At 43.2% G+C, this 1,153,433-nt stretch overlaps 11 protein-coding genes and 2 long non-coding RNA genes across 23 annotated transcripts; 5 read left to right on the plus strand and 8 right to left on the minus strand.

Moving 5' to 3' along the window:
• Positions 1–19,391: 19,391 nt before the first annotated feature.
• Positions 19,392–82,100, minus strand: SNAP25 (synaptosome associated protein 25). 2 transcript variants are annotated; one of them, XM_066177835.1, is made up of 8 exons: positions 81,925–82,100; positions 49,458–49,592; positions 48,774–48,815; positions 40,564–40,612; positions 32,390–32,507; positions 28,222–28,347; positions 25,964–26,108; positions 19,392–21,752 (listed from the first exon to the last, which is right to left on the minus strand). In XM_066177835.1, the coding sequence occupies exons 2-8, from the start codon at positions 49,527–49,529 to the stop codon at positions 21,684–21,686; spliced, it is 621 nt and encodes a 206-aa protein (XP_066033932.1). In that variant the 5' UTR covers positions 49,530–49,592; positions 81,925–82,100; the 3' UTR covers positions 19,392–21,683. The 2 variants fall into 2 exon arrangements, with proteins under 2 accessions (XP_066033932.1, XP_066033931.1); XM_066177834.1 differs by lacking the exon at positions 32,390–32,507 and adding an exon at positions 32,135–32,252 and having other exon boundaries at positions 20,415–21,752; positions 81,925–82,086.
• A 5,303-nt stretch (positions 82,101–87,403) lies between these two features.
• LOC136287578 (uncharacterized) lies at positions 87,404–117,547 on the plus strand. 2 transcript variants are annotated; one of them, XR_010720175.1, is made up of 4 exons: positions 87,404–87,490; positions 87,776–87,807; positions 114,404–114,501; positions 115,726–117,547. It is a non-coding gene; the product is annotated as an uncharacterized lncRNA (long non-coding RNA). The 2 variants fall into 2 exon arrangements; XR_010720176.1 differs by having other exon boundaries at positions 117,214–117,547.
• A 9,170-nt stretch (positions 117,548–126,717) lies between these two features.
• On the minus strand, positions 126,718–130,222 carry LOC136287931 (tubulin monoglycylase TTLL3-like). Its single transcript, XM_066180617.1, has 11 exons — positions 130,152–130,222; positions 129,685–130,054; positions 129,411–129,539; positions 129,218–129,332; positions 129,024–129,131; positions 128,623–128,791; positions 128,399–128,547; positions 128,082–128,328; positions 127,567–127,999; positions 127,385–127,495; positions 126,718–126,840 (listed from the first exon to the last, which is right to left on the minus strand). The coding sequence occupies exons 1-11, from the start codon at positions 130,220–130,222 to the stop codon at positions 126,718–126,720; spliced, it is 2,025 nt and encodes a 674-aa protein (XP_066036714.1).
• Positions 130,223–132,042: 1,820 nt separating this feature from the next.
• Positions 132,043–143,113, minus strand: ANKEF1 (ankyrin repeat and EF-hand domain containing 1). Its single transcript, XM_066180361.1, has 9 exons — positions 142,753–143,113; positions 142,116–142,315; positions 140,944–141,093; positions 140,343–140,466; positions 138,681–139,476; positions 135,903–136,129; positions 134,521–134,687; positions 133,191–133,328; positions 132,043–132,168 (listed from the first exon to the last, which is right to left on the minus strand). The coding sequence occupies exons 1-9, from the start codon at positions 143,096–143,098 to the stop codon at positions 132,043–132,045; spliced, it is 2,274 nt and encodes a 757-aa protein (XP_066036458.1). The 5' UTR covers positions 143,099–143,113.
• A 10,886-nt stretch (positions 143,114–153,999) lies between these two features.
• LOC136287581 (D-beta-hydroxybutyrate dehydrogenase, mitochondrial-like) lies at positions 154,000–168,355 on the minus strand. The gene is made up of 4 exons (XM_066180362.1): positions 168,019–168,355; positions 160,554–160,706; positions 157,677–157,807; positions 154,000–155,119 (listed from the first exon to the last, which is right to left on the minus strand). Exons 1-4 carry the CDS (start codon positions 168,353–168,355, stop codon positions 154,772–154,774), a joined length of 969 nt encoding a protein of 322 aa, XP_066036459.1. The 3' UTR covers positions 154,000–154,771.
• Positions 168,356–183,083: 14,728 nt separating this feature from the next.
• Positions 183,084–197,648, minus strand: LOC136286355 (dehydrogenase/reductase SDR family member 9-like). 2 transcript variants are annotated; one of them, XM_066177837.1, is made up of 4 exons: positions 197,214–197,648; positions 187,492–187,635; positions 186,171–186,274; positions 183,084–185,218 (listed from the first exon to the last, which is right to left on the minus strand). In XM_066177837.1, the coding sequence occupies exons 1-3, from the start codon at positions 197,605–197,607 to the stop codon at positions 186,174–186,176; spliced, it is 639 nt and encodes a 212-aa protein (XP_066033934.1). In that variant the 5' UTR covers positions 197,608–197,648; the 3' UTR covers positions 183,084–185,218; positions 186,171–186,173. The 2 variants fall into 2 exon arrangements, with proteins under 2 accessions (XP_066033934.1, XP_066033933.1); XM_066177836.1 differs by having other exon boundaries at positions 183,084–185,222.
• A 25,957-nt stretch (positions 197,649–223,605) lies between these two features.
• On the plus strand, positions 223,606–309,701 carry PAK5 (p21 (RAC1) activated kinase 5). The gene is made up of 10 exons (XM_066177838.1): positions 223,606–223,718; positions 225,188–225,250; positions 271,430–271,644; positions 291,197–291,994; positions 297,425–297,916; positions 300,302–300,435; positions 302,102–302,228; positions 304,733–304,858; positions 306,882–307,016; positions 307,529–309,701. Exons 3-10 carry the CDS (start codon positions 271,441–271,443, stop codon positions 307,682–307,684), a joined length of 2,172 nt encoding a protein of 723 aa, XP_066033935.1. The 5' UTR covers positions 223,606–223,718; positions 225,188–225,250; positions 271,430–271,440; the 3' UTR covers positions 307,685–309,701.
• On the minus strand, positions 309,692–323,255 carry LAMP5 (lysosomal associated membrane protein family member 5). Of its 2 annotated transcripts, none has more exons than XM_066177840.1 (7): positions 323,147–323,255; positions 322,572–322,670; positions 322,119–322,291; positions 321,789–321,920; positions 321,605–321,710; positions 319,981–320,169; positions 309,692–313,844 (listed from the first exon to the last, which is right to left on the minus strand). In XM_066177840.1, the coding sequence occupies exons 2-7, from the start codon at positions 322,609–322,611 to the stop codon at positions 313,666–313,668; spliced, it is 819 nt and encodes a 272-aa protein (XP_066033937.1). In that variant the 5' UTR covers positions 322,612–322,670; positions 323,147–323,255; the 3' UTR covers positions 309,692–313,665. The 2 variants fall into 2 exon arrangements, with proteins under 2 accessions (XP_066033937.1, XP_066033936.1); XM_066177839.1 differs by lacking the exon at positions 323,147–323,255 and adding an exon at positions 323,032–323,109.
• A 3,356-nt stretch (positions 323,256–326,611) lies between these two features.
• On the minus strand, positions 326,612–512,340 carry PLCB4 (phospholipase C beta 4). Of its 4 annotated transcripts, XM_066177843.1 has the most exons (40): positions 512,209–512,340; positions 492,500–492,559; positions 488,133–488,222; positions 411,548–411,648; positions 409,349–409,429; positions 408,987–409,046; positions 407,611–407,754; positions 398,643–398,722; positions 398,044–398,097; positions 392,761–392,842; positions 391,962–392,062; positions 391,279–391,336; positions 386,374–386,482; positions 383,272–383,482; positions 382,565–382,658; positions 381,893–381,972; positions 381,354–381,438; positions 378,477–378,567; positions 377,266–377,361; positions 376,129–376,229; positions 374,420–374,455; positions 371,690–371,831; positions 370,914–370,998; positions 370,561–370,685; positions 368,571–368,622; positions 366,194–366,296; positions 364,398–364,562; positions 361,413–361,617; positions 357,563–357,651; positions 357,032–357,182; positions 354,269–354,318; positions 354,082–354,147; positions 349,341–349,456; positions 345,471–345,546; positions 339,836–340,011; positions 335,127–335,228; positions 333,869–333,926; positions 333,357–333,443; positions 331,242–331,278; positions 326,612–328,487 (listed from the first exon to the last, which is right to left on the minus strand). In XM_066177843.1, exons 4-40 carry the CDS (start codon positions 411,629–411,631, stop codon positions 328,399–328,401), a joined length of 3,621 nt encoding a protein of 1,206 aa, XP_066033940.1. In that variant the 5' UTR covers positions 411,632–411,648; positions 488,133–488,222; positions 492,500–492,559; positions 512,209–512,340; the 3' UTR covers positions 326,612–328,398. The 4 variants fall into 4 exon arrangements, with proteins under 4 accessions (XP_066033940.1, XP_066033938.1, XP_066033941.1 ...); XM_066177841.1 differs by lacking the exon at positions 488,133–488,222; XM_066177844.1 differs by lacking the exons at positions 488,133–488,222; positions 512,209–512,340 and adding an exon at positions 504,993–505,028.
• Positions 512,341–548,852: 36,512 nt separating this feature from the next.
• On the minus strand, positions 548,853–886,306 carry PLCB1 (phospholipase C beta 1). Of its 2 annotated transcripts, XM_066177847.1 has the most exons (33): positions 886,193–886,306; positions 875,314–875,391; positions 790,314–790,382; positions 685,948–686,088; positions 679,884–679,963; positions 677,344–677,397; positions 676,736–676,811; positions 671,557–671,657; positions 670,003–670,169; positions 654,228–654,374; positions 647,588–647,745; positions 644,186–644,268; positions 638,470–638,554; positions 637,806–637,983; positions 632,029–632,099; positions 631,326–631,422; positions 627,593–627,677; positions 626,393–626,517; positions 625,960–626,114; positions 624,038–624,202; positions 623,133–623,232; positions 621,032–621,136; positions 620,424–620,533; positions 615,923–616,055; positions 615,007–615,060; positions 614,265–614,484; positions 610,966–611,146; positions 608,790–608,866; positions 608,609–608,698; positions 606,671–606,728; positions 605,591–605,677; positions 569,900–569,964; positions 552,108–552,196 (listed from the first exon to the last, which is right to left on the minus strand). In XM_066177847.1, the coding sequence occupies exons 1-32, from the start codon at positions 886,289–886,291 to the stop codon at positions 569,926–569,928; spliced, it is 3,468 nt and encodes a 1,155-aa protein (XP_066033944.1). In that variant the 5' UTR covers positions 886,292–886,306; the 3' UTR covers positions 552,108–552,196; positions 569,900–569,925. The 2 variants fall into 2 exon arrangements, with proteins under 2 accessions (XP_066033943.1, XP_066033944.1); XM_066177846.1 differs by lacking the exon at positions 569,900–569,964 and having other exon boundaries at positions 548,853–552,196.
• A 44,529-nt stretch (positions 886,307–930,835) lies between these two features.
• On the plus strand, positions 930,836–951,791 carry TMX4 (thioredoxin related transmembrane protein 4). The gene is made up of 8 exons (XM_066177848.1): positions 930,836–931,020; positions 939,706–939,821; positions 942,947–942,992; positions 943,609–943,737; positions 944,444–944,489; positions 945,964–946,065; positions 947,743–947,806; positions 948,241–951,791. The coding sequence occupies exons 1-8, from the start codon at positions 930,836–930,838 to the stop codon at positions 948,525–948,527; spliced, it is 975 nt and encodes a 324-aa protein (XP_066033945.1). The 3' UTR covers positions 948,528–951,791.
• A 4,264-nt stretch (positions 951,792–956,055) lies between these two features.
• Positions 956,056–979,534, plus strand: HAO1 (hydroxyacid oxidase 1). Its single transcript, XM_066177849.1, has 8 exons — positions 956,056–956,194; positions 962,518–962,669; positions 969,152–969,407; positions 972,260–972,435; positions 972,912–973,003; positions 975,543–975,701; positions 975,980–976,049; positions 976,476–979,534. The coding sequence occupies exons 1-8, from the start codon at positions 956,058–956,060 to the stop codon at positions 976,544–976,546; spliced, it is 1,113 nt and encodes a 370-aa protein (XP_066033946.1). The 5' UTR covers positions 956,056–956,057; the 3' UTR covers positions 976,547–979,534.
• Positions 979,535–1,048,692: 69,158 nt separating this feature from the next.
• Positions 1,048,693–1,090,456, plus strand: LOC136286363 (uncharacterized). Of its 3 annotated transcripts, XR_010719868.1 has the most exons (4): positions 1,048,693–1,049,514; positions 1,082,354–1,082,488; positions 1,088,504–1,089,919; positions 1,090,059–1,090,456. It is a non-coding gene; the product is annotated as an uncharacterized lncRNA (long non-coding RNA). The 3 variants fall into 3 exon arrangements; XR_010719866.1 differs by having other exon boundaries at positions 1,088,504–1,090,456; XR_010719867.1 differs by having other exon boundaries at positions 1,048,693–1,049,501; positions 1,088,504–1,090,456.
• Positions 1,090,457–1,153,433: the final 62,977 nt, after the last annotated feature.

A 1,153,433-nucleotide genomic window follows, 5' to 3' on the forward strand; every position in this document is an offset into this window, starting at 1 on the left:
GAAGAAAAGAAAGGGACAAAGCAAATGTGCTGCATTGAGATTTCAGATCATGAAGGAGTGTGTCTAGGGCTGAGCCTTTTTGTGTGAGTTTTAAGAACAGTGACTAAAAGCCGTGTTGAAATACTGACATGGCAGGATGAGATACAAGAATGTTTATATGGACTGTCTCTGAGCCCCTGAGTCACATTTTCATGATAGTCTCTGTTTTGGTCAGAAGTATATGAGATCATGGAGGTCACTTTTGTCTGTGTTGGGGGGATAGAGCAGAGGGCTGAGCTGGAGAGCCAGAGAGATTTATTGCATGAAAGCAGGGAAAGAAAGATGAAAGATGTGCTTGTCCTGTTCTCGAGTTCTCTAGGTGTCCCTGTTCTGCCCACCCAGGCTGAATGCCATCTCTTCTAGAGCTCCCAGCATCAGATGGTAAGTCATAATACAAACTAAGAATAAAAAAGAGATTTAGAAGTGAAATTACCTAGGGCATCATAGTAAATAAACTTCAGACTGGAGTTATTCTGTAATAGCAAATATTTAAAGTGGTTTATCTTCCTGATGTCCAAAGAGTCCTATTGCTCTGAGTGAATCAATACAGTGAATTGTTACAAGCATGCAAAACACAGATTAAAAAAAATACAAATGCAAAGCACAGCATAGGCTGAACAAACCAGCTGTGATGGAGCAGTGACCTCTGTGGCAGGAGCAGCCTTGAATCATTCATAATGGGAGTGCCAGCAGTAAGAGACCACAAGCTGAACCTGTTTACTTCCAGGTTTTAGTTAAAAAAAGGAAACAAAAAATATTCTTCAGCCGGAAGTGTCTGCATATAAAAGAAAAGGGGCCCAGTGAGGCTCACTTAGATAATCCCTACAACGGAGCAGGTGTAGGGAGATGTGGCTTCCAATGGGTTAGAAAAGGAAGCCTAGTTTGGGATGCTGTAGGTCATACCCTAGGTGGGAACAGGTGGTATTTGATCTTTTGTCTCTGGAGTCCTAAACTCACTTCTTGCCTGTAGAGGGCCTGAAATTTTCTTCTTTACATCTGTGTCCTTATTAATTAAAGAGCAAGTGCTCGTTTGATCTGGGCATTTGGGATTTGGCAGCTTTCTATCACAGTTCTCCTCTATCTGTGTGTGAAGGCAATGCTGAAGTCCACGCTGCATTAAAGGTTAAAAGCTTTCAGATGCCCTTGATATCAAGGATGAGAGATTCCATTCTTCTGGACTTCGCTTCTTTTGCAAATTGTTAGACTAGGGAAACCATTAGAGAGAAAATCTGTGCCTTTTGCTGAATTTATGCCTGGAGAAACTATGCAAATCAAAGAAAAGATTTGCTGCTCTGCATTTCTTCCCTTTGCTATTTGTATCCTTTAACACTTTTGTCAGCTGCAGATGGGCAATAAGTGACGGACAGAGAAAGTGACAGGTGTTCAATCCTTCCAAATCCTATCTGGTTTTAGTAAAATAAATTTCAAAAACTAGAATTTGAAGAATTTGGTTGCTATGATAGAACTAAGTCATCAATTACTCTGACTTGCTGCAATGCTGTCATGGGACTGCAGGCAGACTGCTGTGGTAAGGCAAGCACCTCAGTCCCAGTCCTTCAGTTTAATTTGCACAAAGTGCTTGTAAAATCTGGACTGTTGGTAAAGTTGGGTTGCAAATGTACATTTCTCTTGGTACTGCTCATACCTATTTCCAGAGCAGCTTAGGCCTTAGCAGTGTTTCTCCCTTAATCCCAATACACCAGTGAAACACTTCAGTATTGCTTGTATTGGTAATATTAAATGTACAGAACACAGCTGTTGAACTTGGGTTCTCTAAATAATTTAGTTCTGGCTGGTGGGTGGGAATAGTGAGACCACAGAGGTCAGAACCCCCAGTGCTCTGGCCTGTCCCTGTGCTTTCATTGCTGAGCTCCAACAGTTTAACCCCCAGCCCTTTAATGCACCAAACCAATACTGAGCTATAAACTGGAGATTTCAGTAGCTAATCGGTAGATGTTTCAGTCCACTGTGCAGTGGGTGTGGGTCAGCTGTTAAACAGATGTCTTTGAGCCATTTTCCATGCCAGCAGTCAGTCTGTCCTTCATCTTTCTGGTTATCTCCTTTGGAATAAACAATTCTGTTCTCAGTGAGCTTTTTTGCTTTGCTGGTTTGTTTTGGCCAAGGACTGTTTTTGGAAAAGAGGAGCCAGAGCAGTATAAAGTCAGTTTTAAGCAAACCATAATGACACTGTAATATTTTGCACTAATATTCAGCTGTTGGCTGTCTGTGTGGTACACAGTGCTCCAAGGAAGGTCTAGCCTGAATAAACAAGGGAGGTAAAGCTGGAGAGCTTTTCTTACTGAAAGCTGTTTATTTGGAGCTATATTTATCACTGTTTTCTTTAATAAATACCTCTGTTTAGGAGGTACTGTTATGCCATATGTTTCAACAAATCTCATCTCAAGCAAGTCCTGATGGATGAAAAACATTTTATGAAATGTCTAGTCTGTTGGGTTTTTTTGCCTGAAGAGGGTAAAAGTAATATATGAAGTCATGCACAGTGTATCCAGATGTTCTTCCAAGATCTACTCAAAAATCATGGATTTCTGGGGGCTTTAAAAGCAGAAAAGATAGAAATTCCCTTCATTGATCTGTCCAGTATGGATGCAAATAGCTCTTTCCATAATGACAGCGTGGGACAAGTTTCATCTTTTTTTCTTCAGATCAGGTGAGTCCACTGCTTTTGGACGACAGGCACTATTTCTTTCACTCCAAGTTCTGTATCAAGGATAGGTTGGATGGGGCTCTGAACAGGCTGGTTTAGTCAAAGATGGCTCTTCCCATGGCAGAGGAGATGGAATCAAATGGTCTTTGAGGTCCCTTCCAACCCAAACCATTCTGTGATTCTTTGGGTGTTCAATGCTTCTGTCATACACAGGATAATAATTCAGCCTTGGAGCTGTGCCATATAACATGCAGCATCTGACTGCTCCTGGCTCAAGCAAATCAGAAAATAGAATCATGGAATGGTTTGGGTTGAAGGAGCCTTAAAGCTCATCTGGTTCCAAGCCCCCTCCTGTGGGCAGACAGGGATGCCGCCCACTAGATCAGGTTGCTCGAGAACCCCTTCCAATTTGGTCTTGAATGTTTTCAGGGACAGGGCATCCACAACTTATTCTAGGCAATCTGTTCCAGTGTCTCACCACCCTCACAGTGAAGATTTTTTTCCTAACATCTAATCTAAACCTATTCTATGTCAGTGGGAAGCTATTCCTCCTCCTTCTATCGCTCCATATTCTTGTCAAAAGCCCCTTTCCAGCTCTCTTGTAGTTCTCCTGTAGGTACTGAAACACCACTATAAGGTCTGCTTGGTACCTTCTCCAGTCTGGACAGCAACCCACCTCATGTACCCCATCGTTTGTTCTGTTTTAAAATGTGTGTTTCCATAATAAAAAAGTCTGGGCTCACTTCAATAGGTGCTTGTTACTGTGGTCCGACACTTTCATATTTGCATGTTGATCACAAAGGCAGTAGCTGCTCACAGACTGTAAGTCCCATCAGAACTCATCTCATGTAGAGTCATTTTGACCACCTGGTAAAGTGACTGTGACTTTATAGCCAAAGCAACACAATCCACAAAAGGCTGCTGCCATTATCTGTGTAAAAGAAACAGCAGCATTCAAATATCTGCACTCGTCACAAACTGGTTCAAAGCAAAACCCACCAGTCATCTCTGACAGTCATCCCGTGGTAGGCTTGTGGTTTTCTAACTGCTTCCCACCCACTCACAGCTCCCTGGTGCTGTGACTCAGCTGCTGGAATGCTTCTGTGCCCGGCCTAGAGCTATGCGTGTCACTGTGCTGTTGTCAATCCACATCCAGGCAGTGCTCTTGGTTCTGAGAGATTTTGGTTCCTTGGTGTGAGCTCTGAGCAGGGAAGCTCTGCACAAGCTCCTGCTCACCCTGAGCCTTTTGGAAAGGGAAGGTGTTGGCTGTTGTGTCCTTGCTGAGCTTCCTGTGTGCTCCAGCCTCTCTGCTGGCTGACAGGCTGTCCCTACTGGCTTTTCTCAGTTGCTTGTAGCTAGCAGAGCCAGAAACACCTTGTGTCCTCTGGAAGAAATCAGCACTCTGACTCTCCAATTTCTTGCATGTTTTCCCTGTGTTCACTTCTCCTCTGCCAGTGGTGCTGGGGTGTCTTATCACTACAGCCAATCTTGTGCTTGGGTATCTTTGTTGTTTTCTGTATCAGTGGATTGTGTCAGCAGAATCTCATTGGGGAAAAAAAAAAAATGTGTCTTTATATTTTCCCTGCATAGTTTGTTCCACAAGGGTTATTAATTCAATATGGGAATCTTGAGGGCAGAATTGACAGAAGTCAACTGTTCAATCAGCTCTCAGAATTCAACTCTAGAGTCAATAACCTGCTTGCTAAAAGAAAAAATTCTGGGGAAAGATATATTTTTGTTACTGAAATGTTCTTGTAACGAAAACATGGGAGTTTTTGCACAAAGAAGAAGATGAAGTAAAACAAAATAGCGAAGTCCTTTTTGTTGGTGCTGTTTTAGTAGCACAGAGCAAATGAGTGTTTAACATGAAAGGAAATATAGATAAGATTAAAGTAATCATTAACTACACCAGCTTCACTGCAGGAACTTGATTGGATCCATTTGAGACTGTTGCATTGTGGTATCTGCCTCTTCAGACTGTGTGCCTGGCTAAAATACAGTGAAGCACTACTCCATCACCCGAGGATATGAAGAAAATAGGATTACTGCAGGGGTTTTGAGGAAAAGACCTGGTGCTCTGTAGTTGGAGTGTTTAGACACTTCGAGTGGGCTCATTAAAGTAAAGGTTGCTTAATAAGAAAGAACATTAAGTGGCTGCCTAAAATGACTATATAGCAGTTACAATGATTACTAAGAAATATATTCTATAAGTGTATTTGAAGGTAATGGAAAATTTTGGTATAATTCTGTTTAAATTTCAAGTAAGAAACTTGCGGAGGGCAGAACTGTATGGAACTAGAAGGAATATCAGATATTGCAGGACACAGAATTGCTTTTACCTTTCACAGGACTCTTCAATGTGCTTGGTCAAGTAGTTGATCAAAAGAGTTCCAGGCTTAGCCAGCCAAAACAAGAATGGGTTTGTTTGCTGGAGATCAAAAATACCAAAGTAACCTCTGCTACAGTCTATGCTATTGACTTTTGTTGCATTATTCTATCTTAAAATATTAAATATTTAATACAGAATTTTTATAAACACAGAGGGAATTCTCTGTTCAGACTGCTGTGCACAAAGACACAAAATTCCTTGGCTTGCATCCTCAGGAATACAAAAAAACTTATGAGCAATCACAGAATAAATTACCAGGATTTCTGGCCCAGTGATTATTTGTTGGAGAAATATCTGTTGAACTTTCTTCAGTCTTTATTTTTTACAAAAGGTTACCAATGTTGTTTCTGCTTTCTATCCAGATTAATCCAACCTTTAAAAGTAAAATTTTCAAAATTACTCCTTGTCAGTTATCTTGTGCATTTAGACATATTTTTAAATTGTGCCATTTCTTCTCTAAAATAACTCAGGTGTTTTGTCTGCATTTTGGGACTTTGGTAGTTCCCATCTTGAACCCAAATCACGCCCTCCTTTTTTTTCCCTACTTCCACTGTTCTGACTTTGTGAAAGACATTCAGAAGTATAGAAACATTCTCAGAGCTTTCTGAAGATCTGATTCACTTCATCCCAGTAGCAGCTTGACTATTATTAGTCCAAGCCCAGTTGTACTGATCTTTGTCCCTTGATGTTTTTAGGGAACTACTTCAGGTGATGTTCAGGTGCCTGTTGTGCACGTACGTTGTTGTTCCTAGGAAGGCCTCTGCACCATTGTGCTGGCAAACACAGCAGAAAGGCCCTGGAAAAATCTGATTAAAAGGGCAATAGCGTGCAGGCAGCTTTTGTTTTATACACCGCAACATCTGAGGCAGTAAAGGACCCTCTTTGGCTGTGATTGTTGAGTATGAACCACCAGAAGGCTGCTGAACATTAGACTGCTCCGAGAGTTAGGATAAAGGATGAACACTGCGTCTCTGAGATCTGTATCAGGAAATTGGGAAATCTGTGAGTTTGGGTGAGATACTTCTCTATTCTTTAAGAAAATTCTATTTTGGAATCAAACCACAATAAAAAATCAAAGGTGATATACTCTAGTAAAATTTTAAGAAAAAAGCTCCTGATTGCTTAAATGATAGAAACTAATAGCAAAGGTAGAACTCAACCTCAAAGAAATAGCAAGTGAATTAATTTTGATTTTTTCTTCTCGGTTAGGAGGAGTCCCTCCTTTTCAGTTGGACTGCTTTACATTACCTGTGTTTTGTCTTGTCCTGTCAGTCTTCACAACATCAGCCAAATGTGTTCTGGGAAATCATCCACTGCAGTGACCTTCCTAATTTTTGTTTTATTTTGCTTTCATTTTATGTGCATGGATAAAAATGTACATAAATGTTTTGTTTTTTGTTTTGCTTAGAGCTCTAGTTAAGAGCAGCAGTGATCAGGAAATGTTAATCTTTAGTTGAGTAAAAATCATGTCTTCAGAGGAGAATTGAATTTGTTAATCTGAATAAAAATGTGGTATTTTTTGACAGATTTGGATCATAAATAAGGTCTTCCTTTACTTGTATGCTTGTGCAACTAAGAGAATTATAGTAAGGGTATTGTATGTGCAACAGAGGGTAAATGCAGGCATTGCACTGCAGGAGACCTGTTCCAAATTCCCAGTTTTCAGATAATCTGTAACCTTAGTTGCTAAAATACACATATATTCATTACTATTTCCTGATCTTAAGCATCTTCTGGGTTATTAGAGTGTGCCTAAAGAGCCACAAGCAGTTGCCCCTTTTGATGGCAGTTTTATTGTATATCCTTTATTGTGTATTCCTTATAAGCTATGGTGCAAGTTTCCATTCTTTTTCGCCTAGGAAGTCTGGAGTACTCATCTACAGCAGTGTTAAATAATCAGGTATAATGATTTTACTTGGCAGATACACAGAATTTAAGATTTCTGTTCTGAAGCAGTGGAAATAGGCACACCTATACTTTCTGCAAAAATTTCTGAGTTTGGCTTCCTCCTGTAGTTACAAACACTTGGAGTCCCAGTTTTCAGTTTAAAAAAAACACAAAAAAACAAGTGCACTGATTGCAGTGCAGAGAAGCTTGAAAATATGAATCTGACAGTTTCCAAGCAGGCAAAAAACTGTAACTATAAAAACAGTGGTTTGGTCTACCTTATTATGAAGTGGTAGGGGAGTTAAAGGTTTGGCATGACTCATACTGGTTTTAAAGCTATGGGTTAGATTTGTGTGTGCTGCGGGACTCAAGTGGGGAAGTCACGATGAGTTTTGTCCTAATGAGGCATAAGAAGCACATCATCTTTCCCCAGTGATGTGTAGTGAGACACAGCACAGCCGTGTCCATTTGCTCTGTAGCTGCTCTGGGGTTTTCAATTATTTTATTTTTTTGCACTTCACGCTTTCCATGTGAAGCTCGCCATGTCTGTCCCAGCTAGAGGAATTGGACAAACCCCTTTCTTCCTCCCTGTGGGCAGTGAGTCCAGTTCTTCCTGGAAGTGTGAGCCATAGGAAGCCCGAGGAACAGGCTGTTCTCCTCTGCTGTAGTGTTACATAAATCCCGGGCTCCTGAGACCTCTGCCATCTCTGCAGTGAGAGGACCAGCTGACTGACACGCAGCCAAAGCAGGAACTGGATTGTGTATGGGGCTGGCCGAGGACCCTGCTGTTCTGGAGGGGTGCCAAATGCCATTGCTACCCTGATGCTGTCAGACAAGATCTCTGTTTGTGTTGGGGCCTCAGCAAACAACAGGCACATAGTCTTTCACGTTTTCTTCTGGACACCAGGAGATTAAAACGGAACGAGGAAGAAAAACAGGCAGATCTCAGTAGCTATCCGCTGTTAATCCTTGCTGCTTTTCCACATCATCTCTGTGGGAGAAAGCAAAGCACAGGTACTCAAATCTGCACTGGGTTTTATGCCTCCTTATTCTTTTGAGGGAGAAGTTGCTAGCTGTTGAAGGCAAAAATAGGTCATGTAGCTGCTGCATCTTAAAAATAAAATCTTTGGCAGACTTCCCTGCCTGCAACATAGTGTGCTGAATTTCAATGAAAATCACCCAAATGTACGGAGCTCATAGGCAGCTCCAAATTCTGCACTGGAAAATGCTGCAACGCACATTTCCCGGCAACTTCCGTGCCATTTGATTTGCTTGTTTGTAAATCTTTTCTCAATCAAAGTACTATTATTTTTTGCAGACAAATATCTAGATTCTGAACTAGGCAGCATTCATAATATTCTCTATTTCCTCTTCCATGCTCATGCTGGGGATTTTGGTTTCTTTGAAAATATGAAGTACATTTTTCTGAAAGCAGTCTATTTGAAAGGCAAAAAACAAAATCCAAAACCTATGGTTTAGAAGGAGTAGAAAATCTTTATTGTCACAATTTATTGATACCGACAGCTATGAAGTCTTTCTCTTGCTCAGGCTGTTGAACATTTGCCTTTGGATTTTTTTTCTTTTTTTTCAGTGTTAGTGTCAAAATTGTCCAAGATGTGTGGTAGCAATATAGGATTATTGGATTATTGCTGTTAACCAGGAGGCTGTTAAGCAGCTGCTGTATTGATGCTGGCATTCTTTTCCATGCTAGTTGGAAGCATGAGTTTATTACTGCCATGTTACACTTCTAACATAGCATGGTGCAAAGTAATGGGTATAAATTCACTGCAAAGCTTGTGTGATCATGTCTAAACCATCAGCTGGGCTGGGATGAAATCTCCAGAGCTTCTCTTGGATATCTCTATTAACATGAAGTGCAGTGGAACAAAGAAAGCATTTGTTTAAATTCTGTATTCTTCTGAACAGCCTTAGGGTGTTTTGGCTGTTTTCCCTTCACAAACTGATCTTATCCAGAAGATTTGCAGAAGCAGTAAATTGTATAATCCCAAAGTGTGCAGATAGAAGTTTGATTCTGGTGTGATCAGTAAGTGAATTTCCTAGTGGAGGGTGCATATCCTTTCACAGGGAGGATTCTCTGCAGAAAGGCTAAAACCATTTCAGTACCTTCCTCTAAAGCCCTGCCACTTGTGTCTGGCAAACACACAGCAAGTTCTCACTTTCCCTGCCCCTGGATAACGCAGGAGCGTCACAGAAGGTGGAGATGGAGGTGGGTGTGTGTCTTCTTTCCTCTGACAGTCCATTAACATATGTTCAGTTCTGTGTCTTAGCCTAAACTTAGGCAGGGGCAGATCTAAAGTTTAAAGCTTTCCCAGAACTGGGGGCTGTGCTTTGGCGGGATCGTTTATGAAGTTGCTCAGGAATGAAAAGTCTTGGTAGTGGTCAGCAACTGGGGAGGTCCCTGTGACCAGTCCATCTACCAAAACTGGCAGTAGAAGGAAAGGGGTCTTCTCTGAATGCTCAAATCAAATGATTTTACCTGTCTGTACAGAGTATCCATCTGTGTTTGCTGTTTTCCCAACTCACTGCAGACAAATTATTCATTGTGTATTTTCACATCAGTTCGCACTTGCTGGTGTGAAGTTTGCCTGTGGAAATAGAAGTCTGATATCACTGGGCTGTGGGTCATATTCTCCAAAATTAGCATTTCCATGTGTATTATCTAAAGGGGATGTTGACCACATTTCAACCTAAATTAATCTCATTTATAGTTGTTTTGAAAACATTAGGTGTCCTGTCTTTCCTTCTTCCCAGTGGTTAATTTCCCCGTATTTATCCTTGCTGGCTTGTGACTGTCTCTGTACTAGTTATTTAATTGACAGCTGGGTTCATTTAAGTTGATAGAAAACTGAACTCTGAAGGGAAGCATGTTATCAAAATGCAGAGGCTAATCCTATTAGGTGAAAGCATTTTTGTTTAAATGGAAAATGATTAGACTGTATCTTCAGTATCTCTTAAGGAGTAGCTGGTTGCCGTTCCTACAGGCTCCTGTGGTGTTTCCTGAGTTGTGTAACTGTGAATGGAGAGGCAGAGGAAAATTGGTTTCCTCTAATTGTAAGTGGGGAGCTCAGTCTTGCTTCCCATGCTGGAGTCACTGTATCGTGTTGTTTATACAAATCACTGCAAAAGCAGTAGAACACAGTGCGTGTTGGGAAATACATGAAATCCCCCCCTTTTTTATTCTTCCTTAACTGAATCCACTGTTTTATTCCTGGCTGTGCCTGCAGCTGAAGTCATGTGGCTGTACATCTGCTTTACACTAACAGGCCCATTTTACATAATTCATTATGTGCAGCCACGATGCCCACTGCTAATCCAAGCTAATCCAGCACTTTCCTGAAGAGCTGCATTAAAAAGGGTTTCTTCAGCTTCCCAGCTCAGCCCTGGACAGCTCTGGCTCCTCTGGACACAGCCCAGAGCTTGCAGGAGGTCAGGCTGGGGAGTGCAGAGCCACCAGTCCCCATCTCTCCCTGGTGTCTGCAGCCCCCCAGGGCTGCGAGCCCTGGACATGCTCCTCATCCCTCTGTCAGGGCAGGCTCCAGCAGCTCAAGGAGATGAGGTGCCTGGGAGAGCTGGCACTCACAGCCAAGAGCTGATGTGCCAAGACAGGCAGAGCCCCTGGTCTGCATCAGTGACTTCTAAAACAAATCCTGACGAGCATGTCTCTGAGGGAGTGCAGGCTGTGGTGCCTGCTGTGTCCTTGTGTCCCTGCACAGCCAAATCCAAGGCCTACCCAGAGCTCCTGCTTGTTTCCCTGATTGCAGTAATTTCTGCAAAGTGGAAATGTATAGTTTAGGGGCAGGAGGGAGAAAGGTGAGGAGATTTTTGTTTGCTTTTTGAGGTTTCTTCATACCTGTGCTGTCAGGAGATGCCTCCTGGCATCTGGATAAAGGGTGGTCTCCTGAGTGGCAGTGGACACCTGAACACCTGCTCCAAGCTGAGGGCTTGTAACTTGTAAATTCAGTAACTCTTGAATTTCCAGCTGCGGCTTCAAAGACTCTTCTTTCACTGTTACAGACAGGAGTTAGCACCTCTTCCTTGAAAATTCCAGATTTGAGTGTGTTTTCTTTCTTAATTTACCCCTGAGTCCTTATTCCTGACTGAATTTTTCTTTCCTTCCTGTCCATACTTTCCTGGTATAGACTACATCCTGGCCCTGCCTGACAGAAAAAAAAAAAAAAAAAAACCAAACAAAACCAACCAAACAAAAAATTACTTCTAACCTAACCTTTCTCTTTTGGCAAGTACGGATGTTTTGGGTCTGATTTTTGTCTTGAGACTGCTCTGATTGAGATGATGGTGCTGTGAGGACAATGAGGCACTGGAACATTTTGCCCAGTGAGGCTGTGGATGCCCTGTCCCTGGAAGTATTGAAGGCTGAATGGGGCTCTCAGCACCCTGGAAGGTGTTCCTGCCCATGGTAGAGAAGCTGGAATGAGATGATTTTAAGGCCTCTTCCAACCAAAACCAATCTGTGATCTTATGTCTCTGGAGCTGAGAGAGCACAGGCTGGCATAAAGCCATGCCATGGATAAGGATGTGCAGAAGCAATCCCTGCCCTTCATTAACTGCTTGTCAGGAGCAGCTCCAGGTCAGTTTAGGGCATTTTTGAATAGGATTTGTCCCAGAGCCATACAGATCTCCAGAAGGTGTTCCCTGTCCAGTCACCAAAGTTCCTTGGAGCAAAACTAGATGGAATATCCCTGAGTATTTTTCCAGTGCTGCTGTTAGTTATCCTTACATCCATCTGGTTGTGATATGCTGCAGCATGTGGGGGTCAACATCAGAAACACATTGACAGCCAGAGAGTCTGGGCTCTATTCAAACACTTAATGCCATTTAAAATACACCGATTTTATTGAGGACGCTCGAGACAGGGAGGAATGTTTTCTCCTCTTCTGAAGTATTTGTTCAAAGAGCAGCGACAACAAACAAGCCAAGCCACAAGCTGTGGAAGCATGACTTCATCTTCTCGGCTTTCTCCACGCTGTGCTGGGCAGAGGAGCAGCGAAGGCATTTGCAGATGCACAAATACACTTTCGGGACTTCACCCTGCGGGAAACCAGCGCTTCACAGAGGAATGATTTAAACAGCTGTAGTTTGTCTTGACAGCATATTTTCTTTACTCTGAGCTGCAAAACAACCTCTTTTCTAGAGTTACTCTCGGCTGTGCAAATCAGATTCTGCGGTATATGCCTTTGCAGGTGTTGGCTGTTTCTTGAAAGAGATGGAGATAGTTAAAAAATGGAGGGACGCTGTAAAAAAGAAACTATTTTTTCCTGCCCAAAATTTGAATTAAAAAAAAAAATAGTTCACCTAGAAACTGAGATAAAATTTAGAGAGGGAAAAACCCCACAACAGTATTTGATCCAGAAACACCGCTTTTTTGTTGCATAGTAGTTGTGTCCAGGTCTTTTTGGTACATACTGGATTTGGGACTTTGTTGGGCTCCTGGTTTTGGAAGGGGTTTGTTTGGCTGATGTTGGTGGGTTTTTGCTTGGTTGCTTGTTTGCTTTTATTCCTCATTCCCCATTCCTTCACCACCACTGCATTCCCACACTCTGTTTTCCCGCTTTTCTCCCTGAGGATAGGCTTTTGTTTTATCCCACAGTACTTCCTATTACTTATGACTGCGCCAACACAGCATTAAATCCCCTGTCAGCACCGAAATTCAACTCAGACAAAAGAACAAGAACCAGGGGTGGTACTTTTAAGTTTTGAAATTACTAGACTTTGTTTCAGGCTTGTCTAAATAAACTGTTGGGTTTGGGTTTTGTTTGTTTTAATAGAGCAATGAAAATTCTTCATGGGGAAATACTTCTTTCAAGAAGAAAAAATAACTCAAAGAAATTATTTTCTTTAATGTAAAAATAGATTTAATGTGGCTGGTCATTCAAGTAAGTAGAAAGAGACTTTTTATAGAAAGTACCACCCATGGCAGGGGGATATAAATATCTACAAGGATATCAAGGATATTCTGTAAGAGCTGGACCAAACTCAAACTATACCAAACCCAAGAGATTTGGAGTTTTTTGTGTTGTCACTTCAGTATTTAATTCAGGCTGAAGTTCTGCCAGCAACATCTCAGAGAAGAGATGGACAGGGCTTGGGTTAGAGAGCTGTCCCTTTCTCGCCTGCCCTTCTGCCTTTTATTTTTTGTCTTGCCTCAACCATTGCCATTCCCCAAGTCTGTGGAACTCACTGGCAGCAAGTCACTGTCCTAGCATATCCCTCAACCACGCGCACATTTCCATCATATTTAATTCTTTTAACCTGCATGATGCGCTGACTTTGTGTGCTTTGGGAACCACAGCTTCACAGAGAGCTGTTTGTGTCAGTGTTATGCAACACATTAAGTAGATTCCTAATCTTAAAGTTTTCCCAGGATAGTGACAATTCTTCAGAGTTTTTGTTTGAAAAGATGTTGGTGTGGACCTGCACCTTTTTTGCTTTTCAGATTAATTTTGCTGTTACCTGTACATTGCATTGACTGAAGTCATGTGTCCTAGTTAGTGGGTTGAGTAACCCAATGTCTGCTTCAAAACTGGAATTTCAGATTTAATATTGAAACTACCTAGCTTGCTGTGCTGGCTCAGTTTTGAATACTTGCCCAGCAGTCCCTGAGAGAAGACTCAGGAGCCAAAGGAGAGCAAATATTCTGTTTCACCCTCTGTCACAATTTCACAAACCCCATAAAATCTCTAGTATTGTCACTCTCATCTTACCCTTTGTTTACATTAAAAAGATTTTCTGTGTTTCAAAGGACTTGTGGAAATAATTTTACAATTGTGTTCAGGTGATTCACAGCTTCAGGTGTTCATCTGAGGCAAGACCTACAGAACTGAGCATTTCCAGGCGGTTCTGTACAGGGACCAGCAAGAGACAGAGTACACTTCAAATATTTTACAATGGCTGAAATCCCACCCATCATTTCTCAGGTTTTCCTTAGTGTTTTATCAGACTGGAACTCCAGATGACTAACAACATCCTTACTTGTTTTGGACAGTTAAATAAGGGATGAAAATCAAAGCCAGTACACAGCAATGAAATAGTTTTATGTATGTCACTCCTTCTATAATGAGCTCAATTCTCAGCAGCCATTCTCACTTTTAAAACTCTGCAGAAACACTCTGTGTGTGTGTGTTTGACCATAAATAGCAGGTGGATTTTGTGAGGCGTAGGATGACTTGTATCACTGCAAAGTCTCGAGGCAGCCATGGAAAAAGAACTGCGTTCACTCAGGCTCCTGCCCTGTCAACACATTTGCCAGCCAGACTCAACTAAGATGAACCTTCGTCGTTAAAAGATGGCTGAAAGAAGATATTCCTGTGCCACTTCGGTTTCCCCCTCTGACGTAGGGATATTGACTTGTGAGCAGTCTTGCCCACACACAGGTCCTTTTTCCCAGCTGCACCACCCTGGTGAGCTGAGGCTCACGGGGCAGCGGTGAGCTGTACGTGTCCGTACCAGGGAGTGCTGACCCAGGAGCAGCCTGGAGGGGCTGCTGTGACACCGGCGCTGCTATGCGGAGCATTTGATGGGCAGGGAGAACATCTGCCTGGCACCTCATGCCTAACAAGTCAGGCCCTTCCCTGCAATAAACTGCTACTGACTGAAGTTGAATTAAGGCTTTTTAGTTCTCCTGTTTCTCTTTGAATGGGAATATTCTAAAGGGAGTTAGAAGCAAATATTTTGGATAGGTTACTGAGATACTTTGGTAGTTTTCTACCTCCTCCAGACGACTTTTCTTAGCTTATTTTTTACAGTTGAGCATAATCAGAAGTAATTAGAGAGCTATGTCATAATTCAGTCATCTGTAATCTATGGATTTTCAACTCATTATCAACGGAGACCCTGATCTTACTCAAGTCTTTGCTCACTAAAGTAACTGTACATGACCTACTGAGTGGTGTCCCTGTCCATGGCAGGGGATTGGAATTAGATGATGTTAAGGGCCCCTTCCAACCCAAGCCATTCTGTGATTCTGTGTTTACAGTGGTCGCTGCTGTCCAGTCTTTGCTGTTTGCTCCCTGTGCCTTTAAACGAGGTCACTGCAGAGCAGAGCGATGTCACAGGGCTGTGCCTTGGGTTCCCTCTGCATCCTTGCAGCCACAGCAACAACTCTGCTTTGCACCCTGGGTTTTACTGTGTCCATTTTCAGCTTGGATTTCTCCTCCTCTGCACCCTCCTCTGGCCCCAGCCCTTTCCTCTTCTCCAGCTGTCTGACTTACCAGTGCTCCTGGTGGGTGTTTAGAGCTTTAAAACTTAATTATACGTGAGTTGGAGGGCAAATAGACTTTCTTTTTAACCTCAAGGCCAAGAAAATCAACGAATGTGGGTTGACTTCTGAGGGTAAGGCTGTAGAGATTGCCTGAAAAAAGTAGCAGTTCATTAAATTTCATGTTTCTGATTAATTTCTGCTCATATTCTAATTCAATCCAGGAAAAAGAAATGTGCAGTAGGCACTGAAAATACTTTTTAAGATAAAGGCTTAAGGCTAAATGTCAGAATTATAGCTTCTGTTTCTTCAAAATTAACTTATCAGCATGTGTTTTCATGGAGTTTTTATAAACTGACTCTAAAGCAACCCAGGCTTTTCGGTTCCTGTCATCAGCTGGATTTATTATTGTTGATGTGTAAAGTCCGGGAATCCTATAGAGGGAAATTAAAATAGGTAAGGTTTCTTAAAAACATTTTGCTCAAGTTTGTGTCCTGTTGGTTTTGATGCCCAAAGATCCCCTTGGCACAGTGGGATTTGTGGTCATGCTTTGGAACCCTCATCAACCCCTCATGAAAGTGGAAATGAATGGGTGTGTTCCTTTTTAATGAAATTTTGACCAGAATTTGGATAGAAGACCTACTTGTGTTGTAAGTAGAAGGTATTTAAGGTATTTAGGAAGGTATTTAAGGTAACATTTATCACATTAATTTAGGACTGCCTATAGCAAAGCTTACTAAGTAATTTCTGAAATAATGGGGGGGTTTATGCCAACTTGAGGTGTTCTGAATTTAGCTTAAATAAACCCAGCACTGGCTAGTTATGCTAGGTGGGAGTGAGGGAAATCTACTTCCTTTACCTTTAAAAACACAGGTTTTAAAAGCTTCAGTAAAATAAAGTTAAAAAAGAATAAAAAGCAAAAAACCAAAGCCCAACAAACAAACAAAACAAAACAAAACAAACAAAAAAAAAACACTCCTAAGGAAAACAAACAAAAATATCAACCAAAACTGAAGTCTTGGTAGTCTTAATAAATGAAATTTGTGGAGGAAGGGAAAGTGAATTGTTTGGCTTCTGTTAGGAAAGATTCTTCAGTTGTCTCATGGAGATGTACTACTTGTGCTGTGGACCAGAGATATGAAGTTTAGCACCTGAAGGGGCTCTCATTTCTTGCCCTTCTGTGAAATATCTTCCCATTGCTTGCTTGTCTGTTTTCAGCTATCCAAACACCTTTGTTTGCATCAGCCTATGGAAACCTTTTAGAATTTTTTGGATAGACTATCTAAAAAATTCCCCTGGCAGCAAGCATTTTATGGCTTCTGGGACTGTCAGGGCTGAGCCAAGACTGCCTTGCAGGTGTCCTCCAGCGTGACACTGGCGTGGGGTTCAGCTGTGGAGTGAAAAGCCACAGGCTGTTTGTTTCTCTGGAGCTTCTCCTGCTGAAATCATGGAGGAGAGAGCCTGACTGAAAGCCCAGGGGTAAAAAACATGAAGGAGGGATGAGAAGCGAGCAGAATGAGGGACAACAGTGGAGGCAGGTGAATTCAGCAGCAGAAGAACAGGAAGGGAACAAACAGCTGGGGGGGGAGCAGGAGGGAGTGGGGAGAGCCAAGAGAAGCCAGGGGTGAAGAACAGAGGTGTAGGGTGCACTGAAGCAGGAGCAGTGTGGAGGGAGCTGAGGTCTGGAAAGTGTGGAGCAAAGGCAGTGCCAGGCTGGGAGTGAGCCATGAACCACTGCCTGCAGCACTGTGTTGGCAAGGCAAGGAGGCAGCCCTGATCCCACTGCCACCACTTTTCCCATTCAGCACACCAGGAGAATGAGCCCCCCTCCATCTGCTACCCACTGCTTGACCAGATTGGTTACCCATTATGAGCAGAATTTGCATGGGCAGCAGTGAACTTGGAATAGATCCCAAATGTGTGGGAATCAGCATGATCCCACATAATAATATATATATCATATATATGGTTTATTTTGATTCTCACCACCATCTTGTGGGGTTTGATTTTTTTAATTTTTTTTGATGTTTCCTTTTTTTGAAGGAGGAGAGGGTATTTTGTATTTACAAACTAACATTCAAAACTGTTTGGTATTTTACAACACAAACATAATCTCTCTTAATACGGTTACAGAGGGATCCAAACTGGCAAAGTAAATCCTATGGAGCCTGTCCCCCCAACCCCATCCAACCAGCCCAACGCCCAAACTTCTCAACAGGGTTTCTCTCCTCTGTCTGCATTTCTTGTTGCTGTTTGCAGGTTTAAAAATACTCTGAGTTCCACTAAATTCCAAACAAACTGTCCTCTCTCTAGAAAGGCAACTAAATGGCTCAACAGACAGCAGTCACATCCCACACACCTACACCCACAGGGGCACACAGCAGCCGTGCAGACACTTAAGCTGTCTCTAACACACATAATTTTCCTTATTACCAAGTACTCAACTCTTCCATTTCCAATGCCTTTAAAATAAAAGAGTTGTATGTGCACATGTAAACACAGGAGAAGGAAGAAGGAGGGGGGAAAAATTTGTGTGGATCGGTTTATCTGCATCCAAATCCCTTAAATAAAAGACTTTGGTGATCTCTGCACATTCAGGTCCAGACCCAAAGCCTGTGGAGGACAGCAGATAGTGTGGCACACAGAGTATTTTGGAGAGTAATTATCATCTCTATTTCTAGATTAAAATTATATTTATAATAAGTGTGTCACATGGCACAGGCATCTCTCTCAGGAGGCACTTTACAGTTTGCTGTGCAAACTCTGGCATATTATTTTTCTTTAGAAATGAAGAATGTATTTTGTCCATGTAAGCTAATATAATTTACATTTTCTGAAAACAAATTAAAATCGATCAACATTGATTTTTTCAGTTATAGTTTTCTTTTATATGCAGTAATATCACCAAATCTTCAAGAGTAATAGTTATTTTTCACTTTACCTTTGCATCAAATCCATTCATTTTTCATAACATGTGCTCTGTCAAACCACAGGATGCTGAGTATTATCCATAGTTTCATTTCTTGCATTGGTGTCACCCCAAAAAGCTGTAACACTCTTGGGTTCAAAAGCTCTGGGTTTAGGCTAAGGTTGGGATTCATTAACATCCTAGAAGTTTTAAGGTTTCTTAGAGGCAACCCACTTTGATTTTTACTTACCTTTTCCAATTTTCTTTCTTAGTTTCTCCCAGCTGAAATCAGGTCAGATATTTGATGAAGGTATTTTTTTTCTTTTTTCATGAGTTATTAAAGTACTTATGAAATTTTTTTCTGCTGATCAATAACATCCAAATATTCTTCCTTGGGATTATTTTTATATTGCCATTTCTCACCTGGGCTAGGAAAGGAGGAGAGTGCAGGAACTGAAAGAAGTTTTTAATTGTGGATTTTTAGAGCTCAACAGACATTGCCTTTTTGTTTGACTTATCCAGCTGAGTGGTTTATTCAGTATGCCACTTGAGAATATTAAAAAACCTTTTCCCTATGACCACCTCAAACCAACACCAACATGAGGATCTTGCCATCCTAGAAACAGTTAGTGAAATGGCATTAAAAGTTTAGAAATAAGTGATAATTTATCAAACTTTGTGCCTTTCAGTGTGGCCATTTTATCTCGGGGAGTTGTAATTCCAGCTCCCTGCTGTGTCCTTTTCCTTCTAGTGAGCCTTGCCCTCAAGCAGGTAACTCTGCACCGTGCCTGTTCAGCCTCAGTGAGAGGCTACAGTGCATCAGGGACCCAGGGGCCAACCAGAGATGGAAAGGGGACAAAAAGGGAAATGTCACATTCCAGGATGGGGTTTCCCCCCTGTTGAGTCAGCTGCATCAGGGATTTGGGGTGCACAAAGCTCAACAAACAAAAGCAGATTGTTGTAGTGATAAACGACATGAGTTCGAGCCTTTCCTTGCATTCTTTCAAGAATAATTAATCCTAGAAAAGTCAATTTCCAAAAATATCAGAGAAATTCAATGTATTAAACATATTTACTGAAGTAATTTTCAGCCAGCTCATAGAAGACCCTGCATGCAGTGGAGGAGGGTACAAAGACAGCTGCAATGAAACATTTCAAAGTTTCTGTTCCTGAAATTTCCCACTTGGAAAAAAGTCCCATTAGTTTGGGGCCTGATCCTTGGTTAACATGAAAACAGATGTCAAAACATGTTCCTTCACAGCAATAGTTATATTTTCAATCAGCTTTAATGGCTTTTGGAAGTATGAGTTTCTTCAGATAGAGTGCATTCTTGTCAAATACAAAAAAATAATTACCTCCATTAACATCTTTGTTACATTTTTATCTATTTCTCACCCTTTGCAAATGTCCTTGTATTTGCATGTTCCCATTGTGACGCATTTTCCAATATGACTATTGCCCTCCCCCAGCAGGCTTTGACATTGCAGAATGACTGTGCTCTCACAAATACTGGAATGCCTGAACAGACAGATTAGAAATGGTCAGCAGATTAAAAGTGTTTGCCTGAGGTTTATTCTTTGGTTTGAAGTAGTGGGGGGAAATATTTGCATAAATGAATTTTCAATAGATACCAAAAATAAAAAAGTTGCTAAAGAAAATGTAGCTTGTCTGCATCATCATGCAGTTTTAATTATTCAAGCATTTATGTTGTGTATTTTGACTTACGGCCATGTGAGACACATGAGTGAACTGTCACTCATGCAGAATTAATTCTCATTTGTCCATATAGGGGAAAAATCCCTGGGAAAATATGATAACGCTTTTCATTGGCAGCAAAACCCGAGTTGTTGTTAGTCATTTGAGAAAATGACTGTTAGCAGACTATCCAAATTCTGTAGGTCAAAGCCTTCCTTAAAGAGAGGTGTATTAGCACATGACTAAATCCACTACAGGAATGGATTTTATCTAACAAGGAACTGTATCCTTCTGTACCATAATATTTATTTCATTTTTTTCTTTTCCTTGAACAAGAGAAAAATATTTTGATTCACTGTTTGGCGATCTGAGCCAGCTTATTTAAAATAACACTCACTTGGAATGTACCAAGTGCAGTTTTTAGTGTAGTTCCTTTTCTACAGTATTGCAAGCCAAAATCTTTAGTTTCCCACGAAATACAATACAAAAGCTCTTGTAAAGAGTCTTTAGACTTTGCACTTCTTCTCCCAGGTAAGTGGCAAATAAGAAGTTGTCACTGACACGTAGGGCAACAAATGGATAAAGCAAGCATGGATTCTGAGATCTATAATTTTTAATAATCTTTAAACTAGCTACAAAATGTCAATCACTTCACAAACTGACAGGAGACATAAGGAATTTTCATATTACATGCTGTAAATGATATTTATCTCACAGTTTATCTAGAGTTCATTCATTTAGGTTTTTTAATTATTTTTTAATTGTCAGCTACTAAACATCTCAGCGATTTGGTGTGCATAGCTCTAGGTAAGCAACAGAGAACTGTACCGATAACAAACCACATGGGGATAGCGACTAGTAAGAGAGAGCCTTATAAAAATTACATTTCTTTGCACCATTTCATATGGTAGTTGTTTCCTCCAAAAGATAGTCTTCAAAAGCAGCAGACGAACCCAATATATTACACTTGTTTCTTTTTGTCTTTGACATATTTTCAGCCAAGCTTTTTATTTTGCTGGCAATGGCTAAATGGTGAGTGCCAAATCCCTCTTTTTTTCATAATTAAAAAAAATGATCATGATTAATAACTATATATATATATCAACAAGAAAAAAGTGGCACAACTGCAAACTTGCTGGTATAACATAGTCCCAAAAGAGTCCGAATACTGAGCATGCTTTTGTTGTCATTGTTGGTGTGCTACTGCCATGGGAAAGTTCTCGTTTAAGTAGGAGTCTAAAAGTCTATTTATTCCTCATGCATAAATGCATAAATCACATCACTTTTTAGTGCAATGCTTGTTATAGTAATATAATTCCACATTGTCTAATCATGAAATCATAACAACAGATAATGGCAATGAAGAACTGAAGACAGCAGGTTTAAGTGCTTAAACATCATGATACCCAAAGACAGGAGCATGGCAGTAGCTCTGTGGAATGTCACAGTTTTACAAGAACAATACTGTATATTTAAAGGGTTAACAGCACGTTTAGCATTCCAACAGTGTTGTCATTCAGCAAACATCATTTAAAAAAAAAAAAAAAAAAAGAAAAATGAGGAGAGGGCAAAAAAAGGAAAGGAATCCAAAACGGAAACAAGGAAAGGAAAGGAAGAACCCCAAAAAACATCATAGTGAGCTATAGCCATCAAATCAGCACTATGTACAACCTTTGGAAAGAAAGATATCTAGAAAAAAATAATTACAAGTATCATTTTTGGAAAGCTGACAAACTACACAGGACAACATTTACAATGGGGCTGATATGTGCATGTGTGCAAACCTAGTAGATAAATACCATGATAAAAGCATGAAGGTGCTGCCCTGCTGGACAGCATTAAAAGGAAATGCACTTCTCTGCATTTAACCGCTGCCCAGCATCTTTGTTGCACGCTGGTTGGCTTCATCAATCCTGGTTTTGTTGGAATCAGCCTGGGAAAACACAAAGGAAAGAAAGGGATGAGTACAGGGAAGAAAGAGAGTATGAGAGAGAAAAGGAGTACAGGGAAGAAGACAATCCTCTGTGGGTACTTCCATAATTGTGGCTAGGTCAAAGAAAAATGAAACTTGAAAATATTAGAGAGCTGCTTTTTATAGTGGTGTTAGGTACCCAAAAGGAGATTACAGATTTTCTGGTTTTACTTCATGTGGCCTTTGGGCAGAGCTTTTCTGTTTGTGGTCAGCTCCACTGAACTCCTGTAAACGCTGTGCCAGAACTGTAGCTGGTGCTGTCAACAGCACTTGGTGGTACTGATGGTAATGGATGACAGCATAAGAACTGGCAGTGTGCATCTGCATTTCGCTGGGGAAAAGCTTCCCCTCTAAGATTCAGTGGACCTGGACTGTGGTCTAATTTAGATCATCAGGTACTAGTCAAAACTAAAATTTTGGTCAGTGTAGGGACTCCAGAAGCAGAGAAGCTGGATCATCTGATGTAGGGATTTCTGGCAAAGATAAATTTCTTTAAAAAGATAAGCCTGGATATCTTTGCTCTGCATGTGAAAGAAAGGGAACAGGTGGGAGAGATGCCAGTACTTCAGAGATCACCAGTGTAGGTGCAAGACAGAGTAGCCTCTTTCATTAGGCAGCAGCATAAACAGGAGTTAAGAAAAGGCAGGGATTCTACTGTGATTTGAAGCAATCAAACTGCAATTTAGTCCAGCATAGGCTGAGCCATTAACTGCACTGTTTTCCCTTGGGCAACACTTGCCATGATTAAAAAACGCCATTAATAAAATGGCACCACTTGGGAGGTTCAGGAGTTCTGTCTGAGTAGGAAGATGCTTTGACCATGACTTTCTGTAGCTCTGCAGAAGTTAGTTTTGAAGACTAAAGACACTGTTTTAGCTGACAAAAACTGGCAAAACTCCACTCAACCCCACGTTGCCATGCCGACTTATTCTAGCAGAGGGACTAGATAGAAAATGCTTTCAATGTTTAAAATCAAACCTGTGGGAAAGGTGAGAATTGTGTTGCTGCTTTAAAAGCAGGGGCTCCAATAGCAAACTCTTTCTGTGGTTTTGATGGCTGCATTTTGTTAGCTTTGATGATTGTTCCTACATCTCTGGGGTGTATCCAAATGGTACAGATTTATTTTAAATCTCCAATTTGCGAAGACAGAATGGTGAAGCAACTTTCCCACATGCATTTAAAAATCCTTTAAGAATGTTTATACTGATGTGCAATAAATCTTTCTGAAGTATCTTGGGCTTTTCTCCGTAATTGTTTTGGAAAATGCTATGTAGATGTGTATTTTTAGTGCAGTAGCATGTGCCAGCTCCTCAACGGGCATAAATCAGCAAAACTCATTACAAGCCTCACTCCTTTATTTTAGCCGTGAGTTTGACCTTATCTACCACAGTACAATTTTGTGTGCTGATGCCAAAAGGCTACCTAAAAAGTTAATAGGTTTGGAAGCAGTTATGTTTGTCAAGAAATGCACGAATATTCATTGAACAGTGATGAGGCATCATGTTCCTAATGATGTTTAGACATTAGTATCTGGTGGGTGATGTTGCATTGAAGGCAGTAGGATTCTTAGTGCTGACCTTCCCACTTAAGTCAAGACAGAGTGCTCACTTTCAGGCACCCTCTACTTTTGAGCCCCCTCTACCTTCCTCCCTAAAAATCCTTCTATTTATGATAGATTTTAGGACCAGGCTCTTCTGGTGATGGTGCCATTTGACCTACTCATCACATTGTCATTTTAGTTTTTGTCCCTTTCTCTCTGCTCTGAGGAAAGGATAAATAAAGCCTTTTATTTGTTGCTGTTCTGATTGCTGTGGATAGATCAGGTTACATCGCTGCATCATGAGATTGCTCTGGTTTGGGTGCATGCATGCAGTATACCATAAATCCTTTAGGAGCATTTATGATGCATCCCGGGGTACTTTGGGTTAGCTTTGCAATGCACCCCAAGTTTTGCAAACTGTGCCAGCCAAGGGTCTTTCTAATGATCATAACTGACCCAAAGCACAGTGCTCCAGCTGGTCAGGAAAACAGCCCTGCTAATGCTGTGAGGGAGATGAGGGTCTGTTGGCACATTTCATTGCAGACTTGATGTGTGTGCAATTGTGGTTTCACTGTTATCCAGCTAGCCATAATTTCTGTCTTTATAGAGGGTTTTACTAATACATTGTGTTCCTTTTTCTAGTACCTCATTACTGTGTGTCCTTACTCTGAGAAATCTGGCTTATTTTTCACTAAGACTGAAGACTCTCTTATTTTTGTGCTGCTCTCATGACGACTCCTCTGTGTACGATGCAAATCCATCTTTCACAAATGTGTCACTGTTCCTTAGCCAAGGCCCTGGGTGATTTTATGAACCCATTAGCTGCCAATGTTATTTTGCCATTGCTATACAAAATGCCAAAGTCTGTAAGAAGACCACATAGCTGTGGAAGGCCAGTCCCTCAGCTCACTGCTCTCAGCATGCATGGTTAGAGGTTTGGCCCATGGGCTTTATGTGCACACAGGGCCCGGTCGATGCTTTCAAAATCCAGATGTTTGCAAGCCTGAGCTGGTAGGAGAACAGTGACTTGTTGGGCTTGCTGTATTTTGGGATAGGATTCTGCAGGCACCAGTAGGATGCCACTGAGTTCCACCCACAGGACACGTCTCCTGCCTCTGTGACATGAGCAGGGAACATGATAGGGCACATCCTCATTCCTTTGAGAAAATAATATATGTCATAGGCTTCTTATTTAAAGATACTCATGGTGTAGGCTGTATAAACTCCCTGTCCCTTCTCAAACCATAGAGATCTGCTGCTTTGCATATGAATAGCAGCAATAAATCATTCTCCCAATGCTCCTCATTTTCCCAGAAATATGAAATGGTGCATAATGGCATCCCAGTAATACTGTGCATTGTCTAATACAGTCAAACAAACACATGCAGCTTTCTAAAGGAAAACTTTTGACCAACACAAAGCCATGTGCTCTACAGTGCCAGGTGGCTGCATCTCTGTCAGGGATGATCTTCCCACCCTTCATACAACATATACTTCACCCAGTTCTCTCTGGAATCCACCTCCAGTAAGGAAAGCTCTTGGAGTGAATCCCTAAGTGCAGCATTTTCCTTAATTTTTTATTACTAGGCTCTGATATAATTAACTGACATGAAAACCAGGCATGGGCATCCTGCTTGTGTGAGGAGGCGTGTGTGTGTGTGTGTGTAAGAAGGCTCAAGAGCACCAGCTCTACCTCTTGAGGTCAGAATTAACTCTAAGCACCACACGTAAGTCCTTGGGTTAGATCCTCAGGTTGTGTAAATCTCAGCGGAAGTGGAGCGTTGTGTTGATTTTACACCAGATGAAGATCTAGCCTCTTATGTCACTTCAGCCTGCCTGTGCCTGTGCCTGGAGCTCTGCCAGTGCCAATGCAGATGGCTTGCAGATCTTGGGATCTGACGATGGCACTGAGCTCCCAGCCAGGCTTGGAGGGGGCTGCTCTCTGCTTCAGAAACCTGCAGTGCAGGTCTGGCACTGGAACGGTGCTCTCTGCCTTTTTAGATGGTAATTTTGCAGAACTAATGCTGACCTTTGGTATTCCACTGGGGCCGTGTGGAGCCCAATTATGTATATATATATATATATATATATATATATATATTTACAGCCTCCTCCAAGAGAGCAGGTAGATCTCTGCCCTAATGTTATTATAAGCAACCCAACAAAACTGGCTGCACTGTTACCATATGGAAAAGCTTTGCTTAATAAATCCCCATCCTTCTTTGGGGACTGGTCCTCCAAGCAGGTGATCTAATCCTGAGCTGCTCATGGAGTTTCCAAGGAAGGAAAAGCCCAGGAGGATTTAAAACTTTGCAGGAAGTGCCAGGGCAGTCAGATCCAAGCCCCACAGTTCAACATAGCTAAGGGGACTTGTCCTTTCTCAGAGCTATTGCAGAAGGAGCCTTAGTGTCTGCTAAGGGGTCCCCCAGCAGTTGTGTGGCAAACTCAACAGCAAGGGTTCAGCCCAGCCTGCACTGAAGGTGCAGATTCACAGCAACGAGCTCTGCTTTGGCCCAGGGATTTGGAGAGAGAAGAGAGGAGCTATTTCTGTCCCTTGTTCTTTGCAGGCCTGTGCTTGGAGAAGGGAAAACAGAGCCCCTTTAGAGGTGCTCCTGGAAATGGCAGCTCTTACCTTCTCCATGATCCTGTCAATCTGGCGGTTCTGTGTGTCGATCTCGTTGCCCATGTCCAAGGCCATGTGACGTAAGTTGCCAATGATGCCGCTGACCTGCTCGAGGTTCTCATCCATTTCATTTTCCCGGGCATCATTTGTTACCCTGGCAGCAAAAAAACAATTCTTTAAAGCAGAGACAGGAGATTGCCCCAGAAACTGTGATTCACCCAAAACCTCCACGGCATCCTCTGTCGCTTGTCACCTGAGGAGCAGGCTGCTGTGCTCAGCTTTGAACAAAAGGGATTAATGAGTAGATAACCTGAAAAATATTACATGCTTATTTTTGGATGTTGGGCTCAATTGTCTGGGTTATCAGTGCTCTGTTTATATTGCTCATATCTGCTGTTAGTAAAAGTGTTGTTGTCTGAGCTTGCCCATACCACATTTTGCACCTCTCTTCAGTGATCATCTTTCCCAAAGAACAAAAGGGTGCTCCATTCAGATCTCTGTGTGGCTACTGTTCATGGGAAGTGCTGGAAGGTGGTGGAATTACAGTGATAGCAGCTCCCCTCCTTGAACTGCAGATAGCTAGTGAATACTGTCCAGTCCTTGTATGCTTGGGGCTCACAGAGATACTGGGCAAGAGGTGATTCAGCTGTGAAAATCCTGACCTATCATCCTATTTAATTAACTGTATTCTGGTGAAAGACAGAAGCAGCTTCTCTCAGATTTACTGGCTTTAGTAAAGATCATTTATCTCTCATTCTTAGCACCATCTTTTGCAGCTGCTTGCTTTTTGGAAGTAAAAACTTGTGCTTGAGCCAAGGCCCAGTTCAACTCTCTAGTGACTGAAGAGGCAGGTGGTGAATGATGCTGGGAAAAGCAAAGTCCATGGATCCCACTCAGAAAATTCCTACTTTGAGCCTGTTTTGCAATTTGTGTTCCTGTAGGTGCCCAAAGGGTGCTCCAGGCTATTTGCAGAACAATTATGGTGCTGCATTACTTCCTTCACTGCTATTCTATTATCGTGCCCCAGCCTTCATTTTGGTGGGGCTGCCATCCAGAAAAAAAAAAAAAAAAGCGAATGGCAGACCCATCAAACTTAAATGGCAACTCCATCCCACACTCCAGATTGCATGACAGCATTGTTTTTATCACACTGATTTCCCTTTATCACAGCAGCCAAAAAAATAAGTGGATAATAGTTTTTGGAAAGATAATTACTTATTAATCTAGTGTCCTTAATCTTCAGAGATCAAAGCTTTGCCTACTGGTGTGCCGTTATCCATGCTGATAGCACTGTCATCTAAATACGTGCCCCATAAGCTCTGTAATCAGTAGGTGCTTTGTGCTGGATCCTTGTGTGTCGTGAGAAGTTTGCAGTGGGGTTGCCTTTAATACAGCTGTGTGCACCAAACTGGCTTTGATTTGAGAGCCCAGTGATTCCCACTTTGTTCCTCCATGGCTGTGGCTTCCCAGCAGCTGAGGAATGGGGCATCATTCCCCATGAAGTGAGGGTTTGAGAATACTCACCAGCAGGGCAAGGGTGCACCTCTAGTTGAAAGTGTTCTTCAAGTTCTGTGCTTGGCTCAGTGCTTTGGCAGGAAGCCTGAGGATTTTTTTGTTGTTGAAAAGAAAGGGAGGGCTTCTGGATACTTTGGTGCCTCTTCTGGCAAGGATGGATAAATGGGCACTACATGCCTTGAGACATAATCGCAATAAACTGGTGTTTATCTGACACTTCATTTCTAAGGCGTTTGACAAGTGTCATTAGTGAGACCCATAATAAGGCCCCCTAGGAAAAGTGTTCACACAGGGAGCTGGAGTGCTGAGGACAGTGCTGGCTGCCTGTGGCTGTCTGCACCCTCACAGTGCTGCTGTGAAATAAATAAATAGACTTCATTTCTAGTTTATTATTGCCCGAATTTGAGCAGTCTCAAAAAGAAAGGTTTGAGCTTGTGTTTTCAAACACCTTCTGGTTCTCAGGGCCAAGACCCTTACTTCCAGGATTTCCAGCAAGGTCACCATCCTTTGCAGCAGAGCTCAGGTGACCCTCAGGGCCAGGAGAAGTCCCTGGATGCAGTAAACCTTTAGGACGTGTCTTGATCACCGTCAGCCTGATTCCAAGCACCACTTGGAACACCCTGGCTCCATCACATTACCCAGCACCTCTGAAGGAGTTAACGAGCACCACAGAACTCATGACCATATGGAAGAAATCTAAATATATCAGTGACAAGGAGAACAGAGAGAAAACTGTGGATAAAAAGGCTCACCTGCGGATAAAGCCACCACTGATGGCCATCTGCTCCCGTTCATCTACGACACGTGCAGGCTGGCTGGCTACAACACCATCCTGATTATTGCCCCAGGCCTTTTTGTAAGCATCGCTTGATTTAAGCCTATGCGAAAAAGATGATGAGTAACAAAGCTCCGAGTGCACAAGGACAAAGGCAAAACTCTTTACCTCTCCAAGCTAAAAGCTGAATCAAGCAAATGAGTTTTCAGATAGAGGGTCATTGGTTGTATACCGATATATCATAACCCTGAATAAAAGGAGGGGGTGGGTTTTTTGCTTATTTTTTTTTCTTTACTGCCACAACAGTGATGGTCAGAGGTTTAGTTTCCAATAGGGTGAATTGCAATTGTCAGGTCTACAACATTGCACACAGGTTTTTGGATGTTGACTTAGTTTCCAGAAAGAAGGAAAATTAAAAGAAAAATAATTAAAAAAAAAAAAAAAGGAAGAAGAAGAGAAGAAATACAGATAAGTAGAAAACATTGTTTCATTTCAGTGACACATATGTTTTGACATCAAACACAGAGGACGTACTGGCAGACAGACATAAAAACAGAACTGCCAAGTATAGTGTGTACATCACATCACAGCAACACACCCTCTTAGAGAAAAACAGATTTGGCTACAATTTAACATTTTACCATGCAGGATATTGGGCTTCTGATGATTTTTTTTCAGTAAGTATGTGGCATAATAGGCATTTAAAGCCACTGACCTTTCCCAAGATGATTTGGGGATGATTTTATCATAGGGTTCATTAGTTTTTTCAAATAATATATCGGTACTTGAAAATAGTAATCATACATCGACAGTTGATGTACAAACCTTTGTCCACAGAGACAAAAAGTAAAATAGGCAGAAGTGAAATGAGTGCAGGAGAAAATAAAAAATACAAGCAATCTAGCATCAGAAAGGGAAATTTTTCTACATTTTTCTTCATGCACCAGCTACAGGCATGAATAAGAAGTAAAGCATTCTCACTAAGCACAGTTGCCCCAATCGTTCATCATACCCTCAATGCATCAGCAGTAACAGCCTTCACAATAAGCAAGACACAGGCAAAAATGGATCATCACTTCCTTCAGGAGTTTTAAACCACAGGACTTCAAAAATAGCCTAGGAACTTTTTATATCTGTATTTTGTGACAGTTACATTAACCTTCAGAGAGCCATTTTTGACTGAGCTGCCGTGGATAGAAAATTAAAATCCAGGCACCCCTAGAGTGGCAGATTGACATGTGCCGCCTACTTAGGGCTGTTGTCATCGGGGTCACCAGACAAGACTGAACATTTTAACAGGGGAATTGTAAGGGTTTGGGCTCCACAGGTATAAGTTCTTGATTTTATTCCAGAAATGGGGCCATTTCTGACAAAACCACTGGGGACTGCAAATCTCTGTGGTTTCCCTGTTCTTTGATCAGCTCCAATCAGTCCTATAAACAGCCCTGTGGCTTGGATTTTGGGGGAGGAACTGAGCGTGCTTCTGGGAGATTTGGGAAAGGACATGACAAACCCATCTCTGGTGTTATGTTCTCTCCATGCCCCCTGAAGCAGCTCAGTTTTAAATGAGCCTGAAGATGTGTTGTATGATCCAATATAGAATTAAAATATAGACTAAAAGAGGATCTTTCCTACTCATCTGTTCTGTTGCTTATTTCCTATTAAAGTTTGTGAAGACTTAAAAATACGATGGTTGGCTTGTTTAATTTTAGTTCTCTGAAACTATACATCAGCTTTGGCATTTCTAGAAATACTTGAAAGTAATTCTCTTGCTGCAGATACGTTACAGGGTTTTGCCTGTTCTTTAGACCTGTGCAACTTTGTGAGACAGTTTCTGTGTTTGAGGTAAATGATTTTGTACACCCAGAATCTTATCACTTGTTTTCTTGTGGACTTCTAATTAAAGTCAACAGGTGATGCTTGGGTCCTCCCATGGTAGATAGCAGTTGTCCTTTTGAATGCAACCTGGTCAAAGTTCCATGCCGTGGGCATTTTGAGTCGCCTAAGAATGTAGGATCAAACTTTACATATTTCTAAGGCTCAGAGAACTGTACTTTCACTGTATATCAGGGTAGTTACATGTGAAGTGGTTAATCTTTTTATAAATATGCGCCATTCATCTCCCACCAGCTGGAAGAGCATTAGGGGATCATGGTGATTCTGATGCCCAGAACTGTATGGATTTCTCTCCCACATTCCACTCCTCAGAACATCATCTTATCTGTACCAGTGGAGTCCTGGCTTAGTGACTCAGGGAACAGTCTCTAAAACCATTCTTCATCCATGCTCTGAGCATTGGTTAGCAATGCTGCTCTCTGAAATACGGCTGCAGACTGATAGAGTCAGAATGCCTTAGAGAAGGGAAGAGGCACCTTTACAAATTCATGCCCCCTGCATCACCTGCAGAATCATTCTGTTCTTGCAGCATGACGCTGCAGCCGTAGTGAAGTGGCAAATGTTTTAGTGCCACGTGCCAGGTGCTAATCCCATTGCTGTCACATGTCTGGCTGTCAGTTCTGAGCTTTTACAGAAGTGTAAAAGCTCAGAACTGACAGCCAGACTTCTTGTACGGTGTGGGAGATGTAAAGTTTCTGCTGCATCTGTACCTGCAGCTCTTGTGCACCAGCTCCTCTGGCTCAGGGCAGCAAGGGCTACAGCCTGTCAGAGCTCATACCCCTCGCAAAAGGGATGTATGCAACTCTTCCCATTCCTCCTGCTCCCTCTCCTATCGCATATCAAGGCAATAATAATTCTGGGCAAAACGTTTACCCCAAAAAAGCATTCAAAGAAGCATAATTGATTATTTTAAAAAAACTGAGGCGGTATCTGCATTGTGTCCCAAGGGAATTAACTTCAAAATAAATGTGACTGATAAGGCAAAACCCTAGTCCTGCTCTTCTGATTTTTGGCCAAATACCCCATGAACTCTATGACAGCTCTCTTTCCTTTTGGTCTAGATAATCAGGGTAGGATCAGGCTTTGGCTGTGAAAAAAGTTCACATAGAAAGGGAATTTAATACTACAGCAACACTACTCTCTTCTTTGTTTCCTGCACAATCTCTGGCCAACCATTTAGGAATGTTATCACTGCAACCTGGTTTTATGCCTACTCACTGCATGCTGGATTTGCCATTCCTCAAGTACTTTGGGTTGGTCCCCGATTTCCTACGCCCACATAACCGCACATCACATTTTCATTTGGCATTTAAAACAAGCTTGGCATTACTTGGAGGACGGTTTCGTTCAAGTGTGATGGCATGCAAGCAAATTCCATACATTTCAACATTTCTGCTTAGTGTACGTGCTACCCAAACAAGAGAAATTTGGCATGTTGAGTGAAGTTTTCTCAAATTTTTTGCCTGTGGCAGGATGAAAACCATTTCAAGTTGGATTCCAATTACGAAACGTCACATCTCTTTCAAGATCTCATCAAGGACTATTTCTGTTGAACAACGAGAAAATGTGTGATTTTCATCCATAATTTTGAGCAATGTTTCGTATGACCTCTTCTGCTTTTTTTCAGCTCTTTTGTTTCTGAAACTTGTCCATGAAAATATGTTTCAAAATTTAGAGTGTCCAGGAATAAGGTAGCCCCTGTGTTTTTGTTCGCTGGAAAATGGAACCACTCAGTACACTTTGTGTAAAATGTTGAAACTTTTACCATTAAAAGGTGTCAACAGTGAAGCTTTCACTGCAGTATGCCTGATTTTAATGCATCTACAGTAATTCTCAGTCAGTTGTCTATGCTATGAAATGAATGCATTTGAACCAGAATCGTTCTTTCTGCATGCCACATGCTCATCCTGTCCATGTGCCTAGCAAGGATGAGCTTCACAAGGCCTTTGGGATCAGCCTTAAGTGCTCAAAGAGATGAGGCAGGCAGCACCTACTTGTTACATGGACAGACACAAAGACCACAGAATTTTCCTAGGTCCGTCAAATTCTTTTCTGCTTCTTTCATGTCCTTATTGATTTGGTCCATTCCCTCTTCGATGCGTTCCAGTTGTTCTGATTAAACACAAGTATTTTATCCCCACAGAATGAAGCAGATGGAAAAGGACAAAGAAAAAAAAGACAAAAACTTCAGACATTCACTGTGACAAAAAACTGGACACCACATAGCAGAGCCGGTACCCAGTACCTACTTGTTACAAGGACATATGAAAAGGCCACAGCATTTCCCTAAATCTTTTAAATTTTTCTCGGCCTCCTTCATGTCTTGGTTGATATGGTTCATGCCTTCTTCAACACGATCGAGTTGTTCTGGTCAGGACAAAGGGATGACAGTGTGGAATGAATTGTATTTTTGTTTGTTTGATTTTGTCTTCAACAGAACATGAAAAATGACCATGTAGAACTGAGTTAATAATGACATTACAATGCATTAATCTGAGCTGATGCATTGCTGAGAGGATGTATGCTGCATTGGATGCTGAAGAATTTTTTTTATTAGTATGGGAAGAGTAAAACAAAGGAGAAATTTATTTGAAATATATTAATATAAACAAGATGTAATGATGTAGAAAGGAAGGGTTATAAAGTTCAAGGTCCAGAAAACATAATACAATACATCAACTTACTAAGACACAGTGACATCCAGGAGAAAGAAACATAGTGTTATTATTTTCCATTTATGTATGTTAATATTAGAGAAAAGATGTCCTTCCATGGAAAACACTTCAGTTACTTACGCTTACAAATGCCTTGGAATTAGGTGAGTTTGGGCAGCACAATTGCTTTGGTTAGTGAGTGAGAGAGCAGGTAGTTAATGGTGGTGGTGATGGAGTGAGCTGTTAAGGGCTTGTGTCGAGATACCCTTTCTTCCAGAGGCTGAGGAAACTGAGACCTGCCACTTTGGCATTGGATACTGATCTCTGCTCTGAGTGTGGCCTCAGGGCTGGTTTTCTTCCCTGAGTGGGTGCTGCAAATCAGGAGTAACCTCAGTGGACATAGAAAAATGGAAACCACTCCAGGAGCCTGATGTTCTCTGGGAGAGAGAATGTCACCAGCTCTGGCCTTCCATGTCTCTGGCCCCAAGCAACCTTATGGAAACAGGCATTGAGTGAAGACTCATGTTTTCAGTGGGGTCACTTCTGCTTTGCTCCAGGGCAAGTTAACAAGCACCAGGTCCAGAAACCAGCCACATATAGACCCTGTCTCTCTGCTGGCATTAAACAGAACTTGGCATATTTCCACCTAAGGCTAATGGGCTTTCTTAGTGACTTGGTTTTGTAAGTGACTTGGTGGCTCAGAATAACTTATTGTGTTAATTTTTTTCACTTTTGATGCTGGGGAAAATTTCCTAGAGGAAGAGAATCCCACAACATAAAAGTGTTGGAACGGATTCTCCGCTGAGGTAAACAGATACGGATCCAATGGGATCAAGGGTCTTGTGTGGAGTCTGCAGTAGGGGCAGCATTTTACGTGGAATTTACATTTTACACCATTTTTCCCCAAAGGATGGACGCAGATACTACCCAGAATCAGAAACTTACTTGGAGTGGAATTTCAATCCATTAAAAATTGTGACTGTACCTAACGATGAGAAGTAAAGCAATCCCAGTAAAATACAAATATATCCCCATCCCCCATATGGAATAGAAAAACACTGAATTAAAAACACTGAATTAGAATGTAGAGGAAGGAACTAAGAGCACTGGTTATAGAAGGAATTTAATGTCATCCCTGACATTAACTGAGTCCTATCCAGAAAAAAAAAAAAAAAGAGAAAAAATTTAGAAGAAAAATCATATGCATATTGACGTCAGTAAAAAGCTCCTCTTAACTTCTTTGAGAACATGAAGAAGCCTAATTTCTTACTTGGGTTTCTAGTAACAATTGAGGTTTAGCTTTTCAAAGCTTTCTGGGGGGTTTAGATACCCAGTTCCCATTAAAATTAATTTTATTTAATTAATTTTAATGGGAAACAGGAACCTCACCCCTCAAGGGCCTAGAAAATCATGGGCTAAATTATTCAAGCTGGAATAATTCAAGTATTGAACTTGTGCTCTTTGTTTAATTCTTGCACGACACTGGGCTTTGAGAAGGAGAGGTGCCATGTTGGTATGGTGAGACCCATCTGCTCTTCTGCAGTCAGTCCTCATTTTCCTCAGCTGGATGGACCTCTCTCCTGATATCATGGGAATCATTGATCCCAAATCCAAGGATATATTTAGAGGATCAGAGTTACCTGGCATTGCCCTCTAAAAGGGGCACGCACTGTGTAAACAAAGGATTGGGAAACCAAGAAGGAAACCTGAGAGAGGGACTGCACAGGTTCTGCCAGATAAACTGCTGAGCCAAGAACCAGAAATGCAAGGTTGGATTGTCTTAATGCACGTCGTGATTTAGGCTTCAGCAGAAGCTTTGGTTCGTGTCTGTAGGAACAGATTGTCGTTCTCATCAGAAATGTGAGTCTGTGGTAGAAGGGGACACCCCTCCCTGTGCTCCTGCTCCTTGCTGGCCCCAGGTCCTGCCTGCTCCTGCATGGTTGGGCAAGGCTTGCTCTCGCTCTGGGGAGCAGCTGTGGGAGTGTGAGCTGGCTTTGATGCTGGCTCATGCAGCATGATGGGATTTGCTGCACTTCTGTCACAGGGTCCCAGCTCCTGCTTCCAAGTGTTTGCAGAGCCCCTTTTCAGTTAGAAGATGGCTGTGCCCACACGTGCATTTTGATACTTGGGGGGGATGAGATCTGATCTTTCTGATCTTTCTTCCACTGATTTTCCTGCTTGTGCTTCTCTAACCGTGTCTGGCCAGTAGCAAAAGCCAGGTTAACGCTGCATGAGTGAGTCCTAGATCTGGTGCAGCTGGTGGCTTTCAGTGGAAGCAATTCTCCTTGCCCAGATGCACATTCTCTAAAGCCATGTATGTAATAAGTCCTTTTGAACTTTCTTTACCTGTTTTCTGTCCTCCCAAAATAAAGGAGTGCTTATTGAAGAGTATATTTGACACAACTCAAAGACTTCCATTTAAATTACAACCCTCTCTAGAATCCTGACTTTTTTTTTCCTTCTTCAGGATTAGTGTTTGATGCCGGGCTATTGCTGAATAGGAAAGGGAGCCACAACTAATTTATCTTCCATTAAAGGAACCCTCATCAGTGTAAAAAACCCCATGTCATATTTGTAGCCCAGAAGTCTAGACAGCTGTCTGCTGGTCCTAAAACTACTTGCTAGTTGTTAATGTCATGGGCTGGATTGTTAACTGGTTTGAATCAGCATAGTTATGCTGGCTTTGTGGAGCAGAGCCAATTTATACCTGTCAAAGATCTGGTCCCACAGGCAGGGAAATAGATTCATGAGTCTAACCACAATTACTGAGGCATAAATATTATGGTGGAATTCATTTAATGGGGTTACGTTGGATTTGTTTTGGTATAACTGCTATTAAAATGTGGCCCAGAATGAATCTCTGCCAGTAGGAAATCAGATGGCTACCAAGAGGTTAATTTAATATCTGCTTCCATAGATCTTCCCCATTCCAATGTTCTGTGCTGTATTAAAGGTTCTAGGGAAGACAGTTTGTTGGCATATACTGCCATGAACCCACACAAATTCACGCCTACAAGAGATAATGTGTTTTGTCTTCCATTTAGAGCCCTTCAAGGTCAGAGTTTGAACATTTGACAGTTTGTTGCAATATTATTTGAATAAACTGCATCCAAATGTTTATGTAGGATATATGATATATACCTAAGAGAATTGAATGCTGTCTGAAAGCAGAATACACATCAGAGATACATTTCATTGTGATTTCCTTCATTTTTTCCCCTCTGGAAAACTCTGCAACCCTTTTTGTAAGTTGATTTCTGAGAACATCACTTTCATTTCAAGGTAGTGAACATAAATCTTCTTCCAGATCTTACAGCAAAGTAATGGTTTATCTTAAGGCCCAAACAAGAATAGTTTTTTACCTGTGTCTTTATACTTGTGAATTACTTCTGTAAGGTATCTGAGGGAACATAAGCTAGTCCTGGTAGTTTTATCACGGCATTGTGGCCATTTGACAGTGCGTCTTTGCCAGGAACTTCCATAACATCCTGGCAATTCCCCATCCTGGGACTGATGTGGGTAAGTGGCTGGGGCAGGGAAGCTGCAGCAAGGACACCCCTCAGCTGCTCCTGTGGTGTCTTGAGCAAAAACAGCTTCAAAAGCATCTTACAAGGCATCGGTAGCAAGACCAGCACAACAGAGCAAGTGTGGTGTTGCTTCACCTTTGCATCTCCATCTATAATTTATAACAAATATTCCCTCACTGATGTCCAGGATCTGGGGCCTGTGCTTGAATGTCAGTTAAATGTCTGTGGAGACTGGAACTTGCTCCATTGCCTGGAGTATTGTGTAGTGTAGCAATTTCCCCCAAGGACAATTTTAATTAGAGAAAAAAGGAAGAAAAGAAAAAGAACTTCTTAAGAACACATTGTAATCATAATTGCTTACAAGAGGGTTTAAATTGAGACTCAGCAGATTAACTATTTCCAATGCTACGCCATCATCCCATTTTCCATAAAGGAGAATCATATTGGAGCATAATATGTTTCTGGGACAGTCTTTTCAGAAATCCTGAGCTCTGACCTAGCTGTGCTCTGAAAGGCCCTGCTGGGCACAGGTACCAATGGAAGAAAGCTGGAGGGGAGAGCTGTGAGCCCACATGTAGCTGTGCTAAAAATAACAGTAGACAAAGGCACAACGTGCTTTGTGTGGGCTCATTTGTCTTTTGTTCTGTGCTACAATTTCAGCATAATTAATACCATCTTTCCTGTGAAAACTGGAGTAGCTGTTAGCCCCCTTTTATTTTGCTAATTAGCCATAACATACAAAACTGCCAAACTCACAACTCCTGCAAAAGCAGTGGAGGTCAGCTAGCACTGGTGCCAGTGCTTTTGTTTGTGGGATCGCCCAGTTATTTCCAAGTTTCATCTCCTTTATAAGCTTGATCTGGAGTAAGATCTGCTGGGTATATTAATCTGCTCCCCATGTTCACTGGTATTGCTGGTCGTGCATTTGTGGTGCAAGGAGAAAATTCCAATTGCACTGACAATTTCTTGGTATTTTATCATAGTTGGGGCTATTCCTCTGTCTTGTCTTGGATGAAAAATGACTGTTCTGCTACTGTTGTTATTGGAAAAGTTTCTTCCCTCCACCTCATTTGGAATACTGGAACAAAATTCTTCTGTAGTAAACTGCATGAGGACATGATCACACAAAAAATGTCCTTGAAGGTCCAAATCTTTAACCTTGCTAATATGTTCAGGTGATGGGAGTTTCCTTTGGAAGAATTGAGTTACCAATCAGGGGCCTTTTCTATGTTAACACTTTAGGTTTACCTTCATATCTTCACTTTGGACTATTAGTTTCATTTCTACTGTCTGCTTTTAACCAAAATGCATCCAAATATCAACTTCTTTCTATGTTAGCATGTTTTAAAGAAGCAGAGGAATTGCCCTTGCTCAGTAATCCTTTGCAACATATTTTTTTCATGTAAAATATAGGTATTTTAGTTTAAAGAGTTATATACACATTTATGTTTAAATCACCAATTAAGGGAGCTTGACTCAAGGCCAGATTAAACAAATGTAAGCATTATGGATGCACATGTGGTCCGGGAAAGACTTTCTTAGTGATGGAAAAAAACCCAACAAGGAAAATCTAAACTCCTAGCTCCTTCCTCTGGGCTTCCTGGGGGAAGAGCTGTGTTGAACTGGTTTGGGTGACAACACCACCCAAAAATGATAACTCCTGATACTGCAGAGGGGCTACTCAGGTTCCTATTCTTCAGAGGACACTGGAGGAGTGTCTAGTTTTTATGGGAGCGCCATTCTCTGTGAAACAGAGAGCTCTTGTGAAGCTCCAGGTCATGACAGACTCTGTAACCTGCTGTGCAGCCAGCTGTGCTAAACCTTTGGGCAACAGCAGCTATCCAGGCTGGTTTTGTTGCACAAATACCTGGCATTGTGAAATTACCTTGACTTACTGCCTTTTACAATCCCAGAGACTTTTGCTTACTGATACCAGAAAATCAGTTCTGCTTTGCAGTATTTGGGTTGAATTGGCTCAGAAAGGTATTTCCATGTAAGGTCTGTTTAACTTCAAAACAAGCAATTTTGTAAGGAAGCCTAGAAATAGAGCTTCAAGCAAGTGCAGAGATTAGATCTTCTGCCTGCCGCCCACTGGAAAGATCAATGTCATGTTTTCTGTATATTTAACACCTAATAATCTTAAGTGACTTGTGCAGTCAGCTGCAAAGAGATCACATGGCAGTGTTAGCAAATTATTTCCTTAATCTGATAATCTGCTGAGACATCCGTGAGCTGCACACATTGCACTAATTACTGAGGGTTCAAAGTCATCATTAGTGTATTTTGCCCAGTAGTGCAAGTCCTTTACAGCTAAAATGAAATAAAAAAAATTAGCAATGATTACACCTACATATGGTTAAAATGGAGAAAACTTAATTAAACATTTAACATAGTCCAAGGTTACAATATTTTCAGGGTTGGTAACATTATTTGGCTGTTTTCCTTGAAAAACCCACACTGTGTAGTCATATGCTAAATTTACTGAACCACTTAAGGCATGACCATAACCAATTTAAAGAGGCTTCGAAACCTTCTGATTATTTCCTGCAGGTTTTGACTAACTGCATCTCTGTCTGTACAACAAGCATTTCAGGTTTCACTGTCAATAAGGGTTTGATACTGAGCTCCCTGAACTCCAGAGAGGTGAGTGTGGCCACTCTCAGCTCCTTGGCTCACCCAGACTGTCCTTCCTGTCATGGCTACAGAGCGAATCAGTCAGAAAACTTTTGAATACAGGAGTTTAACAATAGTAGAATTCCAAAATAATAATTTTTAAAAACAACGAAATTCAGGATTAAAATCAAAATAAACCTCCCTAGAAATCTGTGGAAATATAGCAGTTAAAGAACAGAAATATACATTCCCAGGAGCCACAAAATTTCTGGTGCTCTGCCTGTGGATTACATTGCAAGACATACCTGGGTATTAGCATACTTTCTTTGAAAATATTTGTGATTTATTACAACTGTATAATCCACTGCTGAAACAAAACACATTATTTAGACAGGTGCCATATCTGTTTCAACATAAGTAATTTCTGTTTTTCTGTATTCAGTGGTAGTTCTTCTACTGCCATTATTTTTTGAAGACAACAAAATGTTCTCTGTAACATTTTTCTTGTCAAGACAAATCGATGTGACAAAATTTGGTTGAGTTAAATTCTTTTCCCTAAAGGGGGGATGTGGGGGGGAAAGCAATGAGACATATATAAAAAAAAAAACAAATAGAAGAAAATACTTTCCATTTAGGTCCTGTTATTACTTTTCGTTCATAATAGTGTCAGAGAGGCAGGGACATCAAAACTGGAAAGGGCCTGTTGGATTCTGCAGTCCATTTCCCAGGAATTCTGTACCCTTATTTATTATCAATGTCCAGGTTTGATGAGTAATATAACTTCACCTCTGCAGAAAGCATTTCCTAATAATAATTTTGTGTCATGCCATATAGTAAATAATAACAAGGGCCTTTGGGGGGCTGGTCTGATAGATAGTAGAAGAAAATTTCTACTCTGTTGATTTATTGGAAACACCATTTTGTTGGGGCTGTGGATCTATGGCTGACGAAGACTTATTGGTTTTATTGAGAGGGAGAGAAAGCTACCTTTTCTTTGTAATATTATGAAGGGCAAAAATGCAATTTCCTGAAATGTATTGAATATATCAGGCTCTGTCTTTGTCATTGTCATCCACAGACAGGTAGTCTAAGTCTGAAACCTCCTATATGGACAGTTGTAATGAGCTGATTGTGTAATACTTTTAATGTTAAAATTCTCTCATTCTCACTGCGTCGCTACTGTACAAAAAGTAACTGAATCTTACACAAACTAAACCCATTTTACCTTCTCTTGGGATGCATTTCTTGTATGTCTTTCGCTTGTGATTTAAGTGGGAAAATTACGTAGCACCTGCATAAATAATGCTGGATTTTATACTTATAGAGGCAAATCTTCTCATCATGTAGCTGGATCTTGACCCAAAGCTTGCTGAAATCAAATGGTGATTTGGATGAGTTCAGCCTGCAGCTCTCTTTGACATAAATGGGAAGCAGATCAAAAGAAGTCCAGACTCTTAGGCAGCTGTTGTACATTTTTCTCTGTTGGACAACAAAGCTAAAGGCAAAGAGGTTTTGGGGTTCTCATGCACGACCACAAGTATTTTCTTTCCCTCGTTTCCAGGGTTGCACACAGTCAGTACAGCACTTTGAGAAGGGTGATACTTCCTTACTGAAGCAATCTGAACTTACCTCCTTGCTCATCCAACATAACCAAAGTCCTGATACCAGCATCTTTACTCTACATCCCAATAGTGGTAGCAAGGTAAGGAGAGAGAGGGGGAGAAGAGAGAGAGAGAAAGAAAGATCAGTGAGGGAACACTCAGCCCTTGGTAGGGGACATAGGAAGACACAAGAAAAACAGTGAAAGGAATGGCAAGGGGCTGATGGCACAGTCCAAAGGCCTTATGTGCCTGGACACTGTGTAAGTAACTAGGTACTCTCCATTGCACCATCAATCCTGGGTTCTTTTGGGATACTGAACTTCTGCAGAAAGCACAAAGCCATGAACCTTGAGATTAAAATAATCATTTTACACAAGAGTAATTTCTAAAAAGAGAAGGTTCATCTCCAAGTTAAATGAAGCAGGAGAAGGGAGGATGGGGGTGTTGATGTTGTAGGTGGATGTTAATTTCACAGGAGAAATTCCCAGGGAGAACACGTATGTCACAAACATGTTTGGGAAGGTGGCACAGTAGTTTGTGTACAGCCCTTGCTGCTGACAGAAGTCAGAAAGCTTACCTACTTAGGAAATCCAGTTTAAAGCAGGCTAATATTTAATAGGATTAAGCCATATTTTTTGGCTCAGTGATCTAATAGATATGGGTTTGAGCCAAGTTTTAATACAGTCAACAGACACCTTTAGCATTAATGGACTTTGAATTAAGCTTGAAGGTAGGATTTTCAAAACACCTACACACTGAATCTGCCTCTGCTCCCACAGCTTAGTGGGAATCTTACCACTGCCTTTGCTGGATACAGGCTTGGAGCAAAGCTGAGCCACTCACACCTCCCACCTGCCTAAGCCAGTGGTAGGGCACCTTTGACAAGTACAATTTTTATTATGTGTTATTCTGGGGTGTGATCAGGTGTCTCTGGTTCCTGGGTGCTGTGGAACTGAGCTATATCACACATCAAATTATCTCCTTTTTAATTACAAGGGGAAACCAGCTCCATTCTGCTTGGAGCAATGATAACATCTGTGAATAATTAATGGCCTGAATGATCTCCCGACTGTTGCATGTCAATAATAGATGAAGGAAGTCCTCTGTGGCCTGACAGCTTGACAGCAGAGCTACCTGGACGTGTGCAGCAGTCATTTACTTGTTGCCATGAGCATAAAGCTATCCATGCTCCTGTGAAACACATGGAGGTGGTGGTGGTGGTGTCGATTTTGCAGAGGGCAGGGGAATGCCCACGGTTGCACAGCTACATCAGGAACAGAAAACTAAAGTCCTGACCATCCCTCTTGCTTCTCAAGCCACCCTCCCACTCCTGGAGGCAAATCAAGGACTTCATGTTATCTTTCCTGCCAGCTGCCCTGCTCACTGCTCTTCAGTTTCTGTGGGAGCAGAGAAGTGTATCTGGCCAGCAGCTGCCCTGTCCACACTCCAGGGCACTTCCAGGCTCCCACAGCTCACGCTGGCTCAGCCACAAGCCCAACCCTGCCATGCTCAGGGTTCTTTGCCTTGTGCAGCTGGTGCTTCTCTGCTGCACTTCCAGAGGATCCTGCTTGGCTCAAGAGGGACCTGAGGTACCTCCTGTTGTGCTCTTCTCTGCCTCTCCCTGCACTCCCATTCTTGTCTGTAATGTATATATCACTGCAGAAATTGGGAAAAACATCAGAAGTGTGCAGGCTGGTTTGCTCTCTCTTTTTAAAAAGTCCCTGTGTGAGTTGCCAGATGGACAGAAGAGACCTCCTGCCTCTCCCCATGGTCTGCTGCACCCTCTGCCCTCAGGTCAGCCATCTACCAGGCACCCACTGCTGCTCTCTCTCCCTTCAAGTTCACACTGCATTTACTTGGATCCCAGCCAGATTTTATTTTTGCAACATTTAGGGTCCAAGGGTTATCTTAGGTTTGCCAGTTTAGAAAAAAGAAACCACCTTTAATTATCTTATATTTTATGTGGGGCAGGTCTGCTAAGCACTGCTTGTGCAACAGTTTTTTATTGGCTCTTTCTATACTCTTGGTACCCAGGGAGGTTTTACCCCCCACTAGATTTTAACAGACATAGTCATGCAAACACAAGAAGGCTGCATGAGTCTTGAGTCACCTTGTGTTTCAGTGAATATGTTGTAGTCTGACATGGGACCCTTCCAAATATTGAACTCAGAAACCTTTAGTTGGTGCTGTGATAGTTGTTGGCTTTTGGTAAATCAAACATAGTCGGGCTGAGAAATATTTACTGCTCTTTAACACTCTGACCTTATTTTCCTGCTGTGTGTAACATCTAAGCAAACCACCTCTATACAAGATGTGCTGAGAGATGAACTCAGCAATTAGACCCCATGGTTTGTATTTCATATCAAATCCTTACACAGAGCGAAAGAGGTGAAATTTTCTGTTATTTACCTGATCATCAGTGCCATTTAATTCATCAGACAATACTGTATCTTTTACAAAGAGCCTGCCACAGCATTAACAAAAATCTGAAAATATTAAAGGATGTGCAATGAATAGAATTGTCTGCATCTGTGGTCTAATCCAAAGCATATTGAAGCTAATAAAGAGGTGGTGACTGAAAAGGATGAGATGTGATTCAGACATCAAGTGACAATCTCCTTCTGTTCCAAATTTCTATTAAGCATTAATTTTCAGCTTTTCCACAAAAAGAATTAAATGTGTAAAGTCAATCAAAAAATAAATCACATTCATGCATCAAAATAGGTCCAGACTTTTAGAAAAGCTCAGTATTTCCATTATGACTGATATTTTAGATAACTCAAGCCCAAACCTGTCTGTAAGACAGAGCTATTCTAAAAATGTGTTCATCATCCAGATGTCTGAGCAGGAGAGAAACACTTGGTGACTGACCCCCAGTGACAACAGACTGAGGCAGCTCTGGAAAGATGATTAACAGAATATAGAGGAAGAAATGTGCCCAACAAATGTGTTCAGGGGGCAAAGACAGACACCTTGGCTTGTCCTGCACTAGAAGTATCACAGAAACACCCCTGGCCTCAGTGGAGCAGGTGCCACTCGAGCTGGTTGCTGGGACAATGTGTAAAAGGAGGTGATGAAAGCTCTCCTGTGGAGTGCCAGTCCAGGACAGGTTTTACAACCCCGGCCCCTGAATCCTTGGTGACAGACTCTCCTCACCATGGGCCCAGTGACTATGCTTGGGTTTTTCTGAGGGCTCAGGAAGGATTCCCGCACACATCCACCAATATCAGTGATATCCTGTGTGGGAAGCCATGAATGGGTAGAACTCACGGGGTCTGTCATAGTATGAAATTGTGTGCTAAAGTTCCACCTTGACGAGGATTAGAGCGTTTCTTCCTTCCTGTGCAACGGAGGAATCTCTTCAGACCCTGCAGTCCCTGTACAGGCAATCCTGCTCAGTTTGCAGCAACATAAGGATTCTCAAGAAAGTGAAATGCTTAGGGTAGGTCAGGCCAGAGAGATGAAAAACGCATCTTTCACTTTTCAGGACCCTATAGAGTTCATAGAGCATACGCCATTTTCCTCCAGCTCTTTAATCTGTAACAGCCATCTCTTCTGAGAACAACTTCTGACTCTCCTTGTCTTCTCATTGTACTTGAGAGGAGAATTTGGACTGCTGGATTTTGCTATGGCATAGCCAACCTCTCACATTCTTGTCTTTTAGAATAAAATGGCACAGCATTAATTGCTTGTGTTGAGGCATTAAACTGGCAGCCCTGGAGTTCCTCTGTTTATCCATCGTGCAGGTATTCTGGAGATGGTAAAATATATAATATATATAATAATTTTGCACATGAGATGACCCGTTCAGGGCAGGAGGCCAACACTTCCAACTTGACACAAATGTATCACCTTAGGTGAAACAGACCCTGAACATTTTAGGAAAGTTTATGTCCTTCAATCTTTCATCCTGGCTCTAATGCTTGAATAAAAGCAAACGAACAAGCAGTACTAGTTTGGGTTCCGCATCATTTAAATGAAGCACATGCCCAGGTTCTCCATTTGGCCCCTGGCAAAGTTATTAATCAAAGAACCAGAATATATGATTTTAAATCCAGGCTGAATTCAACTCAGAGATACTTTAGTTCGTCAGTGCTTCAGTGAAGCCAGGTTAACAGCATAACTGGGAATCCTTTTGGAGGCTTTAACAGACATTATCCTTAGTCTTCTCTAAGAGCTTTTTAAAACTTTTTGGTTGCTTTTGGTTTGAGTTTTTTGGTTGGTTGGTTGGTTGGTTGGGTTATTTCATGAGGGTTTCACTCAAAGCAAGTCAGCAGTAAAACATTCACTAAAATTTGCCCAGCACTTTGGAGGGGAATGGTATTGCTGTATCATTTCTTGTTATTGCCGTTACAGAACTTAATTTCCCAAGATGGAAATAAAAGTGGGAAGACAATTGGAATGACTTCTCAAAGGGCTCATCAGTCCCTCCAGGAACACGGTGTGTTGGGTCCTATCCTACCAAAGGCAGCTACTCAAATTTTGGTTTAGCCTGAGGGAAGATTCTCCTAGCACTATAAGGGTATGATGTATCAGATAGAGAATCCAAATTCTGGAAATCACTTTCCCTGCATTTCAGGAGATATCCTGAAAAATATATATACACTCTCAGTTACGTGAAGACCACATAAACTTCCACTTTAATGAAGAATTTTGCTTTAATCAAAAATTAGAGAGTTTGTTTTGAATAAATTAATACAGACAATTATGTACCAGGACAGGCTGACATTGCTAGCAGTTCCCACAGACACTGAAGAGAACTGTCAACACCCTAAAGACAAAAATGTGGCCAAAGAAACATTTTTTAGTCATCCGTAGTAGTGAATTTGCTCAGCTCCTGCTCCAGGTTCCCTGTCAGCCTTTTAACGCTCCGACATGTCCCTGATTAAAGAGTCACACGCTGCTGCTCTGCCTGGTAAACCAGATCCTCAGCCCACATGAATCTGCCACCTCCCTGGTTAACACACACAAAGGGGTCTACTCCTGCATTTGAGGAAGTGAGACCAGAATTATGGATCGCATTCCCTCGTGCCAGATTTGTCGAATTACACTGGTTAAAAACACTATTCTGAGGAGAACTCTTCCAATAGTTCAATAGTTCCAATGGTCTAATGATATCAAAAGGGTTTTTCAAGTCAGCTTTGACAAGGTTTGGGCCAAGCCCTAAATAATAGAGCACTTTTTCTTCTGTTTTTCAGACTAAGGAGCATTTGGTAGTGATAATAAATGTCAGGGTAAACTCACAGCTGGTAAAATGGCATTCTGTGTGTTCAGTATCCTGCGTAGGGCAGCATCAGTTATTAAACGTTTATAGCTCAACATTTCACCTTTGGTACTTCACTGTCACCTCACATGAGAGAAAATAGTCCTGTCTGGATTTAAATGTAAAAAACAGCCCTTTTGTCTGTACATTCCTAAGTGCTTTCTTCTGAGCTTTTACCACTACTGATTTTGTTATTTTTTCCTTGCTGCTTCATAGCTACAAAATATCCTTCTTTTCCCCATACTACCACAACTGATTTTCCTTAAAGGCCATGGTGGTGGCACTGGGAGATGGGAGCAAACTCCCAGCTTTTCTCCCTGCATGTGATATTCTGCATTGCATAATGTTGCCTCAGAGGTAAAAAGCGTGAACATGAAAAGAAGGTCAGCTACAAACTGTATTTAGTCTCGCTTGTTCTGCCTCACTTCATTTTTACTTTATGTTTTGACCTGAACATTGCACAGCATCATCATAAAATCCAGGTATTTATAGCACTGAGTGGCTCGAAACAGCACTGGTCAATGCAGATTAACTGCACTGCCTGGGCACAATGGGCACCACAGAGCAAACTGGGTTTTGGAATCTGCCATTCCAGGAGGAGATGCCTTGGGGCAAAGCCGTGGCTGCTTCTTGCTTCCCTTGTTGTGCCAGGACTGAAAATCAGATTCTTGCAAAGCTGGGTTATAAAACCAAGAAACAATAACATCCTTGGTTTTCCTTGGGAACAGCATCAGGGCTTAGTCTCCAAACTCTGAACAGCCTTCTGGGGCAAGCAGGGAGCATCCTTTGGGGACATGTCCCCAAGCTATGACCTGCAATTAGGCCTTACATGGCTACAGGGCTTCCTTGGATGGACAGCACTATTCTGTCTTTAGAATGGAGTCCAGTCAGTCTGTTTATGCTGTATTTCCCCAGTATCATGACAGCAATCCATACAAATGTACACAGTAATAATGCTTAAACATACAGACATCCTTTTCCTAAGAAAGGAATAACAGATTTGCTGTATCAAGAGAACAGAGTAAAAAGCATTCTCTGCCTGAGTATTTCCTATCTCTATCCACTAGACAGGTTCTGCTAAGTGAGGAAGTCTAATTGAATTTTTGGGGTTTATTAAATCAGAGCGGTGCAAGCTCAATTTCAAATACTCCCACCATTTGTCTTTTCGGTATAAAATCTCTCACTCCCTGAATGCTGCATTTTTTTTAAAGTACCTAGGAAAGGAGATTGGAATAATCAACCAGCTGTTTAGGCCACAAAAGAATTTTAAAGGTCTCCTGTAGTCACTATTAGTGAAAATAATGTCCAGCTCATTTTAGAAGAACTCCCTTGACTACTCAGTGCTAGTTTTAACAACTTCTCTATTTGGACAGGAAGATATTGTGGCATCTGAATAAATGCCAGGTCCAGAGATGCTGAGCTCTTCCAAGAAGCGCTACAGACCTACATAAATTCATTGGTAAATTCAGCAGTCCCAGTTCTCCTCCCACTTTGCCATTTGCTGTGATTTAATACTGAAATTCCAGTGGCATTCACAATATGCTGGCTCAATATGTTAGGAAGACTCAAGCAGTGCATCGGCCGCACAAATACAGCTCAGGAGAGGCAGGGCTGATATTTACTGATGGCTTGGCCACGAGCAAATCACTTCCCTTTCCTGCGCCTCTCCTTCTTCCCACTCATCATCTGCCTTGTCTATTTAGATCCCAGGCATTCTGGGGCAGCAGGCTCTCCTGCCTTGTGTTGTGAGGGTACTCATATGAGACTCTTCCATGTTGTTGAATTGATTTCAGCAGGAGCTGCATCCAGCACAGAGTTGACGTAAAGTGGTGGTTAGGGAATGGCGTGTCCAGGGAACTGAGCAGCAAAAAGGGACAGATTGCTCGTGAGACAAGAGCATGTTTCGGCTGTAAGGGGCCCTGATCTAAAGTGTTTGTGGAGGAGAAGTGATGCTGACTATGCTCAGTGACCCATCTGTCTGTCTGTACATGGAAATTTAATTTTGTCTCCACTGGACTCCATTGATCTTCACAGTGGTGATTGATTTCAAGGCCATAAGCCTACGGCTGGGGTTGTGCTTGTTCCTGAACATGAGACCTGATGTAATTTTCTTCCCATTTTCTCTGCTGGAGACTCTTCTGGTTGTCAGGAGTACTGGGACTGTCAGTGCTGATGACCCTGATTAAAAATGTCACCAGCTCCAGCACCAGGGCTTTCATGGTGTCTGAAAATAATACATCCTGTCAGGCAGCAGCAAAGTTTTCCACCACCTGATGGCTAAACACTCAAAAATAACTGAGTTGAAATTTTACAACTTTTAAACCCCTTTATTGTGGAGAGGGTGATGTATGGCCTGCCTGAATTGTTTTTCTTCCCCCTCCAGGCACATATTAGGGGTCCCCTTCCTTAGCACCATGGAAAATCAGAGAACTCCCAGTTCCAAAGTGGTCAATCTAGGACATCTTGTGAGCCTTGAAATCCTGATAAATATTTCAGAGATACATAAAGAAATAGCATTTAAATGCTGTGCTGACCAATGTTCTATAAATAGCTGCAAGTGTTTCTCGAGATGGAAGTATTTAAAGCAGACTGGGAAAATGGATCAAGGGCTCTTCTCACCTTCCCCTCTTGCAGTGTTATGCCACGGACATGAGAGTGGTGCTGGCATGAGGCTCCCAGAGCTCTGCAGCAAACTCAACCACTTGTCCCTGACTCCAGGTCACCTTCAGAGGCTTTTTCCCTCATTTGTCTCTAGAATCCTGTCTCAGTGGATCCTCAGGTATGACCAAACCAGTGCCTTGGCAACCAGGGAACAGTGTCTTGCATGGGCCTAGTGAGGGGTAGGGATGAGCTGGGACAGTGGCACGTAAAGCCATGGTCAGGCCCTAGCGATGTGAGTTTTAAAAAACTTCCAGTATCAGGCTGTCCATCACTTTTGCTCACAATGGAAGTGCAAACAAAATGCAAGTCCTTACCTCTTCAACAAGCTGCAGCATTCGACGGGTGCTCTCAAGGGACTGGAAAAAAACAGGAAAGAACACAGATTTGGCAAGTTACGCTTTCCAACTCTAACGTGCAGGCTCATGCTGACAGGATGTTTTTTCTGCACTCTTTCCCTCCCTTCCAAATCAGGCCATCAGCAGGGCAGTGGTGATCTCTCCATCTCCAGCTCTGTGGATGGCTAATGCAGCAGTTCTCAGCACACCCCGAGGCAGCTGCACTCTCCAAGGCTTGTGCTCCCCTTGCTCACACACTGCAGCAGTGCTGCTCAGCACCGCAGGTGTTCCACTTTAAAAATAAAGCCTGTGGTTTTCAGCTAAGATTCTTCAGAATCCCAGTTGGTGACTTCTAATATTTATTAGGTTTGACAAATCAAAGGAATCCTCAGAAAATATTAAATTGCTGCCTTTTGCTCTGAGGCCAGTCAAATTGATGCACAATCTAATACTTAAACCAAACTCACAATCAATAAATGCCCTAATCTAGACTAAACACAACATTAACTTTTACCCCAGCTCATTTCATTTCCAATTCCGCTCTCAGTGTAAAGCTGATGGAAAAGAGCTCTAGAAATCCTTTGGCAGATCAGCTCCTATTTCTGGCTGTGTGTTTCACACCAAGCCCAGCCCCAAGTTCCCAGTTTTAGCTACTGGTCTCACTTCATCAGCGAGCTGGTCGGCACGCCGCTGCATTTCTTCCAACTCATTGCGCATATCCGCGTCTTCCGCCATTTTAGCTGTGGGGGTGTTTGGGGACGCTGCAGATCAGGATTTGCACTCAGCTGCTTTCTGAGCCTGGAAGACAGCGAAAAGGAAGAGGAACAGGGTGGTTAGGAGCCGTGCTTAAACGTCAGTCCCACAAAAGTGCTTTTATCACATCAATGTCCTCACCCAAACTCTCATTCTGGATAGTAATTCCTACAGAGTAGAGAGCAAATCCTTCCTTTTTTCTTAACCTTTCAAATGCAATTCATACTGAAGCTGGACACTCAGGAGATGTCATTTGCTGCCAGAAACAATCTTGAAACCCATTCATTCTTCTCTAGGATTAAAAGGCTTAATGTGAAGGAGGTCAAGCCTATGCCCCTCATGTCCTGTGTTTCAGCTGCGTTGCTTGGAGGGCTGAATGCTCAGCTAACACATTTGAAATTAAATTAAAGTCTATGTAACTTTGCAGATTTCATTGGCTAGTGACTTGTCCACCATGCTATAGTTCAGACTATGAAATAGTATTTACATCTAGACTAGGAGAAGTCTACCTGGAAGAATCCTTCATTTTGGGGGAAGTGATAGTAGGACCTAAGTGGTATTTTCAACTTCTCCACAAAGTGGGTCAGATTCTGGTCTTCGTTATCTCTCTTGATATAGAAGGACACCCCTGAGCTAGTCCTAACCAGAGGTCAGGATGCAGCTCCTTAATCCTTGTTTTGGTAGGGTTTCTTTTTTGTTACAAATTCAAGCTAGCTCTGATTACTGAGCATGACTTGATTAAGAAAGGCGGGCCCTCCTACCATCTGTCAGGACTTTATAACAACAACACTGGTTTATTTCTTTGCTTGATTCAAGCATGGCACATTGCAAATTACGGCTCCCTGAATGTTAGATTTGTTCATTGCAGGAAAAACCTAATTGCAGGTGCAGAGGAGGTGGGGAAGTTGTGGGGGACTGCAAGTAAACAGCCATAAAGCAGATGCCATCGTGCTCAATTACAGAAAGAGGACAAAAGCAGCCCCTTTCAGCAAAGCTGCTCTAAAGAAGGCAGGATCCCGGGGGCTGTTTTCTGTCCTGTCTTTGCGATATGTGCAGCCTTTACGAAACAAGATAAGTCAGGGCAGAGCTTGGCTCTAAAATTTTAGCAATAACAACTCTGTTTTAATGGAAGTTACTATATATTGGAGATTAAACCATTCCTCTCTTCGATGGTGCTCTCCATCAGGACGTCAGGAGTATGGGCTGAGCAGGTACAGCTGGGTGGCAGCGATGTTTCCTGGATCACACCCTGTTTGTTTAGAAAGGTGTAAGGAAAGCAGACAGCTCCTTGCATTTCCTCTGCAGCTTCAGCAACAGATTTGCTGTTTTTCTTATCTAAGAGGGAATGTGTGACCTTCATGCCTCCACATTAGCTGTGCCCTCACTCATGGTTGCTTTTCCTCTCTGAAGCTACAGCAGGAAGAAATCCATCTTGAGGAGTCAGCCCTGCAGCTACTGGCACAACATTCTACTTTCATCACTGAGCACATCGCCACATCCTTGTCAACGGGAGGCTGACATTTTGTGATGGGTCACACCATGTGTAGGAGCCCAAAAGTCTGCTGGAGAAGGAGGCCACCTGGTCCTGCCAGCTGTGTGGTCACAGCAGTGGGAAGGACCAAGCTTAGGCAACTCATCTACAGCCCTGGCTGATGCAAAGGCAGAGTTTAATTTCGTGGCTAATACTCAGGCTGATATTGGACACTTCAAGGTTGCTCACGAACAGCAGGAAATGAGCTTTACAAAAACTGGTGCACTTCGATATTTAGGAGGGGAAGATAAACCGGGAACTGGTCTCTTCTGGAAGGGCACATGAAAGTGTGGGGATACTCTCAAGGCCACCCCAACCTCCCCACCCTGCTGCTGTGCTGGTGGTGCCCTGCACGGCACACAGCTCCAGGAAGACACTGCTCCTGGCCAGCAAATGGAGCATGCTCAGGTGGGATAAAAAAAAGTTTTTTCAGTAAAGAACCATGCTCCAAACTCCCGTCCCACTTGGCAGAGGCTGGCTCTAGCACTGGTCACTGCTTCAAAAACTGTGGTTTTTTTCTCAGATTGAGGCATAACCCGGAGCTGAAATATTTCTGGTATAGCCTCTGTACCAGAACACCAAGATTTAGTCTGTGGACCTAGTTTTCGAGCATCTAGTTAAAATATTCTCCTCTGCCTGGACCTGTCACTACACTTGTGCTGGCAGATAAGCAGCACCAAGCTTTAGCAAAAATCAGGACAATTTGCTCAGGGCTTCGGGACTGATCTAATTGGTAAATACATATAAATGTTGAGGGGCGGGAAAGTGGTTCTGTGCTGTGTCTGTTGGTATCATCTCACTAGCTGTAAAGTGGGAGGTGATGCATCAGTGAGAGGGTGGGATGCTAACAGGGAATTTGGTTCATTTTCTAAGCATATTCAGTGTCAGCTGAATAATTACAGACCTGTAAGTGAGGGGAGGTGACATGAGGGCTTCTACTGACAACAGCAATATATTTATTGACTGTTGGTCAGTCTCTTCAGATACAAAAAAAAAAAAAAAACAAACAAAAAAAAACAACAACAACAAAAAAAAACCCCAAAACCAAAAAACACAGAAAATTCCATTATCAGGTAGATTCCAGCCTGACTTTTGATGTTTTCCTTACTATTTTTTTGATCATGAACCAGTGGTGGTGATGGGTGGTAAAAAAAAAAAAAAAAAAAAAAAAAAAGTGGAGAGACTTTCAGAAAAGCATGGAATGGTTTGGGTTTGAAGGTTCCTTAAAGAACATCCAATCATTCCAATCCCCTGCCATAGACAGGGTCACCTTTCACTAGACCAGGTTGCTCAGAGTTCCATCCAACCTGACCTTGAACACTTCCAGGGATAGGGCATCCACAGCTTCTTTGGACAACCTGTTCCAGTGACTCACCATCCTCATAGTCAGTAATTTCTTCCTCACATTTAATCTAAACCTATTGCCTGTCGGTTTGAAGCCATTGTCCCTTGTCCTGTCACTCCATGCTCTTCTGGGGTTTTTTTTAGTTACCCTTCTTGGTTTGTTAGAGTCATCAGATGGCATCTTAGTGACAGACATGTCTTATTTTGCATCAAGCTAAAAAAAGTGTCAGAGCTTGTAACCGGAGAGATGTTGTGCAGCAAGTGATCGAACTTGACAGGTTTATTGAGATTGTTTGGTATTTGTAAAGCACTTAGAATGGATTGAGAAATAGCAAAAAGCATTCTTCCAGACAAATCATTTTTCATTAAGTTTTAGTCATAAACAGAAGTGCCCTGCAGCTGTGCTGATTTAACTTTATTTAATAGAAAACCGTGCCCAAGGATCAATAAAGGTTACTGGTTTGCCGTCAGTATGATAAACTACATAAATTTTGTAGATGGCAGGGAATGAGTTTAAATTTTTTTCAGAATTTGCTATTTATGATGTGGAATAGGACAGATTAGAGATAGGATTTTCCTTGAAAAGTCCTGTTTAGGCTGAAATACCATTCCAGTGTCATGAATTTCCAACATCAAACCTGTTATCAATAAAAATTTTGCAGAGAGAATTATTATGTTAGAGTACAAATTAACGGTTCTCCCTCTATGGTGTTCCTTAGGAACACCTATAAAAAGCTTTTATTTAAAGCTCCTGATATTTTGAAGCATTGAAAATGAATGATTTCAGGAATGGTCAAGAACAGTTAAACCATGATGAATTTGCTCTCACTGATACTAGACAGACTTTCAAAAGCGTAAGGTCTGGCTCAGGCCCACTGAAACCTGCTCTTGTTTAAGTAGAAGAGAAACAGGCCTAAGATAGTATTGAGGACTTGGGGTAATAAATTCCTTGCAGAATTTATATTTTTGGTAGTGGTTGATATTTCGCATTCTGTTCCCATTCAAGTTAATTTGAACCAACTATCAAAATCCTACAATTGCCTTAGGAACCTCTAATATAACTGCGATAAACTCTCCAAAGTGTACTCTGTACTTTTAACTTAAACTACATTTTATTTTATCTACAGTCCCTGCAGAGATGACAGACCAGAAAACCAAAGTTTGGGATGTAATCTATTAAGCTCTTTCGATCTAAAAAATTGATTATATTTTTTTAAAAAAAGGTTGCTACAGAAGTTACAGACCCTACTTCACTCACTTTGTGTTTAGACTTGCAGTAATTGCTATACAAATTCAGCCTCAAAACTTCACATGGACCTCGGTTTTTCCATTTCAGAAAAGGAAATCCTCTGGCTTCACACACAAACATCCACGGTGCTCTTTGAAAAGGAGAAAAAAACCCCAAACATTGCTACAAAATACTGTGTACACCATGTTCCAGGCTGTGCTCTGTGTCTCCTACACAATGCGAGTAACTCCAAGCACTTGGATCATTTACATCAAATTCCCTGCAGACGGTCTCGTACCTTATGCCAGTGCTCGTACAGAAGCACAACAGACAATGTTAGAGAGAAATACAAAGAGAGACTGGCTAATGGAAAGGCATTGCCTATTATACTTTGAATTCTGCATCTGCTATTTCAGGAGTGCCAAGAAGAACATTATACAATCCGTATGGAGTAGTACTGAAGGCTCAGAGAGACCTACGTCTATCCCCAGAGGAAGTGAGATACAGTGAGTGACCTTTGAAAGCAAATATTTGCTTCACAGTGATATAAACACTTCAATGCAATAAATACAGGAAAATGAAAATGCTGCAATTTACTGGGGTGAAGGCAACACAGCAATAAAATGTTCTTTTTTAAGCACTCTCCCTGTTATTAAAGGACACATCTACTCTTCCCATGGATATTTGTGGCCAGAAGATGACTGCATTGGTGTATTTTACTAAACAAGTCAGAGTTGGTCAATCCCACACTTTGTGCCTCTTTCTTGTAGGATTGAAAGCATTACCATGGTGGTGTGGTGCTCACAGAGCCACAGAAAACCTGAGGAGAGACTTTGAATCAAGGGTCTCAGGATGGATGTTGGGCCATTTAAAGGTGGAATTTGGGTTGCTGCTATTGTCTGGCTGTTGGTAGACAAAGAAACACTGTCAAAGGGGGCGATGAAGTGCAGCTACAGAAGGAGGTCATCCTTGATACCTAGTGTTGCCCCTTATTTGGCTTCCCATGCGCCATTCAAAGGGTGTTTAGCCTGTATGGGGTCAGGCACAAGGCAGCTCTGGGGCTGTGTAGGATCCTCCTTTATCCTGCTGGACTTCCTCAAAGCTACCACTGCCCAATGGGGAGCTCTCTACAGCTCACCTGTCCAGCATATTGGCCGTGTCTTTCACCACCTTCACAAGCCTTCCCTACAGGGGCTTCTGGCAGCTGGATTATAGGAATTGCACTGGCATTAACCTCAAAGCCCAGGCTAGACCAGGAACTGCCTGATAACACCAGCAGGGAATGAAATGATATGAAAAGTGTGAACCTGCTGCAAAAGGATGCTTAGAAACCATTAGCTGTGTGTGTTACTGACACCAGCAGGTTCCCCCTGAAGCTGTGTTCACGATGGAGTGTTGGGAGGCAGATCCCAACAGAAAGCCTGGAGAGTCATGTGTGTGCTGCCCACAGTCAGTGTGACCAGCAACAGCTGGTGAGAAATTGAAGAGAGATGGAAACATGGTTTTTATAGATTGTGGACTCTCAGCAATGGCTCTCACAAGCTCCAGCTTTTCTGACTTCTGTCATCTCCATCTTCTTCGACACAGAGCTTACCACAATTAATATTGTCTAAAACTAAACATGCCCTGCTTCTGCTCTTGCTGTATTTGAATGGTCTGAAAGCACTTGGAGAAGAAATCAGATAATTTTGTAACCAAAACTCCTATTTAAACAGTTTACACTGTGGCATAAAATGTAACAATGAAAAATTAGTCGGAACTGTTATTTAGATTTAATTTCTAAACAGATTTGAATTAAAGTCTCGAGGAAAGTCTGTTGTTCACCTCAATTCTCCAGCACATCCTATTGCATGGATCTAATTTATCCACAAGACTTTCAGCAAAATTCTCATTTCCAACGAAACAGCTTTTTAACATTTGTGTTACAGATTAAGCCAAAAAGTTGGAGCTGTGTTTCTGTGGAGTCTGCCAGCCTTAACCCAGGGTACAGACACCTCATCTCTTTCCTGCTGCTGTACCACAGCGTTTTCCTTCAAGCCTTTGGGCCCACTTCCACAGCCCAGGCTGACAGAGTATAGTGATAATAACCAATTTCACTCTGAATTCTTGCTTGATATTCAGTAAAGAGTAATGCCTACAGGTGAGGGCTTGTCAGGGAGTGACTTTGGACAAGACAGGCACTGAGATCTTGCAAATCTGAATTCAGGAGAGGCAGGTAATTCCCAATTTGTTCCTGTCATCCTGCATCCCCTTAAGCAACTTATTTTTACTCTCAGGGCTTGCTTGCCTTGCCTGAAGAGAGATCTCTAGAGCTGTGTGAGATGCTGCAGGTGTTTGGTTTCCTGCTGCTGGCTCTATCCATCAGCACCGTGCAGGTGTCTTGGATACCCCTGATGGGACTGCTTGTCCGTGTTTAACAACTGAATCTGTCTCCTATCTCCACAACACAGATAAAATCCTTCTCTTCCTTCCTATCTTGCCCTTGTTTTGTCCCACTTGAATTGCAGGTGTTTCAGGGCATGGACCAGCACCTTGCCTGGGGTCCAGGACACCGGGGACTTTGGGATAAATGGTGGTGAGCATGCTGTCATATTGTCACACTGCGCCTCTGCCACCCCACCCCAACAGGTCACTGTTGTCCTGTCAGCTGTCTGACAACATGGCTGCTGCTCCATGAGGCTCCTCCAACGCACGCCAGGGCCGCTTCACCAGGCTCCCCCACCAAACAAATAAAAGCACAGACCAGCCATTTTGTAACAATGTCACCTCAGAGTAATAAAAACTTGACTTTCTATCCCTTTTGCTGCTAAAAGAAAACAAACCTCCCAATGTGTTATCTCTTTGCAGTCATTTTTACACCTATGTACCCACACATTTTTCCTTTTCTTTTTTTTTTTTTTTTTTTTTTTTGCTTTCCCATAGAAACAGAAAAACATTCAAGAAAAAGATGTTTATTCTATTCATCTGGGAGAGAAACCAACCAGAGAGGTGGAGGGTGAAGAAAGAAACTTTCTTAGGGGGAGTGGGTACCACATCTACCGGCAGCACAGAGCAGAGACCTGGACAGAACAGGCTTCTGTGAATCAAATTCCCTGTTATTGCGGCTCCCTGTCTCATGTAGCTTCATTTATAATTTAACAAGCTGTGTCCTATGAATCACTAAGCTTATTGTGTTCCCACTATTTCTGAGTCCAGACCGTCGCTTCTCCAATACCTGGAAAGCGTTTTACTTCTAGCACAAATTGATTCCCAGCTAGGAAACAGCAGCTTGTTCCTGTGCTGGTGTTGTCCTGTGGCTTAAATAGTTTCTCTTCTTCCCTGCTCTTTCTCTCTCTCTGAGGTACAGAAACAGGACTTGTAACCTTTTCCAGCATTTCCTATGATGTGAAAGATGAGATCTGTGAGTCCTTTCCTGGTAGGCAGACTGTCATCCTACCAGGACTTGGTTATGCCAGTTCCATTTGAATTAGTCTTCTCTGGAAAAGGGTGGCAGGCATTTTACAGGATATCTTAAATGAGGGTATGAGCTTTGCTCAAAGGGCTTAGTGCTTCCCTGTCTTCCAGGAGATACCTGCTCCAAAATATCCTACAACCTCACTTGCCATTCACATAGCTGGATCCTGATGGCTCAGAACAAGAAATCCAGGTATTAGTAGGGAGGATTAAAGAAAATGTCTTGACTTGTGACAAAGCTGTTTGCATTCTGAGGCCACAGTCCTGGAGAAAAACTGATGTCATCTGCCTAGCTGGAGGATTAGATTTCTGACTGTGTCATGATTTCCAGTAGAACTCAAACCCTAAATACATTCAGGTCTTCAAAATATTCACTGGCTATCACTGCAGCAATGACGAGCAGTCAACTTCTCTTCAATTTGTTTCCAACCTGGGTTTCTTTACACTGCTCCTAAGCCACTAAATCTGATTAATGGCCAATTTTAGAAGCTACTGGTGAAAGTCACGCCCCATTTCAAGTTGGAGGAAGTGTCACCACTGCCATTAGTGGGGTCAGATTTGCAGGTGGAGCTACGAGCCAGTGACGATGGTGCTGGGAGAGGCCAGCAGTGTGTGGAGGGGCAGATGTGAGTGTGGAAACACCAAACAGAAGTCCTTGGCATCCTAAATATTTTTCTGCCAGATATTCCTGGTTGTCTACCTTGCTCCCTTCTGTTTCTCTGAGACAGAATAGAAACATGAACTGGAAGTATTACAAAACATTTATTGAAGAATTCAAGACACAGCAAGGAATAAGAAAACTGCATGGCTAATTTTCCTGGGGCATTCCCACCAGGCTCCACGAGGTCTGTTGCATTTGCTGTTCCTAGGTTAGTAGAGAGAAACTGTTCCCTGTGCACAGTCATCTCAAAAGTGCCAGAGCTCCTCGTCCAGCCCCCACTCCATATACACATCCAAACCTCTTCCACATCTCCTGGTTTAAGTTAATCATCACCCCCTCAGCATTCCAAACCATAATGATCCATGGGTGAAGAGTCTCCTTTTGTGCTTCCACAAACCAAGAGGAGCAGCCCCAGTGGCAACAGAGAAAGGGAGCAGAGCTTCTGCAAGAGAGCATTAAATGAGTAGTCATTCAAAAGACCTCGCTCCACATTGCCTCAACCTTTCCTACGTCTTCTGTGCCTCTGCAAAGTCAGTGCAAAACGTCAGAAGAGTTCCACACTCTTGTATTACACACAGATCAAATCGATGACAGCAAATACAAACCAGTAGAGATCGTCCTCAAATTTTTTATAATGATCCAAGAAGGCAGCCTGACAACTGAAGAAAGACATTTTTAGGCTACATGCAAGATGAAAAGGAAACCCACAAATTGAAGGAGGATTATTTTAGGCTAAATGGATGATAGAAAGAAAACTCGCAAACTGGAGAAAGAATTTTTTTTTTTTTAGGCTAAAAGGATGATGAAAAGGAAACCCACAAACTGCAAAAAAAAGGTATTTTTAGGCTAAATGGATGATAGAAAGGAAACCCACGAGTATTACAGTAAGAAAAGGGAGCACATTTGCATTGGCCTGTCACAAAGCAGAGCTAATTTCTTTTGCAGTTTTTGGAAGTCTGCAAGTCAGGAGGAAATTTTGTGGTAACTTTATTTAATTTGAAAGTGATTTTTAAAAGAAGTTAATTGAATGTAACAATGAATAACTTCAAAGTTAAAACAGATGTGAAGTTTTTCATTTGTCTGTTAAAAATGTGTGTTATCCCATCTTCACTAGTCCTGATACTTCTAGGATGAGCCAAGCTGTGAGTTTAAGTAGCACATTTACAAGCTTAGTGTGGAATGGCTGCTGATTTTGATAGAAGGCAAAAATATGGAAAGGCATTTTGTGGTGAAAGAACAATAACTCTGTATTTTAATGGAAAAGATTGGCAGTGACATAGTTAACCCCGTAGTCATCAATGTTGTCAAAACTTTGATTCCGAAGTGATAGACAGGAATAAGGTGTTCCCCTGATGGTTTGTTTGTTATGGGCTGTCAGCACACTCAGCTGACATTTCACTTCTTTCTGCGTGGTTTGCATTTGCAAGATTTCTCCGCAGCCCAGGACTCACACCTACCCCTGCCCCTGAGCTGTGTAACACCAGTAAGAACCTTCAACAGAAATGAAGACAATTCAATTAATGCAGCTCTTGCTAAATATAAATATTTTAATAGGCGAGTAAAATCCACTGCGATCGTGAGGGCATCTGGAATGTAAATAGACAACATTTCCCCTCTTGACATGTATTTGTGGTAAACAAAGCTATTCATTATATTTATAATACATATCCTTTCCTTTCATTTCTGCCTGGTGGTAAAAGCATTTCAAGCAGTAGGCTGATATATTTTTAGCAGAAATCTTCTTTAACTAAGTCGTCAGAGTCAAACCAGCAGCTGACAAAATATAAGCATTATGAAACTGGGCTGATGGTGTTATTTGTAGAATTGGATTTTTAACTGAAGGACGATTCTTTTCAGCTATGTGGGACAACAAAAAGAGATATTTAAGAAATTATCTCATTGTCTTTGAGGTTCTTGGTTATCACTGATTATTCATGTTCTGTCTACCCAGCCTGCCGTTCATTATATCATACAGCATCAGAAGCAGGTAGCAGGAAGGAAGGGAACTTCCCAGCTTGGGTTTTTTTTCCTTGTGCATGCAGCCATCTGTGGTGAGGGCACTGTCACATCAAGATGCAACGCCATCAGTAAAATAGCAAAGTTGCAGGCCTGAGTCAAAGCCCATCCCCTCGAGGAACTGCTATGCAAAATGAAATGGATCTTCCTGCACCTCCCCACTACGGCCAGTGGGTTTTCTCTGGGGCAAAGGAGCTTTAAAAATGAACAAGCAAAACAAAAAGAAAAAGGTTGACCTTTCTGAGGGTGCTCTGAGTATCCCCCAAGGATGTCTCGTGCTTTGCCATGGTCTTGGCTCAGGGCTCACTTTCTGCCACTTCCTACCCCTGGCTCCTCTCTCCTCTGTGTCATAGTCTCTGCTAGGAACTTAAACTGTGGAAGCAGGATTTAAAGCTGAAGAAGAGTTCATGAACTTTGAAAAGCTTACTTCCTTTCAAGAAAAAAAAGAAATAGCTACAGTCATGTTATAAAAAGAAAGGACCCTGCTTAGTTTTTAACTCCCCTCCTTCTCTGTTTATACACAGGTGACACACAGATAGACGTGTGAGTACATAAAATGCAGCAGGCACAATTTAAGGACACAGCCAAGTATCTTTTTTTAAGGCAGTTTATGTAACAAAAAGGCCTGGGAACCCAATTTTAAAACACTAAACTTTTACAAGTTAAAATTTTATTATTTCAAGGCTCGTTTACAGATTCATAATAACAAAAATCCTGCTGCTGTTACACAGCTCATCTCCCTGAAGGGAAGCTGGACCCTTGACCAGTCCAGACCCATTCCCAAAACCCTGCAGTGATGCAAATGCTGTTCAGAGAAGGGAGAAGATCTGGCTGCTTCCTTCACTGGGCACAACTGGAAGATTAAATGGGAAGATCCTTGGGTCATATCCAGAATTCTCTACTGCTGAGTACTTGTATCAAAACCAATAAATTGGGAACAACTGTGTCAGGTGGATACAGTGAATGCTTACAATGCCCTTAGAATGGTACGAGTCAAATATTGAAAGCATCTGCCATTTCTAGGCAAAGTAACCAACCATATTAGCCACAGGAATGCATAATAGCAGCCCACAGACATGCAAAACTTACTCACTTGTTTTCAAAGGCCACTGCTGCTTTCTGATTCACACCTACAACTAATTCCTGGCTGCTAGTCATTTTCCAGGAATCAGTAATACAAATTCGAAGAAGGGTGATTTAGAAACCTCTCTTTCTTCAGAAGTCCATTTCAGCCTTCACAGGCTGATGAGAAAAACCCCAGTGCACTCCTCCTGTGAAGATTACCCAGACTTGCAGGCGAGGATTTAGCTGTACTAATACAAGAGCACAACTTCTATTCCTTTTTTTTTTTCCTCCTTTCTTTTTTTATTGACCAATCAATTCAACAACAGGCTTGATAGTGGCTCAAGGGCATCGCTTTCAACCACGTGATCAGCAGATTAACAGAGAGGCTGCAAAATCCTTTCCGCTCAAACTGTTTCAACAGAGGATCAAAATCTTTCTCTCTGCGTGGGGATTTTTATTTAGCTAGTTCTTTTTATTGAGTTTGCACATATTTGTGAAGGAATTAAGGCCTGCAAGGGCATGCAAGACGGTCTGGTTTGGCTTCTAACCTTTTCCTTTCAATTTGTGTATGGGAGTAGAAAGTTTTCCGGTTCATTATGGGAATGTTGTCCCTTCCCTGTGTGCTACACTTGCATCATTATTGGTTGAATCTCATCAACCCACAGATGCTGGCCCTGAAAGGATGGAATTTAAAACATTTTGAAAGAGCTCCCACTTTTCCCTGCTGCAGTTCTTGTTCTCACTAAGGGGGATGGATATGTTGAAATCTGCGGGAGAAATGTTTGGGAAATTGGGGAGCTAGGTAAGTCCTGTGAGGTCACATGAGATTTATAGAACTCTGCTGAAGAGTACAACAAGAGATTAAATTTGATCATGTAATTAAAATAACCAACAATTAACTGTTTCTTAGCCGCAGCAGTCTGGCTCCTGGGAAGCAACAGAGGTACATGGGGGCTCCTCCTGAAATCCTTAATATTCAATGTTCAAATCTCTAAGCTATGAAGGTATAATTACTGCTGGGGGCAAGAGGGCGCATTCAGTGCTCTCCAAATGAAGAAAACAGCACACAAAATGCCCTGAAACAGCAGAAAACCAGGCTGCCTTATAGCCATCTAAAACATAAAAGCACACCTGGAGCTGCAGAGACTGAGGATCAAATGTGAAGGTCCACACATAACATGGCTGAGAGTTTTCTTTGGCCCTAGCAGGTGTTGAAACAAAACCAACCTCCTCACTCAGCTGCTGGATGATGAACCACAGCAGTGAGCTGGGACAAGAGCAATTCACATACTAACAACAGAAACATCAAGAGTAAACTCAGCAAAAAAAAAAAAAAAAATTAATAGCTGACATTTGACAGCAATCACAGTCTGGTCACAAAAAAGTCACAGAATTCAGCAAATAGAGGATTTTCCCAGAACTGTGCCTGGCTGTTCCGACAGTTCTGCTGTCAATATCCTACAGCTCCAGATTTCAAGCAAAGTGTGTGCACACAGCTGAGGGCAGAGGGATTTTGCCTCACTGCCTGGCAATGAAAGCTCCAATTCTATTTTCATTTAAATCCCTAAACCTTTTTCTGGGACCCATATGAGGTGACTTTGGGTCTTTAAGACCGGAGGCTTTATAAAAAGCCATGCCAAAAGGAAGGAATAAATTATTCCTTGCAGTGGATGAATAGTGACAGCCAATCTGATTCTTCTAAACATTAAAACAGCGCTTGGTTTGCATCAGAAAAACAGGATTTGCCTTCCAGCCTCTCCACCTTCCTAAGACTCTCATTTATTTAGGCACATATGCATTCATTCACCTGAGCAAAAATCCAGAGAGTTTCTGGGTATCAGCTGCTTTTCCAGTCCTCTGTAGGAGAGCACAGCTTGTCCCAAGGACGAGCGACCTTCAGCAGTGCTGCCTCCAAAGCGTCGCAGGGATGCCTCACCCAGGCTGGGAACAAGAGGCACCACAGCTCACGGAGCTGTAGTGTGACAAGGACCACAGGGCGCAGCCCGTGGTGGCACCGAGCTGACCCTGCACACTGAGCACACCTGGCCCTGCACAGCCTGTGGCATGGGGGAAATGTCTGAAGAAGAGGAACATCTTCCCAGAAGGTGTGCTCAGCAGTGGTAGGTGGCTTCTGGAGATGTCCCCAGTGGGGAGTTAGGGGAATGCTCGTGAGATCAGGCATTAGAAAATACTCTACCCCACAAAATGTTTGTACACTTCTAAGTGGCCAAGCAGGCACTGTTCAATGTGAGGTGTCTCAAGCTGATGGTGCACGCAAGGGTTTTGCTGCGGCTGTTCAGGGAGCAGTAAATGTGTCTCTTCTCTGAGATCCAGCAGTAGAGAGCCATCTTTTCAAGTTTGGGTAGAAGAGTCTTTCAGTATCAGCCAAAATCCCTTCATTTTTTCAGCTGGTTTTAGTTTTGGAAAGCTTTCCCATCACTTCTACCCCTCCTGCAAATGTATGAGGATTTTTAGAAATGGAAACATTTTGAAGTCAAGAACAATACTTGCTAACGAAGTCATTTGTTAGTAAGATAAGTTCCAATCAAGAATATTGACGTGCTTTACTATACATTTATAAATACTACTCCTGTAAGTAAAGACAGCAGGATGGGGCATGAACTTCATTTGAATGTAATCCAATTTAAATCTAAAGTAATCATTGTTTGCTTGTGTATTTTATGTAATTTAAATTCCTGAAGAACCCATGGTTCTTCATTCTTGACCAAAGAATAATGTGGGAACAATTCTGCGTCTAAAACAGAATTTGTTTTCTGTAAGCAATATTGCCCATTTCAGATATTTCAAACTGAATTGCTTTCACCATGCTGACAATATTTTTCAATAAGTGACTAAAGAGAGGGAGATGATGCCTTCCTTCCTGAAGCCCCAGTGGCAGAGACAGCAGAAAATCCAAGCGGTGTAAGAGATCTTGGAGCGCAGCTGCTGTCTTCACACTTTACCCAAGGGTAGATTGAAGGCCGCAGATTTAAATGAAGTTACCCTTGTAAGCTTTGAAAATTCATCCAAGGAGCAGATCTCGAGGACATACAGCCTGGACCCATCTGGTAGACTAAAAGCCCCTTGTTCAAGCAAATAAAAAATACACCCATTGTTGAGGGAAAAGGGGAATATTTATGTCATTTACATCAGTTAATGGCTTAAGAAAGCTTTGTAACTGTACTTCAGCTCTTGTAATCTCGGAGCCCCGTGACTGACAGCCAAACTGTTGTCCAAAAGCTCCCCAGGCTTAGCCCAGATGCAGCCGGCAATGGGCAAAGTCAGGGAGCACATCTGTGGCCACAGCCCTGGGGCTCGCTGCTCTCCGCACTCGTGCTGAAATACCAGTGCTGTAGTGAAAGGGCTGTGCTTCCAGGTGACCTTGAGCTGAAGAGAACAGGGGCAAGAGATTTATTTAAGGAGCCTGTGGCGGGGCATGGTCTATTTTTAAAGAAAAATAATCCATTTTGTGGGTTTATTACACTTTGGACGTGGGTGGCTGCCAGAGAGAATGGAGTGCTCCCCTCATCAGAGGGATGCCGTGAGCCATTATGTTTTCTGCAGCACCTGCCTGTCCTCACTGGGCTCCTCTGCTCCAGCAGCAGTGGGATGCCTTTCCCCCTCTCCCACAACCTGTAACCAGACTCACAAATCCTCCTTTTCCAGGGTGTCACCTCCTTGCAACATCCCCAGCTCCTGCAAACCAGAGGGCACTGCAGTCTCCGCAGTGAGCCGCTGCTGTCAGTGCTCCTTCCAAGGTTGCAGTGAAGATGCTGAGGAGGAGGTTTGCTGGGTGTTAAATTCCGGCAGGAGGGGAGCAGGGAGGGGGTGCTGCAGTGTCCATCCTGCTGTTCTGTTTGATGCACTGAAAGCCTCTGCCCCGCAGATTTGCTGTCAGCTGCCGCAGCGTGTGCAGCCTGCCGCAGGATCCAGCACTGAGCCCCGCTGAACCAGACCCTGGCACAGCTCCCTGGGCTGCTGGGTGAGGAGAGGGGTCGGCTTTGGCAGCCTCGGGAGGAGGGAGGAGTGCAGTTTTGGAAAGGCTTTGTGCTCTGCCCTGCGTTTGTTTAAACCCAGGTGAAGGGAGGCACCACAACAAGCTGACAGATTATCTATTTCTGTCCTTTTTCCCTGCATTCCCCGTTCCTCCCCATGAGGCTGCCTGGAATCCAGGTTAAGTAATTCAGGATAGCAGAGTCACAAAAAAGACTAATTAATTCCTCAGGTTTCATTAGACATTTAGGGTAATCACTGTCTGAAACTTCAGACAGGCCCTGGATGAACACAAACCATCATCAGTGCCCAGTAGACAACTGCCAGCAGTCTGGGAAGCAAAATTAGTTCCCATCTAAATTTCAGTAACCCCAAAATATGGATCCTTAAAACTTTGTCTTGGCATATGGAAATAACTGTAGCTGTAGCTGAAACCAACAAATGTAGGAAATTTATTTTAGATTAATTCTGTATTTAAAGAAAAAAAAACACCAGCTTGTGAGGGAGGGCTCTGAATGCCTCTTTTTCTTCACTGCTGAGAAGCAGTGAAGTGCCTTGGGCTGGGTGAGCTAAACTAGTGCTGAGTTCATTGAGGGAAGGATTTAAAATCTGTCTTTTCTGAGGGCTTGGCCTGAGAGCCTGGAACAGGTCACTCTCTTTAATGAACTATAAAAATCCTTCTTCCTGTCAGGCAAAGGCGAGAAAGAAAACTCCGGCACAGTCTTTCTCAGGGGCATTAATCTCTCTCGTTCTGAAGCAATGGAGTCTTCCTTATGAACCCAGGGGTAGCAAAGTTTAGCTCACAAGGCTAATTTCAAAGTAGCTCATATTGACTAACTTGTCTGATTGCAGATTTTTATTGGTAATGAAAAATCAATATTTATTCGTATTTAAGAATCGTTCTTTGAAAGCAGAGCTTTCCCCTGCTGGTCAATATCAAGTAGAAGAAACTTCTCTGCTACTGAAACGTGGCACTTCTGTTCTACATCCCAAAATGACTCCACTCAGTCCAGGCACCTGTTTCCATAATAACCTGTGCCATCTTCTGAGGAATGTGTCACATTCCCTGAGATGGAAAACAATAGACTAACCCATGAATCCTGTTAGAAGTTAATGAATATCAGGAGTGATCGTCCACTGGGAAATTTCTCCCAGCAATTTTATGTGTCTGAGCCAGATTACTGAAACTTTTCATGACATAGGGATCCTCGTTCTTTGGCAAGCCTTGCTGCTTCAACCTTCTTGACTTGAAAAATGAACAAGGATTTAAAAATCTACCCCAAAGCTTAATGAGGCTATTTTATTTCCAGGACATTTCAATAGGCCTTAAGCTAAGCACTAATACAAGCTCACAAATAATACAGGCAGCACAAATGCAACATTTTATGGCATAGATATGGAAAATGGAATAGAACCCACAAATCTTCACCTCCTTGTGTCTCAGTGCAACGATAAAATTCATCTGAAAGCTCGTTCCTAGAATTAATAAACACGTTGAACTGTAGCGCTGGGAGCGTTAGGTCAGGAGCAAATTAATGTCATCGTGGCAGTGAAGCCTGACTAGGTAAGGCACATGCCACGTTTGGGCTGCTGAGAAGGCTCTTTCCTTCCACTGCTGATTAACTCTTGCTCGTGGTTAGCAGAGGCAGCAATGGTGAGGTGTGAAGATGGCCTGTCAGCACAGTCTGGCTCCTGAAATTATTAACAGAGCCTTTACAGGTCCCTGCCCAAAAAGTCACCAAATGCAAAAATCCAAAACCAGCGTTGTGTTGCTTATTTCCACCTAAGAAGAGAAATGATGAGTTGTCAGGTGCACTCTCCCCTTCCCTTGCCTTCCCACCACTGGGATCCGCCTGCTCCTCTGGACATGAAGGCCATAACCACTGAGAGGCAGAGGGAGTCCCACACTGATGGTCTGTGGGCAAAGCACCAGAGGTTCATGGCATCAACAACTGCTCACAGAGAGCCAGGAATGAGAGTGGACACCTGCCCTCTGCCCCTCAGTGGTCATCCACCCCCAGGGTAAGGGCGGCCTCTAAACATGAGCAAATCAAAAGTTAGACAGAAGGCGATCACAGAATATGCGCCTTCCGTGTGTCCCCAGAGTCACCTCCCAGCAGGTGCCTTGGCAATCTTCCCAGGATAACAGGTAACCTCAGGCCCTTGGTGGCCTCATCCAAGGCCACGCAGGAACAGCAGCTCCTATCAGCGTGTTTTCTTTTAAGACACTCCAAGGCCCACAAGCAGAAGAGGCACGGAGTGTGGGCAAAGCCATGTAAAGGAAACTTGTGTTCAGCTTTTCCAGCTGTTCTGGTGGGCAATTTTGTAGAGCCTGAGAACTGAGAAGGTGCCCAGAGGGTACCACAAGGAATCCACCACATGTATGCTGTGGTAAAAATATGGAATTCAGTAGGACACCAATGTTAAAATGTTATTTCTCCAGACATCTGCTGATTTAAAAGAGATCCTTCTTTCTGACCCATGGCACTGCACTTGCTATTCCAAACAATATAAATTTCCAGGCCATATATTTTGTTTAATACTATTTCCAGAAGAGACAGGAACCTGCATCACAGGCTGCCAAACACAGCTTCCATATTATCCCAGACAACTGATGCAACATCTCCAGAAATGGCTGGACTGTGAGAAGCCCAAACTGCTCCTCATCTGCTTCATCTCATCCCAAACTGAGATGTAGACATTTCCCACTTCCATTACATTTCTGTCACCAAAGCTATGAGGCTGTGAAGGCTTTTTTAGCATCTTCAAACCACAAACAAAAAAACTTTGTCCCCTTCCCTCCCCAGTTCTGATTGTATGTCAGTGTTTCTTGGCTCTGGAGTCTATAATCAGTGTAAGTGTGTTAGGGGGTTTGGGACTAAACAATAGAACAAATGTCATTCATCAGCAGAGACTCTTTGGCAGGAGCTGAACGAGGCTCATGCCAGACAGAGAGACTGACACAAGTAAGCAAAGAAACAGTAAAAAGTTTCCCATTTCATTGGAAATGTGCAATATACTCGTTTTATAAACTAATCAAATAACGATCAAAGCGCTTACTAAGAAGATTAAAATCCTTCATTTCTTACGTAAATGGAAGCTTTGCAGAAAATGAAAAAAAAAAGTGTAAGTATTTATTTCTAAAAATTACTGTCATCTTTTTCAAAGCTTTGACAGAAATGATTCCTTTTCTTTCCTCCAGCAAATCAAAGTTCTGTTTTCACTGCCTGGGGATCTGACTGCCTTGTCACACATTCTGCACACACACTTAGTCAGCCAGCTACTGAAACAGAGGTAATAGGTTATGTTACTTCTGGAGGGAAGGACTGTTCTCTCAGGAATTGGAATAGGTACAAAATGCATAACATCTCTAATCTAAAATACTAAATTTCCGCCCAATATTTTGCATTTTCAGCTTTCAGATTTTACCATACAATTGAGATGTCCTCATGTGAGAAATACTGATTAGTTTAAGCAGTAATGGAGACATTTAGCCAGAGTGAGATGATTGAATTCTGAAATAAATTCATTTCAACACCATTGATTAAACAGTATTTCCATACTCTTTGCTGGTCTGATTTATTAAACAAACAATTAATCTCTCAGTAACCCATATTTCACAATTATACCAGGACATAATCAACAGGACATTACAACAGAGTATGTGAATAAACTTTACTGGTAGTTTAGTCAAAAACCTAATTGATCACAAACAATAATGTTTGTGTTTACTAGAACAAATATTTCCATCTTTGCATATACAAAACTGGCAATATTGGCTTTCACAGTGACAACAAATACTTGCAGCTCTTTTTGTCAATGTATCTTTTTTTATTGAGTACTGAGGAACCTCATCCTTTAACAACTGACTTCCTTAGTTCATTGCTAACCTTTATGAAGTTAATTCTTCACATGGCTTTACAATGTGCTTCCCATAAAAATGGCACTTGTCCTTTGCTTTTTTTATGGGTTCTAGGCAGAAAACTTCAAGAAAAGTCAGAGATGTTTGCAGTAATGGCCAACTAAGCTGTCATCTGACCTAGAAATGGAACTTCTTGAATCACAAGCACAAGTGAGCGGCTTAATTTCCTATGACATCTGCAGTTACATCTGGACATTTCCCTTTAGCCCATCTGTATTTGGCAGTCCTGCAGTGTGTATCATTTGCCCAAAGAATGCCAGATTGCTGCTGACCCTCACAAGTCCACATGCATTCATCTTCCTTTGAAGAGAGACAGGTCCTGGCAGTTCTGTTAAAATTTTTTAAAATAATCACATCTCTATCTCAACTCAAAATAATCCACTCCTGTTCTGAGATGGACACTTTTTTTGATTCCCTGCATCTTGTTTGCTATGTTTCCCATCTCCGAGTGACTATGAGTTTGTGAAAATGAGGCTGTCACCCAGAACAAAATCTTTTTATACCTCACAGGTTCAAAGCTAGTTTCATGACTTTTCCCCATACTCCAATTTATGATAGCACAGAAAGGGATTTTCTGAAATTCAGGTCGAATGTTCTTGTTCCAGCATTCCGAGGAACTTGCTTAGAATTTTCTATGTATAATACTGTATTAGCCTTCCTGCAATAACTGTTTGTTCCTCTGTGTTACTCATGGCAGGCCTGAACAGCCTGTCATCTTCCTTTAGGATGACTTTTAACAACGTTGAGCATCTATGAGGAACATTTTAATCCAGACAAGCTAAATCACTGTCCTAGATATTTTTCTTTGCTCAGTGTGATTCTCTGAGGGCTGCATCTCTTGTGACTGTTGCTGTGACAGTTGCTATTTCTGCAGAGGTGAACGTGATAGCTCAGCTGGGGAAATGGGACCAGCATACATCCAGCTGCAGTTCTGCATTTTAATAGCCTCAAAACAAAGTTATTTCACATGCCTCTGTCAAGATTTCTGTCAAAAATCTTGTGGATAAAGTTACAGGAAAAAAATGCTTGCCAAAATAGCATTTTTGAAATACTTAATTAGGAATATTCATAGAGAGCAAATTCTGGATTTGAAACAAGCTTTTCACTGTTCCCACACCTTCCCACATCTGCAGCCCTTGCACACTCAGTAAGGGAGCAGGAAGCCCTTGGGACAATATGGAAGGAATGCAGTACAGGTCAAGCCTTGAATGTGTGCAGTGAGCAGTCTGAAGATCCAGAGGTTTTTTCCTGAAAAACGACTCATCAAATCGTTTCAGATGAAGAGGAAGCCAAGGAAAATCAGAATTCGTGGTGAGCATCCCCAGAACACCGAAAATGATGGGGATTTCACTATATAATTAGTTTGCTGCAAATTGCTCTCTGATTTCTTCAAGTGCGTCACACCTTGAGCCTATCTCAGCCACGTGATTACTGAGGTGCTGATGAGCCACTTTTCTCAGCCTTGCCTCTGTTTGGGACTTAAAGAACAGATCCAGTAGAGGTGAGTCAGTTCTACTCTGCAGTGCTGGAGAGAGGACCTGACCACGTTCTCCTGTAGACAGATGGTGACTCATAGCAAAATACCTATTATGCTCAACTGATTCAGGGTTTTACAGAATACAATACATTCCTGCCTTGTACAAACCACAGGATGTTTATATATATGTAACTTTCTGCCGAGTTTCTCAGTCAGAATGAAGTCATGTTAGCTCTGAGAGTCAGGGAGGGGTGGTGCTGTTGGGTTTTGTGTAGAGTAAAAGAGCACAGCTGCAGCCCTGCTTTCTTGGGGCATGTAAAGAATGGTGTTCAAGGCTTCCTGAGCCTCTGTTGTGCACTGTGTGCTCCAGCTGCACACTGCACTTCCAGTGGAAAGGAGGAGCAGCTCCTCAGCTTGTCCTCTGTGTAATGCAGCTATGCATTATTGAAGGATTTCAACTCCAGACGTTTGCTTTGTGAACAGGCTCCTTTGTTACTGAGTCCAGAGAATTAAAAAGGGCTTAATTATGGCCAAACAGATCTTTCTCTCCCACTGAAATGTTTTGAGAAATACCTATGTTAAAGAGCTGCTCTCTTACTGTAAGAACTGCCATTCTTTCAGTAACAACACCCTCAAATCTGGAGTACTCCTGACAAAGCTCCCCATTGCTCTGGAAGCCAACCCAGTCAGTGCTGTCCCAGCTCAACAGCCTGTGATGGGTTGGCCATGGCTGGATGCCAGGTGCCCACCAAAGCCACAACCTCAACAGGCCAGGGAAGAGAAAATGTAACAGAACGCTTGTGGGTCAAGATAAGGACAGGGAGATGATGCAGCAATTTCTCTCACAGGCAAAACAGACCCAACCTGGGGAAAGTTATTGAATTTGTTACCAATTAAATCAGCATATGACAGTGAGAAATAAACCCAAATCTTACAACACCTTCCTCCCAGCCCGCCCTCCTTTCTCAGCTCAAAACTTTGCTCCCGATTCTCTACCTTCTCCTGCCAGCAGGGAATGGGGACTGCAGTCAGTTCATCACACATTGACTCTGCTGCTCCTTCCTCCCCAGGGGGAGAACCCTCACACACTTCCTGTGCTCTAGCATGGGGCTCCTCCCATGAGAGCCAGTCCTCCATTAAATTCTGCAACTGGGTCCTTCCCATGGGCTGCAGTTCTTCCTGAACTACGCCAGCACGGGCCCCTTCCACAGGGTGCAGTCCTTCAGGAACAGGCTGCTCCAATGTGAGTTCCTCACAGGATCACAAGTCCTGCCAGGAAACCTGCTCCAGCATGGGATCCTCTCTCCCTGGCTCCTGCCAGGAGCCTGCTCCAGTGCAAGCTTCCCATGAGGTCACAGCCTATAAGTGCCTGCCCCTGCTTCGGCATGGTCTCCTCCATGGGCTGAAGGTGGATCTCTCCTCCATGGGCTGCAGGGGCACAGCTGGCTCACCACAGTCTGCACCACAGGCTGTGGGGGAATCTCTGTTCCAGAACCTGAAGCACCTCCTCCCACTCCTTCACTGGCCTCGGTGTCTGCAGAGCTGTTCCTCTTACATTTTCTCACTCCTCTCTCTGGCTGCAGTTGCTCTTGTGCAGGTTTTTCCCCCCCCTTCTTAAATCTGTTATCCCAGAGGTGCTGCAACTATCGCTCACAGGCTCAGCCTTGGCCAGCTGGCACTGGCTCCATTGAACCCAGGGGACGTTTCTGGCAGCTTCTCACAGAATTTACCCCTTGTATCCCCCCCCAAAACCTTGCCACACAGACCCAGTACACAGCCACGTTTCTCTGATGGCTCCGGTGAGCTCCCTGTCTCCCCTGTGCCAGCTCAGGAGACAAGCTCCAGGATACTCAATTGTAGCTTGTCCTGCTGGACAGCTTGTCCCCAAAAAAGCAGTAAAACCGTCACTATGAGACACGATCTCCAAAATGACCGTGACTTTGTTCCCTTCTCCCCCTGGCTCCAGCCCATAAAACCATTCATCTGAGCAACTGCTTACAAGCACAGGCACGACATTCACAAATCCCACCTCGCAGTAGGATCTCATCACTTCTGATGATCCCCTTTTTATAGTCTACCACTTTCATTCACTCGCATGTCTTCAGCTGTGAGGCAGCAATTTAACCCCCCATCTGGCGCTATTAATTTGCACTGATAACTTCATGTCTCTTCTGAAACAGGCTTCTATTTCTAACACACTTGAAAAGAGGGCCTTTTTTAGGCTTTCTAGCAAAAGGAAAAATGTCTGGGCTCTGCCTTGTGATATCACAAACACTGGTTTGCTTTTATTTTCAATCTATGTGCTGCAGAGCAAGTGCACATCTCCAACACCGCAGTGAGTGGGTAGCAGTCATTATCCTTTTGCTCTGGTATCTGTCTCTGAGACACCAACTACAGGGGACAGTGCTCACAGATCCTGCCATCCTGCTGTTCACATGTGCCCATAAGACTGAGATTAGGAGTAAGGATGCACCTCTGGACCCCCTCTGCATTGTGAAATGCATAGATGGAACAGAAGGCTGTGGCTGCTAAGGGGATGCAGACTGGGCACCAGGAGTCAGAGTGTTTTATAACCTAACACTTCAGGACAACTTTTAAATGATTCTATCAAAAACTTGGGGATTGACGTTTATTTTTTAAGTCCAGGTAATTGTTAATGGTGTGCTTGTAGGGAAAGAACAGCAAGAAACAGAATTAAACAAAAAGCCCATCTTGTCCTTTCTCTTGAGTTTGCTGGCCTTTGTCGTTTTTGTGTGTTTGGGTTTGTGCTTTGTTGGGGGTTTTTTCATTCCCCTAGTTATTCATTCTCTTTTTTATCCTCTTGTCCTCTTCTTCATCCTTATTGGTACAGTGGATCATTTTTTTTGGTTAAGATAAAGTAACTCTTCTAAGCGCAGGAACTGGCCTACTGTGTTTGACAATACTGGGGAGCCTGGTTAAATTTTGAAAGGTCTCTGACTTCCCTGCTGCAGGAAGTTGATTGTTTTGAGAAATAGATTCTGACTGCAGGCGTGAATGGAAGAACTCTGCCTGGAGAACAGCTGAGTGTATAACACATTTCTTGGAAATGTCACCACAAAAACAGAATACAAAAAGGAGGTAAAGAAATTTAAATCTTTAAACAGCTTTGTAGTCTCTCAGCCCATGCCTGAACATCTCATTTCCAGCATCATGGAGTCTGTCCTGGCCTTTGGATCACTGTCTTATCTCTTCACCTCCCAGACTGGGGAGCCTTTTAAAAGTTTTGTGAGTTAACTTCTAGGTGCAAGTAAAGGCTTTCTGCAGGCAAGGAAAGGACAGGAATATGGGATCCTTACTGGGAAAGAACGGAGCTCTTGAGAATATGAACTCTAAAGAGGAAAGCAAGTGTTACTCCATAAAGGAATAGGGGTAACCATAGGGAAATCACAGTATGGCAGCAGCAGAGCTGCTCATCAATCTAATTGGCAGTTTAATAACTTTGCAGATAAATGCTTGCATCCACAATAAAGAATTTATTGGATTTCACTGTTCAATTTAAAAACCATATATTGTCATAATCTTCAGTGCAGGTAGTTTTTGAAAGCAAAACGGGGATGTTGTACTGCTGTAGAAACAGTTAAGGTAGAGTAGTCCTGCAACCTGTGGGATGTCCTGCTTTGTAGGAGGTTCAGTTCACTGATGGGTAACATCTTCTGGCCTCTGACTCAATGACCCAGTCAAAGGAGAGGGCAGCAGCGGGGTGCTTGTAGCTGAGAGTTAGCTCTCCATCTCCACCTGCACTGTGTTCCTCTCTTCCTACTCTTTCCCTGTTGTCCCTCTGTGATCTGGGTGGCACATGGCCTGTAAAGCCTTGTCTGTCCATACCAATCCTCCTGTCCTAAATGGAGCTGAAAGGAATGTTTCTCTGCATCTCCTTCTCTTGAGAGGGTCGTTTCCCTCAGGGCATTTGGGGAACATGATGACTGAGGCTGCAGAAGTTGAGGTAGGACTGGGAGAAGACCCCAAACTCCAAGTGAAATAAAAAAGGCAGCACAGCTATTGAGGCCTCCAGAGGATGAGAGATGTCACTCAGCTCTTCTGTCACATGCTACCCTCTATCAGCCTGCTTAATACTGTAACCTTAAGTGCCCTGGGCATTAATCTGGAAATTGGGGACCTTTTGTGTGACGTTGGCAGCTCTCTTGCGTTCTTATTTGTCAGCCTGTTACAAGTGCACACCTGTTCTTGTTTACCAGGCTTAGAAAATGATCCTCAGAGCCTGCAAGTTGCTTCAGGAGCAGCCTATTTTGTACTATTTAAAACAGTTAATTAAGAAAAAAGGGAATGAGGCAACACAATGATTTAAAAATACCTTGCTAATGTTGAAAATCTAAAGCCTGCAGATGGCCCTACTGTTGCATTACAAAGGCGGTCTAGAGTATTTTCAATTACACTTAGTGCATTCCTGGTGCCTCGAGGGGTTTTTCCACTGTCTCTTGACGTGCTCATCTCTAAAGTGAATGAAACTGACAGCAAAGAACCATCCAGGCCTTTTTTTTTTCCCCTCCTCTCTTCTGTTAAATAAGAAAACCTCTTAGGAACATCAGACTTGAAGAGACTGGCTGCCTTAGCAAGTCCGGTTTCTTGTGACCACCACCAGCCACACCACATAATCTCCCTCCTGCACTCATCCAGTGCCATCTTAAACCCCGTTGCTGCTCTTGGCCTTTCTGCCTCTTGCCTCTGCCTTTGGTATAATAAAAGACCTACATTTTTCAGGAATTGCAAATTCTGTATCCCAAGGACACCTTTTTAGTGGCAGAAAAGCTGCAGGAAATCCTTCAGTAAGCTCTGCAACCAGCACGTGTCTCCATCCAGCCAAGCAAATAAAACAAACACTCCTCTGGGGAGAACTGGCTGTTGGAAGTCCAGTGAACTCCAGTTTAATTGGGTTTGCATACTTTGGTTTGTTTCTTGAGGGCTTTTCACATCCTCGGGTGTCACTTAGGTGAATGCTCTCTGGTAAAGCAAATGTTTGGCTGAAATACTCAAATATTCACAGAACATACCTGGGCTGTATGTTCAGCTGTCGTGCTACGGGTTTGCAATTGGTGCTGCTGAAGGGAGAGGGCTCAGTCCCACTCTCCCCTGCAGCTTAGTGCAGCTCTGGAGGAGCACAGAGCTCTGGCAAATTCCTGGTCTTGTGTAATAGATAAGTAAATGAATGAATGTTTCCTCCACCTTCTGGTCTGGGATCGCGTTCTTTTCTTACTATCATGAATGCAATAGTAATAATCTGGATTTATATGGCATTTATATATTTAGTCACCACCCCCAGGCAGTGGAAAGTGCTATGCCCTAATATTCATAAAAATATATTTTCAAAGGTAGGGGGTGCTTGTCCTGCATCTGGAGCTGAGGGATGCAAACTGCAAGTTGTTTCAATCTCAGCTTTTTCTTTTACGGATGGAGGCAATTGAGGCACTTGGCAAAGGTCACATTTATTTAATGTGTGATACTTGCACCTGAATCCAGATATTCCATGTGCAGTCCTGGTGTTTGAATCCCTAACCCCCAATATCTGAAGTTCAGATGTTACTGAACATCTCTAGTCCAATTAATTGCCAGCGCCTTCCGACCGCTTTCTGCAGGAGCAAATTATCCCTGTGAGATGTCTGTGCCCAATAAACAGGGAACAGAAATTTCTCTCCTAACGATGTCAGTGTCTGGCAGGGTCAGTGCTGCAGGGCACAGCTCTTAGCCCACAGAGGTTTGTGTGTGCACAGGGTGCAGAGGCTCCAGGCAGCAGCAAGCACTGGGCTGGACCAAACAGCAATTCCCCGATGCCTGCGGAAATGTGAGCTTGGCTAAATCCCTCCCAGGTGAATGGTGAGGTGCCTAAGGATGTGAATGGGAGCAGACCGAACAAAAAAAATACTAGTGCAGGGAGGAGAAAGAAAACTTTAATTTGCATCTAAAGCATAGTGAAGCTAATTTTAGTACCTTTTATTTAAAAAAAAAAATGCTTAAATATGCATGGGAGACTTCTGTTCCTGTTTAAAAAAAGAATCAGTGAATGGTAACACTATTTTGACAGATGAGCTCTTCTGAAGAAGTATACTTTTGTTTAATGAAATTTTTTAGAGTAGCTGGAGGAAATATATTTACCTCTGTAAGGCAGATCAAGGAACTGGCATCTGCACAGTTCCACTGGGAGCTAAAATTTCCAGGAGTGGAAAAAAGAACCAAAGGAGAGGCTGGCACATCTTCCAAATAACTGTTTTATACAAAAAGGAAAAATACAGTTACTACTTCTCCTACGACTATGTTGCAATTCAGGAACAGAACTCCTCTCCTTTGGGTGGAGAGTAAGTGTAACAAATAAATACAGCATGACAAGCACCAAGCTGTGAAGTGATCAGAGCTTTAGTTTTCAATCTAAACTTCTAGTCTCTTTGACAGACAAGTGACAGTGAAAGTCTTTGGAGATTTGCTGGGATTTTTAGCAAGGGAATCTGCTGGGATTTTTAGCAAAGAAATGCTACTGAGAAAATGTGAGAGATGGAAGAGATCAGTGCAAAATTACAAACGTTCCCTACCAAGGACTGCAGTGCCATGTATTTGTAACTCCCTGATACTTTGTAGGTTTTGAGGAAGAAATAGCAAATCTCATATTCATTTCACAAATCACCTATATGAGACATCCTTTCCTAATGTCTAGGATACAAATTTTAGTTGTTAGCACTGCCCTAGGCTATGATAACTCGTTTTGCTCACAGATTCTACCAGTAAATGCTGGCACAAGAACTTGGTCATACCAAAAGCACAAGGAAAACTATAATTATAATGAAAACACATAAAAACAGGTCCTCTCATTCAGTTTTAGGCACTTGTAACGGTGAGACTTGGCTTTGCCTCTATTCTTTCATATTTCAACTCTACAAAGGCAATATCTCAGCCATTAAGAATATTGCCTAAAAAACTTAAAGGAAGAAGCATAATTTTGCTGTGCACTTACTGGAATGCAGGAAAACTTCACACTACTTCCCAGCTTGAAAGAAAAATGAGTGGCTCCCGCTAGGAATTTCTGACTTTTTCTGCACACAACTGTACCTTTAGGAAAAATTCAGCTGCACCCTGGGTTTTACACCCCATTCAAGTTCTGCTGGTGTTATGCACCAGCAGAGTGCAGCAGAACCCAACCTGAAACAGAGGCGTAACATGCAGGATTCCTCCTCTGCTGCTTCATCACTGCTCCCTGTCACCATTTCTGAGGCAGCCTGGCCGTGAGGGTCTGAGACAATGAGACCAGACCAGTAAAAAATAGGGATGGGGCTTGGAAGGGCAGGATTTTAAATGAGCTCTGTTTTTAGAAGAGCTGCTCCTCCAGCAAATAGACCCATTTCTGGTTTAACACACCAACGAGGAGTCCCAGCTTGAAAGATTATCAGCCTGTAGAGTAGCACAGCACTCAGTTATGCCAGTTCACACTAACTATGAATGGGGCCTAATAATAAATTAAATCCCATTCAAAAACTGAAATAGAGCACTGCTAGCTCTAAAGAAAAAAAAAAAAATGTCTTAAATAGCCAGACAGAGCACATATTGGTCAGCACTAACATTCAGGTCTAAAAGGCCAGGGACAGCCATGATTGATTACTTAGTGTTTCCCTCTTCTCCACCCTGTGCCTGTAGTAGAATTCAGCTTTCTCCAGTGGGTAAGATAAAATACCATGTCTCTTATTATTAAAACAAAAATAAGAAAAGAATAGAAGGATAAAAAAAGGAAAAAGGTTATAATGCAATGTTACATTCTCGTTAGAATCGCAGGGTGCCAGTATATTTCAGAGGGAATACACACATAGCACTTGTTTCCCTTTGAAAAACCTAAACTGCTAAATATTGTTTTACAAGTCCCACAAAATGATGTACAGGGAAGTATTTTCCTTGATTCCAGCTGACTTTGGATTAGACCTGCTGGAGTAATCAAAATCAGAAGGCAACGCTCATCACCCTTCACATCAGGGTCCTAATGCCCCTGATGTGTTTCTTTCATCCTGGTGATCTTTAGTAGGAATTAAAAAAGGACTGTAGGTGAGCATGAGGCGATGATGAAATAGCAAGTGAACAAGATGAAAGATGCAAGAACAAAGCTGAATTTCCTTCTAAAATAGCAGGGCAAGCGGTTCAAATATTTCCTCTAGGCCATTCAGATCCACCTTCGAGTCTTGAAATGTCAGCCTTGGGGCCATCACAAAGCAGGAAAGAACAATTTTGAACCCATGTAGTTGACTTGTCTTTGTGCTTGGTGGAAAGTCCTAGAAAAATTTAGTGGGATGTGGAAGAGCATATTGAAAATCATGATCAGATAAGAGGCAGATTTTGCTGGTGGGAGTTTGTGTGTGTCTGAGCATTTGTGGAGGGAGTAACAAAGGGGTGACAGACAAGAACTAGGAATATAACTTGAGTGTTTTGGAGAAAGTGCTCGTTGCAATACAACGCAGCAAGCTGAATCTGCAAGGTCAGTAGGCAAGAAAGCTTGACTTTATTGAAACTGAGGAAAAAGACACAGTTGGAGGCTCAAAAATAATAAGCTAAAAAACAATAAACTCTTCCTTGACAACTTTCAGCCTTGACAAACTATATCCAGCATTCCCAGGAGTAGATAGACAAGCCCTATGCCCTCTCCAAAGTCCAGCTTCCTAGAGGTAATCATGATCTGCCTGAGAAGCCCATCCTGCAGCAGCTCTCCAGCAACGCATTATTCTTGTCTGCCTTAGACTCTAAAGCTCTGAAATGCTTGAACAAGTCTGTTGTTACAGATTGCCTGGCACTGGCCCAGCCCAAAGGTGACTGCATTGGTAGCAGGGCATGAAACACCACAGACAGGAAAACGCACTCTGCCCAATGAATGCTGCAAAGTCAGCCTGCTTCTGTTGTGGTCTCACCCAGCTTAGAACCCTAGAAATGTCTGAAATGAGTGCGTGTGTGGGTATAAATTTGTACAGATGAAAGTACCCTCCTTATGTTACAAAACGTTATGACAGAGATTTGGAGGAAAAAAAATTGCAAGAAAAAGAGTAATTGTGTGACAACAAGCCAAGGTAAAGAGAAAACAGTCTCTGCTCTTCGTTCCTGAGAGAAGAAATCATTACCAAACTGAGCCCTACACCGTGCCATATACTTTCTATTTTTCCCTGAGGGTTGCTACAAATGCAGCAGCTGTAGCCTTGTGACACATAGACATAAAAATCGCTGAAGTTGTTCACACTGACAGGAAAAGTGTTTTGTTTCGTTACCTCGCTCACTTAAAGCAGTGCAAGCACTAGGTAGAGACCGCGCTTTCTTTGCCTTAGCACTTTAATCTTGCTATTTGTTGCCATACCTAAAGCATAGGGAGAAAAATGAAAAGCTTTCCCTTGACCTGAAAAGCAGCTCCCACCTCCGGTGCAATAAATCTGGGAAGTGGAGCTGCATCTCATTAGATGTATTTCGAGGGTTCATACTGGTTGGATTCTGCTGTTTCTTTCACTGCCCCCATGAGCTCAATGGACACACAGCCTGGTCCCGAGAGCTCTTGCGAATGCCACTCTCATTTTCTAGTTAGCTGTGGAAAGAAAGTTAAGCTGCATTTATTTGGGGATTGCTATCTAGCTGCATTCGGTTTTGTAACATGCTGAGTTTCTGCAACTCCTCTTGACTTTAGAGGCAGCCTCAAGCTTTTGCTTTTGTCAATCAGGCCTCCTTGCATCTTTGGTTTGGTCACTTCTGTTATCTTTTTGGCGCTCATCCTAGGAATCAAACTCTTTAGTGGTCACCTCCTGGCTGACCCTTTCTGCGCGATGCAGCAGCAATGGAAAACCACTGCTGCTTTTTCCTAGACTGGCTTCTCTGCAGGGATGTGCAGGTGGCTGGAGCACTCATCTCCCAGATGGCTCCATCCCTTCCCTTGTCACGCACAGGGGTGGCTGCCCCACACCATCCTCGTGCTGATCAATGGGGGAGTTGCTCCATGCCCACAGCTAGGACGAGGTGGGGGTGTGGGACAGGCATGTCCTTGCAGATGCTGCGGCCAGCGCTGGAAGCAGACGAGTCTGGGTTAAGGGGCTGCTCTGCCACCCCCGGGCAGCGCTGCTGACCAGCCCCCCATTTACCCCCCCCCCCCCACCCCCACCCAACCCCCGGTCTTCAGCTGGGAATGAAACCAGCAGCAATTATTCAAGCCAAGCACGTAAATCTGGCAGATCCCGCGGCTCCGGTTTGACGCAGCTACGCAGCGCAGTGTCTGGACACGCAGACCAATCCCCCTTTCTCCCCTTGTTTATTCGCCCCGCAGGAAAAAAAAAAAAAAAAAAAAAAAAGGCAGCGAAGTTACCAACTTGGAACCGCACCGAAGGGTTTGGGGGGTTGGGGTGCCGGGAAGCGGAAAGGACGGGCGGAGGGAACACCGCCGGCGTCGGGGGAGCCGGGGCCAGGAGCCGTGACGGGGCAGCCCGCGTTACATAAGGCGTCGGCTCCGCACCGCTCCGCAGCGCGGAGAGCGGGGCGGGGGGGCCGGCACGGGCTGAGCCCCCCGTGTCACGGCACCGCGCCGCCGGAGCCCGCGGCACGCAGCGCCCGAAGCTCCCGGGGACAGCGGCACTGCCGGGGGACGGAGCGCGGCTGCGGGGAAGCCCCGGGGGCTGCCGGTGGTCCTTGCCGGCAGTGCCCGGCCCCGGGGGAACCCAGCGGGCTGGGCGTTATGTAACCCCCCGTCTTCCTTGCACAAACACCTCTCCAGGGAGAGGGGCCGAAGTGCCAAGCGCCGATTAATTGCAGGAACTGATGTTATTTGCCTTTTTTTGTTGTTGCTTGTTTGTTTATGTTTTTTTATATATTTTATTTCTCCCTCTTCTCACTCTGAGCTGCACAACCTCAACTGCTCTTGCCCGCGGTCCTGTCCTGGAATGAGGGAGCACCGCCGCTTGCCAGTCGGGAATCGCTTCCCAGTCCCGTGTCCGGGGGGGCAGCCCCGGGGCGGGAGGCGCGGAGCCGCAGGGCGCTGCAGCACGGCCGCCTCCGCTGCTGCCGCGGGGGCACCGCGACGGCTCCCGCGGCCGCGGGGCTGAACATACACAGACACGCAGACACACGGACACACGGACACAGACACACACAGAGACACAGGCACACACGGACGCATCTCACTCCCCGGTCCCGGCGCGGGCCCCGGCGCTGTCCGCGGTGCTGAACACACACACGGACACACGGACGGACACACAGACACACACGCGTCCCCTCCCCGTCCCGCTCGGGCCTGGCGCTCTCCGCGGTGCTGATGCTCCGCCGCAGCCCGGCGCGGTGCGGGCGCTGCAGTGCCCCGGGCGGCACAGCCCGGTCCGGCCCAGCGGCGCAGAACGCCCGCAGACCCTTCTCCCCGCTCGGAGCTGGGAATGGCGCTGGCTCCCCTTCTCCTCCGACCTTCCTTTCTCCGTCGGCCTCCTGCCGCCCGCACTGCCGAGAGGCACGGCCCGGCTGCCTTCCCTGGCTCCAGCCGGGGATGAGTCTGGCGGAGAAATCCCCCCCCCCTTCTCCCTGCGTTTCTCTGTCCCCGCAGCAGCCCAGAGGCTGGAGACAAAAAGCCGAACGGGTCCCACTTAGAATATATCCTTTTTCCCATTTCATTATCGTCCATACCGCCCTCTCCCCCCGCTGAGCCGGTGCCCGCGGTGGTCTCCCACCTTTACCTGGGCTGGCGAAGCGCGGCGCGGCGGGGTCGATGGGTCGGTGCCGCAGCTGGATGGGAGGCAAGGACAGGAGGCTGCTGACCTCCGCGGGTCTCCTTCTTCAATGGATCGGGAGCCGTGCCCTCATCAAAGATGGCCGTCCGCTCCTACGTCAGCAGCTTTTAATAGCCCTCCCCGGCGGGGGGAGCGGGAGGGGGCAGAGCGGGCCGGGCGGGTTTGAGTCATCGCCGCCGCACCGCTCCCTCCGCCGGCTCCGCCGCCTCCCGCCGCCGCCCCGCCGCCGCCTCCCCGGGGCCGGGGTCGGGGCAGGGGGCTGAGGGCGGCTGCGGGCGAACCGCCCGGGCAGGGGGGCAGGGGCCCTCCCGCAGCAGCGATTTCCTCCGCCAAAGGGGTGGTCCGAAGAGGGTATCCCTCTGAAGTCCCCGGTACTCCATATATGGCCAATCTACGTGGGCTTCTATTTTTATGTGTGAATTCTTCCTTCTCTCCCCTCTTTTTATTACTCAGAACATCCTGCCAGGGGTCTGGGTGTGTTGATCTGTTTATTCTCCCTCTTCTCCCTCCCGTCTCATAAGTCGGAGCTGCCAAACATGAGGAAATCCATGGTTAAGGACATGTGTTGTAACTGATCATTTGAGGGACAGGTTCAAAAATGGGAGAGAGAAATCAAAAACAAAGCCTGGACAAGTACATGAACACACACAGAACACAGTGAGCACATCCCACTGCTGCCGAGGAAGGAAACGGTAACTCTATTCGAGGAAAGTGCCTGGCTTATTTATCATGAATTAATTAAAATAGTCATTCCGAGCGTACCTAATTTGGAGCAAATGGAGCTGTCTCCAGTGTGATTTCTAATGGGGAGGAAATCCTTTCATTTCATACAAAACTGTGTATGTTTGTAAAATTTATTTCTTAATGGGGATCTTAATGAAGGTTGGGGATTGCAGTAGAAGTGCGATGCTCTCTTTTGTGACTTCAGTCATCCTTTCCCTTTCACTCCACAAGCCTTAGCACTTTCATTTATGGAACCATCCAGACCAGGAGATGAGGAGCGATGCCTCCCTCTTCCCTGTCTGAGCCTCTCCTGCGAGCCCCCTGGCTGGGTTTAACTCTGAGACCGTGCGTGCAGGCTTTTCTGAACAGTCTGCGGATGGCCGAGTCAAAAACATCAGTTCCCACATTAGCCATAATTCCATCCTCATCCTCTCTTCTTGCCCCTCCTTTTGCCAAGGAGAAGAAAACCGGAAGAGGGAAGGCGATGCAGCTGTATTTTGGAGCGCGTTCATCTCGTGTTATGGTTCTATGGGCGTGGGGGAGGGACGGGGAGGGGAGGGGAGGGAGGCGCGGGGGAGAAGGAGAGAGAATTGCGGGTGATTCCTCCTCCCCTGCTCTGTAGTTCCCCACAGAAAAACGTGACTGTAGATCGTGCTTTGTGAGTGTCACCCTCTTCCTACGAAAATATGTCCTTCAGTCTCTTTTGAAAGGAAGCCGTCAAAAGTTTGCTAAATATACGAGAAGGAATTCTCAGTCGAGAGGGGCTTCCTACTGCATTAGAGTATCTAATGAGCTGTGCACACGGAAACGGCAGGGAAGGAGAGAACCTGTCATGTTCCCCGGCTGTAAACACAGCCTGAGATTAACACTGTGCAGACACCCCCCCCCCCCCCCCTCCAGGTGAGGGATCTGGAACAGCAGCCTGATTGGGAAACGCATTTAGCGTCATAAACGGCAGTTTGGGAAAACAAACCTTTCCAGGCCGGTTCCCGCAGGGGTTAATCGTGCCCAGCACTCGGGTTAGGTGTGCACTGCGGATGGCAAGAGGAATCCCAGAGTGAGCCCTGCTCTGGAATCCAGGCTGTCCGTGTGCATGCATCGTGCAACTTCTTAGCACACACGGAAAGTTAAAAAGGAATTCTCAGTCAGACAGCTTGGCTGATAGGTGCTTCAGAAATAAGTATGATTTTCGAGAGAGCAGTACTAGTGCTTATTAATAATTCATATTAACGGTAGATAAGGGAAGGAAAAGAGAGATTAGAAACTGTTGTTTTGGCTAAGCCATCAGCACTGCAAAATGCTGGCTGGGTTTGGATTCAGCCCAATAACGCCTCGGAGAAGAATTTCAGTCCATTGGATACCAGCAGGGCTGAGTTTGGATCTTAGCATCAAAAGTCGGGGAGGAAAATGCAGTGAAGGCAAAATAAAATGCAGCATAACTTGGGGAAAGAGATGTAAGGAATGGTAAAAGGAAGAGAAAGCAGAGAGGGAGTGGGAGGACGATAAGAGGTAGTTTTCCAGTGAGAAAACTAGGTTCAATTTAAGATTCAATTTCCAGCTCTGCTGCAGCAGAAATCATGTAGTTTAATAAAACAACAGAGGGCAGAATCATGAAATAGATCACAAACATTGCCCAATAAGCTTAGTAGGAACAACTACCTTTCATCCAGCTATTCTGCAAATGAGCAAGGGAAGGGATGGATCCTGTGTTGTTCAGGAATGTGGATGCCTCTATCCTGGGAGATGCAGAGGGGGGCAGGCTTTGGCACCGCAGCACCGGGATTTCTGTCGCAATAAGTGCGACTTAGCAATTTTAACTGATTCTTCAGCATCTTTTAAGGATAATTGAAAAAAAAGAAAAAAAAAAAGAAGAAGAAGAAGAAAAAGAAAAAGCACATGAGGAGTTTATTGACTGTATCTGGAAGCATTTGAACATTTGTTTCACACTGTGTACAGGGGATATGTGAGATGAGAAAACTATAAATGAAGTAGGAGAGAGAAAACCGGAATTTGGTCTAAGAATGATTCAGCTCCTTCTTAATTATTCAGGGAAATATTCAGCAGGCTTAACAAGCAGTACCTGTGGGCACAGCCCATGAATAATGAGGCAGGGAACATGCTCTCCTGCATGAGAGCAGCATGATGTGTGTTCCCACATTACCAACCAAGAGTCAAAGAGGGGCAGAACAGGCAGAGCCTGCAGCAGGTTAAGAGGGGAAAAGAATAACCCCCGTTTTGTCCATGCTTTGAGATCTGTGGGCAGTGGAAGCTTCCTGACTGCTCACAGCATCACCTTCAGCCTCCAACTCGCACCCCTGTGTGCCGCAAAGCTGGGCTGTGAGGCAGCCAAGTGAGGGAAACACCAAAATGCTGACAGCGCCACCAGATCCTGGATGTTATTTCCTGGGCTCTCTTAGAGTCAGTTGAAACACAAAGACTGTCTTTCTCAGATATTTCCTTTTATTTTTTTCTTTTTCAGCAGAGAGGGAAATATCTTGTTTATCCAAATGCTGCTCATCCTTGCCTCAAGTATGTGGCTGGGAAAGAAATTGAACTAAGTATAAAGCAAATAAGAGAGCAAAAACGTACCTGCTTTGGCACTGAGCTATTCCCAGCCTCTCTGATTTCTGCCTTTTCCCAGGCTGAGATGCCAAGGCATGACCCAGTCTGATACAGGCTGTGCAATAAGAACAGTTTGAGGATGGAGCCCTTTATGCAGAACTCCTAATTACCTTCTGTCATTCACTGCCCTTTATGTAACTCTGAATTTTGACCATCAACAGTACTTGCATCTATGTGCCCCAGGCTGCTTCTGATTAAATTTGAGGGAATGACTGGGCCTAATTTTTCTCTGCATTTTCAGGATCTCTAGATCCTGAAAAAAAAAGCTGTGGGCTTTTTTTAAGGACCTGTCTATGATCGGGTGCTCCAGTTTAGGCCAAGCCAAGAGTCCTCTGAGGCTTCTGTTCAAAAATAGAGGGATTTAAAATATGATTGCAGCGTAAACCCTTGGAAATGAGTCCTCACCGATTTCCTGATCACTCTTTTAGATGTGCAGAGCCAGATTCCCAAAGGTGTTTTGGTATTTGATTCCTGACTAGTTGCTTAAAGAGCAACCAGGGCTTAAATATTCAGTGAGTCTGGGTTCCACTGCTGCCCCCATCCCCTCCTGCCTTGGCTGAGTCCTTCTCACAGCTACACCATAAATGTGTCATTTCCTGCAATGCCAGACTCTAACATTTATTATCCCTTATGCAAATAAGAAGTAGTCAACATAACCACATCTCTGAGAATTATCATCTGGTATGAAGGCAGGACCGGTCTGAGGTCTCCAGAAACCTTGCCAATGGAAATTTTAGGCCCAGATCAGCTTTCGTGAGAAGAAAGCTCTGCCCAAGAAGTCACAAACGTATTGGACACAGAGAAAGAAGGACTACAGCCACTTGATCTATATTATATAGAGGAAAGAAGATAGAGAAACAGCTTTCTCTATGTTCCTGTGACAGAGACAGCAGGAACGGATTAAACTTCAATTTTTAATTTAAAACAATGCTGATTTAGTAAAATAAACCATCACCGGATTTTAATTCTCCTCCTGTGTGTGTGACCTTAATTTGGGAACCATTTCAAAAACCTGCCTGAAAGCTGAATTAGGAAAGGACAGAGGTCCCACAAAGCAGGACACAGGCTTAACTGAGAGATGCGAACTGCTGTTTGGTGCTGCAGTCTCCTGTTTCTTTTGCCTAACTTTTCCATGAGCACAAAAACACGGTGGCACACACCAATATACTAGCACTCAATGTCATTTACTTGCACTTCCCTATATGATTTTAGCCATTTACTCTGACAACTAATCTTTAAGTGAGTGCAAATTGAAGTCTTGGTTTAATCCACACTTTTAACAAGGCTGTGCTTTTAGGGGCTATTGCTTGTTTACAGGAAACACAGACTATTTAAAACTGGGACTTTTGGAACTGAGAAGTGCAATTCTCTGTGCAGGCTTTGAAATCAGTGGAGCTGTGATGAGTTCAACAAGCTGAATAGTGATTTTTAATAATCCACCTGGAGATCAGGGCATGGCTGCTCCTTCCTTTATGGTTATAATTGCCAACTGCACAATACATGCTTTTGTTACAGTATTTATTGAATCATTTTTGAATGCTGTGAAGTGGTGCGTGAGTACTAACTTCATTCCACTTGTGTCTGATTATACTGAGTGAGGTAAACGGGATTTAAGAAGGGAAATAGAAACCTCACTAATCTTGAAGCAAAAGACAAAAACATAAAGCAAACCAGAACATTCCTTCTCTCCCAGAGAGTGGTTTCTGTCCATAGGATAGACAGCCCTTAGGGTCCCCTACTGAGGTATCACAGCAAATGGTGAAAGCCACAGCACGTGAGGATCTCCTGGAGCTGCTGGCCCACACCAGAGTGAAGACTAGAGCTGCCATGTCAGACCATGCCATCATGGTGACTTCCTCTGACTTCAGCATGTCATGCCACTTCTTGGCTCTTTTGCAAGGAGAAATATTGACCATTTCCCTGGCAACCTGTCTCCCACCTCCACCTATGAGGCAGCTTCAGCTAACGCCAACTGGCTGAGCTCTTTTGACCTTAATTTTTTGCACCTGGCCCTGATTTGCTCTGTCCTAACCAGGAAGTGGCTGTGGTTCCACCCATGTCTTACACAGGTAAAAGGGCTGGTGAGAGGCAGATGCTCTTTTGGCATGAAACTTCCCTTCCCCAAACTTTAACCCAGAGGAATGAATTTGTAGCTCAAAGAAGAGCTGTAAGCACCAAGTTTTTCCTTCTCCCTTGCTGTTTCCTCTCCTTAGCGTGCGTGGGAAGGTGTTGACTGTTAGTAGGTCTAGTTCCTGCTCTTCCTTTAAACTGGGTCATCACAATTTACCCTCCTACCTGCTGTAAGGGTTTGGGGTTTTTTTCCTTCTCTACCCTTTGATGTTATCCTTCTGCAACTCTCCCTCTCCTCCCCTTCTTTCCCTTCCCTCTGTTTCTTCCTTACTCTAAACAGGAGGAAAATGGGTCACTTCATAATTGCTCCTCTCTATTTCAGAGAAACCCAGAGGCACAAAATGGAACAAACAGGTAAGTGTCACTAATTCAGTGGAGCTTTAAAGATATTTTCTTTTTGGATGTCTCCTGGGCTTGCTTCACCTGCTCCTTCCCCTTTGCTTCCAAACTCCTGATGTAACAACTAGTGCTGCTGTCTGGTTGTGTAGCTAAAATTCAAGTTGAGTCTAAGTGACTTGGGATGCTGAAAGTCAGTGTATTGGGCTTTTTCCTCTCCCTTTCGTACTTTTTTTTTTTTTTTTTTAGTTCAATGGAATGAAAAAAAATTTACGAAGGGGATGAATTGTACTTAAATATACCAAAGAGGGAGTGATTCAGTGTTGATGCAATAACTTGCAATAACCTTGGGCATCCATAGGAGTGATTCAGAAAAAAGGAAAGACTTCCTCACTCATTAAGTCTCTGTCTGTGAGCTGCCTGCAACACAACAGGACTTCAGCTCACCCTCAGTTCAACAAAAAAAAAAAGAGATGTGCAGTCCAGTCAAGCATACAATTCTACTTTTTTTTTTAATGTAGGTGCAGTCCCAAGGATGGTTTTGCCCCCAAGGCCTCGTTTTGTCAGGGCCATTATCTGCTGCTTTTAGTGAAAAACTGTGTTTAAGTCAAGCAGTTCTCTAAGGAGAGAGTTGGAGTCTGGTTCCAGGTGTGGTGTTAGAGGCGTTCCAGAGGTAGGAGACTCAGTAGCTGAGGCCTTTTATGGACAGGCATAACATTTTGTCTGTGTTTTGGCTTGAGATCCGGGATTTACAGATCCTAGGACTGTACTGTTCACCATTAGCTTTTCCACAATATAGATAATTAATATGGAGTACGTCAGGCAGGTGGGTTTGCTGTTCCTTATAGAGCCTATCAGTGTTACTGCCCATCACAAGATTATTGTTGCAGGGTTTCAGTTTTGGCTTTTGGGTAACACCTTTTGCTCCAGTTTTCACTGCGCTGAGCAAGAAAATGTTCTCTCACCTTGGCAAATTCTCTTGTTATTTGCTGTGCAGAGTGGAGGAAGAGACCAAGCTCTGGAAGAAGGGCAGGGACCTGGGGTTTGCCCCTAGCCTGGATATTGAACAGCTGTACCATTCTGGAAAAAGTCACTTCCACCTTGAAAATTAGTGGTTTGGGCTGAGCTACAAAAGCATCAGCCCCTCTGTGAGCACTACCTGGCAGAGTCCTTGGTCTTCCTAACATTGCTGCTCTTTCCCTGTTGAACATGGAGTTGAGTCTGTCTCTGCCTCTCTTCCTGTTGCTTCTTCCTCCCTGTTAAGGATGTAAATATTTCCATCTTCACATATTGTTTACTGTGCATCTTCCCAGTGGGATTTGGTGCTGCCTCTGCAATTTTACTCTCCAAGGAGAGTCTGGAAAGGTAACGGGGCAACTGCCTGGAGAGGAGGTTTGTGTCTGTAGGTAAAGGGAAGGCAGAATCTCTTTTAGGAGACTCATTCCTGTCACTAAGGGCTCTTGGGAAAGCCTGAGGTGTCTGTTTAATCTCTGCCCAAAAAGGGACTACATCAGACAGGGAACCCACTCCAGGGGAAGTGGCGAGTGTTCATCTGGGCTGTGATGTTAACTTTGTCACACGGATGTGCATCTGGAATAATTCAGGTGTCAAAGGAGGCCAGGTCTATTCTCTACAACAGAAATGAGTTTTAAGGTAGACCAGACAAATATGTAGCTTAAGGTGTTAACCCTTTTTGTTCCTCAGATTCCATATACATTGCAGGAGGTATAAAATTGCTCCTGGCAGTATTCCTCAACCTTGTTTGAGGCAAAAAGAAGTTTAATGCATCTTTGGTCTAACAGCAATACTCTCTCTGAGGATTTATGTGTCAATGTCTTCATATATCTTTAAAATGGGAGTAAAAACTCTCCTGGTACCTTCCTGAGAGTTATTTCAATTTCCCCTCCTAGTGTTCTGCAGATAATTTATATTTTTTTAATTGATAAGCTTGCTGAAAATTACAAGTGAGGGAAACAAATCTGTCAAGAACTCCCCAGCTTCTGAATGTGGAGTGTTTTTTTTTCTTCTTCCTTAACTCACAAATGTTCAAAATATTCTGAGAAACCAGTGCTCCTCTGAAGAAAAATCTACTTCTCTCAGCCTAATTCTCGGTGGTTTTAAGGTGGTTTAGGGAGAGTTCTTTGACCTGCCTGTTTCTAAAATATGCAAGATTAGGGGCTTCTCTTGAGTAATTAGTGAGCCTTGTTCTCAGATGAGGTATATGCGTAATAGGAAGGTGAATCTGAGATGTCACTTTACTGCTGAATCTCCATTTTTCATGCAAGTACCAAACACTGGAGTGTGATAACACTTGACCACATGCACTGCTGTGAAGCCTGGTCCTGGTGTGGCAGGGGCTGTTGTGGGTCAGGCCTGGGTGTGTTGCCGTGCTGAGGAGCTGCTTTCATGTTGCGTGGTCAAGGTGTGCTCTTGCAGTGTAAGAAAATGAGAGGGAAGGAGTGGAGAATCTGAAGACCTAATAAAAAATTGCCTGTGGGCTTTAACATAGGTCTGCAGACAGCTTTGGACTGAGGGATAATATGGATTCCTGTTGGATCACTTATAAATAGTTCCCTAGAGATTCTCTCTTATGCAGCAAAACATCCTCATTACTTGAAGACTGTCTGAGCAACCCACCCACCAGTCAGACTGCAGCTCTTACACTTGCCAGAAAAAGAGACCCTTTATTAAGAGGAGTCCCTCAGAGCCAGCCCAGACTGCAACTGAGCACCCCCAGGTGAGGGTGAAACCTACCCTGGGACCTCTGTTAAGCCCATTACAGCCCTTATCAGGCTCAGCTGCCTTTCCAGATCCTGTCAGTGCCTACAGCAGTGCTTCCTTTCTTGCTCTGGGCCTCAGAGCAGGCCTGTGGCATTTTTTGTCTCTGACTTGTCAAAAATGCTTTTGAAAGATGTCCAGAGACTTGGTCTTACTCACGATGTCCCATCACCTTTCCAGGGTGAAGGGATGGATTTAAAAGATGACTAGTGAAATAATCATCTATTTTAATTGTTTATTATCTTGCAATTTAGTGTGACTGCTACAGCTGAAACAATGTAATGTTCCTCATGATCAGGATGATCCAGATAACCGGGAGATTAAAATAGGCCTTTGCCTCTGGCATTCTTTTTGCTGTTATGGTCTCAAGGGACACTGGGGATTGCTCTGCTGGGAGCTGGGCTGTTGGTTTGGCTGAGGCTGTGCAAAGGAGGTGGGGGCTCCTTGTGTTCTCTGCAGGCAACGTGAGCCTTGGTGGAAGAAAGGCACAAGGTAAATGGAGCTGATGTCCCCTCTGTGGTAGCTTCTGTCCCAGCCCAGTCTGCATTCATGGTTTGCTATTTGACTTTTCCTGCACCTGGAGGATGGAGGTTAACCCTTTGCAGTGTGGCTGTTGACCAGTTTTTTTCCACAGCTCAAGGAAGGCCAAAATGAAGGTTTAATGTCTAGGCTAACTCTTGGCTTCTGAGTGACCGGCTGCTGGCACTTTGCTGCCGGTATCAGGCTGAGGTTTGCGCAGGGGAGCATTTGAGGAGAGGCAGGAAGAGGTGAAGGATTGGGGATGGAGCAGAGCCCTGGATGAGTGACTGAGTTGAAGCTGTGAGGTCTGATTGTAAAAGAATACCTAGTCAGGCAAATTCTTACGGTCTTTGCCATGACATAGTGGTTGGGCTGGGAGTTGTGTGTTACCTGCTCAGGGGCTTCACCTGCGGTGCTAATGCTGCCTCACTTGATGTGCTCCAGTGTTGGCTTTTGCCTTGTCCTTGCCCCAAACTTTGTGAGCACTTCCCAAGCAGCCACCCAAGTATTTTATGGGGGAAAATTATTCCTGGGGTGTTTGCAATCACACAGCACACATGCAAACAGGATGAAGATGTACTGAAGTTTACATCTGACTCCTGTTTTCAATAGTTCAAGGAACAGGAGAAGCTTCTGCCTGCCCCAGAAGCAGGTGAGCGATGTCCTGAGCCATATGCAAGACGAGTCTGGACGTGAAAACATCTTTGTTGCAACTTGCCTTTTGTGCCTGTTATGCCAGTGTTGAGGGGGCATAGGCAGGTTGGTTCAAGGCAGGTAGCTCATGGTGAAGCTGCAGATTGAGCTCTGGATGGATCAGCACCAGTTTAGGGCCTCTTGCCTCGGGCCCCTGCCCTCCTCAGCCCAGTCTGCAGCTCCTCCCCGAGCTACCTGCCCTAACTGTATTCCTCAATAGTCAGGATGCTCCTCCTGCCTCCCCAACTTTGCCCCAGTGTGGTGCAGGGCCTCTGGCTGGCAGAAGAGCAGGGAGCAGGGCTGCTCCTGTTCCCAGCAGGCAGGACCCTTGGAAGGCAGTGAGCTTTCGTGGAGTAGGAAAGGTCTGCAGGGAAGGCCCACAGAGGCTGGTTAAGCTCTTCACTCTCAAGCCTCTTCACCCAGAAGGTGACTGGGGACTGAACAGACTCCCCAGAGAAGTGGTCAGAGCACCAAGGCTGCCAGAGTTCAAGGAGCATTTGGACAACACCCTCAGGCACACGGTGGCATTCTTGGGCATGTCCTGTGAGGAGCCAGGAGTTGGGCTTTGATCTTTGTGGGTCCCTTCCAACCCAGAAAACCCTGTGGTTCTGTGATTTGATTTGGTTTCTGAATGTCCCCTTGCTCCTGTGAGTCACCTGGCACTTGGCCCTGATGCCTCACAGGGTGATGCTCTCTGTGTCAGCACTGGAGCTTCTCTGCAGAAGGAACCCTCTGGCTGATCCGAGCTCTCCTGCACAAAAAGCCCAGAATTGATCATGCTAAGACAGAAATAGCTTTGTGCTGGAGCCAAGGTCCTTTCAAGGTAGGAGTTCTTCATTTGGGTGATTTTAGGAGCACTGGGCCTGTTGGTAACCTCAGCTACTTGAATTCATTGGGAGTCCAGCCCCAAATACATGGTACTCAAGGAAATTAAAAATAATCCCTTTGGAGTACATATTTGCTTTCTAGCTTTCAGCTACTTGAAAGCTGTGCTTCCAGCACTTACACCTCCAGCCACAGCTGGTAGAAAATGGACCAAAGATAGTCACAGTACAGAGCTTGGCAGAGTAGGAGCTTGCCCGGCTGGTGTCGGGGGAGTTGGATCATATGTTGCCTCCTAAGCTTTGGAGGCTCCTCCCAGGAATTTTCCATTTTTTCCCTGCTCCCCACACATGTGCTTCTGATAGAAGCCGGAATGTGGCCCTGCTTGGATAGGGCAGCATTTCTGTGCCCTCTTGTGTTGCTGCAGGGGCTATCCAAAACATCCAGCTGTTACTACTCTATTACATAGATGGCCATTCATAACACAGCCTTATTCACATTGAAAGCTGGAGAAACTTCTGGGTGTGATAAAGGTACTGGAGCTTTTCTCTTTCAATTGATCTGCTCGATGACATTGATTGGTTTTGCTGGGGGGAGGGTCAAGGCTCTGTACAATCTGTTGTTTTTACCTTCCCCCATAAACAGATATTAATACAGCACAGGCTGAAGGGGGGAGCAACCTGCATGAATTAATAGCTGGCATGACATTTCCTTGTGGAAATGTAGCTTACCTGTAGGAAGAGTCAGCCCTGGCACTGTTTTCTTCCCGCAGACAGAGCTTGGGATGCTGCCATCCTATGCACCAGTCCCATCGCTTATTTGGCAATAAGCAAGTGAGGCCTTGCCTGATACTGGGTATGAATCCACAGCAGGGAGGAATTCTCCCACACACTGCCAGGGAACAGATTTATTGCCACATATCCACACACCCTGCCGAATTCACCTAAGTCTCTCTTAATGTTCTATTTTAATTGCTCGTCTCAGCCAGCTGATGATAAATCAGTCTTAAATTTGCAGTGAGGATTTGGGGGGCAGGGATTGAGTGAGATTTTATTGATATTATTGCAAAGGGTCTTTTCTATCTTTTCTGGGTAAATGAATTCTATCCTTTTGGTTGTATTAAAGATCTTTCAGAACCAATCTGCCAGCATCCCTCTCTGCACACAGAGCAATCACTGTGCAGACTGCTGCATCCCCAGCCAGCAGAATACTGCGTGCTGGCTGGAGCCCTCAGCTCCACCTGCCTGCACTGGAAATCAGACTGCAGGGAAGAACTTGTGCTAGAAGCCTCTTGTTTTCTCCTTGGTGTATTTTTTTTTTCTTTAAACCCATTCTGTAGAGCTAAACTGTAGTTTTGCAGTGCTTGTGGAACAACATCGAAGAGTAACAAAAACCAGCGTGTGAAACAGTTCTCCCTCTCGTTCAACGCAGGAGCAGTTGGCAGGGCATTATCTGAATGTTAGCATTACAGTACAGCTACTGAGTTTTATAAGTTCCTTTTTTAAAACATTCTGTAGAAATCTTATTTTTTCTTCTTTTCCTGGTATATAGCCTTTTCCAAGAAGGGCTTTTGGGAGCGGTGGGTGCATCATAATTTGAATATCAAATTTAAATTACCATGACAGTAGTGCCTAAAGCAAGGCTAATCCCATCTTCTCTTGTGCTATATAAGATATAATGATGAAGATACTCATGCCCCAATGAGTTCGTGGTCTAAAATAGGCAAGACTGGCAAAAGGCAGTAGAAAATAGCCATTTCTACTCTCTGCTTTTCTGCTTTCAGTAAATTTTCCCTGTATGCTGACAACTCCAAGATTGTGCAAGGTAATGGTTATGATTAATCCAAGAGACCTGGGAGGTATTTAAATTTAAACTGATATGCTTCAGATCATAATTCAGACTCTCTCTGAGGAAGAAATTATTAATTTTGATCTTGATTTTTTTCCTTTATTTTGCTTGAGACAGTCTTGTAGCTGCCTGATTGGGGGGATGATGGGAAGATAAGGCACTGCACATCTCCTCATTCCAGATCCTGCTTGGCATCTGGGGCAGGGCTGCCACCAGTGTGGTATGGATAGGTGTCCTGTAATGGGCACACATAACAGGACAGTGCAGACACCAGCCAGGACCCAGGCAGCCCCTTGCGTAAAGATGCAGCAGCACATCAGAATAGGGCTGAAAGCAGCAATTAAAACAGCAGTTCTGTGGTGGGCAATAGCTCAGGTCACACAATAAAACACCATGAACAGAAACACTGAGGAAGCTCCTAATGGCCCTTGCACTTAAAAATGTCAGATTTAACAAAGGCTGACCTGTGGGCTTCAGAATCCAAACGTGTCGAGTGACAGAACTTTGCTGTGGCAGCCCTGAGCCGATGTGCAGACTGGGAGCCCTGTTCCAAGAGCCATTAGCAATTTTGCCGTGAACTTAGGTGCTCCAAAAGGCTGTTTATGTGGATCACTGGGGTTTGGCTCTGCACAGATATGTGCAAGTATCAATGGCTTAATGTAGGTGAGGGAAGGGAAGACAATATCCAAACTAGGCAAGATGTTTTTGTAGGAAAAGCCCACGTTAACAAAGGCATGAGCTTCATTCACAGTTCTCAAAGCAATTTGCAAGAACCTGGTTTGGCAGGACAAACCGTAATTCCCTTACATAACATTTCCCCCCTAATCTTACAATATTTCTCAGTGCTAGATCTGACAGTTTTCACTTGAGCCTCTTTAGGTGCTGAGTAGTCAAACAATGTAAATGAACCCCTGAATTGTCAATGATTACTGAGACAAACAAAGTACAAACTCCTTCTGATGACTCCCTTCCTGGGGCAGTGAAACACAGGTCAGGATTGGGCTCCCAACTGCCTTCATTCTCTGTGGAAACTGCAAGGCAATGGGAGAAATGAGGTAATGAGATTCCAGTGCTGCTGCAACAAGCTTTGCAGGTAAATCTCTCTACATGTGGATTACCTTTTGTCATCTGAGAAATAGTGATTAGATTTCCCTCTTGAGACCTAAAGCCTTTGTCTTCATCATTTTGCACATCTTGACTGAAGATTAAATACCTGATCATTGTGTGCAATTGAAATTCAGAGCTCTGGTTTGGGGAATCCACCTGTGTACTGCAAAGTTTCCAGTTTTGTTCTCCCAGGGCTCCTGGATATGATTCAGTGACCACAGCAATTATTTTGTCTTTAATTTTTAAAAAGTTTGAGCTGGGATCTCAGTTCAATTTCTGTTTTGTGCAGCAAAAGATGAGAGCTCTTGACATACCCCAAGATATCAGGAAATGAAAAATAGGTGGAGAACAGAAGTGTATCATAAAAAGTGAAATGTGAAGATTTTGGGTGGGGATGTGGCCGTATCCTCTGGTCTTTCTGAGTAGGAAACTGGATGTTCACGTCTGGTTGTTTTTCTACAGAAAAGTACTGGGGTCTGGGAGAGAGCAGGCAAAGCAGGAACATGCTCAGTTTTGTCTGCATAGACTTCATTAGAGGTCAGGCAAAAAGAATGTATCTTGATATTGTGGAATCCTCAGATCTAAAGAAAAAACAGCTTTGATGCACTGATGGAAGGGGAGGAGTTTGGGGAAAGGGGATGTACTTGGGTGTTACACCTCGAAGGTGGAGGCAGATTGGTCAGGACAACTAGCTTAGCTTGGCATGATTATACATTAAAAATAGGTAAAAATCACTGCTTTGTTCTCTAGAGGAAGGCAGTAACTCATGAGATGACATTTTCCATCTGAACTCACTACTTTTTTTATGGCAACCTGAGATTAAGTCCTCACCTTCCACCAGTTTAATGAACTTCTGAGACAGAAAAATCAGTGAGAAGAGGAATTCTCTGAGCTGCCTTATCAGGCAGCACTGTGACAGGGACTGTCTTGCTTGGGCAGAGCTTGCTATTTCCTCCTCGAAAAGGAGAATTTGTACAGTAATGGTCTCATCTTGCCTCAGCAGGAGGCTGGAGAGATTCAAAGGATGTATTTGTGGTGAGTTATTACAGCTGTTCTCTCCTGTGAGACACAGTATGGTTAAAAGGCAAAACATTGCATAGCCTGGTACTTGTGGGTACTGCTGTTGTCTTTCCTTGTCATTTTCCTCCAGGCTTTGAAGCCTGGTGTTTGATAGGGACTGTGGCACATTTCCTACAGTGCTCCAGGGAAAAGTGTGAGACACAGCAGTGATGGTTATGAGAGCAGAGGTTGCTTGGTGGCAGGTTTATTGTTTTCAGGTGGTGTATTTTGCTCTTCCATGAGTCAAAACCAACCAGGAATAATATCTTGAATATACCTTGAAGCCTGCCTCAGGGGACATGCTGACTTCTTCATAAGACACAAGGGTGCTCTAATGAGAACTGATATAAACAGTAGATAATGGGATAAAAAATCCCAGGTGAAAGTGAGCTAAAAATTGTAACTTGCCCCATTATCTTCACTTCCAAGGTATTATTTATTTGATGGAAGAGGTCCAAACATGATGTTATCTTTGCCATTCTTGGAGCATGTGGCCAAGACTGATTGGTTGACTTGTGTTAAGGGAAGGGATTGACTTTAGTGTAACTTGTGCTGTAGCAGCATGGCCTAACAAGCACCAAAACTCAGGTCAGAAGGAACAGGACTGTGTGTACAATAAGGCCCTGCTGTCCCCATTTTTTTTTCAGAAAAACAAGTACTTTTCAGAAGCCTAGTGAAAATAAATAATGATAGGGGTAGTGAGATCAAGAAAAAAGTAATCTGTCCTGACATTTCATCTGCGGATACTTGAAATATCGCAAGAGTCTGAAATCCGCCGGGGGAAACGAGTCTGAAATGACAGGGCTGTGCAGGAGCTGTTCTGAGAACTGGAGGAAGACATAGAGTTAAAAATAAAACAAAGCAAGGGAAGATGCTGCAGTAACTTAGCCCACTCTGTATTGCTTTTGTGTAGGTGTGGGGGAGAAGGCAGGCAGCAGCTGGCTGCTTCAGAGAGTCTAGTTTTATTAAGTCAAATTTCAAAAAGCCACTCCAGTCAATATGGAGTGTAAAACCTTTAAGATCTCTTCTTCTAACGGTGGAGCAAGTATTTTTCCTCCTTCTCTTCCCTTGCACCTCCTGCCACAACAGGAAACAACCCAAGTGACTCTTCCTCCAGCATCATTTTTCTGGAGTCCTCTGTGGTTCCCAGGGTATATAGCATGAGAGAAACTAATTAGAGATCTGACCCTGAATGAATTCTTAATTGCAGGTTTCAACCCAGTATGAAGGGGACTGGTAGTATTATTGGCAGTCACTAACTGGTATTGGGACAGAATGACCCTTAAGTTTACTTTCTGGGGGAAATCCGTCACAACAGCACCTATTTCTGTGACCTCTATTCTTGGCAGTTTCCTATTCGTTCATGTTTGTCTCTGAAGTGCTCTTGATGTACCTAACAGAGGTGTCTGTGTTCCATGGGATCCGGTGGAGCAGCCCACATGGATTACTCCAGTTGCAGAGTCCTTGGAAGCAGCACGGTCTGAACAAGCCCATTGCTTTGTTCCCTTTTTGAGCAAGAGAAGCTCTTTAATCCTTCAGATGACGTTTGAAAGCACAGAGTACTGATGTGGGGTGGGATATAGACAGACTGACAAAAAGATGCCTAGGAAAGGAATGACCACCTTCCTGAGGGAGGGATGTGGTGTTGAATTCTTTGTCATTGTTCTCTGCCAACGTGTTTTATCCCAGTCCTTCTCAAGCCATAAAATGAGGAGAGTTCCCTTTAGCACAGCCTCTTCCAGAGCCAGTCAAGGCTGGTGATGAATATTTCTGTGGTGTGAATGTCTTTCAATTACCTTCAGATAATTTCATCAGTGACCTTGGACAGCTGGAATGTTGTCACAGGTGAATGATCCCACTCCTGTTACCAACTCCTTTCAACATCTCTTTCCTTTACAGAACACCCCCACATTATGATGGCACAGAATGCATGCAATATTGGTGTCCTACTGAAAAGAGGAATGAACATGCTGGGATGGTTTCTCTGTTGGCTTAAGAGGAGCTGCACAGGTGACAGTGAAAGTGGCTTATATTGTGTCTCTGGGCAAAGGGAACTTGGTAGGTTGGCTCCTCATCTGTGTCAGAAGAGATGTTGAAAGCCCCTGTGCTGTGTAGGGTACTCAGGCCTCGTGTTTGCTTACACACAGGTTAGCTGAACTCCAGGCTCCTCTTGCTGAACCAGATCTTAGCCTCTAGGCCAGACCAAATCAGTCTTGAGAACCAATGGAGTGACAGTATCAATGTTTGACATCTGTCTCTGTCAGAGGACAAGACTGATAAACCTGCAGCTTCGTCTGGACCTGAGGCAACCAAATCCCCAGGCATGGTGGGCCAGTGGGGCTGAGCTTTCCAACCAGCCTGGAGCCTTAAATCTTCAAGACAGCTGTGTCTATTCCTGGGCCCAGTTTGGCAGAGGATCTCAAAATGCTGGTGTATGTCTGTGGATGTAACTGCTGTCTCCTGAAGTTACCCACATTGTGAGGATCTGATTCTCCTACAGGGAGCACAGTGCCAAAGGCTGCTCTCATAGTAAATTCCTTAAGTGTCTACAAGATGCTTTACCAAAAGCAACTTCATGCTGCTCCAAGTGGTGGTTTGAGGGTGAAGCTCAGCACTGCTCCTACTGCTCACCTGGGCACAGGTACATGGTGAGTGTGGCAGGTGAAAACACCTGTCTACAACTGCACTTAGTAAAGAGTCTCCCTTTTGCCTTTTCAATAGTTGTATTTGCCCTGTTAAGGGGATGGGAGTGGATTTAGCAATATTTTCCCTTCTTTTACACTCATTTCTGCCCATGTGTTGAAGCAGCTGTCCTCTAGGGTGGTGAGAAAGTTTGCAGGTAAATATTATCTCTTTGAGGTAATTCAGCAGAAAGACAGCACTTTACTTTTCGCCCGCATTGCATCCCTTCTCTTAAGTGGATTAGTTCCTGAGGAGTATCTTTAGGAGAGAAATCCTTACATATGTGAATAAAACAGGCCTTTAAAATAGGTGCAGAATTCCTGATAAAGGATCCCCAGAATCCTATAACCATTTTGCTGCCTTCATTAGTGCCTAAAGAACAGGGGATGTTGTGTGGGGGAAGGAAATGAGGTGGGAGGCAGCTGATGAGAGGAGCAATGTACCCTGCTAACAAAACCGCTCTGAACAGATACATCCAGGACCTCTGTCTTTCACCTGCCTCGTTCTGAGCAACCACATTGAGAAGGAAAAAAATATTTAAAGCTCTACTAACCAGAGCCCCATGGGAAAACAAGATAAATATCAGCAGAGCTGGTGCTGCTATGGGTGGGAAACCCACACAGCACCAGGATCAACACATCCCTGCCATGTGGCAGCATCTGCTGCTGCCCTGGCTTGGCACAGGTTCCAGTGCTCCTTTGTACTCTTCTTTGATCCAGTGCTGTGTTCAGCAGTGGCCATTTGATTAATTCTATTTCCCCAGTGCTGAGGGGGAGGTATGAGCAGCTGGAGGGGGAGGAAGAACTCTCTTTAGATGCCACATACTGGGAGGTGCTACCTGCCCTTAGGGATTTTCTGATTCTCTCCAATTTCAGAGCTTTCTCAGGAAAGAGCTCATCCTGTGAGGCACTGAGGGCCACCAGGGCACTGACCTGTGAGAGGGTGCTTAGGCCAGTTCACTGCAGCCTCAGCCCTTTCCTTCCTCTTCCACCCTGGCAAAGTCAAGGCTGCTTTTCCTGCAGCACTGCCCTTCTGGCAACTGTGAGTCTCTAGTGCTTGCCATAACCTCAGTCTATCATCTGAGGATGCAGTAGTTAAATAACAGTCTGAGCTTCTGCAAAACAACTGTAGGAGTCCCTCAGGCCACCGACGCTGCTCATGCCTCCCCCAGAGCCCCAGGGAGCAGATGCAGTGACTGTGTAAAGGCTTCTGAGGACAGCAGGATAAAAGCAGCTCACACAGTGGCCAGCAGGCTCCAGTTTGGTTGGAAACTGCTTGGTCCTGCACCAAATGCCAGTAAGGGGGGATGTATTTCTCCTGGCCTTTCCTGGTTTGCAAAATTCACCCATCTTGTGACAGAAGTGGACATGAGGAGAAGAGCAGGGATCTCTTTCTGACTGAAAATCAGTCAAGATAGGCATAACCTTTTAACCTAAAACTCTGCCTGTTTCCAATAGCAGTGGTTCTTCTTCACCAGGATTTCTGCATCGGTCAGTTCTGTACTGCTCTCAGGAAGCCATCTGCCTGGTGCTTGGGGTGGAAGTTGTACTCTTTGCTCTCTGGGGATGGTTTCCCCTGGGTGGATTTTTGGTTCCCTGCCTTCCCTAAGGATTGCTTTTGCCTGCTGCTTGTTTTCCCCCAATGCTTGATTCCAAGGCAAATTGCTGGTTTCTGGTTTATGCTTCGCTCTTGTCAGAGCCCTTCCCAAACCGGTGATGTGCCCAGGTGATGATGTGGACTGCAGGCAGTGACTGCTGCTTACCCGGGATGTGCTTTGGGGCTTCCAGGAGCAGCAAAGCTCTTCTGTAAACTCCAGCAGAACACAGGCTGTGTGTTGAGGTAATCAGCATCCTTGATCGTCTCCTCTGAGACCCAGCAGTTAGCTTATTTGCACTCTGTTGTGGGAAAAAAAATACAAAGAAAACAAATATGAAAGATTATTTAATGAACTCTGGAAATGAATAATGAATACATCATTTTTAAGTGGTTCTTCAGGCTGCTGCAGAGTGCTATCCTGAGATGTGAGAGCAGGAATCTTGGCTAATACAAAGGAGGGCAGTCATTTGGTTCCTGAATGAACAGCTTACAGGATGAATGGGACACTTAATTGTTTGTTGAAGCAAACTTCTCAGACATCAGTGTGTCTAAGAAGGAGACTTGGCAGTGTGCTGAGCCTTAATTTTTAAACAGTGTGAAAGATGGGCTTGACTTAGCTTTGCTTTGAGTTGGTGTCATGCCACTGACTTCAGTGGAGGATTTGTAGCCCTCACATATCACCTGCCTGGCTGTTTGTTGCCACTGCAATAAGAAATGAAACACCAAGCAAGGTTTTCCAGCAAGACTACAATTTTCTGGAAGATCCCGTGCTGACAGAAGAGTAGAATATATGACTGACTTAAACTGATTTGTTACATGTCTTGTGTTAAACACATTATCTTTGCCATGATATCCTGGCTTAGTCTTTATCTAAAAGCCAAGAAAGCTGTTTGAAGCCTTCATCTATTGGGAGACTGGCTCACATTTCAAATAAGTTATACAGCATTTTTTCCTAGACTGAAAAAAATCAGATTGGTCTGCAATTATTGCTTATAATTCAAAAGGGTTTTAGGATAGCTGTACATTTTGGGTTTGGTGTCCCTTGGAGTCCTTGGTGGATAGACTCATGATAGTGAAAACATTTTAGGGATGGATGACTCAAATTTCTTTTTTTGAGTCTCTTTAAAATAACTTCCTTTGAATGAGAAAATCAGAAGGATTGTTAAAAAAAGCAAATGTGTATTTCAGTATGGTATGAGTGTATGGATTAAAAAAAAAAAAAAGCCTATTTAAGAACTCACAGTCTGGGAAAATTATTAGCAAACATGCAAAGTTTTCAAGTTACCAACAAGGAGAAAATGTGCAAGCAGCCAGCAGCTCAAGCATATCATGGGAACTCTTACTATGAAGGAACCTTCCTTGTCTGTGGCTTGCAGGTATGTCAGGGGACTGAAGTGGAGGTGCAGGAGCCATGTTGAGGATCAGAGTGCTGCTTGGCCCTTTCTGCCCTGTCTCGTGCTGTGCCCGACCCCCACGCCGTGATGGCTGGCTCCCTGGAGCTGGGACAGGCAGCTCCCTACAGGAACAACATTCCTTACCAAGGCTCTTTTCCATTTCCACTCCATGGAGCAGGCATTGGTGAGATGGTGTGGCTGCGGGCACCTCATGCAGGGCTCCCTGCCAAGCGCCCTGCGAGCCACATGTTAGTGGCAAGTGAGTGTCAAGTGAGCCCTTTACTGAAGTGTGTGTGATGTGAAGAAAGTTTAACTTTTATTTTCACACTCGAGAGACTATTACAAACCAGTCAACTCTTTGGTGTAGCACATGGTTTGTTTTGTTGTGTGTGAGACGCAGATGTGGTCCACAACTTGCTTTTCGCATCAAAGTTTGCATCTTGCTTCAAGGTCAAGTGTGGTTTTCTTAATTCACTCTTCTCTTACAATTTGTTTCCCCCAGCTTAAAAATGAAGGGTTACACTTGTGTATTGTTGCATGTAAAGATAGAAATTTGATTTTTAAAACATGTCAGACATCTCTTTGAAATTGGGAGCTAGATCCCTAAATATCTTTCGAAATCTGGAGCTGTGCACCAGATGGAGAATCAGCACTTATAGAGTAATTTCACGAAGGAAGTGGAGTGAAATTATTTCCTTTAACAAATAGTTTCACAGCATGAAGAAAGAAAGCAGAGCCAGCATCTTGCACAGGGAGATCATGCTTATTCTCCCCTTCTTCATGCCTCTTTCCTAGGGCTTTGGAGGGCTTTTTGGGTTGGGGTTTTTTTTCCACCTATGGATGCATCCAGGCCACATCATGGCACAATGGAATGTGCCCAACTAGGTATTGGTTGCTCTCTAATTGGCATCAGTTTCAGGTCAGAGTGAACACTTTGTGTCCCATGAAAGGCTGAACCCTTTTTATGTCCTGAAGTGATTTGAGAGTAGATATAAATGTCACAGCTACACTGCACAAGAATTACTGGCCTGCGGAATTAATCCAAGATAATGTCAGAGGCTCTTCAAGGCAGGCTGATAACGTGGTGTGTCAGCCTTATGTAACTGGATATATGTACCTGAGGTTATGTGCAAATTTAGGGGCTGCAGCTGGGCTCAGCACCCCAGGAAATCAACAGGAAAATCCCATCAGCTGCCAGCGTCAGAGTATCAAAGACTGGCAATGTCCCTGGTGGGGAAAATCCAGTCCCTGATCATCTCTGAAGACAATAGTGACACTGCAGATTGTCAGGTATTGCTCCTAATCTAGACAGTCCAGAAGAGATCTCCAAAGTTTCTTTATCCTGATGGGGACATGTGCATTGTGCAAGGAAGTTTTTTTGCAGTGTCTGGGAGGTAAATGAAACTTTCTAGACAGGTGGAGCTCATCAGTTTTCAGAAAAACAGCTTCTGCTTAGAGATCAAACAACTGCCATATGGTGTTGTTTTTTCCTATAGCACAAACGTATTTAGCACTGCCAGGAGAAGTCTGGGGAACTGATTGTCAGTGGCCACAGAGGATATGGCTAAACTTGGATTAAAATACTACCAAAGCTTTGGAGAAAGGACCTGAATGGCAAGTGGGGGAGTAAGTGATGCAGTGGGTCACTTTGGGGAAGAGGTACTGCTCAATTTAACCTCAGTTTTATTTTATGAAAGCCTGGCTGCTGCAAAGATATAGGTGTAAAAAAATAAATTAAAAATTCTAGAACCTTTTACATAACTAGACTCCTTCACCAAGCTCTGAAGCAACATTGTTTCAGTTAAAAAAAAAAATAAAACAAACAAATAATTGCATGTTACTGTTCTAAGTCTTGGCTATAAGATGAAATCTCATTAGGAGCTGCAATAACAGCACATCTAAGAGCAAAATTTGGCTTAAAATGCTTTCACTTTCACAACACCCACTTTTCATTTGAATGCTCAAAGTTGCTGCAAAACATTTTTGAAAATTAGCTATTAGCTACATACTGTAGTAATTTTTCCAGTGACAGCCATTGCATAGAACATCTACATTGTAATAAACTTTTTGCAGTACCTTAAATTTGTCTTGTTATTGTCTATCAAGTGTTGTTATTGCTAAACTTGTTCCAGTGCTGACTCAGTTGATGAGCATAATTTTACCTTGTAGGCAGCCCTAATTCGTGATGATCTGGGGCTTCACATAGCATCTAGAACCTTCCTCAAAAGCCATTTTGCAAGTGACTAAGACATCCATGAAAGATCTTAGAGCTTGAGGTTTGTGCTATAAATGCAAAGCAACATTTATTATTTGGGATTTACAAATGCAGTTTTAATTTTGCCTTAATCGATACTTCATTGAAGTGGGCCATATAGGAACCGTTTGTTTCTCTGGTCTGCCAAGCAGCTTTCTGTGTCACATTAGGAAAGAAAAAAAAAAAAAAAAAAAAACAACAAAAAAAAACCCCCACAAAAACAAAAAGGCAAAGCTTATAGCATTCAAGACAGCCTGAAAAAATATTTTTCTTTTCCTTGGCCTCCCTTCCCCCTTCCAGGCTTTCTGCTCCAGTAGCTTGTATTGTAGTCATACTATGCTTGGAGTGACTTGAGAGCATCCCTAATGCTGCATCCCTGGCACTGTAAGCAAATAAACTATTTTTGTGCAGCAATCTGTAAGCTGCACTTCAAGAAAAATTTCCTTGTCTGCTGACAGACACCCGGGAAGGCTCAGTGAGGTTTGAGCAGAGAAGAGGGCATTGGCAGAAGGAGGAAAGTTGCCTTGTCTTCCTTGGTGCAATAAATTCAAAGCAGCTGGAGGAGGGGTTTTCCCCCTCTGTCCATTAGCACACTGAGAGCGAGGGGTTCTGCTGCAGCCCCTGTGTTTGGGTGTGTGCCACAGAGAGTGCGAGAGGAGCAGGGAAAGGCCTTGCAGGATGGCTGGGGGCTGTGGCAGACAGGTGCCAACACAACCTTCTGAAGTGCAGGAAAGGTCAGGGCGTGGTACCTTGGGGTACAACTTGGGGATACGCAAATGGAACTCGGTTTTATGTGAGTCGTGTTCCAAATTTGATCATTTCACCAGAGGAAATTCTGCCTTTACACACTCAAGTTTTGATCTGAAGAGGAAGTTGCCTCTTGCCTCTGCCCCTGTTGTCATCTCTGGTGATGAACAGGGGATGTGGAGACTTCCCCACCTGTGGTCTGGTAGGAATAGGCTCATCCCCCTGGAGTGACTGTGGCACCAAGGTTAACTGCAGAGAGGGTGTTGGACACCTGCAGGCTGGAACCAATGGCAGGGTGAGATCTCACAAAAAGCTGGACTGCTTTGTCCCGAGATCTGTCCTGCCAAAATCCTTTCTGTCTTGGAAAATCACAAGTCTCCCTGCCATGAAGTCACCACTGGCATCCAGGAAAGCTGCTTTTTCCTTTGCTTTCATTTCTAGAGAGTTTCCTGTAATTCTCTTTGGATTTTAAGCTGAGTTTGTTGAAGTTTTATGTTCTTTCCCTCCCCCTCTTTGTTTTTGTTTTCCCCCCTGCCTTTTGTTAGAGAACAAACTGCTCCTGCACCACTGGAGTTGTGGTTTGCTGTGCTCTTTGTACAAGATGGTTTCAGAAGATTGGCTCAGGCCTCTTAACTACTTTCCCCATACACCACTTTTGGGGCTTCAAGGCTCACCATCTTTTTAGCAAATCAGAATTGACACTGGCTGACTTTAGTGCTGGTGGAAGCTTTTCCCCTGCTTCATGGGGTTTGTGGATGGGCTGCTGGCAAGTGTTCCTGACTGCAGCTGCTAAAGCCTTATCTCTCTCTGTATGGACGTGCAGGAGTTGCCTTCAGTGAGTCCCTGGGGTCCCTTGCTGCAGTGTCAAAAGCTTGTTTCATTGCAGGGATGGGGCAAAGTCTGCAGAAGGCCAGTTCGGTGCACTGAGGTTAGAGCTGGCTTTGCAGGGGGAATTGATACCTGCAGTACAATGTGTGAGGTGTAACCAGAGTTCTGGTGTCCCAGTTAGCTCTAGTTAATACATGAGAATGGCACTAGTGTTATTGAGAATAAACCTACCTTACATCCTATAAAAAATCCAGCAAGACTCCCTCAATCTTACAAACATTTCTGTTACACTGCTGGTTCTTGGGGCTGGCTTGAACTGCAGCCTGGGGAGGAGCCGAGAGGTGGAGGAGAGCCACTCTCCCTCCCACAGCGGTCTGGCCTGGAGTGGAATTAACCTCTTTGTTCAATGCGGAGGAAAAAAAAAATTCAAAGCAGGCCAGGGTTGACCTATATTTGATCCTTGCAATGTGCAAGTTCTGCTTCCTGCACTTTTTCTTGTGGTGACCTTTTGTTCCTAGGAGGTGAGAACTGCTTTGAGGCATTGCTGTATGTTTTGTGTGGCAAAACTTTCCTTCCAATAGGAAAGGATAATTTGAAGATCGTTATTTCTGTTACAGGAAATCCCAGAGTCGAATTAAAAAAAGGAAACTTGTTCTTGTGAAGTCTTCAAATATCATAGGAATAAATCTCTTTAGATTCTGACGTTATGGATGGGATGATTGCCACTGATCTCTCATATGTGCCGTGTGCTTTGGAATAGGACGTTTTGCCAAAGTCTCTCGTCACCACCAACCAAACCTCAGTGAGTGGGGAAGAGAAACGTGGTCTGTGCCAGGAGGATGAGGGAAGGGCCAGGGGCTGGCTTTTCAAACGTCAGGTGATGTGGCTGAGGAAAGTATGGATATCTTCATCTGCTTGTGAGAGAGTGGAGAGAGCAGAAACTGGTTATTCAGAGGACAAGAGGCAATTCAGAGGAGCATATGGTAGTCCAAGGCAGAGCTGTGCCAATGCTTTTTTTTTCCCTGCTCCTTTCCGTCTGTTTTCTGGAGGAATGAAGGCACGGGTGAGGAAGGATGTGAGGAAAGCTGTTTGGGGTTGAACAAGGCTTTTGACCTTGAACAAAATACTTGCATTTATAGAATTGGGATCTGAGGCTTAAAGAAACTGGGAGAGCCAATCCCAAGCCCTAAGTGATGGATGGCTCTCTGGTCCCCTCCTCACCCTTTCCTTAGTGACCACTACCTACAAGCTGCTTTTTGCCTTTAGGTGGTGGAAATAAGAGTCTGACAAGACTCTTCTTTAAGGGGAGCACAGGCAGCTGCCTGAGGCCACGGGCTTCTCCCAGCATCACTGGAGCACTGGTGGTGCTGTGTTAGGTTTTCTCCAAGAGATGTTCAGTGCCTCTTTCATGGCCCACACAAGAGGAGGTGCTGGCAGACTTTAAGGAATACTGGGATATTTCAATGTTTTCCACCAGACAGTGACAAGGCCTCTTGGTGCTCATCTTCTGGGAGTCATCAGTGAAGGAGGCTATTGGTGTTGCTGCCTAATTACACATCAAAGCATGTGTTTTGTTTTACTTTCTCAGTGAGGAAGGGGCTGGAGAGTGTACAGGTGAGGATGGACAGAAGTGGCCATTCCCAGCAGCCTCCCTGCGGCAAGATCAGCTACCCCAGTGGTGGCACTGCGTGTGCGCACTGACTGGTGCATCCTGGTGTTTGCAGATGGACTTGTCCCAGCTGAGGCACTGCAGAGGGAAACAAAAGCACCACGTGCAGAGCCCAGAATGTCTGCAGGCAGCAACATCTTCACAAGGCCCCATCTGTAGCACGACTCGGCCACAAAACCCATCTGACCCATTTTGCCTTGCTGGCTCCTGACACAGGCAAAATGCTATCCAGTCACAAATCATTTCCATGAGGGCTCTTGGTGCCTTTTGACTGGGTTTTGTCAGCCAGCACCTTTCCCTTCTGTGCAGCTACCCAGGTGAACTCAGCTGAGCAGCAGTAAATACCTCGGGGGCAGAGAGCGGCCTGACCTTATCCGTGGATGTGTCCCCTGTACTTGAAGGATGCTGAGGTTATAGAGCCAAAGGAAGGAGAAGGGAAACGGTGTTTGCTGGAGCAGAACAGCTCCTGCCATGTTACCCCTCCTGCACGGTGAACTGAAGCTGTGACCGAGATCAGAGTGCAACTGGTCAGCTCCAGGTTTTGTTACAATGTTGAGTTCAGGTTATTTGTGCAGTCTTGCTTCTGCTGCATCCCGGCTTCTGAGAGCTTAACTGTTTCCATGTCTTCTGTGGGGAAAAAAAAAATGGGGAAAGAACTAGAAATCCATCTGTCCTGTTTTGTGGCATTGCATTTAACACCCACACGGGGCTGAGACCTTCTGATTAGCTTTACTTTGCTTTATGGACTAGTAAAGCAGTGAACTTTCAGGCACGTGGTGGCCTGGTTAGTTTTCTCTTCTTTCTGTCATACCTCGTGCTGTGCAAGATCCAGTTTTGCTTGGATCCTGCGCAGTGCCCTTCCTGTGTCCAACTCCTGCTCAGTTGTGAGCAGTCAGCACAATTTATTTGCTGTGGAATATAACCTGTCAGCAGATTTTTCTCCTTCCTCGTGGAAAGGCTGAATCCAACACAGACAGTGCTGCCACTTTACTCTGCATTATAAACTCTTCCAAGCAGGGATTTGCACTTGCAAAGCATCTTCCTCTGTCCCTCTCTAGTGGCCAGCACACAGGCAGAGATTTATGAATTTCCATCACCAAAACAGTTTACAGAGCAGTTGGGCTTGCTGTCAGATGCTGTGATTGTCCCTTGATGATAATCATCCAGTGTGGAATATCAAGTTATGGTTCCAAAGGAACAGCAAGTCAGAGCCTTCATTGGTATCAGCCTCTGCAATCCCTCTGAAGGCAACACAGCTCCACCACTTCACACCACACATGGTGTGTGCCAGCTCTTATCTGGCATCTCCAGCTCTAATAGGAACATACGCTCGGCTAAATTAAGAAGGAATATTTTTGTGCTTTAGTACAAGCATACTAACAATCCCAGTTTATTTTAAGGAGGTGTCTTAAAAGCATAAAAAGTGGCATAAAATAATAATATATGTAGTTTACCACTGTGGAGACTGTCAAGTGTTGTCACGCTACTGGCATTGTATTTAATACCCGGGCTGCCAAGAGGCATCGCTAATAGAATTTGCATTAATATACACAGCTTCTTTAAAAATTAATTACCCAAAGTAGAGCATCATGTATTGAGACTCTCAAACAGGAGAGAAACATTGAAGCAGCACTGAAATAAGCAGTCTCAGAGCTCCTTGGGAAGCCAAGGGCGGCTGGAAATATTGCCCCAGCCGTTCTCTCCTTCCCAGTGCATCATGATGGGGATGGAGACACAAACTGACAGCGGGAAGCATTGCCGTGGAAAATTCTGAAGGAAATCATAGATTTGAACTGGGCCCGGAGGCTGCTGTGCTGCTGCTGAAGGCTGTTGTTGCAGCTGCAAACTGAAGAAGCTGCAAAGAAATACAAGGAACCTGTTAAGTCACAAAAAGGAAACGTGATCTTTTCCAATGCTTCCCCAGAGGCAGGGAGGTGCCGGCGCTTCACAACACGAGTGGGTCGCACGTTTGTGTACTGAGGAAGGTTTGCATGGGTCAGAATGTTTGACAGCTGCAGTGAGGTGGTGCAGAGCTCACCAAGGAAATGCCTGATAACTCTCATCAGCCCCTTTATTTTCCTGTTCTTCCAGCAGCGTGCAAATGCAACGGCAGATTGGGATGCTGTTCACTTGACTGTAATAAATTAGCAGCAGCCATTCAGTCTTCAGCCCCTTCAGTTTCTTCATCTGCTGGAAATGGCTAGAGATGCATTTCTGCTGCTCTACATGGAGAAGAAAAAACAAACTTTTACTGGTCACGTCTTGATACCTTTAGCCGGAAGCTGAACAAAGTTAATGGTATTTGTGAAGACAGTTTGGGCAGCTCGTGGCCTTCTTTTCTACTTTAGCTTGGCTGGGTTATAAGTCTGAGCTCTGGTGTGGCCACGAGGGATCTGACCTCATTACTCATGGCCATCCTTTATATCAGCTGAGTGAGGGGAAACAGCCCCAGGAAAATGATTGTGCTTAAGCCAGGCAGTTTCTTTCTCTCCAATGAGTTGAGCTCTTCACAGCTTTCCTCCCAAGAACTTCCCACAAGTGTAGGTATTTTCCTTCATCACTACCTGTAAGTGAATGTTCCGTCTCCAGCTCTGTTAAAATTATGAATAATTTCCAGCCTTCTCATGTACTGTCACCTTGAAGGTATTGATGAGCTCTGGTCCTGTTCCCTCTGAGTCGAGGCAGTGCCATTGTTTCTATCACAGTCACAAGTCCTGCTGTCCAATTTCAGGGTTCGTTACTCAGCAGTGGAAGTTCTCTCTGGGCTGGAATTTGGAAAGTGGGCTTTCAGGCTGGGAGCAACTACAAAACATCAAATGCAGCTATTCACTGATATACTTAGGGAAGAGCAAGGGAGATGAATGGTTTTAGTGGTGATCTGGCTGCTTTTGGTGAGTTATTGGAAGTTAAACGATTTTCAAGCACTGCAACATTTCTGGTTTTGCTGCAGCTTCTGTTTCCTCAGCACCTCTATCTGCCTGAGGCACGCATTCAGTCTGGGGAAGGGAGCTCAGGTTCAGAGACTGTTGCAAGTCTTGGTGGTCAGACAGCTCTGGGCCAAAATACAACTGGAGACCATAAAAGGGGCAGCTTTTAAGACCAATTCTTCAGTTTTTCTAAATCCAGCCCTGGTCAGTACTTGTAGGCTCCTTGTTTCTCTATGGATGGAGAGGAAGGCCAGGTATAGTCTCTAAGAGTTGGTTTTTTTTGTTGATTTAAAGGAGGCTGTTACAGCAAGAATTGAGATGTTTAATGAGTGCCTGTTTTTCTGATTCATCATTTCAGTGCTGTGTTTATTCATCTGGTGGTCTGGGTTACCTTCCCTCTCCAATCCCCAGGAAATCATGTTATTAATGACAAATGCTCAGGCTGCTGCTGGTGTCTGAGGGCTCAGTGCACAGAGCAGGCTCAGGGGACAGGAATATCCCCTAGGGAAGGCTGAGGGGGTGGTTGGCAATGAGAAAGCACCTACACTCAGTTCTGCAGCAGAATGAGACACAAATCAAATGCTTCCACACCAAGCAGGGAAAGTCAAAGGGCTCCTTTGCTGACCAGATGTGCTGAGTAGCAGAAGTGGAAGGCAGAGCTGGGGGTGGAGTGTGTGTGTGTACGTCAAGGGATCCATTGCTTTCCACCCAATGTAGGATGAACTGGGAGCTGGGACGTGATTAGAAGCCATCAAAAATGAGGGATATTGGAGACAGGTTGAGCTGGATTCCAGCTCTCAAAGACAGGCTGAAAGCTCTGGAGCGGGTCCAAGGAGTGAAATGTGTCAAGAAGCTCTAAATCTAAATCTAGGAAGGCTTTGTTTGTACATCAGAATGAAAATAGGTATTTTCCCTTTCTTTCTTTGCCCACACTGGTGGAAAAGCCATTCTGGTGACTGCCCTGAGGACCTCCCCCAGCCATGCTACTTCACCACCACCCTTGCAGCCCTACTCCTGCAGCCAGCATTCCAGGGCAAAAGAGGATGGAGAAGGGATTGCTCAGTTCCCAGTTCCAACACTGGGAACTGGGGATACAAACAGAGTCTGAGGCTGTTGCTCCCAGTGTTTGGTGGGAGAATTCCCCTGGGTTCAGACTGTCCTGTGCTTCTTCCAAAGCTGAAATCCAGGAACAGCGCAGATACAGCGCTGGCAACAGCAGGCAGGGCCTACCCTGGAGGAGGATGGAGCTGCCGAGGTCTGCAGACAGAGGATTTTGGAGGACTGCAGTGAAACAGGCAGCGGAAAACATTCAGCCACATTCTAAGGGGTGAAAGAGGCTGCCGAGGCACTGGGGAGGGCAGGATGCTTTCTGTGTGGAAGGGAGCTGTCTGTGTCTCAGGACAGGCTGCACAACCTCAGCTGCTCCCGAGTCACCGGGGATGAGCTCTGCTGTGGGGAGGGCTCTGCGTGCGGAGTGGAATTCCGTGCTAACGCGTCTTGTTGTGCATTGCTGCCTTTGATTTCCCCAGAAACAAAATGAATCCCACAAGGCGTTTCTTTCTCGCCTTCCTCCTGAAGTTTGATAATTTGAAGAGATTCAGGAATTGCGTAGTTTAGGAGAAGGTTCCTAGGGAAGGCAGCTCGCAGTGCTGGGCAAGGCAGCTTCTGTCTGCCTGGTGCTGCATCCTGAGACTGAGTCAGGAGCACTCTGGGAAAAACGGATCTGATGCTCAGTGCCTGCAGCTCCATTGTAGCCCACAGGGGTTTCAACCATCACAGGGCCTGGAGCAACAGCAAATCAGGGTAGCAGAGGACTGGGGATGTAGCTAGTGAGGGCAAAATCGTTGCTTTCCTCTCTGTTACCAGCAGCACCGTTTCAGCCTCAGATTATTCCTGCTTCCAGGTCCAATGTTCAGCCAAGCCGTGGGACAGACCTGGCTTCCTGACAGCAAGGAATTGTGGATCCAAACCAGTCATCACCCTGTTTCTGAAGAAAAGCTGATGTTCCCAAGGAAATCCCTGTACTGGGGTGGCAAGGCCCCATGCCTTGGGGCTGTTCCAGTATGTCAGGGATTTGGCAGCAGGAGAGTAGTGGAGTTGATGGAGCAGGGGTGCACCCCCAAATTATAACCTGGTCCTATTTTGCTAAGGTCAAAATGGTGGCTGAGTGTTTGGTTTGGGGGTTTTTTTATATTAATGAAAAGATGGAGTTTGAGTATTTTTATCCTTCTCTTTTATTTTTTCCCCTCCAGCTCTTACTAATGCTCTGATGCTCCTCAGCCAGGCAGCTGGGGTGGGGGGGCTGTGTGACCCTGGCTGTCCCAGGCCCTCCTGTTCTCAGGACATGGCTTTGCAGCTGGGACTAAATCCATGTGCCAGCCAAAACCCTGCAACACTTTCCTTCGAATCAGTGTCTCTGTGGGAGCGTTCTCCAATATAACTTTGGTACTGTAAATACTAGAGATATTTACCTTCTGTTTCAGGGGAGTGAGAGCTTTGGTCTTCCAGCATGATATTTAATTCCTTGGCTGGGCTTAGCCTTTATTGGCTCTGAGTTGTCAGCCAGGGGGGCAGGGGAGCTGTGGTGGATTTCTGTTTGTTCCCTCCGAGGTGTGTGAGGTGTATCACCCTCACACGCAGATGGCTTTGGAGGAGTCTGTCTCCAAGGAGCTCTGCTGGCTCTGGCAGAAGTCACAGTGCAGAAATCCTAGCAGCAACATCACCTTGCAGATGTTATCCTTCACTCACCACCAGTTTCCTCCCTCCAGAAAGGCCTTTCTGATTATTGCTCCTAGCGTAGGAAAGGGCCACCACGACACGTGGGTCTCATTAGCAGAGATTTTGTCAGATACAAACAGTGCCACTGGGACATACATTGACCACTGGGAGATGCTCCACAACTTTCCCAGGTGGTCAGGGATGGTCCCAGCTGAGGGCAGGGCCAGAGGAAAGGCATCTCTAGATTTTTCATGGTCTTTTAAAAATGGACATGGAAATGTTTCCATTTTCGATAGCAATGCATTTTTCAGAGGTTACTAAACAACATCTGCATCTCTGAAAATTAAATACAACTTTTTATCAAAACCCAGGTATCTCTGTATTCTCTCCCCTTTCCTAGTTAACCATTAGAAATGCAGAATACTTGGAGCAGAAACTAAGAATCTCCCCGGGTTTTTAACTGTGCTTGAAAAGGCTATTTGCCTGTTTTGAAGGGTTAGTTTTCAGGATTATTTAGAACAAAGCAAAGCACAGAGTTTAGGTTTGGCCTGCCCACACAACATTGTCACACTGATCTTTTGTCAGCCTGACCGAAAAAATCACACATCCTTGTGTGGCGATGCAAGGTGGGTGAGGACACACTGCAGCAGGTGATGGAGAGATTCAGGAATGCTACCAGCTTTCTCATCCTCACCTGCTCCCTGGAAATGTCTCCTGAAGCTGATGGCTGAGGGGACAAGAGCTCCCGGGCAAGGCTGAGGTGCTGCACAGGCACCCCGGGTGATTTACCCACTCCTGCAGGGAGCCGGTGGCAGTGCCAGCAGTGAGTCAGGTTTCCTGCTCCTTAAATTTAGACTCGTCAGCCCTCACCTCTCTCTGCAGCTCTGTGAAGCATATTGGGATCCGAGGTAGTTACAAAACAATGTCAAAGGTGTTAAAACGATTACCATAAAAATACATCTGTTTTCTGCAGTAATGCCTTGGAATGCCACAGAGCTCTTGGAAACCAGAAGGGTGGCACACAGCTGCCAGAGTGTGCCTTGTGTGGACTTGGAGAAGTCTGCTAAAATGGTAGGATTTTCTTTCCTTTTCAAATCATTACTGTAGGCAGTTAGAAAGAAGCCAGTTCTATATTCCGTGTGATGAGATATTGATCTAACTTCTAAATCCCTCTAACCTGATTAAGGCCTTAAGAATTTCGACTATTGAAAAACATGATTATTTTTTCATATAAATATCTTAACATCCCTAGTGCAGCCTAAGTCTTCCCCTGAGAAATTCAAATAGCTCAGCCTGTAGGGATCATTCAACCCTACCAAAGGCTTTAACATATGTTTGTATGTAAATATAGTTTACATATATATTAAGCTTTTATACGTATATGTAAATGTAGATTATGTATATGGCAGTTTGCAGCCAATCTCGAGAAGGGATTTTCTTGGTACATTTTCCTGCTATCCAATTCAGCAAACAGAGCCTGATCTAACCCAGGCAGTTAGTCTGTTATCCTTGTCATCCTTGGGATCACACCTTCCCTAAAGGGAGGTGAAGCTCAGGCACATGGGGGTGATTGCAAAGATGCACCTTCCGCTGTGGTAACATTCCCTTTACTGCACGTGCTGGAGCAGGTGTTAGTGCAGAAGAGCAGAGATCCAGGGCTCTGGTAAATGCTCATGGCAGATATCCCTCCGCTGGAAGGGAGTGTTGCAATTTCCAGCTGAAGTTACTGTGCTCTCACAGCTTGCCAAGTCCTTGTGTGTGGTTTGCCACACTCTGCCACCCACTGCAGCCTCTCACCTGCGCCATGCTGGCCACGGGGGTGACTTGGGTTCCCAAAGCTGCGTGTCCTCGTCCTCTAGTGCTGGGCACAAAGTGGAGACAGATTTGGCAATTGCAACAAGTGAGAGCAGGAGGGGCCAAATCTAACCAGCTTTGAGCCCTGTATGGAGCTGGTCTGGTCCTGCAGGTCACAGACCCTTGGGAGCCACCACCCCTACAAAGGTGGGAGTCTTGAGCTTCCTTGGAAGCAGGAAGCCATGATCATCTCACTCTGTGCTGATTTTTTGGCCATGGAACGTTGTGCTTCCTCATGTCTGCAGAGCATGGGCAAACCCAGAGCTAGGAAAGAAGAGCTGCAGGTCAAACTGCGTGTAGCACCTTCCACAAGCAGCCATGGGTGGTTTTGATGCTCTCTGTGCTTTCCCTTCGCCAGCTCCCAGGGTTTTGTGGAGCTGTATGGATCAGAGCTCTTAAAGTCCCCAAAGGAAATGCAGTATGTGGTGTTTGACTTTTCAGGAATACCACGTGGTGGCAATTGTCAAACCTGCTTCCTTCTGTGTGCCAGCAGCCCCTGCTAAACATGTGAAGTTGGTGTTGACACAAGCTCCAGGTACATCCTGCTGGTCTGAACTGCAGGTGTGAACCCAACATACCCAAAGTGAGCAATCCCAATCAATCACACATCTGGATTATTTAAAGGGTTGGAACTAGCGGTGTGCTCTCAGCTGGCCCACAGTGGCATTTGCATTTTGGCAGCACAAGTGCAGAGTTTAATCCTGCCAACAAGAAATCTTTCCGTGTGCCCCGGCTGCATTCAGAAGTACAAGTTTCCTCGAGGCGTTCCTGGTTGCAACTGTGAGATAATCAGTGATTGCTTTTTGAAAGTCACAAGGTTCTGGCTGACTTGTCTTTTCCCATGGAAAAATATTAGGATATATGATCTGGGTATGTGGTGGTAGCAATGGAGAAGCTCTCGACAGAAATAGAGAATCCTCCTGAGGAATTTTGCTCTCTGGCAGCTGAAAATTTATCTGCTGAGCTCCCTTTTGGGTAACTGAAGGAGACTCTGTGAGCAATGGGAATTCAAAACCGTGCCCAAGGACTGCGCTGAGCACTTCCTCCAGTGTGGGAATACTGCCCGTTTTAGTAAAAGAAGGGCCAAAAAAATGAAGATAAACATGAGGAGGAAGAGGCAGATGCAAGAGGGAGAAGCATACAGAGCTGGAAGTGATGTAGTGGAAACACCACTTAGAGCAGAGGAGAAAACCAAGCACAGTGCCTGTCCAGGAAGGGGAGGCCAGGATGAGGTGCAGGCTTGGAGAGGTAGAGATGCAGAAAAGAGGTGAAACAAGGCAGGCCAAACAGATTTCAATTGTTGTGGTGAGGCAGAGCGCATGAGGGATAAAGCAAAGCCAAAAGAAGGATGACAGCAGGTAGCAGAAACTGAGAGACTGTTTTCCAACAAAAATGACAGCAGGAGAGAGGCCACTGTGCTTTTGCTATCCAGCTACACTAGAAATTCAGAAAGAGATCCTCGTGGATATAATTTAACAGCTTTTTGGTTGACCTGAAATCTCCAGATTATTCACCAGCATCTTGAAGTGCTGGGGCTGAGTGTGGCAGGTTGGTTTTGTTAAGACACTCTCACTTCTTGTACTGTCTTCACATCTGTGATGTCGATGGGTAAAAATAATTCAGTACAAATATAATTTGTGTCTGTCTTTACGAAATCAAAGTTGTTGTGATGCCTGGGGCTGTGACAGAGAGCGTTAGAGAAGCGCAGGCAGAAAGCTGCTGCTGAAGGGAGGCAAAAAGATCTGGAGTTAAATAAAGAAACCAGCTCCGGCATCACACTTCCCCCCAGCCCCTCTCCACCGGGCTCACAGTTAATCAGCGTGCGCTCCCGACAGCCCCCTCTGATATATTAATTAGTGCAGCACCCTAACGAGGAGTGCAGAGGGCTGTTTCAGTGGCGATAAGCCGAGCCTTTCTGTGTGTTTCCAGGCTGGCTGGCTCACACTGAGCTCTTAGCCCCTGTCACAGCAAGGGATGGAAGCGGAAGGTGGAAAGCTGGAGAAGCTCTGATCTCTCACTGGAGAGATGGGAGGCTGTGAAGGCGCTCTCCGAATGCCGGCAGAGCGGAGCGAGCCAAAACGTGGAGCCAGCCCCCAGCAGCACAGCAGCAGTGAGCTCTCAGGAGGATTCCTGCAGCAGCCTACTGCTTTTAAAATCTGGTCAATAAACATTAGGTAAAATGGATGTTTCTTTGTCAGTGTGTTTATCTGAACTTCAGTTGCATTGGGCACTAGCCGGGAGACATAAAATGTCTTGTGCTGGTTTATTAAAGAGCACCTTTAATTAGCTTATTAAGAACTGGCCATTCTCTCCGAGTAAATGAAAATCTAAATCTGTCAGTGCAGTTCAGTGATGATTATTTGCACCCTGAACAGCAAAGGGCCCAGTGATGCTGTAGAGAGGCTCCAGTGTCCACAAACTCCCCTCATGGCAAAGGTATTTTCATGTCTCCTGTCTGCAGACACTGTCTGTCCAGCATGGCTTTTGAATGGGATCTGAAGTAAAACAAAAGTGTTTAAATGGAAACCTGGCTTTTGGGTCTAGTAGTGAAGCACTGAGCTCCTGTTTGGGTTTTGATTTGAGTTTAAAAGCAACTGTAGGGTTGGATGATGTGTTTGGGGGTGGTTTGCTGTCTCTGCTAGGATTAGGAAATGAAAAATCCTGCAACACTGCCTCCCAGCTTACCCAGTTTAATTCCGATATGGGAGAGCAGGGAGGCAAAGCACAGGGAGCACCGACCCTGAGTTTGTGCTGTTTCACAGTGGACCACAAACTGGCAGCTCAGCTCCTTGAAGGGAGACTTGGTTTTGTGACTGTGGCCAAATGACAACTGCATAATCAAGGCAGAAGTGCTGCTGAATGATTTGATGTTGATGTGGGCTTCCTGAGACCTTCCCTTTCAGTGACTCAGGCCCTTGGTCCCTCCTGTGCTCAGACACATCCACACAAAAAGAATGCTCAGGCAGTCTGCTTCTGTCACATTGGCTTGCTTCTTTTATTTTTTTTTTTTAATTATTAGTTGTTAATCCCACTGAGCCAAATGGTATAGATTTTACTGAAGGGGGAAATTGCTTGTTGCTACCAGAATAATGCAACCTGGGACAGTCTTGGAAGCAAAAGGTGCATTTAACTGGTATTAACCTAACTCCTCACCTAAATCCAAACACCATAACCTGGACAAGGCGCTTCCCTTTGCCCTACAACACAGTTGTTTAAAATGACTCATTATGGATCAAAATGTGCACCAGCTCAGAGAAACCCTCCACTGCATAACCCGTCACTTCCCTGGGACTGCAGAGCAGGACAGCCCAGGGCAGCAGAGCTCACAAGAAGTGTTGAACTGACCACAAGTCATAGAAGCAACAGGACTGATGAGGAATAACCTGCTTTACGATCTATATTCACAGCTTACTTTTCACAGGGCTTATCAAAGGAAGCTGTTTCACCCTCTTAAGTATCACATGAGTTAAATATGACACAGGTGGTTGTGGTTTGTGCTCGCTGCAAGCATCTGGTCCAAGGGACTAATACAAAAAGAAAGAAACAAGCTTATATTCAAGCTCTAATGTAGACTGTAAATCCCCTGGTGATCATGGCTCTCTGTGCAGCTCTGAGTGCCAGGATCCTCCTCCAGAAACACCACGGCCAGAAGGTAGCAGAGGGCCGGTGTGAGTTAACCGGTAATAGCGGCAGGAGCCACAGAGTCTGTGAAGGAAAATCAATGGAGCAGCATCTGAAAGCTGCACTAAATAACTCCTCAATAATCATAAATCTTGTTACCAGCAGCTCACACGCTGCTTTACAGTGGGAATGATGCCCTCACTTTGCAGAGGCGGAAATTCAAGCACCGAGGAATGGAGTGATTGTTCCTAGAGATGCAGCAGAGAAACAAGGGTCTGGATTTCTGGGTCGGTGTGCAATCCATAGGGCTGCATTGCCTCCCTACCGTGACCAAGTGAAGTGGCATAGGAAGAGCCTGCTGGCAGTTTTCAGTTCTCTGGCGAGTGCTTTAGGGAAGCGTTTCCCTCTGGGTCCTGCGGAGCAGCGCTGAGCCATGGAGATTGTCCAGGAGGCAGCCGAGGAGCAGGATTGAAGCAGGTCTGCCTCTTCAGCCAGGAGCCTGGCTAGTGGTTTGGGGGGTTTTTTTTCTCCTCTCAACTGGTCTCAGCACATTCAGCAGAGGCAGAGCAGTCTGTGCGTGGTTTAAAAATCTGTTTTGCAGCAGGTGATGGGAACAGCAGCGTTGGGGAGAAAATGAAGCCTGTTGGAATATGCAGCAGTCCGAGTCCATCGCTGCTTGCTTGCTTGCTTGCCACAGCTTTTATTTCTGTAAGAAAGGCGGCTTTTATCTTAACTTATTTGGAAAACACATCAGGCAGGGATTAGAGAATTTCCTACCCTGGGTTTTCCCCAGAGCTCTGCACAGGGTCTGGGCAAGACCCTGTGAGAGGTAGCCCCTTCCCTGAGGTGCTGATGGAAAAATAGATGCCTGATCTAAACGTGGGGTTGTAAGTAGCAGTGGATGGGGCAGGGCTAAGTTTCTCAGAACGACTCCTGATGTAGAGAGAAATTCAAGTATCTTTAACCCTCATCCTATCTTTTTTTTTCTTTCCTTCTTTTTTTTTTTAATTAATACTGAAGTCTGTAAATTGGTTAAACCAGTATTTACCTGACGTGAGGAAATAAGGATGAATTAACTTCTCAGTGAATTCCCCGTGATGCTATTACAAAGAAATCCTTTACCGAACGACCTAAGGATTTGTGTTGGGGACAAATAAGAATCAAGCCAGCTGTGCCTATGCTGGGGTTTTAATGAGGGTGAGAGTGAGATTTTGCTGCAGAAGACGGAGGCTTTGGTTCCCCAAAAGGGCTCTCCTCTCTGCCTCGGCTGCGCATCACCAGAGGGCAGCAGAGATCAGAAGAAAACATCGCGGCGAAAACCCTGCAGCAGCGGCCGAAACGGGGCGAAAAATCCTCCTCCTCCGCGTTATCGTGAGCAGCCTGTGGGTGCGGGCAGAGGTGGGTGCGTGTTCCCCCGGGGCCTCGCCCGCCGGGCAGTGCCGAGGGCTCGGCCCTGCACCGCTGCTGCGCTTGAGGAATGCAAAGACAGCTCTGTCCTTCTGGCCTGTGCTCTGCACCAGGACCTCTCTCCTGTCAGCTGCCTGGCAGAAGGAAAATGTAGCAGATAAATATTCGCAAGGAAGGCGAAAAGCAGCTCAGATTGACATCTGTGCCCCAAGTCCTGCTCTGGGCTGGAAAGAAAATAGAGCGTGCAAAACGCTGTGTCCCTCCTGCTCAGCCAAGGCAAAAGCCTTGTGGAGGGATCCTTCCCCTGACAGTGAAATTTATTCCTGGCATGTGGGCAAACCACCCCTTTCCCCCCTGTGCCCTCACCATCATCGTGCCCCAGCCCCCGGGAGCAGACCTCAAACACAGGAGATTTCCTCACAAAGTAATTCAGCTGCGTGGATGGGGAGCTGCTTGCTGTTCCAGCCTCCCCGAAACACGATTGTTAGGGATCCAATTATTTGTGTTGTATTGCAATTATTAGTATTAAATAATTATTTAACCTGATGTTATTAGAAGCTCCAGTGAAAGGAAGGCACCAACATTTACCTTCCTTTGGAGCGAACCCCTCACTGAAGCAAAGCTGCCTGCTGAGGACTTGCAGGTAGATATTTGGCAGATACTCGAAGGATTAAATAGCCTGAAATATCCAGCAGGCTGCTGACTGCTTTGGCACTGTGCCTTGCCTGTTCGGATGTGACTTTCAATTGTGCCTTTCACTTGTGCTGTAATTTTTTTGGCTCGGTTTATTGCTTCCAGGCAAAATTCTGACTGTTTTCAGGACCCTGGGTAGAGAACCCAGTGAAACAATACTGATGTCTCAGCTGCTGTAGTGAAAACCTTTCGGGAATTACACGGCATTTTTTACTACTAAAGAAAGGAGGGTGGTCTTTTTGTGTTGCTGTGCCATGATGGTGCTTGCCAGGTTCCCATCCTTCCTTCTCCTTCCTTCTCCTTCTTCCACACTTTCAGGAGGCCTTTGCAGTGCTCCTGATGAGGAAGGGAGGTGCAGGGAGGGAATGGGCAGCCCTTCAAAGCACAAAGGAGGGGCCGGTGATGAGATGCGGTACTAAAGCTTGACCTGCATAGTTGGTTTTTTTTTCCTAGTGCCTCTTGAACACAAGATTCCCAAGCAGATGTTGGATAGGGAGGTCCATACCAGAACTGGACTCAGGACCTCTTTACCACAGTTTCTTGCTGCAGCTGAGTTTCGAACTGAAAATGTCAGTGGCAGAAGATGAAGAGAGGGTTGTGGAGAGTCTCTCCAGTGTGTTTTACATGGTACCAGGCCAGGCCCCAAGGCACAGGGCATGAGATAAACAAGCTGGGAGGTGTGTGGGCTTGAATGGTGTTTATGACATCTCAGAAAACTCTTCTGAAGATTCAGGCAGGATTTTAAATCTAGGAGTCTAGCAAGGATCTTGCTTTACCCTGCTCCCAGCACATGTGTAATGGCACCCCAAGGCTCACCAGTTAGCAGCAGGACCAAAGCAAAAAGAGCTCCTTAGTGGGGATTTTTGCAAACCCACTCTTCTGCCGAGGGCTCTGTCACCGTTTGGAGTGATCCGAGCTCCTGAGACTGCTGCTGCATTCCCTGTAAACAGGCAGCAGTTAACATTCAGCCTTGCAGCTGAGGTGTTTGGTGGTGATGGGTCAGACATGTCACGAGCAATTGTTTGTCTTCCCTGACTGGATAAGCATGCAAATAGAGTCAAGGAAACAGAACTAGCCAGAGCCAACAGATTTGCTGTTATTCATTCTAGTGAAAACTATTGATATCTCAAAACATACAGTCTCAAAATCTGTTAGAACAGAGACATTAAGGATAAAGTTTCTTTTTATTTTTCTTTTTTTTTTTTTCTTTTAGGGTTTGGTTTTGGTTTTGTTTTTTTTTTTAATAACCCCATCTTGAGCCTGACAGAAAATGGTCAGTTTTAAAGTTTTGATTACATATCCCACGAAAAATTTTATTTAAAAAGACTGTATTTCAGCATTTTTCAGATCCTGCTGTGACTGCTGAAGGGTCATATTTAAATTGGTTTCTGTAAGCAGAGCAACATGCATCTCTGAAACTCATTTGCACCAAATATTTTTATATTCAGGTAAAGCTTCCTCCCACACTGAAAGCACCCTGCACAAGCCTGGCCTCAGCAAACTCATTTACAAAAAGATGCAAATCAGTGTTTCAAATGCGGATGGCGCCTGTCAGCACACAGGGGTTTGACTGTCAGAGGGTGGATATTCCTTGTTTACCGATAAATTAAAATCTGTTCACCCAGGAAAGCTTTAAAGCTTTCAGAGTCACAGTGTGACAAGGAGAAAGCATTGAATGTTCAGGCTGGGAGGGGAGACCCCCAGCTGCTGGCAATTCACAGGCAGCTCAAGCCAGCTGGGAGGAGGCCCTGCACCTTTACCAGTGTGAGCCCTCGGCTGGGACAGGGAAAATGATGTGGGAAGAACAGGGCCGAGCAGCTCCCCAAGCTGAGAGGGGAGTGCTGCCAGGAGGAACCAGCCATTGTGAAGGGGGGCTAAAAGGCCAAAGGGGATGAAAGCCGTGATGAAATGATTCTCTAGCTATTTCTTTTAAATAATGGTTATATTTGATTTCTCTTTTTCCTCCATAGAAGATGCCAGCTCACTCTGGCCCATCAGATAACAACTGCTGACAGGCATCCAGAATTAATAGGCAATTTGAAGCTACTTCTGGCTCTTGTGAATGTTTCTGTTGGTCCTGTGTAATGGTTGCACAGCTCAACAGCAATTCCCTATGATGTGCCAGGCTTCTTCTGGCATCTTTAGTCACTAGGTAGGAGCTGCATTGCACAAAACTAGCAGATTGCTGTTTATAGACTGTTTTCTGTGTTTCTACAGCTCTCCTGCCTTTGGGAGTCCCTGGGCTCTGTTTCTCCTGTATGCAGCATGTCACAGGCTGTAGCAGTTGTAGCAGCTCCAGAGTGTTTGATTTCCCTGCAGTCCCTGTACCACAGGAGAAGAGTTGTCGGGTAGGCACTGCTGGTAGCAGGAGAGGATTTATTCACCCCATCCTTCTCTAAGATGACATTCAGCAAATACTCCGCTACTTTTACTTTTTTCTCCCTGCCTTCTTCAGCAGGTCTCCACAGCTCATGGCAACACACCACGATTTAGCCTTGCCCCAGTCAAGTTCATTTTGGAGGCAGGAAGTGAAGCCCTTACTTAGGGATGAGGAAATCCTCCTTCCTCCAGCCCGTTAAAGTCAATACAATTCCTCTTACTGGAAGTCTTCTCTGATTTGATATTATAAATGAGGTGTTCCTTGGAGCTATGGCAAGAGATTTGTGGCAATAGTGATGCTAAATTTAATTTCCTGGGATTCAGTCTCAAACGATTGATAAATACGGGTTATTCAGGAGCCATTTAAAAGTCCTAAGCTGTGAATGTATTTATTAGCTCCACTGTACTTGCAGCAGCCCAAGAATTCCACTTTGTGGAATTTTTGTCTGTTTTGCATTAGCGTACGAGCACAGGTTACTGGGACTAGAACAATATTTGTGTTGCAAGTTGCCTTTCAGAAAAACTCAACTGAAAGTAAATGTGTTTAAAATGGGGAGGAAAAAGCAGGTACTTGTATTTCAGTCATAATTATATACTTAGTGAAATATATGATAAATTGGGAAAAACACATGTACTGGATGCAGGGCGCCTGTAAGATTAATCTGAGGACAGAAGTGAGAAGAATTTTTTATCATATATATGTTTTGTGCCTTTTACTGAAGCTGTTGGGGTATCAGAGCAATGTTTTGATGTCCTGTTTGCCTAGCACGAGGTAACAGATCACATCTTCCTCCTCGAACAGCTATAGCAGAGGCAAGCTGGGGAGACTCCAGGGAGCCTTAGGGAAGTCTTGGGAACAAGGAACTGCACAAAGGGACTCATTGTGCATGTCTGCATTTTGGGTAGGTATGTGAGGGCTGCCTGGGTGGGGGCATGGATGAAATAGGGAATTAGGTGTACATGAATCCAGCAGGACATGAAGCACTCTGAGGTAGCAAGAGCAGCCAGCCCGAGCTACTTGTGTTAATATGAAACAATTCTTGAAGGCTTCACAAGTGTTTGTACTTCAAAGGCAAATCACAGAGTGTGACTAAGGTTAGATGACAGCCTGATTGTGAACCAGCACCAGCATACAACTCCTCTGGCCTTAGGTTGTGTACATGTGCAGAGTTCATCTTTCCTTTTTTTGTTGCTGTTCTCTGTCTGCTTAACTTTTCTGCACCGGTTTCCCCTTTTCATTTATTTTTTGCTTGTGTTGCTCATCTCAAGAGACTGAGTCACAGAAGTAATCTGTTTGAACTCCTACCTGCAAATTTCCTTGTTCTCAATACATTTTCTGACACACAACTGATTCAGCTTCCCAGAAGGATCTGTCACTTGGGAGAGCAGAGCTTTCCTCTCTATTACCAAGGTCTCTCTCTCTGACTGTCCCTTGGCCCCCTCTAAAACCATCCACCAAATGGTCACTCAGCTTTTCCAGAACCTGTCCATTAGCACAGTTTCTTTCCCTCTCTCACAGCTTACTTCCAGCTCTTCGTTCAACACCCTGACTTCTGCTGAAGTCATTTAAGTTCTGGAGCTTCACCCTTTGACTCTCCTCGTGACATCTGCTCTCAGATCCCTAAAATCTTCCTGTGCTGCTGTCATTGCTTCATGCAAGAGACTCTCCTACTCCACTTCTGATGTGCAAGGGGGAGTCTCTAAATACATCCTCACTGCCACCCTTGAGGACAGTCTTGAAAGATTCTTCCTGGCTCCAGCCAAGCCCCTCCGTTTGCTCCAACTTCTGCCTCTGGGCCACTGGCATCTCAATGAATTGACCAGTCATGCAAAAATGTTTTCTGAGCACTGGGTTTTCTGATTGAGTGGTAGATATCAAAATGCCAGTTAAGTCAGCTCTTCTCCCTTTCTTTTTGTGGAACAACATGTGAAAACTGGGAGAGTGTGCAGCCTGTTCTGGCTGGGATGAGAAGGCACAGGGATGATGTCCATAAGGATTTCCTAAGGGAACAGAAGATGGTCCCGCCTCAGTACTTGCTCTGCCAAACAACTTTTTCAGGGGCTCTTCAGCAACATGGGTACATGACCCAAACTGATGCAGGAGATGGCCCCTGATGCTGGCCAGGTTTGATTTTCCCCTTGCGTCCAGGCTCTTTTCCTCTTGCTCCCAGTGGCCCTTGATGAACACAGCAGTCTGTACCTTAATGTAGCAGGAGTTACCCAGTGAGGAAGAACTTTGAGGTTCTTGCAGAGAGGAGGCCTGAGGAACTGGCCCTAACGGCAGAGAATTCTCCCAGCTAATCTCCACATCAGAACTCTGCCAGAAACACCAGCCTTTTTCTGCAGCTGATGTATCGTGCACTGGTCACGTCTGCCCAGCCCAGAGAGGGGCAGGAGGGGCCTGGCCCAGCCATCCTCAGAGAACAGCAGCAGGCACAGGCCAGGTGGGCACTGGGGAGCCATGAGATCCTGTCTGCTCTCTGCCAGCAGAGGAGCTGCCCTGGCAGTGCCAGTTCCACCTGTCAGGAAGAACTCAGTCCACACACTGCAACACGTCTCCCAGAGAGACGAAGGCATGTTCCTCCCTGGAGAACTGCCTGGACACAGTCCTGTGCCATGCGCCCTGGGATCACCGTGCTTGAGCAGGGAGGTGGGACCAGATGATCCACTGTGGTCTCTTCCAACCCTTCTGTAACAAGGTGGGTTTCCTTGTCACAAAAAAACCCTGCAGGAGCCAGTGCTGCCCCAGGGCACCCCCTGCACTTCCCCCCACCTCCTTTCCTGTATATCTGAGCAGCCCCAGGAGCCCTGGTGCCCACAGGGGACCCCTGACTTCCCTGTGCCATCCCATTGATCCCCACCTGCTGCCAGGTTCAAGCACTCACTTCTTTTCTTGGTACACACAGAGGATGGGATTCCTCCCGCCATCCCCCTGGGGGATGGCACCCTGACACCAGCCCTGCCAGCACTCTGTGCCTGACCAGTTCCCAGTGCCGGGGTGTCCCACTGCCATAGCTCTGTCTGGCAGGGGCCACCACAGGCAGGCAGGAGTGGAGGCAGCTTTTCCTGCCTCCTCTGTTTGTATCCTAGCAGAGGAGCTGCCCTGGCAGCCCCAGTTCCTGCCTGCAGCATCATCCCCAGCTGTGTCCACATGCCCCACACACAGATGGTCCAGGCCAGGCTCCTTCTCACAAAAGTCTATTAAAGCAGGTGTGAGGGTTGAGGTGGCTACCACGGCTCAGCAATGGGGTCTTGTTTGCAGGGGAGGCAGCCGGGTGCTGCTGTGTTACCCCATCCAGGACGGGCAGGGCACTGTCAGCTCGTGGGGGTGGCTCAGGTCTTCTGCATCCTCTTGGGAGCTGGCATGAGCTTCTTCTGTCCAGGCAGGGGCCGCGGTCCCGGTGCTCTGTTACAGCGCATACAGGCGCACTGGCCTGGCAGGAAGTCCTGCAGGAGCTGGAACACAGCCCGAGGGTCGCCAGGCCTGCTGGCGCCCTCTGGGGTTGTGACACAGGCCCCATGACTGGGGACGGGCATTGATCAGGGGCAGACTCGCACGGGGCCGAGCAGCCTGGGGCTGCCCACGCGGCTGACTGAGCTGTGGCAATCCACGCGGCTGACTGAGCCGTGGCAATCCCTGCCTCCTGGCACAGGAGCCTGGGGGCAGCAAGGCCCTCCTGCGCACTTCCTGGAGTGGTGAAAACCTGTCCAGGAGATGGCTATTGATCAGGGACAGAGTTGGCTTGGGCTGAGATTCCTGGGTGTAAGCGTCCTGAGGCTGAGCATCCTTGGGTTGCCCAACCAGGCGAAGGAGCCGTGGCAGCTCCTGGCTCCCAGGAGAGCAGTCTGGGGGCTGTGGCAGTGCTGGAGGGTCAGACTTGGGCAGGCAGGAGCTGGTCTGTGGCTCCGGAGGATGCAGCTTTTCCTGTGCTGCTCTGGACCAGGGGACTTCTGTGTCTCTGTCCCCTGAGGGTGCAGGGAGCTGGGAAGCATTGGGTACAGTGGTGGGGGGCTTGTCCTGGAATCGACGCTTTGCCAGGTGGAGATTCTTCAGGGAACAGCCTGTGACTTCCAGCTGCAGCCCCACAGACAGGCATGAGTCCACAGGTGCCTGTAGGAGACACAAGGGCTAGCGGGGGTTCGGGGTGCCTGGGGTGTGGCTGTCCCCAACCCCCAGCCTACCTCCTTGTAGAGGAGCTCAAAGGCACCAATGGAACAGGTGGGGTTGTCCTTGCGGTCGAGCACGAGGCGCAGCGTGTCCCGCTGGACGTTGGCGCAGAGCCGGCGCGTCACCACCGAGGAGGGGCTCATGGTGGGGCAGGAATTGATCTCCAGCAGCCAGGGCTGGAAGTCCTTCCCGATGAGAAAGTCGGCTCCCAAGAGCTCAAAGCTGCCCTTGCGGGAGCCCACGTGCTCCCGGGCACAGCGCAGGGCGTTCAGGATCGCCGCCTTCATGCCGGGCACTATCACCTGCTGCCAAGCGTCCGCCCGGCCCAGCTGTGCCAGGTGTGCCTGGAACTGCGTGTTGGACCAGATCTTGTCAGGCGGCAGGCGGGGGTCTGGCTGTTGTGTTTTGTACCGCTCCTGGATGGAGACGTTGCAGAGGTGCCTGGCACTGGGGCAGGGAGAGCGGGGCTGGGTCAGGGGGTGCCGGGGGGCTGTGCAGTGCGAGCCGGGGGTGAGGGGGCGACACTCACGGCTCCAGGTGATACAGGGAGAAGGGCTGGGAGCAGAAGCGCAGGTAGCAGTCTCGGTAGAACCAGACGGTCAGTGGCTTCCAGTCAGTCACCACAAACCACTGCCGGATGTCGAATTTGGTGTCGAAGATGGTCAGCGGCCGCTCCATGTACTTCTGCACCACCCACTCGCCCACCCGCGCCGAGGAGCCCGTGTAGCGCTGTGACAGCTCCAGCACCTCCTCCAGCCGCGACGTGCAGACGATGCCTGGGCAACAGTGATGGTGAGATCCCTTCTCCGTGGGGATTTGCGTGCCCCATGCTTCCCCCAGCCTTACCCCTGCCGCGGGATTTGGCGCTGGGCTTGAGGATCCAGACGTTGAGCTCGCCCTCTATGCCGAGCTGCGGCAGCTGCTCCTCCAGGCGCCGCAGCACATCCTGGCACTGCTCCCGCTGCTCCTTGCTCAGCATCAGCCTGGTCCCCTCACTGCGGGGGGACATGGAGGGCTCAGCACCGGCCCCGCCACCATTCCCCCGTGTCCCCGTCTCGCTCAGCACTCACTGTGCCACGCGGTAGTATTCCCGCAGGAAGCGGTCCCAGGCGATGCATGTCCGGCAGGGCGACGGAGTGTCCCTGTCGATGTCCCGGTGCTCCAGGACGCCCAGGTGCTCCTCACAGACCTCCAGGGCCTCCTCCACCAGCTGGGGATACGGGGGGGAGCGCAGCCGTGCTGTGGACGGCATGGGGTGAGAGACATGACTCCTGCGCCAGCCTTGGGGCCGAAGCACCGAGCTTCCCTGTGGAACGGGTGCCTTCGGAGCTAGGGCAGCGGGGGGAGTAAGGGATCCCGAGCCACAGACAGGAGCAGAAGCTCAGTCTCCGAGCTCAGCCCTCAGACACGCCCCTAACCCCAAACTCCCCGTTTCATCCTCCGCCCCGCTCAGCCAGCTCCATGCACTCACGTGGGACCGCGGCGGATTTTGGGGGCTGCTCTGTCCCCACCGGCCTCTCTTCGACCGTCTTCAGGGCCAGTTTGAGCAGGCTGCGAGCTGCCGTCAGGCGGAAATCCTCTGCAAGAGGGAAGCGTCATCCCTAGCCAGTCCTGCATAGGACATGGGGAGACTGGAGGACAGGAGGGCAACAGCCCCAGGCTCACCAATGAAGGCTTCCTGCTCGCCCGTGAGCCCCAGCCGGTAGCACCGGGGGAAAAAGGCGTTGAGGTCGACTTGCTCAAACCAGGGCAAGTTTTGCAGGCTTTGGCACAGCCCCTCCTGTTCAGAGAAGCTTGTCATTCCCTTCTGAACGCCCCCGCCCCTTGTGCCCCCTCCCTGAGGCCTCCGTGCTCCCACCTTGGTGCAAAGTGCGTTCAGCCGGGGAAAGCGATTCACCATCTCGATCCTCGGCAGCAGCTCCTGGTCAATGTTGCCGAGGCGAATGGTCCAGAGGAAGTTTGGCACCTGGTCCTGCACCAGGAAGGACTGCGGGAGGGAGTGGGCCGGGGTGAGGCAGGGAGTCCCCATCCTGCCCCAGTCCCTTTCCCAGGCTGTGCCCTGCCCCTGAGGGTCCCAGGGGAAGGATGTGGGGAGCTCTGGCAGAGCTCAGCCCCAACCCTCTTTAGCTAACCATAAGGTCATGGATGTCATTAGAGTCCACACTGCACTGTTCCTCATCTTCATTCTTGTCTTCATCTTCTGTTTCTCCCTTGTTCTTATCGCGTGGCAGTGGGTGCTGCAGGGGCTCTGCGGTGCCCAGGGAAGGCTGTGCCCCACCACGTGGGTTTGGCACTGCCTTCCCCTGCTTATCACCGCCACGACCTGCCCTCTTCTCCAGCTGCTGTTTCTTCTGGTCACCAGGCTGCTGCCTCAGCTGTCTGCTCTTACAGGGCAGCTTCCTCTCCACCCAGCCCCGGGCCCGCAGGAGGTGGCGGATGATGGGATAAGGGCCCTGCACTGCGAAAATCTTCTTCTCCTGCAGGGACAGCAGCAAGCTCAGCCTGCCCCGGCCCAGTCCTGTGGCTCAGCTCTCCTGAGCCACAGGTGGACAAATGCAAGCATGTGGCATCTCGGGCAGTGTGAAATCAAACCCCTCACCTTAATGGCCTTCTCCACAAGCAGCCTGGCCGCCTTGAGCCGCTCAGACTCAGCCACGTGCTGGAGGCCATTGCGGTAGGCGGTGTTGGCGGCTGCCACTTGCCCTGTGAGGACAGCCCCACCTGAGCCCACTGTCCCCATGTCCCCAGGCCCACCGGGCAGGGAGGGGAGGACATGCTGACCTGTCTGCCTCTGCCTCACCAGGTCTGGGGCTCTTGACATGGCAATCTCTGACCTGCCAAGCCTTCTACCAGCGTCCCAGCTGCACTCCACAGCCTCGGGATGCCCTGCTGTTCCCTTGTCCTTGGCCTGCTGGGCCAGGGGCAACTGCTCAAGTAATGTCCCTGGCTGAGGGGCTGTGTGCCCACAGTGCTGCTGTCTCACACTGTCCCAGGGTAGTCTGATGGTGAGGGAAGTTGTGGGTGGCTCTGCCTCCTGCAAGCCAAGCAAGTTGTCCTCCCATCCCTTAGGGATCGTAGTGGGTGTCCTGCACAAGACACCGCCTCCTCATTTCGTCACCATTGTGATGCCACAATGCAGGATGCTCAAAACAGCCTCGATATCACAGCTCCTGGTTTTCCCCTCTTGTGAGGGATTTCAACTACCCTGACAACTGCTGGAGAAGCAACACAGCAAAGTACAGACAGTCCAGGAGGTTCCTGGAAAGCTTTGATGATCCCTTCCTACCACAGGTAGTGGAGGATCCCACAAGGAATGGTGTGCTTCAACCTTATACTAAGAAGCAGGAAAAGCCTCATTGGACGGGTGAAGGCTGTGAACTGTCTGAGGTAATCTTCATGACAGAACTCTGCCCGAAACAGTTTTATCTTACAGTATAATTTCTGACTGCTGCTTGATTTTATTTTGATGGCTGCTGTTCAGCAAATTGACCCTTTGCTTCTCCTTTCAGAGATGCAGTTTCATTTACAATTGTTCACGGGCTCCTTGCCCACACTGCCTTCTATGACTTAACTGAAGCACTACTATTTTTGTTATTTGCAATCATCTGCAGCCAGCAGAAGTTTTATGCTGACAGATAAAAATCACACACTGGTCATTCAGTGTCATTTCACTCTGATTCCCCCCAAGAGATCTATTAACAAGAACCTGTCCCTGGAGGTGTTTAAGGAAAAACTGGATGTGGCACTCAGTGCCATGGTCTGGTTGACCCAGTGGTCAAAGGTTGGACTCAATGATCTCAGTGGCTTGGAACTCTGCAGTGCAGGTCTCCATCAGCACCCCCCCAACGAGACCCCTCCTTCATCTGAGAGACAACAAGGGTCTGTAGGAGACATGGCAAATGGATTACAGATTATTACATAGAGATTATTATCCTTTTGAGAAATCAGAAGGAAAACAATATGTGACCATCGGGGTGGAAGCAGTTTCAGGTCTCACGTGTGCTTTGGCAAACGAATGGCAGAACATGAAAGAAGTACACTAGGCAGTGATAGTCCTGCTTGTAAATTCTCAACTCTCTGTTGCCTCTACAGACAACTCAGAACATTGCTATCTTCATATCTATATATTTAGAGTAGAAGGGTAATGAATCTTCCAGGAAGAAGCTTTGTGTTGAAGTAAAGAAAGCTTTATAAAGCCACACTTTTACAAAGGATTTGTGTGTGTCACAACAGTGGCTATTCCATGAAGTATACTGAGCCAGCTCCAAGGCTCAGTATAAAGGATAAATCTTTTTCCAGACTAAGTCTTCAACAAAAGATTGTGTGTAAGCAGCATATTCTATAGAGGAAAAACTTGATATGGTTTTCCTTTATGGTAACTGAGATATATTTACTGAGCACTGCACAATTCCTTCCTTGCAAAGGAGTAGCCTTTTACACCTTTGCCTCCTCAAACCACGTGCTGAGGTAGCTTCTTCCAGATGCTGTGCTTAGTTGTTAAATTTTCTGTTGAAGAGGGGTGTAAAATCTTCCATGTGACCATAAAGAGTAGCGCGTTCATGGAGTAATTCTCGCTTTTCTGCAAGCTGTATTGCTGTGGGATCAGGGCTCCATATCTACAAAATAAAGGTGTTTGTAGTTAATTTGGAGGGGACTTTGGCAACAGAAGCACTAAGAAGATACTGTTAGCCAAAGAGAGCTGTGTTCTAGCACTCCTTTCCATTAGGAGACATAGAAAAGAAGCAGTGTGGCCTCCCAGCAGAAGACAGGTCAACAATTTGTGTGTGTATAAACAGAACATTCTCCTGTTGTCACTTCTAATCTATAGCATGCCATGGACTCCGATTATAGATTATGTGGGAAAGAATATCTTCAGGTAATTATTTAAAATTACTGACTTGGGCTCACGATCCTCAGAGTGGAAAATAATAATTAGCTATAGAGTCATCAGCTATGTAGCCTTAGTCCTCTGAGACCATTGTAGAAACTAGCACAAATCAGGGTTAGGGAAATGATAAACTCCAAACACAACTGCTCAGTCAGCAGTGGTGGTTTTTTTCCTTTTAAGGTGAAAAAAAATACTACAAAATTTACCTCCCTGTGATTATCTTGTTCTGTTTCTGAATTATTTCTAAGCGGGTATTAACAAGACCCTGACAGAAAAGTTATATTTCCACTATTCCAACTCTAGGAAGCGAATATTTAGTGTGCTGTGATCCATCTAGTTCAGGGAATGTCACTGACAAAGTCATCATGTGATAACTAATCAAGAGAGCAAGTTAGAAGCTGGTGCTCATGCTATGCCAATAGACTCCTATCTTTTAAAAGCAGGAGTAGAAAAATATGTATCATAAATGTAGTTGCATTTTTATTTTACTGTGGCTCCACTTTAATCCCATGTTAAAACCTGATAAGAGCTTGATTTCCACAACTATTTGTTTTATATAAATATATATGTTTTTATATAATATACATCCACAAACTCTTTAGTTTACTGTTGTTTGGTGGCAGCGTCTCCAGGCTGTGTCACATCATCTCTAAGCTAGTTGAATGGTGGAAATTTCATTGGATTGTTCTGGGGTTTGATCTCAGCAAGGTCTACCATGAAACTGCACTCCTGTTTTGCCGCTGTACGTACTTTTCTGGGTCTGAAGGAGATGTCATTTTTGTTTTCTCTCCTTGCCAAAGATTTCCAATAAGCAGCATTGTCTTTACGGGAATGCTTTGTCTTTTCAGGAACAGGTGTTTCCTCAGGTGGCTGAGATACATCTAGAGACTGAAGGGGAAGAAGGTACCAATTATAGCAATACATCATGTTCAGAAGCAAGGCATGCATCCTGCCTCTTCTGATACTCTGCTACAGTGTTTACTGGGGGAGTATTTTTCTTAATCTCTTCAGAATCTGTTTTTCTCAAAGGTGTTCTTTTAAAATCAAAGATTTCAAGGGCCAACCTTTTCAAAGGTAAAAGGCACCTCTCCTCCTTGGGCACTAAAACATTAACTGGTCTTTACGAGTCCCAAGACAGTCACCTTGTACCACTGGTGATCGCATCCTCTTCCAAGTGAGGAATAAACAAGCACCTAAGGTTGTCATCCTCCTGCCTCTGAAAATCCTGTGCTGTCCCTGACATTCAAAACCTTTGTGAAAGGGAGATGCCAGCATTTAGCTACTGGCACGTATTTATTGCACTGTCCAGGGCAGCTGAAGGACACTTCCAGGCATGCAGATACAATTGCATCTTCTCTCTAAATAGCACCCGGGATGTGACTAACAAGTGCCACTGGTGGATCAGGAAGGTCTCATCCACAATAAGTGAACCCGGATGTAGTCATGGAAGCTGATGTCACCTTGGGAACAGGGCAATGCTGAGGTGCTCAAGGCTCTCAGAGGGTGCAGGAAAACCATTTAGAAATAAAACAGGCAAGCATCAGTGTAGGATTTGAGAAACAGGACTCAGGTAAAAAGTGGAAGAGGAAGGATATGGGACAAAATGGAAAATAGGAAGTTAACAAACCTGGTATTGTCTCAGTGAGTTCAACCAGGAGAATAAAAAACCTTTTTACCAGCTTGAAGGCTATTGTTCTTATCTTGTGAAAAAACATGTTCTCTCTTTAAGAAATTGTGGTTTCCAGTTGTTCAGTGTTTACCACAACAGAGCTGGATGAACATACATTTCAGGAGGAGGGAAAAAGAAAAGGAAATCTTTTTCTGTGTCCTGTTAGTGGTACAGGACATCATTCTTATGTGTGTCTGGGGAAGACATGAAGTTTGTATAATTAGCAAGACAAATTTCAACCAATGAACAAGCCCTAATACTCACAAGAACAAGTACTGGCACCTGAAAATACTCACTTTAACAAAGCTGCCCAAGTTACAGCGTTAGAGAGAAATGGGTGGCAAAGAAAGGAAAGAAAGAAGCTCCCTGCTAACTGTTAGCAAAGCAGTCCTTTGTTACCATCTCTCATACCTCTTTTTTCACAGCTTTTGGTGGCTCTGCTGGTTTTGGCTTCCCACCTTTTGCTGGCTTTGCTTCTTGTTTTTCTTGTTCTTCTGCCAAAATTTGCAGTTGATTTTCGAGCAGTTCAATTATTTTAGCATCTTCAAATAATTGAGCAAGTTCAAGAACAGTCTTTCCTGTATTTAAAAAAAATAAATATCTGGGTAAACCATGAAAATTAACTTTGTCACTGGTTTATTGCAACTGGACAATCACCTGAATTTAATATGGCCAGTATTTTATGACCCATCCCATGTGCCAGCAGCGTGCCTGACATTGGTCTGAGAACCAGCAGTCACCAGCACTGCTTGCAGAAATAAGACCTGGCAGAAACGAGCCTTGAAACTAGTTTTGTAGGAATATTGCAGGAATTCTTGTGCTGCTTGCTTTGTTCCTAATGTTCTGACATTTGCAGCTTAATACACTGGTCCTGCAGGTTGTCATTTTGATCTCTGAGAACTGAGAGCATTTAGGACTAGGAGATGGTCTGCATTCCTAACCTTGTACTGTGCTAGCCATCTCCTGCCTGTTCTTGCTCCGTGGCTGGCAAGGGAAAGCCCTATGGTGTAAATTAACAGCTTCAGTTCTTAATGAAGGAAAAAATCTGTCCTGGTTCATATGAGAGTCTGGCTGTAAAGTATCTGTGAGACTGAACTGCTGTGTGAATCAGAACTCCACATGATATGAGAAATGAGGAATACACATCTCTTCCAGAAGCAGGGTTTTACTACTAGGCATTTTGGCAAGGAAAGTCTCATTGTGTAGCAATGTTGCCTCCTATGTTAGAGCAAGAGCTTGAAAGGTGATGCATGTTAACTTTTAATTACTCTGGAGACAATGGAATTAACACTGAATGAGGGATCTGCTGTGAGGAGGTAACACTTCAGTACCAGCTCAAAGTTGGGTTTCTGTTAAGTATTTTTTTCTCAGGAGTTATATTTACATGTCGAGCAGCAAGGAAGTTTTTTAACCAGGACTGCCTGTACTTAAAAATAAATCACTTAAATGAGTGGCAGACTATACTCTGGGCAACAACTGAAATCTAATTTTCCCTCAAATAATAATAACTAGATAGAATCTTTTCATTAAAGCCACTCATAACTCTGTACGTGTATCTTGTGAGGAGTAACAGTCTTCTGAATTGAGTAATTAATCATGTTACTTCATTTTCTAGATATGTACAGCCCAAGAAAGCTGACTTTTTTTCAATAATGATTCCAGACTGGAAAAACTAACTGAACCTGTTACCTTCATCCCAATCCTGACAGCAACCCTAAATGCAGAACAGTTCTCAAAGTGTTCCAGGCATTTTTAATAAAGAAGCTGCCTATTTTGGAGATATTGCTATTTACCATTGCTGTTTGTAGCTTGGACGTCAGCACCTGCAGTGATTAAAAAATAGACCATGTCCAGCCTGCAGGCCTCAATGGCTCTCATCAGCGGGGTGGCACTGCCTATTGCAGGGGCATTCACAGCTGCTCCAGCCTTCACCAGCACCTCCATGATATCCAGGTGTCCATTATAGCAAGCATGATGCAGAGGAGTCCACAGGAAGTTGTCTGTTGCATTTACATCAGCCCTGCACGGGAGTGAAAACAGTTGTGGCAGCTGAAGCTGTCGAGCACGTACAGTAGCAGCCCCAGCTCCAAGTGCAACCAACTGGAACTGCCCACTGCAATGGCATGTTCAATGTAAACAGCTATTTTCATATTGCTACTGCTACTCTGAAACTGGTTGAGTCCCTGAACTTGTCATGGAATAGTAATTGTAAGTGTGCCTGGGTGCTGCTCGTGTCCCCCCCTAAGCCATCAGTGTCCTTCATATGGAGCTTTTCATGGATACAGGAAAAAACCCAAGCATTCAAACACCTCAGTCCTGTGAAAGGCTGCTGGTGTTTGTGCTCCAGCTTCACTGAGAATGACAGAAAGCAGATTAAGGAATTCAAAAAGTACACTTGTGGGCCAAGAACAGGTGCTACAGGACATGTGGCAACACTGCAGAGCTCTTCTGCACAAGAGGGAAGTGTTCACCTTTCCTTTCAGTGTTTCTGCCCTCTACCTGCTTCATTTCTCCTCATTGGCTTCTCCCTTCGACAAACGAGTTACAGAAGGTCTGCTTTGGCAACCTGAGCATTGAAAAACTATTCAGCTACTGTGCTGCTGGACTAGCATCTGTTTCTGCTCCCAAACTCAAACTGGGATGTTCTGGAGAAAGCAAGGGCTAGTTCAGGGGAGATCTTTGCAATATGCTGCCTTTGGATGAAGCTGAGAGGAAAAGCATTATCAGCCCTAGAGGTCTTGAAGGGAGTTAGGGTCACTGTCCCACTTACTTGGTGGACAAAAAGCTGCTGTCTTCCTAAAAGACAAGGAGGAAGGGAGAAAGAAGAAAAACTATGAAGGACACTGCTTCCAGGGATAGTTGTTTGCTCTTCAGGTCAGGTGACTGTCTAGATAAAAGCACAGATTCACCTGTTCTTCTTTCCTTGTTTAAATTTTTAATCTTTTCCAGAGTTCTACCTTTGATGAGATCTTAGCACAGTAAACTCCCCTGACCTGCCACGTTTATCTCTTTTTTCTTTCAGTCGCTAAGCCCTTATGGTTTATTCATATGCAGTTTTCATCTGTTTTAATTCCCATTAAAATAAGTTCCTTCAGTTTTTTCACTTTCTCTCTCAACGCAACTTCTTTGCCTGCCCTCAGACTCTGTCTGCCTCTGAACCCTTTTTCCTAACTTCATTCTATCAGAAAGAAACCAATCAATGGGAACAGGGACAATGCAGCACTGATTTAAAAACTTCTCAGCATTTTCTGCCCATCAAGCACAGAATTTCCCATCAGACCAAATTTCATTTACTTCTGATTCTTTCTGGAGGAAGATAGAAAGTAGATACCACCAATTTAATTTTAGACATAATAAATGTTAAACATTTATTTGGATAAATGTTTTGTTTTGTATTCAATATGGATTTGTGGTTCTGTACTGAAAAGATGATATTGTAAAAGGTATTTGAATGCCCGTGCCAAACTGTAAACTCATGATGCTGAAAGATGCAAACCTAAATGCTACTGATAACTTTCCATTTTCATTTCTGTCAATTGAAAAGATCTCAAAACTGGTACAGTTTTTTTTAAGCTACGTTACTGCGTTTCTAGGTCTCATTGTTATATATGAGTGCTGTCTACTGAGGCTTGGTAAAAGGAGTGGAGATTAATCTGGTGGATTAATTTGGTAGATCCTATATCTTTATCTTTGGAAAACCTGAATATACACATTGCACAATTTTCCATGTGCTCTAGGAATGTCAGTGTAATTACCAGGGTGTGTAAAGATCCATGTGCTGTAAGTCTTTGCAGGAACCAGAGCAATGACTACAGCCTCTTTCCCTGAGATATTAATATTAACATTAATTCTATCTATGGGTAGAGAGAACAAAATCAATGTAAATATCTTTGAAAAATGTTCATTTAAACATTTATGTGAAGCACTGTAGAACCACAGCAGTCTGACAATAAGAGATTATGCTATTACACAAGTACGACTGAATCTTTCTGAAATTGCTTTCATTTTTAAGCTGTCATTGAGATTTCTCACGAGTGTGTCTGCAGGCTACAGAATTGCTGAAGCACATCTAAAATGAGGAACGGACTAATTAATAGCCGGGGCTTCTGATGTAAATCCTGCTATTTCAGCCTGCCTCAGTTGCAGTGGAGAGTGAAGGTTTAAACCAGGTATGTGTAACAGGAAAGTCCAGGATCACCTTGATGATTTCAGACAAGTCCTTTGAGTCAGATTTCCCCAAAATCATTCACCAGTCTTGAGAGTTTGGCTTGTGGGGATGCACTGCTGGAGACTTGGGTATGAACTCTGCAGCTGACCAAATGTCAACAGTCCAGACACCAAAAATTTCCATCCTGGGGAACTTATCTCTTGGTTGTTTTCATTTCCATGCTACTAAAATGTGAAAAATAATAAACTTACCCCCTCTGAGTTGAGATCTTTGGGAACTGACTTGAATATTAAATGCTATGTAAGCAAAAAACAAACCATAGCCTTTTGCATCCAAATATTTACTGGATATTTATGCTTTTAAAAGCCTTCCCAAAACAGCAATTAAATTGAAATTATCTTACCCCTTTTCCAGAAGAAACTCCACGAGAACTATGTTGCCACTTGCACATGCAACCATCAAAGGTGTTTTGTAATATTTATCTTTTACGTCAACTGGCACACCCTCATCGAATGCTTTCTGCAGAGACACAAAGTCTCCTTCTCTGACAAGGTAGTTGATATCCACGAGGGTTTTCCTTGGCTCATCCACATACCAGACGCGGTCGTCGAGCACGGGATGGATGGATTGCTGGTCCCGTTTGAAACGCTGCTCTGCAGGAATGTTTGGGACAGCCTCAACCATGTAGGTCGGGAAGCCATCTTCCCTCAGAGGGCGTTCACTCTTTGGGATTACACAGACTGGCACAGGGAGGCCTTTTTTGCCTTTTTTCTTCTGTGGTTTCTTCTTCTTCTTTGCTTTGGGCCCAAAGGATGATAGCAGAAAGGTTTTCTGCAAGTATTTTGAGCCTTTAAAAAAATCGTCAAGGCTGATCCTGTCACCAGACACTTCGTGCTTTCTGGCAAGAATTTCTATTTGCTCCTGGTCCACATTGCCCCAGCGCTTCTGGATAACTGCTATGAAATCACTTCTGGATACCATCCCATCTCCCTCTTGGTCAATCTCAAACTCCTTGCGGATGGAATCCTCGTGCTGCACGGACCAGTCGTACACCTTCAGGTACCAGGCAAGGACCTCGTCTGGTTTTTTAAAGGCTTTTTCAGCTTTGCGCAATACTGTTGCCGCTGCTTTAAACCCACCGGCCTTGGCAACGTCCCTTGGGGTCAGATGTGCCAGGTTTGACCATGTAGGATCACAGCCTGGAAATATGGGCACAATTTGGCTAATAGGGCAGTGGAATTGCTAATTATGTAATTTAAGAAACTTGTAATACACAGGCAACTCATTGCCACCGGCCTACAATTTTATACAGTTTAAGCTGTAAATAGCAATGGTAGGTGGAACCACATCATTGATCCCAGGCTGGAAGGTGAGCCACATGTCCATATTTTTTTCCCAAAGGCAGAAGCATTGAGCAACCCATGCTCTATTTATTCATCCACTCATCAATATATATAAAAAGAGAGAAGTTCAGTGGAAACTTTACATTTTTACTTGAAGTCCTGAGCAAGGTTAAGAAGCAAACTAAGATTATAATGTCACTTATTTCTATACACCAATATTTCAGTTTGGCAATGGATCACTTGTTTGATCACAAGAATAGAGTGTGGGATTTTGCATGGTCCTCTTAGATCAAAGCTTGAAGTGCTATGGTCATCTGATCAAGTCAGGAAAGGATCACAGCTGCTTCAGGGCATGTTTCAATACCCATGGGCATGAAGTTTTCCTCATGACTGCACAGAGATTTTTTTTAAATGATCATCAAATCAAAAATTTATTTTCTATTGAAAGTTTCAATACAATATATCTAAACCCAACTAAACCCAGAACCACCTAATACTGTCCAACACTAAGTTATACAACCCCCTGGTGTTTCTGCTGCCTCCTTTGAGAAATGTTTTCTCATCCACATGAGATAAGAGCCTCTGTCAGGCCCTTCTGAGGGAGAATTTTGCCACAGGGTGCCCAAGAGTCAAATCCTTCAGAGATACCCAAATGAAATCTTTCCTTTAGCTCAGAAACAGAACACAGACAATAGTTGCAAAGTAACTTAGTTTTAATGTACCTCTTTGTCCTATATACCTGCAGCAATCTGCAAATCCTCCCTCCGCAGCGTAATGAAGCGGTGTGTTACCATTCATAGCAATCAGTTTCAAGTCTGCATTATAACCTGAAATAATTGTCAGAATCTAGAAAAACAAACAGAGTCCCACCAAAAAAATCTTGTCTGTTTCTTGACATGCAACAATGTGAGATTGATTTACAAATAAATGCAATATCTTACATTCCCATTCTAATAATGAAGTTCTCTCCCATGTTCTGCTGGTCAATATAACATTAATGTTTTCTATAGTATTATGCTCATTTAACTGATGAAACAGAAACCTTGTGTAGTTGTAGACACCAAGGACAATCTTCTTGCCAGCTCACTGTAAGCCCCTGTCTGGCCTATCTATCACTGCTGGAATCCCTTTGATACTTAAAAAGAATCTGCTTTTGATTACTGATCATTATGCTTCCATCAGCTGAGATAATGGACTCAAAAAAAAAAACCCAACAAAAACACCAAACACTCCAAAAACCCAAAACAAAACCCTGTAACAACAAAAAAAACCCCACCCAGGTTTGGCTTTGCAGCAATGCTTTAACACCACAAATGTGAATACCTGAAAAAAGCCTCCCTTGGCTGCGAAATGTGCAGCACTGTGTCTTTCAAAGTCAAACAGGTTCACATCAGCCCCCCTCTGAAGCAGAGCCAGCGCCACCTCGACAGCCCCTTCCCTTGTCGCTTCCATCACGGCTGTGCGCCCCGTGGCCTGCAGGGGAGCGAGAGAACAGCTCACAGTTTGTTCCGTGTGCTGAGGCTGCAACAGAGGCATCTGACTGCTCCAAGCTGCCATAAAGCTGGAAGTTTCCTTTTAGCTATTACTGGGAAAAGGAGACAAGTCTAATAGTTTCAGGTAAACTTTCAGAATCTAGTCATGTTGCTGCTAAGATAGAGTAGTCAGATCCCAGCAACTCAAGTATATTGAAGGCTTGAGTCCCTTGAATAATGCCCATGAAAATCAATCCCTTAGTTAAGGAATCCTTTATTCTGTGGGTATCTTTCTTCTCATGCATATTTACACCATCTAACACAAAATACCACCTCAGCTGATGAAAGCAGGAGCATAAGGAGCTGTGGCTGGAGGAGTGCTATGGGGAAGGCAAAGCAACCAGGGAATTTCACTATGGTTCTGTGAGGAAAAGTTCAGACTCTAATGCATTAATGTTGTCTTTTCCTAAATAATAATGGATGTTTGCTTTGGAGAACTTTAAGGGAAAGCTCGAGTTTCTTGATTTATCAACAGCACAGATCTTCAGTCTTTCGAGTCTTCGTTAAATTAAGGAAGCGAACAAATAAATGATTAAGACATACAAAAGAGAAGAAAGTTTCATATGCCTCGTTCCTGCCTTGATTGCTCATCAGATTTTCCCTAATGGACCTACCTTTTAGAGACTATTGTTTCAACTTTCAAAAATCTAAGGACACATCAAGGCAAATACAAATCAGCACTGCTCCACTGAAGTACACTGAACTGCAGCTCCTTAGAGCTGGCCCACTTACGTTTAAATTCTGGGGAATATTTGCGCTCTAAACCTACAAAAATCTAAAAGACATACATCCCTCTCCTCCAAATAAAAGGTGGTACAGAAGAGGAGAAAAGGTATGGCCACAGAGTTAAGCAATTTTCACTGCTTTATTATTTTAAGGGGAGGATTTAAGGTCAGGTACTCAGCTCATCTGGTATTTATTCTATACTCCTGTATCTGTTCTTAGTTACAGAAATGCTCATACCGGGTCTGTTGCATGCGGATCTGCTCCTTTCTCCAAGAAAATCAGGCACATTTCTTTAACCTCATGAGCTTGCTCACAGGCTTGTAGAAGCACAGACCTCCCAGTAGTGGTACAGTTGTTGACATCTGCACCATATTCCAAGGCAATTTGCAGGCAGTGGGAGTGACGTCTTGTAGGTGAAAGGAGGTAAAACAAAATACCTGCAAAGGAAACCAGTGGGGATTAGGGTGCAAAAGGAAACTACCTGAAGGATTGTAAGGCTGTGAGCTTCACAGCTGACCAGTCTGCAACAGAGACCCCTTCACTGAGGGTGTATCCATGCAAAAAAAGACTTCTACTTTAGAGTCTTTACTTGAGGAGAAAACCAGAGTTCAGTATGTCACAGGTCATGGGAGGAATATGATTCTCAATTGTAAGTTACCTCTCAGCTCTGCACTGGGGAGACTTATGATATAAAGGCCTAGACTCTTCAGGGAGAATTATTTTCATTTTCATCAAAGCTGTTACAGCCAACAGCTTCTGTTGGGCTGCAAGGATAACCCTCAACCAAAGTTCCTCCCAAAGGAGGGACACATCATGTGTAGTAAGTGTGTCACACAGTTAAGGGATGGCTTTACAGCACTTCCTTCTCACTCACCTTTCCCTTCATTATCCACAGCAGTCATGTCTGCATTAGCTTTTGCTAATAATTCCAAAATCACCTCATGGCCCAGCTCAGCTGCCTTCATGGCTGGAGTGCATCCCATTTTGTCATGGACATTTGGATCAGCTCCGTGCTCCAGCAGGAAGCAGCACATCTCAATGTCATTTTTCATGGAGGCCAAGTGAAAGGCACTGTATCCTTCCTTAGGCTCTGTGTAATTTATGAGATCTGGGAATCCTTTCTGGATCAGATTTTCTATTTGCCTCTTGTCTTTCTCATGAACACACTGAAGAAGTTTGTAGATCTGTAAGTGTAAAAGCCTTTTATCCACTGGTAGCATCCCAGGATAGGGAAGATTGTCTTCTTTCAAGGAAGTACTTTCTGCATGGACTAAAAAGAAAACATGTAATCTCACAGATGAGATTATAATAACATGCCAGTAAAATCAGAAATCAGACCAAATTCACAGCTTGAAAATATCCATTTTACCTTGACAGACCACTAGGCTTTGAACTAATTTATCTTTTATTATAGGCAGCACATATAGAGACTATATAAACCCAAATAGCACCTTGCAAAATTTTTATTTCTAGCCATCCAACTGTTCTGAAGAGGTCTCATTCAAGGAGAAAATTAAGTTAAGAAGCTGTAGGGTAACTGCTCTCCATTCAAGGAACTGTTAAAATCTACAATTACTCGGAAGCCTAAGGGGAGGCTGTTCATCTGTCATTTTCAATGGGAAAAAAAAAATTGCAAGACACCGTGTCCTCTGCACTTGCTGAAACATAAAATTGATACTAAAGTTGGTACTAACATCACCTCATCAGTGCCTAAGAACCTTCCCTTTTTTTTTTTTTTTTTTTTTTTGGGAGTTGATCCATGAACTTCCTGCTAGGCTATGTATATCAAAGAGTAAGTCGAATTTCTCTGCAACAAAAACCTTGGGGCAAAAAAAAAGAAAATATGCAGATAGCAGGGCACTGGTTTGGGAAAAGGTTCTTCCAGGTCATGCATCACATGCTTCTTGAGAAAAATTCAGTGCAGGACTTTGCACTTGCCTCAGTTCTGGATGTTTTTTGGTTTTTTTCGTTTAGGTTTTTTAGCCTCCTTTGGCTAGTCTCAGCACTCGTGGCTGGAGGGTCAGGAACGGTCACACATTGTAGGGGCCATTTCTGAAGCTTTCCTGAGTGGATGGGAAACTACCTATCAGCTTCAGCAAGTCTTGGGTCAGCCTGTCCTCCAGAACTCTTACAGGACATGCAACACAAAAAGGTGAAGAAACATCTGTTAGAGAATACTTGGGCGTTTATTTTATTTATTTATTTATTTATTTATTATTTTATTAATTTCAATGTAGTCTGTAAATGGGACCACTCAGCATCTGCCTGGCTACTGCTGGGTGCTTTGTGGATGTCTGTGGAAGGTGAGATTGCAGAGAGAGATGCAGAAGGATGCACAATTCCAACAGACTTTGTGAGGCAAGACCTCCCATTCTGGAAAGGAAGCCTGAGAGAAAACTGAAGGAAAAGTAAGAAAAGATGACTGAAGGTGAATCAGGTTGGGAATGGATAGAGAGGTAATCTTTGTACCACAGGAACAACATGCCAGTTGTAGTTTCTGTAGCTACTGCCTTTCATTTCTTTGGAAGTTCTGTGTCCAGCCTACTTTTGAAACAGAGATTGGGTCAACTGTTGGCAGATTTCTGAGAACTGTCCCTCTTGTTTTCCTTGCCAGACAAGGCCCTCAGCTCCCTCCGCCCCGTGCATCCATCCATGCTGGGTGAAGCTGTTGTTATTAGAAGCTGCTCCCTTGCCGAAGTGTTTGAGTGGGTACTAAAATGCAAAGACTTTCTCTTTGCCGTGGAATCTGAACAGGTCAGCTGCTCTCAGATGGTCTCCATTTAAACCTGGCATCACTTAAATCCTTTTCTGTTTAAGTCTTACATAACCCTCATTCTGATCATAAACAAAGTATATCCTTACATCAAACAATTAAATCTTTAAGTGGCAATAACTTAAATCTGTCCCCTCTGGCTTGTTCATTCTCATCCCTACCATGTTGTGCTTCCTGTGGCATTTTGTCCAGTGAAAGGGAATAAATGCTGAGATTTTTATCCCACTGACAGGGGTTACACCTATAGCAACCCTGTAGTCCTAAAGCTTAGAGCTGAGAAATAAGGGTACTTCAGAGTAATGCCCTGCTAGAAGTGAGCACTGGAGTCTCCACAGAGCCTGGCTTTTAGAGCCTGAAGCCTTAGGAAACAATTTCTGAGCACATCTTCAATACAGGAAGTTTTTTTCTGACTACTGAGTACAGGGAAAAGTTGTGATGTAAACTCTGCAGGGGCTGTGGGGAAGCAGCAGCAGGAAGGTTCTGCAGGGAAGGCTCTTACAGTACTTACACTACTGAATTCAACAGAGGAAATGTTTTTAAAGATACTCTGATGGAAGTGACAAGCTGAATGTTCTCTTATGCTTTTGTTCCACTTCCCACCATCCTGAGGCAGTAAGGAACTTGGGTTTACTTCCAAAAAACTTTCTTCCCACTGTTACTCATGATTTGCACCTGGATTTTGCACAGCATTTTTTCAGGACCTCATTTCTTTCTCTCCCTGAAGCAGCAAACACTGAAGAAGTGACATTCTTCTTGGACATAGGTTAGTAATGCCATGGAACATGAGCAGAACTGCAGCTGGTAAAAACCTGGTAGCAACTAACCTTTGAAGAAGGCACAAATGGATATAATATTCAATAACTATGGATTTGGATGTATTTCATGGATTATCTTGGAGATTCCTTGAGATATTTGTTCCCTATAACCTCTGCCCCACGCAGGACATGAGACTGATGGCACACCTTACACTTACTGCACACTTTCATTTCTGCTCACAGTGTAATGCACAATTCAGTTCAATTTTAGTCCTGGTCAGATTTTTTTTCTTTTCTGGTGCTTTTGAGATGCTTATCACAGTATTCTTTAAATATTTCACAGGCAGCAATAAAATTATTTCCATGAGCATAAGTGAAATTATTTTTATTGCAATAGTGAAGTCTGTTGTTATCACAATTCAGCCACCACTGAGTCCTTACCCTGTTTAAAGTCTTTGCTTCAAAGCATTAAGAGCCAACAATTTACATGAAAACAACCATAACATTTTAACTGTTCCAATTAATATTTCTTTGCAAAATTTGTTGAAAGTGACTGGATCAAGTTTTATTAGAAGTTTCTAAAGTAACAGCATCAAAGAAAGGTGGGATGAAAAACTCTACCCAGGGTCATGTAAAGTTACAAGCAAGGGAAAAATGGCTTCTAAAATGAAAATATAACTGCAGCATCTTGTCAATTTTCATTAAGTAAATACTAGCAGCCTTGTGTACTTCATAGATTTATTTTTTTTAATCACTTCACCTGTAACAGATGGTTTAATGGAAAATGAGGGATTGTTAGTGTGGCCTTGAGACAGTCATGCTCTGGGGAGGGCTTCATGAAGCTGTAACCACAAATCCCAAGCTTGTGGCATTTGCCTAGCAACAATTTTATCTGTTGACAAACATCAACAGACTCACCACCTTCATTCTGCCACCTTGTGTCATTTGATGGAGAGCATGAACTCATTTCAAATCCAGATTAATCCTTTTCTCAGTACACTTGGTATTAAGAAAATCATTTTAGTTGGATTCCTGTTTTCCCACAAAGCTTTCCAAGCCGTGATGGAGGTAGATTGATAGAGAGGGAAGTTCTGGTGGCCAGTGATCTCATTCCCTGTCAAAACCTGGTGCCTGCCTGCTGCTGGAAGCATTTGTGACTCCTCCTTAAAAGTTTGCAATGTTTTTCAGTTTCAACATTTCCAGTTGAAAACATGCCTTTAATTATCACTATTCACAAACCAGTAAACAAAATTTTCATGTGTTTTATCTTTAGTGGGAGAAAATAGCTGAGCACTTTCTAAATTTAATCCCTTTGCACGCTGGGCAGAGAGATAAGCACGAGCCCAATATGTCAGTATAAAAGGAACCATTATGGTAACACTGCCATGCTATATTTACAGCTTTATGTGAATAATTGCACTCGATTTTTGGCTGTGACTAATGTTTAATAGGAATGATGCAGCAAAATCATCCCAAAACTGAATTCCAGTGTCATGAATAGCCAATAATGCTGTGGGGAGTTTTTTGGTGTTAATTCTCCAGTAATGCCTTGCCTTGGGCTGAGGCACAGCTGAGCACAGTGATGGGCACTTAGGTCTGAACTGAGCCGGTTCCAATGTCATGTGGAGATCTCAGCCCAGATCTTTTGGAAACGGGGCCCTGTCCTGAGTGCTGTAAAGTCAGTCCCGAAGTTATGGCTGGGTTGGATCTAAAGATACGCATCCTTTTGTCTTCAGCTTGCCTTACAACCTCCAATCACCTCGGTATCCGTGCAAACTGGGATGTGATGGAGCCCAAATTGCCAGCGGCAGGCAGCCCTCGGGGCCAGCCAGCACCTGGCACTCGGGTTTGTGAGCAACACCTGCGGGGACAGGGGCTCAGGGGAGGCGTCTCCTCAGCCAGGAGCACAGCCGAGCTCCGGGAAAGCCTCTGGAGTCGGGGATGAGGTGCTGCTGCGCCCAGGAACAAGGAACACTCCTGCCCAGGGCCCTGGGGAAGCCAGGTAAGGGATAAATGCGGGGCTGGTACGGGCGGCCTGTAGAGGAGACTGCCTTTAACAGGAGAGAAACTGCTGGAAGGGGAGGATGCTGGAGAGCTGGTGATGACCCAAACAGTGTTTCCTGCGCAGACCGCGCTGGTGTGGCCGTGCAGACACCCAAACTGAGGTAACTGCTAGCGGCGGGAGGTGCGGGCCGTGAGGGGGGCGATGTCCAGCGCGTCCGCGTCCGGCGGGGCTGCGCTCAGCCCTCACAGCCCGCGGGCTCTGCCCCGGCCCCTCCGCAGCGCCGGGGAGGCGGCGCCCGAGCCCCGCCGCCCTGGCTGCGACCCTCGGCAGCCCCGGGCACTCACCTGAGCAGCAGGGGGACGGCGAGGGCTCGGGAGCCGCAGCCGGACCCCCGTCCGCCTCATCTGAGGAGCTGGCGGACTCCGAGGGCTCCGAGGCCGCCGCCGGAGCCCCGTCCGCCATTGCCGCCATGGCCGTCTCCTTGGCAACGGCGTCGGGCGGGCGAGGCGGTGAGCGGCGCCGCTTCCCCTCGGCCGGCGGGGCCGTTCAACGCCACCGCGTCCCCTCGGTGCCCTCAGCGCCACCGGATCCCCTCAACGCCACCGCGTCCCCTCGGTGCCCTCAGCGCCACCGCGTCCCCTCGGTGCCCTCAGCGCCACCGGATCCCCTCAACGCCACCGCGTCCCCTCGGTGCCCTCAGCGCCACCGCGTCCCCTCAGCGCCACCGCGTCCCCTCGGTGCCCTCAGCGCCACCGCGTCCCCTCAGCGCCGGCGGGTCCCCTCAGCTCGGTACAGACCAGCGCCCCGCCGCCCTCCGAGCCGCCGGGGGTGAGGCGGGCACACGGGAAGGATTTGGGTGTCGTGGATTCTCTTTTCTTGCAGCTGACTTACTCGCCAAGCTTTCTTTTCCTCCCCCGTGGGAAGCAACGCTGTATGGTTGTTTCAGCTCCAGACTTGACTGGAGTTGCCACAAAAAATGGAGTGGCAAGGTCTGCGTGTCACCCAAGTGCACGGCCAGCCCCGCGGGGTTTGTGTAGCGTAATAATGTACATGAGCTTGGATGCAAATGTGATCGTTCACTGTCCAGACTGGACAGAGAAACCTGAATCAACGGGAGAAAAATGCCAGTGAATGGGGGAAAACGCTCAGAGCTTGTCAAGTGAAGCCTAAGTCATTGTGAAAGGCAACAGCACTAACCCTGGGACTGCCCAAGCTCTCTGTATCTCCTTGCTGGCCATTTCCTTTAGTGCCGAGTTTCCAAATGCCACAACCCAACCCTCAGTGCTCCTGGCAGGCTCAGTAGTCATGTGTAGGGTAACTGCAGCAACACTGCCTGTCTTGTTCCTGGCCGTGCCTGTCTGTTGAATTATTTGCAAATCACTCCTAGAATTAGGAAATTGAAAAGAAAAAAAATACTGGTTTTTGATGTGAAATTTCTTCTGCCAGGAAAGTGGTGACACAGCTGGATGCATGTCCAACAGCATGGAAAGGCGTTTGATGAAAGCCATGGGACTGTGTGGTGAGTCACAACAAGAGAAAACATTCTTTTAGCATATAGCTTCATTATTTACCCTGCAAGAAGTGCCATTTTACAGCAGCTATTTCATGTTAGCACTCTCTGGTGTGAATTGGTTGCATTGGTAGTGATGCCCTTGTGCCTTGGTGGATTGCTGTCCTCTTTGGAAAACATAGCATCCAGGCCCTTCTCTTTCTCCTTGGTTGCACTCAATGGTTGATGCAGACATGGCACAGTAGAAGATGTTTCCCAGCCTGTTCTGTGTAAGATTTTTGCTTTTGCTGTTGCCACAAATAAGGATACACATGTCTTGGCCAAAGGCCCAGGGTAAATTTTCCTTTTTCACTTTGTTGAGCAGCACACATTAAATTCCCATTAGAAAAGTTAGCATGTGTATTTTGAAGATTAGTCCAAAATGAAAATAACTGAAGATCCTGTCTGAAACATCTACATGCCTTTTCTCTGGAAGCTGTGGAAACACTATTACCAGTCTGGGTACTTGGTAGTTTAACCCAAATGTGAATGTGCATGTAACTGCATGTGTATATGTTTAGATTTTTATGCTTGATTTGTTTTCTCATGGTGATCAATTTTCCATGAGCTTTTTGAGAATGATAATGAGGATTAGTGATGCAAGAAGCAAAACATCCCTTTTTCAGCAGCTCAGCATCATATTGGATGGTTCAAAGCAATGTGGTTTCAAGAGCAGAGGTGCTGCTCTGGTATTAGGGTACTGCAACATCTCCAAAATAAATAGGATTAAAATCCTCTTAGAGAAATTCAGAGTATTCCCTGCCTATAGAGATAAATAAAGCTCACCAGAGAAAATTATTCCAAGGTCTGAAGCCCCAGGCTGCCGGGCTCTTTTTGTCTGACAGCTCAGTTTTGGAAGAGTGCCAAGCTACTGCAGGAATGCAAGTGGTATGGTGCTGGTAAAAATGTGACTGACTGCACTAAGGGAGGAAAGGTGTAAACTGCCCCGAGCTTTGAACAGACCCTGCAGCTCCCAGAGCCAAACCTGGGGCACAAGGCACAGCACAAATGTGGGCACAGTGTCCACGTGCTCTGGTACAGCCCCAGGTGTGTCACTGCCTGAGTCCTCGGCTGAGGGCGGTGCTGCCCACAGCTGTGATGTGACCAGGACTAAAATTGTACAGAAAAAATCTGACCAGGACCATAATTGTACTGAATTGTGCATTTCACTGGAGCAGAAATGAAATTGTGCAGTAAGTGAGTTAGCCTTGAGGCTGCTCTGTCCTTAATTGCTGTAAGCAGCTCCCCTCCCTTCCCACGTGGGGACATCTCTCACAGCCAGGAAGGAGCCTGTGGGACAATCCAAGAGGTTCTCCACTGGCTTTATGGTTCCCTGGATGAGTGCAGTCTGGGAAGCCCACAGCAGATAGGTTTTGCTCACTGTGTCTGATAATGTGATCACCACTAAATCATTTCCAAATCAAGATTATTCCAAAGAACATTTATTACTGAGGAGCATATGTTTCCTCCTTGTTTTATATACTCTTAAACATTGACCTCAATTGTTCCTGCAAGGTTCTTCCCCATGATAGGTAAAACCCCCATTACTGACATGATCACTTTGCAGCTCCAAAATCATCTAATTACACATTAAAACCTTTCACTGCTGAATGGGCGCTTCCAATTATTCGAAATGCAAAGGCTGTGAAGTTTTGTTTGGTGCCAGGCTGAAGGTGCCAGGCTGAGAGCACTACACGGTCCCTCTTGGAAAAGGTGGAACAATCCAGCTGCCATCCTCTGTTCCACCTGCTGTCTCTGGATTGTGCTGGGTTTTCTCTGTGGATGTCAAAGCGCAAGGATGCTACAGCTGTCCCACAGCTGACCTCTGGAGGGAGGCTGTGCACCTCAAGGACTCTCGGGCTGGATTGCACTGGAGTGCTGCTGACATCGGGGGGAGCTGGGCTGGTGACAGCCTGACTTCAGTCGCAAGGTGTGCTTGAGGATTGCCTGGTTTTTACTTAAGCCTTTTTACTGTGGAAGTAATTATCACTGCTATTCATCTCTCTGGATTCTGATGCTACTGCAAAAAAAAAAAAAAAAATCTGCTGTGTGGTGCATTCCACCCAAAATCTCCTTATTCAGACCTGCCACCTTGGGAGAATGACACAAATTTACACATTGGGCTAATTCTGAAGGTCATCTTGGAGCTGATGTGGGGGCATTGCTCCAACTGTGCCCTCTCAAGGGAGGGAAACAGTCTCCTTGAGACAATCTTTGTTTCATGCAGCAGCACAGCTGCCTCAGAACTGTGCTGGCAGGTACCACCCAGCTCCTCCTCCTGGATTTCCTGGGATCTGCTCTGTTTCTGGATTTGATGCCACTGTGTAAAGCTGTTGGTATCACTCAGATCAATGTAAAACTTACTCAACTGGTTTAGCTTTTTTTACTCTTCTTTTTACTCTTTCTGCAGTTGCCTAATGTCAAAACCAACACTGATTCTTTCTACAATTAATATGCACTCTTAGGAATAGGCCTTTTCATCAAGGAGAATATCCATGGAATAACTGCTAGGTCCCTGATACTCTCTGTCCTTGGAGAAGAGACCTGGGGAGAAAGCTGAGTCTCTTTCGGTGTGGTTGTTTTCAAGGGAAGGAAAATCCCTAATTGTCAGCAGGGCTTATAAAGACAAATAGTGATAAAAAATGAAGCATTTTGCCAAGAAATTCTCTGTTGAATGCATCTGAGATGAATGCTACACAGAAAAATAGTCTCAGGAAAGGGTCTGCAGCAGGTTAGCTGGCTTTTGCGAGAGAGGTATTTCAGGTATAACAGAAATGTCAGTACTGGTTTGGTTGTGGGGTTTTGAGGGGGCTTTTTTTGTTTCTTTATCTTTGTCACCTAATTTTTTCCTAAAACTGGTTCTTTTTGGGATGTTGTAAATACAGAGTTCTTGTATGCCCCTGCACTTGTTGAGGTGAGGTAAAGGTGATTTCGGAGGGAGGTACTCCTCAGCAGGGATATGGCAAACTAAAAAGGGATGCTGGGGCAGTCCAGCACTGTGCATCCCAGGTACCATATGGGCCAGGATGAGGGCTGGGATCCCTAGAGTCTGGGGAGATTTCCAGTGGCACAGAGCAGGGCAGGAGTTCACTGAAGAGCTGCCAGCTCTGGGAGTCCTCAGAGCTCATCACTGACTTGGTTAGCAAAGTTTGTTCACTAAAACCTCCTGTTACTGATCTTGCAGCTTCTGTACCCTATGGCACTCGTGGAGGAGGGAAGGCTGTGCCCCTTCCATCACCATTTCCTATGAGGGTCTCTTTTCTATTAAACCCAGGGATTCTGAAATTTTTTCTGCTACTTATTTTCGTGTTTATTTGTCTAACACTGTGCCTTGGAACACACAGAACTCAGTGGGAGGATTCCAGATGACTTCAGTGGGATGTTCTGTTAATAACAAGCTCTGACTCTCTTTATTACTTCTTTTTAACATTTTGACTTTTTAACTTTATTCCTTCCCCTCAGCTTTTAACATTATGATCTGCAGATCATAATGTTAAAAAGCTGAGGGGAAGGAATAAAGACGATAATTTTGTAGCTGGTTTTCAGTTAGCTTCCAGGCTGGTGGAGAGATGGCAATGAAAATACAAACTGCCTTATTTGTCCCATCAGTTCTCACCCTATCACTGTATCCTGCTTAAAATCCTATGCACTGCAAGTTCTCTGTTTTCAAGGTGAAGAAATAAATATTCTGGAGTCTTTTTCATCTTATGTTACATGAGGCTACTGAAATATTGATCACATGCTTCACCCCATACCCAGCAAATAAAGATTTTCCAGTTGGAAGTTACTTTGTGTCTGTAAAGGCAGATCTGGTGGTTGGTGCTGGCTCCCAGCAACTTAGTGCAGTAGCTTTTAGAAATGCAAATGGCAGTGACACAGTGTAATGGAAAGCGACATTGGTTTGGGGACAGAGATCAGCACATGTACCCTGGGCCTGATGGAGAAACATCTGGGCTTCAAAGCTGCTTGTGGAGTCCAGTGCTGCTTACTGTGAGGAAGGGTAATCTGCAGAAAGAACAGCTAAGAGCATGAAAGCAATGCTTCCAAAGCAATGCAGGCCTGCTGAAATCCCTGAGGTCAAGCAGGGGGAATTCCTATAGAAGAAATTGATTGGTTCAGTTGGAATAAGCCTCATTCCCGTTCCCTTGCTTGGCCTTGCTCAGTTGTGGTTAAATGAGGAGAGGGATGATAATCATCTGATTATCCTGCTATTGACAGTCTGTGGAACAGTTGGGAGCCCAGGCTTGTCCTCTTGCCAATGCCAGCTCCAGGGATGGGTTCAGCATTTGGAAAGAGAAATAACATGTTCCACAATCTCCAACAGGTGCAGTGGCTGTTCCACTGCTGAGTGTGCCAGGAGAGAGCCTGGAATTGTCACTCTGTGGGCTCATCTCGCCTGTGTTCCTAATTCACACTGCCCAAATTACCCACCAGGAGAGAGCATAAATTTTCTCAGTAATTAATTAAATATGTTAGGAAAGGCTTCCCAGGTACAGGGCGCAATTTCTGCTTCAGATGAAAAAGTTAACTGTGTCAACTTACAGCAGAGTCTTGGATTTGATATGAGAGACCTGGCATGGGGGAAGCTAATGCTCAGTGCTGCTGCCCTGTATCTATCACTGCCACCAGAGCTGATACCAGCTCTTCTGGGATCTTTGGGTCCCAGAGTTCTTGGACTTTGTGCCATACCATAACCAAGTCAAATTTAAAACTGTATGTGTAAACTAGCAATCTTTTCCATGGCAATTAGTAGGAGAGTGTTAATGGAGCTACTGTGATTAATTACTCTCATAGATAAATGTACCTATTTATCTCATGGATAAATGTCACTGATGTTTCCCTTTCCTGTTAGTAGGTATTCTTTTCTTCAGACCTTATTCCTTACAATAGCAGCCAAACCTGTGAATGATCTTTCTGAGCTCCAAGTATACTGATACATCTCCTTGGTGTTTAGCTCTCTCGCTACACTTCACATCAACACCTTGATTAATACAGACATTAGATAAAAGATAGATTTTATTCAGGATTGAATACTCATTTATAAATGGAACATGTAACTTGTCTTCTGAAGTCTGTGTTATACTGGCTTTGTTACAGATTTATCCAGAACACCTGAAAAAGGACTGAATTGTAGTTAGCCAAAACAATGTTTTCATATTACAACTTTATTATTCATAGAATCACAGAATGGTTTGGGTTGGAAAGGACCCTAAAGATCATCAAATTCCAGCTCCCCTGTTGCAGGCAGGGACACCTTTCACTAAACCAGATTGCTCAGAACTTCAAGACTTCCTAACTTGCTACAGCCATTTAACTCCATTCAAAGTATTTCAAGGACCAGTGCTCATTTCTATGACTTTTCCATTAACCTCTTCCTATCACCCCTAAATAAATGGTTACTCAGGTTTCTACAAGTAAGGGTTTTTCATCTCTGCTGTAATGACTTCAGGTGTACAGCTGGCCCTGCAGGACACACTCCATTTTGTCTGCATCATGTCTGTAACACAATAACCTGCTATTGCTCTAGAAAAAGATGTATTAAATTTTCCAGGCAATAACCAAAGAGGCTTAAGTCGATGGGGTTTTCCCACAGGGGAGAGATAAAGTTACTTAAACAAATGATTTAATTTTACACAGGGTTCTGTATGTTTTTCCCTAGCAATCAGTGACAGTTCTGACTAGGAAGACTCTCCAAAGTTTGTATTGGTTAACTGGTGTCATTGTACTGACACATGGGGGCATTAAACTCAGCTCTGACTTTCACATTTTATAAACCACCTCACCTGAACCAGTGAATAGCACCACTGTAAGCTACGCAAGTTTTACTTTGCTCAGGGCATAAGACAGAACAGAATCCATCACAACAGTGGGGAACAGAGCACACACAAACACCAGGGCCTTCTCCTTCAGCTTTGCCACCATGTAACGTGCCTTGGGTGCAGGAGATGTTAGAGCATCCACCATAGCATCTACAACCTCATTGCCATTAGTGCTTCCCTCACTGAGGATGCTGTTGAAAAAGTTTACCCGCTCTTGAACATACTCCTTGTTGTAAACAGCTTTTTCCTCCTCACTCAGTTCACTCCAGATCTCTTCAGCACTGAGTGGTGGCTGAATTTTTGTAGAGGGTGCATAATTTCCTGGCTGGATAATACAGACCTGAAAGCGAGATTAAAAAAAAAAAAAACAACTTATCAAGGTGCAATCAGTCATTGTGAATTCAATTAAATACTATAGTCAGTAACACAGATCAAAAGCTCTCTACAGCCAGCCAGAAAATGCTGCTTTGTTGAAATTTTAACCCTGGAAACTTGACTGAAATCGAATATATTCCCGTGAAATATTTTAAGATTGCAGAGGTGCTTTATTCTGACTTCCTCATTTTGCTCTGATGTTAATGTTCTTGTTTTGACTAGTCAGCACAGCCTCACAGAATGCAACAGAGCACCTTTGATTGCTGTAGAATGCTTAATGGTATAAATGTTTTGACAATACTGAGACAAAGCATTTCAGGATGACTTTGATGTCTCCAAAGTGGAGTACTTTGGATTTTTTGCTCAGTGGAGAACCTTGCAATTAATAATTTTTTGACCCAGTTTTGGACAAAAGGAGATATCAAAGAAAATGATCAGGTCCTGGGGAAAGAAGTGCTGTTTTCCTCAAGCAGGTGTAATTAGAAGTAAACTAGGTCTTGTCAGCAAAGAACAGGGGGGCCAGAGGTCCTGCTCTGCCTCTCACTGAAGTCACTAGCAAATTTCTGTAGATTTGTGCATATAGATTTAAATGAAAAGCACACAAGTCCTTTGCTGCTCCACACATTTTCTTTGTGTGTTGCTGCTGTTCTGCTCCCTTCTGAGTATTCCAGGCAGTTTTGGAGCAGGCTGAGCACTCACAGCACACGTGCTGCTCCTCAGTTAGCAGCAGCCTTGTTCAAACTATTTGTAGATATGCAACATTAAAAGCTCCATGGCATTTAACTGACCTGATTTCTAAAGACTGCAACACAAGGTGAGGAAAGCCCATGCTGAGCTCTGTCAGAGACTTGGGGATGTGACAGGCATTCTCTGGGAAGTCTGTGATGATATAAAACCCTGATGTCTACACTCAGCCATCCAGCAGAGGCTCCCACCTGTGTCAGTCCCTGCCTGCTGGCCTGCATGGTGATGGATTCGCTGCTCTCAGGAGGATTGGGATGCAGGTCCTATGCACAGGGAGAAGGAAGGGATGCAGACAAACTCCAGCAGAGGGATGGTGTGCACAGCTGGAACAGCTTCATGCTGCTTCAAGCAGGTTTGTCACACACATCCTCAGGAGCTCTCCCTTCTGGTGCTATTTAGAAAAGTGTTTGGTATCAGCCAAATAGTAAACTGCCCACATTAATTGTTAATAAAGGGGTTCTGAAAGCTTCCTTTTTTTGGAGTTGGCTTGGAGAGAAGGAGAGATGGTTTGGTTTTTTGCCCTTCTCACATTTTCTGCAGCCTTTCCACTGAAAGACACACCTTTTGTTTCCTGCAGGCTGTCAGCTTGCCTGGCCAGAGTTCAGTGGGACAGAGCCATAGCTCCAAATGCTCCTTGCCACCTCTGTGCACCTTTCTCCTGAAAGGACAGAGGATGACAGAGCAGTGCAAGGGAGCACAGGAAAAAGGACCATGTATTTTGTAGGCTCTCCATAGGGCAGGTTCTCAGGCAAATGTCAGCCAGCATCTTGCATACAGTGAGAAACAAAAAAATACCTCTCAAAGATACTCCAGAAACGTCTGTCAGCCTGGCTCACTCAGTTGTGTGCTGGGACTACTGCAGAGGTGGAACAAGAAAAATCCCAAAACAACCAGAGTAGCTAACCTATTAAACTAAGCCCTTCCATGCATTTGAGATTATCCTCAGCTAATCAGCAGAAATCTTCATCGTGCTGTGTGGTATTAGGATGTGTAAAGTCACTTGCACAGCCCTTCATATTTATCTGACAGGGGTAGCTAATAGATGCATAGCTGCAATATTTTCCAACACAAAGCTAATGAACAATGCTGTAAATCTGTATACATGAACAGTGCACCAATGCAAACCTGCCAGGGAAGTCTTTGAGTGTTTGAGAAAAGGGTTTCAGCAGTAGAGTGACTCCAAGGAAAAAGCCCAGTGAAGCTACTTAGTGATCTAAGCTTCAGGTTTGACTATTAGAGTTGCTTAGAGCACTAAGAGCACTCTTAGAGCCTCTTAGGTTAAGAGAATAAAAAACATAATTACTCCGCACAATGCTGCCTCTTGCAGCGAAGCTGTTCTCACAAAAACCAAGGAGTTGGTGTTGTAAGAGGAGAGAAAGAGCCCTTCAGGCAAGTGACAAGCCTCCTTCTGGCTGCACAGCCCTCAGTGTCTGGCTCTTTGCTGCCCCACAGGGAACATTTGGGTTCCTCACTGCTGTTGGGAGCTCAGGCAGGCCTGTGTCAGGAAGCTTATCTACTGCACAGGATGTGGAGAAAGGGTGGAAGCTTCAGTGCTGACACACAGACCTGTTACCCACCAGCTTCTCAGAACAAAAACATCACCCAGGCCTGCTATTCCCAGTGATTTCCAGCTGACTGACTAGTCAGAGAAAAACCACCTCTTCCCAAAAGGAAGCTGCACCCATGAATGCAGCTCTGATCTTTTGTCTTTGCTACTTTGTTTCACAAAACTCCTTACATCACTAACCTGGTTTCCAGATTCTTGTTACATCACTCACCTGGACACCAAACTTCTTCATTTCCAGTCTTAAAGCATCGCAAAATTTTTCAATAGCTGCCTTGGTCATAGAATAAATGCCATTTCCCAAAGTAAAATAGGCAATGATGCTGGACATGAAAACAATACGTCCTAGAAAGAAAACAGTACAAGACAACATAACTTCACTCTGAGTCTTTAAAATGGAATCAATTCATCTCAGTCTCCTGAGCTGCTAAGAATGTGGTGTTTAGCAGGAGACCATTTTACTGCACACTGTGCCAAAACTGGGCAGTGTCAGCGTGCAGTCCCAGCACAGAAGGGCACTCAGCTCTGTTAAGCAGAAAACTTCACACAAAAATCTTCCACCTAGTGACAGATGTTGGACTAGATGAAGCGTTAATACATTCCCAGTGTGCTGCATACTCCTTCTGAGCCTGAGATAGATTTAAAAAGATGGAAACAAAGCAGTGCCCTAAAGACTGAAGAATGGTAGTAAAAGACTGTGCTAGTAAGAGGAGAAGGACTGCAGAGGAGAGGGGAGGTGATTTTCCCTGAGGTGGATATATGGTCACTATTATCAGTTTTTCCTGTGCTAATGATGTCTCTGCACTGAGACCTGGTTTTATAACTGTGCGTATAAACTCCAAGCCAGATTGTCCAGTGGTGAGCTTCACCGAGGAAATGTGACTTGCCGAATGTGTGCAGGTTTACAGTACCTTACAGTGATTTCCCTGATCTCTGCTGCTTTCCCCTCCTAACTCCTGCTGAGGGCAGGCATGCCTTAAATAGCAGAGATTCCTCATCTGAGGCACTGGACTGTGGTTCATTTCCATTGTTTCCTTGTAAACTTCTGTCACATAGTTCTACCATTGGGGTAAGGAATGTCTGAGTGTGGATATACAAATACCAGAGGTGAGGCAGAAGATGGCCTTGTCACTGACAAACAGAGAACACAGCTGCACTCCTGTTGCTGCCACAGATGCAGGTAACATCTGGGGCCCAGATCTCACCAAATGGAATAGGGTTGGGGGATATCCAAAGGTATCATGGGAATGCAGTGCTATCTGTCATTCTGAATTAGGTTCCCTGCCTTCCTGTACAGCATCCTAAATAAACCTTATATACAGTAAGAGGAAAATAACTACCAGCTTGCTGGTCAAGATGCTCTATCAGTTGGCCTGGCCAGCTGGAAAAGATAGAGAAATGTTGCTCCTCTCAGGGTAGAATGTTCAAGTCCTAGGCTGGAGAGCACTACCTCCCTTTACAAGTATTAATAATTGTATTAATAATTCTGAAGTGTTTTTTGTAATGGGTGCACATCCATGGCAGTAAGCCATGGGTAGGATGACCTCTGCCTCCTTTGTCCAGTAGCTGAGTGGTCTGGGGCACACACCCAAGATGTGGGACACCTCATTTAACTTCTCGTTGTTCCTGAGTGAATTGAAACCCAGCTTACCCAGGAGAATGCTCTAATATCTGTAATTCAAGCTTTTCATTTGGAGAGGTCACTTGATGCCCCCAAACACATAAGCTTTAGCTGTCCTGCTGGAAGGACAACAGGCAATCTAGGCTTCTTCCTGGGATTCTTCCCTAGAGTGCCTTGGCCTCCTCTCCCACATAGACGGCACTTGAAAATGCAGTGCAGGAGGTAATCAAAGAAACACTGACAGCCCTGAGAGAGATACAAAATTCTCCTTTGAGCTTTGAGGTGTGTGTGCAGCCATCCAGACCCAAACCTTGTAAAGGTTTATGCATGTGCTTAATATCACTCACACAAAAGTCCCTTTTGCTTCAAAGTAACAATTTACGGGGTCAGAGCAATGCCTCTGGTGGATCAGCATCACTGAGTTTCTGCATTAAGTAGGACATGACAGGGAAAAGAGATGTCTCCCTGTGTAATGGCCACATAACACACTCACTGGGTACACACAATGCCACAGTCTTCTACAAAAACACATCCAGCTCACAGTATTTAGAGGTTTCTTTCTTCTTGTGTCACAATATCACCAACCAAAGGCAGCCAGGCAGAAAGACACAGAATAGCCAAAAAAAAAAAAAAAAAAAAAAAAAAAGGGATGCTTTTACCTTACCTGCAGTTTGTGCAGCAGTGACACCTGGGGTTTCCAGGTGAAACCTACCCCTTCCTGTGCTTGATGCTGCACAGAGAGCACAAATCATCACCCTAAAGAGCCTAGAGCCAGAACAGACAAGGAAGAGGGGATCTTCTTCCCCAAACACAGATGGAGGTAGATAAGGAACAAACAGCAAAGCACCCAAGACATGCTGCCATGCTGCAGAGGGTATGGAACAATTCCTTCTCAGAAAGAAGGATAAAGCCCACATGTAGGGAGGTTCATGCAACTGCATTTATCTCAATGGATACCCATGCACCTCTACATACTTGAAGTTTCTTGCCCAAGGTCACAGAGGCTTCACAGAGCTGGAACTGGAAGCTGGATGTCTCTAGTTCGCCTCTGTAGGGTCATTCCTCCTCTCCTAATTGCCAAACAATAAAACTGTAAAGCCTAAATAATGAAATTAGGCAGTTTAATGGATCTTTGTGTTTTCTGATCGTCAGTGCTTAAAAAGGCTTGCCTGGGCTTAATGATCTATGGTAAACATTTTTCCTCTCTTTTTTGAGCCAAACAGTGAGAGAAATCTTTATTTATAAATACTTTTTTCCTTGTACTGTAAAGACAGAACCTTTAAAGATATTTTTTCCCCTTATGACTTCACCCTCTTTTCAGGATCAAGTTGCTCTTTCGGGCCACACAGAAGGAAGCTGTCATTTCAGTTCAATGAGAGACAATTAAAGCCTCTTTTATCGATGCTACATTACCCTGATTATAGTAAGCTAATTATTCTACAACTCTAAATAACAGTGGATTAGCATTACCCTTGTATTTCCTTAGAAGGGGAAGAAATGCCAGAGTTGTCCTGATGCTCCCAAGGAGATTCACATCTGCAAATTTTTCATATGTCTCCATAGGCAGCCACCCTGTCTCGCCAAATGTTGATATTCCTGCATTGTTGACAAGCCCCCAGAAACCTATGGAAGAGAAATGACTCAGCAAGCATCTTTAACTGCAAAGCAACCACTGTTAGATAACAAAGCAACACCACTGATTCAGACCCTTGGAAGAAACTGTAGAGTTATGCAACATTTTTGTCTTTTCCACTTAAAAGTGCAGGCATGTTTTGTTTAATGAAGGAATGCCATTGTGGCCATAATCTGGACTAAATGGAATCATAGAATAGTTTGGGGTTGGAAAAGCCCTTAAAGATCATTCAGTTCAATCCCACCTCCCATGGTCAGAGAGACCTTTCCTATAAGTCTCAGTGCTATTTAATAATCACTCACTCCATAGCTGTCTTAAGATATTTATGAATAACATGATCTGGGAGACTACATATTACTGCCAATGTGGTCTACCATGATATTTTAATTACTTTAATCCCACTGTGTGTTATGAGCAGCTTTGTGAAAATTATATTAAGCAGTCTAAAGGCTAAGAGGTACTATTTTCAAAGTGCCTGACTAATTTAAGAGCCTAAGTCTTGCATCTTTTTCCAAGATTTGAGCTCTGATTTCTTCTGAAATCAGCCACAATCAGGTACATGGCTGCAACATGGGGTAAAGTAATCAAGCAGGGTCAGTGGCTACAGTATTTTTTAAATGTTGTGCTTTTGAACAACTTTATTTCCCATGTAATGACAGGTTTTGGTGCTAAGGAGCCCACCCCCTGACACACAGAAAAATTCCAGTGTTTACAAGCAGAAATGTATTGGCAGCAAAGCTTGTTCTGCCAGAGCTCAGTGACAGGAAGCTGAAGCCCCTTAGCCCAAAGGCACAGCAGTGAGCCCTGTGCAGTGCTAACAAGCTCAGCTGTGGAATGCTGTGTTGGAGTGGGGAGCACTCACAGGCTGGAGCTGACAGTGCTGATTGAGCTGTGCTGATTTGTTCCTGCCTGCACAGCCCCTAACTGAGGACGTACAGCAAAGCAGGGAGTGATGCTGTGCCTCTGAAAACATTTCTGTTCCCGTCCTCCAGTCCCGACTGACAGCACTGCGAGGGTGACCAACACTGTAACTCAGCAGTACCAGGGCAGCCTGACTGGCACTGAAACAGCTGAATTTGCAGCTTACTTCTGCCAGCCTTGACAATTTTGCTCATGCATTTCCGGTAAAGAATCCTCGTAGGTGCCCAAGGCAAATAATTGTTTTGTCATGTCTTCTACAGGACCTCCAAGCCTGGGTTTCTGGGGAGGCAGAGCAGGTTTTAGTGCCTTTCTTTCTCTGGACACAAGAGTTTGGGGCAAGGGTGATGCTGACCCAGATGTAGCGTCCTGTACCTGTGGCAGCAGAGTTATTCTCAGGGGACTTTTGATCACCTTAGTGAAGGCACTGCAGAAACCTTTGGGCTGAACCCTTTTCTTTCTGATCCTCTCCAACAAAACTGAAATAACTTCATGATATCTTGGTCCTTCCAGAGCCCTGACAAGAACTGCCAATATTAGATTTCATTCACATCAGTAGTTAAAAATGAAACAGAATTTTTTTTAATTAGTTTGTAAAGCAGACCTCTGTAAGCTTTTCCAACATATATATATACACACTAGTTGTATTATCTAATGAAATTGGTCTCTAAACAGAGAAAGAAACTGATTTCTTTTAGTGAATATCTCATTTGCAGAGCAAAACACTCAAAATCAGGAATTTACCACCCAGAACTTGGATAACTATCCTCCAAAGGAAATCAATTGCTATTCAGCAGCCTGTCACCCAGCAATCCTTGACACTAGACCTCTCTTAGACCTTTAGTTACAGACTGCTGCCCTAGCAATGCTGCAGTTTCCTCTGGACTCACTTCTTTTCCATGGCCCCAAATCTGAGCAGACAGAGGAGAGGAAATAGATTTAAAAATTGGGCATGGAATTGGGCATCTTAGACTTTCTTCTTCCCCTGCAAGTGCTGTATTGTTCTGTGTCTTTCCATCATTCTCTGGCTTTATTTCTCCATCTTAAAATGGAACCCATTCCCACAGGACTTACCTCCCCATAAAATGCTTCCAGATCAATGGCTTAGAGAGCTCTCTGCAGAAGCTAATTATCAGTATTTTTGTACTTGCACATGATCTGATCTGCAGATGGGCTGAGTGGCTGCACACCCCATCTGTTTCTGCTCAAAGCTGGAGGTTTCTGTACTCAGGATTATTTTTACATAACCTAGCTAACCACAACCCAAACTAAAGCCTGGCATCACAACAAAAGCTGTTTTGTGATCTTTTCAGCTTTACCTTTTCTAATTTAAAAAAAAAAAGTAATTTTTCTTCTGCCACTGCACCTTGTGCAGCACAGCAAGAACACTTGCTCCACATACCCCTGATTTCATCAGGCCTTCAGAAATACACCCACTAATCTTTAGACAATTGATTTTCTTCCTCTTTCTCCAAACTGTGAAACTCAGATTTTAGCTTGCAAGGCTTAAATTTTCTCTCCAGCCATTTGCCTGATGTGCTTCAAAGCCTCCGGGTGGCTGCTGGTGAGGCCAGCCTGTGTGTATCAACAGAACTCACAAAAAAATGGCTCCTTCCTTCTGTGTAGTGGCCAAATCAAAAGCCACGAGGAGAAAAATTGGCCTGAGTTAAATGCAAACAGACTTTTTAAAGAGAAGTCAAACACAAAAAGACACTTTGCACCCGGTCAGGTCAAAACACTTTGTTTGCCCTCAAGCAAACCATATTTTTTCTTAGAACATTTTGGCACTTCCAAATGGGAAATGTTCTGATATTTTCCAGAATGTTTTCTGCCACTTTGTTTAGCTGAATCAATTCGCAAAATTCTACCCAAATAACAAACAGTACATTATTTCCTTATGCCACTTTCTCAGGATGTTTCCTACTTCCTGAGACACTACCTGCCCAGCTCTGTATTCAGGGTACTTGAATCTGTTTTGGTGTTCCTGTCCTGAAATGTTTGTGGTAAAAAATTAATGCTATAAATGTGCATTCAAAACATACTGTAAATTACAGGTAAGCTAAGAAATACAGATGGAAATCCTGAAGGACGAGGCACAGGAATTGAACAGCTGAGAGTGACGCTGCATTTCCTCAGTGTCCATGCAGAGACACATTTGGAAAAAGCAGCTGATGTTTGGTGTGTCAGACTGTCAAAACAGAACTGAATCACAGTTTATGAGGAGAGGTGTTAAGACTATGCTACAGCAGGCATGGAAAAAATAAACTGGAAAGCAGGACTGGATGTCACAGAAATTTTCACTGATCTCTGTGTTGGGAAGATGGATCCTCACAACAAAGATTAAAAGATATAGCCATGGATCTGAGAATCACGTTAGGAAACTGAACTTAAGATTAGTGAGGCTTTCTGGAGAACACATAAGCTCCCCAACAATTTCTACTTCACAACATGTTGACCAAAAGGCACAGATTCAAAGTGCTTATTTTGGCTTAAAAGATATCTGATTTTTTTTTCCCAGAAACTCTTTAAAGTCCTGCTCCTATTAGAGTTAATCCAGCTGCAGATTTGCAAAACCTTTTGAAAATCAGGTTGTTTCAGTGTTGCTGCCAACACTCAGATAATACCTGAATTCTGCCACACTCTCTAAATTCCAACAAGTATTCTTGGCATCACTGATTTTTGGAGTTTCTCCTCTAAGCCTGAGCCCATGTGAAAATGACAGGCTCTTCCCTGATTGATTCCAGACCAATACTAGAGGAAACTGGCCAAAGGAAGGGAAGTGTGCTTTGCCTTGTTCCTTTGGAAAAATGAGGAGAGGGAACAACCCAATCTGTCTGTGGCAATGGTAGCAGGCCAGATGAGGTTCCTGAGTTATATTTACATCCATTCATGAGTCACCATCCTTTGCTTGGAATATTATGCTGAAACTGTCTTCACTGTAAGGAAAATCTCTTTCTATAGGGAGGCTGGACTAAAATATTGTACCATGGATGAATCCCATGAATTGAAAATCATAATTAAATGTAAGAGAGTACTTAATAACCTTTGAGTAGGAAGTGGGACGAAAACTAATATCCCTCCATTCCAGCTAGCTAATGTCACCCACTCACAACAGGCAAGAAAAGGAAGAGAAATTCTGGTTTGAAACAGAAGAAAATGAGAAAAATTCCGAGGTTTGCTGCAGAGCCTAATAGAATTGCAAATCACTGTGCTCTGAAGTCCTGGTCTACTTCATATTGGCTTTGGATTTCTACTCTTGTATAACAGAGAGAGAAGATAATGAGGAGCTTGGGCTAATTATGGTTATAGCAGAACTAGAAGGTGTAGGAAGAACTGTATTTTATTCCTGATACTCTGATTTTATTTGGATATTTTACACATTTTTGTGTACATTTTATACTGAATAGCCTACTTAAAGCAGAAAGTCTCTTTTAGTCTTTTGTATGTCTACTTATCCCAGGCCCAGGAAAAAGGCAGATTAAGGTGACTTAAAAGCCCCACTAGTCTGAGATGCACAGTCCATGGAAAGGATGATACTGTAATCATAAAGAATATTTAATCTTTACCAGGATTTGCTCTGAACTATTTAAACACAGGCATGCAAAAAGCAATCATCATTTAACTGCTTTCTCTTCATTTTGGTCCAGCTTCTGAGGTTTCACTTGGATCTGTGGCCTTTGCACACTTACCATTAGACCTGGCATAATTCAAGTGACTATTCTAGGAATGATACAGGAATATTTTGGTGATCAGAATTTAGAGTTTAAAATCTTTCATACCTGTGTGAAACTGATTATAGTTAAAATGGCAAAAAAAGAGGGAACAATCCCTAAGCAATACCGAGTGATTCCCAGGCATAGGTTCCTCTTCTCAGTTTCTATGGGGAATTGCTGAACAGAATTCTCCTATTGTGGGGGGGGAGAGACAGAAACACAGAAAACTATCCCACAGTACTTACAAGCTAATAGTGACATACAGAACACTGCCAGCAGCTACTTAAAAGGTGTATGCTTTCACGCTTTTAAGGACCTGTAACCTTTCAGCACAATCCACTGGATCCCTACATCGCTTTGAATTGTTTGTGCGAAAACCAGAAGCAGACTTTTTATGTGTCCAGTGCTTATTCACAACAGCCTACTGGACTCACCACCCACCACCCTTTGCTCTCCTCATCACAAATGTCTGAGCTGCAGCTGATTTCCTGTTTGGTCAGTCCTCTGCTGTAGGCTCTGGATGTGACTGTCCAGTGTCCACCAGGGAAAATGTCCTAAGGTTTCACCACTGAGGGTTGTTTAACTGGTGACACATTGAGGCACATGTTCCACTGCCCACACTATGTGCAGCACATAACACGTTCTGTGTAGTCACATACTTTTCTTACCTTCTAGGTTCTTTCAGAACATTAATGCAATTACAAATGGTTGAGAATTCTCTTTCCTGATGAAAAAGACTTTAATTAAAAACAATCTTTGACCCAAATGTAAAAAAATTACAATTACTATCTTTAACAAAGAAATTGGTTCATATGAGAGCTAACCTCCTGTTTAATCATGAAATTGAAACTGTTTTTATAAAGGTAAAATGCCAAAGAAAAAACATAGCTATTTTCAGAGGCGCCAAAAACAAACACTCTTAACTTTTGAAGTCTTTTGCTTATAGTCTACATGAGTATTATCACAGTTTCTTTACAATTGAGATATAAATATTTGTGCCCCTCTATTTTAGAAAATATATAGAAGACTTGTAGTTTTAACATTAACATCAGACATTAAAATAACAACTTTGCGCCTTCGTATTTAATAAAAGGCAGAATACTCGATAAATGTGAGTTTCCTCATGTGGCCTATGTGCTACCTGGATCTATAAAATTACTTTTTCTTTTCTGCCTTTGCAGAATACCCTCAAAATTCTGCAGCAGCACAGCTGCCCAGCCATGGAAAAAGGCTTCACAAAATGTGTGTGCTTGCCCAGCCCAGTGTCCCAGGTATGAGGGCCTGAGTGACAGCCCAGGAACACCACTGTGCACACACTGTGTGCCTGCTGCATTCCACACCAGCCGTGCTGAGTGTCTGCCTGGGCCTGGAATTGATCTGAAAGAAAATCCACAATCTGTAAGCAGCAAGGACAACCCACAAGTTTAGTGCTGACTCTGGACTCCAGGGTCTACATAGCAGCATGGGCCTGATCATTGCAGGACAGCATAAGCTGTTGGAATTGCAGGATAAATTATGTGAAATCCAGAGTTCCAAGTGACCTGATCCCCATGGAGCCTTTAAAGGCTTTTGGGAGACATTTGTGTTTGTCTGTAGGTTGAGGAAAGGCCTGAGAGGGGAAGGCTTTGCCTCTTAAAAAGGTCAAGATCGACCATAAATACATGTGCTTAATGAGCAGTGTCTAGGCTTTTTCTTCCTTCACTTCTCATTCCATCCCCTTCCCAATGTGCTAATGAGCCAGGCAGGCAGAGGCCTTGTATTTCCTTATCATTCTCCACTTTTATTCCCTGTAAGAGCAGGAAGTGTTTGTCTGTGATTTGTAGGGAACCTCACTTCTGAGCCTGAGGAAATCTGCTCTGCACCAAGCGTATCCCAGAATTACACTGGATAATTCTCACCTTGCAGTCCCAGTGGGAAAGGAGGTGACTGTGGCCCCAACCCCTGCACTGGGTCACATGTGCTGAAGGGATAACCCAGGATTTAGGTTGTCTGCAATTATTCTGGAGCTAAGTCTATCCATTCCCCTGGGTGCATGTTCCCTGTAGGGTGTATAATTGACACGTTTCCCTTTCAGTAACCTCTCCAGGGACTCGCTTGACAAACCTCAAGTGGTTCCAAGAAGCAGCTGCTTTGGTATGGCACGGCAGCTGCGCTCGCTGCATTTTCTGTATCTATTTCCTGTACCTATTTCCTTTCACAAGTCATGCCCAGAAACGCATCACGTTCCCATCCCTCCAATGCTTGCAGAGTTGTTCTGCGCTTTCTGTGCCGTTTTCTTCTATTGGGTACCTGCAGAGGGCCTCCAGGGACGCCCCACTCGGGGAGTTCCTCTCCCGGTGGAAAGCTGAACATCACCCATGGCGCCCTGAGCGGCGCGCCCGCTTTACACTGTCGGCACCTTCGGACAGGCGCCAGTCCGTGTCCGCACCAAGGGATTTTTAATAAAACCCTGCTGTCATTACCAATAGCGGTAACCGCACTTAGCCCATCAGTGACGGTGCTCGCTATCCTCAAGCTGTGACAGTCCAGCTGACCCTCTCTGGCAACTCCCTGCCAGCAGCCCGGGGCGAACCGAGCCGCCGTCCTGGCGGCACCGTGTCCGCCGGTGCCTCACGCCGCCGGCAGCCGAGTCCCCCGCCCGTGGCCGCCCCGCCCGGCCCGCCGGCCTCACCTCGCTCGGGCAGGTGGCTGAGCACCAGCTCCTTGGCGGCGCGCACGTCGCAGGCGCGGGTCACATCGAGCCGCAGGACGCGCAGGCGGCCGGCACCGCCCGCCTCCCGCTGCAGCCGCCGCGCCCCGTCCCCGCCGGGGCACAGGCAGCCGGCGAACACGGTGAAGCCGAGGCGGTGGAGGCGGAGCGCCAGCAGGTGCCCGAAGCCGCTGTCACAGCCCGTGATGAGCACGGCCCGCCCGGCCGGCTCCAGCCGCGCCGCCCCGCGCCGACACAGCCGCGCCAGCGGCAGCAGCAGCAGCAGGAGAAGGAGCAGGAGAGGGGCCGATGCCCACATCCCGCCCGCGCCGCCACGGCCGCGCTGTGTGGCAGCGAGAGAGGGCAGCGCCCTCCCAGGCCGGCATCCCCTCCCCGCCTGCCCGGCATCCCCTCCCCGCCCGCCCGGCATCCCCTCCCCGCCCGCCCGGCATCCCCTCCCCGCCCGCCCGGCATCCCCTCCCCGGAGCAGCGGCCGCCCGCAGACACCGCCCCGCGGGCGCTCGGGGAGCCCGGGATCGCGCTCCCGCCGGTCCCCGGCCCCTCTGAGCGGCGGCGTGCTGGTGAAGCCCGTGACTGTGTAGGGATTCCTCGCCACCGGGGTCTTCCCCCGCTTTTAGTTTCAAAAAGAAAGCGCAGGCTGGAAGCATCACGGCGTGGTCAGGTGGAGCTGCGCCGGCGAAAGGGAGCTGGGTTATGCCGAGATCCAGCGGTACGGACAATTCAGCTTCCCTGCTCAGCTGAGTTTACACCGTCCCGCCACTACAGACTGGCCGCAGGGCACAAATGAAAGCAGCCATGAGTGTTTCTAGATCGGTCAGGTGGGGATTTCTAAAACAGCTGCGTTATTATGTTATAGTTGCTGTATCTTATGTTATATATTATGTTGCAGTATTACATTGTTGTGGGTTTTTTTATGGCTCAGGTCTATGACTTGTTATCTCAAGGGTGCCTACATTGCCCCATGGTAAAGGAAAATGTCTGTTGCTTGTAGGCTAAAGTGACAGTTATACATTGCTGGAAAAAAGATCCCCGAGAGCCACGATTACAGGAGAAATGTGATTAGGCAGTGTTTTCTCTGCCCTTCCTTTTATCTGAGCAACTCTCCGAGCAGCTATTGAAAGCGATACTATGTCATATCTGTCTCCTCTGAGTAAAATGAAATGATTGAAAGAACCAGATGCCTTTATTAATTGTGATTTAAAGTTGGCTTGTGAAAAGTACAAAGGGGGCAGTCATTCATTGACATACACACAGCAGCAGAGGAAGCAGCAGGTCTTAACACACACAGAGAAGGTTCCAAATATTTGCTTAAACTACACCCCTGTGGCTCTTCAGTCAGCCCTGTTTATATTTAGTGAACAACCTGTATCTTGTTGTGGCAGATGGGTTTCTGAACTGGTGTTGCCCTGCTGCCCAGGGGTCTCCAGAAATTGTGTGGTCCCTACAGTTAGCTGTGTTTTGTGTTTTCTTGGGGATACTTTTGGACTGACACAGACTTTTTAATGACATCCAAAAGAGAAAGGGAATAATTATTGTTTAATTTGCTTTTCCAGGGGCCAAGGCGTTCCTGTGTTTTTACTCTCGTTGGCTGCACATCTGCCTAGGTTTATTTCAGCTTTCAATTGTTCAGTACTCTCCCTCTCTTCTGCACTGCTCAGCTCTCCATAGGCATTGCATAATAGGACTCAAAGCCTCAAATGGCTTGGGAAAGGAGGTTGTACTTTGCTGCTGGGAGACAAAGTAGGACATGGAATGGTAAACCCCAAAGAAGATACCCAGATATTTGTCCTCAGTAGGATTTGTTTGAGCATGTTCCATCACATTGGGAGATGCTGCCCCATTTTAGTCTTCAAAAGATCACTCAGTCTTCTGTGACTACATGAGTCATAAAACTTTGTCTTTATATTAACAAAATAATTATGCAACCCTCAAAATCATGAGAGCTGATAACAGGCTGTACTCCAGCCAGCTTCCCTGTCTGGTTCCCTTTGGCATAAAAAGACAGGGATGGATTCCAAGTTCTCCTCCTCCATACCTCCTACACACCTCTCATCCATGTCTGCCAGTCTCTCCTCTCTCAGCTTTTGTGTCCTGTTAATAATGTAAGGATCACAGGCAGTGACAAAACCATTCTCATGAAGACTAAGAGGTGACCTAGCTAACCCCTGAATTTTATGCTGTCTCTGTTGCAATAAAAAACTTCTCAAGCTGTTAAAAAGGTGACACACAAATGTGACACACTCCCATTTGAGAACAGGAGCAGTAGGTTGTCAGATCAATGGAATCATTTAGGCTGAAAATTATCGATTGCAACAGTGTCCTTCACACTTAAAACCAACTTCATGACTACTAGTCCAGGAAATTAGTCCACTTAGGTCTCCAGTGCAGCACACTAGCAGTAAAATTTATTTATTTCTTGGAATAATTTTCCTCTTGTTTACAGTATTCTGTTCCTAACTCAAATATATACACATATGTGTACACTCACACATTTGCATGATAATGTGTATTTTGAATTTATGACTCTGCTTTGTCTAGTTTCTGAAATTCTTCCATCTTCAGGACCTATTTTAATTTTTAGAAATGAAGTTTTTATCTCTAGCTTAATCTGTTCTACCTGTTATGCAACTCCAGTTAGTTGTGGTTTACCTGTAGCAAGTCTAAGTAAAGGCTTGGATTCTGAGGAAGTAGATGAGGAAATGGAAGAGAGAGAATGATACTGAGGGGGATCTGGACAATTCTGCTCCCAGAATATACCCAGGGATCTTCAACTCTTCCAGAGAGAGTTTCTGGGAACAGCAACCTCTGAAGTTTTTGCTTCAAAGCTTAAAGTTTTATTTTGTGTCGCCTAGTATATTTTACAGTGTGAAATAACAAGGTTCTCTGGGAAGGCATCATAGTATCTTTTTTATGTGACTGTGTTGCCATGTTGTCCCTACCCTCAAAACACAAACTGCTTTTCTAAAGGACTCTCAAGTTTCTGTAAAGGACCAGGATAAAGGAGAGCTGGGAAGGGCTGTGTTCCTCTACTGCACCCTGGAACTTCCAGTTTGATTTCAGGGAAGACAGATTTCCTTTCTACCTCATTCCTGAGCAGAGGATCAGTGGCTGTGAGTAGCAGAGCTTGCTGTGGGGCATTTAAATAATATGCATACCTCCAGCAGAAATCAAGCTACAAGGGAAGGGAGGGAGCAGTGTAGCTTCTCTCTGCACTTAATCATCTTCTTCCATTTCCCCCTATTCTCATATCTACTCACCTTTGCTCATTTCACCCATTCTCTTGTTCCTCTTCCCTCAGCCCTCTACCCTTCCTGGCAGCCTTGGTGAAAAATGGAGCTGTCTCAAAATTTGCCATCTGCCATGCTCAGTGGTGCCCGCTCTCAGCAGTGGGTAGGAGGAGTAAGGATCTTTGATGTCTTTCTTGCAGGCTCAACTCTCCAGCATCATGTGGAAGTCATTATTATTTTGTATTCTGAAGCAAAGATGAAGCTCTGCTGTCTTTTGAGGTAACTGCAGAGCCATCCTTGGTTTCACACGAATCCCTTTTGGTGCAGAGCACCGCTTTTGTCAAAGCTTTGGAAAAATGCCGAGAATGTGACAGAGTGCCTCCTAAAAGCTCCAAATAACCCAGCAAACACTACATACAGACCCCTCTTTTAACATTCTAATGCTTTTGGAGCTTTCATGGTTTTCAGGGTGCAGGATCAGGATTTCTGACCCGTGGGAGCTGGCTGTGTCACACAACTCCCAACGGATGCGACTTCTCTTTGTCATCCATCGTGCCTTGTCAGCTCAGCCCCCAGACCATGTAGCATTCCTCTTGCTATTGTGCAGTAAATAGTATAGCAGGCTGCTGGGACCTTTTGGTGCTGGTGAAAATTATACTTATCCAACAGAAAAAACCCATAAAATTCATCTTGATCAGCCCATCTGGAGGTTCAGAAAATTAAGTTCCTACTTCTAATGCTAACACACAAATTACACTGCTTGCTGCAACTGTCCAAAAAGCTGACACTGAATTTGCACCGGCAGGCAAGCATTTCCAGATTTGGAGAACTAGCTTTCCAGGAAGAAAATCAAAATATGATGTTTTGGTGCCGTTAAACAGCCAAAGACAGTCTGAACAGAAAAGCTTGCAGTTTTTAGAGCTGGTGTGTCCTCCCTCAGGATTCAGGCAGAGCAGGCTCTGCCGTGGTATCAAAGGAAAGGAGCCAATGGGAGGCTGGCATTCCATGGAATTAGACAGGAGCAGTTCCGTGTGGGCTGTGCATGGGGAATATCGAGCCTTTGAGGACTAAGCAGGGTGTCTGGTTCTGTATAATGTGATGAGCTGTATTAAAATCTTGCTGCCTATTTTTAAAAACCCTGGATTCAGTTGACAAAACAGATTTAGGATGCCACGTGTATTGCTCAGTGTGTCAAAAAAAGGGAGATGGCTTCTATTTAAAAGGCAAGGCAGGAATATCTCTACCCATGAAGCATTTTCAAATGCTTGTCACTGCATACAGGGTCCAGACTATTCCAGAGATAAGTCTTCCATTTGTCAGAAGTTCTTTTAGTAAGTCCCCAGGATTTAGTCATTTTTGGCAGTACTGGAGTAGTAACAAAGCAAGGGAGATGGAAAGAAAATTCTCCTAGAAGCAGGAATATTCACCATCTTCTCTAACCTGAAGTGACTGACCCCTTTTCAACTGGAGCACCCCTGGCTCAGGGACAGATGGTTCAGCTGGAGTATCCTTATGCAGGGGCAGTGTGGAAAGTGAAAAAAACCCCACCCTATACCTTCCAAATAAAACATCCCAGAAACAAACAAAACATTAATTGTTGTATTTAATTTCTGACTTGAAAAACAAATGTGGGATGATTCTGACTTCTGAATGCTACTGCAAAATGATCCCAGGGGAGTAAAAATGCTTGGACTGCTTCTCCAAACAGACTAATGCCCACTTCTGTCATGGAAGAATTACCTCAGCACAGCAAACTGAGAACTTCAGTTGGAGGTGGAAGATAAGGATGAGGGGAAATCAAGTCTCCTTTTCTTCCTGGTGACCAGATTTGGAAAGTGTTGAAATCAAAATAGTCTCTTCCAGCACGTATCTTCACCTTAGGCACATAGTGCAGATACAGAATTATTCATCAGGTAAACTGTTTTGAACTTCAGGATTTCTGAAAAAGAGGTACAACATCATGAAATTAGGATTTATGTCTGGTTAAAAGTTAAATTTGTTTGAGAAACAGCATGTGTTTGAACACAGGGGCTCTTCTCAGGTGATGAAAACCCCTTACACTGTCACACTGTTGGGAAATTCCAGTGGTGTCAGAGTAAATACAAAATCAGTTCAATTATGATAAACTGATCCAGCATCATAAGAATGAGCAGATTTTAAAAGCAATTTACACAGGCCTTAAATATCCCACTCCAAATCTGCCCAGAATTAACTTTCAGTAATTTTGATTGATGCTGTAAATTAAGTGCCTGAAAAAGCAGAGGACATATTTACATTGATTTGACTGCAGATTCTCACCATGCAAGAGATAGAAATGTGAAATCTGACTCATACAGGGAGCTCCTACAGTGACACGGGCAGCAGGGATGTAGCTTTTGAGTAAGAAGTGTACAAATCTTGCTGTTTCTAATATTCCTGTTTCTGACTAACACTCGCCTGTTAGAGCTCTCATTTTTATGGAAAAACCCATCCCACCAACCACGTTAGAAGCTGAACAACTTTATGATCTCTACACTTCTACAATTTTCCCAAGCCGGGGACCCGAAGTGTTGCGGTTTCCTTGGACCATCAGTGCAGAATATTGACAGTAACGAGTTCTTTGCTCTTGGGAGTTGCAGTTTCCAGGAAAACGCCTGTGCCAGTCGATGCCCACGAGGTGGCAGCCTGCGCGGGAGAAACCTGCAGGAAAAGAGGATTGTCCTGAACACCTTCCCCGTCCCCTGTGCCGGCAGCCCCGGGCAGCACCCTCTGCACCAGGTTTAGGGGTTCGGATAATGCCGAGCGGATGTGCCAGCCCTCACCTGCACCGCAGGATCCGACGGGCAGGAAGCAGGTGAGACACACTGACAAGCAGGAAATACTACGGAGAAACCAGGCAGGATTTAGAGGAATAGCAGGAAAGTTCCAGCCCTGAAAACACAGTCTGGAGGAGGATGCAATGAAAGAAGCCCAGGAGGCTGACGGCCAAAAAATGCTTTGTGCTGATAAGCAGCGAGAGAGCTCTGAGTTTGCAGTGCAATAAATATACATGAGCACAGGAGGGTGCTGCTCTTTCTCTTAGCGTAAAGCAGCATCTCTCTTCCCTGCTCCGTGGTGCCATCAGCTTACAGGCATCAGAAGGGTTGGTGTTTGTTCATCCTGGACAGAGCCCGCCGTGGTACAGCTGCTGAAAAACCCCAGATCGCTGCATATTTCTCGAGTAAAGTGACACTCACGTGAAGGGCAGCTTGTGCTTTGAGCTGATGACCAGCACAGCCAGGAGTCTGCTGGAAAAGCACTCAGGTCTGTCATCCTGCAGAATGCTGGTACAGGGGAAGGTGTGGATAATTTTCCTGTCATCCCTCTCTAGCTAAGGGTATAAATCAGAGGCTGGGGATTTGACATTCCTCTTGCCCTTGTGTTCAGCTGTTCAAGGACAGCCCAGAAGGTGGCACATCATTTGCCAGTCGGTCCAGGCTGGAGGAGCCAAGACACCAATTTCTTTTGGAAATAGCTCTGTGGAAATTACTCTGCAGTTTTGTACTGAGTGTCATTTGCCTTTCCTCAGCAGTGTATCAGCTGGTAGTGAGGGCACAAGGGTGGGTAAGGAAGTGCAGGAAAAGTGGTCTAAGAAAACAGATCAAATCAGAGACAAATATGGCAGAGAAGCCTGTTTTCCCATATTTACAAGCCTGAGTTGTCCTGTGTGCAGGACAAGAATAATACCTGCAGACCCTGATGCCCCCCAAACCAAAACTAAAACAAAAAAAAAAAACAAACAAAAACCAAACCAACCCCCCCAACCAAAACAACAAAAACAAAAACAAAAACAAAAAACCAAAGGATAGAAATACATGCAGATTTGCATTTTTTAAAATAGAAGTCAAATAGAACTTTTAAAAATAGAAGTCAAAAGCCAACTCCATTTTAGAGTTGGAGGGGTGCAAGAGGAGCCGTATCGAAGTCAGCAGAGAGGCTTTGAATAGAAGAAACACAGAGACTGAAATTTACTGCTAAGCTCACTGATGCAATTTGAGACCCACAGAGAGTGACTCGAGACAGCAACAACCACTCTCCCACCTGTATCTGGTCCCAAACCTCACTTACATTATGCAAAAGGAATTATTCAATAGATCTGGTTTCCTCCTGGAAAGCCCACAGAAAAGAAAGCTTGGCTTTTCTGACACAGTTCCATCTCCAGCTGCCAGAAGCACTGTCCAGCCTGACATCTCTGAACAACTGCATGGGGTTACCTCTTAGGCCCTGCACTGGGACAGCACAGACAGCCAAGTCCTGGGTTCAGAGTCAGGGCCAGCTCTTTGAGGGTAACAGGATGGAAATGTAATTGTTTTGGGCAGTTTCTGAGCCCTTTGTCCTCCTCATATTTTCCTACTTTTATGAGAACATACAGAAATTGCAGCTGCACCATTACAGAAATATGGGGGCTCACTTTTCCAGCCCAGGCACTGTGCAGATCATCACTTGGACTGGCACCTTCCCATGCATAATGTTCTGAAATGTCACTATGCTCCAGGGTGAAGCTTGGCTTCTCCCCAGCCTGTCTTCTCCTTTGGCTTGTAGCATCTGTGCAGCTTTGCCCTCATTTCTTGGCATGAAGGTGCCCAAAGGTGTAGAAGACAGTGCTCTTGTTAATGCTGGGAATGTGAAAATAGATGTGTTTTAAATCCTAAAAGGATTTTGCTAGGGTACTTCTTGCCATCGTGCAAATTCTCACTTTTTGAGTGGACTCCCAAATGTAAGGGAGATGCTTTGGAGCAGCACAGGGAATGTTCAAGGCCTCCTGAAAGGGCTCCAGCTGCTTAGAGTCGCTCTAAACTGGGTCATTTTTAATGCTCCTCACAGAGGGTTCAAAGCATCACTCTAAGCCTTTGGATTTGGAACTTTGGGTTTAAGGTTTTAATGATAGACTCCGCATGTGGGTTTGGCCATTCCCTTCCTCTGGTGGTGTTGCATTTCCTTTTCCATTTTGGCAGATTTCCAAGGGAGCCAGACAGTCAGGGAACAGGAATTGACTCAAATTCAGACAATGTGCCACAGAGCAGCCCAGTTCTGTGATGGTGTTTCCACCTCAAACCAGCTTCCTTTTGAGCAGAGCCCACTGGTGTTGCTGTGGCTGTGAACAGGGATGGCCACAGTTGTGTTTCAGACCACTGAGAATCAAAGCCATTCCTGAAGCACTGGGAACATTTGGAGGCTGAGTTCTTGTCTGCGTTGCTGAAGAATATCCTGTTTCTGAGAGCCCTGTGTCACATGGAGGCTGGTAAATAATGAATGCCAGGATGCATAGCTAAGTGTTGGCATACGAAAAGAGGCTGTGCTCTGAGCACCAACTTCTCAGCCTGGCAGCAGCAGCAAGAGACACGCTTTACCTAAATTTGCTCAGCTGTTTTGCTTTTTTTTTTTTCTTTAAGGTGATAATAGCTTTTCTTTTTCTGCCATTAAATAGCTTCTGTTAAGAATTTTTCTCAAGGGAAACAGGAAAGACTTGGAAATCTCTGAAACAAACTAGTAAAAACAAAAACAAAAACAAAAACAAAAACAAAAAAAAACCTACCACAAATGGTAATTGTGTGTGCTACTTTCTAAAGCATTTCATTTTCCCACCTCAACTGTGATTTGACTTCTAGAGGAAAGGGGGTGGCCAAGCCTGATTAAACCAGGCTCAAGTTTGGGTGGCACAGCCTCAGAGCCAACCAGGTCCTGCAAGGTTTTAATCCCAGGCATGGAAGAAATCCAAACCAGTTCTTTACCCTGTCATGGCCATAACAGGAGGGAAGAGCAAATCCTTGACAAAGGTCAACAGAGACCCAAAGGCAGCTCATGGAGCTGGCCTTGTGCAGCTCTGTCCTGATTAGAACACTCAGGGAGTGGCTTAATCTTACATCGCAGGGTTTTGGCAGCACTGACGTGGGCAAAGCAGTACTGCTCTTCCCTGTTCTCCCTGTTCCCTCCTCACAAGCCCTTATCTTCCTGCCTGTGTTGTCAGATTGTGATAAGGGTGGTTCTGGCCCCTCCAGAGCCTGCCTGTCCCTCAGCAGTGGGCGGTACCAAAGGATAATTCCATGGTGTCCTTAAGTAGGCTGGAGCTCCTAGCAAACACACAGGAATTAAGCAGCGGCAGGGAACTCAGTATCTGCTTGAATATTCTGATTACAGGTATATTTAAAGGTGCTAACTTTCTGAAGCCAAAAGGCATTCTTAATGTTCATTAAGTTAATCATGTGTCCAGGGCTTTCTTGTGCAAGGACACGGAGGAAAAACCCCAGCTGAATATTGCACAACAGGGTTTTTAAGATGTGCTGGTCTCAATTCCATTTTTATTTTGTTGTTCCATAAAATTGTGTGTTAGGGGTAGATTTATACTAGGCCAGTTCCTTGGAGTCTCTGATTGCCAAATCCTTCTCTCTGTCTCTCTGTCTCTCTCTCTCTCTCTCTCTCTTTTTTTTTTCCCCAATAAGTGAATTTCTATAAAAACGTAGCCTTTTGTAAGCAACCAGTGTATTCAATAACATTTCTCTCTGTGGTACATTTATGCCAGAAATCCAGAAATGAGGAACTCTGTAATGGCAGCATACTGAGAGTGCTGTCTCCATTTGATTTCCTTCTAGCCTGAATTTTCATAACAGTTACATTTGGGTTTCATTTATACCCTACGCTGGCTGATGAATATTAAACAAGGTCCACAGACATTTCTTGGGTTTGCTTTTACAGACTCTGCTTGTACAAAGATATTTTTTTGATGGTGCCCTTCTTGGTGCCCTCTCTCCCACTATTTTATTGTTCCCAGGTTGTTCTGAGAGACAAGTGACAGTGTGAGACAGGAGGAGAATGATTACATTTTGCAGGGAAATTATACAGAGTATAAAATCAATAGTTAGATGCTCCCTGGGACTGCCTAAAACTTCTTTGAAGAATAATTAGCTTGCAAGAAAGCTCTGGTAGCTGGAATTCCTCCCCAATTCTGTATGCATAAGATAAATTTAGTCTGGAATAAGCAGTGTGCTTTGAGGTCTCTTTGCCGATCTGGGGAAATGATTCATGTGGAGAGAACGAAGAAATTAGACAGAAGAGATGTGGAAGAAAACCTGACTGACCACATCCATCCTGGCCTTGGAAGCCAGGAACAAGCAGCAACAGAAACAGGGAGAACCCAGCAGAGCAAAACTGATGCCAGTTAAGGGCTGGGGCTCAGCACCTGATGATCCAGGTGACTCTGTTCCAATGACAATTATCCATTGGACTGGCAGAGCTGAGGGATTACCAGTTAGGGGAGTCCAGCTCACTCCACAGCTGTGAGTGGCTCATTTGCTAAGCACCAGCCTCAAATCAAGGGCTGTGTTTAAGCAAACTGCCTTAGGCGGGGATTCGAAGAGGTTTCCTAAATTTGGAGGGGACAATAGGGAGCAGCAAGGGAGTCTGGGTGAGTCCCACCATCGTGTGCTTGTCCTTTGACCATTTTCAATGTGCTCTTTCCTTCTGGGATATTGCTACAGGTCAGGAGATGTAATAGCTCTGTTGGATTGAGCTGGTCTGGGAGTGAGCTCAGTCTTGCTCTCCAGAGCTGTCAGTATTCTGTCTTTCAGAAGCATAAAAACACCCTTGGAATGCACAGAAAGCTGCTGCAAGAGGTGTCAATTGCAGTTCATGACAGACTAAGTGACATCTAATCAATTCATTATCTCCCTGAAAGGAAGGGCTAATAAGGCTGAACAATGTGCTCGAGGCATAATGTAATAGGTATTATGGGAGATTTGAGAGAGATCTAATAAAACAAGAGAATGAAGCAGCATGGTGGTAAAAGAAGTCACCATAGTGGGGATGATCGCAGGGCATTGGAGAATGATCTCCTAGGATGAGTGAAAAGTCAATATTTAGTATTTGTTGCTATTTCCATTCTTAAAGTCATAAGCATTGTAGAAAATAAGTCTCTGTTTTACTTAGGTTGGGTTTTGTTTGTTTGGATTTTTTATATGTATCTATTCTTAGGAACCAGAAAAACATCCAAGCACATGTGTAGCAACAGGCATGTGACTCAACCCCTCTACAGCCACAGATGTCTCTCCCTCTTAATTAAATATGTGCTAAAGTGGTCTGTTGGAACCAAGCCCAGTAGTGCAGGTTTGAGCTGTAGGTCCAGAAGTGGTGCTAACAAGCAGGTCTAGAATTATAGACCTGTCAGCTTACCTTTGGTTCCTGGAAAAACACTGGAACAAATAACAAAATAACAAACAACTCTCTCAGTTGGAGAGCACCTAGAAAACTTGTGGGGATGAGTAACAGGCAGCATAATATTTTTTTTGTTTTTGAGACACTAGACTCAAAGGTTTGAGTTCTAAAGCTGCTTCACATGTGCTCTTATAATGATGACATGGCTGAAAATATCTGGATGCAAAACTGGTTGGAAAAACGATTGGGATGTGTTTTGGGGGGGTTGTTTTGTGTCTGTCCTTTTTTTACACCTGTGGAATAGCTGAGGCAAGAGAGCATGCTGTTAAAACTTGCAGCTGGCAACACTTTGGAAGGACTGTGAGCACACTGGGCAGGGTTAGAGTTCAGTATGATGCTTGCAAGTGGAGAGGTGGTAAAAACCCCACCAAAATCAGCTTGCCATGCAGCTGGGACAGTGCATTGTCCCTCTGCTGATACAGATTTATATATTGCAATAAACTCTCAATGACATATAGGTTATTCTATAGTTATCACAGGTTGGGGACCAACAGCTACATATGTAGTTGACTTATCAATAAGGATGAAAGATTTTGATGGCTCACAAGCTGATCATCAATAAACAACACCATGCTGTTACAGCGAAGGCACATTAGGTGTATGAGCAGGACTGTTCCCCCTGTGGCAATAATCCAGCAAGCAGGAGCATTTGCTTTTGCCTGGGGTACTTCAAAGTTGAGCTGGACTGGGCTGAGTATGAAAAGGAAGGCAGGAGGCCTGATCCAAGGTCCAAAAGGCTTGATTTGCTAGGGGAGACAAAGGGGGTTTCATCCTGAGGCTGAGGGGAAGACTGTATTTCTCCCCAAAACACTGTCAGCTGCTGTGAAGGAAAAGGGCAATAATTTGATATTCCTGACCCTGGCAGTTAAGACAAGAATCTTTGGGCTAAATTGCTTCCAGGGAAAATGGGGGCACTTTATTTTTAGTAACTAATCTGATACTAAGGGAGTGTGAAGGACTGAAGCAGATTTCCTGGGAGAGGTCTGTGACTCTTTCAAAATATGTTAAACCCTGTGAGGAATGGCCTATGCATGTCCTCCCCTACCCAGGCCAGTGGACTAAATCTCTGGAAATCCATTCTGGCCCTCTGCTTCTACTAGGGCTGATTTACACTAATCTACCAGCATGAATCCAGGTCGATTTAACTAAACCAGAGCCAGTAATCTCATCTCAATGGAAAGGGAATCTTGTCTTCTCAGCAATACAGCTCAGGTTATCCAGAGGTTTTCAATTTTGGAAGTATTGAATGTGTAAGTGTAACTGACTTCAGTAGCAAGTATCAAACGTGCAAGCACAGAGGAGAACAGGGCAGGAGGGCGTGTGCAGCAGCAAGTAAATCACAATATCTAACTTGAAACTCACTTGATAATTTGTGTGTGAAGTACAAGTTGCTGATTTTGTTCCACTTTGCCTCAGCCCCTCAATGATGGTTTTGGAGGCTTATAGAGAGCAGTAATGTTGAACAGGTTTCTGACAGCTCTCCAAGCAGCAGAAGTAGTACTACAAATAGGGAATAACCAAGGTAACTGGGTTTCTTGCTTGGCTTCTGGACTTGCTTTATAAACAAGCTTTCAAGAAAGCAGTTTCACTGAATCCTCCTCATTAGGAGAACTGACTGTTGGTGAGACAACTAACATCTAATGGGCTTGATCTCAGTTTCCTAAACCCAAGCTCTTGAAAATGTTAAGAGTTCTCTGACAGAAATGTTCACGTTCAAATGGTGTGGGATGATCGGTCAGCAGCATTATCCAAAGCCTGTCTGGCATATAAATGCCTCCTGGAACACTGGATTAGGACTCCAGACCCCCTGGCTTTCTCTTTTCCCCGGGTCATACTCTGTAATTCCCCAATCAGTTTCACTGCCCTGTCTATAGAGGGGAACAGGTTCTCACATCCATTGGAAAAGAGGGAGAGGAGTGGGAGACCTCTTCTGAAACAAGGATTCGGCCACAGCAGTGGGTGTTTGAGGTTTGTGCTGCTGGCCCTAGGCAAGAGGGGATTGTTATTCAACTTCTCCTTGGAAGCATGGAACTTTTCCTGTGTGGGTTATCAGTATTTGCATCTGTTGGATTGTGTTTGTGCAGTGATGATCTTGGCACTCCAGCGGGGAATGGTATTTCAGGCTTTGCCTTGGGCAGGAGCTGACCTGTGACACAGTGCAGTGCAAGGGCATCCAAAGTGGCACCATGGAAACTTATGAGTTGTTCCTTGTTAAAAAAAAAAAATATTTAAAAGGCCAAAATAATTCACCTACCCACAAGACACTGTTTCTTGCAGTTGTGGTTTCTCATGCGTCTTAGAGCTGATACGACAGCATTGCCCACAGTTATCTTTTGCTATTTTTTTTTTTTCATCCCTAGGGAATGCTGAAATAAATTAGATATAATATAGCAAACTAATCTTGTGACTTCACGTTTCTGAGTTCCTGTGCTCTGGTGGAATCCAGGCTCCTCAGACAGATGCTGCCTGTGGCAGTCACTGTTTCAGTGCTGTGCTCACAGAGGGGCAGCTATAAATGACTCAGTTTCCCTCTCATGAGGTTGTGGGGACAGGCATTTTTATGGAGGAGCATCCCCCCCTTCGAGCTTGGCAGCAGGGAAAGCTGTTCCACAGGGAAATCTGCCATTTGTAGAGATTATTTCCCCCCCTGCCTTGCACTTGTCAGTTTGGAGATCGTCTCAGCTTATTTCAAAGTCAGTTTTAAGCCTTTTAAATGAGCTTTATACTGATACACCAAGAGGATGTTTATATATGCTTTTGGCACTATCTATTTAGAGAGATGAAAGCAAAAGTTAACACAAACTTTTCTCTGCCAAAAATCAAGGTAAATGATTTTAAGGAAGGCCTGTGGCTCCTTAGAACACGTGCTGTGTCCTGTGATATGACACCAGTAACATCCCATAATTGGCATGGTACAAATTGCAAATACAAATGCTCTAGGGCAAAACTCAGCAAAGCCTGTGTGGCACCACCAGCCTCAGTGCAGTGACCTCCCTGGGACCAGTTCTGCCTCATCCTGCTGTGCCTGTGCTTTCCTATCTTTTGCACCTCTTCAGTACCTCATTGATGAAGTCCCAAGTCAGGGGCTGCTGCTAAGTTATTCCTCCAAGGAAAAACTGTGTGACAAGCACAGGATCCAGGTGTGTGTGATCTGCAAAGCCTTGGAAGTGTTGGGCAGTCTCCAGTGCAGGTGAGAAGCACGTGTGGCTCCACCTGCAAGTCTGGTGTAACAGTCTTGGGGCACAGCACCCATAGGATTATCCCGCTCATATTGAGCAAGTCTCCCCTGTCCTGAGACCTGTCACATCCACATTGTGTCTGGAGTATCCAGCACGGCCAGGACACACCATGGCATGGTCACTGGTGCATGGCTGAGTTTTAGACTCAGGAAATCCCAGTCCTGCCTCTTTTTTTGTTGTTGTTGCAGAAGTGAGTAGTAGAGATGCAGGTGATATAACCATGGCTCAAGGGTGTTGAGCTAATTATAGAGACACTTGAGCATGGCAAGCACGTCAGACGGTTCTGTATATGTTTATATTGATTAAACTATTAACAAGAATAGCAAATCCCATTACACTAATCATTTTTTTGCTTCCCTGCCTTCTCCTCCCTTTTTGTCCTTCCCTGAATACAATAAACACATGAAGGGAAATTTCTCACCTCAGGCTGTCTGAAACACCTCCCAATATCCAGTGTGGAGGTGGGTGGTACCTTCTCTGGCTTCTATGGAGCTGTTTCTGGGTCTGACCCCTGCTCAGGAGAGGAAAGTGAGGAGAAAAAAGTCCCCAAAAATAGACAGAGACTGCTACTAAGGGAGCGACAATGCTGGAAAGTATTTAATCCAATGGGATGCTCTCTTAGTATCTTTTGACAGGCATGCAGACATCTGTAAGGGAATAATATTGGCTTGTAGATTAGTTATTAACATAATTTAAAGTGGTAAAAGGATGTGTTCATGTAACCAGCTTCCCTCTGGTTCTCCATCACCACTAGCATTTTGGTTCTGTTGGGAAATAATTTTACAGTGTTGCCCAGGAAAATCTGTTCTATTTGAAGTCCAATTCTGTGCTTTCTTAAAAAGGCTCAAAAATGGAAGTATTGCGGTTGAGACTGAGGTGAAAGGACAGGTCTTGGGTGATCAGTTGTTTCTGTTCTGAGTTGCAGGACATGGGATTTGGTGCTAAAGCTATTTTTCTTTTAGCGGACTTTTGTAGCCCAATTACATTTTTTATTAAATGGATCAAAGTGATCTACTGAAAAGCATGTTGGAATTGTTGGGTTTTTTTCCAAAAACATTTATCAGGACTTGGAATACTTTCAGGATTTTCTGAATCTCTAATTTTAATGGCTTTATTCTTGGAGAGATGTGTCTAATAAGATGTTGCCAGAATCTTTTGGCCAGGTTTGTAGGCTTAAAAAGCCAGTTGCTTTCTTTTTTCTTTTGTGTTCTACGTTAGTGATGAAACATTCAACACTATTTTAGGAATTCAAATCCCTCATTCCCACTCAAATTAGAAGCATCTGGGGCATCCAGATCCCTTAGTCAGCTTCAGCAGTCTAGAACTTTGGTGTTAGTTTGATATAACTAATTTGTGTTAAACACACTTTTAAGTGCAGTTATATTATAATTTATATCATGGTGGTATTGCCTCACAGTCATAATTTTACACTTGCACACAGTAGTTCCCTGTATCCCAATGCACTGGAAAGCTTTATAAACAAATGTAGGCCATTCCCAAGTCCTCAGGCCAGCAGAACTTCCACTGAGGTCTTCAGGAGCTTTGCTCACATAACGTCTCTAATTTCAGACCATGAATACTACAGTGTACACAAGCAGGCTGCATCCTTTGCTTGAAGGTCACTTTGGGAGAGAAGCAGTAGCCATGCAGCAGCCCACACGTGTCCCCTGCCGTGTTTTGGAGGAGAAAATAATGGTTATCAGCTGAAATTGTACAGGGTTATGTGCACAGAATGGGATTTTGCACTGAGGGAGTTGACAGCGCTGGCTCAGAGCAGGGTTCCGACTAAAGGAAACATTTCCTGGGATGTTCTGCAGAATATATGGGTTTGGCATTATTCATGTAACTGGTTATTTGCCAAATGTGTAAAGACTAAAACCTCAAGCTTTTAATTCAGGAATTTTCTGCTTTAGCATGTTCTCTCTCAGTGCTTTGATGTTACAGAATTAAAATGTTTGTTTTCACTCTGATTTGCTATTAAGCTGGTTTAATGTCTTACAGAAGCTGTTTTGAAAGCTTTCCTTTTCCTCCCTGGATCCAGCTCCCTGGGAGGGTGACATCTCTTATCATCAGTCAGGCAGTTTGGAGTTGTGGCTTTAGATAACAGAAGCCAAGCCCCAGCATTTCGCTTCCCAGCAGAGTTCTTCCTTTATTTCCTTTCACCTCAGATATTTCTTCCTCTGTGCATATCCCAGTGTGCACAGTACAGCACTGTAATGAACAACCCCAAATTTCAGTGCCTTAGTGTTCTCCTCCTTACAGATTAGACTTGCAAGGGAGTTGCAGACCTGTGTCATGGTTCTGAAGGTGTCTTCTGTCTTCATCCAAGGTTTTTTTGTTGTCTCGCAATTGAAGTCACTGCTCGTAATCCCCTGCTGCAGGAGTTTGTCACTTCTGATCCCAGCTATGCTCCTCTTTTTTCATTGTGGTGTGACAGTGGTGTTGTGCAGGGCTCCGTGGGTTTCCTTCCTGGCTGAAAGACAGCAGGAGAGTTTTAGCTCTTCAGTGCTGTTTGCTCATTTCCCTCAGCTCATTCCTGCTGCTGTTTGGCTGCCTGTGCTGCCTCAGCCCAGCTGCTGCAGCGGCCACTGGTGACACAGGGCAGGGGCTAAGAGGCTGTACACATCTCTGGGTTCCATGCAGCATCCAGAGCCTGCTTTATGGCCCTGATCCAACGCTCAGAGGTTAAAGATGAGAAGCAAACACTTGCAGTAGTGTTACATGGAGAGCCAGGGACCCTCTCCCCTTTAGCAAGAAAAGATAAGACCACCCAGTGGGGACAGGTCTGATGACGGGCAGGTCATCTCATGAACTGTCTGGCTGATTATTTTCTGGGTTTAATTTTTTTTTTTCTGTTTTCTCTCCTGTTCTAAAGCCTGGACCAGAGAATCACAGGGTGCTCTGGGTGCTTCCTTTCAAGCAGGGATGTTGGGGAACACTATTTCAATTGCTCTTCCAGCCATGTGCTGGAGTAAATGGAATTCAAGGGCCTTTGGAGCCTGTAGCAGTGAGAATACAGGAACTGGGGAGAGATGGTCCAGCAATGAACAAGAGACAGGATATTTTGGGGTTTACCCTTTAAGAGCAACTACTGTGCATCTTAAAATCCAGTGAGATGCTGGAGAGCAGTTAATGCTCTGCCTCAGTGTTGGAGACTGAGCTGGCTGGTCTTGTGTTTGATTTGAATTTGAATGTACTGCTGTGCCCCAGGCTGGACTCCTCAGGGCCACATTGATGCAGAAAGGCAGCGTTCTTGAGGTGTCAGAGTGCTGCAGGAGGCTGCTCCTGGGCTGTTCTCCCAGCCCTCCCAGCCCTCTCCTCACCACCGCGTCCCCCTTCCCTGTCCCAGCAGAGGTAAAAGAGGCGCAGGAGGTGCTGGTTACCTCTGGCAGGTAACTGAGCTGTGAGGGTGCTGTCTCACCTGTCAGTTTTTGGATTTCAGCAGAGGCACGAGCAGCTGTGGGCTTCTCTTCAGGAGATTGAGGACACAGGTCAGTGGGTGAAAGAGGACTGAGATGCAGAGAGCTGCAAATAGACAAGTGACACTGTTTCAACCACTAACTCAATAGCAAAAGACAACATTAGTGTGTCAAAAGAAAAAAAAAAAAGAAACTTTTTTTTAGCACAGCCTGTATGAGCGTTGGATTCCCAGAGTGAACACCCTGGAGGTACTGCTCCCTGTCCCTCTCCTACCACTCTCAAACATGACCTGAGTCACAGAAGGCAGCAGCAGGAGGTTTAGCAGGGTGACCATCAGTGCTGGCTGCCTGGGATCCAGAGCAGGGCTTGTGGGGAATAAGGATAGAGGGGGAGAATCACGCAGTTGGGAGGGAGATCTCTTGGTTGTTTACCTCATCTTTCTGGGACACATTCCACATCTAATGCTTACCACTTGGGAAGGGAGGAGATGCCTAGTTTTTCCTGCTATTTCCTGAAGGTGTATTTAGCTGCCTGCTCTTACAATTTTTTTTATTGTTACTGGTCTTTTACTAAGTGCATTGGAGCACCACAGCCAGAGTCATCTCTTCCCCAGGGCCAGAACCTGCCTGTGTTGGGGAAGCTCTTCCAAGCCCAGAGAGCACCTTCCAATGGTGGCAGTCTCACAGAAGAGATTTCACACACAGCTAAAACTAATTATCGTTTGTAATTTATAATTGAATAAGTGACTACAAATGAATGACATGTAAATAAATAAAGCCATGCTTTAATTAGAGGGTTATTTCTCATCAGGAAGTCTTCCTACAAACAACTAGCCCTGACAACACAGCTCTTCCTAGCGGATGCTAAAGCAGCATCTTCCATGGGAAGAGCAAACCAGGAGGAGAACTTCTGCCATCTGATAAAGGCCTGGTGTGCTGCCACTTGCTGAATTGCATTTTGCTGATGGGAGCCATGGGGTTTTATTTTCTGTGTCAGGAGGAGGGAACTCAGCTGGTCCCTGGGACAGTGGGAGCTTCGCAGAGCTGATTTTGCATGTGTTGGCTCTGTCCTACCCACGTAGTCTTGTTTAAAAGTCCAGTCTGAGAGAGCAACATTTTTCCAGAATATTAGCTAAAATCTTTAAACCCACATTTTAAACTGTCCGTGACCAGCCCTGGTGAGAAGTGGCCACAAACAAGAGCTTTGCTTTTGAAATTTTGGAAAGAATGTTAAGAAAAAAACCCTGTATTGGCTGCAACGTTATAAAGACATTTTCCCCTCATCTAGCCATTGTCAGAGAAGTGCAATATGTTCAGCTGTACCTGTCTTCAATAAGCAGTTCCTGCGTGGAGCCTTGGGGGCCTTCTTCCCCTCCCAGGAGGTTTTTCTCTCAGGTAACCCGTGTGTGTCTGGTGCCCCTTCATCCCATATCAGGATCGACGGCTTCCTCATCTTCCCGTACATGCCTGCCAAATCAACAGGGCACGAGCTAAGGTAACTCGCCCAGCTCACTCCTGAATTATGTGCTGATGTTTCTCCAGAGACATAACAGGTGCAGATGAAATCTTGCCACTTGCAGCTCATGCTAATTAAAAACCTGAGGGTAATGAGCTCAATAGCAGCGATCCATGCTGGGAAGGAGGGGGCCATAGTGTGCAAGACTCAGCTTTAGAAATAGAGCTGGTTCAAAGGTAGTTATTCCTCCCTATGTCCACTAAAATGTGTTATTGCATATTCCCTTGGAATTTCATTTTTTTTTTATCAGTTCCTTGAAGGTATTTTTACAAAAGCTTTGGAAGTGTTTCCATAAATTATATGAAGAGACTATCCAGAATAAACAAGAGAAAGCTGTGTTCTATGAACAACCTAATGCCCTTCCAAAAGTTCAGCAACCTGCTGGAAAGTCAGATTATTTGCAGAAGGTCAAATCAATTTTATGATCAGACAAATGTTAGGAAATTGCTTTTCTTAGAAGCAAAGCAAGAGAAGTATTTTCCAAGAAATATGCTCAAGGAAAAATCAAATTACACTTATTAGAAACCATCACTGAATGAGACCTTTTCTCTTTAAGGCACTTACTCACTTTGTAATGCCAAGCCATTACATCCAAATATCACACAGGGGCATATTCAGGTACAAAAGAAAAAATGTAGAAAAAATCAATCAGAACTGGGACATTTCTGTCTGTGCTCAAGTAAATAATCTTTGAGAGGGATTCTTTTTATCTGTTTGCTTGTGTAACTTCAAAATAGGGTGCCAAGGGGCTCTGACCCATAAGAATGCAGAGTCTACTTAGGAGCCATATTTCTTTTAAACCTGGTGGCTGCTCCAGATTGTCTCCAGACAGTGCATCCATGGGAGAGCAGAAAGGCTGGGTGCTGTTGGAGGAGACAGTGACCCCTGCTTGAGGAAAGTGCCCTGCCTGGCCTTGGTGAGAGAGAGCCAGAATAAGATACGAAGGAAAATATCACCCCAGTGTTCTCGTAAGGGCCCAAGAAAAGCTCCAGGTGACTTTTTCTGGCCAAGAATTGTCCTTCTCAGCACTTGGCCTCTCTGCTTCTCAGAAAACAGAGCTAAGAGTCAAAGTCTCCTTTTACCTGCTGCCATGGCTGAGTTGCAGAGTCAATGCATCGACCTGTTTTGCATCAGTATCCACATGACTGACGCAGACAGACATGATCTGTGCCCTGGAGCTGGTGGCATGAATAAAAATCTGCTGGAGAGGTCTAAAGAGAGGGATGCAGAGAGCAAAGGGATGATGGGAGCATTCTTCCTGTCACCTCTGTTTCCGGCATCCAAACATCTGGGGGCTTCGCTTCTGTTGTATTATTATAGACTTCTTTTTTTCTCTTTTTATGTTGTAACTTATTCTATATTTCTGCCTGTATTTTTATTTTCTGGATCTTATATAAATATCACTGGAATCTGCTGTTCTTGAATGGATGGATAAGAAGGACCTGGTCTCTGCCTTTGCAGTTTGATACCTGGTAAATTAGTTGATGTTGTATGTACGGCTATGGGAAATGCTCGGGAATTTTCCATCAGTGTGTTTATTCATTGGAAAATGTGCTCTCCATAATTTAAAACAGAATGGAAATTCAAATCTCTGATGAGGACTAAAAGCTCTCCTGATTTTGTGCAAATCTTGGGTAGCAACAAAAGAGAGAAAATGCATTTTTAGTGTATTTAGTATGAAATTACAAAGGTGAAGGGAAGGAGAGGAAGGCAAGCAACCTGAAAGGAGTTTTAACTTTAGATTGGTGACATCTCAGTTAATTTAATAATGGCCACTTACAATGGGAGTCGGGAAGACAAGGCTGTAATGAAGGACAGGCACCTGGACTCGAACAGGAAAAGAGCAGTTCAAATCGAGAACAGGATCAGAAAAATCAAAAACTTTCTGGGCTGTTCTATTTTGGTTCTGCTCTAACGTTTAAATGGACTTCTGTGGTGTTTGTTTCTACATGGAGGACAAGGCAGAATGGAATTTAAATGCCAACACTGAGATCTAGAGGGAAAAGCGAATGAGAGAAGGAGTCAGGTATTGTGCCAGATGGACACATACAAGTGTAAATGTCTGAATTAACCACTGGTAATGGTTCTCTGGTGAGAAACGTTTTTATGGGAGGAAATATGAATACTATTCATTGTTGAAAGAAACTATTTGTTGTGCCTCAGTCTGTTGGTTTAAAAAGTTACTCACGCCCAGTCAGGGGTTAGAAATGAATGCTGCCTGGCAGGGTAATTTCTTATCAGACAGCTCATAGATTTCAAGCTATTTGACCAAACCAGAGCAGTGAATACTTAAGAATAAATGTAGTTCTAGAAACCAGGAAAAAGCACCTAAGAACAGAAAGAAAGGAGGAAGGTACTTTTTTTTTTTTTTCTTTTTCTTTTCTTTTTTTTTTCTTGTGACATAGTCAGAGCAAATCATTTGACTACTGGTAATGAAACATCAGGTTTAAAATGTTCCCACCATATGCATTTATAATTCAATAGATGTGAAAAACAGGTTGATTTTTTAACCCCCTGTTGGCAGATGGTTTCCTGGCCTAAACTTATGCCATTTTTTTGAAGTTAGTATTACTAAGTCACCATACCAAGGTGTGAAATTCAGCTCTGTGTTGGGATTTTTAAGAGTTTTAGTGCCACAGGCTGTACCTGCCAGACTTTTCCCCTCAGGACCTCCCCAGGGAAGCAGAGGAACACTGTAGTGCCAAAGCAAAGCTCCAGGGCATGAGCTGACCATAGACCTGGCCACGTCCTCTGTCCTGCTGCAAGGAGAACTCTGTACAGGAGTTTGCTCTTGCCCCCCTTTTCCTACTGAAAATGCCACACAATCCTTCTGTGTCACCTTGGAGTTTGCAGCATAAGTGTTGGGAAAACAGTTTGTTCCGTGGGAAATATGAAAAGAGTAGATTTAAAATAAATAATCTACTCAGACGTTGTGTAATCACAAAGATAATTTATTTGTATGAGGGAAGTATTTAATTATCATATACAGAAGTGTTCAATTTTTATGCGTTTTCAGTTTTACCACATAATTCAAATTAAGCCTCTAAGCATATGTGTTAGAACTGTTCAGCAGGTTTCTGTCTCCAAACACTGTAATATGGGAAAGCAGAGCTGCAGAAATATTTTCTCTCACTTGATTCCCTTTCCTTGTTAAAGCTGCCCCGCAGAAAACTTTTCTGAAGGACTGAGGTAAGGCGTAGAGTAAAAACATCCTGGCGTGCACACACTTTGACAAACTGCATTATTTGGAAAAGACACAGATCTGTAGAACTCTTTGGGCTTTAATCCTGGTATTTTTCAAAAATAATTTCTGGTCAGAAACTGCCCAGCTCTGGTTAATGGAAGACAACATCTCTAAACTGGTGCAAAGCTAAGCTCTTTTCTGGGAAGTTTTTAAATGAGTGTAAAGGTTATGTTACACCTGTGATTATTTCCAATGACTTCCAGAATCAGAGATTAGTTTAGCATCATGCACAAGTGATAAAAAAATAGCTTCCCAGGTACTTTTGGGTTTATTTTACTTTGCATCTCCAATCCTGCCACTGCAGTTGCATGAAAAAGTGTTGATCCCTTGTTTAAAGAATGGCATATCGTAAGTATAGATATCTTTTTGGCAATCTCTAAAAATACTCTTCAGTCTTGTGTGGTTTTAATGATTGCTGCAGCTTGGAAATCAAACTCTAGTCCAGGGGTTGTTTTAAGACAAACTCATGGTTTAGGACTAAAATTCACATGAGCTAAGCGGGGGCAGCGTGAAGAGGATGCTAAAACTGTTTTAGGATGCCAAAAATGGCTTCTGGCAGAATTTAGGAGCCAGTATAACATAAGTATCCAACTGCCTGGGTTTTGTTTGGTTTCTTTTTGAGAAATGATCCACTTCTATTTCTGTCTATAAACAGAGGATTTGGAAGAAAGCTAGATTGGCAGCTCATGGCTCTTTCACCTCCTTCTCTTTCCATATTGTCCTCATGGCTGGTATTAGTGGTGAGCATGGCAATGTGTTCTGAATGCATCCAAATAAATAACCTTCTTTTTGACCCTCTTAGGGCAGACCAACATGCATTTTTAATTATTGCATAAAGATCTTGGTTTGCAAGCAGTGATCCTCCAGCCCCCAGCAAGCAAAAAACCAAAGCTTTGGGATGGAGGTTTTGAACCCAAATGGGCTCTGCCCACTTGCAATGAGTGAGGGATCTGGGGATGGAGGAGAAGTGTTGCTGCAGCTTTTCTGGATTGTGCAACACTTTAATCACAAGGTTCTATGTGGCTGTCCCGGGTGCTCGGTGCTTGGCGGAGAAGTTGTCTGTTGAAACAAGAGAATTACAAAACCACTTTAAGGAAGTGAAAACTGGCCTCCCATAAAGTGTCCAGAGGTACTGCATGCAGGGCTTCATTTGGAAAAAGACACATTGACTCTAGATGATGCATAGATTCCTATTTTTAAGACGAAGCCTTGACTGGAGAGCTCCCCTTCATCTTAAAATAAATAACCCCTCCTAGCCTATAGTTTCAGAATGAGATCTATTTTCTCTTTCTGGGTTGTTTCATAGCCCTGATGCTGCTGTATCAAAGTGCTTCTCTCGTTTTGATAAATCCCCAAGAGACAGGAGGGCAATATAATTGCAAGCCAGTTTTTCAAAAACTTCTGGATAACCCCCATTAAAGGCACAAAAGCATAGCTGCAAAAATTATTCTTTTCACTCATAAGTCCAAGTATGGTCGTTTACAGCTTGGAAAATGTGCCGATTTATCCAAGGTGGCCTGCAGTTGTTGTAGCTGAGTGAAGTTAAATAATGTAGTACCCTTTAAAATTGCATGAGTACATGATTTTGTTTGCTTTATTCATTCCTACTCCCTTGTAGTTTATTGCAGTCAATGATTATTGCATCTGTTCAATCCATCTCTGCAGCTGTGGGAACAACTGCTCTTGCCATGCACTGAGCTAGACTGTTCCAAAAGGAAGCTGAACTTTCTCTCTGCTCTGAGTGTAGGAATGACTGGGTGGCCTTGCCTTTATCCTAAGGGAAGCACAGCATGGAAAGTGAGTAAGGGTTGTCTTCCAATAAAATAACCTGACCAACCCCACTGGCATCCTTAGGAAGCAAAAGAGTTTCTACAGTGTGTCCACCACACAAGGCAGCAGTTCCAATGTCTCTGTCCCTGTCCAGGCTCACTGTAGGGTCTTCCTTTCTGGATCTCTGTCCCAAGAGTGCTTTCCTGGACTAAACTCTATGGCAAGCTGAAGTCTGAGAATGCTGAAGGAGAGGTTCAAGGCAAGGGGAAGTACCAGGAGAGCATCTACCACTGCTACTGGCTGCACAGCAGAACTGCAAAAGCAGCCTGACCTTTGGAAGAGGTGGAGACTGTCCAAGGAGCCGTGGGGCCGCTGGAAGCCTTGACAGCTCAGTGCTCTGTGTAGCTCCGCCAGCCTCTCAGTGCACAGCCTTGAGCAAGCCACTGCAGCTGTGGACAGCCCTCCTTGCCCAGGATTAGCTGTACCTGCCCAGGCTGGCGTGACTGCCCTCACAGCTCTGCTCAAAGACATTGCAGCAGTGTCTCACGGTGCACAGAAGAAAGTAATGAGCTGGATTAACACGACTTAACACACCCATTTAAACTGATCAAATGATAAGGTGATCTTGCCTGCGCTAACTCAGGGAGAGGTCATGAGAGCCACTTTGCCAACGGCAACATGGAGATGAGGACAGATGGCCAAGGATGACAGTCCAGTATCTCCCACTGGCCTGGCTGTCTGCATAGGCAGCTCTTTCCAGGCCCTTTGGAGCCTGCAGAGCAAGGCTTGGAAACCTGCATTTGCTACTGGTCTGAAAAACCCTGGTGAAGTGTGGTGAGAGAGTGTTTCAGACCCGGGTCCGAACATTACTCAGGAATTATTATTGCTTTGCATCAGTTATTTCTGTGCCTGTGTAAAGGTTATTGTCTTTCCTCTTTGAGAGACAGGGACAGAGGGAAGGTGGTAAGTACCAAAGAATCCAGCAGGTTTTGGGTCTTATTTGAGATTCAGGTACAAGAAATGAAATCCTGACCCAATGAAAACCAAGAGAACTATTGTAAGCAACTTCAGCATAGCAGAGATCTGAACAAAAAGAAGAAGACTGTCCAGGGTGAGGCAGGTGAGGCATTGCTCACATCAAGAATCATCTCTCCCGTGGGAACCTGAGGAATTACAGAGGATGCCTCATCCCTGGAAGAGTTCACGGCCAGTCTGGATGGGGCTTTGAGCAACCAGGTCTAGCGGAAGGCATCCCTCCCTGTGGCATTGGGGTTGGACCTAGATGACCTTTAAGGCCTCACCCAACCCATACAATTGTGTGATCCTCTGGCACAGTCAGTGCTGGTTTTGCTTAGCCCTGTGACTGTTGCGTGAGATCAGGTGAACCCTGAGGTGCTGTGACAGCAGAGGCTCCAGCAGTTAACCAGATGAGCACTCTGCTTGTCTGAACTCTTTTTGAGTCAGGTCTGGCTGCTGTCTGTTTGGTCTTGCCCATCTCTATATTTTTTCTTCCTTGCCCTACCCCACCCTCCCTGCAGTCAGTCCTGAAAATCGTGGAGCAATTGCCAGCATTTCCAGGCAACCTGCCCAAAGAGCCACACAGCGCAGCAGCTTCTCGAGCAGCTCCATCACAGAGGACTTGGACATGATGCCAAGAGCTCTTGCAATGTCTGACAGTACAAGCTCAGCTGCTGGAGGTGAGCAATAAAACTCCTTCTCTCATCTTTTTCCCTCTGGCTCTTTGACCTCTTGGTCACAGAGAAAGTTGGAGTATCTGATCTAAAGGCACCAAAGGCTAAGAGCTAGAAGAACCAAAGGCTTTTTTATGAACGAAGTTAAGCTATCACACAGCAAAGGAAGAATTTGAAAGAGGGCTGACTTGCATTTCTCTGTGTCTTTGTTACGTTCTCCTTAGGCCTGGTAGCATCTTGTTAATTTGTACAGTCACTGCAAAATAAAGGTGCTAGCCTTCCTGAAAATTTGGGTTGCTGGGCCTGTACTAAAATAAAAACCACATTATTTTTGCTGCCATAAGTATTTTAATTTTAGAAGGAACCATGGCTGGGGTATTTTGCCTTCACTGTGTTTCTTTGAAAGGCATTTAGGATGAAGTTCAAAAAATTTGATTATATAAAACAAGTTCCTTTTTATTTACAATAGCAAAAATACAATGGTAAAAATATCCTATGGGGACAAGTAGTTAAAAAAAAAAAAAAAAAAGACCAAACTCCATAAAAATTAGCAAAGTTTCCTTTCTTTAGAAACTAAAACTTGCATACACAAAGTGCATAAGAGAAGTTTTTAAAGGGAGAAGATTGTGTAATGGTTCTGCGCTACAGCACTAACTCTTCTCCTGCCCTTGTCCAGATCCTGCTGACCAAAATGCATGTGGGGACCCACCAATGTCGACTTTTGATTTGGTTTAAATTCTTTCATTATCAGTCAGTTGTTGGTGAATGTTCATGTTCACCTAACCCATGCTAAAAATATCACACTAAATTTTGTAAAATGAATATCAGCACACACTTGAAACTGTTAACAAAGAAACCCAAGAAAACAGTGAGGTTTTGTTTTGTCTTTTTCTTTTTTTTCTATTTCTTTCTTTTTTCTTTTTTTTTTCTTTTTTTTTCCTTTTTTTGTGTGGTTTTTTTGTTTGTTTGTTTGTTTTTCTTTTTGTTTTTTTTCTTTTGCTTTTTCTTTTATTTTTCCCTTGCCAACATACTGCTTTGATCTGCCATGCAATTGGGTCAGCACTTGGGAAATACATTTCAACATCCACATCTGTGATGTGAATATTATGCAGGGGATCCTAAATGTAAAACCTCATGGATCCTACAAGAGATCACCCTGTCAAAACAACATGACATCTGCAAAAGCCTTTAACTAGAACAGGGGCCAAACTAGTCAAGAGCAAAATAAACCAGGTATCACTGTGCCAGAGTCTCATTTAATTAGAACAGCACAGGCCCACAGAAATTACCAGCTCCCACAGATTACTACTGGTTAAGAAAGCCTCTGTTGTTCATTTCCAGAGTAGGATTGTGCCGAAACTCAGCTTGGGGAGCTTTTAGGCCTTGTCCACACAAGAAAGTTTTACCAGAGTAATTTTCTTAGGGTAAATGAATCTAAATTCTCATGCAGGCAGCTGAGCACTCAGTCTGAAGCCCACTGCTGGTGTGCAGGGAGCCATTTCTGGAGCCTGCGGGCAGGCAGTGAATTGGGGGATGCATCCTGGGCCATGCAGAGTTGCCCAGGCACTGCTGGTCTGCTGGGTGCTTCTGAGAAGAGCAGTGTGAGAGAACTGTGTCCTGAATAGCTGCAGCCAGCAGCAGGTGCTGGTTCGGGTTCCCTACCACCCCTCTGAAGGGTGTCTGCAGTACGGGAGGCTTTGTGGTGCGTGCTCTGAGTTCCAAAATGTCCTTCCTCTGCAGGGCCTGGGAGCACAGAGACACCTTTCAGTGCAGGGCAGCGGTACTAAGGGTCTTACTTGTCCTGGGGAGATGTGGATGCTCTCTGAGATCTCAGCTTGGTGTGAGCAAGCAGAGAGGCTGCCCTGGGGAGACCCCAAAGGGAGCCCTGGGGAGACCACAGAGAGAAGAGCAAGGAGGAGAGGGACAGAGAAGCTGGAGAAGGAACGTGGCAGCATGGGGGGAAACAGAGCTTTGCAGCTCAGAGGGCCCTTAGGGATGTTCACAGTGGAGGAGAGGGGTTGGCCTCTCCCCTTTTAACCCCATAGCCCTGAGGGCAATGAGGGTACAGCCCTGATGGCTGAGGCTGAATTCTCTGTCACTCCCAAGAGGTGTAAAATGATGGCTGTGGGGACACAGAGTCCTGGATCCCAGGGTTATTCAGCAGGGCATAAGCCAGTCTTCCCACTGGCACCCTTCACGTAGGAAGGACTGGGGAGATTCCCTGGCAGTGCTTACAGCCACCCCCTCAGTAGGACACTTGCCCCGTGCTGTCCCAGACGAGCTCTGCAGGCTCCTTTCGGTCCTGTATTCCCACAGAAATGACGGCAGCGTGGTTCAGAGACACTGTCCCAACCTGCCACACAAAGCTCTGACCTGACTAATGAATCCCACAGCAGCCAAGAAGTAAAGATGGAACTCAGTTGGGTTCCTTTTTAATCTGGAAGAGGTTAGAAATCAGACACATTCCTTCACCTTAGGTCATTTTCTGGACTTTGCTCTCCCTTGTTCATTTCTGTGTTTTCTTCTCAGAGCAAGTCCAGCCCTCTGTGCCTGGATAGGACCTTCTCCCCCTCATTCCTTGGCCTACCTTGCCTTCCTTCAGGGGCTGGGATCTGCTGGGGCCTTTCACAGCCACCAAAGCATGCTCTTTCCCCTGGAAAAAGCAAAATTTTTGTTTCGCACAACAAAATGCAATGCAGTTAGAGTGTTATTACCGTTTGCTAAAGCATTCCTGCCTTCCTCGTTTTCTGAACTACAATCTCAAAATCTCGTGCATTTTAATTTCTACAGTAGGTACAATCCACAAGTTTGCCCTAAAAGTTACCTTTCAGGGACAAGTGGCTTTCTATGAAGGTTTTCACTGTCTTCTCATACTCATCTTCAGTCAGGTGGAGCTGGGCTACCTCCTTGTTCGATGAGCACTCTTCTGTCACTGTCCTCTCCTCTTGAGCTGACCACTGTGCAGCAGACACCCCGAAACCTGCTTTATCCAGGTTCCTTGCAAACATCCTCCCAATGGAACTGTTGGACACAAGAATTACAATTGCTCTCCCTTTCACATCAACACTCCTCTCCGCGGTGCAAAAGGAGAAGATGACAATGCAGCAGGTCAGAAACGCGACGGAAACGCACACAAAGGCATAAAAGAAGCAGGAAAGGGTCATGGCGAGCACTAAGTCTGTGGCCAGCAGGAAGAAATGCTGCAAGAGGAAAATCATCGTTAGGAGGATCAGCTGCTGCCTCCTCACTCTCAAGCGAGCCGAGGAATCTGCCAGGAGTCACCACGTGCAGCACGCTGTTATAAAGCCAGGAGCCTTGCGAAATGTGCGGAGGCAAGGCAAAGCCCCGTGGGGAGGATGAATCATTTTCTGGGATAGAGCAACAATGGGGATTTTCAAGCCACGTAGGTTTTCAGGCAAAAGCAATGCTCTATTTGTCTTGGCTTTGCTGTGCACTTGGATGCTCTGCTGGGCTGAAATGTAAGGATTTGTTTTGTAAGGCCGTTTCATCATGTGTTGTCTTTGGGGCCAGTGATGTATATGGGTTATTTGGAAGCAGACAGTTTTAAGGGATTTCTTCAAGGAGTGTGTGCATAGCACTGGGAAACCATGAAGTTGAAATAATCCCCCATATATGCTTGGCACTCTGAGGCTCTTAAATTTGCCTCTCCTACTGCTGTAACACAGCTGGTTTCGGTGAGTCTGGGCAGGCACGCAAGTGGGCACAGGAGTGGGAGCCCTGCCCTGTGTAAGCAGCTCTTGTTGTGCTGTAAAACAAACCACCCTGGGAGCACTGTGCTGCTGGGCTCCAGGGACTGCACCAGTCCAGGAGGGGAACTCACGTCAGAGACAAGAAAAAAATCTGCATTCTGGAGAAAGAGCTTTTTTCTAATGACGACAGAGATTTAAGGGAGGGTTCTGCTGTTACTCAGGCAGGCAGAGTAGTGTTACGGCACGGGGTGTAGTTACCTCTGACTGCAGGGCACAAAGCAAGGCTCCCTGCTACAGCTGTGGCCTCTGCAGATTTGGGGAGAGCCCAGTAGATTTGGGAGTGAAACCTGCAAAGGTGAATTCTGCATCATCAAGATCAGCTGACCTCCACAAGAGGGTCAGGAGGGATGCTGCCAGCTCTTCTTGAGCTTTGTCACTGAGGCTGGAGGCAACTCCTTTCTGTCCCTTCTTGGTCATGGTGGAAGTGCTGCTGATCACCACTAAACCCTTGGCATCCAGAACCTGCTCTTGAAATACTGTGATTTTTTTTATCATTTATTATTGGCCCATGTTAAGGGTCCCCCTTAAGAAGGTGTGGTTGTGTTACAGGTGGGAGTTGTGTTCATCCCCTGTTCCAACTGGAAAGTCACTGGGAGCGTGGGACCTGCTGTCAGCACGACCCACACACGTTTGACTGGTCCCGCTCGCTCATCCTCCGTGTGAACGTGCAGATCCCATCTTGTGGATCAAGAGTGTTGTGCTGTCACAGCCATCCAGCTCCAGGTGCTTTTGGGATGGTGTTGCTGTCAGCTGCACCCCAAAACTGTGTTGTGCACCCCACCCAGCACGTGTACAAACATGCAGATCATTCTTCGGAGTGGACAAGGGGATGTAGCATCCAATTTCCTTTCCAGCAGCTCAGCAACAGCCAGAGGTGTGAGCAGGACAAGCTCCTGTCTGCAGGGTGATGAGGCCATACCTGCCAGGCTTTGAATGGGCAGCCTGAGCCTCCTGTATCCTTGCAGTCCTGGCCAAAAAAGGTCCATGGTCCTTTTTGCTGCCAGAAAGGAAAGAACTCAAGGCCCTGCCTCTGTAAACAATGGGTTTGCACACCCTGCTTGTTAGGTGTGCTGGCAGAGCATGAAAAGCCTCCACTCTCCTCTAAGCACTGGAGACTAAAGGTCAGCTCAAAAGGCAGCAGAAAGGGAGTGGAGGCACTGGCTCCAATCTTCCCTCGCTGGCCCCGGGTGTTTGGGCTTTTGCCTGCCGGTGAGGCCAGCTGGAGGCTTTATTTCCTCACTGCGCTTCCATGGTGATGCAGTTGAGGAAGTGTGTTTCTGTGTGGGGTACACGTAAGGTCGACGTTTCTCCTCAGATCTAGGGTCATTTTTCTAGGGAAGAAAAAATGTTCCAGTCCTTGGGCTTTGGACTTAAAAAGAAAGGAATATTTTACAAAACGCACCTTTTTCTCGTAAATGCCATTTCTCATGACGGCAGTGACGCCACCTGTTGGCCGCCAGCGGGGCTGCAGCCGCGGGGGCAGGCAAAGCTCCCCGCCTCATTTTGGGAGACCCCTCTGGAACCAGCAGCGGCTGCTTCCCCCACCACACCGACACCAGCAGCTCTTGGGACAGGGGATGTCAGTGCTCCCACCCTTCTTCTAGGCTGACCCTTCTGCTCTTCCCCAGAAATCCTCTGGTTTTAAGAGAACCACCAGCTACCCAGAACCACTGAGAAAATCATTTTATTTGTAATTTTTTTTTTTTCCCACAAGGAATCATTTCTTTCTTCAGTGGTTCTTCTTAGTCAACAAATAAATATTAAAATGAAAGGTGCTACTTCAGGTCAAGAAAACACTTCAAAAGTAGTGAATATTATTATTATTATTATTATTACTATTGTTATTATTATTATTATTATTTCTGTCTCCACCATTGTAATATCTGGGAACAGCCAAGAGCTCAGGCTCGCTGTGGGTTTTATATTACCATATTCACAATCGTAAATCTATTTTGCCAGTTGGTGACCCATGGGGCAGCAGTGACACATCAACTGGCTTCACTTCTGGCTGTCACCAGTTTGTGGTTTGCTCTACAGTTACCAACCAAACTCTTCCAAGGGTTTCCACCGAATCCTTTCCTAACCAGCATTAACCCTTGGCCTACTGCATCATTTTAATTGAGTAGATTGTTCTTTTCAAGCCTGTTTAAGAAATGACTGATTAATGATCTACTTTTGCATGTGGTTTGCTGTTTCACCTGTTGAGTAAGAATTTGAGTGGATACGTGTGCCACGTGAGCTGGGTTATCGAGTGATTCCCTTGGGTCTCCTGGCGTCCCACAGAAGTTTCTGGCTGTTTTCACAGAGTGATTTGGGATTTTCACTGGAGGATGTGTGCTGGAGATCTCATGGCAGGGTTGAGTCCACCTGACTCCAGCTTTCTCCACAAATTGGTGTGTTAGAAGAGGCAGAAAGAAACCAAATGTTGTGTCTTTGTGCCAGCTGAATTCAAGAGCTGTTTTGTGAGAGGGAAAGGGGGACCCACGAAGGGGAGCAGAGATTTGGGATGACAGTGCTGCTGATGCACTTCTCTGTTGGGCTCGCTCTCCTTCCAGGAGGGCTGGAAATTGTTGTTGTGGAAGAACGAGCATTTATCTGCCTTTGCTTTTGGGCTTGACACTTCTTTAACCACATGAACAGTGATCTATTAGAACAGCTGCATTAGCCTTTATCTGGGGCTTGCCAAAATTGCTGGCCACCAGAAAAGGGGACAATACCTTTGTTGGAGGTTTGGTGTCTGTCAACACTGGCTTGATTTGACCACGTGGCTCAAAATGCCTGTTACAGGGAGCTGTATATTCTTTTTTAGTCTTGTCTGTGCTGTTTAAGTTCTGTATAATGAGAGCCTTACCTTAAACCTCTTTCAAGCAGGTCCTAAAGCTCTGTTTACCTTCTGTGTTCCTGGTGCTACTAAAGGAGCAATAAAAAGCAATGTTTTTCCTAGAAACCACATAGTTGAAGTCAAACCTCCAGGAAACTTGGAGGCTTTATAGAAGCACCACAGGGCTTTGAGGCACTTGCTGAGGATCCAGATTTGAGGTTGGTGCAGCTGTCGTTTGGCCTCCCTTTTGCTGTCTGCATTACTATGGTCATTCTAAGTTTATGAATTAAATAATTTCAATGTTGTTAAATTTGATGTCAGCTTTACAGCGGCTTCCCTACACTTTGGGTTTGTTCTGCTGAGGAAGGGGAGGTACAAGTTCATTTGTGGTTTGGAGTGGGCTCAGGAGAGTTGTAGAGATTTGAGAGCTCCAAGGTAAGTGCAGTGAGAGCCTTCAGAGGCTCTTTGGTGGTCAGCAGCTCTCTGCAGGCTCTCCAGCAGCCTCTGGGAGCTCTCACAAAACAGCTGCTTCTCTTTTTCCACTTCTGTTCGATTGCAATCCTTACTCCAAAGTATTATACCTGCATGAAAGATGGCCAGGAAATTCAGTTCCTTACTGAGGGAAAATTGTTGTTTAATGCCACAGAGCATTGTTTTGTTCCCAAGCACAGGAATGGAGTTTAAATTTTGCTCTATTCCTTTTGTGTTTGTTTTCCTTTCTCACTTTTGCAGTAGCAACATGAAAAGAGGTAAAATTAGACTTAAAAAGACAAAAAAAAAAATTGAAAGGACAAGTGGGGGAGAATGAAAGTTGCTAATTTTTTTGACTTACTTTCTTGAAAATTTTTATTATTAGAAAAGTTGAGATGCTGGTTTGATCGCCATTCATTAAGTCTGGAGAATTTGTACATTGGGTAAGGAATGTCGTATCTCTTGCAGGCTCCTTGAAGTGAAATAAAAACAATGACTAGCTAATGCCTTTTTAATTTTCAGTTTTGTACCAGAAGCAATAGTTGATGGCAATTAGTTCTTTCACTAATCATCTAGCAGGTTAATCCTACCTGACTCCTAGAACACTCCCCATTGCTTATTAGTGGATGCATCCAAATGCTCTGTGATGTTTGACACCACTGTACTATTCTGGACATGAATCTAAAGAAGAAAACTAGCAGTTTTCCTTTTTTTAAATCTTTTACAAAGGATGTTCCTTTGTGATTCAATAAAATACTGACCTATTTATGTATATATCTCATTAGACGCTCTGGTACTCTTCCCAGTTTTCTTTTTCTGAAGGCAAATTTCCTTTCACTTGAGGCTTCTTGCTCACTGCTGAGCATGGTTTAGTCACAGCCTGCTAATTGAGTGGAGCAGGAGCAAAGAGGAGAAAATGCAAAAGGCAGCTAATGATGAGAGGTGCATGATGTGTGGACAGCCATGTCACACAGCTGCACCACGAGAAGTTTAAGGGTACACAGCCCTCGGTGCCTGAAAACCAGTGTGTGAGCACATCATTATAGGGCACGAGTACCACAGGGTCAAACTTACATCCCACAGACAACTTTAAATTATTCATTTGGTGACTTGCAAGCATTGACCTTTTCAGTTAAAATATCTTTTTATGTCTTCCATATAATTTCTTAAGGTTTAAAAAAAAATAAGTTATGGTCCACAGAAATTTTTGAAACCTTCTCAAATATTATCAGTCAGTTTGAGACCCTTAAGTTATAACAAAGTCCTGTGTTAATTAACTTGACTAATACCTTGCCAGAAATAGAAATCTTTTGTCCTCTCTCAGATTTTGGCAGTGAGTTTTGTAGCCACTGGGGACTTGTAATGTTCTAATGGTATATATGCACATTCTTTGAATGTTTCTGTACTGGATCTCAAATCCTTGAAAAGGTCAGCTATTCCTGAAGCACAATTGCTTGCAGAAACAGCTTCTGTTGGGTCAGTTGTACCTCTGGCCTTTCTTCCTGCCTCAGCCCTGAGCTACACTCTGCCATGAACAGCCAGCCTCCAAGGCCAGCTCTGGATGAAGTGTTCCTCAGGACAGAGCCATAGGCTGATCCTCACTCCAGCCAGAGACTCAGTCTGCCTCCAGTGTTCTGGCATCCACCCCTGGCATCCTCTGGGGCCTCCTCTGCAGCTCCCTAATGGCTCGTAGATCTGCATTTTCTCTTTCTCTGAATTCCAACTCTAGGTCAATCCATGGGCCAAGGAGCCAGTGTTTCAAGTGGTTCCTTACAGCTGTGAAAGCTCTTCTAAAATACAGCAATGCATCTTGCCAGAATTATGGTCCTGGTTGTCATGGTCTTGTAAAATGATTTGGATTGAAAGGAACCTTTGGTGGACATCTAAGTTCAGTCTCCTTCTCAGAACTGGTTCAGTTCCCAGGGGTTTTGTGATGAACTCACTACAATATCACTGCTGTGGGTCTTGGAAGCTCCCCATGTGTAGAGACATTCCAAATCCAGCTGGATATAGAGCTGGACAACCTGCTCTGGCTGACTGTGCTTGACTGGACGAGTTAGACTAGAGAAATGAGGTCCTTTGCAACCTCACTTGTTTTGTAATTCCTCAGGATTGTGTTCATGGCTATCAAATGTTCCCTGCATGTGAGTGGGTAATAATCCAAAGGGGGACCAGTTGAGAAAAAGAATTAGTGCTGGAAAATGGGGTTTCCAGTGCTTTCTGTAAAGCACTTGACCTGGGTGGCTGGTCAGGACCTACCCTTGGGAAGTCAGCACAGTTTTACCCACAGCCCTCCTGCACTTCATGGAGGCTCTCCTTCCACTAGAAGAACGTTGAGTCAGTTTCAGGGCATTTGAGCTGGCATTGAACCTGGAAACTCTGAAGAACAGAGACCCCCAGTGGAGGTTTATCAGGTTTCACTTGACAGGAGAACATGAATGATTCTCTCTAGAAAACCTGGTGACTCAGCACAGACCTTGAGAGCAGCAGAAATGCTACAGGCAGGAGTTCTTCCACATTTTTAGGGTGATCTTATGGACCTGGCATATCTGTCTTGTTTGGGAAACCTGAGTCCCTGCCATTAACATTCTCAAAGTTTTATGTAACCCTGTCAGCAATCACTAGTTTACAGAGTGGAACAAAATGGTCATTTTTATAAGGAAAAAAAGTACAAAATTCATCATCCAATTTGTTCATTTAACAAAATCACAGATTATTCAATGGTCTCTTAGTTGGATGAATGGAAAAATAAAATTAAACACATAGATAAAGCATAGTATAATTCATCAGAATGACTGTTCCCCATTTAAAAATGCAAATGCTACTCCCTCCCCCTGGGTCAGCCCCAGCTGATTAAACATCAAATTCCTCATGCAAGAGATCCCACGTTTCTCTGCTGCTGCCACACTGGGCCTTTAACTCCTGGCATCTCTCAGTTGTGGTTTATTAGATAAAATAAATCCTTTTCCCATCATAAATCCTATATGAGTCAGTATTATCCTGCTTCTGCAGCTGAGAAAATTAGGTCAGACAGGAGAAATGACTTGATGGAAGCCACCAGGGAGCTCTGTGTCGGAGTGACAATTAGGGTGGAGGTGCCTGGGGATAATCAGTCGGGTCCTGATGTTTGCTGCATCCTTCCCCTGCTGGAAAAAGCCAGTGGCATCACTTCTTTTTGTCCTTTGAAACTGCTGGGTGATGACAAAAATGGGTTATGTCTTGGGTTAAGCACACCTTTGAGTACATTTCTTAGAACTGCCAAATACTCCAACTCCCAAATTCCTTTCCTGCTCAACATTAATATTAATGCAGATTTTCTGACTTAAACGCTTGGGCTTTTCTTGAGTGTACAGATACCAAATTGACTTAAGCCAGAGAAGAAACCGTATTTGGGAAACCCTGAAAATCTTCCTTAATCAGAAGCTTATTATATGCTGAGCAAAAATATGAACTGCTAATTTTCAAAATGGACACACTCTGGTTTTTGGCTTCCCATCCTTTTTCCCCAGCACAGTGATGGATGGGCTCTCTGTGCTCACTGTAGTCAGACTTCTCTTGAAGGTCAGGGGCTGAGGAGTTAAAAATGCAACCTGACTGCAATTAAATTGCTTTTGCTTGTCAACACATTCTCTAGTTCTGTGTACCAGCAGAAATAGATCAGAAATATTTAGTGGTCTCTGTTAGAGGTTTTTTCTCCATAGAATAGCAAAGGAAGCACCCTGCAGGGAACTGAGCAGGTATCCTGCTTTGGATAAGCTGTTGCAGAGGATTCTTCCACACAAAATACCTTTTCAATAACATCAACCAGTTGCAAGTGTGTTAGGTGTCCTTTTGACCTGTGATGATCCAATGCTTTACCTGAATTACCTTCATTTCTGGTCTCTCTTTCCAAAGCATTCTGGGCAAGCCCCAAAAGCGTCAGTTTTAGGGACCTGTCTGACAGCAATAGATTAGGGTCTGGTGAAGATGGTGTTTGTAAGGCTTTGGTTGTTGCTTAAATCCTCTTTCTCAATACCCCAAGGATGGAGACTCCCTCCTTGTCTGGGCTCTACAGCCCTGCTGCAGCCTGTCAGTGCCCACAACCAGCCTGGTGGCCCTCCAGTGGCATCATTCCAGCTGGTCAACATCCTCCTCCTCCGGAAGGCATCATGTGTCTTTTCCATATATACTTGCCTGGACTTAATCATTTCACTGGGAAAATCCTAATTGCTCCTGTATGGATGAATTGTAATCTTTCAGCAGTGTTTTTCCAAGCACTGATTTTTCTGGCCCGGCTCCCAGTCAGGCTTTGGTGCCTCCAGAGGGATTCAGCCAAGCTGCCTCCCTGAATCTGCAAGATACAGCTCATAGCCTCAGATAACAAACGCTTATGTATTTTCATTTTGTTTTTATACTTTCTGTCTAAAAACATATGCTCCGCTGCCTCCTTCTTGCAAGGAGCACAAATCCCACTCCTGAAGGCCCGGTGTGCAGCTCCTGGCCTGCTGCAAAGCCAGGCTTTCCGGGGCTGTTGTCAGAAATAAAGCCTCTTTATCTCCCTTCCTGTGTCACCGGTCTCCATCTGAGAGAAGGGTGAAGTGTAAAGCAGAGCACACAGAGAGGCTTTAATCACACAGTCCCTCACTGCTTGGTGGGTCTGTTCCCACAAAAAGCTTTGCTGAAGCCGTATCTACCTGTCCTTCACATTTTTGTGAGGATGCAGCAGCTCTCCTCAGCCTTTTATATTCTCCATTCCTCCTCCTGAAGTGTGTCTGGAGTTGACAGTGCTGTCTGGGAAGTGCAACAGAGACAGGGACAGAAGACTCCTTCCATCTGGGTGCAAGGTTCAGCATCACTCTGAGTTGCAGCACATCAGGTTTGGACTTTGGTGCCTTGTTCCCAAGGGAAACTGAGCTGGGGGTTTCTCAGAGTGGCTTTCATTAACTACACTGCGCCCAAAATGAGTAGCCCAACTTCTCTGTTGCATGACTTTCCTTCAAAGCAAACCTTCCCCTGCCTGTTCAGGCAGTTCATGATGTTGTGCCACAACATTATGCTGATAACTGTAACCACAGAAGCTGCCTCTGTGCTTCGTGCTGCCTACAGCTGTGGTACAACCTCCGTGGGCATTTTCAACAGCCCTGGAACTTGACACAAGCTTTGCCTTCCATGTGACACCGTGCCATTCACAGGAGAATTATAATAAAATAGGTCTCTGCATCTTTTTTCTGCCCAGATTACCAGAGCTACCCCAGCACTGCCTTTACACAGGAGAACTTGGGCAGTGATGTCTTAGCTGCCTTGAAGATCAGATTGGAGGGCATATTGTGAAACATCACAGAAGATAGGAGACAAGATGTATCCCTCTGGTTCTGGATCCCTTTAGCTCTGCAGATTTAAGCTAGGTCAGTTATAATACAGCTTGAAGCAGAAAGATGAAAGAGCTGCAATTAACATCATCAAGCCTGTATTTTCATATGAACAGCAAATGCAAATGTTAATGTAGACAAGCAAAGACCTCTCCCAACCTCTGTATGTGCTGGAAATTTAGCAAGCACATCAATATACTGTTCGTGGAGATACTCGTGAATATTTTTGTATTTTCGCCTTGTCATCAGCAACTTTTCAGGATAATTATGTTGTGTGAAATGATTACTACAGAATGAAAGAGCAAGCTCCAGGGTAGTTTGTCTCTGTGGCTGTTCATTTCTCGGTGATATGAATGATGGTTTTAATCAACAGGTCTGCGTGATGGAATAAATTCCACTGTCTCATCATTGCTCTGGGTGCAGGCTGTTTTCACCAATAACTATGTTTTATACCCAGAAACAGCTCCTGCTGAATCCCAGCAAAGAAAAGAACACATATGCTGTACGTGAGTACATTGTGCTTTATGCCTGGCATTTTCAAAGCTACACAAACAATCTGGATGCCCAGATCCCATCAGCGTTAATGAGGACAGAATAACCAAGTCCTTCATTGCCCTGAGTGGTAAATCTATGTACACAGTGCTTAATTCAAAGTATATAGAACTCAGCGGGTAGGCCTGTGTTGATATCAAAAGATATTAAACCTGGCCTACATCAAGAACTTCAGAGAAAGCATCAGCCACTCCACACCCCAGCAAAGGGGTTTTGAGGTCACCCAGCCGACTTGACACTATGGGAATATTAGAGAGGACTGATACAGCTGGGCTGGGAGCAAACAACCTCTTGTGCTGAGGGTCCTGAAATGCTGCAGCCCCTGCAGCCTGAAAGGGGATGCCTAAATTGCAGCACTTTCAGGAGGATTCATGGGGGTTTGGTAGCACAAGCTGCAGCAGCCGTGTCAGGGCAGAGGTGGGCCTCAGCATGTTGAGAGAGACAGAAAAACCCAAGTCCTTCCTCCACCTTCCTTTTTACCCCTGCTGGCAGCTAGGCTGTTCCTTAGCAAGTGGTGTGGCCCCAGCCAGGCTGTGTCCGTGCCCACAGAGGTGGAGCTTCTCCACAAGCCAGTGTATCTCAGTCCTTCCTAGCCTCAGTCACCAAACTGAAAGGCAAACTGCATTCAGAGGCTGTCCCCAGTTAACTCTTGGATGCTCTCCTGGACATGAAACTCAAAGTCCTTGTTTTTCTCAGCACTGAGCCGTTAACTTGTGCCTTTGCTGTTTGCCTCAGCTGGTGCTGAGCACCAGGGACAGCAGACAACTACAGTCGCTCACAGACAGTCATTACACAAGTGGACACTTGCTAAAGCCAGTCTTAGTAGTGTGTACATGTGAGCAGAGTTACAGAAGTGACCAGGCTCTCTTGCCTCTTCTACCACTTCTCATGTTCCCTAAAGATTCTTGAGGCACGATCCAAAATTTCTATGTAATGTCTGTGCCTGAAAGGCAGGCGAAATCACTACACTGTGTTTTCCAGCCCTTTGCCTAGGATGCAGCCTGGGCAAAGGGCTGAGCATACTCCACTGTGTAAGGATTTGTTCATTTTTGAACACGGCTCTCTAGCAGCCTCAGTGAGCTTTGCAAAATGACTTGGATGCAAGAGGCTCAGTTTCAGCATTTGTAAGCAAGCGAACCTTAGGGGGACAGGGAGGTCTTACTCAGTTGTTGGTGATATTAAACTAAGATTCTTTGACTGAGTTGGCCATTCATCTAACGAAAACTGGTTTTCATTTGCTATCCTTTCAAACATGTCCATCTGTACTTAAATACAGCCTGTCCACCACATAAAAGGATACCTCACATACAGGTAAAAAACTGGAGCTGAGTAAGTATGGTATTTATGTTGGCTTTTCGGTATCTAATGCTCTAACTTTAGCATTCACTTGGGTTGTGTGTTCTGTTTTTCCTTTTTTTCTGGCAACTTGAGTCAATAGCTCTTGGATAGAAACTAGAATGTAATTAAACATGCAAATAAGTGGACTTCAGGTATATAAAATACTATCAAGTGTGTTGGATACGTAAGCAAACCCCAGGCTTATCAAACATGTTTTGTGTTCAGTGCTGTGTTAACAAGTAAGGGTGATGTTACCCAAAGCCAGCAAATTAAAGTGGTTGATGGTTTCCATGTTCTTCTGCTTTTATAACTGGCAGCTCTCTGCCTTATCCCCCATTTCAGTTACTGGAAGTAAGTGTCTTGTTTTTTCAGCTCCAGATTTACTTGTTCATTCAAAGCTAAACCAGTAAAGTAAGGGGATGCTGTATCTGCTGCAAATCCCTTGTTCTTCACCAAGCTCCAGACCTGAAGGTTTATCAGATGCCTCTTTATTTTTTCCTTCTTGAGACAGGATTGTTAAAGGCTTGTTTTATAAAGGCAGAAGTCAGATACATTCAGAAAAGGTTAATCATTCACAGTGGCACTGTAGTTAGTGTCCTGGGAATGGGGACTAAGGAAATTGATGTTGATTTTCTGGGGTGCTTTAGATGTTCTTGAAAACTTTCTGTCCATTCTTCCAGAAACCTTCCTTTCTTGTTCACAGCATCTTAAAGATTTTCAAAGGATTAATTAAACTTCAAATTCTTTAGGAAGGAAAATCTAAAGAAACATACAGAAAGACGCCTGGTGTAAAACTGAAAACTGTTCACCTGAAAAACAGAAAAAGAAATTGTACTTTAGCATGCAATGCATGCCTCATTGGATTTTACTAAATTGCCTTTGCTCTAGCACTGAGTCGCAGGAGAACTGCAGCACTTCACAAAGCAGGTAGAATCAGAAAAACTTTAAATGATTTCCGGGATATTAAATTCACAGAGACTAAGATCTATTGTGCCAGCCTAATTATTTTGAAATACTGCGGGTAAATCAATGGACGTACACTTAATGTTTAATTGCAGGAACCATCTATTACTTCCACTGTGTGGGCCAAGTCCTGCTCTCATTTGCAATTAATGAAATCTTACTACAGGCAGTAATTCTGTGTGAAATGGGCAGCATTTCAGCACTCGTTTGATGATACATGTTGTGACAGAAAAAAAAAAAAGCCAAGAGCAGAACACGTGGCTCTTGCCTTCCCACTATTGGCCTAGAGGTGGCATTGCAAAGATCTCCACAGCGAAGAGCAGATGACAGCAGCCAGTCCACTAAAGAAAAGTACATGTTCATTCCCAGTGGTTTTCCAAAAGAAAGGACCTCTTGGGTCTATAATGGGTCAGGCGAGCTTCTGCCATCCAAAATCAATGCAGCATCTGTGCCAAATAATGGATTTTCTCTAATTCACTCAGAATTTGTCCCCTTGGCCCTTACCTGCTCACTGCCAGGCTTAGGCAGTGCTGGGAATGTGGGTTCCTGCTCCAGCCGACAGCTGGTGGCCAGGAAAAACTGAGTGTCATTCCCAGTTTGGGGGAAGCAGATTCCTCTTGCTTTGTGTTCTCCACGGCGCTCATTTAGAGATGATGAGGGTAGAGTTTAAATTGTGACTGATTCCATTCAATGCATGGCATTGCCAGGGGTATTTGTGTGTTTTTCAGGCAGAACATTGCTGTAGCATTTGTTCCCAACTTGCTTCTAGGTTCTTGTCTGTCTTCCTCATGAAAAAGATCCAGGTTTTGAGCTGGAAGCTCCCAAGAGCAGGGATTGCTGTCCACGCATTCTCTATATGACTGGCATGAAAATGTGTTAATTTTATTTCACTGGTAAGATCTCCCAGCGCAAGGTTCACCCTGTGCCAGAGTGTGCAAATGGAGCACCACCACGCCTGGGCAGCAGGGGCTACATGAAAATGTAATTCACAGAAGAATATTATCCATCCAAGTAGCTCATCAAAGGGAGCAGGCATTACTTAGGGTTATCCCAAGGTCCTACTTCCATCATTCCCGTTTGCTATGTTCTGGTGTCAGAGCCACCTAAACTTCACCCGTCCCCATCTTTCCTTTGGGTCTGCGGTACGCTGGAGACATCCTGCGCTAGAAATTCTCCTTGGGGAATGTGCCTCTCCCTCTTGCTTCCATCCGCCTCCCACTGCGGCTCCCAGCAGTACCTGCCCTCAGCAGGGCTAAATCCCTCGGGACAAGCCAGGCACGATTGCCTCTACGGCAGCGGCACCCATATAAGAGGCGGGGGGGGGGGGGGGGGGGGGGGGGAGTCTCCCGTTGCCATGACAGTGAGCCTGTCGGGATGAAGATTCCTTTTTATGAACAGCAATTCAAAGCTCAAAGCAATGCTGCTGCCTCCCAAAGGTTATTAGTGCCACGCGTAAACAGAGCTGGGCAAAGCCTTGGGAAAATAAAGCGGCGGGGGAGAAGCTGGCTGGTGCCGCGGACCCTTCCCCACTCGGGCTTCGAGCAGTGCAAGGCGATCGCTTTCTGCCTCTTTGTTCCCGGCCCTGGCACAAATCAAATCAAATCAAATCCAGCCTCCCTTCCCCCAGCAAAGCTCGCGCTAAGCTGGAGCACACTAGAGCGAAAACGGATTAAAAAGAAAAATCATCCTTGCTGCAGCAGATGAAGAGAGTATATAAATCAGCGAGATGGAGGGTGCTCTGGCCCGGGGCTGGGCTCGCTGCTGCTAACGAGGGGCTTAAATCAAAGACGGTCGCGGGGTTGGGGTGTGCGCCGACCCCTCCTCTGCGTTCCGGACCTGCAGCACCAGCGGGCCGCGCAGGGCAGCGGCCAAGGCCGCCCTGGGTGTGAGCGTCCCGGAGCGGCGCCGAGCCGGAGCTGCCGCTCGCCACGCTGGAGGGAGCTCCTGAGACGGCAACAGCGCCGTGTCGTGCTCCTGCCCTGCCGAGTCAGACCCCAGAATGATGGAAACAGGTTATTTTTCAGGATGCTTTTAACAGCTGATGTTGGCAGCCAGGTTGTTTCTTTTTAGATCTAGGAAGAGTTGTATTTTTTTTCCCCCCCGTGTAAATTAGTCTTATGTAGGTTGTAAACAGCCTATATAGGTCTTAAAATTTTTAAAAGGTTCGTATATACAAAATCTGACTTTCTTGAAGCCACGTGACTCTGAGAGCCGGAGGAGTGAATTTTCAGGTTGAGAGTGATACAGCATTACATTGTGAATTATCCTTTCCCCCATCAGCTGTCCCATAAACCAGGGCTGGCACTGGCACAGTACAGGATGGGAGGGGGATGTTCAGCCAGCCCTGACAACTGAAAAATAGAGCGAAAAGTTGAGATAAGTGAGCACAGCCCTCTGGAGGAGCCGAAGTGGGAACAGGGACGTGCTCATTGCTGTGGGTTGGGCTCAGTGTGGCTGGTGTCAGCGTCCGCAGGTCACCTGGCAAAAGAAAGAAAGGGGTTCTTGCAAGCACGGGTGGAAAGGCAGCTGGGCACGGGAGGACTGGGGGGGAAACTACAATGAAACAAACGTGCTTGGTTTGTGCAGGCTTTGGCAGCCTTGAAATGTGGGTTAAAACTGGTGAAAGCCGCCCAGAGGTGAACGCTGGATAAGGATAAATGAGACCATATCTTCCTTGAGCGAGTTAAAGATTGGCTGTGTTTTAGCACTTTTCCTCAGTTCTGGTTTCTATTTGCTCCAGCCACTGGGTGCTGAGCAGTGGTAACCAAGCCTAAAGGCTCCATCCTTTGTGGAGGGGCTGTCTCCAGAACACCCAGGGCAGTGAGGCTGAGAAGGGCTTACAGTGCTTGGACCATGGTTGGAGACCTCAGGTAACACCACAACAATGCCAAAAAGGGGGCGGTGAAAGGGGTTTTGGTTATAAGGTGTGATCTGTAACCAGAACTGTGATGCTGAAGGACTCTCAAGCACAGGTATTTGGGTGTGGTGTTCTGTACAGGCCTCGAAATAAAAAGACCACACTCCCCAGAAAATGCTGGGTTTTTCCCTGGTGTTGGTGTGCCAGCAGGAATGGATTAAGGGAGGATTCCCTCATTTGGGAAGGGGGGGCTCCTTAATCCCCAAAGCCTGGATTTAAAGATCCTAGAGAGAGTAATCACAGACAGTGGATTAGCATCTGTTGGGGAGCCTGGCAGAAGAGGGCAGAGTGGCACTGCCAACCCCAGGGTTGGTCCTCACCTTTGTTTGCAGCTCCTTTTCCCAGGCCTGCGTCTTAGATGTATTCACCTGGAAACACAAAATTCACAGAAAGGACGACGTCAAAAAGAGCATTTCCTCAAATCATGGATGATTTCCTGCAAGTGAGAAGTGTGTAAAACATGTCTGGGGCAGATGACAAATGACGGCAGGGGTGTGGTGTGTTTGTTTGTTAATTTTTATAAGCACCTTTAATATTGTTCTTGCAAGGCTTCTGCCATAACAAACTGAGTCAGCCTTTATCCAGAAGAAGAAGAAAAGGAGGAGATGCTTGTCAGTCAACAGAAACTAGCTGGTGTAAGGCCATCCCCATGATGCCCAGAGGCGTGTTGGCCTCCAGCCATGGAAGAAAACCCTTAGTTAGTGCCTTGTTTGTGTGGGAAGCCTGGAAAGCAGAGTTTGTGGCAGCATGGCCCTCATTTGTTACTTACTGTGGCTCAGCTGTCAGGGAGTAGGACCACACACTGCTTTTCTCCGAGAATGCCCTACCCAGTCCTTTCAGTAAGGTCTGACTTCTTTCTCATTCAAAACAAAACCTTAAGACATGCAATTTCCATACAGATACAGCACAAGTGAAGTATTTATCCTGGCTGAGGCATATTTCCCCTGGGAGATCTTGCAGGAGAAATGGACCATATTGGCTTTTCTAACTGGCCTTAGGTTCTGCTGCAGCAGCACATGAACTCAGTGGTGTGTGCGTTTATCTGGCAGGAGGCAGTTGCCTCAAACACAGCGAGGATCAGCTCCCCAAGAGCTTCACCATTTCAAATTTAAAACTGCATTATTTATTCAGACAGGATTTTCTGGCAGCAAACCTGGTATCCTTTTTTGCATCCTCTGTAGTCAAGAGCAAGGATGGTGATACGTGTGACGGTGCCCAGAGCGTGGCCTGTGTTCGGTGGCAATGTCCAGGCTCAGCTGAGCTGGGTGGAGCAGTCAGGCAAGAGCCAGGCAAGCCACCTCGGGCAGGGCAACTGGACCTTCAGGTCTTGCTGTGTGTTCCCTTCTTGGCTGCATTCTTTAAAAGTTCCCTTTGGGCAATACTGGATCTCCTCCCTGCCCTCTGACAGGGCCGCTGCTGCTCTACCCCAGCCTTGCAAGTGCAGCCCATCAGCCACCTTGGCTTTCAGGTATAAAATTATCATCCCCCTTCACCATTCCTCGCTCAACTGAGGGTCAGTGTTCTCTCCCCTCCTGCCATTGCACCTGCTCAGCCACACTGACAGAGAGGGGTGGTTTTTGTTCTCATGCCATCAATGCCCAGTCTTGGGAGACTCTGCTCTTCCCAAAAGAGGGCACATCAACCCCTGGAGCACAGCAGAGGAACATCCAGGTACTGACTGGCAGAGGAAGCTCCATCAGCAGGTTACCCACTCCCATACTTGCATGCTGCTGGGACAGGTGTCACATGCCCCATGTTGACAGACCTGCCCAACTGTGGGGTTTTCTGCCTTTTTTCTTTCCCTCCTGGGCTATGTCTAATTGAATTTGGATAGTAGGGCCCACTGCTCTGGAATGCCTGCTCCTACAATTTATCCTTTCGATTTAAATGTTGTCAAGGAGCCATGCTAATCCTCACCTCTTAAAGGGTGAAAATCCTTTCTGTTGTTGAAATTTGACTGCGTGCAAGTCTCTGAGGACCAGCACCAGTTTGTACCATGCACCAAATAGGAGCAGTGGTCTGAGTCTGGTTTGTAAATCAGGTCACTGACATTAGCGAGGCAAGAACAGCAAACAACCTGGTGCTATTCTCCCATCTGTGCTCAGAGGAGACCCAGAATGGTGCAAAAGGGCTGCAGGAAGACAACAAGGTGTCTTGACAAACGTGTGTGTATGTAATAGTCAAGAGAAGGTTTTGTTTTCAGCAGGTTGTTTTCCATCGCTCCCATGTAGCCATCAACGTAATTGCAGCATCCAGGGTGCTCAGAGAGATAATGCCCAAGAATAACAGCTAATGGGGAAGGGTGGGAGAGAGAAGATGAACAACTTTTTATTGCTGCCATATGCTTTAAATCCCTTCAGTTCTCTTGCTATAGCCAAAGTTAGGAATTTTTTTTTTTTTAATTGGCAATTTTTATGCTGTTTCAAAAGAACCAGATTAGCAAAGCAAAACCAAGGAAGTAACTGCCTGCCAACCCCTGGGGTGCCTTCCTGCTCCTGCCTGCTCTCAACGTCTCATCAACTCACCCTGCTGACCTCAGGAATCTTCTTGGTTTTGCCATTGTGATCAAATCAAAGAATGAAGAGTCCTTTGCTCTGAACAGAGACCACCAAGATAAACACAGGAGTTCTTCAAATTTCAATGCATGCCTGGACTTCTGGAGAGCATCCACTGAGAGGGAGGAGATGGATCACAGGCCATGGGGGAGAGGGCATTGTCTGAACCTGCTGCACCGGTTTGAGCATCCTGCACACCCCCTGCTCTGGCCAGTGGAGGCTGAAGCTGATTTTTCAGTCAGGGCACTGCTGGGGATGGAGAGGGGGGCAGACTTGGCAGAGCCATGATCCTGTTTGCTCTGATCACTAAAGGTCACGATGTGACTCCGTCTGTCAGGGGGAGGAAATGAACTCTGATATCTTCAGCAAACTAATTTCAGGCTTGCACTGATTCCCCTTTCAGTTTAATTTAATCATCTTTGGTGTCTGATTCTACAGACATGGCTTTGTACTGCTAAACCTTTGCTGCATATTAGCTGAGAGGCAGCTGGAATCTGAATTTGATTTTGACTATAGTGAGAAACCTTATATTTAGCACTTGGCAAATCTCTTGAATGCAGGAGCACATCAGTTTATAAATGCAGGTTGCTTTGATCAGTGTAATTTTGGAGGATTAAGTGAGAGAGAGACAATATAGGCTGGGTGTGATACTCGTAAAGGAGAAATAGAAAAGTATTCTACCAGGTGATTGGAATTACATTACTCTGCAATATCAGCCTACCTAGTATTTGCTGCACAGGATTGTTTGTAATAGAAAAATGCTTAGGGTTACAAAGTACTTCCAATGCAATCCTTTGAAGCCTGCAATATAGGGGGGAGGTACAGAAACACGTTCTCTCAGGTGACGGGGCTGAGGACGGCCAAGCATGACCAGAGCTGGACTGACCCAGGGATGTGATGAGGACCAGGAAATGAAGACAAGCTGAAACAGCAGTGAGATAAACTGCCTGCTTTCATCTCTCTTCTCTGTTGGACAAACCCCTGCTGGCTTCTTTGTCATGTAGGATGCCAAACTAAGAGTCACTCTTGGCATTAAAACACGTGTAGGATGCAGGATTTTGCCATATGTTCTAATAAAAGCAAGTACTTCAGTTTGCAGCTTGGGGCTGGAGCTGGAGGCATTCCCAGTGATTGCCTCTTCCGAGAGCTCGTGTCCCTTTGGAACCTGTCCTGTTTCAAAAGCAGCCACCTCTGACCAACTTTGCAGCAGCTCCTACAGGTACATGGACCCAACTGTGCTGCTGTACATTCTGGAGTGCTCCCTGGACATCCCTTTGTCTGCTTTTCATTTGGAGCTGCTGCTAGAGGGAGGAGTGCTTGGCACCTGCAGGATGGAGAGCAAGGGCTTTTAGCAGCTGGGAGGCTCATCTGTGGGCTTATTGCTTCCCAACAAAAACTTTGATTTTTGGAGAGAGGGTTCCCTTTGCCTAGGAAAAGTGATTGCTTCCAGAACTTAGGAGTACATGGTTTTAAGGAGCTCAGGTTCTGCTCCCAGCAGAAAGAGAGAAAAACTGAGGCAGTAGCAGGGACTTTGCTCTTCATATTTGTATGAGCAGAACAGAAAACAGAGCTTCAATAAGAATATTATCAATGGTGTTGTGGGCATGATAATGGAGCATTCACCACCTCCCAAAAAGCAGTAAGATGAAGAGGTGACATTTCCTATCGCTCCTGCTGGATTCTGGCTTCCAAGAAACACCACATCACTTTGATTTATTGACATGCTGGGGAAAGGCAGTTAATTTTTACAACCAGCCAGCACTGTGAGTTCAGATCATCTGGAACAGAAACGAAAATGGAGACTCCCCACCTCATGTGTTTGAGGAAAGATGGGTGTTTTCAGAGCACTGGTGTGTGATGGGACCTCAGCTCTGATGGTTGGCCATTCTCTGCTTTGGGGCTGTGGCTGCCTCTGCCCAGATGTAACTCCCTGAGGAGCTTCACCAGGAGATCTCCACAATTGCAGGGTTTGCTCTGTGCTAGTCCCCAGCATAGCCCAGAGGACCCAACCTGGGAGCTTGAGCACACAAGCCGCTTCCACAGCCACAGCGTCAAGAGATTATTTCCCATTGTCAGAGCTCCTTCCAGTCTGCAATTCCTTCTCATCCCCAACCCACCACATCACCGTAGCCAGTGAGCACTGGAGATGCTGCAGTATCATTCTTGCACCATGGCTAGAGGGAGAGCACGAGACATTTGGTGCCCCCCAGAATCTGCTCTTTGGGCCCATAGATGCCATGGCAAGAGCTGGTTTGTCTCCCGGTGGAGAGCCGAGCCCGGGCCAGTTGGCAGCGCCTGCACAGGGACGCCGTGCTCAGAGCAGAGTCGGGATTGATGCACGGCGTGGCTAAAATGGATTGACAGATTTGCAGAGAGCAACTTTCATGCATCCCATATGTTGCTTAGCTTCCTCTGGGTGACTTAAGAGAAGCAAAAAAGTCTCTTGCTGGAGGAGAATTAGAGTATTTGTATACTTGGCCATTTTTAAGTGTCTCTTTTTTCCCCTTTGGCTTGACCTGATGTGGTCAAAAAGAAAAAAGGTATCAGTTAATCATTCTGGAAGCGTGCACAGATGTATATAATGAGTATTGTTTCCTGTGGCCCTAACAGCAGGCACAGGAAAATTCCCAAAATTGTCAAGAGGTTCTTCTCTCTAAGAACTGAAGCCCTGACTAAGATTATCAAAGATACAATGCTGCTAAAGGGCACGGTAAGTGCTGGGGCACTGATTTCCACCTGAACTTTTGGCTTGTTACCTATAGCAGAACTTCCCAAAAAGTATGAAATGTAACCTTGAGGTCAAAGAGGAACATTTTGGAGCCATGCTATTTTTACTTCTCTGTGTTTCATGTAGGGAAACATGTGCAGTGCAGACCATCAGTCTTGATGAAGTGCCATTGTTTAATACTGAAAAAATGCACATTTGATCTAGTTTGCATTTCCTAAAAACTGTGTTATTGATTTGACAATATATTTTTCCTCAGACAAAAAAATTCTGCAGTTATTTATTCATTCTTGCCCCTTGGAGAGCTCGCTACCATCTGTTTTTCTTGGCTTTGCATTACCTTATTTTTTTCCACTTGTTCTTTTCCCACTGTGCACCACTGAAGGACTATACTATACATTATCTCATAGCCAAATTATGCAGGGTATTGTAAACATGTTGTAAACTTTGCCAGCTGCAAAGTCAAGGGCTCTGAGAGATCTTTCTTAGCACTGGAAATGATCTTTGAAGAAAGAAGGCAGCCTTTTGGAAGCAGATTTGCAGGACAGTGTGACACAAAAGTGTAATACAGCTTTTGCAAAATGCTGGGGGGAGGAAAAGGAGCGAATACATTTGTTCATGGATCCCTAGAGCTTTATCTCAGGGGCCAAGAAGTCCCTGAACCAGTATCTACTCAGCACCCACTGATAGGACACAGCAGGGCCCCTGTGTCCTGATGCTGAGACCTGCAGGCTCGCGCAGGTGGGAACAGCCATTTGAGCCTGATAAAGTCACGCACTTCCATCCTTTCAGGCAGGACAGGACCATGCTCAGGGCACATCACAGGACTGAAGCTCCTGCATGGCCCCAGGATTATCTCTGGAGCTGGAGCAGCCACATCCTGCAACCAGTGTCCTGGGAAGATGCAAACTGCAGAGCATCTTGTGCTTTGCCCTGCAGGGTTGGGGCCCATTGCTGCCCTCAGAAATATGAGTTGAAGGGGAAGAATCACAGGTGTGTGAGAATAAGTCTGTGTAAATATCCCTAGCTATAGATTTTTGTGTATCTTTTGATTGTTCAACAATAAGAATGTTTGCAGTAGCAATGCCAGGTATGCCAGAAATCATGCCTCAAAAATACACAATAACTTTAAAACCCCCTTTATGAAATTTATCTGTTCTCTTTGTCTGTCTTCTGGTGGGTGACTGATCTCAGTAACAGTGAAGGTCATACTTTCAGGCTTTCATCCCATGGTACACTTCCCAAAAGGGCAGACATCGCTGTGGGAGACACCATTTGAGCCCAGGAGCAGGGAGTGCAGGAGGGAGGGCTAAGCAGCACTGAAACAGAGGTGACTGTCACCCTTGCTGATAGAGAGGCACACCATGGGGCTGCACCAGTGCACTCCCAAATTACTTGAAGAGGACTAAAAAGCAATGTGGATTATAGGACCACAGGGAAGAGCCTGTTTCAGTGGGTGGTGGAGATGTAAAATACCTGTACAGGCTGATGATACTCGTTCAGCCCTCAGTGAAATGCAGTTGTCTACATTCGCTATAAATTCATAATGAATGCTTTTGTGCTTGGATTTAGACTGACAAAGAAAGCAAAGGCATCTGAAGTTTAGAGGAGATTTGAAGTGTAGTTATGAGAGTCATTGTCCTGGTAGCAGAGGAGTGAGCCTTAAACAGCATTTTGGAAAGAGGCCAGGTGCTGCACGGGAGCACATGGTGCTTGGGTTGGCAAAGGCCCACTCTGCCCAGCATCCTTCAGCCATCCTCCCTGTGCAACAGCTCAAGACCTTAAAAGGCTGCTGCCACCAAGACCAATAGCTGGACAGGGTGTTCATCTGCATTATTTAGGGAATTCAAACCTGTCTTTTTAATTATTCCAGCAATACTTCATCTTCCTCTCCAATGGTTAGCGAAAAGGATCACCAGTTCAGTCGTACTTACATAATGTGGCTGTGAATATCCTATGACTTATTGCCCTGATCTTTTCACAGGGTTAAGAGCTTAGGGGTGAAGAATTGCTTGGCTGGGTAAGATGTATTTCTTTTTGCAAAGGATGGATGATGTTTTTCCAGCCCTGGATATATTCTTGTGAAAGTTATTTTTTCTCTACAGAGTCTTTTATTCCTATTATGGGCTTATGTTCATAGGCTTGCACTCTCATTAAGGGGCACAGATTTAAATAAGGGGTTTTAATCAACAATTTTCATCATGATTTAAATCAGCTAGCAGGAAACTCAAAATTGATTATTTAAATTAATCTTGTTCTTCATTTGTAGTTTTTAATTATTTTCCTAAGGAACAACTGATACTTCCTCACCGGAGCCTGGTACTCTTTTTTCACTTGTGATCAGGATATGCTACTACCATATTTATTTAAGAATCTGCATATTAAGTCTAAAGTTACTTAACAGTTTTCATTTATGTGCCAAACCGATGACTGACGCCTCTACTCCATAACTTATTTTAATGGTTGTGTTAAGGTGCACTGCAGAAAGAGTAATATACATTAGTTACTGTGCTCTAATTTAAATCACATGCTAATCTTAAATATGACAGACAGATGAGGCAAGGGGAAGAACACGGTTATCAAAACTGATTCTGCATTTGAAATGGACATTTTGAACACAGGAAATATTACCTCTTTGACGATAGTGTTTCTAATCATCAAATCCTTATAAAGACTCATATGGGGGAAAGTGCAATCTCCTGTTCCCTCTTTGTTTCCAATCCCCAATGGTTTTCTCCAGTTGGAGTGAGCTGAAGGAAACAACATATTTCTGTGCATCCTGAGAAGAAATGGGTCTGTAGGAAATGGGCTTAGAGTCTCAAGATTCCCCTGATCCAGTTGGTTCAGCAAATACCTCAGCCAATGCAGTGGCTTGACTTAATCTAAAAATTCTAGGGGTTAACTGCTCTTTCTTTTAGTATTACAATGAAATTTAGGCCATAATGTTTAGTGCCACTGGTTCAGGTTTTAAATTAAAATTATCAAATTTTAAATGTATAATGGTATATTGTTTAAAAAATCCTATGCTCCGATTTTTCTGGAAAAAGGACATTTTGGATTTTTATCTGCCTTTCTTTTACATCAACTCTAGCTCAGGGCAGCTGCAATGACTTGAGGAGCCATTTTTCTGATTCACACCATTGTGTGTAAGAAGGCGGCAAAAGCAAAATGAACCATTTTTGAAAAGCTTTAGGATAGATCTGTGCTTATACACATCTCTGTTTCAGACTGAATGGATTAGGTAGTCAAATTCATCCTTTAGGTAATTCAGCTGACTTCAGTGGAGAAACAAATCAAGTTAGAGACCTGGTTTCTTGTCTGCTTCAACCATGAAGACAGAGAGTCCAAGGCTCTCTGGGAATACACAGGCTGGGATTTTCCTGTGCTGATGGATGCATCAGCCTCCCTTCAATGTGAGTTCCTCTTACTGAACCTCCCTCCACCCGTTCTCCCAGCACCTCCTGGGATATGGAGGGATTATGACTCCCTCCCTCCCTCCCTGCCTCGTTACTCCTGGAATGATGCAGCACCTCTCTCCTGGTGCTGTAGTTTGGCAGTCATCAGCCCATTTTGCCAATTCCCTGAGACAGCTTCCTCCAAATCACGCTTGAGACTAAAGACAAAACAGAAAAGGCTTGATTTCTTTTTGTTCCCCTGCCAGAAGCTGTATGTACCATGCCAAGATGTGACATGCAACACCTTGCATTAGAGACACGCATCACTCATGCTGACTCAGAGCAGGGAAACCCTCACTGCCTTGTCCCACATTATCTCTGCTCTGATGCACCAGGGAAAGGCTTCAGCTTTGTGGTGAGGTTCAAAATCAAGTTGTTGGTGTTTTTCCCCTAAAGTTTTAGCTTGGCTTGGGGTTTTCTGGGGAAGGGTTGGGTTGTTTGGGGTTTTTACCAGAAGCCAAAATGTTCTTCAGTAGCTGCTGATTCCAAATGATGCTTCTGGCTGCAAAACCCGCTGCAAAGAAATGGAAACCAGGAGCAACAGAGTGACTTCAACAATGGCACCGACTCAGGGTGAGCCCAGCCAGCCTGACTCTGAATTCCACATCCAGGAGGTCAAAATTATGGTCCAGGACTTTTGAATAACTTTATGCTAACTTTATTTCGGGCTGTGTTTGCCTGCGCCCAATATCCCTCCCAGAAAGCAGAGTGGCCTGCATTGTGCTGGCACTGCCCCAGCAGTGCCATGGGCAGATCCTGAGGCTGAAGCAGGAGATTTGCCATCCCAGCAAGCACTGACACCATGTGCTGTCAAGAACCAAGGGAGCTCCTTTCATCTTACAGCATTATGTAGAGCAGTGACGAAGGGGAACGTAAAAACAGCAGAAGCAAACCCTATGGGTAATGGAAGAGCGCATTTCTGATGGATTTTTGTAGTTGTTGTCATTAATGTAGGGTTTTTCATATGTGCAAAAACCTATTTAGACCTCGGGTGCCTGAGTGCCATGAGAGCCTCAGCCTCTGCACCTCCCTCTGCCTGGCCCAGCACATCTACCCCACACAGCTCCAATGCACCTTTTTCTTCAAGCTGTTCCTGTCGAATCCTCTCTGCTCCTGCTGTACAGAGCGCATGTTAATGCAAACGGGCATCAAAGAAACTAGAAATGATGTGCAATTCAACATCGTTAAGTATAAAATCACTCCTCTTCCATGCAGGGCTGTATCAATCAAGTTGGCTTTAGGTCTTTTCTTCCCGGGAAGCTTCGGCTGCAGGTGCCTCTGGAAAGCACTTTGCTGTCCATGCTCCTTGTTTCGTGACAGGGGTGGTTTATGGTCATCCATGAGCACACACCATCATCTCCCTACTGATTCAGCATGTGTAAGGATGGATACATACCATTATTAAAGGCAATCTTAATCTTTCCTATGGAACATTTCATAAAAAAGTAGGCTTAGAGCAGCTTTCCGAGGCAGCCACAAATTGCCAGCAGTAATACACCAAAATTAGATGAGAGAGATGGGGGTCGTCTGTTGTCGTCCCCTGATTGCTTTATTCCATCACTTGCCTTAACCAGATTTGTTCCTTAGCACCTAGCCATTGTCTGGGGAGAGCTTACAGGTAACAAAACAGGTCGGCACAATTGTTTTTATTTACATAAAAAAAAGATGTAGTAACTGAGGTCCAAGTGGAGAAGGAAGTGGGTGGGTGGATGTAGGGGCATATGGGTGGATGACTGCAGAGTTGGGGTGTAGGTGAAAGGGCGTGGATAGGAGAGTGGTTTGGTACACAATGCATTGGATGCATTGGTGGAGAGGTGCATGAACTGGGTGTGGGTGGCTTGATACGTGGGTGTATGAGCGCACGGGTGGGTGCGCAGGTGCCTTGGCTGGTGCAGGAATGGGCGTGTGGGTGCGCAGGTGCACGGGCTGATGCAGGAATAGGTGAGTGATGTATGGGTGCATGCATGCTTGGGTGGGCGCACAAGTTGGTGCACGCACGGGTGCCTTGGCTGGTGCAGGCACGGCCGTGTGGGTGCGCAGGTGCCCTGGCCGGTGCGGACGCGGGTGGGCGCGCGGTGCGGTGCGGTGCCAAGGCCGGGTGGTCGGACAGACAAAGCCGCAGGACAGATGTCAGCGCAGGTGCGCAGCTGCCGCTCGCCGGCACAGCCCGGCACAGCCCGGCCCCGCCGCTCCGGGCGGCCGGCGCGGGCGGGGCGGGGCTGCGGGCCCGGCGCGGGGGCGGCGCTGCGCCCGCCCCGGCTCGGCTCGGCTCGGCTCGGCTCGGGGGCGGGCGGTGGCACCTGCGGCCGCGCCGTGCGGAGCCGAGCGGAGCCGAGCGGAGCGGAGCGAGCGGAGCCGCGGCCCGGATGTAGCTGGAACATGGCGCTGGGGGCGGCGTGACGGCGGCGGCCGAGGTAGGGGCGGCGGGGCCGGGGGCGCGGGCGGCGGCGGCGGCCCCTGCCCGGGCGGACGCTCGACCTTGCGGGGCCGCGGCGCCGCCCGGAGCCCGGCCGGCTCGGCTGTGTGCGCGTCCCGGCGGCGCCCGGTGCCCGCAGACAAAGGCACGGCCCGGGCATCCCTGTCCGCACCTGTGCGGAGCGGGCAGAACCGCGGGCGCTGCCAGGGAGGCTGGCGCAGGGCAGCCGGGGGCTCCCCGGTTCCTCTCCCGAGGGTCGCCGTAGGTGATTTTGCTTTTGGTAGCTTTGCCGGGGTTTCCTACAACAATGGCTTTTCTCTTCTTTTTTCTTTCTTTCTTTTTTTTTTTTTTTTTAAGTCGTTTTGCCTTTTGTCATTTCCCTCCCCCCCCCCCCCAGAAGTTGCTCCCAACTTTCCGTGAATATGATGTGTTTTGGGTTTCCCCCAGGAAGCAGGTGCCCAGAGAGCCGTACAACCGCTCCTAGAAATGCTCCTACACGCGCCTCTATACCTCCGCTCCTTTTTTTTTTTTTTTTTTTTTTTTTTTTTTTTTTCATATAAAGGGTTAGAAACGCCTGCAATCGACTCCGGTTTTCTTTCAGTGTTCCTGAGCCTCGGATCATCGTAGCTAAAGAAAATGAGCTGCATGGTGACTGCCGTGCTTGAATAACGCTCCAGCCTCAGGCCAAGAGAGGTGTTTTTTTCATGGTATCGATCAGACCTTGAGAATTTTTTACCAACCCGCCAGCAGCACGCAGCCTGCCTTTCTTCCTCTTTGTTACGTACCACCCCTCTGTTAACAGAAAGAAACAATGGGATTTTTTTCCCCCCAAAATATTCTGTGTTAGCTCTAATGGGCTGTTATTGCCAGTAAGGATAGAATTCCCACCAACTTGAGAGGGGCCAGCAGTGACTCTCCTCTGCTAGGAGCCTTTCATTTTAGAATTTTTTATACGCTTTAGCATTTGCAAAATGAGGGAAATGAGTTGGTACCTGTGTTGAGATAGATCTCGGTGGTCCCCGCTGCCCAGACAGCACTTAAGGAATCATCGCTCCAAATTTGTTGCCTTTATTGTACCGTGAAACTTCCAATACCGCTGCTCAGGGCTGCAGCAGGGAGCCGTGCTCCCCTGCCCGCTGTGACAGCCGGTGTTGGTGGCTGTGAGCATCGCTGCTGCTGCCGGGGACAGACCTCTTGTCATGTGGAGGTGTTGGGGGATGGCTGCGGCTGCCGGCTGAGGAGGATTTTTTGGAGTTGGCGAGTGGAAGCAGTGCCACTCCTGGGGCTCCCTGGCTGTCTTCTCCCCCAGGAGCAACGCTGAGAAGCTCCTATGTTTCAGTTTGGGGTTCACAAAATGGCCCTTTGTGTTGCTCATTTTTTCCTGCCCATGCATTGACGTTTCTGCCATGTGGGGGTTCTAAATGTGTCGATTGCTCCATAGTGAGCAGCTGTTCTCCTGGTTTTCAGGTGGGAATGAGGGACCTGGCTGCGTGGGGCAGGGCACTGGTTTCGGAGCAGCTACTGTGCCAGGTAAAGAAAGCTTCGGGAGTTACTCGTTGTGCTTTGCCTTATTGTCTGTTTCTGTGGTTTAGTCACAGTTTTTTGGCTGTCGGTCGTTTTAGGTTGATGAAAGGTCTTTGTTCAGTGTGGAATTGTGTGTTTATGCTATCAAATGTATTAATGGGAGATAAATTGAGTAAAAGCATTGTTTTAATCAAAGGAAGAAGAGTCACTCTCACGTTGGGAGTGCTGAAGCTAAACTTTTTCCTTTCTCCTGCTTCAAACATCTTTCCAAATGCTTTGGATCCCAGTGAGTCCATGATTTCTAGCTGAGATTAGTTCTCATCAGATGATTTGAGACCAGTCTGCCATAGTCCCACCTCCCCGTTGTGCAGCAGCTCTGGGTGCTGTTACTCCCCTCTGTAGTGTTTCAGCCTCACTCTGGGGAAGCGAGAGCTCACCAGTGACGGCGTGTGTGCGTGTCCTCAGCTGGAGTGACTGCTGAACCGTGCTTAACTGGGACCTCAGGAGTCATTCCACACGGGGAAGCGATGCCACAGAGAGACCCTGGCAGGTCTGTTGTGGAGAGCCCTGTTACAAGTCATCAGCAAATTCCCTTGGCAACCCCCTGTGGAGCCAGACCTCGTAAATCCCATTGCTCCTTTGATTCCCTTATTACTTTGGCACCTCTATTTGCTTCTCAGTGGCTTTTCTGTTTGGGTTTGGTTTTTTCTCCTGGACGTCTTCATCCATCATGAATAGTCACAGTTAGTCAGTGTTTGACTTTCAGTGAGGTCTCAGCATCCCAATGTCTGATTCTAAGATGGAAGCATGTAACAAGTGGAGTTCCTGCAGAACGTTTTACTTCCTGATTATTATTTCCCAATGTAACAGATTTTGTCAACTCTTACTTTTGAAAACTAATATTTGGGAAGTACGAGTAATTTTCTTCCCAGTGTCAACTCCTGCTGTCAGTCAGCTGAGAACAAACTTCTTACGGTAGTTAATCACAAGTCTGTGTTTTGCTTTACCTCATCGGTGTCACTTCTGACCCCAGATTTGCTACTAAAAAAGGGGAGACAAATTGTTCTCATTGACATCAGCTGAGGCAGGCAGGGTGGGTTTAAAGCTGAGTTCAAGGGGAGCTCCAGCTCCTGTGGTGGAAGCCCAAGAGGTGATGCTGGTACAGATCTGTCAGGGATACAGGTGTCCGCTGTTTCAGGGATGTATGGAAAAAAGAACTGGAAAGACGGAGCAGAAGAGCGCCTGCATCCCTGCTTCTCCTCTCTGATCACCCTCACATTTGACACCTAAATCCTTTTCTTGCTTTGAAGCTGCTTCAGTTAGGAATCTGAAGTGTTTGGCATCTACTTGTTCAAATACATAAACTGGCTCTGGTTTTACCGGTTTACTTTGCAAAGCTACAAACACAGGTCTGCCGTGTGGCATGTGCCGAAACTGCCAACAGGTGTGTGTGGGTACAACAGCTGAAGAGGCTCAGAATCATAACTCTCAAACAGAACCTCTCTTTTAAATACCTCCTCGGGATATCCTACACCTGGCATTAGCATTGCTGACTCATGATGCTGTTTGGCCATCCTGGAGGCATTTTTGGGACTGTCTCTGCTTTGCTTCTTGCTGAAGTCAGAGGAGTTTGTTGGATCTGCTGCAGGGTTTGGCCAGGTTTCCCCAGGCTTTGGTGAAGGCTGAGCAAAACCTCTGTTGTCAGGCTGGAATGGTATGTGTTTGCAGCCAGGTGAAACTGGAAAATGATGATGGAGACTTCAGGTGGTCGATACCCTCACACCTGTAGGGCTTGCACTTTCTGCCATCTTCCAGTTATACTCTTTATTTCTACCATTAATTCTAATCTCTTAAACATAGGGTCTTGCTACTCTCGGTAGCAATTTGAAGCCAGAAATGTGTTTTAAACAACTCTTTGCTTAAAAAATGGATGGCATGACCCATAGAGCCTTGGTTTTAATGGCATCTTCCCTTGTAGCTTATCCAGTGTCTGATACAGGTTTGTGTCTTGCTCAGGAGGAGCTTCATAGGATACCTTCCTTCTTTCTAGATACAAAGCTTGCTGTATTTAAGACAATTTCCCCCCATTAAATTCAGCTGTGATTGGTGGTGAGGTGTGCCAGAGCACTGCCTGATGCACAGCACAGCTGCATTTGCTTTATTATCGGGGGAAAAGCTGAAAAGTGGAGTGATTCAAAACCATTAACAACTGTGCACAAAACCCCAGTTAGTTCTGAGCCTGTTCAAAAGGCAACTCCCCCCACCTCCATTTAGAGCAAATTTCAGCACATTTTAGGGGTGTTTAATGTTCAGGTAACTCTAATTAAGCCTTTAATCCATTAGGCCGCAGAGATTCACTGGGGACTTGGCTGTTAGTGCAGGTGTCTCAGTCTGCGTGTCACCGAGCCCAGGAGGACTCAATGTTGCGTTTGGAGATCTGTCCTTGTAACAAAGAAAGCAAGTATTTTCTCTGCAATTACATGTTTAATTTTGCTGGTTTTGTTTTTTTTTCCTGGAGAGGAGCAACTTAGAGGGCAGGACTGTGGCCAAGGCTTCTGGTCTAAGACCAGCCGTAGTACTTGGTTCTCTCGTGGTTCAGCTGTGCCTGTTGAAAGCCCTGGCACAAAATTCCAGCTTTAAACCAAGTCTTGTGCTTCAGAGGGTTCAAAGACTATGCCTTTCTGAGTGCTGCCTGTGAGTGCAGTGATGTGAGAAGCGTGTGCTCCCATTGCGTCACGCAGAGCCAGCCACAACATACCAAGTCAGCTATTTTGCATCTTTTCCAACTTTTTTTTTCTCTTCTGGGCCATGTGAGAACGCTGCCACTTTTGGAAGGTGCATCTGGTGCAAGTACAAAGGTAATAACTTTCAGATACAGAGCTTGAACATCTTTTGAAACCAAACCAGCAAAGCAGAAATGCATGAATCAAGTTTAGCTCTTCAGGGCTGCCCCTTTCCCATTTGCAACTTTCCTTATCTCCTAAGCAAAGCTTTTATTTAAACATGAGCTGTAGATACCAGTTAATATTTACACTTCATGAACCATGAAAACTGGGGTCCTGGAAGGGCTGGAGGCTGTGAGGTCTGGTAGCAAGCCTCATTTTCCCCCTGTGGAGCTCAGGGCACAGGGTGCACCCATCCTGTTTGTGCATATGCCGTGTGCCGGCGTGAGCGCGGCCAGAGCGCGCCGGGGAGGGGCGGCCTGACTTGCTCAGAGGCACAAAGTGATGGAGAGTGGAAGTGAAGTCCTGTCTCCCATCATTTTCCTTCTGGGCTCTCCTGGCTTTGCTCTGCCGTTAGAGGTTGCTGCCAGCAAACGGCTCTGCCGGCAGCGGGACACGCTGCCCTGGTGTCACAGGGCTGGGAGTTCTGATTTTGCTGAACAAAGATGCTCTTCCAAAAATAGGTTAAGCCAAAGAACTTAGATGCCAAAAATAGCACTAGAGATTTTTTTTTTCCCTTTTTCTAACTGTCCTTTTTTTGACTGTGTTTTAGATTTATTGTTCCCTGCTGGAGGCGGTTAAAGAAATAAGAGATACTGCAGCTGTAGGCAAGGGAATAGTGGAAGTAGACATACGCAGTCACCTCTGATGGGGGAAAACCACATGTGTCAGCTGTCCCCGTAGAAGTACACAAAAATGCAAAATAACAATGTAAACAAAAATGTGCCGTGTCACTAAACCGCTCTCTTAGCAGAAACAATGTTGGGTTTTTTTAGAAGTTAAGGTACCCCACAAAGGGAAGAGTGGAGAGAATCCTGGTGACAAAGGGGAGGACAAAAGAAATGCCAGCAAACAGAAACTGGACTGAATAAATGCCACAGGAATGATCCTGGCGATAGCCCCTATAAACCTTTTATTAGGACACGCTCTGCTGCGCGTGAATAATTCACTCGTCCCAAACTGGTGGCAGTAAAATCTGCCCAGCGTTTTTTTTTTTTTTTTGTAGAGGTTGATCAGGTTAGAGCTGTTAAAATTTAAGGCTTCTTTGTGGGGATTCTCCGTAGAAAGTTTTGTATTATTAAGTTAAACTCCAGCTTTCCCATTCCCCAAGCTAGATGCACGCTCAGAGGACTGAGCTAATGACTTGCACTGCAGCTATTTAAGGTGCTGGGCTGAGCCTGGGGCTGGGAGTCAGGAGGCACAGCGGCTCTAATCCTGGCTGTGCTGCTCACTGAGCCACCTCCAAGAAGTTATTTAACCTCTGCCTGCCACTGCATCCCTCTGGGTAACAGCAGGGATTATGATAATTGCTCTTGAAAAGCACCTTAGGTGTTTAGTTTTAATTTTTTCCAAAGGTGCAGAACTCTCCAGTTCTGAGCTGCAGAGGCTTGATCCGTCCCAGGAGGCTTTTAGTACTTTACAGGATTGTGAAAACAATTCTTAATGCCATATTGTTTGTTTGGGCCTTGTAAATAAATAAAAGATTTTTGATGCATCTCTTGTGCACCACTCACAGAAGGGCTCTTAGGATACAACTGAAGGACATAGAAATGAGGTGTAGTTCAAAAGGGTGACCAGACACTTCACGAAATGCAAGTAAACTGTCAGAATGTTTAAACTGTTTGCTTTTTCAATCAAATCCTGCCAAGGCCACAGAAATCTGGGTTTGCATGCATTAAACTTGTCTCCCACTTGCGTGTAAAGACCCCAAAGGCAACAGATTTGTAGCATTGCTCCCTTGGATTTGGAAGGTATTTGGTTTTGTGTTTTACAGCAAAGGGTGATTTTCTAGGCTGAAGAAGTAGGAGGGTTTCCCTGAGAGCGAGATGAGAACAAAGTAAATGCGCCCTGAGCTGTGCCTCTATCCCAGATTTTGAAGCATGCAGGAAAGAATAATGGTACATGAATTTGTCTCTGTTGCACGCACGGAACTCCTCCTTTCCAAAGAACAGAACTTCTTCCTATTTAAGCTTCGTGTCACGGGGAAAAAATAGTCAAAGAGCAGAGAATTCCATGGCTGAGCTGCAGCTGAGACCAGGATGTTACAGAAGAAGTTTGTGGAGCAGGGGGCTGTTAGTGGGGTGGCCGGTTGGGAGGCACCATCCCTGTCATGGGGTGTGCCACAGGGTTTGAGGCAGCAGCATTACCAGGGATTTTATGCTGGAAACATAAACTTAGTGTGATAGTGGAAAGTGCTCCAGTGCAATGGCTGTAATTTAAGCCACTGGCTGCTGAGGAAACCTAGGAAATAAAAAGGGTGCTCCAATTTTTATGCAGGAGCTTGAAATGAGGCAGCCAAAAGCTGGGGACTGTGTTGCATCTTCCCAGCACGAGGGATATAGGCCCCGTCAGCATGTTTTGAGAAAGGCCTGACTGCCAAAATAGTTTAGTGTTGCTACAATACTTGCAGGTGGTGATTGCCTTTTAAGTTCTGCTCTCTGTTCTGACATTTTTAGGACAGTAAATGAAGGATGAGAAGTAGGAACGCAAACAGATTAGAAAAATCCTGTGTATGGATGTCTGTTCTTACAGTCGTGTGGCTGGATGGAGAGAGTCTTGTCCTGCTGGAAGTCAGGGAGGGGTTGGCAATGAAGGAAAGTGGTTTTTGCCAGTAGCTCTCCTGCCAAAACGAAGTATTGATGACAGGGCTCAGTTTAAAGCAGATGGTGTAATCCATACCCTAAAGACTGCCTGGGGAAACACGTGCAAAACCATGTGCCTGAATGCCACGGAGGATTTATTCCTAGGGGTGAGGCAGAAGAAGCCTTCACTTGGATGGAGATGAGACTTGAGTCTTGGTTCTGGAGAGCAAGGGAAGTGCTTTACTGAGGCAGGGCTTTCATGGAGGACTCGAGCATCTCTCTCATTTTCTGTTATTTGAGATACAGTACAGAAACTACTGAAAATGCAACATCCATCCCACATCAGTGCTTTCTCCACTCAGTCTCTTTGAGGACCAACTCTTAGCACTGTCAGGATTCACAGGGGGACTACACAGGGCTTTTTCAAGTACTTAAGAAGTACAAGGCATGAGGTAAATAATTTAAATACTGGTTCAGAGCATTGCTGGCTGAGAAGTGACTTAGAGTCTCTTTACAGGCTAACAGTAAATGGAGGATTTTTCTTCTTTTTGGGGAGAGGAGTATGGAATGTGTTGCCCATCAGCAGGGCTGCTTCCTTCCAGGAGAAACGTTTGCTGTAATTAATCCATAGAATATAATCGCAGGATGACCTGGATTGGAGAGGACCTTAAAGATCATCTTGTTCCAACTCCCTGCTGTGGCCAGGAACACCTTCCACTATCCCAGGTTGCTCCAAGCCTCATCCAGCCTGGTCTTTAACACCTCCAGGGATAGGGTGTCCATAACTTCTCTGGGCAACCTGTGCCAGTGCCTCACTACTCTCACAGGGAAGAATTTCTTCCTAACAGGTAATCTAAACCTACTCAGCTTGAAATCATTCTCCTTGTCCTATCACTCCATGCCCTTGTAAATAGTCTCTCTTCATCTTTTTTATAGGCTCCTTTCAGGTACTGGAAGGTCCAGTTAGGTCATCCTGCTGCCTTCTCTTCTCATGAACTCAAAGCCAGGGATTCTTTCTTCTTGGGCAATCCAGTCTGAATTTGGACTTCATCAGTGCAATGGTTCTCTGGCATTGTGTGTGTGATGGGGAAAACCTGGTACCTCTGTGGCTCACATTTATAATAAAACTTCTGTTGGAAGAAGCATTTTGACTTTTTCCTCAGCATCTGGTAGGGTGTGGTCTACAATATGTTGTTATTGCATTTTTTTTTTGCACAACAGCCTGATGCTGCTTCTTAAGAAGGATCTTCAGCTGAGGATTAAAGGGGTTTTGTGTGGTTTTGGTCCATAACTTTTTGCCATTTTTATTCCTTTCCTGTTTACTTTGCTCTGGTATTGATCTGACAGCAACTCACTAGTTCACTTCAATTTCCAATTCCGTGTGAGGAAGAAAAATAGTCAACTGTCCTGATTTAGCCAGAAATTAAACTGCAGCTATTTTTCCATGGAAAAATTCCTTAAGAGGAAAACTGGGGAGAATTGCTAACTAATGCTTTTTAAAGACTTTTTTTTTTAATGAGTGAAAGACTGTCAAGCTGTCAGTCAAGAGAGATACTGGATAATGCTCCAATCCCCCGACAAGTTCCCTTTATTATATGAGGCATCTGTTTCACTCTGTAAATTGGAGCTGCTCAAAATTTGCTCTTTAATGTTTACTTTTTCTGCCCCTTCTCAGTATTACTCACGTAGTCCTCCTGTACAGCATGGTCAAATGGATGTAATAATCTTTGAAGAAAATAACTTGGAGGTGTGATTAGCTTTGTAGTGTCGTGGTATTCCTTAACCTTTTGACAGTCTCTCACCCTGTCCTTGCTAAAACCAGTAACCAACTCTAAGAAGTGCAGTGCCTGCCTTTGTGATGAGCATATTAAAGCCAGGCAAGCGTGAAACTCTGAGTTGCATGAACATTTATGGTCCTTATAGTCCATTTCTGAAGACTCTTGCCTCTAACACTGGGCATTTAATTTTCTCTTTATTTCTTTTAAAGTAGATTTGGAGAGAAAATTGGATGTTTTCTTGTATTCCCCGGGTTCCAAAGGCCTGGGGTTTTCAGAGAAACTGTTAAAACAGGAGATTTATAATCAGTGCAGATACTGGACCTGCTGAGAGTAGCATTTCCCTGAAGTATTGGTTGCTCTTTCATGGTTCTGGATTTAAAGCACTATGAAGCAAAATTTATCTCAACTCCAGTCACCACTGGCATTGCATGTAAAGCCCCACAAATGTACAAAACTGGTTCAAAGCAGAACAGTCTCCATTCCCACACCGTTGCCTCACCTCCAGCAGTATTTGCAAGTTGAAAACCATTGCCTTTCATGCACCAGGAGGTTCTGGAGTTAGCATCTGTAACAGGCTTTGCTGCTCAGGCTGGGATGGAAAACTGCTCCGGCGTTGTTCCCATGCTGCTGGCAGAGGAAATACAAGTGGTAGCACTTTGAAAGGACCAAGTAGAGTATTGATTTTGATGAAGATAACAGTCAAAATTGCCATGATGTCATAGCAGAACATTGCGGTCATTACAGCAAATAATGAGAAAATTATAGAAATAACCATCTCCCTTGGCCTGCAGATAAATCAAAGCTTAGCCCTTGATCTCTCATCGCTCACTAGCCCAGAACATAAATCCAAGGATTTATCATTAAGCCTAATGGGTCATAAAATCTGGGCTATTTTGGAGGTAGTTGCAGAGATTTGCAGCCCAGGCAGAGAGCAGGCTCTAAGCCGCTGGACCTTGTGTAACTGGGTAAATAGCAAGCTTCAAATAATGCTATAAAGCTATCAAATGTAATAACTAATGCAGCCAGGCGAGCGTGCAGAGACGGGAGCCTCGCTGGTGACAAGCTTGGCCATCATGACGGAAGAAACCCTGGTGTAGAAAGACCTTGTTATTAACAAGTTGAAGTCCCTTTTGCTTTGGTGGACACCAGGTACATGCATGTGGTTCAGTTCACATGTAGCATTTTTATTTTCTGCACATCAGTTCTTCCCTCGCTGTGGGCCCAAGGGAGCGAGCAGCGAAAACCAGAAACGCAGGAGGCACCGACACCTCTCTTACTTTGTCATCACCGTTTAAATATTTATGACAGTGCTTCACAGCGTGCTAGTAAATGCATGATAGCATGTTATGTAAGAGCAATAAAATTCTAGAAGGAGAAGACTTCACTACTGTTCTTTGCTAGTAAATCTTTGCTATCGTCTGTAGTGAGGCCATGTAAAGGCCATGCCTTTTTGCCCAGTTATTTTAAGTGAAATGAGTGTTTTAGGTGGGAATGGGAATTTTGCTTTTACTGGCATTTGTAATCACATGTGTTTTAAAATTGCTCTCCATCTCTTATTCAGGGGAGACTTTGGTTCAGGTCAGGTTCCTGTAGAAGTGGATAGCTCGGAATGTGCAAGTGAGCAGCAGGTCTTTGGCGTATGATGGGGAGCAGATCCCTCAGTGAGGGAGCCTGGGAGGAGGGGATTTGGGCTGTGAGTCTTTTGGGTTAATTAAGAGTTCAAAGTAGCTTGTAATTTTCCTAGAGATGTATTGATTCCCATTAGTGCTGTACTGCTCCAGAGAAGGGGCTTCTTGGGAAATTAGGTGCAAAGTCAGCTGTGCCTGGACTAACCTGAGTTGAACTGAAGTTTGGGGTGGGTGGCACAGCTTCTGGGAGAATTTGCTGCAGAGTGCTGACACTGAAAACAGAAAGCTAATGTAGATTTGACTTTGGGACAGCCAAAAGATTTGGCTGTGGGACAAGTGAGAGGGTAACTCATCAAAGGAGGAGCCTGTCTAGCTTAGCATAAATAGTAAGCTGATTTAAACAGAGGTGTGTGCATTTGTGCCTTAATGAATACAGCAGAGATTTCCCCATGCCTTTCCCTCTCAAAGGCAGACATTGGGAAGCTGTGATTAGTTACGTTTCAGAATTGCAGAAAACAAACTTAAGAGTTAAAGATGATTTGTACTTGGCATGAGCACTCTTATCTGTCATGATGGCTTTCCTAGCAGTAGTGTATGTGTTTGGGAAGACATTTTGGGGATCTGTGCCAGTAAAAGCCAGCCTTGGAAGCAAACTGTGTGTGGATGGCTGAGAAAACAAGCCGCTAGCAGGAACGATGAGCCAGCATGTAGCAGGCTCTGGGGTGGGTGGGATGCAGGTCCGAGGGCAGGGACTGAGGGCCCCGCAGGACTTGGGTGCATTCTCTGCACAGTCATGGAGAGATTAAATGTTCAGCAGGTACTGGATTATTTATCTGATGTATGCACATGAGTGTTTACAAAAAACAAGTGCTCGATGATCAAGACTGTTATCTTAGCTTCCACCAAAGATGTTGGAAGGGTGCCAAGTGGGAAAGTGAAACCTGCCAAAATCACAAAGTAGCACTAGAAGTTGCTGACTTTCAATTTCGAGCCTTTGCATATACAGGCAGCTCTAATTATGCGTGCTGTTTCATACGCATGATTGAGCAGCAGTTGTTTCTGCATTTATTATGTCTCAGTACCTGCTGGTGCTAACTGGGAGTGCCTCGGCCGAGCAAGGCAGGGGTCCCCAAAACCACGAAGTGTTCTTACAGGAAGGGCTCCTGGATCTGTCAGCTCCCAGAGTTAAGTCTTCGCCCAGTTTTATGTCTCTGAAAGCCGTGTTGGAAGATGTGATGACATTTTAGTTCTTTTGGTGCAGTTTGGAAAGCAGAAGCCGTGGTAGAGCTTGGCGCTTTGCAGGGCACACCCAGTGTATTATCTCGTAATTCTGTATCGACCCCAGCTCTCCAAACACTCTTCTTGAATTTCAGACCTCAGGAGATTGCTGGACTGTGCCATGGGGGCCTGAAAATTCCCTCATACATTTGAGAAAGGTGGTGGGATGAACACATCTTGGGTGGTTTCGAGTTTGATCCGTGGGTTGAATGTTGATTCGATGTCTGGCTGGGTCTCAGTTCACTTCTGTAAGGTACCTGGCAGTTGCAAAATTTCCCGAACTTTGCTCTCTCCCTCTTACATTTCTCTCTTCTGATGTTTTTGAATTTTGCAGCTTTATATAGGCTCCTTTTCCTCCCCCTCTCACCACTTGCTGCTTCTTCTCCTCCGCCCCAGTTACTAAAATCTCTCCCCGATGCGTCACCGCCATCAGCAGAGCTCTTCATCTGCGGGCTGCAAGCAGAGCAGAGCACACTGGGGGAAGAAGAAATGACCCCAGACCCTCCTTACGTTTTCAGGTGGCTGGGAGTTGTTTGCTGATCAAAGGTGGCACACAGTAGTCTCTTCTCTTTGCTTCCTCCATCCTTTTTGTGGCTGATTTCTCCCTGTTCCTGGCTGGCTGGGCTCACTCCTTGGGCTCTGCAGGGCCTCTGCTAAAATGAGAGTGGCTTTGCATTTCTAGATAAAAAGCACTTCTGAGTACCCTGGTGTGTAAATGCCAACTGCAGAACTCCTGCAGTCAGGCTGGTAGGTGCTTTCCAGAAGATGGGATCCCCTTTGGCAGGGAAAGAAGCAGCAAGGGAGAGGGAGGAATTTTGGGAAGAGGGGTGAACTGGAGAGAAGAGAAATGCCCGATGACAATGCTCAGCTGAATCAGCTGGTGAGAAAAAAGTCATTTTGGTTGCTGCAGTCATCCAACTGCACTTTGAGAAGTGTTATGAGCAGCACTTACATGTAGAAAGTTTGTAGGTGGATGAAAAACAGATCCTGTCCCTCCCCTTTGGAGGTTCTGAAGCCGCAGCTGGACAAAGCCCTGAGCAGCCTGGCCTGGTCCTGCTGCAGCCTGTGAGCACAGAGGCCCCTCCAGCCAGGGTGAGTCTGACACTGGTCTGCCTTTGGAGAGAGGATCAAAACAAACAAAAATATTTGGGTCATTGCCAAGTGAAAGTATTAGGAGTGACATGGCGAATTTGTTTTAATGTAATCTGGACTTAATCACTGGTTTAGACTGTACTGGAGGCTTTCAGCTCTGGTAAGGGGTTGATTAGATAAATCTATTTCTTTTCCTGCTATTCATTTGCCATGGATGAACATCCTGGGGTAACTTAAAAGCATGTAGCATGGAAGGAACAAAAAAAAAAAGGGACAAATTAAGTGACTGCTGCCAGATTAATTCTTCTGTTGCATTTCAACTGCTATTTTTAAACCTACAACTTTGAAAGGGAATGTTCAAAATAATCTTTGCAATGGCCATCTTTCCATCTAATTTAAAGTCATTCAGCTTTATAAGAAGCAATTATGCTCCACACTAACAAATGAAAAGACATGGCAACATCAGAAAAACTGATTATTCAAGCAGTCTTTCTTACATAAAATAGCCAACTAATCTCCCAGCTTCAGTCCTTGAGTGCTGTTGCAAATACCCTCCTGAAAGAGAACTTAATTCTTGGCACATTGGCAGTCTGCCTCCTGTCCCTGATGGCTCCCTGTGTAGTCAGTCATGGTTTGGGGGTTAAGAAATCCTTTCCTCTTTTATTTCTGTATCTCTTCTTGCACTCAGTGCATTTTTTTTTTCCTTGTGACGAATGAAAGCAAAGCGCAGGGAATGAGGTTTGTGTCCTGCTCAGAAAAATAAGGAAATCTCCAGACCTGCTGCTCTTCTGCTGCTCTGGCCACCACCCTTGAGGCCTTCTGAGGTTGCGGAGGAATCTAAATGTTTTGTAAGTCACTGACTAGTGTAGCGTGGCACTTGAAGTGGTTATTGTTAGCCTAACTCTACTTTTTATAGAAAAAGAAAAGGAAAATAGAAAGTCCTGCTTGCCGAAGAACTCCTAATAATAAGTTGTTGTCAAACACCTAAAATCCTAATACCTGTGCCTTTCTCCCTGACTCTTCCACTGCTCCCTGGGGAAAACCAGGGTGGAGCAGGTGTCAGTCATCTACCCCTTTTCCAAGTCATTGATGAAGAAGTTAAAGAATACTGGGCCCAGTATAGAACGCTGGGGGACACCGTTATTGACAGGCCTCCAACCTAGACCCCGTGCCACTGATTACCATCCTCTGGGTTCTGCCATTCTCAATCCACCTCCCTGTCCACTCAAAGCCCCCTTTAGCCTTACTGACTCTTCTAGAAATTCCAGAATGCCTCTTCTGCAACAAAGCCTTCCTAATTCCTGATTGCTCTTACTATTAAGAGCATCTACAGAAAAAAAGTCAGTGAGTCATCAGTGTCCTGTGTTGCTTTCAGGAGGAGCATGATGCCGATGGGTGGCTTTTATTTTTCCTGCTGGTAGAAGCAGGAGGTGGAGGTTGGTTGTTTCTTCCACTCTGCTCTAGGATCCACTTGGGATAATAAATATATTTATGCATTCCAGCATGCTTTCATGTATTCTTTCTTAAAGTCAGTATCTGCACATTTGCAGCTGTCACTGCTGTAAGTGGAGTGTCTTAAACACTTGCTCCTAATTCTGTTAGCCCTAAACTGATTTTGTCATGTCTGCATTTCGGTGGCTGTTGGTGTGATATTTTTGGGGGTGTCCAGGACTATCCTGTGTTCCCTCTCTGATCTTCCCACTCCTGCACCCCTGTCTGTGACATCTTCACCCCTGCTTGGGAGTACCCTGCTCTGTCATCCCGTGATTGCACTATATTTCATTCATCCATATTTCATTCTCCTCGGAATACCTGCCTGTTATTACTGTCTGTGCAAGCATTACAGTTATGTACAAGGATCAGCCACCTGGTCAATAGAAAAATTGCTGGTACAGCTAAACAAGCTGCAGCAAACCCCAGGGAGACGCAGCTGGAGCCTGACCCTCAGCAGAGTTGGTGCTTCAGTGTGTCTGAATCATCCGTGTGTTTGCTGGTTTTGTTCCCCCCTTCCATCTCATAACATTTCTTAATTTTCATCTGAATTACTGCAAACATAAGGTTGATGTTTATAGGGAACTGTTCATGAGGCTTTCAAGACTTCTTTCCTGATCTCCAAGTTATCTGAAGGATTGTTGGGTATGCGAAGCGAACATTGCTGTCCCTTGCCCTGAATTTAAATTGACATTTTAAAAGCAATTTTTGTCACTTCCAGTGTCGGAAAGTTCAGGCATTGCAGCCACAGGCCGTCAAGATGATTGCCCAGTCCCTGGGAGTCACTGGGGTTTTCTGTCCCTGCTGCCTGGGAAGGAAGAGCGGAGGAGCTGGCAGACGGGTCGCAGCCGCTGCTCAGCCGGCTGAGCTGACACGTCTCTGCCGTGCTGCCTGGAATTGGGAATGACATTGCAACTCACTGGGGTTGTGCTGGTACCATTAGCTCACTCACCTCTCCAGCTCTGAGTTGTCTTTGACAGCCAGCTCTGTCCCTGTTTCTGCCTATGATCACGGCAGTGTTAATCTCTTCCCTAAAAAGTTGTGTGGTAGCTCTTCATCTGTAGCCAGTTGTAGCTATAAGCTGCTTTTCAGCGTTCCTGATCGTCACTGGGGTTTTGGTTGGTCTACCATTTATCCAAAAATACCTATCTGCTCAACCTTTGTCTGCTGTACTATTTTCATATACCCCTCTTCAGTGGGATTTGCCAAGGACTGTCTCTTTTTATAAATCTTGCTAAATTCTTGTCTTTGAAATTGCAGAATTTTACAGCTTCCACCCCCAGAAGTAACGCTGCCCTGAGATATGCTTTCTGATTTTCCTTCTTTCCTGCTCCTAACGCTTCCCTGTATTAATTTGCATTTTTCAAGACAGACACTTGGCCCCAGTTTCCTTAGGGAATGCTGCCTGCCCTTCCTTGGCAAGGCTTGATCTGCTCCAGGAGTCTGCTTGAGTTCCCTTTTGCTCTGAACCTCTTCACTCATCTGTGTTTTCAGCATTTCAGAGGATTTTACTGCTGTGGATGAGCGAGAAACCCAGAAAACAGCCCAAATTCTGCCTGCAGGCTCCTCTCCTTCCTTTTACTGCTGTTGCCTGGGTGGACTGTAGCTACCAAGTCCCTCCGTGGCATTTCCCAAATGTGGTGTATCCCAAAGGATGCAGAAGACTGTCCCAGATTAACACTGTGGTTTTCAGAGGCTCATCTATTCAGAATATGTTTAAGCAAATGGAGTATTCATGATTCTAGATAAAATTAAGGGGGGAGGAGGGAGTGGCTTCACATTTTGAAAGCAAACATTTAAAACAGATGCAGCCTGCTGGGAAGGATCACATTGAATTGCATGACTTTTTAAAAGAAAAGAACATCCATTTTACTCGAGTCCTCAGTATGAAAGATTAGGAGTTAAGAGACATTTTTCGCCCACTTTGAAAGTAAATGTATTTTAAATTTAATTCTTTGGTGCAGCTGCTGCTTTCTCTCTCTGGAAAGCCTTCCTTGTGCTTTGAGCCATGTAAAGATGTGGGCTGGGTGCTAATCCAGTTTAAGATTCTGAACTTCCTTTCCACTCTTTGGAGATTTTCCCACCACAACCTTCTAGATAAATGTAGATCTGTCTTTTATTTAAACACCGCACTGGTTTAGGGTGATTTGTTGGAGATTCGTCGTCTCAGAGTAAGAAAAAGTATGAACGTGAAGGTTTCATGTTGTTTTGGAGTAGATAAATCAATGTAAGATGGTATGAAATCAGCTGGTTTCTGTTTTTCCTTCAGTAGAAATATGTAGTGCTGCCTACATTTAAAAAAAAATAAGCCAGAACAACCCAGGACCTGTGAAAGCGTCCCACGGGCTGATGGTGCTGTTGGGGCAGTCAGGAGTGGCAGGATGCTGCTGTTACAGCCCATCACCGATGGGTATTGTTGGAGTTACTGCTCCAGTTACCACTCACTTGGGGCTGCAGAATGATCCTGCAGACTGAAGATGCTGGTAAGTTCAGAATGTCAAAATTCTGGGGAATCTGGTGTTTCCTGGGCTCTGTTACTGCTCCTGGACTGCAGCAGGAATTGCTGAGGGCACACGACACCGAGTATCAGCGCTGAGGGGGGTTGGCTGAAGCAGCAGCAGGATTTTGCTGTCTCATTACCCTTGTTGTCCTGATGCAGTCTGCCCCAGGGATTTTCCTTGCCTGTCTCCAGGTAGAGCCTCCTCCTTTCCAGTTCCTCTTCTCCTGAAGAAAGGGAATGTATTTTGCGGATTGAGTGTGCTGATCTAGAGCTTATTAATGCTGTTGTACTATTGTGAATACATCAGCTGTGCCCATAATATTCAGTCTGAAGCCATTATTCTCTAGAAGTGATCTTCCTATCTTCCTTTATTATTGTTACTATTATTATTAATTTTATACAGCCAGCACTGAGCACTTTTCCAATAGCAATTTGTATGTAGTGACTTATTAAGGTTTATCCAAGTCACAGATTCCCAGCGGATGTTCTGAGCTTGTTTCTTATTTAAAAACATCATCTAAATTCAAATCAGGAATTAACACAGTTCTGCAAATGACATTCACCCCTCTGCAGAAGGACCAGCACTAATCCTGTGTGCTGCAGCAATGGTATGTCAAGCCTTGTTTGAGGGCTTTAGTGGGCTTAAATCAGCAAAGCACGAGCGTCTGCAGTTGTTAGACAGGACTAACGCTGCCTACTTTGGGCACCGAGTTTAAGTGTGTCAGAGGGGCTGTATCCGGACATGGGCTCCCTTTATAGCCAGGGAGAAGACAAGGTGCTCCACAAAACCTTCCTGCATCACTTGGTACTGGAGTTAGTGGGTACAGGCAAAGTCTTCGCACAGCCCTGTTCCTAAACCATTTCCTCTACTGCTGAAATCTTGATCTTTGCTGGGAGAGGGGTCAGGTCCCTGTTTCAGAGCTCTAAGGGAGCTAATGGGCTGCTGACAGAACCAGCAGGGTCTTTCTTTAGGGCCACTTCCAGCTTCTGTTGAAATTCAGTTCAGGTTGGTCTGGTTCCTGTAGGGCTCTCTGGAAATCCCCACTGTAATGTATTAATATATTTGCCTCCTTACTGGCTGTCATCAGCAGTCCATGCTGTTTGAGTTCCCACAAAACTCGTTGTGCTGGGCCAGTGGCTGGCTTGGAGAGCTTCCATCCCTCCTGTGCCTCTGTAGGGTAGAGTCTGCCCTTGGCACAGAAATTGTGAAGTGGGGCTCTGAGTGCAAGAGGAACGTGAACGCTCGCTTCTCCAACATCCTGCTGCTCAGAAAAACATAAACCCGAAGCAGATGTGTCATTAAATCATTTTGAATCATTGCAAACATTGCAGAAGTTCAGTACAAGCATCCATAGCTTTAAGCCACCTCCGCAAAGCGCTTTGCATCTGTCATAAAATTTGGATGAACTGCACTGGGTAAACTGTTTTACTGTTACTTGATAGCCACCTACCTTTTAGAGCTGATACTTGCTGAGGGGAAGATAGAAATAGATTTCGGTGCATTGTGAGAGCTCAGAGTGACTGATGTGGTTTCTTGGTCCCGTAAAGCTGCTGCCCAACGTAGGAAAATACCTCCCTTTAATTCAGAGACCAGGCAAAAGAAGCTGTCTCGGATCGGAGATGAAAGTATATGATTATTTAATCACTGGTTAGTTGGTGATAATGAGCAAGTATTTTGCAAAATGAGCTCTTAAAGGGAGTCTCTAAACATAGATCCTGGTGCTGCAGTGCTGGAGCTGAGCGCAAAGTGTGGCCCTGCTGTTCCCAAGAAAGGCTCATTGGATCGCTGTTCCTTCACAGCCAGGCGTCGGTGGCAAACCTGCTGCCCAAATTATCGAGCAACAGGTGTGCCAAGGCCGGGGGGAGGACAGAGCTGCAAGGGTTTCTGAACTCAGAACTGTCACTTCTTGTGCTTTGCCGAGCTTTTCCGGCAAGGGTACGTTCCCCTTTAATTGCTGGACTTCTGAGAACGGCTTGACAGAAGAGCAGCCAAACAATCTTGTTTTCCTTTGTTAGCTATTTTTACTTCACCTGGATCATTACTTATCAAAGAGCACTGCTATCACTTGAAATAAACATGTTTAAACATTAATAAGTAGCTTAAGAGATGCTCTTTTTGATGCTGTCTGGGAAAACATCGTCTGATTTTTGGAGGAGAAAAAATTCAGCACAAATGCTTTTCCCGTCATGTGTTTTAATATCCCTCAGCAATTACTTTGCGAGTGGGAAAGCAAAGAAGGGAAATTGCTGCATTCAGCTGCCCTTAACATTGCCTTGACAAAAGCCTGTCCGAGCCAACAGGGTGAAAGAGGTTTGTGAGAGTACCTGGGTCTGTGCACTCTTCTTTATTATCTCCTGTAATTTCAGCTGCTTTGAAAGCCTCATATAAAATCAGAACTCCATGGTGGTTCCCATATTTCCAAATGCCTTGGGAAACTGACTTTCAAAAGGAAGAATTGTTCCACTTCCTTGTGGCTGAGCAAGTTGCAGTCCGTAAGTTCTGCTCCGTGTCCATGTGAGATGCTGGCTTGGCCGCTCCACAGGGATTAGAAAGTCAAGGCAGAAGGGCCTGTTGAGTCATCCTCATCCTCACCCCAGTGTTCTGTGTGCTGCTCGGTTTCCACCTGCTCCTCTCAGCACAGGGCACGCTGTGCCTGACTGCACTTCCCTCTGCAGGAAGAGATCCAGGCTTCACATGGCATCTCCAAGAATTTAAGCGTTTTCTGCTCTATTTCATAGCTTGTTTGAGAGTTTAATGATTCATGCTATAAAAATACTTTCCTTGTTGGCTTTTCCCTGTCTTCAGCTTCCAGCCAGTGACTTCTTTTATTTGTTACTGCAGGGATAACAGAGCCTTTTTCTGGCGCTGTGTTTTCCTTTGTGAAGGGGTTTTACGCTCTAATCAAGTTACCTCTCAGACAAGCCGAACAGATCGAGCTCCACATTTCTCATTAAAAGACATTCTTCTCCCATCAGTAATTTTTACTGCATCCTTTTCGGCTTTTAACATTGTTATGCCAAGATTGACCCCAAAGCTGTTCCAGGATCCATCCCATCAGCTGCGACACGTGGGGGTGAAGTTGCCTCCTGGCTTGCTTGTGTTGCATTTCCAGTTTATATGGACATGGCCCAAGTGGAACATCCCTTGTCACACAGGGACGTTGTGCTCTGGTCTCCTGAATGTTTTTACAGAGGCATTTTGTGGATGCCTTCCGTGGCCAGTGGTGTAGGTACCTCCACAGTCCTTGTAGTGCCAAAAAGTTGTGCGTTTTCATTGTGGTTTTTTTGGTGGGATTTTTTTGTTTGTTTGTTTGTTTGTTTGTTTTTGCAATTAAAAGAGGAAAAAAAGTTTGACAGTGAAGAGCTGTTCCTGGAGAAAGATGAGTTACGAACTTAATAAACACAGGTGTCCCTTGTGCTTTCTTATTTGTTGGTTTTCTGGTTTGGCAGCTAAGCTAAAGTTCGTTTAAGTGTCTCTAACCTTGCTGCAGGGAGAGCTGGGGAACCATTTGTTATTTTAAATCTCTTTACTTTTCAATTGTCAAATTCAATTAAGGGAGAATTTATGCTTTCATAGGAAAAGGGCAGCAGCTATAGAAAACTCAACGACCTGAGTTGTTCCAGGATCTGTAGAGGGATTTCATGCTTTCAGCACAGCCATCTTCAGAGGTTTTGGCAGTAACTTCAGAGTTGTGGCAAATAAGTATTTGCTTATCTTAACATTTGAGGCGTTTAATGTGCATATTTTCATGCTTTGCAGCCAAGCTGCAACCACAGAGGGCAGAGCTCAGCAACATCCACCCTCAGCCACCGCTTTTAGCCTGTTTGCAGAAAGCTTTGTTTGCACAGGCTGCACCTTGCCCCAAAACTGTTGAAATCAAAAGTGATTTTTTCCAGGGAACCCAGACACATATATAGTGGGTTTGCTGTTGGTTTTGTTTTAATTTCATTGCATCCCAGAAACATCACTTCTTTCCTTCAAAATCGCATTTTTGGTTATTTTCCAGGTTTTGGGAAGGGGGAGAAAAGGGCTCATTGTGCATCAGAGGGTGTCATATGTAGTGGACTGCAGGGTGCTTCGGTCCCGTGGGTCCTGTGAAAGTCAGAGGTTGGTGTTCTGTGGGCTTTGTCAGTCAGTGCTGCAAATCCAAGTTGCAGATGTTGCTTGAGTTCATCTGGAACCACTTCCTAAGGAGGAGCTCAGGCATTTGTGTTGAGCTGCTGCATGTCCAGTGCCTGCAATTAGAGAAGGAGACTTCTGGTGTGAAATGCTGTTCTCAGGCTGTCGGGATATTCTGTTGTAGAACTTGGTTAGCTCTCTTTGCACCCCTCTGCAACAAACTTGGAGCTTTTCAATAGTCTCAGAGCAGATGCTCTTTCTTTTGCTGTCTTGTCCCCTCTCCCCCTCCAGCTAATGGTAAAAAGTATTTTTAAGCACTGTTTCACATAAATCTTGGAGGCTGAGTGACTTAGAAGCCAGCTGGGAAGCTGAATGTGTCATCTCTGGAGTAAAACATAGATTTAGGGAGTTTTCATGGGGGTTTTTTTCCCAGTGTTGCCATTTCTGGTGGGCCAGCAGATGGAACTGCCCACGAGGCTGTATTTATCCCTGCAAAGCCAGCTGCTGCAAAATGCTGGGGCGAGGGTTGCTTTGGCTCCTGTGCTTTGAAGAAGCTTGTTGTTGTAATGAGAATAATGTCCCTCTGTTTGGCTTAGCAACGTTCTGCAAATCATTATTTGTTCTTGTGTATGAATCCCACTTAGTTAATTTAGGCCAAAGCTGCAAGCGTGTATTTGTTCTATGAAAAACAAAAAAGGATCAGAGAAATTGGGGGGGGGGGGGGGGAACGTGATTTCTGAGATATCATCTGGTGAGATATCTGGTGGCATCCTAGAAATTAAAGGAGTTTTCCCACTGGTGTGGATGTGATGCCATATCCTGCATTCTCCATAAAAACACAAATGTGGTGATTACAGTGAGTGGCACTTGGCCTTTAGGCATCTGTCATTGATCCTGAGAGGTCTTGGAAAGGCAACAACCGAAAAATGTGGGGCCAGGAGCACCACAAGCTGAGAAACAGCCAGAATAGTGTTAAAGCTTTTTGATATTCAGGATAAAGAAATCCAAAATAGAGGCCCCAGTGAGTTCACTGTGCAAGTGGAAGAAGAAAACTAGGATCATAATAATAATAAAACAAGTATTTTTGGAAGCTCAGGAAGGCAGAAGCAGAGGAGTGTTGAGTGCTGGGTGAAGCCCACGGCATCCGTGTGGGAGCTGCCAGCGGCACAGCGGGCGCTGGGTGGTGGCTGCTGCACAGGGACTCTGTAAATCCTGTGGAAATGAATATTTAATAGAGAAATAAAGCGATTATATGTGTGTGTAAATGCTGTCTTTATCTCCTTGCTGGCCTATAAAGGCTGGTAGCTATCAGCCCAGGAGGGCTGCAATAATTATGGCTTCGCTGACTTGGCTGATAAAAAATCAGTTCCCTTGGGATGATTTTATGCTGTCCTTCATGGGAGGCACTGGAAGTGTTAGCCCCATTTCAAGTATGCACCTGCAAGAAAAGGGACTTTGTTGGAATCCGGGTTTCCCCAAAAATGGAAAATTCTGTGAATGCTGTTTAGCTGTCTCATCTTTGGCAGCCTGTGGACACACAGCACTCCGTAAGAGCAGTCACTTTTCCTGGCACCTGCCAGACTTTTTCCCAGCTTAACATCTTTGGTTTGGTTTGGTTTTACCTTGGCTTGTTCGGGTTTTTTCCCCAGAGGAAAACTCCAAAACAAACTTTTTGCACAATTTGCATTGTTTCTGTCAGTATTTCACAAGAGAAAGTTTCTTTTTCCATGAGTGCGAGGCAGACAGAAACCCAGGTGGAGCTGGAGTGCAACATTATTTGTGGATGTACAGACCCATCCACAGTCTCCACTTGGGAGCTGACACTGGGGCTGGCAACATCTGAAGTGCTCAGAAAATGCTTTTATATCAGCTTTCCCTGTGTTGTCTTGTTTCCTAGGGGCGATATGTAATTTGTTCACTAATAGACTCTCTTGTTTAGACAAATTAGACCTTTTTAACACCATTTGTATTAACTGGTTTTGACTGCACTGTGTTAATTACAACAGGGATGGGGACATTGTAATTGTAGAGAATTGTTCTCTAATTTGGGGAGAACAGACAATGCTCTGTAGCCAGCTTCCAGTTTGTTTTCCCTGTGTTCAAACGTGGTACTCAAACCATTAACATAATCTTGGGGTGGCTGTAATTATGTGAATAACCGGGTGGGAAGGAGTCATAGCACGGTACAAAAATAGCACCAGGGAGTGCAAACTTGTTTCTATAAACAAAATAAGAGCAGAAGGAGGAGGAAGATGAGATGCCAGTGGTGCTGCATCCTGGATCCAGCATGGATGTTGAGTACAGGTGGGAACGGGGTAATGCCATCACATATTGCAGTGGTCTTCCTCTTCCCAGTGGAAACTTGGAGTTTATTGCCTGTTTCTGTTGTCCAGGAAAGCATTGAAGGCTTTGAGGAGAACCCACCCAAGGTTCATCAGTCACCGCCTTTGGGGCCCATCTCCCAGGTCTAAGCTTTGGTCCCCAGCAGGATCCTCTGTTTCACCTAATTCCATGGATCTCATCTCCTTCCCTCCGTGCTGTGTGGAAGAGGAGAGGGGAGAGCTGTCTCCCAGGCCCCTGCTGAGGCTGAGAACACCCAGCCCTGTTGGAGAGAGCGAGCCCTCCCTGTGCACCTGATCCCAAGCCTCATGGAAAGGGTGTTGCTGCCCATGTGCACAAGGACGGGGGTAAACAGTGTGCATCGGGACATTGGTTTCTCAGAGCTTGGCTGTATTGTTCTGTGTTTTGAAATCTCTCTGGTGCTGCTGAATCAGTAGGTCTCCAATGCTGAAAGAATGTATAATACTGGCAGGGTAACAAAGCACATTCCTCTTTAGTGCAGAAATCTGGAATTTTGGCATCCCCAACATGTTGAGAGTGTTGGAGCCTTCTCTCAATCCATAAGAACCTCTTGGCTACAAAATTGCCTTTTAAAAATTTTTAATACTTTTCCCCCCGTTTTCTGGCTTAAGAGAATCACAGAGTCATCAAGGTTGGAAGAGACCTTTGAGCTCACCCAGCTGGTCCAGACATCCACCTAGAGCCACCATATCCAGCCCTAAACCCCCAGACGTGTCCAGACGCTTCTTGAACACTTCCACAGACTCTACCACATCCTTGGGCTTATTCCGCCTTATTCCAATGCCTGACCGCTGTTAGAGGGCAAATATTTTTTCGATGCCTAATCTGAATCTCCCCTAAATCTCTCCAGTTTAAGGCCATTCCTTCTCATCCTTTCTCCTCAGACGTGGCAGGAGAGACTGATCTCCACCTCACTACAACCTCTGCTCAGGAAGCTGTAGAGAGCAGTGAGCCTCCCCCACCCCGAGCATCCTCTTCCCCAAACTAAACAACCCCAGTTACCTCGACCCCTCCTCTCAGGACATATTCTGTAGACCCTTCACCGGGGTTTCCTTTCTTGCACTTGCTCCAGCACCTCAATGTCCCTTTTTGAATGAGGGACCCAAAACTGAACGTAGCATTCAAAATGTGACCTCCCAGTGCTGAGGACAAGGGGGACAGTCACTTCCCAGTCTGGCTGGCCACGCTGTCCTTGAGAGAAGCCAAGATTCCTTTGGCCTTCTTGGCCCCCTGGGCTCCTACCCAGCTGCCTGTCAGGCAGCAGCCCCAGGTCCCTCTGTGCTGAGCTGTCCTCAGCTTTTTGATCCAGTCTGTTTCAGCCTGCTTGATTTAGAGTCGTGGTGATCCCCCCAGCCCAGCCTGACACCTTTCCCCACATCTACAGATTTTCTATTTGTCACTCCCCTGCAAGCCGTCTGCGGGTAAAGTAGTGCAAAGGGTTCATTCACTGCTGCTCAGAAGTAGTGATTCCCTTACTTGCCCTGCACCCATGGCTTGAAACCATCTTACCAGACTGTATCATGGCACTTTAGAAAGTCAAATCTCTTTTTAGCCCGACTTCCTAAGGAGGCTTAAGTACTCATGCTCTGTTTATATCCTCATCCCTCCCTTGGAGAACTTTTGAACCCGTGGGCCCAGATCAGCCAAATTTATCAGCTGAAGGTGTTGATGGTAGTAAGGCTGTGAGGCTTTTTTTGGAGCTAGATAAAGTGGTGACACTGAAAGAAAGCACTTCTGTGTGTCAGCTCTCGGCTGATCAGACGTGAATTCCGCAGGAGGGGCGCCCAGCCACACGGCACCCGTGGGAATTGCTGGTTTTGCAGAGCCAAAGCAGGAGCAGCTCCTGCTGCAGAGGTGCCTTGGCAGTGCTGGGGCTCGCGGGGCTCCCCCATTCCTGTTTCTGTGGGGCTCGGCCGTGTGAGAGGTGGTTTGGCTGAAAATCTCTGCCTGTGGTAGAGGGGACGTTGCCACCACAAAAGGGGCTTTTCCGCAGTGTTACAAAATTTGGCAATATTAGAGAGGAACAGAGCAAGGTTTGCATTTTCATTTTTGCACTCTAAGCATCTGGGGAGATCATAAGGGTCATGAGAATTTGGCCTTTTTATTTATTTATTTATTTATTTATTTATTTATTTTTTTTTTTTTTTTTTTTTTTTTTAAGATCTGTGTCTTGAAACAAAGTGATGGGGAATCTGATTTTGGGGTTTCGCAATGGCTTTGTACACTTCTGACACAGGTGAAAATGTTGAATGAAGCCAAGCCACAGGGTTAGGCTGGGGAAAACTGATTAAAGCTGCATCTAGACATGCATGAGTGTCCATGCATGTATGTGCAGTTACATGCATGTATAGGTATATTTCTGTATTTGGGGGCACATGGGATGGTGTACCGTATGCTTCTGATGGCAGAGGGAGGTTCAACATTTGTCATTTCAAGACTGAGAATACAGCGATAGAAGAAACCCCCCGTGGAGTCTCATCTTGGGGGGTAGATGAGTAAATTAGACAGCTGAACTCGATCTTGTCACCATCCGAACCTGTGAGCTCCTCCGGGCTTTTTCCGGAGGACACGTGGGTGATTCCCCGCGGTCTCACCTGACCCGGGTTCAAACAAACGCACACCCGCCGCTCGGATCTCACGAGCACGGGGCCCGTGTCAACTGAGCTCTCGGCAGCGGCCTCAATGAGCGAAATCCTTCCCGGGGAGCGGGGGATACAGGCAGGAGGAGGAGGCTCAGTTTCCCCCGCCGTGCATCTGTCGGGCAGCGCCCGCAGGGAGGCCGGGAAGCGGCTGTGCCGCCGGGGGCTGCCGAGGATTGAATGTGCCCGGGAAAGGGCGGATCGGGAGCGGCTGCATCCCGGGACAGAGAGCGGCATCCCGCCGCTGCCGCTCGGGCTCACTTTGGGGAACGCAGTTGTTTAGAGGAGGAGGACGATGTGCTGCGGGCTGCTGAGGGTGCTGAATCCATTCCTGGTCCGAAAATGGTTGCATTTAAAGCCGAAAGGTGGAATTGGAAAAGGTTATTTGCTGATCTCAAATCGCTTTTTATTTCTTTTGTCTTAAGTTTGAAGTTTATACCCACGTCTTACGGTTTCAGTGGGAATAAGCTCTGCTTCTGTTTCAAGCCAGTGTTTGACATGACAGAGGTGGTCTGATGTCAGCGTATAATGATAAAAGTACTGCAGAAAAGAAGACAAATTAACCTTTAAAAAGCAGGACTACCACATTTTGTTTCTAATTTCTAGGGCATGGCGCTGAACCGAACGTAAACAATACTTTCTGGCAATTTAAATCACTGCTTTACTCAAGAAAAATTAAAATACCCTAAAAGAAATGCCATGTAACATCAGCAAAAAGGCAGCAAGCAAAACTGTCAAGTGCCTCCATTCTTCTTCTCGTGTTCATTTTAGCCTCTTGTATCTTCTGGGATCTTTGAGCTAAGAGCTAAGAGTTGATGTTCCCTACATGTGTTACTCTGATACGTTCCACCAACCTCTCATTGCGGTAGTCATCAGGGATATGTTGCATGACTCCAGCAAAATCTTTATCATCAGTTTTGCTTTTTGTTGTGTGCGCATCACTTTGTATTCTTGGCTTTCCAAAGTGTTTTTTCTCCCTTTCTGCAGGAATCTTGTTTTCAACTTTCACTCTTCAATCTTCATGAAATTAATTAAAAACCAAAAATTTCCAAAGTTACACGTTTTTCTGCTTGGAAAGTTTTCGAGGCTTGAATTTCCACTGTCTTGATTTTTCCGCTGTACTCCTGTTAGCCTTTTGCTCAGAAGGGTGTGAGTCTTCAATACTCCATTTTCCTACTGGCACATATGCCAAACTTCAGTACTTTAATGAGCATGTTATTGACTCTGAGACCTTTTGCACTGGATTTCTCATTCTTCTCATGCCGTTTGTTATTTTTGGCCTATTAACACTGATAGGTGATTAAATTTAATTATATGAAGTTGAATTTGATTATTTAACGTTAATTAAACCACTCTGTGTTTCCATTCTTCAAATCTCTTGAGAAGGAATTACGATACTCCCTTTCTGGTGTAACCTACATTAGAAGAATTGGCTAGACTTTTTAAAGCTGAATAAGAGGGGTAGGGCTTATTGGTTTCTTCGGGGGAATGTTGGTAAGGCCTGATGTTCAAGTGTGAGGTGCTGGAGACAGTGGACAGTGCTTTGCCATAAGAACTTCTAAGTAAAGCTGTTTTTTCCTTTTCCCCTGTTTTTAAGAACAGCCTTCAAACTTCAAGATTTAAGGAGTCTCTTTATGGCTCGTTCAAATTCTCCCTGTGTGAGATCTTGTCCACAAGTGTGGTATAAATCACAAATCAGGTAGTATGGCCTGTCTGTACAAATATTTTAAAATTACAGTCCACCTTATTTTAACCAGGGGCTTCAGAGCTGACTGTTAATAAGTATCAACTTGAACATATTTAATTTGGTATAAAATATAATGTTGACCTGGATTTATTTTGAAAGGATTGAACAGTTATGAGATTTAGATGTTCATCTGGGGGTTTTTTTATTTGATTTACATATCTTCCTCTGTGGCATATTGTAGACAGTTCTTACGAGATATTTCAGCTCTTTAATTTAATTACTTTAAGTGAATGTTCATACCACAGCTGTATATAGCACAAGCTTTCTCAGTTATGTTTCTGGTGCCGCTTCTTGAGTTTATTCTGCTAAATGTTTCCCAGGAGTTTTCTCTAATACTTGCATAAAATTCACTACTTTTCAGACATTGCTGCCATAAATTCTCAGGCTAATGCATCCAAGGGAAACAAATAGGAAGATTAAGTAGAACATTTTGCACCTGGACAGATATTACAGAGGTCATCCCCTGAGCTGCTTCAGCCTGATAGTAAACCTGTTGTAAGTCCCCAGTGTGAGGGGGCATCCTGTCCCAGGTGATCCCGCTGGATTGATGTTGGCACTGGGGTGTCTCCTGTGTGTTGTCTGACTGACACGTGCGGCACAGCTCTGCTGCTCCTAAAGCAGTGCATCGCAGCTAGGAAAATGAGAAAGCAATGTAAAATGCATGACTGGCTGGTTTGCCAGCCGAATAAGAAATGGTTTCTAGAGGCCATGAATTATGCGTAAAGTCGTTCTTAATATTAATTTTATTGGTGCTTTGTAAAGTGGCTCTAGCAGTGGCATTTTGAAAAGGTTCAAAATAGTTAGAACCTGCGGGAAAGGGCAGCTCCAAAAAAAATGATTACTTTTCCAAGAAAACCAATGGCAAAATAAGCAGCTCCTTGCCTCAGGGAAGAAAACCAGGCCTTGGTCCTGCAAACTTTGCTTTGCTCTGAGCACAGGAATGGCTTCATTAACCCTTGTAAGATCAAACAGCTGGAATAAAGTTATGCCTGTGTGTGTAGCATCAGAGCATGAGCCCCCGTCAACATCAGACATCATCTTTGTCTCCACCTCTGGGCTTGTGATTTCCTGTGGAAATGCTCACGTGAGGAAGAAAGGGGTCTCAAAGGCCTGAAATCAAGCCCTGGCTCCTGAGCTGGTGGGGACAAATCACTTCACCCTGCGGCTGAATGGGGCTTGTGCCGCTCGGTGTTTCCCTGCTCTGCCTTTTCCACACAGGCACCGAGTCCTCCAGGGTAGGACTGCGTGGGATGTGCAGCAGATGCAGCACTTCCCCAGGAGCAGAACCTGCAGTCTTTGTAATAAGCGGGATGATTTTGGCTCTTTGGCATCCATTAAATGAAATTCAGACAAAGCCCCCCAGGAGAGTTACATCAGCATAATTCCTTAAGTGGAGCTGGGGTCGGTGGTGCTAAGATGTCTGGTTTAGAAATGTATTTTAAAAAATCTTCTGCAGTACCAGCACATAACCAAGTAAAAGGTATTCTGGGCCAGATTTTGCAGTTACTTGAGCTTCAGTGATGTGTAAAGCATTGTGTCGACTCAAGATCTTTTCCCTGTCTGCACAAGTGGTGTTTTTACCACGCGTTCAGAGTTTTGCCCTGTGTGTGGAAATACCGTTGCTCGTTGAATTTATTGTTGCTGATGGGACTGAATCATCTGTATGACTCCCCGAGGCAGGATGCCAAGGACTAATCCATGGGGCCTCATCCTGCAGGATACAGAGGCCTCCTGAGACCCAGCACAGGATGGGATGGGGATGGGTCTTCAACCTCCTGCTGGCCAACCCCTTGGGGTCCACTGGGTGTGGTTCTGCTGGAGATACCTCCTCTTTCCGCTGGCTTTGGCAGCAGGGAGGCATTCATCATCATTCCTGGGTCTGGGATTCTGAGCAACAAACCTGGGCAGGATGGACAGAGAAGGAAAGAAAAACCTGAGTTGTGCTGGCCCAGGTCTGTGTGCACACCCCAGTGTTTGGAGGAGGCGCTGGGGGACACTGGTACAGGAGTGTTTAGAGGTGGTGGTGAGGAGCTAAAGATGCTCTGTTAAATTCCTGTCTTGAATAAGACCTTGCAAAGATCTGGGCCTGCTTCTTCCACCCCATCTGTTTTTCATGTTCTCCAAAACAGTATTTTTGACAAATATGCCACGTCCTTTTTATTAAAAAGACATATTTCAGTTTTCATCTGACACGTGGTTGGATGTTTCTTTTGGTCTCTCTTCACATCTTTTCTGTAACTGGTTTTAATCATTCCTAGCAGAACGGGTGAATTCCCTTCTCAGCCTTTCCTTCATGAGTTTTTTCTCCTTTACCAGCTCCGTCCTTGCTTGCAGGGCACCCTCCTGCAAATCCCCTGGTCGCTGGGTATTGGCCACCAGGGGTGTTGTTCCTGGCAATACCCCTCTCAATGAGGGGTGATATTTAGCAGCAAGTAAAATGTTTGCTGGTGGAAAGTTACAGCATCTGCAACCCTCGGTTGTGTTTATGTTAGCAGTTTGAGTATCTTTGCCGTAATAGCAGTAATTTAAACAGGTACTGTTGACTGGAGGGCAATTAGGGATTGTTGAATTTTGCATTTCCCTAATACTCACCACAAGCTGCCCCTGAGCCCCATTCTGCTGGTATTTATAGAGCAATGACTGAGCAGCTCCTTTGAAGTCAGAGGCAGCAAAGTGACGTGGAGCCCCTGGAGCGCTGGGACTGGCCCCTGGCACAGCTCCCCGGCCACGGGCCCTCATGCTGGAGGTGGTCACAGAGGTTTGGGTTTTTTCCCTTCTGCAGAGATTCCTTCAGAGCTGCTCTTCTTTACAGCCTGATCTATGCCCTGGGAATTACGGAGCTGAACAAATGATTACAGAGGAGCTATGTGTTTTATTACACAGGGACCAATTTTCCCAAGCCAGAGGGCAAATTCTCTCTTCTCTACCTGCGCTCTGTTGTGCAGCTGCTGCGCATCCTCTTTGATAGTCTGAAAGCTTCAGATTAGGGGATCCAAGGGGCCAAAGGAGTAATTTATCCTCCTTTGGAGCCCAGGAGTGCAGTGGATGTTGCTGTGGTTTGCCACTGGCTGTGACCTTGCTGGGGGATGCACCAGGGTATGGGGGGGCCCTGTCTGGCAGAGCACAAAGGGGAAGCAAGTTTTTCAAAATGGGAATTGGAGGAATTTTGTTTTAATTTACATTTCCTGGGTGTTTGCTCTCAAAGCTCATTACAGGGAGGAAAGCTGAGCACTTACCTCCATCTCCATGAGCTACTTCAGTAGTCCAGGATCCACATCAGCACTGCCAGGGGTAATGACGTGTGTGAGTTAAAAGCGTTGCCTGCTCCTCCTCTGTCCCAAGCATTCCCGAGCAGTAGGCTTGCACTGATATTGCCAGGTGTGAGATCTGACCCACAGGAACTTCACTGGTGCTGTCCAACAAACCAGAGGAGACCTGGCTGGGCTCTGGGATCCTGGCACTCTGCAATCAAGAAATGCAGATTTCCACATTTGAACCAAGCCCATCGAGCCTGAAGCATTGCCAGCACCACAGAGTTGCTGTTTCCATGGAGGCAGCTGTGAAAGCAGATTTTTCCTTTTAATGGAAGGCAGAGCATGGGACAAAGCACATGTACTGTAATGGGGTGGAAGTTCTTTACCAGAAAGAGAACCCCCTAAACGGCTCCTGCATAAATGAGATGTTCCTGGGGCCGTGGATGGAGATGGGGTGTTACTGATCTCATAAAGTCTTGCTTCCATGAGAAAAGAGCGAGGGGTAAAGAGCTGAGCCCGAAGGAGTTTTATGAATTTGTGAGGGGAGCTGACAGGTCTGTGTCTAATTAACTCAATTCTGAGTGATCAGGGTGCTGGGAGAAATACAGAGGCAGACCCAGGAGTGCAGACCCGCAGCAGCTGCCACAGTAATTGTGCTACCTTCAGTTCACCTCATGGCTGATCAGATCCTCCTCCCTGCCCTTTAGGAGCTGCTGGGCTACCTTTCCTCTTTGATACTGAATCAAGTCACAGCTACTGGACTGATTCAGCTCCTCCTCACCTGGCTTCGCCTCCCTTGCTCAGCTTCGTATTGCATCTGTCCCCTCTGGCTCAGCCTCCCCTGCACTAGGAGCCACTCACATTGATTCTTCTGTGCTGCTCTTGTCTTCCTAGAGGAACCCAACGTGATTCCTGTGTTTGTGCTTCCTGCCCTGCCCTCAGCGCTCCTGCATTTCCCACTTCAGGCCCCTCTCCTCTCCCACCCTGTTGGCCTGTGCTGGTTTCCCCATAGGGATTGTCTATTCCTTGCATCCTTATAACAGGCACATGCTCCAGGGCTTTTTCTTCAGTGCTGGAAGCACCATTCCATGCAATGGATGTCTCGGCAAGGAAATGGAAATGATTGTTTTTCTGTTTGGGGGCTGTCACAGCGAGGTGGTGGCTCCTCACCTGCCCAGTGAAAAAGACCTTGGTGCTGGTAAAGCACTGGGGAAAAAAGCTCTACAGTGCCGGCTCTGGAAGGGGATAATTCTCCTTTTCCTTTTTTTCTGATTCAGCAGGATGGGTAGTGTTTAACACACAGAAGGCCTTCCCACAAAGATCAGGCGCACCGCGGAGCGGATGGATCACGGGGCGAGGAGGAAGGCGGCAGTGGGAAGCAGATGGGCAGCACAGTGTGGGGCTTTGCCTGGCATTTTGCTGTGGGAAGCTCAGAAAGGAGCTACCGCAGAACCAAAGAAAGAGGGGGAAAAAAGATTGAAACCCATCAATATTCAGAAGAGCAGAAAAAACAAATATATTGACCTAAATGACCAGTGGTGACTCAGAAGCTTAAGGGAAATATATGTAAATAGTGCCATTAACAGCTTGAGGGCTGTGGGAGAAAAGGGGCTGGGGGCAGCCGCTGACTTCTAAAGGAAAATGCAAAATAATGGAAATCGTTTCTTTGAGGGTCCTCTCTGTTCTTCCCCACAGAGACTCATTCCTAACGAGACTTGTAAGTTAAAATATGAACTTCTGCCTAAACCAGTTCGAGCACCGCTGCCTTCCTTGGAGGAGAGCGTTTCATAAAGCTAATTTGGAGAATAATTCGGTCTGAATCATCTCCACGTGATGCATTCGTATGAAATGCAGACTGATTGCAATTTCTGCCTGTGTTTCTCCCAGCTGAAAGCAACATGACCTGCAGGTTTTTGTTTTGGTGCATCTATAGAAAAAATTTGCTTTGCTGGCCTATTGTAATTTTTTTTTCCTTATTCCAGATTTTTTAAAATAAACAGAAGGGATTAACTGGAGTGGAAGGCTTAATTGACCTCTTTCAAACAAATCTCCTCCCTAGAGAAGCTTGAATTAAACCCCCACTTCCATTCCTACAATTTAACTGACTGGTGATATCTCATCTGTAAAACAATGTACCCTGATTAAGCCTTAGTGTCTTAGACTTTCAAAAGCTGATTTTATAGAGATACAGAATGTGTAACACTTGTCCTAAAACCTGCCGTGTTAATCATTTATTAACATTCTGTTCTGGTTGTCTTTTATGTTTGCACTTGCTCTTTATTCTGTCCTCATAACCATAGTTTATATAAATTTCCTAGCTAATCCTTGCAATGCCCCAGCTTGCCTCTGTACTGCCTTGCTACGTATTTATTGATTTCAGCTCATGATTACGTTAAGGAAAATCCTTTTTATCTGCTCCCATGAGGAGTTTCCTGTTGAGGACAGTTCTTAGGTCCTGTATTATTTTGCAGCAAACATTGCGAGTCGAAAAGGGGCAGCGGGATAAATTTGGTTTTGATAACCCGAGGTGACAGTGTAGGTTGGGCCAGAGTTGGCAGTGAAAATGGGTTTGAGACGAAGTTTGGGAGGTTATTTTGCATAAGTAGGTAAGGAAGGAGTGGTGTGGAAAGGACAGGCAGGAGCTGATGGAATCAGTCCTTTGGGAGCCAGCCCCAGCTCAGCACATGGAGCTGAGGCATGGCAAAACTGAGAGCCCAGGAAAAACGGGTGATGTGGAAGATCTGCAGGGAATCCTGGCTCTGCTTGGAAAGTGGAAATGGAGAAGGAAGCTACTACTGAGTTCCCTTCCAGCTTTTCAGATTGAAGCATGCCTTTAGCCAAGAGAGAAAAACCCTGCAGTTCCTCCTCCCAATCCATAATTCCCTTGCTCTGATTATTACCAAGTGTGGAAGCATTTGCCTCTGCACATGTGATGGATGCCAGCGGCACTGGAAAGCTGTCATTGGAGGGGGGAAAAAGAGAAAAAAGTCACTTCTTATGTTTGCTGGAGCAGAGCTCAGTGGAGCATTTCAGATGCTCGTGTTCAGATTATTGCCCTTCTTTGCTTTTTCCTCTGAATTAGAAAACTACCTATTAATAAGCTGGTAGGCGAGCAGTGATTTTGCATGTTAAACAGTGTGATTGCTTCATCCCAGTGGAATTGTGCTCTCTCTGAGTTGGACAGCTGAAAAATACGTATATTGGTAATTAAATTAGACTTTATTTACAAATATTGGCTCAGAGGTTTTCCAAGTCGGAAACTTTGATTCCTTTTCTGATGAGCATGAGCCTTGCTGGATTCAGACCAGATAATGTGAAGCTCAATCTTTTTCCAGCTTTACAAAATCATGGCTTAGAAAATATTGATGAAGGGGAACTTTGGTTTCCATTGGGAAATGGGAGATAGTGGCGGCAAAGGAGAGGGAGAGAAGCAACATCTCTCACCTCTGTTGCAAAGAAAGGGAGCAGGAAATGGGCTTCCTTAAATAAAGTCTACTTTGTCCCCCTTCCCCTGCTCTTGGATGTGCTTCCACCACGGAGGGTTGTTTTTCCAATTCTTCCCATTTTCAGTAGAAGAAAACAGAGAAGAAAGTGGCTATTTCTTGGGTCAGAGTTCTCCCACTGAGGCCAGCAACAGTTGCATCAGGACCCAAGTGATGCTCCAGAAAGCCCAAGACTGAGATGACAACAGCTTTGGGGAAAAGAGAGATGAACTTTGACAATGAGTTTTGGGGAGGTACGAAATGCGCAGTGACGGTTACCCAGCTGTGCTCTGGGTGTGATTTGTGATCCAGGTGCTGCTCAGGAGTGAGATTTGCCCTAACCAGGCTAAGAGTGACACTTACGACAGAGCTCTTAGAATTCTGGAACTTCCTTTGAGTTTTGAAACTCCTTTCCAGTAAGTCAAACCCTATAAAAGAAGCGTCATTACACCTTAGTAAATATACGTGGGGGTTTTTCATTTCACTCTACATAGCCAGCTGCATATTTGGTATTCTAAAAAATGAATCCATGTCCTGAATGAACCATTTTAAAATGGTACCATGGATAGTTAAAGGCTGCATGGCGGCTCCAGTGCAGCTCCAGCTTTTCCAGCCTGAGCCCCTGCTAGTGAGAGAGAAGGAGCTCACATGGACTTTGCACTGATTTATTCATATCACATCTCTTACGTGGGCGAGCTGAGCCTTCAGCTTTTGGCATCCTGAGTGTTGGTTACTTGCAAGGACGCGCCACAAGTAGGAAAAACGGGGGGACAAGATGATGTTATTTCCATTTAAAACATTCAGCCTGAGTGATACGAGGAGAAAGAATAGTTATAATAACACAGCTGATTGCTGTCAGAGTACTAAAAGGGAGTTTTATTGGAAAAGGTATTATGCAGCCCACTGTGCTTTGCATAATCATTTTAAAAGCAGTTCAGGATATCTTCCTGCCTTTATCCTGAAGAAGGTAGAAATAATTTAGAAAGGCAGGGTTGTCAGTATGGCTGAGCACAGTTACACGGGGATGGGTGCACAGGGTGCAGATGCAAGGAGCGCAGAGACGGAATTACAGGGGTAGAGTGTAAAAAGATGTTCTGGTCATCCACTTGTGGTGACTCAAACAATTTGAGTCTCATGGCTGTCCTAAAGTCACCTTTCTGAAACCTTTCTCTGGCCTCGTGAAGCGAACAGTAAGTCATCTCAGATGCACGCACAATTTTCAGATCGGCTGGAACAGAAAATTCCAGGGTATTTATTGAGTCTTATGGCCAAAACTTGAGAAAATTGACATTTTGGTGGGTTACCTATATCTTAAATATCTTCTGAGTTTAATGTGGCTCCCGATTTAAGTAGAAGAGGGAAACGGTGAGAACCAAATGAGAGATTTTGTAGGGCAGCATATTTCATTAGAACAGAAGCTATCGGGTTTTCTTCTGGTGAGAAAACATTTCCTTTAAGATCCAAACTCCTTCTGCACATTTCATTTCCCTCTCAGCCAGTGTCTCTGCAGTCCCTTTTTCCTCAAGTGCTGACTCTGGCCCCACCACATGACGTAACCACACATGTTCCCTTAATGCATTTTTTTGCAGTCACTTTCCTGGCTCATCTTTTGATTTCCCAGTTGTATCAGCAGCTTTGTTGGAGTCATTCCGTAACGAAGTGGGGAATGAATGAATTAATGAATCTCCCTGCCTCTGGAAACAGCAGTGAATGCAGTCAGAGGCAGCATGCAGAGATGTCCTTTTCTGTTAATTATCATCTTCTAATTGACGGTGTATTTTTGATACTGAGCCTTTAAGAAGGACCTGCAAATCTCAGATCTAAATATGCTAAATTGAAATATAGATATATGTATTTAACCAGAGGGGTTAGAGTATGATGGGTCACTGGCACCATTTCACCCAGCAGGATGGGAGCCTTGGGGATCCATGAGCTGTTGATTGCTGAGAGATGATGGCCAAATTCTTCACCTCTGCGTAGCCTCAGCGTCTCGCCCTCAGCGGTAAATAAGATTTATCAGAAAGTACTTGGAGAAGATCTTGCCTTCTCTCACAGACTCCTTGTCACGGTGGTGTTTTCCCAACGAGGCAGCCTTGAGAGCTGCCGTAAAATCAGTCAGTGCAGACTGGGGAGGGATGATGCCACGTTGTTCCAGCAGAAGTGTTTCTTCCGGGAGACAAGTGGCTTTTTAACATAATTGTCTAAAAGTTTGGGAGCTGAATCAGCTCATACACACAGTCACATGGCAGCTTCTCATGGTGTTTCCAGAGCAAGATTTCTGGGAGTCATCTTAGCTGCTCACTTACTTGGCAAACTCTTTTCCTCGTCGTTTGGTTGTTTTGTTTTTTTGGTTTTTTTTTCCTGAGAGGCTGGAAGTGCCCTTTTGGACCATTTTAGATGAAACTTCTCATCCTGGAGAGGCCCTTCCCTGAAACAGTGTATGGATGGGCCCAGCGAGATGCAGTAATTCACGTGTGTGCATCCTTCCTTGGAAGGAAGGGATGGGAGCCACCTCCTGCAGCAGCAGCAGCATCTCTTGGAAGGTGGCAGTGGTGGCCATCTCAGATGCAATAGCCTTTCCAGTTGCTCAAAACCTTACTGCAGCCAAAAAACATTTCAATTTTTTGCATTTAAAAGCTGGAAAACAATGAAAACCTCGCAGTAGCATTCATCTTTCTGGATTTGCATGTGTGGGTTCTTTCATTCAGTTTAGTGTACTTTCTGTTTGCTTTTCTGTGGCTGCTCTGAAGACTTCCATATCCGCTTCAGAGGTAAGGCATAAAGAATCTCCCTTACCTTACCTCCCAGTCAGAGGGCAGGTGAGGCCCGTCATTTCCAAACTCCTGTCTGGAGGTGGCAAAACACAAAGTCTGCATGGTTTGGCTCTGAAAAAAAAAAAATCAGTGTTGAGGAATTCCTCAGGTGCAATTATTGATTGTTGGGGATTATCCAGAGGGAGGAGGACTGAGCAGATATCTCTTTATAAACACTCCATGTTGTGTGTAAAGAGCTTATGGTAAACTTTCTGAAGAAGGTAATAAACAGTAAGCTGTGGAAACCCTTCAAGGGATCAATTCTCATTTTTAATGTGGAAACAGAGTATGGCCTGACAGCAACTCAATAGGTAATAGGATAAGAATTGACTTTCAGACCAGCTTTCCTGCACAATGCAGAGTGAATAAAAAAAAGACAAAATATGTAAGGAATAAAAAATTAAGGTAGACTCTACACGTTTGTGATTTATTGTAGACTGTGGAAATAGCTTCCCTTCAGTTACAGCGATGCAGAGTAAAACCAGATAGAAAGGTAGGGAACCTGCAGTGATAATAGCAGGCATGATTTTCATCTTGCAGGCACTTGCTGTGGATACATTTATCTATAGATCTGTTTGTTTGCATTTTGAAGGTATTTTGACATACCAAATAAACAGATTTTGCACCATTTCTTGGCCAACACAGGTCAGATCCTGCGTTTCATCCTGAAGATGTTCTTATGAGAGGCTTGCCATTAATAATGGATGAATAATGAAGCATCTGTCGCTGTTGATCATTCATTGGAAAGCAGCCTATTCTTTTACAAATGTTACAGTAATAGAGCGATTCCTCAGAGCCAGCACTGCCTGTGGTGTTTCAGAAGTAAAATAAGAAATGCAGTGAATGCTGTTGTAGGAAAACGAAGTGTGTTGAATGCAAACACAGCAGGGAGGAGTTGTGGCAGGAGGTCGACTCCAGAGCCTCAGTGTCGTTACCTTGTTCCAGTGGTATGTGGTGCTGTCACAGGCGTGTCCCCCTCCTGTCCCACTCATACTTGTCACTGTGACACCTCTGGGGGCTGTAAATTCATCTCTGCTGGGGCAGGCACCCCCCTGGAGCCCCTCCTTGATGCAGTTTTGGTGTGTTCATGGATGCGTCCAGCTCACGATCAGTTGGTTTCTAGACCTAGAAAACATTTTGCCTCCTTTTTTTTTTTTTTCCAAGTAAAAGCTGTTTTCTAAAAATGATCGGAATACATCCACGGTAATTGCAGGCACTTGTGAGAAACTGTGCAGTCCTGTGAGAAGTCTTGCCAGGGAACTGTGGAAAAGCCCTGCTGCAGCCTGCCGTGCTTTGGTCACTGCTGAGGTCACACTGAAAATGCTGCACCTCCAGTGCTGTGTGCAGTGAAGGGCCCCTCACTTCAGAAAGGACATTGCTGGGAAAGGCTCTGGAAAACATGTCCTAGGAGGAGTGGCTGAGGGAACTGGCATGGCTGGGAGGATGTTAATACTCCTACAGCTCCCCAGGAGGAGTCTGTAGTGAGATGGGGTTGGTCTCTTCTGCCTTACCTCAGCTGAAAGGACACGAAGAAGTGGCCTTAAGTTGTACCTGGCGATGTTCAGATTAGATACTTGAAAAAATGTTTTCACTGAAAGAGTGTTCAGGCTTTGGAATAAGTTGCTCAGGGAGGTGGTGGAGTCACCATCTCTGGAGGTGTTGGTTGGACTAGACGGTTTTGAAGGTCTCTTCCAGCTTTGACTCTGCGATTCTGTGTTTGTAATGCCGGCTTTGCAGCTGTCATCAAGTGCTGGGGAGAAAACTCAGTTTCAGAAAGTTAAAACTAAAGCTTTGCATGCAAACCCGAGACAATTCAGTGTCCCCTTTGCTGTGCTACAAGTCTGTGCCAGTCCTTCTCTTTTGCTGAGGCTTTGCCCGGCAGACCCCACTGTGGATGTGGCCCGAAGTGCAAAGAAGGTGTAACTTGGTGCCCAGTTGATAGGAACAATTTTCCAAGTGTTTTTCAAGCACTTTGCTGAGTCTCTGGATAAATACAGAACTTCATATCCTTGCAGTTCTTATCCTACAGTTAGCCCAACCTATAGGGATGTCCATATTTACTAATACTCAGAATTACAGTTTCACTGTCCGTGTTTTGATGTTTCCTGCAGGTTTGTCTGATCTCTCTGCTCGCTTTGTCTTCTCTCCTGATATATCATCCCTTTCATTCTGGATAATATTTCCTTTACTGGGTATTTTTTTCTAATTGAAAACATAGAAATAGAGTACCTGCATCCTTTTATATAGAACAATATAGAACTGTCTTAAAATAGTGCTAATATCAACTCAGAAAAAAATAATTTACAACTGAAATCCCAGCAGTAACTTGAGACTCAGGGTGTCTCATTTAATGGGTGCCTTGTTTAATCCCCTCTCCCTGTGGATGTCCAGCATTTCCTACAAAGTTAATACCATTAATTATCTCAAGCTGAGCACCCAGAGGACTATTTCCTTCTGCAAATCTGGAATCTTTTCACTTGCTAGGGATAGAAATTATTTGAGTTACCTCCAGGGGTTCGGGGGGCTGAGGGGGGGTTTCCTCTTTAATCTGCCCAGAGCTGTTGCAGACTAATTCCCTGCACGAACCTCCGTCTCCACGTTGCTATTTATGTGTGCATGTGTATGAGATAATAGAGAGTGACTGACTACAATATATGCGTTTAAGCTACTCAGCTGAAAATTACTGAGCATTAAAATCCACTGGGAATCACAAGACTTCTAAATTAGGAAAGCACATGTCAGTCAGTGTGTGGAAATGAGTCCTCGTACAAGAGTAGCTTTCAATAAGAAGAATGAGCATTGCTCCCTGGAGTACATCAATCCTAGTTTGGCCACTCTGTACCGGCTTTTACTATTTCTCTGGAAGCATTCATTGGGTTTTGTTATTATTTTTTCCTGTCTTTTGTTCCGTTGTGCATTTCTGTGAGATATGTCTCATGGGCCAGCTATCAAGAGCCACACCGCTGTGCTGTGACAAATGAAGGCATTTTCAACCATAAACAAGGTATTGTGGGATTGAAAAGAACCGTGGACAATGACAAGTCCTGGACTCTTTGTAATTGTTTAAATGTACTTTTATTATATTGTGCAGTGACATAGAAACACTGAGAAATTGGCTGATTTGACCTGAGGTTGAAATGAGCAGAATGCCACAGGGTAAATGAGGGGCTTTGGGAAAGAGGCGTTTTTGTTGGTCTAGTCCATGAGTACATATCTTTCCATGATTAAGGCATGGATTTTAATAGTGATTAAAAGACTTAGAAGTCTTTCCCATCTCAAAAAAAAAAAAATACCAGACACCTTGAAAATCCATGATAACGAGTTGAATCCTATTGATCACCAGGCTTTTCATTGTAAAGCTCACACAGGCATGCACTGAAAATGATACTTCCGTACTTTCACTGAACTGAAAGAATAGTCTGGAAAAACCTATGTGGTCACAGGTGATTAATTTCTATCAGTACATTACTTGTGTGCAGAAGAGCTTAGCAGAATGGTAAAAGACTCCAAATGTGAGCTGACTTTGTTTATTCAGGGTTTGTAGGTCCTTTTTGTTGCTACCAGAGGGTCAGTGTTTAAAATCATCATTAGTGGCGTATGTGTGAACATTTTCCAAGGTGTTATTTTATTGTTCCCAAATTGAAATGCTCAAATCATAATTAGGAGCAGAGGGAGGAGCGGGGATCATGGGAAATGGGGTCCCTCATTAGACAGGTGAACCAGCCTAGTATTGACCTGCATGTTGTCCATCCCCGTGGCAAAACAAAAACCCTTGCATCTAAGGAAGTAATGAGTTCTCCCTCTAGGTAACAGCAGTGACTTAATAAATAAATAAAAGACAGGACCACAGGAGTCACCTGCCTGTGGTTTGAGGTGCTCTGCAGGCAGCTGTCCCCTGCTTCTTGGGTGTCTCCCATTTGTCTCCATCCCATCCATCCAGAATGATACTCTGGGAGTTATGAAAGTATTTAGGAATATTATTTGTGCAAAATCAAACAGGATTTCTTCTTTTCTCACAGTCGTGTGTCAGGCCTGACCTGAAACCAGTGTGGCTTTTAAAAGTCTTGCCATGAACTTCATTGTCTTCTCATTCAGTTCACTCTGCTTTTCCAGGTATAGCTTCTGGTTTTATCTCCTGAAAAATAGGGGAGTGCTCTTTGTATTTTCAGTTAAAAATAGAGATAAATTCTTCTTTAAAATGTAAGCCTGCAGTCAGGGACATGCTTCTTTTTTTTTTTTGCAAAAGAAGCTCATGCTCTGATTGCAGCCAGCAGCAGAGGGTCCCTACCAGGAAGCTCAGAACCATCCTTAAACAGAAAGGCAACACTAAACTATTGCTGTTGCTGTTGCTTATTAAAGAAAAAAAGCCCAAGCATTTTTCGTCGTTTTTAATAGTTTTATTAAATATAGTAAATCAATTAAATGTCTATTAGGTGTATAGATGCACGGCTATGTGTTGTATCCTTCCACTTGCCTCAGGAGCAGGAACTTGCACCAGTGTGAGCTGAAGGAGAGCCAACATCGTTTTTACCTCTCGCTCCCAGAGGATCTCTCAGCGATTTGTGCTGCCATCAGTCCATCCCAGACATTTGCTTTCTCCTGGAGATTGAGTTTCAGCCCAGCTCACATTTGTCTGGAGCGCTGGCTCTGCAGGCTGCCTTGACACATTAATTTAATTTGTGCTTCTCAATTCATACTCTCTCATTTACGATCAAATATCGGGAAAGGTTACAATTAATCAGAGCGGGGGAACAGAAGCCGCCAAAGCTAATGATGTATTACTGCATTTGGGTTGCTCTGGAGGGGAATAATTGAGGTCCTTGTGTTACAGAAAACTATTATTAGTAAGTAAAAATTATCAAAAGAAAGCGACCTGCACCCATCTCCCTGTTTTGCAATCTGTGTCTCTGTCAGGTTTGTTAAAAACGAAGCGTTTCATTAACGCTCCTGCCTGTTACCAGGTTTTTTGGCTGCGTGGCTGACTTGGGAGAAAATGTGCCTTTTCACAGGACCTTTTCACGGCCCTTGCTGCTGCCCCCCACTCTGGGCTCACAGACCATACTCAGCATGCATGAAGGCAATTTTTACATGCTAATAACATGCCCAATCCAGAAGGGGAAAGGGCTCTGCTGCTGCTTGCTCAGCTGAGGAGCCACAGGGAATCCCTGCAGAAAATACAGGCTCACAGGCTTCGCCCAGTGTGCACTTCCTAATTGAAAACGAACTAATTGCTGGTTGTTTAAAAGCAAACACGTTGCTGGGCTGAGGCAGACACTGAATGCAGCGACCCTCCTGAGGGAATATTTTCAGCCCAGCCGGCAGTGAGGTGTGTGCAGGAAACCCTTGCAGGCTTGCCAGGGTGGCTCAGGGTCATGGTGAACACACAGGATTTCCTGGGACACTTTAGCTGGCTGCTGAAATACCACAATGGAAAAAATGGAGCTTACATAGCTATAGTACAGAGTCATTTTAATGTAAAAATTCCCATCTCACTTCATTATTCTGGGTGCTAACTTTGTGAGGTTATTGTATGTTTTTATGTGTGGCAGAATTTCACAGGCCTTTGCTCGGGGTTATATGGGGACATATGGGGTGGCAAGGGCTGTTGTCACTGCTTAAGGGATGCACTTAGGACTCTTTGGTAGTTTTCAAGATTACAAGACATGAAAGATCTTTCCAACTTTTGTAGTCTTCTAAAAGAGCAGCTGTTTGGAGGGGGAGCAAAAATTGGCTCAGACTTCTTTATTGGGCACAGAAAATGGGGCAAAGTTAAACAGAGTTCACTCGTATTTTGTAGGTTGACTGAAATACTCTTAGGATATGATAAAAGATACAGAATATCATTAACCTTAGGACTGAAGTAATCTTTTTTTTTTTGTTTGTTTTATTCCTACTGCCTTGGATCTAACTTGCTGTAAATGCAAAAAAAATGTTCTTTGAGGGCAGTGACATAAATCTGGGCTTTCAGCTTTTCGGTTCATCAGTCTCGGAGCGTCCCCTGATCTCACATACGGGAGAGGGACACCTCATGGAAACCCCCAGGATGGGGGCAAACTTTTGAGAGTGAGCAAGCCTGTGACCTCTGTGTGAGCAATGGGGTGGGAGCTGGCAGGGCTTTAACTTTTTGTGGGCAAGCTGTTGCTGGAAATCCTGTCCTGAGCACAAAACACTGTGGGAGAGTCTGAATGGGCTCCCCTGGCATCCAGGATAGTACTGCCACCCTCTTGCTCCAGTGTGGGACTGGAGGATGCTTCTTGCTGGAAAAAACCCCTTCATGTGTGACTGGGAGGCAGCACAATTGAGAGTGCAGTATTTGTGCTTGTAAATGTGAGGTCTGGAGAAGGCAGTCCTTTAGTGACAGCAAACAGTGAACATTTTTTATGACATTTTTATGACAGTGGATTTGTTTGCTGGTCCACGTCACACACCTTGCATGGGCATCATCTCAGGAAATTTCCTCTCTGGGGATCTGATCTGTCCGTGAAGGACATGGTTGAAATTTGGACCAGCCTGGGAGCCCGTGGCACTGTGATGCTCAGTGAATTATTTCTGTGCACAGAAAGGAGTGCAATGCAAAGGAGCCACGTCTGGCATGGATCTAGCAGGCAGGGTGTGCTGATTAGCATGTAATTCGATTTGTTAGGCACTACAGTAAACAGCATTAAGGGCAAAAGCGGTGGTTGCTCCTGATGGCACCCTCTCAGCATTACCTGGTGCCTGCAGCAGCTGGGTGGAGCTGTGTTTTGGCTCCTCAGCTGGCACCAGCAGAGCTGGCGCTGCTCCTTTCCTGGGCAGAGACAAAGAATAAGACAAATCCTGCAGTTATAGAAGGGTTTGGGTAACTATCTACAGAGCACAGCTCATACATTTCTCCCTCTATCCCTGTTCCTTCCCCGTTCCCCGGGACCAGCACTGCTGTGGGTGACTCAGGAGAAGAGGTGGTGCAATAGTCAGATTTTTCCCCCAGTACTGGGTTTTCCTCTAGTAAGTGTCACATCCGTATTTTTCCCACCATGGCTTTGGTTAAGGAACTCTGTTATCTCCAACTCTTGTGCCACGGTTGGGCTGTGGGTTGAGGAGCCCTGGGCATGGCAGCCTGGAACTGAGCAGGCTCAACTCCTGGCTCTCCCAGGTAAGGGCAGACTTGCTTTAGGTGTCGTGCTGTCCTGCTTACTGAGTTCACTGTTGGCTGTCCCTAAAGGACTGCCTTCTCCACACCTCCCATTTACACGCACAAAATGAACGTGCTGCGTCATTTCAGCATCAGAGTGAGTAAAGTTTTTTCTGTAGAAAAGGCCTACAGTGATGACTCCTGTTTTCCCCCCAAAACCAAGCCCACTGCCATCAACAGTAGCTGTTGTTAGCACGGGCTCCCCCAGCCCCCTTGCATCAAGTGTCACCTTGTGCCATGTGCCATTGGAATCAACCAGACTATCCCGTGGCAAAGCACATGCAAAGAGAGGGCAGACATCCTGCCTGTGCTCATCCCACCAAAATAGCAACAAATTACACGTACAATACCTCTCATTTCCTCTCCTCCTGTGGGGGTGAGCGCCGGAGGAGCTGCCCAGAGAGGTGGCATTTGCTGAGAGCCCTGGCACAATCAGGGCTATGCTGGAAGCTGTCGGGAAGAATTAAGTTAAGGGTGAGTGCTCTGGTGTGGGGATGGCACAGAGGCAGCTCTGCAGAGCTGCCCTGCAGCCTCCCACCTCCCTGTGCCTCTGATAAAGGCTGCCCTGTTGTCTGTGGGATGTTTTCTGAAGTAATCCCATTAGGAAATTAGGAGTTCTTAATGACTGTGAGAGGATTGCTGTTTTGTGTGAATGAGTAAGTGCCTGAATGAATCTCATACATTTTGTGCTCTTGATACAAATTTCATAAGTTTCCTGCCACACACGCATTAGCCAGCATCCTGGAAAGCTCCCTCATTTCTTCAGAGCACTTGGGTTATTCCTAAAATGGCTTTAGATGTCTTGGAGAATATGTATTCATGTACTCGAGATGTTCGCTGCTTCCCCACCTGATTAAAGAAGTCCTTTGTTTTTTGCATCATATCAGTGGAGCTATGGGAAAAATCAAATCATCTCTCCTTTTTTGGGGTATGAGGACCAAGCAGATCAGTGGGGACTGAATCAGGACACTTACAAGCCCTGAGCATAAGGTTTCACAGACTTGGCTGCCTCAAACCCTCATCCTCAGACAGCTGAGGGAAACAGGCAGCATCATTTCCATTCTCTGCGAGAAATGAGGGGAAATGAAGATTCCTTGTGACTGCTGTGGCTGCTGTCCCTCTTTGGAGGGACTGTGCTGAGGGGAGCTTGGCTTGACTTTGTGGTGAAATGGAGGTAACTTGCCGGCTGGCTGAGTGAACGTTCTGTTCATTTTAAAAAGCAGTGTGCACTGTGCCAGCTGATGTGCTTTTAGCTCTCCGATGTTGTTTGGAGCTCTGGAGGACTTCAGGCATCCAGCGGCTGCGTTGGGATTGCAAGTCCTGCGGGAAACCCTGGCATTGATCAGAGGAAAAAATACATGTCTAGAGCTGATGGTTTCAAATGTTACTGCAATAGTCTCATGGATTCCCGTCCCCGAGGGTGGATGAAATCAATGCAATGCCATTGATCTGCAGCCGGCTGCGATTTGTGGAGCCCTGTGGATGAGCCCTGCTTGGGAGCTACTCCCTGAACTGCCTGTTCTGTTTGAGCCTGGAAAATGGATAATCTCTGAACAGAGACCAGCCATGATGCTGTGTCTGGGAGTGCCACAAGGTGCCCAAACGCACCAAAGAAAAATAAAACAATTATGATGCTGGAAAAAGAAAAAAGCCACACATCAAAGTGATTGTAGGAGGTTTTGGGAGAGGAAGGTGAGGGAGATACCCAAGCTAACAGTGCTGGAGAGAGCCTGTCAAAAGAGCAGGAGATTTTGGGAAGTAGGGTGGAAAGCCAGAGAGAGGTGTGTGAAAGATGAGACCCATGAAGAGAGGCCAGCAGGAACAAGTCTGCTCTGTCTAAAAGAAATATGTACAAAGGAGACAATCACCTACAAATGCACAGGGGGGGACTTACAAAGCAGCCAGCAATCAATTTTCAAATAATGGACTTGATCTTTAGATAAACTAGTAAAAGGCAATGAGGGTGGAATAAATGCCAGATTTATCACCGCATCTTTTCTCAGCTGCAGCAGTAACACAACTGTATTTTCTTCTCTGAGCTTCTCCTCTCCACCTCCTGAATGAAAGTCAGGGCAGCACCTTTACAGGTGCTTTACAGGCTGGCAGCTGTGTAAAACCTCTTCTGTCACCTCTTCTGTGATAGAAGAGGTTTTACACAGCTGCCAGCCTCCTCACCCTGCTGCTATTTCAGACAGATGCTGCTCAAGTGCTTAGCCAGCCCTGCTTGAAATGGCCCAGAGAGCAAGGTGGGACTGTTCTGAGACGGCACAGAGTAGAGAGAGAACTTTTCCAGGACAGGACAGTATGTCACTGAAAAGCAACAGGACTTCTGTCTGTTTCCCTTGGACCAGGAATTTATCCTTGCCTTGCACAGCAGATTTCTGGAGTCCTCCAGAAAGTCAGTTCTGAACTTGCTTCAGTAGAACTGTTAGGCTGCACTTTGTTTTAAGGTGGGACCCACCAGCCCCAAGGGTTAATGCAGGTTGCAAGTGTACTGTATTTTATAATAGCCATACTGTATGGCTATTTCCTGTGCCAGTAGAAGGAGCAAATACCTTTATCCCTCAGTTTGCAGCTCATGCCTCCTCCCACCTTGCCAAGGAAACTTCTCTTGCCCCAGCTGGAGAAGCTGATTTATCACCGTTATCTGATCTATCAGGCTTTTTTTAAGCAGGACCCTTCACAAATACAGGTGAAGACCAGGTTAGAATTAGATCTGAGCTCTCTGTTTTCATCGCTGAAATGGGACAGGAATAATCCCCCTTTGAGTGCTGCTGTGTGAGCCCTAGATCTGACCACGGCAGAGCCAGGCTTTCATCTGGGATGGACTGACTTTGCTCCAGGATCTGGGGTATATATTTAGGATGCAAAGCTGTGCCTGCATTTGCTCCCCTTGTATCAGCACACAGCTCACCACTTGTCCCAAGTGCTGTCCTTGGAGCAAAGCCATCCAGTGCTGCTGGCATTGCTCTAAGCTTGGAGTTTCCATGGGGTGCAACTTACAGCATGAGCAGAGAGGGGGGTACAAGGTAGCCCCTGGGGCTTTCTTTCCTGGCAGTTTCCTTGTTTCATTAGGTATTATGAACATATGTAATTTTGGGTTAATTTCTTAAAATCTTCTCCCAGAAAGGTCAGATAAGTGCTTGCCTCGCATAGATCTCAGTGTGCGGAGTGAAGTTCGGGGAGGGAGCTGGCTGATGACATCTAAAATTCCCTGTGAAGCAGACAGAATGACTGAGGGTTACAACAGAGTGTAAACTTGTGTCTTCTTTTTCTTTTCTTTCCCGTCTCCCTCCGACTTCTCCAGATCTTTCCACCATGTTCGGGAAGAAGAAGAAAAGGCTGGAAATTTCCGGGCCCTCCAACTTCGAGCACCGTGTCCACACTGGCTTCGACCACCGGGAGCAGAAGTTCACGGGGCTGCCCCAGCAGTGGCACAGTTTGCTGGCGGACACAGCCAACCGGCCGAAGCCCATGGTGGATCCCTCATGCATCACTCCCATCCAGCTGGCTCCCATGAAGGTACAGTGCTGAGTCCCTTGGGGTCCCTCACCCTGCCTTTAATTGCCTGTCACCTTAACGAAGCAATGCCAGCAGCGTGTGGGTGTTACGCACCAGCTGTCCTGGGAGGCAGGCACGGCTGGGAGGGAGCTGCAAATCCAAACATTTAACGGCAGAGCTGCAAGGAGAAAAGGAATTCTGTGTATAGAACTTGTGGGAGTGTCTCAGAAGAGCGTGAGTCACGGGTCTGGCCAAGCCATCGCGCTCCTGGGCTGCAGAAGAAAAAGCCACAAGTCCCAGTGGAGGCCCAAAAATGCTGCTCCTTTGCAGCATAAAGCTCTTTGATAATTAATTTAAGAACAGTGCTTTAGGCAAAGGCAGTTTGGAGCAAGGGAGAGAGGGAAAAGTACACCAAAGGAAAGAAATTAAATTGCTTGTTCAGCCGGGCAAGGAGCTCAGGGAGGGATCTCATTGCCACCCGCCGTGGCCTGCAGGGGTAGGACGTGGTGATGAAGCTGAGCTCCTCACTGGGTTGGAGAATGAGGGGAAACAGCCCCAGGTCCTGGCTTGGGAGGCTCAGGCTGGAAACCTGGGAAGAAAACTTGGCTCAGAGGGTAGAGCAGCATTGGACAGGGAGCCATCAGGATTCCAGGCTCAGGATTCTGATAGACCAGTTGACCCTGATTCTGCAGTTTCTCTGGGATGGCACATCCTGACATCTAAGTGAATCACACCTGTGTCATGGTGGAAGCCTAGACCCTGCCAGCCACATACCCCTCTCTGCCATGCAGCTGCAGAATACATTTAGGATTTCATTTTCATGTGGATTTTTCTGCAGCAAGGGAAAATCAGATAATCCTGAGAGCGTGGACCCTGTAGTTATATTTGCTAAGTGCTCTTTTCTAAATTTACATTTGCTGCCTGCTCCGGAAGGGCACTCATCACTTGCTGATCAGGTCTGCTGGGTGCTGCTGTAGGACAATGGGGATAAAACCAAGGTCTTCTTATTTTTTTGCTGTAATAAAATGTCTTGCTGATAATAGTGGCCCAGAATAATGAGGAAAAAGGTAGGTAATCTTTTTCCTGCTGGTGGAGGAGAGCAACTTTGTTCCACAGCCCTTCTAAACACCAAAAATATCTCTGGATGTTTTGACATGAATACGTGAAGATGTTTTAAAATGGAAAAAAAAAGGGAGTTTATTATCTTTCAGAAATACCCTCTCTTTCCTACAGTTCTGGAGCTATAAATCCCTCAGCTTAAAAAGTTTTAAATTGCATTACTTTTCTCAGCAGTATAAAGATCATATGACTCTGGGTCTTGGCCTGCAAATGGACATGTACAGAGCTGGGTTCATGTCCCCCTGAAATAACACACGGTGAAGGATCAAGCCCCAAATGGGAAATTGCTGCGTTTTGAAGTAGAGAAAATCACTGTTGGTTCTTTCCAAGAAGTTGTAAATTCTTGCTTTTCTGTCTGTGCATCGGGGTCTACAAATGTGCACGTGCCAGGGATGTACTCTTCAACTCAACTGTCCAGTGCCAGGAAGGGCTGGGGCCAGGAGCCAAAATGTGCCTCCCAATCCAAGCTCATTCTTCCCATGTAGCCTCGGGCCATTGTGGTCCTCGATGCCACCTGCATCCCACAACATCTTCCCAGAATGTGTGTCCCAGGGACAGGATGCCTGCAGCCTGCTGCCCTCATGGGGCTGAGCTGCAGAGACCACCCCAGGAAGGAGTTTCTGTGCAGGTAGAAAAGGTGAATTTGGAAGGAGATTACCCGGACTGCAGTTGATTGCATGCCCAGAGGTACAGGGAGGTGCGGAAATGGGGTTAAGACTGAGGGAGTCAAGAAATTGTGCCTCTATCACCCTGTTTCTTTTCCTCTCTGAGACTCAGCTAATTGAAATGGGCCTCCATAACAGTGCTAGAAAGTTTTAATAGCAGCTACAAGGCATTGGCTATCAACTGAGAACTGGCTTTTAACTCTGTTGCAAGATACCGCTTTACTGTATATTTGTTAAGAATTAACATGCTTTGTTTTGATACAGCTTAACTTACAGAGAGAAGCTGAGTTGCAGTCACTTTAAAATTTAGAATATTTAATGTTGCTAAACTAGTCCAGCATAAACATTTAATTTAGACAAATGTTTAATGTGTGCACTTGCAGCAGTACTTTTAGTGTTTAAAGGGTAGTTGACACTGAGGATTTCATAACTTTGCTGACAACTGTAGATTTAAAATGCCCTTGCACTACCATGAAGTTAGGAACCGAAGGTTCCAGATCTTGGTATTGTTTAGAACTTGTCTCTTTTCCACTACTTGTCTCTTTTCCACTCAACAGCTGATAGTTCACTGAATGCATTGACACGTAGCAGAAGATTCACAGTTGTGCCCTGAGTCACAGTATTGAGTCAGGCTGAGGCATTTGGCCAGTGTTCATGCTGCGATTTCAGGTCATACAGCAGCTCTGTAACTCTGCTCTTATGTGCTCCTAAATTTCTTTTCCATTTAGTTCCTTCAGTATTGACTGTCTTTGTGGCGTGAGGCAGAAGTGTTCCTCCTAATTGGTGCTGCTTCGTGACTGAAGAGTAGCACAGATCAGAGAGACAGACTTTGACGGCACCATTTCTTGGTTTTGAGACAGAACTGGTGCTTGCTTGCTTTAGGCTTCACCCAGAGCTGAGGCAGAGGAAGGGAAAGACTTCTTTTGAGTTCTGTAGGTTTTGCAGCTTTCTCAGTCAGTGGTGTTTGCTTGTTTCTCAGCCTGCAAAGCAGATCTGATGGTGCATAGTGTATCCCTTCGGGTAAAACCAATAAATGATAAATACTCTCCCTGCTCCATCTCTCTCCAAAGGCAGCAGCAGCAGTGACGATGATGAGGCAGCACCCTGGGCTCTCAAATATCCTGGGGGATGTCATCCCCCTGCCTCTGTGCTGGCTGGGATGAAAGGCTCACAGTGCTTTGGCACGTGGGTGTCATGGAAAGATCAGCCTTTGAATCCAAACCTGAGCTGACTGTACAAATTCATTCATTTCAAAAACAACGAGAGACAATAATGGGATTCCCCTTCTCAGTGTGGCTGACCCAGATACCAGCAGAGGATTGTGTATTTCAGGTGCAAGCACAAGTATAGCACAGGAGAAAACTTCATGAAAAATAGAACAGCAGTGATCTTGGTAGGTTTGAGGGGTAGAGACAAGGAGGGGGTGAAAAAAGGCTGATTTTTCACTGAAAACATCCCTGCATAAAAAATGTGAACAGTATGTGTCTGGCTGTACTTAAAATAGGCTTCATAAAGTCTGACGTCCTGATGCCAGGCCTCTTGGTCCTCTTGCTTCCGTACTTTGTAGTTGTTCCATGTGTACCTGGAGCTCGTGGTTTGCTGTTTGTTCTCAGCACACAATACGCTTGGCTTATTTTTGCCTTTATGCTACCAGAAGCTCCAGTTTGTTACCACCCTTTGATTTTTGGAAAGCTTCAGAATCAATAACTAAGTAAATGCATCTCCACTCCATTCAAAATACCAGGAAAACAGACACCAGAACCTTTATTCTGGGGATTTTCTGCCAAAAGAGCTCATCTTTGGCTTTGTAAAGATGCTCCATTAACATTCTTGAATGCCTGCTGCTGTCAGTGGGAGCAGGAAGGCACTGAAGACTTGTTAAAATCCCTTCCCATGTTTCCTAGTGCAGGGAACAGCTGAGCATCCTCACTTCTGTCAAGTTACTGGAGGGAAAAACGCCATTTGTTCCTGCAAAAATACCATGCTGGGGTTATTCTTTAGTTGTCTGTGCTGCTTCATGCATCAAGCCTCCATTGCTCTGTTTTTGTTGGTGCTTTGGGTGGTTTCATCCATCCACACCTTCAGCAAGGTCAAGGTTCCCAACTTGAGAGTGACACAGTGCTGAGTTTGTCCTTGAGAAAGGAGGGAGGCAGCTGTCAGTGTCTGGGTGGCTAAATATGTAGAGACTTCAAGAAAACTGAATCCTACCTGCTGGGACCTCCACATGACCTTCTCCTTTCTTCTGCAGTAAATCCAGCTGTGCTCATGTGGAGAAATTTCACTTTTCCTGTATTTTCTCCCCCATTTCCTTCCCTTGAAGCACAGGTGTAAGGGGATGAGGGCTCTGGCTGCCCCGTGGTGTCTGCCGTGCCCTGAGCGTTAGCCCAGAGGGGTGATGCAGAGGGGTCAGTGTTGAGCAGAGTGAGCTCCTCAGCTTGACATCGATGCTGCATTGTCAGGAAAATGGCAGGAGCCTCTTCGGTGCCCTGGGGGCTGCGCTGCCTTCAGGCTAGAGGAAACATTGTCCTTTCCATCCCTTCCCCAAAGTGCCCCTGGATGCCCCACGTCTGAGCTGAGGTGCACATTAACTTGAGATGCGCGTGGACTGTGCCATTAACCCGTGGCAGTTCATTTACCTGGAGTTCTGCAGAGCAGAGAATTTCTGTAGGGGACAGACAGGGTTGTCAGCTTCTCTCCCAGTCTTTCATCCTCTTATTTCAGTGGTCTAATCTATATGTTTTGTCTTAAAATTTTAGCTTTTCTCACTTTTGTCTCAATCCTTGACCCCAATCCTGGTGAGTCAGCTTTAATTTTTAAAACTTTTCAAAGTTTCTACTGATGCATTTTAGCCTCTCTCCTACAAAGAGAAAAAAAAATTCAGAAACTGAGTTATTGGTTGCGGCCCTTTCAATAACTCTGACATGAAAATCAAAGCTTAATTTACTCTGCATGAAGACAGAAGAGAAAAAGCAAGTATTTCTCTTCCCCATCCTGTTTGCCTCTTAAAATTTTCTCAACAACGGCATCCATGCCTTGTTTAAAGTGACATTTTTTCCCTACATTTGCCTGCATCCTTGCTTAGATGGAGGATACTGTGCACAGTGATGCTGAGTGGTCGAAGACCTCCAAGAGGAGATGAATGAGGCCCCTTGTCTGCGCTTGAACAGTCAGAAATATCCACGTTTTGTTAGAAAACCCCCATCCCTCTCCTCCCCGTGTGGAATTGCACAGGGGAAAAATGCCTCACCAGGAAAAGGAGGATTTAGAAATAAAGAGCTGTTTCAGAGGCGTGGGAGCAGATGGACAAAGCAGTGTAGTCCTGACCTCTCTTCCTCACCCTCCCAAATTTTTACTTCTTGACAGCTCCTGCCAGGACAGGACCTGGAAGGCTGCTGACATCTCGTGGGCCTTCCTTGTAACCACATCATGAAAAGTCACACTTGGTTCTTAATTCCATGTTTTGCAATGGCACGTTTGGTCTGGTGCTTGCTCAGCTGGGAGAGGGTGCAGGGGCTGTCACCAAAAAGGGCAGGAGCCAGCAGCTTGCAGCACAGCACATCCCGGGTGGAAGGAAAATGTTTTGCCACCAAGCATGGTTGAGCAGCCAGGGGGGACTGTGGGATCTCAGCCTTTGGAAAGGAGAGGGCAAAATTTGATGGAAAATGCCCTGTAGCCTGATTTCCATTCGGATTTCGATTCGGATTTCGATGTTAGCCCTGCTCTGGAGGCAGGAGTCCCTTCCACCAGAGCTCTTCTGTGTATATCTCCATCTGCAAGTGATTATTGTTAAATTTGCAATTATCCTGTAAGACAGCCCCACTTCCAATTTATTTTGATCACCGAACAGGAATGCATTTGCTGCTACGTGCTCCTGGAAGAAAATACCGCCACACATTTAAGTGAAAGCTTTTCTTCCAAAGGGATCATGCTTCACCCTTGAGTGCCATTTGTTTTACTGTGTCTGTAAGTGACAGTGCTCCTTCAGTTACCTCTGTTCCCCCCATACAGATATGATACAAATATGCCATCTAGTGTCCATGTCTAACTTGGTGTGAGAAGAGCCAAGTTGACAATTCTGTGTAATCTTGCAGGAATTTAATCGCTTTACAAATAGAAATGAGCCACTGTACGAATCAGTGCAAGAAGTACACAGCTCAGAAGTTTTTTTAGAATTTTATCACTAGGTTAATATGTTCTCTTGTGTTCTGCATTGTACAGAGGAAACTTTTGGGTTTATTTCTGATTGTCTGATTTCAGAAAATTATAAGTTTTATGTAAGTCCTTTAGAAGAACACTTTTGCTGCCTGTGAAGTTGATTTCAGCAGTAGAGTCAGTGTTTAAAAATGATCTAGACCATGCCCTCAGTAACAGGCTTTGAATTGGTCAGGTGGTTGGACTGAGTGATTGTTGTAGCTCCCTTCCAGCTGAGTCCATTCCATTCCCTTCCATTCTATCCTTCTATCCTTTTCCATTCCATTCTAAAGGAGACACTTCTCCCCGTGATGTTTTAACTGATACATTCTCAGTTCTTCTTTATAGTTTCCAGTTTCTGGCTGCTTCTTTATAGTTTTGAGTTTCTGGCTTTCTGAAGAGCAGAGTTCCTGATCAGCAGCTCTTTCATTTTCACACAGTTGTCTTCCATGCTGTGGAAACATTTCATCCAGCCTGATTTTGGCATTGTTTTTCTAGAGCCTCATTTGGAGAATCAAAACCAGCGTCATTATCATTTCAGACTGACTCAAAACACAGGATATTCCTCGGTTTTTCAGTTCAACTAATGTGCTAGAAAATGAACTATTCACACACCTTTTTTGACCAAGATATTGGTCCTTCATGACAATCCCCCCAGGTTCAGCCAGGTACGTTTGGAGTCTGCCTACAGCTGGACTGCAGACACCAACTCCAGGGTTTACAAGCAGGACCTTGCCAGAAACACTGAGGTTGCCAGTAAAAAGCCCTCTCCTAGAACGCAGAGTAAGTACTGTAAGTGGCAAAAATATTTTTCCCTGCGTTGCAGTTTGCTGTCTGCAGCGACGGCATCCAAGGAAGTTCTTCAGAAATCCTTTGTCATCTTAGCAAGCTTTGCCCATCCAACATTGGTGTTGACTTGAGTTGGTCCACTTAAATGACAGAGGAATTACTTTACCTGGGCCTGCAGCAATCGTAGACCATAATACAGATCAATATAGATTAAAGATTCCTGTGGGTAAAAGTTTTCTCCAAAATGATTAGTAAAAGAATGTTCTGAGCACTGAGATTTTATGTAATATTAGTGTTGGAAGAATCTTGTAAGGGTAAGCTTTAGTCCTGTTACTGAGAACTTATGTAAGTGAGCAGAACTTTGCAGTACACTAAAGACTGAAAGTAAACTTGGAGTTCACAGTCTACAGCTGCTGAAGCAGAGCAGGCTCCTTTAGAGCTCAAAACCCATGTTAACCTAGAGGTCTACACATTAACGGGCCAAACTCTCATGCCAGCATTTCAGAAATTGAATCTGGTCTCCTCTGGGAGTACCAGACTGGGAATACTCTCCAGGTAGCGCTTTATAACCTGAAACAAGCCAGGACTTAGATCCTGACCAAGGACACTCATTATCAGGTTCTTTTTTTAACATGGAAGTTGGTCCCTGAAGACAAATCTGTAGGACACTGTTCCAGTAACTCCTCTGGCTGGCTTGCCTGTCCTGGAAAATGAGCCACACTCCCAGCTTGCTGCCTGGAGGTGGAGGGCTCCATCACTGCTCCGTGTGGCTGTTATTGTTTGTAGCTCCTTCTCATTTGTTCAGCCCAGCTTTTTACTCCAGAGCCTTCCCTGAACTGACCATGCTTTCCCTGGGGCCAGGAGCAGAGCTTGGGCCTGGGAAGGACCCAAGGTGGAAGGTGGAGGTGATGCTTTGGGGTCCTCCTGGAACCTGTTCCATGGCTGTGGTCCCCCAGAGCAAAGCATGGAAGATAAACAGTGAGGTGTAAGCAGTAAATGCTTTCCCCCCAGTAAATGTTTGGAAAGTCTGGGTGTGTTTTACAAAGATCAATCCAGCGAGCTCCCACTTGGCTCGGCTGAGAAAGCCAAACTGCGGGAACATATGCTGGGAGACGCCTTGTTTCCACATGGATTGGCCGAGCCTCCAGCGGTGCTGCTGAAGTCCCTGAGATCAAAAGCTGAGTTGGAAAATTCTCTGCTCGTTTAGTTGGTGGTCGGCCGTGGGAGACACCAGGTGGCAGCAGGGAATCTCTGGGAGCTCGCATCCGTGCGTGTCAAAGGCGGACCCTGACAGCTGAAATAAGAGGGACCTGCTTGGGTCTCCTGATGGCTTTTGCTCAAGGCAGACGCTTCATCCCACGTAGTAACAGCTCTGTGGAGGGGATTTCCACATAAAATTGGTCCTGCGGAGTCTGCAGTCCACGTCAGCACTAGGGCAGGGCTTGCTCCTTCCATTTCATTCATCCATGCAGTGACAGTAGTCATTCAGTCACTGCAGTTCTGCGCATCTCAGTGACAGACTTGTCCCTAGGTCTGCTGATGAACTTGGCTTGAGCCCTTGTAGACCAGAACAGGAACCAGACAGGTCTGGTTAAACCAGTCCCACTAAACCATGTTCCATATAATAGAAATCTTTAATGTCCCTTCCAATCCAAACCATTTTGTGATTCTATAATTATAACCAAACAGCCACATTTATTCAATCCCAGCAGAATTTAGTTCAATAGAGTCATAGGATCAGAGGGAAAAAAATGTTGTCAAGCAGCTCACTTACCTGTGGAGCCAAAGCTCCAGGTATAAATGTACTTTTTTTTCTATCTCCTGCTCTGACATGATTAGATCTGGGCTTTGGTGGCTCTCTTGGAATTTGAAAGTGCTTTGCTGAGCTTTCTTTCTTGTCTTCCCCTTCATGCAGGATCCAATTACACCAGACAAGCACTATGTATTACCAGGGAACAACACTGACTTACCTGCAGAGACTTTTAAATGCCTTTTCTGTTGTCTGTGGGAGGAACTGTGTGGGCCAGGAAAAAAAGGGCATTTCAGATACAGATCTTTGGAGAGAGAGAAGTGAATGAAAGAGAAGTATTTAGGGTGAGCATTCCTGCTTTGTAACTGCTGAGATCCAACAGGCATTAGGAGTTAGCTATCAGGATCACACAGTTAAAAGGATAGCATAAGATTGTGAATGTTACAGTTTTGTAGTCTGAGCAGAACAGTAATTGGTATCTGTGTCCTAGTTTGCAGTTAATGATTCTCACTGAGCACAGTGCAAGCGAAGCTCCTTATTGCAAAGGCTTATGCTTCCCTGTGAAGCAGCACTTTCCAGGAGTGTGGGATATATAGGTGTAGAAATCTGCTTTAAACACAGCGGTTTTAATGAACCACCCTGGGAAAACGCTCTGGAGCAGGAGGTGAGGTCTGGCTCCCATCCCACACCCCCGGCTGGGGGAAGCAGCCCCATTTCTCCCTTATCAGCGGCATGCGTACTGCCCTCCTCCTCCTCCCGGACTTCCCGTGCTGTCTGGCGGGCTTGGGGGAGGCAGGGAGCCGCTCTGTGTCAGGCAGAGTCATTTATTCAGCGTGTCAGGACCAATCTGCCGCCGAGGACAGAGCGCACTTGGTGGCGACGCAGCCCAGCAAATCGAGTCAAATCGAGATTAGCCTAGAAATGTTTGAGCAGTTTCTTGTACGCCAGAGATTGCCGTGCTGGGCTGAGCTTCACCTCTGCTGCAGAGCATCCTCTGAAATCTCCTGCCTCACTTTGTTCCCGTCAACAAGGTGTTTGATTTGCGCTTCTCTTTTACAACTGGGAATAATGAAAACGTCAGCTGAGGAAGCTCCTCATGTCTTTTGTCTCACCTGCCTTGTAAATTTGACCTGAGCGTTAGATTTCTGCACAGGAGCACTTTTTGCTTCATGTCTGTGTTTGCAGGTGAAAACCACTCAGTTGGAGTCAGTCCTGCTTCCTTAGGACATTCCTGTGGCTGCATTTCCCATCTGCTAGTGTCCTTGAAAAGGAAAATAATGTATTTCCTTGGAAGAAAAAAATGCTGCAGTTTACCATGCAGATGAAATTATTTTGTGTTTTCATTTTGCCAGTACAAATTCCTGGATTTGTTGAAATCAAGGAGTGAGCTTTCCAGGAGAGGATGAAGAAGTCCAAAGTAGTCAGAGACATCAGTCAGATTAAAAAGTACCCCTTGCATGTGTGTGGCCAGGAATGCACAATTTTAGTGTGTTAGGAAGAACCTCAGAACTTTCTGGCTGTTTTAAGGCCAAGGGACTGAGGCATTTTAAGGTACATCGCCGGCTGCAGGATGATTTCTGCTGCTGTACCTTGACAGTGCCTCCCTTGCCAACATGGGCAGTTGCTCTGTAGACATCACCCTGCCCTTCCTCGGGGTGTTGATCCCAAATTCGCGGGGCTGAGATTGCAGGGACTGTCCCAAACCTGAGCAGGGCTCGTGGGCAACGAGCCCCATCGATCTGCGGTGCTGGGGACCGAGGCACTCAGCACTCGCCAACATCATCTGCTCTCTGCCTCTGCCTGGTGATTTATGGAGTGGGAAAATAATTCACAACCCTCTGCCACGGCTTGCAGAGCACCAGGAGCTCCTCGAGCCGGCCCCATACACTTGGAAACAGAAATGTTGATTTTGTCTTCAAGCACCTGCTGTACATAAAGCTTCCTTCACTGTGGCCGATTGCAGCCAAAAGTAAGACAGTTCAAATTGTTTCTTCTAAATTAACAGACCGTCAACATCCTCATTTTAATTAAACGCAAGAGATGACCCCGACCACAGTGGGGTGACCCAAGAGCCCCTGCCCTCCTGAGCAAGTGCCGCACCGCCAGAGCTGTCAGATGAAGGCAATTACTTCTGAGCGTAAAATTTTATCGCACTGGAATTGACTTAAATATTTCAGAAAGCTCAGTCAAACTGCAGCCAGAAAAATCTTTCACTGAGGGGAAAAAAAAAAAAAGCACCGGGATCATTAATTGGGTCAATGCTCCATCAACCTTGCATTTGTTAGTGGGCATGTTCAGGGCACGAGGGGAACCTCACCCAGGGACATTTCGTCCGCGCTGCAAAGGCGGTTTATGCTGCAGCACGACTTTGTGAATTACAGGCTGTCCCTCTCCTCAGCTTTTTTAATTGGGGCTGCTGGTCGAGAGCAGACTGCATTCCCCGTGTGCAGTGCCCTGTACCACAGTGGTCATTATGGTAAATGAGTGGGACTGGGAGGGTGGGCCGCTGGATTTCACACCAGCCACCCTACAGCAGGGCTCCTCTCCCCATGAAAATCCCACTCCAGCCCTTTTGTAGCCCTTACAAGGAAATCTGTGATCGTGGCGTGGGGCTTGGTTGTTGAAAGGCTTCTTCTGAATGCCTGTCAGCGCTGGGAAGACTCACAGGGCGTTGTGCCCCACCAGTTCCCAGCAGCAATCACGTGTAGGTGTAGAACACTGACTCTGTGACCTAAAAACAGCAGCAGTGTCTGTCTCAGTGTCAGCACCGTGTGGGACACCCACAGCTCCTGTGGAGTGTAGCAGTAGGTTCTCCAAGTTGAAGTATTTGGGGAGCTGGTGGGGAGATGTTTAATTCTTGCAATTTCTCATGCCTTTGTTGAGAAAAGCAGGGTTTTGCTTTCCTCATGTTACCCCCACATAAAAACCTAAAAAAACCAGTCTAGACTGCATCCTTACTAGTTGCAAGGATGACTGGCTGATGCACATTAAGGTTGATGATGATTGTGATGTGGCTGCAGAGAACTCTGCATCCATTCGGGGTAGCCCCAGGCCCCTGTGGGCTCCTCTTGCTGTCTCACGTCCCTGCAGTTGCACCAAGTTCAGATGGGCAGCAGTGTCAGTTCATACCTGGTTTAAGGTGCGTTTTTGTGATGTATTTTCTTGTGAAACTGGTGATGCCAGAACTGAAAGAGGCATCAGGATTGCCACCAGCCCTTGCTTCATCTCCTGTTGAGGCTGAGGATGAGGAGCTCTAGTGCAGAAGGCATCATTCCCACGTCTCTCCCTAAGTGCATCAGCAGTCCAGGCACAAACCGGCTCCCAAACTCAGACCTCAGAGGTGCCAGTGAGACACTGGAGCTTCAGTGCTGTTTATTAACTGCCCTTGGTTCTGTTATTTTAATTGGACAAAGCCCTGTGTGAGTCACACACAGCCCTGCCTGCGGCAAACTTTGGTTCTGGACCTGTGACATGTCTGCTCCTGTCTTGTTACAAAACTAAAAGTGGAGTCGTGTTTCCTGGAGGGAGGGATTTCTGTCATCTTCCCCAAATGTTCCCAGCTTCGCCTTGTGTTTTTTAGCTGGCTCTGGAGTCAGCTCAGTTGGAAAGCTCTGGGGTGCTTCTTCTGCAGGACATCCCTCATGGTTGCCACAAGATCCTGTGTGCTGCAGAAACCACACCAGCAGTTCCTGGACCACAGCTATACCTCAGTAAATTTTCCTGAGCTTGCTTTGCAACTTCCTTTGGGGAAAAAAACCCCAGAAATAAACCCAGAAACTAACACAGAGGCACTGGCAGCTGACATGGCTTTGAAGGGGGGAGAACAAGGTGCCTGGTCCTGCTGGTGTTCATCATGCTTCCCAGGTCACTGATCTTTCTCTTTCCCCACCAGAAAATGGTGATTTGACAAAACACGAAAATTTGACATCGATGAACAAATTTTTTTCCAGAATTTGGACAAAACATTGCAGTCTTTGGTGTGGTTTGGTACAGCTTTTTGGCTTAGCAAGTCCACTCTGTGCGCTGTTCTGCTGGAACCATTGCCACCAGCCTTACGAAAATGCAGCATTACCAAGAGGGCAGTTAAAATCCTGGGGTTAGTGTTTTTGAGGAGTTTCATTTTATGGGACATTTTGCTTTTCCTTTCCATCTCTGGATAAAAGAAAATTCTGAAGGGTCCTAAGTCCTACGAAATAGAAACTGTTTGGTTTGAGATTTATCCACTCCTCTCCCTGAAGTCCTGTTTTAACCCATCAGTAATACAGACATTTTCTCTTTCAAATTAAAACTTTGAAGTCACATTTCATTTATTTGTTTTGTCGCTGAGAGATCTGTGTGTGTATATGACATATAAAATTGCACAGATCCGATATGTTTCCAGTAGGCCCAGGATAATTGTTTTAAACTTTTAATATTCTCTAATAGCATTTCAAATTACATATAACAAGCATTTTTATGTATTTAAAAAAAAATAAGGAAAAGTTGCTAGAATGTAGATATTTCAGTGGTATTTTAAAACTAAATGTTGTGTTAAAGTTGCTATATTTTAAGATGTCAAAAGAATTACCAGTGAATGTGATTATAATGAAACGTTGCTCTTGTTGGTATGGAAACCAACTTTTAAAACTGCTGTGCGGGGTGAGAAATTACATGGTGCCGTTTTGGTGAACCCTTTTTTTCCAGTTTTCCATTATTTTGCTTTTGAAGAATTTTTAACAGCTGGCACTAGTGTTGTTAAGCGTATTAGACTGCTCTCAAGCTGTACCTTTGTTTTGATCCAGTGATTTGGAGTCGGCTCTGGTGACGTTCACATCCCAGACGTGGCACATCCTGCAGCACCCATGGGCTCATGTCTGGGGGCTTCTGCCCTCCCAAAGGCTCCTCTGGCTGTGTTTTACTTGGGGGAGTTGCAGTTCTCTTTAATTTCTCCTATCTAAGGTCCTATCTAAGAGCTGTCCCAAACTGAGATTTATGGATCTCCTGGAAAGGGATTAGAGCATTTCGTGAGATGGGATCGTGGCTCACATGCTTAGACACTTCACGGCAAGGGGCAGGTGACGCTGTCTCGTGCTCCTGGTTTGGGCAGGTGACTCTCTGGTGGAAAGTGCATGTTTGTTCCAGGGAGCAGAGACCTGAAATCCTGGCCCAGCTGAGTCACCCCACACCACTGCAGTCTGCAGAATGCCTTCCCCAAGGTGGGAACTGTGGGATACCAAAACAATTGCTTTTTTCTAATATTGTTTTTGTGGGGAGGATGAGAATTTATGGCATTGGGAAGGAATTCATAACAGAAATGATATAAACTCTGAGGCTTCCAGGTGTAAACCAAGCTCTAAATTACAGGCTTCAGGAAGGGATGTTCTGACATACTTTCCTGCCTGTTGTGTATTCCTTGTGACTAACTCTGAGTAATAGCTGTTTTGTAGACAGGCTGTAGATCAAAACTGGAGCAGCTCCCACAGGACACTTCTGGAGGGTGCAGAGTGATGAATTACCTCGTATCCCATCCAGCATCATTTCTCTCCATGTATCTGATGAGTTCCTGTCGAAAAGGCTTCTTTCCAGGCTAATCTGTGTGGCACAAGTGCCCTAAACTCCCCACTAAGGAGAAAGAGAGGATAGAGATACTGAAATTTTTTTCAGTCCTTCTCGTGAAGCTTCCCTTCCCCATTCGGGTGTAATTAAGAGTTCACTGGAATGTGGAAGGATTGGGAGGATAACTCTGACGCTGTCATTTGGAAAAGCAGATCAGAGGTTTGAATTTGTCCTCAGGTGAGTCTTCCATGGAGAAAAGCCCCAAGTGCCCCTGAAAGCAGCAGTCCCAGCTCCTGGCTGAGCTCCCTGGGCCTTCAGCTGCCATCCCTTTTCCTCTCTGGCAGCGCGTTTACTTCTCCATGTACACTCAGCCATTGGAGGCGTGGGCAGGTCTCTCACCTCCCATCTTCCCCCTGAGCCTGGTCCTGGTGTCAGCGCTCAGGATGGCACCTCAGCCTTCAAATTCAGCCTCACACACCAGGGAAAGGATCCACCTCATGTTGGGCCTGGGCTGCTGCAAAAAGCGGGGCTTTGCTTCATGCTTTTGCCTCTTTCCAGGAGTTTTGAGAGACTCCATCACTTTTGGGGTCACAGAATCACAGAATGGGTCAGTTTGGAAGGGACCACAGTGGATAATCTGGTCCCTGCTCCAGCAGGGTTATACCAGAGCACATGGCACAGGATTTTGACCCAACAGTTCTTGAGTGTCTCCCGTGAGGGAGAGTTCACAACCTGCCTGGGCAGTGTGTTCCATTGTGTGGTCACCTGCACAGTAAATTCTTCCTCCTCTAAGTACTTTTTCTTCTGGTAAGAGTAGATCAGATGCAGACCCTTGATGCCTTTGGCTGCAGCTATAAAACTCTGTTACTTACAGGGAAAGCCAGAGTTTTCCTTCTGATGTGATGACAAGGATCAGTTTTTCTCTCCAAGTGCCGTTCATATTTGTTTACACTGGGAGTAAAATGTGGTGTCATGAACACAGCTTCAAATGCTTTGAATGTCTTGCAACACAAGAAAATAAATTATCAACACATCCATCACTTAGAATTAGATTATTCTGTGCTTTATGCACCTTTTCTTAAGAAAAAAACCCTGATTTTCAGCTGTGCATAGGCTGTGCTTTTACCTCATGTATAATGCAGGTGACAGGGGAAGCTAGCTAGAGGCAAAATCAGAGTTTAGACTGGCTGTTTATAAGGGCCACCTTCCCTTAAAATTCCTTTTTTCTTCACCCTGCACATCGCAGAGATTTAAAATCCTCGTTGACTCCTGAAAACACAGCTCTGGGAGGACAAAGGATGATGTATTCTTAACGAGTGTGTAAAGGATAGTAGTTCCAAAGACAATAAATGCAAGGTCGCATTAGGGCAAAACAGTTAATTACCCACTTCATTATTGTCAAGGTTGATACAGTATTTGGGCGCTGAAGCTGTTTCTCATCTCCTCCTGGAAACAAGGCAAGACAGCCTCTCTCCCAGACAAATCCATTATGGCTTATCACGGCAGGGCAGGCCGCTGCAGGAGCACCATGAAGGATGTCTACTGTCACCAGGCTCCGGAGCCCAGCCTGTCCAGAGCCTGGGAATGAGCTGGGAGCTGCAGCTCCAACCCTGATGCACGGAGACTGCACCCATTGATTTCACGTCCGGGAGGAACGGTGCCGTGAAATTCCCCGGCGCTCCTTCATCTGCGGGAACATCGATCCCTCCTAAGGTGCACAATGCGCTGGAAAACGGCCTTTAATAAACATGGAGTATTGATCGTGGGTGAGCCCCTCCTTCCCTGGGGAGCCCTGAGGGAGCTGTGCCCCTGGAAGGGCTCCGTCCCGGTTTTCCGTGCGTGACAAGGTGTACAGATTTCCATTCCATGATCTCAGCAGACAGAACAAATCTTAGCCCATCAAGCTTGGTGGAGAATGCTTTGCTTTCCTCTGCTTTGCCTGCAGCTGCTCTGACAATTCCTTAAGTTTAAAAGTGCAAAGACCAGTAAGTGGTTAAAAAAATTCAGTAAATAATCTCTGTAAATATATCTAGAATACAGAGAGAGATAGAATCCCCTCCTCCTCCTCCTCGCATTTTTTTCAGTTTATAAAGCCTTTAAAATAAGAAAAATTAATCTAGTTCCTATGACACTAATTACCGTTCTATCTCTTTCCATGATAGCCCTTTTCTGTTACATTTTCTTGAAAGGTTCTTGTTTTGCTTTTTAAGTTAGGACTCAAATTTCCCATCATTTGTGATTCCTGCCATTGTACGTTTGTCCCGTGAGGTTTTCCCTCTGCGCACTGATACACGGCCCAGAGTTCACAATCCCAAACCAAGACTCCACGTCGTCAGTCCAGCTTTTCCATTGAAGTCATTCCTTGGAGCTTGGGTACTCCTTGTAGGCCTGGCACTAACATTAGGCTTTCAGGTCTGGGAGTTTGGTCCATGGTTATGGCAGCTCCCAATCTCAGGCTTCTTTCTGCAAATCCTGTGCTTCCCAGGAAAGCTGTGGGTGCTGGTGAGCCCCCAGCAAACACTTTCTGTCTAGTAAATCACTTCAGGACAACTTGATATGGTACAACATACGTTTTATTCTTTATAACATCTTACTTGATTTCATTTTTTTACATTTTGATGCTCTGTTCATTCGTACAGAGCAATAACTTTTATTACTCCTGTACACCAACACCTTCTTTGGGATATTAATTTGTTTTTTCAGCCTAGTAAGTGGTTCTGCCCACCGGGGAGTTACACAATGTACTTCTAAACACCTTAAGTTCTATTCAGATAGCAAAACACCTGACAATATCGAGTATTTCCCAGGGTCTTGGTGAGACACTTCCTACATTTTCTTCACCATGGGCACTCCAGTTCTTTTGATAAGAGTGGTGCTGGATGTTTCCTTGGAGAAGATCAGGTTGGTGTAGGCTGTCTGATTTAGCCTGGGGGCATCTCACCAAATCTGTCCTTCCATATAGTTGAAATGCAAAATTTAAAAACAAGCCGAAGCAAATAGAAATATATTGTTGGTGGTGGTGTTAGCAATAAATAAGTATCATAATTGATAATAATTGTTGTTTATAGTAACAAAGCACTGACTTCAGTAGAAAGTGTGCCTCTGGAATAGGTAGGTTTTATCCTCCCTTTGTGCTGGCCATTTTCATTTTCTCATGGAAAATAATCTGAAGCCAATAGAAATTGCAGCCATCACGCTTGCAACTCACTGTTTGCCAGTGATCATCCTTAAAATGCTGGGATAAAAGAAGAGGGGTTTAGTTCTTAATCCCCTTAAATTCATCAGACAGGATGAGACAGCACTGAAGTGCCAGAGCTATCCAAGACAGCTTCATCAGGCTGGGGCTTGGGTGGCAAATGCTTTTTTTCTTTTTTTTCTTTTTTTTTTTTTTTTGAAAGCCAGAATTTCCTATAAGATCATTCTACTATTAGTGCTATTTTTAAAGCCTCATAATCAAAAAGGTTACTCCCACGCACGCACCTGTCTGCAGAAAATCCCCAGACTGCAGGGATTTGTCACCAGCCAACTCCCTGACATATAAACACTCAGCTGCATTCTTCTAAATCTTCCTTCTGAAGGTGTCTGAAAATCCTGCTTCCAGACAGCGTGTGCCTGGAGGAGCAGAGGGACAACCCTTCCCTGTCATGGAAAAGGCCACTCTGCTCCGGGGCTCCCTGTGGTTCCGGGGCTCTTCTGTGCAGACCCAGCAGGGCTGCTGCAGGAAACCTCTCCTTTGTGAAGGCCAGTCCCAGGGAGAGTGTTAATTTGGCATTTTCCTCCTCAGCAGGCATTTGCACAGGGGAACGGGGTGGCAGTTGGGTATTTCAATCTTGTTTTCAATTATAAGCATTTCATTGTCGAATGTTGCTGGTTTATTATGTGATAATTAAATATGAATGATCACGCAGTCATCCTGCCAAACAGGCTGTAGCAGAATGAAACCAATTCCTCTCATCCTGCTGAATGGCTTTGGAGGTGAAAGGAGTGATCTATTTGCTGTCCCTTATTTTTGCTGTCCTATTGTTTCAGTACCACTGGCTTCAAAATAGCAAACTAGGCAAGTAATTACAGACATAAATCAGAGCAGGGAGCAGCGTGAGGTCAGGACTGCTTTGCTTTTCCTCTGCCTTTTCACAGCTGCTTTTTGCTGGGAGACAGAGTAGTACATTCCTGTTAATTTTGTGATCTTACTGCTGATCAAATGCTTTTTTTGACAAAGTTTGAGTGCCTGAGTGCTTTCAAGCAGGGGTTGAGCAGCCTCAGTATGCTTGGAACAAAGGAACGAGTGGAGTGCAAGTGACCAGGCTGGATCTGATAACGCTGTGGCTGGTGTCCAGTATTCCACACTCAGTATCTGATATGCCTGCTTGGTTCCTGATACACCACAGTCAGTGTGCGACACAGGCTGCAGCCCAGAGAGGGAAATCTCCTTGGGGTGACCACAGTGACTCTGTTGAAAAGCTCAGTGAGTTGAGTAAGATGCAGCCAGAGATATTTAGCCAAAGTAAATCAGCAAAGCAAATGTGTTTTCAGTAGAGCCTGGCTGATTTATGGCCCTGGCCACCAATCTGTACATCTTCTTCTCGTCGGGTGTTTGTAAACGTGAAGTGGTGCTCAATGGCAGTCCCCAGGTGAAAAATGGATGCAGCCACATGTTACGGCACTCAGGTGGTACTGGCTAAAAAAATAAAATCTTTCTTGATGAGAACTGTAACCAAGCACTGCTCACCTCCCATCCTACCTGGAGCACCAGTATTTTGGAAGTAAAGGAGTGGGGTTGGGTAGGGGGATCTATGGAAGACCTTGCAATAGTGGGACACAAACAAGGCCAGCACTTGGCATCGCTGATGTGGGTGTCCCCGAGCCATGGTTGTGCACTGTGGTTTGCTGGATGCTGTGTGTTACAAGGAGATGGAGTTAAGTATTTTTCCCTCTTTCCCAAGTGTCTTTTACACTAAGTTAGCTAAGAGGCAATCCTCAGTGGGATTCTGTACTCATGAACATGCTGTTTTGTAAAAAAGGAAAAAAACAAGAAAATTCAGTGCCTGCTCAACTATGCGCTGCTTTTCATTCCAGCAGTTTGTTAAAATAACACGTAGAAGTGACCACTGAATGATTTTTGTTGAGCTTATCCATGCCCTGTAAATCAGATTCAGCCCACCAGTGTGGCTTGATGTAGACAACTGAATAACAACAAATGAAAAATAAGTAGTGGGTTTAAATGTCTCTATTGTTGGCTGCTGAACACCCACCTCTGAAACTGGGCTTTTTGAGAATGTCTTGGGGTTGCATGTCAGACCCCAGCTTGTGATCTACACTGAATTTAAACATTTCTTCCTGTCCTACTGTAATCATTTATTGAGGGGTGGGTTTTTTAGCAATGAGACATGTGACTGAAGGACCTAAGACATTGCTACGGGTATTTCTGGGAGGATCACAGGCATTTTTCCTTTTTGGTGTTTTTTTTTGGTGAAATACTAAACAAAAATCAGAATTTAATCAAAGCAATTTTTTTTCTTCCCAGACTATTGTTCGAGGAAACAAGCCTCGAAAGGATACTTCAATCAACGGCCTGCTGGAGGAGTTTGACAATATCTCAGTGACAAGATCCAATTCCCTGCGGAAGGAAAGCCCTCCCACCCACCACCCAGGAAATGCAAACCACGTGCCGAGGCACCAGGAGGAAAATGGCTACATCACGTACTCCCAGTACTCCAGTGAGTCAGACACTACAACAGACTATGTCGTGGAGAAATACCGCGACAAGACTCTGTACGGGGAGGAGCTGGACAGGTACTACAAGGGCGGCTACGCCGCCAAGCAGAACGGGCACATGATGAAGGTGACGTCCCGGGACATCTATTACTCGGAAGTGACACCCCTGCAGTCAGACCTCTCCAGGTTCCTCCCAGATTACCATGCACACCTGGAGGCCAAGCCCAAACCGCTGGAATACGGCGGCCTAAAGCTGGAGTATCAGCGGATCCCCAGCGGATCCTCCCTGGACTACAGGGATCCCTTTCCTTACACCCCATCCCGAGCGTCGGTGCAGAGCGAGTGCCCCAAGGAGAGGCTGGAGTACGGTGACAGTGACTGGGGACACGGCCTGAGCAAGGACGACTACGACAAGAGGCCGAAGTCATCCTACGTGGACCCTGCGAGCCCTCAGCCAACCATCAGGCAGAGATCCAGGTCAGGCTCCGGCCTGCAGGAGCCGGCCATGCCCTACGGAGCAAGCGCCTTCAAAGCACACCAGCAAGGACATTCCTACAGCTCCTACACCTACCCCCGCCTGTCCGAAACCGCAGCAGGCGTTCCCAAGGTAACCTGACCTGCCTGGGACGGTGCTGCCAGGCCAGGGATCGGCCTCTCCACAAGGGGAGTGCAGAAAGTAAAAATTTGGGGAAGGAGCCATGCTTGAGCGCACGATGCTAAACGTGGCTGGTAACATCCCTGAGAGCTGTGGGGAAACCCTCCCACTTTGCCTGGATGTCAGGGAGCAGTGGGTTTAAAATACTGATTGAAAGGCAGGGTTGGAGATGCCCATCTTCTGGGGATTGTATTTGAAATTCCCAATAAGCACAGGTTCTTTGGCAGTTTTTTTGTAGCTTCGGGAGTTCATAAGCCTGAGCAGATCTCAGCAGGAGGTGAGACACTGGTCTGCTTTGTGTATCAGATGCTTCTGTGGTTGAATTGTTACTGTGCAAGGCTGAAACGTCTGTGCTTCAGTATTTATACTGTATTTATGCCAATCTTTATATTACGAGGTTTATTAGCCCTTCACTGCTCATGGGAGTAGGGGCTTACTCCTTTCTGCTTTGTTTTTAGGCATTGAAATGAAATCAAAGCAGCTTGTCTCACCCAGGACATTTTAGATGTAGTTTAAAAACAAAGGGTTGATGTGCAGGAAAGCATTTCAGCCGTGTTATCTAAAGGCAGCTCCTCTACTCAAATCTGTCCCTGCTCTGCCACACGAGGTGTATTACCTACACAGGCTTTCCAACCCTGCTTGCAACAGTGTGCTGTGACCACTTATTCCATTCAGAGAAGAGTGCTTTTCTCACACCTTTTGTCACATAACCATGATGACCTTCTTAAGCATCTAATATTCTTCAAGAGAGGCTTTTTCAATGTAGTTTGCACCGAACATCACTGAGTTCCCCTAGCAACGGGCACTGTGATGATCATTTTTCCAAGTCTGGGGTTGCTGTGACTTTTCATACGCTGAGGTAGGCGACTGTCAGGGATGAGATCTGTTCTCTCCAGTGATACCTGAGCAGCGCATTTGCTTGCTGGCTGTGTGCTCTGAGAACATGGCTGCGTCCTGCTGCAGTCCCAGTCTCTGCAGATCCATGATATCCCGTGGTGCAGTGCCCCATGGTAAAGGGTGAGCGGGGCATTTTTCATCCCTCTTAGCACTATAGCACAGAGCCGGGCTTTGGAGCTTGAGGATAAACCGTGGGGGGAGTAGAAAAGTTACCAGGTCTCTTTAGGTGCCTTTCCAAAGCTCAGGGTGTGGTGGGAGGAGTGTGTGTGGTAGTTAACTGAGCACCAGTGGGGCATTCAGTGTGGATACTGGAAGCTGGGGGGAAAATCTGGGATGGCTTAGCTGCCGTTTCCTTCGCTGAAATCAGTTGTTTTGTCAGAGTTTAGAAAGGAGAAGGACAAATCCAGTAATTCTGAGACCCTGTAGCATCTGCTTCTGCCAATTTTACTCCATTCAGTGGGGCAGAAGACGGAGCTGGTTATTACAGGACTCCAGCACCGTGAAAAATATCCCATTAAAATGAAGTAATAACTTTTATTAAGAAAAAATATGCCTCAATGCAAGATTTATTGTGAGCTGTTCCTCTCCTCAGGGCATCAAAAACACTCCTACAACCTTGGTGTATTGAAACTTGATGATTCACTCTTAAATGCAGCAGTTCAACTCCCAAATCTGTCCACAGCTCCTGGAAGCGAATAGGAGTTTCTTGTCTTGGATGATTGCTGAAGAATCTTCTTTTGAAGGAGGCATTAGTAAGATAATGGTTCATCAAATGGGCTTACTAAATGAGAGTCAGATTTCAAATCAGATACTTTACAAATGAGATTGGGTTTAAAGTATAATTAAAAGGGGTGAAAAAGTAAGAGAAAAAGTCCGCAGGCACAAAAATGTGTGGCATCAAAGCGCATTTAACAAGGATGTTCATTTTGGTTTGTAAATGTGAAGAGCAGATTTACTTCAGTATTATTTCCAGGTAAGAGATGTCAGATAAATCAAATGTCTGCCCTGTTTCATCATCGGTGATTTCAGAGTTGTTGTATCAGAAGACTTGCCCTGCCCTGGGCTTGGCCACTGCTGTGCAGTGGAGCCATGGAGGAAGCCAGAGGCTCAGATTTGGCTTCCTCTGACCCATCCCTGTGTCACCCACCTGTTCTCCTGTCCTGCAGACCAACTCCTGGACAGCTGCATGCAGCCGCAGAGTCTGCTGTGTTACCCTCACCACACAGAGTTGGTGTCCCACCTCAGTATTGTCTCACAGCATCGAATTCATCATGCCAAGCTGGCGTATTTTTGGCCACTCTGTACTGCATGGGGTTTTTCTACCCTCCTCTTCATCTCAGGCAGCCTTCTTAACTTCTGGCACCAAGCTCTATTATTTCAAAGCTCCTTTCCGTGTCATTTTCCAGAAGGAGCTCTCTGTGAGAGGGCTCCCCCTTTGCTACCTCCCACTGCTGTAACATAGCAGAGGTGTCTCTCACTATAGTCCTCTGTGTCCCTCTGTACCACGGGGACATTTCCAGCCTGGCAAAGGCAGGGCCAAGCCTTCACTGTCAGAAGCCCCCTCCTTTTTTCCCTCTCTTCCCATTCACGTGCCAGCAGCTGTGCGCGAGTGCTGCCTGCCACCTCTGTGCGTGGAACAGGGAGTCGTGGCGATTTCCACCATCAAAGCACCAGAGGGTAACCTTCACCTCTGCGGTCTCCACGTGATTTACAGACCATCCCTTGTACACCTTTCCCCTGGCAGACTGAAGCCTGATCTCATGGAAATCCTTTACATGTCACAGGGGGCGAGTCCAGCCCACCGGGACTCGGGGACGCGGGCTCTGGGCGCAGGGCTGTGGCTGCGTCTGTGCCGCAGTCCCGCTGCAGAGCACGGGGACGCCCAGGCAGCCTCCTCCTGGGGAAGGGACCCCTCAGGAACAAGCAGGTGTTCCCTCTGCTTGCAGTAGATAACAGGCATCACTGTCCCCAGCGTGACATGAGTTTAGGCACAGCGTTACATCCATGCTTTAATGGCAAAAAGACTCAAGTGCCGACGTTGCCGTGTGCAGATGTGGGAGATGCCACTGGGCCATGATGGATGTGGTGTCAGAGCTTCGGCTGCTCCTTTGACCTGATCTTGAATGGGTGCAGGACTGCTTTCTTCTTTCCTTTGTAGTATTTAAAGAATTTCTGTTCCGTAGGTGACTGCATTCAGTTGCAGAAATAGCATTATTAGTGGGATAAAGTGCGTTCAATTGCGCTGTGATGTGGAGCACTGCATCAGGACACAGGCTCGGAGGAGAGCTTCAGCTGATTGACTCGTTATAGCTCATAACCTTTTGTAACATTCCTTGGGGTTCAGGAAGTGAGTTTACATTGTACAGCAATGCTAACCTCAGAAAGCTTCCGAAAAATCTTAGCAAGCGCACTAAACACCTGAATTTTTATTCCAGAATTTCACTGCAGAATATTCTTTTGCCTGTTTGTTAAGCTTAGGGCATACTCAGAAATACCAGACACGGGTGAAGCCTCAAATAATTCATTGGCATGGTTTTATCCGGCTTGGATTTCTAGACCAGGTTTTCCCCATCTCAGTGGTTATAAAGAAAATGGTGTATTTACAGCCAAAGCAATAATTTATTTGTCCCTACGTACACAGATATATGGGTCAGGGTAAGATTGAGTTCCCCTCCCTCCACCAAACCATCTGAGCACTTTTCCGCGTTATTTAGTTTGGCAGATGCAATGTCCTTCACGAAATTCACGATGTCTCTGGCTCCCTTTTATTCGAGGGCTGTCCCCGCCTGATGGAGTCCGGGAAGCGATGGCTGTAGTCATATGGATTTTTGCCTAAGCAGCCCCGGCATCGTGGGAGGCGGCGGCACAGCCCTGCCGGTGTTTGCTCCCCGTGGCGGCTGGCTGTCAGCATCTGAGCCTCGCGTGGAAACAGCCTCCAGCTTTTCCCAGGGAAACTTCTGAGCAGCCCCTCCGGAGAGGCATTCCCTGTTCCCTGCTGGAGCTCTCCTGGAATGAAAGGACGGGCACGCCCGGCTCGTGCGGGAGCTGGGAAAGCGCCGACAGAAAATTGCACTGGAGGCTTTTCTGCCCACACCGAGGCGACTCCAGCTCCAAACTCCTCCTCGCTGTGCAGAGCCCGCGGTGATAAATTGATGCTGCGGCAGATTTTTTTTTTTCTTTTTTTCTTTTTTTTTTTTTTTTGCAGTCTTAGCATAAAATGGTCAAATGATGTTCCACCGCAGAATTCAATTTCACAGTTCAGTTAGGTCCTTGATTACACTGCCAAATTCAGATTAATGTGCATTTAACTAACATGGATCAGGGACTCCTGGCCGGCAGCCAGCAGTAATAGTAGCAACCGTGAGCTGTGTAGAGTTTGCTGCTCTGTCCATCCCTGTGCTCTGCCACTGAAATTGATTGATTAAATGAACTCATTGCCATAATTATTTGTAATTGTGCTACATGATGAGCCTGTGTCAAACCGCCCCCCTGCCCTAAGATGCTCCACACATCATCAGGAGTCACATATTGTAAATGCGAAGATGTTCTTTTCCAGAGGAAAAAAATACAGGTTTGGGGTGGGAGGATTTTTTTGTTCTACATTTTTTGAGGGGTTTTAGTTTGGATAGAAGCAAGCAAACTATTATGTTTGTTAATGTGAAGTATTTGTTAGCCTTCAACGTAAGAAGCTTAGAGAAGCTTGGAAAACACAAAAAATAGAAAGGAACCTACAAATGATCAAGGCTTCCCATTGGGATAATTTCCTTTGTGATTTTCTCTGATTTCGGATGACAATTAGCAGTTTTGTGACACTGCAGTAAAGTAGCGTGTCACTGTGGAAAATGATTTAAGAAACGGTGAATTGAATTAGGCTCCTCATCAAATTCACGTAAGCAGTCACTCAAACAACAGCTGGTAGCACAGCAAGACAGGAGATGACAGGGATTTTAGGGTACCACCACCTCCACAAGAAGAGGTTGAGCTATCCCTGAATTGCTGGAGGAAAACATCAGAAAAGGCTAAGAGCTGAGAATTAAAATCCAGGTACTGGTAAGATGCAAATTGGACTTTGCCAGAGGGCAGGTTTTGGCTGGAGGTGACAGGGATGGATTCTTGGAGGAAATGGCCCAGAGAGTCTGCAGGGCACTGCAGATGCAGAGCAAATACACTATTTTGAGCATAGCTCCCTTCCAACCCAGGCCGTTCTGTGATTCAGCAAAGGCTGTTGAATGTACACAGGTACCTGCACAGAAGAATGGACCAGAGAGATGTCCTGGACCTGGCCAGCCTCATGTGCTGAGGGCACTGCAGCCCTCAGTGGTCTGGAGATCCCTGCCCAGGCCCCGTGCTGAGCAGAACGGGTGCGATGTGGGAGCAGGTTGTGCCAGCCCTGCTGGGACCTCCAGGGTGCTGGACACAGGCGGAGTGGAGGGGCAGGAGGAAGGGGCTGTTCCCTCAGGCTCACTCTGGGCGTTTGTGTTGCAGGTGGATTATGACCGAGCGCAGCTGGTCGTCAGCCCACCGCTCTCTGGCTCCGACACCTACCCCCGGGGCCCAGTCAAGCTACCTCAGAGTCAGAGCAAAGTCAGCTACTCCAGCAGCAGCTACCAGTACCCTCTGGTGTACCACAAAGCCCCCCACTATCACCAGCCGCCTCTCCAGCCCGGCTCTCCCTATATTTCCACCGCCTCCTACCCCAGCTCCCCGAGTATCACATCAAGTGCTTATCCTCCCCCCAGCTGGGGCTCCTCCTCGGACCAGCAGCCCTCCAGGGTGTCCCACGAACAGTTCCGAGCTGCCCTGCAGCTCGTGGTCAGCCCGGGAGACCCCCGGGAGTACTTGGACAACTTCATCAAGATCGGGGAGGGCTCCACGGGGATCGTGTGCATCGCCACCGAGAAGCACACGGGCAAGCAGGTCGCTGTGAAGAAGATGGACCTCAGGAAACAGCAGAGAAGGGAGCTGCTCTTCAACGAGGTACGTGGCTTTGGATAGTGCCCCGGGGTTTTTTGGGCGGCAGGTTCAGCATTAGACATGGGCCAAATGCCACCATCAAGAGCCAAATTAGGATCTTTCTGGAAGAGGTGAGTTGAGTCCCACACACGTCTATGCTTGTGTAAATATTGTACGGCCATACCAGCTTCAAGTGAGCTGCTTCTCCTCCTGGCTTGAAGCTCATGATGCTGTGACAGGGAACAGCTGAGAAATGTATCAGCTGGTCCATGCCGTGTATCAGGTGCTCAGACACAGCCCAGCTGCCTTTTTCTGTCTGTCTCCTGACACAGTTTATTCTTCCAAGAGGGAGGATCCAAACTCACCGGGCTATTCCAGAGCGTGTGCGCTGTATTTCTGACATGCACGTGCTTTTTGTTTCGTCCCTCCTTCCTCTCCTAACCATCACCACTCCCTTTGCTTTCTTGATGGTTACTAAGCTAAGAGCTGGCAGTCCCTTTTTTATGGAACTATCTGTGTTAATTCCCCACCTCTCCTTTCCCGAGTGGTTGCAGCCAGTTCAGAGCCCACAGCTGCCTTTCCCCGTGTACCTTATTTTACATTTCAGAACACTGGTTTCCATTTGCCATTTTTTCGCCCGGTTTGTTTGGGCCTTGAGAGTACCTTCTGCAACTTGAAGAGTTGTTTTTTCCTTTTTTAACTTTCTACTTCCTTAAAGCATCTGGTGGGTGGGTTCACTGCTCCCTTTTTTGACTTATAAGTATCCTGATCAATGCCAAAAACACTACAAGATCCCAAGGAAACCTCCTGTGAGAACCAGCTTTTTAATTCCGTGTTTTGTTTCCTATGCACTATAAGTGTGTCTTCCCTCAGCACATGACAGATTGATTTCTTTAAAACCTTTAAAAACTTCACACTTTTAAATTGCAATAATAAACAACAAACTTCACCAGGTTCTTCTCCACACGGTGCACGACTGTTCTGGTTATTTGGGCTTGCCTTTGCCTCTGCTGGAGGCTGTGGTGGCTCTAACTGAGCATCTCTTGAGCAGTAACATCTTGAAGCACGTCCTGCATGCTGTGCAGGACCAAGCTGCTTCCCTGACACGCTCCAGTCGCTCGTGTTATCTGAAAATCTCCTGTCAGCTGTGATAAAATCCCTCTGTCTGTGATGAAGCCTTGCCTGGCTGTTCTCTCTCCTGGCTGCCATTCTGGCACCCCTCAGTACCCTGTGGCCATGGGCACTGTCTGCTGGGCTGCCCCTACTGTGGTGCCAGTTCTGTGCAGTCACTTTTAGGTGTGGGGTTTGAGTCATCCCCTGTACCACCAGCAGTGAGAGACTGGAGAGACTGGTGTCTCCAGACATTTTGGGGTGCGTTTGTGTGGGGGCAGTGCCCTGCTCCACGTTCTCTCGAGCCGGTGTCCCAGCCTGGTGTGGTGCCAGGGCCTGGAACACTGGGGACAATGCTCCACAGCTGCCCCTGGAGCCCCAGGCCAGCCCAGAGGGGCCACATGACTGCAAGCCCCACCCGGGGGAAGGGCCCAGGAAGGCCAAGGCGTATTTAAGCCAAACACGAGGCAAGCACATCCTGACCCTACTTTTTCTTGGATTTTCTGAGCTGTGCTGGAACCCAGGGGTTGGTGACTATATGTGGCCCTTTCTGTATATTTTCTGTCTTTCTCTCTTTCTGATTCTTCTAATTCCCTCTCCTCAGAGTTTTCGAGTAACTTAAAATTGAGCTTAAAACTGAATTAAAAGCTTAGAGTTTGCCAAGTTGAATGGGCCAAGTTAATGGGCTTTGAGAAGTGTTTCACATGGATTCAATGTTGCACAAAACCTTTTACCAAAGTTCTCTGGTTTTTCTTTAGTTGCCAGTAAAGTTTTTTGTTGTTTGACCTCTTGAGAATTTCTTTTTGGTATTTCTCCAGTGTGTCTAACTCAGAGTACACAAAAACCAGTAAGCCTTTTAAAAGTTTCTTTGAGTGAGTTTTCTGGGGCCTTTCTGAGGCATTCTGTTGAAAATCTGTGCAAAGTACCATTTATTACGTGATAAAAAATGACTTTAATGTGTTGAGCGATCGATCAGGTCAAAAAAAAAAAATCTGTTGTACTGAAAACAGTTGGCAATAAAAAACAATTAAATAAACAGGTCTGTTCCTGCAGGCTGAAATAAAACAATTATCTGCTGTTTATACTCTATCAACTAGAGATTCTCTCTTCCTCCTGATGCATTTATGATGACTGATATTTTTATGTAAATATATTGATTTTGTTTATGCTCTGGCATAAGGATTAGAGCGGATGTGATTCATCGCAGAACCTTTCCTCAGCACCAGGGTAAAAGGAGGTCAAAACAAGCGTCAGAAAAAGCTTGTAGCATTTCCAGCTCATCCCTTTGTGCCTCTGCAGGTCGTGATCATGAGGGATTACCACCACGAGAACGTGGTGGACATGTACAACAGTTACCTGGTGGGGGACGAGCTCTGGGTGGTGATGGAGTTCCTGGAGGGCGGCGCTCTGACCGACATCGTCACTCACACCAGGTGTGTACAGGGGAGGAAAACAGAGAACTGCGTGACATAGACATGCATGGAGATTGTATATCCATGTATTTTATATGTACACATCGTTAAAGCATGCTGGCTTTACTGTCAGCAGTAAGCCAGAATTGCAGATAAACTCCTGTGAACACCAGCATTTGCCAAACCAGAGGGACGGAAATACCTGAGAGGGCCTGCTGGTATTTGCTAACACTGTGGGAGGTGGTTCAACAGCAACACAACTTTTATCCATTATTTCCCTGAATGGCAAAAAGAAATTCTTTTCCCTGTTTGGTGATGTGTATTGTTGGGTTTGCTGTCATAACCATGTCTGTTCTAAGGGTAATTTCTCCTCACAAAGGTTATCTCCAAACCAAGCCTAAAACATAAGGCGGAGAAGTATTTTTATATCAGAATATTTATGCTCATGGTGGAGCACATTCCCATATTTCAGGTAATATCACACCTTTAAAGTAGCAAATTAGCCAGCACAAGAGACTGCTCTGCCTCTTCTGAGGGGTGACATTAGGTTTTACAGCCCTCTTTACATCTGCTCTTTGCTCATCTGCTTCTGATAAGCTGGATAAAATGAAATAGGGAAGAGGGATTCTTCATTTAATTTCTTCCTCTTGAACAAAAGAAAATTAAAATTTCCACATCCAACCACTGGGAGAGTATTTAGTGGTGCAGGAACAAAAGCAGGGAATTCTAAATTGGAAAATATGTGTTCTCTCCTAGTTTAATTATGCTCTTAGATCCTACCAAGGGTTATAACATAGGTATTTTATTTTTAAGTGTTACCTCACCTTATGCGCTGAAATAAATCACAATATTGCAGGTATTTGCCAAACCATTAAAAGCTCTATCTTAGATGTTTCTGACAGAAGTTTAACAGCAAACAGATGTTCCCAGGACACCACTTCTTAAGAGCTGTCATCTATTTTTTAACTCAAAATAGTATTTTCTTAATCTTCTAGGGGTTTTTTTATATTGCATGACCTTCCCTTAAAGATTTTGCCAAAATACTGCAAATGGCACACAGAGTTAAAGCAGAAATCTCCACGGGCGTTCCTGTGCTCATGTAGAAGAGATTCTGGGGACAACAGCGAGGGGACAGTGGCACCAGGACAGTGCACAGCCCATCCCACTGCAGCTGAGAGAATGACCCCACAATGGGGGTTTTCAGCTGTGCACAGAAATGACAACTCCTGTTTATTTTTCTGCTGAAATACCCAGAATATTTTTATAGAAGGCATAAAAGTGCTCTCGAAGAGCTGCAGCTCAGGGCCTGATGTTTTGCCTACACAATTAAGGGTGTCTTTTCTCATATTTATTCCAGGCCTGTTTCCATCCCAGTAGTGATGCCTGCTTGGCAGGCAGCGAGCTTACTGTAAATAAGGCATTTCCCTGATTTCCCAGAGGGAAACCGCGTACAGCACATGGCACACTCGGCTTTTGTAGTGCTGCAGGGAGGCTAATCCAGCCCTCGCTGCAGGGCTGATCCCCACACCTCATCTCCCCTTTTTTACCAGAAACGGGAGCAGAGATTCACCCCCCCAGAGCCGCTGCCTAACAGATCTCCTGTATGGCGTGGCTGGGAACTTGTGCCTCTCCACATCCCCTTTCGCTGTTTCGCCAGCACTCAGGTGTTTTCCCCTTGCTGTTGCAGGATGAACGAGGAGCAGATCGCCACGGTGTGTCTGTCCGTGCTCAGAGCCCTGTCCTACCTGCACAACCAGGGCGTCATCCACCGCGACATCAAGAGCGACTCCATCCTGCTCACCAGCGACGGCAGGGTGAGCCCCGGCCCTCCCAGCCCTGCCAGGACAATGGCCCTGCACAAAGTGCCGCTGCCCGGGAGAAACAGTAATCCAGGCATGGGGAGGAATAGGGTGTGACCCACAAATAACTCGTTAGAGGATGTGAATAACTTGTGAGAGCGCTGAATCCAAAAAAAACACAGGCCTGGCCTCACTGGTGGTTGGCATCTGTGCTGCAGGATGAGTCCGTGGGGAGGGATTGGAGCCTCAAAGGCAGTGGCAGAGGAAACTAGGCAGGAAGGGTGGTGATCAGGTGGTGGGAGTCCTCCTCTTGGGTGCCCCACTCCTATCGTGATGCCTTTCAAAAAACACTTCCTTTTTACCACACTTAGTTATCATTTACGTGGCAGTTTCTGTGCGTGTGCTCAGCTTCCCCAGGCTACTTGGGAGGCCCAGCATCAATCTATGCAAAGAGGAAATAATCTGCATTACTGCTGAAACCCTCCCCAGGTGGTGAGAGTAGCTTTCACACTTCCAAGATGCTCGATAAAACCCGTCCCACACTTCCGTTTACATTACTTCTCTGTCTTTGTGTTGTTAATGAGCAGGGGGAGGAGGAGACAGAGCGCTGGGCGTGACTTGCTCAGTAAATAAAACATGGTTTGCACACAAAAAAATTCAGGGTTGCTCCACTGGCCTGACACATCTGTCTAAGGCAAGATCTGGAGGGTTGGACTGAGCCCAAGAGTTTGGGAACCAGATCCAGACCTGACCCTTCCAAAGCTAAACCTCCTGGCTTCCCAGGCCTGGTGTGACTCCCTAGCCAAAGGCTCGCCTGTCTAATTTGATGCCCACTTCACCAAGGGAGAGGGATTTTCTTCCTGCAGCAGTCACAGGCTGCTCCTGTCAGTCCTGTCAAGGAAAGAAAATCCCACAAGTGTAGGAGTTTTTCAGTTGTGATTTCAGTTCATGTTGCTGAAATAACATCTGATCTGCGCTCGGGATCTGCATACAGTGCCTCATTATACTCATTACTCCAGTCCTTATTATCTGCATTGCAGATTTCTTCATGGCTGTGTTGTGCAATTATCTTTTTTTAGAAAATCGTCGTCTTTTATGTACTCGAATGAGCAATAGATATGCAAAACCTCTTGTGCTCCTACAAAAGAAGATCGGGCTCTGCTTCCAAAATATGCATTATTTCTTCCATTCTTCATCCTGTAAACTGAAAAATGCATTTAGCGTGGAGAACTTGGCTATTATTGGCTTTGTTTTCAAAATATCAACAATCATTTCATAATTCTGTTAAAAATAATACCCGTAACTTTTTAAAAAAGTAATGTCTGTGCTGAAACCAAAAGAAAACAAGTGAGTGCTGACAATAAGTCTACACCATGCAGGGATTTATGCAACTTCCCCCTCCAGTTGTCCTGGGGCTGTTTGGGCTCACTTTGTATCCCCAGACATGGAGTGCTTGATGGGATACACAGCCTGTGGACCTTGGCCATGGGTCACCACTGAACTCCAGTGATAGAGGTTAGGAAAATGTCCAGGAAAATCCCTTTGGATTTGGAGCTTCCAGGCCTCCAAATAAGTACTCAGAGGGTTAAAAAGAAAAAAGATTTTAGCCTTAAGGAACAAGCTGTTTCTGGAAGGGGGTGATGCCACCAACCCTCAGACCAGCTTGTTGTGGTTGGAGGAGTTTTCACCTTGGCATTGTACAGCGACAGGGAGGGGGAGGTGATAATTTTCCATAATTTTTGTTGTTAAAAAAAAAAAAAACGTCATAAAAGTGTGAGCCAGGCACATGATGCAGCAAGAGCTGCTCTCCGGAGTGCTTGTGTATCCCATTATTTCTATTTCAGGTCACTGCCACAGCTACTCAAGGGCAGTACTAATTCCTGAGTTCCCAAGCAAAGGGAACAGTTAACTCTTTGGCAAGGAGTCTTGTACCCTTCCCTGCCTTCTCCAGCTTAGCTCTCCTGCTGCATAAAGATGGCAACTTCTTCCATAGTGATGGTCCACAGTGTGAGGGCCTGGGCTTGAGGAACCATTGGAAGGGGTTTTATTTTCTGTCGGTGATAAAAAGGAATGGGGTGAATGTCAGTTGTTTCCCATGTTTTCTGGCAGAGTTTGTACAAACTGGTACGAAGCACAGGAGGGGTGTGTGTCACTTGGAATATGTGTATAGCCACAAACACGGGGGTTCTGTTTGGAATATTTTGTTTTCCTTCTATTTTAAGTGTTATAATCCATTTATCACCTCCACATCCTTTGCTGGTGGAGAGGCAATGGGCTGTGACAGATGATACCAGGAATGAGCACCACTGCCACTCTCCTACATCTTCCCTTCATTTTAATGAGCTGCCTGTTCCCCAGGCTGTGCTCCCATCTCCAGACACTCCTCCAGAGCTGGGTTGCTGAACTGTCCCAGGGAAATGCTGCAGCTCCATCCCTGTCCCTGTGGCTGCAGCTGGAGGTGTGTCTTGGAGGAGTTTGTCCTGTTTCTCAAGAGGGGCTTTCACTTCTTCTTTTCACAGATTAAATTGTCTGACTTTGGGTTCTGTGCCCAAGTGTCAAAGGAGGTCCCCAGGAGGAAGTCCCTGGTTGGGACACCGTACTGGATGGCGCCGGAGGTGATATCCCGCCTGCCCTACGGCACTGAGGTGAGCACAGCAGGCACTCCAGAGGGAATATCCCAGGAGGGGATATCCCAACTCCCTGCAGCATCCAGGTGAGCACAGCAGGCGCTGCTGGAGGGGATATCCTTACCCCGTGGAGCTCTGTCAGAACCCTGCAGTTCAGAAGCATTTGCACAGCTATGCTAAATAGCAGCAATTACGTTTGCCCCAGAGTGCTGCAGCGTGCCTGGTTTGAAAGTATTTCCCCAAGATGAAGTTATTAACTAACAACTCCATTTAGCACTCTAAGCCGTGTAATGCTTTTCCATGTTTTGGCTTGGGGTGCTGTAGTAAAGGAAACTGGCTTCATTTGCACGTTGTGAGAGGCCCTTTGCTGCTCTTTAATATCAAGCCTGCGGTGTGGAGCTGGAGTCACAGGTGTGCACGCCTGCACGCGCCAAACCAGCAGCCACCTCACACACCCCTCCTGCACAGCCCAGTCCCATCAGTATTTGCACAGGGCCACGGCTTTCATCCAGCCAAAGCCTGCCATTCCTTTCCTCTTGGAGAGTTCCAGTGGAAGCATGGGTCCTGTAGAGTCCCAAACTCAGGCCCAGCTGGGTGGGTTGTATTGCCACCCTCTGTGGTGGGATTGGCCTCCACGTGGGTTCATTCCTTGCAGTCATTGCTGTCGTCACTTGAGAGAAAGGAATAGGAAAAGCCCCTCTGTGGGAGCTGTTTCAGGCACTGCCAGATGCTCTGAGAAAGGCAACACACAAGTTTTTCCTGGAACCCTTCAGAGGAGCCCAGCAAGGTGGGGGGACGTGGCAGCTCTGCAGTGCCATTCCCCGTCCATTATGCCCTGGCAGCCTGGGAAGAGCAATCCCTGTGCCGTGTCAGCCGTGACAGTGACTCACACCTCCCCAGGGGGACACGGCCGCCTCTGCTCCTCCTTGTGGGGACAGAGCTGCTGCCTGAGAGGAGCAGCTGCAGAGCTCGAGCCTGCAGCAAACAGAGCCAGGGACAGGGTGTGTTTGCACACAGGTGCGCATACACATGCCTGTATAGGATAGAGATACCTAGAAACACAGATATGCACAGGGAAGGGGAGCTGAGCTGAGCAGGAGCTGCTCCATCCTCACACTGCTTTGGCAAGGCGCAGTAAAAGCGCCCTGCAGGCACTGCTCTCCACCAAGATCTGAGCTGTTGTAGATGACATTCCAGAGATAATAGCATCAACTATTATTAGCCCATTAATAGCTTAGGGGGATTATAAAGTGGCTGAACTTAGGGCTGCATAAAGTTTCCCCACCAGAAGGGAAAGGGGGAAAAAAAAAAAAGGATTTAAGCTAAAGGATAGTGTTGGCAATAGAGCGAAAGCAGAATGAACTGGCCCTGGCTGTATTTGGGCTGGCAAATGGCAGGAATTACAGCCATCAGAGGATTGGGATTCTGGAGCAGCTCTGCAGCAGGCCAGGGCTGATTTTTTTTTTTCTTTTGAGCTGGAGCTGAATCGCTTTCCAAAGGTCTTACATAATGTGCTACCTGTGCTGGCTGTAAACAAGCCTGGGTGTAGTGAGCGCTTGCATTTGCCTTGGGGGTCTTGAATGGAGTTTCTGTACTCATTAAGCTTCAGGGCAATGGAGTAAGTGATTTCACAGCAGCTGAAGTGTAGCCTGCTCTCCAGCAGCTGCAGAGCCAGCCTGGGGTTGGCGTGCAGTGGGTGCAAATCAGTGCAGCTGGAATGCAGGGCAGCAGGACACAGCCTCTCCAAGGCATGGAGCTTCCAGAGGGCAGCACACACACCTAAACCAGCTACACACCCAGGTTTGTAAGCCCCTGCTAATCTGTTTTGTCAAGGCACTCACAGCTCAGAAGAAAAATCACGGTTGGCTGGTTGAAAAAGAAAGCTGGATGGTGCTGGCTCTCAGACTGCTGGCTCAGGCTGGCAGGAGGCAGCAGCGTGAGCCAGCTGCGGGGTTTGCACGATGCCCAGTGCTGAGCCTGTTGGCCCCCCTGCACTGCCAGCAGTGCTCATGAGCCCTGTGTGTGTGTGTGTGTGTTGCAGGTGGACATCTGGTCCCTGGGCATCATGGTGATCGAGATGATCGACGGGGAGCCGCCCTACTTCAACGAGCCGCCACTGCAGGCCATGCGCCGCATCCGGGACAACCTCCCGCCCCGCGTGAAGGACGTGCACAAGGTCAGCCTGCCCTTGGGGGTCAGGGCTTGGCACAGCCCCACGCTCAGGAACACTGTAGGCACACACCTGCACGCCCAAAAGATAACTTACCTCCCTAAGGGGCCACCTTGAGCAGAGGGTCCTACGCAGGACTGCTGTGGGGTGGAAGGGAGGCCAAAGCCATCAGTCACGGCCTCGTTTGTGCCTAACCCTGGCACTGCTTTTGCAGCCAGTGATGGCAAAGGGAGCTGGGCACAGCCTCAGGCTGGCTGTGCCTTTGGGCACCTCCCAGTTTGGGTGTGTTTCCATCAGCCCTCAGCCTACCTTAATGCCGTTCTACACCCCAGTGATACCCAAATACTTCAAACATCAGCGGCACAGCAAAGAGCCATGTGGCCCTTCAGCTCAGCACAGCTGTTGCGATAGGGAAGATCACAGTGTCCCTTGCCTTCCCAAGAAAACAGCACACACAGAGCCAGCCCAGCTGGAACTGGCTGTCTTTGTCCTCCCCTAATGCCAGTGTGGTGTTTCAGGTCTCCTCGGTCCTCCGGGGCTTCCTGGACTCAATGCTGGTGCGGGAGCCCTCGCAGAGAGCCACGGCGCAGGAGCTGCTGAGACACCCCTTCCTGAAACTGGCTGGGCCCCCCTCCTGCATCGTGCCCCTCATGAGGCAGCACAGGCACCGCTGAAGCTTTTTGGGAAGAGGTCAGTGCAGAGCCTGGCTCATGGCGTGTGGGAATGCCAGCAGCTGCGTGGGCTCCGCAGGCAGGGAGGAGGAAAAGCTTGTGAAGGAAAGCAGCCCTGTGGGAATCCCATGGTGTACAGAGAACCCCAAAGGCCAGGCAGGGCTCTCTGTGCTCCCGGTGTGCCAGGGGCAGGGAGCAATCCCGGCCACGCTCCAGCACTCCTGTCTGCTGGGCCATCCGGGCACGAGGCACCAAATGCCAATGCTGGAAAGGTAATTTAGCAGAGGAGAGCACAGCCAGAGCGAAACACCTGGACTTCACTGCAGGCTACGGCACTTCTGTTTCACAAGAACACTTTTCTGACAAAACAAAGCACTTTTTTTCTCGGTCAGAGCAGCGCAATGTATTTTGCAACGAGTTTGTAATTTTCTGTACAGTACGTTTTGATAACTTGCAGTACTTTGTCATGTAACTGTTGTGTTAGTTGAAGTAATAAGTGTAACTTAGCGAGAATTTGAGAAGATGAAGTTTCCTACTTTTTTAACCCTTTTGAAAACAGGAGAAAAAAAAGAAAAGAAAAAGAAAAAAAAAAAAAAGAAACCACAACCACCTTTAGGAAGTTGTAAGGTTTTGCAGATTTCCCATGGGGTGAGGAGAGGGCTCATCCCACCCTCATGGCAGCTGGAAGAGCCAAGGACAGCTGATGCTGGCGGGAGCACCTGGCTTGGGGCACTCGGTGACAGCGGCAGCCCCAGCTCTGCTGAGGGCCAGCCTTGGTCGGGGTCTCCCTTTCCCCCCTCCCAGCCTTGGCCCAAGGGATTTCCCGGGCTGGGGCCATCCCTCTCTTTTTATGTCAGCACAAGGCAGGTTCTGCCACCACAGAAGCCTCCAGTATTTCTCTGGCAGTGGAGAGGGAGGGCAGGAGCTCCTGCTCCCAGCCCAGAGGGATCCCTGGAGCTCAGGCAGAGCCGTGGGGTGGGATGGCTTGGGATGTGCTGCCAGGCGTTTGCCATAGAGAAGTCGTGCTGCTGTCTAGACCTTTCTGAATGTTGATGCAACAGTTGACTACTGCGGTACAATTTTGTGTTATTTGTTGGATGACTTTGCATGTTAACTGTAGGCCTAAATAGATTTGCCTTTAAAATTTTTAGAAGTGCTTCATAATTATTTCAATGAGAAACTGATTTTATTTATTAACGATTAGTTGTTTTTAATTACATATAATACAAAAGCCATGTTTTTCAAGTTTGTTTTTTTTTCTTACTGACCTCATTTTATGGTATCTTTAAGAACCACAAAGCCAACTTTGTGAAAACACAGTTTCTTTCTTACGGAATTTCATAGTTAATAAATTAATTGTTATTTATTGTAGTAAATGATAACCAAACATCTAAACCTGGCAGGAGCTGTTGCTTAAAGATCTTCCTCTGGGAGAAAAGAGTTGCCAATAGTAAAGAAGCTCCTTTAGTTCTGCCCTTAAAGAATATTTGGAGGGAGAGAAGCGATTTAAAAAAAAAGAGGAAAGGAGATAAGGATGATCTGGAACATGGAATAGCTGTTGTTACATCAGTGTCTTATCCCCACTGCTCTCTCTCCCTGGCCCTGTTTGCACATTCGAAGAAGACACTGAAGAAAATGTGTTTGGCTCCCGCTGCCCCAGCTCCCGGAGCACCCACAGCCTCCCAGGGCTCTCTTTTGTAGGCTTGACAACTCAGGAAACCAGGCTGCACCAGTCCAGGCAACGGCACAACTTAATACTAGCCACAAAATTACCTTTTTTAACCATCTTTGAATTTAAAAAAAAGGGGTTGGTGGGAGTTTTTTCTTCAATATTCAGCACATTTTAGGCTGTACAAATGAAGAATTTTCTGCGACTTTCTTATCATTAGATACTTTAAACAGCGTTCATCAAGTTTACTGAGAGTTTTGTCGATTTCAAAGGGTTTTTTTTTTTTTGTGAACACCAGCTACTGGTGAGACAAATGCACATGCAAGTTAAATAAATTCATTAATAAACGCTTTAAGTTTCAATGTGGTGGTTTTTTTTCCCCCCATGCCTTTTCTCTGCTTTATAGATTTGACTCAGTCCCACAGTACTGGGCCAAGCAGATAATAAAGAAAAAAAGTGCTCTCACATATATATATATATACACACACACACAAGATACATGTGTATACAGTACACATGCATATATATATAAATATAGTGATTTATAGAGCTGCCCCAAGTGATTTCTAGGTGTCAGTGCATTTTCACCTTCCTTTCTCTGCCCCCTAAATAATCCCTTTCTTCTTTTGCCTTACACATCCCTGACTTCTAGCTCACAGCTGTTGATCTCTCACACCCACTGACAGCAATTCCTCCCAGTTTCCCCAGCAGCACCAGTCAGCTGATGGATGTACAGCGTTATTTGCTATTTTCAAGTCTTAAAAATGAGGATTTCTAATACTTTTGGTATCTGTCAGTAAATACTTTGAAATACATTGAAAAAATGTAAAGCCATCACCTAAAAACAAACAGGTAAGGCATGTGAAGAGCATCCATTCACACAGAAGCTGAGGCCACGCTCCAGGTGTGGTGGGATATTCCAGTGAAATTATTCCCACCTCTGTCACTAAGGAATGATGGCTTTTTCTGAGCTCACAGTTCTAAAACGACTCCTAATCAGAGTAGCAGAGGCCAGGACATTTACTGGCTATGTCAGCCCCCTCCTCAGCAATACATCCGTAATTTATAATTAAAGTTCTAATCACAAGTACTCTGTAAGTCATTAGCAGCTGCTTTAGTAAGTGCTTAATTATTACAGGTCCTCACAGAGCTCAGTAGGGCGATAAGGTGTGTTTATCCACCTTCTACTGCTGCGTTCATAAACATCCATAAAGCAAAGCTTTCAATTTGCAGCTCACCCATAAAAAGCCATCAGTAAATGAAAGCTAAATACAAAATCAACTCACAACAAAGTGCTGCCATCCTCAAGATGCTGCTGCAGTTTGACGGGCAGGAGGGAAGCTGGACATAATCTCTTGCATAAATAATTTTTCATAAATAGGCTTGAAAAGCTTAAAGCAATGGAGAATTCAGATCAGTTTTAGTAAATGTGAGCAAAAGGATGGAGAGAATTAAAATATGTTCACCCAAAACCTTAAATATCTTTTTTTTTCTCAACCAAGCTACACCACTCTGGGACACAAACTGACACTAAGATTTAATTATTATTTCTTTTTCCTTTCTTCCCTAAAAAGCAAAAAACTTTTTAGTCCAACAAAAAACATTTTCTATCAGTTCAGAAAATCAAGAAATCATTATTGCATTCCTGGCAGTCTATTCCTAACAGCTTACAGACACACTCACCCCCTTGAAGGTGATACCAAGTGCTTCCTAAGGGAAGTCCTCATCGGACATGAAAAGCAGCAGAAGTCCTTCAAGCAGGCACAGGAGCTGCATCAGCTTTTGGGGGGCTTTGTCCCCATCCAATGGCCATTGCCACCACCTCGGTGCTCTGGGATCAGGCAGGGACAGTCCCTGTGAGTGCCCTGACAGGGTCAGTGCAGGATGAATTAAAAACAGTTCCCAGCGGCCACCATAAATCGGCCTTTTTTCCGTCTTAAATCCACACAGATGTTTGGGAGCACGTCCCTGTCGCAGCAGGCAGGCCTTGCTCACGTGGTGCAACAGGAGAAGCCACGCCGAGGGACTGGAACCCAGCAGCAGCTTTACCTGGACCAGGCACAGCCTGGGGATGGTGTCCCCAGCCACTGCCTCTCCTGCACTGACCCTCAGCGCCTCAGCCAAGCCCCAGGGTCTGCTGCCCTCAGCAGCTCCATGTGAACCCCTGAACTTCCCCCTCTTCCAAGGGAGGAAGCCAGCCGGGTGGGAATGTCCTCTGGGTGACTGGGATGGCTCCAGTGGGGTGCAGTTCTCCCATCTTTCCCACAGCCCCTTTGCCAGGATGGCCCATCCAGGAGACAAATGGCGGTGGAGAGGCTCCTCTGGCATCTGCAGCTCAGCTGTTGGCTTCCTTTTTGTATTTTATTATTCTTTGGGATGTCACAGTGGCAGATGTGCCAGGCTGATGGGAGCTGGCTGGGACAGCCTTCCTGGCCCCAGGGCAGACGAGGGTGAGGCAGGACACAGCTCCTCTCTATTAAGGATGAACCTTCAATCCTTTTATTCACCCTCCTGCTACCTCTGGCTTTTCCTAATTGCCTCTAAAAGAACCTTTTGTTTTCTTTTTTAATTATCAGCTTATTGTAGGCAGTGGCACTTGGTCAGTCTAATGCTCACCCAGGAGCCTTTCACTGGAGTTCTAAAGGAAAAGGGCAAAGCCACAATCATCCTTAGTGCCATAATTTCGCTTTTTGCATCCAAATGAGAAAACACAAAGCTGAGCACAGCATAGCAATGAGACCAGGAATAAGGCAGGACTAAAGGAAGGCTGATGCTGCATCCACCTTCATCAAAAAACCCATAAATTTCGGAGGAGACTACAGCATTAAAGAACAGTTAAGTTTCTTCTCTTGCCTTTTTCCAACGTTGAAATTACTATTTTTCTTTGATTGACTTTTAAGCTGAAAGAAAACAATCAAGCCTCTGAAATCAATCAGTTTAAGAACAAGGAAGTGTTTTCCATACCCTAAACTGACACAAGGCCTGGACCAACTCCTGCTGAGGTAACCCCCGAGCCAAGGGGAGTCAAAGGATTCAGTGGGAACTGGACAGTACCTGAATAAAACACATCACTGCCCACACAACACGCAGGAAAATCAACCAAGAGAGAGAGGAATATTAGGGAAAACCAACAAATCACAAACTACTGAACCACCATTGTGTCTTCACCAAGCCATTTGCAGCAAAACCGCTGCTGGAATAAATCCTACATGTGACATCCACTCAGGTGATGTATTTGTGTTCCAGTTCCATTGGTATCATGGAGTGAGTACAAAGCATTTTACATCACTTCAAATTAAGAAGGCAAATCAAGCATTATATATGCACATGTTTTAATTAATTTTAAAAATCGTCTACATTTAGGATCGATTTCAAGAGTTCCTTTATATTTTTTCTGTTACATTAGATTATACCTGAATAATCTGCATAGTAACTTTAACATTACTGGTTTCTTTTTCTCTCTTTTTTTTTTTTTTTTGTTTTGTTTTGTTGTGAAAATTATCAGTTGCAGGTAGCAATGTAACGTCTCAACCACAATCACAATACGTGCAGGATGCCCAGCCAGAAGCATTTCTCAGTTGACTTGCAGTAGCACGGCACTTGATAATTTGTGTATCAATACTTTTTTTTTCTTTTTTTTTTTTTTTCTTTTTTTTTCTAAGTTTAGTTCAGATGTGGCTCAAGAAGCAAAAACAAACTTTCTTCACTCAGTCTCAAGTGTGGGGTCAGCTCCACAGCTGTGATCTGCTCCACTGGAGTTACTGACCTTGATTTTTTTTTTTTTTTTCCTTTTCCCCAAAGCACACCTGAATTTGCCTCCATGCTTTTCTTAACATGAGTGCAAATTTAGGGATGTGGTTTGAGTCCCTTCATTAGAGGGACTGAATGAACCCTGTGCAATGGCTTTCCCTCCCAACCCTGCTTCCTGCATGAACAGGAATGTGGAGGGCTGAATGCTCCAAAGGTGATGCAGGGGGAGGTAAGAATCTCTTAAGATGGGAATAAGGGAAAAAAAAATCAAATAAGAAAGTTAATTGTGCTCCCAGTGTGAAACTCTGACATGTGAAGCATTTCTGTATCCGGATGATCAGCCCAGCTGCTTAAAGAAGGTATTCAAACCACCTACAGATACCTCAGAGTCTCCTTAGAGTCTGTGTTAAAGCCAAGCCTTAGCTTGAGTGTCTCCATGAAATATTCAGGCTTAGGTGCTGTGAATACCATCCCTTGCCCCCCCCGGAACCTTTCCTTGCCCACAGAAAAAAAGTGCTTTTGCTTTTTCTACCTGATAAATGCTCGGGTTGCTCGGTCCTGCTCCCTATCCCATGTGTTTGTACTGAGATCTGTCCCGAGGGATCTGCACCTGGCTGGCTGTCAGCTTGTGGTGGATGTGGTAAATGCCGAGGGTGATCACGATAACCAGCCCCAGGATCAGCCCCAGGATCAGGGGCAGGGTTTCTTCCAGCTGCTCCCTCTGGTCCACCGGGCACTTGTGTTCTGCAGGGGAAGAAGGAGGGGAAAGAGGGGCGTGGGTGAGACGCAGCCGAGCCGCGGCCGCCAGCACAGCCCCGGGGAGAAAATCGATCGCTGTGGAGCAAAGAGCAATCAGTCACAACGCGGGCATGCAGGGAGAGGCTACATCCATCAAACCAGCCCACGCACTGGAAAAAACACTTTCATGCCCGTAAGCTCAGCCCTCTCTGCCGCACATGGATGGCCTCGTTGGAGATGGGGCAGCCAAAGCCCGAGTTTCCTGAGTGATGGAAGAGCTGCTTTGTTTATTTAGTTGGAGAGTCTGGAGAGGCCTCAGCATCAGTAAGTCTTTAACTCCGCACCAGACTCACCCAGCACACCATCCAGAGACTCCCCCTCTATCTGCATGTTGGTGGAGGTCCAACAGCACCGCTGCCCCCTCTCCATGAGCTCCCCACGGACGGAGCCCCAGAGAGCACACGCTGTGTGTCTGTGTCAAAGGGCACCCCGCATTGTCCATCAAATACGGCAAAGGAGGAGCAGGAGCAACACGAGCCCTCTGGCTGATGAGTCTCTGCTACAGCCTAATAAACCAATAGAAAATAGTGATACAATGGGAAAAGATTTTTCCATTGAGCTTGGGAAGGCCACTAAGGTCAGGAAGCATGATACACTGGTAATCCTGGTTCAGCTCCCTTAGACTTCCAGAGTCTACTGCAGGCCTGAGTGACAGGATCATGATGCACTTTTTTCCCCACAGGATTGTTGCATCTCCGTGCTGATGGACAGGCAGAGACCATGCTGCTGAGATGGGACTGACAGGCTAAAAAGAAGAAAAAATGCCAGTTCTGGGGGGGCAGAGAAAAGGATACGTGACACAGGAAGGGCAATTCTCTGGCTCATTGTATTAGAAATGCACTGAAAACAATGACAACTTTAAGAAAAAAAAAAAAAGGAGAAAATAAAAAGGCTGTGTGTTAGATGAGCGAATACAAAGGGCACCACTAACTCCCCCCTTGCTAAAGACTGTCCAGATGGGTTCCCTGGGCAGCTGATGGCAGAGATCTGCAATAACCATGAAGAGCAAATGCTCCACAAATCTAACAGCATGTGGCAAAGAGCAGGAAAAACCCAGAGACCCCCAGGCCCAGGCAGGAGGTGACAGCAGAGACCCATCTCCAGTGGTGCCGGCACCACCAGGAACTTCACCGCGTCCTGGAGTGCAGCCTCCTCCCATCGATGCCATCAGGAAACATTTCAAGCTGTAAATGAGGTGAAACAAAAAAAAAAAAAAAAAAAAAAAAAAAAAAAAAAAAAAAAGCCAAAGTGAAATGTAGTCTAACACAAAAGAATGTCCTTTTTCAGTTCCAGTTGCTCACTGTTTCACCAGAGGAGTGATTAATCACCAGGACTGTGGCACAGGCGATTCAGCAATTGCTGCAATGCAGGGGTTTTGTTTGTTTGTAGTAAGGAGAATGGGGGAAAAAAAATCCTGATTATGACTTAGCTCCCAAATTGGGTTTCCAGTGCTCTGTGGAATTGTTCCCAGTTTAGGATGCTAAGGCCTGAGCAGCTCACAGGGAAACAAACCCAGGCTGAGCTGGGTGCAGGAAAAGCCACGCACAGGGCGGTGCTCTGGGGCCAGGGCTGCTCTGACCCCTCTCCCCACAGGTACAAAGCAGCACCGCTCCCGTGGGAAGGATCCAAGCTCCAGGAGCTCCTGTGCACTCCCCACGTGGCTGCAGACAGGGCGTGCTGAGGTGTCAGTAGGAGATCACTGTGGCTGGACACTGATTTTTGCTCTGAAAGTGGCTTAGCTTAAACCCCACAGAAGATGGAAAGCAGGCTGCTGGAAATCCAGCTGAGAGGATTTCCCCGTGCTCAAACACACCGGGTTTTCCGTGCACCTTCCCCTAAACGGGAATGCTCCAGCATTTGTAGGAGAATGGGCTGGCTGCGGGGGGCTGCAGCCAGTGGAGAAGGCAAAGCTCAAAGCACCAGTGCAGAAAACAGACCCAGCTGTAAAGCACCCACTTGTAACATTTGAATTCCACCAAATTTTGCCAAAGCGAAGCGGCTGCAGGGCACAAAACACGCCAGAGGACGTGGCCAGAGATCTGTGGTCCGCAGAAAGCCACGGCTGTGTTTAAGTGTCTGTGTCATGACTCAAAAAGGTGTCAGCTCCTGCAAGTTCTTTATCCTGACACTATTTCTAAGATTATTAAAATAATAATAATAAAAAAATAATAAAGCCAACAGGAAGGGGGAAAAAAGCCAAGCAAAGCTGTCAGTCTCCAGCAGCACATCCCCAAACCCAGCTGGACCCGCTGCACGTCCCCAGGCAGAGCAGCTGCCTCTGCGCTACCCACACCTTCTCCTCGCCAGAAACATCCATTTTCTCCTTCTGGAGCAGCCCACCAAAGAGCTGGGCCCTTTGGAGACTGTAGAGGGAATGGGGGACCCAGCATAGAGGCACTGGGAAGTGCTAAGCACAAACACATCTGCAGCAGAAGTGAGGCTGTCTGGGTGCTGACTGCTAGGAGGATGAATTAATAATATGTTAAACCACATCATTTTACAACAAATAAAAATATTTTCACATTTATAACAATGTACTTTAACACTTATACAGCATTTTTCACCCCAAGAATTCCAAGCAAAGGCACTGAGGTCCACAACACAGCAGGGAGGCAGGCGGGCAGCAGGTATCATTCCTGCACCATCAGCACAGGAAAAGGCAAAGGGGGAACAGGAGGGGAGAAGGGTTTGCATAATGTCCACGGCAGACAAATGTGGACATTCAGCCCCCTCAAGCATGGGGAGGTTGATGCTTGACAAACGAAAAACCACTGCACTGGGAACAGCTACGGTTTTGAAATTAATGACCCTGCAGGAAAACAACCCTTTCTGTCCAATTTTCCCCAGTACTTCGCTCCAGGTCACAGGGATCTCAGCATTTCCCAAGTTACTGGGGTTTACCCTCCGTCCAGGGAAGCAAAAAGGTCCCTGGCAAAGAAGAGGAAGTTCAGGGCAATCCTGGGAGTTTTGCTGCATCCTGAACACGGTGGGGTCACCCCATTTTCAGGGCGGTGTCACCCCAGTCCCTGCCCCGTGGAACACCCACTGCAGACGGGTACAAAGGAGGTGTTCAGGTATATTCCTCACTGCTCCTTTGTGCTGTGCCTCCTCCCAGGCTCACGTACTGCCACGGTTTCTATGGTGAGTGCTCGTCCAATTCCAGTACCAGGCTGTGAAACCACCTAAGAGCCCATTTTCCTCTTGCAGAATCCTTCTGCAGAGCAAACGCGGCAAAAAACCCGGCAAAAGGCACAGTGCCCTCCTGCAGGCACCAGCACGAGCCTGAGCATCAGCACAGGGATTGTCCAAAGGGGTGGGAAAACAGCCCAGCTCTGTCTGGCATGACAAGACTTTTGAGATTTTGAGATGGGTGTTTATAAGTAAATAGCTTAAAAAAAAAAAAAAAAAAAAACACACTTAAAAAAAGGGAGACCAGGTGCTTTTTAAAAAGTGGCTGCATACCTTGATGCAAAGGACCCTTAAGAAAATGTGGCACTCAAGTGGGATGTCTCAGCTCCCTCTGGGCCACCCCAGGATCCCAGTCCCCGATTCTCAGCCATGTATCCCTCTGTATTAGTATTTTTCATCATATTGCTTTATATTCAAATCTTTAGATATAAAATCAAAAGAGTTTCTCTGGGGTTCTTTCATCAGTTCAAATCTTCTCACACCCTCTTGATCCAGCACTCATTTTCCAAGCTGAAAAATGTACACACACTTCCCCTATTAAAAAAAAAAAAAAAAAAAAACCCAACAAAAAAACCCAAAAACCCCCCAAAAAATAAACCCTAAAAAAACCAAAATTAGCAAATTCTGAATGAGAAAAAATTCTGCTGCCTCTGTACTAAAAAATAAAAATGTAATAAACACTAAATAAATAAATAAATAAATGGGGATTTGTGATCGTTGGAAGCAGTGTCTAAAAAAAATACTCTAGCACATGAATTTAGGCATTTTAAAAAATACCCAAAAAACCCCAATCATCCCCTACCAGCTTTTTAACTTATCCCTGCCAGGACAGTGCCAGGACTAATGAAGAAACCTTTCCCCCAATTCTTTCTGGAAAAAAGGAGGGTTGGGACCCTCCTGCGTGTCGGTGATTCTTCTGCTCTAGCAAGTCCCTTTCTCTACTCTAAAATATTTTAAAATGTTCTGTAGCTTGTTCATAATTAATAGAAATTTTACCTAATGGGAAATTAATGAACCAAAAAGGAGAAGGCTAATTACTGTAACTTGAGATTGGCAGCGATTCTCAGACCCCACAAAGGATCCTGTTCTGCCATGTGCGTGCTGAGGATGAGCTCGGCTGGTGGGAACGTGCCGCTGGGAGAGCAGCAGAGCCCTGGATGGAGCTCCATTGATAAATCACTTCCCAGGATCTCTGACCACCCTCTCCAGGTGCTCTCTGCTGGTTAACTTCCAGCAGAATTCAACAATAAGGAGCATAATTAAACAATGAGAGCAACAACAACAGAAAACCCCACTGAGCTTGACAAAGAGAGAAGCCATTCTGTCCTCCGGAGGAGGAATTCCCTCCATGTGTTTAAAGATTGCTAAACCAACGTCATCTCTTTGTGTACTGGAGAAAAGAAACCCACCAAATTACAGCAAAAAAAAGAGAAAACAAATTTTCTGCCTGACAGGAATAAGCCCATCATGAAAACAGCAGGTAGATTCCTTTGGCAATGAGCCCCGAGTTTGGTTGTTTTAACTGGGAGCTCTTGGACTTCACAAGTTTGGTATCACAGAGACACGGACTTGCATATTTTAAACACACCGTTCTCAGCCTCCAAGGTCTGCCCAGCCCAACCCTGAGTGCTGGAATCCTGGATTCACGGGAGGAAAGAGAGAGTAAAGCTACCCCAACAAAAAACAATTACAGCAAACTATTCAGTTCTACTTTTTTCTCCCTGTAAATCTACGAAAAATGTGGTGCTACTTTGATACAAAGAAACCCAGCCCACGGATAAAACCTACTCAGTATTACACTGGTCTTGCCATGAGTAATTCAGCCAGGCAGAGCTCTGCCAGAGCCAGCGGCACATGCAACAGCACAAATTTACTACATCGGTGAGGGGAAGAGCATCGTGAGTGCCACCACTGAGCTCTGCAGTCAGTGCTGGGCTTCTATTGTGTTCCAAAATATTTCCCACATACCGAATAATAAAGCTCCACGTTTTTAATGCTAGGCTTCAATACCACCATTTTCTAACTTGTTATTTAAAGAGTTGACTGTTACACATTTTATTGGCACCTGGTTACAATAAAGGGTTTAACCAATTTTAGTGCTAAGGCAGCACTATGAAATGGGACTGGTCTTACCTAATCCAGGTGAGCATGATTGCACTGCCCCATTCAACCTGATGGGAAAGCCAAGGGGGGAGCCAGGGAGGAGGAGCACCGTGGGTTCCTTGGGATAAAGGAAGCTAAAACTGCAGGAATCCTATGCCATAGCAGCATTGCTGCAGACTCCAACGTAACCCTTTGATACAAGCAGCATGTTTTAACTCAGGGTTTTTTATCCACCATGGATGTTAAAGAATCCCAGAAGGGGAATGGCAGCCCATGTGCCATTTGGTGCTCGAGGAGGCTCAGGGAAGCCCCTGTTAGGCTTCCTTCACCCTCACAATGAGCATTAATCAAACTGAAGCCAGGAAGGTGCACCCCCAGGGCCTCCTGCCACTGCAGCCCCAAGCCTCCTCAGTGTGCAGCAGCCCCAACAAGCCACTGGGGCTGTGCTGAAGCCTTTTTGTGCCGCAGAGGAGACACCTCAGCCTCACAGGGCTCCCCAGGGATGCTGCACTGGGGCTTGCTGGCAATCTGACTCTGCGAGTCCTTACAGAAGCCAATGTACATACGACAATAGCCCATGTTTTGGCAGCTGGGCTGAATTTGTAAAGCCTCTTGGGGAACCACAGAGGCAAGGAATGGGTTGAAGGGACTGCAGGGAGCACTGGCAACATGCTGCAGTGAGGGGAAGGTTGCTCTGGAAAAGGTTTCCAAATTCCTTCAATACACTGCAACATCCCCAAAGGCGGTGGCAGCATCGGGGATGCAGGACGTGCCCGTGCCCGCTCCTTACCTTCACCGAAGACAAAATCCGCGGGGATGTCGAAGGGCTGGATCCGCACTTCCGACAGCAGGAGCTGCACGGACTTCTGGTGGTCGCTGGAGACGAGGGAGATGGTCTGCTGCGCCTGGCACTCGTAGGAGCGCCCGGCGGGGGTCACCAGGGCCGAGAGCCGGTGCGAGCTGGCCGTGTGCTTCCCGGCTGGCCAGGGGACACAGACAGGTCAGGCCCTGCCCTCGGGACCCTTCATGAACAGAAGCAACAAACCGAGCGCGCGGGTGACACGGCTGGGGTGCAATGCAGCAGCAGCGGCCCTGCTGCTCCTGGAGTGTCCTCCCCGTGCGGGACCCCGCTTTTTGTGTGACACCCCACACAGCCGGGGCAGCTCCCACACCGGGATGGCCTCCTGCAAGCGGGAACTCACAGCTCCAGCGCACGGAACTGCACCACAAAGGGCAGAGCTGGCTCTGCTGCCGCCACCTTCGCTCCTGTCACAACGCCTGGAGTCCACAGCATCAGAGAAATGGTTCCTGCTCATAGATACTCGGGGTTCAGCCCGGGACTGTGACTGTACTCCCTACATTTGGGAAACAACCATTTCTGAGGCTGCACTTGGGCTCTGAATCCAGGCGGGAAGGAGCAGCGCCATTGGGGAGCACACCGCAAAGCAAGACAAGCCATAAAGCCTTTCCTGAAAATACGACGTGATGATTTCACCCAAGCATAAATTACGAGAAAACATTTTCCCACCACACCAAGCTTGTTTTGCAAGCGAAGGCCCAGTGCGGCTGAGCCGGGTGGAAAGAGGGATATCTTCCACCACCCGCTCTTCTGCAGCCCTTTGTTCCCCTCCAGCAGCACAAAAAGGCAATCAGTGCTTCACATGGGCAGGGGCTGATGAGGCACAGACAGCTCCTCGTTTTGGGGACTCAACCAGTGGAAACACCAGTGGGAAAAACAGCCCCAAAACCAGCATGTCTTATGGCAACAACTCTAAGTGCCCTATTCACTGGAGTTGGAAAATCCTGAGGGAGAACAATTTGCAAACGACAATATTTCATTTTTCAATTCACGACAACAGATTTCTGAGCCAAACTGAAATAAAAACAAAATGAAAGCCAAAAGAATGGAAACCCAGTGAGAAAAGAGGAGGCTGCTGGGTGCGGAGGTGTGTAGGGGTATGATACTAATGTCAATCTCAGTTATCTTGGGAAACTGCTGCTTTCCCACCTATTCAACCACCATCAGGATTAACGTCAAAAAACACTCTCCCCACAGAAAAGGAGACAAGCTTTTCCAGCCCAGGTGTTTCCCTGTCCCATCCCCTCGGGCCCTGGATCCCACAGGACTGCCCAGCAGCGCAGCAAACACGGAGAGCTGGGCTCTCTCTCCCACGGCAACCGCGGTGATTAAAAACAAGGGAAAAAAAAAAACCTAAACCAGCGGAGAAATAAAAAAACTCCATATACTATGCAGTTTAAACCTGGCAGCTGATCCCGGCTTTGTCGGGGGGGTTTGGGGTTTCCTTTTTCCCGTAAGCTGCATTTAGCGAGTAGCCCGCCGGGCGCTCCCCTCCCAGCCCGGCCCCGCGCTCGCCCGCCGGGATCTGCCTCAAACCACGAGCCCGGGCGCTTACGGCTGACGGCATCCTTGAAGTAGGTGCGCTCGGAGGTGTCGTAGGTGAACTGGATCCGGCTGAGCCTCCAAGATGCCTCCGGTCCCCGGGATGTGTTGTGCCCCTCCTGCCGAGACAGGGCCGGTCAGGACCCGCGGAGCCGCCTCGCCCCCGCCCCAGCTCCCGGCGTGCGGGGAGCCCGTACCTTCAGGAAGGAGAGTTTGAGGGTGTACGCTTGGTCCAGCCAGGAGAGCTCCAGCTCCGACTCGTTCGTGCCGCACTTGCCCTTCATCTCGGCCCCCCGCGACAGCGGGATATCGGCTTGCTCCGTGATCAGCTGCAAGAGGAGAGCGGGGCTCAGCGGGGCGACCCCCGAGTGCCCCCGGGGCCCACCACTGCCCCGGCTGAAAATCCTCGGAGGAGATAAAGGACTTTCCGAAAGTACCGGCAGATACGTGCGTGCGTGTGTGTCCCCTGCCATCCCCGGTCCTGCTGGAGCCCCGGACCCCCCGGGCCGTCCCCGGCCCCCACTCACATCCACATAATTGCTGGCCCACACGTCGTAGGGGACGATGAACTTGGCGGCGAATTCGGCCATGAGACACGTCGTCCGGTTTTCCCGCACCACGAAGATGTCCTTCTCGGGGTTGGGAGAGAGCCCGGAGAGGTTTTCAACTTCTTGCTCGGCGGCCAGGCGAGCCGCGGCGTCTGCGGGCACAGCGGGGCTGAGCGCCGGCAGCCCCGGGCCCGGCGCCCCCAGCCTCTGCCGCTCACCCTTACACCCCCCCCGGCCACCCCCGAGCCCGCCGGAGCAAGCTACTCTATCGCGACAGGGCGTCCCTGTCGCGACAGAGCAGGTGGAGGAGATGTGGCAGCCGGTGGAGGTGATGCGGGACCGGTGCCGTGATAGCGCCGAGTCCCTGTCGGCGCCAGGGGCTGCCTCGCCGCGACAGGGCTCCGTGTCGCGACTCGCCACCCAGGTACTCACGCAAGATGAAAAGCAGCCCCGGGAGGCGCCCCCCGGCCATCCTTCCTGCTCGGTCCCGGCGTGGCCGCGGCTGCTGCAGCTGCTCCTCCGAAAGGTCCGCTCCGGAGAAAAGAAAAAAAAAAAATTAAAAATAAAAAGGAGGGGGGAAAAAGCCGCACACCTCCTTTCTCAGGAGCCGCACAGGATGCAAAAGCACTCTGCTGCGGAGTGGCGGGGAGGAGGGACGGGGAAAGTGTGTGGGTGTGCGGGGAGGAGGAGGAGGAGGAGGGGAGATGCCGGCGGAGCTGATGGAGCGCCCACGCCGAGGGACGGGGCGTACGCGCAGCCGGGCGGGGAGGAGGGAAAAAGGGATTCCCCCCCTCCGGCGCCGGGGCCCCGCCGCACCCGCGGAGGGGCTGCCGGGGATCCCCGCGGGGAGCTCGGGCCGCCCGAAGCGCGGCTGGAGCGGAGCCGGGCTCACCCCGAGCGCTCCCCCGGCAGGGCCGGCGCCGGGAGCGGGGCCGGGATCCCCTCGCCCCGGGGTTGCGCCGCCCGTCCCTGCAGGAAAGGCCGGCGGGATGGAGGAGGGGAATTACCTTTCCAGTGCCGGCTGCTCACGGAGCGTCACTAATTTCGGTGAAGGCGAACAGCTGCTCCGCGTGTTAATTTAGGAAGAAACGTGCAGCTATTTTTGTGTGGCAAGGTCAGAAGCAAACACGTATCCTTCTGTGGGCGGCCACAGACACACCTGAGCGCTGATGTGACAAACCACAACGCACACCTTAACATAAAACCCAACAGCCCCGAGCGGGTGCCTTAGAACATTAACAACACCGCCCGTGCCGGGCGTTTTTGGGGGCACAGGCAGGAGGTCGCACCCGGGGTGCGCCTCGGAGGTGGGACAGGTGCCAGCTGAGCCGGGGCACTCAGGGTTTTGTCCCTGGCCGGGTCAAAGGTGCGAGACAGCGAGGCCCGGCGCCGAGCGGAGAGAGGGCTGCGAGGCGGGGTGAGAGCGCGGAGGGCTGCCCGCCTCCTGCCCTGCCCGCTCCAGAGCCCCTCAACTCCCCGCCAAGGCAGCACCTTCTCTCCCTCGCTCTCAGCCCGGGGCAGGGGCGGCGCTGGCCCCCCGGGCTGTCGGCAGCGGGAGCAGCGGGCGATCCCAGCCCGGAGCGCCCGGCTCTGCGCTGCCGCTCCGTGAGGGGCAAGTGCGGCCGGCTTCCGTACTGCTCCTCTGCTCCGGGTGATGCAGAATTGAAATATTTCTTCTCACCTCTCACCGGGATTTTTTTTTTTTTTTTTTTGAGCTTTAACGCGCTGCCACTCTCGCCTCGGGACCAGGAGCACATCCAAATATTTACAATTTACAGCGACACCAGTCCCAGGAGCAGCGGGGATGAGGAGCCCTACGCTAAGGATGGTTTTTTGGTAAATAGCCAAAGGGACAGCAGCGATCCAGAGTGATGGCATTACCGGATTCACTACCGATTCACGTTTCTAGTTCAGGAAGAGGCATCTAGAGGAAACGGTCCAAGGTTTTGCAAAGCAAGATATTGCAAGGTGAGTTTCGATTGTGGGCAGCTGCCCTTTCTCTGCCAGGGCACACACATGCAGAGAGGGGCTTTCTTGCTGGGAAATGGCTTTTTTAAACAACAAAAACTGATATGAAAAGAACAGATTGATTTTTGTGACTATAATGTTGCAATTCCTTTTCTGCTTTCTGTGCATATTAAATGTATTCTGACCATTTTCTCTCTCTTGTTTCATGATAAAAAGCCCTTCCTGCACACCCCCCAAACAGAGTCAGACCTGTGTTGGTTGTGATACAGGATTAACCTGTGGATGATAATTTCAGGGGACTATATAAAGTAAAAAAATACAATCTTCTATAAAACATAACCTTTGACTGTAACAGGCTGTATTTCTGAGGTGATTTTAGTGCCTGGCTTCCTCAGGTCCTACACTCCTGAACTCAGTGTTTAACTATCCTTTATTTCTTTCTCTAGTCCGCTATTTAATTTCCAGCCTTTTTGAGGTTTCTAGGTAGCCTTTAAGCCCCCAAATACACGATCCTGAGCAGCTGCCCCTGCATCCAGCCTGTGCAGGAGGGTCCAGGGAGCAGCTGGGAGAGAGCAGCTGTGCTGGAGATGGGGGCACAGAACTGTGCTCCCCCAGCTGCACGGCACAACAACAAAGCCTTCAGCTCCAGTGACAATTGCCACTTCCAGCCTGCAGAGCTGCGTTCATCTTGCTCTCCGTGGCAAAAAAAAAGGGAAAAGCCTAAGATTTCCTAGCATGGAGCAAACCCCAAAACAGAGAGCAGAAAGGTCTCACCCGAGCAAGCCAGTGCAGCATCAGCCACCCTGAAATGCTGTGACCAGGGACAGTTTATGGTCCCAGACTAGGTCACCTGAAACCAGCCCTGCCACCTGCCCTCACCCCCCAGCTCTGGAGACTGCCTGGGCACCTCAGAAGGCTGAATTCCCCTTGCTACCCACAACTACCAGACATAACAACTCTGACCAGCCCCCTGGAAGGGAGTGACAGCCAGGCTGCAGCACTGGGACCACTACTGACACATCCAGTGGGAACAGGGCTCTACATCCATTTGTGTTTGCCACTTGCAGCTGGTTTCACAGGCAGCCCCTGGAGTCTGCAAGGAAATCAGCCCCTGAGGGGTATTTTGGGTCTCTGGGGTTGCAGTTTAACTGCACTCAGGTGGTGCAGGGGTTAAATAGGCTCCCACCTGGAAACAGCCAAGTTAATGACCAACCCCCAAATTACTGGAAGTGAAAGAATAGCAGGCTGCCTATGAGGCCAGGATGTCATGACCCTCCCCATCACAGCTGAGCTGAATTTATCTGAAGCGATTCAGAGAGGGAAAATCTGCCACTTCCCTCGATGAAATTTCACTGAAGTGGAATCTATCACCCCGGCAGGGAATGACATTTTAAACTACTTTAACTCAGTATCAATGTTCAAATTGATTAGCCTATTTCATCTCAATGGAAATTCTCACCTCATTACATTAGCGGCCAAACTTCAAATAATTTTTGAATCAAATAATGCTTAAACAGTATTTCAAAACACTTAGCCGACAAAATTCATCACTTAATTTCAAATTACTGCCTGCATTTTATGCTAAACTGTCAGTGGATGAAATACGTATCAGTGTGGGGAGCTGAGCCTGGCAGCTGAGGTTTCCTACTCGGCAGTTTCACAGAAGCCCATTTTTCTGTCTGAATTGATGGATGTCTCGCCCCTGACTGAGCAGGGAGCACAGACTCAGACAGAGGCTCTGGACAGTATTTTCTGTTCTCCCAAAACCTGTGTTTTCCCCTGAGGGATGAGATGCTCACCAAGGAACTAAATAGGTGGGTTTGATCTTCCTCAGGGAGGGCCGTGGGCTGAACCCAAGCCCTCCATTTCCAGTGGTTTCTTTAACAGGTAGGGCAGGGCTTTCCAGCCACACTTTAACTGAGCCTAAGATGCTTCACCGGCCAGTTCTCTCCATACCTGGTCTGTCATTTGCTTCTCCTTACAGGCTAAAAACTACTGCAGTAGGCAACAGTGTCAAATTCCAGCTCATGGCACTGTCTCCACCAGGTGTGTTGTAGAGGACATTTTTAATTAAAAATCTTAATAAACATTCTGTCCAGCATGCTCTGAAAACACTTCTGTTCCCAGCTCCATCCAGCACTTGAGCCAGGCTTAGAGAGCTGCTTGCAGTAAGCAACTTGTGTTTTAAACCGTTATGGATCATAAAGGACCAGGAGTTACCTTCACAGGCTGTGGCATCAGAATGGGAATTCTGAATACGCAGCACAAGTCTGCTTAAACCCTGCTTTAAACACCTAAGGATTCACTGACCTTGGTCTCAGCTGCTGCTACCCTGCACTCAGGTTGCTGCTTTTCCAGGTTGTGCTGCTACACTCCACTGGGGCAGTTCTCTAGTGCTGCACAATGCTTCTATCACTTACATAAAATTAAAAAACAAAAAAGACTCCTTTGACTAAATAAGCTGTGTTAGAAATATATTTACACTATGCACATTTTTACAGGAAATACAGCTTGCTAAAAATCTGCAATTTATAACACCACCACCCCCCAATTCACTGCAGTCAAAACTAAAGGATTTGAATTTTTAAGGTTTTTATTAGAGAAGTTGAAAGTTTCATCTCAGGACTGACAATAACATAATTATCTCTCTTCATTTATTTTGTTTATAGGAATATGTAGAATTTGTTTGTACAAGCATATACAACAAAGTAATTGGTGCTTAGTACATTGAAATCAGAAATCTGATTTGTTCTAAACTACCAGTTTTCCATGCAGTCATCTTTGAATTGGCAGCATGGACAAATCCCAAGCCAAATGCTTACATGCATTGTTTTGCAATATAACTACAGCAAGCTCTGGAAACATGCAAATTAACACATTAGCAAATTGTTTTTATATCTAATGGACATAAAAAGGTTATTCCTGATATGAAATTCTGAAAATCTGCATAAATACTTCTGTGTAAAATTAAATTAGTTATGTACTTCTTTTTTACTACAAGTATCAAGAATGCCCACGTAATTAATATACACACATATATATAGAGACCTTGTAATGCTAAAAGTCTTTGTAATTAATCAAACAATATTCTGTGCCATACATTTACTCAGTATTTACCAGCTAGTAGCATGACTGTGGTCATATAGTAGGCATTACAGCCTTAGTAGCATTTTGTATCACATGCAAACATACTCTTAGCATTTCTGTTTACTAATTTAATCACGTAGCAACATGTATGTGATTTTCTACAATGTTGTGTTTCCCAAGTGTATAAATACTTTTTACATTTTCACAGTTACAAACTTTTTGCCAAAAGCCATTTAAACAATCTTTTAAGTTACAATGAACTGTAGAATCCGGGATCTGCAGCAACAGGATCAAAATGCAATTTCTATACAAGCAATGTAGGATGTAAACTTTTCTTAAAGTGCCTAATATGCGATTCCTTAGAGCACTGATCAGTTTTGGCACGAATACACTGTATTTCCCTCAGGTTATCCACTGCAGTAACTTCTACAGGATATTGGCTCCTCTTAGACATGATAGAGCTGATATGGCACTTGTGAATGACATCATTAGGCTGCAGAAATACCCTGTCAAGTTACTGCTGCAGCCGATGAATTTGGCCGATGACTTTGTACACGTTGTACTTTTGAATACACGCAGTTACCTTACAACTGTCTGCTGCCTGAAAAAACCCCCACTTGAAATATAATTTAAAATCACCCAAACTCAACTCCTTACTATCCTAATTATTACTTGGCATAAGGTCCAGTTCAGTGGGCTCAGGGACATCAGGTGCCGAGCATCTGACAAGGCGTGGCATGGCGGGGTCCGGCAGCGTGGGGTTTCTGCACAGCACATCACACACGAGAACGCAAATGGGAAATTACGTGACCCGAACTACAGCTTTGTTGCCATCTGAGATGATGTTAAAGGTATCTCCTGTGTTTCGAGGCTCTGATCGTGTGATTCTGACGCAGGCAAGGTGCCTGGTGACATACAGAAAGGAAAACAGGACAGGGTTTAAAAAACTCTCTTAATCTTCGGGTCGGGGTTTTTCTGAACAAAGGAAATTCTTATGGAAATTCAACAAAGGAAATTCAGTGCCCAGTGTTAAAAAAACAGAAACAATGCAAACCTTAAGACTTGGTGGTCCGTAAGCTACACTTGATATATTAAGAACAAAAATCCCAAAACAAACCCCTGCCAAAACCAAACCAAAAGCCCACTCTTCAACCTCAGCATTGTTATTTTGAATTTTGCTCTCATTTTAAGGATGCTGTGCTCTTCAATTTGCTTGTTGAGGCTTTAAACCACTGTTGCTGGCCTGCGATCCATCTCTGCTTCCAGCTTCACCATCTGCTGCATCTCCTTTGCCTGCAATCCAAAATAACTGCATGAAGCCTTGCATTAGACCTTTTGCTCCCAATGAAGCACATTTCACATGAGTGTCTGAGTGAAACTCAGGCAAAACACACTGAAGAGATAGGTAACAACATTATTTTTACACCCCTCGTCCCCCCACCCCATGTCACTCTGTTTTCAAAATCAGATGTAATCCTTATATCTACAAATTCTTAGGAAATATTTTTTGTTCAATTCTGGGAGTCATGGGTTGACTTTCTAAAGAAGTGTGTGATAAAATGCAGAAGCCCCAGTTTTGGGGAAGAAGTTAGGCAGGTGCAAATTTAGTGTTTCTTCAGATAGGAAATGTCTGGGAATGTATTCTTACTGCTGTTGCGAGAGTACTGCAACGTGCTAATGCCAGAAATTCATCTATGGTCTGGACTTGTTTCTTTCATAAAGACAAGGAATGACAAAAATCCACCAGTGTAACATCGCCCTTGAAGTAGGCAAGATTTTTTTTAAGTAGTATTTTTTAAAAATACTGTCTTTTTTAAAAATAATTTTTGTCTGACCTGGAGATCCTTATGATTACAGAGGGGGTGTTTTCCACCTCAGGATTAGAATACTGCTATGTGCTCCATGGGATTACACACCCTGAATCCACCTTAAACTGTATCCAAATGCATTATGCAAAATTCAGCAATGAATACATGCCAGACCTCACTATAAACTCTGCCTGCCTCAGGCTCTGCAGGCAGAGTTAAAGCTCTGTGTGTAAATGGTGCCTGGCCTGGGAATCCCCTCTCAGAGGGCACTTTTTAAATTCCCTTCCTCTCTCTCTCTCTGAGGCACACACAGCCACATTCTCTTCTCCTGTTATCGCGTTTTGGTTCGAAACTCTGCAGCTTAAAGGAGCTGAGAGTCAGCATCTCCATTTTCCCTGGGGGTTCTCAGTCTGGGAAGTTATTTAAATCCATACCCCAAGGACCCTGAACAAATTGACCCAGAGGGCAATCTAACCCATCTATCCAATCAAACTCAGGAGCATTAGGAAGTTTTAGGAAGAGACAATCCAAGCCACTATTTTCCTTTGGTGTAATTGCTGTATATCCATCATGGAGGGAATAATGGTTAGGGGACTTGATTTATATAAACTATGTTCCCCTAGAAGTTGCAAAAAAAAAAAGGTTGCTTACACAGGGAACTTTGCTATCCAAGCTGCTGCTTAAGGAGTCACCTGTTCTGGATGTTCAAACACAAAGTTGCATACGTGAAAATGGGCAGATGTAGGTCTAAAGTAATGAGGGTGCACCTCTATTCCTTCTCAAGGTAAATGTGGATTTATGCAGATGTGGCATACCTGCCTTCTTGAAAAATCTAGCCCTGCACTTGCTTAATCATCCTCATCATCTTCTTGGGGGAAAAAAGTAATCATGACAACAACAAAGCAACCATCATAAATATGATTAAAAATTAATTGACGTTCTCCATTTAAATGACTTAAAAGCTTGAAAGTAATGAAGAAATAATTTTAACATGAAAATATGGAAACATAACAAATAAATCAATATGGACAACCTCTTCTGAAACGGCTTGATTTTGCCTGTGTGTGAAATGAAACATCCAAATAAAACAAAACCCTGTGTTTTTTTTCTTAGTGACTCACACATTTCACGTTTCAGGCTTGTGACTTGACTACAGGCACAGTGTCCTATAAATATTCCATGTCCCAGTGTATTGTGTACGGAATTCTTTTACAGAACCTGGCTTCAACGACCACATTAGCATCTAGCAGAGGAGCAGGATCTTGTTTTTGCTGTTCTGAGGCTGGGTCAGAGAGTGCATTCGGATGTGAACACACCAGCACAACAGGACAAGCCTCTGGAACCTACAGAGGATCCATGGAGCCAGGGGCAGCCAAGGGACTCTGCTTTCAGGGTGCTCTCTACTGAGATCTCACACAAGCTAGGAAACACATGCAGTAAAAGAGGATTTTTTTTCTTCCCTAGCCTAATGAGAGGGTTTTTTTATGTGTCCATAAATAAATGTTGTTACAGTAGGTGCTGTCAGTAGTGAAAGATGTTATCAGTTCAAGGGAGTAATTCAGATCAGGCAGTGCTGTACAAGGGGGATGTTCCAGCCCAGTGTAGCTCCTTCCCTTGGAAAGACAGGGGTTAATAGGGACTTCTTGGAGTAACAATTATTTAGGAAGCCACAGCAGCACAGCCACATCATTATGTGTAATTGCCAGAGCTTGTAACACGTTGGAATTTGAAGTGAATTTTAAAGTGCTCTTCCACAGACACTAGGAAGCTATTTCCAGCCATCTATTCTATATTTGGCTATTCTTAGTGTGGAATTACTTATTTTATTACCATACTAATATATGTGGATACCCTTTGTCTGACTATCAGCATTAGCAGTTAATCATATGTGTGTTAACACTAAAATACTTTTCTTAGATCAACAGACACTCTTACAGACACAATTTAGAACTCTAAGCAAATCTTCCAGTAACAGCAGCTAATGTACAAGTTAATCTCTAAATATTTCCTCTGTGCATCACCGTTCGTATTCATCTGAATTTCAGATGCTAAAGCACAAAATGCTGTTAATATTGTGTCAGGCTCAAATATCCGTGTGCAAACAAGATTAGCACTGTGCTCACTGTGTCAATGGCACTTCCCAATGGTTGCATTTACAAGGAGGGCTCCAATGATAATGATTTAATTTAGAGGGAAAGCACACTGAAATAAGAGTTTGCTTATTATACGTCCGTCCTACCTTGTGTTTGAGACACTGCATGACAGGATTTCAAAAGCTGTTTGTACAAAAATAAAAATGTCAAAATCGAGTAATACAACAAGAAGCAAATTAAATGAATGAAAACTGAAGTGAGATTGAAAAATTAATGCAAGAAAAACATACATAAAACAAAACAAATTTAAATTTATAACAGTTTGTACTGCAGGTTGTTTCCACCCATAATTCTACTTTTCTCCATCGTATATTTGTATGAAAATTTTCTTGCCTTGTTTGATCAGGAAAAAAAAGCATTTCAAAATCCTCATTAAACAAATACCACCTGGATTCAACTAACTTTCATACATCAGCGTATATAACAGTGACACCACAGCCAGCTGGGGGTTGCACTGGTGCACTTTTGGGACTACAAGGAAATGGTCCGAACAGCACGTATGGAAATATCTGCTCGGATGGATCAAATTAGAGTGAGTTAAAAAGCTGTTAAGGACCACCCCTGTGGCAGAGGCCACCAAATGCCCACACAGAAGTGATAACCAGCACACGGAGGAGCTTATTCCATTTAATAACTGATGATTTATCTGACTTAAATGGCAAATGAGCAAGCTCAGGTAGGCTGCTGCCATCCCTCAGCTGCAGAGCTGTAAGCTCAGGTGAGGATGTATCTAACTGCTCAAAGAGGTGACCCTTCAGTGACTCACAATTATCCCAGCTCCCTTTTACAGAACGTGGTTATCACATTATGGTCAAAAGCACAACCAGAATCATTCTCTCCTCTCCTTATGCATTTTACAAAATGGATCCAAAACTCTCTGAAGCCAATGGAAAGAAAGAACTGGTAACACCATAGCTCTGGATCAAGCCCATCTTTTTTTTTGTCAGCTATCACAGTAACGCTACAGATCTACCATGGCCCAATTTCCTCCCCCAGGTCCTGCCTCCCCAGGTCCTGCCTCTAGATACTGCTCAAGAGCAGACTGACTGACAGATCCGTTCATGCTGGATATTGGAGATGGCATCTACAACAACCCTGTGAGGACTCAGAGTGACGCTTGTGGTTGTTATCCAGGAGGAGGTGGATCAACCAGTAGATCCGTGGTGGCTGGGGCTCAGTGGTAGCAGCCATCTGAGACCTTAGAGTGCTGTCACCCCCTGGAAGTTGCCCAGGCTGCAGCTTTGGGGCTGCAGGACTCTCTCCTGACAGTGGAAATACTTGATTTGCCTGTACTATTCCTGTCCCTATCTCTCTGCAAGATGGCTTTAATTTGTATTATGGTGTCCTCCAGAGAGTTCAAGTTCTGAACATTTACCAAACAAAGTGAGTACATAACCCTTAAGAGTAATGGGTATTAAATAGAAAGTAGTGGGTATTAAATGCTCCCCTGCTCTCTCACCTCACTGAACTGCTGGGTATATTCCCTTTGCAGTTTACATTTTTAAGTGCAGTACTGCAAGTCCATGCAATTATTCCAGCTCTTCTGGCTCAACCTTTCAGCAAGGGAGCTGCTCAGAACATAGTGTTGCTTCCACCAGAAATAAGATTAGAATGTTCTTTTCCTTGCCAAGTAGTTTTTCAATTAAAAAAAAAAAAGGGGGGGGGGGCTTATAAACTAGCAGAAAATAATAAGGTATTTTAATTAGGAAAGGGTGTACTAGTACAGATAAAACTCCCCATGCTACTGTACATCTCTAGAATTCAGTCCAAACTCACTGTCTCTCGGAGTTCAGAGATGCTTTGGGCACGTCTCACCTCTAATTTTTTAATCAGTACTAGAAATGTAAACTCCAAAATGAAGGAAACCGATTTGCTTGAGTTGGTTTTGGGGAGTAATTAAAATGGATCTGCTGGGTCCTTAATGACTGTCATATCTGGCTAACGAGTATCAGCGTGGCTGAATGGCTGAAAGGGCACTCTGGCTGAGCAGTTCAGCTCCCACAGGTTCAGCAGAAACAAATCTGGTGCTGTATCATCATTTAAGTCACCTCACCTCTTCATTTTGACTCCCAAAGTAGGTAGTGACCACGAAAAGGTCCCCATTTTGGTAAGGACTTACATTCAGAAGGATTCTACTCAGCCTGACTCTGGTTACTGTTTTCTCTAGCTTGCTTTTCTCCTAAGCCTTTAAAACAAGATACCTGCTCATTCTGCTTCTCCAAGACTTCTAAGTGCTCAAGTTGAACTTTTTTCAACTGATCCATTTCCTTCGACTGCTTCATTGCCAGCTGTGATTGAGAGAAAATAATGGGAGTGAATATAACACATTATTAACAAATGAAATAAAGACTTGCTTGAGAGATACACACATGTATGTTATCTTGCCCCACGTAGGTGGCATAAGACATGACAGGAAGCCTAGTACATCACCCAATCTTAACAAAAGCTTAATATTATTATACTAATAATTAATAGATATAATTAATAGATACATATTATACATATTGCACATAACACATAGGCTTGGCAAACACACAGGAATGAACAGTAATTCTGTTAATTCAAAACAGCTTTGCCTTGTATAGATGTCAGATCTTTTATTCTACAAGTATGTGCAACAAAGCAAAGACAAAAATCTACTAGAGCTGGATCCTCAACACAGAGGAATGAAAAAGAATATCCAGAAACAGTGACTTGTCAAGGTGACAGTTACCCTTTTTCTCTCTTCCAGGAACTTTTTCGTGTTGCTGCTGTTCAGTTCTCTGACTCGCCTGAAAAAATGCAAATGTTCTCCATGAAAACTCATTGGAAAAAAAGAAACCCAAAAGCTACAATAGAGAGAATCACAAACTCTTAAGGTGTATTTTGTTTTCTGATTATCTGTACTAGGTGGGACTAATGGCAAACTGTACACTCCTCTGGCTACAGAACTTTACACTTAAGAGATTTCAAGTATATTGGCAGTATGATTGAAGACTTGACTGTTGTGAATGAAGTTTGCTTTTTCCTTACTCAAGAGTGGTAGTCAAAACTTCAAAAATAAATTTGTGCATCCCTTGCTGCACTCTGCTGTCAGTTTTGGTATATAAAAAAAAATGCTGTGTATCTTAAGAGTGGTAATGGAAAAAAATAATCTGATGATCATAAGCATAGTTATGCTTATCAATACTGCAAGCTTCTTAAAGCTGTTCTTTATGCAAAAATAAATAAATATAATAAATGTTTATATTTATAAAAATAAATATAATAAAATAAATATACAATTAATAGTTACATAAAATACCTTAAGTGTATCTTCCTAAGATTTCTGCCATGACAGAAAACAAAAATAGTTCCAACAGTTGAATCAGCTCACAAACCAGACCTGCTTTCAGATCTGGGAACAGGTTTATCTTGGAGTCATTTGTGAGGTCTGACACCACAAAGCAAATGGTTACTAAGGTCTCTGACAACTCATCCTGCTGATGAGCTGGGAGTGTGCAGCACTCAAGGGTCTTGGTTCAGCAGGAACAGGTTCAGGCTTTGGGACCAAACTAACCCAGTGCCAAGGAGGCGATGTAAAAAGGGAAAGAACGAGCTAGATGGCAAGGCCAAAGCAAAGGGGAAACCCCAAAGGCTTGTAAGACTTCATCGTGTAGATTCTGCTTTTACTCCCTTCTCAGTCAGGCCCTCATTTCACTGAAAAAGCAAAAAAAAAAATAATGCCCTTGAAATACAATAATTAAAATTTAATAGTGTGATTGGACCTACTCTAGTCAGTCAAAGATGATCAGGGCATCAGAGTTATTAAAAGGACAAATATGAGAAAAACACCTTTTTTTTTTTTTTTCCAAAACGGTCATCTAAAAATATATCCAGCACGATTTAGACCTTGTTTCCATACATAAAAGCGTGGTTTTAATGGAATTAATCCATGACTTACCCTGTCAGCCTTTGACAGCATTTTTCCCTGGTCAGGAAGGGATACTCACCTCTCTCTTTCAGCTTTGTTTTTGATAGATTTGTCTTGGCTAATGGCTTTGCTGTTCTCCATGGATATTTTAGCCTGGTTGGCACGCATCTCCTTGCTTTCCCTGGGCAAAACCAAACACAGTCATTAATGCCTAAGTTGCAGCTCTTGTGGAGGTTGGGTTCCTCTATGCCGTGGTTACTTTTTCCTTGAAGTATTAAGGAAGAGGAAAGAACAAACAACATAATAATTCCCTTCCTTTGTGTAGAATTTATGCAGTTTGAGCAGGCAACCAGAAATCTCCATTTATTCCAGAGAATATAATCTGAAAGACCAGTTTAAAGCATTTTTACACTTTGAATATTGTAACTGGGTACAAAATACTCCCTTTTCTCCCTACTGTACGAGTTGTCCTAGTACGAGCTACTATCATTCTTTTAGAAAATGCAAATTGTCTTTTAAAACTGCCTAAACATTTACAAATCCTGCACTCAGAAGGTAACAGCAATATTAACAGTAATAATATTTGCTAGCTGTAGTATGAGCTGACAGACTTCTTTAAAAACTTCTACTTTGGGCCTGTGGGCCTGCAAAGAGTGGTTTAGGCCATGGTCAGGCTTGTGTTTGGTTTCTCCTTCTGGCTCAGTGAACCTTCTAGCCTTTCTTGTGAAATGAGAGAGCTTTTGGAAAAATTTTATTAAAGAACTGTGGTGCCTTTTTTTTTTTTCCCCTCCAGGAGTTCATAAGGTTAAGCATTTCCTGGATATAGATTTAAAAGCAGTGGTATCGCAGCAAAAATTAGTCTGGGTTCTAAAAAAATGATGTGTTGAGAACACATTTTACTCCAATAATCCTGTCTTATTTTGATTACTGTGCTGAAGGATATGAAAAAAAGTTAGTGTAGGTGTTCAAACTGACTTAGCCTGTTTGCATCAGATACAACTTTAGAATGGAAGAAATTAAGAGGATTAGAGGATAACTGTGCATCACTGATGATTTAGAAATGAGGCACTGGCCATGGAGGTGGCTGAAAGGGCCAACACATCACGTTGTCTCCAGCAAAAACACTCTCCCTCCCACAAGCAGTGGTGATTCATGGAACTGAAAGAAGTGGATAAGCCAGGATGGTAAAGAAAAAAAAAAAAGAAAAAAAGAATTCTGAAAAATGTGGCACTGCAAGATTTAGCTGCTGATTCCCTACTGAGTCATAGTGACTGCACCTCTGAAATTTATACAAACATGTCTTTTGAAGGGATACTTAACTTTAAGCATGTAAATCTATCCTTGGAATTTATATATATATTTAGATGACATCAAAGTGCATTAACATGTCATTTTCTGACACCTGTATTGTTTGAATAAATAGAAATCTCTTCTTCTATTAAAAAAAAACCCACCATACAATTTTTTTTTCTCTCTTTCTCTCTCAGGTTATTTTATCTGGAGTACATAATGCTTGTGAATAACAGCCTCAAGTCCCCAATTTCTGAACTGCTGCAGCATCACCACATCCAGATCAGCCAAGGTAACTCAGTCTGGGGAGGCAGGGGGCTCAGCACCCCTGGAGCTCAATAAGCTTCAGGTTTTTAGTAGTATCTGCTGCCTTCTGCTTTGTTTTTAAATGAGCCCAAAGCACGGACAGAAATTGCTTTTTGTGCTGTGCATGGAGGGAAAGCACCTTTCCTACAGCAGCCAACTGCATCATTTTAGATTATTGATCTCTGCTACCTGCTCTGTGCCCTCTGTTGTGATATCCAACTCATTACCCAGCTCAGAGAGAGGGAAGTGGTGAGCACAGCCTGCTGAGAGCCTGCTCCACTCCCATCCTGCACTCACACAGATCCCATTTTTCCTGCGGATGTACCTGAATTGTCTCCTGGCCTCTAGAGATAAATACATGTCTTCCTACATACAATATATTACATTAAAAAGTTTACAAATTATGAAGTGTGACGTCTCTTTGGGGCATTGTTATTCACGTTTCAATATTTCACACTCCAAATTCTTCTGAAATATTCATAGATTCAGACACAGTCTTAAATTTGTTTTAAACAGGAAAGTCCCCTGTCTGCACACAATTCCCAAATAAGCAGAAACATACTAAATTGCAATGAATAAAGCAGAAAGAATATTGAAGGTTGTTACTCCTGGGAAAGCTGAGCAAAGAGAGTCCTTGGTATTTATCAGGATGAAAATTTTCAGATCTGGTTCTTGGTAGCTTTAAACACAGAGCAATACATTGACTGAACACAAGTGATTTCTAATAAGAAAGCAAAATCCATGGCTAAGAATATAAGAATTATATAAAAGAAATGATAGAGGGACGTTTAAACAGCGTGCAGATATAGAAATTCTAAACCCAACGACTAAAACGATGAGAAAACAGCTTTTAAAAAATTTTAAGTTTTGCCTTACTGTATATATACTAGTGGCCTGAAATGACGGTTTCTAGCAAAGTTAAGAGAATGTGGAAATATGTATGGAAAACAAAAACATTACTTTTACAGGCCATAAATTAGTAAATTATCTTCCAAGCATTCCGATGAATTTCAAGCAGGATGGAAAAAAAAGACTCAAAAAAAGAGAAAGTGATGTGATTTCCTGGTGCAGCCAAGTATGATTTAGACGTACAGAATGAAGGACTGCACCTTTCTCTGGCTAATAATTTTTGAATGATGAATTTGTATAGTAATTTAACAATTTTTGGACTTCATATTTGACTGGGTATGTGTTGCAGGACAGCTTGAATAGATGGGTTAACACAGAGATTAACATAAAGATGAGCTCACGACACGCCCTTTGCTGGGACAATTCTCTGTTGGATGAAAAGCTTGCAGCTCCCAGCATGTGTTCTCTCTGATGCAAAGATAAGCTGCTTTTTCACTCAGGAATTTTAAAAAATCATTTCAATTCCTTCTTCAAATGCATTTTATCACTTTCTTTCCCCCATACTTTTAATGTGAAAGGTGATGAAGACAATTACATATGAATCTACATATGAATACATATTTTTTATGTGTACACTCATATCTGATGTCCATATGCTTTCAGGCTGCTTTGGATAATAGAACATAGGACAAAAAAATTATTCTTCTACTTACCACCATTTTTAGCACTGCGACTATAATGTGCATTTAATTTTATTTGATTTCAGATAGGCAGGATGGTTCATTACAAAAGCATTAGTGTCACGTAGCATCTTCTGTGTGATTATAGCAGGATATTGTATGAAGATAACACGTCAGTCTAATGTACCTTATCCTGCAACCCCTTTTGACCTCACTTCACATGGATCCTTCTTACATCCACCATTGCTATAAACATGAGTCCACAGCCGAGAGCAACTCCAAAGGATATTTCCATATTTGATACTTCTCAGTTTCTAGCCTCTGAATTGAAATTTCTGGGTAAAGTCAATGCAAACTACCAATGCTTCATCACCCCTGCTGCCTTTAAGGAGGTTCAGATGATCTAAATCAGCTAAGAAACCCATTCCTACATCTACCTGTTGGAGGTTATGATTTTTCCTTTTTTTTTTCTCCTTTTCTTTCTCTCAGAGAATTTTGTCCCATTTGTTGCTAAGAGACAATAAGGACCGGGTACTTAAGAGAAACAAAAGAAATGGCCAAGGTGTGGGAAGGGTGCAGGTGAACTTTCCTAGCTGAGGGGCTTTCTTTTGGAGGGGCAGAGATAACTGAGATTTTGGCTGGGGAGTGAGGGGCTGGCCTTGGCTCCTCTCGCTGGCAGGATGGAAGGGGAGGCAGGCCGCAGCTGCTGTGGGAGGAACTAGCCACCACTGTGGGGTTCTGCTTCCTACCGCGAGTGAGGCTCTGCTCATAGGAGTGGCCAACACACTGGGACCGTATTAACACCCAACCTCCCTGGAAAGGACCCTCACCATCTGCTGGGCTGCCTCAGGGGAAACCCAGGACCCCGAGTCCCTTGCCTCTCCAGGGAGCCTCTCCCGGCCACGTTCGGGAGCGGGGCTGCTGCTGCCCAGCCCTGCCCGTTCTCCGTCACTGCTCTGGGTTTTTCACTACACTGCAACCCCACACTCGCTGCCTGCTGGGACACCCCAGGGCTCCCGCTACAGCGGCGGCGTTTTCTGCTACGTTTCCTCGGCCACTGTGGGGTCGCTGGCGCCGGCCATTGCAGCAGCTCCCCTCACCGCCCAGCCCGCCCGCCACGGCCGCCTGAGGGGGACGCGGCTGCGCTCGCGGCACAGCGCCCCCTGCAGGCGCGGGGGAATCATCGCACCCGCCCCGCCCGGCCGGGAGCCAGCAGCGCCCCCCGGCGGCGGTGAGCGGAACTGCACCGCAGGGGAAAGAGGCCGGGGCTGGGCTGGGCTGGGCTGGGCTCTGCTCGCTGTCGCTGTGCCGGGGGGTGGCTGGTCTGTTTGCCTTGGTAGACATATACACCAGTAAAGAACTGTTACTCCTTTTCCCATATCTTTGCCTGACAGCCCCGTAATTTTGGAACTACTATAGCTCTGAGGGAAGGGGGTCACATTTTCCATTACAAGAGAGGTTCCCGCCTTCCCTGGCAGACACATGTCTTTCAAACCAGGACACTGCCTAAACCTTATATGGTTGCATCTTTTACTTCTACCGTGCATTCAGCCCAGTGCCTTTGGCATTGACAACTTTCGAGTTGTCAATGCAAAAAACTAAAGGATTATACGGAGCAGACCTAAACCAAGCCCTCATTATCAGGCAGCACTGCCTTGCTCACCTGTCATGGGAAAATTTCAGCTGCTGGGTTTGTTGTTCGTGAGCATTAATGAGCAGTTTCTTCAGTAGTTCACACTGTTGGTTCAAGTGCAAGTCGCGGATTTCTTGCTCCTCAGCGCTGTGCGTGTTGATCATCTCGGACCACTCCTTGGTGTGCTGAGCCACAATCTCTTTGACCTATGGGGAGGTAACACCTGCTTTGTTAGAGGCTCCCAGACAGAGCAACTCCTCCTGCTGCTGAAGGTGACGTAAAGACAACCATAAAACAGGTTCCAAAGAACGTGGCTAAACTGTGAAAAATGGAGTTGCACAAATGAAGCTGTTTCACGGATAGCAAAGCCACTGAGGACACTGCTGGGTGGTATAAAACCAGATGTAAACCAACCCCTGCTGTTAGGCCACTATTATCTAAAATGCCCTGAATAGACTGGCTGAACAAATAGGCTCTTTACTGTACTACCATTGTTTTAAAACCTTCTCTAACACTGAGTTAATAATAAAACTGTTTCACACTCTGGTTGCCAAGAAAAATATATGTATTAAAAGTACTGAATTTAACAATGGAAAAACCTGGTGAGCAGGGTTTCTCTGAGAGCTTAAAGATAGTCTTTGATTTTGTGGAGACAGTTTCACAAACACAGAGCGTTTACGGAGAAATCCTGTATTTAGTACAACCTGAATCTGAAGATGGGCTACGTATCTTTGTTTTATATTCATTAAGTCAGCAGGGAATCTGACAAGTATTCTTCTCTTGCTTATCTCCCAAGCCTCACAAGAATAATGAGATTAAAGTTTTGGAATGTTCCCAAGAGACAGTATTAAGAAGCCTAAATCACCACAGTTGTTATTCTAATACATCGCGCTCATTGATTTTGAAAAGGAGCTAATAGAAAGATATGTTTTATTAACCTTTAATGATTATCTTTGGATATTTTGACGTGCTATCCTACTTTTCCATAAATGGTACACAAAATGTGCCTCTCAATAAATCCATCTTCAGGTAATCATTTCAACTACAACCAATAACATCTGGGTCATCTTCTACGAAAGCAAACTTGATCCTTTGTAACAAAAATTATCACCATTTTGCTTAGAAGGTCAGAGAGTGGTAAGAGAATGAAAGTGAGAGAATTATGCAAACCCCAGCTAAATATCTAAGCTGGGGTTTACATAATGAAGAACAGATTGTCTTGCACACAGTGGTGAAGGTGAAAAAAGTGGAGATTTTATCAGTCCCAGTCTCCGTTCTGCCCTGGAGAGGCTCCTCTGAAGGGCTTCTTACCTAAAGTTCATGTTGCCCAATAAAGAGGGAATCCAATGAAATCAAGAAGTGAGTAATTCTGGAACAGATCAGGATGACTACTACTACCTTAAAACCAGATTTGTACTTAACTATAGCTAAATAGTGGTCTCATATCAAAGAAAGTACAAGCAGCTGACAGAGAGCAATCTGGAGTTTTCTACAGAAAACAACAAAAGCCTTTTGAGGCAGAAGTTGGTATGACTAACACAGGCCCAATTCACCAGGGTGCTTAAGAGTCAGTGTGCCTCCAGCAAAATGAGCCATGCTTCTTTTTGTGCATGTGGGGAAGTGTACTACTAAGCCCAGAGCCTGTCAACCATGAAATGATATGAAGGATGTGGTGCAGTTTGTGGGAGTAGTATTTTTAATAAGGTGTTCAAAAGTACTGCCTTCAGAGCCTGGAAAACATGAGGATTCAGTTTTAAAACGAGTACAAATAAATGCTAGGGTGTAGTGAAGGAAGAAAATATACTTTTCGATGGAGTTTTTGAGAGGCTGAGGGGCAGACACTCCAGCTCGCCTCCGGCACTGCCTAAGGCACTTCAGTTCGGGTCAAGTTTAGCCCAAGCTCCTTGTACTGCTGATGTGAAAATGTGGGCAGTTCCAAAGCTGGATTTATTCCTCAGCCACTCTCTGGAAATGCCCCTCTTACATCTCCAGGGCTGCAGGCACCAAGACACTTGAGTTAGGTTGTATGAATCTCCTCTCGGCAATGACCTCATTTGGCTTATCAACACCCGGGGAGACCTAGGATGGCCTTAGGGGAGCTAACAGTCATGGCTGAAGGTTTTAGGAAAACACGTTCCTTATTTATTTTCAATGCAGGGTTTGCAGATGGAGCCAGCTCCATCCACGATCTGAATTAAAAATAGTGCAGGTAGATCAGTTGGAAATCCTGGGTGTAATTTGGAGCACAGCAGCAAAGGGACTGTGCCCTCAGAAAACTCCCACAGTCACAGCGTTAGAAATTATTAATATTTCAAAAAGACAGATGCTGTTATGTGGCCCAGGGAGCAGGAGGCCAAGTGTTCACCACCACCACAGGCATTCCAGTGAACAGAGCAGTTTGCTTTTATTTAAGGCCTCCTTACACTGTAGAGAAAATGCAAAATGAACTTTGCATGAAGAGAATCATGACAATAAAATAATGAAATAAACAGTGGAAGTCATGGCAAAAGCAAGTATTTTGTGACTTAGGTGCAAAGACTTTACAAAGCCAAAACAAAGACAGAGGAACAAAGACTCAAGGGCTCATTGCAAATTAATAATGTGATAATCGTTTTTTAAATGGTGAATGTTATAAACCTGAAGGCAGGAATTCTGAATCTCAGGTACACTGATCCCACAGGATCATATAGTATCTCACAGAATTACTGAGTTCAACTCCCAAAGAAAAACCCTGCAAAGTGACAGTGTGGTAATACTTAGATAAAGTATTTAATCTGAGAAGGAAGAAATAATCAGAAAAACACCCTGCCTGTGTTTGTAGACAGATGTGCTATGATCCGCTGCTAATTCCAGAAGCAGCAGGCAGTCTAAGAAGCAGATCCATCTCCTTGTAAAACAAGCTTTTCTCTAGGGATGTGAAAGAGAAACTTCCTTTTATTACATCTCCACCAAGGCAGAAGTCTCATTTCAGGTACAGCTCGATATAACCTGACGGAAAGGATGTAAGGGATGTGCCAAACACCATTTACAAGACTTTAAATACCCAATTTGACTCGGATTCCGAGAAACGTAGAACTCATGGCCATTAAATCATCTGAAATCCAATTTTGCTGCAGATCTGTGATACACTTCAAAGTTCAGCTGTAGCAAATTCAGAGAACATCCTTGCTTTTCTCCAATTTATTAGCAGCATAGTTGAAATGACTATTTAATTTTCACTGGGCTGTGCTCTTGTCCTACTTTCTGCTATTAAGGCAGTGCTGCTTGTCCTAAAGGATAGGAAAAATAACCATTAGCTAACTTCTCTCTTTCCTGTTCTGCAGACTGTGTTTGCAAGCCTGTCCTTTCATCTGTTCCCACACTGGGCCTAAGAGACTAATTAAAATCCTGATACGGAACCTTCTTTTGCACAGCATATATGCAAGAAGTTTGTTTAGTCGCTAAGTTCAAGCAGGAATGATCTTTGAAGTAATCTTTCCTTTTCTGTCTTTTCATCCTCTGCCCGCTTGATATGGGGACCTACTTTGCTAATGCAGGAGAGTAATTTGCATTTGCTAGGTTAATTGTGTATGAAGTACACGCTGGGACATTCAGATTCAATTTCAATATTTTATGTCAAACTTGGGCTGGATGTTTCCTCATGAACAGGAGGAGTTTTGTAGATGAAAAGGTCTCTTTGGAGCTAAAGGTGTGTACAGGCACGTTGTGGCACAGAGCTATACTGGAGAACATGAGCTGTAATTAAAGATGAATTACGTTCCAATCTGATATCAAAATTAGTGGGCCAAATGCTGAGAAATGCTGAACAACTGTTAATTAACCAAACTCCCACTATATCAGTGTAATGCATTCAGCATCTCAGAATTTAATCTAATTTAATTGCACCTCCCTTCATCTAAGATAAGAGTTAATTTCCCTATGGTCTTGAGCACCGTTTTCAAACCCGTTGCTTGCAAACCTTTGAATGATCTCCAGGAATAATTCAAGGGCCCACACACAGCAGTTGAAACAAAAGAGGTTGGTAAATAATCTGGACAATTTTGATGCAACCACAGTGAGCAAGATATTGAAAGTTATTAGAGGAATCCTCAGAGGGGGATGGCTTGCAGAGTTCTTTGGGAATTATCCAATAATCAGAAGTTTGGAATTTCAAGTCTTATACTGAAGTCTTACATTTCAAATCTTACATTTAAGTCTCCTCTCAAAATGTCATCCTAAAACCTGACATGGGACTGGACAAAAAAATCAATCTTTCTTTCCAGGTATGGATTAAATTAAAGGGAACCAGTTTGAAGGCAGGATTTTGAAAGGAACAGGGCTCAGAAACGGCATATATTTGTGGAAAAGGAGAACATGAGTCACATTTATTGGATTTGGAAGATTAATGAACATTTGGATGTTCCTTGTGTACAAATGACACATAACTCCAGACTATGAGTGACACAGGTGAGAGAGAGAGATCAGAGCAAATAAATTTTCGTGTAATGTAATTTCAAATGAGTTTTGGAGCTTATGTCTGGATGACTGGGAGCCAGTGCTCCTCAGAGACTTTCTTTCACTAAGAGAGGAATGAATTTTTTATTTTTTAACTTAACAAATTTGCTTTTATTTAAGGAAAGGGTTCTGGACTTTTCATAGGGGAAGAAGATCAGGAGATAAGAGAATACTTTAGATTTTAGTCCTGGGGGGTTTTGCTACATCTACAACTGAGAGGACAGAAACAAGGAAGCGAACCTTGTTTAGAATATCAAGATCATCTCTGCATGAAATAATAAAACCAGAGAATAAAGTTCAAAGAAGGCAAGATAAAAATTGACTTACTCCAGCCTTAAAGATGTGACTGTGTGTGTATTTTCAATTCTCGTCTGATTCTTTTCACAGATTTCAGCTTTTACTGGGGTCAGTCTCCAGTACTGTCCTGCCACCAGACGATTTCGTACATGGATGAGCTTTCTGGTGTCCCTGCCACCCTCTAGTCTGGATAGCTCTCAAAAACATGTCAACAAGCCCAGGATAAGACTTCCAAGGGAATAGGGAGCCAGTGAACACAGCAGTGGGACAGCACTATCGAGGAAACAGCTCTGAGCAACTCCATGTGAGCCATAAGCATGAGAACAGCTTTCCCAAATTAGCTGAGGCTGGGTCACAGGGCACTTTTATTTCCCAGGACCTTGGAGAAAACAAAGCAATGAAGCAATGGGGAGGAAAAAAACCCCCAAAAAGCCCACTAGAAGTAAGAAGCCATTTGGTTCAAGAGCAGCTTGGGCTCCTCATTGCCTAAGAAACAAATTACCAAGGCCATGGCAACAACGATGGAAAATGAAATAGAGACTTCTTTATGTATGTATTTTGGGAATGTATTTAGCATCCAAATTTCATATAACACGTATTCTCTTTGTTTAACTAGAGCTGACACAAATGACCAGTTTCACTTCATGCGGCATGAATACGGCGCTTTCCTCAAAAATTTCAAAACAGCAGGAAATTGATGTTGCTTAAAAAATTTTTTTAAGAAACACTTTTAGACACTCAATTACTCCCATTCTTTTCAACATGTTATTATTGCTGAAAATTATTCATATGCTTCCAAGAAAATTAACTACCACTTGGGTCTCAAAATCTCTCTTTCAGAAGTTGCATGTGTTAAAATTGGCTGCTTGCTTACCTTAGATTTGTGATCTGATGTTAGTGTCTGAATTTTAATTTCCGTTTCTTTCTTCAATTCAACACAATTACTTCCTCTAAAAAAAAAAAGAAAAATTGCAAATGTGTGCCACAAGTTAAACATCTCCCCATTCAGTCAGCGCTTACTAATTAAAATGTTAATCGAAGTTGAAGTGCTGCACTGTATTGGAATGAAATTATTTCTTCTGGCAATCCATTCACAACTTACAAAATATTGTTGGATTAATGATCAGTCAATTCAAACACCACATGATTAATTCTAGATTGGCCCAGCAATTATTCTGTTGCAGAGGATGTGTCAGGCATCTCCATTTATGATATTTGGTTCCTTTTCCAGGCTTAAAATACCTTGCCAAGAGAAACCAGTTTCTGCCTGAAAACTTACAGGCCTATCCTTGCCATGATTTTAGACTCTGTTTTAAAAGTAATTTGGTTACTTATATTTAGTTCAAGGCAGAGCAAATTATGTAATTTGAATCATTACCTCCCAGGGTGATTTGGGTGTACTGAATTTGAACACCTGTAGGAAGTGTAGGTTTCCCTCTGTGAGAATAAGTGAATGGGCTGCAAAGGAAGGGCCTGGAATAAAACAATATCTTGAGAGAAGTCTGTTTGGACACCTCTGTAATAGTTCTGTGTTGGATTATGCACTGATGTAAAGTGATGCAGCTCCATGTCTGGACAGGGACATGGTCATTTATCAGCTGCAGCTGGCCTTAATAAGGATGGTCATTCCTTGACTGCAGTAACATTAATCCATGTTTGCTCCAGAAAAGGAATTTTATGAAACTCTTAACAAGTTTAAATCCTATTTTCATATCAAAGAACTGCTAAACTTATGGAAAGTAGCAGAAAATTTTATCATCAAACAGTACCAGGAGAGCTCTCACTGAAAATAGCGTGCCTTGTTTTCCAAGGGTCACCAGTCATTTATTTTCTACCCAGAGCAAGGGAAATTTTGTAGATATTTCTAACATTGATTCGACACTTCGGAAGCAATCTAAAGTCATAGAGAGAGGTTCTGAGCACTGTTACCTCTGCCTGAAAAAACCCAACAGCTGAAAGGGAAGTGGTTTTGATTACACTGTGATCAGGGTGTGGCTGTAATGGAATATTTAATTTGTTGTTCACTATGAAAGACGTTGATTCTTAGGTGTGAAACAGACATACTTTATATCCCCAAACAGCTTAATTAGTTCAACCACTGGACTCTTCAGAAACCCAGGCATCCAAACCACCAGCTGATCCCTTCTCTGGAAACAGCTTTCATCATATCCCAAGGCAACTTCCAGCCAGTCTGGACACTGGGAATTGCATAATGGGAATTGCCCTCAGCTGCAGTGGCAGAGGCAAATACCCAGGGACAGTCCAATCCAGGGTAGCCCACACAGATACACTTGGATTTCTGGACAGTCCCAAAAATCAGAAGGATCTTTGCATGCCCTCACTCCAGTTCAGAATGGGAACACAACCATACCTATCCCCATATGCCTCTCTGAGATTTTTAAGCATTTCAAGTGTATGACAGAAATAGCACAGGGAGCAAAATCCTGTCCATCTGTCAGTGAATTAGCATGTGATTAAAAAATCCTACTTTGCTGAACAATATGCAGTTGGCATTTGTCACACCATGTGGTGGAAATGGACCACAAAAAAAAATTCACAACAAGATCAGAAGAGAAAGTTGTCTTTCCACCTATCAAAGGCCTTTTGGTCAGGAAATAATCTGACAATTTCAATATGAATGCCTTGAAAACATGTTTTACAAGTTCTCTTACAACTTCTATTCCTTGCAAATGCTCCAGAATGATAGCCAAGGAAATGGGACATGTCCTGTGCTCTTTGAACCCAGGCCTCTGGATTCATCAGATCATTTCAGTTCAATAAAATTTTTAAGTGCCAACCAATGTATTCACTTTTAAGCGTGTCCTTTAATACCCTGCACAGCTGGGGTGAGCATAAATACCTTGCAGAATGGGCTTTCAGGGCTCACCCTGAAGGAAGCCCTTAAAATATTTTGCTATGGGATTAAAAAGTGTTTTCACAGAAAGTCTGTCAGATACTGATTTGGATTTGGCTGTTAATTAGATGCACACAGTTAGTCTTGTAAAACTGAAAGAGCCATCAGGTGACTGAGAGCTCTGGAGCCCATGGAAAGTATGGAATTGTGGTAAGGAACTGTATTTGGCTTTGCACTGAAGCTGCTTTTGGAGTGGTCATTTCCAATTTTATTTTTAACTCATTATGTGAAACTATCATAAAGGCTTTGGTGTCCATGCAAGAAGTGTTATAAAATTAAGAAAAGATGCTGCAAGTAGCCAATGAAGTGACCTCAAACTGGGAATCAAATTATGAACTGCTTTGATACTTGTCCCATTTTGGGGTGATCTGGCCAGCATGGTTATCCAGAACTTCCCCATATTTATTGGGCAGAGACAGCCATTTCCACCTTTAACTTCCTGACACACCTTCCTTGGCTGTCTTGTCTGGACAGGCAGAGGCACTGCCTCCTTCTCAGGCCAACAGGAACACTGAGATTCTTAAACATCAGAACACAGGGAAACCTTTCTGCCCCCACAATAATTATGGTGCAATGCCCAGAGTTCACTTCTCTGCCACGGTAGTAAATAACCCGACTGTAATTAAAAATCCAGCTGTATCGGTAACCTTCTGCTGTGTTACATTCAATGAAATTGAATCAAAGGCACATTAAATTAATTAGTCCTGCAATTGTCAGTTGTGCCCTGTCTTCCTGGAGAAGAGTAATTTTCTGGAAGAAACTCCTTAGATTATCAGTATTTGTGTGCTTACAGTTCTTCTGTCTTGAACAAAAAAAAAGTACAGCATGAACTGTGAGCTTTCAATAATTTAGTGAGGAGAATTCTCCTTACCTTGTTTACTTCTGACAGTTCTGTTTCTGTTCCTTTGCCAGTTTACAACATGCACACTCAAAAACCCACCACCATTGCAAACAATTTATAGAAAAAGTATTCTTAGAAGAATCCAGTGCCAAACAGGCATCCACGTTCAGTATCCAATGAGTGAGTTGCTGCCAGCTGTTGTTGCCAGATGACAACAATATGAAATTAAGAGCAACTATTAGCATAGCTGGATACGGAACTAAAATAATTCCTGCTGTCTCAGTGAAATTCCAGTGACACGGTGAAAGGTGGAGGAGAAACTGCTGCCAGATGAGCAGCAAGGCAAACAGCAGGTCCTGCTACTTTATTCCAAATTAGAACTAGACATTCTATTAAAGTCATCAGCATCTTCCAGGAACCTTTCTGGGACAAACAGGAGATTCACACAGATAACAGCCCAGGCCATCAGCTCATGCAAATCAAAACAACTCCATTCCAGTCAAAGGTGTAAGATTCACTTATCCCAGCTGAGGATCTGTAAGTTTTTTGTCAAAAAGAAACTTCAACTCAACAGCACAGCAAAAGTCTTTTATTTTCAAACTTTCAGGATTTAAAAGCCACCATTTCCCCTAAAATCAAAACATTGCTAGTTTCTGGTCACTAGAGCTGTTGAAGACCTTAGTCTGCACTCACTGAACACAACAGTGACATTCCCTGGGGAGTGCAGTGAGAACAGACCAGACCACAGAAATAAAAATTGGAGGCAAATCCTTCGCTTTTACTTTTAAAATTCTGATAGCAGAAGATTAGAGAAAGGCAGAGTGAGTCCAACATTTATGGCCCATTGCTGAGCTCATTCTCAGGCTGATGTATGATGCTGGCTCAAGCTGCAATGCCCTTTTTATGGATGCTTTATTCCAGACTACAAAAGCATAAGGTATCAAATCTATTTTAAGTCTAAAGAAAAATAATTTAAAATAATATCTTACCCCTTCTTCTTGATTGCCTTCTCTAACATTTTCTCATATGATACCTTCTCTTTATCATATTGGGCCACTATTTTGTCAATTTGTGTGCAGTGCAACTTCTGCATGGCGCTGTGCTCCTGGAAAACAGTAGGACCTTACCATTAGGCTGATGGATTTTTGATGTTCAATTTTCTTAGAGCATAAAAAAATATTGGTGTATAAACAGACCATTTTGACAATGGAATTTAATCTGGTCTAACCGTGTGGTATTAAACATTCCAGGTATTCCACCACAAGCACTAAAACATTTCTTCTTTGTTTGAAAAATCAAAACCCGCAGTGAACCTTAAAAATATGGTACATTTTAAAACAAAGCAATGACAGGGAAAAAAGTCATCTGTTGGAATAAATGTCCATTTAAGCACAATTCTGAAGATCTGGCCCATGATCCCCAGTGACAGCAGCACTCTCACCATTAAGAAATCCCACCTTGTGGCAGAAATCTCCTTCAGCAAGTGACAGCAAGCTATGCAATACAACTTAACTTTATATTTTCCTTTATCAGAGCAGCAGCTCATAATGATGCAAATGGTTGACCAGCACAGAGAGCAGCAAATATTGAATTTACACTACAATAGGAAAAATGGTTCTTTCATTTATGTTATTTTATTAATACCAATTGCCCCGCGTTTTATCAAGTTGTGGCAAAAAGAACCTCATTAATCAAAATGGCTTCATCCAGGACTTTATTTTTTATAGCTCTTTTAGCATCTATTCCACACTTGCTATTCTACTGCTCTTTATTATTATTTTCTATACACCTTTGCCTTATCACTGTTTCTTCCTCTAGAAATGCTAATTAAATACTTTTGCACTCACTTTTACCAAAACATGAATACAAATCCTGCTACGCTTTCAAAAATCCAATGCTGGGCTGTACCCCAGCACTCCAACATCTGCCAAGCACTTCCCCAGGGAACACACACAGCTTCCAAGTGTTGTAGTCAGAGTGGGGAACTGAATTTGCTGTTCCACAGAGGATTTAAAGGGAAACAAATAGACTCTGTCAATATTAAAACACGCCAGCCTCACCAGGGGGTGTTTACACTGACTAACCAGGCAGGGAAAAATAGGGACAGTGAAAAGAGTGACTCGAGTTTGAAAACATCAGCCAGCCACAGGTGAAGTGACTGAGAGCACCTCTCAAACTACCCACTCCCCCTCTGAAGGAGCAATTTCAATATCCAATAATGTCCAATTCTTGCCACAAAAGACTAAGAACAAACTCTGCAAAGCATGAGACTTCTGCCCAAACTTCTGTCAAAATTCTAGGGAATATGAGTGGTTTTTTGTAGCGTCTTTTGTTTTCAAATGCAACGTTTCGGTTGCTAATATGTTCTAGGTCGATTCAGAATAAGTCTGCAGGTAAAAGTCTCCTCAGGTAGGTTCTCAGGATTTCCTGAAGCCCAATGAATTTGCACACCTTTCACATGAATATATTCACAAATTACATGTCATAACAAATTGAGGCCAGAGTTCTGCTAGTGTTCTGAGAGACCACCTAATTGGTATAAAAAGACTCAAATCACAGCAAGAGTATCCATGGGAAAAGAATAAAGAGTTATTATCTGTTCCTTTGGGAACAGTGAGTGTGTGTGCAGATACCACAGTTCAGTCTATTAAAGGGAAGGGGAAATAAATTCCCATTATACAAACTGTTATTACTGTCCAGTACCTCTCTAAAGCAACATAAATACTGCGCACAACTGAAACTCGAGGTCTGGAGGATTCTCATTACAGAATACAAGGACGAGGAAATACAAGGAAGGAACTAACATTCCCAGTTCAAAAGTCCACTTTGCAGAACTTTATTTGCCTACAGTCCCATCGTCTTTTGTACCCCTGCTTTTGCACTGCGAAATGGAGATTTTTAATGTTCTTTTTTACTAGGCTTTAATTCAAACAGTACATATTTTCAATGTCAATATGAATGTGCAGGAGATGAATTTGGGGATTTACATTAATTATGCAATTCTGGTTACTGTCTAGAACCATATTAAATTCCTCAAGGGGCACTTGTGACCGTCCCTGTTGTGTCTGAAACTGCTAGAACTGTACACCACAAATCCTCTGTTGAGCTGCTGGGCTGGTAGAGAATATATCAAGGTAATCCCTCACTATCCTTCCTCTTCTGTCTAGCCCAAAAAACACAGAAACTATCTGACAGCTCTGAAAAATATTAAAATTAAGTAGGGGCCCATAAAAGCAGGCTGCTAAAAAGCGAAGTTGGTTGACTGAGATACTTTTCTCTTCCTACCCACCTGTGATGCCACCCCAGGTCATTCACCCAAACAGCACTCACCATAAAACTTGATAAAGAAGAGATATAAACTAAAGGTCATCATTCAGACGTATCAGCTGTTCTTGTAGTTGAATATAAGATATGAATATTAATTCATACTGGGAGATTAAAATTTCTTCAGGGAATGTAGGCAGGAAATACTCCACCTCAAAACCAGCCAAGCGCAGGTGTTTCTCTGGATGCATTGTTTAAAGAAAAGCATCTCTGCACAATATGCAGAAGCGACTGGGCACATTCTTCTAAAATTACCAAAAGCACAGGTTACCAGAGCTAAAATTCAAGAGAAGTTATTCCTAACAAGGAGAATTTTTTTAAATGGCGACAATTACACGAAATTGCCACTGTTTGTCCAAAGTCAAACACAAGGAATACTACAGCACCAGTGGCTGATTGCTTCCTACTGGACTGAGGTTTGGATCATGTTCTTTGCTCCCAAGAGCAATCATCTGCTCTTCAGCAATCCCAAAAGAGGGATTTTTGGAGAATGTTTTCAGAGCTGCTGGGGCCAAAATGGCTGAAATGCTGAACAGAAGTAAGTAAATGGAGGATAACATCAAAGAACAACACCAACAGACTGTTGTATGCTGGGAAGCCTGGCACCACTTAATCTTTGTTTGCCATAACGCATTTTCCAAAGCCAATTTTAGACGGAAAAGCAAAATGGATTTTTCTTTCCTTAAGCATCATGAACCATTTCCTTCTGCTTACTTACTCCTCCAGATCTCTGTAGTGTCTATGGTTAAATGAGAGCCAGCCTATTTCTGGTGCTTTTAGCTTCAGTCTGCTTCAAACTCGGGCTTCCTGAGGCCGATCATGGACAACCAGCTGCAGAGCTCCCCTGCTCCATCCCAGCTGATAAAATGCACTGAGAACAGTGATGAGCACACTGAGCGCTGCCCTGAGATCACCTCTGAGCTAACGTGGCTGCACTTTCCTGCTCAGAATCTCTGAATTCCAGGAGCTGCCCTTGCCGGAGCCTTTAGCCAGGCATGCCCTGGGCAGGCACTCTGTTGTTAGGACAAGCCCACGCTCTGTACTTAGGAGCAGCAGGACACAGGCTGGCTCAAACATGAAATAGCTGCGCTTGAGCTGATGCTGAAAGCCCTTCTGAGTGCAGGGCTGAGTTTTTAGATTATGGCTGGTAATTTTTTCGATCAGATTAGAGGAAGCAAGTGCAAGCCTGAACAGATGGATCATTTTTTTTAATATTAGCGAGCACAGTCTTGGCTCAGATATCCTGTGGGTCGTGTGTTTGAGGGAGAGACGTCCCTGAGTATGTCTCTTTTCTACATAGCCACAGGACCATTTCTATAGCAAATTGATGGCTGCTGGCCAATTAAATGACAATATGGTGTTTAAAAATTAGAAGCCCCTAAAAAGATCAGCCCTACAAAGGTCTAGAAACTGTTGAAATCAAAAAAGTGTTGGTGATAGACACTTTTTTTTGAGCATGGGCTTTGCACACAACACAAAAATGCAGAAATCACTCATTTCCGCTCTGCACTGTCAGTAAGGAGGCTGAAATGTAATTATTTAATTTTCTTATATGCCTTTCAATACTAAGAACTCCAAGAAAGTGCCAATTACTGAAAGTAATTTCTCCATATTTCATTGTGCAGAGAGTCCCATGCCCAAACAACAGTCATGAAAATAACCACAAAACTGATATTAGAAATGCCCAGGCAACCACATGACATCAGATCTGCAGTGGAATTGGTAAGCAAAGAGAGCAAGGGAGCAACTGCCCCAAAAGCCCAGAACGGACTTGTATTTTTGCCGAAATTCAGAACTTGAGATATTTTCTTCACTTATTATCACTCTTTCTCCAACAAGAGTAACGGTTTTCTAATGAAAGAGAGCAGGCCAAAATTGGCTGTGATTTTCTACCACGAAGCATATTTGTGGTAGAAATATGTAACTGTGGTATCACTGCCAAGAAAGAGCTGGCTATAAAGTGGTTAACACAGATACAAAGGAGGAGGACCAGGACTCTTCATTTTTCAGCTAAACATCCCAGTTCCCTCTGGTGATTCTGCAGTTTCTCCAGCGCCTGCCTTCAGTGCAGCACCACCTCCCATCATCACCGCCTTGTTTTTCCATGCTACCTGTCAAGAAGTCGTGCAAGAGGGAGCAAGACAAAATCATTACCTGAGAAAAGGTGAGCCTTGGATGTTTATCTGGGTCAAACAAATGTGCACTCAGTCTCAGGCAGACACACAAAGGGTTGCCAAAGGGAAAATGTGCTCACTGCAGCGTATTTCAGCACATTTAAAACATATGTGCTTTTCTTGGGAGTCCAACTACCATTCTTTAGTCTTCCCCTCTAAATTAAATTAGGAACTGCCTGTGCTAGTGAGCAACTTTTTTCAATTAGGCTCAGAGAATTCTAAATGATCATACCTTGGCATGTTTCTTCTTTAAGGCATTCAGCTCTTTCTGCTGTTTCTTTAAATGCTTTATATAAGCCTGAAAAAAGAGAAGCTGGATCAATTTTTCTGTGGCCATCCTGACTTTAACCAGGTAAAATCCTGGCTACTCAAAACAAAATGTTAGGAGCACATCCTGAAAAGCTTGTGTCAATACTTACCTTCATTTGCTTTAAATCTTCTATCTTCACTTGAGGAATAAGGTCTATACCTGGGAAGGCATTGATACAGTTATCTAAAACTTCATACAAACTAGTATATGTCATATTTAAACCCACATTTAACTTAACAATTAATTAATTAACATTTTTCACCACATAAAAAAAATTATCACAGGTTAATGAGAGAATGATAAGTCAAGGTATAGCTAAGATACAATAATTTCCTTTTCCCATCCACTCTTCAATCAACTGCCTTGTGGAAAAAGAATTGAATCAAAGAGTGTATTTTAATCTCTTACAGTTCTGGACTGAAGTGTCAAAACACAGCAGTCTAAGAATTGAAAAAAGCTCCTTTTTGCCAACCCAGCAAACCATTTATGAATACTAAAACAACTTCAGGGTTTTGGTCTCTAGCCGGAGATTGCTCTGGCCCCACTTCTTCCAGTGGGGAAGTTTCTTGGGTAGGGTTCTACACGGCTACAAAACTGAGGCTAGGTGTGCCTCTCCTCAGGTTAAAACACAGGAGGGAAAATTAACTTGAGGCCTGTATGGTAACAAAAATAAAATTCGCATTTCGCTTAATACCAGGCCATGGGAAAAGGAGCAGAAGTGTGCTCCAAGATTAAAGAAGAGCTAAAATATGAAGGAGAAACAGAAAACCAAAAGAAGTGAAAATTCTAATGAAATTTCAATCACACAAGACTAACAGTACTATGTAGATGAATGACAATGTTTTGATCATTTTAACTGCAATGCAAACAGAACCTGATCTCATTTAATGTTTATGCTTCAATAAATGCTTTGTGACATAATACGGGATTTTTAAAAACTACTAAGCAGATCCCGTATGTAAGTGTTAATAAAAATGTCAATACAATGCCATGAGAGTTGCAATTTTTAGGTTTTTCTGAGGTTTCACACAGAAATGTTTGCCTGTGTATAAATACACTGCAAATATATTTAGTTAAGTATTCTTAAAAATATTCTTAAACTATAAGATTTCCTTTGCTTTGAAAAGGACTTTCTGGCTTTTAAGGTGAATTTAACTGGAAAATGCTCAGACACTGTAAAAGAAAAAAAAAAGAGGGGAGGAGGAGGAGAGGTAGGCAATCTCCTCAGGGAATATGAATTTTTCTTTTCTTAGAAGCATAAGACTCTGCTCAAGTATATGGTATCAACATTAGTCTAGTAAATGAGACAGGAGATGTAGGCACAGCTAGAGGCTGAAGTTTTTGAAAACACAAGTGATTTAACTTTTACTGAAAATCTGAGACCAAAAAAAAAAAACCAAACCCCACATTCTCGTGCATTTGAAAGCCTTCCCCATTTTGCCGCACAAGTAATTTCTAATAGCAAGATGAGTTGTATATTTTAACAGTGGTAGAATTATTCAGATCTCAGTAAATGACAGAGGTAAGAAACACAAAATAAGGATCATTACATGGGACACAAAAATGAGCAGCCCTATTTTCACATGCAAGAATACAGATAAAAACTGCAGTCAGAAAAGTGTCAAGTACTGAAACCTCACTTTAAAAGCAGACCTGCATCAGGCTTCTGGGTTTCTAAACAGACTTCCTCAGGATTTTATCTGAAAATATTTACCACACAGAACCACCACAAAGAACATTTCCTTAGGTCTGACTCCATGGCCAGCAGGAATCAGTTGTCGACCCCAGCAAATTTCATGCTTCATTCATGCACAATAAAACTAACACTCGTGCCTCTTGGTCATGAGACATGAAATATGAAAACACCTTGCTGCATAAAGTGACCTGGGGTTTACACTAGGGAAGAGCTTTTGAAAGATTTCAGGTGCCAGAGACAACCCGAAGCTTTGATTTTGATTCTGCCAAAAGCGACTCCGGAGAAATGGCATTTGGGTTCTCGGGAGATCCCCTCACAAGTGTGTACTCAGCCAAGGGTTGAATCTGAGAACAAGAGCCCTCAGTGCTCCTTCTCCCTTCTGTCAATACCTTTGGGCCACGGTGGGTGGGTGAGTGAACCACCTTCTAATTCTTGTGGCCCATTAACAGAACGATCTATTGTCTTTCATTCAGCTGTACAAATTTGTTTTCTCACTTAATCTTCATTACCTGGGATGATATGGGAGAAACAAATAATCCCATTTGACTGTATAAAATGACTTTCTAGAGTGAACGGTGAATAGTTAGGAAAAAATACTTATTCACTTATAAATGAGCACATTTAATTTTTTTTTTTTTTTTTTTACAATAAACATGCCATTTCCGTAATCACTATTCAGAGTAAAACCACACTGTGAACACATTTCTAATTGTTGGGAAATCTCTACAGAATCCAGTGAATTCTAAATACCTTTAATTACTTAAATCTGCAACCTTGCCAAGGGATTTGTGAGGGGAGAAAAAAAAGCAGAAGAGTTTCTGTGGACTATGCCAGATAATAGTCACTCCTGTTGGCACTCCTCCAGGAATCTTTACTGGTAAACTATTCCCAGAGCCATGCAGGTTGTGTGTATACTATACACACATATATTAAAAAAAATATAGCTGTATACTACAGCTAAACAGCTACACGAAGAAGTCACTTTGTGAAATAAAGCTGCATTACCGTTATACAGTCATTTTAGTAATACACAAAATTCATTTGCAATTAGACAAAGACAACTCCCAAAGGCAAAGAGATAAGAATGAATATAACTCCAAAATTAAACTTGACTAATGAGCGTTTCTCTGCAGCTTTCTGAATCACTTCAGAACAGAAGGAGTGACTTTTGTGTACCTTTCTTAGCGTCGGTGCCAGACCCAAAGCCTGCAGTGGTGCTTGGTCGAAGCTCAGAGCTGCTCTGAGGCGTCACATTGGCTTTGGGATTATTTGCTTTTCCTTTTCTGTCATTCTTCGAAGTGTCATTTGGTACATCAGCTATATCACTCTGAAAGAAACATCATAATAAATTGATTGTTTTACCTCTAGCGTAAAAAGTTGGGAAAATTGCAGAACTGCCTTACCCTAACATAATAAAATTGCAACACGTTTTCAAACAACACTATAGTAAAGCATTTGTAACCTATTTCAAATAGCTACTTATTAAAATACAACTCCGTCCCCATTTATTAAAATTTGTCCTCCTAAAGGATGTATTAATGTGATCCATGAAAAGCCAGTGAGCATTTCAGTAAATGACATAAGCCAGACGAAGAAGCTTATATCTGAAAATGAGAAATGATAGCCTTGATTGGAAAACCAGTTTACTTTAAATAAAGAACACAGCATGGACATAAGTGGGTTGTGTTTGCCGTTGATTCTACTTACAGTTTCAATACCCATAGCTCTCATTTGGTCTGCTCTTTTTTCTGTGATAGACAAAAATTTCTTTGGATCTGATAGAGCATCCACAATATCTACAAGAAAAAAAATTCAACTTTTTGTGAGCTTTGGAGACATCTGGAAATTAGTATTTTACAAAGGCATCATTCTATCCCTGTTATTATGAGATGTGGTTGGCAACAAGAGTCCAGCTTTCCCTAGTGAATTTGGCAGGATTATTTCCACAGCACCTGGAAGATGGAACAGTTCATAATGCACCAAGGTGTGGTATTAATCCAGGTACCTTTATTAGGAAAACCCCAATGACTCCATCAGACTGCTCTAAGTTCCTCCCAGGTAATGACTGAGAATTTGAGACCAGGATGGGATCTCCTGAGCCACAAGGCACTAACTTTGTCCCTTGGTTGAGGGGTGCTGACTGCTGACATGGAACTGCAGGGAATTCCAGAAAATGCCAGTGTATTTCCTAGCTAAAGAGCAGTTTCAGGTGGATTAAAGCAATCAGATAAATCTATCCTCAGTAGCCTTTGTGATATTCCATGTCTGGGACATGACAGGCGGTGAAATGGCTTTTCCAGGAATGGCCAAGGTCTGAATCTTGCACATGACACAGTACCACCAGTGGTATCACAGCCCTGGGCACCGGACACGCTATTGAATCTGTTTTCCTTATGCAGTGATAAATGTGCAAGCACAGGTTTACTGAATGACAAAGTCCCAGGAATTTTTAATTTGCATATCAAATAATTTCTTTCTGTGCTTAAGTCCAACAGTAAAAATAAAAAAAATAAAAAAATTAAAAAATTAAAAGAAAAATTTGAAAATATCCAACCCATCAAAAGGGTTGGCAAGCAACTTCTTGTTCAAAGTAGGGGCTGGACTGTATCATCTCCCTCCCAACCTGAGTTGTTCTGTGAGATGTTCCTCAGAAGCCACAGCACAGACAGGGCTCCCATTCCCACAAAAGTTGCATTAAACACTTAGAAGTACCCTTGAGATCTGTTTATCTGCACAAATAGGTCATCTCCAACAACTGCTGTGACCCATTGATGTCTTCCGAAATTTATTTCACATACACAAAAGCCATGTAGAATTTATTTTTAGCCATGGCAATGGATTGTGGCTCAGCACCGACTGTTTCTGCTCTCCCCAACTCATTAAGGATGTCTTTTTGTCCTTGGCACGCACTTTTCAATGAAAACCCAGGGCTACCCTGCCAGCACGATGCGTCACTTGAAAATTGAACCTGATTATCACGAGCTTCTAGGTAAAAATGACTAACGTGTTTGGGAGAGCAGGACCTCTGTGGATTGTGTAAGGAACCACATCACACAAGCACATCACCAAAGGCTCAGCACTTCTGAGGGGGACGTGACTCATCCCTGCCTCTCCGCTGTCATTTGTCCTCTGCTTGTGCTCCCCTTTCTCCCCAGGGAGGTGAGCTGGGGGTGGGAAGCAGCATTTTGTGGGAGAACTGCAATTAAATATAAAACTCTGAGAATTGCTGGAAGATTACATTACAGAGGGCACCAAGCACTAAACTAAGCAGCCAGGCTTACTCACTACAGATTTGTATAATAGAAGCTTCTCTTTGGAGAATGCTGCTTCATTTGCATCGATTTGTGCCATTATTGTGGTTTTATTGGGAACAGAGGGGCTGATGCAAACAAACCACAAGAAATTACAAAGCTATAAAATAAAAAAAGAAAAACACACATCTTTTAAAGCCTACAATGCATCACTCGTTCTAGTTATTATTCAGTGCACATTTTAAAATCTTACTCATACAGGTTCAAAAAACAAAAAAGAAAGAAAAAAGAAAGTAGGCAGCTACTGACTTGAGCTTTACCTTCCTACAGGTTTGCTAAAACAACCATGGAGATCCTAATGATAGCTCATAAAACAATGAGAAGTTCATTGCAGATGATAAGTAATTAAAAACCACATGCCAGCAGAATACTAATGATTCCACCTGAGTGTCAGGAGTTATTTCCCAGTTGTTCATCATGCTGCTGTTCTATATCAACGAGGAAAATACACGAGGCACATCCAGCCTATCTGGGAAGGGAGAGGAGAACTATAATTGATCTCATTTAGTTCTTGTTAGTATGGAGTCTGTTTTGGCCACTGCTGACAATAAACTTCATCAACCAGTCCTCCTGTTCTAGTAGCATTTTACTGTAACGATATTTTTACTTAGGGGGAGCAGTGTTTTCCTACCTCTATCAAATAAAGCATCTACAGCACTGCTGACAGTGTAGCATACGATTTGCAAATTCTAAACTGGTGTTGAAATTCTCTTTGAAAACCAAGTCTTTCACTTCTGCATGTGGAGAATGCAGTTTAAAAAGTAAAATAAATAAATCAATCTTTTCTCCTTGTGAGTCCAGCACACTGAGCAGCTCAAGCCACATCGAACTCAGTGATAAGTTTAAATTCTATTCTTAGAAAAAGTCTGGTATCATAAAACATCAATCCCAAATCAAAAGCACGTCCTTAGTTGAGAAAATATTATAACTGAGTCACTTACTGTCAAAAGCTTCAGTTCAGGTAAGAATTAAAGGACACACTTAAACATGTCTCTTAGATTGATGATTCAATTACCCTTGAGAATCTCAAGTTTAAGCATTACATTTCTCTTGAAACGAAATCCCTGCAGTTAAATACTGTGGATGAAACGTGCTGCATAATGGCACGGTGGTGCTCCAAGGCCTGTGGCAAAACTCCAGCTGCCTTGCCAGAAACCAGGATTTCACAACTGAACAACACAAATGCCTCTGTAACACTTTTCCCCATGAAATATTGTTAATGAAGTGTCAGCATGTTAATTTTTTTAGGCCTGCATATGCACCAGCAAACACAGACCTGAAGACAGGTTAGATCAACCTTCCCTTCCTCCAGTTTCTATTATGGAAACCACACTAAGAGAAGTGCAGCCATTCTTTGCATGGCAGCAGGTTAGAAATAGGTTTTGTGAAGAGAAAAACATTGGTTTGATCAATAATCTTTCACCAGTAAGCCCTAAGGTAATTGTTGCAGAGTCAGAGCACTGGTATTTTGTGCAATTCCTGTGCTACAGTTTTAAATGGTTTGTGTATTGTCCAATGTACAAGCAAATTTCATCAGGGGGAACTCAGGCAGTACACTGATTTTAGTGGTGCAATGATTATTCTCAGCTCTTTGTCCCCACACACACGTGGCAATTTGCCACCCTTCAGTATAAATTACCACAGCTCTGCCAACCTGATCGTGGAAATGGCTCACATTAAAATAACTTTCCTGAGAACCCAAGAAACAATTAAACCACACTAAAAACATGTGAAACTGGGAGAGAGAAATGCAGGGGGGTTTTTGGATGCTGAATTATTTCACTGGCCGTTTCTAAAAACACGCCAATATTCCCAAGAATATAGAATTGGTTTTGTTGGAAAAAACTATGTTTCAGCGTGCATTTTTAATGCTTATAAGCCAACCAATATAGATAAAGTACATCCTAACCTTACAGATATTTGTCAGACAATATGTAATAAAAAAATACTCTTTCTAAATTGTCAACAGAGAAAATCAAATTAAGCTGAGTAGTAGTAGCTTATTTTCCACGTTATTTTGTCATTTAGTAGATATATGCTTATATCATTAACACTTGGTCAAAAAACAGATTTCTTCACTCAATACCCAGAGATTCCAAGCACTTATAGAAAGCTAGGAATACTGATTCTTTCCATCCTCCAGCACTGCATGTGTGCTTCTGGCTGGCACAGTGACACTGGACACTTCAGAACTTGCACACCAACACTCAAGAGCTACAGCACACCGAGATAAAGGCTTATCTCACCTCCAAAACCATCAGGCACATATGTTTTAAGCACAATGTTGCAGAAAACGGTGGGAAGAGAGAGTGGTTTGTTGCCCTCATTCCGAAGGGAAATGTGTCTGTAACCTGCTTGCAGCCCGTCCAGAGGCAGGATCCTCTGACCAATCAGCTTATTATTGTCATCATACACTGCTATTCTCAGGACAGCAAGATCAGGGAGGATAACCTGGAAAGCCACAAAATGCAGACATTCAATGACACTGATAGAGCAGCTCCCTCCCCGCCTCCCGTGTGTGAACTTTGGACGCCAGAAACTATCATCACTGAAAGATCAGGTCATTCCCTGCAAACCCCACTTTTCAAAATTAATCTTTCCTAGAAAAGCTTTTTTTTTTTCCCACCCTAAATAATGGGTAGATTTCAGATTATGTAAATCCTGCAGCTCACAGTTACACCAGCTAAATATTTTGTATGTTTATTTTTCATTACTGAAGACTGGTGACAGTGATAAGAAGGCAGGTAAATACTGTATGGGAAACGACAGATACAGCAGCAATCAAAGGGCAGGTAGTGCTGGATCAGGAGGAATTATGACAGAAAGATGGGATTTGGGATGCATCCAAAAGGGCAAGGAGTGGGCAAGCACGGGCTGATGGGGATGTCTGAGCTGCTGAAGTTCTGTGCTGCCAGCAGAGGTGGGTGTGCTGCACTCAGGACACGGGGGGTTCAAGGCATGCAGGGGGAGCAGGGATGCTGCAGCCTCCTGCATCTGTCAGTCCCCACCTGGGCTGATCAGGACAGGAACAAAGAGATCCCCTGCCCTCCCTGGAGCAAAGGTGCTGCCTCGGTGCATGAAGCAGTGAGGAGGAGACAGACTAACAGAGGTGCAGCTCCACTGTCGGCCCACCTCAATCATACACTGGCAAAGATTTCCCACTCCTTCCCTACCTGGCGCTATTCACCAACGCCTCTGGGATAAAAGGGAAGACCTCAGTAAACTGTGTCTGCCTTCTCCCTTAGACTGTCCCCCTGCCACTTCCCTTTTCAGTCTTGGGGGGCACAAAATAAAAGCTGCTTTTGGTCTTTGAACCCATGTGAGCAGTTCATGGATATGCTGCTCTACTCAAACACAGCTTAGTACTCCCAGCACAGGTCACCACCAGCACTTACTCCCTCCTCCCCTTACACAATAGAGGGACAACACAGAACCCAGGTTAGAATGACTGAAACTTCATTTTAATTAAAATAAAAACGAGAAAACATGACAGAAGAACAGTCAAACACAGTACCTGAGAACAACTGTGTAGGGTTAAGCATCAGCCTGAGGGGAACACTGCAACCCCAACAGGGCAGGTAAGATCTCTACCCTACAGGCCATAGATCAGCACATCTTACATTACATGAGGGTCTTGGACATAGATTTGCCAAGGAGCAGAAGTGGGGACTAAGTTTATTGTTCCCTCTCCATTAATTTGTTCTGTGGTGTCCTGGTATGCACTTCCAGCCTCTCATGAGGTTTTAGCACTGCGCACCCCATGCCTTCAGTATCTCCAGCTAGAGGAATCCTTCCTGCTGTGTTCCTGCCACTCACCTGCTTGATCTTCAGTGTATGTTGATTACATTGCTAAGCTATGATAAGGGCCTGAGGTGAAGAAAACCAATCTCTTGGCTGACCTAAGAGAACAAGACTGTGGCCATGGGATTGCTCACTGAAGAGTAGTGATGAGAAATCCTGGCCTCAGCCTCTGTACCCATGTCCCAACACACAGGTTGCACAGGAATTTATGGCCCTTTTGATGTAAGAAATCAGACAGCAGCAGATGCTGGTCATATGGCCAGCAGAATTCCTTGTACATAAGCATCTTTCCTGTGCCTCCTCACACACAGGGAAAAGCACTTGAAGTCACAGTCATCCCAGAATATGAGTTCAGAAAAAACCCTTGCATCAACTAAATTCCTATTAAAAACTTGCTATGCTGTTGGGAAAGCAGATTAAGTGTGTAATATACACAAGTGTGAAGAATTATCACCACTTGGCAAAGTCTGAACTTTGGAATAAAAGTCTGGACTTTGGAATAAAAGTCTGAACTTTGGAATAAAGGAGCAACAATTTTGCATGACAACAAAACAGGTGTAAGCAAAACAGATGTTATCAAAGACAGCACTGTAACACATGTAGTCTGGATGAAACTCCAGGCAACTGAAGAAAAATAAAATAAATAAATATATATATATATATGTGTATCACATATATATATAAAGACTGAGAGATAAAAACTGAACACGGACAAGTGATCTCTCTCTTCAAATCCCCCATGCCAAGAAAAAAAGGGTTGCTTTTCTTTTGGTACTGAAAAAAAAAGAAAAAGGTACATGATGCACATGGACTACTGAAGGAGGGAGCTGGCAACACTCCTGAGGAACACAGCACCCTTCCAACTTTTCCATGTAATGACATTGACCTTAGCTTTGGATGCAGCATCTCACCTGCCCTCTGGGCTGAAGGAACAGTGCAAGATAGCAGCCACTGCCAGGGCAGGGAAGAAGAAATCTCCAGGGAATGATGGTGTCCGCCAGCGGGGCTCATTCTGAGCAGACTGCATACCTTGAACACAGGCATGGTCACAGAGAAGGTGGCTACCTCCAAGTGGGAGGGGGAAGCAAAGGGGAGGAAAAAGCCAGATGGAAACAAAAACAACAACAACAAAAAATCATGTGATAGCTACAGAGGTTACCCATTCGAAAAATAAAACCAAAGAAAAATTTAAAAAAAAAAAAAAAGAAGAAACCAAAACTAAGCAAAACCAAGCAGCCTCCTGAAAGCTGATTTCAGCTTTACATTGTTTACCACAGTAAACAGGGGCCCTACAAACCCTTTTCCATGGGAGCAGCACTCATCCGTGTGAGCAGTCAGGCTGAAGCAGGGAGGGCTGGCTCAGGAGGGCAGGGAAGCTCATGGGCACAAGCAAACCACCGAGTGTGCTTGGCAGAGATCCCACATCCTACCTTCCTAAAGACAAAGGACTCCTCGTTGTACACGGGGTTCAGGCCGTTGTTCATCACCATGCGCGTGCGGAACTCCTTGCGGATCGTGTCCGTGGGCAGCCCGTACATGTCCACCTCCACGTAGGTCCCAATCTTCTTGTCTGACAAGAACTGGCCAGATATCACCTGCAACACAGCAACAGGGTAAGGAAAGGCAATACAAATTAAAGACATCAGAAAGAGTGGTCATGTTTTACTGGCATCACTCTGAAAAATGGTTTATAGCTGACAGAGGCGGTTAGTTCCTCATAAGAAAATGGTATATTTCAAAGTGCACCCCTTCAGAAAAGCTTTTGTGATCAGATATATAAATATAACCTTCATCTGAAATGACTGTGCTGTGGTGTTACCAGTTGTCAATCCCCCAACCAGCCAGTGTCTCACAGATGCATTCACTGTATGAAAACACCGAATGGAACAGCCAGAGTTGGCACTGCTATTCCACAACTTCAAACGTTCTGTTCAGAAGCACTTTTTTCTACAACACATCTTGACCACAAGAGGCGAAAGGAAACTATTGCTCTGCTTTCACTTAGGTGAAGGTTTGAAACTAATCATGTGTCAGTCTGACTCCGTATCATGTGTGAAAGGTGCAGGATGCTTCAAAAGTGAAAAAAAAACCAAAAAACCCAACCATTCTCTGTATTGTTATATATATAAAAAGATTTGTTGCCATTTCACTCCAAGTCAAGATTAATCTAGCCACAGCACTCCAGAGAAGATTTTTATCTCATCAAGATGATCCATTACTTAAAAGCACAGCTAATGTTTTCATGACTACAATCAAGGAGGGAAGAAACAAACTGAAACATGATCTCACAGACCTAACCTCATTCCAAATCCTTTTGTTTCCACGACCTAACATCCTTCCAGGAAACACTCTGGATAATAGATCTGAAAAGTTATGTGGCTGAGGAGTATCCCTGCTGGTTTTTGGTCCACTCAGCTCCTAAATTACAAAACCTATATGGAATTTTATACTAGTTTTAGTCACAAAACAAAAGTAATTGTCAAAATATATGACCTAGGAACTATCTGATCCCACTGCCTTCTTGGAGGGACTGTGCTTTCACTACCATTTAAGAAAAACAACATTAATAAAACATGTTCATTCTTCTAGAGGTGCAAATGGAACTTAGTTCAACATCTAGAATGCATGAGGAATGCTTGGCCAGCAATGGTGTGAAATTTAAAGGCAGCACACTGAAAACGCTAAACGAAAAGTGCAGTCTTTTGCTCACAAAACAGGTTTTAGAATCCTCAGCCTCCTTCCAAAATCTGATACCTAACCATGTTTTAAAACTACAATAGGAGTTTTATGGACTTTGTTACTCATAGATAACTCCAAAGGACGGACCTGCCTCACATCAACCACTTTTCTCTACTCATTTTGAAAGTATCCTGCCCCCGTGTGCCCAGAATCCTCCCTGCTCTGTGGTGACAAGTGATGTTGTGCAATTTCATACTGTACATGGAAATGAACTTCACTCCTTTATCCATTTGTGTGGGCTCAAGTCTTTCAAAAAGGCCATGAAGACTGTTAGAATATGACAGTGTGTAATAACACATAATTTCTAATTCCATCATATTCCACTCAGATCAAGTAAACAAAGGCATCTTAGCCAGCAATATTAAAAAAAAAAGGCAACAATTTGCTGAAATCTACCCAGTCCAAGCACCTTTATCGTATATATCTTATTTCTGATGATTTTAAATGTGCTTTTGGATGTGATGCCAGCTGTCTGTTGCTGTTTTACCTGTACAGAACACGTTGCAGCAATAACACCATCTACAGGAGTTTCAGAGAACGGGTCAAACGTCCTGTCTGGTCGTCGCATGAAATCTGGCTTTAGCAGATACCTTATTTCAAGGAGAAAAAAAAAAAAAAAAGAGAAAATGACTCTTGTTTGGAAATTAAGATTGTATGAAATACATATGAAATGGATGTTCTGCCTTTAAACAATGAGCTCTCCTACAGCTCTGTAAAATACAGACTCATTCCAGCTGCAAGTGTGAGGAAGTAAAAGAAAGTGTTGCGGTTGTCTGGAACAGAGATAAATTTTAATTTTCATTTTGAATTACCAGCTACTGAGAGATGAAATCAATCTGGGGTTTTAAGATAAAAATAAATGTAATATAATCAAAGACATTTCAAAACAACTGAATAATACAGTTTAAAAATATAGGGAGTTACAATATAATAAAACACAGACGCTCTCATTTGTTTTAATACTTTAACACTTTGGAAAAGCACAGAGGGATTTTTCAATTTTATTTTTCTAAATGAAGCAGTTCCTTAGAGTTCAAGAGTCACACACTGAATCTGAGCTTGAAGCTAATTCTTTCATTGTGGGTATGAAACCTTGGGGGAAACAACTGATAATGTCAGTGCTGACAGATTGTTAATTATAGCAGCATGAAAGGTACCACCACAATAACACCCACAATACCTCCCTGAGGACCTCACACTGGATCAACATATCAATGAAGCCAATATGTGCTCTGATGCACCAGAACCCAAGGATTCTGCCCGCAAAATCAAACAGCACTTGATCACTGCAGAAAGGCTGCACGTTACAGACATTCTCTTCCACTGATGGAAGAAAATGTGGAACTAGAAAAATCTCGCTAATTCTGCAACCCTGACAGACAAAGCTGCTAGAAGATTAATTTTTATCCACTCTTAGTCTCTCTAGTGAATCATTGGTACACAATATTATAAAGGCCTAGACAAAATTCAGAGATTAAAAAATGCTAGAAAAATTCCAGTGGAAAGAATGTCAATGTTTTCACTCATTTTTCAATAACACGGTTTCTGTTTGAAAGTAATATTATTCCTTTTTCTTCCATTAAAAAATGTGTTTCTTTCCATTAGAAAAGTGATTTCTTAATATTTTGTTAATTTAAAGTAGGTTGGGGCAGAAGGGAACTAATTATCCTTAGCCTCTGTTTTCAGCCTGCTGAAATAAAAATTGCTGAAATGATCTTGTTTCATCAGCATGAAAGCTGCAAGTCTGAGAAAAGAGGAGTACAGACAGATGGAAATGTTCAGTTTTTCATTTCCTTTCTGTCACTGAAACACCACCACATTTACAATGCATATCAAAACATTACCATGCATTACCACTACATTATTAACGAAAAAACTGATGTAAGAATCCAGGAATTTAGTTGATAATTTTGCCTCTCCTTCAGAGAATTTGGCAAGAGTAAAGAGGTGCTCTTTTACCAAGCTGGTAGGTCCAACAAGAAAGGAAAAAAACTCTGCCATAAGAAAGCTTTGGTTTTCTTATATTCTTGTTATTTTGACTGAAATTACAGAGGCTGCACCTTTGTCAAAGCCAAGGGCCTCTTTTGGAGTGCTCACAACTGCAATAAAGGCATGGGCCGAGCACCGTGTGCCCATTCTTCAAATGAGGAATTCTACCAAGCTCCTTCTACTGAGATTTTCTTTCTGAATAAGATCTGCAATAGTAAGAGAGTAGTTCCTTCCAAGGAGGAGTTTGCAGATTCTAATGTGTTTCTGGGCTGTCATTTCCTGTGATTCATTAAACTTCTCCTTTTCTCCTGGTGCTAATGATCAGTCTATCCGATTAAGGTCCATGCTCAACATTTGAGAAAAATCAACATCACTTGAACATCCTTTGTCATGCAAAAATCATGAGGAAGAACTTAGATGAAACACTTCAGTATTTTTTGTGAAATCTGTGCTCCAATTAAGAGTACACAGACTAAATGTGTTCCCTATGTGTTCAGATTCCACTTGTCCAAGTAAATTTGGCAATTCTGTGATGTGTGCAGTGAATCCCCATTCTGAGGCATATCTTCAAAGAAAGGCTGAGAACAGAAGGTGGAGATGGAATTATTTAAATAACTGTGTACAGTATTCATGATCTTCATAATACGAACACAAAGCCTCTTCGATCTCATTTAAAAACTGGGCATAATTAAAAGGATATTCATTAGAATACTTCCTTATCGGGGATAAGTCTCCCTGAACTCTGATAATTTCTACTCTCCACCAAGCATCCTATTTTCCTTTTGTAACACATAATTAATAGTGACAAAATTTTATTAAAATCTTAGTAAAGGACTCTCATACACAGTGACAACAGTTTAAATCATATCACTCACCCACACGATCCATTGTATTCAAATTTTCCTTGATTCAACTGCATTGCTAAATCTGCCAAGACAGAAAATTTACTAACTTTTCTGTTGAATAATTCAGATCATGAACTAGACCAGAAAATAAGACTGTTTTTCCAGAATAATAACTTTAAATAAAAATTTAATTTAATGCACATAAAACCCACACCTAAGAAATAAAAGGAAGCAACAGGAAAACTTCATATTTTTTCACAGGAGGAACAGCTTTACCAAGCACACTGAAGCCCATGCTCTGTGTAGGGAACAGTCTTTCCCTGAATTGAAACACACTTGGCAGGCAGGGAAGTAACAACTGTGGACGCATCAATGATGGGATTTCCATCATCTAACTTTTGGTATCTGCAGTACTGATGTCTCCATTTCTGAGTAACAGAGGGATACAGGAGCTTTAACAGTGCAACTAATCCCAGAATAAAAAATATACTAGAGGAGACATCCTTGAAGGATGTATTCTGTCACAATCACCACAGACAACTACCTCTGATGAAGCTGTCTGTATCCTGATGCTTTTAAGAAGGTGAGGTGTGTTTCCCACTGCTTTCCTGTGGACTTGGTTGAATAAAATAAACTCAAAAAACCCAAAAAGATCACAGCAGCATTGCTTAGTTTCAACATTTGAAAGCATGTGAGTTTTAGTGAGTGCATTGTTACAGCACTCGTATAGAAAGACGTATCACAAACACGTAACAACCTCCTTCTCATCCAACCCTCTCCAGAACTTCGTAAAAAATGAAATGTTTTCCTGCAGCTTTCTACTTACACGAGAACATAATCTCCCGATTTAGCAACAAAACATGTATTTCTCTTGCTCAACTGACTGTGCCCTCACAGGGAACAAAATCTATTCTGTTGGTGCTCTGATACACAAAATACAAGATTTTCATATGCCCAAAGCAGTTATTACTGGATTTACTGGGCATCTGTAACCTTTATTTCCCCAATCATCTTCATTTTGACAGCACAGCTGGATCACAGAAGATGAATACAGGAAAGTTGCTCACTTCCACTTAGACAATTCCTACCCTTAATTTGCAGTCTAAAGGGGTTGGGAGTGACATGCAGTGGGCAGAGGCAGTGCTGGGAGCAGAGGGAGGTTTGTATTTCTGCTCCAGCCCCCCTGGCATGTCCAGTGGAGTGCCCTACAAGCAGCATATTCTAGTGTATCCCTTCTCCTGCTTCCTCAGCAGGTGAAATTGGGCCACAGCTTTGCAGGACAGAACTCAGGGGATGACCATGAGGAGTGTCTGCAGTTCCAAAGACACCATTCAGGGAGGGGGAAGCAAGCACAAAAGCACTGCCACAGCCAGAAAAAGGCAATGGAAAACAGGCCTGTTATACATCTGACTGAAGACATTCCTGGATAAATTAAAAAACCCCATCAAAACAACAAAAAGCCTGCCCTGCCATACTCACACCTTCACTGAACAGGAACAATGCATCTCCTCTCCGATCACCCTTTGGAGAGGCATTTCCATTCCCTGGCATCATTCTCTCAGCTGGGATCTCAGACCTCATCCTCTGCTGCTGAGCACATGGCTCCTAACACTTCACAATAACTGGTCTAGAAATGCATTTGTCACACAGTCATTACTTTTTACCATCTTAATCTGTGCACTCCATTTTTGCTTTGCAGACACGCACCCAACCGTGCCAGAGCTGTGTTTTGTGAAAGCACTGATTTCCCTGTAATTAACACTTATTATCAATAAAAACCATTTCTGTGAGAAGATGCAGTACTCCATTATTTTTCCATAAAAGGGGACTGAATTTTCCTTCTGTGCATGGCTTTTTTTATTGCTCCTTGTCTTACGCTTCTGTAATTCCACCCCGCTGTATTATTTAGCCATATGTCTGTTTCCTCAAAAAATGCCAGAAGCAAATCCATGGCATCTGTTGGAGAGTTACTGCCCAAGCCATTCTTTAGCATTGAGGTTCACTGGTCGTTGCTGCCTACCTGGGGTCTGATAGTTCAGTGAGACCATCTGGCAGCCAGCGTTCCAGAAAATTTGAGGCATGTAATTACTGGAATCCACGCGGCCTCCCTTTGGGTATATCCGACTCATTTGTCGTTTATTGTAACTATAGAATTCATCAAGGAAAATGAAATAAAAACATCATAGAGATGTAGAGTCGTGTCCTGGTATCTTCGTTATTTCAAAAACAAAACACGCTTTTTGTGTTAATCTCACTATTTCTCCTTCCATGAGGTACCTCTCCTTTTCCTTTTTGGACAACGCTAAAACTAGAAAGGTGCACTGGTTTATTTTAGGATTGGAAGAAAAGTGGGGTGAGGAGGTGAAAGGATACTTCACAAACTCAATGGCATGAGTCTTCAAATACCCTAGTCCGACCGATTCGTTGAAAGAGGACATGTTATGGTGAATATTACGTTCTAGAAAGAAAATACAAGACATTTTAAAACACTTCTGTAATGATAAATCACAACACAAAATCATGCACTATAACAGCAGGACACAGCAAATTTTGGTCTCTTTCCCCATTATCTGTTACTCACAGAATCAAATTATAGCGATAAAAAATTTCATAGAATCAAATTTCAGTCATGAGAAATTTCACAGAATCAAATTACAGTCATGAGAAATTTCATAGTATTTCTGACTCGCTTTTCTGTTTCACTCCTTGGGAAATCAACTAAATTTTCATTTTTTTTTGTTTAGGACAGTATTGTTATTCAGAGCCTGCGTTGTGTGGTGGATAAGGCAAACCAACAAGATAAATTGTCTGGTGTGCAGTATCCGCTCACTGCTGTCCAGTGTGACAGTCGTGATCACCCTACTGCAGAGAGAGATGAACTAAAAAAAGCCTTTCAGTTGGAAAGGCCCATGGTATAGAACCAACCTCAACGGCTTCATATTCTCCCAGTAATTTAGTGACTCCGTGTGGATGACTAATGGAACAACATGCTAACTTTACATTCAAGGAAACAGGTCTACAAACATACTGATGATGGTCATTAAACTATAAAAATCTTACACCTTTATTCCTAAATTCAGGAAATGTAGATATCAAAAAACTACCTAGGTTAAGCAAATACTTGTATTTCATTCAACCTTTGGTGTTACCTTCTGCTACATCGAAACCTTGAAATTTTACAGGTTGAGCATAGTTGACCATTGTAGATAAATATGGATGTATATTGGTTGTGGCACCTACATATTTGTAAGATGCCATCCACGCTTGTTCATCTTCAACAGTTACTAAACCCTGAAAACACATTAAAAAGAACAGTCACCATTTCTGTGCGCAAACACTGTTGTTGGGTGGGTTTTTCAAAGGCGGGACAAAATTATAGCCAAATCTGCAGAAGGTTAAAGACAGTGCAAATTAATACAAGAAAAGTGGAAGTTTAGTGTCACAAGTTAAAATTGATTTTCTTGCTGGTATAAGACTCTCAGTGTTACAGGATGCATGCAAGAGGGCTGATGATAGAAAAGCTCCTAAGCAGTGGGAAAATATTACATGAAGTTAGTAGGATAACACCGGGATAAAAGATAAAGATTCCAACAGCCTGAACAGTGCTGGGAGATAATGAACCATCTTTGTCAAATAAATTCCAAAACCTGTGATTTAATATGCATTTTCTGACAGAAACTGTGTATACTTGGCACTCAGTAGAATTTCCTCAACATCAAAAGGCAAATAAGTTCCACTATTAATCTTTACTAACAGAAGTAAACCAAAATGTAGGAACCACAGCCTACACTAGACAAACTAGATGTCACAAGACCAACAAGAGACACAGTACCAAGTTCATATTCTTATCCACTTCAACTGATGAAAACCTGAATCCAACACCTATATAAATATGCACTTTATTTATAACAGAACATGGGGATTTCTACAAGTATCTCATCTGCTAGAAACCCACATCAGGGTTAATTGGTTCTACCTGACCAATATTTGCTTTTCCCTAAACCAGTTTGAAATACATTCTTTTCACTGAAATGGAAAAAGAAAAAAAAATCTCTGTCAAGCTAAGCAACCTCTGCAAATCCATCACGTTTTCCCCACACATGCATGTTTGGTTGTTCTCCTACCACTGAACCAGTGACCTTCTGCTGGGTAGTATGAAGTGTATTCAAACATTCTTGCAGTGCTGCTTTTCATTTTCAGACTGCAGCTCGTGTTTGCCAGAAGTTCTCCCTCATCGTTGACTCAGGAAATGGTCAGTAAGAGGAAGCACTACCAAGCCCTTTCTGGGCTTGGAGGAAAATGCAGTTCACAAAACCTACGCCACTGCAACTCATTTACTCCCTGAGATGGGAGAGTAAGGGAAAAGTGAACCCACCTGCCAGCATTATGGCACCTCTGCCTGCCAGGCGGTGCAGACACATCCCAAAGAATGAAAACCGTGTGAAGTGAAACCATTTATGCCTTGGTATGAGATGATTATAGTCACAAGGAACACAATTTTCTGACTGCATTGAATTACTGAGTTAGCAGAATGAGTCCAGGTACACATTGTTGCCTGTGCATTTTAGACTGAATTAAACTTCCAGCAGCCCGTGAAATCAAACTGACACCAAATTTTAATGCTGATCATCAGGGCTCAACCCAACTGCTTTTCAGAAATGTGCATATTGAGAGTTCACAGATCTGATCCCAAAATATGCCAAGCAGCACATCCCTGTGCCAGTAGAAAACAGGGGTTTATTTTTTTTTACTAGGTCAACAGCTGTTAGCAGAGCTCAGGTCAAATTCAGGCAAAATTCACCCAATGAAACCAGTTCTTTTCAGTGTCTTAACTTTTGAAAGGCCATTAACTCAGGAAGAACTGACCACCCATCTTCTAAAACCCAGGGTTCTTTAAAGTGCCTCCTGTTGACTGCTCAGAACAGTTAATCATATTTGACTACCTTGATCCATCCACACCTACAACTAAATTAACCACAGTGAAAAGGGAGTCAAAGGGATTATGATGCCTCAGTGCCCAGGCAATGCTGCCTTGCAGGTACAGCTCTATGACTGTATTACTGAGACTTTAGTCCAAAGACAGTGTCCCAAGACAATGTACTAGCCATTGATTTTATTTTATTCCCTGGCAGACCCTTAATTTTTAGAGTAGGGATATACTCTGCGCTGTTCACCACTTTAAAACTATGAGTTAAGAAAGGGGCAAGGATGGAATGTTTCTTAAAGTCTACAGAAAAAAGGAATGGTTACAACAGCACAGAGCCCTTTTAGGGGATAGAGAAGACAAGGGGGAAAAGTTGATCTCCATGTTATTTACACCTCCCCACCCCTCAAGAAAAGAAGCAGAACCCACTTAAAAACAACAGAGACTGAAAAATAGTGTGGTTATGAACAGGAGCAGCTTGAATGAGAGAAGAGGAGGAGGAGAGTGGAAAGAGGTGGGAAGAGTCTTACAGAAGGGATTCCCGGGAGAAGATAAATGCAGAAGTCCCAAGGGAAAGCAAAAGGAAGAAAAAGAGAGAGGAAAACAAAGTGCAGTCAGGGTAAGGGCAGAGGAAAAAAATAAAGCAGGGATGGTACATCTCAACACCATTCAGAGAAGTGGTTTGCCAGTGCATGACATTGAAGACTGAGATCAGATACTTCTAAGCAGGCAAAGGTCATGCACTCCTGTCTGTCCCCAAATTTTCTGACAGCCCTGACCCCAGTATAAAAGTATAGCAGAAGAAGCCGTAGAGGACAAAAGGAGGTAGAGTCACTTTCAAAAATAGGTGCGGTGAAACTGAGCATAAAATTGTTAAACCACTGAGAATGCATGGTAAGTAATATGTATGTTATATATAAAGCAATAAAATAAACTACATTACATCCCGTGTCACCTTTTTATTGTTTTCTTGCTCAGAATCTTCAACAGCCTAAGGGAAAAAAAATATAAATACATTACCCAAAGAAAAAGCAATAGGAAACACTCACAGTAAGGAGAAAAAATCCTCAAAAAATTAATGCATTTAGCAGAAAGTAAACCCTTTTCCACCTTCCTGCATGGCTCATCTGTCCCATACACCTTCAAAAATTTGTAGTCTATTTCAAATTTGGATACATAAGATCTGAAACTCAGCCACAGGAATAGGATGAAGGATGCCAGACAGTTAAGCCTGAACCAAAGCTATCACTAGATGCTGGGGACAGGAAGCTTCAGAGAAGAATGAAAGAATAACACACCCAGATAAAGATACTACAATAACGATCATCTGATCCGGATGTGCAAACTGCCAGGCTCCGAAAACTGAGGGTTAAGAGTGCTGTAAACTGTGCTTGAAATGTCCGCATTGGAGAAGGCCTGTCTCAAGATGCTATTTGCAATGGAGCAGTCTGGTATCTGCCTTCAATTAAAAGCTACCAGTACTGAGAATCCTAGATAAGTATTGTCTTGGCACTGAATGTACATTCCTACAGAATAAAGATCAAGTCGCTGATCAGCAAAGAAGCAGAGAAGTTACACGTGCTGAAGATGAGCAGCTAATCTGGAAACAAAAACAAAATCCTCAAAACAACAGCAACAAAAACCCCACCCCACCCAACCATAACACCGCAAAATATTCAGTAGTAGTTAAGGACTTAGTAAATGAAACTGCCCTAAAGCAAAGAAGTGAAATGATATTTCAATGGGAGGATCCATAAAAGTCCTGAGGAAGCAAAGTCGTTGACTTGAAGACAGGTCTGATGTTTCTGGTACTGCTACAGACATACTGCTATTTTCCACACCTATACTTCTGTCTGGAGAAAGATCCAAAGGAAACCAAGCAGGAGGGAAGAAGTGGCCAAAATACTTGAGGGACAGAGGGACATGGTAAGGTACCTTAGCCCTCACAATGGGCTTTTCTCTGTATCAAGCACCCTCAGTGCCAGAGCAGCTGAGCTCTGAATTCCAAGATTCTGTATCTAATTACCATCAACTAATATTGAAGTTACTGAGCACAGACTGATAAACTGTAATTGTCAGGTATGAGTGGAATAAAGAGAACTTTTTCCCTGTCTGCCAGCTGGCTGCCTGATAGAGTGCCCCTGCTACCCCACCCCACTGGGAATTATTGTTCTGTTTTGCCTTCACTGCTGTAGGTGGAAGGGAGAACCTACCCTAAGGGTCAACCATGAAAAATGATGCAGGAAAACCCTGCAGTGAAGACACAGAGTGCAGCCCTGCAAAAATACTGCTGAGCAAGGAAAATGATGTTCCACCTCTTATTAGGATTCTGCACCTGAGATGCAAAGTAAAATATCAGATGCTGGAGCAGGAGACTGTTTGCTGCCTCTAATTAGTATTTCTGATTAAATCCTCCACTTGTGTACTGTTCCATACATGCTGATTCTGTTTCCTCAATGACTACATTCTCCCTGAACAAGGGGAGAGTATTTTTGGCTACAAAGCTTTGTCTTCTCATGAACCTAAAGGTAAGGGGCACCTGGTGAAAACCTCAGGTTTGAATCTTCTGACAAGTGCTCTAATGTTTCCACAAAGCACAGTGCCTTTTGCAACAACCTTCACAGAAAGTTTTCATAAAAATACATATGAAAGAAGCAATCCCACCTTTTTGACACTGATGGCAACAGCTTCTTTTTGACTGTAATCATCTACAGTAAGGTCACTTCCAAATTTGTACTCAGGATGAGCTTCTTCTTCCTGGTCAGCTGCACAGAAAACAAAAAGGATCAGTGCGAAAGCCACTGCTGTTTTCTTTGCAAGGCACAAAACAAATGACAGTTGAATTCACAGGTTTGGGTTTGGCATTTTTTAAAAACAGTAATAAAATCCAGGTTATTAGATTTCAAAGAGTTAGTTAACTGTTTCCAAGTGCAGTAAATTACAGCTGAGGCCTGAGATGGTGGGTAAGGGAAATTTTATTTGCTGTATTTTTGAAGTAATCTGTATTTTGCTTAGCAAAGGTTTAAAAAAAAAAGCCAATAGCTTTGGGAAATAACAAGAACTGATGACAGAGTTCTTGAAAAAAAGATCTAAGAAGATGCCAGTGGTCAGGTTTCTTGGGTGCATTGTCAGACTCCTTGTGTGCCCCCACTACAGGGAATTGTTTTCATTTGCTTTTAAGGTGATTTTCCATTAGAACCTACAGTACTCAAAGCTAAAAAGTAACGAGAAAAAAAAAAAGTAAAATATATGAGAGGACCAGGTGGTAGGCTAAAGCTGGGGCATTCACTATGACACAGGTCACAGGCCAGTCCTTTGGTTCAGACATCTGCAGGCAGGGCGTGATTACATCTTCTGAAGGTGGACACTTAAAACAGACAGGGTGGATCACCCCTAAATATGTGTATTTTTCTCTGCTGGCCGCATCACTGGCTAAGAGCTGGATATTTACACTGAGGAAAACTGAGGTTTGGCAAGAAAAATCCTACCCCTCATTTTATCCTAACGAAGTACAGTGCAATAATTCACTCTGATGCTGGCACAAGTGTTAGGCACAGTGACAATAAGTGTTTTCAAAGCAAAGATCACGACTTCTTAGTTCCTCTCTCACAGACAGAATGAAAGTCTGACTTCGTTGGTGCTCTTACATAACTTCTGAACAGTAAATGGAAGTTAAAAGTTGTCTGGGATGAGATGGCAAGGCTGAAGTCTGTACAAATGGTCCTGCACTAAACCCAGACCTGCTGCTGCTGTCACAGACCACAGGCAATGCCTGAGAGCCCTTCTCCAGGAAATCCTCACCGCTTTCTATCTCCTCTTCGTTATCATCCTCCAGGATATTTACAGGAGCAGCAGTTTCCCCAGCCTCCATCATCTTTTTCAGAGCATCAAGCTGTTCTGTTAATATGAAAAAATAAAATTAAATTAGTCGTGACATGAACAGTCCGTAGCACAAAGAAATGCAAGAGAACCATCACAGAAGATTCCCTGATCCTCAGATGTACTTCTATTTAATGAGCCTCCTGACTTTTCAGTTGGTGATAAAATTGTAGAGAGTAAGTAAATAAGCATTAATAAACACAGACCGTTGTTAGATCTGAGAAGTGGCCAGTAAGGGCAGTGTCCAAAACTCACTGAAGTTAAGAAAAATATTTCACAGAAGCACAGAATCAATTAGGTTGGAAAAGGCCTCGAGATGGAATCCAGCCTCTGACTGAACCACCACCTTTGTCAACCACAGTGGGCGAGTGCCACATCCAGTCTTTCCTTAAACACCTCCAGGGATGGTAACTACACTACCAGCACATTCCAATGTCTAATCACCCTTTCTGTGAAGAAATTCCCCCTAAATTTCCATAGATTTCAAAGGTCTTGGGAGCAAGCATGTTACTTCCTCACAGAATAACCAGACAACTGTCTCTTCAGTGCTTGATCCATGCAAATGGAGGCAAAGTGCTTGGACTTTCAATTGTGTTTCCATTTCAGTTTGACAGGAGGAGCACAGCCATGTATGACTGAAGCCAGTGCAAGGTCTGGATGCCTATCTTTGAATGGAGAAGGACCAGGGTTTATCATTACACCCATACTGGAAACTAATATAGCAACATTATTGTTACTGAAAGAAGATAAATATCAGAACTGGCAACAACAGCAAGAAGAGCAATTTGAAATTCCATTTCATTTCATGCTTATCCTGGAAAAACACAGCAATGCAAACAGACCAGTGTCAGCAGAATTTACAAGAGATTCTATCTGCCTTGTATTTTAGCTCAACCAGAGTCTGATAAAAGTCCCAGGATTACATTTCTGGGTCTGTCTGTGCCTGTGCAGCATGCTGATATCAAGGCCCAGACTGGCACTCATATGAAACACAAGGGCAAACCAGATGTTATTTACATATAATTCATATTCTTCCAACACTAAAGTAAAAACAATCTGGAAACTTTAGTAACAAAGTCTGTTTGTAGCAATCTGGACTTTTGTTTGTTTAATATTTGACAAAAGTTACTTACTCTTTTCTACTTCAGGTTTCAGCCTCTTATTCTTTATGAGAATCTTTCTTTTGAGGTCATTAGGAGATGGTAAGGCTTTACCTTGTTCAAGCTGTAAAACAATTCAAAGCAAATGCTTAATAACAACAACAACAGCTATTAGGCCTGTCTGTATCCCTGTTTGGGATTGGGATTTCAGGGCAGCCATACCAAAGGGCAGTGAAGAAGCAGCGCCACCTTAGGCACAGCCCCAGGAGGTTGTGTGACTGCAGTTACACGGTTTCCTCTGCCTCTTCCCTGTTCCAGGGGGCAGCTGTGCTCAGGTAAAGCTGCTGGATGAAGGCAGCACTCAGGTCTCCAGCCTGTGCAAGCTCAGCTGCACTGCTCCGAACATTTTCCTGACCCTCCTGCCTAGCAGGGGGCATGGGTGTGACCTGCACCTCCCTGTCAGAGGAATTCCTACTTGGCCTCCCTCCCTCCCCGAGGTTCACACAGCCCAAGCCACAGCTTAGCCCCTGTTCATTTCATCTCTAAATAAGTCACCTTTTATGGTCCCCTCGAGCTGCAGTGACCCAAGTGAGGCAGCCCTCACACACCTGGAGAATGGAAATGGACTGCCACAGGGGAATGGAAAACTACCCAGTCCTCAGTTAGGTAACGGGGACTGGTTTTGCCAGCAGGGTCACAAATTCAGTACTTGTCAAAGGCAAAGGGGAGGTTTTACGTACACACACAAGGAAGCATTAATAAAATGTTTGTTACAGTTTGGGGAAGGAGAAAAAATATTATTCGGAATGGAGAAAAAGTATGAAATCCTCTGATTGATCCCTATCACATCATTGAGGCTAGGAAACAGATTTGGGTAGGGTAATTAGCACGTGCTCCACCTCAGGCTTGCTAAGAATATTTTTCAGGCAGTTGCTGGTATAATCACAGAATATTCTGAGTTGGAGGGGACCCACAAGGGTCATCAAGTCCAACTCTCAAGTGAATGGTCCATACAGAGACTGAACCCACAACCTGGCATTCTCAGCACCATAACAGACCAGGCTTTTCAGTGAAGCCTAAATGATACGGGAGTACAAGGTATTTCCATAGATAGTGGCAATTCTTAGAACAACTATTCAAATATTCTTATCTCTTAATCCAAATCGGAGCTGGAGGGAAGCAGCACTCCAGGTGAACAAACAAAAGAGCAAAGCACCACAAATTGAAACCAAATAAAAGCAGCAGAGGTGACAAATACCAACCCAGAAAAAAACCCCACCCAAACAACAAAAAACCCCAAACCAAACAACAACAACAACAAAAAAGAGGAACAAACAACAAAGCAACAAATCAAACAAAAAATTAAAACCAACAAACAAACAAAAACAAACAAACAAACAAAATCCCCCAAATCAACCCAGCCCCAGGAGAATGGGTGGAAAGCCCCTCGTGGGAGGGTAAGGGCCCTCCACACCAGTCAGGCTGTCTCAGGCAGGGAGTTTCAGCACTTTGGATGAAGAGAACACATTTGCTCCCCACAGCACTGGGCCCGTAACTCCACTAGATGTCAGTGCCGCAGAGCTCATTCCTGCCAGGCTGCATTCCCAGAAAAGGCCATACTTGGATGCCCCTTTGGACAAATATTGGCTTTTACTCAAAACCAAATCTGCTTCAGCCAAGTGCCAGGTCTCTCCCAAGCCTGCCTCCCTCAGTCACTAGCCCAGGTTATCAGGATCCAAGCACTTGCAAAGGACGTTCCAAGCTCCTCCTGCCACCTCTGCAATGTTTGCTTTGAGAGCAGCTGGGAACTGAAGCCACCCATGAGGAGGAAAGGACACGAAATGCAGAAGGCTCAGCAGTGCTACACAGCACAGGCAGCTGAGGCTAAATACCGGCCCCTGAGGTAGAGGCATGGCAGCATTTGGCCAGCTCTATTTTAGGCTTCCCAGAGAGCAGCTGGAAGCTTTTTGTGAGGGATGTGGCAGCGTGCTACAAACATCACAGGGAGACACTGCAGATTCAGTTCTTTGGGATGCACTTTTCAGGGCAAACACCTGACATTCACCAAGCCTTGTGTGCTGCTACCCCTGCAACATGCAGGGAAGGCCAGGAAAGGCAAAGCTCTAGGGATGCTAATGCCAGGAGCTCCCCTTGCCAGGGCCACGGAAAGGTAAATCAGAGTCCTTCTTGCTGTGGTTCCCCCCACGGCACCACAGAGCATCTGCAGGCTTTGGGTGGCTGCTGGCACGGAGTGAGCTGGCTGTATGGAGTGAAGAAGGTCTGGAGGAGGAGTGGCAAGCACTGTGTCACAAGCTGTTAAGTCTCAAATACTGTGTTTGTGAAGGAGTGTCTGTTGTTATCTCCCGCCATGCAGGAGAGTGCAGTGCTTGTGGATTACACTGCACTTGACAGTCCAAACGAGACTGCAGGAAACTCTTGGTGATTAATTTAATTCTTAACGCAGTAGTGGGGCCACCTAGACTGCAGGACCTGACCTGGAGCATGAAACATGCAATGTGCAGCTGAAAGAAGAGGTTTCTTCAGCTGAGAGCATGCAATTTATATTTAACTGTTAAAATGAATTGTTTTTAAACAGTGACTGGCAACTTCAGAGTGAGGTATGAGCTGCAAAGACAGTGTATGTGGTGTATTTTTATGTGGGTGCTGATATTATGGCAGACATCAAGGGGGGAGGATTTCCCCAGGCTGCTTGCCAGAGCCCTGTACAGAAGAGATTAAACAGATCAAGACAAGTTTGTACCAAAAAGCACAGCCACCTAAAACCACTAGTCATTTCTGCAAGCACAGGACTGGCAGTGAAAACTACTAAAGGTGATATGATCTCAGTTTATCATCTCTTTCAAATAAAAGTAATACAAAAAATAGAGAGACTGGCAAAATGCAACATACTGGATGTGTTTCTAGAGGCTGCTTCAACAGGAGATCTCCAAAAAGATCTTCACAGTATTTTGACATCTTGTATTGTTGATATTTGCTGGAAAAGATTATGTCAGTTAATTTTTAAATATAAAAGAGAAATCACCATCACTCAGCACAAAAGAAAAATACTAAGTAATGCAGACATCCCAAATTATATACTGCCCACTTTGTTTCGACTGAGAAGTATTACTTTACTGTAATTATACTGTCAATAAAAGTCTATTATTTGACATAGATAGATTTAACAAGACCAAAAAAGTAGAGCAACTGAATGTCACACAGCTAATGGAACATCCAGATACATCTCACAGCTTTATCACAGACAAAATTATTGCCATTATTAAGCTACATAAAGTTTGATTAGTATATTAACAGTATATTAAGTGACATTCAGTATGCCTGCATACCCCCCCCCCCCCAATTTTCAAGTATTATATCATAGTATTTTAAACTCTATCTTCTCTCTCAGACAATGCACCATTTAAAAATTAAAAATGGGCACTACATACCTGCAGTGATTTTCAAATGAAAGAATGACAGGGTACTCTGATGTAACAAATGCCGTTTCCTTAATGGCTTGAATTACATCCTATAAAAAAGCAACAATAGGATACAAGTTAGAATGGATCAAATTAAAAACATAATAAAAGGGATTTTTTTATTATCCACTCCACCCTGAGAAACTGTCCTAAATGTGCAAATGAAGAGAGAAGGAGAAAAAAATCCTGTGCTCTTGATGTTCCACAGCCTCCCTACAGGAGCCTCTCTGCACCTGCAGCAGGATGGCACCTTCACCCACAACCATCAATGGATCTACTGCCAGGGAGAACTCCTACTCCCAGAGAAACTCCTGCATCTTCAGGCTTTTTCCACAGCTAAGCAACTTCTCAGACAACAAAGAAGATAATTATTCTGTGGTGCAAAGGGCCCCAGGATGTGAAGAAGTGGGGCAAAAGCAGCAAGCCTGCTCCCTGCAGCTTCTGCAGAAAGGCAGACGGAGCACAGGGCTGGGTGATGCAAGGCAGAAATGAGACCCAAAGTCTGGGCCAGAAATCCTGACCAGGGCAGTCCATCACACAGGAGCAGCATTCCAGTGCTGAGGAGAGGACAGTGCCCTGCTTGGATGCTTGTCCAGGGCTTCTCCTGGGGTTTGCTGCCAGGTGTAGAGGCCAGGCATTTACCTTGAAAAGAATGTCTGTGCACATTGCTTTTCCATGGGTTATTATCGGTTCTTGGTCTTCACCTTTGCCATCCCAACAGTCCAGCTCGACACACCTAAAGATCCAAGAAAAATAAGCTTTGTGTTTTATTACAGGTGAGCTACCCGGGATATGTTTTAGCAGTGATGGTCAGAGCAGTAAGTTGCAAATCAGTTTTGGGCTTTGCACAACTCTTTCGAAGCTGTACATGTGTTACTCCAGACTTCTTCTATAACTTTGGATATATCACCTTAAATATGGCATGTGTGAGTCAATATATTCTCATCGGGACAATGTCTTTAGCACTGTGTCACTCTTCTTATTCTCATTCTAGTAAGTCAAGAAATTAGGCAGGAAATCATAAATTTCTTGATTCTCATCAAAAACTTCTCATATATACACTTCATAATTACAAAGCAGAAAGCTCTCTGAAATTCTTCAGCTGTCATTTTGAGATCAAACTTCTGTTAACTTTCTCACAAACTCTCTCCTTGTATCAATTTCTACATTCCTCTGCGTGGAATTTTGTGAGAAAAATAAGATTCTTAAACAAACACATGTGTTTTCATCTGCCACACTAACATATTTATACATTCAATTGTACAATATATCAACATCAAGGTATATGGTGTAGCATTTCTAGTTTAAAGTATTAGATTCACATATATTTATTATCTCCTGCTTCCAACCTGCATCCAGCCAAAAGCACTTGTCTGTACATCTCCACGGAAGACTTGCCACCAAACTGCCTGCCGGTTAAATAGGTATTGTGAGAGGAACTGATGAAATAATGAGCCAGAGGATGGTCCATTTCTTGATATAATTCCAAACGGTCTAAGAAAACTGGGGCATTTTCATCTGACATCAAGTATCTGCAAAACCCATCACTGGATATGACACCTGGAAGGAAGAAGAAGGCATGGTAAATTGCTGCCAGAAATTTAGAGTTAACAGGAGTGAAACCATCTCAGAGAGCAGGAATTCTAGCACAGAACCTGTTATTTACACAGGTTCCTGCAAGCAAACAGCTCTCCCCTTCCTCTGCTCCAGGCTGACCAGCAGCAGATTCCCAGATGAGCAAAGTAAAAATCAGGTGCCCACCAGTTCAACACCTGAGGTCCAGCACTCACTATCAGCCAGAACGAAGGCAGGAAAAGGAGGTGAAGAAGGCAAATAAGCAGTGATATCTCCTCAGAACAGTCCCAATAATTTTGATCTCTGGGACTTTCTAAGTCAGGGATTGTGAGCTTGCATGGACCAGGCTTCTGTGGCCCTTTCCTCCCTTCTTTCATATTTAGTCCTGTGCTACATCATTGTCAACCAGCTTGTGCAGAGACTGTTCCCCACCGACAGAAACATGGGGATGTGTACCTGAAAATCTTCGCAGTGGTTCATTTACAAAACATTAGCAAAATCTAAAATACCTCCCAGTTTACTGTTTGAAATACACGTTCCTACCTTCGTAAATGAAAACAGAAATCTACAATGAACATGGGACATACAGGAATTCAGAATACAGACCTCATAACATCTCTCTCATCTGTCTGCGGGTCTATGCTTCAATAAAGTACAAAAAAATAAAAATCAAGGGGGAATTTTTAATGACACCAAATTAGAAATAACTAGTTTGGCAATATCAGTTTTAAAGAGGCCAAGAGTCTGAAAAATGAAAATTATCTGTGATAGGGAAGAAGGGCTTATTCACAAAGAGCTGCTGCAGGGAATGGTTACCTGGCACTAATTTTGACATCGCTTTCTCTGAAGTAATTTATGAACACTCAGCTATTGTTAAGGCAAGGTTGCAGCTGGCCTATTTTTATTTTCTTTAAGTCTATTTTTCTCTTATACAAAGAAGTGGAGTGATCCCAGTTTCCATTCTACTCCTAACTTTCTGAAAAAATCCTCTACTGGAGCTTAAACTTTCTGTGCTTGGCGTCAGCCAGAGGTGAACTGTTTCAGAATGTTTTACTCAAGTCCTCTTGGCTGATCCTGAGTATGAAAGAAAAGGGGCAAAAGGGAATTTTCGGCTTGAAGAATGGTTTTATTTTATTATCACCACGTACTTTAAAGCAGCAGCAGAGCATATCTCAGATGATCCATGCTCCTAATGCATCACCTTGTGGAGAAATGTCACAGCTGGATGAATGTTCTAGACAGAGCACAGCTGAGACCTCAGCAACTTAACAGAGCTCTGTGTGTTCAACAGCTCAGACTTTGTATTTTTGACTTGCACTCACCAGGTGGAAGAATTGGGGTTTGCAGTGTTCCTGGGCAGACTCTGGTTACTGAACTGCCCAGCATTAACCCATTCAGCTTTACTCACTCCTGTCACTGAAATGTGACTGAGGAAGACTCAGCTGCTTATTGCTACTGCCTTTTTCATCCTTGTTTCTTAAACTACATGATTTACCAAAAAAAAACCAAAAAAAAAAAACCAACAACACCCCCAAAAAAATCCCCAAGAAAAAAAGGGTTCTCCTCAGCTATTTTGCTCAACAGTGAAGTTTAATCTAAGAAGGGGAAAGAAGCTGAAGAGAACAGCCAGTGCTGAGATCCCTGGAGGAACACTCAGAGGGGACTTCCACTGTTTCGTTGTTATTCTCCATAACCCCATCCCTGGAAAGGGTTTTCCACATTTATTGCCTGATAGAAATAAAATCAATCAAAGAAGCGAAATAATTAGCCGTGGTTGAATTTTTTTTTTCCAATTTTAGATTTATTTCCACCTTCAGAAAATATGTTTTTACACCTCCTGTCCTAACAGGTGGCAGCCACATTAGCACACCCCCCTCATGTTGGAAAATATTTAAAATACACTAGCACCAAGAATCAAAGATGAGTGTCTTTAAAAATTATAAATAAAATGGGATAGAACTGACAAAAATCAATTAACACTTTGAGGATTTACTTCATTTAGAGAGGGAGGGAAAGCCTCAGGCTTTACTGGGGCAGGGTTAGATGCTGCCGCCTTCTGTTGCCTGCTTTGCACATCCCTCACCCACAGAGGCTGGAGCACTGCTGGATGTGCAAATACTTCTACCTTGACCCATGAGCCTAAATGTCTGTGAAAGAGGATTCTTGTTAGGATGGGCTTTGCAAAGCTGCAGTCTCCTCTCTGCCTGTCACAGCAACAGCAACCCCGTGGAAAGGGCAGGGAGCTCAGGTGGGGAAAGCAGTGTTTTCCATTTCTGCAGTCGATCCCAACACAGCTGCTGCAGCAAAACGGGTAAGAGCTGGGAGCTAAGTTCAGCCACTGACACCTCCCACACTCACAGCAGCTCAGGACATGAGCAGCCCAAGGATGCCTTGCAACTCTGCCCAGAGAGAACGTTTTTCAATTCACCCGCTTAAAACACCCTGCTCTGAGCCAAGCTGATGCCCTCAAGCACTAGAGAGATTATATCATGAGAAGGTGGATGCATATGGCAATTTCTTTTGTATTTTTGTACAGTATCTGTACATTGCAGAGCTTTGCTGTCTCTCTGAGACCCTGACCACAGCCACTTGCACGTTGCCTTGTTGCTGGAAGGAGTCTCCTCTGTTCCCTATTTACTCAATCCAGCCTCCCCCTTTTCTATCAGGATTTGTGGCCACACTCTAACCAGCATCAGGGTAACAATCCTTCTAAACAAAGTCTGACTTTTTTCAGCAGAGCAGTTTCCTGGTCCAGTACCCTGCACAAGTGCTTGTCCCCAGACCACAGGGACTGTAAACTCCCTTTTAAAAGTCTGAGTGCTTCAGAACGAATTCCCCGAATGCCTAAACCCAGTGAAGCCTGAATTCCCATTTACCTTTCCTCTTCAAGTCTTCATCTGGCTCATACGTCTCAATTATCTGCATTGCTCTTTTTGTGTCATAAAAGGGAAATAAAATTTCATTGAGCCGAGGATCTCGTTGATGCTAAGGTTAGAAAACAACGGAATTCAGCAAAACAATATAGTGCATGGCTATCATCCAAGAGCATTTCATTACTGCAGATGAGAAAGAAAGAAGTGGACATTTACAAAAAAAAAAAAAAAAAAAAAAAAAAAAGGCAGCCCTAAAATTTACAGACTATTAAACAGCAACTTCAGCATTAGATAGAAAATGAACTTCATCTTTCGTAAGAAACCTAGGCAGTTTGATCACAAAAATATTTTTTAGAAAGAAAATTCCAATGCAATCATGTAACTGGTCTTACTCTTGCTTATCATGAAAATAATGACTGCACATGGGATCTGTGCAATGAGATGTTGAAAATAAATAGCTAAACGTCCCTTTGTAAATTCTCTCTCTAATCCTTTTATTTTGCAAAGTGACAGACTTGACTGGTAGCACTGTAATCACTTCTGCAAAAATGCAAGTCTTACAAAATATCTACAGCCAAAGCAAAAGAGTAAAATAAAGTTATACTATAAATACAGAATTAGAAATCTGAAATTTAGAAATATGAAAGTACTGGGTGATTATTTGTGAATCATGGAAACATCGTGTTTTTAACTATTAAAAAACCAGCATAGGTTCTTAGAAGAAATATGCACAAGAATTTCACAGCATCATCTCTTCAATTCACAATAATTTACGATATTAGGATTTCACAATATATGTCACGTTTAGGTACAATTTAGCAGTGACTTGTAATAGACTAATAAAATTCAGAATTTTTATGTTTTCACTTTATAGGGTGCTATGTAACTTTGGTTTTTTCTCCATGCTGGATTAGAGCTGCACACTGTGTGCCTGATTCTCCATTAAAACAAAATTAAAACCAGAATTGACGGAATAGTGACATGTAAGCAGATGCAACATGACAAAGAAATAAATACGACTGTGAAAACACTTTTACCCCAGAAGGTGCACAGTTTCCAAGCTTTAGTTTCAGCGGAAATCAGAGATGTAACAGGCCACCCCCGTATTGGCAATCAATAATTTGGAGTGGATGGGATGGTGTTGCCACGGCTCACACAGCACTATCAGCATTTGCTGTAATTCCTTATGTGGAAACTTTTTTGGCCTTTTTTTTCTTTCTTTCTTTCTTGTTTTTTCTTTCATGAGAAAAGTAATATCCAATCCAATCTCTTTTCTTACAACCAATCCATTGGCGCACGTGCTTAATTAACTCCAAGAAATTACAACCAATGCCAATTCAATCATGCAGTTAAGGAGGGATCTTTCAAGTAATGCCACTGGCAGTCTGCAGCATCTAAACACAGCAGGTTTGTTCAGGCCAGATGGGCTCTTGGGATGCCCCAGTAAAACTCAGATGAAACACGACACGAGAGCAGATGGATGCAGGACATGACTTGCTCGGCAGCACACACCAACGACATCACAGCACTGGCATGCAACAGACCCACGGTGACAAAGGACAAGGCTTTACAGCATTAGTGACAATACACCACCTCAAAAAATTGTAAGAAATAGTAGGGAAGGTTCTTCACTCAAGAAAAGGGCTCTTCCCCAACTCGCTTTCTTCTACAGTTAGTAATGAGCAAAGAGAAGAAAATAAATGGGATAACGCAAAAAGTCTCCTCTTCAGAAGAAGGCCCAGAGTTATCAGAAGGAGCTAAGAGCAAAATGTTCTTCCAGCAGCAATGATCATTGCTCACAATCAATTCTCCATTGGAACAAAATGTCCTTATGAATGTATCGTTATGTTCACTTTGTTTAAAAAATAAAGTTGGCAGCGGATAAAGATCTACTTTAAAAAAGTGATAATGTTCACTAGTGTCCCTTGGGGAGACGTTCTGCACCACAGAGCTTGGTGGCACGGGGAACTTGTGACACAAAAGCAGATCAAAATTTAAAGTGTGAAATTTCATCTCAAAAGGTGACATGCCCCAGGACTAATTTTGTACGTGCAACAAAGCTGTGTTTGACCAGACAGGGCACCCTTCCACCAGGCATTCCCAAACATATGAGGGTGAACTGACTAAAAACACGGGGAGAAAGGATGCCCAGAGGGTTCTGCAAAGAGAGAAAGCTCATTCAGCCTCCCCAGGTTACCTCCAGCACCTTGGCGTGGGTACAGACTGAGACACAGCAGCTGAAAGTGCTAAAACCAGTTCTGCCTCCTGGATTTGCCCGGGAGTGGTGAGAAGGCCCTTTTGGGGACATGAACAGCTGGGGGGTGGGAAGGAGGGAGGAAGAGGAAGCAAGTGGAAGAGAGAGAGGGAGGAAGAGCAAGGAATTAGGAATAGAAAAGGATCTCCCCATGCCTCCCTCCCAAAAGAATGGATGAGTCCTGGTCAGACTACTGAAAATTCCATTTTAACTGTTACTTGCCTTGTTATTTTATTGCTGTAAATGAACTGCAGGAGCAAATCTCAATGGTAGTGATTTCAGTTCCTTTGTCCCTTTTCTACTATATTTTTTTTTCCAAAATTTGACTCTAAAAATAGGAGATCTAGACAAAATACTCGGTGCATGACAACAATTAAGTTTTTAAAAACTTCCCAGAAGCTTTAATACTGAAGCACAATTAAATCATCTGTCAGCCAGCAGCATTTAAAAGTCAAACAGAGACAGGAGTTTGGAAAAATTCCAGGAAAGCTGCTCACTCTCCTCTCATACCCAGTAGCATATCCTCATGCTCTCTTAAAAACCCATAACACTTGGAGCTTCTGCAGCATGCCTTGGAGGTTACTTCAAAATAATTTAAGTTAAAGAGTCTCATGAAGAGTTGCTCTGCCAAGTAACTCCCCTCTCCTATGTAATGATAATAACCTTTTTATATTTGCCAGCATTAGACACCACTGCTAATTGCAGTGCTGGCCAGCTGCCAAGGGGATAGAAATGATCCCTTCAGGAGGCTCATTCTGGGTAATTTTCTGCCTTTCAAATTATGGCCGAAACTTTAAACTCTGTTCGGAGACCAAAAGACCTCCAACACAGACCAAAGGCATTGGTTTCAGTCACCAGAATGAATGTCCTACTCTAGAAGAAAAACCAACTCTGATTTTTCCCAGCTCTGGTCGCCAACTAAAGGGGCCAACCACAAGATTTCCAATTGCAAAATGTATTTTGTCAATATGAATGTAGGCAACAAGATGCATTTTCCCCCAATACTACCTGTGAAATAAGGTTTCTACTTCTGTAAAAAGAGCTGCTAAAGCAACATAAAGTTGAGAGCACAACAGCTCAATCTTATTTTTTCAATCAGTTACTGGAGATAGGAGGTTCGTACCAATGCTGGCAGCTTTTCTTCAGAAGTTTAGGCTTCAAGGAACTATACTTTAAACTAAAACAATTAGAGATCAAATTTAAAATAATGATAAAATAGTAATTTACCTGAAAATGAAGAGTGAAACTAAAAAAATCAGAAACTAACATGGTTTAAAGTGGGGATAGGGCTGTGTCCTTCAAGCAGTAAAATGCATCTAGCACTACAGGTGAACTGGGGGCTGAGGTGCTTTAAAGGGATAACTTATAATTTAAATCACAAACACTATCCTTTCCCTCTCCAATGTAGAAGCAGAAATGACAAGCCTGAGCTCTGACCCCAGCCCTGCAAACATTTAGACACTGAATTGTGTAAATAGCTGTGATAAAAGGATGTCTCACAGCAGTAAGATTAAGCCTGTGCTCCAACCTGCCAATAGATATGAACGAAAGACCCAAGTATATAACCCCAATTAAGTAATCAAGCTGTTAATCTCCTCTCTGTCTTTTCTTTTTGGATACCCTTTCTACAAGCAATTCAGGTTTAGTGAAGAGTTAGGCACACGTTCCGTACCGAAAAATAAAATGATCTTCTAAATTTGATATATAGGGAACTTACAGCTTGGATCTTCATATTGAAGTATCCAATAAATAAACATATATATATATAAACGTATATAAAATTAAACTATAACTAGTAAAAAAAATTAAATGGAAAAATTTTTTGGTAATTCACCTAAAAATGTCACATAGTGAGGTTGGCAGCCTCCCGTGTTCGGTATGACAATAATCTACTGGTACAAAACCAAGCGGGATGTGTCTGTTTTCCATGGCTGTGTTCTTGTCAAATCCACACAGTGCACTTCTTGCTGGAATTCCAAATGAGTCAGTTTTCTATAACTTACTGTACTTTAGGAATAGAAAAGAGCCAACCCCACACTGTTTATCGAACTACTTCACACACTCATGATGCTTTTAAGAAATTCTAAATACTTCTGCCAACAATTGTATTCTCGAAACACAGCAATAAAAGTATTTCCTCTTACTCTGCACACGTGATATTTTAAAAATCATATACAAACTCTTAAAATATCCTCTTAGCTCTTAGATTTGTAACAGATTGAAATAATACTGCTGAGGAGAATCAAATTCCTGTTTATAAACGCCTACTTCACTTTTGCTATTATTCTAGAAGGACTAGCAGATATATTTAGCTGGGGCCTACAGGTAAAATAATTGCCTGCAATAAAATACTGGATGTATTTTAGTGGAAACTGCATCGAATGCAGCAGTTTAAAAAGCATAAAACACACAGAACACACACCATAACAACACAGCAGCAAGTAATCAACAGATGCAACTGCAAAGCCAACATGTAGAAAGCACAACACCACACACGGCTGGAGCTGATTTTTGCACCTGGATGTTACCAAAATGGAAAGATCAGCAGATCAGAAGCGTGGCAAATAATGGCATGGTGCATGCAATGGGAAGATTGGAAGAAGCAAGCCACTGCAGACAGACTTGTATGGTAGTTAATGTATGAAAAAGCTTACTTCATTTAGAAAGCTCACTAATTGGTCTACCGTTAAATAATCAGTTTTGTCTCCATTGCTGAAAAGGAATTTATTAGAGAATGTAAGTTTTTATACACGATGCTACAGTAGGTATGATTTACATGTTGACATTGTTGATACTTTTAAATCCGCCTACTATTTTCTATTTGAAAGCAGCTCTATAATCTCAAAATGAACAACCATAGAAAACATACTAACTGTCTATGCTGGGCACAGTATATCTCCCACAACATATCCTCCTATCACTGAACAAACATTACTTCACAAAACAACATGTAAGTCCTCCAGCTGAGAATAAGTTGGGCCAAGAGACTTTTCAAACTTCAAATTTCTTACTTAATTTAATTAGTTTACATACTGTGTTAGTCACCTAAACGAGCAAGTTAAAAATTACAATAGTTAGTAAAGCAAATGCAAAAAAAAAAATTGTTCCAGGTGCTTCCTTTAACTATGTAAAAGTTGCTCTAAAATACAGAGTGAACTTTTACATTAACAGTCTGAGAAGGGAGGAAGGGGAAAAACGTAGACTGGAGCTTGTTCTAAAGTACTGCTGATGCTATTAGGATTCAAGATAAATTTTACAGTGTTCTTTCACTGTTAGTTAGGGACTAAAAATACAACAAAATGTCTTTAAAGCAAGATTATAATAAATTTGAACTTACATCTTCTTAAAGAGGTCCTCTATGTCAGTTCGGGGACATATCTTTTGGGTGAGCTCATAAAATTTCTCGTAAGTAAAAGCTGCAGGCTCAATTTCATCATTCTGCAACAAAATGCAAAGGTATATTTATCCAGACAAGGGAGCTTATGTGCTCTTTTCCCAAGAGAGTATCTTATATCAGAAAAATGCCACTGAGAACTGGTTTAGCTCCTTCTCAAGTACAAATTTACCTGGTTTATTTTGTACTCTCTCAAAGTAATTCTAAATTCATCTTTATCATAGATCTGCTTGATGTGCTTGGATTCCAACCTCACAGTAACAATAATCCTGCATAAACACAGAGCTGGAAAACAATCTATTTTTTTTTTCCTGAAGCTTAAAAAAAACCAAACCCAAACCCAAAAATTTCAAGCCACCACCTCTCTGGGGCTGCTGGCAGGGGCTCCCACTGCAAATGGAACAGAGCTGGAGAGCAGCTCTCCAAAGGAGAGGAGCAAAGAGTAGGAGGAGTCCAAGAAATTCAACAAAAAAAATGTATTACATGCATATTTCGTGGTTATATACTTTGCATAAGTGAACAAAAGGTAGTTTGTGACAGAAAAGAAGGGAAGCCTCCTCTAAGAGGTTTAAGGACCTCTGTGCCATACAGATTTAATTACTTTTTGGCTCTAGTAAACAACCTCCAGTGATTAGTAAGTAACACACAATAAGCACGCTTTTTGTGATGCAAATGACTTAGATTACAGCTAAAAAACATGAATGAGTCATCACTTTATTAGTATACAAAAACCACTAAATACCTTTCCGCTGGGGAGACCTAATTCCTTAAGTGCCTGAAAGATCACTTTTTCTGTTTTACCTGATGCAAAGGTTCTGGTTATGCTAAAACAAAAAACAGTGGAGAAAAAAAAAAAAAACAGAGAAATGTTAGTCACTTTTTAAACAATCAGTTCTCTCTCTTGCTTTTACTGCCAACATTTTCCTCTGGCTTCAATTGATGAACGTAAGCAGCTTCCAAGTAATAGTGCAGTTGAAGAAGCGCTCTAAGCTCTGCAGAGCAGCACTGCTCTGCCTGCAAGCCAGCCATTAGAAAATACATCAAAATAATGAACTGCAAACAGAACAAAAGAGGGTTTTTTCCCCCCAGTACACTGGGATACAGAACCAAAGCTTTTTTTTTTTCTTCTTTTTTTTTTTTTTTTCCTTCTCTTTTAAGCTCTGTGCTGATATAAATGACTGTTTAGAAAGCAGCAGATTCTCCGAGGGAGGAGACTCGTGTCTCTGGTCATTCCTGATTGTGGTGACTTCCCTTCCATTCCAGGCATTAAACTGGAGTGGGCTGTTCCCAAAGGCAGCTTCCTTCCTCTTTCCTTTTCAAGCATCTGGTGCTATCAAGATACTCCCAGCCACACACCAAATCCCATTCCCTCCTCCCTCTGGATGCTCCCTCACCTCACAGCCACTGAGAATATCCTGCCCTAGTCATGCTACACACAAATTCTTTAGATAGGCCCCAGCTGCCACTGCAATATTTCCCCCAAAACTGATGAGCATCCTGCTCCTTCCCAAAGCATGATTTCACCATGCATACGACTGGCAAACTGGTTTCACTTGGAATGAGATAAACCCCACAGAAACGTAGTTATTTGGTATGATTAATGTGAGAGTGGTCTATTTCTGTTTCCATTTGAGAGGAATCTGAGTGATCTCTGGGTGTGGAAAGGGGAATCCAAACCTGACAGGTCTCCTGCCTTCTGTTTAGGGTTTGAGCTAAAATGCTGGGACTCACAAGCCCTTGATCTTGGTGTCTCAGTCTGGAGAGAAAAACTGAAGCCTGTCTCCAAAATATATCTCTAACAAAAGCTGTACATTGGGAAACACTCTATGGCTGCTGATAAGCACGTGTTGCTCTTTATCATCGAGCGAGACAAACGTTTGCTGAGACGTTTAGTTAATCTCATGCATAATAAATAATTTCACATGGCAAGAGACGTGAAACAAATTGTTGCCTCTATTTGTTGCCATAGCAATTCACGATTGTTTTATTCTCCAAAACACTCTAAACTGCCTATGTAAATGTTTTCATACTAATAACATTAAAATCAGGAAGTGAAAATATCTAAATGATAAAAAAATATTTTAACAAAACTTAGCCATGTTTTTCTTCTTACTGGGTCCTTACAAGAGTTAGATTTCTATGTCCCTATTTAGGCATTTAAGTTAGCTGTTTGATTTTCCAAAGCTGATAAGTACCAAGATATTTTCACTAAAATACAGACTGAGTTTAACTTTAGGCACTTGTTTCTTAAAAAAATCCCCAGGCAGCTATTTTTCCTGCTAATTCTAAACCACAGAGTAATGTTAGCTCTACAATTTACAACCTATTTCCAGCCCTGTAAATTTCTGGTTTTTGTAATGAATTGGACTCCAATAATAAATGTCCTGTAAAACATGTAATATTGGTGTAAGTAATTATTCAGATGTGAGCCAAGATTCCATGGCTGCAGGGAACTTACTTTTGATGCCAAATGTATCTTTTTATTTCACAAAAGCTGACAGCAAACATAGCAGTAATTTGTAATGAGAGCAGCAGTGTAGAGAAGATTGCATGAATCAAAAAAGACTGTAAAAATACTGCGTGACACGTTCATTTTGCTAAGGCTATTGCAGATAAAATTGCTTTTCCTTCTATCAGAAGAGACTTCATCCTAGCAGATTTACATTCATCTTGACACCTACAGGTGTTTACTCCTCATGTTCCACCTACAGTGGTTTGGGGCTTATGGTAACATGTCAGTGTACTTCCTCATAAATATTTAAAATACATCCCAACTCTGAGACTAAGGGATATCCATCTACCATGCTTGTTGATGGATTAAATGACTTTGTCACTTCAGACCTTCACCACTTTCCAACCATCACCTCAAAAATCAAGCCAGCACAACCTGTGGAAATCAATCTTTTACCATGGCTCAAATGAAATTATCAGCTTGGCTCGACCTGCCTACCCTGTACAAGGAATCGTCTAACTTTGATTTCCAACCAACACTGAAGTATTGAAACAGACTTCTTCCAGACACTCTGGAATAATCAATACAAAACACACTTAAAATCTCTACTTTCAAACTAGCTTAATTAAACTACTGAAAAACAGATTTAAGCTTCATTTGTTTAGTTTGTCTTTTTTTACTATGTATTTTCATAGTTGGAACCTAAACTTGCTTGAATCCTTTTAAATTAAAGGATTAAATTTATTAAAGGATTTATTATAAAAGGATTTAAATTCTCCCTTCTTAAAAGGAGAAGCATAGACTGAGCAAAGCTAATTTCTAACCAGGCTCTAGATGAGCAGGTGCAAATCACTCACATAGAAAATCTATTTTCTGCCAGCAGAAACTTGAAGAAACCAAGTAGATTTTTGTTTTCTTAACAAACACTGACCTGTTTCATCATCTGTTACAGTAGTGTTAAAATCTTAACATACAAAATATCTTACAAATGTCTTTGCAAGAGCAGTAAATGTAATTCTAGACTCAGACTGCTAAAATTTATTAAAGCCCAAAAGGCAAAAGTGCTACTCTTCTAAAGGTTTTCACACTGCTAACAGCCAGAATTTCTTCTCTCCCAAACACAGTACATCGATAGCAACAGATCTACGCCCCAGAATACATTAAAATCCAAAAGTAGCTTGAGGAAAATCTTTGTGACTTTGCAACTCCCAACTGTACAGCCTAGGAGTCACAGATATTTATGGCATTTACACCCAAAGGCCTGAGGGGTGTCACTTTCTCAGGGCTCATCATTCCCTATGGGGCAATGTGATAGCTGCAAAATTTGTTTCAAACTTGGGAAGAAATGCAAAGACCTCTGATTCTTACAGGTGAGATTTTTTTTTTCCTGTTGGTGTTTTCCTGCGCTTCTGTGTAAAAATGAAATACGGGTGGATCTGGTGGTACACATTCCTACAGCTGAACAGACCTGCTGGGGGTTCTGCTTCTGAGAGAGAAACCTTCCCATCTGTATCCCCAGAGCTACAGCAATTGCTACAGGCAGCAGGAGGAGGAGGAGGAAGCAGGGCTGAATAAATAACAGTGGATTTAAAACTGGTAAAAGGGAAAGGTCAGTTGGAGGGGGAGCACCAGTGGTTTAAACCAGTGACAGAGGTACGGTGGGGGAAGCTTGGGTAGCAAATGTGAAACTTTGGTGGCCCTTGCATAGCAGAGCCATTCAGCTCACAGTGCTTCCTGCCTTGCCATCCTCACACACACATCCCTCTCCTTACGCGTCTCCCTCCTCCTGTCTCCCTTTGATCTCTCCACTTCCCTTCTCTGCACTGAGGGTTCTGAAAGAAAGGGGGAAGCAGTGAAATCCTCCAGGCCAGGCTGACCCCTGGGTGTGTGTGTCCCATTCTATGATCAGCAGCTCCTGCTGGATCAGGCCAATCCCATGGCCTTGTCATCCTACATCAGGGCCCTGATTCTCCCTCTTTTCCAGTGCAGCTCTGCAGAACAGGTTGATTTTTTCTCTCCTCCATTCATATTCCTCTTCTCACTGACACCTCTCCTCATCCTTTAGGTGGGTGACACAGCACTTCCTCTGTGAACCCCAAAAATTTGCCACATTTTACCCCCACCAAGATAGCACATCCCTTGGATTATGCAGATGCAAAGGAGATTCAGCTTCATGGAATAGTAGATCCCTTATGAATTTATAAGCAACCCACTTTTACAATAAATTCAACTGCTAGGGGCTGATTTATGTTAACCTGTAAATAGTGCAAATTCAGATTCAAAGATTTAATACACTGGACCCAGTGAACTGGATTTTTAAGCAATAGACAGTCTGCATACACAAATCAGTATGCTGCAGCACAACAGAGAGAATTTATGCCTCACTAAACGTGATGTAAAATATTTAAAGGCAGAAACAGTTTCAGACAAGCTAGCACACTATAAATTCATACTGTGGAATAGGGTTCTGTGTTCAAACAGAGGCATGAAGCTGTAAAGTCCTGAAAATTGATTTGTCCCTGTGGTTTTGTTCCCTCATCATTACCCTCCAGCTGATGATATTCCTCATGGGACTTCTGCACAGGAGATGCTTCATGGCTGCTGAGTTTGAGAAATAAGCAGGGACTTGGCCATGTGAGAACTGGAAGATTAATACACTGAAGCAGCTTTAACACTGTCAAGGTGTCACCTGAGTCCTGAAGCTAAAGAAACCTGGAAAGCAGCATGGCAGGCCCTTTGTCTTTTTGCAGATTCTATAGATGCAAAATCCTCTTTTCCTCTTTGAAAAAAATAAACGTTGTGTGAGGCTTACCTTACAGAGCCTTCCCTCTTGCTCCCTTCTGCGAGTTTCTCTTTATGAAAAATCAACACGCCTCAAAAATCTGGTTTGCGTGTACTTTATGAGGAGAAAAGCAGCTCAATGTATGAGCAAGAATGAATTTCTAGAGCAGGAGGGGGGAGTATTATTGCCTGGCCAAAGAGGACTGAAAACCAGTAACCTGTAATAGTTAATAGCTGCACAGAAAGAACGATGCTGTTCTGGCTTTGCTGTTCCTGACAACAAGTAACTCAATGATTCATTTACCATGTGGACAAAACCAAATATTATCCTGGGGGTTCCTATAAAAGCAGAAGCATTTTTGGCAGACGCATATACGTCTCTTTTACAAGGAACTACAGTTTAAAAGTACCTTTTTGTCCTTGCCTGCAAGCTTTTATGGTTCTTTCTTTAAAGTATTTTATCAAATTTTACAACTGGAAAACCCATCCCAGGGTTTGAGGAATGTTAGGCTGAGAAATCTGATGCTCGTAACTCTAAGTGACTTTGAAAACTATTAGAACTCATATGTACATTAAAATGGACTGCACAAAAAAAAAAAAAATTACTAGGCTGATAAGATGTCCTGCCTAGCTTACCAAGGAGGGCAGATAAGAATATCTAGTTCTGTATTCTACTCTTATATGTGTATTAATAATAAAATTAATATTAGATTCCACCATTAAGCCACAGCATTTTATGCAAATTATAGAACTAGGAACTGAAAAAACCTAGAGCTCCCCAACTGTGCTTACCTCCGAACTGGAATTTTCCCATTTGTGTTTGTTAGAAAGGCCAGCTTCATCCAACTGAAATTAGGAATGAAATATTTTTAAAATGCTATTTATTACAATTGGGATCTAGATACTTATGTTTAACTTATTGCCATGTCTGTAAATGAGTACAAACATATAATTGTTCTGCAATAAAAACATTTTTCTGTAACCTTTTAGTGCTTGAGGCAGGGCAGTTAACTCTAAAGGCAAAAAGCAGCCTAAAAAAATCAGTACAGCAATTAACACAAGTGTGAAGATGAGAAAGTCTCATGGGGTTTTGCTTGCATATGCATCAAGGAAAAAACAAACCAGCCAATAATTAAAACATACACTACAATAAATCAAATGAACGGTCATAAATTCTCCTGTAATTTCTCCTGGGCAGGTGCCAGATATAGCCTTGAGGCATCTTTGGTCTCAATAAAAGACAAACTCTTAACTCACTTAACACCATTTTCTTTATGACACTGTTTTGTAAATGTCAAACTATGAAAAACAATTTTTTTTTTTCAATTCCAACAAGGAAAATACAAGGAGAGAAAAATAAAGGAGAAAGCGGAGGAAAGAAAGTAACTTACTGTTTCTTGAGACACGTCATTGGACTGACATTGTTGGCTCTAAAGTTATGTATGATGGATCCAAGCCCTTCTACCCATTGCTGAAAAGCACAAAAACACCAAAACACCAAATTAGGAAAACTGAAGAGGGAAAAAGGAGGAAAGTTTGTTTTGGGGGAAGGCTCTTCCTTGAAGCCATGGATAATGTTAACAATCTGTGCTGAAGAAAAAACTACCCGTGTCACAGCCCACATCATGGAAAAGTGCAGCCACATGTCATCCATTTTACCCATTACTATTTCATCCTCCACTAGACAAAGGGGTTGTGCTTTCCATTCCTCCAAATGCTCCAGGCAGTATCAGCAGTGCTAATAAATCAGTTTATTGCCAGCCAGGGCAAGTGATCCACTGACTGATTAATTAAGGCCTCTATTTATATCCTACATGAACATTTGCCTCCTTTTTGGTGGTGAGGGGTAATATCAGCTATTACTGAGCACCATTATCCAGTGTGCGAGGACATATTTCACTGGTCCAGTTTAGAAAAGGAATGAAATAAAATATGAATAAGCTAGAGTAAACCATGGAGGGGCACAACAATCACTCAGTGATGCCAACCTCATCTAACACCCTGTTATATATTCAAGTCCCGCTTGTTTTCATCCTTAAAATGCACAACATTCCAAATAATCACTGGGATGACTTCCAGCCAGCAGCAGCATTACAGCACTTATTTATGTAATTCCTCTTTTAGGGATCTATTTTTCTGCTGTAGCCTGCACCCTGACTTTGCAGAGCTGTAGAGAAGCAGCTTCAGGCTTAGGCCCTGACATGAACACTCATGGATTTCAGCAAGGATCCTGGCAGGAAAAAGCCATGGGAAGAGGGAAAAATGGCAGTGCTACAAGCCAAGTTCGATCTCAATTATGCCATTGTAACACTGGGATTACTCAACTGACAATTTACACTGGTGGAATCGAGATGGGATTTGGTCCACGGCTAAACATTAACCTTTTGAATAAAGGAGCTTTTTGCTTCTGGCCAAATGCTGTGTGTGCAGCTTGAGCTGACTTGGGCAGGATCCAGAATATGACACTTATAAATAGATGCAGATGAGTGTATTTTTCTTTTCATGAATGAGTGCTGTACATCTGCAAGACAGATGAAAAAAAATCATGATTTATATTGGAGGAACACTAACCTCTTTGGGAAATGGCATATTGTAAACTGCAGGCAGCAAATCCCTGGGGGCTAAAACAAGGTCTAAGATGTCAATTCAACAGATAAACAACACACTTAAGGAGACCCCTGTACTCATAAAATATTAAATCTGTTTCGCTTTAGGAAAAGCAGTCACTGATTAAGATATATGTTAATATTTAAGTGTTCTTTTTAAAGTGATCTTTTAAATAAGTACCACATAAAATATGCCTTTAAATACATCTAGTGTGTGTCTGAGAATCATTTGAAAAACAAAACTATCACTTATGAAAAAAAGTAGTATTTGGAGTTTTCTTAGGTGTGCTTTTGGGCTTGATAACAACCCCCCATGCAACAAACTGCCCTCTCATCTCTCTTTTTCCAGCAGCATGAGTAAGATGACTTTGCAGTCATAGGCTGAAGGGACTGCCTAGGAAGATAAAGCAAGCAAGGTTCATGGGGCAAGATAATATTATTTATTAGAACTGATATAACTAGAAGCCACTGACAGATTTAGGAAACACTTATCTTTCCCTACAAATGTTCCCTCACCCCAGATGATAAAGGAATGGTGCTTGTGATAATTCCAAGGTAAATGCCTGAACAAATCTTGCGTAGACTGCAATTTCCTACAACTGTTGAAATTCAACTATTGTCAACTACCTACATTTGGAGTTTGTGGTTTGTTTGGGTTTGGGGTTTTTTTGGTTTGTTTTTGGGTTTGAGGGGGTTTGGCTTGTTAAGTTTGTTTAGCTTTGCTTGTTTTGTTGCTGTTTAAATCAATTAAATGTAACATTCCTGCTGCATTAACACTGTCACAGCTATACAACCATTTGTCCTCTTATGATTTCAATTGGTCCGTACCCCTTCAACACTCCTCAGCCTTCCAACACTGGCCCAACCACTCAGTGGCACGTTCACTGCAAACAAAAAACCCTTGCACAATTAAATTACACCAAATGCATGTTGTGAATAAGCTGCAGGCTTTCTCCCATTTTTTTTTTCTGCCCAAAAACCACCACTGGTGCAGTGCTGACCATATCGACATTTCATTTGGAACCAAACATCTACTGATACATTCTGATTTGAAGGCAATGGATTACGACTACACCAGATACAAAAAGCCTAACATTTAAAAGTAAGACTGGCCCCCACTCAGCATAGGAGTTACTTCTGCTCATCTAGAAGAGCTGCCAAAAAAGAACACTGCTAGAAAAAAACACAAGTGAAGAGAGAAATCAATACACTAAGCACTTCCCAAGTGATTTTTTTGCAGGAGTTGCCTTGATGGTTCCCACTTTAGAGGTCTCCCTAACCTTTTTTCAGTGTTAATGCCCTTCCCTGACAAAGATGTCAAATCAGGAGTTACACTCCCTTGGAGCAAAAGAGCACAAACCTACAGCCAAACACTGATGAGCCACAAAAGCATCACATTTCTGCTGGCAGAAAGCAAAGGAGGGACCCAAGAGTCTCTGTCCAGCTCAGAATCATCTTTACATTGGCGTGATGTGCCCTGGGCAGGATGAGGCACTTCCAAAACCACGTCTGCCCATCTGTGCCACGGCACAGAGCAGCATCTGCCTGCCTCCCTTCAGCCTGAGGCTAGAACGGGTTCTGCAGTGTTTCATCACATGCTGCCCACGGTTATCAGCCGGCCCCACCTCAACTAGCAATACGACAAAAAACCAAATTCAACAACACATTCAACGCAGACAGATTTTTGTCCCTCTGAGCCAGAATAGTCTCCAATTAATACTGTCTTCATACTTGTTTTTAAGATACTGTGATCCAGTGCACAGATACTCACAAAATTCAATATCAAACTGGTAATATATTGCTTTCCTGGCAACAAACCATTCCCAGTTTCAATGTACACTTGTCTGACGACCTTGCAGGAGGGATGAAAGAAGGACTCAGGTTTTTCTCAGCTAGCACACAGACAAATACAGCAGCAGCCTTGCTTGTATTCTATGACAGCACTCCTTATTTTACAGATGAAGTTGAAAGACCTGTAAATCTATGTAAGTAACAGGGATAAAGATCCTCAGTTCTCTTCTTTCATGCTCAGCGTTTTTCAAATCACTACCTGTGCAAAGGAGGAAAACCAAAAACAGGTGGAATTCTGAAATGAGGTACATAGGAAACCCTTTGGTCCTAGAAAAAAATGTTTTTCATAGAAATCAGGGTACATTGGATTCTTACTGATGCTAGTGCTGAAGACTTTCCAATTTTCAAAACATGGTTCAGTGCCTTTAATCTGCCGAGGTGCCTCCTGAATGGCACCCTATATACAAATATTATTGCAGATTCATAGAAAGATCTGGACCCTGATATCTAATCCTTAAAAATCAACAGTCATGAAAAGAAAGAAAACCAAACACCAGTGCACCTTAAGCTCAGACCCCCTTAGGCTGACACAAGAGGCTAAAACCTACACTGCAGGCTGGAACAAGCACTGTGTTGTTTTTCTCTGACAAGATCAAACACTGTCAAACATCTCTAGAAGGAGAAGGAGCATGAAAAAATCAATCAAAGAAGCACTCTCTTAGCTTTTGCTGTGAGACTGAAATGCTTCTGAGGCACTTAGTGACCCTGTGTTAGGATCACCGATGAAACATAGGCAGGGTGCACAAATAACTTTGGCCTTTCAGCTCTATTTTAGCCATCAACCTTTCATTTAGGCAGGGTTAAAAAGGACAAGAATTATGAAAGGTTAAAAATCACCATAGCCTACAGCTCATGAAATTCCAGACAAGGCCATGCATGGCTTATTGACCGATGGGGTCAGCATTACACAGACCTCTTGAGATTCTACCTTCCCTTTCCAGTGCAGTCTCTCCAGAGTTGCACTCCACTTATTCCAGGAAAGCCAGGGAGGCAAGGAGGCATTGCCCTCTGATTTTAGTGTTCAGTGTCTGCGACTGCCAAGGGCTCCATAGCTTGAAGGCTCAGGAAGCCCAGAGAGAATTGTTTCCCACCTCTCCCCAAGACAGACGTGGACTGGCAGGAATGCCTGGCACTTGCCCTCAGCCAGCAGATGTCCCCATTGTCTCAATGTAAACTTCTCAAAACTCCTCTCTGCTCCAAGAAAATCACCCTTCCTCTCACTCCAGGCAGCCACAGCAAGGAGACCTGAGGAGTGACAGTGTCAAACCTCTCCCCTACCCTGACCAACCGCAGCACTGATTTTTGGCAGGATACCGCTGTGAAAATACTGCGAGTATTTTTACAAAGATAAAAGGGATCCTTCTGACTTTCAAATATTCCATCAGGAAAGCTGAGGCTCACGTGCTCCGTACTGGGAGCTGCCCAATGTGTCCAGACTGCTACCACACTTCAACAAAGCTTCCTACCCTGGAGTGGCTTTTCCAGCACTGGAGGTGCCTACTCTGAAAGGAGATGGAAGAATCACTTTGGCTGCTCTTGTATGCAAACTAAGAGAAACACAGTGGAGCTTTCACAGTGAAATCAACCTCCTGGCTATGGAGAACCAGGGCTAAAGTTGTCAATTTAATGATAATTCCACAGTGGAACAGCCAAGAATGTACATGAAGAGGCAGAAAAGCACATGCAAAGCACCAATAGTTAATTGCAGGCTGGGATATGAAGATTGCTCTAGAGAACACGGAATAACATACTAGGTACAGGTAAGCTGTGGTCACATATTTAAGGCAGTCATGATGTTGAAATGTTGATCACATGAGACATGAGCCACATACTTCCACAGTGGGACACAGAGAACAGCAGCAAGGCGTCTAGAGATCTCTTCAAGAGTGTTTTGCAGGTTCCTTGAAAAGTTTTGCTTTGAAGAACCAAAACAAACCAAAGCTTAGGGAAAACAGAACTTTTCTGTAATATATTCGTGGAATATTCCCATGGGAATCTTCGGCTACTTTCTATTTGTCCTCTTAACAATACGATTTGGGCAAATGTTTAATAGCTTGTTTCAGGAGGGAAAAAAAAAAAATCAGGGTAAATCAGGCTGGGCTGGGTGGGCAACTCGGTCTAGTGGAAGGTGTCCCTGCCAATGGCAGGAGAGTTGGAACTGGATGGTCTTTAAGGTCAACCCAAACAATTCTACAATTCTATGAAACAGAATTTTTTTGTAAATCAAGGAGTTTGATTAGTAGAAACACCAACAAAAGTGATCAACCTGAAGTGCTTCGTCTTACCAGAACCAGTTTAACTGGAAAAAAAATTCTCATTCCAAGTGAGAAGTGAAGAAGGAAGTCAAAATTAAATGTTTTCAACTGCAGTTGACTTCCATCCCATCAATATTGTTAGCTGTGTGACAAAGCCTGCATTTACCTTTATGTTGTTTGTCAGTGTGTGAGTAATTGAGCATTCTAGCATGTTCTGTTCATTCTGGTGCCTCACAGGTTAAGCCAAAGTGTGAATCAGTGTCTCAGTAACACACGAGTAGAATACATCTATTTTTGATCAAATCCAACTGAAGGTGGAAAACCAGTGTAGAAGGTTGCTCCACTCTCCTTCCCACCCTGTCTCCCCCATGGCTGTTCCCATCCCGGATGCACAGCCAGAGGAATGCATCAGCACTTCCCAAAGCCAGATTATCCTAAACACTGGTGGGAGCTTTGCCTCTAAACATGATTTTAACGTTAACGGTTTTCCTTGAATTGAATGAGGAATGTTCACTGAACTCCTCTGCCAACAGGGCATGAGGAACAGTACTTTCAAGCAGAAGGGCAAAATCTCTGAGGTGGAGAGATGATCCTTTCCAGGAAAACAGCTGGAGCTGGGAAAGAACAACCACCAGGGCAAATTCACCTCTGCTATGCACTAATATTAAGTAACGTTAAGGAAGCTGACTTAAGTTAATCTTTTGAGCTAAACTCCTTAATGCATTGCCAGAGTGGATGAGCAAAGAAGACAAGAAGTCCGGATTTTGGGTTGCTGAAGTACAACAGCTTTTACTGGACTCATGCCGGTGTTGGCTGGGCAACCCGCATGCCAAGGGCTGAGGCCTCACATCAGCACTAGATAACTTCTGCCCCAAGGAAATTCATCCCCAAATACTCACTGGCCTTTTCAACTGTCCTAGACTGAGAAAAATAGATTATCCAATTACTAGGGCACAGAAAGTCCATCTGGGAAGTAAAAAAGAAAAATACAGGCATATGCTCTCATCTCTAATATATATGTGTGTGTGTGTGTTTTTGTGTGTGTTAATTTTAGCTCAGGATAATTTATATGAACTGATTTAATCAGGATTCCAAACATCAGGTTTCAAATTCCACCTTTTACAGTCACTCTCTACTACCACAGTGGAGCTGCTTTAGGAGTGGACCACGACAGCTGCTTGCAATCAGAGACAGAGTACACCCTATTTTGTGGCTGTTTTAAGAGTGGAAATGAAAACCAATTTCTCAGCTGAAAACACCAATAAAATTTAAGTAGCTAGAATGTAAATACCAGAGTTGGAGCTTGGAGACAAGTGGAGAGATAATAAACACACTCTTGTTGTTGGAGTAGCTGTACTTGGAGCTCAGCAATGCCGTGGCCAGCCCTGCTGAGCACCAGGGGCACCTCCAGGGACTGTCCCACTCTGCCACCCTGTGCCAGGGACCTGGCAGAACCTGCTTCCCAGTGCTACCACCCCTTGCACGGATAGGCTGAAAAAGCCAGGAATTTCCACCAATTTTCTTCCTCACGGTTACTCTGTCCCATTTTAACCCAGCCTTCAGTGAGTAACAACTGCTTCTTTTCCAACTGTAAATCATCACCTACAGAAGCAGAACCTTTTGGGGCAGAAGGGTTCTGAGCTATTGTGCTTGAATCTGCCACTCAAATCCCTCATTTTAAAGCATTCCAATCAGGTACAGACTAATGCTCTGCTCCACAAGGCAACAGGGGGGACAGCAGAAACCACAGGTTTCTGACACCTATTTTACAACCCTCACACGTATCTGGGCAGCTTAAGCTTCAGTCATTGCCCCTTCTCCTCCAAACTCTTGCCTCTGTCATTTCAAAGGAGGGGCTTCTATTTGAGCATGGATTAATTTGAGGTCTATTTTAAACTGCAGTTAGCAGCTGCGCAGCTACTTAATGCCACACAAAGGCTTTTTTCTTCTAGAGGGGATTTACTGTGTTCCACAAGGAAGATGTTTTGTCCTGAGCGAAACAGGAAGAATTAAGCACTTCTGTGTGCAGATAACTCCTAGAGAATTCTATTTTAGCACAGAAGTGCAGTAGCAAGTTGATGTATTTACCATATACCAAAGGTCAACACAGTACAGGCCAAATTCCCCAGTGAAGGCAACTTAGCTCTATATTGATTTTTTGGCCTGATTTGCTTTATGCTCTCCCTCGTGCCTCAAACATATCATATCAGATGAGGTGGATCATCACTGCTGACAGGTCTGGGTATATATTTTGGTGGAAAGGCTCCCAAATGAAGGACTCTGACTTCCGTGGGCCTCTCAGAGCCTGCCCACTGCAGCATGACACACCATTTCTGTAAGGCTCGGCTGTTAATGAGCAGTACATCTTTTCGACAGCATAATTAACTCATCTCTTGTGACAGTCTCTGTAATGGGGCAACATTCTCACAAACCAATTAGTCTAATACAGGTTATTGAGATCTAATGGTGGCTGAGAAACTTAACTGCAGCTGTTTTCAGAATAAATCTGAGACGCTGCCGGGTTAAGCATGAAAGTGAATGCTGCCAACATCTCCTTTGCTTTGCTTCTTTTTTCAAATGCTTTCAAAACATAACCCTGGCACGTTATTTCCCTTAGAGCTTGCTGGAAATACACATAGTAAAATCAATTCAGTGTACCCATGTAAGTTATACAACTATTTCTCCTATAAAGGAGTTTACTCAGCATTGCCAGTGTTTCCAAAGGTATGAATCCAAAGCAATGAAGAATAAACCAGGTCTGGCAAGGGATTTAGTGATGTTGCATTCAGCACAGAGTTTTAAAGGAGGGGATTTACCAGGTGTGTGATACTGACCACTATTTAATATTTATCTCACAGGCAGAACAGATTATAATCCTAAATACCCTAAATACATACAGACAGAAAAGCAAAGCAAAGCAAAGAGTGTGTCTTTTAAAACCCCATGAACGTCTGGATCTCAGCTAGCAGTGTACTTTCAGCACTCTGATCAGGTTTCTCAGAGCAGTTTACAGCTCAGTACCAGGGCAGGTGGAGCCCAGGACTTGCTGTGAACTGCAATCTCAAGCTCTCAGGAAAGATGACGTGTTAAAAAAGTACCATTGTTTCCTTAAGGCTGTTCCATGTCAACCGGAAACAGAAAAGAAGCTGGGCACACTGGGATCCCCGTAACTGTATAGAATTTTCTTTCCTGCTTTTGTTTTTTCAAATAATATGAACCACATTATACAATTAGGTTATCAGAACAGAATTTTGATGGGCTGAACTCCACCCACCAGGAAAATGGCAGTAATTGCACTTCCCTTCAGCATCCCTGTCACAGGCCCACCGCACCATCATCACCTGTTCTGCTGAAAACCCCCACAGAGAGACACTGAACAGCTCAGGGAGTGCTCTGTCCTATATATAATGGTCTCATGTCTGATTTTGATAATCACTGTGCATGCACAGGCTGATAAATCACTATCTCCTCCCACCACGGCACACAGACATGCTCCACACGGATGTTTGTTGTCCTTTGCAAGAGTGAGGCAGCAGACACTAAACTGGGTATTTCAGTCAGCCACGCAGGCAGACTTAGGAAAAACAATTGAGCACTGCTGATGAGTTCTTCTTTTGACTCCCACACGTTGTTTAATTGTGAAATACCTTGGCTATTTCTGTGTTTTCTGCTACCATGAAAGTGAAGCTGATGTTCACCAGATCTGTGCCACTGCAAACACACACTATCCGTCCTTCCAACTCATTTTCTGATTTTCCAACAGCCTCGAGTGCAGTCAGTATTTTGGGATCCTGTGAAACAGAATAAATAACTTGTTACATCTGCAACACTTCTGTTATGCAAGGCACTATGCTAAAAATGCATTTTCACCTCCTTATACACCTTTAAACCTTTGCCAGTCATCTTAAATGAGTGCTTTCACTTAGAAACATTGTGCAAACCTGAAGAAACAATATATTCTATCAGTTAGGAACACGATTGTGAGAACTCATATTTTCATCACGAAGAAGAAAAATTAATCACTCCAAGGACTGGAAACAGAGGAACAGTACTAATCTCTAAGTTAATTATTCCAATCTAGTTAAGTCCATAGTTCCTGAGAGTCATAGATGTCTGTGACTTCTTGGCTGTTTCTTAGCGACATGTCACACAAGCTTTTGGCTCTGCTGCTGGAGATTTAATGAGTGTGGGTTTTTTATAGTTTTTTAAAGACAGAGCTGAAGTCTGAAGCACACTGGTGTGGCTGTCAGCACATGGAGCATGGGGTTGCCTGCATCGCCACATCTCATGCCCCTTCTCTGTGGGGCAGGAATCTCAGTCTACAGATTTCCAAGAGAATATCTAAGGGATAGTTACCTACAGTCAACACAAGACCACTTAACATGTGCAAGTGGAAATGCAGGAAATACAACAACTCTTCTAAACTGAAGGCCTGGTGGAAGGAGAGCCACAATTCAGAGCAGAAAATCCTGCGTATTCCTTCTGAATACTACTGAGCGTATTTCCAAAGTTTTGGGGTTCTCCAGAACTCCTAGCTAGTACTTCTGCTGATACTCTTTAAAAAGGCAGACGGTGACCGGCTGCCCTCTCTGACCACCTAAATGCACAAAGAAAGATGCAAACAAATCTTTCTACATTTTATGCCAATGGAGTAAGAAGATAAAATAAATTCAAACAGATAGGAACAAAATATGGAAAATGAAACCTTTTTTTTTTTTCAGATCCCTAGAACAAGTATCACAATAAACTGTTACAAGATAATTAAAAATCCTGATATGTGCTCTGAATGCCTGTTCAACTTTCAGTGTATCCTGAGTCCTGCAGTACATCAGAAAGACCTGGTGACTGAGCCTTCCCACTGCAATCACAACAAATCACTTCAAAACCTCAAACTTTAGGCTATGACTGCAAAATAAAACCTGTGTTGCTGGTATTATTTCAAGAAATGAATGCCATCCTGCATTACACCTTCAGTTTAAATATTCTTTGTTTAAATGAAGAGTATAAAGTAACTATAGAGTACCTTTGGTACAGCTCCAAAACGAACACTGTTGATCAGGGAGCATTCTAATACCTGTCCCTCCTGAAAAGATAAAAAGGGTACAAGTTCAAAGGTCTGTTGATACATGCTTCCACGGGGAATTTCAGCAAAAACAAACAGTGAATTTTATTGGCAAACACTGTTAACAAACACTAAGCAGTATATTTCCCTTTAATATCAGTTAATTCCCACTTAAATGCTTCACTTCTGTCAAGTCTCAAAGAATAGGATGAAGACTACTTTTGTACATAAACTAACACAGTATTTTAGATTTTTAAAAACCAGAATATAAATCAAGTGCAATATAACATATCATATACATTCCTGACATTACTGTCATATACCTTTCCTTCGCTTTTCCAGCTCAGAAAAAAACCAAATTCATCCACTTGGAAAAGACAGTTGCTTTCAAAGACAAAAGATTCCTATAGAAAAGAAAACACCGACCATTATTTTAGTCAGTTTGACAAACACCAATTATTTATCATTTGAAAATAAAGGATTACTCTATTTCTTTCCAAAGACCCTCTTGCAGAATTTGCTGTCCCCCCAAAAAAAATAGAAGCAAGAGAGGCAGGCTTTTAAAAAAGAGATCACTTTTAATGATTTGTCTTATTGTTGATGCTTGAGACACTGGAATGCATGTAATTAATATTTTCCTACCTCACTGCAACTAAATGAAGATATTTTATTTAACAGAAGCAGCGATTCTTACCTAATAAGAAATATTAATGAAACAGAACTTTAAAAAATTATTTGAAAATTAAATGGTTTAAGGTAAAAAACATAATTTTCCACCGCCACCTTCAGGATCAAATGGCCACATTTCCTTTTAATGTGCAGAATTTGGGAAGCACTTTTCTGTTGCACTGTGGCAGTGTACATGCTGTGAGTGCTTTGCAGCCTGGGTATCTGACAAGCAGAGCTTGAAGGATATTGATTTGTAGAAGAAATCAGGAAAGAATGGCATTCCAAAGAGAGTAGGCAAGGCAAAAAAATCAGATTAGCTGAATTAAAAAAGAAATTTCCTCCACACACCTCCAGCCTCAATTAGAGCATCATAAATTAAGCACAAATGCAGGAAAACAGTGTGCAGAATCAATCACTTCTTCAAGAGAAAGAGGATCCAGAACTCCCTGACTTCCTTAATTGAAAACTGAGACGCATTTGTGAGAAGAGTCCTCTGTGAGGAAACAAACCAGGCTCCCAACTGTACCACAGAAAACCTGGAATAAACTGCAGCAACACTTGGAGCAGGAGATGATCATAGGCTGGACAAACAAGGTTTTACTCCACAGGGGGAAAGTAGGATCCTGTTCTGGGGGCAGCAAATTCAGCTTCAAGGAGCAAGACCTCAGTGCCAGCTCCTCACCCCATGTGTGGAGTCTCCCAGAGGTGCCTGCTGAGAGCAGAACAAGTGATGCCTGACCTTGTCCCTGTCACCACATCCCAGGTGCCCACCGGGTGTTTCTGATGCCACACTGAAATTTGAGCACTAAAAACTCTCTCCTGTGTCTGCCCATTCTCTATTTCTTGGTGAAGGTGCAAGAGAACAGACACTGGCTGTGCCCCCTCACTTAGGTCCTCACAGGCTGTTTCTGGAGAAGTATTTGCTGAAGGAAAAGAAAGCTTTTCTGAACCACCTTTCAAAAGGAATTCCATGCCCACCAGTATCTACTTCATTTATCTGGCCCCAAATCTGGAAATACAGGGTGAGCCAACTATCCCTATCTTGGCAGACCTCGTGATAAAAAATACCTTTTACTTACATTTCAAAAGATAAGAAAATACTAATATCCCTGAAGGCGCTTACCTTCAACTTATAGAGATTTCCTGTTCAAACAAGATTAAAAACAGACCCTGATAAAATTATTCTTACCAGCATATCAGTGCTGAGTATAAGGCAAACTTTTCAGCGTTTTATTTCTGCTGCCTGTGTAAAATGCCCTGGTTTGCATTCCTTTAATAAATGTGGATTAAAGCATAGCTGAAAGCAGGATCATAGTAATCATATTTCAGATAGAGTGCAGATTGATTTGCTAAAGTAGATAAAACCACTCCCGTTCTCAAATGATGCATTTGAATCAGAATATGAATGTTCTGTGCTCCCTTACTTTCCCTTGTAATAGGCAGGTTCTGAGTTTATATATTAAAAAAAGCAACATTCTCCCTCCCTCCATTTGATAGATAGTAAAAAAAAATTGAAGGATTCACTTTGTTTAATAATGTGCTTTATGAATCTGCAAAGATGAAAGTTTTATACACGTTACAGATATTTTGATCCAATTCTCCCTTTCTCTTCCTCAGGGCTTATGTCAAATCAGAGAGATTAAATATATTTTAAAGCTATTTCTTTTAAAAGCAAAAAAAACTCCATATAAAGCAATAAAGTGTGTTGATATTGCCTCCCCACAGACATTTCTGGGGGTATTACAAGAAAAAATTAAAGTTTCTTTGTGTACAATGAAAGCAAAACATGAAATATTCTAGAACTTCTGCATATTTAAAAGGGAATAGCAAATGAAAGGCAACTGGCTTCTTACCTCTTCATATCTATCAAACACTGCTCCATCTTGCATAAAAGAGGGAACTGGCTTCTGCCAGTTAAATTCATAAGGTTTTGCCATGATTACGGGAGAAAAACCTGAAATGGAATGGAAAAGCACAATTCAATTACTGTCCTTCAAAAGGAGTATTTCAAAGGCCAAGCAGGATAAAAAGTGACTTTTAGCTTTTCCTTTCGCACAGAAGTACTAAAAAGTCATAGCGCATTTCCAAATCAAGAGCTTTCCTCCAAGGAGTATTTTTGTTTCATACCGTCAAAATGGAAAATAGTTGTAAAATGTATGTATGAACTTAATTATTTGAAAAACACTTGCACCGTAACTTCTAGAGTACAACGAGGCTGGGATTAACCTAGCTCTAGGTGACAGAATACCACAAACTGCAATACAGGCAAATGCTTCTTCTTTTACTGGAAAACATCACATGCTACAGAGACAGAGAGTATTTTCTCTTTACATCCTAAACTGTATGCTACAGAGGCAAAATATAACTGTCATTTCAAATTTCATTTATGTTAAATAAATTCCTGGGTATTTTCAGTCATAATTTATCCAGAACTCAAGATATGAATAATATGTATGTCAAAATTCATAGGGAAAAATACTGTTTAGAGGTATAGGCCATGAAATAAAACTAGGTAGTTGTATTGTGCACTTCTGCCAGAGATGTGAACAAAATTGTTAATTTAAAATAAAACCCAGAAGTCGTATTGTATGGGCATTACAATAAAGACAGTAATCTTTCCAATGCCTTCCAGGTTACACTGAAAGGGGCAGAAAATGCCCCAACAAATACTCTGAAATACTGAAGTTCATTTAATCTGAAGTGGTGGCTCCTGCTTCCTAATGCCATCTGGCACACATAGCACCCCGACTATCCCTTTGGACACCGGAGCAGAAAGAGTGGGAACACCCTTGGCAGCAGCAAGGCAAGATGAGGCTGAGTGCTGGATGTCAGGGAATTGTGCTGAGATGGGATATGAAGAATGCCATGGCCACGCCACCGACCTCAGCCTGTCCTGGTCAGCCACTCCTGACTGTCCCCAGAGGCACCACAGGGGTTAAGTGTGATCAGCTCGGCTTTGGAGCTGCTGCAGCACTGGCACAAGGCTCGGGAAAATTTGTCCAAGCAAGAGGAATAAAGAGTCTGCAACTCTTTATTCCAGGGAGAGCATGACAGCCTGGGCAATCCATGCAGACAGAGATGTCTTCTTCGGCTGAATTTTACACCCTGAATAAATGCAAGTACTTAAAAGAGTTTAAGACCTTTGTAGTATGCCCCTTGTCTGTCTTGTTTTCATTTGCATAAAACATCTAACAACAAAGTGAATGAGAATAAAAAAACTGTTAAAAGACAGTCCAGCATTTGCTTTAAGAACAGTTATTTTGGTAATTTTCTACTGAAAAAATAACCCTACCACTTAAAACATGCAAAGTACATTTTCATGTTAACCTATCTCCTGCCCTTTTTTTGGTCATTGATGCAGAAATCAAAAACACAGCTTGAAAGTTTTTTATACATGTCACCATTAAATGTTAATTTTCATTGGAAATGGGATGAAAATTCAAAATAATAGATCTTCATTCCCTAATCTTAAAAAAAAAAGGCTAAATGATATTTAAACTGTTAGTCTGTACCCTTTTTCTCCCAGTGAAGAGATGCTTTGAAGAAAATAGATCATCTATATCCAATATCTAATCAAAAGCTCTCTTTTCTTTTTGCCAGTCCTGTGCATTTGGCCCTTGCCACTCTGCCAGCAAGGAATATCATCTTATTCATAAGGGTTATGAGATGTTTTGAGATCCTTGCAAGGAAGATGCCAACTTTTTCTCTCTCTCTCTCTTTTTTTTTTTTTTTTTTTTTTTTTTTTTTTTTTTTTTTTAATACATTTAATTCTCACGTCTCGTCCAGTTTAGATCAGCCTAGAGCTGCTTTTCCCTCATTTCATGAAGGAACTTGGATAACAGGACAGCCACCCCACTGCAGGAGCACGATGGGGTCATGCTCTATGCAGCTCATGGAGTTCACACAGAATAATCACAACAAGTTGGAAACTTAGTGGTTGTTCTTGGGGCGAAGGAAACTCAAAACATCCACACCTGAAGTGATAACCACTATTTTTATGGCGTTGTGGCTGTTCCCCTATCTATTTGAATGTCTTTTATGATCAGAATGGTATGAAGAAGGAAAGTTCATTCAAATACAACATTCATGCGGCAATAAATGCTCCCATCCTACCGGGAAAAACTGACACATTCTGTGCTAAAACACCAGAAACGTGGAGGCACTTTTAAGGCTGTGAAGAATACTCCTCCACAGTCCCAAGCCTATATAAATGGCTTTTCCCCTTTTACACTGGTGCTGAACCCCACACAAACTGAGATTTAAAACCCAACAAGTTCTGCAACCGCTCTGAACTCCCGTGTAAGGCACATCCTAATGCTCCTTCCAGCACCTGAAACCTGCATGTAAAGAGTGCCTGAGCACACCCTTAACTCTCAGAAAGACTCATTCCCTTAACACTACACGCGTGCCCTTGGTTAGCTTGGCTGAGCCCTGGAAATCCCTCCTTCACAGGGGCCGTCGCCTTTATGTGGTTACTCACACCGTCTGATGAACTTGTTACTTCATCGCTGAGACATTAAATAGAAGGAGCTCCTCAGTTTGGGCTGCAATGCGCATTTTTCAAACCGTGCACTCAGCCTGAGCCCTCTGCACTTTGGCAGCTGCCTTTCTGAAGGCAGGGGTCTGGACCAGAGTCACCCAGCACCACCCCCTGCCACAGGAACCAGGATGACAGCCTTTCATCCTTTTTGCATAAGCTTGCCGTTTGGCGGCAAGAAAACACGCCTGATTGCTCATCATTCATCAGGCAGTCAGGTTCTGTCTCGGGGACTCCAGCCCGTTGTTATTTACCACCTCACCAAGCTCTTCTCGAGCTCTGCTCTCGCAGGTCACTTCGGTTTACAGATGAACTGAGACAGATGAAGTGTGAGGGAACGGCTTGAGTACACGCAGCAAGGAGTTGGAGGGATTGCAACAAACAACATTTTTAAGTCTTATACTTTGGCAGCTGTGCAGAAGGTGAAGAAAATTCTCTCTGCCTTTAGAGGAGCTCTTTTCAGTCTCTCACATTTCTTACGCTCCTCTCAAAAATCCATTTTTTTTTTCTTAGCCCTGTTAGCTTTTAAGATCACCAAACTAAAATATAAAATATCCCCGTGTCACTCTTCAGACCTCTGTTAATCTTCATCAATTTTTTAGCCGTTTTAAAAGAGTGAAAAAAACCCCAATCCCAACCAGCAAACACGAACAAACACGACATTGTAGCGTTCATATGGCTGCAAATATGTGCATGCACATATCCTCACTATGATGAAAACCAAGAATTACCCTCTTTAGAGAAATTTAATAACAATGAAATGTGTGAAGGTTCAACTGGGAGACGTAGAAGGTTAAAGAACTAAATTTAAAGGCAGCAAAATTTTAATTTGAGAGCTTTTATACCTCCTTTAAAAACTGAAATCAAATCTTCTTACTAACTTAAGAGTTCTCAAAGTATAATAACTCCTCTGAATACATACCATTCACAAAAGCAGAAAGAACACTCATATAAATGCACCTCAGGAGTCAATTAATGACTCCAAGGGAGAGGCAGGTGAAGTGCAGTAGTTAAATGCCTCTTGCAGTATCTCCCTTTCCTTCAACACTGATTTATGCCTTGAAGGCATGATTTGGATCACATGAAATTCACCTGGAGTACCCAAAGAGGGAGGACACTAAATTAACCATATCCAGAAGAGCGTTAATTAACACAAAAGTCTTCCTCTTTTGTAAGCTTGGCTGTACTAAGCTAAATCTGGGGCATGTGGACTATAAATCCTGGGTTTTTTCATTCTTTGACCAAAAGAAGGACAAGGTGTGGCTGAACAGGAGGAGGAAAGGATTCTGTTAATACGAAGGAGACAAATGTTTGGGGAAAGTGGTGATATTCTAAACTAACCCACAGGGCTGGCTAGCATGACGGATAGGATACTCCTTGGATCCCATAAACATCCTGTCAATGTTGAGACACTGCTGGAAAGGACAGCAGAGTTCCTTCGAGCTGACCCCCCCATGTTTCAAACACAGAAACTCACAATTTCCGCAGTTTGCTTAGCCCCGAATATCGTAACAGGACCTGTAAATTTTCTTTTTTAGTCATTATTATTTTTGCCTCTGGAATGAATCCCTACCTGCTGAGTGAGAGGTGAGGAGGTTCCACACTCTGTGTTTGCCCTTTCACCACTTAACTGCTGGAATTGCAACCAGCTAAACTTGCCCCAGTTACTGTCTGTGTGGGTTTCAAGTGCAGCACCCACCCAACACTATGCTGAGTTTAGTAATCTTGCCCAGGAAAATGTTTTTCTTACAGATACAAGGAAGCAATTAAAAAAAAACCTTAAAACAAAAAGAATTTATTTCCCATTCCCACTCACCCCAAGACATCCTCCCCACCCTGAAGTACATATAACCGTCACCAGCACCCCTGCTTGGTAAACAAGATTCTTCATTACAAAGACAACCAGATCCAGATCAGCAGACTTCTCTAACTTTTGGGGAGTTTTTTTATGGAGTTCATCCCAGTCCAGCAAGTCTCCCTGCAAAGTTGTGGACTAGAGTGAAAATCTAGCTGTCCATGACTAAACAGGCAGTGCAGCACTGAAATTCTTATAAAAATGCTCCTTTCATTTTTTTAATGAGGCTTTGAAGTACTTTCGTATTCAAATACTATAAATGTTTCTAGAAACTTGAACAAAAGTCAGATCTTCATATATTTACTCCTCAATGTCAAATCCATTTAGTCATAAAGGTACTGACATCAATATAAGCAAAATGCAGAGACAGGGTGGTTTTTAAACATGAAGTCTTGGTTTCACCTCTAGAACTTAAAATTCAGAGTAAGTTTTAAGAAAACAAAAGCCATTATAGTGTGAATCCTATGTAAAAAGTAAGAGGGAGAGTCACAACTGCTGAATTTCTGCAGTGCCCACACTGTACTATAAAACAATTCCAAGATTTCACAGCTCTCCAGGCTGTTCTACAGTCAAACTTGGCTGGTTTGTTTTGTTTGTTGTTTTTTGTTTTTTTTTTTTTTTTTTCCATTTTTAAAAGAGTAGTTTTTCAGCAGGCTATTTTTAAACACATTATCCCACAGCTAATGCAAGCAACTTAAACCAGTTCTCCCCAAAACAAGGTCCAGGAAGAACAACACACATACAACAGGCGCCTGAGTATGCATCATCGAGCAACAGTCTCAATTGCCATTTTGTCTCGTTTTCCATTTCATTTTAATTGCTGGAATGCACTGGCATGCAGGGGCAGCTGAGGGGTTAGACCACAACAAGAAGGGGCCTGTTCTGAGCTGATCTTTTGAGATTTCCCCCAGTTCAACTCTGCCCAGTGCAGAGCTCAGAAATGAGTACCTGCTCCTGGTCCTGTCTGTTCCTCAGTCACCACCTCTGATCCTAACAAGTAGAATTCCTAGGATAAAGCACAGGACTCAAACATCACCTCCCAGCTTCCCCACAGTATTTTTCTTTTTGTCCTAACGGCTTCTTAGTTTGTTCATATCTAGGGTTTCCCCAGCCTTCCTATTCATTTGAAAACTCTCATTTTTTGACATAAGTGCTTACCGCTCATCGTTTTTTGGGGGGGGAGAGCATTTGCCTTTATGAGAAGTGAATGGTGTATAAAGAGACGTGCTGGCTTTGTAAATAAACTTTGATACTTTTCCAACAGGATAACGAAACTACATTCTGACTATTAGAAATACATTTAAATCAAGCCATTATGGAAAGCTTCTCAGATGATTCACTCAGGTCTAATTCCTCACAAACTTCTAAATTACAGACATTTCTAGGCCCAAGAAGGCAAATTATTTCTCTGCTCAGCAGCAATACAGAGCCACTGGAGCAGGGTTTCCCTTTTGAATTGATCACCGAAGTCATCTGGACTCGTCACACATCTTTGATAGGATTGGGAACAGCCCTTGTGTGCCACCATTGTAAACCAGCTTTATTAGTTTCCCTTCCTGACCAAAATGAGCCTTCAGATAGATGCCACTTGAAATGCCTGGAAAAACAAAAAAAACCGTGGCAATTGCAACACCAAAGTGTTCCAAAAAAAGGTAAAATTTTACTCATTTTCAAAAGAACTCCTAAAGCAATAAGAGAATCTATGCATATTCCTAGAAAATGATATGACTTGAATAGTGAGCTAAGATGCAGAGCTATCGTAACTGGACATTACTAAAAACTTATATGTTAAAAAATAATAAACCAGTCATACAAAACTACAAACTTCATGGACTAAGTAAAGTTGTTTTTACTCTTCTTCCCTTCCAGTGATAGGAAATTTGGTGTTCATGGTCTCGATTTTGTAAAGCAAAGGTGAGAGGAAAAGGGAAAGGCACAGATCTCCCCAAGGGATTATTTCAGGAGGGAAAATGCTCATAATGCTGTGCATTGTACAGAGGATTTAGCAATCTGACTCATCAAAAGACAGTAAATGACAATAGATTTTCATTTACACACATTATTCAGTATGCATCTAACAGGAACATTTTGCTTTAGGTCTGTCAGGCAAACTTCATTTCATAATGTGAGCATGTGATGAGGAACCATTCCCCAGAACCTTCCCTGTTTTGTCTCATTCCAATAACATCAACCATACAAAATATTAAGTTGTCTAAAAATGTGGGAAGCGCTATATTTTTATCTTTAGTCAAGCAGAAGTCTTAGAGGTGTTAAAGATTTGTTTAGTATGAAATCAAGTGTCCCATTTCCTGGAAGCCATCTCATCCCCAGGTAGTAATAGAGAGTAAATTGGACTCTGATGGAAACAATGGTTTGTGTAATCGCTGCCAAGATCCTTTCTGAACTGCTATAGCTTGTGATGGATGTATACAATGTATCTGGATTCAACCAGCAGTGACTTTTATTAAGTTTAATTACTTCACTCTGCGGCTTTCAATGGGAGGCAGTGTTAAAACAAAGCCTACCTCATGGAATAATAAAACAAACCAACCAATCAACCAACACGTAGCACTTGCAAAACATCCCAAGCATTTCCCGACTTACTGAAGCTCAGACTCTCTCTTAACAGTTTTGTAAACTCTGACACCTTGTATCACTACAGCAACAAACCCTAAAGGGATAGGATTTGTCAGATTTATTAAAAAGCAAGATTTCAATATGGTGTTTGGGCAATTAATAATATATTTAATTTCTGCTGTTGTTTAATCTGCTGCTGATAACACATCTTAAGCCAGTGAGTAGCTTTTCTCCCTTTTAGGTACACCTGTACAAAGTGTTTGTGCAAATGATTTGAACTAAAATCATGGGCAATTTTGGCATTTAGAATTTCAGTTCCTTCTTTTTAGCTTCATTCTGGAGCTTTGTGCTCTAGAAGATCTCAAGCAGAAGGGGTTCCTGTGCTTTAATGCGCTAGGAAGACAAGAATAAATGCTTGAAACTGAAATTCTTAAAAGAGTTCAGGCAGCAGTACAGATAAACACCAAACAACCTTAAGTGAGCATCACTCCAACTACAAATGCAAGAGTTTGGGGATTCAAGGACAAAAAAACAACTGCAAGATTCTAAGACCCAATTATAAACTACAAATACCATGAAAACAAACTTCCAAACTGCATTAATATCAGCAGTCTTTCCTTTTTTAGTGCAAGGAAAAGTTTTGGAAAGAACACAACGTAGTACCTCAAACAAAAATAAAACAAACTACAAATATCAGCTGCTCCACGACCACATCCTGAGGACACAGTTGTCTGTTTCCAAACACTGACACAGGCCCGGACTTTGTATTAATAAAATGCAATGAAAGGTCAAGATCATATTTTTGTAATAACTTCTAAATCCCTGCGTGTTGGAAATAATCCCTCCTATGGTCAGGTACTTTAGTTTAAACCAAACTTTATTAAAGTTTGGGCATGATTTATTAGGATCTTTTTCAAAATATACAGATATATTAAAAACTAATAAGCTGTGAGGAACATAGATGTTGAGTTAAAATCTAAAATTAGGCAAGTGACATTATAATTTGCTGGTTTTCTGGATGATTTCTGAGAAAACAAGAGTGACCCACATTGCTGGCTTAAAATTTCAGACAAAGCTAAGGTGATCTTTGGCAATTGTTCCAGCAGTCTAAAATGCATTAATACCAAAAAACTGCGTTCATTATTTGACAGTTGGCAGTGTGTTAAAAGTAGGTATTTGTTGGGAGTTTAAATTAATTACAAATTTCTTGGTACCCTGGATAAAGCCTAGGAACTACAGCCACCATGGAAATGCACGGGGCATTTATACTTTTAAGATTGTCATCATACAGTTTAACCCATGACATCGGTAAGACGATTTTGGTCAGAAGATGCAATGCTGCTCAGATTCCACCTCAGCATCCACCTTCCGCCCTAGACAGAGGGGTTTGCATTCAGTTCTTGAAACTGGAGAAGATAATATGGAATGAAAAGCAACACAGACCTGCCATCTGCACTTCCTTCCTTCCTTCCTTCCTTCCTTCCTTCCTTCCTTCCTTCCTTCCTTCCTTCCTTCCTTCCTTCCTTCCTTCCTTCCTTCCTTCCTTCCTTCCTTCCTTCCTTCCTTCCTTCCTTCCTTCCTTCCTTCCTTCCTTCCTTCCTCCCTCCCTCCCTCCCTCCCTCCCTCCCTCCCTCCCTCCCCCATTTGTTTTCATCTCCCTTTATTATAACCCTGAGTCACACCTCAAAGGTAGGGGAATGCAGGCAGGGCATTATCAGCAGGTTGGAATGGAAATTCTCCACTGTCCTTCTGCCCAGGCCAGCAGTAAATCCAGACCCTGGGTAGGAGGGATTTCTAGGGGCAGCTTTTTTTTTCCTGCTCCCTTATGTGACAGGCCCAGGCTCAAGTCAGTGCAGCAGCAGAGCTGTGAGCTGCCCTTGCTGAAGTGTGACTGGACCAGACTGCAGTTCCCCATGGAGATTTTAGTTGGCTGGTTTCATTTTATTTTTCTGCCAAGATTTCAAGTTCACATCACAGAAAAAAAATATCTCCCAGTCAGTATCAGGAAAAGAAACTATATGGGGCTCACAGAGTGCACTTCAACACTCCTGTGCAAAAAGCAGATCTGGGAATCAGAATGACATTTAATGGATAGGGAAAAAATATTAATAACTGCCTGGCCTAAACCCTGTTATAGGGGTTCAACTTGTCTATTTTTCTCACCCCAGTCACTCTGCCTGTTGGATGCAAAACCAATGCTCATCATCAATTGCTCAGGAAAACACACATCCCCTTTGGGGTAGGTAGGAGCCAAAGGATCCAGGCTGCAGTTAGGGGTGAGCCAGACAGCTCTGGAGTCCTGGATGGACATTTTGCTATTTCCCATTCTCCTCTTCCTCCCTCTAAATAGGCTAACAAGACTTGTCTTAATTACAGAATTAGTGATGCTAAGTACCCCTTTCAGCACCAATAACACCCAGTGCTAACTCATTAACAAAGTGGGCATTTTGCTGAAGATGGGATTGTCCTGGTTCTAAACACAGTGCATCACAGCTAGGCAAGGCTTGAAAATAAACTGCTGCCTATAATTTAGAAATCCAGAAGCCCTCTTTCCAGCAGGATAAATACGGACAGCCATAGTGGAGATGCACCAGGTTATCATTTAGTTATATCTTTAATTTCATAGAGAAGCAAGAGGAAAAGCAACAGATTCTGTACTTTCAGTTATTATGCCTTCATTATGGTAGGTAGGTGGCAGAATAAGCATTTCTTGTCAATTTGTTTCAGCCACATTTCTTTTTAAATGGTTGTTGTGCCACTGCCCAAAAGCTCTGAAAACAATAGGAAAGATTGTGCAGCAAATGTGATCAACGATAAAGAAAAAAAATTGCCCAATCCTTTATCTGGTAAGTTCATAGTTAACCACAAGCAGAAAGTGGGAATGCATAAAACATGGCATCACAGACTCTTTCACTAATCCCTGCCTCAGAGAACCCCTGCAATCTGCATATTCATTTCTACTAATCAAATATTAAAACAACTCTCTTGACATTGTGCTCTGTTTCCTGTCACAGCAGTCGCTATCGAAGTGACAGCTGTTGTCTCTTTGGGGTTAAGGGAGGCTGCCTGAGACTACTCAGAACTTTATCTGATAAAACAGTTCAGAGTGCTAATGCAGTCATTATTGAGGCATTCAGCTGTTTACATTACATCAGAACAGCACCCCTCAAATGTCGCTCTGAATATTAATGTATGGCTTGTTGAAGAAATGGGGTAAAAGCAGGCATGTCAGCTACTAAAGAGCGGGGTGGGAGAGTGCTCCAAGCCAGCAACCTCTCCAAATCTTCCTGCTGGATGCATTTGGGCTTGTTCAACTATTCATAATACATATATATATATATATATATATATATATATATATATATATATATGAAATCTCTGAAGGAAAGGCATCTCGAGTTTTGATTGCTCCAAGTGGATGGTTTGACAGAGTATTCCTAAAGGGATAAAAATAAAAGTGTTGGTATGTAACATATTTGTCCAGTATGGAGACGGAAAGGAGAGCCAGCCTGCCAGTCAGGAGTGCTGGTATGGCCTGCTGGCCCACACAGCCCATTTGGAACACTTCTTTGACAGCTCCTAATAAACACCAAGATCTACAGCATGCTGAGAAATCCCATTTATTCAGATTTTTTCTGGACAAGCTGGCGACACCAGAGTCAGGGGATGCAATTTCTCTGGATTCCTAACTTTAGGATGTAATTTGAGTGTCAAGCAGCAGGAAAGGAGAGGGGGAGCTGATACCTCTCCAAGCTCCTCCTCCTCCTCTTTCTTGTCACCTGCTGCTGTGACCCCACTTCTGCTGAGGAGGAGAGGGACACAGCACAAGCAGAGGACAGGGAACACACCCACACAGGCAGGGAGATGAGCAGCACTTCCTCCTCTGTCCCCGGAGAAGTGAGAGCATGCATACCATGAGGACATTCCTGATTCCAGACAACCATCAGGGCAGAGAGAAGGGAAATGGATGCGTGGGGAAGAGCGAGCAAAAGAATTGAAGAGCAGAGGAAGGAACTAACAACAGGAAAAGATACAGGAAACAAGGATGGGGTGTCTGGAACTGTTGTGGGCTGAGGCAGCATGACGAGGTGCCCGCACAGACCAACACAGCTAAAATCCAGAGGGAAGATGGCCACATTTTCACCATGCTAGGAAAGAACAGCAGATAGTTTGGGAAAGCTTAAATTCAAATTATTTGGGATAGCACTGGCAAGGCTATTTTTAGAGATTATTCCAAGTATGAAGCTGGGTTACTGCAATATGGCTGAAAAGGAAGGAACTGGGTGGAATATACCAAGAAGGACCAACCAAACAAAGTGCTGGTATCTGTGTGTGGGGGAGAAAAAGAGAGAAGTGGCAATGACGTTGCCAACATGCCAGGCCAGGGCAGAGGGGGGGTCATTTATTGTGGCAGCTCAGGAGTGGGGATGGCAGGGCTCCTGGAAGTGAGAACTTCAGTATTGCCCCACGCTGCACACCAACAGATGAATGGGGAAGAAGCCTGGAAAGGTGAAAGAACTGCTTCTAGACATGAGGGTGGAGGTCAAAAAAGGAGCAGCCTGTTTGGAATCCATCAAATGCAGTGGGAATCAACAGATATAACCAGTTACATCATAAAAATTGATAAAGGGACCCTTGCAGAGACAGAGAGGAAATGTTTTGCCATTTGCACTGGCTGGATGAACAGAAGTGTTCTCAAGTGGTGCTTAACTACGGCTGCCACCATCCACTCTGGCCTCCCACAGCTCAGCAACAAGTGGCACACAGGCCCAGGAAAGGCAGGGCCCATCAAAATAAAGAGCAGCATCAAACCCAAAGCACAGCAGACCCCGTAGAAAGGAAAGGTAACATTCTTACTTGTCTAAAGCCAGCTTTGTCTTCATCACTGTTAAGCATTTCCAGCATAATAATTACCATTGCAAAGAATAAAAACTTGAGCCCAGCAGGCTTTTCCCATAAGAAAACTGGTCAGCTACTTCAGACTGCTTTTTTTTTTTCCTGTCACATACCTATTAAATGCTTCAGACTGTTTAATGTGATAAAAATGTCTAGACTGGTTTTTGACTGAAAGCTTAAGGAAGAGTGTTCTTTGCCCTTGGCTAGCAAACCCTTTGTAAGCACAATAATGTGAACGCTGTCCTTCTGCAGCCCACACTTTCTGCATACATCCATAAATCCATTGCAGGCATCTTCAAAAGTCTGGAGATTTGAGAGACCAGCCCAACAAAATGTGAAGCATATAGGTACAATATCGGATATATGTAAATATAGTGTTCCTTTGCAAGGAAAATTCTGCAGTTTATAACCAAAGGACAGGAATTGCTGAAAAGAAGATGACAGCACCTCTCACAACCCAGTTAACAAAACCCCCCAAAAATAACCAAAAATATTCTGCTGAAATTGATGAAGAGCAAATCACTTTGCTGAAGCAGGCAGTAGAGTTTAGGCAAGGAATCCCAATGGGCACATTAGGAAAAGCGTTGCCACATGTGAGTCAGTGCATTCAGTGCTTTGTGGTCCCAAGCTGTCCTCAGTCTCCAGCAGCTGTTTATTTTTGTGTAAGTTCTAACATAATTATAATCACTCTAAACTTAGATGTGAGCACAGAGTTTATACTAAGAATAGCTCTGGCAGTGAAATTACCCAGCTCAACTGGTCCACACCCTCCCTCCCTTTCTTTTAAGGGGCTCTAAATCTGCATCTGTGGAGCGGGACGGTGGTCAAGGAACAGGTGCATCTGATTGTTGTCAGCACGTGTGACTTGCATGCTGGAAAATCAACTGCTTATCATGGAAAAAGCCTGAGAAGAAACACTATCCCTGGACACCACTCCTCGTGGCTGGCTCCCGTAGGAAATAAAACTTGCCAAAAGAATTACTGGACAACGTGATGTGACAGGAACATCACTCTGGGCCGGTCACAACTGGATTGGCAAATCATGTATCAAAGCCCCACTTCGCACCTTCCTGTGCCGTTTGTTCCCAAAGCAGTCCCAACATCCTGCAGACAATATTTTGTTTAAAATGCTCTTAATCCCCTTCCAAGACCCTCATTAGCTCTTCTTCTTTGTGATTGGACCATGAAGCGCACTGCCGGTCAAAGGAGTTGAAAAAGAAACAACAGGACACACTCTGCAGGAAAACAACTCAGGGCTCGGGAATATCTATGGCAAGGTTATTCCAAGGGAGGAAAGTGGCAGTTTTTTCCACATCAAAAAACCATGGGCAAAAGCATTTGTACAGTAGAGGCATGGATTCACCACCGAGCCTTTCTGGTTTCCATTCTCCTTAAGACACTATTTTTACTGAGCAAGTCAGAATGTTCCCCTCTGTTAAAAACAAGAACATGGCTTTTCAGCATCACCAGGGAAGGTGATTTTATTGGTTTTCGAGCCCTTGGATGCCATACAACCACACTACACAGTGGAGAACAGACCAAGCAAGATGTCACTGTCTAAAATGAATCTTCTGTGAAATAACTGTGTGTACAAATTGAAAGTTTACGCCAGGGAGGTTGCACACTGTGGGTTTGTTTGCTTGCTTGCTTAAATATTAATATAGGGTTTAGATCAATAAATCTTTCCTTTTGTCAGTGCACTCTCCTGCAGTCTTGGTTTCTGTACAGTCCTCATCCATGTCAGAGGGCGCTTTGTACAGTCATGGCCTGGCTGAATTAAATCCCTTCTTTGCTACATATATGCTTGTCTTCTTTGGGCATCTGAGTGAAATGGCACACGGAGGGAAAAAGGACTAGGCCTAGGTGCTGTTTCCCTGGAAAGCCCCTTGCCGTCCCCAGGAACTCTGAGAGTGGTCTGCAAGTTTTTAAAGCTGAGCAGCTGGCAGCAGCCTCCTGAAGGCAAGCAACCAGGCCGCGCTTACTGAGATACCAGGTTGTTGGCAAGGCTTTTTTGGATGGGAGATAAAACAAGCACAGGGAACAGAGAGGTTACTTCTTCTCCTGAAACACAAGTGGCTGGCATGAAAACAGAAATAACTGATTTCATAGTAACAGCTTTTCTTAGGTTGTGTTTCTACTGTTTTCTCAAAATCTCAATAGCATGGGCTCGTTAAAGGTTAGTGAATAATACTGCTTATTGCTGTATGCAAACTAACATGCATAAAGATCTGTGTGTGAGACAGTGTGAAATAAGTGAGCCCACCCCTGAGTGCTCTTGATTAAGCACCTTAAGGGCACAGATTTGCTCTGTAAAAAGGCAGGGTAGTGCACACCAGTGTCCCCAGGTTGTTACCAGTATGGGCTGGAGACAACCCCTTATCAGGGCAACCAGAGTAACCTCCCTGCAGAAAGCCCATGCAAATGCAGCACACAGCTGCTGGCTCAGAGTGCCAGCAAAACTGAGCCCCTTTGGAGCCATCACGGGCGAGGAAAGGAACCAATCCAACTCCCTCTCACTGAAAAGAGCAGTCCTAACCCCTTGCTTCTCCTTCCTTTGTGATGATCACATTCCTACTAACCTGAGTGATCCCATCTCAACCAGGTCACAGCTGTACATGGGTGCAAAGCTCTTGTTATTTTCTGCTGGTTTTGTGCAGGGACCAGGTCACACAGGAGTCACATCGAGACCAGCACAAAGGACAGACTGGCAGCACAGACACAACCAAGAGCAGTGAATTTCAGGTGGCAGCAAATTGCATCTCACACATGCTGACAGGAAAGACCACTAGGATTTTGAAAACTAGCTGACTTTGAGAATAATTTCTCTCACCTTTGATACTCTGCAGCCCGTTTTACCAGGGCTCTTGGTCTAATCTCCCAATCCTAACACAAGTTTGCCACTTCTTAAATTTTACAACATGCTGAAAACTTGACTTTAAGATCTGGCTACAAAGTCATTCAGGAACTTGCTTAACATAATGTTAAAAGCAAACCCACAGCCGACAGGTACCATACCTGGTAAGCTGAAACATTTTCAAGAGCCTATTTATTTATTAATTAATAAATCCCATGATTTATTAAGAAATTGAACACAAAGAAACAGCAGAACTATTAAGTAGAACAAAGATGGAAAAAAAATTTATTCTTAGTTTGTTTTTGAAGCTGTAGTTAAACAACCACCTGATCTTAAAGTTCAGAATGGCAATACTTGAAAATCAGGTTGAATACAAGATCCTGCAGGTGCTGGATGCGATAAGCAGGGAAACCTTGCTTTTTACTGGAAATCCAAATTCACACACAAGATAAGGAGGAATAAGTTACTCAGGCAAACTTATCACACTGGCAGAACTATCAGATCTAGGAAACAAAGGCTGCCCTTTTCGAGCTGTGTAACAGACAGCACCCCACGACAATTAAAGAAATCAAACTTCCTTTTGCTTTCAGACCTGGTCCTGACAGGCATAAGATAACATTATCTCCATCCAAACCTGTCTTTCTCAGTTGTGGCTGTGTTTTTGAGACCAGGAGTACCAAACCAGGAAAGAAACCAGGTGGATACACTGAGATCAAAACTACCTGATCCAAAGCTAACAAAAAGGAACAACTGTAAATATGAGCTTCAGCCATGCTCCCTGAACCCCTCTGACTGCATGTGCCACAAGCTGAACTTGAGCTCCATCAGGCAATTCCATCAGCAATACTACACTGCAGAGCAAAGCCACCCACTCTGCAATCATGCCTGCAGCTGGAGTCAAGGCATGCCCACACAGACCTGCTTTACCTGAATACTCAATGTTGTTTACAAAAATATTCTTTAAAAAACATGTGCTACGTCTTTAAAGTTTCTGTCAATGTTTACAACAAGAAAACAAACAAACAAACAAACAAAACATATAAAATTAAGGGGTTTTTTTGTTTGGTTTGTTTTTCATACACCAGTATTAAGAGATTTCTGTTTTTTTCCTGCATCAAGAGTACAGAAAATTTTGGGGGAGTGTGATGCCTCAATCCTCCATTCTGTTCACACACAAAAATCCTCTGGCATGTATTAAGTGATGTTTCCAGTTGGAACCAGGCAGTCCATGAGTGCCAGCACCACTCAAAGACCAGGTGTAGGTGAGACAGGAGCTGGTAGCAGGGAAGCAGCAGCTCAGGAACGTTTCATTCAAGCCTTCAACATTTATGCCATGCAGATGTTGAGCCAGCTTCAAGCTGGCTGTGTTTTACCTGCTTTCTGGGATGTCAGAACCACCTCACTGTGCTGGCTGATTTAGTCAGCTCCTCAGCCACACACAGCTCCCTGTTACTACAGCCAGGCTGCTCGCAGCTCATTTATAGTGCTTGCAGGGATCCTGGGAATTTCTACCCGTTATGGTATGTAGGGCAGCCATACCTTCTGCTGCACCACTCGTGTGAACACTGCTTTGCAGTGCATTTACAGCCACCCAAAACAGGTTGGCTGAAAGCCTTAAAATATCACAAAGCAATCAGAGATGATTTTAGACTGCAGCAATATTCTCCAAGACTCTCCAGTAACATTTGCATTTGTTCAGAAGAACAGCCTGCAGATACTGAAACCTCCATAAATCACTCCGGTATGAGCAGTGTTGCTCCAATACTGATTATGTGTTGTGAAAATGAGTACCTGCTCCTGTGTAACATAGCAAGACACTGAAAAGACAGCTCTCTAATAGATTTCTGTGTTCCAACTATGAGCCCCTCCAGGAAGGTGCACTGCAAGGTGAGATTACCACAGTCAAAGCATGGGTGAAATCCAAATTTGTACTCCAGCCTTTAAAATTGAAAGTTTTCTTCAATAAATCCATTGTTGAAGGATTAAGTTGAAAGTGAAACTCAGCAAACTGAAGCAAACTGAAGCAGGAAAAACAGGCATTTTTCCCCACTGACTCCAACCTGTGCTCAGTTTACACACCACTGCTTAGGAAGGACCCAAGACAACCCCACAAGCATCTGTAAGAATTTGCAGGCAGTGGTTAAATGTTATCAATCCACTGGCTGGAGTCAAGTAACGCATCTCAAGAACACCTTGCATGGCATGTCAAACCATGACAAACTAACCATTTTGTTCTTATTCTGTAAAAGGCATAAGCAAACAATGATAAATGGTGACAGTGAACATACAGAGATGACCCAGAGCTGCTCTGTTGCCTTCAGGGAGGAGCCCAGTGACTGTCGTGAACAATGGGAGAGAGAAGTGGGATGACGGGGGACGCAAAGGATGCAAGTTCCAGGCGTTTTGCTGGCAGAGAATCAGCCAATGTGAGACACACAGGTTCATCACAATTTTCATAACTTCTTCTGGTTCTCCCATAGCCCTTGACAGTACATGGTTAAACGAGAATCTTTGCATTTATCTTCCACACAGGATCACAGAATCAATTCCACTGGAAAAGATCTCTGGGATTACTGAGTCCAACTCTCGACTGAACACCCCTGGGTCAACCAGGCCACGGCACCGAGTGCCACACCCAGTCTTGAATTAAACACCCCCAGGCACAGTGACTCCATCCCTCCCTGAACAGCCCATTCCTCATTCCTTCTGTGAAGAAATTTCTCCTCATGTCCAACCTGAACCTCCCCTGGCGCAGCTTGAGACGCACAAATGAAACTCAGAAACATGACTTGGTTATCTCTGAAACACCATTAAGGCTGCAGGCAAAAAACTGAATGCAAACACACAATATTTAGTTGCTCCTTTTGGATACTCCTCGGGCAGTCAGTGCGCACAGTTTCAGGGAGCCCTGGCTGCAGGAAGGGTTTGAAGCTGCAGCAGGAGCAGCCGTTTCTCATCAGTGTGATGTACTCAGAGGCACCTTGCCTGTCTCGAGTGATGCAAACCATCTGAGGCACCAGCAGAATTGTATCTTATTTATCTTCTGCTGGAGAAGGAGGAAAAAAGAGGTGCTTGCCAAACGTTTGAGGTGGCTGTAGAATGAATCCCACAGAAGACAGTTTATAGGTTAAAAAGGAAAAAGATTTTTTTAAAAAATAGAGATCTAGTCAGGACAGAGAGATGTTGGATCTAGAATCACTAATCTGGGGAATCTTTGGGTTAAGATTAGCCAGTATAATTTGTCTGGCTATGAGCATTTTGCTCAACTCTTAATTATACACCAATTCTAAAGGTCTCTGCATGGTTTCAATATAAATACTTTAAAAATAGTGTTCTGGTGCTGAACCCAAGTATGACAAGCAAACTTTAAAAAGATGACAGAAACTGCAAACCCAGAGGACATAAACCCTGAAGAAGAACCAGGTGATCTGGTCTAACTTTTTGATTTTCCTTCCAGGACAGTCCCACCTGCTTAATGAATTAGAATTTATGTTTATTAGCAAGTCTTTCTAAATTGCATTGTGTAGGATGAATGAAATGAAATGCTACCTCAAAACATACAGAACCTAGAGATTCAATTCCTGCTAAATACCACCTTGGGGGCTGTTTTCTTGTACATAACCAATAGTCAAGAGCATGCAACAGGTACAGATATTGCTAATAGCAACATTAACCACCTAAATAGGCAGAAAACCAGAGGAACAGCGAGGAATACAGGTAGAATCAACTGAAAGTGAGAATACTTAAGGAAGGTTTCTGTGCCTTGAGCACAGCATTAGACCAGAAAGCAAGAAGAAAAAAATTAACGGCAATTTGTTTCATTTCCTACTCCCGAATAACAATTCTTCTGCTTCATAGCAGTACACAGTGAAAAAATCTGTTCTTAGGTCTTATGTTATTTTTGATTTCTGATGGACAGACAATGGCAGAAAGGGGGAAATGAAAAACAAACAAAAACAAACAAAAAACCCCAAACAAACCGAAAACTATACTGAATAGAAAATATTTGACAGCATTAATGATTTTTAAGACATTTTCCCCACTGAAATCTTAGAGTAAATGGTATGGTTTTACCTTTTCACAGACTGCTAATCTTATTTTTCTTTAATATATGCTGATAATGTAGCTAATCAGCTTTTGAAGTTAAAGGTTTTGTATACATCTGGAGGGACCAATGATCTTGAATTAAAAGAGCATGGTTTGATATTTTCACCTTAATTTCCAGCATACTGTATATATATTCAACTATTCTTTTTCCAAAAATTAAAAAAAAATAAAAAATGAAGAGATATGAAGGGAAAATTCCTCTTTACATCTTTACATCTCTCTTTACATCTCTTTCTAATCCCAAATTAGCAAATCAAATTCTAGCACAGTAATACACATGGCTGTACACAGCATTGCTCATCAGAGGGTTGTAAAGCTCCCCAGAAAAGCAGACCCCTCTCACAGACAAGGAAAAGCCTATGAATGACAGAAAACAGAGATGACCTAAGAGAATAACTGCATTTCTCACTCTGCAGATGGGCAGTGGTATTAATTTTATGTATCAAAGGTCAGTTTTCACCAGAACATAGAATCTGACATGGCACAACCACTGCATTTGTACTTTAACATCCTGACTGGGTGGGATGGGAGAGGTTTGCTCAGCTGGATGGACACAGCCACTCCAGCTCCAGGTTTGAAAGCCAGGGACACTCCACAGGAGCAGGGGGAATATAATGATAATATGTTCAGTGATGTGGCCAGAAACACCTGTGAGACTCAACTACCTCACACCCTTCCCTGAACTCCAGGGAATCATTTAAATGTTTCAATCTTTAACTACACTTGCAAATCGAGTCCAAATAAGGTGTGAAGTCAAAGCTCAGCTCGGTCCCTCAAAGACTGGTTCTGCTGAAGGCATTTTTTCCCTGGGGTCACAATTCTACCTGCATCTCCCAGTCACTCCTCAGAACATCAGAAATGCTCACTAATCATTTATGGGTTTTGATTTGTATATAAGCTCAACTTTTTGATAGTCACAGAGTCATGCTGCCACGGCACCTATCGGATTATTCCGGGGCGGCCTGGAAGCTCATTCCAAGTATAACACATGCATTCTTGCTTCTTGTCACCTCAGGATTTATCTCAACCTATTCTGAGAATTATCCCCACAGAAGCCTCTAACAGATTTTCATTACCACACAAGCTAATGATGAATTATGCCGAAATAAGCACCCTGTTTCTACTTCATTTTGGTGCTCCTCAATCAGAGCTGGCAACATTTCTAATAGTCATTGCTAATAGTCGAGCCAAAGTAAAATTCATCACCTCATCATGTAGGATCTGAAAGATTTTCAGCTCATTTGCAGGTTTTTTGTTCTTATTGCATGCTTTGAATATGCTTGGATCCAAAACCATTTTCCTGAAGTACATTCCAAATATCCACAAACTAAAGGCTGCAGAGGAATCTGTAATTTATAAGATGACTTAAACTTTGCTTAGTTTTGTAATTCCCTCTATTAAATCACTTTTATTAGATACTCTTAATGTGAGTGCTTTACCAGAATGGTCATTTCTTGGAAAATGTTGCTTCAGTCACACTAAAGACACCAAGCCTCCTTTTTGCAGTGATCCCTCAACATAAGGGAAACAATTCACGTAGATTGGGCAGACTGAAAAGGACGGATGAAAATCAATATGAAGATGTCATCAAGTATAGTGGCACATCAAAGTGACTGTCAGCTGCAGAAGATGTGACTAGTGGTGAACTCCACTTAAGAATAAATACTGGCTTCATTTTAATCTGATTTTCTTCAGCTGTGCTCTACGTGCTTGGAAATATTAACAAACACAGTTTTTGCTACTAGATAAGATCTTGCCTATTGGGTAGCTTTATTTTAAATTATTTCTCTCCACAAAATGAGCAGGCTGTTCTAAATTCAATATTTACTGACTAAAAGATCCAAAGTAACCAGAAGTTTTAATCTTCTGATGTGCTGCCAATCTCATTCAAAATAACCTGCGCCTTAACGGCCGGTTTTGAGATTTAAAATGTGTGTGTACACACATACATGTACAAAAAGTTTATATATATATATATATATATATATATATATATATATATATATATATATATATATCTCAAACATGGATTTTTCAATGTACAGAGATTGCCTTCAGAAACCTCATTGTTAGCTAAACATATTTAAATTTTTGTGCCAAATTTAATTGCTTCTAAAGGATTCAAAGGTTACAAGTCTTGTGCAGAGGGACATAGATGTTAGCTTTAATAAATGGTTGAAAGAGTAAATCCAGATAAGTGTGTGATTTCGGGCAGTTTTGAATGTTAATGTACGATAACTTCAAGGGTTTTTATTAAAATAAATCATGACATTAGTTTCATGAAAGATGTTTATAAAAGGTCTGTGCATCTTTACAGCTAAAAACCTCCAAAAAACCAAAATCAACCCAAAAACCCACAAAAATAATCTTAAATACAAGACAACCACCAAAAAAACCCAAACTCAACATTTGGTCCTTGAACTGGAGGAGTCTCATAAAAGTCATGTACTCCAATATCCAGGCCCTGGAAGGGCCTGATAGATATGACAAATTTTCACCTTTATTGCTCCAGAGGAAACCAGCTCTGCAGGCAACCTATTCCAAGCTTTGACTGTCCTTTGCCCTGGAAAAGATTTTCCAACTCTAAGTAACCTTTATTTCAAAGATTTCCATATTTCTTACCCCAGACACCACGGCACATGGATTTTCCCTTTTCTCTTTGCAGAAACCTATCGAATATTTAAAAGCCACGGTTAAGCCATGATTAGTTTTCCAAAGATCAGTTCTGGAGACTGTAATCTGCCTAAAAGTTACTCAACTGGTAAAATGATGTGATGTAAAAGATTATAAATGAGAGACCAGGTGCTGCAGGGACCACGCTTCCCCTGAGGTTCTGTGCCCACCACTGGGTCCTCCAAACCCTTCCCAGCATTTTGTTCCATAAACAATTAGGAAGCACACAAACACCAGTAATTACCATTCCTTCAGAAGCCATGGAGAGGACTACAGTAAAAAAAACCCCAATCCAAAGCAAAACCACACCAGGTATGACTTAGCTTTAGTGCTGGACTTGTATTAAACCCTATATCAATTTCTTGAAGATGCCTAGAGAAGCTTCTTTCCCTTTAGGCTCTTTGAAAACTCAGCAGTAGGTATTATTTTAAGATTTCTGGCAAGTTCAGTGGTTCAAATGATTTTTTTTTCCCCCTGAACTACAAGCAGTAATTAAAAATACTGATTTCCAGCATGACCTAAAATCAGGAATTCAGACGTGCACACTCTGACAAATAACAACACATGCCTGATTGACAGATAAAAATACCAACCCATGCTGAGCCAGTGGGCAGAAGTGATCCTGAAAGCATCCCAACTTATGTAACTTGGCTGGGAGTACTTTGCTTAAAGAACAAGCCATTAAAAGTTTGAAAGAAAAGAGGTAAATATTTTTGCTACATAGTTTCCAGTTTACACAATCATGAAACACTTCTCCTCTTTAAATTTAGTCTAATTTGAAATTATTGCAAAAATAAGGATGCCCAGTAAATAGGAACACAAATCTTTAAGGGCTGCAAAATAAACTGGATTTCATCTTAGTGCCAGACTGCTGCTTTTAGCTGCTTAAAATAGAAAACAAATGAGGGACCAAAGCACTTTTCTACACACTCCTTATTACCATGCTTAGGTCTCTGAAACAAATTATAGTACTTGCATGAGATTTACTACCTAAAATTTTCAATTCAGCTCCTTTTAATCCTGGATTTAAAAGATGCAAGGAATGAAGGAAGAATGAGAACAACATGAGCTTTCTGAGACAGATTTCCATGCTGTCCCATCTGAAAAAGGATGTGAGTAGCAAGGTCCAAGTGTAACATCAATACTGTGGGCTACCACCACTTACAAAGGGCTACTGACCCTACCTACAGTCAGCCTCACTCAGCACCTACTCTGTGCCCTGGAAGAGGGTGTCTTCTGGCATTTATGAGATTGATGCTGTTGAAATAAATCAAAATGGAATCTCAATCCATGATTTTGAAAAGACACACCAAAAGGAATCTCTACTGAGCGAAAGAAACATACAACGCACTGATCTTCAGAACTTCCAGTATTTCCAATTTTGTTCTTTGATTGCCATTTTATAGGGAGAAAACACTATTGTCTAACCATCAAGCATCATGAAAATGAAATGAATTTTCTCAGTTGGAAAATGTGATCTCTCTGGCCATTGAAACACTGTAGTAAGATGAGAGACAGGCAATCAACTACACATAATTAGTAGATCTACAACTTCCTCTTGATTGCCAAGGCTTATATAAATAACATGTAGACACTACTCCTCCTGTCTGAGGATTAAAACATGTTTTGTTTTTTAATGGTATCTACACAGCTAAAGAATGCAGCTACCATTAAAGGAATCTTCAATGACATCAGCATGTTCCAATTAATAGAACTAGCTGGCTGATACCTGCCAGTACTTATGTCTATATTTAGATTTATTTGATAGTTGCAGTAAAATTAATGAGTCAACACATACTGAGAGTGTTTCCAGGATTTGGACCCAACTACTGAAGAGAAACAGAACCTCGACTAAATTCCTTTTCCTGTAAGCTTAAATCTGGCCACATCCCAAAATTTTTTGGGATTTAAATAATTTACACTCAGCCAGTCAAAATGGTCCTGTACCCTACGTACAAACTCTTTCACAAGAATTTCAATGGGAAATTAAAATACACTACTCCTGCCTCTGACAGCAGCAAACATTTCAGAGTAAGCACAAGGCAAAGCTGAAAATTACAGTGGGAGGCAATCACACTCATTTGCCAATGTAACCGAGAACTCCACAGTCCTTTTTTAAGTGTAATGAATTTGCAAATATTAAGATTCATGTGATCACTTCACCTCAGTTTAATTACTCTCCCAAGAGAATATCATATGCATAAGCAGTGCCAGCTGTAATCCCTGATTCACAGTTTAAACACTTATGCAAGATCATCTTCTGCGAGAGAAGAGGAAAACCCGCATTACAGACGGCAAAATTATAGGAAGCAGGGAAGGTGACAACTCTAGGTTTGCCAACCCTGGAATTATGCTGAATGGTTTTTAACTTGAACTCCTTCTGGAGCACAGCCAAAGATCTGGTATCAAGGGATGCTTTAGAGCAACATATTCCGCATGCAAAAGTGCCAAGAGAATATGTTAGGGAAATTAAATCATTCTGTTCCACTACTCAGCGCTCATGGAAGCCCGAGCAGAGGCTGGTAATTAGCTAATTTACATGAACTCTGTGCTGAAGAGTATTTAAAAGAATTCCAGCAGTACAATCTTGAAGGGGCTAGAGAGCCTGGCCCGACTGGCTCGTTGGCCTGCACATCCTGTCATCCCTCTGTCTGAGGCAAGACAAGCCATTTTTAGCTGCAAGAGGATGGGCAGTTGGATGCCTGGAAATAGCTCCATCTCTGCAATTTGACAGTTAAATATGTAATTTCCTCACAAAGAGTCTAATCACTGTCCCATTTAAGTGGACTGCAAAAGCTGGATCTAGAGAAGCAATGAATGCAACCCTCACTTCAATATCCCTGTAGGAACACAGGCATTATTCCTGGGTTTATCCAGCTATCTTTGGGACTGTGACCTGCAGAAGCACCAAGGCAGGCCAAGTTTTCGGTGCCAGAGCAGCACAGAGGCTCTGTGGATGCTGTGGCGGGATTTCCTACAAGTGGCAGATGTTATCTCTATGGATTTTCAGACAGTGGAGGTCAAGGTTTTATTTTGAAATACAACTGCCTTTCCTGTGTATGATGTTTTACCTTCCTAAACTCCAGTTTTAAGCCATCTCATTCCAAGGTTTGCAACGGTAAAAACTGGTAAGTTCTTAGGTACAATGAACCATATTTAACATAGAGAACAAATTGTAACTGCACATCCCTCTGCTTTAACACCACTAACGATCTGCCCATGGCTCTGCAATCACTGTGGTGATTATCTGTCTATGATCTCATCAATTTTGTATAGGAAACATGTATTTGAGAGCTGACACCCTTTTTGATGGGTACAGCTTCATATCCTGCTAATGAAACACCAGCTCAAAAGCTGTTTTCAAAGCTCCACAAATATTACATCTAATCTACTATGCAAACATCCATCTTGGAACCCTGACAACAAGGAACTGACTTTTAATGCTTTCATAACATTTGCAAGTTGGAAAGGAAAAAAAAAAAAAAGAAAAAGAAATGTTATGCGTCAACAGGATCCTCCTCTTTATGGAAATTAAATGCCAAAAGCAAATATGGAATTCCCTCACGTGGCCCTGTTGTTTTCTTCAGTTTTCCCACAGAGTCCAAAAAAAAAAAAAAAATGGAGCTGACACATGGATTTTAAATAAATAAGAAAACATTCACTGCAGAAGAAAAAAAGCTATATATTTCTAACTGTTTTTAAGGTTCCAGATTTTATGGATGAGGTTCACTGATAAAACTAGTACAGCACTTTAGGTGAGACAAGCTTACCACTATTAATCACCCAGTAACTAAATGAAAAGAGCTGAAAAGAGAACAGGCAAGCTTTAGACACAGAGCCATGGCTTTAGGACTGAAACAGAAAAAGCAAAGTTGAATCTAGACAGATTTTTTCCCCTTGATCTTCTGATCTTTCTGACAACATTTGCAGCCACCCCCCACAGTCCCAGGGAAGAAAGAAGCAATTCTTCAGAGCATAAGAAACAGATGCACAGAAGAATGTTCTGGCTTAACTGCTGGAACGCTTCTGTGATTAACTACCAATCCAACTTGATGGAAACTAATTTCCAATCACTTTTATTAAGCATCACAAGGTAAGGCAGCTCTTCTCTCCTCTTCCCAAGCTCTGTGTGTATAAGTCCCTGGTGCTCTCACTGCATCTTCCACCCCCAAAACATCTCCCTCTCCTGTAAGAGCCAGAGACCTTTCTGTCTGCTTAATATGGAGCACCTTCAAGGCCCTATGGCAGTAACTTTTTTACTAACTTTGGGGTTTTTTCCTGTGCAGAAGCGAACCACTCATTTTTATAAACTGAAGAACACACAGACATATCAGGATGTTTTATGCTGCTACATCAAAATGCAAATGAAACAGCACAATTAAAACCACTCCTTTCTTAAGAGGATGTAAAGAACGGGCAACTTTTTAGTCTTTGCTATTGTCTGTGACACAGGCAATACAAAAATCTTGGAACAACTGATCTACTCGATCCTAAAAGTGAAAACTCTTGCAACAAATGAACAGTGGCAAACAGAACAGATTGAAAAAAAAAAAAACCCCAAAGCTTCAAAGTATCAGATATCAACTCACAGGGCCCTGTTCTAAAATGATGGAGCGGCTGCAGAGCGTGGGAAAAATGCTTGTGTGCCGGCTGCACCTGCAGGACTCTGCATGCAGACGTTCATGCTGAGGGTAAACAAGGAGTCAGCCATGCAGCTATTTGCAGACTGTGCACTTCCAAGCATCCACTTCCATGCAGAATTGCCGGGCTTGAAGGGCACAACATTCACGTCCCCACAGTGGAAAACTGAAATGATGAGCCTCATACTGTGAGACATTCACCAGCAGAAGCTTCAGCCTTCATTCCTAGACCAATTATTCCTGCCACCAAGCTGTGACATGGCTACAGATTCATGGCAAGGGGTCTGATGTTCCTTTTGACTTTGTACTTGATGCATCTGCCTTTCCAGTTTTGGGGGAAAGAGAAATCAGTTGTTAAAAACAAGAAGCAGCATTGAAGATTTGCTAAGTATGACCGAGGCACAGGGTTCCCTCTCTTTGCTTCTTTTCCTGTCCAAGATCAGCAGCTCCCAACAGTGGGTGGGGCCTCCCACTAGTGAACAGTCCACAGGTGGAGGCTTGTACCTACAAAAGGCTCTTTCATTGCCAAAACCACTGGCACAACGGGCAAAGAGAAGGGCTGACAGGTCATCAGAAGATAAGGAAGTAGAAGCAGACATCTGACTGTTCTTCTTTTTTGATAGCAAAGTATAAAACCCCCCAGCAATATTAAAAAAGATGTTATGCACTGCTGCAAGCTTAGTGATTCTTATCTCTGTGTTTGTCAGGCCCTTACTTCATATTTGGATAAGTAAACTTTGTATTTGGTCAAGTAAACTCAGCGTACCAAAACATAGCCAAACATGGTTAGACAGCAACAGAATCCAGTCAAAAGGCATTGTTTGAAGAGAGAAATTTAGACTGATGGGAGGATACTTGCATATAACACATCAATCAATTATGCAACCATCTGCATGACTCAGTAGATGTGAAAGATTATTCTCCTGAAGGAATGTGCTTAAAAATATATGGAACAATAATATTTTTCAGTAACTTCCCTCTACTCTGAACTTTCTCTGTCCATTTAACAAACACAAAGGTGCTTCAACATTGTTATGGGTAACAGAACATTTCATTAAACCTTAATCTCTCATAGGAAATAGCAAGAACAAGATCACAGCCTGCAGTTGTTACACCCAGGCTTCACTTCCCACACTGAGATAACTCCTGCTATCTGTGCATGAAGCTTGCTAACCTGCTACGCCCAGACCTGCAAAAAGACTGCATTGCTTCATAGGATATAATCCCATAACAAATATTCCCCTTTTTGGAAATCAAGTAATACACAAGAGCTGCCACCCTCCAGGTAATCATCAAGCACTTAGGGCTGCATTACTGCAGAACAGTCACACAGGGGCGGATTACAGGCACAGGGGCAGATTTTCAAAATGGCCCAATATTGCAGGCTTCAAAAGAATTTCCCTCCTTTTCAGGCTCATGATGAAGTGTGTGAACTTTCAAGTGCTCAGCACCCAGTGAGAACAAACAGTCCTGTTTGTATCACTTGTACAGCAATTGGCCATTTCTCTGAGGACATTATCAAAAGCTGTTCCAGCTTTGTTCTTTTCAACAGCATTGCTGCCTAATGGCACCAAACATTTCCTGCAAAATAAAGATAGGCTTACTTAGCTTTTCAAAATAATCAATTTGCAAAACTGGGGCAGGGAACATGTGTAATGTATTAACTTGTCCTGATTTTCAGGAGGAGCTGTCAGTCGGTTTATCTCAGAGTAGGCCATTCTCCTGCTGCGAAAGCTTTGCATTTCAGGAATTCAGAACCTGGCCTGGGGGAAAAAATAAGTCCTTTTCTGCTGAACTCAGACATAAAAGGATCCAAGCTCAGAGGTGCTTTGCCTCTTTGCTTTCAAAAAAGAAAAAGTTCTCTGAAATGTGAGTACATTTTGATAACTTGTGCAAGTCATAAAAGCAAGTTTCCATAGTCTGGTGATCCCCTCTACACAAAAGTTGTCTCTGTTGCTATTACAGTTAAGAAACAAGAGCCAAGTTTGCTGACTGAAGCACAATAGATGCTCAAGAAAAGACTGTTTTCTGCTTAATAACCTCCTAACAAAACCAGGGAAAGCAGAGACTTGATATTGTTTACCATCATTACTGTTTTCTTCAATAGACATGAGCTCCTTTCTACAGGCAACTGCTTCTATAGAGGTATCAAGTGCTTTAGTAAAAAAGCTGAATTCAACTTATGCATAAAAATATTAAAACTTTTTCCCTCCATTTATCTTACTTCGAAAAAATCTTTATTCCCTCATACTCTGCCAAATTCAAGTACTGCTTCTTGACTTCTATTTCGGCAAACATCTTCGTAAGAATCTCTTAAACAATGGATGGCAAAACCACAGTTGTGGAACTGAAAGACACACTAAGTAATAACAGGGAGCCAGCAGTGCTTGGAGAGCCTGCTTCCTAGTTAGGAATTGTTAAAAAAGCTATGGAATTTCAGTGGCACTGAGGAACCTTCAGGACTCCTAATCCCAACCATTGGAAAAGCCCTGTGCAAAAAATGCAACACCTTCTTTATTAACACATTCAGCTCCTTGGGCAGCAATCTCTCTGCAGTGGAGTGGAGTTTTAGTCTCTATAAAACTGCAAGTTATGGTAACAATTTTCAAACTCTTAAGGGTCAAATTTTAGCTTTAAACTATTCCTCTGTTAACCTTTTATATTTTCCTGCTTTGCCAATTCTCTGCTGTCTTCTCCCTACTGTCCTCTGTGGCAGCTCCTACATTTCAGAAAACTCAGCAGAGCTGTGCTTTATTCTAATTTTAATACTCATCCCTTGCAAATAGACTCGCAAGGAGACCTGGGCATCACCCTTAAGACAAGACAATTGAGAGCAGATAGAAAATGCCAGAGTTTAATAAAGTAATATGAGAATGCTTAAAATATGCAGGTGAGGAGAAGAGCAATAAGAGCTCTAACAGATGGTGTATGAGGCCGTACTGAAATCATCCCTTACACCACACTGGAAGCATGACTTCAGCTCACATTCAGCACAAATCACAAGCAAACTGCAATCCATTGAGAAAATGGCATTCACTGTTCTGTGAGTTTACAAAAATGCAAAGACTTGACTTCTCCACTCCAACATTATTGCCTTGTTTTCTAGCAAACTGCACTCAGATGTTGCTCCACTGACATCATTAATCTCCATGGAAACCTTAGAATAACTGTTGGCCTGAAATAGGTTCTGTCATCCCAGATCAACTCAAAAGTAGTCCAGCAAAAGATCTTATAGCTCATTTTTTTGGCTGTACATTCTTACCAGCACAGCTGAAGAGTTACACTTCCTGCAGCCACTCTGAAACAGAGCTTTCATTCCTAACAATCAGAACATACATAAAGTGAACTATTTTTCCAACTGAGGTTGAGCTACAGAGATTCAAAGATTACCTACTTCTAGAGTAAGATATAGACTTGAAAAAAGAACCCCAAATGATGTGTCTATATGGAATTTTACGAGATGATTAAAGCTAGGAGACCAGGCTCCTAAAAATCCTCTAGATCTCTGCACAGCATTATTCTCTTACAAGAAGGGAGCAGGGCAAAGCCAAGAGATTTTTCTAAAGGTATTGATTAAAATTTGCTTTGGAAAGAAACTGTCTATTTTAAATGTCTGTTTCAAGTGGAGTGCAACCAGATGGGTCATGTTGGGTTTTTCTTTCTCCTTCTCCATACCAATGAAGCCTCTCTCTGTGATTATTGTCCCCAGCACGGGGTCAGGAAAGTTCCTCAGAGATGTTCTACCCAGCTAACAGGTCCTCTGCAAACGAATTTTGTGCTGAGTTAAACTGACTCAGAGATTCACTAAATGTCAGGAGAGCTGTTTTCTTGGCAAGAAGCCCTATGCACAAATTGGTTCTACAAGGCAAACATGCTGCCTGGGTGTCCACAAATGCATAATATGTTATACCGATATAGAAATAATTTGGCTTCTCGTAGACCAAAACTAAGAAAGTAATCTGGAAAAAGGGGAATTTGAGACTTGCACAGTTGTGTTGCACTTTATTGAATGTAATTTGGTCATTGTTATGAATTTCTAGAGCTAATTAACAAATTGATGCATAAATTTTTCCGAGATGCAAGAAATAAAGAGGCAAAAGAAAACAAGGAGGGGAATTAAAATAGTATATGAAGATTTGTACTTATTCATTTCCAACAGTATTGAAAAGAGTTGCCTCCACTTACAGCTGCAAGTACTTAAGATATTTCCAGAAGAAAAAAAATCTTTAATTCCTCAGGTCTGATCTTCCCAACTTTAACTCTTACAAGTCACTCCATGATCACGGTTTATTTCTCTTCTGGCAGAAACCTTCTTTTATTGCATATTTGTCGACTTTCAAAGCTAATAAAGTCCTGGGGCTCTGTGTATGGCTGGGTTATTTTAGCTACTGCTGTCATATGGTAGAACAGAAATTTCTTAGCATGGGGTTGTTGACAGTCTCACCAGCTTCAGCAACACTGCTGAGGGCAAATATCACCCAGGTACACTGTTGAGTCTGGGGTTTTTTGGTCGCTTATTTTATCTCAGCAGCATTTAGATGTGTGCTAGGCAGGACTGGCTGAACTTGGCTAGGGAATTATTGATACCATCTACACTGAATTTAGGAGCTCATTTGTTAATGAGTAAGCTGCTGAGTGAAACTCCAGAGGTCCACAGTGCAGAGGGGTCCACATCAGTTCCTAAGGGGATACAAACACAGCCCTGGACTGGGCCCTTCAGGCAGTACCTGACGTGTTCAAAGCCAAACATTCTGATTTTCACCCTTTGCCAAACAACAAGCAGGATTAACAAGGCAGCTGCGTGGTGGCGTCCTTGTTACTCAAGTCCTGGGAAAGAGAGGCAAACTCATGTGAACCTAAAGCCTGAATGATGCCAGCTTTACAAGCATGTGGCACAGCAGGCTCCCACCTTTCTCTCACTGTGGGGGAACAAAATACACTCCCCTGTCTTTGTGCTCTCTGTTTACTGCAGAGATAGAGTCAACAGGATGCCAACAAGCAGAGCCTGTCTAATACAACAAGAGAGAAAAACAAATGCTTGACAGCCACATCTCTTGCTCCCACTGCGAGTTCCTTGTAGTTTGGTATGTGCTGTGCCTTTACACTCGCTTGCTAACAATGTAACAGCACCTGCACAGTTTGGATTATTGCCTCAAAAAGAAGGGAAGCAAAAAATGCTGGATTTTAACTCTTAAAAGAAGTACAGTCAAAGACTCTTCTAGCAATGGTTGCCGTGAGGTGAGAGCCAGGGGACCATACCCGATCAGACCAAGGATATAATTACACTGTTCTCAGAATATTCTTCTGCAGTTCGTTTCTCAGGAGCTTTCAGCCGTAAGCAGTGTTTTGGTGCTAAATGTTTTTCTTGATGAGTTTTCATGGTATCATCAACTCATTAAATTCGTAAGAACAAGCTCTAAATAACAGGAAACCAAGCTGACAGATAACTAATCTAATCTGCTAACTCTGACTAAAATTCCACCCCTGGAAGCCAGGCACGGCTGTCCAAGGAAAGAGAGCAGGATTGCTGCCTACGCCTGTCTCTGCGTATTTTCTTCCAGGTCTCCATTTTTATGATGGCCTCAGAACTATGGAATCACAGTGCAACATGAGAATAGAAAACCTTTAAACCACAAGAATGACTCAGTAAATTAGCTTAGAGCTAAAGCAATAAATTGCTGCTTGTGGGGGATTTTTCTCCCTAATGCTGAAAGTCTGGCCCACCTTCCTTTCCTCTGGCTCCTGCCTCTGAGAGCAAGAAGTTATGAAGCCCTAATAATCCTGCTGAAGGAAAAATTGCTTGGTTCTTTCTCCCAAAGAGGCTTTTATGAAACATTCAGACTCCACCAGCTCAGCAAACAAAATACAAAACGCTGCCTGTAGCAGAGAACATCAAGGTATGAAATACTTGAAGAACAAAATGAAAGGGCAAGTAATTTCTTTTTTTTTTTTAACCAGTGTTAAGTTTCACAAAGGGGGTCCTCAAGTTTCTGTAAAAGACAACGTGTCCTGGTTGCTTCTGTTATTCATCTTCTCCACAATAAAATGTCTCCTTCTGGTCATCCAACAATTATCTCTAACAAACAGAAGCAACAGGGAGGAAAAGGAAAGAAAGAAATCCACAAAAGACAGCTGAACTTCCAAGCATTTATGAAACAGATTGAGGACCAAAAGAGGCAACATCTGACAAAGGTGACATATTATCCTTGGGAGGAAAAAGCTCAGGCTGTACCAGCAGCCTGATGCTGCAAAGCAGCTCACACTGAAGCACCAGCAAGTATCAAAACAAGGAGTTTATTAATTGCTGTAAAGTCACTGTGTCATTTTTTTATACAAAAAGCACTGGACACAACAACAGCGCTGAAATGTTTTAAATAAAGCTCAAATTCTTTAGAAATTGCTTATTGAATATTCTCAGTATTTCCAGCAAGTTCCTGTGCTAAACAGATCTCATCCACTGTGCAACCTTGTGTACCTAATTAAAATAAGACAAAGTTCTCTAATACTGTTATTTCAAGGACCTCAAGTGTACCTTTTACTTTCAGGACTGCTGTGAGAAGAATTGGACTCTAAGAGAGGATCAAACAAGCTTCCAAGCATAAAATATGGAAAGCCAGCAAGGCCATCATAAGGTTTAATTACAAAAAGCAAATGTAGTTGATGAAGATGAGCCCTCATGGGTGACAGAATCTTGTTACAGGTCAAGCAGTCAACTCCAGTGCTGAAGTTTGGATTGGTTTAAAATTAATACTTATTTATGCTTCTTAAAGAGTGCCTTAAAACTAAGTCCAAACACAAGCTAGTAATTTTTGGCATTTTGAAGCTTAAATAATTGGAGACTCATTTTCTCTTAGGATACATACACACATATAAGCATCCATATGCACCAAGCTGCCACTGCAGCTCTGCAACATTGCAAATGCTTTTTGAGCTCCAGGACAGTCTGGATATTATTGTTCTGCCATAGCCAAATACTTCATTATCCACTTGATTTCTGAGCAGCATGTATTCTCCTTGGCCTCATATGAATGCCAAAAATTATTTGTGTTGCTGTTTGTCAGTTGCCATGCTATTGTCTATTCCATCCCTTGGGAACACAAAATCCACCCACAATTTCTCCAGTTTGCATTAGTAAGTTCTGCCCAGCACTAGCTCTATTTTCGGGAAAATAGCAATATTTTTCAAGTATTCTAATCACTATTGCTAGTAACAAACAGATTCAGCTTAGGGATAATCAGTGACACTTGAATGACAAGCAAGGACAAAGGGAAAAGCCAAGATACAGCAACACTCTGTGTTATATATCCATGGAGAATATGGAACTGAGAATGTGAGATGAGAGAATGGGAGTTGTTTGGCCTGGAGCTAAACCCATTTTGTGGGTGACAAAGGCAATTCCAGGTAATCCCTGTACAAGGCAGTACTCTCTTCTCCCTCACTGCTTTCTATGTGTAGACTTTTCTGCACAGTACCGATTGCAGAGAAAAAGACTGAAACATTCTCAACTGCCCTCTATGAGAGTACCTCACTCGGGCAATCCAGAGCCCCTGGTGACACTGGCCCAGGAGATGACAGCTCTGAGACAGACACTCAGTAGTGATTGTCACACAGTTCATCACTGATCCTCACTCACCCTCATTTCTCCAAGAGAATTCAATAGATTAGAGACCCACAACACACAGACAGGCATTAAGGAGCAAGACATCCAGAGGTGTACCACAAGGAATTGTTTAGGGGAATAGTTACTCTCCATTGGGCTTGAAAAACTGGATTTTCTGGAAGAAAAACAAGTGCTTCTAAGTGTGGGTCACTGATTCCAATATTTTTTATCAGTCTGCAGGCTTTGCAACAGTTTCATCTGTTGCCAATGTTGTGTGACACTCGTCCATGGCAACAGAGTTCAAAATTCAGTCATGGAGACGTTTCCCATTTAGCGAGAACAAGAACTAGATGGAGAATTTCACTGATGTTATTGTTGGCCTGGGTTTGCCATGACAATTACTGAGGTTGGCATGGACCAAACCAGGACTAGGCAAGTCCAAAAAGCTTTGTTCAGCTCCACTTTGGGAGAGCTTCTGAAATCCTAGAGCTGCCTAGGCAGCCTTGCTGTACACAAGCAGCTTCTAACTGCTCCTCCCCAAAATTCCTCTTCACAAGTTGATCATTTATATATCAAGACCCCTGACTGTTCCCTCACAAACTGAGCAGGCTTCAATTGTGGAAATAATGCCACTATCTCCAAATTTACCAAACACCAGTTTCCCAGCAGCAACAACCCATGCTCCACACGCTTCACTTGCTCCCCACTGCTCCCCAAGCTTTTTCCTCAGTTATAAAGTTATATGTTTCCTTTGGGTCTTGGCTGTCTTAAGCCATTGGATCAGGTAACAAGGACTTCAGTGGCACTCTCAGCTCCTTGACCTCCATTCCAACACCAGCAAGTTGTTCCTGTCTCTGCAATAGACAGGATGCTCCAGCAGTGACTACACCACAGTACAAAAATTGTGCCTTTCCCTTTGTTCTTAAGGACAAAATTGGCTCCTGATGAGGTTCACAGCCTGACATTTCCACAGAAAGTGCAAATAGTGGTAGGCTGACATTATAAAACATTGTAAGCCAATACTGCTCTGAAACACATAAGACCTACAAACTACATGCTGAATTAAGTCACTTGGATACTCTTAAAAAGTTTCATCATACTAATTACGGGATAATATATGAAGTGATATCCCTATATGTGTGTGTCTGTGCACACACAATTGGTTGAAAGCCATACATCAGTGGACTCAGAGTTTATACCAATGCACTGAGAGAGGGAGAGACTCCATTAGCAAAATGCTACTCAACTGTGATTTCTAGTTCATGGTGAACAACTTACAAAGGAGTTCTGGACGGGGTGGATAAACAGTGGTCTAATTAGACTGATGTGCTGGGAAACTCCTCCTTCTGTGAAGCAACAAAACGAGATGGTCAATATGAGACCTGGTGTAATCTGCTAGATCTCGCTATTGCAAAAACACCCCTCCCATAGTCCACAAAAGTACAGTATCCAGACAAACACTTCAGAACAGGATTTGGTTACGCTACTGCTAAATCCTTCATGGGAAATGTTTTGCACAAAGAAGGATCGCCTGTAGCTGGGAGTGTTGGAAGAGCTGGATGAAGCATCCCATTCCCCACTGCACCACGCCAGGACAGCTTTTAACATTCATAAAGCATCCTGAATGATTAATAATCATCACAAAGGAGCAGCTGAACAGTGCTGCCACATTTATATCTTCCCAGAATAAATGCTAGCTGATTTTAATTGTATTTCATGTCTTCCTTAGATGAGCAACAGAAACTTGGGAAGATTTCACTCCAGAATGAGTAACAGACAAGCTCCAGTAGCACGGGAGTGCTATCACAGGAGTACAGCATGAGAGCTACAAAATACAGGGGTAATGATCCCCCTGCACAACCATTCCTAAGGATTCTAAACATCCCACCTGCCACATGGCCAGGCTTCACCCTATTGCAGCTCAGATGTTTAGCAAGGACATGTTAGTACCACGGTCAGGCCTCATGCCATTCTGTCTGGCATTGTAACAAAACAAAGCCAAAGTTATTCCACATCCCAAAGAGCTTGTGGGAAGTGCTGCCAGAGATACACACAGCTAAACTGAGGGCTCCTTGGAAGCAGTGAGACAACATTTCCTGCACAAGAGTCTCAAAACTGTGCCTTGCTTACAGAAAAGAGACTTGGAGGCACTGAAGAAGGATAATGAGGCAGCTTGTCAGGTGTTGTGGTGACATCTTTCGCTGCAAGAGGCCACAGAAAGAGTATAAAGGTCTTGAGTGGAGGATGGAAAAAATGAACAACAAAGGGTTGGGCCCTGGACTGGTCAGGGGTGAGAGTATGTTACTAATTAGCAAGAGAAACAGAGCAAGGGCAACAGGAATCATGGTGAAGAGCCCTGGAAGTACAAAGGGAAAGCTGATGTTTGATGTACACGGAGCCGGGAGAGACAGAGGCTAAAACCTATGAAACCATTTGAGTTTGGCAAAATTGAAATTTTCAAGGCAAGTTTGCTAGAGTAACAGGAACACAACAATTAGATGTGTGCACAGATAAGAGGTCTTTTCCAGCAGATGTTACCCATCTGCCACGCAATCCCCTCATGCAGCAGTCTTCAGTCAGCAACCCAAAGAGAGCTGAGTAACTAATAAAATTGCACTCAGGGAAGTGTCCTGGGGATGCTCAAAGCACTTACAGTAAATCATGGGCAAGAGAAAAGTAGCAGGGAAGTCTCAGGGAAACCAAGAAGGACAAAGAAGGCACTGAAGTCCAAGAGTGCACAAAAGGTGAAAACAGCTGCTTGCTGTGTGAGTTTAAGAGAAAACCGGAGATTAAACATCACCAAGTGCACCAGCAGTAGATGGAGCTGTGAGATAAGACGAAAAAAATGAACCTTTAAAGGGCTAATTAAAATAGCAATTCTGAAAATGAAGGCATAAACCCATTTCTTCAAGTAAAGTCATGACAGGCAACTCACCAGAGCTGAGTTTGTAGGAGTGTGACAGCAGAAGGAGCTGCAACATCTTGTCACTCTTTTTCCTGCCCTTAGATAAGACAGCACTGCCCATGGCTAGCAGAGGTTAAATCCCTGCCAGCTTGCTGCCAACCATCTGCCAAGATCAGCCAAGCCCTAGGCAAACACAATCTCAACCTGATTTAACAATCTCAGAGAGGGGTTGCTCACATTCTCCATGCTTTGCATTCTGCACTACATTCTAACACCACCTGAAATTTTTTTCACAGAAACACAGACAAAAATGTTATACTGTTTCCTGGGTTCTTTTTTAAAAACTGAATTATTTATCAGAAGCCTGTTGATCTCTGGAAAAAACAAGCAATACTTTGAGATAAGGGCTAAGGAACACTGGTGATGTATGAAAAGATCTGCAGAGACAACTGGTATCACTCATTGCCATAAGGAAGTCTATAAATGGACTTCACCAACACAAGCCCTACCTCATATCCAGACTCCAAACAAAGCTGGACAAGTCTAATAACTCCAGGTGGAACTATGAATTTTACTTGAAACTTTCCTGTAAACAGGAAAAAAAACCAAACTCTGGTCTGGCATAAAATGGATTCCTGTATTAGGCAACATGCAGTGACCCTGTCAAGCATAAGAACAGCCCCGTTTGTCAGGGATGTAAGAACTGTTCTAGAACAGCCTTTGACATCTCATTCTTCTGTGAACATCCTCTGAAGAAGCAAATTCAGGCTTATATGAAGTTAAGGCACAAAAATGGAATAGCTCCTAGCCTTGTTCACTGAAGAAAGGTCCCAATAACATTTCTGTGAGAACAAGCAACAAAAGGGACATTTCATATAAACTTTTATTCTTTTTTCCTCCCACAGCTTTACATGTCATCTCCAGTCACCTTTTTACAAGGAAAGAACTGGAACCTCCAACGCAACGCTGCAAATCTTTTTGGAGCAAGACCACACACATGATGAAGTGACATTATCAGAGCTATTTTTCAGAGACCTGGAAAAGAGCCTGTGTCCAAAAGCTTAATGGCTGGTCTCAGCAGTCAGCCTGATAAAAGACATCACCTGCTTTTACCACTCTTGCTTCTTAAAAGAAAGAAATATATAAGCAGCTGATCGGCAACATTTACTGACAATTCACAAGAGGTGGCACTGAGGCCTAACTCTATCACATGGCGTTAATTGGAGTCCAGGGCCTCCTCAAGCTATCAAATGGATTGCCAAATGGGAATTCTGTGCATACTTACAGGATAATACATCAAAGTATATGATTAATTTTATCAACAATAACAGGCTTGAAGCACAAGGTGAGTCTCAGTTTGCAGTCACAGAAATGAGAGTACAGTCACACAGCTGGCCTGCTGCACATCAGGCAATCCATTTCTCTTCCTTTTGTGAAGCTGAGCTTTAAACCATGTTGTGTAATTTCTAAATCACCACACTGAAACCTGCTGATTACACCATGCATGCCAGGACTCAACTAATTTCCAGACACAGTGGAAACCACAGAATGGTTCTCGGGCCCTTCAGACTATTAAGATATATGCTAATTAGTTGCTCCTTGATAGCAATATATAGCTAGATGTAAATTATAACATGGTAGAGCTGTTTAAGCCCTTTAGTATTTAAAACAATTTTACAGTTTATCTTTTTTAAATCAGCATCATATCAAAACCACAAATGGCACCAATAATCATGCCAATCACAGGAAAAAACCAAAATTCCAGTGTGGCAGCTGAGTAATAGAGGGGATGAGGCAGCACAGGACCCATCCTCACTTCCACCTGAGCATGGATTGCACTCCAGCTACCCACCCCTGACAGGCACAGAACAAATCCCCTCTCGCCATTGCTGTACCAGGGACAAGACACGCACACACCTTCGCTTTGATTCTACTTGTCTACCTGTAACCTAAAGCTGAAGCCAAGTTAAAAATCCATGAGGAGCAAATGCACAGCTGCCCCTGAGTTGTCCTGCTCCCACCACGGCCTCTGCACCTGTGCACTCAGTGACCCGTGCTCCTGGGCAAGCAAAGAGCCCACAACACGAAAGGGGCTCTCTCCACACAGAGCTGACACGTGAATGACGCCGCGAGAGTACCGCCAGGAAAAGGAACCCCGGAGGGAGCGGACAGCAAACATTTTCTGTTTGTTCCTAAAAACTCAAACATTCAATTGCTTTAAGAGAACACAAAAAAAAGATAATGGAGCAGTATTTAGATCTAGCAACTGCCAAAGCCAACAATACAGAATCTCTCTGGTGCCCAGTGTGGGTAGGCAGCTGTACAGTATGCTAAAAGTTGAAATATTTTATTCTTGCTGTAGCAAAAAAAGCACTGGAAGCACTGCTGTAGAATTCTGGGCAGAGCAGTAATTTATGCCTTATTACAAGGACTGCTAGACTATTTGGAAGATAAATAAGAAGGCCAGCATTCACCTGGGGATACAGCAGAGGGAGAGGGAAGAGCAGCACTGTTGTTCTTTTCTTGGAGAGTTGTCTTGGTAGGTTTTAGACCACAAAGTGCTTCTGGCCAAATCACATGGAACAATTCATCCTAATTGTGGCAGCGGGAAGAAGACATGTTCTTAGAGACATTCCTAAAAATCCCACAGCAAAAGAGTAGGGAAATGGGGGGATTTGTCCATCCAAGGGTAAACACCTGCATTAGGGCCTTCGAACCTTACACATGGATCACACAAGGAACACAGAAATTACACAAGGACTACAGTTTAAGCTGGCCATTGCAATTTCCCTGTGGCAAACACATTTTACAACGTCTTCATTTTATTTTAACAGGGAAAAAAACCCCAACCAAACCCTGCTTCTTTCCTTATTTTTTCTTATGAGTTCAGTGATGAGGGTTAAGGTTTGGATTGACAAGCAGAAACATGAGCACAGCTGAGGGAATAGCAAACCTAAAAAGCTACGAAAACTTTATACCCAGAGCAACACAACAGGGACCTGCATCCTCACATTTCTATTTCTAATTCTATTTCATGCAGGCCAGAACTTTTGTCATTTTCTTCACTGCTGCCTTCTGTGTGCTTTAATTGCATCACGCTAACAAGCAGTTGACACTTTACAACGTATTGGAACAAGGGATTAATGTTTTAAGGGATGCAAAGGCTGTGATTTCAAGCTGCTTTTGTAAGGAACATTGTTGTCAACAGAGGGTTGCAAGTGGAGCAGTAAAAGCCGTGTCCAAACTGTTGTGGCGAAGAGAGTATTCCAAATTTTGAGATTCTGTATCTGATAAGATTTTGATTGTGTGTTGAAATGACAGAGTTACACATCACTCCCATTTCCCACAGCACTCAATCTTTTATGTTATTTCCTCTGTTCAAGTTAGAATATTAAAGGAAGATTTCCAAACCCACAAAGCCATTTCATGAAAAAAAAAAAAAAAGAAAAAAAGAAGTAAAAATCAACATATACCCATACCCCAGCTGTAAAGATGTGCAGAACGCTCTAACAGAAGCCTATGGTTGCCACAGAAAACAAACAAAAACTTTCTGTAAAACAGGCTGTGGCAGGAACAGAGGGAAAAACATAAGAAAATACTTTGATCACAGCAGTAACTGCCTCATTCACCCTGGTGGAACCCACTGGTTCCTTCTGAGGCATCACTGGTTTCTTCCCCGGTGACTCAGGAGGGATAAAAACCTTCCACTGCAGAGCAGGAACGCTGAAATCATTGCACCGAAACAAGCAGCCAAAATCAGGGGATTAAAACTGGACTGTACACTCCCTTCTCCACACTCAGAAGGTGCCACCAGGGAGGCCCTCAGGACTTCTCCACGGCTCCCAAGCACAGCAGGGTTCAAGGGATATCCTTCCCAGAGTGCCACATGAAGGGAAGCGGGAAAGCGGCAAAACACACGGGGATTTTGTGCAAATGGACCCAAGTTGTGTGCTCAAAAGGTAGAAAATAAATACATGGAAAAGAAATTAAGTGCTAAAGCCTAGCTAGTCTGGAAGCAGTGGAAATAGAACAGAAGTAGGAAAGAGAAATTTATTTATACTTGGTGAGGGCTGCATGCTCTGAGTAGTGCAATTCTGTGATGGACTGCAAAGAAAAACAGCAAGGAGAAATACCATGCGATGTTTCCCAAAACTTTCGCCTTGTGTTCTTTAGGATTAAACATGAAACCTGAAAAAGGTGGCCCCAGCATGGCAACAGAACAATTTATGAAGTTTTTTTGTTGGGGACAGTTCGGCAGCATAAAAAGGTTGTGGCAACATAATAAAGTCAAGGCAAAATAATATTATCTCAATAAAAGAAGTAGCATATTTTATATTTAGTGTCTCTTTGTTATTTCCTTTTTCTTCCTAGAACTCTGATCGAAACAGATTTTCTCCTCCATATCCTTTTGTACCACCGATAGAAAAGAAAAAAAGAATAGAGTGACTCTTACTACAACTCACTTGGAGCATAATAAAGGGTTTTGGAGAGTTGTATGTGTCCATTTTTGTCCTTTAAAACCACTTAGGTGATGATTTATTTAAGTCAACTTGAAGTTTGTTGTTGGCCCAGTGGCTGAAGGGTCAGCAGTGCCTGGAGAATCCACACTTGTGCATGTAGAGGCACGTAGTGCTGTCCTATTTATATTCTCATTTTAACTCTGTTGGTCCAAGATCATCTGTAGCAACACAGGGCTCATGGAACTCACTAAGCTTTCTGCTGTTTCCCATTTTAAAAAGCATTCCTGTTGCAGCTTATACATGATAGATGAGCTTTGAATATTTTCACATCATTTAAATGGTAATGGTTTCAGCACTGGAAACTTTTTATCCAGAGAAAAGTTCATGAACACACACAAATATTCATGATCTCACTATGGTCAAGTGATCCTGGTTAGAATTGAATAAAAACATACACAGACATTTAACACAGGATTGAGGTAAAGAAATTCCAATCTTCAAATATCAAGTTAAGCATTTCCAGTGTAAACAATAAAAAACTATGATGACATTTTCAGTTTGATGTATTTACAGATGTAATTGATAATAATACTAACTAAACAAAGAGGACTAATGTATAAAGGAAATAGGCAAACTTGCAGAGACAAGCGCATACCTTCATCCAAGTGGTTGGACTATATGAGTAAACAGTTGAAATTTGGATTTCATTTAACAGGACAGTTTTGGCAAAGATTTTAATGCCTCACCTAAATCTTCTAATCAATTTCAGTGTATAAATTAAGTCTCACTCAAATTTTATGCTAACCCTGCTTCATTTTGTAATTCTTTCCAATAAAACGTCACATAAAACTTCATGGATCATTCCTATTTAGAGGGATTTTCTGTGAAATTTTATATTAAAGATTACTCAACATAATTTAAAAAAAAGAAAAGTAGATTGACAATTACTTCTTTCTAATTGGAAAAAGAAAAAAAAAAAAAAAAAGGATCAGTCCAAAGCATCCTGTATTGAAATTATGTTGTCAGTTCAGCATGTTCTCAAAGCAAAGGCTTATACAAAGAATTTCACTTGGAACTTCCAGCAAGACCACTTGGAGGTTCTGTAAAGTTGCACCCCAATACAGAAAGGCCTTGATCTTTTCATCTTGCACATATTTAATCCTGTGATTGTGCTCAACTCAGCGAGGCTTGCCATGGAAAAAATTGTAAGGCATACTTTTTTAATTTTCAAAGTAAATTTGCTATCATTCTGATGAAAAAAATTCTCCACTTGAAACAGCTCAACAGCAACAATTTGCGGTTTTACTTATAAAAATACAGGCAATAGTTTGCATAGGCACTTTATAACCTCCTTGAAACCTAAATCTCTGAAACCTACAAATACATTCCTTCCAAAAGAAAGATGCTTCTCTTCAGACATTCTTAGAATTCCCCATGGCCATTACTGAACAGAGGGACTACTCATGGTGATCTTATCACTTACTCCCACATATTATATATAGTCCAAAATCTGCTCCAGTGCAGGCAGGTGGAATGCAAATGATTTCATCTGGCCTGCATTTGGCCCTCATGGACCTAATTACAAAGCTGGATGGAGCGAGCTCAGGGGAAACACATGAAATAATTTACAGTACCGTTATTCTGTGGTTTGAGAGCGTCACAAAACCCAGTTGCATCAGTTGGCTTGTTTAGAGCCAACCAAATGTCTCTCTGATCTCTTATGTATGCCAAAAATTAAGAATACAGAAAAAGAAAGCAATGAATTCATATTTGTCACTGTTTACAACAGATGGATGGTGAGAGAGCTTAAAAAGCACAGCTGAGCTGCAGAATCACAACCAGCTTTTTAGAACTGAGCTCTGAGATTTTACTGGCCATGCTAAACTGCCCAGCAGGAAATAGTTAATACTTGTTCACTGCTTTCCCCTGGACTCCACGAGACTCCAGTGACAACTTGCATACCTGCTTTTTCCAGGCTGAAACTTCTCCCAAGGATACCATTATTTTTTGAAGAACACTCCTTATGAATCAGGCAATGAGTATGATTTTGAAATCGATGTGAATTCTATCACTAACTTAGGAAGAACTAGGATTTAATCCAAAGAATGTAACCATATGCTATTTAATATTATCTGTAATGTAAACTGTGATGTGAAATACAGTCTGACTGTTGAAAGGACCAGAAAATTGTCTAGCAGCTTCCTGGCTCACCGTATTTCCTAAATGTGTCTGCTATAAACTCAAGCTCAGTTTTTGTCAATTCCCTACAAAGAAACATTCTTATTAGAAAAATCATAAAATTAAAAGGCATGTAAGTTTAATAAGTTGTTTCCCCACGCAAAACCAGGAACATTCCTGTGTATAAATTTTCCCCAGTAGTGTATCTGGCTGGTGTCAGGTTGTCAGAATGATTGACTTGATGAAGTCTGGAAATAGGAGTGACAGGAAATTACACAAAAATTGGATTTTTTGACACTTTAAAGACAGAGCTTGTTGGCTCAAAGCATCTGATCACGAACATACTGACCCATATGCCGAGAGGCAGGGAGCACCACTCTCCTACCTATATGGGGGAGAAGAAAGAACTTTGAAAAGAGCTTTTAAAGAGCTTCGAAAGAGGAGAAAAGGGAATTACCCACAGGACTAGACCTGAGAATCCCATACCAGATATCCAGGGCTTCCTGGTCAGCACAAGATCTCACATAGGCAGCAGAGACTGCCAGTTAGGTTCAGCAGCAGATTTAATCCCAGAGCTATCCCTGGCTGTACAGTGGAGCCTGTCTGGATTTAGACTCCATGGGATAGCCTTCACTACACCACAGACAGAAACGGTCATTTACAGTGGAAGTTCCTCACAAAGGAGCTCCCCACTCTTGGGATATCTCTTCCCATTCACACAAATCTCTGGGGTTTGCTTTCAGTAAATTTTGAACAGGGAATTTTTGAAGAGGTGATGCTTTACCAGATTGTGTTGCAGCTATATGCTTTGGATGTAAAGTTTCTGTTCTTGACATTCAAAGACTCTTCAATACCTCATAACTTTTCTGTAGGTATTTGAACAATTCTGCTGATTTTAAGAGGACTGTGAGTCACTGGCACAGGTTGCCCAGAGAAGCTGTGGTTGCCCCATCCCTGGAAGTGTTTAAGGCCCAGTTGGATTGAGATCTGATCACCCTGGTCTAATGGAAGGTTTCCCTGCCCATGGCAGAGGGGTTGGAACAAGATGATCTTTAGGGTCCCTTCCCACCCAGGCCACTCTATAGTACATTTAACTCCATAGGTTAAATTTTTTAAAAAGAAAAAAGGGCATTTTGTTACGTATGACAGCATTTCTGACCGTCTGTGCAGATTTATCGCAATTGTTTTTCAGGAGGGAAGAGTAGGAATTTACAGAAAACAAGCTTCTTAAATGCTTCAATATCCCAATTTTCTACACTGTAATAGGCTGTGGCATAAGTCTGTGGCAAAGAAAGCCAATAAATCCTCTGCCAAAAAGTCAGAACCTGTTACATGCATAATCAATTAAAAAGATAATACAAGCTATTATCTGACATGTAAGACATCCCCCAACTGCACTTTCAAATTAAAATGATGCTTTATATGAATCACTGTGTATTATGCTAGTTTTGCCTTTATTTGTGTATGTGTACCCATCTTATTTGCAGTGTTACAAAACACAACTGAATAAACAAATGGTTCACAATTGATTAACAAAAGTCAGCTGGTAAATGGTTTATTTCATTTATGTTTTGAAAGGAAAATCTCACACGTGCCCTAACTGCACTCACCATAATTTAACATAAATCATCCAGGCAGCCTCTAAATCAATGAACCTTGGCTTTTCATCAATTTGCCATCCCCACCAGCAGCTCCGTGCCATCCATTCACATCATCCATTTCTCCATGCAGTCAGCAGCCTTCCACCCATCTACACAAAGCTTTTTGACTTTTTGTCCCTGCAAGACCATGATTTAACCCTTCTCCCTTAATTAGAAAGGCTGTTAATTCAGGAGGCTATCACTAACTTAGAATCTGATGCATTTCAAATTAAACAACAACAGTCCCATCATTATAGCTTCAATCTATCCAGCTGCTGGCTCATTTTTATGATTTTATTGCCTTTTTTTTCCAATGTCTTGTGCTGTTTCTGCATGCTACTGCGCGAGTGGAAGAAAATTCCACTGTCTGTCACTCCCATAAATGTTCTCCAGTCAAAAATAAATCAGACAAATAAATAACAAAAATAAAAGTGACCAAGAGTGCAGCTTCACACAGTGGAACTGCTTGTAAGGGATGTGCTGCCAGGTCCTAAGGGACTGAATGCATAAAGGAGACCTTAAAAATAATGTTAACCCCTGTGAAGGTAATAATCTGTATTTCACTGGGAGTTTTGTTTTCTGCTGTGTTTCAATTTCAGCATATTAATGCTAGTCCAGGAGTGCTTGAAACAATCTTGTAACCTTTGAGACACCTCAGATATTCTAAAGGATGCAAAAAGAGTCTGATAACAAGGAAAGTGTCATAAATGTTAAAATACTTCTTCAAAGAAGTTAAATATTCCTTTGCTGCTTTTATTTCTCAAATATTATAGAGTTTTTTCACCCTGATGCCTAACCTGCACTAGAAGATTGATTTACCTTAGCTCTATCAGTTTTGCACCATTGAGATACAAAGAACATATCCTATTGTAGAGCAGATAAATCAATTTTTGCTAAGATGGCTGTTTTCACCCTTGGGCTTGTACTGGTTCAATTGCATTAGCCAGTAAAATAAATAAACGCGTCACAATATTAACTGGCAAAATCAGAATCAAGACACTTGGAATTCAGGTGAGAGTTGAATTGCAATTATTAAAACCTACCAGAAACTAATTTTGAAAGAGTATTTCTTATCCAAACAAGTCTTGAGTTGCACAAAGTAATGTATTGAACCAGTAATTATATAAATTTGTGCTTGGAAAAGTAAAGGTTTGCTTGTTTGTTTACTCCAGTGCTGAGGCACCTCAACACAGCTCGTGATGCTGCAGGATGGACACGACACCCACAGCAAGGGCACAGCTCCGATGGTGCTGCTCTCCCTGAGGATTCCTCCTCCTGAGGATACAGCTGTCTCACCCTGGACTGCTGGGCACAACAAAATCATTAAGCCAGAACGACTTGTGCTGAGCAGAGAGGAAAGGAAAGAAGCCAAATTCGTTGCTCTTGGCCTCACAAAGGTCTTACACTTCCACCCATGCACACGAGCACTGCCCAGGCTGTCACACCTCGGCCTCCCTCACCAAGGAGCTCCACCTGTGGATCCAGTGCCAGCCACTGCTCTGGCTGAGACTGGCCCTTGGAAACAGAGGGCATTCCTTACCCACCATACCCACCCTCCTGGCATGGTGCTAGCCCTGGCTGCACACCTGGGAAATGACTGGAAGCTGTTTTACCACACTAACCCTCTCCCTCTCTACATCGCTCCACTCGTTTTTAAGCAAGCCAATAGTGCTTTAACCAGGCACTGTCTCTGCATTTAAGACAGGCTAAGCCATGCCTAAAATCTGCAAGCAAAGTGCTAAATTCAAAACAGGTAAGTGATAAATACTGTGATAAATCACAGCATAATGTGAATTGAATACCTGCTTCTGTATCATCACATCATCCTGACACTGGATCATCACTGCCTGTTGCTCCTGAACAGCACCTAACCTAGAAACCAAATTATCCAGTACTTCCTCTGCAGTTGTTTTCCATTTTGCTGATCCAAGGGGAAAAAAAGAAATAGAAAACAGAAGAGAAAACATCCAGCCAAAATATGACACAGATAAGTTACTTGCCTTCTAATTTTGCCAAAATCTTCTAGGAAATGAAATCAGAATTCCCTGGTGCTGCATTGCAAACGGAAATGCCACGCTCCAAGAGCACTAAATGAATGTTACACTGCAGCTGAGCAGGACAATAAAAGCATTGTGACAAATGGTCTCAGTGCCCCACCACACAGACTCTTTTCCAGTTATCCTTAAAAGCAGAGACAAGCCAAAAGGAATAATAATATTCATTCTGCTTGACATACATTTCCTACCAGACAACAGACTACTGTGGAAGAACGCCTGGTGACAGATTTTATAGACAAACACAAACCAGCCCTGCCCAGCAGACCACCCGGATCATTGAACACGATTATATTGCATGTTCCCTGAAAACACTTGCAGATCAGATCTGTTCTGGAAGCAAAATTTTTACGGTGTAAATTCTGGACAGTAAATAATCCTAATCACGGACGTCGTGTATTGGGCCCAATCTATAAAATTCTGTGTTTATCTAGAGCAGGAACTGGGCCTTGTGCTGATACTAGGACAAGAATCACTGTGAGCTCACCGATGCACACTCAGTACTCATCAGTGTGCACTATGGAGCAGTGGGACTGCACCCACCACTTCTGTTCCTTGCTCTTCTTTTTTTTTTTTGCTGTTACTACCCAGTATTGGCAGCAGACCCTCGGTACAGCACGAGCCACAACTTCCTTCCAACACCAGTCATGCAGCCATCCCGATTCTGATGTAAGTCCAGTCACTCCTGTGTTTACCATATAGATGGAGTAAGCAAAATGGCCTTAAAAGTCATCAGCAGCTCCGCCACTCCCTCTGGCAGCAGCAGTACTTGAATATGCCAAATGTAGAAAAAGAAAATCCACAGGAAGAGGCAGTACAGTTGATTAATTTTTAACTTGGTTTTTTTGTCTTCGAGAAATAGAAAATTTCAAAACAATCCCATGTTTATAGCAGAAGTGGGAAACTATCTGCAAACACAGTCTAATCGATTTTTCTCCTTATGTGGATATATCCTGGAGCAATGCACACATTCCCAAATCTCAAGATCCCTAACACAATAAGGCATGAGAGCACTCAGAAGAATATCCCAGTACAAGAAAATAAACATTTCTTTTTACTAATCTTAAAATATCATATCCACAAATGATGCTTTTTAGGGATGGAATGTAGAGAAAAGCTTCTTACAAAGCATTCAGTTTTATATTTATGAGAATTAATTCTGTAAAGCTCAGCTGATAAGCTCCTGTTAATTATAATGCTTTCTGTGCATGCCTTTCATCTGAGGTTCTGGAAGCACTTGGAAAATCTTAATTAGGTCTCAAAACACTACTGTGAAGAAGGCAAATTCTCCTTGCACAGAAGACAAGGTACAGACAGCTTATGTGATTTGCCAAAGGTCACCAAAGGGCTCTGGTGCTAAAGGGCACTCAGCAGACAGCAGCAGAGTGGTTTCCTCCCACACCCGACCCCAGGTCACAGCTCAGAACCACCACATCACTTACTCCTGTCCCTCACACAAAGGATTTGCAGGCACAGAGTGCACAGCAGGCCACAGAGGCTGAAGAGTTTTTCCCATGGAAGATGCTCTTCCAGCTTGGGGCAGTTGTGTGAATTCCTCTTCTTTAAACCGAGCCGATCTACAGACACAACTGTTCATTAACACCAAAGCAAACTCTGGCTGCTATAATTAAATGTTGTGCCTGGAAGGCTGAAATATTGTGTAGTATCAAAGGTTTAAAATCTCATTTTTAGCCCTGCCTGGTTGCTTAAACCACTACTATAAAACTATAATGGATAAAATCTCACCTGAAGCTGATTAAATCTTTACTGATGTAATGGAAGAGTAGCGAACAATCCATTTACATTTTTCTGTGAATATTTACCTCTACTGCAGCTTTGGGTTCTGCACTGGAGCATTTTGCCTGCCAACTTCCTCTAACTTATGCCCAAAACTTCACTCTCCCTCTGCCAATTGTCTGCCTCAACAAATCATAAACATTGAAATACGCTTTCATTTGTTTAAAAGGAAGACAGCAATTCAATTGGAAAGGATTCATGATAGCTGCAACACAAAAGTCAGGTGAGAAGATGACTAAGTTGCAAAAGAAAATCTCTATCTCATAAAAAACCACCAGAAATGAGGCCGAACACGACTGATTCTTTCAATTGCCAGATAAAATATATTCAGCCCTCTACACAGACTTGTATTAACGTGTCTAACAGGACAGCTGATGAATACACACTTGTGTGCCCATAAGTAGAATCAAATCCACTCAGACACCTCAAAATCTCCACTTTTGAGGTGGGATGAGTGCGCACAGCACAAAACCCCTGTGCTCACCAGGAGCAGGTTCTGGCGACAGCACACCTGAGATGGAACCTCCCCTGAAATGGTGACATTCACCACGGATCCTGGCTGACAGCTCAGCCTTGGGGGCTGAGCGTGGGGGTGCAAATCAGTTTCCCACTGTCAGTTTATACTCAAGCGGCTTTAACCTTTACCGAATCCAAAAGAAATCGTGAGTAACCCTTATCAGTGAGGTACTGCTACTGAAACCAGGGTATCCAGGATACCACTCATTCATTAGCCTGAGAGAAGTTAAATTTTTGAGCAAGGGACAGACCACTAACAAATTATTCCACCTCCTTTCACGTTTGGCCATAATTTCAGCTACTTCTTTAATCACTCCTTGACAATACCAGATAGATTTTTATTCATTTTAGGTATCATTCTGCTGCTCCCCACTAGTCATTAATTTGAAGCTCTTACATTTGGAACCATCATTTACTACTCAAAGAGTACTTGGTGACACGCAGAGACTAAAGAGTTGTCAAACAGAATGACACACAGTTTTTAAAAGTTAGCAAAGCAGGAAAAGCTTTGAGATTAAAAAAACCCAAACAACCAGCCTTGCAAATAGTATTTGAAAGGTGTAAATGTGGGTGTAGTCAGCACTACCAGAATAAAAAAGAAAAATCAAAAACAAACCTTGAATGAAAACAAATTTTTTAATACAGGCCTTCAGTAAGTCCAATGTGCAGTGCTTCTACTGATAAAAGGTTGAAGTAACCCCTTTGGTACATAATAAAAACTGAGTTAAAATGTTTCTCACACAGGTCCCATTGAGATGAAAACCCTGAGGAGAAAGCAAAGACCTGGTTCCAAACTAAACCAAATAAAACCAAGGTCACCCCAGTACTTTCACATACCAAGAGCAAGAAATCTGCAGCTGTGACACCACCATCCCTCTGCTACTATGGAGAAAGGGCCCCCCAAAATAAGCTGCATTCCAGATTATGCTTCCCTTGAAATTGGTTAGAGATATCTCAGTTTACTGTTGTGCTTAGAGGTAAGCACAACTGAAAAACAATCACAATACTAAGAATATATGAGTGTGTGTTGGCCCCAAAGGGGACTGCAAATTGGAGGAAAAAAAAAAATCCAGTCTTCTAGCCCTCAGGCATGGGAACAGCTCTCATGAGACTATCTGGACGCATAATTCAAAACTCAGTCAATACTTGGAAAACATACAGAACACACTAATTCCCTGAATCCACTGGCACAGCCAGTCAGAGCCCCTTGTTTACAGCTATCCAGATTGCAAGGAAGCTGAAGACGGGCTGCATTAATTTTATATCATGTCTTTTAATTAAATCTTTCTGGCTACCCAGAACCCAATTTTCCCTTCATAAGATGAGTCTTTAGTAGATGGTTGTAAATAGAACATGGATACATTTCCATGCAAAGAGATCCAAATATACTAGCCTTCACTAATGGGAAAAATCAGAAAGCCCCACGTTAACTAACAACTCATCTGATCTTTCACAAACTTGACACACACATTTTAGCAGAACAGGGTGTCAGTAACAGCTGGAAAAGAAACACCTTGAGAAGAAATTCTGCTCCATTCTGTAACCATGGAAGAGTCCAAGGGAAAACTGAACTGGTAAAACAGAACCTGAGATAAGTGAAGAGTCTGAGGGCTTGGGAGTTTTTTGTTGTTTTTACAAGAGATTTCCAAGCTTCATGGTTTCTCCTCATCATTGCAATAACAGGGTTTTGTCTCAGGTCTTCATATCCAATTCAACTTGTACATTGGACTTGAGTTGCACCTCTAAAGACTTATGCACACCCTGGGCAATGTTAGGCAGCAAATCCAGTGGCTTGTCTGTGCCCAGGTTACTCCTTCTGTCACATGCAAGTTATCACCATTCCTAATATACTGCTCATATTCATTTTCTTTAATAAGAATGAATTTTAGCAGTGAAGTGCAAAAGCACGAAGATACCATTTGCCTTAGGAGACAAAATAGAAAGAGATAATTCTATTCACCTTTCATGACATATGCAAGTTAACATTTAAGCTAAAAAGCAGAAAGCTTTCAATATACTGTTTTCAAAAAGTATTCTACACAACAGAAAAGGGAAGGCAGGTTTAATTTCCAGGCATTGCCTCTTAATGGTTTGAGAACTAAATACCTATTGTGAAATTCTAGCAACTACATGACTCAATTGTTAAAATGATTGCAACACCATTCAATAATTTGATTATCTGTAGTGAGAACTGTTAGATACGTAATGGTCCTGAAAATATGGAACTCGTTTGACCAGGGACCAGGAAGCTTCTCAAAACCTCACAAATTACTTATGAGGGAAGAGCCAAGCGTTAAGAACTTCTGACAAATCTCATGTCTCAGCTTCTAAAGCCCAAGACATAGAAGAATTATCATTCTGGTGCCAAGCCAGTTCAGTAGGAACGCAAGAAAAAAAAACTAAACAATGCTTGGGTTTTATTTTTGTATTGTATCAGGGGAAAAAAAGTAGTAATAATTAATTTTTTAAGTAACAAATTTATTCAACAGCCAATCAAGCAAAAGCTACTCACAGGTAAATAAACATGTCTTGCGTGAGGAGTCAGTACAAGTAGTTAACTTTAACAGAGCATGAATTGCATGCATAACACTACAAGGACTCCTAGTGTGCCTCTGAGTATTCAGCAACAGCTTTGGAGGGCCAAGTGTTGCCCATCCCCTGTGTCTGGCCAATATGATAGTCAATGTTTCAATGCCTTGAAACATTTCAAGAATTTTACCCCTTCATGAAAACCAAACCCACTCATTCGAGAGGAAAAAAGATGAAGAAAAAGGATTTAAACCAGTTTGCAATCTGATACTTCCAGTGCTCATTTAAGACAGGTTCAGAAAAGGTAATTTTTATCATTGCCAAACTAAGCTCTGGTAAAATCTGGTAGGTAAGCCTTCTTAGAGTGGTACACTGATAATTTTTAGTGAAGGCTGTTCCTGACTTTTCCATGCACAAAATGTTATAGGGAATCAGAAAAACCATCTTGCTCCCTGCAAGACCCTACACAGAAGACGAGGTCTAGAGCTGCTGCTGCTGCTTCAGCCTCATGTGAAAATGGAAGCTGGCAGCTCAGCCCTCTGAAGCCAGTTGGTTTTCCCCTGCTGCCGGCACTGTGCCAGCCAGAGGCAGGAACCAGGCTCTCTGCTCAGGGCTGTGGCAGTGTGTGGCTGTGGAGCAGGAAAATTTGAGACGAAGGGCAAAAACTCCTAGGGTACATAGGGAAAGGTGTGTGGTATGGAGATGAAGGAGGTAGAGTGCATGAAGAGAAAGGAATACCTCAGGCTGGAGCTTATGGAGGATGGGGAAGATAAAGAACATGTAGTTCTGGGAACATGGTACAAAAATGAAAGTTAACAAGGTAGGGGAGATGTGACTCATTTCGGGAGTCAAGCGATGCCCATGCAGAGCAGGAAGGGTAGAACAGCCAGTTTCCAAAATCAGCAAGGGTAAGCAACAGGCACAGTTAGGACCATTAGGATCCCAGCAGCAGAGCCTCTCATTCCCTCACCTCCACTCATCTCTGCTCTTTAAAGCAAGCTGTCATCTCAAAGGAGAGGGACATGATTCACTGGAGCACAGCAGTGTGCAGTTGAGCAAACAGAGTCATTCCAGACCACAGGGCCCAGACATAAAACCTCCTACTGTTCCCAGCTTTACAGCCTGTCTCAGCAGAGGGGAAGACTTACCTGATAGGAGAAGTATCACAACAAGGAGAAAGGATGGGGCAGGGACCAACACTACCAAAGCAAGGGTGAATACGAACCTTCCCCTTACACTTCCAATCACGTGGGAAATGCCCTGTCAAACTCCTCCTATCTTCATTTTGCATGGGAAAGCAAGCAATCCAGGTTACATCCCTGTTTCTATGAGCAAGCTGTCACAACTTTCAGGAAAGTCCTTGATCTCTTATTGTGTTACCGCATTAGCATTTCATTATTACACACTTTGATGCACTTTCTTTCTCTGCCAGTCATCTTTTTCCTTCTTCACTCCTCAAAACAACAATATTGACCATACTACCTTCAGATGTTAATAAATTGCTGAAAACCAGCGGCCAGCACTAACTGAGCTAACTAAACTCACTTTCTCTTTGCAGTTTCTTCCTCACTCAATCTTTTCCGACTTTGAAGCAGCTTATTAATAGGCCTGGTTTAAAGTTTTGCACTCAAAACTGAGATTTTATGGAAAACATGCATTTGATTACATTAAATTTTGCCTGATTCCCATTCTCTTCAGTGATTCATTTCTGGAGCTGTCATCATCAGACTGATACTATCACCCCACCTTTTCTTCTGAAGGGAAAACAAGCTGTGCTGAACAGTAGTTTCATATATTTGTGGGTGAGGACTCATCTTTTGCCTGTCTGCTTGGCACCTCAAACACTGCATCCATCCATGGGAAAGATTTTCTGAAGTCTATCACCACAGCTGTTTTCCAGTCCACCTTACTGAGACACTCCACAAAAACCCATGTGCATAAAAGTAATATAAAATGCAACAAATTACACTAATCCAGAAAATACCAGCTTCACTAGTCCTCAGGTTGTTTTCTAACAACCAAAGACAAATGCTTAAGGAAGTCTGTCAAATGCCTTATTTCAAAAAAAGAGCAAAACACAGATGACCCTATTGGCATATCTCACTCAGTGGAATTCTCAGGAGTGATGCTATTTTTTGTTTCATGGATGCACTAGACTAAGAACTGTCAGCAAACTCAGTTAAGTTACAAGAGTTTTACACAGAAGTATACTTTAATACTTTAACCTATTGCTGATTACTTCAGAGATAAGGTTCTTAGGAAAACTTTTAAAACAACTACAAAGCCAACAAGGATTTTGTCAATGAGTTTACTACACAGCACTTTGTTACTCAAAAAAAAAAAAAATCTTTCTTCCTTCCCCTCAGATCCTTTGACAGAAAGCAGACAATTTCATTCACTGAGACTTGCAAAGAAATTCAATGAGGGCAGAATTCCAGATTGCCTTCCGGACACAACATGACATCCTCATCACCTCCAGAGGAAACACACACCAGTGCTGAAATTCCTACTGGAACATGTGCTCCCTCTTCACTTGGAAAAATCCCACAAACCAAAGAGCCTCAGCTGCTGTGTGATACCACAGGCCAAAACAGAGATAAAGTCTTTGACATCATTCAACCTTCAACAGGAGGAACTCTTCATACAACCATGAGCAGAAGTTTTAAGTAGCAACATTGCTTAAAATGACACTTGAACTACTCAAAGGTCTTTCTCTTCCCATCTTTCCTCATCGATGTTGTCTCTGTATGAGCAGCAGAACACCCACCCCACCCCTAATGGCCATGCTAAGAAGAAAAGATGGCATTATAATCTTGTTCCACTTCTTACAGGCAAAGCACCAGCATGAAATACTGTGATCTGAGAGAAAAGGATATGCTTACATCTTGAGTTAGTCTGGACAGTACTAAAGAGACAGAATTTATAACCTAATCTCTTTTGGAGACTTGCGACAAAAGCAGATCGATGGAATGCCCTGTTTTTTCTCGAGGATCATCTCATCCAGCAAAGATCAAATGAGATGAACAAGTTGGCTTACAGAATAAATATCAGCAAATTTCAAAGCACTGGAAACACAAAGTGGATTAGAACATGGCCCCATAAAAAGGAGGTCTGGGGTTTAATCTCTGATCTGACAACACCTAGCTACCCACCCTTGAACAGTACACTCATCCTTTGTGTTCCACCATCTGTAAAACAGGGGATAATGCCATCTCATGGGACTGGTTTGTGCTTTAATTAATTACTGCTCACAAAGGACCTCAGCTTCCTCAGCTGTAAGGCACTATTATAACTATCATCCATAACTCTTGTAACTTACAGCCCCTAGCAGGCAATCCCATCAAATACCAGACTATGCCATGTATATAAAACCTGTGAGGGCACACAAACATACAAAAGGTTGTGCAAATTATTCAAATTATCTCAGGTTCTGTCACAAAGGAACCTCTTTGACTTGCCCACAGAGGTAAAGTGTTTGTATCTAAATGCTTCAGTAAATCTAACAGGAATATTCTTGTTTTAAGCACTGGACAAAATTTTAGGAGCTTTCACTACTTCTGAAAAATCCCTTTTCTAAAAAATAGATACAAACAGAGGGCTCAAAATATTTTCACCCCTACATGAAAGAGGGTAACAGCAATAAAATAACAGAGAAGTCAGTTCTCTGAAGAAGAAGCAAATGGTTGTATAAAAAGTACTTCTCTTTTGGGCTCCAAAAAAGGCTTCTGGTGACAGATGGGAAGGAGGTGGGGCTGCACCCATATTACCTCTAATCAACCTTTGGAACTTGATTTTCACACGAAAATCACACACTTATTCTGATTTCATGAAATAATGGCTTTATTCTGAGCTACTGCAATTATTCCATTTTACAGTCTCATCTACATATTCCCTTCTAGATGATACCAATATGGACATGCAATGGTGCACTAAAAACCTCGGTACAGAATACTCTATTTAATAAATTCTCCCAGTTCTGACAGTCTCCGAAGTTTCAGAAAACCAAATGAGAAAGTTGGACAAAAACCCCCTGATATTATTATTCAGCGTTATATTTCAAGAGAAAGCAAAGTGCTTTGAGTTCAGCTTTTTTGTTATGAGCATAGTCTGCCTTCAAAACAAAAATACAACTGAAAATGCTAGCAGTGATCATCAGCAATTCATTCCTTTCCATTTATAGTTAAATGCTGCACCCTCTCAATATGCAAATAACTGCTTTTCCACTTCAAATCTCAAGTAAGACTGAAAAATCAGTTAGTTTTTCAATTGCTTTTAAGAAACCAGTGAGATTTACCAAAATTGATGAGGATTCTTACTGATTTCACTTTGCTCACAGGAATGTCATGATCAACATACACTAAGACAAAGCCTCTTGCTGAGATACAAGTTTTCATCCGTTGTGGTCAGAGGAGCAAGAAAAAATCCTGTGTCTACAGGAGGCTGTGGACATAGGCATGGAAAGACCATAAACACCTGTACCATATTCTCATAGGAGTCAGGAGGCTGTGGGAATATCAGCAAATCACCTGTAACTGGGGGTTACTGCAGTCATTTACAGCAGAGTGATGAATAAGCAAGAACGACGTTTCACTGTCAGACAACAGGGCTTGCACAAGTTTAATGCTAATATGAGAAAACAAATCAAAGTTTATTAGCTGATGAACAGGTTGGCCCACTCCTTCTATCCAGCTGGGATGTTACATCTGGAGAAGTAGCCAATTAGGTGGGTAAACAACGAGGTGGTTGGGCTCAGCAGTTCCCAGAAAAGACCGAGGGTCCTGTCAGCAAACAGCGAGCAGAGCACGAGGCAGCAGCGTGCTCTGGCAGGAGAGAGCAGCAGCAGCAGCATGGCCACAGCTCAAGGCAGGGCAGGACAGGGCAGGGGTTTTACCTAATCCTGCTCAGTGCTTGTTAGGCCACACCTGGGACAACTCTCAGGGAAGGCTTGGACCAACAGCAGCAAGCCCAGCACAAGCCATGAGACTGGCAGGGATGATAGCGCTTTCCCTGTGGGCAGAGACTGCGGGAGCAGGGCTGGTCTGCCTTGGAGAAAGGGTGGCTCAGGGGACACCCATCAGCAGCTCCAGCAGTGCCTATGGTGGTGTCAGAGGAGATGGACCAGGCTCTTCACATGGTGCAAGGTGCTGGGAGGAGCTGAAAACACACAGCCTTCAATTGTCTGTCCCCGTGCCATTGTGGCACTCTAAAAACAAGGGATGAGGCCGAGGAAGATGGGATGGAGCTCATGGAAGATGGGTTGTGAATCCTGAACACAGATCAGCACTCAAAGAGTGGAGCAGAACAGAGGCCTGCTCCCACCCATGTGAAGCTGAAAGGCTTCAGCAGACCCACCACAATAAGCTGACAGCTGCCTGCAGAGCAGCAGGATGGAGGGAAAAGAAAGCTTCCTTCAGTATCAGCAAACTGTGTGAGAGGCATAACACTTGTGCTGTCTTCTATTTATGACAGTTTTATATAACAAAAATAAGGTATTAATTTTTGAGACTTAAAATAATACTTAATCTGCAAAGGTCAATAAGCAGTGCATGATTACAAACCATATAAAGGCCAAAGAGACGATTGTGTCATTGCTGAGACTTGGTTCTTGTTCTGTAACCTTTAGAATGACTTTCTGTTCAATCTGAGTAATCACGACCTTTCTCATCAAGAAACTGAGATCAAACTCTTAATCCATTAGGAACATGACGGAGACCTCTCTCCCCTTCATTGTTACAGTATTTATGTAGGCCATAGACGAGTGAATAGCCTCAGATGCTATTTTGATGTTTGAAGATAAAGACCAAATGAATATTTTTGCAGGCACTGTCATTGGGGAACAAAGCTGTGTTAGTATGGTTTTCAGTTAAAATTTTATCTGCTTGTCTGGAGAAAAACAAATCAAATAGAGACTTTTCCAGCTACTCTCGAATTAAAATAAATACCTACTATTCCCATTTGTTAATTATATACACCACAAGGTGTTAATTTATATAACATCGAACAAAATTCAGTAACAGATTGTACAATGCATCACCTCAATGTAAGTAATTTTTTTTAGCGCACTTGACAATTGTAAAGGCAACTACTTGAACTAAAACAACAACACAAGGGAAAAATGATTCTGTGTAAATCCTGGACAGCAGTACATGTTGTAACTGTAAAAATGAAGAACCACAAATCCCCTTAACTGCAGTTAGCTTCAGAGAGAAAATGAGAGGTGGAACAGGACTTCAATGCAGCTGAAATGTCTCCCCCCTACCTCAGCTCTGTGCCCAAGCTGAGTTATCTGCCTGGCTCTCTAATCAATGCACAATGTCACACCTCCAGAGGACAAGTCATAAAGTCCTGGAGTATTTGTTTGAAACAAGGCAGATGAATCATCCCCCCAAAGATGCCTTATTCTCTCCTGTGACTTCACGAGCCAAAACAACAGCTTAAATAGATGACTTGTTTTAGGCAGCCAAAGCCAGGCAAGATAAATCCTACCTGTAGAGCTAGACAACATTATCTCCTAAAACTATATCTACACTTTTCTGGGCATATGAACATTGCCATTTATGTGCCCTTTCCTCTGGATGACAACTTAATACTTCATTTCTGCTTAACTCATGCATCAACCATCTTCTGGTTTTTATGTCTTCTGCAAACACTTCTCTCTCCCATTTCTCTCTCACCGCTCCTGATGTTTCTTAGGGTTCCTTTGGGTTTTAAAATTGTGGGAATCTTGTTTAGAAAATACTCCTTAATCTGAAAGGATTCTTAAAAACATCTAGAAATATCCACTGCATTGTAAGTTTACTTACAAAAGTGAAAACTTTTGCACCCAAAAAAGAAATGTGAGCCTTTCTTTATGCATGTTAATTAACTTGTTCTAGCCAAGTTTCACCTCATTTCCCCAATGTAATAAATTATAAAATCATTAGAAATACTGTATTTTACTGGAAGGCAAATACTATACAAAATACAATCAGTGCAGCAATGAGTACTTGAGAATGTCACTAATCATAAAAAGCTTAATATCAGTCACAGCTCTTTTTCTAAGTAGTACAAAAATATGGGAAGAGAAATACAGAAGGCTCAAGAGAGTGGAGGGTTAGGGCTTTTTTTAACCTCTTATGATTATGTTTCCTTAATGTACTACTCTTCAATTCAACCAAAAGTAGAGATGAAAAGACAATTTCTAAAGTCAAATGATAATAAAACCAGCAAACAGTATAAGGTCTTGAATTACTTCAAATTCACCATGTAAGTTAACTACAGAAATTAACTCATGTGGAACATTTTATGACTATAAGTGGTCAGAACATTGGCAGCTGTTGTTACCCAGTGAATACCAGGAAAATGTAATTATATGAGAGCACAGTTAGAATAAATATCTTCCCTCAGAAGCAGGAAAAAGGGAAAGAATGGATGCATGTCTGGTGAAAACTAGAAGTTTTCCTGAAGTCTGTGGCATCTGAAGAGATGGGCTAACATTTTTTTGCCTTAAGGGGAGGGAGAAAAGTACAGACATTAAAGAATATATTCCTTAATGAGCAAATACTTTTTAAAAATATTAATATTATCATTATTGTTTTAAACCAAGAAGGCTGTATTTTTGCATTACATTAACCAATGTGGCACGAGCCTAAAAAGGCTGTTAAGCAGTTTAGGGGTAAGAAGTGACCTACCTGGGTATCACAGCAGCCCGGTGTGAGCACCCATGGACTCCTAACAATATTACATATGAATAAGAGAACAATTCAGTGCTCTCAAGCTGCTAGCTGCCTGGTTACACAGCATTTCCTCAAGCATTCCTGCCATTAAGCATGTACAAAACAGCTGAAGCAACCTTCCTTTTCACTGGGCTGAGGCTCTCGAGGAAAGTATTTCAAAAATGCCTTTTGCTGGTCCCACTGCACAGCTGCTGTCCTGACACCAAGGGCAGCTTGATTAACCAAAAGCAGATTTGCCTGGGCTTTGCACAGAGCTTCCTCCTCATGAGCAGGCACAAAAATACATCCCATACGTGAGAGCGCATGAGCAGAACCTAGCAAAGGCTGATCTTCATAGGTGTGTGTTAGAAAATGTGTCAAATGAGTCCCTTTTCTTTAAAAAAAATCCCTAACCAAACAAAGAAAAAGGGCTGAGTTCAGAACTGAGTCAGAAATTCAGTATCTGGTTTTTCATCTCCATTTTGGGGGAGTTAGCAGGAACTACCGATTTTAGCAGATCTTCTAGTTTTGTAGCAGATATTCTAATCTATATTCGAGATGTAGCTGATGTCACTAAAAGCAAGGTACAACTTGAAGGGAAGGAACAGAACAAGATGGCTTTGTTTACTGGGCTCTGCAAAACTTCAGCTCTCTCCTGAAGCCTCCCTTTCATCCAGAGGAACACAAAGGTCAAACAAGGTGCTTTCTGCAGTTCTCAATCAACTTCCTCAGCAGTGCCTGAGCTGAGTTAATCACTGAGAAGGAACAGCTGAACGACCTGAAGCACAGAACAAACACTCCCTGCCTCTGGAAAAGCCTTTTGTCGGAAGTTGTGGGAGCTTCTCAGCAAAGACTGTGCCAGCTCTTCCTCCTCTACAATGGCAATGACCACTTAATGATGCAATTACGGTTCACATTTCTTTTCTATTTCTTATTGAAATAAACTATAGTATATCAATTTATCACTGAATTTTCACCTTCATGTCGCATTATTTTTAAAACATAAGGCGGAATTCCAATTCTAAAAATCAAAGTAAAACAAAACCAATGCCAAATCATCTCTTCACAGCAAGAAAAGGAGGGGTAAAGAAAAATAATCCATCATATATTGCATTTTACATTAAATAGCAAAATACACAGATTCAGTGGAGTAGAGGTAAGGGAGGATGAAGACTGCAGTAATCATTTTAAAAGGTATGACTTTAAAGCTTTTTCAGAGCAATTCTACTTTTTAATTTAGTTAAAAGGACAGATGAAAATTGCTGCATACTCCTTCACTTCCCAAATGTTCCTCACTGACTAACAGAAGGTTTATCTCTATTTTCATAAGCACAGGCTCCTTAACAAAGCCCAAAAGTGAGACTGACAACAGTTTTCCACACACTGAGCTTATTAAATTCTGATTCAGCAAAAGCAAACGCAGGGATAAATTCAGGGAAGCTGTTATTCACACTGCCATTAATGAAAACAGTCCCACAAATAACATTTGCTTGACATTTAACAAATCAAATCCTCTCCCGGTAAAATCATCCATTGAACAAAATACATTTAAAGGCCTTTTTTAAAACCTCAGAGGGGAATGAAATATTTTAGGTTTTGATGTTAGTGAGATTAATTAGTATTTATTTATTTTAAAAAACAGTAAACTACTGTGAACTCTAATCTGGGAAAAGCAACGCTTCTCTTGAAGAGCCGAAAAGTAAACATTCATCAATTTGGGTTGAAGTAACTCCCCTATTAAAGAAATATATTGAGAAAAATATTTTTGTCCTCTTTTCCTGTAGCCTACAAATAAGGAAAGTGTAGGAATATGGCTGGGCAAGCTTGAACAATGCCCTAATAAATATTCATAAAGCATTTGTTCTCCAGTACAGAGTTTACAAGAAGTGAAACTATACAGCTGCATATACCTGTCACAAACCTTGGCATCTGTTCTCTTTTAAACCTTAAATTGACAGTAGAGGTGTTTATAGTGTACATTACTACATTTAACAGATCAAAAACATAATCACTTATTAGCACGCCATCAAAAAGGTGATTTTTTTTTTTTAGTCAGAAAGGATGAAAAGAGCTGATGTATCCAAGAGAAACATCTTACTACAAAGAAATCTGAAGCAAATCTTAGCAAAGCAAACAAATAAATATAATGTTAAACTTATGTGGTTGCCCAATAAACATTAAGTGTGTCTCAGAGATGTGGATTTTCATTTTTATACAAGTTTATATGTTTAAAAGTAGCAATTTTTCCTCCAAAAATCTACTGGTAATCCAACTATTTGAGTCCTTAATTGAGCTAGGCAGTATGAAACACCACCTGAATAATGCAAACCGGTCACTATTCGTACTTATAAAACACAGTTTTTCCATGGATCGCCTCTGCTGAGTTTCCAAACTAAAATAGAAAAACTGTATCTCATTAACACTGGAAAATTTCCATGCCTTCTCATCTTTTCAAAATTTAAACTACTAATATGGAAAAAAACACATAATAAACCAAAATTAATCTTTATTTTTACAGTAAAAAAATGTTACAGCTCATGACCAAAAAACTATCCTTTAAAGCCTGTACTATAATTTACTGGAGCAGTGAAAAATCAGTACTGTTCCTTACATAAAGGTGTGTGGTAGCACCAGGAATAAGAGGTTTAATACTTCCTAACACCTCAAAACATCTTTGTGTGCTGGAATATGCTGCTCCCTCCATTTTCCATTTTCTCCTCTTTCTCTAGGTTTCAACTATACTCATTAACCAGCAGAATGACTCACAAATCATTACAAATGCATGTGCAGAACAGAGAGAATTGCCATCTCCTTGCACTGAGCTATTTCCCACCCTTCCCAAACCATCCTGTGGCACCTGGGGAAACCCACCTTTCAAAATGAAATTTCTCACATTGCCCTCAGGTAGCACATCTCTATCCCAGTCTTTTGTTTCCCATTTGCTACCAAAAAGCTATCCCCAGACTTGATGCAGTTCAATTGCTTTCCCACTTCCATGCCCCAACAGAACAGGAAGGGGAAGAACACAAAGAAATAGGACACAAAAAATGCAGCACACTAAGACAGCAGGACATCATATTTTTAAGAGCCAATTTAATTAACCTCACTCCCCAATAACTGGAGTCTTCAACTTCCATCCAAACTGCTATTCTAGTACGGAGGAATTTTGTTACATTTAGATATAGTGTAGAAGTAATGTTATTTTCATTTACGACATTCCATGAAGCTGCATGTGACACGGACAAAACATTAGAAACAAGAACATTACCCATCTGAACACAAATAACAAAACAAATCCAAGAAGCTACTTTTTACTGTGCTCTCCCTATTCCTCCCTCAGCAATTCATTTAATTTTATTATTTCATTTTCCTATTTTTTTTTAAAACATACTTCTCTCTCCTAGGACTGGGTAACCTTTAAATGGATCTCCAGCACAAGTGAAATGGGAACACGCCTGACTGACTATTCAAGAGAAAAAGTGGAGCTATAATTTACAGAGCACTGTCTAATGCACAAAGTAAACTGGGGAAAGACAGAAAAAATACCACTGTTTATTTTGTGGTCGCCTTCTGATAAATATAAAGGGCAAAGCTGAAAGCTACCAGTTGGAAGGTGACTTACAGTGTGTTAAATGTTACTGAGGAGAAATAAAAGGTTTCACTAGTTTGGTCTGAAACATGACTGACTTCCTAGGTTTTGCAGTTTTCCAGAAGCTGAGGAAAACCATGGCTAGGTCATGTCTGTCTCAGCTCCCCCCAGCCAGTGAGGCTGCACATGGAATCCACGTTCTGACCGGGATACTTTTCCAAAGTCACGTGGCAATTCCTGAAAAACCAAAGTGTTTTATAGAAAAAAAGTCAATGACAGCATGTTGTCCCTCAAGCCTGGTTTTCATGTGCCTAACAACCAATTTCCCAGGGCAGCAAACCTGTCCAGTGTCCTCCGGCACCCATAAAGTGCTGCCAGTGGTGCCTCTCAGTCTAGGACAGGCACATCCTCCTGCTCCCAAGCTGGATTCAGCAGCTCCACAAGGGAGAGCTCCCCTCAGACCCTGAGCATGGAGAACTCCATCTTGAACTATTAAAAATAAACTTTGGTATTATTGCATTACATTCTCCTCAGACTACTTTTGTTCTAAAATGGAACAGCTACTTATTTTCTGTTTGGACATTTTAGTGGGTTTTTCTTTCTTGTTCCTTCTTGCCTAAAGATTGGGTTTTCCTGTATTCCAGAAGGGTGTATGCACATAACTATATACAAATCCCCATGTGTGATTTTTATGCTATATAAGTTTTTATAATTTTATTTTATAAATATTTTTGAATGTGTTATTTACAGTTATATATTCTATATACCCATATGGATAGGTGCTGTTAGCAGGAAAGGTATACACAGAGATGATACAGGTAAATATAACGAAATGTTTTGTGTATTTTTCCTTCTCCATCCTACAATGAAGCATTTGTAATTCATCTAGGCAACGTACTGCTTATCCAACTCAAGGCAGTGGGGCAGGAAATCAAACCAAGGTGGGAGTTACTTCCTTTTTAGAACCTTTTTTTTTTCCATGTATTGCGTGTGTTTCGTTGTTGAGGTTTTTCTGAGATAGAGTGACATTAAGGATAAAAAAAAAAAAAAAATTGTAGCAACATATCCTCTGGAACCTTTTGTTGGCTTGGGGTTTTTATTGGTTTAAGTATTACAGACACCTGTGTGTGTCATGGAAGAGTTGGCATTTTTGCTTGTTTCCACAAGCACAAAGGTGAACGTCAGTCCAATAGATGCATTTACTGAAATATAAGTAAATACCAAGAACGCAAGGCTTCTCTCTCACTGACTGCCTTTACTGTGAACACTGATTAATGTGGAGCATATTTGTATGGTTAGAGATTTTACTTTCCTTAAGCCATAAGCAAAGAAATAGCATGAGAAAGGATTTCTAGACAAAGCCTTAGTGACTGCAGCACAGCAGTCAGGTAGGAAGCAGCAAGGAGAGCTGAGCCAATGAGCCAAAGTTTTATCAGACCTCCACCTTTTTCTGCCCTTCTGTAGGCAGAGCTGGGTGATACACACTGCAATTAACTGAAGGAATATTTTGATTTAAATTTTGGAATTTTAAAAAATTTAAAAAAAAAAAAAGGCAGAAAAGAGAAAAAAAGATCGAGTTCTAAAATGGTTCCGCTTTATTTCCTCTACCAGTTTTACATTTCTTTTTGCCACCCCCTGGTTGCCTTTTTACCCCTTCACAAAATAAAACTAGATCCATCTATTACAGCACAGCTGTGGAAAATATTCCACTGCCACCGAGATAAAGAGCCTCCCTGAGTTCATTCTGCAGGTTTGCCTCTGGCACATTGCGTGGTCCGTCTGCCTCGGAGGCTCAGGCTCTCTTTCTGAGACAATAACCTGACATTTCACTGCACTGCACTCCCTTTGATCCCAAGATACAGCATTTGCCTGTGTTTGTCTTTGAAAATAAGGCCTGAATAATAAATTCCTGAAAACTATTATGGCTGATCTGAAATCAGCTGCTTGTAGCTACTTTAGGGTAAATAATCCCCAGTCTTACTACCCGAACACAGAGGTATTTGACACAGCTGCCATTGTCCCTTGCCTTCACTCCGCCAAACTCTTTTATCTCTTCCCTGCCTTCCCTCACGATCACTTTCTCTTTACCTCTGTTGCAGCTCCTGATTCCTGGCTGCCGTTTCCAAGCGACCCCTCAGCCCTGAGCTGCCTTTCCTTTGAAAAGGAGCCTGCCAGGGGCAGCCGCCTGCAGGCTAACGGGACCGGGCTAGAGACCTGCCGATTTTTGGTGCTCAAGTTACTCATGTCTCAGTTCTTCTGTCGCACAAGTGCAAGGGAGGCTCTCCTTTGCTGTAAAAGAACCATCAGTTATGTCACAACCTCTGGAAAGCCAAATCACTTCATCTTTGCTGGCAGGAATACAGCTGTAGCAGCATGAAAAGGGAAGAAAAATGTCTTTTCCCAAGGAAAGTGACTTTTCTGTATCACACCACTAACGCTGTTTTCCTCAGGATAAAGAATGAAGCATAGACTTTGGATTGCAGTATAAAATTGAATAGTGCTCTTTCCAGACACAGAAAGCTCCTTCCTGCCCGAGGTGACAGCAGCCTCTGGACCATGAGCCAAGTGGGAATGGTGCCCTTGCTGCAGCTGAGACAGTGTGAGCCCAGCAGCGTCACACTCTGAATCATTCCGCTGGTAACAATGTGACACACAACACAAAACCGGGGGCTTTACCGGTCCCATGTACAGCCTAAGCTCCCATCGTTTTATTTATGTAATTTTTTAACAAAATGAATGTAAAAATGCTTTCGTGAACAGCTCAATGCCTTGGGTGGTCATGCATATACACGCAAATTCAGGCAAGTACAGTTTCATTCTCTCCTACTTTGTTCTACAATAACCCTGGATAATGGAACACTACCAAGATAAGAAAAAACCCATCTCTTACTTAGTATCTAGACTAAGACTACCCTAAATTGTCTTGTATGAAAACAATTATTCGAGTCATTCAACTGCCCTGCTCAGTGTTAGGTTTTGATATATCACAGCTCTCACTCGACAGCAAATCAAATGCAAGCTACTTCTTTTCCCTGAAGATGTGTTGCTCAAGAGGGGATTTTATTCTGTAGTCTGTAAGTGCCCTAGAATTGATATGTATATGTTAATGGAACAGTATATAAAGTCACCTCAAAGGCAATTGGTTTAAAATTGTAAACCCCTACAGATGGGATGTAGGGTGACAAGTTAATTTAAAATTAGATATAGTGCACACCTGATAATTGAGAGAAGTAGGAGGAGGGAGAAGAAGGTTACTGTTCTATATTTGAAAAGGTGAATCCCTCCTTCATGAGAGGATGAGAGGAAAGCAATCCAGAACCACACTGCAAGGATTTCCAGAGAGCTGCACAGGCTGGGGATGGGTGTTTTGGTGCTGATTATTGCTGCAGACTGTTTTCTACCTACGGCAATTATCATTTGTGGGATACCACTACTGTGTGGGATGAAATATAATACCAAAGGGAAGTAAGAGAGATTTAGCTTTCAGTTGTCAGATATGAGCACTACTTTGAGGAACAACAGCTAAAGAAGAGACAATGAGCAGAAAACACCCTCACAGTAGCTTCCAATTTTAATAACAGTTCTAATTGCTGACATTCAACTATTCATAGCCAGCCTCATGTTCCTGTTGTGCCAGGAGCGCTGGAGGGACTCTGAAGATAAGAGCTGCCATCCTGCCCTTGGAAGTACTTTGTCTTAAAAATTACTTGGGCCAATACTTGTGTGAAATCTCTCATACACACAATGTGAGCATCACACAAGTGAGGATATAAACCAAATAAACCAAACCCTGTAGGGTAAAGCAACATGCACAAGTGGGCCCCAATCCCAGCTCCTGAGACTCCAGCATGTTGCCTGTTGATTTACAGGACACCCAAGTTTATTTTGACACCTGACATGAGAACTGCAACTGCAGGTGAATACATACACACATTCAAGCACCAGCACTGAGAAAGCAAGTATGCAAACTGGACAGAACATGTCTAGAGATCTTTCATGGCTGAAGCAAAAGCAGAAACAGCCGTTTATCTCAACTCCAAAGAAAAGTAATATAAAAACATAATAAAAATTATGCATGCAGCACACAGGAAACAACAAGCAACTCTGACTCAGCACGGCTGAAATAAAATCTAAATCAAATCTCTGTACTGCCCTTTTCCCATTTTTACAGAAGAGTCAGCCTAAAAGCACAAGGATGTAAAAATGCTCTAGTTTGGCAAAATAAGTCACATTCCATAAAAGACTATTATTAGCTTTGTCACTGTTCTATTTGCCTTCAACGTCTTTTCTAATAAAACCTAGAAAAATGAAGGGCAATATAACTATTTCTAAATCTCTGTGTAAACAAAAAAAGGAATGTGCCTGTTTATTTTTTAGTCCAGAACTAAACACCACATCAATGATAAATTATTTAGGGAGCAGTCTGTGTTCATGCTGACCTTACCTGCCACTGACCGAGAATTTTCCATCCACACCAAATAGGGAACAGCTTACATGACACAAAGTTGATTTTTATAGTATCAGACAAATTTACATTTCTTTCTAAACGAAAAGTGTACAACAAACCTTATGGACAGCCTCCAAGAGGCCTTTGTCTTCTCCTGCATTACAAGGAGGAGCTTTTAAGTGCTGCCAAATGAAACTCCTAAGAAACATACCTTGGAACTACTGAAATACTGTGGAAACCATCAGTCACTGGGTCACACTCCCTTTATGCCAACAACCAACCAGCCACAGCCCCCCGTGTTAGATAAGCCTGCACTACCTATTTTCTTCCATATTAGCCAAAAATTATTTGAAGTAAAGTTTTGCAGCTTTTCCTCTTTGATTACTAAGTATCCTCCAGCCTCACATTATCCAAGGAGCCTCTGTGGAAAGAGCACATCCTATTCTTTGATGCTGCTGTAGAAGAAAGGGGAAACTGAGGAAAGAAGAAAGAGATGTTTGCATCTGTGAGCAAAGAGAGAAAGGGCACAGGAAATGGTAGGGGTGTGACAAAAACCCCCAGGGCCCTTATCCACATGCAAAACTCAGATGCACATGTGAGATGCTGTGGAATTGAGGAAAAAACAGATCATGGGTCACAAGCACACACACACACACACACATAAATATATATATATCAGAGATTCAAAGTTCTCCATTTTAGGTTTGATATGTCCTGGTTTGAGTTATTTTTATTAGCAGTAAAATGAATAAATAAATAAATAAAAGTGATATTTCTTTCCTCAGTACAAAATGGTACATGCCATGGTTAGATTTTACATCATAACCACTTGTATGTTGAGTATCAGCACAAAAGTCAAAATAAAAGGGTATAAGATACAGGGGTTTCATGGCAAATGCTGTTTGCCACTTTTCTGGGTGTGGAACATCTCTTTTTATGTCTCCAGAAACAAAACAGATTCAAACACACATGGTGCTTTGGAATTTTGAAGGAACTCTGTGTTTTGCTGACCTTTAATTTAGTTCTGAACACTGACTGTTGTGGTCCAACACATCTACCCCAGCGAGTGCAAAAGATGTTTACCTACACACTGCTCTACCCTGTTATTCAGCAATTCTGCAGGAATGCTTTAATTCACTGGCCCCTGGGAGTGGTCTGTAACATCTCCCATAACTCAAAAAGCAAATTAACACAGTATGGGAAAGCACCTCGCTGCAAAATGCTAAACAACCATTATGTAGCAGCAGTGGACTGCACGTGGTCAGTAAAAACAAGGGAGAAGAACCCACTTGTGATGGAAAGCACATTATCCGTGACAAAGCTAAGAACTACTTCCAGCAGCATCAGACCAGTAGTAACCTCAAGTTAACTTTTAATTTGTTTTAACTTATTAGTTAGACTTGTGCCTTATTAGTAGGCACAGCAGGTGAAGTCCCGGCATCCCAAACTAGAAGAGAAATGCTCCCATTCATGTTAAAGCAAAGATCTGGAATTTAATCTGTTGTCACAGTAGCAAATAAATACATTATTCACTTTTGTACCCCCTGCTAAAAGCAGAATAAAGGTATAAAAGAAGTGACCACATGATTTGCTTGGTTCAACAGGGTGTAGAAATTCCAACTTGCTTAGCTTTGTATTACAACTCATTAGAGAAGCCACAGGAGAGGAACTTCTCTCTTTATCCTTCTGCACATGCATGGAGATGGACAAAATTTCCTTTGCCACCTAACAAGAGGACCTAAAACAGCTTCCTCAATTATTGGTATTTTCTGTTACAGGGCCAATTCAGGGTTCTCTTAAATAAAAGCAGACTACAAATATTTCCTCTCATACAAGCCAAACGGAGAAGAGAACAGCAGGACTATCTGCACCCATATTGAATTCAAGGGAAGATCCTGAGGCGCATTTCTTCACATCTTTCAAGAAATGGAAGTATTGATTTGCTGTGTTAGAGTCACACAAACCCCCAACCCATCGCCACAGTCCTGTATTCTACCACAGTTTCTCTTTTCATATTTGTTTCCTGATTGATAAACAAAACTTTGCCACTTCTTGAAATTGCTCAGTACAACTGGAGTGGGAATGGCAACCCCGGCCTGGTAAAGGATTAGCTACTTCTTAAGAAGCAAATCATCACTGTGTTTGACCAGTATCACTTTTCTGATGCTCTGCTTTCCCACATCAGTACAAGATACGAACATGAGACACTCAAGCACCAAAGTAAAGCGTTTCAACCACAACCTGCCACAGGAGCTGCAAGACTTTGTGAAAGGACCTGATCATATCAACAGTTGCCAACTAAGTTAATAAATTGAAGTGACCCACGGGGGAAAAAAGGTCAAAAGAAAAACAGTAAGCAAAAAAAAAACCTTCCACAAAACCACCACAATACAAATTTAAACGGCTTCTTCCTTAGAGCCTGTTAATGCAACTAGAAAATCTGGTCCCACTGATGTTAGCAGGCTATACAGCAAACTCATGATCTTTATATTTTACATCAGGGGAAACTCAACTGATATAAAATGTTATTAGTGCCTGTGAAGTGCCCTGGCTGAAAAGCTGTCCAGGGATTAGAATAATTAAAAACTATTCAGGCTCTGCCCCTTAAATCTGATTCTACTCCAATAAAACCATTCAATTTTTTTCTTTCAACTGTGAGAAGGATTTGGCCTTAAATTACAATACTCTGATAGCTAAATTTACAGAATTAGCAATACCCTGAAAATGTAAAACTGCAGAGAGAAAAGAGAGCTCATAAAAAATAAACCTTATGGGATTGTCAATTAAGATATTTTAGCTTCCCAACTTAAAATAAATGGAAAATATGCCATATGAACCTCTGTAGATATTCAATCATTTTATTTTTATTATATTGAGACCCATAATTGTACCTGGAAGGAAAGAAAAACTGGATCACTTTGTCCCCATTGGTCTAAAAGCACAAGTACCATCAGGAGACATACCTGACTCTCTGGCAGAATGAGCAGTGATGAGACCTGCATTAGCAAAGCTTCAGATGGAGAAAAAATAACTAGGACAGTCAGAAAAATTTCAGAGGATTTAATTGTTCACGCAGCCATGGAATAAAATCCACACCGTTTTGAATGTTTAACGAAGCCACAGCCATGTAAGGAGTGCAGTGCACACCCAATCAAATATAAATACTGCCATGTACTTCACTACACATGCTGAATAAAACTACTTTCAAACACTAATTTCACCTTCTGTTGTGTGCCCCATACTCCAAACTTAGGATTTGCTCTGGAAAACTTGTTTTGGACGGTACCCTGCAGTCTGTAGCAGGCTACGAAAAACAGAATCCTTCATGGAATCACATGTGTATGGGTTTCACCAGGTAGGTTTGACAATTTTGCCTTTATCCCTTCCTCACAACATTTGCATAGAAATAATCTTCTAGGTAAAAACAGCTTGACTGGAGTTAATAATGTCCCCTCACTGAACTGAGGTGTTTAAGCTTCTGAAGAAGAGTAATTTGCCTGTGGAAAGAACTTGAGTATAAAAAACCAGCCAAGACAAAGGGTCTTTGCACTTAGCATTAAGCATTTATCACAGTGACAATGGAAAAATAAAGAAATGCCGAAGCAGGAAAAAAAACTATTCCCAGGAGGACAAAACCAAGACTGAAGTTTAAAGTCCACCAACAGCCTGCTCCCGTCCTTCTCTTTATTTACACGTGTGGTCAACTGCACCAGAACACACTCACTACAAAAATGTTTGTGCAAGAAAGGCCTTGCTGGCAATGCTGCTTGAAAAATTGTCCTGAAGGAACTTTTCTGTAAGAGACATTTTATGAAGGCAGTCTTGCTATAGCTCTAATCACTGCAAGCAGCAAAACAACACCTCCAGTCAGGCAGAAGCAGCAGCCCTCCTAGTGCAGCCCATAAAATCAGGGTAGACAAATTTCTAACAGCCTCCTATTGCAGTGCCAGACTTGTCAATATTTCCCATTTACAGCTCCTCTAAAAGGAGTAATAAACCATCTGCATCTCTGTTTAAGTAAAGCTTACAGAAAACACTTCACTGGAAAAGGGACAAAAGTTTCAAGTAAAGAATGGAACGAAAAATGTTTCTACACTTAAAAAATCCCCAGGGGAGGAGTGAATCTGAGCTCTTTACTTCATTGCCTTTTGTATCTTCCCAAAGTGTCTTACAAACCCCAAGTACCTGGCAGAGCCAGACCTCGAAATGGAGCTGACAAAGTGCAGCAAACATTTTGTTTACCAGAGAAATTTATAATTCAATTTGCAGACATTTGCAAATGTTAGCATTCAGACTGCTCTCCTAATGGGTTCTTTAACAACTCAGGATATGCACAGGAACTGTGGATGTATCAGGATAATCATTCTCAGGAGTAAATAATTCCACCTAGCCTTTTAGTAATGTTTTAGCCTCAAAATGACAAGCAGAAAAAGCCTTTTCAAGCAACACAGACTCTTGTTTCTAAGGAAAGCTCTCTGGTTGATACGTTACACAAGTAAGAAAACCCAGTATTAGTTAGTAATTTCTAACTAATTATATCCTGAAGATTTGTTGTGATGTTTGGAAAATCTCTGGATGGTTTAGTTACTCCAGTCTTTGGTGTTGAGTGCAGATGTGCAATGCCCCTCAAAGGAAACTACAGATTATCTTTGTTGGGGGCAGGTGAAAAGCAAAATTAAAATTTCGTTTGCAGTAAAATTTTCCTTTTGAGGAAGGTTTTCAAATAACTTTTAGTATTTCCTATCAAGTTATTAATTTAAATTACTTCAGCAGTCTAGCAAAACAATCAGTCTATTAGACTTCATTGTCAAATTCCAAATAAAGCTTACAGACAACTCCAAATGTCAAAACATGCTACATACCATGCAACTATGGGATCACTGAAAAAGAAGATACTGACTTCAGTGTGAAGAGGAACAAAATGCTTTTAAAAAGATTTCTTAATAAAACCCCAAAAAAATCCTAACTGAAACCCAGCCAACATTTCAAGATCCTCAAGCAACTAAGAGAGTTCAGGTACAAACTTCCAAAGCTAGAGAGAAGGAAGATTACTTTTTTCACCTTTCTGTAAAGTGTCAAAATGTAATATTAATTCTTCCTGTTCTCAGAAAATCTAAAGAGGACTACCAAGCTATTAAACCTTCTGGTGGATCATTTGTGGTATGAGTTATTAGCATAATTGGGGGCACACTTTATTCTGACCTTTGCAAAACTTTCATTTCCCAAATGTGATAGATACAAAGTGCTTTTATAATACCAATAATGATTATTTCCTATGGGAAACTGCCAATTATAAGTTGGTGAAAAATGCTATATCAGATGTACATTGAGAAAATGAACACACCTACCAACAGTCAGACTAATTAAAGCCATTCTTCAAACATTAATAAAACTTTTCCCTTCCATGAAATACAACCTGTACATTTTAGTCCAGCTCTATCCTTGCCAGGCCATTCTTTCAACAATAATAAATGTTTGATTAGTGGTTAAATCACTAAATCACTAAATACATTTCTGCTGTATTTCTTTCACTGGCAGTAAACCAACACGTGGGAAGCGGTTTTAACATTTAACCACTTGACTCGAATTCACATTGTTTATATCAAATCACATCAAGTGCTAGCAAAAATACTCAAGATAAGGAAACAAATCTCATGTTCTGGACACAATTCTTAAAGGGAAAAAAAAAAGCACAGCAAAGATAAGCAGTAAACTGTCAAAGAACTTGAGGTTTGCGTTTATAATATTGGCTCCAGCACCTCCTGCTGCAGCCACAAGTACAACAGGTAGTGGCTTCAATGGCATCATCTCCTGCTCTGTGTCACCTGCTGTCCTGTGTCACCTGCTGCCAGCTCCTGTGAACTGCCAGGAAAAGAAGGGACAAGGAGGGAAAGCACAGCCAAGACAAAACTGCTGAACACACTGGGCAGAGGACACGACAGCTGCCCTCCCATCAATATACCATCACTTTCACAGCAAATTCAGTGCAAATTAACATAGAAAAGAGGAATATTAATAATGAAAAAACTGATTCCAGATTATAATAGAAGAGCCTCCATGCTGATATATTAGTGATGAACAGAGGAAAGCCTCTTATTTCCCTCAAAAGATGCACCTGGAAACGACCTCAAACTGCTTAACATTTTAAAAGGGTAAGCTTTCTGGTTCACCATCTGTGTTTAAACACAACTTATAAAGAAAAAAGATTCTATAGAATCCAGGCAACAAATTGTTCAATTCAGACATGTAAAAAAAGGCCAAAAGAAAAATATTTTTAAACCATAGAAGTTTATTTTTTTGATTTGTCAGAATATCTAGGTAGTTACTTCCTACATGCTTGACACAACAACAAACCATAAAGACCTGCACAGAAGGAAGGAATCCCGCTACTTCTCAGGCAGACAAACCCAAAAGACTTGTAGACAGACTTATATGGCCAGATGTTCACAACCAGGAGCTGGATACACATGTGTGACCATCTGATATAATGAGGTAAGTGAAATGCTGCTTCCTTTGTAAGGAAGGAATCTGTTCATCAGGTCATTTATAAAAACACCCACTGCAAACCAAGCATAAATGGTCAAAGTCTTCCAAGTGTACAAAAACGTACAAATGTCCAAGAAAGGGGTGCTGCAGACCTTGAAAAAGCAGTTTCTACATCAACACAAGAAATACTTGCAGGATCTACAGTAGCTCCAGAGATGTCCTCCCAGCTGCTAACCCAGGCTGCAAAAGATCCCATTATGATCATGTTTAGGATCCAAATTCTCAGTCTGGTACAGATCAAAGAGCAAAAAGTGCAGTTATGAAACCTAAGTAGATTTGCTTGCCACTTTTCATTCTAATGTTTAACAAGTCATATTAGTTTTGAGAGGAAGAAACAGCTAAAATATAAAAAAAACCTGAAAAGTGGCATGTGTGTCATTAAGCAATAAACAACATTCCCCATTTGTCTGTCTTTCCCCTTTGGGTACAGAAAATAACTAGCCAGCAGCCTCATCACTCCACATACTGTACCTTTCAAAACTTGGCACAGCACCTCTTACACATTGTGTTTCAGATCAAACAGCTCAATACGTGCTTCAGAGATCTGGCAGCAGTTCTTTCGGGAGTTATTTCCTACTTTCCTGCCTTGTACAACCTGTTGAGCTTGGAAAATTTACACTTAGTAGGTCCCAAATATGTACACAGAGAAAGAGGAAACCATAATAACCACGATTATAAATGAAGTTTTGAATGTCAATTCGATTTGCCACAGGTATTTCCATTGCCTCCAAGAAATCATCCTGATGTGGAAGAGCACGTGCCACTGTCTCAGCCTGCAGTTTTCACAGGTACTGTGATCAAAAGTGATTTCTTTGGGTAAGCAGCTGCAGTGGGGCAGACTCCATATAGCACAGACACACTCCCTATCCTCTACTGCAATACTCCTTTCACGAGCAAAATTACAACAGATAAGATGAAAAGCAAGCTCTGGGAAAGCCGGAAGATACTGAGAAGTTTTGCCTTTGATTAGCATCTGTTTACAGATCTCATTTTTTTTTTTACTTTCAACCAAATATTGCTTCTCCATATCAGACTACAAAAGCAGTAAGAGCAAATGTCCCTCTGAAATTTTCCATAATTTTACAGTTTAAAGTCATTGAAAATACTGAAAGAAAAATACTTTCAGAACACAATGCACTTTTGGCAGTAATTCAGTCGTTTTCCTTTTTGACTTTGCCAGAAAACAGTAAGGGTTAAAGTGCATGAATGCACTATTCCTGTGACATAAGAAAACACATCAGTTTTAAAAGAGAGCATCCAACAGGCCAGTAATCTTGCTGTATCAATAGTAGGCCTTGGCACATGGTTTCAACAGGAGAAGAGAGTCAGAAATGAGTAAAACATTTTGTCCAAACTCAGCTGTGCACAACCTCTTGCTTTCTTTCCCACCACGTAGGTATTTCCTGTATCTGACAGTTTTATTATGACATTCCCCACTTTTGCTACCTTGCTTCCTTTATCTTGCAGCTCTCCCCATACTTTCCAGATCATCCTGCTTATTCTTTCGCTCTCCATTTCTCTCATAATTGGCCTCTGTTGAAGTCAGTGGCAAAAATCCCACTGATGTGTCTGCAGTGGTATCCCTTGGGAATGTGGGAATGCCACTCACCATCTCTGCCGCCCCTGCCCTCCAGCTTTGGCACTGAGTCGTGCCAACTTTGTGTAGGCTGAGAAAAAAGGGAAGAGTTTCCTTCCTCCTCTCCCTTCTACTGCACTCTCTCCATTTCCAGACACACACCCCTGCTGGATGACTACAGCTGACTCTTGTGCTCTGGTTTGCTCCTGGATCCAATGCAGTCCACTAGGAAAACAGCCAGAAAAAAGAAAAGAAGGGGGAGAGAAAGAACTCCAATATGTCTTAAGACAGCTGAACCTGCACAGAACAAAATGGTTTGCAAGAACCTCACTTCTTTCAGGTTTTGCTGAGGCCAAACAGTACACGGTGCCTTTTTGTGTCACTCACTTTCTGACCTGTTCTTCCCATACTCTGCACTTTTGGATACTAAATCAGGTCTCCACACATTTTAAAAGAAGAAGGTTTAATTTCAGGCATTGATGAAATAGAAATTGTGAATAAAACAACCCTATGACGTAGTTCTTTACAAAATCTTTTCGAAAAACATCAAATAGCCTTTCCTTCCTGGTGAATGGCAGATAAATCTTTCAGGGGACAGTTTTACAAGGCAGTCACTTAAAGAAATACACAGACAAAGAAAACAACCTTTCTCAGCCTAAGACAACTCTTATCATAAACAACTAAAATTTACAGGATCCAAGATTTGTTTCCTCCCTTTTTCTGCATTAGAATGTCTGATGATTAAGGCATGGTTGCAGACAGACCTACCACAGACCAATTTGAGGCAGCAGTCTGGTAAACTTTGAAATCCTCTCCAGAATCCACCAGTCTCTCATTCTTTCACCATTAACTTTTGCTCTGGCAGAAAAAATGAAAACTGACTCAGATTAAAAAAAATAAAAAAAATCACAGAATTATGGAATAGTTTTGGTTGGAAAGATTTAACACTGGTTAAATATCATCTACTCCTGCAATGAGTAGGGACACCTTCAACTAGACCAGGTTGCTCAGAGACACCAACCCAGCCTAACCTTGAATGTTTCCAGGGATGGGGCACCCACAATCTAACTGGGAAACCTGTTCCAGTGTTTCAACATCCTCATTGTGAGAAATGTCTTCCTTGTGTCGCACCTAAATATAGCCAGTTTCAGTTCAAAGCCATTATCCCTTGTCCTATCACAAGACCCTACTAAAAAGTTGGTCTTCATCTTTAAGACCCTCTTAAATACTGAAAGGTGGCAATAAGATCCCCTGGAGCCTACTGTTCTCCAGACTGGAAATGACCTTTTCGAATGTTATTTATCAGGTCTACTTTTGGGCCAGCCCAGTCCCTGATTCACTCCTCACACAGGCTTTTGGTGTGAACAAGCATCCAGGGACAAGAAATTAGTCTCCATTCCCACTCCCAGCCTCTATTTTCCTTATTACAAGTGTCAGTGTAAATGTACATGAAACTACAAAGAACCTGACAACCAAGACAGTCACAAGTGCCATAAATTATCAGTATGCTTTTGTTATCACTTGCTTTTTAGCTCCCAGAGCTCTGCCTCCTCTCTAAACCAACAATCTTTCTCAGGCTGAGACCTTTGCCGCTGTATACATTTTCTGCCCCTTCCATGCTCACCTCTCTCACATAAATGTCTGCACAATGCTGGATTTTGCTGTAATTAAACAGAGCAGTCTTCCAAAGAAAAGCACGAAGACAACAACATGATCACAAGCAGCAGGGAACATTTGGAAAACAATACTTCATCTGGATGCAGTAAGCTTCATTTATTTTTCTTTTGCCTCTCTATTTTTGTTTTATACTGTTGACTCCAAGTTTTAATGACCGAAGATATTTTAAGCATTCCTGACCTAGAAATGTGCTAAGAATAAGAGAACTTTATTATAAAGAAAACATTTGCCATCTGAAGGGAAACTCAGTGTATACCCCACCTTAGGAAGCTATGCATGTTGCTTATGAACAGTAGATAAGTTTTCAGACCTAAAAGAAATAAGTTTCCAGAAGACAGAGATGACATGGATAAACAATCAGATGGGCTGTAAGATTCAGTGGACCTGATTAAGTGAACAGTTGGGGGATTAATGGCTGAAATGGATGGAAAACCCAGCTGAAGTAGAAAATACCCTCCCAAAATATGTTAATTGCTGTGTTTTCAGGGACAGTAAGAAGATATCCAGTGGAGATACAGCCTAAAGAGGAGTGAAAACCTCTTTACTTTGACAACAGCAATCTGAGCAATGGCTTTGATCTCTAACAAGAAGGGCAACTTTTCTTTATCCTCTCCCCTATAAAGTGCCACTTCCATTTGGGACCAGTTACCATGCCCTTTATAATGACCAGGCAGCAAATATTTGGGACTAAAACTCATCCTAAATTATGCTCAGTAGATGTGAGAGTTCCACACTGGCACAAGAAAAACAAGTGCAAAAATATTTCTGTGATTGCAGCAGGCAGACTACACAGAAAGAACTTCATCAAGGTTTGGCCAAGGAATGCTGCTCTTAGCTCCCCAACTCGGAGATACAGTGACACACAAGTACCCTCAGGAGCACAGGCAATTTAATCAAAAATGCACATACCAAATATTCAGTCTCAGTCCTTCACAAAGGCTGCAATTCTGTAAATATACCACAGGGATCTTAATTCACCTCCATAAAAATCAACCATGAAATGTCGATGAATAAAATCAATGAGCTAACTGTGAGGAACCGTACATTGTTTTAATTATTACTCCAATCAGGAATTCCCAGTGAACATCATGCCCAGTTTCACACTACAAACTTGAACTGGGATTCAGCCCTCCTTCCTTTCAACACTGTTGGAAACCATGGTTTATTTAAAGGATTTTCTTTGGTAGTTTTCTCTTCAGCTCAATCTCTTTCAGACTAGGAGAGGGGTCAAAGTTCCTGCAGCTCCTGATTATTCAATAACATGACTAATGCTCTCCTAAGGGGAACATGATTACAGGTAAATGATGTGTTATGATAAAGGCACCATCTCCCATTTGCACAGCCCTGTCCTCCCACCCACCACTATGTAAACACAATAAACCTTGGAGGACTCACTGCCTGACCTCACCTCCTGAAGAAATACTGCCTGGAATCACACTGTAATGAAACACAGGATAGCACCGAATGGCCCCATTTAATCTTTAACAATATGATATTTTAACAGGCTTCTACGCAGAAAACCTCTCCCAGGCATCCTCAATGCAACCAATATTAACGGCAGCATGCTGCTCACAGACCCTAAAACTGGCTGTACAAATTGTGACTGCCTGGGGCTACTTCTGTTTTGTCATTGAGTCAAGTTCTCTTCATATTTACTTGATGCAAAAATCCAGAAGTTCTGAAATTTGCTGTTCCTTTTTTCACAAAGTTTTTGAGGTCTTTGACTTTCAGGATGGTGTGGAAGAGCCTGTGGCATATCCTTCTTCATGCTTTGTTTAAGTTGTTAAAAAGAGGATCCAGTGGAAAATGAAAAGCAACATCCCTGACTTCCTTCGCTAACTCCAAAGGGGCTTTTCCCTCTAATATTTACTCTTATTTTGAAAGCATCAAATATAACAGACACTCTAGGTAAACTCATTGATGTCCTATTCCTTTATCAGTCTTAACAAATGAGCCAACAGTTCTGCCATTGATGGGAATTCATTATAAGTCTCTCATTAGTAAGATTTCTACTGTTACACCTGGATAAGAAGCCAGCCCTATCTGTATTTGAAGACCATTGCTCTACAAAGATATTTACAGAAGTTTCTACTTTCCAAGAAGGTTATTTCTGGCCAATGTAGGCTTATTTTTTCTTTTTTAATTATTTTAAACTGTACTTGTGCCCACAGAAGAATTATTTTTATCAGTTACAAATAAACAAACCAACTGTGACAGAACACCAGGTCACAGTGCAACAGATTCCCAAATGCTTGTGGCATAAACTACACAGATAAACCAACAATCCAGGAGTGAAAAACAAGACAAACAAGTCTGTTTTAATCACTAATGCCAAGGTAGGATAGGTAGAGCCCTGTCTACAACCTTTGTACCATTACGTCTAATTCTACACTTCCGGATAAACCCCACAACATCCTTTGGTGTCAGTGACTTTTTCTGCAATGAAATTTTCCTGCTAAAGATCCCTTCAGAGCAGATCCATCAGCAACTGGCATCCTCATCTGAGATTTTTCATGTGATTTCATTTCAGATGACATCAGAGAATTCTCATATGAATTTAGGTGTGGTTTTAGATGAACAACAAAAAGCAAATGCAGCATCTCATCATTATCACTTCCAAAAATTCCAGTGAGAAGAGTAGTGCATGAAGCCTGAGCCCTGCTCTGTGCCTATGCACTAGGACAGGAATCAAAGAACTCATCTAAGCTAAGCTTGAGGTCTCAGTCAGGATTAGCCAGAATCTAACATTTGCCACAACAACTTTTTGAGCCTGCTCAAGGCCTGGATTGCTAAAGCAACTGGAATCTTGTGCCAGCTTGGTGCTTCTGGAGGAAAAGTCATTTTCAAACAGCAGAAGCCAATAGGATAGGAATCCTCTATGCCAGTGGGATGGATAAAATTTTATTCAGACTAGGAAGAGAACATAAATTGGTATGCAAGTGACCTATCCCTGAGTACTAAAAAAAAGTAAAAAAATTGTTCTCTACAAATATAAGGTGAGAAGAATCTGCTGGAACCACACAGAGGCTCCAGAACTTAAATTGACTTTGCAGCTGTTTAGGACTGTTCACCACTGGAGTTTATTGGGCCTGAGGGGGGACACACAAAAGAACAATTTCTACTCATCCATACTTTCCAGAATGTTAGACTTCAAAAAGATAAGGCCTCTGAGAACTTAGAATACTCTCATCTGGCTGTGTCTGATCAACCTCACACACACAGCCTTCCTTGATGTCAGGATATCTGGTTTCAGGAGAGCACAGCATCCTCTGAATTTGCAGTTATGATCTAAGTTGCTAGTAACTTCTCTCTCTCATGAACCCCAGCTGCTGCTTTTTCAGAACACATTTTTCATTCTGTTGATATGGACATTGAAGCAGTAAACCATAGTTTAAATGTGAAGTAGATAATCTAGTAAAAGAGAGAATTAAAACATTAAAAGAACAGAAAATGCATACCTTTTGAATATCAGAAATTGTTCCGTAGAAATTCACATTGTAGAAATCGTCTTCCTTTCCCTTAAAAAAAAAAAAAAAGAAAAAGAAAAGCTTTAATTGTGCATATTCCTATTTAATTACCTAATAAAATCACAGTAAACTACTTAAATACTGTTTTCCCCCCAGAAATAATTTCTTCTTATGGATCAGAATATTTACACTGTAGCAAACAAATGCTGTGGGCTCAGTGAGTTTTTGTTTCAAGTTCATTTTATTTTGAAATTCCTGTTACTTAAGCAGAAGCATCATAGCTGCAGGTGACACGAACACATGGTGCCCATTCTTCCAAGCATTTAAAACTAGGAAGCAACACAATGGAGACCAAGGATGGAGCAGTGTGTCAGGAGCAGGGAAAAGAAAGTATTTTATTTTGAGAAATATAATCAGGTCTCTTTATCATCCCAGCTTTGGGTAAAAAGTAAATTGTAACATTGTTATTAGTGCTAGAATATATTTCCTCCATTGCTTTTGCCAACACTTTGGAAGGATGGAAGCATCTAGTTCTGTCTTTCCCCTTGTTTGGCGGGGGAAGGGGCAGCACAGGGGCATCCCACACTTCTGTACCTCTGGGCAGTACAGGTGGGCAGGATTGCTTTGGTGGTGTTACTTATTACCCCTCTTCTTTTCAAATGCACAAACCCAAACATTTCCATCTGTAAGACATAGGCATGAGACCTTAAAATGGACATGAGCACAACAGCCCCTCCGCAAGTAAAGCAGCAGGCTTACACAAATAGCAATGAAAATGACAAAAGGGTGCTCAAAAATGAAATCAAATAAAATTCAGATTAGAAATCCATGTTTGATAAGAGACAATTTTTTTTTTGTGAAAAAAAAAACCCCAAGCGTCTTCAGTATTATTGAAAATAATATGAAATTGACTGTTGCTTTTTCAAATGAATTTCTATCAAGAGCTCCTGCACATTAGATCAGAAGGTGTATTTTTCTCTCTTCCATCAAGCTTTATCTTTCTTGCTTTATAGAAAAAATAAATTGAGGCCTAAAATTGAGAACATCTCAATATGCACTAGGGTGCATACATAGAACTAAATTTGACCTGATACTCTTCAGTTTTATGAGGTTTAAGTTTTATGAGAAGAAAAAAAAAAAAAAAGAAGAAAAAAAAAAATCTCAATATTAGAAACAGATTGTAGAAAACAAGTGTCTCAGCCAAGGGAAGCCAGAGCATGTTGTGGGTCTAGCATTTGCTTTGAGAACTCATGGTACATAAAACACCCCGAGTATGAGACCAGAGGGACTGAGAACCACAGCAATTACAATTACAGCAATGAGGGCAGTTAAAGAAAATAGTTTCCTCTTCTGTTAAATCCTCCCAAAGTTGCCAAAAACATCTATTAAAACAGAAGTTGTTCCAAATCAGAAACAGCGATGCTGAGAGGATGATACTTTGTTCTCATTAAATATTGACAGCACGCTCTTCTAGTAAGAGACTACACAATGATTTCACTTATTTTTTTAATGCCTCAAATGCTTTCATTTTGCTTCGCACTTTCAGACTGACCTCAGCGGCTCATAATTACATGACAAGATATCACTGGGTCTCTAGGACTTCTCAGCTTCACACAAAAGCATCCTTACTCTTACTTCTGGGTCAACTTCATGCTAAAATAAACTCCCTGTTCAAAACACGTCTGTGCTGGGAAAACAAAGACATGACAGGAATATTTTCAAGTATACAGATTACTCTGTTAGTCTGTTAGTAGAGATACACCTCAGACATTTTTGTTCTCTTGCAGATTGCGGTCAGATTTCAACAGGGTTACATCAGCGTCGGATCCAGCCCAGCTCCACTGGAATCAGGAGCATCCCACCATCCCTAATGCACATAACAGGAACAGAACCTGCTTCCCAACTGGTTTTAATCATCCACAGCTTTCTGGACAGAATTGCCACTGGGCCCTGAAATTTCTCATGTTCCATGTAAACACATGAGTACAATCTCATAAATTTAATGAAGAAAATCAGTTTCCTTTTAGTTATGTAAATACCAAAAATCTCACTCTCTCTGTCTTTTCACCAGTTAAGTATTTCTTCAGAAGCTTGTTTGGGTCCAAAATCTCCAGTGGCCCTTTCAGTGAGACTATAAATTCTTTGAGGGAAACACTTAGAGCCAGAGTGAAGTGTCACTTAGAGAAACCCTGAGCAGTTTGTAATTCACAGTAACAGGACAACTGAGGGAGGAATGGACAGCGGCTGCAGCCTCAGCTTTACCCTTCATTCCAGAGCTGGATGTAAAGGCTAAAGTACAAAAACCCTACAGTTTTCACTTTTCTCATATTCAAAAAAAAAGAAAAAAAAAAGTTTAAAACGTGAATAAGCTGGTCTTCAGTACCTTGATGTCCGTTTTTTAATTTTTTCTAAAGGATCTTTAATTTGATATTCCTCTCTTCCTGAACACCTAACCAGATATCACAGGATTTCAGCTGCACCTGAACACCAAAGCAGGTGTGGATGCATCAAATTCTGATGTGCCCAGTGTTCATTCTGGCTACAACACACATTCCTTCACTACTGTTGAGTAAAGCACAATGTGTTTCTTCACTTGTCACCTGGCCTTTCCTGTCACCTTAAATACACCCCATGGGTTTCCTCTCTCTTCACAACCTAAACCCCCTTATAACTCACCAGGACAGCATGTATTTTTGCAAAAGACCCAGCTACATCATAATAATCCTTCAAAAGGATGGATGACCTTCATCAAGACTCTGGGCTTGACAACAGATTTTTTTTTTCTTTTATTTTCAAGCAGAAAACAAGTTTTCATCCACAGGGATCCATCATTAAAGGTTCTTTTTCACCTGTCATTCTGAAATGCTCAGACAGAATGACGTGACAGGAACACACTTCTGCAAGTCTATGACTTTCCCATTGATGGACACTTGGTTAAGATAATCACCTCCTTCAGCTACCCAGAGTATAACTTTAGAATTCCAATAAGGACCTTTTGCCTCATTCTAATTAGAAGCAAAGTACAAGTACCCAATTTAGAAAAGACCATTAGAGTCTTAATTTAAACATGACAATTTTAGTCTGTCAATATACTGAAATGATCATTACCTACCAACCCTTCACTCATTTTGTGCCGAAAAAGAACTCCAACCATAGCTCATTAGTTAATTTTAGACACACAATTGTTAACATTTTTCACACATGAATTGCCTGTATATCCCTAATCTGGATGTGTAGTTTCTAAAAAGGTCTTTTCTTTCTTTGGTTGTTTTTTTGTTTTGGTTTTTGTTTTTGGTTTTTTTTGGGGGGTTTGATTTTTTTTCAAGATCTAGGAGTAAAGAAACAAAAAAAAACCCAAAAAAACACCAAAGCAACAGAAGAGACTAACACACAAGGCAAAAGGAAACCCTGAAAAATTCCCTGTCATTCTTGCACTTGGGGGAGGAAAACCACAGAGAGTGACGTGGTGTCAGCACCCTGCCTCCCACCTTCCACGGGCCAGGCTGTTCCAGCAAGGGCCTCGCTGCTGCATTGCTCACTCTCGTGTGAGGCTTCTGAGAAAGCCCAGCTCCTTCCTGGAGTGGAGCCTTGCCAGGGACATCAGTCTGTTGCTGCTGACATGCTCCACACATAATTCGGTGGCTTCCTGCTCGAGGCATTACATAATTTGAGCCTCTGGCATATCTTTCTGGAACATTTTGTGTACTCACCCACAGGATCAGCAGCATCTTCAGCTACCAGATAGCTCTGCACCTTTCCTGCACTGATTCTGACCTGCATGGCACTGACTACAGGCACAGATGGCTGTTTATCCCAAGTAAATAAAAACTTGTCAGCATGACTCCCAAAACAGACAAAAGGAGCAGGCAACCACACAGTTAAACACAATTAATGGTCATAGGAATGCCATGATGGAAATCACTTCCATAAACCACAGGATTCTATCAAGGGCTGTTGCATTCAGCTTCACTAAGGCAGAAACTTATTAATCAAAGAGAGCACACAGCCTCCTACTCCTACCACACACAGCCCACCCTTAAGTCCTAATCTGCCTCCAGCCATGGAATCCTGAGTCAAGAGGGTTCGGGATCAATGTGCACGTAACAATATTGAAAGGTAAAATCACTCCCTGATGTTTGCTGAGCAAGATTCAGGACACTGTCCTCCTGAAACAGGCAGACTGTTTTCACAGAGATGTCAAGTGCTTGGAGCCCAGAGATTCCACTTCATGAAAAGCACATCAATTGATAATAAAGTACACCCTCCAAAATGATGTGTAGATAATAGAATCTTTTAGGCCTTTTTCTACAGAGAATGAGTTATATTTATGTGATAGACCCCACATCATTTAAGGCAAGCAATAAACAACAGCAGCATTTGTGCAATATAGAACAGTTACTACAAACTCTTATCAGTATGCAAATGTAATAGCACCAAGAAACACAATTTGCATTTTGACTCAGAGAATTTCAATGTGTCTTGGATGTAATTATATACTATCCTGGAGTTCCTGCAGGGAATTATACCTATGGTTTAGGAAAGTTATCATTTTTCCTTTATTTTTTTTCTAGGGGAAAAAAAGATGTAGTCAATTTTTAGTCACCTATAGTAATTTTTTGGAACCAAAATCATCATGCTGGGGTTTAAGAGGTTTTCAATCCCCAGAATTACTCACTGCTGAAAGCATTAACAACCCAAGACTTCATTTACAGCATTACAAAGAATCCAGGTCAATCATAGGTAAATGCTTTTACTCGGCTTGGGCCAATGAAATTAATTATTATCATAAAACTCTGCACTCCTGCCAAGAGTGAAGTTTAAGGGTGTCTCACCATAATTCAAAGAGGACAGAAAGGAAGGAGCAGGCCTAGACTACAACATGGAAAGCAGGCAGCTAATGCAGGCACTGGAGGAGCATGCAGCAGGTGACAAGATGGGAAGAGGATGGATACTCCTTTCAGGCCAGCAAGCCAGCAACTGCCAGCACTTCATATCACTAGAGATAAAATCTGATGTCTCCAGGGAAAGTTCAGCATCATCACATAAATCCTACTGCAGCCTAATCATTCTTCTTGGGATGTACTCTGTGTTCCAGAAACTGGGAGCCTGCTCCTTGCAAATCTCGCCCTGAAATGTAGGCCAGCAGCTCTAATGTAGCATGTTGTGATCTCCGCTTCTATTATCCCAATCCTCCACAACAGCAAGAGAAAGGGATTAAGCAGCATTATTTTTCCCCCTGAATATTTACTGAGATAATTACATCCCATACTATAATACAAGATTATTTTGCACAGTGCAAAATAACACAGAACGGGCCCGTCATTTTATGGAAACCTCCTGGTCCCATCACTCTTGGTTGATCACATTGGGCATGGTCCTCCAGGAAAGTTTAACAGCAAACTCTTCCAAACATACTAAATAGATGCACTCAGCTTCTTTATACAACACTCCCCCTCCCTTTTTGTTTTTTTTTTGCAATCATATTTTTGAAATTATTTCATAAAACATTATTAATATCTAAAGCCATCTGTGTTTCTAGAGAATGCTCCTTTCCATCCTCTTTCCTTCCTACTGGGCTGCACAGCAGAAACTTTTTTTTTAATTACAACCACTTTTATGCCAGCAGATGTTACACTACATAAAACCACTTTGCTGCAAGTTCAAGTAGAAAGTGGTGGGAAGAAGTTTACATAACCAGACATCATCAACAAAAGCAAGAGAGCCTGGCAAACCACAGGCTGTAGTCATTTAATTCACACAAATCTCTCTTCCCCTTTCTCACTCTGCTTTCCAATTTGTTTTAATTCCATAGGAGGATCTGACTGGTAGTCACTCCATAATGCATTGCAAGGTTTAAATGCCAGCAGCTTTTCTTGTCTTGACAAAATGTACAGAGCTGAAATTTAATTACAACTGGCTCAAATGCACTTTTGTTTTGCTTCTACCCACCTGGAACACATAGCCCGTTTAAAGTAAACATGTTTAGTCACTGGATAATAGGAAGTATAAAAGAAAAGTTACAGTGTAATAAACAGAGATACATTTCAAAATAATTTTGATTTCTTATCTCTGAACCTGGCTGCAGCCAGCTAGCTGAAAGTGGCATTACTGTGATGGAAATAGCGTGGTATTTCAGTGCAAGAAAGTAAACATATTCTCCCAGATACTAGCACAGGAGTTGAAATCCACCCAAGAAAACCATTTGCATTATCGGTGTGCATTATTCTGCCCTAACGTTTTGACACTGAGTTTAAACATTAAGCTGGGAGTACAATGCCTCTTTTTTTAAACTAATGCAATTTCTTGGGGCAAAATCTGATATGGCCAGCCAGATTTCCTGAGTGCTAATTTCTCCTAAGGAAAAAAAAAAAAAAAAAAAAAAAAAAAAAAAAAAAAAAAGGGGGGGAGAAAAAAAAAGGAGCCATCAGTTTAATTTTGATTTGTCCAGTAAACAGATCAAAGCATTGCAGTTCTGCAGAGGAGGTTTACAAAGCCTCATTGTGCAAACATCCTGGGCCTGATGCTGCCGGCTGCTCTGAAGCAAATCTCATCTGATGGCAGCCAGTGCTGGTCTGTGCTACATTGTCCAATGCAAAAATTTCCACTTTAAAGGGAAGGCAAAATCTTTGAAGTCCCACTTGATCAAAAATTATTAAAACATGCAGTCTGAATTTTTAGGCTGATCTTAACCACATGTAGCCAAATGTTTCACACTTCTATTCTGTTGCTTATACACCAAAAATTGTGTTCAGCTCTAGGCTCCTCCTATTCCAGTGCAATAAATTCTTTGGGTGAAGGAGCATTTTTAACAAATACGTACAACGCCTAAAAGAGAGATTCCAGAACCACTATTAGATCACTGAGAGCTGCAAGACTGCAAAGTGTAAATAATTTTTAGCATAGCTGAAACATCTTTCCAGATCTATGCTTTGTAAGATCACAATTTCTGCCCAGCCCTTCTATTTCTTTTCTCATCCAATTGTGCAGTTGAGCTTGTTCAGGGTTTGCTGTTTGGTGCCTTTCACAGAACACAAAGAAAGAGGGAGGAAACAGAAATGACACCACCCATATAAATTAGTTTTAAAATGTTCAGTGGTAGGCCTGATGTCCTCAGCTACTCTGATTCTTTGCAAAAGAAATTCCTTTATATATATACATATGGGTCTCAACTGAGTGTCCCTTTAAACCAGCTTTGCTGATTCAGACTATGTCCATGCCATTGCCAAAGTAATAAAAAGAAAAAGAAAAAAAAAAGAAAGAAAGAAAGAAAGAAAGAAAGAAAAGGTGTTCCTGAGTTATGTTCTGACTTAAAAGATTCACACAGGGAATCTTCAAACTTAGAAACAAACACCAAGAAGCACATTGTCATTTCTGCTGCAGGACGGCTGTCAATGTCCATATGCAAAAAGACTGCTTGATAAATATCCTATAACAGACTGTGCTTCTAAAACTGAAACTTTGCTCTTTCTGGGCTACAAATCAAAACTGGATCTGTTGTATAACAAAGGTATTAAAGATAATGGCCTCTAATACTGCATGGCAGGAGTGTAAGCAGTGTAAGCAATGCCTTGCTCCATACATTAATCTGCACCCCTGGGAGTTTGTCCTGGTAGAGCTTGGCCGTGTCCCTGATTTGCTACATTTTGATTTCCAAGTCAAGGTCAAGAAGTAATTTACCAGGATCCCTGTTGCTAACACACATGGGCTGCAGGCTTTGGGGAAGTCATCTCACCAAGCTGGAAAAGGTCTCAACAACTGGAATATAAAGAGATGAAATAGTCTAAAAGCTGCTTTATATCTTTCAGTACTTCAGCACGTTGATCTGAACAACATGGATGCCATTAGTTTTTAACCTGTATATATCAGTTTTGTATATGTATTCTAATTTAAAAAAACTGTAGTGCAATGTATTCTCTCATCAGAGGTATAAGCAAATGGGCACCAAGAATGGTTAAATAAAAAATAATAGGCTGCATTGGAATAAATGCCATACAATAAATAATGCAAGGATAGTCCCTGCCCCAGAAACCTTGCAATTTAGGCCATGAACAAAGAATCCTTAAGGGATCATACCAAACCTACCTCACATTCCTGAACTGACATTTACACTGTGCTGTACTTCAGTTCGTACTTTCAGGGCTGGAACTATGCACTTGTTCTGATGTGCACTGCTGAAATCTGCTCTGGATCCCATGGTTTATAAGACAGTGAGCCTTTGTGTCAGGCATTATTGTGACATTTAAGATAGATATTGAAAAATACCTAATCGGAACACTGTGGGTGAGGGTGTGTGTCGTACTGTATTTAATCCAAGTCCTGCTTTAGAACAAAGAAATCTACTTTTTAAAGTTGTGCCCATACCCATAAGACAGGGGGAGAGGGAAAGGGCACTAGGTGGTAGAATTACCAAAACAATACCAAGCAACAAATAGCATCCTGTCTGGGCACCTGTCCTCCTGTGTCACAAAGGGCCACCTCTCCTAACCCAGGAATATCACCATTCCTCCTACAGGATCAAAGGTGTCCTAATAGGCACTCCTTGCTCTGCTGAAACTGAGCTAAAAATTAGTCTTGAAATCATATCTCTCTCAACATGGTCATCTAAAATTCCACCAGTACATCTCCATCCTTAAAAAGTGAAAGCTTTTGATATCTAAACATACAAACGAGAAGGCTTGAGCCAACTTTGTAGATACACACTTTGTTTTGGAAGGGATAAATGGAGCCCCATTGGATGTGCAGACCATGGGGAACAAATAAAGTTCTGAAATTAAGTTCTCAAATTAACTATTTCACCTGCAAAAACTACAGACTGATTTAAACAATCTCCAGCTCTGAAGGGCTGGGGTTGTGCACTTGCAGTGTGCTGAACTCAGGTCAGTTTTTTTCCTCATACCTGGCAAATCCCCCTGCCAAGTCCTGACACTTGTTGCCTTTCTTTTGTCAGGTCAAATTTCAAGATGAAAAAAAAAAAAAAGGAAAAAAATGAAACCACACAATGCCAAACAATAAAAGAGAAGCTATTATCTATCAGACAGAATAGGTTTTTTTCCCATTGTTTTCCCTTTGAAAGGCGAAAGGAATGAAGCATTAAGTGGACAAACACCATTTCGGCCTATGAATCATCCCTGATAAAACTGCAGATGCACAAACCCAGTCACAACAGTACCACAGTAAGAGAACAGATAAATTTCAACAACCATCCCCCTTAGATGAGGCAGGATGACTTTGAATTGAATTTTGAGATGCGAGGCTCAAATGGACTCAGGTTACTTGCTTGCAACACCCACGCTCTGTCAATAGTGCTGAAAAGGAAGAGCCAAATCTTGTTAAAATTATGTTTCAGTCACTAAGAGAAGTGCTAATTACCAGCTGGACTGAAGACCACTGAGATAAGCAAAACATTCCCTGCCAAAGCCCTTTAGACAACATTCTTTAATTTCTAAAACCCAAGATGTGATGATAGCAGGAAGAGATGGAAGGAAGAAAAGGATTAAGCCACTTTCAGTCATGTTTAAATAAGACTTCCTTTAAATGATTTAAAATTAACTGAGAAGCATTATATTTTCATCAGTTTTTACAACAAGAAAGAAAGAAATTTATGTGTGTAATTAATATTCATGTATACAGAAGCACTTTTTAATTGAAACTATAAGTTGGCTTTTCAGTAACTGAAGGATTTAAGGGTAATGGTTTATGAAATCAAGAAATATCACCAGAGAAGTGTTTATAATTTAAATTATGAATCACTTTTTAAGGAAGAGATGCAGCTCAACTCAAAAAATACCATAAATCTACAATATTGAAATTTTTACATGACATAGTTTTATAGCTCCTAAAAAGAAAAGCAAAAAACAAACATTAAACTGACACCTTACTGTGATAATTACTTCCACTAATGCTTTGAAGAAATGCTTCCAGAGATCTTTCAGATGAACCAGCTGAAGAGACACCTTCAAGACCCAAGGTTTTTGTTAAAATTTCAAATTATTCACGAAGGTCTTAATGAGCATTTAAATCCTGCTAAAGGTTCAGGCTATTGTTTTTGATGTATCCCTTTACTGAGGGAATACAACTCCCTGACAGGAGGTTGTAACCAGGTGAGGGTCAGCCTCTTCTCCCAGGAAACCCGTGGCAGGACAAGGGGACCTGGTCTCAGGCTGCACCAGGGGAGGTTTAGGCGCAGCAAGGCTGATCAGACATTGGAATGGGCTGCCCAGGGACGTGGTGGAGTCACCATCCCTGCAGGTGTTTAAGGAAAGCCTGGATGTGGCACTCAGTGCTGTGGTGATGTTGCATCATAGATTGGATTCAATGATTTCAGTGGTGTTTTCTGACCTGATTCTGTGAAAATTAAATAATTCAAAAGCTAAACCCCCAAAAAGACTAGGGGAAAAAAAAAAAAAAAAGTCTCACATCTTCCAGTATTATTGTCTTCCGCAAAGAAAACAATTGCACTTAAAAACAGGAGAATGAAAATACCCAGCAAACATTCTGACACTAAACTGCAGTGGGATGGAGCCCTTTCCTTAAAACCAAATAATGTAACTCTAACCACAGCAAGGCAATTTCCTCTGCCATTTCCACCTGTGAGGATCAAAAACTGTTTTCCAGTTTTCAAAAGCCTCAAAGTATTGCCACATTGCTCAGCACCTGAATCATGGAAAACCACTCACGGAATCAATTTTGATGATTCAAAATTACCTGAAAAACTACCTGTATGTTTTTCCACATAATTTCAGATCAATTCAATTGATGTTTTTAACATGTCAGATATCTCAGAGCTGCACTTAGATCTTTGTTTTCACAATATTATTATTCAGTCGTTCTACTGTGGGGAGGGGAGGTGGTTATTTCAGATTAAAGTGAACAGGGTCTTTTCAAGGGTAAATGAAAAAATTAAAGCAGGATGAAATCAGGGAAGATTACCAGGCACTGTTTATAAAGTGAGCATAACTAAATCAAAGGTATATAAATGAGAACATGCATTTCTTGGCAGATTGATTCAGTTCTGAAAACTGAAGTGCCACAGACTTCATTAAAAAAAAAAAAATCCCCAGCAATAAAGCTCCCCTTTTTTTCAGAAGTAACATGTTTCATGCCAATTCCCAGCTACTCCTGTAAAGTATTGCTTTCACCTCATGTGTTTTAAAATACAAGAAGCATTTACAAAATAAATACATGTGTTTTTATAGCAAAGAATTACTGCAAACATATACTTTTGATTTCCCCACATCTGGAAATGCAGTTAGGTTACATGAGGCTTTTAGTTCATCACAGAAAAGCTGTAAGAAACTCACAGACAGGAAGCCACACAAAACAAACAAAAGAGTCATTACAAATAAGAAGAACAAAGTTTTTTAAGTCGTTATATATATATATATATATATATATATATATATATATATATATATGTATGAAAAACTCCAAAAACTGTCCAAAACCCTGAATAAACCAACTGGTAGACTGTGACTGTAGCCAAAACCCACCAGATCATCTTTTTTCTGACACTGCAATCCAAAGCTTTAGCACTGAAAATGAAGATACAGCAGAGAATATGAAGCTTTTTTACATGATTTGGACTACCAGATAAAGGTCTAAGCAAGCTGTGACTCTTCCACCCACACAGGGACCACAATTCTGCAGTACAAGCTTCATCAGTGAGACTTCTTCCAAATGAACTCAACCATACCCAGCGAACAGAAACGTGCAATAACGTGCAATAGGAACAACACCCAGCATTTCTCCACAGTAATGATCACCCAGCTCTCTAGGGAGATAAAAGCAAAAGGCAGAGGAGTGATCCTGCTGTTACCCTTTCCTAACCCTCCAAGCCTCTGTGCACATTCACTCCCTGCTGGATCCAGACACCTCTGGGATCATCATTAGCAGCTGAGGTCAGGGGAGTGCCTTTGGGGGTTCTCTCTGCCAAGCACACAATCCATACATCCATCCACAAAAGCACCCATACAGGTTACAGAGCCCACCAGCACCACACCAACTTATTAACTCTCCCAGCTAAGTACCACATGCTACTTCCAAGGTGTCATTCTTCATTAATTCCACAGGGAAGAGACAGCACTACTCCCACGAAAGCACTGCAAATACTTCTGTTACCTGATGCAAAGACTAATTTAAGGCATTTTCTTGTATGAAGACACACAGATGAAATGGCACACCAACTATTTTTATATGGCTCTTCTAGTTAAGCTCGTGCTCTCATTAGGATGTCTCAAAGGAGACCATTTTATCAACATCTGTTTACCAGGCTTGGCACATACTCCAATTCCAGCACTTTCTCAGTTTGTAAAGAAAAACAAAAAATTAAAAGCATGCAGAGCCAAATGTACACAATGCTTTAGGACGCATCCAAGTAGACAGGAGTCTGCTTGAGAAAAGCAAAATTATACCACTGGCACGTGAATGCAGAAAAGCAGCAACCTGTACATCTAAAAAAAAACAACTTTGCCCAGTTTGTCCTCACCTGGGCCAAGGTCCTCTCAGAAGTTATTTTTCTTCCCGGCCACCTGGTACAGTCACAGGTCATCAAAAAGCTACTCTGTATTTCATAGCCAAAACCGAGAGCATCAGCAAAAAGAACAGCCAGACTCTGCTACATGCTGCCAGATTTGAAGGGCTTGGGGAAAAAGGAAATGAACCTCTGTATCAGTTCGGTCGCAGCAGAGAGATTCCAGGACCTTCCCCTGGGCAAACGCAGATGCACAGCGGGGGCTGCTCCCGCCAGCCCCAGACCGAGCAGAGGAGGTCGCCAGGGTCCCCGAGCCCCAGCTGCTGTGCCTGGGGGAATGTGGCACCGGCAGCACCCCCGGGACACGGAGCCGCAGCTGAGCCTCCTGCCGCCCGGGCTGCCCTATTTGAGCCCTCTGTTGTTCTCCCAGGACACATCGCTCCCCGCCCCCCGAAGCCCCCACCTTCTCCTCCAGCCCGGGGATTCTCCAATCAAAGCAGATAAGCGCATCATGTGAGGGATGGCAGACACGCTGAGGGGAATTTCCGAGAGCTCCACCGCACCTGCAGCATCCACGGATACAGGAGATCTCCAGTGCGAAAACGACAAGCCAAGCAGGGGTGCCAAAGTATCCGCGTTACCTGCAACTCACAGCTCCTATGCCAGACTGCAGCACCTCATTTGCAATCTGCTCTGATATACCTGCAACCACATTCCATCTTTCCTTGTCATTTAACGTATGACAACTCTTCCTGAGCATATTTTGCTAGGGAAGCAGTACACAAATAACACAGGCTGAAAGACCAGAAAGCAATAATTACTCAGTCTATTCTTTGCTGATGTCAGACATGCAGTACAGCTCTCCAAATCCACCAGAGCACCCAATTAATCTGCACTAATCCTCAAGAACTGTATCTGAAAAACAAATAGTATAACAAAATCATGCAACAGCCTCTGCCTGCCTTGCAGTTACCACCATGCTACTCAACCTCTCCTTTAACAGATCTGTCCTTCCTTCTCATCTCTGCAAACAAACCTACAGAGAATTCATCAGCCTCTCTCCCTGCCTTCTTCAGAAATGCTTTTCTTTCCATGATCATGGTCCTTCGTAGAAAAAATTATACCAGTTCTGTTGGGTTCAACAGATCATGTTAGCCTTGCCAAAGAAACCTCTCCATGGCTCTATTTCCTACTTCCCAATAAGGCATTCATATTCCATTTCAACTTATACTTCACTGAGAAGATTTCTGTACAAATTATCCTAATTTGTGTATTTCAAAACAAACAGGCTCTCACTGCAGCTACCAATTCCTTTCTTCCCTCTGTTTCCTTTCAGCAGTGGCAGCAGCAGTCTGATGGCAGAGATGGAGTCAAGCACCCTGGAGCCAGCACACAGCCTCGGCCGAGAGGAGAGTACAGAACATCTGTACATGCAACAAGTACAGTACAGCAACATCAACAGTGGGCATCCCCCAAAAAGAAAACCAAAGGGCAAATGTGAGAGACATGGCAATTTTAGGCACAGGAAATTAATATATTCAAGGAGTAGAAAAATGGGAGCAGAAAAACCCATAGAGTTTTGGAATGGTCTACAAGATCAAGGAGGAAAAGAAATGCCACTTTGGTATGAGAAATTCTTTCATCCGACCTGTCTCATTCAAGACCATAGCTTACATCTCAGAGGACTCCCTTATTGCTTGTTATTTTCCACATCATCAGTGTTCACAGGATCATGGATACTCTAGATCATTGGAATCCAAGAGATGCTCCTTATTAACCTTTCAAGTCCTTATTCTCTTTTGCCCCCTTTATTAGTCACTGACCTCCTGGCTGATTACTTCCAGTCTGCAGGAGCGTGTGTGCTCAGGCCGAATGTAGAAATTGTTAGAAAGGGAAATTTGTCTGTAACTTCAAGAATAAAGAGCCTGCTCTTTAATACCTTTTTCATACCCACTTCCTCCTTACTAAAGTGCACCCAAACATTTCTGAAGCTGAATATATATGCCCTCTTGGCTGGCATATTGCTAGACCAACTGCAGACATAAATTACTTTTATGTAACTATTTGATAACTCAGTGATGTTTGTAAGTTTTTTCTCTTCATAATTTTAGATGGTGTTGCACATTAAAACAACAGAATACAAACACCAAGACTAGATTAAGACTTTTCAAGTAAATGGTCTATTGTTACAACATCTGAGAAGGAACAATGTAGAGGATTTAATTTGAACAGTCCCTTTTAAATCCAGCTTCTGTAATGTTACACATCTGCTCAAGGTCTTCCAGGTTGCAAGGCTGGCTCACAAAGGAAGTCACAACTTGAGAGCCCCAAAGTCAACTGAACAGAACCAGTTTCTTCAGAATCAAGAGGGCAAAGGCGCCTCGTTACTTCAGCAACACCAATTTCAACCACTCCACAAACAGACCTTACAATAGAGCACATTCCTAACAGGCTGCCTCACCTCATTTGCCTAAAGCTCCCAGTTATTGTTACTGGGGAAAAAACAGGCTCTTATTTTGAGGAAAGATCAAATGAGGGACTCTTAGTTCTCCAGGTGTAGGGCTTCAATCATACATCCCACATAGAATGGAAAGCAAGGCCCTAATTTTGGATGTATGACAGCTGCCAACCAACTTCTTACCCTGCACTTTGATCACTGGCTATTGCATAAAGAAAGACGAGAGACCAACTGTGAGGAATTAGGAGCACTTATGGTTATAGAATAGATTTTTTTTTTCTTTCTTTTTAATCAGGCAGCGTGAAGCAATTACGTGAAATCAGATTCTGGATTCACCTGCAAGGTGGGCATGAAACGGGAGGACAAGGGGCACCTCACACTGTATCCATGGTCTGTCCCATGTCCAGCTATGAGCCACAGGTGGGACAGGATCACGGCTGAGCTCAACAACACTGACTGGCAACAGAAAAGAACAAGAAACCACAAAGAGATCCAAGTAACAGCCCCAGCTGCCACAGAAACGGGCGCCTTGCAAAAGGCAAGTGGCCTTAAAAGCTGGATACCTTGTACTTGTCCCTTTCCATGAGCAGATACATCACATTAACCTAACCTTTCAGCGACACGTGCACTGCTCCCCAGGAACGGGCTCTCTCCCACAGGAAGACTGATCAGCGCTTCTTAGAACTCTAAAAGTGAAATGAAACATTATAACCATTCACAAATACAATTTATCCAAAACTAGTAACAAGGGAAACAGGACGATACAACTTCAAGTTAGGCTAGGAGGCTCTTCAGAGGAGAGGAAAATGAAGGTTTCATCTCATTCTTCCCCAAAATTCAAGACTCTTTTGCTGTTGCACAGGTACAACTTGAACACGTACTTCTTTCAGTAGTAGGCTGATATGTAGAATGACTTGTAAGGCAAACTGACAGAAGAAGCCACAGCACTTCCCTGTCTTGTACAAGCTGAGGTTGGTCTTCAAAAGGAGGAGATGCAAGAATTGATTTTTCTCCAAGAACCCTGCAGGGAAGACATCAGCAGCAGCCCATCACCCAAAAGTCTGCTGGAAGGAATCTCTAAAGCCACAGCTGTGCTGCACCATCTATTTCTGTGACTTGCAGAAGTCGCTTGGGAGCATCTTGCCCTGAAAATTGCAGATTCCCGGCACCAGCGCTCCGAGGACAGCGGCGGAAGGGTTGTTCTGATGCTGTTTCCCATGTTGTGGCACCCTGCTCCAGGCACTCAGATACATTAGGATGTCTTTCTGGAACAAGGATCCTACTACTAGGCCTAATGAATTTATTCCAGAATGGCTGGGAACCAGTCTTCTACCCCAGTTTCACGAGCCTCTTTAGCAATATTTACTAAACTTCCAGAAAGCACTACCACCATAAGAAGATGAGTGAGGACCAACACAATAGATTTCATAATTTAGTGTTCGCAGGGCACAACACAAGCAAAGCAGGATGGCTAATGCCAAAGCACAGTACCTTTGGTATTGATACCATCAGTATCTCGTATATTCTAACCCTCTACAGATCAGCTCTTTGGAATACAAAGTCCAAAAGCCACATTATTTCTCTGCAGAAGCAAGAGGACCACAAAACCTGTTCCCAGAAAGTCCTGTCGAATAAATGTATCTGAGCCTTTGATGCGTGCACACGGGTAATTTTGATGTGGTGCTATGCATGAATCTTTCATAAGAAGAAGATGTCCTAAATAGTATAATCAAAAAACTTTTGAAGAGTTAACAGGCTGGATCATAAACACCTTCACTGTGTGCAACTTCTGCAGACATCAAAGAGTCTTCCCCAAACCAGATGCATTACATGTCTTGCAAAATTATTAAATGAACTCAAGCCATCAATTTTGCAATTTTTGAAGTAGCACAATGCATCTATTTATTAGAGAATGGAACTAAGCCCAGGCTGCTGATTAGCCATCCTACAAATAATGCTTATGCAACCCTTCGTAATGATTTCCACTAACAACCAACCAGAGATTTTACGACTTGGAAAATTTCACTTCTAAACCAATTTACTACACTTCCCAAAATCTAATGGGACAGATGATTGAAACTACAGAGGAAACCAGCCTCCCCCGAAATCAATGAGGTACAATTTTCATAGGTAGTCTCTCTTAGGTAAGATGCCTGCATTAAGTTTTGGTTCTCATTCCTAAAATTCTCCTAAGTACTCCTCTGTCCCTTCCTCCCTTTCTTCTAGAAAAGGGATTAATTCAATTTTAAGCAAAATATTAAAACAGTAGTTTCAGACTTCAGTCTCTGGTAAATTGCAAAGAGGAAGGAATAGCAATTGAGCTGTTAAAACCACCAAGGAAAGCAAACCACTGAACAATTCGAAAAGCCCACAAAAATGACAAGATAAAAAATGAAACAGAAATACAAAGCGAGTCATTTTGGTAAGCACAAAACTTACAACCCTACAAGTTTTCAACACAGTATACCTAAGCCTGGTGAAAATGAAGCCATCAGTTCCTACACAGCTGTAACAAATACTTGACAGACTTCCAGCACAGCCCCAAGTTCACCATCACAGCCAGATATTACTGGAACAAATGCTCAAAGTCTGCAACAGAAGTCAGCAGTGTATATCAAGCCCAAACAACTCGCCATTGTTTTAGAAAAGGTGAAAACAACACAGTATTTTGTGTGAAACATAATAAAGAAATATTTCCTTTGTCAGTAAGGGATATTCAAATGACTTCTCTTTCCTGCCCCTTTTGGTCTCTCTTCCCCTTCAAGGTTCTGTCTTCCCTGCATTCTAAGAAAAAGCAGAGCCTGTAGGTTATGCATAAATTCATAAAACAGAAGACACTATTTTAGAGCAAAGCTCCTGTGCGTGGGTGCATGTCTTTAAAATAAAAGGCATTGTTTCTCTACCAAGTGCATATCCACAGCCAGCAATCAAATCAGATCCTCACATTTTATTTTGACAGCCATGCAGTTATATTTTCACCAGGGGTTTGACTTTGCTATCAATACCTGGTTTTTAGCGATATCAGCAAGAGATGAATCAAAACTGACAAGTGAAGGCACACTGGTATTAACGATTGTGGAAGAGAATTCTCATCCTAGAGGTCCATAATTTATTTTTAATTACTTCACGAAGTTACCAGTTGCAGGGAGGAATAAATCTGTTCTCAACTCGTATTTAGGAACTGTCTCTGTACAATACAAAATTGCTCAGCTGTGTATAACAGTAATTATTTTGTGGTACATGGCACTATTAGGTACCCTTGATCTGGTGAAAGCCTGCAAGTACTGAGGCCATAACACTTCCAGAAGCTGGAGGAATTAACCTGAAGTGAGTAGTATCAGCTTGCTAACACTGCTCAGGTAAACTCAGGAACACAAGCCTGAACACAAACGCGTTATGAAAGAATCTGCTCCATCCCCTCACAGGATCTGAAATGCGACATCTTCCCAAGTACCCTCGTTAACACCAATTACTAAACTGAAAATTCCATGGTGCAACAGCAAGCCAAGCTTGAGAAACACAAATATTATTTACGTATTAATAGAGGATGAGGCACACTTTACTGAAGATTTATACTGTGTAAGACTTTGACTCCGTGTAGCCCCTACCATCCACCTTTCCTACCGGTGCATCCCCATGGACACTTTAATATTGTATAAACTCCCCCTGAGATAATGATTATTCTATAACTTTCTAAAATAATCCCCTTTTGACAAAGTATTACCTAACAAACACACATTAAATACCTCACAAGCGCATTAGATCCCTGGGTTTCTACTAGATCCCAGCATAAAAGAATATTTGTAATTTATTTTGAGATATTAAAAAAAAAAAAAAAGAAGAAGAAGACAAGACTGGATAACTGTAACTGGAAAGGATAAACAGGATTAAGTAACAGGTGTCTGACTGCACATAATTCAAAGTTGTGCATGGAATACAGTGTACAGCCTTGGAATGGCTATGGAATGGAAATTGAAACATCGCTTTTGCACCTTGCTTTGAAAATTATCACTGATTTAAAAGCGTCTCGTAAATTACAACCACACAGACAGAGGCAACAGGAGCACTTGTATCCCCAGAGACCTTTGGATATGTACGAAAGAAAACAAACAATCTTCAAGGGTGAGCCTGCCTTCCTCCCGGGGGAAAAAAAAAAAAAATAAAAAAAAAGGAAAGTAAGAAAAGAAAAGAAAAAAAAGCCAAAACACTGCAAGAAAGTTATACTTAACTACACAGAAACATTTGTCACACCGCCCAGCACTGACAAAATCCGGATACACTCAGAAACTACAGCAGCGAGGATGAGGGGAAGACTCCAGCTGCCAGGCGCACAGGCAGAGGGATCCACACACGGATCCACGCACGGAGCCCGACATGGAGCACACGGACACGCGTGAGCGTGACACGCAGACATACGCGTGTGTGCACGGCCCCACATGCGTGGCACACACAGGCGTGCAGGGCACGCAGACACACCTATGTGACACACACCCATGTACGACAGACCCACACGCGTGACAGACACGCATCTGTGACAGACGGGCACACAGACGTTTGGCAGCCCCACACGGATGTGCGGGACCCGCAGGGTGACAGACCCTCACAGGTGGCAGCCCCACACGTCCCCTGCGGCCGGGGGAGCCCAAGGTTACGGCCCGGCGCGGGGGGGGCCGGGCAGCGCCGCTCCCCGCCAAGGGCGCGAAGCCGCGGACAGAGCGGCGGCCGCCCCCCGTTCCCCCCCGCCTCAATGGTGGCCGCTCCCGCCACCCTTACCTCAGGCGCCGAGGCTGCTCCCTCCTCTTCCTCCTCCTCCTCCTCACGCTGTGCCAGTGTCTGTGTGTGTGTCCGTGTGTGTGTGTGCGACCCGCCCGCCCCACAGCGGCGGCGGCTCCTCCTTTCCCCCCTCCCTTCTCTTCCCTTCCCTTCCCCTCCCTCCTCCCCCGCCGCCGCGCCCGCCTCAACCCCCGCAGCGCCCGGAGACGCGGCAGGGACGGGGGAAACCCCAGGGCGGCCGCCGCCTGTGCTGGGCGGGCCGGGCCGGGCCGGGCCGGGCCGGGCCGCCACCGCCGGCTCCCCCCGCCGCCGCGCAGGGCTGCGGGCAGCGCATGGCAAGTGGGCGGCGGGGCCGCGGGCGCGGAGCTCCGCCCGCACGGCCCCGGGCGCGGAGGCTCCGCGGCGCTGCCCGGCACCCGCAGGTACCGCACACGTGCCCCCGGAGGATGCCCGCGCCGGCGCGCCTCTGTTTACTACACGTATTGGAAAAGGGCAAGGAGGAAATCCCCCTTCCCCCGTGTGCTCCCGGGCTCCCGCCAGGCCTGCTGCTTTCCACGCAGCCGACGGGAGAAAGGTGATGTTGAGGAGGCCGCTGGAGGGTTCCCGAAGTCGCGCAGTTTTCGTCTCAAAATTACAGCTGGACTGCTTGAGGTTTATTTGGAGTGAGCCTTGGAGGAGCTCAGCGCACGGGCAGCACGGGCGCTCTGGAGTGTGGGATTCCGTCTCCCGATATCCCCTGGCGGGCCCTTTCACAGCACATGACCGTCTGCAAACCGCTGCCATGGACTGCCCTTGTGCCCACCCTGTGCTCCTCTGTTTCTGTCACCATGTGCCCGGCCTCAGCTTCCCCCGTCTCCTCATGATTTCACGAGAAATATTTTCTTTCCCCCGCTCCAAGACAAAAACGCGAAACGCCCACAAAACCAAACAAATTGCTGAGCTTTACCAGGCAAAGCAGGTTCCCCCTCCCTGTTCACCTGCCTCTTGGACTTTGTTAGTGAACTGTGGAGTTTGGATGTGTGGGACCGCTCCGAGGGGACACGGGCACCGAGAGCTGGTGTCGGGAGAGGCAGCGAGTTACAGATAAGAAGTTACCCAGGGTGAGTTGAGGAAACAGTGGAGGAAAATCTGAAATAGTAGTTTTGCTAGTCACGCAGAGAACATTGCCATGGACTACTCCAGCCAGTAATGCAGTAGCCAAGATCTCAGGCCATATTATCCTATAACCTAAATCCTATAGCATTATCCTATAGCACAAATCCAAGCTTGGAATGAGAGCCCCCATCCCGACCAGTACCAGGATGTGATTTTAAAAACATTCTGCCTCCAAGAGCTGCCACTATGTTCCTACCAAAGAAGTAAGCAAAGAGGGGACCGAGAGCAACAGCAAGGATGACATGTGATTCCAGGGACAGCCTGTCAGCAGAGTAGACCTGCAGTCTGAGGGGTTCCTGTAGCCGAGGCAAGTGCTGTGTTAAACAGATGTTTGTGTTTGCTTAAGTATCCTCAGTGAGAAATTCCTCGTGGGCACGGTGGCAGAGGCAGGGCTTTAGAAACACACGAAGGGGAGGCGAGGGCTGAGGGTGGGCGTATCACGCCAAAGGAGGTGCAGGAAGGAAATAACAAAGGAACCTGGATGAGAAGCACGTGAGCTGGATGAAGGCCAGTATCGCTGGCAGGGCTAAAGGGATCTAGTTAACAGGATATGGGAGCAGCAATTACAGCCATTAAAGATGGAGGGCATCAGCTTGAATGTCAGCTGGACCGGGGGTTAGTGAAGAGGAGGTTGTTGGGTTTTTTTGTTTTTGTTTGTGGTTCCAAAGTGTTTGTTTCTAAATGAATGGGAGATGGATGCATTTGTGGGTACACAAATGAAGTGCTCCGTGTCCTTTTCATTGCTTTCTTTTCTCTTGATTTCGTTTTTATTTTTGCCTTTGGGCTGTATGTAAATGAAGTAAGTTATTATATAAGTACTAACAAAAAAAGTATTTTAATTCCAGTGAGGCATAATCATCTACTCGCTAGAAAACAGTATTGGATTCTCCTTAGGAATCCCTGTGTGGTTTCTCTTCAGATCTCTAGAGCTGGCAGTCTGTAAGCACTGACATTGTTATTCTGGTCCATAACTCTGTAAGGCTTTCCCCATGATTTCTGAACTCCTTTTCCCCAAAAATGGCTTCTACATGACTAGAGGTCATGGCTGCCTGCCTGTGCAAGGAGATTTTCTTCTAGGGTAAAAAAAAAAAAAAAAAAAAAAAACAACAAAAACCTAGGCCCATTATCTTCATTATTGTTCTTGAAACAGTTTTAGCAAAATGTAGGGACCTGAACTGCTTGGGTAACAGCATGAAATGCAGGCAAGTAGTGGCATTTCAGAATTAGTGAAACTATAGTTTCTTTAGCAAAAGCTGCTCTTTTTCCTTTCCCAAACAGTCCTTCCCCTTCTGCTGTCACTCCCTGACCTGGGTTGTTCCCTGAAAGAGGGGCAGTCATCAAAGAAACCCGTGTCAGGACCCTGGGTCTTCGAGGAAGTAATGGTACTGACAATGTCAGTTTTAACAGCAAGGGTTCTTCCACTAAAAGGTGTTTTAAGTCATAGAAAGTGAGGCCATGTGAAGGGTCTGAGGCTCCCCACACAGCTGCAAATGGCTGGGTCAGGCCCCCAGATCAAGATTAATTCCCACTTCTGTGGATTTTGTTGTGGTACAGTTCTGTTTACAAAGTTGGACTTCTAAACACAGCACAACTGATGACAACAGTTTCATCTTTGTTTCTCCACTGATTCCCTCCTGACTTGAGCAGCCAGTGTGACTTGGCTCGTTAGGGATAAGTAAGGAGTGAATCCAAGAACCTCCGATTTTTCAGCTGGTTCTTAGGTTGACTTGCTGCCTTGCTGTGGACAACATACAGCTATCCTGTTTCATTTTCTTCCAACAGGACAACATTTGGCAGTTATAGCTTTAGGAGCAGTAAATATAAACATGTGCAAATGCTAAAGATTTCACCCTCATGACTTAGCAAAAAGATTTAGGGAAAGAGGAACTGTGCCAACAATTCATATCAGGTGAAAACAATATGTCCCAGGAGACGCAGCAGAACGGCCCTAACCTCTGCAGTAATCAGCTGAAACATGGAGCATTTTAAATGGGGTTGCCTCATAAAAGTAGACTGCCACCTCAGCTGATTATAGTCAGCAAAAAACTAGAGGTGCCTTCACAGGAACCCACTCAAGCTGCAGGATATTCAGAGTGAAAAATGTTTTTCCAAAGACACTGAAATTTTTGTAAAGTAACATGATCTTCTACTGTTATTTCTTCTCTTATACAAGGGTGCAGGATGTTTTATGATCACAGCCTCACTAGGTCTCAGAATATCCACCCAAATGAGTTTATTCTCAGTGGTTTATTTTTTTGGCTATGTAAGGCAAAATTTTCCTTGGCCATCAGCATGTGCAGCAATGGAAAGCAGACAATAGGCATAGGAACGTGGCAGGTATTGGAGTCTGAACCCACAAAATTCAGTGAGAAAGTTGAAGCTGTGGTTCTATGCCATTAGCTCCCAGACAATCTCTGACAGATCCTGTGTTGATCTAACCTGTGTGTGCTTCTCACTGATTTATGCCACCTCTTGGTCAGACCATTGATAAGTTTATTTCTCAACACGAATGGTTCTAGTTGAATATGTTGACAGCGAACACTAAGGCAAGTTTCACATGCATAATTAATAGCCATTATACGTGTGGTTTATTAACCTGGGCTCAGTGCTGTATGCAGCAGCTCCAATGCATGCAGCTGCATGGATTTACATCCACACTCTCCCCAGGGAGAGCTTGGCTGCTGCCCCTGCTGCCACAAGGCTCTGCTGGATGTGTTATCATCGGCCACTAATGGTGCTGCGGTTGGTATTGATGGGGAAAACACTGGCTCCGCAGAGTCGATAGCAAAGCAGCCACTTAGAGCAGTCATTTTCCAGGTCTCACACTGCAGCCAGGTCTGAGCATCTGCAATGCAAAAAGGGTAATCAAATGGTCACTCGAGGGGCAAATTGCAGGCTGAAGTAGGCAGACACTCAATTTCGGGTCTACTTCCAAAAAAAAAACAAAAACAAAAACAAACAAACAAAAATGAGCTGGGGTGAATAATTTTGATTAAAAATACTTTTGATTTTTTTTCATTACTGTTTTTGAGAACGTTGCTGGGCCATTTTGTTGCAGCTTGAGGCAGACAGCAAGCATGGAATATTTTAGTCTGGTAGTTAAAATTTTGGCAAAATACTGGAAGTCTTGGCAGTTTTAACTGTAGATGTCTCTACCAGCTCTCCCTTGCAAAATGTTCAGCTACACAAATATTTTGGTTAGGCAGGACACAGCAAAATGAAAGAGACTTTAGTCTTGAAACTGTCCTTTTTTGTAGGTTTTTTGCTCAAGATTATTAACTGTCCACACCTGTAAATACCATCCTGTTCCAGACATTCATGGTCCCCATCATTTGTATCAGCTGTGATCCCTTTGTTTTGTGCCTCCATATCCCATCAAATGCTTTGATTTAGAAAAGGTTGAGGTTACTCTACTGAAGACTGGTTCTCTGAAGAAGCAAAATTTCCTCCAGTATCAGATCTTTGATTTATTATAAAATAAAATTATCTGTGATCATTTTTCAAAAAGACTGTTAGCTTCCTCCTAGGCTTTTCAGGGAGCCACACATACAAAGATTGATATAATAGGAGTGAGTGGGAACAAAGGGAATGTTTTTCCTCTGCCCACTATATAATATTAATGACAGACATTGCAATTATTATTTTTGAGGTCTTTCTTATAAAAAGGAGTGAATATTACTAATCAAGAGTGCCATAGTGGATCTATTCAGGATGCTAATTAGGCTCTTCATTGTGCTGGGATATATTTATCTTTAGGCTTGTGCTCCATGTCTTCTGAATGCAGCACTACAGAAGCAAAGGGCTTGAGAAGAGTTCCTCCAGAAGCTGCATAATGCAGCAGGGAGGAAAACAGAGCTTTCAGGGTAATGCTGCTAATAAGATTGTGGCGTTCCGTTTGGATGTTAGGGGGAAAAAATGGCTTGAGTTTCTTTGTCTGATTTAATGACAAGAAATTAAATTTAGCATTGAACAATACTTTTTGTATTTTTAAGGTACCAGTAAGGTATCTCCACCTTCCAAAGAAATGGCATTAGTATCAAAAATAGCACAGTGCTATTCAGCCTTTCAGACAAGAAGACGGTCAGGATTTATGTGTGCAAGACAAGGGGCTCTGTCCTTCTTCAGCGTCCCTGCCCCCCATCCACCATGACCTGAACAAGATTTGTTGCTGCCAGACTTTGCTATGTGCCAGGTTCTGCAGCCCAAGGAGGGAGCCCTGGGGCTCCTTTCTCACTTTTGAGAGCTCATTCCTCATTCCTGTCTAGAAGAACAAAGCCCCACTGGCCCAGCGTATGAGAGAGTGCATTTCACCTCCAGTCTCACCCTCCGTGTATTTACATGGCCAATGAGACTCAGGCTGCCTGCTGAGCTCTCAAACCTGCTTCTGCTCCCCCTCCTCAGCTGAGGGTCTGCAGGGATGCAAATCAAGTTGACTTTTGCCTAAGTGTTCAGGAGAGCCGACAGGGGTTGGGATTGCCTGCAAGAAAATCGTGGGAGTATCAGCACAACCAGGCTGAAACAACAGCACTCAGTGTTGTAAATGATGTATAGAAAGACAAGCAGGTTATGTAAAAAATGCTCTTTGAAAATGGTAAAGGAAAACTTATTAATAAACTGTAACAAATCTGTGCTCACTCAGAAGTACTCTGCTTTAAATATTAATGCAAAACGCAAGAATTTTTCATTTCAGGGTTTTGCTATCTAAAGAAAGACTTTAAAGAAGTCACAGAAGACAAAGCAGTCCAACCCATGAACCTTCCTGTGGGACTTTTAGTTCTGTAGTTGACAGTCCTTTGCTTTCAGTCCCATCAGCTGCTTTTTGAAACCCATTTCCCTAGTATCCAACCACTTCTGATTTGTTTATAATGATGGAGGTAAATTCACCATCAGTGAATTTCAGCGGGACATCCAAAGTTGCTCTCTAACATCAGCAGCAAGTTTTTGCCTTAGCTCTCCAATGTAAACAGTGAAGCCTAGGGACTCTTCAGGTGTGGGGTTTGTGTTTTTATTGTGGATTGTATGACACAGTGCTTGCAGTGGAAGGTCCCTTCCAGATGTCTGCATACATTTTCTGTATCTGTTTCTCTGCATTTTCCATTAGATCTTCTAGGAAAAGTAACAACCAACAGCATTACTCTGTATGTTTCCCCTCCTATAGACATGTTCCTGTTCTTCATTTTCCCGGGCTCAGGTTTTTCTCTTGAAACTTCTCTGAGTTTTTAGGTGTTGTCATCGATCTTACTAAGGTGCAGAAAGCATTTAGATGTCACCTGAGTCTGCATTTGTACAATGCAAGTTTAAGTGCTTGTGGAGTATCCAGAGGCTTTCCATACCGCTTCAACATCAGAGGTGGCCCTTGAACATGGCAGTGTGTGTAGTGAGACCGTGGTTCTGGATAGAACAGTGAATTAACAACATAAACAATCATGTCAGCACATTGTCTGAATAGCCGTGATGTTTCAGTTCTTCTGCCACTTGTCATGCTTCTGCTCTGGTACCATTGCAAAAAGTCAGGCGGGCTCGCCTGTCCTTGCTCCCCACCCAAGGGAGGAGGACAAGCCCCCTGGGAACAAGCCAGCCATGTTTTGTGTGACAGCAAGTTCCTGTTGTGCACTTCACCTGACAGCAACAAGGGGCAGGGCTGTCTGCTGGTGAAAGGAGAGGGTGGAAGGACAGGGCAGGGCACCTGTGTGCCAGAGGGGCCCAAGGATATTAATGCCGCCCACTGCTGAGCCATCTGCAGGTTATTACATGACTTGACAGACAGTCAGTTATTAGAAAGGAGTCACACCAAGTCCACTGCGTGGGCTTAAGTGCATCTCCTCCTGCTATGCTATTTATCTCCTCCCTGTACTTGCAGCATTTGTTTTTAATTCATATACTGACAGTGACACATGGCGGGAGTCCACAAATGCATACGATAGCAGCTGGTTGAGCCCCAAAGGAACTGTCTTTTGGCAATAAATCCGAGGAGCAGACAGCAAACCACGCTTTGATAGGTACAGAGCAGGTTGGTCACTCGAATGCTTATGTACCTGCTTGCTGCAGGGCATGCACTTACTCAGGCAGCACGAATGCAACATCAGTGCCCTGCCAAAGCAGTCAGTCCCTGGAGACCAGTGATGTGAGGATCACACAAGGTCCACCAGGTTAGCACAGGGGAACTGCAGTTACCCTCCTCCTCCCTTCTTTTGACATGAATTGCTGCTACATCCTCTTCTTGAATAATTAAACTACAGCTGAATAATTCAGAGTCTATTCAGTGTCTATTCAGATTGACTATTGTCTGGTGCTGAGCAGGGGATGACTGCAGCAACACACCATACACAACAATGCTGTAATAAAATATTCTTGCTAACTCCAAGGGTAACTCTTTTTACTACAAAGCCACCTTTGGAGTTTTCTTTGGTGGGTTGGTCTGAGGTTTTTAGCTCCCTCCCTTCTCTGTGCTAATACTGCCCACAACCATTTGGGGTATCAGTGGCCAATCTGCTCTTGCCATAGAGAGGGGAGCAGTCTCCAGTATCAGACTGATAAAGAACTTCATTAAAACATCACTTGGACAACAAGCTGCATCAGAAAGACCAGTGGTGTCCTTGCTAGCAGCCTTGTTCAGGCATACAATGGCAAGGTGCTGGAGTTCTCCTTAGGCTGCATGACAGGGCCCTGAAGAGCTGACAGTGGATGGGCTTGAAGGAGCTGGAAAGGGGCTTTGTGATTGCAGCCAGGAGGACCTGACGTGCAAAGGGAGGTTCCCACTTGTTTCAAGTACAAATTGCTGGGAGAGGCACAGTCTTCACCAGTCCTCATCCCCACCATTGCCCCAGTGGGTTGTGTTTCCCCTGCACCTGGAGCACAAGACCTGATCCTGCTTGTCAGCTTGAACCCAGGCTGGAGGATACACTCATTAAAATTCATCATTTCCCATCTCAGAACATATTCAAAACAGATAGTAAATATATTGTTTCTGTCTTTCTTTTTCTGTCTTCCTCCACTCCCCCTCACTTTCCTTCCCATCATCTGTTGCTTCTGCTGTTTCCCACAAGTCTTTCCCCACATTCTACTCTCCCAGAAAAGGCAGGGGCTCTCCCTGTGGAGCAGTGGCAAAGGGATTTGCAGCAGCAAGACCAGGCACTCACTGGCTGTGAGGAGCAAAGACAGGTACCAAGCCACCTGGGCTCAGCAGAAGCTGGGGACATAGCACAGGGCATGCCAAACAAGCAGTTCTGAGCAAATGAAGTTAAGTCAATTATTGATCCAATTTCACCAGTTTCCCCAGCTCTGCTGAGGATGGATTTGGCCCAAGGAAACAGCTGGAGGGGCAGCACACAAAAAAGTCACACCCTGGGGACCAGAGAGCTGAGCTCCACAAGCCACACTGACAAGGCTGTGCACACACAAAAACAGCCATGCAGCTCCACAACTGCTCATCTTCTGTTCTCCAGCTCTGTAGTATCACTCCTCAGACTAAAACCTTAATGAGTGCTTGCCAAGTTCTTGTAATCACACCAAATTTCATAATTTAAACATGTTTTGAAGCTCTAGAGAAAAAATGTACATCAGTGGGAACCAGCCATCTGGAAAGCTTTGGAGTCTTTTTTTGCTCATTTGTTTGTTTGCAATTCAGCTACTCCAGTACTGTAAGGGTAATTTAGTTATTTATTTAATTTTAAAGTTTTTAGGTTACAACATGAGTTTTAACTAATAGATGAAGGCACAACTCAAGCAGGGATAATTCACCACTATGAAAAGTAAATGATTTCTGAATGATGAATGAGGTATGTGGTTGTGCCAAGGTATGGCCCATACTGTTGAAACCCATTGCTTCCTGATGCTCTTTGCATAATAGTTTCTTGTAATGTCATTTTTCTCTTGACTCCGAGTTGTAAGAGAGGGGTAGGGTCATAAACTTAGGGTACAGAAGAGGAGAGAGAAGCAGTCTCACCAGCCATGACCTATTGAAAGGTGAAACCATCAAAAGAAAAAGAGGTAGTGGTACAAAATGCCTTCGGAAAACATCCTTTGCAATATGCCATGATCCTGGCTCAGGTGCACTGTACTTTATGAAATTATGTATTACAATATGTGCCAGCTCTGCTTCCATACAAAATCAAAACTGCTTTCAGTAAGTGATTAGATTATCTCTTCCGTATTCACACCTTTTTTTTTTTATTTTTTTTTTTTTTTAATCCTTGCTGACATGAGTTTATGTACCATATTATTCCTTCCATTTTCTGGATGGCGTTCTTTGCTGTTACGATTTGTTTCAGTGCTACTTTTGAGGACCCTAAACAAGAAAATAGAGTCAGGAGAATTGAACATGAATTAAAGTGAAGGAAGAGAGAGACTAACACAAGCGAGCTATGAAAGAAAAGATTACTTTTGGGGGAAAGAAATTAGCACAAGCAGAGGAATGAATGGACACAGAGGAAGAAATAATGACAAGTGAGAAAGAGAAGACACAGTAAAAGATAAGAGGTGGCAAAATTTGTAATACTGAAGAAAAAGGTACACAATAATATGCTATAGGGAAAAGAAAACCATTAGGCTGCAGAGAAAACTGAAAAGGGAGTCAAAAGAATACACAATTTTATTCCAAAACCAATTGAGAGGCCAATAAAGTGTCAAATATAGAACAAAATTGAATAATCCTTTAAATGACAAGATACATGACCTTGGAGGAGAGGCAGCAGTTTTCAAGTTGGGGTTGTTTTCTTTTTTTTTTTTCCCAGCCATATCTCAGGCAAAAACTGGAGGTGTTGAGTAAATTTTTAATTGAGAGCATAAATGATTTACATGTTCACAGCAATGCAGCCCTCCTTCCTCTGCTGCCAAATGAAACTCTTTCACAGCAATCATCAGACCTCGATTTCCAATGTCATTGTCATAAATAAAGGCTAGTCCTCTAAGCTTTCTCTCCTTTCTAACAGCATATTGTTTTGTGCCCACTGTCCAAGTGAGAAATTTCTCTTTGGAAGTGTGTATTTTAAAGGAACATGGCAATCCAATCAAAATAGCTGTTTATAGCCTTAGGAGGCAAAAAAACCCCAACTGTTAGCATTTGGATGTTTCTACAATTATTGTTTGTGTGATCTTACATCTTAATGTGAATATATTTGAATGCTTTTGGGTGCTGCATAATAAAGAGTTGGTTACTAAACTTAGCAGCACTTCATGTAGATTAGACATTTTAATTGATGCTTACAGAACAGGACCCAGAGAAATGAATTTTATGTTGCTCCAATTTCACTGGTTTAAATTAAAGGGTTACAAAAGGTCTTTATAGCATGCAGTAAGGAAAAAAAGTGCATGTATTCATGATGGCAGTTGTGTTTATGTGTTCTCTGGAAGTGCATGGATGTCTTGTCATTCCTGCCCAGGGTGAGCTCTCCAGCCCAATTCCCTGTGCTGCAATCTTGCAGCATCACACTTCAGCCCCTCCTCCTCCAGCATCCCTGGTCTCTGATGTTTTCCCTGTTTCCTTGCCATTTGTTCAGTTCTTGAATAGTGACAGTATTACAGCCTTGAGAGGTGCCCCTGTCCCAAAAAGCCAGAAGAATACTGCTCACACTGGGGTTTTCTTCAATGCTGTAACCACCCTTTTCCAGCCTGAGGTGTTGGACATGCCATGGGTTTTCAACTCACAATTCAGGAGTAGGAGCAGGCTGCCTTGGCTGGCCTCCCCAAAATCTTCATGTACTGGTACATACTCCTCTGCCCTCTTCCTTCTCCATCCCTGCTCCTCCTCATGCTTCATTCAGCTCTTCCAAAAACCCAAATTTTTGGGCCCAAATCTCTCCTAACACCTCCTGTTAGTCCAGGCTTTAGCACTTTTCCAGTCAAAGACCTGGGTTCATGCACATAGTTTGGGAAAGGAGGCTTTGCCTGGAGCAGAAATACATCCCTTTCTTTCTCCAGAGACTGTTCATGTGCCAAAAGCCTTAATTGACCAACCTGTATAGATCTGCTGGCACTCTGTTGTGCCTTCAGCAGAAGAAAGACTGCCAGAGGCATAAAGTGGGGATAATTCATATTAGTCAGGCTGGGAGCTGTATATTAGGATAGATAACCCAAATCATCCCAATACGATCTTCTACGTGGGAGACAATTTCCTGTCCAGATGCCAGACCTGAGGTCAAGCAGCGAGATTTGCACCTCCTGAGCCAGGAATGTAATTCAGCTGGAGCTGATCAATGGCAGCCTGGAGCAGATGGAACAGCTGCAGGGTTGTATCCAGGTACAAAGCTCTTATCCCAAGCACAGACTGCAGCCTTGGCCAGCTCCCTCCCAAGCACATGCCACAAGGCTCCCAGTCGGGCGTTGAAAGGCCAAGTGGTACCACAACATTATGGAGTAAAGGAATGACTTGGATATCTGACCCCAGGAGACAACTCTGCATTGTGCTGGATTCATAAGACACTAAGGAGAGAAACCTCATCCTTCTTCACACAGCCCACGAAGGAATATCACAGAAGATGTTTTGTGTGCCAATAAGGAAGTGGGAACCCCCAGAATCTAGAATTTACCTTCATAACAAATAATCCTGAATAAACACCATTAGTGAGCACCGGCAATGCTAGTACAAAATTCTCTCCCAGTAGTTACTCGTTAAGCTGGCCTGTTCCAAACACTCTAATCTAAAATTATGTTTATCAGGGAAGTCATAAAAGCAGGACCTACAATCAGCAGTGTTTGATGAAAGAAAGGAATAGATAAGATTTTTCATATGCCTAGTTAAATAATGGCAGAAAAGGGAGGTGAAGACAACCACAGGCAGGGGAAAACCTGTAATCAGGCCTCATTAATACTATAGTTAATTGATTTTCTGCTCAGATTCCAAGGAGGAGCAGGAAGCTTTCTTTAAGGTGGGTAATAGATTAACAAACATTAGAGAAGCAGAGAGGAAGGGACGCACTTGTATGTAAACAATGTGAACTTTTCCAGCTTTGAAAACTGTGCTTCAGAAGTTGAAACTTGAAGCTCAGTGGTAGAATGAAACTCCATGGTATAACATTCACAGACAATTTTAAGCCTTAAAAGATTATTTTTTCCAAATTATGCATGCTTTAAAAAAAAAATTTACCCTGTTTGTGAGACTTCCCCCTCTCCTTTTATCATATCTGGGGAGCCATAAAGTGAAGAATCCAGCGTTGTTCAACTCTGCTAATTACTTGGCCAACATTTGATTCCCTTTTCAAGTGGTTTCAGATGCTGTGACTAGTGATACACAGAGAGAAAAACAAAAACTATTTTCCCAGAATGAAAAAGGCTTGTTTTACTTCAGTCCAGGTAAACTATACAGACTTTTTAAGTGGTTGGTGCTGACTGAGATTAAACAGGAGCAATACAGTGCCAGAAGCATTGTCCAAGAATATTACCAAAGTAATGGTCTGTCTAACCATATAAATATGTTTATATGGGATATTGCTCTCTGAAATCCATGGGTTGCAGAGCCGAGCTGTCCCATGGCATCTCACCCAAGCCCTGATATGTCCATTACATCACTGCTGAATTCATCTCAATAGTCCAAATCCAAGAGCAATGCTGCCTTACAAATCTGTTTACCTCAAAGTGCACCTTCTTTTCTTTTCCCCCTCTAAAACCTTTTCTCATTTATACCCTGCTTCAACAGCTGTGCTTTATTCCCCATTCAGCATCCATTTTCCCTTAAGAGGGATAATTAATTTAGAACTCCAGGCAATCAGGCATAGGTGAGAAATCAGCTTTCCTGGCATTGCCTTTCTTTTCTTAGCCATTAAAGGGTGCAATTGTTCCTCACGTTCACATGGGAACAAGGGAATACACCCCAAATCAAAACCAGAAAATAATTCCTTTTAATGCTATGCTAACATAATGAAACAGAGAGGTGCAGAAGTCATATTCCTCTGCTACAGTATTAATTCATCCTGGACTCTTAGGTACTAAAAAGTCAAGAACTGACAAAATTAGGCTTTGATGTGTCATCTTCACTTCAGCAACCACATGCTTGCCCAAGTAAATAGTTTCAAGAACCTCAGGTGCAGTAATACTTCAGAGATTTCTTTTTCCCATCAGAGAAGAGCAGACTTGTTTGCATTTATTGAAGCTTTCTGTTCACGCTCCCTGCTTTTAGCTCTCAAAGGCTGCCAGCAGTCGGGCACTTCAGTAATGGGGTGAATCTCAGCCCTTCCTTACCCAAAGTCATGCATGCAAAAAAGATCACACTGACACTGGAAAAGGAACAATGAGTCCCCAGGCTACGTGAGCTGTTGGCTTTGGTGTTTTGTCTGAACCGGTCTCAGGGTGTTGTTGACCCTTAGAAAGAAACTCATCCTCTGGGACTTGAAAAGCAAGAGGGGAACTGGGAAACCCTTCTCTCAAAACTGGGAAACCCTTCTCTCAAAACTGGGAAACCCTTTGCTCAGTCAGGTTTTAATCCCGTAATCTGAGAGATCATCTCCCTCGCTGCCTTGTGTGACCTTGGTGCTCTCAGCCACCTTGTCCTGCTACCTCAGGGAAGGAATATACTGCAGGAATCAGGTCATAGGTGTCCTAAGAGCATATAAATGGGCACATATTGGTGATCTCAGTTATTTAGTGAGATCCGTGCTCATGTTTCATCACCCTAGACGGAGGTCTAACCCTCTTTTGATTTTAGTGTATAAAAAACCCCTTTCTTGATGCTGTAATTAAGTGTATTATTTATTCCATACCTTTCATGTAATGAGTGACTTCTGCTAGCCTGCTTTTCGCATGATTTCCCTTTAGAGCTAAAACAGTTGGGATAGTGAAAAATACATTACTTGTCACCTCCCACCCCCAAATATTAGCACAGTGTGTAAAGTACGAAAGCAAAAACATTCACATGTGCAGCGTTCTATCACAGTGAGCCTGCTTGGACTCCTCTTTTAATAAAATCCAGGTGATTCCATGTGATTCTACCTTTGCAACACAGCATGTGCTCACGCTGGATGCATTGTGTTTTGCAGACACTACGGGAGAAGCCTGATAGAGAGGGGGCTTGCGGATGAGAGCAAGAGAAAACTACATCTACAGTAAATAAAAGAATCACCCACAGAGGATCTCTCAACTCGGTGACCTTTGAAGTTGCAAGGACACATGGCCTAGACAGGTAAGGGAATTGCATTACTCATTATTTTACGGTAGTTTTGTGCTGTGAAGCATGCTCGTACAAGGAAAGAGCAGTTTGCAAAACTGTGTTTAAAAAGAACTGGATTTGTCAGCCATGACAACAGCTAGGGGAAGATTTAAATAAAATCATAGGTGTTTTTTTGCCTTTAATGTCTGTAATTAGTTAATGCAGCATAAAAACAAGCACATCATTGCTCTTCCTCTCTCCACTGTAGAAAAAAATCAACAAAGAGAAAACATGCAAGCCCTGTATTTTTTAGCTTGCCTTTTAAGAGCCTGGCTCCTGTTTAGTATGCGTTTAGTAACGATGCATTCAAATGAATAATTTAGACCTGTGATGACAACTTTTCAAGAGTAGTTTTATCAATGTCAGACAGCTTCCTGTTTCTGACCGTAGAAACACAAGATAGAAACCACCACTGCCATTATTAGTTTTGGCTCGTCTTCCTGCTGTTTGGATAGGAAAGACCTATTTTAATTTCTTTTTTTTCTGGTAGTGAATTGGCATCGTTACTTCTAGAACTTCTTGATTGTGAATGCTGAATCAAATGTATTACCATAAAGGAAAAAAAAGCCCTCCCTTGTACCAGCACTGCTAAAGCTACAAAGCCAGACACTCCTGGGAAATGTTAGAATTTGCACTGTCTTAGTTTTGCAGGTTATTACTTCTGTGTTCTAAGGCACAGACAGTCACCTTACAGGTACTGACAGGCTTGCTTACAACAGACTCAGTGATGCCACATTTACTCACAGATGCTGGAAGAGGGAACCATCCCCACTCAGCAGAGCAGTTTCCTTTATTGACAGTACTTTTGGCGGCAGTTGTGTGAGGAAAGATTATTTTAAGGACTTTTATGTTCAGCTGCACACGATTGCTCCACATTCTGGTGCTCGCACCGACAGCCTCACAGGGGTTAGTTTTAAATAAAGGACTGTGTCTGTCCCTTTCTGTTATGGGTTAGTGGATCTAGCAGGTGTAAGGACTTCAGTTTGCTTTGCATGAAACATCTTAGCTGAAGGCAAAACAAGCTCCAACCTTGTATGAATTTTTCCCATCCCTGTGGGGTTTTTTCAGGTTGTAGCTCACTATTTCACTTTGTTAGGGAAGGGTATTTAGAGTAAAAGAAAACCTTTGAAAACAAGAGATCAGCTAAAAATATCACTAAATATTTAGTACTCCCTTCCACATGCTCATGGAGATTTTTTCCAGCTTTTTCTTTGAATCTTATTGATTCCTGTTATGAACATAATCTTATGTAGGTGCACACCCTGCACAAGGTGCCAAGCTGCACAGTGTTCTGTTGGATTCAGTAATAGACTTAAATTTAGCAATTTTCTGATTGGAAATAATGCCATTATTCATGTGCCCTTGTACCAACTCCCAAGCTGCTGCCTGGCTCTCTTGACAATATGACGTTCCTGATGCACATTATCTCAGAGGTCAGTGCAGAAGGAAAGGTGTTATACAACACTCAAGAACAAATCCTCCAAGGAGGAGGTCTCAGATAGGCACAAAAATGTTCTATACCAATCTTGGCACAATATCTGCTGGGTCCTCACACACTTTAAATATATGCTGTGCTCCCTTCCTGGCTGTTACTTACAGCTGAGGCATCAGCACTGGCTCAGTACACAGTATAGTCTTTGGGACAGCTGGCTGGCCACAAGAATGGTGAAGAGTAGTGGGCTAAACTGGGGGAACATGAGCTTGTTCTTTTTTTTTTGAAGTTGTATGGAGGTTTTTCTTAGAGCCTTAGATGTTACTTTGTAAGCAGCCTGCAAAGGCACCTAAAGACAGCGATCTAAATCCACAAGCAACCGAGCAGCAGCAGTCAGTTTGTATTCAGAATTTTGCTTCCCCATCAGATCTAAATTTAAGATTTCATTTCCAGTTGCTCAGTGGCTTGATTGCTCTATCTGAAAACTATATAAAGTCTTCAGAGTGTTGTGAAAAATCAAAGGCTAGATCTTCATCAGCCCAGCAGCCTAGGTGTGAGCAGAGAGCAAGCTAGAGGTAGGAGAGTCATCCATAGGGCAGCCTGGGAACGAGGACACAGCTTGGCCTGCCCAGGGCATCCTGCTCCTGCAGCCAGCCTTCCTCCTGCCCCCCTGTGCTACAGCCCAGGCACAGATCAGGGCTGACACTGCCCAGGTGCAAAGGGAGAAGCTGTGCAGCTGCGAACAGCTGGCACACCTGGGACAAGGAGCCGGCAGCTCAGGAGTGTTAATGGGGACGTGAGCACCTTCAGGCTCTGCCCTGCCCAGCCCTGCAGCTGCACCTCGGTGCCTCCTCATTTACAGGCTTGCGTGCAAGTGAGCACAAAAGCTGTGAGGACCTGGAGATTAAAATATTTGATTTGCTTGAGCAGAAAGGACTTACTGACACAAACCAGGGCCTGTGATGAGATCTTGTTTACCAGGCAAGCGTGGGGCTGGAAATCAATACACCAAAATTGCTGTGACCAGAAATTAGACTCACTTAGTGAACAAAATTCATTAAAACAAGCTATGCCTCACATCACACCTTTTGCATGACTGATTTAACACTGTTACTTCCTTCTTGCTTTCTCCCAGAATGACCTTTTTAGAGCAAAACATTTGTAGAAAGTCGCTTGTAAAAATTATGAAGTAAAAAATAATAAAAAATGTCAGTCTTTTATAATGAGGCACTTGCTAATAAAGGCTGTAATTAAAAATGTTGTTGGAAAACTTAAAAGACAATTTAAAAAAACCACAGATGTCTGCAGTAAGTCACTTGTGCAACATCTTTAGCAATTTATTTTTAAGAACCTTTGATGAGTTCTCTTTATGTTAAACCTTTCTTTACTCCTTTCCCCTTAAACATCAGTTGCCCCACACTTGCATTGGCCATAGTCTTATTAAATAGGCTTCAAAGATTTTCTTACCAGGAGTTACTCTGCAAAAGTGATCTGAAGTTGATGGAAGAAGCTTTGTGAATCAAAGATGCAGCAGACACAATAGCAGGAGTGTGTTTAATTGTAGAACAAGGGGAGAGACAGGAGCTGATGACTGGATTACTAATAGAGCTGGGAGAGAGCCACAAAGTATCGGTGTCTAATAAACTCCCTGTATCTCTCATGCTAATGTGCCTTTCTTCAGATAAAGGACAGAAAGCCCCAAGGCCCTCCTCACAGAAATTGGTGTTGTGCTGCTAACTAACAGCACCTCTGGCTAATTCAGGCAAGCAGATTAAAATAAACCCGATAAAAACAACAAAAGGAAAGATTTGTGTCCCTCGTATCTTCCTTTCAAACTGATATCCTTGGGATGGCAAAGGAGAGCTGGCAGGGCCACCAGTTTGTGGTACAAGCATCTGGTGTGTGTGCTGTATGCACATTTTTTATGAAGCCCATTTTGGGGGCTGACACTTCTTTCTTTTTCTCTCCACTTCTCCATCTAAACAGAGACATCTTCCAGCTAGTGCTCATCCCAGCAAGAATAGCAGTAGTACATCTACGTGTAGATGGTGGAGAAAAAGAGCTTCAGTCACCATTGTACTGCTGGCAGTCAGTAGAAACTGAGAACTGTCTTTTCCCCCCCTAAATCCTCACCCACAAGCTCAGTTTCCGCCTGAACACACTGTGTGTGGTGCACAAACCTGCCGAGCCCTTAGGCATAGCTATATAATAAGATGTTCATTGCCAGCAGTTTAAAATTCAGTTTAACACCTTTTTGCCCACACAGAGCTGAGCTGGTAGCAAGGAGCACATCTCATTAGCACTCTGCTGTGCTGCCCCATAGACCCGGGAGCTGACAGCGGTTATTTATACTTTTAGAAAGTAGGTATAAACCACAGAAATTATTACAATTGTGCTTGACTGGGAGGCAAAGGTGTGTTGGCTCACTCTGTGGTGCTGGGTGCCCCAGAATTCGGGATATGAGGCTGGATAAGGGATGTGCAGGACACACACACAAACCAGGGAAAGAACAAATGGGTCACTTGACTCCAGAAACCAAGAGATGCTATAGGATCCTATGGCCTGGCCATGGCTCTGGGCAGCATCCAACAGTGACAGCCAAGTCCTCCAAGTTGCATCAAAAGAAAGATTTTGTTAGGAAGAAGCCCTCTTCTGACATGGAAATCATGCTTTTACTATTATTAAAAATTAATTTTAAAAAATCATAAGGAACAGGGCATTTAATTTCTAAAAGCGCAGGGGTCCAGAGTTATAGACCTACAGTAGCTTTCATCACTACTGGTTTCAGACTGGGATTTTAAGAGCCCCATTCTTTGGGAAGATCTTTCTTTCCAGGAATTCAAAGAAGAATGGAAACTAAGTTGCATTTGAAGCTTGACTACAAGCTGTTCGTATGCACGTCCCACCCATTTGGTAGACAGGAGATTGCATTACATTTGTATTCGCCTTTCTGATTTAAACAATAGCACCCCTTCCCTAGGAAACCAACAGTATTTAACTCGTGCTGAATTACAAGTGACATTGAAGAACCTGGTTTTGCAAGGAAAAAAAAAAAAGAAAAAACTGCATTGATTTAAGTTACCAGCTTAAAATTATTTGTTCAAAGTTTATCTATTGCAGTGAAAGCCTCTATAAAACCAACCTACAGTAGAAAGTGTATGCACATAATTTGCATAGCTGCCATTCAGAGCCAGACTGGGTAGGAAATAAAAGGTTCCATGCTATTCAAGCTCTAACCCCAAGCCTCAACTCCTTCCACAGTCTCAGCACAGCTGGAGGTTTTTTACTAAATTTGTCACCGGTGTAGAGGGAACAACCAAGATAGATGCAAAGAGCATAATTAGACTTCAGGATCAGTATCTCAGGGTGGGAGGGAGCAGCTCACCACCCCTTTGGACCCAAAAGTTGATCTCAAGATATATCTTAAACCCAGCCAAAAAAAAAAAAAAAAAGAGATGTCACTAAGGGGTTGCATTTGTATTTAGGATAGTTAAAAAGACAGAACTGTATTCAGCTGCACTGTTGAAAGAGAGAGTTTAAGCCAGCTAAGAGTTTGATTTGAAATTGAAATGCTGTGTTCTGGTTTGTTTTATGAATGTCCATAAATGCTGCACTTAAGGGTGATTTTTAAAAAAGAAGTCGGTGAAATCTAGCAAAGTTTTTGCAACATTTTCAGTGAAATGATGCTTCAGGGGCAGTGAGGTTATGGCACATTTTCTGAAGGGTGATTTAATATTGGGTAGGACTTCCCACGAATGCCAAATCCTGCTGTATTCTCAATTATCGAAGCATAGCTTCATGTTTTGGAAAAGAAAAAAAAGCAGTCCATCTTGAAATTTTTTCCTATTCATCCCTTAATTTCTCAAAAACCCCACTTCATTTAGGGTGATATTTCTGAAGTGGATATTGAAAAAAAAAAATGTTTCTCTCATGTGAGGATCCCCAGTTTCTCATGAAATCAGTGTTGTGTATTAGTTGTCCTCTCCATCTCGGAAAAAAGTCAAGCCATAAATCTTTCTGGCATCTCTATTCATTCTCCTGATTACATCATATCATGCGGAGGAACAAAGCAAACTTTTTTTTTTTTTTTTTTGCTAAATTGCATGTCTGGAGAGGCTTGTGAGGGGGACTGTGTAGCTGTGGAGATAAAGCCTCTAACTCCATATTAGTATATAGCTCAAAAAGAAAAGAAATTGGAACAGCCATGAAATATGGAGTACAAGATACACCTTGCATTAGTATTTCTGAGCTGACGGAATGGGCTATCAAGATTTAGGTGGCATAATATTCTGAATTCTATTTTAAAAGCATCATTATCATCAGAGAATACTTAATATAAATCCTTCCTACAGACTCCCTGCAGGAATAAGGTGGCCTAGCTAACAAAGCCTTGATTTATTCAATAGAACATATTCCATTTTCCTATGAAATGTAGACTAGGCACCTGCTTCTACCATCTCCATGGCTCAGCTGCCACTGCACAAATATTCTTTTATATCCAAGGTGTACCTGGGCACTACCACATGTCCTGATGTACAAAGGTCTCCTTTCACACACCTCGCAAGAAAGAGCAAACAAGGACACCTCAACTACTAAACACACAGGAACTTGTTCAGCTCCAGCAGACACAGTATTTCCTACCCCCTGCCAGCATTCTCACATAGCAGCACCTTAGGCACATGAAGAAAGCCAAAACAAGAGCAGAATTTGCTGCCTTAGCTCTTCCCTTTGCAGCCTTGCAGGACGGAAGGGAGACAATCGGGGTCCTTGCAACCCATAACCTGTAAAACCAGCGTCAGTGCACCATTACCTGTGCCCCAGAGAGACTTTTGTTTCTCATTTATCAATTGTATCTCATGAAAGCACTGTGCCATAAGCACATGTTCATCTCTCAGTCAGTATATGCTGTCACTAGAAGCATGAATATCCCTTTAACCCATTAAATGCCCACAGATTGGGGCACACCACACAGCTGGGGCAACCCAGCAGATCTGGATCTGGTCCGTGTTGTGGGCTCCTGCTGGCAATGCCCATCAGGGCCAGTCTTTGGGGTGATCTAAAATAGCAGGTCTATAGACTGAGTAGGTCTTACGTATCAGCATCCTGGTGGGTGCTGACCTGCTGGCGAATTCCAGCCCTAAATTAGGCACACAGGGAGCCCCACTGAGGCCAGGGAGACTCCTCAGCTGAGCAAGGCTTTCGTTCAGGAAGTGCAACACAAGCTCTTGTTAATTGTAGTGAGAGCAGATTTGGCCCCAAGAAAGGGATGTACCAAAAACATCCAAGAGGATTCTCTGTGTCCTCACATGAATTCACCTGTGGAGTACATGCCAAACATAGATATGTACTAGGAATGAGAGATACAGAAGCTTGAATGACATCCAGGCAACATCCCTCTCATGCAGTACACTGATTATCTTCCTATATCCAGCCCACTGTGTTACAACCCTGCTTCAAACCAGTGTCTTACATTAGCACAGCGATTTTTCCAAACGAGACTTTTCAGTGACTGTGCACAAAAACCTCCCTCATGAAAGAAGTTGTGGTGCTGCTTCTGGTTCAGCAATCAGAAACCCAGTGGGGAGAGAAACACAGCTCAGGCAGTGTAACTCAGAATTACATTGCTGCAAGACGTCTACTCTTTAGCGTGTGACTGATCAGATCATAAGGAGCGCGCATTGAAGAGTAACCTCCAGACACTCACCAATGAATCCGTAAATGCACGTGTTGTCACCAAAATCAGGCTGAAGACACAGGGGGATTTGGTACTCTCATTACAGATTAGAACAACGGATCGCTTCCATTCCCACAGCTTTCACAACCTGGGTATAAGAAAATAAATTGCAGCATAGGGAAACGGTGAGTTACAATCTGTGTTTAAAAGAGGAGGAGATGGCAAATAGCTGTGTGTAATGTTTAGCGCTTTATGAAACCCTCCCCTATTTTTCTCTAAACAATTATGAATAAAATAGCAGCTTGTCTTCATGCAGCTCAAACCCAGCTCCTCTATGATAAGGATTTAAAGATGCTTAAACCTAGTTTGTAAGCAGCTTTGTTTCTGGTTAGGATTAAAAAATATCCTGAGCGTTAACCCTGCATTCTTCATAATCTTAAAAGAAAGGAAAATATATAGTGAAAAAACCTTCACTAACCAACCAACATCAGTGTCAGGATGGCTACAAAATTGCTTTCTACATGTCTGTGATAATCCAATTACCATTTGTGCTTGCGGAGGAACATGAAGTGTTTGGAACTTTGGAACAATACTCTCCCAGCTCCCTTTGGAAACCATTTGTGCTGTTAAATCATTTATTCCCAGCCCTGTGCTCAGCTGATAGTCCCGTACATCAGCTCATCCTGAAGAGAAGATCTAAATAAAGTCTTTGAGCGGCTCTTCCCCAGCACAGGACACTCGTGTCTTGTCTGCGGCCAAGGCATCGGTACAATACAGCACCACTTTCTTTGGTTTTATCAAACCTCAAGGAAGGCTGGTAATTTCCATTTCCCCCCTCAACACCCAGACCTACTTTCCTTTAAAAACTCTGATCTTTGCATCCCTTTCCACCCCCTCGTACACCGCAGTTTCTATAATCATCACCTTATATAAGAGACCCAGAACCAGGAGCGGTTATTTATCCATGTTTGCGTGCCCTCGCTTTCTCCCCGGAGAGCACCAAAATAACCTAACAGGTCCCCATTTGGTACACGTGGGCTGGCATACCCTTGTAGTCAGTGGTGCCCGCTGTCACCCTAAGGGGAATGATTCTGGGGACAAAGAAAAAGGGTTCATGCTGAAGGTATCATACAGGGTCCTTGCTCTCGTGTTGTTTTTCCAAATATTCAGCTCCACTCGTGTGCTGCACAGCAGGTGATGGGGTACCCAGCTCTGCCAGTGCCCTGGGTTTGCACAAAGGGAGGCGTGCAGGAAAGCAGGAGGGAGCATCCACAGTCCCAGAGCCACTGCAGCAGACAAACCCGCACCCACCCAGAGAGTCAGGCTTCTGACTCGGCCCTTGCGCGGCTTTTATCATTGGCCTGTTTATTTTCAGGTGGCCCTGTTGCAGCATTGTGACTCAGCTGGTTTCTAACTGACCTGGCAGGTTTTTACTGCTCTCCTGTCCTGCTTGCTGGCAGAACAACAAAGTCTGGGGGATTTATGTGCCCCGACACCCACGCAGGAGCTGTGAGAAAAGCCTCCTCCCAAGGAGAGGAAGTTTTTGCGGACAGATGCCTCTGTTTGAAGTGTCTGTGTGTGTTTAGACCCTGACCCATCGGGGCATGGGAGCACTCAGCCTTAGGCACATCCATATTGCTGTCACCAGGCTATGTAAAGTAAGGTGGGTATTTAAGCCTTTCCTGGGCTTAAAGCTTCAGTTTATTGTCCTGGCAGCTCTTGTAGCCTGCAGTGCTCTAGGTTGATGATTTACAGAGCAGCTAAAGGAGAAAGTTTGCGGCATACACACATTTCTGCAGTGAAAAGCACAGGATAACTTGTTTAATCCGTTCTGGGGAAGGGCTTTTACAAGCAAACATGCATTTACCCTTTTTATTAGGCATTTCAGCCACAAAATTTATGACCTCAGCACAGTTTTGCCCTGTGCACAGCACCTGTAGGCAGGAGTTGCTGCAGGAGAAGTCAGCGGTGCATGGCCTATAAATGCCTGTTAGATACCATACAGGGTGCTGGGGTTAGCAGCAGCTTCATGGGGATAGACACATCCCACATTTAGTCACTGTTTCAACCCACTCCTCGTCTTGCCAATTTGGTTCCTGCCAAGCTCTCCACCGACTTTGTTACTTTGAGGAAAGCAGATGGGAACTAGTGGTATTCCAGAAGGTTGGGGAAGATTCTAATGGGCCCAGACAAGTTTGACAACAAAAATCTAGTCCTGAAGAAATACTTCTCTCCTTTAAACAAAAATAAAGTTTAGTATTATTGGGAAAAAAATCTCAACTTACTATCAGCATGCAGTGATAATCAGCAGTGCATGCTGATAATTTTTTTTAGTGCAAACCAGCACCCCAGCTTGAGCTTTGTGTTGGTAGTACCCTCCATCAGCTTTGGTCTTTGGCCAAACCATTTCTTCAGTGAGCTGCTCTAGTCTAGTGCCCTCAAAAGCTGATTGTCCCTGCCACTTTCCAGACCACCTTCCTTCCGTTTCTCCCTCATTCCTGCAGAAGTGAACTCCAGACTGTGCCATCCAAATTAAAAGACTTCATTTTTATAACTTGTCAGCCAGACAAAATTAGTTTTGCTGATAAGGGAAATCCGCTTGTTGGCTGGAAGAGAGACGGAAAGTAGCTGTGCCAGCTTGGGGGATCTTACTCAGCCAGGAGTAGAAATAGCAGCACTCAGCCTCAGAGTTCATCAGTGAGCCACTTCTTCAGTAAAATCACCCAAACAATTTCCTGATGCTTCCCTAATCACGCCTCTCTGAAATTCTTCTCCCCCGCCACCCGTTGATTTGGAAAAATAAATCCCTTTTTCTTCTTTTCAGAAACTACATTGCTTTACTGACAGGGTTGAAAATGGACATTATGGTTCTTGACTGTCTTATTCACTCACCTTCCACAGTGATGGCATACAGCAATGATCAGTAAATACAGGTTTTTACATTTGAAATGTAAAGCTACCTGGTGTCATCATCACCTCATCTGTGTTATAATAATGCTTGGTTTTCACCTGACCTTTAGAAATCAGCGGATTCAATTACTTGCAGCATTTGCTAAAGTTCCTCCAGGGATCTCACCATAAATTATACTGTATTCTACAAATAGATATGACAACACTAATCAGCAAATTAAATGGCAGTGATCATTCCTGCAGTGATACTTAAACATCTGATTGAGCTGGTTCTACGTTGGATCTATGCAGACTTCAGCTTCAGCCTGCAGAGCCACTGCTCCCATGCATAGGAAAAGCTGACCTTGCAAGCAGGCACCTGTAGGTTACTGAAGATGTCTGATAAAAGAAGGGAGAAAAAGCCTGATGCCTCCAAGCAAATGGACATTGATGGATGGCTACTCCAGTCCCTTCATTAATGTTTTGCTCTGATATTGCCTCTCATTTTGCTCTGATATTGCCTCTCATTTGACTTTACACAATTATTCCCAGACGGAGCAGGTCTGGACACTTCCTAACACTCTTTTCCCCAGGCGTGGGAAAACCACCACTACCCCAGCACCAAGATGCTGCCTCCCTCCAGGCAGTCATTGCCAGGTAGTCCTAAGGCTATTCCTCCTTGAAATATATTCCACAGCATACTCAACAGCCATTTTGCAGTGGATAGGGACTGGATCGTGTCCCACCTCCACCCTCATTGCCCTGTCAAGCTGCAGAATAATACTTCTCAAAACCACAAATCATCAGCTGGCTGCTCCTGTGACTGCGCTCCATGTGTTGCCTGCACAGTGTGGTTAGATCAAAAATGTTGGGCAGGAAGGGCAGGATGCAGAGCAGTGAAATTGGAAGGTGCAAAACGCTGCCTACAGGTCATGGGGCAAAGGAGAGCATCGCTGGGGCCAGGCTTACAGTGCAAAAGGCTGGAAAGGCCTGAGGCCATGGCTCTGCTGGGAAGGTCAGCCAAATGAGCACTGAGCCATGTCCTGAACTCACAGCCAGTGTCACCTTCATTTGGCCTCGTCCTCCAGCCATTCATTGGAATCAGGTGCTGCAGGAGAAGGGCAGCGCGGAGCCGAGAGGTGCGATTGCATCCTCCACCACAAGCTGTTATTTTGACAGCTCTATTACAGTCATATAGAAACAACTCCTGGGAAGTGTAAAGCACTATAAAAAAAAACAGGCAGGCAAATCATCTGTCCTGCAATATGCCAGCTTTCACTGCAGAAGAGGATGGGATGCCAGTGAAGATCTTTGGGTTCTTTCTCTGGCTCTTTCTTTGGCCACAGTTGGTTATTGTTCACCCCCAAGCCACTATTTCTCTTCTTAAGTCTATGGGCTTGACACGTCTGATGTCATAGCAGCCCTCTCCCCCAGAAGATTAATTCATTTTTCATACAAGTATGAAGATGTCAGCCTCAGCTGAGGTGAAGGGATGAACAGCTGTTTCTCAAGCTGCCTTTCTTAGGGAAAAGCCAGACACATATCCCAGGAATCACTAGCTGTGCTCAGAGTTAAGGTGTGACTCTGCATCCACACAAAGTAGTACGGATTGTGGAGATACCACAGTGATTTCCTACCCCAGGGGCCATTGACACAAAACCCAAGATGCTGCTTGCTGTGCATGTCCATGCTAGGATTTCAGGGAGGGATTTTAGGAGTGCAGGTGCATCTCTTGGTTTAACAAAGTGTCAGATCCCGTACAGACCAAGGTTCATCCCACATGAAAACAGAGCAGCCCTCAGAAGAGCATGAGACTTCTGGAGTCACCTCTCCTACAGCAAATAGTTGTGCACTCAGCCTGGTACAAGCTGCAGCAGTGCAGCCCTGCTGGGACCCCAGCCACGTGTTCCCACTGCTCTGCTCCTTCAGGAGCCTGCAGCATCACCTGCAGGGCTTGGTCACCAGGAGAGATCTTTGCTCTGCACACCTGTGGCTACTAGGAATGCATCTTCCTAATCCAGCAACATGCCAAGAGCAGATACAGCCAGCTACTCTAGCACCTAAAATAGAGTATAAAGTTTCTTTTTAATTTTTTTTCTTCTAATCACACATAGTACTTGGTAGCAACACCATCTGATAACCCAGCATAAACAATCCTGCTCATTTGTGTTGCCTCGTTGGCGTTCTCCATAGAGACACACACACAAGTTTTCTCTTTATGTGCCACTCCTCCCACCTTGGGGAAGGAAATTAGAAGTGCTGATGGAGCAGCTCCAGTCATATTTCCTTCCAGCTTCTGGTGGCATCAGCTCAACAGTGACAGTTTGTAAGGCAAAACAAATGGCTTGTGAAGCAAGTGCATGTTGTGGAGCCCTACCCAGAAGAAATGCCTGTCAGGTATTCCAGAAATTCACTGTGTCTTTGGTACATTTTTTTTTTGTAAGAGCTCTGCTGCAAAGTTTAGCTTTCACCCTCATTTCTGCAAATTATTCCCCCAGCTGAAGTGCCTTTTCTCTTAGGCAGTGCACTGCAAATTGGTGCCATACTCTCAATCAGCATCACCCTTCTGTCAAGGGAATGCCTTCAAGGGCTTCACTCTGCACCTGGCATTTCTTGTGGAGGAACCCTTGCAGCAAAAGGAAAGTTTTCAGCCTGAGGAACAACAACGAAGTGCTGCTGGCAGGAGAATCCTCTCTGGCAGCTTAGAGGATCTGTAAGTACCACACAGACTGACATACCCACCCTCTTTCATCCCTTTACAAACCAATGATGCCATGAAACACTTGCGCAGGAGATCAGGTGCAGGAAGTAACATTGCATCCTACTGTAGCAACTCTGGGTGCCAGCAGAACCTGATTTGAGTTTGAAACAAAACACAATTTCATTCATTTTTACCTTCATTTATTTGAAAACCACACGGCTGTGTGGACATTATCACAGGAACAGCCCTTGTCCCTTCTTTGCTTTTTTTGTCTGCATATTTCTAAGGCAGCACCAGTCCTCTAGGGCCACAGGATTAGCTGGAGCTTTGTGGGATGCTCAGAGTATATATTATTATTACTATATTAATATTGTAAGAACTACAAATAATGCCTTTTGCTTTCTCCCTTCCCCCTCTCCTGTCTTCTCTTTCACTGATATCATGGCATTGTTCTGAACTTACACAGCACCTCTTGAATCTGGGAATGGTTACAGGAAAAAAGTCAAGATCTTTCAGCCATGGAACACCAAGGAGAATTTCATTTACCATGAGCTGTAGTAATTAGAAGTAATTTTTGCATGTTTTGGATGCTGACTTCGGTCGGAGCATGAGCTGTGCAAAATGCTTATTTTTATAGTTTTGACGTAAATCATGGAATGTTTTCTTTCTTAATTTGGAACACTTGCCCCAAATGTTCCAAGTCTCTGTAGATAAGTCCAGGCTTTTTTACTTCCTCACGACATCCATCCATCCATTAAAGTCTCAGGGTTGACTGCCCAAGTTGTTTAGCTGGACTGACCACAGGACCAAGGCAAAAAGTGGTAACTTTTAAAAGTGGAAACTTTCAGCAGTTTTGATAGACCACTGATTCCAAGCAAGATGCACAGTTTTGCTATCTAAAATCTGCCTTCTCCTTTGCAGAAGAGCCATGGGTCATTTGCTTACTAAAACAAACCCAGCCTCCGCCCCCAAGCCCAGCACACACAGAGAAATAATTTCCTTGGTTATATTTTTCTCTGGGGATGTTTAAACTGTCAGCTTTTCTGAGCTACATTCTCCCCTCTCATTCTTTCTCATGGGGGATGTCCTGTCACAGGGGACTCGGTGCAAAGTCACATTTTGGAATTTTCCAGAGGATTTAATATTAATGCATGTATAAAAACTTGCAAAATCTTTCTCTTTTGAAATGATCACATTCTATCAATAGTTGCCAGAGCTGGAGTTGTTCAGCTTTGGCAAAGAGTTCAAAATATAAGAAGCAAACACTTCTGATCCCAGGGTTACGTGGATGTATCATTTTTCAGATCAGTCACTGTCTCAGGGTATGGGCACATGATCATTGGCTCACTCACACTGAGATCCATTTGAAATTATCCCATGTAATTGGAATCAGTGTTGAACGAGGAGCTCTCGGTTTCCAGTTGTATCTTCTCTTATCCATGGAAAGTCCTACTTGGCCAACAACAATAAACTCTTGGAAATGATCGCACACATCCTGAAACCTCTACAAGTGAACGTGGGAAAAGAAGAAGCTTTAGTTTTGTTTTAACCTAGGACACTGGCTAAGAATCAATTACTGTAATGGATAGCAATGCAAAAATGTGAACCCACAGGGCCAGTCTCATATGGATACACATTTGAGAGTTTCTCACATTTGCAGTTTCAGCTGTCATCCTCTGCAGCCACCCACAGCCAGAAGTAACAGAGTGAGATCACTGCCAACACCCTCACATTGACAATCGGGCTCAGTGTTTAAATCCACGATAACCCATCAGTTAAAATCCACTGAAATTCAACTCTCAAAACACTTGAAATGATTAATAATTAAAAGCTGCCTAGATAGGAATGTAACAATGCCAAAATGTTGGCCAGCACAGGCAACTTGGCACAACAATTTGCATTACAGCCTTTTCATCAGTTACAATAAACGAGCGTGGTAGAACCTCTCCTCCACTATTAAATTAATATGCTTCTGGGTTGGTTTTTTTTTTTTTGTTGGCTCATGTGTGGCAGAAATATCCTTGTGGCAATAGGAAGGGTCTTGGCAGACTTGTGACTAAACTGTGTGTTGATGCCTGTGCTTCTTGCCTTACAAGTCTCCTGTAGGGAGAGCAGGGATTTAGCCCAAATGCAGCCACCGTGATCACGAGTGCCTGGCTGTCAGCGTGCCTGGACGGGCTCCATCTGCAATCAAAGCCACAGTGTGGCTCCCGTAGAAAGCTGCTTGGGAAATGGATGTGTTTTATTGTAAGAGGAGTCCCGCTCCCGCTGTAACTTGTGGCAAATTGCAATTTTGCCAGAAAAAGCAGGATCAGGCACTGTTTGCTGCTGCCTGTATTTCTGCTGGTAAGGAATGCTAGCCAGAAAACCCAAAATGGTTGTACAGAAACATCTTCCGACTGGTTTTCCCCCCATTTTATATAAATACTGCATGCTTTAAATCAATTACCTGTCTTCTACAGCTCCCTGTGCTCGTGGTTTTGTGGCTTTCGCTGATTTAGGGTTACTAACTCTGATTTTACTGCAGGTGCTATGATGCTTATTGATTTTTTTGGAAGTATCATCTCCTTGAGCCATGTGAAAACAGTTTCCATTTCACAGTTCAGGAATGGTCCCACATCTGCTGCTGGTCAAGGAAGGTTGCAAGCATGCAGCCGGTGTCTGCTGTAAGCACCAGTAATATTAGTGGGGATAATTCTTACAGTTACAAATGAATATGAATTTTTTGTTTAAAGGAGGCTTTATGAATGTCCCAGTTTAGGTTTTGAGTGGGTGGTGGTACAGAGGAAGAAACCAACTCCTGCCCTACGCCACACCAGTGCTCCATCACCCTGCAGTGTACACGCCACACTGATTTACACCATAGTGACAGACTTAGCATCCTTACAAACCTGGTCCCAGTTCTGAGGACTGTAGTAATAAGTTAATTTGAGTGGCTGATATTTAATTCTGATCCTCCAACACTTGCATTTCTCCAGGCATCATCTACCATCTGCATCCATGATGCTGCTGGGTTGCTGAAAGACTACGTGGTTTGGACCAGATCCTCCTCCTGGCTCGGGGCAAGCACAGCATTATTTTCATTCCACTATCTGAAGGAGGCAGATCTGGTGGCAATTTAAGAATCATATATTATCACAGGCTATGAAAAGAATAATTTATGCCCTTGAGCATTTCTCAGATCTTTCAGCAAAATCAGACATCTAAAGGAAAATCTAGTTCTTTGGAGAGCCACAGGGATGAGTAATGCACCCAAGAGGAGCTGGGGTTCAGACATGAAGGGATTAGCATGATCCACCAGTGTGGTTTTGTCATCTCAGACAGACTCAGGCACATCATGTTTCCTTGTTTCGTAACAGCCATCTGGATGTGAAAATGTGAAGATGGCAGCTTGTTCTAGGGCTCTGGTTTGTCTTCCCATGGGCCAAACGTTGCCTTGGGCTTTTGCAGAGGCCTGAGCGCTGCTGGGTGCTTGCACCACTCCTGATTCTCTCTCACACACAGTGCCATAGACAGCAAGAGGCCTTGGTGCCTGCAGCTCTGAAAGAGGGGAAATACTCCAGGAACACCTCTCACAGTGTGGTCACAATCATCCAGAATGCTTTTGTGCTGGGGTGGAACCTGCTGCTCTGTTTGGCATTTGTCAAGGAGTCCATGTATAAAATTCCCAGTACTCTGCCAGGACCTTGTTGCTTTCACACAAGGAGCCAGTAAAATAGCTTTGCCTCTGTTGACATTCACTTTCTGCTAGGATAACCTCTTCCCCCCAAAAAGCAACCCCCAAACTGCCCATCAATTCCTATAGCACTGACAATTCCTACAGCACTGACAATTCCTACAGGAATGGAGGGATCTATCTGTAGCACCCTGAGCGTGTGACACTGGGCAGTCACCATTAAATAGTTGACCTAAGGCAAACCCAAGATGGTCTAATAATTAAAAAATAAAATAAATACCCCCTCCCTCCCTGTCTTACAGGAACAATACCACCCTGAATTTGTGTGAATGCAGGCTTTCCAGTTCATCTCCCTTACTGAACGTTTGATAGTTCATTTAAAAGAAAGAAAAAAAACCCTAACAGAGCAGAGGGTTCCCTCGTGGAATGTAAGACCTCCAAAGGGCTTTTGGCAGCATCTGGAGATATTATTAAGTTTTCAGACTAGGTATGCATAGCACAATAATTAGGTCCCCTGAAGAGACCCCAGTAATTGATGGAATTTTATGACATCTATTATGAAAGTATGAAATGGCTCTTCATAAAAAAACTGTATTGGATTGTTCACTCTTTATTCCACATAGGCTAAAATCAATATTTATACCTGGCTAGTGAATACTGGCACTTAAAGAAGTTTGTGGCACAAAGAGCTCACCACGCTGGGTGCTAATTGCTGTGGAGCTAACGAGGGGATCGAGAGCACCCTGATATGTGCATTGGATTAGACAGACTGCTCAAGAAATATCATTTGTATTTTTGTGTTTCTCTAAGAAATATTGCAGAACTTGCCTTCTGGAACGAAAAGCTGTAAGTGTTATTTTGTAGAGCTGGTTCTTTACTCCTGGCAGTGCTCCAGAGTGCTGAAAAACCAAGTGAACAGGGAAGAAATAGGACGTGCACTGTTCATCAGCATTGCAAAGAGAGGAGATCAAACATCAGACAGTTTTCATGCATTTTGGTCTGAGCTGAAAACAGCCACTCAGGCAGAGGGCACGAATGGGATTCCAGGGACCACTGGATCTGCCTGGTCCTGCCTGGCGATTGTCCTCTGCTGGGGACAGCCAGGCTGCCCCTTGTTTCCTCCAGCCTGGTGTCTGCCGAGGCTGCTGCAGAGCGGCAGCTAGTGCCAGCAGATGGGAAAGGCTGGGAAAATGAAAGTGCAACCCGAGGGGAAGGCAGCAACCTGCAGGAGGAATCAGTTTGAATAGAAACAAACTCCTCATTTCACATGCAGGTCATGTGCTGGTTTTCATACAACTGTTCTTAAGGTAGTGCTGTGTTTTGACAGAGAGGGCTTTGCTGCAACGATCTCAGTGCTTGCAAGTGATTGGAACATGGATAAAAGAGATATTTTGCTCAACTCCACGAAGCAAGATAATGATAATTGTGTCAAATTCACCTTACCCCATAGTGAAGCAGGGCCAATTAAACCCCAAGGTTTTCCCCGCTGTGTGTAATATCAGCAAATGCCTGTCCCTGTGCCTTAGACCCCATGTGGCACCACTGGCATCCCCTGTCCACGGCCAATCCCAGTATGAGTGTACAGGTGAGGAGTTGCAGCTTTCCTCAAATAGTTGAGAACAGCAGCATTTCCATGGAGAGCCGGATCATTTCCCTCTCATTAGTTACCTTGACACAAGAAAGTTATCACAGCTCCCGGTCTGTCACTGGTCTGAGGGAACAGGAATCTGAAAACAGATATGGGTTTTAAATTATGGCAATAGAAAACAGTTACTTTTTATGGAAAGGGAGAGCGAACGCCCAAAGCTGGATTTCCTCAGGGAAAGCAGAGCAGTTATTTTGTTGCCACCAAGGCCATACCAGGGTGTTTTCTTCCTATTTCTAGACCTCTAGTATAATAAAAGCAGCTAATAGCAGCAAGATGTAGGAGACACGCACTGGTGAACGCTCTAATGCACCGAGCTAAGCTGGGTCCTGTGCCAGAGGCAGCACAGGGTTTCTCAGCAGTGCAGAGCAGAGGCCTGGGGTGCCACAGCACAGTGGCATTTCAAGGCATCACTCCATGTGTGGTACCAGCACAGGTGACACTGGACCGCCTGTGTCATTCTGCATTACCCCCAGCCCTGCCCGGGGGTCCCCAACCCCTCTCCCAGTCCAGCACGTCCCCAGGTGCAGGAAAACCCTCCCCTGGGAGCAGGAAATGACTTCTCTCCCTCCCCTCCTCTCCAGCCGGGCCTGGCAGCTTCCTGTAGGTTTCTGAGCAGGGCACAGAAGACAGCGGTGGCATGAAGGGGCTCTGTGGTGGCTCCCAGCCCATAAATCAGGGCAGCAAACAGCCCTGCTGACGGCCGGGCTGCGGTCTCGGGCTTAAGGATCAGAGGGAGCACTCTGTGGCCGCAAAGTGAAAGCAGAGCGGAATATTTATGTACCGAAAGGAATACGGGCTGTTTCCTACAAGTCCCTTCCCATCAGGAGAGGCTTTTCACCTAGCTCGAGGAACTGAGCTCTCTGCTGAGATCATTGCACTCTGAGATGGAAATCGTGGGAGGCCACAGCCACCGCCTCCTCCTCGCTGGGGCTCTGTCTCCAGCTGTTTCCCCGAGGCTGGCAGGCTGCACTCCGTGAGTCAGAGATGCATCTTACCACAGGTTCTACAAGCCTGGGTTTGCTTCCAGCCAGGGAGTTCATCTGCTCCACTCAGCTGGTGGCGAGCTGCAAGAGCACTTGGGTTGAGTTTATTTATTGCTGAGGGCTCCTGGGATGCCACAATTCTACTGATTTACACCCTTGGAGAGAGGTGACTCCTTTTCTGGGAGGCATCCCATATGGCTGAATCACCATTCAGGGTTACTTTACTGACCCTGGCAATTAAGAGGACATTAGAAAGCCTTTCCAAGGGGAATCGCAGCCTTGGGATGATCACATGTGAAAGTGCCCTCCTGGGGGAAAAAAAACCCTTGAAGAAAAGGACATTATACTAAGAGCAACAGATCTCAAGGCCAGGAGATGCTGTGAGATCATCTGGTCTGGCCTGTCCATCACAGTCCCCTCTGCTGCATCCACACCGACCACATGGTGCAAGTACCTGGTGTGCACCATCCCCTGCAGTGCATCACCCCCTCTTCCTGTCAGTGCTTACAATCCATCATCTCTGCTATGTGTATGGGGAAAGAAAATAAAGATTTTGGTGTGTCTCTAACTCTTTTGCCTCCAGCTTCCATCTGGCAGCTGGTGGTTTTGCCTTTCCACCAGCCTCTGGTGGTTTTCCTGTGAAGCCCAGCTTGCAGCTATTGGTCTATAGCCCAGGGACTATACAGGGCCAGTTTTTTCTCTGCATTTTCCTGTAAAATGTGGTACAAAACCCGGACAGGGCGTTTCCCAGCTGTCACCTCTTTCCCAGCTGAAGACAACTCACCTGCCCTCCTCACAGCTCCTGCCATCTGTGGGTCAGATCAGCGCAGCAACACTTGCCAGCTAAATTTCATCTTTCCCAACAACAGAGCAAAGTTTGATTCACACCTCCCCCTGCCTCTTTTTTCCCCCTCTTTTAAAATTATTTGATCCCCCTTACCCAGCCTGTAATCACTTATTTGAACAGGCCAATCATCCCACAACAGCTCGTGACAATAATTACATTTCAGTTCTCAGCAGTGGAAGTTGCCAAGCTCTCCTGATCATCAGCCAGGCTTCCCCATTGATACAGCAGCAGGCTTTACATTTCTTCTCTTCACATTCATCAGGTTGGCTTCAATTTGTTCTGAATTAGAGCTTGGCTTCCCCAGTGCTGCTTAAAGCCCTTCTACCTGGAGGGGAATCCAGCCATAAGGATTAGCACCTCTTACCACAGTCTTCCCACCACGGTTTGCAGCCCCCCATTCCAAAAACCCCCGCCCTTTAAAATCACATGAATTACACAGTAGTTAATAGATTACCTCCAATGTTTTCTTCTTTACTGTCTGCAGGCTGAACACGTGGATTTCTCATTTCTTCAGTGTTTTTTTCCCTCAGATCCTCCTTTTGATCACGCTACCCCCATAATAGGAACCTGTAAACTGAGCCTCTAAACCCTCCTACTGAGAAAAAGTACAATGGAACTACACTTGGGAAAGCAGCATAAGCCCCACGCCTTTCCAGCTGTGTGTCCAGCAGATGCCTTCTCTCTAGAGGACCATTTTTAATCCCAGATTTCCTTGTTGCAGGTGGCTCCACTAGTGGCCATCACCTGCTGCTTTTTGAATGTGTCTTTGATTTCCTGCATTGGCCCTTTTGGTGAGCAGCTCTTCCTTCTCCTACTGAGCCCTCAAAGAAAAGAGTGAGGGCAAGAAGGGACCAGGTCTGATGATGGACACGAGGATCCTGCTCTGTGTGAGCTTAGGCTTGCAGATTTGATGTGCAGCTCCTGCACACAGAGCTCTCCCAAAATCCAAGGGTATGATATAGTCCTTGGGGGTTTAAAGCCCCATTTATGTCTTTCAAATGCACAGCTGCTTACCTCAAATTTACTTCCTTGGGTTCAAGTGCACACCCAGGTTTTAGGGGGCCTGGTTATCCAGCCCTTCAGCCTGCTCATCCATTCCAAACTCTTTCTGTCCCCCTCAGCAATGTTCCCCAGTGCTCATCCCAACACCTCAGCTGGATCCAGGTACTCTCCAGCCCCCTCCTGGAAGCTGCCCCACAGTGAAGGAAACAGTGTAAGGCTCAGGAAGCTGCTGTGGTGGGACTGGATTTCTTCTGGCCATCACCAGGAGCATTTGCAGAACCCACCTGAAGCTCAACAACCCACTGGGCTTCTCAAAGCAGCTCAGGTCCCACTGCCTGGCCTCTGCAACACCAACCGCTCTGTGCTCGGCCTCCAAACAGCTTTTCCACACATCCCAACCTGCTCCTCTCTCCACTCAGCAGCCAAGTCAGTCTCCTGTGGCCCAAGAACAAGCACCAAAGTCACCTGCTCAGCTGGCTAAGCAATCACAATACTGCCTCACCGAGCCCTGCAGGAGCCAAGGGTTGTTTCCCAGTCCTTCCCATGGCCTCCTGGCTTTTCCCTCTGTGCTCACCATCACCATCTCCACCTTAACCCCAGATTTCTTGGTGCCAGGCTGCCCTTCTGCCCTGTGGTTTCATTCGCCTCCTCTCACCTGCTCTTGATTTCACACCCCACTGCTCCTCTTTGGGGAAGGAAATGAATCCATTTTTTTTTTCTTTTGATTTCCCCCCACTTCCCCATTTCCATCCCAGCCTTATTCTTGTCTGTCAGACTCACAGCTCTGCTTTCAGCTCTGTTCCTCCCTTCCTTGCCTGGCCTCATCCTGTGCTGTGTCCATCCCACGTGTCAGACCCCCTTTCCCTTCTAGTGAGTGATTTGACTCCAGCTGCCTCGGAGACTATTTATTTTAACAGGTATATATCCCTCAGTACATTGGATTAATATACCTGCTTATCTCTTCTCCCAGAGATAATTTTGTACATTGTAAATTAAATAGGGGAAGGGAAGTCAGAAGCCAAAGGAATAGATTTATTTTTCAATGCTCTCAGTGGAAGGCCCTGCAAAGGTACATTTCACAGCACATATATAATTGAACAGATGATTAGTGAAACAGCTGGGGCAGTGGAACAGAAATAGAGGTGCTGTAATTTGTCGAGGCAGTTTATAGGTATGGCTGGAAATCATGTCCCAGCTCTTCTGCAAAAGCCTTCCTGTAAACCAACCCATTTTCTTACCAGTTCATTGGCTCCCTGCACACTGCTTTTGGTTTCCCATTGTTTCAGAGTAGCAGCAAATGCACATTCTGCTGGGAGGGACAGGGGCTGGAAGCACAGGCATGTGCAATTTCTTGTTCTTGGTGTGAACACAAAAGCCTGCAGGGAAATTTCCCTGCCTTCTCCTGGCACTGCCGCTCCCATCAGCAGAGGGGTCAGGTTAAGGTCTCCTGAGTCAACTGAGGCTCTTGAGTGAATGAACAGAGAAAACTGGGCTAGTGTTAAGAAATTTTTATTTGTCCTTTGGATCTGTAATGTAAGCACATAAAATTACAAGTGGAAGAAACATCATGCCACAAAATTGCATAGAATTTTTACAAAAATGTGAATTATGCCTCTGAAACAATCATAGATTGAGGAACCGAAAAAATATGTACATGTTAACTGGAATATTTCATCCTACTCTGAAAGCAAATCATCAAGGACTAATCAATCACAGACACTATTAATACAATGTACAAGAGCAACACTGATTTCAAAGAAAGGCAAGCAATGATGTCCCTTTAGTTATCTGTCAGTGAATGTTTAGCTAATACATGAGCATTAATTAACATAATTATGAACATGTTAAGTCTAAAATGTCTGGCCTTCATTAGAATTTTTAAAATTCTGTTTATACTGCCAAAACCAAGCTATTTTCAGTAGTGTAAAGATATCTGAAGTGCACGACCTAATTTAATATAGACAGCTCTATTCTATACAGCAGAAAGTCCACGATACAGCATTTCCACACATTCAACACGGAACAAGGCAAATACATAAAAGGCACAAGACTTGCACATCATAAAGACCCTTTTTTCATTATCTTACTCTAGTTCAAGTAATATCAATATTAAATGATATCAGTTTCACTGAAATAGTTTGAACGATGCAAGATGTACAGGATTCCACACTACCTTACACCTGCAGAAAGTGGCACTGTACAGATATAAAAAAATGTGAGTACAGGAAATGGTCAAATACAAACGTACTGTAAAATGACTACAGCTGATAGTATATTTAACCCAACCAGTCTATTTATTTCTTGTTAAATATAAACAAAAGGTTAATTGGTATTTGCCCAAGTATTCTTTGAAGACTGTGGCGAAGTCCTGGCTCCCCTGAAGTCCCCGGGAATGTCACAGATCCAGAGGAGCCAGGATTTTCCCAAAAAGCCTGCGCTGTACAACGGTTTCTATAATGCAATAGTTTCAGTTTTTAGTATGAACACCGCTATCAGTTTACTCTTGTAATAATTTCGACAATACGTCATTTTAACTTTATAAAATGCAGCATTATATCTCGACTCTACGTTTTCAATGAGTGATTAAGATTGATTTCAAAGTGCAAAACTAGGATTAGCAGAGGAGTCACCTTTCCCAGCGTTAAGATGAAAGTCAGAGTTTTGAATTTCATGTGCACTGATTTCATCATCATAAACCAGGGCAGTTTAATTCAAAATGTGATCGCCAAACAATGTGCAATTTTTCTTTCTTTCTAAGTTTAAAAAGGAAACATCAAAATACTGTTTCTTTTCCAAGATTTGAACTTATATATATATACACACCATTATTTAACTGAAAACTTAAGCTTGATTTGTATTTTATTGCTTAAATTTAAATAAAATAAGTTATTTTAAGTACTAAAATCCTGAGGGAATGGAAGTAAGGTAACTTAACTGTTACACGATGTGTTAAAATGCCTCCCTATTAACGGATTGCTTTCTCCGATTGCTGTTTAATCCTAAGTAAGGCCCTGATCTTGCAAATGTGAATGTCATTCCCAGCTCCTGAGCCCAGCGGGGCAGGAAAACACAAATTTGCAGGATCAAGTGTCTCGAGGCCTGTCTTGAGGCCAATGTGGGGCTTTGCCCCATGGCGCCTCCGCCCAAGGCGCCTCTGCCAAGGAGGGAAGGATCACGCACTGGCCCGGGTACGAATCCCAATCTGTCTGAGGTGTTTGGTAATTCTGATTTCTGTTAGGATGGGAATCCAGAGAACAGCATTTCTTTACCTTTTCAAATATCCTGACTTTCACAACGTCTCTCTGTCGTCTGATAGAAGTTTCTCAGAATGTGCTGTTACTTCTCTCATGCATATCATACAGTACACTAACTTTGATTGTTCTTATTTTAACGAGTCAGTTAAACAGATTAATATACATTTTTAAATAACAGTGGTCAGGTTTTTATACTTTGATTTTAAATTTTAGACCTTAGTAAAACTGAGCCTCAGTCTTAAAAATAATGGAAGATTCTGTTAGATTTCAAATACTGTAGTCCTAAACATTTTATCATCCTATCAAATTCAGTAAGCTTAAAATATGATACTTAAAATCAATACTTTCGAGTCTGCAAAATATATATCAAATTTATACTCTAAAACTACTTTGATTTACAACACTAACACCACAAAAAGAATTCTATGATTCCATGATTATTCTACAGCAGTATAACCCAGATGTTAGCTCTCGGAAAGATTCTCCCTACTCACGGATCCCTGAAACATTTCATTTGGCCAAGAGACCACATCAAATTCAAATAGCAACATGCTGTGTGTGTATATAGACAGATGTGTGTGCACATATAGCTATATATATATATATATATACAAACATATATGCACTCACACGGTGGAACAAACACAGACGGACACAGACACCGACAATCTCCACGCGGATTCTTCTCTGCGTTTTCCTCTCGTCCCCACAGTTCCAAGAATTTTCAGCAGCAAATATATGTCTCTCCATGGGATAAACATAATATCAAGACAGCAAGCCACCAGTGCTTGCAGAGCTAAAAAGGATCCAATGTTTCAGTGCAAATGTAAAAGGATGGTACAGCTGTCAAGGTGCAGTTATAAAGAAGGAAAAAAAACTGATTAAGTACACTGTTGTAATATTCGCCAGGATCTCTATTAGTTTGGAGCACTTTGCCCTAGCACTCCGAAAGGAAATCTGCACACATTTGTCTCTGTACAATACACTGGTCTTCTTTAAACATTCTTAACAGTGAACGTGGCCAGAGAATTGCCCACTGTAAATTGGCCAAAAAAAAAAAAAAAAAAAAAAAAAAAGGATAAAAAAGAAAAGAAAAAGAAGAAAAATAAAGAGAAGAGGGAGGTTAACATTAATTTTCCCATTACAACTGCACTAAGCTTTAGAATAATAATCAGACGAAGAATGAGAATGAAGACCTTTGCAGAATACTTTTTATAAAATGTTCCTTTGGGGAAATGTGCACTCGAATGCAGATTCCTCCTGCCTCCCGAAGCGCTCCGGCGGCAGCTCACCCCGGGAGAGCGGAGATGGGCAGTTGGGAATGGTGCGCCCTGGCACACTGATTGTTTCTTGGGCAGTTAAAAAGTAGTATCAAACACTTTTTCTTGATTATCTTCTTCCAATTCCTCTTCGCTTTGTGGAGGTTTATGATTTGATTTTCCACTGTCAGATGCCAGGGAAGAAGGGGCAGAACTGTGGTCTCCATCCTCACTGATTTTTCCTTTCATGGCTTCCTGTACGAACTCCAGAATTTCCAAAGGCAGTCTTTTGAATTTGTCTTGATATTCCTGATCAAGTTCCACCTGCAACTAGAATAAAAGAGACAAGCTGTCTTCAGGTGTGATCAGTGCTACAGGATGGGGAAAGTACCACACCAGGCAGGAGGGGAATTAACAAGGCATTTTCGCACAATTCAAAAACGTATTCCCTTCTTTCCCGTATTAGCACCACGCATCCAAAGTGCCTATTAATTTCCATGCAGTCATTGCAAAGCTGGAGGAACGTGCAGTCATAGGGCTGGTTTTGGGTACCATCCTTGGGTACCCAAATCCTTCAAATACTTGTGGATTTAACTGTACTGGTGTCCATACTCCCACTGGCTTTGACAAGACCCCATTCAGGTGTAGTATGGATCACGGATAAGCCTTTGAAAGAGCAAGGCCTTCATTGAGCTTCAGGTAGTTAATCACACGTCAAACACACCACAAACATTGCTCTGAGAACAATAAAACAGCTTTTGCCAGATTTCTTGGGTTGGAGAAACCATTAGGAAAAAGTCAGTTGTCAAAGGGTTCAGAGAGGGAGGGAAAACAAGTTAAATTACATTTCTTGGGGCTAGATCATGGAAAGTTACATTATCAGATTAATGCAGAATGTGTCTTGGACATTACTGGGGAAAAAGTGTCATTTCATCAACAGGATGCAAAAGGCATGCAGAAAGAAATCTGGCTATCAGTCTTCAGGAAGCAGTGGGTCCTTTCCCAGTATTTATTAGTACAGCCTTTGTTTTTAGTGCCCATATTAGGATCTGCATGATCCATTATTTAAAAACGATTAATGTGTATCAAAGTTTCAACTGAAGACAAAGCCAATTTTTTCATCATGACCAATATGAGCACAGCAGGAAGCAAAAGGGGTGAGTTCCAAAGCCAGACCCGCTCCATCTGTCCGTCCATCCATCCATCCATCTACCCACCTTCTTAAAAAGAGGGAGTCAGGTTCTGCTAACTGTAGCTGCAGCAGTTTTGCAATAGTTTCTTAGGCAATTGTGTTTTCAGCTATGTATTTTTCCAGGATTTCCAGGATAAAGGTGCTAGGAATTCTGATCCTTCAGCTCTAGGCCTGAGTCTGTCCTGTGCAGTTTCAGGTCTCCTTCACCCCCCTGCAACAGCTCTCAATAGGCAATGCAAATTTTCACTTGAACATTATGGCCTATCCTAGTCTTACCATCCTTGACCTGTCCACGCACACCATGTGACTCTATCACTACCCCTCCCTCTGAGCCCTTCCAATCCCATTCCCCATGCTTCTGTCCTGGTTTTCATCCTGCATCTCTGACTTTATTTTTGTGAGGCCTCTTCTCCTTTCTCCTGATGTGCAAATCAATGTCCTTAGCTCACCCGGTCTAGTTCTACATTCCTTAATTAGACAAATTCTGCAGCTTTCCTTCCTCGAGATCTAAGATCTGTTCCTTTTCCTTCTGGCTTCCCTGCTAAAGTTCTTTTCCTGCCTTCTTTCTGGCAATTTTCCTGATGTCCTGGCCTCGGTTTTCCACCTAGGATAAAAACCAAGTCTGAGGCACGAACAGTTCCATTAAAACACACCCTGCCTCTAAAATATATACTTCTGTCAACTAGAAATATATGGTTGTCACTGTGGCAGTTAATCATTATCATAACACTCTTCTTCTTTTCCTGAACCCCTTTGTTTTCTGGCTTTATGTCTAGATACAAATATTCTGAAGGAATCCTCCTTTTGTCTCCATTTTGCAAACACTTCCACAAGCACAGGCATCATCAGACGAACAGTGCCATAGAGTTGCTGGTGGAGAAAACTGAGAAATTATGCTGATCTTCTCTGCCCTGCTCACCACAGCCCCAGGACTCCACTCCTGCCACCCAGGGAGCTCCTCAGCCCCTGAGAGATCACATCCGCACTGGCTGGAGTGTCAGCAGCACGGCACTCACATAGGTTCACACTGCGAAACCAAAAACTAAATTCTAGGCTAAAGATCTTCCTTCATGATGCAATCATGCCTGGGGTTACAGCTCATGGCTAAATACCCGCACTGCTTAACAACACAGGAGTGTCCAAGGCAGAGATGAGCTGCTGCATTTCCCTCACCTCATTGTCATACATGACATTTGTGAGTTTTGGGCACCTCAGGTAAAGAAGAAGGTGTGTAGTATCATAAGTCAGGGAAAGTCTCCTGGCTCTCAACTTCCTTCACAACCTCGATTGGCTTAATTAGGTTTAAAAGCAAAAGAAATATTTGAAATCCCTCAGAAACTGAACGTTATCTGACCCCAGTGCAACCATAAGCATGTTGTTAGATAACAATTGTGTCTGATATTCTCCTAAAGCGCCTCCAGTGGCTAATCCCCACTAAGTCGAGTGTTTAATAGAAATTACATCAATCTGGGGCTACCTCTCTGTCTCCAGAGACAGTCTATATAGATATCTAATCATGAGGAGGTTGACATTAGTTGAGAAGGAGCAGACAGCAGACAAGGAGGGTTGATTAAAACTCCATCAGTAAAAATTAGTTTTCTTTTTGGCTCCAAAGGCACTGTCAGTTCTTCCCCTTGCTCAGCGTCCGACAAGCCCCTCAGATCCCATCCATCCCGGCCCCTGAGCTGCCACACGAGGTTAAAGAAACAGATTGCCTGCTTTAAACCAGCTGGCCTAAAGAAATCCAGCTGTTCTTCTTTTAAAAGGCTCCGTGTCCTTCTATTTATTCTGTTCCTTTACAGGGACATTACAGTTCATGGCAATGAATGGAAAGCTGCCCTCCCAGAAGCAGCAGTAGCCACACACCTCTCTCATTTGGCTGGCTGATGGCAAGACAGGATGCCACGTTAGTGTAGGAGTAAAAACCTCTCTGCTCAACCAGCAGCTCACCAGACTCCACCCCAGGGTGGCCTTCCCACTCAGTTTGCTGTCCCCTTGGGTTGCTTCCCATCACAAGTCCACCTACCCCAAATTCTCTGCTCTCTAGCTACTAAACAAGGTGACCTACACTTGCTGTTAGGATTTTGGAGTCAGACAAGGGGGGGGAATGAGACCGATGATTAGACGGTCAGATCATTATCTGGACCATTGTCCTCATTAACATGTAACAACCTTCTTCCTTCTGTTATCTCACTACCTGCCCTCTTACAGATCCTCTGTCCTCTCCTTAACCCACAACAAAAACAACACGAATGTCACCTCCATGTAGCTTTAGTGTCCCACAGTTGGACACTATTTCTTGTTCAGGTAGATCTCACTTCCATGTACTTTACTGACAGGCAGTGAGTTAAAACTTCAAAATTCAGAGCCACATTAGGTGTTAGCAATGGGGTCCTTGGGGACAGGAGACGAACGTGTTAGTCACTCTTGATGGCTGTGGCCAGAAGCTCTTAAATGTGTGCTTCCATTTCCAACCTCTTACTTTTTATACCCAACAGTGCAAGTTAAAAAATGCCAGCTGATGCTCAGCTCAGCTTTACACAAAAACTGCCCTGGACAAACAGCACCATCTGCACCTCGAGTCCAACCAACACAGCCCTGAGGGACAGGACATGAGCAGGGCTTTACAGGTGAGCAGAGCTCCTGGTGGCCAGCCAGCTGCTCAGCTCGTGGGCTCAGGTTCCCTCCCAACTCAAAGGGCTCTTTGGCATCCTCAGCTACAGCCACTTTCTGAAAAGGTCATCAGTCAGGGAAAGGCCTAACAGCCCTTCCTTGGAACGTGGGAGGGGACAATGATTATGGTTGTTCAGCTTAAAGCAAGGGAAACACACTCAGAAAAGGAAACAGATGGTATTATTAAAACTACTAATATTTGTATTTATACCTAGCTGTTAATATTAGAACTCCCAAATGAACAGCACTAAAAGCAGTGACTGTGATCAATAAAGGATGACAGAAGGAGAGGTTGTGAGTTTAGATGCTCCTGACCGAGCCCCTGTAGACTCTTGCATGCTTGCAAAGTGATCTAATGAACTTGATCTAATGAACTCCTGATCCTACCAAGAACCAAAACAAAGCGGTCACGCGGGAAACGTGCTGTGCTGCCAGCACAAGTGACCAGGAGGCCTTTGAGACGGGAGGTGGACACAGCTGGCCCGCACAGCCCTGCTTCCACCTCACCCCTCCCTGCACTCCGGCAGCCCAAGGGAAAAGGAAACCGAGGGGAAACACGTCCAGCCCGTCTCCCTTCCTGCAACACCTTTGAAGTCTTGGATGTGAACGTTGCTGCTCCTTCCCCTTGTACCCTGAGAGTGGCCTTTCGGAAGCCACCAATGCAAGGGCTTTCCAAACCGCTTCCCCCCATCTTCCGTCCCCACATGGCCTGGGACACCGCAGGCTTGGCCTGTGACCCCGCAGCATCCTACTCCTGCTGTAACATCTTAGCTGATGCAAAACCAACCCACTTCCACCCGCACTGGGATTCATTCCAGCTCACATGGGTTTTTAAAAATATATCTGCAGCCCAAAAATAACGTAAGGGCACTACTTAAAAGGCATCTCAAGAATTAAGCTTCAGCCAAAAATGTTTTGAGAAAGTTATGTATGAAATACAACCAATTACGTATTTTGGTGAAAAAACTCCCACCAAAACACAGTTTTGTTGAAACAAAAACATTCATTTTGAGCGTATTTGTTTTGATGAAGTTCTTCCATTGGGAAGACTTGATATGACTCCAAATAAGTCACTTTTTAAAGTCTCAAGTTCTTCCATTCCGCTGGGACTTTTTCTCTAAGGGCAGCTTTTTGAGTTTGATGTTTCTGTTACATCTCCTTTTAAACTTATCTTATTTTGTTTTCCTGATGACTTTCTTTCCCTGAATGATGCAGTGAATTATGAATGGAAAATTGTTCGAATATCCTGGCTCAACAATTTAGGTAAAAATAGACTCTGAGGACAAAATAGTTCAGTATCTCTAACAATCTCTGACATTTCCAACAGTAAACTCCTTATTCTCAAGTCTTTTCCACAATTTTTGAGTTAAGATTTCAAATGCGAGACATTTTAAAGTTGTGTTATTTCTCCTTGAGGCAGAGTGCAGAAAAATACATTAAAAAATTACTCTTTTGGTATCTGATTGTTGAATTTACTTATCAGTTGAAATGGGATCCTCATTTGTATCCATAATCACCGTGGCACTGCCCACATGCAGGATATTATTTAATTCCACATGGACAGTGTCTGTTCTTTTTGTTTTACTGATGAGAAGCTCAACAGCATTCATTTCTTCTGTGCAATTTCAGTAGAATGTATTTTGACAAGAGGCAGTAACTGGCCACTGCACCATCTGTAACCAATGGGGGCCTGCAACCTCTCCAGGGAATTTCTGATCAGCAAAGCTCCCGTTTTCCTTATCACGTGTCATTGGAAATGTTTATTTTGTTAACACCAGCAACACTGATATTTTCAGTGGTCAGTGGAACCAAATTGCAACAGCAACACTGGGCTGGGCTTGGGGCCCCTTTTCTCTCTCCTCCCCTCCTTCTCTAAATCTGCTAAAGCTACAAACACTTATTTTTCTTCCTGCAAATATTTGACCCATGTGCCTAAAGATAATTTTAAATAGAGGACTTGGGGCTTTTAAGCCTGCATCAGACAACAAATATGCATAATGTCAGCGACCTCAATTTAGCTTCCAAAATAGCACATAGAGGACTCCCAGATTAAGGGTACAGAGAGCAAGAAGGCTGCTGTTCCTCTGCTTTTCATTTTCAGAGCTTACTTAATTAGAAAGCCATTCTGGAGGGATACAGCATTAAAAGACATACGAGGAGCAAGAACTGTTAAAAGCAGATGGAGGCTCAGTAACAGGGAGAGTGAAATTGAGGAACAGAGCTCAGGGATCAAGTGATTTATAGGCAGCAATTTTTGTTTAATTGGAAACAGTAGGAGTTCCTTATTAAGGCCCATGTTATTCCCCCACTAAGCAGATTTCTGCTGGGAAGGCAAAGGAGTAAGCACTGCTCAGATGTCCTCATGCCTCTAGGCCACAGCCCCTCTGCAGCACTCGGCTGGAGACCTCCCTGCCCTCTGCCAGAAAGGCCCTAAGACGGCAGCTGGGAACAGCAGGTTCTTGGGAAGCTGTTTGCCCAGGCCCGGGAAAGGAGCTAACTCTGCATGTGCAGAGAGCACCTAAACGCTCCTTTTTTTCTGCCAGTGACATCGAGGAAGTGCATAAAGGCATGTGCCGACAAAGTTAACATTTGGGCTTAATCCAGGTTAAGGACAACATTCCTAACCCTGAGATGAAACTATTCAGGTAGACGAGGTTTTCTTTTTAGAAGATGTGGGAGTGTGGAATCATTAGGGAGAGCCTAAGGACACTTGGTATCTGAGGTGGCACGAGGAACAGCACAGGTAAACAACAGCGGGAAATGTCTTCATGCTGACTGGAAAGCTTCCGTTAGTGACTCCTGTCCTCAGACAAAGGACATCTCTGCATTTTCAAACAATGGTTACTTTCCAGACCATGAGAGACACCAGGCACACCAATTCCCAGACTCCTCCTCTGTCTCCCTGCCTGAAGGTGATGCTCCCCTAGCCCTTCACACAAGGTCACCAGGCTGATCTCGCCACCCCACAAAGTCTCCACGCTGTTTTCCTGAGAGCAGGGCCACTGGCTCAGCTCTAGTTTGGCTCCACTATTGCCCCTCTGCCTTCCCATGCCAACAGGCTGCACAGTCCAGACAATCTCCTTGAAAAACATCACCAGCCATCACCTGAAGTGCATCCCAAGGCACGGAGTGGGTTACTCATGCCGTGTTATCTCCCCTTGCACAGACGCTTCCCCTCCCACCGCCTCCCTTATCTGCCATGTTTCAGCTCAGTGTCTCTTCCTATTGAAGCGAAGGTGATTTGCTCTGCCTCCCCGAGGGTACAACAAGTCCCCACGTAAATGAGTCCCTTTAATATCTGCTGTCTCAAGGCACTAGACTGTAACCTTGGGGCCTCCATCAATCTGTGTCTCTGCCTTTATTAACTGCAACCTCAATTAAACCAATGGGACGGCGAGGAAACCTGGGACCTGGGCGCCTGCATTTTACATTTATGAGGCAACTCATATCTACCTTCTGTGTAATAAACTAACATTTGCTCCAATAAGTGATTAAAAATAAATGTTTGGGTGGTGAGATTGCCATCAGTGCTGCCCAGGTTATACACATATTAGACACGCATACACCTGTACGATATCTCTGCCGAAACCTTCTCGGTTAGAGAAGGTCCTTACAGCAAAAGCCTGAACTGGTGATCTTTTCCTACTGGCAACTGCATTATTAGCAATTTCAGATCTCTTGCATTTTCTTTAAAGAAATTATTTAAAGAAAGAGTTTGCACTGAATTCTGTGAGAGGATTTTCTTCACGGTAACTTGTTTCCTGTTTCTTCAAAAGTTTATTCTCATGCAAAGCCCTGCTCTGTGCCTTGTAAGCTGCATACTCGGAACTACTCCTCTTTCTGATGATTATTTCACGTAACAATTTGCTTTTGTGGATAAAATGCTTTCTTAAGCTGTCAAGAGGCTCTTAGACAACTCCATAAATGCATGAACTGTGCACCTCATGATGCATATGAATAAAAGAATTCGAGCTAGAATGAATAGGAAAAAAACATCCCCTTTCTATGGGCATTTTAAGGGTGGATTCTGAGATTCTGTTCTTCTTCATCATCACTAGAGTAAGCTATCTTCACTGTAAGCAAAGGAGAATCTGCTCAGTTTCAACGCAATAAATCCAGAGAAACTCCCCTGAAGTCTCATCTATCACCAGATACTGCCCTTAGTTTATTGGGGTGGGTCCAGGGTAAATAACTCGAGTGACAGAGCTCAAATAGAGCTTCTTAGCTGATCCTTTTTTAAAGTGCTGCCCATATTTTGGATACTGCAAAACAAACAAACAACAAAAAAAGTCAGTGCAGCCATTACCTTCTAATAAATGATGTTTTTCCACTTCCACGATGCCTCCAAGGCAGCCTGTAAACAGGCAGCTGATTGTCCAACAGCACAGGCCTTCCAAGAGTAGCAGTATTGTAATTCTCATCTCAAGAGGTCATGACAGTCCCTTGGAAACTCATTTAAAATGACATCTTGAGGTTACAACAGCAACAATATATTCCAGAAATATTCCAAACCCCGGATGGACCAGAGAACACGGGACTCAGGCAGCACCAAGGCAGCAGAGCAGGATGTCCCCAACAGGCCATGGAATCTGCAGGGCCACTTAACATTTACTGTGTTTCGCCTGAAAGTGGTGTTGCCCCGCAAAGTGAGAGATTCTGGCGATTTTTGAAAGAGGAGAGACAAGAAAAGAAAGTTTCAGGTGCTTAAGGCCTCCAGTGTGAGGGCTCGGGAGCTCATGAAGTGCAGATCCGAAAAAAAAGGTGGTAGAAACCTCAGCACAGCTTTTGGGCCTCACCTAAATTGAACTCTGCATTCAGTTTAGCAAAGCACTTTCCAGTCTCTCATATCCACCTTACTAATAGGTAATTACAGTGTTGCCTGTGTCTGACTCTTGGCAGGAGATCTCTAACAGGCCCCATCAGTGTCACAGAAGACTCCCTCTGAGCACAGAGATCTCTCCTCCAATATGACAATGAAAAGGAAGTAAATAATCTCTTTCTCCGTCTCTCTCCAGCGGCATCACTGTGCTCCTCGAAGCAAAAGGAATAGCTCACCCTGTGATTAAGTCTGGCACCTCCTTTCACTGTCATACCCTGCTCTGCCCTGACTCTCGAGCCTGTTTCGAGTAATAAGATCTCCAGACACACACTGAGGGCTGTGCATCCTGAGACAGCACCTTTCTTAAGGTACACACTCACTGTGATTTCCATGTCACCAATAATTGTCAGGGAGCTGCATGGAGGTTTAGAAGCAAGCCATACTTAGCTCAGAAATAATCACATTGATAAAGCCTCCGCTGCACTTTGAAGTTTACCTTGCTCTGACTGTAGCTCTCCATGCCAGAGAGACTCTGCAGGATGGAGTCCCACTGAAAAGTCTGCTTGGAAAATTACTGAGCACTCAGTCCTTCTCCTAATATCTTGTTAAAAATGAATGTTTTTAGACTAGAAAGCAAGCACACTCTGAATAAAGATCAAAGCCTTCGAAGCTTCTTTGAAAATCTTTTCAAGTAGTTGCAGTTCTATAATCCCTTGTAACAGCAAAGGCTATTCCAAATATTTCCTAACCCATCAACAACATGAATCTGGCTTCCTCTTTACTATTAGCAGAGACTTTTGCATTGACTGTCCCCAAATAATGAGCCAATTTAGTGACAGACCCATTATTTTTTAACATAACGGGCTAACAAAACAGAATCAATTCAGAACCTGGCAGAAGTTTAACAGTGGAGACAGAGCCACTATCTCTCATTTTCCATCTTCCAGAAAGGATGGCTCAGTATTTTGGCCTTTGTACTTCCAAGTGTCAGGGAAGTTTTTGAGGCTGGGTTTAACAATGACAAAAAGCTGGGACCTGGTTCAAACTTACGTGCTGATGTATGTGTTCATTATTATCTAATGGCCATCAAACGGAGATGGATCATTGCTACTGGGGACTCAGTCTGGTAAGTTTATGGCTGCTCCGTGTTTATATCCTATGATTATCTTCACATCCCTCTACATCCACCATGAGTTCATCCATATATCCACACTTCTCATCATTTCATGCTGTACTACACAACACACTTTTTTTTTTACTTGAGAAGCAAAATTAGTGTAGAATTTTAACTGCAACTATTAAAAACTTCAGAGCTTAATGTAAGAGCAACACTGTCCAGTGGTTCAGCCAAATTAAAAACAGCCTGAAGGTTTTTACTTCCTGATACTACAATGAGCTTTAAAGGAAAAACCCCTCCTCTTGCTGTCTGTACTGCTGTTACTGGATTAAGCAGTACTATGCAACAGGAGGTTGACTGGGCCATCCTCATGATTAAGTTCAAGGGATTAATATTTCAGTTCAGTTGTTTTTCATTTAAACATTTTCTCCCAAGTTCATATTAACACTGACTGCTGCAAACTTAAGCAACTCTCTAATTACCCATCAAGTTTAAATGACCCATGCAAGAAAACTTTATTTCAGTGATGTTCGGCAAGCATCCCACAATGCAAAAATCGACATATAAGGTAATTTCAAGTCAGATCAACAGAACAAAGCCCATCCCACTGCTGCCCAGAGCAGCTTGAACTCATGGCTGCTAAAGCACATACCCCAAGTTCACTCCAGTCTTCAGGACAGTGATTAGCCTTAACAGGGTTTGGATCTACAGATTGGATCCACAACCCCACAAGTACAGATGCAAACAGACCAGATCAAGTGAAGGAACTGCTGGCACAAAAGGCCACGAAACGCTTGCTTCTGAGCCAGCAGAGATCCGGGGATAATTGTACTCTGCCTCACAAAGGAGGGATGCAAAAGTTGTGTTTCAGTGGCTCAGGGTTTTCACCTGAAAATCACTCCCTTTTTCAATTTAAGCAAACTGCAAAGCACGAAGGCATCTGAGAAAAGGGACCAGGTTGCTGCTTAGAATCCAAGCCTGCTCCAAGAGACAAGAGAGAACAACTTCCCACAGAGAAGGGCAGATGCCTTTTTCACATCCAGATCATGCTCTCTCTGTGCACAACCCGATCTGGGTTTCTGTCCAGCGCCTGGGCTCCACGAGGAAGGGAAACTGCTGAGGGTGTTTTTCTCTGCTAATGTTTTTTTCTGGGTGAGGACCTGCCACCCTACTCATGCTGTAGCCCAAGCAGCCTCACACCCTCGTCTCAGGTGTGGTGGGATATGTCCAGTGAGGAACTGTGACAAAATGTGTGTCACAGGGCCTGTGTGTGAGTCTGTGCCACGGAACACTTTCCATCTTGCCAAGCAGCCGGGCATCTGAAAGCCCCCTCGAGCACATCTCTTAAAGAGATTGCCCTTGACTTCTGTGGTCAGACCTTGCTGTTGCCAGGAAAAGGGATACACTAATTCCTTAGAAGCCGGCAGAGACAGGAGGATAAGGGACACCACAACTTTAAACTTCCTGAGAATCTGCTCTTCTGGGGCCTCCCCCACACCTCAAGTTTACTACAGGAACCGTGAGTTTTTCACTGACATCACTGTGAGCTGGATCCGGTCCCTGGCTTCTCTCCTCCTGGAGTTAATACAGTTCATCAAAGTTCAGTTCACCAGAGGGTCAGGCCTGAACTGAGATGAATCTCATGGAACTTCACTAAGCCCTTTGCTTTTTTTTCCACTGAGAGGCATGCCATCAAAATGCCTAACATGATCCCCCTAGAGCTCCGCTTTGTTTTTAATCTGATTTCATTTATGTGTATCACTATTGGTAGCTTCTCTCTTGGAAAGGCTTTGCACCACACAAAACCTCATTTAAGAAAAAAAACCCACTAGCAGTAGAACAAAACCTTTTTCCATTACAAGAACTTATCTTTTTAATGCTCTATCAGTGTTTTATTATTATTTCGGTACTTGACATCTTATAAAAGCATTAAAAAGTTCTTGAGAGGTCTTACAGCTTTACAGTGTATTCTCTGATGCCAATTCTGATCACAATCTAGCTGAAGATAAGTTTAATGAACACTACAAAAATAAAGGCCTTTCATGAGTGATCAAGTGATTTGAAGAAGCAAAAGAGTACTTTAAAAACACGTGCTTCTTGTTTTAGAGCCCTATTTTAAAAATGTGTTTATCCACAGCTCTGTTGAGGATAACAGGAATTCATACAGAACTTAGGCAGTATTTATTTCAAATGAGGGTAGACAAGTATCAGAAATGAATGAGATTATTAACTTGCAAAAACACCTTTTAGAACGATGACTATAAAATGTTATTTTTTTCCCATCTCGTGGAAATCTATTTAGTATTAGAGAAATACAGACAGACATTAGATTTAGTGATGGTGAGCGAATAATAAAGTCATCTGCTACTCTAAATAACAGTAAAAATATTATTCTGAGTTAGTTACAGAAGTTCTTCCTAAAAAATTCTTATCACTTTTGTTATTTAAACTTTCTTACATATCAATTAGTTAGAAATAATAAGTCTTTAGGCTATCCATTAATTGCAGCACTGTTGGCAGGATCTGTATTTAAAATTATGCAATGAAAATTAAGCTGAAGCACCAAGCTGTCTTGGCTAACAAAAAAGATTTCCTCAACCCTTCGGATAGAGAAGGAGAGATAATGGGGGCACTGAATTCACAGGAGAACTCTTTCTCAGTTTACAATTCTCTCCTGTCACACGCTGACACTGTGGAAGCCACCGGCTTAAGAATCCCCGTGTTTAACTTGCAGTGTTGCTTTTCCAGCGCATCCATTTTCCCATCGATCAGCACGGCTGCTCTCAGGCAAAAGGGAAAAGAGCTCCCGTGATTAATGCACAGGAAAGGCAGCACCATGCAGAACCTGGAGGAGAGCTGCTTCAGGAGATTCTGCACAGGATAATTACAAATGCAACGGATGGGGAATTTAAATTAAAGTTACCCCTTTAAAAGTCAGGGGGAGGTTGTTTGCAGAGGAATATCTGGTCCATACATCAGGAGAAGACACCAATTTTAATTTCTCCTGCTGTTATGGCTCGAGGCTCTCCAAGAAACCTCCAACCCAGGTTTTAAAGTCATCCTGTCTTTGCAGAGTAGATCTAAGGACAACTCAGCTTCTCTTGTCTGGTCAGATTTTGCTTCACAGATACACTGAAGCTACACTTTGGCATTTGTCCCATTCCCTTCGGGCTGGTTCCTGCTGGCACCTGTCAGAGGCACAGCGGGGACTGCCACGTCTGGCACAGCAGCACTGACCAAGCAAGGGAGTTTAAAAAAGTGCAGCCATTCCTTGGTAGGTGTTATTTTCCCAAATCCTCCATGCCTGCAGCACAGATGAGTCAAAGACAACAACTCGGCTGGTTCAAACAAATCTTGGGAATGGCATCTTCCTGCCACAGAAATTAGAATAAAAGCAGCTGGAATATTCTGACGGGGGGAACCACACCTGGGAGAGAAACTTCTTTAAATGAGACCAGCCACTGCAGCTCACTCACTCCCTGTCAGCCTCTGTCTGCTCCACCAGCAGTTCCCTGTCTCCTGCATTCTATGGTTAATTGTATTTTTAAATAAGGAAAGGCAGAGCATCCTCCTACTAATATTAACGAGCTATAGGGAGGAAACAAGGGTGAATACTGAGTCAACCCTCTTGTGACAGGTCTGTGTGCATGTGGATGCATAGACACACATAAAAAGGGGAAGACATCTGAATATTTTTAAGCACATCGATATAATGACTCCACTGGCATAAACACAGGTTTTGCTGGAAAAAAAAAATCCTGTCACTGAAATATTCATACAAAAGATGCAGTTTGTTCAGGGAGGACAGGTACAAAGAGGATCTTTGGTGAGATATTTATCAAAGATCTGTATTTCTTTTGTGATCTCCAGCACACTGTGGAGAGGGACCTGCTCAGGTTCTCTGGGCAATGTCAGAATTGCACATGAAAACACTCAGTGGGCACTCTGACAGACGACTGGGTGGTGAAGCTTTACTTATTTGCCCAGGAAATTTTTCAAAAAGAAATGTAGGATGGCACAGAACATTTCAACTTCCGAGCAGGCAACATCCATATTTACAGTATGTCCTCTCTACTGGTGATTGGGTGGGAAAACAGACACCTCTTCCCATAAAGGATGCGTACCTGGGAGCAGGCTTACTGCTTTTCCACATTCAATCAATTCCTGCAGTAGCCAGCAGAGAAGACCCTGGCCTGTGTAAATCCTCAAACATGGTTTTTGTCACTGAATTAAATCTGCTTATGAGTTGCAACCATTACATGGCAGCTGATATTACAAGAAATTAACTCCAGTCTTAGGAAAAAAAAAGATCACTTCAAAAGTAAAAAAGCTAAGCAATAATTTAAAAATTGGAATTCATTTTCAACCAATTAGTATTTTCAAGAGGGAGCTGCAGTAGTGCCTGTCTGAATACAAATGGGAATGAAGGGTACTCCAGGCCAAGAGGAGGCGTTAACACTGACATGGAACTGGGGAGAAGTCACTGCAGAATTTATTCCTTCATGGCATGGAAAGCACGAGCCCCTGCTCGGAATTACAATGATCCCTCAACAGAAAGACTGACAGTGAGTTATCATTCCCAGGAGCTCCTACAGTTTCCACGCTGCTTGGCATTACAGGCTGCTCTCTCCCACCTTCAGCAGCATCCAAGCTATGTGGTGTGAAGTGGATTGCTGAAATAACAGGGAAACATTTCACTGCTGCAAGTCAATTCCATCAGGAATACCGATTTCTGAAACTTGACCTCTGCTCTGGAAACTGAACCTGCAAAATTTTCAGCAGAAAGGAACATTTTGAGAGCAGAAATACTACACTGAGATCTCACCAACCTACCTAACACCCTGCAGAATAAACCTGATCCAGACACTTCTACATTTACTAATAGAAATAACCTCAAGGAGGACCACAGACGAGTGACTGTAAGCTGTTTCTAGAAATGCTAACCTTCAGTATCAGCAGGCTGTGAAATAATTTTTGCCCTATAAGCTCCACGCCATATGTTTTGTTCAGGCATTAACACCTCCTCTGTGAAAATAAAGCTGTCAGGATAAGAGGCAGCACGGTGCAGTATTATCCCCACAGGCCGTGCAGTAGCTGAACCTGGAGGCTGAAGTTGTACTGTGCAGAATTCTGCATGTGTGCAACGGCTGCCAAAAGACTTACAAAATTCCAGGTTTAGGAAAAAGGACAGCTTGATCCTAGACAACACTTGCATAGAGCTGAAGCCTCACTGAAAAACTCTCACATGCACTTAAGTGTCCATTTGAAGCACAGCTTAAAGGATGAGAGAAGTGCAGCAGTAGCCTTTAGATCCTACTTGTTGGACTTCTTAAAAGCCATTCCTATCCAGCGAAAAATCCTAGTGCAAAAGCATAAAATAATAATAAAAAAAAAAGTTGCAGGTTCAGACCAGACTTGTAAGCCCATGTTCTTTTCTTCCTGTTTCAAAATTTTATCTGCTGCTGACAAACAGAATTGTGAACTATCTGGGAGTTCTTCCTGTAGCTGTCCAACATTTAGTCACTTGAGGACACAAACAGCTCCTGAATGATGCTGTAATTTAGGTAATTTCTCTAGGTTTCTGCATAGCTATTAGCATGGCTTAGAAGGATTCTGTGCCGCTCCTGCACAGAAATATTCTCCAAGGTGATCAGTTTTGTTCAGCCCAAAGCCAGTGGTTTACTCCACCAGAGCAGGAACTGAGATATTCCTTTCTGGCCTGCAGGAAAAATTTACTCCCTTCTTCTGCCCTGCCTGCCCACTCTTATCCTGGTACTTCACAGAATCCCAAATACCTTGTCCTGTGTATGTAATAGTGACAGCTCAGAACAGAAAGGGGTGAAAAAAAATGTTTCTTCACATGACATCATTCTCATGTTTGCTTTGGTATGATGGATTCCTTTGCCCCATTTTGGAGCTCCCCGAGTACTCAGTGCCAATCCATTTTGTTTCCCAGTTTTCATGCACAGATAGGGTGCACGGAATGACAATTCCACCATGCAGAGCTTCTTCCTAATCCTTTACACAGTCTGTGAGGCTGAAGTCCTGAGAGCAGGATGAAGCCAAGCAAAGAGTAACTCCAGGGGTGTAATGAGGAGTTACTTCTCACTAAAGGAGGTTTTTCTCTGGGGCCTGATTTCCTTTCAACTGTGCAGGAGCAGTTGGATTTGCCTGGGTTCCCAGTATCCTTCCCAAGATGTCCTGCTTGACCTAGGCAGGTGATATGAAGTTGGCCTCAAATAATTTAAAATGCAAGTGAGCTATGACAAGAAGAGAGTTAAAAAGTTCTTCTGTTTTTTTCAAATGCTCAGTGAGCTGTTTCAAGGCAGCTCATCTCTATTCCCATCCTCCTGCTTTTGAGGAAAGGAAGACAGCACATCCCTCAGGAACAGAAATCAATATTCTCCTGTCACTTAAACACAAACAACAAAGAAATCCCAGTCCCCTAGCGAGCAATTGCCAGTTTAATTTTGCCATCTTCAGTAAGTCACTCCTTTGAATACTGTGAAGGTGCCAACATATTCATTATGGGCTCTGCCTTCTTTTGTCACAACCACTGTGCTCAGGAAACACATGCTTAGTTCCCTTGCCTGTGTCCAAGAGGAAAACAGCACTCATGAAATCAAGGCCCCATCTCACAGTTTTAATCTTTAACCCTGCCACAATACGAGAACTAAACAATACTGGCATTTGTGTTATTTTTAACAAGCACTTGAGAAAAATGTTCACTTATTATGCAACAGTAAAAACCTTTAAATAAACTCTAATGATGTGAATAGATACATGAGGAATATGTTGGGGTCTGTGTGAGCAGAGGCAGGTGATTCACAGAAAGAAAAGCCTGACAAATCCAATTCCAGTCACTTCATAAATCAAACTTAGCACTTGCCCTTCCGTAAAGCATAGGACTCAATCCATATTGTGCAAGGCACAAATCAAACACCCAGAGTTGGTTCCTTCTTCCTTGCCAGTGCATGCCCATAGAAAGGGACATGATCAGTACTTAGAAAACCAACCAACACCCCCAGACAGGCTAAGAGAACAAATACAGCCCTCACTGAGAACCATAGCAGTTCTCTCCCCAAACAAGCAAAGCATATCAAAGCAATCCAGAAGAACGCAGTAGAAGGTGAAATAGTAAATAAAAACACAAAGCAAGTGGGATCCCCTGATTTAGTGACAAAGTTGTGTGGCTTATTGCTATCCGCTTGGCAGTGAAAGCTCAAGCCCTCCTGAATGGCTGTGTTTGCAGGACAGAAACTTCTTTAAATGAGAATAATCTGCTAAATGAGAATAGTCTGCTATCAGGAGACATAGTCATGTCTCCTGATAGCAGACACACCTGAAACAATACTTCATTCCATCACCATCTTTAATCATTAGCCATTCCATAAAGCAACGAAGAAAACTCCCTTACTTTAATCTACGTTCATCTTTCCTCCACGCTTTGCCTGCCTTTCCTCAACTGTCTTCTGTTCTCTTCCTCCTCCCTGAACAAACTCACTCTCTTACCTTTAAGTCTTCCTCTTTAGCTTCACTAATCCTGTTTTACTGATCCCCCATTCATCAATTCTTTCTCTTTGTACCCCAATTCTTCCTTCTGTTGTGATGCCCTGGTTAATCCCTTCTTTATCCCGTACTCTGGTGTCCCAGATGACAAATTCTTAATTTATCTACTTGGTAAGCCTAATCTTCAGAGGTACCCAGAATTCCTACCTTCAACACCTTTCCCCACCTCCCACTTCCACATTCAAACGCTCTCAATTCCTACCCCCACTTTCATCAATCCTCTTTACCTCTTCAGAGAGAAATTTCACAGTGCCTGGTGTTCTGATCTGAGAGTACTGCAGCTACTGGTAGCAGAGAACAGAGGATATTCCCATGACCCAAAGGGCTGTGGCAAGAAAGCTGGGACAATCATGCTGTTACACACAGCCCCTGATGGCTGCACTGAGGTGGGGCAGAAGCAGCAATAAATAAAACAGGCAGGGAGACAATGGGGTGGGGTATGATCCGAAGAAGGCACAAATCGCTTTCGCGGTATCGAAGGGATGTAATGGTCAGTGGCAGCTCATGTTATGCAGCTAGCAGGTAATAATCAGGGCTAGAGTTGCTCCAAGATTTCAGAAAAACCACCAGGCAGTTAATTGTGGATGATCCTGACTTGGTTTTGACATGTAAAATGAAAACAACATCAGCATTACTGGATAAAAAGGGGAATTTTTCACTCACTTTCACTATAGTCTCATATTCCATTTCTACTTCTGTTTTTCCTCTACTTCTTGTTCTTCTATGCTCTTTAAAACAAAACCAAGGATCATTTTAATTTGAGGTGATTAACAATTCCTCTAAGCTGAAATGACATAATTCTGTGCATTACAGTAAAGCAACATCTCTTTAATCTATGCACTTAATGAAAAACAAAAGATTACTTCATGCTTCTGTGTGCCGGCTCATTAATATTTGACTAGGTACATATTAGTCAGAGAAACAGTCTATTCATCACAATCTGTCACTCCATGCTACAAGAGGACAAAATTCCAACTGTGTTACGAGGGAGATCCAGCTTTAGTTGAAGTTGCAGCTTAAGCAGGTTGTAAGAAGTGTCGCTTTTTTCTGGGAAAGGGAAGGAAGTGTGTCTGAAGGGAAAAATGAGCATCAGCCATGCCACCTGAAGTATGTGCTGGAAGAGATACCCCTGGCCTTAGACTATGATCATGCCTAATGTCATGAACTCAGGGCAGTTTGGACGGAAAACCTCCAAGGACATCCCCAAGTGCTCACAGGAGTGGTGCTGCTCCAGCCTATTCCCTTGGAGTCAGTCTTGCACGAGTGCCTGCGCAGGAAATGTGTGGGACACGCTGCTCATGGAGGTGTTACCACTGTTCTCTCACCTTCATCCCAAGCTGGTGTTTATCTCTGGAGCTGAAAGTTGTGTTTGGCAGTTCAAGGAGCAGCAGGACTGTCAGACTGTCCTGAAGGCCTTGGCATGCTCCAGGACTGTCAGATTGTCCTCAAGCCCCTGACGTGCTCTGAGCTGCTCGGAGCCGACTCACCGGGACAGCATCGCACACCGCTCTGAGCAGCCTCTCTCTCTCAGAGGGGCCTAAGGTCTGGAGCAGAGAAATCCTGAAGGTAATCCAGCAGCAACCAAAAAGACATGTTTGTTCCTTAGTTTTTGCAGTTACTAGAAGATGGCTATGAAATTATAGGAAGTGAAAAAAACAGGTGACTTTTTGGTTGTTGCTAAGTGCAGTCCTTAAACAGCACTGTCCTGCCATTTTCAAGTGGCTGCAGCATGCTCCCTTCTCTGTTGTGTTAAATTATTGTGGTAACTGTCTTGTCTCACTCAAAAATCAGTGTTATTTCAGCATTAAGTGATTTGCTGCTCCATATGGTAGCAATTGCATGAGTCTATCACTGAACTTGGTTCTGTTTGCACAAGTTAAATCACAACTCTGTCATGACAGGGTTGGTGCCACCAAAATCGTGACACTCCCCACATCATATACTTTATATGGCATCATGTATTCTGGACAGTACTGTAACTGCACTGTCCAGGAGCCAGAGCTGTCGTGGCATCCCCTGTCACACACAGGTGACACGCAGGTGACAGCCAGTCATGGAATAATTGCATGTGAACTCACTGAGGTAACCTGCGCTTTGTCTTAGGTGTCAGGTTTGTTATGAATGAAACTGAAAATGGAAACCTTTAAAAAGAAATACAAACAGATAATAACACAAAATAAAGCTTCTCATTTAAATGTAAAGATGAAATACCTCAGAAACCCAGGTAGTACTTTTAATATTTGTTACAAAACATTTCCTCTCGAAGCATTTTCTTAAACAGAATACAATTATTGAGTCACTTCCTTGGTAATGGGTGAAGAAGCAGAACAATATGTCTGAGCACTGTGTCCTCATTTTACTTCCATGCAGATTTATAAATGCCTTCTAATTGAGTCACAATGCAGGCAGAAAACACCATTAGCTAACAACTGTCTGGATTTGATTGCAATGCTGTGTAAGGGAACCTATGCCACCTTCTTATGTTGCCTTGCAGCAAATGAATGAAATGAACTCTGTTTATTTTCTCCTTGAAGTCTTTCTCACCGTGGCAGCAGTGGGCTGTAAAGCTACGGCATTAACACTGACACAAAGGGTGTTGGGAGATACATGTGGGGCATAAGATGCTTAGGAAATGGGTGCCAGTGGCTGTGGCAGCTTGCACCATCTTGACATGCAAAAAGAACCTAAAATATTAGCTGAGGAAGCAGAAGGTGACAGTTTGTAGCAGAAAAAAAAACCATAGCAGCAAAGAAGGTGAAATGTAAAGTGAAATAAGAAAGCTATTTTGTTTTGCACAGCTCCTTATCGTTCCTCCTGTTGCACTTCATTTTTCTGCCCCTTTGATCTATGTACTTCATTGGTTCTGTGCTCCCACTGACAGACAAATCAGATAAAGCAACTCACAGAAAATTGGCAATTTTTACAAAATTACATGTAAGTTTTCAGCACACAAACATTTTGTTGCTGGGGATGTTGGCCTAGTTACTTCAGTGAGGTTTGTAACTACTGAAAGCAGGTTAAGATTTGATTAAAAATTCCCTCAAAACCAGTCTTGGAAAACACTACTAAGCATCCTCTTGCTGTATTTCTTTGTTTGTGCAACATTAATACTTTTGGGCACCACTTTTAGGCAGCCTCCCTGTTAAAGGGCACATTTTGGTTTCAGAAAAGGTCTGTGTACTTTGTGTGTTGTGCTCACACCAGGATTTGGGTGAGGCACATATTTGGGTGAGGCACATATTATCCAGACTTTACCTACCTGCAGGATGAACATCAAAAATAAGTAAACATTTCAACAAAAGCAACATTCAAAAATGGTAACAAACCCCCCTCTACTTCACCAAACTGAGGAATTTTCCCCATGATTATTGATCAAAACACAGTCCACGGAAAGTTACAGAGATATCTGGGTAGCATGAATTCCACAGGCAGAGGAAATTACAGGGTTACCGGATACAACCACTTAGCTGTGGGCAGGGTATGCATCACTCAAAACCTCTATTTTTTTCCTGAGCTTTTAACAATATAGTCTGTGCACTTGCACCACTGGGATGCTCCTGATCCAAGTGATGGTAGTGCAGCAGACTTGTATCAGGTATTTACCACAGGGGTGCTCACTAGTTTGGGAGCTCCAGACATGGCCTTGCAGCATAAGAAAGAGAAAGTCAGAAAGAAACACAGTGGTTAAAACAAACACTGAATTTTTCAAGCTCTTTTCTATGCATGACTGTACTTGCAAAATTGCCTGGTTCGGAAAAATGCCCGAGCAACTTCTTGATTCTGGTGTGAGCAGAACCTTTCTGTTTGTACAGACATTGCATTAAGCAGCTCTTTGTGAAATCTCTAACACAGAGGTAATAAAACACAGAAAATACATACACTTTCCCAAATTATAAAGCAGCCATATATCTGTTGCTTTTATTAGTGCCGAGACAACATTTTAGGGAAGACACACACAGAAACCAGACTGTGGAAGAACACTGATGACAAGGGGGACTGCTAAAACACTATCTGCTATTCATAGTCACTGTCTACCTAATGCTGGTTTCCCAGAAGCTCTCTGGAGACACCAGAAAGTCCAGAAATCAACCCAGTAAATGTTTAAGCTTTTAAAATATTGGAACTGAATATAATCTGATTTATCGGATGCTCCTGGATGTGTCCACACCTGCCACAAAAAAAGCTGCACTTTCTATTTCTGGTTTCTAAGCTGTCATGAAAAGCTGTGCTGTGTCCTCAGTTACTGGGCCATTACTGTAAAGAACTACTGCCATAATTGGTTGGGGTTTCTCTTCTTGCTGGCACATAGAAACGGGGCACGGAATCTTGTCAGTCCCCACAATAAATTGTGCTGGTCTAACACCTCCAATCAACTCTCGTTAACACGACTATTCCTCACAATTATCCATTAATGAACCTTTAAAACCACAATGAAGAAATGTGTCTCAGGGAGAAGAAAAAGGAAATAGTGCTTATCCACAAGAGCTGCCTCACAGCACATGGTTTAGCTCCCTCAATAATTCACACACCTCTCAGCTGTCCAGCGACTCGCACGTGGTGCTCTGGCTCTGCCTTTGACAGACACTTGCAGGGTTTTCTGAGACCACAGCAGCACAAAGCTAGCTACCACGCTAAAGAGAGCAGGGAAGATTTGTAAGAGCAGTTTGAGGGGAAATAAAAAAGTTTTAAGCAATGGTGCAATCGAAGTGAGCTAAGATTTTTAGAAATTAAACATTCCTGCCTAGTGCCTTCTCCTTTTCCTGCACTGTATTGCTCTCACCAAAGGTTCAGCTAACTAAAGGATACTTCTTCTCTGGGTGGAACTCTTCTGAAACTCTGGCCAGCTGAAGGAGAAGCAAGTGTTCAGTGGCCACTGAACTGGGGAAAAGCCCAAGCCCCTTGGAAAACAGCACATTCTCTCCAATGGAGTAAGCAAAACTTTCTTGCTCTTTATGGAAGCAGCCCTGGCCTAAATTCCTAAGCCATGACTCCTTTTCAAACTTTGTTTCCAGCTGTGTTGTGTGCTGTGGAGCTCATCTTCAATATAATGTGCCAGATGTCTATAGGTTCTTTTTCTGTAGATATCTACAAACAGAAGATGAATTGCCAAACCAAGAAAACAGAAAAGCCAGGGGCAGGGGATGTGCCTTCCTATGGTGTCATCTACAGCAGGGTGGCACAAACAGACAATTAGGAAAAAAATCTACCTCATGGCAACACAGAAACAGCACAAAGCATTTAAGGCAGTTTTTGTCTCATCTTCCCTGAACCAGAAAAGATCCTTCACATCCCTATCACAGAGACAGCACGGATCTAGGTTTGTTCATCAACTGAGCCAAGATTGACCGTGTAGTAGGCAGAGGAAAAAATGCAGGAGGAAGAGCTTGGTCCTGGCTTTGATCCCACTCAGCAAAACAGTAAAAAAAAAAAAAAAAAAAATTATTCAGATTAATTCTACTGCATGTCAGTGAAAATCACTGGTTTAACAGCAGCATGTGTGGAACCCACCCCCGTGCAATTCCACACTTAAGTTACAAACACAGAATCCAACTGCAGCAAGAACAGTCTTCAGATGCACTCCTGTTTCTCATTCTGGGCAAGGAACATTGCCATTCGTGTTTCCTGCTGATTACTTTAGATAGAACCTTTGTAAAAAAATCAACTGCAATTACAGAGCAGCTCCATGAATGCCAGAAGATTAACTCAGAATATTCATCTTTCAGCTCAAAACAAAACCCCGAAATCTCAAAACAAGGTCCAAGCAGAGCATCACTGAAATTCTGTCTGTACAAACCATTTTATTTATCACCTTTACCATATGTGGCATAACATTTACTAACTTGCAAGCTAAACAGAGATGAAGAGAATGGATTTTATTTCTCTGAAATGTATTTCCATTAATACAATGAACATTAGACACAAAAAGTCCAATCTGGGACTCTTACCCAGAGCCTGTGTTCCTCTGGTCCAGCAGGAAGAGTTAATGCCTTGTGGTTCTGAGGCCACCAGATTTTTGTGAGTATCTCATTGCAGGATGTGAATTGAAAGCCTCAAAGGTTTACTCATTTTGAACACAGGCTTACTCCACTAAAGTCAGTCTGAATTTTGCTATTGATACCAGCCAAAGCCCAATAAAAGTTCCCTCCCCATTCCAAGAGTGCTTTTGGGACACTGCCTCAGTCTGAGAGGTAGCTCAGCAACCCTTGTGAATCAGCTACTTATCAAAGGAGTAAAAACTACTTTAAAAATTGAAAGAATGCAAGGGGAGCCAATATTCCTACAGCTAATCCAGTACAGCAGGTTGCCAAGGCATTATTTTAGTGCAGTTTTGAAAGCAGGCATTCCAGTCTGGTCAACTAAAGGGAATGAAGGCATTAGAGGGACTTAGATGACCTCTGGGAGCAGGCTGAAGAAAGAAAGGCACCACAGAAGCATTTTGTATTTTCTCTAGGCAGAAAAAAAATTCAGTTATTATTCAGTAAGCACTAAAATAAGCAAAGTCAAGAGTTCTCTCCCTGGCCGTGGTGACACGGCCACCAAGAGCTTCAGGAACTACTGACTGCTCCCTTATGTGATAATGAAACCTTTTTGTTGTCCTACAATGGCCCCGTTACTGTAAAGCTCGAGTGCCAAGGCTGCTGAGCAGAAAACCCTCAGTGTTCCCCAGAGCTGCTTCATCCCAGCACAGCACTCAGCTGTACCAGACTTCCTGCAGGAATCTGCAGTACTGAGGACACCTCTCCCCTCGGAAAGCCTTGGAATGTCTAGGGCACACATTCTAGTATTCCTTTGATACAGAAGAAGGCTCTCAATATTTCATGGTAAGCAGTGACAGGATGAGGCAAGCAGCGCTGAATTCTCACTCAGCCTTTAAACTTTGAGTGTTACAGAGACATTTTTCCATGTATATGTACAAAAACATAGCAAGGACCAGGGAGGACCTCTGTTCTTTGAGGTGAACTGTAAAATAAAGAGAAATCAGCTTAGCTCCACCTTAAATCCAGCCTCCGGTCTGCACAGTGCATCAGTTTAAAATAAGATCTCCAGTACCCAAAGCTGGAGCTGCTTGTCTGATGGCTGAGCTAAGCATGAGCTAACCCAGTTATTTCTGCAAGAGCACAGCCTGCAGCAGTGTCCTGCCATGGCTCCCCCTTCCCTGTGTCCTCAGAGTAAACAGGTCACAGAGAGGAAAGCCTGAAAGCTTTCCAGTGAAATGTGTCCATTGCCCCAATTCAGCAAATGTTCCACCGCATTTCATTGCTTTAAAGTGTAGAGTGGGAATACGGATTGTGAAAGTGGATTATCCTCAGGGGATGTAAAGGACCTGCTCCTCTGAGCCTGATGGTGAAACACAATCACAGAACAGTTCAAGTTTGAAGGGAGCTCTGGAGATCACCAGTCCAACCCCCCTGCCCAGGCAGGGGCACCTGGGGCAGGAGACACAGGAATGTGTCCAGGTGGGTTTGGGATGTCTCCAGAGAGGGAGACTCCACAGCCTCTCTGGGCAGCTGTTCCAGTGCTCTGCCACCATCAGTGTAAAGAAGTTCTTCCTCACACTGAGGTGAAGATTCTTGTGTTTCAGTTCGTGGCCATTGCTCCTCATCCTGTCACTAGACACGGCTGAAAAGAGTCTGGCACCTTCCTTGGCACCTCTCTGAGATATTTATGTGGATTCATGTGATCCCCTCTCAGTCTTCTCCAGACTAAACAGACCCAGTCTCTCCTCAAAACAAACCCCTCATCATCTTTGTGGCCTCCACTGGACCCCCTCCAGTAGCTCCTTGTCACAGAAATTGCCTTTCTGGAAGGCAATGCAAAGACTGCAAATTAAATAAAATTCTCATCCTGTCCCAAAATGCTGTTCTAAATCACACCAGTAGCTATTCAAAGGGATTCCAGTAACCTCTCCGGAAAGATTAAGTACAAATGCCAGGGAAACTGAGATAAGCCTCAGGCTGAGAATGGACATCTCATTGATTCAGCATCTCATACAAGCGATATCGTTTAGTCGTCTTATCCCACAAACTGATTTCTTTTGCAACTTTCCCCAACTCATTTCACTGCCAAGGTCTCAACACTCCCATCTGCAAAACTGCAAGAAATATAAGTTACTGGTTCAGATTTTAATACTATTAGAAGTTGAAAGCAATAGCACAGTCTTGTCTTGCAGACAAGCATGATAGCTTAGGCAATTTTAGGGCCTTCTCTGTATTAAATATAGCAGATTGCAGAGTTTTCTCCATAGGAAAAGGAGCTTTATTTCCTAAGAATGCTCAAAATCCAAATCCTTAACCCTAATGAAGTGTCAGATGAAAGGATCTTCTTCACAAACACATCAAGAAAACGTCATCTCCCAAAACTTCATTAAATATTAAATGACTGTGAATTAATAAACCAAAAAGGTTGATATTTTTTGACAAATTGTTGTTAGTTCCATTTACTTGCAAAGACAGAGTACATATGACAATTAGTTTTTCAAATGACTACATAGGGGAAATCACTTCTGTCCTAATGCCCTGCACTCTATGATAAGCTCATTTGTTTGTTTCTAAGAACAGATTTTCAGCTTCATTCCTTTCTGAACCAAACTTAGCCTCAGACAGATAATGGAGCTGCTGCAAATAAACCCAAGATGTCTTAACATCAATTTGCTGAATGGAAAATCCTGCTTATTTTGAACTAATGTAGTACAGCCGTACCTGTTTAACATCAATTCGCAGCAGACTATTTCCTATTTATTGCTAATTAAAATCACAGATTTCCCGTTCCAAACAGCATATAAGCCTGAAAAATTAGCTCCAAACCAGTGGGCTATTGATTCAGCTGGGGCATTAGATCTAGATTTACCACCTCATTCCAAGGTTTATAAGAACAGCTACTCTCAGCAATGACAAATCAGCCAGAGGAAGGTCAGGTGTGGAGGGAAACCAGGAGGCAACGGCTGAGATTTGTCTTCTCAAGGTTCTGGAGTGCAGAACGGCTCAGCTGTGCTTTTCTCCCCAGCCTGAGGTACCAAGAGCCCACAGACTGGAACTCTCCCCTTGGCACATTAAATGTGAGGACCAGCCTGCCTTTCTGCCTCGATCCCAGCCCTTTCCGGCCTTGCAGAGAATAATACTCCAGCTGTGTGCCAAGGAGATATCTGCAGGTGCCAGCTGGGCTGAACCTCATCCACCCACAGTTCACTTGTCAGGTCCATACAAAAATGTTTTCAACTGATTGTGCTGGGCAGAAACAGGTCAATTCTTTCTCTTCTGGAACACAGTTCAGCCAGGAAAGCACACAAGCTTGGGAACAGCTATGAAAAATGGAAATATTGGAGTGGTCCTGAATTAAGGATGATCCCACCCAATGCTTTCAGTACACGCTGCTCCAGAGCATTCAAATCCCTGAGCTTTGAGACTGCTTGAACTGCTGAGTTCCCAGGAAAACAGCACCTGCTGGGTTCCACTGTGATGATACCAAACTTCCAGAGGGTACAGAGAAGGATTGTGCCATCCCTGTCTCCCTAATCCACATAAACTGACAGAAGATGCACTTACAGCAGCAAATTCTTATTAATGAACCAACCTTTCTCTTTTTTTGTCCTCCAAAAATCTTTGCCTCATTCCCACATCAAAAGCCTAAAAATCTGCTCAGACTCATCTTAGGGTGATTTAATCAATCACAGCAGCCTGGACTGCATTTCCTGCCAGCAGCTTGAGTCTAGGACACCATGTCAAAAGTGACACAGAGAGGTAAAAACCCCCTAGGAAGGATCCCTGCAGACCTCAGGACAGGCATCACTCCAGAGCTTTGGCAAACAAGGTGCCAACAAATGCTTCTTTACTGGCACCAAACCCACCAAAGCCTCAGTGAGACAGAGATACACCTCTTCTAAAGTTATATTTCACACCCCCAGGTAAGTTAGTTGCCTGAGCACTACACATGTGCACAGTTTTAAACCCCAACCATTAACTGCTATGAAAAATAACACTAACTTTTGGTAATGTTATCCTTTGTTTTTTGATTTTTTGAAAGATGTTGAAGATCATTCTGGAAGATCTGGTCTGGAGATGACATTCAAAAGCAATTATTAGTGTCCAACTTTGTTATAGCATTTTTTTTGACACTGCAAAAATACTTATTCAAACAGCTTTCCCAGTCTGAATCTTATTAATTTCTTAGTTAGATTGCTTCTGAACAGTTCTTGGTGATAGTGACAACATTGCAAAAAATAGAATAGGTGTATAATTAATGAAATAATTGTGCTGAACGTGTATTCACTACGCTTAATAAGTGAGAAGTACTTCAAGTTGTCTTTCTTTGTACAAGTGCCTAATTCCTGCTCAAATGTTTATATAATTCTTTTGGTTGAAAACTGTGTTTAAGAAGCAACTGGGCAGGGACTGTCTGTTTGTGAGAGGCCCCTGCAGAACCAGCCAAGGGTTTTAGGGCCCCTGTTCCTGCACTGAGCTACTGCAAATTCATGAACATTATCATTTCTTGAAGAGATGGAGTCCTACTAATGCCTGGAAAAATACAAGGAGGCTGAAATGCTCTTGTATTTCAAATTGACTTAAGGCCCAGATTTTTTTACAGATGGAGGACTTCAGTTCAAATTTATGGATGACTTAAATTGGTGCAGCTAAAGCAGACAGCATCCTTAGCAATCCTTCCTTTCTCTCACCAAGATGATGCCATTCTTGCAGGCATGGCTGAGCAAATTCTGCATCTGCTTGTTAGCTGCTGTAGCTTAAATTAATTAAGTGCATGAATGTTATCTGCTGCCAAGTGGAATTTACATTAACAGGCAGGACCACAAATAAGACAAAAAGTTGGGGTTACTTATCTCACTGTAGGGGAGGGAAGGGCAGAAAGCTGAGGTGAATGCTGGACCCAGCTTACCTGGGACACAGTTCTCTGAGGAGCAGAGAACCAGAACCCGCAGATTGCTGCTCACTTCTGACCAAAAAGCAACATTTTTGTTCCCCCTTCAGGCACATTTATTCCAGCAGTCCAACCTGCTTGCTTGGCAAGTTGATAAAACCAGGAGTGTTGATACTGTCAAAAAGGGAATTATGAGGTGACAGGGGCAGTTCCCTCCCCCTGGGGCAAACCTGAGTCCTGCTGGAGAAGGGCTGGAAGTCTGAAACTGTTTAATGACAACTTCCCCCACGCTCTGGGGAGCTGCCCCAGCTGGGGTCAGTTCTGAGCTGCTCAGCAGCACGAACCATTGGCAACATGCAGAAACAATGGGAAGTGATATGGATGCAAGCAAATATTTGCAATAACACTGATTCTATCTGCATTTCTTATTAAAAGAACGCAATCAAATTAATAATGATAAATATAAATATTAATGTATTGATATTTAGATGATAAAATGTAGTTTTGTTGTTCAGAGAACTAAGCTGCTCCCTTTTTCTGCTGGCTTGAAACAGCCCTTTGTTTATCTTCATCTTGTTTTCCAACATAACTTATTTATTTACAGCATGTCAAGGGAGAAACCTAATTTCTAAGGACATTTTCCAATTAACTTTCCTAATTAAAAGTAAAAGTTAGACTCAATTGGTTTGTAAATAGCATTATTTAAATCCTCCAAAATGAATAGATTGTGGGAAATGACTGAGAACACACCTACACAAGCACAATCAGAAATGTTCCCCATTTTCGCTCTTCAGGTGTTACAGATGTTGTCTGGCATTCTGAACGTCTGCTCCTTTCCTGCCTAACGTGGAAACAATGACATTTGCTCCCAAAGTCTGTAACTTTATTAGGGAATTGCTGCTCCCTTTGGTTCCTGTTAGACAGTGCTCACATGAAAGTTCGCACTTCCAGCTTTAATGAGTTTTGAGCTCTGCTCTGAATACGAATCTGTAACCAGAGTCTCCGCCGTGATCCAACTTCATGAATTTCTGCAAGAATCCAGTAATATCCCAGGAAATGCCTGCTGCTGCACTGATTCAAACCTCTGCCACTCAGACGGAGAACTTTAGAAAGAATTCACAATTTCAGCAGGGACCACGATTTTGTCTTGAGTCCCCTTAATGAAGTTTGTGTAAGGCTTTCAAATTCTTTGAACTTAAACCAGACACAGGAATTGGAACCTAGAGGTCACATTGTCATGTCTGACTCGGTGAACAATTAGAAACAGACTCACCCCACTGAATAGCTCACAAGAACTGGGAAAATATTTAAATCCAATAAAGTCAAAGAAGATGGTTGCAAACCACTTTAAAGCCCTGAAATTACTTATTTCCCCAGCGCATTTACGGCGGTGAATAACCACACTCTTTGTGGATGCAAGAGCATTTCACATCTAAAAATAACTTACACTCCGCACTGATCACAAATCTAGATATACCCAAGGCAGCCTGAAGTCACAGATCAATTTATAATACTTATGTAAAATAAAAAAATAAAATAAGCTTAAAGCAAAATTGGATCTTCTACTTGCTCCATATATTGTGGACATACGCCATGAGTTATTGCAAACTTTCTCTGAGACACACTAATTTAGACGAATGCACTTCTGAGCAGTTTTAGTACTAAAAAGACAATTTTTTTCTCTCATCCACTGAAAATACATGGAATATACTTCCCATTTATTTAGCAGGTATAAACACCTGGCTACCCCCTGCTGACATCCTGACCATCTTACAACAGCTTCACACACTTCTAAGCAGCGCTTTCCCTGCCTTAGTACTAGAGAAACAGATAAATGTGCTTTGATGTGTTTGCTGTGCAAGAAGAGTAGTTTCTATGTTCCCATAAAATGCTTTCAGAAGTAATAATGATAATAATAATAATAAAAATAATGACAAAAAGCCATAAATTCCAGTAGGGTCTGGCTGTAACTGGAGAAACCAAATGACTCTGGATTTTGAAGACAATTAGTCCCCACACGTTTTAAATTAATGTGCTTGTGTGCAGACAGCAGCATTGTATTCTGATTTTGTCGTGGTGTTTTTAACCACATGAGTCACAGCTTGGGAAGGCAGCTGAGGAAACCTGATGGCTTCCATGCTCCACAGCATTTCCTTGTGTCAGAGGAAAAATGCTGCTTCTGCTCAGCACAAGGTACAAGGGAATGTCTCTGCTGGAGGTTTGGCATGTGTTAAATCCATTTTGCAGATAGCATGGGACCTGGGAACACATAAATCTGCCTTTCTCCTTTCTTGTTTTCCATACAGGGGAAACTCTGACTTCATTGTTAATGCAGTCAACCAGGAAAACTTGAGTAGACCACAAAACTCCTTTCTGGGATTGGTGGTTTCAAAACAGGACTGGGAACCATCAGAGCTGGATTCTAATTCTGTCATGCAGATAATTCACTCTGAAAGATGCTTGAGCCAAAGATTTCAAACATTGACACCTAAGGTAAGGCAGCAAAATGCGAGTTAACCAAGCAAAGCCTTCAATACACAAAAAACACTACTGGCTTGAGTTGGAAGCACCGCAAGGAAGTTTTATCACACATCATTTTCCTTTTTGGAATTGTCTATTGATTTTTTTTTTTTTTTTGAGACTCACGCATTTAAAACTTCCAGCTAAATTTGTCTCGACAATGTCATTTCAACTGAGCTACAAATACCTTCTATTTGCTAGGTTAAGCTTCAGAGACTTTAAATGTAGACTGCTTCAAAAGCTAGGTTTCCTCAAAAACATATCCTAGGGTAATAAATATCTAGGAACAATTGACCACAATGACCAGGGGTTTTTTTGGCATCTCCCATCTCATTTACACTTTCTCTGAACTCCAGTGGATTCTTGGCCGTCCACTGAAATGTGAGTATCCACAAAGAGATTAAAGCAATCCATGACTTAAACTCCATGGACTGCACTGACAAACAGCTGACTCCCAGACTGGCAGCAGTGGCCATAAGGATTCCTAGACTCAAATCCCTCTTCCCCTTGGGTTTTCCCTGCCAGGACTGCTGTGAGTGCAGGTGAGCCTCCTGCAGTCCCGGCTCAGCAGGCCATTCCTGTTGCCAAGGTCACCTTTGCAGAGTTCTATTTGCATCCAGCTGACGTTGATTCATGCTGCCAGATGGCAAAGGACAAAGCACAATCGCTCAACACAACGTGTGACCTACTTACACTCCCAACAATCTGCTGCCTAATACTTGGGAAATGCACGGAGACTTTGATTAAAATTTTCATTTTGTTTCATAGTTGACCCACATGTGGCATGGACATTTTGCATCCCAGATACATCTGCTCCAGCAGGGCAGTCGCGTGATGCCTCCGACTTCCTTCTGAAACAGGGCCTGTGAATGTGGGAGTGTCACTTCCTCATTTCCTAAAGGCACTCTCAAAAGTAATTACAAGTTATTGGTTTACATATGGACAGCTAAGGAAGAGCCAGGCACTCTCACGCTGGCACCACATAAAGAAATAGTGACGACAGTAATGTGTCTGCTCTAGAGAAGGAGAATAAAGACACGATACAGACAAAACTCATGTAGGGCTCCTAATCAAATCCGTGGAAAGTCATGGGGAAACTCTCTGTCCACTCTCAAAGTCACAGATATATTTACAGGATCAGCAGGACGAGAGAATTTCTGCAATAATTAACTCCAGTGTGAAGGTATGTGAGAATAATGGAAGTGACATCTGGTCACTGTAGGCCAGATTCCCCAAATTGCTCAGGGCTTTAGGAGAGCCACAACTGCCAGGCTGGCTCAGACCCACGGCTGACTGAGACCTGTGCTCTGCCTCTGCCCTTGGCTGGCACCAGGCACTGTCCAAAGGAGAAAGAGCTCTAGAGCAGACAGAGATCAAACAATTCCCACCTTCAAGCACGCCTTCCTGGTCCTGATCTCTCAAACACTGGCCTAAGCCCTGCAATTCAAGTGTTAGTAAAGTTTTAGTTCCTGTCAAAGTTTTAGTCAACAAGAACTTCAATGCTGAAAACATTTTATTTCTGGTCTCCAATCCCATTTTGAATCTCCTCAGCTTTTGACAGATCTTTCAAGGGCTCGGCACCGATAAATGAAGTGGAACTGCTAAAAGTCTCAAGTATTCAGCAGCTCCTCTTGTGAAAGTTCACCACTAGACCCTCAGAGAGTTCAGTGGTGCGTGAATCTGGGCACACACAACTCAGTAACTCCACTAAATGAAAACAGAATGCTTGGTAAAGCACAAATCCTTCAGGCCATGAGAAAACAGAACCCAAAAAACCTGCAGAGAAGCAAGTCTGACATTATATTTTACACTGAGGAGGAGGTGACAGATCCTGGTTGGAAACCATCCCACCACATATTAATACTGTTTATTTGGGGAAAATGAGAAGGGCGAGCCAAACACAGGGAGAAGCAGTTGTATCATAGCGTAGACGCTGCTAATGAGGTGATTATAGGTGGCAGAGTAAGTGAAAAAAATTGGTAGGGCATTGACTAAAAAAAACCCAAATTTAATTACTGAATAAAGATTTGCAGGGCTACACTCAGGATATATCATTATGTTATCTGTGTGTCACACGTGGCGCTATCTCCAGCAGGTTCCCAGGACTGGGAAGATGACTAGAAAGGATATTCCAGTTGTGGGTGGGACAGAAAACAGAAATATTTTACAATCAAAACAATCAAACAGAAAGAAGAAGCTCATGAGTTTATATCTATTACTTCCTCTTTTATGCTTTATAGAAAAGATCTACATGGAAAGCAGTACATCCTAAAGTTCTGCTCCTTCGCCATAAATTAAGTTCTGAAACAGGAGATAATCCAAAGGAAGTAGCAAAAAAACAGTGTTTATGTCATTATTGAGGAAAGCACACAAGTTCCGGAAAAAATGCACCAAGCACCAAATTTTAAAAAGAAAAATCAGAGAAATGCCATCTTTCTTTTAGGTCAAAGGAAGCTCACACATAGATTTAAGCCAAACCTTTATGGGTAAATTGGAGCTTTTACTATCCACAGAACAATAACTTGTATGAAGCATTTGTACAAAGTTGAGTATAATATTATGAGTAATGTGTCATACCAGACACAAGTGTCTTTGTCCTGAGCAGTACATCAGCCTCAGACCCTGGGAAAAGCTGACCCTCGTGGCACAAGTGTAAACTCTCACTGTGTCCATCTGGAGGACCTGATTCCACAGCTCCTGTTCCACATCCACCTTTTCACACAGAATGCCTTCACTTGCAGATGCCCGTCTGGAGCCTGCTTTGGGCAAGGACCCTGTTACAAATTTAAGGTCCTTTCTTGCCCTCAACCCAGAGCTTTGCAGAGACAGAGCCTGCCCAAAGAACCAGAGGTGACCCGACCTTCATTCAGGACCAGTGCTATTACAAGGATACGCAACATTTTACTGCATTAACAATTCCCAGTGCCTTGAGTCCATCAGAGATGAGCAGTGGCAACACAGACCCAGCCCAGCCCTGACAGCCCTGGCTGAGAGAATCAAAGAGGCTCTCCTGGGCTGCTCAGCAGAGAACAACCCTCCTCCTCTGCTGGGTCTGATTGCTTTTGGACTTAAAAGTCTGTGGAGGGGGAAAAGTGTCTGTTTAATTTGCTGTTGTGTGGGAAAGGGGCCAAGGTGTCTGTGACACTATGCTGTGCTGGGAAATGGTTTGCTCTGCAGTTTATAAGCAAGATGCCACCAAAAAAACCCCAAAAACAAAACCAAAAACAAAAGAAAAAAACCCCAAACATAATTGAAGAAAGTCTCCTTAAATGAGAACAAAGTAAACAGAGATGCTTCATTAGAAGTTACATCCCCTGATCCTTCTGCTGTCAAATCCACTGGTTTTTTTCTTCCTCTTTGGTTCAACTTAAAAATTAATTATCTTTCACAGAAAACACAAGTTGCTACCATTATGTTAACAATACTTTGAAGAAAAAAGGTCTTTCTGGGGGCAAGTCTGTCTTCTAAAGGAAAGAGATAAATTTAGTAAAACTCATCCTTGCTTGCTCTTTAGATCCTTCCAACAGGAGTTTGCAACTGCTTCGCCTGCACTGAACAATCACAAAAGGGAAAAAAAAAAATCGCTTAAGTAGTATGGAACTGGGGTAAACTAAGAATAGCAATACAATTGAAGAGTTTTGTTTGGGTTAGTGTTCTGGTTTGTTTTTTTGGAAGAGTTAGATGGATAATATTCGGGATAGCTCTTTATTCAAGGAAGGGAGCACATACCATAAACTAGAAAGTATAAATATTTAAAGGTTTGCTGAAAGGGTACACAACCAACCTATTATGGCTGAAGTGCTTTTTCTAGGCAATGGCTACAATAGATGTCCTTAAAAGTGATCCCTTGGTATAACACTGGGCAAAGGCCAAAAGAAACTCTGTTTCCATAATGGCGCACCAGGGAATTCTTTATTTTCAAGTGCCACATGGAATGTCTAAATTAAGTCATAGGGGCAAAAAAATTTATGGTATCCAAAACGTTTGCTTGGGCACGCAGTCCATGGCATCACCCTGTTAATCACACTGCAGATAAACAGCTCTTCCCGGATTCCTGACTCCAGTGACAACTGCTGCGGAGCTGTCACGCCTGACGCCAGCTCTGCTCAGAACTGCTCCCTTGACCACAAGTTTGGATGTGCTTTGAGGGCTGTGATGAAGACTAAGCCAAAAGGGGAAAAAAAAGTGCCCAAAGTCCCATGGCTGAGTAGCAGGAATTTCAAACAGTTCCCAATTTGGAAAAGGCTGAGAACAAGGACACGATCAAACCCAATGTCTGGGAGCATATGCCTGGAGAAAGCATGGTTTAGTGAGTCTGCAAAAAAATCCTTAAAAACCGTAGGATGGTGAAGGATAAAGGCAAGTGGGGAGGATCAACAGGAGCAGATTTTTCCTCTCTCTGTAATGGTTACAGAACTAAAGGACGTGGCCTGCCTACCATGTGATTTTTCAAGTCACAAGCACTACTTTAAGATTCCTCTTGCTTTGTCTCTCTGCTGTTCCCAGGGAACTGACAGCACTGTGACTGTGTCCCTACACGCACCAGTGCCAGGCAGGTTTCACCTCTAATCACAAAACGCTTCCCTCCCCTCTCACACCTTGTCATTTCCCATCAGCTGTGAGCTGGGGTGATGGATCACCCTGCACAGCTCTGCTCAGGGAAGCAGGGAATGTTTCTCTTCACAAGCCAAGGAGAATGGCCTTGATCTGGGTCTTTGCACAGCCACGGGCACAGCGGGGAGGGAGCTGCGGGGAGGCAGCACGGCACTCCCAGTGCTGTCCAATGTACCACCCAGGCTGCAGGACACCTCTTCCCAGGAACGGCCCTGCTCTGCTTGGAAACCGAACCTCTGAGGGATCCATTTTCCAGTCCATGTCCCATTTTACACTTCCATATCCCAGCCTTTCTCTTTGCTTTGCCGGTAAAGCAATGTCGCCCAATTTTCCATGGATTAGCAGCAAAGGCAATTGATATTTTCCCGAGTTTCTTTTTTTTTTTCTGAGTAAAAGTTTCTTCAAACAGTTTGTACATGAAGCAGACAATGAGCAACAGAAACTCAGTTTTGCTCTTACAGCATTAGAAAGCAAAACTTGAATTTATACCTGGTTTTAACTTGTTTTCACAAGCAAAATCACAGATGAAATACAACCTGTCTTTCTTCTTGACAATGAAACCTGCTCTCCCTTACTTAGTTACTATTCAAATTTTAGATTTAAAATCTTAGTAGGGATACCAGACTGATCAAAACACAGAGCTGCTCCATGCTAAAGGAATGCAATAGAAATGCCTTCAGTAAAGCTCAGATGAGAACAAATAAAACACATCTGTAGTACAAACCCGTTTGTCAGGAAACACCTCAATACATCCAAGAGCCTTTCGTGCAAATTGAATCATTCTTCTCTTAGTAATACTTATAAAATAAAATAATTTCATCAGATGGCATACAAGGTAAAGTTCATTTCTTGTTTCTGTAGATGAGTGGTTACTAACGTGTCAATTTTCACTTTCTAAAAGAGGGTTGGCTTTAACTTAACATCATGATAACAGTCTGAATTTCTCTTCTAAAATTTCAGTGTTTGCAAAACCATTCCTGAATCAATGAAATGCAAATGTAAAACATTTAGTCTTAACTTTTACAATTCTTCCTCACTTTTTGTTACTAAGTATGCATATAAAGATTTATGTCTATCTGTAATGAATAGTGAAAGAGTTTATTCCTCCTGATTTGAAGGCACACAATGCAACTCATAAATCTTATTTAAACTTAAGATTCCTCAGTTTGGGGTAATTGAAGCTACCTTGGGACAGCCTGCACCAGAGCATCTTGGCACTGCTTTGTATCGCCAGGCAGTGGGACACCAAAATTTGCTTCCCAATTTTCATCTTCCTTCTGCATCTCTCCAAGCATTCCTTTCCTCAGCACCACCTACAAACTGTCCCTATCCTCATTCCCTGATGCACTTCCTTCCCTCTATTCTCAACGTTTCCTCTTCCCTGGGAGCTGAAGAATATATTCTAATAGAACTAATGTATTTTTTTAAACATTTGCCTTCCTTTGTTCCTTAGACAGGATTAAAACCTTGTTTGAGCAAAGACCTGTGCTTGCTGTCCACCCACGTTAAAAGACAGGAAATTCCCTGAGGACACACACTGGGCCTCATTCACAGTCTGGGGGCAGGTTTAGACTCCAAAGCGTCTTTGTAGAAGACTTGTGGGTTTATTGAAAAGCTTGAAAGTACTGCAATCTAGTGGTACCATATTCATTTAGCAATAAAAAATAGCCAAGATAAATCATTTTTTGTTGTAAAGGGCCATTTAAGAATCTTCTTTGACAGCTAATCTAGGCCACAAGAATTATTCTCCTGAAGAGATCCATTTCACAGACAAATATTAGGCGCAGCAATTTGGAGGATGCCCCACACTTGTTTTCACATGCATCAAGAAAGCTTCACACCTGTCAGAAGAGCTCATCTCGATCCATCCTTTGCTTCAGAAATGTAATGCCTGTCTCTTTCATTAGAGAGGCTCAGGCCAGCTCTGCTGACACCATTTAAACCCCTCACACTCAGTCTAATTTTTAATCAAAACATGCGCCATAGATCCTACTGGAATCTCTATGAGTTCTGTGCTGGTCTTCTTGCAGAGGAGGCACATAAAATGGGTTATTTGAAGTGCTTCCTAGCATTTCCTTCCCTTGGAGGACTTGAACCATGCCCAGATTTCTTGTAGGTATCTCTAAATTCAGAGCAGATGATCCTTACCTCCATTCCTACCCCTACTGCCCTTGGAGTATTCTTCAGCTCCATTATTTCATGGTCCTTTTAATTAATTAAAAAAAAATCACTTTAGGACTCATCATTTAATTCAAGTGAATTAAACAGTGCAGCAATGTGGAAAGATAAAAGTGTTGGAAATACAAAGTCTGAGGAAATGCAATTAGAGCATCCCACTTGACCAGTTCTTCAGCTGGCCCTCATCGCATTTGCACAAATCCCCACAAACACAGGAAAAAGTGAAAAGGGTGAAATATTCCCAGGATGAAAATACTCTTGCACTGCCAGTTAGCAACAGGATTAAACTTTAACAAATGAGCTGCAGAACACTCTACACTTCCATGTAAGCATGAGACTGAGACCCAAAAACCCCACAAGGCAGTGAAATACTATCTTTATACCCAAACTCAGTCTGTCTCTGATGTTGCAGCAGGTTTTTGTTTGTTTTTTTTTTTTTTTTCAAGAAAGGAAGCTGAAGGAATCCCTGGCACAAAAAAAAAAAAAAAACAGGTTAAGTAACAGCAATCTTCTTCAAAGACTCTGATGATGTCTATCAGTGCCCCAAGAATGCCACCACAAAAAAACAGAGAAAAAGAGGATGGCATGATTTCAGCCACTAACTAAAATGAAACAAAACCTTTCAGAAGTGCAGAATGGGATGATTACAGCCCACCGTTTTCTGCTGTTCATGACACCAGATGAATTTCAAATAATAAAAAGGGTGGATATTCAACATCCAGAAAGCTATATGGGATAACACCAGATGGAGAATCTGGATGTCATTATAGGTAACATCTGCAAAAGGGCATAACTCACTGAAGTACTTCAGAGATGGTGACTGAGTTCAGAATTTTACCTTTCTCTGTTTAGGAGCTCTCCAGCTCTCTATGCTGGAATGGATTCATTAGGAAAACGAAGCACTTCTGACCACATAATGATCTACATGGTGAACTATGCACCATATTCTTTAGGTTATGGTGTTAGAAATCAAATTTTCAGCCTAAATAAGCCCAAACACCTAATTATTCTAAAAGACTGATTTGATGTGCTGGATGTTTTCAAAGCACAGTAGCCAAAAGCAACAAATATAAAACTTCAGTATACTAAAAAAGACAGATACCAGCTTGAAAGTTATTGGACTTAACCAGCAATTTGTAATAATGAAAACTTCCATCTCCAAATATGAATAATAATTAAAAAATTAACACCCCCCTCATCAAATATTCTATGTAAATATAGAAAAAAACAGGAGAAGCTGTTGCCATTTATGAGCAGTTTATCCAGGCTCCTTGTTCCAGCAGCTTTTCATCATTCACACTGCTCGTCCTGTGGGCACCTCCCTGCCACTGTCGTTTGAGAAATCCCTGTGGATTTCTCGATGTCCCCATGTCCCTGCATGGCAGGAAGCACCAGCTGCAGGGGTCAAGAACACCCTGAAAATGATTGTAACTTTTCTGCCGTGAAGTTGTGACAGAGGCAAAACCAAACCACTCCACGGGGCCTGTAACAACAGAGAGTGTTTCAACAGCACTTCACCTCGAGCTGCCAAGAGAGCTTGGCAATGAAAAAGTACAAATTGGGGAAGGACAAGGAAAAAGTGGAAACTGGGAAAGCCTGACTCCTGGCAGCTCAGAAGAGAAACTGCTTCATCTGATGGGCTGAGATCCAGGGAAAGCTCAGGCTGCTCTGAGCTCCGTGAACGAGACCCAGCAGCTTTGCTGAGGCACTGGGGCCGTCTGCTGCCTCTGGCTGAGTGTCCTGAGGAAGCCAGGGACAGAAAATCCTTCAGGAAAATGCACTGGGAAAGAAATGCCTGCAGAGCAGGTAAAGGAGAGAGGGAAACCACCATATTCTGTCTCAGTGATGAGCCCCCAAAAGGGCTGCTTTCCATTCAGGCCACAAGCTGATCCCAAGTATTAATATTGCAACGTGCAATGAACTGCTGGGGATCAATGCCATCACTGAACACAACGCCACAGAAATAATCCCCCATGTCATTCCCAGGGAATCGAATCCCAAGTTTTTATGGGTGGATAACAGAAACTGAAACCCAACAACAAGTAAGCAATTTCAGTGGAATTAAGGAGTCACAGGGAGGGGTCAAGGACAACATTTTGGTGCGAATTCCAACATTGTATTCTGCATCAAAGATGGAAGTGCAACACAAGGTAAAAAAGAAAGAGAGGAGACACGATTCAGTTGTGAGTTAAAAGTCGGTTAAGAGGCAGCTAAAAAAAGCACTTAAAAGATGGGTTAGAAATTTTGTTTCTTTACCAATTAACAGGCTCAGGAGACAAACCCCCCAAATTCTGTATCTACTTGCATATTTAAGACCCTTGTAAGTGAAACAGAATCTGCCAAGTGTTTAAAACAATTCTAAAAGCTGTTCTGTGAAATGAGTAAGAAACACATAACGTGTAACTGCTGCTGGATATCGTTCCCTTTCCTCCTGAGCTGGGGTGGGAAGCCGACAGGAAGCTGGGGGAAGGCTGCTCTGAGGGCTGGTGTCCCAAGAGCCACCCTCGAGGTAACAAACCAGTCAGGGCCGCACAGGCACTCAGGAAAATCCTGGACTTGGATGTCAGTGGCAGGAAAAGCATCAAGAGCTGCAAATAAGACTGATAGAGCCAGCTGAGAATACTGTGGAATCCTGTGTTTGCTGAGAGGGAGACCGGAAAACTCTTCCTAAATGAGTAATTTGTGGTTCACATACTACACACTATAACAAGAGCGTGTTGCACAGAGTATGGGATAGTAGAGATCATCTTATCCAGATACTTGCTCAGGAAAATGTAAATCTAGCAAGGCAAAAGATGGAGTGGGATCAGTTACTACTCTGAAGGCAGCTTTTCATAAAATACATGAATAATACGCTTCTGATTTTCTGATTTTCCCTGCTGTGTTATTAATATTGCATCTTGTCACAGGCCTGTGCACCAGACAATAACTGCCCAGCTCTTGGAGGGAGAAACAGAAGCCTTGACCTGAAAAGCCACCACAGAAGTTATTGGAGAACACAGCATTCGGTGGAAAACAATCAGCAAGAAAGGCCATTCCTAAGTGCCCTCTGCATAGTGAGTAACATCATCTGCAAGTGAGGCAGACAATGAACTCAACAAACCAATACAAAATGTATTTGCTCACAATATGTTACCAGCTCTAAATGCAACATTTTTTATGAGCTAGAAAAGTTACATTTTTTTTTTTTAATGATACAACAAACAGGACTGAATCTGATTTAAACGGGCGAGGGAAGGGTGACTGACACAACAGCATTACAGTCAAGGTGATCATTACAAAGCTTTTGTACTCCATGTGTAAAGAAGATAAAAATGTTGGGATGATGCCCTTCAGCAAAAGATAAAAACCAAAGGAAAACCCAGGAGTTGGAATCACTGGAGGGTGTTGATCAGTCCATAAATGCACTTACACAACTCTACAGCCGAGCAAGGGGTGGTGGATACGGAGTAATTAATTAAGGCAATAAGGAGTCAGTTCATCTTGTCTGCAGGAGCAGGAATTGCCTACCAGGATATACCAGAATATAGCAGAAAACTCAGTGCAGGAACAGAAAATGCATTTCATTACTGTATCAACGCAAAAAAGAGTGTGGGACAGTGGAACTAGCACTGTTAATCTGAACTCTGATACAAAAAGCTCTCAGTGATGGGGCTTTCCCTATCCCCCACACCAGGTGGGGCAGGTGGGGACGCACAGGCACCTAGATAATCCCAGGAAAGAGGAATGCTGGAATAATAAAACATGAAAGCAAATTAAAAATGTCATTTGCAATTAGAAAAAAATGGAAGAGGAAAGTGATGGCGAGAAAGGGAGCATTCGTTTTCAAGCCATCAAACGAGGCTTTCACAATGAACAGGAGGGAAAAATAAACAGTGTTGGGCAGAATGGTTTATGCAGCTCTAGAGGTAACGATTCCATTAAGAGGAGAGATTCTGTGCATTAATTGGGAAGCCGACGACATAATGAATGCAGGATGACATTTTGATGCTTCACTTGTCTTCTCCCCTGCCAATCCATCTCCCTGCTTTGCAATCTGTCACTACTGACGATGTGTTAATCTTTGGGCTGGGGAGATAAATCTGTTTGGGCTCTTTCTGAGAAGCAGGTACCTGTTAAGCACTGCAAAGAGCCTCTCCTAGGAGGGAAGAGCCACTGCACTTTGCTGAGAAGAAAATTTATCTAGCAGATAATTCTCAATGAAGCCCTCTATGACTTCCTCCTATATTTACTGTCTAATTTGCATTTATATACCCTTTATTATCTGAACACCTCAAAATCTCCCACGTGCTTAACCTAACAAATCCCTAATACAATTCAAGGAGCATTAGGGCAGTTTCATAAGAGATGAGCAGGGATGATGGTAATTCCTGTTACTGGAGCTGGAAGGTTGCTACACAGATAACTCTGTGTTTTCTACAGGGTGAAAGGAAGGAGATGAGTCCATGAATCACTGATCAGCTGCTACCCCAGATAAGCTCCAGCACAGCTCCTCCCTGAGCTGTGGAAAGTGTGTTCAGTGCTCTGTGTTGCCTTCTCTTGACCAAACCTTTGATTTCCATCGATTGCCTGAGGTCCCTTTTCTCGTGCCACTCTGTGTGTACACAGCCAAGGAAGGCTCCCAATGGGCAGGCAAAAATTTTCGCCATTTATTATCTTTCTAGAAGGGAACCAGAATATTAAGCAGGCAATTTTACAGGGCAGGGAAAAAAAAAAAAAAAAAAAAAAAAGAAGTAAAAAAGGCTTGAATCACACAGCAATTAACATGGTGATCATGCCAGTTTGAAAATCAATAACGGATTTTTATCATAGTGAATTTTCCATCCTGCAAGCCTGTGTGAATAACTGCAGTTTAACAGATGCATCCAAAATGTACATGCCAAACTAAAGCTAAAATTATAGCATATGCATGCTCTCAATATAGCTAGCGAGCATGTGTACATATGCACACACAGGCCAATATTTACTATCACACACAGAAAACCACATTTATTCGTCGATATAAACAAATGGATTATACCTACTCCATTTTCTCATGGATTAAAATTCACGCTGGCCAGGTTAGTGAGGTTACAGGCAACAGCCTGGCTCCTAAGTAACGCTCCATTTATGAGTCTTCAGTTGTCAGAAGACAATTTTATCTGCTCTCTGGGGACCAATGTCTTGGATGACAAACCTGTGGGCCCATTCAGCACCTTTGAAGATGTAATTCTCAGTGTAGCTGGCCATCAGATGCACTGTATTGCACTGTGGTTGTGATGGGCTTTATGGTATCTGCACATTCCTACATACATTTTTGTCTGGTTTATAATGAGAATTTGCAGAGCACATTTTGCAAGAGAAAAAGAAAGTGGGTGATGTTATGGTACCACAGAAATCAGCTTTCCTCATTTCATCTCATCATAATTGAGGGCTGTTTCTGTTGCCAAGTGAGGTCTGGGCTTCCTTGATGTATAAATCAAGGATGTTTGTTACACTAAAACTAGCATGTAATTGCTCGTCAGCAGTCACCTTGCTTTAAGAAATGCGAAAGAAATCAAAGGAAATGTAGAATATTACTGGAGACCGCCTTTGACAATGAATAGGACTGTGTGAATGGCTGATCAGGTCTGAAAGGGAACTATACGGTGAAGGGTTTTGGTATGAATATGTTTAGATTTAGACATGCTGAAAATATAAGCTAAAAGGTTTTATATTCAATGAAATTCAATCTCTAATCTCTAAACTCTGGGTATGTTTGGCCCTCTCAAAACCAAAGCACAGCAGTGGGGAGGGAGCCTGTTCCCAATGCTTCTGTGCCCAGGACGCTCAGCTTGGGCTCTGCCTAAGAGACTCAGGTGCCTCCTGTGGAGAGGGAAAGCGACCCAGGCACTCTGAAATGGGCTGATCTGCATTAGGCAGCTCCCTGTCTCTGGAACTGGAGCTGTTCCACGCCTGGAGTATTTTCCATACATCTTTGTAACCTGTGTATATCATCTCTTTTATCTGATGGAAGCTTTCAGGTCCCAGTCAAGCTCACAAGTATGCAGACCACGTCATGGCAGCTCTTTAACACCTCTCCCCTTCAGGCTGCTCCTTCAAATGTGCTATTTCATCTGAAAGAGACACCATTCCCACAAGTACTTGTAGAGACTCCTTGAAATTTAATAGCAGCAAGTGATGGCAAAGAGGAAGGAGTATAAGAGGTGTAAGTAAATAAGGTCTGTAGAAAGACTATGAGAAAGAAACCACATCCTGTGAAAAGAAGCAAGGCAGAGAAGGACAAGTAGGAGAGCAGGTAAAATGGGGCAAAGTGGGGATATAGAGAAAATGAGAAATAAAAAAGGCTGAGAGACCTCCTTGCATTATCAGCAGGGTAATATTAAGTCTGATAACCTTCTTCAGTGAACGGCTTTATTGCTGTAAACCAGGGGTTAACCTGGAGAGCTGCAAAGTTCAATGAACCAAGGCTGAGATTTTCTGTCCCCTACTCAGGAAGCTTAGAAAGAAGGATTTTTCTATCACATGAACATCAAAACTGCTTTTTCTTTCATTTCTTTTAGAGAGTAAATCAAAAAGAACAAAAATCGTGAACTTTCACCACCCTCTTGACTTGGCAAAGCCAACGTTACAAGGTTTGGTTTCAATGTTAAAAGATGTTAGAAAGTTTAAGTTTGGCCTAGATCATCCAAGAGCCAGACTCTGTATTCCAACCGTGTCTGGATTAGTCCTCCCCTCCCAAGCACATCCATTTACTCCACACAGAGTTTACAGATCTCTGGGTCTCCACAAAAGAGATCATTTTCAGGTACAGAGCTGCACTTTAGGTGCTTAGTCACACTCCACATTCTCTTGGCAAAACCTCCGTCCAAACAAGGGCTGAATAATGGGAATTTACTGAGTCACTCGGGTCCAGCCTATAGCCTGTCATCACCCACTGCTCCTGGATTATGCAACTGCAGCAACCCCGTGGAACTCCTCTGATAGGAAACACTGATTTGTTGCAAGTGAGTCACAGGAGAAACTCAATGAAAAGTAATCTTTCCAGGGAACATCTTTCCCGGCTATTCTGCTACTGTCTCCAGAGGGCTGCCAGACCCTTGAAAGCTCACCCATGCAGCATGGCAAACAACGTGGAAATGGGGCTGAAATGTTTCCCTGCCACTTTCCCTCCCCTCTGGATGAGCAGGGCTTTCTTCCCCTACTAAGCCCAGTACTCTTAACCTCCTGGGGAAGAGACTGATTCTTGAAACAACAGCGTTTTCTTCTCATTTTTGTCGCTTCTAGAAAGAAAAATCCTTCCCCAAAAGAGGCTATACATGATTCTTAAAACACTTTTAAAATCAGGTATAGTTTTGAAACTCTAACACTACTTTTGCTATTTTTGTTACCCTTTCCAACAGTAGCTTTATCATCCTAAAGGCCATCACCCACCTTTGTCATGACTGTACAGTGAAAGCAACTCGCACCAGTCCCCCCTGTGCAGACACGCAGCATTATTTCCAGCAGTGCCTCTGCTTTGCAGGGTGATTCTGCACAAAAACATTGTCATTCTCCTGACAAACGACTTGCATCCACAAAGCTGTTCCTACACTACGAGCTTTGCAGGACCACTGATTTTATTTCTCCGTTCATTAAAGAACACATTTTTTCCCCCATTTCATGCATTTTAAAGAACCTCTCTAATGAGTTCACATACTAAACATTAATATTTCTTTCAACACTTTTCCATTAGCTGTGTCAAACCGAATCTCGTGTCATTTGTCATGTTGCACTGAGGGTCTGATAATTAAGAAATATGTTGCTGCTGTTGCAGTAATGATGAGCACAGTTGTTCAGGAGTATTTGGTTGTGCCTCTGCGGCATTTCTAGCTTGGTCTGAGAGCCACGAGTGTGTAGATGGTGCTGTGTGTGCACTGTGAAATGCCTCTGTGTGCTGCCATGCATCAGAAACACTCTATCTATGCACACCCCGTGCATAATTCAGCCTGTGTTTTCTCAAGGATTTTCCTGGAGTGCCGGCCCAACTCATTAAGAGGGGAAGGGGAGTCAACAGGTTGTGGTGTCCTGTTGCTCCCTGAGATTTAGCATGCAAAGCACTTGCCTTTGCAGAATCACAAATATTTTCACAGCACAGACCTCTCTGGGCAGATTTAAATATTGCACACTCTAAGCTAAACATCCTGACACAAAACGTTTGCAGTCCCTGGCTTCTTAAATTTTTTAGCATCACTTCTGGTTGTTTTCTCCTCGGAGACCAGAACGCTAACACAGCAGTTAGTTCTGTGCTCTCTCCTCTCTCAGGCACTTCTACCTGGCTGCCCACCTGTCCCTGCTCTGGGAATTCAGTGCTGTGGAAAGCAATAAATGTGGAAGCACAGGGAGTGCAGGAGGGGGTCACAGGGGTGCAGGGACGGAGTGACAGCTGCCATTCAGCCCTAACCCCACAAAGGAGCTCTGTGGCTGGGCAGGGAATGGGACAGGGCAGGGTGAAGTGTTTGAGAGGGCACACAGAACACAGAAGGGACCTTTCAGTGTTTCACTGCTCACTCCAGGGTGGCATTTTCTTGTCACCCCTAACCACCTACAGTGCCTAGAGGAGCATCTTCTGCAGAGAAAACACGCAGAACGTCATCATCCTGAACTCGACCTTGCGGAAAGAAACTACATATTGATTTTTCACACTCTGTCCCCAGTTTTATCTTCAGTCTATGGAGGAACACACTGCTCTCTTCTCTGCGCAGGAAGCTCACTTGTTTTCAGAGGGATCAGCTGTTCACAAATGTTAAAATTAGAAGTTAGGTCTGCTTATGGATATTAGATTTGTCCAGAGAAGTTGTGGCTGCCCTATCCCTGGAAGACTTCAGGCCAGGCTGGATGGAGCTCTGAGCAACCTGGTCCAGGGGAAGGTGTCCCTGTCTGTGGCAGAGGGTTGGAACAAGATGGTCTGTAAGGAACCTTCCAACCCAAACCATCTATGACTCTGTGTTACAAAGGCAAAAAAGGTACTTTTTACTTTTTGGTGTTTCCTACGTGGCTGATCATTGTAATAGCAATTCATGACTTCACTTTTCTCCCTTTAATAGATCTGCTTTGTGACTCAAATTCAGAATTAGAGGAGCAGTGCAGTCTGTTACCCTGCAAATGAAGCAATTCCCTTACTTTTACCAGGTGGGTCTGTTGGGATTGTTCCGGGACACACCCCCCAGCTCCAAGGAAGCAGGGTCTGTTCCCTGGATCCTGACAGCACTGGGTCACCATGAGCTGGGAGCACGCGTTTTTTAATCTGCATAATAGATAACAACCCCTTTATTGCTCATTAGTCACTCGCAGTTGGGCTCATCTGTGCTGCCATCCAGCACCTCCAGGACTGTGCAGAAGCCAGCAGTGGCAGTGAGGAGCGGGGTGGACACGCCGCTCGTGCTGCCACGGCTGGTGCTGGATTCCAGGCTGCATTCCAGCCTGTGGCCCCGTGGGAGGTGCCCCTGCCCACCGCAGGGCTGGGATGAGGTGGTTTAGGGTTTGGGTGTTTGGATTCCAACCCAAACTATCTGTGCCTCTCAGCCCTGCCCTGTCCCCAGGGACTGTCCCAGGTGTGGCTGCACCTTCTGCTGAGGGCGGACAGAACCTGGGGATCCTCTGGGAACAGCAGCTCCCTCTGCCTTCCCTCCAGCCACGTGGAGCTCCTGAGCAGCAGGGCCCCCTCTCAGTGCTGACTGAGTCTCACTAAGCTGGACACCAGTGGGGAACAGCTGGGAATGCAGGACAGTCCCAGCTCTGCTTTGGATTTCATCTTTTTTGCATCAGGAAGGCAAATCAACCAACTGATCAGCTGGGAGAGGAGAAATGTGCTTACCTGAGACGGGCAGAATACAGAACAGATTCACTTTGCAAATTAGAAAAAAACCTAAATCACTGGAGTTTCCTTTTTTTTTTTTTTCAGAAAAAATTCTCACATTTGTGCCTTTTTTAAAAAATATTTTTCTGTGAGCTCTTTTGTCCACAGAGAGTAGCTGGATTCTAAAATCACTGTTCTTTAAAAAACCCCCAACACCCACACCCTCACAGTGCTAATTTATCAGCATGTTATCCAGGAAGATCTCAGTAACCCTCACAAATCAGGTCTGGCTGCCACATGCCCTCCCATTATGGACCTCACTAATGTCTTTAAATCACCAGCGACACTGGTAACTTGATAATGCTCCTTCTGATTTACACTACTGCAAAACTGAAAAAAGTTTCCCCTTTCAGGTAATTTATTTCCCCTTTCGTTGCAGCTCCAGAGCAAATCCAAGATTTTCTCTGGCTTCCAGCAGAATGACCCATGTGTGAAAAAATATCTCCCTCTATCAATAAACTCCAGTTTAAATTTATCACATTTTTTCCATGTGTCCCATTCATCAAAATATTTCTTTACATTTACATTCTTCCTACAAAGAGCTTGTGACGTTTTGTTTAAAAGAAAGCGATATCAGAACTCGGTAAAAAAAATTTAAAAAGCATTTTGCATATTCACGCTGGAAATGTGATGCTGTTGATTTAAAAGTTAATCTTTCCAAGAAGGTGTATGTGTAAGAGTTACACTGAAGACATTCAATTAACACAATAAATATCACCTCAAATTGTTAGATATATATCTTTTGTGCCCCGATACCCATTCTCACACTGCAATATTTATTCTGTTGGAAAAAAATAAAGTAATTTAAAATGTGGATTTGTGAAAAAAAAAAAATGTAAACAAGCAAGCCCCAAATTGAAAATAATCCTTTGAGCATCCTGTTACTGGACTGAATTCTTTTGATCTCGGGCCTGTGACATGTCAGCCCCTTCAGAGGACTTAAGGAGGTTTTATTGGTATAAAACTGGCATAGGATAAAGGTCAGCCTATTTATTTTTAACGAGTGAAGTGAGATTATTTACTACTCAGTTTATAGGCTCAAAGTGCATTCTGCAGTATTTATTGCAGTGGGAGAAACAGAAAAAACCGGATCACCCTAACTTCCCCCAAATAATACTCTGCAATTGGGGACAGCTTAGCAACTGCACCAACACAAGATTTCAATCCCATCAGGGCTTCAGCTGCTCAAAGTTTGGGCTGTCACTTGGGGCTGGAGGCTGAGAGGTGCTGAGCAAAGAGCCAAGATCCTGCAGGGAATGGGCCATGAATACTGCATCCCAAAATTTACACACAAGCTCCAGTACAGAAGTGGGAAGATGCCAGATCAAGTCACAGGAAGATTTGCAAATCTCACTCTGTATTTTATCTTTTTTTCTTTTAAATACTCCTTTTAAATATTCCTTGGTCACTGAAGCTATGAAAATTCCATTCATTTCTCTGCTGTTGCCTACTTAATGAGGTAGAGAAACATTTTATTATTCCCCTCTGATGAATACACAAGCAGCAAAACCCAGAGCTGAACAGAGAAACAAACAGTAAATTATTTCAATCCTCTTAATCCTCTGCTTTTTTTGGCAGATAATGCCATAAGTCATTTTAGCTTAGCAGCCACAGATTGAAGACAGATTTCTTTTTTAACTTTGGAAATGTTAAAATTGAATGAACTAACAAAAGAAATTTTTACCTAAACAGGGAGAAAATAAAAGAAGAACTTTTCACATATTACACTGCCTAGCAAATAATTTTTATGGGGTTTTTGGTTTTTTTTTGCAATGAGTCTGAATACTAATTTTTTGGGAGGACAACTTTCCCCTCTCCAATCCAAATCCAGGCATGTCCCATGAATCCCAGTAAACTGAAATAACCTTTTCCTCCAAACGCCCTCCCCAGAATTCTTGAAGAGTTGCCTGTGGTTGAATTGGAATGTATCTGGAAGTGTTTGAATTAAGTGCCGCTTGCCCAAAAGACAGCTTGGCTTCCTGCAGAGGTGTCAAGGATAAAAAGGGGATTGTGGTGGACAGAGCATTGTTGTTGTGAGTTAACAGGGAGCTGAAGAAAAGACACTGGAATACTCATCAAAGTTCCTAAGGGCTGCTCCCTTCCAGATGAGGAGAGATGCCTCTGAGGGCGACTGAAATATCCTCTACAGGTGCTGCAGGACACATTTGCTGTTTGACCCTCCTGCTCAGGAAGGGCACAGCTCCATTTAACTCAGCGGCATCACCTGCACCAGGTGATCACAGAGTTCCACCTGAAGCACCAAAGCTGCAGCCCTGGGGTTACGAGAGGCTCTAGTGCTGTAAAAGATCAGCATCTTGTTAATTTTGCTCTGCAACTTGAATATGTGCCGTTCTGTGCCTCCATGAATTTTTTCCAGGTACACTGTTAATATCAATTTTTGATTGGATGTGGAAGTGTCAACTCCCACGGGGTGCAATTAATAACAGGTGCCAAACTGGGAGATAATAAATGTAGGAAAGCGAGTTCGTATGCATCAAGTGCTTGTATTTCCCATTAACAAGAACAGATTTATAATTTTTAAAAATTGTTTTCATTACACTTTTTGAGGAGAAAAAGGAATTTCCTACCTCAAGGCTGTATATTCTCTTCATTTACTTGAAAGACCACAGAGGTGCAATGCTTAGAATGAAGTCTGCCCAGCTCCTGGTGCCTCTGTAGATCTGCTGGACCTTTTCCCACAAAGCCCCACCCTGAACTGTGCCCTTTTCCACATCCCTCCAGGAGCCCAGACCACCTGGCAGGCCTTGGCTGTGCTGGGGTTGCGCAGAGTAGAGCAGCTGTGGGCAGAAACATGGGCTGCAAACTGAGGAGCCACAGGAGTTACACCTCCCTTGACAGCTGGGGCTGTAAGAACTCGCCGGAGCCAAAGGAACCCCCACAACTCTGCTGAGAGCAGGAGCTGAGTGCAAGAGCAGAGGAGTCTCAGGATTCCACTGAGCTCTGACCACGAGCACAGGTAACAAAAGTCTCATTGATTCCAGGTAGAGGAGGCTTGGGTCTATTTACTGTAACTGAGTCGATTCTCAGAAAAATAATTAATTCCTTGTCATGTCTCACGTGTATTGATTTTTGTAATTACAATGGAATTGGAGGCAAGGGTGCAGGGGGAAGGAAATGCCCTTGATTTGTGCTTAATTTAATGCACAAGCTGTCGAGGACAAAGCAATGGATACGCCATGGCCGTGCCCATCCTGGGCGCTCCCTGTGCTCAGATGTCAGGTGCCAGACGTGCTGGAGTGCAGGATCCAAAATCACACCCTGCTCTGACATAATGCAGTGCACAGAGCTGGCTCTCTGCAGCAGCCTCCACAGCAGGCAGGAGGGATGCCCAGGGGGAAGAAGATAAGGACAGGACAAGCCTAATGTCTATCAGTGACTAAGAGGAGGAGACAAAGCAGAAGGATGGGAGAGAAAGAAAATACAAGTTGTTGCTGATAATAGAGCTGCCAGTAGATAATGTAGGGAAAAGCAAGCAGTGAGAGAAAAGAAAATACAGTATGGCCTTGCTTGGTAATGATGCTGTTAGGAAAAACCAGCAGGAGGGAATCAACTTTGTTTCCCATATGATTTTGCTAAAATGGCAAGTTAGGGAGTTTTTACCCAGAGGCAAGTCAGCATTTGACTTCTTAACAGGTGACAGTGTCCTTTCCCAAGCATGTTTGTGTGAGGGGCTGGCCTGGTTCCACACACACAGACCTGACTGTAACACTCAGTTTTCGGAGTGTCACAGATCACTTTGTCACAAAGATATTGTCATCACCCACACAGACACAGAAGCACCTTTTGGGCTCACTAAAGCCAATGTCCGCCCCGACTCCTGCAGGACCACAAGAAGCTGTTTCCAACCTTTTGCCTCAAAGTACCAGTTCAGGAAGTCTCCAACTCTCATAGGCGCATAAAAGCTTTTTCTTATACAATAGCCTTGCAAATGAAAGCTGCAAAACAGTCTCACATCCAAACTCTAGAAAGAAGTCATATATATGAGGGAGAGGCAGAGCTTAGGGGTGTAAATCAGTCCTGAGTTAAGCACTTTCAGCTAACCATGTGGTATTTTAAACAAAACAGAAAAGCCTCCAGGACAGGGAACTATTCTGCATCCAGTTGTGCAGTTTCTAAAACCTGTTGCCTAAAACGACAGCAGTCAAAGGCAAATTCTCTCCTGGTGCCCTACACACACCACAGGAGAGGAAGCTGCAAAGTCATACTTTGAGAAAAGCCAACAAAATGTGAGAGGTTGTGGCAGTGCTGGCAACACTCGGTGACACGAAATCCTCCCTGGCTGGGAAAGAGCTCTGAGCAGAGTCAGAACACAACAAACTGTGAGGCACTAATAAATAACCAAATGGCAGTGATGGATGACAGCAGATCTGTCTCCAGTGGAATTATTGGTGAGAACACTGAAAATTCTTTCCCTCTTAATATATTAAACTCTTTGTTTGGGGCTGAGTTGATGCTGCCAGAAAAGCCTTTTAACACAGCCAGCATAAATTTCAGTTGGTGTTTGAAGCAGGAGAGCCTGGGCTGTTGAAAAAGCAGCCCCCAGAAAGGCTCGCTGCCTGCAGAAAACACATCAGCTCTGCTCAGCTGGGAAATCATTTGATCTATTTTATATCATCCGCCCCGTCACTGAGGAGGCAAATATGGGTATGAAATATGGACACGGAGCAAAACATAAAAAGAGACTTAATAAAATGAGTAATTATGTTTTCCCTAAACCCTCTCATGCAAGCAGGAGGCACATACCATCACAAATTCAGCACAGCGCCCGTTTCAATGTGTGGGAAAGGGAAAAAGCCCTGGAGCCAGGCCCTGTGAGCACACCCCTGCCAGGAGGGATGGGGAGGGCAGGGTGAGGAGCTGGCACTGTGGCCAGAGCCAGGGGGACACAGGGCTCTGGAGCTGCTCTGTGCCAGGACCTAACACCGGGCAGAGAGAGAACTGAGAAAAGAGTCAAACATGGCTGGCCCAGCACGACCTTTAGAAATTCAGCTCAAGTCCTCAGTGACAAATTTCCAGTGCTTTATGCTATCCTTCAGTACATCAAAAAATTAAAAATAAAAAATAAAGAAAAGAAGGAAGGACACAGCCAAACAGAATAGTTGAGTGCCCAAGGATCCAGGAAAGGCTGGTGTTAGAAGCACTAACTGACTATTATTCTTCGGCATTTTGAATTCCAGTTCACAAGCCTGATAAACTCATGATCCTACAGCACCAAACATAAAAAAACGTATACTTACACCCAGATGCCCACAACACCAAAAAGTTCCAGCTGCTGGATAAACATGATTTTAAAAAGATGAGCAGAAAACTGGAAACGCAAACATTTTTATTTTCCCAAAATATTGCAAACTTCTGGCTCTTCAGCCCTTAGCCTAATTTATTCTTTGGCTACTTCACAGAGATGACATGACAACACTGATCAACTCACAGCCAGTGCTAGAATTCAAGCTGTAACACGGGCACAGAAACATTGGGACTGTGGACACAGACAAGGAATGAGAACTGAAGCCAAGGACACACGTTTGAGCAAGAGCAGAGAAAATGAAAGCAGACATGACACAGTGGGCTGCGAAGAATTACACTTGGATATGAACCCTGCTGAAAACAAGTCTCCCTCCTTGTGGAAGTCTGAATATTCCTAGGTCTTCCTACAAGAAAATCAGGTACAAGTGCAGGACTCCGAACCCTCTCCACTGAAGTTGGTGGCAAAACTGCCACCAGCCCCACTTGGAGCAAGAGCGAGCCCCCAGGCTTAAGGATCAAAACACGCATTTCAAAATGTTACATGTAGAAGCAGTGCATAAAATCAAATAGAGGAAATCCAGCAAGCAGTGTAGGATACAAAGCACGATTACTGTAAAAAAAGCTCGCTGTTTCCCGCGGAAATCCATCCTGAGGGATGGCCAGCAGGACCTGGGGGCAGCATGCTAAGGAGATATCTCTTTTTCCTTTCAATGGGAACTGTGTTTTGCTTCTGTGCAGCACAGGCACAGGGGAGGGAAGGGCACACTCTGCTGGCCACAGCACCTTTTACACCGACAGCTCTTGAACAACCTGAGTGCTGAAAAACAACCCTGATCCCACGACATCTGGGCCCGAGGTGGTGCCCACACCAGGCTGCTGCTTGACTCCTCTCACCCTGAGTGTCAGTGAGGGTGGCTCTGATGCTGTCAGTGGATTCTCTCATGTTATAACATCAGCCTACCTGCTGCAAGAGCTCTTTCTCTCCCGAAGGACAATTTTAGCAGTATAACATATGCTCAAAAACTCTTTACCTTAGGCTTTTCATCCAGTATTTGCTGACGAATCTCCTTGTGTTTTTCTACAAGTTTCTCCTGCCTTTTACTCTGAGCATCTTCTAGCTGTCAGAAAAGAGCAGAGAGACTTTTAAATGGATTGCACATCCTCACTTTCCCACCTCCTCCCCAACAAACATTCCACCCATCAAAATTAAACATTATCTTCAAACCTATGAACAATTCCAATATGAAATTACACAAATTACACACCACTGCCTTGAGCACCCCTGAGCACAACTCTTCAACAGTCGGGTGTGGATATGAAATATCAGATTTCACATGTAAGATTCAGGATCAGAAATGCCTAAAGGACTGACTGCAGACTTCTAATGTTATTAAATTATAAATTTTGGGCTTCACTTAATAATGCACTCAGACACAAATCTATTTAATTTGCTAATTCTTTATGTTGCTTCCTAAATCAAGGCTCTTCTAAGCAAAAATGGGCCAACTTTTGAACCTAACTATCTTTGCATTGAAATTAAGAGGAGAATTCAGTGGCTGCACACATTCCATGGTGATTTTACACCCCAAAGCACTGCAGTGCATAATTTGAGCCCGTGGTGAACCACCTGTAGCTTCAGAAAAGCTAACAACTGCAATGGAATTCTTTAATTTGTGTTTACAGAACTCACAGAATGCTTTTTACATTTCAGTAAATGTACAAATGCAATTAAAGTTAAAATATACTCTGCAATTAAATGTTCATTGACTTTCCTTATGCAATCTTTGCATTCGTGAGACTGCAAGCCCATTACAAAAATGGGTGCATTTTCCATGAATACACACAGCATATTCAAAGATGAAATTGTCTTAAAACCTTCCCTCCACAGCACCACCCCCAAATGCTGACTAACAATTAATGAGGAGCTGTCTGAAATCCCAGTTTTCCTTTAATTGGCATGTGAAGCAAAGTCTGCACTGCATCTGCTAAAAGTCAGCAAGTGCAGAATCTTCACGCTGAAGCCTAGAATCTGCAGTTGAATATAACAATATAATAATGAAAGGTGACATTTTATCCCCCCAGATGCAGCAGAAACCTCTGGCCTGACGTACCCTCTTTATGTACTGCACCACCTCCTGGATGTAGGACCGGATCATTTCCGTCTTCTCCCTGGGGGAAGCATTCCAGCAGTTATTGGAGTCAGTGAGATCACACTGATGTATTTTAACTCCCTGCAACTCTTTGCCTCATCAAGGCCACGTTTAAGGATCTGCCTACTGGACTTTTCTGCACTCCCTGAACGTGTCCTTGTACCAGGCTGCACCTTTACTGGACAAAGGGCTCACGCTTCCCCATGACCTGCACAAGGTCCCCCTGCTCTTGCCCAACAGGCTTCTCCCACAGGATAAAGCCGTGTTTTCCAAGTGCTGCTGTTCCCACAGTCCCAAGTGTCAGCCTGGGAGCTGCAGAGCCCTGAGCAGAGGCACAGTGCCACGCTGTGGCAGCCGAGACCAGTAAACTGTTCCTCAGGTGGCAATAAAATCAGGAGGATTTTGGCAAGCCCTGGCTGGGTGTAAAAACATTAAGAACAATTAAAACAGTGGATTATTATCTCTGTGTAATATTCCTTCCCAAACTTGTGCAAAAGTTTTAGATGAATAATGGTAGCCAGGGTGATTCAAAAGGGATTCACCAGGAGGTCTCACACCTCTCTGCTCCACTCCCAAAGTGAGGACAAGCTGTGTCACAGAAAGCTGACTTTCCCAAAGAGTTCCCAGCTCACCTCTCTCAAGGGCTCTTTGAAAAGCCCGGCAGAGGAAAGTCCTTGGGAAAAATGAGAAAAAAATGAAAGGGAAAGAGAAAAGAACTGCTACTTGTCTGTCCCTGAACCTTTCTCACTAGTGCCTCATTTACCTCTCAGCAAATCATTTCCTACTGCAACTGATTTTTACTGCTGCAGCATTTCCATAATGGCCAACTGCTTTTTTCTAATATGAATTCCATGCCCTCTGAACAGCGCTAACTATATTAAGTGTTTCTCCCTCTTTTTCACAATAAATAACTCTCATTTTTTTTTTAAATAGGATGCTTATTGAAATTTTTAATGTGTTGATTCTTAAACTACCTGAAACACATCACTGTGTGTGTGTCTGTGGTTTCCTTTCAGTGTTACCAAATACAGATTCTCTCTTGAGAGGCTCCAAAGCCTGTGTAAACCCTTTTACCTGCAGAAAACCAAACAGGGTTCTGCCTTTGTTACGTGGTAAAACCCAAACACTACAGCGTTTCTTTTTTTGTTTTGTTTTGTTTGTTCCTCTTGCATTTTTAACTGCTCTAAAGTAAAGACTGGTAACAAGAATAGCAGCGCAAGATTAAAATGCTCCATTTTCTTTTTGAGCTGCTTGCCAAAACAAATGAAGGAGGACAAACAAACCTAGATACTGTGCCCTTGGGGAGAACATAATCAACTTGCACAACTGCAGTTTGTGCTGTCTGGGGGTGCATAAATGAAATTAGCATAGCTGTGTCTGCACAGGGACACTGCACCCTCAGAGCTCAGCTTTCCCCCGTCTCTCCCCCAAAGTGTCACCGTCACTGCTGGAGGATCATTAGCAGTGTCTGAGGGGAGTTTATCCCAAAAGCAGAGTAAACCTCACAGTGTGGTGCTGCCGTTTCTTCTGAGAGAGCAGCTTTAATGGAGTTGAGAGGAAAAGACAACTCACAAATAGAAATCCAACCCTGCAGGAACAGGAACATTAAGGCTATTTGTACTCAAAGGAAAAGTGCCTGGATGAACAGCATTTTGGGGAACTGCTCCGTGAGATGCTCCCGGGAACAAACCCACTCCACACACCACTGCAGCTGGCCCAGGCTCTCCCTGCCCACAGAACAGGAGATTGCATTAGCCCCAGGAAATGAAATTATTATCAGGGAAAGGACTCTGGTGAGGTCTGACTAAAGGCTGTCTTGGATTTGGGGTCGAGACCTTTCTTTGATTTACCAGCTGTGAACAATCTTGTATAAGGATATGGATCTAGGGATATACTTACTCTTCCATTTGATTTTTATCCTTGGACTTTGCTTCTGTGATCTTCTCCTGCCTCTTCTTGTCCATTTTTTTCTTCAGTTCTTTCTTTTCTCTAAAGTATGAAATACAAAGGGAAGTTCAAAAAGTTATCTAAACAAATCCCGCAAGGAGCAGCAATCAACGATAAAGGGAACAGCACTTACTTTTCACATGTTTCTTTCAGTTTCTTTAGCTGGTTGTTCTGACACTCCTCTGCTACATCTGTCAGCTTCTGAATTAGCTAGAAAAAAAAAAAAACAACAGAAATAAAAATATGTATTTTCAGCTAAACATCACAGAGGCAGCTAAATTTCCTCAAAAGTCTGCAGCAGACACAAAAGAGTTATGCCATTCCCAGATTAATTACCAACGATCAAAAGCCAGTAAACATTATTATCAGTGTAAACACATTATTAACCTGTGGAGTTCAGCCAGAATGGTGCATACCCAACTCACACAGAAACTGCTACTTCTCTGTACATCAAGGTGATATGGTTTCACAATATTAAATGCAAAACCAAAATACGTGTCGAGTATTTTACCTTTGCTAGGAATGAAAATGCCTGTGAAAAATCATAAGGGGTCACAAATTGAATTTACACAATACTAACTGCCAACTGAATTCCTGTGTCACTGAATATCCAGGTTTTTCTGGGAGGGCTGAAAACATTCCTCTTGTAATGAGGATTATTACAAGGAATGGTTTGGATTTTGGGGTGGTCAGGGGGATGTTGAAAATCAGGCATGACAATTATGAAGGCCAAGCACAGAGAAGCACAGCCTACATTTTGGTCACAGAATGAAAAAGCTCTGAGCCACTGGTATGAAACCATCTGTGGTTTCAATCTCCTTTGTGCCCAAACCAGTAACAAAAGCCAGTCCTGTGGTGGGGATGCTGACAGGAGAGGAGTCATGGGCAGGGCTCCTATGCCACTTCAATGAACAGTGAATAAAGTGGGAAATGGGACCCATTTGGTTTGATCACTCTTCTAGGTTAAGTCTAGGTTTTGTAAAATCACCCCCCCGAGGGTGATGAACCAGGAATGTATAACAAGGTATAGCTGGTCTGATCCAGCTTTTCATTCCTTAGATCAAAGTAGAAAGGTACCAACAATAGGCTCCCCTCTAAAAGAAAGCCATCAGAAAGAATCTCTCAGCTGAAAGGCAAATTTTAATTGGAATATTAACTCCTGCACAGCTCAGAGCGAAAATGCCCAAAAGTTCTGAGCTAAGAAATGCATTTACTGTGCCACCACCTAACAGGATAATGGTAGAAATGTAACTTTGCTTTGAGAAATGCCATTTCCCATTTTGGGATGAGGAACGAGTTACCAACCTCATAAGCCCAACTGTGTGGGTCTAAAATGGCTCTTTTTTATAGAAGTTCAAATCTCTGAGATGCAGCCACTAGCTGTTACTGGGATGGGGACTGTCCCCCTGTGGTGCAGGTAACTGTGTCCATACAGCCACCCTGGAGCAGCTGTGACTCACACAGGGCTGGTGATAAACACGACTCCGTGCTGTGATCCATGGAAATCACTCTGTGCAGGGGCCTTGCTGAGCAATATCCACACAAAAATCACTCCTCTGACCTGCTCTTTTTGGCTGGCAGGGCAGAGGAGACAAATCACTTCACCCAACAGGAGAGAGGCAAAACATCAGGTAATAGAAAAAACTGCAAGAGGGGGTTGTCTGGAGTTGAGAAACAGCTTGCACTCCCATGGCACCCCTTAAAAAGATTCATTTCTGCCTATGAGTATCCATTAGCATCAGCTTCCATCTGCCCAAGCTCCTCTATTTCAGCTCAGAGGGCCTATGATCCTGCTCGAGCTGTCAGCCAAACTCCAGCTGTAAAAACAAAGCCGGCTTGGACCAATGAATGCAAAACATTTCTTCACCATATACAGAAAATGTCCTGCATCCCCTTAAAGCATTCATCTGCCACAGGAACACTCTTTGGCACAGCCCTCTGTCCTGGAGAACGTTTGAAGCTATTTTCATGGTGTTTTGATTTATTTTCTGGCTAATCCTGCCTCCTTGTGTGTTGCAGGTTTGAAAAAGTGTCAGAACAAAAGAGGAGCATCATCCAAAAGCTGCAGTAAGACGAGAGTTATGTAACCAGAGGTAGCAATAATGCTGTTGCCTTTGCGCCTTCCACCCAAAGCCTTCCAAGCTGTTGGGAGTGTTAGTGACAAAGTGACACAACAGCCCCTTGAAGCTGCAGCAGAGCACAGGGAAGTGAAGCTCTGGCAGGGATCTCAAGTAGGAGGAAGCCCCAGATAATGAGAATTTGTCCTGGTGCCATCAGTGCTTACCCTGAGCTCAACACCACAAACCTACCAGCTTGATGTGCTCCCGTTTCTGGTACTTCTCACTGTAATACTGCTCCTGCCTGAGGTTTAGCAGCTGCTGCTGCTGCTTCTCCTTCAGCTCCACGAGCTTCTGGGTCATCTCGGAGTCCAGTGCAGCCAGCTCCTGCTCAATGGTGGAAGAGCTGTGGTCGGGGCTGCTCGTCTCAGACCTGCAAGGACACAGCACACCCCGAGGGGTCTCGGTCACCAGGCGCCTGCACCCTGCCTTGATTTATTTCAATTTGCCTTTTAAAGTCAGATAGTTATAAGTAGCCCTTAATAAGTTCCTCAGCACCACACACAGAGGAAGAAGATAGGTTATTTTAGTAAGTTCAATAATTTAATTAAAAAGAAATTATTAACGATTTATTAACGGAATGGCTACGGCTTTTAAACCTCATTTCACTGACCCACCAGGGTGGCGTCAACCAGACTTACTAAAAATGAGCTACAAACACAACTGCCAAGATTTCCCAGGAACAGATGCTCATGGAACTTGTTTATCCACTTCCAGACATAACTTGAACTTCAAAGCTGCAGAGCCTTCAGCAGAAAGGGTGAATGCAGAGTATTTTGGAAACCGAGTCATCCCTGCAAGCACTCAGCAATAGATTTTAAAGCCTAACAGTTACATCTGCCTTTACCAAGTGCTTCACATGGCAGGGACATCCCTTTATTTGGTGTTTTCTCCCCCCTTCAGGAAATGCCACGCATAGCACACACAGCAAAGTGCTCCATGGGCTGCTGACTTCAGAAGGAAAGTTCACACCCCAGTGGGGAGCAAACCTCAGACAGGCAACTCTCAGGAGCAAGGGAAAAACACAACAAGGAAGCTAAACAGCAACGCTAAGGAATAGTTTGGGTCTGTTTTACTCCTTGTTAAGACAGAAGGAAGGATAGATGTAACTGTGAAAGGAGATATGATGACACTGAACTGCCCATGAGAAAAATAAGCAGCAAACCCAGTATCGCTCTTAGGCCAGCACTAAACCAAACCTAAGGAAAATACATTAAAAAAAATAAGATTATGCTGTGTCCCTGCTCTGCTGCTGTGTTTACTGCCATGCTCAGGTGCTAAATCAGTTGCCTGGGAAACGTCAGAACAGCGCAGGAGATGGACAAAACAACAAAACCTTGAACAGGGAGGGCTGACACGGGGAGAAAAATGAGTTTGCTCCTCAGAAATGTGCTGAGATTACAATGCAGAGAACTGGCTCTGCCTCTCTTCTCTCTCCCAGGTTCAAGTGTGCAGCTGCTGTCACTTAGAGTTACTTCACCTGAAATAATGTGATCCTGCTTTCATCCGTCCGAGGACACCAATCCCAAGGTAGCCTCCTTTTATTTCTTGTATTTTTATTGTATTTGAATATTCTGCTAAGAGGTTAAGTGGTGTCAGTGTGATGGGTGAGGGTAATTTAAACATTACAGAGCCAGAAGACAGCATTAATGAATATTGCAGTCAGCATATTATGCCATTACACAACATATATTTTAAAGCTGACATTTCTCTTGTATTTTGGAAAAAAGAAATCAGGCCTATTTCTAAACACTGGCTAAAATATTGGTTGCTTTAAATAGGACATGATCATTAGAGAAACTTCAGAGCAACACCAACAAAACACTTGTGCATGTGTATAAATAAATACTTCAAACTTCCTGTAGACAATGGCTTTACTGAATCTTGGCTCAGTTTTAGACAAGGGCAAAAAGCAGAGATTGCTCCTGACCAAGACAACACATTTTTATGGCCATCTGATACAGGGACTCCTGTGAAGTAGTGACTTATCCTTTGCAGTTACAGGCAAATAATGTCAGCAATAATTTAAAATGATAGAACCCTCTTTCTGCTTGGGATGCAGTGCTCTATTAGAAGTCTGCTGCTTGAGATAATATGTACTTGCAAGCTTGAAAATCCCTGAAAACATATTCGTGCCTTTTTTAAAATTTAACCTCCGGACTTGTCTGTATCTGCACATAAAACTCCACGTCTCTGACACCACTGTGGCAGCTCCACGTAGGAGACTGCAGGGTTTTACTGCCTGACATCATCAGTGGTTTGCAGTCAGATCACAACACAGTGAAGAAAATCTCAAACCCTATTTTGCTCAAAAACAAATGAGTCATTTTATTTATTCAGCCTGATTTTCTGCTTAGATGTGAATAGGAGGAATGACAGAAATGTGCTGTTGTTTTGCCTGCCACTGTCTGTCACACACTTTGGTGATGGAAAACACTGCAGATAAAATATCCCTGTGCTTGAAGTTGACAGCCAGTCATTAAAGGGAGTTTGTTAAACTCAAGTACAGAACCTGAAAGCTTGAAAACTGGCAACAGTGAAGGCCAGCAGAACACGGATATATTGTGAGTGTCAAGCTCTTATTAAGCCCAATGACATCCTGTCATCAGGAAAGCAGAAATGAATAAGCTCCTGCCCAGGGACAAGTTATGGCCTGAGTCCCAGTCACTTACATTGAAAGGTACTGTCAACAAGGTTGGCAGCCAGAGCAGGCTTTGCAGCTTTTTTCTCTGATCATCTCCTTCCAAAAAGCAAATTAAAAAAAAATTAAAAAAATCATTCAATATCATCATATATAAGAACTGCAGCTACATCAATTTCACGTTAAAGTTAAGAGGACTTTTGTGCTTATCCAGTTACTTTAAAAAATAAATTATGCCAAAAGAATGCACCAATGGGAGAAATAAAAGTTCAGTTGCAAGAGTATCTGACACTGATTGGCCCTATGAGTGTATATATTTTGCCAGGAGTCATGAGTTGGTCTTTATTAACATACAGTTCTTTACCATAAGAACAAGGCAATAATTGTGGAAAGGTTAGTAAGGATTCAATGCAGCCTTTGCGTTTCAAACTGATAAATAATTGATAAATAAATAATATAAAAATTGTATCAGGACAGAGAAAGAGACAGGGTGGTGCAAGGCCTGGAAAGAGGAAGCACAGAAGGGGTGTTCAGGCAGAGGCAAAGCCAGGCAATCATTAAGGGACCCCCAAGTGGTCTGGATCAATCATGATTCAAACAGCAGTCAGATGTTTATTATCTACAGGTGCTTCTTTCCCCGAATTCTGCATCTGATGCCTTCTACTGTGGCCTGAGTTTTTCCAAGGCTCTAGCTCGGAGCCAATGCTCTCATCTCCCCCATTAACCAGGAATCTGCTGCTTTTGATTTTTCCTATGCTCTGCCACCTCCATATGATTTCTCTACTGTAAAAGAAGGCCTGAGCGAGGATCTCCAGCAGCACACTGATGAGGCAGGTTGTGCTTCACCCACCTCTTCTTGCTGTCCCTTTTTGCAGTTTTCTCTAGCACTGCTCTCCGCCGCAGGTAGTCGTTCTGGATCTCGTTGTACTTTGCCGTGTGCTCTTTGATCAGGTCGGTGGTTTTCTTGTGGTGCCTCTTCACCAGGTCCTTCATTTCCTTGTAGTGCTTCTTTTGAAGCTTAACAAAGGACTTCTGCTGTTTTAGCTCCTCAATGGTCTGTGCTTCCACTTCTGCAATGATAATAACAAAAGCCACTTCAATTTTCCAGCAGTGTAGGATTTCAGTCAGAGGAGCCAGGGATTGGCATGAGCAGGAATGAAACAGAACCTGCTTGTTTACTGTGAGTAAAGGAAATATGGCATAAACTGAGCAGCTTTACCTGAAAGAAGCTAACTGGCTTGAAAGCACTGGGGTAAAACGGTTCCACTACTACTCACTGCATTCAGAACAAATTTAGCTTCTGTTCTCACAATAATGCTGCTCCTGTTTCTGCATTAGATGGTAACTCGGTACTTGTGAGACTACAACAATTTCTAAAAAATGCCCTGTTGGCATCCCATCTCATGGCATGTGCCCAAACATTGCTTACTTCAAACCTGAGGAAGAACACTTGGCATGTACATTTTCTAGGAGTTACTGCAGTCCTTATCACCGGAAGAAATGCCTAAGCCAGGTGGCCTATTTCGTAAAAAAGATGTTTTTCTTGGCAAGACAGCTTATCGTTCATGCAGTGTAATCTGTGTAATTATTACCTGTGAGGACACTCTGGATAAGATCTTCTGTCTTTGCAGGTGCTTTCACAGAACCTAGAGGTAAAGGAGATGTTTAATTCCAATTCTTTTAAAACAACAGCCATGACTGTGTTGAGTGTTAAAACACAGCAGGTGACACGGGACACACCCTGGCATGGGCAGTTATTAATCACTGGAAAAAATACATCTTTTGAGCAGGAGAGGAGCAACATGAAAACATCAACCCTCTGGCCCAACACAGAAAAGTGACCTTCCAAAAACCCACCTGAGCTGTATTGTTTTATTGATAAGTAGGACTGAACTCTCTGATACCACTCACATGAGCCCTTTGAGTGGCATTAGGCTGACAGTACAACTATATTACACATTATTACATCAGTGCAAAATTCCTGCACACAGGATGAATCCAGCTCCTTGGAAGTCAGTCAGATCCTGCCTACAGAGACTGCAGTCATAAAAATATAAACACTGTGATCAACAAGCATTTTCTATAGGAGATGCATCAATACAAAACAGAGAAGTGCCTGTCTTTCGTGTGTGGACTAAGATGTAACTATGTGCATAAATTAGGCATAGTTGTAAAAACAATTCCAAGACATTCCTGTACTTGCAACAAAACAACAAAAAAAAAAAACCAAACCAAACCAAACAAAACAAAGTACATTTTCTTGCTTGTAATGAACTTCAGTTTCACCAGTAATGCAACTGTTAAGTAGAAAATATTTGTATATTTGAAGCAGAGAAAAGTGGTGGGAAAGTTTCTACCTATTTTAGACAGACAAAACAAACACACACAACTTCCCACCTTTGTTCTTTAAACACAAAGCACTTGAAAAATTATTATCCAGACTCATTTTGAAAAGATGGGGCTTTTTTTTTTCTTTTCCTTTGTTTTGTTGTTTGTTTTTCTTTTTACCTGGTGCTGGCTGGCTGTGGACAACCTGAGTTGCTGGTTTCGGTGTGAGGGAGGCAGTGAAATTTACCCCATTTTCTGCTGGTGTTGGCCTGGGTTCACTGTTAGCTTCAGACGGTGCATCCCCATGGTCAATCTGAAATCACATGATAATCCACATGATTCTTCCCAACTAACAGACTTCATTTATTTGCAGGTCCAGTCTAACCTGGTTTTTAAATGTAAAATTCTGCAAATGTTGTATCTAAAAATCATTCTAAAATAAAACGAGGGAAGAAGACATCCTTAAGAACGGTGTTAACCCAGGTGGCTCATTTGTGCAGGGAAAATTTCAAGAAGAAATGGAGCATATATTATTCTGAAAAAAGTATTTTAAGCAGATACAACTCATCAGGGACATTTTTCAGTACAACATATATTAGCTGCACCAGATGTGAAGGCTGTATTGCAGTGAAGAGCCATAAAATCTTTCTAGAAATAATGCAGGTGCTGGCAGGAGAATGCTCCTCAAATCCCTGCTGTGAACAAAACGTGTACACAAGATTACTTCTAAATTTCATAGATACACACTGCACTGTCATTATTCACCATTCTCACAGAACAGGAACATCCTTCTGACTCCCAAGATCTTACATTCTTGTAACTACACTCCAAGGATAAGGGATAAACAGTACCTCCATCCTGCTGCACGAACACATCTGTGGTATCCAAATATTTTAGCATTTTCCACAATCTTTTCCTTCTCTCCAGGCTTGCAGCGTGCACTGTACTACACTCTGAACATCTGAAACTGTCCCTGTGACCATCAGGTTTTAAGGAGGCACCTGGCATTCAGTAAACAGAAGGTCATTCAAAGCAATTTTTATTTTGAAATGGCCAGGCCCTGCTTCCTGCTGTCCCTGCGAGGGGCCCGTTGCCATGGTGTCTCTGGGAAGTTTTGGATTTGTTCCTTCAGCTGCTTCCATCTCCTTCTTTGATGGTAATCACATTACATGCAGAGGCAGGATGCCACAGTTGGGGTTTTTTTGCCCTGTGATTACTCCACACTTGCAAACTATCAGCCTGTGCTGCATCAAGAGAGGCAAAACAGATTTTGATCCAACTGCTTTGTGCTGCTCCTGCTGCTGGTTTCCTTCAGCCTGGCCCTGACATTACATTGTATATTGCAAAACAATTCCTGTCTCAACAGCCTATCCCTACCAGAACTACAGGAGAGAGATACTGTAGGCAGAAACATGATGCAATTGAAAACCACTGCCAACAACTTCATTTATATCAAGCAGGAACAATGCAATAAAATATGGAAAAACCTCATTTAGCCAACATTTGGAACAGAGGAACAATGTGACAGGCAAAAGCTGTAGCTGTGACACACACAGATGTGGTTATCCTCGCAGTTCTCCTCAGGCTGCAGCTCATTAGTATAATAAAAACAGCGTTTGCTACACAGATCATCAACATTTAATACAAATAAAGGCAGAAATCCTAACTTCTGGCAGTTCTGTGCCCCATTGCATGGGAAGCGGGTATTACCTTCCTTTGAGACCTGCTTTTTATGTGCTGTGAAATGCTGCATCACAGCTTGTTGAGGAACTATTAATATAACCTGTCAGTTTGGGACATAAAACATCTGTTTGCAGAAACTGAAGCAGAAATGTGAGGCAGGATCTTGAAGTGAATAAGGAATAATTTTCACTACATCAAGCAATCTAATCTCATTAAAAAGCACTTTCTCTTCCCATAATTCATCACACAATGCTAAAAGAATGCTAAAATAAACATGATGTTTCCTTTAAAAAGAGGGATTTTCCCTTTCAGGCCGTTTTAAAACACGATGTAATCCAGCCTTCTAATTTGCAGTTTTAATATTCACATAAACTGGTTTCTATTTCACATTGCCATGTCTTCTGCAATACAGTGCATTTGCTAAGTAGAGAGATCCATACCCATAGGGGAATCTATATGGTCTATTTTTATTTCTACAGAGAAAAAGAACTACTTCAGGCTGGGATTAGTTCTCACCAAGGAATTCTCTTCAAATTCCTTTGGATTGTTCTTCCTGTCTGTAAAGGACACTTGGCAGGGGAAGAGAGGGCAACCTTCAGTATCTGTGTGTTCTTACAGATTTACAGTCTCTATGAGATTTACCATGTTCATTGAAAGGTGCAAAACCCACACTGCAGGCATTCCATTCCCCAAAACCAGCAGTTCTCAGGCCAGGCTGGAAAGCAAGAACTGACCAACAACACTAAAGGCAGAAACTTCTGTCATATTTATGATGGGAACTTTGTAAATAAACCCAGGAAAGATGCTGGAACCTCAGCCAGTTCTTCAGCATTCTTCGTTTACGTGATTACACTGACCATTAACTGACAAGGTAATGTGAAGCCTGAAGAAAAGCTGATATATTTGGTTAAAACAATTCACTACTGGGTAGCTTATTTCACTGCTGTTCTCAAAGAAAGCCTTTGGAACTTCCTCCAGAGGTTGAGTTTAAACATCTTCAGCAAGGAAAGCAAAGCAAAAACCTCTCAATGTTCCTCTGACAGCTGCTCAGATCAAAAATGTGTGTGAGGGGAAGGAAAGAGGTGTGGGGAGTGGAATCGATGCTGGGAGACAGCTCAGCTTTGCACACAATCAATTCTAGTGTGTAAGCTTGAAACTGGGCATTGGAAATGTGAATCCAGGTGCTCATTTCTGGCAGACACACTTGGGCTTGTTCAGCTGTGTTGCCAGTGAATGTACTTGCAATTACTAATCGGTGTGATTGTTGTGGGCCAATAGAAGCGAAGAAAACAGACTGACAGATGAGGAAAATGTTATCATCACAAAACATGGTCAGGGAATTCAAGATTTCCAAGTACAGACCAAAATACCTTACCCAAAAAGTGCCTTTACAATAGAAGGTAATGGTGGTGAATTCAGATTGACACTTACAGTGGCAGTTTTGTCCCTGTTCCTTGCTGCTGCAGCTAACTCAACCATTACACGTTTTTAGCAAACAGACCATAATCGCTACAGTTTTCTTTCACAAAATACTTCTGTGCTTGTTCAAAACAACCTCCTTTATCCTGTGAGTTTCCAAGCTCCTTGACAGTTATCTCTCCTTCTTCCATGTGCTGCAGAAGATAGTCTACGACAAGAATTTTTCCAACTAACAAATAAGTCTGTATATACCAGGAAAATCTGTAGTTTTTCAAAAGTAAAAATGACCTCTAAGGTATTTAAAGGATTATGTTAAAAAAAGGCTTTGCTATTAATATAGAATCTCATGTGTAGCGTGTCCTAGATAAATGTCTAAGATACTATTGAGCATTTCACAGTGTCCTCATTCAGCAGAACTTGTGACACTGCACAAAGAGTAAGTTGTTGGCTACTGAATTGTAATGACTTTCACTCATCTGGTCTGCTTTGGGAATGTATTCTTGGTTACAAAATCTAGTTCAGCGAGGTTTTGCACGTCTGAGAATTGCAGAAGGCAGGCACCAGAGCAGAGGGCAGTTTAGGATTAAAAAGCATTTCTCTGTCTTTGCTTAGAGACTGTGCCGAGAGCCTTTTGATCGCTTGGTGTGCACAACACCTGGCACAGCCACCTCTGACAGACAAAGCTGACATTCTCAAATACTGCTAGAAGCCCCAGTGACAGTGTCTGGAACAGAGACACTGAATGTTTGAACATGCAGAGTCCATCAGAAACCACAGCTGAACTCTCAATTATACTCAGAACAACATCTGTGCATTTGGGTACATAACACCTTCGATTATACAGAAAAAAAAAGGTTCACAGCTTAGTCTGCAGCTAACCATGTAAATCTAGATACCTAGCAACTAAAATTGTGGCTCCCATAGCTTTCAGCTGGGTACAACAGGCCTGATTATTTGTTTACTCCATGGCCTTCTCCCTCTTCATTTCTCTTTCTAACATCTATGAAGGGCTTGGATCAGTTGAACCCCAGAAGCCCCTTCCCACTAAAGTTACTGTTTGATTACCCTGTGTCTCTTTAGGACATGTTTGCTCATATAGAGACATTGCAGTCTGAGATACACAAATGCTTCTCAGCAGAATGACCTCTCCAGAGACAGCCTAAAATTCTCTACAATTTGTTATGTTTTCAGGAAAAGAACTCCTGACACAGAGTTGTATTTTTTTTTGCAAGGGGAACCAGCGGCACAGTGGAAAACAAAGGGCATTGACTCACAAAGATTTCAGCTGCTCCAGAGCAAAGTTGCACAGTACACAAATAACACTGGTTTTCACTTCTTTCACCTCTGAACAGCAACCTGCTGAGTGCACACCACGCTGCTTTTAGAGAAACCACACTGACAGTTGAATGCTGCTGGGGTGCCCTGTGCCCCAGCCTCCTTCAGGGTGAGGTGTTTACAGGTGTTCACGTAACCAACACATACAGCTCCCAGGGAGTTTCAGTATTTGTCTTTCTAAGCAAAGCAGGTGCTTTTAAATACTGAAATCATGATTTCCAGAAACCTCAGAAGCCTCCCTTACCTCTTTCTTGACCTCTTCCTCATCTTCCAGAGTCAGTGCAGCCAGCTGCTTAGCTCTCTGCTCCATCAGGTTTACATATCTGATTGGATTGGATAAGGCCTCAATCACATCTGGGAACAAGGCAAATACTTCAGTTTCAAAGCCTTGCTGTTATGGCTCCAGCACTCAGGTTTTAAGAAAGAGACAGAATAGTGTTCTTTCCTGAAGATGGTCTTTTACTGCACGGCGTTTAAACCCACCCCTGTTGAGAGGCAACGCCAAAACACAATTCTCTCCCTTGAGCACGGCACTTTGCCTAGGGAACAATTACATCCTCGTGTGTCCTGCATGCAAAGTTTCATTTGTGTTCCAGTGGCAAGTGCCTGGGGTATTTCCTCCTTTGGAGTCTGCTGAAAATAAGAGTTGGCCCGAATCCTAAGCCTCAGGCAAGGTGCTGAAAATCAGGCCATCTCCTAGGAGTGAGGAGACACAAGGATTCACCAGGTGCAGACCTTTGCTCACAGGACTGTTATCCCAGCCTGGCAAGTCACCCACACCCCATGCATTCTGTGTTTCCACTACCCTTCACATTCCCCAGTAGGAAAAGCAGCTGGGTAACACAGAGTCACCTGCATAAGTGTCAGGTACGTAGTCTTTGACCTCGATGTACACAAAGAGAGCTGGCAGTGTCAAAGGCTGGTTCCTCTCATTCCTCAGGCAGATGTAGTGATAGCCTGCAAAACAAGGAACAACCAGTTCACAGCATAAACCCTTCCACAGGCATTTCCAGTGCATCTCTGTTATCATTTGTAATTTACGGAGTGGCTCCAACTGAGCAAGTAGCTCCAGGGACTTCTGGGAGGAAAAGGTTTACCTGAAGGGTCTCAGGGATAAGTGCACAGACTGCTGGAAAGGCATGTGGCACTGCAGTTTAAAAGAATATTTTCTGTTTATTCTTACATATGTGACTGATGCTAAAAATGGTCATTTATTTAGATTTTTCATGCATTCTGTTTTAGTACCTATGTCTGGATTTTTTAGTTTAGTACATCTTATTTAATTTTCAAAAGTGACCCTGGTAGTACTCAGCAATCTGAACAGCCAAAGTAAACTGAGATGGAACAGTCCATCCACACATCGGATTTAAAAAATACGCGATGTGGCATGATGGCCAGAGAGTGTGTCTGTGTGTATAAATCCTATTGTATGACCATCCTTAGGAATACGTCTGTAACAAGAGAAATTCCAGACTGTTTTGAAATCTGGCTGTCTAACCTTTGACTGATCACCTTGTGGCACTGAGAGCCACGGCCAATTTGGGAGCCACACGTGCGAGAAGTGTCAGGATCCAAGCCAGGAGCAGGATGCGTTTATCTGAAGGAATCCTCACCTGGCTGATGTAAGCAACTCTCTCCCTAAGTAATGGCTAAATCCTTGCTTTGGCAATAGTGACAAGTCTGTGGATTTATGTGGCAGCATGATATAACTTCCAATTGCATCTCAGAAAAGAGAGGAATTACACATTACAAAAGGTTCTCAGCTCTCTCAACCTCCTCCAGCAAGTTTTCAGCATGGAGATGAACTCAGACCGACAGGCTGCTCTCCATCACATGCTGTAAACTGAAGATTGCTGCAGCCAAAAGGACAGAGAATGGGCCTGTGGGGAACAGCTCTGGTGAGATTGCACTTACCACAAGAGGGAAATCCTTCCCACCCCCCTTCTCCTCTCCAGTCACCCACCCACCTTCCTCTGGCACTCAGCAGAACCCCCAGGAGACAGCTGCATCCATTAAGCCAGCAGAAAATGCAGCTGGCATAAAAAAGGTGTCTGCCGGATTGATAAACTAAGTTTGCACGTGAAAAAGGTGTGGAGATTAGTCCTCAGGAATAATTTGGCCAGCTGTCAGGCATGGGGACACGTGAGTCTTGTGCTGGATAAGGCACAGGGTAGATACAGACATTCCTTTTCCAGGGAGTAAAGCTGGGAGCATGTTCATGGCCCATATGCTTGCCCTAATTCAGTTTCCTCCCCTCGCTGGAAAATCTGGCACTGAATTTGAACACTTCCCTTGCTCAAACTGCCAATGTCACTGCATCTTTCTGAAACAGAATCTCTAGCAAGTCTGTGGCCTGGAAAATGTGGCTGGAGTTGTCACACAAGGTAATTTTCATTTAAGTGGTCACTAATTATAGTAGAAGTAATATGATTTAGAAGAGGCAAATAATTATATTTTTCTTTTAATTCTCAGCAATGAGGATGAAAGTAATTTTGGATTGATTTAAAGGTGTTACAGAGATCTAACAGCTGGCATATAGGTCAGTCTTTCATGTGTGCAGAAATCCCATTGAGAGGAGCAGGTTTTGCTTCCATTCCCAGCCACGTAACATTCTCACAAAGATGACATCAAAATTGGCTGTTGCCGGTCTCTTTCCTCTTAAAAGAGTGTAATTGTATTTTTTAGCATAAACCAGTGAGCATGAAATTGGTGTACTGGAGATACGGAAGTGCCAGCTATGCCTCCAATGCTTTAATTCCATTGGTTTTCCCGGATGGTTAAAAAACTAAATTTCTGATGAAATTTGGCATTTTTGTTTTTCAAACCTGAGGTAGGTTATTCTAGTCCTCAGTTGCCCTGAGGCTGCTGAGTGGCTGCTGAATGAGAGCAGCTGAGATTCTGCCTTGCTGTCTCTTTTCACCACACACTGTCTGTCTGGATGGGGAAGTTTTACCTGGTCGAATTGCTGAGACTGGCAATATCCGATGGCCAATGAATTTCCCTCCTTCTTCATACACTGCTAGCCTCAAACAGGCCAGGGAAGGCAAAACCACCTAGAAGGAAAGATGGCTGCATTAGTAACTTTCAGCTCTGAATGAAGCAGCTCCTTCCACAAGCTGAAATTTATCTAATCATTGAAAAAAAACCAAAAAATCACCAACACAACGTAAAGAGCTTCTTTGATTTATTTTCAACCTACTAAAAATAGTAGCCTGTGCTTCTCTGAGCACAGGGGAAGTCAGGCACGATCATTAACTAAACAGAGAAATGAAGCACACTAATTAGAAGTTCATTACAGAAGAAAAATGCAAGTGATGTTTCCAAACTTAAGCTCTGGCAGGCTGCCAAAGGAAAGCCATTCAGAAGGCCAAATATTCAGGGAAAAGAGCACTGCTGCAAGTACCAAGTGTCTAAACATCCTCGGGAGCTACACTAGCTGAGAGAAAACTGAAAGAAACTAAAAGAAACAAGCACCTGGACTCGGGGTATACTTAACCAACGTGCTCAGTGAGCAAAACCCAGAGGTTCTGTTCCAATACTGGCTGCAGGTATATTGCAAGGTGCAATAAAACATTCATCTGTGCCTGCTGCCCATCCCACCCACACAGCTGCTGCTCCCAGCTGTGCCACCAAAACAACCAAAGGGGACTTCAGGCTGACTTCTTTCAGCAGCAGCTGCCACAGCTGGAGCAGCCAAAGTTCAGCAAAAGCAGCTGAACCATGAAATAACGATTCAGAATCTCGTTTTCTGCTTTCTAACAAGTGCAAAGTTTCAGTAAGCCATGGAAAGACCCCACTGGACAGGGATTTAAAAAATAAAAGCACAGTTGCTTTTTGGGAAGCAAGTGTTATACCAACCTTCTTAAACACTATGGCTTCCTCTTCCCAGACTGGATTCACTGCGTTGCCTTGAGAGGTCTTGGTCTTCAGAGCTTTTCTCCTGGTATCCACAGGCAGGCCAAACATGTCCACTTCCACATAGGTACCAACTTTTTTATCAGAAAGGAACTGACCTGAAATAATCTAAAGCCAAAGACCAAAGGAGCATCGTTAGAGATCACTGTGGTGGATTAGGAAATGAGTGGCTGTAATGCAGATGCATCCTTCTTTCTCATTAATGATCACATAGTAGGCATTTATAATATAACCAAAACAACACTGAGCCCACTATAAACAGAAAAAACCCCAGTATTTAACTGCAGACACAGAAAAAAAAAACCTGTGAGGCCTGGTTTCCTGTGACCCTGTAGTCCTGAATTCCCTTATGAGCAATAATGTGGTTCAGATCATGCTGCTGCCCTTCCCTCAGCAGGAACGCTCACCTGGATCTTTTCCTCAGTCTGCATGCCTATTTCCTGAGAACTCTTAAGTTCTATCTAGTCTCAACAACTGGCTCAAAGAATGCTTGAAGAAAACAGAGGTTTAAATGGCAGAGAAATTATGTATATGCTTTTAGCTGTGAGGGAGAAAACAATCTTAGAAGTTTATATTCTAATAAAGGCTCTTCACAGAGGACTTTTAATATGAAAATGAAATTGTAAAAGAGCTGATCTTTCCCAGTTCTTATTTTTAACAGGCAGCACAACTCTCAGCTTGAAAAAGTGAAAGAAAGGTCTGCAATTGCTTCAGACAGCTGAAGAGGCACAGGAGTGTGCAGCACTGTCACTGTACCTCAACAAATTGAGGCTTGCCTAAAGCAATTCTTAATCCAGTGCCAGCTCTGCCTGTGTGAGCACTGACAGTGACCAGCAGAGCCCTCCCTGAGCAGGCAGAGGCAGCTGCCTTCTGACAGCTGTCCCCTGACTCCTGCATGCTCATTCCCGTTAAAAAGCTCGGCATCTCCCCATGGCTGCTGAATGACTTCCACCTCCATTTGCTCTAATTGCCGAAGAAAGTGCCTCTAAACCCACAGGAGGGGCCTGAAAGCTTCTGTGATTGCAGGTCACCTCAAAAGGTCACCCCACACATCCTCTCCTATTACTGTGCATATCACCAGATTATTCCTTTATCCACATCCCTCCCAGCTCGGCTCTGCTGCACTTCTGCCTGCAGCGTGAGAGGAAATACTTGTTTTCCCTCAGTGAAAACAGGAGGATATTTTGCAGTTGGACTCTATAATACAGAGGCAGTTTTAATGGACAAATCCATTAAAGGAGTAGCAGGATTCCAGGAAGTTTATGGTTTTACAGCTGGAGATACACCAAGTGAATTTGTCCCCCTGCCACAGCCAATGCAATCTATCCCCTCAAACACTTCTTCAGGTAATTCTCAATCTGCAGATTCCTGGCAGCCCCTGAACTTCATTAGAGGTCCTTAAAAAGGAACAAGGAAGAACAAGTTGGCAATGAATTGCAGCTGACATTTATGGTTCCACAGTCCTGCTGGAGAACTTTCAGAAAACCAGAAACATTTATTTATACTAAGCATGTAGTGTTCTAGCTATTCCAGTCCAACCTCCCACTTCCCAACAGCATGTTTTAAATCCAGCCCTTTGTTTCTCAAAACACAGCCAAACTGCTCCTAAATCCATTCACTTCCCAGTTCTGTGATTCTGTAATTACTTCCATGGCAAAGAATATATACAATAAAAATATATTCATTTATCCTACAATGCGAAATGCGAGGCAGAATTTAAAAATTAAATGTTGCTCCACGAAATTAAATTAATTTTATGTTCTTGGTTTAGCATAGTCACTTCCTAGGCCACTGCAGCACAGAAATATAAAGATATCCATGCTCTGGCACTGCCATGAGAGCACTTCCACCAGCTACACACGTACCTTGACAGACAGAGTGTTGGCTACTATTCCATCCACTATTCCCTCAGTAAACGGATCAAAGTGCTTGTCTGGCCTTCTCATGAATTCTGGCTTTAACCTGTATCCACTTTTGCCATTGTACTCGTACATTCCCATGTTTATTTGCATAGACAGATCTGGATGTTAAAAACATTGGTAAGAGTTATCTTCTGGACAGATAATAATTTCAAAAAGCAATAAAATTAAAAAAAAAAAACCCATACCGTAATTTCATACCGACTGTAACAGAAACAGTACATGCCTGGGGTTAAACATTTTAACTAACAGCTGTATAGTATACTTTAATCCCTAGATAATTTTTGACAAATAAAACCATTCCTACCTATCAATCAGCAAGTCTGTCAGGGAAGTGGGCATGTAGAGCTTTCCAAATCCAGAGAACAGCACGACTTACCCACGGTTTGGAAGTTGAGGGCGACCATCTGGCAGCCGGCATTCCAAAAGACTTGTGGCATGTAGTTGGAAGAGTCTACTCGTGTTCCTTTTGGGTAAATCCGGCTCAGCTGCATTTTGTTGTATCTGAACAGTGGGTAGTTAAGGTACAGAACACGTGACAAAAATCTCCTGGCAAGTGAGAAGAGCAGCTGCAGGGTTAAATGCAGGTAATTCTTTACAGAATGGCAACAGGCTCCTCATTGGATTTCTGCAACCATCACGCTTCCAGACGCCCGCAGTTTTGTAGGAGACATGATAAATATGGGGCAATTAAAGGTGCTGCTTGTTCCTGCATAGAGTACTCAAAATAAGCAAGGAAAGAGCACAGGCAGACGCATTAGGAAGATCGCATTCATAAAATTCCGTTTATCTTTATGGTTCCTACTTTGGGATTTTCCTAGGATGACATTTACACAGGCCAGTTGGCCGTAAACAGTGAATCTTCCTCTGGAGCAGTGTTCAGTTAAAAACTGGATTTCTGATTAGAATTAGAATTGGCCTCTACATGGACAGAAATGACAAGTGTACACATCTTATGGTTAAGTCTACAAATCTCTGAGATGAGAATGTGCTGCAGGCAACCTTCGGAAGGAGCTTTCTATTAATCTCCTTTGAGGCACTGTTTTATCTGTTTATCTATTTTGCCTCATTCATTCTTAACTGCAACCACGAGGAGAGATATTGAGAAACATAAAAAGGTCTAACCAGAATGTTCCTTAGCTTTTCTTTAGAAGTTATAAAAATCAAAAAAACTGAGAAATTGTGTGGCAATAAATCAGTAGAGGTATGATGGGAAAGCTAGCACTCTTATGTGACAGCAAAAAAGTCAGCCACATTTTGACAATTTGCTCACCATAACTCTTACCACTCCATACACGATGATAAATTTAACAATCAGAATACAAAGAATTAGGTCTTCAATATGTCATTTATGCCTATTCCCTTTAGTCCTAGCCCACAGCACAAGGACTCATGCCAGTTTTTAAATTAGCTCATCAGAACTCAGACCAATTAATTCATTTAGAAAGACAGTCAAATCTACAAATTTCATTTGGGTTCCCTATTTCCCCAGCTCCTGTCTCTGAATTCCAATGAAGCTCTGTAGCAGATCTCAGATATAGAAAGACTTAGGAAGCCGCTTTCTGAAAGTCAAGGATACTCCACAAATTCCACAGGAGACTTAGTAAGCTGCTCAAGTCCTTTGGTTTCCACAAAGGAAGACATTTCAAAGCTTTTGTTGCGTTCTGCAGGTTGAGAGGGGAGATAAAACCAGGGACAGGTTAGAGCACAAACTCACGCGGTTTAGTCCCAGTCCTCTTATCCCACCTACAGTTCACCAGCTCTTTTCACCCAGATCCCAAGGAATTTGCACACAGGTTTGCTGACAGCCGTGACCTTGCCCTGCACACACTCAGAGCTCCATCTGCACTCACAGCAGCACTGCCCAAATTAGGGGCACTGGTGCTGCCTGAGGTTGATGCTGGACCAGCTGCAGGCAACAGTGGGGGCAAACACCGTGTGGGTGTACCTGAGAGAGTGAGCCCAGAGGTCACATCTGTGACACAGAGGTGCTGCAGCAGCTTGCTGTGGGCACTGCTGGATCTATGGCTTGTCTCTGCAGGCTGATGTGAGGGCTGGGAGCCACTTGGAGCTGTGATAACTGACGTCCATACCAGATTAAAGTGAGCGGTGCTGTGCCTGCAGTGGCTCTTGGTACATCAGGGACAAGGTCACAGCTGTCAAAGCCACGAAACACCACTATCCAACCATCCCTGGGGGTGCACTCCTGTGTCCCAGCAGGGATTCAGATCTAATCCCCAATTTACATCAGACTTCTATGATCTCTTTAATTTGGTCAAACTTTCTGTTCCACCAGTGGAGAACAGCTCCTCCTCCACGGCTGAGCTGGTAGGAGTAAACATTAAATTGTGCATCACTTGTCACTCACCTTTGCCTGATGGGGGCAACAGCCTTTTAATGCAGCCAGGCATCAGGATGCAGCAGAGCCTAAGTCAAGACCCTGCTAGCTTCAGTGCCTTTACGTCTGTCCAGAGGTAAGGATTTCCGTAAACTAACGGCTTCCCACCTCATCCCAATCAGCCCTGTGGTTGCCTAGAAGGGTCACAGCTCCGGAGGTCAAATCCATTAACTCGCTCAGCACTGATCTGTTTAAAAGTGAGGGGATCAGTGCCTGCATTGCAGCAAGATCCTTCCAGCCTCACCACTTCATTGAAAGCAAACGTTAAGGCAGAGAAAAGGCCTGGCCTCGCGCAGGTTTAGAAAGGATTGTAACTGTGCTGCAGCAATCCAGGCACAGCCAGGAGGCAGGGCTGGCCAGCTCCCCAAAGTCAAACTGCGAAGCTGCAGGGGAGGGATTAAACTGAACCAAAGCACAGAGGAGCAGCAGGACAGAAACAGGTGGGCACTGTCCTCGTAGGGAGCCAAAAAGGAAGCAGTGGATCCAAAGAAATGAGGAACTGGATTGTTTGGGCCACTGTGAGAGGAAAATGTGCTGCCAGCCTGGGAACTACAAACTATTCTCACCCTATGCTGAAGAGTCAGAGGATGAACATGGGTTTCCAAAAGTAATTCTCTGCCTCTAGGAGAGCATGATCTCACCCTTTATGGTGATTATGCTGATTCCTAATCAGCAACCATCATGCTACTGCTACTATCAATCGTTGTTATCTCCTAATGGCAAAAAAATTCCTGTTATTCCCTTAAGGCTGCTCCCCTACCACTCCCTCCTCCTTTCTAACACACAATATCCTTTCTTTCTCCAGCTGGCTCACCTCCATCTCAGCTTCTCATAAGGACACTCAGATTATTCTTACTCCAGTTACCCCCCTACTGATGGCAAAGCACTAGCAGCACAAGTATACTGGTTTTATCCTGTTTAGAATGTAGATGCTAGAATTTCTTGTAGTAATAAACTCTTATTTCTCAGCCTTGTCTTAAAGTAGAGCATCTGTAGGAAACCAGAGCTGGTAGCTGTTAAAGGATTTGGTTACCAACTGTGCAGAGCTTAATCAGACTCGTAATTAAAATAAGCACAATTATTTCCTTGTAATATCTGGAGAGGATTAAGGGACCTGCCTGTTTGAAGAAAAGACCGTGCAGGAGAGACATTTCTCTCTCGTGATACACTACAGTGTGCCATCTTATCAGGAGCAAATTACTGCAGAGTGAACAAATAACTCATTGAAAACTGTCGGGAAAAAAAAACGAAAAATACAGTTACAGCTACTTGCTGCCAGAGAAGAGGGAATCTTTCTAGTGAGGGCAATCAGGGGACTGGTACAGATCCACTGCAATTCAATATTTCTGTTACCAACTCGGATGCAAGACCAGAAAATGCACTTTTAAAACCAGAATGACAGAAGCGGTGAGGTACTGTTATCACCACAGAGGTCTGGATCACAAATCCAAACAAACCCTGGATAAAAAATAATAAATTAGAAAAGTGCTCCAACAGTGAAACTATAAAACTCTATAAAAGGAAAGTATGGGTCTCTATATTTAAGAAAGTGAGGTCAATGAACAAAAGTAAAATTTTTGTGAAATAGCTGGATAGATAGCAAACCATAAAACAATCCTCATTTAATCCCTTCTTTATTCAGCTCATTTAATGAAGACCCAGCAATGAGTCCAGGCCAAGACTAAGACCAGAACACCCAAGTCGTTCTTCAGCCAGCCAGCAACGTTTACCACCTAGGGCCATATTTACCACATAATGATTTTTTTGACACAAACACCAAAAATTTAATTCCTTAACAGTATGAGTTCATATTGTTAATTGTCAGTGAAACTGAATCATTGATCAAAGGTGACATCAGGACACAGGAGAAAAATCTGGTCAGCAGCAGATCTTTACAAAAACCAAAACTCAGAAAGGCAAAGGCATGTGAACAGAACCCAGCCCCCAAAAAACCCTACATGAGACAATTTTGTAACAGCTGCATCAACTCGTAGTGCTAGGATTCACATGGCTTCGTTTCCAGAAGGCACATCTCCTTCCCACTGTGTTCTTGTAACTCTCATTAGAGCTGGAAGAGATTATCAACACCCAAAGGGACACTACTACAGGGAACAAGCACAGCTCCCTGCATGATTCTGTGACTGCTCATGTGTGGTATCTGTATAAATACCCACATACAAATGAACAGTTGGGAACTCCTTACATGTTTATTATTCACAAGTAAATGCCAAATCTTGTATAGAGACATGGACTTAGGCAACAATTACCTGTCCTCTGCCAAGGACACCACAAATCCGGAATAAATTAAAATGCTGCGTACACCCCTTTAACTAAAAAGCTCCAAAAGCACATTAAAACCTGTCAAAACAAAGTGAAAAAGGGCAGGCAAGCAGTGGGGGGGTGTGCATCAAGGAAGGCAGAGATGCTGCAGTGTTTACCGAGGATGGCACTGAGTGCATTCCTAGCAAGGCCTCTTCTGTAAAAGCCAGCAGGGGGTGAAATTATGGCCCTTTCTTAACAACACACAGAGGCAGGAAAGTGAATTTGCGTGCGGGGAAGGGCAGGCTCTGCTTGCCCTGAATCTTCTGTAGAAGTACCAGAGGCAAAATAAAAGTAGGAATATTTATTACCACCTTTCTCAAACTGCTTAAGTTACTCTTCAGTCACGGACAACAAAGACAATATAAGCACATAATTTTCAAAACTGTTTTTGAAATGTCAGCATGTTTGCTGTTGATGGAGTTGGATATTTAGACTAAAAGAGGTTTCAAAACACAAATGGATTTATTTGGCTGGATACCAAGGGAACATTTTCTGTCTCTGTTCCTATATCTAACTGAGAGGAAGCCAAGCAGCGTTTCTGCAGAACTCTGCCAAACACTTGCCAGGTAATTTTAAGATGTTTCTTACTTACTTTTTGATACTTCAAATGACTCAAACTTCACAGGCTGAATGTAGTTTACCAGGTTAGACATCTCTTCTGTGGCCATAGCCTCACTTCCAGCAGTACCCTGGGGAAGAGAAGGGAAAATGCTGCAGTTTGGTCTGTCCATCAGAAGCCACAAACGCTAAAGCCCAGTTTTCTATCAACTGTGGTGTCTTTCACTGCTCCTGGCTAGAGAAGGCAATGCTTCATGTAGGGAATGTCACATAGGAAAGAACAAAATGGGCTGGAAGATGTAAATGTTTACATTAAACTGATGCTCTATTCATTCTTTTTCCGTGGCTCCCAGGGAAGGGACTGCATTAGCTCTACCCATGCACAGTGCTGAGCATGTTTATCAGTACTACTGGATAAAGAATAAAGCTCTAAGTTTGTGATGTCCATTTTTTTCTTCCAACAATGCTAAACGCTAAACGCACCACAGGCAGCTGCCTAAAACATATCTGCTCTGGTGCTGTTTGTTCTTAATCTTGAGAAAATAAAAGTATAAATAAACAAAGTAAAGATGTGCTTCCAAACCAACCAACAACCAAAGCTTGGAAAAGCCGGCGCTGCGCTTCCCGGTGCTCTGCCTCCCTTTCTCCACTGGATGGCAGCTCCACTCCGGGTAACACGCGCCAACCCGCAGCTACCGGAGCCGACCCAATCCCCCAAAACACATCTCCGCCCTTACTTCATCCATCGACGACTTCTTACAGTCATCATCGTAGTCATCGTCGTCGTCGCTCTCCATGTCTGCTTCTCCTGGAAGGTTTCAAGCAGAAGATAATGACCGGCTGAGGCAACAGCCACAATCATCAGTGACAAATTCAAGAAAGATGTGCAAGTAGCACTGCTCGGAGCGGCCGGCGCTGTACGTGTGCTTTTTGTCACAGCACCAATCAAACACACCGCTCTCGAGGGACTCATCCATCTTCGGCACCGATTTGAGCTCCTATTGCCCAACCAAACAAGAACTCTTCCTTTGCAGCTGCTTGACGCTTATTCTTTGGCAATCAGCACTGAGAGAAGAGTGCAGTGTGCTGCTCAGTGTGTGGGGAGAGTTTCACAGACCGCTCTGACATATTCCCGAGTTTGGGACGCAGCCCCAGGCTTTGGAGGAGTGAGTTCAAACTCCTGCTGTTGCAGGGTCCGTGCAGGACTGCAGGGAATGCCTCACCCTCTTTGGGAAGCACCGGCCTGCACGGGGTGAAGAAATCCCAACGAAAATTGATGAGCTTCTGCAGTGCCACCGAGGGCTGCCCAGCAGAATCCAGCTGTTGTGGACAGGCCACAGCCCCTGCGCCGGGGCAGCACAGCTGGGAGGGTCAGGCACAGAAGGCGAGCTGCAGGAGCTCACACCAATTCCCTCGGCAGAGCAATTTGGGGCGCCTGCCAGGGCTCCGGAGCCGAGCTGAGCCGCGCCAGCTGAGGGCAGTGCAAACCAAGCAATGGCAGGAGATGCCTGAGGCTCATCCTCCCCCTGAAAAGCCGGAGTAAACGGGACCAAATAAAACACATTTGTTGCCTCGCTCCCAATTGCAGTGCGCTCATCAAATTTCCACGGGCAAGACGTAACTTCTTTAATGTTAATTAACAAAAGCCTCCCCTCGCCTTCAAAATGTTTTGATTGGTTGCATCAGAAATTAAACCGTTAAGGAATATCAAGCTTATTTTTGTCTTTAGAAACTCCTCCTCCTGTGGGCCTGGCTGTCATACAGTGTACCCTGTGCATCTCGAGATTCCGGAAAGGAAGATTTACTTATCCTGCAGTCACCTATCCGCACCTGTAAGAGCCACAGCTCTCCCTGACGATTTTATTCCACAAACCTTCCAGCTTTCTTCAGCAGCGGCAGCACGAAAATCTAACTACTGAGCAGCGTTCCCGAATTCTCCAGAGAGTGGTAATTCAGTCTCAGCTCCTCCTGTCAGCCTGGGGCCTAATCCCAAGGCCAAACTCTTTGCTCCAGCAGGCATCGAATCTGGCCCAGTGGGCCCCATCCGAGCACGGCGAGCACACGAGTGTGCCGTCCCCAACCCAGCGATGACTACCCAGCCTGCGTTTCCTTCCAGATGCAGATGTTGAAATGTCAGGCTTTTATTCATCAACACATTTCCCCCTGAACATTTCATTGAAGGAAATAACATGATTGCTCAACAGGCTCAAGGGATGGCTCAGGGAGCCTCAGCACAATGCAGAGAGCCAGCCAAACTCTCACAGGATTTGCACTGACAATCTTTGGATGGGGAGCTCCCAGCTGATTTAACCAGACTGGCAAAATAACCCTCTGCATAGAACACAAGAAGGGGGAGGTGGGCAGATTTTGGCCGGCTTGCACTTCTGAGATAAGAGGTACATGATAGCCTGTTCTAGCTGGGAGTGTCCAGCGAGGAAAAAACACAACACATGGTTCGTTTATTTAAAAACATTTAACACAAATACTCCCAAGGAGATCAAATCTCATTTTCAAGTTCTGCATCAGCCAGCAAAACCAGGACAAGTAACACACAGGACGGCCAGCATGGAATCAAAATGAGCGTTTCAGGAGGTGTGGTACATCTGCACTGCCTTTCCCCCAGCAGCAGGGCCCTGTGCTCACACCCAGCCCTCTCTCCCTGATTCATGGCAGGGACACAAAGCCATGCTAGAGGGTTTCTAAGGGACAATTAGCTGTAATGCCATCATTGCTGTCTGCATTTAGATGGGACTGCAAACCCAGGTCAGCGCAGGACCTCTTCAGTGCTCTGTGACACACAAACACAGCGAAAATAGAGTCCTTCTCCAAGGAAGCCAAACAAAAACCTGTCCATGGACAGAGGCAGATAAAAAAATATCAAGAAATTAGAGGATGCTGCTCCCTACCACAAGTTAAAATGCAGATACTGCCAATCACTCACAGGCAGAAGGGCACAGGAAACTCTGGTGAAATAACAGGGCAGATGTTTTAAGGATGTTTTCAAGGAACTGTCCCAGGTGAGTGGGGCAGCGTGGAGGACATATAAAAGTGCTCTCTGGGAAAAATGACGAGCGGACAAAGGAGGCTGAAACCCAGCTGATGGGTAGAGGGCTTCAACACAGTAATACTGACTGCAGGATGATCAGGAGAGCTGGGAATGACAAGCCAAATCCCTGGGTCGAGGAAGCAGCATGCTAAACATTATCCATTCTCATCATCCTGACAGATACTGAGAGCCTAATAAAACCAAAGGTTAGACAGTGCTTGAAATTCAGAGGAATCTTGTAATCTGCTTTCTCAGAGCCTTTCAAAACAATGGCCAGGATGAATGATGAAGGTGGTACTTGCTGGCACAGCGTGTTAACTCTGCAACATTTAGGCAGCCACCAGCACCCCTGGGGGGGGGAATCACCTTTGGGGTTTTTTCCACTGTACATCAGCACTTGACGATTTTTAAAAAGGGAAAAACAAACTTCATTCAATTTGATAAACCATTCTGCTTTGTAACAATGGGCCATGGTCTCCGCTGGCACCAGCAGCAGTTACACACAATGAGCCTAAAACCTCTTATCCAGTTTTGCATTTAGGCATCACGAAAACATGGAGCCAATTCTGCCCTCTCTCTCATCTTCCATGACTCCTTCCTTGCAGCACCCACTGCTCTGACAGAACCATCCTGCTATCAGTAAGAAACTAACAATTTGCTTATTTAACAATGTTTCAATACTGCTCCAGTTGCAAGTTTTAGCTCCTTTCAGTATAGGCCTGCTTTTGGTGAAATGCACGTCCCTGCAGAACTGCCACTGTTCCTTCTGCACTGTGACAGAATTTCTTTGGAAATCTTGCTTGCTTACTTCTGTTCATTGTGCAAGGCCAGCCAGGTGTAAGATGCTTGTTTACCAAAACTGCAATCTATCTGGCAAGGGTTATCTCAGAAATTATTCTCCTGCTTTGTCAGCTTTGCTCTACTTTTAGAAAAAGATTTTCCACTGAAATGTGTTGAAGTCACTTCCTACATCAGTTTCATGGGCATCCTTGCAAGGCATCCTACAAAGCTCAGAATTCTTTCTTTAATTATTGCTACTATTTCACCAGCACTACACTTTTATATGGTCTTATAACACATCAAAAACGTGGGTTTACTTGGGTTTAAATCTGACCTCAAGCAGTGTAAGACACAGCGAATCTTGATATCAACTCCACTACGAATTTCCACTTTTTTTTTTGCACTGCTGTGAAAAAACTCATTTAGAATCTTCAGAAGGCTAAATCAGCACAACTTTCTCCTACAGATCAGCAGCTAGTCTGACAGGAGCTATACAACCCAACAGAGTAGTTTGAAGAATATGTCCAAGTAGCTAAATGTAAAGATTATATTAAGCCTGGAGTACTGAAACACTTAATGCTGAGAAATGTCAAGAATCAGGCTCCTGATTAATTGAATTACTCCAGAGAGAAACTGGTCCTGGGTGCAGAGAAGCACAAGGCTTGCAGAGCTCCAGGATGACACATTGCCAATATGGAGATGTGAGAAGAGGGGTGTCACGGTGACTCTTGGGCTCTGTCATGTGGAAACTTCACTAGCACAGTGTTCTTATAAAATGGTGAATAATTTATTTTTAGCTGTCCACAAACAGAAAAACTGGCACCTGATTTACAGAAATGCTGCATTCTCATAGCTGTAAGCTGTAGCTGTAATCTCTGGAGCTCTGAATACTTAAAAATTCAAAGTACTCTAGAAAAATGACATTCTGGGTGTTCCTCGTCAGTCATCCCTAAAGCGTTCTTAAGTTCTGTCAGATTCGTCTGTCCTTAGAGAAAATTGGTTTAATATTATTGCACTTCCCACAGGTATCGTTGAGATAAATTCATTGCTGTTTGTCAGGAGCTCACAGGCAGCCTGGATACCCCCACAGAAACTCACTGAGGATGCTCTATCTAGGATCAAGTATTGAATGACAGAGAGAGGAAAAATATTGACTAACTGCATTCTCAGAAAGAGACACAAGTCCTAAAGCAAAAAACAGAGGCTGACACAAGGACTACAAGCAATGTGTTTTGGCAGTCATGGATGAACAAAGTGACCACAGCAATTCTGCGGTCTCAGTTCCAGCATTTTCCAATTTGCAAGTGCTCATCTTTATAATCAGAGGCTGTTACAGAGGTAATACAGGCGTAATAGTCACAGTTCATTTGTAAAATTACACACCCTATTATGGGATTGACCCTTCTGCCTCGCATCATCATCATCATCATCATCTTTATTCACAGCCCAGGTCTTTTCCTAGAAAAGCTCCTAGGGAGGCTCCTGAAAGGCAAAGCTGACGCCCTCTCTGCAGCCCAGGCCCTCAGAAAGCCAAGGCCATGTTCTTTGCCACTGTCCTCACCGTGTGCTGATAACAAAAATGGAGACTTAGGAACACAGGGCTGATGTCAAATGCTGGAAAGGAGGCAGTTGGAACACACACTTATTTTTCTCCTGCTTGAGATTTGTCTAAAGCAAATCAAGAAAATATTATTAAGTCATCCCTGACACCAGGTCCTTTGAAATCCAAAGCGTACTCCAAAGCATGCCCTTTTCACAGTTTCTTAAAAACAACAGTTGAAAACCCTTTCTTTGCTGCTAATAGGATAAACAATGTTATCCACAAATGAAGCAGGATTTCTTTCTTGTTAATTCAGCTTGGGGCAAACTGCCAGCATGAAAATTTTCAGCTCAGTTAATCAGAGTTTAGAAAAAACTACAAACAATGGGAAAAACTTTGTAAATGGCAAATGGCAACGAACTTACATTTCAGCAGAGCTTTCAATTTACTCTGTAAGTTTTCTACTGCTGGGGCATAAATGTCTGTGCTTATAAGAACACAAATTTTCAGTCCCAGTAGGAGAGGAAATTCCAGTGCAGGGAACAGGGCTGGGAATCAGGATATAGAGATTTTATTATTTCTGCCTATTTCCACCTCTGGAATAGAAGAACATCTTATAGCACCTTTAACAGAGGGCATTGACACGTTCCCAACTAATGCAGGACAACAGCAGTTTGAGCCTTCCCGGCCTGAGGAACAGGGATCTCATCCCTTTATCCTAAACCCTGAGGCAGTGCAGACCCTCTGCAGCTCTCCTGAGCAATGGGTTCTGTCTGAAAGGGCACCAAAGAATGGCAGGCCCAGCCCAGAAGCAACAGGGAAAAGAGAACATTTATATTTGATTTTGGGCTTGGGCACACAGGAAAGGCAGCCAAGGGTGGAGGAGCTGGCAGCTCCCTGTCCTTAATAAGCAGTGCAGAGAAATGTTAGCACACATCAGTGAGCCCTGGGTCATTCCATGAGAATTCCTCGGCCACGAGCCCTCTCAGAACAGACTCCAGGATCACGACACCTGAGTGCTGTTTCCTGCTGAGCAGCCCACACTGGTGCACCTTTACCTTGCTAGAGCCCTGCCAAGGGATGGGATTGGAGCTGTAAATAAGCATTTGTGCCTGAGGGAGAAGATTATCAGTAGATCCAAGTCCTACCTGCTCCGGGGGAGGAAGGCTCAAACATACTGGATGTATCACTGCAAGTGTTGGAAGCTTGCTCCGACAGCTTCTTCTTTGCACTCCCATCTGCTGACTTATGAGACTTCTTCTTATTCTTCACCAGGATTTTGTACATTAAATCCATAGGGCTTGGGAGAGGAACCCCAGCTTCCAGCTTCCAGGAAGAGAGAGGAGAGATTTGTTAGAACAGCAGAAGAAACCAGCTTAGTTTAGTGGCGGTTTCTTAGGGACCACACGGTACAGGAGAGGTCTGTAACCTCTGTAAGCCCTGTTAAAATGAAATGGATTTTGCACAAGAGGCAATGTCAACATTAAATGTAACAGGGCTACTGAGGGCACTTAGGAAGAAAAATGCTTTATGAGATGTCTGCAGTAATAACCAAAATAAGTATTAGCTCAGATATGAGAGCCTACATTTTAAAACGGCAGCTATGAGGATCAATTGCATTTAAAAGATCACAATTCACTCTATCAGGGCAATCTCTGCAACAGAAGTGATGCTTAAGTCACCAACAGCTCACGTTGCTTAACTCCCACCTTTAGACTGAAAGGTTTTATATGAAAAATAGAACAGGACTGAGACACTTAAATAAAAATTCATGCAGACATTTGTGATGTGATAAACACCAAGGCACATTACCGGGTATTTTTCCAATGGATCCATAAGCAGTGCGTCTCCAAATATTAATCTGCAGTACTCTGCCATTTTTGCCTGTTGTTTAGGGCTGAAGGGAAGAAAAGAAAGAGAGAAATGAGTCCTACTAATGCTCCAGAGTGGAAGCAGCAGTAACGGAGTACCTAATAGCCCCAAACTAGATATAATTTCCTCATCCAATAGCTGTGAATTTTTCAGTGAGACCTGCATATATCATGCAATTATTTCAATTCCCCCGATGGAGTTTATCAGAAAGAACATACAGGAAGTAAAGGCACAAGTCAATGGAATAACGGTGAAACAATCATAACATTAACTTTCCTCTTTCAGGCAATACTTTTATTCAAAATTTAAATATTTTCCACCTCGTGTTACTTTATACACATGCCTGGCATTTCTCTTGCACTACAGCAGTTTTCACAACATCCTCTATGTTTGCTGAACCTCAGCAAACTCTACTTATAACCAATTTTCCCAAAGTGCAACCAAAAGATGGAACAAGTCCTGCATATCCGTGATGGAAGTTTCAGGACTGAAGAGAGGTTTTATGGCTCAGAAACATGATTCCAATCATCTCAAAATGCAGCTCAGTACCACAGTCACTCTCTAATTTTAGAAAACTGAGTATTTTTGTTACATGCGTCTGTTTAAAATGCGTAGCATCTGAGCTGAGGCATCTTTCAAAGTTTCCTTTTTTTGACACTCTGTTGGGAAGCCTCGATTAAAGGACAGGTTTGCATGGCTTAATATAACTTCCTCAGCTCCAGTTAATTAGGATCTGCATATCATGGAAGAGACAGGGATGCTGTAAGCCATTATGTTACCATGGAGCTACTTTTCATGACAAAATAGAGCTGGGTATAGAGGAAAAAAAAAAAAAAAAAAAGAAAGCTCATTTCTCTCTTGCAAACCAGGAGTTCAACCCTTGGCTGTGCCCAGCTGGTCAGTGGTTATCAACTCCCAGGGTCAGCGTGGCCAAACCAGAGCTGAGAAAAAGGTTGGGTGGCCAAATGACATTTCAATCAGAAAATGCAATTTCCCTGGGATCAGCATCCTGGCTGCCCCTGGAAGCAGATAGGGGCTGAAGCAGTCATTAGCTCAGTCACTGACAAAAAGACTGAGAGGAGGCTTTCAATTATTCCCCAAAGCAAGAGCTGCATGCAGTTTAAATCCCGACAGCGTTTCATGAATGCTGTGTTTTGCATGCAGCCAATTCTGCACAGAAGCTAAAAGGCACTTTTAGCTGAGGATGGAAAACAAAGCTGCAGACGAGCAAGGCAGCAGAACGAAGAACCCTCACGGGAGAAGGTGATGGAGGAACGGACCAGGATGGGACATTGTGTCGGATATTTCCAGCCCTCAGCTACCGAGGGAAATAAAGGCACCACTCCAGCAGAATGTGCATGTGCCATAAATCCAGGGGTCCTTAGAGGGAGTTTTATTTCAGTCTTCTCCACCGGTGTGTGTTTTGAACAGATCCATACTCTCAGAACCCAGAAAGTTCAAAGGACAACTCCTTGAATCAAAAGAGCACATTTATTGAATCCGCAGTAATTAGATGTGACATCATCATCATCATCTTTAAATGGACACAACTCCAAAAAGAGCTCTCCGCAGGAATTCAAAAAAAATGAAAAAGCAAGAGTTAAATGTAATAAATTCCCAGCCACCACCACAGCTAGAACAAATTCTTCTGATCTTCTGTGTTTAATTACATGTTTACCTCAAAGAGAGCACAGTGAGAACTTTCATTTTTGCAAACGAGAAAAATGTAATGCAACATTATGTTGGTTCAGCGTATAAATTCCAATGTCACTGCATCCCACAGGCAGAAAGTAGGAAAATTACATGAAAAACTAATGGGTTTTAACACCCCAAGAAACCTTTGAGGTAGTAAACAAGGCCGAACTAGGAGAATCTTGACGTTACAAAATTACTTTTCTTTGTGAACTAGACTATGTGTACAGATACTTTTTAAAAGTGTCTAAGAGGGAATAAAAAAACATTTAGGAGTACCAGCATTTAACTGTGGTAGTTTTTTAGTGTTCTCTTTCTCCCTAACATATACATCCCTATGTATGCATCGTTGCAAGAGAGATCATTAGGAATAGCAGATTACATATCCCTATTCAAGTGTTTTAAAATTCTGGAATACCAGTTTATTTTTATTTTCTACTCTTTGAAGATTATGAACCAGAGCAACAGAAACACTGAATTTTCTAAATCAATACGTTCCCCAGTTTTGTTACGAAGTCAAAAAGGCAGGTATGTTTTCATCCACACCTGTTACTGGAAATTCTCTCAGCATTCTTGCATTGTAGTGAAAATTGATTGTCTGAAAAGAGCTGACTTTATGATTTTTACTGTGCAGACATAGACAAGTAGCACACAGACTAATTATAAATGCCCCCAAAATGTGCCAGGGCAAGGGGATGTGATACCTGGAGATACGGAAATACAAAGAATATTAAGAAATGTTTTCGTTGCCATTATTGTCTTGCCTGCACTTTGTTTTACCGTGTTTGTATCATGCCTATTATGAAGGTCAACCACAGAGGCTCCTTGGCACAACTACTGCTCCCAACATTACATTTTTATCACTTCTGCAGAGATACTTCCTCTGCATAAGACAAAGGCACAGATGCTTCCCAGAAGAGTCTAAAATAATTCGAAGTGTGGGATGAAAAAGTGATAAAAATCCTGTTAATATTTGAAGCAACAATTCCAGCCAGAAACCAGCAGTATGAATAACTGTAATTAAATTTAATCTTGGAAGCAATCTTATATGGATACTGCTCAAGGATCACTTAACCTTTTTGCTATGTCATCAGTGCATTTCTAATTATAGAGTGTCTGCTTTCAGATTTGCAGATTGCTTATCGGCTTGCAAGCCCCATTTCAAACGTCAAGGTCTCCTTGAGGTCTTCTCAACATTTTCAGGGCACTTCTCTGCTTTTTTCACAGAACCACAGCTTGTTTTGGTGGTCTTTTTTTTCAGTGGGCATGTTTTGACTTCGCTATAAACGATGGCCTACATAATATTTTATGTCATCTAAAAGTTACATGCTTGCCTCTTTTTCTTAACTTTTTGTTCCACAAAAACAGGCAAGAAAAACCACACTATTAGTGCAGTTGTAGTATAGGAAATAAAAATCCTCCATGTGCCATGAAGATATTGGAGAGGAGCCCTTCTAGGAAACACATCAAAGGAAAGAAAATGAGCTGATTTACACAATGTGCTAAAAAGTGATTTTTCCCCTAGGTGGACAAAAAGCGTCAAAAATATTCCCATGAACAAAAACCAGAAGGAAAAAAAATTGCATTTTAAGTCCAGTGGTGATTAGCACTGTCATATCTATGGGGGTGATGTGAAAACTTATTTACCTCTGATAATTGCAGTCTGTTTAAAAGCCATGAACATAGGCTAAAACCATATTTCTGTTTCAGCCAATGCCAAAATTTCTAGGGGACCAGGATTTCACAAATGACTTTTGCAACTTGAAAAGCAGAAAATAAATTTGGTCCCCTACAAGTAGGAATTGATGAAACGAGATTTGTTTGACAGCAATTCTAATAAAACTTTGGCAATTTTTTTAACATTCAGGACAAACTCCAGCCTTAAGATCTAGGAGAAAAACAACATTCCAAGTAAATGAGAAGACAAAAGGAGCATTCCATGAAATTAGGTGATTTTTTCTGTGAGTGGCATGACTAATTGCAGATTTCTCCAGCAACTAGTGAAGGAATTAAGGGGTAATTGTAGAAGTCGGTAAAATAACTAGAAATTATTTTCAGCCAAAGCAAAATCAGAAAACACACACACTGAATCTGATCGTTTACTACAGCAGAAAATAATCACTAGCAGGAAGGCCTCAGAAAGAGAAAACATTTGGTCGTGGTTTTGCAAACTTGCTTTGCTAAAAACCTGTGTCTGAGCAAAGTATGGAAAAGGGTATCAGGGAAGACACATCAGGTTAATTCCGAATTCCATGGCTGGAGGTTTCTGGAGAGAAAGGTCCAATGCCTTCCATGGGGCAAACTGTAAATAACAGAGTAATGCAGCAGGAACTCTGTTCCCTTTCTGTCACATTCCTGCAGTGTCACACCACCTTTAATTCTGACACTGTTTCATCTTAAAATTTTAAAGCCACTTTTGTATATAACTTACGTCTGACAGGAGTTTATTTCATAAATCTTTTTACTTCTTCACTTTCCTAAAATAGAACAGGTCACCCTGGAACAGTCAAAGATTTAAGTCATAATGACTTTAAAGGAAGAAAAATGTAACTCCTGTGGTCGAAATAATTTAGCTGTTGTTTTTTCTCTGCCTCATAGTAACAGAGTGGATGTATATTATGATAAATCCAGAAGAATGAGTACAAAATATAATACTTTCAAAAATGACAGTTGACATCTTTCCTAAAGGCCAGAGGCTGCCTTTGGAAGCACTGTGAGTTCAGACCTACAGGAGTAGGTGAGTGCAAGTCCAAAGTGACAAAATGTACACCAAAAAGAAACGAGGGGGCCATTAGCAAAGGCAATTAAACACAGCATCTGTGTGGTCTTTCAGGGGAAGATGGGAATAACTAAGCAGGATTTAAGAGGTAGCTGTTTGAATCATAACCATGTGGCCTTGAAATGCGTGCAGAGCAAACACATATTTGCCCACAAGAGGTAAATTTATCCTCTGAGGTATACAGGCAGTGGAGCTCAGCTCTCAGATTTTAAATTGTTCTACCTACATAATTTTTGATCAGCATTGTCACATCTGTTCTTTAAAAACATTCTTACATAGCTTCTTCTACCAGTTTCTTCCCTTATGACAAGAATGTTCTTCCTAAAACAATGGAAAAGCACTTAGCCCCCACCCTTTTCCTTTGTCAGAAACAAAAGTGCCCACATCATTTCTGATTTGTATTAAAACATTCATAGCTGCCCCCAAGAATATTTTTATTTCACACTGAAAAAAAACCCCAAAACCAAAACAAAACCCAAAAAATTAGTTTTTAAGTCCAAACTGCCCCCAGAAGTGGTGGAAATGTTTTCACAACAAAAAAAACACAAAAGGGGAAAAGGCAATTTAAGCTAAGGCGCATGTTATGTGTCAATGTCACCTCACTTTGAATCACGTGGTCTCTGCATTCAAAACCAAAGTTAATGGCCAAAAAAGAAAAAAAATTCAGAACTATAAAAATAAAATAGATCACTGGGACAAAACTAGAAGTGCTCTCATTCGTCTTTTTTCTTTTCTTACACAGAAAAATTGTCCTTTTCTTGTAACTAAAAAAAAAAAAAAAAAAAACTTACGCAAACCTTTTTTTTTTTGGCAGAAAAGAACTCCTATTTTGCAGTCTGTAAGTCCATTGTTCTGGCCTCTGCTTCTAACACGAGACAGACCAAATTCTAAATATGTTTATAGAACAGAATAGGGTCACAAGCAGGTGAAACAGTGCTTCGTTTTCATTGGAATATTGCTACATTCCAGCAGGACACACCGAGAGTGAAAAGTTAGCAAAATTCTTCTCACAACCAAACTCCCTCTCTCACACAAAAGGCCCTGATTCAGGAAGGTTTTCAAGAACAGGCCCAATTTCATTTTTGGACAAGAGCTGTTGTTTGTGTCACAAGTGCACACACAATTCCATGCCCAGACCTTATAAAAAATGAAACATCAGACAAGAAAAATGTGGTAATTACTTACGAATCCACATGGTTTTCAAAGGAAAGGAGGATTGGAAAGGGCGATGTCTTAAATGCACATTCAGCAATAGCTTCTATTACTTCCTAAAGAATCAAAATAAGCACAGTTACAAATTTAACTCTCTAAAGAAGCAGAGTTTTAGCCTTTGAAGGCAGAAAAGCCCCAACAAGCTCTGAAATCATTCCCTGAGATCAGACCTTCCTTACTAAACATCCCAGAAAGCTGTGGACGTGCTCTGGCCACAACCAAATTTTTCAACCTGAACTATAATCAAATCTCCAAAATGTCTGATGAGTCTCAAGCGCCACATTTCTCAAGGAATGACCTATGTCTGCCAAAATCAATAGTTTAAATTTAAAGCTTGGTTCTGGGGTGGAGCTGTTCCATGCCTGCAGCTATGGCTTTCATGCTCTATAAAAAACATGCTCTGACAAAGGCAGATCTTCTAAACATCATCAGCACAAGCACGTATCCATAAAATCCTTAGTTACTCTGACTCACATTTTAGTTACTTCTCTTTTTTCTTTTTTCTTTTTTTGATGACAGAAATCCCTTTAAGGCAAAATAAAGGAAAAAGGAAATCTTTACTCAATTAAAACAGTTGGTTCTGTGGTAATTACCAGAGGACGCAGAAAAGGAAACTTCTGTAGAGTTTCCTGTAAGCTCTATGGAAAATGAAAATGCTAAATCCAGTAGAAAAGTAATTTGATAACGATGATTTTAGTGAGGTGCACAATAAATGCACTCATCATTACAAATTCTGAAACATTGCCCTCTTGGAAGAAATTTCTCTTCCAGAAGAACATACAAAACGCTGAAGACTTTTCATATGCTGGCAAACTCTGGAGTTTCTAAGAACTCATAAGTCTCTGCCATGCCAAATCATAAGGACGACTAAAACCTAAAAGATGTATTTATTTTAAACAAGCTTTCTCTGGGGATTCCTCTTGTTCATTTTCTGTACTTTTAGAGGCTCAACTGAGAAGCACAACAGTAAAAAAATCCACTTCCTACAAGAAAAGCTGAGCTGCTGGTACGTTCTTCTGGCCCACTTATTTTCAACTGCCTTCCTGCTGCAAGAGGGGATGGAATCCTGTACGAGTGGGGAAAATGACGTGGAAGAGTAAAATTAGGATTGCACTGATGAGATGTGAGGATGAGAAGCTCAGACACTGGTTCGGCGAAGGCAAATGCTCCATGGTCAGAGAGAAACAAGCTGGCAGGCTCCACACTTGGCTCCAGCTGCAGAATGACTCACCTGAAGCAGCTCCCCAAGGTGTAAACATGGTTACACACACAGAGATCCCTGGTTATGGCATGGCACCCATGGCTGCTCCCTATAGGATCCCACCCTGGCAGCAGCTCACAATCCACGGCTGAGAAAAAACCTTATGGATTTCTGAGTCACGGAGCAAGGGGAAAACCAAGGAACCAAAAAGCCCAGGAACATAAGGATGGGGAGTGTAGAGTGCTGATGCCTCTGCACTTGAGGAAGTCTGTCTGAGGCTGTGAAAGCCGGCAGACTGAGCAGAATCCTTGTGCCGTGGTCACAGCAAAAGTGTGAGCTGATAAATGATTCAGCATTGAAGACATGAATTGATTCTCACACTCCTGACACAATATTTCACTGCCATTTTGCTCCTCCCCAGCCATGCGGGACACTTGGAGTGTTGAAAAGAAATCGAGATGTTTTTCACATTTTCCTGTGTGGATTAAAAAATGCCTGCCCTGAAATGACCGATGAAACACTCCTGAGTAGGTTTAAAATACCTTCCAATATCTCTCCTGCCAGCACAATGCCAAGGGTTGAACATCTAAATATCCAGGGATAATCCTTGCTCCCACTAATGATCCTTTTAAAAATCAGATTAACTTGGTTTTAAATTCCTGCTCATGACCAAAGCCGTCGAGAGCTATCTTCCTTAATTAAAGGACTTCCAGCAATCAAACCCCACGCCTATAAACATAATTGGCTTCCCATAAACATAACTGGAAAGTTAATAACAAACGTGCAGGCAGGTTGTTTTACGTGTTTCTGTGATTAATGCAATCAGAGGAGAATTAGAGAAAGCCAACTGGAAAGAAAAGGAGTGTTCTGGTACAAGGGAGGCTTGGTGTTCTGTTTGTAGCAGGCCTGTTTGCTTTTTTACCTAAAGAAAGGCACTTGAAGACAAAAAAACCCAACAACAGGTTTCAAGCATGGGAGAAATGTCTCAAAGCTGTAGCTGGCACAGAAGCCACACGTAATCCCTGGAACATAACCAAAGTCAATAATGAACATTTTCCCACATATTCCTACACACAGCTAAGGCTAGAAATGTATTTCCACGGTGAGTTAGTGTCTCAGGTGAAGAAGAATTATTTCTTCACACTTCAAAAATGATTTCCTGAGGTATCATTATAAGCTGTGCTGACTACCAATCCTAACACTACAGGAAAACACCTCCATTATGCTCCTTTAACACCTCGGATCAAAAACATCTTTAAGAAGAACAAGAAGATAACAATTCAAGGTTATTGCTAAGGGTATGGTCTCTACCTTATACTGTAGAAAAGGAAATGGAAGATGAAATTCAATAATAAAGATGACATGTTTAGGGTTTGAATGGCACAAATATCCCTTCACAGTCTCCAAAGATACTGATTTTTCTTTTTCACCCTCCAGTGCTTTGGGTGTGATTCCAAGCATCAGGGATAACATTGCACACAGACTTTTTTTTTTTTTAAATATAATGCCAAGTGTCTGGGTCATGTGCATGGAGCCTGCCCATCTGGCCACGAGCGGTGTATTATTCTCTGCTCACAGGAATTTAAAGGCTTGCAAATTGTTGAGATCTAGTTGCTACTTCCTGTCTCAGTTCAGGACTTTTGCCTCCCACTCCCAGTGACCAGGCAGAGAAGAGGAAAGGAGTGAACTGATGCGCTGGTTGCTGCTGTCCGAATCCTGTGGCCTCCAGCTCCGTCCCACGGAGCTGTAAGCCAACCAGCTGTTTCTCCCAATGCCTTCACAGCTGCATTTGTCTCTGTGCAGAACCGGCTGTGGTGGCTGTGCCTGGTCCCTCAGCCCCGCCGGTGGCCTTGCCTGGCTCTCTCCCTGTGAGATTTGCTGCAGGGACGTGCACAGGAGCACGGACCTGGGCACGGAGCCCAGTCCCAGATGGCACTGCTATCACACCACATAATCCCTTTTCCTCACACTGCCATGACCACCAGGAACCTCTCCCCAGGCTAGGTTCAAATGCTGCAACTCTTCCAACGATTCTGCAGCTGCTCTGCAATTCCCTCTTCCAGCATCTTTTTGCCCTCACATTTCTGCCCCTCCCACCCTCGCAGTGATGTATCTGTGATGGTTTTGCACGGAAAGAACCCTCCCCAGCGAAACCGGCTGCCCCAGCGCTGTACCTTGAAGGATATCTCAGTTGTCATGGTGAATCCATGGGTGATGACCGGCTCCTCCTCCGCTGTCCGTCCCTTCCAGCAGTCCAGCTCCACACAGCGGCAGCCCGACAGGAGCACCTGCCGGTACATCTCCACCGAGGAGTTGCCAGCCAGCTGTCCAGCTGGGACACAACACAAAAACAAGGGAAGTCATTCCGGGCCCCAGGAATAGATACAACTTATCCAACAATAATTAGAGTTAACAGCAACTTTTACCCTCGGCTGAGAGGAACAATGCTCCAAAGAATAGGAAAAGCCCAAGAACGCAACGGAAATTACTTTGGCACAGTCACTGTTATGGTTTAGATCCTGCCCTCAGTCAAATAGAGAAATAACCCAGCTGAAGCCAGCTCAAAAGCTTCTGATGGGCAGCATCAAATACATGAAATAAAATAGTAGTAGTAGTAGTGGTAATAATAATAATAATAATAATGATAATAATAATAGCAGCTTAGTTCTACGAGATTCTGTTATCCTTTGACAAGCAATGTGTAATTCAGAGGTGACTCAGGAGACCAAGACCACATTTTCTCACAACATGCAATGCAGTTTAGTACAAGATGAAACAAACCCCCCTGGAATCACTAAGGGCACCGGCATTAGGTCCCAAATCAATATTTAATATGCTAACCACTGCAATGAGTTGGTCAGTTAAATTTCCTGATGTGATACTATATTATGTAGGGAGAAATTCAATTAAACTGTCCTTTTCCAATAACAGGATAATATAAATCTAAAAATTAAGCAGGAAAACCCATTTTTTCCAAACTTGGGAAGTATTAAAAAAAAAACAACAACAAAAAAAATTCCCAGCCCAAGCCAACGAAGAAGTCCAGTTGGATTCAGGGAAGGATATCCAGCCAGGCTGTCTTCATCTGCTGCAACAGGTTTGATTCCAACCATTCAGATACAAATTTCTTGCAGCAGAGAGGTAACAGTAATGGAAGAATGGCTTTCTGCTTCTTTTGGATGAGAAGAAAATGGATGCAGCTTCCTGCTTTCTAGCAGACTTGCTGAGAAGGTCTTCCTGGATTTCTTGAAGTGCAATTAGTTTTCTTTTTTGGGAGGCAGTGAGTTCATTTACAGCGAAGTTTCTTTGCTAACTGGGGACATATAAAAACTTCATCTAGACTGGCATATACTATAATGCAGATTAAGCCTCATTTTATTGTCTCTCTGATTCTGTGTTTAGGTTTTATGCTGGGAAATACACATCTCGGGATTTGCTTCACAAAACAGCACTGTCTGTTTTTACCGTGTACTAAAAACTGCAACAGAACTCCTTTTTATTTGAAAATCCCTGTTTACAGTTTCTGTCTGATACATGAGGTGGAACAATCATAAATACTCCACAAGGTATTAGCATTACTCCTGCTGAAATCCATAAGAATTCTTAGTTCCTGCTGGAACCAGTGAGAAATATCTGCTGATAACAGAAGAAATTGACCAGTGCTAGAAACTTCTGAAAATCCAAATGGAATCAGTCTCTCCCAATCAATGTCTCTCTCCCCTTTTTTAAATTCAGTTTAAATTTTTTTAAATTTTCTTTTTTTTTAATTCAGTTTTTTCCTGTTTCACCTTTGATTATGGCAGATTATCTTTCTTTACACAAAAGAAGCCTTTTTGGTGCAATTCCAATGTCTGGGTTAAGCAGTGGCTCTTTTTCTTTGCAGGATGCAAACATAATCGTGGATCAGGGAATAACAACTCACATTTCCATGTACTCATCCCTAAGCATCTGCTTATGAAATCCTGGCTCTCATAGGGATCCACTGAACTCTATTGCCTAAAAATCCCACATTCACTTAGAAAACTGTTCTAATGTTGTCTTTGTTTTCCCTCAGAGCATTCTGAGTTTGGATTATGAAACTATTCTATGATTAACAAACTCTTTATTTCCGAGAGACTCCTGGTGGTTATCACTGCTAAGCGTTTTGGGCTCCAAGATCCTTCACCTTCAAAAGTGCTTAAGTAAATCATGACATGCATCACTTGCCGTATGACACTTCCCACACTACCTTATTAATAAGGCTCAGACGTTTTGGAAGGATTCCTGCAAAGGATACGAGGCTATTCAACCTCCAAACCATACAATCTTCAGACAGACTCCCAGGCAGCATCTAAAATGCTAGCACACATTTTAATAGTCCCAACAGCTTGTTTTTCTGAAATACAGAATATGAGGAATGTTCCCCCAAGTGTGAGGGGTTTTTTTGCATATATTATTTAGATATTTCTATTGTGTGAGTCCCTATTTGCATTTATTTTAAAATACCCCTTTTGCATTTTAAAATGTGATAACACAGAGACTAAAGGGAACATTTCCAGTATATTTTTAATAGCCTGAGTACAGATAATTTTTTTTAATACTGGAAATTGAAAGCATTATGTATTCCCTTCTACAATGCAAGCAGTGTCTACAGTAATACCATACATAACATTTGCATCCCAACACTCTATACGGACTAAGGAGAAATGGATTTTTGACAAAAATTCACTTTTCTGAATAATGTAATGGCCAAACAATACCTGACAGGACACCATGCAAGATGAGCCGCTGCTGATTGATCTAATCTGAGGACATGACCCAGGTTTCCCCACGCTTCTGTAACCTTAAGCTGCTCATTTCTCAGGAAGTGCATCCCTGTTAGGTTCATTCACCATTGTTTTCCCAAGTGAAAGTTATTTGCAATACCTGGAGTTAAAATGTGGTTGCTATCTATTTAAGGCATCTCTCCTCCCCAGACTGGGGGATTTTTGGATCCAGCTATTTGGAATCGACTGACCCTTCACTATCCTAGAACCAGAGGCTGCTTCTTCCCTCTCTGCCAACACTTTCTCCCAGCATGAGGTGCCTGTATCCTCCCTTTGCTGGGCACAAGCATGAGTTGTTAAATCCCCTCTCTCCAGACAAGTCCTGGAGAAGCAATCAGTGCCCTGGATCATACACTGGGGTTTGCAGTGTACAAACTCAGAGCCCCACACTGCTGGGAGCTTGGCTCCTCACTCCAGCAGCCACACAAGGTGCTGGCGGCTGAGATCTTTTTTAGACACAGCACATTTATCTGAATTTATTCTCCTCCTGAGCTATTTCACCATGCACAGGACAGGCGGATCAGATCCCACACTGTGACAATACTCTGCTCCTGCTCGTACGTCAGTCAGAATCAGGCTCTCAGCCTTGCCTGCTGTTTTTAACACTTCACACTGGACCAAAGCAGGACGTGTGGCCAGCAGCAGGAAGGTGTCAGCCAGTTTTCCATCCCTTCTGCATGGTGCTGTCAGCTTGGAAACTGCTCCGGAGGCTTCAAAGGTGGAGAAAGTTTCAAGGAAGGGCTGAATGCAGACAACAAGCAGCAACAGTGAGGACTGAGGAATCACGGAACAGAAAAGCTGGAGGATGGTAGACGAGAGGTCACAGGCAGCAGCAGAGAACTGCCACTCATGAGACATTTTTCTAGAAAGAACTGAAATACCAGACTGTAAGCAGAGAAGCAGATGCTGAGGGTGGACAGGATAGTCCCACACTGGCTACGTGTGCTCAGCTGACAACTCAGCAAGCTATTGCTGAGATTATTGCTCCTTTTAGCCAAAACACGTGTTAAAGGTGTGTGATTTTAGTATTTTGCATTTCCCATACACAACAGCAGGTTGCCCGGCCCTCAAAGCATGCTAGGCTGAGTGTGATATATCATTTGTCTCTGACTTTGGGCGCTGCTGAAAGAAATGTTGCAAAGTCAGTCCCCTCTGCGCCCACAGCAGAAACCTGCTGTGAGATGAAACTCCAGGAAAAAGCAGGGTAGCACTTTAAGGGTTCAAAGGAATAAAGAAATAAATATGACACCAGTGAGAAAAGAAGATGAGACTGTAAAAAAAGTTTCTTGAAGATGACATTTCTTTAAGTTAGCTTAGGTTCACTGCAATCACTTCTTTCTTCATGGGTTTTTACCTTTGTTCTTAAAAATTATGTTTCCCTGAGAAAAAAAGAAAGCAGTAACACTTCTAAATAAATAATCAGGACTTGATGTACTGCCAAGGGTTTCTACTAAAGGCTAGGAAAATGATCAGCGTAATTAAAAATAAATTCAGAGTGTGCACATGGTGCTTTTTATGTTATAATGTTGTTTCTTTGTGCATGCTTTTTCTGGGTTAAAAAAAAAAAAACCTAACAAAGGGAGAGATAATTGGTAGGGCATTAAGTGCAGTAATCATAAAGTAATGCCAGACTGAATGGTTTTCTTCTTGTCCTGATAATTATTACATGACTAGTTGCTATTTCATGGCCCCAATCAGGGCAAAGGTGCTTCCAAGGCTTCCCTTCCAAAGCCATGAGCACTTGAGCAGATCCTTCAAACTCTTTTGGGGAAAAGGAGTAACCTGCCACCATTAATTTTATTAATCTTACTTCCTTGTTGGAAGAAAGCAAATGGGAATGTGATGGCTGTATCTGATGTAGGCTCAGAGCAAAATCCAAGGCTGTCAGTTTTTGTATAATGCACAGATAAAAATCAAATCATTAATCCCATTGTGGCCAGCTGCCACACATTCACTGAACATAATGAACCCACTTAAAGGGAAGGGCTTGTGGTTTGTGCCTGCAAATGTGAAAATATGCACTCTGAAAAGGGATTTGAAAGAGTTTCAAACTTCTCTCGCACTGTCCCCTGAGTTTATCCTGATTTACTCCCCTCAGTTCACTAAGCTAGGAATATTTTGTCAAATTAAGACTGAAGATCACGTTTCCAAATATAGCCTCTGAAGTTACTTGGAAATGCAGGCGAAGAAACCTGTAGATGCAATCTGAGATGATTTGCAGACTTTCACATACAAAGACAAAGCAAATTCAGCAAGTGTCAAGGTAAATAATTAAACATGTGAGGTCACTTGTAGTGCAGTTAAAAAAATAGCAATAGGTTGGGCTAATAATGAATTCCCATCCTCAATTCTTTGGGTTTTGGCTCTAAACCTTTGGAACACATCTCTGTCCTGACCAGCCCTGACAAAAATCTGTGGTATGGACCTGGCAATAAATTCCTGCTGGTAGAGGGGAGAGCAGTCTTTTATCTCTTCAGATCAACCTTAAATTGCATTGTCTTTAAACCTCCCACGGGCCTGTGCTTCTCCCTTTAGTACTACAGCTTTACTGTTTTCTTCCAGAATATCTGTATAAAGCTGCAGCATTTGGCTTAAGCACCAACTGATCCTCAGTGACAGAACAAAGTCCATATTGGAGGTAAGAGGTCTGCAGAACATCACAGTTAAAAATTGCTTTTGCTTTGGCCGTGTCTTCGCTCCACTGAAGAGCATAAATTTCTGCATATTGGAATCATAACTTAGAAGTGGCCACACTGATTTTTGTTTCTTTTAATTCAGAGAAAGAAAATCACTGTCAAAACAAATACTTATGTGACAAGTTCTAGCACAAAACACATTTTACAGCCGAGATATAAACCCCTGAAAAATGGTGCCTAATGGAAACAATGACAGTTCATTCACTCCCTGAAAGCTGGCGAAGGTGCTGGAGAAGCAGCTGTAACAAACATAAAGCAGATGAAAATAACTCCCATGAGGTCTGTTTAAAGTGGGCATTACTCCTGCCTGGGGTTGTTCGTGTTCTGGCATTCTGAAGGAGTTGGTCAGTGAAGGCCAGTCTGTTAATAGCATTAAAAAGCCTACATCACGCATAAACCACATTTTTAGCACTCAGTGCAGCATCGTTTTTCAAAATTAAACACAATGCTAAGTCATTAGCAAACATGACAGGACAAAGCAAACATCAAATCAAACAGGAGAGAACCCCCTGTGCACATCTGCTTGCCCAAAACATTTGTTCCTATGTAAACCAAACTAAAATAGCAAATTTACAATTATTTTCTCACAAGTTAACAGAACCTTGGACTAGAAAACTAATGCCAAAAGTCGAATTCCTAAACTGCCTTAGCTTTTTCTGAGTCTCAAAGCATTGTTGACTTTGCTGTGCAAACAATACTGTTCAGACTGTAAATCTAATTACCAGGAACTTCTGGGTGCTCAACCTTTTTAAAAACATGACAACCCCTAAAAATTTCAGCTCAGATGTTAGGTATTGTCAGGGAGCAGATCTCCACTCCTTGCATTTATGGGCTGTCAGAAAATTGTTTGCCATGTTGGAACCTCTCTAATCTCTGAATCAAAGCAAATTTTGTGGAGCACAACAAACTGCCAGATTTAACGTTTAGGGGCAAATTTATGAGCTACTGAGATGTTTCCCGTATTCTGCTTTGCACACTTGCTATCTTTGTCATCATAAAAAGTCCAATGTTCCTTCTCCTCCCTAAAGATGTGCCTTAATATAGGATCCTGCTTGAGGGAATCTTTCCAGGGACTTCACTGGGTTTCTGACCGGGTCTTATCTGAACAATGCAACTGCAGCTCACATATTAATAAAAGTATATTTTGTGCACTTGTGTTGCCGCTGTAACAAAAATCAAGTGCCACCCTTGCTTCCCTGAAGACTGAACTCCATCATCTGTATAACGCTGATGTTTTTAGTGCATTTTATGTTACCACTGAAAATACATTCAGAATATTTGTAAGAAATTGGATCTGTCCAACAGTGCTGTACCTGTGAGGTAGGTGTTGTGTGAGGAGTTGATGAAATAGTGTGACAGTGGTTGAGACATATCTTCATTTAAATCCAGTTTCTCAGGTGGAACGACGCCGTTCTCTTCCCCGCTCAGATACCGCATAAATCCATCCACGGATATCTGTCCTGAGAGAAACACAGACCCAGGGAAAGCAGCAATTAATTTCAACCACAGATTTTGTGACATGAACATAAAGTCAATATACACTTACACAAAGGCATGTGTGAAAGATCAAATAACCATCAGCCTGGCTTTCACCTAGTTATCCAAATATTCTTTGGTTACTACCACCTCATTTTCAGCCATACAATAACACACATCCCTTTAGCTGTAACAAAGATAAAGCACTTCATAATCAGCATCTACAGAAAATCAGGTGCATGGGGGAATCAGAGTTACAGCAAAAATAGATCTAAGACCATCAAGGAAAGGGGTCTTTGGGAGAGAAAACAAAGCACGTTTTCCAGAGGAAACCAAGAAACCTGCAGAGAGCCACAGCCACAGGTAACTAACCTCTTTTGAGTGTGGTTCAGTGTGTGTACGAACCACTCTTCAAGTGGGAACTAAGCTCTGCTTTGTAATTTTTGTATTTGCCTTCTAATTCCTATCTCATTGGAGTGCCAGCATAAATGATCATTTCATATCCTGCTGTCAAATTAGAAAGCTGAGTCCTTTAAGTCATCTCAGTGGAGCTACTCTTACTACATCAGGAGGACTTTTGCTGACAAGTCTTCCACATAAAGTTGACTTTAGGGTGTCAATTTGTACATTTAGACTAAAAAGAAATCCAGTAATTTATAACTGAAGATTACCGCTTAGTTGAACAAATTTGAGACGTTTTTCTTTGCCTGGTATTTTTTGCTATTTTGTCTAAATTTCGTCTGTTCACTCAACCACATATCTTTAGTTATTTCAGCACCTGCCTAACGTAAAAGAGATCTTCTGTATCTCTGAACTACATGTTTGGTGACTCCCAACAATGAGAATTTCTCACCTCTTGTGTCCAACCCAAAATATTCTGCACAATCTGTTAAAGCAAAAATCTCATTTGCCTGATGATAGCATTGAAAAATTGAAGATCTCAGTTCTACTCCTGACTCTGCTACTCTCTCCTTTCAGGATCAAACAATTTTTACACTAAAACATATAAACTTACACGTATTTTTCTAGAATGTTAAAAAGTAGATGACAATTCTGTCTGTGTTTGGTTGGGTTTTTTTTAAGCTTGTAACCACATGACGCAAATACTGCATGTAAAGCATTTACTTAAAATCTGTGCTTGAACCTGATGTGGGGCTCTTGCTCAGAGAGGAGAAGATGTAACAGTCTCAAGTGCACATCCCTCATTCTCCTAACAACTCAAGACTGGCAGCATTAAACGAACTTATTCATAAGTGAAGAAATGCAGTGACAATACAGAGCAATGCAATTGCCATTCATTCTTATGACAACAATTTTAAGAAGGTTGGAAAGAAAAACACCAAGTTCATCTGCTCTTTTAAGGCTGTCATCTAAGTGCAATCCTGTCAGGCTCCACAGCTGCTTTGCAATAGGGGAACTAATCATCCAGAGATGGAGGTCCATGTACTTTCCACAAGAAAAAATCTAAGAAGGTGAAAATCAGGAAAAACACCCCACCACTGAGGTTTTAGGTGAAACTAAAGGTTTAGGAACGACCTTTCCACCGCCTGAATAGACCACAGAATGCCAACAGCACCAGGTGCTATCATGGAGTTAGCCTGACCGAAAATCCAGCCAAGAGAACACTCTGCACTAAGTTTACTGGGATATGGTAGAGAATGCGCTGTGTACCCATACCAAGTGAAGTAACAGAGGACAAAACAAAGTGAAGATCTGAGTGGGATAGCTGCCACTTGCATTTTGTTTTACAGATTCATGCACGTGTAGTTCTCAAGCTTCTCCAAGCGATCTTTGCGTTCAATCCTCGAAGTGCACCTGGCAAACAGGGGCCTTGTTTTTCAGACGGAGATGGTTCTCCTGTGCATTGCTGCCGCTATTAACATAAATCACAGCAAGCATTATTCACGTGTATAATTAGGCAGCTTCTGAGTTACCCACTTGTCTGAGCTCACGGCTCTAGAATGCAATTTCCCCTATCACAATTAAGCAGTCAGCATTTCAGAAAGTGAAGCAATTTGCAAGCTCAACGACAGCCAACATTGCACCAGTGAGAGTTTGTCTGTGGAACGGAGATGGCAGGTGTCAAAGGGGCTTTGTGTCCTGGACATTAAAGAGTAGATTGTTTGTGACCAATGCCAATAATATTCTGAGGCCAACTGCAGAGAGGATGATCCTTGGTGGACGGTCATCTAAAAAAAATAGTCTCAGATAAGTGGTAAGATTTGTTCCCTGTTTCCTTAAACATATTACACCTTTACACAGACACCGGCAAGAAAAAATAATATGTGAGCAGTTGTTCTGATCACAGTTGTCACCTTTTATCTTTGGCTGTATAATAGAAAGATTTAACGGCATGTTTAGGTATAAAAAGTTAGAGAGACAAGAGACACATGATGCAAAGACACAGAGACATGACAGATTCACATTTTTTCTTTTTCTTTTTCTTTGGCTTTTTGTATGAAAATTATCTTAGCCTTAAAATTTTGATCAAACTTCCAAAAACATCGAGTGTGCTTTATACACTTCAAGCTGTAGTGTTGATTGGCTTGTCTTTTCACTCACCACTGCCACGTTAAATTTGATCTGGCGTGTCTCTTCTTGGGATGGAGCTCACATCTGTGCAGCCACAGCAGAAGCCATGTTAGCAGCTACAGCCCCCAGCGAGATCCTTTTCTCCGAATAGTTTGGAGTTTTCCAGAACAAGAAACTTATTTTTCTTCTCCTTCAAACACCTCTTCTCTAATTTATCTGATTAATTACAAGTTCCCTTCCAACGGGGTCACTCAGTAGTGCTTTATTAAAACACTTAAAACCAGCACAAACGCAAAAACGCCTCCTTTGTCCTGAGGTACCTGGCCAACGGAGACGTCCAACACAACTCACCCCGTGCCACTGAGACACCTCCTGCTGGAGGAGGCAAGAGCCTCCTCATCCTCCACTCTCCCTCAGACATCTCCCTTTCCCCCTTTCCCTCGCACTCTGCACATTTTCCTCTCGTTTTGCACGTTCCCCCCTCACACATGGCACATCTTCCCTCACTGCATTTTCCCCTCACTCTTAAAACCCTTTTCCCCTCACGCTCTGCGCTTTTCCCGACACTCTGCATTTCCCATTTGCATTTTTCCCTTCACGCTTTGCCCTATTTCCCCTTACACCTTCCATTTTTCCCCTCACACTCTGCACTTTTCCTGCCTCACTTTGCCCTTTTTTCCTCACACTTCACATTTTCCCCCTCACACTTTGCGTATTTTCCCCTCACACTGCACTTTCCACCTAACTTTGCGCTCTCTCTGTACTTTCGCCCTTTTTCCCTCACTCTCTTCACTTCTTTCCCCTCTCACTTTGCACTTTTTTCCTCACACTTTCCACTTTTCCCCCTCACATTTTCCACTTTCTCTCTCTCTTTGCACTTCTCCCTGTTTGCGTTTTTCCCTTCACGCTCTGCCCTATTTCCCCTTACGTTTTGCACTCTTCCCCTCACTTCGCACTCCTCCTGCACTTCTGCATTTTCCCCCTCACGCTTACTTGCTTCCCAAAGCACGTATAAGTGGTCAGCTAAAGTTTGGCCTCATCCAAGTAAATAACAGATCAATTTTAATCTTTTTATTGTTCCTTGGAACGGGCCTGGAAAAGACAAGAACAAGTGTGGAGGAGAAACACAAAAGTGTCTAATGTATTCTCAGTCACAGACATTCCCAATACCTCAAAATCAGAAATGTGTAGCTGCAGGCTTGTGTAAAGATTATATAGGCTTTGATCTAACTCTAGAAACGTACCTGAATTTGAAACTTTCAAGAGTTTGGAAAGGCACAGCAAAGCCTGGAAACGTCTCTCTATGCCTCCCTCTTTATCTGTACACACATGCAGAAAAATGTGCAGCAGTTTCTTAGCAAATGGTTCCACAGAACATCTCAAACTGCTGCTCTGTACAACCTTCAGGGTGGTGGAATTCGCGCAGAGATCAAAAAAAGGACCGCCACATTGGGAACCAAGTGAAGGCGACTGAATCTGGCATTTTTTCATTAAAACCTGATAGGAAGGAGAAGTAATTTCCTACTGGAAGGGGAATATGTTGAGAGATTCTATTGAATTTCCTGATTGTGATCAGCTTCATTATATGAAACATGGGAAGTGTTTGTGCAGCTTGATCTTTTTCTGCATCCCTGGCTTCACCTGATTGTCCCAAAATACTTACAAGGGAGGGGAAAAGAAAGAAAAAAAGCACGAATGAGGTGGCAAGTTCTATGCCCTTCACAATAATTCCTTATAAACTCCAGCTACATGATCCCATACCTCTCAAGATCTGTTACAATGGATCAAATTCATGAATATTCCTGGTTCAGAGGAAACCACATAAAAACGTAACTCTTAGTTTGTCTACAAGCTTCAAGGCTCCTTTCCAGTCAACATCTGACAGCTCTTAATACAACGTAAGTCACTTCTGTTATCGCAGACCCTTTTTCCTGGAAGCAGTGGTCAGGAAGGTGACACACTTCTGGCTAATCATCTACTGAAAATTCACAGAATTTCCAGGGGTAATTAAGCGAATCCTCTTTTCTTTGGTTCTTAGACCTTGTCAACATTCATCAGACAAAATGTTTTCTTCTGTAGCTGATGAGATCTGGACTATCCCCATCCCTGGGAGATGGTGATCACACATTTGCCATGTGGCAGGAATTCCAGCCGGCTGAAATGGTTGATAGGAGAGACTGTGCTTTGTGAATATCCTTCTCAGAGCCTCCTCTCTTTGAAGACTTACTGTGCTATCACAAGGCTCTTCTTAGTCCCGTTGGACCAGATCCAGAGAATCAGGCACATCTCTCTTGTGGGGCCTTGTGGCAGTGCTAGGGCAGACACAGGTGACAGCCCCATGGAAAACTTCCCGTGCAGTTTCCTGGGCTGGAAAAAGCACGGGCTGCTTTCGACACAGAAATCCTTCTCCCGTTGCCTAGTAAGACACAGGTAACTCGACAAGATCCTGCTTTCCCAACCCCTTCAGCAGCCAGCACGACCAGCATGCTGCTGTGGATGTGGAAATGCTCCTGTGTCCCTGGGAACTTGCCAGCTCCTCGGCATGAGGATGCAAACAAACCCCTGCTCACTCAACACCTGCTAAAAGACATCAGGGTTCAAAGGAGGGTCGAGCTTCCAGAAGAAGCTTCTCCTGCAGTTCAGTGCCCTCTGCAGAGGTCCAAAACCAAAACACCACCAGCGCAGTAGTCTGGGGGAGATATAAAAGTGCAGCTAACCCCGAGAACTTCTCAAACAGCTGCTTGAGCTAAACCTCACCCCCTTATTTTGGCAGGTATCCTGGATGTGCAGCTACTTAATTTTCCTACGGTCTGCCCAGCCTGCTCCCAGGAGCCTTCCAGGGAAAAACCTTGGGACAGAAAACAGGAGAGGCACAGCAGACAGGAGAAAAGACAACTTATGCGAAGTTTTCTTTTCTTTGCATTTCGTTCCTGCAGCTTTAACAACAGCCTCCACTTGTCCCTTAAAATTTGTAGACGTTTTGTATGACAATTAAAATGTACATTTGCTTGTACACAGTAAACAGGGTTGGCCTCACGCTCCTTAAACATTTCTTTCTGTGTATTTGCAAATTTCACAGTGCTCTCCATTTGTTTACACCCGTGCTGTTATCCACTCAGTTATAATGTAACTGGAAAGCATGATCGTGCCAAGAGACGTTATTAAAGCTGAAAAGAAAACAAACAAAAAGGAAGCGAGACAATTAATTGGCACCTTGTATCTCCCAGTCAGCAGCACAGAATTACAATAGTATTTTGTCTGACAGTGAAATCAGGTTCATTCCAGTGCAATCTGTAAAAATAATCACACTTGCTGTAGTCCCACACAACTGAGCAGTCCTCTCAACTCGAAGATAAGAATCCAACAAGTAAAGCAGATACTTGATAATCCAGTGAGGGATCTGTAAATCATGTCCCACTGGGAATTCTCTCTCACAAACCAGCACTGCAATTTACAGCTCATTAGGTATTAAAATTTCATGCACAGTGTGGAGTAGGATGCACAGAGTCCGGGTCTGTCTCTTGACACTGGCACACATTAGCTACTCTCTGCTCTCTAGCTTTGTGAGCCAGCAGAGAAGCTCACAAGATGAATTTACATAAAATTCACACTGAGTGGGACACAGTGTGCCAAAGCCACTCTGGTGGCACTTGCAGCAGTTGCATCCAAGTGAGCTGAAATCTGCCTGGCTTTCTAGACGCACGTTCTACTACTATATTGCTATGGGGTAACTGGAGTTCCTGTCTGTATCTAGTTTGGCAAACCAGGGCAGGACAGGATTGTCCTGTTGCACTGTCCAAGGGACACCCTCTTAATGGCAACGTCATCACAAGGTGAGAATGCGGTACAAGCTCAGCCTAGACCGAGAAGACCCCAACCCTATGACTGAGTTACTAGTCCTTCCCTCAGGAATTTCAGTGCTGCTTGCTTTTAGGAAAAAAACTGAGGACGGCAAAGACTCTCAGGCCTCAGGTCAGGGTCTGCAGATATATCAAAATATCAAAGTACCAACCACCGTTTACACACCTCATGCAGAAATTGTCAGTAGCTCCTCCATTTTAGCTGCTCTCTCAATGATCAGTAAAGGCAAAAATTCACACTAGTCAGACAGCCTTATCAAATTAATAAGTAGAGCAACAGCAATAGATCTGAATTACTGCATCTGGATATTAATGAAGCATTTAATGAAGTTTTAAACTCAAACCTTTTCCTAATCGGAAAAACTAATCTGCAAAAAAGCTCAGATAGAAATAAACTGAGGTCAGCTTGAAAGATCAGGGTGTCTTTGAATTTAAAAGCTGAACTGCACAAAAAGTCCACAGGATGAACACTGATCAGCAGTAGGTCCGGTTTCCTAAAGTCCTTAATAATGTGAAAAAGTAGAAACAACAACACAGGGTTTAAAGAACAGACAGTTCTCTGGTGGCTGTTAGCAAAACAAGAGGGCAAAGCTGTAATGACCCAGGTGAATGGGACGCAAATCAAATGAGAACACACAAATAATAATTCAAGCTACGTAGCTAATCACTAGAGCAAAGAAAAATCCAAAATGCAGAGGTGGATAGGAACGAAGATGCCTAGAAATCTATCAGCCCAAGAAGCAGATGAGATGCAGAGAACAGCAACCCATCTGCATAAGAAGCTGCATCAAAAAAGGTGATAAAGAAAAAGGAATGAAACAGGTAATAAGAACAGAGTGAGCACTAGAAAACTTGGGGTGAATGTCTGAAAAAGCTTGGCAGTGCTTCAACTAATTGTGCTAGGAAACAGTCTTGCAACAAATAAACAGGATTTATTGGTTGTCTCATTGCTTAAACCCTTTAAAATCAAAGCAGGACAATATCCTGTTGTGCTCAAATCTCATTTCCGTTCTCTAAACTTGGAGGCAAACATGATGGATCCAATTCTGCCCTCAGTTATACTCGCTCAAATACCGCCTGTAATTAGACAGTTACCTGGCCACAAACCAAAACAAGCTGGCTTGGGGAGCATGCTCCTGAAGCAGAAATGGAAAACTCACTCCGTAAGAAAGGAACAGAGCTAGACTCCCTGCTCCAGCCTCGAATGGGTACGGCGCAGTAAGACACAGAGAAATCTGAACACAAACAGAGAATGGTAGCTCTGCTACAAGATCAGGATAAATGCTTACTCAATGACAAGCTGTCAGTGGGGGAAAACATGGGAAGGCAAACATGTTGTGCCTAAGGAGCCTGCATAAAAGAGCTTGCTCGGTATCCGGTAATCCATGTGGAAATATCGCATGCCCAAGGACACTGAGATCCAGAGCCTTCTGCAGAGGAAGGCTTATCAAGTAAAGCAGAGTTCAGTGTGTCTAAATCAGGACTGCTTGTCATTCTAATGAAGCTATCATATCCACTTTATCATCTGTACAAATGCACAGAGAAAACCAAGAGTGGAAACAATTATTTATCTACCTCTTCGGGGCGGGGGGCAAGAAAGTGTTTGCAGATGGAAAACCACTTTTCTGAACTATCAAGATGAGGCCCTGCAGCCCAAGACACTTAATTCACTCTAGAGAGGAAATATTTCCTACAAGCTTCCACGCAAACCATGCCAAACAGCAAATCTACTTCAATCAGAATAAAAACTTCGGGAGCATTCCAAGGACGCTGCCATCTCCAAAGGGAAGGGAAGACAGTGTCACCTGAGGAAAAAAGCAGGTTTCCAAATCTCACTGGTGCCTGCAGGCATGAACCATCGAGGTTTAACAAGATCTTAAGAGCCACTGTGCAATGCTGAGCATGGTATTTATTTAATTGTTTTATCAGAAGTCACAGGCTTTCTCAGCCCTTTTCATGCTGTCAGGAAGGAAGGGCTCTAACCCACAAGGGTTACACAGCACATGAAAAGGATGCATTTTTCTCCAGTAGTGCTAGAAAACAGCAAAACACACATTGAAGCAGGGAAGATTCTAAGCACTCAAAATTTTCTCTTCCTTAAAATTTATACCTTGGAAACACATTTATTTTGATGGATATTGATCCTTTAAATGCCTGCAGCAGCTTTAAAACCCTCTGCTGTTACAATGCATGGTCACAGTTCAGAGATTCTGGTAAGCAGAAGTTTTGTGATAAGGAAAACAAGTCTTGGAACAGTTTCTAAAACTTTAGCAGTCAGATGTCTACAAACCTGAATAACCAGTAATTGTTAAGGAGTGGGGGAAAACCCCAAGCAACTGATCTCTCCTGAGTGTCAAGACTGAAGCAGGGTTTCACAGCCACCAGCCCATTCTCTGCTCTTGACTTCTCAGCAGAGATGTAGTAGAAATTGTTTCTGACAGGATATCCCTTACAGGATATGAGAAGACAGTTAGATCCAGTGAAATCCACAAAACCACTACAAAACCACCTTCACACCAGTCCCCAGGTAGTAGTGAAACGAGCACTTCGCAACATGGCAGATTCCTAAGGCAGCTGAGTGGAAAGGATTTAAATCAGACAGATAAAAACACCATTCATCCCAGCAATACTACAGTTATTTCTGACAGACTTGAAAGAGGGACACCACTGGAATGTGTCACTGTCTTGCCAAACCTCTCAAAAACATCCTCTGTACAACGCCTCGGAGTGATCCTGGGAGATGGAATCATGTTAAATGTTGGCTTACTTCCAATTGCTAAGTTGCACTAAAAGACATCTAAAAATATGTATTTTTTTTGCTAAGTGACACTTCTCTACATAAGCTATTAATGCATTTGCCAAAAAGACCGTCCTGTCGTATCATGGGAAGAGACAAGGGAAGGGGATCAGTGTGCTGTAGGTGCTGAAAAAAATCTAAAGGAGAAAAATTGCAGGTGACATTTTTACTTCCAGAAACTCCTGCAGCTGAAAAAAGATTAATATTAAGGAGAAGTGAAAAAGAATATAGGGGTGGCACTGCAAAGACAGTGCAAATAAACTGAAAAGAAGGGATTTTAATCCCTTTAAATGGCCTTCCTTATCTGTTCTTTAAACTCGGTTCTGCAGCTGCAGGCAATGCAGTGGACAATCTCTTTCATAAACAACTTGAGCTCTCTACTAATAACAATTGCTTTTTTTGCCCTCTTTACTACCTCTGGTAGTCTGTGCCAGCACCATATTGTTAGGAAAGTTTTCCTAACTTCCAGCCTAAACTTACTCAAGGCCACTTGATCCCTCTGTGTTCTTGTGCCAACATTGTCCTTTAGTTTACCACTTCTTTCTGCCTCCCCAGCGTTTAACCCCGCTGTATTTATAGGCATATTCCAGCTAAAGGATATTGTTAGATGATTGCATCTGACATGAGAAGGGAAACTTCCTCATATGGATGCTGTGTTCCAGCAGTGCCCAGGCTCCAGCGCTCTGAGAGCCCTGCTCTGACAGATAGCACACATCCCAAAACACTCAGGGATCAGGGCTGGCTCCTCAAGGCACAGACTGACTGTCTGTTGAGTCGAGCCAACCCGAGGGTGAGGCATACCCCAAAAATGACACTCAAAAGGGGATGGCCCAATGGCCATGAGCCCATTTGGGGCTCCTGTGCCACCAGTCCTAGATGTCACCCAGTGGATCCCAGCAGCCTTCACCCCCTGTGTCCTCAGGGGCCCTTTCCAGCCAAAAGCACTACATTTGTACAAGTCATAACGAAGAGTCAAAGCATGCCGTGTTTGTCCAAACTTTATCTACATTCGCTTCCTTCAGCACTTGAGTCCAGGCTCCTTTATATTTTCAGAAGTAAACTTTATCTAATATTCATCTTCAAATAATAAATCCTGCTGCTAAAATTGAATGCTTCCCTGCGTTCCATAAAAGAGGCAGCAACCGGCACAAAAGAAACACTTTTACTGTTGGACTAAGTTTTCTATTTATGGGCTCTGATAGTCTGAGGCTGGGTCAAACACAATACAGGCAGGCAACTGCAGAAAAATACGTCTCCATAACCCCTGAAACGCAGCATTGACGTAAGAGTCTCTTATCTCTACGAGCAAAAGCTCCAGCTGGAGGAACGAGGTTCTAAAACCTCTAAAACGGTGTTTGCTTTGTGCTCCTGTCACCCCAAGTTTTTTCAGCCATTCTCAGTGCTAGGACACAGGGTTAAAGGCTGTCTGTGGGGTTTGATCCCAGGGCCCACCAGGCTGTCCCTCTGGATTCCAGGAGGGGGAACAGGAGTCACCTGTGTGGTCACTTCCATGTTTGACGGCACAGGGCTGGGCTGACTGCAGAACCGGCATTATCACCAGGAGTTTCTGCTCTGCAGCTCTGAAGATGAATTCCACAGCTCGTCTGGGCCATTTTACATTCAGCACACTTTCACTGATATCGGTGGAGTTATTCCTGGTACCAGATACCAGGCCCAAAATGGATTTCTGCAAAGCTCATGCTTCTTTCAAAGCATCTGCATTATACACTGAAGATCACGACACTTGCCCTCCCTGGAACCCTGAATATATTTTTGGCACTTTCATTATCTCTACTGCCAACAGCACTGTTCAATGTTGCAAAATCCATTATCACTAGTCCACATCACTGTTTCAGTTGGTAGAGTTCAAAGATGACACAATTTACCTGTAAAGCAGATGCAAAAAATCCTTATAATTGAGGACTTTCCATTCTAAAATATTTTTGCATTTAGTTTTTCACTTGAGATGCAATGTTCCAAACGGCTGCAAGATCTGAAATTAATTTTACAGCTTAACTAGAAAAAACAACCTCCAGTGTATTACAGAAATACATTTCGCAAACTCATTTTGACAAATAGTTTCCATTAACTTATTTATGCTGACATATTATCCATACTAACATTTTTGCACAGATATACATACATTTTAAAACAATTTTTTAAAAAAAGGGTTTTCTGGTAAGCTACCTAACTTAGCACTTGCTGCTGACCACTCTGGCGTGGCTTAAACATTTCAAAGAGTAATAAATCATGACTGGGATCCATTGTTCTGTTAATATTTGAGACAGAAACAGTGCAGAGAGCTCTTCTCTTATACAACTGGAAAGGAAAACACTAACAGTCCCAAAGTTAATGGGCTTTTGGGTAAGTATTCTTACTTCCCAGCGTTACAGTTGGGAGGCCAAAGAATTCCAACTGTTTTGTAACACTTCCTACAAATGTTTCATACCAGAAGGCCCAACCATTTGCCTGAATGATTTATACATCAGAATTTATGCTTTAAATATCATGAAGTATGTCTAAAATTGGAGCCATGGCTGCACGGTGCTTGTTTTTGCCATTAAAATGTGTTACCTAGGAAATGACCCCCTTCTGCCATCAAAAGAATCCAATGTGTAATTATTCTTAAGCAGTTGCTAAAAGGTGAATTTAATGCAGTGGGGTGAAAATGTTTAAATTGCATAGAAGTTTAAAGGAGGAAAAACACATTTATGCTGGAGTGAATAATGCCTGGCGTTAAGGCTCCATGGGAAAAATACATACGATAGACGCTGTATAAAATTAAACCTATCTTAATTTAATGATAATTGCTTAATTTATTTTATTACCTAAGAAAAACTCGGCGCAAAAACTACCAGTAAATGTGCACTGTAAAACAGAATTCATGGAGAAAGTCATGCAACCAGCTCCTCTACAATCCTTCTAAACACATGTCTAACCAAAGCTGACACACAGCAAATAGACACAGAGAAAATCTGAAGAAAGAAACACTGTGAAATATAAGAGCAAAGCTCTTTTCCCCTGTGCAGATCTAAAGGTTTGGCCCTTTAAAATTAAAGAAGCAGAGATAATATTTAAATAAATGCATCCTTAAGAGAGAAAATAAAATCAACATCTTTATGCCATTACTTAAAGCACTTTAACACTCTATTTTTAAATCTTCCACCACAAAAACCACTCTAAAAACAAAGGCTGATAATAACCAAACCCTTGTCTTGCTCCCTCCAAGGACGATGGTGGAAACACATATTTTACAGTTTTTTCACACCTCCTTTCCCTAGCAGACCTTGGGTTTGTGTTCTTCCCTGCTTTCATTTCTAGTCTGGTACATGGGTGCAGCTCTTGCACGCTTGGAGTGTGGAAGGGACACGGGATGCCCCCAGAGCTGGGGCTGTGCCTCTGTGGTTTCCAGAGCACTTACCTGGTTTCAGAATGAAAGGTCTAAACTGAGACATTGGGATCTGAGCTCTCAAAGCTCCTTTTGAACTCAGAAACTTTTAGAAATTAATTGCATCATTAAGCAAGGGAAGAACCAGCATGTTTCTGCAGAATGGGAGAAATACATTTACGGTAAATTCTCCTCCGGTCTCACAGCCCCCAGCACACTTCTGCTGACAGGGAGAGGCTGCTCAGCACTACCAGGGACTTCCTCCTGCTTCCACCTGATAAGGGAACACGTTCTACAGTGAATTAATCTCCTTCACTGCATGACACAAAGCATTAATCACAACAGCTTCCCTGAACCACAATAAAACACTACTCCAGACACTTAACCTATGCAGATGTCAAGCCCCCCATCTGCTGATTTTGCAAAAGCTCCACCGTATCCCTGCAATAAATACACCTAAAATACATCAGTGACGAGCAGGAGCACAGGCAGGATTTTTACTCAGAACTCTGTAACCTAAGGAACTTCATCGGCAACAGCATTCGATTTCACCAAGTACCTGAGGAGCTGCAAACATTTAAAATATTACGGACAGCTCTTGCTTACTGTGTTCAAAACAATGTAGGTGAGCAGCAACAGGTACAACAAAAGGGCTACAACGGTGACCAGGGGAATTATGAGATCCCAAAAGCGTTTGAATAGCGCTGTGAAAGTTGAGAGACAGCACAACTCACTAGAAGTTCATTTAATTAGCTATGAGAGAATAATTAGAAGGGAATATTGTGGTTCAGTGGAGGTGCACAGACAATGAAGTCGGACAGGAAATGAGGAAGAACAATCACCGGACGAGTGAAGGTCTAGCACTACCCAAACAGGGAGCAAGGAGTCAGGTGCTGTACACAGATTCCACTTCATGAATTTGGATTTACATTTCCAAGGAAAAAAAAATATCCCTGCTTTTACTTAAAAGAACTTTTCAATGCATGAAATTTTATTTGCTAAGAAGCATGAGCAGCACACTTTGGGAGGTTGCCCGGGTACCTGCGTTCATGTCTCTGGCCAAACCTGTCTGGACATTTCACCTCAACAACGCTGCTAGCAGGAAGCCCGGGTGAGCATCCCTTTTACAGAACACCATATCAAAAGGTTAAATCGCTGCTCTAAATATGTGGTTACATTTAGGTGACATTTTATAGACATGAAGCATTTTTTGAAAATTATTCCATGAGTGTAGAAATGAATGCACACCTACACTTCATTTAATATACAGTGAACTGCATTCCCAACTCGGAGCAGATGTACAGAAAATATTGTGTCCCCATGTCATTCCTGATTAGCCAATTCCTGTCAGTTTAAGGCAGTGAGCTTGGGATTTGCACTGGAACATGTGCCAGTTCCTGCAGCTCAGCTGCCAGACAGGGAGGTGGTGTCTTCAGCACAGAGGTGGTTCTCAGGTTGTGCCAGCTGGACCCTGGTGCACAAGCCTGAAAAGGGAAAAAAACCCCCCACGACAATCCCAAAGAAAAAATTAACTCTCTATGATCTGCCTTTCCCTTCTTCCAATCAGCATTTTCAGAGAGAACCGATTCTTTAAGAGGAACATAAATCACAGCCAGAGGAGAGGCACCTACGGAACAGCAAATGTCTACAGCAAATGTGTGCACCAAGGAAAACAGGGTAAAGCTGGAGGTGTCCCACGGATCCCGTTGGAGGGTGGTAGCAAACACCACCGCAGCACCCTTCTTCCTGGGCTCTGCTTCATGTTTTCTCCTTATTGCTAGTCAGAAATGCAGTGATTCCATTTTGACCCTTGGCGTTCTGCTGGCACACCAGCCCAACTCCTTCTAATAAATCCTATATTTGGTTAATATGAAGTGCTAATATTTGGGTAACAAGAATGATCTTTTAGGTAACAGACTTTCCTGCCGCTGGTGGGAAATAAGGTAAGCACAGAGCTGTGCTCTAATATTTGCACAGATGAGAAAGGAGGTCACAACGTGTTTCCATTTACTCAAGGTACTCTTCCTACTGACGTCAAAGGCAGTTTGCATAAGTACGGCAAAGAAGCAGGATTTAACCCTCCAGCAAAACCTCCGGAAACACTCAGTTTGATTGGACTAGAAAAATAAGAAGCCTTAAGAGAAAAATTAGAAGTGTTTGAGAGACAACACTGATTGTGACATCGATTTCCTTCAGGAAGACATTAGGTGAGAAGGCTTCCACAGAGAGGTGGGAGTGCCTTCAGTTAACCTCTAGACTGTTGGGTCTTTTTAGACGTTTTTGATCCACAATCTCTGGACCAAACAATCTTTTTTTCATATTAGATCTGGTTTTCAGGATATTCCCATGCCTTTAAAATTTCTAAGGTGTAAACACATCAAAAGCTGGGCTAATCATTAGGATATGTCGATTGGAATAAAACAAGATGCAGACACAAACTGAACGTTATTTTAGGATTTGTGGTGGTAGCAAAAATCTGCAGAGATTTGTGCAGGAGTTCTTTCACTGATTTTGGCAAAATGCCCAGCTAAGTCCTGACAGCACTTGAGATGTTCAAAAGGGAATTTTCTGTGATTATACCATGAAATACACTGAGTTGATCTCATATCTAGCCTTGTACACCACTTTATCCAAAAGCAGAGGACTAGACTTAATAGTATTATTAAATGATAAAATTATCGGGCTCTTAGTTCCACTGTCCCTGATTTTTCTCTTTCAACTTTACATTTTAGATGCTGCTAAACAGCTGCTGTGATAGTCAGGTTTCTGCTGAGGGTCACATACCAGAGCAACTCTTTCTGTCAATCACACACACTTGCAAAGCAAGCACGGAACCAGCCCCATCCTTTCTAACCCGACACCAACCAAACATATTTAAAAATGCACATGATGCCTCACAAGCCTGTATGATCCCAAAAGCAGACAGCTGGGAAAGCAACTGGATTTTTCAACCAAATTTTGCTTCAGCATGTAGGATAATTGACTTACTGATTCGCATCAGGAACTGAGTAAGCAGAAGTGTGAAATCCACTGACCTTTCTTTGCTAGGTTGCTGTTAGGTTCGTACTTCTCAATCAGCACTTGAACTTGTTCTTGCTTGAGTGGTGGATAAAGGATCTCATTTAATCGCGGATCCCGTTGCTTCAGATTTATAAAGTCCATCATCTGATCAACAGTAAGGTAGGGTTTGCTCTTGGCACCACTGGAGAGAAATTAAAGCAACAGCAAAGTCATTTCAACACATTTCCTTGAAATCCTGTTTCATGTCTGGAACTTCCCAAGGAAATTGAAACAAGATTCATACAAAACTATCATAAAGCAAAAAACATGAACATCACTCCACTGTGTCTCTGAACCAATTTATTTTGCCAAAGGTTCTTCATCAGACATCTAGGAGGAAGATCTTTGACAATGTTTAGCATTACAGGCATCAAAGGGAAGACTTGGAGCAATGCTAAAAGCCTTTCATTCCTCTGAATCCTTGGAATTAAGCTATTTAAAAAAAGTTAAAGAAAAAAGAGCCGTGGAATTCAATCCCGAGCTTGCCACAAACACTCTGCTGGCAATCCTACCCCAACTATTTGGGTTTACTGCTGAATAACAGCAGCCTTGATTTTCATTATTCCGGTAATTTGTGTGTCTTTTTTTTAATAAACTTTTTAAAAGCTTCGGGGTGCTCCGTAACGCAAGCAAAAAGATGTCTATTCAAAGAGACAGTGAAAAGAGCAGAGTTTGGGTACAAGCTGTGCCCAGACAAAAACCCAGGAAGCCTCCAGGTGATGAGCTGAGGGCTGTCTAGAGCACTCAGGCCTGGCCTGAGTTCTGCCGGGGAGCAATGGGAAGCCTCTCCTGGGTGCAGTGGAAGCAAACTGGGACAGGGCTGAGCTCCTCTGAAACCCCGACTTCAGGGACAACAACCCCAAAAGCGGAACGCGAGCACGGTCGTGTTGCTAAAATACATTCAACCAATTGCTTTGGAGGTCATGGATGTATTTTGGAAATTGCTTTCCTCTCACATTGCTTTATATTCTGACTCCACTGATCAGGCTCTGCTGAAATTGGAAGTACACGGATTGCTGCAAGGAGTAGAAGTACCAGGAGTTACAGAGCTCATAGCTGAATGTATGAAATCAGTTGTAGCCGGCTGCTAATTTAATTTCACGGTGGGAATTCATCATTCACAAATCCTAAAAGTTACTGCATTATTTTGCCAGTCCTAATTAAGCTTTTGGGGGTGATTATACATATTGTCACGCCTATTTCGTGCTGTTATTGCTTATTAATCTTCTTTCTTTATTTTCTTGGAAATCTGAACTATCCCGATCAATACAGAAAAACAAGACCTGGCAGTTCTGCTCCTCTAGGAACAAATTCCTTTAAAACTCAAGCCATCAGAAGTGGAGGCAAAAGCCTGGGAGAGAAGGAACCCTTGATCCAAGATTAAATAACAGCCCTGCTTGACATTTAAATCTGTTACTGGCAAGCACTGCATTCTGCTACAGTCTAAATACCCTACTTTGCCATCCCCAGCCCAGAAAATCAGTGAATGAGAAAAATAAATAAATAACGCAATGAGAGTCTTTCCTTACAACTCGGAAAAGATGTGGTCGATCTCAGGCCGAGGGCAGAGGTTGTTTAAGAACACTCTGTACACTTCTGGCGTGAAGTCGTCTTGAGGGATTGAATCGTTCTGTGAAATGGGGAAAAAAACAGTGAAAGAGAGATACAGCACTTTTATATGTTCTCTGCAAACAGATCACTCACTTCTTGGCTGCTTTTGATTTCCTTCCCGCACCCTAGAGGAGCCCAGATTCTGCAGGATTATAAGTTCCCCCGAATCACAGAGCAGCTTAGAGTACATCTTTAAAAAACCCCGTACAAACGCATCTATTAGCTTCCGTGAGGCACAGTTATCTCATTCTCTGAGCACCTGTGAGGGAGGAGGAAGGGCCGTCTCCCCATCTAACCCCCTCACCTACAGCAGAAACAGGGGCATCAGCGCTGATGGCGCCTCTGAGCTCACCCTCAGAGGTGCTGAGCCTGTGTTTCTGAGTGAGCAGAACAGCAGTGTCACAGGGGATGAGGATGTCACTCATCTTTCCAAAGCTGTCATACAGCTAGGGAATAAACTGGGTCACTGTGTCATTACCAATACACTTGTTCCCTGACAGCAGCAGTGATTTTACCTTTTCCTTCCTGCAGATACATGTTCAAGATGCCACAATTCTGGGCAAGACTCAAGCAGCACAGCTTTTTCCATCCATCTTTGTCCTAAACACTCAGCGTAACACATTTGGCAATCAGATTTCTTTTAGAGAAATTGATAAAAATGCTCTCCTGCAGGAGACTTGACAGTATTTTTTTTTTCTTACGTTTTATACAGTTTAGAGCGATTTAAATTTAGTCCAACTTCTAGACGACAATTCTGTCACCCTCACCACATTTTTCTCTGAAAAAATCAAATTACTGGAGGCAATTACTGTACTGGGTAAGTCCTTTGCATGAAGCTTAAGGTCCCTCATCCAAAGCTGTGACATGTGCTCCCTGGGAGCACCACAGGATGCCTGTCCATGCTCCAAAATGCAGTGAACTAGAGGAGGAGAATGGTAACTTGGGCACAGAGCTGTTTGCTTGGCAGGCTGTGGGAACCTGGCTGTCTGGGAAGCGAGCTGCTGCTGGGGCAATCAGTGCTGGTATTTATTCTGCCTGTTTAGCACCGTCGCCAAGGGAACCGGAAGCATCCGTTCAAGGCTTTGTCAGACACGAGGAAACTTTTCTATATTTTTCCTGCTTTAGGTTACAATAAAAAAACGATACCGCAGGCGTCGCTTTGTCTCCTTTCATCTGACACCCGCAGAGGCTCAGGAGGGTTTTATTCCGTTTCTGGCCACAAGAGCAGATTGACCAATCTGGGCTGCTCCTCTGCTCTGCCTGGATCACCATCTCCAGGCTCCATTCTAAGGTGACCCCATCAGGCCCTTGTGCCCTCCTTTTTTTTGGCAGACTGCGAGTTGCTGCAGGGTGAACTGGTTCAAAACTTACCCTGCCAAAACCTCCCTGTGTGTTTTAGATGGGATCAATCCCTGAGCCAGGCAACTCGCCAGTGGCACTACTGCCCAGTCCATTGCAAGGGTGGAGGCAGAAGTGGGAGAGCTGAGGGTAGAGGATGAAAAGAGCTCCTTTCAGTGAGGGCTGCCAGTGGCACTGAACCTGCACCCATGGCACTGATAAATTCAAGCCGTGGAGCTCTCAGTGCCGACACCTGTGTTTTCCTTAAGTCTGGGATTCTCAAAGTTTGGGAATTGTCTTGTTTGAGTTAGCACCCTGCCCTCCCCTGCTTGGAACTCCTGTCCAGTAGGGTGCTGCTCCTCAGCCAAGGGCTTTTCAATGTTTCTTTAATTACCACAGAACTACAGTCCCCCATCAAGCTACTGGTTTTTTTCTTTACAAGGGATTTGAAGGTGCTCAGCTGAACAAATGTGGATCTCTTCCAACGACCAGCTGGAGAGATTAATTAACTCAATTAATAGACATCGGTTTGCCTCCCCGTGTCTCCAAACACCCACTCCAAAGAAAATAAGCAACACGAGCCTTCAGGCATGAGTACACAAAACTTTTTAATAGGTATTTCCTACCAGTGTCATAATCAGTGGGCTACAAAACACAAATGTCTAGATGGGAGACGAAAGCCACCTCAGGCACCACGTCACACAACTATCTATGGCTTCCCAAAGCCTGTCTGCCCAAAGGGATTAAAATACACTGCCCCCTTACTCAGCCTGGTCTGAGCCATCCCCGTTTCAGAGGAACCACCCACACACCTTATGGGCTCATCTCTTTTCTGACACCAATGAACGAGGCACAAACCTTCTGTACCACACGAGAGCATCCCTTGTTTCTGGCTTGGCTTAATACTGGCATTCAATTTTATTCCCTGATTAGACTCTCTACTAATTTCAAGCACTGCTGATTTATGATTTGCCTGGTAACCTACCTGCTTTTTATAACATCTGTATCCAGTCTGTTACGTATTTGGCAGCATAAGAGCTAATTCAGATTATTTGCACAGACTGGACTCAAGAGTTGGTTATTTTATTTTAACAGTCAAGCTCACTGGTGCTTCATTGTGAACCTCCACATTAGCTAGAAGGCAAAAACCACTCCACAGCCAAAAGGCCAGCCAAAATAAAGCTCTTCAAGTTCTATTTAAGGCACCTTTAATCAAAGCAAACAAAAATATCCTACAAGAAAAAAAAAACAAACAAAAAACCCAAACCAAAACCAAAAAAACCATCAAACAGAAAACCAAACAAAACCATTTCCAAAAGGGAGCCAAGATGTCAAAAAACCAAAACGACAACACAGGTGAATCAGATGGCAAACCCAGAAATTCACTGGGCCATTTTAAAACTTTGTTCAAACGTTTATTTAAAGATCCATTTGCTTTCAGATCTGCTGGATGATGAGGGTTCCAAAAATCAGGGCTGGATCCTTCAAGACTCTACACAGGCCAGTTCTGACCCAGAAAGAGAAAAATTAATAAAGTCATGCTTTGGAAAAGAGCTTGACTTGAGGTCCACGGGTCATCCCACTGTGATCATGCTCTGCTGCTCGGCTGAACCAGGGCTGCAGTGCTCAGCACTGCAGTGAATCCATCCCTTGTTAAGGTCCTTGAATTCAAAATAAAGGATTTATTTTCAGCAATTCCAAGGATCCTCTCCGGTGCTATTCCTCAGGATGAAAACAACTATCCAGGCAATGAGAACTCTTCCTCCTTATGCACTAAATGCAGAGCCTGCACATTGTGCCACAGGGTCTCCTGGCAAACACACACACACAGGGAATTCCCTGGAGAGTGGGGCTGATGGATGGGGATATTTGTCCTGTCGCAGCAAAGTCCACACAGGGACACCGTCCCCTGGCACCTGTGCCCAGATCACTGCAAAAGGCAGATGAGGGACTGCCCCAGGCTTGAAGATTCAATCCTAAATTCCAAGAGCTGCAGCCAAACACCATGTGAAGCTCCTGGCTAAGGAGCTCCATATCTTCCCAGAGCGATGAGAGGTGTGGAAACTCAGGGAGAAAATCCATGAGGCATGAGTATGAAGAACCAAAGAGCCTAAACTGCGAATGTCCAGGAGAGACTTTCATGAATTCTCTGAATAATTTGGTGCTATTTTGCTGAGCAAGACTCCCTGATATTCATGTCTTGCACGCTGCTGGAGTCTTACCCTTCCAAGGCTTTATGAGAACACCATTTGTCCTGCAGCACAATAGGGCAGAAAAGCTGGAAGCTGGAGCTAAGAATTTCATTTGTTCAAATAAACAGGAACACAAAGGAAAAGAGCTGTAGTTGAAGTTCCGCTTTTCTTCTATTCCGTTACCTCCATGAGATCTAGCTTTGCCCTTCTACAATATTTTTGCAAGATGATAAACAGAGTTTTCTTTGGTGCACGCAGCGCATTTCTCTTTTGTCCCAAGCAAAGAAAGGATCTACTTTATACTCTGAATGATTTCCAAGATGGTATCCCAGCAACAAGCATCCAGCAGCGTGTATGTAAAACTGGCTCTACTTAGATAAATAGCAGAAAAAGGCTGCAGTTTCTTCCAAAGACCCAAATGATATTTAAATTTTCTTTTCAGAGACACGTAGTAAATGGAAGAAATAAATCAGCTGATTCAGAAATCAGCAGCATCTCAGAGATTCTTTTTTTTTTGCAAACTTTGTCTTGTTTGCTATCAATTAAATGGAAACTCATCTTTAAAACTATTCTCTCCACATTTCTAAGCTCACAATATTACTTTAGATAAGGCTTTTATAGTATTTTATACCTACTTTGCTGACATTTCTTGGAATTTTATTGAACTGAGCTCCCAAACCTATGAAGGAAGGTCTCACTGTAAGGGGTGCCTGAGCTTTGGCTGGTGAAGTTCTTCTGGAGCTGGAATAGGCTCTATTGAACCACTGGGGGAGCAAACATTCAGGAAACTCACAGCACAGAGTTTTGTGTATGTCCAGGGATCAAGAGATGCAGGCTCTCCTCTGCTAAAGAATGGTTCTGCCCCACCTCTTGGACCCCTGAACGAAGGAATTATTCTGCAAGAAACTTTCCTGGGATTAAAACCCATCTTGGAGAAGGGGAGGTGGGACCAGATGTCCCACTGTGGTCCCTCCCAGCCTTACCCAATCTGTGATTCTGTGTCTGCAGCGTTAACTGGAATCACCTGCTTGAGCTCAGTTCCTTCTGAAAAAAGCCTTCTTGAGGGCAAGGCACCACCCTGGAAATACTCTGGGCTGAGGGGAGCTCTTGGATTAGCAGGATGCAATGGCTGCATCCCCCTGCAGCGTTAACAGCTCCCACACCACAGCATTTCCTTCATGCACCTTTTGGATAAGCCAGGGTGGGTTTAGGCTGCCCCGTATCTCCAGCTATAGATCACACCTCAGGCTAGCACTGCTCTGAAACCATGCCTTGGAAATTGTGCTACAGCCACCTATTCTTAAAATGCCCTCACAGGATTCCTCCAGGACAGGTCACACAAACTCTGCCCTTTCTTTGAATCCTTTTAGGCTTCTTCCAGGTGCTCCTGACCCTAAACAACTTCAAATCAAAGGTACACAGGTGGGTGTATCAGCAACTTCTATGTGGGAAAAGCCAGAGCTGCTGCTGAGGACCCATCCAGCAGGCTCAGCCACGGACAAACTCAGAAGAGAGGAAACAGCAGCAGAACCAAGCAATGCTGACGTGAATAAGTGCAGGAGCTTACCCTGGAAGAGGGAAGGTTACAGGCTTCTAACGCGGTCTCTACCCGTTTTCGGTCGGAGGAGAACAAACGGTATATGCTGCAAAGTGAGGACAAAACAGAGGGGTGTGGGTTAAAGGCCTGCCTTGATGGCCCATGTGGCTCAAAGACTGAAGATCTCTTAGCAGCCTGTTACATCTTTAGCTATTTATTTCCCTTCGCTGGCTGCTCAGTAGCAGAGGGGAGCTCAACAGTGTTCAGTTTTAACTCTACCCCACAGCAGCCCCTATCACAGCAGGCATTTATTTCAGCTATCACTGGTCTCTTCATACCCCAGTGACGTGTAATTTGAATCTGTTTATTTTCACATGTCCCTGAGATAAAGAAATTATGCTGCTTTTATTTTTTTTATTATTAATTTTCTCAAGTGGAAAGAACCAGGGCAGAGAGGCAGAATGTCTGCGCCCAAAGGGCATTTGAATAGAGGCATCCCAAGTATCACTGGCCACTCTGCTATAAACAGAGGGTAAAACGATTCTTCTAGGCACAGGGGTCCCATGCTCATCCCAAACACATATTCACACCCCAAAGTCAGCAGAGAGCACAAGGTAAGGAAGGGGAACTGCACTTACTTCTTCAGAGGAATGCGGCCCTCTGGAGTCACCTGCAGCTTGAGTTTCGTGTAGCTGAGGAGAGAAAAGCACCCTGCTTTATTTTCACACCATTTTCAAGGACCTCTCCACCAACCCTCTAGCTCTGGACTAGTGCTCTGATCATGTGGCAAGTTCCACTCAGCTCTTTATCCCAGTATGAAAACACGTTGGGAAATCATTATTGACCAAAAACCTTCAACTGTCTGTCCTGAGATAACTGTAAATGAGCTTTGCAGTAACATCATCTGGTGAAAAAAGTGACAACACTCAAATATTTACGTGGAATTTTTTTTTTTTTTTGGTTAAAAAACTCAGCTTTTTCACTTTACTCTGGTCTGCCAAAAGAAGAAGAAACCGCATGGTTCTAATAAACTTTCCTTTTCTTCCCAAGAGAAAATGCCATTAGCAACCACTTCAAAAACAAAGTGCATGCTAAAACAAGGATAACTGGGGTAGGAACATTTCCACAAATCCTTGACTCCCCACATTTATCTTCTGGAAACTGAAGCCTTTTGTGCTACTGTGCCACCAAGCAAAACTCCCAGCACTGAGGGAGATTAAAACAAAAAAAATCACAGTAGTTTTTTTAAAAAAGGAAGCTTCTTTTATTTTGCCTTCTATTTTTTTTAAATTTTGACTATATTTTGGTCACATTGGGTGTTTTCCTCTACAACCAAGGAAGTCAGAAATAACAGATGATGGGGAAAAGCTTCTCACGCTCTTCATTATTGCACTTCCAATGCTCCAAGGAACTGAATGTCATAAAGAAAAAACCCTTCATTCTGCTCTAACGCAATTTGGTTTTCTCTTTCAACAAAAGGGTTCTGATAGGACTCCAACTAACCCTTTGCTTAGAACACTAATTATAATGGGGAAATAATTTAGTCTTTAAAGTCATAGATTTCTTAAGTGACTGATTTGGCATCTGTGCAGAGGAGCTGGGAAACCTTACAGTTTCCAAGTGATTTATTAATTAGCGGAAAAAGACACAGGGATGCCATGCTTGCCTGCTACTGAATCTACGTAGCGTGTCCAGTGACTTCATCTTTAATTAATACGGCTTGAAAAACTGCCAAAGAACAGCTCCAGACAAGGAGCTCTGCTGTACTGTGTGATGACACATTTCTCCTCTGATTCGGGTAGGAGAAGGCCCATTAGCTACAGCCCCAACCCTCCGCACTGCAGACCTGCCAGCAGAGCCCACTGGGCACCTGGGGATTTCAGGGGCAAGGAAATTGCAGAACCAAATCGCTCTTGAAACTCATCTCCAGTCTACGGAGCTGCAAGAAGTCACCAGCTCAGGTTGAGCACATTCCCCGCTGCCAACATGCAGGGCCAAGAGGAAATGTTAAATGTTCCCATCCATTTGGGGTTTTGTTTGCCTAATACATCCCTGCTGTCCCAACACACCATCATCAGACACAATGCTGTAGCTCCAGCAACATCCACCCTTCAGAGCTGCTTCAGGAATTTCTGTGGACTCCAGCTGCACCACAACAAACACCATGAGGAGGAAACACACACCCCACAGATGCACATCCCTCCTTCCCAGAACAGGCACCTGTGATTCTGTGGGATTAAAGTTAAGCACTCGGGAACATTCTGGCTCTGGGTGCAGCTAATGAAAGTAGCCATTAACAGCCTCAAAGAGCCCAGGAAAAGGGGAGGTAAACTTCGGAGGGCGGGAAGTTTTAGGAATGTGAGTTCAGTATTTAGCTGGACTGAGCCCCTGCCTGCGAGCAGGAAAAGGTGTCTGGGGGAGACACCAAGCTGACTTTAAGCAGCTAACTCACAGGCTGGGGAAGGTGCACGCCCTCTTTTAGAACCCCAAAAGGCCAGTGAGTACCCCAGTTCAACACCAGCACTTTCTGGCAGGCTTTGCCACGCTGTTCTCAAAGCTCTGATTTACACAAAACTGCCTCAGCCCATGCGCGTCTCATCAGCTGAGAACTGCTAACGTCAGGTTTAGCTCTCTTCCCTTTTAGGTGTGTATTTCACTCCAAACGTTCTCATAAAGCTTTTTTACTTCGTGGAAAGCAACTCAGAATCTGCCCACTCTGCCAAGCAATCCAGAGGAATGAATTCTCTTTGGACCACATGGAAACCAGAGAGATTGGACTGAGGAGAAGGGACTTCTGGCATTTCTCTGTTTTGTTATTAATAAAAGACAAAAAGGAAAACACCCCAGAAGCAAGACAGTCCAGAATATTCTTTCTTTTTAAACGGAGACATTCAGCCTAGAGCTGAAGCTGCAACTGTACAAGGGGCAGGGAACATCCAATTCTGATTTTTTTCTGCAATGATTTATTAGTTTGCAAGGAAAACCCTAAAAAGGATTTTTGTTTAGATGACTTCTAGATAACAGGCTTTTTAGACCCATCCGAACAAGGACCTGTGTTTACAGAAGTGACAAGCCACCAGAGCAGAAACAATAGATGACAAGGTGAGTAAGAAGCATGGAGGAAAATGACGCAGAGGGAAGAGCAACACCCACAGGGTGACACACGAGGGCCACTTACGCTTTTTCCAGAAACGCGTCCCTTGACATGTTCTGTGCCAGCAAATTTGTTGCCAAACTGAACACTTCATCTGACCATTCCTATGGAAGACAAAAAGTGAATAAATAAATGAGGCTCAGTTTAGATGTTTACTGACACAATGCAAAATATTTGTGAAAATTATGCTCTCAAAAAAAGGGCCTAATTAAAGCCTGAACTTGATTTTTCCAATTACAGCTTCTCTCCTCATCTGTGAGACCTGATTTTCTCACGCTGCAAAAAACCATTGAGACTGTTACAAATTAAAGTCCTGACTCTATCCAAGATCTTACCAGCCAACATAAGAAACAAGCTTAAAAAAAACCCAACCAGCAGAAATATACAGGAACACATTTCAATGACTCTGATGTGCAAGGAAGATGCAACTCCAAAGAACTCCTTCCCCCTGACTGTACATCCTTACACTGTGGTCCTATCCCTCACTAAATGCTTTTCCCTCTTCCCCACGTAGGGAAGAAATGCCACAGAATCATGGAATGGTTTGGGTTGGAAGGGATGTCAAAGGGGATCCAGATTCAACCCCCTGCCATGGGCAGGGATACCTTCCCCTAGACCAGGTTGCTCCACGTTGCTCAAGTCCTTCCCTTGCATCCCTGACCTTTCCCAGGTTCCCTGCACGGCTGATCCATGATTATTAACTGAGCTCTAAACTCTCAGAGTTTGTCCTGCTCTCCTCCCTTGCAGGTCTCTCCCACAGCTTTTCATTGACAGCTTCAGCGCATTTTTCCATTCTAACCTGGTGCTTATTCACAACCTTTAATTGCAAACCTTTTTAATCACAACTGTGGTTTGGCATTGGCTTCATTTCACCCCATTAAAAGAAAGGGAAGAAAACAAGCAACGCCTGTGCGAACAATGTGATTTTTTGTTGTTGTTTTAGTTGACAAAGCTTTCAGAGCTTTAAAGTTATGTTTCCTTTCATAACAGTCCAAGTCCAAAAATCCCACCGCTACACTCTTTGGGAGGTGATCCCTTCTGTTCTGTCTTTCTTTTTCTTGAGAAAAAATACATCCAAAAAAAAAGAAAAGGAGGATTCCATTGGGACAAAAATGGATAGGCATGGGAAGTGTCAGTGACTCAGTGACTTCCAATGAAACAAATGTTCTTATGTCACTTTGGAGCTTAAGAGCTTCTTTTACCTAAAATGTCTCATTTTTCCACTCGACCAGGTGATTGATTTGAGAACTTGGGGGTTTTTTCCATCTTTTTTATATGCTAAGGTTTTTCCCCTGATGTTATCGGACCTTGTTCCTGAAACTGGTCTCGCACGGCTGCTCCCAAGGAGGAGCAGATAAGGCTGCCTGTGTGCCCAGTGTTTTAGTGGCCTTTGATGTCCTCCAGCTCTCAGATCCTGAAGCCCATCCCATTTACCACCTCACCCTGAGATAACACCTCTCCTGTGCTTCTGGAAGAGAAACCTTCTTTCCTCAGACACAGATTTGTCCTGGAGTCAAATCAGTGCTGCTCACACAGTCCTCCCCTCCACCTTCTTGTGACCACTGCCGATTTTCCTTCTTTAATTGTTTTTTCCTTCTTAGGTCTTGTTTGAATAAACTAGGGCTGTGGGGAAGCAGAGGAGGAGGAATCGGGTTTGTTAGCAACACAACTGCTCTGCTGTGACTCTTGGAACAGAGAGCGTATTAAGTGCAGCATCTGTTTTTCTTCTTGGCAACTCATTTTTCCAGGCTCAAAATAGGCTCATCTTGTAAACACTGCTTTGTTTAGGCACTAATAATAGCTGCTCAAACTTCCCCCTGTGACACTAACAGCCACAGAGATTAACAGCAACACAAAATACTATTTGGAAATTGAAAATACACTGGCTTTTAACAGATCTTGATAGACAGTTTTCATCTCCCTGCTTCTGCTAGGCTTAAAGCTGAAATATTTTGTATAAAACAGAAGTAAGGCGCTTCAAGAGTATCCCACACCCCCAGCTCTTCCTTTTCTTCGTCCAAATGCTTTTTGACCGGAATGTAAGGGGAACTCACTTATTATGTGCCTGTCACACACATTATTTATACAAGCAGTCTTGCCATTTGTTCCATTTTGTTCCTTTGCCGGCTTTTCCTGGCCCTCCAAAGCAATCCCCTCGCTCTTGCCAGCCATTCTGAGGGCTGCCTGCGGGCTGAGCCATTGCTAACCAGGTCACAAGCAACACTTGCTCGTTGTCTCTCCCTTTTCAAGGTTCAGCCATCCCAGAGCCGCAGCCAAAAAGCCAAGATCAGAGACTGTGCCGAGGGTCGCAGCATCTTCCCAGCCGCTGATCTGAACCCTTGGCAGGAGGGGGAACAACAGCTTTGAGGACAGAGCTTAAAAGAATAAAGAGGTGCTTGGGACTGCCTTTGAGAGGCTCTCACCAACCAAGCAGAGAGCCAAGGTGTGCCTGGCTGCTGCAGCTATCAAACGGCTCCATTTCCCCGTGTTTGCTGCATGGCAGAGAGCAGAGCCCACACGCCAACTCTGTACCAGAGACGCCGGCAGGCAGCGCCCAGGGAGAGCACTCCAAGGGATGGAAAGCTGTTCTGTGTGCAGGGAAAACAGCCAGCTGTGGGAAGGTTACAGCAGCCCCTGGATCGCCACGGGCGCTGCAGCCTCTGTACAGAGGCGATACCACCGGAAAATATAAATCTGGGCTTTTTGAAACAGAAATGAAGCAGTGCCAACAAGCCCAGCTCTGATCCCTTCTGGGAGTGGAAGGACCTGGCCTTCTGATTTTCAACTCCAAGCAAGTCACATCCATCATGATAAGAGCTTCCTGAACTTGATCCCCTCCTGGCTCTGTCCTGTCACACCAGTTCATCTTCCATCACTCGTGTGAACTTTGCTGACGAATAATTCAGCTGTTCTGTGCTTTGACAGGTAGCACGTGAGCAGAGCTTGTTTGGAAATGTGCTGCTCAGTGAAGTAATCTCTCTTCCACTGCATGCATCAGGATACCATAAGACATTCAGTGCAACAGGAGAGATGAGACCTTTTTCATAAGAAAAGGCAGCGCAGAGCCTTGAAAACACTTCCTTCAAATCAGGCCTGGCTATGTGTGAAGGCAATGTTCCTCGCACATTTCTTTTTGGTGGGAGGTTAACAAAGCAAGCTGCTGAAATTCTACACTTTCAGAATTTCATTTAAAAAAAAAAACCCATATCAAATGGACGTGAATTTTATGTGGCTTGCTTTAGCATTTTATTCTACTGATCAAGCTCTTACATACACTGAAGAAGCTAGGAAAATAAAGATGTATGCTGGAAAGAACAGTATAGCGTGACTTGTGAATCATCCTTGATGACATCATTTTACTTACGGAGGAATTCATCAGCTCTTAGTGATGCCTTTTACCCAAAGCTCATCAAACTGAGGAGAAAGAGATTTCCTTAGGCTCTGGACAGGGGCTTGCATGGCCACAATTGGCAGCGCAGAAAGAAGAGAGCAGGCATGAGAGGCACCAAAGGGAGCGAGAGGAAAGAGATGGGAAAAACGAGATGTTCCCTTTGGAATCTGCTGGATTTGGGAAGAAAATGAACTATTCTAGAGCAGACAGAGGTTGATGAGCTGGACTCCTCCATGGTGGGAATGGAGACAGGCAAAAGAAGCATTTACTCAGAAGAGGGTTTGAGAATTAAACGTCTGCTGCTTCTGCAGCAATCTGTGGATGCTCCCAAATAAATCCTACCCCAGACAGGCATTCTCAAATGAAAATAAGCAAGCGCTCTCTCAGTGCTGCTCCTCTCGCCCACCGGGACACACCTTCCTGCCTGCTCTTTAGACCAGTGCCTAAAGAATTTCAAGTTGCATTCTTTGAACAAACCAGCTGCCCTTCAGCTCAGCATGATGTGTTTTAAACATCAGTTATTTTCTCCTGGAGGAATGAACATAAACCAGCACGCTGACATTTCTATTTAGTGCACCTGGGGCAAGCTGAATAACCCGAGACTTGCATTTTCCTCATTTTCCCATAACTTGGCCAGTGGATGTGACAAGCAGAGGTTCTGGCAGAAAAGGCAGCCCTCTGCAAAAGGGAGAAAATTCTATAATGGAATAATTTTAACTGCTTCTTTAAGACCACTGCAGTTTACTTTGCCTTTCTCCTCAAGTGATGTCTGGTCAACACTTGCCACACAACTTGAAAAACAAGGCATCACTAATGAAGGGTTAACCCAAAAATATCCATGCACTGAAAAGGGAAGGTGGGAGAGATTTCTATCGACACTTGGTTTCCCTGGAACATCAGAAGGGTCAAAATTTGCAAGTGTGGTGCTGAAAACGTCTTGTACTGACATTCCTCCCCAGAGCACCCTGAAGAGATGATTTGTGCCTGATGTACTTATTTATTACAACTTCTCTGAGTCACTGCATGGGGCTTCAAAGACAATAAAGAGCAAATTCTGTGTTCTGGTTCATATAAAGTTGGTAAACAGGTTAAAAAGGGAGGAATCTTTAGGTGCATTCAACAGTGATCAAAACTATTTTGATTCAAACAATCAGGATATTTAACATGACCTCAAAGCATACACAGTTAATCTGCAATGTCTTAAAAACTGCATCCCCAGGCCATAGTGCCCAAATGATCAAATATTAATTTATTTGCTCTATTGCATTTACAAATAAAAGGAAGACTCAGATTCTTAGTTATTCAGATGGTAGGAGTTACTCGAGATTTAGAGCAGCCAAGCTTTTACAAAACGTTATTTTATCCACTGTACTTTAAGGTTCCATTATCAAACAGAAAATTGCCCTAAAATACCCATTTCTGTGCTGTTTTAGCAAATAGATTATGGCTCACTGACTGCTGGCTAGACAGGTAAGTGAAAAAGAAGGACATAAGCTTCTGATTTGGGTGATTATCCCTGCTCCTTGATAAGGGACAGCAATTTCTGCTGGTAAAGATTTAGCATGCCTTTTCATTTTCCACCATAAACATAGCTCCTTTTTTTTTTTTTTTTCCCTGAAGAGTTACTTCAGTTGCTTTCATTTCTGCAGCATTAAGATTTCTCACCCTGTAGAAGAACTCTGCATTTTCAAGCCTGAGAACAGCACAGCTCTCAGCTGTTCACGGACCACCACAAACTCTTTCTGTTTCTATTCTTCTATGTCAAAGAGAAATTGGAAATCACGTTTTTGCCAGCTGGCTAAAGAAGATTAGCAGAAATAGGAATCTGGCAAGCAAAAATGTGCCCTCCTCGCTGAAGGCTTTCATCCCATGACCTTTCTGCACCTGGTCTAACAATCCCTGTTGCCTGTGAGGCGACAAAATAACTCCTTGCTGTAGTTAAATCACGGCAGGCTGCAGAGAACCTCTTTTTAGCAAAACCTAGTGAACTCCAGGATGTAAAAACGCTCTGTGGAAAGTGTTCTGTGCATGGATGTCTGGAGGCTGGGATCGGAGCGTACCCATATGAGTGGAAGTGGAAAGAGGAGAAGCTTTGGAATGTCTGCTTGAAATAGATAAAGCAGAAGTTCCCAGTTCATTAAACAGAGCTGAACTGCAGAGTAATTGGAAGGAGGAGGAAAAAAAACAAACCCAAATGTACTAATATCAGTGTAGTTTTATTTTGTAGGTTGGACAGAGGAAACTGATGGACCTTCATGGAAAAAGTACTTTTTTAAGGCAATGATGTTGATTATAAGCCTTATCAAGGGCTCTCAATGGGCAAAATGTGCTGCTACTACTGAAATATTGATGTGTGTTTGGGGAGCAACAGTGTGACATCCCATTCCTGAGTTAAAATTTGTTTGTAGCACTATTTTCACTTGTGATTATTTGGGCTTTCCGAGCAACATTCCAACATGAGCACACTTACCAGGGGGCATAAATCTTGCTGAAATGAACTCCTTGAAAAAAACAAAACAAACCAAAACAAAAAAAGATTGCACATTTCTTCTTGGGAACTGAGCGGCACAGCTCCAGGATAGAACCGTGCTCCATTTCATAGCAATTCCCACTTTTAGCTCATTTATCCAGATCTCAAAACACCACTCCCAAAACCTGAATTTGATATGACAGATCTTCACCTATCAGGTGTGTTACCTTTGCTATATCATCTTGGAATGCCACCAGGTTCAAGTAGGATATGTTGACCAGGTCTGGGCCATACACAACAGTTATCATCCGACTTTCCAGCCGACCTCCCGCGTTCCCAGCATCCAGCAGCTCGCGCAGCTTCGGATCCTGCGGGTGAAAGAACGATGAACTCATTACAAACTTTTCCCAAATACATGGCACCAGAAGAGGTGCAAAAATTCCAAAGTCTTCCATTTTGAAAATCTGGGATATTTTGAACATCTGAAACATGTTGGCACGAGGTTCTGATCTGGTTAATGACTCATTCAAATGCTGAAAGTTATTAACCCAGAACGAAAAGGAAATCACTGCTGTAAATCCTGCAAAGCCTTTGAGCTCTGTCTTGGTGCTGTGCAGACTCTGAGCTGTCCAGCTGATGGCTGCACATTCCTATTTTCAGTTATTTTGCCACAGAAGTGAAGTAAACACATACTGTGTTGCTTGTCAGAAAAACACAATCTGTCCAAAGGCTACTGTCCTCAGCAGAGAGATTCCCTGCGATTTTAATGGGTTTTAGATAAAACTGAAAATGAGAACTAAGTTTTTCCTAAGGAATTAAGAAGACTTCTGGAATTAACTTTCTTAAACTCTATGAAATTAATAACGGAATTTTAGCACTGCCCTCGTCTTTCTTCCTCACGTTAACAGGTCATGTATTTTTAAAATTATTAGTTATATTCCATTTATATTTAGCTTTTAGCCCCTTTTTGTCCCCCAGTTTGTATCCAGTACAGAATAATAGAGAATCATTTAGGTTGGAAAAGACCTTTAAGAGCATCTAGTCCAGCTATTCCTCCTGTTCTGCCAAAGCCACCACTAAGACATGTCACCAAATGCCACAGCCACACATCTGTTAAACCCCTCCAGGGATGGTGACTCAACCCCTTCCGAGAGCACCTTGTTCCAGCCTCCACAGAGGCGTGACTCCCTGACACTTCCGTGAAGGAAAGGCACATTGAATGATTTTTATCAGCTATTAATAGCCTCAACCTCAGCTTCACTGGCAACCCAAGTGTGTGAGTAAAAACCTCTGGTTATTTGGTGACTCTCCTCGTTTCCATTAGGCTGCACCATTTCCAAGAAACGCACTCAGTGTGTTTGAAACTAAGAAAACAGGTCCTTGGCCTCCTGGTGAAGTTTATAAAGACAGATGAAAAGCTGCCCTGCGGGATTGGATTCAGTCCTTTGGAAAGGGCCCCTACAATGTGGAAGCTCAGGTTTCCTAGAAGGCAAGACTGTTCAGTCTCCTTCCAAAACGAAGAAACGGCCAGCGAATAGAATCCCTGTGGGATGACAGATGCTGTGTAGGGATCAAGTTATTTCAAAACTGACACAATAAATGTGCCGCACTTTAAATTTCAGTCTCCCGTGAACCTTCTCCCCACACTGTCTGCATATGTTCAGCTTGTGGCATTCTTAATATTTAATAACTCTTTGAATAAGAACCTAAATTTTCACCAACTGATACCAATTAAATTTAATACAACAAGGTTAAGATGATAAAAAGGGCCATTTTTCATGGATCTTGCAGGAAATCCTGTACCAACAAGACATCAATCTCAAGGGTATCTCCAGACTGATATCATATCTTGGAGGCAATGAAGCTGTGTGTGTGTTCACCAAACACTTCACCAGATTTAGGAAAACATTTTTGGAGCATGAGGTAGAAACTGAAAAGAAAGTACAAGGCTGTCTATCATAAATGCTGAGTGTCTTTAAATACTGGGTATGATGCCAAGTGTTACAGGAGAACAGACAGAATAATCCTATTTAAGGGCTCGGTAAATTGTGAATATCATTGTGCTCTGAGACAAAGATGGTTTCGTGGGTAAACAAGTTAATCACAGCCTTTCACTGGAGAGAAAAACAGCAGAGGGATACAAAAATAGTAGTTGTGTTTCAGAGATGAGGATTCAAAGGAGAAAGACAAAGAAATGGTATCATTTAGATCTGGGAGAAGAGCTAGAGAAATGCCCTGCAGTTGCTAAGTCAGTCATGGTGTATTACTAGATGGGTCCCTTTCTCTTTTATTTACAGGCTGGATGTTTCAAAGCTTTGTTTTATGTCTCTGGGAGATGAGAATCCATCTCCTTTTTACCCTCTACCGTTTCAACCTCCAAATCAGACAGATAAATGCCTCTGCTCAAGGGCCTGTCTGGGAATAGCATCATTCTTCGTGGGCTCAGACAGAGTGGGATTGTCTATCTGCTTTCACTCCCTTTCACATCATTGTCATTCCTCTCTCCCTCTCCCTGGCTGGACCTCCTGCTCGCAGTTTCTCTCCGGATGATGAACTGCAATCGTAGCAACAAAAGAAGAGAGAAGATAACCTTTTCCTTTCGTATTTACACTCGGCCAAGGGATGTCTCAGTGATGAATCACACTCCAGTTAGACTAAGATATGCATTAGCCACGCACCACAGAATGAAAAAAAAAAAAAAAAGAAACACATTTGAAAGGAGATGGTTTTTCCAAGCAAATTCATCAAAAGAGAAATTATCTGGCACTGGCTCGGTTTCTACAAGTGCGAAGTGAGCGGCAAATCAGGCAACGTCAGTGTCAATTTGGTTCTCCAAATCAAAGGTTTTTTTCACCAGGTTTTACAGGCAAGCAGTCTGACAGACCATCTTCTTTGGGTTGCTGTGTCGGAACGGCTAAAACGTTGAATTCCTCTGTCCTGTTTACGGCTTGTCTAGCAAAGTTTGATGCACACATTCCATTACAGCAGTGCATTATCCAGCCACCACCCAGCACCTGTTAATAAAGGGAATATTCCACAGGCCCCGGGCTGTTCTCAGTGCAACCTATGTGCTCCACAGACTTCAAATACATATTTTAATAACTGGTTTGTAATGGTTTTTTGGGTGGTTTTTTTAGAAGTTTGTATTTTTAAGTTCAGTATAAGAGAGTAATTTTGATGCTAACATGATTCGCACCCTTGCTGACCCCTGCCATGGGTGTAGTTGCCCTTTTGGGGTGACGGATGCACTTGTCAGCGACAACCTCACCCTTAGCTGATGATTTAGGTCATAATTAGTGCTTGGATCTGAAGTTCTCAGACACCAAAGCCCACTACCACCAGCTCCCACACTCCTCATGCACAGCTCTGCTCCCTCGGTACCGCCCTTCACTGCAAACAGTGCAAAGGAGATGAGCAAAATATCCTTTATCAACATCTTGAAGACTATTAGTGCTCTATGAATCAAAGCCCTTCTGAAAATGTCAGCAGGTTTTCCTGTGGAGATGGCAGGAAAGCACATGGGGGGGGGAGAGGAGGAAACCAAACCAAGCAGCAAGACCAAATTTAGCTTTTTTTAAATGTAAATTGGCTTGTTCTGATTTTGATAAATCCATTTCAGGGAATGACACTGAAAAGCCTGCTGCTGGTTGAAGCTGTGCTCCATACACTGGCACACAAGCGGACAGACTGGTTTTCAGGATAAGCTCTTTGCAAGACTGGGGCCTAATTCGTAACATATGGAGCTCTTTGACAGACATTCAGAAGAATGACACCTATTTAATATTGATTACAGCCACTTTTGGAACACCTGAGCTACTGAAGTTTGGGAGCACGCCCGTGGGACGGCCAGTAAACAGCAGCCATTGGCAATACCCACGTAACTCATCCAAGTTCCCTTTGTAACTCAGTATTTTAAGTCTTTGATGCTTCTTTTTGCCTTCCCCAATCAAAAAGCCCAGGGACCAGCTTGGTTTTCCCCTTCCATTCGAGTCTGGTAGAGCTTCAGCTCTTCAGGAGCTGCCTGAAGACTGCCCCAGAAATAGGTCAGGAAAAGCAGTGTTTGGATGGGACACTGCTTAAATTCCCAGAGAGAGATGGAATTTGTGAGCAGGCAAATACGGAGGAGGTGGTAAGGATGGTGTTGGCACCACAAAGACCTTCAGAATCTATCAGAAATCAAATTAGTCATGTCAAGTTGAGGCTAAGCTTGGTCAGAAGATTATCTGCTCATTGAAAAAAAACCTTCCCTATTTGGTTGTGCTGTCTTGGGAAACCTACCAAAGAAAATATACCTTAAATCAATGGGAAATAAAGAGAGAATGGAGAAAAAAATTAACCAGAAACATTAAAAAAAATTAAATAAAAGCTTCTGGAAGTCCTACCATTTTCATGAACAAATGCAAAATAACGACTTTTTGTTAGAAACCAGGGTCCTGTAGACAGAGGGATAAAAATAGATTTCAATCAGACTGCCCAAACTTTCTCCTGCTGTATTTCCTTTTCACTGGAAATCATAAGAACAACATGAACTTGGAGAGGCACCTCAGCCGCATTACAATCCCTGCTTTTCACTGTGACGGCTGTTATTAAAATGCAGGTCTTAACCCTGACATCCCAATTAGTGTGTGCTCTGCCCAGCACAGCAAATGCCATAATATCTTTCATTAGTATCACCAGCTCTTTAAACTTCTTTTTTTTTTTTTCCTTCTGAAAACCTGCAACACCATCTGTGTGTGGAAACGTTCTGGGTTTTTTTCATACGCAGTCATAGAAGGCTGTCAGGAGTTTCTGTGGCACTCAAATGCTGATTTCAACACACCAGGGAGCAGCAGGTCAGCCCCCTTTGCTTACTGGTGCTTCCCAAAGCTGCAGCACCATCTCAGAGAGCAGCTTCGGATCCCTTTAAAAAGGAATGGAATCCGTCCAACGCTGAAGATTTTCCTGGGGTTTGATACTTACAGAGATAATGTCACGGCCAAACAGGGTGATTATCAAGAGAATCAGAACTCCTTGGGTTGCTGGAGCAGGTGTGCAATGATGTATTGGGAATTTTCAATGAAAACATTAATTTACACAGCAAAAACTCTCAAAACTATTTTACAGAGCTATGGGGTACTTCAGAATTCTCTACGCTGTAACTATTGTAGTCTTTACTGCTACCTGTAGCTATCATGATCCCAAATCATTGTATTTATGTTCTGATAACTTCAGAAGGCATTTGAAACAAAAATGGCACAGACTTTCGTCTTCGTTTTCTGCTCATCAAAGTGAGATTTCCAAGCATTCAAAGGTGCATTTATATTTTCCTGGCTCTTTATATATCCCAGAAGAGGGAATACAGGAGAGGAAAGAAGCATAATTAGCTAGCTACATATTCAAGGAGTTTTCCAGGAAACACTCGAGTTTGAGGCTTAAATTAAACAAAGAACCTTGCTAATTTATGACTTTATATTGTGACTCCATTGAAGGCAGGACTCCCACAGATTTTCTACAAATGGAAGAATGTCTTGTCTTCAAGAATTCCTTATCACAGAGTGTTTATCAACAAAAATGTATATACACGCATATATAGAGAGAGCATGGATATCTCATATATCTGACACAGATTTCAAAACATCAGCTCTTAACACTTTAAGACTCAAGTAAGTTGCTGCTTTAGGGGCAGTAAAATAGGAAATAACAAGGGATTCCTAAAATCAGACCACTTTACCCCTGTGGCTGGCTAAGGACTTCAGCGGAGTTCCCAAGCCCCGGCTCTGCTACAGTGACCCAACCGAACTCCTCAGTGCAAGGTGCCCAGCACAGAACACCAACTAATGATAGGAATTGCTTTCTCAGGCTCTCAAAATTATTTTGTACCACCTGTGGCACCTGAAGCACACAGCTCTGGTCTGCCAGACTTCTCAGGTCCATGTTGATACCTAAGAGTTGCTTCTCATCTCTGTGTCTGCGCCAGGCTGACCCTCAGAAACAGAATGTCCTTTTTCACTGGCTGAAATTCAGGGCTAACAATCCCCACACAGATTTCACAGCGGGTTCAAATACTCTTTGTGTCACACATCACTAAGAACTTCCCATCAAGTGCATCGACAGACTCGTTCTTCCAAGAAATCTTTCTTCTCTCCCTCCTTTGCTGAGACCAAAGTCGAAACTCTCAAGTTCATCTTTCAGCAATCCCTCTCACTGATTAGGGAGAATGTCCATACTTGGGAATCACATCTGCAAAACTCAGTGACAGGATTTTGTCTGTCTTAACGACAGTCATGTGAAATGAATATACTCCAATTACTACATCAAAGATTTTCAAAACAGTGCTGTCCAAACTCTCTTTCATTACACAGAACACACAAGCTTTATAGCTAAATGGATTTATTTGCATCAAGTTATCTTTACCAAAACTGCTGTCATTAAACCAGAAATCTATTTAGCCTAATAAACATTGCAGTATGGTTTTAATACAAATAATGCCTTCACACCTCTCAGAAAAGAGTATCAGATCAAGATATAACCACAATATTTGCAAATAAATTTCTCCTCCTTTCTAAGGTTTCAGAATGGATTCCAAATTTGGCATGATATCACCATAGCTACCTATGCACAGAAACAGAGCCAGAATCTTGTTTAAACACCCAAGTCATCCAGACATCATTTCTGTGCAAACCAAGTCAGTGTGCACAAAACAAGAGGAAGTTTCTTGAAAAAATAATCTCAGTCATCTAAGCTGGTCTCAATTTGACCATCTGCTCAGTTAACACAGCGGAATACTTCTGCCATATAACACAGCATGAGGTAAAAGGAGGCAGAAATGCTTTAGTCAGTCCCTAGGGAAGGAGATCCAAGGCATCCACTGACTCCTATTGATCTGGTACATGCAGCAATCCCAAATCCCTCAGATGCAACTAAAATCCGAGAGCTGTTCTTCCCACAGATATTATCAGGGAGGACAGGATGCCATAAATCACACCTCAAACGGCCACTGCTGATTAACCTTCTCTCTGAAACACCTAGCCCAGAACAAGGGCTGTTTTCCTAAAATAGCTTTATCCAATTCCACACTTGAAGTAGGAACATCGATGCATCAAGTTTACCAGGACCGGGTTACGAAGAAGAGTGAAGACACTTCTTTTTCTGTCACGTACAACTTCTGAGGAAGAAAGAGCATGTGCCAGCTTAACACACATTTTTCTTTGGCAAGGGAATAAGAGGGAAGCCAATCTCTGCCCGTACAAATAAACTTTGGAAAAGGGAGGACTGTGTCAATAGGCATTTCCAAACGCTAATTCTAACTGCGAGCTCTAAAAACGCAGGATGAATTCACGCTGACCTTCTACAATACCCACGTTGCAAGACACGGGTTATTTAAAAACACAAAACGTGATAAATCAGTATTTTTATAACATTTAAGGACATTCCCCCCACAAAACCATCCAGTCCTATGTCAGCCACCACATCAGGAGGCCAGGATGCATCCTTTGGAAGCTCACAGGCCACACCAAGCCGGAGGAAGCAGCTCCTGGGCTGCACAGCCAGGCTGACAGGTCTCTTTTACCCGACAGTTTTCAACGACACCAAGAGTTCCGTAGCAGATGTGCTGCAGAAGTTTACTGGGGACAGCACTACAAATTCACTGATGGTTATTCAGTGCTAGTTTTGGTGAAGATAATACTTAGAGTACAAAATCAGATTGATTTCTGGGGGAAAGAGAGAGAGACCCAAATGATATCTACGGCATACACAGTGAAATCAGGATTTTATCTGAAATACAAAGAGAATTAATTGCATGTGCTGAGGAAAAGCCCAGGGAGAAAACCAGGGCCACCTCATTCCTCTTTTTCTGACCTTTCTCATAGTTCAAGTGATCCGAATCCAGCTTCGCTGGGTCTCTCATGCTTTCATGACAGAACATTAAGCAAATATTCAGCCTGGATTTTATTTTTCTTTTTTTTTAGTTTTCCATCCTAACGTTCATATTTCTCAAGATGTTGTTTTCTAGGTTCATGGTATTTGAGTTTTAAACTGTTTGCAAGACTGTGTGTTCTAACAAAAAACAAGTGACAGTATAAACCATCTAAGTAGAATCAGACCAAATGTGGTGTTTTTCAGTGCTTTTGGATGTGGTTGTGATTAACGCGAAAAAACTTTCCATCTGACAGGGTAAATCTTAAATTATTCGACAACTCTAAAAAGGCGAAACACCAAGCAGCTACAACCATTCACAGCCTTCCTCTAGGTGTTTTCTAACTCACTAACATTTTTTTTACCGATTTTTATCAGCTGCAGATGGCTCATTATTTTAAAGATGACCTTTAAACACACACACTTCCCTTCCCTGCTTTTCCTTCCTCAAAATTCCGTGAGTTTTTCTTCAATTTAATTTTAAAGGGAGAGATGAACAGACAGTGGCGAAAAGAAACTCATCTCCTTTTCGTGTCACTTTTATGAATTCATTTTCTTTGGTCTGTGTGAGACTATTGAAAAACCTATAAAAAGTCTTTAAATGAAATGATTTCTACAGCAACTTGCACAGCACCTAAGGGCAGGAATAGCTGGAACAGCAGCTTAATTTTCACTTATCTATAAATCTCACACGCATTGTTCTTCCAATTCGGAATTGCTCTGTAGAGTTATTTTAATAGGGTTACCTCAGAGGTTGAAGTACAATCAGCTCCTCATTTATCTGCCATTTGTAAAAATTTGAGATGCCTGAAATGAGCTGAATGAGAGGTATTGTGGGAATCCCACCACGCTGCTGTGGAGTGCTCCATGAGGGCTGCAGGACAATCACTTGCATTTTAATGCGTTATTTTGGTTTTTAGCTGGTGGAAATGTGCACGTCCAGACGGTCTGAAATGCTGAACGCACCAGCTACCCACCCCACACAAACAGAACGGATCAAACACGGAAAGCCAGAATTGAAAACATCTGACTAACGAGCTGCTTATTATTGCAACATTTCAGACACACTCATCAGCAGAGAAAAAAAAAAAAACAAAAAAACCCACAACCAACCGAACAAAACAAAAAACAAACGCAAAAACTAACAAACACAAACAAACAAACAAAAAAAATCCCGCAAGAAAAGAGCCTGTGTGCCATGCCAGCAATATTTTGTTTTCTCTTGCCTGAGACACACACTTTGGTGCCCTGTTTTCCAAATTACAGTCATGTGGGATGCTTAATGCTAAAGGTTTCAATTTACCTGATTTTAATTACTGTAAACACTCACTGTTCCCATTACCTTTAAGTATTTAATTCTAGGAAACTCATTTGCAGTGTAGGGAAGAAAAATAAACCATTTCAATGATGATGCAACGAGAGTGGAAATTGTTTCCTTCTCGGGCTGTAGCAAATAGTCAGCTCCTGCAAATCCGCCCATGAGCTCAGAACAGGCTCCTAATGGCACATCTAATTAATGACTGATGGCTAATGACAAGTTGCCTTGCACTGTCACATGTCATAAATTCTGCGCTGCACCTTAGTTCATCCAAGTCAGAAGCAGAAATGCACGTGGACACTTGACACCTACAAATTGGTGCCAAATCAGCCAGCACAGATGAACTTACTCCCTGCGGATCTTGATGGAGTTGTCCTCGTTCCTGGTGACAACATAGCTCGATGGGAATTGCTGCCACGGTTACCACAAAGTCAAGGGACTTGACTCTGAAAATCCACAAAATTATCTAAAAATTACATGGCAAAAATCACATGGCAGATGCCACTGCCTAGGAGGGCAAAATTAATAGAGGAAAAGTACCGTAGAATAAAAAAAAAAAATTTAAGAGTCCTTTTAAAAACTTGGCTTCAATTTACTCCAGAGAGGAGGATTTTCTCCAAACATATTTTAACTTTTAAAATAAGTATCTAACAGAAGAGAAATAGGTTCCTGGTTTAGAAGACAACATGACTACTGAAGAAAAAAAAAAAAAAGAAGTATAATCTACAAGGAGTATGAGTAAGAACCACAAATATGTTTTTCTGGCTGAGGAGAGAGAAACAACAGTGAATAAATGCAGAAACTGGATTTGGGTGGTTTAATGAGAGATTAATTTCACCACCTGTGAGAGTACAGGAAACATGTTCAGTCAGTGCTAAGAAAAGGACATCCAAACACTGATGTTCTCTGGCAAGCAGCTGTGGAGAGGAATCCTTCAAGGGATGCCACGGACATTATTTTAAGGCAATGATTTTGTACTCCACGGTTTTGAGAACTAATCGGGGAAGGGAATACAAAAAGGGTGGCTGGAACAGTTTTAAATCAAGCTACAAGAAGACAACACATCAACTCAGAGAACAGTGCTGACCAAAATCCTGAGTGTCACCTATTTGTGAGCAGCCAAACATGAGAATACCAAGACATGGAAGAGGGAAAATCAGTGCAAGCAGAAAATGATGGAAATGGTCCCAAAAAATCCAGATGCAAACTTCTGAGTGAGCAGCTTTGGGCACCTGATCTATTCACATGTGTTCTGCAGCCAAAATTCACTCATAAATACATGTTTCTGCCTATACATCTGCAGACACAGAGCATCAAGACAACTGCACCAAACTCAGTCCTTCAAACTTCTCCATTTTTATCAGTTTTCCTCATGGTTCATAGGGAAAGCAGCAGGGAGCTGTTGCTCCTTAAAAAGCAGACATGTCTCAGTGAACACTTCTGCATCCCTGATACCCATGGATGGCTCTTTTCCACAGCAGAAATAATTAAACTTTGGGAAAGTGCAAGGAGAAAAGGATATTTTTCACATCCATCTACTGTGAAGAGCACTTGCTAACACTTCATATGAAGTTCCGAGTTATACACCAATGCACTGCAGAATCTGGAAAATACGAAAGCTAAAACTTGAGGTATCACCTCAATTCAAAGAGGTTCACCTGGACTTACAGGAGTTGAGAAAGGGTAAAAATTGGCAGAGGAAGTTTGACCGTCAATAATTGTTTTTAAAGCTCCTTGTACAAGTCATGGCAGCCTGCAGAGAATTCAGTTTCTTACACTTAGAAGGTAGATGAGCACTCCTCTTCCTAACTTCACTTGCTAAGTGCCAGACAGACTTCCCAGTTATCCAAGAATTTAATGAACTAAATCCAGCTATTTAAGGCTGTTTCATCTAGATAAGAAGCTTTCCAACTTGAAGGATAAAACAGCCTTGAAGGCAATGGAAAATAAACCACACTTTGATGTGTATAAACTACCCAAGCAGTTCATTTTCAATCATAAAAGTAAAATTTTAGCTGGGGGATGTGGAGTAAATAGGTTTGGCAGGAGAAAGGAGACCAGAGAGGAGTAGAGGAGCCTGCAAAAGTCCCGCACAAACTCCAGGCCACACTTTGTGCTCCCCCCTTTGCTGTACTTCCCAAGGATCCCCAGTGGAGCACTTGACCGAGCAAAGCTATTGACCAAAATATTTCTGAAAGGTTACAAAGTCCAATGTTCTTTGAAAAGGGAATTAAAAATATTTTGTGCGCAGAAGATTATGGCACTGAGGGTACACTTCCTCCAGTTGGATCCCTTCCAGTACATCCTTGGGAAAACAAATAGTTGTAATAGTGCAATTTGGAAAGGGATATTCTGCAAATATGAGAATATTCTCAATGTCACTTCCCCAGAACAACATCATTGGACTCTGGGTTTTTAATAGAGAAGCATTAATACCTTGCTGTTCTAGAGCTCTTTTCTACCCCCCATCCCTTAACAGGAAATAAGGAGACAAACAAAACCTGGACATCTCTTGTGATAAGAGCGGTGAAAAATCCTGAATTTCGGTGTCTTTACTTCCTCCCTCTGTAAACTGAGATTTTTCTCTCTTTTGCTTCTCTACAATCTACTGAATTTCATTTTTTCTTATATTCTCATCAACTGCTCTTGCATCACTGAGAGTGTTAACACAGCAGAAGTCTTTCTTTTCCCTTTGAATGACTTTTATGAAGAAGAATAAATGTATGCTTCCTACTTACACATCTGAATAAGCTCTGAAGTGATGAAGCACAAAACCTCATTGCATTCACATGAGCAGAGTTAAGACTTTCCCTTCCTTGCCTGATTGTGTCACTGAGATGCTGCTTTGAAAAGCCACCAGAACCATCCCCACCCTGGCTTACAGCAGGAGGAGATCTTGCAACAGAAAATGGCACGATGCCCTTCATGCATTTATACCTCCTGGAATTTAAAAGCATCAAGAGACACCTGGATAATAATTCTGCCAGCGTGGCAATGCTTCCCACTGGCCACTTCAGAGGCTCCCTCATCCTGCAAGGGATTTGGAAATGCTGCAGCTTGGCCGCACCGAAGCCCCACCAAGCAGCTGGAGGGGTGTTGTCATGCCATCTACACCTCTCTGTATTTTGATTTCTTTATTCCAGCCCCCTCCAAAGCAGCCTCTCCTACCAGCACTGTCACTGAGGTGTTGCTGTAGAATTTTTCCCTCTGGATTGCAATGGATGATGTCTCCCAAGGCGACCCAGAGGTGCTGCCTGCATTCCTCTGCCGTGAGAAGCAACGTGCCTCAGGTCTGCTGAAAACAATTCAGCACCCTTGGAGGAGTATGGAGGTGCCAGTTTCCATTCTGGAATGGAAACTGGAGATGTGGAGATGTGTGTGGCTGACCACGGTGTGGACACAAAGGCTTTCGGTAATTCCCTGGTTTATTCAGCTTTTCTTACTACAGAAAGCTGAATCCCAACAGTGCTTTGAAGAAATCCCCCAAGCCTGTGAAATGGGACCTTTCCGGCAAAGCCGCCCGGACTGACAGTGAGCCCCAACCCCTGCAAACCAGGTGAACTCACCCACAAACCAAACAAATCCCCTACAGATAAAAACCTGGGTGTAATGGATTGGTACTATAAATAGGGAGATCAATAGTGCCTGGAGTCCGCCTGAATGCTTAAATTAATGATTCCCCAAAATAGCAGCAAGACAAGGTCACATGGTACATGCTGACACCTACCTGAGGCTACAGAGCCTGAGCAGCACAGGGCCAAAATCTTCTAAGGACCTTTTTTTTTCCTTCTTTTCTGTAACATGTAGACACTTAAAGAGGTGAGGATTTGTTTTATTTGCTCAATGGGCTTACTTGAAAAAAATCAGGCCTTTGGCAATCTGTAATCCTTCCAGAATAATGTATTTTTTTACATATATACAATAACAAATATCTTTTTAATATATTTCTGTAACATAATTTATTTTGGCACCACCATCTGTTTTACTCTTTGTACACGGTGGTGCTGCTTGTGGCATTTACCCCTTTCTGTGGCTGTGCAAGCCCAACTAACAACAGGGAGTTAACTCTCAGTAGATTTTTTTAAATGCCTGCTTTGATTTTGGTTTTCATCCCAACTCATAACTAAGCTCCTGGAGGAAGGCAACAACAGGATGTTTTGAAAGAGGGATAAATGTAACATTGGGAAATGCACAATTTAGGCAGAAATAAAAGTACAGCCTTACACCTTTCCCTGGAAAAACAACCTGTGCCAATATAACACAGAGTGAATGGAAGTGTGCTTGAGCAGCCTTCTGGGCAGGATTCCCAGCAGAAATTGATTTCTGGCTTATCAAGTTTCTAATCAGTTTTTTAAACCAGGCTGCTGAATAGGTGTAAATCTCCTGAATGGTAGGAAATTCTCTATGGAGACAGAAACTTTCAGGCTGCAGTGGATACCATCTACCCAGAAATCTGACCTCTGAGACTTTGAACTGCAACTCTGATGAGTCACTACAGGAGTTTGTCCACAACCAGACTTTACTCATGGTTCAAATGGATTTAAAAGAAAAATTAAAGACCACAACTAAACAAAACTATAAAAAAACCCCATGAACAAATAAACAACTCACGAAAAAAACCCCCGAAGTATAAAAAATACCAACTTACCACTGCTGAGATTTTCAGTATTAATACAAAGGAATGGAGAAATTTAAATTATAATGCATAAAATTTTTAAAAATATAGAAAGTTAATAGGAAGTTAGGGCAATTGACACAAATAAACGTACTGTTCTCAAATCAGTTTACTAGACCCTTTATCAAACACACCTCGTTGTGTTCAATCATTTAGCAGCTTAAGAGGGGTTATAACCTAATCTGGCACTGCTTTTCCCTGCCAGCCCCAAATAAAATCAAATTTCCATGTATGGGGTGAGTCCTTGCCTCAGCGCCTGATCTCTTCTCCTGCCATCTGAAGTTTTGTTTCTTCCATGTGTGAAACACATCTGCTGAACCCGCATCTTCTGTCAAGGCTGCTGTGATCTGTAAAGCTGAAAAGTGCCCTCCAAGGTCTGGATTTGTTTGACACCTTCCAAGGAAAAGCTCCACTCTTCTTGACAGATCTAATATCTAATAATACCCTCCTCCATCTTCCTGACAGTGCCCCTTGTAAATGCTGTTTTCATTTCTTTGGCTTTTGTTCTTTGGATCTCACTCAGCCTTTCTGATGTTTGGGATAATACACGCACCTACATCATCCTTCTTGGACGCCAAAGAAAAGCATGGCTCAGCTCTCAGCTGTAGGTCTGAGACTGTGAGGGGAACACTCACACAGCCCACGAGGCACGGAACTGCAGAGAGAGGGTTCTCCCAGGCATTCAGCGTTATGGGCCAACACCCGAATGAATGACCTCCGTTCCCCGCACACCCCCTTGGATTCAGGAGGTTTGGCGCGGATCAGACCCTTGTGGTGCCACACGCGGAGATTCTGCACCTTCCTTCAGGAACCTGGAAGTGTAACTGCAAGTTTGTGCTCCGCTGAAAGGAATTAACTAGATGGAAAAGGAGAGCACAGAGCACAACAAATTGATTTGCTTCTTAGAGCACTCAGCACAACAACTAGGAAGAGAGGCCGAATGGATCTCAGTTTTGTGAGGAGGAGAAAGCTGAAATCTCACACCTTAAAAAAGGAGAAAAGGAAAAAACACTTCCATGGACACGTCAACATGAGTTTGCTGCTGCCTCTCGAGGCCTCCTGCAAGATCCTACCCAGACAACGATGTACAAAAACAAATACTGAAAAACAAGTTGCTATTTTTTTTAAAGCTCGGAGCAGCTCATCGTGCTGTTTCCCCTCAGATCAAGTGTCAGCAGCAGTGGAGCAAATATCTGACCAGAGCATATTTTATTCGATCAGCTGTCAGGCAAATTCTCTTTTCCCTTAGAAAAATAAAAACAAAACCAGCCACACTCCCTCCCCTCCCCAAAAAAAAGGAAAAAAAAATAGAAAAAAGAAAAGGGAAATAGGACAGACTTTTCTGTGTAAGTTTCTATGAAGGTTGCTTAGAAAGCTTCTAAACACTGAATTAATGCCACTAATGGAAGCACTGTGTTGGAAGACTTAGCAGATGCTGAATCTAAGACAGGAAGGGCTGTGCTCGGGGCTTGGGAGCAAAAGAGCATTTGGGATGAGCTCTGCTGGTGAGCTTCCAGAAGCTGCGCCAAGGGGAACACAATGTTAACGCCTGCTTTTGTGAATAATCCCACCGAGTGTAACACGAAAAGCCCCACATTCCCAAGACAGGATGGAAAAGCAGATGCTCACAGAATAGAGGAGAAGTTAAATAGGTGTGGGCTGCTTTAATGGGATGTCCTTGGGGCAAAGGCTGCCCATGGACGCTGCAGTAATTAATTAGGCAATACTAAATCAAAGCCACCAAGAAGCAAAACGATGCCCCTTCCCCCTCGCGTTTGCTTGGATTCCTCTGGTGATCTTTAGTGGGAGCTCTGCAGAAGAGGGGAACGAGCTGAGATATGAGGGTGATGAGCTGCAGTTCATCCCCAAATTTCTGGTCTAACTCCCATCCATGGTGAGAGCAAAACTCTGGGGCAGACACTGACCCGAGGCACCTGAGCAGCCCTGGCGATATCAGTGCACTGCAGATTCATGAGCAACGTGCCCAGAAACTTCACTTTGGGTTTGTTTTGGCTTTTTCAAGGACTTCAATTACATTTACTATTCCTCTTTACACTACACTTTTTCATACTAAAAAAAATTAAAAAAAAATCAGGTGTTTTTTTTTTCTTGCTTTAATGCATCTGTTTCTGACATATTTCTTTTGCCAAGGTGTGACATTTTAACATGGGCTTGCGAATGAAGAAATTTAGAGAACGGTATAGATTTTTGCAAGAGCTCTGACTCAAAAGGAGCTGAAAATAAGCCCTTAAAATCTTTGAAGAATTCTATTGCTGAGGCACAAAATACTGAAAAAACTGATTATTCTTCAGGCAATAGAAAAAAATGAACAAGTGGCTTTGATATTTATAAGATGATGGAGACAATGGCACTTGCTTTTCCCTTTCCAAGCCTTTTCTCTAAATATTTGGACTTTAAAGTAGCAAGAAGCCTCTCCATATTTTCAGACCCAAAAAAGAAAGTATTTCCAAAGAGAAAAATAAATGTTTTCTGTTAACTCCCCTGCCATCTGGGAACAAAGTAGCAGAAAAGGGGATGGGGGAAGAAGTCACACACCTGACAGCTTTTCCAAGTAGGACATTTTTCAAGATTAACTTTTGACAGTTGCTGCCAGTGGCTCACCTGAAAGTCTTTCTCAATCTCTCTGGACCTTTTCTTTCCATTAATCTTTCTGTATCGCTACTTCTTACCATAAAAATTCCCAATTTGCAAAAAGACATCAATTCCAAAATTAACTTTTTGAGAGAAAGTGGTAGATCTTAGATAACGCCATCATATCTGGTACCATGGATGTAAACATTAGCAATTTAAAGCTTTCAGGGTGATATTTCCTCTATTTTTTTCTTCTTCCCCCCAAGAGATTCCTCCTCTGCTGTATTTCAGTTCTCTTTTCTTCAGATTTCTTTTAAGAGCCCCTACACACTCGATTTTCCTGGATCACTGTTTCAGCCCATGTGACTCTCACTATATTCTGTCTTCTGTGAATTTCAGCAGCTGACATCCTTCATTTTCTCTGGTTGAAAGGAAAATTAAATATACACCATTTAATCAGCCTACATACGCTCCAGTTTTCCTTTGTCCTAACTGTTGGGGTGTAACAGCTCGGGTTTTATTTGCTGTTAACAGGCTTGTAATTGTTTTCGATAAAATAATGCAGTGTTTGTTCAGCTCTGCAAAACAGAAACGCATAAAAATACAAGTTTTGTGTACGGCCATTATGTGGGATAAAGAAGGGTTCAGCAGCTAAGTGCTCCTAGCGACTACCAGAGGAAATCAGTCTATTTATTGAAGTTCTACAAGGAGAATATGAATTTTAAAGCACTCCATCAAAGTACTCCAAGTTGTTAGAATGCCATTTGCTGTTATTTATCCACGCGACTGCACCTGGGTCTTTGTTTAACGCTCCTGGAGTTCCATGCTCACAACACTGTCAATCCCCACTCCCCCTCACTGAAAACAGCTACTTAAAATCCAGGGGATGCATGATCACTGTTACTGCTGCCACTGAAAGGGCCTGGATGATTACCTTGGGCTCAGTCTTTAGCTGCTGGACAGCTAAAATGATAGGAAATGAACTTAATTTCATGGATAAGAGAACTGAAGTGCTCAAATGTTTAATGACCTCGGGACGGGAACTTGGAGACACAATTTGCAGCTCAGAAAGACGCACGTACCTTTACAGCTTTGCTCCTATTTACTGAAAACACTGAACAGGAAGGCCAGACTTGAACGTGAAACATGAAAAAGTCAGGTAATAAATAGTTTGAGGAGAACACAGCTGCTGGTTTTGGGGGGGTTTTTTTAAGCAATTTTACTGCAATGATTTGCTGTTCAGATTTTGCATAAAGACGTTTAGGGATCCATTCCAAAATTCTATTTGTGATTGCTTTTGACATCACACAGAACTGCTGCTTTTTCTATATAAGTGACAGCAAATATACATTAAACAGCAGAAATGTAGCCTCGCAAAAGAAATTCAAAGGTCTCTGTGGTGGGAGAAACAGCATTAAAATTAAGCAGAGGAATTCCTCATGAGATAGCCCGCAACACAAGCACAAGAATAGAAAACTTTTCATTCAGTAAACCATATGTCCCTAAAAATTCCTAGCCCCCAAATCTAAAAAAACAACACACCCCAAACAAACAAATAACAAAACCCAGAAGAAACCTCAGTTTCTGGACTTGCAAAAGTCGCTGTTTCTGCACAACCTGCTGCCATTAACACAGCCCTGCCACCCTCCGGGGCTCCACCCCAAAACACCCCGGTCCTGGCAGCCCTGTCCTGGATGAAGGTGCCTCCCCCATGGGATAACCCACAGCTCACAGCTGGTAGGAACTTCCTGGAGAAGGAAAAAAACAGACAATATTCTTTTTTTTTCCCCCAATGAAATATCCGGAAGTTTTTGATCTGAGCAAAAACGAACTTGAATTTGCAATACCCACTTTGGAAGTTGGTATTAATTCAGAATGACTTTAGTGGCTTTGTTTATTTTTAAAAGTCATGCAATACTCTTAGTGCACAATCACATCCTAATCCATGGTTGCATTAATCACATTTTAAATGACAAGGACATCCGTGATCAAAGAATCTCATCTTGCTTGAATCACAGTAGCTCCTGATACAGCCTGACACTGATCTAGACCAAAAGAGGCTTCAGTGTTAAAAACAAAATCAGATTCACTATTAGCCTGCAGTTATTTTCCTTTCTTGTTAATAATTTCAGTCCTTTCCTATTAAACCACACTGGATACATCAGGCAGATTCTCAGCCAGAGGCATCTGTAAAGTATTCAGGTCTAATCCGTGTCCAATCCATTCAGGATTCCTAGAGATAAACCTGCAACGCCCTACACACTGGCTCTGGCCCCAGATGATCATTTCACTTCCTCCTGGGATGCAAAAGAACATTTCTGCTCCCCCAAGTATCCCCTTAATAACTCATTTTTAAGAAATGACTTTAAATTGTACATGGTAGATCGCTGTGACCATCCTGACACCGCTTCTGATTCTGACCGGAAATATTTAATTTCTCCTTTTTCCAAGTTCACAAACCCACTTCATTCCAACTTTGTAACTTAATTCAGATCTTGGCAATTACGCGCTCATTAACTGGCACGTGCTGTAGGACGCAGTCAAACACGTTGGCATTTTAACAGGCTGTGGAAATTGCCTCCTGAGGATTTTTATAGCCCAGGCTTTGTCCCTGGATTTAGCAGCAGCATGATGTTCCCATACATGAAGGGCTTCACACTTATTGCTTCACCAGATTTCCAAGCTGTTTATTCATTCTGCTGGGTTTACTAATTGTGAGCCCAGCGAGCTCAGCCCAGGCTGTAAAATCCCAGCTAATTAAATCTACCAGAGAAAAGGTGTGGGGAGATAATTTCTCAGTGTCATGACCCTCAGGTATGACAAGCAGCAGCACCGGGGCTGCTCCCTTGCAATTACAGGAGCTGCCTGCACTAAATTAATTCATTTGAATTCTAAACATGGTCTAACAAGGTATATTGTAAATAGCACAAACACACAGGGAACGACCCCAACTTATGATGCTTCCCAGCAGGTAAAAAAGCCCCTTGATAATTACCATGTTTCAGTACAAACTAACAGAGGTAGAAGGCCAGATGTAAAAGACATCCCCCACTGGGCCAACACCATTTTGCTCTCACATTTCTACAGCCAATTCCCTCCAAAGCTCGACGTTAAGCAGCTCCAGCGAGAAAATGACACCTGGATTAAATACAAACACTTGCTCATACCAGGTAGCACAAATATTTATTTTCACTGCACCCAGTGCTGTTTCACCACTACAACAAGCAGGAGGAGAGACACCTCTTCCATCCAGCCCTGCTTGGAAACTGCAGAGGCTTGAATGGATTTTAAGAAACTTTCCATGAAACTTAAGATGACACTTCCCTCTTCTGTGAAGACCTGGGCCTGGTGGGGAGATTGGAGAAGTAAAGGTCTACTCTGTCCGCAAAAAGGCACAGTAATGGAGTTACCTGACTTTATATTTGGTTGTGAAAAACCAAAGAGCAAGGGAATAATAACTAGGACATTGCACGGAAACCCATCACAAAAATCCAGTGTGGGGCTTCATCTCAGCACACTTCCCCAAAAGCAAATGTTTGGCATTTTTCCCAAACTCATCATCTAAATCCTCTCCTGGCCAGTGGAACACGGCAGGCACTTCCGGAGGGAGATGGCTGCTGCTAGAGCTGTACCAAGAGACACGACCTGGCTGGGTGTCCAGGTTTTAGGTAAGTAAAAATGACAATTAATACAGAGGAAAAATAATCAGAGATGATCCACACAACACCTGGCTAATCCCTGGTCTTGGATCACTTTACAGCTCACCTTTTTCTGACAGCTTGGCTGTCAGTTCATTGTGGAGATGCTCCAGCCTGGTGGAGACCTACACAGGAGCAGTGAAAATATCTGGAACTACCAAAAAAACCATTATTTGTGCCTTTAGACTCCACATCTGAAGCTGAGGTGATAAAGGCACAAAAAGCCACCAACCTTCTGGGTGTCTCACAGTCACTTTTGAGTTCCCTGAAGCTTCCCACACTTTCGGATCAGAGCTGGAATTCTTCTGGCATGGCACTGCCAAGTGGCTTAAGTCCCTGGGCACTCCTATGCCATCAGGTCCTAAAGGTCAAGAGTTAAGACCCTTGTGGCTTTTTAAGGGATTGTTCTCTTTTAGTAGGACAATATCCAAAGGGAAGCGCTTCCCCAAAATCAACAGTATCCATTAAATAATAAAAGCATTCTGACTGAGACACAAGCTCACAGAAGGCAATAAAACTGTCCACTGGTCACGAATCAGGTACTTTAAACCAATATAAACAGCAATAAAACTGTTAGAACGTTATTTCTGTAAACTTTGCTGCTGAAGCAGTGTGACAGTTGTGCCTCAGCACACAGACCGAGGAGGGAAATTCTTTTTTAATAGACAAACCAAATGCCAGCATAGAGAGAGCCTCGGAGCTGGGCTGCAGGGATTGGGCTCTGCATCAGGGAGCTGAAAGCAGCTTTTCGTGAGGGTGGTCAAAAGAAACCCTCTCAAACTTGCTCCTATAAATAAAAGGTTTCATTTGTAAAGCAGAAGCATTAGCAGGGAGTGGACTTTCCATTGTGAGCCTGATCCCGGTGTCAGAACTCTCTCCAGGCTGTTGCTGCTCCAGCCGTTCACCAGGCTCCCAAAGCTATGGATGTGGTGACACAGCGAGCACAGCCCTCTGGAAGACCTCCTCAATAAGGACATTTTTCACAGAGACTGATTTCCCACACAGAGAGAATAAGCTTTGTTTGTTTTTGCAGTGGTTCATGATCTGTTCTGACTCCCTTCCCTCCCAGGGAATAAATCCCAATTCAGAAGCAGTTGCCCCCATGGTTACGAAACAAACTGTCAGCTCCCCAAGAAGTGACAGCTGACTGCAAGGACAAAAGGTTAAATATGAAAGGTAATATATATATATATATAAAATACATTACTGCTTTCTGCAGACAGAAGAACTTCCTCTCAAGCAGTATATTGGTACCGACATTTCACAGCATTTTTGCAATATTATGCAACTCACAGACAGCAAAGAAATAAGGGCTCAGTGGTGGAAGTGCTTTGCTTGCAAAACTACTGAAAGGGTGCTTGACAGGGAAAACAGTGCCTAGTTAAAGCATTAGTGCTTTGGGAGATCCACACTCACTTAGAGGTGTGACTTGTAATAGCAAAAAAAGAACCGGCCTTGAAAACTGGCAGATCTTTAAACCCCTGAATTCCTTCCAAAATGTGTACTATGCTTTTATTTGGGAGAAGAAAAAAAAAAAGATTTCAACTCGAATTTATGACTGAGAACATAAACTTCTTTAGACTGAAGAAGAGGAATCAAACAGATCTTAAAGAGATATTGTCTGATTTAAACTGAGGCAGTAACAACCCTCAATACCAATATTTGGTGTCAGTGGAAGCAATTTTAAGCACAGAGGCTGTAGCAGCTCCTATAACCGGCAAAGAGTGGCAATGTATTATAAAATAAACACACTGGCTTAGCAGCTATCAGGAACTTCGAGATCCATAGGAAATCCTGAGAAGCTGGCAGCATGAAGAAATTAAGTGGAATTTATTTATTTTCAGGGAAAAAGCTTTGAGAAATCTAAAACACATGTGGCACAGCAGAGAAGTAGAAGCAGGACAAAGCAAACAGCTCTGACAAGCTCATCCTTGAGCCTTTGTAAATAAAACCCAGGAAAGGGTAGGAAGAAGCCTACAAATATCGGCAAGGAAATTCAAACCCAACCAGAGCCACGAAAAAGCTGTGTCAGAAAGGTGAATTACCTGAACCAGCCTCACTCTCAGATCTCACTGCCATTACCTTTTTAATTACAGAGAAAGGTTAATAAAATGTAGCAGAAATACATTTATGACACTTCAAAGACACGACTCTGCTAAATTCCAGTTCCATCCTGCAGCAAGTGCCTAAGACAGAATTAATAACCTGTAACTTAAAGGTCTTTCTTTTTAGCAATAAATACAGCGAGATATTGCACAGAAACTCTGCCCCAGGGACAACAAATCTATGCTGCAGTGATTCAAGTCAACAACAGCAACAAAGCTTTCACAGTTTTCCAGAATCCTGTTGATCCTTTCAGACCAAGATCTTGGAGTCATACAGGCAAACCAAGCCATAGCATTTTTTCCCTGCTGCACACACAGCCCCCGTACACTGCCAGCTGCACATGATAAGCACAAGAGTGACATTACATCACCAAAGGAATTCGGAGGAAATTCAATGAACTCCAGCTTAATAAATTGAATATCCTGAGCACCTACTTCCCCAAGCCTGACAAAGCCTTAATATGTGCAACTGATTATAAATGCCTATAAAAAGTACACAGCCTGGAATCTCAGATGCTTTGCAGACTCCTGTTTACCTCCCAAACTCAAGTGTGTCTTTAGCAGCTGATTTCACTCCTACAGCTCGACACAAAGCGTGTACTGACCTGCAGCTGCCAGATGGGATTTTCCTTATTCTTGGTGGCAGAACCCACAATAATCCACCCTGATAATCCAGCCAGGGTAAGTGATATCCTTTCTTCCCGAAAGCCCAAGGCAGTGCGGGGGGAATCCAGTCATTGATCTGACAAGTAATTTGTGGCTTCGCTTGACAGAGATTAATTAAGATCAGAAGAGAAATGGGAGCAGGGATGATCAGCAACAGAGATCCCAGAGGGGGCTGATAAACCAGAGGGATGTTTCACAACTAACAGGCACATCAACAAACCACTGAACCTCCAAGTCCCTCAAAGCAGGACTGTGCTGAGGCTGCAGCTCCAGCCCTGGGCCTGCAGCAGTAGGATGGACGCTGAAAACAAGGAAATGAAGGTGGAGACCTGAGTCCCATTGATCTGGCTACAGAAAGGCTTTGGCTGTTTGAGTCCAGCCAGGGGTTGCTCAAGGAGCAAACATCCAATCTGACAAGTGTCCTTCAAAACTGAAGTCTCACTCGGAATAGAATGACAAAGGTGAGTATTTTAAAGCAGAACAGTGCGGCTTTCTACACAAACTGTTATCACTTCAAGCCGGCAAGCAGGCTCTGGAGGGTGCTGTGCATCTACCAGGGTGCGTTCTGATGAAAATGCTTTGCTTTCATCTTGCAAAACGTATCTGCAGGGCTTGAAGGCACACCCAGAGCTGCTCGGAGAAATTAAAATTACAGCGTAACTATAAACAGTCGGTGCTGGATACAGACATGGCAACAGCACCTTCCACGCTTTTCCTAGGAAAGGGAAGAGAGAGCAAAAGAAGGCTGGAATCCAACTTTGAGCCAAGTTCTCAGTGAAAGTGATACCTAATTACAGGAATGAATTTTAATACAACCAGATTAGAATTATTTACCTGAGTTCATCACTATAAATCAGCTAAATCTTCTGAATGTCAGCTCCAAATTAAGCCAATATGAATATTTGATGGAAGTTCACGAGTATGTATAAACAACAATACACTAATGACACCAAATTGTTTTGTAACACTGAAAATGAGATTTTACTCCTAATAAACTTTCTGCATACTAAATGATTTTAAACGATTTGTTCTATCTCCATTTGTTCTGGTATACGAGATTATATTCATGAGGTGTAATTGTGACGCATAGCGATGCGTAAAGTATTTTTCAATATTTAGTCATATGAAAAGCATTAATATCAAGCAATCCTGAAGTTTATGGACAAGTAAAACCCCGCTGAGGACTGGAAATAAAGCTCAGGAGGAACTGCTTGGCAGCCATGCATGAAGATTTCAGTAGGAGAACATTCACCCCCTGCACCCACTTGAACACCACGGGGCAATTAGCGCATCCTAAAGGAGCTGAGGACAGAGGCAAGACCTGCTCCGGCAGGAGCAGCAGTAAAACGTGAGCCTAATTTGTGTCAAGGTGCTAAACTAAACGCAGAGCACTGACTGCCAGCTGTGCAACCTCAGTGCCTGCAGAGCCCGGAGATCAAGACCCGAAAGTCTGGCTTAAGGAAAAACTCAGGCCCAGACATTCAGGGAACAGGAGGAGGTGGCTACTGCTTCCAGAAGAGCAGAGTGGGAACGGCTCCAAGGCAGGGAATCACACCATTTCATCAGTCAGGCAGCCACAGTAACGTTTGACAGAATTTTACTTTGCTGAAGAAAATTGTGGCTGAAGCCAAAAGCAGATGAAACGCAACACCAAAGCAGCGTTTTCTCTTTTTCCAAGACGGATCCGCCTGACTGAGTTTCCTGTTGTACATTTTCTCCGAGCGGCAGCGGTGTCCAGCTCCGCTCTGGAGATGTCTGTGTACTCGGACACAGGCTTTGCATCCGTGTGTACTTTGGATACGGCGCTGCAGTTTAATCCAACACAAAAACCATCTCTTGCTCTGTGTACTTGTAGTCAGTGCTACAAATTGGCTGCCTCGATACTTAATTAATCTTCTCAGTGAAACATCTTCATCCTATGTAACATTCGCATTTCCGTAAGTGAATGAAAGTGGGATATCAATTAAGAGACAGAAAAAGAGCAACTTGGAGAAAACGAAACCATACCTCAAGCAAGACCCAACCACAGGAATGAATCCTTGCTTTGGAATCACCTTTTTATCAGCTACTTTGATTTGCCACACTTTGCTCTTGTTCTTGGAAATTGAGGCGGGTTCACGCACTAAAAATCACCTGACAGATCAGGTACAGGCTTCATATGCAGAAGCTTCTTCCTAATTTATAAAAGAAATAATAAACATTTTCTAAAAGGGATTTCGGTGACTTTATAGAAGTCTGTATCTGCTCACAGGTGCCCACTGGGACTCCTGCAAGCACCTCCTCCCTTCACCACCAAAATACCTTTAACAGATCTACTTTCCAAGCTATAAATTCAGCAAAAGCTGGAATAAAGTTTCCAGGGTCACATCTCCCCCATATGTTCGGCTTAGTCCCTTTCTGTGTCTGCATTTAATTTTGGTACTGGGACTTCTGACATTTTGGAAAACTTCAGGCTCTGATCATCTGATTCAGCTGCAACCCCAGACTCGTAGACACCTACGCTGTGGGGGTGGCTGGATTCTCAACTTTGCTTCAACTTTCTCTCCTATTTTAGCATTACATAACACATCTATTTCAGTCTGTGCCATCAAACATTAAAATTAAGAAAAGCCATACTTCATAGCTGAATATAAAGTGAGTTCTTGATGCTCATGTTCCCAGCAGAGACATTTAACCATATCCAGGCACTGCCACTGGCACCTGTGTAAATGGAGTGTAGCAATCTTGCCTTCACAATCATTTTTTAGAATAAAAATTACAGGTGCGCATTAATACCTTAATGAATGGACTGCAGAGAATGCAAACTGCGCCATCACTGTGATTTGCCTAATACCTCCATAGGATTTTCTAAACTTAAGGTTTATATCTATTCTTTTACTCCCAGATAACAATCTGTGAGTTTTGTGATAATAAAATACAAGAAAAAAAAACCTGCTTAATGCAAAAATTCACATGCTTAATAAAACAGTAACTAGAAATCATTTTAAAAAGCAGTCCTTTCATATTTTACTCGCGGTGTGGGCTTTGAGCAGGGAAAGCTTATCAGCTACTTATTTGGAAAACCTATTGCAACACTGCCAGTTTTGAAAGAAAAGACACAATTTTACAGCAGAACTGTAAGCAGGGAAAAGCAGACAATCGCCATCAGCGAAGACGAGGTGAAGTGCTCTCTCCTCTGGCTCTGAACAGAGACAAATGTTATTTGTTTTAATGAAGAATGGCTCATACAAATGTTCTTTGGATCTGTTTCGGGGTTGTTTTTTTTTTTGGAAAAACTTTTGTCAGATAATGTTTTAAAGTATTCCCAAATGTTTTACATTATGTACCCGACCTAATTCATTGTCTAGTATGTAATGAAAACGTCCAGACTCATCTGTGAAGCAGAAAAATCTTGCAAAGTTAATGGTGTTTGATAAATGACACCTTCTTCCCCAGCCCTCCTTAACCTGATGCAGTGATCACACATCTGTCTCCCTTCCCAGTGGAATATTCATTTCTGCTGCCTCCCAGCCCTGAGAGCTCCCACCTGCCTGCTGATATTAAGCAACAGCCTGACAGCAGAGGGAAGAAACTAAAATGAATTTGTGCAATTCAAGAGTAACTGGAAATATTCCTAGAGAGGGACAGATTAGCACAAGAATGATTGCTGGTCTTTAAAGGCTGTCCAAAACACTCGGCAGTGTAGGTCCCTCGTATTTCATCTATTTCTACTGTGGGAAAAGTGCTCTGCTTGCAGAGCTGTCTCTATTTTTATACTTTCTGAAGAGAGGGAGTCAATGGGTTTCACGCTGCTTTAACACACCGCACCCTGGAGAATTTTGTCCAATATTATGTAGTAAAGTGGTTACAGCAAAAAAGAAAACCAGTGCCACACATTTTCTGAGAACCAGGCAGGACTCTGCCTAACACTGAGCAGCAATGGCTGGTACCGAACGCAGAATCGCCCACACCACTGCGGAGAAAACGCAGAACAATATCCGAACTCACACACAGGTGAACTCATTCGATCAGCGAGTCAAGAGTTACAGTCTTGGGAGATGGGATGTGCTTTTAGATGCTGTGCCTCTCTGCCAGTACAAACATTTCTATCTGCTCATGAAAATCATCCCAGGATCAAGCTGCAAAGAGCTTCAAGAGCTTGGGGATCTCAGCCCATCCTCAGCCAGCGAAATGGTGCTGAGAATTGTATATGGCAAACCCGAGAGAGACGTTTTATCAAGGAATTCAGACCAGGAACAATAGGCTTACGGATGTCCCCAGCCCTCAGCTAAGCCTAGCTGTCCTGTGGGGGTTCCAATAAAGCTCGGCGGCCATGAGGAGAACAATGCTGCATTCAGCAGGGTGGAGTTTATCCTCTCCTGGGAGGAAGGATCGGGGTTAAATAAGACCTCAGCTTCTTCAGATGTTGCCTCCAGAGAAGCAACTCATTCCTACTCCCAGCTCTGTGTGCAGTCCTGCCTGGCAATACGCACCCAAGCAGGAGCGGCAGCCCTCCCTGGGGCTGTGGGGCACAGGGTGCTGACTGCTCCACTCCTGTGGCCTCAGAGCCACCGCACCATTCCCCTGTGTCTGCGCTCACTCCTCATTTCAGCCTTCCTAAAGGCCCCCGGCTTGCCAGCTGCGACCCATCTACAGATTCAGGCACAGCCTCTCCCTCGTGGCCCTACAGGTAAAAACCCCCTCAGATACAACCCAGAGGCCTTCCCAGTCTCCCCAGTGGAACTTTCAGCACAGCCCAACAGGATTTATCCTCACCACTGACTTCATAAACCCCTGAGGGACGCTCAAGGCAGGGAATGCCTTCCCTGGAGCTGGGCTGCTCCAGAGCCGCTCAGAAATCCCGCCTCCACGGGGGAAGGCACCAAGGTCTCTCCCCAAACCAAGGCACACATCAGTGCAGCCCAGATGTTCTCCTGGCATTTCAGCATGCCACCAAGGCTGGCGGAAAACTCTTGCCACAAACACAGGGATTTCCTCACTGCCCTCCTTGTTTGACAAATTTTTGTTCAAATTCTGTCTAATTGTTGTAAAGCATATCATATTCATTTAAAAACACATCAGTCAACCACCCAGCACACTTGGAAATGCATATTCAGCAGGAGATAGGAAACTCAGTCTTCTTAAAATCCTGGGATTACTTTCCTCATGGAAAGAAATTTAATGTTTTCTGAACATTTACTATTAATTAAGTACTCGATTACTACAAAACCAGCAAATATCAAAACAGATCATTTATATAAAGTGAAGTATATACAGAATGCCAAATAATATTCTCCTCCTTCAAAGATTAGACCTGTAAAACCAGTGGAACAAAGGATGCACTGCAAGCAGGACTTGGCAACCAAAGAAGCCATACAATAAGATTAAACTCCAAAACCTTTATGAATACTCTTTCCTGGACAAAATGAACTTCTCCAATTCCCTTCAAAGGCATTACTTAAATGCAAAGCTATGCATGTACCTAAAAATATTTATGGGCATGGAAGTCTTCCTGTAAATTGAAAATAAATTAATCAGCTCAGCCAGTGTTTTGCCAGGGCTCCTGTTGAAGGCAGAATATGTGACACAGTCCGAATAAAAGATGAGGTCGTTCCATAATCCCCATGGATGCAGTTCTTGATGAGGTTATGAATAATATCACTTCTCATTATATCTCGTGGCTTTTTGAAGTCATTCTGCGCCCCAGTATGCGCAAGCCGAGTATCGCTCCATCTGGAAATACATTCCTTAAAGGAAGCAATTTTGCTCATGTAGAAAGTCTAATCCTACAAAGTCCCCAGGAAAAGATTCTGCCAACTTCAAAGCAGACCGCACTTCTTGCAAAATATGGTAATAATTATCCGTCCCTTCAGCACATTAGAAATATTCATTTCATCAAGGTCAGGCAGTGAGATCCACTTGAGGGACTGTGACTGCTTGCTCATTTTAAAGCCTGATTTCTCTATACTGCCCCATAAGTCTCTGGGAAGTGTGAACACGAAGAACATGCTAAAACTACCAGGTTGTTAAATAGGAAAACTACACTGAACCCATTAATTTAAAAGGCTGTTTTATTTTGTTAGACCAATTTAAGGAGCTCTGTCTGGTTTTTTACATTAAAATACTTTTCACTCAGTAGCTAAAGTTAATTTGAAGCTTACGCATATAGAGAGATTCATTACCAACAACACGAAAAGAAGAACTAAATACAAAACCAAGCAATTATGTTTTTTAATTGCCGCTATCTCATCTAGGGTCAAAGATATCAACATCTCTTTGTGACACCTGACATCCTTAGGCAGCACATTCAGCACTGCTCAGACGTTTCAAATGCATAGCTACAAAACACACAACCCTGGGCAGCACTTCGGGGTTTAATATTTCTGAATCATAAAGTTTTCTACCCAACGCTGCCTCAATCTTTCCACGGGTTCTGGTTTGGGAGGTGGTTAATGAAACTAAGTTGTCAGTGGAAGATTTTTCATAGAAGATAAAGTTGGAGCAGAGTTGTTTTTATTACAATAACAACAGTCCAGGGACAGGGACAAGGAGGGTTTCCAGTGAGATTTTTGCAGCTTTTCTAGCAGGAAACTTTCAAACGTGAGACATCCATGCCTGAACAGAAAGAGAAGTAGATGCAATCAACAGACTCTTTAATTGCCTTTCCCATGGCTCACTGCAGATAAAAGCCCACACCTTTATTCTGCAGATACTAATTTCAGAACATGGTATTTTTAGGAAGAAAAAAAAAAAAGAGAGAGAGAGGAAAAAAAAAGGCCATATGACTGACATATATTAATTAAACCCTGCTGTGATGTTTATTAGTTTGGGAATAATTATTTAATCAAGAAATAGCTGCCAAGCTTTTGATTTGATGCTGATGAATAGATATGTTCAAAGAGATATTTGAAGCCAACCGAAGAAGGAAAAAATCCAGAATAATTCATAGGAATCTGAAAGCAGTGGCTCAGCACAAGAACACTGACCTTGCATTTATTCATGTTCTAAGTCTGAGACCTTTGGCTTCTTTTCTGAATAAACAGCCCTGTGATCTGCAAATGTTTACTGGCATGACTGAGCCAAACACGAAAACAACCCATGGCACAACCTGAAGGAAACAGGATGAACAACCTGGCAGCTTGCTGACAACTTGTGCCACATGTCCTTCCACTGCTCCCACAGAAACTCACCTAGGGAAAAAAGAATCGTGGGATGAAAGAACAAGGAAATCAAAAAGACAATGAGGAGAAGGAGGAGGAATAGTCCAAATGCAAAGCTTGTATGATTTCTCTAGAGGCAAGCAAATGCCATGGTGGATTAAAAAACAGTTAAAACTCCCACATATATGTGCATATATGTGTCCACACATATAATAAACGTGGCTTAGAATTATCTTTTTAGACATTTGTTAGGCATTGTCTTGTTAGACAATTGCTTTGACACCTTTCTAAGGGATCTGGATCGGGGAATTGGCTGGACATGAAAGATCTTTCCTTTATGGCCAACTTTTTCTCTTCCTGAAAGCCATATACTAAACTGTGGAAGGAGCTGTCAGTTCAGCAATTCATTTATGCTTCTCTAAAAACACTGAAACCTTCAGGGGATCGATCTTATGCCAGGAATCTCTGATAAAGGAGCACTGATTCCCTCCGGAGTGGCAGGACGTACCGAGGAAGAAACTGCACCCGAGCATGAAAGCGGGGCCTTCACAGGTATCTTGTGCTGCTGCTTTAACAGACTTGCCTTTCTCCCACTGAGGTAACAATCTGCTAATTTTAAGAGAGTGGGAGATTTTGTGAGCCTGAATGTCAACAAAGGTTTTGTCTGTCAGAGTGAGGAGGCGTAATGGGAACCGAGGGAGGAGGAAGGTACCGTGTTGGTGAAAAGGTGCCCAAGCTCTCCTGAGCACAATTTTCTCCTTCTCAGGCAAATCCGAACTCAAATTTACCATGTGTGGGGGTCCCTCTTGAGAATACACCATTGGTGCCATCATTTCAGACCCACCTCATTCGTCAGCTAAGGCTGGGGATTTTAGTCTTGGCCTACTTCGCTGAGGTTCACTTCCAGCTCTTTCAGCGAACATCTTTTCCAGCAAAGCCAGAGCTTTGCGGGATGGAGTCTGCACTTACTAACAAGGTGCAGGTAATTTTAGCAGGGCTGTTTCTTGAGGCAGCAAAGAAAGAAACTGCAGGTTTCTTTCCTGTTGAGCGGTTTGAAAGGCTTCACACTGGCAGGGCAGGGGGTAGAACGTACACAGTCCATCTCCTCCCGCCTCTCCTATGTGCCTGGATATCACAGCCAGCGTTAGCTCTGCCTTTCCCACACTTTTGAGGAATCAATTTTTGAATATCAAGACATTTCCTCTTGGTTTCCTGCGTTTAACTGACCCAAGTAAAGGATCGAATGAAACGCCCAATTCACTGATTATTAAAGTAAATCATGAACAAAGGGAAACCGGAATAAATACCTGCAATTAGAGGAGCAATCTTTACACGGCTAACTAACACATCGTGATTGATACAGGATCAAAGCCTGGTGAAGATGGGAAAGTTTCTGGTTTTCACATGTTTAATCTCTTCCACAGTACAGGACAGTTTGTTTTGAGTGGCCAATATATACTCAGTCTACAAGGAGTCTGGTCTCCACTGAGATTTACTTCAAGCTGAAAACCTATTTCCTACAGACAAGGTTTTAAGGAGTGTCTAGACGAGTCTTCACCCAGGTGTTCTCTGTTAGAAACACAGTAATATCTTTATGCTGGGCAAAAAATAACCCAGTGTGCTGTGTACGATGACCAAGCAACTGTGCAAAAGGCTTTCAGGAGACAGTAAAAGAACCTCTGCAACACCTTAGAGGAATGCCAGAAAATTCTGACTTGTGATTAACAAACTCCTGTTCCATGTATTTAACATTTTTAAGGACACCCCTCTCAGCAAGGATTGCATGCACAAAGACTCAGACCTAGTCCCCTCTATCACAAAGTATTGTCACAAGCACACACAGTCTGTTCTTTGCCTCACCCCACAGAAAAAGGACCTGAGGCTAAACTGGGTTAGTGTGTCACTGTGACAGCAGTTTCTCTGCTGAAGACGCACCGTGCACAGAAAAGGGACCAAGAGAACAACAGACAAATGACATCTTGTTTTGCTGGGGCACAATCCTGGAAGAAAACCAAGCAGAGTGGGTTGCATATCTATTGCCTTTTGAATTATTTTGCGCTGTTTGAAGCCTCATTTCAGGTGCTCAGCATTCTCTCTGGGCCGGAGAGCATCACCACCTCACTGAGGAGACTACAGGCAAACAGGTGCAGAGTGACTGTCCATCCCCTCAGCTCATTTCCCCCTGCGCCCTGCTTTCCCAATCCTCTCAAACTCTTCAGATCAGGACCACGGTATGTCGGACAGACATAATTAAGAGGGCACCCAGGTGTATGACTAGTTTGGGTTTCCATCTCAACAGCTTTACAGAGCCATCCAAGCCTCTCTGACTCTCCATGTGCTCTTTAAACAGCTGTGGAGTCAGGGGTGCACCCAGAGCAGGAGATGACAGCTCTCCAGGCATGTTACAGCGCTGGGGCCCTTTTGACGGAAACCCTTCTGGCCACACAAACAACAAACGCTTTTCAACTGTAATCTTGCAATTGATTATCTGCCTGCAGTGACATGATGGCATACACAGAAAAGCATTAAAAAGTCTAAAGGAATACAAGGAAACACATCTTGGGCTCTTTTAATGGCTTAACATCTCAGGGGGAGGAAGAAGGAAGCATGCTGTGAACACAGCAGCATTTGGCTTAAAAACGCAACGCATGATTTATTAATTTTGATGAAAGTTCTTGTAGCAAGTGTTATGTCCATCTAATTTAAGAGAATGGGACGTATTTAATACCGAGCAATCCTGCTGAATATGCAAGCTGAGCTCTCCACCAGCCAACAGAACCACGCTTCTGTGGACGGAGTTTTGTTTTTTTTTATGGAAATGTCTGAGCCTTACTGGACTGAAACCTGTGCAAGCAGCTGTGGAACAGATCCAGCAGAATCTTCCTTCTGAAGAGAGCTGAAAGCTCAGCCTTGTGCCAGTGCTGCTGTAGATGGGTTTTCTGTTTCCTTATGGGCTGAGCCAAATCAAGTCTCACTAAAACCCGGTTATCCTTCAGAGCTTGAATCAGCTCGCACATTATAAACAGCACTGCAGGCAAATGATCTGAGCCCTGCTTTGACTCCTCCCCAAGAAAATGTGCAGCAACATACTAAACAACGATCTGCTTTTTGGGGTTATCACTAAAAGGACTGTGGAAACAACCTGTGGGCAACAGAACTGAAATAAGACAAAGATAGAGAACCGTGCATATGAATCAGGCATGGACATTAATGAGCCTTGAGATGTGTTGGTCTGCCTACATGTGGGCACAACAAACATTATTTTTCCATTACCACTGGAAGGACACCTCCCTCTCCTGAAACATCGAGTTGCATGCTTTATTTTTCTCTAGTTGCAGACAGACACAAAAGCCTCATGAGCATCTCATACAATAGAAAGGTTCATATTCATGAGGGTGAAGCCCCACGCTGAACCACACATCACACAAGTGTCAGTTTAATTGGGATGTTCCAAACGTGGTGCTCTTAAAGCAGAGTGGGCATGACCAGTTTTTGTATCTGCTACCTGCAGCAGGCAGGATCAGAATAGAAATAAGAGTCTGAAAATCATCTTGGCTTTACTTCCCCTGTGAAAACAGCTCTTACAGTGACTCAAAACTGAGTGCTATTTTATGGCAACAAACGAAGCTTTCTCTTTGCCATGCCCAAACAGCCTGAAATGTAAAATTCCGTTCTTCCTGATACATTCCCGATAGTTAGTACAGGTATAAATTCCAGGAAGAGCTGAGTCTTGGGAAATAGGAGAAATGAAATTCTAATGCTGTACCAACGTACTGCAGTAACCAACGGTGATGAATCTTTCCTATCAATGTTACTCTCACCCCCAAACTCTCTCCAGCTTAAATAAGGAAGAGTGATGGGAGTTGGAAAGAGTCTTGTATTATTTATGTGATGCAGTAGGTAACAGAAATTAGGGTTTAGATGCACTTTTGCCAAGCTAACACATGCTCAGGTGTCACACAGTCTTTCTTGCAAGGTTTGCCTGTATAGGAGTGCTGCACTGCTCGACCCAAAAAACTGTTATGAAGCTCCCAAAGGGAAACCAAAAAAGCCCTGAGGGAACACACAAAGCTGTGAGGGAAAAGGAAGAAAACTCCAGCTTTGTTCCTTTCCAGAAAATGAAAGACTTTTCCTCATGCCTCTTCCAGGTATTTGGAAGGCTACGGTCAGGACCAGGTAAGGATGAAGCAGCACCATTTCCCTGAGGCACAACTCTCTCTAAATATCCGTTTGTTCTTATTAATACCTGAACTCCAGTGGCCTTTCCTAGAACTAGCTTAAATCCAGTGAAGGTGCCTACATCCGTGGTGCAGAGTGAACCAGGATGTGCCCGAGTGTGCGCTGAGAGCTCCAGAATAAAGCCAAAAATCCACTTTTGCACAGGTTATCCCAGGCCTCGCCCCTCCCAGTCGAGTGTTTCCATGCATGAGCAGGACTTGAGCAAGGGCCAAGGCACAAAATCAGAATATGAGTTAATGCCGGCAGCTCCGGCCTTGGGGAACACAGTGGAATCAGCCAACATTCTCCTCGTAAAAGGGAACTTGGCTGAGTCCAGCTTCATGTTTATATTGCTGAGGGACTTGGCTCCAGTTTCCCAATTGATGTGCAGACCCATAAAAAACTTTATCTCACTTTCCAAAAACGCTGTTTTAACCTTAGAACGAACAGGACTGACATGAGGAAAGGCTACAGGCTGAGGTGCCTTGGCATTCCAAGACACGTCGCAGGCTTTCAGGAGAAATCACAGGCAAGAATCTTTTAATGTCTTTGGCAAAAGTGGCCTTTGTCCAGTCTCCAGTAACTGAAAGCCTGCAGCTGAGACCAGTCCCACCACGGCTGTGGAGATGCACAAGCACCACAAGCTCTGGAGGTGGTGGAGGACCTGGGAGCCTCCTGGCTAAATCCACTCTCCAAATATTCCCGGCCTCAAAAAATTTCCAGATGGCAACACGGAGCAGAGAGCTCGAGGTTTGACTTTCGTTAAAACGTGATAAAAATCCTGTCCTTCCCAACAGGGGACAGGGAAGGAAGGATCTGTTATAATTAGCGTGCCCATGAAGAGAATTGATTCAAGTTATAAAAGCTGCAGCATTTTAAGAAGCGGCTTTCTCTTCTTCCTTAACTCCTCATTCATGTTTACAGTGTATTTCACTCAGATTTTGGCTTGGCTGATAAAGGCCTAACATGTTCCTCTGACAGGGGCTGGTCAAATAAAACAGCAACGAGTGGCCTGTGAGTAAAATCCCAGCCCTGCTTAGGCCAACAAAATGCTGCTGGTGCCGTCAGTGAGGCCCAGGTTTCGCTTTTGATTCCCTACACACACAATTTCTGATTGAAAAAAAAATGAAATGGAACACAGCCATGGCCATACCTGAAAATATAAGAGTAATAAGAGTGAAGGGTAAAAAGAAAAAAGAAAAAGGAAAGAAAAAAAGAAGAAAAAAGGGGGGAAAAAAAGGAGAGAGAAAATGGAGGGGAAAAGGAGAGAAAAGGAAGAGAAAAAGGAGAGAAAAGAGGAAAAGAAGAGGAGGGAAAAAAAAGAAAAAAGAAGAGGGGAAAGAAGAGAAAATAAAAGGAACCACAGTAATTGCTATATCCCATTCAGCAGATTTCTCTTCCAGAGCAGCATGCAAATGTCAGTGAGCTACATCCTTTAGTCATCACCAGCATATCTCGTAACTTCATCATCAGGAAGAGTCAAAGTTTAAAAAATATTATCACAGGAGATGAAGACAGAGTATGAACTTTCAATGACAAATGCAAGAAGCTGATCTCAGAAGAACATTTTGAGCTAGTTTAAATCAGTAAATCTCCATGAACATCAGGGAAAGCACTGTAATGAGACCAGAGACTCAGCCCCAGCTTTCCATGCTGTACCAAAAGCAGGGGGGACGGAAGCAAAGGTAAATTCCATTTAAACGTGGGCTCACATTTAATTATGCAGCTACTACAGTTCGATCTGATCTCAACCAGAGTGAGGAAAGGGCAGTTTCTCTTCCAGCATCAGCTGTAAATTACAGAAATGAACAAGAATTAGCTGCCTGAAGTATTTATAACTAGGGACACTCGCCAGAGCACATCACACTGCAAGTCAGGCAGATTCATCCTCCACTGCAGAACTAGCAACACTTTTTATCCCTAAATGAGAATCTCACTGCAACAAAGTCCTGAGAGTAAATATCTGGGTTTATTCGAAATTATTTTCATAGAATTTCAGCAAAACAATTTACTCAGACTGTTGCTGCTTTAGTAAAAGCAATTGATTTTTTCATCCTGATTTTATTGGTGCTGCTGGGGAAAATGAAACCAACTTTTCATGGTAATTCCAAATAGGGAAGCTTGGCCCCTAAATTTTCTTCTCCCTTGTTAAAACATTCTTTCCTTTACAGGAAAGCAATAAAATGGCCTTGTTGTTAGTATAATACCAGGTAAAAAGAGAGTTCTCTGATCATGCTTTAGATCCTGGCAATACAATCTGATCGATTTAGTGCTGCAGATACACTCCAAGGGCAGCCCCTGAAGCCCAAAAGCACCCACAGAATTTTGGCTAATACGTCACACAAGCTGACAGAACAACTTCAAAAGCTTCGGAGTGTTATGCCAACGTTTTCTCCTCAATTTTGCTTTTTCTTCAACCTCTGTAAGAAAAACTGGCAGTTGTGGATGGTGGGTTTATAGCTCTCAATTGCTGCTGTTTCAGAGTAAGTGGGGTGTCTTTATGTGTAACTCAGGCAACATCCTTCCCCCCAATTAAAAAAAAAAAATCAGCAAGGAAGCAAATTAACTGGAAATACAATGTTCCTCCCCAAATCAGAGTGCCCCAGAAGGAGCCAGGCTGTCCCTGGCAGGGAGCTCTCCATCCCTGGGAACAAACCATGGGCATTTCCCTCCCACAGGATCTCCTCATCTGGCTCAAATGCTCTGTGCTGGCAGCCCCCAGTTAACAGCCCCCTGAAGTCAGACCCCTCTTAGGGAGGTTGGTTAAACAACTTAAAGAAACTTTTAATCAAACTTCTCATTTTAAATCAATGGAAAGGTACATCGCCTCTGCTCTTGGAAACCCAGACTTTTGTGCTCTCTGTTGCCACTGTTTTCCCTTTAATCTCTGTGGAATTTGTTTGCACCAATCATGAGCAAACAGCAATAAATTTTCTACTTTTTCTTTTTTTTTTTAAAAAGTTCTTTAAGTGATGCAAAACTAAAAATTAGAGAGCTAAAACTAAATAATGCTTAATTTGATTTTCTTGCCACACCATTTTCTGAATAGAAGCCCCAATCCAGCTGTACTACTTCTGCACACAATTTCTCTAGTTCCAAGGAGGAGATGTAAATCTTCTGTATTTAGCTGGGATGACATTATCTTGATTAAATTTATGAAGAGAAAGAAGGATTTTTCCTTACCCAAAAATACAGAAAACAGTGAAGGGAAAATTAGAACTCATGGGGGCAAAATGCCTTGAAAGCTGTGCAGGGGTTAGTTAAATATAAAAACATGCTTAGAAACCAGCTCTCGGCCAAGCAGGCACCTAGCAACAAAATGCTGCACGTGATGTGGTTTTAAATAGGAGAGAAAGTGGTGCTGCTAAGTAAAACAAGAATTCCTCTTCGAAACATCTCTTGCTACTGGTCTACCAAATACCACAAGGCTGAAGATGCTCCCCCGACACCAAACTGAATTACCAAATTCTCTGTTTCCTGCTCCATTTTGGCAGCAGCTGTACCTTCTCCATAGGCACAGACAGGTTTTCCTTTTCTTCACAGACTTTGTCCAGAAGAGCAGAAAAATATTTAAAAGATCTGATGCTATGAATTTCTGATGCTCAGGTGGCTGTGACACTTCCAGCCACGAAGGGATGAAGATGCCATTCAAGACAGGTGATGTGTTTTGAGGTGTGTGGAGAAAAATCCCTTGAGGTTCAGCCAAGAAAATCTCCAAAATGTGTCCCTGGGATAACTTCACATCAGTGACTGCATGTAAGCAGAGACTCAATTGTCCTTTTCCTTATTTTTCAACTTGGTATCCTGAAAAAAGCTGCATGACTGACCGTGCAATTTATCACCGCAGTGGTGGGCCCTTTATAGTCCTGCACCTTGAATAGGTATAGCACTATTTTCAGGCTGACAGTGTAATGGACAGCTCCATATATGTGTAACAGCTGGAATTAGGAGCCTAAATCTACTTTGTGAGACGTACGGCCATTAAAACGCAGGCAATGATGGAAATAAAATAAGGAAAAGAACAAAGGAAAAGGCCATTATGCACTTGTTAGCACTAAACATCAATTCACATACAGTTGTTCCCCTAAAAAGAAAGAAAAAAAAAAAAGGAAAAGAAAGAAAAGGAGATCTCGCCATGTGTAAAAGTCAGTGCCATGAAACCCCAACAGATCCAATAAGTAATGTAAGAAATCCTTATGATGTGCAAGATGGAATTAAGCTCTCAGGGTATATAAACCGTCGCAATTTCACAAATATAAAACGAAAATAAATGTTTCAAGTTGTGTAAAAATACAGCAGTGCTGGTCGTACTGAAAATGGAAAATAAAAATGGGGGAAAAAAAGAAAAAGCACCAACCCATCAAGCAAGACACGGGTCCAAACCAACATCTCGCAACTTCAGCTATCACAACAGTAGCGTCTAAATACCACCTTTGGAGCTCTTTTCCACTTTCCTGTTTTAAAAGCATATTTTATCAGTCCCTCATAGGACTTGGGGAATGTTTTCCCTCGTATCACTGTTAAAAGTCTGGGTTTGGCACAGAGGGATTATCTGATGCCATCAGTTCCAGTGTCAGAGAGCTGGAGGAGTCCCTCAGCAGGTGCTGGGCAACTGCCCTGCAAAGGCTGTGTTTGAGCAGAATGGGTGTAAAAGCAGCCCAGGTCTTACATCAAACTGCAGAGAAGTCAGTAAATTTACAGACATCTGACCTTGAAAGTCTGGCCATCAAGACCAAAAATGTTTCAAGCCATAACAATCATTACAACAATTAATTTAGTGTGTGCACACGCACTGAGGCTGCTTAACTTTTAACACACAGACAGAGACACGGATGCTCACTCGCGGTTCCTTCTCACACCACTGACATTCTGCCGGCGGGACGTTATATTTCTCCCGGATAATGTTATTACATATTTTATTGACGTCAATAACCATGTTTTTCGAGGACAGTAATAACTTCTGGCTATTTTTACTTACGAGCAGGAATTTGCAAATATTAATTGAGGTCCATGATCCTTCATGGTAATAGTTACCAGAATGTTCAGAAGGGAACATCACAACTTCTCCTGTAAATAGTGCCAGGCCAAGAACAAACATAAATTTAAGTTAGCCTTTCAGTTGCTCTCACTGTGGTTTTTTTATTCCATGTAAGTAGTAAAAGAAGAAGCTATAATAAAACACTTCTATTTTACCCTTTTCCACATGATCAACCTTATTCCAGCTGCAAGAGAATAACAAGTGTTTTGGGAAATGTGCAGGAAAGCAAAAATTATTAAATGATATTTTCTCAGCTTTCAAAATGCGATGTTTGAAGGCAGCAAATTGGGTAAGGAAAGGGAACATTCTTATTCCCTCCTCTCTTGTCCCTGTGCAGCTCAGCTCTGCTTTCTTAGCCTGACAGTGACAAAGGTGGACAGAGGGGGGACAAAAGCATAAACCCCTGGAACAGACCTGCTGCATCAAGGGACAGCGCGTGATGAAGCTGTTCTCCCACTTCCAGGTATTCGTGTCCCAAGTAATAATAATAACAATAAAAAATTTATATGCTTTGCCGTGGGCCACTCTAAAACATCTCAGACTTTTCCAAAGCACCCTGTTCCACTCTGACTTAGCTTTCCCACTTCATTTATCTCTTTTTTCGTTGCCTACTTGTTCTACGGATCCCTTCTCACCCGACAACATCCAGCCCACACAATCTGTTCTGTTCTCGGGCACCTCCCAGTGACCTCCCTTTTCCCCCTGGTTTCTTTTCTTTTGTACCATTCTTCAGGGAATGGAATCCATCAGAGGCTACAGAAACCTGTGGCAGCAAAGGAAGCTGAGCTTACACCAAATCCAACACCTTTGGTGGCTGGAGAAGCTGAAGAGGAACAAAGTCACTCCTTCAGGTCGTACAGAATCATTCAATGCCTTTATAATCAGCCTGAAGAGCCATTTATTCTAACACCTGGAACATAAGTGACCAAAAACTTCTTCATGATGACACAAACCAGGACGGCAAAGCCCCCACATCATAAACAAAGAGTTCTTTTGTACAGTGATAACTGGAGCTTTTCTCCTCAATCTAGTCCTTTGTTGACTTTAATGTTCACCCAATGAGCTTAATGTATTTATAATTCAATCTCTGACTGCTTGGCTATGAATAAAGGATTAGGCCTGATAGGAAAGGTCATGTTGACCTTGGGAGCTATCAAGTGACAAGACACTTTGGCAATGGAGTAAACAATTTAAATACATCTTGGGAAATAGATCCTAATGATGGAGCCAACCATACAATCAAACGATACTTTGTTCTAATAAAAAGTTTATCCTGTCTCTTCCAACTCTGGTAATGTTGTGATTTTTATGTATTCTCTGTCGACTTGACAACCCAGTTTTTATCATTTACAGCTTTTTTACCAAGCAGTTTCCACCACAAAATCTGCAACCCCCAAAACACAAATCTTCAGAAATGCACATTAAGAACTCTTGCCCTGTTATTAAACTAAACCATCTTTAATAATCTTTATACAAACATCATCATACCTTTATTTCTAACTCTTCTGTAAAGTAACTCCCCCACCTGCCAGAATTTGCACAAATGCAAATGAAGAGAAAACATTTAGAAACAGGAGTTTCTAAGCACTTTTTTCGAGGGGAAAAGTGTCTCAAACACGTCTCAGTGCAGCTCCCAGTCAGAGAAGCAGGCCCTGTACTTAAACGTAGATTGTTTCATGATGCATTTCTGCACGCAACAGGGAAAGAATCCCAAAAGTAATGAGAGGTCAGTTCTGGTAAATTCTGTAAATAATGGAAATTACAAAATTTCACAGCTTCTCTCCTATATAAAATCCCAATTTTTTTTTTTTTTTTTTTTTCTCCAGAGTACTGTCTGGCAGCTGTTGACAAAACCTGGCTTTTTAATGGTCTGCATAAGCTTGGCTGACAAAATTCCCAATAGATAACACCCATCTACTACACAGCACTGACAGATGACAATGCCCTCCGAGTTAGGATCACTGCTCCAATAATCTTCTGTGTTTTCACAGCACCATCAAAACCCATTTACCTATTTATTCATGAGCTTCCAGTGAAGACTAACACGTATCCCAGTGTAGCTGGAAGATAGAAGATGTCTTTTTCCTTATCATTTCCCAGATAAACCCAAACAACAGATCACAACACTTAGTGCTGATCACAGCAACGTGGCACTTAAAAAGTTTAACCTCAGAAATTACAGCCCACAAATCACAAACAGCTGAAGGACGGCCAAAATAAAATTCTGAAATGAAACCATTCTGGCCTGTCTCATCAAATGACTGGAAATGTAACAGGGATGGCATCTGATAAAAGACATTTAAGGAAGCTCTGCCAGAGTGTCTCAGGGCTGTGTTTGGCAGCAGCTCTTTCGTACCTGCCTCTGGGAGGCTGCAGAAGCTTTAGGTCCATCCCCACAGCCACTGCAGGCTTTCCAGCGCTGCTGGATCAACGGCCAGCCTTGGCAGTGATGTCTCCTGAAACCAGGGCAGCTCTGCTGACCCCTCCACTCCTTGAAGGAAAGAGATGTAACAAACCCTTCTACAAAACAAAGCAGGAAAACAGCAATAAAACAAGAAAACTCCTGTGACAAATGCTCTTGGGAGGGCTACTGCCTTTCAATTCCTGCCAGGGATTTATTTTCTCCAAGGCATTCTATTTTTGCCTTTTCTCCTTCCTGAACAAACAGGCCTGGGAAAGGATCTCACAGGCTGCCCTGAGATGTTGGACACGGCAAGGTGGGAGAAAGGAACTGCAACAAGCTGCGCGTGCTTGTGTGCAGAGCGAGGCAGCGAGGAGCAGATCCAAGTGGATTCTGATCTAAACCAAAAGCAACAACTTTGACAACGCTCTGAGATTCACAAACATCACCTTGGCATGAGAGAGTGAGAAGCTGCCAACATTCAGCCGTAGCACGGTGGCTCTGGTTTCTAAACTCTGGGAAGTAAAACCAAATTTGAACTGGTTTTGTGCATTACTTAATCTATCAAGAACATTGACACACTGTAAACCACGACAGCATTGGCCAAGCTCACAATTTCTAATACATTACTGAAGACTTGATACCAAACCCTGTTTTGTTTACGTACTGAAGAAATTGCATGGAGCTCGACAGGATCAGTCGGGTAGGCTGAACTGCACTGCTTTCTGGTGTTTATGATCAGGAAATGAGTGATAATTTTCATCCATCCGGGTAGGTTTACTTGGAACCTGAATTATAAAAGCGGCTTTCAATAATGCACTGGGTGTATGAACAAGCCTTTTCCATAATAACACCACTGATTTAAGAGGGATGATACTTCACAGAGCACAATCACATTTGAAGAGTTCCTATTATAGTAACTCCTCTATAACTGGAGCATTAAATAAGTTCTACCATGTTATTAAGAAGTCTTGAAAATACTCTTTGAAGTTACTTAAAGTTACATTATGGCCCTGTCACTCCTTCTGGAAGAAATAAGACCTGGGAATTGGGGAGAGGCACAGAATCACAAGGCTGGTGTGACAGCTCCACTGCAGACAGCCGTGCCGCTGTAAGAACCACCAAACCCCCTCAGTGCATAACACCCTGACTGGGGGCAAAGCATTTCTTACAACACAGCAAACCTGGCTTGTCTCCTTCCAGGGCTTCTCGAACCTCTTCTGACCACACAGCAGGAGACCCAGCCCTCTTTACACGTTTCTGCAGTGCTTTTTTGCTGCCTTGGGATAAATCTTCTGCCTCTGAAGCAAATGAGTGAGGCCGGGGGGAGAGGCCCTTCCCTATAACTGGCTGATCTTTTCCCATGAACTATGTATTTGATATTGATTTGGATATTTCTGAGAAGAGACTGATGGCATTTTTTGCCTCAAATCTCACCTGCTGAAATGTCACGCTGCACATCAGGGTTCAGGCAGCAAGATGAAGACGACTGACCCAAACCTCTCCATTAAATACAGATCAATCAGAGAAACTTGACTTCTGCCCTTCCAACTGAGGTCCTTTAGGAAATCAATCCCATTAAGTATCATTGACAGAAGTGCCGATAAGCAAGTGGCTGAACAGACTAAACAAAATCTCTGCATTTTGCTCGCTTACATCCAAGAATTTACCTCACATGGAGTTAAAAAACTCCACAAACCCAAAGTGATGTAGGAACGCTGTTACAGATTACTCCAAGTGTAAGAAAAATTCAATTGGTGGTAAGTGTGCAGCGCTGGGATGAAGATCACAACCAAGAGGAGCAGGAGGGTTATTTTCCACTGCAGAGCAATGGGAGGTGGGCAGATCCCAGCTTGCCAAGGGACTTTTCCAAATGGCACAAAGTACTTGCAATTTGTGTTCCTACTGACTGTGCTCCCCCGTACTTTCCACACACAGAATCTCTCCTCAGCTTCTTGGCTCATTTTAAACCCCCGAGAGTGAAAGCCTGGTTTAAACAGAGTTGTATAATTCTTCCCAAAGGAACTTTTCAGTTGCAGTCCGTCTACCTATCACCTAAAAGACTACAAATCTCTTGTTTGAAACCCTGTGGTCCCATTAAGAGATCAGAAAGCTCAAAGCCCAAAGAAATCAAGGCCTGTAGAACCTTGGAAATTTAGGAAATTCAGTTTCATGCTCTCAGTGTCCCTGTCTAGAATGGGAAGTAGGATTACTTTCCTGCTTCACCTGATAATGCCAGTAAGTTTAAGTCTCTAGTCTCAGTGCATAAATGAATCAACAACGTTATTTCAAACTTGAAGACACACTCCAGTAAGTTTTAAAATCAAATTCTTTTGTATATCTGGCTTCTTGACAGTGGTAATGCATCACAAGCCCCTCTGCTAGAAGCAGTGAAAATTCAAGGGAAATTTCAGTCCCAGGAAAGCCCAGACAAGGCGCTGACTACAATATTCCATTCCCCGGATAAACGTTCACAACTTCAACGTTCACAGATTTCTCTATGTGCAAGCACACAATTTACAGCTTTGCTAACCTGAATCATGTTCGTTTTCCACCACATACAGCAATTAGGCAACACAAATGGCAACAACATTTACATCCTTTACACTCTACACCTGCCAGAAGGTCAGCAGGACTGGCTCACTTTGCAATTACAGCTGAAAAGCTCTAATACTTTAAACGAAACTTTATCCCAAATCGTGGCTTTGCCAACTCCAAAACAAACTGCACAACGGGAGGTGATGGTGCCTCGTGGTTTTGATGGAGATGAGCATTAAGTTTAGTTTCCACATGGGGCAGAAACGATTTAACACATTTATTGGTTGCTTAGAAGCGGGGAAATCTAAAGCACAGTTCGGAAGTGAAAACATCACTACCCGACGTCACAAACTGTGCAAGTATAACGAAAAGTTTTGGCGATTGAAATTATAATTAATGGCAAGCACCCACCCTGCCTGCTCTTACACTGTCAAATCAGCAAAATACACCAATACTTCGAGGGATGTGTGGAATATACAGCACGCAGCAGACCATGGAAGGGAAAGCAGTGTGAGCGGGATCACAGGAAACAAAGCAGATGGTGGCACCTTCTCAGCTCCCTGAAAGAGCTAATGCGGCACCAGCATTTTGTGAATCCAGCTGGAAAATGGGCAATTACTCCTGGTTCTGCATCCTGGAGAGCTCCCCTTCCCAATCCCAGCAGTGCCAAAGTAATTAGTTCTTCCCAGCTCCCCGCATGTTAATGGCTCCGTCCATGACGGGGTCTCAGACAAACGGCACCGTGGACAAAGAAACCACCAGATGTTAATTCGAGCTACAAAGCTCTGTTCCAGGACAGTGACTCACCTGCTCTCTCCCTCATCAATTTTATTCTGAAGTTTGAATCGGAGAAACAAAAATGGGGAAAAGGAAGTTCTGGATCCAGCTTTTTCTCATCATCAACACCCATAGCCAAAGAAATCTGTACTTTATTAAGCCTCAACATCTTGACCCAGAGTCTCTATTTTCAGACTGGTTAACTCAAAAGGTATCTATTTTGTCCACTTCAGGACTTCAGAAAAAACCCCCAAGCACATAAATTCATCTGGATGGAAAACAGGGTTTTACCAGAAGTATTTGTTTGCCTTAATAGCAGAAGAAACTCAGAATGTATCATTTCATGATATTATCTGAGAGCATCCTGGTAACCTCTAACATCACTGAAACTGTGGCTCCAGAAAGATTTTTTTTTTACCAAGGTATAATTTCATAACAAATTATGTTTAAACAGTTTGATTCATTTTAGCAGACCAAAACTCCATGCTCAGACCAGTGATGAAAAAATCTCTCTAATAAACTGAGACTGCAAAGAAAAAGTAGTTCACCTCTCTATATGAAAATTTAATATCTATTCTTATATTTTTCCTCCAGCCAAGAAGGAAAAAGAATCAGATCTGACTAACTCCCCACAGAACAACAATTCTGGTATTTGATTACCTTTTAAAAGGCAATTCTAACCCAGTTTTTTAAAGTTCACCTACAGCAAATTGCTGCCCAGAAATGGTTGGCAGGTTTTTGAGAGTTATTGCCTTGAAATGTTTCCCTAAACCAACACGGTTCATGGCAGACCTGCAGTGAGTGATCTCCTCTGAACAGACTGTGCCTCCTGTTTGCTTTTCCATCCTTCAGGCTCAAACCCATCCCGAGGAACTGGGAATGTGGTCTGGAGTGAGAGGTAAAGTTCACAGAGAAATGTGGTATCTTCATGGAAAGTTTATTTTAGGGATATGGGAGTGAGGGGCTTGATTAAAAGTTTCAGTGAAGGATATGCTGAGGAACAAAGAAGGGGAAAGAGGCAGAGACAAATTTTAATATTCTGACAGGAATGCAGCAACTTCCCGCCACACTGATTACATCCAGGTTTTCCCAGGATTTTCATTGTTACAGGAGAGGTGAGAAAGTAGTGGTGAAGTTAAAGATGAAACTCACCTGTGGAGTGATTTTATTGAATAAAAGAAAGCTATTCCACTTGACTGCCAAATCTGTTAGAAAACACTGTGTACGTTACCTGTTTATACCTAATTGTCAACTTTCCTAAAATTAGCTTTCCTGTAACACCCAGCTGAGGTTGCTAGAAGCCAGTCCTGTCATAATTCCATATCTGAATGTGGAAAAAAAAAATCCACAAAACCTTCTTGTTGAAATGCTTTATCCAAAAGTTATTTAATGAGAAGGTCATATCTTTTTTTTTTTTCTGCATTTAATTTTAAAAATCCCCAAATAACCTGTGATTCGTTCAGCGCTTGTTTTCAAAGCACATTAAAATGTTTTGTAAATGTTTCTTGAGAAGCTAAACAATGGATGCTGATAAAAAACCAACCTCACGAACACCCCAAACGAAGTATGTATTTAAACACTGGTGTGTTTGGAGGGGGGAAGGCTGCACTGAGCTGTAACTAAGAGGAGATTTCTGTGCTTGCAAGGGAAGGATCCCACTCTGGCAGGGAAAGGCCGGGATGCTGCCGTTGGCAGTGCAGGGATGCAGGGCTGGCAGCTCTGGCTGTGTGGGATTTGAGACGCTCACAGCATGACAAGGTTTACAGGCTGGGAGTGGGAAGGAGACACAGGGAGGGGGCAGCTCATGGGTGAACATGTGGGAAGAAACGCAGAGACAGCAAGGAGACTCTCCCGAGGTAATGCCCAAGGGTCTCTGACCTGACTCCGAAATCCAGAGGAGGCGAAAGGTTTCCTGCCACGGATCAGCCCCAAGCCCCAGCCTGGACGCTTCTGAAGGGTCTAAACCCAGCAAAAATATAAAAAACCTGCACAAAACAATTCCACCTATAAAAATCTCCCTAGATGACATCAGTGAAGAATTTGGTGCAAAGACAACATGCTGCAGCAAATAAAGACTGTGGAGATGGTGGGAGTTGGAAATGACAACCTCATGGAGTCCTCAGCCCCCACAACTGCCCTGAGCTTGAAACCCCTGAATAATCCCCAGCCCACTCGTGGCATGCCCAGGAAATAACATGGCTTTGAGCTCGCCTGTCTTGGGTAAAACAAAAGCTTTTGTGACTCACGACAGAAACCCGAATGCTAAAATTTCCCGCAGAACTATTGAGCGTGCCTTTGAAACAAAGTGCTTATTACCAGGGACTTGTCGTCCCAAGAGCAACTGTAACCTTGACATCTGCTTATTTTCTTTCAGAAAACCACCTTGCTCAGTTATTATATATTGAAAGCTTGATGGTTGCCAGCAGCTAGAAGGGTACAAACCACCAAGCAAGTGCCACAAAGTGGTAATATTGAAGCTGCAGGATGTAAGGCTGCTGAAAGAACAAATAAATACTCTTGGTACAGAGAGCTTTAAGAAGGAAAGAAATCTGGATTTCCCAAAGAAAAATATAAAGCAAGCCTTACACAACTTCATTCTACAGAAAATTTCTATGAAATGCATCCCCTTGCTTTTCACATTGCTTGGCTGTCACCTCCTGAAGGCTGGAAAGGGAATGGATGCCAGAAGGAGAGAGCGGGGAAGTCTGGCTGGGCTGAATTGAACTTCTCTCCTCCTCACAAACAACCCCTGACAGCTGGTGGCAACCAGGAGAAGAGTTCTGCTGTGCACAGCCTCAGGGAAATACTCTGCAGAGCTGCAGGATGCTGACGGTATCTCTGAACTCAGGAGAGTTTTTCCAAAACTCTCTTTGTGCCATGTGTGTCCCTGACCTGATCCACAGTCATTAAAAGCAGAATCCATTCACCTCATCACCTCTCTCTCCCAGTCACACACATCTGAAGGGACAACATCCAGTTCTCCTGCCTTTTCCTTCATGCAACAAGGTGCTAGAATAGGTGCAGAGCTGGTGAGAGAAGTGGTGACTCCTTCACACTTCCAGGAGGTTCATGGGGAACAAGGACAAACTAAGTTAGTCAGTGACTTTTGGCTGAATTCTCCAAGGAGGGGGAGCACACTGGCTCTTCAGGTCCCAAAGGACACTAAAATCCTGGCTCTGTGCAGCCTGGAGACCTGCTGGCTGTGGGAACAGAAAAGAAGGCACTTGCTTCCCTGTGGATTTAATAGCACCATATATGCCAAGCTGGGGAAACTTCAAGGTCACTGGACAACATTTAAGATGCTGATACTTAGTCATGCAATAATAATGTCAACTGCAATTGAATGCATTTCAATTGAGGGCCCTAAATGCCTTGCAGAACAAACCTTTTCAGCTATGGGGATAAAAACATATTTCAGGGCTCGTTCCAGAAGTGTCTGGTACAGAAGGATGTCCATAGTTTTTTGTATTTAAGTTAATTCAGACACAAAATGTGTGATGGTATGAAAACATCACGATCAGTAGGAAAAACAGGTACCTTCCATTCCCACAGGCGGGGTGCTCTGAACATCCCTGCATTGCAAAGATGGTCAAGGCTCTAACTCTGAGCATGGAGAGACTCTGCAGCGGGAAGAGCAAGGATTCCAGAAGGCAAAGGGAAAAGTCCCAGTGGGGAGTTGCCTGATGGTGCCTAGGCCACCTCAGAATGGTCATTTTTCTGCCGACAAACACTGCAAGGTGAACTCAGCCCTCCTTCCTCCACCCATTAATAAAAGCCAATTCTTGCGCTCTTGGTTTGAGCCACTGTTTCCCTTCCTGCAGCCCCTGCCCCAAATTTTGCTCCAGCAGCCGAGTTCTTCTCACAGTTACTCTCACAGCCCTCTCAAAAGCCTTTTGCCTCTCCTCCAACATCCTTTCCAAAATCCTGTCAGGTCAGTTGGCAAATACAATGGCAAGCTCTGACCAGCTGCCAAACACCCCGACAGGGCTTTCTTTCTCTTCCCTCTTCCTTCCTTTACTCAAAATGCTCTCAGCAAAACCTTCTCGGTGCCTCTCTGCCAGTGCAACTTGGTAATAAATACTTTTACTCTGAGCCCCTGAACCTCTGCCCCAGCTCACAACTTTGGCCTTGTTTATGCCTAAAAATAGCTTTTATTTTCATTTCTTTTCTCCCTGGCTCTTCTTGCCTGCACCTCTCATTTCCTGCTTTCTCTGTGCATCACTTCAAGAGCAGCAAAGGTTTGTTGTTCACACGCTGAGGAACATTGCTTCTGTCAAAAGTGGTATTTATAAGGATTGGAAGGCTTGTTCCTGATGAGAATTTCTGGCGAGATTTTGGTGTTGCCAATCTTCTTTCCAAACAGATCTTTGAAAATCAGCTTTAAAAGCCCATGAAAGCAAAACAGTTGAACAGAAATTTGTTTGAAAAACCCCAAACTCTTTGGAAGTATTTTTATGACATGTGTCAAGTCCTGTGAACCTTCCAAGCAGCTAAATAACCAATGAGCAATGAAGGCATTTTTTAGCTGTTGGGGTGGGATAATTCATCCCTTCATTTTAGGGACATGGCCCAGGTTCCTCTAGGTCATGAGTATTCTTTGACACATGGAGAATTTAGCCTTCCAGAATCAGGCACTCTGAATCACACCTTTCAGGATGCATCATCTATCTAATTCAGTGTGTGAATACCTGGGGCTTCTGGAAACAGAGCTCCTAAAGCCCCTTCCACTGGAGATGGCAAAAACAAGAGTTCCTGCGCCTCGAGCCCCAGTCTCCAGTTAGGACAGTTGTTTTGAGGCTGCCTCGGCTATTTCAACAATAAAAATATCTACCTTTTTTTTTTTTTTTTTTTTAATAGTTCTTTTTCCAAGGTTGATATAAAGCAAGCTTTAAATCTTGTAAGATACTTGTGTCCTGTTTACCCAGCTGGAACAATGGAAATCCAAGTAAAAACAGAGGTTTTGCTGACAGGCAATAAACTCGGGACTCATTCTATTCCACCGTCAAGAACTGGGAAAACAGACAGCAGGAAGAGTTGAACATCCACAAAGCACCAAGAAGAATTTGGCATTTAACTCAAAAACACAGGGAAAGACCCACCTCTGTTCCAAACAGTGTGGAGGGATTTAACCAGGCAGGGGGATAAGCAGCTCCCCAGCCCACAGATCTGCCTGTTCTCCATCACCAGCAGGATGGAGAGAGGGCAACAATTCCCCCTTTCCCTTTCTGACCCAGCTGCAAAGAGATGGCAGTGCAAAGGGAATAACCAGGTCAGGATATGACACTTTAATTAAGGGGCTGTGAGTCCCTCAAAGCAGCAGTTCCATCCCACCGAGAATTCCTAAAACCCCACCTGGAGCCAAATCCTGCCCCATCCATGGTGGGTTCACTCATCAAGCTTTTAAGGAGCTTGGAAATAAAACCCACATTCCTCTGCTAGTTGTAAATCCTTTGTCATCTGGCAAATCAGGTTTATTTTCCTACCGCTTTTACTCATAAAAGCACTACTGTTCTGCTTAAATTTACATTGTGTTTTTATCATGGAGACTGTAGAAGTTCAGAGTTCTCAGCAATGCTGCCATAACTCAAATTCAGTTGTGAGGGTTTCCAGACAAATTCCTTATCAGGATATTATTGCCACTGTTAAAACTCAGAGAAAAGGAAATGACTTGTTAGGTTTTGGGAAAAAAGAGCTATGGAGCTTTAGCACGACATTTCATTAATATTCCTTGTAGTGAAGACATTACAAGCTCATTAACAAATCACCAAGCAAAGTAATTATTTTGGGGTGATTTTTCTTGGTTTTTCAAAGAGTGTAATTTAATATGAACATCATTCTTTGCATTTCTGGTTTGTCTTTCTAGTTTGTAAATAAGACATCAAAAGTGGGAATGAAAGCATTCTACTAAGAAGCACTTTGAAAATAATAGTCTACCAACCCAATTCTGTGACTAATCAAAAGAACAAACTTTATTAGTTTTCTCTATGTGCCTACTAAGGATGTAATTTTCTTTATTCCTGATGGCTAAAGTACTACTCTCAAAAAAAAAGTGCTTGGCAAACCCAAGATATCAATAGTAATCAGGTAGAATAAACATTAAATGACTTCACAAGACAACTTTGCCTCATGCTCCAAACTCTGACTGCACTGGAATAAGGGGAAGAAGAAAAAAAAAAAAAAAAAAAAAAAAAAAAAAAAAAAAAAAAAAAAAAGAGAGAGAGAGAAATCAAGAGTTCCATGACGAAAATCAGTGAAATTCTTCCATTTGCCTCATACCAGTTGACCAAAAGGGACTTCAAGTGACAGGTCCATGTTGATAAAGCTCTTAAGAACAGTCAGCCGTGGACTAAGGAGGGCTTGTTTTAATAAGAGCTGACCATGGTCAAATGGAAACAATTCCTAGTCCCTTCACCACCTGCACTACAGGTCTGTTATCAAGCAAATTCCAGAAATAAACAAGAAATAGGAAAAACTTTCAGTGCTTGCAAAACTTCAGGAAATTTAAAAGACCTTGATCCAGTTTAACAAAACAGTATTTCAAAATCTAGAGCTGGGACTAAGAAAATAGTAAACCCCCAACAGTACTTATATCATTTTAGATCACTTTTTCACTATGTTTTCTATGACTCAGTGAGAGGAAAAAAAAAAAAATCCAACTACTTTATTTAGACAAAAAAAGAGTGTTCTGTTTGAAACAAAAAGAGCACTAGACGGTATTTCCCTTCTCCAGAACTGTGAGTGACAAAATAAAAGAGCCAGTCTCTGGAAGATTTGTTTTCTTTCTTCCTGGTGTTTGTGTGACTCAGCCAGCATTAACAGCAGTCTCCAAAATGTCTGCAAATGGTGGCTCGAGAGCAGCACAGCCAAATCCCTGTTCAGGGTGAGAAGTTTCCAAACGAGATCTGTTCCTCTGAAAAAGTCAAGCTTCCATAAACTAATTTATGGAAAGCACTGGCAATGTGAAAGGCTGCCCGCTGCTTTCAGGTGGTTCAGTTTCTCTTGTCCCTCTGCCTAGCGCACAGAGGCTTAACTAAGAACGAGCAGCATCTTTAATTTATCACCTGAAAACTCCTGGTAGCTTCTGCTCCAAGCTCTGCCAAAAAATCAATAGGTCTGTGCCACGGGGCCAGGGGTGAGGGAAATCACAACCCTGCAGGAAACAATATTGATGGTGCTGCACACAGAGGAGTAGCGGGCGATGATGCCGCTTGGACAGGAGGAAAAACAGCACCGTGTGATGGAAACCCAGGAAGAATTTTAAGCAGGTTGAATGAAATGTCCGAAACCAGAGGAGGCCACAAAGTTGATGTGAAGGCTGCAGCACCTTTCCTAGACAGGGAATTGGGGTTGTGCAGCATAGAGAAGAGGAGGCTCCAGGGGGACCCTAAAGCCTCTTTCAGTGCCTAAAGGGGCTCCACGAGAGCTGGAGAGGGATTTCTACAAGGACATGGAGTGACAGGACAAGAGGAATGGCAAGAGCTGTCAGAGAGTAGTTTTAGATAGTATATGAGGGGAAAAAAATTGCTCTGGCACAGGTTGCCCAGAGAAGCTGTGGCTGCCCCATCCCCGGCAATGTTCAAAACCAGGCGGGACGGTGCTTGGAGAAATCTGGGATAGTGCGAGGTGTGCCTGTCCACGGCAGAAGGTTGGAACAAGATGAGCTTTGAGGTCCCTCCCAACCCAAAGCACTCAGTGATTCTATGATTATGTGAAAATTTAATATAACGATAGCCACGATAGATATGAGGGATGCAAGGTCTGCAGGGAAAATAATATTGTTTATTAGAATAATTGACGCAGTTGGAAAGGATATAAATGTCTAATAGAGCACATTTTACTTTGTGCCATCTATGTATTCCTTTCGAAATGTGTCTAGATGATTACAGCTTTCCAGCGAGGCAGAAATTGCCTCATTATCAGTAAAATATTCAGAGTGATGGTATACACAGCATTGTCAAATGTGGGAAATCATGAAAGCGGGAGGTGAAGGAAAAAGAGAATATTCCAGAATTCAGCTAAAAGACTTTCAATCTTCCTTTGCAGAGTCAGACAGATAACTTGTACTTTTTCAAAGCAATCACAAATGGCTGTAAAAAAAGATAAGATGAGACCTGGCTAAACCACCGTGTGCATCAGGGGGCCAAATCCTATTGAAACCCAGCATGAAGTTGGAAAAACAACTGGAAAACTTGTTTTACAACCAGCCTGTAGTTACTGGGACCCTTTGTGTGAGCACAGGGAGATGTGAAACTCCTTCTCCTGGCACAGGGACCAAGCACAGCCACCGGGCTGCTTTCTTCCTTTTCCCACGGCCCTCAGCATCAGATCCTTGTAATTGATAACACGTTGTGAGAATGGCTCTGAGCACCAGCCTTCTGCCCAGAAGAATAAAATATTAGAAAGATCCAAATTCAGCTCAACTTCTTTGGTTATTTGGCTCTAAAATATAGAACAATCCACATATGTTCATTTTAATAATGCATCAACGCTCCTTCCTGGTTCCCAGGAGTTATTCTCTCTTTCAAATGATCTCCCAAATTCAAAAGAAATGAGCTTAATTTCGTTCTGCACCAAAAGTGCAGATTCCCTCTCAATTACCTGTATCTGTCGGAAGCTGGATTATTTAAAGCTCTCAAATTATTCAGCCACCAGCAGTTAATTCATTTAATGATCACATACAAAACTGAACCTTTGAACCATTTCAGTCAACTAGCTCTTTAATTGTTCTTCAGCAGCCTTCCAGTAATAAATATTTTCTGGAAATATTTCTGGAAATATTTTTCATAAACTGTGCAAAAGTTGAACTGAGATGTGTAGTCAGGAACTGCAACATCTCAGATTTTTCTCCACAAATATTCCATCACTGTTTCCACATCTGTATTTATAACATTATCCTCAGGATCATTTCTGGACTGCCAGGGCTTTGGGAGAGCTCCACACTGAAAGCATTCACCAGTTTATATTAAATTGATAACTATGAGGGCCAGACCTTCAAGCCAGGATAACTCAGCCCACCTCCAGCGATTCCAGGGCTACTCATAAATCTGGCAAACAAAGCTCACGCAGAAGACCTGCTAATTCTGTTTCCTCAGGAACACTGGGTCATTTCGCTTTCCACAAGCTTCGAATGCTCCAACACTTCAGCACAAAGGGATTAGAAAAGCAGAATTACTTCTCACATAACTCACTTGACCATGCTGACAACTCTCACCAGCGACAAGCACATAACCCCTGCCCACGGCTGATGAGAAGAAATGACAAACTCTCCTGGTTAGATGGGTGAAATACTTTCAGTAACAAAAAACTGCCTGGAAAGGGATGGCATTTTTAGTAAGGAAGCACATACACAACCCTGTAAGTAAAGCTTTCTTGTATCTTCTGCTATCAGTAGCTCTAGATTTCAAAAAATAAATTTTTCATCTTCCCCAGCTCCTTGACAGCCTTTGCATTAATTTTAAGAATAAAAGTAAATTGCTTTGAGTGGAGGAAGAAGCCCGCAGCACAGACGTACTGAGCTCTGCGAGCAGAAATAAAAAGGTGAAAGAGTCTAAAATTCAGATAATTAAACTAGAGGGCGACAAAGAAACCATCAGCAAGAACGCTTCACCCGACCTTCTCATTGCTTACACAACTCCAAAAGATGTCCTACAAGAGACAACCTCATCTTCCTCACTCAAGATCTTCAAGTTAGAAATGTGAGTGCAAGAAATTACCACCAAAGCCAATCCAAACCAGCACATTTGACAGCAAAATCTGCATTCCCTATAAATAATGTGGGAAATCTGCCTAACCAGGACTAATTTAATCCTTTAAGGGTTGTAGTTGTGACCGTGTATTACAGAGGTTGTGGAAACATCTCAAAGGAGTCACTTTGCTGCGACACAAGGGTTTTAGAAAGGATTAATTAAAGATTGTTTGAAGGACCAGGCAGTTTTTAGTAAGGCAGAAAGATAAGGCAGCATGAAGAGCAACACAACTGTGCATGAGAGTCGAGTTAAATCCTTATGTTCCTACTGTGCACACCCCAGATGAAAACTGCTACTGTCATTAAAGCCTGTCAGCTGTAAATTTATTTATTTAAATAAAAGTTGTATGTTGAAGGACCATTCTGAGGAATGGATACACGTAAAGTTCAAAACACGGCGGAATGAGCAAGTGCAAAGCAGGAGTACGTGGTGAGTGAGATGAAAAAAATACCCACAACCAATAAAACCTCTTGGAAGATCTACAGCAAAGCGGTTTCACAAAATTCAGTGGCACCATCACGATTTGAAACGAGCAAATCAAACTCCAAATTAGCTATCTGAAGTTTTCATATAAAATACTGATAGTCTCCAAACCACCATGGGAAGGTTCATCACTTTCCTTAAAAGAATTATCTCCTTCCCAATTTTAATCTTTTTATAATGCATGCAATTTTTAATCTTAAAAGAGAGCGTCAGATTGTTTTCTGAATTTTAAAAACTATTTGTCATTCTTTCCTCTTAATAAAACTTCATTAAGGTTATTAAACAGAGAAGAACTTGCATTTGCCCCAGTGCTGTAACCTTGTATTCTGGCAAAATGCGAACTGCATGTGTTTGACACTATTTTTATATTCAAGGGGAGCCAGAATTGCAAATTTAATATTTAAATCATGTGATAAAAGCAGAAGAAACCCATGCAATTATATGGCTTCTTGCTTTCTCTACCTTCTCATCCTCTTCTACAAATCTGTTTTGTTTGGTATAATTGAAAAACAGGAGTCCAGGTGTGAGGTTCAATCTTTAACCGGCCATAGTGAGTTAAAAGAAAACTGTCCCAGAAGAAAATAAAGGCAGGAGGCAAAGTGACAATCAGGACCATGTGTCTTATGGCATGAGCAAAGCAAATGTGCATTCTGGACCCTCTTCTACAAAATATATTATTTTCAGCCTGGCTCAGGAGTGGCACTTTGTTTCTGAGATAAAATTTCTCTGTGGTGGTGATGGATCCGTAACTCCTATTCCGCCTCGAAGGACTGTCACCTTTCTGTTGATAGATTTTATTTTTTAATCTCTACAAATAGCATTTTTAAATGCTGATCAAGTGCTTTCCCCTCAAAATGACAGCCTAAGCAAAATTGTTCATCCCAAAAGATACCTGCCCACTCTATACCCAGGAACTACATCCAGCAGGAAACTGCAAAACCTGGAGAGCTTCAACAGGGCCACAGGCAACATTCTGCACATTTATGACCATTTTTACAGACGATACGGAACAGTATAAACAGCTCTCACAGCCAAGACAAAGCCCAACAAACTGAGAAAATTTAAATAACTCTTTCCCTGATACAGATATAAGACAGCCAAAAGCCCACTAAGACGTGAGTTACTCGGTGGCTGATTGCCTGTTTTACCTAAAAGCCGCCTCCTCCACTGATGCTCTGATGTGTTTTGATGCCGTAAGTTTTAGCTTTCATGTTTTTCAGGCTCTGTGCTGCCTAGGGGTGTAGTCCTGAGCCTCATATTAAGTGTTAGCCAGCTCTCTTCCCTGAGTGGGTAGACAAAACAAATCCTTTTCCTGCTGGAGAGCAAGGACAACTGTTAACTGGTTTTCAGGCCCAAAAGCGTAAGCAATGGTGGACTGAAGAGAGAAAACAAGAAGGATGGGACTTCATAATCTGAAGCTGTAACTGGACAATTAAAACCAAGATGCAAATAGACCCAAACTTATGGAAGTGTGAGAGCTCGTGACTGGTCATCCATTTTGTGAGCATTTAAAATTCACATTTAGAGGTGCAGCCCTAGTCAGGCTCTTGTGCTGCCCAAGGTGTATTCTTAAAGGCCTTTCAATAAATATCTACTTTATCCACTAACTCTGTCCAGTCTGTATTCCAGGTCAGCCTTCCCAAGGCATCAGTTTCATAGAGAAGGACACGCTAATGTCACCTGCTGCACAGTGCCACGGAAATGTCTGGAGTTTGTCTGGACATCTGTGGGGGATACAGGGCAATGGCCTTGCCGAGAGCACGCCCTATTGCAGCTTGGATGGGATAAAATACATCTAAAACAAGCAACCTAAATATGTGCTGATTTCATCTGATTAACCTAACTCATCAGCAAGGAAACTTCCTGGGCAAAGAGAGCATCCTGTTTGACAGCTGAAAACCTTCCAGGCATTTCATTTTCTTTCAAAGAACACGTTGGTCGTTTTAGCCACAGCTTAGGACAGTTTGATCCAGATCCTGTGCTCCTACAGATGATGACAGTAAAGGTGCTACTGCTACACAACTTTCCTCAAGCCTGATGCCTTCCCTGCCCTGTACAAGCAGACACATCCCGGCAGTTTCTTAGGGATGCCAGAGAAGTCTCTCAACCAGCCGACAGGATCTGTTTAAAGGTACACTTCTAAAAAATAAAAAGGCTCAGCCTCTAGGCGATTTCTGGTTTGTTCACTCGTTTATTTTGCACAGGAGAGCAGGAAAGCATAGTTTCCAACAGAAAACATAAAATCATAGTTAGCACACTAAATCCCTAAAGAAGAGCAGACTGATTTCTCTCCCTGAAACAGGCAAGAAAAAAAGATCTCTGTCACACAAAGCAACCAAAGAAGAGCTACGCAGACAAGGCACTTCAAAAAGAAAATTAATTATTTTATAATCCAGAGGACAATTACTTAGAGATTTGACCTTCACAAGCATCCAGCTCCTCAAGGACAGGAGCACTACTGCCATAAATCAGCTATCACTACTCCCTGCTTTAGCATGCCCCACTCCCACTTTCCCATTCTCACTGATGTACAGCTTGATTAAGATTATACCCTTTGAGCAGCCAAATACGAGGAAAATTCCAAGTTTGCCACCTAAAAACTGCAGGCTAGAATCCCTCTGATACAACTGACAGTACAACCCCTGAAATCACAGGGGAATCATTAACTTCATCCCACAAAGGACCTGTCTTTGCTTCTTCACAGTTCCACTGATTTCAGTTCTTTAATCCAAATTTTTAGAGTAACCTAAAATTTTCATCATGTACAATATTAACAGTTTTCCCTGGATTGAGCTGCTGCAATAGCCAGCTCTTGCAGAATTACAGATGCAGCCAAACCATGAGGGAGCAGCCCAAAATCTCTCCAGTCAGAGCAGGAGCCTATGTTGCCAATTACAGGAATCTACTCCAGGTACTGATTGTCTCCATCACTTGCATAAAGCGTCCCATAGAAAGCAGGGAAATGTTCTGTAAGCCTCAGAAATATTTCACACTTTTTCGATGGGATTTTGGTGAGATTCAGTTATGAAGCGCAAAAATAATCATCATCTTACTTCCTAGGAGAATGTCAGCAACATGGCTAGACAAGCAACATAAAACTGACACTACACTTTTCCAACTTGTTTTGCCACCTACATAACCTCTAACTTTTGTGTTTGGTACCAAAATACGTAGATGATAAAGAATTAAGAATTAATGACTCGTGAAGTCAACTTCCACCACAGTTCCAGTGGCTTTCAGCACACAAAATCCTCAGGTTCTTCTGAAAGTCTTAGGCTTAAACCTTTAGACAAATCACCTCCATACTCAAAACCTGACGCTCCACAGAGCTCCCCTTTGTGGGTCAGCTACCAAGATATGGAAGAGGAATGAATTTCTTTTACACTTCTGGGGAACAAGACAAAATCAAACCCACTCTGAGCAGCTGTTTCCACACATGCAGCTGCGCTTGCTTCTGTCAAACCAAGAACGATTCCCATAATCAAGACACCCAAGGATACGTGCATCCACTTTCTTTTTATAAATCAATTCAGCTATATGAACTCTAGTTTTAATAACACATTCTTCTCCCATCTTTGTGAAAACATGGCACCTGGGAAAGGTAGGGATCATTGTTCGGGATCTGGGGGGAGTTATGTAATTGCAGCGGAAGACGATACGAAAACACGGGGTAAAAGATAGGAACAAAAATACTGCAAATCTTCAGTTTTCCCAACAAATTTCCCAAGTACAAATATCACATGCAGACGAGAGCAATGTAATTATTATTACACAGTTAAGATTAATCCATTATTTGCTCACCTTGCATTGCCTAAAAAAATCAGCAAGATTCTGTGGAGCAGTAGAAATATAATCACCAAGATCAATTCAGTGCACTGTGCCATTAACACCTTATTATAATGAGGCCACAATACGAAAGCATCTCACAGACAGGGCTGTGTTTTGCAACTCATGGTGCAATTAGGTCTAGGTCTAATTCATTGAATCCAGTTCTAAGTGGGATGGAAATTCTGGATGTCTTTGTCCTCAGAGATAAAGGTCAGTCATGCAAGTCAAAATTAACTTCAGTGAGAAATTAACAGGAGAAAGGTTTGTCAAGCACTGCCACAGACTGCCCAGGGAAGTGGCAGAGCCACACTCCTTGGAAGTATTTAATTGATGTGGCACTTGGGGACATGGTTTAGTGGTGGCCTTTGCAGTGCTGGGGGAACAGTTGGACTGGGTGATCTCAGAGGTCTTTTCAAGTCTGAAGGATTCTGTGACTCCGAGAACATGTAAAAGCTTTTCCAGCAAGAAACTACAGTTAAAACCCCACAGACCCACAAATCCTGAAATCCTGATCATTACTGATTTAGTCAAAGTATTCCTTGACATTTCCTTTTCCCCCACCCTTTTCCTTCTTAATTTTCTCTGTATGGTGCCACAGATTTGAACTGACAATGCACACGTCTGAAGCTGCAAACCACAATTTTCTGCACTAGAGTTTAATATTAGAAACCTGTATTCCTGTTTTATTCTAATATTCCTGTGTTCTAATATTCAGAGACGCATACCTTCAAAATAGCATATTGATGAACTTTTCCTAAGAGCAAAAGCAAGAGCCCTGTGAATATTTAAGCACAGTCTTTGACTCCTGCAGGAGTAGTTAGGATATTCATTTTGAGTGTATTTCAGCAATGTATTGGACCACTTTCTTTATTTCATTATAGACAGCCCTAGCTCAGAGCAGCAGAGGGAATTTATCTACAGGCTCATTCCCAAAGCATCCAAGTGATACTTCTGAGTACAGATTTGCTGTTATCAGTCATTACCACCCCAGATCTCATAGCACAACACAAACTGCTGAAAACAGCGAACGCTTGACGAATGGCGCCCTGGTTTTGTACTTTGTCTTTCACAGCACAACACAAAACAAACGCATTTTGTACATGAATCAAGCCCTGAGAAAGAACTCCTGAGACAATGAAATAAGGCATTTAAATGTTTTGTTTCAATTAGTATGAAATGCATTCAGTGATACCAGGATGAGGCACAATGTATGCTACGGCTTCTCCATCTCAGATGCAAACAAACCACTCTCTTTAACGTTGTTTGTCCTGCAAAGACCACAAGATCTAAAGGTCCTCTGGTTGAACAGAGTCTTTCTGCTTTGTAACTTGTTCTTCTCAAGCACTTGAAGCTTGAATATAAGCTGATCCATAAAATGAACTTCCACCTCAGGTACCCCTTCTGGCTGAAAACCACATTACTGGAGATACAAAGTATCTTAAATTCAGGAAAAAAAAAAAAAAAAGCAGCTGTAAATGGACACTTCAAGCAGGGAATTGAATTGTATAAAGCCTGAACACTTTACAGCTTACCAGGTAGGAATGTTGTTTTCAGGAAATATCATAATGATATTCTTAAGCAGCTTTGGTGACTCAGTGGTAAGTCTCCCTATTGCCGTGTGGGAAGCCGGAATTTGAATTCGTCTTCCCCCTGGGTTGCCACTTTGGGATTCTTGTGCCAAAATAAAGCCGCAGGTTGTGCAGGGGAGGAATTTTTTGTGTGGTCCCAGGATGCCACACTTGCTGGGGGAGGCTGTGTGGGCCCAGGGCTTGCCTGGAGGGGGTTGTGCTCAACATCTGCCTGGCAGAATGGGGAGGATTTAACGGCCTTCAGGAAGGGCTCAGTGCGAGGAAAAAAGGCAGAGTTTTGGTTCAAAGTCACCTTTTCCCTTTTCTTCTAAATACAGTGGGTTTACCAACTACAAATGGGGGCATAAAGAGTCTGACCAGCCCATCCTCTCTTAAACTAATGATATTTTATTCTCCAGTGAATGCTTTTATTGAGTGTCCTGCTGAGGTGAGGGTATTTAGCATCTCCAAAGGTGCCAGAGATCAAGAATCAGCACCTGAAACAGCTTCCCTACCCACACTCAGCTTCCTCCTGAGTCTTGCAGCCCCTCTCCTGCTCCTTCCATCTCCTGGAAACCTCACCAGGAAGAGCTCAGTGTTTGATTGTTTGTTGAAGACATGTTAAAGAACAATCCTTGTTCAGGAGCTGAACGTTGTTGTGCTGTTTGCAAAGCTGACACACCAACCTGGGACACACACACAGGACCAAAGTTAAATCACCCATCTCCTCACTTCAAGATGTGGACTGAGGGTACTGATATAAAAGGAGAGATGAATGAAAAGGAAACTGAATAAATGGGGGCTGAGAAAGGAGTAATTTTTCTACTCATATGAGACGAGCAGAGCAAGAAGCAGTGAACACAAACTACAAGATACGTGCTGCAGCTCATGAGAAGCTTTGGAGCTGTCCTAGGTAGAGTGCAGCCCAAGCTGAAGGCATTCAGACAGGCACCTGATGCAAGCTCTCTCCTAAAATCCACGCTTTGTGCTCCCAGCTTGTTGAGAGCATAAGGCCAAAATGAATCAAGTGGCTCAGCTGACAGCAGGCATTACAAAATGCCGAGTTTTGCAGCGTTACAGGAGGCTCTGAGGACACAGGCACCAACACCCTCCAGCAGACAGCACTGCGCTTCTGGAGACCATGCACGTGCTAAAGCAGAGCCTGCCCTAAGTGGATCAAACCTGATTTGTTCAGTAGCTCGGGGATTGAGCCACAAAAGCATAATCCCCAAATATCAGTCTAGAAAGTAAGGCTAATTCAGGCTCACCATAGCATGCACTACCACCTCTAAACCAGCCTTTAAAAAAAAAACCAACAACAAAACCTTTCTTTAATTTGCAGCTTATGCTGCAATTTCTAAGCTGTTCCACACAGGCCAACAAAACAGCCAGGAAATTCACTGGAAGCATTTCATATTTATCAGGAAGTCCTTTCAGGCTGTAGACAAATCACTGCTCTTGTTACTCAGAGTCTTCTCCACGTCTCACCCCCACTTTTAGTGGCAGATTACCGGCAGATCCGTGCAAGAAGCTTCTTCTCCAGAGAGCAGTGGAAAGGGATGATCCTGTGGATGAGCAAGTGGGGCTGAACAGAGAAGGGCTCACATCCCTGACTTCAGCCCAGACTATGGACGAGACAGCAAAAGCTCTGCACCTGTTTTAAAGGGGAGCAGAAATTCCTCGTTCTGCTTTGCAATCAGAAAAAACTCCAAAAATTAGTTCTTTGAAGGCCATTTCCCCTATAAACACCTCAAGAACAGCAACAAAAACAAACAAACGGGCTTGAAAAGTCAAACAAAATACAAAGTACACTCTGCGTTCTACAATATGGGAAAGCAAACCTGATAAATCGTTTGGTTCAATTAAGACAAGGCAGTAAGGGACAACCTTCAGCATCCCATTTGGTTCCCAAACCACGGTTTTATTTACTCGTATTCTCATGTTCTCAGCTCCTGGGGATACTAAATTAATAAAAGCTCTATCCTGTTTTACCAAAGCTAGGGTTTAGTTTTTAAGAAGTTGATTTGATGAGGGTTTTGGTAGAGCAAAACAGAAGAAGGGTGAACACATCCAGTTTTAGGATATAAAAAAGGAGATGATAAGAAAAAGGAAGAACAGCTTATTTTTATTTCTCTTCTTTAATCAGAAGCTGCATTTCATCTGTACGAGCTGAGACTACAACAAAGCTCTAGTGATGATTCAGTACCACCACTGACCTGTGAAAATCCCCTCCTGGACAGCAGAATTGTAGTTATTAACAGGAGTATTAACTTCCACACATTACTTTAGGCAGCCGAGGAGCTGCACAAGATAGACAAACAGAACAACTCAGAGGGTCACCGGCCTTAAGTGGAGACCAAGTAACCATCAGCCACCACATGCCAGGGCCATCTGGGCAGCTGCAGACTGCAGGCCATCTGCAGAAGAAAGGGGTGAAGCCGCCGGCCAGCTGAGAGAGCTTTAGTCACAGAAAACACAAAATCAGGTGATAAAAGAGGCGAGTGCTGCGTGTCCTCACTGTTGAATCCACAAGAGCCGTCTGGATAAACACTTTTCCTAATCTCAGGAGCTCGGCTGGCACCACACAATTCACGCCTTTATCCCCTCTCCAGAGAACAGACCAACACTTAGGGACGAGGGAGCAGAGAGGAAAACGGGCAGCTGAGGAAAGAGGAAGACACGACACAGAAGGGTGCAGAGGATATTCTCTGATTCCCCCTAGACCTCGTCACCTCCAGCCAGGGCCTCTGATGAAATCTCCTAAAACACCAACAAGGCCACAGCAGTGCTGGCACATCCAGAGGGAGATGAGGAAGGAATAAAACCCAGCACCTGCCCTGAAACCTTCATTTACCTTTGCAGTGAGTGCCACATAACCCACAGAGAGAGCAGGCAGCTCTGTAACAGGGAGGCTCCAGCAACGACGACAACAAACCAGGTAACAGGGCAGGCCTTTAAGACTTCAGCTGTGAAATTTAAACTGCTAGTTCAAACCAAATGGGAAAAGGATGGAACTAAACCGGTGGAATTCTGGGAATAAGGGAGCTGGGGCTGCGGAATGGGTTGTACCTTAGACTGGGCATAGCAAGGCTGAAGGGTCAGCGCTTTAAATCAGATGCTGTGGAGTAAGCACTGAATTTCTGCACTTCCTTTTTACAGCTGCATTGTGTCCTCAGCCTGTGCCATTATTAAATGTGAGATCAGGAGGAGAGAAATGCATGAAACATTTACACAGGCACACATACGCCCATCTGTGAACTATCCCGTCTCGAAGCTTCCAAACCAAATCTTCACAAAGCATCTTAAAAATTCACAAAATGCAGATTCCCTTCATCACGTGAAATGCCTCAGGGGAGAAAACAAAACAAGAAAAACAGCTGGAGGTAAGGATTTTCAAAGTATGAAACAAGCCAAAATTGGAGAAATGTCTTAATCTTCAGTGGGGGAAATGCACCAAGTGAAACACTTCAACATTAAAACAACTAATGTTTTTAGGACAAAACAAGTTCCCCAGTAGTATATTAATACAAAATTATGTGCTTGGAAATGGGAGGCGATTAAAAATATACCAAATAAAATCAAAACACTGAAAAGCTTTTTTGATGGCAAGATCAAATTAAGAGTAATTTTTATTCCACTTGGAGGGAAAACTGTATTAACATCCATTAAAATCTATAGTAAAGTGATTACCGATGATTGTTGTGGTTTAAATATGCACTTGGCCAACTTTGGGAAAGCACAAGTCAAAAAATTAATCCAAAATACCCTCAGAGAGCCTGGCTCTGGCACCTGAGTGATGGATGGAGGGGGATTTTCACAGCGGCAGCCCTCTCAGGAGCAGCCACAACGGAGGAGTTGTTGGTCACTCATCCATAGGGACCAGGACATCCTAAAGCGACCCAGCTGTGGAACAGCAGAGAGGAAACCCAGATGTCTGCGTCATTGCAGTAACCAAGAACTCAACTAAGCTCTTTAAATAAAAGGAAAAGTGCGTCCTTGGCAGACAGGCAGCACAGAGCATCCTTTGCAGGCTGGAGCATTTCTGGCTGCAGAAGACCAAGAAGGTTGTGGTGCTTTACCAGAGGTAGCAAATGTCTCCTTTGGGGTGTGACTGCACTTGTGGTATGTTAAGCACCAGGGGTAGAAAACTGTGGAGATTTGTAAATAGAGTACAGACCCTGCTGATATCCGTTAGTGATTGAACTGTGTCTCAGTAAGGAGGACAACGGCTTCAAAAGGCATCTCAGAGTGCACAGGAGATGGGTTACACACTCCTTACTGCAGGAGCCTCGCACTGACCCATATTTGTAATCGAAGTAAAATCCTCCTGCGAAGGCCATGAGAGCTTCACTGACCAGAATTCCACTAACCTACAGGATAAACCCTTCAGTCTGGAAAAATTCATTTGACCTCACTGTTACTCCTGCGTGCAGAACTAACATGGAGCGAGTTCCCAAGGCACCCTGCGAGGCAAAAATGTCTTTTTCCACCCTCCTGGATGGATTTCCCATTAAAAAGCCACCCTGTACACTTTCATTGTATTCAAGCAGTTGCTTCACGGTGTTGAAATGCAGGTTACAGATCAGTGCAGCTCAATGCCACGTGACAGAAAATTTCACTGTCACAATTAATACTTAATCAATTTGCAGTGCCTTGTTCTCCAGCAGGCACTTAAAAAATGCAGGGAACAGGTAGAGCCTTCAACTGCTGGGAGAATAATTACCACCCTGACTGGGTCCGCAACACAATGCCACTCTGCTGTGGTGTTCTGACAAACACATACAGACACTCACGGTTCCACTGACATTTTCTTTTCTTTTATTAAATACTCTGTGTGGGCAAGAAAAGAAAGGAGGTTGCAGTATAATTTTTGACACCGTGTAATATCAATACTAAAATACAAATGAAAGACTTTTAAAAGAAAGTTGCAGTGTTTCTTCCAGTACGTTCCCCTTTTGTGGTATCAGAAAATCTAATTTTTGATATTCACAAGGCAAATGAATGGTTTTCTTTTCTGCAAGGGAAAACTGAAATCACTGTCAACAAAATGGCCAAGAAACAAAGATGATGCATATTAAAATTAAGATTAAACAGTTAAATAGTTAAAGACTAAATTTCAAAACTCCCCACTACAACGAGAAGGGAAAGTCTGAGACATGATACGTGGAAGAGATGGTAGGTAAATAACTCCAAGTCTAGAATTCTGTAGCTTGGAAGTGAAATGGATGTTAGGCAAGTGGTCAAGAATATCACAGAACAGCAGAGAGAACACAACTAGGTAACAATTACTCCCACTATAACCAGAGGAAACAGCTAAAACAATCCTACATAGTGCAGCAAGCAGGTTTTATTTCTAGTCCTGCTGCTGCAGTGAGCTGGGCTGAATCAGCTTAACACACATCTAGGAGAGGTTTGCAGCAGCATTCTGCATTACCACAGCTGCCAACTGTGGGGCAAATTCCTCACCCTACACCCTTGCCTGACTCCTCACTTGGATGGGAAAAGGACCATCACTAGGAAATTAAGGGCTGAGCCCTGGAATCAGTCACTGCACGATGAAAGTGTTTCCACACTCACTGCAGCAGGGCCACTCAGGATTTAAATAGGCCTGTTCTTTCTTTATTCATTTACTATTTACAACTTATTTATTTATTTATTTGCAGTGCCAAGAGAAGGTGCAGATGGCCAGTTACACAATCTCACCTGCAGGACAGTTCAGTCTGTGCAACACTTCACAAGATGCAAACCCGGCATCTTAGCTTCAGGAGCAACTTTCAGTTTTACGTTAGATAACACCACTTTAAACTGATGTGACATCAGAGCCCTAAGAGCAGGCACAGCGTTGATATGGGGTATCCCCATCTGAAGTTGATATAAAAACTGAGTTCCACACATTGATGACACTGTTAGGTAGTTATTTACTACTATACATAATTGGTGCTGACCTGGGGACAAGTGTTAATCTGATAATCAAAGGGTTAAGAAATGGAGATACCACCAACAAACAAGAACCTCATTAAAGAAATTTTGTTCTAGTATTTCAACTACCGCTAATCTTTAGAATCCATTTACAATCATTTCTTGGGAACTTGTCCTCAGCAACTTATAGGCTAAGAATGTGATCATTTGTACTGCCCCTCAAATAAAAAAATTAAAAAAAAAAAAAAAAAAAAAAAAAACCAAACCAAAACAAAACAAAACAAAAAAAAAAACAACACTGAGGAAAATTGTCTGGGTCACATGTATTGGGCAATTCATTTCAATGCACAAGGTCTTTTCAACAGACTGCAAAACTACCCATTCCTCTGCTTTGTGAGGCCCTGCACACACTGAATTCATGAACTAACAAGCCTAGTTAGCCAATTTCTGCATGCACACCTGAAAGAAAAGAACAGACGTGGCAGTAGATTTATCGGTATAGTAATGCCTAAATGTTGATTTGTTCAGCATCAATTAGAGAAAACCACATGTTCTCCATGGGAGACAAAAAATAAAACGGAACCAAACGCATTTTCATTTAAATGCCTGGAATTTACTCTGTTCTTAGAATAACATTGCCAAAGAACCAAGAGGCTGCTGCAACAAAAGCATTCAGCAGAGGAGAGGAAGAGATGCTGAATGCTGGAGCTGCAGCGCCCTTTGCAAACCCTGTCCTGGGAAAATGACATCATGTCCTGACTGCTCTGTCAGACATCCTCATTTGCTGGCCAAATCACACCAAATGGCTTAGACACTGTCATTTTCCATTCAGAAGCTGCTGCTGCTTTGCTGGATGGCTGCGTGCTGCCCATTAATGCTCCCCAGCTGCCTCCCAGCTCTCTGCTGGCATGCTAACGATGCCCAGCATGCTAATGATGCCCAGCAAAAATAACACCAAGATGGGACTGACACATCCAGCTCAGGCACTGAGTCCATAACAACCTGATTTCCAGCCCACCTGCCTGACCACAAAGCTCACAGTGAGGATCTTGATGCTCATGAGCGTTGCACTTCAGGACAGGACCCAGACCTTATGGACTGTTGAGTTTCCTTTGCTGCAGTCAGATCATCTCACCAGAAGCTGTCTATCCTTCAACAAAGGAAAGCCTAGAAGCAGCTTTCCACTTGCATGAACGCTGGAAATAAGTAACCTGTTGCAGAAAACCCAGGCAGATGCAAATTCTGGGCAGTGTAAGAAGGGAGGAAAAGGAGAGGACAAACAGTCTTTCCTATGGGGTCTCTCCTCATTTCAGAGTAGGGATTGTTCATACAATGGTTTATACCTTACCCTTACCTCATACAAAAAATTGAACACCTAAGAGTCATTCTGGTTTTGCAATTTTACATTTTTCTCCACGTTTAAACTGTGTGGAGCTCATGGAGTCCTCTGGGCTACATCCCAGCTATGGTACAGCTGCCAGAGACAGAAAAGAAGGCTACCCATGCTGCAGTTCTTTGGAATAGGGTTCTTCTGTTTCAAATTTCTAATAATTTCTAGTAAATCATAGGCTCTGTAGCTCATTGGTGAATGATTTGTATTAATTACTGTTGAACCGCTTGTATAAAATGAAGAAATCACCCCTGGAAGCTTTCAAGACAAATTCCCACACATGCACACTAAATCTGCAGAGTAACTGAGTTACAACAAGCAGGCTCTAAGAAAAGGTTTGCACTGCCAGCTCATCCAGTGCTGGGATAGCAGGGTTGGTCTCTCTTAGGAGGAACTACAGCTCTCAAGTAGGTCTGAAGGAGCTGGAACAAGCAGTGACAAGAAGTAACACAACAGTCATTGCCACTGATCATGCTCAGGGGCAGTGGCAACTTCCTCTCTTCTTTCAGCAGCACAGCTCCCAGTGTTGCCTCTACAGAGCTAATGCTGAGAAATCCTTTAAATCCCCCTCATGGAAAATCCAGCACTGAGGTGCTTCATTTGTTTGGGCTTTTTTTCTTTTCTTTTTGATGGAGGGATGCAACTCACTGCTGTGAGAAGGAAAAAAAAAAAAAAAGGTGGGGGGAAACGCCCCAACCAAACAGAACAAAAACATCCAACCCCCTTAAACAACCAAAAACTTCACAGAAAAGCCCCAAATCAAACTGTAATGAAACAAATGCACTTTCTCCCACTTCAGAAAGTCTTTTATCCTCCTGGGGTAATTGAATCACAATTTAGATGCCTTGGAAGGAAAGCAGCAAGCCTGGCAGCTCTAATGCATTCTGCAGGAGGCCAGACTTCACCCTAATGCAATAACAGCATCCTGAGCAGTACCAAATCTCCCCAAATCCATCTCTGCACTATCTCACTCTACAGCTTTCCTACTTGAAATAGGCCTCTCTATTTATAGTTTTAAAGACATGACCGTGTCATCCAGATATTAAAAGAAACACGTGATCTCTTAATATTTATATGAAGAGAAAACAAATTAACACAGAGCCAGGGCATTCCTGGGAAGCCCACTGCACAGTCTCTGGAGTATAAAACTTTGAGCATTTTAAGGTCCTAAAGGAAGGTCAGCCTCAGGGGTCTGTATTACTTTAAACAACAAAATTTAACTTTTCCCACTCCTTACAGCTTCCTCGAACAAAGTTTAAGAAAGGAAACAGCAGCACTACCTAAACGTTTTGTCCTTTAAAGAAAAGAGGAAAAAGAGTTCTTTTTACTCTAAAAAAATAAGCACTGCAATTCGGTGTGGGGTTTATTTGGACACGTGTGAGCAAGGAGAAACCACAGCACACACATTAACAGGAAGATGATCTTCCAGCTATAGTCCACTCCTTGACACTAGAGGCTTATAAAACAGAGCTGCAGCTTGTATTTTTGTCCATTAATTTCTGTGAAGAGATATTACAATACAAAATTATCCCACCTGCCAACATTTCAAAATGGAGAATATGCTTGGAGTCAGAAAAAGAAGTTGGCTTCAGAGAGGATTTTGGAAAAGGGCAGGGGAGAACTACACTTATCCTGCCAAAATGTGGAAGGGCTACTTCCCAAACAGAAAGATTTGGCAGGTTTGAAGCATTTACACATCTCATAGCAAATTACGGAACGTTTTTTCTTAAAATATTTAAAGAAGAAACAAAATGCATATTTCAAAGACACTTTCATGAATATGTGTTATAGCCCAGATTACACAACACTGCTTCTATTATAAACAAAGCCCAGTCTAAAAGGAAAGGAAAAAAACAACAACAACAACAACCAACAAAAAACCCATCCAACCATATTCATGGTGTTTGGAAATGAGAAATAGATGACTAGGAGCATTTTCTTCATTAAGTACCAAATTGCTTCTCAGAGATGGATATTTTAAGATATCCAAGTGGCCAATTGTCAGCTGGTGTAAATGATCATGGTTGCAGGGAGCTCTGTTTTTACCAGCTGAAGACTTGCCCCAAAGCATCTGCCAGTGAAGCCAGCCAGGGAACCAACCACAGACATATACATGGAAAGGCACTGATTCTAAAGAATGACAAGATAATTACAACGTGTTGGGCAATTGCAGGGACAAGGGGGATAGGAAAGGGACGAGGAAAGTCACAGTAAGTAACGAAACGAGCAGGAAAGCAGAGAGCAATCCTGATGGCTGTGGAGGCTTAGCATTACTGCACCAAAAGCTGTGTTACAGCCCTGCGCTGCGGATCCTGTACATGAACTGTCCTTAAGCATCTGGGCTGAGTCAGCACTGCTATTCCTCTCTACAGCAGTCAGGGACAGCTGGTGACTGCTGAAACCAAGAGAGTGGATATTCTGAAGAGTAAGATAAAGCATTTACAAGATTTTAAGACAACAATTATCACGTGCATCTTGGCTGATCAAGTCTAGTGATCATATCCAAAACGTCCTCCCTGATGCCTGGAGCACGGCCCCGTGCTCTGTGCCACGCCTGACCGGCTCCTCCCCGTGTGGCACCAGGCCTTGGGCAACCTGGCGGAGGGCTGGGCATCATCCCATCCCTGCTAACAACTGGGGCATCCTCCCAAAGACCTGGACTTGCCTGCTGGGGGTGGCCATCCCCAGCCATGGTTTGGGTTTCTGCTTGTTGTCCCCACAGCCTTTGTTGCTGTAAGCCAACACGATCCCTGTGCTTGATACGGAGTTAAGAGACTGCAACAGAGCAGCTTCCAGGACACCACAAACACTGGAAAGCTTCAGATTTAAACCAAACACCTTCCCCGGTGCTCCATGTAATGCTTCAGTACCTTCAGAAGACAAGAGGAGAGGAAGAAATTCCCAGAGAGTCCCACATCAGCAGTATCTTTCTGAGAGCTGAAAGCTCACCTTCCCCTGTGCTGACAGCAGTCACCTTCCTGTTGCTCCATTTGCAGGAAAACAAGAGACTGGAGCTGATGCATTTGTGCAGAAGTGAACCATGTTAACCCAGCTCGGCAATGCTGCCTCTTAAAACTCAAAGTTTCTGTTGCTCAGAGCATGTCACTTGTTAGATACAAAAGCCATTAGATTGAGTAGCCCAGCTACTGGTAAAGAATAATTTCTAATTACATGACATAATCATTAATTAGCATTTATCCAGAGATGCTTGCATTCATGGGTGATAAATGACATGATACGGAATGTTCAGGAGCACTTAGTCACATCCCTGGGACATCACGGATGTGCCACTGCTAAGTGCCTCTATGTGAAGTCTGGGTGCCTTCCTAAACAGCCACTTACCCTCAAAAAACACTGGCGGACGTAAAATACATGGATTTGGACTTCAGTTCAGAGCAGATAATTCTGTCAAGGAAACATTAGGAAAAAAGATGAAAACCAGCAGAAGCAGATTATTAAATTTATGCTGTGCTGGATTCACTGCCACCACTTTTAACAACAGGCTTTATCCTTCATATAACCAAATTTATGCTAATCTCCTCAAGAGTTCCAGAAATCCAAACCAGAGAAACTCATCATTTTCAGCATTTCAAAACTCACTTCACAAGACTCTGCTTTTTATTTTTATTTTAACCTCCCCACGAAAGCCTATTTCAGCCTTGCCCAGTAAATACTGTAGGGTATTTACTCTGGACGACAAAGCGCTGGCGGTACTTCCATTTCATTGTAAAAGGCCAAGATAACAAATACAGATTTATTATTAAATGTCCCACCTTTCACACTATGCAAATTTGCCCAGCCTGCAGCCTACTTTTGGCAGTCCTCTTTCCCAAGGGCCCTTTAGGAAGAGGCTATCAGCCAGATTAATTATTTTAACAATAGCAGCCTTTTCCTACTGCCATTTTTTCTGTCACCATTATATGACAAAAAGCAGAGGGGAGGCAGAATGAATTTATCCAGCTTGTAATATATCTCAGTCCAAAGCTTCCCAGAAGCACTGGATTCAGTGTGCAAGAACAAAGCCGCCAGCGTTGCGTGACAAGTTACAGGGGACAAGAGAAGAGCATCGCGTGTCCCTGCCTCTGGAAAAGGCTGCATGGTCCATCTGGCTGGAAAGGCTGACCACCACAAGAAGAGAGGGAGGGACAGCTGTTAAAACCCCAGAACTAAAATAACCTGCTCTGCTTCCTGTCATTCCTTAGGACACGTTGGCTTTCCAGTGGAAAATGCACCTTGTGAATGCTTTGATGACTTAGGTACAGTTCGTTTGCCAGTCCTGCTCTCCTGACGGGATCACAATTGCCGTGGCACGTGACTTCTGAGCAGCCTGTGGCACAGGAACACACAGTGACCTTCCCAGACGTCTCAGGTGGAGCCCTGGCACTCCAGGAGTGCCCAGCACCCTGCCCAGCAGTGCTGCTCCGGGTCCTCCCAGGGCAGGACAGCCTGGGGTCACAAATGCACCCAGGAACCAGGCCAGCACTGCTGCTGCTCGGCCTCAGGCTGGGAAAAGGAATGCTCAGGGATGCTGCCACCTGCTATAGACACTGCATGTGTTCATGGGGAAGAAAAACTTATGCACATTACTTTTAAAAGTGCAGAAATTTGGGATTTTTTTCACTTTGAGATAACACCTGAAGGCAGCAGCTCATAGTGGGTAGGGTAACACAGGGATTCCCCAACTGCTCGTTATTATTGTTTTTACGACTCAGAGCCACAGATCTGCATGGAAGGAGAGGGAATCGTTCCTCTGCAAACCTGAGTTGCTGAGGGTGTCAGGACCTGCCCTTCCACTGGGGTGAGCAGAGCCTTGTGGCTTTGCATTCCAAATTCACTCTTTTTGGAGATCTTGGTCCCAGAGTTTCAAAACAAGTCAGGCACAGGGGATTAGGTCATGTGAATGGGCTGCACTGTATGTTTGATTTAACAGAAAACATAAAGCAGTTGGCACTTTGCAGCCCGCTCTGTAATGTTTACAAAATGATAATAACCGCAAAGAAACGCCAACAGGAACTTAGCACAAGTTAAACAAATCACCCTCAAAGTGGCACTCTGACACAATGGTGTCAAAACACATTTCCTTTCCCACTGGAACAATCCTATTATTTCTTGCTGGCAAATGGAGGGGAGAAAAGCAGTTTTAAACCCATGGGAAAATGGCACATTCACAGGGACAGGAGCGAGGCTGGTGAGCTCACAGAACTACTTGGGGGAAGTTGGGCTTCCTCAGGGAAGAACTTCTGAAGGCAAGGGCTTTGACAGAGAAAAAGCCTAGAGCGTTATCCCATGTCAGCGTAAATCCATGAAAAGACAATGCCATCTTCATTACTCCAACAGGCGCCAAATCATAACCCTCCCACAAAATGAAAAAAATCTGTGATCCGCCCCTCGTCCTCCCCCTCCATACAAGCAGAGAAGAAAGCGAGACACAGAAAAAGAAATACTTTTCCCAGTACTCCAAGACTGGCCAGTGTAAGGCTGCACAGGAATCAACACAGCTTTGTGCAGACTGACACAAATCCTCCCAGGCCAAGAGTAACATCTGATTAGGAGAGGTCCAGGCTAAACTCTGGCAGTCAGGAGGGCTCACCCATCCAATGGCACAACCTGCATTTTCAGCTCAATATTTCACTACCATGTGTCTTCAGAAGACTCAGTGCTTATGGAGCAAAAGACAAACATTTCAAGGAAAAACAGATGTCAGAAATCAAGGGTCACTTCCCCTGGCACTTACTTCTACAGGGAGCACCTCCACCTCTTCCCCTATTTCTGTCTATGGTGTGAAGGGCTCAGATGCCAGCTGGACAAAACACCACATCCATAAACTTCAGTGCCAGTCAGGGTTGCGATGGAGAAGCGGGCAGCTCAACCTATAATCCCTTCATAGAGTAACTTGGGAATCAAAGGAATTTAAGAAGTCTCTGAGTAGGATTTTAGGGCAAAGATTGTGAAACCAGGGCATCCAGGACCTACAGACCCCGTAAATCCCTCCCGACTCGACCTTCCCATGAAACACAGGTCAAGCACAATAAATCCTGAGGCAGCTTTAAATGAAAAGTCCAGTGACTACAAGTTGAGTGTGTCTAACACTGCCAGCAAAAAGATACAGGCTCTGTCAGTGAGATTAGGATCACTTATCACAAGAGTTCAGCACAGGATGCCATAACTTAAATCAGGAGGGGAAAAGCCTAAGATCGCCCTGACTTCCTGTACATGAACAGCAGTGAAGATGCCAGGGGCAGATCTGCTAGTGCTGAAAACCTGACTGATGCATGCCAGAGGCGAGGAGTGGATCTGCTGCACCCATGAACAGGAGGCCATTAGGATGCTCCTGAAACACAACTCTAAATTGAGTTTCGTCCCATTTGCGTGTGCCAAACCTGCTCTGCCAGTGTGAAACAGGGGAGCTCCAAAAGCACGCTCCTGCAGCACTAGAGTGCACAAATCCTCTGCTGGCACAGCAGGAGCTGGCCAAGTATCCTGTGAGCACGGGCTGCTGGCTGCAGAAAGAGTGGAGTTGGACACAATGGGAGCACGCTGGAGAGCAAGGGAATGAACAGCCAACCAAGGTGCTGATGCAAAGCCAGGCTTTATTCAACACTGAGCTGTCCCCTCAGCTAAGAGCAGTGACACCTGGAGTCACAACAAGTTCCCCTACCCAGGCACAAAAGAAATGTGTGCTGACGTTTAAGGGTGACTGGGGCAGCGGGAACCGAGGTGTGGAAACAGAGCCACACTGGGTTACGTGTATGGACAAACAAAGGCAGGAGCGCACAGGCAAAGCCAAAGGCCCACCTGAACAAGCACCAGCAAGAGTTAAGCATTCAGCTACATTTAGTTGCTCTTAATAAAAAGAGCTGAATACAGAAAAGACAAATGCAAATCTGGCAGCTCATACAACATGTTACCTTATGTAACATGTCAAAATTACCTATTTCTGTTTTCTTTATGTTCCAAGAGTACTTCCTTCCCCTAGTCTCAAATGAAATCATAATGACGTTTTGCCTTGGGGTGCAGGACCAGGAGGGAGAAGAGCCTCCCTTGAGCTCTGTCCTTTCCTGGCTCCTTGTGTGTTGGGCAGCACGGAAAACAGGACAGCTTCAACACACAGTTCTGCTGTAGAACATAAAGTAACTCCTAAAAGCCTAAATGGGTTTTGGGCACCTGCCTGTAATGTTAGAAGGAAAAATAAAACCAAACATTAAAAAAAAAAGATCCCAAATCATTATCAAGCCACAGCTCTGGATATTTACGAAATTTGTATTTTATTAACATACATAAGATTGGTGAAATGGCACTATAGCATTCCTAAAATGACACAGCACAAACAACTACCTGAATTGTTACTTGCATTGAAGAGTTTCTCTCAAATCTCCGTGGCCAGAGATCAAGTAGTCACTGGAAGATCAGTCAAAACCATGTAAATGCACAAATATCGCAAAATTAAGGAAGAAAAAACTAGATGGTTGATTTACATGTCTGAAACAGAGCAACACCGAGGCCACTGTATTACAACAGTTACTGCAAAACTTCAGGCCAATTACTAAGACAAAACCCCAACAATAAATCAGTACTGTGCGACCACTGAAGGTCAAGGTGTGCTGGAACTGTTTTATTGCTTCCTCTTTGAGTTCACCAGAGGAAACTCGAAGCAATTACATGTGGGGATGATGAAGGGATGGGAGGGGAGGATGAGAGTCATTTGCACCATCACTTCTGAACACTTCTAAAGAGAAATCTGGGAGGTGGAAACCCCAGTGTGGACATTTCCGGCATCCCAGCCAAAGCCTGGCCGACATGGGAACACCAAAGAGCAGGATCTGACATCTATTCACTGCTAATTATGACAGTGTCCCTAACACACAATATTGATTTTCCTCTTCTGGTTGCTCAGACTCTAGAATACCTGTTTTTACTGAACGTTCCCAAGTGCTCCTGGAGCTCAATGGGCTGGTTCCCTCAGAAAGCCCTGTGGCACCTTACTTGTCTCGAGAGGCACCTCAGCTCAGTAATTAGGCTGCCACCTTTCACTTCTTTCTGGTTCCAAACAATGCTTCTGCAGCCTTGTTCTGAAGCAAACCAGCCATTTAACCACACACAAAGGGACTGCTGCCTTCCCAAAGAAAAAGAAGTCAGATTTGTGAATTTCCTCGGAGAAAAAAAAAAGGGATAATTACCAACCATTAGTAGCACGTCCTCCCCTCACAACAAAAGGTTGAACACTAACATTCCTTAAAGGGTTTTCCTGAGCCTTTTTTGCTGGATAAAAATATCCCGAAAGGGCGAAAGAAAGAAAGACCTCCACAACACAAGCAGCATGGAGTCTTTCTGCCAGATAATGCGTTTCTTATTTTGGCAATAATGAAAGGCATGTTGGGCGCTTTCTAAAGCAGTTTGTTCCAGATTGCTGGCTCCCACTGTACAAAAAAAAAAAAATAAATAAAATAATGACCCATTCCCCACCCCATCTAAACAGTAGCACGCACTGCCGGCGGCACAATATCCCATTGTAGTGCTCTGAATGCCGGCCTGGCAGAGGAGCTGGTGGGAAGGAGGGAGCACAAGAGCCCCTTTGCCCTCCCCGTGCTGCCAGTGCCAGCTCGGGGCAGGATGAGTGACGGCCGCTGCCAAGATGTTGGTCCGAGGAAATGAGGGAAGGGGCCACGGAAAGATAAATGCATGGAAAGATGCCACGCTCCGGCCATGCCTCCCCTGAGCTGCTGGAGGAGCTGGGGAGAGGAGGTTGGAGATGGACCACACAGGCATCTCAGCTGCACTGCCTTCTCTGCTGGCAGGGCTCTGCTGCCTAAAAGTGACAAATCTCCTTTCTTGCAATCCTGGAGTAGAAAACAGGGTCCCTATTTCAGCTGTCCCTGCTTTTTTTGTATCTCACCTTCCTGTCCTCTGCCCTCCTGCACATATCAGATGAGTACAGGGATGGGTTTAAAGGGCTCCCGCAACCCACACTGAGCACTTGGATGCCACCCTGAAAGGTCATTAGAAGACTGAAGCCACCTGGCAAAAAACCAGCTGTACAGGAAAGGAGGGACACATCCATCCAAACCCCGTGTTCAATGAATCACCAAGGATGCAATTAAAAAGCAACCTCTGCGCTCAGGTAAAGCAGAGGAACTGACAAGCAGCACTTGGGTTTCTAAATGCCTCAGCCACTTCCAAAGTTTCCCACCCAGGACCGCATGCTGAGCTAAGCTCTGATGTGGAAGGCAGAATCCCACCACCTGGAGAGTGTCCTGGCAGAACCTGTGGAGTGAAGGCTAGGGAAAACCCACTCCTGCATGGATGGATGCATCTGCATGGATGTCAGCTGCTGTTCCCTCAGCTCCTCCTTCCTGACCCTGCCCACGGAGCCCAAGATGGTCTTTCCCCATCCCATCTTTTCTTCCCATGACTCTCCTGGCAGCCCTTTTCCCACAAGCCAGCGATGGCGAGGCTCACAGCCTGTTGCTTCCTGCAGGACTTGGTTGACAGCTCTGTTTTGTTTATGGCTCCTCTCAGTTTAGCCACATAATTACGTCCATTTGCAGCGCAGAAACGAATTCCAAGAATAAAGTGACTCACATTCATTAAGGCTGTTTGTACAGAATCTGACGACGTTGTTGCTCCATCCAGAAAAGACTGTGTCCATATTTGTGGCAAGGCTGGATGGACCCATGACAGTGACAAGTTTGTAAACTGAGATGTGTCCACCTCCACCTCATCACCAGGAACACACAGAAGAGAAAACATTAAACAGGTTTGTTTTGGTTTTTTTTACCTGCCTTAAAAGCACATTCCGTTTTCTCTTCAACTCTGTTTTAGAAATTACTGGGAGATTTTACTCCAAAAGAGCTGAACAAAAGACTATTTATTGCTATAATCTTGTATTAAATGGCACAATTTTGATTATTTAAGCTGAATCCAGGGTAACATAGTTCATAAGTTCATCGGCTTTAAAGTTTTACAATAAGTACGCCACAACCACACTTCTGGACAGGCAAAGAGCTGATTACATGGAACCCAAGCAAGGAGATGACACAAAGAAACAAACTAAAATTCTCCATGAACTTCAGCTGCAGTCACACAATCCAGCAGCACACTCCCCTGAACCACAGGCTTTTGCCACTACACCAATTAATGAGAAATTTTAGGCACTTGGAAGCCCCAGTGTAGACACAGTGTGAAAACTTTTTTTTTTTTTTTAATAATAGAGTGGTAAGCTTATAACTTAGCATCTCTTTGAAATATTTCCCCATTAAAAGCTACACAGCTGACCCTGAGGTACCTCAGGGAAAATGTAATATTGTCCTTCAGTAATTAGGTCAGACTGATATTTTGACCTCTGTGTATTACTGCTGAGAAAAATGAGCAAAAGTCAGTATAACCTGAGGCTTTCATGATAGGGTCGGAACCTGTGTACTGTAAAATATTCCAGCTGACCCCAAGGGGATTCAAGTTATAACTGGATATTCCTTCTCTCACACAAACTGTCTCCCCTCCCACTGGCAGCAGTGTATAATATTTCCATCAGCAAGAAAACATTTCCCAATTTAAAAAAAAAAATGTCTTTCTCACTCACAATCAGCAAGTGTCATCTCCGAGATGTATCTTGTCCTCCGGCAAACACAGCAACTGTTTCTGTACTGAAGTGGCAAATAAAATCTGTGTCTGGAGCTGAGTTTAGTTAGAAAAGTGTTTTGTTTTTTAAAAAAAGAAATATCTCATCTTCAACATCACCCAAGTAACACTAAAGCTGTGTCTTGCTGACTGACAATAACAACTAAATCTTTAGGAGGTGACATAATGACAAAATTGTTGCAAGCAGAGAGAAGCAGAAAGATTTCACAGACTGAATGTGGCTATTTTCAATTTTTCAAAAAAGCAACAGTGAGTGCACAGCACTAATCCCAGAACATTTTCCAAAACTCAAAAGCTCTAATGGGAACTTGCAGATGGCTTTTGCTCCGTGAAATGAGATGAAAACCAGTTGTGCTGACCCAGGCTCTGGAGCTGGTTATGTTCCCACTAATAGGTACTGCCAGTCTGAAAGAGAACTGACAGCTTTCTTTTCCCAAAACTTTCGGGATTGCCAAAGTTCATGTGCTCAGGCTAAGTGTGTCTTACAAGGCTACATGGAAAAATGTGGTTCTTTGCTCATTTTTCCATGTGCCAGAGCAGGAGATAGATAGCAATTACATAGTGATGCCAATAACCACCTCACTTTATTCATTCCTCCTCAAAAGACTAACATTGTTTGGTTTTCCAAAAGCTTGATTTATTACTTCCAGCAACCCGGATGGGAATTAATTGGAAGAAAATGCAAGAGCTGTCCAAACAGAAGCCTGCACAAGAGCTACTGCCTGTAAAGCAAAGCTGAACCGAGAGCTGGAAAAGGTCACATCCTTTTATTTCTGCAGGCAATTAACCACCAGAGAGACTTATTCAGGGATTCGATCCATGCTTCAAGCACAAGTGCCAAATAACTTCTTCCTCAGTTTAATACTGATAGACAATTTTGCTATTGAGTTAACCCAGCTTGAAACTCATTTTCAAACACCTAATCCACCTCAACTGTGCGTTGGGCTGGATTTCCACAGCTCCTCCCGGGATGAACAGCAGAGCTCCCACCACCAAGGTGCTCACACCTTGTGGTGCCGACATGGAGAACCAGAACTGCTGGGTTCCAGGGCACTCTGGAGAAACTCTGGGGCAGCAGAGCAGTCTTTACAAGTGACTGGATGGATCTCCTGGGGTATAAAGCTCAATAAGGTATTTTAGAGGGCAGAAATCGTCAATAGCTTCCCCGTTTACACCACGCTTCTGTTTACAAAACTACTGGGAAATACAACTTTTTTTAGATTTCATTTTAAAACGTCCTCACAAAACCAATGGTGAAATTCTTTCCTGTGAGAGAGGTGAAGCCCTGTCACAAGTTGCCCAGAGAAGCTGTGGCTGCCCCATTGCTGGAAGCGTCCACGGCCAGCTTGGATGGAGCTTGGAGCAACCTGGGAGAGTAGGCGATGTCCCTGCCCACGGCAGGGGGTACATTGGACCAGGTGGTCTTTAATGTCCCTTCAAACCCAAACAATTCTGTGATTCAGTGTACGATGAAATGACACTACCAAAACAAAAAAAGAGCTAAATAAGGCACAGGCTTGGCGCTCATGACACCAGCTCCAGAGCCACCTCCCATAGCCAGAAAACCTCCTGTACTGCATGAAGATAACTTACTACTGGGAAGCATGTCAAATAAAAAATGATACCGTGAATAAAGGCAACTTAAATATACATCTATTGAAAAAAAAAAAAAAAAGCCTCAATTTCACCGTTATCAGAAAACATCCTATTTGAAATAATACCATAAGCTTCACAGAAATGATGTGAAGACAGAATACAGCTCTTGTTTCTCTCCCCATCAGTGAGATAGAGGAAAAATCATTTACTGCTCAGCTCCAATAGAAAGCACCACTGCTTTTAAGTTTTGAAAGAAAGCCAACCGGTTCACTTAGTATTTTCTAGTAACAAGCATTTCCCCAAGACAACCATGCCAGCCTTTTGTTTAGAACAGAATTATTGCCTGTATGCCTTGAAAATGGAGCCTGTCATGCAGATGTTTTTTATAAACAGTAGCTCACACCCATTTAATAAATGAAAACATCTCAGACACAACCACAACCCTGCACAGTGCAATCAGGCACAAGGACGTGGCCATTTTACAAAGCACTGAATCAAATCTGCAGGCATCCAGCTTCTCCCCCTTCCCTCCAGGGGCAGCACCTTGACACCGCCGGAATACGGACGGAGCAAAACAGAATCAGCTCAGAAACGGGCACCAACATTTAAATCCATGCACCAGCGTTTCACTCGGATGCCAAAAACTCCCCACAGCACAGCAGTTTCGGGGACAAAGAATACACAGCACACTCTCAGCTGGCTCCAAAGCTGTGGCGTTTCACACCTGATCCTAACCCAGGAAAGGTGATTTGATCACAAAGGTACACAGAGACTTGTGATGTAGATGGATGACTTGAATACAGTTCTGCTTCTTCATGCAGATGAATTATTCCCTAAATTCAATAAACAGAAATACAAATGCATTCTTTTGTTGCTACTTTATATTTAATCATCTACTTTCAAGGACCCCTTCAAGGTGCTTAAACTAAGAGAGCTTGGGCCCAGTAAGATCTTAGTTATGTGATGCTAAGTGGTTTTGACAAGCTCTATTATAATTACTTTAAAATGCTTTGTTCTAATGCTTGTGTTTGCTGAAGTCTTTGATGGGAGATTAAATTACCTTCACCCGAAATTCCTATAATAAATTAAAGAAAACAGAAATGTAGTGTCAATTTGTGTCCAAATCTGCTTACAAAAAAGAATTAGCTCAGGCCTTTGCCCAGCCAAGCACTTAATCATGTGCATAATTTTCATTACGTCAGTATTCCCACTGATGTCAATGACCAATTGAAGCTACAATCACAAGTTCTATACATGCCTGAGTGCTTTCCTGGAGCTGGGCCTGAGAGAATTCTCAACACATGGCAGTGACTTAGGACAGCCAGTCCAGGGAAAGTCTCTTGGGACCGATGTCAGGAGAAAGCTCGGCACACAGCCTGATGCTCCCTTACAGAGGAAACTAGGTTCTGCACGATAAAATTTATAACATAACAAAACTAGCACCCAGCTGTCCTGAGTCAACGAAGTACCATCCAAACTTCCGGCAATTAACTGATGATTAGAGCAGCGCCGCTTGATTAAATAAAAGCGTGACAGATACAAAAAACTGTGAGGTTTACTGCATTTCCGTATAACCAGACGTTACCGTATCACATTTTATCTAGTCCAGGGGAAGACACAGGTATCACCAAATCCCAAGCAACTACTTAGGGAAGAACTAATTTGGGTAAAGGACTTTCAGGTCCTTGGGAACTTGCCTGCAGACAAAAAGTGACTGCTGCTGTCTTGAAGCCTCCATGTGCGAATTGTGAAAAGCACCAGTGAGATGCATCCTCAGCTGGGAGACAAAGAAACCAGAACAACTCGGGAGACTTGTCTGGGAAAGTTTTCACACCAATAGAGTTCTGGGTTTCTACAGCAGAGACCAGCCTGAGCTTCTGCAAAGGCAAGACATTCTGTCTGTGCCGTGGAGTTGAAAGCAGGCTCAGGCAGCCAGAGAAAGGGATTTAATTATCGCTTCGTCACCCACATCCTGTCCGCAGCCAGCGCTGCCTACTTTGATGGCTGCTGCCACTTGTTCTCCCCCAGAACACGGCAGCGAAGATAAGGCGTGTTTGGGTTCTTCTGGCTGCAGAGGATATTGTTTTTCTTCTTGTTTTATAAACTCTGCTCTGTCACAGCTCTTGGCCATTACTCAGATGAGGGAAAAACAAATGCTTCCTGCTTTCCGCATAAAGCAGTGATTACACTTGTATTAATTTGTATTGTACTTCACCAAATTCCTTTTAATTTGCCACGTACGGTGCGTATGCGTCCCTTGACACTACACACAAATATATACTCACACATACGTGTTTGTAATACTGGGCTTGTAGCCTCCAGATTTTTCTCAGAATGACTGTTCTCTGACATTCTTCTTAAACAACAAATTTCAACATTTAGTCATTACTATAATACAAAGAAAAACCCTACAATTTTAATTTCAGAGACACGTTTAAACTCATCCTAGTACAACTATTTTTTCGTGCTGACCAGCACCTAAACTTATACCTACATGGTAAATTGGTGGCTTTTCTCCATTTTCAAGTATGTGTGCTTAATTTCTGCACAACAAACCTACTAAAGTTTTGTGTAACTCTTGGCAAATACCAATCATTGCTTTGAAGATAAAGCATGAAGAATCTTCTGCTTGGTACCACCTTCATCCATCCTGTACCATTATTCTTGCCTTGGTGACAGCCACAGCTTCCAGCTCCTGGGAGACCAGGAGAAGAGATAACAAACCCTTCTCAAGCTTCACACTTCATAAAATAAATCCAAAGCATCACAATAAACAGCATAGCTCTTGCAGAACAAGTGCTTCAGTCTTTTTGTGCTAGTGATTTCTTATTTATACACACCAAAAATACATTGTAAAATATTTTATATAGATATATATTTTATATATTTATAGTGGATCACTAATATCAGGCACAGATACCCTGACAGCTCAAACATGCTTTTGTTGACATTCAAAGAAGATGAGCATGGGATTGATCTATTTTTTCCGTCTCCCTTAGGAATGGTTTCCACAAAGGGCAAATTTAATAATAAATGACTATATTAAGAACAGAACCTATATTAAGTCACGAATCTTCATCCAGCAGTTGCAATACAAACAGACACATCTGATGCAGAAGATCCATTTTCATTACTTTTCTGTTTGGTTTCAAACTTCCTTAATTTCTTCATACACTTACTTTAATAACAGTTCAGCAGTGTTAAGTATCTCCTGGTGGGGGAGAGCAGTATGAGTATAAAACTCCTTCACAAGAGGCAGTTTTTGCACATTTACTCACCCTGCTGTGAAAACCCCCGGTGAATTTTTGATTCTGCGGCTGCTTGTGTCTCTGAGGTTCAGCTTTAGTTACTTTTAAATGATTAATGGTGAGCTAGCCAGAGAGCAGGCATCTCTATTAAAGTCCTGCCTGTGTTTACAGAGCCCCATGAAAGAGGGTTGCCTGTCCAACATTATTTCCCAAAGGAACTCGGAGCTCCTCTGCTGCTGCGGCTCCGTCCTACATCAGCTAATGACAAAGAAAGGGCTTACACGGATCACAGGGTTTGAAGCCGGTCTGTAACACAAACCGAAATTCACTTTCTCACTCTTTCATTAGCACTTCAGAGTGCAGAATGTAAACCTGTACATCATCCCAAAACCAGCAGAGGGACAGCAGTCAGGAAATAGTTCAGCTGTGTAAAAAACTGAGAATTTTTATGTGGAACCGACATAGCTGTGAAGGCTTTCCCCTTGTATAGCCTTTTTTAAAGACATTTTTGAGCTGTTTTATGAAGACCAGATTCTTGAATTAACCTCGAGGTCAAATGGAGCTATTAAATACGAAAAATTCTGGAAAAACCCACCAGCTCTCACTGATACTCTGTTCTGAATTCATAACATTATTCCTAATCTTTACATTCTACTCCATTTTGAAACATGAATTCCAGACAAATAACTCGGATACTTTTCAAGCTTTATCTGAAGTTCCTAAAATGGAGTTTTCCAATTTGAATCATTTCACCTTAAAAACGGAGACCGGAACTGCCTCAGTACAATTCGCACATATATTTAAGGACACAACATTTCCTAGTGCTAAAATAAAACATTTTATAATGATCTGCAGGAGCTCAGATAAGATGCCTCATGCATTTGCCCTTTGCATCAAAGACCAGAAGAAGATGCCAAAGGGATTTAAAGATGCTACGTGAACACTTTCACAGTGGTATTGATCTGGCAGGAAGAAATGCCTGCCATGTCACAAGATGCGTGACCTTAAATCTATCAGCGATGGAAGAAAGAAGAACTATTTACAGGTTTAAACTCCAGCTCTGTAGCCTGTTTGTAAGTGCTGTCTGGGACACCTGAAGATTATTAGGTCCTACCATCCTTTTAATGATTTTTTATCATTATTATTGATTTTCTTTTTAATGCCAAAGAGCCTGAGTTAAACTCCCGGAAGCCAAAAAGACAAACAATTCATTCTCCACCAGGCCTCCAAAGTAATAATAAACAAGGAGTCCAACATTTCCTTCTCTTTGTTTCATTAGAAATTTGAAAGTAAAACATCTTCTAAAATGTAGAATAAAAAAATAGGATGAAGTAAATACAAATTTATTTTTGATGACTCCTCAAAGGAAAGGAAATCCAACCAGCATTAAAAACGGGCCCAGCAAGAGCACAAACAGTTCTCCCCATGCTTTACAAAGCTCATTTTCAAGCATTTAATCTGACAGGAGAAGAGCAACACAAATCTAAACGGTATTTGAGTCCTTTTTTTTGTTTTCCAATGCTCACTCAACTTCCAGGCACCTTTGCCGGTGAAGAGGGCACTTCTTCAAACCAAGTCACAGGGGTTCCTTTATGTGCTGCTTAAAATGTACTGGGCTACCTCATGGTGCCAGAAACAGGACTGAACTAAAGACATCCAGAAGATATAAAACGTATCAAAAATACACTCAGCCCTTCTCAGTTCTACACAAAGAATTCCACTTTTTGTCTCCTGTCTCCAGACTCAAACATCATATTTCCGAAATGACAGGACTCTACAAATAATGTTTCCAGTTCTTAAATTGTTTTGTCCCAAGGCTAATTATATTAATAGACTTCCCTGGGTTTAATTAGCATTTTGTATAACCCCAGCCGATCATTAAGATTTCATTTAATCTGATCACCAAAGTACATATTTTAGGTCCAGTCCAGATGAAGGAATTGCAAGTATACAATTACAGCTGAGTGGATGAGCCAGGGCATTTTTCACTCTTAAATTTAATTTCAGTATCTCAGGTCCATTAGTGTGGATTGCCGAATCTTCCTCCTTGTTTAACTGACAGCAGCAATCAATCACAACCTCCCATTTTATGTTGGGAGCACTAATTCTCAGTTCCTGTCACTCAGCAGCCGCAGGTGGCTCTTCCCTACCCAGAACTCAAGGTCTGCCAATCTTTGAGCTTCGCTAGAAGGTACCACCAGACATCTCCGTGCAGGCACTTTCATGCTCAGATTAAGTTATTTTGCCAATAAAACCATTTCACCAAGGAAAACACGCTCCTGCCAGTAAAAGAACTGCTCTGCTTCTACAGTTGTCCTTGTAACAGAACTTTTACTAGCCAAGTTGCGGTAGCAAAATCTCTACATCAGGCTCCCAAGAGCTGAATCTCCCCTCGGGTTTCTGACGAGCTGTGCTTCCAGGTGAGTTATTGGGCTGAGAGCTACAGAGGCCCAAGAGGGGAATTTTTACCAGCCCAGAGCTCTTGGTAAACATAACTCCACAGCTCCTTTGTTGTGCCCACAGGGAAGCATTAACTCCTTCTTGGAGGAGTGGTACATGAGGGATTGAGCACGCTCACTGTCCCATTTCTGAGGCTCAGCCACTTGTGGAGTCATGCATCCTGCAATTCCCAGCAGCTGGGGAATAATGGCGCCGTGAGAAGCAGTGTTCTAGTTGCAGCTAAGTCCTGCAAACATGGCAGACTGAGACTGAATGAATTCTGTCAGAGGGAATGACAGCATAAGCACAAACATTCAGCCAAAATAACAGCAAGAGCAAAGCCTAACTTGTCTCCATTAAAACCAAAAAGAAGAAACAAAACCAACTGCATCAGCACTGTTTTATATCACAATCCTATACTTTATACAGACAGATAAACCCAAGAAATGGCCTTGCTACCCGGAATTGAGGATGATTTTTGAAAATTCAACTGCATAAATGCCACAGAGTTGTAGACACACCTCTAAATAACAAATTCCCACAGGAGAGCTTTCTCCCCTGAGCTCATATGGACATGGCTATAAAGGTGCTTCGGGCAGACTCTCTGTTTCTATGTCATTATCTGCCATCTCCACTTCAAAAGAAATCACAGAGCCTGACACTGGATAACTTCTGCAACCATTAATTCCTCTCCTTCTGGCTTCCTTACAATGCACAAACTACAGCCAACACCTCTGTGATTAAAGAACTTTACTCATGGAATCCCTGCTGCTTGTGAGCACTGATTTTCCGTGATGCTGAGTGCCTCTGTCCAGGTACAGAACGACTTCAACTCCCAGTTCTCATTTAGTTTAGATGGAAACTGCGTTCTAATGTAATGTTAAGTCTTGAATAATTTCTGCTGGGCACTAGACCTTGTGTAACTCAGATGTTTACAAGGCCTGGTTTACATATTCTTGTGGTAGCAGCCTTTAGGTTAAACCGAGAACACACAAAGCTGTTTTTATTTCCAAGAGTTTGCTTTAATTGTCCAATATTTTATTAATCTGCTTACAGCTTGTCTGGTTTTGTTTATCTGGAAGAAGCAGTTTGCATGAGTAAGATAATTCAATTGAAAAAATACATTCCCTGTAGATGTCTCCAATCTGTAGAAAATTTTGGCCACTGATGTTCCTCAAAAAGGCTGTGCTGCACTTTCTACACTGAAGCCATAATACTCTTTCCTCGGGGGAAAAGGTTATTTGGTGCATGAGAAGTTCGGGATTTTATTCCGTTAAATATTTTGTTGCAGATCAGAACTCCTTGGGCCATTTTTGTTTGCACAAATCTTTCCCACCAAGTATTAGTCATGCTCTGAGTTCTGTTAAAATAGTTTTGATGACAATTCTTGTAGCTGGCACAGGGGCTCAGAAACAAAATGAAGCTGATTTGTAAGCAGTTATTTTATCCAAAGTCTGTGGTTCAGCTGCTTATCTGAACTTCCATTATAAACTTTGGCTTGCTTGTAAATCTTAAGCAAAGATCTTTTCATTAAACTAACAGCCATTAACATGAAAATTCAGTAAGGAAAAACAAGTGCTTTGAAATTAAGTTTTTTAAAAAAGCAGCTCTTATTCAACCTATTAGTACTTTAAGAACTTGATTTCTAAATACAATTAAAAGCAATTAAACTCCAAAGCTTCAGAACTGCATTGCAAGGAGAATGCACAGTGGCAGAACAAAATGCAAGGATGCAATCAGAGCTGTGCTGAAAGTGCTTATGTTTTGTGTGCCGTTGGCTTTTAAAACACAGAGTCACTGCACTGAGAGAAATTGAACAGCTGGATATGAGAGGGGGATCAAGCAGCTGCATCTTCCATGTTCTGGAATGGCTCATCCAAAGCAGAAAGCTGCTGTCACTTCCAGAAGATATTCCAGTTCCATCCCCTGTAAATCAAATCTCTACATGTGGCTCTTCAGACCCCACCTGGCTCCTCGACAACTTGCTCAGGTTGTGAGATTTCAGCACCAGGTAATTTATATTCTTGCCAGGCAGTGTAACCTTATGTATGACATGCTCTCCCACATGGCCTCCTCCACTGCTGCTAATTCCTGCCCAATTAGCATTTGGTTGCACATCCTTCCACGAACAGAGAGTCCCTGTTTAATTACCAGCACCCTCTGCCAGAGATCACCCAGGGATACAAAGGGGAACTGGCTCCACGGACCCTGGAAGAGAGAGAAGCGTTTGCAGGAAGGATTCTCTCCGCTGCCCGTAACTCTATGCCCAGGGCAGTGTTTATTTAGCCACTGTTTCACTCAAGAGGTTTTGAAATATCCTTTTGTAATTTGCTTCCAGATGCAGTCATCATCTTGTTTTAAATATCACAGCTCAGCTGAGGTGGCTTGTTAAAAAGACACTGTGATCTTCTATCAAAAAGGAACATGGTCTTGGCTGACAAGGAAGGGTGGTGTTCCCACAAAAATGCTCCAGTCGAGCTGCTCGAAGAAGAAATTTGCTCTACACTTGTGCAGAAACCTCTACCAAGGAAAGGAAGTTCAAGACAGGACCAAGTAAGCTGAAGGTGGAGAGGAAAATGAAAATAACAGCACCACATTCAGCACCTTCTCAGGCTGATGATTTCAAGAGCTTTCTGTTCTGTTGGGAACTGAGCTCCAGTCGGCTTCACTTCACTCAGTGTATTTCCCAAAAACTACATTTCAGCTCCGGCTCTTTTCAGCGTTCTTTTTTTTAAAGCAGGAAATCCAGCACACCGGTGTTAATACCATTTCTCAGTCAGGACGTAACAGGCAAAGCTCAAATAGGAAATTGTGCTACCAGGACAATTTACATTCTTGATAAAGTGACGCAAACTTGACAGAAAGTTCATTTTTTCAGTGCCATAACATGAACCACTGCACCATTCACTTATCTCCCGCTGCTGCAGATCCTCTGGGCTGGAGACTGGAACTAGAAGAGCACTAACTCCAGTGTTTCTGTGTCAGGCAATGCCTTGAGGAACCCACTTTCCTGCAGGTCCTCCTTCCAAGAAGTCTGTACTTGATGTCAAGCAATGCAGAACATAAAGCCAAGGAGTCATGCAAACCAAGAGCAGCAATTCAGTGGCAGCAGATATGTCTTCCTTCAATTATCAAACATGCACACAGCACAAAAGTTTATTCAGATAACCTTTCTTATGCCTCCTGCATAGCTTTAGATACCTTTGGTCTTTCAGCTTCATTTTCCTGGGTGTTGACAGTTAAGAACAATCTCTGTTTCTCCAAGAAAAAAAATAAGGGATGATTCAGAGATGCACAATTAGATTTAGATATTCCAGGTTAGGGAAAGCAAATGTGACAAGGCTGTCAGGATTTTCCTCCCAGATTTAGGAGAAACAGATGAGACGTTACATAAACTCCTCACTGATCACCAAGACTAAGCTCTACAGCAGATCATCAATTTAGAACAATTTCCTATTCCAATATGAAAGATTTACTTAGAATTGCAAGTACTCTCTTCCATAGTTTAAACGTTGTCGGAGGAAAGAATGAATTAGAGCTTATTTTTTCTAAATAAGATTCATAAAATTGAAGAAATGTAAACTTGGAAAGGACTTGAAAGGTCATTAACAAAGTGTAATGGAGAAGAAATACTTGAGTAACACAAATACAAATGCCTTTGTAAATACTGCTCCTGCTTAGTGCTTGACACCCATTGTACAATATCCACATTATTCCCACTTCACTGCATAAAATGCAAACAAATATGGAGGGCAATGTCTGATTTAGTTACTACTGGAAAATTGCATTAGGCACAGATCCCAAAATAATAACTATTCTGCTCCTCAGCTTTTAAACAAAACATACACATTTGCAAACACTGTCCATGCTGGGCCTGCCAGCCTGCAGCTCATTGTAAAGCACAGCAAAAAGGCTACGCTGATAGTACTGCAGATAACATCCCCTGATCCTTCACTTTCAGTCAGATCTTTCACCCCTGAAATAATGTCAATAAATAGCCATGCAGTTAGAGAAGTAAACACGGTTTGGGCTTTAAATACACTGAGAAAAATCATGAAAATATTTGTGGAATTAGACTGGAATGCTCTGAAGGGAAAGCTCAGACTGGCAAGAGGTCAGGGATTTGTTTCTATCCATCTTCCCACCTGTCTGGTGCTTTGGCTGTGACGTGCTGAGCGATGGTAATGGATGGTTAGTGGTCATTCCTGCTGATTTGGACAGCAGGATGATGTGAGGGTTTTCATTAACAGAAACATGGGAGCCAGTTTTCTAGGATCAGACAAATTGGATTTCAGCTCTCAAACATGAAGTGCACTGTCAAACACAATTTCTTCTTCAAAGAAACATGTCCTAGATAAAGGAATAAAATTGTAAATAGATTATAAACCATATTTAAACTGATTACAGGTTAAGGCAGGATCCAGACCAAAGACATGCAGTGGTGCAGGCTGCATATCACTGAACTGAGCTCCTGGTTCAGGGTGATTCCACATGCAATTTTCAAGAAACAAGACCAACTACCAAGAACCTATTCTGAAAGAAAAGTGAGAAATGCACTAAAAATGAGATGTCACTAAGTTAAAATGCTTTGCTGGGTTGGATGTAGCAGATTCAGGCTGGACATCAAGGAATTTCTTCATGGAAAAGGTTGCTAAACATTGGTTTAAGCTGCCAAGGGATGTGATGGGAGTCACCATCCCTTATCAAGGAATGGCTGGACGTGGCATGCAGTGCTCTGCTCAACATGGTGAAGGTTCAGCCATGGGTTGGACTCGATGCCCTCAGAGCTCTTTTCCAACCTTAATCGTTCTGTGATTCTGAAATCACCCAACATCAGCTGAACTCCGTAACTGAAGGTGCTTCACACAGCACTTCAAATCCTTTCTAAGGAGCAACTGTTTGGATTGCAGCTAGGAGTGAAGTAAATACAAATGCAGAAAGAGTAGAAAAATAAATACATCAATGCACTAAAATTGCACCAGCATTACTAACTGCTGCTTATTGGACTTTTTTCCTGGCTTAGCTGTTTCCCAATAAAAACCAAACAGCTGCTAAGATTGCACAAGGAGCTCTTTGCCCCCACATCTTGTCCAGGCTTTGCCAGATGCCATTTGGAGAAGACTCCTCTGCTGCTTGCAGGCCCTGAGGGTTCCCTGGTGCTCTGTGCCCTCGCTCACGTGCCTTTGCTTGGAGTGTGTCCTGGCATGGGGTGAGAATCCACGGCCAAGGTAGTGCTCGCAGTGCTGTGGGGCTGGCACCAACTCACAACATCTCAATGTGATTTCAGAGCTCTGCCCCTCTCTTTGGGGTCTCCATTTTCACATGTTTCACCTCCCCTAGCTGACTGTCGGTTCAGTTTAATGTCCCCTGGCTGGTCTGTGGTGGCCTCTCCAAGACACCGTAATTGCAACCAGCGGCTGACACTCCATTCCTACCAGACAAGGCATGTGAGCACCACCCAGCTCTTCTCTTCAGGAGAAAAAGTTACTTCTAACAGATGACAGGCACGTTAAAAAAGTAGACAAAACCATTTCCCACATTTCTAAAGAAGTCTATTTTAGACAGCATAGTTCATGCTTTGTAACAGCACTCCTATCTGTAATAAATCTATAAACAACAAATAGAAATGGATTTCAAGTTAGAAACAGAAAAGATTGTGCTCGGCTCAGATGACCCACTGTGGTCCCTTCCAACCATACCCTTTCTGCGGTTCTTTTTTAATTTAAAAGCATCTATTTGTTTTAATAGAAATCTGTCTCTGGTCTAGCAAAATGTAGATGATTTCCACAGATATCAAGTATTTAAAATGAGAAAACCAAGAGAAATATTTGCAAAATATTTAAATTATTAGCTATTGCTTCTAAAATACGGAATTTTAAACTAAATATGAATTGATACAGAATTTTTCCTCCGAGTCTCCCTTGTGACACAGTTTGCTAAAAGAGCTCATCAGAATTGTTCTTGTCTTGTTCCATTCTGACGCTTAAGAAATAAAATTTACATTTGTTAAAATGCAACTTCTAATGAAACTCCCAATGCAGAAATACAAAGAAATCAGAACACACACATCAAATGATGCTGAAAGCCAAACCAACCCAGCTGAAATGAAGCTCCCCAGCTCTGCTCTGTGTGCCCAGACTAAACTGTGCCCTCCCAGCCCAGGGTTTGCAGAAGAATTTAAGCCCAGAGGCAGCTGCTGCCCACATCACTCATCCCTGCGTTTCAAGAAAGCTCTTCGAACACAATAAGCCATCACATTTCTTCTCCAGCCATGGTTTCAAACATTAGTGCTCTTTTTTCCTGAGCCTGCACATTATTTTCTCTTACACAGGACATGACCAGCCAGCCCAGTTTTCTGCAATGTGGTGAGGTTTTTCTTTGTTATATCCGCTAACCAGTACTGAGAGCAACTGGGTAAAGAGAGATGCTGGATGAGCAGAGCCCACTCAAGTTGGCTTTTCCAGCTAAGATTTTATTATTTGAAGCAAAATTAAAAGGAAGCCAATCAGCTCCCTCTGGGTGATGGGAATTTTAAAGAACCCTGCTGCATATCTCAAGAATAAATAACGGAAATACAGCTTTTTGTTTTTCCTTTCCTTTGGTGATTTGCCTGTTGATTGCCTTTTCATTTCCTGGAGACGTTTCTAAGCCTTCTACATCCCAAAACCCAAACGAAATCAATTCATCCCCCACAAACTGCAATCATCCACTAACGGGAGAGCAGAGAACTGGAGGCAGCACAGGAAGCCTTGTGTTTCTGCTGCCTCTGCTCACAGGCCCAGCTAGAAAAGTATCTCTCTATTACACTGGGGGGGTGGGCTCACTCCACCACCAGGGGAACTGGAAAACACATGATGTCCTGATAAGTGCCCTATAAATAGATTTTGGCTTTGCCCAAGTGCTCTGATTTGCAGCAATTGATGTAAATAAGCTCTGAGTTTAAAGCCTGTGACAAACACTACTCTAAAACGCTTGGTTGTGTAAACAGCTGTCTCCATGGTGCAGGGGAGGATGAAATCCACTCCTCAGCTCTCTCCCTGCGAAACCGGGGACATGGGTTCCAAGGAAGGCTTTTGCTGTGTGCCATCAGCTTTTTTAATTTTGTGGCCATGCTTCTGAGACCACAGAGCCTGTATTAACACTTGCAAGGTGGAGCTTGCAGTTCTCAAACATAATCCCATGTAGAAAAGCAAAGAAAAACAGGTATTTAACTTATTTTTTTTAATCTCCAGTTCTCTTATTTGCAAGAGCAACTTGTACCACATTCATCTGGCCAGACTGAACTATGTATTCATGCAATCCAGTTCTGTACTCCCAGGGGCAATAGACAATGCGCACCTGAAGAAAAATATCCATCTGCATCAGGGGTTCACTATTTTCATGCAAACAAAAACGTTTCTCCTCATTTTTTTCCCCTCTGGTTTATAAGCACATTAGAATTCTAAGTATGTCTCTAATATTCAACTGCAATTGAAATAACTGTAGATCAAATAGTTCTGTATCACATTTGACATAGCTCAAAGAGTAAAGGAAAATGCATTTTTTTTCTCATACTCTAAATAATCCTGCAAATAGTTCTGAATTTATCATCAGGATAAACTGCATGACTAACAGGCACAATTCCTACTCAGGGGAAAGCTGCTGACAGCACTTCTACATTCTCATCACTCATCTTAATTCTGGGCTACTTAATATAGAATTCTCTTTAAACAACACTTTGTCTCCCAGTTCTCTTATCCTGGGATCACACCTTTCCTGGATGTGCCAAACAAATACTTGGTCATTGCAGGGTTTCTTCCTACGAGGCTTCTGGAGTGCATGCCAAGTGCCTTGATGAATCAGGCTCTGCAGGCAGGGCAGGAATCCACTTCCTTTCCACGGGATGTGCAATCCCAGCTCAGGCAATTCCCTCTTCCATCAGGAAGGGGGAGTTCACAGTGGATACTGATTAAATAGGACTGAGCAAACCTGTATAGGAGCACTGGGGCTGCTCACATTAGTCCTCCCTGCTGTGGAGTGGCACAAGCTCTTCAGTTTGCTTTAAAGATATTGAACCGATAATCGAACTTATTCCAAACGTTCAGACAGCTCGCAAGTATGAAATTTCCTAAAGCCACAGGGAGGTACCCACCAGGTGCCTAGACTGGGAGCCTCACATCCCCATCCCTTACGAGCACAAGGGTTTGTTTTGGTCCACACAGAGACAGAGGACGAGAACTTGTCCACCACACCTTCTCCTCCCCTGGCAGCACTGCCAGCTGTGGGCAGCTTGTCCCATGTTGCCAAGCACAGCAGTGCTGTGACGAGCACAAGACTGTCTGAGAATCACTGGGTTTTGCCAGATGGCAGAAAACTAACAGAGATTGTGTAACATTTGTTTACAGCCTGATAAGTTTTACCTTGGCACTCAATTTGCCCAAAGAAGTTTTCAGTTGAAGCAGAAAACACAGTATCTCCCTTTCAAACACGTGGACATTTAAATGTTCTCAATCAAGCCGGTATCTGATTCCTAAAAACATCAGTAAAGGGTTCCTTTTAATTACATAATTTGCAAGTGTCACATGCAAACATTTAAATTAGCAATATCAAGTGATTATGCTTTCAGAGAACACTTTAAATATAAACCAAAAGCCAAGCATCATCAAAAGATGAGGAGACCTAAGCACAGCTTTCAAATTCTTCTTTTTTTATTATGTAAGCAACAGTTAAATAATTCCGCTTTTCCTCCCACCATTTGAAACTCTCCTGACTCCAGCAGGATGAAAAAAAAAAGAATAGCCTTGAAAAAAAAAATCACTTCCCACAACTGAAATACTGCCACAAACTTGCAAGTGTCTGAAAAATGAGCTAGATCGTATTCAGTGTTGCCTACAAGAACTTAAAGCAGCAATAATTCCTTTGAAACATGCAGAAGTGCTGCCACTTTTCAGTACAGGAACAAACATGGTGCAATGATTAACACATCAGTTATGAGAACTTGCAACCAAGGACATCAGAGAATTGTAGAATGCTTTGGGTTGGAAGAAGCCTTAAAGGCCATATTGTTCCAACCCCCCCTGGCATGGGCAGGGACATCCTTCCACCACAGGTTGCTCAGAGGTCCATCCAAACTGGCCTTGAACACACTTCCATCAGATTCAAACTCTACAGCACCAGCAGCCTCAGCTCCCAAAGCACCCCAGAGCCTTGGGCCACACTGCACAGAAACTCTGAAGGATGATACGAAAGCAACTCCAAAAGAACTTCCCCTCTTCTTTCAGCCAAAGCCAAGCAAGCCCAAAGCCCTGCAGCAGTTCTGAAAATGCTCATGCACTGACCTGTAAAACACACGCACCACGAGACCTGAACAAGCTCCTGTCCCGCCCTTCCTCCTGCCTCTGTCCAGCACCTCGCATGTTTACGCTGGTAGCAACAGTCCCTGGCTGTAAATAAACACTTTACCACTGCTCTAAGCAAACGCACAAATATTTCTGCAGAAGGTGACATTCTCTCCTACAAAATCGGTGTGGTCTGAGGGGTGTGTAAACACGGAGAAGGAAGGGGGAAACTGCTGGGCTGCAGCTGGAGGCTTCTGGGCATGGGAGCAGCAGCGTGGGCAGATCCCTGGAGCCAGATTTGGGAGCAGGGGCAGAAAGGGATCTTTGTCCTCATCAAGGCACAACTCAGCAAAACTGGGCTAACTGGGATAGCTAAATCAGCCTTCCCTCTCAAACTGCCAAATAACCATTTGGAGGTTTAGATTTATTTATTTTTTTAACCGAAAATGTGCTGCAGAAAACCTTCCTGCGCTGGCTTTGATCTTTAACCCTCTGAAGGGAGTCTGGCTGTCTTGCAAGAGCCAAAGCAAAGTCCCCCTGCCCTGCGAGGGCTGGGATCTGCTCCCACAGCTCTACCACCTATCCCCACACACATCAGCCGCTTCTATTTGAACATGAGGATAACCATTCACACAGAAGCTTTGGTTTATCTGAATTCAGTTCTGTCCTTTTTTAAAGCGCTTTAGCAGCATGCAAATTACAACCATTATTTCCAAGATTAATGTTTCCCCTTTATACCATGACCTTACCTAGCACGGCTGTTCTGCTTCTGCCACTTCATTAGCAAACAGCATTTTGAAGCCATTTACACTGAACATTCCCAACTACAGCACACAATTTCTCATATAAATTATTTTTAATGTATTTCATTAATCTCAGAGGAAGGAGGTTAACTCCGAGCAGCAAAAAGAACAACAACAACAAAAAAAATCTTTGTGTAATTTCAGTTATGGCATTATCAATATTGGAAGTGTTTTAGAAAAGGGAAAATAAGCATGGGATGCATAGCAAGTCACACCCACCATCAGCACAGCTCCCCTGAACTACCAGAACCTTCCATCAAAGTAATTTCTTATAAAAATGGCTGAGTTGATAATGATTTTTCTGTGTTTCAACACAACAGAAAGATCTCATTTCCTCTGAACTATTTTTTTTTTTTAAAAACCAATTACTTACCTGTTGCAGTAAACTGTGCTGAACACTGACCTAGCACCAAGACTGGACAAAACTTTTATGAATTCAAACAAGATCACGATGTATTAGTATTTGCAAGTTATGTTGACACTTGTTTTAAGATTCCTCCTGAAATAATATGGAAAAGATATGTTCCTTTAACAGGTGTTATGGTAATTCAGCATCATTGAAAGTCTGCTGTGTGGAATCCAGTCTCCCTTGACGGGAATGAGCCCCAGACGTGTGCACACAACAGGGTGGGAAAACAGCTTCCGTCACACTTCTGAGTTGACTCTGAATCCAAAAGACAACAAAGAAGCTGGATACTGCAAAATATCACAGCCAGCACAACTCCCTAAGAATCTTCCAGCCAAGGGGATTTCTTCTCCAAAGCAAGGCAATTGTGCTTTATCCAAATTCCTCCAGATAAACAGTGCAACTCAGAAGCTCACAGACCTAAACCATATGGAATATGTCTTTAAAAGGGCAAACCTGCATTTTAACAGACTGCTGCACTTTACAGATACACACTCAGGTTTTTTTCTGTGTTGTTTGGCAGTTCAGGACTGTGGTACCAACTAAAACAAGAGCTACCTGAACCTTAGCGTAAGATCAGTGTGGAATTGTCCCTTTCTGCACCTGCTCTTTCTGGGACACGCCACAGTCCCAGGGCACTGATACATTTCTGGAAAATTCTTTACATTTCAGGCTGGTTAATAATTCAGTCTACACTTGAGGGGTATGAAGTCAAGCTCATCCTCAAGAGTGGCTAAGTTTGGGAAATGTTTAGTTCACCTGCTTTCTTACCCAGCCCCTAGAATGGTTTCTGTTCACCAAGATCACACATACACACATTCACAAACAAGACTTCTCTGCAGGCCAACCTTCTCACCAAAGACCTGACTTTATCCATCTAAAGTCTGAGGGGTATTGGAGACTCCCAATGCCATTAACCACAGGAAGGAAGATCCAGATGCAGAAAACTGCTCCTAATTCTGTCTCTGTGCAATGTTAGCGCAGATCAGCCACATCGAGGAGCAGCTGTGCAACTTCTGCTCCAGTTTGTAGCTGTGAAAATGCTTCTCTTTGGAAAGACTCAATCCACAACGCCCTCCACAGCGAGGAAAACCTTCCTAAATCATGTATGGCTGTGCGTCAGTCTTAACACACAGCAGTTTTCACCAGGAATTCACTGCACTTTGTTCTTATAAATCACAAAGGGTTGAAAAACACATCAAGCCAACTTTTGGCTCTCAGAAAATGTTCTTGTAGCTCTGGCCTACAGAGAACCACTTTGCTTCCCTGTGCCATCCATTTTGCAGGAACATCCCTGTGGATGCTCATTAACAGCCCAGGAGTGGCAGAGTGTCTGAACCACCCAGTGGCAACAGCTGATAATTTTGTTTATTTAACTAGGATTAGTTTGTGAGGTGACAGAGCTGAGAAAGCCACAGACAGGCAACTAACACTCAATACAGCTGTAAGGTTTTTTGTTATCACAACACAAATGCTGCCCAGGACTTATTTAAAAATGAAGTAATTCCAAGTCTTACTTGGCAGCATAATCCTACTTATAATTAAATAGGAAGGGAGCTTTGTTTGGTTTGTTTCAGAAATAAGCTACTGTATTAAAAACCTCAGACAGATATTTGGATGCACTTGCCCACTTTCTCGCACATCCACAGCAGATAAAGCAAAAGAAACAAGTCTCCTCTCTGATTGATGCTTTGGGAAAACGCTGCCATAGATTTAATGTGAATATACTGACATAACTACTCTGGAAATCCATAGTTTTCTGCTGCTTTGTAGTTCACGTGGGCCCCTGGCTATTTTCGTTTGGTCCCATTCACTCCCTTACCCGTAGCTGAATTTAAGGTCCTGCTCTCATGCTCCTAATAAAGTGTTTCCCAGTAATACTGGGTGAGGTCTCTTTGCAGGACACCTGTGTCCCTACAAGGTGCCAGTGGCACAGCCATGCCTTGGGACACACAGACCAGAAAGCCTCACAGCTCCATCAGGAGATCCCAAAATCCCCATTTATATGCAGATGATAACAGGCATATCAAACCTCTGCGACTAATTAAAACCTGACAGCTTTTCCAAACGGCTGTTTACAAGCCAAGGGATGTAATGACAAATCACCAAGCTGGATTCCAATAAACCAGGAAAATTTTAATCATTTGTTCTAAACAGTTGCAGAAAGATGCATCTGCTGTGACATTTTCACTTAAGCCTGTTGATCCTACATTTGGAGCTTGAGGGTATTGCACTGCCGTGAGATCTCTCCACGCTACTGCTCAAATATGTATTTTAATATTTATGAAATATTTCTAGATGGAGATTATGGCTCCAAAGGAAAGACTAGCACGGTTCAATTATTGAGTACCTTTACATTTTCCAGTGAAAACTTGTGAAGTTCTTTCCAGACTGAGTGTTCATGACAGACTAAATGGAGAATTCCTTATTTTTATGGATAGCAACATTTTATTTATTAGCTTTTGTATTAGCATTGCAGTAGGGCTGTGCTTTCCCAAGACTTTGTGATCTTGGTGCAAGTCAAAAGGCAACACGTGGACCTGCAAGGTAACAAACAGATAATACTGGAAATTGATAGGCAGTATCAACATCTTAGCGTTGTTGAAAGTGCCTCCAAAATAACGTCGTCATCCCACCGATTTTTAAATTTTGTGCCAGCCACTGCGAAAATGCCATTTGTCACATTCAGGTGAGGTTTATCTCGAGTGACAGGTTTGTGACAGCCATGGCTGGACAGGCTGTCCCAGCTGCACCCTCAGCTCATTAACATCATTAGTTGTGAAAGCAGGAATAAGACATCCTGTCCTGGATTACAGTGCACCAACACTGGTCATACCAAAAGGGGCAAAGAAAAAAAATATAAAGTGTGCATGTAACACAGGTTTATTCAAAAGCAGCAGCAGCAGCATCTAAAGCACAGCTTTACCAATAATTTCTGGTGTTTTCAGGAACTCAAATATCACATATTTCACTGAGTAGTGCCTACCTTATCAAATTTAAATGTCAAGTTTTAAAGTCACAGTTGTAAGATGCCTCTGTGCTTCTTAAAATATGGAATTTCTTATTACAGGCTTTGCACTACAAACTTTGGCAAACAAAAAGAAGATGTAAGCTTTATAAATATGACATAGAAAACTATAAAACCAACCAGCTCAGAAAGCTAACTGAAACGGTCAGCAAGCAAGGGGGGAAAAAAAATAAATTCAATCTTTCTGGCAATGATTCATAGTGAAAGCCTTGGAAAAAACCCTGTGCTTTCTGCCATACCCTGGATGTTAGTAAACAGTGATTTCAACAAGCTGTCCAGACAGAGCTGAGTTACACAGTGAATGACACGCTGCTGAAAAGGTCCCAGCTCCCCAAGCATTAGAGGCTGTGAATAAAGTCACCGATTTGGGCCAGTGGAGGGTCCAAGGAAATGCCCCCTCACTCCCAGGGCCCACAGCTCCCACACTCCTGGCAGCATTTAAACAGCTTTCATTTCTGTGTGAGCACTGGCCAAATACCATACAAAGAAATTCATCCTAACTTTCCTCCATAAAGTAACGCTCAACCTGGAGAAAGTGTTTATGGAACTCAACCATTATTATGAAGAGGAAAAAAAAAAGCAGTTACGTAAAAGAACAAACACATTTGGGGCGGATGTTTGTGGCTGTCGCTGTTATCCCCAAGGTGAGTGGGAGGAAGGTGAGCTGCATGCACATTCCATTTTTATTTCTTTCTGGCAGAAATAGAACGTTGCTTGGGCATAATTTACATTTTCTAATTTAGCATCAAGGTTGTTGAAGGGAAAGCAGCGTGCATTTATATCAGCGGACAAAAATAACAGCAACAGCAGCGTTTGAGATGGGCAGAGCGACAGGAGGCGGGTGGTGCTGCAAAGGGCAGCAGGTGTGCCGCTGTCCTGTGCCTTCCATGGACAAGCCTGGCTTTTCCAGGGAACGCTCTCACTGCACAGAAAGGAAAAAAACCCAATAAATCTGCCATTTCCCACAGGCAGTCTAACCAGGGTGTTACGAAACACAACATAGATGTCCCTGCACAGACTGTCAGTCCCACTGCCACTCAGCCAGTGCCATGGAGTGCACAGCAGCAGGGGCAGACACTGCAGCACAGACAGCTCTGACAATTCAAATAGACCTGCACATCCTCATTTCCCCCCAGCAGCACCTGATTTTCAGTTAATTATTTACTTAGACTTTCCTTGCTGGTTTTTCTTTTAGTTCCTGAGCCCACCTAGTTCAGAAAATGCTGCTTTTCCTCTACAGATGCCAGATTTCCTCTTTAGAAGCCAGCAAACCTTCCACAGCGGCTTTTGGATTACAACTGAGATGGGTCCAAAACCATCTCACTCAAGCATTTCAAGAAAAGGCACCAAATACAGAGAGGCTGGTGCTGTTATTAAAATAGCAGTTGAGGTCTTGGCAAATTTCTGACATTCAAACATCTGAATTATTTTTCTCTGTACAGCTTGCCTGTTAAAGTGAGAAAACTTGGGGCGGGGAACCATGAGGTTTTTTAAAATTGGGGATTACTCTCTGAACACATCTTGGCATGAGAGTGATTCTATCATTCATAATTTCATCTCCTACAGGTTTCACAGTATATGTTATTTAAAGAAATTCATTTCCTGCTGAATGATTTATGAGGGAAAACAGGATGCTGAGGGAAAACAGACTGATCAAATGCATCAAAAGTTTTCAATATGAGCATTTACCATGGGGTTATTTCCTTCTCCCTGTCAACTAATCCTGATATTTCTTCTCGCTAGTAAAAACACATATAGCTGCTTAAGATTTTCGTTTCCATAGAAACTGTTATTGGCGAAAGTAAATACAAGATGGTAAAAAGTGTGACTTCCCTAGTCCTGTGAGCATGTTTGCAGCTGCCAAACTTTCACCACCTGACCACTGATTTCTCAGTACTTACTGGTGCCTGACATTTTTAGCTCCAGCTCCCTTTAAAGAGCACGGACACTCTTTTGAGAGGTACTTCCATGCTTTCCAAAAGGCATGTGAATATTCATAGCTATTCCTGTGCCTCCTTGTACAACAGCACATTTTGTGTTAGTTTATTTTGCAGACCTTGTCACTGAACTGTACAAGGGAAAAGATGTCTCAGTCTGCGCATAAAACCAAAGCTTGAGAGAGCGTTACCAGGTGATATATGAATAGAGGGAAATAAAACATTGCTTCATCACAACTAACAATTTTCTCCTGTTCCCAAAATTCCTCTCACCCCCTTTCCTACCTGATTCTAATACTAACTAAAAAAGCAAAGTGCTGATAATCACTTTATAATTCCCTCACTTCTTCATCAATGTTACTTTGAATGGAGGCATTTTTTCCTAACAAACACAATTAATGTGTCTTCTCTTGTTCCCTTCAGAACATGACTTTCATTTTCCTTCTCATGTAGAGCTCTGCAGCAGTGCTCTGCGCTGCCTGAGATTTTGCCTTTTTACCAAGGAATCAGTCTTTGCATGTATATTGCATTGAGATGGAAAACTCTGTCACCATTTCTGAAAATAGCAGCTGAAGACAGAAGGAGCCATCCCTGACAATGTGCAAAAAGAAGGCGATGCTGGAGCTTCTCAGGATCTCAGGGTCATCTGAGTAGACTGCTTTTCATCTCCCAAGCATCAAGTGCTTTGGTACCCACGAAAAACTCCCTTCTACATCATTAGAAACCCAAGTTCCTGCCCTCGTGGCAATGGCACTGCTCAGGGGCAGCCACAGATTCATTTCCATACCCAAAAATGTGTTCTCAGCTCATTGCTTCTGCTGCATTAATAGAGGAGTGAGAGCTGCTCCTCTGTGCCTTCAAGGGAACTTTTGAGGCTAAACATTGAGGGAATGGAGAAAGCAACCAGAGCAGCTGGATGAGAAATCCAGGAAGAAGCAAAAGACATGAAAGAATTATCACAAAATACATGAGACTGGACTTACAGGAAAATACTACGAAAACTGAATATCAACAACAACAAAAAAAGAGAAACGGTGAAACCCTTTGTGCTTCTCAGTCCTTTTTCAGAAATGAATACTCATGGCATGAGAACAGACTGAATTTTGGAAACCAGGACGGCCTACAGCCCTCAAAAATCATTTCTTGCTGGCGGCCTTATGGAGCAGCACACCTCACACATTCTGGTGGCTTAATGTGGGTGAAGCTAATGACACTGAAACTTAGCTTACCATAAAAATAAAAAGGAATTACTCTTTTTTATTTAACGGGGAAGTTAAGGCTTATTAAAAAAAAGACACTTGTTTCTATCAAAAAGCAGCAGATGATCAGAAATACACCAAATGAGGTTTAAAGATTCCCATTAAGTTTGTAGTGACAACCCATGGGTGAAATCTACTCTTAGAATTCTGAAAATAGAGTAAACAATTTGCATAGACTGGCAGAGGTCCCCTAATATAAAAATCGTACAAAACCATGGGCAGAAGGAGGGGTGGTGGGTTGATGTAGAGAAAAATCACCTCAGTCTCTTGGTTTACAGTAAAAGCAGGGGGTGCCCCCACCTGAAAGCAGAGCTGTGGAAAAGAGCTCCTGAAAAGCTTTGGTGAGTATCCTCCATTCCCTGTGCTCTCTCTCTCTCTCCAGCCAAAATCCCACGAGTTTTACTGGAAACCTCTGTGCAATCCCAGCTGCTACTGCCTGACTTGGAGCCAAGCCTTCCGAAGCTGAGCTGTAGCTCCTCTCTGGAGGCGGCGCACACGGGGCTCTGTAAGGCTGCTCACCTGCAGCCATGGCTCCTCTGCCCAGCCCCGCAGCACGGATCAGAGCACAGCTGCCACCAACGGCCCCAAATGCAGCCTTTCATTCCACGCCCTTTGCAAGATGCCATCAACAGCCAACCCAGGTGCTGTGTAGCTGCTGCCCACACACAAATCAAGGACAAAAAGCAAGCTCGTTCACACAGGTGGTGCATTTCACCACCCCGAGGACCGGGATTTGCTCCTACCCTTCCTTTAATGCCACCGCTGTCAAATCGGTAACGTGCTCTAACAAAACCAGCCTTTATGTAACCCAATAAATAAAAGTCACCAAGGCAATAGCTATGCATAAATTTTAGCTAAAAACATTTTGTTAGAACACGAATGTCCTCTGTAAAGCGGGTAGCATTTTAAAATAATGTTCCAGACATTGTTAATACTTTATTGCTATTCATCATGGAACCATTAATCATGGTGAACTCATTTGGTATTAATGTGGATGTCATAAAGTACTTCTATTGCATTTCAATTATAACTCAGCCTTTAAAATGCTGCCAACACTACATGGAGAGCTTTGAAAACCAAATATGAATAGTCTGTTCAGAGATAACTACAACTGCTTTCTGGCACAGAAAAACAACCTTTTCCATTCCTAATTGCCCTCGGGGGGCTGAGGAGTCTCGCCTGGGCCCAGGACTGCAAGGGAGAGAGATCATCCAGCTCCAGGAATATTCCTCCCCCAAGATGAGAGTAGGAGAAACATTTTTTGGTCTGTTCAATCAGGGCTAAGCAGCAGCAGCAGCAGCAAGGCCAAACTTTCCAGCCCCTGGGGAGATTTCATTTTTTCCTATCACTCCTGGGATTCCCTGAGGCACTCTCTTGCTTCCGGAGCTAAGTGCTTGGGTTTTTCCTCTGATGTGCTGTGTCTGCCCAAACAAAAACACCAGGGAGAACTTATATCTACAGCCTACTGTGTGTAGAGCCTGTAAGTGAGTGCACGATACATCAGGGCAAACCCAAAGGGAGCTGATATCCCGACCTCTCTGACAGCAGTTTAAAAAACCCCTAAAATCCTCCTCCTTGGTCTCAGGAGGCACTGAGAGAGGAAAATCACCAGCACAAAATACAACATGGACTCAGACAAATATCAGGTCCCTGCCATCAGGGAAGCTAAGAACTTGTCTAAGTATACCTTGACAAACCACGATTTGTGCTCCTGCACTGCCAGCAGAGCTTCCAGATGGATTTTACATACAGAATCCAAAGACAACAGCTCAACAATCCAAACGCTTCTCAAAAGAAACAAAGAAAAAAAGCAAAACACTTCTTTCTAGCTGAGGGAACTTGTTTTCTTCTTTTCAGTTCTTGCATATAATTCCCTTTCTTTTTTATCTAGGTCATCAACGTAACAGGGAAGCACAGCAAGAATTCCTACCTTGGGAGCTCTGGCATGTTTTCCACATCTGGCATCTTTGACAAGGCTGATATCCAGCAGCTCAGTCTCCTGGAGGGAAAAATTACAACACAAGTAATTATTACATTATTCAAGAAGCCTTGTTGTGTTATCGCTGTCCCACATCTGTCTGTCCAAACCGAAGTCAGCTTCTAGGAGAGCTCAGGTGCAACCAGGCAATTCCAACAGCAATCCTGTGCAGGTCTACTAGGATATACAGATTATATAGAAGCCATAAGAGTCAAGCCAATTTCCTGGACCACTAAATAGCAGCTGCTGTGCTTTTGGTTTAATCCTTTTAATAAAATTTTCGCATTTTGATGCTTGTCACAGTGTGACAAATGGCAGTGTCACAAGCACAAAACCCTGCCCCTGCAATAGAAAACCTGCTTTATTATTGCCAGGACACTTTGAAAAGTGCCCATGAAACCCAAGAAGTGTTATATCTATAACGATAACAAGGTTCAACAATTTTAGTGACTGCTGCTCAGTAAAACACATGCACTTTTTGACAGGCATTCCATAGCTTGTGTGCTACTCTCGAGTTATGAGTTACACAACAAAGCTGGCACATCATGACAGCTTCTGCTGGGCAAATTCTTGCCCTCCCCTATACACAAGTAACATGAAGAATCCCCTTTCCCTGATCTGAGCATTTGGAAGGAGGATGGATGCTGGGAGCAGTGTGAATCCTAGCTGCCAGCAGCGATCTGAAATACTACAGCAGGAGCGTGACCACACTGCAGGGAGAGCCGCACCACTTCCAAGCATTTCAGCCTTCCAGAGCAGTAACTGCAAATGCTGTGCAGGGAACTTGAAATCTTTGTGCTGGACAAACACACTACTCTTTCTTTTCAATTCCAAGGAGAAAAGAAAAAAAAACACTGATGGACGTGTTATTTTGCCAAGAGTTAGTTTGGATCCTGATTTGGTTTTCATTTTAAGGAACCCACTCCTGCTCAGCTCTTGCAGATCTTTGTTTTCTATTAAGACAAACTCTACCAACAAATTTTCACGTGACTGTACATTCACCATATTTCCCTCTGTCCCCTTTCGCAATCCCAATTCCCTTCTGTTCTAGTACTTGCTGAACTCCATGGGCACTTTTCCCCCTCTTCATCGAGACTGTTTAGAGGAAACTCACACTTTCAAGTGCTCTCGCTTGTCGGAAAGAAGACGAGGGTATCAAAACTTACAAAGATTAGAAAGAAGCGTGAAAAAAGGTAGAAATAACCCAAACTCCACCAATACTCAGGGCATATGGGCACAAGCACTCTACTGACAGTGCAGGTGTAACTTCAAATAAAAACAATTTGCAATTAAGTGCACTGGAGGGGTTGAGTCCTTTTAACTTTGAGTAAATCCATGTGGCCATTAAGATCCTGGCAGGAATGAAAACAATGGAATATGGCAGAGCTACGTGTGAGTTTATCACACTCAGAGCAAGAACTCAGGTGGGAAACAGGAGTTACATTTATAACACCAAATAATACCCACACCTCAAAGTGGTCTCAAGCCCACAGTGAAATGTTCCACAGAAGCTCCAGGCACATGCAGATCATGTCATAAAAATCAGATTTCCCCAACTGAAAGGACTAACAAGCACTAAAAATAAAGGCTTTAACAGCAAACACATGAGGGAAATTAAATATGCTGAAGAAAAATGGATCTTACACAGAGATGCTGAGCCACACAGAGTGAATTTCAAAAGCTTTTTTTTTATTATTATTATTTGTCTGGTATTTTGGTTTTTTAAAAAAGAGAGGAACAACAAACAGAATTAGTAATTTAGTCACTTATGAAAGTGCAACTAGACCTCCCGTAACACAAACACAAAACCACCCTTTTAAGCAGAATAACACAGATTAAAAACAGAGACTAAAAAAGGAAAAGGCAATGACCAGCCCTCCCAAGGACCTGAACAACCCTGCCCAGGTCTGCATCCTCCCAGATGGAGGAGGATGAGCAGGTATAGGGCTGGTTTGGAGTTTTGACTACTGCTTTCAAGCTGCTTGCATGCCACCAGCCACGTGCAGAAAATGCAACCACCTGAGCACCCAAGAACTGGCAAGGGCAGTCTAAGAGCAAGGGAAAAGTGGAGTTTTGTGGGACTACTTGGCTCAGCCCAGCTGCCAGAGCTGTGGGAAAGGCTGATCCCTGAACAAGCACCTCATGGCCTTCCGGCCCTGTTACCTCTTTGGCAGAGAACGCAGGGTTTGTAATCCTATCCCCAGAATCCTTTATATCTCTATTTGATAACATCATTTAATCTAAGTAGATGAGAACAGGACCTGCATCCATGGAAGTGTCTCTGCAGGCAGCGTTCAGTGGGGATTGGATAAATAAAAATTCATAATGGGCCTTTTCTTGGTACTTTGGTTCAAAAAATCCTCCTGGAATTCCCTCACCCCAGGCAGTTGCTTTCATCTTCCAAACAGCCAATTAAGAGGGCAGAGATCAACTTCCTTGCAAGTCAGAGGAAATACAATTTCCTATTTCCCTACTGCAAAACGTGGGGGGATTTTTGTAACGGGAAAACACACTGGAGCAGCGGCCAAAGAAATGCCCCATTTCCTGTGCGGCAAAACAGCCCAAGCCCTCTTCTACCTAAATAAATGGAAGCTTTGTTAATGACTTCCTCCATCCACGCTTGGAAAATGCACTCTGTGTTGCAGGGGGCACAGAAGTCATAGCACCTGGGAGGGAAAGCAAAAATTCCAAATCCTCTGCAAGTCCAACTTTTCCCTGTTTAGAGACCTCCGGTCATTGCTGCTGGGACTTAATCCTGCAATAGAGTAACATCTCTTAATGCAAATGGCAGATCTATCCAATCATTCATAATACAAAATTTCTGGAGCAGTGAATTATTAATCCTACCGCGTTTGTTTTCAATTAACGGCCGAGACAGAGACGCATTCAGAGAGGGCTGCATTGTGCAATCTCACTTTTATGGGTGAGCACACACTCACAAAAGCAATGGATTGTGCAACCCTCAGTGTCTGTTTGAGCACTTGTAATTAGGCCCATCTGAATTTAATATAATAACACCAATTTATACCAGCTGAGGATCTGGCTCACTTCTATTTTAAACTGCCCAAAACGATGCCAACTGAGTCATGGTGCCTTGGGAACGTGCTTGTGACATAACCCAGGCTGCAAAGCAGGAATCCTCCTGGATACCACTGGAGAGCTCTCCTGGAGAGCCATCAGCAGCAGGGTGGGCTGAGAGCAGGATCAACTCCAGAACCTCCCAAAACTGTGTCAAGGAGACCCAGCAAGAGCAGGTGTGCATTGCAGCAGCTGCACAGGTTAGTCCAGAGAGCCAACTGCTTTATAGACACCCCTAACAAAAATAATTCCTCTCTTCTTGCAAGCACTTGTGGCTGAGGAGTCATGTATTGCTCTGACCTCAAAACTCTTCAACCTCTGTTTACACGTCCCTTCTGGCTGGATGTTCTTTTTTTCCCCAATGTATGGCACAGCTCTCACCCAGTGCCACTTAGGGAGAAGGTCTAACCAATTAAACTCCGTAAATTCATTTTTCACTTAGCTGGAAAACCTGTAGTTTCACAGTTTCAAATCCGAAGAAGAAATTTTGTGCCTGAAAACTTATCTAATTCTTCAAAATATTACCAGTCAGTCTACTGGAAAACACAAGACTGCCTTCCAAGTTTGCTTGACACACTGCTAGCAAAATAAACTTTGGAAAAAACGAAGCCAGTTTTCTAAAAAAGCACCATTTAGTGCTACTGGATGGCAACATCTGGTCAAAGTTTTCAAAGGGGTAAAGCCAATTTGCTGAAGCAAACTTCAAACAGAGAGTCAAACAACACTTTCTCTTGGGAATAGCTAATCAAATTGAAATGGTACTTTAATATTGAAAGTCTCTGTTTTATCATTCTCTGAACACAAAAGCACTGAATATCTCTGGAAGTAAAAAAAATGTATGCAGTTCTGTGTTATACTTATTTTTATCCAGCATTTTAAAAATATTATTTTAAATAAAACCGCTACTGTTAGGACTACTGTCTTAACAACATGTCAGAAAGAAAATATTAAGAGCAACACTTGAATCTAATGAGGAACAATTACAGAATCACTGAGGTTGGAAAAGACCTCTGAGATCACTGAGTCCAGCCTTTGACCAAATACCACCTTGGCACCAAGTGCTATATTCAGACTTTCCTTACGTCCCTGCAGGGATGGTGACTCCACCACCCCCCGGGCAGCCCATTCCAATGTCTAATCACCTCTTCTTTGAAGATTTTGCAAGTTAGGAAGTGCAAGCTGTGCTAAGGAACTGCCCTAGGCTCTAGGTTCAGAGTAAACACGTATGGAACCTCATCAATTTATAGCCGTTTATGGGATACACCTCACTCAGGTTTCAGGGGTGTCGACAGTGATCCATCAGCCATGCTCAGATGAAATTCTCCAAGTGAGAGTGGATATTTAGTGCCAGTTCCAAAAGGGTGCTTGCAGAGCTAGGGAATGTGATGTGTCATTCCCCTGTTCAGAACACACCGCTTTTTCCTTATTATCATTAAGAATAAATTGAATGAAACACGGCAATTTGTCTCCTCGTCCCAAAGGAAAACCGTGGAGGACTGGTGAGACTGATTTAACAGAAACTGCACCGACAGTTACAAGTAGGAACAGCAAGGTTGTCAATGGCTGTAATTGGAGCTGTGCTGAGGTAGTGCTGTGCTTCCCCCAAAGTCCCATTATATAATTCATAAGCTGCACCCCACTAGAGAGACAGTCCCTGAAGAAGCTGTCTCCATGCTTCCTCCTGGCAGCACACAATTCAATTATCGGGCCTCAAAATTATGGGCTGTGTCAATAAGGCAGCAGCAGAGCAGCACGTACGCCTCAAATCAACAGGAGAACTCTCCCCAACAACAGCAAAGCCTTTTGCTGCACAGTTGTCCTTCCCAAGTTCAAAGTAATTTGTTACTTTTCCATACACTCTTCTCAAAGAAAAAAAATTATTATTAATGCTAAACTCACCAACCTGCCCAAAGCAACCAGACCTCCTTCGAGCTCCTTGCAGGTGATGGATAAAGCAGCAGCAAGGCACTCAAATGATGGAACAAAGGCTCTTACTCTTAGAGTAGCCACTGACGTCTCAAGGGTCAATTAAAGACACAAAATTTTAACTTGGTTAAAGTGGCTTTTGAATTCTCTGCATTCTAAACATCTATTACAAAATCCTAAGCCCCAAACAAATCCACCACCCTGGCACATGAAATGCAAATTTGGGTGAGAGGCACAGCTGTTCATGAGGGCAAACACTCTGCTGCCTCCACTACTCCACTCAAAATCACTTCTTTTCAAGCTTTTCCTTTCCGGCCAATGAGCACTGGCAGAAAATCACCGCAGCCTCATCCACGTCAGGCCCATTCCCAGCACGAGGCCGGGCACGTTTCACCACACACTCAGGGGAATTTCCAAAGCCCCAGAGAGGAGGGTCCAGAAGAGGGGACTGTTTGTCATCAGCAGCACTACAGCTCCCCATGGAGTTGGGGAGGCATTGCTTCCATTTGCTCTGTTACCTGTGGTGACAAAGGACATCCCCCGAGGCAGGGGGGAGATGGGAGAAAGGACAGAGACGTGCTCTTACACAGAGCAGCAGCTTGGAAAGCAAGAAGGGATGGTTTTAAACCCTGCTTTGACCACATGGCTCCCTAGGTCTGGACTAGCATGTCTGAACAACTGGCAGAACCATGGGGGTTGGTATTACAGAGAACGGAAAATTTTCAAAAAATCACTTGAACAGAATGAGAACAGAATGAGAACAGAATGATTTCTTACTACCCAAAATGTATTATCTAGAAATTTGAACTTGTGCTAAACTTTACTGGGTGGTCGCTAATTCTTAATTCAAAAAGACTTGGGGGACCTCAGCAGGCAAGAACCAGCATTTATTATTTTATTCAACTATTCTCGGAATGAGTTCTAAACACCTTGAAATGTTTCTTGGCACTTCAGGAAGAACCTCCAAGCAGAGTAGCATGATATCCCTCCTGCAAGGAAGTATTCCTATGGAAAAACAAGCCCCAAACTGAAAAGTTTTGGATACCTTAATAACACACAGTCTCTCAGTGTATCCCTGGAGTTGTAAGAACAGCAATATTCTCTAGTACAAGGAAAATGATCTGCGGTTTATATAAAGCATAAAACATTGAGCTATTAGGACAAAAATGAGAGGGAATTTTCATGCTAAGTGCCCTTTTAATAATGAAAGTGAAACAATTCTTCTGCAGCTATGCATAGAGTTCTTTGCTGCTTCATTAAAGGAAAATTTCATTTACTTGGATTTACAGAGGCTGTGGCTGAGCAGTCTGGAAACGGGCACAGAGATTTAACAATCCAAATCTTAGTGCAAAGAAACAGGAAGCAGAAGAACACAGTGAAGATTTGCTGCCTGCCTTCATCCCAGCAAACTGACCATCAGAAACAGGCAAAGGACACAGGGAAGACTCAGTGTGCCGTGATCAGCCATCATCCTAGGTGTTAGAAGGAGTGCACTGGAAAAAGAGAAAATTTCCACACCAGGTAAGACTTCAGCCATTCGTCAGTCTCAGCCAACTGATGCTACAGTTTGAGCCCAAAGTCACCAGTGTTGAGAGGGTATAAGATCAGCTTGGTATGTAAAAATATTATATAATCCAAAAAACCAAGCCTCAATCCTTAATCTTACAGCCTAAACACACAAGACAATCAGTGAATGAAAGGAGCAATACGTTTGTGAAGTGATCTCCCAGCAGGACAGAGGAAAACAATGGCAAAACTGGAGAAGTACCTCTCAATCTTAATCCCACAGCCATTAACATGGCGTCTCCTTATGCCACTGCTGCCTTTGCCAGTGCTCTCCCTTTCCAGGAAAGGCTCCACCACAAGGACACTCAAAGCCAGAAGTTTCTCATCCAAACAACTTGGATTTGTTGCAGCTGGCAGTGAGAATTGTATGGACAAGACACCTGGCTGGAACTGGTTTGGATCTGCTTAAATTGCTCTTGTACCGCTGCACATGCCACTCAAATAAACAGGGAAGAACGGGAGCAAAAGGAGAATTCATGAAGTGCAGCCATATTCAAAAATGAAAACAGCTGGGGGAGGACCTGCTCCAGAAGAAAATACAAAGGCACCTTGTAGGCAGCCTTCATAAATGGTACTTGACTGATTTTTATTCACATAACTGAGAATACCCTGGTAATTTGTAACTTTAGAGTCACAAGAAGAGTACGCTGAATTGACGTTTAAGCAGTATATTAAAAAACAACAAAAACCTCAATATTTCTATTAGGAAACTTTTCCTTTCAAATCCCAACTCAAACACGTATGATTATGAGGATTAGGACCCCTGCCCAAGAAAGGATCTATCATATCTTGGGGGTGATGTTCTCATGCCATTATTTCCCACTGATAGGGGATCACAGACTACACAGAGATTATATTTTTTTCCTTTGAAGCAAGTAAAATGTATTATTTTCCAAAGAGTGCCCCAAACAGTGAACAGCAGGAGCAGAAACTTACATCTCACATGGAAAACCAAACGTACAATTCCTGCTCTACCACACCTGACTGTGCAGCTCCTCCTCAGGAAAATCTGTCCATCAACAAAAGGTTTTTCCAAGACTGAGTGAGATTCAAGGCTTTCGAACTCTTAGAAAAGCCCTTTTCTATGCATGCAGCATAAGCTGGAGTCATCTAAACATTTATCAACAAATTAATGGCTCTGGCTGTTTGATTTTAGAAGCTTCTTCAGCAGGTGAGGGTGTTTTTTGAACTCCACTGCTCTGGAATAGTTCTCCTTCTGACTAGCTGGGTTTTGTGGAGGGGTTTGGGGACTGCACATGTCAACAGCACAGAGCTTTTGGCTTGTCCGTATTAAAACAATAAATGCTTTTTACAGATCTAAATTTAACACCGTTGGGAGATTAGGACCTTGGAGTTTCTCTGCTCCCCACATAACACAGGGAGTTTTAATGTTGAGGCACAAACACAGCAATCCATGCCCTACTTACATGCCTGCCACTTCCATGCACCGATAAAGAGAATCAGCTATAAACTGTATGGAAGCAGAATGTGCATCCCTGCCAAGTCCTCTAGCTACAGCCCTGGCATGTGCTACTTCACTGGAAAATCCACAGTCCAGGCACAATTCCAACTGGAGACTCCAGCTATAACATGCTGCTTGAGCACTAACAACAAACTAACAGCTGAAAACCTGCAAAACCTGGAGACTGGAAAAAAACCTACAACATCAGCAGTTTTGGAAAAGGGAAGAGAAATAACCCCAGCAGCTCCATGCCCATTAGTATGATAGGCAAGGCTTCGGATGGGATGATGAAAGGAGGATAAATCCCATGAAGGTAAAACAACAAGAAAATAAGAGACAGCATGAGGCTGCTAGCCAGATCATACCTAAGCTGCTAATATTTCCTTTTTTCTTGGCACAGGAAGCTTTGAACATCTTCCGTGTCCGAATTTTGATTAATGGCGTGAGCTGGAACTGAAAAGTCATCATCCCAAACTCTGGTCACCAGTACTCTGAGGTGAAATTAACCTGAAGGAGCTACAAAGAAGGTTCCAGAAGCAATCACAGAACCCACAGGAGGCTCTTGTTAGAGGAGACTCAGAGAGCTTGGCTTCCACCAAACAGCTAAGAGGAGGATGATAATTGTCTATAAATACATGCATTGTATAATCAGCTGAGAGGAAGAGGAGCTATTCAATCTAGAAAGAAATAAGAACCGAGTTATATGGATACTAATAAGCGTGGGCAAAATTAGGACTATTTTTCTTCCGATATTGAAAGCAAAAATCACTTTTTAAAAGGGATTTGAGATGTGTTTCTGAATACTAATACATGCACTACACAATACCCATAAACATAGAGCACAGAAAATGTTTTCCTACAGCGGCGATCTAAAGGAATTATATTTATTTACAGCTAAATCTTTGTGTTCTTACCACTCCAACCACCAGGCAGCTTTATCTCCAAAGTTACCACTGGATAAGTTCAGAGACTGATGCATTAAATACTAATTTGTAAGTGGCCTATGTAGCAAGTGTTGATACTCCAACAATTGCAGAGGAGATTCAGACTTCCAGGCTCCTTGTACGAACATCAGAAAAAGGCAGCAGAAGCTTCACACACACAGGCAAAAGCTTTCCCCAGCCAGATCCTCGCCTGTTTGCTGCTGTCAGGGAGGATGAAGCACACAAACAGCATCAGCTGAAGGTGTCCATACACACCAGAGAAATGAGAAACGTGCACGTGAGGGCACAACAGATCTGTAAGGAAGCATTGGTTGGTTTGTTCTGAGGGAAATCAAGTTTTGCTTCTTCAAAATGCACAGTCCCTAGCGCAGGAGCTGGGCAGCAACTTTCCGTGTTCTTCCCCAGTGCTGAGGCACGAACTCTCACTCCCATCCTCCCACAGCCCCTTTCACTTCACCTGCTGCTGCCACACTTTAGTTTCCCTTATTACCTCCATTTGCTGCTTACCTTGTAAATATAAGTGAGTTTAAAACAGTTATTTGTCTGGCATTTACTAGGAAATAAATTAGAGGGGAGTAAGAATTTCTTGCTAATTTATTCTTTACAAGCTGTAATCACCATTTTTTGCATGCTCTCAGGGTTTATGGATAAGTGCATCTTAAAAATCAAAGCCAAAAAAAAAAAAATATCCCCAGATCAGAATCAGTGGGTGAATCTCTACAGATTTAATTTACATTCATCTGCTATTAATCTGAATGCATAATATTCTTCACCATTATTATATGAATCTCTAGATAGAGCTGGGAAATTATTTTTATTGAAGTATATGCATGCACATGCCTCAGATTCTTTTACTCCTGGCAGCTGTGCCTGAAATTGGAATTTACACTGAATGAGGAAATACGGGTCATTCTGCAAACACAACAGAGATAAGTCAATAGCAACTTGTTGGAAGACCTTGAATTCTTGCCAAGCCACGTTTCCCAAAATATTTTGCCCTACACCACACTCAAGCCTCAATTACCAGCTACTCTCTCCTGCAGGAGCCAGCTGCTCTGAGCATCAAAGGCACATACACAAAACAGAACCAAGTTGTAATTCAGCAAAAAACCCGTAAAGATGGATGATTAGCTCTTCTTATCTCTCATCAAAGTGAAGAATACACTTTTTTTAACAGGGACTCACTTCAGCCTACACCTGAAGCGTGCCAATAGCTGGCTGTGTTCAGCATTACACTCGGCACACTCCGAACTTTGCATTTTATTCCTCGCCTGAATCCAACACTCCGGGGCTGTTACAAAGCAGGGATCTTTTTGCTAACTGCCTTGTTGGCAGCACAGACACAAGAAGATATTTTTCCTTCCTATCGGGGCACTTTTTGGCTCTTTCCTGTTTATATTTTCTCCTACTATGTGGAACTAAAATCAAGGCAGCTAACCCAAGGTTAGCCCTGCTGTTTAATGATGTTTCCTTATTTAGCAGCTCGTGTGACTGCAGTTGCTGTTTTCTCCCCCAGAAATGTTCTCAGTTCTGTTCTCTGGAGCATAATTATTCCGAGTACCTTTCCCCCAGCAGCAGCACACCAAGACTTCTTGACTTTGCAAAACAAAGTTTGTGTTCTTGAAGGTGACTGAAACACAACTTGAAGAAAGTATCGAAGGACTCAATCCTGGCAGGGAAATGCATAAGAAAGAGAGGATGCAAATACTTTGCACGTCCCCCAAACCTCTGTGATGCGCAAGTTTTAAAGACCTCAAGGGCATTTTTCACAGCACAAGCAACCTGCAAGCCTGAAGGGCATTTAACACCCTGACACGCTGATTTGAATGCGTTTGTATCTTACATAGTCATAAAAACCGTCTCGCTTTTCCAGTGCTCTCCTTGACAAGAGCTGGATGGCAGCTCTGCATTTCTTTTCCAGACTTGAACCACTCAGCATGAAATAATCCTGCTGGATGATTGCCTGGGCTGGGCTGGGTTGGTTGTTATTATTCTTAATGTAGCAGCCAAGGTGATTTCACCAATTTCCTCAAATGAAGCTGCAATTTCTGAAATAAGGCACATCCTAATGAAAGAGGTGAATGGGAGTCAAAAACGCTTTGGGAAAAGTTTCACGCATGCTCTAAAATATCAACTACCACCTATATGTGGGAAGATCTAATGCCTTCCTGCTTGGAAAAAATACCTTTGGATTTCAACAGTCAGTATAGTTGTCACTACCACATCTGTGAAAATACAGCCAAGTTTGGACAAGCTACCGAAACATCTCCTTTCGCACATAATGAACTTCAAAAAAAACAGAATATATATGCACGCTGTTATTCTCAAAATGCATAAGGGAAATTAAATGTTTAATCTAGCATTTCACAATATCTAAGTGGTTAAGCTTGCAACTTAAATAATATCTTAACAAGTGTCTTGTTTCTTTCTAAATAAAATTTCACGTGTAATGAAATTATTGTTGTGAATCAAGGGTATGATTTAGGATGGCTTTTAAAGCAGGCTTCGCTGCCTCCAGGATAACACCAAAAAGTGCTATTACTGAGTAAAAAGCACGATATTTGGGGAGAAAAATGCTCACATGCTTAGAAAAAGGAATGATGTTTCCATAATTACGTAGATTGAGAAACAGCTATTTTTGTCATCATCTTCAAAGAGACTTTTCAAGTTATGGAAAGTAAACAACGGAAAATTAGAAAAACAACTATTTTTTTTTCCCCCTTCTCCCAGAAAAATGATGGTTTGAAAACCAACAATGAGAAAACAAATCTATTTAGGAGAACAGCACCTGGGTAGAAGCTGGGGTCAGCGGCACCACCAACTGTAATTTTAGTCCATGGACACATCAGATCAGGATTTTACTGATAAGAATTTAACTGCAGCTTGTCACCCTCAAAAATTCCTCCCACAAGACGCAGCTGGGCTGGCTCTAAGTCAGGACAGAAGGGGTGATGACACAAGACACTCAAAATTAGAACCTGGGTGACAGCTAAACCCTGTAAAAGACACATGGTGGGGGGGAGAGCAAATAAACAGGAACTTGCTAGAAGGTCATGTCTGTGTGTTTTGTGGTCAACCCTTGCAGCCTTAAAATGGCAATTACGATATTTAGGGTTCTACTTGGTGTTTTTTTTTTCTACTAGTGTTTGTGAGTCCAAGGTCCTGTATGAGAATCACAGGATTAAACATAGATTGGGAAGTGTAGAGGGACACACAAGTTTTTAGGCACGTATCTCCTGGTCTGTGTAGACAATAAAAAATACTTTATTCAGTTAAACCAGACTCTCAGATTCTCATTATCCTTCCCCAGGATAAGGAAACTCTATTTATAAGTCACAATTCATCACCTCTGCTATTTTTTGCAGGATGTTTTATGTGAAAATCCACAAAGCATCTCATAGAAGGGTCAAGAGTGACCACAATGAACATGTTCTACTTAATAATGGGCAAACACAAAACTGGCAGAAACTTTGCAATTCTCTGAAAAACAAGCAAATAAACGCAGGGACTTGTGACACCTTCTTCCACACCTTTACATATATTCCTGTTACAAATCTTGCCTCTTCTGTAACAAAAAATCCCCCCTCAGACAGACGATGTAATGTTTTATACTTCTTTTGTAGTCTGGATTACTTCCAGGATCTTCCAAACCTGATTCCAAACACTAATCTGTGTATCAACAGTTTTGGAAATGTGGGTATAATACAATGGTATTCTCACTTCCTTTCCCAAAGCAAATACGATTTTCCATTCTTAAAAAAAATTGCAGAAACAGCTTTAATTTGTCAGAAAAATCTGGCTTTACTGACAGTCCAGATCTAAATTTACCTTTTTTCTGTACAGAAATGTCTCTTAAATACTAAGTGTATATCTGTTCTTCAATATGAATTTTTATTTAGGCTGGTAGAGGCTTAGTCTCCCTCAGTAGCCTCAACCTTTCAAAAGGATTGTTTACCACTTCAATTAATGGAGAACAGAATAACATGACCAATTAAAAAGATGAAAGAGATGGGGGGTTTTATATTAAACTTGAAATTATCCTTACGGATAAACAAACCTTAGCCAATTATTGCAGCAGCAAAACAAATTAAGACACAGTCTCAAACCAGATTAAACACGAGATTAATTTCTTGAACAAGTACATGCCCAAGATGGGAGAACTCAGCAGCTACAGTCCTGCGTGCCCCTGTCATTACAGCCCTGAAGGAGGAATACAGATCATTCAGGCATTGGGAAAGCACCAAAACGAATGGTATTTTAATATTTCTTCCGCTATTTTGTACAACTTTTGTTATGAGTTTAACAGACTCATTTGTGCTTCAGGAAGATCCTATCAATATTTGAGCAGCACATCCAACCTTCACCAAATAAATCAACTTTTATTGCCCCGGATATAGAATCTACATTTGATCATCTCATAAATAATTACTCACCTCTGATTCTCAGAAGAGTTTGAATGGCCCATTATCAGGCAGAAGCCGAAATAACCTACTACTACTATTCCATTGATGGCACATGGTCTCTCCCCCCTCCAAAATTCATAATTAAAGAAGCAGGCTGGGCATATCGACTCTGTTCACTTCAGAAGTATTGGAGACATTTGTTCCTTCTGCACTTGCCACGCAGTGACAGGAATCTGTACATTGTCTCTACCCCCAGCAATAAATCTGAAGGAAACATCAGCAATGTAGGAAATAGATCTCAGTGTCCACTACTGTCTGACTGATTTGGTTTCTGAAGGGGTTTCATGCTCCATCAGAATCCAAGGCAAACTAAACACCAGACGCTATGAAGAAACAGGAAAAACCATTTCCAAAATGGATTTATAAAGGAAACTTTGGAAATAGCTAGCGAGTTAACATTGACTTTGGCTACATAAACCCTCCTGAAGTTTCCCTGGAGTACAGAAATGCTCCTCAGGACTGTCTCAGCGTGTTTGTGCCTCTGGCAGCTGCTGCAGAGCGGGTTTCCCTTTGGGACCGGATGCAGGGATTCCTCCCGAGCTGTCCCGTCCAAAACCCCGCTGTGTGGATAAGGGAAGTGCGGATGCTGTTGGCTGCACACGCCGACTGCCTGCATTTGGCTCCGTGGTTCGCTCCTGCTGGGACTCCCTGCAGTGCCATAAGCCTTTGGGAAGCTTCAGAGGACAGGGAAAGAAACACATCCTGAACCTTTTGCTGCTTTACAAGTCCAAGGACCAACCCCTACTTGGTAATAAAGTGTGCCCTGTGCAGAATAATCATTTCTCCCTTTAGATGTGCATGGAGCAAGTCCCTGTTTCTCTTCTCTTTTAATCCCAAAATTAGTTTCCAGAATGCTTAAGGTTATTCAAAAAGGGAAAAAAGAAGTTGCCTCTTAATACCTGATAGGAAAATGGATGCATTTCTCAGGCAGTAACTGGCACTCACCACAGACCTTCCTACACCTGCATGTAAGGCTCTCTGAGCATAAAGAGACGGGGGAAAAAAAAATCTGATTTGAATTTATGTCATCTCTATGGCTTTTATGTTACACATAAACAAAAATGGTCTGCTATGTATGCAGGTTAACATATGTCTCTCACATTATGGAGTCAATATCTCATCCAGTGTAAATTTCAAAGTTCAGCATGCCCTGAATTAAATCCTATAATGAGTCCTAAAGATGACAGTACAATCTCTAATGTCAATACCATACTCTAGTCCATGGTAATAATTTGTTCGGTCAATAATTCAACACAGTCTATTAAACTTAGTACTGGCTTCCTCAAAAGCGCTAAAATAAATGTTTAAAATATTCCCAATGGCATATTTATAGTTATCTATAATTGGCTCTGCAGCATCACAGGAGCACACCACGGGAATTATATATATAAATCAGACCACAATCTTAATTTCACACTTGTTCTCCAAAGATTGGCATAAACAATTGCAAAACCTCCTGTAGTTCATGATAGCCTTAATCCAGAGGCCAAGCTGCACAGCCAGCAAGACTCCGCCGTGTTTTGTTCTCCTTTGACTACATCAAGAGTATGACCAGAAGCCAAAGGCCAATTCCCAGCAGAAATTACAGGACAGCTCCTCATTAGAAAACTTCTGATTCCAGTGTAATTCAGTCCCAGCAAGCAGCTGAGAGCAGTCAGGTCTTTGGGATGCAGTTGTCATGGAAAAGGACTGGCTGTGGGACCACAAGGAATTATGCAGGGGAAAATGTCCCTGCTCTGCAGGACTCCACAGATCCATGGTGGAGGGCTCCTTCCCATTCAGGTGTCACCTTCTGGGTGACACACCAGTCCTGATCAACAACAGTCACAACAAAGCTCTGATTTTTCAGGAGAAGGATGACCAGCAAATGTCAACTTAGTTATCTCTATTACCTCACTCTTCATTATTAAATAAAAACAAACAAACAAAAAACCAAACAAAACAAAAGGAAACCAATACAGGCAAGCAGTGCAGAAGTGCTGAATGTTTTCAGAAGCTTGTATCTACTTTTGCAATAGATATGAGATCCATAAGGAGTCTAAAAACAAGGAGAGAAGAAAACAAAAAAAAGGCTGGCTGGCAAATGCTGATGTACAGCAGCTCATGTTATAACACACACTGCTGGATTCCTTTTTCCATCCATATGCCAGGAACAATTGACCTAAGGCAAGGCTTTTTTATTGCAACTTTTGGCAGATCCAGTCAATATCCATTATTTACAATTATGCTTTTGTGCGTGTGTTTCCACTGCAGTATCTCTGCCTAATTGTCAAGTCCAGATAGGACTTTGCCATATAATTATTCAAAATGCATTTGGTAAGTGATGCAGATGGAAGATACAGGAGGAAAATAATACCAGCATGAAATTACATTCCTAACCGCGCTCTGCAATGCATCTCTTTAAAGAGAAAGTATATGGTAAGCTAGCAGTAAAAAACCTCTACCAAAAGCCCTCTTTGTTCATCTTTTTTTCAGAAATTCAACACCCTTTGTTTTCCTGATCTGTAGTGACCAGCAGCTGCCTGGACCCGCACTGCAAAATCCCATTTCTACCACACCACAACACAGATCCTACTTAGGGCCAAACCCCACAATGTAACTGCAGTCCTCTAGACCCACGTTTTAAATAAAAATCCCACCTTCCACACCAGGGTGACAGAACCTGCTGCAAGCATGGACCTGCTGGCTCCAAAAGTTACAGCTTAAAAGTTAAACTCAGCTTGATTCAGTTCAGCTGAGCAGATTAATGAGTTTCTTTCAGCTGACAGATTTTTGATGTGATATTTCAAGAGGGCGATAAACTTACTGTAATCTGATTAAATTTGTCATGTGACAAAATCATCTAATGGCCAGAGGTCCTGAACTTTCCCTCTGAATAGCTGAGGGCAGATCAGGCAGTTATCAGTTTAGTATCCAGCTACATCCAAGCTTCTCTCTTCTGCTCCTGGGACAACCATGGTATTTTCTTTGGAAAAGCAGAAGGGAGAGGCAGGGGGGAGGCTGCAGGAGTTTCAATATCAAATACAGGACATAAAATACACTGTCTGTACTTGCTTTCAGGGCTCTCTGCAAGTACCCACATCTTGATGCCCCTCCCTTGCTTTCACGCTCCTTTATGTGAGCATCTTCTAGCCAGTGATAAGAGGAAGCTTCGGGCTGGAATTTGCGAATGCACAGAGTGTGGGAGTTGCTCAATTCCTCCTGGAATAAATGGTATGAGCATTAGCAGTGCTAATGGAGGATTAGCTAATGGAGGATTCCTCTGAGGCACGAGCTTGTCTGAATTACCTATCCTGTTAGGACTCTTGGAGGACAGAGGAGCTTTGGCAAAGCTGCACTTCCAACATCTTTCTAAGCCAGCCAAATTAGTGTAAATGAACAATGGCAGGCCAAAAATCGCTTCAGCAATATAATTTGGCTTCGCGCTAAATATAGTACAGCAGCGTGTTCTGAAGTGCAACTCTTGACAAAAAGCAAAAGATAACTTCTAAACCCTCTCAACACTTTTCTTTGCACATCCCTATGAAAGAAGAGGGATCAGGCATTGCCCAATACCTGATCTGCAATGCCTGAGCAAAAACAGTACAGACTGACACACCAATACAAATAACCTGACCATAATCAAGCGGCAGCAGAGTTCAGTGTCTCATGCACTATTCGTGAAGGGATTACAGGAAGGAAAACTGGAAGAAAAAAACATTCCTCAGCAAGCACAAGAACCGTCTTGTGCAGTCATCCCTCAACAAACCCTGTGCCACTTCTGCTTCTCCTACACTGAACAAGCCATGGAAGGAATTGCTCTCCTCCTCTGTTCTCGTGGGTCTCCCCAGTGCCACGTCTGAGCAGCTCCTGCAGCCATGGCAGAACCAGGCTGATGTTCCCACTAAACCAGGCTGCAAGACACCTACTCCAGGCTGGGAAAGGAGTGGCTGCACACCCACAGGCTGCCAGCTCTGCTTCGAGCTCAGCTGAGAGCACCCACCAGCCCCTTTCCCTGCCTCCACAGGCAACAGAACTTGATGAGCTCAGTCTCACTCCAATGGGAGAAATTAAACGCTCACACAATCCAGGGTGACAAGCATTTGAACAGGCTCTTGTTGGAATGCTGAGCCAACAGATCCCATCATTTTCTTTAATTTTTGCTGTTTGCAGATAAGAAGTATCTCTTAAAAAAAAACCAAAAAAAAACCCAAAAAACCACAAAACACAAAAACAAGACACCAAGAAAAGGTAAAATACTTCTAGGCTTGTTGCAGAAAGGCTGAATAGTGAGAAAATGCTAAGAGTAATAAAGACTAAACTCCCTATCCAGCTCCAGTAGCCCTCCTGACAAACAGCATCCCTGAGAAGCTGCCAATACCACCACCGGCAGAACTGCTCATATTTGACCTTCTCTCCTCCATCCTTTCCCCTTATTCCTCCAAAGACTCCTCTGTCTTGGCATCCCCTCCTCAGGCTCACCACCTCCTAACCCTGCTAACCCACCACTTGTCTATTCCAAGTTTGTTGTGCATTTACAAAAGTGACCTCTTGTAAAAGTCACCTTGACAACACAGAGGGATACCCAGAAGACAAACACACACTTCCCAGTGCTGCCTGTGGCATCAGCCTGACTTGCTAGCATGGGAACTCTTCTTCCTAGAGCTATTCCTGCTCACTCACGTCACGTCCTCTGTCCCCACACAGCACTGGCTGGTGGATCCAGCTGCTGCCTGCAGGGTTTAAGGGAAGGTTGTGCATAATTCATATATTTCACAGGACTGGAAGTTTGGCCATCCAAGTACAGGTGGAGACATAGCTGCAGCAGCCAAACAAATTTGCTGGCAGCCCTTGCATCATCACTCCATAGATCACAGTAAAGTTCTCTGCCAGCGATTTCAGCTGCGTGGAGACTGGGCTGGAGTCATCTGTGCAAGGCAGGATTTCACAAACGACCCTTCCTGCAAATAACATCTCCTTCCTCGTGCAGTCCCAAACGTGCTGTGATTTCAGGCTCGGGATGGTTGCTCTGGCCATCATGAAGTGCCTGGGGTTTACTCAAATGTCGTGATTACACGATAAGGTGCAGCAAAGCACAGCTTTTGACTGACCAGCACACGGGAGAGGAGACACAGACAACAACGAGGCACTTTGGAAGACCAAACCTCCCTTCTCCCATAGTTCCTGCTTTGGGGGGCAGTTTGGAGCACAAAGAAAATGCAGCTGATTTCAGAACATTCATTTAGAAAACAGGCAGGGCAAGGCAAAAGCAGACTTTATTTAGAAATAAACATATTGAGACATTAACTTATAATGCTGGCTGAACACTTTCTATAAGAAGAAAATTAACCCTGTCTTCTCCTTTCTGCCTCTCTAAAGAAGCTCGTTTCCTTCCAGCTGCTATCTTGCAGAAATTATATGTCTTGACTCACAAAATTTGCCTTTAGTAACCTACAGCAAGCAACACAACGTGTCTGTACTTGGAATGTAAGAAAAAAGGAAACTGTTTGTCCTCCCACAACCAGGCAAGTCAAAATTATTTGGGAGATAATTTTAAATCACACATGTTTAAAAATATATACAGAAACATACTTTTGGTTTGTTTAAACTAATGGTGCATGTCAAGGACCATCAGCTTCAACTCCTCCTAGACTTCGATGGCTTGTTTCGCCACAAGGGAGAAGAGGAAGTTATTTCTTTTTGCGGTAAAAAAAGAAAAATAAACAACCCCCTCCACTCCTCCAAACCCACTCCTCCTCACACACACACCAGAAGACCCAAAGTCAAACAAACAATCACCCCAGAGGAAATAAACATTAAAAAACCAAACAAGTATAAAATTCCTTAAAATGTATCACCTTTAAAGAGAACATTTGGCAACCACTTCAAAACAACAAAAAGGGACATGCAGCCCATATATCTCCCCCCTTTGCAGAAATAAATTGAGAGTTGCTGTGATATTTAAGAGATCCATCAACAACAAAAAAATAACCAGTGAGGCTTTTGCATGTGTGCGTGTCTGCAGATCTACAGTGCTGACAGATCCTGCCAACTTCAAAAGATATTAAATGTTGTTTGAATTGTAGCTTGGTATTTAAAGTTGGCAACTCACACCTAAGTTTTCTAGAGTATCATTTACATTACCTGGAAAAAATAATTCTGGTTTGGGTATTCTCCACATCACCAAAAAATACACATTCATGGCATGGGCATACACATGACAGACATCACGTACACAACACCTTGTATTTTATAGTTGCATTCAGTGATCCAAAACGACAAATTAAACAAGCTTATGCCTTACAAGATCCTTTAAATCGTGCATTTAAGCTTTTTTACATGTTCTTGATCTGGTTTTTTTTACACTATTTTAAAATTTTCACCTAGAAGAGCAAGAAAATTCCTCTCTCAAAACAAGAGAAAAAATCTGTTACGTCACGATGGGACTGCAGAAATCGAGACTTTTAACAAAACGCCAAACGTGATGAGGTTTAAGCTTCAGAGGATCTATGACCATCTGAAGGAATCAGGGAAACCAAAGGTAAAAATAACAACAGCAGGAATTACACCACTGACTTCAACAGGATCAGGTTCTTATACTGCCTGCCCAAACTTAATTTCTTTTGTGTCAGTCGATTATGCCTTGGCATTTTGCCCTCCTGTTGCAAACCACAATTTGTAAATTAGTTTTCAAGGTTAAAAAAAAAAGTGCAAGGAAATGAGATTTCCTACTGCCGACCAAACATCACGATGAAGTATTGCAGTAGCTTTCCCAAAAGTACACACATTGGTCACTCTTCTGATAAGAAAACCTTAAAAATAAATTCTGACAGGTGAATCATTTGCCTTCTACCACAACCCCAGCACAGCCAGGGAGATGTGCTGACCCCCCCAAGGCCATGGCTCCAGCAGCAGCTCAATATTTGTATTTTCACAGGGTGCTCCACAGCAGCCACCCCCCTCTTCACCACAGAAAAAAGCCTGAGCACAAAGCAGGTCCAATAGGGACAAATTCAGGCAGTGAATCTGCTCTAAACACAAGATTGTCTGTTCTACAGAATAATCATCATCATCATCATCGTATGTCTCAGAAGAAATCCAGAGTCATATCTTGCTGTCTGTTTTGCAAACAGAGTTAATGAGAGTCATGTGGATAATGGTTTTCATTAGATTGAGGATATGAGCCTGATTCAACTCCACTGAAATCAATGGCAGGCTTTCCATTCGTCTTAATGAACCCGAATCAACTTTTTTAACGTCAGAATGCAAACCCCTCCACTCGTCTTGCCTCACAGAACTATCTGCTGTGCTCAGAGGAGTCCTAGGAAAAAATTTAGCACACCAAAAATCAGTCAGATCAGGTCAGGAGAAAAGAATATGCAACCAACGAGGGCATTTTCATCTTGAAATGCCTTATGTCAGTGGGAAATAGCTGCATATTTCCCTTACTCCACTCTTTTTCAGGGTTATCTTCAAAGTAAATTAATCATGTAAAATTCAAAAAAACCTCAAGCAGGTACTGACAGAACTCATGTGCACGCATGGGATTATGTGCAGAGAACTCCAGGGCAGCGCAGCCTTCCAGTGTCACAGAAAGCCCTGCTCATTTATCAATGAAAAGAAACTAAAATACAGCTAAAGAAACTGCCTCTTTTTCCAAGCAGGAACACCTGATTAGTTTCCAGCACTCATTTACAGGAAGGAAAAACAAAAGAAACAACACTTTTCCTCCACACAAGTTCTGCATTTTAATAGGCACACAAGCTGGGATTCTGGCTGCAACAATGGAATTCTGTGTTCTCGTGTTACCCTCACTTAAGGGCAGCAAGTGGCAGCATCCCCACAGATAAATCTTTACCAGTTTGTTTTAGAGCTTTTCTTTATCGTTATACTAAATAACGGCCACGTGATAGGAGGAAGGGAAGGCTGCATCAGACCAAAAAGCACGTCAGGAAAAGCTGCAAGGATGGACGGGGTTATTCGGCTCAGTGCTGTCTTTGGCTGGGTCCAACACCAACATGCTGCAGGACAGACCCTCCTCAGAAGGACACACGTCACAGGGATGCTCATTTGATTGCTGCCAATTGGATAGAGACTGGGAATGAAAATACTTTTTACTTAAATGTTGATTTTATAGCTACTTCAACAGCAGCTCTACCACTCCCAGCAAATAAATCTCGCCACCAGCTTGAAGCAATGTCCTCCCTCCCTAGTTATCCTCATTGTTAGCAAAGCCATCTATATTATTTTTACGGCTTCTTGTTTTCCTTGTAAACCGTGTGCACGATGCCAACCCTCCTCCAGCCCCACGGAAGCTCTACACTTCAAAAGGACAAAAACAGTACTAAGGGTTACTCGAGGAAGTTCATTCAGAAAGGCTGCTTTAGTTCCTTGCCCGGTCTCCTGAGCACTTGGGGGATTCAATTCATCTTGGTCTAGTGCTTTGTCAACTTTTCACAGTTCTAATTACCTCATTATATGCTTCACTACACCAGTCAAGCCTTTTTCCCTTCTACATCGCCTCTTATGGTCCTGTAGCTTATCCTAAGAAACTTTTTTTTTTTTTTTTTCAATTTTTTTTTTGCTATGTGTGAAAAGCAGCACAGGGAAATGAACTTGCTCGGTGAACTTCCCGGCTCTTGCCCGGCTGCATGCCTGAAGGCACAGGATAATTAGGCACATGCCAGACAGATCACATCTGATGCTGTGCTCTCTCCAGCTGATTGCCTTTCATCAGCACCTTCAGTCATCCTCAGCTTACTTTTCTTTTTCAGGTCCCTGTGTGCCTGTCACTTCACAAAGAATTATTTTAGGAAGAATTATTTGGAGACAGGTTGGAAACAGATCTGAAAAAGCAGGAAACTGAATACAGAAAGAACAGCAGAGATGGTGACATCAGCCTCCCAATTCTGGCTTTCCATGGCTAAGAATAAGTTATACCTGCTACCAATAAGTATGGAAAGGCTCTCTGGAAGGCAGAGCATTAAGCATGCATCAAAGAGACAACTGACTTGTATATGCTGTTTACCCCATTAAAGGGAATTGTTGAATTGTTTCCCGTGCAGGAAGAACAGGGTTCTATTGAACACTGTGTTCAGATCTTCTAAACTCTGGATTGAAATACAGGGAAGATGAACCTGCACCCTATGGAAGTGGATTCTGGCCAACAGTTCCAGCACTAAGTCTTCCTGCTCCTTTCAATTCTCACCTCTAACCCAGAGACCTGTTTTCTCTTTTGTTCCCCACCCACACACCTTTCTACACCTTTGGCTGTGTTCTGCCTGGAGCCTCCCCTCCTGTGACACAGACACTCCTGAGGAATTCACTGCACCTCCAGCTGGGTTGCTCAGCTTTCGGTTTACAAAGCACATGCAAAAAGCCATCTCGGCAAGAAAAGAGAGCTACAGCTCCTCTGTCAAAGGCAATTAAACGCATAAGTGCAAGTCAACAATTTCTTCTCCCTGAAAAAAAAGAACAGGAAGGGATTGAACTGAGAAAACCGAAGCCAGCATTTGATGGAGCACACCTTTCGGGAGAGGAGAATACCCAGCTTGCTGGCCCTGTACCACAGAGTTTACCTTGTCAGCTGTTAACACAACCACCTTTTTATTTCTGGTGACCAGGAAGCACCAACTGAGAACAAAGCAAACACGGGTCTCCCCATTGTCAGTGGCACAGAACAAGGTCAAAGTATGCCCAAGGAGCTACAGACAAAAGCCTGGTACATAAACACACACAGCTCGGAACACTAAGCCTATAAAGAACACTGGTTTCAGTAAACATCACTGAGTGTCTGCACCGTGAGAAGATGCACATGAACCTGTAACCTGCTCAGAGCAGTCTCCAAATACACAAATTCAACAAGATCCTGGCCAGCTGCTTTCAACCAGGTCAGGTCTAATTTTAAGATTCTTTTCATAAGGTGTGTCCCCCATTAACATACTGAGGTCTTCTGAAAATGTTGATTTTGGTGCTGGTGTGATCCACTAACAGCTACAGCTTGTGAATGCCTACCTTCTCTTGCCTCATCTGACATGAACAGAAGCCTAGGGGAAGCTGTAGGTCTAGATGACAACAGAGCTTGGTCTGAAGTTGTTTCATGCCCAGCCACTGCTGCTGAGCCATTCAGGGAAGCTGCCATGGGGGCAAACCTGGGATGCCAAGGAAGTAATGCTGAAAATCCAGCCTTAAATTTGGGTGCCAAAATCCTCCTGGATTTTCTGAAAGGCAGCTGACAGACTGGAAGGTTCATGAGGCTCGAGGGAGAATAATCTTTTCTCCATTTTCCTCACATTCTGGGTTTGTTTCCACCAAGAACCTCCTATTCCCAGGATTTGTTACTCCTCCAGTCAATGGCACCTATTCCTTCTTTCTTCTGTTTACCCTCTCATCTGCTTTCTTTGGCATTATTTTAGTGACCCAAACTGCAGATTTCCTTCCTTTAATAAAAAGTGCCCTTCCTCTCTTATCTACACAATGCTGAGGCATACAGCTCTGAAAATCTACAAGGTTTGGGGGCAAAGGAATTGTTCTTGCTTTGTTTGGTTTATTTGGGTTTTGTCTTCAATCACCTCTCTCCTGCTCTAGAAACAGAACATTGCTGTGGGGGACCAATGTGATCAGGTATCTTGGATTCTTCACACAGGGAGGAAAGAAAACCCAAAACAAAACAGAGAGGAAAGGCCAACGAAAAAATTAGTTTTTTATATTTGGATGAACTGAACAGCATCAATCCTCTAAGACAGGAACCAAATAACAGCCCAAAGCAGCCCTTAAAATAAGTTACAAACCAAGACAGCATTAATACAGAAAGGCAGGGGACCACAGGATGGGGGGAATAAAGCAAGTCAGCCATGTCCCAAAGGATGGCTGCTGCCAAGGAAAAAATTCAGACCTGGAATAAATTACAACATTTTCATCCTATCCACCACTTCCAAAGTATTCAAATCATCATTGGGACCAAAATTTCAAAAAGGGCTCAGTTAGTTCCCATTTGGGCAAGAAAGGAAGTGGCCAAATTTTATAATGAATTGGACATGTGGCAGTGAGCTACTCTAACATCTATTAGGAAGAATCTGATGTTAATTTATATTTCTGCCATTACTCTGCATCTCTCCTGAGTTTGCCGACTCAGCCTCATCTTTCAGCTATGTCCAATATCCACTCTGTTAACACTCCCAATTAGCTCCTTCACAGCTGTTCTGTTCCCAGTCACTATTCTCCCAGTCGCTGGCACTGCTGTTTCCTTCTCCACTTCACGTGTGCTCCAGCTCTGGAAGGGAGCCAAGGCAAGTTGCACTCCCATCCCTCCCTATTTCCTTTTTAATAGAGCACAGCCTCTGGTGCTCAGGTAGCAAAATCCGTCCATTATCTCACTGACCTTTTTGCATATTTCAAGGTTATTTGTGGCTCGTGCAAGTAACAGCACAGTCCAGGAGGGTTTGTGTTGTCTTTCTCACATCCTCACCTCTCCCACTCTCCCATCACACCTCATCATCAATGGATGTGACAGAGCTAACCCAGCCTAGTCCTGACAAACACCAGCACTGCAGGAGCAGATAGGGAAAAGAAGATTTTGATGGATAAAGAATGACTGCCTTGCACTGGAGCAGACTGGGAATGACTTTCTGCTGGTCAAAACCTGAGGCACAACAGAAGGCGAGGAGGAATCACTGTACTGGGAATGAAGTGAGAGCTGAAAAAATTGTTGCCTTTACTTAGTGCCAAGTTCTGCAAGTTTCCTTCCTGTGCTCCTGGGGGACCTGAGGCAAGGTGGGCTCTGGCACAAACAGCAGAAAGCAAAGGATGGCCACCTTAGTGGGGTCTACTGTGCAGGGGAAAGAGTGCTTCTGGAAAGTCTGGCAAGGAGGCTGAGACCCCAAAGATGGATTTTGATGGCCTTCCCTACTGTCCTTCTGCAGCTGGGCTGGATGCAGAGCCAGGCACGCTCTCCTGGAGCACTCACACCTTAACTCCCACTGACCTCCAGTTAAAGAGGAAGGCTGGGTTTATACTTCCAGCCCTAGACTAAAATTCAGATTAACACTAATTTTCTGTCCTTGCTAAATAAATCCCTGGCAGGATCATCACCAGACCACTAACCTTCACTGTGTTTCAGACTTGCTTTAACAGGATGAAAATGATAATTATAGTAGTTTCTTCCATTCCAGACTTTGCTTTGTCATTTATCAGTTTGCCTGTTTGTTTTTCCAGAATAAGGGCTAAATTCTATGCTTGTTTGGAATTTCATCTACAAATTAAAAAAAAATGAAAAATTTGAAAAAAAAAAAAATTCAAAAGAAGCTGCATATCTCAGTAATTCACCAGAACACTTTAAACAACAGAGCTTTCAAATTTTGTGCCAGAATGGAAATTCACCCAGTTCAGGAACATACCTTGATGTTGTGTAAATACCTGCCAGTAACAACTCCACCATTTCTATGGAAGTTTTTAGTTCTGCAATATTAAACGTGGTTCTAATTAAAGATTTATCACAACCTCTCCCTTTGCATCTGCTGGCTGTGTACTGCAAAGCTGGAGAAGCACTGCAAAAGTCAAGTAGCTGCTGTAATGCCAGCCGTGCTTCCTGTGAGTTCCAAAAAGTCTTTGGACATCGAGCTCGCTGTGTAACAAAATACAGGGCTATTTGTATTTCAAACTCCTAATGATCCATTAAATGAGTGTACAGCAAGAGGAGGGAAAGGTGTTGTTTTTGCTGTTTATTTTTATAAACATCAATAGGAGCTAGAGTGTAATTTTAAAAAGTTTGCCAAACCTTACATCAGGTTTCAAATGACACTTTTGTGAATTTAAGAAAGGTTATTCTAGTACAGTGGAGTGATTCAATGCATAAAACTTGTTCTGGGGTAAAAGATGAACATTTTCTGATTCTCCACATTATTGAAAGCCAAGCAGAAAACAAGACTCGAGGGTAAGATAAACTTCCACCAAAGGACCAGACAGAGCTCTAGTTGCTGATTAATAAATAGGAAGTGCATGAATAGAACAGAGATGGTGTCTCCTCGTCCTACAGCTCTTTTGCACTGGGATCTAACTTCACGTCAAAATAAAAAAAATAACAAAATAGCTGCCTTTCAACCAGAAGCAATGGTTCCAAAGACTCTCCCTGCACTTCAGGTGAACAAACACGAAACGACTCCTCTCACAAGCACGTGGTTGCTAGGAAAACAGCTGTGAAAACCTAGAAATCCGCAAACAAAATGTTAGAGCAATCAGGGCCATGAAAACGCTCAGAAAAGAGACCCGTTTCTTAGAAAACAAGGATGAGGAAGAGGCAGCTGTGAGCAGCTGTTCTGGATGCACAAGGCACTTGTATGGATTTCACATGGCATCAGTGGGATGGACTCACAGCCTTCCAGGCTCCCAGCAAGCTCCCACACTCCAAAGGCTTCACTTGGATGCCACAAGATTTCTATCAGATATTGAATAGCAGTTTTCAGTTAGAAAATGCCCACCTCTTGATCTTTACAGAAAGAGCTGATTAAGCTTCTCTCCCAAATTTAATTCAGCACTGCATGCTCATCAAATATGTCACAACTGGATTTTGTTATAAATCAGTAGGGACTGTTGGGCACATAATCAGATCAAAAAAGGAGAACACCACAGCCCGCACAGCCAAATCCTGACACAGCAAACCTTACTCCCAGAGCTGAGTCGTGCCATGGGAAAAGGAAATGCTTTTCTGGCCAGGGTGGGGGACAAAGTGGGAAAAAACTGCCATTTGTATTCAGGACAGCAGCAGAGCACAGGGACCACAAGCATTCTGGCAGTCCACATACACTATTAGCTTTCCACATTATCCTGAGACTGTTAAATCAATAGCAACAGGATTCAGCTGTCCCAGCAGCATCTCTATCACTTTTTTTTACAGCTATGCTATGACAACGTTCACTAAAAAACATTCCCCACCTCCACCCTCCCAAAAAAAAGTCCATCCCACCACATATAGAAATTCCTAGAGCTGTTAGGGATCTTTGGGAAGCCCTACATGAGTGGCAAACCTGATGAGAGTTAGTGCTGATTCCCTAAGCCTTTGGCCAGCTTTCATTCACAGGATTCTTCATCCCACTATAAAAGATGAAAAAATCCAAGTGAGATTTGAGATTGATCAGAGAAAGCCCTGCACTAAATGAAAAGAAATTACAAAGATAGCACTTATTTGAGATTTTCACCTATTGCTTTCCACTTTATTTTGGTTTTCCCTGTGTTTAAACATGGCCTCCCACACTTATTTAACACCTGTTTAAACACTGTTTAATCACTTGATACTCACTGAATGTATTCTTGTTAAGAGGGATTTATGGCACTGACCTGATTAGGCAACAACCATTGGCATTGATAATCATTAGGCTACAATGGCTCCCTGGGAGATGTCCCAGTAAAAGTGGCTGTCTCAATTAAGCACTCCAATTAAGAGGACCATATCTATAGGGTGATCTCACAAGGAGAACAAGGCATTTCAAATGCCTTTTGTTTCTTGTGTTAATATATTTTTAATGTAGAATTAGTACTTTCAACTGGAGAACACTACTTACAGGTTACTCTAAAACTTCCTTTTTTGTGGGAGTAACTACAAACTCTTTGTCAGTGCTGAAGGCTTCCTGACCAACACCCATAAATCTTGTGAAATACAGATCTGGGTGTCTGTGTCACCCAAGAGATACAGATTGCACAGGAGGATTTGCCAACCAGACTGTCCCAAAAAAGACCCCCCTTTACCCAGAGAATGTGTAGTGACCGAGGCTGCTATCTCTGCTTCATTTATTCAGGGAATTCAAAGAAAACAGGGAAATGAGGCTGGGATGTGCAGGAAGACAAGCAAGAGTCCTCTGGTCATAACCCCAGTTTTGCCCTCAGCAGTCCTTTTTTCTCCAGTTTCTTGGAGCAGCCAGGCAGCCTCTTAGGGCAGGTCTGAGTAACCAAGTTATTCCAGTCCCATATGCAGAGGCTGGTCCCAAGCTCATTGACTCCCCACAACCCTTATGTGACCTTGGTGAGCTGGCTGGGCAGCACAATGGGCACATGCCCAAAATTCATTTTTATTTTGGCTCGTAGCCAGCCCCCCTGAGCAGCAGAGACATACATTAGCCCTCCACTGGTATCCCAGTCTCCCTGCTGTTTAGGAAAGCTGAGCATTTATCCCATCATTCATGGGCTCAGCCTACCATGGCATGGAGACCCTCAGGGACACAGGTATTAACACATGGGGGCTTCAGCACATCTGAGCCCTGCAGTCTGGGTGCCAAACACCCCAGAACCTTTGCGGTGAGAACTTTGATCCTTGCACAACAAAAGGCTGCCCAATGCATTCCCCATTTCAGGGAAAATGGAGAGGATGCACGGCAGGAACCCATAAAAGACTCATTTGCTGCAGGGCCAGTACCTTTAGAATCAGCGGTAGCTGAGCTTGGGGCGTATAAAACGCTGCCTAATTTCAAGAACCCTGTTGTTGGGGGTTAGGACTTTTCCTTTTGTTTCTTCCGTGGAATTTTGTCCCATCTGTTGCTAAGAGACAATAATCACCAGTATTTGAGACAAAAGAAACGGCCAAGGTATGGGAAGGGTGCAGCTGGCTACTCTTGCCTGGGTGGTTTTCTCTTCGGAAGGGCAAAGATACCACAAGGTTCTGGCCAGGTGGTGAGGGGCTGGGCTCGGCTCCTCTCACTCTTGGCATGGGAGGAGGCACAGCCAGTCTGCGGTCACTGCCCAGAGGATTCGCCGCCACTGTGGAGCTTTTGTCCAGCCACTGCTTCTTCTGCTGTGGGTGAGCCTTTGCTCTTCAGAGCAGCCTTTGCTGTGACCTTATTAACACCCAATCTGACTGGAAGGGGCTCTCACCATCTACTCAGGTGCCTTAGGGAAAATCCCAGGACCCCAACCACTCCCCCTTCCCCAGAGAGCACATCTCCCCAGCTGTGTTCAGCAGCTGCCATGGGCTTTTTCGCTACACTCCAACCCAGCACGCTGTCCACCTCACCCCCAGTGCTCCCGCTACAGCGGCGGCATTTTCTGCTACGTTTCCTCGGCCACTGTGGGGTCGCTGGCGCCGGCCATTGCAGCAGCTCCCCTCACCGCCCAGCCCGCCCGCCACGGCCGCCTGAGGGGGACGCGGCTGCGCTCGCGGCACAGCGCCCCCTGCAGGCGCGGGGGAATCATCGCACCCGCCCCGCCCGGCCGGGAGCCAGCAGCGCCCCCCGGCGGCGGTGAGCGGAACTGCACCGCAGGGGAAAGAGGCCGGGGCTGGGCTGGGCTGGGCTGGGCTGGGCTGGGCTGGGCTGGGCTGGGCTGGGCTGGGCTCTGCTCGCTGCTGCCGTGCCGGGAGGTGGTTGGTCTGTTTGCCTTGGTAGACATATACACCAGTAAAGAACTGCTATTACTTTCACATATCTTTGCCCGAAAGCCCCATTGTGAGGCTTTTATCTTCTTGCCTTCTGTTAGAGCCGGGATTAAAGCATGGGGGACGGAGTTTCTCTGATGTTTAGACTCAGAGACGGAGCCATTTTCTACACTGTTAGCTAGAACTCAAAGCTTGTGAGACTGTACTATAGATAAGAACTATTAAGCATCTCCAAGATCTTTTAAGTGTAATTTGTCTAATAACGAGATGACACTGTTTTTACTTTTAACGCAATAACCAAATACCCAAGGTACATGATGTGGACCTTTTCACTCAATCAGAAAACTACCACTGAAACTCATGAAGGAGGTTACAGAAGAACAACTTCACCAATGCCCAAAATCCTCCATCTTGCTCTATGTGCATTACTATATATTAAACCCTTAAATCCTAAGTTTTGCACCCTGTGACATTACACACTTCTAATTCAAACTACACACCCACAATCCCAGTGCTATCGCTCAATTTCAGAAGCCTGTTCCACAGCCTCAGGTCAAATGTAGTGCTTGCTTGAGGGTCAGTGCCTTTTAGCACAAAAAGCCTAAAATACTCAGCCTTCAGGGTTTCAACACCCCACCATTTCAGAGTTATAATAATTTGGAGGGAAGGGGGTCACATTTTCTCTTCCGCGCAAGGTTCCCACCTTCCTTTGCAGTCTTCCAAACCAAGACACCTGTAAACTAATCTTACCTACAGATGCCAAAGTCAAGGGACATATTCTGCCTCCTTACTCTGTGCCTTACTTTCTTAAAATGCAGTTGAGGTGCAAACATCTGCATGACAGTGGTGCAGTAAACAGAGATCAAATCTTTGGTGGTTCTCTGACACCACAGTGAGGTTTGCCAAGTAAAGTTGTCACAAGACAATTAACATGACTAATTAGTAGTCAGGCAGTTGCCCTTCATTACATGAAGGATCTGGGGTCCACTTACATGTGCCACAAAGTATCCATGGCAAACACTTTTCTAGGAAGTTTTAATCCCCTCCTATCCTGCTGCATGTGTCCACCAGCACAGCAGCTGTTCTCATCAAAGCACCAGAGACAACATTCTGAATCACTGGCAAGAAAAATTTTGCTTTTAAAATCAGAATTTACCCTTCTAAGTCACTGAGGCTCTTGAAGGTATTACCCTAAACTTATAGCTTAATCCCCAAACTGCAGGAAAGAGAAAAAGCTCAGAGTCAGACAAAACTGCTTTCCACTTTCTTTCGAGATACTGCAGCAGGTCTTCGGCCCCCGGCATCAGGCTTCTGGGTAGCTGCAGTCACTGATTCATACCTCATTTCTGACAAACTTCATTGAGCCGGTTGAGCTGATACCTCTTTCCCAGATGAGAACAATTAAGACAATAAAATGCACCAGGCACACGCTCCAGCACCGCTTCCACATGCAAAGCAGTGCCATGGAAACAGAGAAATGCCAGTGTGGTGGGAAGGGCAATCGGCAGTCAGCAGATGAGCAGCGAATCGAGGGTTGAGGCAAACAGCTGTCAGCAGGATTACTGACACAGACTGCATTTCAGAGGGTAGCTTATATTAATATTGCAGGATGGTATTTAAAAGTCTGGACAGGAATTTGTTACTTCATCATTAGCTACCATGTTATCACCTGCCTGCACAGATAGCATGACGGGCAGTGGCGTGACCTGCAGGCTGGAGAAATAAAGGATTCAGCTTTAGCTTTACCTCTTCACAACAGCCATTTCTAGTTATTTTCTGCAGCTTGTAATTTTACACCTTTCTACACAATACAAGCACTTTTTGTTTCCCAGCAAAAGCGAACAAGGCAGCCTGTGGATTGTCCTACTGCCCCTTCTAACTTCAGTAACAACAGACAAACCACTTGTTTCTGAGCTTGGAACTGAATATCCTTTGAAGCAGATCTATAAACAACTCTGCAGCCGGAGAGCCTCCCTCTCCAGCTCCACACAGATGCAAACATCTGCTTCTGTCTCCTGCAGGTTCCTGTGACATCTGACCAAGGACTTCAGGGAATGCTGCTCCTCTGCCATCTGACCTCGCTTCTGATCACTCCTGGCATTGCAAATTGAGCGTTGAATGCTATCAGAATGGGAGAGAGGTAAACAACAGAGAGGAAGTGAAGATAAAGAGGCAGCATATGCTGAAGAGGCAGGCAAGGGCTCTGCCAGATGTTCTCCAGTGAAATGTGCTATGGACGTGTCAGACCTAACTCTCCATGGATGTCTCCTCCATCGCAGGTTAACAGGGCACTGCCTAGAGAAGAGGTTTGAGGCACCACACTCGAGGCACACCCCAGGGCCTGAAGCCAGAGCTGGAGATGAATTTTACCTCTCAGGCCAGACTGACCTGCAGCCACCTTTCCACCTGCTCTGCCATCAGTGGGGCCCTGAGCCACCGAGGCTTCCTGCAGGACATCAGCCAGAGCCCGACTGTGCCACTTCAGTACAGACATCACAAACTCGCTCTGAGCTCAGCGGGCTCCCACAGCAGCTGCAGCAATCCAGCCTGTCTAGCCTGATTCATCTGATTTCATTTCACAGTCTTCTAACCATTCAAATGCTAACGAACACACGTGCCAAAAATACCAGAAATTAGCCGTAACACCAGCCATATCCACCTCTCATAGCTTTTTCACTACTATTTTGCCACTGTTATTGTGAGCTGGCGAGAATTCCTAAAGGACTCAGCCTTTCACGTTTTTGGAAAAATTATCTACAAATTAGATGCTGCATATATAATCATAGAATGGTTTAGGGTGGCATGGGATCTCAAAGATGATCTGGTTCCAATGCCCTGCCTTAGAGGGCACCATCTCCTGTCCCAGGTTGCTCCAAGCCCCATCCAGCTTGGCCTTGGACACTTCCAGGGATGAGGCAGCCACAGCCTATCTGGGCAACTTGCACCAGGGCCTCACCACTCTCACAGTCAAGAATTTTTTTCCTAAAACATCTGATGTTTACTGTCCTCAAGTTCCAAAGGACACTTGTAATACTTTGGATTGCCAGAACAGGAGCCAAAGGAAACCCAGGCATCAGCACTGGGCTCTCCAGAGGGAAGCAAAGGCTGGGCTTCAGCACACCTGACACACAAACACCCGGAAATCCGGCAGGTACAGCACCTGTCCCAGAGGTTACCTGAGCAAGTGTTGAAAATTATCTACAAAATAGAGTGTGGGAGGGGGAAAACCCCAGAGCACGCCTGCAGTGGTTAGAAAAACCATGATTTGAAAAAAATTAAGGCATTTTCATTATGTGGTTCTTAATGAATATTTATTCATGTCAAAACCTCCCTTCCTGTGAATGAGGTGTGTCTCCCCCTTTTCTCACAAATCATAGCAGCCCAATAAGAGAAAAAAAATAAAAGGAGTCTTTTACTGTAATCCAAAACAAAAGGCTGATACTGTCACTTGAGCTACATTCCTCACACCTTCTCCTAACATTCTCTAATAAAAATGTTTATCTAAAAACTGCACCAGGAGGCTTTTAACCATTTCTGTTTATACAGTACAGAGTGAAATGACCAGGGGCTAAATTTCACTCATTACTCAACAAATCTGGCTTTTTAATCCATGACTTCCTGTTTTGGTCTCACTGTAGGACTGATTCAGATCTCCCCTGACGCCAACGGAAAGTGATTTCAGCCTTTATCAGACCAAGGTTCCCAGATTCTGTAATTCACAGCTCACAGACACAAGTGCTGCTTACTTGGCCAAGAGCTTGGCCAAGAGCTGCCCAGCTGGGAGGCTCCTAAAAAATCTGGCTGCCTGATCTGGAGAAGCCCAGCACTATTCTTACTTCCTATGTTTCTGATGGATATGGGCTGTAAAAATCTTGGTCATAAACAAGAGGAATATGAAAATTAACTATGAGCATTTTCTTAGTTACATTCCAAAAGCATCATTCTTTTAAATCCCTTTAATGATAAGAAAGTGTGTCCTGTAGCACATCCCTCAGTTTAGCAAAAAAAAAAAAATCGAAGGTATTTTTCATGTTACCAAAAGTGCATGGCTAAAACTAACAAACTTTTTATTTCTACTTGCAAAACAAAGTCAGACAGTCTAGATTTTTTGCAAGGCAGAATACTAAACACATCTGTCTCACCTGAAATGCCACAGAGTTTGCAAAAGCTATCAATCAGTTGTGATCAGGGTCATTAAAAAGCTTTATGGTTTTAATGCAGATTTTTGTCCCGAGGCTTTAAAAACAGAGCTGCACATTTAAGACTTGGGTTTCTAGGGAAAAACAAGTTTAAACCTGTTCTGCCAATAAAAATGTTAACATTTTATTTATAGAAACTTTGCTCACTTCCTACAGCAGAATAGATAAACTTTAAGTTGTGCCATTTAATAATGGACAATAAATAGTTTAAACACATTAAATGCAATACAAGCAGCTCAACAGAGCTGAAGGCACACAGCTCTAATAGAAGCAGCAAATTTGACATTTCCTACAAATCAGAAACTTTGACTAACACCTGTCCTCCTTTGCGAATATTTTTTCCTCCCTGGTCATTCGGCAATTCTAGATTAGTAATTTTACTGAGTTTTTTTTTCCAAAAGCCCAAGTCCTGCATTGAGGGGAGATGGCCTTAGGTGTTTCAGATGGCAGAGAATCAATTAACTTCCAGGCACATTAGCAGCAAACGTGACATTTCTCAGCTTCATTCTAAACAGCTGATGATTGCCATACTCATTTCCTCAATTCCTTGAACTATCCCAAAAGGTTGCAAAATACTACAGCTTTTATGTGCAAGTATCTACAACCAGATGTTAATTTTGAGTTTCCTAGATTTTAGAGAAAAACACAGAAGTGGTTACTATAACATTTTCGTTTTTCCCTCCCTCTTTTTTTGGCTTTGGCAGAATTTTATTTTTAGGTTGTTTCTTTTGTTATAAAGGCACAACAAATCAGATTTTCAAGCACAACCACACAGCTAAGGAGGTAAAACAGAGGTGAGATTCATGAGAACTTTCACAATAACCTCTCTCCTGCCATCTCTTCACTTCACACCCCAACGCATGCTTCATTTGTTATGTCCATTGTCCTCAGTGATGAATGTCGCCCCTCCCTCCCCTCTGCAGCACCGGAAAAGCAGAATTTGGAGCAGTTTGGCACAACTCCTTCAAGCCCATCAAAGAGCTGCTTCCCCCACTTTGTGACTGTCCTGGTTGGAAATCCCCAGCTGAACCAGCCCTAGGTGACCTGCAGCTGTAGAACCTGCCCAGAGCATCAGATCCTTCTGGCAAACTTTCAGCTCCTCCACAATTCCCTCAAATTCCAGGAGCAGCTCCTGAAGCAGCCTCTGCTGCTTCCACCCTTTCCTGGCTGCAGCTGCTTTGCTTCCCAAGGAGTCCACCCTGCTGCTGAGGTCCCATCGAGTTTTTTCTTGACAAGAAGTCCACAGTGGGCTGGACTCTGCGCCAGAGTTACAGGAGTCAGACTCCAAGCACTACGGTCTCCTGAGAGAAACCACTGCAAGGTTCTCCTTTCACCCCATTTGTGTGCAGGGGCCCTTACTGACATAAAGGACCATTATGATGTTACATCACTGTGTACCTGCAGGGCTCGACCCTTTCTAGGGGAAGAAATGGCAAAGAAACAAGAGCTGTGGCATCTTCCCCAGAATATCTGGGCTTCTGGGTCTGGCCGGGAGACTTTGTGCATCTCTTATGGCTGTAAATGAATGAAACGCTCAAGTTCAGGCTGTAGAAACACCAGAGACCTGAAAGTCCCTCTGTTGCTGAAGCCGAGCACAGACCAAATGACAGCTACACAACCTGAGGGACAGGTTGTGGTCCATCCCAGGAACACCTTGGGAGGGAGCTTCGCCTTGATTTAAAAATGTCTTTCTTCCTCTATCTTTGAAAGCACAGAAAGAGATGTGCTACACCTCCCCTACAGCTTTCAGAACCACTAATTCTGTTCCACAAGTCTTTATTTTACCCTTTCCAGAGACAAAAAAAATCTCGAGGTATAAATTGGGAGCAGATGGAGCGGGATGTAGACTGTCAGCTTCCATTAACAACACCGGGAACGCGCCACATGCCACAGCCAAGCCAGAGCCTTTCATCTCAGCCCTGCACAACTGGGGGAGGAGCTCCTTGTTTGTGTTAGGGTATTGACAGGAGAACATCAGTAAAAGCGAGATGTGACTGCACTGATGGCCGGGCAATTATTGGTATAGGATGGCTCTGCCCATAAATCACCAGATCACAGTGCAGTCAAAGCCATGGGGACACTGGAAGAGTGCTACACAACAGGACAACAGGGAAAAGCTGCAAGGGAAGCAGAGGGAGGTTTCTGGCCTCCCAAGCCTCCTTCCCTTCAAAAACTCCAAGTTGCATTGCTGAAGTGGAGCGTGGGAAGGCTGGTGATCAAGCACACTGTGACAATACTCTGTGCTGTCCCATGCAGCTCTAAAAAAGCCAGCTTTGATGAGCTGCCCTGTTAGCACTTTCCATTCCAAAGGAAGGCAACTACAGCCATCGGCAAGGCAGGCAAGAGCAGCAGGAGCCTGGGAAGACTCCCCAAGAGAGGAGCTCCCTCCAGGCTCCTGAGAAAGAGCAGTTTTGAGAAAAAAAAACAGCCCAATCCTTCACCTATTACCTCCTGCCACAGTCCTGCACAGCCTGGGGTCACAAGCATCCCAGTGGTGTGAGATGAACCCCATGGTGATGCATGGAAAAACTGTCACCCCAAGGAGCCCCACATGTGCACATCCTTCAAGACTGTAGATCCCTACCTTCATCCTTTAGGGGAGTTAAATGATCTTCAGCATTGGAGGACACTCACCATGAGAGATTCAGAGTCATCCTCCTTTCTTTTTTAAACACACAGCCTGCCGGGCAATGCAGAATTGGTTGTGTTGACTGAGTACCATCCTACATCAACCAAACTCCCTACACAGTCAAACCCACCATCAGATTGGTGCCTCACTTCAAACAGATACAAAGCTTAGATATTTTGGAAAGCATAATTCTGGAAATGTAAAATGTTGATTTGGCATCACCAACTTTCTCCAAGCCTGTCTGCCTCTCTATTTCCTGTTTAATCATCAATCATAGATTATCCAAATTCTGCAAACTGGAGAGCAAAACACCACCATGCTGCTTTTATAAAGAGAAGAAATGTAGCCATGGTGTCAAGAAACACTGGATAGAGAGAGGAAAAAAAAAGAAAAAAACAACTTTCAGCAAATCCAGTGATTGCCCTAGTCTAAAGTAAGTCACAAGATCCATCAGTCCATGAAAAGAATCTCATTTTTTAAATATGCAATGAAATATCACCTCTCAAGATTGTCTATACTCCACAGAATTAATAAGAAATGGTTTGGCAGAAATTCAGGTAGCACGGGAAGGAGGAATTAAAAGGAGGTATTTAAAGACAAAAAAAAAAGAACAGGGGAAAAAGGTTATATTTCAATTCCTAAACCTTTAAGACACCTCTTTCTGGAGAGAGACCACAGTCAGGCCAGTAGATGACAGTAAGAGTGACCTGGCAGGATGCTAATTATCCTGCCTCTATCTCTGGACAACCAGTGCAGCCTTCAGCATCTTCAGCCCTGACTTCATCGCTGTAGCAAACTGATTGCTTCTGACAGGTGACAAAGGACACGAGAGGACAAGGAGTGCCAGGGGCAAACAGCTTCCCCTCAATCCTGCTGATCACAGCGTAAAGTATTTCTGAAGTATTATGCCAGCACTTTGACAGAGTCCAAAGAAGGAGACAAGTGTGCAAAGTCAGGGAGGATGGATTACCTCGGCTGATGGATGTCCTGGTGGTTGCAGACTGGGAGAAACTCGAGTATTTCTGGAAGTGGCTCTTTGTCCTTGCACCAAGCAGCTCAGGCCTTGCCATCCACATGGTGTTCAGTGGTCACACAACTCTTGCCCTGAGCTGGGCTCACTCACAGCCTCTGTTCAACCCACCTGCCAACACTGACCATTCAGTGCTATCCCAGATGGAAAAGAAGCAGGAATATTTCATGGAGAATTCAGGCTGGGCTAGTTTGTAGGTCAGACAGACAGGAGCAGAGGTTGAATCTGGTTAATGCTTAGTTTTTTCCTACCCTTATTGCTAATTTGAGCCTAAGTGTATCCTACTCCACCTCAGAATCAGAACTGGAAGGGAAATTAAACATTGGGCAGATTCCTCTATGAAGGATTTGAGATAATGCACTGTGTAAAGACAACAATAATGCTTTGATTGGTGTCAAGGAAGGAATTCAAAGTAAACACTTTGAATTCTCCTTTTTCCTCTCCAGTGAACAGAAGATTCTAGAGACTTGGGGTTGTTGGTGTGCTTGCAGAGGCAAAAGCAAGTTTTCAGAGGGAGGAAAGATCCTGAAATAATTATGATTAGTTAATTTAAGCCCAACTGCAGGGAACATGGTGAGGAAGTCAGAAGGCTCGAGAGATGAAGATGAGTCACTGAGCTTTCTGCTTGCAGGCAGTCACTGCTAATCCAGCCTGAGTAGCTGACAGCAGATCCTGCTGCTACCTGCTAGTGGTTGGAATTAAATGGTTCCTCACCAGCTCCTCTGGAGACTTCCAGATTCCTGTGCTGCGGGCAAGGCCATGGGAGGGAGGGAGAAGTCCGCACCTCCCTCCCTCTCCACATGGAGCAGTTTGAGGCAGGCAGGGCTGTTCCTCCACACGCTGCGACTTCTGCCAAAGGTTGTCAAACATTAACTCCACACACCTCGCCCTGAAGGCAGGAGAGTTCCACATGGGGACAAGTGCAATGGGATAAAGATTTGGAACTACAGCATTAACACAGAGCCTTGCTAGAATACCGTTATTAGCCAGCAATGAGAAGCTGAACACAATGAAAACTGTTTTAGACCTTTGCATCATCATGCAGACCCCAGCCACGCTTACAACCTTGCTGAGAAAGTTTCACAAGGATGCCAATTTTGTATATTGCAGAAGCCAGAAGCGCAGGCTTGGTACCACACTGCTCTCCACACAAAATACTCCATTTGTCTGCTCTGCATATTCCCAGGCATGTTGCTTTGGGAGCTGCCAGTATTTGCAGAGGAACTCTCACCAGCAGCAGTTGAAGCCTCTAACCCTCCTCCTATCATAGCTGTCAACAACCCATTAAGGCCCAACACCAGCCTTGCATCACTCATATTCCATCCTCAAAGCCTCCTGAAGGATTCTTCAAATATGTTGCAGATCAAAAGCATCTGCTCCAAATCACTTTTTAGCTGGTCACGGTATCATAGCTGAAATTCTCTTGCCTCTATTTACCCAGATTTCTGGGTTTATCAGTAAAACTTGCCACAGCTCAGAGAACAGCAGCAGTTGCAGATTGTCTTGTTTCTGCTTTAATGTTCTACCTCTCCACAAAAAACGGAGGGCAGGTTTTTTTTTCCTAAGACTATGGAATAAATGGAAAAAACCCACAAAACATTTTCAATTACATCATCAAAAGGATCTCAGAGAGGTATCAACAGAGGGGATATTCAGGAAGAGACAAAGGAAGTACTATTAATCCCTACATTGGAGATCAAGGCCTGAAGTAAAGGAAGATTAAATGAACCTTCTTTGTTTACCCAGGAAGTCTATATCTAGCCTGGAAGACAAGACCAAGTCTCCTAATTTCCAGCCCAGCCTCTTAGCCACAAAACAGACTTCCTTCCAACTAATAAAAGCTTACAGGAATTTTAGTTCAATGCTTGCACGCAGGCAAATCAGCATATCATTCCATAGCAGGAGACAGAGTGCAGATGGACACGGGAATAAAAAAAAAGGAACAGAGAAAACTGCTGGTTGAGATGATCTTTTTAAGCATTTCTTTTCTGGCCCTTCCTCAGCACACCCTCTCCTGCCACCACACAGGCCAATAAATCATCATCTCTGCACACCACGTACACGCAGCTCTTGTCGCTTGCTGCACTGTCGTAACTCCACTGAATTTATCTTCATCTTCGTTCAGGGAGACAAATGGAGCGATGCAGAACCCGCTAATGAAAGTTAAAGGAAAGACAATTAGACAGATGATCACAGTAATGTGAATTAGTTTGAAGAGCTTTCAGGGCCCTGTGCAAGCGCAGCCTTCCCAGGAGCTGAACAGACTGCTCTGCAGGCTGGAAGCTGAGATTGTCCCTAATGATCACAAAAAATTCCTGGGCATTACCTACTGCCTGTATTCCATCATGGAAGCATAACATCCTAGAGTTCTAGCATGCTTATGAGCTTTACAAGGCAACCGCAGAGCCAGGCTGAAATTCAATCAATACAAATTAGCTCTAAAGTGAGAAGTTGATGTTAGTTGAACAGGCCAGGCGATTTCACCCTGGGAGGGCAGAATTGAATGAACCCTTTTTCCTTTAACTCTTTGCTGGCCTGACATCATAGTTTTCAGGAGCCAGTCTGGGGACAGAGGGTGCTCAGGCTGCAAAGTAGAAGCTGGAGAGCTCCAAGCTGATGTGAAGCATTGTCCCTGCTGCTGACACTACACCTCTATGGTCCTGTGCAGCATATTGAGGAGGTTACCCCAGTAGGGTGATGTATATTTATTTACACAAAATACACTGTCAAGTTAAAATTTTGTGCGTGTGAAGATACCTGCACTTGGATTATAAAAGGGCATACTTCTGTTACAGCAATGACTTGGGATCTGCTGAGTACCTGAAGGTGGTCAGTGCTTATCCCAAAGAGCTTCTGAGCTCTGCTCCTACCCCATCACCAGTGTCTGTTTCTCCAGCTGGATGGAAAGCCTGGACACAGCCAGAATTACACCTGGATACAGTCCAGCAACAGTGAACATCATCTGCAGACTTTAAGGCATCACCACTTGTAAAGTTCTAGCCAGACTCCAAGGTATGCTAGTGCCATTTTAAAATGAATAATTTTAAACACCTCTAAACATTTCTGTAAAACAACTGGTAAAACTCCTCCAGAATTCTATGCCTACACAACAGCAGAAATTTTACACACCAGGAAAAACACTTTAATGAATGCTCCTTTGCAGGATCTGTTCTCTGGTACTTTTACAGATTAATGTTACCATGTATTCCTCTGCAGAAGAAAAAAGAGCAGGAGGCCCACAGTGGCCAGGGACTGCTGTCACAGCACTGCACACTGGACTCAGTGAGGTTAAGGACAGCTTCTAGCAGCACACACAAACCAGGCAATTCTGACATATGCAGCGTTCAGCATTACAGATGGCTTCAGTGAAGGCAGGAGATACCAGCTCTGAAAAAAATCTCTCATGGAATCCTAAAGGGGTTTGGTGCTTTTTAGCACAGCTGGTAAAAATACGGGCAAAGGCTCATCCAGCCTAAGCTCCACCCAAGCAAGCACTGTTTGACTCTCGGACAAGGACTGCTAAAGACCTGCAGGGCAGGAAAAGGCTGAGGATGGATGAGGCTTTGTAACTGCACAGGGGGATGAATCCAGATGGGATGGGAGGCAGACTGACCCTACACACAGAAAGCACCAATTGGTTCTATCAGTGGTGCCAAATAATTCAAATGCAGCTCTTCTGACATGCACCTAAATATCAGACTGTGCTAAGCAGGAAAGCTAACACACATTAACTGCAGAGACACAAGGAATTCAAGACCTGAAATGCAACAAGCTCAGCACAGAATCAGGCAAAAACAAACAATTATTGTTGTCAAAGATGCACTGTATCTTTTATGTCCCGGTCGTAAAGGAGAAATGTTTGGTTTCCACATCCTTCAATGAACTACATCAACATCACTTAAGATGAGTAAGGCATCATGCCCAGGATGACCCAGAATGACAACAGTATAGGAAAAGCCCCTGCTCTTCAAAAACCAGATGAAAAGCTGTACAGATTCATCAAGAAATTATTTACCTATTAAATTCTCATAAATTACTAACAGTAAATTGTACAAATGGCATCCATTTGCATGGGATGTACAGAGTAGGAGGACCAGAACAGACCTTAAGTTCTGGGAGCCCGGAGGTGAGCTGTGCCACCCAGCACTTAGGGGAGAATATCAGCAAATCCACGTTCTGCAGCGCTACTGCAAAGTCTAATCTTTCTCAGAGGTTGTTGCCATAAAAGACCTTCAATATACTTGATCTCATTTACTTAAAAAAGACTGTCAGAAAGACTTGTCAGCAACTTCTTAGAAAGGCAGCAGAGGGAGGGGAAGCAGATTGTTAACATTAGAATATCACCTTCCATCTGGATGTGTTTAACATAGGATCAGATACAAGATTTGGACATAAATTTGAAGTCCTTGGTCTCATGCCCAGATTAAACTTGAACTTAAGAACTTAAAGACATGTTCTCGTCTGTGGGATGGAGCATGTTAATAAAAGCTCCAAACACTCAGGCAATTTCACTGCTTATACTCCCTTGCACTACTTTAAAAAAAAGTTAAGTACATTTAAAAAGAAAAAACTATAAAAAGCCATTAAACACCTACGAGCTCTGCTGTATGCTGAAAAAAGGAAAAAAAAAAAAGAAGAAAGCGAATAGACAGAAGAAATATCTCAAGTTCTGCAGTTTCAAAGAGTCTACTAATAAATGGACTTATTGATAGGCACCAGCTGAAGAGAAGTTCATGACTGCCACTTACTTAACAATGACCTCAGTCCCAGTCTCTGCTTCTGAATAGAGGGATGTTTATGGAGAACACCATAAAGTAACTGCTTTTCAAGGGGGTATTTTGAAGAGAGAGTTAGAAAATATAAGAACTAAACGTTGCACTGGATGAGGTGGCTTATTATTGACAAACTTTTATTGACAGCATCTGAGTAAGTACAATGGATGTGAATTTCAAAGGGGAATCTACAGCTGCCTGTAAAATTGTGTATTTTCAGAGGAGAGGTCATCTAGGCTCCATCAGGAATTCTTCATTCTCCTCACAGCCACCAGTTTCTCTCTGTCTCCACTTCTCCCCATCCTTTTGGGACCATAAGCCAAGAACTGCTTTCTACAAAACATTAGTTTCACAAAGTAGGCTCAGTAAATAGCTTCATGTACAGAAAAACAATGTGACTTTGCCTGAAGAGATGAGAAATGCAATTCACCTGACTTGCCAGGTAACTTCAGCCTTTCCAAAGCAGCAGGACCTGTCCAACGCACTGAGCACCAGCAGCCAGAGCATCCCTGCATCAGCTTTTCAGGTGCACTCACAAGATTCGTCTCAAAAACCAACAACAGATGAGCAGCACGAGAAGTGCACAAGAATTCATACTTGGAACAGAAAAAAAAAAAAAAAAAGAAAAGAAAATAGAAAAAGAAAAGGACAATAATCTTCCTGCTAGCAAATAAAATCAGAAGAATCCATCTCCAGCCCAGACTTGGGCATCCCTTTCTCTCTCCATGGCAGCAGGAAAGGCTCAGAGGGGCTGGGAAAGAGCCCTCAGCCCATCAGGCACCCTCCCGGTTTGTTACTATCCAGATTTACAGGCAGCACATTAAAGCATGGCTATGGTGGGCTCCAAGTGCTTTAAATAGCTCTCACACCCAGAAGGCATCAGTGTGAAATACAGCTCTAATACTCAGGGTAGGCAACTATCTTGTCAGCAACACAAATTCACAAAACCCAAATAAACTTAAGGAAAATCAGCATCAACCTTTCCATCACAATCCTCCCTATCTTTCTGCAGCCCAAACCAGCCTATCCTGGGTAAGAACATCTCCAGAAAAGCCATTTTAAAGTAAAATCAAAGCTAGATCATAAAACTTTCAATGAACTTTTTAAAAGAATTTATTTCTACATTTTAAATCTTTATTTTCAACACCACTTCCCAACCGTAACCTGCCAGTACCATCTGAAAAAAAAAAAAAAAATCTGTTTTGCACTTGCCATAACAAATTCCCATATTTATTTTCCTATGTAAATAAAGAGGAAGTCAGAGCAAAAACAAAACAGATTTTTCTGGATGGAAAACAGTGATTTGGTGGTGAATTATTTGCTCTTCCCTTGTCTTTTTTAAAGGGAGAAGATAGGAGAAGCACATTTCTGATCAGAAAGAGCTAAAGATTTAAACAAGAATTTTAAAAAAAATAAAAAAATAAAAAAACCCCAGACACTTCCTAAACCAACTACATCCTTTGCTGTATGGATTTTAACCATAACCATTTATTCCACAGCCAGATGTCACTGCAAACTTAGCCCCAAAAAGCTGTGTCCCTTCCCACCCTGCCAAAACAAACCCTTGTTTTCCAGAGGAGAACATCACCATGGCTCAGCAGCCACCACGTGCCCACGGTTCTGATCAGGCTGCACCCACAAGGAGAAGCTGCAGCACAAGAATTCCTTCCCCAAGGAGTTGATGAGCAGGAATTTTTCTCACAGGAAATTTTGGTGAGAAATAACACATTGTCAGGCTTTTATTTAAAAAAAAAAAATATTTTCTTGCAGAAAAAGGAAACATTTTGTCTTTGGCAGCCCAGAAAAGGAACAGCTCCATGTTTTCCAGTGTAACTGCACATATTTCTTATGAAAACAGAAGTGTTTTATAGAAGCTATTTGATGAACTAAGCAATCTCTGCTAAAAAGAATTACCATCTCAAACACTTGGAGAAAACATTTGCTACCAGCTCCACTTAAAGGCAGGAGCAACCTCACACTAAAGCTCTTCAAATGTACAAAACATGACATTCAGAAACACTAAATTTCACAAGAATTAGTCAGAACAGGTAAGCGTATATTTCATTTTATGTCCAAGCTAGGATAATAGCTGGTTCAAAAGGTAAAATTGTTTAAAGCAAATGATCTGGAGCATAACATTTCTAAGGTTATTTCTTTTCCAGCCACTGTGACACAGAGCTCAGCTGAACCACAGCCCCACACGAGGACAGTTGTTCAAGGCTTCCTTTCACTATGGAAAAATATTGCCCTTTGTATTTTATATTACCTTGATTATGTATTTCCACCCTGGTTTTAAACTGGAAAGCTCCCCTTAGTCACAAATCATTTAAAATGCAAACACTCCAGTCCCAGCCCCAAGTTTTGTTATCTCAAGGCACACATGAAGTACTGTGAACAAAAAGCAGCAAAGCTCGTCAAAGGTTTAGTACTGACTTGACCAGAGCCTGACTTCTCCCCTGTCGCACCCACATTATCCAGTTTCTTTTCATTCTCATTCATTTCTATTCTCACCCAACCCAAAGCATTAACCTTGCAGTCTAGGTGTGCTAAAAGTATTCATGGAAGAAGAGGACATTTATAGCACATTCAGGAACTCCTCCGCACTGACAAAGCCTGGGGCAGCATCAGAACCTGAGCTGCAGAGCAGCATTTGATCATCTCTTACCTCCCTGAAAGCTCCTCCAAAATCAACAGATGGACATGGCTTAGAAAGCAACTGCTACTGTTACTGCGAAAGAACACCGAGAGAAACGAGCTTGTTCTTTTAAAACTGTAATTCAGCCACGAGCAAAACAGATGCTTTAGAGCTATTCCATGTGACATGGGCTTGGCTTGTTACCTGGGCCTGTTAAATCAAATGGTCCTTCACTCATTCTCAGCCTGTACCCAGAAAAAGACATGGAAACATCTCCATCCCCTACCCAGGAGCACGTTAAACAGATTATAACTTCTGTCTACACCCCAACATTGGAAGGTATTTCTGAATCAGGACATGACAGCCTCTAAAAACACAACAGTCAAAGCATCGACCCTTACTCAGGCAGAGATCGTCCCCTGATTAAAATTTCTGCCTATTTTCATTAAAAGCAGCAAAGCCTTCAGATGCTCTGCATCACTGGGTAGACTTTAATTTGCAAAGTACTGCTTAAAAGGAAGACAGTTTTTTAGAGCACCTGAGACTTAAAGGAATTATCTAAATCACAAAGAAGCATCAATTTCCAACCAAAAATGGTGACTAAGAGCACAAAAGATTCTACGTAGTTCGGTTGCTTTCTCCTGTCTGCTTTGACAGGTGAACTTGTGCCACAAACAAAGCCTTTATAAAGTGTGTTTGTTTTCCATCCTTCAAAATCAGTCCTTGCATTCTCCGATTTGTCAGCTTGGTATGAAAGAATAACAATAATTTCCTATTATAATGTAGCGCTCTAAAAGCATTTAACAGCTCCTCTTTGCTACTGAATGATAAGAGACTGCACTAATTAATTGCATTTCCTCTGTTTTATGCTTCATAAAAACTTTAGAGGAGGTTTCAAAGGCACAAAAGGACATTTAAACAGCTTGCACTCCCTAGAAAACAGCAATGTGTGCCTTGGAAAATTTCTTTCAAAAACGAATGGCCGCAACGAATGAAATTGAAAAGATTTCTGGCTCAGAAGGGCTTAAGAATTCATGCCCAGTTGTATCTAGAACTTTAATTCTAGAGGTGCTCACTCTTTCCAATTGATTGGACAACGCTAAAGTTGGTAACGTTCCTCTCTCAAGTTTTCCCACAAATGAAACGGTCCGATGTTTCTCAAACTTAGTGTACAAAACTAAGCAGTAGAAAATAGCTAATTATTTTCTGGTTTATCCATAAACACAGGATGGAGTTCTTTTCTGGCTATCAAAACCACTGCAAAATTAAGAAAATTAGAAGAAATTGAATCCAGTATAAAGCAAAACTCCAAAGGTATCAGAGTTTCAGAATTATGATGTGTTCAGGTACAAATCCCAGATGAATAAGTGTTTTCTCTAATAATATCTTGGAGGAGTGAAGAAAGGCTATGCAATTTGTGAGCTACGTGAGAAATGCTGAGAACAATGCCCAGTTCTTATTTAACAAAACATGAAACAATTGTAATTTAACGCATCATAAACCAGGTTTAATTCAAGATGTTTTAGTGAAAGATGGTAAAATAAGGGACGGATAATCTATCTGTGCTTCTTTTCCTACAAGTATATATGAGCTCATGTCAGCACCGACACTTTTCTTTCTTACATAATTAGGATGTAGGATGCCTATTACTGAGACACCTACATAAATATTAAATTAGGACATTTATTCTTCTCAGTTATTACAGTCAAGCCACTGGAAGAAATCATTTTCCTTCTACAAATCTTACATTAATCACCCTCTCAAAGCAAAGCTACTGCATAAATGCATTGCACTCACATGTGTTCCATTCAAGTTTGAAGCTAAATAGTCCAAATAAATATTTTTTAAAGATGGTGCAATATTGAAATCATCACTTTGGGATTCCCATTCTAGGGGAACTCACCACCATGGTCTGTATCCCATGGGGTCTGTACACTGGGCACAGTAATTGCCAGATTCTGGGTAGTTACCATGCAAAAACCCTGCCTAAGCCACAGAAATTATTCAGACACTCAAAAGTGTGAATTCTAAGCACATAAAATGAAGAATTATGCCTATTTCTATTAGGCAAACTGGGTTAGAGCAGATGGCATTGCCACAGAGAGAGAGGTACAGTCAGAGGAAAAAATACCGTCTTGGGGGGCGGACACTGAAGATGCACTGAAATGCAACTCACGGCATTTCTATCCAGTCACCATGGCAGGGATTTTCTGGTTTTGTTTCCTTCAAACTGGGTTAGCCCAGACCCTCTGAAAGCCAGGGGTTTCCAGAGACTCACCAACAGCCCCGGGGCAATCAGGACTCCAGCTCTTCCCAATAAAACGGCAGATGCTCCAGGCATGGCCTTCACTCTAAGGGACGTTTTGTCACACAGCCAAGGCTCCAGCCTCAGTCTTTTCTGCTAGTTTTCACATGAATAAACAGATAGTGCTTTGTGACTTGATAAAAGAAATTAGAACTTATCAGGTCTTTCTTGAAAAGAAAATACTCCCAGCCAAAGCATGGCCTTGCATATTGGCTGAGCTAATTGTGCAGCACACACAGGAACTCCAAGGGATGTCAGTGAAGCCCAATTTTAGAAATCAGAGCACAGGATTGCTCTGGTGAGCTAAATGCAGTAGATAAGCACAGCAGAAAATTCAGAACTAACTCCAAAGGCTTTTGTGAGGTGAGGAACAATAATGTTGCCTAATACCAACACCAACATTCCTACCTTGCAATAGCTTTTTAATTTCTTTCCAGCACTAGACCTGCTTAGAGCACATTGAATTCTCCAGCAGAAATTTTAGCCAGAAAGCACTAAAACGCTATGAGAAATTGCTTGTTCTCCCAGTAGAACTAACAGGCTCCCACCCTCTTCTCTCTCCGCTTTGAACACAAGAAACAAAGCAGAAACAAGTAATTTAAATTACCTCAAAACCAGGGTGGGGTTTGTCTACATCACCCACACAGACGAGGAACAACACTGAGGACACCCACAGAATTGCTCCACTTCACTCCACAGAGTACAGGAGAGCGAACTGTGGCACTTTCCCCTCCCACGTGGGTAGTTAAATAACATGTGTGAAGGCTCCAACTGAAGCATGAGATTGTTTGCCTCTAACGAGAGTCTCGTGTCACATTGCACCGAGCCACCAGCCACATCCACGCCTGCTCCCAGCACAACCACCACACCTGCATGCTCCCAAAGGTTGCTGCTTCTGAGTTGCCTCCAAGGCTTGTATCCAGAGCCTCCATCTCAGCTCTGCACAGCAACCTTCGGGCTACAGCTAGGAAAAGCTGCCTGGGGAATGCACTGGAACAGCACAGGCTGGCCTGACCCAAGGGTCTTGTTCCCAGAAGCAGCCAGCACCACAATCTGGCTGGTGTCTCAGCAAGTGCAATGTCTCACCGAACCAGGGAAAAAACAACTTTTCCTTTCTGAACTGAACTATTTCCAGCCGAGCACTAAGCAACTATTTAGAGATGTCACCAGCTGGGACCAGACCAGATGTGATTAAACTCCTGTCTGTGCACCAGCAAAGGTCACCAAGCTGAACTGCAGCGTGGGCACAGAGGGCAGAGCGTGCTGCCAGCACCATGCTCTGGGGGGAACCCGCTAACTCTGCACTTCACACCACAGGATACCTCCTGCTTGTGTCAACTCTGGTGGCAGACTGCAAAGCACATCCACCTTAAAAAGTTTCTCGTGGAGAAGGGAAGATGGCTGGGTAAACACCTCAGCTGGAGTGAAGTACTGGGTTATTTGTCGCTCAGCATGGCTGTGCAATTTTAAAGGCAAGACCAGCTTCAGGGTTTTATGTTATTATAATAAGGCTTTGCCCATGACACAGTTTAATTGCTCTCCGCCCTGTGTAGACACTAGAATGAAGTAAGAATACATTTAATAAACATTGCCACAACAACTCATCAAGAAAAATATTTATTACAGACAAACTTATTGTAACTATTTATAGGTTAGCTTTGTCAACTCGGCAAAACAAAGTGAGCTGTACCAAGAAAAACTAAACAAAATATCTTTAAGCTGGCATGGCAATGTCTGTCAGGGCTTCAACAGTGTAAGGTGATAAAAACGGAGTCAAGGATCCTTGTGCTCTCCTATCTCTGTGCCCTGAGACAGACTGTAGCAAGTGATGACCTGGGTGGGATATGGAACAGCCCCGACCCAGAGGAGTTTACAAACCAAAGCAAGAATTACAGAAGGAAAAAAAAAAAAAAGTGTTATAAGGGTCTAAAAGAAAGTGTGACTTTTACTCCCCTCTGTGGAAAAAGGCCACAAATAAAGTGAACTGGCCAAGGTAAGGCCAAAGCTCTGCAGCTGAAGTGAACACAGGACTGTGTTCAGCTGCCTCAGGCACTGACCCACAAGACCAAACTCCTCTACACTGGCAGAGTGCACTTCTAAACATGCACAATTTTAGCTCTGTACCTTTCAATTTAGGAAGGTTCCTCTTTCATCAAGAGGGATACATGACAATCACTCACAAGAGATAAAGAGCTTGAAGAAGAGAAGGTACATAATCATCTCAGCAAAGGATGAATCACTTGCTAAACATTCTTCCCCATCATTATTTTATTGGGAAACGCAACCTCCCTAGAAGTCAAAATACCAGTATCATGCACATTTCCACTAATGGCAAGGAGTTACACCCTGGCATCCAGTCTGGCCAATGGCACCGTTAACAACCCAGGGAAACAACAGATATTCCAAATACCACAAGCAGGAAACAGAATCTGGAGAAAGGGGAGGCTCGTGCAAGCCTGGAAGAGTCTCTGTTGCCTGATCATCCACATCAGGAAACAACTGACCAACTCCAAGAAAGGCAATATAACATGTGAGTTCTCCACGGACAACACTGGAACAATTTTTTAACAAGCAAACAAAAACTCAGGATCTGTGGGTGAGTGTGATGAACAGATGGGGCAATGCAGGGAGGAGGATCCCCATCACGACAAGATCGAGAGGATTCTCTTCAAAGAGACGACAAGACTGCCAGCAGGAGTAGCTGCCAGACAGGGCTATACTGAGTCTGTCTGCTCTGGTCAAGGTAACCATCCTGGTAAAGACTTCTCCAGCCCATAAGCAGGTGCACAGGTGGAGATGCTGATTCTGCCCCACTTGCCTGGTAAATCTTCCAGACAGCCCTGCACTTCCAAAGGCAATTTCATGTGACACAGCTCTTGACCCATTTCAGGATTTCAAGGCCACCATGACACCTATGGATGTGGCTGTGACTGTTGATGGTTGCAATTAGCACATATTAATAGGCTGTAAATTCTCCTCTCGGGTCAGAGATCAAGGGCTATGACTGCCCCTAAACCGGGCAAACCCCACAGCACACAGCAGCCACTGATGGATCACCAGGATGGTCTCTCACTTTTGAGAACATCTCACAAATCAGCCTAGATGGTAAATTAGGGCCCAAATTCACCAATTCTTACAACGGTGTTTGCCCTGGACACTCAGCAAATTAACAGAAGTACACCGAGCTCTTGAAGCACCAGTAGCTCACGCCCCAGTTCGACTGATTTCCTGCAAACATTGACTTCCACACACAGCCCCAAAATCCCAGTGTGCTGAATCACAGCCAAAGTTCCTGTAAATATTCCAAATCCGGGAATTCAGCACCCTTCCCTTCCTCCGATGATCATTTGCAACACAGTCTTGAAGAGGGGAACTGTGACACAATGAGGCAAACCCAAAAAGCCAGACACCAGCTGCAGCTGCTGTCGGAAATGGTTGGGATCAGGGCACACAGAATATGTGAATCCTTAGATTCCTGCTTGCCAAACAGAATGCCAGCTCAGCCAGAGCAGGATTTCTTGGAGGCTTCATTCTGTGTGCTTCTAACATTTTTATCTGCCAAGATATTCACAAGCTATTTCTTTCTGGAGTCTACTGAAAGGAATATATCAAAACATAAGGATTTTTCTTGAGGGTTGAGATCTGCTTCAAAAATACCGGCAAGGTCAATGCAAGTCTTTGTTAAGCTCCAGCTCCAGACTTGAGGAAAAACACTAAAAGAAAAAGTTGAACATTTGCACATGACTTCTGAAACAAACCTGTGCTTGTCCTCTGCAAAAAAAATTCTGGAACAACAGTACCAATACTTAGAAAATCATCTCACTTTGGAGCACATAATTACGTGATTATGACACAATGTCTTCTACCAGTAGAAGACATTAATGAGTGCATTTATTAAGTGATATCTACAAGGAGCCTCTCATATCCTGCAAAATGTTTATTGTCTTTTTCCAAACCCATAAATCAATCACAAAGCGGTTATAGCTATTTTAGTGCAACCAATCCCAATTTCTACATCCTAACCAGTAACAGGTACTGTCTCACCTGTAACAAATGTAAAGTGCGCTTCAAATACTCCACATACCTTTTCATTTCAAAGGTTGCAATAGTCAACATGCATAATGATGAAACGAATTATAACATCCTACTTGAAAAACATTTCTTTAGAGCTTCATTAACTCCGTATTAAACCACATTAGGATATAGCAAGCATATCTACTGGGTAGGAATTAATTACATATTTACATTTTTGTCACACTGTACAGTTCTACAGAGGGGCCAGACTGCCACACTTATCTGCAATAAAATTGTCACTGAAGCTGAGGGAAGCTCTCAGACAGGGTCTCCAGCTCTCAGGACATGACTGTGCAGATGCTCAGGGAAGCCAGCAGGCATTAGTTTAACACAGAACTTAAAGAAGATGAGTTAAATTCTATGTAGATGCCTTCCTTCAGAATGAAAGGGACTTTAATGTGATTTCTTTACTTAAGTCTGGAAGAGATCTCAATTGAATTAGGCCACTTTAACGGTGAAGAAAAGCATCCACACACAGTTTTGATGCAGTGCAACAAGCTGCTTTAACAATTAACTTATATTAGTTTTCCCATGTGTTCCTCCATTCACAAACCCTTTAGGAAGGCTATAGTTTAACACTGTTAACCTGATTAAGTGAAATTTCACTTTCTCCCATTACAGTATTCCACTTCCTAATGTGAAGAAATCACTAAATTAAAGTGAGCTTCCTGGAAAAATCATCCAATTTCAGAAGAAAGGGTATTTTTGCTGTGGTATTTCAGTGAGTTATGCTAAAAGACTAGAAAAACACTAAGCCTTTTTTAGAATTTGATGAGTGACATCCAGTGCAGTATTTGAGGGGGTGGGAAGAGGGAGGCCTGAAGTGCCTTTTGGTTTTGCTTTAAAGCCAAATAAGTTCACTAGCAGAGACCATGGTCCATACGTACCATCACAAAGCACATTCCCACCTATAAATGGCCTCTAAGATCTTATCCAGCCTTTCATGTGAACCAGCCCAGGAAAGTCAAACAATAACGGCTAAATCATTATCAAACATCTCAGAGTAATAGAAAAGGCAGGTAGTGCTGAAAGGATGTTTGGACATGTACTGTCTCAAGACTAGACACTGGACTTTAAAGCCTCTGCTGGCAGAGAAAGAGAGAAGACGAAGAATCCAGAATGAGGTCTCAGGTAACCTCTAACACTCCAAAAGTATCACTTTTTTCCCCAGCCAGTTTTAATCCTCAACCCTTCTGCCACAGAAATCCTGCAGACACCATTGCACTAAAGGTGGAGAGGTGTCTCAGCAGAGCTGTAAAAGAAACATCTCTTCCCAGAACAGACTTCAGGTATGCGGGGCATATAAATGCATTTTTATAGTAGCTTACTGCACCACGTGCATCTGTGAATCTCCACCTCCACCAGAACACAAAGCCAAGTGCTTTACGGATTTTCAGGTGTCTGATCCGGTAATAAATAGTAAATTACTCCCCATTACTCCTTGCCCTCCTGAACAAGGAGACAGGCACAGCTTGGATCAGGACATCCAGCTTCCAGCAGCACACAACCAGACCCACCATTACTGGGATGAGGATCTTACAGTCAGATGCTCGTGCATCACAGAGAAATAGGGCACAGCAGCACAGAATTAGGTACACCCCACAACTCTGCATTTTCTTTACATCTTCCCATAACAGCCACATCCAAAACTAAGCTGTTGACCAGATCTACAAGTTATTTAAGTGCTTTGATAACTGCCCTTGTAATCTGATACAAGTTCATAGGTCTTAAAACAACAAAACTAACACTAGCAGGCTCAAAATTATTAAAACACTCAAATAACAGTATAAACAAAATCAGTCACTAGCAAGCTTCTCTTTAGACCCTCCTGGCTCACTGAGCTAAGAACAGAGAGCAATTTCAGCTTTACAGCAGTTCTGCAGACTGAATGCTTAGGATGTGGCAGATGCATATTTAATTACAACATGTTTGAAGTAGGCATCAAGATCAAAAGGCAAGAAATGTTACATTGAAGAGAGTTGATCTAAAGCTGCAATTAGAAACATGAACCCAGGGGAAGGAGTTGTTTGAGTTGGTAGGAAGACATTATACACAGAATTAAGATCAGTGTTATGGTTTTAAAAATGGAGCAAGCAGGCAAGATAAGCAGCAGCACAAATTGAGTATTTACACAGCTGTAAAACATCTACCAGGAGAATTGTGAGAATGTGTGTTTGGAATGGTGAATGGGGAAATCTTCTCCACCTGATCCTGTACAACAATCTGCTTTACTGCCTGGCTGCTCTTGAATCCAACATGAATACCGGAAAACATTCATTGATTTAAGCCACGTGTATCTGAGCCAAATATGGACCCAAACTATCCACTTATTCAAATAAAAACCTCAAACAAAAAGACGACTAAAGCTTAAAATGGAGGAACATTTTGCTTAAAAGTCCAGAAATAAAACTTCATCACCTGGTTATATCGCAATCTGGTACCAAGAAAAATAACTTTACTACCTTGCTTGCTACTGCTGTACCCAGAAAGACAAATGCTGGTCAGTTCTGTCAGGGAATTGCTTTCCCAAAAAAACTCCTCTGGGACAAGAAAGTGTTCAATGTACTTGAGCTAACAGGCTGACCATTTCTTTCATGAATTCGTTGGTCCTGGCTTACCGGCAGGCAGACTTGTTTGTATTTGTCTTACTTTCAGATGTTTCTGTGAGAATAATTTATTAATTCTGTATGCTTATTTGACATAAAAATATTTTTAAACTTTCCCAGGTTTGCATTTCTAATAACCTCGGAAATTACTTAATCATCACTGTTGCTTTTAGTAACGTGCTTTAATACAACAAGTTTTATAGAAGATGGTGATAATATTTAACACATATGAAAGTGATATCACAGGAGATGAAGAAGGACCCGCTCACACCCCCAGTATCCTCTACCTCCTCCTCACAGCAACTTCAAATAAATCTGGACAAAACAGCCCAAGTCACCAGGCCAATGCTGAGCTGCACGGATCAGCAGGGCCGTCTCCCACACTCATTTCTGCCCCACCACCCTTGCAAAAGCTCTCTGTGAAAACCACACCCATGGACAGCAACAACTTCAGTCTCGGCCACTTACAACAAAGTGATCAAAGTTTTTCGCTAACACTGAAGTGCTGTGCTGTGAAGCAATCATGAGAGGAGGCAAACAGCCTTAGCTCGCCCGGGTAGATCGCGATGCTTCACAAGAGCTTTGCCTGCAAGAGAGCTGCTGCAAATTTCCTAATACAGTCACTACCGAAATTATAAGGAATATTCCCCATCAAACTTGACTTCCCCCTCCTCTTTGCCACTTGCTCCCAGTACCTGCCCCAAGTGAGGCACATCCTCGGTTGTGTCCTACTCCCCTTCTCCCTCCCTGTCAGCAGAGCACAAGGAGCGGGGAGCCCAGCTGCCTCGCACATTTGATCCGCAGCTCCAGACTCTCCAAGGGCACCTCTGAAATTCCTTCTCCTCCAGCCACGCTCTCTTCACAGGCCCAAACCCAAGAGCAGGAAACATATGCTGGGGCAGAAAGCAAGAGCTGGGATCTCTCCCTGCAATCTCAAGGAAGCAGGTGGTTCCTCAGAGGCCGCTGCCAGTTCCCACATCCCAGCACGGTCCATGGCCTGGGTGTGGCTGGGGCATACTCAGTTCCTAAATATCCTTCTCTTCCCCACACACAGCAAAGCCTCCGCGTTGTTATGTCTGCTGACACCACGGTAGCACACAGATTCAAGACACACAAGTTTCCTGTTTTCATTGTTTAACAGACTCTGGCAGTGATTCGCTCCAAGCCAGCTGATTCGGGTCATTAATCAAATCAGCAGAGCACCAGCAAACAATCTGTTTTAAGTCACTTGGCAACCGAGAGCTGTCTCTGGTAGCCCCAGTTACTTCTAATCAGCTGCACAGCCACTGAACCACCCCTCCTTGCTCTCCAAAGGAAGGAGGCAAATTCTGGCAATCAAACCTGCGATGCGAACAGTTGCACTTGCTCCTTCAGAGAGCCCTGACTGAGAACACTCCGTGTCTGTCACTCAGAGTGGCCTTTTCCCTCAGCCTTGCTGCCAGTGAGCTGCCGAAAGATGAAAGCCAAAGGGGAACAAACACAGGCAAGGGGACATCCAGATATGGTAAAATCTTGGGACCTTGAACTCAGTCCAGAACACATCTCTCTTTGCCAAAGCTAAAACACATCTCAAGTTTAGGCCAGAAGATTAAGAGGGATGGCTTTGTGTTTGGATGATTTAGAAACAGTATGTGACTTGCCAGTCTTGAGAGAAACGCACTCACCTTAAAAGAACCAAATTAATAAACTGTTATAAACTACTGGAAGTACTAAATACTAAAAAAAATATTTAAAAATAAAAGTACTAAGTTATTGCACCTTGCCAAGCATGTGCTACTGCAGGGCTGTGACCAAATAGCTCTTCTATTTCCAAATACATGACACATGCAAGCTATAAATAAACAAGTTCAAAATGTGCATTGGTATCACAGACATCCTTTACTCACTCTGCTGTCCTTTACTTACTGCAGCCCATTTCTGATGTCGTCTTTACCTTCTTCCTCTCTCCAGGCACAAAAACAACAGAGCCTGTCAAACACCACCAGGTGTATTAGCACTCATCTTCTATTCACTCCATATAATTTCTCAGCCTGGATTTCCTGTATTCAAGTACTGCCTGCAATGTAAAGTCAGATGCTACATCCCTCCAAAAGATGCAAACTCCCCAGATCTCGTGTTAAGCTACCAGTTGCTCCTCAGAGAATACTATACACATGCTCAGGCATTTTAATTATTATTTAAGCCATAAAGTGCAGGTGGGAAGAGAGTCAACCAGGAAACAATTCTGCTCTAGTGTTGTAGCATCACTGGAATCAGTCACCAAGCATGGAAAAGGAAACTGAAGTAACTGTAGATAATTATTTTAAAGAGTGTCAGATAAGGAGAAATGTTAAATCAAAAAACTTCTCTATTTGCACAAAGCTGTGCAACAGTCAGATGACACCCCATTTTAAGTCCTATCCTTATGTAATGCCATCAGCCAAAAAATTCTGAGGTGATTCATTCAACGTCTTCTAGAGTGTAATGTGAACCTGCACCAAATTTGTCTGCTGAGCTTCAGAAGCAAAGAGCAGAAAAGAGTCTTCCACCTTCCCAGTGTTCTTTCCTCCCTCCTGAAAGATCAGTGCTGAGGGGATGCCTACAGAGCCTCCAGAGATCTCCCGTGAATTTCCAAAAGGGGAACCTGCTTGCTTCCGTCAGTGCTCAGCCCAGGCAAGTACGTGGTGTCCCTCAGAGATGCTAATTAGTTCGGGCTCAACAAAAACCAGTTTAAATCTCCTGAGTAACTCAGACTGAACGGACATTACTGCACCACAAAAGGTCTATGCCAGGAGCAATCCCTCACCAATAGTTTGAGACTTGATACCATAAAGTTGAATTCTAACTCATTCTGTGGGGAATAGAAATGATCAGTGTAGATGTAGGCCTAAAGTTAAAAAGATGCCAGAATGAGGATATAGAACAGTAAGACTGTTTTTGTGCCATGTAGAGTTAGGCCTTAGCAAGCAGAAAAACACATTAAACAAGATGATAGAAAAGTTTAATAATGAGTCTTTGTGCTTTGTTTATAGAAGAGTATAAAAAGTTTCTGAATAGCAAAAAAATATGAAACAAGCACCTATATATTGTTAGATATTAGGTATGCGTGTACTTTTAATGATTGGTTTATGCAGACGTCTGTAAGCTCTTAATTTCCTGTTGCTTAGAAAACTCTTAAAAGGCCTTGTAACACAGAAAATTTTGGCTGCTGTTGGCAAGACATGAACTGTTGCCATCTTTCAATTGTCTCACCCTGTACTGAGGCTGATGTTGCAATAAAAGCCTGAGGAACGTCTCCCAGCAGTCCCATCCCATTATTTGGAAATATTAAGATCCAACATGATTCCAGGTGCTCCTCTGCCCAGGTGGCAGGAATACGCCCTTCGCTCTTCTCTCAAGCTCAGAGAAGCAGGGTGGACTTGCCTTCGCTGCCTTTCCCCTGAGCACTTCAGGAAAACGATTTCTGTAACTTGAAGCGAACAGAAATCTTGAATTCAAGCGATATTGCTGGAGATCGTTGAACATGAGACCCGAACATGCAAGCCTTTGAACTGAAACCCCAGCTGTGTCAGGAGTTACTCGTGTGAATGGGGAGAACAGCTACATCACAGACACTCTACACATCCAACACAGCCTGAAACTCAGATGTGGAGTACGCTTTGCTCATTAACAGTCATTGAAGAAATTATCCATCCAGTATTTTGAAAACATACGCACTCCATTCTCTGTTATGGCTGATGTTGAGGTCTTAAAAAAAACACGCAAGCTGGATGCACCGAGGAAAGAATTTGGAATGACTTACAGGGGGTTTGGCTCCAAGTATTTTCACACACGTGAGGCCTGCAGGTATTTAGAAGTTTTGGTGGCAAAACCCATCGCTGCAATCAGCCATTTATTTCCAAGCTTAAGGAGTGTGTGGCTTCTGAAGATTATCACACCTTTTCCTCAGGAAAGTGTGCAGGCAGTTCTAGAGACAGCAGTGGTGCTCAGTACCAAAGATTTTATTTACACATTTATGAAATCTGCTGGGGAAAAGGCATGTTGTTTTCCAGAAGCCTGGTATGAAAGACCCCAGCAGACAGAACCTGGCAGCAACAAACCCAACAGGCTTCTGCACGGGCCATGAACAAGCAAATAAAACCCCGAAGGGTTTCAGGCCACGTGTGAAATACCCAGGCAAGCCTCAGCCCGTGCCTGCCTGGCGCTGAAGCCACTGCCAGTATTCCCAGTAGAGTCTGAAGCCTCTCTAGCTGGACAAACAGCATATTTAAAAAATGGAGTTGGATTTGGACAGTCTTATAAATCTGATGGTTTCATAGCTGACCAAATAACTTCTGCTTCTGGGAAAGTGAAGTGACTCCAAAAATAGTAACATTTTATCTCAAAATGTTAAGCTGCAGTCCTACATCCATATAACCTCAGGATCCAGACTTCATTTTGCCTTTTAAGTGCCTGGTTTTGTGCGTTCGCAATTTATACGGAAAATGATGAGAACTAAGGGTTAATACGTGAACACTTTAAGTTAAATGAGAATTCTCAACACGACAGTACTGGATGTTTTTTGAATGTTTAAGGTTTTGCTGATATGTTGCATTAACACCAGGGGTGGGATGGCTCTGTTTTGTAACTTAGTACCTTGAAAGAAAGGAACTTGTTTGTAAGTTCCTACACTCATAGCTGCCAGGAGTGCGGGTATCCAGGTTCTCCATGAGCTGTCTCTGTACTCCTACAGTGCCAGCCATTAAATGTTAGTTCCTGCAGAGTTAACAGCTAGCAACTAAAACCCCTCTGTCCCGGCTCACAGCAGAAGCTGCAGAGCCAGCAGGGCTGGCCCTGGGGGACCAATGGCCTTGCCTGGCCACAGAATCTGAACAGCCCTCAAGGAGGTCCCAGAGATTGGCCAGGCACTGGGAGCAGCCAGAGGAGGCTGAGAGGCAGGAATTCCATGTTTAAGCCATGGAATTAGGATCTCTGCCCCCCTGCCTTCACTCACACCAAAGCAAAGGCAGAGCGAGGCTCCCAGATCTGACTGGCACCTGCATTTCTACGGGCCCACACATGAGCTACAGGACTGTCACAGCTACAGGCTAAATCCATTTGAGAGCATGGAAAAATCCTGTATTCCCCTAATCCACGGGCTGCAGAATTCTAGAATTAGGCACTGTGTTAACTTGCTCTTCAGAGGAGCTAACAAGTATAAAAGAAACATCACAAGAATGCCTTCCTTATTAAAGTGCTGTAAGAACAGAGGAATATTTTCCCCCTAGTATTTACTTAGCACGCCTTTCCCCTCCTTTTCGGCTGTTTATTTTCATTTAAATGTAACAGATAAAATATTTAAACTTCACAGTGTAAACAATGTATCAGATACATCAAATGCTGGACTAAGTGGGCCAAAATAAATTGGAGATAGCTTGCATTCTCTTTGTTGCTGCTATAATGATCTCCAAATGATAGCACAATCTCCCCTCGCAAAATGCAGCCCTGAGTGTTCCCAGCTAGCTGGAGGGATAAAAGCAAACCTGAGTCTTCTCATTATAGCACCCAGACAATTTGATTTCATCCTGATTAGATCATTCATTCTCAGGGGCTTCACTACAGTATCACATATGTCTTTATAATCTGTCTTCCACCTGTATGGCAGCAAGGCTGTTCATTCCAATAAATGCAGCTTTAATTGTGTCTATGGGATATAAAAAGCAATTTTCACAGAAATAAACAATCACTCAAGTCAGCCTCTTGCAAACCAACTCTGGGCTCATGTTTCTTTTCTTGAGGCAACTCCATGCCCAAGACTTATTTTTACAAACATTGATCTGAAATCAGAAAGTCTTTAATCGAACAGGGCATTTTAATAATTGTGTCATTGACAGATACTTTCCACTGCAGGCATAAAAGAAAGCTTTGCCTGTGTGAGCTACAGGAGTGAAAGAACATAAAGCACAATTCAAATATGTGATTTTACACTGTCCTTGCAGCTATAGTGGCTGCGTACAATACAAAGGAAAGATGTCTTTCCCGCCAAAACAGGACAATATTTATGTACTTAAAAGAGGGATCCAATAGTCCTCACAGTCGGCAATTAATGTCTCAACTGCAATTCTAGATTAATGATTAATACACTACTTATTTCTCGTGCTGTAAGGAATGTGACTTATTACATACCTAAGAGATCAGCACGTATCAGACAGTAGAAACCGGAAAAACTCAAACCCAGTCCTGTTCTCACACCACTTTTCCTTATATTACAGAGGCAACAGTGAGTAGAACATAGATGTCAGGGACAGAGACATGCATGATGAGAGTTGTCTGCTCATACACTAGAACAGTTCACTATTTCTAATTAAGCAGAGATCATAAGTGCCACGAAATAACAAATGCCTGTGGCAGTAACTTATTCAGTCACATTTCAAAAATATTTCTTAAATTAATCTCTGATGATCACTTACTGCCAATACCGCCTGAAATCCAGGCTGCACTCAACCTTAGAGACAGCAACAGCAAATTTCATGCTGATGTTACATGAAATTGGTATTTTTGAATGAACAGTTCAGCTTTTGCTACACGTACCAAGTTCATTAGTCGGCCAAGTCAGCTGGCTGACTGTTGCCTGTCCGTTTAATCATTGGGAAGCGGATAGAAAGGTAGATAGGACAGCTGTCCAGACTACCAGCAAAAATCCTTCTTCTAGCCTTCTCAAAAATTCCCCCTCAGACCTTTATGGCATTTCAGCAAGAGAATGCACATCTGCTGGGCATGGACAACAGGGATAAGTGATTTAGATAATGTCATGAAATGATCTTTTAAGCAGTCAGCATCAAGGAGCAGAGCAAATTTCAGTGCATAAAACCATTCACATGATGTGTCATCTAACTGACGTGAAAGCCAAATATTAAGGTCTGTGGATGCAAACTCCTTTTTCTGGTGATGTCAAGCTTTGTGACTACAGCAGACATTCTGGAAATAACATATTTTAGCTCAAGGACAGAGCTGTGTGTGGCTCAGAAGACTGTCACTTCTCAGAATGATGCAAACACAGAATGAATACTAACACACACCACCAGGAAGGACACTCATGGAAGTAATCCCCAGTTTGTGCAACTTAGCAGCCTCCTTGCCTCCGGAACAAGCATTTTGGAAGTTATCAGCCAAAGAACAATTCGATAAGGGTATGCCATTAAAGCAACTGGGCTGAAGCCTGGGTGCAAAATCCTGTGAATTTTATGTGCAAGTAAAGGATCTCTGGGGTTTTCCCTTTCCTGAACTAGATCCCAGTGTGGAAAACAGCTTCAGAAGAGCAAAGCCTCACTGAGGTGACATTACGGCAGTGTCAGACCCTGATCCCTGCACAGGTGCAGCAGCTCCCTGCAGGAGCACTGAGGGTAAGGCACAGGAAGAGGCACTTCATGACAGGAAGGACCAGGAACTCATCCACTTTTCACCAATCCCTGGAAGCACTGGACACAAATACTATGACACTGGGTTTAAATGAATTCCTTCACTTAAAACTACATTAGATCAGGCTTTAACCTACAACCATCAGGCTGTCATCAGTCGCTACCCAAAATGTCATCTAAGGCAATTCTGGGGCAGTGAGCTGATGATACCCAGGGCCCATTATGAGCAATGTGGCTGCTTTGAGAACCTATGGGGACAAGCAAAACCCAAGAAAACTCACACACAACCACTCTCCCAAAAACTCAAACTTTGAGAACGCTTTACCTCATCCCTCTGAACACAATGACTGGACACCAAATTCGCAAGCCTGTCTAGTCCTTCCTTCGGGCATCAGACTCATCTAGAACTACAGTATCATGGAAGTGAATTCATTAATCTGATATAGTTGAGGACTTTGTGTTATCAATATTATAGCTGCATACAAAAGCAGAGGATTTCACACTGCATCCAGAAAACAATGACCCATGGACTTTGGAGCTGCTTCTGCTAAAACAAGAAGGAACTAAATTCTGGCTTGCAAGTGCCAGGTAGGCCAGGGAGCAAACAGAAAGAAAAGCTAATAGGAAAATTTAATTTCTGAAAATAGCTACACTTTAATGGTCAAGATTGGTCCATGCCCAGAGGGAATGAATAGTTCCTAGAAACTGAGAACACAAACTGAAACTCAAATGTAGACTGGCCTAAAGACTATCTGTGAGAGTCAGGAGGTAGAAACTTGTCAGGTAAGATGCAGGACACATCTACCGTGCCAGCACACAGGCATCAAAACACTCCACATTTCATGCCAATTCTTCCTTCCACTTCCACCTTATCACCTGGACTGGATATAGAAAAACCTGAAAATGCTTGCTGTTGAAGTAATAACATTTTAAGTCCAGAACATTAATGATAGAAGAGTTATTTTATTCTGCCAAAAGCATCAGACCACTGAGTGAAGCAGCAGCACGGCAGTTATTACACTGCACAAATTCCAACTTTTTCCACGTGCTTTTGATGCTGCTGCTCCAACTGACAAGAGCTTGCAGAACTGTCCTTATGGCCAAAGGAACGTGTCCTTCCATCCCCACTGCTCCTCAGAAATGGGGGATTCTTTCCTGACCCAATCAACATCACACAGGGCACACATTGCCAAAGAAAACAAATAGCCTGTCTTTCCTGCCTAAAAGCACTTCCTCATAAATCTGAACACACGCATGTCGTGAAGTCAGCCAATCCAGTCAAAGAGGTCATGCCCTCTGTGGCCATCCCAATGCAGGCTGAGGAAAAGCAGCACACAAAGCTAGGTGATCTGTGCGTCTTTCGTGTAGAACAAGATCACAACATCCCCAGAAGCTGGAAATTCTCCAGCAACACCCTGTTGGATAGACCAGAGCCACCAGACAGATGACTGAACATAGCCAGTGGCTTGCTTCCCACAAAAGTCTGCTCAGGATTTTAGCTTATTTTTTCCTCAAAAACAATAGCTTTATTTTTAAAAGTTAGAATGGCAATCTTGAAAGAGAATTCTAAAATGCCCTGAGGATTTGACTTCATCATTCTAAATCATTATTTTCCCATCTATATAATAGACACCTCAAAGGTACAAAACTCGTACGAAAACTTGTATTGCAAGCATTAATATTTCTTTGGAATCACACATGAGGGTAAATGAGATTCTGTTACTAGCAAAGGAAATCACTTATTTAAACTTTCATGTAGCCCCAGGTCATTGTTTCATTAAAGTCCCTTCTAGCCTAAACATAATGACAATATCTGTAAGTTTAAGTAGAACTGGCATTTAAAGGCAGTTGGCCTTAGCACTGGCATTTAAAATAATGTGGGGATAATTCCTGACATTTACTGTGCTGTAGAGAGAACAGGAGTGGAACAAGGAAGGATTTGAGCTCTGCTGATGCCCAAGAGTTCAACAACATCATTAGTGTCCGTACGAGGCCACATTAAATCTGGTACTCCACATCCAGTCCAAGTTTGGAGACACTCAAGGAGCACTTATCTTCCAGTAAATAAGAGTCCAAAGGCTGTTCGAAGTACTTGAGGATGCATATTATTAACTTGATTCTGGCACTGTTGAGGATTACAGACACAAATGACAAAATTCAAAGGAGTAAGAGAGCTTTGCAAGCCTTGGTGTTCTTAACCTGAACCATCAGATGACCAAAAACACTCCTGAGTAAGGTGTCAACAGAAGAGCAAAAAAAAATTGCATTAAAAAATTATTTCTAACTTGGAGAGTTACCTGGAAACCTTCAGGTAAAAGCTCTGCCACCAATTCTCGTGGCTGTTCTAAAAATACCTGCTGAAATGATTTACACAGATCTGAGATGTCCCCAAACCACTCCAGAGACAAACAGCATTTTCAGCTGGTCAAAAAGACAGAAGTTTCTACAAATGGCAGGACTCTGCCACCTGTCACCACATTTCCCCACTCCTGTCACTTGAGAAAGTTACACCAGCAGTGTTTGGCTCTTCCAGTGATCCATCCATCTCTATTTATGCATTTTGCTTCTTTTTTTTTTTTCAGCTTTTTCTGTGCTATTCTACCTGTTAAACTCACAAGGACAATCCCTATATATCCTATTGAGCCCTCTGAAAACACTCCAGAAGAAATTCCCTATTCATGGTACCCCAGGAGCTCCTGCTCTAGGATTCTACAGTTTTTACCTTAATTTGGCAGTGACAGCTCCAGCAAATACTTCCAAGGATTGTTTACTTACAATGGCATTTGAAAATGTTAAGCATCTGAGGCATTGCTCTCTGAACACAGACATACACCTCAGACATGCTATCTGGAAGATAATCACTTGATTTTCAAGGTCCAATTAATTACTTCAAAGTTCACTCCCTCAGAAAAAAAAAAAAGTTTTAAAGGACACCAGCAAGGACAAAACTTTCCCAAAGCTTATCAAAGGCACATGAAAAAAGGCTCCTTTTCTCACTGAGGATGGTACGGAAGCAAAAAGCAGCGTGCGCTGCTTCTCCAGCACTTATACACACACAAGAGTGGGGCTACAAAAAGGTTCTTGGGAAAGGCTCTATAAATAAGAAAGTGGCAGCAGGATGGTGGGAAGGAGGAGGACTTCACAGCACACTGACTTTTATGGTAATTTCTTACAGGGTTCCCAGCAAAAGCAATTTTTTGTGAGACAAACTGCCTTCCTGCAAATCCCTTTCCCCACTAACCAAGGCAAACAATCCAACAAGCTCCTGCGCCCACCGCCTCCACACCCAAACAACCCCTACACCATCAAATACCACCCCCGTCCTCGCAGTGATTTGGCAGCCCCTCAACTCACAACAAGCTAAATCATTCTGCTTTTTGGTCACAGATCCAGCCTTCGGGGCACAAGAATCCTTCCCTTCTGATCCCCCGGTATTTGGAACTGAGAATTTTGGTGGAAATATCAACAGCCACCCGAGGGACACCAGCTGGAGACAGCTTGGCTGGACAGGCACGTGGAAAAGACTCACAGGAAAAACGTGGGCAACAGCTGAGCAGGGAAAAGACAAAACATTTTCTAATTAGCACACCACATTAAGGTTCGGTTACTGGCTGAAGGACAGGATGCAAGTTGGAAAACTGAATGTTTGGGGCACTGGTGAATACACTTGAATCTGCTGTTTTCTGTGACAGCTATTGTTTGTCTTGCAAAAAAGACTTGCAAATTTCACATTTCATAATAAGTATCTGATTAATTAGAAAATAAATCTCCATGTTTTAGCCTGACTTGAGCTCATCTTCTTTGTTCACAGGTCTACTTCTCCTTTTAGCAAGTGCAACAAGAGCTTCAACAAAAGCACTAACCATTCACAGACGTTTCCTTCGGAACTTTCCATCAACATTGGCCAGCGAAGCCTTTATTTATTACGTAACTTTTAGGAGGTAAATACATATAATCCAGGAAATAACAGCAGATTTGTTTTCTCCTGACTCCCTTTACATGGATAAAACTCTTGGGGGAAACCTGATCTCAAAACCCCCAACCATCCTCTGATGTGTCACCACAACACACTGCCTTGAGAAATGTGCACAAGCACACATGGACGCATTTGACTCCCACAACTTTTAAATGCCTGTGCTTCTCGAGCTTTAAGAACTCCTGACACTATGTTTACGTGCCCAAAACAATCCTTTCCCATGGAATTTCACCAATTTTATATGTCCTGGGAAATGAAGAGCTGGAACGCATTCAATACAAGCAAATACACGCAGTAAAACAAGCTCGAATGGCTGAAACTTGTAGGGATGATACACAACAGAAGGCAATAGAAACCGATTTACTATTACTCTACCAAGAGAGCACACTTCGCAATCAGAAATATATATCAAACCAAATGGAAAAGTATTGCATGAATTGTAACATTTGCACTCTTCAAAGGATATATCAGTGAAGAAACCATCACATGGAAATGCTCAGTTCTAAAGTTTCTCCCAACAACACACAGTACTACATCTAATTCCAGAATTTCTTTCAGGTAGGCATTAAAAACACAAACCCCATTCCAAATTTCCCCTGGCTCCTAAATCTCTAGCGAGAAGTAGCATAACAGCCAACAAAAAAGTATTTAGCTGACAACTACTAAAGGAGCTTTTTACTTCTGACTTGAGGCTTCAAATATTACACACACACTAGAGACTGCTAAAGAAATGGATTATTGGGATTGCAGGATGCCCAGTCACAGGTCAGGATCCCATTCTGTCAATTATTGGGACTGGAAGAGAGCAGCAGAACAGCCTTGACTGCTACAAGCTGTCAGAGGGGGACTCTTGGCCCATCCAGCCTTCTCACTCCCCCTTTCCAAAGGAACTATTTCTCTACACCAAGAGGAACCTTGCTTCAATATTTCATCTAGAACCCAGACCAGGGACAGGCTCCATGTAATATCTGCTGAGTAAAGGTTAGTTATGAGCTTTGAAGAACTGCATTAAAAATCACAGAATTTTACACTAAATGACAGCATTTCAAAGCATTTGTGTTGAGAACAACCACAAATTCCAAAGAGGACCTTATAAAACACTGATTTCTATTTTAAAAACTCAAGAGTCTGTATTAAACTCTTCAATTGTTGTATCAGTAAATAACTTTTCATTGCTTCACCTGAGGTCTGTGTTTTCACAAAGCAGGGAAGGAGCCCAGCCCAAATCCAGTATTTCCCAAATCTCAACCAGCAGCCAACACAGAACAATGGAATCACACATTGACTCACACTGAAATTAAAGGGGAGCTTTTAGGAGCATTTTCTACCTTTTGAAGCACCTGCCAATATCAAACCAACACTCACCTCAAAAAGCAGAGGATCTGAATTCTGCTGCTTTACCCTTTAGAGATCCATCTATCAAAGCTTTAAGATTTCACAAGGATACAGATCTGCCACAACAGCTGTACTCTGTGAGCACCGTGAAGAATTTAAACTTCATTCAGCTGCACCCACAAATTTTCTCACTTTTGCATGTCCAAGTGAAAAAATTCTTTTGTACTGACATTTTGCCTTAAAAATACAAAAACCTTTCAACATTAAGGGTTGTAGAAAGGTCTAGGGACATTTTCAATAACTTTAGCTTGATGAATTGAAGACAAATACTGCAGGTTTCATATGAATACAATTATAGCTTTTTCCCCCCAAGAGCTGTCAGTCTCTTGCAAAGTAATGCCAGTGATCTTGACAAGACATCAGATTACATTTCTGTCAGCATTAATGTTAGAACTTTATTTTCATTAATTACTCCAGTCAATCAAAAAGGAGAAAGTAATTTTTATACCTTATACTTTTACTTTTCTTCACTGAATGCACGGATTGAAGCAGTGGAACAACTTTGCTTTCAAGAGAAATTACTGGTCCCAAATACACAAAAGTTAACACAAGCCTCCAGCCTCACAGTGAGATCTGTGACCTACATGCCAGGGCATTGCCCAGAATCCAGATCTGGTTATCAGTACTGATCCTGTCCCAAATTGACATGAAAAGGTGGAATCCAGCAAAATGTGGCTCATTCACAGAACTCCTCTCCCAATTCTCCACACTTCAAATAGTTTTCCCTTCTACCAGAAAGCACCTCCAGTTTTAATCTCCCTACCAATGTAAACTAACAGGTCATTGTTCCTAAAAAAATAAGTACACTCATTAATTCCAAAATTTTCCTTCAGTAGATGCATCCTGAGCTTTGGGAATCATACCAGCTCACACAGCAAGCACAAGTGCTTCTGTAATCACACAGTGAAGTCATCCCCCCCTCATACTAACAGGAGAAACCATGAACTTAAACCTAAAAACAAAATTTTAACCTGTTCTCCCTGTTTTTAAAAAAGTTTAAATAACCATAGATGCCAAACAACAGCAACCCAACAAAAATTCATTCACATCTCCTACATTTTTTATTTTTCCAGTAACAATATCAGAAGAGCTCAAATCACTGCATCTTCCACTATAGCTATACTTCTACCTCAAAATTTTGAGTCGTTGCTGTTTTTTTCTCAAAATACAGCATTACTTCATTGGACAAAGCATCCCTGCTAAAGCAGCATCACTTCAGCACATTTTTACTGCCAAATACAACTCCATGTGGATGGTGAAGAGGCTGCAGTACCACCCATCCAAACACCTAACTTTGCTCACTGCAAACAAGGGTTATGCAACAACAGCTTGTGTGTTTTGTCCTCTCCCCAACTCCACCTTCCTTGAGAAGGCAAGGAAATTAATGGCAACCACAACAAAGAAAGGGCCAGATGAAGTCACTCTCTGGATCACAAGTTTTCTTGTTTGGCTTTCACACTTGCACAGAGGTAAGTTCAGCGTCATTGAGTACACAACTTTTCAATGCCTCTCCAGGGTTACACGCAACCACTCCAAAAGAAGCCTGGAAGTTTTCTTAGCACCTAATACCCTGATAATTATTTCCAGTCACTTTAAAAGGCCAAGCTAATGATTACACTTGTAGCAACAGGTGTGGATCCTGCACAGCTGGCAGCAAGCCTTTCCTCGGCTCAATTCTGCCTCATTGCTATTCACCTGCAGGAACAGGAAGCCCAGTGCCCTTGGGAGAAGATTCAAACACAGCTAATGATTATCCACAGAGGTGTGACAGGGCCAGGAAACAGACCCTGTCAAACACCACATCCCCCTGGGAAGATATCAGCATCTCACGCGGTTTCAGACCAGCGCTGCCCAAGCACACTCTTGATTTTCACTTCCTAAAAGTGCATTTACCGCCACCCTTCAAGGGCTTGGAGCAACTGTGCTCCCAGCAGACTGTTTGACACTGTCTGCTCCTGTAACAGTGCTACAGCAGTACCTTCAGTGACAATGGAGAGTCACTTGGTTCTGAGCTCAGGAAAAATCCATTTCCCAGTCCCAGGAGCCAATGCTCTACGCAGAGAGGAGATGGTAGGACAAAAACTCACTCTGCAGAAATTCTTTGGTAGGAGGATAAGCATTGTCTCCCAGAAGATGCCACCAGCAAACAACTGCATTTAGCTTCTGGCTGAGAAACTGAAGATTCTGTTGGAGGCTGCCTGTTGGCCCACCTCACCTTTCTCCCAAATGACAAATCAAGTTAACTTCAAAAAACTCCAAAAGGCCTAGAAAAACTATAGTCAGGGTTGAATAAGCTACCAGTGTTTAAATCCATCCCATATTGCCTTACCAGACTTTCCCTTTCCTCCATCTGCTGTGGGATTATAAGGAAGGAAAGAGATTTAATCCACTGCTTTGACAGCCTTCAAGGAAGCTTCTTATTATTTGGGCCAGCACTTATCTGTCACTCCAGGATTAGCCAGATACAGGTGATTGAGCAAATGAGCAACCTTATCTCCATCGTTTTAATTGACTTCTAAATTGTCAAGGAATGAAATGCTGCTGCCAAAAGGACAGATCCCAGAAAAGACCCTGCCCCAATGATGGAGGCAGGAGTTCATCAACAGCTACAGTATCAATCAACAAGAAGCAGCCTTGCTCACAGAGTAGGCACCCTGTAGAAAATGCCTGCAGATGTGGGATTTAAAAATAGGACAAAAACACCAAGTGTCTCTCTCCTCCTCAAACAATGAAGCGCAGTGAATTCTACTTTAAAGCAGCTGTGCACTGAAAGATTTACTTTTTCTTACCATCAGGAATAAGGGTGCTCAGAAGAGCCTGCTTAACTGCGGCTCAGCTGTGTGTTGGATCAGAGCCGGCCCAGACTGGCTCTGTGTGGCACAGCCAAAATGCTTTACAGAACTCACCACCTCCCCGAGGTATGAAAATCCTTAAAAATTCACCTAGAACTTTACCTGCGACAAAACCCCTCCAACCCTATCTCTATTTTGTGTGATCCTGTGAAAATAAGAGCAGGTCAGAGCGTCACAGCTATCGGACACGCCTTGTGGATGTGGCAGAACCAACACAGTCTCCTCGCTCCCTCACATCACCTTCTCTGGAGCCAGCATCACCCAGACTGTTCTCCCTCTGCCAGCTCCAAAGCTCAGGGAAATTTGGAGGGAGTTGTTTGGGCATCAGGGTTGACCCTCAAGCAAATCTTGCTGGGTGGGAGCGCTTGGTGGCATCCCTCAAGCTCCAGGAATGAACTCACACGGATGAGCTGAAGGGTCAGCAGCTCACCAGCAACACCTCACAGAGTGCAAGGGCTGAGTGGAGGGACAGCCCATGGAAACCTCAAAAGCAATCACCATGAACCAGGAACATTCCAACTATGCCAGGACACCAAATCAGCATCTCAAATTCAGCAAAAGCCAGAAGCCCCCAAATGTAACTCTTCTCGCTCACACGGAAGGCTGGACAATGCTTAAAGACCTGAGGACACAAATCTCTACCTCAGTGTGTGCTGGTGATGTGGATACCCATGAATTATCACTCCTATTATCTTCTCTTAAGAAGGTACCTTGCTAGAAAAAAAAATCCCTGGGCACAAATCTAAGACAACACATAAAAGCTCATAGCTAAAAACTGATTTAGCTTCAAAGACCAAGCTCTATAACTGACTTACTTTCTATCTTGACAGCATATACACAACATGAACTCACTTAAATACTGCATGATTTCGAATTTTTAGACACAAGCTTATGCTTCTTGCTAAAATTAAATAAATAACGCTAGAGAAGAACAAACATGTTTTCCTCCTTCAGTGAAGGACCTTCCCAATGCCCAGCTGTTTAACTGTACTCCCATACATCTCCATCTTACTCTGAAGCTGAAAACCCACACAGTTTAGCTTGCATGCTTAGAAAATGGTGTAAGTGAAAAAGATTCTGGAGTTCAAACAAAATGTTTTAAGCTATCTCCCCGTGGTTTGCAAAGGGAGGATTTTTTGCACTTTAATGCAATATTCATTAGTTATTTTCCTCCTGATCTAAGGTTTCCATTTCAAAAGCTGTTTATCATCAGTGTAACATTTTGAAGTGACTGGAAAGCAGAAGTCTGCTTACAGTTGTGAGGCTGCCTGGTAAGCAGCAGAGCTCCTCCATCCCCAATTCCCTCTCTCCACAGAGCACACCAGCGCTGTAAGACCAGCAGTCCAACACTGCCCTGCCTGTCGCTCCACAACTCCAACACGTTTCTGAATTACTGAAGCATCTCTGATACACCATTGCCACGTCACAGGCTCTGTAAGTAAGATGGAAAAAACCCAGTTTGGCAGAACACACAGTTAACAAAGATTTCCAGGTCACACAACTGCAGGATCTTGCAATATAGTGCGTTTTTTCTCATGTTGTTGATTTGTGCGGTGGTTCATTCATCAGTAGCTATCTGACTGGAATTGAGTCTATGGAGCAAACACTGCCATTCCTATCATAGTATCAGTCAAAGACATTCTCAGGCCACTCCTGGGAGATCATGTATTTCAAAGTATATTAATTTCTTGGGAGTTGAGGATGGGACAGAAAAAAAAAACTCACTCCACAAAAAAAATGAAGCACATACATGGAACTCTATGTTTGCGGCACATTTAAAACTCCAGAATCTCCTTTTCGACAACCTCTGGGAAAAAAAAGCCCAGGCACATTTAGACACAAGAGGTAACAACTGATCTCCAAAGTCAACAGGACATAAATTTATTAATCCACATCAGAGTACAGCTTGCATCTTCAGGCAAATTCAGGTTACAGTACTGCATTGTCTCCTCAACTATTCAGTGCAGGGTAAAGTACAGATGCAGATAAAAATAACATCATCATTATTTGTCTTTAACAAAATCCAAGTAAGTTTGAATTTAAACCAGAACTGTTCATTCTCCTTACATGACAGCAAGCAGATACTAATGTCTATTCCTACTCCCCATGACTATAACTTAAGTCAAACATGACATTCAAGATTTCCAAAAGCATTCCCTTCGGTGCAAGGCAGCTTCCTTAGCTCACAGTAATGAGTCTGATTCCACAAGTTAGTCTATTTCATTTTGTACACGCTGACAGAATCAAATATTAAAAAATACTTTTAAAAGCCCAACTAAGAAGTCAAGGGAGTATATCTGGGTTTCGACACTTCCCACGGGTTATAGAGCCACAAAAGCCTGGTCCCTTGGCCTTGCTATTCACACAGCAACACAAGCCTGGTAAATTCACTTGAACTCCTCACATGAGAAGGGTATTTATGAACAGCTCATTCATTGCCCAGCCAGCCAAAGGACAGCTCTCCACCTCTGCAGGTATTAAATACAGATGAAAGCCAGTGGGGCTTTCATTCAGCAATTCCTTTCTCAAATGATAGAAGCTTCGTGTCCCACATCCACTAGACCTTCAATGGTGGACAGAAGCTGCCTTTTCAGTTTGAGTCTTTGACTTAAACAAGGCTATTTTCTTTTTTTTGGCATATAATTTTATTAGGTCATAACAGCTTGTTCCACGTTCTCAGGCTAATTCTGTAAATCATTTGCACCAAAATTAAGCACATCAATATATGAACATTCAGACCACCCAACGGTCTATATCCACAACATTAAGCCAAGCCAATTACACAAGTTATCTGATGCCACTAGGATATTACACTAATGGAGTAGATTTTACAATTTCTGAGACAGTCCATGAAGATTATGTATGACTTATTCCCATAGATCTTACTATTTGAGTCATGCCCAAATAACTGGCATTTTTTAGTCTCTAAGAAATTTACTGTTAACTTATAATGCCCTTTATGATTCAGACATTATCCTCATGTTGGTGTCATCATCATGCAGACTACATTCAAATGTACAAAATTAATACGTGGCTGAAACAGCTCAATTTCACCAGTCTCAGATATGGATGTGCTTCAAATCCCCCTTCTGGATCAGGCACAGGGAGATAAGGGCTTAAGTCTCTCCAGACCCAGAGGGATCTCACATATGTCAATCACAATTTATACAACAGCAAAACTCAAGTACTTTGTTCTCAGGTTCCCAGAAGCAAGTCTAGTCAGTGCCACCAGCCGGACGCTTCACTTCCATCTCTCCCTTTTCTCTCCACCTCCAAGCCCACTGTGGAATCAGGAGGTGAGTGACCTGCCAGCCACCATCACACTGTGCACAAGCCAGGTAAAGCAGAATGAGTCAAGCCTGTGAATCCTGGGATGCAAGTGCCAGCTCTAAGTGTTGGCCATCTGTCCTTCAGGGGCCACAGCCTGAGGTCACATAGAGTTGCAACAGCAATATGAGCCAAATTTGTCTCCAGTCTCATGACACAGGACAGTTTTAGCAAGTTTGGATTTCTATTTCAAGCCTTGGAAATCCTCAGATGCCACCAGTGTGCGACAGCCACCTACAGAGCACCCTTTTTCGTCACTAAAGTGGCACCTAAGAACCATTTCTTAGGCTCTGAGCTGAGACTGCTGCAGACTGGCACTTTGGACTTGGTTCTTTAAAATCACCACTTCTGTTTCTCATTGTTCTGATAATATAATCCCATGGCAACAAATGAGAAGCTCCCAAATTATATGCATGACTCTGAGAGGAAGTGCACAGTTCCTGTATATGCAAACTTTGATCTACTGCAGGATGGTCAACAGCATCTGTTACTCTAATATCCCACATTATTATAGCCATTTAGCTAAACAGATCATTAAAAGATTGTTCTGTTAGCCATCTTCCTGGCAGAAATCCAGGGAAGTTGCTGAGTGGCCACAACCAAGTACCAGCATAAATCCAAAGGATTTGAGTGATGACTGGGGCTAAATTCCTGCATTTTTCACTGGTAGGAGCATTACACTGTTATTTTCAGGCCCACACTTTTAGCTACAATATTATCCATGTGTCTGGGCACTCTAAAGAAGGTGACACAAAGTGACATGTCATGTACAGTCACATCTGTAATTGCCAGTCCAACCATACCCAAGTCTGTCACATTTTAAACCTGCTCTGAAGGCAATTTGTGAAGAGCTTTTTTAACATAACACAAATGCAGCAGAGTGGCACAGTCTGTCTGCACTGTACAGCAACTCCAGAAATGAAAGAAAAGCCAAAAGCTATCGTTTGGCACTGGCAAAATTCCTGCATGAGGGCACAGGACATGCCCAGGAAACATAGATTTCACTCAAGACAGAGCTGTGAAGCAGAATTTGAGGCAGGAAGAGCAAGGAGAGAAAGAAGGACCCTCAATTTGAGCCTGAACCCCTGCAAACATTGAATGAAATGCCAGGGAAAAGTGGAGGCAGAGGGGAAAAAAAAAAAGCTTCACTCAGCATTATGAAATGTCTTTTGTCAGTTTTCAGCAAAGAGAAAAAACATTTTTAAGGAATTAAGATATCGTATTTCAGCAATCAGCTTTGCAGCAGAACTAAGATAAGCCTTCAGATAATTCCACATACATGCTGTGACTACAAAAGGGCAGATGATTTTCCCCTTACACAAAAGCTGCAAAGTCTAAACAATTTGGTGAAATGCAGGCACACTATGGAGGAAAGTGCAAATATTTCCATCTGCCGGTCAGAATAGCTGAGCTACCCTCCAGCTTTACCTTACCTACACCCCCTTGCTGGGTCCTTGATTTCAGCAGAAACATTGATTCCAAGTCCAATATACGTGAAAGAGGCATCTAAATCTGGGTATGCAACACACAGCTATGCAAAAGATTCTGGTACAAGTTGTCAGTGACAAGATAAATTTGCAGTCAGTACACTGAAAAATCTCCTTCTGGCAGGAGAAAAGCAGTGCCGCTCTTCAAACTGGTTTTCCATATTTTAGAATGTACCGCATGCAAGTTTAAGGAGAGGAGCTTTTCACCTCTTCCATCTAGCATGTATGACATCGTTGTGCTCAGAGTCCTACTGCAGCATCTCTGACAGGCTCTTCCCAGAAATTTTCACTGGAAAAATGCCTGAAGGTTTGTGTCTTCAGGTGCCTGCAACAGGGAATGATGCAAAGCCACGGATTCAGCTGAGATCATTTTAAATGATGACATTTTTTGCTAGCATTTTATGTCAATAATCCAGTTTACTCTGCAACAAGGATTTTCCAGCCAACCCAAAGCCAAACACTGCAGTGTGGTGATGGACTGTGCACCCACAGAAAGGGCATTGCCTGCTGAGCTCCTCCGAACACCATTTTCACAGGGCACTGACAGACACACAGCACTTAAAACAGTTGCTAAAGCATTTTCCTTTGCTGCCAAGCACCACTTACTCATCAAACACCTCAGTGAATTATGGACCATGGAAGCATTATAACAAATCACACTGCTTTTAAGGAAACGCTGCTTTTTAAGTAAAGATCGATTGAGGATCTGTGCCTTAAAAAAACTCAGCTTCAGGGGAAAAGCCCTGAGCAAGGAACCGAAAGGTAAAGTTCCCCTATCTTCAGATTTCACAATCATCATAACCTTGTGTCAGGGAGAGTACTTTTGATTTTTAATGATGCTGCCCGGTTCTCTACTATGGTACGTTACCTTAATCTGGAGGGATTTTCCATGTGAACAACATGGTTCTATCCTTATTTTACTAGTTAGCAGGCAAATTTGGACTCAAAGCAGAAAACCCACCTTTATTTTACTTATCTCTGTTTTAGGGAAAGTAAAGAATAAAGCCATCACTGTTTTGTTCTAAAAGTTGCCTTAAATACAGAGTGTGTTTTAAATGTTCCAGTCTCAAAGTTGAAAGTGCCAAGATAAACCACCTAAATTTTGGGCTGTACTCCTCTAACTTCCAAGCTTTAGTGTTCCCTTTCATAAAACACTTCATTAAATAAGGCCTGATGTCTAACTGCCCTGGGCAAACATGGGGCAGCTAGAATTAAAGAAAGAGTTTCCTTTAGAATTTCATTATTGTTTTAAGAAGACTTCAACAAGCATCACTCAGTACCAAGCAGCTCTACCCTGCTAATCAATATTTTCATTAAGATTCTCATTACAGCACTTGCTGCTGTTTATCAGTCAGAGATAAGCAGCTCCCTGGGTAGTAAAGCACCTGTCCAAATTATCCACAGGCCCCTTAAGTGAGAAATATTGTGCAGTAACCACGTTCAAACTCCCACAGTCTGTTCACCTCAGTCAGCAGTGAGTTGGCTGTCAATAAATAGAACCCGAAACAGCTCCCAACCCACAGAGCTCTCCAGCTTTGGGGCATCTCTGGCACCTGGAACAGCCAGGGATGTCCCACCCCAACAGTGTCTGCACAGGCAGAGGCCAAATGCTCAGTAAAGCTCTGCAGGCACACTGTGACCAGCCTTGGGATCAGGAGGAGGTTCTGGTAATCTCCAGCCTCAGGCAGCACAAGAGCTCTTTGGGATGTGGCACTGGGGTAGAATTTCACTTTTGATGTGTGAGCGCAGCCTTGAAATAGCGGTGCTATATATACCCCCAGTGCATTGGGATAATTGGGCAGCTGAGCGTCTGACATGCCCCGGAGAGCCGGGATTTACAGACATTCCGCAGCCACCAGCAGCTCTCTGGGACAACAGAACACCCTGTTCCTCTCCCATGAGGCAGAGCACACCTTGGATAAAGGCATGGGCCAGCCTCCACAATAAAAAACTCAGACACTGGAAATGTTCCTGGGATATGAATGAAGACAAATCTACATCTCTACGTGGCAGCCCCTGCTCCTTGCCCACGCTGAGTGCACGAGGAACAGCTCAGCATCAGAGAGCTACAACATCACAAACTGGGTCTCAGAGATGAGAACGTGCCCCTGTTATGGGTTTTCTGTTCACAAGTAAAGGATGGACATCAGGAAGTTACACTGCTAAACGTGCCTATGTGGAAAGATTAACTGGAAGCAGCAATGAAGATGAATTCTCACTTCCTGCCTGGTGTAGAGCCCTAACTGTGGAAAGGCAAGACAGGAGGTTTGCTGCTGGCAGCACACATAGCACACCTACACAAACCACAGCCAGGAGAAGGCACAGTCTCCCCTCTTTAGGGGATCTGACACCCTCCATAGCTTGCTCAGAGACTTGGTAGCAAAACTGATGCCTGGCAAGGAGACAGAGCAGCTCAGGAGTCTGCCCATGGATTTTACATACCTTCTACTCCAGTGGAGTATTTGCAGGAGACTGGCAATGCAAAAAGCATCTGTTCAGTTAGAATTATTCAAAAATAACAGACACACACAGTGAACCTAAAACTCTTATAATCGGTAGCATTCAAAGCTGTTACTGTGTTTTCCCAATGCTGGGTTAATACAAGTTGTCTGTAAAAAAAAAGACAGGACTGAGATGATTCCCTTGGAAATGAAGCTACAGAGGGCCTTCTGTCCTTACACACTAACCCCAAACCAAAAAGGAAGGCGGGGTAGTACAATGGAGCACACTGTTACCACTGAACATCCAGGCCAGGGGCATTTCTGCCCTGTGTGATGCCAGCAGCAAGTGTGCAGTGTGTAAAATGCCGGAATTGTAGGAGCAGGCAGGAGAGGAAAGCAGGGTCAAGTCCACTTTTTTACTGGTAAAAAGCCTTAAGACAAATAAGGCAAGTATTAGTGCAAAACTGACATTTATTGCCACTCACTTGTATTTCAAGAGAATCTTCAAACTCCTCAAATAAATTTTTTTTAAAAAGTCCCAAATTTCTAACATCGTTATTCCATAGCACTGATTCCTAGTGGAGCGCATATGTTCACACAGGAAGATCACATGTATGGAGACAGAATATATCTTATTTAAAGATCATTATTTTTGGAGCACTCTCTCTTATACAGCTAAAAAAATATTAAAAAAAACCCAAACCTGAAAGCATAATAGGGAGAGGAAACAGCCAGGATGTGAAGCATTACAGAGAAGTCAATACAACAGGCACACCAGGAGGTCAGCTATCCTTCCCGAGATCAGGAAAAGCTGATGTGCTAGAAGCCAATTTTTGAACTATGCTAATAATAGGTCAGTCAGCAAAGCTGATGCTGCACATTCAACCAAATCAGTGTACAAGCTGCAGGCATGAACACGAGATTTTTTTTTTTAATTAAGGAGGCAAAAAGGAGACTGCAGGCTGGCTTATGACACACCAGTGGCTCTGTTTATTGCAAGCCCTGCTCAGCCAGAAAACAGACACCAACCCAGAAAGGCACTTTAGGGGATGTTGGTCAACTTGGACACAAGCTTTCTTTATCGAGCTATTTAAATTGAAAATTGTAACAGCAAAACAGTCTCCAGCAGACAGATCAGAAAAATCTCTTGCATAAAAATTCAGGTTTCCAATTTTTAGTAACATTCGATATTTATATCCATCTGCAGCCAAAGCTTACAAAGTCTCAGTCCTGTTAAACAACCCACCATATCTCATCTCCATAGGAAAGTCACAACCCATGTTCAACAGACAGCAAGGATAATACTACTCTCACAGGAAATAAAATGTTAGGATTGCTCTCAGTGCCCGAGAACTCAGCAGGACATAAAATTTGGCTGACTCCAGAGTCATCCTCACTTGCTGAGGTTCTTCAGCTTCCTCACTTCAGCCAATGGACCTGTGTTGTGGATTAAACCCAGCACCTCATTTTCTGTTCCTGCCTCCCTCACAAGAAGGGAGATATTCAGCAGTGGGAAATGCTTATTAGAGATCTGTGTTTGATGTAGAACCATTTCCCTAATGGGCCTTGAACAATTTCCATGTTTTGAAAGCAGAGAGATTTCCTTTAAATCAGCAGCCTGATGGGAAGCTGACCTCCATGACATATTTCCTCCCATTTTGACTGTCTGTGGCAATTCCCTACCACTTTCTCTGTCTTCTTTTATTCCGCTCACATGCCGATTTTTAAGTTGTTGGGAAACAAACATGAGCTGGTCTCAAGTTCCTAATGCCACCATGGCGCCTCCTGATGTCACACCTCAAATTCATCAATCACAAAGACTGCAAACCTCAGATTATTTGCTGTGCCATCACTATTATTTCACTCTGTTTCAGGTTCATTCCCAATTGCCAGTGTCATTAAGAAGCAAAACCTCACATCACCTCAACTTCTTCTCCCAGGGAAGTCCTCATCCAGATCTCCAGTGAAAAGATTAGCAGGACCTCCACAGAATCATCTCCACCTTCCAGAGCCTGAAACCCCTCACCCTTAAATTTCCAACTGAAATACAGCAAGCAACCCCTGCTCTCAAAAATCAGGGACAATCCGCTTTCAGCTTTGCACTCAGTTCACACGTGCAGGAAGGGAGCAAGTTTAGAGCAACACCATTCATTACTCAATTTTACTTTCCCTTCAGTAGGAGAGGATTATGATCTGATATCAAAAGTGCTCCACGGATTAAAAAAAAAAAAAAAACCTTTCCCAGTTTTGGTATTATTTCCCTTTGTGCCCATCTGACACTGAAGAATGTGCAAGTGCAAATTAGAGCTTGGTTTTTTTTGGTTTTTACAGAAGTCCACGGAGAAACCTCAGAAGTAGTAGAGCAGTGAGAATACAAAACATCTCATAAAAAAAAGGCAACAACAACAACAAAAAAACCTCCGCAAGTCTTGCTCATGCCTGGTAGAATGCCAGGACATGGACCCAAGTAACTCCAACTCCTGTGTTCTACAGCTGAAGCAAAAGCAAATCTGCTCATATGGCAAAACACGATAGAGGCCCATGTATCCAATGCTCATCATGAAACAGAATTTACACAAAGGGATGGCAATTGCTGAAACGCTAAGGATGCTACAAGAATGAGCAAGAAAAATGCTATTTTCACTGCACATGTTAAAATATTCCTTTATAAGGACACACATGCATTGTTTTTCTCATTCCATTAATCGCATTTACTGTCTGAAGTTTTTTTAAGGATTTAAGTTATTTAGCTTTTTTTCTGTTTATGTGCCAGAGAGAGAAGTGTGGATACATGTTTAATGACGCACTTCCTGGATGTTTGCAGTGCTGAGATGCACGACTGAGTAACCTTGCTCTTGAATAAATTAAGCCAAACAGTTGAGATTTGGAGCAGGTATTTTTAAACCTGGTACTAGTAAATATTCCATTCTCATTAAATTACTAAGCATATTTTGAATATTGATATATTAACTTCAGTCTTTATTGTATGCTCATCAAATGTACTGTGTAAAGCATATATAGACGTAATGTAAACATTTTTGACCCACAGGGCAATATAAATACTGACTCGATTGTTTTAAAGCTCCGCTTCAAAAGAGACACAAAAGAACTCTCTTACATAACAGGCAAAATCCCCAGCAGCTGGAAAAATGCCACATCATCTTCCATTTGGATGAGGGCAATGGGATTGCCACAGAATCTACAAACATGCTGAAGCCAAACCTAATCCTCCTGAATCCTACCTACAGCCCGTGGGCTGCACTTCCCACATTCCCTCTGTCATCTGTGCTGGGTTTTCAGGCCCAAAGGAACTCAGGATCACATCAGGACACAAGAATGGAGAGGACCTTCCAAGTCAGAAAAATCCTCTCATCTTTTATCATAAGGAACCACTTCATGCACTCTCATGGCACTAGAGAGCTCCGGCTCAAGGCACAGGATTATTGCTCTTGGCTCTTGTATCAAGCTCATATCCTGTGGCTGAGCTGCAGCATGCTGCTACCAGTTCTGCCAGTGATGCTCACACATGAAAACAGCCTGTTCCTGTTAGATGAGAAACCACCTCACTTCTTCCCTTGAAAGCTACAAAACTGTCATCAAAAAACTGTACAGATCAGTCTCTCTGCCTTGAGATCCCCTCAGCCTGTCAGTCTGGCAGGAATAGCTGCCTGTGAGTACTTCTGCGGCTTCACCACCCCATTCTCCCTCAAACACACGACAGATCTTGAGGTAGGAATGGTGCCATGTAGACCCTGAAGCTGGTTCTCCCTGGAGCTAAAGCCCTTGGCGGGGGCTGCCCTGCTGCTCAAATTGCAAAGGGCTGAGGGGGGAAGCTCCAGCCTCACATCCCCACCCACGCAGTATCAGCACTCGCAGTAGCTTCTCAACAAACACTTCCTTTGGACAAACAGGATCATCATCTGTTTACAACAGGCAGTAGAAAACGCTGCTGACTCCCAGGAACTGGGCACTTATGCTGAGTTTCACAACACGCACTGTGAAATCTCTTTTCGTGGTGCAGTGGGTGAGACTGGGTCTGCATCCTCTGTGTTTCCAGCGTGCTGCCATGCCGCTGCAGCTGCCCAGCTTTTAAAATAAATCAGTATGTGCTAGTGAGAGAGAAAACAGCATATTAACCATCCTCAGACTTTTAAACCCCTAAATGGATCCACCGCAAAAGCAATTAACGGCTTCACTCCTTTCCTTGCAGTGTTAGAATTGCACTGAGTCAATGGCTAAGTGCCTTCTCCCAACATCCTTTTGATTGCATAACAACTTCCAGACAAAGGATGCAGGAGTAATAATGCACAAACTGCCTGACAATACTTTTTTCTTCCCCTAGTCTGTCTATGCATCCATTAATACATTTATCCACAGACAGAAATCAGTCTTTGTCTGGCTCTGCTTTGCTAGCTGGGCTAAACACAACAAATGCTTCCAGCCTCTGCTCATCTCCTGAGAAATGATTTTGATTATCACTCCTTTTTACTCTAGCAGACTCTCTTCACCTGCTTAAATTTTGATTTATCTTTCTTCCATGCTCATGACCAGAATAAGAACAAATGGAAGAAATGGCATCCCATGTAAAAAAAAAAAAAATTAAAAAAATCAAGAAATTGAGTTTTTAGTCAGGTCATAAAAATACAACACCACAATGAATATCGCCCGGATTTGCTGCCTTGAAGAAACATTACCTAAACAATAAGGTAAGTAACAGACATAAGCTTGTCACATTAATCTTTCTTTTAAAGTCCATGTTGAGAATCAGTCAAGTAATAATATGGAATCAGCCAGCAGTCTGCATACAGATGAAGAAGATATACCAGAATCTTCAGCAACAAAAGAACTTCATACTGAAAAATACAATTAACATCAGAAAGCTGTCCTGCCATCTGTTCAAAACAAAAGGTATCAAATGTTCTTGCTGGTATCAGAAAACAGGGAAATGCTATGGATGCCTTGATTTTGGAGGATTCCCCTTACCGACGACAGCAATGTAAGCTGTAATATACAAATGCACGGCGAACATGTCAAAATGCAGGATACCACATGGGTCTCACACAACTGCAAGATTGGAGCTTAAACTAAATTTCTTAGCAGACCTTCACACCCCAAAAATTACCACCCAATTGAAATTGTCTTTCACATGTGGCATATCCTAAGTGGGAAGGATCTCCATGGGGCTGAAACTGGATCTTGGATTGTTTATGAGGAGCACGCAGCTCATAAGACTAAACTGGCAATTAGTACTAACTTATTTATCAGAAAATCACAAGGGAAAGCAAGCGAACAGCGCACACTGGTCATGTATATAAATCTTGACCCTCAGCAGCCTTTTGGACCCTCATGTGCTGGACTGCAGCATTATCCAGACTCACAGACCAGGCTGCAAACCCCACAAGCATCAGCAGCTCATGGAGAGCTACAAGATGGGGTCAGTGACACCAGGGAGGGCTGCACTCCACAGGAATCCTCACCAGGGCTTTGGGCTCTGACTGCACCAGGAGCAATCTCAAAGACTCTCCAGACTCACTGCTAGACAGCAGACACTACACACTATTTGCCTTGCCCTGCAACAGAGAAGAAACAGAAAAGGAAGGGAACAGGAAAACAATGCCAGAAACAGCTCAACCAGCCAACATGTTAGGGAAAGCTGCAGGGCTACAACCACCAGGTCTCTAAGCTAAATAAAAATCTAGCACAGGGGACTGGCTTTCTGGTTTTGTTTTTCCCCTCACAGTGATTCATGCAATTTTTGTGTAACTTCACCAATAAGGCAACAGCAAGCAAAGGAGGCAGATTCCTGTTTTAAGCAGCACACCATTATCCAGGCAGTGATTTACTGTGTCACAGTGTCTGGCAAACAGGACAGAAAAGTGGCTTGAAAGATGGCTGCTGCTCCGGCCTCATCTCCACACCTTTTGTAGTCAGCTCCCAGAAAAACATGCCTGATCAAGGAAGCTGGCAGCAGGCTTCTCCCACTTCATCACTCTGTTTAGCAAAGATTATCTTTCCACACACAGAAAATAGCAGGCCTTGCTTGTGACAAAAGCAATTGCTTAAAAAAATAACATGGGGAAAAAAGAGAAAGTGATCACAGAGGTTGCATTGTCCTCATATTTCTTCACATAGTTCCACTATCATCACAGGATCACTTCACACAAAGAGAAGGAAATTAAAGAGAATCTCCTATATTACCACCTTTCTTCATGTATTTGCAATTTCACAATCAACATGAATCCAAATACTCTGTAAAAGCAGAAAATGGCATTTCCTTTCCAGTCCTTGCACTATCAGCACCCAGTAGATATAAATTTACTTTCTTTAAATAGGCACTGCTAGAATGGTGTTTAGAAACAAGCTTCACCTAGTTGTCATGAATTATTAACCAGAAAAAAAAATCCCTCTTGTTCTTTACAGAGTCTTGATTTGCAAGTTTAAAAATCAAACTGACACTTAAACCTCTTGAATAAATACCTAACCTTTAAAAAAATGCTCTGAGCATTATAAATACATTTTTTCATGACTATGAGAACAACAATTCTATAAATAGCTACTCTTCACAGAATTGCTTCAAGACATTGTTTTTACAGACAACAGTAGGAAACTGAAAGAGGTCTTAGTGCCAAACATTAAAAGTGAAATAAACTCTCCAATCAACTCTGGGTTTCCACTTATTCTTACAAAGTTCATCGTTATTTTTGAGCTTATACAATTAGTTTATGCAAGGGAAGGAACAAGCCAAAGGGCTGCACCGTGTCCTGGCGCAGCCACTGGGTCAGTGTAAATCAGTCACAGCCTTCAGCTTCTGAGGGCACTCACTTGGCTGCCCTGGGCAGTAATTTAAAACAGCTCTGCACTGTCAACAGATGAACTCGCTGTTACCCACCACAACCTCGCACAAGGCACAGGCAAAGACAAGATTTTCATTATAAACTCCACTATATGATTTCCAAATATACTCAACTCAAAACCTTGCTCCATCTCCCCTCTAAAGCAAACATAGGAAGATAAACATGATCTAATATAATAGCAAATTGCCTCTTCAATGTGCCTGCACATTTCATGGTTGCTATCTCCTCGAGCTATTTTTGCCCCGGTATCTAAACAAAATCAACAAGAACTCCTGAAAAACAGCCACACAACTGGTAAACCAAGTTTCTGCAGCCAGAGTACTACAAGCACACACTCAGGTTTTTTGGCAGATACTCGTACAAGGCCAAAGCTCAAGCACAACCAAGTTCAACACCATATTCAACAGGGAGCCAGAACAAGCACTTATTTGATAAGTACTTGAAAATTCATCTGTATAATGAGGAGAAACTCATTCAATTCCCAGTTTCGATACAGTGTTTTACAATCCCAACTGCAACACTAACTCTCTATTATAAACCCGTGGATGAAACAAACTGCACCCAAATGCAGGAGGCTAACCTCTTTGCCTGTGTTTCCTTGAGCATTCAGCCTCCAACAGCTGGGAACACGGCAGTGGTGCTTCTGAGGGGTGGCACGGATGTAAAACTGGAGCACAGCAGTGATGAATCAGGCCGCGAGCTTTCCCAACTGCTCCCAGCCACGGGAGTGAGCTCAGCACACCGGAATGCTTTTCAAAGTGTCCAGAGAGGATTAGGAAGAACTTGGTGACGTGGCCCACCAGGCATGGCCAGCCAGCGCGTGGCTATTAAGGAGGAAGAATTCAAAGGGAGCTATGACCTCTGAGAATTCTGGGCCTGCCATGCAGCACAGACAAAATCCTCAATGTGCAGAAGGCAAGAGAAACCACAAGCCAACTATGAACCACAACAACATCCCAAATGGATCCTTGCTGCCCTTGCCAGGACAATTATACACCTCACTGGGCATCCCAGCATTAACACAGCTGGAATTTACCACATCTCCCATCCACCTCTCCAAGATTTGGGCACCAGGGATGAGCCACAGGCCTGTTTGTCTTTGCTGTCCAGAAGAGCAAAAGAAGATGTGCTGATAAAATGCTTGTCTGCTGTGCCAGACCACACATCATACCACAGAGAAAAGCAAGAACCATTCTGGAACTGGAAGCTTTGCCCTTACCTTATTTTGGTCTGTCCAGTAGAAGAAAAATCCCTGTGGGTCTGTTCTGAGGATGATTGGAGTCACAACCGTGGAGTCCTGGCAGAGAAAGGACAAACAAAAAAATCCATGTCAGCACACAGAACACATCATTATGCACAAGCTGCTTTGCCATCCGTGTTAATGAATTGCAACATCTAGAAATTACCCTGAAGGTATCACTAGCAAGATGTCACTGCAAGAATTTAGTATCACCTGCCTCATCTCCATTTTTCTGACATAATGTACTTGCATTACTGTGGAGACAGCACCTAATAACTCCAGACTTGCCAACACATGGAGTTAACTCAGAAAAGCTGGAAGTAGATGAAGTTAAACAGGCAAAACACCCTGAAGGTCAACAAGAGTCCTCACAGTAAAGCATTATAGTTAGGTGCCCACTGCCCACCTTGATCAGACCTCACCTTCAGGTATCAACACTAAATACCTACAAAACTTTCTATTACAAAGGTTGAATTTGCCTAGAAAACAGGGAATAGCATTCTTTACCTTAAAACTTTTGTCAATAACATTCCCTTAAAAGGTAAGAGTTCAGCACATCTCTCACATCAGGGTTCCCTGGTGCCTAACAATAACGGACATCAGTGCAGCTTGCTCCTAATAGGATTTCTCCTCTCTTTCTCTTCTATTTTTCATGACATCTGTAAAGACACTGTTATCTTAAGACCTGTACCCATTTTTTCAAATTCAATTTAGAAGTTATAGAAGGGCACAGAAGAGAAAAAGATTTTAAAAAATTGCCTAGGTCTCAGCTCCCCAGAAACCCAGACTAAACACACAGTTCCTCCTCAGAAAGAATTTCTATTTCTGTGGAAGTGCTACAGGTATTTTACAGGTGTAACAGTCACCTACTTCCCAAGCAGTAATGTGTGAGGTCAGTCTATATTCCTTTAAGGAAAAAACCAGGCTGTGATAGGTTCCAATTTAAATCCAACATATTTAAGTGCAGAGCATAAGCACAAAGAAAGCCGATGGAAGTGACACTATTATAAATACATAAAACTTAACTCCTCTAAGTGCCATTCTTGGTACAAGAACACTTGTCTTCATCACGTCCCCAGCACAATCCTTTATGACACAGCACTAAACTCCCAGCAATGCGCATTCCTGAAATAGGGAAAATAAACTACTCCCAGTTCACAGCTAGAAAAACTGAGAGCCAAAGCAACTCAGTGACAGGCCCAGAACCAGCCAGGATCCTACAGGGCGACAAGGTGAAAGAATAAAATGGCATCAAGCATATTTTTATCTCAGCACAAGAGAAATGCTAATTGAAGGGCAAGTTCTACCCTAAGAGGAAATACAAGATCAAACCCTTCAATGAGCGTGGGAGTCCTTTTTATAACTGCAAGATCCAGGCTTTGCATCTGTCCAGAGCTGCACTGACACTGAAATGGTGCCACAGGAGTTTTCAGAGGCCGGGAACAAGTGTGGCTGTGCCAATGCCATGGGAATGTCCCAGGTGGGCCCAAAGCTCTGTCAAAAGCCCCAGTAGCCCTTCATTAGAACACTGCCCTTCCCTAAGAGAACAGAAATGCAGAATTTGTAGATTCTTATTTCCCCCCCATTTCTTCCTAGCTTGTAACATCTTGTACACCTGAGAGTTGGATATGTTGAAGCAACATGTGAATTTGGTTTTAAACTATATCAGACAATGAAGAAATCTGTCTGCATCCACAGGCACCTAAAAAAGGGTTCTTAGACCTCCACCATTCAAAAAGAGAAAAAAAGTTCCTGCTCTGGAGACATAACTCTCCTTTTTTAGCTTACTTCATTGTGTCATATGCAGCCTGTGCATAAAAATTTAAGATGAGGAAAGATAAAGACTGAGTGTCCTTCTGCCTTTGGATGAGACACAAGCAACTTCAGGGGGAAGATGGAAGGGATGGGAAACAGACACACAGCAATTATGTCTAGGATTAACTAATTCTGCTGGTTAATCATTTCAAATCAGTTGCTTCAAACCAGAATATGTTTGATGACACACAGCTATCAGAGTAATACTTTTGTAGAAGGCAGGTTGTAAAATGTTGACTAAAATCAGACTCAAGAAAGCAGAGGATGGGGCAAGGAACCTTCAATATCTATTAGGTGGCCTAAAGGAAACTTTATCATGACAGGGTGAGTCCTAGTCTGGGAATCTCTGCTCCAGAAAGCTGTTTGGTTGTGTTGAGGTTTTTGTTTGGTTGGGGTTTTTTTAATTAACTCTACTACTCTGACATTAGGCACAGCACAATTAACGTGCTGATGAACATGAGAACCCTACACTGTCACACAGGGTCTGAGAATAACTTTGCACATGTATTTGGGAAAACACGTGTCTTAGGAACTCTTCCACACAGCCAGCAGCAGCAATAAAAGCCATGTGCAGAATGCTTTGTGTGTTCTACAAGTTAATTATCACTCTTGTAAATCCCTGACATCAAATGCCACACTCAGTTCTGGGTGTGGAGAAATGGAAATAAACTGAGTCAGTTTTGCAAATCCTTCCCCACTCCAGACTAAAGCAGAGTTCTTTGTCACCTGGGATAGGTCTCTTGCTTTTTATTCTACTCTACAAAGGCAGGAAACCATCAAAAAGACTCCTGAAAAGCCCCTTTTGCAATACACATTCAAGAAAAGCAGCAGCTGAAGGCTCTGAAATAGATATTTGCTTCAACCAACAATTGTCTGATGCATTTATTTACAAACATTACTGTAGTACAAGGGAATGTCTGTGGTTTATGACCCATAAGACACACCTGCAGTCATTTATGAGTATCCTGAAGTCAATTTACTCACCCAAAGAGCTGACCTCATAACTCTCCTGAACAGACTGACCAACCACACACAACTCTGAGGAAGAGGGTTATGGACAGAACACAACAGAAGGAGGAAAATTAAAATAACAAAACACAACTTCAAGGACAAACAAATCGGGGAAGACATTCATACCTCCCCTAAGCCGCTCAGATCCAAAAGCGAGAATAAAACAGGAAATAATGTGTTGCCCATCTCTAAAGCTGAAGGGTTTGGAAATTAACACATTTAAATGCGTAGAAGGAGAGTAGACTAAATCCATTCCTCTGGATATCAACAAATCAAGCAGCCCTTCGAGGAGCAGGATAGATTCCTGGGACACTCCAAAGCAGAAAAAAAGGCACAGGAGGAGATGACCAAGGCAAAAACCAGCTGTGACCAGAAGGGGCAGAGAAAAAGAGAAAGGGGGAGTGTCCCAGTCAATGGTGCAAATGGCTGGGGGTTATCAGGCTTTTTGAGTGCCACCCATGGGTGCTTCTGTCAAGCAATGGCTTGGTTTCCAAGAGACTGCTCCTGCAAATTCCTTGAAAGAAAGAGTGGCCCTACCCTGGTAGTCCCAGTGTGCTGTGTATCACACTGGCCTCGGCTTCAGAGAATAATTTTCTTGAAGGGCTTTTAATCTCACCTTAAAAAGTCCTCCACCTTTTTATTTGTTGACTTAGGGCCAATTCTCTACTTTCCTCCAATTCCACAGCCTCAAATGAGTAATATAACTGTTCTATTCTTACTCCATTAAGTTGCCTCCTAATTGGCTGTTCAACCTCAGCTCCTGCATTAGCAATATTCTTTGGTTTATACTTTTAAATAAAGAGGTTTCAACTTTATGCCCAGAAAGTGCCACAAGGAACTTTGGGATCCTTACCAGCCAGGCACAGCAGAACACAAGCACAGAAGATCAATGGACAAACCAATAATTAAATAACTGCCAGGTAACTGCTTCAAAGTCAGATTTTAAGAGCGAGTCCCCTCAGAGTACATGTAACACCAGTGAGCAAAGAGCGCCACTTCCATTCCATTACTGCTGACCAGTAAAGATCATCACGCAAAGATAATCAGTGAAAAGGGTGAAAACTTTGGTTTAGCTCCTTCCTGACCATATATATCAGAACACCTCCATGATCTGGCTGTGCACGAGATGGAACTTTTTACTCCATGACCACGAGCCAGAAGAGCTTGTGTTTTACTAAATCACATATAATGATGTTTCTTAGAAACAGCTGCAGTCAAAATTCACATCAACAGATTTTAAAAAGAAAAGCAGAGCAGCCTCTGTCCTCAGCTCTTCTGACAGATGGGGCTCACAACACTGCCTTACTGAGGCTGACTGTGCTTTCCTGCGTTTGCCTCAGATTTTCAGAGACATTGAACATCCCCAAATATAACCTGAAAACTTTTATACGTCGTTATTTCACTTGCTTGAATCTTCTGGAAATTTTCTGCCAAACTACTCTGAAACAAAAAACTAAGAAATATGGACTCTTTCTGGCAGAGGCAAAATAGTCTTGATCACTTCTTTCACTTTAGCCAAAGGGCCTAAGATCTGGTTGAGCAAAAGTATAAGATGTGAGGACAGTACCTAAAAGGAGCTCTCTTGTCACCCCACAAATCAGGTGGGTTCCAGGCCTGGAGGAAGCAGAGAAGGAGCAAAGGAAAAGCGACAGCAGAAGTCCCGTTTCCACAGGGTCAGCAGACACATCAGCTGTGAATTCCATAATACACTGAGTGTACCCAGACTGGAACTAAACAGGATTACTCAGACAATCAGAACTATGAACTTCTTCAGGCTGACAGCTGAACTACAAGTGAAAGGGAGAAAGTTCCCATCCCATTCGCAGTGAACCCCTGAAATAATCTGGAAGGGTAAAGATGCCATCTTTTACAGACTTCTACTGCCAAGTCTGCCACAAGTGAACAGGTTGCAAGAAGAAAGCGCTGGGGAAGGTGAAATGAGTGCTGGAAGGACAAAAAGAAACCAAAACTGGAATTGATCTTACAGAACTGTAAAATAAAATTCCACTTGTTCAATAGGAACATGCAAGAAGATATCCTTCACTGTTAGAGTTGTTAAACCCTGGAGAGACTTTGGTGATGGCACCACAGGACAGAAACCATTCTACTGATCAAACACTGCAAGTTTCAAGGATCTGCCTTAAGTGGGATTTCTCAGAAGTCTGTCCTACCCCAATCCATTTCTCAGGATAGCCTCACACTCAAGCTAATGATCCTCTTACTGCACTTGTTTGCGTGAGTCCTTAAATGTTGCAATCTAAACAGTCAAGGAAGACAGAACAAAGGGAGAACTTTAGAGCAAAGGCAGTGAAATGCCAACCCGGAAGATTTTTACCATGACCAGAGAGTTTTTGTGTGATGTAGAGAAAATAATTTAAACTATGTCTAAACTAAGTTTGCTCATCAGCATAAATGCTGCATTCTGATTTCACGAGAACACTGGAGTTATAGTTCCACATTTCATTTTCTAATTTTCAGAGATGCTGAGCTCAAACTCATCTGAGATCACTGGGGAGGCATTCTGAACATGTGATGGCATGACACTGCAGACTGAAAATTAGATCCAAGGTATCTAATCACAGATTAAAATTAGGAGATTTTTAATGTTGGTCTTTTTTTGGCTCTACAACAGTACAACTGGAAACATTTTGTCATTTAATGGGCCTCGTGAAAATAAATTAAAAAGTGCTTATGAAGCATTTACTTTGTAATAGATCAAAGACTGCATTGTTAGAAATAGACTGCAACAGTTAATTGTGTTAACTATTTCACTCCAGGCTTTGTTAAAAAAAAAAATCCCAACAAAACAGTCTTGAGCATTCAAACACTGAAGTGAAGAAAACACAGTGCACAATCCAAATTCAAAGTTAACTTCCCTTTCCCAAAGAATGTTCATTTATTTAGGAGTTGTTTTCTGGTTTTCACTTTCCCATGTATCCACCAACATTCCAAAGGGCTCAAAAACATCATAGAGATGTCACCTATGACTTGAACATCAGATCTTCCCAGGCAGGCATCTAACCAATCTGCAGCAGATCCAAATCTAATTTTCCCCCACACTTAAGTTATAAAGAGCTTTTCAATGGAGTTAACCAAGTTCAAGCTTTCCCATTTACTAAATATTAACTCTTAAAAACTGCAAATTCCATCTCTTGTGTTGCAAAAGACCAAAACCGCAACTCACACTCATTCAGATAAAATACTTTTAAATAGCCCAGAGCTGATACTTGTTTACTACATAAAGATTAGCAACAAAGAAGAAACAACAAAAACTCTACAATGTCTGACTTGACCTCTTCACTCCAGACCGAAAGTGTTCACAAAAAAATAAACTCTTCAGTTTATTGTTTTAGTTTTATACACACAGAACAATGGTTGCTCATTTTTCATGTCCTCACTAATGTACTGGAGTGGCGGGCTTGTGCACAGTTTAAAAACAAACAAAAAAAAGGCAGGGGGGGAAAACGTTACTTAAAATAACTTCTGAAAAATTCAAAGTTGCTTATTTGTTTCATCTCAGCTTATCCATAATAAAGATGCTCTGATGTTATGTTTACTTGTAAGGTTAAAGGGGATACTCTTAATCTTTAAAACATTCTAAACAGATAAAGAAGCCTGCAAATTTCCAGAGCATTCACTCTCAGCTCAAAAATGCTTTATTAAGACAAAGTGCTCTAAGAGAAAGGCATTTAAAAAACCTAGAAGACCTGGGTTCTATTTCTCTGCTCACCTGAGGAAGTTCTGTAGCCACTAAGCAATGCTACCCATCATGACGTTTGCTGCAGTAATCTGATGCTTAGAAAAAAGATATGGCTAGAAAATTGGAATCCTGGCCCTCAATTTAGGTAGAATTCACCTTAGCAATGTAGTTAACTTAAAAGTGAAAGTAAATAGTGTGAGCCACAAAGAGATCAGTCAAAATCTTTATGCAAAGTACATATTATCACTAGGGAAGATAAGAAAGCCTTTAAGCACAAAATGAAAACAAACCTATTTTTGAACACACACCATCACATTAACTTGCTACAGTGTGCCAATTACAGCTCTCAGAAAATATCAGCTCGGCTGCGCTCTGGCTGTTGAGCTACTTAACGACTCAGTTATGTCTATCTTGTTCCCACTACAGGCCAGACAAAAACAAGGAAAGAAGTCAGCCAGGGCAGATTTCAGCCATCAAGATAGGTAATTCCTGGGAGAAGTTGCTCTTTATACTCAAGCTTCCTTACCCTTGTCAGCCTAGCAACACATTCTGCTACATGAAGCTTAACCCCTGACCAAAAAAGTTGCACCAGTGAACTTTATTACATTTATTTATTAAACTACTTTAAACTCTCATCAGGAAAAGCTGCTATAACCTGGGTATCACCACAGCAGAGGGGATCGAGCCAGTTCTTCCCAAGCCTTCCCCCTCTCTCACTTCTCCCTAGGAATACAAGAGCACAGCTGCTCAAAGCCAGAGCAGCAGTCAGGGAGAAGCAGCTATAGAGGCTCAAGTCAAGAAACAACTGGAGGAAGCAAGTGCTCAGCCAACTACTATCAGAACCAGGCACACACATGGATACAGCCACAAAAAAAAGACCTAAGCAACCAGCCACATTTATCTTTAACAGATTCGAAGAGAAACTATTTTTGCTCAGTGCCTTGTAAATCCAAAACTACACACCAAGAGCAACAGATCACTAAAATTTGCTTTCTGACCTGGAATACTGTCATAGAATACAACAGAAACAGTGTGAGGAAAAGCAAAGTTACAGGATAACAATAATCTGTTTGACTTTAGCGCTTTACACCCTGATCCCAAATGGAATTTGTGAACAGTGTATTAGGCATTGGATGGTGGGAGCAGTATTACATCCAAGGCATGAAAGAGTGACTTGTCTTGCAAAGCCAGAATGTCTTAATTGATCCTAATGCTTTTTCAATTTAGAAACTGAAGGTAGTCTGCAGAGGAAATGCAATTCCAAGCCTTTCACCTGCCTGGCTGTGATCTAGAGTGGCTGATGTGACCTCCTCCTGTCCACTTCACCAAGCTCAGGCACAGCGTTTCTCTTTGCAGCTGGATCATCCCCCCAGCGCAGGGGCAGCAGGCACTGATGAGGCTCACGGGTGACACGTCACATATTTTGGTGCTGATCCTCAGAGAGGGGGTTCACGTGAATTGTCAGTGCCACATCTGCCACAGCACCTCAGCTACTGATCAGGCACAGAGCTACAAGAGGCTCGGGATGGGAAGTCCATACGTGGACTGGTTTTCAAATCTGTATCACCACAGCTTTTGTCAGACTGTTTCATGCACCTTGCCACAGTGTCCTTCTCAAAGCTGCAAAACACTTTCTGTAATGTTACTCCACACAATGTGAAATTCCATAAACGCCTCCCATGCTCTGGTTTAAATGCTTCCAGCATTCCCATCTAAAAAGACCCATCTACAAACTCTCAGTGGTTTGAAGCCCAGCTAGAAAAATTTTGCTTTGGGTTGAAACTTGGTACAAGTCATAAGAATTCACAGTAACCACTTGTGCTTCATGAAATGCAAAGGAAAGTCAGTAGGACCATCTTTAAACTGCAACCCAAAACAGCTGGGAAGGGAACAAGAAAAGGATAGAGGCTGCCCCAGTGCACAGGCGATGTGGAAGAACTAAACTCCCACTCACACACAGTGAAAAGAAACGGTGCATAATAAACATCAGTGTGTGAGCCTGGCTTTTCTGAAGAGCCCTGGTAGCACAGCAGAGCCAAAGTGCTCATTATGGTCAATTGTGTTTTACAGTTACATGTTGTAGTTTACTACTTCTTATTAGAGTCTATTGTTTCACCAGCCAGTTTGTGCATGCCTATTTACATGAGAGACCACAGAAATTCATATTCACCAGCATCCTTAAAAAAAACCAAAACCTCCAGCAGATTAATTTCATAGGAAACTAAGACTCCAAAGTGGTTAATGGCTACTCGATGGCAAATACTTTTCAAAGCCACTGCACATGCATTTGTCTGAATGCCTTCATACAGCCAGAGGGGCAGAGGAGACTCTCTTCCCATGAAGCCTTGGATTTTGTGGGGCTTCCACTGCTGAGAACACCACAGGCAAGACAGGAGGGCTGAGGGGTGGGAAGTGAGCAGATATACACACAAAGCATGGTCAACAATGAGTTAATTCTAGAATTCATCACACTGTGGCTAAATAAGCATCAGCTTTCACAAAGCTGCCAATGAAAGCACTCACTAAATACAACAGGACTCAACTCAGTCACACACTCCAGGTAACACCTGTGTACTGCTGTGTAACACCTTTAATCCAAAACACAGCTCTATCTCCCGAATTTAGTCACGTTTTATTACTGCAGTCTTTAAGTTTACAATCTTAAATCATTTTACCAACTAGCCTATAGCACACAGGTTATCCGGGGAACATCCACTGTGCATGGAGAACACCTCTTCGTTTTTTAATTCTATCTATACAATTATTATTTGGGAAATAGCACTCTAATAATTAGAACTATTGCCTGATGGCTTGGACTTTCAGTCTGGAGACTCAAATCATCGTTAGCTTGACCTCTGCATTCACACGCGGAAATTCCTTGGTAGCTTACCAAAAATAAAACAATAACTGCAATGACAAGGCTGCCTTTCCCTATCCTAAGGAAAATGTCAACCAAAAGAAAACGTTTTCTCAGGCAAGCCATTCAAGCCTAGTTCCTCAACATAAAGAACCTGATCAAGCCACTGTTTGGTACTGTGGACAAGGTCAGTTTACTGAGCCTTTTAAAAATGTGTTACCTCATTACTGTAAATAAAACTTCACACCACAAGTTGTTTGGTTTCTGATGTTCTCTCTCCCCTTGAGAGTGTTTATCACAGGTTTACAGGGGTCAGGCTCACACACTTGGCAGCTGGACAGGTTAAGAGCAATGGCAAAAGAGCAAGACAACAAGCCAAGAACAGCGGTAACACATGAAGTGCTCCTTCTCCCTCGCTGCTGTCCCTCCAGTTGTTACTCTGGATGTCTTCAGCACAACCAAGCTCACAGCAAAAATACAAGAGCTCTGAAGACAACTCATTCTCAACAATTCTCCTGACGTTTAGACTGTCTGCCTTCTTTCCCGACCATTTCTCTACCTCAGCTCGAGTCTCACGATGCCTCTGTGCCTCCAGACATCACTCACAGACACACTTTCTGGGGCACCTGCTCCTCCATGCACCACTGAGACACAAACACCCAGTGTTGCACTGCCGGAGCAATAACTAGCAGAGGACTCATCCTGCTTTCCTTCTCCGCAGGCTTTGAAAAAGACAACTCTTCTGTTTAGCTCCCCTTTCCTCCCAAACTGTCCCGGGCATGGCCAGCATGCCAAGAAAGAAATCCCAGCTGCCGAACAGCTGCTCTACCAAAGGTGAAGTGGAAACTGCGCTCCTATCCCTACGTGAGGCAATACAAACTAAAGGGTTAGAAAGCAGCAAGCAGTAAAGGGGAAAGCAGATGTGATGTTGAGGCAAGTCTCATGCCCTAACGAGACAAGAAAGAAGAGTGTCCACGGTGGAGGAACTGAGATGACCAAGGGTACCCAAACTGCAAGCCCTGGGAGAACACATCCAGGGCTTGACAACTCCACCAGAGCGGGAGAGACGGCGAGAGGAGCAGGAGCCACAAGGAAAAGGAGAGGCTGGGAGGAGCAGACGGGTGATGGAACGAGAGAACAGGCTGAAACAACTATGTTACGAGGACAGAGGTGGCAATACGCACACCGAAACACGGGAGGCGGGAGAGGAAGACGCTCGCAAAGGAGCCGGCTCAGCGCAGCTCGCACCGGTCAAGCGCGATTAGACAGGAGAGCCCTCGGAGAAAGTTTGCCCGGCGTTCGGCCGCCGGTTCAAGACGGCCGCTCGGCTCGGGCAGCACACGGCGGGGACACGTCTGTGCCCGCCCCGCACCTGCCCTCCGCACCGAGCAGGGCAGGGCCCGGAGCCTTCCCACCCGATCGATCCGTAACTCCGCCGTGCCCCTGCCAAGGGAAGCTACCCGGGGGCTACTCACATCGTCCCACTTGACGAATTTGACGCCTTTCTTGAGGGTTTCGGAGACGCAGACGGGCTTGAGCTGCAGAGCGTGCACCCCTGGCTGTGCCCCGGCCATCTGCACCGCATGGACGCGCTCGCTGTGCCCCGGCGCGGAGAAGCCGCGGGAAGCGGCCGCTGCAGGAGGGACGCCGGGGCGCCGGAAACCCGGGAGAGAGGCCGGCAGAGGCGCCTGGAGCGGGCAGGGAGGCGGCTGCCCGGGCGGCGAGGGCGAGAGGCTTCACTGGCGCTGGCCCAAGGAGCTGGCGCGGCAGCGGCCGGGGCGAGCCATGCGGCGGCACATCCTCTATATACCGCCGGCCCGCCCGCTCCTCTCACACACACGCACGCACGCAGGGCACGGAGCCGCGGCGCTGCCCGCTCCGCTCCCTCCCCTCCTCGCCGCTCCTCCTCCCGCCCCGCCAGGCTCGGCCCCCGAGGTTCCCCCGCGCCCAGGGCAGCGCCAGCGGCGCCGCGGCGCCACCTCCCGGCCACCGCGGCCACCGCGGCCACCGGCGCCGGCATTCCGCGGAGCGAAGTCCCGGGCAGCCGCCGCGGCTCCTCCGGAAGGCAGAAGGACGGCAGGGAGACGCTGGGAATGGGAGATCCATCTCCCTCCGCGAGAAGCACGCGCGGGGCTCCGGTACCGCACGGAAATGCCCAGCAAGGGAGCGAGGGTGAGTGTCCGTGCGTCCCGCCCTACGGAGAGATGCGGCCAGCAGCGCTCCCGCGGGCTGCAAAGGGGGTGAGCATCGCATCACACAGCGGGTGATGTTGGAAGGGACCTCTGGAGATCATCCAGTCCCACTTGGTGACACAGGAACACCTCCAGGTGGGTTTGGAATGTCTCCAGAGAGGGAGACCCCACAGCCTCCCTAGGCAGCTGTTACAGTGCTCTGCCACCTTCAACATAGAAGTTCTCCCTCATGTTGAAATATCTTGTCTTTTAGTTTTGAGGGAACAGTTATGGCAAAAGCAGAGGGACAGTGCTGAGCCTGCACAGCGATGCCAAAAGAGAAACAGCTTTTAACTGAAAGAGTGGCACAAACGATTCCCAAATCTTCATGCTGTAAATACACAGAAATTGCTTTACCACAGCTTTTTGATCTCAGAAGATGAAGAGGCTTCCTCAGAACAAAGGCATGTGACCTTAATTCAGTTCTAGGTATACTCAACTCAAAAGGCATAAAAGATGGCAAAACATCCTCTCACCCAGCAAAATTCTAAATCCAGAGGTTTTAAGGAAATGTTTTTGAAGAACAAAGTTATATGTGCTCCACCAATGACCTTCTCTCTCTTAGAGCTCCTGTGCAGTCAGAGATAAAGCATCAGATGACATGACACATGAGATTTCTAATTCTTCTGTAGGTATTTCCATCTCACCCTTGGGATTTAGGGGCAGCAGGCCCAACTTCTGCCACAGAAAAAGCATATCACATAGAAAAAAAAAAAGGCTGAATATATTTTTAAGCTAGTACCATTATGAAATATCATTCCTCCAAACTAAGTATTTTTTTCTTCCATCTGAGTGCAGAGATGTTGGTTCTGTTTTTCTTAATTAAAAAGCTACAAAACTGGCATATTGGACTGCTGATTTGCTCTTACTATAAAGAGTTGCTGAAGCTTTTCCTCTGGGACTCTTCCAGATTCTTCCCCTTCACTGAAAAACTTTTGATTGCCTTTACTGGGAGGTGAATCTGCTCCTTTACGATGGCACATACACGCATTTCAAGGCCAATTAACCCGTTTGATCTGTTTTTTGTTCTTATTAACCTTCTGTGCAAACATGAGTGTCGCATCAGTCTGGATGAGAGCCTGTTCTCTCCCTGCTATGCTTTAATTCCCAGCCATTTGCCATGACTTAAAAAAACAATAACCAATTTCCGAGTTTGGCTGCACTGAAGTATGGGGTTGTTCTGTGATGGGGAAAAGGGAGAGAGTTTCAGGGCCATTTTCACAGCTGTCTATTCATCTCATTTCAGTATAGCATACAAAAGAATGAAAATACTACTGAAATCCCCAGAAAATAAGAGCAGAGAGTACCAATGCTACAGTACTTACTCATGATCCCTTAAAGCTCTTGCATTCCCAGTAGTCTACTGAAATCAGATCTCAGGAAGATGTAAACCTTCCAGGGATGGTGGCACTTCTGGGGAACTTGTCTCAACAAATCCACAGTCCACTTTCACTTGGCCTGGCCTCATTTACAGTGTTTGTTGGGGAAAAACAAATCACAATTTATGATACCTCAGGATTCACGATGATGCCACAGGCTCCCAGCAACCATTGATCTGAACATGGAAGAAGTGGGCTTATGGATTAGGATTAGACCTAATGGCCTGCTACCGGTGGCCTGTCATTACAGATACAAAGTTTTGTCAGAAGCAATTCTGTGGTTTTTTCAGACTTGAGTACTTTAATCTGATAGTATTTTCTGAAAAGAAACACACCTTTTACATGGCAGGTATCTACTGAATTTTCCATCAAAAGGAAGAAGCAGCACAAAAAGAAATGGCATTATGCCTGGGCCTTTTAAACAACAGCTCTGCAAAGTGCTTATGATTCAGCCTGTGCTGAAATCCTGGGCTCCATGAAATCAGTGGGAATTTTAGTTTCAACCCAGATACCTGGCTCATGTGTTACTGCTATTGCTTAACTGGCATCTGCTCCAGCAAGAAGCACATTTCTTGGTACCCGGTCCATATTGCAAACACAAATTCAGTGTGCCTCAATCTAGCTCCCTTTCCACAAAGCTTGGGATCAGTGACCTGGAAACCAGCGACACTCAGCAGGATTGTTACATCCAGAAAGAGTATGAAGATCTCATCATTAAATGATTGGACCAAGCCTTGCAAAAGAAGAACCAGACACCTCCCTCCAAAGCCTCAGTTAAACATCTAAATGCTTATCTTCTGTTTCTTCTGCACTCAGTCCTTTTAAGTTCCAAGAGTGAAGGAAAGATGTAGTGATAGAAAAAAACATTCAGCAATAGGCTTATTCAAATGGGTATTCCAAATCATACAAATCAGATGTGATATCTACTGGTTTCATGTTGCTGCAAGAGCTATTTCAGGATATTTTCATTTCTCTAGGTTCAAAAATCTCAGCCTAGACAGTAAAGTGATTGTCCTGCATAGATAATACATGTTGTTTGAATGCAATATACCCATAAAACATTATTTTTAATATAAAGTGCTGAGGTATCAATATTTCATTTCCAGGGGAATAACTGAATACACAATGTTTTAGATACACATCTGGAAATGTGTGTAAACAAATCAGGAAAGGAGGAATAACTGATTTAAATAACAGATGGCTTTAACAAAAGTCAGGTCAAATGAAGACATGGCAAGATTGTAGGTGAAGTGATATGAGAAATGTATTAAAACCTAAAGTTACTATTTTAAATTTGGGTTCAGAGAAATATATATTAAATCTTTTTCCAAATTTCGTTTGCCATCCTGAGTTTCTTGATGTAATTCTAAACTCTGAAGAGAAGCAAGGGCCTCAGCCTGGCAAATGCTTCACTGCCATGATGCACTGAACATACTAAGAGTTAAACCTAAGTGTTTGCAGGATTTGGGATTAAAGATAAACTCATCTTCGCCAGAAGTATATCATCCTAACTGCATTCTAAATTGGGTCAAATTATATTCTAATTATCAGTGGGAGCAGGATCATTAAGTTCTATGGAACAACTCTCTAGAAAAGAAATATAGAAAATGTGTCTCTCTGATTAAAGCTCAGTCCTTTTGATAAACTCCTTTCACATCACGCAGACAGCAAAGCTCACACCTGACCAACGAGACATGAGTGCCACAAAGTGTGGTGAAGCTGCCTTGTGTGCTAAGGAAGGACACCTTCCAAATGCAGAAACCACTCATGTACTGAGAGAATTAATCTGCTAGTTCTTCCATAAACTCATGGCCCAAGGCCATTGGAATCTGTTTATGTTTAATCTGCTCCCTTTACAAGATGCCAAATGTACAGAGCAGCAGTCAGATACAGCCTTTATCTTTACAAGTGAGCCTGATAACTTTAGTGGCACAGCCACTCAATCAGGTGACTCTTGAAGAGTGAATATGAAACTCTGGCACACAAACCACCACCATAGCAACAAAGACAGCCTGGCAACAGCAGCTGCTACACAGAAATTGGAAGGGGAGGGGAATCTTGTACATTAGTCCCTTTCCCGTTGAAATAATTTTAATTTTTCCCTCACATCAGAATCACAAATGCCTTTAAAATACTGGGAGAATAAAGATTAATGCACAGTGATGGAAATCATGACACAAATAGCATCTTTGTGTAAATTAAGTGGCTGGGTCACTGCTACACTCACTGGGATCATAGTTTTATTTTGGATAGATTTTGACCTGGCACCTGTGGCACTCCAAATCACCAGAAACAGTCCACAATCCTCCAGAAAACACCCTGTGTGAAGAAGAATGAACCCTGGATGGACAGAAGATACTGCTAACAGAATTCCTCCCCCGCTGAGACCTCTTACCCTGCTCTTTCACTGGGGATGGGCCTTGGTTTGAGAGGTCCTACCCTGATGATGGCACAGCCCATGGGCCCCTCTCCATGTCCCCCAGTGAGCCCTGACATTCCCTGCCTACTTAACCTTTGCTAAAGAAAAAAAAACCCCAAATTATTAGCAGAAGAACCCAAAACTATTGCCATTCTTGCAACAGTTAAAATGGCAAGTTAAAAAGTCAGCTAACGCGTTCCCTAGGAAGTGTTAATTCACCTTTTATGTACTATAACCTGCTCCTGCTTCCCTGTTAAATTTACAGCATAATGCATTTTTTTTACAGATTGTTAAAACCAGTCCATAAAACATACAACACATTTAAGAATGTTGAAGTTAATTATGAAAGATTTCAGGGCCTATCAGGTTTGTTAAATCACAGGTGGGGTAAACTGCCAAAGGTCCACTGACTTCAAAGCTGTGCATTTTTTTATCCCAGTGTAATGTACGCACCTTTGCCTCTTTTTGTTCTCTTCTAGCTCTTAACTTTTGTCCCAGCTGTATAGGCAGATTAGAACCCTCTCAAAAGCCGATTCTTTCATCTGCTTTAATTTACATCCAAGCTGAGCTGTGATGTGAACTAAAAGACAAAAATACCAAATGGGCTGCAAAGCAGAAATTGCCTTGAAAATCCCCAGCCCTTTTATAGAGCAGAAATTATGTGCTCTGGATGAGGTAGCTGCTGCATGAATGGGACCTCTGTGCTTCATGCAAAGAGAAGAATGCTAGTTTGTGCTTTTCTTGCAGTGTCTGAAAATTACAGAAATCTCATGGTATCTTTCAGAGGCACAAAAATGGTTCTATATTAACCTATATGCCCAGCATGCACATAATGAGAGTCAGCATATACTTTTTCCACATTCCCATTTGTAATTTCCACCAAACTTTTGCATGTATTGCTATGACAGAGCAATGTTTAACAGCTCTCAGCTGTATTTCCCATTACCGTGGTGCAGTCATGTCCCATGGTAGCTAATTCATTTAGGCCCAGCTTACAAGTTTGGTACAGTTAAAATACATACATATATATTTTAAAGCTGGTGGTAGGATGGTTTGTCTTTAGAAAGATGGGAGATTACAAGTCTGAAAACGTCTTCACAGATTTGGCCCAATCCTCTTTCCTTAAACTCAAATGAATTCATCTTTCAGGTCCTTCTAGATGGCTCTTTCCCATTTCATTCCTAAAGGCAAAGAGCCCAGCATACACATGTCCGGGATTCTGGAGATCACCAGGGCTTGGTTGAAGTACCCTAAAAATTAAGAGCCAGTACACCAGCAGGAGTATTTCATGGCCATTAAACATTTAGAGAGAAATGTTTACAACTCTCAGATGCTAAAAAGGAGAAAATTTTTGTTGAATCTCTTGCATGGGAAATTTGACACTTTCAATTTTTAGATTTCCCAATTGCTGTTCTTTCTCATGATGCTCCTAAATTAATACAACAAGATTTTGATGGCATACCTTCCCTTGAAGCAGGTCATTTGAAACTTTATGCCTTTCCCACTAACACTTTTCTCTAAGCTCATTTCAGAAATATTCTATTACCCTCCCCTGAATCATCAGACTTTCATTGCCATTCTGGCTATTTCACAGAACCTGCAGTTATAAAGTGTAAAAGTCCACAACTGACAAAACATTAGTCAGAAAGCAATAGAACACCATTTATGTATCTGAAAACGCTTGCTTGCAGCTATGTTTCTAAAACTTAGAGCAATTTTCTTGTGATGTAGGTCTCTGAGCCACATCTCCTGGAGTGAATTGAAATTCTTAATGGCAAAAAAACCCCATGCCAATTCCCAGTCACATTTCAGAGAAGCTGGTTTAAGGCTAATTCAATTCTTAATATTGCTAATCTGAATAAAAGCTCTGGTCACTAGTAACACATCTAATGGAAGAAAGGACTTGGTCTCCTACAATCTATGAGCTGTCCCTGCCCAACTTCTTCCAGTGTCTAAACACATCAGTGTTCTCCAAAATCATACAGTTGAATAATAAGCTGAAAGCTATGATGGCCTATCCAAACTCTTCTGCTTTTATTAACATTCACATTAAGCATTTTCCAACATGTAGTGCATTCTCTTGAAAAAAAAATAGACCACCCTTTACCAGGAACTAACAGTTTTCCAGGATTTTAGGTGAGAGCTACAAAGCTCGAAATGCAGGTTGAGGAAAGGCTCTGCTGATGGTCCTGTCACTGTGTGGCAAGAAAAAGCACTAACTACAGCTCTTGGCTCTCTGGGAGGCAATCTGCTCTAACAGGATGCCTGCTGAGCAATCAGAAACATCATTTACCAACCTCCCAACCAGGAGACATTGTCAGAGAAAGGGAGGAAGTTAAATGGGGGAGGAAAAATGCCTTTTATAAAGGCCACCATGGGCTACAACTTGATATTTATCAGCAAAACACAGCCAGGAGGAGGATATAGAGAGAAACAGCCACTGTCTCTATTCCATAGCACTGCAAGATCACCACCGAAGTGCTGATTGCCTTACTTACATTTTGTATCAGATATTCAGCTCCACAATACCCAAAAGCCCTCTTGTTCCAGGAAAAGTGAGAGGAAAAGAAGAAATTGGTTAAACTGAAAGGCCCCAGTCATACTTTGGTTGAAGTCATTCCATGAGCTTTGGTGCAAGCTCAAAAAGGCGCTCTGAAAGCAAATAAGTTATCTTGCAACTATCTTTTTTCTGAGATTATGCAACGGTTTTGATGAAACAGCTGATGAGGAATTTAAGTTTCAACATTCCTTTTCCCAGTAGTCTTGTAAACACATAAAAGATCACAATATAATTTCAAATAAGGAAAAGCAATTATTGTAAGGAAACCTCATGTTTCAGAGCAGGCAGCAGCTAAAGAACTACAAGCAAAACAAAGCTGAGTGAACATCACAGGCTATAACAAAAAAGCACCTCTTGACTTCTCCACACAATGAGATTTGCAGCAGTCATAAGGAATACTTGGCACAGGTGCTCATTTGAATTAACATTCCCCCACCTGTGTTAGCACAGTGAAATCTCACATCATCTACCAGCAGATTGTCTGCTTATAAAATCAATCTGAATGTTGATGCCAATTAAAGAAAGTATATTTTTATTTACTTAAGAAAACAAGGAATAATAGATGTTATTTACTTCTACAGTGCCAAGAATATGTTAAGTGATTTCTAAACTTGTAGTACACTAGAGATTCAAAAGCAGGAGTGCAGCCTCCTTTTGCACACACACATTTTTAGCAGTTTGGACTGTTTGTTACCATCTCAGCAGCACAAAGGAAATGTGCTCAGAGCAAGGATTATCAGTGCCCTAAGAGACCATGATCTTACAAGAAGTCTTAGATAAGCTGAGACCCAAGTCCAGATTTCCAAGAAATCTAATCAAGTAGTCTCTGTTCTCCTACATGCTTCACAACACTGATAAAAAAAATAGATGTTTTAGATATGATACAATAGCAAGAATCAACAGAGCAGTGTAGAGAAAGGATCTTGTGACTAGCATTATACAAATATCAATCAATGAGTAGTGTTTAATATACACTGGTACCACGTCTGTCAATAAAATTTTAGGCATTGATGCCATCTCAAAGCTGGCATAATGGGAGCTATTATTGAAGAAGGATTTAAATTAAAGCATAGCTGCTTTGCAGACTAGTTCAGAAATACCACCTAAAATATAGAAGGGAAACAACAATGTGGCTTCAGCTTGGCATTTCAAACAAAGTCACCACAAATTCAATAATGTGAGCTCACCACCACAAAGCCAGAGCAATACAAATCCTGCTTCAAATCCAAGTGTCTGATCACACACAGCACTGATTCTCCTTGGCACTTCACTGATTTCCATTGAGCTGTAGGTACTGATTTCCTTTCAGGATCAGTTCAAGAAAAATTATTTTCACAGACAAAAATGGGACATAGGAGCTCAAGAGACCCTTAACATGGGCCTTCTCACATGCAAATTAATGACTGGAATCCATTTTTTCAAGAGATGCAAAATGCTGCCATGTGACTGTATTCTCACAAAGGTAGGCTCCACAGCCTGTGAAACAGCCATTTCAGAGTCAGAGCTCCTTGCCTTCCTCTACCACCGTTCATCAGTGAAAACCTCCTTCTCACCTAGAAAATGGATACGACCATTACCTGGTAAGGGTCTCGCAAGCTATAATGAATATCTAATTGTACCATGGAATACTGCTAAAAATGCCAGGTTTCTTGTAGAAAAATATAAAAACACACCAAGTTTTGGCACTGGAGGCACAGGCATTGGTTTGGGACCAGTTTGCTTCCCTGGTAGAAAACGGTTTCCCTCTAATTGTTTTGTGGAAATAATCAGGCCTTTCAGTTTCACAACAAAGTGTGAAGGTGAGGAACTCAATCCTCAGATCCCATGTCCTCAGTATCACCTCTGTGGCCTTGTCTCATCTGTGGGTGAAGTCTCTGCACCCAAGACCCCCCCTACTTAATTTTTCATCACCTACCCACACTGGCGAAGTCCCTGTGGACCTCAGCCCATGCCCCAGTACTTGGCATAAGATCATTTCACTTTGTGCTAGAAGTGTTTTTATACCAGATTGTTAACAGAGGGGAATAACTCCAGTTATTGTGGGAGCATGGAAAACCTTCGGAGTCACTTAGCAAGTTCAAACCAAACTGCAAAGACGCAAGACTATAGAAAATGCGCAGAGCCCCAGGAGGATAATCCACCAGTGCTTTAACATCCTATCACTCACTCACTGGTAGGAAATGGTTGACTGCCAATACACCACTGGGGTGCCAACCTTCTTAACTTCCTTCCTGAACTCTTTTGGAGTATAATGGATCTCCACAGACTTCAGCTGGAAGAGCTTTAAAATCTTCCATTCTCACATGGTGGGGAAATCACTGTTCTTCAGTGCTGCACCAGCCTGAGCAGGTTCTTGCTCACATCTCCTGCTCAGATTTTGTCTCTCTGGGAGGGTAGGCATTGAATTTGAGGAGCGTTAGGAATCACTAGTCTGCAAGCATTGAGTGGCCTGGGCAGCAGATTTCCTGCGTGATCCACGGCTTGTTTCTGGCAAGGCAGTGTATTCTGTACTCACAGCTACTTTTGTGTGTTTCTGATTCATAAAGTGGCTTGGAAAGGACCTTAAAGACCATCTAAGTTCCACCAAAACTAGAAGTGTCATTATCTGACAAATACATTATTCCTCCATTAGAAAAAAAAAAAGTAACACTAGACCCTGCTGGTGATGGAACAATGGAACAATTTCTTTTTTTTTAAATCTGCTGTTCTCAGGCACACATCTTTTTGCAAGAATTAGCATTTTGGGACAGTATTTTCTCAGCATACTGTGTTGTTGGGTATTTAACAAGAACATTGGGTATGGAATTTTCTGAGGTATGAGAAAAGGAATTGGTAGGCTTTTTCCCCCTTTAGGTGGATAAAATAAGTGTTACACATATGTCACCTATGCATGTACAGATTCCTATTTATATTTAACTAAAAATGTTGTTTGCAGCACAACATACAAGTATTCCTCCTAGGCATTTCACTGAAATTGTTCTTCCTTTTCTAAATCAAGCTATTTGCAACATTATCCCTTTCCAACAGAAGGAACACTTATTTTCCTCACTGCAACACTTAAATCCTCAAGCCTAATTACAGCTGCTTTTGCCAACCCCTTAAAACTCATTTCTGCCATTAAAGGACCAGCCAGCTAGACTGCAGCACAGACCAGTAGATAAATCACAGCTGAGAGCAGCTTATGAGGCAGTTAAGTTCAGGAAACCACCAGCCACCACTTCCCAAATGAAACAAAACCCATCAGTTCTTCGTCTCCTCCCCGCTGGTTGTCAGGAGGCACCAACTGACCCTTTGCCACAGCCCCCTCCTCTTCCCTGAGACCTGCACCTATCCCTCCCCAGGCTCCTCTCCAAGTCACCAAGGAGGTTATGTTTTCACCTCAGCAATGCACAGCTGTAGTACTTGCAAAGTTTTGCCTGCATTCCCAAATAAAGACATTATTATCTCATCAATCAAGTTAAAGTCTGAGTGAGAAGCTGCCTGTAAAGATAACCAGGAAATGTATTTGGAGTTACTTGACATTTTGGCACAAGTGGAGGATTCATGCTTGGCTAGCACCTACCATATGGAATAACTATTTGAATTTGGCCCATACTGCTTCTAACAGTTTAGCTTCAGGAGGCTTTCCTACATAACTTTTTTCTTTAAAACATCTCATAGCTTAAGAAACAGACAGGACTTCATTTTTGCTTGAATATATAAAGTTGTAATGAAGAGTCTTAACCCCTGTGAAAGACAACATCCTTTCTAAGAGAGACAGCCACAGCCCTCCTCTAATGGCAGCATTTCTATGTCTGAGAAAAGGCTATTAAGGAAGATACTGCCTTGCAGTGCTATAAAAATGAGTTAAAAGCCATCTCGCTGCTAGGTATTTTATATCTACAGCTACTCAAAAAAAACCCCCTGTCATCTCAAATTCAAGAGGGGGAGAACGTACAACACATTTTCATAGGTGGAAAATGAAAAAGAAAAGGTTGCTTATGCATAATATATAATATCACCAACAGGTTTCAGTATATGAAAATACTATTTAATATTTAAAGAGCTATTATGTGTCACCTAATGCTAAATGATGCAAGGTCAGCTGTGCATGAAAATAATGACATTATCAAAGGGAACTATCTATTGAAGGTATTGTGGAAATAATGGAGTTGCTGTCCTTATGTCTTTGGACATGTTTTCTTTCTAACTCCCTGATCCTAGGTGTTTAGTTTTTTGCAATAAACAGACATTTCTATGCCTTTCCTGAAGGCAGACTTTCAGAAATGGGTGTGCTACATGCATAGAGACCATGCTGCACTCCATGGATTTGTTCTGTTGCAGAATTTAATCCGTGAAGGTTCTCAAGGGCAACAAGGTTTGACACAGGGGCAAAACAGGGGTGCTTTGTCTGTGCCATGGCATACAAAAGAACTTCCCCAGACACACTAAGATCACAAATGCAATACAACACTTTCATTTCCCATGGCATTACTGCTCACTCTTGATTAGCTCTGCTTCCTTTACCTGGATCACACATTTGAGTCAAAAATTTGTTTCATATTTCTGGTAAGCAGCTTAGTGGGTAAAATCTGCAAAATACACTAAAACTCTCCCTCCATTTGTAATTTAAAAGCCAACCGTTCTGACACAGCTCAGTATCACATGGAACAAAGAGAGGGCACCAAACAAAGTGCATGTGGAATGCTGCCAGAAGCTCTAAAGGAAACTGTAGTATCTCCACATCCCCATCTGCCCATCCTCACATCAGTGAGGAAGAAAAAACTATATTCTTCTGTACCAGTTTAACCCACCACAGCACAGAGAAACTGTTTGGATGCCCACAAAATAGAGGAGAGGCTGCATTTGGAAGCTCTGCCTCACATGTCCTCTGAACCATTCTGCTGGCTGTGCCCAAACAGCTCTGGTGCACTCCTAAAAATATATCCAGCTGACACTGGTGCATCAAACCCCCAAGAGTTCAGTCTCAAAGATGTGCCTGATTTAACAACACAGTCAAATATACTGTCCAAGGCAAGGGAGTATTCACCCAGTGAAGACAATTCACAGGCTCACTAGTAACTGTTAAATAGCCCAGTAATAAAGGAATATAGTGATCTTCAAGCCCTCATGCAATAAAACATCCTATTATTTGTCTAAATTCAGGAGTCTGCTTGTTATAAATGTAACTGCCACGGTTTGTGATCCATTAGTGAGCTATTTTGTATAAACCACTGTAATAGCTTTGTGATTTACACTCACTATTTAATACTCTTTCCATCAGCAGCATTTTGGCAGTGATTCTTGTTGCAAGCATTCAGTGGAGAATAATTTCCTTGCAGTCGGTAATTGCCACCTCTCAAACAATTTCAGCCTTTTAGTATTGATTTTAAGAGAACTTTACGAGGAGTCACACATGAATATTCATCAAGTATTGTATTACAAATATAACTGGTCAAGCACAATAGATCAGATTAAAAGAAAAAGATCCTGACTAATTACAGGATACTCCTTAAATATGAAAGGAATTATTACTAGGGTATTTCAGAGATAAGGCTCCTAGCAATAACACCTGCATTTCAGTCAAGCTTATTCTCAAAAAGTCTTTGTTAGGTAATTCCAGCAATTTAAAGTTGGACTTAAAACACATTTGCTTTACTCCAGGTTCAGCCTTGATGTTTTTCATAAATCACTTCCACCTGAAAACTTCTTAAGGGCAATAAAGTCAGAAGCTCATGCAAATCTGCTGTGGATAACTTGTCAGTCAACAGGCATTTACAGCAGACAAGTCTTACACAGAAGAGGCATGAAATGAGAAAGAAATGATGGATCACCAGAGCTTGATTCCATTACACATTTCCCAACTGTTTCATCAGGCTGCACCCCAAGTGGCTTCACATAAACTCCTGACACGTGTATTTTGAAAAGTACAAAAACCAGTGTTTGTAGAGACAGAGCTTGTGCAAAAGGAACTACTTCAGGACAGTAACTTCCACAATTTGCAGGACTATGAGGTGGAAAGAGCAAAGATCTATGGTAAAAGTATGTCTGGGAAATGCCTGCACATAGAACCTTCAGAATTTCATAGAGAGGAAAGCAAGAGGTAAGAGGACGAGCATTTCCTACAAGTCTTTCTCCTGTAATATATTAGATCTTTCACCATTACTTTGCCACTTAGGAGTAAACCAACATCCAACCAAGTGATACAAACTGATACAGGGCAACACAAAGGAGACTCTCCATCCTTTGTTGGATGCAAGGGAAAACAGTGACCAAGGATGAGGAAAAGGCAAGTTCTAGCCCATCTTTTACTCATTTATTACATTTGGAAGAGCACACACCAGGAGGGACCATTTCTGTGATAACATAAGTTCATAGATTTAGGTTAACAGAGAAAGAAAAATTGTCTATACTGATGAACATCCTAGTTTAGAACAACATTTGGTAACTGATACTGCTTTTTTGTCATCTTTCTGACATCTCTTCAAAAATGCAGGATACATCTCTCAAGGATCCATGCTCGTATGGAATTTTGAGACACCAGTCAGTGGCTAATCCATAGAAGATACTATTCCTATTTAATGTCATTTATCAGAATGAGACGGCCAACTGGCAAAGACGTGAGTCTGATTACAGATATTCCTGTTCTACTGTCAGCTATCAAGGGCACAGTTTTATTGCCTACTTTATAAGTTTATGCTGACATGAATAAGCAATGTATTCTGATATACCAGTGATTTAACCTTTCTCCTCCTTTAGCAAATAATTTTAATACATAATTACAAGTAAACATTTAATGTTTGCTTAGAGCATCGACAGTATAAACACACAGTTAAAATGCTGAATGTTTTTTATGTTAGATACTTCCGAACTTATGAAAAGTAAAAATTTGATTTCCTAATCCATTTATATGCTATTTGAAGAGAATTTTCTTCTAGAATTTGTTCACATGGCAGGGTTTAAATAAGCACAAAATCTGCTGTAATCACTGTAAAACAGCTCAAAAGAATGATCTGTCTGTGTGTAACTAAGTGGGATTAAGTAAGCACTGGACTACATCAGCACATGCCCTGTGCTTGTGATTTGACCAAGACGTTCCCAAGACCTCTGACACTCAGAAAGGTCCATGTCTTCATGAACACTCAATGCCAAAATATCCAAAGGAAAACACAGCCAGGTATTTAACTGCCTAGACTGCATGGAGAAATCTAGCTCTGCTTTGCATGCTGAGCTACTCTTTGAAACTGAGCTAACTAAACTACTCAACATCTGATTTACCATCCTACCAACCTCAAAGATGAGAGCAAGCAGCTATAATTCAACTTAAATTTGCTTTAAAACACTAAGTTTTACAATCCTTCTCCAGATTTCCACATTCCACTAGCTGTGTTCTCACTGGTGATAAGCCAGAACAGCACAATGCAGGACTTGAACCCGTCCCAACATGCAAACACCCCAAAGGAGGGGAGCCCTACTGCCACACCCTGAACTGAGAGTGCCCTACCTTGCTGGAAGCTACTCCTGGTGCCCACCACAGAGGATGCTTGGCCAGGGACAGGTGGGAAGATCTTGATACCACAGGAAACTTCTGGCACTGCCAAATCTAGTTCGGGTCTCTTCCCCACTGTTGCAAGCTTTTTATGGATTCTTTAAACATTGCTTTTCGAGCCTTTATTCCAGAAGTCTCCTGGTCATTCTGACTGCAGGCTGCCTCACTCCCAGAAAAGCAGTTTGGGACCAATGTGCTCTGAGCCCTTTTGGGAAGCCCAGCCACACACCCACTGATGGTGCTGCTCCTACCTTGGCAGGTGGAACATCCAGGCTCTGTGCCATGGGCAGGCTGAGCCAGAACAAAGCGTTCTTGTAACTTTTTGTGGGCACCAACATTTATAAACAAACCTGAACTGGTTGAGGTGAGGTATATTGCAGGCAAGAACGCAGGATATTATGAGTGGTTACTCTAATTTGTATTCCCTTTAAAAAGCTACAGATTTTCCCCAGTGACCTGTACAGCTCAGCCTACTTTGAACTGCAAAGCATCACCATGCCTAATATCAGGTTTATTAAGCCACAAAGTTCTGATGTTCCCTGCATCCATGAGGTGTTTCAATGTCCAAGGATTTATTATTAGCTCTGCGAGCAGAAAGGGAGCTTTTCTTTTCCCTCTGTAGAAAATCTAGTGACCATTTTGAAGTCCTTTTGTATGCCAAGCTGATCATCCAGGAAACTGTCTTCCCTTGCAGCCATGCTTCAGGTCTTTTTCCTCCTCCCACCTTCCTTTTATCTACAATGCAGGCCTGGTTCTCAGAATGCTTGCTCCTCACTGCAAGTGCCTGAAAAGCGATGGGAATGCTAAGTGCCATCTGAGATCATCTTGAATAAGATTGAGCCTGAAAGCTCTTCAGAAATTCAGACTTACTCTTGTAGCAAAAGAATATGAAATATGTCAGGCCCAGCTACTCTGACCACTCACTTATGCTAATGGACTTTGATGGGAACTTCTCTCATCAACAGTTTTTTAATGCCTCTTCAGAGTGTTTCAGAGTCTTGATAGGCCTAATGGTGTGGGGAACTGAAAGATAGCCAGATGAATTATGCTTTCAGTGTAACATTATCCTGTCATTCTCTCATTGTTCAAACTTGAAATCAGCTCCTCGGGTTAGAGTGACCTCAAGTGCACATCAGAACCTGAGCCTTTTAGCTTTCATTACAACTTCCTTTATTCTGCCCATACAATTTACTCTAAAAATCTCATTTGTAAGAAAACAGGAATCAGACTTGAATGGGAATCCACAGCCATGTTGGCTAGAATGAATAGCATTTAATGAAGGAAAGCCATTCACCCAATGTCCTCCCAGAGCAAAGCAGTGCCTCTGTCTCAATAAAGCATTGAAATAGATCCCAATACAATTGGTTTGTGCTGCCCCAATTTTGCAGAGATACGTTGACTTAAAAGCAAAGTACAGAATGAGAGAGACTCCTCAAAAAGCCCTTTCCTCAAACAATTTCACAGATGAAAAGAAGAATCAGAGCAGTCACAAATGATACAACACTGATTTATCAAAAATGATAGATCAGCATTTACATAGTAGAAATGGGTGACAAAGAATATAATCCCACTGGCAAGTGCAATCATACAGTGAAATCACACAAAGAGGAAAAAGTCAGACTTTTACACCCATGCCAATTCTGAGCCTACAGCAGGGCATTTTGGAGAAATGAGCTAAGCAAGAAGCTCCAGAGGGTTTTCAGAACATTCTATGCACTCCTTTAAAGAGGCAGGGCTGCTGGTGCTGAGCACAAGAAAAACAGAGCATCAAGGATCCTCATCTAAAGCTGTTCTTTCTCACTTTGGTAGTACAACACTAAAAGTTAGTTCAGTAAATCCGTAATTGTTATTTTCCCAGGGAAGAGAAGAGAAACTGGCTTTATAAGAGTTGCATTCCAGGAGTCATAGGTAATTAGCAAACAGAACTGTCAGAGGATTTTGGCAAGCCCAGGCAATAATGACTCACAACTTTTTTAGCCAAGGAACTTTCTCTACCTCTCTCATCCCTCTGTTACAATGTGCAGCCTCCAACTTCCCACTGTCACCTGCAGTTCACGGTTTCATGTGTCTGGAGTCCACAAGTCAATCAAAAAGGGTAAATCTATTTAAAAAACCCAAACCCCCACTATCCTGGTAGCTGTGGGTCCTTGCTAAGCAGGATGTTCTCAGTTGAAGACCCTAGGACAGGATGCATCCATTCAAAGTTTACTTGCTCACACCTAGTATCATATTAATATCCAGGGAGTCAAGCCCTCCAATAAGGCAGAATATTCTTGGATTCAACTAACGCACTCCTTATTTTAGGAACTCCTTTCTGGAGATAAACAGAGGCCTCTAAAATGGATCACATTACAAAAGGCAAACAATGTGAGATTTAATTCTGATTTTGATATTAACTTCCAAAAAAGGCTTCTTGTAACTACATTGCACACCTGTGACAATTGTACTCTGCAGACATGCAATGGTTAATTAGTTATAATTCCCCTTGAAAAATGTAAAAATGCTACGTAAGTGCTAAATGCCATAAATTTCTCCAATAACGAATTGGCATAATTCCTAGACTTGATTACAACTTGTCCAAAAATTATGCATTATGCATATGATACACAGAAAAGTCCATCATCCATTATATATGACCTTGAACAGCCTGGAGAATGGGTATTAGCCTAAGTAATCCACTCAGTATTTTGCTAGCTCTAAAATGGCCCAGAATTAATAGATTGTAAAGAATGTATCCTTGTTCTCCCCATCTCTGCTTGCACTTAGCATGGTAATAAAAATCGTTTCTTTAATATATGAATTATGCATTATATATGAGTATGAACTGTGAAAGGCTCATATGCAGCAAGACTAAATTGACTTTCATTCAGTTTAGACAAAGTGCAAAAACGGTTAATAATAGGAGTAATAATGCTGTTCTGATTATGTAAGTCCCACTTCAATACTACGTAACAACACAGCTTGAGAGCCTTATAGGAGTTAACAAGTTACCACATGATTGGGCATTATCCCCACACTTGCAAGGAGCAGAAAGAAAGGATGAAGTGAATTAAATTTCCCAAGATGAAATAAAGCAGCAGACTGAGCTAGAAACACGCTCAGTCTCAATTTGCTGGTTGGCAGTTACACCTCCAGCTCTCTCTTATCAAAAGGATTTCCTTTCCGATACAGCTATTGTTGTCTCTTGTTATTTGTCAAGAATTAACATCTCCACAATGGTCACATGGAGAGACAGCTCTGAAGGAAGCAATATTTTTAATATTAAAAATTCAGACAATTTAGTGGAAGAGCAGCAAACAAGAAAAAACACACCAGAATGAGTTTGCAACAGGAACACAAATGTTTGTGGGAAGAAGTCTTTAGCAGTAAGCTCCTTGGATTGTCAAGGCCAATAAAAAAATTACCCTGGAAGAAAGGAAACATAGTCTTGGAAGCTCTGATTTTATTTCACTTGCACGATAACACAAAATCTGGTGCCTCAATCATGCACAGTAACTTGTGTTTATAATTGCAGACAACACGAGCTCTGGCTGCTGGGAGGGACTCAGTTTCTAAAATAAGACCATAAACATTTGTAGAGCCACACAGGAGCAATATTTCCTCTAGCAACTCAAATTTCCCTTCCTGGGCAGCTATCATTGGCAGGAAAGTTTAGGGGTAGATTTTTTTGACTTTGCTTCAGCTCTGGACCACTTCCCATAAGTTCTCTAGGACCCTCATTCATACCACTAGTAAAAAACAGCACAGAGTCACAGTGGCTCTTGTCTTTGCCTGAAATTCATGAGATGTTAAGTTGCAGTGGCATTCTGAATGTCAGAAAGGAAGAATAGAACACAAGAATCCTCCTCCTATACCCCCCACACACACACCCGTTTGCTGTCCTGTCAGAAGAAATGGGCTGGAAAGGAACCTGAGCACCTCTTAAATTTCCCTGCTCCCCTCAGTTTGTATCTGTAGTTAACAGCTGCTACGTGCTCAGCCTCAGAGTGGCAAACCTTAAGAGCAGGAATTATTCAGGCTTATCTTTCTCAGACTTTTTCTCTTGCTAAATTTCAGCTGGACTGGTGCTCCTTGCAGGGTTTTCTGAGCCTGCAGCTGTTGGCAAAGCAAACACCACCCCAGCCTGACTGCTGTGCTCAGAAGGGAATGTTCATCCCAAGTGTCACCTCAAGTGCCCAGAACACCTTCCACAGCCAGGAACAGCACCTCTCCCAACACACTGCAGCCTGAGCTGGGCACTGCTGATGCCACAAATTAATCCTGCAATTAATCCTTCACAACTACTTGCTCCTTGGCTTCTCTGAGGATTCCCAAAACAAGTCAGGTAATGCCAACTACACAGCTCCTTTGAGATGTGCCTCTTTGTCAGCTATGAGAATGGATTTGAGCCTCGCTATTTTCAGGGAATACTATCAAATAATACTTTAATTTGCTTACAGCTTACATCTCAGCTCAAATGAGAGCTAAGAGAAGCAGCTGAGTCACTCAGATTGCCCTGATCCCTGCATCAGAACCGCTTATAAATCCCAGCTTAACAGGCATCTGGTGAAAACTTGGCAGACAACTTTGCCCAGTGGCAAAAAAAAGTATTTAATCCTTGGAACATTTGCAGCCTCCAGACAGCTGACCAATGAATACATAGTTGCTTTCCCCAAATATGTGATTTGTTGGCAGTCTCCAAAGGGTTAAGGGCTAGATTTAATTGCTAATAAAGTTGAGTAAAATATTCTCAAAGGAATTAATGGGAATTGTTTCAGGCTCCAAACTCAGCTAAACCAGTTTTTAATTAAGCTATATTTAATAAATAACACCTAAAACAACTGTGCCGCTTTCTTAAAACCTACTAAGGAAAGGTTGATTCTCAAAATATTTTTTGCATATTTTCTGACTGCAATATAGCGGAGGTTGGACAGTAGAATAGAGCATTGATTTCAATGAGATCAACCTTGCTGTGATAGCTTTGATTTCAATTGAGTTAGGTTAGGTTTTCAGCAGATGAGAATATTTGAATATTTTATAGCACTCTGAGCTGATCTCAATGCAATAACGCAAGAGGCTCTTCCTCACACAGAGACTTTCCTATTGGTACATTTTCCAATCCAGCATGGAGAGGCTTTTGAGCACTAGGATCTGGGACTCTGTTCTGTTTGTGCAGTGCCTGGCAGAGCGCAGCTCCAATGCACAAACAGGGCCAGTGGGTATTCCAGTAATACAAACCCAAGCGATTTACTTACATTTCAAACATCTTCATGTCACAAAGCAGATGCTTCTCCTGTCACGTGCCAAGGGTTGCATGCAATATCCTTCTGACTCAGCGTGTGTGAGGCAGCAGAGACCTTCCTGACAAACCATATGGCACTTTTATTTATAAAGTTGTGTACTTTGAGATGTACTGCCTGAGAACATGCTTGTCAAACAATTGTGTGGTCTACAAACACAAAAGAGTCTTAATATGGTGGGAAGTGTGGATAAAATGCAGCCAGGCTCCAGCTCCCTTCCCGGCTCCAGCACAGTGCCACTGAAATGAGCCATTCAGCCTATCCAACACCTGTATCACCAGTCAGGTGTGCCAATTCCAACCCACCCTAATCCTCTCACCCTGCTCGTCCCACTGCTATCAGTCAGAGTCACTGCCACTCTGAGCTCCCCTCCAGCCTCAGACTCTGACAATTCCCGAAGGAAACAGGACCATCATCCTGGAAGCCAATGTGATGCCCAGGCCCTGTGAGCTGCTGCCATCGACTGGGCAGCTAATTAATGCATTTAGCTGCACTAATGAACTAAGCAGCTCATTAGTGCCACTACAACAATGGCTTGTGTACACTAAATACTAGCAAAGCCAAGTTCTGTAGCCCAAGTGCCTGTACTGCTGGATTAATGACTGCTCTGCACAATATGCAAGGAGCAAGCACAATGGATCTTCCTGCTTTTGATTTTCTCCCTGTTTACACAGGTCCTTGATGTCAGGACCTAGAGTATCTCCCTCCCTGCTAAACTTCCAAAGTTTAGGCTCTGTGAATAAAGCCAGGAGCTGCCTCAACAGCTCTGCTAAGTTATCTTGGGGAGGGGTTCCCCCCTCCCTGCCCTCAGCTCCCTTCTAAGCTGAGGTTCTCACCCTCATCCTGTCTGGGGTCTGTCTCAGCTGTGTCACAGCCATGTCCACTTCTGGCTGTGGAGCTCCCTGGAACCAAACCCTGATCCACAGACTGATATCAAAGTTGACCATGGCCTGTCCCCAGAGGGACCTGATGTCCTCAGGCAGTGGGACAGGATCTGGCTGACAAGGAATGCCCAGAGCCTGCAGCTCCTGGTTCCCCGGCCAGCCATCAGCCCCCACCACACCTTGATATTTAGATTTAATAACTGTATGAGAACTTACATATACACACATTTTCTCAATGTCCAGGAAATAATCTCAAAGGAAGAAAACTAAAAAGCACCCTATTCAGACATGCAGAGTTACCCAGGGGGCAAGGGCACGTATCTCTTGATTGAGATTTTAAACTTCAAGAATCAACCAGTAGCTCAATTGGCACTCTTAGCACCTTAATACATCCAGCTGGAAAATGAAAATTTATTTCCTATCACAACAAACCCATGGAAGCTGTGTTTGTTTCCAGCTGAAACCTACTGTGACTTGCAGTCAAAACATGACATCCACTCCATCAACCATCTGAACTGCAGGCAGGAACACTTCTAAAGAAAGTCATCTTTCCATCAGCTTTAGTTGTGTGGGCAAGGCACTCTAAAATAGCTGCTCTTCCTGGTGCAACAGGGTCACAGCGGAGTTTTTCAGAATGAACAGCACTATAATGGGGCCATTTCTGTTTGCCTTTCTAACAGAAAGAGTTTCTCAAAATACATTCTGCACTAGAAAAGTCAAGCAGTTCTTTACTCAATGCCAATAGTAATTTTTCTCCTGCTCACACATTTAGGCAGTTTGCTTGCAACCTTTCCAAATGATTTCTGTTCCAGGAAGAACAGTGGATATTCAATGCTCTTTTATCACAGAAGAGCTGGGAAAGCATAGTTAAAAGGAGGGGTCAACAGTGGAGAGTATCACAGAAGCTGCAGGCTTTGTAAATAGTGTCTAAGGGACTGCCTACCACTGCTGAAATGCACTCTAATTCACTTTGGAAACTGAGTGCTCATTCCACCTAAAGCAGTCAATATCCTCATAGCGCAGCTCAATTGTTATTTGTGCATTGGTTCTGGTCACACAGTGCAGGGCTTGATGAGAAGCACCTCACAGCAGCCAGTGGGGAAGTTTGCTCAAGGGACCTGCTTTTCCAACTCTCCACTTCCTGACAGCCGAGGCACCTGTTCTCCAGAGGGCCCGGGTTATCCCAACACTGCTCCCTGCTGCTTCTGCACAGGGATCTCTGTTTGGGTCCTTGCCAGTGCAAGTCAGCCACGAGTGTTTGCCCCTTCCAGATACTGCAGCCATTTCAGAAAAGATGGTTTTATCCATGGCAATCCAGTTAAAGTCAGATTGGCAAGTCCCGTTTTATAGCACTGATGCTCCTGAAATCACACAGGAGCTATCACTAAATCATGTACAGGCATCCATTTGATTTTTGCATCACCTCCACTGAGACTCATGGAAAGGTCTTCATCAGTTTCAACAACTGCTGAATGTCCTGTCACCTCAGATCTGAATACACAGAGGTGAAAGCTGTGCTGTCAAAATCACCATGGATACCAGAAGAGGAATGCAAATTCCTCAGTTCCTAGGCCATCACACCACCATCCACACAGAAACTGGGAATGTCCTGGATGCAATATCTAGGGATGGTCTAGGCACAATACATAAGCACTTTACAAAAGTCAATCAGTGCTGCTAGAAATAGGCCCAGAAGGTTCATATCAACACTTTGAAATCCACCAGGCATCAGCCATGTGTTGATTGTCTAAATACTATCAGGTATAGAAGAAAAATTCCAGAGTGACATTAACAGAAATGAAAAAATGGGGCCTCAACATGGACAGAACCAGCAACACTTTTCACAGTATTGTTTGCACTAAAAGGTCATTTAAAAGGGAGGGAAAAAATGTTTGTCAGACCTAATATTAATGAGAGAGCACCTTCAAAGTGGATATCTTGGAGAAAAAAAATCATTAAGAGTACGAGACAGTCTCAGAGTATGCACCAGGAACTGTAGGTATAACTCCAGATTTTTCATCAGTTGGGAATTCCTTCAATTCCAAATGTATGATGTTCAAATAAAGTTTAGATTAATTAACCATTAATTCAAATGCTACAGATTCATCCTCTGTATTTTTAGCTAACTTTTCTTGAGAGCAGTCCATGAATAATGTCATGCTAGGGCGGCTTCAGATAGGTTTTTCACAGAATACACTTAAGATTGTTCTAGAACACTTGTTCTCCCCCTCATGGAGACATGTGGAAGGTAAGCAATTTCATGAAAAAAAATCTTAAGGGCAATCTTTTTTGCTTTTCAAATCTTTGATATCTTAAATCAGATGAAAATTAATTGCATGCAACTGCATAACAATTCCAAGATTCAGCTCACCCTCCTCGTATACAGCTGCAGCTGATTTTTGTCCCCTCGAAGGTAAGGTAGTCAGAAAATTACTTTGAAGTCTGCTGCTAATACTTCAGTTGGGATTTTAGGATTTGAGGCTGAGAAGTAAACATATCTTTGAAGCTTGATGTATCAGGCATGAAGGCTTGAATCACCAAGTGATTAACTTTGTCCATCAAAACAGCCCTGAGCCTTCACACTGAGCTTTTCAATTTGTGGAATGGAAAAGTCAAAATAGGATAAAATACTTGACACAGAGAAATAACTGGTAATACACTGACAGCACAAAACTTTGAGCCCGTGCACCCTCTCTGTAATTCACAATAGAGGACTCTGTGAGCTGGTTTAATAGTTAGGTCCTGAGAGTGAAGACACAGGAAAGCCAAACTAAAATATGCCCCAGCCTAGGGACAGGTGTGTTGGAAAAGTCAGGCAAAGCCTCAGTGGTGGTGGTTCAGATGACAGGACCTCACAATAGCAACTGCACTGTCATTCAGCAGTTCTGAGCTTCCAAGAGGAAATTTTAAGGGAAGAGGGCAGCAAAGAGGATAAGAAGGATTAATTTAAAATGTACATTTTATCTTTTTACTCAGAAAACCGACATTCAAACAATAACATCTCTGCTTAAGAGATAAAGGTGAAGCTGCAGAGAAGAGCCAAAATCCATTAGTACAATGAGTGCTTCCAATTTTAGCAGTGACAGGCAGAGCCCTTCCATACAGAGGTTAGCTAAATAGTTATTTTAAGGACTCACTGTCCTTAGTGGAAAATTAATAGAGCAAGTGTCAAAAGCCTTTCATGACTTCAAAAATTAGAACAGTCTGTCTCCACTGGGTATCTGTCCTGCATAGAGAGCCTTCATCTGCTGAAATGAAGAGTGGGAAGTTTATTCAGCACCTGGAAATTAGCATGGCTGTCCTGGAATCATAACATCCACATATCTCCACCACACATTGCACTTGAGGAATAAACTGCCTGCCCAGAACAACACCATTCCTCTGCTCAAGCCACTGACAGTCACAGCAGCAGAAAGTTAGAAATACAGCCACTCAGAGAAACACCACCCACTTTGGAAACCTCCTTTGCTGGGGAAGGGACAGGCAGTTATTGAATCTGCAGAAGAAACAGTGGATAAAGGGAACAGTGTGCACATATGCCAAATTTTAACTTAAAAGCAAACTCCCAAAACTAAAGTTCTTCACACTGTGAGGACTGAAAGTTTTACTATTTTTGGGGGGGAATCAGGTGTATTTGAAGATAAAAACACGGCTAACAACACAGTGGCTCAGAGGAACACTTAATGCTCGCTTCTACATCTCATTTGACTCCCACAAGAAGATGAAAAAACTTGTTCTGGACGTTTCTTAGGGAATCTTTCATTTACTTTTTGCATCATCTCCACAATAATCTATAGTTTTGATATGCTAATAGCAAACTATTGTTGGCATCATTAATTTAGCTGTTGTTGAAAGTGTATTGCACAAGAAAGGGACATTTCATATATGATAAATGCCTGGATATTCATGTCCAAATGCCAGCATTACATACAGCTCCACTTCAAATCTCATTTTGGTTTGATTATGCAAGCAACTTATTCCTAAAACAACAAAACACGCAAAATCTCCACTTTTTAAAAGTAAGCCTCAAGAAATCAGTTTGAAAGCTAACCTCAAAAGCAGTTTTACAATTAATTTGAATTGAATTTCTAATTAGCAGCTAAAAAAAATTCCTCTAAATGGCATTATGCCAAATGCGATCGCTATTCCCTTTTCTAGTGGCAGAGAGCTCATGACTATAAAATAAGTGAGAGCTCTAAAGGCTGCAGTGTGCTGCAAAATGGATCCTGAGGGGAAATAACTTACTGTGGATGTGGAAACAAGATACTTTTTTTCTTTTTCTCCCTGCATAGAACAGCAGTAGCTCTGCATCCAGGGGCTGCTCTGCACTTTCACTCCTAAATTAAAAAACCAAGGCTAGATGAGCACATGAAATTGCTTGATACTGAGGAATAGCACATACATTCCTTGGGATCTTAAAATAATCTCCCAAGGGAACATTGTGGTTCTTCTTTGAGGCTCAAGACTACATGAATGCCAAATAAAATTTCCATGTACTGACTAATCCAATAGCTATCCATCATTCTGCCGGCCTGCTTCCAGTTCTAATCCCCTTTGTTGTTCTCTTGGCCTGCTTGAACCACTTATTGTCCTTTGGGTTTGCTACATACACAGCAGTGGGAACAGGCTTTCCTTCTCCCACTACAAGACATCTTTCAGTAGCCTCTCCTCCTCCTTTCATGCACACAGAGCTGCCTTGCCTTCAATACTTTCAACCTGTGCTGCTCTAAGAATTTAGACTCAATGCTGAACTGCATTTCTCTGTGTGTAGCTGGGAGCAGGTGAGATACAAGAATTCCTGTTATTCATACTTATGGAATCAACATTCTCCCATTTTTAGGTAGGATAGTCCTTCAACTCCAACTGCAGTGGCCTAAGTAGTTTAAAAAGTCCGTACTATCACAAAAACCACCGAATAGTGTCACTACTCAGAAGTAACAGAGCTGCTGCGATTCAGGAGCTGGGAGAAAATCCACCAGAAGGTAAACTTTTCAAGGAAAAGCCAGATCTTTAACTGAAACCTTTCATGGAGACTTTTTGGCAGAAATGTCAATTTCTGAAAAAGCACTGAATGCCTGAAACATGATAACTATTAGCTTAAAATGAAAACACAAGAGAAAGTTCCACTACACACCTTTGATTATGTAAAGGACCAGAGAAATGACTTTGAGGCACTTTGATGACAATTCATAGCTGAAATAACGTCATCTAGGGATGAAATGCTTTTATCAAGGCTCAGCTTCCCTTGTGAAGATAGGCCTAATTTACTGACCTTCAAAGCACCAATTTCAATCATTATAGTTTGGACCTGTACATTTTCTATAAAGGAATTTTTAAACTTTGAGAAGTTGATCATTATCATCTCTGCTTGAACAAAAAAAAAAGCCAAAAAACTGATTTTTGAGCTTCACAGTACTTCATAATAATTCCATAATCTTCTTTTTGTAGGTCTATTTGATTACAAGTTCAAAGCTTTAAAAAAATAGCATTTAAGACTTCAATCTTTGCAGATTGCAGTTCACCTAAATATTCACAATCTAAAACACTGGCAGGGCTACGGCAAATTTAGCAGAGCTGCAACTACGACCCACAGTTTATCGATGATATCCAAAATATTAAAATCCTCAGGAACTCATACTAATGTAGCAATTGCTACGAATTTACACTGGTGTTTGTAGGTACACAAACAGAAGGCTGTAATAAAAGCACCCAGAATTTATTTCCTATTTAAAAACCACAATTCTGAGTCTGATCTGACCCTGATCCCTGCTGCCTGCATTATCCTCATGCTCCACTCCTGGCTCCTCTTTCTCTCTGGTTCTTGAGATCTGTAGAACATCCAAAATTCATTCTCCTATTTCTCCCACACAAATCTTCAAAAGTATACCCAAAGAATTAAATAAAATACATTCCCATGTGCTCAGGGGGGTTGTTTTTCCTACACCAGTCGAGTCCTTTCCTCCTTTTCCTAAAATACATGGGAGTCTTGGCAGAATGGAATTGGGATCAAATCCCTTAATTAAAAGCAAGCATTTATTCACTATGGCTTGGCAAAAATACTTTGATGTTCCCATTCAAGTAACTGCTTTATGCACTTAATATATTCACAGTTTATAGTTTCCTAAGTTCCTAAAATATAGTTTCCTAAGTTCCACTACCCTTCTGAAGATAATGTGATCTATTAAAAAGAAGTATTGTTTCATCAGCAAGGCCTCAGACAGGACAGATTTGCATTGCTGGCTTTCATTTCTCCTTGGATGTTCAGAGGCAACATCCCTCTTTCCAACTTTTATTCATTTTTAAGTACTTATCCACAGTGCGTAATGCAGGAACTTGTTTTCATCAGCAAATCAAGCAGAACTGATAGAATATGCAAAAAGTAGACTAAAAGGAATGAATTGGCATCTTTCAGCATTCCTTTCATTTCAACATCTGCACACAGTATTTCACTGGAGTGGGTATTTCTCTTCTCTCACATGAGCTCAGCATATCATCATGACTATCAGTCCCAGATTGCTCATCCAGGAACACACCATGAAGGGAACTGGTGACTGTTTGTCTTTAGTAACAATGAAAATTGGATCACTTGGAGCAATCTGGGATGAATTGTGCCACCCATTTGCAGGAGAGAAGCAGTAAAAACTCATTGCTTCTTCCAAAGAGTTTCCAGTTGTCAGAAAGTGTGGGATCTAACAATGTCATTCAGTAAACACGCTATTACATTTACCCAAAAACCAATCACAGTTTTTGGAGAAAGCTGCTTTTAGGAAATGATGAATTTCCACAGGATACTTTTAGCATTTGGATGTCAATAAAACAAAACAGAAGGACATGGTTCTTCAAATGTTGAAATAAAGTTACTCTGTACTGAAGCTTTTTAAAATAATTTCTTATAGAGGTATTTCAAGAACAGTGAGAGCTGAGTTATTATGGCTCCTCAAAGAATCACAACTACTGAAAACATAATACGTATCTACCATAAAAGTGCTAGGTGGTCACATCATTACTAACCAATAATACTCTTTCCTAATGAAAAAAAAAAATATTCAAGTACAACAGTAAAACCCTCAGGAAAGCAGAATTGCTCTCTTTTAGAGAAAGCTTTTTGTCAGTGGTCCTCCACCCATTTACAGACAGGGAAGTGAACGTGAGGGGAATTGTTCAGTGCCAGAAGGGAGCAGAGCCCCTTCTCCTCACACAGCTCCATCCACCCTACCACACACCTGAGGCAATGCCAACTCAAAGAAAGCATCTCTTCAAGCAGTATCTCAGCAGAAACAGGCTAATTTTACCAGTTCTCTTATTTTAAAATATGCATATGTGCTCCATTGTATGAGCTGACATTCAGAGCTGACTAAATTATACAGTGATCTTAAGATATTTTCAGTAACACTTATTTTACAGCTGGAACGTGCCTGACAAGTAGCCTGCAGAAGCTTTACAGCTCAGAACTTATTGAAGTCTTCAGGGGTTTTTTTTTAATGTTTTCTTCTCTTTTGTGTCCTTGTGTAACAGACTCAAAGTCAACAGTGCTGGATTTAAAAATAAAATTCAGAATCCAAATTCACGCAGGAAAACATCTGATTTCCAATGCTCAGGCTGATTACCTTTTCAAACCTGGCAAAGATCCTAATTCTCTCGGGTTTCAAGGAGATGCAGGATACAAAGTGCTCATTATTCACAGGGCATTTTAAAACCACAGTTTATTCCCACAGGAGCTTCCTGGTTGCTCACCCACTCTCAGGCCAGAGGGTGGAAGAGCAGTTTGAAGGTCTGGCTACTCCTATTTTCTCCATGCCCCTGGCTGGTCACCACAAAGGAAAAGAAACAGGCAGGAATGCATTTTCCATGCTTCCAGGCACATAATGGAAGGAACTGGTGGCAGAGACACAGGCATTTTCACTCCTTCCAAAAAATGTACAATAACTCAAATCTCAACCTGTCACCATGCCTTGCACAAATTCTATGTCCTTTTTTAGCATTTGCTTTCTTCAATTCACTGCAATAAAACTAATGCATTAAGAAGCAGTGTTTTGTCAAGACCATAGAACTGCTCCTTTTAAAGTAATTAGCAAAGTCCAAATTCATTTTAGCAAAGGAAATCTGATCTTTACCCTGGTAGTTAATGGAGATGATTTCAGAAAGAGAGCTCGTTTTTCATATAGTACAATGACAGATCTTGTTTCCATAAATGAGGTGAACAGGCTGATGCTGCCAAGTTTCAGCCAACATAGACTGTTTAACACCAGAGCCTCTAAGAAGTAATTTTATTTCCCATATTTATGTACAGCTGAATTTTCTCTTGGGCAGAGAACAGACTGACTGTCAAAAGCTGTCACTTCCAAAATCCAGACGCAGCACATTTTGGTATATTTGATTTATTCCCCTTGTTTTCAAAACTTAAAAATGTTGCTGAAAATGCAGGCAGATAATTTAGTTTGCGATTTTAATAGTTGCACTTTTAGTCGGTTTTGTCATTTATAATACATACAAGGGCACAAGGTGACAAATTGATTACTTCTGTAGAGGCAGCAAAAGAAATTCTAAATATGCATTGGAGCAACAGCCACCAAGAGTCCAGTACTGAGCTCTAATATTTCCCAAGGGGAAAACAGCAGGTTAGTAACACACTATTTAGTTTTAGTAAGATTCTTACATTCCTTGTGGTTCACGTGAAAGTTTAACTGCAATTCAAGACCTACAAGGAATTGCCCCTTAAAGTTCCAACTCCCCGAGACACATGTGGTTAAAAAAAAAAGGCAAGGAAAAAAGTGTCCAATCCACATGAAAATTTAGGTCTCATGTATGTAACGATACTGAGGACATTGCTTTCATGCCACTAAAAATAGGAATGTTAGAAACCAGTCCACTGCAATCAGTGAAGCTCTGTCAAGGTAAAGTGTCTCTGAACAGAGTTCATCAAGCACTCAGCGTGACAGATCATTCAAGTTTACACCTGTCCTATAGCAATTGTCTCTGTCCTGGAAAAGTCCCATTAAAGTAAATTGCAGAAGTGATTTCTGCCATAAAGAAGTGGGGAAAAGAGGGAGAGCAGGGGAGAGACATCAGTCAAGTACCCAGTAAAGATATCATTGGGCTGCACACTTATCAAGTGACCTGAAATAAGGTTCACCGCCACACACACTTCTCTTACTAAAGCAAAGTCAAGGCAGAAAATTTCCCAACATTTAAAAAAACTCAAGTCACATCTCAGAATGCTTAGAATGATACTGTATTTTCTGTAACTGATAGATCTCAAAAGAGGTTTAGCCCCATATTTGGGGTTTTTATCCCTGAAGGACAGTACACTTCAATCTATTTAATGCACTTTCATGTGGGCATCCTGATCTTACATTTTTAACTGTTTCATGTCAAGCTTTCTAAATAAATCTTAACACTTTGGGTCATATTTGATGAACAATTATAAATTCTTTCTTTGCCTATTTCCCTTCAACATTCCTTCTAGACTCTCTTCCCTGTGCTATTCCCAAACAAAAGCAGAGTGCAAACTGTACTAAGCAAGCCAGGTAAAGGTGATAAACAGCACAAATAGCAAAAAGAAGCATTCACACAGAGGATCATTCCCAATTCTTGCCTCAGCCATGCAGAGATGGAAGGATGAACGTAAAAAGGCTCTCTAGGCAATCTGGCCTTGAAAGGCTGCCTGAACTCTCACAGTATCTCCAAAACACAGTGAGGAAATCTCCATGGAGAGTCTTCCTTTGCCACCCCAGTCCCAGGCTTAAAGTTTTCCCCCCTGCCGCTTCTACTCTGGCAACATGGAAGAGGCAGAGCAGAAAAGCAGTGATCTCATCCAGAGCCTGTGCACTCCATTTATGCTGGTGACCTACAATCTTAAGAGCAAAGAGTTAAGAAAACCACCTTTACTTTGCACACACAAGTCAGATAATGATGATGTCTCAGACTGATTATCCTCCCAGGAAGCCTGGGCACTTACGAATTCCTGGAAAAAGTGAGCATTGAGTGCTGCCTTTCTGATCTGGTGGTGCTTTTCCCCCCACTCTACATCAACAGGAATATTTACCATAGCATCAGCCCATACAGCTCTCAGTGCTTTCCATTAAGTGCAGAAATGGAAGTGTCAAGAAAACTTATTACTATTTATCTATTTATCCTTGAAGCACTCTGTGCCTCTGTCTCTCATTACAGGCTAAGGAAATGCATGAGTTGCCTGGCACCTGTATCTTTCAGAGAACTGAATCTGTAGAGATACTCCTTAAAATGCTACAAATAAACACAGGATGATGCATATATTGAAATAAAAAACCAAAACAAAACATCCAGGCACCACCTTGGCATCAGTAAACAACTGAAGGAAAATGTAAAGTGTCTCTAGAAATATAGATATGGCTAAACAGATATTTTGAAGCAAACACTCCCAATGAAAGGAGAAAAAGCCAGCCACTCCACTTGCTGCTATAAACATGTCTCAGGTTAAAGGGTCAGCTGCACAGTTGGGAATAAAGCCTTGGGAAGAGTAGGACAAGCAAGTTCTCAAAAGCCTGCAGTCCTGCTAAAGAGGAGGCACATGCAATGTTCATATATAACCTTACACCTCACAAGAGAGCTCACCTTCCCCCCAAGGATGTGGAGACAACATCACAGGAGGTTTTCAAGCTACAGCTGGACAGGGGCTTGAGGGTCTTGTCTCTCCTCCCTTTGCCATGACCGGCTGGACCACAGGATCTTTTGAGGCCCTTTCCAACCTTATCTCTCCTATGACTCAATTACTAAAATAGCCCCTTCACTTTCTGTGAAACAGTATTTTTCCACAGTGACTTAAGGCTTGATTTGTCACCAAGACATTTCAATGCTAGTGTTGCTTTCCCTGTCTTTTTTTTTTTGAAGAAAAATTGAGAAGGCCTTTGGAGTTTCCAGGACTTCAACAAAATTGCTGTTCAGGCTCTGTAGCAGGAGCAGAAAGGAAACCAAGCTCAGCCTGCAAACAGCATCATTACCAGGGGACTGTTATCCTAAGGGAGGCAAAATTCACTTAGCAGGAGGTTCTATCTTAAATTTGCCATCCTGTAATCAGCTGTTGACAAACTGTTAATTGACTAGAGCTCAGTATCCACCAACACAAGCAAGTGTTGAGGAGGACATGGGTTGTCTAACTGGATGCATTCCAAATCTGTCAACACATTTGCAAAGGATAAGTACACAACTGGTTCATCACACAAATGGAAATCACACCTGCTCCAAGCTGTCATTAACATACTACAGGGCCAGCTAACCAGAGAGGTAGGAAATACATGGAGAGCAGGAATTTACTTCCACTTCATAAATCATCAGCCCAGCTTCCACCACAGCCAGTGGAGCAGCACTTGGTCTACAAAATACTAAAAGAAAGGAAGGAAAAAAAAGAAGTTAACTAGTTCTTACAGTGCTAGATCTAAGAGGCCACAGACCTTAAGCAAAAGCAGGAACTACTTTTGTAATACAAAGCACAACTTAGTTCTGGAAGCTCCTGCTAAAGTATCCAAGAACTATGAACAAGTTCAAAGATACAGAAACAAATTCACAAAAGTCCATTGCTGATAATTAAAGACAAATTAAATGCTTCAGAAACCCCTATTAGTGACAAGGGTTTCCAACATAAAAAAAAAAAAAAAATTACACACAGCTATAACTTGTAGCCTTTCTTCAGGAAATTGTTATTAACCTGTGTTGAGACAGGACTCTCAGTTTGACAGAAATTTGTCTGATCCAGCCTTCCAATTCCTATACTGACCTTTAGCCAGATGAGAAAGAAGGGCCTGGTCTGACAGCCCAAACAGGGAACTAAGGGAAATTTCACAAACTCACTTTATCTTAGCAACTTTTTCTCTTTCAACTCCATTAATTCAGGATGAGCTGGCACAGGGTATTTGCTATAATTTTTAATTAGAACAGCAATAATATTAACATTCTGATGCACAGGTGTTTTCAAAGACAGTCACCTCAACAAAGCACTGGTGATATGTACGCTAGTAAGTGATCAGTAGGAATAAAGGGAAGATACTGGGAAAATCCCTCAGCTTATGTTTAGGGTCATACAGCTTGTCAAGTATATCTGGGCACAAAAACAGAATTCAAGGAAAGCCAGAGTGTTTCCAACCAACCCCCTGCCTCTGTCAAGGAAATCTTTCCATATAAAAAAAAACAGACTGCAAACGCAACAATATAACATTTGTCCTCATGTAAAGACTAGCCCACTTGAAATGGAAGAGTAGTAGGTATTTGCTGTGTCCAAATGAATAAAGCACCAAGATGAAATACAGAAAACACATCTGAGTTGTTAGAACAGTCCAGTGAAGGAAGCACATTTAACTCTGCTCTACTCAAAGGAGCTTGAAGGCCTTGAGCTACATCAGTCATTCTCTATTTGCATCAGCTTCACTACCTTTAGTGAGGGATCCAGGACAACAATATACTTGGGGTGTGTGCACAGCATTTTGTATAAAAAGGCCTACACAGACCTTTTCAAGCCTCTTAAAACCAGATGCTGCAAAAGAAACTGCTTAATTTCCCCATTATCTTCATTAAATCCCTCATAATGATACACTCCCCTGGATGCTTTGAGAAACCAACAACTGATGTGAGACTGCAAAGCAATTCAAAGATAGCAAGACATATTGCAAACTGCTACAAAACAGCAAGAGGCACTGGAAGAGGGAAATATGATAGTTTTCAGTCAGAAAGAAAGGAAATTTTTGATCTAAAGAAATATTTTTACTAGGCAGTTATCCATATAAAGTAGAGTTACACACTGCCATTGTTTTCTCATGCCTCATGAAAGCTCAGAAGTCCAAACATCCTCTCTAACTCCTTTCATCCTTCCAGCTTGGATTTTAATAAACAACCTTTCCATTTCCTCAGAACAAAAGCAGGTTGACAGCTAAAGCTGTGAAAGCAGCATGGCAATCTTATTAAATATGCCAGGTTTGCTATGCCACCCTGCAGAAAAATACAAAGTGATGCTAATTAGAATCCAACCATAAGCAGCTGGGTGAATCCAATGAGCACTGAAAATACAACACTTCCAAGAGCTTTATCTGCATCTGGCCTAGGTACACTAATACATTCCTCATCTGATTCCTCCAGGAACTGCTGATAACAATCCACAGAAATCAGATACTTTACAAAGGGGTATTTGAGCTGAATACGATACCTGTATTCATGCTTTCAGAACAAACATACAAGATACACAAAAAGCTCTGGCTACTGACAGCATTAAATATCTCCCTTCTCTTGAGGAACCATCAGTAATCTCCACTCCTCTGCAGGCTGAGGAATTGTTCTTTCAGAAGATTAGTTTGGCATCCAGTAAGCTGTTCCTCTGAACAGCCTATTCTGAAGCACAGAAGCCAAGCCCACTCTCTAATCCAGTTGGTTTCAGTAACAGGAGCCTGTGACAAGCACACATCCCAATATAACAGAATAGAGCAGTTGCCATCTGAGAAGCTTTCTCCCTTTGCTCAGGCCAATCAAACTAAAAAACCCCAACCAAACAGGTTAGTGCAGAAAATTGCAAATCACCCACATCGAGAGACTTTAAAGCAGGCATAAATGCTTCCTAGTGTTACTAAAGTGTCAGAAAAATAAATTTTAAAGTTTCCACTCTAACCTCCCAGAGTTTCACTCCAGCCCTCACCTACCCACCCTCTTATATCAGATAGCAGCAAAAGCTTGAGGAGGGCTGAGGCAGGACCTGAGGAGGACCCCAGCACGGACCTAACCAGAAGAACATCCCACAGGAGCTGAACCAGTTACAAAAAACAAAACTCCTCACCTACCTCAACCACAGCAAGAGGATGAACCAGGCACAGGGGCCCCCAGGCTAGGAAATAAAACAGCAGACAAAACACCCAAGACAAGCAAAATGAACAGCCAGACACCAAAACAGCTACAAAGCAGTACAAAGGCCTCAAGCTTGAGCTTAAATAGGGCCCAAGGACCTGTGGGAAGGGTGTGGGCAGGGGGCCCAGGTGAAGCTGATCATGACCAGCACAGTTGATTGGAACTGACTGGTGCTCTCAGGTGCAACTGCTCTGGTGCAGCTGTTTCTTTTTAAGCCCCCTCTGCATTGTACTTTTTTTTTTCTCTTTTCAAAGAAGGTTCTAGTTCTTACTTTGCTGAGAAACAGCTGTTCAAAAGCTATCTGTGCTTTTACTAGAGACTCTTAGAAAATAGGAACGCAATGTAAAAATAGCAGATTGATGCGGCAGTAACCCTAAGGGAGGAATTATACTTTCACTACAGTTCCCCATGATTTGATATTTTTTTGATACTTATGCTAAGGGATAGTGCTGAGCCCCAAAAGAAATTCTGGGCATAAAATCCACAGTACTTCTTAGGCAGAAGAAGTAACCAGTACCCGTTACCAGCCAAAAAAGTTGTAATTGTCTGGTCTCTTGTCCACAGCTCAGATTTTACTGGGAAATGCTGAATCATAAGCAACAGCAAATGGCAGGAAGACTTACAAAAACGTTACATTTCCCAGTGATAGCCCTCTGTTTTAGAGAATGACAGCAGAGCTCATTTCTTAGGGTGTGGTGGGACTTGCCTGACTCCCTGCATATTCTTATGGCTTTTTTTCTTTTTTCTGCAACAGAAATCACATGGTTGCATTTCAGAAATTGCTCGGAGGGTTCATTAATTTTAAAAAGATGTTTTAGTTCTCTAAACTGCAACAGAGTACTCTTTTCTTCTATCTCAATGAGGCATTTGATCCAGCTTCTTCCCAAAGGTGTGAAAGGAGGACCAGGAGTGCTGTCAGAACCTGTGATTCAGCAGGACATGTTTCTTGTGTATGGATCTGTGTTTAAATCAAAGAGAAACTATAAATTTATAGTTATACCCTAACAGTTTGCCAAAAGTACAATTCCCTATGAAGCCAAATCAGGAAGTAATCTTCCCCTACCTTTGTGGCCAAGGCTCTGTCAGTGTTACAAGTGTCAGTGTCTGCTCAGCCACTGAACGTGGCTTGTTTCAAGATGCCTTTGGCTTCAGGTTTACACTCCTGGTGGTTTTCTTTCACAAAGGCATCTCCAAACCAGAAGCAAAACATCTCCCTGTGGAATGTGAGACATAAAGAGAGAATGCCATCATTGTCTTATGTTTCCCATTTTTTCCTACTCATTTGTCATGGGAAAAGTCACAGAAATGGGACAACAGAAGATAAAATATCAGCTTAAGGGATATCCATCACTTTCAGTACAGGGCTTTTCTTACCAACTTCAACATATTCCATATAAAGCCTGCTATTTCTAGATATCTGCTAATGCATTCTTTGGCAAAAGGGTAGCTCTGAAAGAAACTTTTAGATCAGCCCATATCATCAGCCCACACTTCAGATAAATGTGTACCCTCTACAATTTTCCTTTTCTTTGAAAAGGAAAGTATCTCGACTTTATGCCTGAGACCCTTATGTTCTAGGGCTGGATCACAAGTGCTCTGCTCAGGAACCCCCCCCTCCAGATCAAAATCAATCATTTTCCTTTGTGGGGATCGCCTTAATTATTAAATTATATTTCTGAAAGTTGCAATAGGCTTAAATATTTATAGACACTCTGGAAGTTGCATATAATTATGGACTGCTGATTGCATATGTGAAGATTTCCGTGGCCTTGGCAAACAAAAGACTAGAATTTCAGATTCCTGGAGTAGCCTTTTCTTTTCTTTGCAGACAATTTGCATTTTAAAAGACTTTTGCTTTCAAGTGGCTCAGGAACAAGATACAATTTCTTCATTGAACAATCTCCAGGCTAATCTAGCAGTGACTCCTCAAGCAAGACTCCGGCCAAATCCAACGGCTCTGCAGGAACAGGGGCTGCCACAGCAGGCCCACAATCACTGTCCTACTACCTGAAAGACAAGTGCCACCCCAGGTGACAAACAGCCTAAAAGGCTTTTTTGACAGCAGCAGTGTTTGGGCCTCTGGCAACTGTCAGCCCCAGCAGCAGCACGGTGAGCTCTGGGAATGTTCTGTGCCAGACGGAGCCTGGCCTGCCAGCAGTTTTCTGAGTGGCCCATTTTCCTTGGCACCTGTAGAGAGGCATTTGCTCACCAGCAGCAGAGGGGACTCATAAATGCACCCTTGCCCAGGATTATTAATCTGTACACCACTTCTTTTTGGAGCAAAGCTATTTCTGTGACCACATAAATTACTATGACACGTAAGCAATCTTTGCATTCTATTTAGTAGGAATTCTGCAGCCTGGTAATAAAATCACCTTTGTTCAGCCGGCTCATCATTCACCTGGATTTTTGGTTATGAAAAAGACTTTTCCTGGACCAAGAATTTTGAATGCCACCTGCTTTACACTGCAGTATAGAAAACTTTTTGGATTGACTCCAATTTTCATTCAACTAACTTATCATAAAATCACCCCACCAATTTTCAACTCTAACTGAAAGTGATCTTGTTCCTAAAATTCCAGGAAAAATTTGAGATCATTGTCCCAAGAATAAAAGGCCCGGAATGTCTACTGGACACCACTGATTCAAGATAAGTGTTGAGTTAAACTCAGTTCATATTACATGTAATTCTTACAAATAACTTATTTTCAACGGTCTCTGGGAAAGGGAGAGGGAGAAGAATTACAGTGGCAAAGCTATGGCACGATATAGTTACATAATTGCATTTCTCACATTCAGTGGGGATTTCAGTAAGTTTCTCTGTACAGGTAGGTTTTTCCAGTGCCTGGCAATGTCCTGTGCAGTCCTTTCCTTGTTTAAATGGTGGCCAGGAAAAAAAAAAAAAAGAGTCTGAGCATTACTTGTCCTTGGTCCACTGGTAAGTGGGAAAGGAACAGGAGATCTGGTTAAACAGGAGGTCCAGGATAAGGATTTTATACCTGTTTTGAAATACCTGGAAATGAACGTTACTTTCCAAAACTTGAAAATTATTAGAGAAGACTGATTGCATAGGAGCCTCAGAAGACTGGAATAAATATCAAGGCAGAATATACATTAATTGTTCAGAGGGGGGGGGGGGCAGAAATATTATTTTTCACTTCTTTCAGGTGACAACATTTTCTTAGTGTGGGAGAGAATGGCTACACACTCTGAAAAGGTCGTGTGGATACAGCAATACATTGGAAAATATTGTTTCATGTATATCCTGCTGCTTTCGTCAGAAGTTGCTTAATTCAGCACAAATTCACATTAATAAATAAAGATATTTGCAGAGGTGGGGATTTTTTGGAAGCTTTACTTGAGAACTACATGCAGTGGCATCTGGATTTATGGCTCTGCTGCACTACGTCTCTGCGATGCTTATCCAAAAACTGACTACAAGCAAGAATTTGGCTTAGGACACAACAGCTTTCATTTTCTCAAACTTGCCATCCTGTCAGGTGAGCTTTTACTCTTTCTGTGGGACCTTTTGATGTATTGCAACTTTTAAAATCACAGCATCTAATCTGTGTGTTGCAGAGTGCACAGCAGCTCCTCTGCAACAGGACATCTGTGAGCTTGGCCTGGGTTTCCATCTGCACTTTTGCTTCACTGCTGAGCTCCCGCAGCAGTCAGAGCAGCCTTAAAATGATTCTGGCATTCCTGAAGTGGGACTGTGGCACTGCCTGGAATGGAAACAGCACTTGCTGTGTTCACAGACGCAGGGCAGCTTTTGGATACACAATTCTTGTGCAGCCCCTGCTCGTAGGAAAAGGGTAAAGAGCTAGCCTGTCATTTCTTCTAAGTGCAGCTAACAAGTAATTTATAAGTTCCCATATGAAGCTGTTTTGATTATGAGAAGTTCCTTTCACACAACAATCTATTCTGAGGGTGAAAAACAAATGCACCTGTAATAACAAGGGATTTGTCCCATGAGAATCAATAAAGAAAATACGTAAAAAATCCATGAACAGATAGATTTGATGGACAAGTAAAATGCCTTCTACTATCCAATAGAACAATTAACAAGAAAGCTATTAACCAACTAAAAGTTGTCCTCGAGGTTTGTAAAAACTGTATAAAAGACAGCATGTGGCCATAATAAAGGGAGCCTTGTGAAAACTTTTACCATGTCACTCTATGTGTTGTGACCATCCCTACAAGGACATCTGCTGAGGGCAACAGATCTCCAGGTCTGCCTGACTAACACAGGTTGATTCACTTCTTTAACATGTGGCTGCCAGACAGGAGGTGAGAAAAGGTTATTGTTGAAACAAGAAGTCACTGATGGTAAAAACCCTGTCTAAATAATACCCATGGCATATCTCACAAGTCTTAGTTGTGTGATTAAGGCCTGAATTCTGGATTCCTGTATTGTGTAAGGAAGAATAACTCTTCTTCCTTTAATAGAATTGTTCCTGATTTAATTTGGGAGCACAGTTATCACTATTCTGTCAGTGACAGGTTATAGTGTAAATCCTGCCCTGGTACATGTATGCCCTTCTCACAACTGACGGAAAACCAGAGGAAAACTGACCACAAGCAGTAACAGGTACAGGAACAAAATTTGACCACAGCTGTTGGCACTAGATTTTACTGCCTAGCCAGTCTGAGCTTGCATCATAATCTAATAAAAACCTAATAATACCTTTCCATCTAACTCAGCTACATATATCAGGCTTTGGAGGTGTCAAGCCTTAAAAGAGAATTGTACTGCTGTCTTGAAGGTATATTTATTGCTGAGATAAACATATTGCTAGCAACAATTCCTTACACAGCAGTTCTCTCTTTTCCACTTTGGAAAAGGTAAGAAAAATAAGCCAAAGCTATAAAAATTCACGTTTGGTATCAGATCTGTCCAGATCTGATGCACTCAAACTTGAAAGCTTGTTCTCCTATCTCTTGTAAGATCTTCTAAATTCTGAAAAGGCTTGACAGGCAGAAAATGAACAGATGCACAGTAGAGGTGGGAGCTGATCCTGTGGGAGGTCTCTCTTGCCTTGTGCAAGGAGAAGGGTGTGGAGGCGTGCCTGCACGCTGGGGCGCCGTGTGGGGAGGGAGCGCCAGCATGCACCACTTTACAGGGCCGGAGGTTACATAAGGCTTGGCAACGCCTTCCTCTCCCTCCCCCTGGAACCTTGGGAGAGAGGGAAGATGCCAATACAGAGGCATTGCTCGAGGGACAAGCTGCCCTGCAGGCTCCACGCTCCTTCTTTCCGTGCCAGCTCCCCTGCTGAGCAGTCACCTTTCCAGAAGCAGCGAGCTGGCTGTTCCTCTTACTCCCACGGGGGCCCTTCTGCTTCCTGGACAAGGTGTGCTCTGGCATTATCCCTGCTCCCTGGAGCTTGTGGATACCTCTGGCTGCAGGAAGCACTCTGAGCACTGTTGTACTCTGGGGCGCTTCTGTTTCAGACTTTAGACGACAAACTCCACCTCTGGACATGCAGGCAAGGTGAAAAAGCAGATTTTTCAATGTTATTTAACATTACAAGATCAAGAAGAGCCACTCAGGAGGGTAGGGAAGAGCTGTTGGTGCACAGCAACTTCTCTGTGTAAGAAGGATAAAAGAGAGAGGTGATTTTTTTTGGTAATAAGGTATCTTTTTCAATGCTGAATACCCTTGATAACTTGTCTCCAAAACTTGGCAGGACTAGTTCTTCACATTTCTGGAAAACAGCAAAACTCAAAGTCAGAGCTGTTCTTGAATATCACATTCAACTGGATGTATTCTGGAGACAGAACCCTGTAAATATGATTTCCTCCTTTCCTCATTGCATACCTACCTTTTGGTGAGTAGGTATTAGATTCACATTAACTTGATGAATATGAACAAGAAAGCTCTTTATGTATATTCTTTTAATATTCCAATGAATTCTTTAATCTGAGTTTTGAAGCACAGATATGAACATTCCTTGTCAAAAGCCAAGCTTTCACTCATTTTTACTGGGTATCAAAGGCAGAGCCATGGTGACTCCTCAACAGTTACAGTGCTGTGTATTTATTGATTTATCTGTTCTAAGATTTATCTGATTTATCTATCTAACTAAGCCATTCTCCTTTAACATAACAAGCTCTGTTGTTAATAAATCCATGTTAGAAAATGCATTGAAAATGTATTTTTGGCCACATCTTGTTGACTCTCTACTACACTATTTAAGTTATGAACCTCTTTTAGCATTCACACAGTGAAAAGTAGAAAAGTACATTGCAACTGTTATTTGTGTTGCTTTGTTAGACACATGTACAAATTAAATTTGGAAATACCGTCTGTGTATTGTCTGTCAGCATTGCTATTGTCTGTGTGATGATAACCCCTTGTTTTCTAGTTTCACAACAAATTCACCAAGAAAAAATTCCAAAAAGTTTAGGAGTGTAGTTCTGGAAATCCAGTGGAGAACTGGGAAAAATTACGTAGCTGGTGATTTTAGGAAGTGTATTTTAGGAAAATGAGGGTTGCAGTAATTTATTCTGCTTTAGGCAGTGTCATGAATCCATCGTGGCACACAGTGAAAGAAAACATGTCAAGAATGCTGGAATACCTTTCCTTACCACGAGACACCCACACAACCTAATAATAGGACAACATTCAATAAAGTAGAAAATAAACCTAATAGAAACCAAGTTACAGAAAGAGTTTTCCAACTTCATCCTCTGTATCACACACTGAAAATCTCTTAAGTTTTTAACTCCCTTCTTTTTTTCACTAGAAAACCACACTATCTGAGGAGGTAAATTTTAGTTCAATGAGCACAAAGACACAGAAGTTTGAGTGGGAAGGGACCTTTCAAAAGTCACCTAGTTCAACCTCCCTATAGAGAAAATAGTGGCAAAACACAAAGCCCTGTGTTCCTCACACAGTTCAAGAAAAACAGTGAAATTACTGATGGGGAAGTCTAGGAAACAATGTATTTTGGTGGTGTCCTCTGTGCAGAGCAAGGGCTGCTCACCCAGATAAATTATCATTCCAGCACAGAAATATTTGTGAGCTGAGTGCCACAGAACGAGAGAAAGACAGGTTGGCATCTTTCCCTTCATGTAGCTTCATTTGTTTCTTCCATACTGTAGTTGAACTTTACATTTTATAATCAAGATTAAAGCAAACACAGACTGGAATTCTTTTTTGTTGTTGTTGTTGATTTTTTTTAAAAATCAAATTCTGTCCAAAACTTACATGGGGCTCATGGCTACACTTCTGTCAACTGCTGTGGAAACCTAAAGTGACAGCTTGATTCCTGAAGTTTTTCTGTAACAGCAGTGGGAGTATGGAAGCTGGAAAACTGTAGCTCTCCAGGTCTGTGCAGAGCCAACAGAGCACCACACACACAGTGTAAAAGCTGGAGCAGTACAGGTTAACAGAAGCCCACTGAAACTAAAGGAGAGGAAATTGTGTACGAAACAGAGTAATTGAAGTCATCACAGAAGCAAGAGCAGGTCTGGCCCAGACACTTGTTTTCTCTAACTGGCCCTCCTTTCTTTCTCTTTTTATCCATTTTCTAACGGATGTTCCTAACCAGGTTCAAACGAGGTGTACCATCTCCATCCTGGCAAGCCTGACCTACTTCACAGGGATTAGCAGCTCCATGACACATCTCTCCTGGTTTAGGAACACTCTGTTCTCTTCCAGGAATGAAACCAACTCTGCCTTCTTCCTGATCAGCATTTGCCTGAAACACAAACCTCCTTTGTGTCGAATGTGACTAGAAATTACTGATAAATTAGTTACAAAGTAAGTTTTTCTTTCCTCCTTCTTTGGAATTCACAGGAACACTCCCATTTATTTGGAGCCATCATTTTACATGTTGTTCCTTCTCAGCCCCTTCATTTGCAATGTTCTTTAATGACACAACTATAATTATTCACCACCCTGTACCACCACCAGTGTTCCTCAGCCTTCCCTTTTGCACATCAATTCTTTGTCACATAAATTCTCTTAATTTGGCTCCACCAGATCTCAACCCTCTCTCTGCTTTGGCCAATCACTTTTTCTCCTTTCCCTAGAGAATCTATAGAAAGATGAGCGTGTTTCCCTCAAGTTTTCCAAGTTCTTACTAGGAGCAGCAGCAGCACAAAAAAAAGAAAAAAAAAAAAAAAAAAAAAAAAAAAAAAAAAAAAAAAAGAGCCCTTTCTGTATTATCTTTTCAGAAAGGAACTTCAGCCCAGAGAGTCTCTTCTCAAATAATTTCTACTACTGTATGTTTTTACTCTTTGCTACATATCCCAGGTCTAAACATTGCTACACTATCCAATTTTACACTATCCATTTAGGAAGGGCAATGATAAATTAGAGAAAGTTGGGGTATTTTTTGGTGTTTTTTTTCTTTTCTTCTTTTACAAATCACGAAAGGATTAGAAAAATTGTAATATAGAGAGACTCTGAGTTTGTGTAACCACATGGAAAATATTACAAGAATCGTGTTCTGAGAGGCTCTTTCTTAGTATTTAATCCTCAGCTGGCATTAATTGCAGTGGCAAGATGGCTCAGAAAGTCAGGGACCTCTGCAGGGCTGGGAAGCTGTCAGCAAAACTCTTCTCTGCTAAGGGCAGGTACTGTTGGAACACCTGGTGAGGAGAGTATCACCGAGGTATTGGGAGAGGTCTCATTGCTCCTGAGGAGTAACAAAAGAGAAAAAAATTCTATCATGGCTCCATTTCTGCATAGTGAGAGTGGTGCTAGGGGCATTTTCTGCTTCTGTCACCAAATATTGACCCTGAGTCTGTTTCAGCGACAATAAAGGTCAGAGCAATACTTGGGCTTTAAGGAATGGTTTGATCAAGCCCAGAATCCTGTGGGGAAATACGGGAGTGATGTAAAGAAGCCTCATAAAATAAACTGGTAAAGTGTAACAAAATTCACAGGTGGTAGATGCTACTATTTCCTCTGCTGAGGGGAAAAGAAGTGTCATAAGCACAACAGGACTCATCAGCATTGTGTTGCAGTAACTGTGAGAAAATTGTTCAGTACAACTTACTTCCATGACAAGATAAAATCTCCAGCCAAACAAGGATTTTCACAACAGACAAGAAGGCAGCATAGACCTGCACAGTGATCTCTTCTATTTTTTTTTTTTCCTGGTCAATTTACCAGGTTCACTAAAGAAGTCGATATTCTTAATTTCCATTAATTAAGAGTGCAATGATTCCACTCAAGGGCAGGGCTGCTGTTCAGAGGGACCTGGACAAGCCAAAAGGATGGGGCTGACAGGAATCTCACTGAAGGAAAACACAATGTTTTATGTCTGGGATGGGGTAAAGGATGCCTTGGGATGGACGGGCTGCCTGCCTGGGGCAGAGAGGTAGTGCCCACAGACAGAATGAGGAGCACTGGCCATGAACTGAAACATAAGAAGTTTCACCTCAACATGAGGAAGACATTCTTTATGTTCAGGTTGATGTAGGACTGGAACAGGCAGCCTAGGGAGGTCATGGAGTATTCCTGTGTGAAGAGATTCCAAACCCACGTGGATGTGTTCCTGTGTCACCTGCCCTGGGTGACCCTGCCTTGGCAGGGGCCTTGGACTGAGGTGCGCTCCAACCCGAACTATCCTGGGATTCTGTGACAGTCCCTTGGAACAAGGAACACTTACTTTAACGCGATCCCGCAGAGCCGGTGCCTCACAGCGCCCCAGTGAAGCCACGACCGCTTTTAAACCAGCTCCCACAACACGGCGCCGCGAGCGCGCCCAATTACAGGGAAGGTCAGAAAACCGAGCGCACTGCGAGCTGCGGCCGGGGCAGGTGCCCTGAGCCCCCGGCGGAGCAGAGCTCGGGCTTCGGGACCGCTGCGGGCCGGTGCCCGGGGCCCCCGCCGTGAGGGGCGGGCGGGCGGCGGGAGCGGCCGCGGGCGGGGCCGCGGCGGGAGGAGCCGCCCCTGCCCGGCGCAGGCGCCGCCCCCGCGGCGGCCGCTCGTGCCCCGACTTCCTGAGGGCGGGCGGGCCGAACATGGCGCCGGGCCGCTGGCGCCAGGGGCGGCGGCTCCTCGGCGCTCTGCCTCTCATAGCGCTGCTGGGTCCCGCCGCCTGCTTTTCTTCCTCTTTCTACAGCCCCGGCGAGCCGCGGAGCAGCGTGCGAGTGCTGTGCGGCTCCAACTGGAGCCTGGTGTTGCAGGGCCAGTGGATGTTGGAGTTGTGAGTAGCGGCCGCTTTCCCGCCCGCCTCGGAGGCAGCGTGACCGGGGGGGCGAGGGGGGTTCCCTGCCAGGAGTTCGCTGCGAGGGGCGGGCATGGCCGGTGACTCCAGCCCCGCTGTGCCGAGAAGGGGCCCGGGCCGGCCTTCCCGCCCTGCGGAGGGGCCGCGCAGCCTCCCCGCGCCGGCGCTGGCTGCCCGGGCGGCGTGAGGGAGGCGGCGGGCGGTGCCCGCGGTGCCCTCCGTGCCCTCCGCCCGCCCTCAGCCGCCGGGCACACTCGGGTCTCTGCAGGGACGGCCGGACAGGAGGAGCTGCCCCGCGGGTTCCCGTCCTGTGGGGGCACAGGGTGCCCAAGGTTAAACGGGTCACTTGAGACAGAGGGGAATGAGGGATATGGAGTGAAGGACGTGGAGGTGTCGGAGCGAGCCCAGAGCAGGCCACCAAGGGGATCAGAGGACTGCAGCATCCCTCAGGAAAGGTTGAGAGAATTGGGGTTGTTCAGTCTCAGGAAAAGAGGCGGCTTTGGATAACTTGACTGGGCCTTTCACTTGAAGGAAATTTACAGGGAAGACGGGGAAAGACTCTTTACGAGAGCATATCATGCCAGACCAGGGGGGTGTGCCTTCAAACTGACAGATAATTGGGTTAAATTGCATATTGGGGAAGAAATTACTTGCTGTGGGGATGGTGAGGCCTGGCATAGGTTGCCCAGAGAAGCTGCGGGTGCCCCATCCCTGGACGTGTTCGAGGCCAGGTTGGATGGGGCTTGGATGGAGCAACCTGGGACAGCGAAGGGTGTCCCTGCCAGAGAAAGGTGTCCCTGCCCATGGCACGGGCTTGGCCCTGGGTCATCTTCAAGGTCCCCTTCCAACCCAGACCGTTCAGCGATTCTGTGAAGCAGCTGTTCCTGGTGTGCGAGGTTAAATGGGTCACCGTGGGAATAGTGTCCAGCCCTGCTCCCTCACCAGGGGCTGGCGCTGGGTTCTGTGTGAGCTCCAAGAGGGCTGAATCCGGTAGGGAATATTTAGCAGGAGTAGGCTTCCAAAGCAGTATTACATAATATCCCAGCCTTGACTTGAGCTCAGAGTTCTCATTCAAGGGAGATGCATCAGATTTCATTAACTTCTGACTGACTGTACTGTAGTGGTGCCTTTGCTTGTGACATGGCACATTGCTTGAAATGCATGTGACTCTTATTTTTGGTGGAGCCTCACTCACCTGCTTGTGTTTAAAAGGGAGGGAAAGGAGTTCGAGGGTTTTTTTTTAAGACAGCAGTGAATAAAAAAGTAGTTTAAGTAGGCAGTACAGTCACGTGGTAGCTGTGGGTCGTGCAGCTATAAAATAGGATTTTAGTGTGGCATGTGTGCTACTCCCTGCGAGTGCTTGAGTTTTAAAACAGTTTGAACATCTGAACTCGTGAAGTTTTGGGTTGCTCTTCAATTTGATTTATCTCCAGTCTCTTCTTAGCAAGATGGACTCTCACCTCTCTTAGGGCTTTGGGGCTCAGGATCCTACTGGACCCTGGTGTTAATCAGTGAATAGGTGGTAACCATCTTGAAACAGCTGATAGTCACCCAGGGATGCCAGCTGTTGTCGTTGAGGATTTAGAATGGATTTTGTGTCTCTCTTCATTCATTGTGATCTAAAAGGTGGAGGAAAAAAAAATTATTTTCTCTCACTCCAAGGTTATGTTTTAAATTGAAATTTTTTCACTTGGGACGTCTTAGTCCAATGTGGAAGCAATTGTATGAGAGCTACTGATTCATACACAGGTTGGTGAGTTTTAAGGAGGAAGATTATTTCTGGTGACTCAAAGTTTTTATTTCTAAAAGAAAATACTTAAATAACTAGCGGTGCATGCCTCTGGAGAAGGAAAAAAGAGAGGAACTGACTGAAACCAGAAGTGGTTGGGATAGCCAACAATTGAAATCCTTTGGAAGCCTTTACTCCAGTTGAAAAATTGGTCTTTGAGTGAGAGGTTGCTGGCAATTGTGATGGTGGCAGAGTTAGCTTTAGTGTTAGCTGGGCATGGTACGTGCTGCTGCGTTGCTTAAATCAGACTCGAGTTGATTTTATGCAGTGTTTGATGTGTGAAACATCCTCGGGTCTCCACGCTGTTCCCTGCGGTTCATTACTGGTGCTTTCTGCTTTTCTCCTGAGGAGGAACCTTTGTCTTTAATGAGGATGCAAACTCAGTGCTGCCGGTGTGGGATTCGTAAGAGTGTGAGCTCTGGGGTTGATTTTTATCATGTTTCCGGGCAGAAGCCGGCACAGGTTTTTGCCCCTATCTGGTCTCCGGGTGAAATCTGACCCGGGTTTCCCCCCATCCCTGCTCCCGGTTCTCGTCTTTATAGATGTACAAAACATCTATAAGAGAAGGAGAAAATAGTTTTATTTTGGGAGTTTTATTTTGGGCAGGCAGCACCTTACAGCCAGGGAGTTTTTCCACGGGCTGCATCCCTCTTGCCTAAATATTCCTGATTGGGTTTGTGGCAGAAACTCCGTGTGAGAATTCTCAGCCCAAGTGGCCTCAGTGAGGAGAGCAGCAAAAGCAGACTGATGGGATTCTTGCAGCAGTTTCCATTCTGATGGATTTTGGCTTCTGCTGCTTTTTCTCTGATTTAGAATTAGTGATCCAGACAGGAGTCTTGCATGTCAGTCCATGGATTCCTTCCATGGCAGGACTTCAGTAATGGTCATTAAAACCTCATTTGTTTGAAGAGCCTCCTGTTTATTTCTAAGACCTTTGTTTTCCCATCAGTACTTTTTGTAATGCAAATGTTACTATAGCATCTTCCTGGAAAAAAAAAAAAAAATAGTATTTTCATCAGCTGCTCTTTTGAATCCTCCTGCCCTGGTAGGAACAGATACAGCTGCTGTTTAATGTCAGTTTTTCTATTTGGGAAAGTGGAAAATCACTGTGTAATTCCACTTTTTTGTTGTTCCCAGGTGTACAAATAAAGAAACTTACGTTTGAGATTACTTGTGTGTGACATCTGTGGCAGAAATAGGGTTTTTCATCCTTCATCCCTCCTACCTGAGGTGTGTGTACTTGGCTGTTTTTTTTGTGAATATTTGGTTATTCACAGCTGGAAAACTTGCAGGCCCTGGAAGCACTGCTGCATTTTATTGATAAAAAAAAAAATGTTTTGGAGAAGGTTCTGTATCTGCCAGACATTGCAGCATTTTTTTGGATGATGTTACTATCACAGCACACAGGTCCAGGCTGGAGAGCTGAGAGTGTGGTGCTGGAATGAGCCGTGTTAAAAAGTTTCCCTGTTTCCTTATCTCTAGTCTGGAGCTGTGAGATAATGATTCATTAATTTGAGGAGTTTTCTTTTTGTCTTTAATATTGTGTCTGTTTGGAACACAGAAAACTTAATTTCTGGTCTGCTTACTTAAAAGTAAGTATTTTTGCATTTGTAAACAAAACTTGTTCCAGGCTTGATTTATCTTAATTGAACATCCTCTTCTTTTTGAAGTAAATTAAAACAAGCAAACAAAAAGGCCCAACTCATCAATGAACTTGTTGTCTTCGTGCCTCTGGTTACAAAAGAAACAATTTATGCTCTTGGCGTCTGCAGTACTTTGTGTGCTTGTTCCCACATAGGGTGTTAGATGTTTTGGTTCTCCTTTGCTCCAGCACGGACTTATTGCTGTGTGGACCTGAAAAAGAATGTCTTCATTGTCCATTTTAGTTCTAGCCAGGTGAAAATCAGGAGTCCAGTTAATACTCATGTTTCCAAGGCTTATTATACTTCTAGTGTAGGCCCATAGTTTTTTATTTTTTCATTGTCATTTATCGTTAAACATTGCCCTGCTGTCTCCTTGGCCAGCTGATGGCAAGGGTTCAGCCCTCCCACGAGCACCTTTTGTCTGTAGCTTCAAGGGAGGGTGCTAAAAATGAAACTGAATGTTTTGGTATTTCGATGGTTTAATTGGTTTTAATCAGTTAGCATGAAATACTTTGTGTAAATAAAATCCCAAAGGATGTGCTAAACTATTTAACAATTACTGTAAGTCAGGTTAAGAATTTAACAAGACAGAGAATCTTCTGTCACTTAAGGGTGTCTAGTCTCTTACTTCTTGTTAGTGTCCAGGCTTTTCTTTGTCTTATTCTTAAAAATACCCAAAACCCAATAAAAGCTAAAAAGCAGGGGAAGTGAAAATCAAGTTATCAAAACTCTGTTTTGGTTTTGAAGCCTCTGCAGCTCTGCTGGCTGGGTCCAGAGGAAGTGGCCAAACATTTTATTTAATAACTGAACACACAGCTGAGTGCTGTGCAGGGCATTGGCTGCACAGCAGAACAAAAACTGCAAAACTGTGATGCCGAAATGCCCTCTGTAGCAGAAACAAAACTAAACTGGTGCTGAAGGGGACGAAAAATTATGTAGAATGATGGAACTTAATCTGCTGAAGCTCTAGAATAATTCACATGCTTTTTCATTGATTGATTTGCTTTCTATTTTAAAAATAATATCTCCTTCTTACAAAGAAAAGGGCTTGTCTGTTTTGGAGGGGTTTGGCACACTGCAGGAAGGTCCTTGTCAGCTTCCAGGGCCTGTGCTGTGGGGTAAATGACAGCGACCAACTTCTGTATCTTTGGCTGCCACCTGCTCACTTGAAAAGTCATTAAAACCACGCAGTTGATCTGGAGCTTTTCTTTTGTTGGCCTTCCAAAGCTGCCTATCCTGCCTTAAGACCTGGCTGTATTTAGAAACTGTCCTTTTTTTTTTTTTTTTTTTTTTTTTTCATTTTGTGTGCTTGTGAGATCTGTAGCAGTAAGGCAAAACTAAAAGAATAAAAATAAGAATTTAATTCTTATACTGCTTTTACCATTCTATTGGATGCTGTCCCAACATTTTCACTCTCATTTTAATAGCATTTCTAATACGAACTCCATCAAGCAGCTTGGTTTAAGCAAGTTTTGTTGTTCTCTGTTTAGCAAATCCTCTCATGCCTCTATCCATGAGCTGTTTTTACTTTTTCCTAGATTCTTGCCACTTGGTGAAATTGCCATTAAAACAAAGTGTGGGATGGTACTCAAGGTTACATCTGTTCACCGGTATTGTTGGTAATGGCAGCGAAGAGGCAGATATAAAAAGGGTCAGTTAAATGTGCTTGAAACGGAGTGCAATGGTGAATTCAGTAGGCAGGCAGGTACAGGAAGAGAAATAAGTGGCTTGGAGCTGGAAAGTGTGTATCAGTACATCTCAGCGAAGTCCTTCTGTGTTTACTGATCCACTGGGGGTGATAGGGCACAATGGCACCTTTGCTCAAACTGGATTTCACTCAAGTGGGTTTTTTTGTATTGCCTCAGTGAAGTTGTTGGTGTTTGGAAGCCAAAGCTTGTTCTTTTATGCTTTAGATCAGAGATAAATAGAAGTCAAAAGCAAAGTCTGTGTCTGAGAGCTTCAAACTTTGCTTTTCAATTGCTTTCTTTATGCCTTCTGCAAAAAGCTTTAGGTATTGTAATGGAGTAGAAGCAGGAGAAAACACCTGGATACTTGGAAATAGCGATTTTAGTCCACTGAGGTCAGTCGTTGTTGCAGTGATAGATGTTTGCAGCCTTATTTCTGGAGAGCTGACCGTGTGTGAGAGCATTTCAGCTGTAAACCTGCTGGGGAAGAGGTCTGGCAGCATCAGGAGCGAGGTGTGTATTGAGGAGTGTGCAATACCTGCTTGCAGTGAAGAGTTTGGCAGTGTGTCACTTTTAGCTATGATGGAGATTAGCAAATTTCCTTTTAATGTGGATCAAGCTACTGAAAGCTTTCTTTCCCTAATGGAATGCCCAAGTCTTGAGTTAAATTCCAGTAGAGTTTGATTTTTGACTTGGAAAGGCCTGTTTTCTTGGCACACCTGTTTGCACTGTACCCTGTGCCCTACAATTTAATAGAGCTCCCCCCTTGTGCACAGGGAGGAGAAATGGGAGTGACAGCCCTAAATTTGGTGGTGTTGACAAAGTGCTAATTGTTTCCTGGCCTGTCTGCAGTATGGCAGAAGTTTGGTTACATCTGCTTTTCCCAGGGACCTGCTCTTGCATTTTGTGGCTTGAAAAGTAACAAAGACTGGTTCCACAGCAGCCACAAGGGTCTGTTTACCTCCTCCTGCAGATTTTTTTTTTCTGTGAATTTAAGGATGTTGTTGTACCAGAACTTCTGAGGAAACGTGAATCAGCCACAGTTCTAAAAGATTCATTAGAAAACCCTGAGTAATCAAGTACTTCCTCAGTCCTTCAGGGTGCAGAAAGTTTTTTGAAACTTTTGATAAAGATGTCCTAAGTGTGAAGTGTTTTGCTCTTCAGTAACTTACCTCCCCTTGTACTTACTTTTTCAGTATTTTAAGACTGAGAAAGAGACACAATAAAGCTTTAGTAATCCAATTTTTTTTTGTTATTTCCAGGAGGCAGTCATGAATTCCTTGATGCCTCAAATGCTGCACAACAAATGCAGACATGAAAGCTTCAGGAAAGTGAGGGGGTTGAGGTAAACAGCAGTGGTAGCTCTTGCAGAAATCTCATGGCTATTGCAAATCCTCTCTTGAACATGTGGGGACAGGCTGTTTCCTGGCTGGCAAGATTTGGATGTGTAATTTCAGGAACGTAAAGCAAATATTTTAATCCTGAGTGTCTGTGCCAATGTTCAGCTGGAGTGGCTGGATCTTGTAGCATTATCTGGAATGATTGCCATCCTATGTCCAATATTGATACTAAAAATTGGACAACCAACAACTACAGCTTTTTGTGAAGTTCACTGTTATGTCATGTCACATGGGTAGATTTTCATGCTGCTTTGAACTAAAGGAAATATTTTCAATCATATGAGTGTTAGCTGTGCATTTTATGTTCCACTTCATTCAGGAGAAATGCTGATGCATGGCAGATGTAAATATAAATTTTGATGGGGTCAAAATTTCTTTCCAAAATCAGGTTAAACAGGATAAAGGATGTATTAATTTTGAAAATCTCCTGGTGTGAATTTGGGACATCTAGGGAAGCTGGATTTAGAAAACAGTCAAACTTCTGTCTTTCATTTTAGATCAACACCAGCTGCCTTATCTGATGGATGCTCGCAGTTTCTTATTTATCAGTCAAGCTTCTATAATAAAATAATCCTGTTTGTAAAGTGCACTATCTGTCAGACTGTTATTAAAAGCTCTCTCCGGGCCAGCAGCACAATGGAGAACACTCTGCGTGTGAGACTTGTTTTCAGCATCTTTTGGAGAGATACTGAGGGCCTGTCTCTTGGCAGGATAAGATTTATGTCCCTTTTTCAGGTGCTTTCACACAGAATGATGTTGACTTAAAAAGTCAAGATATGGGCTTTCACAGAATCATGGATTTTTAGTACAGTTAAATACAACAAGTATTTTTAATTTGTGTCTTTTTAACTGCAGAGTGACAAGATTCCCTTTTTTAAATGCAGGAGTTTGAAAACTGCCGCAGAGCACTCAGAATAAATTTAATTCTGCCTCTTCTGTGAGAAATGACCTGTTCTACATTAAGCTTTATTCATATGAGACATCTGGGGATGGCTGAGGATATCTCTGTCTGCAGCCAGTACAGAAGTAAGCATTCCTGCTGGCAGCCAGAGAACAGGGATTGCCAGTCCCTAGGTCAGGTAGCAGTGGTGGCAGACAAACCAAAGGAGCAGAGAACCTTGTGTAGGTTCCCAATGATGCTTTTGTGCTAAGGATCTTGGACTCTGCCCAGGAGGGAATGTGTTTGTATGGTTTGCAGTGGGTGGGGAGCGTAGTGGCATTTGTGGAGCACTGTGACAAGGAAAGTGTCCCTAGACTCGCTGCTTTTGCTGCCAGAAACCTCCATCCCCCACCAGGGAAATCAGATTAAACCCCATAAAGGGCTCTCCTCATTAGGAAAAGGCTGAGTCTGTGCATGGGCAATTGCCCCAGCTCAGTCTGGACCTCCCAGTGCTGATTCCCTTGGGTGTGTCTGACAGAGCATGGCAGACTTGGCCAACCAAGTTAGGCTAAAGTACAGAAAGGTGGCAAAAGGGATTTTATCATCAATGTTATCTGATATTAACCCGTATATTAGCTGCTCTGTTTCCAGATGGATATTACCAGTAGGTGCGAAATTGGTTCAATTATTCTGACTGAGGGTGTAAAAAAATTCAGCTCTTGAAACATGCACTCCTATTTTTCTGAAATGAATCCTGGATGAAAAGAGGACCATAAGTATAAGCAGTAGGAATTTGATGTGTGCTCTTTTTAAGTCTCTCATAACTGCAATCAAAAGGGCACGTTGTGTTGTATGGAGTAGTGGGTTAAGGCAAATGCAATTTGGGGAAGTTCTGAGGTGTGGGAAATCAATACAAAATGTTGTGATGAAGGATACTGCTTCAGAGGACAGCCTGCCTTCAATAACTCAGGTAGCTGCCATGGAAATGTATTTCATTTCCTATGTAAATAGAGTAAATCACAAGTGGTGAGGAGTTTGGATATGAATTTCTCAAATCTGTGATTTGTTTGGTTTTAATAACACGGGAGAGAACATAGGGATTGGTAAAGAAACTTTGATCGTCTTATTCCGTAGAATTGATTAAGAAAAACTGTAGGTTTTTTTCCCTTTGTGATTGATGTGTTTGTGTTTTCTCTGTACAGTAAATCAATTTGAATGTCTTTAAGTGTAAGAGTATTAAAATATTTGCCCTGCCTTCCCCCTTTAGTTACGCTCCTTGGTGTCCAGCCTGTCAGCAGATTGAGGCGACCTGGGAGAGCTTTGCCAAGGAGAGCGAACGGCTCGGCATCACTGTTGGCAAAGTGGATGTCACTCAGGAACCAGGTACAGCATGAAACAGAGTGTTTCAGTAACAGCAGTTATTCAATACAAGTACCATTTACTACTTATTTAGGCTTCAAAGTCAAAATAATGTTATCCACAGTTTGTTTCTCCATACAGTTCGCATTTCTGAACTGAAGTTTATAAACTCAATTTGAAGGATTAAAGAATTGAGGGGGTGATCTGGCTTAATACTGACTTAAAAGAGGCTTATTCTCTATTTTAATCTTCTCCACTGGAAGCTGTTGCCTGTCTCGTTCCTCCAACCTGTCTGCAGAAGATTCCAGCTCTGTAGCCTCCCATTAGGAGAATTTCAGGGTGTGGTAGAGCGAGCCTTCCTTAATTAAAATTGCTAACTGTTCCCAGCATGGTGCTGGTTTATTGACTGGTTTAATTGTGGCAGTGCTTTATATTACAGATGTTATTGCTGTTTCCTGTTGGTGATGCACATAGCAAATATGTTTATAAAAACACTTTCCTAGCTATTCACAGAAGCACGAGTGCAATCTAATTCATTCCTCTGGTGACTCCCTTCAAAGTTTTGAATGTGTCTTTGTACAGGCAGCATTAATGTTGTATAAACCTCTGCATCTCTTGGGAGTGCTTCATGCTTGTTTGGGCTTTGAGGGGATAAAAAAATTTATCAGCAGTATCAAAAGACTGAAAAATGAGCTGTTAGGAAAAAAAAAGGCCAAACTTTACTGATTTTTCTTTGTTTTTGCTTTATAAAGTGTGTGAAAAATGTGTTTATTAGTTGAAAACATGCTGAACAGATTTACTGTATCAAAACTCGTCTCAGGATTGGTCATCTAAGCTGCCAAGAAAATGACAGCTATTCTAGACCTTGTGTCGGTTCATGTCTTGTTAAAAGTTCACAAGGACACAAAAAATCTGGTATCAAAAACCTGCACATACTAATCATTATATAGTGTAATAAACAGATGAGTTTTAATATTACCTTGTTTAAATAGAGGTAAACTTAATAGTTGATTTTCTAATGTTACTGAGAGTCCTAACCCCTAAGCATGGCTTACTTCGGAGTCAAAGGTCTGACCAAATGATGAATTTGTACCAAAGCTCACATAATAAACCTACAACATCCAGTTCAGCACTGGAAGCTGCAGGCACTTCTAAAATTAAGGAGTGCTCAAACTGGAAAACAAACATTTATTACGTATTTGACCTTTGGTGCCGATGTAATTTGGAAGATACGAGTTTCTATGGAGCTCTCCGAAGTGACTGAGGTATTTTTACTGTGGGCTTTGCATCAGCCTTTCAGTTGTTGTGTTTAAGTGCTCTTTCTCCTTTCTTGCTTGCACAATGGTACTTTAATTAGTCTTAGTTATGTAACCCCTTCATTGAATTGAAAGTAGTCAAAATGTGTTAAATTAGGGGAAAACCACGAGATGAGTGCAGAGTTACATAAAATCGCACTTCCCAAACCGGCAGGAGAAAGTGGCCATTCATGGTGCTTAATTGCAGGAGATGCCTGAAGAATAAATCCACCAGAATCTTAATGGCTTCACAGCAGATTTCAGTGCCTTATGTTCAGCCTTAAAGTGCTTCCTCTTGCCTCATCTCCTGCATTGAAACATTCAGTGTGGAACAAGCAAATAGTGGAGATGCTTCTGAACCCTTAAGTTCTGCATATTTGTGGTGCCTTTTCTAAGCTGCTGATCATTTACCTGTGAATTACCAGACTTCTTGCATCTTCTCTGTCTTCTTTGAGTAGTTGTTGGCTGAAGGCAGCTGGAGTTTTTGATGACAGCTCTATTTTCTGTACATTTTCAGGGGTATGCATACACAAATAAAAGGGGTTTTTTTTTGATTAACTGTTGGTTTCATAGTGGATGTCAGTTTCTGCTTTGCAGGCAGAGACAGGTGCTTAACTGTAGCCAATTCAAGTTTGTATTAAACAGGCATCAAAACAATTTACTGTGTTCCTAAATTTTGTAGCTGACTCGCATCTGGTTTTACCAGTCTAGGGAAGTGCCTTAGATAACCAGCAAATCTCCACCTAAAATGTTGGGGATGCTTAGGTGCATTTCATAACTTTTAGATTTCAGAATTGCTTCTGAGGTGTTCACTCTAGGATTGGCCACAGGTAAGAGGTTTGAGCTGTTTTATTTCCTTTGCCTGAGTGGGGTTTGTAAGAGCTTCAGAGAGCCTTTCAGTGTTCCCATGACTTTCTCCGTTCTTAAGCTAATTATGTTCTTGGTGGCTCTCCACCCAGTTTTCCTTGTGCAGCTGTGCTGTCTGCTTTATCAGTTCTGCTGTTAGACTTGTGGGTTTGTTTGCTTTATAATCTCCCTGTGCTGGCACAACTTTTAGCTGTTTCAGAAAGTTTTTCATCACCCTGCCACTCGTAGCAATAAAGGCAGAGAGCTGAAAAGTTGAAGTAAAGAAGCTTTCCTTTCTGAAACTTTAAAGATCATTTGCTTTACATGTCTTCAAACAAAATACCAAACAACAAAAAAAAGCCATAACCCCTTTTTGGCCTGTTCCATGGAGGAATTGAAATTGAGGAAAACATTACCACTGAAACTTCTAAAAATACCTGGCTTATTTCAGTATGGCTCATCTTTTTCTCTAAAGGCAGAAACCCTCTTGCTACAATACTTTTCCATGGCTAATCCTGTTGCCTAGAGCTGTTTGCTTTATTGAAGGCTGAATAAGGCCTTCATTTCCCAAAAGATTTTCACAGAATTATATAAAAGACAAAGTTAAATAACCATACTCTTCACACTGGTACTTTATATGAATTGCAATTGCTGGCTGTAGGAATTCAGTCCTTTCTAATGGACTCTTGAGTGCACCTAATGCTGGCCTGGTCCAAATCTTCAGCTGGGTGCAAATACTGAGGTGACAAATCCATTGATGAGGAAAATTACCTCTCAGTAAACATTCTTCAAGCTAAACATTTTTCCTTAATTTATAACCAATATTTAGTATGTGTTACTGTTTGTAGCATGTCTGAAGACAAACTGTTAACCTGTATTTACAAAACAGTGGTGAAAGCTGCTGTAGCCTGCTCTAAAATACAGAGATGTAAGTATTTATAGATAAGTCAGAATGCTGAGAAATTTCAGTGTTACTGAACTGTTTGTGTTGTTTTCTTCCTTTTCTAGGCTTGAGTGGTCGTTTCTTTGTCACAACACTTCCTACAATTTACCAGTAAGTGTGTCATACTGGAAACTGCAGCTGTTGACTCCTACTTGTCACTTGATGTAATCTGTAACTGAAAAGTAGGGGGAAATGAAGGAATAGTGACTTTTGATTTCAGCTCAGGTTATTGTAGCTTTGACTGGATGATGAAACCCTTATCTGAGCCTCTTCTGTAGTTTAAGTGACTTTTCTAAGTTTCCCTGTTATCCATAATCCTAAAAAATGGATCAAGAAAATATTTGCTGTATCTCTTTTCCAATAGGGTGATGTCATCCTTAAAATACTGAACCCTTCATTAAGTCAGAGTATTATGAATCGTGCAGATATACAAACAAATACATATATATGTGCACTTTTAATTCTGAGTTGTATTTAGAAATGGTTTGGTTGTTAACCTCACGTGCTTTGTGTATTTGCTGTAATGCCAGTGAATGTTTAGGAAAAAGAGCAGCTTTATAAATGGCAAAACCCCATGCTTTTAAAAACTGAGGTTTTCCATCATGAATGACAGTTCCCAGACACTCAGCTCTGAGCAAGTGAAATCTCTGATGTGTGGGGGCTTTTGGTTGGGTTTTTAACTCCAGAGCTTGGGGGCTGTCTGTGCTGATGGGGGTTTGTTTTGCAGTGCCAATGACGGAGTGTTCCGCCGATACCGCGGCTCCCGGACCTTGGAAGATCTTCAAGGCTACATCTTAGAGAAGAAATGGGAAGCTGTGGAGCCTGTAGCAGGATGGAAGTCTCCATCTTCTATAATGTAACGCTTGGGTTTTGTTAACTAGAACAGTGTTTTATATCTCATTATTCATTAAGGGTCCTGTGTTGACAGTCTAAAGACAAAAGGCCTTTATTCCTTAGACTTGCAGGCTTTGCAGAAGCAGTCAATATTGACAGCCTGATTCCCAGCTTCTCACCTATAAAGGCAGCTTATTTTCTACATTTGCTTTTGTTTGTGCCTGCTAGGGCTTGTTTATGTCATCTTTGAAAAGAGATTAAGAGAAAAAATACAGCCACTGAGCATTATGTAAAGTGGCATTTCCAATATCTGCTGAGTCCTGGAATCAAAAGTGTGTTTATGTAGATTATTGCTTCATAACTTCTGGCTACTGGGCAGCCTTTAGCTTTAAGGATTTCTTGTTTATTTCTTTACAGGAGAGACTTTCGTCTCCCTTTGGAATAGCAAACAGTGTAGTGCTTACAGAATATGTAAGAATTTGTTTTTAGAGAGAGAGATTTGCTTAGAAATATTGTAGGAAGCTTGCACGACACAAAGGACGAACCAAAGATGTGAGTGGCCTGCAGTTCATTCTGGCTGAAGCCGTTATGTACAAATTCACATCAAAGATCCAGAGAGTGTCCTTATTTTTCATGTGGAGAGGAAGAAGAGCTGTAGGACATTTGGGAATGGGGACAGGAGTTACAGGGCTGCTGTGAACCTGTCCTTCCATTTCCTTGTTTTTCAGGATGCATGGCATGGCAGGGCTGTTTCACTTCTCAGGATGGATCAGGGTAAGTAACTGCAAAGTGTCTCCATACTCCCTTTTTATGCTTAGAATAATCATATGTTTACAAGTCAACACGTAACTGAATATTTTGATTTTCTTTTTATGAGAGTTGCATCATGTATTGCACAGGAGAAGGGAGGGCAAGGGGGTTTTTTAGTAATAATTTGTGCATCTGGGGTTCAAACTGGCAACGTCACTTGTACAGGAACATGATATATTTTGAAAATAGAGTAATTATCAGAAGTAAAGGAGAAATGCTAAGCTACACTGAAGTGTGCTTTAAATTATTGAGGCATATTTTACTTCAAAATATCTCAAAATGCTTTCCTTTGGGAACTATCCGAGTTTGTCCATGGCATCCAAATACTGAGAATTTTCAGACCTTTTGGATTCTGATCAGGAAACATCCTCTTAAAACCTTTTAGTGCCAGTGAGATTGAGAGACTGTATTTGATTGTGGCAAAATGTGTTACTATTGTAATATGGGCTTCAGGAAAGAAATGGAGTTGAGAGTTGGAACAAGTTTGTATCACTTCTACTAAGCATCAAACTAACATAGAATCAAGCAGAGCTCTGAGTTGTGTATCTTGTAATTCTTTCACGGGATAGTATTTACTTTTTATAGCCTTCTCATGTTTCTCTTCCATGGTTGTTCTGAAATGGTGGTGTTCCTCTGCAGTCTCCTTCCTGAAAGATTAACTGTCCTGGGAAGAGACCTCTAATTTGCATTCCACTTTGATGAATATTTCAGGTGTACACTTACTTCCTCACTCCTCCTGCTCTGCTGTCTTTGCTTATGCTTTAATAAATATCAAAAGATGTTCTGACATTTTAAAAGACTGTGGAATCTCCGTATTTGAACTCCTGTAAATGTTGATTGTGGCTTGTTTTTAAAGAGGTTTAATGTCATCATTGACTTCCTACCAGCTCGTCTAAATCGATGTGCTGCTTGACTCAGCCAGTTGAATTTTTAGGCTTGAGGAACAGATTAAAGTTTGAAAGAAATCTTAATACTGTGTTTGGGTTATTATATTTAAATTTAGAAATGAAATAATTTATTTAGTGTATGCTTAGGGTGTGTGGTTCCTTTAAAGAGCTGAAAAGCTTAAGTAAGAGCTGAATGGCTTAATTTTAGTTAATGAACAGATGCCACATAAGGATGAAGTATGTTGTGATACTTTCCTGCAAGCTCTGAGTCTCCTCATCCATCCGTCTGCAGTAAAGGTTGTGTATGGCATCTGTCATGCTGAGTGGCTTAGGGAGAAGGAATTGTGCATCCTCTGCTTAAAAAGCCTTTTAATGTGAACAAATTAGTAAAAACCCCCAAGATTTAATGGTGTCAAAAGGGGGAGACCCCAGTATAAATACTGTTAAATGAAAGGGCTTAATCAGACAGCAATATTTGTAATGGTGTTGGCAGTAGAAGTCCTAAGTGGTTTTAGGTATGAAGTTATTAAGTGTCTTGTTCTATTTTCCAGCAAATTCATAACTACCTCACTGGCACTCTTGGAGTTCATGTTTGGATTTCCTATGCCATCTTCATCTTAGCTACCTTACTGATTGGCCTGCTCCTGGGTTTGGTAAGAACATTACTTTTTTTCTCAGTTAACTAGAACTCTTGCTTTGCATTATCTTGTGAAAAAAAATAATACCAACTTTGCACATTAGATTTACTTAAATATACTTAAATATATTACTAAGTACTATTATCTCTTCCCTGTGACATCCAGAATGTGTGAGAGTGGATTAAAGCTGTGCCAGGGAGGTTTAGACTGGATATTAGGAAGCAGAGGGTGGTTAAACACTGCAACAGGCTCCTGAGAGGTGGCCAGTGCTTCAGGCCTGTCACTGTTTGAGAAGCGTTTGGACAGTGCCCTCAATACAAATCAGGTCACCTTCTTAGGAAATCTTATCAAATTCTTACTAAATGCTTCAATTTAAATTTTAGTCCATCCAGTAAAAGGAGTGTTGTCCTTGTATTAAGTCATTTCTACCTAAGTGTGGAATGTGTGTGGTCAGAGTTGCTCAAGACTCCAGCTTTCTAAGAGCACAGGCTCTGTGGAGAGTTTTATCAGCCACAGAGGGATTGGTGTTGTGGGAGTCAGCAATTGTAAGGGTTCTGCCACACTGTTACTCAAAATTAAAGGATGAAAATAATTTTTTAAGGCTTTGAAGATTTGGGGGTGGGGTTAAGTTCTTTCAGATGAGTTGTCTGTTCCACGAGCACATTCTGCAACTGCAAGGACAATTCAACAGTTCTGCTGGTAACTGGTTGAACCTGCTGCTGAGTCCCTATTCCTTGTAGGAAGTGTAAAAGTTATTCCTGGGATGTGGATCTCTGCCCTTCAGCCCAAATATTAGTGAAATTAAGAAAAATTTTGTCAGTGTATTTCTCAGTAGTACTGGAAAGTGATTTCAATGCAGTTGAAATTTGAATTTAGGCGAAACCATGTTTTTATAGTTGATGTGCATACAGAATTGTTGTATACAAGCAAATGGTTTTGATTATTCAATTTCAACAGCTGCATTTTTCTACATGGTAGATTTTCACCAAATGAGAGCAAAACAAGTTAGCGTAACTGGGAGCAAGTGAATGTCATGTTTTAAAAGAAACTCTCCTTCTTACTCCTTCATTAAAAAAAACCCAAACTGAAAAAGCTGAAAAAATGTGAAGTTAAATTCCCAGCTCTTTCCAAAAAGCTTTTCAATGATTGAAATATATTTCTTTGACATGGTGTCAGCTCTGTCTTTTTCTTTGCACTATTTTTAGCATTTGACAGTGAGGCGCAAATGTCTTCCTTGCGTTTTGAGTGTCCGTGTTCTGCATTTGGCTGGTTAAATAATGAGCACAAAAGGTGGAACACACATCTCTACCAGGGAGCCAGGGATAGGAATGGAATAACATCCCAAAACACAGGAAATCTTGACCACGATTTTTCTCAAAGATTTTTGTAAAGTAAAAATTCTCAACTGTGTTCTGAGCTGTTCTTCAGCTGTAAGCAGTGTCAGTACTGAATAAATTTAGGAAAGTAGGAGGCAGAAAATGGGTAGTAGAAAGCAGGGAATGCTGGTTAGTACACACTGAGAAAGCACTTTTTCCCATGTTTTTATTTAGCTCTTATCTCTAAGCAAGATAATATAATTTTGTAAATTTTATTGTATAAATCTGTCTAAAAAGAATGAGCGCAGGGACCTTTGCAATTGCCAATAAATGCTGTTTATATTATTGCTAATAAATACCTTTTTCCTTTCCACAGATCCTGGTTTTGATTTCAGACTGCCTCTGCCCAGCCAAGTCAAAATACAGAGCTGAAACGCCTGGTAAGAACTCTTTAAGAGGGTGAGAAGCTGTGGTTTGAAGTGTAAATTTGTAGGAGGAAGGGCAATACACTGTTCAGATCTTAGGTGTGAGCCAATAATCCAGGAGCCAAGTAAAATTGGTTTGTCTTTGGTCTGTAACTCAGTGGAATAAAATGAAAGTCTATCTATGCCTGATATTCAAGGAAAATAAATGGAAGTGGAGAAGAAATCTGCTGAAGACTGAATGAAATAACTGAAAAATAAGGAAAAGCTTTCAATCACAGAATGGTTCAGGTTGGAAGGGACTTAAGGATCATCTGGTTCCAATCCCAGTTGGAATAATAATCCTAATTAATTATAATGTTCATCAGTATTTCAGAGTATGTCCCTGGTGATGCAACTTTAAAAGGCTTTGTTGTGAGGTTCAGTCTAACTGCAGTCTCTGCTTTGTTTAGAAGAAGCAATTACCAAGGAGAACGCGGAGAACGCGGCACTGGAGGAGCCGGAGGAGGCGGCGGAGCTTTCCGCGGACGACGCGGAAGAGGCTGCAGATGGGAAAGATCTCTCAGACGGAGAAGATGCAGCAAATTCAAGTGCTGATGAGTCTGAGGAGGATTTAGCACTTGGAAAAGAATCAGGGGAAGAAGAAATGGAAGACTTAAGTGAGCAGCCTTTAGCTGAATCAGAGACTGAAAGCACAGTGAGGCAGCGGAAAAGTCAGGGGGCTGAGAAGGAACTATAGTTTTCCCAGTGGTGTATCTTGTACACTTGGACCAAAGAAGTGTCAGACCCCTTCAGGGTCTGAAGCTGGAGCTTACACTTGATTTGTCGTTGGTGTTTACGCAAAGCTCTGCTCTGCCAGCAGGCTCCTCTTTTTTTTAAGCTTAGTACTTGCTTACTTTCTTTGATAAGCACATTTGCTGTGTGTTGTGTGACCTTAGCCGTGACAATCAAAATCAGTGTCTTATCTGTTCCATGTCCTCTCAGAGAAATAGGGGTTGTCAGCCTCAGTTCACCAGCTCTGAAATGATCATTGTGTGTGTGTCTCTCTAAGGACTGACCTGGGCCAGATCAGGACTTTTAACTCCACGGTAGCTTGGCAGGACTGTGACTTTTCTGTCTGAATGTTGATTGTTCCCAAATGCCACAGAAGCACAGAGACGATTCACTAGTGAAAGGAGGCACCTTACTGGTCTTCTATCAGAAGTGTTGTGTACCATGGGTTTGTTTTTATCACTTTCAGCCGAAGCACCTTGCTCTTCCGTTTCTATTTGTGTTTGTTTTGGAAGTTGATCCTGCAGCTCACCCCCAGACGTGTCAGTTTTTGGTGATCCAGAGGCTATGCAGCTTGAGTTGTTTGACCCAAGGAGCTGGAGTAATTAAAAACCTCAGGCAGAAAGAGAGTGGCAGCTAAATGTTCAAAATGTTTTGGAACTTTTAAAAGTTTTAAAGGAAATTATTTTGGTTGGGGGGAAATTTTGCCAAAGCATGACAATTATTTTTTTTTTTTCTTTTGGTAATTTGTTCCCTTCAGGAGATTATAGCAGGAAATACTCAGTTTGGAATCAGTAAGTTGTACTTTTCTCGCCAGTACAAGTTTGTCATGCACAGTGCAGTCCTGCCATTTCCAACTCGGAATGCTTTTGGCAGAACTCAAGCTGCTTTAGTGATGTTAAGAGGCACTTAGAGGTTTTACCTTTGATCACTTTTCTACTTTTGGAATCATCACATTGGGAAAAGAGAGGGGGGCACAGGTGGGTAGTGGTGAGAAGCTTTGGGTTTTGCTGCTTCTATCAGAGTAAACGTGTGCGTGTGTGTTGAACTGTGTAAAGTGAAAATGGCTTGTCAGGTAGACGGCATTAGATGTGGTTAGACTTGGTCATTAAACATATCAGTGTGTCACTCCTTTGGGTTAATATATAAGTCTTTCTTGGTAAGGAGTATCCTCAGTGAGATCCTGTATGCTCCTGCTTTGTTGATGTATGACCATGAGCGTAAGATGTGTCCTGATCTTGATACTATTTTAAAATATATATATTGCATAAACCTTGCTAACATGCATGAATTTCATCTTGTTCTTCAAGAACAAAGAGTAGTCAGAGATAAGATCATCTCTCCATTAGAAGAGAATTTGCAAGTGCAAAATGCAGGTTTTCTTTGAGAGTGAGATTAATAGGGCCAATTTGTGTTGAAAGCTGTGTTATTGTTGTTGTTTTTTAATGCTCATAAAGAACGTATTTGCCAAGAAAGCTCAACTTTCTCATCTATGTCCTGTCACTTATGTTTTCGAACTATATGGTAGAAACTTTGCATTTGTCTGTAGAGCTGCTCAAAGAAGAAAATTACGCTGCATATCCTGAAATTGAAATTTCTTAAGGACTGCTCCCAGTCTGCAGTTTGAGTTCCATATAGTGGACACCTCTAAATGTGCTTTCACACAGGTGAAGACACAGGCTTGATAATATCTATACATTGCACTACCTTGAGAACAGTGTGTGGTGTTCGAGTGTTGTCCCCTGTAACTGAGCAGTTGTAAAATTGCAGCTGCGGAACTCAGCAGTAGGTGAGGCACACAGCAGCCCTTTAAAAGCTACACTTTTATCTGCAGAAATCAAGAAAACGTTGTGGCCACTATAGTGTGAAGAGAAGATCTGTGCACTTCGAGGACAAAAAGGTGTTCTCACAAGAGTTGGGTTTCCCTGCGGTGTCTTTGGGTTTCACAAGCAAACAAACCCACGAATGGCACTTTGTCCTAAAAGGCCTTTTGTGAGATGCTGTGGGAGAGCTCAGAAGCCCCTTTGTGTGGTGTGTCTGAATTCTCTGCTCACATTTCCTCTGTTGGTGCATGTCACAGTTGGGTTTGGATTATTTAAACCAAAGATATGAAGTGTTTTCCATCGTGATAGACTGAACTGTAAGATCACTGATGAGCGGGGATTAAATAAACACGCAGCAGGTGACAGTAGCTTAGATCTGTCTTCTGAACACAGAAATGAGCTTGCTCAGGCTTCTGAGGGTTCTTGAACATAGGATGGATGTTGTTCCTGTGTTTTCATGAATAAAGTAGGGAATATTAATGCTGACTGGGTTTGACCATGTTTGACATGTATTGATGTACCTTATTGCTAAGATCACTGCATTGTGGTTAAGGCTTTGCTTAGAAAAGGTGATACTGTGCAACCATTGATCTCTCCAACTTAATTTTACATTTTTAGGGAAATTACTGTAGTGTGACACTGGAGATACTCAGTTTTGACTAATGTTTATCTGGGAAACAGTGAGCAGCAAACACTGTAAAGGCTAAATTTGTGTTTAACAGAAAAATTATTAGCTGTGCAGTAGAAGTGTCATGCTAATATACCTTCCAGGATCAGGGTTTTTTTCCACTAAAACACACTTTAATTGAATCATGTGAGTAGTGCTAATTAGACTATTACAATAGTTTTAAACTTGGTGTGTTTCCAAAACGTCAGGATCAGCCTTTTGTGCAATCTGGGTGTACTGTTATCTCTGTTCTGTTAGGATTAATCATGAAGAAATGGAACTTGTTCTTGCAACCTCAGTATAGACAAAAGGGCCTTGGAGAAGCTGCTGCTGGCACTGTTCAAAATGTTTTGATGAAGGACAGGGCCTTAAGGCTTGTGAACTAGAGCTATGTGTCAAAATTAATTTAAGATTGTTGAGAAGCAATTTAAATATCAGTTGGGCTGCATGCCACTGGAATGGGAATGCTTAGCAGCAAGTCACAGAAAAAATCTGGCAGGTTCCTTCTTCAAGAGGCTGGAAATCCATCCGGCATTCCAAACCTCGTGTCCTTGGGATCTGTGTGAAACTTGTATGTGTGTCTTGGAATGCACTGTATCTACTGCCCCTGTGGGCGTGGCACATGTTATGTGGGTTTTCTTCCTGGAAATGTTACACAGGGTTGTCTGTTACATGAAAGTGTCGCAAATTTATACTTACGCGTATTTTTACTGAAATGCCACATAAAATTTTGTATTTATGACCTGCTTGGAGTCATTTTCATTTCCTCAGTGCAGAGTTGGCTCATCTGTGTCTTTAACAAAAGGTTTTTTTGTTTTTTTTTTTTATAATGCTGATCTTCCAGTTAATCACAGAGGTTGTGACTTGTGAAGATTCCTTAAATTCTTTAAAAGAAACCTGGACATCAATGAATTGCTTCCTTTTGGAAGGTTTCCCTGGAGGAACCCAGGGCTCTCAAAGGTTCAGAATGGAGCTGGGCAGAGCAACATAACTGAATCCTTAAAGGCTTCAGCTCCACATGAGGTAGTTCCTCCCCCTCCCTGAGAAATCCCAAACTCTGCCAAAGCCCTGCTGACTCCCTCTGGGATTTGGAGTCCAGCAGGAAATGTACAGACCTAAATGAGCCATCCTCAGGTTGTGGTTCACATTCCAGGCTGTGCTGGAGGAATAGGCTGTAGGGGCAGCTGTGCCAGAGGGAGAAGGGACTGCCAGGAGCCATCCCTGCGACCTCTTTGGATGGTGTGAGCAGCTGCTGGATCTGCTCCTGGATTCATTCTGCTCAGGTGAGTTACCAGATCTGCCTCTCCCTGTGAACGGAGCAGCTGCAGGGCCTGGGCCCTTTGCCACTCACTTTGGTTTTCCTCTTTTCCACTGGGTTCATTTCCGGATGCAAAGTGGAATCTGGAATGATATCAAATGAAGCCTTGTGAGCATTTTGTTTGCTGTTTCATCAGCTGCTCCTTGTTCTCTTTTGTGATGTGAGAGCATGAGATTTTCTCCATGAAAACAGCACGTGGAATACTACAGGCAAAATCGGAGCGGGCTTTGATCAGGTTCAAGCAATCTGACAAATCCAAGCTCTAGTTTTGTAGAGGAAATATTGAAGACACTCTCTGGTGGCTGAACTAAAGTGGTCGAAAAACTTGATTTTCTCTCTGGATCTGGACTAGTATGAAGTCCCAGCTCTGGGAATGCAGCTGCCCAGTAGTGTGTGCTGTCATTCCATTCTCTACTGGGGAATATGTTGTTTTACTCCATTGAGCACTGTGGTGATTACTTTTTTTAACCAAACATCTTCATTCCTCTCCCATTAGAAAAACACCTAAGACCGTCTGCTTTTACTCTCACTTTATCTTTCCTGAGGAGAAAGGAAAGCTCCATATTTAAACATACAGGGAACAAATGGGGATGTAATTATCCTAATATTTTCATTTAGATTTCCATTTTATATAGAAAGGTTGTTTTTTATGCCTCATTAGAATTACTTGGAGCCTCCTGGTACTTCAGACTTTTACATCAGTTAGTCTGGATTCCAGGGGAGTGTGGGAGCTGAACCTGCACGTCATGGATTTTCCTGGCACAGGCTTGGCCAGTGCCTCGTGCTTGCAGGGGATGCAGAAAGGACAGTCGCCATTCCGAGTGTCAGTCACACATCAGGAAATGAAAAGATCACCCTTGACAAGGGCACTTTTTAGGTCTCTGCTGCTGTGGTTGTGGGGACAAAAGTAACACTGAGATCTTCTTTGTAAATCTGCCCTGGATTGGTTTCATTGTACTCAGAACCATTCAGCTCCTCCCAGGAGAATCAGTCCTCTGCTCAATGCTCCACTCTTCCGCCATCTCAGCAGTCTCCGGTCTTCCCAGCTGACTTCTCAAAATAGACATCCAGGGCCTGTTCCAGCCACCTGCTCACTGCTGAATGACCAAGGAACTGTCCTCATCCCTGCAGCATCCATCAGCTTTGGCTCCCACAGTGGAGTTGCCAGATGGCTGCTGGGGGAAAAACCCCACAAATATTTTCTTTTGGTTCTTCTGGCTGGCTTGGAGGGAACAGAATGAATTGGTTCAGCTTTGACTGATGTAAGATGCTGTCCAAAAACACTCTAGAAAGCAGGTATTTTATGACTTTATTTGGAGAAATTGTTTGTGGGGAATTTGGAAGCCAAAACAACTGTCTTACTTACATAAGGTACCTGATAAAACAGCTTTGCACAACAGTCTTGAGAAATGGGCAATGGCTTGAATGTTAAAATACTTGAATTCTATGCTGCAGTTAACTTCAGTTAATCTTTATTGCAGTTAACTAAAGGGAAAAAGTCCCAGCTGGGTCATCTTTCCCCTGAGGTTTTCATGTGCTGACAGGAGACTGTTGATGTTGTCTCTCTGATCCCGCAGAAGGACACAGGTCCAGATTGGAATGCTGTGCAAAGTCTCCCTTTCTAGCAAGTAACAAACATCAGGACAAGCATGTTGTGGTTTTTCCCTGAAGTAGTTTTGTCTTTTGCCAGCAGTGCTTTCTAATCCACAAGTTGTGTCTCTGTTCTATAACCCTCTGTGGGGTTTTTCAGCCCAAGTTTGTGATTGACCTTTTTGAACCACAGTGAGAAATTTGCTTTGCAAGAGCCTGGTTCAGCTGAGCTCCAGTTGTGACCCCACTCTCTGTTTGTAGTTCCTGCCAAAGAACAAGGGAGAAGCAGGAGATGTGGGGAGGGATGTTCACACTACCCTGACTCTGTTGGGTTTTTTGACATCAGCTGTGGCAGTGAGGTTTGTGCGGTTGCTCGGGCAAACTCTTTGCTGTACACTCAAAATGCTGTTCCTTGGCTCCAGGGTTAAAGGTCAGAGAGCTGATGCCTCATTAAGCAGCCAGAGGAAATCTCATCCAGAGAGATTCATTAAAATAAGGAGCCAATTACTTGGAGGAAAGCTGAGTATGCTGGTGTCAGATGTGCTGGGGATGACCTGGCATTAACTTTCACGATTTCCTTAGTTTTGCTTCCCTTGTGCTGCTACTGGCACCTTCCACCTCAGTCCAGCTCAGCAGCTGGCCAGCATGGGAAGTGGTGGATCCTGCTGGAGGCTCCAGTTCCAGTTGGACCTCTGAGCTCTGTGGAGCTTCCCGAGGTGTGTTGTCTGGATTGCAGCAGGAATTCAGTGGTCCCAGAGGGGCTTTGGGTGTGACTGGCACATGTGGGACGATCCGTAAAGGGTGGCACCTGAGGAACTTCGCAACAGGGGAGGGAGGAGGAACTTGCAGCCTGAGTAGCAAATAATGGCAATTGAAGTAAATCACCAATATCCTGTGAACGTGGCAGAGAAGCATCTAAGCGGAAAAAGAAATCTCAAGGTGGGAAGAGTTTTGAACAATACTGACATTATAGAATGAGGAGAGGGGAACAGCAGTGCAACACTATGGTTACCTCCAGAAATTTTTGCAACTTCCCAACATCAAAACGTTCTGAGTTCATTAAGGTTGAGTTCAGCTGCACATACTCAGCTATCACGCAGCACTTCCTGTCTCATGCTCCAGGATAAATACCTGTTTTTAGAACAGATGATGCAAACTTTAAATAAACACAAGCAGACGTGTCCCCAGTTTTTTGCTGCAAGCGCAGCGAAATGCCAAGGTTAAAGCAGTTTGCATTTGAATTGTTTCTGACACTGGTATGTGACAAATGCCTCGTGGTGTAATTGTGTGTAAATTGATATTAATGTGCAGTCTGCAGCTGAAAAACTGAATTATATACACGTGATAGACTTCAATTTCCCTGTCAAAAAAACTACTGTAAACCTGTTGCAAACTGCATATTTTTTAAAATTCAAAACAAGGAGAAATCAAGAAATGTTAACCAAGTCTGTTACACTTTGGATGAGGGTGGTCTCTTTGATAAGATGATTTTATTTCCAGCCGGTGAGTGCATCTGACTCCTTAACATTTTAAGAATAACGAGAGCCCTCTGGGTTGTGGAGGTGGAATTACCTGAAAATCAGGAGCTGTTTGCCCAAAGATGTCTGGCAGCTGGGTCTCTGCAATCCAGGATTCTAATGGAAATAACTGCAATCTCACCTCTGTTATGTGCTACTCTAAATGTGCAGGCTGGGACCTGCTTTTCGAAATCCTCTAAATCAAGATTTTGCTTTTTGGGTGTGAGCAAACTCTTTCTGCTTTCAGTCTCCTGGATATTTTGGATGACAGAGGGGAATGTGCATTCCTGATACTGGAGGTTTAACTATATACTTCTTTCCTTGCTTACTCATTTTCTCTCTTTTTACCATATTCTATTCTGTTATTTTCTATGTTGGCCTTGACCATATGAACTAAAAGATGGTGCCGAAGTCCAATATTACACGACAAGTTGGTCTATTTATTTTTTTTTTGGGGGGGGGGGGGCGGTACTGTAAATAAATTGAATCCTGATGAGGTCTCATATTAATGATTTACAGGCAAAACTCCAGAGTTTAAAAGAGTGGGAAGTGGGAATAAACTAACCCAGTGAGATCTGCAAACATGTCTGGCAAGCCAGTGTGCATTGCAGATTTTGAGGAGTATGCTAAAACCTTTCTGCCCAAATCCGTGTACGATTATTACCGATCTGGGGCGGATGACCAGGAAACACTGGCAGATAATGTCGCAGCGTTTTCCAGGTAGGAGGATGATTGAAGGCTGGGGTGGGAGGCAGGGGGTGTAAGTTCTGCTTTATTGGTAGATCTGGTGCAATTTTAGATTTTTCTCTGTGAACAAAACTCAACTTTTCTGCAACTTCTTTCTATTTTAGCAAAAAACCCTCGAAGAACTGATTTTTCAGGACAACTCCCTCTCCCCTTTCACTCCTCCACCTAACATTTTCTGTCAAAAAGCAGTCCCTAAAATCCATTAGCACCATTTTAACTTTGCCTGCTTTTGGGTTCTTTTGTTAACAGAATTCTCTCCAGAGTCCTTCAGCTCTAATCTTTAATAAGCCAATGAAACTGTAATTTCTACATTTGGGGTTATAGTGCCAGCAAGGGGTTCTTGGGGTGAGGTTGTACTTTTTAGGTCCTTAGTCAGTTTTGCATTTTCCTTAGATTTCCTAAACTGTATTAGTTCCATGGCCTTGCCAGATGAGAGCTGCAGGGCCCTGCAGGAAGGAGTTGCATTTCCCAGCTCTGGGGTGAGCTGGGAAAGCCAGGGCTCAGTCCTGGGTGGCCCAGCTGTGCTCAGGAGTTTCCAGCAGGAGGTCAGCCCTTCACCAGGAGATACTGTAAATGCTGGCAACTGTCCTAAACCAGTTTTGACTTAGACTGACCCCCTGAACTGTTGTCAAAACCTGGGCTCAGGTCACCCTTAACCTCAGAAGGAGAAGATCAGCACAAAGTCAGTGGGCACTTGCTGTGGGGATTCAGTGGAAGTGTCACAATTGGCATCACATCAGTTGGTTCCCTACTCCCAAATGTCCCTGAGCAGGGCAGAGGGAAGGAGGCAGCTGGAGGCTGCTCCCCTCAGCCCAGCTGAGCCCAGTCAAGCTGCTCAAACAGCTGCTGACATCTCCTTCCTTCAGGGGCTGTGTTGGTGCAGAAGTTTAACCCCCTGCTCTTGTCTTTGCAAAGGCTTTGTCTTTAGTTCCTCTCAGTCTAACAAACCAAGCCGTGATTTTCCTGGTTTATCCTTAGTCTTTCTCCCTCCCTGCTTTGCTTTTCTGCAATCCTACTCACCGCTCCAGTTGCTTTTCCACAGCCTATGGGCCATTCAGCTGGAAATCTGATGCAAGTTGAAGGTTGTAGAAAACTCTGTGATAATTCATTTAGCAGGATCTCCAAGGGCCCAGAACCTTAATTTTAAGGACACACATAGAAAAGCTTTATAATGTCAAGGGAAGACAACTTGCCTCCACTGCTTATTCCAGACCACCTAGCTCCATGCGGAAGCTGCCATCACAGAAATTTCCCTGCTCAAACACAAGCCAAAAGATTGCCCTGAGGAGTGAATAGGAGCAGGAGGGGATGGAGTAGGGCTCACTTCATTTTTATTGTACCTTTTTTAATGCTTCCAGATGCTCTGATGTTACTTGCCCTCATAAAACCAAAATGAGACGTTAAGGAAAGGACACTCCAAGGGAGTACTTGCAGGCAATAAACTGCGGGAGCATTGAAGGTTTTACTTGTAACCGCTGAAGCTAATCACGATGAGGGGGGATCTAAGGCTGCCAGAGACAGCCTGACAAAGAGCTGGACACGTCCCTTGCTGTGCTGGCATCAGCAGAGCTGGGTGTTGGCAGGGACATAAGGGCAGCTCTGCTCTGAAGCTGTTTCCTGCCACAGGGATGGATTCCTCTGATGAGACCTCCTTACATGGGGCTGGTTGCCTGTGGGGTTCAGGCTTACCTCATCTTTCCTGACTCTTCTGTCAGATTTTTGAAAAAACCCTCCAGTTTTAGGTTTTCAAAACTGTGGTGTTTGCAGGCAGCCTAGGACTGAAGGAGATGCTCATTAGCAGTGCCTTGAATGGCCTGAGATGTTACAAGAAATCAGTGACATTTGGTGTGGCTGAAAGTCCCTCATTTGGTGTGCTGGGCCCCTGCCCCTCAGCAGTGTGGGCATGAAGGGACTGGGAGGTGTTTCTCTCTTTGCTCTCCCTCCCTTTATCCCTTTATATTTATCTGAAATAAAACAAGATCTCATTTTCTCAGCATGTGGGATGCTGCCATTAACAGTCCTTAGACCATGTTTGCAATGGCTTCCTGGGAATACGTCTCTAAAAGGTAGAACCTGCCATAAAGGCTTCATAATATTTTGGTTTATGAGACCTATTTGACAGAAGGGACTTTGAAAAACCTTTCTTTTTCCCTTGGATGCTGTTGGGAGAAGCATGGTCCTGCTGTTGCAGATGGGGAAGTGCTGCTCACTCTGACCCTCACATAGTCCTGATGTTTCTGCTTGTTCCTGACTGCAGCTTGTAGGTAAATATAAAGTCAGATGGACTTTACACCCCTGAGGCACAAAGATCAGCAAGTTAGATAATTTTGTGAAAGATAGGAGTATGTTCAGCTTCGTTTTCCATTGATTTCCACTGTCAGAAGCTTAGTTGCAGGGTTCAGTCTGATTTTTAAAGTTTGCAGTTTCTTAATTATTTATAAGTTTAAATGGAAGAGAAAGCACAGAACTGAACCAGAAGCAGGAATTGTTAGCCTGTAGCTTTATGGTGCAGGATTATTCAGGTGAGGTGTAATGGTGGAAAACCAGTGCTGGATTCATCTGTGAGTTTTTTGGTGGTTTTTTTTTTTTTTTTTTGGCAAACAAATGGTTTCATTTCTGAAGAAATAAATAGATGTTATTAAGAACTAATATTACTATTGTTATAAAGAACTAACCCTAATGGATGGTTGTGTTGTTGGATCCTGCAGTATCCTTGGAATACTCCATGCAATTTTTGGAGCAGCACAATTCATACCCATTGGATTATAAAATGAACGTCTTGGCCTTTTGACCTTGAGGTACTTTGTGTAATCAGATACCAGAGTACAAACTGCTTCCACAAGGACAGTGTTTAAGATGAGTTTAACACCAGGTACCACAACTCTCCCCCAGCTCCCAGTTCTTCTGGGACTGAGGGAAGAACCAGCACTCGGATGTTGACAGCAGTGTGTTCCTGTTGAGGCCAGAGAAGTATTTATTATTTCTTATTCATAGTTCTCAAATGGCCCTGGCAGAAGTGAGGCATTAAGGCCGGAAAGGATGATTTGGGATGGCAGAGCATATGTCATTCCCTGTGGTGTCTGCCTGCCTTCAGCCTGGGTTTGCTCTGCATCCTGAAGTGCTGAGTGTTCTCCCAGCCCCGTCTGGAGCTGAGATCGCCTCCCGAGTTGTCACAGAAGCGAGGGGCCTGAATGGAGAAGAGATTTTTGTGACAAGGTCAGGACGCCTTTAGCTCGATGGCATTCAGGAAATCAATCTGGAGTCTCCCCTCTCGGCATGCCAAGGAAGGGGGAGGTCGGTGTGTGTAGGAGCAGGCTCCTGCTAATCCGCCCTGCCACGGAATTCCCAGAGGCCTTGGGAGAAGTTGCCTTGTTCTGTCGTGTGCAAGGAACAGCAGCTGCTGCTTCAGCAGTGCCAGCTTCAGTGCAGGCTTTCTGCAAGAGTGGTGTCACCTTATGGCAGTGAAGGGCATTAAAATGGCCACAGAAGTAATCTAAACATTGGTTAAAAAAGCAAGGCTGGGAGTGCGACTGGGTCACTCAAGTGGGGGAACTTAGGGGGAACAAAGGAAAGGAATGCTTAGAATAATAATTTAGTTATGCTGTTGTGATGTCTTTCACCTCGGATTCCCAACGCACCACGAAAAGAGTGCGGATGGCAAGACGTGCTGGGGGAAGATAATTTTCCCCAAGGAAAAGCATCTCTTGCTTAGCCCGGCTCAGCAGCAGCCCCTGCTCCTTCTGAAAGGAAGCGAACTCTAGGAGAAGAGAAGGGCACAGCAAACTGGGTTGGGTTTATGATAGAGGCTTGGCCTGAGCGGTGTGTCTTTTCCCAAATGTGCTTCTTGCCCTGCAGCATGAGGGGATTTGGGACAACTTGGGAGGAACAAGAGGAGCTGCTCGAAAATATGGTGCAGTTTGAAAATTTCAATGTTTATCCTGGCTGAAAGCAGCCAGAAAGCCGCTTGCCCCACCGCAAGATAATTTACAATCAGAAATTTTTTTGAGCGTGGAGAAAAAAGGAAAAAACCCAAAAGATTAATCCCCCTTCATTCCTTTTAATCCTTCCTTCAGAACAGCTTTTAGCTGAAGTTGCCTAAATCGGCAGTTCTCGCTGCCTTCCCCACTGCGGCATCTCCCGCTTCCAGCTGGGAAGAAGGATGCATTCACTCTCAGTTGCTGATTGCAGCACACGAGTGTGGACTTGGCTGGGAAAAGATGTGGGTGATGAGGAGAGGATGAACTAAAAAAAAAAAAAAAAAATTAAAATTTCCAAGTTTTTATCCAAAAAATGCAGGAAGTGTTTCACTGGATGACTTGGAGGAAGCAGGTGTTGTGTGGCAGCCGAATGAATGTGTGCCCTGGTGACTGGGAAATGCTGCCTGTGAGGTTTCCTTGCTGCTGTTAAGGACTTTTCCCTGTCCAGACAATGCCTGGTCTGAAGTATCTGTCAAACTCAGAGCTGGAAACACCCGAGTTTCCAAAGCAAGATCAGGTTTTATTAAAGGATGATGATACTCAGGTAGTGAACCTGTTTGGTGTCTTTTGTGGGACCAGTCAGTTTTGGATCAGGAGCACTGACTGGATGTTGGTGCACAGGATGTGACCTGATAAGGGATCTCTGCTTGGGACTGCGTCATTTTTCTTGCATGCACTGCTGGGAGGATTTTGGCTCCTCCTGTTTCTCTTCCCAGCTGAAAGCACCACAGGGATGTTGTACCTCAGGACAGACCCTCACAGGCCAGCTGTGGCAGGTAACAATCTGACAGGTCAGAGAAACCAGGAACCTGGGGAACAGGGAGATGCTTCACATCCTTTATGCTTTTGGGTTTGGCTGCATAAATGAGCAAGGTTATAAAGGGATTTTTGTTTTCTTTCTTTGCTGGGAAAAGATACCTCAGAGCAGAGTGGAAGCCTTCAGAATGAGAATTAGGGAAAAAAGGGAGAGAAAGAAGTCATGTTTTCTTTGTCCCACCCTCAGCCCATCCTCCCCTGAAAAATAACAAAGTGTTACAATGGCATGAAAACAAGTGTGAGGAGATGTTCCTGCCTTGTGTGTCTTGGCACCGAGCAGCACAGCTGACTTCCACAGCCACACATCTCCTTCCAAGCATCATAACCATCCTTCTCCTCCCTGGGGAGCACTGCCTGGAGAGCTGGCACGGCCCCAAGCTCCAAGCCTCCAGAAAGGTGGGTCTCACCCTGGCTCTGCCCCAGGCTTTTTGGGGAAATGTCTCTTGATCTTTCTATAAAACAGAGATTTTGTCTTTTTCCCCCGGAATTGTCATTTTAATACACAAGCTCAAGCTCTCCCCTACTCCCTGTCAGAGGGTAGCAGTGGCTCTGGTTCTCTCTCCATGCTGGTAATTATGTTATTTTCAGTCTCGAGCATTCTGGTGCTGAGCAGTTGCTCAAGTTCAGCAATATTAGACCATACATTTTTAATTCTTCTCTGTAATTACAGTTCAGGGGTCATGGGAGCCCTTTCGGAGGGAGGGAGGTCGGTCTCAGTGAGAGGTTGGTGCTTGCAGGGAGGCTTTGGCCAGCCCCAGGTGTTGCACCCCCTCTTGTGGCTTCTAGTGGTGGCAGTGCTGTGACAACACCTGGATGATGGAGGAAAGTCCCATGGCACAGGTATCCCCAGGAATGCAACCCTCCTCATAAAACTTTGGATGTTATGGTGGCTAGTTGACCCCGTAGTAGGGATCGTGATCTCGTGATGCTGTTTTGTGTGGGGAGGGGAAAAAAAAAAAAGGTGAATTTCTGTGTGTGCAGATGTGGTGTCCAGCCTGGCTGCAGTAAACTAATTTTAGGTTAAGTGTGATTCAGTTTGCCCTGGTTTGGAAAAGGGAGTCCCAAGCATGCAGGCCAGGCTTGTGTTATCCAAAAATCCCGTGTCTTTTGCTTCCCTAGTCCATCGAAGGGATAACTGAGGGTGGCTGATGACTTCTGCCATTTGCACACAGCGTCTGGCACCCAGTACTGCCTCGAGGCTTTCAGGGGCCTGAGACTCACCTTGAGCCTCATTTTCTACAACAATGTTTGCTCCTGTCTTCCCTTTCAAACAATACCAGCCAATAACGTTATGGGGGTCTTTGCCTCTTTCACCCTCCGTGCCCTTTGGTCCCTTCTTGCCTGTTTCCTCCAGGTTTTGTGCCCTGCAGGGGTTTTGCTGCAGCTCTGGATGACACAGTGGGATTCTGTGACCGCAGGAAAACCTGCTCTTGCCCATTGGGAACTGTGAACTCCCCCCACGCTGCAGCCGTTTGAAATTCAGTTTATCTGTGTGTGTGCCAGGTGGAAGCTGTACCCCCGGGTGCTCAAGGACGTGTCGGTGATGGACCTGTCCACCTCTGTCCTGGGGCAGAGAGTCACCGTGCCCGTGTGCGTGGCCGCCACCGCCATGCAGCGCATGGCTCACCCCCACGGAGAGACGGCGACCGCCAGAGGTGAGCCCTGCCACGGGGTGGAGAAGGACAGGGCAGGGCTGTGCCTGCTGCCTGGGCTGCCCAGCTGGCTCCTGCGTGGATTTCAGCTACTGCTCGGGGTAACCGGGCTGATTGCCGTGTTTGTTTCTTACCGTTTCACTCGCCTGAGTGTGGTTTCTCTCTCCATGAAACGAGGGGAAGGGGGGAAATGAAGGATGCAAGAGGGAAATCATTTGTCGCGTATAAAAATGAAAATATCTATCTACCTACCTATACATTCTGTGTAACTATAAACATTGTCACAGCGATACTCTTCCTATCAGAGAATTGACTCTAGGAATTCTGCAGCCTCTGTTTGCCTGGGAAAAATCCTTGCTTTGAAGAGAGCTCTTTGAGAGCATCCCAGGGAGGCAGTGAGATAAGGGCCCCTCTGGGCTAGAAGCTGCACAAAGATGTTGCCAACACAGAGGCTGCAGCTTAAAAGGAAATTAACCAGAATTCAGATGGGGGACTGTCGCCTACTCCTTTAACTCCAGCTGTAGAAGGCACCAAATCTGAGGAAGAGGTAGGTGTGGGCTCTGCATTTCAGTGCTCCAGTGCTGAAAGGAAAAGAGTAGAAAACTAAAAAGTGATATTTAAAAAAAGTAATCCTGTGCATGGTTGGGTTATTCATCTAACAGCGTTTCCATGCCCAATGCAGCAGATACTGGTGTGAAGCAAGCCGAATTCTCAGCCCGGCAGCGGGAGCTGCTCTCAGTTCTCATCGTGTGATGTGCGCGGGGGTGGGCTACAGCACAGCCTCCAGCGCTATCCCTGAAAAACACACCTCTCCAATTTTACACGCGGCTTGGGGCCGCGTTTCTCCCCTTCCCAAGGGCTTTATTGGGAAGCCGACGCCGTTTCCCCATTTGTAAGGGCCGGCGCACTCCACGCGATGGCGCTCCAGCACCTCGGATGGGTTTGGGAAGGGCCGGCGGATGCCTTGGTGCTGTCCCGTCCTCTGGCAGCTCCTGCGGATCACTTCTGGGCCAGGTTGTGCACGGAGGAAACCCCGAAACATTAAATGCAAACATATTAATGCAATGGTGAGAGCGAGATTTGAAACACAAAATTCATGGATGTTTCTTAGCAAAAATTCCCACCGATGCTGCAGCCTGGCCGTATTTTAAGGCATAAGTCCACAATGGCATGCAAAGTTGAGTGGTACAATAAGGCTGAGTACCACATTTTCAAACTTTAACACATGATTATTGCATTTAATGTTCCTGTGTTTTCAAGCTGGGCCAGCTCACTGTACTGGCACCAGTTGGAATGTGTGGTCCAGTAAACTTATCCATTGGAGCTGGTGAATTTTTTATTGCTTTCAGAGGAGGGCAGTATTAAATCACACCCTCTGTATTGCATTGGCATGTGGGGTAGAAAAAAAAAATGGCTTTGGTTTTGTGCTGTTAGAGGTGGAGTGGGACACTCAGTGCCAAGATTTTGGTTTGACCTTCTAAGATGACAGGAATTAGCTGTAAAATACACATTTGGCTTAAACTTGGGGCACTCGGGATCAGGGGGTTTGCCACATCCAACTTCTCATCTGTTCCAGAGGTAGCACAGAGTTTAAGTGAGCAAACTGTTGGTGGCTTTAATTCAGCTTCTGCTTCAGCTGCACTGGTTTGCACAAGCCAAGGAAGTCTTATCCATAGTCCTGTGGCTTCTGCAAAGCCTGGCGTGCTCGCTCCATAAGCCTGGCTGGTTTTGGCTGAGGTGTGCAGGAAGTGCTGTATGAGGTGGTGCCTCTGCCGTGGCCATGATCCTTGAGGAGCACAGTGTGGCCTGAGTCCTGCCCCTTCCCTGCCCGAGCCCTGGCCTTGTGTTGGGGCAGAGCAGCTCCCAGAGGAGCCTCCCTGTGTGCCACGAGTCTGCCTGGCCGGCCTTGAACCTCAAGACATAACCCTGGTGCACACCAGGCTGACCTGCAGGGCAGGGTGCTGAAGAGAGCAATGACAGCTCGTTCCCTGAAATCCTGGTGCGTTGAGAACAATGCGTGAGGGATTTCCTGGAGTGACAGCATCTCCAGGCAGGTTTGCCTGTGGTGTAGGGTAAATGTCCCTTCTAGGGACAAGGGCATGTCACGGTGTCCCTTAGAACTCCCTGCCCTCATAACTTCTTGCTCTGAGGCTTGTCAGGGTTTTGGGGGTTGCTGCTTCCTAAGGGATGCTCTCCTATAGCAACCAAGCTGGTGGAGAGGAGCGTGCACCTTCCCAGAACAGGACAGCTCACATGAAACACCCCTTCACGGGCAGCTCTTTTGCATGAGTAAAGGATCTTTTCTAGGAAAAACATCCAATTGTCATTTTAAGAGTTGCTGGTGACAGGCCAGCCAACACCATGTAAGTTATTCCAAAGGTTAAGTGACCCCACTCTGGGCAGAATAAATTGCAGTCATGGTCAAACCTTGGCTCAGCCTCAAATCCAGGTTGTAGGATTTACTTGTACTCCTCATAGCTAGACTTTAAAATAATAAATTAATTTTTTAAAAAGTCTATGCTGGCTGTTACAAGGCTGCTCTTCAGTTTTCTCTGACAGATCTGAATGTAGCAGGAGTTCTTCCTTACAGAGAAAGCTCTCTTGTCCTTGAAACAATTTCATGCACTTTGGCAGTTGTCCCAGTTTTTCTAGGTCTTCCTTCAAGTATATTTCCTGGCATTTTAGTTGTAGCTCATCAGTGTATGTGGCAATTTTCCAAAGAATGGATTTTCTGTTCAGTAGAAACTAAAAAATTGGGAGGAAAATTGTTTTGGATTAAGTGAAATGTTTCATTTGATCCAAAACATAATTTTTTATTTCATTTTCCTACCGGCTAATGCTTTTAGCTATAGTTCTGTTTTGAAACAAAAGTGTCAGCTCAGGAGAAAACATTTCCATTTTGAAAAGATCAACACATGACATTTTGACTTAGGTGTTTTTTTCTCATCCTTCCCACTCCAATTTCAACCTCTTTGACTAAAAATATTTGCCAAATTTGATGAATAATCTTAGCCACTAAAGAGCAAAAGGTTGTTCTCTAAATACTTTTCAATGGAACTCTTCTGATTCTATGGGATCTTTTTTTTTTCTTGCTTGTCCATCAGCGGATTCACTGCTCCTCCATGCCAAGGCATTCATTTGCCACGCTGACCTCATGCTGAGCTTGCAAACCAGTGTGGTCCCCGTGTCAACAGGACCCACCTCGACTACACTGACTCAAAATCTTGTGCACCATCCAGCTGCTCAGCAAGAAATAGCAGTTTTTTGCAACATTAATTGATTATAAACAGATTTGTAGCACTCTTTTCTTGAGATTTGTGTTTATATTTCTGCGTGTTCCATATCGCACTTACTGGGTAGTTTAAATTCCTGTGTTTGCACCCCACGGCAGCATTGCAGTGCCTGGCCTCTCCATGACTGGCTGAAAATCAGGCTGAGAACCCGACTGTTGTCTTGGCCAGGTCTTTTGAGAACTGTCACCGACAGTTGCTTATGGGCTGAAGTTTTTGTGTTTGCCCTCTGCAGCCGCACTCGAAGCATTCTCCAGGCTGCTGCTGAAGGAAGGATTTCACCATCACCTGTGATGTGACTGCACTGTTTGCTTTGCCAAATGGAGAACAGGAGTATTGTCTGGAAAGCTGTTTTTTATGCCTGTCTTAGCTGAGTTTCTGGCAGCTCTGTCGTTCCCACTAGAGAGGGAGCAACACCTTTGTTCCTTTGGCTCTTAACAGGTTGCTACTGTGCTTTTTATCTCTGTGATGCTGCTGAGCACTGAAGTTTGGGCTTCTTGTGCCCATCAGACATGCTTGTGACTGGGAAGGAGGGATTTGGCCATTTATTTCATTTTTGCACTCAGCCACAGTGCAAACAGCGGGACTTTGTGCCCACCTGTTACCTATGAGGTGATCAGAAGATGAGGTTAATTTTGAGATATGAAAGTGGATATCAACCCAGAGTCATGGAGAGGACAATATTTACATGGGACAACATGGCCTGGGCTGACCTGGCCTGGATTCCCCCCCAGAGTGGCGTGACCAGAGGACTTTGTGCTGCAAGTGCACCCAGGCAGCCTGGCATGCCAGACAGATCCCAGATCCATTTTGGCCACGTGTCCCTTCCCCTCCAGCCCTCCTGCACAGCTGACAAAACGCATTGTGTCAACAAGAGGATGGCAGGCACCGCTCGCACGCAGGGTTTTGTAAGGGCTGAGGGAGGAGAGGCTGACAGGGATCTCTCAGCCAAGTGTGGTTTGTCAAGAGAGAAATGTGAAGTTCTTTAAACAATTCTGTTTCTGGGGAGATACGGCTCCAGGAACGCGGCTGCTGCTCCTGAGAAATACCACTGTGCCAAAAGGACATTGTGTTGATCCCAAGGAATGTCCTCTGGCCCTTAGCTTGGGGACAGTGGAGTCACTGGTGGATTCTGGGAAAAATGCCTGCAGTGGGGCAGTTTGACTGCTGAGCTTTCGAGATGCCCCTAAAAGGGAAATGATGGGAATTTGCCCAGCTAGAGGAAAAAAGCAAGTTCCCATTCCCATACAAGGTAACCCCAACAAAATCTGCAAGCTTGAACTGGGCTCCTCTCCAGTGCTCTCCCTGAAGTATTCTTCCTCTGAGCTGCCCACAGGGACAAATCCCCTACCCTTCCCAAACCACGTAAGGAAGTGATGCCCCATCAGCTGGGGGAGGATGCTCTGAGGCTTCAGGATGAAAAAAAGGTCACTGCTCTGTTCCCCACTAGAGCTCCCAAGTGCGTCCTGTCCCATTTGTTGCTACGTAAAATACTTCAGTTGAGTTCCCTGAGAGTGAATGGCTTCAAGCTGCCAGAGGGCAGGTTTGGATTAGAGATGAGGAAGAGATTCTTTACTGTTCTGTGATTCCATGGACTTCCCCAGCTGCCTGTGTGTGGCTACTGCTGTGCTCTCTGCGCTGTCATGAATCCCAACAAGGGTGCCTGTGTCCTTTAGGCAATGCTCAGGATTAAAAGATGACCTGGAAAAAAACCCATAAAAAACAAACAACTCAGAGCAATCATGAAATGGCATGAGGAAAGGCTGGTTTACAAAAACATCTCATGCTTAAACTCTGGCAAATGTCACATATTGCAGCAAGAGCATCCTGTGGGAATATGGCTGTAGTAGGACTGATTTGAAATAATAAATAATTTGCAGCACCCCAAAAGCGAAGTGTAAAATCCAGTTGTTAGAGGAAATGAGTTGCTTCTGTTTTCTACAACTGCAGCTAAATGTGTGAGAAGTGGGAGTGTATTTTTTTAGAGAAACCTTATTTAAGGTAGGAAAAAACCCCAACCAAACCTGGCAGCACTTCAGGTCTCTGTATCTCATGGTTTTAGAAGTCTAGAAATTTGCCAAATAACCTTTAAAATGATCAAGATCAAGCACAAATCGACCAAAACTGGAACTGGGAATTTCTAAGACTTTGAAAAAACGTTGTCTGTGAACTTTGGATTTGCCTGAGAGATCTAAACTATGTGTGTTGAGCTGGTGCTTCACCAGAGAGCTGTGAACTTTACAGGAGAGACAAGGGGAATTTTGTGAGCATGCTTGCATGAAAATGCCATAACCCCGTTTGGAATGGCTGAACTCTCATTGAACCAAACCGCTTAAACCTAGTCTTAAATAGGAGAAAAGCATTATTTTCTCTGTTACTACATATGCAGCTAAGTTGAAAGGATATGGTAATATACCATGATTTATATCTTCTCTTCACCAAAAATGTTTTATTGTGCAGTTTCTAACTACATTTTTGCTTTTGCAACCACAGGGCTGTAGGGGTAGAATTGGGAATAAAAGGAAGAACTGGAAAAAAAAATGGATACCTAAAGGCAGATTGAACATTTACATTTCTCCCTTATCTGATGCGAGGGTTTTGCAATTCCTGGGTTCTCAACCCTCCCGTGCACTCCTGACATAGAGGGAGCTCTGTCCAGTTATTTAAGGAGAGGAACAGAATGGTTATGAACTAGAGAGGTTTGGGTGATTTCTGCTGTATTTCCAGTGAAGGAAAACTAGCTGGTGGCCCTGGGAGGGTGTAACCAATTTATTTGAATAAGCTGCTCATAAGTTTCCACTCCAAGAGGCTTGTAATCCTTATTTAATAAAATGTTGTCATAAAGACCACTTTTTAATTCCTCCATGGGCTGGGGATGACGTCTTGAGACAGAGGTCCGTTTACATTAAAAATATGCATACTGTGGTAGACCAAGGAAAACAAGGTTTTCTATAACATTTTTGAGTTTTGCAGCATGTTTTCCTTTATTTTACAATAAGTGACAGATTACTCCAAAAAGAATAAGTGATGGATTCATAAGAACATACCTGTATGAGGTTAGCCGGTGCAGCCTGGGTTGGCAGTGCGGAGGGTGATTTTTGGGAGGCAAGATGCGGCAACATTCGAAAAGCTGGAAGCCTTAAATGCATTATTGTAGCACTCCTGCTTAGAGACTCTCACTCTGTGTTCCTCTAGCCTGCCAGGCCGTAGGGACAGGGATGATGCTGAGCTCCTGGGCCACCTCCTCCATTGAGGAGGTGGCTGAGGCCGCCCCGGCCGGCCTCCGCTGGCTGCAGCTGTACGTGTACAAGGACCGGGCGGTGACGGAGTCGCTGGTGAGGCGCGCGGAGAGAGCCGGCTACAGAGGGATCTTCGTCACCGTGGACACCCCGTACCTCGGCCGGCGCATCGCCGATGTGCGCAACAAGTTCCAGCTCCCCCCGCACCTCAGGTACCTCTGCTGCCCGTGTGGGACTGTGCCAGGGCTGCTGGGGGAGAAGTGTGTCCTGGGCACTAGTTCTGTGGAGTTGTGCCTCGGGCTGGGATCTGCTCTGGGTCACAACTAAGCTTTCCTGGCTGTTTGCACACTGTCAGGGAGGCTGTGCTGGGCAATGTGAGGCTGCAGGCTGCTGAGGTAAGAAATACGGGGCATTTCTTTATGCACGTGGCAATGTATTCTTGGCTATCTTCAAACCTCAGCTGGGCATAGCCTGGAGTGACCTGCTCTGATGTTGAGCTGGGATCCAGCCGCAGAAAGGGCTGGGTTCTGAAAGGGGCCTGGACTTTGTGGGCCAAAACTCCCTTCCAAAGGATGTTATGGTTCCTTCTCTGTTGTCCTGTGACACTGCTCTGGATCCAGGGCCATATTGCTACTGAGTGCAGAGCCCCTTTTTGAGCAAATCAACCCTTCTTTTACTCAAATATAGAAACATGTGCATACCAGTCTTTCTGAATTCTACATGAGGGCGATTTTTACCCTAAAGTGTGTTTTGGGACATTTTGCGTCTCAGAATTTCTGGCATCATGATTGACTTCAGCACTAATTCTAGTTCCTCCCCACTGCAGGGCCAATGAGAAATCCAACTTTAACAGAGTTTAACCAGAATTTTGACCTTACAATGGTGTTTAAGGGTGCTGATTTGCCTGGCCTTTTGTGAATATGAATTGATAGATTGTAGAGACTTCTTTGATAAGCATATGCTGAAGTGCTGGCACAGTTCTAGCAGCCAAGGACTGGCTGGAAGAATATTTACTTGATGGGATAGCCAGCACTTAAAGCTAAAAATCTTGTGAGGTTCTTGCATGTAGGTCTTGGTAACAACCACAGTCTACCATGGCACATGTTAGAATTATTTAGAGCATGAAAATGAACACAAAAATGGAGAGACAGAGGGAAAAAAAGAAAAAGACAGCTTAATGTATTTTGAAGCAGATAAACTTTGAGGTGAGTTCTGGGTGAAAGCAACAAAAAAGCAAATTCATTTCAATGAAATTGAATTGTTCTATGTGTCCAAAGACTGTTGTGTTATACTATACACACACTGTATGTCACATGCACTTAGCAAGAATCACATCTGGAGGCTTTTCTTAATTTCCATACTGTTCAAAAGGAAGCTAAGCCATGGGGTTCTGCAGTGAATCTGATTCTCTATCTCACCGGCAAAACCCCCACCAGAGCTTGGGTGTTGGCTCTCCCCCATGAGCTTGTACTTGCAGCTAAGAGATACAAGTTGACAGAGCAAACTGAACTCTGCCCTGATTTCTGTGTTAAAGGACAGTTTTAGGAGGAAAGCAAAAAAAGCCCTAACACATCTAACATGAAAATGTACCACACTGGTATCTGTATGTCCCACGTTGCAATCGTGCTAGAGATCTGTGTTTGACACATTATCAATACACACTGACCTTTTACTCTACAAGATAAAATTAAACAATTATTTAAATAGCTTATTTTGGGGGGGCAGTAGAATTTTAAGGCCTGGGGTTGCGGTGTTCTTGAATGTCCGAGAACCCAATGACATTTGAGGAAAGTGGGAGAGCGTTTCTGAAGCACTTTGACCCTACCTGCCCAAATATAACAAGGTTTCGAGTGAACCCTGTGAAATCACATGAAATTGGAGTAATCCTTAAAGGTTCCAATTAATCGCTGCAGATTCCCGAGCGCCGCTTGGGCAGCGCTTTGTTGCGGAGGCCGCGGTGAAACTCTCCTAGTGCGGGGCTCTGCTCATTTATGTGATAACTTTTTCTTGGCTTCGGGTTTTCAACAAAGTTTCAAAGCAACAACAAGGTGCCATTGTGCTCCGAGATGTATGTAAGGCAACATTCATCCAAGTGTTGATCTGCATTTTCCAGGCCAAGAAAAACAACAGTTATTTATATAATCTTATCCGTGGTTCTGTTTTTCTCTGGGCACCCCACCCTCCACAAACCAACAGCTGAAAAGCTGGATCTTGCTGAGAGCTCGCTCCTTTCTCTTTTGCTTCTGGGCCTGGAGTTGAACAGAAAAGCCATGTGAAATGCTGCTTGTTGCAGGCATGAAATCAGCAGTGAAACCAGCCAGGTTCCATGCAAAAACACTCATGCACTTCCCAAAATGTGAAATGTGAGTATTAAATAGCCCAGTGTGGAACAGGACACAGTTTCAGAAGAGCAGGGCAACTGGGACATGGATGTGCTAGAACCTGTGAGATTTTGTTGCTGAAAACCCCAAATAACAGCTAATGCTTTCACATGAGCTTCCTTTCCTGCCTACATTTTACAAGGAACTGTACAGAAGGGACACAAGGTAAACAAGCTGGCTGTTGGCCTTATTGGACAGATGAAAATTCTGCACTGTTTGCAGGGCTTCATGCACATCCACCTATTTCATGGAGCTTAAGAAGACTTCATTTCCTCCTTCTCCCCTCCACCTCCCTGATCCCCTATTTCTCTCATAGCTGAATTCCCTGGATTTGAAAAACAACAAAACCCAACCATATTTCTTTTGCTAAAGTAGGACTGTTACCTTGGGCCAGAGAAACTTGCCCCAATGTCATCACAAAACCATCACAGAAAGATAGAAAGGCTTTGGTTACAAGGGACATTAAAGATCCAGTGCTCATGTTGATTATCAGATACTTTATCAGCCAACAGTTCTGGCTCACTGAGGACTGGGATCTGACGTGCCAGGACCAGCTGGTTTTGCTCCTGCCCTGCAGTGCAGCAAAGCTTTAACTCAGGTATACCGAATGCTGGCATTTGGGACCGAGCGTGGCTACAGCGAATCTCCCTCAGACTATTTTTCTGTGTCTTCTGTCACTTTAGATTAAAAAACTTCTCCAGCAGTGACCTGGCAATTCTCTCGGGGAAAGACTTTGGAGAAAACAGCGGGCTGGCTGTGTATGTTGCTGAGGCCATCGATGCCACCATCAGCTGGGAGGACATCAAGTGGCTGCGGGGGCTGACCCCGCTGCCCATCGTGCTGAAAGGGATCCTCAGGGGTGTGTAGCTCTGCTGCTTCCTGGGGGAGGGCAAGGGAAGGGCTGTCACTTCTTTCTGCACCCTTAGGAACCCACCAGTGGAAGTGGTTGTGGAAGCAGCTGCTTAAATAAGTGCCTGGTGCTGTCACCAACGCCGCCATTAATATGATCGTGCCAATAATTTTGCAGTGGACAAAATCATTCAGCAAAAGAATTTCTTACTGATGAGTTCTGGAACAAAACAGAAAATAAAGGCTAGCTACCAAAGTGGCTGCTGATCCAAAGGGATAAAATATTCTGCTCCACCACTTCAAACTACTTTTCTGGTCTTATTTCTTAAAGATGAAACCTTTTTGTGTTGAGGTGAGGCTCTGGAAGGCTGAAGCCCTAAGGTGGCTTTGCATGAGCTGACAATGGTTTTCTTAGTGATTCCCTGATTGTGGTGTCTACAAGCTCCCACTTGTGGAAGGACACATTCTGTTTGGGTTTTTTCCTAGCTGACGATGCCAAGGAAGCTGTAAAGATTGGGGTAAATGGGATCCTCGTGTCAAATCATGGAGCACGACAGCTTGATGGGGTTCCTGCTACTGTGAGTACTGATGCCAGTATGCTCCAGTAATCTCTAATTTTCTCTGCCTTTTGGCTTCTTGTTTCCTTTCTCTGAACATGTGGAAGCTGGAGGACAAACCTGGAATAAGTGTTCCCTGCCTTAAGCCATGAGTAATAACCTCTCTCCCCTTCTCTATGTATGTCACATCATACTCTAAGTCAGACGCAGCCTTTCCTTGGTAGATCAAATGGGAAAATCTTTCAGAAATTTTTTTCCACTCTCCTCTTTCATTTCGTCTTTCTCATTCTTTTATGAAAATCCCTCGTTGCCATTTGCAGCACACTGAAAGTTGTATTAGGGTTGTTTTTCCTCTTTTAATATTCTTTGGAGGCTTCTGAAAAATTACAGTTAAGGAACAGCTAAAGGCAGAATGAAACTCTCCATTTTTCTCCTTTCAAGTATTTTCACCTTTGGAAAAGGGAGAGAGTGGTTAAATTACAGTTTTTCCTTTTTCCTTTTCCTTGTCGTGCTACCCCATGACTTTTCCAAAGGTGAAAGGGATTTGAGAATTTCTCAGTCGGCAAAAAATAAAAAAAGTAAAGGAAAATGAAAAAGTATGTGCTCAGGATGAAGGAAAAACCCCAAAATTCCAGTCATCACTCATCTTGCTTCATTTGGTGTGGGAAAGCTGCACAAATAAAAAGAGAATGAAAGAGGAGAATCAAAGCCCGGTTGTGCCTCTCTGAGTATTTCCAATATGTTCTCGATGAAAACCCTCCTGTTTTCCATGATGGTTCCCTGAAGGGAGAGAGGAACAGGTCCTCTTGTCACCTCCTGGGAAGGTATTCCCCAATTTCATTGCCGGTATTTAAAACTCTTGGGCAAGCCTGTGTGTGAGGTAATCCAACAGCAACAATGTATAAGCTTGTTAAAAACATCATTGTGAGGAACCGGTGAGAGCTCAAGAAATACAAATTATTTTTTACAGCTGCAGTAGAAGAGAAATTTACAAGCTCCTCGTTAGGGGTTACTCCTTTGCCACACCACAGGGCAGAGGAGAACTGCTAAAGCTGATGTGTTCCCTGGACTTACGGTACAAAGAACAACACTTCAGAATGCTGCTTTTATAATGTGTCTGTATCAGATCATGTTAAATGGTTCTGATTTAGAAACATAATAATTTGCTTCAGTTTCGTGGTGTTTCAGATTGTGACCTGAACCCAGGCTGGTCAATATTTCTAGTGTCTAGTTACACATTGAGGAAATCTATGTTTTAATTATGGTTTGCATCATGCTTTAGTTATTAGAGCACTTTAATGTTGGTACAGTTTGTCAGGATGTAGAAAGTGGTCTCTGGATATGGAAATAGATCCAAAATATGTCTGGCAAGAGAGCAAAACCAAAGGGAGGGGGAAATCACGGCAAGTGCCAAACGTCAAGAAAATTTTAATCCAAATCTAAAAACAAACTGCACTTTCAAGTCCCCCCCCCCCCCCCATCTTCTAGTAATTTTTATCCATTAGAAAGGAAATTAATTACATCCGTATTTGAAAGACATGAATTTGTGTGTCTTTTGTCTTACTTCCACACACTGTTTCCAGTCTTTTGAATACTTGGCTTCTGGTGGTGTTCCTTTCCTGATTTTCATGAATAGGAACTATTTAGGTGGCTGTATTGGAAAAGTTGCCCTGTAATTAATGCTCCAGGCTTGAATTCAGGAGGCTCATCCTTTCTTTGGGACATCTCGCATGGCAAGAGGAATTACTTAATTCCCTGGTTACTTACTTGTCACTTGAGAACAGTAAAAATACTTTCTCCACTTACTTGTATCATTGGTGTCGGGGATAAGCTGAGAAAGGGGATGAGCTCAGTGAAAGGAACACACATGTGCATTAATGAAATTATTTCCCACCTTGCTCAAAACTTAGAGGAAAGTTGATTTTTTCTTATATTAAGAAGTTTTTCTCTATAGTCATTCCAGTAATTAGATGCATTTTCAAAAGGCAAAATACATTAATTAAAATTTTTCAGCCAACTCTTAAGTTCCTCCAGGCCTGTGTTTCTCTCACTCCTTGTCTATAGGTACAGGGCCTGCCTCTGGGCTCCTGAGCTGGCTCTCAGGATAAATGAATGGGAAATTTAAACAGGGAAGCAAAGATGATTATTTAAAAAGTGAGCTGATTCAATTTCATCCCCAAACTAGTGAAGACTGGAAGTCTGAGAGGTAACACCACCAAAAGACTTCCTTAGTGCAGCTGTTTCGTATTTTCTGCATAAGAATCAGATACTGGCTTGTGTCAGATATGTGTCATGGAGTCAGATGGACATTCTGTGAGACCCTGCTGATCCTCGTTCTGTTTTCGTGACTCTCCAAATGTATTTGACCTTTGCATGTACCTTCTACCCTGCAAAGTCACTGCCGGTCCTCAAGACAAAGCTGTGTTGTTTGGGTATAGATTTAGGCATGCAACTGCTCATTAAGCTGCTGCAAAGCTTGCATCCTATGTGGAAGAATTGGCTTAAAAATAAATAGAGTTTCAGGAGCAGCCAAGCTGTGTTCCTGGTTTCTCTCTTTTAGATTGATGTCTTGCCTGAAATCGTGGAGGCTGTGGAGGGGAAGGTGGAAGTGTTCCTGGATGGTGGTGTAAGAAAAGGCACGGACGTTCTCAAGGCATTGGCTCTTGGTGCCAAAGCTGTTTTCATTGGGAGACCTGTCCTCTGGGGACTGGCTTATCAAGTAAGTGAGGATAAGCTCAAATGCATGACTTTAGATCCCTTGACTCACTGCGTAGCCTTATTAGAGGCACATATGTGTGTCTGTGTGCACAGAGGAGCGTGTTTGTGATGTGTCTCTGTGCATCCAGAGCCTCTGATTTGCTATTTGCTAAAATTTGCCATGACCAACTCCCAGTATTTATGTTTGCGCATAAAACTTTTCTTGGCACATGGATATATGTCTATACCTACACACATATACGTACACATAATAGTTCACATTGTCTCCTAATCTCCCAGGGTGAAGAAGGAGCAAAAGAAGTTCTCCAGATGCTGAAGGAAGAGTTCCGCCTGGCAATGGCACTGTCAGGTGGGACATCAACATTTCCCCTCCATAATCACATTTTCTCAGAGCTTTCATTTGCCCCAGGCAAGATGCTATAGCAACTTGCATGAGGGGAATGTTTGCGATCTAAACAGGTTAGTCTATTGAGAAATGGGGAAAAGACTTGTTACCTCTGCCTTATAAATGGGGAACTGGGTAGATTAGGTGAAAAAATTATTTTGGGGGTTGGTTGTGGGTTTTTTGTTGTTGTTGTTCTTGTTGTTGTTTTGGTTTTGTTTTTTTTTTTCACAAGGAGAGCAATAAATCCATAGAAAAGTAGTGGCAAATCTTTGGTCGCTAAGGGGTGGGTTTCATCTGACAGAATGTAGATTTTTATGAGGCAGAAAAAGAAAAGGCTTAAAGTGGGTTGGGAAATCAGGGGCTTGAACTGATCTGCAACTTCCCCTCCAGGATGCCGGAGAGTAGAAGAAATTGGCAGGACACTGATCCGAAGACATCAAGGATTGTTTTCCAAGATTTAGGTCTGAAGACTCTTGCCTTGTGCATTGCCTGTTGTGCTTCCAGACAAAATCCAACTGCATTCCCTCTGTGGGCCTCCTCCTCCAATCCTGATGGAGGGAATGCTCTGCTCTGTAGGAGATCACTTGCTGAAGAAAGAACTCAAAGCAAATTTTACAGGTGTTTCCAAATTTCACGGACTCTTAAGGAAAGCTGCAACACTGGGAGGTGTGATTAGAGATGGGCCTTTATAGAAGACCAGCATAGATACTTCAATGTGTTTTGCAACAAATGCTGACAATTAATTTCCATGCCTGGGAGTAATTTAGCTGTTAAAGTGAAACTATAAACAGAAATGTTTTGATAGCAAACAGAAATGCTGAAATTTAAAATGCAAAAGATGCTTCTTGCTCACTGTTTAGAGAAACCAGACTGTGGATAGTAGAGATTAAATCTTGCTTTCTTATGAACAGAGTGTCCTTTCCCTAGTGACTTTATAAGCATCTGGGCTTGTGGCACGTAGGCTGTAGGAGCCCAGAGGACTCTTCATTGTAAAGAACCAAAGAGCAAAGCAAAATTGGGGAAAACTGGGGAAATTCAGCTGTTTAAGTGGCACAAGCCCCTCTGCAATCAGACAGCTGTTATGTGTGTGTATTGGATGTATGTCAGATCGTTGGCTAATGCAAATCCCTGCAGCCCAAACTGTGCCAGCTGCATCCACCTGGAGCTCCAAGCCACATTTTTCACCTGGATTGATTTGCTAACAGTGGCAAGGGAAGGCTGATGCTACCTGGGAGAGTTTGTAGAATTTGCAGCCATGTTCAAAAGGGAAACGTGAATAATTGAGGCATTAACCCCTGACTTGGGAAGAGCCTAGTGGCTCTATTGAGTTTCCATGCAAACTTCTAAGTCAGATAAATCTTAAGTGTTCTTCACTCTGCTCATGATGAGGATGTAGAGACACGCAGGATCTGTGCCTCTGTTCTCTAAACAATCCAAATATCCACTGAATTCAGGAGAAATTTTGCAACTGCACAGAGCAAAAGAGGTAAGACTATACTGTTGTCATCTTAGGTAAAACCAAGGGCAGCTCTTCACCTGTCTCACTGCCCTTGCAGTTATGGCAGTTTTACAGGAAGCAGGGAGAGGCCACACAGGTTTTGAATATCTTGCTGTGAAAATTTAATGTTCATTTTTAAAGAAGACTAAAAAAAGAGAAAAAAACCTCAATTTTTTGGTTTCACTGACATCACCAGCTCCACCATTTGTTTCCCATCAGCCTCGTGCATTCTGACTCTCCCGCTTTGCTCAGTTTGAAATATCCCTTACTGAGGTTTAGAGGCAGCTTTGTAATGAAATGATGGAATATTATAATGTGAACTAAAGCTGGGGCTGGAACTCGAAATGGGGAGAAAACCCAAAAGGCCACATGCTTGCCCTCCAGTTGTAAAATTTGTACTCTTATTTACTGCAGAACATGGTCTGTTGTGTGAGAGTTGCGTAGCAACAAAATAAAGTTTATCTGTGCAAGGAAATATGAATGTTTCTCAGAGCACAGAGAAGCATAATTTCTGCTGTTTACTGCACTTATCATATCTGTTGCAATGTGGACTCTGTCAGATGTCAATTACAGACTAACTGCAGCAAGACTGTTTATTTGAGATAATATAAATGTTACTTAAAAGACAGGGGCATAATATCTTATGTTTACATCTTTAAGATCTATTTCTAAAGCTCAGAAGATGCAGTTTCCTGTCCTTGCCCCAACCAGATTCGAGGAAAGTTCTGAAACACTGTGGTTCAATAGAAGTTCTGATGGTGAGGAAAGCGGTTTCGTTACTTGTGCGTAATTCACTGTTCCTAGTTCCTCTGGGATAAGGGGTTTACATTGTTTTTTCCTGCCTGTTATCTGAGAATCATCTGACTGCCTTCCAGTTCAACCCTAGTAAGACTAGACAAGTATTAAAAAACCAAAATTAGAGCCAAATACTTAAAGGCTGTGAGACTGTTAACAGAAAGTAAATTAATTTGTCTGGTAGAGTTCTCTTTTTAAAATATTCCACAATGAAGAGAATTTCTTTTGATTTTGAGACACCCAAATACAACTACTTTTTGAAATTATTAAATTTCTAAAAAAAAGGTAGGAATTCTGTTTGGTTTGGGTTAAAAAGCCTAAAGACTGAGTGCCCTCAACCATTTTAATAGCTGAACAATGTCCAGGCTAAGGGAAAAAAAAATAAATCTATCTGCACACTTGCTTCATCTGGAGAAGCTGAGAAAAAGCCAGAACACACAGGTGATAGTAGATCTTTCTATGGTTTGTGAGAGTGTTTCTGAGAAGAACATAAGTAACATAACCAAAAAAAAAAAAAAAAAAAAAAAAAAAAAAAAAAAAAAAAAAAAAATTGGTCTTTGTGAAGTATGTTAAGTAGAAAATTATTTGTCTTAAGTAACAAGTGAACCCAACAAACTTTTAGGAACAATTAGTCATAGTTCTCAGATCCAGGCACAGAAGTAAAGGGGAGCAGAAGTGTTTTGCATTTATGATGCTTTAGTGAATTGCCTACCCAAATGTCAAATAACAAACATGATGGGTTTCATAGCAAAATCATTTTCTGGCTTTACTTTGGCTCCATATTAAGTCACAAATACAAAGAAAAACTATCTACATAGAAAAAAAAAAAACTAATAAGGGGAGAACAGTGAGTGATACTTCTGTGCCCAGAAAGACAGCACTCAGCTAGTGTGCTGGGTACTGAGAAAAATCCCAACTGGTTTGGGAGGCTGGTGAATGATCAGTAGCTGAATGGGGTTCTCTAACCACCTCCCAAGATGGACCAGGAACATGCCCAGGAAAGGGAGATTGCAGCTCTTAATGAGAAAATATTTATCACATGTTTTGTGAAGAGAGAAGAGACCCAAAGCAAAACCTGAGGGTGTGAAAGAGAAGGATGATCCTGTGCTTTTGAGGAGAAAGTGGGACTTCCCAAGAGGCTCAGATGAGAGGCAGGCTCTTCCACACTGATGTTTTATGTTCAGTTTGCATGTGGATCTCTCTGCTGCTGGCAGTTCAGAGGTTTCCCTTTTTGGAAGCATTGCTACAAAGTTGTGTCCTCAGCCCCAGTGAGCTCCTGGAGGGTTAAACCCACTGAAGAGTGTGTAGAAGAGGGTGGCATTCTCCACAGGATATGTAGAAAACACTCAGGAGGTTTGAAGAGGCTTCAGGCCTGCTTTGGGATCTCAACGGCTGAGATCAAGACACACATTTTTAGCACTAAGTTCTGAAGAAATTGATCTGTTTCAAAGTGGCAAGGTCAGTGAAAGAGCCTGTTATGTTTTCTGGACAACTGATAGATCACATCGAGGCTGGACATGCAGGGAGCAGGGTTCTCCTAAAGAAACAAAGCAATATCCTCCTGAAAAAGCCCACTCTGAGCAGGTTTGGCTGTGCTGGGAACATGTTTGCCACGAGAGCCTGGCAGTTTAATTCAGCAGAGGAGAGCACAGAGGTGCAGGACTGCAGGCGTGGCTCAGCAGATGGCAGGAGTCAGCCGAGGGTTGGGAGAACATTTGACCTTTCAGATCAAACGCGGAGGAGGAGGTTACTGTAGCTTCAGGACAGATTTTGCACTCTCTCCCTCTCTCACTTGCCTGTCAGTCCTTTGAAGCAGAGACCTGCTGCTTTTCGAATGCTTGGAGCGTGCATGCAGGGTGGAGAATCCAGTAAGTAAATAATAGGAGTCATAATTCAGTGCACTGAAGCTGAGGAGCTGTGAAAGACATGATCTGTTTTCTTGTGACCTCCACCTCTCGCTGTGACTCTGGGACACGTTATTGTGTTTTATTTTCACTAGTGGCCAAGTCAAACAAATAGCTGTGGAGCTGGTAAGAACTCAACCCCCATCCCCAGTTTTTCAGGTTGAGCATGAAACTTGTCTGTCTTACTGGGAATTTCTGAACATAAATAAACAGACACTTAGAGTAACTCGCCTTGATAAATGGGCAGTGTAGGTTGGGGCCTGCTGGATATGCAGGCGACTCAAAGATGAAGCAGAGCTGGGGAAGTAGGCAGGAATGGCTCTGCTTTTCTTGGCTTCTCAAATGGTTTTCGGGCTGAAATCAAATACTTGAGTGCATGAGGAAAGCTGGCTTCTGAAGTCATGATTTTGCACTGAACCTCACTGTAAGGATATCTCTTATAAAGCTACTTTTGATGTGGAAATTTGGCTCCAAACCACACTGAAGGCCATTATAAATAACCACTTCATCACAGGACACACAGAAGTTGGCTTCCTTGAACACTCCTAGAAAGCAAGCCTAACCTTATTGAGCCATAACCTCAGCTCGTGTAAATCAGAGAAGCTCCATTGACTTCATTAGTTTATACTGATTTACACCAGCTGTGGCTGTGGCCCACAATACAGCAAGATATGTCAGCTTTTAAATTCTGTCACTGGGTGTTGAACAAAACTGTTTTTAAAACAAGACTGGCAATCCCAGATTTAGATGCTAATGAGACGCAGCACTGTAATTGTTTCACGATGCTTATATGCTCCATTTTGTTTTCATTTTTGCATTGCTTCTGTTTTTCTTATCTCCTGCCAAACAGAGGAAGAGTACCGCATATGTTACATTCATAACAAAGATGTTTTGCTATATTGAGAACATGTCCTCCAGATGCAAAATGCCTTTATGTTGTAGCTCATCTTCTTCCTTTGCACAGGTATATTGGTTATGTGCCAACATGAGAATGCCCTTGGGGGCAGGCCTGTGTTTCCCCAGGGCCTGGAGCTCTGGGAAGGGGCACCCAGAGGCTGTCCCAGGGGAACTTCAAAGATCTGATTCCCCCTTAGGGGTTTCCAGCTCCTAAGTCATCATTTTAGGTGGGCAGGATGAATTGTGTCTGAGAGCACCCTGCTAGGACTGCCCTGAGACAATCAATACATCTCCTCTGTCACAATCCTGCAGGGCGCTCAGGTAATTATCCACACCGAGTAATCAACTGGCATCTCTGTGGTGTGGAAGGCTGGGAGGTGCATACAGATGGGTTATTCAGCCAAAAGGCAAGACATTCCTATAACTAGACTGACAGTGATTAATATTGGTTATTATTTTATGACAGTAGCAGCTGTAAGTTCCGGTCAAGGTCACGGCAGTGATGTGCACTGCAGAGATGCTTTTCTGCAGGCAGCAGTCTCTGCTCAACAGAGCCAGAAGGGTAAACTGACAGGCAGAGGAAGAGAAAGTCTCTCTCTAAAATGGGGGCAGAAACGAACTGATTTCCCCAGCTAAGTCCCTTAACTTTCCTTTCCACTACCTTTCTTTGCTGTTTTCCCTAAGGCAGGTAACTCTGGAGTGGACAACACACACCACAAATACTCAACAACCATGAGGAACGTCCACAGGTGAACAGAACAGAGGTAGTTTTAGGAGAACTGAAGGTAGTTTTAAACACTTAATTGTCATTAAAAGGTTCCTGCAAAACAGGTGTTCACCACCAGGTTTATTTCATGTGAGATAAGTCTCATTTTTAAGAACAGTTGCCAAGACTTCAAAGGAAGGTGTGAAGATCCTACAATAAGATGTCACGGCATAAACTCAGTCGTTACACAAATTCAGGATGGGTATTGTACACATCTCTTCTCTATGGTCAGCAGATTAATTCAGCATGTTCTCTTATTGGACCCAGAAACCTAGCATGGGTGTGAGATAAAAAAATCTTCCTAAAAGGGGGGACCTGAACGCTGATCAGAGATGGGAATTCAAACAGCGGGATCATCTCCCATATCTAAGCTTCCTTCCTCTGGGTCTATGCACATATTCTATCAAAGAGAGAGGCTGAAGAGTGTAGGTGGGGGTCTCTGTTATAATTTTAATACAAATTGTCACTGACTTAAGAGTTACAAGTCTGCAACCTTCCCATTAGGCAGTTAAGAGCAGCAGAAATTATTGAATTTGGTATAAATTCCTTTTGACAAGCCTATGTCTCTACCCAAGAATCTAGAAAAACTAAAGTGCCCTTCATATAAGAAACTCCACTGGCAAGCTCTTTGAAAGTTACAAACAGAGAAATGTATATTAGGAAAGAGGAACTTGTGCTTTCCTGAGACTGTGACCAACAGAATATACCTGCAATTAAAGAGTGAGAGTTGGCGCTAATCCACCTCATTTCCTTACTGCCTGCTGGTGAGTTTGTTCCACAGCTCCTAATCCCTGGCTGCAGGACTGGGGGGGGCAGCATCCATCTCTTGGTTGTAGCATTGCATGTCACTGCATCCTGTGTGTTTACTGCTGTGCCCACACCATCCCCTCCTGTAATGCCCTTGGGTTGGATCACACAGGGAACATGGGATGAGAAAGATGGGTGGGACTTTCAGGGAGAGTCTTTGTCCCATGGAAATAGTTGGACCTGAGGTGTGGACAGGTGTGGATGTTGCTGGGGGGCTTTTTGTGAGAAGGTTAGAGCTCATTTTCATTTTTCAAGAGCCCCCTACCCAGGATTAAAGTTGAAGGTTTGCCAGATGGGACAAGGGACCTGCCTAGGTGGGACTTTGGTGGCCTGTGGCTCTTCAGCAGCACTTTATATCAGCAGAGAAAGCACTGACTCTTGTGGCTCAGGAGCCCAGTCCCTGAATCCCATACACCATCTACAGCCATGGTAAGGAATTTAAAGAGGAGACTGGCAAAGACCTTCAAGTGAACGTACAGGCTCAGTTCTCCCTACCTTCCCAAGAGACACCAAGGTTTTCATAGGTTTCACTGGAAGTTTTGTGGGTACCACATCAAGTTCATAGTATTTGAGTTGGTGGGACTTGCAGCTGTCATGTGAGGTGCTTGATGGTTGCTTTTATCATGAGTTTTGAGGCCACAGTGGGAGGAAAGCAGCGAGTTTTGTGGCAAGGCTGCTGTGGTGATTGTTCTTAATTTGGCAAGGCCTGTGCAGTAACCTTCTAAATGCTCCTGGTATTTCTCAAACAAACTTGCCGTGTTACAGAATTGGTGCTGAAACATAGAATGGCTTGGGTTGAAAGGGACCTTAAAGCTCATCTAGTTCCCACCCTCCTGCCATGGACAGGGGCGTCTTCCACTAGACCAGGTTGTTCAGAGCTTCACTCAATCCATCTTTTGGGAACGGAAATATGAACAGTCCCAGTGCATGACATGCACACTTTAATATATAAATAACCCAAATACCTTATGATCTCTGTACTTCACTCTCCATGTTATTTATCCATAAGCTATACTTTAAACAGACTCTGTCTCCCAACCTTTGCTTTTTGTGAGCTCCCTGCTAACCTGGAAGGCTGCCACAGCTGTACAGCAGATGGAGAGACATCTCTGAGAGCTCCAGCTTATGTTCTGGGTTATTCACTGGTGCCGGAGACACTGGGAAGACCTTCTGGCATCATTGACAGTCCTTCTCCTGTTAGTCCAGGGACAGTCCCTGGCAAGTAGTGTAGGTTTGTAACTGCTGCATAACAGACTACAAAACCACACCCGACCAAAATAATTCGCTGGCATGCTAATGAGCATCAACTCAGACAGTTCCACCATCTGCGTGCTCTGCTTTTTATCGGTTTCAAGTGTGTTGAGTTTGGGTGTACATGTCCCCTCTGCAAACATAAAACCATACTTTTGATCTATTGCAGAAAGACCCTTTTACCATAAAGATAAAAAGATTAAAAAAAAAAAGATTCCTTTTGATTCTCAATCCTTTTTCCATTATTGCTCTAATATGGATGGGACCATATTGTCAAGTTATTGTGGAGGATGTAGAGTGCATCCAAAGAACAAGGAACTGTAGAGCACATCCAGCCCTCAAGCTTTTTTATTAATTTGTCTTGCTGTTTATTGATGTGTTGGAAATCTTCAGTAGTACGTGATGAGCAAAGGTGTTGGCTGCAACATAAAGTGTGTCTCAGCCAACACTGGCTGCTGCCATGATTTCTAGAGCTGTGACTGCAGCACAATTATTCCGTTCTGAATTTGTGCACTGGATAATTTACCTTAGAGGATTTTTGTTGCCTCTGAGAAGCTTTTTGGTAATTAACACAGGAAAAGCAGTATGTCTGTTACTATGAATATTAATATATGGGAATGCAGGAGAGAGCATCCTGAGCTAGCCTTTATCAGTCTCACCTTTCCAGTCTCATGAGGAAACATCTATGGAGAAATTCCTTGAAGCTTCTCTTTACTTTTCTACTTGTAGTTAGCATAGACGCTATAGCCACTGCCTCACTGGGTGTGAGGAGGTATCACTGTGATTAGTTTTGTCCCCCCTTGTTTTGGTTTGTAGTGCTGGTCAGAGTTATTCCATCCTGCTCTGCCAAGTCGTCATGGTAAATGCCAGAACAGCACATCCCAATATTTGAGTGTTCAGTGAAGTGTGTCAATTAATTACTCTTCACTTGTGCTGTCACATGGACACTTCCCTTGCCCCAACGAGATGGTTTTAAGCAGCACAACAGTATGTAAACAGCTGATAAAAACAGGGCCATCAGCCTAGTAAGAATGTTGGAATTTTGGGTGTGGTGCAAAAAAGCAGAGTGTAACTTTAGGGGATGTTCGTTGTCAAAAGCAGAAATTCCTAGTAAAAGGTTTTCTATTTGTGAATTTAAAATTTCCAAATCAAGTGAACCTAAGTCCATTCCGGCATGTGATTTAGGTCTGTCAAACAAAACTTTGCACACGTGTCTGGCTAAGGGGCTGCCTGTTGATCTTATGTGTAATGTGCACTCCACAAACACTTACTTGTATGTGGGAGCACAGGAGGCACACTAAGGTTTGTATTCAACATCTGCCTTATAATTTTTCCTGCCCTGATGATCACAACTTTTTGGAGTTCACATTTGTCCTGACAGTGAACCTGTGCCTGATTTCCCAGTGGTGAAACCTTTTGGCCATGCAGGACCCAACACCTCTGCAGCCTTTGCCTGTGCATATATTCCAGGAAGTGTACATAGCTGATCAGTAAAAAGATGGAAAGAGTACTTGGTCTAGGTTTGGACATGCAAGTGAGAGGATTTTGAGGCTCTTTCATCACAAAAAAGAACAGAGTGGTGTGGCTGAAAGTTGAAGGTATTAAAAACAAAGCATGGAGGCTTTTTTTTTCTTTTTGGCAACAAGGATTATGAGTGAAGGAATGTTCTCAAGGGATGTGATAAATTGTCCTTTGTAGTCTTTAAATTAAATACAATTTTTTTAGAAGATATGCTCTATTTTGGCCAAAAGATACTGGAGACTTGTTGATTGAAATGTTCTGGTTTTTCATGGTCAAAATCAAATGGGGTGATTGCAACATCTTTAAAACTTCCTAAGTCTATCACCTTCCTTGAAGAAGGTTTTTGGTGGTAATTTTTTAATTTATGGCCGAATCTATGAGAATCAGACAAGACAGGATAGTTTGCACGACTGATTTGTGCAACCCAAGCTACAACAAGGTGTTCCAGTTTCCTGATCCCAAATCGTGCTGAGCCTCTTCACCAGGACTTCCCAATGACTCTGGGCATTTTGGATTTTTAATCCTCTATGATCCAGTGTTGATACCTTGCTGAATTAGACTCATTAAAGCTCTGCACTCTCACCTTGTTTCTCTGACATCTGTGCTTTTGACTTTGTTGGTGTAGCTACATCAGATGTCTCTCTGTCTTGTTGACCCGTGGTAGGTTTGAGAGCATAATTCCAGGCTTTGTGAGAATGGAACACTTCTAAAGCAGCAGCCCCTCACTAATCTGCAGAGAGAAAACACATATGACAGGCAGTGGGGATTCCATTTTTCAGGATTCAGGGTTTAAGACAGGCTTAAAGGAGTCTTATTAAAAGTGTTTTCCAGTGCATATGGCTCCTTCTGACAGCACCCAGGTGGTTAAGAAACCAGCATTAAGAATAAAAGCCGTTTCTCTTTTCTGCACAACAAATGGTTCAAGTGTCTGGTATTCAATTCAGAAAGGAAACCTGCAGCAGTCATGTCCCCTGAAATAAACCAACCAACATTTTGAGCTGCCAACACTTCTGTCTATTACGTCAAGGCATCGCAAAGTTTAAAGCATAGCAAAGTTATATATATATATATATATATATATATATATATATAAAATTTTTTTTTTCAGTAATCCCAGGGTAAATATTAGGTAGACAGCATTTCTGCTTTGCGCATTAAAAGCCCGGCTGAATTTGAAAAGCCTGCAAGTGCACTTTGGGGATTTCAGAAAGTGTCATTTGACCATGAGCTAAGACCAGAAGCTGCCATTTTGCAGATGGGGCAGGAGGGAAAGGCGTTTGGCCTCATTCATAACTTCACAGCTACTGCAAATATCAGCTGATGAATATTTATGTTATGACTGGCAGAGGCCCGAAAGGCAAACGGGGGAGGAGCGGAGGGGGAAGCTTAAGTTAGGAAAATGGTTGTCTGATCTCTGTGGGATTTCTTTACCAACACTTTCCATGCTTGAACAGTAGCTGCTGAATGAAATCATTATGTACTGAGCCCCTGTGCAGGAAAACAAGGTTTGTCGAGACTCCGTTCGTTAGCACCTCGTACTTTGTTTGAACCTTGGACATTTGCTGGGCCCTGTAAAAGGAAGTGTTTTTTTCTTTCCAAATACTCTATAGGGTGGACCAGTCTTCTTCTGTTTAGTCATGGTATAATTAGTATTGTACCTGAATTTTAAAGAAGCAAAAGGGGTGAGAGCCATTCCTCTCTATATAACATAATTTCAAAGTAATGCATTTCTTCATATTTGTATTATATCTCAAATCAACTACTGAGAGGGGGAAAATCCCAACCTCTTCCTTTTGCCTTCACCAGGCTGTAAATTAACAGCAAGGAACAACTTTCAATAAAGCTCACCAACATGACTTCAGCGTTGGGACGGATCAAGGCCAGGAAGGAAACCGGCTGGAAAAAGGAACCGCTGGAAGGCAGCAAGGGCTTAGCAAAGTGATGGTGGCTGCGGGTGGGCCGGCTGAGCCCCTCCACAGGACCACAGGGTCAGAGGTTTAGGGCTTCATGAAATATAAACATAAAGAAATAAGGGCAGGCAGAAAGAAATAAGGGCAGGCAGCCCGAGTTAGATATACAGAAAAAATAAGAGCGCCCACAACCAATCGGTCACCTCAGAAAATCCTTCCCCAGAGCCTCTGCAGATTCATCACCCTCTGCTTCAGAGGATTAGGGAAAAACCTGGATTTTGACTACTACACTTCTTCAGAAAAAAACAATCCCTAAAGTTTGGTCTAATATGCCCACTTTTTCTCTGGGTGGTGGCGTTTCTTATACTGCTTATTTAGAGACACCTCAATGACTTTAAAAGAAGGAAAATCTTCAGGAAAAGCCCACGTGCAAGAAACCCCCTCTCAGCTTTCTTCTATATTTCTACGCAGTTGGGAGATCCCTGCGTGTCCCACCTACATGAACCAGCAGATGGTGCTGCAATACCCCAAGTATTTATTTTCCCTGGAAAGGGAAAACCTGGGCTAGATGTACTCGGAGCTGCCTCTGGCTATTTCCAGCCCCTGAGGGAAACCTCTCCCCGCCTTCCCCCCCACGGCAGCCCGGTGCAATTGCAAAGGCAGCCTTCGCAGCCCTACTCCTTCCCGAGGGCGGGCGAATGGCCCCATCGTTATTTCCTAATATCCGAAGAAGTTTCTGGTGGGGAGGGCTCTTTGGGACTGAGGGAAAGGTGTCTGGGGAGAGGCTTTGAGGGCGGCAGGGCAGCCATGACTCCCCGGCGCTTTGCCCCCAGGAGTTTTGGTGGGCTCCCCTCAGGGCGGGCAGCCATGTTTGACTCCGTCCCCGCCGCTTTCGTCGGTGCTGGGTTTGTGCCCGCGGCTTGGAATTGGAGGAGTTTGGGGCGTAAGGAAAGTCCAGTTTTTCCTCAAAAACTTAAAAAAAAAAAAAAATAAATCTCAACCTCTCAAGAAATAATGGTGAATTTGTGTCCAGCCCTGCTGCCAGCCCAGGGGGGAATCTTGGGGCGCTTTCCCTCCCAGGGTGATGAGGGCCGCCCAATTGCTGCCTCCACCACCTGCCTCCAGCCTCTGTGGTGAAAATAGTGAGGAAAAGCCTCCCAAAAAAAGGACAGGAGAGAGACACGGGGAATTTGGGCTGAGGTGCAGAAAACACATGCAAGGACAATGAGCAAAAAGGGCATACTCATGTACAGGAGGTCTGCAAAACATGGCAGGGTGAGCTCCAACCGGTGTGGATGTGATACCTTATTTTTAATAGAGTTATGTTGAAAAATGACAACTTCTTGAAACATTTAGTGTTTATTTGTGAGATTGTCCCACCAGCACCTGTAAACCCATGGTGTGCTGTGAGGAGAAGGGGTCGAGGAGCTGCTCACCAGCAAGCAGCAGGGAGGGAAGGCATAAACAGGGAGGCACAGATTAGGGAAGGATATAGGACAACCCTGTGCAGCTGTTTTTGTTATACCACCGAGCTGTAAAGTTGAAAAATGATTTTAAAAGCAGGGGATGTGCCAGGAGTACTGGTGTGTCCTGCTTATGGACGCTTGGGGCATTCTGTGCAAATTGAACTTCCCCCTAGCCGTTTTTTTGGATGGCGTAATATTGCAGAAGTGGAAGAGCAACAACACACTTGGAGTGTGGAGCCTTTTCCCTGTTCCCTCTGGCACCGAACTGCACCAGAGTGACCTGAGGACAGAAGCAAAGCCTGGCTGCTCCCATCCTTTCATTCTTGTAATCCGAAACATGGAGGTTATTCCAGTGTGGAGACTGCACAGGGAAAGGACCTCAGGTTTTTTTTAAAGTTAATAAAGTTAATAACCAGATGGGACAAGAAGGATAACCTGTGCATGATTTACTGGACAGCAGGGGAGTAAGTGGAGGGGCCTTGGTGGAGCTGGGGCGACTTGCATCCAGGGAATGTGTGGCTGTGCCCAGAGATTTGCACACTGATGCTCCACAGACTGCAGTTGCAGCTCCCAGGACTGAGACAGCCTACGTTCCTTTCACAAGTAAATAGCAAAACTTTTCACTGCAGGATTATTTGATCATTGTGAGTCGTGTGTGTGTATTTGTGTGTGGAGGCTCCTGGTTGGTTTTTTTTATCTGTTCAGTAGCTTTTTGGGAAGGTGACCTGTTTGTTTCTAATCAAAAGCAGCTAGGAAAACCCGCTCCATAAGAAAGGTTATTCATCTCAGCGGGGGGGGGGGGAAAGGATGGGAAGACAATTACTGTGTCTTGTGACTAATACAATATGTGACTCAAAGCATTAAGCAAGAGTGTTGCTGACGTGATAGCCTCATCCCCTCAGTTTGAATTCAGTCTGAAGCATCAGGCTGAAACATGAAGTAGTTTCCCTGAAGCTAGGCTGCTCTGGCTTTGTGTCCAAAGCCACTGAAGTTAATCCATAACCTAGAGAAACAGGAGCTGTTTAAGTGGCTCATTCCTGCTACAAACAAAATTAGGAGATCTCTGCTGTAGTCTTTATGTTTTGATTTACCAGGTTGAAGTTGGATTTCATAAGCAGCCTCGTGGAGTCACGGTGTGCAGCCCATCTGGAGGCTCCTGCTGTGGCTCAGGCAAAACCTGCAAAGTAATCTCACCTTTCCCTCCTTGCCAGACTCTCCTCTGCCATTCTTAGATTTGATGTATGAGGCAGATTTTGATTTCATCTCTGTGTGGAAATGGATGGTGGTGTTCCTTTTGCAGGACAAGGTGGCTATGAGGTGATTTTCCTGTCCTTTTACAGTGTACCTGTACATATCTACTCCAAATGGTTTGAGGAGCTGGAAATCAGAGTGTGAAAGGATGGGTCCTTACAGGAGCTCCTCATGTGCAAGGTCTGCAGAATCACAAAAAGGTTAAGTTGGGAAGGACCTTAAAGACCATCTCATTCCACCCCACCTGCCATGGGCAAGAACACCTTCCACTAGACCAGCTTGTTCAGGATCCCATCCAGCCTGGCCTTCGAGAAGGTGAGCTCTGTGCAATAGAACAAATAATTTGTGTAACTTGTCACATTTATATTTCAGAATACAGCTGTCTGAGTGACAATAAAATAAATATTCTGTGAGAAAATTGGAAAGTTATGGGGAAATCCAGTGAGCATCCCAGAGGGCTTAAGTTGATTTTCAGTGAAGCATTAGTAGCCATTTTTATTTGCCACATGAAGTGATTTTTATTGTGGAACTGCCTGTGTTCTTTCAGGTGCAATGATACACCAGTGTGGGTGATACTCTCGATACTCTGTATAAATCTGGGTGATGCTCTTGATACACTGTATATGAAGAAGCACAGCTGTTGCAGATACTTCCAGCACTTGAGGTTTTTCAAAATTAGGTTTTCTAAACATTAGTTTGAAAGAGGCAAGCAATTCAGATTTCAAAAAGGATGCTAATCACAGAAATATCTTTCCTTCTTCTCTTCCTGAGATTACTTCTTTCTTCTCTCACACTTTGCGTTTATGGTTTTGGGGCCTGAGCTCAAGCACAGAGCTGTTTCATTTCTTCATGTGGAAGATCCAGAAGGTCACAAAGCTTTAGGTAGGTAAACGTTGATTTTTTTGGGTAAACCATGTGGCAGCATTTTGGAGAAGGTGCCTTTGGAGGGTGGGGGCTCTGCCTGTGGATCATCCTGCCTGTGGGAGAGCTGCTGAGGGGCTGAGATCCTCAGTGGGATGAAAGGGGTTGTGGCCTGCCTGAGGACAAACCAAAGGTGAGTGAGCCCACCCCTGAGCTCGTGTTCTCTGGAAAAGAAAGAGTATGCTTCCACCAGCCTCCAAAGTGGGACTGTTTTCACACTTGTTTCAGAGCCGGTCACAGGATGTAGCATCATATTTGTGTGACTCCTGTAGCATTGTACTGCACTGGAGAATGTTTTTTTAGTGAAGAATCATTTCCCAAAATGCAGCCCTACCATGTTTAGCAATAGGGTGGCAAATACTGCTTTGTTTGTCAACTATGGGCTGTACTGTGGATGGTGAGTGATTCATTGCCCAGCAGGAGAGAATTTAATTTGTAAGAGATGTCTGTAGTTTAGCTTTAAACACCCCCCCCCCCCCCCACCGTGTTTTATGTTCAAAAGTCTTGTGAGAATGATAATAAATGGGATACACTTCCAGAGGTAGTTAAGGTAAGTGGTACATCAGGCTTCTAACACCTTGCCAGATATGGCCATAGTTTTGTGCAGTCAGTTTAAAAGAAAAAAGAAATTGTAGCCGTGACTTTGTTTCTGATTTCAAGGGGACTTAATTTGGTACCTTGCTTTGGGATGTGACAATGCACAGTTGTTAACCCTGAAACTGGACAAAAGCAAAGCACACCAATTTCGGTTTTCTCTTGGAAGTCCATGGACTTTAGGAGATCAGAGTATAATCTCCCATCCAGGAGAGTCTCATGTGGTTTGAGGTTTTATTATAGACTTTTTCTACATCTGTACTCAGGGCAGATTCATGTTTTATTGGAAGCCCAGCAAGGCCACAGGCAGGTGTTAGGATGTGGCATGGGTGACTCAGTAGGTGGTAGCTACACTTCCTTCTCCATCAACATTGAATAAGTGTCCTTTGTGGTAATGGATGGGTCAGCTCCTGGCTGACAGGGAGAAAAACAGAGTCACTACTGAGGCTTTGGTACTTGTACAGCCAAGTCCCCCATCCTCTGAGAAGCACAGATTTTATTCAGACTGTTCAGTTGTGACATGGCTGGGCTTTGTGGGTCTGGGAAGTGAGAAAAGGATTTAATTGTACCGTCCACAATTCCAAATTCCCTGATACTCCTCTCCTTGGACCTTGTGTGAGGGCACAGGAGAGGCCCCTTCAACCCTCAGAGGTCTCCCAGCAGCAAGCCTCCAGAGGCAGGGATGAAACTATATATCCCATAATTTTGAACCTCTCTGAAACCTGCCAGGGCTCACAAATGACCAAAGCATGCAGGAGTTCTGTTCTGCTTTAAAAATGAAAATATCCCATAAGAATCACATCTTGGAGCAGTAAAAATGTTTTTTCACCTTCAAAGTTGTTATTTCAAAGGATATTTTCATAGTGACTGAAAAAGAAACTGGAAATCCCATATTATTTCTCCTCCCCTCCCTCAGCCAGACCCTTTCTGTGCCCAGAATTTTATCTGGTGTGAGGAAAAGGCTCCCTGGATGGAGAGATGTTTGAAGGCAGCATTTAGGTGTCGTTTGCCACCTGGCCAGGCTGCAGCTGGCCTGCTGCTGAGATGGCATCTCCACTGTGGATGACACAGTCAGGGGCTTTCTTTTCCAAACCCTGCCTTGAGGAACAGAGGGGGAAAACATTAGAGAATTTAGTTGTAAAATGGAGAGAATGGTGCTTCTGAAGTAAGCGCCTCATCTACAAAAAAGTACAGATGTAGCTCACTGCTCTGTGCATGTTCCCACAAACAGTAGGATACAGCGTTGTTTCTCTTTGGCTGCAACTGGGCACTGAACATGGAATTAAACAGCAAAATTTGTAGTCCTGACAAAATTAAAATTCTTTTCTGAGTTCAGTTCACATTTTAAATCTGCTCTTTTGTAGCCACAGAAACAAAAAACCCCCAACATCATAAACTTTGATTATGCAGCAGAGTTTTACAGCAAATGCCACTTTCTGTATCTCCAGAGTTCCAGTGTTTTTTAGGCTCTTGGTCATGTAAGAAGGATCACATTGCTTTTGTGTATAAGGGTTTGAGCACCATTGGCTGCCAAGATTACAGAAGGTAGATCTTCTTTCTTCCTGTGGAAATAACATCTACGTTATTTTTTTTTTACTACATTAAATTAAGCCCCTTATTATATGGGCTTACATAGTGTTATGTTACTTTCAGTAAAAGGTACTGTGGCTTTCTGAATGCTTCTGTGGCCTCACTGTTGTTTCAGTAGAGATCTAGGTCTTCTAAATGTTTGTGTTACCAAAGGGATCTGGATCCTTAACCTCTGTAGGGACCTTTGGGAATTCCTTTAAGTGCCTACCTGTGCTTAAACAATTTTGAGAAGCTGATCCCTAATCTCTCTCTGAGCACCTCGTTTGCACTTTTTCTGTAGAAAGATCCTTCTGACAGAAGGTGATACTGACTCAGGAGCTGCTGGTTGTGATGATACTTGTGTCAGTTTTGGGTTCATAGCTGGATGCAGCTCCAAGGACAAAATAATCAGAGGCACCTGCTGGGGAACTGCTCCATTCAGGACAGATCAGAGGAAGGGAGCATGTGTGCCTTTACTGGTGAGGGTGGTGGCTGGGAGAATGTTTCCACTAGAATGTAACTGTCTGTACTGCCTGCATTGTAAAAAGAGAGGGTAAGAAAAATACCTTAAGTTATATCCTGGTTAGTCATGCACAAAGGAACAAATGCTGAGGGAAATTTTCACTCAGCTATACTGCTTACTCATGGTGGGTGTTGCAGTTCCTTAACTAGAGGCTAAGCTGGGGATTAGTGCTCCAGAGAGGGAATGACTACAGCAGGAAACAGAGGCCCAGTTAGTCCTGGGGCTCCAGGCAATTTGTGCCCGGTGCTCATGTTGAAAGCATTTTATTTTCCTGAGGAACTTCTGTTGTTTGAAAAGCTGATAATCTTTTTGCTGGGTTTATTTTAGCATTTCTGATGAAAAGTTGCAGTTTTCTGTGGAAGGCAAAGCCCTGCTTTGAAGGGGACCATACTGGGGGACATACGGGTTGCTTTACATGGAATGTTTCCTACCAGCACCATACATTCAAAAGAAACTGTGTTTCAGTGAGCTTCCCAAGTGACAGTGAAGTTATTTCAGTGATTCTTGTGCAGGCAGAGCACCCTGGGATTGGCATATGGCTGTGTTCATTGCAAGCTGTCCAAATTCAAATTATTTTTTAGACAAGCAATTTTCATTCCAGGACTCCTTGTGCTGTTTAGGAGCAGCCACAAAACACCTTGTTTTCAATAATAAATTTACTGTTATCTATAATAACTCTTGTAATGTGAGACCTTGTATTGAGCTATGTGATCTAACAGCTATGATTGCTAAGGGACTGCAGTAAAAAAAGCTCTGGTTGTTTTTGCAAAGAATGAAACCGATTCATAGCAAAATTATATGAGTTTTCTACATGATTTGAAGGTAGTTTGTGGGCTTTCACTCTCACTCAAATTTAAATGGTTCCCAAATTTTCAGTGGAATGATTTCTCACATTTGAGTACTGGCAAAGAGGACCCTTTAGAGCTTACAGGCGATGTGTGGTTTGAGTGGCAGCTGCACCTCCCTTCAGCAGAGAAGGAGGATGGTGGATATGAAAGGAGATAGGCAGGACAACAGCAAGCAGAACATGGCAGGAGAATCTTTTCTTAGGTTGGTCTGGCTGTCTAGGGAAGTCTTGGAGTGCAAATGCTGAAAGGTGTGAAGATCTTAAAAGACTGGGACGTGCAGGAAAAAAAGGTTGAAAGGTGCTGGGCAGGGGAGGAGACAGTCCATCGCTGTCCTAATCACACTTGTGTTCTGCTGGTGATCTCTGCTTGCCATCACTCAGAGCAGATGTGTCTCTTTCTCCTGGCCTACTCCCTTTTTCCTCCCTGAGACTGTGAGTGCCACAGCTGAAGTGCTCCTGCAGGCACAGCTCTCATTCAGGATGTGCTGTCTGAGCTGGGCTCCCATGCCAGCCTTGACTGACAGCAAAGAGCCTCAGTTCTATCAGTTGTATCACCACCAGCACTGAGAGCAGAGCTCAAATGAATGACCCAACAGGATCTCACAGGGCAGCAGCAGGCCTGGTGCATGGTGAACCTGGGCTTACTCTTGAATTTGCCAGTGCTGCTGCAGCTTAGTGATGAGGTAGTGCCCACCTCACAGTGAGTCTGAGCACTGGGAGAAGGGCGGCGTGGGGTGAAGGAATGGGAGCCCATAGCTGACAGGCCCTGGGCAGGGCAGCTTTTCATGTCTTCATCTCACTCATCTACTCGTGGTATTGGTGATTCCCATGACCTTGGGATTTTGCTGTGAAAGGAAAGTTTGAAAGCTTACCATCATTTATTTATAATTATAAATAGTAATAAAAACAGAGACAGTTTCTGGGCTCCGTACATTCCTCGCAGCAGGATTCCCCCTTGACACCATTCTCTGTTCCAGAGAATGGAATGCCCTCCATTCCCTTCCTGCGCTAAACTTTCCCTCCTCCAAACAATAACCCTGTGTTTCTTCCAGTGGCTCAGTTATACCATGGTGTTGATCCTGCTGTCTCCCATCCCAACACCTCCTGCACTATTGCTGGGCTCTGATGAAGATTTTAAGCAGGGAGTCATGTAGAATATTTAAGTTATTCTATAAATTAGGCTTAGAGAAGTGACAGCCAATTATGCAGTTTTTACGTTTCCAGACAAACTGTGTGTTTTCTCAGAGGTTTTAAAGCAAGTTTTATAGGCTGAGTATGGCAAAAATCAGTGTAATCAGCAAATACTGACCTTTATGATAGAGCAGGATATTGGCTTTAGTAATTGTGGTCCAGGTCAGGTGATCTAGATCTGGGAAGAAAATGAACTTAATTTGCCTCCCAATGTGATCTGATGTTTCTTGACATCTGACATCTAGGAATATATGTCATGTCAGAAAACCACAAAGTTAAGACCAGAAAATAGCAGGAGGTTTTAAAATAAAGCCTCTTCCCCTGCCCCCCATCCCCCCCCCCCCCCCCCCCCCTTTTTTTCCCCTTGGACCAAAATATTGAAATATTTTTAAAACAAAAAATATATTATTGTAAGTATATGGATCTAATAATTGCCTGGAAGAAGGAATGAGATCTCAAATGTCTTGTACCTGAGTTGTTATTAAAAATCCTAGGGAGTACATGGGTTTGAGCTTCACTAATTCACACCAGAAGAGCATCTGGCCATTTAGTGTTTTGGGCTGAGCTTTTTGGAGGGGCTTTTTTTCTTAAGAATGTGAAAGTTAAACTGTGATAAGGACTCAAGCAAGGCATTGTGGAAGCCTCTTTTATCTCTCCCTGGTCCCCAGTTTTGTCAGTATGTGTTAGTCTGGGCTTTGTGGGAGTAACTGAAATCTCTCTGTGATATTAGTCTGGATTTAGATAGGACTGGATTCTTTTGAATTCAGGTAACTCATTTCTGCCTCATAGTGAGAGCCGAGCTGGGGTTTGTACATTTTTGTCTTCAGAAGCCTGCTCAGTGAAAGCCTAAAGGTAACCAGAGCAGGTTCATGCAAAATGGAAAGAGTGAGGAGGACTCTGCTCCTTGAAATGGATGTTCCTTGAGTTTTGTCATCTTTATTTAAAATATTTATTCTTGAACTCTGACCTTTAGCTCCCTCAATATTAATTGAAATCCTCATTCTTTTAAACATCAGGCAACACAAAGAGGCTGTCTCTAGCAGACTTTGGCCTCAAGTCACCAAGTTGCCACTCATCAGCTGAGCTGTAGCAGCTGATGGCACATGTTCTCATAAATGAATGCTTACAATTAATATTAATGGGAACTAAATGTACAACTATCCTAGTGAGATTTAGACTTTTTGTCCAATTTATAATACTTTTTTTGGTTTGTTCATTTTACTGTGGAGACATCTGTTTGCCTTTATTCCAGTGGAAATTAAAGAGCTAACCTCGGTCAAAGTTTAATTTTGTTTTTAGTGTTACATTTTATTTTCAGAAGTCTAATCAAGCCTAAGTTCACTCAAGGAAATCTGCTCCTGTTTTCAGTCTAGCCTTCTTTCTCTTTGAAAAGTTGTGCTGCATTTTAGTGGTCAGGATTAAAATTAACCACCTGCTCACCTGGATCCAAGCTAACAATGAAACTAAGGCAGCACAGCCTCACACGGTCTGAGAAGTGGCTGTGGGCACAGACATTTCTGAACCTTTCTTTTATAGCAGGAGAAGCTCTTGCTTATGTGCAATATTCCAGCTTTAAGACCCCTCCCAAAGGATGGGGAAATGTTGGATCAGATTGATTTTAATCCCACTGAAAAGCTTTGCCATTTTTTAAATTGTCAGCGTCTGGATGTTTCTGGAATTGCCACTGGTGGAAAAAGGAGTTTCTGTGGCTGCACAGAAAGAGTGATTTTGACAGAGGACTGAATTGTTTAAGGATTGTACATCTGTGGACTTCCAGAAATTCCATTAAATTTGCTATACCTATGGATGAGCTGAGCATCAAACCAACTTTGATGGAACAATAAGCACTGGGGTTAGAAATTGAGGAAATCAGTCAGTCAATGGAGCCTGTGGATGGCAGAAGGGGAAGTCACTCCGTGAAACTCTGTGAACCCAGTTCTTGCTGTATATAACTCAAAATAAGACTTTGCAGCTTGATGTAACAAGCTGAATTCTTACACTGTACATCTTCAGCCTTTGCTCCATAAAAGGGGCAGAAACTTCTGGTAGAGCTGTTTGCTTTGAAATGAGTTATTCAGTACTGCATCCATCTAATTCAAAGCTTTTCCATCAACACTAGACTGGAAGTTTCCTGTTCTTTGGTTTTCTGTGGTCTACCTTCTTACTCACCATAACCTCTGGACTGCCAGGTCATACACGACTTGTAAGTTCTGGCTTGTGTTTGATTATAATGGGAGCTCCTAAACACCTTAATTTGGTTACTAATTCCATTGGGAAAGACTGAAAAATGAGTTTGAAAGCTAAATGTTATCGACTAAAGAGCCTCTTTTACTAATATGTAAAAAATGTCCAGTTCCATCTAAACCCTGCTTTTTTTTTTTTTTTGTCTAAGGATATAACATCCTGGTGACATCAGAGACACTCTTAACTATATTATTTTTGGCTCATTCACAATGGCTTTAACTCTCAGTCTTGCCTCAGCCAAAATTGTGTCAAAAGGGGTCAAAAAGGAGAATGTAGTAGCCGCACTAAGAAGGTCATTTTTGCTTAATATGTTGGGTGTGCTCCCTTAAACCCTGGGGCTTAGTATCTGAGAAACGTTTGATTGGCTTGGATCAAGTACAAGTGCTTCTATACTGGAAACTAATCCTGATGGATTTTACAGGATGTTTCAAGTTACTAAAACACAAACCTCTGGATGAGGGCGAGTTAGAGGGAAGGAGGACCCTGCTGGGCTTGCCTCTGGAAGAAACAACAGTCGCAGAGCCACTCGTTTGCTTTTAAGGAGGATGAGTGAGAGGGCGTTGGGACACTGACTAAGGCTGTCAGCCCCTCGATGGCTGGGGAAATGGGAGTTACACACCATTTCCATTATGTTAATGGCAGCTTAAAAACACAAAAGTCAATCTCGGTAACTCTCTCTGCTCCACAGAGCAGCTACAAACAAACAACAGCCAGCAAAATCATGTGAAGTACTGGCAGTGGCAATGAAAATGTTCCTTTGACTCCTGCTGAGATTTCCTTGGTTCGGGGAGTGCTTTCTCCAGGGCAGATGTTAGAAACAGCATGACAGACAAGGGAAAATCTTTAGGTTTATGGGAGAGGAAGGACAACTGTCTTTGTGCATGTGATCAAAAGACACCAGAGACAGAGTGAGAAAGGCATATGTAGACTAGGAGCCCTCTGAACGGAATTTTCTCAATATGGTTCTTTTTTTTGGGGGGGGGTTGGGGGGGAAGAAATCCCAAGAGGTGCTTCTCTACCTCTGAGGAGTTGGGAAGGAAACCTCTGCTGTGCACCTGAGAGTCTGTGCTGCTTGCTGGAAAACAGTGGGTGGCAAAGATCTCCTTTCTGGTTTTAAATAGGATCAAAAATCTACTGAATAAGCCACTTCAGCCTTGTTTCGTATCTACCTTTACAGCGTTGAAAGTTTGTATTTTGACTAAATTTTATCCTTGGTCCTGACCTCTTTTGCTATAGTATTATCCCTGTGTGTATATACAGCAATTATTTAACAGAACATTAGGACTCCCAACCATCAAATTATTTGAATTTGAATTATCATAGGAAAAGATGAAAAATTTATTTAATTTCACTCAGCACCTACCAACTATTTGCTTGTTCATCATCCTGGACTGCATTTAGATAAAATTTGAAATTAAACTATAATGCACAAAAAGACCACCAAAATGTTTTATTAGTTTTATCTCTTAATGTTCCTGTTTATATAGGGAAAAAATTATTTGAAGATGTTTTGCATATAAAATTGACCTGTTAAACACAGAAATAGAGGAAAAAAACTTGTGTGAAACATTCACATTAGAGGCTTGGAAAAACCCTGAACAACCACTCCCCCTAAAACCTCTGATATGGTTTCTCCTTCTTGCCTGGAAGCAGTAATATCTGAGACCCTGACTGAATTAAGTTAAGCTGGTGGCAAATTTTGCTCAAATCTCAGTTGAAAAAAAGGCCACAGTGAAATTAACAACATAAACAATGTCTTGAGGAATAAATGCCAAGAAAACTGGAAAAATAGGCTAAATTTATGGGTATGGCTTAGATCAGGAAAAAAGAAAAGGGGAACAGTGTTCTTTTCACAGAGAAATGGACAGGAATCACCAAGTGTGAAATAAGTCAATGGTGTCTTTCCACTGCTGTTTATTGGAAAGCAGTGGGAGACCTTTTCCTCCCTACTTCACCAGAGGAAAGAAGGTCTCAACTAAAAAGCCAAAAAACCAAAACAACACCACCACCAACAAAAATTTTTGACTTCTAGTTTTTCTAGTAACTTTTTATGTGTCTTTGATCAAGGGCCTGATTTTATTTTAGCCTTGTTTGCAAAATTAGGATAGGAAGTCTCTTTTTGTTAGCTTCATACATGGGTTTTTTCTTATCTAGCTCTTGTCATCAATAAAACCCTAAAAGACTGAAAAAGAAGAATGTTTTTGTTCAAGTTAGCATCTTCCTAGAGAGCAAAGAGAGATGAGCACCTGCATCCCATCCCATTGATGTCATTTGAATGTGCCCAGCTCCTTTAACTGTACAAGGAGACTGATGCCTTATGCCTACACAGGGGACTGTAAGCATGAAGCCTCTGTACAACACCTTGTATGTTTGGGCTCCAGCTCTGGTTTTATTTGTACTGGGAAATACAAACTAGAAGCAATGGTATGATGGGAGGGGTAGAAAACCCCATCTGAGTGGCTCCTAAGACTCCTACCCTCCAGGGATCAGTAAGACTTGCTGTGTGGTACCCTGATTAGAAAATGAATTCAAATATTCACTCTATGATTTGCAAGCACTTGGACAAAAGGTTAATAAAAAAGTATTTCTGGCAACAGACTTGTTCTGAAAATATTTTTTAAAGCCAGCTTTACTGTGCATCATTTTGCAGGTAATTTGCACCTCTTTGTGCATGAGCAATGGGACATTTCCACTAAGCCCAGGCCCGCCTGCATTTCTGTGCAGAAATCCTATCAAACACATGGTTTGGCAGCAGGCACACTGAGAGCATGGGGTGGGTACCTGAGGGGAGTTCATACCTTGTAGTTTATTCAACTGGAGATGAATGGACCTGCTGTTTCCAGCAGACTGCTTTTCTAAAGAGTTCACTTGTCTCAGAGTAGCAGTGAAAGAGTAAAAACGTCCAAGCCCTCAGCCTTGCTAAGAATTAGAGCATAAAGTCACCACCAGCAGCTGGATTGGCCTGAAATGCTGGGTGACACTGTGGGCCTGCAGAACTCCCAACACCCAGTGCTCCATGGACTCCTCAGACAGTGTAGCTGCAATCCTGAATCAGTTTTTGTTGTCCTGAGAATGCTTATGATTGTGAGAGCAGAAATTTTAAAAGCAAAACAAAAACCCCTAAAACCCGAGCGGGGATTTTCTTCTCTCTGTGTGCATATGTATTATTTCTGGCTGCCATGTCATTTTTCCTCTGCAGTTTGGCTTTGTTGAGTTGATAGTATCACTTTGGTCAAACCAACTACATTTCCAGACCTGGGCTGCACAGCCCATTACCGAGGTGAACAGAGAGGTTTTTAACAAATAACCTCATTAAACTGCTACAATTTTTGCTCAGCAAGAAGTTCATCGTGCAGTATCTCAGTTCTTTGGGCTCCTCAAACCAACTGGAATTTGCCCACCTTGTCATGAGGTGCTTTTTTTCTCTTGTCACATGTTCTGTGCTGTTTGCCACATGAGTTACAGATGGCAATTTTAATTGGAAAACACAAATGTAATAAATTCAGCAGATTAGTATTTGGCTGGGATTGAGAGCTGAGATTGTTCAATTGACTATTATGGAAAACACATCAGCCAACATCATCCCTGACCAAAGCACAGTGGTTCCATCCCCTTCCAAACAAAGCCTTTGTTTTGTCTTCCTTGCTCTGTGATTCTGGTCTCTACTGTGCATTTGTTTCCAAAGCAAAACAAAGAATTCATAATCTTTGGCAGTTGAAATATTTCAACTTGGATATTCCTGTTACACAATTTACCTATTAGCTGATCAAATAGGAGATGACCTCACTGCTGAGGAACAGTATTTTTTCAGATGCCTTCAGCCCTGTTTGTTTCTAGTCCAGGTTTTGCCAGGAGTCAACCATAGGGCAGACTGTAAGGATCAGGGTGCTGGTGCAGCTGCCCCACATTCCACGCTGCAGAAGGAGTCAAGCCTGTCCATTTGATACAGTTTGGGAAATGAGCACACACATTATTCCTATTCCCTGTGATGAAATGTAAAGGGTTATGGATAATCAGTGTGTGCCATACAGCCCTTGACTGTTTTACCTGCATTCTGCCTATTGCTTCCCCCTGGTTAGTTATAATATGTCTAGACTTCTATCAGATTTAATGAAAACAATCATAGTGGCAACAAAGATTTCATTTTTCCTCCAAATGTGCTCCGAACTGACCCTGGCTTGGAGAGGCAGCAGCTTCCTGCAGTGCAGACAGTCCTGTCGTGTTGCAAGGTATATTCTAGGGACAGATTTGAGCCAGGAGCAGATTTGAACTTTTAGGTGTAACTGCCACGAAACTCAGTTTTGCATTGAGTCATGTGATATCTCTTCCTTATTATTTTGGCCATTCTGTTCAGACGGGTTTTGAGTGTTTCATTTTTTATTCTGAGGCACTGAAAACAAGAGCCAAAGAAGCCTAGCAGAGGAAAGCGGAAGAACACGTAAGCGTAAGAGGATGTGAGGTACTGGACTGCACCTCTATTGCTCTGGTTTTGGTTCTTTATCAGTGGAAACTGCATGGTCTATTAACCTCTGAGCATGATGGGGTCTTGAAAAAACCAAATTAATTTAGAAAATAGATAGACTACCTGAGTAAGGACAGCACCAGTATTAGTCATGAAAAACAAGCAATGAATGACTCTTACTTTTTGGATGAATATTTGTAGGATTAACATATAAAGTTGAAAGTTGAACAAAAGAGAGGAATGAAAATGGAAAAATAAAAGACATTTCTTCACAGGTCTTCTACTAAACATTTGATTTTTCTGAGAGTGCATTTTTTGACATTTAGTAACAATAATTTGATTTATTTTAGTATTTGAAGTCCTTGGCCAGAACTGGGGATTTGTTATGTATGGCACGTGTTGGCCATATAGGGACAGCTCTGCTCATAGGACTTGCAAAGTGCAGGAACAGAACTAAAGACTCACTGAGGTGCTGCTTGGTTCCATGAGTTGATGGAAAAGGCCAAGGAGGTCACTGGCATTAGCCAAGACTAAAGCCCAAGTGTGCTGACTCCTGATCTTGTGTCCTGCTTACTAACCTTTGCCTTCTATAGCAGAAGAATGGCAGCCAAAATGCTGCAATTGTCTTGGGTGGGAACAGGATTGAGAAAGACACTGAGAAAAAAAAAACCATGTTCAGCTCTTTATGAATTCATAAGTTTCTGGATTTGTCACTTGTAGTGACACAACTGCTGGTGCAGTTTCTGTCTGGTGCAGTTTCTGTCTGTTGATTTCTGCACCTAACAAATTTATTAGTAGGTCTTGACTGCTCACACTCCTTCTATTTTAACATTTCTCTCTGCATGGTGTCTGTACAGTCAGATATTTTACTGGATTGTTTTATAACTTTCCAGTAATGAATAGTATTAATCACCCAGTAGCAATATATGAAATCAGGTATCTTTAAGTGCTGAAGGGGTGTAAACTTGAAGCTTGGCAAACCAGCTTTTAAGGAAGAGTTGAACAAATGTTCTGTCCCTTCTCCTGAGGCCTTTACACGCTGGCACACAACACGTACAGCGGTTGCCATAAGCTTTTATTAGGGCTGTTTTTCCATTTCTGAGAGGGAGCAGTGCTGCGGTATGTTGTGTTCCCTGTAGGAAATGGATAAAGCACACTGAGCACACGAGAACAAAGCACAGCCTGCCCGCCCCAAGGATGTATCTGGTGAGTACTGCATGGGTAAGGATCGGCATGCCCAGGGCATGACAGGAGAGCTGGGCTCAGAGTCATTCTTGTGAACAGTGAGTTGATTTAACCACTGCCATTTACCACTGAGGCCTGGATTTATGTGTTTATAGTAATTTCAATGTCAATACGTCAGTGCTTAATGCAGATCAGTTCTCTCTAAAGAGGACAGGAATGATCCAATTTCCTCTTTACTGATGGGTGAACAGGAGCCACAGAAAGACTTCATGATTTGTTCACCTAGCCAGCCAAGATGGAACAAGGGATTCCCAATTCCCAGTTTGTTGTTCTAGTGATTGGTGGAGTCTGTTTCCATTCCCAAGCAGTAATGTCTATCCTAAACCCATTAAGAACACTCCTTCCTATTCCGTATTCCAAACTAGAACAAACTGTACTGATCTGACCCCAGTTGTGAAGCTATAAATTTAATTTACAAGGTCATTTATATGGGAGGAGAAGTAGTGTCAAAATACAAGAATCTATGCAAGTAGAAAACAGAAGAGGCATGGATAACATAACCCCTATAAAATGTCTCCACATGTGATTTGTGTGGAAACAGTTGCTCTGAGATCTGAAGGAAATCTGTTGCTTTTGGCAAAACTGGTAATTCTACAGCTCAGGAGTTACTAGGGCCTCTGTGTGATACTTTCTGAGCTATGGACTTATCTTAAAGACTTCCTGTTTTGGAGCTCTCGGTCCTGCCAAGATGTTTGTCTTAGCATGATTCAGTTCTGTTATTAGAATGATATCAAGATTTACAATGAGCTGGTAAAAGATTAAAAGATAGACTGCAGCAAGCATAAAGATGAACACAGTCTGGAATGGAAGGTAAAAGAGTCAAGAAGAAAATTTCAGGCTGGATGTTGATTTAGCACTATTTTAGGCACTCTGTGCTTTCTGTAAGTCCATCAGTCCAGCGAGCCTGTCCTCACTGTAACACTTGTTAGCTCTAAAAACCTTTTTCTTCCACTGCCAGCTCACTGTTGAGCAGTGTGGAAAGGAGATAGAAATAACCGAATTAAATTAAATTGATTTGATTTTTAAAAAATTAGCAATGTCTTTACAGAAGTAACTATAGGATTTGGTCTCTAGAACTCTTCTGTACTAGGTACTGACCCAGTTCCTATGCACACAGGGTGACATTTGGTCTGTTCTTTGGTAACTTCTCTAAGTGGTGCTGATCAATAAAGCAGTCACCTCTGCTTTGAGCTGTGGACACACAGGGGTTATTTTGAAGCCAATAAGGGCAATTACAGCTGCATTACTGTGGAGCTGGGAAGAGACAGCTGAAAAATAAATTATTATTTGGCAAAAGGATCTGAACATGCAAGGTCTTCCACAGGCATTAAAGGGTCTGACCATCAGTGGGAAACCCTACAAGTTTCTTTGGAAAACTTGTGACCCTTATACCGTAATGACCATGTCCTCCTCTCAAGGCTAAACCCTGCCAAAACCCAACCTACCTCATACTAAATAGCAACAAAAAGACATGAAGTCACTTTATCTTAAAATCACAGATTAATGCACTTGGGGTAAAAATTCTATCAAAGCAGAGTTGGTAAATCCCAAAGACAGGGCAGAGAGAAACCTGTCTTGCTTGGGCACTGTGAGTGCTCTCAGTTTTGGTCAATTTGATTCATCAGGGTATCACTCAGGTGCTACCAAAATGTGGTGACATAAAACAGACCAGGAAAATAACATTAAAAAGCACAGCAGAAGCATTATTTTACCAGCAGTGCGTGAGGTGTTGGGCAATACTTTCTCCACAGGTTCAGCTTTCTTTCCCTAGTAGCATCTCAAGGCTATGGATTCAGGAGTGGAGTTCTCATCTAAGGTTTAGCCACACTCTAAAGAAAATACCAGCAAGCTTGGGAGAGAATGTAGATAGAAACAAACCCCAAACTATTCAGAACTGCTGCTTTTCTAAACTTTTCTAGCTGGGACATATGAGGAGGGAAATCTTGGTTCTGATGAGATTAGTGGGACTTTTTCTTTGCTCTTCCAAGGGGCCAGGACTTTACCCACGCCTCAAGAGCCTGCAAGTCTGAAGGAGAAGGTAAAGTGCCTCTTGTCCAATTCTGCAGGCAATCACTGGGCTAAGCTGTGTGATCTGGGCATAAAACAGTATTTCTTCTGCAACCACTGGAAAGGTGAGAGAGCTTTTGGAAGGTGGATTCTGACTTAAATGTCAGAACTAAAAAATAAAAAAGTGTGACTGGATAAATGAACGGAATGAGATGATGGATTAGCTCATACATTTGCAGTTACTCACCTGGTCTCCTCCACAGTATAAAGTCACCTTCTTCCTTTCAGTGGCAGGTTTTGTTGTCACTTGTAGTTAATATTGTAATTAAATAAACATAGATTTGGCATGGAGTTTATGCTGGCCTCTCTCACATTCATGGAGTAAGGAAAGAGGCACCTATCTGACCTGACTCTGTGACACATGGGACCAATCAGTCAAAGATTTTGCTCTACAGAACAGTTGTTTAGATAGCAATTCACAAGATTTACAGAGGAGATAAATTATACTGGACTCCAAACCACACCATACCCCTTGCTTGTCTTAAGGTTAAAAGGGGAAAAAAACATTTATGAATGGATAGAGGACAGGATAGGAGCTCTCTCGTCCACTCCCTCACAGGCATATTTGTATGTATAGCTGGTTTATATATATATATATATATATATATATATATATATTTAGGAACTACAGCATTTAAATATACAGGGAATAGAGACTGAATCAGCTGCTGAATTTGATGGAAGCATGGGCACTGAGAAAGGTGCTGATTTAACAGCTCTTGAACTCTGTAGAGGCTCTTCAGGAGATGTTGAAGCCTCTCTGGAAAAAAGCACTTCATTTCTGTTGGTTTTGGGAGAAGAGAGCTTCAGTGGCAGCAAACATCCTGTAATAGAGTGGATTTTTTATTGTGTTTTTAAAAAAAAAAAAGAAAAATCTCTGTTTTGAGCTGTTATTAATTGTCACTGTGCAATTGAAAGGTCAAACCTGATGTTCTTGCTCAAGCGAAATGCTTTGGAAAGCCAATGGAGTTTTGCCTGAGAAAATACTGAATAGAAGCATGCACAAATGTCAGCATTGGGACTGGATTTGAACTGGATTCAGGCATTAGTTAAGAGAGTTCCAGAATAAGCTCTAAATGTTGAAAGAGTGCTATCTTTAAAGGGTACTTCTACATGAGAAATACAGGGCGATACCCTCAATTTATAAACTCTCAGGAAGAGGGAGGAAGTGGCTGTCATTTATGGCACTGTTCCCTTTGTCCTAGGGGTGTGAGCTACCAAGTGTCATTAAATAAGTCTAAGGTCAGGCTAAATGCTGCTCCTAAAACTTCCAGCTGGTTGCCCACATCCTGTCCCTCCTGAGCAGGTGATATCAGGGTGACTTTCAATCCAGGCCTGTTCAGAATGTCTTGGTGTCCATTTTTTCATGAATATGCATGAACCAGCAAGAATATTCAGAGTGTAGCAACTATCCATGGTGCAGCAGCCAGGAAGGTGCTGGAAGAAGTGGGATTTCATTTGTTTAGCAGCTACAGAGGCGGCTCTACTGCTCATCTCTTTCCAGCCTGAACTTACTGTCCCACACCAAAGCTCACCTGCTCTGCTCTCTGATCTCTCCTGTAGCACTTACCCTGTAACATTCACAAGGTCATTTTTTGTGTGACTTTTCAAGGGCTGACTGAAACATTTCTTATTTCTGTGTCAAGTTCGTAATTTGTTTTTTGCAGATCTAGTCAGAGTAACCAGTCATGGGATAGAAAAGGTAATGGCTAATTTTTGTGACCAGCTTACACAATGCAACATCCTAAATTAAATAATGAAATGTCAACAGCAAACTTCTTGTAAGTTAATCTGGGAGGGAAATGAAAAACAGGTTCACAAATCCTTTCAAATAAATCTGAAAATATCTCAAGCTACTCACAAACAAAAGAGATGGAGGTTTCCCAAAAAATTTATCATACTGCTCAACTCCATTCTTGTCCAAAAGGCTGGGAAAATTAACAGCCACTTCTCACTTTTGCAATTTTAATTTCCAAACAGGACAGAATACAAAGTATTAAGTAGATTGTGGTATTTCTGCATTGAGGGATGTCTCCTGAAAGTAGAATCAGATGTTTACAAGTCTTATGTCACTCTGATATTGATGAATGAGATCTTTTTACTGGTATTTCATCTGCTCAGTTATGGCATGGTGGATGAAGCTGAAGAACATTGAGGTGTTCTTAAGTCTTAAAATAAGAATAATGATGATAATATTAAAGGCTGAAAAGTCTGAACCAGATCTCAACTATCCTTGTGGTAAAGCTTGACACAATCTCTGTGTAGAGACTATTTCCATACCCTATTTAAAAAGCAAGATAAACTAGAGTAAATAAATAATACTTCTTTGCATCAAAAGATGAAAAAAAATTCAGGCTCTTCATTTTGAGAAAGGCCTTGTTTATTGTGTACAGTTTTCACAGTCAAAAGATTGGGACTGTGGAGTTTGCCCTGCTCTGACAGAGGAAGGTGTAACAGGAGCCAACAAACAGAAGGAGGATCCGTTCAAACCAGGAGTAAGTCTGCATTTTGAACAATGAGCTTATTTAACCAGGTTGGAAAAAATTACCCAGGAACATTGTGGATCCCCATCACTGGAAGTCTTTAAATCAAGAATGGATGTCTTTCTGATGACCATGCTTGTTGCTACAGCAGGAATTATAGGCTTTGAAATTCCATGGCTCGTGTCATCCAGGAAGCCAAGGGTAGATGATTGCATTTGGTCTCCAGTGGCCTTCCAGTCCCTGCAAAGCATTCAGCTGGATTGCTGCTTGCAGCATGTCTGGAAGAGGAAAAGTAACATTTCTCATCGCTGGACAATAGATGACAAGTGGTTTCCACTGGAGTTACAGATCAGGTTTTTTTGAATTTTCCAGGCAATGCACTAATTTTTCAGGGAATAAGGAAACTGCCAAAGGACCTTTTGGTTATTTAAAATTTCATTACAGCATCCTTTCCACTCCTCCCCCTTGTCCTCCCCTACAAAATCAGTGTAGAGGTGAACAATGCATAGAAGTGGGGTACTGGTCCAAAATATGGAAACACTGGCCCTGAATAACTGTGTTTGCATTGGGCATCCTTTAAATGATATTAATTAAGTTGACTGAATTTCTCTGAGTGCTCTGAAATGACTTTTGAAAGAAAACAGATTTCAGCAATTTGAAAAAAAAATCTATTTCATTTGCAAATGGCACAGATGGACTGAGGCTGGCCATAGTGTTCATGAATTGCCACAGACACCAGAGGAACAGGATCTACGCAGTCACTTCCAAATTTCATTGCCAGAATCAGTCAATTCCTATAGCACTCCTGAGCTGGTAGACCAGGTAATGGTAAATATTATGCATGTGAAAGAGAAGAAACAAACAGGCATTCCTTAGTGGTGTTCTGCTGCAAATAGACAAGCCTTGTGCACAGACTTGCAGCAGCCCATAGCCAATTAATCAAACCACAGAATATCTGCAAATATTTACCTGATGGCTGGGGGTTGAAAAAGCTATAACATAAATAGCTTAGTACATAAAATTGATCTGATTTACATTTCAACAGATGTGTTGGTGAGAGTAAATGATGGGGGGAAAAAAAAGAAAGAGGAAAAAGCTAAAATGAAAACAAATAGATTATGTTCCCAAAATCCTACCAGGTATGTGATGCACTGAAATGATCAGACTCTTAACTGCTTGTAAATCTGCCTAGACTGGAGTTGTGAAATTATTTTTAGGGTGACAGCAGAAGCCTTTCCAATGCTACCATTGTGGCACTGTGTCAGCTGAGTAAGAAGCAGCAAGTATAGCATAAAAGTCAAGTGGGCAATCTGAGAAAGAGGCAGTTTAGCAGTACAAAAATTTCTATCCAAGTAGTGGAAGTATCCTGATGTAATTGTATTTATAACCTGTGAACTTCTGAAATCCTTGGGAGAGTACATCTGAGGACAGTGCTGTGGCAGTACATGGCCCAACTAGGAGCTATTTCATTTTTGAAGAAGGGCATCAAGAACCCTTGCTCAGCTGCTTAACAGAGTGTGTCAGAGCTCTGCTGTCCTCTGTGGAAGTGGTGCCTTCCCAGCACAACAGTTCTGCATCCAGTCCCGCCAACCTCAAATATCCCCCCGAGTCGTATCTTATACTTTCATAAATCTTAAACTTGGTTTCAAATAAAAGAGCTTTAAATAAATGTCTTTCAGTTACTTTTATTTCCTTTCTGGTTTGGGAGTTTGATATTGGTAGGCAATAAGGTTTTTGTGGTCTTGGAAGCATGCTTTCTCCTTTTGGACGTTTGGCACTCCTCATGCATCAGCCAGAGGCATGATGGCAGCAAGGATGACCTTGGAAGAAGAAAAAAGCAGAAGAAGATGCTTTTGTGGAGGAGTTCTGGAGATTGGAAGAGTTGCGCAGACAGATTGTGGCTACATATTAGGATTTGAGGTTGGGGTTTTTTAAGGCACTGAGTGAAAAAATGGGAGACTGCAGAAGTTCAGCAGAGCATTTCTGCTGACATCCTCAGCTGGGGAAGCATTGGCAATGTTGACACAGACTGTCAGCTTCTGGTTTCAGATTCACTCCTCCAGGATGAGAGACAGGAGTTCACATCCCTCAGACATTGTTTCAAGCTGTCTACAGGCTAGAGAAGATAACAGTGCATCAGCTTACATTTTTATGGGTTCACTTGTAATTACAGGAAAGGAAAATTGAGGTTTTGAGTGTTGATTTCAGTGGGAGCAGAAATGCAGAGGCACTTCTGAAAATCTTGTCTGCAGTTAATTTTGAAAACGGATCTGTAAGTTCTTAATCTCAGTTCTGTGAAAAAAGTCAAAGATGGAAAAAAATACTAAGTCCTGCATGTGGGCAGAAATAGATGTGACAGTTCTACCTGATTAATCCTGAAGAAAAGCAGCACAGCCTTATGCAAAGGAAATTTCTCAAAAGGACATGAAGACCTGAAAAGTTACACTAAGGGAGGTTACAGCTGGCTTTTGAACATCAAATTCAAAAGAACTTCTTACTCAACTTTGTGAATTGTAACAAATTCAGTTTCATCAAGATACTCAAACAAATTGAGCTTTGTCTTCCAGGCCAATGGAAATACATTATACAGTGCTGTTGCAAAGTAAAATGGCTCCAGCAACTTTATGGAAAGGGGGAAGGTTCCCAGGCTTTCTGTTCCCAATCCAGTTTAGTTTCAAGCCTCATGTTCAGTTTCACTTTCAGAGTGCCCCAAGAGAAAATGTAATTTAGACGAGAGCTGCATTCAGAAGTTAATGGCACTGACTGTAATCCTTCAAAATGATGGATACTGGAATTTCCCCCCCTTTACAGGAGGAATTGCATTTCTCAATGTCACATAAGGGAGAGAAACAAACATGCAGAAACAGCAACTGGCCCTCAAATCTTTGAAGATACATGTGTGTTGCCAAAGCTGAAGTAATTTTCCTGCCAGAAATCATTGTGAAGGAAAGTCAGGACTCCTATATCTGTGCCCTTTGTACTCTGCTGACCTGGTTAAAGATACCATTCTGTATATTGGAGAAAAACTGGGAATTGTGGGGGGAACAGAGAGATCCTCAAGCAGGTGAGGGTTGGTCTCTTGAGCTAAAGGAAAATCTTAGACACAAATCCAAGTTTCTGTTGTCTGTATGCTCTATTCTGCATGTTGTGAATTCTCAGCAAGGGTTTGAACAGCAGTATTTATTTCTTTGGCCTGGTCTTGCAGTATTGTATCTGCCTTTGCCTTGTTTTGCATGGGCTGATTTACTGCGGTTGCTTTGCTACACATTCACACCTGTGCTGGTCAGGAAGAGTTCTGTGCTGAAAGGTGATAGCCTCAGAATAATCATCAAGAGCCTTTGAGGGTAATGATGCATGGGTTTGCCTGAAAGAGGTGGGTGGAAGGATGAGACATCAATAGTACCAACAATAGTAGCAAGAAAGGAGGTCTAAGAGGGATCTTCTTTTTAGAAACAACACAGGGAAGGTTATTTCACTTAGGTTAATGGAACGACAGACCCAGACTCTGCATCCCTGCAAAATTATCCATGTCCTCTGCGGGATTTACATGGGAAAGGTGAGTCTATCGCTTTGAGACTGTTGGATGGGCACAGTCCTTAACACTTAAGCTCAGCACCATGAAGTACAGCAAACATCAGAAACACCTGAAAGCATTGAAAGCAACAGCTGATAGAACAGCATAACAAAAAGCAGGTGAAAGCAGCTGTTTGTGCTGCTAATGGATCCACTCTGCATCTTCTTCTGGGGTGCACATCACACTCATGGATAAACGTAAGGGTTGAGCCTTTCAAACAATCAGCACCCTGAGGGACTAACTCTGCGTGGACTGGATGCATGTTGTACTCAAAAGTAGCGGCCTGCCTTCACTGAGTGCCTTCTCTCCCAGATGACAGTTATCCATTCAGTGTTACTGAGGTCAGTACACAGAGATGTTTTATGTCACTATAGGGTGTCTTATGGTCAGAGCTGTAACCACTGTGCTTGCGTTGCTGGACTTCACTGCAGCTTTGTCAGGGTGAAGTATGAGCTGTTACTGTGATGATGAGGTAGGAGCAGCATCCCCAGGAATCTGGACAAGAATATTGAGTGGAACAATATTAGTAGCTTCTCATGCCCTGTTCTTGCTGATGTATCTAGACTGAGGCATATCCCATTATCCTAAGTTATTGCAGTGTTGACTGAGCCCTGGTGCTTTTCCATGGATTTACATGTGACTGCCATGATGTGGAGGAGCAGAGGGGGTCATACAATCAGGTGATTTTCCTGAGAAGTAGTGGGCTTGGGGTCTTGGCAGATATCTGTGTTCACTGCTCTTCTCTTTCCTTTAAACAGGCGAGGAATAAGAGAAGGAGAAAAAAAACCACAACCAAAGGAAGGGTACTTCTTTGGTGTTTTGGGAAACATTTTTGTGAAAAGACTTAACATTTGTTTTTGCAAGGAGATACCTTTAAACACTGACAATTGACAAACAGGCTGGAGTAGGGAACTGGGTTATATCAAGACTGTTTGGTGATGCATTGACATTAGGTGTCACGGGTCCATTAATCAAAAATATTTTGGAGGAAATTCTTCCTGGTTCATTCATGCACAAATAATTTACACAGGGAGCAGTGGGTCTAAACCTCTTTGGCAGACTGAATGGAGGAGCATGATGAACAGCTAGGCTGGCTCCTGAGTGACCAGACACTCACTGCTTTACCAGGGCTCTCCTTTTTTCCAGGTATGCAGTTGTCTGTTGTGCCTGGAGGGAGCTCACAGTAGATATTTGTGAATGATAAAATAAAAGGGGGCTGAGGGCCCAGAGACTCAACAGAGGATCTTAGGTGAAAGAAAGCTCAGTTGTTAACCTTCCTGTGCCTGATATGTGGTTTGTCAATTAGGCAGCAGAAGCTGAGTTGGTTGTATATTGACCTACAAGCATTAAACAACTGGCTGGGAGCCATATCCTGTGAAGTCTGTACTGTCCTTTTGATTTGAAAAGCAGCGCCACAGTTGTGGTTCCACTTAGGGTTTTTGAAACACAGGCTTTAGTAAAAAAAGAAAAAAAAAAAAAAGAGAGAAAGAAAAGTATCTTTCACCAGGTGCACTTTGACTATTTATTTGGAAAAAAATAAAAAGGGGTTTGCACAGAAATATCCATAGTGTTCCAAGGGTTATTAACATGCATAGCCATGCCTGGCTTGACCGTGCAGTGTGCTCCTAGACAGAATGACAAAGCTGGAAAAATGAAGTCAAGGAAATATGAGCTGATTTATTTTTTATGTGTAACAAGCTCAACCTTGATCCAGTGCATCTGTGGAGCAAAAGAATATTTATTCAGTTCCACCATCGAAAACAGTGAGAAACACGAGGTGAGTGTGAATTGTCTCAGCTGAACTCATGTATTCTCCAGATGTAATTAAACACTGGCCCAATTTTTAATGTGGGCTACTTAATTGGATGTCAGAAATTCCACATTTGGAGGTTCAGTTTGACCTTTAGTTACATAAAAGAAGCATTTAAGAGTCTCCAGTGAGTGTCAGTGTCTGAATGCAGCTGCCTTATTTGAAAACTGTGCTCCCTTACAGTGATGCGTTCCAGGAGGAGAAAGCCCTGGTCCTGCAAACAGTTTGGAGCAGGCTTCAGCTTGCTGCCAGTGACACCAGCTTGCTGGAATCCACTCATTCCAGGGAATGGCATGCTAGTAAATACAAGCAGATGGGAAAGCAGTTACAGTATTCAAAATTAGCATGAGCTTTTTCTCCCATCTGAATACATACAAATTTGGGAATATACTTTAATTTCAAGGTAGAAGTCCAGAAATGGAAGCTCAGATAACCGTCTTTCTCAAATGCCTGAGAATTTGCAGAGGAGACATCAAATCAATTACAGTGAGACTTTCATTAAGTGGTGGAGCCTGTTAAAGCTGGCATGATCAGGTGAAAAATGTGGCTTTGGTATACACACAAGGCCATTTTTGATCCAGCCAGGCCAGAGGAGATAAATACCACTGAAATTTGTCAAGATTGGATGAATTTCCATTCACCCAGGAAAGGAGCAGAGGATGTGGGCAGGTGTTCTTAATCACAGCTATTGGAGATGTTGGTAATGCATAATAAAGTGTCCTGAAGGAACACTTCTGTGATAAGGAAGTCCTAAAACACATGAAACTGGTCAGTGAAGCTTCATCTATGCCCTGATCTGGAGAGACTCTTGCAGCTCCTGCTGCTCAAACTTGACTCCTACCAGTCCATGGCAGAAGGGGGTTAAAGCCATGGGAAGCAGGTAATCCACACACTGTGCCAACACAACTCCAGTGTGGGCTCTTGTAGGATGGGCCTCGCAGGTAACACAGGTCCCAAAGGTGTCTCAGAGATCCCTTTGCACACAGGCTGTGATTCCCTTTCTGTGGTTAAAAAATAGGCTTATTACAACACCAAGAATTTAACTCAGCAAGGGAAATGGTTTGCTGGCTGGGTATTAAAAGCTGGGAGCTGCTTACAAGGTCAGAATGGAGTCAGAATCTCCAGACTTAGGTTGGATGTGTATGTGCAGGTCCCTGTTTGCTATGATGTTATGGTGAAACATCCAAACTGATGTTCTTGTTCCCATAATGATTTGTTTGGTCAACTCAGTTCAGGTAAAAATGTAGTTTTAAAGGGAAAAATGTCATCAGTAAGAGGCATTGCTTACTGAAGTGTGTTCCTCACTTGCCAACTACTACTTGGCAGGAACAAGCAGGCAAGGTCATTTGTGTGGTACTTTCTGGAGAAGGCTGCAATGCACTCCATACAAACTGCAAAATCCAGGGAGTGCCAGACTACCAATGTAGAGTCTTTTCATTTGCTGAGCCACAGGGGATGGTAAAAATCTTCAGATAATTTCTCAACTTTAAACAAATGTTCTTAAATGTTCTTTCTGTGTATGGCTTGCAATTCACAGAGGGCAAATGTCCACAAGAAAACAAAACTTGATGAAAACTGGACTCTGTCAACACTGAGTGTGCTCTCTAACTTGAATTACATCCATATTACTCACTAGGACAACTGTGTATATGGAAAACAATTTGCACACTTTAAACTGGCTGGTCTAATTATATAAAGTACTCAAGCAAACAGAGAATTCCCCAGGAAAATTGTGTTTGTCTTTAAAATGAATTCTTTCTCTCACTGTATCTGTTTATAGAAAAAGTTTCACAGATAAAAAAATGGAGGTTCTTTCCAGGCATAAAAAATTATTGCATAAAAAATAGTATGTGGGTTGGATAAATGTAGTATTTTGATCATAGCTTATGGAATGTGCAAGGCAGCAATCTACAGTTTAGGTGTTCCAGTAGTTCTTAAATTGATGTCTGCAATATTATGACCAAGGCTTCAGAAGTAAAGACAGTTGTAAAATATTTTTAAGCTAAAATACCTTGGGGTTCATATTTCCAAGTTTTTAGTCTGTCATTCTGTGACAAAGGAACTGAGAGCTCTGTGGAGCTAAAAGATTCTCAAGATTCTCTTTTTTTCTTTTCTGCCTTTTTTTGGAAATTGCCCACCCAGTGTCAGAATAAGCAGCAAAAAACCATGAGTGTGACAATCCTCTTGTCACACCGAATTTCCTGCACTTATGTTTTTTAAACAGATGATGGCCCTGGTGAGAGGGTGAGACTGTGTACAAATGTTTGCGGTTCAGAGCCCAGTTTTCCAAAGCGAAGTCCAGAACACACAATACGTCACCTGTTTGTACTCCAGCTTCATGAGGCAACGAAGACAGAATTATCCAGCCTTTCCAGATCAGCTCTCCCGTGGGGCTTTAGAGCTGAGTTTTGGTCTCTGCAACACACAAAAATGTTTCCCCACATGAATTAAAATATTACTTCTTGGCTGTACAGCGTGCTACAGGCTTTATCCACTGGTGTTACACTTTTATACTGTTTTAACTATTCTTAAACTAAGGTGGGGAGATGGTCTTGCCAGCATACTATTAGTCTGCCTTTGGCTCAGGAAGTGTTTGCATTTCTTGTTATTACTGCTAAGCTGATTATTCACCGTTTATGTGAAGAAAATTTATCATGTCCTGTAATACACTTAATGAGAGACAGAGGGGATTTTGCCAAGTGAGGTTTCTCCACCTCCATTCTGGATAATTTTTATGACTGACTTCAGGAGCAGCAGAAGTCAAACCCAGTGTGGATGCTTTTATTTGATGTTATGTGAGTTTAGAGCCCAAGTGAATACCTGGGCATGGCAAAAGGTTTGCTGCTGTTTGTAGTAGCACTGGAGAGTATCCAGTGAATGGTACAAACAAAGGCTTTACTAAAATTAGGACTGACACCAGCGTGTAGCTCTTCCTCTGTGCCTTTCTGCTAGAACTTACTTCCAGTTTGTGAAGGGAAAGCTTTGCCTGTGAGAATGAATGACTTCATGACAGTACACAGGTTCTGTGTGCTGCCAGTCAGCAGGAGAATCAGCCAGTGTCAGACATTCCAGTGGGAATATTTATTCTGCCCCATAGGCATCCATGTTGGGGCATCTATTGCCTCCCTTCCCACTTATGCTCCCCTGGCCCTGCTCTGGGGGCATATCTGCCACACAGGCCAGATGCTGGCTCCTGGACATGGAGCAAGTCCAGCAAAGGTACACTGGAGCAATCCTTCTCCCATTTCAGATTGCTGAACATAGGCCTGGAGGGAGCAGAGTGTGACTACTGCATACAGAAATGAAGAAACTGGCTATAGGGAGCTCAGGATTTTATTCCAGTTTCCATATGCCTAGGTATTGTGCGCTTCCATTGATTATTACATTGATTATGCATTTTTAGCATTTATCACTCTTTCTAGTTCTTTGGTTGCAAAAGGTCCTTGGCCAGGTGGCTTTCAGCTCTCAAGTGATATTTACATGAGAGACAAGCTATGGTCATATTTTCAGATGCATTGTGGTTACATTGTCAGTCAGGAATTAGGGCAAGAATAAGACCATTCTTTCCCCCCCTGAAAATGTTGTTCAGAGGCATCTTTCTGGTGTCATTTCATGTCTGTTCATTTTGGTGTGGACAATGGCCAGTGTCAATCATGCTGCTGTGCCAGTTGAGCAGAAAGACCAGACTAGGAGGGGAACTGAGGGCCATACTCAGCCTGCAGGGAGAACTCACAGTGCAAATAAGTGGAGGAGGCAGGCTACTTGGAGCCACTGAGTGTGCCCTTTGTGCAGCCCGTTGTGATTTTTGGCTTTTGGAAGCGAGGAGGTGGGCAAACTAGAGCGAGGGAGAGATTTTTCACTAGCCAGCTCCAAGCTGGCCTTTGCCAAGAGAATAACTTTAAGTGCAAATGGAAACCCGATCATATACAACTGCATGTTGAATGTCAAGGGATGGAAATGTTGTAAGAGTCAGAGTCCATGTTTGCTTTCTTGGTGTGTTCTTTTCCGTGCTCACTAGAAGAGGAAAGTGGAATTTAGGATGGGGAAAAGAAAGAGCTTGGAGTACTGATAAAGCAAAACCCACATGGACACTACCTGACAATAATATGCTTTTAGGTGCCAACAAAAGGAATGCTAAATAACCATGGCTCTCTTACCAAGTGCTGCTGGCTGGATTTATTTTGGTTTAGTTTTTTTAAACTTCCCTCAGTGTTTTTGCTAATTATAAGCTGCAGCACCAAGAATATTTAATTCTGTTGAGAGGATGTGTGGTTTTCTGGGTGGTGGGAGTCAAGTATTCAGGCATACTACAGAGGAGAAGTGTCCTAAAGCAAAGGTTTTAAAGCCTTTTCTGTCCATCTGAGTAAGCACCTTGTGCTCTTGGGACTTCAGATAGGGCTTTACTGCTGAGCCCAGCTTTAGGGTGTTCTCTGCACATACATTTTCAGTGACAGAACTCCATTGTGTTCAGCAAGGTGGATCCAGTTATGCCAGGATAAATTCCTATATCATTTGTTTTGCTGATACACCTTTATTCCAGTTAGGCCAGGATAAATTCCAATAAAATTAGTTTTGCTGCTATACGTTTATTGATTTTTAAAACCTAAAAGCACAATGCTGTTTTGGAAACCTAGTGACCCTTCTGGAAAAGCTGTGGAGTCTGGACCTCTGGGAATATCTTTGTGGAATATCCTAATTCCTATTGTTCTACACTGTGGTCACCTCTGCCTGCTTCTGGAGGCATGTGCTGTGACTTAGAGGAATTTATTGACAGGAACCAAGACAAGGTTCTCAATCTGATGATTTTAATCCCTGTTTTATTTTTGGAAAGGTGGCTGCAAAGAAGCATCGTGGCTTCCCCAGTGAAGCTGTGTTCTTTGGCATTGCCTTAGGAGTCTCATTAGCTTCTCAAATTAAAAGGTTCTGGTGTGTTACCAGAACAGCTGTTTTCATTAAACTCACTCATTTAAGATACAACAAAAAAGCCTTTAATCTAATGTGTTGATCAGTAACAAGTCAGCAAGTTCATTGAAGGTGTTATCAGCTGAGGAAATGCGTGTTTGCTGCTGCTTAGTCGAAACAAACAAAGGGTATTTCTTTGTTGCTTTGGAAGTATTCTCCAAATTGTGAAGAAGGTCCTGTCCCAAACTCATTTTGGGTCTCATCTGCCATTATATGTGAAGAAAATGTTATAGCTCACAGGTAAGAATTGTTATGGCTTATCAATAATATATACCAGTTTCAGTTGGATTGGAAGGGACACAAACATTGAACAAGGGATTTCTTTTTTTGCTCTCTTTCCACCTCCCTCTTTTTAATGTAGAAAGGCTTAAAAAATTTCTAAGGTAATTTTACAAATAGCAGCCAAATTATAATCAAGTTTTCTTCTTTCTTCTGCTACTCTGAAAATTAACAGTTTCTTTTTCTTTGAACACTGGGCATGAAGCTGAAAAAAATATTCCATTTACAGTAACCATGGCTAGCACTCATAAGAACCAAAGTCTTGCAGGTCCTTGGGATTCAGATTTGGGAGGAAAAAGTGGTGACACTAATCACAGTCTTGGCATTTTAAACTGAGAGTTGTGGTCTTTTAGGGTGATGTCTACTAGAATGATCAACTAGCAGTTAACAGCAGTGCTGTTTGTATTTTCTAGGCTGATTCTAGCTTTGAAGGTCTGTTTTCCTCTACCTGCATGCCCAGGAAAAGACAACTCTGCATCACTTCAGGTGTTTAGCTAAGTTTTCTTTGGGACAGGAAAACCTTAAGCTGAAAACTTCAACCTAACATGAATCCATACCAAACCAAATAAATCTGAAGATCCATCAGTATCCTGGTATCTCTGAAAAATGACAAAAGCTTGGAATAGCCTAGGACAGCAATCCAGTGAGTGTATTTTATAGGAAGGACCAGCTTTGTGGTGTCTTGGTGCATTTCCCACAAATCTACTTCAAGATAATACTAGTGTTAAAAATACCCCAAAAGAAGCAGATATGGATGTATTGAGTCCCAGTACAGTGTTTATTCTGCCTTTTTTTTTTTGGTCAACATAAAGGGCCTCAAAACAGCAGGCCTAGAAATTGGTTTTTCCTTCCTTGAAGCAGCAGCTGGTAGTCTGACTTCTGTTCACTGTAAAAAGGTGAGTCCGCACCTTGAATTGAAGACTACTGTGTAAAGGTGGGTGTCCACAAAAATGAACTCCTGGGCTTGCACTTCATACATTGCACTTGTTTATACAACTTGTAGTTTTCCTACATATTTAGGAGTAGTTTCCATATGAAATATATAATAATTTGAACTGCTGGAAAACTGAAAACTCGTCTTCAAAGTTAAAAGACTAAAGGAAAACTGGTATGTTGTTGTTATTGTCATTGTTGTGTCAGCATTATAAAAAGCTATCATTAGTTTTATAGCTGAGAACTACACTTTGAATGGTTACAAGGACTGCTGGTGGTCGAAGAAATGGGACAATCCTTTTTGGAACTGCTTTAAAATTCCAGAGGTAGTGTAGTGGTGCTTTTTTTCAGGTCTTTAAGTAGAACTGTTCTCTTGCTATTCCCACTTCTAAGCCTGTCCGTGGCTTCCCCATACTGGGTGCCTAATAGAATTTGGATATTGAAGTTTAAAACTTCAGTAATCATGAAAAATGTAAAGTGCTAGGTATGTTTTTTGCCAAATATATGTTTGTACTGAAAAATCCTAAATACAGGTGCTTTTGGGACCTGACTTGTTATCCTAGTGATGGGTACAGCAGACCAGTGTCTGAGGTCAAGCATGACAATTACACTTTGATACTTGTATGATCTTGCAATCACCATATTCCACAACATTAACTCATAGTGGAATGAGCAATCCCTGTGTGATCACACTGTGTGTGATAGACAGAAACATAATCTTACCAAAATAGAATCATCTAAAGGATTGGAAGTGATCTAAAGTAGGAAAGAACAGGGCAATGCTTTCCAGAAACCTCTGCTGAAGGTTTTCTCACATCAATTGTCATGACAATAGGTGGCACCCTCATGCCAATAAATATCACATTTGACGGAACTGGGCTTCCTTGCACAGACGCACTGCAATTTCTTTAACCAAAATTATTGGAATTGAAAGCTAAAGCAAGTCATGAAAGCAGAATGTTCATTAGGGAAAGGGGATACATGCCTGAAAAACAAAACTGTAAACTCCATTTTGACTGCTGATTTTAAGATAAAACCAATTTACCAGTTTAACATAAAACTAAACTGCTGTTCAGTTGAGGCAATTGAGAATTTTGAGTGTGGGCCTGTACTGAGCAATGCACACAAACTGTGTCATCCTGTGCTTTATAGCTGAGGATTTTGACCCCTTAGGGATTACTTCAGAAGAAACCAAGGTGTGTCCTGTTTTATTTGCTGTGTTACACAAAGCTTGGGTGCATGGAGTATCCAGGTAATCTTGGAGCTCACACCTGCACAAAGTCAGAAGGGGAATCTTAAAAGAAAGGACTTCTCTCAGTAGAGTTTTTGTCACTTCCAATATGAGTCAAAACCTGGAAAAAAATATTAACCAGACTTTGTCAAGCCACAGGCATCTTGGCTTGTGGTTTGGATAAATGTCCAGGTCATTTCTTACTCTCTCCTGAACAAATCTTATTCCCTGATCCTCTGCTGAGATAGAGAGGAGGTTAGGAAGCAGCAGAAAAGAGAGCATTAAAAAAGCCTAAAGGCATTGAAGAAGAGTGAAAGGTCACCACATATCAGGAAGTGTGAAAGACACCTGCTTTTGTTGATTTTGGTGATATAACTGGCTATGATAAGTTTTGCTAAGCCTAAATTTTATGCATTTTTTTATTTTCATAAAAATGGGGTTTAAAAATCTGATGTAATTCCAAGGATATAAATTGTCTTAGGCCTGCAGATGTCCCATAAAATTTGCAAAGCCTTGGCCATTTATAAGCTGGAATTGGATCAGAAAAAGCTTCAGGATTCATTGAACTTTGCTAGTCTTGGCAATGTCTCTGTTACACTTTTGCTGGGATTTTGCTTCATCCTTACATTGCAAAAGTAACATCTTAGAATGGTAAAGCCAAACTAAATGGGAAAAAGAACGGATGGACTGAATGAGGTTCCATTCTAATTTGAGTCTTAACACAGCTGTTCTCTTAGCTAAAATTTTGGTGAAGTAGCTATGATGTTCTAGGGAAAATTAAGATGTCCAGTGTTTCAGGAAATGTTTCTTATTTGGACTTCTCCTCGTTTCCTTTTCATCATCTCATGCTGTTTTTTGCAAAGGTTTTTGTGCAAAGCAGTGTAATCCCTGGACAAATTATATTCCTTGGGATGAATGCTGTCTCCAGGTTTTGATGCCAAAATGGAATTGTTTTCTGCTTAGCATTTGCTCCTCATCAGGTCTGGATTTAGGCAGGTGGTTAGAGATCCAAAAGACTACTGCAAGTCAGTTAAGTCTGTCACATTGCACTTAAATGATGTTAAATGAAGATGCTTTACCAAACACTTTCATCTGCTCATCTTGCACTGACAAATACCCTGATGCCACTGTTAAGTATTTCTACTCCTTGAATGTCACAGATGGGAAAACTCTTTCAGTTCTTCAGGATGCAACTCCTGTCTTGAAAAATCTAAACAAGTTGGACATTTTTTTGTCTCACATCTAAGTCTTAGGTTGTGACAGTGACTTGCAGTCCTTCAGAGCAGCAGGATCATTCTTTGTAGCCTCACTGGGAATGAGGAGGAATATTCTGCTTCATCACGTGCTTTCTCTATCCCAAAGTGGAAACAGATTGTGCAAAAAGTGTTATCAGAATACCACCAGCCTTTTCTTCCTGTGAGCAGCAGGCTTCCAAAGGGAAGCAGTAGCTGCTGAGTATCATGCTTAATTCTTAGAGGGTTGGGGGAACACCGTTTTATTCCTGTTTCTGGTGTCCCCTTGGGAAAAGACCAAGCTGTAGAGAGAAACTTCTGTGCAGCCTAAATGTCCCTCACTGCAAGTTCCCAACGAAATACTCCAGGGCAGCAATGTTAGTGGGGGACTCATCTGATGGAGGAAGGGAATCAGGCAGCCATGGGTTCAGTATAACAGAGAGAACCAAAGGGGTTCATTTGTTAATGTTTCTGTGGTTTCTCTTGTCACTGGCAGTAGCCTAAAGGGTAGAAAACCTATTTGATTTCATTTAGTCAATTTTGTCAGTCAGGTAGAATTCTTCTTTCATTTCTTCACTTTATCTTTTGTAAACATCTAAGTCCATCAACTGCAGATGCAATTAATACATCCTATTATTTGCACTTCACCTTAACCTGGCTTTAATTAATGAATGATTTTTTTGATTGTCCAATACTGAGGTGTTCCTTGCCACAAGGATGGCAAATCTGTACTCAAGGATGTCTTAGCAAGGCCCAGCTTCCTGCAACATTCACCAGAGTATCTTAAGGATATCAGATTCCTTGTGCACTCTTTCTCTCTTTGCTCTCAATGGGAGAGAATTTGGAATGTCTGGGGCACACTGCATCCTGGCATTGATGCTGGCACCATCCTCTGCCATTTCCATAGTTTTCTTTCAAGATGTATTATTGAATTTTTTCACAATGTGTCACTTTTTTTTTGCTTTTCATATCTGGATATAGAAGGCGTCCATTTCTACTGGTTACTATAAGAAGATAGTTCTAACCATTCAAAATGCAGGAGCTACCAATATTTACAGAACTAAATGCCATGGTGTATCAAGCATTTGAAGAGCCCTTCCTCATAAAAAAAGAAAGGGCTTATTTACAGCTTATCTGAATATACACAAAGTATTAAATATTCTGCCTTTCTGATCCTCAGGTCAAATTTTGTATTATAAACCCCAAACAGATGGTGTGGTTTGCAGGGAGCTCTAAAACTAAATGAAGCACATTCAAAATACATTTTTAGTCTAATTCCATTTTCCAAATCCATGTATTAAACATGAATATAACAGCCCAGGTTTCAAAACCAGCAATGTTCTCCTTAGAAATCAGCATTTTTGTCTGCAAAGGGCTTCCCAGAATCACAGTGCTCTCATGGCCCACTGAGGTAGGGGGTGGGTGGGGGGACTCTGGCCTTCATGGAGCACCGGGAGAGCTCGGGACATTGAGAGCAACGTGAAGGTTTGAGGTAATGTGCAGGATTGCAGCCTTCATTGCAAGTTTCTCAAAATGAGTTTCTCAGCTGGGGACTCAGATTTAAGTTCCAGACTTCACGGATATGAATACTTTTCTAGAAATAGTTCTTGGTCTCTCTGTGATGCAGCTCACTATTTTCTGCTTGTGGGCTGTGCCTGTTTGGGAATCCTCAGACACTCCAAGTCCCTCTATGCATCCGACATTTCCGTGGGACCTGTGAGGACACAACAGTAGGGCTGGCCACTGAAATGTGCTGTTTGATTGGCCATGGGCAAACAAATAAGGTTTTGGTCAAAGTAGTTACCAAAGACCAAAGTGACATGCTAGCTTTTCTGGAAGTCTTGTGAGTACTGGGGAGCTTTGGACTTAGCTGGAAACCTTGGATGTCATTACTGAGCCACTGTGCTTTACTCAAGGGCATTTCTTCAGTGTAAGGTTGAAAGGTGAAGGAAAGAAATCCCAGACCTGCACACCATGCTGCAGAATACACATATTTCTCCTGCACATATCTCTGGAGGAGTCCCCCACCAAGCTGACACTAACCCTGACAGCCAGATGTGCAACTCGGATCAGACAAAAACCAAAATAGACTGTGGTTTACAACTGCTTGCAACAATAAACAAAGCATATCAAAGGATCCCCCAAAACACACTTTCTCTGTAGAAACCTACGTGGTTTTATTATTCTAGTCTCCGGCTTTAAAGCATTTTTGTCATTTTTGTAGAAGAAGAATTAAATAGTTGCAGATTCCAACCAGGGACAATTGTCAGGGACTGGACTGAGCTTACTGGTCAACCACATCCATCTCAGCAAGACTGTGCATTGTCAGCAAAAGTTTCCTTAAGGATGATGTTACTTGCCAAAATCTGCTTTCTTCAGTCTGTGATGCATTTTTATAGGGACATTACTTATATAAATCTTTCCCCACTGCCCCATGCAAATGATTACAAATACCATTTTATGTAGCCCCATTTGGCCTGTGCAATATTCAGTCTTTCACTTGACTACTGGTCAGATCTTTCTGTTAAACAGAACGAAACAGGAGCATCCATCTTTTTGAAGCAAATCTTAATTGTTTCCTCCAGGTAAACATAAATATCACAAATTGGCGTGACAAAATGTCATAAGTCTTTGAAACATATTTCAGTATGAAAGCATATAAAATATATATGGTGTAAGTTGGAAGTGTTGCCCTGCAGAAAATTAATTCAGCTTTGCAAACCGATCTGGATGAACTAACTTGGGAAGGGGAAAGTGAGAAAAGCTACTCTAATATGAAAACAAGTAAAGCTCCTGTTTCAACCTGCTTTTTCTTGAATCTATTTTAAATCTTTAGCATTCCTTTAGCCTCCAGATTTCTATAAAGTTGAAAGATGCTTTGTTCTCCAAGGCTGGTATCACCTTACTAGGAAAGCCATGGAGGAGGACTCATAATGTCTTCTATTATACAGCTCTATCTCTACCTAATGTTGACATGAAATTCCTTGCTAAAGTTCTGGCAATAAAATTAGAGAAACTTATTCCCTAAATTGTTTCAGCTGATCAAGCAGAATTTGAAATTCTTTCTATGTCCTGAAACTTCAGAAAGTTAATAGTTGTGTTATCCTTCTCAGTCAAACTCTTGTCACTTTCCTGGAATCTTTGTGGGCTGAAATACTTGGGTATTTTTACTTTTGCAGACATGTGCATTCTCCTGTGGAATTAAATGTGAGAAAATTTTAGTTGTATTTTGTTACTTCAGAAAGAACAGACAAAATAATTGTTCTTGGATTAGTTTCTTCTGTTTTGGCCCTTCCCTTTCCACCTTGGTGTATTGCTTCTCAGGATTCTGGCTTTTCTAACTCAAGCTAGGAATAATCATTAGGCAACAAAATATCTAGGTGATTCTTTCACTCATCCATCCTAGATCTTCAGTGTCCTAGGGTGACTTTATGATGCTTGTATCCCCAGTCATCTGTCCTGTTTATGCTGGACATTAAGTTCTGCACCTTTAAGACTGGTTCTGAGAGCGAGGGGGGAAAAAGAAGTGTGCAGTTTGTTTTCAGAAACTGCACTCACTCCTCCTCGTTCTGCTCCTGGACTGTGTGTCTGCAGAATGGACAGACAGTGGGAGGGGGCTCTCCTTTGCTTTTAGTTAGTTTTTTGCTAGTTGAGGCAGAGAAGTTCCCCAAACTGTGACTTTTCTTTTTCTTGGAGCTGTTCAGCCTGCTCTGGACAGAAAACTCAGAAAAACACTGGGATTTCACACCTGTGGCCCACCCGGGCTCAGGATGCTGCACTCCAGCACAGGAGGGACTGACAAGAGACTATCTTTTGTCGTTGTAGGACACAAAAGAAAGATGAGAGACTCCAAATATTTCAGAAGGCAAAGAGCATAGAAAAAAAGGCTTTATTGTCTAATTCTTACAACCTTTTATAAAGGTGTTCCGATACAGACTTAACGTGATTGGTAAATAGAAACGACACCTCTCTAATCCCATTGGTTAAACTAGAGAAACAGCAAAACAGCACCTGGAGAAAGATTGTTTTGAGAAGATTTCTTGAGAAATTTTCCCTTGGGAAAAAGGTAGCAGCTGCTAGCAGGCTAAAATCTCTCAGACCCAGAAATATCAGGCCCACATGAGTGACCTGAGCTACAGCCCATGGCAAGGACTTTATGAATTTGCCATCTCTTCAGAACAGCAAGAGGTTTTATTGTTTAATATTCAGGTTTTTTAATGCTTGTGAACACTTTGCTTGTTGAATAAACAGTTTTTTCCACTTTTCTCCAAGAAAATCTTTTGCTGAACCAGTTGGGGGAGGGGCCACTTGAATTTGCTTTCTAGAGCCACCCCATTCAGAGGTTTCCTCCAATATTTGCTCTAAACCAGGACATTCAGGTTTCAAATAGCCATCCAAAATGTCATAATTTCCCTGGTTCTCAGAGGTCACAATTTAGGAAGCCAGTTGTTAAGGGAGGACATCAGAAAAGGAATTCCTGCAAAGAAACCTGTGAGTTCACTGAGTTACAGGAGAATGAAGGGGGAAGCCAAATGACAGTCCTTGTCACAGCAGCCTTCGTCTCAGGTGGGTGTTACTCCAGATGGCGAAGTGGAACCTGCTTTTCTTTAACACTGAAGATGAAGCTCCCTAAGAGGGTGACATCCAGGAAGAAATGGCAGAGGGAATCAAAACAGATTTGCCTGTCGGAGTTGGTGGCTAAAAAATTCTGGGTGTGAACAGCTGTGACCTCTGGAGTTTTAAGATGAGATGAAAAGCAGAGACAGAGTTCAGAAAGCAGAGACAAGAACACCCTCTCCAGGCTGTCCAGGTGCTTCTGCTCACTGTCCTGAAGACCCAGAGAGCTTCATGTTGTTCATTGCACCGTGACATGATTACAGAAACAGGGAGAGTTAATCCTGGCTGCAGAGTGGGACTATAGGCTTAAACAAGAGACTGAAAAAGGCCAAGAGCTTGTGCCTCCCACATTCTGGGCAGACACTGGTCCTGGTGTCACCTGTGAGAAGGGCAGATGGTGTTTCCTGGGAGCCTTTATCATCACCTGCATATTTATTGTTACTGCTCTAGGTAAGCCAGTAGCTGACCCACTGTGGCACGCTTTCCCCAGTATTCCCAATGGACTTGTCAATGAGTGGGAGCGAGCTAGAAGCTGGACTGTTTTCCTAACTCACTGGATAATCTTTACATGCTGCAGCAGACAAGCTCTTGTGGTCGTGGCATTAAAATATTACAAGCTTTGTTTTGAAACAATGACACAGAAATGTTCGCAATGACTCCTTGTGCCGTGGTTTGGGATTTTAGCTCATGTCTGGAAGCCACAGTTTCTAGATTGCAGGACAGCTCATAGCTTGGGAATTTCCAAAGTGACTATTAACTGGAATGTTGGTTTGTATAACTGTGTCTGTGTTAGTTCAAGGTTTGTCCTCTTGCAGGTGGCAGTGCCGCTGGGCAGGGAAGGGGGAGCAGGAGGAAACCTCTCACTCTTCATTTTGCGTGGGTGCGGGGGAAATCCAAATTTTGACTAACCCACCATGTCTGGAATTAATCTCTCTGGCAAACCAAGTACAATCATGGCAAGAAATTCTGTTTGCTGTGCTGAAGCCTTTCCTATGGGGCTGATCCAGCTTCTTATGAGGTCAGTGGAAAAGCCTTTGTAGGCTTCACTGGGTGAAGTGTGCTAAGTGGGCTCTATAGGTTCTTAAATCGTGAATGGATGCAAGAGCCTCTGTTCCACTCTGCAGCTCGTTCTGAACCAGGCACTGCAAGTGGGTAGGATCAGACAGCACACTGGAGGGGTCAGAGACCCTTTGCTGAGAATGAGAGATACCATCTCTGCTGGGGCTTGGTCATTTTTTTATTCAGTAATTAGCTGAGGTAGAGCCCTTAGAGAGCCCTTACAGAACACTGTGAACTAAATACGTAACAGCAAGGAATGACTTCAGTCTGACCTTCTGCTCCTACAGAGGAGCTGCACTGCACCTGTCCATCGAGTACCCAGCCTCAGGCAGGGCTTCACACACCTCTCCAATTACCTGCTTTGCACAGGGCTTCTTAGAGATCTCAGGTTAAGAGCTCTGCTTTTTTCTTTTCCCTCACCTTTACTGTTCATAAAACTAAAGCGTGAGTTCAGCACCACCAGTGCCAGCTGGCACAGTGGTGCCCAGCTCTGCTTCCTTATGGAATTACTGCTGGAACAAACCCACACAGCTCTCTCTCTGAGTGGAACAGCACAGCTTCTGAGCATGGGGCCACAGAAGGGCAGAGAAGGACCAGGGAATGGTCTTTGCTAAAGAGACTGTGAGTTGTGTGAATCTGTGTACACTCCCCCAAACTCTTGTTCAAATTCAGAGTATGTCTGAGCTGCCTGTCCAGACACTAAAAAGTGAGAAAATATAGAGAATGACAGGCAAGAGACTGTGTTCAAAACACGATTTGTTTGTTTTGCTTGTCCTTCTCCAAGATGAAGATGAAAGATTCCTCAAGCTGTGTGCTCTTCTGCTTTCATTGCCACTTTTTGTCCTGCCAGGAAGGGTGTCTGCTGCAGATTTTGTGCCTCGGGAATGCGACGGGGAAGCCAGGAACAGACGCAGAACAGCAGCACACTCAGTTCAGTGGAGTACAATGAACTTGGGGAAGAGCTGCTTCCAGAGGACCAAACACAGGAACCCAGTGAGGTCTCAGCTCTGGAAACAAACACAGCAGAATAAGAATGGCTATCCTGAATTTTTCTCAAATTGTCTTTCCAGGCTCACGAAGTAGCAATATTGGCCTAAATATTAAAAAAGAGAAAACCGTAGTCTTACTACTGAATTATTTTAATTTGATTTCTCATCCATTTCATTGAAGGTGGCTTGTTCTGTGTTGTTTTAATCCTTTTGGAATTGGTTGCACTTAGAATCCCTCATAAGAGGAACACCAGACTTTCTCCAGTGCCTAATTAGTGCCTGTATCTTCAATTCTCAATGGTTTGGTGTTTTTTTTTCCTCCTATCACAATTAGAAAACTTTGCCTTTAAGGTGAAAGGTCTGATTGCAGTTTAGTGTCTGGCTGGCAGAGCCAAATCTTTTCTACAAGAACCACAAATATTGAAGGATTCCTAACCCAGTGGTGTGAAATGTAAAGTGGTACAAATGTAGTAAAATGAAAGCTAATGAACCCTGCTGTAGAAAATTAAAGCTGCGTTCATAGCTGAGACCCTCCTGTCAGGAAATGTGGTGACATGCTTTCTTCATAACCATGAGTTAGCAGAGTTTACAGCACCCTGAACCTGCTGTAGATATTTGCCAGAGTTGAATTTCTGGTGGGACTCTGCCGGGACTCATGGACAAAAAAGGGACAGCAGTCCTTTCTTCTGAGTGGATCTTGGATTGCCTTGTAAAATGCAGAATTCTGCTAATACCTTAAATGTAAGAAAACAGGAATGAAAGGGTTTTAAGATGGATTTTATCTTGATAAATGAGTGATGCATTTTAATGTACCATAAACATGTAACCCTCACCTCTCCTGCATTTCAAGGTAACATATTGTTTTGTTTCCAGTTTACCTCCCACCTTCTAACTGTTGTTCTGTTTTCCATTACTGCAACTTGCAGTGTAACAACAGAATCGTTGAATCATATGAGAAGGGTCCAGCAAATCTTATTTGTTCCACCAAAATTCCTTCCATGTGTTGAAGCTTCCTTTTTTCTTCTGCTAATTTTTGTCATGTGCTTAATTTTAGTCATTTCTCCCACACATTGGAGGCCAGCATCCTTCCCTCACCACTGACAGGTTTCGAGGCCTTACAAGAAGTAACTGAAGCCTGTTAGATTTACCACATCCTTAGAAGAATGTAACCATGTGCATAACTTAAAGCTGCCCTCACAAAGAGGGGAGAGCAGAAGAGCAGAAAAGTAGGAGTTGGGCTGGCCAGTGTAATTGGTGGTTCAAATTAGAGATGCTAAATAGTACAAGAAGAGAAGAAGACAAGAGCTAGGCCTCTCACTAATATTGGGGGAACGTGATTTGAAATTGGCTGTCGAGACATAAAATCAATTACCTGAGGGATCAAATCAGATGAGGGAAAATCAAATCAATCAAATGAGGGAAAATGTTGCACCTGCAAGGTAAACCGAGCGAACTCTTATGGGCTGGTGCCAGGCAGTGTGGGATTTTGAGCACGTTTCTGCTGGAGGCCTTTTGAAGTCTCTCAGCTTGAGCTCACGATCATACAGGATTTGGGCAGGAACTACTGTGCACTTCATTTGCTCAGCACTGCATTTTGTGCCTATATGTTTGGAGGCAGATTTCCAAGCTTTGAATACCTCTTTCCTTTGAGAAAGGATAATTTGGGTCATTGGTCTTCAAAGAATTTTTTCCAACAACGGTTTTGATTTGCTCAAGGAAAGTGAATGGGAATTCTATTAGAGGCAAATGCATAGCAGAGACATCTACTACTGCCCTTTAACTGCTGGAGACTTTGCTCTTGTGTGTTTTATTCATCTCATAAAAAACAGCTTAGAACCTTGTAAAAAAAAAAAATCACAGAAAAGATGTGGGACTTAGCACAAATATATACCACACACATAGGGTGGTCTTTCCTTTGCGTGTCTCCAATAAACTTCCCTTTTTTCTTCATGTTGTTTTTTGCCAACTTCCCATTGTTTCCTCATATATGAATTTCCTTTGGCTCGGGCCACGCTACCCCCATTGTTGTTGTAGGCTTTTGCTCTCTCTACAAATTTATAGCTCCCCAATAAAAAAAAAAAAGAATGAGGATACACTTTATTAGCAGAGCCAAAGTATGTAAATGTTTATAAGAAGCAATGCTTATAGTAATCCTAAGTAAACTGTAAGAACATATAAAACTTATATGCTTAAAACTTTTCTGGACACTACATTTTGGTACAGGATTAGAACTTTTGCTAGCCAAAATGTTCAGGATTAGAGAAGTGGAGGTGTGACCCAGTGCTGTCCCATGTAAATTTAGAATATGGAAGGTTTTTTAAAACTGTGTTTGAAAAAAGCATTTGAGAATGTTTTGGTGATATTTACAGCCAGTCCCCAGAGGGATCTTTGCATTCTTCCATTGGGTCAAAGGTCTGGGTTTAGAGAGGTGGAGGATCCACTGGGCTTCTCATGGCCAGGCATCCATCAGTACAACTCCTGTCACAGTTGTGCTGATCGGCAGTTGCTGTTCCTCATTCCCATTCTCATGGAGAAGCCAAAGACTCCGGAATGTGGATGCAGAAGCATGGTCTAAATTATCTGTCTTTTGCAATGCAGAAGTTTGCTTTTCAACACAGTCTTTAATTGCACAGAAGAAGTTAGGCAGAGTATTTGCACCAGCATGCTACTTATTATCAACATGTTTTTCATTTGAGGACTCTTTTTTTCCAGATCTGTTTGAGAGTATTCTCCTTTTCTAAGATGTTGGGCTTTATTTTTTCTTAATCTTAGGATCACTCAAATTTCCTGTAGAGGAATAATTCATCCATGACCCTCCTCTATCTGTTTTATTTACTTTTTCTCATATGAGATGAGTTTGTAGTGCTGCCTTTTAGAATAGATGAAGGCTTTCAAGGGTCAGAAAAACCTGTGCAAATCACTGTTTTGATTTACTGGGTATTACTGGTCTTTAAAAAATACACCTGTATCCCTTCCTGGAGGCAATAGCTACAGCTAGACTGAAATATTCTAGTAAAAAAATAATATTTTCGACCAATAAGCCTGCAGTGCCATTCTTTGGAAGTACTGCAGCAGTCTCTGTATGGTGATTTTTCTTTTTTAACATATTTTTGTTTTTTTCAAAAATGAATTTTTTGTTGGGAAAGAAAAGTGCATTTCTTCCTTCTCTCACCTGTGTGGGCATGACTGAGCATTTTACTAAAACACAAATTAATCCCAGTGAGTTTTTGAAAGCAGTTGGTGAACTGTAAAGTTGGCTGGGAAGTAGTAGGGATTCCATGGGAGTCCCCCTCACAGGCCATAGTGGGTAGGGTTTGCTTGTGCTCTCAAGTGTCATTTCTTCTTTGTCCCAGCAATAACACCTCCATCTCATGACTACTTCCAGGTATCTGAAATTTCTCTTTATTCTGCCTTGGAATGAAGACAAGTCCATGCAAACTAGTGACTCTTTCATATGGTTTCACAAAAAGCAATGACATCTATTTCAAACTGAAAAACCCAAAGGTTTTGATCAAATTCTTTTTTTCCTGAAAGGGATTAGAGAACCCTCCTCCATGTTAGGAACATTACCACCAAAATCTCTTTCCATGGAAAATTTAACAGAATTGTATCCTTTTATGAAGGAAAGCTCTGTGAAAAATATTCTGGCCATCTCCTCAAAATGTTTCACAAACATTTTTTAAGCACCTAATTTGGATTTGCACTTGTGGCTGGGTTATGTGTCTGCAATGAAATGTGTTGTTATTCCTTTGGACGGTTACTGTTTCTTTGTTGAGTCTGAAATGAGAATATCTCCTGTGTTAGTATATCTTTTGTGCTTCTTCTCACCTCCTTCAAGCTAAGCCACAGAGGAAGTGTCTCCAATGAAACCTATCTTTATCCACTGCAGCTTGTTCTGCTGACTGCAGAAACACTGTTCACACTTGAACAATGCATTGAACCCTCCTAACCTGGGTCTTTTCTCAGTGGTCCTCTCTTTCCTAAATGCAACCAAGGAAAAGCTGGTTTTATTGAAGCTGGACTCTGGAATCTTCATTACTTAAGTAGGTTTGATCCTGGTTTACAGTCAGACCAAAGAGAAAGGACTTCACAAATGTCCACTAATAATATTTCCTTTTCACTGGTCTCCAGCTGTAGTTGTGTCTCTTACAGCCTGTGTCTCTTTGGTGGTCTTAAACCCAGAAGACTCCTTCCAGAGTTCTGCTGCTCATGCCAGATGCCTGCAGTGAAATTCAAGGGTGGTAGGAATGGGCTCCAGCCATTATACAACCACAAAAATCTCCTGATGATTCAGAAATTTCATTTAAACAATAAAAAGCAGGGCACAGATAACAGAGAAAAGACGAAAAAAAAAATAAGATGCAAGTGTCTCTTCCTTGTATTTCATAGCTGACATCTGGTGTAACTAAAGATTTCATTAGTGCAGCTGTTGTCCTGCACTGTCTGCTTTATACTCAGTTCTTCCTATGAAAATGTAATTCACTAAATCTGGGCTGACTGCGTTGACTGTCCTGTTCTTAAGATACTTGGGTGACTCGGGGGGTTGCTCTCACTTTATAGATCAGGCTATTATCTGTGTAGAGCTTTATAAGACAGCAAAAAGGGATAGTGATGGTGGAAGTTATTTGAGTCAGCAGCTGGGGCAAAGAAGAAATAAAAGATTGGAACATTTCTTTTTATATTCTTGGCAATAGAATTGAGACCAAAGGCCAAACTAGCAGCTGCTCATTCTTGCTGAGATGTAGAGATTTCTTGGGGAGATCCTGAGTCCCATTTTCCCCTTGTGACAGCAACATTTATCCACTGGTTCTAGCACAGGGGGTGTCTGACCTCATGACTTTTCCTTAGTGATTGTACAGCCAGAGAAAGACAAGAATTGCTCCTCTAGAGCAGGAATTCTCCTGAGTGCTTCTGATGTGCACAACTTTGTTGCTGATGCCTGTGATACCAACTCTCATTTTCAACTCCATCATGATACAAATGGGAGACTGATTCTGAATCTGCTCCATGGCTGCCAGGAGTCAGCAGGTTACCTTACAAAGGTGGAGGTTTGTTGCACAAACCAGGGGGCTGAAGGTGACCAGCTGCAAGTTTTCTCTGCTCCCAGCTTTTTTGGTGCACATCAGTTGACATGAAATCTAAGCCTTCATGGTGGAAAGGGAACAGAGCACAGGAAACCTGTAGGAACTTAAAGGCAGTAACTGCTGATGGTGGACAATACTGTGTTTCACAGACAGTGAAGGAGGCAGCTCTGATGATATGAATAATCATCTTTTTCTACACTGACTTTGGTTTTTAGTCCTCTGACGACTGTGCCCCTTTCTTTGATGTTCCTATTCCAGGTGTGGCTGTTAGAGCCTCTCTGGTTGCATTTTCCAAGAAGAATTAGCCCAGCTCAGTGTGTGTCCCAGTGCCAGTTGTGAGCAACACGCCCTGGGAGTCACTGTCGTGACTATTCACAGTTGGCAACACACATTTGGACACACAGAGGAGAGCTGGTAACAGAGTGTTACAAACCTGTGGGATGAGCTGTCATCTGACCATGAATTTTGACACAAAATTTAGGTCACATGGAAGTTAATTGTCTATATCCTTTTTCTGGTTCTAGTCTTGGTCAAATTGGTTGTTTGTGCTCCTTTGAAAAACCACGCTGATGACTGTTAAAAGGCCTGGAAATGTTTTGCCTTTGCAGGGAAAAAAAAAAATCATCTGAATCTTAACTTTGAGCTTTGTGTACTGGGATGAAGAATGTTATCACATAATAATTCAGGGAAATTATCTCCATTCAAAGCATCTTCAACTGACCACAGATATGTTCTATCACATTCTTTGCTACATCTTTAATGTGTTAGTGGACTTTTATATCCCATTCCATTTGTGCCTTTCCCCTTGGCCTGTCACGAGACTTTTTTGTTTCATCTAATTCTTCAGCTAACAAACAAACAAGATTATAGGAATAAGATTGTTAAAACTATTTGCTGTTGGGAAGTAAGTTTTAATCAATCAAATGTCTTACATGTTTAACAACTGCTTTAAAACAAACAAAAAATTTATGGGGAAAAATCCACACACAAATAATGTTGGCTTTAGTTTATGTTCCTTATTCAATTGAAAATACCGTTGAAGTCACTCAGATTTTTGCAGAAGTGAGAACACAGAACATCAAGCCTTGGTTCTTTTAAATATGGCTTTTTATTGCATTGACAGGAACATGTTTTCCTTTGATATTTAAGTTCTGAGAAAACTGTATCAACTGGTAGCAATGTAATTAAGGAAAAGAACGAGTGAAATCCTCTCCAGGCTAACCACAGGCTTTGGAGAAAGCTTCGTTTTCTCAAGCACAGTAGCAATTGAAACCTCTTCACTCAGCTCTGTCACTATAAAGCACGATGGGTATCTGCTGCTGGTTATTCACACCTACTCTGCATATTGCCTAAGATTCAAATGGCCCTGAAAAACAAAAAGTTACCATTTAAAGTGAACCTGCTAAGCTTCCAGGCAGATAATTCTCTAATTAGAGAATCCCAGAATAATAGAAAGGTTTGGGTTGGAAGAGAACTTAAAAGCCATCTCACTCTAAGCCCCCTGCCATGGGCAGGGAGGGACACCTTTCAATGTCCCGGGTTGTTCCAAGCCCTATCTAACCTGGCCTTGAACACTTCCAGGGATGGGGCAGCCACAGCTTGTCTGGGTAATTTTTGCCAGGACCTCACCACCCTCACAGGGAAGAACTTTTTCCTAATAACTGATCTAAGCCTCCTCTCTTTTAGTTTGAATCCGTTCCTCTCTGTTCTTCTATATAGTCTCTGTGTTTCTTGTAGGCTCCCTTCAGGTACTGGAAGGATGATGTGGTCCTCCACAGTGGGTTCCAGGTTAATATAAAGGAGAGACAGCTCATGTTTGTTTTTCTTATAGTACTAATAAAAAAAAAACAGCTGGAAAAACCCCAATCAATTAAGAAGAGGGCAAGGCAGGAATTTTTGATAAAAATATAATTTGGAGATTCTGGGGTTTTTTTCCAAGCCAGAACAGCTTCAAAGATAAAAGTATGTTTCAATGAGTTTCTGATTTTTACACTTAATTTTGAGCAAAACCAGCCAGAAGTTGCACTTTTGGCACAATTTAAGTGAAATGTTTTGTTTTCCGGAGGTGAATGACTATTTGTGATGCAAATGGCTGTTTAAACAAAAAGATTAACGGTAAAATATCGTGTATCCTAAAGAAGCAGTTCTGTCCCACTGCTGAGAGAGAGGGTTTATTTGCTTGGTCACAACGCTCGGAGCACAGGCAGGTGAGTTTGCATTTTCTTGTCCAAATGGAGGCAGAAGTATCATGTGGGAGCTGCACTGTCAGCCACAGGAGTAAAACCATGTTGTCTTTTCCAGCCTGGTGCTCATATGGGTGTATCTGCTTGGGAGCAGAAATTAGAGGTGAGGGTTGGGTTACTGTCTTCTGGAAATTATCTGGTCAAACCTCTTGCTCAGAGCAGGTCAGCTTCAAAGTGGGTTCCAATTCAGACTTGGATCAAGGTTCCACTTCAGCATGCCAGACAGCAATTCACAGGATGATCTTTTGAGCAGATTTGTATTCCAGCTCTGGGAGAAGCCATTTTACAACTAATTCAGATAATGTAGGCAGCAAGGTCCCAGTGCTGAAGAGTAAAAGTCTCACAAACTCTGTGAGCTGTTGAGATTAAGAATGGAAGTAATGCCAGTTCAGGTCAATATGTAATATCTGCGCAATGTCTGTAATATCTGACACCTGATAGAGGAGCACCAAATGCCACAATAAATGGCTGCCTGAGAGGAACAGCTGGTTTGTCAGGAGAAGAGCAACATGGACCATGCTGGCAGGTGGTTCCACAAGCTGTGACCCTGATGTGGCACAGTGCAGTGCTGCCAGCAGCCCAGCACAAGTGTTGGCAGCTGGATGAGTCAGTGTACTTGGCATCTCTGTGCAAATGGGGACAGTAGGTGAGTGACCGACCCTTTGATGTTGTGGCCAGTCTGTCTGGGGCACAGCCCTGACCACAGCTGTGACACAGCTCTGGAGCCTGACACCCTGCCAAAAGCTTATGACTGGGACCAACCACCCTCTAGAGCATCTCCTCATCTTTTCTCTAGTCTGCTTGAAATTGTGCCCTCCTGTCCAGGCTGGCCATACTGAACTGCTGTGACCTAACCCAGGAGATGCTCTGACAGTGATTCCAGGAATGAGACAGATCCCTGGGGAAGGTGGCTGTGTACAATGGCTTGTGACCTCTGGCTGTGGTCGCAGCTGAGAAGTCACAGTGGGGTGTGGGTTGCAAAGCTCATGCTTGTGGAACAATCTACTCAGGCAGTCTTGGCATGGGATGGGGATTTAGCACTGAAGCACCACGTTGGGGCAGTAACTGGCTCATGGGGGACTATGCAGCTTCTGGATCACCTCCAGAAGAGTCACAGGAGGCTTGGGAGGGGGTGAGATAACTTTTCCTTTGCAGGCACTGTCACTGCCGTGCGGCCTGACGGGCTCATGCTGTCTGTGCTGACAGCAGCAGTGGCCTTGTGGCTGCCTGGCCAGCTGCTCCTTCTGCCACCTCCCACTTGCTGGAGTAAGGCAGGGAAGGCCAGCAGGGACTAGCAAGGAGCAGCTGCAGCCCAGAACTGGATGTAGGAATGGGAAGGCTGCGAGGAAGCAGTGCACCATGAGTCCAGGATGTGGGTTTGTGTGTTGGCATGGAAGGGATACATCTTGCAAATAGCCTCTGCAGGGAGTGCTGCTGTGGACATTGGGCCGTGCCCCTCTGACTGTGGTGAAGCTAAAATAGATGACATGAATATTTTCCTTTTAGAAATGTCCTAGAGGTGTAGTTCAGTTTGTGGAGATCCTAATATAAGAATTCAAAGACAATTGCTGGCAGAGGGGGAAGTGGATGTGGCCCAAAGCATTAGGAATTTCTTCTTGAGCAAAACCTCATATATTAGTAATCTTGAGACTGAATAAAATCTCCTAGGCAGTGAGGGACTGCAGGTACTAAATGCAAGTTGAATAATAATCCATACCCTCTGAGAAAGACCAATAGGACAAACTCTCAGGGACTAGAAATGGGTTTGCAATTTTAGAAAGTGTAACAATTAGGGTAATATTAATAGTTTGTGGTACCTGATCAGAGGAGCTGGTTGCTAATATTCTCAACGTAGGGATTGATTTAGATGGATAGGAAAGGGTATCATCATAGTGTTCATAGTTAAACTGGAAAACCCTTTGCTTCTTATGGGAAGTACAAAGCCAGCTGCGTCTGGCCAGTGCTGTCATCTGCTCATAAAGTATTTGCCCTACCGAGGAGCAAGTTCTGGTATCAGTACCTTTATATATTTCAGGAATGCCAAAAAAGGGACTGAAGAACACCTGTAAGAAATTTAATGTTAGAGTCACTCAAGAGATGCTTATGGGAGTTTAGTAAGTTGTTGCAGGGATTGTGAATGTTTCCCAGAGACTCTCAGTGAATATGTCAGTGCTTAGTACAGGATAACCTGTGCTGGGCAGTGACAGCCTTGGCAGAAATAATGCTGAAAATGTGTCAGTATCACAGAAGGAGGTGGGAAGAGAGACAGCCAACAAATCCATGGTCTACAATATCCTTTGCATTTCCCGAGATGAGGAATAGTGTGTCTGAGCTACTGCCTAGGATGGGAAGGTGGAATCATGGCAACTGAATACAGTGAAGGCTCAGAATGCAACACAACTCTGAGAGTATTTCTTGTATGGGAGAATGTCTGATCTTTGTTCCAGAGCTTCAGCCTTATTAAAGCCCTCATGTCAGCTTGTGAGGAAGGAGGAAGGAAATGTTTAAAAAGCAATCTGAATAGTTTAACCTCCCTAGTGGCTCTCTGCCCTAGGCTAGGATTTAATGTGATGTGCTGCCTAGAGGGGTGGGGTACTCCTGTCGCCCTGTTCTAGTGATTTCAGGGAATACCAAATTGGATATGTATCCAGATACTGGCATCAGGCTTTCACAGGGTTATGTGAAGTACATCCTGCATTTTTCATGTGAAATTCTTGGCTTGGAGCTATTTAGGTCACCAGGAAAAACTGGAAAAAACAGTGTCACAAGAGATCATCCTGCTACAATGTATCCTCTATGCAAATAGTTAGGACATCTGAGATTGAAAAATAAATATTCAGGGGCCTTCTACCTTGGGAAAAATGGCATCATCAGTGGATGTGCACACTGAAATAAGTAAAAGAGTATGTAGCATCTTTCACTTTGGAAAAACTCACCCATCTTCTAACCAGACATGGACTGGACACTTGCTGAGCAAAAATGAAATTAATCTATTCAAAATTTCTGTGTCATCCAGGTTCAAATTACCAGAGGGGGATTATCTCTATGGGAGAGGTGAAAAAGGAATGATTAATAGGAGCTTGGAAATGATTTGTTTGGAAGGTTATGAGCCCAGCCCAGATTTTGATAGGAAGGAATGTTAGATTCTCAGCATGCAAGTGGGTGTGTAAAGGAAATAATCCTTCGAAAAATAGTCCTGGGACTTACAGTGGAGACCAAAAGTTATTTCTGAAGTTGGGTCAATCACTAGTAATAAGTCAGTTTCCAGGCTGGATGCTGGAATGGCCTGGATTCCTGGTTCTGAGTGATGATCACAAGAGAAGTTGGTACCAGGATTCCTTGTGAATTACACAGAATCAGAAGGGGTTTTGCACTCGGGTGGTGACAGGAACAAAGGCCAAGAGATGACATTTTTTTGGGAATGCCCAAGTCAGAGACATGTAGAGCTGCTCTGCTAGATGTAGCCTTTTGGCCTAAGGACAGACCCAGCAGCTGTGTTCAGACTCTGCCCTTTGAAAGAGATGGCTGTGATGTGGTTGGAGAGGGAAGGGTTAAGGAGAACAGCCATAGTACCCAGAGTTGTTGCGCTATCCAGGATATTACAGATGGGTTCTGTGCTTTGCTTCTCCCATATTTACATCCTGCTTTGCAAGTGGAATCTCAGTTACAACCTCATTCACCCCGTGATGGTGAGAGGTCCTGCCTGGGGTACTTTGAAGGAGATCTTAAGGAGAGAAGGGGCACTGTGCAAATGGCTTGGGGTTTTGTGTGTGTACAGTGAGGTTAAACAAGTAAATCTCACTTCCTGTTCCACTGCTGAAAAACAACCTCAGAAAAGGGTTTGTCAACAAGGGAAAGAAGAATCATTTTGTAAAAGGCTGAACGGTCTGAGGAAGGTCCCAGTGTGCATAAGAAAGTATTCAGCTTGCTGGCATTGGGGATATCTTAATTTGAGGGAGGTGGAATAAGGAAGTCCCTTTCTGCAGGTCCAGGTTTGGCCATGCCTGTGTTTTCCTGGACATGTTTCCATATGCCCTTTATAAATGGATATGATCCTCCTCTCAGCTTGAGCAGCTGGTGATCAGCTGGCAGGTTAATACCCTGGAGAAGGTAAATTTGAACCCAGAAGTTTCTGGAGCTGAACCACAACCATGCCCAAAGTCCAAATGATTTTGGTGTCCTTTTGCTGCTCCTTTTTTCACACAGAGGAATTGCCTACTCTGATGGCAGAACTTCCAGTGTGCGTGGCAGGCGCAGGGGTCCTTGACAAGTATCCAGTCGGCTATGTTAAGCTTCTGGGAATGGTTCTCCTTCACTGAATCCCAATGAAAAAGCATCTGGTTATTTCCTCTAGGGATATGCAGTGTGGATTGATAAAACCACCTCTGTGCTGCCCATTTGTATGGCCATTTTTTATCAAAGGAAGCCTTTACACAGAGTGTTACTGATAATCCAGGAAGAAAATCTGTGAGAAATATGTGATGACTTCTACTGAAGAAGAAGAAGAAGCTTCTTCAGGAGAGGTCATCAGAGAAGCAGCTTCTGCAACTGTTGGTAAATAACTGAGAAAACATACTATTTACTATAAAATAAATGAACAGATTACAAAGGCTGTGATTGCATGCATGGAACAACTTGAACTTTTTAAAGCCTGTCTGCAGAATTCAGCCTGACCCTGTGGAAGCTGCACAGCCATTGGAGGACCTCATGGAAAGAGAGGAATTTCCTCAGTGTTGCTGTAGTTAGCAGCAGCAGAACTGGCTGTAGTGGATCTGTAGAGGACAGACCACTGTTTCCACCTTTCCCAGTTTTGCCTCTCTCCTTGCTGGCCCTCTGGAGCTGTCCAGCAGAAGTCACAAAGGTGTTTTGTGACAGTGCCTGGTAGGAAGACAATCCTCAAGTTGATCTCAGCCAAAGCACCCTGGAGAAAGCCCTGGTGTACTTCTGCTTAGACAATCATTTATCTTCCATGGCAGCTGACAAAAAGAGCTGAGCAACTTCCCCCAGAATTTCCATCTTGAAGAAAACCCTGACAAACTGCTGTTTGTCTCAGTTCCAACTCTGCATGAAAAGGTAATATAATGGAAGATTTTCTTGTGGGTTGAAAAGCTCTGAGGAGTTTTCATGAGAAATAACTCCTTGGCAGAGTGAGGCAGTTTAGTCAAAACCAGTCTGTCCTTCCACACACTGTGCACAAGTCATGGAGAGCTGTGGTTTCAGGGCTGTTAACTTATTATTTTGCTTTTCAAGTCATGGTCTTGACTTTGTGGATGTGTCTTTTCATGCCTGTCATTCCTATCTTTGACCTTATTTCCAAACAGAAGTGTTGTTGGTCTGCAATTTCATTATGAGCTTGGCACAAATCGAGACTTGATACTTCATTGAGAGTACAAAATGTTCTCTTAAACAGATGAAATGAAACTAGACCAATGGTGCATTGCCTCTTGCTTCTGATGTATTAAAACAAATGAATGTGATTCCTCCTGTAGCTTTGTACTCAAACAATAAATGAGACCAGAAAAGACAATCCAGACCAAATCTTTCCCCATCAGAAAATGGGATTTTGTTACAACAGAAATAAATCTCTGCATCTGTTTTGTGGTGGTGTCCCATGGGAGCCATAGTTCCAAGGCTCTCCTGTTTTATTCTCTCCCCCAGGACCTCAGTGGTGTCTGAATTGCACTGCAGGGGCTGCTCTGATACAACACTGTTTTATGAGTGATGAGGTCTGGCAAGAAAAGCAGGTTTTAGTGGTGCAGATGCTGTAAGACACTCAGAGCTATTCACCTTCAGCCATAGAAGGGATTATTTATTTACCAAGATGGATATAGACATCCAAAAAAAAGTATTTGGATGTAATTTTTTTTCTGGTGAGAATTCCATGGCAATCAAATTTTTTTTTTTCCTGCAGAATAATAAGAATGTAATTACTGCTTATTTTTCAATCGGAGAAATAATTCTTTGGGGTGTTTTCTAATCTGTTTTTCTTCAATTCCAGTCACTCTAATGCGTCCCATCTGTTTGGGACTCACTTCCCTGGGCATTTTGCATGCCCTCAGTGAGAACCAAATGAAAAGTCTGGGAGTGACTGGACATACAGGCACTTAACATTCCTTTCCTGAAGAGAGTCTATAAGAGCAGGATTCAGAGTTGTTACAGAGGTAACAGAAGCTGAGGCATTTGCACCAGTTGTTCTACAGTCTTAGGTAAAATAAATTTTATTTATTTAAAATAAATTTACCTCAGTGACATTTTCTTATTTCTCAAATTTTCGCTCTGCACTGGAGGTTTCTCATCCATCTGATGACATCGGTTTTTTGGCCAATCCAAATCACCCCGACTGTTCCATGCTCCTTCTGATGTCTCTCTCTTCTGCCAAGGTAGAGCCCTCTCTTTGCCTTCCTCTCAGTGAGGAATCCCAAAATGCTTAAAACTCTTCAGTGGAAGAAAACAACAGGCTTTGGTTGAGTGATTGTCCAGTTTCCTTCCTTGTTTCTTGTGTCACGGACAGATTGTTAAGAACTGAGCAATGATGCTGTAGTGTGCCTTAAAGGGAAGGGTAAAAAGATGTTTAAGGTTTAGGAAAGAACACTAGAACCTCTACATCAAGCCTTGAAGTATCACAGAACATGTCTTTTACTCCTCATCAGCTAACAGCCATAATACCTGCCTGTTTTTTATACAGGCATGATGGAATTATTAGAACTGGGCAAAGTGCTGGACATGACATGACTCCTCTTGAGCTTCCTTTATTCTGATATGTTTGCAGTCTTGGCTAAGTATTGAATCTATTTAGAGACTGGTTTTGTGGCTTTGACATGTGATTGGGTGATATTGCTAATTTCATCTGTGCTATAAGGGGGAGAGGGAAATAATTGGCTGCTCTGTTATTTCTTGTGGCGTTGGAAATAAAGTGTTTGACTTCTGCCCAAAATAGTTCAGACTTGGTTTCCCAAGATGCTGGTAAAACATCAAAATACCTCTGCTACAATCAGTATTTCTGAGTGCTCACATGAAGGCAACCTGTGGATAACCAGTTCTAAGTATATAAGGTGCAATAAATTTCTGAAGGAAGATAAGTCTTTAGTGAAACTAAAATATCATAGCACTCCTTATTCTGAACTGTTATCAAATTCTTCTCAGTTGTGGTTTCTGTGGAAAGCTGATTTTCTCCATTCCCTGCTCCAAGAAGTTTCTATTTTCATTCACCCTAAGAAAATAAACTCACTGGAAGTATATATAAACATTTGCTTCAAGCTACTCCAGTAAAATCCAATCCAACGTGTACAGAAGTCTTTCCAGTGACTGCAGTTTGATCATTTCCATTCAGTCCTCTAGTGAATGACAGTTCCATTTAAAAAGAAAATAAGAAGAAGGTTTTGGTGAAAAATAACATTTGGAATTTGTACAGTGAACCAAGTGGAACTGGTTTTCTGCTGTGTTACACAGTTGGGTTGTGCACTGTACTTTCAGCAGTTCACAAGTGTGCAGAAATACTGATCTGTAGTGAATCCAGTGTGATCTTTCCCTCCTGATGCTTATTGAATACATACCTATGAAAATTCTTCACAGGAATGATTTAACTTGATTTCTATCATACTATTGCTTTCTCTGTACCCGGTACTTGCTATTTTGCAAAGGCATCTGAAAACAACATGCACTAAAAGAAATCCTGAAGAGTCCTGGTTAGGTCCCCTGGGTTCAGAGGGCACAGTCCTTCACTGGCACTGTGTAATTCAGATCCACATGGTCACAGCTTCCTCAGCAGTGAAGGGAATGACTTTACAGGTCCTGGTCATATTTTGGTTTGTAATCACGCACCATCTTGTACCTAATCAATCATTCTGGATTTCTCTGATGTAATTCTGCAATGATTTCAATGTGGCACCAAGAGGAGCAGACTGCATCAGGACTTTTGTTATTAGAACTAACAGCAGAATCACTCAGCATTCATCTCAGGACAGACAGATCCCATGTGTGATCCCATGTGTGATGGGAGGAGGCACCTCAGCTCTTATTTCACACTCTTCAGCCAGAGCCTGAGCCGGCCTGTGGGCTGTGACTTGTCACCTTCTCTTGGCAGGGCAGCACCCAGGTGACCCCTGGGGTGACAAGGCATTTCAGATGGGGTTGGTGTGCAGCTTGTCAGTTCAGCAAAACCCCAAGGAGTGCAGAGTACCCCAGCTGGAGGACTGCATTGCAATAGACATCTGATTTCTCCTCCTGCCTTCACATTAATCTCATAGGGCTGTTTCTCTACATGTCATATGTTTTCATTCTGACCTTCTTTACCAGTCAGACCAAGTCCATACAAATTCCTTGTCCGGGGCTGGTTTTCTCTTGATGATGTGGTATGCAGAATGTCCCTTTCCTCTAGTCAAGCTCAGATCATATGTCAATCATAGGAAGTGAAAAAAATATGTGGTTCAACCACAAAACCAATTTCCAAGACAGAAAATCAAAAATAGAGATGTTGCAGAGTGGGATGCCAAAGTATCATTGCATCTGGGAAGAGACAACTGGGTAAATTAAATAGAATTTTTCTGTGGAGATGTTAACGAATGGCAAGGGTGCTGCAAAGCCTGCAAAAATCTCTGTAGTCCTTGGCTTGGGTGAGTAATAGACTGGACTTTGAGTGGCTGTACAACATCCTAATTATTTATGGAAAAGGTAGCATTATGTTTTCCTAGTGACCTTTGCTCAAGTGTTGATTTTCACTTGCTGATTGTCAGCCCTCACATATGAGTTATCTGTGCAGAACAAAAGCACTAACACAGAGGAAACTGGAAGTGTTTGGTGGTGTTTCCCCTGCCCTCCTGGCTGCACATTTGGAATAAAACAACTCCAGCACTGGCTTCCAGTAATGAGCTATTGCTGCCTGCAGTGCTGATTCCTGGTGCTTGGCCCACTGTCAGGGTGATGTGACTTCTATTAACTGCAATGTCCCATATCCATAGAGGTGTTCAAAAAATAAGCAGTCAACAATTGAAGAAGTTATTTGCTTTTGTTTTGTCTGCTGACTACCAGAACTCTAAGATGCTGTTTTCCGTTGCCTAGCCTAGAGCAGTAGGTGTGACCGAGATTGCTGAGGAAGCAAAGAGTGTGTAAATCTTGGACTCTCAGTTTATAAAAAAAATAATAGAAGGTTTGGTTCAGCTGTATGCCTTTGCCGAGGGGAAAATGGGCCTGAATATTACATCGTGTTGAGATTTTCTTACTTTTGTCCTTCCCCCTGGAGCCTTGGAGTGGGTGATTTAAAATGTTCTGCCAACTCTGCTCTGAACCCTTGTAGCAGATACCTGAAGCCTTCTGCCTGCTATTCTGGCTGAAGAGGACCCAACTGACTGAAGTTCATAGAGCTAAGGGAGCCCTCCCCACTAAACACACAATTCTACAATGCTGGTGGTTTTTTTCTTAGCACTTAGTACATCTGAGAGGGAAGGGGAAGGGTGTTATTTCTCACCAAGAACACAGCCCTCAGCACTATTGTTTTTTTCATCCGAAGAAGCGTACTGTAAGATGAGCACCAATTTAAAGGAAACAATGGGAGTGTAAATGTCATTTAAACATATACATCTGCAAGCCATTCTCTCCTGAATGCTTGGAAAGTTTACTGTGTAAATATTGCTTTTTCTTACTCCTTCCCTGCTCTGCCTAGCTCTGATTGTTCTCAGCCTGGGGACACGAGGAGGGTGCAGCACACGATACCAGGCTGCACCATCACTGCAGACTCCTTAAAGTCCAGATATCGCCCCGTGCAGAGCAGTTGAAAAGCTCTGCCATTAAACAGGCAGGTGGAAGCCTCGGCAAGGAGCCCAACACAGGAACTAAACCATTGCAGGCATGGCCCCATTAAAGTACCTTTCAGTCTGGAAATGAGAAAAATGCCTTAGGCAGACCATTCTCAAAATAGCGTTGCAGACACAAAGCCAATATAAACATTAGATGCTCTTAAAGCGCATTTGTTTGAATCGTGGGGTTGAATTGACTCCTTCACCACTGACAGACAGTGCATATATCTCACTAGCAGCTCTCCAGAGGGTTCTCAGCTGTTTGTGTGGGGAGACAGAGACTGTTCTTCAGGGAGGTTTCTGTAGCATGGCTGTTTCAAGGAGGTAAAAGGTCAACAGCAAAGTTCTGGAAATGTAGTAAATAAATACTCTGACAGCCCTGCCCATCATCTGTGTTGACAGAATTCTCCTGAAGTTATTAGTGTTATTTATTTGTTTTTACAACAGCAGCACTAATTTATTTTTATTAGGAGCCCCAGCTGTGGTTGGGGTTCCATTGTTACAATCAGTGGAGGGGCATGTCATAACAGGCAGGTCCTCTTTGAAATATCCGTGCTTTACTCTGAGCAGCAAGGCTGTGTATGGGAGGTAAGGAGGATTCTTCTTCTCCTTACTCTACAACTGGAAAATGGTGGCATGCAAAATTTCGCAAGTTGGCCAAGGCCAAGGCCACCCACAGTCCAGAAACTGCAAGCTGGGGATTGTAAATCTGTCAGCTTTAATGAGGTGTCTGGCTGGGGAGAGTCTCATATGAGTCCAGTTTAAAAGTTAAACAGAAAAAGCCCTGCAAACGTACTATAGGCAGGCAGCACATGGTGTGCGTGGTCAGTCCTGCCGAAGGCAGGGCAGCGTGTCCCATGCACTCTGAGTGAACGTGTGTGTGTACTCCCCTCAGTCTAGGTCGAGGCAGAAAAGGGGAAGACTTCAAAAGAGAGAACAAGGTTTGCTGAAAATGCAGACCAGACAATCCTGAAACCAAGGATTACCTCCTTTCTCAAAAATGAGGCAGCCATAACCACCTTCACTACCACGAGTGGCATTTCTGACATGTCCCTCTGCCGCTGCATTAACAGTGAACACAGGCTGCTTTTTCTGGATGTGACAGGTGTTAATATTGTAAATCAGCAGAGAGTTCCCTGACCCGCTCAATGAGGTGTTTCCCCTCACACCTGCAGCTGTGCAGGTGCTCACAATTAGGTGGATGATATTTCCTGACTTTCACCAAGAGGTCAAATACAAAGCGCAATGATATGGAAAATACTGTAGCATGTGGTGGTAGAGGGGGAAAAAAAGAGTGGGAAGGAAAATTATTTCCATTCTGATGCAAAGAACTGTCAAAAATTCATTCGTGAACTCTTGATATTTCCTGTCCTCCCTCATTCTGTACTTTCTGAAGTATGAAGACAGGATGGTCCAGATGGAATGAAGTTGCCAGGATGACGGAAGGTTGTTTGTGCAAATTGAAAATCTTAAATGTTTTCCTTTCTTGCATTTAGGACGATGGTATTCACAGGTAGCATTTGTGTTGCCATGACATGTGAAAGCCACCTGGGCTTTAAAAGTCATGCAGATATTCACGGATTTTGTCCTGCTTTAGGCACTGACCAGCCAGTTTGAGCTACTTTTTGAGAAAAAGCATCTATAGGAGAAAGCCTGTTCTTACCCAAAAAGAGGACAGAGTGCTACAGAGAGGATTTGTGTTATGGAACATGCAGAAAAGTCCAACTTCTTCTGTCACCTTTCATAATTTCCATTTCCTTAATGGCAGCATGAATTGATCATGTACTGGGAAAGGTATTACCACACACAGGATTCTAATGCTGTAAGGCTGCCAATGGATCTGAAGGGAAAACAGGGAATTCGTCTAAGAATGACCCTGATTTTGCCAAGTGAAGTCAATGAAAAAACTTCTATCAGCTCTGGCTAAGCTTGGTTTTGAGTGCCATAATTAAACATATATTACAATTCTGCCTCCCTGTTTTACCTTGCAGTAGAAATCAATCCTTTTAAATCACAAGCATTTCGTTTATTTATCATGCTGTTGTTGAGTGGGTTAGGAGGTGCAGGCTCGGAGTTTGCCTCTGACAGCTGGGAAGAGAGGAATGACTCAACTGGGCAAGGACCCTGTGAGTGACAAAACCTTTTCCACACCTTTTCAGTGTGACCGAACCTCATACAAAGAGGCAGAATGGCTTCAACAGTTCCTTACTGTCACTGTCTGGGGCCCTCAGGGTACAGCCCTGCCCATGAGAAGGCTGATGAGCAGCACTGGCAGCCCAGGCCTGGGGCACGTGGATTAACCTGCTCCAATGCCACCCATCAAACCTCTTGGTACAATAAATAGGGAACACATGATTTCTCCATCTCGTCTGCAAATGCCACATTAACAGTTCACATTGCAAGGGGAGGAAGACTCCTTTATTAAGTGCTAAAATAGGCTACTTCAGCCCAGTCCCACATAATTAAAAACACCTTGTTCATCACTACCTAATTTTTCCTCAGCTGTTTATGTTTGTGCTTGATTCTTCGCTGCTCTTAAATAAAGGAGCTTTCCAATTTCAAATAAAGAATGTTCTGAAAATAACTTTGATTCTTGTGAATCAGAAGGCTGCCTAAAACATACCCAAATACTCTTCCCCCCCCCTTCTCCTTATTGCAGCTATATTAGAGCAATCTGGGAGCAAATCCCCTCTAGTCACCGGTAGGACCTGGGAGGTGTTTGCACCTTCTAAGGGTGGCCAGCTCAGTTGGCCACACCTGCACTTGCTTTGGTAGCAAGTAGGGAGCTGGACTTGTAGGGAAAGGCTGCTGTGTAAGTAGTGTGCTGATGCTGCTTTTATGGAGAGCTGTAAGCTGAGGAAAGGCTGAATTGGGAATATACTGCTCTTATGAGTGAGCTGGAGCACTTCTGAGCTTGAGGTAGAGACCTTTTTATAGGGTGATGATGTTAGACTGAGGAATACTGCCTGGATAAAAGCTGCTGCTGTGAAGGTGCCTCCCGAGGAAGAGGAAGGAGTGTGGGGAAGTAGTGAGGACTGGAGTTCAGCTGCTCTGCACAAAGTTTCCTGATATGTCAGGACTTTTTTCCCTTGGAAAAGGGCAGACTACTGAGAGCAAGGAGTAAGAATGAACGACTTGGCAGTGTGGCTACAGCCCTGGTTGTGCAGTGAGTCTTCAGAAGAACGAGGCCTGGCGTGCTCTGCCTGGTGCAGCTGGAGAGAAAGGAGAGAAACCAAACCCTGCTGACTTGGGCTGATGAGAGATCAGAGGTTGCTTTTTCCTCAAGAATATGCTCCTTTGAAAGTCTGGGGTCTTGATTAGCCCATTTGCTGTTACCTGTCTACAAATGGCTCCCAAATGAGATCCACTTCAGCTCCTGGAAGTGATGCAGCATTAAGAGGTAATTCAGAATGGTGAGTGAGCCTTAGGGGGCCTGTGTTGGCTCTTAGAGCCTCAAGATTTGTTTAGGATGATATCATAGCCTGCAGTACCCTTGGCAGAGATGATGGGCACTGAATGGCTTCATTTTATGTACATATATACAAGCAGATGCATAAATAATCATAAATAACCCCTGCAGAGCTGTAGTGAGCCTGCCAGCCTGCTCTGAGTGGCTCCGTGTGCCCTCTGCCTGTGGCTCACCAGTGGGTGCTCCCTGCAGCTGAGCAGGAAGGAAACATGAGGCTGAGTCTTGTGATGCAGTCTGATATTTGAGCCTTTTGTTAAACTGATGGTATGTTGTTGGGGTAATGTCTGTGAAGTTAAAGCTTTTATCAGAACAAGCAGTGGTGCTTTGATTCCAGTACAAGGAGGATGTTGTAAATCCCGGGATATTGCAGGTTCAAGGAAAGGGTGACATCACTTAGACATGTTTTTTAAGCAGGTTCACCAAAATCTGCAGACATTTATTGGTCCAGATGAGTTTGCAAGTGTTGAATGCCTGACCTTCATTTCTGTTGCACTTTGAAGAATTAAGACAGATGTTGGTATATGCTGTTGTTAGTGACCAGAAGGAAAGGCTTGAAATCCTTTGTTCTAGAATGTAAAACGCCATTTTTCTTTAGTTACATAGGTTAGTTAAGATATTCTTAATTCCTGGAGCATTAGCTGTGGCTTGTCATCACCGTGTGCAGAGTGATGGCAAATGGGTTGTTATTCCACAAAAACTCTTTTTTTCCTTGCAAAATCCCTTCTCTCTGATCACAGTGGGTTCAATCTCTGTTTGATCCCTGTATAAGCCATTCACTTAAGAGCTGGACTCAAGGATCCTTGGGAGTCCCTTTCAGCTCACAATATTCTGTGAAATCTATGACCTGAGCAAGACTTTGGGCCACATATTAGGAAACTTGACTGAAATAAGAAACTGGAGAAACTTGCATAACCAAATTTGTGATGGTGATGGCTGTAGCACTGATGAACTGAGTTGCCTTCCCTGTCTCTGTGCTTGGGAAAGCACCAGAATCCATCCTGGCTTTTAACATATTGAGCTGAGGATGTGTTTCGTCCACCTGATTTTTGTTGCAACTCTGTAATACGTTGCTAAATTAGTTTTTGGCTTCTGCTTCATAGATACCCTTCCCATCATTATAAGAGAGAGGGGTGGGAGTTTGAGGAAAACGGGAGAGGCATTTTAAAGTTCTAGGATCATCCTTCTTTTTGTTGCATTAATTGCTGTTGTCCACTGATATTTAGTCATCTCTCCCAACCAATGGAGCTTGCAGTGTGAGGAACACAGTCCAAGGATTGTTTGGAATTATATGCAGTCAAATATCTAGGACACTGGAAGTTGTAGGGATGGTTTGCCTGCTCTGAGCAATGCCTGATGCAATTAATCCCTCCTTTTGAAAAAAAAATATGATTTGGGCTGGACAGGGGGATAGAAATCATTTACCCAACCCAGAACTTTTGAAGTTATTCTGTTCCTTTGTGGGTCAGCAGGGACACTGAGCTGTGTGTACGTGGGTCTCGGAGCTGGTTTATTGTTCCAAGTGTATCACTTTGTGACTTATCCTGGCCACTCCTGAACTCCAGACTTCTTGATGGACTTTGGTTTTTTGGTTTTGCTTTTATCACAATAATGTTGTGGTCCGTTAAGATGGAGACTCACAAACCTCTGATTGGAGCAGGAGATCATTTCTGCCTCGAATCACTGAATCTACTTGAAGACAAAGGAGGGTTTGTCCACTAACATCCCAGTAGAGGTCTGGGGAGCTTCTGGTGTGGAGTGTGAGTCAGGCTGTGGATGGGCTGGAGCGCAGTTTCAGGCTGTCTTGTAGCTGTTGCCTGCCTCTTCCCTGCTCCTCCAGAGTGACAGTGCCCAAAACCTGCAATCCATTAGGAAGTTCTGAATCCTTCCCTAGAAATGTATATACACACAGTGTCTCATTTTATGCTTTTTCTTACAAATGTTTTGGCTCAAGTGACAAATGCTGAGGTAGGAACCTGTCCTTTTCCCTGTCATATCAGCTTCAGAAGCTGAGGGAGGCCTCTGCAAAGGATTTCTTCATCAAATAAATTTCTGGAGTCTCAGCAGAACAGCAATAAGAAACAGAAATGGTGGGAAGTAGTAAATGTAATGTGCATGCTGTAATGGAGGAATAATGGTGTTTGACAGTTGCAACTTAAATGAAATGATTTTTCTAACATCATGACTTAAATTTTGTGGAATTTCTGGCCTTGGAAATGTTCAAGACTCAACTAGACATGTCCCTGAGCAGCCTGGTCTAATTACACCTGCTTTGAACTGGAGGTTGGAGTAGATGACTTCCAGAGGTCCCTTCTTACTTAAATTATTCTGTGATTTTAATAAGAGTATCCCATACCTTGGTCCCTTTCTCTCTGTGTGGTGCGTGATATATGTTACACTGTTTTGGCAGGGATTTTGAGTCATTGAAGTCATTTATACTGAAATAATTTTTGAAACTATTAATAAATATTATACCATACCATATCATTTTACTATGTGCGCTACTCTTCCTATCAGTGCTTGGCTTTATTCATGGCTGCTGTAAATCACTTTAGCCATGTGGATACTTCATTGCAACACTTTAATTTAATTTCTTTCATACATTCACATCTGAACCTTGGTTTTCTTAGTACTGTGTCCAATGTGTGGTGTTTAAAAGGAGATTAATGCTTGGGGGTTATCTATTAGCTTTTAAATTCATAACAAAACCTCTCTCAAACTTGAGCTAAGGCTCCTCAGGGGAAGCCAAATAAAATTCAGGATTGCTTCTAATCTTTTCCTTATTGCTATTATGATTTAAAGGTCCTCTGTCTACATGAGAGCTGGACCCTAGGATGCTTTCATTTTCAGACAGAACTCATATAATGTTAATATCTTTCACGCTGGTAAGATGTCACTGATTTTTTTATTGGCAGTGAATTTGGCCTATTCTGCAGTGTTTCAGGGCTGACAGATTGAAGATCCAACCTCTGCCAGTTGGCTGGGAGGGAAGACCAAGCCTTGGATGCACACATCTTGTGGGAACAGTCTACTTCTGGAAATCAGGAAATATTCCCCTAAACTGCTGATTACTTGGAGACTGTACCGCAAGGAACATAATTCTCTTGCCTTGTTTCTGTTCCTAAACAGCTGTTTCCTGGCTGTGGCTGGACACAGGGTACTGGGCTGGAAGGACTTTGGATTTAGCTCAGTTTGGTTGCTGGTATTGCTCTGGCTGGAGCTGTGCCTAATCCTGGTGGGTGAAGGAAGACCCAGACAAATGATACAGCTGGGGACTGAGGTAGGGTGGTTGAGGAAGAGTGATGGAGGTGGTCATCCTTGACTGTTGAAATGAGGCTTAATTGCTGCTGTTCAACAAACACTGCTGCTGTTCAACACATGTCACAGGCTAAAATCTCCCTTGATTTTAAGGTCTTAATCATATTGCCCTGACAATCAGCAAAATGGACATATTGTGCGGACCGCAAGATGTCAACAAGACACACCCACTGTCCACATTTGGCAGCTTTTTTTGAAAAGTGAAGTAACAAGTGCCAGGGGAGCCAAACCAAACCTAAAATGAAGACAAAACCAGAAGGACCATCCAGATGGGTGTGTGTCTATTTGAAACAGACCTTTTTTCAACAGGTCTCATGACACACTTGTCCCAAACTGGAATCCAAGTCATCAGGTTTATGGTAACGAATGATTCAAAGTGAGCAACTCCCTGCCCTTCTTTCTGCTCAGGTTTTTTGGACTTTCTATGGTGAGATGAAGGAGAGAAGAAATCTAAGACTGTCTGACCTCAAACCTCTAATGTAGAATTCCATTACTGGTGATGGGTAGTGTGCTGTGGGCACACCAAACGGAAAATGTATTGATGAGGTTGATACATGCCTTAACTCAGGGGTGTCTCAGACTTATTTGGGGTGCCCACGTCATTCTTGTAAAGGATTTAATGGAATCTTTTGAAGCCTAAAGGTCTCAATGTGTCCCAAAATATAAGGACTAAGATGATCAGGGACCTGTCTGTATATGTTGCTGAACACTCCTCGTTTACTTTTTCTTCTACTGCCTGGCTATGAATATGCATAGGCAGTTGGTTCTTTATAACCTTACATTCTGTGCACCATTACTTATGTAGAACTGATCATTTTAAATTAAACCTTACTGTTTATTGAATATTTAAAGACATTATTATGAAGTATTCCAGAGTAGAAATCAATAGTTTAGTTGTCCAAAACCAAAATTTTGTTAGATGTTGTAAATGGAGGAGCTCTCAAGTTTTTCCTGCATATTGAAATATTAGCTAGAACAAAAACTACTCCTGAACTTTTTTAGTTCTGCCTGACTGTTGTAGCACTTTCTCCAGCTTTCCAAATCTGCCGTGGTCAATTAAGGATCGCAGCACTTGCCATTTCGACTGAAGTTTTGTAGCTGTGGCTTATTAAAACATGTGGGGGTTTCCTTTCTAATATATTGATGCCTTGGAAGCTTCTACTGTGTGCTCTGCACCCTCAGCCATAGAGAACAGAGTGGGAAAGCAAAACTTTCCATCAGTTCATGACATGCGGTCAAAGTCGCATTTCAGCATGCACTAAACAGATCCTATTCTGTTTGAGTTGGTTGACATTCAGGGATGGAAACGAAATTATAAAAATCATCCCTTATTCATGAAGTCACAGAATGGTTTGGACGGGAAGAGGCCTTAAAGATCATCCAGTTCCAACCCTCCTGCCTTGGGCAGGGATATCTCCCATTGGCAGGTTGCTCCAAGCCTTGTCCAGCCTGGCCTTGAACAATTCCAGAGATGGGGCAGCCACAGCTTCTCTAGGCAACCTGTGCCAGGGACTCACCACCTAATGATGATGCCTTTCTTCCTAATATCTAATCTAAACCTACCCTTTCTCAATTTGAAGCAGTTCCCCCTGTCCTGTCACTTCATGCCCTTGTCCAAAGTCTGTCTCCAGGTTTCTTGTAGCCCTTTTAAGCACTGGAGGGTTTCTAAGGTCTCTCCAGAGCCTTCTCCAGACTGAGCAACTCCAGCTCTCTCCACCTGTCTTCAAAGGAGGGATTTTTCTTTTGCCCTGCTTAACTTCAGTGGATGAGGATGTATTTCCTTAAGAAGATGCTCTGTATTCGGAGACTAGTGTGTTTGCCAAGTACTGCTGTGATTAGAATAGTAAATATTTGTTTTCGATTGAAAACCCAGTAAATATTTGTGTATAACCCATAAAAATGGCTAGAGGCATTTTACAGCCAAACAGACGCAGCCTTGCACTGACCTTTCCCAAAAGTTTTCCTCTTTTTCTGAGAACTCAGTCATATAGTTAGAACCAGAAATAACTGCTGCTCTCTTCACCTTCCAGGGAACTGAAGATCAGGGCAATGAAAAAGCGTATAAATAAAAATGATCCCCAAATGTTCAAGCTTGCCTGAACTTCTGTTTTGAGAGAAGTCCTGATCCAAATCTTTGCACCCCAGGCCCCTCTTTAGTTGGAGGGTTGGTTTGTACTTTGCAGCTTTAAAATGTTTGTTTCTTTCAGAGCAGAGGGGTGGTTATTTATGATGCCCTGAGAAAGGGGTGCTTGCTCCTTTTTTTTCCTTAGTTTACGCTGGGAATTGTGCTGCTTTCATTGTATTTCTGATCTTCTGCTTGCTTCCCAGATATGCACTTTATCCTCTTCAGGAATTTAAAAGGGCTGTTTCTCTAGAAGTCATCTTGTTGGCGCTTTACAAATATGACTGCTCTTACCTAATGCAGCTGCAACTGTCAAGATGCATCAGTTTGTGATTCAGTTTTGTTCTGGATTTCTTGTAGAATCTTCACAATGGCACTAATAATCTAGTCAAAGTGTCTTCTTGGTTCTCCTATTTCAGTAGAAACACAGTGGTCTCTCACTGAACTGATGTGGAAACTGGTTAAGATGCTGAGGCAGAGCTTGTGCAGTGAGGTGACTCTGCTGCAGTCTGGATCTAACAGCAACAGTGCAGGAAATGCTTTCCCTGCTGCTGCTGGGCCTTGCAGGGGGTATGAAGGGTGGGTTTCTCCTCCTGTTTGGGAAGTCTAAAAATTATGGATGAGGCTAGAGCAGAGGAGGAAGCTGGGAGTGTTACAATGAGAGAGCAGTGGTTGTTCAGCAATGAGCCTGTGCCTGTTAATTGTGAGTTCATTTCTCAGTATCTGTGTGCAAAAACTCTTGGTGAAAGAGGGAGCATTCCACACACTCTCTCGTTCCTGCTGGTTTTTCACGGGGTTTACTCTGCTGCTCCAAGAACCTTGTGCAGGCAGATGTGTTCTCAGCACTTGCTCAAGGATCACTTGCTGCTCTGGCACAATCTAGCAATTTCCCCAATAGATTCCTAAGATGTGTGAGAGTGTCTAAATGTTAGCGTGGGTAGAGTAGTAACCAGATAATTGATAGAAAGAATAGAAATTCCATATGAGCAATAACCAGATTTGCAACAACTCAGCTTTTCTCCAAGCTGTAGAGTGATTGTCTGCAGTTATGTTAATGCAGCCATGGGGGAGTGGTTTGTCTCTTTATAAATACCCCTGCCTCAAGTGTTTGCAGAGGCCACCATCTCCTCTCTGCTTCCATAACATACCTTGAAAGATTTTATTCCATGGCAGTGGACTTGCAGCTTAGCAGTGCACAATTAATGACATTTGTCCCTATTTCCCCCACTTGTTGAATGAGAGCAATTGTTGGGTTTGGTGTTTGAAATATACTTCCCTGGCTTAAAACTATGGAGATGTCCTTCCTTCACTCATTTAGTAACAGGGCTATAGTTATTTATGTATTTATCTTTCAAAATTCACACCTAGGGAACTTATTAGGTATTAAAACCTAGCCAGAGTTTTTGTATATTCAGTATTCAGATCAATGACTATCCTTGTAAAAAATTTCAAGCTCTTTGTTCAGATTTGCCTCCTTGGATCCAACTATATGGAGCCTTTTGTTTGTTGAGTTGCAGTCTTTCAGTGTTGGTAACACAATGAAATTGTCCAGCCTCTGTGTTATAAGACTTAGATTTTTCTGCAAAAACCAAAATTTTGGTTTTCTGGAAAACTTCTGTTAAAGGTGTTACGAAAACACTAATCAGTGTCTCCTTCTATGGATTCATCAGCCAGTTGTGAATGAAGCCAAATTTCTGCAGTGTCTGTTATCATGAAGTCACTAAGACAAAACATTTAATGTGACCTTAAAAAATAAAGGTGCTGGGCACACCTGTGGATATGATGGATACCTCAAATCATTGTGTATTACATACGCATCTTGCTGACCAAGGGTACTTGAAAGGCAAAATCTGTCTTTTCAAACCTTTAAAAATAACTGGCTGGAAGGTGTAATTTAACAATCAAGCATCTGTCTGAACATGGTGTGGTGAAACTCTTCCTCAGAACTGAGGGTCTGGAACCAGACTTGAGGAAAACTCAAACCCTGAGAAGTTTCAGGTGACTCCGTTTTATGAATGTGCCCACGGTGTGGACTCCATCGGTGACCAATCTCTTCAGAAATGAATGAATGATAAAAAAATGCAGCCGAAAGGGATGCAGTTTTTCTAGGGCACCCTCTGCCTGTGAGCAGGATCAAACCCAACTATGTCACTCCTTACCGATTTTCATTTTAACCTGTCCTTAATTCTCCTAATGGTGGATGTTCTGTCCAAGAAAAACATTCTTGTGCTTCACTACTCTTTTACTCACAATGTTTTCCTGAATATGTGTAACTTAATCATATTTCTATTTGTTCTGACCACCATGGATTAATTCTTTCCCCCTTTTTTCAGCAGTCCATTTCTCTTCTCTTAAAGCAATTGCAGTTTCTCAGTCTTTTTTGGCAGCTCATGATTTCTGAACTTCAGACCATTCCCATGACTCTTCTCTGGAATTTCTCTAAATGGTCCAAATCAGGGTGGAATTATTCAGCTGAGGTCTTGCAAAAGCTGAATGAAGTGGGCACTTCATTTGCCTCACAGTTTTTACTCCTGGTTATGTGTTCCAGGATGATGGTTACTGTTTTATTTATTCAAAAGCCTGGTTCTCTTCATGCAGCCAGCACTTCTGCACAGTCCTTACCTCTTCTACAAGTCATAAATGAGTGCTCCCACTTCAGTGCAAAGCACTTACTGAATTTTCTTGGATATCGTTTTTTGCCACATAATTCATTAATTTTATTTGTACTAGTCCTGTCATCCAAGGCAGATTCCCTTCTAGCAGCAATGTCATCCATCTAGGTTACAATGTCTAGGCCAAAGGATCTGTGTTAGTGCCAGCTTAAAAGTTGGGACCTGTGGTTAAAATGCAATTTGGAAGTCCCATTTTGACTTAAATTCCTGGTCAGTCCCTACAGGAAAAGTGCACCAAGAGATCTGCATCACATTTTGCAGAGGAGAAAGCTGAGGCCCAGAGGAGCCAGCAACTTGTCCAAGGTCACGGAGGAAGGTGGCAGGGGAGCAGGGTCCAGTCCCAGCTGTGTCAACTCCCAGACCAAGGCCTCAACCACAAGCCCATCTCTCTGCCCAGCTGAGTCTGTGTGTCTGCCTCCTGGGCAGAGCCCAAGCCCTTGGTGAAAGATCAGGATACAGAGTAAGCAAAGTTGTGTTTATTTTAAAATGTGGTCCTCTGCAGGCTCTGGGATGTAGGCATGGCCGCGGAGCCACCAGAGATGTCGGAATGCGTCATGGGGTTTGTGCTGCCTCGGTATGTGCATAAACCCTGGGACAAATACCAGTGTAGCCAAGGCAGGCTTTAGGAAGCAGGAGGCACCTCACCTGGAGTTGATTACCACTTCTGTATATCCTGTCAGCTTGGGGGAGATCTGGCAAATACATGTTGGGAAGGGCGGATAGTAAGAATAGGAAGGAATTAGTGGTCACAGGGAGGTCAGTGAGTGGCACAGCTTGTTAATATTAGCCCTGAAGCCAGATGGGCTCATAAGATATATCGGCTTTGGGAAAGGTGATGCACTGCTCCATTTGGATACCTGTCCTGTGAATTCTCTGTGTGATTTGGCTGGACCAGCTTCACAGGGATGCCAGCTGTAACATGTGCCTTGGAGCAGAGAGGTGACTGTGCCCTGCTTTGTTTTTTGGCTCGTTATCACAGGAAGAATATGCCTACTTCTCTGGTGGCCTGTCTAGCAAACATTGTTGGAGTACTGGGCCCTAGAAACACGGAGCAGATGTGGGTGAAGGGTAGAGTTTCTGACTAAGGCTAATTCTGTTACTGGGGATGTGTCCTGGAGAAAAAAGGGGACATCTAATTCAAAAAACATCCTTGAATATAAATCCAGAAAAATAAGGGCATCTTTAGAAGAAATGTGTAGTAGGTAAGTGATTTGCAGGGAAGATTCTCTTCTAGTCCACTTAATCTTGGATCAGACACCCATGGTTGCCCAACTCTATACAGTGCCAAGATTAAACCTGTGCTGGCATGGGTGACCCATGAGTGATACTGCAATGTTCAAAATGGTAGGAACAAGAGGTGATGTTTGTGGAATGCTTGGGAGAACTATCTATATCCTAACATCCTATGAAGAATAGAAAGAAAGAAAGAAAGAAGGGGTTAATGCAGTTTGTGGGGAGACAGGAAATGTCCCAGCTGGAACTGATTAAATGTGCTGTGTAGCCTAAGCTGCTCAGATGGGAGACACATGGCAGAGTGAGATGTGTTGCTTAGCTCCAAAGGATATCTTATCGCTAAGTGGACCTTGAGCATTGATTGGAAGTCTCCCTCCATGCTTGGGATGGATCTCCTGGGCTATCAGCAGAATGTCAAACCACATTTTTAACCTTTTCCACATGAAAGTTTCACATGCCCAAGACGAGGCATGTGAAATAAAAGCTGCATGTTTTTCTGGCCACCAAGCCATAAGAGAGGCTTTAGAGCTGTCAGGTGCTTCACTGTCCCTGCCAATTCCCCTTTGTCTCTAGGTGGAACAGTGGCATAAATTGTGAGCACCCTGGACTGTTCAAAGGTGGGAAAAGGACTGGGGCAGCCCTGGTGTCAAACTGAGCCTTAGAACTTGACAGCTGTCAGGGAAGTGTTAATTGTGGCTGTGTCTGATTAGCAGGCCCTGTGACCCCTGCACGAAGTCCTAGTTCATGAGCAGTTTCAATTTGTACGAGTTTCCTCATTACAGCAGATGTGTGTTTCTTCTAAATCAGCTCCAGCCATGGGCATAATCCTGTGTCCAGCAGGGATTAGTGCCAGGGTCTATGTGGAGTGCTTCCTTACAAACAGCTGTGGGACAAACCATCTCCAGAATCCTTACTTGTGGCTATTTCAGTTTTAAGAAAAGTATTTTTTACAGAATGCATCCTTAATTTAAAAAATATTTTTTCTTGTTTTTACTGTTCTTACACATCTCAGTTCTGAGGCAGGAGTTTCTAGAAACATTCCACATCAGGCACCTGCTTGGCTAATTTTCTCCATCTTTACAAGGTGTCTCACAACCTCTGTCAGATCCTGGAGTTTTTCTTTCGGCTCTGTCTGGAGCAGCTGGGGTGCATCAAGGCTCATGCACTAAGGCAAGGCTTTGATGTTGCTCCAGTGATACTGTTGATAACACCTGATTGTTTTCCATCTAGATCTTCTCAGAAATTGATCTTGATCGAACACATGTTAGGCCCTGTAAAACTAGACAAAAGCTCCTCCGGTGGGGCTAAAACAGCAGTTGCACAGCTTTGGGTTTGTTTTCTTTAATAAACTATTTCTCCTTTTTTCCCTCTTTCACTGGGGGCTGGGAGAAGCAGCAGATGTGGGGAGAGACAGCTCATGCTGGGAAAGGAACTGATCATGTTCCTGCTGATTAGAACTGCAATAAAGAGAGGAGTTTTTGCCTTTGAGTAGGAGCTCTGGTATTACCATGAGAAAACTGCAGCTGAGCAGTGTTCGGGGGCCTGGTTAGGTTCAGTTCCAGTATCTTTTGCAGTAAAAGGAGTCTTTTACCAAACTGTTCCCTTGTTCCTTAAAGAGCTGTCTCCTGAATAATTCAGGCTGTGTGCCAGACCCTGGCAATATGGGAAGAGAATGAAGATTTCCATTTTGAGCACATGCCCTGAAGTTCTGACACTGCATGGGTTTCAGCAGGTACAGGTTTTCCTCAATTCTGGGAAACAAAGCAGGGCCCCTCTTCTTACCAAAGGAAGGTGGGCATTTCCCCCTCAGCTTTAAATAACTGCAGTAGCCAGAGGCCGTTGTTCCAGCTTCTATCAGTGCTGAATCTGACCTTGGAGTAAAATGTGCCTGTGTAACACCAGCTGGAGCCAGATTGCTGGATCTGCCTTTTTTATTTTGCTCTTTACCTTGAGAGCATTTTTGAGGTGGCAAGATGTACACAACGAGAACCATGGAATTTCAGAGTCATTTCTCCAGAATGAAACCCACATACTTTTGGTTTGAGGGTCTATTCTTATACATGTTCTTGTCTCTGTTTCCTTTATCCTTCATGTTGAAAGAGTGGAAAAGGTCACTTGCAGGGGGATTTGATGGGGAGAAGGGTGCCAAGCCTGCCACAGACAAGGAAAATGATTTAGTGGTTCTCGTAAGGTCTGTGAGAGTGGATGTCTTGCTACCAAACCCAAAGGGAGGACGAAATCCTTTCCTGAGCAGAGGGTGAGCACGGAGAGCATTTGCCACTAAAAAGGGCTGGGTTGAGCCAGAAGTGATCTGTAGGCCCTGCTGCCAAAGGGTGGATGATTCCTATGGAATGGTACTACTCAGGATAATTAGAGGTGGCAGTGCTGGTCCTGGCTGCTTTCATCTCCCCAGGCAGTTCAGGACATGCACAGCCTCAAACCCTGCAGAAGTTCAATTGACTTGAGCCAGCGCTGCCGAAACCAATGGCAAAGCTCCCATCTTGACTGTCATTACAACAGCATCAACATCTGCAGGAGCCCTCTGGGATGTGAACTGCAGTAGAGGCTGCATTAGTGGGAATTTCTCCTGCATTTGTGAAATGCAAATGCCTACACCACTGTGTGAGGCTAATGCTAAAGTTTCCCAAAAGTTTAACAAACTTTGCTAAAGTTTGTTGTTCTGGCCAGAAATTGACATTAGTTTTGAAATGCATGGCAAGACTGCTGGCAGCACAGGCAGAGTGTCCTGCTCTGTTAATTTTTTAGCATGCAGTAAAGCCTGAATATGTGACTTTGACTTTTCCCCTGGTGGAGTTTGCCTTGGCTTGGTGACTGGACCACTTACACTTCTCTTCCCTGTGAGTTTTATCCGGGTTCCAACACTCTGGCAAATGCATCTTAAATATTTGAGGCCCTTGAAGTTTTTCTTAGATTTAAGTGTGGTGACACAAATTATGTAAAAGCTTTTGCTGCATAATTATTTGAGCCTTAATATCTTTAAGTGTTTTCTGATGTTCTGCAGCTCAGTATGAGACTTGTTTTTTTTTCCACGATCTGCTTTTGTGGAGATCTCTGCTTGCTTGATGAAACAAATCTGGAGGCAAAAATGAAACTTTACAGAAAACATCTTTGGTTCCCTTAATGATGGTGATTTAAATACCACTGATAATTAGATTCTAAGTGACTCAGAGCAGATTTTCAAAAGACCAGCGGCCTAATGATTGAATGGCTGTTCCTATTGAAATAATTCTCAAAAATGTGCTGGTTAGTAAGAGACTGTGAGAAAGAACCTGAAACTTTTAAAATAGATTTTGGGTCTTGGTCCAGTCTGAACATGTACCCAAAATACAGCTGAAGTAGCGATGCCTTTGCAGCAGTGCTCTGATAGAGGAGTAACACCAGCTGGGACTGCAGCCTGGCTGTGAGCAGGTGAAAGTGAAGGTAGTGTGACCCTCTGGTCAACCAGGTCAAGGAGGGAAGACGGTGATCCGAACTACTGGGTAATTTTCATTCTCTGCCCCAGTTCTCTCTCTTCTGCTGCAGCAGCATTTTATTAAGAAATCCTTGCTGCTGAAACCAGATGAGACTGTAAAGCCCCATGGGAGGAAAATAATTCCATTTTGACTTCTAGCATGCTATTAGTGCCACACAATGGGAGGGAGTGGGTGAGACTCAGTATAGCTTTACCTAATGCTGTGGGTTGTGTAACTGAGGTACTCAATGGCCTGGCCAACTGTAATGGGAAGAAAAATATTATGAGATTCTTAGCTCATCTTACCCCCCAGTTGAGAATAAAGTCCCTTTCTTTACAGATGAGCAAACCCCGGTCCAAAACAGGGAATGCATTTCTGCATAAATGTGGCTTAATGGATAAGAGAATGTAACGTTTTATATATGATTCAGCATTCTGGCTCCCAAAAGGTTATTCAGCTAGTCTAAAATATAATATGCTTGGAACAATGACAGCACCCCTTCTGTTATATTGTAGATACTTTTGCTGTATTTTGTTAAGGATCAGTGAAAAATGAAACATTACTCCTTAATCCCTGAAGAGCCGTCTAACAGAGCAGTTGAAATGCACAAGGAATAGCTATGAAGAAGAAAATAATGGACTGGCTGTTTAATCCGACAGAAAGTCTTAGGTGGCAACTCCTGTTTTGCTATGAATAGCAATTTCTCAGTAGGCATTTTATTTTGTGTTGATCGAGGGCAGTAAAACAGCAAAACTTTGTACATGGCCAGAAGTCAAACCGATGGTTAGTTGTGTACACAAACAGAAAAGGTTTGCTTTCTGCCTCTGCCCTCGTAAATCATGAAGTGTTTGCACTGAGAAGATGAGCCCTAGAGCATGGAAGCAGAAGACCTGCATGTCTGGAGGCCATCCCATCAGAAGGGAAAGGCATCATCAGTGTAGAGATCACAGGCATCTCTTGTTCTTTTGGCTTTGTTGGCAGCAAAGCTATGCAGGTACCACTGGCCTGTTGGCCCTTACAGTGTGCCCCTGTAGCACCAGGGGAGAAGGGTTCAAATCTGCAAAAAGCAATGGGGTAGACAGTTCCTGCTGGGATTATCTTGGGAATTGGCATGTCTGGTTCTCCACGGGGCTCCGAAAATTGTACCCTTAGCAGCAAAGAAGGCGAAAAGGCTTCTTTCAAAAACTGCTGAGATCTGCAATGCACCCTGAGGTATTCAAAGAGGCAGGACTTGAGGATGGGTTGCATTTCAAGAATACATTAGAAACATTAAGATCTAGTGATTTATTTCTCCCCAGTTCCCCAGCAGTAGCATTCCTAAATCACTTCTGTGCTTAAAGTTCTTATCATTAGCCTATTGTAGGATTGTTTTAAGGCACTGTTATGACTTTTGCTGTTTCCACAGTTATCAAACCTTGGGACAGAGGAGGATGTAGACATTAAATGCTGGCTCGTTGTTCCTCTGGGGAGAAGCTAAGGGCTACCCAGAGCCACTGCTAGTGCAGATCAGTGTGCAGAGGAGCTGTCACCAGCTTAATAAATTGACTAATCCTGCCTCTCTTGTGGCTTGGCAGGACTGGGATCTGGAGAACTGTGCATCCAGACTGTGCCTAAAAGTTAATTTTGAGCCTGGGCCAGATAGTTAGCATTCAAGAAGCGATACCTTACTCACAAACTAAGGGTCTCACATGTTGTTCTGCCACTTTTTTAGTAATATTGTGGATCTCATTAAAAGGTAAACCAATATCAACCCACGCTATTGACTTGACTGTGGTGAACCCTAAATTTAGAGCAGATGCCACAGTATGGTATTTGTACTGTATCCTGGCCAATGTTTACTTCTAATGATGCCCTCTGTGCTTCAGTGTTGCTCTCTTCCAAATGCTTTTAAAATGGGTAAAAGAAATTCAAAGTAGGGAACTGATAGTTCAAAACTGTTGTAATGTATTTGACATACTGGCTATTAACCAAGGTGTGTGCAGTTGTTTAACTCAAGACAAGAAACTGTAGAGAGTTGACTCTGGCAAGCAGGTAACAAAAATAAGTAATCAACAGTAGTTTTTTGCTTTTAAACAGAAAAGGAAAACCACAAAATCTTCCTGTCCCAAATGGAATTAAAAAATCATTGCAAAACAATCAATCACAAAAAGGAAATGCTTGGAAAGGACTCAGGACACCTCAGAGGGGAGAGAGAGCTCCACATTTTGGACCCCGGTATGTAAAGATATGATCCTCTAGCTGAATACGTCCTTTGGAGAATCATCCTCAGTCAAGCAGCATCTGTCAGTCTGGGGATGGTGCTGCTGTTTTAGCAAAGCAGTGCTTGAACGCTGGAGGGCAGATGGACCTTGCAGCTTTAGGATTTGGGGCAAGCAGCTCTAAAGACGTTAAAGGATTGCTTCCGTGTAATACCTCTGGGGAAAAGAATGCTTTTATAGTCCCCCATGTCACCCTGGGTGTTATTCCAAGTCCATTCTCTCCTTTGGCTGAGTTGAGAGAGTGGCCAGCAGGTGAAAATCTGACAATGCCTCTTCTAGTTCCCACAGCAGAAAGTTTGTATGTTCTAAATGTTGTTGTGATAATTACTCAGTGAATCTCTTGCTGAACTTTACGTATGATGTTGATTTATATCCTGCAGTTTTTAATACTTTGAACCAAAGCTATAGACAGATTTGGAAATGTGAGTTTGTCTATAGGATCATGCAAGTGTAAGCTCTTTTGGTTTTGAACTTGTCCAGCACTGATTAAATCACTGTGACTTTTCAGATGGATAATAAGTAAGCAAACTGACCATTTTAGAAAAGGAAAGAACTCTAGAGAGGAAGCATCTCCAGAGGCTTCTCCAGCTGCCTGTCAAACTTTCAATGGTCCATAGAAACTGGAAATAATAAGTAAGACTGATACTTTTTGCAGACACTGAAGGCATCCCATGAGCTGCGTTCCCGAAGTGAGAATGTTGCACTGACAGGATCCTGATACAAATACAGAGCTAGAGTGGGCCAGCACTGGACAATTCTTCAGCTTTTTGTGCTTTTTCTTGGCTTTATAGGTGGTCTAGATCTTAATGTGAGCAGTTATGATGTTTTGTCTTGTAGACCTTAACATAGGTGGGAAGACCAAAGAAAAAGGATTTCAATGCTTGCCAGCAAATTAGAAATGTATAAAGAACTTATCATTGGAAAACAGACACGTACTGAAGGAAAGGAGATATAAAATGCTGATCAAAGGTGTGGTCAGGAATGTTCTCCACTGGTTAATCAGAAATATACTTTTAAGTTGTTATTAGTTTGCTGAATGGAGTGCATAACTGCAAATTTTGAAACTGGGAAAAGTAAAGAAAGAAAATAATTCTTCTTTCTGCAAATAATACTTCTCTGATCTGCTGTGCTCTGCTAGACTTGGTTTTAAACGGAATAGAAGGACTAAAAAGAAGCACCTTGCACAGGCAAACCCTTTAGTGCCACATGTTACACAGAAAAAAAAAAAAAAAAAGTGACCTGCAGAGGTTTTGAGATCATTGCCACAAAGTCTCACTGTTGAGATGATGTTCATAGAACAGCAAATTCCCTTGCAGTATTTCCAAGATGAATTGCTTTGGCATGGCTGGTGTGCTCCTATGCAAAAGAATGTTGAGGCGTCACTATTCTTCTCTTAGCAGTTTTTTTTTTCTCAAGAAGCTTTCATCTCCTGTAGTTGTTTATAAGGAGAATCTCTCAAAAACCAGAGTTAAATATCTTTTTTCTTCTTTATACTGTCTTCCAATATTGACCTATTTGTTGTGCCAATGATTTTGTTGTTCCTGCACACAGGGAGGTTCAGTGACCCTCTGTGGTCCCTTCCAACCTTATCCATTCTGTGGAATGCTTGAATCTCCATGTGGAACAATATCTAATCCTCAGCACCTGGCTAAAGCTCACTTAAAATGCTTTTGAGATGGAGTTGGGCTGACAAGCTTTGACCCTGTGAAATGTTAAATTGTACTTTGCTCTGCTAGGAAATGGAAATTAGTGAATCGATAAACTTTAGAGAGGATGTGGGATACTACCACTGAGTGAGCGTTTGTGTTGCCTGATCTCCTGTTAGCGGTGAAATAAAAGCTGCTGCTTGCACAGGAGTGTGCAGGAGATCAGCAGATCCCATGGAGCTACTGCTGATAGGCTCAGTGCTCCTGAACAGTTGGTGATGGGGAGAAGTGAACTTGAGAAAACCCCTGGCTGCTTTCCTGAGAATTTAGACAACTGGGTTGCTGCACCCTTGCTCAAGGCTGTTCATCAGGTGAAATGGGCGAAAAATTATTTCTTCGAGTTACTGCCAAGAAACTACACTTTGCATGGCTCCCTGCTTCTCTCTGGATCAGGAAAATGTGAACTAGATTTGATTGAACTTTGCTGGTGATATTTAAATCATGAAGTGTCTCGTTAGATTCAGTGGGCAGTGAGACTGATGGGAATTTTCCTCTGAGAGGGGCCTGAGGCTCTCAAAACCAAGGGACTCTTGGCAGGACATCCAGTGCATGGCTTCACAGGCTTTTGTGTTTCTTAAAAGCTAATGAAAGAAATGAGCCTAGAAACAGCCTCAAGGACCCTGTCACTTAACTGGATTCAATTTGCCAGACAATCAAGTGAGAAGTGGTGACCCTGGGACCATGTGTAAGGAAGGATGTTTAGTGGGGTGAGGGGACAATGAGGGCTCAGCCCAGGTGCTTTGGCTGGTGGCAGGACTCAGATGCTGGAGGTTGTATGCAAATGCACTGCTGGTGGCCAGCGGGGATGGAGCAATGAGTGTGCTTCCCATTAGCGTCTGTTGTTACACAAGAACACAAATTACTCCTTTGACAAATGACATGGGTCCCCTGCCAACGACAAGTTTTGTTCTGTGTCAAAACTGAGACATTATGCTTTTTTTTTTCCTCATATGTAAAAAATTATAATTCCTGATTTTTCTTTGCTGCATGGTCATTTCTAGCCCTGGATTTTGACATGGAAGACCCTGTAGGACTGGCCAGCTAAAACAAGACCTTATTTATATAGAGGTCGTGTTTGTCTTTTGCTCTTTTGGGGAGGTTGTGATGGTCCAATGAAGGTCTTTTTCCAAGACTTGTGCAGTCCAGCCTGTCATCCATGATCTAAAAAATGAATAGCAAGGTAAGGTGGGTCACCTCTGATACCAAGATCTACAAGTGAAGCTGTCAGCTTATAAAGGTGCAGAAAGATCTCATGACAGAGACTGATAAAGTGATGTTAGGTATAAATAGATTCTCTACTGTTGACTGCTATCCTCCAGCCTATTCCTAACAGGTCTTTTTCATTCCCTCAGCAGCTGGTTCTGAGGAAAAGACACTGATAAAGTCTTTTAGCGTCTGTAGCATCCAGTTCACTTTGATCTTGCAGTAAGTTTTTCTAGATCCTGCTCTTTTACTGCAGAGCAATCAGGCCTGTCCAGGCCAGAATCTGGCAGCAAAACATTCACCAGTACATAACACGAAGTGTTCAGCTGCCCTCTCAGTCAGGTCACGTGCCTTCCCCCGGGCTTTAAGGGCTGATATTTGCTGTGGCTTGAAATGCAACTTGTGGGGAGCTGTGGTTGATATCTCAGTACCATCATCTTGTGGGTGTTGCTGAGGCCCGTGTCAGGATGGAAAAGATGGAGTCAGCCATAATTAGCCCTTTTCCAGAGGTACTGCAGTTAATGCTAGCATTGGAAAGGGAGGAGATGGGAGTGTTTGGCAGCACAACTGGTTTTGATGATGGTGCTGCCTGTCCCGCCACCACTGGCTGCTGTAGTTTGGGCAGATGCATGTTTCTGTTTGCCATTTTGCCGTGTGGCAAAAGAGAGCTCCCAAGGCCTGAAACAGGAGCCCCAGTGTTTGTGTGCTCGTATGTGTGCAGCCTAACCTTGGTGTGAATTGTACATGCAACGTCGTGTCTTGTTTTGGTTTTCTGCCTTCCTCGGTTGGTACCAGGATGTTCAGGATGTTTAAGTAGCGTCAAATGTAGCTTTTGGTGCTAGAGCCTTGTCTCACTGCAGATTCTGCTAATGTCACTTTCTCTTGCTGATTGCTGTTGAGACTTCTGACCAGCTGCTGATAGACACAAATCTCCACATGATTTGTTACAATGGCTGGACTTAATTCAGAGCAGAAATAGATCTCAAAGAATTGTTGTTTCCCCTTGTTCCTAGTAAAGTGCGCGCAGAGCTTCCAATGCCCACGAGCACGTATGGCTGCTCAGCAAACAACATCCTGCTCGGATCCATCCTCCTCGCTATTGATCCCAAATTCTGTGGCTGCTGCTACTGTGGTATGTTTCCTCCCCACTCCACCCACTCCAGGCTGCTGCTGGTGGTCTCCAACTCCATCCTTCCTTCATCAAAGACCGAAATGTCCATGTTGCAGATGGTGTTAATAATAACAATTGTGTCTCCAACAGTGCTAATGGTCGTGGGCTTCCTTTCATCCATCTCAAATGTTTGAAATCCTCTTCTAGCACCGACCACCCCTTTTTCAGGCAGCTCAGCGGGGTGGTTTTGGCTTCTGGCAGGAATACCAGCAGGCTTAGTGATGATGAAATGGAATCTTGATTGCAGTACTGGGCGGGTTCCCTCTTCTCAGTCCTTGCAGCAAGCTGTGGATTCAAGATAGCAGCTGAGGCAAGGCCTTGAACTGTGGGTTCAGGAGCAGCCTATTGACCACGTTTACCCATCCAATGTGAGCTCAGAAAAGTTTTCTTTGAAAAGTTAATGAATTTCTAAGCTTTTTACATGCTACAGGGAAACCCCTGAAGTGAACAGAAACTTGAAAAATGCAGCCTTTTTCAAGTGAAGGTCACACTTGATTTAGGAACAAACTTCTAGTTTCTTCCATTTTTACTGTTCTTCTGTTTATCTGACCTTTTCAATCTCTCTAAAGCACATCCTTTCTTTTTCCAGTCCATGAGAGTAAGACTGGAAGGATGAGAAAAGTTGCTGGCTCTTTCAGGAACGGCAGCAGGTTTTGAAAGGATAAAACTGCTGCCATAAAAAAGGTCAATACAGCCTTCAAATCTCTGAATATTCCAACTAAATCAATAAATGTGACATTCCTCTGGTTTGTGTCTGACTCAGTGTGCAGCACTGTGAGACCTTCCTTTGGGCAATATTTGCAGCCTCCTGAGCCATTATGGGAAAATATGAGATAGTTCTTGGAGTTGTCTCATATGAAACTGGACCAGGAGTCAGCTGATCAAGATCTTAATTTAGGCTTTTCCTCTTCTCTGCTTTGTGCTCATATGGATAATTTTCTTTCTATTCTTTTCCTCACCTCTTGAATCATGTCTGGTATCATAGCCTCTGATCTACTCTGATTTATTTTCTTGGGCTGCTGTGGTGGATTCGGCCAACTGGCCAGGATATGCAGGTTTTCAGGTGGTACCAAGGTGATATCACTGACCAAATAAGAATAACTTAAAAGTGCAATGCCCAAACCATACTGAAAAAAAAAAAAACCAACCCCAAAACCCTGACAAACAACCCCTGTCACATTCTGATTTTCAAAATATCATGCCCCCTGGTGAAGATTTTGAGACTTATTTATGTCTTATTGGAGAGGGGAGATTTATGATAATTAGATAAAAGAAATGCTATTTCAGTGTTTCTGCAGACTTGGAAACTGCTGAAAGTTAAGCATGGCAGGTCCCAGCCTTAAGGAGGACTTGGATTTAAAAACATATTCAGAAAGGTGCCTCCTTTATTTTGTTTAATCTGGGCAATGATTGCATTAAATGTGTGTTTCCTTAGTGACCTTTTCGTTTAATTAGAAAAGAGGTTTCAAATGAGGAGATGCCGTCTGAATGTTGATAGTAGATGCCAACTTCAGTCTGAAATAATTGCAAATTGAGAAAGGATGGGTTGTCTGTTTTGAACCACAAGCTATACAGAGGAAAAGGAGAAATAATGTATTCAGTCTGCATTGCTGACCCCAAAACTTCATACAATCAGTAAATATTCTGGTCAAGGTCATTTTTACAGTGAGTTAGGTAAAGCAAAGTCTTCTAGGACAGGAGTGGAAGGCCAGGTGGCCAAAGGGAGAACATACAGGTCATGATGGGTTAAAACAAAGTGCTCAGGAGCATTCAAGGCAATTCTTATTTGATGTGTGCAGTGATGCTCCTGGCAATCCACAGTGTCATTCCCCAGTAAGCTGGGAGGTGAGGGAGAGGCTGGATAGAGTCACAGAGAGCATGGAGAGATGCCTATGTAAATATTTGTGCAAACAGAGCTCTTGCTGCAGGCCTTGTGCTTACCTGGTCTGCAGAGCCCTTGCTATCTTTCTCCATGAGCTTCTAGGTCTGTTCTTTTGCCTGAAATCCTCCCATCCAGCACACACAACCTGAGCCTACAGGCCTAAATACCAGGCAGGGTGAGGAATGGAGTTTCTTGACAGAGGATTTGAACCGTGTCCCTTTAGGGAGGACGATTGAGTGCTAAACTGCTGTCCCTCTACGGGGGCTTTATTGGAGCTGTGAATTTCCATGCTCCAGAGTACCAGGCTTCATGGGATTCCAGACTCATCTGTTACAAAAAGCAAATGACCCTGATTTGAACTTCCTCCAAGCCTTCCCCTTGTTGCTCGAAAGCCTTTATTCCAGCCAACTGAGCAAGAGTTCAATCCCACCCCTTCTCCCTCAACCACTGCTCCAGTCTCTGGAAACTCTCATGTATCATGTTAGATACAAGTGTACATTCCATATCTTGAACCAAGTCTTGCTGTTCCCAGCATTTCTGGCAGAAGGAATCCTGGGTTGGTGTGTGAAGGGTTGCCCAAGTTTTGCTGCTACTGAAGAAGGGATGCCCCAAGAGCTGCACTGTGAGCAAAGATTTCTCAGCAAGGATGTGGGGTTTCAGAGCCAGATGGCAAAGACTGCCTATCTCTGCAGGGTTTGCCTGGGAGACAAAATAATGGAGGCATTCCTGTTAGCTCCCTTGGATATAAAGATTTAATAGAAGGAATAGTGCTGTTTCTCAGACTGCTCTCCCATCTTTTTGTTGACTTTGCTCCTATTCTCGTTTAGGGGTGTTTTTTAATGGTTTTTGTGGTCCTCAAAATCTTTCATTCTGGCTCTTTACCTGCTGCTGTTAGTGAAATCTTCCATTATGGGAGTCAAGAGAGAGGCTACCCTTTAACTGAGCAATGTTCCTATTTCCTTCACAGCTTCCCCCAAAGTATACTGGGACATGAATATCTCCTTTCCCAAATGAGTATCTGGGTCTTTCCTCCCCTTTATTTCTTTGAGAATCCTAACACAAGGCACTTCAATCAATCCCTTTTCAATCAGCATCAAATCCCATCAGTTCTATCAAAAATGGCCTTTGCATGAAGATATTACAGTGATGGGGTGGGAGTCTACTTAGACTTTCATTTCATGTCTTGCAAAATGCCTGATAACTGGAAAATGGAGAATCTCTGACTCCATTGTGGAACAGCATAAGTTCAGAACTTAATGAATTGTAATTAGCAGCATCATAATGGGCTCCATATGCTAGCAAGTAATTTAGGAAGAAATACAGTTGTTTGCCATTCTGCACAGCAGTGACGAGTTAGGATTCAAACCATACAAGCCTCTGTCTTTCACAGATCTCTTATACAATGTGTTTGTCGAGAGTGTACTCGTATGAAATGATGTACAAAGCAGGACGCATGGAACAATCCTCTCTTGTTTCCATGTTGCCTCTTTGTATGAGAAGGAATCGAGGATGTGCATTCCTGGCTCTGTGTTGCAGGAGGTTCCAACCATCTTGAGGCTTGGATAAAGGAGTGCTCAGGCTATAGGTTACCTTCTATATTTCAGTACATCCTGCACTTGGAAAATAACTGCTTCCCAGAGAGAGAAGTATTGTCTAATAGATCTGGTTGTCATGCCTCAAGGTGCTGTATAAATGACAAAAAGACATATGTTTGTATAATCTTCATTACTTTTAACACGGCTCAATATAATTTCACAAAATGTTTCATTTATTTTTATTTCAAAGATTGTGACAGTTAGGATTTTGAAGTACAAGTTGCCATCTGCAATCAATTTATGATCTCTCCCTAGTGCAATTGTGGAAAAAAAAAAAAAAAAGAAGAAGAAGGGAAAAAAGAGAATTATTTGGAGTAAAAAGCATTGAAAAACAAGTAGAGTGGAGTAATAGCACATCTGTTTTCATAAGAAATCATGGAACCTGGACTTTTTTCAGTGTGGTATTTTACTACCACATGGCTTTAATCCTACATCTGGGCCTGTTGTTTTATGAAATATTTCCCACAGATGATGTCAATTATAATTTTTGTCCCGCTCGTCAATTTACGGACTTTTGGAATAAGACAAAATGAAACAACCAGAAAAAGAACAACTTATGTGGTCTACTCTCTGACAAAATTATAGCTGTGTGATACACTTCTAAAATCAATAACTCTGTTAATGATTAGCAGAAAACATTGCTTAGTTTATGAGCAGAGATGTGGCCCACACTCACCAGATGTTTGGCTCTGAGTTGCATTCTTGTTTGCTGTGTATTTACCAGCAGATGTTCAGCAGTTTATTTAATACCCCTTGTATGAGCCAGTAGTAGGTCTAAGTCTGTGTGACATTTATAAGCCATCTGCCAGCAATACAGGTGGAATGCTTTTATGATTTCTCTCTTTTTTCCAGTGATGATCTATCAGTGAAATCATAGATAAGTCTTTATGGATTTATATAGCTATTAGGAAATAGAATCCTTATCTTTGTAGGAGGACCCTAAAATGCATTCCTCAGCAGATGCCTTTTCAGCTAGTCTTTATTATTATTTTTATACTTAACCTGCAGTACTGTATGAAAGATCTGATGGAACTTTCCTTCTCAGAGATATTTGAGCTCTTTTTAAATTAAGCCTCTCCTTCAGGTATGAATGATCTGAAGGCTTATGCTCGTTGGAGTTGGAATCTCTTTTGAATTGGCCTTTGAAAGCAAAGTAAAGATCCAGCTTGTGTTCCCAGCTTTCCCAGAGGTGAGGACTATTTGAGTTTAGGGTTTACAATGAACTAGACTCAAATTGTTTCAATGCAAGGGCATGCACAAATTCCAGTGCTGGTTTTAGTTGGAAATGCTCACGGGGTCTGATCCAAATCCTATTGAAGTGAAAGACTCTTGCTGACCTCAGTGGGCTTTGGACCAGATCCATGGAAAAATGTTTCTATGAAAAGAATGCATTTACTGTGGCCCTGATTCAGCAAGGTATTTGAGCATGCACACAGACTTTCTGCATGTGCATGGTTGTGTTGGCACACACGTGGTTATTGTTATCAAAGGTTTGCGTTGCTACTTGAATGGCCATCAAGGACCTTCATTGTGTCCAGCTTGGGTTAAGATTCTTTTCCCTGGTAGGAGCAGGGGTCAAGAGGCTTTGTCCCCAAGCTCTGCAGAGCTTTGGAAATCTGCTCTCTGTAAGGGAAATCCATGCAGAATCTTGTATTCCTGACTCGAGGCTGTCCTGACTGGTTCTCCGGACGCCTAGTTGGAGTGGTTAATAGGAGATTTTCTTGCTTTTAAGGGCATATTGGACCAGATTGTTGTTCAAGAAGTCCCTTGGGAGAGGTGATCAAGGAAGTACAGCTGGACAACTGCAGATACAAAAGATAACTGAGGCTAAAGCCACCAATAAACTACAGAATTCTACCACAAATTGTATCAGCACATGAATTTAATTTCTGAATTGTTCATTAATATCGTTGGGATACGTACAAGCTCCTCCTGGGTATTTGCCACAGTATCTAGTATCTAAACTGGTACATAAGGAACTACTTTGGTAGTGAGTTACAAAATGTTTATTGTTGTATTAGAGGAAGAAATATCAGAAGCAGAGGAGGAATATGGGCAACAGGCAGATACAGAGTAAGCCATTCCAAAGTGTATGGTAATTGGAACAGCCAGTGAAGTTATCACTGGCTGGTGCATATTCTGGCTGTGGGGAGTGTTGTCTAGACTTGGTTCCTTTTCTTGTCCTTACCCCCTTTGTGCCAGCCCTGCTCAACCCTAAATCCATCTGTAGGAAATTCAAGTATTCCTTTTCAATAAATAATCTAAGGCTAGTAGAAACCAAATGCTGGAGGTGGGAAGAGTGTGATCTGTGAAAATAATGCTGAGATATTTCTTTACTTGTTCTAGTTGAAAGTGTCAGCTATGTCAGTTAATTAGTTTTGACTATAGTGAACGTACAAACTTTATGAAGCTTCCAACTTCTGGTCTCAGTTCAGTTCTGTGACAAGTGTGACCTCTGGATGTATATAAGGATTTACACCAGCAGTACTTTTGTCTCTCTGTGCTGCACCAAGACTTGCAAGACAGCCTGGTTTGTTGATATTTAGAATTAGATCTAATGGCTGGTCGAAGTCAGCTTCAGCCTGGGGTGAAGGTGAAATTTCATAACAGTGATGTAACTCAGCCCTGGAATAAATTAAGAAAAGCAAAAAAATTTAAAAATTGTTTTATCAGCACTTAAGGTCCTCAGAGTGAGATTGAGGACTTGATTCAGTTTCTTGCAGACAGAAAATCTCCAAGGTGCTTAAGAGCCAAGGTCTGTGAGAGATGTGACTGGGACTGCTCTGAAATAGCAGAACAGGTGTCCATCTAGAGGAGCCAACAGATGAGATCCCACCCATCTCCCTTGCCCAGCACCCAAAATAGCCCAAATATCATGCAACAAAAGCAACTCAGCATGTCCGATGGAGGATACTGATGCTGTCATCTGGCTACAGAGAAAAGCTATTTGGGATGTGGTGGGGTCCATTCCCCTCTTGGGGAGAACAGGAAGGTTCGTACTGGTTTCAGTGTGTTCCTAACCCTTTTTAAATGGAACGCAGTTACCAAATCTCATGTTTCAGGGTTTCAGCCTGCAGGACTTGGGAAGGATTTATTGTTTGCTTTCCTCTGAGGCACCAGATTTTTCCCAGCTGGAGACATGACACTGGAGGTAGGCCAGTGCTTGGACGTGGTACTTAAAATCCTCTTTTTGCAGAGGACTGGCTGATCAAACTGATTTGATTAGCAGATTTGGGAAGAAATTTTGTTCTGCATCACTTCGTAAGGCCCAGAACCATAAGAAGGCCTTTTGGTTGGAAAGGCAAAGCAGAGAAACCCCGTGATGTGGCAACTTGAAGGAAAAGCAGCTGAGCCCGAGGACAAAAGATCTTAATGGTAGACAGGACTTCAAGGAGAGATGCTCAAATCCATACCAACTGTGAGTTCAGTGAGGTATCTGTCAGCCCTCTCCCCTCTCTGTCCCTGGGAAGGGAGCAAAGTTGGGCTTCCCTTAGAGTCCAAGGAATGGTTTTGCCGCAGTGAAATTAGCGACTCGCAGAGGGCATTTCCCTCACAGGGCCTTAAGGACCTTGGTTATGCTGTCTGGTTTTCCTGTCACTCCATAAATGCTTGTTCCCCATCCTTCTCAGAGGATCACACCTCTTGGAGCTTGCCAGGCAGTGGTGTGAAGAAGCAAGTGTCTCATCAAAGATGTAAATTCATCCCTTACATCCAAAAGCAACCCTGGGATGCTCTGAGTTCTGCCGGCAACTTTGTATACCACGAAGTAAAGCCAGGCTGGTGCTTCCTTAACTCAAAAAGCCATTTAGTCACTACTTCCCAAAGGCATGACTCAGTGCCTTGTGAGATGTCTCTTACCAGCCCAGACTGTTGTCAAAGCCTGCATCATTGGGGTGTTCATTTAAAACCCCCACAGAAATGGAATGCCCAGGTCTTCTAGAAAGGTTTGGAAGTCTGGCTAATATAGCTAACTCCACTCAGGCTCTATGGGAATCTGGAATACTGCTCAACAGCAGGATCTGTTCAACCAGCTGAAACAAAATAGCTGTCCTGAAACTGCCTGTTGACAGAAATCACAGGTTTTCAATTAAGCTTACCTTGAAAAAGGGCTTGCTTTCCAGGGAAACCATTTCTTGAAACCTTTCTTGAAAACCAAAATGTTTCCATCTGTATAATCTGAGAGGGTAGTGTGGGAATTTGCTGGTATTCTTCAGTCTCAGATCCCCATTCATTTCTCTAGTGTGCGCCCCACCAGGAATTAGGAAATACAACTTCAGTGATGCAGCAGCTTTCATCTGGAAAAAGGGAAATCAGCTGTATCATGGGGCATAAAGGGAAATGAGAGCATGGGATCTGGAATTCCATCTCCCAGGACACCACGCAGTAGCATTTCCTAATGGAAATACTTTGGGTTTTGGTTGAAATATTTTAGTATTTGAGTTTCAGCTGAAAAATTGAATTTTTCCTTTGAAAAATTGAGATGAAAACTATTATGTATTTCCATTGAAGTTTTGCCCAGGAAAAATCAAGCACTTTCCAAGCAGCTCTACAGAAGATCACATTTTTTTGACCATTTAGGCAGCTGTTAGAGTATTAAGATGGATGCTAAAGGCAAGAAAAATAATTGAAAAGGCAGTCCATCAAAAAACAATGAAGGCCAAATTTTTTTTAAGCAGTGCTTCAGTTGTGGCAGTGAATTGTGTGAATAAATGTGCCTCTTAAGGATGAAATTGTTCAGGAGAGGTTATGAAGGCTTGTCTGCTTTTTCCATTCTGTGTATGCTACTGTTAGTCCTTGGTCTGTGTCAAGGTACATGCAACACTTCAGTGAAACCTGGGTTTGGAAAATGTTTATGGGAATGTGGGCTGTCTACTGGAGTGCTTCCTCCATCCCTTCTACCACTGCCAGCTACAGAAAAGAGGAGCTCAGGGGATTAAACTCTGACAGCACAGTTGCAATTTTTACTTTATCGGGAGATGTATCTGGCTGTTTAGAATACCAACAGATTGGCATGGCTGTTGTTTTTGTCTGTGGGTGCTTTGTAGCTTTGAGTGCCAGTCAAGTACATGTTGGAACAGGTAAGTGGAATGAAGCCTAAATAGGAACATCCCTCCCTGCTTTGCTCTTTGAGTCAATTGCTAACAGAAGGGCACTCAGTGATGAGAGTGAGTGACCCACCCAGGACTTACTCAGGGTACAGAAATTACACAGTGATCCCTCCAATGTGATTAGAGTTGCTCAGTGATTCCCCCTGCTCTCTGCTCAGGTGTGAGCCAAGCCAGCAGTGCCTGTGTGTGTCACTGCTCTGAGGGACCACTCGGGTGTGCTTCACACACCAGCAGCTCACACTCCCCAGGAGCAGAGCTGCTGCTGTGGCAAGACTAGAAAGTGCAGGAAAAGGTGACCAGAAAGAGATTCCTTGAGGGGAAAGGTTTGCAAGGGACTCATCCTTGTGGGATATTTGAGTGGAATTACAATCAGATAACTTGTGCAGATGCAAGTCCTTGTATAGATGGCTTCATTCCAAAAGAAGTCTTTCTCTACTTAAGACATATCCCCAACATACAAGAAAACCCACTAATTTTTTAAAACTTTGATGGTCTGTTGTGGCCATGCCATTGATAATTACAGTCTTTGTAATTCCTGTCACTAGGTCAAAGCCATCCTTAAGGCATCCTGGCCACAAAGCCTGTTGTAATCTTTTCTGAACATGGTTGTTGTTGTGGGTTTTCACCTGACGTATCAACAGCAATTTATTCTGAGTAAACTGCTGCTCAAGAAAATGAAATGGTGTCCATCTGTGTGTGCAAAGGCACAAATGTGGTCTGGCCACTTCCTGCACTGTGACATCTACCCCTGACAAAGAGACTAAATCTTTTTTTATGTGGCAGAAGGACTCTTGCCTTTGGTTTTAAATATTTCCTTTATATGGTATAGAAATATCACCAGGTAAGTAGAAAGGCTCTGAGATTCCACTAAAGAGTTAAAATATCTATGCCTGTGCTCTGTGGCCATGTTAAATCACCAGCTCAATCCCAAACTCAAATCAAATCATTTACAGTGATTTACCCTCTAAAGGATCCCAGTTTACTGTTTGCTTCATGAAGCATCTTGCATGATCTCTTTTTTTAACTGCTGCAAGTGGATGACAGGTGTATCCTACCAACCTGTGCTATAGGTCTGCTGAAGGAATTTAGCAGATATTACAAATAGTATGATATTACTTGTGGGTTGTAAATTCATTTCCTGCCTGGACTTCAGATCACACAATGGCTAGGGCTAGAACAGACATTTGAGACCATCTTTTTCCAGCTGCCCTGCTGTGGGCAGGGAGAGCTTTCACTAGGCCAGGTTGCTCAAAATCCCATCCAACCTGGCTTGAGCACTTCCAGGGATGGGGCATCCACATTTTATCTGGATAACCTGTTCCAGTGCCTCACCACCTTCACAGTAAATAATTTCTTCCTGTTATCTTGTCTAAATCCACCCTACAACAGTTTGAATCCAACCCCCCTTGTCCTGTCATTCCAGCCCTTGTGAAAATCTCTCTCCAGCTCTCACGTAGCCACCTTTGGGTGCTGGAACGCCTCCCCAGAACCGTTTCTTCTCTGGGCTGAACAACCCCAGCTCTCTCAGCCTGTCCTTACAGAAGAGGGACACTAGGTTTTTCGATTGTTATGTGCTTTTTTTTTTTTCTTAGAAAAGTGACTTACTGGGAGCAACTAATTGCAGTTGGTGGTAGAGTTCTTGCAAAGGAGAAAGGTCCCGGAGATAATCTGAGTAGCAGCATCAGACTTATCCTCTGATCATTTAGAAATGGCACTGAACCTGTGAGTGTTTGTAACCCCAGCATTTGAGCGCCATTTCAAACGCAGCTTCTCCATCAGTGCCGTGCCTTCAAAGCCTGGAACACATGAGAGTCGCTGATGGTGATATGTGATATTGCAAGTGAACTTCTGCTACTATGAGTGACTCAGTGCCACGGAGCAGAGAGTTTTTATTGAAAAAGCTTTACTACTAAGTGCAGGCACTGCTCCAGATGCCTCTGAGACATTATTTAGACAGAACTCATCATTCACCTCTTGGAATTAATTTGTGGATGAAAATTTAATTATAGCAAAGCATTTGTAACTTTTTGTTCTTTTCCCATTAGGACATGAGGAAAACGTAGAGTTGGTAATAACTGGATGCCACAGCTTTACCCGGATCACAGCTCCTCTGGGACACTGCTTTGTGCTTCCAAACCAGACTGCAGCATTGCTGTGTTCATATCTGCATGGAAATACACAACAGTGTCTGTGTGAGCCATGGCAGCCTGAGCAAGTTTTGGTGCCTTTAATGCTGTCTGTGATCTTCCTTCTCCTCTGATTGCCTTGTTACTACTCAGTATCACAAAAGCGCCTGTTGCTTTATGTCTCTTTTGGCTCCTCCTCACTAATCAAGGCCAAGCTGCTTCTTTTTGCCCTTGTTGCCTTCCCTGGACACTGTGCTCTTGGGAAAGGTACAGCAGATGTTACAGAAGATATCAGGATGCCTTAAATCTCCCTTTGGGTAATCGTACAATAGAATTTTGGGGGGGCAAGAAGCCTCTTTTCATCATCACCTTCAAAGTTTAGGATTTAACAAACTGCATCTGTGGCTCTTACCATTTTTCATGCTGTTTTATCCATTCTTCCAGCAATATCCCCTGTCTGTTTCTGAACAGGCTTTCTTTTCCCCTGCTTGCTATTCCTGAACATGTTCAATGTTAATTTTCCAGTCATATGAGTTATTCCATTATATGTTATGCCAACTAACCTATAATTTTGATTACGTATTGATGCTTTCAGTTCCTCCTTTTCATTTCCCATACTACTTGCCTGAACATGCACACATCAGCAAATCGACCCTCCGTTTCCCTTTCTGTCCCTTGTCTAACCCTGTTATCACTACCCACATTCCCTTCCCGAGGGTTAGGCTTTTTTCCAGGTCACCATGTTCTCCCTGGTTGCCCTGACATTACTTCAGCAGTCAGGCATACACGCACAACCCCAACCCAGGCAACCTCTTCTCAGAAATTCTCAGTAAACTGGTTTTGTCCGATAGTTCTTTCCACCCACTGAAAAGTCCGAGAAAGAAAACAGAATTATGGAATGAGCCAGGGAGTTTAAGAAAAACCATTGGGGTGGGTGGGAAACTCTAGTTCTTTGTTAACCAGTGTTTGTGATTTGTTGGGGAGCTGCTGTGTTTAGGCTGCGTTATTGGAGTGCCATAGTGTGTGTCCCACTGCCTCTGTCGAGCAGCTCGAGGAGGTTTTATGGTCTGTCTTGCTCTGAAATTATTGCAAGTGACATAGAACCCCTTGAAATGGAGCATTTGCTGGAGGACCAGCGCTAATGACATGGGTGGTCTGGGGATTACTAAAGTGACTTTGAGTCATTTTAATTTTCCCTTTTATATCTACCTGTGTGGCCCTACAGGAAGGAGAATAATGAGGGAAGCACTCGTTAAATGTGGAAAAGGGATCTAGTTACCCATTTTCAGGTGTGTCGACATGCGTAGATCCTGTATGGAAGAGTCAATGTATAAATGAAGGGAAAAATATGTTAAATGTGAAAGTTTGAAATTCTGCAAGCTTTGCACCTGCCTTGTAATGTGACACGTGACAGGCAAAGAGGGGAAAATTGGCTGAATTGTGCCAGTAAAACACTTAAAACCTAAAATAGTAGCGAGAATTTTCATACAGCAACAATCCTTGTACTTGTAGCAGGCCTGAGGGGTTTTCTAACTGCTGGGGGAATGGGGCTTTTCAAAAGCAAGGGGTTTCCATGCATCACATGTGTGCATGACCTCTGTAACTGTGGTGCAGAAACTCGGGATAGCATTGCTGACATTCCTGCACAAGCGTCTTGGTGTGGGAGTGCCGGTGCCTTGCTTTCCCTGCTGCCATGTGCTCCGGGGAGCAGTGATGTGACTTGTCCAAGCTGAGGAATGCAGCTGTTTGCAGGTGTCGGGAGTTCCTCACTCAGCTGAGGCACCACCCTGCTCCGTTCCCCACCCTCCTGCTCCCTGTCTGCCCGGGATGGATGTGGGGCTGGATTGTCCCTGCGTGCTGCCTGGCTCAACAGCCCCTCCAAAGCTGTCACTGTCACCCATGTGCACTTTGGTCATGCTGGAACCTAGACGAGAAGATATTCTTATCTCTTTATTTTTCAAGTCATGGCTGGTAACAAATGTGTAGCGTCACCCATATGATGCCCATTCCAGTCCACATACCATTCTCCCCCACGTTTTTCACATAGTTTTCACTGCAAGAATATTAATGTAGCTACGTTTTATGAGTCCACCTGCACCATCTGTCCCTTTTGAAGCTCTTATTTACCTCAGTGGAGCAGGATCAGGCACCTTCTGTGAAGACTAGGCTGGCTCCAGTTTCTATTACATGGCTCTCTCTGCATGGAAATGCAGCAGCAGGTAACACAATAAGCAAACACATGGTAGGAAAATTGTCCAGTGCACAAAAGAGATCCTGGATGACATTAAACAAATGGCCCGAAGTAGCTGTAGAAACGGTTTCATGCATCTCAGGCTGTTAGCTGGTTTATGTTTCCTGTCTGGAATGAAGAGAGAGACAGGGCAAAAGAGTCAGGCCTTGTTTATGCTCATGTGTTTATTGTATCAGAGACATTTAAGTAGGAGGATATGACAGGTTTTCAAGGGGACAAGGTATGACTCAAATCCAGGTGCAGCTTATTTTCCATGAAATGCATCACTTGCCTATTAGACATAGATTTACCGGCGGCCAAAACAAATCTTGGCAAACTTGGCATTCTTCTTAGCATAAATGAATGGCATCCCAGCTTGTTATTGTTATTGTACAAATATAGCAGGTGTTGCTGATTTCTGCTTGATAACCTGCTGTTTAAGGGGAATTTATTTAACTTTTACGTACAGATAAGTGGGCTGCTAAGCCAAATTCATCCCAGGTGTAACTACAACCTTTTTTTTTTTTTTTTTTTTTTTTTGGTTCCTAAACTAGATTCCTATCCTAAATCTTGTTTATTAGAATTGGACAGACGTTACTGTGTTCTTCCTAAAATAATGGCTTTTGAGGTATGTTTGCTTCAAGGAGTTAAGTATTTTGCTTCTTTCTTTCTTTTGTTTCCTCCTCCAGTCGTTTTGATGCCTTCTATTCATGCATCTGTCAGAATTTCACATTCTTTGAAAAATAGACATCGTGCCGTGGACATGCCAGGAATTTAGGACACAAATGGGATTTCAGCCTGGAAACGCTTCTGTACTGTCTAAGGTAAAAGGAAGCCTATTGGAAGAACTTGAAGGAATTCATTTGGGTCATAAATATGTTTTAGAAGTCAGTGCCCATTAAGAAATTAGATTAATGTGGACTGTTTTAAGAAGCTAAGCTAAGGTAATGCTGTAAAACCTAAGCTAATGAAGCTGTCTATAGACCTTACTGGATTTTAATTTTTTTTGGTGGGTGGTGGGGAAATGAAACAAACACAGATACTGATAATTAAATCCAAAGGAATGGTATTTCCAGGTAGCCTGCCAGCATTGGGTGCTGCATGCAACACAGTAGATAAGATCTTCTACACTGTTTAAAGATATTTGAACACTCCCAACACTTTTGCATGTTTCCAAAGAGAGAAATACCACAGACCTGAGGTTGTGGGTGTCTGTGCTGGGTTTCATGGGAGGGAACAGATTCATGCAGCCACCCCATGGCACTGAATCATTATTTCCAGAAATGTTCCTCCTGAGTCAGTCAGCAATTTGGGGGTATCCACAAGTCCCTGCCTGTAGGTGGGTATATAAGTACCCACTCACATCCAGTGTAAATAGAACTTCTGCCTGAGCTACTGTGCAGCGACCCTTTTGGAGCTTAAGAGTTAATATTGCCTAAGTGGCCCTTTGGTTATGCTAAAAACTGCTCCCCAATTACTCTGTGGATGGGGACGGCTTGCCTAATTTATCCTTTCATAATCTGGATTCTGGTAATGGTTTTACAGTTATTTCAAGCTCCATCTCTGACATGATTCATCAAATCGGTGTGCAGTAGAGCCCCACTTGGTGTTCCTGGCTCTTGTATCTCTTGGTTTGGTTCTGACTGACCACTGGTCTTTCCCATAAAAGAGTTTTGGAAGGATTTTTTTTTTCTCAGAAAAAGATGAAAGTGGAAGGGACCTGTCTCTCAGTGAAGCTTTGTGAATGAAGATATGGCACTTCTACTGGCTGCTAAATCTGTTTTGTTGTTGTATGGGCTTTAAAATATATACAGTATAAGGGAGACTTGATTTATTTCTTTTTAAGGGTTATTTATTGCTGTAGACTCCAGCTGGTGTGGTGGCCTCTCATGCTTGATGCTACCTTTCTGAAATTGAGACTGGAGTCCGGAGCTTCACCAACAGCAGCCAAGAGTTGGTGAAAAGTGCTGTTGAAAAGCATTATAAGCCTCAGTTTATGAATACAAAGAAGTCTTAGAACACAAAGCAAGTGGCCAGTAGGTGACACAGAGAAACTGGCAGAAGCAGGAATTATTTGATTTTAGTAATTAGAGAAAAGTCAGCCATTTACTTTAAGCATGAAAGCTCTGACTTTATGCTCTGAGTCAGTAGTTTAGCACTTACTGATAAAACATTTTCCCCTGAACTTCTAATATATCAGCAAGAAATAGGATGCCAGCAAGAGCCTTGAGGCAAATATATCCATTGTTGCTGGATATGCAAACATAAAGCCAGTCAATGAAGCATAAAACTTTTATTTATTTATTTAAATGTATTGTTTTGGTGGTGTTTCTTGGGGGTTTTGCATGTGTTTCGTATTTATTTTCATTTATCCCCAAGCAGCCCACAGTATACCTGATCCTAAGACCTTGGTTTCATTCAGGGGTGCTGCGCTTCCTGGTGCAGCATTTGAGTGCCTCCTGCACTATCAGTGATATCCTATGGGATCTCTTTAGGGGAATGATTGCGTGGCTTTGGATTCCACTGTGCGCCAAGTGACTAACCAGGACTTTAAAACTTGTCTCTAATCTCTCATTTATCCCACTGCATTCCTTGTATCATTTAATCCCTTTAGGACAGCGAAGAGTGAAGGAAAAAGTGCTCAGATGTTCCCTTAGCTTGTTCTTGGTGTGCCCTTTCAGAAAAAAAATTCACACTTGGTCTTTGTAATTGGACTGACAGATCTTTCTGTTCCTTTAGGGATCTTAGGCTGCTCCCAGATGTGAGTCTCCCACCCAGAGGCAGCTCTGGGGGTGACATTTGTAGCTTTTCAGAAGAGCTGCTTGCAGGCCCAGACACCCAACAAACTCGGCTTGAATTGAAGCATGACCAAATGGGTTGGGTGTCACTATGAAACAGCCTGACAATTCAGTTCTGGCAAAGCTCTTTTCTTCTCCTGTGTGACTGATGTGTCTGTCTTCCCCTACTTTCCTTGCCAATTTATAATGGCTTCACAAATATCTTTCCTTTTGTTGCTCCCTACTGTGATGCCTATTAAATTTGTCTTAACTCTTCTCCTTGCTTCTGGCCAGCTTTTTTTCCCCCTGCATTTCCTTTCATTGGTGATATCCCTTATCTGAAGACTGAGCTTAGGCTGATCTCAGATGCTCTGCTGACTTGGTAAATGCAGGTGTATAAACTAAAGCCATCTCTCACTTTGCTGGGTCATTCTTTGAGGTCTACAATTCCCTTGGAGACAGCTGTTGTCTTCTTCTGTGCCTTCAGTTGCTTCTTGCTCTGGGAGCTGCCTTTGTCAGACAGGACTCTTTGGGGTTTTTTTGCATGAACTCAGTGTTCATGTTGCAAAATATGTTTCCATGAGACAGCCTGTGCTGATGGCAAATAATAGCTGAGTCTAGCCGGGAGGAAACCCATTTGTCACCATTTCATCACCGGTCCCCATTGTGTTGCCATCAGACAACCCCATTCATCAAGACAAGTTCCAAAGTGCTGGTGTTTACCAGGGACACTGCGCAAATCTCATCTCTGTAGATGTAAGTCCTCCCTCTGTGATTTCTAGCATTGTTCTTTATTTCTGTTTACAAGGATGTCTAGAAAGACTACTTGAGGTCAGCAGCCTGTTTGCAGGTGATGTTTGATCCCTAAATGCATCGCTGGCAACAAGGAAAGGACCTGGGACCTTTTCCTGACAGCCTGTTCAGCCTAACTGGGAAAAGGTGGCTTTTATTTACTGACATGAAGTAGAATGTGAGCTTGCAAGTGCCATCCTCTATGTGTTGCCCACCACACCTGCCAAATACCTTGTGCTGAGAGGAGCTGGTCTCCATGGCTCCTGTAACCTTTGTGGGAACACGTGGAGAAAAGCGTGAAAAGAGGAAAAGATGTCTTTGTGCTTATCAGGGTAACAGCAGAGCTAGGACTGGACCTAAGTCCTTCTCTTCAGTGTCCTGTCCACTTCCTAAAGTTTTCTTCTGAGGCTGAGTTCTTATTTGCTGATGGCCTGATCTCTCCAGAATAAGGGGTGCTCTGGAGGCCAGAAGGAACTTCTGTGGCCGTGTAGACCACCTGCAAAGCCCAGAGTATAGGAGTGGATCCTGGAGACAAGGAGAGAGCACTCTGGATCAGGTGGCTGTGTGGAGACCCAGGGATTCCTGCCAAGTGTGAGCTCAGGGGGGCTGGTGGGTCCTGCAGTGTCTGTCCCATCCCCCTGAGGAGCTGGCCCTGCAGCCAGGGGCAGGGCTTGGCACTGGCTTGGGAACAGGAGTGGTTTTGGTGACACCAGGTGAATTTTTGCTCTTGCAAGCTTTGCTTGTTTTGAGGCTTTTTCGGACACCTTTCCACCATTTCTGGGGCAGCAATCAGAAGTTGCCTGCCATGGAGGGAATCAAAAAGGCTGAGAACTGGTTGAAAAAAATTTTTACTAAGGCAGCAACCGTGGGTGTAGAAGCAAGATAGGGCACTAAAAAATTAGATAAGAAATTTGAAGGCTTTCAGTTTTGGGTGACCTGAAGAACGCAAGTAGAAGAGAGAGCCTGGAGAGTCCATGCACAAAGGTAGAATGTGCTGAGGTGGGAGGGTTTGTCTGGATATTGCAGCCAGGATTGGTGAAAGATGAAGGGTTACTTGGGACCACTGCTGCGGGGACTCTTGTCTTGGAGGCACTGAATTAAGGGGTTTCTGGCCAGGGTGTTTAGTGGGGGAGTGTTCCTAATAGTGAGCAAGCGGATACTGGTAATCAGAACAATATGGAGCAGGCAAGTGCCCTTCAAACTGGGGAGGTGAGGGGGAGGGCATTTTTTCCTTTCCTGCCCCCCTCTCCTTTCCCTCTCCAGCATGGAAATCATGTGCTATAGGGCAACTTGGTGCTTTGCAATCAGCGAGGGTAGGCTGCGTTAATTAGGAAACCTGCAAAGAAGCGTTCTGCATCCCCCAGAAATCACGGAAAGGGTTAGTGCTCCACCAGGAAGCTGACAGCACCGCAGTGGACCACAATTAAGACTTTAAAATATGTAACAGCATTTTTATGACATCAAAGTACTGTTGCTGCACAAGGCAGTGTTTACGAAAAGCTCCCTGCTCTTCACCCTACAATCATGATGTACATATTGGCAATAAGGAAGTCAGCAATAGCTATTTACTGCTCTCCTGCAGCTGTGGACTTATAACTTAGGTCCCTAATTAAGTAGAAGCAGGGCTAACCACGAAGCACACCACAGTGCCTTAAAATGGCTTTCATACTGCGGAAATCTGGTGTTTGGTTACTCCAGAGAGTGGGTTTTTTTCCCCTTGAAAACTATATTTGCACATTCAGAAATAATTATCTGGAGATTAAAAAAAGAAAAGCTGTCTTGATGCACCAGGAGATCTAAAGATCTTTTCATGGAAAGCATTAAAAAAAAAAAAAATTCCGGCTCTATATGGGAGATATTGACACCAGCCCCATCTTTGTCATCAAATGTGAGTGATTGTTAGCAAAGAAACTGGTCATGCTGCACAAAGGAGATCACAGTGTGTGTGTAAATCTGCATAACCTAATTGACTATCTTGGGAACGTGATCTTCAGCTGTAAAACTCCTCTTTTGACAAAACAATAAAGTTAAAAAGGAATGTCCCATCATTATGTTCCTTAAATGTCACAGGAACTGCAGTAAGTGCATCTTGGCAGAGGCAAGCCTACATCATTAGTTCCTCTCCTGGTTGCTTTTAGGTTTTTTGTTCCACATGGCCTGACTTGACAGGACAACAAATAGGCCTTTGCATCTGTACACATTTATTAGTGGATTTTATCGTTGGACATCAAGGAAATTGAGTCTCATCTAAAGGTTTATGGCTGTACACATCTGTGGATTTTACTACCCTTCCTTTCAAACAAACAAACAGCAGCAGAAAATTATTTTTGGAGAGCACACTTTAAGATTTAATAATCATTTGATGTTCTGAGAAGTCCTTGGCTGTTTGTCCAAATATTTGCTGAACGTTTGTTGAGAAGTTTAGTTATTGGAAGGTGGGGGTGAGTAAGGAGCTGGGGGGGGGGGGCAGGCGTGCTTCTGCCTTGCATGAAAAGGTGATTTTTGTATAATCACAGCCTCCTTCTGATCCCAGAATAGCTGGATTTTGTTGGATCCTGTCTAGAGATGACTTATCATTGGGAGTAAGCCCTTTGTACACACAGCAGTCCTGTCTCAAACTGATAACGTGCAGAGGAATCCTGGGGGTCAGACCAGGGCACAGCACTGCCCTGTGCTGCTTTTGCTCTGCTTGTTAATAAGTGAGATTTCTATTCAGCCGCTTGGTAAAAGAGTGCCTGAAATCAAGCTAAAGCAAGGCCTGCACAGTCTGCAAGCCTTGCTCATTTAAATTCCCCCTGAAATGAGTGGGAGAAAGGATTTGTTCAGGATTTCCTCAAAGTATTGCGCAGTTCCTTCACACCTGACCATAGTCTGAGCTGTCACATTTAAAGAGAATAATATAAAAAATCAGGATCCTGAAGAAGATTTTGGAAGCAGCAGCTGGGTGTAAAATGAAACAGTGCGTGCCTAAGATTGCAAAGGGGCTTAGACAATAATTTTGAGAGAATTGCTGCCTGTTTTTTCTTAATGCTGTGTTTATGCACAAACTAAAAGTGACAGCTTATGTGACAACATTCTGAAATACTTCACTGAAAATAATTTGAGGTTCATGCCTCCTAGTGTGTTTCATTGGAAGAAGACTGTCCACAGTAAAAATTGAGGTCTTAAGTTGGTGGAACTTGTTTTGATGGATTACACTTTGTTCATGAATATTTTAATAGCTCACATAAGGAAGAACTGGAAGCTGATCTGTTAAATTTGCTTTTTCAGCCTGGGACGCTGGATGAAGGAGGATCTTTCCCTAACAGGAGATTCTTAATCTCAGTCTTATACCAAGGATGTTGTTTCACAAAAACATCTTCAGCAAACTTTATTTCAACCTGAAGTGTTTCAGGTGAGATTAAGTTTTCAGATGGAAACCTTGACCGGTACTAGGTGCCTGAAAAGATGGTGCTTTTTATTCGTTGTTTAATAGTGAGGAAATAGGGCTCTCACTGACCTTACAAGCTGATTTTACTCTGTTCACTGATCAATTCACTTTGAGGGACACTCACACTAACCAGCTCTTGGAGTAAGTGGAGAAAGATTGGATACTGGGATACTTGGCTCTTCCCTGAAGAGAGAACTCTGCTCCCTCATTGTGTGGTCATGGTGGCTCTGTTTGGAGCCCACCTGAGGACAAAAGTCATGCTGAACTGCCCAAAGTTTGTGACAGAGCCTGGGACCAGGGCCTCCATAGGGATACCCCAGCTCCCATGCTCTGGTCTGACCTGAAGCCCAGATTACATTGTCAGTGTCCTTTTGTAATGGTGGTGTCTGGAGACAGAGAGCGCTGCCTGTAGGACAAAGATAATACAATCATCCTAGAGGAACTAAGAGCCAAAGTCTTTGTTGGGCCCTGCAAGGAGACCCAAGAGCAAAGCTTCAGGACAGAGGATGGAGCACCACCTGTGCATTTTGCTGAGCCACCACAGCCAGCCCATTTAGCACTTATGTGAAGGCAAAGTTTAAGAAATGTTGCTTGCTGGGAAGAATAAATAAATGTATGTTTTCCCTATACCACACAGTGGAAGTGAAACTGGTACTGAGGCGAAGAAAGCCTGTGGCAGTCCCTCTTCTCAGTCATTTGTAAACCTTGGAATGAGTTCCCAATGAAACTGTTACTCCCCTCTGCAGTGGGCTACTTCTTGGCCAGCTCAAAGAAGCCCCAGAAAATATTGCACCCATATGCGCCTTTTTTTTTTTTTTTTACATTCTCATTAAGTTTATAAAACCCACAAATTTAGACCATCTGTCCTATAAATGTTTCTAAACTACGGCAAGATGAAAAAGCTGTTCTAGCTTTTTGATATAAGCGGTCAGCAAACCAAACACAAAACCAGAGCAAAGCAAATATTTTCTTGTCATACATGCTTCCCAACCGTGACGGATGAACTGTTATTTTTGATGTGTGTTTGGATCCAAATTTTGGAGAGAAATGCCTCCTAGATATGTGCACTTAGCACCAAACCAGCTTGATATGAAGAATTCTTGTTGGGGAGGGGGAAACAGAGGGAAAGTTGCACCACATGCTGCCCATGGTTCATATTAAAGAAGCTGTTTCTTCAATTATTCATCTTCCAACTACCCTGCTGACTGCTTTAACAAAGCCACCCCAAGCATGGACTATGTCAGCCCATTCTCAGGGTAAGGTGTGCATGCTTCTATTCTATCCACCTGTATCTTGGATGTTAATCCAGGAATATTTATTGCCTCCGTGTGAGACTCTAAAGTGGGGTTGGGGCAGGATAATGAAGAGAAGCTGTCTGCTGTGCTTGCCTGACAGGTGGGATTAAGCCCAGGTCCTTGTTTGCAAGCAAACCCAACAGCAACTCATGCATTGTGAAAAGACGCAATAAAGCAAGTGGTAGAAAGTGGAAATCTCACTTGAAATCCTTTCTCCTGGTGTTTCCATGGACACAGCAAATTCCTAGCCTAAACCCTTTAAGAATGAGAAGGCACCGTTTGAATTGCACACCCTGCTTTGGTATTTACAGCTAAGTGAGAAAAGCTAAATCTGTTCTATGTCCAACAGCATTTTTAACTTCTTTTGCTATTGGCACATTACTTCTTTGATGGCCAAATCCTCGCCCAGATCCTGGGTCAAGGACATCATGCCTGAGCCACAGAGCTGCCTTAGTGGTGTGCTGAGGAGCTGTGTATGGAGCAATCTGAAGGGGGACAGGGAATGCTCAGTACACCTGGAAAGACATTAAATCATCCTGTCTTTTTGTGGAGGAGGAGAAAACTGGTGCTTGAGCTGTGCAAACTGTGAGTTGGTGAATGTGCAAGCAGTGCTGACTTTCTGGTGTCACGGAGTTCCACTCGCTTACCTTCAGGTGTGTGCACAGCTGATCCAGTCCCCTGGGCCCCCTTTATCATCAATAGGAGTTACAGGCAGTGCTTAAACACATGTGGCTTCTTTTAATTCTCTATCTTGGAGGTAAAATGTGGGTTAGAAGTTGTTCTCTGCTGTAATTGTGGGAGCATTGAGATAAACATCTTGTTTTGGCACCTTTAGTGTAACTTTGTGTGTGAAACTTACCTCGAGCAAAATTAAATGTGCCTTTTTAAAAAACATACATATTTCACTTCTCAGATTAGAGGATGGAGCCCTTCTCCTACAAAGAAAGGCTGAGGGAATTGGGTTTGCTCAACCTGGAACAGTCAGCTTAGGAGTGACCTGATTACAGTCTTCTAGTACCTCAACAGAGCCTACGAGAAAGATGGGAGGGTGCTTTTTACCAGAGCCTGGAGTGACAAGAAAAGGGGGAATAGATTCAAACTGAAGGACAGAAGGTTAAGGTTGGATACGAGGAGAAAGTTCTTTACTGTGACGGTGGTGGCACTGGAACTGGGTGCCCCATCCCTGCAAGTGTTTGAGGTCAGGCTGGATGGGGTTCTGAGCAACATGGTCTAGTGCGAGGTGTCCCTGCCCATGGCAGGGGGGTTGGATCGAAGTGATCCTTAAAGTCCCTTCCAAACCAAACCATTCCAGCATTCTATTCTATTATCCTGCTTGTCACTTCTCCACTGTACAGGCAGCAATTTCTGTCTGTAAAACTTCAGTGCAAAACCCCCAAGTCATAGTTAAAACAAGCCCCAAGCTGAGCTGTGCTCAGCACTGCCATTGCTGCCTGACTCGCTCACAGTATTCAAAGTTTCTCCATCTTTGCTTTCCCAGGCCAAGCCTGACTCCAAAATTCACTTCTTCCAAACCCTTCTGGACAGATAGCTGTGGGTTTAACATCCTGACTTCAGGGCAGCTTTGCTCTGGGAGGGCGGGGACACTTTAACCAGTTCCTGTGCACAGAAGTTCAGTGTGTGCTGTCAGCCTTGCCTCTAGAGGAGCTGCCTGTTCTACACCTCCAGGATTGGTCTCCTCCACTCCCTGCTGGGTAAGACTCTTGCAAAAACCAAACAAATGAAAAAACCCACTGCTCTCCTAGTACAGTGCTTGGGATCAGCACGGGACAGGAGAGTAATGTTGTTGACCAAAGGTTTAAATTCAGTTCAAATTTGCAAACGCAGCACCAGTCGTTCCCTCCCACCCTCCTGCTGCTGTGATAACTCAGGCTGGTCTTTCAGCCCAGGGCAGTGTTCTCCACCTGACTGTATCTGCATAAAAGACCACATTTCATAGGCAAGCAGCACTATTCCTCTTTATAGAATTTCATTTCTACATTTAGAAAAACAGAATACAGTTTTTTCATTCTGAGTTCAAGCCTTAGCATGTTTTTGAGCCTGCAGTTGAAGTGCTTGTTGAACAAACCCAAGTTACTGCAATGAATCACAGATTTGCTGGAATTCATGCACTCTCTGTAAGGTTGGGACAAAGTGGTAAATAATCTCGGCTAAAAGTACTGAGTACATGGAAGAGATGTTGAAACTTTTTTAGTGCTTTATCACTATATTTTTGGAAATCTGAACTGTCTAACATAGGTTTTACCAGCTGAGAACTTTCAGCTTTTTAGTTTGTACAAAACATTTTGAACATGTGAAGAGAAGAGTAAGTACAGAAGAATTCCTCTGGAAAACCTAATTTTATCAAATGCAAAATTTAAGATTTCTGGTTTAAAGCAAAAATCATTTGGGCTGATGAGGAATGACTCTTATTTTTTTTTTTTTCCACTTTGTCCGTAAACCCCAGAGTTTGCATTTGACACAACCAAGCTGACTTCTTTTTCCCCTGGTCACCCAATGGAAGAGGTCACTGTTTCTTCACAGGCTGAGTTATAACTGCTGTGGAGGAAATGCTGCATTCTGTAGTCTGTCAGAGAGGCTGTGCAGGGCATTGAGGAATGAGATATCCTGGACATTATGCCCTGTTTCCTACAGGGTCTCTCACATCAGAGTCTCCATAGTGACAGCACAGGATTTTAGATTTACAACTTGACGGCAGTGAATAGGACTTCTGATTTCTGCAGCCTTCTGTGCATGCCGTGTAGTCTTTTTTAAGAACTGGAGTTGCATCATCAGGTTAAGACTGGCGCTTTAAAAGCAAGTCATTAAAAAAATGGTAAATTAACATGCCTCTATAGACATAAATATGCTACATGCATAAATATTCTCTCACACAGGACAATGATCAGAATTCACTGCTGAATTGCCTTACTACTCTACATGGCTCAGCAGATCTGCAGCTCTTGATGAATCAGGTTAAAAAAGAAACAAACACAAGTTTTGGAACAAAAAAATTAAAACCCACCACAAAGAAGCCATTTTGCTAAAGATTTGGAGAAATCATTAACTCTGTCCCTTTTCTCCTGCCTCCCCTCAAAAATTGAAATACTAATTGTCAGTGTTCTCTTCAAAGGTTTGCACAAGTTCAGGCCATGTCAGGCTTGCTACTGAAGCTTTTTCTGTGCATCCATTTACAATAAAAAAGAAAGAAAATTTTGCATTTCAGTTGTATCCAGCAAACCCCTGTTACACAACTTTATTATTTTACTGTGATTTCACCGCAGAGCAAAATCAGTGCATGCAGCCCTTGACCAGCTGACATGAATGTCTGACCTTGACATACAAACAGCTTGGATTGTTTATACGCATGAGGGTATTGCCACGTTTATTTTATTGCTGTGCTCCATTTTTCTGGAGCAATATATCTGGATTTAGGTCCTGGCTTCACCATCCACGTGGGAAGTCGTCCCAATGCTCTGTGGACCATCCCTGGGACCTGGATGACCTGTGGTCACAGAGGACTTGTGCTCCTCCTCAGAGGAGGCCTGGAAAGGGAGGAGGAGCAGATTCTGTGTTCCACAGATTCTTATCCTTGCTCCTCTGCCTGATTGTGTGCTCCAGTGGGAAAAGTGTTTGCTACTCTGCATCAGCTTCACTTCTCTCTCCAACCCTGGATGTCCTTAATGACAGTGCGCTCAGGAGCTCTTCGCTGCTGAGTTTGGATTTGTCTCCCCCACTGTGCTGAAAGAGAGTAAAAAGATGTGTCTGTGCCAATAAAGCAGGGGCTTTCTCTCACTTGTTTCCCACCTCTGTTGTGAGTTATGCTAAGTTTTCTGCATAATCTTCCTTTCTCTTCTTTCTCCTTTGGTGAAATGCAGTCAGAGATCCAGGAGTTTGAGATACCACCTGAAATGAAAGTGGACTTGTATGAAAGGTTATCCTGCAATATTTAAATATACCTGAGTTAATCCATGTGGTTGAATTTTACAAGCAGAGTTGTCATTTTCTCAGCTTTATTTGCTGCATGTCAGAGCAGCCTTTGACTGCTTTGCACGCAAGTCGGTAGCTCTGGCAAAGCCTTCGGGTACTTTGTGGTGTCTGATGCCAATTTATTTCCTCATCATGGGCAAAACTCAGCTGGAGCTGTGTGTTGTCTCCAACTGTTACAATTTTGCCCTTGTGTGTGTTGGAGACTTGGGGATAGGGAGATAGAGCCCTGCAGCTCATTGCTTGTGATCTTTGGGCCTTCTGAGCCATTGTACGAAATCAAACTTCTGCAGTAACATTTTTGGCTCAGGCACCACAGGAACTTGCACTAATTAATTGTTTGGTTGCTTGGGTTTGTCTGTTGTGCCCTCTACCTGTAGTTTTAGGTGAGCAAACCTAAAAATAGCTCTAAATTTAACGATACACTCAAGAGCACATTATACAAATATTGCTGTTACTAGGGAGAAATAGTGCAAACCTATGTTTTATGAGGGTTTCTTAACACGTTCTCTCTCTGCAACACTTCTGCCAGGAGCCTCCACACAAGCAGAGAACTTCAGTTCTGTTATTGGATTTATTTTTAGCTACTCCAGTCTCCAGTCCACGAGCATCCCTTCAGTTGCCAAATGTGGGAATTGATCCAAAGCTCCCAGGAAATAGCAGGGAGCAATCCTGTGAACTTCAATGAAATTCGTGTCAGACTTGTTCTTCAGAAAGGCTGTTTTGTTCTCCTTGTTTCCCAAAAATGAAACAGGTGACTGTTGCAGGCAGCAGTGATAGTTCTCCTGGAGATCTGAGTCTTCTCCTGAAGGCACTCATTCTCTGCTGGCTGATCCACCTGCCAGGTGAGAGGAGGTTCTGCCAAATTTGCTCTACCTGAAGCATTTGCTTTTTGCCATCTTTGTATATATAGAAAGTAGGGATTTCCCTGACACACGTCAGAAGAGGATCACAAATTGACCCTATTTTAGGTGGCTTTAAAGAGACAAAATTACTGATGTGCAAGTTTTTCTATCAACAGAGTAACATTTCATCTTATTTGCTGTGAGCAGGATAAGCAGGGTTGTAAATAAATGTACTTTCAAAACCGTTTCAGTAGACCACAAAGACCAGCAAGTCTTTGACTTCAATATGATTTTTCATCTGTAGAGAAATTGTGGATGCCGGTTTTGGACAAGGTATCCCAGTAATAGCATTCCATATGATGAATATTCCACCTCTTAAATTGAGTAAGGTAATGTCAGCTGGGAAAGGAACCAGGTTATGATGTGAATGAAGTTCATAGAGAGGTTAATAACCTTTTAATTAGCACTGGCTGGGAGATAAGCAAATCAGCGCTCAAATATGCAAATTAGAGTGGAAAAATGCCCGTCAGATTTTCGGGTTGCTATTAGGAGGGTTTATTCCTTTAGCTTTTTGATGAGGAACAGCTGTGGGTTGGCCTGGGGTAATCAGAGACAGTAGACAAGCTGGTAGGGTCATTGCTCCTTTGAAATGCTCAAGTTTATGGGGTGTCAGAGCAAGGCGGGTCATGAACTGACTGGGCTGACTTGGAACAATGGTGGAGTCTCCAAGGGCTGGACCATCAGCTGCCTGAGATCAGCACAGCCCAGAATTCCATTTATTCCAGGTGGGGATTCGCCCCCCAGCACTTTATCCTTCTATCTGCCAAATTTCTATCAGCACAAAAATTTGATCTGAACTTCTTTGGGTAACTTGTAGGGCTGTTGGTCCTACAATCAACCCAAATAAGTGTTTCTGTAATGGAGAGATTTTAAAATGGCCACACTGGACCACAACCTCTTTGTTAGAAATAAGCAAAGATTGCTGCTTTTGTGCAGGCTGTGTTTTGAAAACTATCTTTCTTTTTTCTTTTCTTTCCTGAAACTGCAGATAATTTTGAAAAAGATTATTTCTATTTTAATTGATGTATGAAAGTCAAGCACTTTTGTCTTTGATCTTTTCACCTCTCCACCTGTGTGGTGTGAATTCATTAAAACTTGTTTGGAATGACTCCAGACAAAGGTCTTGTCCATGGACACCTTTTGGACATATCTGGACAGAGCAGTCTTTTCTTTCATGCAAAATTGGGCATGTGGGAAGAGACATTTGCAGCAGCTGAGTAAAGATTTGGCCAGGTCTTCTCCAAAATCATCTATTGTAGCCTTTAATACCATATCAAAAGCTGAATTTTATGTACACCATCTCAGAATCCTGTTCTCATAATGAAAACCTGAATTAGAGCCTGTTTACCTTAAAAGGAGATTTTTTTTTTTTTCTCGTGTGCATATTATGTAGAGTTATTTTTCAAATTAGCTGTGGGAATTTGTGTTCTTAAAAGAAAAATATAGAAAGAACTGAAATCATCCCAACTATTGTTACCAATGATTTAGGATAATATGGTAATTGAAACATTAATTTTCTCTCCTATAACTAGTAGGGAAGTTTGCTTATTATTTCTTTTCTCTTGCAGAGCTTCTAGTTTGTGCAACCTCTGTCAATGGAGCTGTGCTAATTTATGTCAGCTGGTCCAATATTTTTGCTTATGAATTCTGCCTTGGCAAAACACGTATATAATATTGTTTTTCCCAGAAGGTTGGCTGAATACTCTAAAAGCCATTATTGACTAATACTGGGGTTAGCCAAGTAGGACTAGGATTTCTTTCAGTAGTGGAAACATAGATCATTAGGGTGAAACAGATTGCATTTGCTGAAAGAAAAGCTACTTCTGTTTATTTGTAGGGCGTAACCATCCCATGGGTCTGTTCAGAGTTATAACAGTGCAAATCCATTAGAGTTGAGTGGAGAATCAAGCGTGTTATTTTTTAACAAGTGAGATTCACCTGTTCATTTAAATGATGCCAGGTGGAGAGAACCAACCTTTATAACAAATTTAAACTCCTCATAAACAGAGCTTTAAGTCCCCCTCTTCTTTGACTTTGTCCCCAGGCTTTGAGAATGACAGACACACCTGTACCTTTGTGGTGAGGCAAAAGAGCAGGTGAAGGAAAAATCATTTGTCTTTTTCTCACTGTTTTGAACAGACCACATCTGAGCGGGAAATTAAATTACACTCCGTTTTGAAAAGTTAACACTTTCTAAAACAGGAAACACAAAGCCTGGCCTTGTTTTGACAACAAGTGGCCTCAACTTCATTGGTGAATTATCCTCTGAGCATTGCTGGTTTGCACCAGTTTGATCATGTAAGGCATGAGCTGGTGTGGATTTGGTCCCAGCCAGAGAAAGCAGGATCTGCAGCATATAAGAACGGTAGAAGCAGCAAGATCTGCTGGGGTGTGGATGGTGATGCTGGAAGAGAAATGTATATAGAGTGGAGAAAAGCCCCAGAAGCGGCTGTGCCAGGTAAAGAAAATCTCAGTCCGAAATCCATCTGAAGATACAAAGTAGCAAGGGAAAGTGATTTTGAGAGATCTTTACCGTGTGGATTAAATATTTCAGAACAGCATCTGGCTGCAGTCTGGTATCAGTAATCTGGTTTTGCAGTGGGTAAATCTGCCTTATTCTTTAAAGTGCCAGATACTCAGCACACAGGAAGAACCCTCAGCTTTAGTTTGGGTGAACTGCAGTTTCTGCAAAAATAATTCAGAAGAAAGAATGCAGTAATCCTTCCTGGCTGTGACAGGAACAGGTTCAACCATTTCCAGGTCTGCAGAAGTCTGACAGGATTAAATGTTAGAGTCCTAAAAAGACAGCAAGCTGTTTCAGAACATCTTAGTTCCAGGTTTATGAACAGAGGGTTGTGGTTCCAAGGTAAACTCACACATTTCTTACAGATGTGCAGACAGGTAGTTAAAATCTCCAGAAACTACACACAGCGAGGTTTGGGTTAAGCCATGTTTTACCAACCTTTTAAGTTAATATTTGAGCATTTCACCTTTGCAGTCTGTTTGCAAATCAAATAGAAAATCCAAATGCAGGCATCCAGTTGATGGTATTCTGTGAAGGTCACCCACTCATGCTCAGGAAAGCTCTCCAGTTATGATCTCCTTCCTGTAGAATCCTGGGTTTGGCAGACTTCGTGTGGTCAGAGCTCTACTGTTTTTCCATGTGCTCTCATTCTTTTAATCTGCATTTTTAAATGAATTCCTAAATACTGGATACTCTGCCTTTACTCCTTCTGTAACCTGGCCAGTGTCTCCGGATGACAAAGTGGAACTCAATCCGGAGAAAGCAATGAACATTCTCAGCTGGATTTTTTTGGGGGGTTACCTATGCAGTGAATGGAAGTGGAACAGAGCTGGACATCTCAGAGATCACTCCTTGTTAGACTTAGAAGTTTCAAGCTTCTCCTGAAAAACTGGGCTGCTCCACAGGGAAAATTTAGTGTTGATGTAAAAGGCAAATCCTTCAACATCCTCATCTGAAAATCTGTTATACTTTGCTACTGTGGGTAATAAAGTAATTTGACCTTCTTTGAATACTTCATATCAAGCTGCTTAGACATTTTTCGTTCTCCCAGCTGCCTTTTGGTGGCAAGATATCAGTGACATACCTTTACATGGCAGATGGGTTTGTCTGGAAGGCTCCGGCTTGCTTCTGTTTAGGTTTCTCCTACCCTAGCTTTCCATAATAAATGTCTTGCTATAAATTCTTGGCTGACCAAAGGAGTTTGGCTAGTCCTGACTTCTGGATGCTTATCAAAACCAAAGCTTGAATTTCACCCACCGTGAATCCTAGTCTATTTTTAATGCTGCTGTTTGGAAGCATGGCTCCATGTGCTCTTAATAAAATAGTGGAAACAACATGCAGCAACTTTGTAAACAAACTTAAAAACTATTATTTTATTTTTTTTAGAGAGCCAACTTATTTGTCAATAATCTACACCAGATGTTGGCCATGACATAAATTCCCACTATTAATATCTTTTTATATGGCCTTGGACAAATCACAAGTCTGGGCCTTGGTTCCCCAGCCAAGAAAAGGTGTGGTAGCTTCTGAGGACATGAATGCTTCAGGAACAAGGGTTTTTTAAATAACTAAGAGACATAATTTATTCTTAGACCATAACAAGGAGTACTGGAACTAGAAGGAATTAAAAGCATATTTCTAATGCTTGCAAAGTGGTAGTTTGTTGGGACTTGTAGCGAAGGCACAGCACGACAGTCCAGTCTGTGTGCTTATGTATTTTGTTTCTCTTTTGGATAACGTCGTTTGTAGCTGTGTTGAAGTCACTAGCCAGATGATTAGGGCAGAGCTGGCATACTTATGCTTTCAAGTTGGCTTTTCTAGAAAGAAACTTTATATACACCTGCTTGGAATGTAATTTTTACTTGAGGCCAAGATTTTCTGGAGCTGGAGCCTGATGATGGGTAAGATTTACAGAGAGACTTGGATATCTTCCCCAGGATATGCTCCTGGCTGGCAGATCCCACTCCATGATGTGTGCACCACAGTACAGATGTGCCCTTTACTGCTTTCAGTCTGAATTTCAGGCTTTTGGGGCAGACGCAAAGCTGAATTTTCTGACTTGTGTGCCTGTTGATGCAAATAAAGAAAGTAGCCTGCATTTCCTAAAGTGTTCAGTCCTATTCACCAGTCCAAAAAAACAGCAGGAGAAGTTCACTTCCTGTCTGGGAGAGCTTGTGGGGGGTTTTCCCTCCCTTCCCAAAACTGAATTCTTGCATTGCAGCCACTTTTTTTGGTTTGTAAGTGGGAACTGTTGGGAGCAAAGTTGTTTCCAGTACCTTTGTGCCGTGGTGACATTGAGAGGCAACAGTGGAAAGGAAATATATAATCTTGTAGTCACAGACTGAATCAAATAGAGTCAGGTTTTGTGGGTTCTCTGCTGGCTCTCCAGAAACGTGGGCAGAGTTGTGCCCTGTTTTCTTGTTGAGCTTTAGATTTGGCTTCTCCCAAATGACAAATTTCCCAAATATGAGCTCTGCTCCACCCCCAAATGGGATCTGTAAGGCCTAAAGTGAGATATCACCAAAATAGAAATCCTGTATCAATGCCTTTTTTTTTTCAGTGAAAGTGTCAGTATTTCTTCATCCTTCGCAACAGTTGTCCTGTTTTGTTGCTGAGCATAAAGAGCTTCTCTTTTCTCTTGTGCTAGTGAAAGTATCAAACCCTGATTCTAATCTCTTTCTGGAGCTTACTTGGCTTTGATTTCAGATTCATTTGTTCTTGTTGGCTTTTCCAACACCAAATGCAAAGAAAACCAAAGGAGAAAAGGCCAGATGTGTGGATCAGCTGTAATACAAAACTGCCCAGCCCAGAAATCAGCAGGAAGAATGTATCTGATGGAGCAGCAGCTGAGCTGCTCCCCTCCAGCGTCCCTCAAGGAGACATAAAAGAGCCTCTGGTCTGTCAAGCACAGTTCAAACCCTCCCGTATTTCCATTCATCCCCACACAAAGCAGTGGTGTGGGCTATAGCTGCACACCTGCAGCTGTGTTCCAGTTCCACCTTTCTTGTTATTCCTGCCAAAAAATAGATCTTGACAATAAATTCAGAAGAAGCTGGTACAGTTCAGAAAACAAGAGCAGTGTCTTATTTCTCCTGCATTATTTCCACATCTGAGGGTCAGGGGGAAAGAGGAAGCCAAGTTGAGGTGCGGGTGGAAATGGAATGGGTAAGGTTTAGCAGCAGGCGTGGAAGGGCAGGGCAGATGCAATTCAATTTCTGAGGACTTTTTTGTGCCTGAACTAAGCATTCTTTTTAATAAGGAGGATCTTTTCCTTCATAATATGGTCTAGGCTGTTTTCTTCCTTTCAAACAAGAGCAGTTTACTGAAAAGCTTCCACAACCCTATTTTTTCCATTGCTAAAGTGAAACAGGGGTGTCAGTGAGGGCAGCTTCATCTCCACCATCAGAGCTGGTGACACGGGGCCCAGCAAAGGGCTCAGTACCAAAGGATGTATCTCCCTTCCTCTCTGGGGTCCCTGTTTGCTAAATCCTGATTGCTGAGCAAATCCAGCCAAGCTTCCTGCACTATTCCGTTAGGCTCTTGCAGGACCATGCCATTTTTATTCCTATCACAGCTCCACCCCTCAAACATCTTTCATGGGTTCTTCCATCTCTGTTTTTTTGCTCCCTGCAAGGATCAGCTCTGCCCTTTAATTGTAGTGTTTGCAAGATACCTGTCTAACCTTAAAACAAATTTTATCCAAAGCCTGCTGGATTCAGTGAGTCTTTGGCTTACATTCTGCTTCATTTCCCCCTTTTCTATTCTACCCACATTCTATGGATCATTATATCCTGACCATTTCTGCAGTATCTCCTTCCCAAAACACATTCATTACTTGTGGTTGAACACACACAGTAAGTTCCAGGAGTCGTGTAAGAAAAACATTAATGAACCCCCTACTAATGGGATCCTCTATTAAACATACTTTCAGTTATTCTGTGAACAGGGTAAAATTCTGAACACTAGATTGATGCCTGGGATCATCAGATGGTTGCCACTGGCACAGGTTCCCTTTGGATATAAACTAACAGGTGAAAATTGTCTGTTTTGCAAACCTGCAGTGGCCCTGGGTATTATGAAGCAAGTCCATTCCATAAGTAACTTTGTTTTCAGAAGCAAGCCCCTTTTGCACTTCTTGTGTCTGTGGTACTTCAGCCTAGAGCAGAAGTTGGATTCAGACTAATTCTGTGGGTTAAGTGGTCTGGACTGAACCTTTTTTCCTCTCTTTGTTGTATATACAGCCATATCTAGCACTGGGGGGACTGGGTTTGCTGTCACTGAACTCCTTTCTTCTGGGCTAAAAATACTTGGTGACTCTGATTTTAGAACGGGGGCTCAGCCTGTGCCTCAGGCTGCTTTCAGGAAGGGCCATTTGGATAAATGTGAAATCAGTGAAGGTCTGCATTAGTAACCATCCAGCAGTTCAGCACACAAGTGCTCTTGTTTGAGTCAGCTGGAGAGTTACAGCCCAGCTCAGGGAGGAGAAGAATGAGCTGGCTTATCCCATGGACCGACCCCTTCCTTGGGGAGGGAAGTGTTCACCAAGTATTAACATACATGTGTAATTTGAATTATTTTTCAGTGTAATTTGCAGACTTTGTCACACTCCGTATCTCAACGTTTTCAGGAAATCCAGCCTTCTATACCAAAATAAAAATGTAGAAAAAACCTCCCCCTTGCCCTCACTTATTTCCACCACCAACCTCCCTCTCAATTTGGGCAAACAAAAACATTCAGGTAAAACTTTCCCAAATGAGCTCTGTGACTTGGGGGGGAAAAAATGTAATTACTATGTTCAAGGAAAATAGACATTTTCCTCTAATTAAAAATCTAATTTTCCATGGGCTGAAGGGAACATGAAGTTCAGCGTCTCTAGTCGTGTACTTGAAGTGTGGGGGGAAAATTACACAGAAGGCAGATGTGTGAATGAGCAAGCAGAGACAGATATATTGGATTTTTTATGCTGCACATGCATGGGCTGCCTTCTGCTTTTTAACATCCCTTTGAAATGGTACTATTTGGCTTTTTCCTCCTTTTATTGTGGAGTTTTATTCCCTTTCCTTTCCTACTCATCTTTAGATAATTCAGAAAAAAAAAAGTGAAAAAGGCAAGAAAGGGAAGTGCAGATAAAACTCAATTTTTTTTGATTAATCATTCAACTTCTTATTTTATCTGGAAACTTTCAGCAAAGGCTTCTCCTCACTCCTGTGATGGAGATCTATATTGGCCACCTCTAGCTGTGCTAATCCAGCATCTTGCTGCCATAAGAGTCTGTCTAAAGTTCCGAGTGATTCAAAGGAGTGAGTTTGGCTCTGGAATGCCAGAACACAGATAGAGAGTCAGGTGAAGAGGGGAGTGAGCACAGGATCCGGGGAATAAGCACGGCTTCCCTCCATCCTGCTGTGTGCGCTCAGGGCGAAGAGCAGGGACACAAAGAAGGTTCTGTAGCTTTCACAGTGGTTGTCCCTGTTTCGGGGTGGGTTTTTTCTTTACTGCTTTGAAGGCCTATTTCATGGGACACTTCACAGAATCAATGCAGCTCATCAGCAAATGGGTGCTATGTGCACCAAGCCTGTGACAGGGCAGGCATTTGTTTTCCCTGCATGTCAGGGGCTTTCAGTCCTGCCCCAACACTGGACGGGTTGTCCTGCTGCACATCGCAAGAGGCTTTTGCATAACCTGAATTTTGTGCAGCCAATCAGAGTTTATTCTGTAGATTCAGTTGGTGCTTATCTCAGATTAGAATCCTGGCAGACTATATTTTGATTCTGCCAACAACCAGCATCGGGTGCTAAAGTTCTGAGATGAAGCTCCATCCATGCAAAGGCTTAAATTATCTTCTTTCCTATTTACTTTTCCTACACAACTTTATGCATATAAAAGCTCAGGTAAATGTCCCATTTTAGAGTTTGCAGCTAATGTTTAAAACGCCCAGACCAGGAGCTCCACAGGGTAGGCTTTGCTGTGTAAATTAAACAGCCACCCCTTTGATAAGCAGTAGTGCATAGAAACTTAAATAGGAGAAACGTGCACAGACAGGCTGAGGCGATGCCCAGGTGTCTGTGCCCTGTATTTGGCAGGAGTTTTGCCTTTTGGAGTCACCCTTAGGCTTTCCAGTGTGATGGATCAGCCCCCAGCAGCCCCAAGAGATGTGAATGACAAAACACAAAGATGTTCTAGAAGCAGCACTTTAGGGCGTCTTACTCTTTTTGGTTTCCCCTGCTTTCTGAGTCTTTACCTAGTACCTTCTCTCTAATTTTCACAGACTTGGGCATGGGGTAATCAAAATGAGCAATGATATAGCTTTTGCTCTCTGTCTTGTCTGCTTTAATTTCTAATTGCTTGGAGATCTCTCAGTATGTTTTATTTTGCTGTATTTATTTTTTACGTTGCCTAGTTCGGTAGCAGTGTGATATCACTTAGAACCTCTAGGAACTGCTGTAATATAAATATCAGTAAACAGAAACGTGGAAAAACAAGAAAAACTGGCCTAGAAATGGGCCCAGGCTGGAATTTGAAACTCATGTGGTTCCTGTGGTTTGCTGTTGTCTAGGGAAGTGACCATGATGTTCTGTTGGCCCAGCTCTTGGGTCAGATCTGCTTTAGACTTTTGTGTGTGACAAATGGGATGGTTTCTTGGTTTCTTTCTTTCAAATACTTTTCTAGGACTCTAGAACAGACAGGGATACCAACTAAACACTCTCTCACTGGCAGAGTTATCTTGCACAGGGAACTGATATGTTATTTTGCTGTTTGACTTTTCTTCTCTAGGAGGATTTATTTCTGTTGTGCTCCTGGCACAGCTTTTTATTACTGCCTTCTCCTAAATGTAGATAGTGTTGCCTAACTTTAAGTTAAGGAAACCAGGCCCAGGTAATACACAGTCAAAGGGCTGCACCTTAATTAATGGACAAATCAGTTCACAGGAACTGATGATCTGGTCTCAGCCAGGTTTAAATATTTTGTTTCAAATGGCTTATCAAAGATTAAATAACTGGGTAGTAACAGGATAAGGAGTGAAGTCTGCATATCCCTGAACTTTGGTGCTCTGTTTCTGTTCCTCAGCAGCATAGTCTGTCTGAAAATGAGGATAACATTGCTCTGACTACAGAACAAAGTAGTAGTAATGGGGTTTTAAGTCTACATTTTTCAGTATGTCTGTGTATAGAGAGTCAGCAGGAAAACTTCTGCCCACGTTTACACATATGCAACCCAAGTTTGTAGTTAACTGAGCGCAAAATGCTGTCCTGAGTACACAAATGTATTACAAAACATGTGTGCTTTATAAGGATTGTACTACTGGTTTTCAGCATGGTTTTATTTAATGAAAGTTAACATGATCTATGGTAATTATTTGTGCAGTTATGAGGCTTTGTTGACGTAAGCATGCAGTCATGAACCCGCTTCTAGCACATGGTTTTAATTTTTGCTTTGTTACTTTCACGATTTGACACTCTTAGCCAAATAAAATATTTTTTGAGAACTGATTAATGAACATTCCCTGATTTATAACAAGACTGATTTATAGAACATTAATAAAGAATAACAAAGTTTACCCTAAGATGACTTAGGCTTTCATTTCTGGTAGCTTACTAATGGGGCAGGTGGTAGAAGATAGTGAAAACACTGTCATTGAAAAGGCACGGCAAAATTCCAGATTTGTTCCACAGGAATCCAGGAATGGCAAAACTCCTACTTTGTTTTCTCATATTTATGCAGTCCTACCTTTTAGGTGGCTGCAGCAGGTCTGGAGTAATCTGCTGTGGAAACAGCAGCTCTCATTCTTTCAGTACTGTTTTCTAGCCTAATAACGTAGGTGGCTTGTGGTGGAAGGGAGCTAAAGTCAGTATCTTATGAGCTGCCACCTTTGTAAACTGGCTGTGTTGATGTCTGCACGTGTGGCTTCACCCAGATGTGGAGAATTGGGCAAAATGAGACACCTCATGGTCTTCAGAAAATCAATGCATTCTGCATCTGGCAGCGCAGCGGGACGAGTAAAAGGCTGACAGCTTTCTGGCAAGCTCCCTCTGCAGACATGGCGTTTGTGGAAATGTAATTACATTTCATAAAAGAAAAGGAATTGCAACAGAATGGAAAAGAAACACCAACTTGCTTGACACAAATTATCCTGTAAGAATAATAACCATGTTAGTATTGGTTATATGATAATTCACACTGTAGTTCTGCTATCTGAGCATATTGTCAACTTAGATATGTAAAAATCTGTGATCGTGTTCTATTTCTTCCTGCAGCAATCAAAATTTTGCTTGAACTTCTCTATGTGGAGCCTGTGCCAGGGAACTAGTTTCATTTGTTTGCATTGCAGGTTTAGGGAACTGTGATAGTGTGACCTTCCTCTGTGTGCCTTTTGGTTGATTGATCAAGATCTGATACACCAACACCTGATTTCAGCTGCAAATCAGTTTTCTGTTGGCTCAGGGGTGAAAAATTATCCAAGCATCCCATGGCTCAGGCTCTTCCCCAGTTTTCTCATGGCCAACAAGGAAGACGTAGCCATGAACTGTTTCTTCAGGGGAGCAGGTGGTTTCTCCAAGCTAAGCTTGGACCATCCACAGCCCAGCTGTGGGAACAGGGATTTATTCCATGTCTCAGTTACTTGAGTGCCAGCAGAATACCCAGTTCCATGGTGAAGTGTGTTCCTTAACACTGGTTTCCAAGCTTTCCTCTGTTCCTCAGGAGAGATTATTCCACTAAGCCTGCTGATGTAGTCTGGTCTCCTACAGTGCCACATAACTCTCAGGTGTTAGCCTGGTTCTGTGCCATCAGAATCTTGGATTGCTGTGATTTCTGGCTTTTCCATATAAGCCTTTGGAGGTGGAAAATCGAATGTCAGCGAGAAATGGAGAGATGAAAGAGGAAACATGTTTGGATCTTTGCTGGAAGGTTTCTATCTGAACAGAGGTAAATCAAAGCCTCAGCGCCCCTGAGTAGGTTCTGACTGCTCGGAAGGGTTAATAGTGATGTGGGGAGGAGCTGTTTCCAGGGATTGCACCCTGAAATGGCTTTGCATCGGGATTCATTAGACAGCAGCACTGTCTTCCCACAGCCCTGATAGCTCAAGGAAGTAACTCAGGCTGGTTGCTGATCCTGGAGCCCCAAGAGCTTCTGTTTCCCAGCAGAAGCAGCTGAGCCCCACAGCTGTGTTACCCAGGCCCCACAGCATTGTATGTGGGTGTAGCTCCAGTGCTGGTGTCCAAGGATTTGTAACACTGCCTGATGGAACAAGGATTACAATTGTCAGCATAGCAGGACTCTACTTTTCATCTTAAATTGCAAAACTTTGCTATAAGGGGCTATTGTCCCCTTACACATGTTGCCTTGCTCTCTTTGGCATTAAATTCTCCGAGCAGCAGTGGAATAATAAACTTCTGTGTGTGTATTCTGCATTAGTCCCTGTTCAAAGCTTAAGACACAGCCTGGAAGTAAGCCAAAAACAATGTGAATTAGTGGATCTGGGTGATGTTCAGTTTTTTGTGGTTTGGGGGTTTTTTTCCTTTTTTTTTTTTTTTTTTTTAATAGCTACCCCAAAGAGCTGCTTGCTTAAATTTGGGGATGGTATCTCCTGTTTGAGTTGGTCTGTTCAGCAAAATTGGCATGTGAGGACAGGCTCAGAGAGCTTGTAAACATACTATAGTGCTAAGAGAGGAATAGAGATACAAGGTGCTAACAGATTTCAGGAATAACACTTGGGGAAACAGAGTTCAGCTTGACCTACTTCTCATTAGCTTTAGTCTTCAAAAGCAAAAACAAAAGAGTCAATTATTGTTTAATTTTCTGGTGCGCTCAGAAAAGCTTTTGAAGCTTTCCATATAGATCAGGAGAAAATGCCTGAAAATCTGACAGTAGGGTAAAGAAAACAAGCGTAAGATGATCATTAGTCAGAACCAGTTAAATAATTAAAGAAAAGCAGTCAAAAAATAAAGTTAAGAGGTTCTGCATCATCAATTTCCTAATAGTAGTTGCAGTCCATGTTAAGGAGTATCACACTGAAGTCATTTGCCCTTGCTGTTTGATAACAGGGGAGCAATAACATTCTAAATAACATGATTCTATTATTAAAAAATACGATTGCAGATTTAAAATATTATGTGGTTGCCTTCTCAAGGTGTTACCATGGAATGGTCACTGGAAATAGCAGACTTTTTGTTGGGAATCTTTTCATAGTTGCTCGGTATTCCTGCCAGAAGTCACTGCCCTGAGCACTGTGTCTGCTGCCACTGGGACCTCAGCTTCTTTAGAAATGAAAATAGTGCATCTGCTAGCCAGAGACAGGCTTACCACCTCACTAAAAGTGCAAACATTTATTAGAAAACTGTAGAAAAGTGTCTAGGTTGCTTATTTAATATGCTGCACCACGAAAATAATCCTGGAGACTTAGATACAATGGCATAGGAAAGATTAGAAATGTGATGGGGTTTTGCTGATGCAGTAATTTTTGAGTGAATGGAATAGATGTACCAAGGGAGTCAGAACAGCTGAGAAACCTTAAATAGGTTGTTTTCAATGCTGTGTTACATCTCCCCCAAAGGCAGAGTTGATCCAAGGCATAGCGGAATCGCCAAGAAAGTTCTGAGTCAGCAGGGCTCTGAACGGCTGTTGTGTCGGACAGACCCAACCATATGAAAGCACTTAGACAAATATGCAGTTGTTAGCACATGAAGAGTTTTGATAAGAAAGATAAATTTCTTTATATGCTGTGCTGAGGCCTCAGGAGATCCCAAACCCACGCCTCACTGAAACTGTGTTACTTCAGTGTTTTATTTGGGCCACATCTCTTCAGCCTTTCCTACCTGAGCATGCCCCTGGCAAACCTGGCTTGTGCAGGACTGAAAAAGGCATTTCCAGGCGTGCCTAAGCCACGTGTCCTGGGCGGGAAGGAACTGGGGACCACAGCCTGGTGTAGTTCCTTCCAGTGAGCTGTCCTCAAGCGTCTCCAGTAACAACTGGCAGTGTGAGCTGCCACAGAGGCAGGCATAGATAAGGATGAACGGGCTGCTGGGAGAGACTTTCTGTCCTCTTTCACAGAGAGCTGGAGATGCACAGAGGAATTTTTAGCGCCCAGCACTGATCCTGGGGAGTGATGGTTTGAGTGTGATCCAGAATTGCAACCACCAGTGAAACAGAGGAGAAAGAAGAAAGGATTGATGAGGAAAAACAGGAAAGGAGGGGTTACTAGGAGAGAAAAGCAAGAAATTGAGAGAAATTAATTAATTGATAGGCACACTCCAAGGGCCTACAGGGAGATATTAGGTGGGTGCTGTCTTTCTGCTCTGCATGTTCAGGGTGGTGCTGTCCAGCTCAGTGCTGGCCTCTGCCTACTCCCGTGTTATAAATAGTTCTTACAGCACCTGTCTCTGTGTGTACGTATTTATATGCATCGCTGAAATCCACTTCATTTTCCTCCTTTTTCTTTCATTACTGAAGCTGGATGCAGGTGTGCAGAGCTGGGTGAGAAGCAGCTCTCAAGAGCAGACAGCTCTTCTTTCCCCTTTCAGTCCGTGCGGTGCCACGTACTCAACGGCACAGGGACAGTGGGAAGCACAGGCAGGGCAAGTGCCTGACAGGTCCCTGCAGCTCTGGAGTAGGGACCTCGGCATTCCAAATTCTCTCTGGGTGTTGTGCAGTTCTCTTACACTTCCACAGGCAGGGGGTGTATCCAGCATTCCAGTTTACTGGTGGAGAAACTCAAGACCATCTGTCCTGTAACTGAAGGTCCCAGGGACAGCCAGCATTGGGTTGAACAGAAACCTGCTCCTCAAGCAATGTCCAACCACTGCACGTTGGTTTCTGCTAAAGCCCAGGTTTGGTGAGTGAGCTGTGATCTTCCAGGTGTCATTTTGTGTATCCCCATCCTTGAGAGACCTGTTTCCCACTCCTGGGTAATGCTGTTCCTTGGCTCTTGGCATGGAGCACTGAAGACATCCGGTGGCTGGTTGGGCTAATGGCAGGTGAGTGAGGAGGCCTCGCTGAGGTTTTATGCAGCCCTAGGTGCTGCACCACATCGAGGTAAAGTCTCGTGTTGCAGTCACTCACCAAGGCTGGGAGAACACAGCTCCCACGTGCAACTCTGCGTCCTACTCCATGGGGAAGGAGTTACTAAGCTGTCCCAACCTCCCTCGTTCCTGTATTCCTGAATTTACTCATCTACAGAGGGAGCTGGGGAAGAAATGTCAGGGTTATTATATTTTTAATCCTTTCCCCTGTGGCTCTTAAGCAACAGCCCATGACGATTTCTTCTTGAAAGCTGGTAACCATTGGACCAGATGCTCTGGTCTTTCCCTCTGGGACTCACAGCTACAAGTGCTACCAGTGACCTTTGAGGACTCTCTAAAAAAACGCCAAACAGTGCACTGCTTTCCCATAGAGCGTCACTGTGGAAACTACAGTCCTTCTTTGTGCTTCATTCATTTTCAATTTGGCCGGGCCTGCCACTGATATATGGACAAATGAGGAAGCGGCACAAGAGAAAAGAATACTCGACAGAGGAGACCGGCAAATAAAAACTGTTGTGTTGTGCTGTCAAGCTCAAGTGTGAATGGTGCTGCACCTGGAGAGCACGGACAAAGGGACTGCATTCATGCCCAGTCCCTCGTGTGTGGGAAGCCAGCAAGACCTAAAGGAGCTGCCGTGTCAAGAGCGTGATTCAGGAGACCTTCCTTGTTTGGGATTAATCATATAAAAGGGAGGCATGAGTAAAAATATCCTGTTCACAGGAGTATCCTGCGGGCTGGGTGCGTGTATTGATCTTCGCTGAGCAGTGCTGGGGAGGGCTCCGAGACATCTGGGAGATGAATCATCCCCAGCCAGAACTGGAGCAATTAGCTACGTTTAGACCAGCAAAAGGCCTTGAAAGGTGTCTAATTGAGTGGCTTGCAACTGCGCCAGGAAACAATGTGGATTTGACAAGAATCCCGCAATTAATTTCTGGATTGACCTACTGGGACACCATTTGCTCATGTGGACAGATTATCCTAGATAACTAATTCAATTCTTACAGCATCCACTGCCTACATAAGTGTTTTGTTAACTCGGAGCAAAGTAAAGGAGGTAGTTAATGCCTAGTCTTTCTGGCAGCTTGTTATTAAATCTGTGACATTTAAATATAAAACAGGGGGTTTTGGCAAGGTCAAGGCCCACATTTCTTGGGACCATGGAGTTCAAAGTTCTGCCCTGGCAGCCCCAGTGGTTTTGAACCACTGTGTTAAACTACTTTAAACAAGCACATATTTACTCAAGGACAAATTCAGGGGCTTAATAAAGGAAGACATGTCAAATACAATTTATAGGTATTAAGAAAATAGAAACAAATTAGGTTCTAGGTAGGTGTGCAAGCTTAATTTCCCAGAAAAATAGCAATCATTTCCTTTATAAATACAAAAAGTAAAAACTTTTGAGCTTACTTTAAATATTTTTTTAAACATCAACCTCCATTATATGGAATTGCAATATAAGTATTAAAATTCCTGCTTTTAATGTGACCAAAAATGTGATGGTTGGACCTGAGAACTTGTTGGCAGATTATGATTGGCAAGATAAAGCCAGAATTAATTTCTGAAATCCGGAGCTTTGCAATTTATTAGTGATTATCTGTGTATGTGTGTGTGCACAGCACTCCCCAAGAGGAACAGCTTTTATATAACGAGTTGATAAAATAAATAGCAGTGTTCTGTTCAGTTAATAAGCAGGGAGGCAGAAATAGGTTCTTTTAATGATCTGACTTTTGCTTTTCTTTCCTGGTGGTTCTATTAGAGGAACTCTGCATCTTAACTAATCACATTGGAGCTTTTCTATCAAAATCCTTTTCTGAACAAAAGAAGTTTGTATAAAATCAGCTGTTATGAAGCAGAGAATCTTACAGCTGCTCCTTCACCATGGCTAGATGCGGAGCTGGGCCGCGAAGAGTGCGAGTTCCTTTTGGGCGGAGTGGATACAGACAGGCCACAGCTCAGGGTCTGAGCCAGACTGTGAGGAGACAAGCTGGAGAGGACTGCTCTTGTGATAACTTCCAAGGGAGGTGCCCACTAATAAGGGATGGCTCATTTTATTATATTCCTAAATGCCAAGAAGCTCTAGGGGATATCTTTCCTCTCACCTCCATCAGACTGAATGGAAACTCTCCTGGACCTCATGGGACTCATCCCCGAGTCTGGCACCAGTTCTGCCAGTGCAGTAATCTCTGCCTCTTGCTCCAGGCTTGTGGCAGTAGTAATGATTCAAAATACCTCCATGTTTTACTCCAGGGAGTGGGATTAGGCAGCAAGGTTAGTCTGATGACAGAAGAAGGATTAACAGGATTATTGATTTATGGGTTATACCTGAAGCAATTACAGATGAATATGTGGCAGATGCTTCAAGGTTTAGAATCATGCCTGCTTCACACCTTGCAAAAAGTTCTGAGTCCTCTGGCCAAGTGCTCTGCAGCACCTAACGGCTGATGATGTTCCCTGCTCTCTTTGAGGTGGTTTCAGCCCTGAGGAACCTGGACATTCTGGAACCAGACTGAGAATTGAAGGGGAGGCTAAGGGGCAAGCTGGAAATCTGATCCCTGTCCAGGGCAGAGCTCATCCCTGCCCACCCCGGGGTCTGCTGAATGGCTTCTCAGTTAGGTCGGAGTGTTCTGCTCTGCTGCAGAAGAGGATAAGGAGGGAGACAAAACAATTTTACTGTTTTTCAAAGAGAAAACCCATGTTTGACTTTGATAGGAGTCAAAATCCTCAAGGAAGAGAACAGATTTGGAGCAGTTTGCAAGCGGAAGATCACAGGAATCCCAGTCCGGAGCATTTTGCAGAAATTGCAGTACAAAGTGGCAAGGCCGGTACAGACAGCAGGAAAGGCTGGAATGCTGCTGCATTCACTCATGTTTGCCAGGAACTCCTGACTAGATAAAAACTGCTCTGAGCTGAACAAATGCTGAATTTAGCTGCATAAGTAGGTAGGCTGTAATTTTTCCTTCCAGAGGCTCTTTTAAGGTACTACAGCTTTCTGTCAAAGGAGATATTTCCATAAAAATATGTTCATTCACCCTTTTTCTCTCCCCACCTACTCCCAAAAATTAAAGCCTCCAACACTCAAGAACAAACAAGCAAGAGCAGTTCTTGGGTCTTGCATTGCCTTTCATTTATTTGTTTAGCTTTCATTTTTAAATAAATAGTTCATCTACCAGGGTCAAAACAACAGAGCTGCTCTAGAGGGGAAATATTCCCTTTTCCTCATCCAAGTGACTCCATTAAGAGGTTATACAATGGAATAAAACACAACACAAAGCTTGCTTTTATGCCATCCCTAATACATAAGCTTAGAAAAGGAAATCAGAGTGATTCCTGGGACAACTGGATGAGCCCCAGAGAAGGGCATGGCAGCTCTTTCCTGCTGAGGAGTGACTGACAGCAAGAGAGTTTTGGGGCCAGTGGCAGTGTTGTGATATCCTTGTTGTGTTGGGGATTCCGTTTGCAACACGTGGTGAAGTTGCTGTTGACTCCAAGCAGTTTGTTTGCAGCCACATGAGAAGAAATTAAGGATGAAGCAGCCTGAACTTGTTTGAGTCCACTGATGAGCTGAGGCACTTGTCCCCTAAGCCAAATTTCACCCTTCGCACAAGTGATCTTCTGTAATGCACAGCGCTAACGTGATGTCAGGAAAGTGTTTGCAACTTATTTCCAGTTATTTATTTTCATTATTAAAGTGGGGGCTGGGAGGTTTTGCTTGCTTGTTTTTTAAGCAAGCAGTTGTAAGCTGAAGTTTAGTGGAGCTAAGTGAGGGCAGCCAACAGAGCAGATGTTATTGCCGGACACAGCAGGAAAGTTTCATTTCATCGGGCTCTGGTAACGTGGTGGAAGAGGGTTGGCAGAAATAGGAAAAATTTCTCTTCTATCCAAGCAGGTTCCAAATTTCTTGCATACCTTAAGGAAACAAAACCAGTGCTAGGAACTCACACATCCAGTTGATGAGTGTCTAGTTAATATAGTGATAGATGTCACATAAAGGGTCTGGCAGGTTTTACTCCACTGGATTTCAGAAGGACCTTCCCTGTGGCTGCTGCGGCCTCTGGATGTGGTCCCCAGCTCTGTGGTTAGCTGTGCTGAGGACACATGATGAGTAAGAGGACAGATTGTGCAAGATGTTCTCCATGCTTCTTCCCAGGAGGAGAGAAGGGATGTGATCTTGTTTGACTTGGGTAAATGAGCAACCCACTTATTTTGCCACGAGGACAAAGGCTGAACTTGGGCTCAGAAATGACAACACTTCTCTTGGAAGTCCTGATGAAAGAATCAATTCATAGGTTTCCTATTCTTCAAGATAGTTCTGCTGGCCTAGACTGTTCTACAAACTGTTTTAATGGATCCAGGAAAACTTTGTTGTCCTTCCTCCTTCCCAACAGGAGTTATGGGAAAACACTGGAGAATGTGCAGTTCCCGTCTACTCACTACTCCCATGCCTTGTCTGTGGGCCAGCCACGGAGAGCTAACAAGCCCACCCATTTAAGTTAAGAATTCCTCTCCTGTGTGAGGTGGTAACTCAAGGTACAGCATGAACTAACTTTACAGGGAGAAAGTGTTTAACCAGGAGTTTTCCGAAGGCCTTTGGAGTTTTGGAGGAAACATTAAAAATAGGTCAATTCTTTCTTTCACAATGAGATGATGCCTTTCTATAATATTACTAACTGAACTTGTTTAGATGAAATAGGAAATACAAATTAAAACAATCCCCTTTTAATCACTCATTCTAACAGCTGTGGGTGTGACTGCAGAGCTGTAGGTTTGGTCAATAGTTGTGTGGATGTTTGTGATGATTTCTGTTTATCCTTCATGTACAGGAAGAAATATCCAGGAGCACGTGTGGTAATATTTCTGAACTCTGGGTAATGTGAGACCTTCTTAAAGCAATCTGTTAAATCTTAGCGGAGAAGGGGGAAGAGACCATGGCTTTCTGCGTGTGAATTATGAGGTGTGTGGATTAGCAAAGGGAATATTAACAAGACTTTACTGTACTACTTCACACAGTGTATTAGTTGTTCTGTCAGTCTTACTGCTGCGGGAGGTCACCGAGGCAGATGTGTGAGTGGGCTGGGAAATGGGATGGCTCACTCTTCTGCCACAAGAGTTGAAATTTCCTTAAACCCGGCATCTGGTTGCTTAATCCAGGGCATGAATCAATAGCTCTGATTAAAAAAATTCTATATATTCCTCAATGAGTGCCTTCACAGTCAGGCGTCTGAGTCAAGGTGCTTCAGTGTAACTGTCCTTTTATCTGATGGTTTTGGCAAACCTGACAAACAGCTTTAAAAAAAAATAGCACTTTTGGTTTGTGAGTCCATTATCGTGCTCTTTACTGTTTTCCTAAGGGCACGTCTCCTGGAAGTTTCACTGAGCTTAGAGCTGATAGAGCTGGGGGCTGTCCATTGGTGGGTTTAGGAGCCAAATCCAAGCTGCACATCTCCGAGATACCTTCCTGGAGATGAATCCCAAGCTGTGCTCCAGAGGTTGCACCGTTCTCTGTAAGAGCTCACATACCGCTAGCACAGGCCTTGCTCAACCCATAGGTCCAAACTTCTCTGAGCTACTTTGAGGCAGCTTAATGGGAATCTGTATCAAATAACCGGTAATGATGGCTGTGGGGGGAAACAAAATTATTTGCCTGACAATTGAGTCATCTTTGTTTCATCTTCCCACAGCTATTAATTTGCTTAAATTCCCCGCATCCTTTGTATGGCAGTTGTCCTCCCGCCTCTGCTATTGATTCCCATATGTTTCTACCTCTGGACTGGAAGTCCACTTGCATACAGTTGAATTCTTTTTTCTTTTTTTTTTTTTTTTTCTTTTTTCCTTGCTGCCGGGAAAATGATTTTGTTCATGTAGTTAATTTATTGTCCCTTTTCACCACATGAGATCATCCACTTCCAGATGTCTTTTTGAGTAGCTGTCAGTGATCCAGTCCTGTCTGAAACTGGCACCCAAGTTCTTCCACACACGGAAAGAAGCATGTGTTGGAAGGTATCGTCATCTGTTCATAAGACACAAGTAATCTTTCATGTGCTTGGCATTTTTGTCCTACAATTAGACTCCTCTCTTAAAGATAATAACCTAATTATAGGCTTTGCTTCAGCAGTTTAGTGGAATATGCTGGTGAATCACGGGTGAAAGGGGCAGAGGAGCATTCTGCAGCTATGCAGCCCAAAAGTTGGGATATGACAGTCAAACACTGCTCTTACCTTTTCTCCTCGACTGAAGTGCTGTACCTGGGAAAAACTTCCTCCAAGGGCATCCCTGAAGGCTAAAAATGCATTTAATGAATAATTTCCCTGCACTGTTTATACAAATTGCAGTGTCTAATGGCAGAAGTATCAGTAACATGGATCTTCTGGAAAAGAAATGTCCATCATCTGTCTCTGTGGAGAACTTTTCAATATAAAAAGAAGGAACAGACAGAAAAGGGTTACCCAGCAGTGCCAGGAAGAGAACTCACCTGTCCTGTCTGCAGGGGCTGATTTCTTCTGGGGTTACAGGTACAAACCCTGACCCGTGGGAGGAGGAAGAGTGTGGTTTTACACATTTCTCTGGCAGGCTTTAGAGCTCACAAGAGAAATACTGATGAAAAGCACCCTGCGGTGGCCACAAAGTGAGACCTAGGAGGGAATGTAGGTGTGACTTCAGGTGCTAAACTTCACGAATTGATTTAGAAAATGGACAGGCTGCACACCTTCTGTTTCTTTTGATTTCAGTTCCTTCAGGTCTTATATTTTGGATCTTATGTTTCCCTGGATACATATTAGCTTTCCAAAACAGGCAGAGAAATGTTGGGTTTTGACTTTTATGCCCAGGTCTGTCTTTAGCCAGCACTACCTTATCTTTGCTTTGGATTGCTCTGAGGTGCCCAGCTTTCACCTGTGAATGCCTCCCTTCAGGGCCTTCCTTCCTTGGCTGCAAAAGTAAGCCCGAGACCTGATTTTTGTCTCTTCAGACTGTCCTGATAGATCTGGGCACTTGTTACTTAGGCAATAACAAATCGCCTAAATTCAGGCTTCAACTGACAGCTCTTGGCAATTTCTAACCACTCCTACTTGAAAATATCTACATTTTTCCAGCTACTCTGCCCAGTACACACTTTGGCCAAGATTACATTTCTGAGAAGGTATATCCTCCATGCCCTGTGTAATGCAACATTTATCACTGGAGATAAAACACATTTGGGCTTTGTCTTCTGTTAACACGCTCTTAAGCAGGCCAGATCCTCACCTGATAGAAATTAAAGCTGCTCTGCGCAGATCCATGGAGAAGTGCCAGTTGACACCGGTTAGGTCATATCTGTGCATTATTAATCAGGGCTCAGATAATGTTGTAGAAACGTTGTTCCTCAGCCAGGAGATAAATAGCTAAATAAGAATATAAACCAGTAATGAGTGCAGTAGGCCAGAAACACTGATGTGGAAATGTCTGAGCTGTAATTGTTGGCTGTGAGAGAGTTTGATTTCCTAGAGGCCAGGTGGTACCTCCAGGCACAGGAGGTTAGTGCTGGGATTTAGGGTCAGCAACCCCTTGCAGGCAACATCAGGAGGTGAAATCTTAAGGCTTGTCTAGGCCTGGAAATTAACCAAAACAGCTATTCCATAGTATCTGGAATTGCTATTTTGGTGTGTTTCCAAGTGCAGACTGCTTTGAAATGCTAATGCTAGTAGCTGTTTAGCTGTTATTTACAGTAAGAAACAAAGATAACAGCCCACTAGACACTTGAAGGAATGGGGGGATCTTTGGAATTAAAAAAAGATGGGGTGGCTTTTATTTTATTACAGACAGGGTCTGACCATTGCTGGTTTGCACAAAGGACAAGGAGTTTTCTGGTCGTGCTCTGGAAGCTGATGTAGCTGTGTAATGAGGATCTTCTACTGTGAAACAAAGATCTTTGGCTGTGCACAGGCTTCTGCAGAAGGAGGGATAATTCTGTTCTTGTAGCAGGTAGGACAATTAGTGATGAGACTAAATTGCATCCCAAAAGGCTGAATAGCAGGAGGAAGTTTCTGCATTAGAGACAGGACACTGCCAGGCTGTATGTCAGGGAGGCTCCATATGCAAAACTGCACATAATTGAAAACAAAATAGAAAATACCTTTATAGATCAATGCAGGGAGAGCTGAGGTGTGCCACTTCTATCTTCTGGATAGTTTCTTTGAAACTTGAATTTGAATGGGCATAAGAAACAAATTCCGGCAAGATCCTCCCTTCAGCCTGAAGGAGGGCTCTGGAATGTTTGGTCCATGTTTTTCCCTTGGCATGGGGGGTTTTGTTTTATCATGGCATGTTTGACAAACTGTGTGTATTTACAGCTCTCTAAGTGAGCACACCTGGCAGAATGGACACTGCCCTTCCTGCAGCTTGACTGAGAGCTGGCCTGGGCCTGAAATACCTGATTCACCCAGGAAACTTCTCACACGGTGTCTGGAGACGCAGTCTGCCTGGGGAGGGGTTGTTTCAGCCAGAACGTCAGTCCCTGCAGGGCACCCTGTGCCTCTGTCACTGTCTGTGAGGGCTTTCTTGGTGTCCTGGTGGGACAGCAGAGGAGCTGGAAGGCACAAACTCCCATGGCATCCTTGTGTGCTTTGGAATTGCATGTGGAGGCTCGGTGCTGCCTCAGCTGCCGATACGCAGCCTTGGGAAGAAGGACAGCAAGTGTTAAAAGGACTGGCGGCTCAAGGAAGTGTTGACTGTAACAGGTACCGTAATGATGAATGGCATGAATGGACAATCACTCCTGCCACAGCAAATAAACCCTGTCACATGGAATCCGGCGTTTTCCAGGGAAATCAGCTTTCACTGCGGGCTGCCAGCACCAAATGAGCTTCATAAAGCACCTGCAGATCTGAGCGTCAAGCAATTATTCCACTATCTTGCCTAAAAACAAAAAGGGCCCTGCCCTTCGGTCACCCCCGACCTTTTCCAGCTAACATAAACTAATTATATTTGCGGCAGGAGGGGGAAGGGGGGTAAACCCCACCCCCCCAAATCTTCCTGCGGGTCTTGCGGGGGCAGTGCCGGGTTTGCGGGGTGTCTTGCGGCCCCTTCATCAGCTCATAGCGGTGGGGAGCGCCTTCGCTCAGGCGCTTAAAGACACCCGGGGGGGCTGAGCCCCGGGCTGGGGGAGCGGGGCTGGGAGCGGGGCTCAGCCCCGGCCGCCCCGGGACAAGAGCGCCTTTGTTCGGCATCACTTAGCAGCAATTACAGCCCGTCAAAACAGTTTTTGTTTTACGACAACGTGTTAATGGGCCCACGGTTGGGTGTGAGAAGTAACCCAAGCCGCATGCACTGAAGCAAGGTTAGAGGTTAATTGAGACTTTCTAACACAGCGCATGAGATTTTTGCAACCTTTTGCAGCGAGGGAAGTGGGGAACAAAAAGGAGATAATGTGATACAATTAGTTGGAAAGCACGAGGGTCAAAATTCCCAGATGGAAAGGAAAACTGGCCAAGTGAATCAGGCCAGATGGGCCACCTGGACCATGACGAATGCCAAAAATAGCTTCAGTCCTTAGTCTGGTGGATGAGGCAGTAGGTGGTATGTCTGTCCTTCACAGTGGATTTATAAAAAAAAAATAAAAATGCAAGGCCAACATTATAAACAGCAGTAGCCTGTTGCAATTTGTATTCTAGATCCATGGTCATTAGTGCAGCTCATATTTTTGCTTTTATTTTCTTTATTTCAAAGTTATGTGATTTTAACCCAGCATCCCTCTTCAGTCTTGTTCATGATAGTGGTCTGCTGATAAACCTTGGTCTTCCCACCGTTTGTGTTGTTTTCCCCACTGCAAACCTCCGGAGCATTATTAACTAACTTGTTACTAACTTTTGAAGAAGGTTTTGGTTTCGGGGCTCCCCATGGTCAGTGTGAAGATGTTTTGGGGTACCCAAAATAACCACTCACCTGCTCACCTCCCTCTGCAGCTGGTGTTGCATCTGGAGCTGGGAGTAATACAGATTATGGTGCCCAGAGATGTGGCTCTGGATATGCTGTCCCTGCAAGATCCCAAAGGATAACCTCACTCATCGTCTCACTCAGAGCTGCTTCAGCTGCTTCCTTTCTTCTCTGGGCTTTGTCATTTCCAAGACCTCTGCAGGGTGACACATGTGGAACAGGAAAAAACTTTCTTGTATTCACCTCCCAGCTTGCACTGGAAATGAACTGCGAGGTTGACTGGAAGTGCCAAGTCACTGCTGGCACCTGTTCAGCGCTTATTTGTTTTCCTAGAGCCACCGTGATTAGTTTCCTTCACTACCATATAAGCTTCCTCTATTGAAACTGAATCATCTGCTGCAGGTGCTTGTAGCTCCTTTTCTGTGTCACGTCCAAATGTTTGGGTGAAGCAGGATAAGCAATGTGACATGAGGGAAATGCCACCCGCCTCTGCTGTCTTTTCCTTGCCCTAGCAGCCCTGCCAGCCCTCGGTGGCTGCCTTCACCCTCTAGTGGGCTGAGCGAGGCTGATGTCTAACGAGGAGCTGCTGCCAGCCCTGGGGGACCTGCTTCAAGGTCAGTGGAGCCCAGCTGGGCTTCATTAATGAGGACTGGCCTGGTGGGGAAGGAGCATTGGCGGGGGGGGGGGACAATGGCACTGTGCAGCCTTCCGAGCTCCAAGCACCAGCGAGGCAGCGAGGGAACAGCAACAAGTTTATGCAGCAGCGAATTGCCAAGGCTGAGCCCAGCTTTGCTGACCCTGCCCCTCTGCTTTTCCACCTCTCCTTCGTCCTTCATAGGCCTAAAAGCAAATGTGGGGAGATGGAAGGGGCCGGAGGAGAAAGGGAGTAGAAAAACTCTAGAAAAAGTGAAGGGGGATAACAAGGGTTATAACAAGGTGACTGACACATATATGCTAATGTTCCTGCTGTTCTTAAGCAAACTTCCCAGTGTCTGTCTGTCTTTTGCATGGGTTTGTGGGAGTTTTTACTGAAAGCCTTGGAATTTTCCCCATTATGCCAGGGGTCTTCTATTTTTGGGGGGATGTGGAATAAACTTTTGAGGATTCTCCTCAATTTGAGTCCACTCTTGGATGTTTGAAGTTTGCAGGAGATTGTCTTCCCTAGTCTGTTGTTCCTTTCACTCACTGATTTTACAAATCCAGAAAAAAAAATTTAATCACAACCACTTTTAAACAAATGTTTTGTGGACTCAGATTCTTGCCAATCCTGGCTATTAGCACAGACCACTTCAAATTTCTTTTCTCTAAATCTCTCCTTTCCAAGGTCAGCTGCCTTTCCTTTGTGATTTGTTCTTCATTGCTGCATTAAAGACCTTCAATGTTTCTACTATAAGTGTAAAACAGAACCAGTGGCTCATGCTGGGCCGATCTCCCCAAGCAAAAAAGAAAATCTCCTCTGTATTGAGCATCAAACTGAATTAACTTTGTGAAGCACAGTGTTGTATCTTTGCCTTGTGTAGCAGCCGGAGGGCTGGCTCCTAGTAAAAAAATTGCTTAGTTTAAGCTAGTTCCTCCCATCGTTTCTGGCTGCTAAAGACTGGCTAAAATATTATGATATAGAAACAGAATATATTTCTGAGACTTATGTTTCAAGCATAGTTTGGCATTATAAATGGCTTTAGTTTAAGGTACAGCTACTGCAAGATGTGGTGTAGCTTTGGCTTTCTGCAGTTCCTTATCTTTTGGGTGGGAGACTGTGTATGTTAGCTTTCTTTTGAACAGCTCCTCAGGCATTAAAGCCATATGATTTCCCTCATTTGTTGTCAGCAAAGGTTAAGAATGTGGCTTGAATAGTCAGCCAGTTAAGATAAAAACTTGTGAATTTGGAACAGAGCACTGAAATGGGACTAACGGTCGGCTCATTTCTCCACTGTGGGTATTCAATAGTGGCTGAAAATTTACAATAATAAATATATTTTTAAACTTTGGGAAAAGGTCTAATAGGGAATAAAAATAAAGTTACATAGCCAATAAACGCAGATCAATCACAGCAAAATACATCTGTTAAGTTCAGGAACTACAGGAACACCTCTGTTGTCCTTGATTTGCTTGCTTCTGGAATGAAGTCCCAGCTCCATGAGTTATTGCTGCTGAGTGCTTATGTTTTCCCTGAAGATCTCTTGGAAACACTCCTTGATTGTCAGAATCGAAAAATAAGGTGAAATTTCAAAATTTAGAAAAGTTCGATCAGCTCTAACAGTATAAAAATAAAAATGGAATGACATCATACTAAAATGAATAGTGCCATTGACATTGTTTTGTTTGGTGGGGGTTTTTTTCTTGGTTGGGTTGGTTTTGTTTTTGTTTTTGTTTTTGTTTTTAATGCCATATTTTTGATTATTTTGGGACTTTAGCCTTTTTTTCTCCCCAAGATGATGATCTGGCTGATTTTAAAAGTTATTCCATCTGGATAGTGCTGTGAATGAGAGGAGAGGCTAGTGTAACACTGAAAAAAAAAAAAAACCAACAAAAAAGCCCCCAACCAACCAAAAAAAACCCCAAATAAACAACAACAAAAAAACCCAAAAGCAAAACCAAAACAAAACAAAAAACCCCCCACATAAATCAAACAATCAAACTTGAAACAACCCCCAAAAAACCATCAACCCAAAGCAGTTCTTACATCCAGCACTGTACCATGATGCTCCTCTAAGGAACCAGTGGGAATATTGCCCCTACAGCATTGCTTATGCATTTGTCATAGGCATCTTCTGTGGAAATTCTTGCTTGAACCCCTGAAAGCCAAGTGTAAGATAAAAACCAAGGAAATCACATTTTCTGAGGGACAGGAGCTTAAATTTTGCCCCCTCAGTGAAGTCACTGACAGCTGCACTTTTAAAAACCCCGGGCAGACCTGACAGCCCCAGTGCTTTAGTTTGAGGTGTTTCCAAACACACCATTCCCTGCCCGTTGCCTCCCTGGGAACAGATGGAAAGTGTTACCAGTCAAGCACATTTTCATAGGCTTTCTGGTTCTCTTTAGCAAAAGCCTTACAAAAGTCTTCAGACAAATTAGTGCCTGAAGGTAGAGGAAGTCTTTAGGAGTGTAGGAGAAGTGCTGACTCGGCCTGTTCTCCGAGCTGTGTCCAAGGGCAGCTGCTTTCCGCCTTCAGCATTTCCACCACGGATGGTGATTCCTTCAGAATCAATTACATTGCTCTCAAATGTCTTCTTAAGTTTAATGAGTTCAGTTAAACCCTGATAGTCACTGACTAGCAAGAGTTCAACGAATGGCAGAGGCAGCCAACGAAAGTCAATGTATCACCCAAGGAAAGATGGTGTCAGATAAGCGGGATCTCAGCTGGGATATGCTCTCCTGCAGTTTTCATGCCTTTAGTCTCATGCCTCTTGCCCCTCACGCTGCTGAGCCAGGCCTTCTCTCAAGTCTGGTGATCCCTCTTTGGAGCAACTCCAGGGGTGGTCTGGACTGTGAATTTGTCCTGACAAACACAAATACATGGATGTATGATGAGTCGGGACCTACAGCATCTCTGTCACAAGCTGCTTTGGTTTCACCAAAAGCCCAGAGATGCTGTAAGGGTGATCTGTTTGTGTGCTTATTTTTAGAACTTTATTTCCACCTTGGAAAACCCTTAATCTTCAATTAATCACTGAGCAAATTCAGGTTTGAGGAAACGAAGCTGATTTGAAATCACAGGACAAACAAAAGCAGAAAAAGCCTGAAATATCTCAATTAAGTCTTTATATGTTCTAGAAAAGTCAAATATAGCTGAACCAAGGTTTTCAAAATATGTTCAAAAATTGGTTTCCAGGTTTATATTGTTGTCTGGGTTTGAAAGTCATGTCTCCCAAGGAAGGTGGGAATTTCCTTGGAGTGGAAAAATATGACCCCCTTCCCTCCAAATTATTATAACTTTGGAATTAAAGAGGCTTTCAGGCAAAGACATGTGCAAAGTAGTAGCAGTTCTTTACTAGTGTGTCTGTGTACGTCTACCAAGGCAAACAGACCAACCACCCCCCGGCACGGCAGCAGCGAGCAGAGCCCAGCCCAGCCCAGCCCAGCCCAGCCCAGCCCAGCCCAGCCCAGCCCAGCCCCGGCCTCTTTCCCCTGCGGTGCAGTTCCGGTCACCGCCGCCGGGGGGCGCTGCTGGCTCCCGGCCGGGCGGGGCGGGTGCGATGATTCCCCCGCGCCTGCAGGGGGCGCTGTGCCGCGAGCGCAGCCGCGTCCCCCTCAGGCGGCCGTGGCGGGCGGGCTGGGCGGTGAGGGGAGCTGCTGCAATGGCCGGCGCCAGTGACCCCACAGTGGCCGAGGAAACGTAGCAGAAAACGCCGCCGCTGTAGCAGGAGCACTGGGGTGTCCCAGCAGGCAGCGAGTGTGGGGTTGCAGTGCAGTGAAAAACCCAGAGCAGTGGCGGAGAACGGGCGGGGCTGGGCAGCAGCAGCCCCGCTCCCGAACGTGGCCGGGAGAGGCGAGGGACTCGGGGTCCTGGGTTTCCCCTGAGGCAGCCCAGCAGAAGGTGAGGGTCCTTTCCAGGGAGGTTGGGTGTTAATAAGGTCCCAGTGTGTTGGCCACTCCTATGAGCAGAGCCTCACTCGCGGTAAGGAAGAAGCAGGACAGGGCTGGGCTCCGGCAGTGGCACTGGCAGTGAATTTTTCCTGCAGTAAGCAGCGACTCGACTGTTCTCCAATGGCAACAACGAGAGAGTGAGAGGAGCTGAGCCCAGCCCCTCACCACCCAGGCAAAATCTCCGGTGCCTATGCCATTCCAAAGAGAAAACGCTCAGGTAAGAGAGGACCAGCTGCACCCTTCCCGTACCTTGGCCATTCCCTATGTCTGTCTTATGTACCAGTTGTTATCATCTCATAGCAACAGATGGGACAAAATTCCATGAGAGGAAGAAAGAAAAGGAAAAATCCTAATAACCAACAATTGCCTCTGCCAAATTTCCACTCAGAATGAATTTTTATCCTTATATTAATTTATAAACACATTTAAGCAAATGTATTGATTTAAGCAGTTGTATCATGAGGACTGTGCATGTGCTGAAAATCAAGTATGTTCTTAAATCTTCTGCTATGGTCAGGAGAGAAATGCTTCATGCCAAAAGCAAGTTTTTTATTGTTTTTTGATAAGTAAATATCCTGAATTTCGTTAATGTCACGTTGGAAGGATCTGTTTCTCTGAGAATATGGATTGTGATGGAATTAAATCTCTGTGCACAGTGGAATAGTGCTACTAGTAGTGAAATAACTGAGGAGGATGATCTGGTACTCTCTGATTTGTAGCCACATGACTGCAGCTAAAGGGAACTGTGGCTGGTGGTGTGTCCTATCTCTCAGATTTCACGTGGTACTTGGAATGTGCTTAAATTTCTTCGTGTAAATGTTGAAGATTGGATGGATGACTTCAGAAAGATGATCTTTGCCTTGAAAGTTCAGCACCTACTTGAGCACCAGGCTGGTTTGATGGCATTGACCCCAGACAGGGGATCGGGCCCAGTTAAAAAGATTGGAGGTGGCTCTTATGTGGAAAATCGTGGCCCATAGGAACAGGAAGAATGAAGTCTTGGAAGAGTGCTTTTTTTCGGTAGGATGTGCCTGAGGGCAGATTTTAAAGGTGAAAATATTTGAGTTAGTAGTGAGCACATCTGTGAGCTGGGCAGTTTGGGTGCTCAGACTGCAGAATCTGCAGCTTCTCATCTCAGGATTCATGGCTCAGAGCCACAGAAGCTGGTGCTTCTGGAGACGCCTTGGGTCAACCACTGGCGTACCAGAGTTTTCTGGTTCCCTGCCTACAGCCATTGCTATAATAACTGGATCAGAATTCCTTTATTTAGCCGGGCTGGTAGAACACTGCATCCAGGGAAGCAATCTGTCTGGTTTTCCTGGTCATCTCTCTCTGAAACCATTTGTGAATAAATCAGTACGATACTCTGTGGTTTGCAAAAGCTTGAGCTAAGTAGGATGCTTACAAAAGGGAAAGGAAATAATCTCTCCTTCCCCTTTCCTGATGGATTTTGGTTATGCTGAAGGAAAGAAACCTTGCTATTGTAAATGCCTGTGCCTGTTTACGTGACTCTGATATTCCTGTTTCCACATTGAAGGTGGTATCACAACCCATTCTTGCTTTTATCATTCTGTAATTTTCAAAGCTTACCAAATTTTGCAAAAGCAAAAGAGGCAAACATAAGGCACAAAAGAAATTTTGTATCTTTCAGCACTGTCAGACTGTCCAAAACCTCAGAGCTGTTTGATATAAAGTAAAAAGTCACTGAAAAATAGAGCTGAAATAGTGGGAAATGATAAAAACGGAATTTGCTTTAGCTGAGAAAAGGAAAAAACATAGGGAAATATAATTGAAGCGTACATACTTTAAGAAACTGGGATTTATTTCTGATTTTTAGAAACAAACTCAACATCTTATTCTAATATTTTTCTTTGGTCTCCCTTATATTCACTTGAATCTTAGGAAGTCAAGAAGAAAGGGACTGACCCTGACTTGCACAGCGGAGCTGTTTTGTAATATTGATATCAGTCAGTGCAAATGTAGTTTACCGGATCTGGTAATCTGCATCTGTCTAGTCCAGATGCCCTGATGGTCTTTCAGACAAGATTGGATGTGTTTTTCAGAGCTCTTCTGTGGCTCAGCTGTCTGGCATGGGTTTGGTGCAGCAATGGTGGGGTGAGCTCCTTTTGTTTGGGATATCAGATTGACCCCTCCTAACCTCAAAACCTTTTTAGCTCTACCAGCCACTGAAAAGTCTCCAGATAATGCTGACTCTGAGTGGTACCATCTGGACTTGATTTGAATCAAAGTCAGGATGGAAAATCCTTGGTAACTCTCAGACCCAAAGGCCGAGGCTGGAAAAACAGAACCCACCACGCTTGCAAGAGGGCAGCTATTCCTGGTCTGTGAGCACTGATGTCTCTCCCTCACTGGTGAGAAACCACCCACAGATTCAGAAGTGTTTCATGTTGGGTTTCTTTTCCAGGGTAACCAGAAAGGCATGTGTGATTTATCCTTTTGAGACCGGTTGGTAGAAACAGAAATAAATGTGTTTGGCAAACAATATATTTTGAAATTAAGCTTAATGTATTTTTAAAAATTCTGCTTGGTTTGGGTTTTTTTGTTGTTGTTGTTGTTAAGATTAGCAATAAGAGCACATACTAATTTTCTTTAACTATTGACTTTCTGAACACTTCTCTTTGAGGGTACAGGTAGCTGGAGTTTATAGTTTTGCTCTGTTAGTTAAGATAAAATGAAAGGGATTTATTAGAACATGAGCAACAGTATTGCAAGACTGTGTGAATTAATTATTACAAGGAGGATTTTTTTCCTGAAGAGTTGTTTTCCTCAGGGGCTAAGAAAGGAAGCGTTAACCAATGTTTGCAGCAAGTCAGGTCCTGTGTGCTCACTGCTAACGTTGGCAGGTGTCTGTGCACTGTGTATAGATGGTCATGTGTAGAGATGGGTGAACCTCAGCAAGTTTTGGAGGTTCAGTTCTAATTATTATAAGCACCTGAATGGTTGAATGTTTATCTGAAGCACAACAAAACCTCGAAGCCAGCTGGGAGGCTCCAGGCAGAGCCCTCAGGCTTGTACTGATGTGCAGTACTCTCCAGACCTCCTGGGAGCATTGGAATATCTTTGGTAAGGCTTTGTGGAGCAAGGGAGGAGCAGGATGTCATTGATGGGGATGTTCATGGAGTGGTTGGTTGACAGAAACCCTTCAAGGAAGTCTCACAGCTGCGGTGACAAGTCCAAAGGGACAGAAAGGGATCTCTGTAACTATTTGTTCCAGGAACTGTCCCAGGTAAGGGTAGTTATTAAAGAAAAAAAAGACCTTCCTGGACTTTCCTCTCCCACCCTTAGCAATGGTCTGGATTTGGGCTTTGCTGGGCTACTTTGTCATAATGTTGTGGTGCTGTAACACCAATGGCTCAGTTCAGTCTACCCAAGCCTCTGGCTTCAGCCATGTGGAGAAATGACCAAATTTGTGTTGTGGTCACTGTGTGTAGTATAAAGGTGCTGGGGAATCAGGCATGGCCGGTCTCTGCAAAGCTGTCTCTGCTGAGCAGCTTGTTGTGTTTCTCCCCCTTAGCATCAGCAAATCATTTTGAAAGATCCCGAAATCTGTGGGTGCTCCTCGTGATAGCAACCTGACCACACTGCACCTTGTTGCAGCTTCCAAAGAACACACATTCCTGTTTTTTAGAAACAAAGCTGGACTTGTGTAGCCAAATTTGGGATGCCTCTAATGTTTTCCTTTGATGCTTGTTATTTGTGATCATCGTGACTCATTTTCCAGCTAGAGTCAGAAGCTTTGTCTGAAAATGAGGCTCCCATAGTGTACTCAGTGACATCCAGCCCCACTTCCCAAACGTGCAGTTAAAATGGATCATAGAGAGAGAACAGGACCATTAATCAGAGCCCTGGGATGGAAGCAGAATGGGGAGGACAATCCATGTCTGACACAGGGATGCTGCTGCCAAGCTGGGAAATAAAGTTACATTTCACAAGACTATCCTTCTTGTTGACATTCCGATTATTATGGAAAAATATCAATGTAGTAAGCCTCAGTGCTGGCATCCCTTTGTCCACCACACAATAATCTTGGCTGATCCCTAAGGAAAAGGCAGAAAAAGCCAAAGCCAAATATTTTTATCTTGTTTGCTTTTATCTCATATTAGAAAAAATCTTCACTATCTTTTGTGTGATGTAGGATAAAATAACACTGCCAGAGCCAAAAGGTTTTCTGTTGTGAGAGTTTTCTAATGTGAGAGTTATTTCAGGAGTATTACGTTATCTAAATATAATCAAAATGTGGCTGATTATTTTTATCTGAGCCCATTGCTTCTATGCACTGCTCTGCAGAATAAATACTACCCAAGAATTTAAAAAATAGTTCTTTTCCAAGAAGACTTCAGGAAACTTTCCTGGTCATTTCATTCACTTTTTTATCTATTTCTTCCCCACCTTTTCTTAATCTGCTATAATTTTAGCTGTATCTGACATTCTAATGTCGTTCTATGGTATCCAGCTGACATTTAATCTCTGGTATGGCCAAGACTATTTCTGCTTCACTTCTAATTGCATTAGAGAGGTCAAGTGAGAGTCTAGACCCAGCCATACCCACAAAATCTGAGGAAACCCCACAGACTCGGTTGTTTTAGGCCAGGTGCACGTTGAACTGAGCAGATTCTGGGATTCTCCAGCTGCAGAATTTTCCTTGTGGGGTTCCTGGAGGTTCCCCTGTAATGTTGGTGAATGTGTTGGCCGGATTGGATGAATTCTGTCTCCTGAAGCAGCTTTGGTGTGGAGCAGGTTTTCCTGTGCTTTAGGGCGTTGGGAAGATAAAACAGCAGGTGACTGTTGCACATTCTTGGTTGCTTGGTGTCTGGAGCCCTGTCGGACACGTGCCGGTGGAGACTGCTCAGAAAGGGACACTCAGGCATTTGCATGACCCAGGGCAGTGCCATGCAGGGTGACAGTGGCACAGGAGGTGAGTCAGCGCCCTGGGGACCCGTGACCCAGACCACGGTTCAGCACCATGGGAATGGCACACTTTGGGATGCCATTGGCAGAGGCACCTCATTAGGCAGATCACTGGAGAATGATGACAGCAGAGGTAATATTTTCAATTCCCAGGAGAAAACACAGCTTCCACACCAAACCTCCTGGCACTCATTCATGGAAAAGTAATATTTTGACCAAGATTTTTGCATAGTCCAAGTTTTCTGGGCAGTTTTCTTGTCTTCCAAGCCTAAAATGCCCTTTTGAGTGGCATCCCAGTGACTCTTTGCCCCTGTAGTGGGAGCCATCTAGGAAGATCCTGCTTCCTGCCCCGGATTTGCGGTAGCAGTGCTGTGAATAAGGATCACAAATCCAAGAGCAGCTGTTGCTTAACGCTGCAGAACAAGACAAGGCGTTGGGTTTGGTCCAGGCCTGATGTAAGTGAGGCTTGCAGGGCTTTCAGCATTGTTGAATTTGGCCTATTCTTCTTACTCAGGAACGGATTGTGCTGCTTGCTTGGCCGTCCCGGTCCTTCATCTTGAGCCAAAGGAGTCTAAGACTATTTGTGGAATCTGAAAATGGAATCCTGGCCATTTTTGACTCAATGGGCATTTTGGTGTTCACTTCCACAGGGCGGGAATTTCACCCTGAGTATCCCAGATGTCAGGATAATTTTCTGGTTTTGTGATTCTCTGTGGAAGATGTTAGATGCTGTTTTCCTTAGCTCCGCTTGGGCATAAGGGACCTGCCTGGATTATTTTAGTTGGCAAATACATTTTTCCAGCGTCTGTGGCAGAAATAGCTCTGTGCATGAAGTGCCAGGCTAAGTAGCTCCTGTTAAGTAGCCCCTCTGCAATTCTGCAGTTAACACCAGCTGCTACTGCCAGACCCCTTCCGTGGGCTGTGAAATGTCCAACTTTGTAGTGGCTGCTGCTGTTCTACTGCCTGTTTAAAAAAAAAATAATAAATCTTGGAGATATAGCCTTTTTCGGGGGTGTAAAACAGGAATTGTGAAATCCTGGCAGCAGCACAGGTCAAGGAAAAGCTTCAGTGAGTTGAAGCAGGATAATTAGAATTTTATCTGAGAAGTTTAATGGGGCTAAAGAGTCCATGTCCTGGTCCTGATGTGGGCTAACACCTGACATTCCCTTTGCTGGTGTTGAACGAGGAAGCATCAGGAGTGTGGGGGTTTCTAGCAGGAAGCTGCAAAGGGCTTCAGGGCTTTGAAATGTTTCCATGCTGAATTCAAGGAAGGAAGGAGGGATACAGGCTTAGCAGTAAGTAAACTGGTTTTAAGTATTATGCTGGGCTTTGGGAGAGCCGGATTAATTCCTGGTATGACTTAGGGCAATCACTGCAGACCAGAGCTTTTGTAAAGCACATGTGACTCTGTGGACATCTCAGAAGTGATTTTGAGTCCCAGCTCTCATGCCAATCTGAAGGATTTAGGAACCTAAAGACTCCTGAAAACCCATGAAGAAGTCTTATCTCCTTCTTACAGCACTTAAATAACTTTATGTGCTTAATTCATCTACAGACCTGCCTTCTTATTCTTTCATTCCACACCTCTGAACAGGATGCAATCTTTGCATCTCTCATCTCATGTTTGCCAGGTCCACACTAGAAAATAAAGCTGCAAACTCTCATCTGAAGACAAGTGGTCCACGAACAGCTCATGTCTGTGTAACTTCCCTACCCAAACCCCCAAACCATGTCCATAATGCTTATTGAAACGCAGTCAGTGGCCCAGGGGGGTGTCCTGATTTATCAGCCTTTTGGAACTTCTGCTTGGGCATCAGGGTGGTCTTGTGAATCGAGAGTTCTGAGAGTCTCTGTGCTGCAGTGCTTGCATCCTATTCTACCAAGGTTCACCTGGAATCAAAGAATAATTATTGTTGTCATTGTTTGTGTTTCTTAACTTTTAGGTCACGGTGCTCATTCCATAACGTTTCATGTGCCCAGTTCCCAGATGAATTAAGGGTTTCTTTTCCATTTTGTAGTGTTTTGTAGCAAGTAATCTTATTTTTTAAACATCAGCATGTGTCCCATGACAGCTTCCTTGCTCCCTTCCCCATTTCTGACACAAGTAATTAACTTATTAAGGTATTATTGTATTTCATAGCTGAACTTACTTTTGAAATTTTTTGGAGAGAACCTAAATAAATCAGTAGTTCACTCAGCAACCCCATTAATGTGGGTAATAAAACAAATTTTATAAATTTGTCGCAGACCTTAAAAGTGGTGCCAAAATCTTTTAAATCCACACACTACATCCATTTTTCTTCCATACCACCTCTCTTGCCACACTGGTCACATTTTTGGTGTCTGGGAGGGGGTGGCTCCAACACTGAGGCAGATTTTAATTCTTCATAATCTGGCAAATATCCAAAGCCCTAGATCTGTTGCCCAGATGACAACATGCTGTAAAACCTACCAAGTTCAGTTCTTTAAAACAATTTGTAGTCTTTAATTGAAGGACTGAAATGAATTAAGTATACATTAAAACCCTCCCAGAAAAGAACACAACAAACAAGCCATTTTCTTGTTTTTAACAAGAAGAGTGTAAAAATGCAGGTCTCATTCACACACAAGTACTGTACTCTTCTTTTGCAACAGATAACAGACACCCTCTCAATCCAGGCTCATTTATTCCACCTGAAAGTATTTTTTTCAGAAATAGCTGCTTCCTTTGAGGAGGAAAGATCCCTTTGCCAAGACAGTTGTCCACACTGCAGAATACCAACACAGTGGTGCTGCTTAAAATTAGGGGGCCATAACCCTAAATAAACCAGCTGTAGTATTATGGAAAGTGTATGTTCTGTGGAGGGCCTTTGTGGAAAAGAATTGATCAGGAAATACCCTTGGAATCAAAGTAAGAGTGCAAATTGAGGATCTGGATGGGGCACATCCAAGAAAGACAAGGAGCTTCTGGAGAGGATTCACCGTAGCATCAAAAAGGGGTCTGGATCATCTCTCTTATGAGGAGAGACTGGATCTGTTTAGTCTGGAGAAGACTGAGAGGGGATCACATGAATCCACATAAATGTCTCAGAGAGGTGCCAAGGAAGGTGCCAGACTCTTTTCAGCCGTGTCTAGTGACAGGATGAGGAGCGATGGCCATGAACTGAAACACAAGAATCTTCACCTCAGTGTGAGGAAGAACTTCTTTACACTGATGGTGGCAGAGCACTGGAACAGCTGCCCAGAGAGGCTGTGGAGTCTCCCTCTCTGGAGACATCCCAAACCCACCTGGACACATTCCTGTGTCACCTGCCCCAGGTGCCCCTGCCTGGGCAGGGGGGTTGGACTGGGTGATCTCCACAGGTACCTTCAAACTCGAACTATTCTGTGATTGTGAAGATCACATGGAGTATTTCAGGGCAGTAATACCAGCTCTGTGTGGCTGCTCTTCCTTGGCAAGCTGAACCCTTTTCCTTTGTTCATCTAAACTCTCCCTGTGCCTCACTTGCAGCCTCTCCTGCAGTCAGTGATTGAGGCAGTTCTGTAACTGTCAGGATCATTCACAAAGCCCTGTGGGCCATGAGGAGGCTGAAGCTGTACCTTCCTCCTCCAGCCTTGGTGCCCACTTTGGAAGTGCTTCCATGCATATCTTTGCAGAGCTTTTTGTGCTGTTGCAGAACACTGTAAAAGCAGAGTTTCCATCAGTTTCACGGATGGCAGGCAAATAAAATCTATGGCCAGATTTCAGGGACAGCCAGTCAAAGCCTTTAATAAGAGGCAACTGGAGCTGTAGCTATGGAGAGGATTGGGACAGCCTGCAGAGCTCCCCTGAAGCCTGCTAGCAGCTGAATGGCTCTAGTGTTATCTCTTTCCGGTGCTCCATGCCTGTTCAGGCTTTTATGTCTTTCCACTGAACAGCCAGCTGATCATAACCTACAGGATTTTATTTTAATTTCCCAGTAGGGTTTTTGTTTTTCTTGAAAAAGTGACTGAGACCCGACGGACTTTCCAGCTGGAATATAAGACCTGTCAGTTGGAAATTCTGAGTAGATCTAAGTAGACACCTGTATAACACTTTGGATGTATTATGTGGCTGGAAAGGAGTGTGAGGGTGCAAGGAAAATGGAGGGGGGAGGAGAAGAACTTAAGGAGTCTTTTATGTCCATAACTGGTTTTCATTTTTCCTTTTCCTCCCTAAAAGAAAGTTTTATTTAGCAAAAATGGTCAAAGGTAAGGAATATTGACAATAAATTGGAATGTTCAGTGACAATGGAATTTATGCTGGACCATAGGATGTGCTGATGCTGCACTGAAACTGGCGCTGTCACTATGGCAGAGGGAGATTCTGGGAAAGCCTCTGGGACTGGATTATTCCTTTGCCTTAGTGGACATGCCCATTATAAGGCATTGCCAAAACTGACAGCCTGCCTCAGCTCAGCTCTTTTGGGTGGCTGGGAAGTGAAAAAGTTGAGTTCTTCTCTTCAAGTCTGAGGAAAGAAAACAACACAAGAGTTTTGTAATAATTATCACAGTGGAATCCAAACTGTAAAACTTGTCCAAATACTCATGTTGGTCCTGACCACTAAACGGCTTTGTTAAGGTGCTCAGACATATTTAGGTGAACCTGGAGCTTTCCTTTACTGGTCGTGCAGGTAAACAATGCAAAAATTCAGCTTCACCAGTTTTATTCTGTGTGATCAAGGGCTTGTTCTTAGTTTCAGTATTTGGTTGAAACTGAAATGCGAAGAGAAATTGGGGATTCAAAAGCACAGAGGACTGAACCTGAAGGAGATATTTGTACAGTCTGCTGTGACCTGAAATCCCTAAGCTTTGCACAGCTGTAGAAAGAAATCGATTTTGGAGTCTATTATATTCAGGCATGACTATAAAACACACCCTCTCAAGTGCATGTCCCAGGAATAAAGAATTAGACGTTTAGGGAATGTGTTCAAATATTATTTATACTTTAATTCATCAAGCAAAAGAACTAAACTGAAGTCTGGGCTGAGATTTTTTTTTTTCAGTTTGTACTCAGGTAATAAGTTTATGATGTTTTATAAGTAGAGGGCACAGAGGCAATTTCCCTGCATGGTGCTGGAGAAAAGGGCTGTATCTTGCCCTGTGCCTGGTACCCCGGGTCTTTTGTTGCAGCTGGGGCCTCTGACTGAAACTTGTCCTCTTCCATACCCAGGACAAAGCTAAAAATAATTGTACTTGGATAATGGATTATGAAATAATTATAAAACATTTTAAATTATAGCAAAATCAGCATGGGTCTGGAGATTAGCTGCAATGCCAAGACCTAAACCAGCTGGAATAATCTAGAACAAAGCCCTACTTTAACTTGTTATTTCCATGGTTTAAAAATACACCTCCTCACTGCTGAGTCTTTGGTGTTGGTGGTCGCGTTGCATCCTGTTGTTAGCACCTGGAGCCATGCTGAGAAAATCCGGTTCTTGGCATGTAGAAGCTAATGCTTCGCATCGACCTGTCGTTGCCAAATTACATGGAAAGCATTCTCTTGCCAGGTCACTAGAAATTAGATTAATTGTAGCACAGAAACCACAGGGAGGGAGGAAAAAAAGCAGTGTTGTGCCTCTGAATATCACTGTACACCTTGGTTGTACAACAGCAGAGTGAGGCTGAAGCAGACTCACCGGGCAAGCTGCACAGAAATGTTTCCACTGCATCCACAGCTCCGTGGTGGGATTCAGTATGGAAGTGATGAATGTGCTGGTTCCAGTAACCACAGGGGCCATGGGGACAGAATGGTGAAAAGGGGTATGATTGACACATGTAGATTTAATCCAGTGTCTGACAGCACCACTTTGAATTCCGTTTCCTTCTTCTGAAACAATTTTTGCTTAGAGCAGAGGCCAGAAAGGCTTCAGCCTCGTAGAGGAGGTCAAAAACATAACCAGGCCAAGGTCTTTGTGGAAGTGCAGAGCTGTGCTGTGCCAGGCCCTTGCTGGGGGCACAGCTGTGGAAATGTCCTTGTACCTTTGTTTTCCATGGTGCCATGTTGCCCAGCTCTGCTGGACACTGGCATTTTCCAGAAGATTTGACCTCCTCCATGTGGCCTTTCCAAATGTCCTGAGTCCCAGCTGCCCAACAGAGCCAGGGCATTCAGCCTGGCTGCCTCAGCAAACCTTCACCACTGGGGCACAGGAGCAAGGGCATAGAACAGTCAGCTTTTTTTCTCCTCTCTGCTTTATGGAAAATCTAAACTCCTTCTGGGCCACAGCCTCCAGGCAGTTCTTACCAGAGGTAGTTCATGAGGCTGAACAGACAAATTCCTCTGTTCTAGAATATTTCTCAAGCAAAGAAGCCCCACTTGGGTATTTCACCAACACTGACTGTTTCTTTTGTGTTGAATGGGAAGATTTTCAGGCGTGTTCAGCTTCACTGACCTGAGCTTTCCCACTGATTTCCCAGGAGTAAGTTAGGTCTGTGTGTGTGGGCTCTTCACCAAGACAGGCTGGAGAGGTGACAGGCATGTCCCTTACTGAGTTTGCAGAGCTGGGAGGCAGGGGCTGTTCTCCACCCTGACATTCACCTGCCTGAAGACATGGAAAGTCTTGAAAACACAGGGCAGCTCCTGTGACTTGGTTTGCTGACTCTGAAATGTTGCAAAGGAGTACTTTACTGCTGGATAGTGTTTTGGGATAGGAAAGGTAGTGGCATGTGCTCCCATTTTACAGCGTGTAGGAATTCCCAGCTATGCAAGGTCAAGTGTAAGCATCTGACACAGAGGGAATAATGAGCAAGAAATGGCAAATAACCAGTAGCAGATAGATGGGACTGTTCTGAGGGCGCAAGGGAGCAAAGATTTGGATGAAAGCTCTGGTCCCAGGCCCACAAGAGCAGGCCAGCCACTATCTGTGTTATACAGGAGGAAGCTAATGGAACAAAATAGTTCAAATAGGATTTATTTATGTATGTATGTACATATGTATGCATGTATGTAAGTATGTATGTATTTATTTACTATACATGCTTACTGTGTGGACTCCTAGGGAACACAGGCTTTATTTGTCCTGTGTCTGTCTTGAAAGAAATCAAGCTTCTTTTCTATTGACTTTGGCCACAAGCAGTGCCTGTGGAGCAATCTCTCCAAGGCATTCCTCATGCAGCTATGGAAAGTCCTTCAAGGTTAGCTGTTTTCAGTTGCAGAAATGCTGCAGTTACTTAAATGCTGTAGATATCTTTTTAAAAATGAGTGGTTCTCCAAAAGCAGCCAGCATATGGCTATAGCTGAGATAGGAAGAGAGGAGGATCTTTCAAAAAGGATGATTATAGCCTTCCTTATTTTCTGAAGAAAATATTTCCTCTTCTGTTAAAAGACAGACTGACTATTGTGTAAGATAAACCTATTAGAGAAAAAATACCTCAATGACAGTTTGGGTCTGCTGGTAAATTCATGCTATCCCCGTCTGCGATGTTGTGGAGAATGCTGTTCAGAAGTTTGTGTCCCCATATGCTTGTCCTTTTGTGCCATCAGCCTCTGCTTCAGGAAGCTATTGAAGCACGTGCCTGATTTCCAGTACATGGACAGTCCCATTGGTTTCGGCCTGCAGTATAAAACCTGCACCTATCATGATTATTAGGATGCATTCCTGAGTCCTAGACGTCCACTCATCCAATGTGCCCAACTTTATCACATCAACAGCTTCCTTCTTGCAAAACAGCACAAGAGCTGATTTCTTGCCAATAATCAAAACTCTAGTTTGTTATTCAAACCTTTCCTTGGGTCTAGTCATTTAAAGGTCTACCTGATCACTTCTTGCATCCTGTTAAAAGCAGTCTACAAAATGCCAGCTGTGTGGATAAAATCACAGGCCTTTTCCACTTCCTGTAGTTTTTCCTTTAAGTCTTCAGTCTGAGGAAGGCACTAAGGCTTAATTTGGTCTTTGGGTTTTTTTAGGGTTTTTTTTTATGAGGATAGAAGCTGAAGCCTCCTGCATAACAGATGATGCTTCTGTATTGTTGGAGGATGTGAATAATTAAAGAAAGCATCATGTCATGGCTGCTGCAGCTGTAGAAAGGGGGTATATTTGTGGCTGAATCCTTTTAGCTGCGACGCAGCACATGCGCGTGCGGTAGACTTTGGCAAATAAGTTGAAAACTTCATAATTAACTGGCTGTCAAAAATTTGGAAGCAAAACACAGGAGGTGGTTAGGAAATCAAAGTATGATGTGTTTTTAATCACAAAACACAAGGAAATTTTAAAAATTTATGAGTAATAAATCTATATTGTTGGTACCAAATGACTCCCTTTGCAGTCCTTTAATGTAACACCTGCACTTCCTCTTTGTGAGTAACGAGCCATTTTTGGACTGCCCTAGGAGCAGTGCAAGAGAAGGTTTGCAGGCTCAGGAGCACAAAGCCAGGTTCCCAGACTGAGCTCTGACTGCATTTTAGGATTCCATTTAAGTCTGTTTGGTTTGTAATACAAATCGCTCCAGACCAGAGTTAATGTTTAGACCACAGCCACCTGAAATTTGCTTCAGGGCTGAAGCCCAGCCAGATTGCAAATGGAGGAAACACTTGAGGTTTGCTAAATACAGTTAATAGGGGATTAGAGGCTGTGTTTTTTATGGGAGCACAGGGAGGTCTGTAATAGGAAAAATATTAAAATGCAAATATACAACTTCAGCCACGCTGAGCAGGATGCAGCTAATTGCACTCCAGCCATCAAGTAGCTGTGCTTCCTTTCATTAAGCAAAAGGAAAATGAGAGGAAGAAGATATCAGGGCCAATACAGGTTTTGATGAGGGATGGTCTTTTACATCCAGCTGATGGGAAATGACCCAATGACTGGGTGACTGCACTGGGAGTTCTAAGATTCCAGAGATGATGCCTGTCTGTCTGCTGCTGCTTTGTTACATGCACCAAGACTTGAGCAATTTTGTTTTCCATTTCCTCTTTTAATGTTTAGCTGCTTGGAGCTCCTCCACAAAGTGTGTGTGTGTTCAATGTCTCGTGCAGTTGAGGTGTGGGTGGACCCATCGTATGAGAATTTACCACTGCCCTGTAAATCATGGAGTGACTGGAAGGAACCTTGGAGGTTGTTAAGCTGGATGAAACAGATCAAGTGTAGCTAAAACATGCCTACCAGACATTTGTCTTAAGGTTTTCTGTAAAACTCTGGCAAAGGAAATTCCACATTTCTGGGTTGCCTGTAAAGTGGTATTTATCTAAATGTTTTCTGCATAATTTCAGTGACGGAGATTCCACACTCCTAAGTTGCTTGTTCCAGTATTTCACCACCATAGCTGAAATGTTTTTCTAATATCTGACTTAAGTTGTCTTTGCTGGAGCTTATGCTGATTCCTCCTCTTTCCACTGGCTATGAAGAACAATTAATCATTCCTCTCTTCTTAGAAGTCCCTACATATTGGAAGACATTTTGTCACATGCATTCCTCAGTTTCCTCTCCTCCAGACTAAACAACACCCAAGTCTTTATCCTCCCCTCAGATGGCAGGTTCAGAACTGCAGCTGGCTATTAGAGCGACTTCTGTGTTGCCAAAAATGTGTGTAGCCCTGAGATGTTTTTCCAGAGCCAAGAGGATTTACCCTTGTGAGACTCTTAGTCCTGAGATTAAGAGGTTCAAAAGCTGTTGCGAACATAGGAGATACGTCTCAGTTTATTCGGGTAGAAAAGGAATATCAGAGGACTCTGGGCAATTCCACAGGTTTTAGGGCTTGGACGTGAGGGAGAAACCATTTGTGTGCTTATGCAAACAGTTCTTAATGTGAAAAATTAGATTTTAAAGTGTGAGGTTTAACTCAATAAATAAATTAAAGTCCTTTCTTAAAAGGAGGAACATGGATGGGGAAGAACTGGCCAGCTGGGCCGGGGAGGGAAGCCAAGGGCTGGCAAGGATTGGAAGGGACACAGTTGGGATGGAGCTGTGGGATCCACTTTGGAAATGTGCGCTTGCTCTGAAAATCCCTTGTCTGTCACAATTCTCAGCAGCCAGGACTGCAGAAGTTTGAAGGGCTTTCTTGGCTGTTTTTACTCCCTTCCTCTCTCCTCTTTGCCTTGCCACTCAATTTATTATTTTCTGGTCCAGTGTACTGTTTTAGAAAGACAGACACTCTGAAAAATATCAAAACTTCCGAAATTCCAGACTCCACGTTTTTATTCTCAAGGTAAAGGACTGTCAGTCTTAGATATTCTCATGTCTGATGTTTATTAGAAGAAAGAAGGCTTTTAATTGGAAAAAAAAAAAAAGGTGCTGAACAAAAACTCCTCAAATTTCAAAGGACTCCTGCAAAGCCTAGAGCAACCTGCCAGAGATGGGATGCAGGTTGTCCTGCAGGGACAGACTGTCACCAGGATGTGTCCATCCCTGTTTATGCAAAAGCTGAAAGCAGGGGAGGCTTTTCTGCACCCGCAGCTGACTCGGAGCATCTCCTGCTATGTACAGCAGCTCCTGTGGCCAACAAATTTTATGGGGCAATGGCTTGGCTGGGTTTTTGTTCTTTCTGTAAACCCAAGACAGGAAATGTGCAAAGCAAGATGCACATGTGCATCTTCTTTGATATCCACAGGGAACACTCTTGCCTTCTGCTTGGTGCAAGAGGTGTTGGCATGAGAGAGGTGATATCGCAAAGCCCTCAGCTGTCTCCTCAGTCAGCTTTTGAAGAGATCTGGATGATAGACATGATTTTGTCTGCAATTTTAGCATGATCCCAGTTATTTACACTGCCTTCCATGGCAGAGGTGGGCAGTGTGATAACTTATTTTTAAACACTGTCTCTGAAGCATCTTTTGACTGGCCCACCTTTTCCATGTGAGAAAACAAAAATCAGTCTATGGAAAAAGAGAGGATTCAGCCCCTATCCATTACTTTACGCATTCATTAAAATTCTTCATCCTCTCTAGAGTATAGCAATAATTCAGAGCCAAAGCCTTACTCATCTTAGTACTAAGCAAGGAGCTCCTCCAGAGATTAAAGCCAACCTGTCTGTGCGGTTATTTTGAGCTAACATCACTCAGGTGATTCATCCACCTTGAGCAGCACTTAGAGCGGGGTTTGTGCTGAGTTTGGAGCTCTCTCTTTCCAGCACGGGTCACAAGCCAGCTTTCAGGAGTGTTGAATGATTAAGCATCAGAGTTGGTCACTGCTTGTGCCCCTTGTATCACAGACCCCTGTCCTCTGCTTTGGTTTGCAGTGGAGAATTGGCCAGAATTGTACATTGTTAGAAACATCCACCTATGGAAATGTCACTTTTGTCTCCAGTATCCCTATCCATGTGACATGTTATGATGATCTTTATTCTTCCAAAGGCTTCTGAATAGCTGAACCTAACCTGCTAGGTTTAGCTGAAAAAAGATGTCTTCCCTGCTGTGCATGAAATAGATGGTAGATCCCTGATAGCTGCTTGAGGAGAAACTCCTATCTGCAATACTTGTACTGAAGTTGATTGCATTGCACCACAGTAAAGGATCAAAGCCAGGAGAATTCCTAAAATCTCACCTGTGAAGTGAGTTAGGATTCAAACAGCTTGTGCTCTGATGATAATTCATGCCCTGTTCCACTGCTTGCCATCAGGATTTAAATCAAATATTCCAGGCACACAGTAATTATTACTGTTGTTGATGATGGCGGTGAATTCAAGGTTCCTCAGGGAATTGCGGTTGTCCACTTTGACCTGTGGTGTAAAACAAGCCAAAGAATTTGACCTTGCTATTTTTATATGATTTCCTACCAAGTACAGGAACTATCAAACACATTAATCTGGGACTGAGCCATGAGCACATCTTTTAGAAAGGCATCCAATCTTGATTTCAGATTCCAAGTGATGATAGAATTACAACACTCGGGAGAAGTTACTATCATTTGTTTAAAAAAGTGTTTCCTACTTGAGCAAGATGATCTTCAGCTTCCAGTCAGGAGTACTGCATGTTCTTTGTTCTACATTGCACATCCTGCTAGGAGCATTAGGATACCACTCTGATCTGGATTTTATGGAATGTGAAAGAAAATTATTGGCATCTGTCTTAGGAAAAATTTAAGTGAACTCTAAATGGTTCAGAAAAAAATCACCGTTGATACTGGATTTGGGGTTTTTTTCAAATTGTCTTTCAAAGTACATTTTTTTAATCATGTGATAAAAAAACATCATGAAATTTCAAAGAAAAGAAAATATAGAAAAATTATGAATTCTGAAGCAAAAAGCATCCAATATTTTTAGCTGTGTTGAAATCATTCCAGTATTAAACATATTCAAATTGTCTGCTTATCTGTCACAACTTTAAATTCCAAAGTCCTGGTACAAAAGGATTCCCTTATAAAGCAAATGTTTACATGTGTACTTTGTATAAAAAGATAGGAGAGATTTTCTTTGTGCACTGTGAACACTGGTGATTTGCACGGCTTTAAATGATGTAGAAAAGGCTCAAAAATTTTGAAAACATGAGAACTGATGAACAAGTTTCTGTTTCCCTCAGCAGTGATTTTATTTAGCATTTCTGTACTTAGACCATCCTTGTCATACTTCTCTATCTATAAGCAGCCTCCAAATATTTATTTCTGAAAGTACCCTCTAACACCTGAAAGGTTTAATTAGTGTGATGAAGTAAAGCCCAATATTCATATGGTAAGAAAAGAGGGGACAAGAAAGTGGGTGTTGGTAAAATACAGATGCAAATCCCAGACATTTTCCTGTTTTGTTCTGCTGTTGGATTTTCAGAAATTATTTTTCTAGCCATTTCCTTGCCCATTATTCTTAAAAAAGATTTTACTGTGTTATGGACTATTTATTTTGGACCACATAAAAGGTGCTGTTTCCTATGGAATTTAAAGATTTTTTTTTCCTGTGGGGAGGTATGTTATTCTGCACCAAGAGGGAAGTCTGATGGGGAAAAGCTTACAGATAATTAATTCGGGGAAAGCTAAAATATTGTTTACTCTTTGATTGTCTCTTGGGAGAGGGTAGGCAAAAATAAAACATTCCATTCTGTAGATTCTGACTTTTATGGATTTCCCATTGGTAATATTTCACTCACTATGGTTAATGACTTTATGTAATGAGGTATGTTAATAAATGTATAGGAAAAGTTTCGGCCAGCACGGTTTGCTTGATCCTGGACCAGTAAACACAAAGTTTTCTGTTTAAGTCATTGGTGCCAGCCACCCCTTTTAGACTGTCTATTGAGCTGCCACTGCAGCAGCCTCACTGAAGCTGTACCTGCCAGGCTTGTGACTAAAGAAAGTGGAGATCACACACTGCAGCATTAAACCACAAAAAGGAGAAACTTCATGGCTGCTCCTGCTGCCCTTTACTTCTCCCACCTTACCAAAGGGGAGGAAGTGGAAGGGGGGAGAGGAAAGAAGCCCTGTGAGGTATGTACCACCTTATGTGATGGGCTGTTTTTCTTTTATCAGTGAAGGAACGAAGGGAAAACCCCCAGAGACAGCCTCCTAAATAGCTGCTTCTTCCTGGCAGGTGTATAACCCACCCTCCAGAATCCTTCCAGTGTCGGCTGAATTCCTCGTGTTCATATTCCAAACAAAACTACTGCAGTTGTCTTCAGCTGTTGCCTCTGTTGGTGGTCCTTGTAGAGAAGCCAAGGGCTGGGGTAAGCAAAGTCTTGTAGGCTGGAATTTTTGGACTCTTGTCCTGTCTGTGCCATTAAATCCTGATGCGCATTGAACACATCAAATAGAAATGTAAATACAGTTGTGTCAATAAAAGCGCATGGAAATAGTGTAGGTGTGCTATGAAAAGAAGAGTGCAAAGAGCACATAGCATCTTGCCCCTGAGCTAACACTGAGGTGCACAGGTTTCATTTGGGGTTCATCAGGGGAAGCTGGAGGAAGGCACAAATCAGTCCATGTTATGAAACCTTGAGGATGCCATGGCCACACTTTCTGAAGGGGGAAAGTGACGAATAACGTTGAGGATCCAAATCCAAGCACTCTTCCTTACAGGGGTTGTTGATGTCTTTGCCAGCCGCTAGGGCTGATGTTGCCAGTGTGTTAACTCAGCACAGTTATGTACAGAGGGATTTCTTACCCTGTCAGGTCAAGGTTCCTTGAGTCTTTCCTTTTCTTTTATCTCTCCCTCGACTGTATTTGTGTGATGAAAGCATTTTTCTGGGAAGCAGCAGCAGCCACACTTCCTTGTATTCTTCCAAGGCTTGCTCATCTGTATTGTTTTGTAAGCATTATGCAAAGTTTCAAATATTTTGAGGTATCCCTGGGTTGTCAATGTAAATCCTTTTGGAAAAGGATTTCACAACAAACAGAGAAGTGTTGCCCCTTCACCTCTTTCTGATGGGTCTATTAAGGCAAAATTCCTTTTGGGAAAATAGGCCTGAGTATTTCCTTCTAATTTTGTTCATTTTGCCAGTTGCTGATATTTGAGGAGTGTAGGTCCCTAATGAAATGCAGGGAGGATCCCCAAGGAGGGCACTGCAATTCCATTTTGGGTTTATCTGGTGGCAAACATGGTGATATCTGCACTGTGGAAAGGGCTCCAGGGCATTACAATATTAGAACCTTTACTTAACAGGAAGATTTTCAAAACAATGCTTTTTTCCAAAAGAAAAATACTAATTTTCCCAGAACAGTTAACAGAATTTTTTCCATGCTCCAGTGTTAATTCTACACCCTGGTGAAGTTAGATAGCTTTGTATTTATTTTAGGAGACTCTTAATCTTTTCCCAGTTCCAAGAGCCATATATTAGTATTTCACACGCTCCTCTTTGAACCTACAGCACAGAAAATTAAAGTGTAAATATGCATGCGAACCACCCAAAAGCCATAATAAGATTATATGAATGCCTGCAACCACACTGCAGGAACAATGGGGTTGCACAACTCATCTGCTCCAGCGCTGCTGAATTTTAATGAGGGATAGTCAGTACATGCTGATACTCCTAGAGCTACCCTGGAGCCAGAATGGTGATTTAAGATGCCAGTGACACAGTGTGTAGGTGAGCCTCAGGTGCAGCGTGCCTCGAAGAGTAAAGCATGATGTACCAGGCTAAAAACACCTGATTAAATTAGAGTGAGGAATGGGACTGTGAGGGGAGAGGATCGTGGAAGGCTGCCAGTCACCTGTGCTGCTTTCATCGGCTGTCGAGCTCCTGGTGCAGAAAAGACAATAGCAAACGCTGATAGGAATAATAGGAATAACCCAAATAAAGAACATATGATGTAATGAATCACAAATGTCGTGCTGCGGGGTTTAAAGCAATCCCTTAAATATCAGGGATTAAGAGGAGAATTTAGCATGTTCCCTCTCTCCCATGCCAGAGTTTGTTTTCACCTTCTCTCTAATACCCCTGCTAGCCTTGGTGCACCTGGGAGCCACTTGGGAAGGCCTTGGCAGGAGGTGTACCTCTCCCAGTATGCACTTTTCAGATAGGAAGATCTCCCTGTTGTGTACAGCTAATCTAAGAATAAGCATTGCTCAGGGCGATTCTCTTTTCAGGCGGGCTGGCTGTGTTCCAGCTGCACGCCACAGGGGCTGCAGCTCCCCGGGCCCCTGGAGCTCTTACACATGTTTGGAAGAATGCACATGTGCTCCGCAGTGAAAAACATTTCAAATAATGGGAAAGGTGTGCTGGGGCCTGGGAGGGTGTGTTTGTGTAGTGTGGTGTCAAGGAGAAGTAGGATACAACCTGGGAGGGTGGTGTCCTGGGATGTAGGGGACAGCCCGGGTCAAACCTGCCCTGCTCGTGCTTGGGGAAGAGATCCTGAACTATTGCAGCAGCCACGGCAGAGATTCACCTCCTGGGGAACCTGTGGATTCATTACAAATGAGATTTTCAGCTGTTGTGTAACACAGATAATTGTGTGTTGTACTTTTGCCTATTACTGGAAACTCTTTTGCTGTGAATTTATGTTTGGGCTTACAGATTGTTTCGTAGGGCAGGAGGAGGAATTCTTTTTACCAGTAGCCAAATCTTTCCTTTTTCCATCTCACCAAGCTCCTTGTGAGCAGGTCGAAGGCAGACATGTGGCCACAGTACATGTTCCCCTAATTTTCTCAATTACAGTTTCAGTTTAGTTTCTTTCTAGATTATAATTACTGTACAATGTTTCCCTTGGAATAACAGCTCAGGTTTATTTGGGAATTTTATTTTGCTTCTACCAGGTTATGACATCTCACTAAAGCTGTGTGTTCTTTCTTAACTGCATTTTTTCTAGAAGACAAAACTTTAATTTTTTGAGGCAAGCTGATTGGTTTTTTAATATCAGGTCCCATGTATCACACCTTGCTAGATCTCATCACATTGTTTTTTTAATATCATGCTAGGATATATTCTTTACCCACTTAGATGTGTGTAGCCATACTCACCTGTCCTTTCCCAGTTGTTTTAACTGAAACAATGAAAGTGTGTAGGCATTGCCCTTGTCAGTTGTTCTAAGGCAAGTAAAGCACAGAAAATTGGAGCTGAAATCTACTGTCCTAAAGCTCTACCCAGGAGTTAGAGAAGATCGAATACCCCTGGTCTGTCTTGTCCTGTTGTGTTTTCCTGACCAGGGCTTGCTGTGCTCTGTTAACCAAAAACAGCACAAAAAGGGTATTTCTCATCCCTGTGGTGCTGCCCACTGTGTGATTTATAGAATGTGTTACGTTTTGATGAGATGTCCTCGGTCAATGATGCCAGCTCGGTCTGTACACTATGTGAACATTTTTGAAATGTGAAGCGTTTGAGTAAATGTCTCTTGGGTTTTTGGTGAATTAGACAGGACAAACAATTCCTGAGTTCATCTAGCCCAAATTTGCCGTTCTTTTTTTTTTTTTTTTTTTCTTTTCTTTTTTTTTTCTTTTTTTTTTTTTTTTTTTTTTTTTCCCCCGGTAAGAAAATATCAGCCCTTTTCTAAATAGTAAAGGTAAATCTAAATCTAAAGCATGGCTGACTTATAATTTTAAAACTACTTGATCCTTTCTTGAAGACTATTGGATTATTTTATGAGGTTGTGTGAAAGAGATTTCTTTTAATTGATCTGGAAAGGGAAAACATTTGAGTTGGTATTTTGTGCATAAACCCAACAAAAGGAAGGCTCTGCTAATCACATTCGGTGTGTGCATCCAGCTTTCTTGGGGTTAGAAGCTGCATTTCTGAAACACATCTTACTATTGGGAAAGGAAGGAAGGAAAAATCCTGGTAAAATTACAGTCACACCCCTGAATTGATTATCCTTGTAGGATTTGCTCATCCTATTTTGGCTGTGTTATAAAACTCAGTGGGAGCCATTCCAGCTCGAGCACATCACTCCCGCGTCAAGCAGCCCATGATGTCACGAGGAATTCCTTGTCGTAAGAGACGTCCCCTGAGGAGAGTGTTTGCTCTGCTGGAGAAGGGCCATCCACCCACACACTCCGTCTCCACCCAGCTACTCCATCCAAATAACCAAACCGAGGGAGTGCTTTGACTAATGGAGTGAGTAGGAGTGATGCCATGACAATACAATGGTGTGTCTGCTGTAGACTCCTCTTGATTTGCATTTGATTGTTTGCAGTCCTACCCATCTGTAGCCAAAGGCAAGGAGTGATAACCTGTCATGTTATATAAAAACACGTTTGGAAAAAAGTGGAGTAATGCAAGATAAATAATGTGTGCTCCCTGGGTCTCTTCTTCCCAAGCAATCCCGAACTCGTCCCACAAGTTGCTGGTTTCTCTATTACCAAAGGGTTTCTTTCCAGATAGTTTCCATCTGGAAAAAAGGAGGAAAAAGAAAAGAAAATCAAGGTGATGTGAATAAAAGCACAGCCTATTACAATTTGAAAAGTTAGGAAATAAGTGGACCTTGAACACATTTCAGGCCCTTCCGGAAAGTAAAAGGGGCAGTGACATCAGTCACTCAGCAGCTGGACACAAAGACTCTGCTCATCTGAGACAATAGTGGACCACCTCTGTCTTCTGTGTTTCTGTGGTGCTCTGACACTGAAATTTTGAGCTGGAAACAGCAAGTAATAATGTCATGTGACTTAAGAAGTTCCCCTCTCTTGTTCAACACATCTTTTGTTCTTCTATGGCTGAATGTCAATCGTTTAAGTTATGCAATAGAATTAATCTACAGAAATAGCTTATAGTGAAATTTTGCAGGCTCTGTTCAAGCATGTTTTGTTAGGATGTTATAGGAGGTTTTCTCATCATGTGTACAACATGGGCTCAGAGGGAGAGGGCTTTCCATACTGTAAATGTAGAGATGGAGAAATACAGGCTGGAGAAGCCCTTGACAAATGCAGGATGAAATTCTCTCACACCTTAAAGTGACCTGTAAGAGTCATGTGCTTTTAGTTGAGGTAAGTGGTAAGAGGGTCAGTCAACATGGAAAGGGTAGAAAGTCTTGACTTAAATCTGGGAACTGGGAGCCAAGCCTCACTTAAAAGTAAATAGTTGCAGATCCATACTGAGCTGTCCCTCTGTTTCAGACTGAGCCCACTTTACTATCAAGTCTAAAAGTATGAATTCTTCTTCCCCCTGAATAGAGATCATGAGTTATTGTGCCAGCCAAAGGACCTCATTCTCCTCAGGGATACCCTGAGTGGGTCTTTTGGGTTGAAAGATTTTCTCTAGTGAATCTCTTCCAGCATGGTTTCCTTTACTCATCCTTCCCACTCTCCATGAGCTGCCTCTCTGCTTGTCCTGGCAGAGCAGTGATGAAGGTGGAGACACACAGAGCTTCACTGCTCAAAGTCCCGTTCCTTCAGACGCACTTGTGTCCTCCCCAGGGTATTCCATGGTGGCTGACTGGGCTGTAAAAGCTGTCTTTGTGTCAGACCTGCAAAATACTGATTAATAGGAAGGTATGGCTACGTGAATTGATGCTGGCAGATGTGAATGAGATCAGCCCATCATTTGAACATGTTCCAGTCTTGTTGGTATGCGGTATCAGCATGTTAATGCTGCCTGCAATTCAAGCAGATCCATGTGCTTGTGTCCATGTTCATAATATAGAATCATAGAAAGGCTTGGGTTGGAAGGGACCTTAAAGATCATCTTGTTCCAACCCTCTGTTGTGAACACCTTCCTCTAGACCAGGTTGCTCAGAGCCCCATCCAGCCTGGCCTTAAACACTCCAGGGATGGGGCATCACAGCTTCTCTGGGCAACCCGTGACAGAGTCTCACCATCCTTAGAGTAAAGAATTTTTTCCATGTTCAAGTTTAGGATGCCTTGAACTTCAGCTCTGGTGCCAGGTCATGGAAGCCTGTCAGGTATCAGATCATTTGGCTTTGTTTTGAAGTATCAGGTTTCTAATCCTTAAGTGTGAGAAGAAGAATGAGAAAATGCAAGTTACTTGTCAGGCCATTCTCACCTGACTTGGTAAACTGCGCAGCCTGATGGCAGAACTCCCTATGTGGTCATTCCCTCTAAAATCCTCACAGGGAGTTCTGCCTTTATCTTGACCTCCTCTAAATGGCCTGAGCTAAACCAAACCCTGCTCCTGATGCAGTAAGAATTTCATCAGATTTCCATCAAGAATGTTGTAACGCTCTAAATTTACACCTCTGCAACTGAGTTCTGCGGGCTCCCTGTGTGCATTTAGATAGCTTGAAAGCATAGCCATAGGTGTGGGATGGTCCTCTGCATGAGAAATGGGTGTTGGCTTCAAAATCCACTGCTCTTGGGGCCATGCCAAGGCAGCCCTAACGGAGAACCAGGTGTGCGGGTGTGGATGAGCAAACCTAGGTGCGTGTGGAGAGACTTAAAGCTGAAAGTAGGGATGGGCAAAGAATGCAAATAACCGTGGAAAAAGAATTTTGCTTTTGCTTTGTTCACAGTGAAACCTCACAAATTGGAGAATTTCCACCAAATAATTCCCTGAGAATAAAGACATGACTGATCAGGAGGTGCTGTGATTTTTGCTGTTGAAAGTTGTGACAGTTTTTTATACTGTAACATGGAATACAAAGCTACTTCCAAATTCTTAGGTATCCCCACCATCCATCCTTTCTTACACACCTCAATGAAAGGTATGTGACACCAAACCTGAATTTTCTGGTAAGCCTCTTCCTCTTTGACTGCAACTCCTTTCTAGAGGGAGAAAAGGCTCCCTTGGCTCTTCTGCCCACGACAGGAAAAGGGAACAAGGGACCAGCTTCAGCCCTGTGTAGAAGTGGGAGCTGCATGTGTCCTGTGTGCCCCAGCTAAGGCAGAACAGGGAATAACCCACCAGAGCTGGCACTTGGCCTCTCCTACCTGTGGAGGAGGCCTCTTCCCAACAGAGGGAGGCAGAAGATAGACAGCGGGAACTATTGCTTCAGTGGGAAAGACGATGTGTGTGGGTGTATAATGAGGGGACTTTACAACTAATTCCTTGGTGATTATTCATTTTACAAAGGGACGATCAGTTGCCCTAGAGATATCCCACGGAGTACTTAATTTCTAGAGAAGTTTGGAGAATACAGGATTTTGATTCCAGTGTTTTTTTGTTCCCTGCCCAATGGCAAAAATAATTTTCATAATCTGTCCTGGGGATTGTGCTGTGTCCAATTGCTGGTTGTGTGCACAGCCCATTTTGAAATACAACTTTTTGTTTGGAAACTGAAATTGTTCCAAACAGTAATACCTTCCTTTCAGATTTTCGTTTTTCAGAAGTGACCCACCCTCTATTGAATAATAAAGCTTGATAACCATAGTTTCTCAGATAACATGCAGTGAGCTGCCAATATTGCTTTGGGACTAAATCAGGAAACCGCTGGCTGGTGTTTTGAAGGAATCAGTTATCCAAAGGGGATCATCTATGCTTGGAATCTCTTAAAATAAGAATGTGTGTTAGAGATGACCTTTTTTTAAGATGTCCCAGGTTAATACTGAAATGAGCATACAGATTTAAAGAACAGATCAAAACACCTCCATTTCCAGGTCAAGAAGAACTGTGATTCAGTCCAGAGTAAATTAAACTCACACACTTGTGTGAAATCTGCAGTAAAGGAGGTTTATAGTGGAAATATTGACTGACCTTTAATAGGAGCAGTGAGGCCAGCACTGCTGTAACACCAATTGGAAATAAGAGACTATACAGGCAAGGGCAAGGCCTTTTCCTTAATCTAGCCTGAACATTCAGAGAGAAAATCCCAGAGCAATTAACTGACTCTCATCTTTTTTTCCATTAATTGGCCACAGCACAGTACTCTGAAGCTGACAGAAATAACTGCTGTGATATTAGCACAAGTCTAAACATTGCCAAAAGCCATTTTATTTTGAAGCTCTCTGAATTACAGTATAATTTCCTCCATTGCTTACCTAAGAGAGCAGGAAGCTGGCCATCCATCTGCTCAGCAAAAGGCTCCAAGCTTTATGTGACATAAACCTTTATTTCTCCTATCTGTGGGAAAATGAAGTCAGGACACTTCCAACTCGGATGAGGAGATGGGATGCTGGAGTAATCTTAGAAAGGTTACACTTACCCAGTTTTTAGACTCAGGCCCCTGGCTGCTGCTGCAAACTTCTCCTGGAGACTGAATAGCTGGATTATAACTATCCAGCTCCTGGATCTTCTCGCTCCACCCCACCTCTCCCCTTCCAGGCAGGCGCTTTCTTTCCTTCCTCTCCGAAGTGTGGATGATGCGAGGAGACCGTGACAAACTCTGAGGGAAACAGTGTGACGCCACGTAGGTCTCACATGGCAGGATAATTTGAACTTTATCTAGGAACTCACAGCTCAGATCTTTGTTGTATTCCTGGCTCTGGAGTGTGCGATGCTGCAGGAAATACATCAACAGTCCCACACCTGGACAAGCCCAAGCTCCTGAAGACTCTTGTCTCCTGCTTGGTGGCTGTTGCTCCCTTGCAAATAACACTCCTGTTCCCTGATGATGGGGAGCTTCAGCTTTTTGGGATTGGTGTTCCTCGTGACAATTGAAAGGCAATGCATGTCTCCACAGCAGAATTTTCTCCTTTTCTGGAATCTATTAGGCTGTTCCACTCATCCACACATTTAATATTGTTAGTGACCTGCACCTAAGCCTCTTAGGGGATTCTAATACCACTCATTCATTTTGTTTCCCCAAGAAAATAAACCACTATGTAGCAGGTCCCATTACCAGCACCAAACCCAGAAGTGAAAATAAGTGAGTTTCGGCAAGGTGAAAATCAGAGGCTGTTTGGTTTAGTGCAATTCTCTGCTTTACTTGAAGACTTTTCAGTTATTTATCCAACATGTGTACTCTCTGAATGCCTAAACTTTTTGAGTTGGATTAACCCTTTTGGATTCACTGGGACAAATTAAAAGGTGTTGTGTACATTATATTCACGTGTTGCATTCATTTCCACCTCCTGTGGCTATTTCTGTAGCAAAAGCTTCAAAGATATGGGATGGACTATCCTCTCCTCTAAAATGATTTATCCTTCTTTTTGGTTTTGTGCAACTATTCTAATTCCCATAGATATCACTCTAGTGCTTGGCTATAAAGGATTTTAAGTCTACCATTGTCTAAAAGTCATAATGCTGATGCAAGGGGAAGCTCAATGTTGTATCCATGGAGTTGATTTGATTCATTGTTATTTTTGCAAAGAATCCTTGATGTAAGAGAGATGGTTTTTTCTAATAGATTAAGCACTGCATCTCAGCCATTTGTCCTCCCACATCATCTCTTTCCATCAAGAAAATTTAAGCCCTTGACAGGAATAAAATATTATGAGGGTTTTGTAAAAGGCAAAAATTAGAGAAGTCTGGACTGCTTGTATTGCAAAATACTTGAATGGTACATCAAATATTTGGATTTCAGTTGTTCTCTTGATAGAAAATGAATTGAGAATCCAATGGCATGAAATTTATGCCTAACAAGAAAAACAGCTGCTTACATTTTCAAACTTGCTTCCTGATTTTGCATGTTTTCATTGTTGCTTAGCCATTCTGCTGGATGTTATGATGTGATGCTCAGTAGCAGCTGCTCCCTGAGACTCAGAACCTTTCAGTTTGGATGCACAGGGTGCCACAACAAGATACTCTATCTTCAGTAATTTTTGCTATATTTTTCAGGTGTTTTCTCTAATAATTTAGATCTGGGATCAGCTTTCTTTTCTTTGCTTTTCTTGTGGGTGCTTGAGTATCTTTGAGATAAGACTCCCTTTCCAAAGGATCAATTAATTATATAAATGGGATACATTACCATAGAATACATAGTAATTAGAGATAGGTGTATGGAGGAGAAAAATAGTCTTGGTTTCTTACTGGGTTTATATATATACACACAAATGTCTCTCTGTAAAAAAGATCTCTGATTTAAGTTCTCCAAAGTTATAAAACACATTTATATTTTTCAAATCAACACTTGTTGCACAAGCATCAACAATTTCTGTAACTCACATAAGCTTTGATTAGTAAGAAAAAGGGGTAGATGGAAATGATTTTGATTCCACTCTTTCCAGCTACCTTGCTTGAAAGCAATCCAGAGATATTGAGAAAAGAGAATTATTCTGGTCACTTCAAGTTCTTGAATCTGGCCAGAATCAAGATATAGGGGTTTAAAGTAAAAACAAGACAAATTTAATTCTTCTGGCCGTGCAGTTCTGTTCCACATTAAGGGCAAGGATTTAAAATATTCTTTTGCCTGAACTCTTATTCTCTGCATTGCAGTTAAAATAAAGAAACAGTAAAAATAATTTCATGGCTAGTAGTTTGCTCATTGAGATCCTTTGCTGTGCCAGTCCCTGTGGCAGCAGACTTGTCATTCAGGTGCTCTCTGAGTGCTGAGTCTTTACACATCCAAGAAAAGTCATATCTGGAAGGAATTCACACAGCTCAAAACTGATTTGATGTTTGAAATCTCTCAACTGTGTCCAAGCAGGCTAAATGCAGAAGAGAGATCTGAAATAGGATCCAGCATTCACCCTTAAAAGGTGGAAAACAAAACTTCTGGTTCAGGAAAACACATACAAAGGTAATAATAATATTTTTGTGCTTTTCTAATCGTAGATTGTGCATGAAAGTCATCGGTAGCCCAGGTCTCTGTATCTGCCTATGCAGCTGGAAAAGTAGAAGAATTATCATGAATAAAATCAGGGATAATCCAAACTGAGTTCAAAACTGATCTGAGATTAAAGGAGAGTGGGCAATTCATTGTTAGCATTTTTGAGCACCTCTTAACTTTTTGACCTGGACATGGTTGCACTGTTTCTTCAAAAAGCAGGAAGTACAATATAAACCTCACATGAAAACCTCTTCCTTTGCGATTTCTAACCTAATTTTGTTGACAAACCACATGTATACATTCTGACTTGGAAACGTCAAAATGTTTATTTTCAGTCAAAATGTTTCAACAGTTCAAACTAAGAAAAAAAAATGCTCTGAACTTTTGATTCTATGGGAAAAAAACACTGAATGATCTCAATCTGAAATGAAAAATCATGATTTCCTGGGGTGGACATCTTGATTTTTAATTTTGGCTTTTTAATGGCTCTATTTGATACTTTATTTTTATAAGGGACAGTACTGTCCCCCAGTTGTGCACACTCAAATTTCTGCCAGCCTTTCAGTTTACACATCTGCTAAGTGTCGTGCAAATGGAGGTTAAACATGTCTTGTGGGGTGACCACTCAGCTTTGTGAACAGTCCCATAAATAACAGGCAGCTGAAAGGCTGGACTCAGCCTGACTGAGCATCTAACCAGAAACTGAGGTTTAAAAGATGCCAAAGAGTCTTAAAAACTTGCATTTGTTTAAGC

The sequence above is a fragment of the Chamaea fasciata genome, unplaced genomic scaffold, assembly GCF_029207755.1.
Source record: "Chamaea fasciata isolate MVZ Bird 193981 ecotype frontalis unplaced genomic scaffold, bChaFas1.0.hap1 SCAF_3, whole genome shotgun sequence".
Lineage (NCBI taxonomy): Eukaryota > Metazoa > Chordata > Aves > Passeriformes > Sylviidae > Chamaea > Chamaea fasciata.

Excerpts from the sequence above, each read along its gene's own strand:
- LAMP5 (XM_066177840.1), bottom strand. The coding sequence starts at position 322,611 with ATGGCCGGGGGGCGCCTCCCGGGGCTGCTTTTCATCTTGC. Across the intron at positions 321,711-321,788 it reads TCAAACTCTCCTTCCTGAAG|GAGGGGCACAACACATCCCG; the intron begins GTACGGGCTCCC and ends CTGTCTCGGCAG. Across the intron at positions 320,170-321,604 it reads CTTCAAGGATGCCGTCAGCC|CCGGGAAGCACACGGCCAGC; the intron begins GTAAGCGCCCGG and ends TCCCCTGGCCAG.
- LOC136286355 (XM_066177837.1), bottom strand. The coding sequence starts at position 197,607 with ATGATTTTCCTCTTGCAGCATTTCTTCCTGCTGGCCACAGACTTAGTG. Across the intron at positions 187,636-197,213 it reads AAGCCACTTGTCCCTGAAAG|GCATGTACGGGAAGATGAGG; the intron begins GTAACTTTTAGG and ends TTGATTTGGCAG. Across the intron at positions 186,275-187,491 it reads GAACTGCTTATTGAAGACAG|CTCTCTGCATCTCAGTCCTC; the intron begins GTACAGCTGAAC and ends GTCTATTTGCAG.
- HAO1 (XM_066177849.1), top strand. The coding sequence starts at position 956,058 with ATGTCTGGCAAGCCAGTGTGCATTGCAGATTTTGAGGAGTATGCTAAA. Across the intron at positions 956,195-962,517 it reads AATGTCGCAGCGTTTTCCAG|GTGGAAGCTGTACCCCCGGG; the intron begins GTAGGAGGATGA and ends TGTGTGTGCCAG. Across the intron at positions 962,670-969,151 it reads AGAGACGGCGACCGCCAGAG|CCTGCCAGGCCGTAGGGACA; the intron begins GTGAGCCCTGCC and ends GTGTTCCTCTAG.
- ANKEF1 (XM_066180361.1), bottom strand. The coding sequence starts at position 143,098 with ATGCTACCAGTGGATAAAAGGCTTTTACACTTACAGATCTACAAACTT. Across the intron at positions 140,467-140,943 it reads CCAAGGGAGGCTTTTTTCAG|ATTCTGACAATTATTTCAGG; the intron begins GTATTCACATTT and ends TTGTTTTTCTAG. Across the intron at positions 139,477-140,342 it reads CAGGTATATAGGACAAAGAG|GCTGTGATCCTACATGGTCA; the intron begins GTACATTAAAAC and ends CCATATTTCCAG.
- LOC136287931 (XM_066180617.1), bottom strand. The coding sequence starts at position 130,222 with ATGGCCTCCAGCACGTGGCTGAGTCTGAGCGGCTCAAGGCGGCCAGGC. Across the intron at positions 129,540-129,684 it reads ATGACATCCATGACCTTATG|TCCTTCCTGGTGCAGGACCA; the intron begins GTTAGCTAAAGA and ends TCCCTCCCGCAG. Across the intron at positions 128,000-128,081 it reads TCCCTGTATCACCTGGAGCC|TGCCAGGCACCTCTGCAACG; the intron begins GTGAGTGTCGCC and ends TCCCTGCCCCAG.
- PLCB4 (XM_066177841.1), bottom strand. The coding sequence starts at position 411,631 with ATGGCAAAACCTTATGAATTTAACTGGCAGAAGCCAGTTCCCTCTTTT. Across the intron at positions 383,483-386,373 it reads TGAAGACTTGAAGAGGAAAG|GTGTCATATCCAGTGATGGG; the intron begins GTAAATGGGAAT and ends TCTTCCTTCCAG. Across the intron at positions 354,319-357,031 it reads TGGCACCGACGCTAAGAAAG|GTATAGACCTTATTCCTCAA; the intron begins GTACACAAAAGT and ends ATGCCTTCCCAG.
- PLCB1 (XM_066177846.1), bottom strand. The coding sequence starts at position 886,291 with ATGGCCGGGGCACAGCCAGGGGTGCACGCTCTGCAGCTCAAGCCCGTC. Across the intron at positions 670,170-671,556 it reads GACCACATCTTTTCCGAGTT|TGGTGCCAAGAGCAAACCCT; the intron begins GTAAGGAAAGAC and ends ATTTCTCTCCAG. Across the intron at positions 654,375-670,002 it reads CAGCAACCTAGCAAAGAAAG|GACAGATATCCGTGGATGGA; the intron begins GTCAGTGGATTT and ends TGTTTCTCTCAG.
- PAK5 (XM_066177838.1), top strand. The coding sequence starts at position 271,441 with ATGTTCGGGAAGAAGAAGAAAAGGCTGGAAATTTCCGGGCCCTCCAAC. Across the intron at positions 271,645-291,196 it reads TCCAGCTGGCTCCCATGAAG|ACTATTGTTCGAGGAAACAA; the intron begins GTACAGTGCTGA and ends TTTTCTTCCCAG. Across the intron at positions 300,436-302,101 it reads GACATCGTCACTCACACCAG|GATGAACGAGGAGCAGATCG; the intron begins GTGTGTACAGGG and ends TTGCTGTTGCAG.
- TMX4 (XM_066177848.1), top strand. The coding sequence starts at position 930,836 with ATGGCGCCGGGCCGCTGGCGCCAGGGGCGGCGGCTCCTCGGCGCTCTG. Across the intron at positions 939,822-942,946 it reads GGATGTCACTCAGGAACCAG|GCTTGAGTGGTCGTTTCTTT; the intron begins GTACAGCATGAA and ends TTCCTTTTCTAG. Across the intron at positions 944,490-945,963 it reads ACTTCTCAGGATGGATCAGG|CAAATTCATAACTACCTCAC; the intron begins GTAAGTAACTGC and ends TCTATTTTCCAG.
- SNAP25 (XM_066177835.1), bottom strand. The coding sequence starts at position 49,529 with ATGGCGGAAGACGCGGATATGCGCAATGAGTTGGAAGAAATGCAGCGG. Across the intron at positions 40,613-48,773 it reads TGCTGCAGCTTGTTGAAGAG|AGTAAAGATGCTGGTATCAG; the intron begins GTAAGGACTTGC and ends ATTGGGATGTAG. Across the intron at positions 32,508-40,563 it reads TATGTTGGATGAGCAAGGAG|AACAACTCGATCGTGTTGAA; the intron begins GTAAGTTCAGAT and ends TGTCCTGACCAG.
- LOC136287581 (XM_066180362.1), bottom strand. The coding sequence starts at position 168,355 with ATGTGGGCATCGGCCCCTCTCCTGCTCCTTCTCCTGCTGCTGCTGCTG. Across the intron at positions 160,707-168,018 it reads CAGCCACCTGCCCGAGCGAG|GTTTCTGGGGGCTTGTCAAC; the intron begins GTGAGGCCGGCG and ends TCTCTTCCATAG. Across the intron at positions 155,120-157,676 it reads TGAAGAAGTTTGGTGTCCAG|GTCTGTATTATCCAGCCAGG; the intron begins GTGAGTGATGTA and ends TCTCGCTTTCAG.